The sequence below is a fragment of the Drosophila takahashii genome, chromosome X (assembly GCF_030179915.1).
Source record: "Drosophila takahashii strain IR98-3 E-12201 chromosome X, DtakHiC1v2, whole genome shotgun sequence".
Lineage (NCBI taxonomy): Eukaryota > Metazoa > Arthropoda > Insecta > Diptera > Drosophilidae > Drosophila > Drosophila takahashii.
The window spans coordinates 17,053,419-18,095,541 of NC_091683.1; the positions used below are offsets into that span (position 1 = coordinate 17,053,419).

The 1,042,123-nt window shown below is 40.5% G+C and overlaps 84 protein-coding genes, 2 long non-coding RNA genes and 7 other non-coding genes across 180 annotated transcripts; 44 read left to right on the top strand and 49 right to left on the bottom strand.

Annotated features, from left to right (window-relative positions):
* Positions 1–7,246: 7,246 nt before the first annotated feature.
* TRNAS-AGA (transfer RNA serine (anticodon AGA)) lies at positions 7,247–7,328 on the top strand. The gene has a single exon. It is a non-coding gene; the product is annotated as a tRNA-Ser (tRNA).
* A 39,463-nt stretch (positions 7,329–46,791) lies between these two features.
* Positions 46,792–46,873, top strand: TRNAS-AGA (transfer RNA serine (anticodon AGA)). Its single transcript has one exon. It is a non-coding gene; the product is annotated as a tRNA-Ser (tRNA).
* Positions 46,874–47,325: 452 nt separating this feature from the next.
* On the top strand, positions 47,326–47,407 carry TRNAS-AGA (transfer RNA serine (anticodon AGA)). Its single transcript has one exon. It is a non-coding gene; the product is annotated as a tRNA-Ser (tRNA).
* Positions 47,408–56,006: 8,599 nt separating this feature from the next.
* Positions 56,007–56,079, bottom strand: TRNAR-UCG (transfer RNA arginine (anticodon UCG)). Its single transcript has one exon. It is a non-coding gene; the product is annotated as a tRNA-Arg (tRNA).
* An 842-nt stretch (positions 56,080–56,921) lies between these two features.
* TRNAS-CGA (transfer RNA serine (anticodon CGA)) lies at positions 56,922–57,003 on the bottom strand. The gene has a single exon. It is a non-coding gene; the product is annotated as a tRNA-Ser (tRNA).
* Positions 57,004–57,423: 420 nt separating this feature from the next.
* On the bottom strand, positions 57,424–57,505 carry TRNAS-CGA (transfer RNA serine (anticodon CGA)). The gene has a single exon. It is a non-coding gene; the product is annotated as a tRNA-Ser (tRNA).
* Positions 57,506–57,677: 172 nt separating this feature from the next.
* TRNAR-UCG (transfer RNA arginine (anticodon UCG)) lies at positions 57,678–57,750 on the bottom strand. Its single transcript has one exon. It is a non-coding gene; the product is annotated as a tRNA-Arg (tRNA).
* Positions 57,751–67,314: 9,564 nt separating this feature from the next.
* ben (bendless) lies at positions 67,315–70,729 on the bottom strand. Its single transcript, XM_017137626.3, has 2 exons — positions 70,569–70,729; positions 67,315–69,000 (listed from the first exon to the last, which is right to left on the bottom strand). The coding sequence occupies exon 2, from the start codon at positions 68,931–68,933 to the stop codon at positions 68,478–68,480; it is 456 nt and encodes a 151-aa protein (XP_016993115.1). The 5' UTR covers positions 68,934–69,000; positions 70,569–70,729; the 3' UTR covers positions 67,315–68,477.
* Positions 70,730–78,058: 7,329 nt separating this feature from the next.
* mamo (maternal gene required for meiosis) lies at positions 78,059–225,562 on the top strand. 9 transcript variants are annotated; one of them, XM_070218732.1, is made up of 11 exons: positions 78,059–78,085; positions 82,004–82,829; positions 100,605–101,387; positions 170,730–170,890; positions 187,863–188,054; positions 188,501–190,261; positions 191,147–191,275; positions 217,181–217,347; positions 217,888–219,388; positions 220,089–220,558; positions 221,091–225,561. In XM_070218732.1, the coding sequence occupies exons 4-11, from the start codon at positions 170,750–170,752 to the stop codon at positions 221,362–221,364; spliced, it is 4,635 nt and encodes a 1,544-aa protein (XP_070074833.1). In that variant the 5' UTR covers positions 78,059–78,085; positions 82,004–82,829; positions 100,605–101,387; positions 170,730–170,749; the 3' UTR covers positions 221,365–225,561. The 9 variants fall into 9 exon arrangements, with proteins under 9 accessions (XP_070074833.1, XP_070074832.1, XP_070074838.1 ...); XM_070218731.1 differs by lacking the exon at positions 78,059–78,085 and adding an exon at positions 79,634–79,897; XM_070218733.1 differs by lacking the exon at positions 78,059–78,085 and adding an exon at positions 81,673–81,690.
* Positions 113,031–114,494, bottom strand: LOC108054570 (uncharacterized). Its single transcript, XM_017137609.3, has 2 exons — positions 114,024–114,494; positions 113,031–113,845 (listed from the first exon to the last, which is right to left on the bottom strand). Exons 1-2 carry the CDS (start codon positions 114,282–114,284, stop codon positions 113,186–113,188), a joined length of 921 nt encoding a protein of 306 aa, XP_016993098.2. The 5' UTR covers positions 114,285–114,494; the 3' UTR covers positions 113,031–113,185.
* Positions 225,563–229,653: 4,091 nt separating the features above from the next.
* AMPdeam (AMP deaminase) lies at positions 229,654–245,827 on the top strand. 8 transcript variants are annotated; one of them, XM_070218162.1, is made up of 11 exons: positions 229,654–230,198; positions 238,191–238,335; positions 240,873–241,207; positions 241,842–241,877; positions 242,906–243,033; positions 243,094–243,188; positions 243,251–243,707; positions 244,098–244,552; positions 244,613–244,907; positions 245,297–245,407; positions 245,476–245,827. In XM_070218162.1, the coding sequence occupies exons 1-11, from the start codon at positions 230,078–230,080 to the stop codon at positions 245,653–245,655; spliced, it is 2,358 nt and encodes a 785-aa protein (XP_070074263.1). In that variant the 5' UTR covers positions 229,654–230,077; the 3' UTR covers positions 245,656–245,827. The 8 variants fall into 8 exon arrangements, with proteins under 8 accessions (XP_070074263.1, XP_016993042.1, XP_070074262.1 ...); XM_070218161.1 differs by lacking the exon at positions 229,654–230,198 and adding an exon at positions 235,841–236,386; XM_017137546.3 differs by lacking the exon at positions 229,654–230,198 and adding an exon at positions 237,866–238,079.
* Positions 245,828–246,240: 413 nt separating this feature from the next.
* On the top strand, positions 246,241–250,443 carry jub (LIM domain-containing protein jub). Of its 2 annotated transcripts, none has more exons than XM_017137613.3 (6): positions 246,241–247,810; positions 249,052–249,192; positions 249,252–249,421; positions 249,603–249,680; positions 249,749–249,914; positions 249,965–250,443. In XM_017137613.3, exons 1-6 carry the CDS (start codon positions 246,538–246,540, stop codon positions 250,210–250,212), a joined length of 2,076 nt encoding a protein of 691 aa, XP_016993102.2. In that variant the 5' UTR covers positions 246,241–246,537; the 3' UTR covers positions 250,213–250,443. The 2 variants fall into 2 exon arrangements, with proteins under 2 accessions (XP_016993102.2, XP_016993103.2); XM_017137614.3 differs by having other exon boundaries at positions 249,618–249,680.
* Positions 250,444–250,451: 8 nt separating this feature from the next.
* Nup93-1 (Nucleoporin 93kD-1) lies at positions 250,452–253,371 on the bottom strand. Its single transcript, XM_017137610.3, has 4 exons — positions 253,107–253,371; positions 252,866–253,046; positions 251,367–252,808; positions 250,452–251,312 (listed from the first exon to the last, which is right to left on the bottom strand). Exons 1-4 carry the CDS (start codon positions 253,265–253,267, stop codon positions 250,616–250,618), a joined length of 2,481 nt encoding a protein of 826 aa, XP_016993099.1. The 5' UTR covers positions 253,268–253,371; the 3' UTR covers positions 250,452–250,615.
* Positions 253,372–253,941: 570 nt separating this feature from the next.
* Clic (chloride intracellular channel protein 5) lies at positions 253,942–265,189 on the top strand. The gene is made up of 4 exons (XM_017137623.3): positions 253,942–254,310; positions 262,958–263,467; positions 264,179–264,289; positions 264,350–265,189. The coding sequence occupies exons 1-4, from the start codon at positions 254,224–254,226 to the stop codon at positions 264,425–264,427; spliced, it is 786 nt and encodes a 261-aa protein (XP_016993112.1). The 5' UTR covers positions 253,942–254,223; the 3' UTR covers positions 264,428–265,189.
* Positions 265,190–265,300: 111 nt separating this feature from the next.
* On the bottom strand, positions 265,301–266,434 carry LOC108054541 (mitochondrial coenzyme A diphosphatase NUDT8). Its single transcript, XM_017137543.3, has 2 exons — positions 266,116–266,434; positions 265,301–266,058 (listed from the first exon to the last, which is right to left on the bottom strand). The coding sequence occupies exons 1-2, from the start codon at positions 266,361–266,363 to the stop codon at positions 265,494–265,496; spliced, it is 813 nt and encodes a 270-aa protein (XP_016993032.2). The 5' UTR covers positions 266,364–266,434; the 3' UTR covers positions 265,301–265,493.
* Positions 266,435–266,780: 346 nt separating this feature from the next.
* On the bottom strand, positions 266,781–299,011 carry inaE (inactivation no afterpotential E). Of its 7 annotated transcripts, XM_017137594.3 has the most exons (16): positions 298,436–299,011; positions 296,598–296,839; positions 277,752–277,846; positions 277,548–277,654; positions 277,378–277,482; positions 277,213–277,314; positions 276,598–276,775; positions 275,609–276,028; positions 274,568–275,092; positions 274,370–274,511; positions 273,919–274,023; positions 273,726–273,853; positions 272,563–272,586; positions 271,320–271,452; positions 269,668–269,798; positions 266,781–268,924 (listed from the first exon to the last, which is right to left on the bottom strand). In XM_017137594.3, exons 3-16 carry the CDS (start codon positions 277,844–277,846, stop codon positions 267,007–267,009), a joined length of 4,113 nt encoding a protein of 1,370 aa, XP_016993083.3. In that variant the 5' UTR covers positions 296,598–296,839; positions 298,436–299,011; the 3' UTR covers positions 266,781–267,006. The 7 variants fall into 7 exon arrangements, with proteins under 7 accessions (XP_016993083.3, XP_016993080.2, XP_070074614.1 ...); XM_017137591.3 differs by lacking the exon at positions 269,668–269,798 and having other exon boundaries at positions 266,781–268,938; positions 298,436–299,010; XM_070218513.1 differs by lacking the exon at positions 272,563–272,586 and having other exon boundaries at positions 298,436–299,009.
* On the top strand, positions 282,429–283,857 carry LOC108054560 (galactose mutarotase). Its single transcript, XM_017137596.3, has one exon. The coding sequence runs from the start codon at positions 282,522–282,524 to the stop codon at positions 283,695–283,697; it is 1,176 nt and encodes a 391-aa protein (XP_016993085.2). The 5' UTR covers positions 282,429–282,521; the 3' UTR covers positions 283,698–283,857.
* A 633-nt stretch (positions 299,012–299,644) lies between the features above and the next one.
* On the bottom strand, positions 299,645–300,461 carry amrt (TM2 domain-containing protein 2 amaretto). The gene has a single exon (XM_017137544.3). It carries the CDS (start codon positions 300,397–300,399, stop codon positions 299,719–299,721), a length of 681 nt encoding a protein of 226 aa, XP_016993033.2. The 5' UTR covers positions 300,400–300,461; the 3' UTR covers positions 299,645–299,718.
* A 2,019-nt stretch (positions 300,462–302,480) lies between these two features.
* On the top strand, positions 302,481–305,240 carry CtsB (Cathepsin B). The gene is made up of 4 exons (XM_017137624.3): positions 302,481–302,820; positions 302,902–303,162; positions 303,286–303,453; positions 304,585–305,240. Exons 1-4 carry the CDS (start codon positions 302,701–302,703, stop codon positions 305,056–305,058), a joined length of 1,023 nt encoding a protein of 340 aa, XP_016993113.2. The 5' UTR covers positions 302,481–302,700; the 3' UTR covers positions 305,059–305,240.
* Positions 305,241–305,911: 671 nt separating this feature from the next.
* Positions 305,912–324,552, bottom strand: rdgB (retinal degeneration B). Of its 9 annotated transcripts, none has more exons than XR_011419591.1 (13): positions 319,163–319,689; positions 318,393–318,537; positions 318,127–318,318; positions 317,607–318,017; positions 316,573–316,904; positions 315,972–316,010; positions 315,550–315,625; positions 313,971–315,173; positions 312,890–313,027; positions 311,830–312,797; positions 311,114–311,286; positions 308,685–309,579; positions 305,912–308,363 (listed from the first exon to the last, which is right to left on the bottom strand). XR_011419591.1 is itself a non-coding variant. In XM_017137558.3 (13 exons), the coding sequence occupies exons 2-13, from the start codon at positions 319,238–319,240 to the stop codon at positions 310,160–310,162; spliced, it is 3,888 nt and encodes a 1,295-aa protein (XP_016993047.2). In that variant the 5' UTR covers positions 319,241–319,526; positions 324,242–324,552; the 3' UTR covers positions 309,783–310,159. The 9 variants fall into 9 exon arrangements, 6 of the variants coding, with proteins under 6 accessions (XP_070074331.1, XP_070074332.1, XP_070074329.1 ...); XR_011419590.1 differs by having other exon boundaries at positions 305,917–308,363; positions 308,685–309,066; XM_017137558.3 differs by lacking the exons at positions 305,912–308,363; positions 308,685–309,579 and adding exons at positions 309,783–310,292; positions 324,242–324,552 and having other exon boundaries at positions 319,163–319,526.
* A 1,561-nt stretch (positions 324,553–326,113) lies between these two features.
* Positions 326,114–329,074, bottom strand: Yp3 (Yolk protein 3). The gene is made up of 3 exons (XM_017137564.3): positions 328,811–329,074; positions 327,600–327,982; positions 326,114–326,953 (listed from the first exon to the last, which is right to left on the bottom strand). The coding sequence occupies exons 1-3, from the start codon at positions 329,013–329,015 to the stop codon at positions 326,279–326,281; spliced, it is 1,263 nt and encodes a 420-aa protein (XP_016993053.1). The 5' UTR covers positions 329,016–329,074; the 3' UTR covers positions 326,114–326,278.
* An 863-nt stretch (positions 329,075–329,937) lies between these two features.
* Positions 329,938–331,296, bottom strand: Rtc1 (RNA terminal phosphate cyclase 1). The gene is made up of 2 exons (XM_017137566.3): positions 330,384–331,296; positions 329,938–330,323 (listed from the first exon to the last, which is right to left on the bottom strand). The coding sequence occupies exons 1-2, from the start codon at positions 331,194–331,196 to the stop codon at positions 329,991–329,993; spliced, it is 1,146 nt and encodes a 381-aa protein (XP_016993055.2). The 5' UTR covers positions 331,197–331,296; the 3' UTR covers positions 329,938–329,990.
* Positions 331,297–332,341: 1,045 nt separating this feature from the next.
* Positions 332,342–342,201, top strand: Pdcd4 (Programmed cell death 4). The gene is made up of 4 exons (XM_044394955.2): positions 332,342–332,935; positions 335,803–337,226; positions 337,339–337,478; positions 341,180–342,201. The coding sequence occupies exons 2-4, from the start codon at positions 335,922–335,924 to the stop codon at positions 341,250–341,252; spliced, it is 1,518 nt and encodes a 505-aa protein (XP_044250890.1). The 5' UTR covers positions 332,342–332,935; positions 335,803–335,921; the 3' UTR covers positions 341,253–342,201.
* A 224-nt stretch (positions 342,202–342,425) lies between these two features.
* Positions 342,426–344,745, bottom strand: MED20 (Mediator complex subunit 20). The gene is made up of 2 exons (XM_017137541.3): positions 344,241–344,745; positions 342,426–343,143 (listed from the first exon to the last, which is right to left on the bottom strand). The coding sequence occupies exons 1-2, from the start codon at positions 344,652–344,654 to the stop codon at positions 342,799–342,801; spliced, it is 759 nt and encodes a 252-aa protein (XP_016993030.2). The 5' UTR covers positions 344,655–344,745; the 3' UTR covers positions 342,426–342,798.
* A 488-nt stretch (positions 344,746–345,233) lies between these two features.
* On the top strand, positions 345,234–353,954 carry Grip91 (gamma-tubulin complex component 3). Its single transcript, XM_017137599.3, has 5 exons — positions 345,234–345,638; positions 346,521–347,819; positions 347,876–348,068; positions 348,130–348,451; positions 352,763–353,954. Exons 1-5 carry the CDS (start codon positions 345,527–345,529, stop codon positions 353,480–353,482), a joined length of 2,646 nt encoding a protein of 881 aa, XP_016993088.2. The 5' UTR covers positions 345,234–345,526; the 3' UTR covers positions 353,483–353,954.
* LOC108054566 (peroxisomal multifunctional enzyme type 2) lies at positions 348,971–350,367 on the bottom strand. The gene is made up of 3 exons (XM_017137601.3): positions 350,227–350,367; positions 349,997–350,155; positions 348,971–349,367 (listed from the first exon to the last, which is right to left on the bottom strand). The coding sequence occupies exons 2-3, from the start codon at positions 350,127–350,129 to the stop codon at positions 349,153–349,155; spliced, it is 348 nt and encodes a 115-aa protein (XP_016993090.1). The 5' UTR covers positions 350,130–350,155; positions 350,227–350,367; the 3' UTR covers positions 348,971–349,152.
* LOC108054563 (probable methylthioribulose-1-phosphate dehydratase) lies at positions 351,194–352,240 on the bottom strand. The gene is made up of 3 exons (XM_017137600.3): positions 352,015–352,240; positions 351,483–351,953; positions 351,194–351,413 (listed from the first exon to the last, which is right to left on the bottom strand). The coding sequence occupies exons 1-3, from the start codon at positions 352,140–352,142 to the stop codon at positions 351,329–351,331; spliced, it is 684 nt and encodes a 227-aa protein (XP_016993089.2). The 5' UTR covers positions 352,143–352,240; the 3' UTR covers positions 351,194–351,328.
* A 168-nt stretch (positions 353,955–354,122) lies between the features above and the next one.
* Positions 354,123–364,566, top strand: g (adaptor-related protein complex 3, delta 1 subunit-like garnet). Its single transcript, XM_017137573.3, has 13 exons — positions 354,123–354,417; positions 355,591–355,686; positions 356,865–356,993; positions 357,055–357,195; positions 357,261–357,390; positions 357,470–357,609; positions 359,167–359,240; positions 360,051–360,199; positions 360,828–361,504; positions 361,567–362,185; positions 362,769–362,915; positions 362,972–363,104; positions 363,172–364,566. The coding sequence occupies exons 1-13, from the start codon at positions 354,319–354,321 to the stop codon at positions 363,734–363,736; spliced, it is 3,099 nt and encodes a 1,032-aa protein (XP_016993062.2). The 5' UTR covers positions 354,123–354,318; the 3' UTR covers positions 363,737–364,566.
* Positions 364,567–364,890: 324 nt separating this feature from the next.
* mus101 (mutagen-sensitive 101) lies at positions 364,891–369,625 on the bottom strand. The gene has a single exon (XM_017137572.3). The coding sequence runs from the start codon at positions 369,522–369,524 to the stop codon at positions 365,325–365,327; it is 4,200 nt and encodes a 1,399-aa protein (XP_016993061.2). The 5' UTR covers positions 369,525–369,625; the 3' UTR covers positions 364,891–365,324.
* Positions 369,626–370,873: 1,248 nt separating this feature from the next.
* On the top strand, positions 370,874–375,024 carry Mrgn1 (Mahogunin ring finger 1). Its single transcript, XM_017137625.3, has 3 exons — positions 370,874–372,312; positions 373,515–374,434; positions 374,498–375,024. Exons 1-3 carry the CDS (start codon positions 371,021–371,023, stop codon positions 374,665–374,667), a joined length of 2,382 nt encoding a protein of 793 aa, XP_016993114.2. The 5' UTR covers positions 370,874–371,020; the 3' UTR covers positions 374,668–375,024.
* A 672-nt stretch (positions 375,025–375,696) lies between these two features.
* Nadsyn (NAD synthetase) lies at positions 375,697–444,174 on the top strand. Of its 2 annotated transcripts, XM_044396242.2 has the most exons (7): positions 375,697–375,851; positions 387,731–387,850; positions 394,590–394,849; positions 407,295–407,550; positions 408,123–408,212; positions 408,277–409,710; positions 441,506–444,174. In XM_044396242.2, exons 4-7 carry the CDS (start codon positions 407,405–407,407, stop codon positions 442,197–442,199), a joined length of 2,364 nt encoding a protein of 787 aa, XP_044252177.1. In that variant the 5' UTR covers positions 375,697–375,851; positions 387,731–387,850; positions 394,590–394,849; positions 407,295–407,404; the 3' UTR covers positions 442,200–444,174. The 2 variants fall into 2 exon arrangements, with proteins under 2 accessions (XP_044252177.1, XP_044252178.1); XM_044396243.2 differs by lacking the exon at positions 387,731–387,850.
* Nna1 (Nna1 carboxypeptidase) lies at positions 376,087–403,900 on the bottom strand. 6 transcript variants are annotated; one of them, XM_070218964.1, is made up of 16 exons: positions 403,510–403,900; positions 389,332–389,510; positions 385,885–386,037; positions 384,482–385,445; positions 382,990–383,788; positions 382,067–382,337; positions 381,724–382,004; positions 381,503–381,662; positions 381,060–381,218; positions 380,817–380,984; positions 379,650–379,765; positions 379,410–379,545; positions 378,712–379,332; positions 377,591–378,138; positions 377,183–377,521; positions 376,087–377,126 (listed from the first exon to the last, which is right to left on the bottom strand). In XM_070218964.1, exons 1-16 carry the CDS (start codon positions 403,601–403,603, stop codon positions 376,349–376,351), a joined length of 5,766 nt encoding a protein of 1,921 aa, XP_070075065.1. In that variant the 5' UTR covers positions 403,604–403,900; the 3' UTR covers positions 376,087–376,348. The 6 variants fall into 6 exon arrangements, with proteins under 6 accessions (XP_070075065.1, XP_070075068.1, XP_016993070.2 ...); XM_070218967.1 differs by having other exon boundaries at positions 376,088–377,126; positions 379,650–379,741; positions 380,916–380,984; positions 382,067–382,340; positions 403,510–403,899; XM_017137581.3 differs by having other exon boundaries at positions 376,088–377,126; positions 380,916–380,984; positions 382,067–382,340; positions 403,510–403,899.
* Positions 444,175–444,314: 140 nt separating the features above from the next.
* On the bottom strand, positions 444,315–445,706 carry LOC108070208 (nucleoside hydrolase). Its single transcript, XM_017160593.3, has 2 exons — positions 445,231–445,706; positions 444,315–445,173 (listed from the first exon to the last, which is right to left on the bottom strand). The coding sequence occupies exons 1-2, from the start codon at positions 445,441–445,443 to the stop codon at positions 444,355–444,357; spliced, it is 1,032 nt and encodes a 343-aa protein (XP_017016082.2). The 5' UTR covers positions 445,444–445,706; the 3' UTR covers positions 444,315–444,354.
* A 1,928-nt stretch (positions 445,707–447,634) lies between these two features.
* LOC108070217 (nucleoside hydrolase) lies at positions 447,635–450,826 on the top strand. Its single transcript, XM_017160606.3, has 3 exons — positions 447,635–448,138; positions 448,803–449,246; positions 449,801–450,826. The coding sequence occupies exons 1-3, from the start codon at positions 447,899–447,901 to the stop codon at positions 450,182–450,184; spliced, it is 1,068 nt and encodes a 355-aa protein (XP_017016095.2). The 5' UTR covers positions 447,635–447,898; the 3' UTR covers positions 450,185–450,826.
* LOC108070178 (fatty acid hydroxylase domain-containing protein 2) lies at positions 450,811–451,732 on the bottom strand. Its single transcript, XM_017160542.3, has 2 exons — positions 451,008–451,732; positions 450,811–450,941 (listed from the first exon to the last, which is right to left on the bottom strand). Exons 1-2 carry the CDS (start codon positions 451,721–451,723, stop codon positions 450,818–450,820), a joined length of 840 nt encoding a protein of 279 aa, XP_017016031.2. The 5' UTR covers positions 451,724–451,732; the 3' UTR covers positions 450,811–450,817.
* Positions 451,733–454,866: 3,134 nt separating this feature from the next.
* LOC108070214 (uncharacterized) lies at positions 454,867–460,867 on the bottom strand. Of its 5 annotated transcripts, none has more exons than XM_017160601.3 (6): positions 460,778–460,867; positions 459,877–460,381; positions 458,900–459,045; positions 457,778–457,970; positions 457,056–457,710; positions 454,867–456,285 (listed from the first exon to the last, which is right to left on the bottom strand). In XM_017160601.3, exons 2-6 carry the CDS (start codon positions 459,964–459,966, stop codon positions 455,330–455,332), a joined length of 2,040 nt encoding a protein of 679 aa, XP_017016090.2. In that variant the 5' UTR covers positions 459,967–460,381; positions 460,778–460,867; the 3' UTR covers positions 454,867–455,329. The 5 variants fall into 5 exon arrangements, with proteins under 5 accessions (XP_017016090.2, XP_017016091.2, XP_017016092.2 ...); XM_017160602.3 differs by having other exon boundaries at positions 459,877–460,378; positions 460,778–460,801; XM_017160603.3 differs by lacking the exon at positions 460,778–460,867 and adding an exon at positions 460,517–460,706 and having other exon boundaries at positions 459,877–460,378.
* A 541-nt stretch (positions 460,868–461,408) lies between these two features.
* LOC108070176 (ribonuclease H2 subunit B) lies at positions 461,409–462,645 on the bottom strand. Its single transcript, XM_017160541.3, has 2 exons — positions 462,212–462,645; positions 461,409–462,146 (listed from the first exon to the last, which is right to left on the bottom strand). Exons 1-2 carry the CDS (start codon positions 462,570–462,572, stop codon positions 461,482–461,484), a joined length of 1,026 nt encoding a protein of 341 aa, XP_017016030.2. The 5' UTR covers positions 462,573–462,645; the 3' UTR covers positions 461,409–461,481.
* Positions 462,646–462,743: 98 nt separating this feature from the next.
* DNAlig4 (DNA ligase 4) lies at positions 462,744–466,030 on the top strand. The gene is made up of 3 exons (XM_017160605.3): positions 462,744–463,095; positions 463,146–464,206; positions 464,575–466,030. The coding sequence occupies exons 1-3, from the start codon at positions 462,783–462,785 to the stop codon at positions 465,940–465,942; spliced, it is 2,742 nt and encodes a 913-aa protein (XP_017016094.2). The 5' UTR covers positions 462,744–462,782; the 3' UTR covers positions 465,943–466,030.
* A 1,899-nt stretch (positions 466,031–467,929) lies between these two features.
* Positions 467,930–507,002, bottom strand: NFAT (NFAT nuclear factor). 6 transcript variants are annotated; one of them, XM_070218537.1, is made up of 10 exons: positions 506,244–507,002; positions 482,317–482,441; positions 481,413–481,831; positions 478,189–478,797; positions 476,459–476,879; positions 475,830–475,986; positions 475,512–475,759; positions 475,264–475,447; positions 468,669–470,630; positions 467,930–468,230 (listed from the first exon to the last, which is right to left on the bottom strand). In XM_070218537.1, the coding sequence occupies exons 1-10, from the start codon at positions 506,371–506,373 to the stop codon at positions 468,226–468,228; spliced, it is 4,260 nt and encodes a 1,419-aa protein (XP_070074638.1). In that variant the 5' UTR covers positions 506,374–507,002; the 3' UTR covers positions 467,930–468,225. The 6 variants fall into 6 exon arrangements, with proteins under 6 accessions (XP_070074638.1, XP_017016037.2, XP_044252060.1 ...); XM_017160548.3 differs by lacking the exon at positions 506,244–507,002 and adding an exon at positions 486,164–486,797; XM_044396125.2 differs by lacking the exon at positions 478,189–478,797 and having other exon boundaries at positions 506,244–507,001.
* Positions 507,003–507,214: 212 nt separating this feature from the next.
* LOC108070196 (RRP12-like protein) lies at positions 507,215–513,458 on the top strand. The gene is made up of 10 exons (XM_017160577.3): positions 507,215–507,457; positions 507,517–508,061; positions 508,122–509,026; positions 509,794–510,675; positions 510,730–510,864; positions 511,424–511,856; positions 511,913–512,175; positions 512,239–512,420; positions 512,475–513,024; positions 513,088–513,458. Exons 1-10 carry the CDS (start codon positions 507,316–507,318, stop codon positions 513,191–513,193), a joined length of 4,143 nt encoding a protein of 1,380 aa, XP_017016066.2. The 5' UTR covers positions 507,215–507,315; the 3' UTR covers positions 513,194–513,458.
* On the bottom strand, positions 513,448–516,749 carry Tango2 (transport and golgi organization 2). 2 transcript variants are annotated; one of them, XM_017160579.3, is made up of 4 exons: positions 516,157–516,749; positions 515,386–515,508; positions 514,919–515,048; positions 513,448–514,010 (listed from the first exon to the last, which is right to left on the bottom strand). In XM_017160579.3, exons 1-4 carry the CDS (start codon positions 516,296–516,298, stop codon positions 513,554–513,556), a joined length of 852 nt encoding a protein of 283 aa, XP_017016068.2. In that variant the 5' UTR covers positions 516,299–516,749; the 3' UTR covers positions 513,448–513,553. The 2 variants fall into 2 exon arrangements, with proteins under 2 accessions (XP_017016068.2, XP_017016067.2); XM_017160578.3 differs by having other exon boundaries at positions 514,919–515,219.
* Positions 516,750–517,326: 577 nt separating this feature from the next.
* Positions 517,327–521,110, top strand: tth (toothrin). Its single transcript, XM_017160598.3, has 2 exons — positions 517,327–518,069; positions 519,162–521,110. Exons 1-2 carry the CDS (start codon positions 517,759–517,761, stop codon positions 520,216–520,218), a joined length of 1,368 nt encoding a protein of 455 aa, XP_017016087.2. The 5' UTR covers positions 517,327–517,758; the 3' UTR covers positions 520,219–521,110.
* BthD (BthD selenoprotein) lies at positions 521,071–522,112 on the bottom strand. Its single transcript, XM_017160599.3, has 3 exons — positions 521,990–522,112; positions 521,512–521,931; positions 521,071–521,457 (listed from the first exon to the last, which is right to left on the bottom strand). The coding sequence occupies exons 1-3, from the start codon at positions 522,017–522,019 to the stop codon at positions 521,251–521,253; spliced, it is 657 nt and encodes a 218-aa protein (XP_017016088.2). The 5' UTR covers positions 522,020–522,112; the 3' UTR covers positions 521,071–521,250.
* Positions 522,113–523,040: 928 nt separating this feature from the next.
* On the bottom strand, positions 523,041–524,090 carry LOC108070179 (uncharacterized). Its single transcript, XM_017160543.3, has 3 exons — positions 523,964–524,090; positions 523,749–523,908; positions 523,041–523,690 (listed from the first exon to the last, which is right to left on the bottom strand). Exons 2-3 carry the CDS (start codon positions 523,769–523,771, stop codon positions 523,390–523,392), a joined length of 324 nt encoding a protein of 107 aa, XP_017016032.2. The 5' UTR covers positions 523,772–523,908; positions 523,964–524,090; the 3' UTR covers positions 523,041–523,389.
* Positions 524,091–524,205: 115 nt separating this feature from the next.
* Positions 524,206–526,825, top strand: Cdc42 (Cell division cycle 42). Its single transcript, XM_017160586.3, has 3 exons — positions 524,206–524,358; positions 525,052–525,353; positions 525,411–526,825. The coding sequence occupies exons 2-3, from the start codon at positions 525,066–525,068 to the stop codon at positions 525,696–525,698; spliced, it is 576 nt and encodes a 191-aa protein (XP_017016075.1). The 5' UTR covers positions 524,206–524,358; positions 525,052–525,065; the 3' UTR covers positions 525,699–526,825.
* Tcs4 (Threonyl-carbamoyl synthesis 4) lies at positions 526,703–528,669 on the bottom strand. The gene is made up of 2 exons (XM_017160585.3): positions 528,454–528,669; positions 526,703–528,400 (listed from the first exon to the last, which is right to left on the bottom strand). The coding sequence occupies exons 1-2, from the start codon at positions 528,654–528,656 to the stop codon at positions 527,359–527,361; spliced, it is 1,245 nt and encodes a 414-aa protein (XP_017016074.2). The 5' UTR covers positions 528,657–528,669; the 3' UTR covers positions 526,703–527,358.
* Positions 528,670–529,125: 456 nt separating this feature from the next.
* Positions 529,126–531,154, bottom strand: LOC108070201 (Golgi resident protein GCP60). Its single transcript, XM_017160583.3, has 4 exons — positions 530,936–531,154; positions 530,442–530,869; positions 529,874–530,314; positions 529,126–529,816 (listed from the first exon to the last, which is right to left on the bottom strand). The coding sequence occupies exons 1-4, from the start codon at positions 531,048–531,050 to the stop codon at positions 529,397–529,399; spliced, it is 1,404 nt and encodes a 467-aa protein (XP_017016072.3). The 5' UTR covers positions 531,051–531,154; the 3' UTR covers positions 529,126–529,396.
* Positions 531,155–531,215: 61 nt separating this feature from the next.
* On the top strand, positions 531,216–533,334 carry LOC108070194 (probable RNA-binding protein CG14230). The gene is made up of 4 exons (XM_017160569.3): positions 531,216–531,470; positions 531,527–531,819; positions 531,879–532,977; positions 533,039–533,334. The coding sequence occupies exons 1-4, from the start codon at positions 531,293–531,295 to the stop codon at positions 533,203–533,205; spliced, it is 1,737 nt and encodes a 578-aa protein (XP_017016058.2). The 5' UTR covers positions 531,216–531,292; the 3' UTR covers positions 533,206–533,334.
* Positions 533,334–538,566, bottom strand: meso18E. Of its 5 annotated transcripts, none has more exons than XM_070219334.1 (6): positions 538,443–538,566; positions 537,963–537,990; positions 537,470–537,773; positions 535,103–536,130; positions 534,330–534,398; positions 533,334–534,266 (listed from the first exon to the last, which is right to left on the bottom strand). In XM_070219334.1, exons 3-6 carry the CDS (start codon positions 537,470–537,472, stop codon positions 533,741–533,743), a joined length of 1,626 nt encoding a protein of 541 aa, XP_070075435.1. In that variant the 5' UTR covers positions 537,473–537,773; positions 537,963–537,990; positions 538,443–538,566; the 3' UTR covers positions 533,334–533,740. The 5 variants fall into 5 exon arrangements, with proteins under 5 accessions (XP_070075435.1, XP_070075434.1, XP_070075433.1 ...); XM_070219333.1 differs by having other exon boundaries at positions 538,436–538,566; XM_070219332.1 differs by lacking the exon at positions 537,963–537,990.
* Positions 538,567–544,467: 5,901 nt separating this feature from the next.
* Positions 544,468–555,496, top strand: LOC108070192 (solute carrier family 7 member 14). 2 transcript variants are annotated; one of them, XM_017160564.3, is made up of 13 exons: positions 544,468–545,020; positions 547,978–548,103; positions 548,160–548,313; positions 548,656–548,787; positions 548,862–548,960; positions 549,024–549,232; positions 549,409–549,580; positions 549,893–550,076; positions 550,142–550,734; positions 551,396–551,561; positions 551,640–551,850; positions 551,918–552,014; positions 552,330–555,496. In XM_017160564.3, the coding sequence occupies exons 1-13, from the start codon at positions 544,985–544,987 to the stop codon at positions 552,602–552,604; spliced, it is 2,454 nt and encodes an 817-aa protein (XP_017016053.2). In that variant the 5' UTR covers positions 544,468–544,984; the 3' UTR covers positions 552,605–555,496. The 2 variants fall into 2 exon arrangements, with proteins under 2 accessions (XP_017016053.2, XP_017016054.2); XM_017160565.3 differs by having other exon boundaries at positions 552,333–555,496.
* Positions 555,497–557,190: 1,694 nt separating this feature from the next.
* AP-1-2beta (adaptor protein complex 1/2, beta subunit) lies at positions 557,191–560,830 on the top strand. 2 transcript variants are annotated; one of them, XM_017160590.3, is made up of 3 exons: positions 557,191–557,282; positions 557,534–558,982; positions 559,047–560,830. In XM_017160590.3, exons 2-3 carry the CDS (start codon positions 557,558–557,560, stop codon positions 560,397–560,399), a joined length of 2,778 nt encoding a protein of 925 aa, XP_017016079.1. In that variant the 5' UTR covers positions 557,191–557,282; positions 557,534–557,557; the 3' UTR covers positions 560,400–560,830. The 2 variants fall into 2 exon arrangements, with proteins under 2 accessions (XP_017016079.1, XP_017016080.1); XM_017160591.3 differs by having other exon boundaries at positions 557,198–557,292.
* Positions 560,831–561,752: 922 nt separating this feature from the next.
* On the top strand, positions 561,753–567,008 carry LOC108070184 (transmembrane protein 198). The gene is made up of 5 exons (XM_017160553.3): positions 561,753–562,023; positions 562,659–563,024; positions 563,083–563,247; positions 563,883–564,224; positions 564,785–567,008. Exons 1-5 carry the CDS (start codon positions 561,931–561,933, stop codon positions 564,968–564,970), a joined length of 1,152 nt encoding a protein of 383 aa, XP_017016042.2. The 5' UTR covers positions 561,753–561,930; the 3' UTR covers positions 564,971–567,008.
* Positions 567,009–567,200: 192 nt separating this feature from the next.
* On the bottom strand, positions 567,201–570,853 carry COX6B (Cytochrome c oxidase subunit 6B). Of its 2 annotated transcripts, none has more exons than XM_017160562.3 (2): positions 570,720–570,853; positions 567,201–567,687 (listed from the first exon to the last, which is right to left on the bottom strand). In XM_017160562.3, the coding sequence occupies exon 2, from the start codon at positions 567,660–567,662 to the stop codon at positions 567,429–567,431; it is 234 nt and encodes a 77-aa protein (XP_017016051.1). In that variant the 5' UTR covers positions 567,663–567,687; positions 570,720–570,853; the 3' UTR covers positions 567,201–567,428. The 2 variants fall into 2 exon arrangements, with proteins under 2 accessions (XP_017016051.1, XP_017016050.1); XM_017160561.3 differs by having other exon boundaries at positions 567,201–567,690; positions 570,720–570,847.
* Positions 567,926–570,819, bottom strand: LOC108070186 (RNA-binding protein 25). Of its 5 annotated transcripts, none has more exons than XM_017160555.3 (3): positions 570,720–570,819; positions 569,945–570,161; positions 567,926–569,454 (listed from the first exon to the last, which is right to left on the bottom strand). In XM_017160555.3, the coding sequence occupies exon 3, from the start codon at positions 569,429–569,431 to the stop codon at positions 568,322–568,324; it is 1,110 nt and encodes a 369-aa protein (XP_017016044.2). In that variant the 5' UTR covers positions 569,432–569,454; positions 569,945–570,161; positions 570,720–570,819; the 3' UTR covers positions 567,926–568,321. The 5 variants fall into 5 exon arrangements, with proteins under 5 accessions (XP_017016044.2, XP_017016043.2, XP_017016045.2 ...); XM_017160554.3 differs by having other exon boundaries at positions 567,926–569,467; XM_017160556.3 differs by lacking the exon at positions 570,720–570,819 and adding an exon at positions 570,388–570,674 and having other exon boundaries at positions 567,926–569,467.
* A 5-nt stretch (positions 570,854–570,858) lies between the features above and the next one.
* Rpp20 (ribonuclease P protein subunit p20) lies at positions 570,859–571,509 on the top strand. The gene is made up of 2 exons (XM_017160563.3): positions 570,859–571,106; positions 571,165–571,509. The coding sequence occupies exons 1-2, from the start codon at positions 570,951–570,953 to the stop codon at positions 571,507–571,509; spliced, it is 501 nt and encodes a 166-aa protein (XP_017016052.2). The 5' UTR covers positions 570,859–570,950.
* Positions 571,510–571,519: 10 nt separating this feature from the next.
* On the top strand, positions 571,520–572,048 carry LOC108070189 (transmembrane protein 203). The gene has a single exon (XM_017160560.2). The coding sequence runs from the start codon at positions 571,520–571,522 to the stop codon at positions 571,964–571,966; it is 447 nt and encodes a 148-aa protein (XP_017016049.1). The 3' UTR covers positions 571,967–572,048.
* Positions 572,049–572,221: 173 nt separating this feature from the next.
* On the top strand, positions 572,222–575,115 carry parvin (beta-parvin). Its single transcript, XM_017160557.3, has 4 exons — positions 572,222–572,485; positions 572,800–572,889; positions 572,954–573,225; positions 574,045–575,115. The coding sequence occupies exons 1-4, from the start codon at positions 572,365–572,367 to the stop codon at positions 574,663–574,665; spliced, it is 1,104 nt and encodes a 367-aa protein (XP_017016046.1). The 5' UTR covers positions 572,222–572,364; the 3' UTR covers positions 574,666–575,115.
* On the top strand, positions 575,065–576,662 carry Alr (Evr1_Alr domain-containing protein Alr). 2 transcript variants are annotated; one of them, XM_070219209.1, is made up of 4 exons: positions 575,065–575,205; positions 575,417–575,893; positions 575,949–576,193; positions 576,252–576,662. In XM_070219209.1, exons 2-4 carry the CDS (start codon positions 575,489–575,491, stop codon positions 576,412–576,414), a joined length of 813 nt encoding a protein of 270 aa, XP_070075310.1. In that variant the 5' UTR covers positions 575,065–575,205; positions 575,417–575,488; the 3' UTR covers positions 576,415–576,662. The 2 variants fall into 2 exon arrangements, with proteins under 2 accessions (XP_070075310.1, XP_017016048.2); XM_017160559.3 differs by having other exon boundaries at positions 575,440–575,893.
* A 1,062-nt stretch (positions 576,663–577,724) lies between these two features.
* On the top strand, positions 577,725–586,146 carry Abcd3 (ATP binding cassette subfamily D member Pmp70). 2 transcript variants are annotated; one of them, XM_070218391.1, is made up of 8 exons: positions 577,725–577,841; positions 578,278–578,445; positions 583,486–583,598; positions 583,670–583,860; positions 584,025–584,122; positions 584,186–584,649; positions 584,704–585,296; positions 585,359–586,146. In XM_070218391.1, exons 2-8 carry the CDS (start codon positions 578,333–578,335, stop codon positions 585,770–585,772), a joined length of 1,986 nt encoding a protein of 661 aa, XP_070074492.1. In that variant the 5' UTR covers positions 577,725–577,841; positions 578,278–578,332; the 3' UTR covers positions 585,773–586,146. The 2 variants fall into 2 exon arrangements, with proteins under 2 accessions (XP_070074492.1, XP_044249234.1); XM_044393299.2 differs by having other exon boundaries at positions 577,787–578,043.
* A 146-nt stretch (positions 586,147–586,292) lies between these two features.
* LOC108070205 (protein CIP2A) lies at positions 586,293–589,351 on the bottom strand. The gene is made up of 5 exons (XM_017160587.3): positions 588,206–589,351; positions 587,433–588,143; positions 586,992–587,377; positions 586,698–586,932; positions 586,293–586,631 (listed from the first exon to the last, which is right to left on the bottom strand). Exons 1-5 carry the CDS (start codon positions 589,169–589,171, stop codon positions 586,338–586,340), a joined length of 2,592 nt encoding a protein of 863 aa, XP_017016076.2. The 5' UTR covers positions 589,172–589,351; the 3' UTR covers positions 586,293–586,337.
* Positions 589,352–596,506: 7,155 nt separating this feature from the next.
* zld (zinc finger protein zelda) lies at positions 596,507–610,121 on the bottom strand. 2 transcript variants are annotated; one of them, XM_044393195.2, is made up of 3 exons: positions 609,495–610,121; positions 604,976–609,177; positions 596,507–596,845 (listed from the first exon to the last, which is right to left on the bottom strand). In XM_044393195.2, the coding sequence occupies exons 2-3, from the start codon at positions 608,979–608,981 to the stop codon at positions 596,769–596,771; spliced, it is 4,083 nt and encodes a 1,360-aa protein (XP_044249130.1). In that variant the 5' UTR covers positions 608,982–609,177; positions 609,495–610,121; the 3' UTR covers positions 596,507–596,768. The 2 variants fall into 2 exon arrangements, with proteins under 2 accessions (XP_044249130.1, XP_044249126.1); XM_044393191.2 differs by lacking the exon at positions 596,507–596,845 and having other exon boundaries at positions 603,314–609,177.
* A 30,921-nt stretch (positions 610,122–641,042) lies between these two features.
* pico lies at positions 641,043–661,239 on the bottom strand. Of its 3 annotated transcripts, none has more exons than XM_017160552.3 (4): positions 660,121–661,239; positions 645,703–646,744; positions 643,397–645,647; positions 641,043–643,332 (listed from the first exon to the last, which is right to left on the bottom strand). In XM_017160552.3, exons 1-3 carry the CDS (start codon positions 660,262–660,264, stop codon positions 643,414–643,416), a joined length of 3,420 nt encoding a protein of 1,139 aa, XP_017016041.2. In that variant the 5' UTR covers positions 660,265–661,239; the 3' UTR covers positions 641,043–643,332; positions 643,397–643,413. The 3 variants fall into 3 exon arrangements, with proteins under 3 accessions (XP_017016041.2, XP_070074265.1, XP_070074264.1); XM_070218164.1 differs by lacking the exon at positions 660,121–661,239 and adding an exon at positions 657,625–658,023; XM_070218163.1 differs by lacking the exon at positions 660,121–661,239 and adding an exon at positions 648,586–648,817.
* A 354-nt stretch (positions 661,240–661,593) lies between these two features.
* Positions 661,594–669,704, top strand: Nup205 (nuclear pore complex protein Nup205). Its single transcript, XM_017160582.3, has 9 exons — positions 661,594–661,682; positions 661,740–661,885; positions 661,950–662,375; positions 662,438–663,000; positions 663,524–664,042; positions 664,100–666,955; positions 667,872–668,936; positions 668,998–669,155; positions 669,225–669,704. The coding sequence occupies exons 1-9, from the start codon at positions 661,676–661,678 to the stop codon at positions 669,632–669,634; spliced, it is 6,150 nt and encodes a 2,049-aa protein (XP_017016071.2). The 5' UTR covers positions 661,594–661,675; the 3' UTR covers positions 669,635–669,704.
* A 747-nt stretch (positions 669,705–670,451) lies between these two features.
* On the bottom strand, positions 670,452–678,905 carry THADA (Thyroid adenoma-associated protein homolog). Of its 2 annotated transcripts, XM_070218713.1 has the most exons (6): positions 678,718–678,905; positions 678,444–678,636; positions 677,310–678,382; positions 673,185–675,388; positions 672,203–672,373; positions 670,452–672,142 (listed from the first exon to the last, which is right to left on the bottom strand). In XM_070218713.1, exons 1-6 carry the CDS (start codon positions 678,824–678,826, stop codon positions 670,715–670,717), a joined length of 5,178 nt encoding a protein of 1,725 aa, XP_070074814.1. In that variant the 5' UTR covers positions 678,827–678,905; the 3' UTR covers positions 670,452–670,714. The 2 variants fall into 2 exon arrangements, with proteins under 2 accessions (XP_070074814.1, XP_070074815.1); XM_070218714.1 differs by lacking the exon at positions 678,718–678,905 and having other exon boundaries at positions 678,439–678,574.
* Positions 678,906–679,173: 268 nt separating this feature from the next.
* Vap33 (VAMP-associated protein 33kDa) lies at positions 679,174–684,391 on the top strand. 2 transcript variants are annotated; one of them, XM_017160547.3, is made up of 7 exons: positions 679,174–679,582; positions 679,721–679,917; positions 682,019–682,171; positions 682,232–682,341; positions 683,140–683,352; positions 683,417–683,524; positions 683,589–684,391. In XM_017160547.3, the coding sequence occupies exons 2-7, from the start codon at positions 679,854–679,856 to the stop codon at positions 683,742–683,744; spliced, it is 804 nt and encodes a 267-aa protein (XP_017016036.1). In that variant the 5' UTR covers positions 679,174–679,582; positions 679,721–679,853; the 3' UTR covers positions 683,745–684,391. The 2 variants fall into 2 exon arrangements, with proteins under 2 accessions (XP_017016036.1, XP_070075115.1); XM_070219014.1 differs by having other exon boundaries at positions 679,174–679,327.
* A 1,002-nt stretch (positions 684,392–685,393) lies between these two features.
* On the bottom strand, positions 685,394–697,274 carry lva (lava lamp). 3 transcript variants are annotated; one of them, XM_070219013.1, is made up of 9 exons: positions 697,189–697,274; positions 696,616–696,873; positions 696,472–696,543; positions 695,515–695,595; positions 691,771–695,451; positions 687,428–691,142; positions 686,811–686,937; positions 686,555–686,745; positions 685,394–686,493 (listed from the first exon to the last, which is right to left on the bottom strand). In XM_070219013.1, the coding sequence occupies exons 2-9, from the start codon at positions 696,667–696,669 to the stop codon at positions 686,387–686,389; spliced, it is 8,028 nt and encodes a 2,675-aa protein (XP_070075114.1). In that variant the 5' UTR covers positions 696,670–696,873; positions 697,189–697,274; the 3' UTR covers positions 685,394–686,386. The 3 variants fall into 3 exon arrangements, with proteins under 3 accessions (XP_070075114.1, XP_070075113.1, XP_017016035.2); XM_070219012.1 differs by having other exon boundaries at positions 686,811–686,940; XM_017160546.3 differs by having other exon boundaries at positions 686,811–686,940; positions 696,616–697,236.
* A 298-nt stretch (positions 697,275–697,572) lies between these two features.
* Positions 697,573–702,335, bottom strand: LOC108070213 (L-asparaginase). Its single transcript, XM_017160600.3, has 4 exons — positions 701,548–702,335; positions 700,135–700,370; positions 699,208–699,957; positions 697,573–698,591 (listed from the first exon to the last, which is right to left on the bottom strand). The coding sequence occupies exons 1-4, from the start codon at positions 701,768–701,770 to the stop codon at positions 697,884–697,886; spliced, it is 1,917 nt and encodes a 638-aa protein (XP_017016089.2). The 5' UTR covers positions 701,771–702,335; the 3' UTR covers positions 697,573–697,883.
* Positions 702,336–702,818: 483 nt separating this feature from the next.
* LOC108070175 (venom carboxylesterase-6) lies at positions 702,819–705,789 on the bottom strand. Its single transcript, XM_017160540.3, has 4 exons — positions 704,881–705,789; positions 703,801–704,148; positions 703,178–703,470; positions 702,819–703,109 (listed from the first exon to the last, which is right to left on the bottom strand). Exons 1-4 carry the CDS (start codon positions 705,787–705,789, stop codon positions 702,902–702,904), a joined length of 1,758 nt encoding a protein of 585 aa, XP_017016029.2. The 3' UTR covers positions 702,819–702,901.
* Positions 705,790–705,821: 32 nt separating this feature from the next.
* Positions 705,822–838,607, top strand: LOC108067519 (myelin transcription factor 1). Of its 8 annotated transcripts, none has more exons than XM_070218474.1 (11): positions 705,822–706,636; positions 823,839–824,969; positions 828,336–828,515; positions 828,857–830,447; positions 831,025–831,290; positions 831,427–831,655; positions 832,260–832,517; positions 832,575–832,687; positions 832,776–832,856; positions 834,492–834,844; positions 836,159–838,607. In XM_070218474.1, exons 2-11 carry the CDS (start codon positions 823,871–823,873, stop codon positions 836,996–836,998), a joined length of 5,010 nt encoding a protein of 1,669 aa, XP_070074575.1. In that variant the 5' UTR covers positions 705,822–706,636; positions 823,839–823,870; the 3' UTR covers positions 836,999–838,607. The 8 variants fall into 8 exon arrangements, 6 of the variants coding, with proteins under 6 accessions (XP_070074575.1, XP_070074572.1, XP_070074571.1 ...); XM_070218471.1 differs by lacking the exon at positions 828,336–828,515 and having other exon boundaries at positions 705,822–706,451; positions 706,526–706,636; XM_070218470.1 differs by lacking the exon at positions 828,336–828,515 and having other exon boundaries at positions 705,822–706,387; positions 706,526–706,636.
* A 6,216-nt stretch (positions 838,608–844,823) lies between these two features.
* Positions 844,824–847,658, bottom strand: Cmtr1 (Cap methyltransferase 1). Its single transcript, XM_017156572.3, has 2 exons — positions 846,879–847,658; positions 844,824–846,819 (listed from the first exon to the last, which is right to left on the bottom strand). Exons 1-2 carry the CDS (start codon positions 847,522–847,524, stop codon positions 845,093–845,095), a joined length of 2,373 nt encoding a protein of 790 aa, XP_017012061.2. The 5' UTR covers positions 847,525–847,658; the 3' UTR covers positions 844,824–845,092.
* Positions 847,659–848,602: 944 nt separating this feature from the next.
* Xpac (DNA repair protein complementing XP-A cells homolog Xpac) lies at positions 848,603–849,883 on the bottom strand. Its single transcript, XM_017156542.3, has 2 exons — positions 849,655–849,883; positions 848,603–849,590 (listed from the first exon to the last, which is right to left on the bottom strand). The coding sequence occupies exons 1-2, from the start codon at positions 849,810–849,812 to the stop codon at positions 848,852–848,854; spliced, it is 897 nt and encodes a 298-aa protein (XP_017012031.2). The 5' UTR covers positions 849,813–849,883; the 3' UTR covers positions 848,603–848,851.
* A 667-nt stretch (positions 849,884–850,550) lies between these two features.
* brn (beta-1,3-galactosyltransferase brn) lies at positions 850,551–852,179 on the top strand. Its single transcript, XM_017156544.3, has one exon. The coding sequence runs from the start codon at positions 850,577–850,579 to the stop codon at positions 851,555–851,557; it is 981 nt and encodes a 326-aa protein (XP_017012033.2). The 5' UTR covers positions 850,551–850,576; the 3' UTR covers positions 851,558–852,179.
* Positions 852,180–852,443: 264 nt separating this feature from the next.
* On the bottom strand, positions 852,444–852,847 carry LOC138913884 (uncharacterized). The gene is made up of 3 exons (XR_011419759.1): positions 852,713–852,847; positions 852,586–852,656; positions 852,444–852,530 (listed from the first exon to the last, which is right to left on the bottom strand). It is a non-coding gene; the product is annotated as an uncharacterized lncRNA (long non-coding RNA).
* A 432-nt stretch (positions 852,848–853,279) lies between these two features.
* On the top strand, positions 853,280–858,216 carry cib (thymosin beta cib). The gene is made up of 4 exons (XM_017156571.3): positions 853,280–853,465; positions 857,182–857,317; positions 857,384–857,497; positions 857,634–858,216. Exons 2-4 carry the CDS (start codon positions 857,182–857,184, stop codon positions 857,771–857,773), a joined length of 390 nt encoding a protein of 129 aa, XP_017012060.1. The 5' UTR covers positions 853,280–853,465; the 3' UTR covers positions 857,774–858,216.
* A 240-nt stretch (positions 858,217–858,456) lies between these two features.
* Positions 858,457–861,904, bottom strand: Nsun2 (tRNA (cytosine(34)-C(5))-methyltransferase Nsun2). The gene is made up of 3 exons (XM_017156569.3): positions 861,710–861,904; positions 859,817–861,629; positions 858,457–858,863 (listed from the first exon to the last, which is right to left on the bottom strand). Exons 1-3 carry the CDS (start codon positions 861,767–861,769, stop codon positions 858,550–858,552), a joined length of 2,187 nt encoding a protein of 728 aa, XP_017012058.2. The 5' UTR covers positions 861,770–861,904; the 3' UTR covers positions 858,457–858,549.
* A 1,180-nt stretch (positions 861,905–863,084) lies between these two features.
* On the top strand, positions 863,085–863,876 carry dgt4 (dim gamma-tubulin 4). Its single transcript, XM_017156565.3, has one exon. The coding sequence runs from the start codon at positions 863,168–863,170 to the stop codon at positions 863,729–863,731; it is 564 nt and encodes a 187-aa protein (XP_017012054.2). The 5' UTR covers positions 863,085–863,167; the 3' UTR covers positions 863,732–863,876.
* Positions 863,738–865,771, bottom strand: Tip60 (Histone acetyltransferase Tip60). Its single transcript, XM_017156564.3, has 5 exons — positions 865,647–865,771; positions 865,458–865,584; positions 864,161–865,397; positions 863,890–864,102; positions 863,738–863,838 (listed from the first exon to the last, which is right to left on the bottom strand). Coding segments are annotated over exons 1-5 (1,638 nt in total). The 5' UTR covers positions 865,707–865,771; the 3' UTR covers positions 863,738–863,837.
* Positions 865,772–865,863: 92 nt separating this feature from the next.
* On the top strand, positions 865,864–878,253 carry tyf (twenty-four). Of its 9 annotated transcripts, none has more exons than XM_070218835.1 (8): positions 865,864–866,085; positions 866,920–867,171; positions 867,259–867,884; positions 870,745–870,873; positions 871,364–872,182; positions 872,459–872,968; positions 873,512–876,899; positions 876,973–878,253. In XM_070218835.1, exons 3-8 carry the CDS (start codon positions 867,309–867,311, stop codon positions 877,035–877,037), a joined length of 5,487 nt encoding a protein of 1,828 aa, XP_070074936.1. In that variant the 5' UTR covers positions 865,864–866,085; positions 866,920–867,171; positions 867,259–867,308; the 3' UTR covers positions 877,038–878,253. The 9 variants fall into 9 exon arrangements, with proteins under 9 accessions (XP_070074936.1, XP_070074933.1, XP_017012049.2 ...); XM_070218832.1 differs by lacking the exon at positions 865,864–866,085 and adding an exon at positions 866,104–866,244; XM_017156560.3 differs by lacking the exon at positions 865,864–866,085 and adding an exon at positions 866,104–866,244 and having other exon boundaries at positions 871,364–872,083.
* A 2,350-nt stretch (positions 878,254–880,603) lies between these two features.
* Positions 880,604–881,597, bottom strand: LOC108067506 (uncharacterized). Its single transcript, XM_017156543.3, has one exon. The coding sequence runs from the start codon at positions 881,582–881,584 to the stop codon at positions 880,844–880,846; it is 741 nt and encodes a 246-aa protein (XP_017012032.3). The 5' UTR covers positions 881,585–881,597; the 3' UTR covers positions 880,604–880,843.
* Positions 881,598–882,288: 691 nt separating this feature from the next.
* On the top strand, positions 882,289–884,041 carry GlcAT-I (Glucuronyltransferase I). Its single transcript, XM_017156558.3, has 2 exons — positions 882,289–882,569; positions 882,635–884,041. Exons 1-2 carry the CDS (start codon positions 882,361–882,363, stop codon positions 883,344–883,346), a joined length of 921 nt encoding a protein of 306 aa, XP_017012047.2. The 5' UTR covers positions 882,289–882,360; the 3' UTR covers positions 883,347–884,041.
* A 314-nt stretch (positions 884,042–884,355) lies between these two features.
* Positions 884,356–958,741, bottom strand: Fas2 (fasciclin 2). Of its 6 annotated transcripts, XM_017156549.3 has the most exons (11): positions 958,551–958,741; positions 955,669–955,972; positions 910,095–910,266; positions 909,910–909,954; positions 904,181–904,344; positions 898,096–898,220; positions 896,427–897,920; positions 895,947–896,130; positions 888,825–889,026; positions 887,481–887,567; positions 884,356–886,389 (listed from the first exon to the last, which is right to left on the bottom strand). In XM_017156549.3, the coding sequence occupies exons 2-11, from the start codon at positions 955,748–955,750 to the stop codon at positions 886,266–886,268; spliced, it is 2,679 nt and encodes an 892-aa protein (XP_017012038.2). In that variant the 5' UTR covers positions 955,751–955,972; positions 958,551–958,741; the 3' UTR covers positions 884,356–886,265. The 6 variants fall into 6 exon arrangements, with proteins under 6 accessions (XP_017012038.2, XP_017012040.2, XP_017012041.2 ...); XM_017156551.3 differs by lacking the exon at positions 909,910–909,954; XM_017156552.3 differs by lacking the exon at positions 887,481–887,567.
* An 8,689-nt stretch (positions 958,742–967,430) lies between these two features.
* On the top strand, positions 967,431–967,888 carry LOC138913854 (uncharacterized). Its single transcript, XM_070218918.1, has 2 exons — positions 967,431–967,538; positions 967,591–967,888. The coding sequence occupies exon 2, from the start codon at positions 967,613–967,615 to the stop codon at positions 967,802–967,804; it is 192 nt and encodes a 63-aa protein (XP_070075019.1). The 5' UTR covers positions 967,431–967,538; positions 967,591–967,612; the 3' UTR covers positions 967,805–967,888.
* A 3,687-nt stretch (positions 967,889–971,575) lies between these two features.
* LOC108067504 (uncharacterized) lies at positions 971,576–972,145 on the bottom strand. The gene has a single exon (XM_017156541.3). The coding sequence runs from the start codon at positions 972,112–972,114 to the stop codon at positions 971,662–971,664; it is 453 nt and encodes a 150-aa protein (XP_017012030.2). The 5' UTR covers positions 972,115–972,145; the 3' UTR covers positions 971,576–971,661.
* Positions 972,146–973,067: 922 nt separating this feature from the next.
* Positions 973,068–977,963, top strand: LOC108067508 (uncharacterized). The gene is made up of 11 exons (XM_017156545.3): positions 973,068–973,896; positions 974,137–974,487; positions 974,548–974,682; positions 974,745–974,999; positions 975,057–975,191; positions 975,257–975,568; positions 975,630–975,908; positions 975,975–976,106; positions 976,171–976,893; positions 976,955–977,089; positions 977,155–977,963. The coding sequence occupies exons 1-11, from the start codon at positions 973,095–973,097 to the stop codon at positions 977,742–977,744; spliced, it is 3,849 nt and encodes a 1,282-aa protein (XP_017012034.3). The 5' UTR covers positions 973,068–973,094; the 3' UTR covers positions 977,745–977,963.
* A 20,852-nt stretch (positions 977,964–998,815) lies between these two features.
* Femcoat (femcoat) lies at positions 998,816–999,685 on the bottom strand. Its single transcript, XM_017146738.2, has 2 exons — positions 999,589–999,685; positions 998,816–999,502 (listed from the first exon to the last, which is right to left on the bottom strand). The coding sequence occupies exons 1-2, from the start codon at positions 999,635–999,637 to the stop codon at positions 998,994–998,996; spliced, it is 558 nt and encodes a 185-aa protein (XP_017002227.2). The 5' UTR covers positions 999,638–999,685; the 3' UTR covers positions 998,816–998,993.
* A 1,580-nt stretch (positions 999,686–1,001,265) lies between these two features.
* Muc4B (Mucin 4B) lies at positions 1,001,266–1,002,888 on the bottom strand. Its single transcript, XM_017146754.3, has 2 exons — positions 1,002,719–1,002,888; positions 1,001,266–1,002,660 (listed from the first exon to the last, which is right to left on the bottom strand). The coding sequence occupies exons 1-2, from the start codon at positions 1,002,768–1,002,770 to the stop codon at positions 1,001,312–1,001,314; spliced, it is 1,401 nt and encodes a 466-aa protein (XP_017002243.2). The 5' UTR covers positions 1,002,771–1,002,888; the 3' UTR covers positions 1,001,266–1,001,311.
* Positions 1,002,889–1,004,817: 1,929 nt separating this feature from the next.
* LOC138913848 (uncharacterized) lies at positions 1,004,818–1,005,926 on the top strand. Its single transcript, XR_011419715.1, has 3 exons — positions 1,004,818–1,004,852; positions 1,005,187–1,005,273; positions 1,005,334–1,005,926. It is a non-coding gene; the product is annotated as an uncharacterized lncRNA (long non-coding RNA).
* Positions 1,005,927–1,006,808: 882 nt separating this feature from the next.
* LOC138913926 (uncharacterized) lies at positions 1,006,809–1,007,351 on the top strand. Its single transcript, XM_070219179.1, has 2 exons — positions 1,006,809–1,006,965; positions 1,007,031–1,007,351. The coding sequence occupies exons 1-2, from the start codon at positions 1,006,926–1,006,928 to the stop codon at positions 1,007,252–1,007,254; spliced, it is 264 nt and encodes an 87-aa protein (XP_070075280.1). The 5' UTR covers positions 1,006,809–1,006,925; the 3' UTR covers positions 1,007,255–1,007,351.
* A 692-nt stretch (positions 1,007,352–1,008,043) lies between these two features.
* On the top strand, positions 1,008,044–1,008,820 carry LOC108060855 (uncharacterized). Its single transcript, XM_017146753.3, has 3 exons — positions 1,008,044–1,008,185; positions 1,008,264–1,008,539; positions 1,008,613–1,008,820. The coding sequence occupies exons 2-3, from the start codon at positions 1,008,500–1,008,502 to the stop codon at positions 1,008,771–1,008,773; spliced, it is 201 nt and encodes a 66-aa protein (XP_017002242.2). The 5' UTR covers positions 1,008,044–1,008,185; positions 1,008,264–1,008,499; the 3' UTR covers positions 1,008,774–1,008,820.
* A 4,674-nt stretch (positions 1,008,821–1,013,494) lies between these two features.
* LOC108060826 (uncharacterized) lies at positions 1,013,495–1,013,893 on the bottom strand. The gene has a single exon (XM_017146719.2). The coding sequence runs from the start codon at positions 1,013,891–1,013,893 to the stop codon at positions 1,013,495–1,013,497; it is 399 nt and encodes a 132-aa protein (XP_017002208.2).
* Positions 1,013,894–1,030,437: 16,544 nt separating this feature from the next.
* Positions 1,030,438–1,031,023, top strand: LOC108060853 (uncharacterized). The gene has a single exon (XM_017146751.3). It carries the CDS (start codon positions 1,030,525–1,030,527, stop codon positions 1,030,990–1,030,992), a length of 468 nt encoding a protein of 155 aa, XP_017002240.1. The 5' UTR covers positions 1,030,438–1,030,524; the 3' UTR covers positions 1,030,993–1,031,023.
* An 839-nt stretch (positions 1,031,024–1,031,862) lies between these two features.
* Positions 1,031,863–1,033,355, top strand: LOC108060854 (inactive selenide, water dikinase-like protein). Its single transcript, XM_044395729.2, has one exon. The coding sequence runs from the start codon at positions 1,031,993–1,031,995 to the stop codon at positions 1,033,187–1,033,189; it is 1,197 nt and encodes a 398-aa protein (XP_044251664.1). The 5' UTR covers positions 1,031,863–1,031,992; the 3' UTR covers positions 1,033,190–1,033,355.
* Positions 1,033,356–1,036,103: 2,748 nt separating this feature from the next.
* Positions 1,036,104–1,038,175, top strand: LOC108060839 (uncharacterized). Of its 2 annotated transcripts, none has more exons than XM_017146737.3 (2): positions 1,036,104–1,036,290; positions 1,036,357–1,038,175. In XM_017146737.3, the coding sequence occupies exon 2, from the start codon at positions 1,036,492–1,036,494 to the stop codon at positions 1,037,692–1,037,694; it is 1,203 nt and encodes a 400-aa protein (XP_017002226.2). In that variant the 5' UTR covers positions 1,036,104–1,036,290; positions 1,036,357–1,036,491; the 3' UTR covers positions 1,037,695–1,038,175. The 2 variants fall into 2 exon arrangements, with proteins under 2 accessions (XP_017002226.2, XP_070074991.1); XM_070218890.1 differs by having other exon boundaries at positions 1,036,363–1,038,175.
* Positions 1,038,176–1,042,123: the final 3,948 nt, after the last annotated feature.

Below are 1,042,123 nucleotides of genomic sequence, written 5' to 3' on the forward strand. Positions count from 1 at the left end.
GCCACCGGGATATGGATTCAAATGCAGGGTCTTTTATATCCGCCACTTTTATTTATCTTATTTTATTTTATTTTATTTTTCCGCCTCATCTGCTTGACCTTAAAGTGATGAAGTTCGACAACGTCGAGCAAAGTGGCCAAAAGGAGCTGGAAAATCTGTGGTCAAGTGGCTAAGTAGATGGGAAAAATACTGGGAAGAAAGGAAAACGGCTTAAAGAAAACACGAAAGATGGCGGTAAAACGACAAGGCATTAAAAATAATGAAAACTTTGAAGAAAACATATTTTCTTTTATGGAAACATTTTCCTATAAATATTACTTATAATTTAATTAGATTTATAAGCACTATAAATATTTAAAAAAAATTATTGCTAAAATAATTAAAAGAAAATAATAGTAAAGTATATTGTAATAATATTATTCCCAACAAAATAATTAACCTGAATTAAAAATATTGAAATAATATTGGAATAATTTAATTGGCAATTAATATTATTTTTGGTATAAATTTAAAAAATATATTTTATGTTATCTTAATTTATTCCTAATTGCATTCTCTTAAAATAGGATTTTTCCTTGCGTCTGTGGGGGGAGGGAGGAGCAGAAAAAGTAATTGCGAACTAAGGCCACATGCCAAAAAATTTGATTTGTATCTTCCGCAAAAACACAACTGAATCGAGTCAAGTTCGAATGGGAGCCATGAATTAAATCTGCAAGTTTGGCTCTATTTTGCTCTATTACGCTATTACCACCACATATTCCCCCTATCTGCCCCTTAACCCCTCCAAAACCCCCTGCTAAATGCCAAGCCTCGAAAGAGAAGATGTTGGCCCCGAACGGTTGAAAATGGAGCTGCAGTTGGCCCCCGTCAACTTGGCTCAGATTGCTTGGCCCAAGGGCGCTAAGTTGGTAGCTTCCTCCCATGTCATTTGCACACTGACAAGTTATTAATTAAAGTAACCTCTCCGCCCCTCCAACCTCTCTATCTCCTCATCCCCTCTCTTTTCGTAGCTGCTGTTTTATTGGTAAAAATCAATCTATTTGGTAGTGAGTAGTGAGTCGACTGCCCGTGGGGCTAGGGATCTTGCAGATGATCCAAACTTGGCTGAAAAAAAATCACCAACAGTTTTCTCAGCTGCCTGAAAAGAGGAGACTCAAGCATAATGGACCTGGACCAAAGCCGAAACCATTCAAAATAAACTGAACACCCGCATGGCGCAGCCTCAAATAAAATAAAATCTCATTTACCTGCTTCGCATGGCCACATATTCCCTAATTCTTCTCCCTATATATGCACTGCAAAAACTAAATAGGTTACTTTTAGATATTAGACGTTGCAGGGTAAATTTATCGAGCAACAATTAAAATATTTTAAATATTCATTAATTGACTTTATTTCCTTTCCAAAAACATTTGGTAAAAAACGTTTAGCGTTTGCTTCAAAATAAAATGATTTATTATAAATTATTTTTCTCTAATAATATAAAATCAATATAATTGTTTTTAAATTAAAAATAGTAAAATTAATAATTATTTTTAAAGACAACAAAAAATGTAAAAATACAATATCAGAAGATTTGAAATTCTATAGGAAAATGTTGTTTTAAATCAGCTATTAATATTCCTTAAATTTTTCAGGAATTCTTTAAACTCTAAATTGCAACTCATTATCATTGCTTAAATCCTACTTTTATTGTGATATGCGGACAACGTAAAAAAGCTTTAGATACTTTTGAGTATTCTTTACATATATTTCTACATTTTTTGTTTTCGGTGTGCGTATTTTCGTGCTCATCCTGGCGTGTCCTGGCCAAAAGTTCAAATACGACAACGGTGCGGTCTGAGGGCTCTCGCAAAACAAACAAAACTTAATTAACAAAAGGAAAAAAGGAGGGGCAGAGGGCGGCGATTTCAGACCTTTTTGGGTTCGTTTCGGACTCGTATTCCGATTTGGATTCGGTTTTCTCGTCGACGGGTTGGCCAGAATGCCGGGCTACCGGGCAACCGGGCTGCCTGGTTGGCCACTCCACCCAGTCCCAGAACGTCTGGGATTCCCCGGACGGAACTATATCAATGCGTATATCTATTGGCCGTGTGCCGTGTGTGTCTGAGTATTTGAGTGTCCGGGCTAACAACACACATGCAAAACTCATAGCTCCGGATTCCTGCTTTTTTGCTCCTTTGTCCGTCTGCGAATGCGGATTTTTGGGCCCATAATCGATTGCCCCCCACACCGCCAGGTGGCGCTTCGGAATTTATTGCATTTTGTGTTTGTTTAGAGCGATTGCCATGTCGCGACGAGCGCGCCAAAGGATTCGATACAGACGTGCCCAGGTACAGTTGTGCTCGACCAGGTAAGTTTCACCAGCCAGCCAGCCAGCCGAAAATTGATTCGTCCTGCCAATGAATGCGTGACGGGCTTGGTTATCGAAACTCTAGCCCGAGTTACTTTCATTTATTTATTTCTACATTTCACATGTTGGTTATATGTGACGCACAGTAATATTTATGAATGTCTTGATCACAAATATATATATTTATCAATTTTCATTGTTTTTGTAAAGGGTTACATCATGATTTTTTGCGAAAAATGGCCAAAAAATAAAATGTCCAGGTTTAAATGTAAGTCGATTGGAAATTTAATAACGAGTTTAGAAAGGTATGACAATTTACATTTGGATCAATATTTCCATTGTTTCAGCGAAATTTTGAAAATTAGGCATTTCGGTGCTTTGACAAAAATACGAATTTTTTTTTTTTGTTATTTTTGCAATAACTTGTCCAAAAATGGTCCTAGACCAAAAATACAAACTGTTTTGAACAGATAACATAATAATAAATATATCCATGACACTTTCCGTGTGCTTTTGGGAAAATAAAATTTTCGCCAATTTTTTTTATTTTTATAAGGGGGTGTATCATGATTTTTTGCGAAAAATGGCCAAAAAATAAAATGTCCAGGTTTAAATGCCAATCGATGGGAAATTTAATAACGAGTTCAGAATAGTATGACAATCCATATTTGGATCAATATATCCATTGATACGGTCAAAAAACAAATTATTTTTTTGTGGAAAATTAGGATCTGGGTTTTTGGTAAAAATTGAATTTTTTCTGTTTGTTTTTTGCTGTAACTTGGCCAAAAATGGTCCTACACCAAAAATACAAACTGTTTTGAACATATAACAAAATAAGAAATAAATCCATAACACTTTCCGGGTGATCTTGGAAAAATAAAATTTTCGCCAATTTTTAATTTTTTGGCCAACAAATAAAATGTCCAAGTTAAAAGTGCAGGTTAGTGTAATTGAGTTTAACTGTCTTGCATAAATCTGTTTATTTATAATCTAGTAAATCCCTCTTTATGATGTGAATAACTTTCACTTTGATAAATTCCCGTACATACTTACATGCCTCTCCCCATATTTTGGTCCACACTCAAAAAATACCATACCGCCGAAAATTCGGAGTAATTAACCCGCAAAATATGTGAAAAGGGAAATGGTCGCGAAAAATTGCATATTAACTTTGGTGGGGTCATCATCCCCTCTCGCTCTCCCCCGTCCACCTCCACCTCGCTCCATCTCGCTCCCACACACGATTAGTTTTCGTAACTTATACTAAAAACTTTTGTCGACTGCGACGTCGACAGCGCTGCCTGCGTTGGCTGTTAACAAGCTTAAAGCCTCATTTATGCCGTTATGTCCACCCGCACCATAGCACACAAGCACACACACACACACGCATGCATGTCGTCTCTCTCTGGCTCTCGATGGCCCTCTCTTTCTGTCCGGTATTTGCCTCTCTTTCGAATGTGCTTCATCAATAGTTTTTAATATTTTTCATTTGCTTTTTGCGCTTGCCCACGGACAAAGAGGAGAGAAGACACAAAAACGAGGGGGGGAGAGAAGAGAGAGGAGACGGGAACGAAAAATAACAGTAGTTTTGCAGACCCTCTTCCCCCACCCCCTTACTTTCTCCCGCTTTCGGCTTTCTTTTTAACCCAACTTCTACAACCTCCCTCTTGGTCACGTTTTATTTTTCTCCCCTTCCCTCTCGTTACCCTATCTTTCTTCCACCCCTCACTTTCTTTCGTTCTGTCTTCCCCTACCCTCCCGTTACTTTGCACCCTTTTAGTTCGGCCACCTCCCCACTAATAAACCCCCCTCTTCCCTCTTCTAAGTCCCTCTTTCACTCCTCTCCCAAACTCTCCCAAATAACTCTCTCCAACACCTCTCTTCTAACCCTATTTTCACCCCCTATTCTAGTTCTTCTTCATCCTTTCGGTGCGCCTCGCATCAATAATCCCCAAAAATTTTTACAGGAAAGGTCGACGCCAACGTCAACGGCAGCAGCGCCTTTTTACGCGCCATGTCCGAAAAAGGCCCGAAGAGGAGGGGGAGAAGAATTCGGGGTAGAAGAGTACCAGGCGAGGTGGGGGGTAGTGTTATATTTCTGTGGCAGTGTCCAGTTCGGCGCACCAATCCCAACCGGCGCCTCCACCGCCTCCGCTGCGTAGGCGTGGCCAGTGGGCTCAACTGCGGCTGCGAATGCGTAAGGGGGGGTGGGTGTGGGCATTGCAGGGGCGCAGTATCCACAGGGGGTGGTGGGGGGTACTAACACCCATTGCAACGTCGAACGTTGTCGAAGTTTCGTGGCCACGTGCGCCGGCTCAATGCCTCTGCCGCTCTGCCGGCTTCGCAGTAAACGTCGCTGCCAAAAATCGTACACTCAACAACTTTACAACCCCCTCCCCAAAAAGCCCACCCACACGACCCCCTTTCCCTTACCATTTTCTACGCCCACACAAACAAACAGCTGGTCAGCGGCAAAACTCTCTTTCAACACGCAGTGCACTCACATTTGGAATTGCACTCGCCAGTCTCTTACTTTTCAGCTACTTTCACTCAATTCTTCGCAGGTCTCTGCTCTCCAAATCCTTGCTTTGAACTTTCTCTTCTGGTCAAAAGTCCATGCTAGCCCAGGATAGCCTTTCATCTAAGACTCTTAACTTTCCTAGATTTGTGTAGGTTTCAAAACGTGAATTCTTGATTCTTCTGCAGATTCTATGCTGTCCCTAACCTTATTTTAAATTGATCTTCTGGTTAACAATTGACACTCTTCTCTTGGCGAGGTGATTTTCTAGTAATTTTCCGGTTTTTTTATTTAGACGGAATTTCTTATTTTGTACGTTCTTCTAGAATTCTCTAGAATCAAGAGTGATCAAGTGAGTGCTTTCTTGATTTTATAATATTTATATTTTCAGTATCCAAAGTTCCAGTTTTAATTTGAATTTTTTTAATATTAGATGGGTTATATATTGCATTTTTTAATTCGTTTTTTTTTAAGTATTACGGCCTTTTAACCCCTTGAGTTAACCTCCGCCTAACCTCTACTATCCTTAGCACTCATTTCCTAGTAATCCACACTTTTCCCCAACATTCTACTTAAACCCGCCTATTCTCTTCTAAATTTTCTACTCACTTTTTCCTTGCAACATGCACTCACTACCTCTTTCTCGTTGCACTCGAAATGTCGACTCACTTTTCTCTGCCACACTTTTCCGACTTGCAGCTCTCTGTCTCTCTTTCTCTCTGCTTCTCTTTGAGCTGCAACGTCGACTGCGCTGCTGGCTGCGACATTTGAGTGGAAATTCGACTGCAGTTTAAGCTCTCGCTCTCGCGTCGCGACACTTTTCACTCTCATTCCCCGGCAAAAACCGCTCTTGAGCTGCTCTTCGCCTTGTTGATGCAACACGAAATGTTGCAAGCCCATCTCCTCTCATAGAAGAAAAGATTATTAGCAAATTCCAGACCATAAGATATGACACGCAAAAGTATTACAAACTAATTATTTAAATAAAATTCAAAATATTTAAAATATAATTAATAAACTAAAATAAAATTAGTAAAATAAATCAATGTAGTTCAAAGGGGATTTATAATTAATTTATTTTTTTTTTTTATTTATAATTTATTTAAAAATCAATTAGGTATTTTCTTTTTCAAAATATGTTGCATACCCCAAAGGCGTTTCTGAAGTTTCTTTACTAAAGCATCAATAAATTATAGAAAAACCAATGCTATCATTGGACATTCCAATTAAATCCCAAAAAAAACACTTCAGTTGTCTGTTAAAAATTCTAGAAATGTTTTTAAAAATTTGTTTTCCCCACACACCATCCCCTTGGAAGTCAAAGTCAACCCTTTGCCAGTCAAATTACATGCACGTAACTGCACTTGGAATCAATTTGGCGCCTCATCGATAATGCAACCAAACAAAATGGCGCCCATCGTCAAAACAAAAGTCTACCGTCCCCAGAAAACTTATCTTTAATTCATTTTTAATGGCACAACAACGCTGGGGAATTTCTTGTTTGCTTTCAAGTGGTTTTCGATTCGATTTGGATCGTCCTGTGCCTGCAATCCAAAAATCCAAAAAAAATAAACAGGGGGAATACAAAAAAAAAAGAATAAAAACATCCGACTGCCAGCTCACCTGCCATGTTAAATGTCGAATTATTTTGATGGCAGGCAGCAGCAAACAAAAAATAAATAGACAATTAATTTGCCCTAATAGACATGAAGAGTCGGCAAATAAACATTTTCCCCCGCCCTCCAGGGGATGGAAGGAAAGTCGGAAAATCGCCTGCCACTGCAAAATTGTACAACTGTCCAGGAATGTTGCATCCATCCGTTGCATTCGGGGGAAAATATGCATGAGAGCGACTAAAAATAAATAAATTATGGATAAATCGGGCATTGATTGCCCGGGAAAACGTCAGGAAAGCGTTGAAAATGGAGTAAAGTTTGTCTTTTGGCCTCTTTGTTGCTTTTGCAAGTCAACAAGGGCACAGTAATAAAAACTAGAAACCTTTCAGATATATTTTTATATAATAGCATTTAAAATTTAAGCAAATTTTTTTTTATAGTATTTAAAAATTTAAATACCGGATCTCCCGTTTGCCAACATTGCGGATGATTAATATTATTTTAAATGCGTATTTTTTTAAAAGTAACTGTATTTTAATTTTTAAATATTAATACGTAATCTACGAGTCATATCTATTGAAAGTAAAATAATTTGAAATCATATTAATTCTATAATCTTATCTTCATAAAACACCTTGAAAAAGTCAACGCGAATATTATATTTGTCATATCTAAACAGATGAAGCTATAAAAAGATTATAAAATAATCTGGCCAAAATGTCAATTGGCCAAAATGTGAAATGGCCAAAACATCAAGCAGTCGTGGCCGAGTGGTTAAGGCGTCTGACTAGAAATCAGATTCCCTCTGGGAGCGTAGGTTCGAATCCTACCGGCTGCGAAAGAGTTTTTTTTATGATTCTTCTAGTTTTTAATTTTTGTTGTTCTTCCATACATATATATTTAATTTTATATTTTAGGAAGCCTTTAGAACATTTTCAAAATCAAAATAAATTATTGGCAATAATAACTTATTTTTTTTAGATATATTTATAAATATATATATTTTTTTTTGTATATTTTTTGGAAGCCTTTAAAATTGTAAAAATAAATTTAAATTATTGGCTATTAATAGCAGTCAGCTTTCTTTTCATTTAAGCCCAGTATTTTATATATTGTTCAAGTTTTTTGTTTTTTATTCAATTCTCCTATCTCTGCTGGCTTTTGTTTGGGGCAACTAATTAAATGGAATTACACAGTCGTAATGCATTTTTCGTGTATTGACCAACAGCTGGACAAGTGTACACTGAAAACCACTCGAGGGCGCAGGGGGTCAGGGGTCATGCAAAAGAGCAGTTCATACCTGCCAAGTGGCGATGGAGATGAAGATGAAGAAGTTGGAGTTTGAGTTTTCGGGGGCATTGGGCATTGGAAAATCGGAGTGATTTCGGGGGAAAACTAAACCGAGTCTCCGAAGGCAGCAACTTAACGCTTCAATAAATTTTCGCAGCCATGTCGCTGCTGCCATCAATAAGGCCCTTGAGCACGCCCACCGCCCGCCGCTCAACGCCCACCGCCGCCTTTTTCTGGGTGGGTGGTTGAGTGGTTTGTGGGTGGCATTGGGTGGTGCAGCTCCTTGGGCACGGAAATGCGTTAAGTTTGCGCTGCAGCACGTGACGCTGCTAAGCCAAAGCTGCAGCACAGCGGCACGCAGGGAACCCTGAAAACGAAAGATTGCAGTGGGCGAGCGGAAAAGCGGGAAAATCGGCGATGGTGGTGGCGACCCACTGAGCCACCGAGCGATAAGAAGGACAAAAATTAATGGAATTTCTGCCTGTTTTTCTGTGTGTGTACTCTACTCTAACAGGCGCACGCAGTCCATTAAGGGTAAATGCGGCTGGCCAAGAAGCTGAATATCACATAACAGCAAAGCTGACAAGCAACTAAAATTGACATAAAATTATTATAATTTTGACTGTTGGATTTCGAATTTTTAGTGGTTTTTAAAGCTGTTCTTCGATACTTTTAGTGGCACAGAATTTTGCATTTATTATTATAAATATTATTCATTTTAGCTGAAAAGCTATCAATAAAATTTGTAATTTATTTTCTGTAAAATTTATTAGATGATATAGATATTTAATGTTTAATTAATATTTAATACATTTTCATGATATAATGTAATAAATGATTAATATTTGTATTATTCTTTAGACAATTCATAATTTTCAATTAATATTCATTGTTACCATTTTCAAACTGATAAATTTGATGGCTTTTTTATAAATGAGTAATATTAAATATATACACGTGCTTTGAAATTTCTTAGTTCTTTATTACTATAAATTAATTATATTTTTTTATTCTTTAAGCAAATTTTATTAATCCCTTATTCAATTTGATTAGTTTTCCTAACTTCTCTGTCCCAATAAACGATTGAACGCAATGGAAAGCAAGGGCATGTCGAAAGTCTCTCAACGAACCGCTAAATTCCTTTGCTTCCTTGGCCTTTTGCTGGAGCTTCTTGGGCCTGAACCCCACCTGCCCCTCCCCCTCTACCACCCCCTCTGAATTTCCCAGGAGATGCTACTGCTGGAGGGGAGGGGGTTGGGGTGTCTGCTTTCCTTTTGGCTGCTTCCTTGGGCTGCTTTTCAGTTCAGTTTGTTTTTACGACGGGCTTGGCGCAAAAAACAACACACACAAAAAAAAAGTGCAAGGCAAGGGAAGTAAAAACGCAGTCAGGTGGAGGGGGTTGGAGGGTTGGAAAGGGAGGGAGGGGTGGCTAAATAGGGGCGAAAAGGGGGTGGGACAAACATCGTTTTTGGCTCCTGACTCCATCAGCGTCAGGCTTCTCCAACGCTTGTTGGATGTACGTGTCCTGGCAGCTGCTGGCTGCAGTTTTCCTTCGCCTTTCCTTGGTCCTTGCCAGTTTCGATTTTTCCACCCCCTCCGCACCCTCCTTCCCCCCCTCGCTCGACGATATAAAAATGTTGTTGTACTTTTTCTTTTTTGGCCATCGTTTACGTCGGCAATTTTGCAGTTGATTGCAATTTTTCGGGGGCTGCGCCATTTTTTTTTTTTCGCCATCCCTGTTTTTTCACCCCCCTTCCACCCCCTTGACGGCTGTCTCTTTCCTGGCCCGCCCACCGCCTACGTGACATTGCGTATACGTCCAGTGCGCCTACAGCTCCTGCGGCCAAAACTTTTTGCCATAACACGGTGAAAAATTATGTTGACTTAAAGTAATGGTTTAAAAATTTAAAAAAATATTGAAATTTAATTTTATATTTTAAAAGATTTAATAAAAACACATTTTTGATCATTTTCAAATTTAAAAAATAAATGACCAATTTATTTTGAAAGATATTTGTAAAGAAAAAAAGGATTTTTTGAATAGATACTAAAAAATGTAAGCCTAAAATTTCTTGAAGTGTTCAAATTTTGTGGGGAGTTGGTGGGTGGTAAGAGGGCGTGGCTGATGGGTGGGCCGTTTGGGCGGTGGGCAGACTAACATTATTTTCAATTAGGACGCCGCGGCAAACATAGTTTATCATCAAGTTGACGCGACGCTGTCAGTGCTTATAAATAATCGACTTGGAGCGGCCATTTTGGCCAAGTCCTGCGCCACCCACACACCCACACACACATATACACACAACATAAATTTTGGATGCAATCTACAACAAAAAAAAAAAGAACGAAGAAAAAAGGGAACGAGGCGAAAGACAAACTCAGACTAAGGCGCATAAAAATAACAGACCAGAAAAGAGTGAAGAACACAAAAAGAAAAAATTACGAAAAAATGGGTAAAATACAAAAAAAAAGAAGTTTGTGTGTGTGTGTGCCACGCCTCCTTCCGCACGCCCACTGCGTGTTGCTGGCGAACCAAAAGTTTTTCGCCATGTCACGTCATTCACTGGGCTTGGCTTTGGCTTTTGGCCGCCTGCCACTCCCACTCCGCCCCCACCACACTGGAAAAAAACAAAAATGAATTTTAGAACTTAAATTAGCTTCTTGTCATTCTTGCTATTAAGTTATATTTAATAAATTATATTATAGGTCCTTAAAAATTATTATATAAACTGTTCAATAACTCAGAAAATAAAACCTTTTACCAATATAATTATAAGACACAATTTGTATTATATTTATTAGAAATTCACTTTATTAAGATCTCTATTTTAAAAATATTTTATTTATTTCTTAAGCAAGCATCACCGTATTATTTAATAGATAAACTATTAATTTAATAATTTACGAATTAATAATGGTTTTGTTTATTTATCTGTATATTCTGATCCTGGCACTGCTCTTTTTTTCGGCGCTATTACGCCCGAAGCAGAAGAATAAGAAGAAGAGTAGTAGGAGAGCGGCAGAGGGACATTTGTCACGTGATGGATTGCAATGGGAGTGACATTTTTATTTCACTGATGGACGACAGCGCACGAAATGAAGCGCAGGACGAGGGGGCGTTGGGTGGTGCAGCTGGTCGGGGGCGGGGTCACAGAAGGGGCGTGGCAGGGGTCACAGGCAGTTGGCCAAGTCAAGCTTAAAACAAGACCCAAGCAACTGGAAGCTGAAAAGTCAGAGATATAAAAACACAGAACAAGTTTCGCCAAAGAAATTTAAATCGAAATAAAGAAATATTTTCAGATTATTAAAATAAAATATTTTACATTTTAATCTCCAAATAATAGAGGGAAATTCCTAATTTAAATAATTAAATATATATATAAATATACATTTATATTAAAATAATTTTTTGTATTTTTCTTCATTTTAACGTTAATTGCAGTTATTTCTGGTATATTACGAAAAATAGGGACTTAAATAAATTTAAGATCCCTTAATATATACACTTAATAAAGCACCTTGAAAAATTACCATTCCAAAAAGTTTTCCCAGTCCTAAAAATCGGCTGTTAAATGCCGAAGACTCCATTCATTTGAAGCTGAAAATCACACGCAAATGAGGCAGTCGTTGGATGGTGGAAATGAAATGGGCTCTGAAGGTGGGGCAAACGTAACAGTTGCACTGCAATTGTCATTGTGTCGCATCCAAAATGATGATGATGATGGCAAGATACGGAGAGGAAAAGCGGGGAAAGCAATGAAAAACTGAGGCAGCTGCCAGCGGCTGTTTGCCAAAATGAGCAGCAGGCTTCTATCCCCTTTCTCCACATATATTTTTTTTTTGTTTTACTAATTTTCGTTTTGCAATTGGTATGGAGATGGGGATGAGGGGCAAATTGTTGGAAAATATTTAAATTGCTGTGAAAAGAAGGACAGGATTGATTTGGACAGAGCAGAGAATCGAAATGAACCGAAATGAGTTGCTTTTGTATTTTGGGCTCAATTGAAATCATTCAGCAGGACAAGCGACGGCGAAATGGTATTCACATACACGAAAATAAGTATACGACTCGAGGGCCGTCGTCTACTTTTTATGCGGAAAACAAAGATTTGCAATTGGAATCGGTGGGGGAGTAAAATATTTGTATTTAACAATTCCAGGGGAAGTAATTAGTATTTTATTTGGAATATTTGCCACGGAAATTGAAAATGTAAACAATAAACTTAAGAAGAAAGACAAAAATATAAGAATTTGAAGCATTTTTGTTACACAATTTATTTACATTTACATAAATACCTTTAGAATAAAATTCGTAGCATTTTTTGTGTTCACTGAATTTAGTAATTTTAAATATTATCTGATGAGCTTTAATATAATTCCAAGTCAATTCCCATGGCAAAACAAGCACATCCTTGAAAGAGCTAAGCAACCAAAGCTTTACATCATTAAATAAATATGAGTAGGTACTCAAAACCCTCAGATCTTAAAGAAGGTATCGGGAAAAGGTGATGAACTTTCGGGGGCTTAACCTCCATTAACTGCTTATTTTGAGTGGTGACACCGGAAGAAGTATCTAAAGTATCTTGAGTATCTTTATCCGCATTCGCATCCTTAGCTTTATCGGTATTTGTATCTGTATCTGTAGCTGTGACTGCATTATTTTCCGCTGCTCCAGAGGAAAGCGAAAGTGTTCCACAGAATAAGCAGCTAAAACCGCAGACAACTGGAATATATATTTTGTTATTCCCCCCCTCTTAACTCGTAGAAAATATATATGTGTATAGTATGTGTGGAATATATATGTTTGGGGGGTTGTCTTTGGCTGCATCAGCTTTCTACCTACATTTTATTTGATTTCATTATGTTAAAAAGTTGTTCAAGAGTGAATCATGCGGCGAAGCGGGGGGCGTGGCAGTGGAGGGCGGTGGGTGGTTGGTGGGCGGTGGTTGGGTGGCAATGGCAAGGTTGCTGGGGAAAGTCCTTGTTCTTCTTTCAACGGCAATGGTGTTGTTGTTGTTGCTTCGCAGGAAGAGCAGACAGCGAGCAGACAAACCCAAGGACGTTGGCTTAAAGGGGGCGGAAAAGTGGGCGGGTGGTAGGTACCTAAGCGAACAAATGAGACACACACACACACATACACATACAGTGTAGAGAGTCACAGGAAGCTGCTGCTGCAGTCGACAGCATTTTATTATCCTTATTTAAGTTTGAAACTTATTGCAAAGTAGGAAACTGGAAAACTCTATCTGTCTGTCTCGCTCTCACACTCTGCTCTCTTCGCTGGCACTAAAAATATGGAAAACTTTTCAGACAACGCCAGACAAGACAGCAACAACAACAATAACAACAGCAGCAGCAGCAGCAGGAAAAAGAGGAAAAGTTGGGCGGCAGTGGGTGGTGATGGTTTAACATGGGAAGGGGGAGAGAAAGGGAGATTTGTGGGGTGGCGAGAGAAAGGCTTAAGTGCAAGCAGGAGAATGGCCAAGGACGTTGCTCAAGTTGCTCGCGAAAACAGCTGCGACGTCGCCGTTGAACAGTGAACAAAAAGCGATTAACATTTGCTGGCAAAACTGTGTAAAAAGTTCAGAATAATAAATAATAATAAATATACTGAAAATACCTTAAGTATTGTCAAAGTGAAGTTTATTATGGAATAACTTCATTTACAGAGGAATTAATTTGTTATTATAAATACACTAAAAAATTCCTAGAGATTTTTTAAAATATCTTTATATTTGCAATTTTATTTTTTCAAGTATATTTCTAGCAGTAAGTATTTTAATGGAAATAATACCTAAAACCTTAATTAATAGAGGAATTTATTTGTTTAATTGCTATATCATTAATTCTAATTAATAAATTTGAATCTTTTAGCGTTGGGATGTCTTACAAATATATACAAATTATTTTTTGTAAAAAATCTATATTTAATCCTGAAAAATGAAATTTATTTAAAGAAGCAAATTAAAATTATAAAATTACAGAAGCAGATTCCAATTCAAAGCCCCAATGGACCAATGTGCGATGTCTGGCAATGCGCTGGCATTCAAATAAAAAAGAGTTACTTTATATACACACTCAGACTCCAGCTTCCTGATTCCAGACCGAGTGCATGCTTTATGCCACTATATACACTTGCCAGAAAAAGTATGCGTACAAATATTTTCCGCAACTATAGAGCTTAAAAAAACGTCTTAAAAAAATTCGTAATAATATCATTTTATTTTTAACATTTAGTACACATATTAGGCTTTAATTTGACGAACTCATTAATTTCTAGCACCTTTACTTTTCCTAATATAAACAAAAATTTACGAATTGGCCGGACTTCGCATCAGAAAAAGTATGCGTACAAATGCATATAGTATTAGAAAAAGCCATATTTTGGGCAAAGTACGTCGAGTTTAGTACGGAGTTTGATACCCTTTATGTTTTATAACTTCAGTCTACATATTCGGCATCGATTGGACCAATGTCCTTGCATCCTTCGCTGTTATTTACTTCCATTCATCGACATTGAGTTTTTTCAGGATATCCTTGGATGCAAGGGTGTGAAGGCGAGTCCTGCCCTCCAGGACATCACAAAAATGCTTTACGGGATTGAGATATACTATTTTGATGGTGAATGTAGCTGTTTTACACATAAAAGCTTTGTTTTGTGGGCGAAATGTTTAGGTTCGTTGTCCTCTTGGTACCAAAAGTCCTTTTCGAGTCCCACTTTCAGGGCGCTTTAATTTGTTGTCTTAAAGTGCATAAAACAACCAACAAAATGAGGTATCGTTTATTAAAATCGGTCAACAACTTAACGAGAAATGGGTATAAAAACTTTCTTATTTAGATAGAAGGTTAGTTTTTTTTGAAATTCGTATGAAATTCGTGCATTACGCCAAAGCAGTTGTTTGTTTGGTTATATGGCTAGCCATTTCTCGTTAAGTTGTTGACCGATTTTAATAAACGATACCTCATTTTGTTGGTTGTTTTATGCACTTTAAGACAACAAATTAAAGCGCCCTGAAAGTGGGACTCGAAAAGGACTTTTGGTACCAAGAGGACAACGAACCTAAACATTTCGCCCACAAAACAAAGCTTTTATGTGTAAAACAGCTACATTCGCCATCAAAATAGTATATCTCAATCCCGTAAAGCATTTTTGTGATGTCCTGGAGGGCAGGACTCGCCTTCACACCCTTGCATCCAAGGATATCCTGAAAAAACTCAATGTCGATGAATGGAAGTAAATAACAGCGAAGGATGCAAGGACATTGGTCCAATCGATGCCGAATATGTAGACTGAAGTTATAAAACACAAAGGGTATCAAACTCCGTACTAAACTCGACGTACTTTGCCCAAAATATGGCTTTTTCTAATACTATAAGCATTTGTACGCATACTTTTTCTGATGCGAAATCCGGCCAATTTTTACATTTTTGTTTATATTAGGAAAAGTAAAGGTGCTAGAAATTAATAAGTTACGTCAAATTAAAGCTTAAAAAGTGTACTGAATGTTAAAATTAAAATGACATTATTACAAATTTTTTTAAGAGGTTTTTTTAAGCTCTAAAGTTGCGGAACATATTTGTACGCATACTTTTTCTGACAAGTGTATAGTACATACCCCTGTAAATGCACATAGGTACATATCTATGTGCTTTCGCCATTGAGATCTGAGAAGGAGGAATGCATTGTGGCCGCCGCATTTGGGGCAAATAGTTTTTGCTCCAGTTTGAACTTTAAGACAAAGTTTTCCCACCCACACAGACACTCGACTGGAGGGGCGGAGAATTGGGAGGAATGGCTGTGGATTTTCCGCAACTTTAACCGAAGGTCGTTGTGCTGGTTAAAAGTTTTCGGGGCAAGTTCAGCGAGCGATATATAAAGTTTATATAAATATTTTTCCAGCACATTCAAGGTTGCTTAAAGCGAGTGCAGCCAGTACTTGTCAATCGATCCCCGGAACCCTCGGAAGGCCAACGAAAGAAAGAGCCCATCGATGTGACCGCAATTGAGTTTCCTGCCCGACTCATAACTTTGCGACAATTTAACTAGCCAACGCTAAGCCACAAAGGCCAGAAACAGGCCTACAGTTCTAAGTGCCCAGTGGTCCAATCCACAATTGCACTGCTACAATTTACCTTTGGGCAATACAATATTGTAAGGATCTAGCGATGAAAGTTAAATAATATTCGACGGCTTTTCTAATATTAAATGAAATACTTTTAAAAGTGTTTTACTTTATTTAAATTTGCTTAAACTGTTTACATAACTTAGCTTTAGTTTATTTTATTTAAAAAAAGTGAATTTTTAAAACTATATATATCCAAAAAAAAACATTATTTAATAATTTCAGTAAATGCAATTTTTGATTTACTTATTTTTCCAGTGCAATTTCAATCTTTGGGCCTCGAGAATTGTGACATTTTGCGGCAGGTTAGTGCAGCTCGGCAATTCTCCAAGCTCGCATCGCCGTCACCTCCATGTGAGGAGTCCAAAACTAATACAAACCGATGTCGCTATGGCAAACCGCACAGCAATTGCCGCTGCAGCAGCAACAGCAATAGCAGCAGCAGCAATAGCAGCAGCAACATCAGCGACAACTGCAACAGATAAAATTGCTGAAGGAGCAGCAGTAGTCAAAGCAGCAGCAGAAACTGCGAAATAGCCTGGCAAAGAAGTACAGTAGTCATTCGAAAAATGCATTGCATGATAAAAACAACAGGACAAAAAATACCGTTTAAAATTATTATTAATATTTTTAATAATATTTATCAATAAACCTACAGATTTTTTTTATATACAATTTTTTTTATAAACAATATTTGAGGTGTTAATAAAATATTATTTAGTTAAAAAAATAAATAAGTTAATAAACAAGAAATTTACCATTCGAAATAATATTCCATTTAACGGGTGCTCACTGTAATTACAACGGCAGCAGCAGTTGAGTGAAATGCCTTGACATTGCGTGTGGATGTTGTTTATGTTGTTGTTGTTATTGTTGGGGGTAATTGGCGTGCGGTGGCCAAAGAAAAATAAAAATAAAAACAAAAATAAAACTAAGAAGAAGAAGCCCCAACAGATGATGTCGTGTGCGAGAGAGAGAGGGGTATTCGGGTGGGAGCGAGAGGGGAGACGCAACAAACGCGTTAGCAATGCAATTTATGTGCGTTTAGACGCATATTTTGCCAATTAAATATTGCGATAAAGCATGCAGCCTATAGAGAAACACACGCACACAAAAGTGCACTGTAAAGAATATTCAGTATTTATTTAGAATTTAATTGGGGAACTATTATTAAATATACCTTTAAATGTTTGTAGTGATGATTTCAGATTTTAGGTAATTTTAAAAAATTTAATCAAAAATTTCTGTACAAATCACGCATAATTCCTATTTTTAAATTTTCAATTGTTGTCACATTTTCTTTGGCGGTCTCTGGTGTTTTTCTTCGAGTGTACTTAAACTCATCTGTGTATTTGAGAGTTTAAAGCCAACTGATAAATGCCGCTGATAGCGTCGCTGACGTTGGCAATTTGGCTGAAATTTATTTGGAGCCCGCAGATCGCCTCGTTTGTTGTTTTTCCCAGTTCGTTGTTTGTGGCTCACAGCAGTTGTTATGTGCAGTTGTTGAGGTTGTTGTTGCTGTAGTTGTTTGGCTTTTTGTTATTGTTGCCGTTGCGCAACGCACTTTGTGCGTTTGCAAATTGACATCTTTCAATTAAAGCGAACTGCAGAATCAACGGAGAGTGGAGAGTCTTTTTTTCCTTATTTTTATTTTTTTGGTCAGGCACGCACATCGATGTCCGCATTGCAGTTGCAGCAATTGAAGTCGCTGTTGCTGCTGCGTTGTCATCGTCTCCATTGTCCGAATTCTCAACTTTTTAGCCTGTCTGTCAAATGGCGCAATTGCAAATCGCCGTGTGCATACACTAAGCGTAATGAAAAGCCAGCGAGAGTCATTAAGCAATTAGTTTTTCCCAAAAATGTAAGATTTATTAATATACCAAAGCAGTTTTTGTGACCAGAAAAATACCAAAAAATACCAATAAATACTTAAATTATTTTAGACACCGTTTCTTAAAGCTACAAACTAATTTTAAATATTTGTGCCAACCAATTGATGACATAGTAATTATTTTGAACATATTCTTAATAGTTTTGCACATTTCTGTGATGGTTTACAAAATTTCTTCTTTGGTTCCATAAACTATAATTTTGTAATTAGTAATAAGTTGTTATAATTTTCAGAATAAAGCGAAATAAAGTTCTGATGGCTATTGAACAGTGTATGCTTCGTTTAAGAAACTCAATCAAATTCATGTTTTTATTTTTTGACAATCGATCGCCGGCAACATGTTGCGGCAACATTTGGGGGCCATTCGGAAAATGGAAATACTAGGCCGCGAAATCATTTCGTTCGCTATGACACAAATGTTGCGTTATTCAAATCTTTGACTCAGTGGAAGTCGCAGTTGAAACTGAAGTTGAAGTCGCGGCCAAAGACGTTGAAATGTTGCACATTTTGATGTTTGATATGCGCATTTGGGCAACAACACGTCAGGCTGACCAAATGCATAAGGCACACACACGCGGCTTTTCCATTTTCCAGCACACAGGTACAAACGTGGAGTTCATAAATGGCCACAACAATTCGGCGGCATATGCAAACAAGCCGCGACTTTGACAACTCGCAAAAGTGGAAATTCCTCCAAATGTAAAGAGCGCTTGGAAATTACGTAATTAACTGAAAAATAGATAATTTGCACATAATTGGACCCAAATGGGTCAAAAATATTTTAATACAATGAGTTTTTAATATATATTAAAATTAAACTTTTGGTAAAGAATTGAAACTACAAAATTAAGGTGTATACATTTTAGTATTTATTTAGTATTAAATCATTACAACCTTTTAATACTGAATTCAGTATATTATAACACGATACTATAAGAAAATACAGTAGATAATTATTATTATTTTGCCGTTCACATCTAGGGATTCCATTAATTAAAATATATAATATTTAATACCCAAATTCGTATCCAGGGAACGGATTATTCGAGTTGTAATCCCAAGTTTCTCCCACCTGTCCGACTTTTGTTCTTCACTCAAAGTTCCTTCTCTTGCTCATTCCGCCTTGTATCATTTGGTTATTAAGAATTTTTCATAATTAGAATGTAATCGCAGTCAGTTAAAAGACTCCCGACTCCAAATCCAATTAAATGCATGAAAACGAAAAAACCGAAAAAAGGGGGAAAAATATGAAAATTAGCCGGGGCAACAATGACGATTTGCGTATAATCCGCGGCGGCGTCGTCTTCGGATAGCGAAAAAAGAATATTATGCAAAACTAGAGTTGGGTCTTTCGCCCGGAGAGAGAGCAACTTCTATTTATCATAATTGAGGTGGGCAATTAAAATAGTAGGGGGACGTCGGACGTTGGGCTTTCGAGGGGCTTGAGACCCGAACCCGTGGGCCACTTGCACTTAATCCAAATCGAAAGCGTACCGGCCATATTGAAACTTATTTTAATGGATTCGTGGCCGCGATGTTGTCTTCTTTTTTTCTCTTGTATTATTTTATTTATTTTTTGATTCCGAGCCAGAGTAAATAATTCAATTTAATTTCCTTTCCCTCATGAAATTAAATTAAAAATGCATTTTGGGCGATCCGGGCGAGCAAATGAATTAAGCCATCATTCGGTCGACGTTGCAGTCGTCACGCAGAAGTTGCAGCAACACAGCAGCAACCGAAATGGCCAAAAACGTGTTGAAAGCCATGTGTGGCACGATGGTAGGAACCCCTTCCTGAAAAAGGGGTCCCTTAGTCCCCATACTAACACACTCACACTCACACTCACACACACACACACACACACACCTTGGCGTGTCAGTTTCACGTGCAGTGGCAAAAGGTAATTCATCTTGTTCTCATAGCCATCCCATATACCATATATATCCCATATCCCATACTCCCCTTCTCTTAACCCGCTTGCGTTTGGGGATGTTCAATTTGGCTCATTCAGCTTGCCCCTGGTTAATTAAATGGCCGGGCGAGGCATTTTAATGCCTCTGATATGCCATACAATTATACGCAAAAAGAGAACAAGTAATGAACATCACTTTGGCAAATTATAAAAGGATTTTTAAGTAGCATTTAAATATCGAAATTATAATAAATATAGGTGGTAGTACTTTATAATCTCTTTTTTAATTTATTTACATTATTATTATCATTGGTAAATGTAAACTGTTGTTAGATACCAAATAAATACAGTTAAAACATCTAGATTTGTTTAATTTTATTTGTATTTATTTTATTTTACTGATAAACCAATGGATAGTATTATAGATTTAAATATATTTAATGAATTTTTAAACAATACTTACTAAATACTATGAATTTAATACTAAATAAATACTAAGAAAATACCAAAATTTATTTACTATCTATCTCGTTACATATAGTCTAAGGATAAATCATTTACAATACCGCGATACAACTCAAACCGATTAGAGGGCTAAACAATCGGACTCCATTGATCATCGGCACCATTCTTCAGATTTAATGATTAATCCTGGCATCTGGATCTCCCTTTATCCTTCTTCCTCCCATGCAATTTCCATCGATTTCGATTCCGATTGCGATTCCCCATTCAAGATCGCAGCGTAATCAATTACATGACCACGCACATTGGCTTTGATCATTTTCGGGGGAAGGGAGATCCTGAGACCCTGAGTCCGAGGCCCTCTTAACACTTTAAAACCAACCGACTGGTGACAATGCGTTGCCAGTCCCTGTCCCTCTTAACCCTCTTAACCCTCGACTGCCCCACTGCCACTGCCACTGCCAATGATCAATGCAATCTCGATATCGAAACAGTTTTTAATGTGCACCTTTTGTTCTTGTGGCAATTGCAGTTCGAATTGTGAGGGGATTGTAAGGGGGGGGGGGGATATATACAACCGACTACTGGCTGCCGAAATGTCAAATGCCAGGCCATATTTCTTAAACGCCAAATACTTTTTGACATAATAGTCCAATTACCTTATCGCGCGATCTGAGATGCGGTCGCCGTTGCAGTTGCTCGTTGTTCATGTTGCTGCTGTTGTTGTTGCTGTTGCTGTTGCATCGATATTGCTGCTGCTGCTCCTGTTGTTGTTGCAGTTGTTGCTGCGACACCGCCACCATTGATGCTGCCTGGATACTGGCTCAAGTCCAAAGTTGAGGCAGGAACTGAAGCTGAAGCTGAAGCTGCGGCCACTGCGCGATTATTTATGGCGATCAACGTTCGTGGGCCCAGTAGCAGAAATTCCATTTAAATTGCGTACCAACAACAACAGAAACAACAGCAACAAGAGCAACAGCAATTGTTTTTATGGTAGCAGCGTTGGCGGCGGTTTCCTCTGAAGCGGCAGCAAACACAGTCAACGAAAAAAAAAGAAAAACAAAAAAACGATCCCAAGCCACAGAGTTAACATTTTACAGAAGTACCAAACTTTTAGAGAATTTCAAGCCAGATTTATATTGCTAACTTTGTATTTTTAGCTGCACTTTTGAGTTCATTAAAATAAATAAAATTCAAATAGCATTTTAATGCAGAATATTATAAAATGTTAAAACACCAAACTTATAGGTTATGATCTCTAGAAATTTAGGAATTCAGTTATACTTTTCAAAAAATACCAACATTAAAAAAAATTTTATCATCAGTTATAACATAAATTCTTGGGTAGATTATAGCACACTAATCATTATTATTATTTTTGTTTTTTTAATTTAATACATTTTTTTCTGATATTTAATTTTTTATTAAATTGTAGTTAAATTTTTTTAAGCCAGATATTTTGTGCCAGCACCCTTGGTGGAAAATGGGCGGAAGGAACACTTTCCGAAGATCCCATGCTCAACATCTGTTCGGGGCAGGACAATCGATTTGGCGCAAAGTGTTGAACACACACATATATAAATTTGCAGGCCAGAGGAGATAGATACTTAGATACTCAGATACTCGGATACTGGGATACTGCGATACTTGAGCGCTTTCATTCGGTCAGTTGTAAATGAGTCTCGAGGGTCGATGTCTGGGCCAAGTTCTCTGCCCGCGCCCGTAATATGTCTTGTTGCTTGTTTGACAGTTGTTGCTGTTGCAAGTTGCTGCTGCTGCTGCAGCGAGTTGCAAGTTGCTGCTGCTGTTGGCAGGAACAATCGTAGTTATATTTTTAAACGCAACTACGCGCTGCTCACTGCGATATTGATCTTATTTCAATATGCCAGCCCATCGCCCCGCGCATCGCTTTTAATTTGCTGCTGCTGCACATTGCAAGTTGCGAGTTGCAAGTTGCTAGTTGCCAGTTGCAATTTCCTTGTGGCAGTTGACGTGGCCACTAGTTTGGGAAATCGCACCTTGGAACACCGAACCTTTGGCGGCATTTGGTCCATTGATCTTTGGCTTCTGCCTGTTTTATTTTATTTTATTTTTTTTATGTATTTTCGATTGTCAACTCGATTGAAGGGGAGCGGGAAGTAAAATGTAATTACAGTTGAAACCCCATTTCGATGGGTGGATGGGCTTGAAAACCCCCGAAAGGGGTTTACTTTTCAGGGGTAATCTTCATTTATTTTTTATTCGGACTACAAAGGACTTACTGAATAATTGCTCACGTCAAAATTATTGAGATCTTGTTTATTATTATTTTGTGTTTATTTGCAACTTGTAAATGTAAAGTTTTAAACATTTAACTTAGTATTTATGTATTATCATTTATTTATTTATTTTTATATTTATTAATTATTATTTGTTATTTATAATTGATTTGTATTTATGTATTTATTCATTTTAAATATATCCTTTGATTTTATTATTTTATACAAAATCGCTGCAATATTAAAGTGAATAAATGTAGGTACGAATGTTTTTATTCATCCAATAAATTTATTTAAGATACTATATAAACTAATCTTCCATATTTTCAGGGAAGTACGTAAACCTCCTTCGTTACACCCCATTGGCATTTTTCACTGCCAGGACACTCTCTAAATTCTGCAAAAAAAATAAAAGGAAGAAACGAAGGAGTTGCAATCGGAATCCCAGAGTCTTTTGTCTTTGACTCCGACAAACTAGTTACACCAATAACCATAACAATAACAAATTAGCATCGCATGCTCCTCGGCGATTAATTTGGCCTTACACCGGCCTTTTGGGCTCGACGTTTTTTACGAGCATTGTTTGTAGCTCATTAAGAAAATTTTGCGCGCTTCAACGACGACAAACGCCATGCCGACAAAGGAAAAATAAGAAAAAAATAGCAGAAAAAAACACAGAAAAAAAGCAGAAGGGGTAGGCATAATTTGAGGCCGAAATCGCACAGTTTATGCAAATCGCGAAAATTACGAATCGGAAAAAGGCATTTTGGCATGCGAGTGTAATTTTCAATTGGCAACAAGTGGCTGCTGTTTTACCCCTTCTCCTATTTATTTTTTAAGTTTTTTTTATCCACTTCCATGACGTCATCGGTCTGCAATTGGATCAGCAGTTTTCAATTTACGCGATTTTTGTTGTTGTTTTTTATTTTACCACTTTTTGTTTCGATTTCCCACTCAGCTGACACGTTGCACATTTCGCTGGAAAATTGGTCTTCGACTCCAAACTCTCGACTCGGATTCTGTTCGGCTTTTGTGAGTTCTCAGCAATCTTTTGTGTAATTGGAAGCGGAATCTTGGCCGTGCACAAAACGCTTTAAGCTCGCCCATTTGGCAGTTGGCGTGGGAAATGCGAACGCCTCGAATGGGGCACAGTGGGCCAAGGGGACAAAAAAGTGTAAGAAAAAACATATTATTTATAGGGAACAATATAGTGGCTTAGACATCACTCATAAATAAATTAAAGAAATTTTTGCAAAACAAAAAATTATGAAGAAGAAAATATTAAGTGACAAAAAAAATAATCAGTTATATAAATAAAATAATACTATATTTTCCAGATACATTTTTGTTTAAATTTATTAAACTTATTTAACCTAAATTATTTTTTGTGGAAAACAACTCGTTATCTACCCACCGTGCTTACAGTGCTAAGCATGCTGAATGAAATGAAATAAATTTTAGCCGAATCGCCGCTTTGGGCACTGTGCTCGATCACTTTTTGGCCCCAGTTCCCCTATTTTCCCGACTTTTAAACACCCGCAATGCAACTGGCATTCTGCTTCTGGACCAAAAAAAAAACACAAAAACAACAACCTACCGAACGGAGTTGAGCATGTGGCAGCTGCGCATTTGCATTGCATCAACCGCCCTCCACTGTCCCGCCCCCTTTTGGTCAGCGCCCCCCTTTCTCAACGGGCTAATCTCCCCAGGATTAAGGCCAGCAGCCGGCCCAGCTGCGTTTTATTTTATCATACCCTTCCGAAGGGTAATTGGGTTTATTAATAAGACTTTAAGCTCGATATTTTGCTAGTAGTTCCAGTAACTGTCTAAAGGTGTTTTAAAAAATATATTTAAAAATGCTTAAGACTTGTTATACAATTTTTTGCAATTATTAAATATTTAAAAACTATTTTAAAAGTATTGTAATAACGTACTTTATAAAAAATCTTTATAATAAATTAAAACTGCACTCGAAATAAAATGAACTCTTAATTCAAGGAATCATTTTTGAAGATAAGGAAATGTTTTCTTAGTTTTTATGGCGTTTTTAGTTTATGGTAACCAATGCCCAATATTTATGAAACGCTTTCTTGACTTAAGAAATTAGTTTCTTTAGTTAAATAATTCCCTGACTTTAGAAATTAATTTCTTGTATTTTGATTAGGATACTCTTAATCCCAATTTTTTAAAATTTATTTTTTATTTTATTTTGAGTGTATTTAAAGTAGAACTATTTATTTGTAGGAACTAATTTAAAATAGTTAATAATAATATTAAGAAATTCATCATTTTCAGGGTATTTTTTAGTTCGGTTTTTGGGCAACCCGATTTCCTTTTTTCTTGGCCTTTGGATGGTGGAGCACCATGCAACGTGAGCCTGTGCCACACACTCCATAATTTGCCTGCTGTTTGGTGGTGTTGTTGTTGTTGTTGGTCTTCTTCTTGTTGTGGTTGTTGCACGAGTTGTTGTTGTTGCTGTTGGTGTCTTAGTGTCTGGTTGTTGTGACTGGCGTTCGCATTTCATTCGCGCTTATCTCGCACTCGGCTCGTTTTCATGTCTTTATTTATAATTTTATTGATAAAATTGACATTAATCGCGCGTTTAAGATGATTTTTATCGCCTCGCGTGCAAATTGCTTACAATTTTTTTCGTCGTTGTTGTTGATGTTGTTGTTGGCAAGCAAGTAACTTGAACTCCTTTTCTTGTAACTCCTTTTCCGGTTTTAACTGTTTTATTGCCATCGGTGTTGAGGTGCGAGCTATTATTGCATTTGACAAGCGGTCGGCACCAGAAAAAGGTAAGCTGTCATGTGGTAATGAGAAGGGATGTGGTTTGCAGAGACAACTTAAAAAAATAAGTATAAATCGCCAAAAAAATAACAAAAATATATAGTAAATCATAAGAAAAAATTTATAAGTAAGCTGTTTATTTCTAATTTTATCTATTTAATGTTTCTTTACTTTTAAATAAAGCGAATTAGTTCAAAATATAATTTATTGATTACTTAAACTTATTAAAACTATTATTAAGTTTTCTAAGAATGTCAAGTAGTTATTTTAAGTTTTCTAGGTTTAATAATTTACATTTTATCTGTATAAATAAGTATGCTGAATGTTTTTAAATTGCATAATCGATGGCCAGAAGTTTTTGCCTAGAAAATAAAAGGGGAATTTCGATTGAAAAATATTCTTCCTGTTATTTCTCGTTACCATTTCCGCATTCAAACTACGACTGGGAAAATAACTCAACCATAAATATGAGCCCAGCAGAGCACAGGAAAAACAAGAGAGAACGCTATAGTCGGGTTGTTGTCCCGACTATCTAATACCCGTCACTCAGCTAAAGGGAGTGCGAACGCTGTGTCGGGTTGGTGTCCCGACTAATAATCGTAACTCAGCTAAAGGGAGTGCGAGGGAGATATATATATAATTTTTGATTGCGTATAACTTTTTAATGAATGGTCCGATTTGAAAAATGTCTTCTACATTTCGATAGGTATAAATATACACAACAAAATTGCATTTATACTTCTCGGAAATCTTTAAAGATGTGGGCGCAGGACCCATTTTAAAATCGTTAGTGGGCGATTGTGGGCGTTAGAGGGGGCGTGGCGCTCGGCTAAAATAAACTTGCGCTGCGTAGGAAGCCAAAGAATATGTGTGGGAAATCTCAACCTTCTAGCTTTTGTAGTTTCTGAGATCTCAGCGTTCATACAGACGGACAGACAGACAGACGGACAGACGGACAGACGGACAGACGGACAGACGGACAGACGGACAGACGGACATGGCTAGATCGACTCGGCTAGTGAGCCTGATCAAGAATATATATACTTTATAGGGTCGGAAACGCTTCCTTCTAGCTGTTACATACTTTTGCACGAATCTAGTATACCCTTTTACTCTACGAGTAACGGGTATAAAAACGGCAGAATTTATGATTTTATTTGGCTTCCTTTTTCGGCAAATTTCAATAAAAGAAATAGCTCAGTGGAAAATCAATGCCAGAAATAAATTCGCCACTGCCGTTTTCCGTTTTTCGACTGTGATATATGAAATGCGTTTGTTGCCTCGTTCGCTTCACTTTGGGGCACAGCATTTTCCCACATTAATTTTCCTAATTTCGAAAGCCAACCCACACACATAAAGGGGGCTGGCTTCAGGGGCGTAGCTGAGTGGGGTAAGGGGGGGTGAAAAGCTGAAGCTGTGAAGCTGACTGCATCCCCGCAGGACAGCGCAAAACTATTTATCAATGCTGAAACATTTCAAATACATTCTGCGTTTTTAGAGCAGTGGCCAGGGGCGTGGCAAGGGGGGCCCCAAGATTATGATGGAGATCCCATTGCACTCCCTTTGCAGTTCATCCCCCCCTTCTCTTCGGCCCCGCCGGATTCCCTGTCAAATGAAGCGGCAAAAAAGTAGCTGGAAAATGAAATATGCCAGCGACGTCTCCAGCTCCCCCTTACTGCCATCCCCCGGCGCCCCTGGCCGACAGGACCCCCCGCCTTAACCCACTGAAGCCGGCTGCTAAGACAACTGGCGGCGCATTAAATGACGCTCCAGCGACATCTTACGCAATGGTCGAATAACCGATAGTTCAGCAGGATAACACCGATAGCGATGACATATTTATCGGAAAAAAATTTGTTCTTAAATTCAAAATATTAAAAAATGTCCACGATTTTAAAAATTAATATTTCAACTCAACTCACAAATGGATTATATAAAAGGAAGTCCATTTTATTTTTTTAATAAAACTTTTTTTTCTAATGAAAATCTTCTCTTATGTAAATCTAAATAAAATGTAATACCTTGGAATATTATTAAATAATTTTCTGTTTGGTGAATAAAAAAGTCAAATAAATACAATATTTAATTACCAATCTATTACAGTCTATTTTTGGTGCGTGTCACGCTCTCAGCTTCCATTTTCCGGCTTTTCTGCCCACAGAACACAGAGAAAACTGCATTTCGCCTGCTGCAAAATATTTCACTTTAGAGGACAAACAGGTCACAGGCTGACTTTAGCACACACACGCACATGCCAACCCTGGCTGTCGAAAGGCGAGGGCAGCAGGCGGCAGGGTTGCCATCTCTTACCATTTCGTATGCAGTTGGCGTTTCGGGAGGGGAGAAAACTTTTTGGCGCGTCTCGGCCAACAAACGCATGCATTTATCCGCCCCGAGGGGGTGGCGGGGGTGATGTTGGGTGAGTTTGGGGGAGGTGGAAAACTCCCCGAAGCACGTAAATAAATCTTAAAATTGTAAAACCCGCAAAGGCGAAAGGGAGCCCAAAGGAAGGGTGGAAGACTCCCTTTTGGATCTGTCGCCATTTTGCGATGTGTTTTGCCGTCATTGCCGCAGCAAATTACGCAAGGCGCCTCCTTTCCACCACCCCCCTCCCCGCTGCATTTTCCGCCCACTCTGCCGGTTCAACTAACGTTTGTCCTTGGCATGTCCTTTGGCGCGCTTTTGTGCATTTAAACCGACAACATCGTTGGGGGGGGGATGGTCGGGGGGGGGAGGGGTTGGGAAAAGCTGAGACGACGGCAAAATGCAGTCATTACTGAAAATTGGTTTTGGGGCTAACGCACTTGCACATTTCATGGCTATGATGAGCATCAAACGGAGGGAAAGTCGAGGGGAAAAGCTGGAAAAATGCGTCGTTTCAAAAGTTTACTCCTCGCATATTTTTCTTCAAATTGCATGCGATTTTTACTTGTTTGCCCGCCGCCATCTTTTTTCTTTTCTGTTCTTTTTTTCCATTTCTTTTTTTGTGTTAGGGGCGCCTTGTGCCAAGCTTTTTTTCAGAGGAACTCAGAGATATTATACGTATAGTTGGCGTATGTGCGATTTTCACAGTGAATAAACAATTGTTTTAGGACATTATCTTATCATTATAAAAATACAAGAAAATACTAAAAAAAAAAGTATCAAAAAATCTTTTTTAGAGATTTTCAAATATTTAGAAACTATTTTTTTAACTAATGAAAATAGTTTTTTATATGTAAATAAAAAGAAGAAGTTTTTGAAAATATTTATCTCTTTATTTCTCGTTTTAGGTACTCTATTTTTAGTGTTCTTCTTATTTAGTGCCTACTGTTGCTTATTTTGGGTATGCATTACCTTGGTGCTTGTTGCAGTTTCCAGCTCCATTTTCCACAGCCAACGACACACGCATCGCATATTTTCAGCGACCACCCACCACCACCCACTGCCCACCTCGTCAGGGTAATCGCATGTGGTTTGTCACCCCCTCCCCTTATTTTCCCACCCCCTCGCTTGGCTCGTGAAGGTAATTTGCTAAGACCAAAAAAAAAGCCAGCCAAAATAGAAAGGGGAGAAAGCAGGGAAAGAGTGTAAGATGCCAGGGAAAAGCAGAGAAAGGGGAGACTAATGTGGGGATTACAAGGATTTACTTGTGCAATTGCATTTTGCTGTGGGCACCCTGTGCGCCACGAATGCCCAGCCATAAATACAAATTAATTGTTATTAATGGTGTTTAAGGGAAAGCAGGCGGCCAAAGGGGCGGAGAACCTCAAAGAAATCATGTAAATATAAAAATTAAAAGGGCAGAAAATATCTTAAATTTTTAGAAATATTAAAGAGATTTTATTTCATATGATTGAGGTCTAAAAAAAAATTAAAATCTTTAAATTACTAATAAAATTTCGCACCCTTTTTCCAAGCTTGCCCTTTAATTCCCTTACACACGCCAAAAAAAAGGCTAATGATATCGATAGCAGAGTCGAAACAACATTTCATATCCCTAATTAAATCAGTTTCACTATGGCCGCATCAACTCATTATGAGCCACTGCATTTTCCTTTGTTTTCCTTAATTTTTCCTGACCATTTTCCGAGCTGCCGTTGGTCGGGGGATCGGGTTCTTGGCTTAAACTTGAGTCTTCTGCCTCGTTCTTGGGTAGCTGGTTAAATTTCACACTTAAGGGGCCAAAGGGTAAGGCGAGAAAAGCGCTGACCATGCCAGCTATTAAAATGCGATTTGATGGCGAGCTATAGCCACTTTAACTCTCCACATTTTCTGCTCTTCCAGAGGGTAAACAAGATTTCCATTAAATTTTGCTAGAAAATTATACATTTCACATATATTTTGCAACTGTTTTATAATGAAAAACTTTAGTTTTAATCAATATGATATTAAAATAATATTTTTAAAAATGCACAATAAACTTAAAATAAATATCTAGGATGGTAAAATTCAACAGAATTGTAATTCCTACAAAATAAATAAATTCGTATAATTTTTTTAGGTCTTAAAATTTTTTTTTAATTTAGACTACAAATGTTAAAATATTTCTAGTTTTATTTAGATAATATTAGTTTACCATAAGCACAATAAATATTTTAAAGAGTATTCAATAACTTTTCCCGATTTTTCTTTTTCGGCTAATTTTCAACCTACCAGATTGATTTCGCGCGTAAATTTATGCGCACTTTATTGCCTTTTTTTGCCCTTTTCGAGAACGTTCCTCCTAGACTAGAAATCCAAGGAAAACCTGACTGGACTTGAGGGACAGCCCGCGGGGAGGAAAACTGGCCGGGCATTTTCTTTTCCCAGCCCCCCAAGATTTTCCCCAGCACGTCGGCAGCCAAGAAACTAAGAAGATAAGCCTCCTGGACTTGGACTTGCGATTCGGATGGGGCACTGGGTACTTGGTACTTGCCTTTGGGCAACGTATTTCATTTGGAGCACTTGGTATCCCCGATGAAAGGCAAAAGGGGCAGGAGCGGCGAGGGGGCGTGGCAAGGGGCACGACTGGCCAATGCGAAAGGTCAATTGATGGTGCCGGCCGATAGGCAGTTGCTGTAGTTGTTAACTAAAAACGTGTAAACTGCAAGCAGTAACAGCAACTGCAGCGGCAGATCACTGGAAGAAAAACGGGGTAGAAAATAGTAAGTATATTCAAATAGTTTATGGATTAAAGGTTACAGGAAAAATATATAACAAACTAATTTGATTAGGTTTTTTATTTTGTAATTTTATTTATTAATATAAATCAATAATTTAGCAAACTAATTAAACTGATATTTTATTCAGTAATTTATTTTATTTATATATTTTAAGAAGTAAACTGCTATTTTATTCTGCCTTTCTATTTATTTGTATACTTTAGATATTTCAATAATTTAATAAAACTAATAAAACTGGTATTTTATTCAGTGATTTTATTTATTTCAATAATAAAATGGCACTTATAGAATTTTTTAATATAATAATTTAATAAAAAACTAATCGGCTTTTACAGTTTAAAAAGTACAAATAGCCACTAAATGAAAAGTGTATCTGAAGTTATTGTTTTATTAAATTAAAATAAATTGTATTTATTAAATTTTTAATAGAGAATATAGAAATGCAGTGCATTAGGCGTTTGAAGTGTCGAAATTTTGGCGTTGCATTTTCTCATTGGTTTCAACGCGCGCCTTCAATTAAGATCATCTGCAAATTGCAGCTAGTTGAAGGTAATTAACTTTTTCCTATGGTGGCGCGCAGTTGATTTTAAAATTAGGTATACAAAATGAAATTAAAGTAAATTCTACAAATTTAAAAACGAAAATTCTATTCAATTAGTTGCTTATCAATAAGCAACTCAAAACTGACCCCCAAAAGAAGACCGAGTGAGTTAAGCAATCGAATGGACCATATATCTCCCAGTAAGATGTACTTCAAGTACTTTATTTTTTATTATCCATCCATGAAAGCACTCACATCTCGTGTATTCATCCACATCTGCTTGCCTCCATTTGCAGCATATTTTCGCACCTGCAATAGGAAAATGCCACCTTGTTTTTTCCCCCGCTTTTCCCTTTTTGGTGGGAGGAAAATGCCAGTCCTTCATCGGGACAACATGGATAAAATAAATATTAAACGGCCTTCCTGTGCACCTCGTTCTCGTTTTGTTTAGTTCTCAGTGTGTGTGGATATTTGCACATATACATATATATCCCCCGTATATCCTGCACATCCTGTGTACCCAAATTGCAACCACAACAACAACAAACAAACAAACAAGCAGGGGCGGTGGCAAAAGGGGGCCTCGTCCAGGGGGGCGCCTTAAAAGTCAAAAGTAAAAACAAGTCAATTTACGTCAAGCACTTTTGCTATAAAGGATATTAGAGCAGAAATACAACAACGACATGCCAACATTTCCGACATGTAGGCGTCGACTGGCGGCGCCGTTAGAAGCACGTGGTGCGACTGTGGGTGGGTGGCCGAGTGGGTGGTGGGGTGGCTTTTCCGAATGCAACTGCCATTTGCGAGGCGACCATTTTGGGCGGATAGCGGGGCTATGGGAATGCGAATGGGAATGGGAATGAGCATTGCATGCATGTCATTTGTACCCCGACATCGAAAAGGGGCAAAGGAGTTGAGGGGGGTTTTATATATTATTGGGGGTGGGCGTCCAAGGGTCGAAGGGAGTTTTTCGTGCGCCGTGCATCTTGCAACTTGTCGGGGCTGCAGTGCCAGAAACAAAATGGCGACGACTGCACTGAACATAAAAATTCCAATCGATTTTAAGGCGTAAGGAACTCATTTGTTACGTTAATATAATTATATTTAATTTAAAAGTACGCCAAATCTAATAAAATCACATTTAAAGCTGTCTAAAAGAATCATAAGAAAAACAAACTTCAAATTGCTGCATACTTTTCGTCACCTTTATAAATAAAATTTAACCAAATTTGTAAAAATCACGTGTAATGGTGTCTAAAGTGGGTAAATAAAAAAATATAAGAGGTTTAAAGGACGAAATTAAATTTTAAACATTTTAATTGAAATTGTTGCATACTTTTCGGCACCTTTAAGCTTTCGAGATTTCCTTGGACTCCCTAATAAACTTATGATTTACAGGTTGAACTTTTTTTTTAATAAATAGCTTTATTAGTTCTTTCTTTAACACTCAGAAATTTCTTCCAGTGCCAAATGCTACGTGTTCGTAGGCGTAGAAGAGTTTTTAAACAGTTTCGGGCGGAAATTGCGTTGCCATTAGGCGAACGGTAAAAGGCGAAGGGCCAAAAGCGATGGCCACCCTGCCACGCGACCTACCCCAAAAAAAAAAGAACTGAAAAGAAAAGCATGGAAAAGAAATGAAACGTACATAAAAATCGTGGCGAAAAGAAAATGGAAAATAAGGTAAAGTAAGAGCACGAAAATGAGAAATAACGGCGAAAGGAGCGCCAGGAGCCACCGCATTTTCCCGAGCTGCCCTGACCTACCGCAACGCATTTTGGCCTGGCTAAGGGTAGTTCTTCCCTTATTTTTTCAGTGTGTGTATGTGTGTGGTGTGTGCTTCTGGCCCTCTTACCCATCTCATATTTATGCTTTGGTTTCAACCAAAACAATTTAATACATTACATTTTACTGGCATTTCCTTTTACTTTTTTTCCCCCCGAAAAGCTGCACGCACCCCAAGACGTTCCAAAAAGGGGGTTTAGGGGTGAAAAGCCGGCGAAAAAAATAAGGAGGTAAAATCGGGTGGCAAGTGGGTGACTGCCGCATCCGGACTGTGGCGCAGTTTTCGCCATAAATAATACCATAATGCCCTCGTTTCGTCTTTATTTCTCTGCGCCACGCAAAAACCCAAGAGCCAGGGGAACCAAGAAAGCAAAAGAACCCAGGGAGCAGAGAGGTCGAAACTGTTTGGCGGGGCTGTCGAGGGTTAAGACTCTTCCTCTTGGCCGCTCATCCCGATTATGGGGACAGATCATTGAGGTGAACACATGAATCGCCTTGTACGAGGGCATTAAATGAATTAAACACGACCTGCTCAAGGTCAAATCAAGGCGAAAGGCGAAGGGCTAAAGGAGCTTGCGAAAAATGGCAAAGTAAATGGCACACAAAGGTGCAATAAGAGATTCAGAAAGTTTCAAGCACAAGAAAATCATGGATTCAAAAGGATATCCTCATGAATAGAAGTTTTGTGTTTTCCTTGGAAGTGCAACTTGAACAGGAAATTTTTGAAAACGTATAATGCATTAATAAGACATTATCTGTAATTAGTTTGTTTTTTTTTTTAATTTTATTTACTTAAAATTTAAATACTAAAAAATTCAGTATTTTCTATTAAAATTTTAGTATATTTGGTATATACCTTTACATTTTAAAATATTTTAAATTTGTCAAGATATCTGAAAATGTAAAGTACGCAACAACATTTTTAAAAAGCCAAGGTTGACATTCCCTTTTTTTGGATTTTTTTGTCACATAAACCATAAAAATAAAAATCAAAAATCCCAAAAACTTTTGTTAATTTATTTATTCTGTATTTAGTCAAATTTAAAATCGAAATATCTTATGACAAATGTGTAGAAAGGTTAGTCTTATTTTTTGTTTTGCCGATACCCAGTTCCCTAGGATATCCACGAAAACAATTCTCCGTTGAAAACTATTAATTAATTTAAACAAATGGAAATCATTTGGCAAGCAAACAAATAAATTTCTCTTGTTTGCACACAAGCACGCAACACTGGAAGGTTGAAGGAAAAGTCAGAGCCGGCAATCAATGATGGGAAAAGCGAATGGTTTTGGGTGGATTCGATGGGTGGTTTCGATGGGTGGTGTGGGGTTTCGGGTGGTGCTGGCGGAGTCGACTCTTCAAAATGAATGCCGTGTGCAGATGTCCTGCCAATCAATGGCTACGCTTCAATAAACACATACATCGCATCCAAAGGGGACAGGGGCGGCGAAAAAGGGGGGCATTGCCTGCCTGCACACACCAACACATATGCAAAAAGGGGGGCGGGGGCAAAAAAAAAATTTGCAGCACGAACAAATCGTAAAAATTATTGAAAACAAAAAAAAATAGGAAATAAATTAGAAATAGTGCAAAAGAAACAGCAGCACCAGCTGAAAACTATCCAAAAAGAAAGAGCGAGATGGATGGCATGTGGCACAAAGAGCCAGAGAAAGAGAGGCGACGATGCCGACAGAAAGAGAGAAAAACAAATTAAAAATTGCTGAAAGAGGCAGCACAGCACCGAAAAAAAGAAGAATATATAGAAACTGTAAATGGAGGGAGTTCGGAACTTGGCTCCTTCATTTATTGATGTGTAGCGAGTATCCCTATGATTGCCTTTTCAGAAACTATAAGCCCCACCCCCTGAAAAATCCCTCATATGCTCCTGCACTGATTGCTTCATTTTTTATACTTCGTCCTCTAGAAGCACTCAACATTTTGTTTCGCTTATTTACTCACACACAGCCAAAAAAAGAAGATAAAAAGAGTTAGGGGCAAGAAAAGGCAAAGATATAGGAGCCATTTCTCCATAGATTTCACCTATCTCCCTTCTTCTTTTTTTCTGCTGAATATTTTTGCCATTTTTAATTAGAAACGTTCACACACGAGTTGATTACTTAATTAATGCAAAAAACAAACCAAGTTCAGCTAAAAATGATGTGGAAAACTACATGTATTTAAGGAAAAATTCACAAATTTCTTAAAATTCAATGAAAAAATCTGAAACTAGATTCTAAATTAATCAAATCATAATAATATTACTAACTTTATAGGTTTCTTTATTTTATATAAAAATCCAAACCAGTAAACAAAAACTACATCAAATAAAAGTTATAAAATCCAATAAAAGTCCTTAAAACTTCTTAAAAGTATACCCATGTAAATCGAATTTCATATCTCAGTTTTGTCCGAGTCCGCAATTTTATTTTACTTTTTTCTAACAAAAAAAACACAAAGCTGAGGGGTGGATGGATGCTATCATAACAAATCGTAGATTCATAGATAAATATATATATGTTTGTGTGTGAAGACAAAAGGCAGCCAACTAAACTGACGCACCAAAAAGTCATTTGAAAGTCGCACAAACTTCGAGGAAAAGCAGCATTGCCTTTGTGGGGGGAAAACTCAGAGGTATGAAAAATGAAGAAAATGCATTGCAAGAAAACGCACTTATCAAGGGGCTTGGGCCAAAAACAAAGGGGGCTTTGTGAATTGTCGGTCTTACATATTCTTGTCAGCTTTATAATGTTGGGTAAGTTCCAGATCCCAATTTTTCACAAAAAATAATTCGTTTTTTGACCGTAACAATAAAAATATTGATCCAAATATGGATTGTCATACCTTTCTGAACTCGTTATAAAATTTCCAATCGATTGGCATTTAAACCTGGACATTTTATTTTTTGGCCATTTTTCGCAAAAAATCATGATGTACCCCTTTACAAAAAAAATTAAAAATTGGAGAAAATTTTATTTTTTCAAGATCACTCGGAAAGTGTCATTTATTTATTTATTATTTTGCTATCTGTTCGAAACAGTATTTATTTTTGGTGTAAGACCATTTTAAGCCGAGTTACAGCCAACAAACAAACAAAATTCAAATTTTTACCAGTAGCAGTTTTTTACAAAAAAATAATTCGTTTTTTGACCGTAATAATGGTAGTATTGATCCAAACATGGATTGTCATACCTTTCTGAACTCGTTATTAAATTTCCAATCCATTGACATTTAAACCTGGACTTTTAACATTTTTGTCATTTTTAGTAATAAATCATAGCCCCCTAAAATAAAAATGAAAATTGGCGAAATATTTTTTTCCCAAAATCAAACGGAAGGTGTTATTAATAATTATCATATTGTAATCTGTTCAGAACAGTAAATTTTTTTTGGGGTAAAACCATTTTGTCTTATACACATTTATGGAAATTTCCCTGTCACATTCGCCAGGCTAATCATATCGTCCGGAAAAATGCAGCGGGGAAAACTTCGTGTCAATAATGAAAGCAGGCCGTTGGGGTGACATCACACACACATATACACTTGACAAAAAAGAAAATACTGGAAAAGCGCAAGTAAAGTGGCAACAAAGGACGTACACACACACACACACTAGCTGGAGTGAAAAATAAAATGTCAAAAGTGTTTACGTTGTCTCCTACTATATGGCCATCTCGCTTGCACTCGCACAGTTTGCTATCTGTGACAACAAAAAAATGAATAAATAAGAAAAAAAAAATTCTTTAGTGGGCGGCAAGTTGGGCCAAAAGCACAGCATTCATTATAGGCAACAACATCAACTTCTGTCGACGTGGCAAAAGACGCAATGCAACGCGATGCGATGCGAGGCGACGGCAATAATACTTAAAACTAGCAACAACAGCAACAAAAGGCCGCCAACAACTATCGACAAAAATATCCTTGGTTGGCAGGACTCCCTGCCAAAAAAAAACGAGTTACACAGAGGAAAAATATTAAACGAAAAATAAAATACTTCATAAGCAAAGACTAATAGACTAAATTTCCAGCTTATAATCTCTGTCCTTAATTATTTCAAAATTAATGTATGACAATTTTTATAAAATTATTTGAAAAATTTTAACTTTTTTCAGCATTGTTTTTTAAAAACCGTATAACGTTTTTCCAATATTATAAAACCTAACAATGATTATTCTCCGTGTACCTTCGTCATTGAAGACAACAACAAACGATGCCGACAAGGCAACAACAACGAAAGCATTTTCCAAAAAAATAAACGAAAACAACAACAACAACTGCAACAAGCTGGGCTTAAAATACGCCAACGACAACAAAAATCGAGCTCATTTTTTTTTGGCAGGCAAACAAAAATATTTTTCACCGAGCAGCCGTAAAAAAAACATAAGAAGTGGGAGGTGAAAAAAATATCTCTGCATAAAACTAAATAAGTAACAAAAGAAAAAAAAACGTGAAAAGCAGATAACCAAAGAGCAAGGAGCTAAAAATGTGTGAGAAGGAAAATCACAACGGATATTAAGATACCCTAAGCAGAGAATTCCTTCAAGGAAAAACTGAAATCGCATTCAATAACTTACAAGTTACCATTTTTCAGTTGTAGGTCAGATTTGAATAGAGATACCAAAAATCCCTTAACTAAAGTTTTTGTACTTTGTCCAAAACAAGAAAATCAGTTGAAATCAATCCATTATAAATTATTAATAAATATTAAATGCCTAAAATTGAAAATAGTTTTTTGAAAAATGAGAAATTTATTAAAACAAAGACAATGCATCTTCTTGAACTCAAAACTAAATTATTAAAATGGGCTAAGAACATTAAGGAATCGAAGTAAATTATTTAATTATGTTAACTATGTGTTCTAACAAGTTTGTAAATTATCTGCTTTATATTTTATTATTAATCTAATTCTTATAAACATTTTTTTTAATGAATAAATTATATGGGGGGGTTTTCTAGGGTTAATTGGAGCATGAGTAATGGTTAGGAAACACCAACAATAGAAATCGAAGTCGGCAGAGAAATGTCCCGTTATAGGCGGCAAGTACACAGTGCGAAACCAGGAGTGAGTGCAATTGAGGCGGCAAATATGTGACTGCGATTGGGACGGCGACACGTGACCGAAAAGTAAGGGCAATCATATGGTGGTTAAAGGGGGCGTGGTGGGTGGTGACGGTGGGCGGTGGGCGTAGTGGGTGGCAAAGGGACGCACAAAACGCAGTAAAACGAAACGCAAGCTGCGCTGCCGACTGCGCTGCCCAAAATGCCCAATGCGCTCTCACTCACTCTCTCACCGTCCCGCCGTCTCTCTCTCTCTCCCGCTCTCGCCCTCTCTGTCGCTCTCACTCTCTCTCCGTCGCCCTCGCTCTTTCGTTCGCTTGCTGTTGCACTCGTCGCATGTTTGTTGTTGTTTCCGTGCCTTTGTGTGTGTTTGTTTTTGTTTTTGTTTCTCTGTGTTTTTCTTTTCCATTTTTTTTTGTTCCCTTTGTTGCCCATTTCCTTAGCTGCGTTTTTTGCCAAAAGGGGCGATTTTTGCTCCGGTGGTGACGTGTTGTTGTTGTTGCTTTTGTTTTTGTCTCGCTGCCGAACGCAGCTCAAAGCAACAACAACAACGACAACAACAGCAAGCAGCAGTGAATTTTTTTCCGCTTTTCGCCCAATGTTTGTTGTTGTATTTTTGCAGCTGACTGCCAATTGTTTTTGGGCCAATCACAACGGAGTGCAAGCGTCGCATTCGCATGTGGGTGTGGCCTAAAAATGCAACCCCCTGCAGGTGGACGCGGGCAGCGCAGTCGCAGCGCTGCCGATGATGGTCGAATGTTTTTGCTTCTTGTTACTTTTGCCCAAACACCGAAAAACAACAAAAACGTATGTGTGAGTGTGTGTAACAACAACAAAAATAAGAAGGACAATTGACCAAAAGGCCATCCACACACTCACACACACACACACTGATAAATAATCCAAGGGGATGAGATGAAAGCGTAATCGAAGATTAGGCTCACAAAAGGATAAATAGGTAACGGTAACATTTTTTAACCCTTATCCTGTGCACCACCCATTTGGTAATTACTATTAAAAAAAATAAACAACAGGATTAAAAAATATTAAATATTAATCAATTTTTTTTGTAAAAGACAACGACATTATATTAATTTATTTATATATTATTATATTTCTTAAAATTATTTTAGCCCGCAATTCCCTCTAGAACCTCAAATGGTTTTTAAAAGAATATTTGAAATTGTTTGATAAGAAGATAATTATGAATAATAAGTAAACCTTCTAAGGAACTAAATAATTTCATTTAAACTTATTAATCTAAGTGTAAGAAAATTGTGATTGTAAATGCATTATCTGAAATATTAGTTTTTTTTTTAAGAAAATATATTAATTTGGTATCCAAATGAACCATGAAATATTAAAAAAAAAAAGATCAAATTAAATGAAGTTTAGTTTATTTTAGCTTATTACAAATGTTTTACCAAGTTTTTGATCATTCTCCAACAACCATTTATAAAAAACGAAAGACTTAACCCAATGCTTAAGTTTGTTTTCATCACTTTATTTGAATTTTCCTGTTTTCGCTGGCTTTAAATTTTATCCGCGACTTTTTCGCCAACGAAAAGTTTTCACTTTCCTTCCGAAGAGTGGGCGGGGCGGGGCAGGCGGGGAAAACAACAAGAAAAAGCACACAATAAATACTTGACGCCATATTGTACAAGTGTGAGTGTTTGACTTGCAAGTTTAAAGTCAAAGAAAAGCGCCAACAACAACGGGAACAATCTGTGAATAGCGAGGAAAATCGTCTGCGGGAAAACACTTTCAACTTTTCCGACCAAGGAAAAAGTCAAGTCAATTGAGGAATCCAGATTATGAGCAGCAAACTAATTTGCCAACGAGCGGGTGATTATCTAATTTAATCTAAATTAAATTGTAATAAAATGAGTTATTTTCAGGTTTTGTGATTGATTATTGTCTATAATGAGGTCTAAACTATTTATTGAGAAAATATAAGAAATACCATAGAATAGTATTAATTTAGATTATACAATACTTGCATCTAGTCGAAAATTGAAATATTATAAATCAGAAAACTAAATTTAAAATGCTAGAACTAGAAAATCTAAATATTATTATTAAGAGGGAACATTTCAACTTCTTAAACTCAAAGAGCTTAAATTATAATAGTAAGTTACAAAAAGATTAGTTATTGCTAGCAGAACTAATATTAATTGGAAGCTGAATGGGGACTCTTAGGTAGAAATCAGATATTAGTCAATATCTAAACTTTATTAAGAATATTTGGTGAAAATATGGAAGCTGTAGCTTTAGTGGTTGGCAACTTGCATTCAACCTCTACTTTTTGAAGAGCGCGTTTTATATACTTATATAGATTATATGTTACGGATAGGTATGCAAATAAACCACCGATATCCCAGTATTTATGCAGTCAAGCGAGCAATGCACCCAGTGAGCAACAGACAGATATCCCATATATATACACTCAGGATAAGGATAAGGATATCCAAATGGTGGAAATAGTAATGCCCGGCGTCTAATGCCACATATTGCATACATTTGTGCGCCACCAGAAGAGCAGCGCAAAAAGTCAGAGGAGTACAATTTTATTTGCAGCTATTTTGCGCACAATTTAATGCCATTTTTATGCACTTAATGTTTGCCCAGATGGCTATATAAACATATAGATATATATATAAATGTATATATAAGAAGACAGCGCAAGTTTTGCAGCCAGCGCGCGGAGAGTGAAAGTTGCTCCTTTCTTTCATTCCGGTGCCATTTGTTGTATGTACCCAAACAGATATATATTATATATGTATATATACTATATATATTTAGTGTGTGGCTGCATATATCGGTGGCAAAGTTTTCAATTTCGCTTTCAGCATAAATATGCCAGAGAGAAGTTTGCTGGCGCTCTCCTTCTCCTTTTGGCCCGCTGGCTGTTTGTCTGCATTATGACCCACTTAAGTGGCTTTATGGCGAAGGTTACGAAACTTTTGACTAGACACCCCATATATATAGCCCCCCTCCCCCCTTGCTATCAGTCGAAAAAGTTTTTAACTTGATTTAATGGGTTTTAATTGCCGCTTGCGCTTGGCAACTTCTCAAGTGTGTTAATTAATTTGCCTGTTTCCGGACACTTCCGCAAATGCCACCCCCTGGAAAGATAGGGGGGAATCCCCTAACCCTTACCCCACAATATTCTGTAGTAGTAGTAGCACATGTATCTGGCAGATACATCAACTATCTTTGCATGCCTTGTCATCGCCAGCAGCAGAAGCCTGTCACTCAGGCCCACACAAAATTGTTATTTTTGTCTATACAGAAATTCCCTTTCCCCCTCTAAAAATATATATATACACCAGATCGAATATATATATGTATACTCTTAATAAAACTGTCAATCAAGCGGCACAGCAGAGCGACCAGGCCGAAATGCCAACTGGAACGACATTTGGATAGAGCCAACAAGACTGTCAAAGGTTTTTTCCAGCTGGCACCGAAACGAAAAAGCGAACTATTCCGCGCCCAATTGCCAAAAAGCCAAAAAAAGGCTCCACAAATTATGTCAATAAACAAAAAAATTATGGAAAATGTTTGGAGAAGTGACACGGGGAAAACAAATTATTTGCTGTAGCCATTTTGATTTTTTTTAGTGTCTTTAATTGCCTCTTATAAACTTAATTTTAATTTTATAAACACCTGGTTAACAAACATAAAATTACTGGTAAAATATCCATTTTATTTAAACTTGCTTATAGGTTCTATACTGTTATTTAGTTTGCTTTATTTATTCTTATGAATAGTAATATAAATAAATATTAAATAATATGTTTTCCATATTTCTGTGTTATCTAAATGTTGAGTTTGGTACTTTCTTATCCGATAACTTTTCTGAGATCCTCACAGTCGATCGATAGGTAACAAATATCAACCTGTCACAAGGTCCAAGTCGGAAAGTTCGATTTCGGGGCCATTCAAAGGGGGTTTCGATGAGAGGGGTGGGAGGGGGCCGTCGCGCCCTTTGATTTGTTGTTCATGTCATTTGGCAAATTGATTTCATTTGAGGACACCTGACAGGAATGCACACGCCTCCCCGTTTCTTGATGTTTGTTTAGCGTCAAGTGAAAGTTTTCTTTGTCTTTTGTTTTCCCATTCAATTTTGGACAGGGGCAACGGGGGTTGGGTTAAATGGGTTCTATTCAAATCTTTTATTTTCCGGTCTTTCGGGTCTTTCAGTTGTCAGCAACATGTTGGTAGCAGCCAGGTTGACGCTAATTAGACACCCAGGATGTGTGTGTGTGACTCTGAGTCCACCGATTCGACTGGCTTATTAATGGCTGGGCGTAGGGATGGCAAAGGTGATCGATAGATATCGGAAAAAGATCGAAATCAACACAATACACTTTAATTTAAATCCATATCCATATCAAATATTATATAAAATTAAATTATATAATCTACTATAGTAAATTATATAAATAACAATTATTTTAAATCGAAGGTATCGCTGATAAATGCAATATTCTCGACAAATTACATTTACATTTTAGGAAATAAACAAAAAAACCGCTTTTAATAAACAAACTATTTTAAAAATAAATATATAAAAGAATATAAATAACAATTATTCAGGTAAAAAATAAAAATCCAATAAAATATTAAAAAACGCTAAAAATGAAGTTTTTCGATATATTTTGATACGATATTTGCGATCACCTTGGTGATCCCTACTTTCCCTAGTGCAGTGGCGGTGGAAAGGGGGACTCGGGGGGGCTAATTCACTTGGCAGACGTCGGCAAATAACAAAAGGCTACATTTTTGTACACCGGCAACATGTTGCCGGCAGGTTGTTGCTGCTGTTGCAGTTGCTGTTGCTGTTGCTGTTGCTGTTGCTGTTGCTGCTGCTGCTGCTTCTCCTTTTTGTCGTCTTCATCTGGTTTTGTTGCCCTGCAGCGGCGGCATGTGAACAACACAATGTGTCATGTTGTTATTGTCGTTGTCGTTGTTGCTGCTGTTGCCGCTGTTCATTTTGTTGTTGTTCGCGCAATCGATTTGTTGTTGGTGTTCAATTAATTGTACTCAAGCTCAATGCCAATGTTGCCGGCTACTGTTGCTGTTGCTTTTGCTGTAGATGTTGCATGTTGCATGTTGACCATGTTGCTGGCGCCAATCGAGGATCGTTCAACTGAATTGAAAGCGACGGCGGCATTTTAGATAGATCAACCAACAGTGCACCCCCTCCCCTTTCCCCACCAGATTAGCATCGGCATATCGGGCAGCCAACAACAAATTGCAATTTATATAGGAAAATAAATTTGTACTATTGCCGGATTACCGGGCATTGTTGCCGGGTGGTCTTCAAAACGTTTGCTTAATTCTTAGATGTCCCATCATTGTTTAGTTTTTTTTACCAGATTGGTAATCTCTCAAGATGTCTTATAAAGTTTCTGTGACAAAATTAACTTGGTTTTATAATTAATATATTTTTTATTGGCTAGAATTTACTTTTGTAATATATTTCCTTTAATTTCTATTGATCTTTGATGGCCAAAAATCCAAGAAAAGTCTGCACTTTAAATTATCACTAATATATTTTTTATTGTTCCAAATATAAGTGTGTAATATTATTTATTTTAATTTCCATTGATCTTTGACGGCCAAAAACCCCAGATTTCTTGGCTCCAAAAAACCTCTAACCGAAAGGCAAGATGCTTTTTAATTAGCCAGCAACAAGAGGCGCCAGACAAAGGAAATCCCGAAAAGGATGTCCAAAATCAGGCAGCAACAACGCGGCATAAATGTGAGAGGGGGTTAGTCAAAGGGGGGAATTGGGGGGCGAAAGTGCCCCAAAATGCTGGCGGCAAAATGAGGCGACGAAACACGAACCAAGACAAAATGCGCGGATTTCTGGAAACACCCTCAAACCGCCGACTTGAAAACCAAAAGACAACTTCATTTTTGTTGTTCGTTGTTCCACAGTGTCTGCCGCAAGCAGGGGCGTCGGTGGGTTAAGGGCTGCGGAAGGGGGGGTCATGCAAAAGTGTTAATGGCGGCTAATAAGGCGAGGCAAAAAGGACGAACGGCTGGCGGCACAAGGACAGAAAGGCGGAATGTCGCCGAATGACATTAACAAGCGTGATAACAAAAAACAAAAACCAGAAAAGAAATACAAAATAAAAAGAAACCCCGATGAAGACGTTGCAAAAGAAAGAGAGCTTCAGAGAGGGGGTGGCTAAAAAAAAGAAAGAAGGCAAGAGGTGTCAAAACAACAAAATCTAGACACAACTTTAAGCCAACAAAGGGCACAAAGCGGAGATTGTTTGTATCGCAAAAAACACCACAAAACATGACCCACTCCGTTTTTATTTTTTTCTATAAATTTTACTTAATTTCATCACTAAATAAACTAGTTAAATACATGAAATAAATGTAATTTTAAAAATACCATCAGAAAATAAAAAATATTTTTTAAGAGTGTCGCATCCTATATTTTGAAAATATGATTTTATTTAATTTATTATTATTTAAATTTTTATTAGCTCTTAATATTTTCCTCAAAGTATTGTTTATGTCTTAAATTGTATAAAATATTTTTAAAACACTGCTACTACACTATTACTAATTTTTTTTGGCAATAGTTTCTTGCACATCTGGTAATTAAAATATTAAACAAAATTTTAATGTTCCCTAAGTTTATTTAAACCATATAATCAGCTAAATATTTTCGCCCACCAACTGTCCCAAGGCAAGAATCCTTCCTGCAGGAATTAAGCAGAAGATGGGATCCAGAAAATGGAGCGATGGGAAAGGGGGAAGGGGTTCCGGATGAGTGAAGTGTGGCAGCTTTAGACAGCTTCGGCTGCATAGTTTCAGTTTTCAGTTGCCTCTAATTTAACGGCAGAGTAAGCCGAAAAATACGGCAGACAAAACATTTGGCAGCTGCCAAGACATCCTCAACAGCCATCTAAGAATCCTTCGAGCCGACAGACTCGGCAGCGATTAAGAAGATAAATGATTATTTTGAGCAATGCCAAAATAATAGACACCGAAAGCTGCCAAGAAGGCCCGGGCTCAGTGCCTTAAATTTCTAATTAGATGCCAGCCACTTGCAGTTCCCGAAATATTGATTATTTTCCCCCTATTATTTTTCCTGACGGACATCGAAATATTTGTTGAACCCAAAAGAGTGCGACGCACTCCAGAAGTCAAAGGCAAAAATTCAAAGGCCGTAGACCTGAAACCGGCTGCCCTTTTTCGTATATATAATATATACGTATATATCTATATATATATTTGGTATTTTCATTGTCAAGGCTAAAGGCAGAGTGACGCCCTCAACACGCATTTGTGCGTTTGTAGCGGACGGATACAAACGCGAAACTTTGAGATACATTCGTTGAAAACTAAATGCCCTGCAGGCAAAGAAAATATATATTTTATTTAATAAATACCTAAAATCCTTGAAAAGATTTGTTATTGTTAGTTTTCTTTTAATATTCCTTACTTTAATTAGATGTTTGTAAATAATTTTGTTGAAGTTTTTGTACAATAAAGTATCTTTAGAATTCAAATTGCTCGAGCAAAATAAAAATGTAATTTGATAAATAAATAATAATAAATAAATTGTAAAAAATATAAATTTAAGTCAATCGAAGCACAAAAATTAAATTAAACACCTTTTTCTTAATTTTCATTGAAATAATATGAAATAATTTTTAATTTTAACGTTAGACTAAGTGTAAAAATGGCCAAAAGAATATATTCCCATAGCTCTATTCAAATCAGTATACCCTCAATAAAAGTTTGTTTCGGCAGGGTATTATCAAACACACATAAGAGTGCGTAGAGCATTGAACTTGGGCCAAGTTGAGTCAACTTTGTGCGTGTATCCAGCGGATACATTGAACCTGCGCAGCCCCCCAGATATCACCACCCCCCCGGGGAGGCCAGAATAGTGAGGCACTCGCCGCTAACGGCGCTTTCTTTTATGATTTTTAATTAATTTTTATGTGCCAGCACACGGCGAAAATTAAAATAAAATAAAACCAAAAATCTTGTTAGCCAAAAATTAAAATTTAAGCAAATTTGATAGATAGTTAGATGGATAGATAGGTTTATGGAGACAAGCACAAGCACAGCTGCCCACTAAGGGGGTTTGCAAAAAGTAAAGAAAAGAAAAAAAAGGAACAGAGTAGAGCAACCAAGTCAATGAACCAAAAAAGGTCAAGATGTTTGCAAAAATCTTTTTTGCCCATCGCCAGCTTAATTTGTTTTTGGCAGGTTTTTAATTTCGGCTTGTCTTGCTTTCTATTTCCCTGCGTAGCATATTAGATCTAATGTTTCTGGGCCCGATATCTGCTCAAAATGGCTGAAAAACACTTCAGTGATAAATTATAGACAAAATATTTCAACATTTGTCGTATCAATTTTGAGATCTGATTGCCGGTGGCCAAACCCAAATATTTCCTTGTAATCACATCGCTTGATATATATTTTCTGAACAACCTGTGGGTATTGTGAAAGTCCGCTGATCGTGCGATAATTGCACAAATATGGTTGTCTAACTTGTGTGCAAATTGTCGGAATATCATCAAAACATGAAAACTAATAAAAGCATCCACCGAATGGGAGCAATAATTTCATTTTCCACCTTGATTTATATGTTTGGTGAACAAAGTAATTTGATATTTTGTTTACGAATTTTAATAAATACAACAAGTAAGATGTGTAGACACTTAATTTATTTATATTTTATTATACTTTTAATTTATTTAAATTTTATAATTTTTTTTATATTATTTTATCTATATTTTAGTGAAGAAACCGTAATTATTTATACAGTTTAAAAGTTTTAAAAATTTGCTGAAATAATGGGTTATAAAATATTTTTCTTAAGATTAAAATAAAGCTAAAAACGTCATATTCCAGTGCCATAGTTTTCATAGTTTCCATAGACCAGATAGCCATTATCGTCGGCAATACATTGTTTACGCAGCTTTTAGGTAGAAACTATAAATAGAAACCCCTTTACCGAAAATAACCAAACTTGTTTGGTGCGCATTTGGTGACCGGCGATCATTAAGCAGTCGTGGCCGAGCGGTTAAGGCGTCTGACTAGAAATCAGATTCCCTCTGGGAGCGTAGGTTCGAATCCTACCGGCTGCGGTGATAACAAGTTTTTTTTAATTTTCAGATCAATTGACAGCCCCGAAAATTTCAATGTGTGAAGATCATTTGATAGTAGAACAGAAATAAAGAATAACCTTAATCGACTGAAAACTTTAGGAACACCATAATATGATCTTGCTCTTAAGCTTACTTTCCATACAAAACTGTACATTTTCCATACATATCGATTTAATACGTAAAATAAATAAATATGAGTTAGTTATGTTAAAAGACATACAATTGATCCTTTAACGTTCAAACTGCAGATTTATTTTGAAATAAAAATAAAATCATAAATATATTTACATTTAAGAGAAATGCCTTCACATTGCTTATAAAATAAATAATTATGTGAACTTTTTTATTGAGCAATATCACTATTAATAGATCGCTTATATTGCTTGTGAGCGCCGTTTAAATTGGGTGGCTGGGCCGAAGATGTCAGCCAAGCAGCCGTGGCCGAGCGGTTAAGGCGTCTGACTAGAAATCAGATTCCCTCTGGGAGCGTAGGTTCGAATCCTACCGGCTGCGATTCTTAGGAAGATTTTTTTTATACCTATTGGATTTTTAGTTCTAACAAATAACATTTTTACAAGTTTATCAAAGTTTCTTTCTGCTGGAAAAATACATAAAATATTTAGTAAATATAAAAATTAATGTATAATTATAATTTTTGTTTACCTTCATATTTTAAGTATTTTGCTAGACGAAGTAACTTTTCTTTGAGGCAGTCGACAGAAAAAAAGAGAAAACTATTTTGAAAATTTAAATTTCAAATTCATTCAATATTTGTATCAATATTTTTGTGCCAATTTCCAGCTACAGTCCAACCAAAAAGACCATCATCGAATTGGCACTGTAATTAACCCCATATTGATTGAATTTTAAAGGCGTTTAGCTTGCCACCCGCTGAGGCTTGAACCCAACTAAAATCGCCGAAAAAATAAAGGTAAAATTGAAACTACAAGATTGGCTTCAACTTGAAGAGGGGCAAGGAACTCTGGAGACCGTTGAACCCGCCCCAAAGAGGCAGTTGGACAAAAAAAATATAAAAAAAAGTCAAATGATGAAGGAAAAGGCCCCAGAAAACGCGCCGAACATTTGCCAGATGCTAAGTGAGTGATAGACAAGCAACAAGCGACGACAACTTGCGCAAATCGACGACAGAAATCAGAGCAACGCATGATGCCGAAAAAAGTTTGCAAAAATGTTAAGCTCCAAAGTTAAGAAAAAAATGTTAAATACCCTTACCATAAAATAATAGATTCTATGGATAAATACAATTTAATTGTATTATTTGCAAGTAAAACTGACGAATAAAAATGTTTGAAAATAAATCATATTATAGTAATCATTTAAATTACTTATATTTTGAAAGAATCAAGTTTTTAAAAACAAATATTCAATCTTATTAACATTTCAATTCTTATAAATTTCATTTAATAACTTAAATTTTTAGAGGAAAGATTAAAAAAATAATACTTCTGGAAATGAATTTAGAATCAAAATATTCAATCTTATTTTAATAAAATTCATTAAAATATGGCTTTCAAAAGGCAAACTTGTATTTTTAAAAATTCTCTAAAAATTTACATATTATTTTTTTAAATACAGAACCAATTTTTAGTACCTACCAAAAGAGTATAAAAATAGGTGGAAAAAAGACAAACCTTAGATACGCATATCTTTTGGGCTGATTTCGGTTTTTCGCCGTTTCGAGCGAGATAAACGACCATACAAACGCGAGACTTTGACCCAAATTCGGCCAAAAGCCTGCGTTGATTAATCGACTTTTAGCTCTGCTCATCGCACAGATAAAAAAACAGAAAAAAGAAGAGAATTCGCACAGCTGCTCCTGAGCCGGCTAATTGAGGAAATCGAATGTAAAATTATGTGAGCGGCAAGCGAAAAAAAAATTCGCAAACAGCCCGCGAATGGTGACGCATGCATCTAATTTATGTATCTGATAGATACACCGCGATACTTCACACGAACTCCCAAAAGTTTTGTTGACCTTCTTCGATCGCTTTTGGCCGCTGATTTTCACTTTTGGCCACGCCAACAAATGGCTCTTAGTATATGTCGAAATTGTTTCAGCTCCGCGCTCTGTTTTCCATTAATTCGATTGTATTTCTGCAACTCCCGATTCATCTTTCGGTGCTGGCGCGATACCTGGAAACTGTCACAATTTGAGCAGAGTTTTTTTTGTAATTATGCTGCAATCGCCAGTTGACAAATGTGGGCCAACGTTTTTTTTTTTTGAGGTACGGGACCCTGGGAAGCGAGCTCTGTTATCGGAGTATTTGAACTCTCAGCGAGTTCAGAATTTAATGAACTCTAAAAGCTTGATATATTTAAGATATATTTATGTATAAAAGATTTTATATATTTTAGATAATTGAGATATTTTAATATTCTATATATTTTAAATATTTTAGGCTTTTGACCAGTAAAATGTAGAATTAAGGAATAATGATAAATACAAAAACGCTATAAATAAATATGTAACAACATATAAATAACCATTTTCCAAATTAGCCTTTAAATTAACAATTTTAAAAATTGTATTTAATAATAATAGTTTGTATAAGTACGTATCCCTTGATAGATGGCGTTCTGTTTATTTAACAAGCTATGTAAATAAAATATGAAATAAATAAAGTGCTGTGCCCTTTCAATGGAGTCGAGTCGGATATTAACCCTCTGAGTTCCGTGAGTTAAGAATTAAACGCCTGCCCTCTGGCCACGCCCCCAAATGGCAGACTACAAAACTGACAAGTCGGGGGTTATGGAATGGAATACGGTTGGGGTTAGGGTTAGGGTTCGGGATCGGGATCGGGGGAGGATATGGCGTATATGGTTAGCTGACTCAACGCGGCAAGTGAAAACGTTGAGAAATCATTTGCATAAAATAATTTTGCGTGTTTTGAGTAAATAAATTACCGAACAAGGAGGAAAGAAAGAGAACAACGGCGCAGAAGAAACCGATATGGCAACAGAATATATATATATATCTAAATATATAGATACACTAGCTGACAGATACATTCCCACACACACACACTCTTGTCGATGCAGTTGCAAAACTTTTTTTCGAGCTGTCTGAATGAAGTTGTGCAGACAAAAGATACAAATTCATTTGCACGGTGAAAAAATATATACTCATTAAAATAAGTTTCGATTTTCGAATCTAAAAGTTATATTTTATAAACGAATACTTTCCATCCTTAAACTATAAATAGTTTTTATAAACTAAGATTTCTTTTATAATAAAAATAAGGGATTTTACTTTAAGTTTTCCTGATAAATAATATTCTCAAAAATAACCAACCACTCGCTTTTATTTAATATCATATTCTATAATTTAAATATTTATTTTCAGATGAGTTTTTCTCCGTGCTTACTGGGTTTATCTATCGAGTGGCCAAGCCCCTGGATAACTTGGCCATATTCCCCATGCCTTTTGGACCCTGGTAACATGTCGTTGGGCAATTAATAACGGATTATGAGGCGACGACTCCCAAAGCGTTGACAATGCGGAAAAAATAAAATAAAAACACAAAACACAGAACACAGGGGGAAAATGGTGGGAAAATTGGGTGTGGGGTGTGGAAAACTGACGGCATCTTTGAGATGCACATTCAGAGAAAGAAAAAATAAAATAAAAGTAACGCGTATCTGTGCGCTACAAATGTATCTTTCATCATCATTGGGTCTCCGTCTCCCTCTCTCCTCTTCTCTCTTCTATAATTCTCCTTTGGCCCCGGCTTTGTCACGCCCCCCGCCCCCTCCGTTTCGTCCTTGCGCCAGGCTTTTAAGCTGATGAAAAGGAAAATTCCCGAGCATTCAAAGTCCAAAGTTTTCTTTCTTTTGAGACATCGCCCCCCTTCGTTTGCCGCCGATTTTCGTCTTTATTTTTTTGCCGACTTCTTGTGAAAAGCGTAAAAATTGCTGTAGATTAGCCAGGCGACGACATTGTTGGCTCTGTTTGAGTTTATAGACATCGCATATATGAGAGTCGGGCATTATTCGGTCAGGCCCTTGAAGGGACCCTTGTCTTTTCGGGAATGGGATGCCACCGAGGGATCATAGATGGCTGAAGGAAGAGGCATCTTTATTCGGAATTCAGCTTAAAGGAAACTTATTTTCCATTTATTAAAGTCAAGAAAACAATTCAATAACTTATTAATAAAAATAAAAAAAGATTTAAATATATGACAATTATAAGTTCTTTAAAATGCAACTAGGAAGAAAGGATAGAAATTAAGGAAAAAATGTATTATATAAGAAAATACTATTTTCACATTAAAGTTGTAAATTTATAATAGAATTAAAACAATAATAATTACATTTAAAAAGTTACCATAAAAAGCAATACAAATTGCAGATAAATGTAAAAAAAAAACAAAGTGAACGTTGCATAAGTAACTTTGAAAATATAAATACATTTAACTAATATTCAAGTTAAATAAACCCGTAGAAACCGCCAATATTATTTGAGCTCCCAGAGGTTTTTGTTCGAGGCAACCTGAGATATGCTGCCAAAAAACCTTTTGCATAATTCTATAAATTATAAAATGCAACAAACAGATGACAACAACAGCAGAGGGAAATGCCTCAGCTCGGGGGCTCCCTTTTCCCTTCGGAAAATTCTATTACACATTTCGTTTTTTATTTTTGTTTTTTTTGGTCTTCTTATTTTTCTTATATTTTTTGCCCATCTCTTGGTCCCTCATTTTTTTCACTCACATTTTTATGTGCGTCTTGTGATTTTTTCACAATTTTCCGTTGTTACTCTTATTTTTTTGTTGAATTTTTATTTTTCCTATTTTGTTGCTGTTGTTGTTGTTGTTGGGCTCTCAAGTGCAATATGCAGGCCTCCCTTGGTCGAAAAGCCCCCCTGCACCATCCCCCTTGGCCCATCTGTTTTTTAGTATCCTTTGGCTTGGCTTTGGCTCCTTCATGTATTTTTTATCTAAATGCCCCAAAGGCATTCTTCTGCAGCATAGACAAAGTCGCCTGCTACTCCTCCAAAAAACAGAAAAAAAAGCAAAATAATAATAATAAAAAATAAAAAAGGGGAGAGAATAAGGAGAAAATAACGCAGTATTTTTTCTTGGCTTTTTGTTTTGTATATTTTTGTGACTTGCAGCAGAAGTTGGCAGCAGAAGAAGGCAAAAGTCATGCGCCAGAGAGCTCCTGAAGGACGCATCAAGGAGACAGTTGCCAGTTGTTGCAGAAAAAACCCCACCCCCCTTTTTTACCCGCCCCTCTGGCCGCTTCATCATCATTAGCGCCCTCCCAAAACAAAAAAAAAAACACAAAATGCAGCGCACACAAAAGAAAAGAAACGCCGAAAATATGCTTAGGGTTAAGTGTTCCCGTTAGAGGAAGCCAGCTGCCTTCGACCCTGATCCTTAACTTTGTTTCGCCCTCGCAATTGTCAAGGCCCTAATCCTCGAGAGGTCCTGCAGGATAACGGGGCATCGGGATATATGGCGATGCGGCCGCGATCCATTGTTTGGCCGAAAAAAACCGCCTCGCACACAAAAACCTTTGACAGGTCATCGGATACAAAGACGAATTGGGATTTCCCTTCAAAAAAAAAACTTATAAAAAATAAAAACGTTAAAAGCTTTGAATATAAATTGTTTAAATTTTTAAAAAAATATTTTTAAATATTTAACTATGATCAATATTAATATTAATTAAATTTAACTTAAAATGTATAAAAATAAATTCAAAATAATTTGTTACATAAGTGATTACGTTTTCATATTCCTAATATTTTGTGGTTCTAATTAAATATTTATTTCATTTAATTATTAAATTTATTTTAATGGTAAATGTATTTGAAGAAGAACAAAATTAATTCTAAAAATATGTTACCTAAACTTTATATAATTTTTAAGCATGTATAAGCTAATAAGCTTAAAAAGTCTGTCAATGGATAAAAAAATAAATTACATTTAAAAACAAAATTCCTACAAAACCTCAAAACATGTTCTTAAACCATTTAAAAACTACAAAACAATTATGATAAATGCCCAATAAAATCAATTTTTTTTACTCATCAATAGAGAGGGTATATAAAAATATATTCCCTCGAATTCAAATACAAATCGCCCCCGAAAAAAAAGCGTCAAGAAGGCGGGCCTGCAGTTCAATGCACCTACAACATCTAAACCCAAAAAAAAAAGTCGAAAAATAAAGAAAGCACAAATAACAGACAGCCGAAGCCGAAGAAAACAAAAATAAGCAGGGAAGGCCCACACAAACACTCCAACACACACACACAGTGATGTGTGTTATTTATTGCGACACAAAGGACTCGCGCAGGGAGACAGACGTTCAATGTCCTGCAGCCTGCAAACGGGCTAATAAAATGTGACGAGCGTAACGCAGAACGCAGCGCGAATCGAGGACTTTTTCTTTTCTTTTTTTTCGCCTGCAGGACACATGCCACACACAGATACAAGGCGCACACACACACACGGGTCGCAGGACGCAGGACATTGACACCCGAAAATGGAATGGCATAAAATAAAAGCCGGCGAGCCGAAAAGTCCGAAGCCCTACGAAGACGCCGAAACTGCCGACGCGCCGGCGAAGCCCAAAAAGCCAATGGCCCTCCGCAGGATGCGCCCAGGATCCGGGATCCTGCACAGCAAAAATGATTTATCACCATCAATTCATTAATTTGAGTCGGTTTTTTTGAAAATACATCTTAAGTAACTTCGAATCTGAATGGAAAATCGAGTGGGTTTGCAAAGAAACAACATATTTTTAATATATTACTAAATATTTTAATGTTTATAACTTGAGCAATTGTATCTTTTCAGCAGTTCAACAACTTTTATCATTTTGATTATAACATATGCTTCAAAATTCAAATTTGAAAAAAAAATATTTTCGTTACTGGCAATGTAAAATAAATATTTAATATACATTAAATATTTTATTCATAAAAATAAAATTAATATATTTGTTTATGGGAATTTTCTTTGATTTTCTAGGATTTATTTATTATTTCGTGCAGTCACAAAAAATAAATTTTAAACAAAAAAAGTTAACCACAAATTGGGTAAATAATTTTTTTTCTCACTGTACGGGCACGTGTGCGTGTCCACACACACTGACTAACGCACACACAGCTAGACAGCAAGTCCTGGAGTCCTGGGAGTCCTGCTGGATTATCCCTAACGTCATCGGAGTGCATTGAACTCCTTTCAACCTTCGGTTTTGGTGCCTCGGCTTCTTTTGCCACTGGGCGTAAATCAAAATGCGCCGAGTTCTGCGAGTCTTGAGTCCGGGGTCCTTCGTCCTTCTTCGTCCTGCCAAACAGCCAAGAGCCAACAGCTGATGTCCTGACATCCAGGGCATTGCGTATACGCAGCGGTGTCCCCCTCGCCACAACCACTTTTCGCCTGCGGCCAAAGTTCGTTGAACGTTTTCGTGTGTCGACTTTGGTGTTTTTATTTTTCAGTTTGATTCTCTTCATATTTTTGCGTCTTAAGTTGGAATTTTTGTTGCTTCGCTGGGCAACATGTTGCTAGCAACACTCAAGGATGTTTCAAGGATAATTTGAAATTTAGATTAATATATATACAATTTATTTTCAAAGGCTTTTTTGTTAAGTTTTAATTAAATCTAATACAAATTTGGCCGTGGCAGCTATACATTAATATTTTTTTTTTTTTGTTTTTTTGTTAAGACATATGATCGTCAAATTCAAACTAATAGTAATTTTAATTCATTTTTTTCGTGCATAACAATATTTGTATTATTTTAATTAATAAATCAATCATTCACAATTCTTATAATATCTGTCTTTTTATAATGTTAAACATTTATTTATATTTAAATACATTAATAAATTTTTTTTTTGATTTTCTTTGGGCAATAATCAGCTGTTCCTTTTTCTTAATTAGTTTTTAATTTGCGATGTGTTTTTTGTGGTCATAAAAGCCGCGCCGTGTCATCCAATCAAAGATGGGCAATCGGCGGCATCAAGGCCCCAAGTTGGAATCGGAATTGGGATCGGAGTTGGAGCTGCAGTTTCGACTTCAGATGGAGATGGAGCTTGAGCTGGAGTTGGACAAACGACCACCAGAACGGAGACATGCAAATAATCCTCATATGTGTGCTGTGTGTCGCTTGGTTGAGCATTGTTAAGATCGGTATCGGGGCAAAAAAAAACGCAGGGGGAGAGGAGGGGCGAATCGGGGGAATGTAGGGGATACATGGGTACCATTCATGGCAGTAGTCGGTTGAATAAAGCAGTCAGCTACGAGTTGGCAATACATTTTCCGCCAAAAACACCGCCCACCGCCGCCTGGCCGACCGGCCGGCAATCTAGTTTGGCTGCACTTAATTTCAGCGCTTAACAGACAATTAAAATCCAATTAATTCTGACGTTTATTATGCTAAGCCGACTGTGGGCCCTCGGATCTCGGACGGCGGACGGCGGACCGCGGACCTCCACATAAATTGCAGTCCCGTCGTCCTCCGCTTTGTAGACCTCAGAGCTCAGAGCTTGTTCCTCCGCGTGTCGTTCTCGTTTTCTAAAAACTTGCTCCTCCGTCTGCTCGCTGACAAAAAAAGAATGCATATTGCTATTGCAACTAGCAACAAGAGCACAGAAACAAAAACTAATCATATTAAGTACAATAAATTTACGGAAAAGTAAACATATCTAAAAGAAATTCCAGAGATTTTACATTTACTTTTATTTTAGTCGATAATATCGATATCTTTTGCTTATTAATCGATTTTTCGATACTTTGAATTTCGATAAATCAAAATTTACGATATTTTCTATAGGATTTTGAGCGCTATATTTTTCCCTAGCGTCTAAAAATATTTTAATTTGGGAAAAAGAAAAAATATTATATAATTATACATAGAAAGCGAAGGTTTTTGTTCAAGTGCAACAGCCAGCGGACAAAGTTGGGCTTCTCTTGGTGGCAGCCACATGTTGATTCGTCCATGGACGACGACCCATGTAAAAGTCCAATAAATCTTTCAATTGGTATGCCAATTGCTTGCCTCACTAGGGTTGCGCCGGGGATTTCCCATAGGATTATTTTATAGCGCTTACGAAACATTCGTTAAAAAAAAATTTATATTTCGACCGTGACAGGACTCGAACCTGCAATCTTCGGATCCGAAGTCCGACGCCTTATCCATTAGGCCACACGGTCAGTTACGCAACCCCCATCCCAAATTCCCAGCAAAAGCCAGAATAGTTTGTCACATTACAGATAAGAAATGAGCTATGAGCTCATGTAAAGGCAAAAATAACTCGGAAATATAAAGTACTCTGGTCTGCTAAATTTGTGTTTGTAATCAAAAAGTGCTCGACAAAAATATCAATAATCCCAATGCTGCGGTCAATATAGGTATACTTACAATATTGTAAGTTTGTAAGTTCCGACATGTATTTAATTCCCAAAAAAAAAGTATAATGTCTGTAGTCTGAAGTCTGAAAACAAGTCCAAAGGGACGCCCTGGGACACAAACCGCAATGATAAGCAAAAACAGCGGCGGCAACAACAACGCCAATGTTGCGAAAGGACCCAGGACCAACGACACCAGACAGGACACATTTTGAGCCTTTTTTTGGGGTATGACGATGGAACAGGGGAAAGGCGAGGGGCGAGTGGGGTCGATATACGCACACAGCGACGCCAGACGGAAGGACAAACGAAAGTAAAGGAAAGCCAGCCGAAAAAAAAACAATTTTATACAAAAATAAATGCCGAGAAACAGACCGAAAAAAGGTTGCCAAAGGTTCAACGAACCCCGGCAACGGCAAATGTAAATAATATTGTGCGTGTCTGTGGGTGTTGGTGTGTATCTGTGTGACGTCTACGCAACGCCAGACGAATGAGTAATGCAAACAAAAAAAACTAGATGACGGATAAGATTAAATTGCGGAATTTCAAAGAAATTTATATGAGAACAGGAAATAATTGTGCTAAAAAAAAAGTTTGAGAAATTAAAAATTAGTAACGATGAAGGTAGAAAAAAAAATTGTTTCTCACGCAGCCGGTAGGATTCGAACCTACGCTCCCAGAGGGAATCTGATTTCGAGTCAGACGCCTTAACCACTCGGCCACGACTGCTTCTTGCCGATCAACTGCCCAACAATCTTCCGGACATTTGCCAAATTACAAGGTCCAAAGGTTAATATCTGCATAACTACAAAAAAGCACGAGAATAAAAGCTAAAAGAGTCTAGGTAAAAACTTAAAAGGAATAAGAAATTCTTATTATTTCAAAATAAAATTAGTTTTAGGCATGTTGAAATATACCTTTTTATTAAGTTAGCAAAGGGGTGGGTTTTATTTAAAGTGTACTTTCATTTTTTAAAAATATATCAGTTGGTCTAAAAAGGAAAAATTCCAAATATGTAAATAATATAATAATACAATATTAAATAAATTACAAAAATATTCAAAAAAACTATACAAAATCCAAGTAGAGCTAATAAAAATAAAAGATTATTTTTGTAAGTAAAAAAAACAACAAAAATGTATCTTCAAACGCAGCCGGTAGGATTCGAACCTACGCTCCCAGAGGGAATCTGATTTCGAGTCAGACGCCTTAACCACTCGGCCACGACTGCTTCATGTTCTGCTGCGTGCCCAATAACCTTTTTAAGATTCTGGCTGCTCGGCGAATAAGTTTCTAACACTTTGCAGAATACTCTTATTATTAGCCAAAATAATGGTCCTCTATTATTTGCACAGCTTAAAATGTAATATAAACCATTGAAAAAAAAAAAATAGTTTTCTAATCGACCGTGACAGGACTCGAACCTGCAATCTTCGGATCCGAAGTCCGACGCCTTATCCATTAGGCCACACGGTCAGTTGAATTACGGCGCACTAACAACAAACATAAAGAGCGAGCGCCGAGAGAACCTGGTGTGAGAACGTTTGCGAGAACGAAACTATAGTTTCTGCGAGAGGGGAGGGTGGTGGTGAGAAAGTGCGAAAGGGGGTGGGTTCAAAGCGAATATGAACAACAAGTCGTGGGTTCGAACCGCTCTTTTGAAATATTTTTGTTTTATTTAAACTAAATAAAAAAAAAATTATTTTAAAATGTTAATAATATTTTTAAGCAAATACCAAATTATTTATGACCTGGTTTTTGTTACAAATGGTCCTATTGCGTTAGGTCATGATTGTTTTATCAAGAACAACTTGAAGAAGAAGTTGCCGCAATAGAAATACCGTTTTCACCCCCCTAACTTCGACCTCTTTTTTTTTTGTTTTTGTTATTGGGGGCTTATTCAAGTGTTTTACTTTTTGGGGCTGCTTAATTTCGCCGGTGTGCGTGTGCTTGTGTAATACTTGGATCGATAATTTGTGTCTGCGGCAAACGCATTTTCGGCTTTTTTGTTTGTCCTTCTGTCTGCGTTTCCATGAAAAATCACTGGAAACTTTGGGAAATTATATGTACATGTGTAATGGTTTTAGTTTTATGTTTTCTAAGTTAAGAAAATTGAAAAAAAATTGTAATAAATTGTAAATGAACTATAAAATAAATATATTGATTAAATTGCAGTTCTTGAATACTATTAAATTCTGAATAATAATCATTTAAATCAAAGGTAAAAAACATTAGCAGATAATTAAATTTAGGGAATATTCCATAACATTCTGTATCTTGGGTGTCTGAAACTGCACTTGTAATGCAGTGATGATGATGATGATAATGCCATCGCTAATTTTCTGTGGGCTTGGGAAAGGTCGAAAGTATTTATTCCGCTTTTTTGTGTTGGGTTTCTATTTCGTTTTCGTTTCGGTGTGGATCTCGGCGAGTGTGGAAGCGAAGCCGGTTACAATTAAAATTAATTACAAACTATCTAATTACATGGTAATATGCTAATCAGCCTCGCCTCTCTCGCGGCCTCTCCCTCTCCCTCGCACTCTGCCATCCCATCCTCTCACTCGCTCATTCTTGCCACGCACTTGGCAACCGGAGTTGGCCCTTGGGGGTTGGGGGGTGGTCGGGACTCCCCTCCCCCCCAGGCCCTCCCCTGCTTCAAATGCAGTTTGCATGTCGGTTGTTCGTTGCATGTAAAACTTAATGAGATTTCTGCCATGGCCATGACAAACCCAAAAAAATGGAAACACTAAGAATAATAATATCCTTTACAGATATTTTTCAAAAAGCACTTCCAAAAACGAAAGCCAAAAATAAATGTCCTCATTTTTTATTTGGGAATATTTTTATTTTTATTTATTTATTTTTCTAAAAGCTTAGATACAAGTCAACAAAGTTAAAAAAAAAGAAAGTTCAAAATGTTGAAATAAATATAGACATTTCCAGGATGTCGGACGTGACATTTTTTATTGTATTTGATATTTTTGTTAAATTTTCACATTTTTGAAACAATTTTTTTTTGTCACGTCCGACATCTTTGAAATGCCCATACTTATTTCAACATATTTAATTTTCTTTATTTTTTAAACTTTTTTAATTTGAATTTATTAATAATGTGAAATAAATGTATAGGTACCTACATTTTCTAAGGTAAGCAAAACTGAAAGTCATACAATTATAATTGATACTTTTTGTTAAATTTTCACATTTTTTAAAAAATTTGAGTTTTTTTTGTTACGCCCAACATCTTGGAAATGCCCATATTTTTTTCAACATTTTTAATTTTCTTTATTTTTAATAATGTGAAATAAATGTATAGGTACATTTTCTAAGGTAACCAAAACTGAAAATCATACAATTATAATTGATATTTTTTGTTAAATTTTCATTTTTATTTTTGAAAATAGTTTTATTTTATTTATTTATTTTTGTCACGTCCGACATCCTGGAAATGTTACAAACAAATGTTATTTTATTTTTTCGTTATAGTAATTGTTTGAATTTGATTTATTTTTAAGAACTTTTAAGAACCTCTCACTTTTTTACCATAAATACAAGAACATCATATTTATTAGAACAATTTTAATTTTCTTTATTTTTCAAAGTTTTATCCAATTGAATTTATTAATATTGGTACTTTTTGTTAAATTTTCACATTTTTTTTTTGTCACGTCCGACATCCTGGAAAAGCCCACATCCTAAACAAATGTATTTTCTTGTCGGCTATTTTTTCTGAGCGCAGTCGGTTAAAAATGTTGCCAACGGAAAATATACTTTGGGATGGAGACAAAAGTTCTCGCTGCCGCTTCTTTGGCCAATTATTGGCAGCACTATCGGGGCGCCATAAATCAGCACAGGTGAGTGGGGGAGAGGTGGTTTTCGATGGAGGGGGTTGGCTGGAAAGGCAGGTAACAATGCTCGGCCAACAAAGAGTCATAAATAAATTTTTGCAACTAATTCTGTCAGCTACCGGTGCCTTGCCCATTGCCACATTGCGTTATTATTGATGGTTGAGGTAACAATGCCGCTCGTTTTCGGCCTGGTCAAAATGCCCCAATCAACTGCGGTAGGTGGCTGTCCGCCCACTCCTCCCCCTTTCTCCCTCCTTCCCCTCCACACCATTAATTTCCCGAATCCATGATTAATGTTTGCCTGCATTTTCCCCCGCTTAAACTTAGTTTTCAAGTAGAAAGGAAAACAAGAAAATAGTAGCTGAAGGCTTACAAAGTACTCGTGATGTTTATTTGCTTGAATAAAAGTATGTACATATTTTAAAATATATTTAGGGGCTGGCAAAAATTATTAAACTAACGTTTTATTTTATTTAAATTAGGAAAGAATTTTTGAACTATTTTTAGGTGGCCGCAGAGCCTGGTAAATGATGTAAGAAACTGAAGCATATTCCGCTTCAATTGATCTCTGAATATTTGATGGAAACAGTCGAGTAAACAATATGGTAAATGTTGTTTGTATGTAGCGCCCAACTTTCGAGGGTGGCAACCCTGGCTCCTCACTGGGCTTTGTCCTTAGTATTCCCAATGTTCCCAATGCTCCTTTGCTCCATCGCTCCCAACCACCAAACCCTTCTGTGTGTCCAGTGGCACAAAACCGAAATAAATAATTGATGAAACAGCAAAGCGCACGTAGGGATTTCCAACTACCAGAAACCCAGCCCCACTTCCTCCCTTCTTGGCCATTTTTCCAGCTGCACTATGGCTCCTCCCCCACTGACCCCCCTCCCTTTCCACCTACCACTACTCTCTTTCGACTGTTTCTCATCCATTTGCAGTTGGGGAAAACTGAAAACTGAAAACCATCTCTGGCCTACGACGCATGATGTTGTGTTGCCCACACACTCGCACTCACACACACAGTGTGTACACGCCATGTGCAATGGGATATACGTGGCTAGATATATATATCTATATATATCTTTGTGCGGGAATATATGCTATATATGTTCCTGTACGTGCGCACTTATCGATTTTCTGCTTGAAAAACGTTAAGCGAAATGCGCCCAAAGCGTCGTTGTCGGTTAAGTTGGGTCCGGCCGGGCCCAAAAAAACAGGGTTCCCAGTCCCATTCAAAGGCCGCAACCCTACACGGACAAAATATTGAAAGGAACTATTTTAAAATGGCGCCCAACTCATTTTTGTAGCAGATGCTTACGAAATGTCACCTAAAAACTTTTGTTTAACTATTAAGAATACTAAAACATGTTGAAGTTACTTTGAGATTCAGCATTTATTTACCACCCATTCGAATGCGACAACCCTACGCGAACAAAAGAGCCATTCAAAAATGGCTCCCAACAGATTTGAAAATTTTTAAATTTTTTATTTGTTTATTAAATGGTTACAAAACAAACGAGATCAAATGATCATCTAGAATGTTGCTACATTTTGTTTCTGTGTGACACCACACACAATTCCACATGGAAGAGTCCCTTTTTCGAAAGGGTTGCCAGGGCCACATGCGAAGCAAATATTCGAGTGTTTTTCGTCTGTGTGGGCTTCGCAGTGTGCTTGTGTTGGTAGGAGGTGGCAACAATAGGCGTGTTTCGTAGGCGGACGTCCTCGTCCACTTTTTTGGTTGTCGTCATCGTCAACGTCAAGCAATCCCCAAAGTGTGAAAAAACCAGGAGGGGCCGTAGGGTGAAATACCAGCAGAATAATAATGCATATATGTGTAGTACAAAAAATTATATAGAAAATAGCCAACAGAAAATTGCAAATATCAGCAGAGATAGCTTTATTTCAACATTTTTAAATTGTAAAAAAAAATAATGATTCGTTAATGATTCTAATAATTTTATGTTATCATAGATTACATCTTTTTAAAGTTTCGGAAACTGCGATGTAATATATTTTTTACACACTTTACCTCGTACCTCGTTAAAGTTCTAATTAATTTAAGGCTAATGGTATACAAAACACAAACATCACGAGATCCAAATGCAGATGGATATTTGTATATTTATATAAATACTCACGTGTGTTTTGTTAACTTAATTCCCGGAAAACTTTCCATAGGCTGCCATTGGGGAGAAGGAACATGACCACCGGACAGAGCACTGTGGCTATTCATTGACTATGTGCGCACATATCTGTAAATACATGCTTACAGTGCGAGACAGTTGTGTCAGTCGATAAGCAGTTTATCCATAATAAGTTTAAAATTGATTAAAATCGGAATAATATGCTGGATATTCCAATAAACTTGCTTCCTAAGATTTCATGCGTGCAATGTATACTGCACTCAGAAAAAAAATCGCCCTGAATTTTAGAAAATCGCCATACTTTTTAAGCCAAAGGCAGCTCGCCTTGCCTTTTAGAAAAAAAATTTCTAAAAATTAGAAAAAAAAATTCTTAAATTTAGGGTTAGTTTTTGCAAAATTGAATAAGAAGAAGAAAAAAAAATCGGGGAATCGGGAGTTATGCCGACTCCACCCCTCTGTCAGTGTGAGGGGTGTTGCTGTTGGGGTTCTCGTTTCTCAACTTATTATTCTCTCCTCTATTTATACACTTGGATGACGTCACGATGCTTGTACACAAACCCACCTTTAAATTTAAATTGTAACTGAAATAATAACTGAAATTATTATATTATTTATTAATGATAAACATAAAAATCAAACAACTTACTATCTTGAGAAAAACATTTTGGTCGCTCGCGGGAATCGAACCCCTTACCTCACAGTTTGCAGTCAAACACTCTACTAGCTGCGCCAGGGAAGCATCTCGAGAGGCGCTGTACAAAGTACATTCTCATTCTGTTCTCTTGGGTTTTAGGTTTATAATCTTATTTATCCATTATGTGTGTGTTACCTTACCTAAATCCTTATTTGTATTAAAGTATTCATATTAATGCGCAAAAAAAAAAAAAAAAAGCCGCAAAAAATGTCCGCCTCGACGTGGGATCGAACACACGCTTCCGAATATAAGCGTAGAAAACAAATAATCCGCTCGCATTAGACCCCTAGGCTACCGATTGGGCCAATTTCCTAAAATTTAAGGCGATTTTTTCTTATTTTGAAAGAAAAATTTCTGAATAACAGAAAATTTTTCTAAAAGTGGATAACAAGAGGAGTTGATCTAATCAGGGTAAGTTTTTCTTATTATTTAGAAAAATATTTCTGAAAAATAGAAATATTTTCTGAATTTCAAGGCGATTTTCAAAGTATGGCGATTTTCTAAAATTTAGGGCGATTTTTTTTCTGAGTGTGTGTGTGTGCCGGCATAGCACGGGCATGTATTTAAATATATTTATATTTATGATATATTTTTTTAAATTTTGTTAATCACAGTTTATTATAAGATGTCTATTTAAACAGAACGCACTGTACAACTATCTATCTGTCCATACGTATATGTATTTTGTGTGTGTGTCGGCAGACATGCAACGCACCAAAACACCCACCCGAAACACACCCACACACACACACTCGAATAGAGACAGACATCCCTAGACCTAAGTTGCATGAACTTCAGTTTCGCCTCGCATTTCGGTGCATGGGTGGGTTTTCCAAGGGGGTCTGGGAGGGGGAGTGTGCGGTGCTTTCCGAGGGGGTGGTGCCTACCAAGGCGAGTGAAAAACAAAGGGAGGATAGGTGGGTGGGTGGCAAAAATGGCAAAATGGAAACGCACACAGACACAAAGGCAGGGGTGGCGAGGAGGGGGGGCTATAGGGGTTCTATGCACGCACACAAGCACACACATGGACTTTGGCCAAGCCCAAAGGCCTGGGATGCCGCCATTTTACTGCGTCCTGCACACAACCCTCAGAATTTTCCATCACCCCCTTTCTCCTCCTCCTCCTCCTCTTTCCGCCCCCCTTGCACATTCGTGCTGCAGGTGCGCCGCCACGAAAAGTGGTGAGGGGGGGGTTGGGTAGCTATATCTCCTAGTCCAAAGTCCATGGAGTTGATTGCGAGCTCGGCAGAAAATTTCCGACCTATCGCATGCAGTATCCTCGTTGCGTTTGCAATGCCACCCAAAGGCCCCCAAAAAAAAAAAACACCCAACCCCCCAACCCATCGCATGCGTGTGTGTTTAAGACCCCCCCTGCGCTCTACACCCGTTGCTAAAACCCAAAGAGATAGAAATACAGCCAGTGATGGTAGAGGTAACCATTGTTTTATATTTGAAGTAATGCTTCTCGAATCTCTGGATCCCTTTGGGTATTTGATCTACCTTATCCACTTTATTCACAAAATCATTATGTAATTATAATACAAACCTACAATTTTTATTTGAATAGTTTTGCTCGAAAATTAAAAATATTTTTTATTCAAAAATTCTTTATGGAATATTTCTACAAAGTTACAAATCTGTTGCTTAAACTTATATTTCTATAAAAAATAGAATTAAATTTATTTTTAATAGTTTAGTCTTTAATTTGTTGTTCCTAAAACTAAATCAGTTAGGACCATACGCTTACTTATGACAACCGTACAATTTTGAATCTATGTTTATAACAGTGTTGGAAAGTTGTTAAAAACGCCGTAATGGGTACTTAGCTTGCCTTTAGGTACACGAATCTAGATACTTCCCAGCACTGGACACAGAGCTCATCCTGTCCGAGAAGCCGGGTCTTTCCTCTTTCGTATTTTTCCCTTTTATTCCTGAGTGGGTGGCAGAGAAATTCCTTGCTGCGATATCAATTAAGGATACAGCTCACTCACAAGCCCCCCGCTACTTCGTCTTCCCTGCTTTACTTTATTTTTGAGGATTTTTCGGTGGCCATAGGCAGGCTCAGAGACCAAAGTCCAGTAACCCCCCTCCTCCTCCACACACAAAAAAAAAATAAAATAAAAAAAGAGAAAAAAAAACACCATCTAAGCCCGAAACTTTGTTCAATGCTGCAATGGACAGGCCAAAAAGGGAAGCAGAAAGAGAGAGGGCTAGCGAGTGGCCGAGTGGGACAGCACTAGTGCACACACAGAGTTGCATGTGTGTGTGTGTGTGCGGTGCGTCGTGTGTGTTGGCCTTAATGGAAATTGGTTTTATGCATGTTGGCTTTTGTTTATTTTTACAATTTTGATGATGTTTTGCTGAATGCGATGCGAGTGGCAGTTCCCTCTCCCTCCCACTCCCACTCCACCCACTCTATCCCCCCATCTCCCTCTGTCTCTTTCTTTCGCTCGCTTTCTGCTGGTCTTTTTGGGTGTTGACTGTACTTCCGGACATTGCATTACATTACGTAGCACGTGTGTTCGTGGGTATTTTTCGGAGCTAGGCTGTACGCCCTTTTTCGATTAGCTTTCAAACAAAAATGGCGCATTCGGTGTGCGAGCGAGAGGGCACGAACTGCCCGAGGTGCTCTCGAGGTGCCTTTTGGGATGTACTGTACCCAGGAAAAAAGTTGAACAAAAACTTACAAAACCCTGTACTAAAAGCCGAAAGAATGTTTAAGAGTCACTGGGCAAGCTCAACTGTAATTAGGTTAATTAATACGTTGGTCAGTTCGTAAACTTTACTCCATTAATACATCTAATATTTAAGAAAAGAGTGATTATGCTATTATTAGGAATTGACTGGAATTTAGTTAACAAGCATGTTGTTTTTACAAAGTATGATTTCTTTTTAAGTTTGGAAAATGCCTTCTAAAAATGGGAAAATTACAATTTTTGTTAGACAAATATTTCCAAAAATTTAGTTTTTATTTATACATACTTTTAGTAAAGATCAATGGGTTTTAGAGCTTTTTCCAAGATTTTGAAAGTAAACAATTTTTTGTAGCTTTGATAAGATTGTCTTGTAGTTTTTTTTAAACGATTTTTAGCCAACCAAAAAACGAAACGTATAGTGAACCAATTTGTTCAGGTAACGGTAAAAGAGCTGGCTAGAAAGGGAGAGGAGTGACAGTTAGAAAGAGACGTAGGGACAGTTGATAGTTGGAAAATAGGTGGAAAGGTGGACCACTTGTAACGATTAATAGCCATAGTTATGGCCTAACCACCCCTCAAAAAAAAATACTTTCTTTATCCCCCCTTTTTCTTCCATTCCTTCCTTTTTCTGGCCCACAAAACACAATGAAGCTGCCGATAAAAATCCTCGAGCACACAGACACTCGAACATCGCATTTTGCATATGCGTTTTGCCTCCATCCCGGGAAAACCACCCGATGCACCCTACCCACCCACACAGCCGCCCATTTACCGGAAAAACAAAATCGACACAGACTAAAAAACCGAGAACACAACACAAAAAAAAAATAATAATAAAAAAGACAAAAAAATAAAAATGAAAAATATAGAAAGTAGAGGGAAAAAATTCCTTTAGGTTCGACATTTGACTGCCCTGTGTTGTTGGTCAGGGGCCTCGAAATCGCCAGGACCAGATACTACATATATATACGTATATATGCCGGCGAAGAGCACCCAATCAGAGGCGGGAAAATGGTCCTGGTTCGCCTTTTTTTCGGGGGGAGTGGCCAGCACACACACACACACCCACCCACTCCCAACCTCTCAACGGATAAAGCCATGAAAAATAGAGAAGCAGAGAAAGGCATTTTTGCGAGGGTCCCCCGCTGGACAGGGGGCATCGAAGGGTTAAGCCGGACTTAGTGGGAGGCCCGGGACGGCAGGGAAAATCCAATCCCCAATCCGAAGGACCCAAGTTGAGCGAAATGATTGACAACTGCAGTCGTGACAAGTAAACACAATTTATTATTTAACTCAGCACATCGTCTTCTAAATTCATTGAAGAATTTCCCGTTTTTAGGGATAATTATTTCCGAAGTTCGGTGTTTTTAAAATATTTTTATATCAAGGCAGACGCCACTTTTCTTTAAAACCACATTAATTAATTTAAAAGTTAGTCCTAAATTATAATGAATTAAGATAAACATATGTAAGATTTATATTTTTCCCAAGTTTAATAAAATAAATTGAAAAGTTAAAATTACATTTAATTGATAATAAAATATTATGAAAATATAGATTTCTATTTTTAGAACACTAACCAACTTACCTACTGATTATTATTATTGCCAGAAAACCACGCTCCACGTTTAAATTAAATAAAACACAACTCCGTTTTTTTTTATAATTTTTATTTTAATTTTTCATTTTTATTTCGTTTTTATTTTTATTTTTTCTTAGAAAAATTTATTTAAATTAAAAAAAAAAACTGAAGTGATTTTCTTGATTTTAATTCTTGTTTATTCTTTGATTTATGGTTGCTTTGCCGTTGCTATTGTTTTTCGGTTTATCCTTTAGTGATTTGGGTGAAAAAGTTAATTACTGTACACAATTTTTGTTGAGAACTGCTCTTGAAAATGTCCACGCAATCAAGCCACTACTTTTCATATTTTTTTTGTATAAATATATAGTGTATGCATTCATTGTTTTATTTTATATTTTTTTTATAATATTTTTAATCAGTATTTTTTTCAAAAATTACTAATAGCTTAAAGGCTTCTTTGTTTGGTTAAAAAAAAATTGTTTTCGATTAAAACCATTTATCGTTTATCAAAGGGACTCTGACACAACCCAGGCAAAGCTCAAGTATCAATCGAAATGGTGAACTAACCTAGTTAAGGAAAATACAAAGATCACATCTGAAAGTTGGTGAAACATTGAAAACGGATGGGATCGTATTAAAAACAGAGTTTTCACTTGAAAGAAACCAAAATCCCCTCTAATTGCCTTTCCAATTGATTTATTATCTGATGCTACATGGGTTAATGCTTATGGGTTGGTTATTTCAGTTACACATAGAAATATATATACGGCTATATGCATATAGACACCAGACCCCTCGAACAAATCAATAGAAACGATTAAAACCAATTACTTTTTGATATTTTTTTTGTTTTTTCTTTCGTTTTCGGATACATGTATTGTATATGACTTACATAAAGAATGCTTTCGCTATCTCTCCTCCCCTCTAGCCGATCGCCCCGATCGATTGGTTGAAAAAAATATATGTATATTATATGTATATCCCGCCCCAGAAGGTTCGAAAAAAAAAGTTGTTCTTTTTATCATTTTCTTTCTTTCTTTCTTATTTTATGCTTTATGTTTTTCTTCTTCGTATGCTTTAGGTTTTTCCGGTTGTTTTTAAAGTATGCATTTTCCCCACCCGCCCGTCCAAGTCGCGCACCCACTTTCTGGAAAATCGCCGATACAACTGCCGCACCCGCCTCCTCACTCGCCTCCTCAACCTGTCGGGCGTCCTCATCCTCATCCGCGATCGCGCTCAGTCTTCGACGGCATATTTCTGGGTCCACTCGCGGGCATTGCGAATGGCCTCCGCCTCGTTGACCTTCCACAACTCGGCCACGTCGTTGGCCAGCGGATCATCGGGATTGGGTGCGCTGAGCAGGGCCTGAATGGAGAGCAAGATGGTGCGGATCTGCAGCGCCGGACTCCACTTGTCCTTCAGCACGTCCAGGCAAATGCGGCCCAGCCGATCGATGTTCGGATGGTAGATCTTCGTGATGAAGCGCACCTTGGGCGCCGACATGGGGTAGTCCTCCGGCAGGAAGAGCTCCAGCTTGAAGACGCCGCCCTCAAAGGGCGAGTCGTTCGGACCGGTGACGATCACGTGAAAGTATCGGGCGTTGTTCTCGTCGGGAATGGCATTGATCCCGGGCACCGGCTCCTGCATCAGGCGCTGCGTCTCCTTGATGATGCGACGTGGCAGACTCGACATCTTGCAGCTGCGGAAAGTAACTAGTTTTGTCGGGGGGCGAAGAAAACTGGGGATGCTTCTCGTCGAACTAGTAAATCGAAAGAAAGGATTGCGATCAAAAATAGTGGTTTAATAATCAAATTATTAAGTGTATTTAATAATATTTTATTCCAAGGAATTTTATTTCAAAAACCAAAAACCCTTAAAAAAATTTTTTTTTAAATAAACGTTTTTCAAAATTCTTAGCATTGGTGGCAACCCTGTTTTCTTTGGGCAACTAAGTTTGAAATAAAAATACTATTTTCCTTCTGTTGCCCAAGGTCGTTACTTATAAAGATGTGTGTGTGTGTGGGGGTTGGTTAGTTGGGTGGATTTCGGTTTGATACGTGGCTTTCACTTTCCTCAAGAAAGTTTTGCTGCAGAATTTTGCATGCCACAGAGATGTGTCCCTAGAACAGTGAAACTAGGGTTAATAAAAAGGGGAACTACTATACAAAGGAATCTATTTTATTTGAATCTACATAGTGGTTTTATATTTAGAAAAAAAAAAACGAAATACTACCAATTAATCTGTTGTTATAAAAATGATCTTTAAAGAAGTCTGTATACCAAATATAGTGACTTTAGCTCAACTAGATCCTGAGATTTTGTGATATTTTCAATATACACTTTACAGATAAACAAAAAATAATGGGTTATTATTAGGCTGTATCTTTGTCTGTAAGGCAGCCCACCCCCACCCAAATACCACCCCCTCTTAACGTGACCTTGCGGCTCCTTTAACTGTTTACATTTCCCCCCGACACACAGAGAAATCAAGTCAAATAAACAGGAAAAAAAAACAGGCGAACGGCAAAGACAAAGACGAAAAACAAAACAAAGTCGAAGTTTCTAGAAATTAAACAATGGCCATAAAGGCAAGAAAAAAAAACAAAAAAAACCGTCAAAATAATTTAATCATCATTTATTTTTTCAAGTGTGCGGCTTTTGTTGTTTCACAAATTTATTGATTTCCCCCTTTTGGGTGACAAATGTGCACGCAGACCGCAGCCGAAGAAGAAGCAGAGCGGAAAAGCGTTGGAAAAATGCTTGGAAAATCAATAATGTTGGCAATTTAACTAAGTAAAAACAGAAAAAAAAAGCAGCTAATAAGATTTTCCTTTTTTTTTGCTGACACACACACACACACACATACGGCTTGCACACGCACGCACGCACACAGACAAAACGCAGACAACGCGCACGAAAAAGACAAAGGCGAAGAGAGAATATGCGAACGGGCGAGACAAAGAGGGCGAGCGCAAAAAAAAGAAAACGCCACATTTTCGGCGAATTTAATTAAACAAAAAAAAAAAGGAAAACTTAAAGATTCTTGTTTTTTGCGCATACACTCACACACACCAGCACACATACACGGATTGACATGAGTTTTTATCAATTTTTGACGGCTTTTTCTTGTTCTTCCTCTTGCATTTTTGTTAAATTTTTAACTGCTTCTTCTTCTTCAGCCGCTCCTGCCCTTTGTTGTTGTTGTTTTTCGCCTGCTCTTTTCCCCTTCTTGCATTTTTTCTTTTCCCGTTTTTTTTTGTTTTTTGCGGGGACAAAAACAATGATTTTTCTGTACAATTTTCAACTTTCGATTTAACACAAACTCACAGCGAAGCGGCGCAAAGTTATTGCTGAATTTAAGTTGCAATTTGAACGCAAATAACGTTGGCAAATTGTGTTAATTTTCGGTTTTTTTTGGGCAGTCAGCTTCAACCACAAAAAATTATGAATGTCGAACGCACACTTGGACAAAAAATGTTTGTGTGTGTGTGTGCGGCTGGCGTGCGTGTGAGCGGCACGTCAGAAGGTCAGGGTTGCCAGAGCGCCGGTGGCGGCTTATCACTTTTTCACATACTTTTTTGACCATCTAAATGTCTTTATTTAATTGGGAAAACACTTTTCCCCATTTACTTTCAATTTTATCTTGTGTTTTATAACTCTGTTTTATCTTTTGCTGGGTACTTTTATTATTCGCACTAGTAAATTTAGAAAAAGGTTGACAGCTCTGCCGCTTAGCGGCTGTCAAATGTGCCCGCATTTCGTAGCAGTCAGCTTGTCGGCACGATGCACCCCTCGATTCTGTGGCATTTAGCTATTTTCTTTGACTACGCTTCGATTCAAAATTTGGCGGCTAAAAATCCAATTGGATTTGTTGGCGATAGTTGGTTTTGCTTTTGTTTTATAATTATAAATATTATTATTAACGCGTAAATTGCCATAAAAATAAATATAAGCACACAAAATGGTGAAAACAATCCAAAAAAATTATTATAAAATAGCAAAGTAATGCGTTAATTGTTTTGCCATTTCTGCACTTCTTTTTAGTATTATTCCCTTTGGATAAATTAAATATCCGTAAATCTCCCTTTCGAGATAAAAGGCATTAACTTGAACTCTGGACGATTTAAAAAAGGTAAGCTGTGCATCAAACTATACGATTTTTTCTCCGACAGTTACCAAATTTGTACCGTTAATAGCTAGAAAGTTCCGCCTTTTATAATAAACTTCTGTAGTGGATTTTATTGTGTAAAGGAACAATTCTCAGAATGGGTTTCAGGGTCCTCCAAAAACTTTTCAATTAACATGCTGGAACCTAAGGAACGCCTTCGGCTTCTTTTTGAACCCAACTTTTTTTTATTTACGAATGTTAATTTTTTTAAAATATTTTTTTTCTTATAAATAGGAGTTTTTCTTTGTTTAAGTTATTCTTAATTTGGACCATTCTAGGGATCTAGCAAACACCAAAGTACAGTTACAATGAGTCGTAACTCCAAAATATTGACTTTATAAGATTCTGCGAAGATTCTAATAGCTTTCTAGGTAAGTTCCCAATAAGAATGTACTTTAAAAATTAGGCACCAATAAGACACAAACCGAAAACGGTTTTAATGAAGACTCTAATAAGACCCAAATTAATAAATAAATATGTACGGATTACAAATTCTAATAAGATTCCAAGAAAGTAACGTAAAAGCGTTGTATGAATATTCTAATAAGACATCAACCTACCGTTTCATTAACTGTTTGTATTAATGTTCCGATAAGAACCAACGTATGGTTCCAATCAGACATAACCCCAAAAAGAAGTGAGATGGCAACAACAACAAATTGTCAATTTGGTGTAATCAACATTTATGCGTTTTTAAAAAAAGAGAGAGGCTGTCCAAACACACACACACACTTCCGCAACCACATGCACTCTCACCCACACAATGAATGCAATGCCCAATGGACGCACAAGAAGGCGAAAAGAGCAACAACAACAAGCCACAAGGCAAAAGGCAGAAAACTAAAAAGCAACAAAAAAAAACAAACAGACCTCTCGCTCGCACACACACGTGATATTTATCATTCGTATTCGCTCGATTGCATAGGCCGCCTGCATGTGTGTGTGTGTGCGAGAGTGTGAGATAAAAACAAACAGAAACAAAAACAACAACTGCAAAAAGGGCAACAACAGCAAGTCAGCCATATGCATTACACACACACACACACGCACACACGTGCGATCATCGTTTTTAGGCTGGCCAAAACAACAACAACGACTGCTAGTCCAGCCCACAAGTGAGAGCGAGAGAGAGCAACCTGCCTCTCTGCTTTGCCGCTGCAACTGCGCTGCCTTTGAGTGTGAGTGGGTGGAAGGGGGGAGGCGGAGTGGGGGAAAGAGAGTCCGTGAGCGAGAGAGAGTGAGTGCGGGGGGTGGCGACCTTTATTCGCTCTTGAGTTTCAGCTGTTTTTAGTGCATGTTTTTTTTCTGGGCCCTCCTTTATCGTATTCCTGCAAAAATATGTAACAGGTAGAAGAAAGCGTTTGCGACCCTATAAAGTATATGTATATATTCCCGATCAGGATCCGTCTGTATAAACGCTCAGATCTCGGAAGTTACAAAAGCTAGAAAGTTGGGATTAAACACACATATTCTTGGGCCTTCTACGCAGCGCATGATTGTTTCAGCCGAGCACCACGCCCACTCTAACGCCCACAACTTTACAAATTTTGTAAAAGTTGGAGTTTGCCATTTGTTGTGTTAATTAATACATATCGAAATGTAGAAGACAATTTGTAAATCGGACAATCCATTTAAAAGTTATGAGAAAAATTTAAACAGCCGCTGGAGAGCGGTGACGACTGCGTATCTCCATCTCCCTCGCAATCCTTTTTTTTGTAATCTAAAGAAATGGAATGAAACACATTGTTAAAATGGATTGAAATGAAAATTTTTTAATCAGCTGATTTTCAAAACGTTAAAATTTCTGGATCCTTTTGAGGAAACTGAAAAAAGAAAAGAAATTAATCTTAATTAAATAAAATCAAAATCTGTAAAAAAAAAATTGTACGCAATATTTGACCCTTTACCTTATTGTTTATTGAATGAGTGTAGGGCTCTAGTGATTTATTTTTAAGTAATGTACTTTCGTTGCACTTCCATTTAAATTCAAAGTTTTTCGATTTTAATGGCCGACGATTCCCTGCCATAGTTACAAAAACATGGCGCAGTTTTCTAGGGGTTTTTCTTGCCCTGTAAATCCGGGGTGGGTTACATGTTTTCCATGGCCGTTTGGCTCTAGTTTTTGACTTTATCCCTAACTCGTAGGTAAATAAGTACATATATGTAACATTTTATTTTCTTGATACATAGGTCAGCAGTTTTAAAACTCAATACCATATGATATTGCCATAGGAATCGGAGGATCGCAGTATCTTATGATATAGAACTGCAATTATCCGTCTGAAATTTATTGGTTTTCTAAATGCAATCCTTAATTAATATAGATATATTAATAGAACTTCTTTTTAAGAACTAAACCAACCTATAAATAGAAAATAGTAGTTTACCTATAAATTTTTAAAAACAAATTAATCGTTATAGAAAAATAATACAAAAAATGTTATTTTTTGTCAAAAGTGCAATTAAACAATAGGCTATTCAAATAAGAATAATAGAGTTAAAAATCAGGTAAGTTGAGTAAGTAACGTAAGAAAAGCGAGTTATTTGTGTTGCAAAATATTCAAAACGGAAAACTTTGACAGCTTTTCATCCCGCGGAGGAGGAAATAAATCTCTGTATTGTTTTGTAATTAGCACCTTAATTCTTCTTCCACTTTTCTTTAAAACTTTCTTTGATTTTCCCTCTTTTCCTGGGGTTTTCCTGAAAGCAAAAACAAAAAAAAAGTAGAAGCAACATTTTTGTCTTGGAAACATGTTGCCAAAGGAAAACTTTCGCAATATCTCCAATCAGAATTTCGGCCTGCAGTGCAAATGCATCTCAAGAGAGTGTGCAAAAGAGAAGGCAGAGCTTAGAGAGAATTCGAGAGAGCAACGTTTTCTCTCTCTCTTGAGTCCAAAAACGCAACGAACAAAACGAGCAAAACAAAAGGGGCGAAAACACAAACAAAAAGAATCAGAATCGCCGCTTTCTTTTTGCTTTCTTTTCACTTTTTCTTGTTCTGTTTTGTTTGTGCTGTTGTTGTTGTTGTTGTTGCTGTCGAAGGGCAGCGCAAAAAAAAGGGGGAGGTAGGTGGGTGGTTGGGTTTTTCGTCTAAAGACGCACACAAAAATAAAAACAACATTTAAAATTTGAGGCGAAAGTGTCCATTGGGCTCGTTCTTCTTGTTGTTGTAATTTGCAAGTGTCCATCAGCAAAAAATTTTTTCTTATGAGTTCTTAAATATATTAAATGGACCTCAATGACTTACACAGGAATCAATGATTTTTTAAACTAATTCAACGTTGAAATAATAAATATATTTTAATAAAATGCTTTTAGAATATCTTTATTTAAATTATAAGAAAAATGTCCACTAATTAATTTTACAAACTTTGAAGTGCCCAGAAAAGGATTCAATACAATGAAAAGCAAAGATTCTAAAACATTTTTTTAAGGAGTTTTGAAATCGCTAACTCTACTCTTTCCTGATTTCGAATCTGTCGAAACGTAATGGTTTTCGAATGGGTTTTGAAACAAAAATAATCTCTAAATAAAAAATTAATCAACTTGCATTAACACTTTCAAATTTAAAAAAAAAAAATTGTTTTTTAATTTTCTTAAATTTAATTTCAAAACAATGTTTTTGCTACTTTGGTTATGCCAAATTAAATGGAAGTTACTTGATGTGTTTGGCTTGAATTATTACAATATTATTACGAGTGCACATTTTACCTTAAATGTTAAGCAATCTGCATTAATTCTCAATAGAATAAAAATTAAACAAAAGTTAAATTTTTCTTCTGCAAATTTTTTAAAAAGTTAAATTTCCTGCGAAAGTAAATGTGCCAAAAAGTATGCAACGAACTAGTGAGCTCACCAATCCATTGCCTACTTTCGTGCGCACTTATCAAAGGCGTTTTCAAATCTCCAAAAAAATAAGGGTAGTCGAAAATTCGATGTCATTCGCCTCGTGTTTGTTGTTGTTCTTGTTGCTTCTGTTGCTGATTTTGTTTTTGTGTTTTGTTTGGGGTCGCGCTCGTCGTTTTGTGAGTGCAACAGACTTGGCTTAGAGTGGATGTTTTTTCGGGGGGGTGGAGAATGGGGGTGAATCGGGGGTGGGGGCTGCACAGTGGGTGCAAAGTGGGCGCAAAGTGGGCGGTCGAGGGAACAAAGGAAACCATTGGCAACGCAGGGCCAACAAAATAGAAGAAGCAGACAAAAAAAAAAAAGAAAACGTATCAAGAAGAAGATGTGGCAGCAGCTAGATGAAGAAGAAGAAGACGAAAGCGAAGCCGACGGAGGACGAAGGACGAACGAAAAGGGACGAAGTCCCGTTTTTTGTGTGTGTGGGTGGAAATTGCGTCCTGTGGGCCGTTTGTTTTGCTTTTTTCTCCTCTTTTTTTCGGGGGGTGGTGGTGCAACATAGGCTGAGTTGTTGTCGCCTTTTTTGAATATTTTTTTTCGGTTTTTTTTTTCGTAATTTCTTTTTTGATTTTTTTTTGTTTTTTTGGAGTCAATGTCTGGCACCAGTTTATTTGAGTGTTTCTCTCCACGTTCCGCTGTCTGTGTGCTGGTGTGTTGGTGTTTGTGTGGCGACTGCGTGCAGACAGAAAGGTCCTGGAAACCAGAAACCCCCTAATCACCCACTTGTACCCACCCACCACCCACTCGGCAATGCGTTTTTTTGCGACCGAGAGTCGTCGCATTTTCGATTTTATTGAGCAAACAACGAATTTCCAAATAAAAACAAAACCAACGATAAAAGTGCAAAAAACGAGAAAACAAAAACAATGCAAAGAAGTGTGGGGGTGGATTTTTGGCAACAAGCTAATTTCTGGGGAATTTTTTTTTGGTACTTAAAATTTTACAAAGCCTGGCAGTCAAAATTAGGATCATTAGAAATACACATATATTTTTTGGGTTCATAAAAATCTTTAAAATACCATATTATTGTAATTTTTATACCCGTTACTCGTAGAGTAAAAGGGTATATTGTATTCGTGCAAAAGTATGTAACAGGTAGAAGGAAGCGTTTCCGACCCCATAAAGTATATATATTCTTGATCAGGATCACTAGCCGAGTCGATCTAGCCATGTCCGTCTGTCCGTCTGTCCGTCTGTCTGTCTGTCCGTCTGTCCGTATGAACGCTGAGATCTCGGAAACTATAGAAGCTAGAAGATTGGCATTTTGCATGCAGATTCTAGGAATTCCTACGCAGCGCAAGTTTGTTTCAAAATGGTGCCACGCCCCCTCTAACGCCCACCATCGCTTATATACGATTTTAAAAATTTTAATATTTTGGAAAAGTAAAAATGCAGTTTTATTGTGTTTATCAATACCTATCGAAATGTAGAAGAAATTTTTCAAATCGGACCATTCGTTAAAAAGTTATGCGTGATCAACGTTTTCTATCTCTATCTCCATCTCCCTCGCACTCCCTTTACCTGAGTAACGGGTATCTGATAGTCGGGGCATCCGACTATAACGTTCCCTCTTGTTTTATAATGTAGGAAATTGTAAAATATTTTTTTTAATTTTGCCGGTATTTTTGTATTTTTATTAGAACTTAAAAAATTTCGATTTTTTAGACATAAAAAAAACTTTAAACAGAAAGTTTGAAATATTTTTGATGTCACTATAAAATCTTAAATATTTTCTTTTTTAGAAAGTTGTTAAAATATTTCAAAAAGATTTTAACAGAAATGTTGTTAAAAAATACAATTTTATACAATACATACAATACAATTATACAATACAATTTTACTTGTTTTTAAATATTTGTTAGATAATTTTCTTACTTCTTTCCTACAAGTGATCTTTCAATAATTTATTTTTAGCAGTGTTTCAGAACTGCAAGTGCGATCAGAGAAAAAAAAGAAAAGTGATTAATCACTCTTCAAAATCTTCCCATCAATTTCCCCGCCAAAAAAGCGCGCAAATTTTTTTTTTGCGAAACAACTTTTATACCTCTCAATTCTTTTTTATTCATACATATTTTTTGCTTTTTTTTTGCAAACTAAAAGCTTGTGAGTTATCTTTTTGCGCTGCTTCTTCTCCTAGTTTTTTTTGCTCACTTAATTTATGTATTTTTGTTGCTTTTGCTGCCGAGCTTCCATGTGTGCGAATTCTGGGCAAAAAAAAATTAAAGCGGATCTCTCGATGAGTGAAAGGGTCAGGAAGAGGGGAGCCAGAGAGAGAGAGGGAAATAGCCAGCGAGAGAGAGCGGCGACGCAGGTGTATTTGTGTGCGGGAGCTGATAAAGGCGAGGGCAAAATGAACGAAAAAAATTCGCAACAAAAGAGAATTTGCAAAAACCAAGAATTCGCATGTGGCTCTCTTTGCCATTTGCACGTGTGTGTGCGCGTGTGTGTGTGGCAACATGTTGCGGGCAACATTTATTTGCAAAAAATTCGCGATCTCTCTCTCTCACTCTCTCCCTCTCTCTTTGCGAAACTCTGACCAATGCAGCTCGCACTTGTGTGTGTGTGTGCGTGTGTAGTTTCTTGGTTGCCAATTTTATTTTACTTTTTTTCGCCGTTTTTCGTTACTTTTTTTATTTTGTTTGCCTTTGTTTGGAGCGCTCTGCCGACGTCGCTGCCGGCGTCGCTGCCCTGGCTTGTTGTCGTTGTTGCCCCACCGCAGTCGCCAGTTGGTCCGTTCATTCGGCTGTATCGTTTGCTCCTCGTCGCTTGGTGTGTGAGTGCAGAAAGCGCTGAAAGTCGCTACTAAAAATCGCGAAAAATCGGCTAAAGTTCGCAAAAAAGAATCAGAAATAAAATTACAAAAAAATATCTACAAAATTACCCTACGAAAATCGGCCTCAAATTCTAGATCACCTATTTTTTTCAAGTGCCAAAAGTTTGAACGCAAAATCATTGCGAAATTTTTTTAATGCGATCATCCACGCAAAACTCTCTAGCCCCCCTCTCTCCACGCGCTCTCTCTCTTTCGCGCTACACAAAAATGTAGATTTTCTTAATTTTTGCGGTCCAAGTGTTGGAGAAAATGTACTCGTGAAACGAACTAGAAATAATCCCCCTTTTGTGATTAAAACCATTTTTATGTTTCGTACAATTGTGTAATTTAAGTGCTTTTATTAATCACGTTTTTTGATTGCTAACAGCATAATTCTTATCTTTTAAAATATTTGCTCAAAATTTTGTAAAGTTGGAAACAAAAACTTCACATGATTTGTTCTTTGACTAACCTTTTTTTAACATATTAAGGAATATCATTTTTGATAAATAATTTATTTCATTTTATTCGATTGCATGAAAATTAATATAAATATATTGTAAGTTTTTATTGAACAAATTTCTTTTATAAATAACTGAAGAATTAATGTTAAAAATAATAATACCATTTATTCCGCTCAGTTGTAAAACCATATTAAGAAAAACTAGACTATAAAACTTAAAAGAAATTCAAATGATCTTTGATCTTTGCTTAGTTCTGTGAAAGTGTTTTAGGAAAACTAGAACATAAAGTTTAGTCGATCTTATAATATATATTTTAATAGAACATAAATTGAGACTCTTCTATAAAAGCTTTTTTAAAACTTATCTATTAAAAAGTTCTAGAACATTTTTAAAAAAATATTTTTAAAAAATCCCACAAATTCTAAAAATGTTTGTCCTTGAAAATATCCCTTTAAATATGTAGATTTATTCTCTAAATAAATTATTCTTATGCAAAATTTAAAAAAAAAACCTGCGAAAATCCTGGAAAATGTGTTGCAACGAATTTCCCGACAAAAAGGAAAACATTGATCTTGAAATAGTTTGTGGCGGCGGAAGACGGACACTTCCACTCAATCTTGGCCAGAGTTCTTGGCTCGCTCTCTTTCCCTCTCTCTCTCTGTGGGCCAAAAACTTGGTTCTCCGAAGGCCAGCACAGAGAGAGAGAGAGAGAGTTTCGCAAACTGCAACGTCGACGTCGACGCAGGCAGCGCTGCTCGCACACATGCAATGCGTTTTCGCCACTCTTTCTTTTTCGGCCATTTTCGCTCTTTTGGCGAAGTTTTCACTCGCGAATTCGAGTGAAGTTGCGACCGCCGCTTCTTCAGGCATTTTTTCGCGTTCTTCCTTCTTTTTTTTTGCATTCTGTGTGTGTGTGAGGGTGTGTGTGTGTGAGTGCTGCTTCTGCTGCTGCTGTTGCTGCCGCTGCTGCTGCTGCTGCTGTTGTCGTCATCGGCGGTCCGGCAACGTAAACGAAACGAAACGTATCGAAAACGTATTGAATCATAACAGATCCGCACGTTGTCGCGCACGTACGCAGTCCGCGGAAGAAAAGCTACAGCTCTCTCTCTGTCTCGGCTAAACATAGGAAACACACAACACACTAAACAACAACAACAACTGCAACACAACAACCTGCAACCACAACAACTTGCAACAGCGGCAACAGCAGCAACAACAACAGCAACAAAAACACCACAACAATTCAACAACTCAAAACACCAATCACCACAAAAAAAATAAAGAAATCCCCCTTTTTCCTGCGTCAAAAGTAATTTCCAAAAAATTATTTTTTAAAAAGTATCCCCTAAAAATCTTTTTTCGCGCCGCGTAAAACCAAACAGATATTTTTTTCTAGTGCCTACAAATATCTTACCCTTTTTTTTTTTGGAAACAAAAATATCACAAGTGTTTAACAGCAACAACAATTTTTCATTTCATACCAAAAAAAGCTGTTTCCTGGAAAAATGTGTGAATGAAATAAAGTGCCCATAAAACATGCAAAAAGGACAACATACCAAAATTTAGTTAAGGAGTTGCAAGGATTTTTTGGGATCAGTTAGGAGTGTCTATCAAAGTGCCCAAAGGACACGTATTTCAAAGGATTTCATTTGATAAAGAGGGGAAATTTGTGATTTTGTGTATTTTTAAGGATCATGGCGGCAAGACCAAATTTTACCTAAATGTTTAAATATTACAAAATTCGTTTAAAATGTCATTCGCTTTGGTGTTTTTCAAGGATTACTAGATAGTGATTTAAGAGTTCCAATAGCTTAGGCCTTAAAAAATATGTACAGTGGATTTTTGGCTTTCATATTTTATAAATTTTTAACACAACGCAGTTTTTAGATTTGTGTCTTGAAAGGATCACTTATACGAAATTTGTAATCAATACGATTATCAAAATGAGAATGGAACCACAAAACTGAGAGCAGTTTCAAACTATTTAGAAATAGAAATTGCCGACGGTTTGTTGAAAAGTTCTTGTTAAATGTCATGTGAGCTGAGTCTGAGCGCATTTTATAATGTCAGTGAGGGAGTGAAGAGTGTCGTATATTTTAAAAATAATTACAATATTACAATATCAATTTGATATAATATTTAGTTTTAAAATAGCAAAATGATTTAAATATTTTTAAAAATTTTTTTCCCAATTTAAACACACGCATTCTTGAGTTACGGAAAAGAGTATAAGTTTTTTGCTAATTTTTTTTAATAACTTTGCAAAATGCAATGGAAAACAAAATTTGATGATGTTTTTATTTTTAGCATATTTGGTCTATACAAACTTTATAAAAGCAAAGGTTATTCCAGTTAGCAAAAACAGACTTTTATATTAATGGTTTTATTTTTAACAGAGGTTTTATTATTTACTTTAAATAATAATAAAAACATCATAGAATTTTAAAAACTATAAATAAGAAAGATCCTTGTAAAAATACCAAAAATGTATGATTTTTTAAAACATTTTTAAAATGTATACATTTAACTTATATTATGGGAAAAATACAAAAAATATGAATTATTGAAAATTAAAATTTTTTCGTTAGATTTTTTTTGCCCAAAACATATGGCAAAGCGGTGTTTATGTGTGTGTGTGAGTTTTCTGAATGAAATGTTGCATTCGCTGAGACTACGCATACGCCGCGTTGTCCACTGCGAAGAGAGCGGAAAAGAGAGCGTGCACTTTGTGCGCTTTGAGCGAAAGAGAAGAGTGACTCGAGTGCATTTGCTGCGTTTTTTGCCACGCTGCTCTTTTGCGAAGCGCGTGCGGCGCTCTTAGGACACACTCACACACACCCGCGCACCCGCCACCCGCACACACACTCACACACACACAGTTGGACAAAGGGGATTCCACTCGGCAAAACGAACGAGGCGAAGCATCGACGTCGCCGGCGCAGCGGCAGCGCCGCGACTGCGATGCTCTTTGGGTGTTTTTGGGCTTTTGGCCAGGCTTTTTGGTTTCCAGCTCTGTCGGCTTTGGACTTTCGCAGAGATTTCACACGCGATGCGATTGCAGTTCTTGCAGACACTTTCATACGTTCGTTCGTGTTTATTTTCGTTAGTCTTGGCCGCAAAAAACAAATCGCAATCGAAACATAAATCTAAAAAATTAAAATAGATAAAGGAATAAAAAAAAAATATTCCAATATTTTAAGGATATTTAATGAATAAAAATATTTTTTCGATTTTCGATTTATTTGTGATACATTTTACGCGCGCGTTTCTGTGTTTTTTTTTATTTCGAAAAAACGTGAATCGCAAACAATAGGTTTCTTCTTCTTTCCCCGATTCTTTCCTAAATTTTTTTCACATTTTTTTCAAGTGCCCTGCGTTCGGTTCTAACACGAGTTTCTTATACTTTTCCCACCAGGCATAAACTCAAACATAACAAAAATGTTTTATAAATATATTATTATAAAATAAAAAAAAATTCAACAACAAAAAAATTTAAGCAACAGCGAAAAGTTTTTAAAAAGTCAACGGCAACAAAAGAAAAGAAAAGAGCGTAATTTTTTTGTATTTCAACAATGCAACAACCACGACAACAACAACAACTACAACAACACCTACAACAGAGGCAACAACTACAGCAGCAGCAACAACAACTACAACAACCAAATGAAACAACAACTCAAGGCGGCTTTCCACGTGTGTGTGTGTGAACAACAGCAACAAGAAGAAGAAGAAGCTAAAAACTTTAGAAAAACTTACAACAACTTTTTGGATTTGGAGCATTTTTCGATAAAATCAAAAGCCTAAAAACAAACAACTTTTGTGTTCTTCTTCTCTTTTTTTCGATCGTCAAAATATACAATTTTATTTCTCAAAAAAAAACAAGCAACCACTAAACAAGAAAACGAAAAACAAAACAAAAACATGCTCTAAGGTTGTGTTAAAGGAAACTTCTCCTATTTTGCACCTTAATTTTTATTTCAACAAAATTACAACAATTTTTTCCAAGTGAAAAATTTGTGCGAACCGCAAAACAGCAGCAAAAAAAGTGTGGAATTCAAATTTAATTCAATGCAAACAGCAAGTGCAACAACAACAGCAGCAGCGGCAGCAACAACAACCACAAGAAATTCAAATTCATTCAAAAAACCAACAACCACAACAACAGCAACAACAACAGCAGTAAGCACACCAACAACAATAACGAGAACAACGTTTTGAAACTGCGGTGTTTGGCGTTTATGGTGAGTTTTTTTTTTGAACCTCTCCTCTCGATATTATTATTATTTTATCAAGTGTTTTTTATTTTTGGCGTGGGCCAAAATCGAACACAAAGTGCTACTTGATAAGCAAAATAAAAGTGTTAAGTTGGTTTTCGGATTTAGCCATAAACGGATTTGGCAAAAGTGTGAAGTGAGAGGAAAGGAAAGTGTTGGATGAAAACTAGTTTGAAGTATCTACAAAAAATAAATGGCAACTATCAGTGGGAAGCTAAGAATATAAAAGCTAATTTTATTAAAAATTTAAAAAACTAAGAAAATATAATTTTATTGCCTAGAAAATATGAAGTTCATTAAACATCTTTATTTCAATGAAAAATACTTGTAACAATAATTAAGTAATACAGGGAAACCTTATAGAAACATATATAAATTAAATGAAAAGTTCATTCTCCATATAAAACATAAATACAATTAAATGCCAAATTAGGTTTTATTAAATTTAAAATATTTATATCCTGAAAATATGTATATTTGAAAGATTCGCTTTACTATCACAATCGACAAAACAGTTTTTCAGTATTTTGTCGCCCCGTCCTCTCCATTTTCGTTTTATTTTTATCAACCTCCCTTTTGGCGATGACTGTAGCACTTCCCGTTTGAACCGGATGCGCTTTTAGAGAAATTTGCTGAATGTTATCAAATATGTAAAATGGAAATGCATTTTTCTGGGCCACAACAACTAGCAAAAAAACAAAATAATGTGCTAGAATCGACAGAAAAACGAAAAAAAAAATAAAGAATAAGCCAATCAATAAATTGGCAAAAAGAAAAGCGTTAACTAAATGCTGGGTCAGTTTTTTAGAAGTCGCCAGCAAAAATAGAACCGGGAAGACAAAGTTTCTGGAACTTCCGGCGCCAGTAGAGGCGCCATATCTTCAGTTTTTTTTTTTTTAGCTAGTTCATCATGATTTTGGTGGTATCTAAATCTAAAAATTAAAATTGAATTGTAAAGATTTTACATAGATTTTATTATTATAATTAATTACAATACCGTTTTCAATATGGACTCATTACATTTTTTTATATTGCAATAAAAACAAATCTAAAAATTAAAGACAAACTTAAAGGATAATACAAATATTTTATTATTTTTTAAAAATGAATTACAGAACATAAATATTAATAATATTATTATTAGATACCATACTGATTTAAATACTCTTAAGTAAATATATCAATTATTAAAAAAAATGTGCATTTTTAGACAAAATCTATGTTTTTTCCAGCTAACTTTGTTCGGTAATTAAAATACATTACATGACCTTAACAAGCCGAAACGCACTGTCTAGCTTCTTGGCTCTTCAGAGTTATCCCCATTCCCATCGCTCTATCTCTCCGACTTTATCGCCATTATAAATATTTATAAGAAATGGTTCCATACGAATATTATTCCCATTGCACTTGGCGGGGGGTTTTTTATGGCTACCCTGATTTTGGATTAATATTTTGAAGTATTTTTTGGTTTTAGGTTTAAAGGAAACAAATATCCCAATATTTCGTTTAATTTCAATTACATTTTCATTTTCGTTTGCTACAAAAGTTCATTACAATTCGCATTTGTAATTGCGTTGCCTTTTGTGTGTTTTTTTTTTATTTTTTTATTTGTATTTCGTTTATGTGCAACAGTTTTCGCTGGTTTTTCTAATTATTTGCCGCCAGTGTGAGTGTGAATGTGAGTGTGAGTGCCTCTGTGAGTGCAACTAATGAGCAACTGCCGGTCGGCTTGCCAGCGGCTGAAATTATTAACTCATTATGGGGTCTCGGGTGTTTTAAGTGCCTCAAGTCAGCCTGTTTTGTTTCGTTTCGTTTTTGTTTTGTTTCGCATTTTTTAATGGCTTGCGTGCGTTTTTTTTGTGCATCCTTTTTTTTTTTTTGCAGTTGACGGCAATTGAATAAGGTGCAACATTGTTGGCGGACGGATTCTCTCGAATAAATGAGCAGAATTAATTGAAATGGCCCAAAAGGCAAAAAAAAGAAAAGGTAGAATATGAGAGAGGGTTGCTCTGAGCCTAAAAAATACTTAATACTTAATACCTAAGTGCTGGTAATTGTTTAGTAGGTTGGGCAACCATTGATTAATGGCGGTTAATGTGCTGAAAAATTGCAAATGTGCTACACAGTTTCACCTGTTGTATTTAAATGTTGAACACGTTTCTTAAATGAGACATATTTTTGATGTGAAACTTTATAAAAAAAATGTATGGACTTTACTTTAGACATTTAAATATTATTAAAAAAAAATTATATAAATAAAAAGATAGAAGAGCAAAATAAAATTAAGTGAACTACATTTTAGGCATATAAATATAATGAAAATAATAATTACTGTACTTTAAATGTAATAAATATTATTATTTCGATTCTAAGTGTTTTTTTTTAATATTTGTACATTAAAATAAAAATTTGAAATCTTTGTAATTCATAAAGGCTTTTTAATGCTATTATCTAAATATTTTGTTCTTTAATGTAGACAAACTTTTAATTTGAATATATTTAAAGTTTTTAACAGAGCTAAAATCCCAAGCCTTTGGGGAAATATAAAAAATAATGTTCTATTTTATTTTGCCGAAACAAAAAGTGCCGAAAGCCCCATAAAAATATGGGATATTCTATACCGAATTCCCTCCCCCTCCCCGAAACCCGATTTTTGGCGCTTGGCTTGCCGTAGTCTAGACAAATCAATATAATCCAGACGGCAAATGGCCAATATAAAAAGAACTACATATAACAAAAATATTACGCATACGCCCGGCTGGTTTGTCTGTGCGAAAAAAGTGCAGCAAATTAAACAAAATTTTTAGATTTCCTCAACAAGTTTTCCCAATTCTTTTTTTCTGTCTGTCTGGAATATGTAAATATATATATATATATATAGGGATAGGGATAGGGATATATATATATATAAACGTCTATATTTGCATTTGACAAAATAAGTGCATGGGCGCAAGAACGAGGCAGAAAAAAGGAAGCAAAGAAAGAAGGACACGGGCGCAGACAGAGAGGGGTATAGAAAATGCGAAAGAGACGGGTATATGGAAGTGCAGAGGGGCAGGAGAAAGAGACAGGGAAAGTAAAAACAACAAGAAGCAAGGCAAAGCTCGGTCGGGGAACTTGCGGTTGTAAAATGGGTGAAAAGGGGGTGGAGGGGCGTAGGGGGAGGTCTCGAAAAAAAGGGGGTTAGATGTGGTGCGAGGGAAGTGAAAAATAGGATGTGAGCTGGGGAAAATGTAATTTGGCGGCGCTTTCGTTTTTCGTTTCTTTTCGTTTTCGCATTTCGCCGAAACTCGCACTTCAATTAATCAGACGCTGCAGTCGCCGTCGCTGTTGGCAGGGGGGTTTCCAGCCCCCCGTTCCCCTCTCTCTTAACCCTTGTCCGCCCAAGTGCAAGCGCCGTCCTGCTTCTGGACTTTTTCCCTCTGTGTGAGTGTGTGTGTGTGTTTCTGTGTTTTTGTGCAAGGACCTCTCGATGCACACTCACGGCAAAAAGTATATATATATATAAAGATATGTACGAAACATTTCTATATATATAGGTATAAAAAGGGGTTCAAATTTTCAGCTTCTTCTTCTATGTCGGGCTTGTGTTTGTTTTTGTTTTTTTTTTTGGTAGCCTGATGCAGCTTTTGTTGGTTTCTTTGCTTGTCCTGAGTTCCTTTTCTTTCTTTTCTTTTTTTTATTTATTTATTTATTTTCTTTCTTTTTTTTTGGCAATTTAGCCTCTAAGCTAGCTGCGTGCGTGTGTCAGTGTGTGTATACGGTACAGTTGCGTTTTCTATATGATTAAGGGTATGCATGTTGGCCGTGGATTTTTATGTAGCACACTTAAATGGTCCGAACAGGCGAGGATTTCGGGTGATTAATCGTTGTTTCGACACGAAAGAAGGTTTCTTAAATTAGAAAGGCCATAAAGGGAAAATAATAATTAAAAAACCCCTTAATTTTAAACTTATTCAGCAAAAAAACAGGTAATGGATTTTTATAATGAGCGTCTTTCAAATTAATTTTCGTAGCAACATTATTATTATTATAGTAATTATAATATAATAATAATAGTATATTAATATTTCTTTAAATTAATTTTCCTAGCAATAACATTATTATTATTATAGTAATTATAATATATTATTTAATGTTAATATTTCTTTCTTTAACTCCAATAGTTTTCAATAATTTTTTTATCTTGGCGCCAACTCAACAGTCGACTTTAAGTCACATTTAAGAGTTGCCAAGTGTCAAGTTTGTGCCGAGACCTGCATCTATCTTCTCGATGGCAACCCTCTTTCCCCCCACGTGGCCTCTCGCGATCCTTCGTTGGCTACCGGTTTTCCGGCTACCATTTCCCCCCACAGATCAATTATGATATTATTATCTTTTGCACTATTGACAGCCAGCAAGGGGCCCCAAGTCTCATTCTCATTCTCGGTCTCAGTCGCACTCTCCAGCCGTCTCTTTTGCACTTCGGAGTGAAGTGAAATGTGCGCATGCGCACAAGTGTTGCTTGTCATTATGTTAATTGCATTTAAGCGCCAACAACTGAAGGCCCCAAAAGAGGAAACGAACATATACAACATGGGCCCAAGAATATGCGGAGAATACGGGGATATATGAGGGGGAATATCTCTCGGCGAGAAGCTTTTATTATATTAACTTGCTGCTGCATATAATTGATGATGATTAAATCAATGCTACCGCAATGCGCCAGCATCATCTTCCATCTTCCTGCCGAGAAGAGGGGTCTTCAGATTCCCCATAAAGCGTGCTCTTCTCGTTCTTCTGGCCTCTTCTTCTGCCCTTCCTTCCATTTATTTTTGCACAGTTTCAGGTTTCGTCATCATCCACACGTTTTTTTTTCTTATGTGTGTTTTTTTTTGCATCTGCTCTTTTATTATGCAATGGTTTTGGGGGGGACCCCTTAAGGAATTGGGAATTATGCTAAAAGAGGTTAAAGGGAAGTTCAAAATAACATTAAATTATTTACGATTCAGTTTTTTTGTTGTTATCTTCTCTAAAATAAAGTTAGTTTAAAATTTTAACTTAACATTAATTTAACATTTACTTAACATTGGTATTTCTTTCTTAATATCTTCTAAAATTAAAGTTAGCTTAGTTGATAAATACAACAATCGGACAGACCAAGATATATTCATATTTCTTGGGCAGATCGCTTATTTTTCTTTTTTTTTGTGACCCTTTGAGGCGATTTTGGACCCTAAAAACCGAACAGACGCAACAGAGAACCAACCCCAAACACAGCCAAAAACCCAAAAAAAAAAACGCGAGTGCAAGAAATGGTAAAAAAAACGTGAGTAAAGCCAACGAGGCATGGAGTTCCCCCTGTTCCTGGCAAGCATACATATTTATATGTATGTATATAATTGTGTGGATATATTACGCTATATATATTTGTGCAATTTATACACCTGACCCTGTCGCCGTTCCCTGCTCCGTCTGTTTGTTTTCGCTGATTATCTTTGGCGTATTTAGAGCGTAAAGCGTAGTCAGACAAACAGCCAACAGACACATACGCATTTGGCCAAAAATTATAATGATGGTCAAGGAACCAGGAACAAGAAACCAGGAATATGGCCAGCAAACAGGGTCCCAGGATCAGGATCAAAGGGGTTCGTCCATTCCATTGCTTCTGAAGAAATGCCGCGCCGAAATTCAAAGTGAAATGAAATTTATATTTTCGACAAATTTCCATTGCCACCTGCAACATTTTGGCAACCAACAAGAACAGAAAAAAACACAACAAAATTAAGAGGAACAAACATTAAAAGTTAGCGATCGGCCAAGGAGGAAGATTTCGCAGATGGGATAAGAAATAAAACAAGGAAAAAGTGACTGCGAGGGGAATTAAACAACTTGATGACTAAGAAAAGTGGAAGTGAAGGCTTTCACTATCATTTTATATACTTGTATATTTGTAAGAAGTTAAATTACATATAAATGAATTAAAACAAATTGAAAACTAAAATAAATATCATTATCTAACCAATAAAACTGTCTTCAAAAAAAAGGGGAAGTTTCTTCTGCAACCAAAACGGCTTGACATTAAAATCTAAAATAAAAACCGGTATTCGGAAATAATATATAAATAAAAACTGGAGTGTTGTTTAACATCAATTTAAATAAAACATTTTTTTACAATTATAGAACATGTATCTATTTTCCATTTTTGATACAAAGAATGTCAAGTGAGTTAAATGAACGAAACTTGATTATATAGAGATACAAAACCAATAACTATTGCCCCATTAGAACGAATCAAATCAAATCAAAAAACTGGTGCAGATATCGTATTGAAAAAGCAGTCCTCGATCACAGACGTTAGCTCATTAGAAATGCATTTAAAATTGACCACCCCAAACCCGTCGAATGCAACGCTTCAAAGTTAAGCTATAAAATAGAAAACAAGCAGAAAAAAAGAGGAACAAATCGTGCACAAAAAAAATAGAGAGTCTCAAATGCGAATGAGGGTAAAAATTGCATAGCCCCCTGTCACGTACATCGAGCACTAATGCAAATACAACCCTGCGGCATTTTTCAAAAAAAGCTTATTGCCAAAAAAGAAACGAAAAGCGAAGGGGCGTAGAACGAGAGGGGTGGCACACAACGGGCTGCGGAAAAAAGGGGTCGCAAATGAGGGGGAGGTCTGGGAATTATATTGCATACAAATAAAACGAAGATGCCGCCGCCAGCAAATGCAGAAAGTAAAAGCAGACACAAAATAAAAATAAAAGAAAATCAGTACAAAAAAAGGGTTCCAGGGGCGGAGGTCCCAGGGGGTGCTTTGCATTCGTAAAGGGGCCAGGAAGTTTCACCGCAGCGTTTGATGATGATGGTGGCACCAGGATAAATATCAACACCAATTTTCTCTCCGTTTTATATAATTCGGCTTCTTTTTTTGTCCCATTTTTTAATCACCCCCTCTCCCACCGTCTATGTGCTGCAATGCAGATCTGAAAAACCTCTTAAATTCAGTAAATATTTCGAAGACGCAATGTTTCTAACTAAAATATTGCAATATGATCTCTTAAGTTTTATATATCTCTGACCTCTTAAGGTTATTATGACATCTCAAGATAATCTTAAGATTATAATGAACCCCCGAAAAGTACAGCTTTTAATTTAGCCAATTTACCGGGAATTTCAACAAGCCACCAACTGCATTCCAGACCTTAGAATCCAAAACTCAAACCCTGGTGAAATCTGAGTAGCGACGAAAATTCCACCCTAACCAAAGTTTCCAAAAAAAAAAGAAGAAGAAAAAGAAAGCCACCCAACCAAACCCAGCGAAATTCGGCAGAACTCAGGCAGCACATCAAGTTAAAACCAATATAATAACATATATAAAAAGAGCACAGTCTGTCTGGTTGCCCCATCCAAAAAATAAACCTACAGAACCCCCGAAACCCCTGAAAACCCCCCTTTCCCCCTCAGGCGAAGTGCCCCTGGTTTGTAACACATTTTCGTGTTTCGCTCGTGTAGCGTTTTTCGGTGTGCGAAAAAGGGTTAAACAGGACGAAACAGGACGAAATGGAGACCCCTTCTTCTCCCTCCTCCTCCAACCGCCACTTCACATTTTATTTATATATTTCTCTTCTCTTATTCTGCTTCTTTTGCCAGCTTTTTCGGGTATTCAGAATATCTCTTGCTATTTTGTGTTGTCCTGCCTCTGGTTTTTGTCAGGGTATTTGCATTTTTTCGATGCAGCTAGAAAAGTGACAAAATGGATTAAAGTTACCTGAAGCTGTTAGGTTTAATTAATGTTGATATTATTGGATTTTTGGAAAATCGTTAGCGAGCAAAATGTAGAAAAATAAAACCAATATTTTTATTTACTGAAAAATAAATAGATAAATAAATAGTTATCTATATTATTATTTTCCTTTCCCCTTCATTGAAAGTGTATTTCCTTATTCGACTTTTAAAAAGCATCCCCTCAATTTTAGTTTTATTTATTTTTATATTTCCTTTTTTTTTGGTAATTTTTTGGCAATTCGGTCGTTGAGTTTTTCGGGGTTGACTGCAATTGCATCCTGACCCTCTTCTTCTTGCTCCTGTGCGTTGTGAAGTGGAACGCGCTGGCCAGGTCTCGAAAAAGGGGGTTACGAGAGGGGGGGTTGAGGCGGAGGGGGTCCCTGCTCATCAGCCATCATCATCATCCACATCAACATCATCAAAAGGGGACGGAAGGAGCTTTACGTTTTTTTCGGGCATTTTTTCGCGCTCGTTTTCCGTGTTGCTGCATTCTGCGTCTGGTGTTTTTTGGGACATTTTATTTGTTATTTGCTGCACACAAAACTCACAAGCACACACACACGCAACCACACACACACATAGGCGCACGCACTTCCGGAAGGAAAGAAAAAAATATAAACAGCCAAAAAAAGGAAGAAGAAAGGATACTTTGGGCAGGGGAAGTTTGAAATACTCTTACTCTTACCAGGCGATCGATTGCATTGGGTTATTGAAAAATATCCCATATAAATAAGTTAGAATTAGTATAAATAAATTTTAATTTAAAGGAATTTAGTTTTTGGAATTATAGGAAATATAATGAAGATATTAAAAAAACCGAAACAAATAAAAAACTTAAAACAAAATATTTATAAATTAAACGGATCTTAATGAGGTGCAATATTTTTAAGTATGTAAAAATACTACTAAAAATATTATATACAAATTTGATTTCGAAATAAATTTATTTTAGTATTTATAGGAAATACTACCATATCTTTATAGATATTAAAAAAAACACAAAGAAATATTAATTTTCGATTAAAGTTCAGAATGAGATCCTAGATTTTTGGAATATTTCAAAATACCTCTCTATAAAGGGTATGTGGGACAACTTAAACGGGAGAGTTTATTAGCCCCTGACGATGACGACAACGTTGACACAGGCGTAGAGCAGCCGGCGTCGTTTTGCCGTTATCGCATCCATCGGACATAACCGAGGACAACATGGCAGTGCCGAAAAAGGGGGCACATATTGTCCATACCTATATATATCTGAATATATATATATCCCAAAAAAAAAACGGAAGGGGATGGGGCGACACATGTTCTGTCCGTTTTTCGTTGCGTTTTCGGGACTTTTTCGCGCACTTGTCGCCGATGCGAAATGAGTTCATTTTTGCAGTCCTTCGTTTTGCATCTGCCACCTTTTATGTGAAGGGGGGCGATCGAAAAAGGGGGAAGGGGGAAGGACACGCGATCAAAAGGGGGAGCTTCCGTTCGAACCCCTTTGTGGATATTCCCAAAGTCAGCTTTTCTCTCCAATTTTATTAAATTTCGTTTTTAATATTAGAAATATGAAAATGTGTTTAAAAAATGTTTAAAATTAAATCAATATATTATATTATCCTTGTTTCTAAGCATTTTTCTTTAGCTTTTGTTCAGTTTAAGTCTTATCAAGCTTGTGTATTCCCCCAGTTTATATTGTGGATGTTGTAGCTGTTGATGTGACAGTTGAGACAAATCGACTTTGACAGGCGGCAGTGCGCCAACATCAACAACAATAACAACAACAACAAAGGGGCTTATTATGAGGTTTAAGCATTATGACAATGATCATAATGATGTTGCTGGTTGGTGAAAAGCGACTGAATTGCACCTTGCAACTGAAGACGAATGTTAAATAAAATACTGGGGAAAAAATAAATACTGTTGGGTGTGTTTAAATTATTGAAATAAAAAAAAATAAAATATATTATGTATGTGTGTATATTTACCATTATAATTAATATTTTCATTATTGTAAGGGATTATTCATAATTTAAAGTTACAAAGGCGGGAAAATAACAATGGAGTGTGTTTAAATTATTGACATACAAAAAAAATACAATTTTATATTCAAAATTCATTTAGCAAAATATTTTCAATTTTTATTTGATTAAAAGTTATTGAAATAAAAATAACAAGTATTATATAAATATAATTAATTAGATTTAAATATTTATTTTATATTATTATATTTATTATTATTTTTTTCTCTGTGCCCAGACCCCCAATATATTTTATACTTTTTTAATCAGACAGTCAAAGAACAGCAATTGTTTGGCATCCGCAATGCAGAGTTAGGGTTTTCCCGCACCTAATCCCATATTTCTGTCGCCTGCGAGCAGGCTTCCCTTATCCCTTACGCATTTCCAGTTGCCTTAGCTACTCGGCGGATAAAAAAATATATACAATTTTTCTTACATTTTTTCCCCTCTGTCACCGCGAGGAAAAGTGACCGCAGCGAAGGCTTTTGGACTGGTTAACACTTGATTAGTTGTGTCAGCGGCAGTAGCACTGGGAAAAGTTCCCTCTAGCCCCCTTTTCTTTTTTATTTTTTCATTCTTTCTGCCAAGGACGAGGTCCTCCTCCCCTTCCCCCAAAAGGATGTCTGTCTGTTTTTCATGTTACTGTCGGCATCATCTGCTCTCGGGGGCAGCGACATGAATGCGACGCACTTCGACGACCTTTCATTATCTGTGCAGCCACCCACCCAACCCCAAAACCCCCCCCCCCATGTTTTTAACCAAGTTTTGTTATTGTTGTTTGTGAGCCTTTGTCAACAGAAATACTGTTGTTGCTGCTGCCACTGCCGCTGTTGCTGTCAGCAAAGGGAAAGCTTTTTTGAAAATTGCGTGAGTTAGTTGCAACAGCAGGAGGAGCAGGAGATGGGCTGTGCATCAGCGAAAGGATCAAAGGAGCCGGGATTTTTTTATTTTCGCATTTCTTCGTTTCCGCGCTTATTTTTCATGCAGATACCCTCGACTTTTTTGTATTCGAACTTCAAGAAAAATGTGACAAGCTTAATTACACGGTAATCTTACAAAAGGTAGGGATATTTTTAAAATATTACTGTAAACCATTTAATTTACCTTAAATAATTATTAAATATAAATAATATTGTTACGAGAGAAGTGGATATTTTTAAAATTTAAAATTTACCTTAAAAATATTTAAATATTTCATATTTTTTAAAATTATGAATACTATTTGAATGTAACGTAAATGTAAGTAAATACATTTAAAAAATATAAATAATATTTTATAATGACAAAAGAGGGCTTCCAAAAAATATTTCATATTTTAAGGGTATTCCAAACTTCGTTTTCTGTGCTGAATTTTTCCCTTTTGATTTTTTTTGTGTGCGTTGTAAGTTTCTTTCTTTTTGTTTGTTTTTTGCCTACTCTTATATTTTCTCTCGTATTTTTTTTTTGTTAGATTGAACTTCCCTGCGGGTCGCAAAAGGAGAAGTGCGTCAGAAGTGCACTTCAGTTGGCAGAGGGAACGCAATGTGCAACAAAAGTGTCCCGACCAGGCAACCCCCCCTCCCCGCAGCCCCCTTTGACGTCATCGTCTTGGGCTTTGAGGTCCTTTGTAGTTTCACCGACGCTCGACGAGGCTCGGTTCCTTTGGCATTGCCTACTTGTAGGCGCACTAAAATGCGTTTATGCATAATTTTGTAGAGGGTCGAGACTCAAAGCCTTCCTTTTCTTACTATTTTTGCCATCGCTTTGACATTTTCTAATTGCAGTGCCACAAGGCTGTGTGCGTCATAAATTATTATTAATTATTTCACAGAGCCAGCTCGAAGCGAAAAAGAAACCCCTTTTGGTACACAAAAAAAAAAAAATTTTCGGGGGCCAAAATTGATGAAAATAAATTCAAAAATAAATTAATATTATAATATTATTGAAAAAATGAAGCGATAAATAAATAATAATTTATGTTTAGAGCTCTGAAATAAATAATATTTTTATAAATTTTAGATTTTTAGATTTTTTTGTGTGTGTGTTCTACATATCGATTGCATTTGGGTAAATGCCCAAGTGGCAAACCAAACACGAGACGTCAAAGGGTTAAGGGGGATGGGTGGGGTTAAGAGTGTGGGGGGTATGTCGCCTAAAATGCGTGCTTAAGTGTGTGCGAAAAGAAGGAATCAAACGCACACACACGCACAGGGAAAAACTCGAACCGCAAGTGAGACAAAACTCAAGGACCTGAAAAAAGGAGGGAAGGCGGAAAAGGGGGCGAAGATTATGATGAGGAGTCCACGCAAGTTTCCTTTGTTAGCCTCTGCAAACCACTCGACACTCGACTTTCATCCTACCCCCCACTTCACTCAAAAGTTATCAACCGAGTTGACAGGGGTTCAACAATTTGTGGCAATCGGAATAAGGAAATGAAATGATGATATTTACCTTGGAATCATTATCTATACAAAATAATTATTATTGAATAAGTAAAAAAAGAATATTTAAAAAATAAGAATGGGATAAACATACATAAGTTAGAGATATCATTATTAATTCATTTAAATAATGAAATAAACAAATTATTTTATATTTTATACACCACTTCCTTTGTTTAATAATTAAGAAACTTAAAATATTCTGATCAGTGTTGGTTAATTTGATCTAGTGACCCCACACACACATAAGTCGCTTGCATTTTCCCCACCAACTTTGGTTCGAAATTCTTGTGAAGACAAATTGTTGTTGATGATTCCCGTTGCATTTGTTTGATATTCGCTGACACTGAGATTTCAGCTTGCTTAAGGAGTAGGCGGTGCGGCCCTAAAGGGGGCGGGGCAGAAGGGGCATCGCCTCGGTTTCATATTCACTGGCCCGCTGACGTTGACGTTTCACTGTTGTTGCTGCAGTTGCAGTTGCAGTCGCTGCACAGTAAAAAAATATGACACACTTTTTTTAAAAACCAAATTTTAAAAAAATTTAATAAAGGTTATAAATATAATATAATATTTAATTTAAATTTTTTTGGTCGATATTTATATACATATCAAACGATTCAAGCATGAATTTTAATACCAAACTACAATTTTTAATACTTTTAAAATAAATAATTTTTTTTTAATTTACCAAAAATTTTAATATAATTTTTTTCGGTGTATTGCACCCGATGCAATTGCCGCTCGCCTCTCCTTCATATTTGTCTTCTGTTTTCCTTTTTTTTATTTTGTTTCTCTGTTTTTGCCTATGTGTTTTTCCAGGAATTCCGTCACTGATACTGCCATATGCAAAACAAAACACAAAACAATAAAAAACAAAAAAAAATACAATAAAAAACTACACAAAATAAGTTCGTAAAAAATGATTGCTGCATATTTTCACAACGTCATTTTCTGGAAAATAAATGCAGAAAGAAAAAATTATTGTTTGTTGTACAATAATTTATGCAAATATTGCAGACGCGCGCAAGAAAAGAAACTTTATAATTATGAAGAGGGGTGCCGGCCAGAAGAAGAAGGGTTTTTCAGCGAGGAGGGGTTGGAGGAGGGGTTGCTGACCAGCCGGCTGTCTGTCATTCAATCATTCCGTCCGCCAGTCAGTTTGTCATTCGTCGTCGGTCGGTCGGTATCTCAGTCTCAGTTTTAGAAAATTGAGCATGTAAAATGGGTTTTGGCTTTTGGAGAGTTCTTGTTTATATTTTTAATTAAAATTAAATTCATATATTAATAATGAAAATAATAAGATGAGTACACAGAGAGAAAAACAAAGAAATTAAGAACTTTCTTTAATTAAGAACATTCTTGTCCTTATGTTCTTCAGTAAAAATTTGCTCTTATTAAATATACAAAATTTAAGAACGAATTGTACTTGTATTAAGAATTTTTTTCCTAAACGTAGAATGTCTTTTTTTCCTCAGTCTTTATAAAATATTTGTTTAGCTCGCGGGACTTACATTTCATTTAGTTTAATTTCTCGAACAATTATTTCGGTTGATTTTAGATGACAGCTTTCAAAGTGCACGGTTTACTGAATTGGAGCTTTGTTTGCCTCTTCGACTTTCTTAACTTGTTTGGCATATTTTATATTTGTCTCGTTATGCTATTTTCCCACCGCCCCCTTTCGGCATATAAACACTCTCAAAATGGAGAGATGCCGTGACATTTGTCCGTTTATCCCTGGGTCTCCACCCCGTCGTCAGTCGATTGCCGTCTAAAGTTTCATAAATTCAACGAATTCTGTCGCCCAGGGTGAAATCAAAGCACAGCACAAAATGTAAGCATACAAATTCCACGAGTTCTAGTAGAAATATTGTTCTGTAGGCATTAAAAATCGGCAAAGAAAAATTGTAATTGTTAAAATTTATTTTCCGGAAAAAGCATTAAAAAAATTTATTAGTAATTTAAATTGAAGTTATTAATATTTATACGGTTTTTTATTTCGGTATCTATTATTAATTTATTAGTTTTTTATTTCAATGGTTAGGGAAAATTATTGAAAAAAGTATTTACTTATTTATTTGCAAGGGTATAGAAATTCTTTGAAAAACAGGAATGCTAAGTAAATATTTTTTTATGATTCTTTATGCAGTTTTCATAATGTAAGCTATTCATATTTATGTCTTAACCTTTTTCCTCTTTCGATTATTGCATAAATTTATTGTCAACATTTTTGCTTGTGCTATTTTCTATATTCCATATTTTGTTGTTTTTTTTTGTGTTTTTTTTTGTGTCACGCATGGCGACAATTGCATACAAGTGGATGGAATTTGGGAGTGTCCTTGCCCGTGTTTAGTTGTCCTTATCGATGGGCGAGGAAGCGGGACGGAGGATGGACGTGGGACAGACAGACAGACAGACGAGACAGATAAAATAAATGGAAAATGCGCACAAAGAAAACGAAATTAAAAACGCAAGACGCCAACCAAGGGACTGGGTTTTTATGTACCAGAGACCTCGGCACTTTTACCCTTTTACCCTTCTTCCCTGCGAACTGCCGTTTTACACCCTGCCATTTGCCATTCCCATTCAAAGTGCCTCATTCTCCTTCATTGCCTTCGCCATTTCCCTTCCTCCCCCCCCTGACATTTCCCCGTGCATTTCCCCCCTTCTGCATTTTTACCCATTCAACAACGCGTTTCACCTGCAACACGGAATATGCAACTTGCCACTGTCGAGGGTTTTTCAGTTGTTGTTGTGTTGTCTTGTTGTTTTGTGTTTTTTATTTTCATTTTTATTTTTGTGTGTCTTCTTCACTCCTGGAGTCCTGGGCCTCGAGCTTAACCCCACGGCGGGTTTATGGGTCGAATAGAACATTCTTGTTTTTATTGCGGTTTTATTAGATTATTATTATATAAAAGCTTAAAAGCCTGCAGAATTTGTAAAATATTTTCAATGATTTTCTTAAAATTTAATATATTTAAAAATGAATCGGATATATATTTATTATTAAATTTATCTATTTGCAGAACTATAAATTACAGAAATGTTTAAAATCATTTTTCATTTGTAAATTCTGGAATATAGATTTTATGTACTATTTTTTTTTTTAATTTATTTTGTTCCTAAATACCAGGAACAAAATATTTTGTAGGTGTATTTTGTTGGTTGAAATATAAATTATATAAATTTTAAATTATTTTTGTCTCAAAAAAATCTAAGCCACAATTAACTAGACAAATCATGGCGCTTGCACAAGGGTTAATAAATATGTGTCGATTGTGCAGCCAGGGGGGTGTTTGTGGTGCAAAAGGGGGGCGTGGGGTGTATCTTCAACTGTCTACAGTTGCCTCAACTGTTGATGCAACACACTCACACACATCAAACAGCTGTGCAGACATTTTAAGCAGCCTGTCGTCATTGTTTATGGCCATTACATATGTATGTGCCACACATAAACACACCAAATATATATATATATGTATATATATTTTTTTTTTGTACACGTATTCGCAGAGATGTAGAACCCCTAGACATTTTCTAGACTCGCTTCTAGTACGAGTGTATCTATCAACAATGCGTCTCGCCGTCTGACTTCAGTCTGACTCCCCGTCTGGATGTCTGGCATTGGTTTAACTGTCTGTCTGTCTGTCCGTCGGTCTGTCCGTATGTCTGTCCGTCCTTCTGTCTGGCCTGACTTCTGTCTATATCTATACCTCTACCCCGTCCGGAAATCGCCGGCTTGAGGCCTGCTGCCTTCTGCCTGAAGAGCTTATCAGTGCGTGCTGCCCCATCCATCAGATTTCCCGGCAATTGAACTGATCGTTTTGGTAATGTAATAACTATATTTCCTCAAATCAAATTGCATTTGCTTTAAGTTGGCTTCACATTCGATTTAGATTTGATTCGAATTTTGTCTTCGATTTTCTACAGTTTTCGATTTTTGTTGGCTTAAATTTTCAGTAGGTTTACATTCTTTCGAATTTACAAATTTCCTTAAGTTAGGCTTTATCTTCGATTTTATATTAATTTTTTTTCTTAACTTTATTTTATTTTTTTTTTGTATGATATTTTATAAATGAAGCTTTTATTATTTTCAAATGTAGATTTTTTTAGGCTTTACTCTCTTTACAAATTATTTATTACAGTTTTATTTTGTACCTATTAATGCCTTTAAAAATCATATAAAGGCGCCTTTAATCAGTTGCTATAGTTAATTTTCTACCATTTTCCTTCCTGCATGTGCTTGAACTTGAACTTTGAACCTACTTATGCTTGGCAAAGCCAAACAACAGCAACAAAAACAAGAACAACAAGCTCAAAGTCGAGGAAAAATGGAAACTTTTTCAATGCCACAACCACAGACACAACTGCCAGATGCTGCTGCTCGGCGTTTTCTTGCTCTGCCATCGGCTTTTCTTCCCCGCTTCATAGTTGCGGCTGATTAAAATATGCAAAATAGCAGAGACCGGGAAAAGATGGAGCGATGACGTCAAGAGGCCAAAAATTGTTGAGGGAAAACCCAAAAACAAGAAAGAAGAACTTTATTCAAGGCTAGAAAGTGGGGAACAAAAATATTTCAAGTGCCGTTTTAATTATTTTATTATTAAATTATTTGTAATTATTTAAGTCATTTTAGTTTTAGTCAAACAGGAGGTTACTTTAAAAAAAGTATTTTTTTTTTTAATAAATTAACTAAATTTAAACCTATTTACTGATTTTTTTATTTGTTTTTTTTTTTAAATAATATATTATTAATGCGATTTTTAATAAGCTAATATAGTTAGCTTAACTTTAATTTGTAAGACACATTCTTTGGTCTCTTAACCCTTGAAATCCGCTTTTTGAGTAAGTTATAATTAAAAAGTTGACTTTTGTCGCTCACTGTGAGCCACGTCATAATTAAGCGCGCCTGCCACATGTTGCAGTCGAAAACTTTTCTCTTTATGGCTGTGTGTGTGTGTTAATTTCACCAAAACATTCTCAATGAGAGTGTGTGTGTGTGTGTGGCACTTGAGGCAACAACGCAGACAGTTAACAGACTTTCTGAGACAACAACAAGAACAACTATAACAGGCGACGACTATGTGGCATTGCCATTCAACTTTTCACCCCCAAAAACCCCTCTTCCCACCATTTCTGCAAACAAGAATAACATTCATTTTGGGTAATTAAAGTAGTGAAAGTTTTACCAACACACACATTCGTCTTCATATTCACACTTGTGACATTTGCCATAGCCTACATTTAAGCTAAATAGACAATTTTGATGAGTAGTTAAATAGATTCGAGAAGTGCTCAGGGGGCATCAACTTGAACTTCAGTTTGACAAACATGATTAAAAAACATTCTTGTAAGCTTTGGAAAAGGTTTAACAGGAGTTAACATTTTGGGAACATTTATTGAAAGGATTTTTCTTTAATATTTGTATTAATAACAAAAACATTGAAATATTCTTTATAAAATTTGTAAAAATTACCTATACTAGAACAAAAGCATTGAAAAATTTTTAAGCTAATGTTAAATATTATATTTCTATATCCTTTTAGCATATTCTTCAAAATTCCAAATTTCAACGAAGAAGAAAGCGTGTAAAACTCAAAGAGAAACCGGCAAAGAGAAACCAAAAAGCTAAAAGGCAACAACAAAATTCACACAATACGCAATCTCGGCAAATCGAAAGGCAACTCTACAAGAAAGATCAACTCTACCAACAAGAAGAAGAAGAACGAGGAAGAACACGCTACAACTCTGGCAGCGCTCTCTGGCTAATATTGAAAAAAATCAAGCGAAATAATTAAAACTTTATCTTAATCCCTCTCTAACCAACCACACACACACACACACACATATGCACACAACCACAAATTCGACCAACTGGACCAATTAAATGTTTATGGAAGCAAAAAGGAGGAAAGCGACAAAAACTTAACCAAATCTAAATAAAACAATTTTCGTTTCTTGGGGCAAAAAAAAACTTTCGAACTTGGAAACATTTTCAAATTTTCGGAAAAACCCCACAAAAAAAACTACATAACAGTGTTGTAAAACAGCCCCAAATTACATATTTCGGTGTGCAAAAAGAGCAAAAAGTAAAAATATTTTAAAGCGACGCAAAAATAAGTCACAGATCAGTCAACAAACAACAAGAACAACCGATAAACAACTGCAGCGACAACCAACAACAACAACAGTAAGCAAGTAACAACAACAACAACTGCAACAATCCAAAATCGACGAAGACGACGGCCCCCGACAAAAATCAATTGGAAAATTGAAACTTATGGATTGCTGGACGGGTAACGCCCGACTGGCGAGTGTTTTAGTTTAAGGTGAGTTCAAAAACTAAAGAAAAATTATTTTTATAAATGTATGATTATTAGAATGTTTGATGATCAAAAACAAAGAGTCTTAACTTTGCAAAATCATGGTTAAAAGTAAAATACATATATTTATAACATAAGTAATCCGAAAATATTCCATAGAGCATATACTTTACAGGCTGGTTAAGTTTCACAATTATATGAGACATTTTAAAATTGTTCGGTTATTAAATGGTTGTTAATTAAAAACATTTATAATACAAGTGATCCGGAAATATGCTATTGAAAATCTATTTTATAAGCTGGTTTAGTTTTACAATCATAAAAGACATTTGCGATTTCTCCCCCAACCAAATGTAGTTTCCATGCAATTAACCACACAGGGTGTCTTAACCCCTTAATGCCCCATGCGCGATTCCCTCTCTGCCGACCAAAGAACATCAAACAAAGGCATGTTAAACCACAATCAGGAAAATACAACAAAAAAAGAGACTGCAAAAATTATTTGCGAATTTTTATTTTATGGTGTTTTATTTTTGAAGGCCAAGGTCGCGGCGCATATGGGATCATAATGAGAAGAGGAGAGGAGAAAACGGGGAAAAAGCACCAAACAAATTTTAATGCATGACAAAAGTTTTATTTTATTTCATTTTGTTTTTGTTGTTTGCTTTTTATTTTATTTTTTGCTGTTGTTTTTTTGAGAGTTGATCGAAGCGGAAGTAAGCGACGTCGTCTGCGCTTTTTTGACAATGGGAAGTGAATGCTAAAAGATCGTACCAAAAAAAAAAACAAAAAATAATAATAAAGAATGGGTGTGTTTGTGTGTGTTTGCTGTCAAACAATTGTGTGGCCAAACATGGCGCTTTGGCTTCGGCTTCGGCTTTGGCTTGGCTCAAGTGAAGGTTTCTCATTTTAAATTGAGGATTTTTTTCTTCGCTTTGCACAATTGCGAAATTGTTTTAATTAGCTAAACGTCTAAGTGTGTGTGTGTGTGTGTGCATGCGTTAATTGCAGTTTCCAAAATTAGCAAAACACACAGACAAAGGCGTCAGTCGTCATGTTCATGGCTGTCAAAGCTCTTTTTTCCCTCTTTTTGATTGACAGCAGCTGCCCTGTTGTGAATGGCCGCGAGTGTATTGGTGCGGCAACCCTGCCTTTTCAGCACATCTAATGGTCCGTCCATTATATATGTATGCATACCTCATATACTATATTCATACACTCGAAAGGTAAGGTATTCTCTTTGTTCTGCCTCTAATTTCAAAGGTGGCTTCCTCGGAAATTCCATTTTTTAATTTACTTCAAAGTTTCTATACAACCACCCTGGTAACCCTGCTTCTTCTAAAGGAAATACATTTATTTAATAGCCTTGAAAAGGTTTTTTATTTTTCTTTAATTTTACAAATGCTAAATAAATTAGTTTTTATTTTATTTATGAGTTAAAAATTTATTTAATTTTTTTTTGCTTCAAAAATTATTGCATTTTATTTTATAATTGACTTATTTTAATCTCGCAAAAAGAAGGTCAGCTGCTTTACTACAAAAACCAGATAAATTGGAAGCCACAATTGTCTGTCATGGTGGAAAACAGTTTTCCTCTTTCATTTTCCTAGTTCCCAGGGTCGCGAAATCAGGCAAATGCCTTTTCCCATTAATAAAACGTTAGCACCCGTTCATTCAAGTCGGCCTGGCCTGGCTGGCTAGACTATGACAAAATTAAGGCCTAATTGATGAAACGGCAAAACAAAAGTTATTTCTATTGATTGAGCGGCGAAAGAGTTGCCAGGCGAAAATGAAAATGCAGCTACGGAGAAACGACGGTTGCTTACATAATTATGTGCAATTTATGCGCAACGTGACAAATCAATTTTTCTCTGACTTTTTTTTTTGTTTTTCGCTTTTCTCGGCTCTTTGCGCTTTTCTCAAAGCGTTGACAGCCAACAGATCTCTCTGGATTTTCGCACGCTCAATTGCGGCCGAGAACCGTTATCATGACTTGGCCTAAGCAAAATAAATAAATAAATAGAAAGGGCAACAGTAACGAAAAGATTTATTTTTAGGCAGGCAAGAAAATAAATAATACAAACAAATAATGAATAATTTGATTAGTGACTTAGTTAGTATAAAATAATAAATAATATAGATTGTTTAAGAATATGATACATTTTAAGCTTTGAAGATTTGAATAATCAAATCAAACAAATCTCATTCGATGTTGTTTTAAATTTTTTCTTAGCTGTTTTTGTTCCTCTTTTTTTTTTATCAATTTTTTTAATCTCACTTTTCGAGCACTTCCGCATTGTGGTCTATTTTTTTTTATTACGCATACGCCGCGTGTTTGCGTGCTAAATTTGTATTTTGTTTTCTTTCTGTTCAAATATCAAAACACACGAGGCTGCATTCATAAGTTATTTTTTATGTAATGCACAATACCTATATATCACATATATATATATTTTTTTTTTATCGAAAATGCGTGCTCAGCTAAGCATTGAAAGCAAAATAAGAAGAAAAAAAAGTAAGCAGCTGGGGAAAAAAATAAGAAAAAGTAAAATAAACTGAAATGCTCACGACGCAACAACGTGCAATTTGTAATTGTTATTATTGTTGCTGCCACGCCCCGAACGCCCACACGCTGTTGTGTGGCGCCAGTCGCAGGTTTTCTTATTACGGAAAAGCTGAAAGCTGAAAACTGAAAACCGAACTCAAAACACACCAACTCACACGTCAGAAAAATGAGAAAAAAATGATTACAGCACTCCAAGCTAAAGATACGCACTTTGGATATGCCGTTAATTATTATTAATGCAACCCGATCTGCCCAGGTGTTTTGTTCGTATATATGTGGGCTTTTGTGATAATGGAATATACACATGCCCATGTGCGAATAATATTGACAAACTCTTCCTACTCGAACTTTTGCAAAGCCTAGCGACCTAATTGGCTTGTAAATCGTTTTAAATAAAATATTACCAGGTCTGTTAACCTTTTAGGCCTCGCAAAAACCGGGGTTGGGTTATCGGAAACAATTTCTTTATAATTTGATTTGAAATCGGACAATGAATAGTCAATTTACTGAAAGGCAATCAGGCTAAGAACGCAATCGACATTCGATTAGATTCCGAAATTGCAACTGCCTGGTATTTTTCAATACATTTTAAAAGAACCCAAACTTAGGGAAAGGGTCACACTGGCAAGGTCACAATAGAGTGGGAAAGGGTAACACCAATTAGGGAAAAACAAGTAAGAACCAAATTGAATTTCACGCAAATAGGAAGTGATTAATAGACGACCTTAAGCAGACAACAAAGGAACTCAAGAGAAATGCAAGGCAGTGTGCGAGGGAGTGAGGTGACGAGAGAGAGTGAGAGAGACGCAGTGAGCGAGTGCGCATGCAATAGGAGCATGGTCACCCTAAAATGCACTTCCATGCGTGCCTTCTATGTGTGTCTGTGTGTGCGTGTGTGTTATCGCTGTGGCATTGCAACAACTACAAACTATAACGCAATTATATGCAATGCTCTAACCTCAAACCCACAACCACCCACTCACCCACCGCCCACTCAGGCCTAGCTCTGTCTCCCTCGCACTCACACTCACTCGACGGCAAAATCGCATTTTGCGTGCATCAATTATTGCGCATTTCTCAGTTGCGTTGTTCAATTTTTTTTTCGTAGTTTTTCTTCGGTTTTTTTTCTGTGGTGTAGTTGCTGTTTTTATCTGACAGCCGCCTTCTAATTTACACAACAACAACAATTACTATTGTACAATTATAATGCATAACATTGGCTGAACAAGTAAGGCGGAAAAAAAAGATGAAAAACAGAAGTAAACAAAAACTAGACTTCTAGTTTTTAGGGCTGCAGAGAACAGATTTCAAGTTCAGAAAATATTAGTCCAGTTTTTTTTTTTGGAACTTGGAGTTTAATTTTCGTTATTATGGAGCTTGTGTGAACATTTTTTTTAACGCATATGTGAGACCCAGATTTTTTTACTGTATTAAATTATTTGTAAAAAATAACTATCAAATGAAATAGATATGAAATAATTTTTAAAATTTATAAAGTTAATTTTTCCAAATAAATAGATAAATTAAACAAGCATGTACAATTTTTATGAATTCGGTTTTAAAATAATTTTTTGATTGCAATTTTTTTAAGCGATAAATAAATATGCCAACTAGCGATCCGCAAACCTTGAAAATCCAGGGCTGCCGTAGTGATTTCCCACTGATTTACAACACCGACTTTTCTTTTCCATTCCCGCCGCCCGGAACACATTGCGTATGCGTGTTTTTTCTTATTTATTTAGTTTTTTGCTGTTTTTGCTCGAGAAGCGCTGGGAAAGGCGTGTGTGTGTAACTGTGGAGTTGCTGTTGCACTTTGCTGCGTGACACATTGTGTGACTGACTTTTCAACTAATAGCAGCAGGAACCAGCGACATGCAAGCCGGGGGTTTGGGTCCGACTCTGACCCATTGGCAATTAGCATTTCGGACGGAGCTGAATTTTTCAGTTTAGTTTGGCCAAAATATAAAATAAAAAAAAGGAGAAAAAAAAAACCATATCTGATCGTCGCTTGCGTGTTCTCCTTCTGTGTATGTGTAATTGTGGATTAATTATAGCCAAGGACCCCACAAGATACAAATAAAGATACAAAGTGTATCTCTATCGCTCCATGTGTCTGTGCAATTTCCGTCCACAGAACAAGGTTAATTCAGTTAGCCATTGTTGGTATAGTTTGCCGCTCGGTCGCTTGTTTTGTATTTTTTTCTGCTTTTTTTCTCTGTTTTAATTGCGCTCAGAGTTACATAATCATTGCAGCTGATGAACACGCACACAGCTGTAAATTATTATTATATACATATATGTATATTTTTTATGGCTTTTTTGAAAACACTTTCGACCGCCAAGAAGACGGATTTTTAAACCTTAGAAAAACCCGTTAGACTTTTCGCTTCTTCTGGGGCGACAATTTCAGCTTGTTTTATCACTTTTGATTCGTGTGGAAGACCCTAGGCAAATTAAAAAACACAAAACCACATCGGGCAACCGGTTTTTTGCACACTTTTTACTTTTTGTCTTTTAGAAATTGGGAAACATTAAATGGCCCACAAAAATAGGCGCTTTATTGCGAATTTTTCAATAGTTCTTAGGTTTACTTGAGTATAAAATAGTTTAAATATATATTAATTTATTATACATTTTTTTCCTTGTCATTTTAATTAATTTATTAATTTTTATTAATTTTTATTAATTTTTTAATTATTCTTATTCTTCATATTATTCCTTGTAAGATTCGATGAAAAAAATATTTTGAAAATTAAAATAGCCACTCAAATTCATATTCAGATTTATGAGAAATTAATAAGTTGCTGTTTGACCTTTTTCGGACCTGTCAGCGAGCATTAGAAACGAAATTTCACCGACGGGCAGAATCGACACGCGTTTTGACCATTGCAAAATGCTTCCCATGACTTTGGCCAAAATGGCAGGCCGAATAAAATGAAATAAAAGAGAACTTTCGAAAGTTGAGACAGAAAGGCGAAAAGGAAAGCAAAGAAGCGGCGAAAAAATGCATAAATTTGGCATAAATTATGCTCTCACCTAGGCAACTCAACCCCTTTTTGTAGTTTTTTCTTGTATTTGTATTTGTATTTGTATTTTTTTTTTAGCTTTATTTTTGCACTCCACCCCCTCACGACTGTGAAGCGTTGAAAAATGATGGCAACTTGCAAATTGCGCGAAAAATAAAGTGAAGGATGGGGCAGGCGTGAAAGATCGATTGTTGGATCGCGTTGAGTTGAATTCGTTGCTAAATGCGGGCGGTTTTTGATCATTTGTAGGAGGAAGAAGGAGTTCGAAGACTAATGAAAAAAAAAACAACATTATGGGTGGAGCTAGAGAAAGGAAAAGTTGAGGGGCAATAAAAACGGATTTGTAATGGCTGACATCTCTGAATTGATGGTAGAAATGGATGATCCATGTATTTATGTTGTGAAAGTTTTAACTGAAACATAAACATTATTATAATTAGTTTATTATTTTTTTTTAATCTAGATTTATTACAATTTTTAGCAGCATAAATAGAAAATTATAGAATATTAAATTAAATACATTTTTTTAAATTTAAAATATTAAAAGCAGATATTATTTTAGATTTATTTGGTATATTTTTTTAGCTCCCTGCTAACTTAAACTTGAATTCCAACGTGTCCCACATTAATTAGCCGAAGTCCCCACTCTATCAACCCTTTTTAATCAGATTCTCGCGATGATTAATAAATGTGTTTCTATGCCTAAATCGAAGCGACAGCAAAGAATAAAAGCTAGGCAAAAAGCCGAAAAAAATTCGCGAGTCTATTGAACTTTCGTTCGCCCCATAAGCCCCAAAATCAAGGGGTTCAATGAACCCGAGAATACTTTTTTTTTTGGGGCTGAAAGAGATCAACGACACGCACCGAAATTACAGACGAAACAACAACACCTCGTAGGCCTCAATTCGCAAAAAACCGAAAAAAAAACCGAAGAGCGACACGCACAAAATGCGAAAGTCAATGAACTCACACGCACAACGATAAGCAACATAAAAAGAAGGCAGAGAAATTCGCAATCGCAAAAAAGTGCGTAGCCAAAATTTGGCGAGATCAACGCACGCACAAAAAGAAAGAAACAACAACAAACACAACAAAAATATTCGGGCGAAAATGTTGCCAAAAATCGCGAACGCTACCTCTCTTGTTCTTTTTTCGCTCTGTCAACATTTTTCAAAGTCAAGTTGAAGAGCGTGCGAATGTGTGCGCTTGCGATAGTATTGGTTTTGTATCTGTGTGTGCCAGCGATATTATTTTTGCCAATTCTCCCGCTCTTGTGCTTTTCTAATCTCGCTCGCTCTCTCTTCTACTGCTTACGCAATTTCGCATGTTTGGCAAACACAAAAAAATAAAAAAAAATCATCACAAAAAAAATGTGCAAAAAAAGTATCCGCAAGATAGAAACGAACTTTTTGCCGTTTGTGTCGTTTATCAGTCACACTTGTCATATAATATAATATTCGTTGACAAGAATTTCGGAAGAACCCCATATATATGATGGCAAATCTACTAACTATAACCTATATATGCAATTTAGGAATTTTTGTATATAACATTAGTAATATTTTGTTATCGCGCACAAAAAAATGCTGAAAAATAGCAGAAGTCACGTTCTCAGCACCTCAACGCATGACATTAGGCAAAAATACAAAAGTACAAAAATACAGAAAAGAAAAACTGAAAATGCACTGTTAGCACAAGTCAATTGTGACAAACTTAGGAGGAAATGATTATTATAAATTTGTAAATATTGAGATGAAATATATAAAATGATTAAAAAGTTCCTAAAAGTTCTGAAAATATTTTTTTTCAATATATTTGGACCCTTTTGCACTTTGCTTTAGATAAATAAATTTAAGAAGTAGCCAAAGTTTCATTCAATGAATTTTTGATATTTAGAAATTTGTTTTTATTATTTTTAATCACATTATTGTATTTAATTGTATTACTAAATATTATTTATATTTATATTTGATCAAATTTTAAATTTAATTTTATTATTTTTTGTATAACTATTCTTATTTTTATTATTACATTATTGTTTAACCTAGGGTCATTTCACAAATATTTTCGCAGCTCACTTTTGGCATTTTGTGAATACTGCAAATGTGTACAAAGCGTTTTTTTCTTCCTGGCAGCTGTCATTTTCTGCGATTTTCCGATGCGTTTGCGACCTTCTGACCTCTCGGCGGGAAAAATAAATAGACAGCCGATAAATTCATTAATCAATGACAAAGACCGAGAAAATGTTTCTTTCGCTTGCGCCCAAACTATGCAAATTTGTCTTCCGCAAAAAGTGTGCAAAAATTCCAAAGCATATATAGGAAAACATATGTTATCTGTATCTGTTTGATTTCGTATGTGGGTCACACACAAATGCAAAACGCAAAAAAAAAATGCGAAAAAATACGCAAAAAATTCGCACGCACTCATAAACGAAATCAGCTTGTGGAGCCGGCTGCGTAGATTGCGTATACGCAATGTGTGTCAAGGACAGAAATGTGCGAATTTTTTATGGGCCCAGCGACTGCTCTCTCTCTCTCCCTCTATCGCTGGCATTTTGCGCTGAGAAAATGTTTAATTTTCCACAGCGGCTAAAATTAAAACCAAACGTCAGGAAAAAAAATAGAAAAAAATAAAACAAGAGCACCTACTGAACTAATTTGTGTGTGCGTAGATAGCATTGAATTTCAGCTGTGCGACAAGCAGCCCGCTAGAAACATTTTTGTCTGCCATTTCTCGCTTCTTTTTTTTTTTGTGGATTTGCCTTTTTTTTTTGTATTTTTCGCAACTATTCGCAATTCACGCCCACGGTCAAGCCAAAGGTCAGGCCAGTTGCCAGTTACTCTAAGCCCACGAAACAAATGAGCAATGAGTGCAAACACACATTCGCACACTTGAAATCCACAGATGTGTGTTTCCCCCTGACGATATCTTTTTTTTTTATAATTTTCTCTTTTTAATTTCGCCATGGAAAACGCAGAAGCTGTGCGTAAAATGCCCTCAAAATCGGATGGAAAATTCATTTGTTTAAAAAAAGATTTTGAATAGAAAAAACGTGGCAACCATATTTTATTTAAAAGTCAAATAATTCAAGCTTATTAAAATTTTTATAATTTATATTATTATTTATTTATAATTATTATTTAAGTTTTTACTTGGATAATATTTGATTACATTTACTTAAAAGTAAAATAATTCAGTAAGTTTTTTAAATATTTTTCATGTCCAAAGCCCATATAAATGTTAGAAAATTAATGTAGATTTCTATAGTTGAACATAACGAATAAATTTTGTTTCATTCTGAAAAATACTTTTATTAAATTATTTGAGCCATTAAATAATGTTTAACGAATTTAAATAAATTTTAATAATAAATATCAAATATTTTCTAATGCCTAGAAACCTGAATGGGACCCTTAATTTCGGTGAGGGTATCATTTTGCACACATTTCGCACACAGTGAATACATGTGAACTTGTAGCCGCGCTTCTTGTGGATGTATCTTTGTATCTGAGCAGCTGCTTCTGGGCTTCGTCACTCCCTGACCCCCGAACCCCCTAAGCCCCCTAGACCCCCCTTTTTTTTTTAGCTCGCCTATCTCCTCCGCTGTCAATGTGTGTCAAATTTCCAATTGGGTCGCACGCACAAGCTACTTTGTTGTTATTTGCGAATATTTTTTCGCTCTGTGTGAGTTTTTCGCGAGCGCGTTGATCGCGGAAACGAAACAAAAACCTTGCCTGTATGCGTGTCTATTTTTTGTATATTTTTCGCCCGTCTGTGTCTGTGTGAACGCATTGCGTAATCGGCGTTGTACTCTTGGTCTTGCTATTTTTTTTATTTTTGGACAGCAGCTTGACAACCAAACAAAGCCAAATAGACAGCAGCACCCAAATAAAAAAGAGGAAAAAAAGAAGGGCGAGGGACGCCTAGTTGGGTTAACTTGGTGGCTTTTGCCTAGTTAGCGCCTTAAAAAAATCGCACATTCATATGTAGATGTATGTAGATATGTTTGGAGCCACACAAAAGCAGTTAGAAGTCAAATGGCGCAAGAAAAAAAAGCCAGCAGCAAACCAGAAAAAATTTCGAGAAATTGGAAAACCCAAAAATTCAAGTGATATATGATATATCTGGGTGATTCCCACTCAAATAAAAAAATAATAAATGTATTCTCCATTCTAATTCAAATTTCTAAAGAATTTTATAAACCATAATTTTTTGTTTAAATGCAAAAATGTTAAAGTTTTTTTAACTTTAAAATTTTACCAAAAAGCTTTCTTTATAAATAATATTTTTCTTTTTAAGTGCAATGCAAACTTTTTAAATAAATCGTAATACCCTTAGGTAAGAAAATGAAATAGAGCACATGTGTCTGTGTATGTGTGTAGTCTTTATTTTTTTCTTGGGGCGTCATCAAAACTTTTGTGGAGACGAAAAAAAAATGACAATGAAATTGGATGATTCAAATGAAACTTAGACGAAGGCGATTAAGGTGGTTAAGTTGGTTGGTTATGCCAAAAAGTTTGAGGTACTAGAAATATTTGCAAAAAGTTTTAACAAAAATGAAGGTAGTAAATTAAAGGCATAGATAAGACATTAGAAAAGAAGGCCAAAGAACACAGAAACTTCTTCGAAAGTTCATAATTATGATGTATGATTTGAACTGGGGTTTTGTGATTTAAAACTGGAAGTTTAATTTAATGTGAAAATACCCGTCTTCAAAATATTTATTTTATTTATGCCATTTATAAATTTATATTAATAAAAATGTAATATTATTATAATCCCTAAATCCCTTCATATAGAAAGATGTATGTAGCCCTAATCCCTCTACAAGCGATACATATCTATTTTACCTACAAAATCCTCTGCCAAACAGGTAGAATACAAAATTCTCGGACCAATTCTCCGAAAAAATATCCCGTAAAAACTAAAGATTGCCAAAAGGCAAAATGAAAAAAAATTCGCGACATAGGCAATCAAAAAAATAAAAATAAAAGAAAATAAAACAAACTGACTTTTGTACAGTTGTTTCTGGCTTGTTTCTTTTCTAATTCCTCTCTTCTTTTTTTCTATGCGGAATTGAAATGTTTTTTGTTTGCCTTTGCAAAATTAGCAGCCGCAAAAAGTTTGCGAATTTTTGCGTTTGCGTTTTCGTTTCTTTTTTTTTGGGTAACGCACAAAAGCGCGTTGAGAACACCAACAACAAAAAATAGTAGAAAACGTAGAAGAAGAGCTGTCCCCGAATTTAGGTCAAACGTCGTTTCTGCGTGCCGATTGGCAAAAAAAAACACAAAAAACTTTTGCGAATTTTTTTTTTATTTCTGCTGATTTTATTTATCTTTTTTTGGGCTTTTATGCCTGTGTGTGTGCGTTAATGTTTTATTAGCTATTGTCGTTGTTGTTGTTGGTGGTGCTTAACTAACGGTTCATCAAAATGATTGCGCCCGCTTGGAAACTAGAAAATAAAATAATAAAAAAAGAAGTCGAGGAAAATACGAGGAACCAGCAGCGGCAATAGACGAAATAAAATGCCATTAAATTGCTTAGAAAATTGTTAGTGTTTTTTCATGTTGTCTCTCGAACGAAATGTTAATGTTAAGATCTCAATGGTTTTAATTATAGTATTTATGGGCGACTTTTTATGTTGAAGATCGGCTCGGGGAATGAAAGGAGTACGCAAATGTTCGACGATCTTTGCGAATAAATTGGGTTGAGGCTTGGGGAAATGGCCGTAATTAAGTTGGTTCAGAAACTTTAAACTTGCTGCTCTTAATTAACTTTTTCAAGTAAAATTGTTTTTTAATATTTGATATTTAATTAGTATGTAAAAAGTTGAAAAGCTTTTTGTGTGGTAAAAAAATACAAAAATTGGTTCTCTGTTTGTTATTTTCTCTGGTTCAGATTTAAATATATATTAAATTATAATCTGCAATTATTTGAATTTTATTATATTAAATAAAAATAATATAAAACCTCTTCAAAAGATCTGAAGTTCAAACATAAATGTTCTTCTATTATTATAATACTTTTGTATTTAACAAAGAATTTATTTTCTTGGAAACGAAAATACATAAATTTTGTACGTCAATTTTATACCATCAATTTATCTAAAGATCGACAATCTGTCTGTTCACTTGGGAGACACTAGAGCATTTCTGCAACAAGTTATATAATACACAGAATATATATATGAGATATATAGGGCCACAGGGCTATGATCTTGACTTGGAGGGCTGCTGGTGCATCTGGATGCGCCGGCGAACACAACCGATGGCCAGATCCCAGTTATGTGACGTCGTCTTCGCAACCTCCTCCTTGGCCAACCGTTTGACCTTGGACGAGCAGCTGCTGCCCTTTCGTTTGTTGGTCTTCTTTTGATTTCCGAGCGATTTGGATGCTCCTGTCGCTAAGGGTTGCGTTTTTCCGGGCTCCATTTTCTTTGTACGATGGCTTTTCGCCTGACCTGATCGCCGCCTGGACGGCTTTTTCATCTCTACACTGGCCATCGAAAGGATCTGTCGTATGGATTGGACACGCCTCACCACCGGAGGTGTAAGACTGCGAATTCTGCGACCCGAGGACGGGGAAACCCGCGAGAATTTGCGATTTGGCGCCGGCGGCACTCGGGATGCAGCCACTTTTGGTGGCAAATCGAGGAGGTTATCGTACTTGGGACGCTTCTCGTTCAGCTGGCTTCGCAGGCGGGACAACTTCGGCGGCGGCTTGTAGGATTCCAGGGTGTAGCGGGTGGTCCGCTTGCCACCGCCACCCACCGAGGAGCGGCCCAGGGACCACAGGCCCTTGCTCTCCTTCTGGAAGGCGCGGTAGATGAGATGCCGCGGGACTGGGATCGGTAGCTCAGCATGACGTTGCTTAAAGGGAAGATATACATACATTAATTTAAATTAAAAATCGATAAAGAAAGCTAAAAACAGAAAAAAACAAAAAAAAGTCCCACGTTGGGCGCCAATTTTTAGGTGCATAGGTCATAAAATCCTAATAAGGCCTACTACTCCCATTCCTAACCCCCAAATTCCCAGCTGGTCTTACCGAATCGTAGAGCTCTCGCTGGCGCATACTTAGTCCCGGCCAAGTTAAGGCGGCCCGTTCCAGACCCTCGTCGATGCTGCAATTGTGCATTATGCACAGTTCGCGGACGCAATTGTAGAACTGCAACGGATTGGCATCTCGTGGCTTGAAGCGGCTCAAGGCTTTGATAAGGCGGGCCCGCTGCTCCCGTTTTTGGTCCTCCGAGGACTCCGCCGGGGCGGATGATTCATACGTCTGTTCCCCCTCCTGATCCTTGGCCATCGCTTTTCAGCCCGGTAGATTCGTTTGGCGGTTGCGCGGACTAAAGACGGCGCACTTTCAATTTTGGCTCGAGATCTGTTTTTGGGTTTCGTTCAACAATTTGGCCGGCTTTTAGTGACACATTGAAAATTTTAACGGATATAAAAGAAAATCAAAAGAAAAATGAGTCGATATGAGTCTATTCCGGACCAGCACTCTGAATAAAATGACTTTGGAAAAGGCCGTTTTTTCTGACACTTTGAAACTGAAAAGCAGCGACTACTGGGTGGAAACAATTCCTTAATTTTCTGTTGGATTTTTTATCACTTCAACAATTAGGGGAAATCCAGAATATAATAAAGCCATTTAACCTAGTTTCTTATCAAAAATACAATGGATTTGCAAAGTAGGAAGTAGATTAAAAGTGAAGGATAGCTTAGCTTAGTTTTACGACAGGAACTTACAGGAACAGGAAGTTGATAAGAAATATCAATATCAATAATATGAAATGTAACAAAAAGAAAGACAGTGAATTGAACAGCTGGACACAATGGATCTGCATACATTGCATCGATCGATGAATACAAAAAATCTATTGGGGTATTTGACAAAAAGCTCGATTGATCTAATATTGAAGGCGAAACGGAAATGACTGACCTATCTTAACTATTAACTGAGAGGTTCCTGGAAAAATACTGAAAAAAGTGGTTCGATACAAATGATCGTTATTAATGGTAATTAATATCGATTAAAATACTTTTCGAAATATTAAAAAACTTTTTGGAAAGGGTTTTTTCTTTAGCCGCTTCTTTTCTTAAAAATCGTTTCGATTTGTGGTGGCCAAAACTAAAAATGGCTGCCAATGGGTTAAATGTGCCAGCAGCAGGTCCTCTCTTTCTTTCGCACTCTAGGGGCACTATTTCCATCCCGTATATTTCTATATACGCATAGGAGGGTTAGCAACCCTTACCGTCTTGTTCGAGTGTGTGTGTGTGTGTGTGCTCGAGTTCTCACCCTCGAAAAATAAAAAAAAGAAAACCGAGGCATTTGTTCGACCATTAAATGCGTTCAGCCAAGAACTACAACAACGAAGGGGTAAAAGGGTGGAAGAATAGCTAAAGGAATAGGAACAGGAAGAATAGTGTGTATTTCCCTAGTTTCGGTTTTAGTGTGTGTGTGTGTGGATGTCCTTAGCTGAAATCGAGCTACCCCTGCCCATCGGAATAAATAGGGGAAGGAGAAGTCGCCGACACACACACACACCACGCCTACTCTTTGACCTACAGTGGCAGAAAAATATATTACTGAATGCCAAACGTATTTTAGTTAATACTGCTTTTAATACCGAAATATACCAAAAATATTCAAACTACCAAAAAAATACTTTCCAAAGGTAAACAGATAATAATCACTTCTTGAAGTAACTTGTTTTTGTTCTAATTTTTTAAAAAGTTTTGTGAAATAATTGTATACTATTTTTTAAAGAAATAATACCAAAATGTTAAAAAAATTTCCTAGTGACCGTTGAATTTATTAATTTTCCCAAGAACTTGTTGGCCCATAACTTTTCCCACAGTGTACATTTTAGAGCCTTGTCTTTGGGCTTTGCGTGTTTCGATTGTTGTTACCATTGTTGTTACTGTTTTTTGGGGGTTCTCTGTAGCGATTTTACAACAAATATTTGGACTATTCGTAGACATCCAATATGCATGGGCTTTTCTTCTTGTTTTTTTGTTTGTTTGTTTTTTTTTATGAAAAAGAGCTAAAGAAAGAAAGAGAGGGCCTATGGGAAGTGCAGGGCGGCCATTGGAATGAAGTTATAGGACAGGTAAACATATATGCATATATAAATGCACTTGCCCGTGTATATATATATATATCTGTATATATATCTCCCTTTTGGCCCAACGAATCGCTGGAGCGTGCAGTGTGCGAGGGAGATGGACTGATGAGGGGGTTGTAGGGGGTGTCGTCATGTCTCGTGTGAAAATATGTTTTCTTTCATCTTTTATTTTTTCTTCTTTATACACAATTTGCATTTGCGCAAAAAGTGCAAAAGTTGACACACGCAAAACTCGGCAGCTTATTAGTATCAATGTATGTTTTTGCCTGTGTGTGTGTGGGGATGCACTCGCTATGTACATATATAAATGCGTATGTATAAGTGTTCGCCATTTTGCTGGCCAGTTTTTTAGCTTTTTTGTGTTCGTACTGCCCATTTATAATTTTATTTGTATTTTCCTTTGACCCTCCGAACCCCCCAATGCACTTAATGAAATTCTTTTTTAACGTATTTTCTCTTTCTCTCTCGTTGCAGGTGAGTGGCGCTTTTTTATTTATTAATGGATTTTCCATTTACCCTTAAGAACGGTTTGACACAAGGATTGGCGGCCAAGGGAACAGCTTGACGTCATGCCAAAAGGCAAAAAAAAATAATAATAACGAATGCCCCGAAGTTGCATCAAAAAACTGTGATAAATAAAAAGTGCACTAATTGGCGTAGGTAAGGTAGCAACTTCAGTATAAATCAATTGGAAGTAATTCGAAGGCTAATGAAAATGGAATTGATCAAATGATTCCAGTTAATTGACGTCCAGGCGATGTCGTTTAATATTTTTTTTATGCCTCAAACAGCAAGTTGAGTGGATTAAAAAAGGTTTGGGGCTGAGAGCCAATTTCATGTCCATAGCTGGTCAATTTTATCTTTTTAAAGGTAAAGGGCTTTGTATCACTTTAATATGAAAAAGATTATATTTTTGTTATATTATTTTTAAAAAATATTAAATTTGGTATTTAATATAGTATAATTACAATATATTTGAAATGTGATGATTTGATCTATTATCAAACATATCAAACATAAACATAAATTTATTAGTAATCATATCAAATGTTTCTTCTGTGTAGTTTCTACCACATTTCATTTTTTTTAATTTCATTTTTCCACAAAAAAAACATTTGGTATTTAAAAATAGTAAGTATATTTATAACTTATTCAAAGTTTTTTTTGCTGTTCTTGCCAAATTGAAAAACAATCTTAATTCAGTTATAAGCAATGCCCTGTTTACACACTGCAAAATGTTTACTAATTATATCAGCGAGCGAAACTTGCTGTCTCATCTGGGGAACCCTTTTTTCTCATTTACCTCCCTCCTTCCATTTTTTTCTGGCCCTCATAATTTTTTGTGTGGGCTGCGAAAAAGTTGCGAGTGTCAACAAACAAATCCAACAGAGGCAGAAGTGTGGAGATTTTTTTTGTTTCCTTCTAGCAATCGAAAGACTTGGAAAGTAAACAACAACAAAGTAGCAAAGTAGTGGAGGAAAAATCAACAAAAAAAAAATACCCATGGAATATATGACAATGTTGTGCGGAGATGTGAAAAGCGGAGATGATTTCAATTTGATGCCAACTTAAATTAAGCCTAATAATATCTGGAAAGGTATATTCAGCTGCAAGCGTAAGTTGGAACGTGACAGGAGTTTACACAGAAAGGAAAATTTAATTAATAGCATTAAAAGCAAATTTGTTTAATAATAATTTTAATGAATTTTTACAACAAGATCAGAGATACTATTTTTTTAAATGTTATTTTTTATTTAAAGAATATTTGTTTCTGTGTGCAAAATAAATTTTGTGTCTTCTTTGGGGCTTCTGGGTCTGCAAGTGTTGCGCTTTTGGCATTTTCCGGCATGACGGAATGAGCCCAGCTGCATCCCACAATTCCTTCGCCAGCACCTACACTTTGGGATCCAAAAAAATAAAGAAATAGAAAAAGCTACCTGGCAGCCTCCCACTGATATTCACACTCACAACTCTTTCTTATCCTGGAGTTTCTCTTTCTTCGGAAATTACATAATAAAATTTTTTTAAATATATATCATGAACGGGAGATAATTGTCAGAAATATTATAATAGAGGTTCTGATTATAAAATTTTTTTTATTAACCAATTTACCAGAATTTCGTTAGTGCATCCAGAACTTGTCTTTCTTCTGACTGCAAAATGCAGCTTCTGATGTGTGGTTGTTGTTGCACTGGCAATTCTTTTCTGTTGTTGTTGTTATTGTTGCTGTTGCACTTTAGTTTTGGTTTTTTGCTGCACGCAGAGCACGCATTTCCAGCGTGAAATGCAATTTCTGCGCTAGAGGAATTTCAATTGTGTTGGTGTGGCCCGAAGGGGGATAAGTGCGGGAGGCGTTGTTCCCAGTCTTCAACTCGGACTTGTATGCACTGGGAAAAATATTTATGTGTTATTATATTTAAATAGATCATATCAGGCTAAAAGATTTTTGTTTCCAGTGTATTTTAGTATTATATACATGTTTTAATTTGTTGAAATAAAAATAAAAAATAATTAAGTAAATCAGGATAAGAAAAAAATTTATTTTTATGAAATTCTTTTCCTAAATTAGACTTCAACTATTTTTGTGGCTTCTTATATTTTCTCCCAGTGCATGCATGTGTATAATTTGGTTTTCCTTTTGCCGTTGCAAACTCCCGCAACTGCAGTTCAGAAACTCAGAAATAAATGGATGGATGATGGGCCTAGTCAGTCTTGGTCTTCAGTCTGCAGTCTTCGGGCCGCAGTCTTCAGTCTCCAGTCTTCAGTTTTCGCTTTGGTTTAGGCCCGGTTCAGTTTTGGCGTTCGTCAGTTTGTCAGTCAGTCAAACGCACGACGCTCACGCAGAGCACGCAACTCGAATTGTCTTCGCTTGATTCTCCAGTCTTCAGTCTTCGGTCTCCAGTCTCCTGCCTTCTCTTCTGCGGCATTTCTTCTTCTGCGCAGCCCCACAGCTTCCACTTTTCTTCTCCCGTTTCTTGTTTTCTGTGCACTTCTTTTAATGTTAGTTGAACTTGGAGGCCACAGCAAATTGCAGCTCTTCTACACAATTTCCGTAAGACGTCAAAATCTATTGTTGCTCTTGGAGATTTAGATTTGTGCGGGTGTTTTTTGTTGTGCTGCAGCCAGTTCTTCCCGTTCTTCTGGCTGTTTCAAATCGAATAGGGTAGAGTGAGGGGAGGTGCCAGAAGAGCAGCGATCTCTTTGATCTTGATAAGCAAATCAAAGTGGAGCATGAGAAGAATTGCTAGCGGAGAATTGCAGGGCGGCAAATATTTGTGTCATGCTATGCAAATCGCAGAATCTGCGGCTATCGGAGATCTGAAACTTTTTTTTGGGTTTTTTTAATTTTAATTTAACTGAAAATTTAATATAAAATTTGAATATTATAATAACAAATTTTAAAATAAGAGCCTTAAATAAAATAGTTGCAATTCCTTGGACTTAAAAGTCAAATTTAATGAAAATGCCTGTTTCAATAAAAGCCCCTGAATGCAACCCTGTTCTTTAAACATACTCAGCCCCCAAAACGGTATCATTACAATTACCATCTTAAGCGGTGGATAACCCCGGGCAGCAGATGTCGATAAGGATGAATACAAACAGGCAACAAGGCAGTCAACACGAAACGAATCAAAGGACCAAAGAAACCCAAAAAAGTTGCCAAAAAAAAAAACCGAAAAAAATTATAATGGAAATTTATTCATCTCCGAAAAAGTGAATATGTATAGGGGGGATATTCTTGCCATATATCGACACTTTTGAAGACGCGTGCCTGCGAATGCAGAGCGGCAAAATTGGCTCCTTTTGGGCACGTACCAGCTGGCTTGCAGCTTTTAGTCCTGTTAGCCCTGCCCCTCACTTATGTTAATTATTCGCCACGGCTAATTATGTGACCAGAGACCCTCTTTAGAGGGTTAAGGACCCAAGGAGCCGCCTGGAAAAAGGCCAACGGGGGTAAATCGAGTAATTTTCATGGCAATTTCTGCGTAATTCGCTTGCCCAGTCGTCGTCGTCGTCGTCGCATGTCTGGCGACAAATGCCGGAATCTATAAAATAAATAATAAAATAATGTGTGCGCACCCTGCAAGGAAAAAGGGAGGGAGTGTCCTTTTGCACAGCTACTGTCGCTACTGTAACTATATAATTATCGTAATTATTTTAATTGCACCTAGTAGAAGGCAAAGAAAAACATTAAAAAAAAAACGGAAAATAAATAAATAAAAGGAGAAAAACGGAAAACGCAAGGCAGAGCGAAAAGTAAAATATGTAAACAAGGATCGAAAGCGACGGCATAGACACGAAGATAATGCATAATTAATTTTAATTGAAATAATGCAAAAGGTCAGTGGGTTCGTTTAGGAAGGGTTTAAAAGGGAAGTTCCGGGAATTAGCATAGGGAATATTAAACTAAATACTGGAAATATATTTTAAAATTTTCCCAAAAGTCTATCTACAAGATCACAAATATAACTTGTATAATCCCAGCATAATTTCGGCACATTAATCAAAGCATTCGCCCAATATGCCAACTGGATTCGAGCATTGATACGAAAGCCGATAATTTTGCATTGGCCTACCGACAGATTCGATTCTCCTTCGGCGTCCAAGTTCAATATCTTCTGGCTGCCCCACTCAGCTCCTTTGTGGTTGCGTTGCCCTGCAACTGGTCAAACCACAATAACTGCAGGTCCAAGACCTGCCCAAAAAAAAAGAAGGGAAGAGAAAAAAAAAACAGGCAGCAGATAAAGGAAAAAGGCCATAAAAACTGCTGTTCCAACTGCTGTCCGTAGGTCCGGTTGTCCAGTTGTCCGTATGTCCGTTTGTCCGTATGTCCCCTTGTCCACTTGTCCGTTTTGTCCGTCCGTGCAGTGTCCGTTGCTGCTGGCTACTCTTTTGGTGCTCTTTTTTGCCGGTGGTCCTGCCACTCGCGCCTCTTTTTGTTCTCGACTTCTCGACTCCTTTTTGGACCGCAATCAATGTGAAGTTGGCTCTGTTTTTTTTTTGTACTTTTCTTTCGTTCCTTTATTATTTTTTCCATTTTTTTTTTGGCTTACTGCTGGCCCATTGTTGCCTTTACTGGCCCCGTTGTTGTGTGTGGTCAGTTTTGGTTTGCTGCCTGCTGCTGCTGCTGCTGTTTTGGGTCCCCGAGTTGATTACTTAATTCTATTGATGACGTTTTGACTGATTGCCTTATGAGCTTTCACTTTTTGTGTGCTGCAGACTGCGGACTCTGCGGCTCAGTTATTAACTGGTGCCGCTGTTATGAATTATTCATGCAACAACCACAAGGCGCACACTTTGTTGCCGCCTTGCTGAACTTTTTTTTTGCTCGCCAGCTTGGCTCGATGTCCGCTGCTCTGGGACTTCATCAGGCGATCCGATCCGATCCGATGCGTTGCGTTGCGATGCGATGCGATCCGATCGGATCGAAGCGGACGGTCTTGGTCTTGGGTATCCGTTGGGTCTCTGCTCTCGTTAAACGTTTCAATTGACATTGCTGATTACACTGGCCAGCAGGTATTTCGATTTTTAATCTTGGACTTCGGTCTTTGATTAATCACAATCAATTATTAAATATCCAATTGGTCACACTCAGTTTACGCAATGACATGGTCACACTGCCTGCTTTGTAAGCATCAGCTGATTAGCAAGGTCACACTGTTCGCTTTGTAAGCATCAGCTGATTAACTTTTTCTCTCATTTTTTTTCGGACAATTTTTTACTTTTCTTGTACCAATGAAAGAAAAACCAATGCATTTCACCTCGGTTTTGCCGGGGAGTGTTTACCGCTAGATGACTTTATTAACGCCACTGGTGGTGGCAACAACATCATCATCATCATCGTCATCTTGCAATCAAAGTCGCCGACAAAAGTTCCGTGCTCATGGACATCCATACAGTCGCACTCATACGTATAAGGCGGGCATGATTTAGTGTCAGGCACAGCGAATTCCTTCACACCTGCTAAAGTCTCGCTGTCATGTCAATAATGTCGAAAATGCAACAGCTCTTTCTCTTGCCATCTCTCTTCCTCTGTGGATCGACTGTCTCTTTCGCTCGCAGAGCGGAGTGATACCTGATAATGATGTGACAAAACAGCGGTCGAGATTTTTTTTTTTCTTAGCCCGCAGGCGAATTGAGGTGCATCTGAAAGGAGTTGGGAAGCCACCGCCTGAGGAGGAGTAGAAAAGAAAAAAAAGTACTGGAAGGGGGTTACCAGGGGGTATATCCCCCCTTGGCTGTCATTAACGTGATTTTGTTGCTGTTTCTGTTATGCGTTATTACGCGTGCGCAGCGACTGCGAAAAAGGAAGAAGAAAGACATTTTGAAAAAAATAAAAGGAAAACACAAGGAGGTGTGGAGTGGTTTTGGATGCTGCTACTACTACTACTACTGCTACTACTACTACTACTGCTACTACTACTACTACTACCTTTTGAGATATCGCCTGCCAAACGTTAAGCTAAAGTGACACTTTGACAGCGATGCGTGATAAACGACGAAAAAATGGCCCCACTGCCTTTGTTGTGGGTTATTTTAGAGGCTTTAGCTTAGTTTTGGGCTTCAGTAGGACTCACTAATTTTTAATCGCTTTATCGCCTAAAATTTTCTACTTTTTTTTGAGGTTACGGCAACTTAAAGAGCTAAATAAAATCATTAAATGTGTTTAGCTTTTTGTTTCTCTTAGTTTATATATTTATATTTTAAAAAAATTGATAATCCCAATAAAAACAAATTAGAACAAATATAAAAACAGCCCAATCAAATATATATGATTTTCATGCTTAAGAAACGTAAAATAAATACTAATACAAAAATTGGGTTTTTCCTTTATTTTAATATTTTTTTAAATTTATTTTCCCCTAAGAAATCTTTAAGAAATATATATATTTTTTAAATCTATCTTTATTTTCAAGTGAACAATGATGAATTCATGTGTTAAAGGTTTAATGTTAAGTGCGCTATACCTGATTTAATATCGTGTACAACAGCCGCACCCGCACTATCTTGGATTTTGCTCCATAAGATCCACGAGATCCGATCCCCACCCCCATTAGGTCCCCGCCGCCTCTGATTTTAACCCCTGTGCGCCTGACAAAGCGACCGCTGGAGTCGCATAAAAATGTTCGATGCCAGGCAAATAAAAAGCTATAAAAACCTCTGTAGCACAAACATGCCGAGACAACTTGCGAGGGGGGTTTTTCCTTTGGGTGGGGGCTTTGGGGGGTTAAAGGGGGCTTGACACGAGCACCACACAGTGGTCGCGTTTAAAAAACGCGAACAAAACGCGTGGGCGCACAATAGAGTTGTTGCTTTTGCTGTTACTTTTTTTCTATTTTTTTTTTTTTTTTTTCCAATGTTGTTGTGCGGTTGACTTGAGAGTTTGACTGCGCCGCTGGATTTTGACATTTTCTAACACGCGCCTGCCAAGCGGCATAAAAATTGACATATTATAATGTCATGGCGTCCCCGATTTGCGCCACTGCGTCCAACAAACATGCCAGCCAAGGCAGCCAAAACAAAACTGCAGGAAAGGAAAATCTCTCAATCCGTCAACGGAGGCTGCGTGGGTGGGCGGCAATGGAAAATTGTGGAAAACCGAAGGCGCAGGCGAGCGAAACGCACACACACTCGCTTAGAAAATTTCCTTGTCGTCGTTTTGTTTTGACACAGTTGTCGTTTAACTGGAGTTACCTCGCCGGAAAATTATATTTTCCAACAGTCCTTGAACGCTTTACCATTAACCAATTGCTTTTTTGTTTAATTAATATTGGGTTCTTTTAATAAATTATTTTAGATATTATTAAATAAGATTGAATTTTAAGAGAGCTAATAAAAATAATATATTGGGTATACGTATACATTTTTTAGAAAACCATATTTTTTTGTATGAAGCTTTTTTTTTTTTACTCTTTCACCCTACGTTTATTAAAAACTAGTTATTATGTTTTTTTTAGATTTTTATGTCCACTTGTTCGTGGTGATTTCTGCTACCTTCCCTTCTTTTCCAGACTTTTATAGTATTTTAGATAATAAATAAAATAAAATAAATTTGAAATTCCGTAGGGGCTGTCAGTACTTCGTTTCTATAACTTCTGTGACAAAACTGTCTCGAACTAGTCTCAACCCACAAGTTTCTTGAGACCCCAAAGCTCACGCACTTTTTTCCAGAAAATTTTCTGCTTTTATTTTTGCATTTTTTTTTGCAGTCGGGACACAAACCGCAATTGAGTCTCTCAGTTGAGTTCAGTTGTTGTCTTTATCAGATTGTTGCAATTTTCTGTTGTTCAATGTTTTGCTGTTGTTGTTACGGCGATTTTCGTTGTTGCTTGTGTTGTTGTTGCTCAGCCCGCACTCTCTATGGAAAGATCTTTATCAGGCTTTATAGGTACGCTTTGGTTTTACCCCCAACGAAAGCAACAAACATGGCAGAAAAACATGTAATGAAAATTATGACAAGCCAAAATCCACAATAAGCGAAAGAGAGACAGCGATAGATGCACGGAAAGAAAAGAGGGCTAAACTTTCATTTTAATTTAGATCAAATCAGCAGTGAGACCATGATCTCTGCGAATAACTAGAAATAGGATGAACCTTTTTTGTTGTCAAAATATAACAATGTTTGGAGTCGATAAATATTAATTGATAAGCCATACGAAACTCAAAAGATATATAATTTTTGTTCTGTGTAGAAATGGAGAAGAAAAATTGTAGTACGAAAAAATTATAATTCAATGGAAAATTGCGCCCACACACGCCTCACCAGCAATTGTTGTTGGTTGTTCGGTTTTTTCGGCCTTATCGCGAAGCGGAAAGCGTTGTTGTTCAATGTTGTCAAAGTTGTTGCTCTGGTTGTTGTTTGCTGTGTGTATGCTGAATTCTTTTCATATTTGATTTCTCCTTCCTGCCGATGGTGATGGATTTGCAATTGCATTTCAATGTTCGCCCAGATCTTGATGGTGATTTTTATACCCTTGCAGAGGGTATTATGATTTCAGTCAGAAGTTTGCAACGCAGTGAAGGAGACGTTTCCGACCCCATAAAGTATATATATTCTTGATCAGCATCACAAGACGAGTCGATCTAGCCATGTCCGTCTGTCCGTCTGTCCGTCTGTCCGTCTGTCCGTCTGTCCGTCTGTCCGTCTGACCGTCTGTCCGTCTGTCCGTCTGTCCGTCTGTCTGTTTCTACGCAAACTAGTCTCTCAGTTTTTGAGCTATCGGGACGAAACTTTCGCAAAAGTCTTCTTTCTATTGCAGGTAGTATATATGTCGGAGCCGACCGGATCGGACAACTATATCTTATAGCTCCCATAGGAAGGATCGGAAGAAAAAAACTTTAAAAAATTCTAGCTTCGGTGTTTTTTGAAATATTACCTTCTACTTTTGGGGATGTTATTTTTTAAATATTTCTGAATTTCGAATTAATTATTTTAAAAATCGGACTACTATATCATATAGCTGCCATAGGAACGATCGGAAAATTAATGGAAAAGTAATAGGAAATAAATTCTAGCTTCTTTGGTTTTTATTGTATTATCTTCTACTCTAGGATATAACTCTTTTTAAATATTTCTGAATTTCAATTTTAATTTGATCAAAATCGGACGACTATATCATATAGCTGCCATAGGAACGATCGGAAAATTAATGAGAAATATTAGAAAATTTAAACTTTTGGCGATTTGTTAATTAATAGGAATGATCTGCAAGGGTATATAAGCTTCGGCTGGCCGAAGCTAGCTTCCTTTCTTGTTTTGTATGTGGCGAGAACATCAAATATTTGTTCTATTTTTATACCCGTTACTCGTAGAGTAAAAGGGTATACTAGATTCGTGCAAAAGTATGTAACAGCTAGAAGGAAGCGTTTCCGACCCCATAAAGTATATATATTCTTGATCAGGGTCACTAGCCGAGTCGATCTAGCCATGTCCGTCTGTCCGTCTGTCCGTCTGTCCGTCTGTCCGTCTGTCCGTCTGTCCGTCTGTCTGTCTGTCCGTCTGTATGAACGCTGAGATCTCAGAAACTACAAAAGCTAGAAGGTTGAGATTTCCCACACATATTCTTTGGCTTCCTACGCAGCGCAAGTTTATTTTAGCCGAGCGCCACGCCCCCTTTAACGCCCACAATAGCCCACTAACGATTTTGAAATGGGTCCTGCGCCCACATCTTTAAAGATTTCCGAGAAGTATAAATGCAATTTTGTTGTGTATATTTATACCTATCGAAATGTAGAAGACATTTTTCAAATCGGACCATTCATTAAAAAGTTATACGATTTATAAATTGTCAACATATATCTATCTCCCTCGCACTCCCTTTAGCTGAGTTACGATTATTAGTCGGGACACCAACCCGACACAGCGTTCGCACTCCCTTTAGCGGAGTGACGGGTATTAGATAGTCGGGACACCAACCCGACTATAGCGTTCTCTCTTGTTTAGTTTTTGATTTTCCAAAGAGCGTTATACAAATTCGAGAGATCGGCGTTAACATAAAAGATCATATAATCTAGTTTAATTTGCCTATTTCCCAGATCGTCTTACCAATCACGGCATTTTTCTTTCTCTTCGATCTTGAATCGATTAATGATCATTACAAATTACACTTGCCATTCGCCATTCTTTTTGGCCTTCCTGGAAGCATAATTACCATGATTTCTAACCGTCTTTTAATTGAATTAAATGCGAACAAGCGATCGGCTGAATAATAATAAATTGCCGTCGATTGACGATCGTTAGCAGCGCAGAGTCGGCAAAAGCGAAAGTTGCGTTCGCCAGCCAAATTGGCCAAGATTGAATCGTAGAGGAGCTACTTCCTCCTCTTCCTTCATTCGATATTTTCCCTCTCTCTCTCTCTATATATATATATAGTGATCTCTGTCGCCGGTAGTCGGCTGTCGGTCGTCCTGCTCAGTTCGGTTGTTGCTGTAAATTAAGATCGTGCGATTAGCGCTGACAGCGATCCGGCGATCGGTCGGCCAATCGGTTAATCGGCAAAAGATCAGCCTATCGATCGCGCAGAGAGCGGAGAGCTTTCTACATTTTTAATGAGCATTTCAACTGCGCCATCCATCGATCGTGGGTATGCCAGCGGCATCTCTCTCAATCCATCTCCATCCCGGTTGATCGGAGTTCATCCATCCAACAATCCACGGAATCCACGACTCTCCTGTGTGGGTGGGCCACCCGTCTGCTGTCTCTCGGTTATCTGTTATCGGTTATCGGTGCATTAAGAAACTTAACAAAAGAAATGGAAAGGCTGAATAAAGAATTTGAAGTCCTTAGGATTTAGTAAGATTAAGTATTTGTATTTTTTTAAATAGAAAGAGAATTTTATGTTCCATTTATTTTGTTTTATATTTCTAGATTTTATATCTCCCTATATATAATTAAATACTTTTTTTTATTACTAAAAAATATAGTTTTTTTTTAGGGTACTTGCCAATTTGGTTTTGCCAGCATCATCTTGGGCAGCCCGAGGTTGTTGTTTCCGTTGTTACCGCTGTTGTTCCATGTTGTTGTTGTTGGTTTTGTGCGGGTGCGGATACCTCGTTGTTGTTGTTGTTGTTCTTTTATTTTTCGCTGTGTTTTTTCAACCGATCGTTGTCGTCATCGTTTTGTAGAGCCCAGTTCCAAGTTCCCAGTTCCAAGTTCCCAATCCTCCTCCAACATCTCCGGACTCCTTTGGGCCTGTCCGTGAGTGTATGTTGTTGGTCCGTTGTTAATTTGCGTTTTGTTGTTGTTGCATTTGTTGTGTTCCATCGGTTGTTGTTGTTGCTGGCTGGCTGGCTGGCAAATTGTTACACGCGTTGCCTGCTTTGATGTCTTTATGGGTTTTGAATTTAGTGTTGGCCTGCCCCGCACAATCGTGACTGCCAGTCGTTGGATGGGCGATGGGGGAGTTACGGGGTTGCCACGAGGGAGAGTTCACTGTACACGGCGAAAAATGCAAAGTCCTAACTTACGAGATCCATTGAACTTTTCCACTGATATTAAACTCCTTTTCCTTTTAAAACACGAAGGGTTTTTTTTTTAATAATTATGGTTGAAAATTTCTTATATAAAAAGATTTTTTTTATAAATATCTTAAAATATATTATAAAGAATTTTTATATAAAAACCACTATTTCTTAACAAATATTCTATAAATTTAATATATAATCAGTTAACTTTAAAGTAGAATATCATAACCATTAAGTATATTTTCTTAAATTTCTCTCTGTGCAGCTTTGCCTATCCAACTCACCCACCAACTGCCCCTCTCAGAAGACATAATCAAATGTGGACAAAATTATTGAGCAATTTAGTTTTACTTTATGGAGCAATTGCTTTGGTTCAGGGGGAACTCACAGGAGGCTGGGGATGAGGTTTTTGGGATCTGGGATCTGGGATCCGAAATTTCGCCGTTGGTGTTGATGCCCCGAAAAGTCTGCGGCATCACCATCATCATCATCGTCCAGATGATCATCCTGGGCCGCGTTTACTTTATGTTTATGCGGTAAATGGCATTAATGGATTTATAGATTCACGTTCCAGAGGTGCCTCCATTTTATCCCCTCTCTTTCTCTCATTCTTTCTTTTATTTTTTTTTTATTCCGCGGGTTCAGCTTGTTTGCGCTTAGTTTTGATTAGGATTTATGGCGATTTATGGCAGGCCTGTGGGTGAAAGGAGAGGCTGCGGAAGAGCTCTTTTTTTCAAGGCGCTCTCGCTGCAATGGCAGGCCCACTAAAACGGCATCAATCATGATTGAAAGGCGCACTAAATTTTTGGTAATTATGTTGGGGCAAATAAAGACAGCAAAGAGGTGATTTCAATGAATCACATTAATCATACGAGGATAATGCCTAAAGAATATAAAGTAAAAGAAAAATTAAGATAAAAAGAAATATCAATGTTATTAAAAAATTATATGATATACACATATCGTTTTTACCATGCACTACTGGTAAAATTAAAATTTAATAATATAATTTTTTAGATAATAAAATATGGTTATACATTTAATAACACCTCAATCCTCATCACCATTCAATCAATCAATCAATTGATTTCTCCGGCCCAACTCCATTTAGTGTCAATCACAAATATTCGCATCAATCAGTAAAGAATACTTCGTTGTTGTGTAAACCCTAATTAAATTCTAAAATTCTAAATTTAATAACAGGCTTTTCTTGCGAAAGCCAAGTCAATCAATCAATTGACTATCGAATTTCAAAGAAAATTCACCCATGTCCTCCGGGGTCAATAAAGCTCATTAGCAAAGTTCAATCATCATCGTGGGCCCCGATCAAAATGAATGCATCCATTTATGTCAATCAGGGATTGCTGACCTTTTGTCGTGTTTACACTCAGCCGCAAATGGTCACCCACACGAGCGATTTGATTGATAGTTGCATTGAGATGGCCAATCCCTCAATCCCGAGACCATGACAAAGTAGTTTGCCCATTACTTTCGTCTCTCTTCCTTTTCCTCCTCAGCAGTCCAGCTCTTCTTTTTAGGAAACGTTCCTTTTTCCACTGGGGGCCGTGCCCCATTTTAAGACATTTACCATTTCTGATGGCCTTTCGGAAGGTAATGCGATTTTTGATGATTGAACATAGGTCCTTCTTAAATAAATTTAATTTGATATCTAAATAATTTTATTTATTTCCCTTTTTCCCAAAAATATTTGATTAGTTATTATTTAAAAGCTAAGTATTTTTCTACATATACCTTGTATAATAAATATTAATATATTACTCATTAAAAAGTTTTTTAAAAAATATATCCTTTTTTTTAAACATATACATTTTTTTTTAATATTTATATTTAGTTTGTAGAGCCTTAAAAATGTCGGTTTGAAGGCAAAACTTTTTCTTTTACCTTCTTTTTATTGTATTTTTTTCGCTTGCGCTGGACGATTTTGCCCTTTGGCCAAAAACTGTCGCAACTCATCAATTTTCATTCACCGGCCGTGGCCAAGACGCGTCGTTGCAGCTATTATTCACGCCTAGGCAACGGGTTCCTATCCGAGTTTGGCTGGAACTCCAACTCCAACTCCCAGATGGCTCCAGCCTCACATCCTCCCCAGCTTTAACCCCTTTCCCCCCTTTTCCCCTTGGCCACTTTGACGTTAAGCCAGAGCTATGAATGCTTTTAGCTGAAAACTGAGTAATTGAGTGACAATTAAGTTATTTCTAGACGAACAAGCCGCGATCGTCGTCGGTCCTTCGTTCTCGCCAACTCCCCAACTGGCTGACCAGTCTTCTCCTCTCGCCTTTTTCTATATACACATATATATTTTCTTTTTATGAAATATTGCCAAGTTCATATCTCAATTATGAGTGCCGACGCTGCTTGCTGTACAGTGGTACCCCGTAAAATGAAAAAAGGAATGAAAATTTAAAACCCTTAAAATAATACTTTTAAACTATATAATTTAACATGCTTGGTCTTTATTAAATACTATTTTAAAAAACTTTTTTTTTTTAATAAATACTTTAATTTGCTTAATATTCAAATAAAATATTTTAAGTTTGTTACTCATTAACATATTTAATCTGTAAACAAGCTAATATTTATTTTAAATTTACTACAACAATTTTAAAATATCTTAAATTAAATACCTACTACATCACTTACTTTAAAATGATTAAAGTCATTGGTATTATCAACAAAACCCCCTTTTATATATATATCTTTTTTTTTAAATATTTGTTTTCATTTATATATATTTTGTTTGTGAGTTTTTAACCACTGTTTCAGTTTCTCCTCGGCGGCTGCTACACTTTGTGCCCCTCTCATCCTGCGCCTCTGTGAGTGAGATTAATCGCCGCTTTGACAGGCGCTGCATTTGCTGCTGCATTTCGGTTTTCTTGCCGTTTGCATGATTAAGCATTGCAGGGGGCGGGGCGGGGCTAAGGAGGAGGCGGTGGGGTGGTGGGGCTGTGGGGGCGTGGCCCAGACCGCTGGCTGCCTTTGACATTATCACCAAAAGTGCCGACCGCGCAGGCGCGGAGCCATCAACAAGTTGAGTCAAGTCAATCACCGGCGGACTCCATTTGCCCCTCCTCCTGCCCCACATCATTAACAGTCAACTGTTTAGAGTTTTTCCCGTGATCCCACCCTTTTTTGTAATACTCTTTTATGGGGCTACTTAAAACGTCTGTTCCAGTAAATATTTACAAGCTTTTGTTGAGCTTTCTAAAAAAGGTAAAATGAGTATTTGCGGTTTTGGTTTTTCCTAGAAAATATTTACAAACCTTTCCAATTTTGTTTTAATTATGTTCTGTGGAAATATTTTTAATACGTTTTAAAAAGAAGTGCTGATATGATAACATGATTTTTGATTTTATATGATACCTATTATATTAAGTGGTATTTTATGATATTATATGGTTTTATATGAAATAAAATGATATTATAAGATATTAATGATATTATATGAAAAAAAGGAGAAGAATAAGTGAACTGGTAAGGGTATGGAAAACTTCGTTGTTCAATGCCTTTTTTTCACTCTGGTTTTTTGTGTCTCCTTTTTTTCTAGTTGATTTCTTAGCTTTGACGTTGCCTTTTGATGTTCGAGGCCTGAGATTTGGTGAACTTTAACATCGCTTATGTCAAATTATGTCTTCATTTTGCCCCGTTGAGGGCGTGGCGCCTTGGGGTCTGCAGGCTGTAACCATCCCCGATATTTCCCATCCGCACCTCCTTCTCCTGCTGATTTTTCCATTCTCTGCGCTGATTTATGGCCAAAAGTGCATTTGGCGGCGGCTTGTTTTTGTTTACGTTTTACCGCTGACAAAACGTTGCAATTTTTTTCCCGCACTTCTCTTGAAATATTACGCATACGCAGCGTGTGCGGGTGGGTGGGGATGGTGGAGGGTGGGTTAATGCGAATGGGAGGGCGGTATTATGACAAATTGCACAAGAGCCGCGCGCGAACTTGAGAAAACAAATGCGATAGGAAAACATGCAAAAAGCACAAAAGGGGGAAAAATAAAAAAAATAAGAGTACACACAGAGAAACAGAGAAAAAAAAAACAGACGCCGCCGAGCGATATGAAAAGCGTAGCCGAACAACAACAACAAAGTGCAGGAAGCGTTTAGCGAAGGGCGTGGCGAGGGGCGGCGAAGAAGGGGGTGGATGGGGTGACCGAGGGGGCGGCGGGCAGTGGGCGGTGGAAGCGTGTGCGTATGCATTCGACGCTGCCAACGCGTCGCCGCCGATTGTTGTTGTCGCCGTCGCATTACATAAGCCGCATATCGTTTCCGCCACAGCGCCCACACACAAATACATGCACATGCCCACCACCCGCACAGTGGGTCAAGAGGTGATCGGCGAACAAATGATACGAACAATAAAATAATATTGGGGGCGGTCGCTTTAGATACACATTTTAAAGGCAAAGGCTTAAACGAATAATTAACACATTGGTTTTTGATTATTTGGTTACGCATTTATTTTGTTAATCTTGAAATGGAATCTAGTAATGAGTAAATTCAAAAAGAACTATAATCTTGAGTTTTTTCAGAAACCCCCACAAAACTTGAACAAAAATTTGATATTTTCTTTTATTGATTTTTTGCTGTAACTTAGGCAAAAATGGTCCCAAATCAAACAGGTGCACTGTTTTGAGCAGCCAACAACCTAATTATTAATATCAGTACACTTTCCGACTGATTTGAGGAAATTAAATTTTGACCCAATTTTCTCATTTTAGATTATGATGATTTATGATTTTTAGCGAAAAATGGCAAAAATTAAAAATTTCCGGGTTGAAATGCCAATTGATTGGGAATTTTTTTACGAGCTCAACGAGGTATTTCCATTGTTCTGGCCAAAATACTGTTTTTTTTTTGGGTGGAAAATCAGAACCTTGATTTTTGGTAGAAAACAATTTAAATTTTTATTTATAGATTTTTTGTTTTAACTTAAGCTAACATGATTTTAAATCCCGCCCACTGTGCGCCTTGTGGAGGAAGAAGAAGCACTAGAAGCCGACGAAGAGGAAGCAGAGTCCGTGTGCATTCTCCATTCTCCGTTCTCACATTCTCGTTTTCTTTCTTTTTTTTTTCTTCTTCTTCTTCCCCGCATTTTCGCATTCTCCCACAGCTTTTGTGCACTCGTTCTCCGCTGTGTTCTCGTTTTCGTTCGCACATCGTCCCTCTTCCTCTTTGCGATCCCCCTTTCCACCCTTCCCCACCCCTCTCGCTCGCACTCGCACACCCACTCGGCGATCGCATTGCGCATTGCGTTGCGCATCAGAACAACGTTCGACCTTGACAGTGAAAATTCAATCGCAGCGACGCCGCAGTCGCTGTCGCCGTCGACGTTGGCAGCGACGCGTTTGCAATTGACGAGCGCAAATTGTTTATATATATTTGTGTATTTATAAATGTGTGTATATAAATGTACACACACACCAATAAAGACGCGAATGCGTACAGTAGAAGTTCGGATAATATTTAAGAACTGTTTTAAAATCTCCTCAATATTTTTGCCTATCAAGAAACCAAGTAGATGGTATATCCATTTTTTTAAAGCAATTTTTTAATATATTTTCTGAATTTTAACAGTTTTGTAAACATTTTTTGTTATAAAACTTTTGAAATATTATAATAAATTTATTTTTTATGAAAATATATACAAAACAAATGTATTACATATAAGAAAAAAAAAATTGAAAAATTAATTAATATTATTTTCAAATAAATCAATTTTTTTTCCATTTTCAAAGAAAAAAATCTTTTTGAAAAAAATTTTAAGACCAAAAAAATTAATTTTCTGAGAGCTCACTGTTCGCCTTATGGGTGAACGTATGTATGTTTGTGTGTACTTTTGGTTCCTGCACTAGTTTTTGCAATTTGTAGAACTCAAACATTTTGCGTATGTTACCGTCTGAATGACCGATTGTTTGTTATTTTTATTTTTGTTGGTCTCGCTGTTGTTGTTGCTTTAGGTGCATTCGCCGCACGACCTTGAACATTGTAGTTTTTTCTCGCAATTGGCAGCGTGCGCACATAAAATAATCAAACACACGACCGCTCATGTGTGTGCAGATCGGCACAGATATGTAAATCGGCCTGTAGATATATCTATTAACATACTTACATAGAAAGTCTTTGCCTTTTTCAGCTTTTCTCGATCGCTGCGAAGTGCAATTGCATTTTTATAAAATCGGAATAATGTAATGATATTTTAAAATTTTTAAAATCCTATTATACTTATTAAAGATAAATATATAATTAAGATAAAAATATATTTTATTTTATTCTTTAGTTAGCCTTAACTTAACCCTTAGTTGCCATACCCTAATTTTACGCTACTTCCTTTAGATCCTACGCCTTATACCTTGTGATTTGTGTTGAGTTTTTGGCGAATTATATTCGTTCTTTTTGCGCAACTAGGCGAAGAATAGCAATGCAAAAAATAAAAAGAAAGAAAAAGAAAAACCTTACCGCATTTGTATAAAAATTGTGTTTGGCAATGAAAATCGTTGGCCATTGGCTCTTAGCAACATTTTACGTGCGAGATTCGAATTCGATTGTTGCTGATTTCGCTAAGAAAATTTCAACAATTTTTGCACTTTCTTTTGTTTGCCAGCAAACAGTTTGAAAGTGCCAGGGGCGGGGGGTTAGAAGGGGGTTATCTTGGGGGGTCTTGGCAACAATTGCCTTGGCTCGATTGTTGGGTTAAGTTTTCAAGGGCACGCGCGTGCATTTTGCGAATGGAATGGGAGAAGGCTTCTTCTATGCACCGCAAATAAATAAGATCACATTGGGTTTTGAGATCTAGATTGTATAAAACTTACTTAAAAATAAGAAATAAACTTTGTTTTTAATATTTTGTAATTTATTTTTTTATAACTTATTCAATATTTTTAAATTTTACTTAAAAATATTATATTAAAGTAAATAATTTATATATATTTTTTTTGTGTAATTCTACGTGTTGTTGTGGGTGTAAAATATTTTAGGAGTGGGCGGTGGCTTAGGGAAATGGAAAAACACGCGCTATCCGCAATTCTAACGCGATCAGTTTCACTTGCCAGTCAAAACAAACAAATACACTACACAGGAAATTACAAGATGACATTGATAAAATAATTGAAAATAAAAAAAACTTTAGAAAATCACCAACTAAAAAACATTGAATTATAAAAAGAAAAAAATTAAAGCTACAAAAATTATTTTAATAAAGAATATAATAGATTTAATTTAAAAATTATTAAATATCAATGTAGTTTAAAAAGAGTAAGATAAAACTTTAAATATATAAAAACAAATGAAAATTGTATTTCTTACCCACACCGCACCCTTTCTTCCCTCGCTCTCTCTCTGTCTCTCTCTCCCTTCAAGTCCCTCTCTTTCGCACGCGTTTGGCCTTGCACTTACGCTGCTGCGCTCCGCTGCCGACGCTACCGCCTCTGCCGGCGACGCCGCCAACGCCACGCTCTGCACTTCCGCACACACGACAAATAAAAACAAAAATAAAAAAAAATAAGAAAAAATAGAAAAAAAGCGACTAACGAACAGCTGACGAAGCGTGGCAGCAAAGTGCCACCTCTCGCTCTCCGTCTCTTTCGCTCCGCACCGCTCATTCGCCGCGCTGCCAGCCTCTCGCTCGCACTGCATCTCGACGGCGATTGCAGCTAAAAGTGAAAAGTTTGCAAAAAGAATGTTAGAATCAGTGCTGATCTGGGTTAGAACAAAGAAAAAAAGCTAGTCAATATTTTTTATACAAACTCTTCCATCACCTGTTGATTGTTGGTTATTACCAAACTTAAACAAGAGAGAACGCTATAGTCGGGTTGGTGTCCCGACTATCTAATACCCGTCACTCCGCTAAAGGGAGTGCGAACGCTGTGTCGGGTTGGTGTCCCGACTAATAATCGTAACTCAGCTAAAGGGAGTGCGAGGGAGATAGATATATGTTGACAATTTATAAATCGTATAACTTTTTAATGAATGGTCCGATTTGAAAAATGTCTTCTACATTTCGATAGGTATAAATATACACAACAAAATTGCATTTATACTTCTCGGAAATCTTTAAAGATGTGGACGCAGGACCCATTTTAAAATCGTTAGTGGGCGATTGTGGGCGTTAGAGGGGGCGTGGCGCTCGGCTAAAATAAACTTGCGCTGCGTAGGAAACCAAAGAATATGTGTGGGAAATCTCAACCTTCTAGCTTTTGTAGTTTCTGAGATCTCAGCGTTCATACAGACGGACAGACGGACAGACGGACAGACGGACAGACGGACAGACGGACATGGCTAGATCGACTCGGCTAGTGACCCTGATCAAGAATATATATACTTTATGGGGTCGGAAACGCTTCCTTCTAGCTGTTACATACTTTTGCACGAATCTAGTATACCCTTTTACTCTACGAGTAACGGGTATAAAAAAGGAAATTAAAGATATAGGGTTTTAAGATTTTTTCAACATTTTTACAAATTCAAAATATTTATGATTTTTGTTTTATTCATATTTTACATATTGTTTAATAAAATATCTGCAGAATATTTTAGTTTATTTTAACATAAAAGATATTTTAAGATAAATGCATTTCTTATTTTATTAAGTATATTTTTTTAGAAATTAATTAATTATGACTTTAATTTTTTTTACATTTTGTTTATTTTTCTTATTAAACAATAAGCGATATTTTAAGGAGATCAATGCAAGATAAGGCAGGATTAATTAATTCTTATAAAAATAGGGGCTAAATAAATCACTTGCATACGTTAGCAAGTGAAAGCTGTCGCTGTCGTTGATTTTCCGGCAAAATCACCGGCGTTTTGGCATCTCTGACCCGTAGAACTAGCCAACTGCAGCTGCGTTTGCCGTCGTCGTCGCCGCTGCCCATCGTCAATTTTTATTTTATTTATTTTGCCGTGGCTTGTGTGTGTGCCTTGTATTTTTTTCTTTTCATTTTATTTTTCTTTTTTTTGTATTTTTCTGCTCTATCGTTACTCGTTTTCATTTCGCCTGCTGCGGTTTCAGTTGTCATTTTACTACAGCCGCTGTTAGTTAGTTATTTGTGTGCGTCGTCGCGCGTTTCCCACTGAATCGAACTGCAACTGCGGCACAGCGCGAAGTTTGAGCCACCAGCAGCAGCAGACGCAACAGCAACATAAGCAACGAAAATTGCAGCAGCAGCAGCAACACATCCTTCCTGGGCGTGCGCGCGCGTTTTAAAACGCGCGCAAAAATCGCCAGGCGTTTTTCTGATTTCCAATGTGTATTTGTGTGTATTTCGATTTAAATTTTTTGTTCCTGTTCGGCTGAGATTTTTGCCTGTTCTTGCTGAACTTGCTGCTGTTTCAGTCGCTATCGCGATCTTCTCAAGGCTGCACGCGTTTTCTGCTGACGCCGCCGTTCGCGTCGCTGCCGCGTCGTCATCGCGTCTGCGTCGCGTCTACGTGTTCAAAGGCAGAAATTCCTTTCAGTTCGTGCCGTTCGCCTTCATAATTCCCCCTAATTATCCGCCGCACATTTAATATTTAACACTACATGGCTTTTTTTTCTGTGCTTTTTTTTCGTGCAAATGTGCAGAGAGCGCGCACACACAAGAAATGAATGCCACGTTTGAAATGCATTCATAAAACGCATATATAAAGTTCAAGGAAGTCCACAAAAAAAAAACCAACACATGCCTATCCCAAAGGAAATAAATTAAGGAAATAAAAAAAATTATACAAGAAAAAAAAAGAGACTGATCTTTGGTTTTTGTGTAATATTTATCTTTGCCAGAGCGGTTATTATTCTTGTTCTATTTGCCGCTGCCTGCTGCATAAGCAAACAGGGTGAGTCAAGTCGCGTGAAATCGCATATAGCACACGAGCACACACGGCGTATACGCGATGCGATGCGATGCGATGCGTCAAGCATACGCAGTGTGGGCATTGGAAATATGACAGTTACGTAAAGATTTTCCCTGCTTTCGTAACTCTTTTGTATTAAGAAGTTTAATCTTTTAAATAAATCATGGGGCTTCGTAGAAAAACTCAAGTAAATAATATGATTACAAAAATATATTTTAGTAAAGTTTTTCTAAATAAATTTTCGTTCCTAAAATAAATTGAAGGGCTTTTCTAACTATATTCAGTTATTTTTTGCTAAATGTTCTTTAGTAAAGTATTAGCTTCGATATTCAAGGATAACTACTAAATGACTTTTAATATTAAAATAATACTGCTCTAAAATAATCTATAATTAAGCCATTAAATTCGATTCTTTTTTGCAATATTTTATTAAATGGCAGACTTTCTGTCGTGGTGCTAAAGCGCAAATGCCTTGAACTGTCGCGAAATATAAAATCGTCTCTTTCGTACTTTTTTTTCGCATTTTTGTTGTAGTTGGTACTAGTGTTTTTTGTTGCTTCTATTATTATTATTGCCGGCTTTGACTTTATCAGTCATTTGCTTGTGTATTATCAGTCTAAAGAGTCGTAAAACAAAAGCAAGTTGACAAAAAAGAAATTGAAAACGCCTGAAATTCAATTAGAAACAAAACTCGCAGAGCGGAGAAATTGTTTGGAATTGCATATATGCAAGTGCTGCTCAGCCGTTTCGGCGATAAACGTTGCTATTTTTTTTCTATTTTTTTTTTTGCCGCTGATAAGGCGAAGGCAAAGTACGCTCGTGTGGGCGGTGAGCGATGGATTTTGTGGTTGGTGGGTGGTGGGTGGCGACAGCGGGAGGACCAAGGGCACGGCATGCGTGTGCGATAAGCGAAGAAACCGTGTGGACGAACGGGCAGATCAGGTGAATGTTATATTCGCCGCTGCGTTTTGCTTTCTCTATATATTACTAAAATATATAATATGGCAGTTTTCTATAATCTAAGCGGAGGCACTCAAATTTTGCACTAGAAGTCGACTAGGCGATTGAGTAAGGCAACTATTTCCATAGAAAATATCTTGGGTTTTTTTTTAATAAAGTAAAATCAAATCAATTGCCAGCTATTTTTTTCTTTCTGTAAACATATGTACTTTTTTATATAAAACTTTTCTGAGTCATGACTTATTTTATTTAAATTTATTTAAATATCATAAAATATTAATCGTGATATTATTACAATAATTTTGTTAAAAAAAAGAACATTAACTTCCCGGCTCGATTTTATTTTAAGGATATTAAAATGGAGTTCTTAGTTCCTGAGATCAAACCTCTCCTTTTAAAACATATCGAGGGATTTTTTTTTTTTAGGTTTTTGCCCTGCTTAATGCAGCGAAACGAATTGCGGCGAGCGGCAAAAAAGCTTTTCATCAGCCCACAGTCGACAAACAACTAGCAACAACAATACTAACAACACAGCCGTAGACACAGCCACAACGTGGCAACAACAATAACAACAACAAAAAAAAAAAACAGCAACAACAGCAACAGGAGCATAAAAACATTTTCCCACGATTTGAGTGCGGCGACGATGACGTTCGTCACCTAGAGAGGAAAACCGCCCCCTTTGGCCACCCCCTCCTTGAAATTGCCTCTCCCACTCTGTCTCATCTAAATGCAGACGCCTTTCAATTCTTCTGGTACTGCTTCTATTTTTTTGTTTTACCCCTGCCACAATCTCTTTCTTAGTTTCTTGAGGGAACAACACGGGCAAACGAGGTAGATTGATTCGCATTTCCCTTTTTCGGTATGCAAAAATTATGAGGAGAAGAGCTAAGAAAAGGGTTTCGGGGAAAACGGGAAGGGAATTTATTATTGGTTTAGCATTTCAATTGCAAGTTCCTGAAATATTCGACCGACTTAAAGTTTTCTTTTGAACAACTTTTATGTTATTACAAACGTTTAAAACAAAAAAGAAATCTTTTTGGAGGGAGAGGTAAAATTAATATTAAACTAAGCTTAGACAACAATTAAACCGTAAAACTTTTTCATTAAAAAAATATTTTCATATGTTTTCAAGTATTTACAAAAACTTTTGAAGTAACAAGTCTAATTAATCGTAGTAGTGTGACCAATTACCTTTAAGAAGCTCCAAAGTGACCAAATATGTATAAAAGTATTCAATTGCAAATAATTCCAATCGAATAGTTTCAAAAACTTCTTAAGTAACAAGGCCAAATGTTTATATTAGTGTGACCAATTACTTGCAGGAAGCTGCAAAGTGACCAGATATTTATAAAAGTCTTTAATTGCAATAATTGCGATTAAGTTCGCAGCGCAAATACTTTTCGAACTGGCTCTGATCTCCACCCCCGTTAATTTCCCCCCATTCGCGTTCATTCGTCATTCGCTTGCGATAGATGTGGGAAAGTGGGCGGAGCAAAAACAAAATTGTAGCCGCTGTTTTAAAACCCCCTCCCCGTTGCGCACGTGTGTGTGTGTGTTGTGTTGTGTTGTGTTGCCTCTTCGTGTTTCGTTTGCTGGCTGGCCCTTCCCCTGTTTTCCACCCATTTCCCCCCTGCTTTTCCCCTGCCGTGTGTGTGTTTTAGTTGTAATTGCATTTGTACAACACCAGCAACAACAATTGCAGCTGGGTCACTGCAAATACAAATATATGCATTGAAATTGTTGTTACCTTCGCCATGAGACACGCGCTTAAATTGAATTGGATCATATCTTTTTTTTCTGGTGGGGGGAGACAGACCGGCGTGTGTAAATTGCAGGCCACGCCTTTCCTTTCTCCCTATTTTTGCCACTCCCACTCCCCTCAAAAACGAAGCTGGTCACACTTTTTAGGCCACAAGCGAAAAAGAGAAAGAAATGTGATTTTTTTTATTATACCTCCGCTTGCTTTTGGCCATGAAGTGTCCATTAGTTCATTAGCCACAATTGACTGCTGACAGGAGATACTCTCTGTGTTCAGTACACCAGCTGGAAACTTGGGTTGCCAGTGGTTTTGATAAAAATTATATAGATTTAAAAAAATACATCAGAATCCTTTCGAGTTTTGAACATAAACATTTGTATATTTTAAAAATAATGCAACAAATTATATTTACTACTAATTATTTACTTAAAAATCCCAAAGTATGGAAAGAATCTTTTGTATCCCCTAAATAAAAATTTACAAAAATCTAAATTTAAATGCAGAATAAATTGTTAGTAAACTAGAAAACTTTTAATTGTTTAATATCCAAGTTTTCAACTTCACAAATATACTTGATCTGTTGATTTTTCTTAGCCCTGCTGATAGGGCAACAAATCGAAGTGGTTTCCGAGTTCTAGAACTCGTTATTGGAGCTTTGGAGCACTGCTGCCGTTGTCATTATGAATGAGTTTAATCAATTTCGCAGAGCGGAAAAGCGAGAAGGCCATTGTTGCAACGGCCGCTCGAAGCTGACAGGTCGCAAGTGTTTGCACTTGACTCCGCACCATGGGCCTTTTGTGGCCATATCTTGGTTATTGCCCATTGACCATTGCCATTCCCATTGCGATTCCAATGCCGATTCTGAATTGAATTGCCGCTTAATTGCAGAGCACGGGGCCCATGTACAGTGGCCATTATCTTGGGGTCCGTGGATGAGAAATGCTGGCCAAGATCGCTTCGGTTTCCCCGCACAAAGCCAGCCTGTCGGAGGCCTTTTGTCGGAACCCGCTGATTGATTGTCTATTAATAAGAGTGGCTATTTTCATCTTCAAACTGAGAATTAATTTTCTTTCTTCATTCCTTTTCATTGCAGGTGAGTTCTTTGGCGGAAATCTGAGTGTGTGGAGGCCACCTCTCTAATCTAATGTGTAATTTGGGTAAGCCTGGGAATCATGATTTCCTCTGATGTCGAATGTAGATAATATCTACATGGTATCTACATTGTAGAAACTATTTATTATTTCTATACTTTTAAAGACTTTTATTTTTTATTATTAACCCATAAATAACTTTTACCTTTGCTGATTTGATATATTATACAAATATTTTAATATATTTGTGTTATTTTAAAATAAACCTTTAACGACATCTGTATAATTTCTGTTCACCCAACCCCTAAATAGTGAAAGTTATAACGGTAGGTTATTAAAAAAAAATGCAAATATCTTGGTCATCTTCCATTTCCTTTGTCGAAATGATAGATCGATCTGGACTTTCTCCGCGAGGGGCTGAGAACCTAACGGTCCATTTACAGTTGGCCAAGCAGCTGGTCCTCGCTTTCGTTGGCCTTTCTTTCCCCCTCCTTCGAAAAAAGTCACGCGCCAAGAAACTTTCACTAGACTAAAACCAAAAAAAAAAAAGAAAAAAAAGGAAAAAGGGTTACCCTACGGCAACCAAGGGTTTTAATTTTAATGTATAGTATAGCATGCATAGTACTTCTCGGCCAGGTTCTCGTCGTCTGATAGAAATCTTCGGTTAAGAAATTTGGGTCAACAAAACGAAACGACAAACAGCTGCCAACGGCAATGAAACGAACGCATTTAAGACAAGGGTTCCGAGCCATAAAAATTAAAACGAGCGACAGAAACCGAAACAGAAGTCAGCAGGTAACATCCTCAGAAAATAAAACCGAGGCCCCTCCGCAGTTTTCGTGTGTTGTGTTTTATGTTTTGTTTCACTTTTAAGCTGAAATTTATTTTTGGCACGCGCGAATTTCAAAGAACAATTTGCAGCTGGCTGGTAAAAAAAAAAAACAAAAACGAAAAACAGAACGCGATAAACCCAAAAATTTGGTGGGAAGCGGATCCTCCGGAAAAGAAGACTTAATGAGCCATCAGTTTGGCTTTTTTTTTAACCGTAATTGGTTTTGCAAATAAGGTTATTGCAACATGTGTACGTATGTCATGGGCTTCAAGTATCCTACCGAGTGAACAAAATATAACCTAAAAATAATTATCCTACCAAAACGGCTTAACATAAAAATCTAATAATTAAATTGAAATTGGAAATAGTTCAAAGACACATTCAAAAATAAAATTACAAATTATTAAAAAAAAATAATTATCAAAAAGAATAACTCTTTCGAACTGTTCCATTCCGCAGTTCCCGATGATTAACTATCGCACATTTCTTCAAAGATTGAAAAGGCGAAAAATCATTAGTTCGAAATGGAGTGGAAAATGTTCTCGGTCGACCGTTAGCGAGACTTTTTCCGCCTATCTCCCGCCTCTACATTCCAATGCCATTCCGTTCCATTCCATTCCAATTTGCTGCGGACATGTTAAAAGCATTAATCAATCATACATATGTATCTACAAATGTATTTGCTGGATATATGTAGCTACCCTGATCTGGGGCGTTATCTGGCCTAATGAAGCATAATTTGTATCCCAACTCGATCGAGAGGGAGATGGAGAGGCAGAGAGAGACGGGGCGAAAGGTGAGAGGGAGATGGAGGAGCACGAGGACGATTCATCTTTTAATTACCGCGTTGAAAGCCAGTATTTTTCATCGCCACATCGATACGTTCGTATGGCCCATGGATTCAGATCTGGGATCTCCTCTCGGAACCACGAGAGATGGTTAACCCACGCATGCCTGAGCAATTTAGTGTGTTAAGGCTTTTGCACTAAAATAAATCTATGGCGATTTGTTTGTTTGCACAAGCTGCCGGCTGTTTGCCGCTCCCCAAAACCTCACCTAGCCCCCCCTTTTTTCGCTGGCCGTTAACTGCCCGGGGGCCTACACTAAATATAACAGTCTCTGCCTAGTTGTTGTTGCCCCCCCTCCCTGGAAACTCCACCTCCCTCATCTATTTACCCCCTTAGCCGGGTGTTATTTATCATAAAAAATTGCTCAGATTTGTTTTGCGACGGGCAAAGACATGACGCTCATTTGTTAGAGCAACGGCAAAAGTGCAGCAGACCCGGAGCTTTCTCTCAGCTGCAAAGCGGAGTTCGCTTTTTCATAGATACCCTCGCCGAAATCCAGGGAATGCCAGATTTATAAAGGAAGGAGTGATGAAAATCGGTAATTCTACTATTTTAGATTTTAAAAACTTCCTTTAAATCCGTTTTCTCATCCGTCTGTTAAATTTAACGTAGGCTTTAGACCTTCAAAAAGTATGGGAATTTAGAAGGAATTTGTTTGTATTTGCCACAATCTTATTACTTTAAATATATAATTATTTTAAGAATTACAAAAAAAAATTAAATATTAATTTTTTTTTAAATTTAATAATTTAAAAGAAAACTTAAAAGGGAATCCAAAGTTTTTCCTTCTTTCTGTTGGTTATTTCTGCGTTTGCCTCATAAACTTACGGCTGCACTTGTGCTTCCCAACCACCTTCCTGTAAAACGCCCCCTCTTTCTGGCCCACCTCAAAAATATCCCGTCAGCATGTGTTCTCATTTTTATTAATGTTGCCGCCGTCTTTCTTTCCGCGGCCCAAAGTTCAACGCAAATATAATCTGTCAAATAATTTATCAGTGTTTGCTGATGATGATGCTCGGCACTCGTTTTCCTATAGCTCCTGAAGAGCCTTCTGCGAGAGACTGCGATGGTGATCGAGCTGAAGGAAATCCACTTCTGTATTGAGCTCCCTTCTGTTTGCACAAATCTCAAGGCCAAAGTGGAAAAGCGCGGGGGGCGGAGAAATGCGTGCCGAAGATTTGAGATCTTTCTAAATAAAACAGTAGATAGTAAACTTTGGCATTAAAGTCCGGTGGAAAAGGTTTATTTAATTAAACAAATCGAATCACTTAAATTGGACTAAATGAAAGAAATTATTTTAAAATACTAGAAAAATACTAGAGATTTTAAATATATCTTAAATAAATTAATATAAGGTTAATTGCTTTTCAGTGCACCTTTTCCGCCTTTATTTGGCAGTAAAGTCCGAAGAAATATATTTATTTAATTAAACAAATCGAAGCACTTAAATTGTCCTAAAACTAAATGAAAGAAGTGATAGAAAAATACTAGAATATACTAGAGATTTTAAATATATCTTATATAAATTAATATAAGTTTAGAATAGTATTTCAGTGCACTTTTTTTCGCCTTTATTGTCAACGCTTTCGCTCTTGTTTCCGCTTTTGCGATTTGCGAAAATGCTTTCAATTGTTTGCGCCTGCATTTTGGCTCGATCATCGGCATCATCGACATGCATTTTTTGCCTTTGTGTGGGTTTGGTTTTCCTTTTATTTATATATTTCGTATTTTATTTTGTGCATTTTTATGTGTGCCTGTGTTTGCTCTTGAACAGAAACGATTAAATTATCTCAAGGTTGCACGCTCGCCTTTTGCGCTTCCTTTTGTTTTTAAATCTTTAAAATTTCATCATGGCTTGGTTTTTTTGCTTTTGTTCCCGGTTTTAACTGTGTTTCCTTTTTGGCCTACAGACCCAGTTTGTTTTTTTTCTTTTGTATTTTTGGCTCCCTTTTTGCTGCTGCTGTTGCAAAAACGTGTCCCGAAAACCAGTTGATTTTGGGTTTTATTCCCTTTTTTACGCATTTTTTCGCTTTTTTATTTTTGCACTTGGCCACCTGTTTGCCCTTTTGGCCCAATCGATTTATCGCCGGTTAACCCGCCAGCAATCGCAGCCTCACAATCGGAATCGTGCTGCTCGTCCGCCCCCGTGCCACGCCCCCTCCTTTTCTTGTTTTTTTTCCCCCCGAACACCGTGTGAATTATGATATTACAAGGCGAACGCTGCTGTTTTTTGTATTTTTTCGTATTTAATCTCCTGCTGACCGCTGGCCGCTAGCAACAACAACATGCTGCGATGTTGCCGCTTGGTCACGTGCTCTTTTGATATCGAGCGGCGAACAGATGTCCGTGTTTTTAGTGCTTTCTTGCAGGGATTTGGGTGCTTATAGCGGTAGCCGATACAATTTTAATGGCTCTACAGTTTTTGCCAGCGAAAAAAAGGTGTCAACAACAATAAACGCTAGTTGCAAGTTGCAAGTCAGCAGCAGCAACACAACATTCCTAGCGGCTATCATATAACTAATTGCATTTCCAGCTGCAGCAATTGATAAGAATAACACAAGATCATCAGTGAAATATTTCCAGGCAGCAACATCAGATCACAAAAATTCCCAAGTAGCAACAGCAGCAGCAACAATGACTGCAAAAAGTCTCAGGAAATGCATACAGGCATTCCATTCCGATTTCAACCTGGCCCACGCATAAAACACTGCAAGAAAATCTCAAGTGTTCGTTCATTTTGCTAACGATGCGCGCGTGTCAGCAACATGTTGCTGTTGGTGTTGCTGTTGGTGTTACTGTTGCTGTTGTCGTTTGTATCATTAGTCAAAGAAACCAAGTCAGGGGCTGGCAATCAGCAGCCAGTATGTTGGCCAAATCAATTGCTCTTGCTCCTCATGTTGCTGCTGCTGTTGCTGCTGCTGCTGCTTCTGTTGATTGTGTCAACGACAACAGTGCGGCAGCAGCAACAATAGACTTAAGTCTGGGCATGATTCATGGACATGCTGCAGTTTTCTATTTAGTTAAGGGGCGGGGGGGAAAAGCAGGGCGAAGGTGCAACACCCACACAAAGATGCAACACACGCTAATTGTGTGTGAAAGCAGCAGCAACAGCAGCAGCAGCAACTTGAGCCACATTGCTCATACGCCCACGTGGCCTAAAATGGGGGAGACGGCGGCAGGGACATTTGGCATTTCCATTTTTCCACCATTTTCCATGGCATATTTAGCATTCGCAGCAGCAGCAGTTGCTGGAAAAACAGAAGCAGCAGCAACAGCAGACACAACGCAATCATAACCATAAAAAGTTGCTCATTTTCTTGGAATTTCGCTAGTTTTGCTATTTTTGCTATTTTCGGGGGCTTTTTGGCGACTATTTTGAATGAGAAAAGCGCCAACTGCTTTTGGCCGCTTTTGGTCAGCAGTCAGGCGGCCGTAAAAGGAGCTTGTAAGTGCTACTGTTTTCCACCGGCAACGGTAAAAATGCCGCATAATTTACGCAAAACAAAAAAAAACCAAGCAGAAAAAAAAACGGCGTCGGCGGCGGTCGAAACAAAAACTTTTTTGCAATGCGCTTTTCACTTTTTTCACAAATGGCCATGCAAATTACAAGACACATTAGCTCGGCTCTCCTGCGGCAATCCTACGCCTGCCAGCCAGCCGCCTAACCCCAAAAATGGGAGCAACAGCAGCAAAACGGAAATGCGACAACAGCAGCAACAATCACAACCAACAAGCAACAGCCACGAGAAATGTGTGTTTACAGCAGCTGCCAAGCAGCCACCGAAATGGATTGTTTTAGGCCAGGGTTGTCACCTGTTGTTCATAGTTGAAGATTTTTAAATTTTAAAATGCCTTGAAATTGATTATGTTTAATAATTATATAGAAAGATCTTTAAAAATAATGTAAATATAATTATATTCTTTTTCTGAATAGATAACCTTTAGTTAAAATTTTTACAATTTAAACAAACATTAATGTAAAATATTCAAACATTAAGCTGGCAACTCTGCCAGTTAGCATTGCTACTTATTGCTGTCCACCGACGGAGACCTGAGGTCCAAAATCGAGACTCAGTTCCAAAACTGAGGCTGAAACCTAAAGCCGGGCCTGAATCCAACGTTTGTTTGCCTTCTTCGAGCGTTTGGAATGTTTAGTTAACCGTAAGCAATCGCTATGCACCCGCTCCATTTTGGCATTGATTGCTGACCAAGGGAACTCACACACACACTATGCAAATACTCGGGAAAAATTGAAATGAATTTTTCAAAAGGATATTCTTATTAAGGCAGAGAAATATGAACTATTCCAAATTTTGGGAATATATTTTAGAAAATAACAGACTCTTAATAATATTTCTAATAAGAACAATTCCATTAGCATAAGTACTGGAATTTCTTTCCTCAATAATCGTATCACAATTAAAATACACATTCTACAAATCGATCTCATATTTCTTTCCGTGTACAAACACAAACACATCCCAGGCGAGTCAGTGGAGCGTGAATAACATTTGGTAATCATGGCACAAACACGAAAATGCATTAACCAAAATTGTGATCATAAATTTTCAATCGACACGCGGCGGGTGCTGTTCCTCCCCTTAACCCCCACGTGCCCCTTTTAACCCTCTCCTTTCAATTGCCATGAATGACTTGAGTGGACCAAAAGCTTTGAACTGGACTAGAAGACGGAAGACTTGAGACTTGGGCCTATCTGGCCGCGTATTTCTGTCTTTTCTACTTTTTTTCCTTCTTTATTTATTTTTTTTTTTTTTTTGGGCCCCAAGCATTTCTTTATCCCCACATGCGAGGATTGTTGCTGCTGCTGTTGCAACTGCAGCAACTGTTGCTGCAGCTGCGCACATTCTTGGCTAGAGAAAGTTTTGTTGTTGCTGCCGTTGCACAAGTGGCAGTAGTTGCATTTTGCAGTTTTCAGTCGGCGGTTTGGGTCAGTTAAATGGCAAAGGCTCTCCCAAAATCTGGAAAAAGCTGGAAAAGGGGGGGTGTTGCAGTGGGGCTATCAAAAACCATGCGTGGGTGCCGCGCAAATGATGAAGCTAAAGCGCTGGATCCGGCAAATATTTAGCCAACTTTGACCGAGTCAAATGATGCCAGAGGAATGGGGAAAGAAATGAAAAGCTAGTCATATATGTTTTGGGAAGCAAATGCGGAAAATAAAAAATTAGTAAAATCGGAAGGCCAATAAAACTCCAGTTTTGGTCGCGGAATTAAAAGGCTTTTAAATGCCCCACGTTGGGCGCCATATGATCTATACCTTACAAAAATCTAATTGTTAAAATATAAGAAATTTTTTTTAAACTAAATTTATATAAAATTTAAATTCACTAAAGGTGTACTATATTAAACAGATACTCACCATCAGCTTATTTCTTTCTTCAAGCTCCAACGTTTTTTTCTTCCTTTGCTAGGAGAGTTAGATAGTTGTCTCCACGAAGTCCTGCTGCTATATTTCCCTTGCCCACATTCGGTCAGTCAGTTAGTCACTCACTCATTTATTCAGTTGAGCTCTCACAGCTTAATCAAAGCAATTTGCAAGAGGTTAACCCTAAAAGCGTTGAAAAAAAGCCAGATAGTTGCTGTCGCTGGCATATGAGTCATGTGGGACTCCTTGTTGTTGCGACCCTTTTTTGGTATCCCTTCTCCTTTTTTTTTTTGGTGAATTCTCAAAAATTTCTAGTGTTGCTGCCGCTGTTGGTTTGTTGTTTTTTTTTTTCATGTACGAGTATGTGTTTGTACAACGCCTTGAATGCTGCTTCTGTTGTCGGTTGTCTGTTGTCGTTAGCCTGTTGCTGCTGCTGATGTTGCTGCTGTTGCTGTTGCCGTTGCTCTTGTTTCACTATCAACGCATTCCTTTTGGCCCACATGGACATGGACACACACTCGCTGGCTGCGATAAAAATTTATTGAACCAAGGCCTCTGGGTCTCCGTTTCAGCTTCCATTTCAGTTTGGATTTTTTGTTCGCTCTTTTTCGTTGGTTGTTTATTTTTATTGTTGCCGAGGTGTTGTGTCGGTTGCTGTTGCTGTTGCTCCTCTTGCTGTTGCCACTGCTGCTGCTGTTGCTGCTGCGTCTCGAAATCAATTGAGTTTAACTGCTTTTAATTTACTTGGAATTTGTGCGGCTTTAATGGATTTATGTCGGCTTATGTTGCCCCAGCTACAGGTGGCTGAATGCTGTTGTTGTTGCTGCTGCTGTTGCTGCTTCTGATGTTGCTGCTGCCAGTGGCTCTTTTTTGTGTTGCTGCCACACAATATTAAAATTTATCATGTGCTAAAAACTTATCAATTAAATATATGCATAACATTGTTCGGGCCACTGCTGTTTTCTTGCTGTTGCTGCTGCTGGCCCGGCAGCAACATCAATCAAAATGCAGGCATCAAAACTGCAGCCGCTCGCAATTTGATGTCGCGACTGCAATTTAGACATGCCTTGCCATGTTATTAACTAATTACAGGCGACTAATCTAAAACGCCGCCGTGCAACAGGTGCCCATGCATCATCCCAAACAGCAGCAGCTATCTAGTAGCAACTAGCAACTAGCAACATTGCAGGATACACGGCGGCAACCAGGCCGTCCAGGTGCCTAATGAAAAGTGACATCTTGGCCACGACCAGGCCCAAACTGTCAACGTCTCCTTGTCTCCTTTGTCTGCCTGTTTCTCCGTTCTCCCTTCTCTTCTGGCCTTTCTGGCCTCCGACTCGTTTGCATGTCTTGTCATTCGTCATTCTCTGGCTCTCAGGTGCATGTTGCCAGCAGCTAGAAGATGTCGCAGCCGAGCTTACATAACATTGCAGATTGCAGCGGGGCCACCCGCTAGACGCCTCGGACACATGTTGCTCATGTTGCCCATGTCGCTCATGTCGCAGGTTGCTGATGTTGCTGCTGTTGTTGCTGCTGCTGCTTTTGCTGCTGCCGGCACGCATGCACACAGTTGTGCCGCAAAATAATAGGGATTTTTACCACACAAAGGGATATTTTTTAGGTGCAAGTTAAGGTTTTTCCAGGGTTGTCAGGTTATATTTTTACAATTAATTGGAATGGAATGTTTTTTCAAATCAAAAAGTTGAAAGGGAATAATGTTTGAAAAATTAATCCTGACGTTTTTTTGTATATTTTTTTTTCAAAAATTTTGCATTATTCTGTTTTTACAGTTTTTAACATTCTTAATTTAGTTCATCTGATTTTTATAATATTTACAAATATTTATTATATCATTTTTGTTATTATATTTAATATCAGGACTTCTTCCACATTATTTCTCCCTTGACTGTTTTATATTGTGGACTGTTGCCGGAAGCAGATTCTGTGTTAATTACAAAAGAACTGCCCCCACCCTCCGCTTGCTTGATGATTATGATGTTGTTGTTGTTGCGTTGACATGCGTTGCTAAACGTGCCGCCTGTGGTTGCACCTACCTCCCCCTGAAAAGCACCTGGAAATTCCTCTCCTCCTTACCCCTTTTAGCCATGGCACGCATTCAAATGAGGCCTCTGAGCCAGAGAGACTTGATTTCCTTTCCTTCAACCAGAAAGACAGAAACAACTTGCGGCTTGTGGCATGGCGAATGTGGCCATTCATGTTGCTGTTGTTGCCATTTCTGATGTTGCAGATGTTGTTGCTGCTGGGAGATTATGAAAATTAGATATACAAATCAGCAAACGAACGAACGGATGCTCGGCCAGCATCCACGATCCACGGCATCACATGAAGCATCAACATTTGATGCGTACAAGATCAAACGATGGAAAGATGCTGGGAGATCACAATGGGTTAAAGACTAGGCCTGGATGCTCTCACAGAAAATAGTAGGGCTGTATAGATGATATTTAAAATAATAATAACGATATTATGTTTAGTAAAAGGCATCATTACGGTATACAAAATATCGATAAATCGATATTCAACAATATACAACCCTAAAGCCCAAAACCCCATAGGTCATCGATAGGAACGAATTTTTAAATTCTCATTTAACTTTGTTGTAGCTCTCAATATTTAGTACCAAAAGCTTTTATAAATTATTAATATCCTCTTTAAAAGTTGTCGAAAATGGAACCTTGGTTAAATTTTGATAGTATATTTAATATATTTAACGATTTTTTTGGATTATTTATGTCTAAATTACTGCTTGATATTTAGGGTCATATATCATCGGGCTTGTTATGAAAGATTTACGACATTTCTGAAAAATTTACTACCTCGTAAATTATCATTCGTATTTATGCAGTACTTATGTCTAGCGATTTGCGAGCAAATGAAAAGCAAAAGCTTCTTAAAAATTACAAATTTCACAAAGAATTCTCTACTAATTAAGTAAGAGTATTATCCGCGTGGAGGGAAGAGCTTTTATTTTAAGCAGAATCTGTTGCTGGCGGCAGCACAACATGCAACATGTTTTTGCGGGGTCAGGGTCGAGAGATGTTGCAACCAAGTTTTTGTGCTTTTTTTCTGCCCCTTTCTCCTGGTCGCTTTTGGTGAGGTAACTCTTGATGTTGCTGCTGCTGCTGTCGCCTGCGTAAATTGCTTACCAATCAAATGGCACTCGAGTGCTGAAGAGAGAGGCTCTCGCGGAAATTGCTTGAAACGGAAATGTGCTCCTTTTGCCCATGTTGCTGCTGCAGTTGCTGTTGCTGCTGCTGTTGCCAATTTCATGTCATTTGTTGACAACGCACAACGGATATTGTTTAGTATTTTGCATAAAAGTCGTTTTCCATCTCACTTTGCGTATCATTTTTTCTGCTGCCTCTCTTTTTAGGTTAGAAGGAAGTTGTCGCTTGTCGACCACCCCTCCTCCCCCTCCCTTTTAGCCGCATTTTCCTTTGGCCCGGCCGAGTTGGCCTCTGGCATGGCTTAATTATAGTCTTTTGGCCTTGTGCATTTGCCAGGCGCCGCCGCCGCCAACAGCAACATCGGCAACTGCAACAGCAACAGCAACAGCAACTAGCAACTCGCATCGCTCCAACTGGCCACGCCCACTCCACACACTATTTGCTTTGGCCTGCGGTTGCACTTTGTTTTTTTTTTGTTTCTGCCCCTTTTTTTTTTGTATTTCGGGGCGGTTTCTTTTGGAATTTTTTCAGTGTTGCCGGCCGAGTTGTGACTTTGAAACTGGCCCCTTGCAACTGCAATCTCGGGGGCGTGGCCAAAGCAAAACGCCAAAAGATAGCAGAGACCAAGAGTCGAGTGGCAAATAAATAGCAAAGTATATTTGAAACTAGCTTTGGAATGTATTTTAAATTTTTGTAAGTTTTAAATATCAGGTTAAATTTATTTTAGTGTCATTTTGCCATTTCTGGCCTACTAAAAACTCGTATGAAATAGACACGATATATTTAACTTTTAAATAGAAATAAAATTTAAATGTGTGTAAAATTATTTTATAAATAATTCTTCTGACTAAAAACTATTCAAGATTAATTAGGATATATTTAAAATTGTAGTAAGCTTTAAATATAAATATGAAATCAAATGCATTTTAAAATATTTCTCCCATTTTTGGCGTAGGAAATTGATGCATCACCATTTCTCTTCTGACTTAAAAATATTCAAGATCAATCTGCGATTGAGTTAGGAGCTAACCAATTTCATTACCGCCACAGCAGCATCCTCTCGATCTTGCACGTATTTTTAGTTCCCCACTTAACACTTAACCAGCGAACGGGGAGGGCCAGTTGATTCCAGTCGAGTTTAATATGCACTTACCTGTCAGATCATTAAAGTAAAAATTGATTTTCTAACTTGCAACGATTTTTGCATTAACAATTAGTCGCTGGAACCCAGGAGGGATCCGTTCCGATCCGTTCGGCGTTATTAATTAACAATGCCACACCAGGCAGGCGCATTTAAGACATTAATTGCCTGAACCGGTTCACTTTATCGTTAGCAGGAGGATCGAGGATCCAGTAGAAGTCCAGAAATCGGGGGACGACGCCTCAATCAATCTAGCAAATTGTCGCCCAGTTCTCTGCTCAGTTTCAGTTTCGCCTCTGCACATTCTCTCTCGTTTTAGCGATTTTTGTTATTTCTCGACACCAATGGATAGATCGAATAGAGTGTCTCATCCGCTGGCCCATTATGCGCACACAGCCCATCTTAGATCTTAGATATAATATATATATATGCGCTATATGGGTGCTCTGCTCTCTAATTATGACAACTACGCAGCTGTGCGTGCTCACGTGTTTTTCCAATTAGACATCGGAGGTACAGATGACAATGAACGATAAAGCCGTCGCCATCATCTCGTCATCGTCATCGTCATCGATGGCAAATTGACAATCAGCGGGATTGTTAGGACTGTCCACTTGCTAGTAGAGTTCAAAATATCTAATATTACTATAGACTTCGTGGAAACAATTTGAAATATTTTAGTGATTTCTAAATTCTAAAAATAAGTGTATACTAAAAGGTGTCAAAAAGATCTGAAATCAATTTCGGAAATCCTCTGTTGCCTTGGAACTTTTAAAAATAAGCTATAATATTTTACTCTTTCGAAATGATATCAAACTTCTAAAAAAAACCCAATATCAATATAAAAATGATTTTAAAATAAAAAATATGTTTTAATATTTTTGTGTTTTCAAATGATTTATAAATTTTAACAAAAATACTAATAAAACGGTAATGAAGTTAGAAGATCCTTGGATAATTTAAACGAGTACTCGTACAAGAGCTCATCACACTTTCTCAACGAAATTCCAGCTTTCTCCATTTGTTTTTTCTGTGATACGATTAAAAGTATATGCCAAAATTAATCAAGGAATTAGAGGGGCAAAGTGAGCAAAACGAGTTGGCAGCGCCGCTTGCCATTTGCGGCACACCCACTGCTGCCGCCCGCCACGCCCCCCGCCCCCTTTTTGCCTCCTTTTTGAACCCCCTCCCACCCCTCCAAACAAGAGCCGTAACACGCCCACTAAAAACGCTCACTGAGCTTTAATGCGTTTTCATTTAACACAAGTCTCTTGGCCCGGCTTGTTAGCCTTTATATGTGTGAGTGTGTGTGCAAGTGTGTGTGAGTGCGAGTATGTGTGTGCGTGAACACCTCCCACTTGGCAATCTAATATAAAGCCTGGCTCCTTGGCTACCGATTTTCGTTGAGACGGTTCCTTTTCTCTAGATACTCTTGATTTTCTGGTAATTTATAATGCTTGATTTGAAATTGGAAAAAGAAAATATAAAATATTAAAATATTTTTCAAAAAATATTTATATTTAAACCTTTCTTTAGTTGAATCCTTTTACGAGTCTCTAAACCATTTGGTTTTAATAATATATATATTCAAATATTTATATAAAACATTTTTTTATAATAATATGATCACACTTTTAATTTCCAATATCATAGATTTATACAACTAAATTTTCTTACAAATTAATTATAACTACGATTTAATTAACGAGTATTATTATTATTATTTTATATATTTTCCTGTTAACTTTTGAAGGGTATTTCTGCACTGCAATTGCGTGGCCTTCGTTTTTTCGTCGCAGCGTTTTCATCTCTCATTTTTTTCGCACATTTTTCGCTGGCTTTTGGCGCTTTTTCGCTTCCGCATGCCTAGACCGAGTTTATATACATATATATATATATATATCGGTGGGGTTTTGGTGCACATATGTGGCATATGTATATCAATATTTTGCAGCTCGTTTGGCTGCCAGAGCTCGCGCTCCACATTAATAACGCATCCCACCCTCTAATTGCATTTTACCTGGTCGCCTTTAATCGAATTTTCCTGGCTTTTTCCCCGCGTTCTCCCCGCTTTTCCCCCTTTTCCCATCCAGAACGATGCGCAATTTCGATTACGCTCAACTATTTTCGAGATTATATACATATATACACCGGGCACTGTATATTCGTATATATATTTTTCTGTTATTTTCTACTTTTTTGGGGCGCCCGATAAGTGGCGGCATTGGAGGAGTTAGCCTGCATCTTTGGAAAGTGCTTCCGCATTTGTTGTGGGCCAAAGCCAAAGCCCACGAGAAATCGCCGACGAAAGAGGAGTTATGTGCCTAGATTAGCGGGTGTGTGCTAATGTCTTCAAGTCTCAACGTCTCGAAGTCCAAGGTTTTCGGAGTGAGTCCGCGATCTGTTGTTCGGGTCACTCCTTATCGCACCTATCGAAGGCAGCCTAATGAAACCCATAACTTTTGGCTTTTCCGGAGCGAATGCGCGGCTGCGGATGGTCAACGCCTTATTTTCGGGGTCATGCGAAAGGTGTTGATCGTCAGTCGACAAGGAGCCAAAAAATATTAGAAAATTAAAATTGCCTTAGAATAACTACGGAAGTAAAAAGTAATTATTCGAAATGGCCTATACAATTTAAATTTAATTTATAATACCATTTTATAAATACAATAATTTTGTATTTTTCCAAAATATATATTATTATATATTTCTTAAATTCATACTAAGTCAATATATAACTGTAGCAAATATTCCGAATTCCAAATTTGTATTAAATCGCTGCCTTCCTTTCTCTTTTTTGTCTTGCAGGTGAGTTATTTCGAACGACTTCAATTAGCAATTGAGATTACTCGTCGACTCGTGGAAGCAGGTAAAAATGCCTTAAATAGCAAGTGCCCCAAAAAGTGTACGTATATGTACTGTAGATAGATGCTCAGAGCCACATGGATGTGGATGCATATTCAGTTGGCTGATTTGGCTAAAGGCTGTCACATTTTCCTCGGCTGGGCCAACTAAGAGAAATGACCACAAAATGCGAACATAAATCAACACAATGGCCAAAACGCTGCTGCTGCTGCCGCCAAAAGGTGTGGAGACCAAGCAGCAGCAGCAACAATTGCTGCTGCAACAGCAACAGCAACAGCAGCAGCATCAGCAACAATTGCTGCTGCAGCAACAGCACTTCGGCATATGAAAATGCAAATTTCACATGGGAAAAACAAGCCGCGGGGGATGACAATTTGCTGTTGCTTTTGCTGTTGCTGTTGCTGTTGCTGACTCAAAACAGTTGCAAAGTTGTTGCTGAATTAATAAACTTGCAACTGGCGGCGGTTGCTTTTGTAAAAATGCCGCCAAATGCCTATTTTGATGTTGTTGCTGCTGTGGTTGCCTTAAAGCAAACGATACGCATTGAAAATGAACGAAACAAAATTGAAATCTGACACCAAAAGAATTGACAGAAAGCACTACACAAAATACACTAAACCTTTTGAAAAAAATACAATTAATATACTAATATACAATTTGCTAAGTGGGAAAATTAGGGAAACTAATTCGGCAAGGATTAAGATATCTTTAGGAATATTTAGAAATCTATTAGAAACTGAAGATAAAAAATATTCACAAAATTAATCGTTGAATAAAGGTAAAAAAAATTATAGAATGGGTGGAAAGCTTAAAAATGTTCTATAAATTCTATCAAAAAATTGTTCGAATGTAACTCAAACGATTTTTTGCAAGTGCCCAAGAAACTTTGGCTAACAATTGCAACGGCTTTTCGGGTGACTTCCAGACTTGGTTCGACCAACAAAAATGCAAATTCAATGAATGCCCATTCAGGTGCCCCTTTGCCTCGTTCCTTTGCCTCCCGAACGTGACTCAAATTGCTTTTAAATTGTTTTAGCAAGCAATAAACGAACCAACGGCAGGCAGCGAGAGTTCAGTATTTCAGTATTTTGTATTTTTTGTTATCCCTGCCAGCAGCTGCTGGTCCAAATACTTCTCTTTTTCAATCTTTTTACCCATTTTTCGGTTGTTTTATATTTTGTATTCGTTAGTTTGCCAGCAATTGAAATGTCCCAGTGGCCAATGGCCAGTGTGGAAAATGTGTTTCGTTTTTCGGCCAGGTTTGGACTGATCTTAATTTCCATTGAGGTCCGGCAGCAGCAAAAAAAGGGGGAAAAATGTATATGAATAACTGTTAATTGTACAAATATGCTGGGGTCCATTACAAAGATTTGAGATTTCCTTTAGCTGGTTTTTTTTTACCTTTTTTGCACAGCTTAATTGCCCTGCGGGGGCGGGAGTGAGTAATTTGTCTTTAGCTTTGCGTTTCCGTTTCGGATTGGGTTCGGTTTTCGAGATTACTTGCTGGTGATTATTATTATGTAGATTTGTACAACTATGGGAGGTACTTGCAGAGAATTGGCTGCAAATGGCTAACAATGTCGTAATTACGAAGGACCTTGTGGGTTATCAACGCTCCTGAGGGTTAAACCGCTTGACTTGGTTAATTTAAATGGTTTCTTGGAATGCACATTTATAACCATATTAACCTTAAGGCCTGGCAAGTCTTAGGAATTAATTATGGATATTTAGGATGGTATAAAAATTGGTTATTTAATATTTAAATAAAATACTTACAAAAGTATAATATTTAATACAAAACATAAATAATTTTTTTAAATACCTAAAAGTATTTTTAGTTAAATTTAAATCAAAGATTAAAATATTCTAATATTTGAATCAAAATATTTTATACTAAAATCAGTAAAATTATAACAGATTTTCAGATGTTTTGCCTGACCCGTCCTTTTGGGTCTTCTTGGGTGTTCCATATTTTTGTCTGTGTTGCCAACAGATTTATGAACCGAAGTCGCGGTATTTGAAGTGAAGTACCGTTCCTGGGGCTTTGTCTTTTATTTTCGCTAGCTGTTTGCTGTCTTCCCTGGACTCTCCTCTTTTTCTCGTGTCGGCCTGTCACTAATGACAACGGTAGCAGCTACTGGTTACCGGTTAACTGGTTAACTCCTGCTGGCAATTACTTAATTTACACTTGACTATTGTTGCCTTTTTTCTGTCCTAGGCCCTTTTTTCCGTCTGCTAGTATTTTTTCTACTTCTACTTCTTGTGGGGTGTAAATCAAGTCAAGACCGAAAAGTTGGTGCGGCGTTCGCCAGTGAAGCAGAAAATTACTTTCATCATAATTTAAAGTTACTTACGACCACAGCGGAGCGAACGGGTTGCAACCGCAGCACTGTTTCGTTTTTGTCTTAGAGCCACGCGGGGCACACAAATTGAAAAATCATCCGAAAACCAGGATGTGCTGGACTGCAGGTCCAAGCTCAAGCTCAAGACCGAGCTTAAGACCAAGCCAAGCCAAACATTTGCACGTCAAACAAAGTGGCAGTGAAATAACAAAATTATGTTGGCAGATTTGTGGCGACGACCGGCGATGGAAATTATGGCAGCAGTTGAGGATCTAAAAAGGGGAATCACTTGCCACAAAAGAGAGTACACAGAAAAAAATCGATTTGAAATTCTACCTCATTTAATGTCAAATTTATGTGTCAAGGAACATACAACAAATTATAAAAATACTATTTTAAAATACCAAATGTAGTATTTTTGAACAAATATTGTGAAATAAGATAACTATGATCTGTATTCATATCAACATGATATTAATATCTTGATCTTAAGAAAATATAAAATTGAAATTTGTTTTCTGTGCAGAGTAAAGTAAAGTGTAGAACCATAGATATATATATATATGTATAGCTTTATAATTGCTATGTGGTGGTCCAACTGGTGGGGCAGTTTAAGTTACTGCCGCTGTGGTTGCACCACCATGGTCCTATGTTCCTGGTGACGTTTTGGCATGAATGATGTGGCGTGGGCTTCCTTCTCAGCCTTCCTTCTCGGCTACTGGGCGGTTATTCCGAATGGTCGAAAGGCTTAAACCAAAACCAAATGGGAACTGCCTTTTTACCAATGGATTGTCGGTAGTTGGTTCTGTCAAAGGAACATTGGCTATAAGTCAATATTTTTGTGTCGACCACTACTGGTGTTACTCTGGGAAATCCATTTCCGAATTTCCATTGTTTTTTGGACGAAACAACGGAAATATTGATTCAAATATGGATTGTCATACCTTTCTGAACTCGGTTTTAAATTTCCTAACGATTGGCATTCAAACCTTGGCATTTTATTTATTTTTAATTTTTCGCAAAAAATCATGGGGTACCCCCTTATAAAATAAATCAAAAATTGTCAAAAATTTTATTTTTCCAAAATCACACGGAAAGTGCTCTGGATTTATTGATAATTTTGTTATCTGTTCAAAACAGTATGTATTTTTGGTGTAGGACCATTATTGGCCAAGTTACAGCCAAAAAACAAAAAGAAAAATGTCATATTTTTGTCAAACACCAAAATCCCGAATTTCCAAAAAATACAACAATATTTGGGGCGACACAACGGAAATATTGATCCAAATATGGATTGTTATACCTTTCTGAACTCATTATTACATTTCCAATCGATCCTAGATCCGCCACTGCTTGATCTCTTAGGTTACTTGTGTCGAACTTAATTATAATAAAATGAAAAAAAATCAAATTTGCTGATGCAGTTGCAGTTTTGGGGCCGCCTCATCCGTAACAATGGGGCACGAACCCAGTACCAATTCGAATCCCGATAGCCATAGTTTTGGTCTCTGAGCCGAAGTCGCGTCCACAATCAAGTCAAGTGTTTATTTGTTTATGGGAATTTTTCTCCTCCTTTTCTTTCTCTATTTTTTTCCTTTTTGTTTATGTTTTATTTCTTTCTTTGATTTTTTTTAGCCGGAGCATGAGTCTCTGTCTCTGGGTGAGTGGCATGTTGCATGTGGCAGTTGCAGCAGCAACGGTTGCAAGTTGCAAGCTGCTGCTGCTGCTGCATTGGTGGTCCGATCTGTGGTGCCTCCTCGATTGCGTTCCGTTCGTGCGTTTTTGTTTGCCGCAATTAGCGTGTGGGCAGTTGGCTTTGGGATCCGCGAGGGGCAACAGGGGAAATGGGGGCAGGATGGATTTAGTGTACGGGGGTGTGGCAGTCGGATGAGTGAAAGTCGGCACGAGGCTCTGTATCTCAGCAGATGCACTGAAAGAATGTGGAAAGAAAATCCTTTTGATAATTTTCCAACATTTTCTTGATTTCAAAAATGATTTTTGGAAAAAAATGTTACCAAATGGTTCCGGCTAAACTTTTGTTATTTTTAATATCAATTTTACCAGTATTGCATGGTAAAACTGACATGCTTAGTAGAAATTTACCATTTATCAGAAATGTACCATGCGCATATCCATTTGATTCCAAAGCTTTTTTGAGAATTGTTGTTCCTAGATGTTTTCAGAATTTTTTCCGAGTGCCTCGAATTCCAAAACGTTCCAACCTGTTCCGGATAGTTCCATGCGTTCCGCCTCGCGTTCGCTGAACACCTGTTGCTGTTGTTGCTATTGTTGCTGTTGCTGCCGCCGCTGCAACCGGTTGTTCGCTTTGAGCTCGTTAGTTAATTCAAAGCTGTAAATATTATAACAGACCGCGTTCCATTATTGTATTAACAACAACAGGGAGAGAGAGAGAAGGAGCTAGATAGATAGATAGATGGAGTGTAACTATCCTTTTCTAGAGAGACAGAGCGAGACGGCGAATCGGATTGATGTACTCCAAACATGAGCAAAGGCACTTTGACAGAGATTTTCCGTTCGTTTTGGGATATTTTTAGCCTCGCTTTTCCAACTACTTTTCGTTTTCGATTTTTTTTTTGTATTTATTTTTAGCTATGAAAATTGGCTTAAAAATAACTGACACAACTCCTTAAAGTTTCGCTCAAATTAAAATGGAAATTTTTTTGTGCATTGTGATTGATGTGGGTTAATTTGGTCGCTCAGCGGGAATGGCAGTGGGCGGGGGTCTCTAGTTGGTTGTGGCGGTTAAGAGGCGGTTAAGGGGGGGTTAACCGTAATTGGCGGGAAAGGCGGGCGATGAAAAGTGGTAAATGAAAAATTGCTGGATGATGGAGAGATAAAAGTGAATGGTGAAATGGAGGAATAATTAAGACCAATTGGAAAAGGATTTACATTGCCTAGAAAAATATATGTATTCATTTAATGCTTGTTAAAATAAATACTTAAAAAAATACCAAAAAACCCTGCAGGTAGATAATGAGAAAATGTCAAAGTTTCTTTAGATATATTTTGTATCCCTTTGTTCTACACCTCTTGTCCCCCCTCTTGCCTTAGATTTATTGTGTTCCGTTTTTTCTGTTCACATTACTCATACGCCGTGTGTGTTGCGCATAGAAGGCGAGTATAAAATAACAGATTTATGCCTGCGTTCCAGCCAATGACACGCCAATTAGCCGCCACCGTGGCAACAACAATGGCAGCAGCAACAACAGAGGCGACAACTGCAACAACAGCAACACGACGGCCACAAGAAGCGGGCAAATAAAGCTTTGACATTTTTATGATGCTAAGCGGACGAAGAAATCGGAAAAAAAACTGCGAGAAAAACTCAGAAAAAAAAACGAAACATAGGGGGTGTGTGTGCTGTGTGGCAAGTTAATGTCGAAAATCTTGTGGCAGCTGCAACAACTGACCTTTGCATGTGGCAAAGTCGAATTGCGAATTGAGTTTGACAGCTGCTGGGGCGACACGATCCGATTGCGATTGCGATCGCTCTTTGACCTTAATACGCGCCAGCTGTGCGTCAACACCCCCCGAAAAAGAAGGCAAAATATGAAAAATCCCCTACCGCCTCCCCTCCCCCTTCCAGCAGCAACATGCAACACACACCCATCCATTGTCATTTGACACCTAATTTGGTGTGTGGGTCGATTGCGGGGCGGTGCACGCACGATGGAGTCTCTAATAAGCGCTCAATAAATGTGCAACACCCGCTGGCAACAGCAACATGTTGCTGCTGTTGCTGCTGCTGCTGCGTGCGACAACAGCAACAACAACAACATGGGTCTCTCGCTTTTTGCCTTTTTGTAATCAACCGGGCAATCTCATTAATAAATTGCACTGCATGCAACATGTTGCTGTTGTTGCTGCAACGGCAGCAACATTAATTGGCTGCTTAGAGAGCTGACAAGCTGGCGCGGCCCCCAAAGTACAGTGAAAGCTGACTAATGACAACAGCAACAGCAGAATAAAGGGGATTAGATCAGCGGAATATTTGAAAGTATTTAAATTTAAGCACTTTAACTGGAGACATTTTTGAAAGTATTCTAAAGTTAATTCAATAAAATGTAATAGATATACTATATTTAATACTAAATTATATAAAGTGTGAATACCTTCGAAATTATTTTATTCTTGCAACCCAATAGCTTGGAGTTAATGTACAAATACATTAGTTTCCATGTTAATTTGTTTTATGATAAATAATAAGATGCAATAAAATTACAGGAAATTGCTCTATTTTTTTCCCCACTAAACATATTTAGCTAGTACATACTGTACCGCTTTGTTAGTGTTCCTGCCGCTGGGACATAACAAATTTAAGGTTGCCGATAGGTGGCGCTGCTGCAGGCCATCAACGGCCAACGGGCAACATTAATTGTTTATGCACTCAAGGCAACTGTTGCTGTTGTTGCTGCTGTCGATGTTGCTGGTGGCCGAGCTTCTTTGATTTCGGGCTGCTAATTGATTTTTATGCACCCGGTATCGCGGCAACAGCAGCAACAACAACAAGGCGGCACATATTTTAAACACAAATTACAAAGCAATAATCATAAATCTTTTTTGCGGCTCAGCAAGCATTTATCAAAAAAAAAATAAATATATGTGTGTGTGTATGGCAGATGGCGGACAAATGAGCATTGCGTGTGCCATATCAAACTGTTGCTGTTGCACGTTGCAGGTTGCAAGTAGCTGTTGTCATCGTTGTTGATCAAACGGAGCACGTGGACAGTGCAACATGATAGCAATCATTGCTGATTGCTATTTATATATTAATTTTAAAATAACAAAAAATTCGATTTTTTGTTAAAACATTTTTTTTAAACCTAAAAATATTATTTACTAAAGATGTTGCATTTATTATCGCCTGTTGAAATACTTATAGATAAATAGTTAAATTTAAAAATCGAAGTAGATTATCCTTATACGTTGGTTTTTGTGTAAAACTTTTTTTTAGTCCAATTTTAAGAGAAATCTAATTTGTTATACATTTTTTTACAAAAACCGAAATTAAATTAGGATTAAATCTAATTTTAATTTAACAAAAGAATATTTTAGTAGCGAGTCAAATAATATAAATTATATAATAATAATTATTACATTTAGTAATATTATTTTGACTTTTAAAACAAATTACTGCTGCTTACTTGCCTTAAAAAAAGTGCTGTAAAATTGGTCAATTAAATGTGTGATCTGTGCTCTCAAGGATGTCCCAACGGCTTCTGTTTTCCCCCGGAAAAGTGTGTCTCTTTTTTTTTCTTGAACATTGGCCACCTGATAGGTGGTCCACTTGGCCCACTCGTGCTGAAGCCCCCCAGGAAATTGTTTATGCCACGAGCTGCAGCAATTGCTGCCTGCATTTTACGCACATTCTGAGCCGCATTTGCCACTTCCTGGCCTAAAAGATCTTGGCCAGGTGTTTGCTGCCGTCAACTTTTGACTAAAAGTTGATTAGTTTTAGAAGGAGAAATTGAGAACATTTCCGCCCAGGCACACGCTGCAGCTAGAAGATTGCAGTTAGCAGATTGCCGGTGACGGTGACCCGAACGCATCAGCAATGCCTCGGTGACAGCAGCAACATTCCAATGCCGCACAGCTGCAACAGCAAGAGCAACACTGAGCCCTAGCTTATTAAACTTTAATGACTATTGGGGTGGTCTTGGCACGTTGTTGCTGTTGTTGCCGTTGCTGCTGTCGCAATGCCAGGCGCATAATTGCAATGGCAACGTGCAACGATTTGCGGCAACGAGGTGAAGGCAACAACTGTGCTGCTGCTGCTGCTGCTGCAGCCGCAAAAAGAAACAAAATGTTTATATGAAAATTGAAAATGATTATTGCGCAACGACGGCAAACACAAAAAACAACGGCAGAAAGAACCCAAAGCCGACAAATAGTCAAATTCGACACGCAAAAAGCAGCAGCAACACGAGCAACACCGGCAACTTGTGAGCCGTTTCATCATGGCCTGCATCACCGCAGCAACACAATTGGCTAATAATATAAATTTTGTGGCCAATGTAACGACAGCAGCAGCAGCAATCGTCTCGTTTCAAGGCTTTTTTGCATTGCATTGGCTCAAAACTGAAAACTCAAAATCCAACTCTCTGACTTGACTGATCTCGTTTTGTATTTGTGTCTTAAGATTTAATTGCCTTTCAATTGCCGCTGACCCGCGACTGCCAGCAATATGTCACGGCGGCGGCACTTGTTGCTGTTGCTGCTGCTGATGTTGCTGCTGCTGCGACTGCTTATCGCCACCACAAATAACTGCAAATTGTGCAGCAGCAACTGTATTGTTTGTCTCCGCTTATCTCTTGGCCAAAAACGAAACAACAGCAGCAGCAACAGCGGCAATGGCCAGTAAATCAGTGGAGCAACAGCAGCAACAGCAACAACAGCAACGGCAACTGGCAACAAACTGCCAGGCAACACGCATGCGCCGCCAAAAGTCATGTTCGTGCCACAAAGGCGACACCTAAGCCATACATATTGTAGGTGGCAGCAACAGCAAAGAGCAACACTGCAACTGCAACTGCAACAGCAACACAAAGCAATCTGCGGTCACACTGCACGAAAATTAACGCGAAAATTATGCTAATGCGATCCAGAGAGCACGCAATATTTGGCCAATACCAAATAAAACATCTTTCGAATATTTTCAGGCCTTGCCAAAGCCAAAATCAACATGCAACCTTAAGTTACAAACCAAAGAAAAATCCCCAAAAAAATTGGTAAATAAATGAAAAGAAATATATCAACAAATAGAGCTGGGAATTTTATACAAACAGTCTTAAGAAGAAATAAGGATAATTTTTATAGAATTATACCAAAATACCAAAAATACCAATGGAAAATACCAAAATAAATTTTTAAAATGGTAATGCAAGAATTAAGGTTAATTATTTTAATACCTTTTAAAGGAATTTGCTATTTGGTCGCAGTTTTCAATGACCACTTTACATTAAAACAATTAGTTAAAAGTAGTTGCATTTAGTAGATATATTTAATATCTGGTCACATTTTTTTCACTGTACTACAGCCAGGCGCTCTGCAACACACTCCTTAAGCCTAATCATTTTTCGGTAATAATTTTGCATATATTTCTTTCATTTTTCGCGGCTGCTTTTTGTTGTTTTTATTCTTTACGCAACACGAGGCAGCAATCCCTTTTTTTTTTGTCCATCGTGGGTGTGTGCTTGCTTTTTTTTGTTATTTTTTTAAGGGGTGTGGGCGTGGGTCAGCATTTAAAGTGGGAGCTGCAGAGAGCAGCTGGCCAAAAGCAAAAGCGTTTGCCACTTTGAACTTGCCAAGGCAACAATAGAAAGCTGTGTTGCCAGGAAACTGAAGCGGGAAAAGGGGGGAACAGCGGAAAAGCCGAGAGAGGCCTGGTTTAAACGCTTGGGAAATTTATGCGATAAGGCCCAGAGCGAAATCCTTTCACCAGTGAGCAGACAACGATTAATAAATCAATAAAAAGCATTTATAATCATAGTTGTTGCTCGCGTTGCTGCTGCTGCTGCTGCAACTTCCGCACAGTGACAAGCGGCAATTTTAGGCGGCAACACCTTGGCAACAATGTTGCCGGTCGTTCGGTCGTCCAGAGCGGAACAATTAAGATGCCATTGAAGATGAAGATCAGGAGATGCCCATCTGAGGGGAAAATCCAGAAGGCAGGCGAAAGGAAAAAAGCACGGCAGCAACATGTTGCGCAACTTATCAAAATAATCATCATTCACATCGACAACAGCAACAGCAACAAGAGCAACAGCACAACAGCAACATGAGCTGCGCAGGCAGCATTATGATAATCGCAAACGGTGTCGGCAATGTTCAAACAACGCGAACAACAGCAAAATTGCAACTGTTTTGCAGCTCAAACACCCCTACACTGGGCGAAAATGTTCTTTGGCACCTGTCGCATGGATTTGTTTATAAGAAAATTCCTCATTCTTCATTCTTCTTCTTGTTTTTTAACTGAAATTAAAGAATCAATATATCAAGTTCTAGCTTTAAAGTTCTATCTTTAATAGATTCTTAATAGAAATCAAGGCTTATTGAATTTTCCTTTAAAACTATACATATTAAATTAATGAATGAAAATAGGAATATCTTTTTTAATTAAAAGAATACTTCAAAAATGAATAAAACAAGTCTTTCAACTGAATTTCTCGAATTAATATTTAATTTTAAGTTACAAATTTATTCTAAAAAGATCCTTATTTTTGTTTAATAATTTAGAATAAGAAACATATAAATTAGTATTTTTTTTTTGTGCATAGTGGCTGTCACCCCTTCTTTCCCCTGCCCCCTTGTCCTCCCCATCGTATCGCAATTAATAATCGAGTAGAGAGAAAAAACGAGGCGCGGCATAACTGCAACTCAACTCAGCTGAACTGAACTGAACTGAACTGCATCGTGCGCCCTTCTTTTTGATTTAAAATGTGCCGCCATCGCACGTAGGCGTACTCACACGCAGTTCACCTATCCCGCGAAAACAAGTGGCCAGACTTTGGTAGACTTTGCTAGACTTTAGCTTGCCTTCATCAGTCAAGTGTGTTGTCCGTTGGCCTGGACCACAAAAGGTTTCCCCGTTGCAGCTGTGGCAAGGCACTCCAAGGATGCAACTAGCAACTGCAACCGGCAACTAGCAACATTCAACGGTAACTGCAACATCCATGCTGCATTTGTGGGCTGATGGCGTGTGCGTGGGCTTCTGGACCTGGACTCTTACTTAGCTTTTGCTTTTGCTTTTCCTTCTGCTTTTGCCTGGGTGGATCTGAATCGAGTGGAGAGGGAGATCATCATTGATCATTGTCTGATCTTGTGACCAGTGACCAGACTGTGACTTTGATTGCCATCTGGAATTGGGCTAGAAGTCGATGGTCTCTGGCTTGAAAGAAAGTTGATGGGCTGCTTAAAAAGGTGAAACTTGAAACAAAAAAGATATTTTCTAATCAAAATTAAAGAATCCGAGATTAGCTTTAAATTAATTCTCAAATAAATAAAGTAAAATCATTAAAAGATTATTTTATTGTACTTTTTTATATTTTAATCCCCTAAGAATTTTAATATTATAATTATGAAATGTGATTCTAGTACCTCAAGAATTTGGTAAAGTTCCAATAATTTCTATTTGAGTATTAAAAAAAGATTTAAAAAAAATTTAACATTTTGTTTTTAGTCCCCCCAAGAAAATGTTTAAATTCCAATAAATTCTCTTCACTTTTTTCACTTTCAAGGCTTATAATTTTGATTCCCCAAGAAAATGTTTAAGCTCCAATCAATTTTCCCTTCTTATCTCAGTGAATTTTGTAATATTTCTCGACATTAAGCCACGGCTCACACTCTATCCATCCAACCCGCCCACTTTAAAAACCACTCGGCAATTAAGTTTATAAATAAATAAATCAAATGCAAATTTCTCCAGTGGCTGAGAAAAAAAAACGCATTCATAAAAAAAAAAGAAAATAAAAGCAAAGCAGGAAAAACAAAACATGAAAGGCAAAACGGCGGCCTTCTTGTGGGTGTGACATTGAGGGGTGGTGAAGGGGGGCGGAGGGGGTGGGGCAGAGGCGCCTCAGGTGAGCGGCCAAGCATGAGGAGGGGGTAGAGGGGGTTAGGAAGGAGGGGCGGCCAAGAATCGTTGGCGGCTCGTCAGGGAGCCTTAATTAGAAAATTGCTAATAACTCATGCACACGAACAAATTTCAATATTAATGAGTTTTAGGCCAGCGACGGCAGCAACAACGGGCATTGCAGTAGCAACAGCAGCAGCAACAGCAGCAGCAACATCGCCCGGGCACAGCAGCAACATATGCTGACTGAGTTTAGGAACCTGCAGCGGCGGGGGTCTTTAATTGAAAAGAACCCACTAAGAACCAACTAAGAACCGAAAAGAGCATCTTGACCAGAAACTGTGCACTGTGGGAGATCGTTTGCCCCTTTACGCTGGCTTTCTTGGCTGCCTGTCTTACGCTGCTCATTAACTTGGCTAAAAACTCAATAGGAAGCCGCCGCAGCGGCCCATCATCGTTTGACTGATTTAGTTGTCAGTAATGGTGAAAAGCCCCTCTGCCTCTTCTTCACCCCCTTTTTTTGGTTGCCCCTCTCATAATTAGCATGCAAGCGGCATAAATCGCAGCAGCAACAACAATTAACAGACCCAAATTGCATGCAACACAGCAGATTTTTCTTTATTCTTTTTCCTACCTTTTTTTATTTTTATTTTTTAGCGGCTTTCTCTGGGCCGCGGTTCTCTGTTTTCTTTTTTTTTCTAGTTTTTGTCTATATTTTTCCTACTTAGCATGCATTGCAGGCAGTCATTGACGTCTGCAACAGAACACGTAGGCAAAGCAGCGACAACAGCAGCAACAACAACTGTCAATTATATTAGTTGTTGTTACTACACACAGCGCTAATTCAAAAATCATGCGTGGGCAGCAGCAGCAGCAGCAACACGCCAGCAGCAACAGCAGCAGCAACATTGCCGCACAGCAGCAACATGGCCACTGGCAACTTCTCTTAATTAAGTGTCGACCTGCCGTTGCATGCAAATGCAAATAAAAATAAAAAGGAAAAATAAAAATAAAAATAAAAAATAAAAACAAGAAGTTTTTCCCTCTGTTGCTGCTGTGCCGCTGAGATGTTGCTGCTGCTGCTGCTGCCGATGTGTCGACCTTTAGCCATTGCGTGTTGCCTGCCACTTGGGCCATAATTTCCAGGCCAACATTTTGGCTTTTCTTTTATGTGTGTGTGTGTGTGTGCGATCTTTAACTGAATGGAAAATACGGCGAAAAGGTTAAGAAAACACTAACCATTTTCAAGTGGCGGCAAAAACTAGCAAAAAAGGTGTAGAAATACAAGAGTTACCTGTCTAGAAATATTAAAAATATTCGTATTAAACTTGTGAAATATTTAAAATTAATATGAAGTTAAAAAAATATTTTTTATTAATAACTTTTAGTCAAATTCTATCTATGCTATAAAGAAAATATTTGATGAAAATCTGGAGCTCAAGATCAAAATTTAAATAGGAGTTTTATATATATAGATGGGTAAAATAGAAAAACTACACATTTTTTTTCCAGTGCCCCACTGAAAGTTCGCACGACTTTTCCAAAAGGCAGGAAAATCAGAGGAAGCGAGAAAGGGAGAGGAAACGAGCGAGAGAGGGAGACTGGGAAATAACAAAATGCATGCGTAATTTACGCTTTACGATCGCAATGGCCTCAGATACAGATTCTAACTCCTCTATAATATCGTTATCGAGCTGCGAAATCGCCTCGAGGGGCTCCAGTTCCAGGGGCTCTGTGTCGGAGGGGGGGTTGTTTTCGGAAGGGGGGTTGTTCGGGACCGAGATCCGTTGCATGCTGTGTGCCCGGTGCGTAGTGCAATAAATCAAAGTTTTATTTGTTGAAATAAATTCAGAGTTTATTGCTTCGTTATTATTTCGTTTTCTTCGTTTCTTCCCCTCTCTCTCTCTCTTATTTTTGCAACTGAGATTTCCAACACCACAAGCAACAACAACAACGACAGTTAGCCATCAAAACAGCGCCGTTTGGCCGGAAATGTTTGCTGTTACCATTTCGAGGGGCTTGGTGTTCGTTCGTTTGCCATTTCTTTCTTTTCGAGGTGCCTAATTTCAGATCGTTTCGTTGATTGCCTGGTCGATTAATTATTTGGCCATCAAATTAATGCAAACCGATGGCAGAGGCGACACTTAAAGTCGAAAAAGGCTAGAAATTAACTGCCAATTAAAGTAAAAGGCTGAAAAGTACCAATGTTTCGGACTCTTTTCTTTTTAGATATATTCAAATATTCGAATAGAGGAAAAATCGACGATTTTAACACCAAAAAATATTTTGTTTTTTATATATATTTTTGCAAACTGTGCATGTGAAAATAAAATACTCGGATGGAACTGCAAAGTCAGCATTTTGTTATGGAAATAACGCAGTGACACGCCTAGTCACGCCCTCAATTGCCTCGAACTCCCCTCGCAGATGATAACCCCCATATATAGTATAGTATATATATATATGTTTTTTTTCGCTTTTCGTTGGGTGGCAGTGACATTTGTGAACCCTGGGCTTCGATTTCGCAATTTGTTTGGCATTTGTGCAAGCGCTTTGGCATTAATTGCATCTAAAGATACCGAGATACACAGATACAACGGCTATCTGAGTGCATGTATCTCGGCGATTGATTACGCAATTTCAATTAGCAGCAGCCGTAACACCAAATTAAGAAATTATTACTCTCGGGTCGAGTCATTCGCATTCTCCTGCTCACTTCTCCACAAATAATCAAATGCCTATTTTCATTTTATTTTTTATTAATTAAATAATTAATATATATTTTTCGCTTTTATTCTTGCAGCAGCGTAAGCTGTCACCGACATGGGCAGTGAGCACTACTGCTTGAGGTGGAACAATTACCAATCCAACCTGTTAGGGGTGTTTAGTCAATTACTACAAGACGGGAGCCTGGTGGACGTCACACTAGTTTGTTCAGAGGGCACATCCATCAGAGCCCATAAGGTGAGTGTGTAAATTTTATCTTTAACTTAATATGTAAGAAATATTTTAATTGAGCCAAAATATGGTCAATTCTATCTCAAATTTTTGATTTAAACATCTCAACATCTCAATTTTTTTCATTAAAATTATACAAATACTATTTTAAAATACAAAATGTGCTATTTCTTAAAGATAAACATAATCTTTATTCATATCAAAATTATATGAATACCTTGATCTTTAAAAAAATATAATTCACCTGCACATACCAATCCTTTTTTTATAAATTTTTTTTCTGTGTTCTTTGTTTCTTTGGTCCTAACATTTAATTAATAAACTTATGTTTATATTGTAATAAGGGCAAAGCCAACTTTGTTACTCACATGAACACTTTATTTGATTTGCAAAGGTGCTTGACAAACCGGAATAGAAAATTATGGTAAAGGTGTTCAAGGTATTTCTTGCTTTTACAAAAAAAAAAAAATGAAAATGAAAAACCTTTGGAAATTTAGTTTGCAATTTTAAAAACAACTATTAAAAATAAATGTATAATTATCTTAAATGAAAAGTAATCTAATAAATCCGATATTTAAAATGTAAATCATTTTTATAATATTTTTTTTACCTTTCACAAATTTTTATACATGTTTTAACGATATATTTACTAAATATTATTTAGTAGTGAACCCTTTTCTGATTTTTCTGAAATGGGTTACCAATGCCAGTCGTATTTACTAAAGATGTTTGCAACGTTCAAAGAAAATTCCATGGTCGCCTGGGAAAATAGACTGGGCAAACAGTAACTGTAAAATGCGGAAGTTGGCGATCAAGGTCGACGCTGCAGTCGCTGTGCTTGCAGCCCCCTTTTGTTATTGTTGCGCCTCCGCCCCTCTGGCAATTTTTGTTTTTTCTTTCCTTGAAATGCCAGGCGCATAAATTAACGCAGCGGCAACAGCGGCAGCAAAAGCAACAGCAACAAGATCAAATGCAATTTACACATTTGTCAGTAAATTGTCAACTTAACGCGAGCCAAAGCAGCGACGCCAGCAGCGAATGTTGCTACTGCAACGGCAACAGCAACGGCAACGGCAATTGCAGCAACATGTTGACAAGGTCAGCGTCTAATGGAAATTGACGGCGGTGCAACCGCAGCCATCTATCTCTTCCTCCTCTCGCCAAGTGTGAGTGCATAAATCATGCGTTGCCCAGACGACAACAGCAGCAACAGCAACAACACCAGCAACACCAACAGCTACAGCAGCAACAACAACTTCGTGCTCACGTCTGTCAATTGAAATTCCTGTTAAATTAAGCGGAAAATATTTAACTGCGTTAACTGTGGCCAATGTGGCCAGTGCAGTGTTTTCCATCCACCAAGCTGAAAAGGAGAGGCAGATGCAGAAGAGGAAGAAGTTGCCCCTTGCTGTCTTGATGAAGTTATTTTTGAATCTGGCCAGGTAAACTGGTAAATTGTTCAATTATAAATGTGCATTTCAGACACTCGCAAAACATTTTCATTAGCTGGCGAAGAGGAAGGAGGAGCGATGATCAGAATGAAAATGAGAATGGGCAATGAAAATTATACCAAACTGGAAATAGATACCAACTAATTGACACTTAAGTTGATAAGGTTCAATTTAAAAATTACTGAAGAAATACCTTAAACTAAATGGGATAACTATCCTAGTTGTAAAATTAGTTAAATCGATTATATAACATTTAAAAACCTATTTAAAACTTAAGAAACCACTTTGCAAATTAAGCAAAAAATAGAGAAGCCTAAGGTTCCATCTAAAAAATACTATAAAAATAATGGAATCTCAAACTTAGAGGATTATATCAAAAATATAGATAGTTTTCTAGCCCTTCTATCGATAGCTATAAAATAAGTCAAACTTATTACCTAAAATTTCATTTTTTTTTTTTTTTTTTAAAATGACTTAAAGAGTTTATTATGTTGATCAGCCAATTTAATGGCTATAAAACATAGATTACAAATAGGAACAAATAACGTGAGATCATAACAGGGTGGTGAATAACAAATTTTTATAACCTATACTACAAACTAAGACGACAATTTAACAACGCATTACTGCTTCAGGACTCGTGAGACGTGACGTCCTCTTGTCCAGAGATCGCCGGGATGCCTTCGCTTCAGCCTTCTCCTGTTCGTCGGGTTGGCCAAGGAAGCTGCTAGGTGGTTGGGGTGTCCTGTGAGGCGTTCGTTGTACCGACTCGAGTGCCGGTTAATCTGATCCCTGACCGAGGGCATGTGGAGATCGTTGGCTAGGTCTATGTTTCTGACGTACCACGGCGCATTCGTGATTGTTCGCAGCGCCCTATTTTGGACTCTTTGGACCTTCATGACGTTAGAGTCGGAAGCCATGCCCCAAAGTTGGATGCAGTACGTCATTGAGGGCACCACTATTGCTCCTGTTCCTTGTTCTCATCTTCAACTCAATGCTACGTATATACCACTTCCCCTCTCAATGGAAGTGTGCTGTGATAACGATGATACCAAAGCCAGGAAAACCGGAGAATCTTGTCGAGTCATATCGACCGATAAGCTTGCTACCCACGTTCTCTAAAATATTCGAGAGAATATTTCTTAGTAGAATTTTGGGAGTAAGAAGCGTGCAGGATGCCATTCCCGACCACCAGTTTGGTTTCAGGCATCATCATGGGACCCCAGAGCAAGCACATCGACTTGTCCAGCACATCTTAAATGCTTTTGAGAATAAGCAATACAGCTCTGCTATTTTCCTCGACGTCAAGGAAGCATTTGACCGTGTATGGCACGAAGGACTACTCCATAAGTTGAAGACCCTACTCCCGACAGGCCTATTCCTTGTTCTCAAATCCTACCTGCTTGATCGTAGCTTCATGGTCGAGGTAAGAGGGGAAAGGTCAAGCATAAGATTTGCTCGTGCTGGCGTTCCACAGGGAAGCGTCCTGGGCCCCGTTTTATACACCCTGTTCACCTCTGATCTGCCGTCTATCAATGTACCGGACACTCTTCTCGCCACCTACGCTGACGACACTGCCTTCCTTGTAAATTCCACCTGCCGTATTGAAGCATCAAGGATAACCCAGGAATTTCTTGACTCCTACGGCAAGTGGACAAACAGGTGGAACATTGCAATTAATGGCAGAAAGTCTCAACACTGCAACTTCACCCTGAGAGGACAGATCCTTCCAACAGTTGAGCTCCTTAACACCACCATCCCACAATCTCCTCAGGCGCAGTACCTGGGTCTGATCCTGGACAAACGGCTCACCTGGAAGCAGCACACCACAAAAATTGCAGCTACATGTCGCGCTAAGCTAAGGAAGCTCAACTGGATGCTCAAATCAACGAGCAAGCTCAGCCTTGCCTAAAATTTCAAACCCACAAATTTAAATCAAAGAAAAGAAAAGCAGATCAATCTTAATTAGTTTCTGTGCCTTTCCAAGCAAAAGGCACAATCGAAATTTTTTATCTGTGGCTAAATTCCCAAAAAAAGAAAAGCCACTCGATTAACTCATTTCCAGTTCGATGCAAAGGACATTCCTTTGGCTCTGTTTACTGGCAAATCAACTTCATTAGGCATGGATGGCAGAAGAATGAAGAAAGGGCAAACAAACAAACAAACTGATGAGTTCATTTCCTTTTTAGACACATTCAAAAAAGAAAATAGAAGGGAAAATGGAAAGAGAAAAAGAAAGAATTTGAAAAGCCAAGTAGGCAGAGTGGAAAAAAGGGGACGAAGGACTCAGGACTCAGGACACATGTCCTGCGAGGCCTGGGCAAACTAATTAGCAAATGCACATAGAGCGGAGAAACAACTGTCGACGTTTTAGACGGATGGTTGGATCGACTAAGGAGGCTCCGAAGGATCCCAAGGATGCCAGAACTGAACTGCCAATTACTTTTGCATATACCAATACATATATACCAATACATGCCGCAGGCGCCTTGGAAATCGGTCTCGGCCCCCGAAACAAGGACAACGAAGGATACGGGCAAAAAATTGTTAAATTGATTAAAAAGCAAAGTGTCGATGAACGAGGCAATGATGACAGCAGGCACTCAGCCACTCGGTCGGCGAGGAGTCAGGATCAGTGGCCAGGATATGCCAGCCAGGACATGCCAGCCAGGCCAAAGTCAATTCAATGAAAGAGAAGCCACCGGCAGGGGCGAGAAAAAATATGGGAAAAAAGAGCTAAAACAGACACGAACGGCAAAAAAGTGAAAATAAAATGCCAGTGGCGTCGGCAGGATGGTTGCACATCCTCCTGCGTCCTGCGTCCTGAAATGGAGCCAAGCCAAATATGCTCTCATGTGCGTGGAGCAGTGCAGTTCTGCGAGGGCAGCTCACAGAGTTCACAGCCAGCTTAGAACTAGAACATAGAACATTCATAATTTACACAGATAAAAACTTGGATTTTTTTATTTCATATTTAATTTAAATATTTTTGCGGTTTATATGGCAATATTAAATTTAACAATTATAGTTAATTTACACATTTTCAACTTGGATTTTAAAACTATTATATTTTTTTAATGACATAAAATGTTTAAAGTAAATACGATATATATCATATCTAAAATGTTTTTCATTGATTTAAATAATTTCAGATAAAATCATTTAATTTACCAATTTTTAGCATTTAATAATATACGTTTATTTAAATCGTTTATTTATTTATTGTATTTATTTGATTTTCATTTTTTTACGCTATATTTAAAAGGCCGAGCTGGTAAAATTTTATCAATATTTTATAATTAAGTAAATGGAGTTTCTAATCTTATGAATTTAAATTCTTAGAAACCGTTAGAAACTCCTCGTTCTCCCCCTCGAATTTTTTGCACTCGATTCCTGGGCATCGTGTGGAAGTGATTTTTTTACCCACCATTTGCAGTTGTAGTTTGCCTTTTTCCCCCTTTACCCCCTTTTCGGCTCCTGTGCTTTTGCTTCTGCCGCAGGCCTTTGTCCTGTCGATAGAAGCGGCCGGAAGGGGGACGGATATAGAGAGATAGAGACGGGCGTCGGCACTTTAACTCAATTTGAGGCATTTAACGTATGCTCGGTTGATATTTGATGCGATTTGAGAATCGTTCGCAGCTGCCTCACATCCTCTGCTTCCCTTTTTGCCCCTGTTATTTTTGGCCCGTTTAGCGAGCTGATTTTTTTCGTTGGCCAACAACGAGAGAAGCAGCCGAAAGGCAAACAAAGTGTAACAAATGTCGTTGCGGACAGGTCAAGAGGGGCGGTGGAAGGTGGAAAATGGGAAAGGGGAAATGGGAAAAGGGAAAAGGGGGCGGGGCAGCCAACGTTGGCAAATGACTTTCAATGACTTTTCCCTAGGAGGTAAATTTCTGTTCAAATATTTGAAAAACTTCAACATTTTTGTTTCGTTTTCTGTTCTTTTAGAGGAGACTTTTCTGTGTGTGTTGGTGTTGTCTTAAGCTGATTTGTTGGTCAGCTAAGAGTCTGATTGAGTTGCCCCCCACTTTCCGCCTCACTCCCAACTTTTCGTTGGTAAATTTGCATGGACATGGCTTCGATTGGGTATAACAGGGTGTTAAACAACATGCCAGACATGCCAGCAATATGCAAAGGCAAAACACTTAACAACGGGCAACAACGGCAACAACGGAGCCCCGACAACAACACATTTTTGACAAGACAACGGCAACAACGGCAACAACAATGCTGCAACTGCAACGGCAAATGGTAACAACAGCAACATGACGTGACCGCCTCTATTGACAGCTGCAACAACTTGCAACATATGTTGCAGGCCGGCAGCAACAACAACAGCAACTTAAGCATTTGCAGCACCAATTTGTTTGTCAATAAATTTCTATATTTAATCATTTTAAATACTTCTGGCTAACAACTTAAATTTTTCATTTTAAAAATCCATTAAAGTAGCCATTAAAATATGAGTGCCTAATTTATGTGGGATTCGCCAAACGATTTAACACAATAGAAAAACTCTTAATGACAATTATTTATTTAAGTGAAATATTTTAAAATATATTTTATTTAACTTATAATTAATCCTCTGAATATTCAAAGAATTTTTGTATGCTTGAAACACAACAAAAAATAGATTAAAAAAATGCCATAAGAATGTAAATGCTAATTTGTTGCAAAGCCACGCCTTTGGCCAAAGCCAGCAAAAACAAAAAAAAAAGAGAAAAACCGAAAAACACAATGGGCAACAGCCCCCCAGAAACAAATTTGTGATAAATTGTTTTGCATAATTTTGTAACAAGAGATTATTAATAAAACAGAACAACATACAGACATGCTTACATACGTAAGTAAGGTGAAGTAAAGCGGCTGCCGTTGCCCCACACACAAAATGCCAACTAATTGCGATTTTATGTTAACAACGCGAATCGAACAAATCGCGGAAAACCGAAAGCCAAAAAACTGAAAAATCCAAAAAAGCTGAGCCAACATTTATCTTTCATCGCTCATAATTTGGAGCAGCAAAAGGCGTGGGTTGATTTTTTTTCTTCGATTTTTTTGATTTTTGGGGTGGGTGGGGCGCGTGCAATTATCATTTCAATTTTCCACCCCCTCCAACCAACGCCCCAAGTTGCCTTGCGGTTTTCTCTTGGCCAACGCCGCGTATGCGTAATGAGTCGAGCCATTGCGCATACGCCGCGTGGTCACGTACACGGCTCAAATGCGCTAATCCATCGAGACAGGCCAAACTACAATATAATTTGATAATTAACCACATAAAATGTGTAATAACTGCGAATGTGAATGTGAATGGGCCACGGAAAAACTGAAACCTACATATTTGCACACGAATCGAATGGCAAAATGTCAAATATAATAGTTCTTTGATTTGCAAATGAGTATTAAAGTTGAATACAAAGTTATTGCGCCTAAAAAAAACCTATAACCTATAAAAAGAAAATCAGGAAAATTATCGATATTTTCACAAGCCCCCAAAAATAAAGGAGAAAATATGGGATCAGCACACCCCATTTATTTCAAGAGATCTAGGCAATTGCCTTAGAACACGACTCGCATTACGTATGCCATAATTATCAATTAGCAATCAATTGATTATATTACAAACACAACAACGATACCAAGACAATGGCCACCAGCAGCAGCAGCAACAAAAATTGCATAGAAGCAGCAGCAGCTATAACTCGAATTTTTCGCTGCCGACGGCAATATTTATTATTTCTCCCTCTCTTTTTTTTTGGCCTGGGAAAAATCCAGCAACTCAGACATCAGACATCAGGCAACAGGCAACGGCAAAACTGTTAATTTAAATTGGAAAATTATACAAAAATATTCAAAACGCTTGTTGTTGCAGCGAGATTTTACATTCGAATATCTGCCTGTTAATCTGAATCTGAGCCGCTCTCAAACGTCACGTTTTCACGCGGCCAACGATGCAACAACACGGCAGCAGCAGCAACATCAACAAGTTGCTCTCAGGCAGCTGCTAATGTTGCTGCTGTTGCTTTTGTTGCTGCTGTTGCTGCTGCTGTCGCTGCCTCAGTCAACGTCAGTGCAATCAACAAAAGCAATTCACGCATTCAATTAAATGCCTTCAAATGTGACTTGCCGACATTTCTTTATGTTGCTCGCGTTGCTGTTGCTGTTGTTGCTGTTGCTGTTGCTGCCGCCGAGGCATGCATTAAAATCGTATAAAATTGTCATGTTAATAACCAATAATTGTTAATTTACAACTCACACACGGACATGGATAAATAATCGCTGCGATGCCAACCAAAAAGAAAAAAATCGAATGAAATCGAAGTCGTAATACTCTGGGCAATCGATGAATTAATTTTAAGTGGCAAAAATGATTACTTTGTCGAGTTTATGGAAAATGAATTAAACAATGTATGATTTTCGGAAATAATAAATTTCCTTGCGATAACTTCGCAATTATCGATTGTTAGGGTATACGAAAAGTGTGACCAGCCTCCAATGTGCATGAGATATGCACGGTTGCATGTGTGTGTGAGTTCGGTTTCGTTTCGTTTTGAGCTATTTGCTTTTTGCCTGGTTTTGGCATTTTCAGCAAGTCCATTAACATTTTTGCCACATTTTCGGCTTCATTTATTTCCTTTTTTCCCTCTCTTTTTTGGTATGCGATTGTTGGCCAAAAGTATTTGAAAAATGTTGACAAGACACAGAGAATGAAAAGTTCAAACATATTACCATATCTCTGGGCATTTTTGGTGTAATGTAAACTTTACTTTACTTTAATTACACATATCGGCTCAGATTTCACTGCACTTGTTGGCCTAACACATGCAACAAAACTCTTAAAATACCAACAGAAAAAATAGAAAACCAATGCAGGCAAAATAGCAAAAGCAGAGACAGCGAGCAATTCAAATAAAACGTGAAAAAAGAGTAAAATAAAATTTTTTATAATTAAAATTAACAACTTTTCTTGTCACGACTGCCGGCGACGACGACGACGACTTGTTGCCTGTTGCTGCTGCTGCTGCTTTTGCTGCCTGCTATAATTATGCGCATTTTCAACAGATTTATATCTGGCTATCCCTCTCTCTATCCCTCCCCCATAAACCCCTCTTCCCTCTCGCTCTCAAGTCGAGCTGGAAACGCATACGGCAAAAAAAAAGAAAAAAAAGATAGCGTATCTCATTAGAATTGCCAGCTGTGTATGGGCTTTATAGATAGATATAGAAACCCAACTCTGTATAGTATATAATTAGTAATTGTTGCACAAGCCGCCTGCCAAAGGCACACCGCCCACCGCCTCCCCCCTCAGAGACCATTATTCTAGCATTTATACAGAAAGAAACAGAAAGAGTGTGAGAGAGAGAGATGACAGAAACGCAGGCCAGGCTAAATTAAAACCCAGTTTGAAGGTCAACAGCGACACGAGCTGCGTGGCCCGGCAACAACATCACCAACAGCAACAGCAGCAATATCAGGCAGTAAAACTATGCACAAATGTCTCGGCTCAAACTCAAACTCAAAGTCTGACGTCAGCAACAGGAACTGAATCTGAATCTAAAAACTGAAACTGAAAATAATCGCGTTGCGCATGCGTTGGCGCAGCCGCTGATATTCGCATTCTCTATCCCTCAGCTTATTGAATTTTTTTTTCGGGTGTTTGGCATTGCATAAAATAAGATTAATCACTGCCAAGAGCTATACGAAAAAAAAAGAAAACAAAAGTGCAGCCAAATGTGTCCCATTAATCAGCGAGTTTTGTAGGAAACTCAAGTTAATCCCAAAAATCAAGCAGATGTGAGGGGAAAAAGGCCAAAAAGGAGAGGCCACCAAAGATGGTTTGCTATTTGAGATATGTATACATTATTATTATATTTATTTTACCTTTAAAGATTTTTAAAAAGGTATCCAGATAATCTACACAATTTAGGAGGTATTTAATTTCAACTATAATTTAAAACACATTTTATTTCAATTTTTATTAATTAATAAACTAACAGTCCTAAAAATATATAATATTTGTATTTTTTATTGTAGTTCTTGAAATATCTTAAAATACTCTTGATAATCCATACCATTAAGAAGCTACGGAACTTTAAACTATGATTAACAAAATAATTTATTTTAATTTTTTTTTAAACACGTTAAAACTTAGTTTTTCTGAAAATTATTTCTAAAATATGTTGTTTAATATTGCATAAATTAAATATATTTTGTTTTTTTAATTTTCACCCACTTTTTCTCTTATTTTACATAGAAACTTCCTCTCTCTTTTTTCTTTATTTTTTGTGGCATGCCACAAGGAACTCGTTGGCAACTGATCGAACCGAATTTAATGTTGCTGTTGTCCGCTCGCCGTGTTGTTGCCATTGCTGTTGCTGCTGCCGTGCCCACAACGGTGTCAATTAAATTATGTTGCCGGCAACATTTTACAATTTGCAACAAATTGTTAACAGCCGGCAAACGGCACAAATCAATATTTTCCTTTGTGCGCGAGAATAAGCGGCATCGATTCTTTGATTTGATTGCGGAGGCGGAGGCAGGGGACTTGGTATCGAGTTGGCGAAAGTCCCTCTAGATGTACTATAACTATAAATATCCTCTGCCTTTGTTGCTTAGCGTGGGATAATCCTTCGGCCAGCGAATGGCCTTCGAAATCGCTCTTCGTCACCTCTAAGCAGGCCAGAAAGATTTCAACACAAAAATCTGCGTGTTTCTGCGGGGCTTTTTTGTTTCGGCAGGTCAAGTGCGATTGTACTTTTTCGTTTTTTTTCCTAAAGCTATAAATTATACTCTTCTTGAGGGTATTTAGGGAAAATGAATCTATAAAGATCTCCTTAAAAAACGGGAAGCTTGACATAAAAATCTACAAAAAAAAACATTAATTCGGAAATAATAATTTAGAATATATATATATATTTTTATAAGCTAAAATAACTTTTTATGAGGGTATTCAATATCAATATCTAAGATCCTTCATATAAACACATAATATTAAAACTTACCATTAATGGTCATATATGACTTTCCATTTTTCAAACATTTCCATTTTTTCATATCAAAAGGGTATTTCAAATGTCGCCATACCATTTTCTAACCATTCTCATTCGGTTCTGTTTGGGTCCGTGCTTTGTCCTTCCCTTCTTGTGGTCGTCTTGAAAGCTTCCGGCCCCGAGAGACAAACTCAGGTGACCACAAAGGCTGACCAGCGGCAAAGTTTTCGTCTCACGCAATTGTTAGGCCAAGGGACAAAGGACAAAGGACTGCGACTCCGACTCCCACCGGCGAGGGGGCAGGATCTCAGGATCTGGATCTGACCGGGGGTCAGAGGAGCGGGAGGTCTGAAGAACCTGCCAGACAGACGGACCTTCCGGCACGGCGTCAGCTTTTGTGCGTGCGAAGGCTCTTCTCTCCTTGGATGGAATGCCCCTAAAATAAATCAAATAAAATAAATACGAATTCTATATATACTGACCATTGGGCGGATATTATTTAGACGCTATTGTGTGGCGCCGTCTTGCTACCTGACTACCTGCAATTAGCTCGGCCACAGCTGCACAATCCAATGAGATCTGATCGATGCTTCCAAGGAATAATTATTATATGTAGGAAAAGATCCCATGGAACATCTCTGGTTGAATACAAGATATATAAGCTGATTTTATTATATTGACATTCACTTACTGCTATTTTCTTGACCTTATCTGTACTAAAAACGCTTGTGTGTGAGCAGTCGTAAATTAATTACGAACTGTGTTGTGTTAACAATGCAATCCGAACTGTAAGAAGAGAAAAAAGCCGCATAAATCTTTCAGAATGCGCATAAATTTGCATTGGCGACCTTGGAACTGAGTTGCTACGTAATATTCCCCTTACCACCCCTCTTCACACACTCACACACACACACGAACTTGTTTATCATCAGATAACGGTACCAGTTGATAAAAGCTCACACACTGACACCCAAAAGTCAGTGCGTAAGGCGATTTTATGGCATTCGTCATTGTAAGACTGGTAACGAAGTCTTCGATATCCTATATCTTATGATTTTATTTTGAGTTTATTTTAGTTTTTGCTATTCATTTATTTTTTCTCGAGCTGCAGGTCAGCAAAAGTTTTTACAGATGGCGCCCGAGTAAGGATTTATGAATCTATATGGAAACTTCACATGTTTTATAACATGAGGTGGATATATAATTTTAAATATTCTTATTTATCATATCCTTTAATTTTCAAAAACAATTTTGGAAAGCCAAAAGTAGTTCGAATTGAACATACCCATCGTAATTTTTTGGAACGCAGTATAAACGTTTCCCACCCAAGTTCAAGTTCAATGTCATTCGGATTTATGTTCGAGTGTGTAAGTGTGTGTGTGTTTGTATGTTGGTGTATGATAAAAGCCAAAACCCGTTCAATCAAAGCCCATGCACGCACACTTACGCAGCATTTCCGCGAGTGTGTGCGTTTTGTGCGTTCGTTTCATCGTTCGCTTCGTTTTATTTCGTCTCTCGCTTCGCGTGACTTTGTTGTAGTTGTTGTTGTTGCTCTTCTCTTGTATGGCAACAAGTGGGTTGAGTTGCCAACGGCCTTCCCCCTCCCCCCTGAATATTCGCGCCTCCTTATCAACTGGTTTTGTGACGTCATCGTCGTCGTGTGCGTGTGCGTGGCCTTACGCACGTTTTACGCACATTTTATTTTGTTGCTGTGCTTCGTTTCTGGGGGCGCGTCTCGTGTTGAACTTGAAAAGCAGAGAGGAGAAAAGCAAAGCAGAAATAAAAGCAAATGGAAAACAGCTGATTTATGTGCGTAAGAAATAAGAGAGTGGGGTGTAAATGGGGGTGTGTACTGAAAGTTTGAAAAGTTTTTGAAGAGTTAATAAAATAATCGAAAATAAAACAATTTTCCTTCACTAAAATTTCTAATAATTCTTGTTAGAAGTTTCCTTTTTGCGTGGCATTACTGTATTATCAAGTATTATAAATGTTTATTCCACTTTGCTGCGTTTTTGGTTTCAAATTCGGTTTTGGGCTTGCCTTCATGTTCCTTCACTTTTCTCTTTTTTTTTAAAGATCTCAAAATTTGTTTGGACTTTAAATCCAAGGTCAACGTCAACGCATTAGCGACGTCTCGCTCCTTCCCTTTCTCACCCCCTCCCTCTTTCTCTGTGTCTTCGTCTATGCAATCAGTCATTCGTACAGAAAACCAAAAATAAAGATGGAAAAATGGGCAAAAAAATGTGAAGCAGTCCCAAAGACCAAGCAAATATATTAAATTTATTTAATACCAAGACGGATTTATGGCGGAGTGAGTGGGACAGAGAGAGATAGCCGGAAATTAACGCACCCAACTGCAGCCGCAATTAGACAGAGACGGCGATAGCGGCTCACTTTGATGAGATAATTTTCGAAATAGTTTATTTTCATATTTTGTGTGTGGGTGCCCGTTCGCATTATTTATTTATTTATACTTTGAGTGTTCCCTTCCATTGCGTCTGTGTTTTTTTTTTTTGCAATTCGCAAATGCTTATCGCCCATTCTGTCCCGCTCTAGCGCCCGCGATCGCCGGTCCCTCCCTCCCTTTCGCACCACCCGCGTGCAATCAAATGGCATTAGCAACAACTACAACTACAGCGAAGCTTTGAAAGCGGCGTTGCGTGCGCCTCTCTCGCATCGCCCGCTCTCTTTCCCCCACACCCTCTTCTGCTTCCTCTTCTCGTCGACGATTCTACTTAATGCTTTGCATATGTATGTGTGTGTGTGAGTGGGGGTCCATGTGGACACAGTTGCGGTCATTGTTATAGGAATGGGTTGAACAAAATACAAAAATTAAATTTAGGGAAATTTGTCCAAATTAGTTATTAGATTTTTCATATGTAATGGAACAACTGACTAATATCGAGATTAAGTACATTACGCTTTATTTTATTGTAAATGAGTGTTAAGCCGCTTTGGCATCATTGACAGGGTTGTATTTTTATGAGACAAGGGAATTAAATATAAAATAATTGAAAATTTCCACCCCTGCTGTAGCCACATATTTTCGCTTGCTGGTGTGCAAGTTGTGCGGTTCCGCTGCGAATGCGAATATCAAGGTCAACGTGTGATGTGTTGCTGCCGCCGTCTGCGCTGCGCACCCGCCGCCCCGCCCCCTCGACACTCCAACATCCCTGCACTCCCCTCAAACCCGCCCCTTTGGACCCGCGGCCCCCATAAAATGAGCTCTAAGAAAATAATTAAATGGCAGGCATGCGAAAGAAAGACGACGCGACGGCAGTGGCGGTATGAAAAAAAACGCAATTTTTGAAGCGCAGTTGTTAAATTAGAAATGCCATATTTTGAAAAAAAATTGTGTACGTTTTTTTTTCTTAATTTTTTCTCCCATTCTTTGCCCCTTCTACTTGCTACTTGTCTACCGGGTCTCTTGGCCATTAATCAGTTTGTGAAATGCTTTGAGCAGCTTCTAAAATGGCAAGCAGATGATGCGGCATAATTGTTATTAATGTTATGATAAATATACAATGCACACGAATACGAATAAGAGGGAAATCTTTTTTGTATTTACTAAAAATTAAAACAAACGCCTGTTTATTTATCAATTAAATTAGTAGTTTAATAGATGCAAATCGAACGATAATCAATCGATAATCACAGCTCAGTGATCCACTCCCTGTCATCGGAAAAATCAATAAAATTAAATTGCCCACACACACAATTATCGGCAGGGGAAAGCAATCGATAACGATAATCCATCAGGCTAAATTATATAAATTTGCACACATTATGCGAAATTGAGGGACGAAAGAAGTAATCACAATGTTGGAAAGTCGGATTGGATGGGATCGGATCGGATCGGTTTGGATCCCAGGGGATCATCATCAGCCATCATCTATCATCAGGTAGAAGTAGTGGTAGTAGTATGGATTTAGCATTCCTAGCGAATCTGGCCAAATTGTATTAAGACATAAATGCGAGTGAGGCTGCACAAGAATATCGAAATATATATATATAGAGAAGAGGTAGAACAGCAATAAAAAGAGCCGCAAGCGCCACACAAACACACAGAAAATTGCTGGCAAAAAAAAGAATGAGGAAAAAAGTAGAAAAAATGAAACCCGGCAAGGCGGCGATATGCAAACATAATAATTTGCATATTTCGCCGCAGTGTTCCAGTGGTTGTTGTTGTATTTCTCTGATGGTGGTCAAGCAACAAAAACATCTATAAAAGGGAGTGGTGCCCCCCATAATAGAAATGTTAACCTTTCCGCAGCAACAGCGACGCCAGACGTCACACCCAAGTTTGGAAACTAGCAAAAGGAGTTACTCCAAGAAAATAGGTTAAATAAAGTTAAAGATCTTCGTATATCTTCTTATAAAAGGGGAACTGGGAAGACTGGGAATTAAACGAGATAAAGATTTAATTTGCAGGTGCGTGCTGTGAAAGACATAAACCCATATATCTAACCAAACGGGATCGTTTCGGGATCTTCGAGCTAGATCTTCGATAAGAATGCCGCGATAACGCCCTGCCTTTCAGCCAAGAAAGTTAATTCCCTGGCGCCCACTCGTATTTCTTCTTTTTTGCCCCACTTGATTTATACGCATTGGTAATTGGAATAGGAATTCGCTGGCCAAAATGGCAGATATTTCTCCGTTCATTTAGTTTAATTTCTCTCGATGCTAAAGCTGCTGTTTAAATTTCGGTTGGAAAGGTGGACGCCCACTTGGGACATGCGATCGGATCGGTTGGTTGGAACCCCTCTCTCACTCTTGCCACCTCTTTCTGGCAAACTCTGCCCCTCTCTTTCGCTCGGGAAATTTATGTTGTTGACTATTTTCCCGCAAATTACATGCAACGTTTTTTTTTTTGCTTTTTTAAATATAGGAAGAGAGCAGAATATGTTTACTAACTGGGCCGTGGCGTTAGAAATCAAAGCCTTTGGCGTTCATTAGCTTTGGGGGCGTTATTCCCCCCTTCCAACCCCTTTTGGCTGCTTCTTCTTTCCTCGACCGGCAGCGACGTTCAATTAAAAGTGTTGCCAATTTGCGACGCCCCCTCCTCACTTTTGGCCAACTCCAGATCTCCCCCTCCCCGTTTTTCGGCCAAGCCCCTCTTGCAATCAGGAAATTCGATTTTCTTAATGCCACTGAAAGACTGGACCCTGCGAAGCCCCCTCTTGGAAACCCCTCTTCCCACGCTCGTGACTTCTAATATGCGCGTGAATTTATTAACGCTCATTTTACGCTGTTGTTGCGATTCGGGGGCGTGTGCAGGCCGATTGCATTTTTTTAAATAAATTCTGGCGCAAACGGCGCGTGACAGGAGACGCTGCGAGTGGGGATTCCATGGGGCGGCAGGAGGAAAAGGAGCACCTGTTAGAGATGGCACCAAAGGCCTGGAACTTTCACGATTTCTTTTAGCCCTGTTAATTGTGTAAAATAATTTTTTTTTTTATGTTTTGAGGCAATTTTTTACATATTTAAAATGGCTTATATAGCATATAATGAAAAAATCTTTCCTAGCTTTGCTATTCAGCTTAAAACAAACCAGTTTCCAAAAAAAAGACGTTCCTACAAGTGCCACGCACCTCTGCACCTTCAACATCCCTAAAAAATGGGTGCAATTTTATACATATAGATAGATTACATTTTCGTATTTTACTTTACTTACCTCGTGAGTTTCCTCACGCTGCCATCGCTGAAACTCTGAGGTTACCGCAGTCTTAGGCCAAAACCTCATTAGGCTATAGCGAAATCTATATGCGAAATGGAGGCCGACGCCTTTTCAATTTGCCAGCAATGAAAATTTACAACATGGCCGTACCTCCGCTCCACTCCCCCATAAAACCCAACCACCGATCGGGCCGATCCGAAGGGGTTTTATGCATTATACACCTATATATATCGGCCGTTCATTGCATACCCCAAGGCGTGCATGCGCACATAAAAATCGACAGCAATGCTGAAACGGATCGGAACTGGTTGCCAGTTGCCAGTTGCAAGTTGCTGATGTTGCTGCTGCTGTTGCAGTTGCTGTGGCATTGTCATTCGTGGCATGTTCACGCCTTGACGCCCGCAGCCAACTGGCAAGAGCAAAAAAAAGGAAGAGGAAAAAAGAACTGGACTCCAAATTGAACTCCAACTGAATCGCCCATCGCAGCGCTCCTTTTTTAGAGCCCCTTTCCCTCGATTTCCCCGCTGCTCTACCATTTTCCGGATCGCTCGTTTGTGGCATCTTCAAAAGCGGCATTTGTGGCTGCGTTTGAGAGCCAGATCGTAAATCTAATAAATGCTTGCCGCAACATCGCGGAGCTCCAGGGGGAAAAGCGTAGAGAATGCGCCTTTCCTTCGGCCTAGTGCATAAGATGATGGACTGATAAAGCGAAAAATTAAAAAGGAACATTTTTACTTAAATACTTGACACTTGAGAAAAGGTGTTCTGGTTTCGTTTCTATTAAATATTTGTAACAATAATATAAATATATATATATTTTCATTATTTACTAATTTATTTTATGTTTTTTACGCCCATTCCAGGTGGTCCTCTCGGCTTGTTCCTCGTACTTCCAGAGCCTGTTCCTGGAGCACCCCGAAAGACATCCAATTGTGATATTGAAGGACGTCCGTTTTGCCGAGCTGCAAACCTTAGTTGAATTCATGTACAAGGGCGAGGTGAACGTGCAATACTGTCAGTTGTCCGCGCTGCTCAAGACAGCCGAATCCCTCAAGGTGGGTGGCAACCCTGGCTAGTGTGGCCATTAATTGAGATTAATTTCGTCTTGATTTCAAGAACATTTCTTCTTTAATAACTGAAAATCTGTTATCTTATTGATTCTCAATTTTTGTGGTGTAAAGTTTTGTGTTAAATTAAATTAAATATTTAACAATTTATTTAAAACACTCATAATATTTGAAGGCAAAAACTAATTTGAGAATAATTTCGTCTTGATTTCAAGAAAAATTTTTCTTAAATAAGTGAGAATCTGGTATCTAAATAATGCTCAATTGTTGTTTTTGAAATCCCAATTAATTAATTAAATAACTAAAAATTAATTTGTGTACATTTTAAAAGAACAAAAAAAAATAAATTTTAATTGGAAAGCCAAGGATTCTTGAAATATTTCTTAATTTTTAAAATTATATATATTTTATTAACCATTATCCCCATCCTGCAGGTCAAGGGCCTCGCCGAGATGACGAACCAGAACACGACGCTGCGCGAACCGGAACGAGAGCCGGACCGCCTGCGTCCGCAGGGCGGCGGCGGTGGGAGTGGCGGGTCCGCCCACAAGGCGGCCGACAGCCCGGCGGCGGCGCTTGATGCCACAGCGGCCACACAGGCGGCCACGGCCACTGCGGCGGCGGCCACATCGACCACAACCTCAGCAACATCTGCGGCGGCGTCGGCGGCGGCGGCAACATCGGCGACAGCGACAGCAGCAACATCTGCGGCAGCAACAGCGGCAACGGCGGCGGGGACGGGAAGCAGCAGCAGCAGCAGCACGAGCAGCAGCAGTAGTACAACCACAACGGCGGCCACCACAACAGCAGCAACCTGTGCCACAGCAGCAGCAGCAACAGCAACGGCAGCAACATCCTCGGTGACGGCGGCAACATCGGCCACTTCGGAGGAGGCAACATCATCCTCCGGCGGCCAGAAGCGGGAGGCCAGCGATCGCTGCAGTCCCACGCCCGCCAAGCGCTCCTCCAGGGACAAGGACAGGGTCAGGGTGAAGGAGGATGGCCAGGAGCAGGAGCAACAGCAGCATCAGCGGGCAGACGAGGAGCTGCTCGCCGAGGAGTTGCTGGCGCGCAACTTAAAGAGCGAGGAGGAGGACGACGACGAGGTGCAGGAGGTGGACGAGCTGGACGAGAGCGAGGAGGCGATGAGGGAGCGGGGAGAGGAGGAGGAGGACGAGGACGAGGATGAGGAGACGCCCATGCCGCTGGATCTCTATCAAAGACCCAATGTCGAGCCAAAAAGCGCAGCGGCAGCAGCAGCAACGCAGCAGGGCGGCAGCAGCCACACCACGTGCAACAACAGCAGCAGCAACAGCAGCAACAACAACAACAACTCAAGCAGCAACAACAATAACAACAACAACACTAGCAGCGGGAAAACCACAGCGGCCAGCAATGGCGGCACAGGAACCTCGGGCGGCACAGCAGCAGCGGATTCAGTGGTTGCCGTGGACGACGATGACGACGATGAAGGGGATCAGTTGCATCATCATCATCACCATCACCATCATCATCATGGTCAGGTGGACGAGGATGAGGATCTGGACGATGACGTGGTCGTGGTGGGCACCACGGCCACCGCGATGGCCAGGGGAATTGCCCAGCGACTGGCCCACCAGAACCTGCAGCGCCTGCAGCAGCAGCACCACCACTCGCAGCAGCACCACCACTCCCAGCAGCAGCAGCACCACCACCATCACCACTCGCACTCGGATGACGAGGATGCCATGCCTGTGATTGCCAAGAGCGAGATCCTCGACGACGACTACGACGACGAGATGGATCTGGACGACGACGACGAGGCGGACAACAGCAGCAACGATCTGGGCCTCAACATGAAGATGGCCAGCGGAGCGAGCGGCGGCGGCGGCGGAGGAGGTGGCGTAGATCTGTCCACCGGCTCCTCCACCTTGATACCCTCGCCATTGATCACGCTACCCTCGTCATCCTCGTCGGCGGCTGCGGCTGTGGCGGCGGCCATGGAATCGCAGCGCTCCACGCCGGCGGCTCAGGGATCGGGAGCGGGAGCGGGCGCCTCGGACCTCAGTATTGGCGGCTCCGGCGGACGACCGGCGTCCAGAAGTTCGCGCGACGGAGGCGGCGGTGGGAATGATGGACGGGGCGGAGCATCCTCGTCCAGCCTGCTAAGTCCCGGAACGGTGGCCAATCTCCTGCCCGTGCAATCGGTGCCATTGGTAAGTGACTGACTGATGGGGAAGCAAATGGAATACAAATATTTCAGCAAATATTAGTTTCGATAAAAACTATTGTGGGGGGTGATATCAGTTTTTGACAAAAATATGAAATTTGTATTTTGGTTTTTTTTGCTGTAACTTGGCCAAAAATGGTCCTACACCAAAAATACATACTGTTTTGAACAGATATCAAAATTATCAATAAATCCAGAACAATTTCCATGTGATTTTGAAAAAATAAAATTTTCGCCAATTTTTAGTTTTTTTTATAAAGGGGTACCCCATGATTTTTTGCGTAAAATTTAGAAAAAATAAAATGTCCTGGTTTAAATGTCAATCGATTGGAAATTTAATAACGAGTTCAGAAAGGTATGACATTTCATATTTGGATCAATATTTCCGATGTGTCGACCAAAAACAGTTTTTTTTTTGGAAACTGGGGATTTTTGTTTGCATACTTTTAGAATAGCAAAATTCGTATATTTTTCCACACCCCTGGATCCGCGCATGAATCAAGAGAACCAAACCATTATTTTTTCTGGTCAAAATACAAGTCTTGGCAATGAGCTCAATATTGCCAGTATCAAAAAGAATTGATTGAAAAAATCGTATCGAAAAGATAAGGATTAAACAACCTTTACAACTTAACTAAAATAATAAAATAGTTGAAATTTATTTTTGTATTATTATTTATATTTTTATTATTATTTTTTTGTATTATTTTTTATCACATTTATATTTTACTTATTTATTATTATTTCATTTTTATTTTTAACTTCGCTTTGCCCAACTGAAGTTCCCCTCTCGTCTCCTATACTTAGATAGCTATGCTTTTAAAAGACCCACCAAGTGATCCTTTGGTAATGCCACCTCTTCCATCCGCAGAGCCTCAAGAAGGAGATCGAATGCAGCGAGGACGACAACAGCAGTCACAGTAGACACATGCAACAGCGTTCGGCATCAGCTGGCGGCGGCCTGGGCGGCGACCTTGACTACCGCGCCTCCCACGAGTCGGTAAGTCTGCGATTCTCAGCTACTCTTGACCCTGACCCCGCCCCTGAACTCCCCGATTCGAGAAGAACCCCTGCCAAAATTCGAAAAGAAACTCCAGTCCCAGGAGATCCCTTTCAGTGAATGCTTTTGCTGCTTCGATAGGTTAATGAAAAATGAAAAAAAATATTCAATTCCGAGACGCGTCTCGCAAAATAAGATCTACATATCTGATCTCCCTATCTGGCTCGATCCGACTCCATTTCTATATGTATATCTCTATTTTAAGTATTGCTCTCTCTCTCTCTGTCTGTTCTTATATATACAATCTAAATGCCATATTATTATATATTCAATTACCAAAAACAAAATACAAAATCCAAAAACAAATGCAAAAAGAAAACAAAATCAAAACCAAAACTCAACATATATTTTTGCTCTTCGTCGTGTTCTTTGTCTATGAATTTTTTATACATATATATACCCATACATATATATCTATATAAATATATATATATATCTTAACCATCTATATCTATGCCCTATATATACATATCAAGTTTTTCCCAACCTAAGAAAGTAAAGTTTTTCTTTTTTCTATTCAGTTAAAAAAAATCCAAAACCAAAAAACCTTAAAAGTAATTGCAGAAAAAACCAAATATCAAATGTTAGTTGTTCAGTTTCCTAGCTCTATATAGTAAATATATATTTTGTTTAATGTGTAGCGCTCTCTCTCTCTCTCCTTATCTGTCTCTTTCTACCTCTAGCTAGCTAACTCTTTCACACACTCTCTCTATCTCTCTCTCAATGTCTATCGATAAGTGTCTGTGTAATTTTGTTAGTTAATCCAATCTATGTGTATGTAATCTATGTTGTTGTTGTCGTATATCTATGTGTAAATATCTCTCTGTAAATTTCCCACACACACACACACACACCTAAAACACCCTATGCCATAAGTTTTCGCACAGTTGATAGAATTTTGTTTTATTTTGGTTTTATTTCGATGGTAGTTGACTTTTTATCGCTTCGTTTTGTGGGCCACTTCCCCTTTTCACTTGCCACACATTGTTGGCAATTTCCGTTTGCAATTTTGTACCCCTGGATTTTTTTTGTGTTTGTATTATTTATTTACTGGCCATGTTCTGTTCGAGGTCCTTCTTTCGCCCTACTCTCCCCCAACCCACCCCCCGGAATTTCCTTCTATTTTAATTTAATTTTTTATTTGCCACCAATGCTGTTGCTGTTGTTGCAGTTGCATGTTTACGACACTATAATTTTCAATATGGCTGTCAAGGGAGCTGGCATTGTCCAGGCCTTCTCGACAAAATGACGTTCGGGGATTCCCTATCATTAGGTTTTCGGTAATATGTTCTATAAGCAAGGCAGAAAAAATGTGATTTTTGAAGTCAAAAGTCTGGAGGAAATATTCATATTGATTTATTGAAAACTTTTTAAACGTAAAGCTCTTTTTTTAAATGATATTCCAAATAATCTTTAAATTATTTATAAGTCACACTTATTTAATTTCACCCCAGAGGTTTAATTAATATACAAATAGAGTATACGCAGTGTGTACACTGGTCCCTTTTTTCACTCGGACTCGCTCGCCAGCCTTTCCATGTCCGCACATTTATTATTTGAGACTGCTATATAAATAAAATAAAAACCAAATCAAATATTCAAATCAAACAATAAGAAAAATTGTCGCATGTTGCAACAGGACAAACAAAGGGAGTAAACAAAAAAATCAAAAAAAAAAGGCAAGAAGAAATGTGGCTCGATATTCAATTTATTTTTTACCCAGCCAGTGCGAACAAGGCATTCTGGCGGCGGCGGTGGCGGTTGTCTCCACTAATTTTGGCTCGCATTCAAAATGAATGTAATGCATACTTTTTGGGCGCACGGCGAGCACAACTGTACCTACTCGCCTTGCAAAACATTTAGCTTCCGGCAAATATTTTTCACATTACATTCTCCTCCGCCTCCGTCTCATTCTTTTTAAGCGCAAAAATTTTCGTCAACAGGGATAAACGCGGAAAATGTGGGAAAAAAATATATATAGGAGAATGAAAGCAAAAGCAAAAGGAACACGAGTAGCCACTGTCGTTTTTCTTATGTTTCCTAGCTCTTCTGCCCGCTTTTCCTACTTCAGTGCAGTGGAAAAAACCAGAAAAAAAACGCAAAAAAAAGTGTATATATGCATAACGCACTTTGTTGCAACGCTTGACGAGTTTAAGGGGGAAATTCGGGGTGGCAGAAGCTGGATGACAGGCCCCAGATGGGCCAAGCCAGCGGAAATGTTGTCAAAAATCCGAAAGCGCCTAAAAAAACGCTCGAAAATTAAAATGCAAGTCTCACAGTGTTGACTTGCTAAAAGGTTACGGACTCGCGATGAATAAAAATGGTAGTTCTTCGATTATAAGGATTTAAGGGAGGCACACAAATTATCTTTAATGAGTAGAAAGAAAAACTTTTTTGGTGACCAAAATTATAATTTTAATTTTGAATATACATATATTTTTTTATATTTGTTTAACTTAACTGTTAATCATTATAGTGATTTTATAAATATTTAGGGAGTATATAGATATAATTTAATGCTAACTGAAATTATTATTTAAATTTTAAATATACTTATTATATTTATATACAACTTAAAAACCTCAAACAAAGCAGTTTAAAGGATTATAAAAATTATAAAGACGATTTCAAGGGGAACAAAATTAACTTCTAAAAGTATGAATAAATATTTTATTTTATTAATGAGCACAATTTTAATTCGATTTTGGAATACACATTGTTTATTCTATTTTTATGCACGTCTTAAAAAATGTTCATTTAAATCCAAAATGTTAAACAAAGGGTCCTCTTTTCGATAGCCTTTCCCAATGAACACAACCGAAAACTTTTTCGGAAGTCTGGAGCATTACATGGTGTTCATTATATGTGTATATGCATCTCCAGCGATTTCTCCCCTCCCTCTCCACCTTTTTCTGGGCCCCTTCTTTCGGGGAGACGCACATGCATAAATTCAAATAAAAATTTATCTAAAAAAGAAAGCTTGGGAAGAAGAAAGCCCAAAAGGAGGCAACAAAAAAGTGGCAGGCGCCTCGAGTCTGCGGACGTTGACGCCGATTGCACTGGTGTATGTGTGCGAGAGTATCTGTGTGGGGAACGGTTATGTGTTGCACGGAACAAATTTTAATATCTTTTTTAAAAATGAACCAAAAAAAATATTATACTTTAAATTTTATACCTATATTTTTCCATTTCCATTCCATTTCCATAACTAGATTTGTCATAAAAAATATTTTTTTAAATATTTTGACTTAAAATTAATACTTTTTAAAGGCAAATCAAGCCATTTATAGAACATGTAAACATTTTTTTAATTTATAATCAGTTTAAAAGCGTTTGGTAAAATATTATATTTAAATTATTTTTATTGTTATTTTTTTATAATGCGTAATTATTATAAGAAATAACCACATTTACCTTCAAAAATATGAAAATGAAATTTTGTAAAAGGGTAGTATGTAGATATGCAACTTTGGGTGCACACACACCACTGCAATTCGTTGACTCTGATGTTTTGCAGGCCTCTTGTAGGCCTCTCCAAGCCATTGCCGCATAATAAATACTTTTGCTTTTACACTTTCTTTTTTTTTGTGCCCTGCCCTGCACTCCTTTCTCCTGTCTCCTGGCCCCCTTTCTTCGGCTTTTTCGACTTCCCTGCGAAGGAAAGGGAAGGGGCGGCGAAATGATTATAACGAGGGGAGCTGCAGCAAAACAAAACCAAAACAAAAATCAACGCACAAAACCAACAACTTTTGCTTTCTTTTTCTTTTCCTTTTTGCTTTCTTTTCTACACACACACAAGAACACACACATACACATGAGTATTTAATTTTGAAACAAATGCGTTCTTTTTTTGCCTCTCGTTTTTCGAGCTGCTGCTCTTATGCAATTTTTTCATAGCATACCTTTAGGCTGGCCCTCTCAACTGTCGCTGCTGTGCTTGCATTTTATGAGTCGTCCCCCCTTTTTCGAGCCCCTTTCGGGCCAACCCCTTCCCCGCAGCCCCTGTCAGCATTTGCGTTGTATGTTTGCCGTCTACATTGCGTATGCGTAATATGAACGCCTGGACAAGCAGGGGAAAAATATTAGGAGTGCCGAGGAGAATGCTAAAAATGTTTCTTTAATTTATTTTTGGTTACTGAAATCATAATTTGAATTTTAAATATTGTTTTATGTTAGGAGTGCTGGGCAGAAAAAATTGAAAATATTTCAATGAGGGTTTTTTAAGCGGCCTTTACACTTTCCAAAAATGTTTTTAATTCTTATTAATATTGAAATTATTTTTTCTGATAAAATAATTTCAGAATAAATCTTTACAGAAATTTCTAAAATTTGATAAATTTTTAGAAGTCTTAAAGTCTGGCGATCTATTATTTTCACTGCCACTGTTGCTCGCAGGCCCATGGATTTGTTTATTTTTGCATTGGGGGATGTACATATATTTTTTAATATTTTTATTCGGAGGCTTTCGCACAACTTTTGACTGAATGCATTTAGGTATTGCAGGCGGGGGCTGAGGGGCTGAGAGCCCCGCCCACCGCCACTCTAAGCCTCCATCAATGCCTGGCAACTGTCAATCATGCAGTGCACAAAAAAAACCGCAAAAAAAAGGATTTTTGTGAGGCAGCGGAAATCCAAACAAATAAACAAAAAAATAAGAGTCAACAACAAAAAAACGCTGCCAAAACGCAACAAATGCCAAAGCGAAAATATATTGCATTGTGTGGGGGGCAGCAGCCCCGCCCCCTTTTCGCCCCTTTTCCGCCCCACCCCCTCACGCACATTGCACATTTTGCGCTGCAACTGCGACGGCGACTTCTCTGTCGGGGCATTGTAATCAGCGCTCGATGCCCCGCGTTGCGTTGATTGCAAAGTTTTTCAAGTGCTTTTTGGTGGAAGCCCGCCACCCACATCCCACCACCCAGCCACGCCCCTTCGCCGGTATACCCGGTTTTTATTTCGGCTTAAACAAGGGGGAATGAAGCTACAAAACTGCTAATAGCCCCGGCGACTTTAAGCCTATTCAATGATGAAAATTCCAACAGCCTTAAAGGTAACATGCTTACAATTTTAGAACCAAATTTAAACGATTCAAGCCTATAGCTATATAATATTTAGTTTAAATGTATTTAAAAAATATTTATTAAAGTTTAGGATTTTTTTTAATAAGCAATAATAATTAAAATAATATTTTATGGGCAAATATCTTTCATTTGTAATAATAATTACTTTTTAAACATTTTTAAAATCTAATCAAAAATGTTCAAGGATTTAAAAGGTATGACAAAATAGAGAACAATGGGTTTAGTTCAGGTCACCAACATTTGATGAGTTTTAATAAAGAAATGCCATAGGTTGCCAGGTTGCCAGGAGATTTCCAATAGACTGCGCGACGGGGTCACCACTTCCACTTCCACTTCCCCTTCCATTTCCCCTTCCCAGTTGCTCTTGAACTTCCAATGCGAACTCTTTGAGGTCTGACTTTTGTCTCTCGTTGGCAGTGGGTTCGTCATCGGGTTCCCAGTCTCATTCCCGCTGTTTGTTTTCGTGTTCCCACACACATCTATTATTTATATATTTTTTTATTGCAAAAAAATCTGCGAAAAGAGCAGAGATTGCCACTTCCGTGCATTTCCCTCAAATGAAAATATAAAAAATATAAAGACACCAAATGCAAGCAAAAATATATATAAATGTGTGGGGTTGCAAAAACGCCATACCTAAAGATATATATCAATGCAAACGTGCGCCTCCTGCCCCTTCCCAAAAATACAATAAAAAGGGGACTCACAAAAAATGCGAAATAACAAAAAAAGAAATTATAACAATACATAATAATTTGTGCAAAAATATTACGAAAAAAGAGGAGCGTTGGGGAATATTTGAAATAGTCGCTTCCGCCAGCAGCCCAACTTCTATGAGCTTCCGCAATATTTGCCAGATGCGTTATATGCGTCATCTATTGCGTCTATTTTTTGATTGCAATGAAAGGGACCTTCAAAAAAGGAAAATAATTAAGCGCACCAAATGCAAACAAACATATATATATATATGTGTATGTTTTTGTTTTTGTTTGTGTTTGTGTGCGGCTCTCATGCAACATAAAAAGGCAAGGCAGACCCAAGAGAGTTTTCATTAAAAATTTGCTTTTATTAACATGTGAGGGGCTGCGTGGCGGTTGGAGGTTGAAGTTGAGGAGGGGCTTAAAGCCCCGCAAAACGGCATCAAAATGAACAAGAAAAGGCCGACGACCGTCGAAAATATTTCGTAGAAAAATAAGCAATCCAAAAGGGGCAACCGAACCGAAACCAGACGCACATCGATCGATATTTGATTATTATTGCGGCGACGACACGACTATGACGACGATGATGACGAAGGCGGGCCTCAAGACGACCAAGAAAAGGAGGTGGATACGTTGATGACTGCACTCGAAGAAGAGGTTTTTGCTTTGACCTTCAGTCATTGGTTAACCACTTACAAAGGCGCCTACAAGTAGGCAGTGAAAGTCTATAGAAAATTAACAATTGTGATTTTTATTTCGGGAAATAGCCTTTGACCTCCAGTTCATTGGTAGTTCACGGCAAATAAATCATAATTAAGTAGGAAAAATATATGACAGTTTTAGAATCACCTACAAAAACACCTAAAGGTATGCAGTGAATAAGAATCGAAGCCATTTTTTAGTATAGAATTTATTAGTATTTATTCAGTGTATTTTCTCCCAGTGCATGTCGCAGGACATTAACTGCAGTGTGGCAATAGCAGGAGCCAGATGTGGAGTGCGTCTGGCGCTTTTGGGAATGTTCGGGGAAGTTCGAAAGGAAGCGGCTCGGAGGACCAGATAATCACTCCATTAGGCGTAGGCTCGTTGAACTCGTCTCCCGAATCAAAGCGGTTCATCGACTCACGGCGTTATTTCTTGGCCATTTTCCCAATTCCCCTTCTCATTTTGTATTTCGATTTTTTTTTGATTTTTGTTGTTTTTTTCTGTGTGTGTGTTTTTTTTTTTTGGCAGTTTTGCTTGTGGTGACCCAGATTTGGTGGACCCTGCACTGGGGTTATTCAATAATCCGCTGGCTAGAGCGGGAGAGGCCAAAACTGCAATTTGGCTAATGGAAAGTTTGTTTATTTGCTGGCCTGTTTGGCTGTCTTTTGCCGGCAGAAATCACGCAACATCAGTGGATGTAAGTTACTGGCGCATCGGTCGAGTAATCTCCCTTTAAGCTGAAAGAGAACCCATTTAAATTTAAGGGAAAACTCCTGGTAGCCGCTGAATTCTTCGGGGAGTTGGTAGTCTTGAATAGGTTATATTATTTATTATAAACAATTGCAACAACAGTAACTTGTATTAATCTTCTATTTATTAATTAGCTTTAAGATTACCCATTCACTCACCCTAACGCACACCCAAACCAATCATTTGGTAGAATTATTTATATTTATGTAAATAATGCATGTTTTATAAAAATCCATTAAAAACCATACACCCTCCAAACATTTTGGACAAAGAAATCAAAAAATAAATAAAATAAAATTATTAATTTTTAATTTTGCGCTTTGTGAGAAAATAGAACATAAAGTTCCCCAATAACCAACAAAATTTGACAAACTAAAAAACTGTAAATGAGAACAAAATTCGCTGCACAAAATTTGGACCGTACCCACTTATATGCATATACGATTCCCCGATCCCGAACCCAATAAATCGAATATTCTTCCTTTCTTTGCATTACAAACTAGATGAAAACCCATTTTTTAGTTGATTTCACTCGAAACCAAACTTGTAAATGTAATATTTTGCTATTAACTCGTTATCTCTGTCTTAAAACTTACTCTCTATCTCGCTCTCGCTCTGTGCGTCACTTTATTGTGTCTCTATCTCGCTCTTTTTATCTCTCTGTCTCTATCTATATCAATATTATCGATGTGTCAAACTGTGTGTTGTGCTTTTAATATTATATTAATCAAAACGAATACGGAACAGCAATATAAAAGAAACCACAAATTCTCCATCAAATGAAACAAGAGAGGGGTCCAGATCTGAACGTTGTGCAATTGATAACCAAGATATATATACCTCAAATATATATATATATAAAATGCATTAATTTATCAACCAAACAAAGAATCGTACTAAAGCGCTTTTGGTGTTTTTTAAACTACATAATCGCAAAAAAAAAGAAGAAAATATAAACAAAACCACAAGAAAAGAAATTACAGTCAAGAAATGCAACCAAAAAAAAAAGAAGAAAAATAACAAAATCTCAATCAAATTATAGAAAACTAAATCGAACTAAAACACTCACACACACCAACATACCACTCTCACACACACCCACAAACTCACACTCGACCAACATACTATATAATACTATTTTTTCAACGATATATATGTATTATCTAAATGTGGAACGCTTTTACCATAAATCGTTCGTTCGTTGTTCGTTTATGTAAATGGTAAATGTGTGTGTTCTATTTTTCCATAAGCTAAATGTCTTTCATTTCTCTCTATAAACAATTATTTTCATTATCATTATCATTTTCGTTGTCGTTTTTGTTCATTTCGAATTTAATGACTTCCGTTTTGTGAATCTGCGTGTTTTACTTAGCCAATGTGTGTATTGTTTTCCTTTTAAATATATATTCCAATATGTTGACAGTTCCGATTAATCGGACTGATCGTAAGAAATTTATTAATATGTGTGTCGTTAAATAACTTATTATTATCATCATACTCGGAGAATATAAAAATGAAATGAAATGTATATTTCACAAAGTTTTCAAATTTAAAATTTAAAAACGTTTTAATTTCATTTTTTCAAGTTTCTCGTTACCTTATCAAGATCTTCATAATCCATTGAAAATAACCAAGTTTAGTAACTGAAGGTGTTCATTAAAGTAATAACCTAGATAAGAAAACAAAATTATCCTATTAACTTTATCCATTCAACATTAATTGGAGATCACATAAATCTGTTTGGATATTTTTTCCGAATTATCCGATATTATTTCCGAATGAAAAGAATAATATACTTTTTGAAGCATACTTTTAGGCTAAATAAAATATCTAGATTTTGATGTGATCCATTTTAGGTATAAATTTGAGTTAATTAATTTTTTATTTATTTGGCTGATGGACTTTTAACATAATCAATGTGTGTGTGTGTTCTTACATTATTTTTTAGATGTATTTTGTGTTCTTGTGACCTACTGTGCTCTATGCTCTTATTGTCTGTCTCTTTTTCTCACTCTATTTTGGAATTGATGTTGTGTACTTTCGTTTGATTTTTCTGGTTTCTTCGATTTCTACCCCTATTTATTACTATATCTCTTTCTCTTTCTATTTAATAATCAAATCGCTCTGTCTGTCTCTCTTCTCCCTGTCGTTAAATTTTTGTGTTTACTATATCAAAACCTACTCGTATGTATACATAAATATATGCCTCTGTTTCCTTTCATATCATTTATCGCTGTTGTGTGCTCTATTCAAGTAAAGACATATCGGCTATCGGATATCGAATATTGGATATCGAAAGGATTTATGTGTGTTTGAGTGTGTGTTTGGTTGTTCTGTTGGTCGATTTTTTTGGTTACCCAAATTGTTGAACTACATGTTGTGCCTCCTGTGATGATACCATACCATATACCATACGTATAAGTCTGAAGATCTCTTTCTCTAGGTATTTATACATACCACACGTACTACATATATATGCGTACGCCTAAGTTAATGTATGTAATACCTGATACCTGATACTTGACTCAACTGCAACTGTGCCACCTATGTTTAAGATACGGAAATTTGAAACTCGATACTCGATTGTTTCCCTATGTCCATCCACAAAGATAGTACTTTGTGCGCATATTTCTTAGCTTCAGGGCTAAATGGATCCTCGAATCCGCATCCGAAATTCCGTTCTCACTTGTTTTCATTTTCCGTCCTTACTTTTCCTCATTTTCATTGCAATTTTCCCCCTCTTACTTGCCTTTTGTTGCACTTTTTTTTGTTTTTCGTTGTGCCATATATTAAAAAATATTTAAAGAAGAAAAATAATGAAAAAAGAATCTGAAAAGAAAAAATATGAGAAAAAATGTAATAAAAAAAGAAAAATGTTGATTGTTTTTTAACATTTATTTTGATTTGATATTATTGACATTGTCAAGAAGTTGATCTGCGTTTTTTGAACATGGCTGTGCTGAATGAACATTTCCCATGACTTGTATAACCATTCGTTAGAGTCAATGTGCCTTTTATTTTTGTGTTTTTTTTCTGTAACATCCGACCATTTGAGTTCTATGCGAATAAAAGAGTGCGGCATATGGAAAAACTTCTTGAAAATAGTTAAGTGAAGCTACTGATTTGATTTGATTTAACTTATTACAGTTGCATTTTTTGTTTGTTTTGATTTAAATTGAACCTTTTGAACCACACGAAATTTGTAAAACACAAAAAACACGATTTGGCCCCCCGAGTTTGTTTTCTCCAATAACCCAAAATTTTGTATGTTTTTTTTTCGTTTTGTTTTTTATTCCAAATTTTACTCTTTTTGTTTAAGCATTTATGGACATTTATGTACAGATTTTACAATTATAATTTGTATTGATTTTTTTCGTGCGCAAAATTGTCAAATCAGGCAAAAAATACCTTTCCAGTTTTTCAAAATTTCTCAATAAAAAAAATAAAGAAAAGGAAAATAAAAAGGAAGTTGCATTCAAGGTATGCGTGGTGAAAAGCTATTTTTTAATTTAAAGTTTGGTTAAATGTTTACCTCCATCTTGTTGCCAGGAATGGATAAACCCGAGCCCCAAGTTTTTGTTTATGATTTGACAATCTAATTGAAGTACGAAAAAAATCACTGTTCTACCAAATTTAAACTTTAAAATCGAAAAAGCGTACCGCGTTCCAAAATTGATCAAAACCTTGGTCAAAGCGTCAAATTTAAGCAAAAAATAAACCACAAAACAAAACAATTTTTAACAATAAGTTTACACAACCAAAAACTATATTTAAAAAAAAAAAACACAAAAAGCTAAATGTAAAACCAAAATCAAAAAGGAAAGCAATGAAAAAGCTTTATCAATACTTAACGTACGATTATGCGACGTTTTTCGAACAACGCCCAAACAAAAATCGAAATTCAACTTCTTGAAAACAAAAAATACCAAAAATACCAAAAACGAAATAAATACCAGAAAATACCAGAAACTTTGTTAATGCAATTCTTGTAAAGCAATAACTATGAAAATGAAAATGAAAAACAACAAACGAAATACACAACGAAAGTCAAATGCTGAAACCCCCTCTTGTTTTTTTGGCATCCATCCAACGGTTTGAGACACGTTTGAAGCACTCGGCCCAGGTTCAGGCCTGGTCCTAAGACCTGGTAATAGGCCCCAGGCCTATTGGTCCAGACCCAGATCTGGCGGAGTAGGGAGAGGCGCAGAGCCGGAGGAGAGCGTTGCAGGGCCCCGGCCCCCGAGTTTTCCATTCTTCTTCTCTGATGACATTGATTCATTGATTCAGTTTTTAGTTCCTTGCCTTAATTTTCTGTATATTTTTTTTTGTTTTTTCTTGACAATTGTAAAGTTTGTAATTTTGTTTTTTTCCTAATTTTCCTTCTACCTCTCTCTCCCACTCTCATGTACAACTTAAATACTAGAGTTCTAACGCCCGATTTGTTTTTACCGAAAGCGAAGTAAGGAGAGCAAGTTGCCGAAGTAAATACTCTGTGATTATCTTCTTTTTAAATGCATAATTTACGTTGTCTTAGTTTTGGAACATCCTATATATACCTCTCTCTCTCTCTTACTCTCTCTCTCTCTCTCACTCCAAGTAAACAAATAATTTTATGATTATTTTTTTGGTTTCCGTTAGTAAAAAAAAAAATACTAGTTTTGCCAAAGACAAAGAAAACGAAGAAAAGCAAAAATTTAAGACCAGCTAAAAAAGAGAGGCGATGCTAAAACTAGAGAATCAAATCGATTGCCAGCAAAAACTGAAACTGAAAAAAATCCAAAACTAAAAAAATACCGAAAAATATTGAAAAAATACCAAACCAAAAAAAACTAAAACCAAAACCAAAAAAACCGAAAGAAAAGCAAGTAAAGAAGTTGATGTTGGATTTTTGTTTGGTGTCTGTTCCAGGAAACGTCCGAATCGCCCCACCAACAGCAACAGCCCCCACCACACGCTGTGGGCGTTGGGGCGTCCGGTGGCTCAGCGGCCGCAGCAGCCGCCGCAGCAGCCGCTCTGCTGCATCAGCAGCAACAGCAGCAGCAGCAGCAGCCCCCTCACAGCCCCCCGCCGCCGCCCCTGCACATGTTTCCGTGCATCTACTGCCGCATGGCCTTCCCCAATCAGTCGAAACTCACCCGCCATCTGCTGACGCACTCGCTGAAGACGCTCGAGTACCGGGAGCCGGCGACCACGGCCCTCCTGCACTCGCACCTGCTGGGCGATCTCAACATGGCCGCCGCCGGCCTGCCATCGCCATTCGCCTTCCAGATGAACGCGGCCGCCATGGCGGCCACTTCCGGCAGCGACACCCAGGAGCAGGTGGCCGCGGTGGCCGCCGCCTTTGGCATCGACATGGAGGCGGCCCTCTCGCTGGCCAGCGCCGGCTGCACCTTCCAGAGTCTGACGGCCAGCTGCCTGGAGGCGGGCGGCCAGGGGTCGGTGATCGACCGCCGCTCGGCCACTTCCGCCGGAAATGGCGGCGGAATGATGCTGGGAGCGGGAAGCGGTGGCTCAGGGGCTGCAGCGGCAACGGGCGGCAGCGGCGGAGGCGGCGGCAGCGGCAGCGGCAGCGGCGGCGGCGGTAGCAGTGGCGGAGGCTGCGGGGCTGGCGGTACCGCCACCGGCTCCCTGTCGCCATCCACATCCGCCGCAGCGGCGGCGGCGGCGGCAGCGGCGGCCGCTGCACAATCGCAGTCAGCGTCGCTGCTGGGCGCCGCGTCCAGTGATCCGAATAGTGTTGTCATGTGTAAGTTCTGTGCTAAAAGTTTTCCCGATGTTACATCACTGATCACGCATTTGTCGGTACATACAGGTGATCGACCATTTAAATGTGAGTTTTGTGGCAAGGCGTTTAAGTTGCGCCACCACATGAAAGATCATTGTCGCGTGCACACCGGTAAGTCGAATAGTTTGTACTAAGATCGAAAGCATATGCCATCAAAAGTCCCGCTTTTTACTAGTCAGTGTTGCCAATTAACTAGAGGTTATAATAGCTTACCGTGCGTATACGTAATATTTATTGAAAATCACGTATACGCCTGGTAAACTTTTTAAATTTATTTTTCTTTTTGACACTGAAAGCCCTTTAACTGTAAAAATAATTTATTTAAAATATTGTCTAAAAAAGTACCCATTTTCAAATAACTGTGTTGGTAACACTGACTTTTTTTTTAGGTATTTTCAAAACCATTTAAAGACAAATTTTAATTCTAAATATTACCAATTTTAAAAGTTATTAAATTCCAATTATTATTGAGAGATTTTGTAAATGGTACAAAAAAAAGTGATTTGAAGATATTGCTTAGGCTCCTTTCATTATCATCCCCCATCTCGATTCTGCAAACCAATTTTGATCTATATCGAAACATATATCTCCTTGATTTCCTTGTCCTTTTTACGGGGAAATCTCGCTTTGCAGGCGAACGGCCGTTCCGATGTAATATGTGCGGGAAAACCTTCTCGCGCTCAACGATACTCAAGGCGCACGAGAAAACGCATTTTCCCAAGTACGTGCGCAAGTTTTTGTCACCCAGCAGCCCGGTCGATACAAAGGATGAGTTGCCGCAATAGTGAAACGATTTTAGTTTGTTATTAAATTATTATTATTACTACTATTACTACTATAATAATAACAATAACAACAACAACAACAACAACAATAATAATGCAAATTATTTGCAAAACATCAACAACAACAACAACACCAACAATTTCAACTACAACAACAATTGATGAGGACGAGCCAACAAGAACTTTGACTTACTTAAGGAGGAAAAACGAAGGAGGAGGATGAGGAGAGACCAATACAACAATACACCAATACACCAACAGCCCCAAAACACAACAACACACACATATATGTATATACCGTTGAATCCATGTATATACATATGTATATATTTTATTAATTATGTAAACGAGGCATCAGTTCGGAAAGTTCTGGGCAAAAGCAGAAACTCTAGCAAATAGGAAAGAGACAGCAACACACCAACACCAACACAGACACAATAGAGCAGGCAGGCTATAACCGTACACAAAAACATCTATATATTAATATATACATTATATACAATAATTATATAGCAGCATATTGTCGAATTGTTGAAGTTTATACCAAGAAGCAAACTTGTTTTTTTTTTTTGATGATGATAATGAAAGAGGACCATGGAGTCCTCCCTTGGATGACAGATGTGAGGAAATGCTAGGGGAAGATAGGTATATCCCTTTTTTTGCATGGCGGGAAAAGGAAAAAAGGAAAATGGAGAGAGAAACGTTTTTTCTACCCAGGAAAAGGAAATAAATGCTAAAGCGCAGCGTGAGAGTTGTAGCAGGAATCTAATAAAAATGATATATATATACATATATATATGATATATATATTTTTCAAAAGTATATGTTAGAGAATGTAAGACATAATAGGCAGGAAGAAAGAAGAAAGAAAAAGCGCAAAAAAAAATTGAAAAGAAATTTACAAAAATATTAAAAACATAAAAAATTGCTAAACTATACATGATAAAAATTGATCTAATTGAATACGATTTAGTAATGCTAACAATAGCGATTAACGATTAACGATAAACATAAACGTAATGAAAAGAACAGTGAACACACGTGATGTATCTTTATAAGTAGCAGCCGAAGCCGAAGGATCCGAGAACGTAGGACGTTGACGATGATAATAAAGCGTTAAAGTAGCTTAAAGTAAACATAATCCCTGTCCCCCGATCGAGAAAGCTAAAACACCCGAGGCCCCCGAAACCCGAGACCCGAAACACTGAAAACACACCACACTCAAAATCATTGAAAGCAAAGTGAACTGGTGAGAAAACCCAAGTAGAAGCAAAGTGAACTGGTGAACACTCGAAAACACCAACTCAACAATTCACCAATTCAACAATACCTTAAATGTAGCCTTCTTTTGTGCGTCTTCGGTTTTTATTTTCGAGCAAGTGAACGCAGTAGAACATACATATCCCCAATACACCAAGAACAAGAAGAACAAGAAAACACCACAAGAATCGCTATATAGACTATATAGACTCTTTTCGATAGTGAGTTAGTGCAACTTAGTCCCCCGATCCCTTCGCCCACACACACGCGTATATTATACACTCACAGAACTTATTATACAGTAACATATACATATAAATATATACAATATTTATATATCTATATAAACCAAATGCAGAAACCGAAAAGCAAGGGGACATTTTTGGAATTCAGATTAAATTTGAGAAAAATGAAAAATGATAAAGAAAAGCAGCAGCAGCAGAATTACATAGAATATCTGTGATCTTAACGATATTTATATAAATCTTATACATAAACCAAAAAATATATATATGTATATGAGTAGTAGAGGGAAAAACCAACACACACACACACACTAGGAATACCAACTAAGGGTAGAAAAGAAAGGAAAAGAAAAACAGAAAATTTGGCTTAAATATCAACCAAAATTCTTGACGCAAAAGCTCACGTATTTTCACCTATTTTTCCAACCAAGTTTACTTTGCTTTGAACGAGAACCACAAAACCCCCCTTTTGGCTTTACGATAACGAAATGTGCTAGTAGCTAAAGCAGAAGGGAGAGCTTAGATATATCCAGGCGTTACATAGGTAACTATAGATTCTTTGTGTTATCACGTTATCACGGATTCTCTACTTTGGCTTAAAGGAAGCCGAAGCTCCGCAGACTCTCGCCAAAAAAAAATGAAATAAAGAAAAGTCCTTTTCCACCCACACAAGTGATTAGCCCGGCAACAGCTGCAAGTGAAACCAGAAGAAATGCAAATCGATCTCAAAATTTTAAACAAATGAAAACAAAAATTATCTATAAAACAAAACAAAAACCAAGGAAGTTTGTGACAAAACTTTTGCGGCTGGGGCTAAAATGTGAAAATAGATTTCTGCGGCTGGGGGCGAAGATTTTTTTGTTCAATTTTTTGGCAACGGATTGGGAACAACAATAAGCTGCAAAAAATATTAAACAAAAAAACACGACAAAATTTTTAAATATTAAAAATATTAAGGGAAGGAAAAAAGAAAAAAGAGGCAACAACAAACGCACACTAAGCACGCTAGACAAAATTCAAAATTCTAAATTTTAAAAACCAAAAACAAAGAAAACTTTTGGCAAGAAACAAAAAGGAAAAAACGGAAACAACAACAAAAACTTTTGGATTAAACAATTTGGCTGTGATAGCAATACAAGAATAGTAAATAATTAAAGGATAAACAAAATATTTAACCAAAAACTAAAAATATGAAAGGGAGTAGAAGAAGGAGAATTATTTGCTTTGCATTTTTAAAAAGCGAGGAAAAGCGAGGGAAAGCGTTGCCATTTTTCACCTTTGTTGTTGGCTTACTTTTCTCATGCAGTATTAGTGGACTTTAGGGTGAGTAGAAGCAACAGGCATCAATTCAATAATTGTGATGTTAAAACGAAAGCAAAGCAAAACACAACGGATATATCTGCATTAACAATTATCCAACATAATCAAGCGTAAACGAAACACGAAACAAAATTTAACCTTTAGGAACAAATGAAAAAAAGAAAGCAAAACAAAATTGTGATTTTCGGCCTTTTAGAAACAAAATTATAAACAATTAATAACGATAAAAGTAATGGATAAATAATTATTAAACAAAAAAAAAAAACAAAAGCTTTCTCGATAATTTTAATTGCATTTCAATAGGGGAAATTAGAAACCAAAAAGGGGTTTTTATTTTCGGCACAGCCAGACCAAAAAGTCTTCGCACAGCCGCCGCAGAAAAGGAAAAACAGGAGAAGAAAACCAAAACATTCCAGGGAAAAAAGAGTAGACAGTAGGGTGGAAGAGGATGGGCGAGCGTTGGGGGCTTCGATTCCGGAGGAAACTATTTTTTTTGCAATTTTTTTACATTTAATAAATGCACTGAAAACAAACAACCCCCACAAACACACTCTCACATACATACACACAATGTTTCATGCTCTGTGTCTCTTATTAATTTTTTTTTTTAATATAAACACCTACATAATTATATATATAAACACATATATATATATATATGTTTAGTTCTAAATGTTTAAGCGAAATGTTATTATTATTATACCAACTTATATGAAATTTATTTAGCTTTAGCAACAAAACAAAACCAATTGAACTAAAAAAAACGTGGCAACAAATTGATATATATTTTTTGTTTATTTCTTTGATAAGTTCGAACTTTTTTCCGTTCTGTAATGTATTACCCACGTCCATATATTATTTTGTTAAACGATTTTCAGCCAGAACACAATGAATTTGTAAGCTATATGAGAAAAGAAATTAAGCCAGGCTACCGGAAAAATAAAATAAACTAAACACATGTCAAAGATTACATTTAAATTCAAAATCAATAAATGAAAATAACCAGCGACAAACAGAAATGAAAATAAAAAAAACATCCTAAAACTTTTGGCTTTTTTTCTACGATCAACTTTCATTTTCTCATTTTTACATTTTTATACGCTCATCCAAAACTTTTCACATATCATTGAAAAATTCATTGTGTCAGCATTCTCATTTGCCCTCATTCTTATGGTTTACCATTAAGATTAATCGATAAGAATTGATTTAGCTTAGCGCTTAAGTTGTGATCAAAAGTTCCTTAGTTTGGTTCCCCCATAAACGTTAATTTGTGTTTCAAATATTTTCTTATTTTTATTTTTAATATTTCAACAAGCCATCAAACAGCAGCAACAAGAATAAAAATTTCTAACAAGTTCCTTGACAAACAGCAAAACAAAATATTTAATAAACATATAGCAAAATATACAAAATTGCCAATTGACCCTAAAAGCAAACGTAAAAATCGACACACAGTTTGTTTTTAATTTAATTTAATTTCTTTTGTTATCCCCTTTTTTCTGTTCGTTTTCTTTTGAGGTTTTTGTTTTTATTTTCAAATGTTGCCAGTTTTTTTGCGTATGTAAAAAGAGAGAAATAAGTACTTTTGGATCAAATCAATGCTAACACAAATTTTTAGTGGAAATTTTACGAGTAAAGAACTTTTAGGCCTAAATAGAAACGAAAGACTCAAAATTGATTTAGCTTCTTTTAGTTTCCAAAAAATCAAAAAGGTTTAGTTTTGAAATTAAAGCATTCGAAAGCTAACAAAATTATATATATATTATTATAGAGGCACCTAAGGCACCCACATAGAGGCAGCAAATATATTCAGATATTTCGGTACGGTTTTAAAAGATTTTTGCTTTAGGTTTAGGTTCTTCCTTGAGTTATCAGCACAGGACAAACCTAAAAGTAAAAGATAAACGAATGGAAAAGAAAAAGAAAAATATCATTAGGCGTAACTGCAAAAATGCATTTTAAAGGAAACAGGAATTTAAAATTATATATACAAGAACAAGAAACACAACGGCAAAAACAAAAACAAAAATAATACAAAATTATATATGTATACAAAATATTTCGAAAAGCGAAAGTAAGGATATTTATATATGAACCTATATAAATAGCGACGCACCCACACACAGACACATACACACACACGTACACAACCAACCCAACCCCCTAGGATATACATATATGCCTAAATCGAAGCTTCAACTTGTACAGCAAAAAAAATAACGAGGTGACGAGGGAAAGGAAAATAAAGTTAATTAACAATTACGCTAGAATTGCATACAAGTCGAATTTATATAAATCTATATACATACAATGCATACTAGCAACATTTACATACTCAATTTACTGTAATACAAATGTTTTTAGTTCGTTTTGAAAACGATTACGATTCCGCGAGAAATTCGAAAGAGAAGCTTTGGCACACAAAAAATACCAAAAATACTAAAAACCAAAAAAAAGGAATCAATAAAAAATAAAAAAACAACCAAAACAGTTATGCAAAATTACCTGACAAAATTCCCCAAAAAAAATCAAATCAAATTCCAACTCAATATAATAAAAGTCAAATGATAAAATTGCAAGTTTCGGCAAGAGAACCTTTTGAAAACTTCGTTTCGGTTTTCATTTTTGGCATAGACATTTTTTGCAATCATATTTTTCATTTCCAATTTTCATTTTCAATTTGTTCTAGCAGAAAAAGTGCTCAGGGTAAACACAGATTCTTCCAATACAATATAACTAATGAATGAACAGCAGAACAGAACAGAAAAACAGAAACAAGCAACAAACAACAAACAATATTTATATATGCATATATCGCTCAGTGTATATCTAGATATATATATATATTATATACAACCAAATATATACAACAACTGCAACAGCAAACAACAAACAACAATAGTACCAATATTTAAACACGAATCTAATTTACAAAAAAGTGTTGAAAAAGTTAATATAGAAATATGGAAAACAGACAACAAAATGGCTGCGGAGGAAATGCTTTACAAATGCATTGCGTACATACATAGAAAATGTTTACAATCGACTTATATTTTTTAATTGAAGCGTATTTTTTTAATTCTAATAACTCTAATCAAGAAGAACAAACAGCAACTACGACGATGAGATGTGAAATGATAAGCTAAACAGAAATGATTTTTACACAGTTTAAACAATAGATGAAATATAAAGATTGATTTTTGTTTTCTTTACATCTTATTTTGTTTGTTAACACCGAATAGTTAAAAGAGTGGGCTTTTACCAGGACCTCGACTTCCTGCCCCTGCTCCAAACACAATAAATGCCTTCTTTAATAACTAAATAAATCTCGATTGCGCTGAAAAGTATGCCGCAATTTCTGAGTTCAAGGGTCACAAACTGGTTTCGAAAAATCGAAGTTATCGAAAATATCGATGATATACGCATTTACCAATAGAACTCTCTCTCAAGTGACAATAAACCGAACTGAAAAAACAAGTAGCACTACAATACAATCAGCGAATCAATAATCTATAGACCACTATCTCTCATACACTGTAAATAAATAGATCTGAACTAGTTTGGGCACCCGGAATTGCGGCATTTACTTGTACAGTATAACGATTGATTGATTGATTGAGCCACACACATACCTACACACACATGTACCCTGTTGACGAATTGCCTTCTTCATTGATTTACATAATCACCTACAATACAAATAATTTAAGTACCCACAGTGAAACGATCGATAGACCGATAAATAGAAACAATTATTAAATGAACGACAAGATAAGACAAGACATGAATTAACAATTAACAATTGATATTTACACCCAGCTCATAGATGTTTTCCACGTTTTTTACAGTGTTACAAATAAAACCGAAAACCCAAAAAACAGAAAATGCTAAGTAAAAACTAAAAATAAAATAATAATTAAATACAAAGGATTACAAATGACAATGGAAGTGAAAGCATATAAAGATTGTTTGTTCGTAGTATTCGTAGTATATTTTTTGTATACCGCATGTGTTTCTGTTTGACAAATCCTTACTTTCAATATGCCTTTTTCTGTTCGTTAAGCGAAACTTGTAAGCGCAGCAAGCGGGACAGTGAAACGCAATAAACTAAACATAATGATAACTAGCAATTGGTTTCATCGGCGTATTAAATCAACCACAATAACGACAACAACAACAACATCAAACCCAATAAGAAAACAACCCATATAAAACTAATGAAACAAAGAAAGAAAAACAAAATATGTTTGAGTGCCAAGCTAACAATTCGAGGACATACTGTACATAGATAAAAAACGAACCAAAAACAAACACAAATAAGTTTTAAAAATACACTCAAAAAATAGGCGTGACTTTTGGTAAAATCAGGTAAACAAGTTTCGAAAATTTGCAAAGTATTTTCAAAAATATTTCTAAAAAATTCGAGTAACTAATTTCCTGATTGCACCGAAAATCACACAAACAATACAGAATTTAAGAAGAAGAAAAAGCAGTCAATTGGAAAATTTCATTTTTGACTTGAAACTACTTAAAAAGAAAAGAACACAGCAAGCAAAACTTTTAACCAAGTCTAAAGTCTAAAGTAGGGCTAAAACAGGAGACAAACATAGAACCAATTTTTAATGAATATTAAAGCCCCCTCCCAAAAAAAAATATCCCTTTCAAAATGTACATTTCCCAACACCCAACACACACACAAACAAAAACACAACGTACACACTTTTTGATACGCTAAAGTCAAGTTAAAGAAAATATGATATCTATACACTTATATATAGTAATTATATGAAGAAAACAAATAGCAGGACATTGGAAACCTAAAAGAAAGCTTCAAAAGTTGTCAACAATTTTTTTCGGTATAAGCTCAAGACACGTACACGTACTCACACAGAGAAAGGAACTCACACATATACAGAGAGGCGAGCGAGCGGAAGTGAAAGTGAAAGCGGAAGTGAAGCTGGAAAATTTAGGCTAAACCAGGAAAAGCGAGGAAAATTGTTAATACTACGTACATATAGCTTGTGGGGCTTATTTTATATTTGCCGAACAAGAAAGTGGGGGAAAAGCTGATCAATTTATTGGAAATTAGCGTGCGAAGAAGAAGATCACAGGAGAAAACAAAAACACAAAGCAAAAAAAGAAAACGTCAGAAAAAAGGTAAAGAGGAAAGAGAGAAAAAACAACACTGTAGTGCCTACTCCCCTTTAAACAAAACAAAACAAAAAACAGAATAAAAATAAAATAAAAATCGAAAACCAAAAAAAAATATATATATACAATACATATATACATTATACATACTAAAGTAATATTTTATAAAAACGCGCAGAGCAAAAAGGTAAAAAAAACACAAAAAACAAAAAACGGAAGTCAAAAATGGAAATTGCAGTTTTTTTGATAGTTATTTTTTTAGCGAGCAATGGGAGGCATTGAGATCTATATATACATACATATATATATAACTAAATATACATACACACCTATACATTAGTATATCTCACACACACAGACAACCACACCTACATTTATACAAAAGAAAAGTACTTACGGCATGTAAAAAACAGAACTTAGTTTCTAACAAAAGATGAAGAAAAAATAAGGAAAACTATTAGAAAACTGCAAGGAAAATTTGCGAATTTTAGGCAGTTAGCTATACTACACACACACACACACTCAACCAAATCGAGAAACAAAGTAGAAACAACAACAAAGTAGTTTTGCATATCCCCAAAAAAGAGAGAAAATAAAAGGTTTGGAACGATCAGAAATGGAAGAAGGAAAAGCCACAAAAAACGAAATACGAAAAACACAACCACACAAGAAACCAATTTATCAAGAAATTAAACTAGTTTTTAGTAATGAAAGAGAATAATACTATTTTCACTGAAGGAAAACACCACAAAAACAATGTAAACATATTTAATAAATTTAAAAAGCCCAAAAGGAAAAAGAAAAACCATATTTTCGAAATAAGCTAAAAAACGAATGAAACACACATTTTTAACCTTCCTCAATAAGTTCTCAAGCAAATGAGAAAGCAAAAAGGCCGAATAATTATTTATATTTCCAGTGTAGTTGTTTTCGTTCCAATTGATCTTGAATTCGGAATTCAAGCCAAGCATCCAAAATAATTATATCAAATATAATACAAAATACAAAATAGCAGCATACACACGACAAGTGGGAAAATGGAAAATGAAAAATGGGTAGCAAATTAATAGTTTTAGTAAACGATGGTTGAGAACATTTTTGTAAGTTCCCTATTGAGGCTCATTCATAAATAATTTTACAAATATTTTTTAAACACCTATTATTTGTTTGTTTTTAAACGTTTTTTAAATATTTTCTCCTAAGTTATCGAACCTAAATCAATAAAAGCGAGGGAAAACAGCTCGGATTCAGGGGATTTTCATCCGAAAGAATATGGAATTTAAGAGCTGTTCTCCCCAATGCGACGGAACTGCCTAGCAAGAGGGTTAATAAACAGAGTAAGGCGGTTTAAAAACCACACAAAACAAAAAACAAAATATATAAAATACTTGAAATTCACAACAAACCGAAATCCGAAGAAAACGTTTTAACAGTAAACAATAACCGAAATAAGAGGATGAACAAATAGCTGCAATACGTTATGATTACGTCAATATGTTCCTACAATATAGACATACAAGATACATAAATAATTTATATAAATATATATTCTTAACTAACTGTAAACTGTAAGCACACACCAGAAACACACAGAAAACCAACAAAAAAAGCTAAGAGAATGCGATGAAAGAATTATACAATAATTAATTTAAGGCCGCGGCCGAAAAATTCACTAAGAGCAGCAGCAGCGACTAACTAAACTAAAACTAAACCCTAAATAAAAAATACAAGATACAAAATAATCACCTGCTTAAGTTTTATTAAACATTTAACATTTTTCATTAACCTTTTAACCTTATCCTAAGTTAAGCGATTTCCCATTATTTATTGAGCGAGCTTAAACTTAAAACGACTCTAAAATAATGCAAATTATATATACACACATATATAGAACTATAAACTGCAATTTAAGTTCCAATCGATACTATTTAGTTTTCATTTATTTTTTTTTATCTAATTCGAATTAAGATTTTGATATTTTGTGGCTAATAAAAAGCAAATGAAAGAAACCAACAAAAGCGAAATAAAAATAAAAATAAAAAACCATTTCACTCTCATGTACATTCCTTATCGTTTTACACACACACTCACATCCAGCACCCATACCAACACACCCGAGCTGGAACTATATATGTAGTTCTATAAGGTACTTTGTACTCTATATGCCAGAGAGCTTGAGGGGAACTCAACAGATATATATGGAAAATACCCAAAAAAAAAAAACAAATAATTATTATTACTAAAACAAAAAAGGGAAGGTTAAAAATATACGCTAACTATATATTTTTTTCGTAGTCGAAACGAGTACTAAAAAACCAAAAGCACTGAGCAAACATAATTACTTACAAGAACTCTCCACTCAATTTTCGACTCGGCTCATTTTTCGAGTTGACCCAAATGCTGAATAATAACTAAAGTAAACTCGAGAACTAAAAACTAAAGAGAGCAGCTTATCAGGCACCAAACAAAAAATAAGCAAGATATAAGGAAACAAATAAAACAAATAGAAGCAATCAAGAAAAATATTTTAGAACCAAATGGAATTCAATTACTTACACACAGTCAAACCGAAAAAAACATATTTTAGGCAAACCAAAAGCAAAACCAAAAAAACCCACATTCACACCCAGAACAACAAATTTATATGAAAATTATTACAAACATAAATGAAGAAGGGGAAAGTAAGAAAAATATTTAAGCAAAGCAAGGCATATCATAGTTTATAACAAAAAACCGAAACACAAATATGAAGATTGCTAAAACAAGACAAAAAAAAACAGCCAGAGAAGAAGATTTCCAGAGAAGGGCCTCCAAAGCAGATTTGATTTCTATCCGAACCCGAATCCGAACCCAAAATTCCCCCCAAAAACCCCAAAGATCGAAAAAGGAGGATGGCTAACGAGAGGGAATCAAGACAGCAAGCTAAAACTAGAGGGAAAAACTAAAGAAAATGAAAATGAAAGTAATCACATGCAGAACATGAAAACCTATAGGATCAGCAGGAGGATCAGTCATATATAGCTAGCTATATAGTCTATAGTCTATGCCTAAAAACATTTCAAGTAGTCGGTCGAGCGAACGAAGAGATATCTTATAAAGAGAACCCGAAAACGAACCCAAGAACCCAAGAACTTGTTCACACACGCGACACTCACACACTCTTACAGACAAATACAAGCAGAGTAAAGAATGAAACAAAAAGAATGAAAGAAACGCAAGTCGAGAAGCAAACAAAAAAGAGACGAAGAAAATGAAATAAAATTCTAAATAAATAAAAATATTAAAAAATATTTGCCGCATCTCGAGTTTTAATTAACGAACGTGGCTTTGCCATGGAAAAGTCTAAATAATATAAAGATATTATTTTATATTTTTTTCCAGCTTTAAAGGTATTTTATTTACCATTTTTTGAGGGACATTTTTCGGCCATTTAAATTGTTTTTCATTTTAATAAGAGAATCTTAAGATTATTATATAAAAAGTGTCTTTGTTAAATTCAAAATCCATTTGCTAATCTCATTGAACACTGTGTTTTGAATTCCCAGTCTCGAGAATTCTATTCTAGTCCTAAGTAATCTTTTGTTCCCAAATGAACTCATGACCGAACATAAATATGTAAGTATATTTACCCACTACTCCAGCTGCTTCTTCTCCTTCTATCGACTATCTATCGACTTATCGTTTCGACTCTTCCGTACTTTCATTTGCCAAATCTGCCAGTTAGTTTCGACCACATCTAGATGTCTTTTTGTGTGGCTTTTAAGTGTTTGCTTGCCTTGTATTCAGTTGCCTTGCATGAGTTGGAAATGTAGCAACGACCCCCGAACCTTGAATACGAAACCCCAACCCGACCCCTCCCCCAGGAAATAGATTTCGATTCCCCGAAGACAAGACAAGCAGTCTAGCAGCCCCCCACTCACCTCAATTTAGAACTAAGGAATACTTTATTTTTTGAGCCCCGATCTCTGACCCCCAAAAAGAAAGCAGAACAGAGGCCCTGCACTCCATACACCGATTGTAGTGCCAGAACCCGACTGAATATCCACTTTTCTGAACCCACAGCTGCTCCGCAACTTCGGCTCCCCGATGAGCGCGATGGCCGCCAGTCGCTGCCCAACCCCCTTCGCCTTCCCCTTCTCGCCACTCGGCCTGAGCCTCTTCGACATCGATCCGTCCAGAATTCTCAGCCTGCTCCACCACCAGACTTGGCTGGCCGAAGAGGCCCTCAGGTGAGTAAATGTGCAATTCGGGGTCACCTTCAAAGTGAAAAATGTTTTTAAAACTAAATTAAAAATTCAGATAACTAGAGAGTTGAACAACAAAAGATATAAGATATCGCACTTAGTCATTGCCAATCGAATTATCAAGTAACGAGCCTTAAAAGTGTAATTCGGGGTCACCATGAAGATATAAATTGTACCTTTATTAAAATAAAAAAAAAACAGATAACTAGAGAATTTAACCGCAACATTTAAAACAAGTGATATTTTAATATAACCCACTGATTTGTCAAATTACTGGACTTATGAGTGAAATTCTGGGTCACCTTGAAATTAAAAAGTGTTAAAATATTAAAATGAGAAATGCAGATAACTGGAGAATATCAAGACAAAGCTTAGAAGTTATGCCACTTTGACAAAGCAGACCGAATTTCTCAGTATACGCTCTTTATAAGTGCAAATCGGGGTCACCTTTTACTGATATCCAGCATTAAAAGCATTAAAAACCACTTATAAGTCGGAGTACTAATCATTTTCGCTACCCCTTAGGACACGTGGCCTGCTGACGGCGCCCAAGGACTTTCCGCAACGCTTCACGACCCTCAGCGACCTGCTGACCAAGGACTACCAGTCGGTTCAGCCGACGGTCACGGCAACGGCGACGGCAACGGCAACCACCGCCTCCTCCTCGGCCTCCACCAGTCGGAACTCGTCGAGCGACAACCAGTACAAACACGCACAGCAACCGCAGCAACCTCAAGCGGGTGGCAATGGGGCTGGGGGTCAGACCTTCAACCTCCGCTACCCCACGCCCACCGCCTTCTACCAGCAGCAGCAGCAGCAGCAGCAGCAGGGGAAGGGTCATGGTCAGGCGCCCAAGTCATCGCCCTCGCCGCAGCAAATGGCCACCAGCTCCACGCAGGCCATGTCCAACGATTCCGGCGAGGAGAGCTGCAAGCGCAGCTCGGCGGACAGCGACGAGGTGACCATCATGGAGCTGCCCGGCGAGCGGAGTGCCCAGCTGTACAAGGAGTCCCTGGAGCAGCTGCTGCAGCGCCAGCGACGCACTCCCATTTCGGGATCGGTTTCGGGATCGGTTTCGGGATCAGGAGCAGGCAGTGTGATTGTCGATGCCGCCGGCCTGAGGCAGTACACCCAACTTCTGTTGGCCGGGGCGGCCGGCAGTGGGGAGCTCAAGGAGAAGAGCTCCTCCTCGTCCACCTCCTCCACCCCGCCGCTGCTCACCCAGCAGCTCAGCCAGATGCTGAAGAGTCCCTCGGACACCTGCTCCTCGCTGTTCAGCACGGGCGCAGGATCGGCCGGCGTCACCGGCGGCGGCGGAGGTGGTGAGACCATCGAGGAGGAGACCCGCTGCGTCGTGTGCAACGCCCACTTCCCGAATGTCTGGCTGCTGGAGCAGCACGCCGCCCTGCAGCACCCCCACGTGGGTCCCGGCGAGGAGAAGCCCTTCATCTGCGAGCAGTGCGGCCAGTCGTACCGCTACCGCAGCGCCTACGCCAAGCACAAGGAGCAGAACCACCGGGCCCGCCTGCCCGCCGACAAGCTCTTCACCTGCGACGTCTGCGGCATGCAGTTCCGCTACCTGAAGAGCTTCAAGAAGCACCGCCTCAACCACGCCCTCGAGCGGCTGCACGGCAAGAAGAGCGTGGGCGTCGTAGGGCGACTGGGTGGAGGATCAGCTGGAGGCGTCGGAGCAGCTCCACCCACCTCCGCCTGTTCCGCCTCCGGGTCCTCGGTAGACCAGGATGTGGTGACCAGCTCCCAGGAGCCCATGCTCGCCGACGAGGGCGAGGATCTGCGGGTGAATGTCAAAAGAGAGGTGGGCGGCGGAACCACCACCTCCTCCGATGATCAGCTGGCCGGCGAGGCGCGCGGCAACGACATCGAGGAGCACGAACAGGACAACACCGTCGACTCCGCGGGCATCACGATGCTCTACCAGGACAACAACTCCTCGGCCTCGGCCTCCACCAGCGCCACCGAGCCGAACATCAGCAGCTCCGACGGCATTCATAGTACAAACAAGCGGGTGAGTCTAAAATGGGAGCTATAATCCATTATCATCTTGGAAAATCCCTATAACTTTTTAAAAAAGTAGTGGAAAATAACTGAAATTTATTTCAAGTTACATAGAACAGTTAATTGATGAGTAATATAAAATATAATACAAAATTACAAGATATTTATTTATATTTAAAAAATAAAGCTTCAAAAATTATATCACCTCTACCTCTCAAAAGATTTAGAACAGTTTTTTTTGTTAAATAAAAATATATAAATAATATATATCATACAATATTGGACTACACTGAACAAGAAATGGTAGAGTAAAAATAAGTATATTTACATTGAATGCCAAGATTCGTATATTTAAATATTTAAAGGATACCTATACAAAAACGTAAATATTTAATACAAAACTTAATACATATATTAAATTGACGATTTAATTGGATAATATTTCAGGAAAAATATGCTTTAGATATTTAGTTTAAACATATTACGGCATAAAGAAAAATAATTTTATATTAAAATGCAAGTCTAAAATCTTAAAATAAACTGTAATGATTAAATTTAATATTTTCATATTTAAAATTAATAAAAGATGCTTTAAAAAAGCGTATTAAAAGTACCCTTTCTATCAGTGTACGAAAATGCATTTCCCACAATAAAAAATTCCTCTTTTAAGAATAATAAATATATAAATTCCCGACCAACTTGTCTTGCAGTCGCGCCTGCACCACTTGGAAACGGATCCCTCCTACCCACACCACCACCACCACCACCACCATCACCATCAGCACCACCACAACCCGCAGTCGCAGCTGCCGGGCCACTTGGGCCACGTCTCACTGCCGCTGGTGGCCACCTCGGTTGCCGGCTCCTCCTCCTCGGCGGCTGCCGCTGCCGCTGTGGCCGCTGCCACCGCAGCTGCCGCCCACTCGCAGGTGAATTCGGGCGGCGCCGGAAGCGGAAGCGGGGCGACCGGAAGCGGCGTCTCCGGCGGATCGGCCGGCGGTTCCTCCTCCACGGGAGGCGGCGGAGGTGGCGGCGGCGGCATCAGTTCACTCAGCTCGCTAACCTCGCTGATCAACGCCGAGCGCATTCCGAACGAGCAGTTCCTGGGACTTAATCCCCAGGAGGCCTCCATTCTCAACTTCTTGCGCGTCGATGCCGCCGAGCGACAGCGGGACAAGCGGTGAGTTTACATCTGGTCTATATTGAAAAGGAATTTAAAACCGCACTGCGTAGAGTGATTTTACTAAATATTACAGATTTGGGACCTTTGCACTATAGTAAGAATAGTTTTATATATTAGTAGATTATAAATTAAAAATTTTGAGGAAAAGGAGTTCTAGATCTAGTAATTTTTTTAAAAAATTCATTCGTGCTATCAAGGAAAAGTTAACTATACTTATTTTTATACATATCTGTAAAATACTCAATTAAAATGTAAAAAATATTATTATTTTTATTTTATTTATTTTTTTATTTAATATAAATAATATTTTATTAAACTTAAACGTATTAACTTAAATTATGACCTATTGTTACAATAAATAATGATAAATTCTGTACTCCTTTTCCATTCACTATACTTTTGTATACATCTGTAAAATACCTAAATAAAATTTTAAAAATATTCAAATGTTAAATAATACTTGAATACAATTTTTAATAATATTCCTATAATAAATAGTGACTAATTCTGTAAACCTCTTCCATTTCAGGCCTGCCACCTCGCGATTCGCGTGCCCCTTCTGCGGCAAGTGCGTCCGCTCCAAGGAGAACCTGAAGCTGCACGTGCGCAAGCACACCGGGGAGCGGCCATTCGTGTGCCTCTTCTGCGGCAGGGCCTTTGGGGGCAAGTCTGACCTGACGCGCCACCTGAGGATCCACACCGGGGAGCGGCCGTACCACTGCGAGTCCTGCGGCAAGTGCTTCGCGCGGGCGGACTACCTGTCGAAGCACCTGACCACCCACATCCACAATGCGCCGCGCTGAGATGAGGCGCGTAGGAGACGGCTCCTACGCAGATAAGGAACCAGCTCCAGGATCAGCCACACCACACACTCATACACATACACACTGAATACAGGATATAACGAAGGCCTATGTATAAATTATTACCTATTATTACCAGAAGCTCTGCGTGATTAGATCGATGTAAACACACACTTTTGTCGCAAGAGTTAGGAGCTTTTTGTGTTTTTTTTTTTTTTTTTGGTGCAAGCTAGTGAAAAACAAAATTACGGGCAACTAATTAGCACGGGTATTAAAGTGTTTAAGATTCTGAATATACACCTATCTCTCTAAATATATAAATACGTGTGAGTAAGGATTACGATTTGCGATCTACGATTATAATTATTCGTACATCGTAGTAGCACAAGATTACGTTGCTGAATCAGAGGAGGAACGAAATGCGATTTGCGATTTGGTTCTGTAAGACAACTTATTTTATATTTGTAACACGTGAAACGAAGCGAAGCGAAACGAAACAGCCACAAACAAATAGCAACAAACAAAATAGTCTGTATTTTCTACCGAAACAAAACAAAGGAGGTGTGGTACCTCAGATCTGCCGTTGATATACACAATAGATAAAATATATTTAATTTTACACCGATCTATAGAAGCTAAACTAGCAACAATTTGTACAAACAAACAAACAAACAAATAAGCGAGAGGAAACTAACTTTGCAAGAATCAATGCAATAACTGAGAAAACTCTGTTACCTACCACAGAAAACAATAAGCTAATTGGGATTTTAGTTAATTGTAGTGCAGCTGTAGCAACTGTACTAAAACTAAGCCAACCACTAAATGCAAAACAATGTTTCAACGACGCAAGCATTATTTATTCTTCGGTTGACCGATACATATATGTTCATGAGGGAGTCGAAGTTGGTTTATAGGATTATTGTAGCGCTAGGAGATACGAATGGGATCTACCACCGTCAATAGTTTAATTTATATACAAAGCAAAGCAAAGCAAGGCAAAAGAAACATAAAACTAAAAATCAAACATAGCAACAATTAACAATTACCAATAGCAATTACAATTAAAACTGCAACTGCAACTACAACAACACAAAACTAACTGTGATCACAACAAGAAAACAACATTGAAGTTTTAACTAACCTACAAACTACAAACAAGCTGAACAGGCAAGAATAGTTTATAGCGATGGCAACCATGGCAAGCAATAGAGAAATTGGACGGTGATGGCAACCCTGCTGCCGCACCGTTCGTCCGCTGGAAACGAAATGTGCAATTAAACAATAAAAACAATAAAATAGGGAAAGCCCATAGGTCAAATATGATTTCTCAACCGATATTTGCTTCATTTAACTTAGTTCAACACACACACAAAAACACACAGATAAAAATGGAAAACAACCTTGAACCAAGAACATCGAATTAAACTGTAAATGAAAATCCAAAAACCCAAATACCCAAAAACCGAAAGGAGAAAAATTCAAATCGCGTAGAAGGGGATTAGAATGAATAGTTTTTTTGTATTAACTAAATGTCTAACGCACTAAGGAGAATAATTGCCGTACCAAAAATGTGGAAAGTAAAACAAAAAACAAAAAATGAGAACAAATCAAAGTAAAGTGGTAGAAGTAAAGTAAATGAAAACTTTCACTGTGCCAAAAAGTTTCAAGTACCTCATAATTTAACTAAATATTAAAGAGAAGCAACTAACCACACCGAAAACAGCCCACAAAATCCACGAGCAGTCCACACACACACGATCCACGATCCACAAGCCCCAAAAAAACATATATATCCCGTAACGAAATGAGTCTAGACAGTAATTGTCAAACCGTATATTACATAGAAGCTGAAAGCTGAAAGCGAAGCGTTAACTAATCCTAATTCACCAACCGGAGAGGGCTAGAGAATAGTTAGTTAGATAGAGATAGAGCTACCGATAGAGATAGAGACGGAGATAGTGACAGAGAGAGAGATGGCGAGAAAGGAAGGGAAAGAAAAGGAGTCAGCGCATAAGGGAGATCTACCTACCATCCACCGGGGATCCACATATCATACGATATACAAAGAGATCCCCGACTTTCGGTTATTTTTTGTAATTTATTTATTCTCCAGCAACACAGTTCTGCCTAACTTTTTTCTCTCCAAACTTAAGTGTTCAACTTTAGCGAATATATATTTTGCCTGCAAATGTATGCCTATGTTATGTGATAGTTTAACTAATTAACTGCACCCCTGAGTTATTTTGCCCAACTATATTCTATATTACGTTAGTTGTAAAGAAAAGACAAGAAATCATTTTATTTTCTCGATACGTTAGTTTTTCATTTTCGATTGTGTCAGTATGTGAACCGTCAAAGATCAGGGCCTCTAGCAAATGTTATAGTTTTAGTTCATTATTATTATTATTAATCTGATGTGAATTTTTGAGTGGAACTAATTATAGATTTTAAACTTCTTTCGGTTCTCGATTTCTCTGTTCTTTAATTACTATTTATTTCCTAACAACATGCAACTGCAACAACAAACAAAATCAACACTGCCTTTTGTAAACACACAAAAACCAGGAAGTATAATGCAAAATTTGTAATCGTACTATTTTAAGTTACTCTTTTTTTACCATACCTATTTTACCTAATTTTTGTATGTAAACATCACAAATGCCGAAATCTTTTTCAAACAAAACTCTGTTTAATTCTTATTTTTATTTTAATTATTATTTTTTTCAAGCTCTAAATTAAGTTTTTAAGCACAACAACAACAATTAGCTGTGAGCTGTGTATGTGAATTAATTATTTGTGTAATTATTATTACAGTTATGACACTCTTAATTATTATCAATTTTTTGGAAACACTTATTATTTTGGAATTATTATTTGATAGTATTTATTAATAAAGTTTTTTGCAATGAACACTCTTTGTTTGACCATCTTGGGCACATCCGTCGATACGAAACCATCCGTCGATTTTCACCCCTCTGTTAATGGTTAACCCATTATATTTTGTGTTTATAGTTGAAAATGCGCCTTAAAAGAATTTTAGGAAACTAAGGTAAGAAGAGTGGAGAAGCAAAACAAAATGATACTCCATTTCGGTAAGATGCAAAACACAAAGAAAAAAAATGTAATTTAGGAACCCAAAAAGGAAAGCAATATTAACAAAATTAAAGAAAAACATAAAATTAAAGTAATTTTTTCTTAGGTGTGTGTGCAAAGTAAATGTTGATAAAAAGAAAAACAAAATTTAAAAACGAAAAACGAAAAAAAACTATAAGATACAAAATAATCACCATCAAAATTAAGGCGAAATTTAATTGAATAGAGAGTATTGGAATTTTTTTGTGAGCGTGCTAAGCAGAGAGGAGCAAAATTGATTTTAAGCCAAAAATTGGAGGGATTCAAGACTCTTATTTCGTATATACATACATATACCATATATTACAAATTTACCACGTAGGCAGTTTTTTTAAGGCATTGACAACATGCAGGAAAATACGTGTAACAGAAAATTACATTACAAAATTCAACAACGAAAACTTTTGGCATTAACAATTAATGCATTTTTAAATACAATATTTATTGATATACCTAGACTTAAAGCCCAGCAGCAACAACCAGGCAGAAGAGGAAGAGGAAGTAAAATCCAAATAAGACGGAAACGGAAATGAAAAAGGGAAAAAAGAAGGAGAAAGAGAAAGGAATCCAAATATTATACATAGAATATATCTATATACAGATACATAAATGTACACGTGGTTTTCGGTGTCTATTACTTATATAAATAGATATATATACATTATATACATACATTATATTATACACATGACGTGCATATTTTGAAACAAAGAAAAAACAAGAAAACAAAAACCCACAAAAGCCCAAAAAAAGTAAATATAAATGTTGTTCATTTGACTAATACGCGAAAGCAACTCAACCAAACAAAAACTATATATACTAGCATATATAAAAACTAATGGTATTCCACTCCCACACGTACACTCACCACCAGGGGCACCCGAATCGGGGGCAGTTATAGATCTTGGGTTTACCCCCACCAAAACTCACCATTTTTGAATCTTTAATTTACTATATTATTTCGATCCTTAAATTGTATGATATTTATCTTGCCGAAATTAGCATAATTAATCAGAAAAGGTCCTTCTATTTCAAGCTTTATCATTATCAGTCACTTGATCTTGGGTGCCCCCAAATCATTTAGCAAATACATGAAAGTTTTAATGTAATAATACAATTTAACAAAATAAAACTACGATTTCATGAAATTAAGACAATTTCGAGGTTTCACTTGCAAAAAAAGAAAGGCATAACCATATAACAATGTTCTATATTGTAGTCAAAATCATTTTAATCCGTTTTGGTTTTGGTTAAACTAATAAAAGAGAATTGGGTTCTGATGAAAAACCATTTTAACTTTTCGAAAACCAATTAAATTGTTAACAGCAACTAACTCATGTATGTAAATACATTAAATGGATACCATCTCGAAAACAAAACCAACAAAATATACAAAAATCAAAAACGAATGCAAAACCAAAAACAAAAACAAAAGAAGCATAATAAACATAAAATGTAGTACATGCAATATATTTTTCGGTGTTAGGCGTCTTTTTGAGATTTTTACAGAATACCAAATACCAAACAAAAGTCCCTCAAATAAAATCTATAAAGTATAATATTTCATTGTTGATGTTGTGAGCAAACTAAAGTAAAACTAAACTAAAGCAAACTAAAGTAAATTGTATTTATTTCTCCTACTCTCTCAACAGTCTCTCTCACCTAAGCTCTAATCTTTAGCTGTCGTGTCTCTTTAAATATTTATAGGGGTTTACATAGGTCTTAGGAGACGCGGAAACGGAGGAAAATGTTTCAAACATTTTTTTTTATATACATAAACAAGAGATTTGGTGTCTACAAATTATACGAAACTTAAGGAAACATTTTTAGATCAAATTCGAGTGGTTAAACGAAAAAAAGAAAGGATGAGAGCGGCGGAGAAAAGAGAAAAGTTGGTGTGGCATGTCGGAAATGGGAGGAAATACTTAGCAATAATTCTGAAATGACCTCAATCAAATATTTTTTAAATTTTATATATTTTAGTCGTGCAAAAAGGAAACCTAAATGTGTAAATAGAACTTTAAATACATACAAAATCGAAATAGCAAAATAACAAATAACAAAATGTAAAACAAAAACCAAAAAAAACACATAAAAAATGTCTCTCGAACGAACGAAGAAAGAATGTGATATTTTTCTAAGGTGTACTACAAAACAAAATGAAGAAAACAAATAAGAAAACAAAAATCAAAGATGCAAAATTCGAAAAAAAATATTTAACACTTTTACTGAGAACCAGAAATAGAGCAAGCCCACATAAAATAGAACAAATTGCAATAGAGACTGATTTTTGACATCATCTCATCGACATCACCACCAATAATAAGAATACGAATAATGTCATTGGATCAGAGAGTGCGGGAAGCCCAAAGAACTTTCGCTGCAGTTGCATTTTTTAATAGAAAATACTGGAAAAATGGGAGGGTACGATTCGGGGCCTGTTTGAGTGTGATTTGTGGTCTTGTTCAATTTTAAATCTGGAAATAATTTGAAATCGCCCCGAAAAGGTTGCCAAAAGTATGCAAAACCAAAGTAAAATATTTCAAAGCATACTTTTAGGCGCCTCTTTGAGTTTGGGGCTTTCAAATCGCCCCTCTGCAGGTCTCGAATCGAATCGGTAAATTATTTCCCGAATTGGGGTCCCTGATTTAGTTTTCCGGTTATAGCCTCTTTTGAGTTATTCGATTGCACAGTGGGCGTGAGGGGAACGGGGAGAGTAAGAGACAACATGGGTGTGAAATGGTATGGAATTAATGGAACCAAGGTTAAGGTTTACAGATGGGACTTACAAGCAATGTTAGTTTAGGCGTGGCAAGGGGGGAGGGGCGAAGGGTTGAGTGCATTCGCACAGAGTTGTAATTATTTTTGTGATAAAATCCGAAGCGCAATTTTTTTCTCCAACTGTATTGGTAGGTTAGAGGTCTGTACATAGGCGGGGGCTGAGAGGGATCGATTGGCTGGGAGGGGAGTGGGGAGTGAGGTGAGAGTATGTTATGAAGGTGCTACGAACAAAGACGTAATTGAAAATGTGATACAGTTTTTTCCTTAACCTATTTATTGAGCGGTACGCAGAGCAGGGGACAAGAACGGAAGCGGAAACGGGAATGGAAACGAAAGCGGAAACGGAAACAGAAGAGGAAGCGGGGGCGGAAGGAGCTTAGCAATATGCTTTACAAGCAAACAGATTTTTATTCAGCATTCTAATCGTTTAAATGTTTAAATGGGAAATACGAACAGAAAGTTTAGCGAGTTTTTCTTTCGGTTCTTTTTTCAACCTTCCTTCGTTGACACAGGAAAATGAGACACCACATAAAAACAAAAAATAACCGCAACCACAACAAAAACACAGCAGAAAAAAAGGCCAGAGATGAATGGGGAAATTGTAAAAAATTTACACTTTAGGAAAATCTCTAAATTTTAAGCTTTCGGTGTTTTTAAACCAAAAATAAAAGTAAAAAAAAACCAAAAAAAATCAATAAACAATGGCAAAACGTAAAAATTAAACAAGAGAAAAAAAATTAGCGAAAACACACGAACAAATTTATATATATATATTTCGATATTTAAAACTTCATTCGGAAAGAAAAGCAAACAGTAAAAAATTTTGAGCAAACTCTCGGTGTTTTAAAATTAAGCGCATGCAAAACCACATTACACTTAACAATTAACTAAACCCAGAGTAAAGAAAATAATAATTTAAGCAAACAGACGTAAACCAAAAACAAAAACCTCTTTCACTTTCGTGTCTTTGACTTAAAACCAAAAACTAAAGCGACAAAATAAGCAGAAAAAAACGAAAAACAAAAAATATTAAGCATATTTTTAAAATGTAATTTAGCACAAAAACCAAGAGAAACAAAAAACGAAAAACACAAAACCAAAAACAAAGCGAAATCGCAAAAAAAGAAAACACAATTTTTAAACTACCAACGTATTGATGTGTATTTGATAAACAAAATCGAAATTGTAATGAAATGAACAGGACAGAATTGAAATGGAACTAATCAAGTTAAGCGAGCCACTTGTTTTCACATCTCTCAGATATTTCGAATCCTTCGTTTTTCGGTTCGGTTTCAAATTCGAATCTTGCGTTGAGAACGATAGAGAAACTTTTACAAAACTACGAAATGCAATGCCTGCCAAAGAATTAATGTTTTTAATGCGAAATGCAAAGGAAAACTAAGACGAAACGACAAACAAATATTACTTATATGCAACCAAACAACAACAAACAAAAGTTCAATAAAGCCGTTCCAATAAAAAGAAACCAAATGAAAACTGAAACCAAAAACAAGCAACTAAAATCAAACTTGTTCGGAGATCTTTTGCGTTTCCTTATACAAGACATTTACGACGACTAAAAACTAGATCCAAAAAAAAAACGAAGAACTACTGAAACACGAACTTTTTTTTGCAACTAACTTGAGGAATGCAAAAATTAAATGAGGGAAAATAACTATATGTCGTGTACAAGTAAATTATTTGTATTCAACTAATAAAGTGAAATGTTTATTGGTTTATTTTTAAAAACAAAACACCACCATTTTTATGCATTAAATTATAAAAAGAAACAACAAGCAAATAAAATAAATTACAAAAAATTCTACGAGTTCGGCCTTTTTAATCTTGGGGATACAGGTTGTAAGCTGTTCAAAACAGTATTTACAATTTTATTTGAAAAAGTATGTAACAGGAAGAAGGAAGCGTTTCGAACCCTATAAAGTATATATATTCTTGATCAGGGTCACTAGCCGAGTCGATATAGCCATGTCCGTCTGACCGTCTATCCGTCCGTGTGTCCGTCCGTATGAACGCTGAGATCTGGGAAACTACAAAAGCTAGAAGGTTGAGATTTTCCACACATATTCGTGGGCATCCTACGCCGCACAGGTTTATTTCAGCCAAGCGCCACGCCCCCTCTAACGCCCACAATCACCAACTAACAATTTTAAACTGTAGCAGTTTCTCTTATTAATTGTTGTTACTTGTTATTTTTACCATTTCAAATTTGAGAAATAATTTCAAGTTAAGAGGGCCGTTTTAGATAAAAGCACTTGGAGCTTTTTAAACGAAAAGCTTTTCCCAGCATTTTAATATGGTTTCGGCGATGTTTTGGCGCACTGCCTGCGGTCACACTGCGCGCTGGCATAAAACTTCAGTCGCAAAAAAAATTCGCACCGACCACAAGCTTTTCGCCAACGTTTTTCCCCCGTTTTCAATCGCACACGAAATAGCAGTATTATTGTTGTTACCCCCGTTTGTTGTGGTTGTTGCTTGCATTTTTTTACTGTGTGTTTTACAATCCGAGTGTTAAGAACCCAAAAAAAAAAAGACTAGAAAACCAGAACGATAGCGATAGAGAGTTCCAGAGAGAGAGTAGAAACTCTTGAAGTGACAGCGCGTTTTGCCCTTTGAGTTGAGTTGCCGGGATTCCGCTTCCGATTCCATAGATCCATACACCCATCATCCATCCCGAAGGTTCCGAAAGACGTTTTTCGAATTTTCGAGCAGGCGGAGCAGGCAGGTCCCACAGCCAAAGGACAACCCGGAACTCCAAGGAGCCCGGAGAAGCCGCCGGGAAATGCAGAGCTACGCGGATGCACTGAGTGCCAAGGGCTATCAGAGCTTCGGGTTCGACACCGACATGGAGATGGACATGGACATGGGCTGCACGATGCGGCGCATCGAAAAGCGCAAAGGCGGTGAGTGTGTCACTGTGGGCGTGGGCGTGGGTGTGGATGTGGGCGTGGGCGGGGCAGAGGCGTGGGTGCGTGAGAGGTCAGGGACGTGGGTGAAAAAATTCCCAAGGGGCTTTGCTCAAATTCTCTAAAAAAATAAAATTATATCCTTTTAGTTTTATTTAGAACTTTCTTATACAAATGATATATCGATTTTATAATTTGTATTCCACTTAAATAGGAAATTTCCAAATGCTTACCCAATATTGTATCTATCATTCAACGTGAATTTTTAAATTATTTGCATTTCAATCGTACGTTTTGAACTTTCTGCTGTTTAATTTTTGTAAAATTTGATTGCATATTGTGCAAAGGTAAACAAATTGATTACCAATTAAAGAAAACAAAATTGAATTCTTTTTTGCACATAAATGATTGGCTAATCCAGTGGCGTGGTTAAAGGGGGATAAAAAACCTAATTAATTATATAATATAATAATAATTTTAAAGTAGATTCTTCAACTTTCTATGACTTTAATCCTTAAATTTTGAATTAAAGGAGAGGTAAACCTAAAAATATCTTTTAATACCTACTTTTTAATTACTTTCCATTTATTCTGTAAACAAAAACACGAATGTCTATTGAAAAAAAGCCTAAAAAACGGGTTATAGACACTAAACCCCCTCCGGAGGTGGGGGTTTTGAATCGCCCCCCTGCGGCGCGCCCCTGTGTGCGTGTTTGGGTGAAATATGTACCGATGTGTGGGTATGTGGGATGCATTGACTTTTGCGCCTTCGTTCACTTCGTTTACTGGTCATCGCCGTTAAATATTTCCACTTCCACGTCGAAAGAAGCACATATACTCGCAGAGTGCATGTGTGTGAGTGCAAGTAATGACGTGCAATTATTATAATCAGTCGGCGAGAAAGAGAAAGAGGCGTGCTAGTAACTGTGCATAAATTATCTGGCTAAAGTACACTAGTTCCCCAGTTGACGGCGATGTTAATGGTAATTGTAATGTTAATGGTAATAACGATGGTGAAGCTGCAGATGAGATGATGATGATGGAGGTTCCTTTGATGACGACTTCTGTCCTTCAATTATCTTCGCTCTCCTTTACACTTTCCAACACAATTACATGGAAAGCTGGGCTGTGTATGTATGGTATATGTGTAGTGGTCCTCGGATGACGTCATTCTTGTTTCGATTTTCCTTTTTGGCCCACATGTTCCAGCCAAGAAAAGATGGTAATAAATCTTATTAAGTGGCTAGAACCACTGGATTTCATTTATTTGTACAAATAATAATCCCATTTATTACATATTTTGATTAATGATTAATGTAGCTCGGTATTTCATTATCATCTTTAAGATATAACTCAATTAATGGAATGGTGGTCTAGAAAATGAAAACATTTATTTGGATCATAATACGCTATGATATAATATGTATTTCATTTCTGTGTAATTTTACCTGATTTATCTCATATTGTCGTGACTGACCTCAAGTTTTTCCCAGTTTAATTGTTCCCATTTGTTTTTTGTATTTTATATTTGCCTTTTTCATTATTTTTATGCTTTGTGGGCACTGTTTTCGCTTCTTTATTTCGCATTTTTTCGTTCTTGTTGATGCAGCAAACAAACGCAATGGGAAAAACCAACGGCAAATACGAAGCCATTTAGGAAATTGGTTAAACATGAGGCGAGCCCATGCGAACCCATGCGAAGGCAGAGAGACACATTTATATTTATGGGCCGTACTGTATGTGGGCCAATTAGCCGCTGCTGTTTGCCCTGAGTCATCGCCAGAAGGTTCTTGGCTCTGAATTCTGGGTTCCGAAAGAAGGTGGGTGTTTGGGTGGCACTTTTGGATGATGGCTCTCTAAGAGCCCCAAAGACCCCGAAACCCAACTCCATATTAATTGTGCAGTCCAAGCACCTTTAATCTAATCTAGTGCATGGCAGGGTAAATTTACTGTTTGCCCAGCTGAATTTATGGATGCCTCAAACACCACGTGGCTATTCGGTGTACGAAGAATAACATTATTTCACGTACCAAAAATGGACTGAATATTGGCAGAGTAAAAATAAAAAATAAACCTAATATTTTATTAAGGAATTTAATCAATTAAATTTAAATTTGATATATTAAGCCAAATTTATTTGTATAAAATATTATTACATTTTAAATTTTAATTTTTATTAAGGAATTTAAACAATTTATTTTTATAAAATGTTATTTATTTATTTTCGCCACTTTCATACTAATCTAATCTTTTATCAGCACTTTCGAAGCTCGATGCAAAATATTTAACAAATGGGTCAGTTTTCCGTTTACCCCTACCATGTCGAATCCCATTTAAATACAAGGTACAAATTTAAATATCAAAATTATAGACAGGCAATGTCGTACTAAAATGGTGTGTTCCTAGGAATCAGCTTTTGCCATAAACTCGATTGTCATAACAATAGGGAACTGAAATTTCCGTGTGCGCCGCAGCACTCCTCTTATCGGTCTATAAATACCATCCGTGAATAACAACATCCAAATTTGAGTGCGAACGTACACGTAGTGCATTATTCACAGTTCGTGGGAATCGTTTATTATCTATTATCTGGCCATCTATAGAGGGCCGCCATATCCCATCCAATACTTATATCATCATCCACTCAATTGGGGCAGTCGTTCGGTCGGTCGACATGTGTCGGCTGCTTATGAGAAATGTGTTGTGTTCAATCAACTGAAAGAGCCGAAAGACCCGATCCATCCACACATATGAACTACTCTATTGTCACATTAAATGCCAGATTAAATCAGAAAATAATTGATGTCGTTCGGTAAGTGCTGGCATGTGTTTGCAAATATTTGGGACATGTAAAATGTGTACTAATTATATCGATAGTATCATATATTGGTGCTATTTTATTTGCCGCCACTGTACCCACACAAGACAGCTGGCTTCTGTCCATCGTAGACATAGGTCAGGGTTTTCCTTTCCAATTAGAAACAAATAATAAAAAGGCGGGCGGCAGCAGAAAGAAAACAATAGAGCATTTCCCACACTTTTCCCCTTTTCCACCTTTGGATATTGTTTAAGCCCCTAAATGATTTATTTGTGTGGCGTCGTCGGTTCTCTTGGGTAATTTTATTCGCTCTTTTTGCCTTTTGCTCAGAACCCAAGCTCTTTTCCGACCAGCCAGCTTTTCTCTTCCTTTTTCCGACTGATAGTCATGCCAAATCAACTGTTTATGGCTTATTATTACACAAATATATGTGCATATGACATGGATTTTCCAAACGGAGCGGATAAGGAATTATGGGTGGAAAATCAGAGTCAGTTGAGTGCGCGAAGTCGAATCGAGCGGAAAGTGGAAAGTCGGGTATATAAGTCGTTCTTTGGCTTTTGCGATTACGCAAGTCACGGCGGAAAGTTGGCCATATTTTCATGTGAAAATCAATAGCGGATCTTGGCGGGCACTTTGCCCAGAAGAAAAGCACAAGAAAAGGCCAAACGCAGCAATTAATAAGTTCGCAATTCGGTCAATAAATACACTCAGAAAAAAAATCGCCCTAAATTTTAGAAAATCGCCATACTTTGAAAATCGCCTTGAAATTCAGAAAATATTTCTATTTTTCAGAAAAATTTTTCTAAATAATAAGAAAAACTTACCCTGATTAAATCAACTCCTCTTGTTATCCACTTTTAGAAAAATTTTCTGTTATTTAGAAATTTTTCTTTCAAACTAAGAAAAAATCGCCTTACATTTTAGGAAATTGGCCAATCGGTAGCCTAGGGGTCTAATGCGAGCGGATTATTTGTTTTCTACGCTTTTATTCGGAAGCGTGTGTTCGATCCCACGTCGAGGCGGACATTTTTTGCGTCTTTATTTTTTTTTTTTTGGCGCATTAAAATGTATACTTTAATACAAATAAGGATTTAGGTAAGCTAACACACACATAATGGATAAATAAGAGTATAAACCTAGAACCCAAGAGAACAGAATGAGAATGTTCTTTGTACAGCGTCTCTCGTGATGCTTCCCTGGCGCAGCTAGTAGAGTGTTTGACTGCAAACTGTGAGGTAAGGGGTTCGAATCCCGCGAGCGACCAAAATGTTTTTCTCCAGATAGTAAGTTATTTGATTTTTATGTTTATCATTAATAAATAATATAATAATTTCAGTTATTATTTCAGTTACAATTTAAGATTAAAAGTGTGTTTATGTACAAGCATCGTGACGTCATCCATGTGTTTAAATAGAGGAGATAAAAATAAGTTGAGAAACGGGAACCCCAACAACAACACCCCACACCGACAGAGGGGTGGAGTCGGCATAACTCCCGATTCCCCGATTTTTTTTCTTCTTCTTATTCAATTTTGCAAAAACTAACCCTAAATTTTAGAAATTTTTTTTTTAGATTTTAGAAATATTTTTTCTAAAAGGCAAGGCGAGCTGCCTTTGGCTTAAAAAGTATGGCGATTTTCTAAAATTCAGGGCGATTTTTTTTCTGAGTGTACAAAATACAAAACAAAGAGCCGTGCCAAAAATACAACGAAATAAAATGAGGCTTAAGCACAATCGAATAATAAATTGAGACGTACGGCAGATAAACAAACACATATGTATATTCCTGTCTTCGGTCTATAGGAATGCCCATCTTTCTATATATAGTATATATATAATATATTTGGTGTATGACTGTTTGCATATCTCGCACACTCGGCAAATAAGGCAAATGAACTGACAATGACTTGCAGCCATCGCAGAAAATGAACCAAAAATCGAGTTAGGACTGGGCCATATCGATATGAAGCTATCAAAACAAGCCATGGGTTTATTAACGACCCAGCGCTAACTCCAGTCCAATTTTAACTCCCATCTGGGGGCTATTGATAAGCTCCCGACCACCGACCACCCGACCATTTGCTAAGTGCCCCCGACAGGGTGCTAAATAAAAATCGAGACGAGCCCTCCTAATAGAGGAAAGTTACCAGACTGGGGTTATAAATGGAAACAGGGAACTCAAGTGGCACATCAAGAAGTCTTCTTTATCAGCTGAACATCACCCAAACTGGTCATTTATTCACCATCTTATCGCAGATAATATGAATCATATTGTTTGCCAGCTAATGATAATGTCACACTTGATACCTTAATAAAGGTCCGATCGATATGAAATTTGGTATGTGGCTTGGAAACTAATGAAACTAAAGGGTTGTGCCTTCAATTCAGAAATTTTGATCAATTACACATAAAAAATTGATTTTAAAACCTAGATATTATGAAAGTATATTTGTAATTAAAATAAATTTAAATTAAAATTTAAAGATCGCAATTATTTATAAAATCTTTCGAGTTTAAGAAGTTGGGGTTTATTTTTGGTTCCGTTTTAATGCTAATCTCTGCTGGCTTCCAGTGGGGTTCAAAGAGCTTTGATCTTGGCTAAATATACTATACTCAGTTTGTTTATCCAAAATATTGTTTATAATTAGCAAACATTGTGGGCTTTCCAAGCTTCTCGTTGTGGCATTGCGAGCACCGAAAGCTCCCTGCCGACTTTAACCGATATATAAACTTTGGATCCGCTGAGATCGGGAGAGGTGTGAATTCTACGGAGAGAGGGTGAAAGAGAGAGAAAGGCGGGGAAAAGAAAACAAAGGCGAAAAACAAGCGCGTAGAAGATGCGCGAATTGCGTCGGACGGAATTCAAACTAAATTAAGTGCAGCCGAGTGTCCGAATGAGTATATATCCCACCGATCCCAGCCGACAGTCGCCCAAAGACGTTGCCCAGAGCAAGAATCTCGAGAAGAGCGGCGCCACCTGTCACCGGGAGAATTACATAAAAAAAAAAATCACACACAAAATCCCCACAGGCCGGAAAGTCGGAAAATTCAGTCAGTTAAAACCGGAGAAAAACCATTCGGTTTATCAACAATCATCGGCAATAAGTATAGGCCATCATACATAGGATATAGAAATAGTTTACCCTTCAGGATCCCGAGATCCCGAGATGTCGTACCGCGGAATGCTGAGCACCTCGGATGGGGCGTCCGTGGAGATGCGTGTCCAGGAAGCCGACTCCTTCGACGGATCGATGATGTCGCACCCCAGTTCCAAGAAGGCCGGCGGCAAGGCCCTCAACGCCTCCACCTCCATGTCCATGCCCCAAAAGTCGAATCCCCAGAGGGCGACCCCCAATCGCTGTCCATGTAAGTGAAGGTGCAGCACCCACTGACCCGTGACCTTCAACATTGGGTGGAAAACCTATCCAACAAATGGGTCAAAAAATAGGCACTAATTTCAGATCAAAGGAAAACATATATAATATATAGTTAACTTTTTTACGGAATAGGTGGTAGTAAAATTACTTTCTAAACTAAAACTAAAAATAATATAAATATTTACATTTAAAATATATATTTTCTAATACTTATTACTAAGTTTTGAAAAAAAAAAAGAAATTGTTTTAGTATTTGTATGCATATTGCACTCTCTCACTCTCTCTCTCTTCTCTGCTGTAAAAAGAAAGCAATAGACAGTCACTCTCCCACGCAAACAGCCAAGCACTCTCACTAAAAAAAAAAGCTGCACTAAAAAAAATTACTGCTTTAGAGACATTTAATTAAACTTAACCTAAAATTGCAAACTATTAGCATTTCCATACTCGTTGATTTATAATGGTGGCTGATTCCCTTAAAAATAATACCCTTTTTTTATTGTTTAATTAATTTTTACTTTTGTTCAACACATAATTTCAGTGTAGCGTTAAACCTCTGCCGCTGCGCTGCCCATCAGTCGCAACATCTCTCAGTTCTTACTAACCCATATAGAGATATAGGAAAGTTGTTGTACTCTATAAAGTGGTCGTTCGAAAAGCAAAAGAGTTTTGTCAGCACTCCTTTACAATATGCTAATTATTAGTTTTTTAATGGTTCTTGAGGGTAAAAGAAAATACTTTAAAATACAAAACTCGGCCATTGATCACTTAAATAAATACAACTGGCCTGCTTAATAAAAATAAATCTGGTTTAATTGGTGTTCCTAATGTATAAATAATTAGTTTTTTAATTTGTACAATTAGGTTAATTTATTTGTCTTCCCTCAGAGATGAGTAATTACTATATTGCGGTGTTTGACCTTGAAGTGTATTCCAGCTTCGGATCGCTCCAATCAGTCGTTCCATCTTGTTTGTTGTTTGTTGAGTGCGTGTTTTGATTTTGCCAGTATTTTTTTGCTATCTCCACTGTCACTCCTGGCATGCCCCCTCTCCTCTTTTCTACACTGAGCAAAATGATTACATTTTTGAAAAAATAGCATTTTGATGAATTTTTCATAATGGGTTACATCAAGTTGTTCTTATATCTTAGAAGAATTAGAATTAAGGATTTATTTCTTCGATATTATTCCTACAAAAACAAATCATCAACAGGAACTAAAATTGTGTGGTTTCAACTTCTTTTTTCTCAGTGCTCCCCTGTTTTTTTTTTAACATTTTGTTGCTTGCCAATTGGTAATCGGCAATCAATTTTGTTTGCCTGTTTTTCTTGGGAGACGTTGCTATTTTTTTCCAAAGATGTTGCTCCTCTGCTGCTGTCGCAGTCGCTGCCTCTGCCTCTGCCGGCGTTGTTAGGTCTCGGCCTGGAATTCGCCGATCTTCAATGTTTTCCGATTTCATTGGGGCGACAACTCTCGACCAGGTTACTTCTCAACACCTTGGCCACCAACGATCCTCAGTTTTTCCGGTTTTCCCTCTGCATTCCACCGCCATGAACTTCAATCGCATGGATACCGCCCATCGGTTGCGCGTAGATGTCCGCCTTTATGGAGGACCGATGGGAAATCAGTTGAACGATACGGCCAATGCCGCAGTCACGCCCTCGTCAAACTCCTCAGAGGATCTCAGTAAGATCTGAAAATAGATATAGGGATAGTGCAGAGAAAACCCTTTTAGAGATATATTTCAAAGTAACAGGATTAATACACGAGGACTTATGAACATCTCTTAATTTTCAGGTGATCTCACCGATTCCCCAGTGGACGAGAAGGCCGAAGCCGATGTGGAGGTGACCAACGAGATCTCGGCTCCATATGAGGTGCCCCAATTTCCCATTGAACAGATCGAAAAGAAGCTGCAAATCCAGCGACATCTTAATGAAAAGTGAGTATGGAAAAAAGATGCTAATAGATCCTTGAAAATGATAGTTTACTTAAAGTGCCGATTTTTATTGTTTCTAAATTGTTTCGGATTTTTTCCTTATCAGCGAAATTGAAAATATATAACTACAAGCGTCGTTCCCTCGTGAAATTATAAAGTATTATAGCTCTCGATTTGTTTAATCAGTTATTCATGGGATCTTCAACCTGTCTTACCTAGTAAAATCAAAAGGTGTTTGAAACGATTAAATGATACAGTACGTTTCGAAAATATAAAAACTGTTAATATTGGCGAAAATTTAATTTTTTCAAAATCACTCAAAAAGTGGCATGGACTTATTGTTTAATTTGTTATCTGTTCAAAACAGTGTGTATTTTTGGTGTAGGTCCATTTTTGGCCAAGTTACAGAAAAAAAAACAAGGCTAGCGAATAAGGTGATCTCAAAATCTGTTTGTGACAAGTGAATGGAAAAGATAAAGATGTAAAAAAATGTTTGTTAAATATTTACAAAAAGAAAAAGGGAACCGTTTCTGAGATACCCCCTAGAAATCGCAAAATTAATCTAAAATAAAAGTAGAATTGGTTTAGAAAACACAGGCTTTAAATAGCTTGGCCCTGACTTTGATCACAGCTCTTTATTGCGCTGTTCCCATTGTTTAATTCGAGTAATCAGATCCGAACCTAAATCGGTTCTGACTTGTTTACTTTACAAGCGAACCAGACAAAAACACGGCGAGTTCATAGATCTCGTGATTGATCTCTTATCAGTCAGCCAGTGTTTTAGGGTCAGATGTTTTTCAAGGCCAAAATATTCGAATATTTCACAAATAAAAAAAATTATACAGCAAGGTAAAAAAATATTATAATATTTGTTTTGAAAATATACCATTAATATAGTGAGATATTTATTTGATCAGTTTTTAAATGATTTTCACAACTTTTTCGTCCCTGGTTTTTGTGTTTCTCCCCGGAGCATTCTGTATAGCCTCGTAATGAGGCAGCCGCAGAGTGTTGCAATTATCAGGCTCCCAGGTGGGTGGTGGGTGGTGGGCCAACCGGCTAATCCAAAGTGGGTTGATGTCTGGGCCAGAGTCCGGGTTTTGGTTTCGGTTTCGGGTTTTTGGCCCGGCGAAAGTGCGGACCGATGCAGAACACGTTTTGATTTTGAATGGAACTGCATTAGGCTTTCGCCCCTGCCCCTCCACACCTCCGCACCCTCTATGAGGTGGTGGGGCTTATGGCATAACGAACGGAACCACCTTTAAACCACCACCGCCACCTGCGCCAGCGAGGGAAGAAGAGCCGCTGCAGCCAACGGTTGAGTTCTGGCGCGGATGCCGTCACTTTCAGTACGCTCCGATCCAATAAACGGGCAGCTCAGCGGCGCGAAACGCGGCCCAAAGTTTGCCACCTGCGCCGCGACCTCCGCTGACATTGAGCCCTCGTTATAGGGTAGCCCACCCATCGAACCGCCGCCCACTGGCCCACTAAAGAACCACCATCGTTGTTGTTCGTGTCGCACGCCAGGCGTCGCTAAAAAAAACAAAAAAAAAATAAATAAAAAAGAGAAAGAAAAAGAAAAAGAAACCAAGAAGCGGCGTTGGAAAAACTTTCCAACTCGCACGGACACTTCAAGTTTTTGGCTAAAAACCCAAAGAATCCCGACAAGTTCTGCACGCCAATCGAAAAATAGAGGAAATAAAAGCGCAGGACGGGGAGGGGGTTTTTAAGTTCCCATAAATCTAAAGTCAAGAAATTGGCAACTGGCTTTATTTTAAGTGTTTCGAGAAAGTGGTTCATGAAAGTTTAAGAAAAGAAACGCTTTCATCTACACATTAGGAATTTTTTTTATAATTTATTGAATAATTTATGATTGCTTTTGGGTGGCTTAAATACTTCAGTACTACAAAATACCCAGCAATAACACCTTATCTCATAGAAAAAACTCTTTTCATTACTGGCACTTGTTTTTAGATTGGAGAATCCTCCAAGACACGCAATTGTTCAGTTTGTTTGGGGGTTGCAGGAGATATTCTGATGGCGTGCCGGGTTGCAAATTAGCGGCAATCGGTGGCTTCGCATTGCCATAAATCAACTGGTCAATCGATCATTATTATCGCTCCGTTTTATCCGCATTATCGAAGGGGCAACCCAGGGCGAAGTGCTCCATTCGGCGGTGGTCACTAGTGGGCGCAGGATGTCCTTTGCGGATGACAGCTATAGCTTTGGGCGCTGCTACGAGTATCAGCCGGAGGATTCCAAATGGTCAGCCCAATAGAGGATCTTGAATTATAATTCAAAGTGTTCTGTGACTAGAGTATACAATTCATTTATTAAAGTGTCTAGAATCTATAGGATTTACTAAAGGTTTTTTAGTAGTAATACAAAAATACCGATAATATGTTGTTGAAAAAAAATAAGTAAGATAAAGTTTATAATCTATTCAAAAATACAGCTCTAAAATGACCTCTGAGAGCATATATTCACTTTAAATTTGCCATCTAATCTAAAGAACTTTCGTGTTTTCCCCCCTTTTTCAGGCAGGCCACTGGATCCAGACCCGTGCCCCCAGCCGCCGTGCTGGCCACTCACCGGGAATCCTCCAGCAGCAACGAGGAGCGGGATTCCTTTGTTGACAAGGAGAGAATCGATGCGGACATCAACTTCCAGCGGGTCTCCATTTCGGGCGAGGACACCAGTGGCGTTCCGCTCGAGGATCTGGAGCGGGCCTCAACCCTGCTGATCGAAGCGCTGCGCCTGCGCAGCCACTACATGGCCATGTCCGATCAGTCGTTTCCCTCGACCACGGCGCGCTTCCTCAAGACGGTGAAGCTCAAGGATCGCATCAACAATCTGCCCGTCAAGGAGGTGTCGGGTGAGTAGTCCATTGATCCATTAGTTCCGGCCTCCCCGAATTCCCAGAAGAAGAGCTCAAAGTCAGTTTCTCTGGTCTGTCTTTGTGCAGTGGTAATATTCCATTTATAATATAGTGGGTCGATTTGTTTGACTGTTAGGTATTTATGTATTGTACACCAAAAAAGAAAAAACAAGTCGACTCAGTCCACCGTATGTTTGTAAATATGTATAGAAGAGCCATTTTGTACAGCTGATCCCCCATAGTAAGTGTTGTGATGCACCGATTCGTATATTGCAATAAATTCGCTTGCAAGTGAATACTGTATAATACAAGTTGATATTAGCGTGTGTTTTGTGTAAACTGTACGCAACGGCGTTGCCACCTCGTTCAAGTCCAGGAGTCAGCTTGTGTGTCCGTCTCTTTCTCGCCCACGCCTTAGCAGCTGACGCCTCGCTCGAGTCCCGTTCCGTTTCGTTTTCATGTCCTCCGTTTTTTATTTAGAGCCTTGAACGAGCTTCTACTCTCCATTCAAATGTTCTCCTATGTTACATACTATGCGTTTGAGCCTTTTTAACCCTTTTTTTGGTTGTTCCAATTTGATTTTGTATCGAATATTTATTTCTCTTCTCGTATTTTTCATTATTTCTTATAGACATCATTCGCAAAATGAGTGTAACGAGCATACAAGGTAATTCGTGTGCACACCCGTTCTCCCACCTGAACCTTTTTTTCCTATCCAACTTTCCTACCACGTTTGATTGAAATACAACAAGAACCACTCCTCCTCCTCCTTCCGTTCTGCCTGACATTTGATTTCCGTTTAGCACTGCTTCATCCTAACCTCAAAACTAGAGCTACAAACGCTGCTTTCAACGCAGACAGTGTTGCCAACTATCGATTATTTGTTTTTCAATGTTCCTCGATTCGTTAATAACCAAGCGTAATTCGTAAATAATGTTGGCTTCACTAACCTGCATTAAACACAAAGTTGGCCACACTAAACTATAGCTATCTCGCTCGCTACAAGAACTGCTTGGTACAACACATGTTGCAGCATCGACTTTTCCTTTGTGTCAACCACTCGCATGGGAGTTTTCCTTGGCCGTTGACTTTTGAATTTTCACAGCGGCTTGCATCTGTTACTTGTATTTGTTTGCTTTTAGTTAATTTCCTTGTTTGTGTGTTCTATATACTTTTGCTAACCAACAACAACAAAAACACGCCCTGAGCTGAAGTTGTAGACGCTTAGAAGTTGAGCTCTCGCCCTTTCTCACTCTATTTTTGGACCTTTTGAAAGGAAAAGCCTTGTGCAAAAGGAAAGGCTAAACTTTGATAACTGTTGTATAACAAGTATGCCATCAAAGTTTAGTAGCGCATTAGAGTGGAACTCCTATAAACATATTTAAAACTTGTTTAGATTTTAACTGAAATATCAGTTATTTAAATTAAATTTTAAAATATAGTAAGAATGTTTTTGGAGCTCCACTCTATGTCACTTTGTAAACACCAACACTTACAGAAAATAACACTCGCACAAAAACCTGAGTGTAGAGTGTAGTTTTTGCCACTAACTGTACCGATTACCATCGCTGTTCGATCGCCTCTGCAACTAAACAAAATTCTATTTTCAAAAACCAAACGAACAACTCACAACAAAACACCACACACTCGACTCCTTGAATTCGAATCGTTTTGAATCACTTCGAAATTGTTAAGGATCCGTAGATGTCCATTTGAAGCCATCGCAGATGAAGATAACCAATCCGTGGAACGTGGAGTTTCCCCCAGACGAGGATTTCCGAATCAAGCCCCTCAACGGGGTGTTTCACATTTACCAGAACGATGTGGGTATTGAGTTCTTATTAATATAGAAGAAATTATATATAAAACTTATGGTTTTACAGGACGAGAGCAGCGAGATAAAGTTCGAGTATCCGGATATGAGCCAATTCGTGAATGACATGCAGGTCATGTGCAATATGATTGCCGATGGGCCACTGTAAGTACAACCTACAGCATATTTCGAGGGAAAATCTCATGAATAATGGTTTTACCTTATAGAAAATCCTTCTGCTATCGACGCCTCTGCTATCTGTCGTCCAAGTACCAGATGCACGTACTGCTCAACGAACTCCGGGAGCTGGCCGCCCAGAAGGCGGTGCCGCATCGGGACTTCTACAACACCCGCAAGGTGGACACCCACATCCATGCCGCCTCCTGCATGAACCAGAAGCACCTGTTGCGCTTCATCAAGAAGACGCTGAAGAACAACGCCAACGAGGTGGTTACCCACACCAACGGCCAGGCAATGACATTGGCCCAGGTGTTCCAGTCGATGAACCTGACCACCTACGACCTGACCGTCGACATGCTGGACGTCCATGCGGATCGCAACACGTTCCACCGCTTCGACAAGTTCAACTCCAAGTACAATCCCATCGGGGAGTCGCGACTCAGGGAGGTGTTCTTAAAGACGGACAATTATCTGAACGGCAAATACTTTGCACAGATCATAAAGGTAGTGTAAACGATGCAGCAGCATTTTATGTTTTATATTATTTCCTGATGCATTGCTGTAAACGATGCAGCAGTTGGTGCATTTTGGTAATCGATGCTGTAAGCGATGCATCAGTTTGTTCATTTTGGTAATCGATGCTGTAAGCGATGCATCAGTTGATTCATTTTGGTAATCGATGCTGTAAACGATGCAGCAGCATTTTATGTTTTATATTAGTTCCTGATGCATTGCTGTAAACGATGCAGCAGTTGGTTCATTTTGGTAATCGATGCTGTAAGCGATGCATCAGTTTGTTCATTTTGGTAATGGATGCTGTAAGCGATGCATAGTATTTAAAATAGTATTTAAAACAATATATTAAATATCCTCCATTTTTGTTAACCCCTTCAGGAAGTGGCCTTCGATCTGGAGGAGTCCAAGTACCAGAACGCCGAGCTGCGTCTCTCCATCTACGGCAAATCGCCGGACGAGTGGTTCAAGCTGGCCAAGTGGGCCATCGACAACGATGTGTACAGCTCGAACATCCGCTGGCTGATCCAGATACCGCGCCTCTTCGACATCTTCAAGTCGAACAAGATGATGAAGTCATTCCAGGAGATCCTGAACAACATATTCCTGCCGCTCTTCGAGGCGACGGCCAGGCCCAGCCAGCATCCGGAGCTGCATCGCTTCCTGCAGTACGTGATCGGCTTCGATTCGGTGGACGACGAGTCCAAGCCGGAGAATCCGCTCTTCGATAACGATGTGCCTCGGCCGGAGGAGTGGACCTACGAGGAGAATCCGCCCTATGCGTACTATATCTACTACATGTACGCCAACATGACGGTGCTGAACAAGTTTAGACAGTGAGTATATCTCATATTCTGATATTATATAGCTCCCTTATCCTTATATCCTTTTTACAGATCCCGCAACATGAACACCTTTGTGCTGCGGCCCCATTGCGGCGAGGCTGGGCCCGTGCAGCATCTGGTGTGCGGCTTCCTGATGGCCGAGAACATCTCCCACGGCCTCCTGCTGCGCAAGGTGCCCGTGCTGCAGTACCTGTACTACCTGACCCAGATCGGAATCGCCATGTCGCCGCTGTCGAACAACTCGCTGTTCCTCAACTACCATCGCAACCCGCTGCCGGAGTACTTGGCCCGGGGCCTCATCATCTCGCTCTCGACGGACGACCCCTTGCAATTCCACTTCACCAAGGTGGGTTGACCTATAGTTTATCTTTAAGCATGCTGTAAACGATGCAGCAGCGCGTTTAGTTTGATTAACAGTGCTGTAAACGATGCAGCAGCATGTTAAGTTTGATTATCAGTGCTGTAAACGATGCAGCAGCGCGTTTAGTTTGATTAACAGTGCTGTAAACGATGCAGCAATACACCTAATTTAATTTTTTATATTATTTATTGTTGTATTGCTGTAAACGATGCTTTAGCATATTATTTTTAGTAATCCCTGCTGTAAACGATGCAGCAGCATGCTTTTTATTATGGTAAACGAGGCTGTAAACGATACATCAGCTTGTTTTCTTAGGGTTTTATAAATAAAATATTATTTATATATTATTTCTAACTACTATGCGACTTCTTTAGGAACCCCTTATGGAGGAGTACAGCATTGCAGCCCAGGTGTGGAAGCTCAGCTCCTGCGACATGTGCGAATTGGCCAGGAACAGTGTGATGATGAGTGGCTTCCCACACGCGGTGAGTTTTAGGCCCTTTGTTTTTAATCATTTGTAATTACTCAAACTTAAAACACAACTCGCCCACAGATCAAACAGCAGTGGCTGGGACCCGTTTACTACGAGGACGGCATCATGGGCAACGACATCACCCGCACCAATGTGCCCGAGATCCGGGTGGCCTATCGCTATGAGACCCTGCTGGACGAGCTCTCCAACATCTTCAAGGTGAACCAGACCTGCTCCCTGCCAGACCTGCACGCATCGTAGTCATCTGGACATCTGTGCTCCATCGCGTTGTTGTGGCTTCCTACGCAAACTTAATGCAAATTACGCAGATATATGTACGCTAGTTATATACATAATTTAAATGTTTCTGTACTAACCAAAATGTAAACGCGGCAGACCAAAACCTTTAAATATACAAAACTTGTACACGCAACGCTCGGTGTTTTTTGATATTTTTAATTCGATCATAAAGGAAATACAGCTAATTGGTTAAGAATTGGACTGTTAAAATAGAGCTTATTGGATCAAAAGCATTTTTAAAATATAAATTTAAAAAAGCAAAACTCTGAAAAGAATAGAAATTTACATTTACGACGAAATAACACAAACAAAATCCTGTTTTTGCCTTATATTTTAATGTTCAATCAATTTTAAATACTTAATATTCCATCTTTAATTTGTTAAGCATCAAATAAATTAACTTGTAACGTTTTTTATCTAAAAAAGGCAAAAATTGGTCAAAATATAAAGTTTAAATTATTTAGGGTGCCCCTCTTTTATCTCTAGCGGTATTTTTATGGTATTTTTGCTTGCTCGCCGGATGGTATATTTTAACGGTCGCCAGCTCGGTCACACTGCACAAATAAATTTTTTCCCACGGTCCGAATTTTTTGATTTTCCGCTGCAGGCACACAAAGAAAATGCTGAAAAGCTGAAAGTATTAAGGAAAAGCCGACTGACTGACTGCCAACTAGCCGCGCACAGTTAGCTGAGGTGTTTTTCCGACCGGGGAAAGCGAGGAAATCGTTTGATTTCGGGGCGGCGTCCCCCCCGCAGAGCGAGACAGCAAGAGAGGAGGAGGAGGAAGAAGAAGAGGAGGAGGAGTATCAGGATCAGGAGGATATATATATATAGATATATACGATGACCACCCAGCGAACGCACACGCAGGCGAGGAATGCGGGGAATTCCGAGTCCGACTATGAAACGCTGATGCAGCGACTCCACATTGGTGGAGCAGGAGGGGGAGGGGGCGGCGGAGCCCCTGGGGACGGGGGCGTGGCCATGAGGAGCTACCAACGCTCGCCGGGCGCCATCGAGCAGCAGCAGATGCAGATGCAGAACCTCCATCACCACAATCACAACCACAGCCAGGACTACAAGCTGTACGAACGCGGCAACATTATAGCCGCCTCCAAGTACGCCACGCCCCGTCCGGTGGAGCAGCTGCAGCAGCTCCAGCAGCCGCACGGCCACAACGGCAGCGCCCACATCTACGCGCCCACCGCCCAGATCCTCGGCCAGCGCATTGCCCCGCAGAAACACTCGCCGGTGTACGAGAACCTCGAGTTCTACGGCCAGTTCGACTCGAACCACAAGCGTGCTCAGCCGCAGAGTCCCGGCAGCCGGCAGAGCGCCATGCTGAACGACTATCTGCTGATGCAGCCCATCGGGGCGGGGCGCTTTGCCCACACGCCGGTGCCCGAGAGTCAGGTGGTGCCGTCCCGGGGACGTTCGGCGGTTCTGGGACCCACCGCCGACCTGGAGGAGCATGCGGCGCCCATCTACGAGAACATCATTCCCCACTCCGGCCAGCGGGCGCAGCCGCAGGCCTCGCCGGCCACGGCCACCATGTACCAGGAGATGCAGCCCGCTTCCAACTCGTCGGATCTCAACGCTTTGCTGGCCTCGCCGATGCACCAGCGCAGCATCAGCAGCAGCAACACGGCCAGCTCCAGCTCCCTGGGCTCGCCCACGCAGCGGTATAGGAACTTGTCGCTGCCCAGCCACCTGAGTCCGGTGCCCACGGCGCAGTCGGTGGCCAAGCTGCAGCAGCACACGCCCATCAAGTCGCCGGGTGGCGGCGCCATCAATGTCTCCGTCAATCCCAACTACATCGAGGACATCAATAGCTCCGACTACGTTTGCATGACGGCCAATCTGCACAGGAATACGGCGGCGGCGGCGGCGGCCACGGGAGCCACTGCCCAGCGAAGCATCCAGGAGCCAGCCAAGATATCCTCCTCGCTGGCCAAGGGCGTGGCCACGGCGGCAGCACCGGTCACGTCTGTGGCACCGGTGGCGGCAGCTCCACAACCAACGCCGCCATCCATCGCCTCCCTGAGGGCCACGCCCATTGCGATGACGGCGCCCCTGGCGGTGGCCACATCGCCCACTCCCTCGCAGGGCAGCACAGGTAAGGGGATCCCCGCCAAAAACTGCCTTTCTCACCCAGATGGAATACAAACTATATGGAAAAATTAGGTATATAAATGGCAAAGTACCTATAATCATAAAATCACATATATTTCTCAATGATATTAATTTATTTATTGAAACGTGAGATCATTTCTATACATTTCCATGTCAAGAATGTATTCCACCTAGGTTTGAATGCCATCGAATAGCATAAGTATAAGATAGCCATTCCAACCATTCCAAATTGTATTAATCAAACTAATGAATCCAAATGTTTGCCCCCCTGAAAATGCTTGCACGCAGCCGTTAACGCTGCCCTGAAACCCAGGAGAGGTAGGAGGGTTGGGTCCCAGTTGGGTTCCGTTTGTCTCATCACTCATCGCTCAATCATAAACCGGTTGGCGGGGCGACAAACTCGGCTCAAACGGTTGCCGCTAACCGGTTTAGTTTCAAGTCCTTTGCCTCAACCGATTCCCGGAAAATCGAAACCGATTCAAAAGAACTAGAGATGACTGCCATTCTCATAACTTATTAAAATTGATAATTAATTAGCATGCTAAAAATATATTTAAAAAGGAGAATTTTTTTTATTATATGATTTATTTTATTACAAATTATTTTTATTACCTAAAACAGAAAGAAATTATTTTCATTATGTGTATGATTTCATTAAAGTCCATAATAATGTTTTTTTATAAACGATATTTTCTCAACTTGAATGAGAATTTTAAAAATGTAATATACGAATGTAAATAGAATCAATCACTTTAAATTCGATTCGTAAATGAGATATTTAATATTATTTCTTTTTTTCATGACTAAAATTAATCGTGATTACATTTGTTTATTTTACCTTCTGTTTGACTGAGAATTTTAAAAATTTAATATACGAATGTAAATAAAATCAATCACTTTAAATTCGATTCATAAATGAGATATTTAATATTATTTCTTTTTTTCATGACTAAAATTAATCGTGTAATTATTTGTTTATTTTACCTTCTGTTTGAATGAAAATTTTAAAAATTTAATATACGAACATAAATATAATCGATCACTTTAAATTCAATTCATAAATGAGATATTTAATATTATTTCTTTTTCATGACTAATAATAATCGTGTAATCATTATTTATTTGTTTATTTTACCGTCTGTTTGCCCGCATGATTTTTGACTAAGCCCCACTTGGCAGTCCAAATCAAAAGCATGACCTAATGTGCGCTTCGTACTCCCACAGGTCTCACCAAGAATCTGCTGCCGTACAGCGTCACCCCGCCGCGTCCGGCTGGCCCGACGGAGGCGCAGCGGAAGATCGAGGAGCTCACGCGCCAGCTGGAGGAGGAGATCGAGCAGAGCGAGGAGCACGGCGAGTACTTTGGTGAGTCATCGCAGCTTACTTGTTAATAACTTATAATAATATTTAAACCACTTCCCTAGGCATCTGCCACACCTGCGGGGAGAAGGTGAAGGGCGCCGGGCAGGCCTGCCAGGCGATGGGCAATCTGTACCACACCAACTGCTTCATCTGCTGCTCCTGCGGACGGGCGCTGCGCGGCAAGGCCTTCTACAATGTGCACGGCAGGGTCTACTGCGAGGAGGACTACATGGTGAGGAGGCGGCCGACGAGCAGTCAGGACTCAAAAATATTGATAAATCACACTCTTGATTTCGTTTTGATCAAATCGAATGTTTAATTTAATTACAAATCATTATTTTTGCTTGCTGACACTTGTACACCTTTTCCTTTGATTACCTATGATTTCATTTGCCTTAACTAATAATAATAAGAACTCTCTGTTGCAGTACTCGGGCTTCCAGCAGACGGCGGAGAAGTGCGCCATCTGCGGGCATTTGATCATGGAGATGGTACGTAGTTCCTCATCTATCCCTCTCTAAATGGAGCGCTCACCCGGCTCTTTCTATCTCCCCTGCAGATCCTGCAGGCCATGGGCAAGTCCTATCACCCGGGCTGCTTTCGGTGCTGTGTGTGCAATGAATGCCTGGACGGGGTGCCCTTCACCGTGGACGTGGACCACAAGATCTACTGCGTCAACGACTACCACCGAATGTTTGCGCCCAAGTGCGCCAGCTGCGGCAAAGGTGGGTAGCTCCTCCTCCTTAGATTTCCCATGCTAATCTGCTATTTTAAGGCATCACACCCGTCGAGGGCACCGACGAGACCGTGCGCGTCGTCTCGATGGACAAGGACTTCCACGTGGACTGCTACATCTGCGAGGAGTGCGGCATGCAGCTGACCGACGAGCCGGACAAGCGCTGCTACCCGCTGGACGGGCGGCTGCTCTGCCGCGGCTGCCACCTGCAGCGGCTGGCCCTGCAGTCCTCGCCGCACGCCCGCCACCAGGAGCCCGTCTGCGCCTCGTACCAGTACATGGGTTGAAAAATGGAGAAGAAACCAACGCAATCAACTTATTCCAATTAACAATATTAGCTTACAAACAGACAGAAGTGAAAACAAATGCATTTACACGAAACGATCGCCGAGCTGGTGGCTTCTTTTATTTTTACTAGCATGGCATTTAGGATCTCCAAGCGGAAATCTCTGACTATTTGGGGTGTTCCTGAGACCTCGCGGTGTCTCAAATTATGCAATAAAGTACTTTACTCTGAATATCTTAGTTTCTTGTGGGAAATTAACTTTATTCTACATGCATTTCGTGGGTTTCCAAACACTGGAGTGCTTTAAAGTATATTTCATTTGGACAAGTGCCTGTACGACACGCCATTATAAACATAATCAGAGCTCACATATCTAAGAAGAGTTTCTCTTAAGTCTTAAACAATTAGTGCATCAGGATCTCCAGCTGGACGAGTCGCTGATTGGTGGTCGCGGGCATGCGGTAGGGAACGCTGGCAGCCATGTTGGTCAGCGCCTTGGCCCGGCCGCGCAAATGCCTGAGGGCGGCCTCCTTGTTCTCGCTCTTCGCATCCTCGCCGTACACCGAACCCGCTCCACTGGAGCCCCTTTGGTTGACGTACTCCTGGTACACGATGTCCATGGCCGCCAGCAGAATGTCGGGCAGCACCTTGATGATCTCGGGACCCATGCGCTTCAGGTTCGTCACGCACTCGTCCACCTCGCTGGAGTTGGCGGGCACCAGTCGGTTGTTGGCCAGGATTTCCAAGGCCAGACGCGACTCGCCTGCATGATGGAGATCGAAGAACTCCATGACCTGCGACAGCACGGTGTAGGTCACAATCACATGGGCCTCCACGTCAGTCTTGCGCTCGGCCAGCGCCGCATCCAGTCGCCTGGTGACCGCGCTCAGCCGCTCGCGCATGCTGCCCGGTCGCGGCGGCTGGTGGACCACCTGGGAGAGCAGCGAGCACACCAGGCGCAGCGCCTTGTCCAGCTGGCCGGCGATGAAGTACAGCTTGATGGCCGCCTCGTAGTTGCTCCGCCTGGATAGCTCGTCGCCCACCATTCCCGCCAAAGCGTATTTATCATAGTCCATGGTGTGGAACTCGGCAAAGATGCCACTGAAAAGGAGGATTATTATTATCATTAATGGGCTAGAAATGGACATAGTTTACCCCGTGAAGCGGAAGGAGTTGGCCTCGTCGACCACCCCGAAAACCAGCTGCAGCATCTGGTCGTCGCAGTTCTCCACCAGCAGATCGCTGACGCAGTTGAGCATCGCATTGCCGCCGTCCTCGGACTTGAAGTGGCGCAGCAGGTAGTAGTAGTGCAGCGCCTGCTGGGTGTCCGTCTGCTCGAAGCACTTGGCGTACATGACGATCAGCCGCACCAGATTGAGCCGCTTCATGGGCGGCGGATCGTCGGGCTCGCAGCTGAGCAGCGGCTGCTTCGCCGAACTGGGAGCGCCCAGCATGCACAGCTCGTTCAGGGCGATGGCCATGTGGACGGCGTGCGGGCGATTCGGCTCCGTGCGGGCCAAAAACTCAATGGCCGCCTCGAATTGGCCGGTGAGGGCCAGCACCTGGAAGTAGAGCGGCGTCTTCTCGCGCGCATTGAAGTAGTTCTCGCCGTACTTCTCCAGGATCAACGACTGCAGGCCGCCGTAGGTCAGCTGCTCGATGTTGTAATCCCGTTTGTCCTGGCCGCGCAGAATGGACAGCTGCATCCAGAGGAAGTCGTCGATGCTGCGCATCAGCTCGGCATGCGTATCATGCGGATCGCAGGCCAGCACAATCACATAGACGGCCTTCTTGTAGGGATCCGTGCAGACATGCAACTTGTTGTTGTACTCCAGCCGCAGTTGGCCCTCCAGCTTGGCCGTGGAGGTGTCCCGGTTGCCGGCCGCCGTCTTCTGCAGCGTCATCAGCTTGAGCAGATCGGGGCAGGTGCCCGATTCCTTGAGGTACCTCACCGCGGCGCCCATGTCGCCGCTCCTTAGGCTGTAGTAGACCAGCGGCCACAGCGGCCGGCCGTTATTGACGTCGTGCAGGCCGTAGAGCGACTGCGGCTGCTGGAAGGTGACGCCCACGTAGGAGCCCACCAGATTGTAGACAGCCGGTATGCCGCCCCGCCGAGCGGCCACCAGATTCTGCTCGATCACCTTGTTCATGTAGGTCTTGTAGCGGCGCTCCAGGTAGGTGCGCGCCTGCTGGACGAACTGCGGCGCCGTCTGGCGGCTCTGGATGGGATCGATGTTGCGCGACAGCGGCGTCACGCCGGCCATGAACTCCAGCACGCTCCACATCTCGGCCACGAGCGGATCGTCGAAGGAGTCGTGGGCCAGGCGGGCGAATGTGGACACCAGATTGGCGCGCTGCGTGCCCTGGATGTGCGATTCGTTGTAGGCGACAATCTGCTTGGCGTACAGCTGCTGGATGAAATTCAGGCGGGAGTAGGGCGTGGGCTCGTCGGCCATGGCAGTGGGCACCAGCTGGCGCTGCACGTCGGGAAAGTCCTGCTGGCAGGGACCGACCAAGGCGTTCAGCAGCGACTCCTTCTCCTCGCCCCACTCGGCGTAGACGCAGCGCCACTTTTGCCGCTCCACAGCCTCGAAGATCTGTGGGGGAAAACCTTAGTTTAGGATGTGGATAAAGATACTCCCCATACTACTTACACTCCGGTTCGTCTCGTCGATCACCGACAGAATGGCGTTCTCCCGCTCGTTCTTCAGATAGCCCTGCACATCGGTGTCCGTCACGGGATCGAGTGGCTCGAAGGATTGCCGCGCGCTGAGCGTCTCCAGCTTCTGGGTCAGCTGGGGCAGGTCCACGCCCTTGGAGCCGAGCAGTATGTGGCTGATTTGGATGATGGGAGGATTAGAAATGGGATATATCAAGAGATATCGAACAACTCACGCCTGCAGATCGTTTGTGCCCGTCTGGGTGACACGCGAGTGGAGCTCCTGGGTCGCCTGCAGCACCTGCGACATGGTCCGCTCCACGCCCGGCATCTCCGTGTCCATCTTGGTCTCGTTCGTCAGGCGCTGGGCCTGCTGCAGCAGCTCCACCAGGTCCATCTTGCTAGCGGTGGCTCTTAATCTCTTGGTAGCGAAAAGCCGGCGTTGAGTTAGCAAAAAAAAAAACAAGCGCGTGTTAGTGTGGCCAGCGCGTGCCAATTCTGCAGATTTTCGCGCCACTTGAATATCCCGTCGGCCAAGGTTTCTGAAATACGGTATTTTTACAATATTTTAAAAAAGGCAGCATATCAGCATATCATTTAAAATAAATAAATTAAATTAATTTTAATTACATTCTTAAAATAAGGGAAATAACTTATGCAATCAACAAATTTATTGCACTAGTCACTCGGTACCTTATTTTTCACAATCTCCAAAATATCTTGTTTTTTAGAACATTTTAATTTTTCCTAATATTCCTTAGTTTCGTTTGTTTTGTAATAGAGTGTAAAACTAATTTATCTTATAAGAATGGGAGATGAAAAGCTTTTATTGTTGGATAACAGTTTAGGGAAATTTGTTTTTGACAACATAAACTGGGAGCTAAAAAGGCAAAAAACTAAAACAAATAAAAATTATTTTAAAGAAATAAGAATTCAAGTGTCAACTGACCATTTAAAAAATACCAAGATATTAAAATTCGGTATTTTTCCGAACCCTTCGGCAGCCCTGGCCTAAAGGCGTTAGCTATTTCCTTTCACCGCAAGTTGGTATATTCAGCGGCCGCCGGCGACGGTCCTCAATTGTCAATACGCTTTGGCAGCGCGCAAATCGAAGAACGAACGGCATATTTTTTTTGACACTGCGAGGCGAGCTTCTTCTTCTCCTCCGTCTCCGTGTTGTGTGTGTGAGTGTGTCCGAGTGTTTCTCTCAGTGTCTCTCCGTGTGTGTGTGTGTGTATTGGCAAAGAAAATTAGCACAACAAAAGCGAAAAGGAAACGAACACGCACGCACTCGTCACGCGGATAAAACTCTTCGATCCGATCCGATCAGAAAGCATATAGAAAAGATTCGCAATGTCGGCCGAAGTGGAAGCGCAGCAGAGCCAGGAGACGAACGGGTCCAGTAAATTCGACGTGCCCGAGATAGAACTGATCATAAAGGTGAGTTAATCAACTGAAATATCCAATTCGGTGGATATATCCATATATCCATGGCGAAATTTGCATACCCATACCTGCGCACTTTTCCGTTTCGCTCTGTTCTGCGTTCTGCAAAATTTCCATGCAGAGTGAAAATGCAGTTAAAGCAAAAGCAAAAGCAAACAAAGGCAACAACAAGCGCAACTGGGAAAACACGAACTGCCGTTTTTCCCCCTCCCCCACTACTTCTTCTTCCCCTTTTCCAGTCTTTTCCCTCTTCTTCTTCTTCTCGCTCTGGCACTTTGCAGTGTGTCACATTTGGTTAAAACGAACAGAATACGTTTAGCACCCCCCCGCGTTGCGCCCCCGTCGCCTTGCGGTTCCTAAGCATCGCCAAAACCGGTTTTCTCCTTTTCTCCCTAGCACACACACACACTCACATGCACATCTGCACAGAACGAAAATTTCGATATCGTATTTGCTCCCCAAAGTCCCTTTATCAGCAAAAAAATTTAAGATTAAAAATAACCTGAAAAAGGATCTAAAATTTAAAGTTCTTAGCTTTCAAATATCTTTTAAAACTGGGATATTTTTCATATGCTTAGGTTTTTAATTTTTTTAAATTATTTCCCTTTTATAATGGATCAATTACTGATCTTTAAATACTACAAAACTATGGTTTGCGTGTGCAAAGTCTGCAATTTCTGGGACGTAACATACATATTTCTGTGGTTCTTATCTCCCTTTTAACTTTAATCACATTTCATTGCGCCAATTGCCCAACAAATGCTCCACAGTTCCCCGTAACCCCGCACACTCTTCCCGACGCCCCAAGAATGTCGGTTCTTGTGTGTGTGAATTAGAGGTTTTTTTTATCTTTTAGTGATTTCTAAATTTCTTGACGCATACGTCATGCCCCTCCAAAGAATCGAAGAGAACAAAAGCCTGGCAGCTACATTGGCGGCCAAGATAATAGCATTGATAACTGAATCTCCTTAAATGGGCAGTATTATGCGTTTTCAGACACTTCTTATAAGGAAATATAAAGAATTTGGGTTTTATTTATTACTCTGAAGACTTCTTTAAATACTTCTCCTCGAATTCTTTTTTTTTTATTTTATTATTATTTTTTCTTATCAATTAATTTATTTGATGAGGAAAAACTAGTGATACCATAGTTGCCATCTCTCTTGAGAAACCTATTTCTGCTAAATGAGTCAAGGGAACTGGTAGATTACGAACCCCAAGTTATTTATAGGCCGCAATTTGTGAGCTATCACTTTTGCCGCAATTGTAACTCGAGCATGACTCCCCTCTTAGCTTCGTTTTTTCTGTTGGTTCCCACTGTTTGCCGAAGTAATTGTAATTGTTTTCGGAACACTTTACTTTCGGAGCCCTGCCGCTGTTGATTCTATTGGCAAACTCGACTCAACTCGACTTGGCCACTCATCCAGCCCACGCAAATGGAGGCCGCACCTCGAGTCGTCTGCCCATGACTAATTCCTCACCTTCCAGCACCTCCCTAGAGAGTACAATACAATACCATATTATACCATTCCGTTCCCAAAAAACAACAACCGAAAAAAACCCCAAGACCCACTCGAGTTCAAAACAAATGCTTATGAGCAATCAGTGATGGGAAACGGTAGTACTTCATTTAAGTTGGGGAACCAGTTAGGTTCTTGATATAAAGGTATTTTTAAAAAAATCGAAAAATCTAGTATTCTGTATTTCAGACCTTAGAAACCCCTATATCACACCATACCATTTCAATGATCCATGACTGGGAGCCCCGCTCCCTTTTCCTGTTTTCGTGGGAGAAAGTGCTGGGAAGCACCTGTTTTGCCTCGGAATTTGGCCAGTAAAAAGCAAAAGCAAAAGCTAAACTCTTCGAGAAGAGTGACAGAAGCATCTTTGACATAACTCGGCAGTAACATACTCCATACTCCATACTCCATGAAAAGCCATTTCCATTTCCCAGCGAAAAAGTGAAAGTTCAATTTGCTGTTGTGCGCCAGAGGAAAGCTGTAGTTGTAGTTGGTGTTAGTTAGTTGGCGTACAAAAAGTAGCAGGAAAGGAGCCATAGATGTATGTATATATGGCTTGGGATCGTACATATCGTACATATCGTGGCATGCCTCTCTGTTCCGCGCGTGCAGGCAACAAACAAATACAAATGTCTTTTCTTGTTTCGTTTGTTAGAGGAAAAGGGGGAGGGAAAGGTGGAAAGGGGTAGGGGCAGGGGGCGGGAAACAAAACAATCATTGAACGCTAAACAGGTTTTTCTCGTGCTCGCACTCGCGCTTTTCCGCCTCCTTGACTTGGCTTTGGCTCTAACTTCGTCTTCGTCTTTGGCGTGGATGGAAAACAAGCCCGGCCAAAGCCAATGCCTTACCCTCGAGTCATCGCCCACGCGAGATTTCCAGCAATTGGCCATGCCATCGAATCGAATCAAAACAAAGCGGCGATCAAAACAAAAGGCGATTCAATGCACTCGGAAAAAAACTGGGTATGAGCAGTAAATGGCACTAAGAAAAAAAATCACAATATACACCCTTATAAAAAATTATAAAATGTTTTGAAAATTTTATTTTTCTGGGATCACCCGGAAAGTGTCATGGATTTATTTATTATTTTGTTATCTGTTCAAAACAGTATGTATTTTTGGTGTAGGACCATTTTTGGCCAAGTTACAGCAAAAAAACCAAAAGAAAATATTTCAATTTTTGTCAAAAAATGAAATTCCGAATTTCCAAAAAAAAAAACAAAACCGTTTTTTTCGCTAAAACAAAGCAAATACTGATTTAAAGTGTGGAGTGTAATACCTTTCTGAGCTCGTTATTAAATTTCCTAACGATTGGCATTTAAACCTTGATATTTTATGTATTTTTAATTTTTCGCAAAAAATCATGGGGTACCCCCTTATAAAATAATTACAAATTGGCGAAAATTTTATTTTTCCAAAATCACACGGAAAGTTTTATGGATTTATAGCAAATTTTGTTATCTGTTCAAAACAGTATGTATTTTTGGTGTAGGACCATTTTTGGCCAAGTTACAGCAAAAAAACCAAAAGAAAATATTTCAATTTTTGTCAAAAAATGAAATTCCGAATTTCCAAAAAAAAAAACAAAACCGGTTTTTTCGCTAAAACAAAGCAAATACTGATTTAAAGTGTGGAGTGTAATACCTTTCTGAGCTCGTTATTAAATTTCCTAACGATTGGCATTTAAACCTTGATATTTTATGTATTTTTAATTTTTCGCAAAAAATCATGGGGTACCCCCTTATAAAATAATTACAAATTGGCGAAAATTTTATTTTTCCAAAATCACACGGAAAGTTTTATGGATTTATAGCAAATTTTGTTATCTGTTCAAAACAGTATGTATTTTTGGTGTAGGACCATTTTTGGCCAAGTTACAGCAAAAAAACCAAAAGAAAATATTTCAATTTTTGTTAAAAAAATGAAATTCCGAATTTCCAAAAAAAAAAAACAAAACCGGTTTTTTCGCTAAAACAAAGCAAATACTGATTTAAAGTGTGGAGTGTAATACCTTTCTGAGCTCGTTATTAAATTTCCTAACGATTGGCATTTAAACCTTGATATTTTATGTATTTTTAATTTTTCGCAAAAAATCATGGGGTACCCCCTTATAAAATAATTAAAAATTGGCGAAAATTTTATTTTTCCAAAATTACACGGAAAGTTTTAGGGATTTATAGCAAATTTTGTTATATGTTCAAAACAGTATGTATTTTTGGTGTAGGACCATTTTTGGCCAAGTTACAGCAAAAAAACCAAAAGAAAATATTTCAATTTTTGTCAAAAAATGAAATTCCGAATTTCCAAAAAAAAAAAACAAAACCGGTTTTTTCGCTAAAACAAAGCAAATACTGATTTAAAGTGTGGAGTGTAATACCTTTCTGAGCTCGTTATTAAATTTCCTAACGATTGGCATTTAAACCTTGATATTTTATGTGTTTTTAATTTTTCGCAAAAAATCATGGGGTACCCCCTTATAAAAAAATTAAAAATTGGCGAAAATTTTATTTTTCCAAAATCACACGGAAAGTTTTATGGATTTATAGCACATTTCGTTATCTGTTCAAACCAGTATGTCTTTTTGGTGTAAGACCATTTTTGGCCAAGTTACATCAAAAAAACAAACAGAAAAAATTCAAATTTTGACCAAAAATCTAGATCCTTATTTGTCACAAAAAATAATTAGTTTTTTGACCGCAACAATGGAAATGGAAGTATTTATAAAAAATCCCACATTAACTGATAATATTTATATCTTTAAAACTAATAATTCAAAAAGCAAGCTCCCCTCCCCAAGGATGAACTTCACTTCACGCCAAAGTCAAGCTAATTTAGTGCCTTTTGTTGCATCCGAACAAGACTAGCAATTGTTGAGGCTTAAGTTGAGTTGCGTTGAGGAAAATGCGCTTCTTTGTTGCCACTTCAACCGTCGAGATGAAAAGCGGCACTTAAATGCAAGCACATTAAAAGACCTATGGGGGTTTTTACACAGAGAAAATAAAGGCATAGGTTGGATTTCGAATTTTATATGATCCTTGTTTTAAATTCTAAATATTATTTAATAATAAAAGGTGTTTGAGGTATATTTATATTTTAATTAAAATTCTGATTAATTCGAACTGTGTACATCCAAGATCCAAGCGGAGTTTGCATTTATCTAAGTACCACTGTACGTGTCATCCTGACTTTTAAACTGTGTGCGTTTATGTGCAAAAGTGACAGTTGAGTCGTTTGATTTGTTGTTTTATTCACGCCCCCACGTGCTCTAAGTGGGTTTGTGTTTGTGCGTTGGTGTGTGACTGACATTTTAGCGAAGAAAAACACGCAAAGGTTTGTCCCCTTTTCCGCCCACTTATATTACCCCCTACCCCTTCCCCTCGACTGCGAGGAAAGTGCTTCCCCCCTTTATTGACAATATGCTGTTTTTGTCAGTGGACCCGTGCTTCCTAACTACCGACGTAACTTTTAAAAATAAGTCAGGAAAAGTTATTACAAATACACTAGAAAATATACAGAATTTTAACTTTATACGAGCTCAAAAAATATCATAAAATATCCTATTATATTGCATTTTTGAGAACCGAAATCTATAGAAAAATCAATAAACGTTGAAAAACCCATTAGCCCATTAAAAATTTGTGCGCCCAAGATATGCCAGCTGACTTCACCTGCCATGCGACCACTTGGCCTGATTATATTTCTATTATTTTGGCTATTACTTCATCAGCCCCCATCATCATCACAAACTGCGGCGATAACTTCCGCCCGACTTCTGATAAGATATGGCATACACCATACATATAACATCTGTGCTTTTGCGTGGCCCAAAAAGACTGGAAACCGAAAAAAGAGAATCGTTTTCCGAAGAAAGCTCTCCTCAAGGTTGACATCTGCCCCCATCGTCATCATCATCCACCGATCATCTTCATCATCGTCTTCATCATGATCAAAATTAAATTATTACGCTGCAGCTGTCAGCGAACCGGTTCCGAAAATAAAACAAACCAACCGACGGCCAAAAACGGGGGAGCAACAACTACAACTACAACTACATATTTCCACCGAATTCAAATTCATTTTCGTTTACATTTACGATTTGTGGTCGCTGGCTTGAAAAAGCTTGAATATTTCATTTTATTTGACTTTACTTAACTTTTCCGTCTTTATCTTATCGCGCCACGAATTTACAATTAAAAGGAAAACAAATCGAAGATGTTGTCGTACAGTTGCGGCCAAAGCAATAGGGCTTTTCCAATATATACATTTTTTTTTAAATAATCAATTACCAAAGATTTAAGTTGAGAGGAGCTTTGGGTATTTGTATTAATTGGAAATCCATATTTAATCAATGATCAACAAATGAGGGCTGATAAGATAAGTAATTAGATTACGATTAGATTATTCACTGCTGACCAAGTGAATTCCAATATATTTTCTAAATTAAAAGTTATAGACAACTTTTGGTTTTTTCTACAACGAAAATCTATTCAAAGACGAACGTTTATTTTGGCTGGGTATTTGTTTTGCCGGCGGCTTTTATTAGCCAGATGTGCTGCCATATATGGTATAGGGTATATGGCATACTATATATCCGAAGCATACGTGAATGGCACTTGACATTTGCTAACTGCTTTTCCGTTTCGGTTTCGGCCTGCCTTCTCTCGTCATTTCTATTTTGAAACCGTCAATTGCAACCGCCGTCGTCTCAAGTACTGTATTTGTATCTGTAGTTGGTTTCTCTATCTATCTGTATCTGTAGTTATTTTCTGTATATACTATTTGTTGCTGTATCTGCGGACTCTCAACTCGAGATGATTGCCTGACTGACTTCGACTGACCTTTTGACGTTGCCACACATCGCAGTCTTGGTTTTTACAGTTTCCATTTGCAATTTCTGCAACTCATATTGCACACAACTCGGTGGCCAGTGGTGATTCCACTGGAAATTAGTTAGATTATGTATTACTTATTAGTTGGGAACTGGATTACCTTTAAAAAAATATATATTATTACTAAATAGCCAAGTTATAGAAGATATAACCCACTAATGGACAAAATGCGGGCCAAGAAAATGCGATACAACGAATGGGTTCGACTGAAAGTAATCCGGGTCAGTTGGGAATTTATGAAACGGCTATATATATAGCCTATATATGGATGGATGTGCGTGGACCAGGTAAACGAACGTGCACAGTTAATAATGTGTGAAAGAATACGAATGAACCGTTTAAGCACCGCGGCAAAAAGCTACAAATGATACGGAAAACCGCTCCCACAATCATTGTAGCTCTATTTTTTCCGCTTTTTTTCCATAGTTGATTATGTTGTGCGACCATGTGGGCTGAAAAATGGGTTGGGTTCGGTTCGGTTCGGTTTGGTTTGGCTTGGTTATTAAGCCATTAACACACAGGGCAATGCTAATTAACTCCGCACTCGAAATAATATTTTAATTGCCTGCAATTGGTGCGTAAAATTTAATTTACAAACCGGAGTTTAACGCACTTCAAATTAGCCAGGGGATCATTTCGAAAGCCTCGTTATCGTGTTTATGATGCTGTTTTGGGAAGTGTTTAAGCGTAACTCTGTGTGATTATGGGTTATTAATGGGTTGGCTGTATGAAGATAATAAATTCACTTGATTTAATGTGTTTATATTAATAATTTAGCTTAAAAGAGGGCAAACTTGGAGCTGAGAACATATTTTTCACACATCACATTTAAAAAACTGAAAGTTACAGTAAATTTTAGTATTAAAATGGCACCTCATTGCCGTTTCGTGGATTCGAAATGGAGTTTTGAATGCCAAACTTGAGGCAACCTTGTTCGCTATTCGGTTTTGAACTCCCTAACTCTCCTAACTCATAGTTTTCCGTTCTGTTTCTGTTTCTATATGTGCAGGGGGCTTATCTAACGAATACAAATATGCACACAGCCATAAACGCACATTGATTGCCTGGCGTTGGGTTTATTTGAAGTTAAGCCGGCTGTCGACGCCAGCAGAAACAGAAACAGCTACAGAAACAGCAACAGAAATGGGAAAAAAAGAAGAAAATATGGGCAGCAAATAAAAAAAGGCTGGCAATCAACAATCAACAAGTAAACTTCGCACACCGCACGGCAAATGACATCATCGTCATCGCATCCATCGCATCGACATCGTCGTTTTATGATGTGATGTGTTTAGCTGAGAAGCAAGCTGCAGCACTGCCTCCGATCTACAGTGAAGATGGGCTAAGAAAGTCTACAAATAATAATGCGATTTTCTTGGCAAAGTTATAATAACTTTAAACCATCTTTATGATACAAGTTTTTTGTAAGAAAAAGCCTATGATTAAATCATTACTAACAGCACATAATAAAATTCCATTTAAGATGGTGAATAACTTAAACGTAAAAGTTTCATATTGTTAATCATGTTTTAAGATTAAACATTTCCGGTTCTTATTTTTAACAGGAAGTTTTATATAAATGCGGGTAAATTATTCCATATAAGGCACGTAAATAGTCTTTAATCTGTAAATATTTGCATTATCTTTTGATGATAATTTTGCTGTATTATTATCGATACAACTAGGAATTTTATTCACTATTCACCGTAGCCTTTTGGCGTTTGCCAAGTCTCACTATTTATCTTTCCATCTGCGTAGCCACAAATGTCTAGTATCTTTTGCTTCGCTAACCTTGGCAATACTGCTGCAATGCACAATTCTCGTCTGGGTTGGCTAGAGTCCGTCCACTCAACTTTCGGCATCTTGACTTTGGCTGGGGATCGCTCTTCCGGTCCCTGAAACGCCAGAAATACAAACCTCGATGGCTCATCACGCGACGGTGAACGCAGAACGATGATGTCACATGATGGAAATTATGTTGTTTTATTTCGCTAAACTTTGTTTGATTTATTTATCAGTAATGGGCGGCACGCGATGGGGCATTATGTCCACTAATTGAACAGAAGGCAATGTCCAATTGCCGTCCCTGGAATGTGACCCACATTAACACTCGATCGTATCTCGAATATTTCACTTTAAGCGGCGAAAGTAAATATTTTATCCTTAAGTTCCGACGGAAAGCACTTTGTATACCAATTTTCGTATTAATAAAAGCACCTCTATCATTTTCCAGGCCTCGACCATCGATGGGCGACGGAAGGGCGCCTGCCTGTTCTGCCAGGAGTACTTCATGGACCTGTACCTGCTGGCCGAGCTGAAGACGATCAGCCTGAAGGTGACGACGGTGGACATGCAGAAGCCGCCGCCCGACTTCCGCACCAACTTCGAGGCCACCCACCCGCCCATCCTCATCGACAACGGGCTGGCCATCCTGGAGAACGAGAAGATCGAGCGGCACATCATGAAGAACATACCCGGCGGCTACAACCTCTTCGTCCAGGACAAGGAGGTGGCCACGCTGATCGAGAACCTGTACGTCAAGTTGAAGCTGATGCTGGTCAAGAAGGACGAGGCCAAGAACAACGCCCTGCTCTCGCATCTGCGCAAGATCAACGACCACCTGTCCGCGCGCAACACGCGCTTCCTCACCGGCGACACCATGTGCTGCTTCGACTGCGAGCTGATGCCGCGCCTCCAGCACATCCGTGTGGCGGGCAAGTACTTCGTGGACTTTGAGATTCCGGTGAGGATTTGGTTTTTCTAGAGGAACTAATATTTATTTCGAGCCGATTGGGTTCACTTGCGGAGCAATCAGTTCTTAGCCAAACCCTACACTGTATTAGGAATATCTTGTAAAATTATGAACGTTTTACACCTAGATATATATAGATAATATTTTAAAAAGAGTTTTAGATGTATAGATAATATTTGAAGAGAGCTTTTTCTATATAGATAATATTTTAAAGAAAGTTTTTAATATCTAGGTAGTAATAATTGATGAGAGTTTTTCATATATAAATAATTCATTAGAAGCAAAACTAAAAAATGACATGCTTTTAGTCAGAAAGAAAGTCGGGCTCACAAAAATGTTTAAAAACTAAGCTTACGAATAAAAAGTAACGAATAAATACTGGGGAACATTTTTGAAAACAAACATGAGTAAAATTATATAAATAAAACCCCAGTAGATTTAATTGCAAACCGATTAGTCCAAACACTCAATTTAATTCAAAAATTCAATGCCAATTGAGCTGAAATAAATATTAAAAATACTTTGATTCGTGCTAGCTATATTTGTAATGATAATTTTATTGTGCTGCAGCCATAAACGGGTTTTAAATCATTTCATTTATTGGCGTTCCAAGTGCAATATTAGGCAACAGCTCCAAAGGTGAACAGAATCGATTGAATACATTTATGACTCACCGTTTCCACTCCTTTTCACTCCTTGCAGACGCACTTGACGGCGCTGTGGCGCTACATGTACCACATGTACCAGCTGGACGCCTTCACACAGTCGTGCCCGGCCGACCAGGACATCATCAACCACTACAAGCTGCAACAGGTGAGGAAGCTGTAATTTCCCTTCACCAAACCCATTTCATGTAATGTCATCTATTTACAGAGTCTCAAAATGAAGAAGCACGAGGAGCTGGAGACGCCAACGTTTACGACATCCATTCCAATTGATATTTCGGAGTAGGTTTCCTATGGAGCAGAGCAGAGCAGATCAGATCAGAGCGGAGCCATGCAGCCACACGTCAACTTATATAGTTTACACAGCAACCACAATATTTTGGACTTTACAACTTTACAACAGCAGCAGCAGCAACTCTGAGGACTATACATAGCTGTATACTTAACGGATAAAACTACCCAAGCATATATTATATATATAAATGCATATATATATATACTACCTACTATATATAACGAGTACATAACATAACAAGCATAACAACAAGTGTTCTTTAAGCAGCCGCGTTGCCTTTCTTCAGCTATGCTTAATTTAAAAACTATACCATGTAGTAAACACCACCAACCGAGCAGGCTTTGACTTACTTTCCCCGCCTGTTTAATATTGGGGCATTCGCATTTGATATACGGATGTCCAGGCAAACGCATGAATATTTACTTAGCTCGCTGTCAATTAAAATCTATAGATTGCCTAAAGAGGCCGCTTCTCGGTCCTTCTTTTTATTTTATATTATATTTTGTATTCTGCAAGGAGCTTTTATTTTTTGTATTTAAAATCTGTATTTTTTTTGCGCAAAATTATGATTTTGGTTTTTTTTTTGCTCCCCGGCGCAAGTTGCCATTTTGTTTGCTTTTAATTTTTATTTAAATATTTTTATCATAACAAGAAAAACACAAAAAAAAAAAAGAAACGAAAATTAGAAGAGGAAATGAAGAGTATTTTTTGTATTTAAGTGAAAAATTACAAATAAAAAACACAAAAAGACAAGGAATGGGTTTTACTTAAATCGTGGGATATTGGGTATTCTTTCGTATAATCATTTAAAGCTCAGTAAATAGACTAGCAAAAATTCTGGCTAATCAGATATGCATTCAGTGATAAATTTCAACAAAACGATCAACAGTTTTATTACACAAATTTCCTCAATTTGCCATGTAATTCACATTAAAAATCTACACTAAAACGAAGAACACCATCGAATTTAGCCTACTTTTCGGTTCGACCGAAGCAATAATCTTCCGTATCACATGGGGCGGCAGCCTGAGTGGGATTCTCGTTGATCGGAGGAGGATCATGTGCGCATCGAGGGATCCGCGGCGGAGTGCTCGCGGTGATGCGGCAGCTTGGGAGGCAGCTTAAAGGGCCGAATGAACTTGATGTTCGTCCTGAGGCAGTCGGGCAGCTGGCTGGGCGGCAGCAGGCTGTGCAGGAAGAGATGCGTCAGGTAGCCGGTGATGCCCCAGATGCGGTGGTGGTCCACCACGAACACGGGTCCGCTGTAGCCGCTGCGGAACTGGGTGTGCCGGGTGGCCTGTGGCTCCATTAGCGCCTGGAGCGGCACACTGAACGCCTCCTCCACCTCCTCCCAGTTGAGGCGCAGCTCGGAGAGGCTAAAGTCTGGCACCACACCGACCACCGGCACAATGGACGAGGTGCGCGGCAGATGCAGCTGCTTGGCCTCGCCCCACACCTGGATGCGATGGCGCGGCAGGCCGATCTCCTCCTCCGTTTCCCGCAGGGCGCAGTCCACGTAGCTGGCGTCCTGATCGTCACGCCGGCCGCCGGGGAAGGATATCTGGAAGCTGTGGCTGCGCAGGTGCCGCGATCGTCGGGTGAAGAGCAGGGAAATCTGGTCTCTGAAAAGTATATAGCTGGGATTAGCCTGGAAGATCGGATTTAAGACTACTACTCACGTGCCCCGCTCCTGGCAGAGGGCGATGAGGACGGCGGAGGTTTGCTTCTCCCGGCGACTGGGCGTCAGGGACTTGGGTCGCGGAAAAGCCGGCAGGCTGCGCATCTTCTCCATGCACCTGAGCTGCGATTCGGGGCTGAGGAGCTCCGCGGGGTTCATCAGTTGGCCATCCGGCGGCTTGGACGAGCTCAGTTGGCGGTTCAGTTGCAAGAGGAACTGCGGCGCTCTGCGACTCGCCTGGGACATCATCGTGGTGGGGATTCTAGTCCAAAATCGGAGGAACAATGTGATGTAAACAAATGCCAAGGGAATCGAACTTTGGAATTCAATTTAACAGAAACCTTAAAAGAGCTGCTAACAGCCGATAGTGTGCTGTTAGGCGCAAAAGTGCTCTGTTAAGCGGTTATCAGCGCTGTTAAGTCAGCTGTTTTTTAATTGCCAAATCGGTACGAGAAAACCGTTAGAATTTAAATATTGATAATAATATTGCCGTTTGATTTAATAGTTTATAACTTTTAAACGTGACTTGTTAGAACAACATGTTATATGTCAAAAGTTCAGGAATCTCAAGAACTATGCAACTGTATTAACAGATTTTTAAGTAAAAATATGCCTCCAAACAAAATACAAATTTTTCATTTTTTAAAACGTTTTATTAAAATTTGTCGTCGCTTAGGGTTTTGGCTGCACAAAAAAATATATATATATATATTGCATTTATTTAATAGTAAACGCTCGTGTGTTAACGCTAAATGTTGTTCTGTTCCTTAGGTAATCGGTATGCAAAATGTTAGTTTTTCCTTTTAATCAACTGTTTTCTTTGGATCGCCCAGGTGAAAGCAATGGGAATTACAAGAGTTACGAGTAAGGTACTGCTTCCAACTTACAACTACTAAACGTTACTTTCGTTATTGGCAGCCGATCCTCCGGATCCTGCGGCCACTCGGGTGCGGGTAAATTTACTAATGGACGTGGGTGATGCGGAGGCGGCTGCAGCGGCTGCTCCGGCGGCCGCATCCAGGCGCAGGCTATTCCCGGCCGGATAGACACAGCCCTTGGCCCGCCGGCGACCGCCCGCCGCCGCCGCCGTGGGTGAGGAGCCCGAGGAGCTCCGCTCACCGATTTGTACTAGGCTGGGCAGATCCTCAGCCCGCGCGAAGACGAACTCCTCGGAGGAGAGGCGCTTCCTCACCCGTCCGCCCACCACATCCGGCCGTTTGCCATTGCTCAGCGGCGAGGGTGAGGCGGGGGCCACCAGGGCCGGGGTCTCCATGGCCTCCATGCCACCGCCGAGGACGGGAAAGTGGGACTCCAGGACGCCGGGACGCATGAGGATCTCCAGCTCGCCCAGGTGCGGAACAGGACCACCGTTCTGCCTCGCCGGCGTGGCAAACTGCTCCAGCGACGAGCTGGCGCTGTAGAAACTGGTGTCGGTGGCCGATCCGCCTGCTCCCGCGTCGCACATCTCCAGGCCACCGCACTTGCCGTGCTCGGAGCGAGTGCAGCAGCCCCGCTGGACATCCCGGTCGCAGGGACAGTACGGACACAGCCGCAGGCAGTCGGCATCCGTGAGGATGTCGCTGTCGCTGAAGGTCAGCTTCTTGGCCGGCTGGCTGATCCTGGTCGCCTCCTGATCCACTCCGTCCAGCGGATCGGCGGACTTGGAGCTCTGCACTGCATTGGAGCCCGGGAGCTGAAGCCTCTGCAGGCTGTGGGCGGAGGCCGACTCGAAGCTATCGTCGCTCGAGTCCAAACTATGGGTCGTTGCCGTGGCCAGGGAGTCGGGAAAGATGCGCGGAAAGGTGATAAAGACGCGGCCCAGCCGCTTGTACTGATCCAGGTTCCTGGTGTCCTCCGCACAGCCGGCGAGATTCTCGCTGAACTTGGGCGCTCGCCTCATCACCTTGGGCGTGTGCAGCTGCGACTCGAAGATGTCCTCCAGCGGCACCTTTGGAGCACCCACACCCACTCCCACTCCCATGTGCTGCAAATACCGCTCGATGCTGTTGGCCAGACTGATGGGCACGCTGGTGCGCGAGGAGACGGAGGAGATCTCCGAGAGCGTCTCGGGACTGGCCAGCGGGGCCAGGCCGTACCAGTCGTCGTGCAGGAGGTCCACTCCGGGATTAGCACCTGCATCGGAGGCTCGACGCAAGGCCTGAACCTGGGCCAGCGGCAGGGAGCGCGGCTTCTTCTCGGAGTGCTGGCGCCCGAGCAGGGACCTATCGGGCATCTGGGGCGGCGGAGTCCAGGCCATGTCAAAGGCCACCGCCTTGAGCCGCGGCAGGGCGACCATCTCCTCAGGATCCTCGCCCAGATTTCCCTGGATAACCGTGGCCGTCGTCTCGGCGCTGATCAGCGAGGGACTCTGGCGCAGCGCCACTGTGGCCAGGCTGTCGTCCAGAGCACTTGATATGTCATACGGCGCCGTGGTCGCCGAGCTCAGCAGCGAGGAGGCCGCCGAGTTCAGGCGCCTCTGGGCAGGAGGAGGAGGAGCAGCAGCAGCTGGCTGGAGGAGCGGCGCCGCCGAGCCGTTGGTGAAGGACGTCTCCAGGCACAGCTTGTGCTGGGTCGTCGGCGTCAGGACGAGGCAGTTGCTCAGGTTCGTGTAGGAACTTTGCGAGGGGCGCTGGCAGTGCTGCGAATGCGATTGCGACATCGAGCCCTGCATCTGGCCAGGACCAGGATCGGATTCCGGCTCGAATCTCATGCCATTCGGCGGCGGCAGCTCCAGTTCCGTGTCGTCGTGGCCTTCGTTCGATCCCGTGGAGAATGCATTGGAGGTCTGGCGCTGTGGCTTGCGTGGCCCACTCGTTGTTACAACCTACCGGCGAGTAGCGAGAGGGCGAGAGATCAGTGTTTGCAGGTCTGTGATCATTTAGTTCTTAGTTCTAGTTTGTAATCCTACTGAAATGTTTAACCGATTGATTGATTGGTTGGTCTGCTTTATTATTGGAATTTTATAAGTAATCTTAGCAGATCAAGCTATCAATCAATCCTGATTTTTACAACTCGTAGTTACATAGAAATGCAGAAAGAGACGAGTAGATGTTGCGAGCGAGAGACAGAGACAGAGCGAGCGAGAGTGGGATGCATGTATGTACAGTTTCACAGATGAGCGAGAGTGAAAAGAGACAGACAGAGACAGATGCAGATGCAGTTAGCGAGTGGAGCTAGCGAGTGACTAAGTACAGTTGCGTCAAAGTAAAGCGAGTGATTGCTCATGTTTCGATAGTTCGCTGTGGTGGGTTCGAGGGTGGGTGGGGGGAGCTTACGGGTGCGACACACAATATCGTTGTACATACACAGCGAGTACGATTACATTTAGATAGTTTAGTTTACAAAATTGATAGGTTGTTGGTTTTATTTTTGAGGTTGGGTTGAGAGCGGGAGAGAGAAATATACATAGAGAGAGAGATAGAGAGAGAGACTTGTAATTCGGTTGACATATTTAAGAGTTTTGTTTGGTTTTAACGAGAGCAAAATGGAAAGTTGCTTTTAGTCTTTTGTTTAATGATAACATTTTGATATAGTAGAAGGCGGGCGGCTGTACCTGGTATCTGTATTTTGTGTTGTCGTAGTTGTTGTTGTAACTGTTGTAGTTGTAGTTGTAGTTATTGTCGTGTTATCATTACGTCTACGAGTGGTACATGCCTTTACGGTTCGATCTCTACAAGACACGACCTGTGCGCATCATCGGGTGATCGGATGATCGTTTCACACATAAATCGGTAAAATCGTTATTTCGGTTTATCGGTTATCGATAATCGTTAATTTTCATAAAAGAAGCAAAACAAAAGCATAATTAAGTACATCAGTTACACAAGTTCGTCGCATATGGGTAATTAGCCATGATCTGAATCGAATTATTTATCTAGGGGCTTGGGAATTTCTTCAGGGGCTTATCCTATAGCCTACAGATCCACTGCTCTCTCATTGCAACTAGCACACAACCTCCCAGCTCAGCAAAGGCTACCAAATTTTTTTGTTTTGCCATTCCAGAAGCTTTACAACAACTTAACAACCATTCCCATGCAGCGCATATATTTTTAAGGAGTTGTGTATATGTTTTATGGTTGGGTATGTCGTGAGGTCAAAGCATAAAGAATAGCCGAACTAAATAAAAACTTACCAAATCAAATCCACAAAAAGAACTGAAATGAAATAAACATCAAAGGTGGGTATATCTATATAACTGCTATATTATTCCATCGGAATAGTAGTAGTAGAGTAGTTGGGTCTTACTTACGGATCTCAAATGTAATAAAAATAACTCAAAATCAACATATATTTAAGTACGTACAAGACTGTGTATATTCGTCATAAAAAACAAAAATTTTAAGCTTTAAGAGAGATATTTCTGGAGAGCGTCGTGATGGAAACACGGAGATTTGGAAAACGAAATGCAAATTACATCGGTTCAACTTATACGATAAATGGACAGGGGTTACTTAAGCGAGTACGAACGAAATACAAGTATAAATATAACTTAGGCGTAATTGTAAATCGTAAATTGTAAATTGTAAACATTCAAAGTCCATTGTCAATGCCTTACACAGCGATAAATACAACAGAGTTACTGGTTTTTCTTTTGGCTAAACGTGTGTAGTGCTGGCTAAGTATCGGTTCTTTACTCTGGACATGTTATCAAAGCAAAATTCCTTAGATATCGAAACGAAAAAAAAAAAACAACAAAAAAAGGGGGCAATAAATTAATACAAACAAATCAATGTCGGACAATTTAGCATTATTGAAATTATAAGCGATAGTTGGCCTTAGACTAGATAACGTTAAACGTAATTGAGTTTACATATAGATAAATATAGGCATCGGTGTAAATATGCTTGTCATGACTGTGGGGGTGGTGGTGTTTGTGTTCGAGTGGCTCTTGTGAGTTCTGTTTGCTGGTTGGTGGTTTGCGGTCTGTGGTCATTCGCCATTAACCATTCGCGACCTCCAACCTTGAGGCTAGACTAAAGGGCAAGTACAGTAGACGAACCAACTAACTAGATCGGTGCTGCGTACTCTAGATATGCTAGGGGCTATAGTTAGACTATATACGGTTCTAGGACAACGACGAAGACGACGGGGGGTCTAGGGGATCATTCATTCCATTCGATTCGATTCCATTCCATCCGATCAACTGGCTGTGGAATAGCTGTGCACCGAGGAGCCGCGCCCATCGTCGTCGAACTCGGCAATTACCTTCTTGAGGGCGGCGAGGACCTTGTCGGGCATGTGATCCTGCAGCATCACCGGCGAGATGAGCACCTCATCGAAGTCCGTGGAGTCGGCCCAGATGGCCTGGTAGACGGGTTCCCGATTCTTCAGCACATTTCTGCAAAATACACAAGGGTTTCAATGAAATAGTGAACTTTGGGGCTACTCATTATCATTTTTTTTAACTATTTTATCTACTCTAAAGAGTATTACGTAAATTCCTTCCAACTAAATTTCAATTGGGGGCCAATTCAGGTGTCACAGAAATCTCTTTTTATCTTTGGTTGCTTTAAATACATCAACAAAATTCTACTTTTCTACTTTATATGTAAAATTGATATTAGTAGTTATCTATTTGATTATTTAGAGAATGATTAATATTATAATAGAACATACGTATCTTTTATAAGCATAACAAGTTAGAATCAAAATATGAATTCGATTTATACGGTTTTTAAAACAAATATCTACATCATTTTTAAAAGGATTTCCATGACCCTGGGCTTAAAAGTATTTTTACTCTAATCTTCGGATCTAGAATCATGCTGGGGGATCGCAAACACAACTCATAAGGATCACAACTGATAATTCCGCCCCAGCTCATATACGAGAGCGAGAGAGGACGACAACGAGAGAAAGAGATAGGTTCTAAAGATCTCTTTACACAGCCTGGGATTTTTTTAATAATATCTTTAATTAAAGCTTAGATCGCGTAAAGAGACCTTGAGATGGGACGATGGGGCATGCACCGGTGACATTATTATCTCATGCAACAAAGATTAACCAAAACGGGATGAGGTGTGGAACTCTTCTAATGGATTAAATAGAACTATGGAATTGGAATTGGAATTCTCGGACTGCCACTAGTCAACACACAAACCAAACAAGCTAAGACACAGAGAAAGTGTGCGAAAGAGAGAGTGAGACAAAGACAAAGACAGATAAAGAGAGAGAGAGATAGAGGGCGAGCACAAGACACGGGCAGAGTGGGATAGACATATGTAGACAGAGAGAGACAGGAGAGATAGATAGAGACGGAGACAGAGACGAAGACAGAGATCGAGTTGAGTTACTGCAGCGCTGCTCAAGCTCTTCTTCTTTCAATCTTTCGGATGCGTGTGCTCGTATCTTTTATCTTTTATCTGTTATCTGTGTGCGTTGCAATCTGTGGATGTCGATGTGTCTATGTGTGCGATGTGGGTGGATGTGTCTGTGTGTGTGTGCCTACCTCCAACCACTGTCGTATTTTTGCCTGAAAAACATTTTGGTAACATTATTTTCTTTTCTCATTGACGGGTTTTTTTTTTTGGGGACTTTTGGGGGGGGACAAACAGAAATCGACCAAACACGTTCAGCAACACAAAACATAACGAAACAAGTGAAAACCAAACCATACCAATGGAAACGATAACACGGTAGTGAAAGTAGTCGCTCGAGAACTCCGCCGACCATAAAAAAAATCTCCCAAAATAAATCTTTCTGATATGATCTTAAAATAAGAAACTTTTCTTTAACAACCTACAACATTATTGATCCTAATAAAAGTTCATAAAACCTATAATTATTTTTTTTTAAATTGTTTCTGTTTTTAAGTCTTAATTTTGTTGTATTTTTGTATGTATTTTTTGTTAGGAAAAAATAGTTCCATAAATATTATACCGTCTAATATCGTCTAAATATCTACCGTCTCAAACTTTCTATACTTGCTTCAACTTGATCTTTAAAATGTAACAAATAGGTGTGAATAAAGTTTCTCTCACGCCAAGACAAATGGAATTTTATCATTTGAATATTCTTGAAATCGTATCTGTGGGAATCCTACACTCTCTGTACGTAATCGAGTTACAGCCAACGAAATGGGTCACTTGTGAACTTAATAATTGAAGCAGCACGTTCTGGCCATAAGTCACGTGGGAATGTCAATTGGTTGGACGACAAAGGGCCCGACCTCAATGGAGGGTTCAGTGCCCCCATACTTCCCCCACTTCGCACGATGACGAGATCATCATCTGTGTGAATCTGTATCTATACATGGTAAGCAAGCGAGGCAATCTACATATATTCGAAGCCCTGACGTCATTGGCAGTGAGTCAGTTGCGGATCAGCTTGACATTTCACTCCACTCCACTCTCACTTGGGCGATAAGCCCTGGTTATCGCACCCCAATTAGCACAGACCTTGGCCAGAGGCGGATCTCGGATCGCGAATCAAACACAAACACAAAAAAACATCAACAAATAAATCATGGTTTTTTGGGGTCAGGAGGTCGGTTTTTTGGGGTTGGGATCGCGAGATCTCAAGATCGAGGAGGAAACAAATGCGGATGCGTCCCAGCTGTCGCACTTATTTCCAGCTCGATTTCGATTCCGATTCCGGATTCGGGCTACTCACTCGTCGGGCTTGGGATGATGTCGCACAATGTGGATGATGCGACCGGGCGGATATAAGGGCTGGTGCAGGGTTAAAGCTATCGAGCTATCCGTGGGATGGGCGCTGGTCGAACGGGCAGTGCCGCGCTCCTAAAAATATAATAGATTATTAATACCCTGTAAATGGGGGGTTCCCTTTAAAAGGAGATAATTACCTCCTGGTACTGATTGATGTGCGTGTCCTGGCCGGACATGTTGACCACGGAAGTGGGCTCGGGTCCACAGCCACAGCAGATTACCGAACAGGAAATGGTCTTCCACTAAGGGCATTTACAAAACAAGGTTATAAAAAACATAAATCGCTGAATTTGTAACAGACATAAGAGAAAATATCAATATATCGATACTGTATCGATATTAAAATATTAATCGATAATTTAACGTTGTAATAAATCGATGTTCTTGTTTGAAATTAATGTGGAAAGGGGTTATCAAAAAATATAACCGATGAAATAAACATATAAGTTGAATAACATTTTTGGAATATTTGTTTATCGATACTTTAAATTTAAATCCGATATTTTCGATATTTAAAATATGAATATATATCAAACTTTTCGATATTTTTGATACATTCTTAAGAGTTATATTACAATCATGACAAACCTTGGGATCCACGCTGCGCTGAATGGCGTTGATGAGGTCCGCCCGCAGGGCTTCCATCTGATTGAGTCCGATGCGCGGCACCACGTCCTTGCCCAGCACCACCGAGGTGATGAACGACTTGGAGTACTCCACGGCGGGCATACTGTGGGAAAATACAGAAAATAGAGAAACCAAATGGAGGGCAAACTAAGCACCCACCTGAGCAGACCGCCGGGCGGGGAGTAGCTGAAGCACTGGAGCGTCGGATGCTCGGGCTTCAGGAGTATGGCAAGAATGGCCGCTGTGCCGGCGCCCAGCGAGTGACCCACGAGCACCAGGTCGAAGGTGTTCGTCTGGCGGTCGAGGTTCCGCTGCAGCGCCCTCTCGATGAGGTTCTCCTCCTGCAGCTTGTTGCGTATATAGATGGCCGCCTGCACCATGCCCTTGTGGCCCAGCCAATCGTCGCGCGGCGGCTGCAGCGGCAGGACCTCGCCCTCGGCATTCAGATCCGTGAGGATGTCCTTCATGCTCAGCGTGCCGCGTATGCTGATCACCACCGCCCGGTGCGTGTAGTCGATGGCCACGAAGAAGGGCGTCTCGCCCACGTCCACGTGGTAGGTGGCATACACGATGTCGATGTCGCCCAGCTGGAGCGTCTTCTTCAGCGCCGCATAGTTGCACAGACAGCAGTTGTCCTGGATGACCTCCGTATCATCGTTGCTGCCACAGCAGCAGCCGAAGCATCTGAAAGTATGGGGGAATCAGATAAGTTCAAGTTTTAAATCATTTAATTTATTATACCCAAAAAAATCTTTTTAATCTGATTTTAATGTAAGTCATTCACTAACTAACAATATTTCAATAAATTATATTATTTGGTCTTACATTTTGAAGCATTTTAAGAAAAAGTTATTGATATTATCGAAAGAAATTCTGTGAATTTAAATTGTAAAATAAATAAAGAAAATTCACATTAATTTCCTGCTACTTATAACAATTTCGTGCTGTTCAATCCGTTATAATAATAATAAATAATATTGGAATAATAAAAAAAAAAATTGTTTTCCTCTATGCATAAATTAAAGGATTTTTTCGGGTATAAAAACAAAGGGTGATAACCAATTAAAAACTGTTTGAATTTGTGATTATTTTTCTGTCATTTATCATTATTATGGGTATTTTAAAACTCCTACATTTTTTATGGTCACGTTTCCATTACCCACTACCCCCAAATCCTTATTCCCCATCCCTTGTACTCACTTCAGTTCCGGCACCAGGTGCCACATTTTGCTGCGATTGATGATGACGTACATGGGCCAGCCGTAGGCGCCCTGGGCAAAGTACATGTAGTGGATGACCGTCTGAAAGAAGTCGTAGTTTTTGGCATCGTTGAGTGCTAGGAACTGGGTCCGCTCCGTGATCGGTACGCCGCTGAGGAACTCGTAGGTGCCGTTCTTGCGCTGCCGCACGATGGCCTCGCGCTCCAGCCGCTGGAACTTGCGGAGCAGGACGAGTCCGGCCACCACATCCGAGGGCACCACGTCCAGTTCGCGGAAGAAGTCGCTCAGCAGGCGGGCGATGTCCGTGAACGAGTTGCGGTTGCGCTCCGAGGAGCCCATGCAGCAGAAGAGCAGGCGACAGCGATGGTCCCAGCTGTCCTGGTAGGCTCGCATCACTTTCCTGCGGGTTATTTGGGAGGTTAAAGGGATTATTTTTAAGGCTCCGATCGTAAGTTACAGCAAAAAATCAAACAGAAAAAATTAAAATTTTAATCCAATTTTTCAGAAAAAAAATACTTCGTTTTTTGACCGTAACAATGGAAATATTGATCCAAATATGGATTGTCATACCTTTCTGAACTCGTTATTAAATTTCTAATCGATTGGTATTTAAACCTGAACATTTTATTTTTTGGCAATTTTTCGCAAAAAATTATGATGTACCCCCTTATAAAAATATAAAAAATTGGCAAAAATTTTATTTGCTCAAAATCACATGGAAAGTGCTATGGATTTATTTGTTATTGTGTTATCTGTTTAAAACAATATGAATTGTTGGTGTAGGACCATTTTTGGCCAAGTTACAGCAAAAAAAAAGCAAAAGAAAAAATTCCAATTTTTTTCAAAAACCAAAATCCCGAATTTCTAAAATATTGTAATTATGTTGATACGTCAGGAAAACAAACAACTTAAAAAATTATCGAAAATATCGATAATGTCGATATTTTTAAAGCTCTATATGTTACGCACCTCTGCCGCCAATTGCGGTTCATACTGTTGCTCCGCTTGTAGTTGAACCGCGACTCCGTTTCGCGCATGGATCGCTGGTACTTCTTCATCTTCACCCAGGATCTTCCGGCTGCATCGAAGGTGCACCATATCGTGATGAGGGTGATCACCACCAGAGCCCAATTGCAGATGATGATGGCTATGGGGAAAAAATAGGGAAATATCCATTAAGGTTGGGATAAATAGTATAGCTATTATTTATAACTCTAAAAAAAGTATATTATACCTCAAACAATTCAAAACTTTTAATGCAGTTAATGAACAAAAACAAGTTAAGAAAATGTAATAAATTTCTAGTATGAAAATGGCAATTGCTCAAGTTATTTACATAATACAGGTTCCATTAAATCAAGCTTACAAGTTTGACAACTTGTTAAGAGTATTTATCTCATATGCATTCATAATGTACAGCACTTGGAAAGATAATCTTTAGCTGACAAGGTAAAACGCAATACTAAATGCATAAATAATCAATAAGTTATGGTTAAGGAAATTCATTAACTACAAATAAATAACTTCGACTAAGCTTACACTAAGGAAATATATAGAATATTTTTAATCAGCGTTAAATCTCACCTATGTAGACCTTTTTGGGATCATCGATGGGTGCGGTGGTGTAGTAATGCCCCAGCCAAACGGAGCCCACCCCCAGCCAGGCAATATCGAACAGTATTACCACTGAAATATGAATAAAATAATATTTAAAGTTTTCTTAGCAGTAAGAGTGGCAATATAACTCACAGCTCTTGAGATATATCCAGATGTTGATCGAGGTGCGCGCCTCGGCATCCAGAATACTGCCACGCATCGAGATCACACATATACCTATTTCTACACATATTGAAACTGCAAATGGGCAAAATCAAAAATCAAAACGGGAATGCCACTGAAATCAGAATTTTCGTACTTACAAAATAGTATCAACAAGTAGCCTATTAGATGATAGAACAATAATTTTATGCTTAAAATTCGTGTATTATACTCAAAGATAACCAACGAGACGCTAACAATCAGAAAACTATCACAATAATTACGATTTTCAGGAGTAGAAGAACAAGAAATATATTTATGAAGAATTAGGAGGTTAGGAGGATAATTGGTATGCAGATATTTACCATATAAAATGAATCGTCAGGAGAAATGCGCCCGGCACCACGAGATCATCAGAGCCCACAGACCAGCGACGTCTGAAGACCACAAGTCCAGGCATCTGAAAACGATGGAAAATAAATAAATAAGTTATTAAACTGAATTTTTTGATAGGCCAGCTGGTATTAGCGATAAGGATTGCAATCCAAACAATAAAAAAAACATAATTAACCTTGTTTAAAAATGAAATAGATTAGCTCTACTAAGAAATTGGCAATTCATAAATGTTTTACTGATAAATAAGCCATTGTAGATTAAGTAAGCAGAAATAAAGTTTTGAAAAAATAAAAAATTCAACACTGCGTATGAGTGATAATTGAATGAGTATGTGCCTTAAGATTATCGCTCATACGCAGCGTCTTACAAAAATACAAAAATGTATAAAGTATGTTTTAAATCTTTCAAATATAGAGACTTTTGCAACCTTGATATTCATTTAAGCCACCCAAGTTCGACGCAGCTGTTTGAAAATTGCGCGATATAAGCATCCAGCTTAGAGGGCAGATATCTTTGCTCTTGGCGTTTTGTGAGCTGCTGCTCCAAATTAGAATACCCCCACCCCTCCGCTCCCTCTGGTAAATCAGGGGCAGCCCTAGCAGTGTTCAAATGCTAACTGGTAGTACAGTCATGCCTGCATGCAAATATGCAAAGCCAACGACTTTGGACAGCTTAAGGTTCCGCAACCACCCACTGAAACCTCCACCCCCCTTCTTCAACCAGTGCAATGTAAAGCAAAGCATAATCAGGGTTAGACATGGGCAGGGCGTTCTAGAAAGGGGGGCAAATAAAACTACATGGAAAGAAACACAACAAGATTTTCCCCTACCATCATTTCTAACTTATATTTTCCCAGTTCACAACACTGTTCTCCCATTTGCAACTGTGCAACACTGTGGTGATATTTCTACATTTTATTAACCAATTTTGGATTATTATAACTGCACACAGAAACTGTTTATTAAGCACTCATTGTGATTGTATAGTTTGTAAGCTTTGTTTTAAGCTTCTCAACACTTTGCTCACATAAGCAATTATACAACACTGTTGTGCTATCTATAGACCAGATATTTATCTGCTTTTAAAAATTTACAAATATTTTATTATAACACATTTAACATTCTACAAATCCCTAGATTTTCCTTTGATTTTCTCTATTGACATTTATTCCGGTGATATTTTCTCTGCGTGCAACAACTTGTTGTTGGGGGTGTGAGCCTCAATGTTCGGGATAGCCCACCATAATCGCTGGCTTGACATTGCATCGGGGTCCGATAAGGCGGGCCTAACATGGGATTCGTACAAGGGAATGCATACCGATATTTGCATATCCGGACTGGGATTAACCAGACTTGCTAATGACGCCAAGACATGAACACACACACTGTGTGAATACTATCAGGCACGAAAGTGCCAAGCCAAATGATTCATGGCCTTTATAGTCTTTATCGGTGCCATAATCAATACTAAACGCCAAAGTTCACTTGTGCCAAATCACCATTAGGTATTACATTTCCGAAAGTTTTCGCCATTGCCTTATTTATAGACTTCTGGGGGCCCCGAGACAGCTTGCTAAATATGTAGGTTTACGAGCTCAGTCAATATAAACATAAACAAGCGCGTAATAAACTTGTTGAGTGCCTTAACTAGAACCGAATATCTATTGATCTATATATGCCAGCAATTACCTTGAAAATCGGAACTTTTACAATGCAAAATAATGCTTATATCTCATAATACAAACTACCTATGGTTGTTTGTACATATATGTACAACTATTTAAAATCAATTAGTAGGCTCTTATTATTTCCGAGTGTTATAACCAGAGTCATCGAGTAATCATTGAATAAATACAATTAGCCTATCCATTAAAATGTAATTTTCATATTACACATAGAGATTGGCTACGATTTATTGGTTTTACATACCCAAGTCAAACAATATTGCCTGTGTATGATAGAAAATCGCAATATGTATAAACAAGCTGTAAAATCAACAAAGGAAATTGGGAACAGGGTTTGAAAATGCTTCAAATATTTACTGTATAAAATAAAAGTCAAAGTTTTTTCCTATTAATATACCACATTTAGCAGCTTCGGGAAACATTTAAGAAAATATATTTTCCTTTGATTTTTGAGAATTTTGTGGGTTTTATATTGTTTATATGGATGTGGAATTTGTAAATTTCTGTGTAGTAGGCTAAATAATGACTGACAGCTAAATAGTAGACTGCAGTCGTTGAATCTTGGCAAGTAAAACAAAGAAGACTTGATACTTGGGAAGGAAAAGATTTTAAGCCTATAGGTTACTATCGTAATATAATAAAAGTAATATTTTTCAATAAAGAATATAGTTAGAATCTTTTGTAAAAAGTCTAAACTAATTTATGAATTATTGTAAATTCTCTTCAGTAAATGAAGAGATTATAAATTTTGTTGTTCCACTAACTAGTTAAGCCTCAATTTCTGTACACTTCAGTCTTAATTTCTGCTGGGTAATCGTTCATTAAATAGCTAAGTCGCAATCCCAGTACCCTTCGATCTTAATTACAACATATTGCATTCTTCCATTAGGAACGAAACGCCGTGATTGGTGATTTAAAATGCTGACCTTTCTGGAGATGCTCCGTTCTCTCGCTCTTTTGTCATTTTTAAGGGCACTATTTGGCGACAGATTTCATTGCTGCAATATTTATCATCTTCCCGACAAGCTTAAAGTTCAAGCTGTGCAATTTCAAGGCCATAGATCCCAGTGACAGTTCTTATCGGCAAACATTTACCTTTCGGGGCGACCATCAAGGCGAAATAGCAAAGGTGAAGCGACCGAAAGCTCCAAAGGCCCGACGACATTGCCATTGGCCCCGCTGAACTTTGCCCCACAACGACGACGACAATGGACGCGGACGCCACTGTGACGATGTCGATGTGGATGACGAGCCATGATTTTGCATTTATTTGCACACCATTCAGCCATTTCCCATTTGTCCGTATTTCGTATTCCGTAGTCCGTATGGCCAATGAGCCATGATATGGAATATGGAACCGGGGGCACGGACAGAACAGCAGAAAGAACAATGACGAAGAAGCCGCTGGCAACTCGAAAACCCATTAGACCAACTGCAGGTATGTATGGTCATTATATGTAAACCCCACTCTCTTCTTTTCTTTTCCTCACTTTTTTTTGCACTGGGAAAAATTCACAGAAAAAAAAACAGTTCACCAAGAATGCAATTGAAGCCGGGGAAGAATAGTTCAAAATATACCAGAAAAATACTAGAAAAGTGTGGTAGTAATTTAATACTAAATATTATAAAGTTCTTGTTTTGTAGGTTGAATTGTATACCGAAATTTATTACTCATCTTATAAAGATAATTTTTTAACTGAAGTTCAATTGCAACATTGATCTAATAAATCTAAACATAATTTATTCAAGTGTAGTGTGAAAACCACGCAGCTGTCGAAGAAGCCGTAATGCCGTAATGGGGCAAGGGCAGAGTAATTGATGGCAATTACTCTTTTGTTCTGTCTCCGTCATATATCGCAGCGCATTCAATTATTCAGTTATTGCCATTATAAATGATGATAATTCCTGTCACGGTTATTGGCTGAATAATGATCCGTAGTTTGCTTATTTCGCACCAATTTTTGATTAGATTCCGGTGCTGCAGAGTTCGTGGTCCCAATAAATCACACATCACACACCTGGATCGTTCTTTTATTTTGTGGACCGCGGTCTGGAAACCTGGGAAACCGGGAACCCGCACTCGATAAGATAGTCCAGTCCCCCAATGCAGGCAACTTATCTATCTTAACCAAAGGGGGCGATGTACGAACAGGTGACATGCACTCGAATCAACAAATTGCCCCGATATCATCAGCATGGGGGAGTGAAAAAAGGGGACTGCGGACTGGGGAATCCGTGGTAAACAGCCTTGATGGCTGCAATTAACAACTGGATTTATGATAAGCCATTAAAGCCATTTACCAAAAGTATGTTTTCGGTGCAGAAATCAATTGAGTATTCCAGCGAATTGCCATTGCTCATTGATTTGGGAGGGCTATGAAATCAACAACATCAGCATCTTTTATTTAACAAATATTTAAAATGAAATCCGATTTCCAGGGAAAAGTGTTTACTTAATCCTTTTATTGCAATTTAACTTGAAATCAAATCAATATAAACATCAGAATCAATTAGCTCAACGAAACGAATTTATTCCCTTAATTCAATTACGGAGTTCAAAATTCATATCGAAATTGTCAGAACTTCTGTGCACTTTTAAATGTCAGAATATTTGTAACTTTTACGCCTTGTGACAGATTAATTGCAATTGAGTTCAAGTTTATGCCATTTGTAAGATAATAATTGAAAAAGACGTGGCTGGGGACTATTTTCATTTCGATAAAGTAATGCAAGATTTATTCCAAAAGCTTTTACTATAAAAGTAGCCCAATTGAATTTAATACATAAATATCTTATACATATTTATTTATTTGTATTTACATTTATTTCTTTATTTGTATTTTTTTTTTGTTTACTTATATTTCTTTATTACCAATATATTTTTATTTATTTTTTTTTATTTAGTTTTTTATTTATTATCCCAAATCCAAACCTCATTTTCCGTTTTCGGCATACTCTGACAATATTTTCAATAAGGCTTTCACAGGGCAAAAGGCAAATTTCTGAAAGAAAACTACTAAATTCAAAATTAAACCCCTAACTCCCTAGCTCAATTATGGTCAAGGTTGTGGAGGACATCTTCGGGATTGCGACCAATCCGTTCACGAAGCAGGCACAGGTCGTTCGTCGCTACACCATCACCAACACCAATCGCCTCTCGGTCTCGGTCATCCAACTGGGGGCCACCATTCAGAGCATCCAGGCGCCGGATGCCTATCACCAGCTATCGGATGTGGTCCTCGGATTCGACGATGTAGCGGGATATGTAAAGTACCGGAACTACAAGTTCGGTTGCACTCTGGGCCGAGTCACGGATGTGGTGGGCAACGGTGAGTTCATCATGGACGAGCGACGTGTGATCGTGTCGAAGAATCTGGGCCAGAAACACCAGATGAACGGCGGCTTCGTGGGCTTCGATCAGGTCATTTGGGATCTGTATATGAAGCGACCCGATGGAGTGACCCTGCGGCACGTTTCGCAGGATGGCCACGAGGGTTATCCCGGCAGCCTGGTCACACTAATTCACTTCACCATCGACGACGACAATCGATTCTTCATACGCATCGAGGGCAAAACCAACCAGACGACGCCGGTGAACATATCCAATCATATTTACTTCAATCTGGCAGGTCAAAGTACCGGGATCAAGGGTATATTCGATCATCAGATCAATATTGAGGCCATGGAAACCATGGAGACTTCAGGAGGCGACGGACTGCCAACGGGTCGATTTAGGAGCGTCAATGATTCCGTTTACGACATCCGATTGCCGGTCTTCATGGGCGATCGAGTGCGACAGTTCGAGGAGCGACCGGTGAAGGGCTACGATGTGTGCTATGCCCTCGACAAGGAGTTCGATTCGAATGTAACCCGCTATGTGGGCCGCTTTCTGCATCCCGAGTCCGGAAGATTCATGGAGATCTTCAGTAACCAGCCAAGTGTTAAATTCTCCACCGCCAATAACTTCCCACAGGATTCACTGGGCGAGGAGCCGATTTTGGGCAAGAAATGCACCCGCTATTGGCAGCATTGTGGCTTCAGTTTGCAGCTATTGAACTATCCCGATGCTGTCAATCAACCGGATTTTCCACGCATCTTCATCAATCCGGGGGAGCATTATTTCCATGAAACCATCTATTATTTTGGCGTTCAGGAATCGTGGAAATGTTGTGCCGATCCCGAGGAGCTTGAGGCCCTGGGCGAAGAACCACTGAGAAGGCCGACTGCCTAGCTGGGCTGTTTGAGAAGCGCGGAGAAGGGCGCTTTTGGCAAATTCCCATGACAGGTATTTGACTGTGATTGATTTGGGTTTATGTGAACCAAATTTCAAGGGACATGTTTAGTTTAAAGTATTATGTAATTCCTTTTCAAGTAAATTTTTTAATTAAGAACTAGTGCTTTTCTCTTTATTTCATAATTAAGAGCTTTAGCTTTGGTAAATGGTCAGGAACTTGCGCTCGTGTGGTTAATTCAACTGTATTTATGCCAATAAATGTTCCACATTTCCTGGAAATTCGTGGCGTAACAAGTGCTTGTGAAGGCCAAATGGGGAAATGCCCTCGACCATTCAGCATTCAGCACATTATCAATTTTTGGCCGCCTCGCTGGGGGAGGAAAAAGGAAAACTGAATGGCTAAATGTTTTCTACGAATGAATAAAACAATCAAAGCATTGGCAAATATATAGATGTATCTTCGGTTCAGATGAAAGATTTGCAAGGCAACAGCAAACGCACTTGGCCCGCAGGAAACTCGTCGCTTATAGAGCTTATAAAGCCCATGGAGCGACCCTCGAACATGAATATGCGGCTAATGGGGCATCTGGCACGTTTTTTGGATTGGATCGATTGGAAATGTAACCTGATGTTTTGTGTACCCCAGATTGTTGACTGTTTGCTTTTCGGTAATACTAAATTTAGCAGCGCCGCTTGCGAATCCATTTACTTAAAGTCTATAAAAAGCGAACGCCACACCAGCGGATGGGAAATGGGGAATGGGAGTATCGATCTAAATTTAGATGCTTTGGACCGCTGGTGTGTTGGTGTGCTGGGTGTTTAGTGGCGCTATGGGACCGTTTTCCGTTTTTCGCATATTTCGCAATTCGCAATTGAATTTCCCATCTCTCCAGCTTTTGTCGCCTGCAATTTGGAATAAATTATTCGCATTTTAGCCCGTTTTTGGGGACGAGGCACAAAGGTAAATGGGCACAAACACACTCACTCGTTGAAGGAAACTGCAGTTTGCCCCCGGGGGTTAATTGCACTGCCCCCTGCTTCCGCCCATTTTAGCTTTTTACTTTTTACTTTCAACTCTCCCCTCGCCGCCGTTTATGAATAACTTTATAAACCCAGGCCGTACTCTCTGATTGCGGTTTCCACTTCCTTTTAGCCATATTATATAGTTTCAGCATTCGCGTGACGTGCTCCCTTCCAAGCAATTAAAAAAAAAGCTGGTCCCAAAAAAAAAAGAAAAAACCTACGAAGGGATATGCACTTTAAGAAAATATTACCAGGTAAAATCAGATACCGAAAATAACAGTTAAATTTGTTTTATTTTAAAGAACTGCTGGGATTGTTATTTATTTTGGTGTACCATTTGTTCTCCGAATTTTCTTTGTGGGCATAAGTAAAAAGAGTGATATCAAAAAAAAAGTAGGTTCAAAAATAATATTTTTAAAATAACAGTTTATATATTAAAAAAATAAATATAAAGAAAATACATCTTTAAGGTCAAATGATATTTAAATTATCGTTTTAAATTAAAAAAAATTTTCCAAAAAAATAAAAAAAATTGTACTTTCCTAGACAAATTTTTCTGAATGTTTGTCAAGGGTGTCGACCAGGTCGACCGGACGAAGGGGTGGGTCAGGTCTTTGGCTGGGTTGGTGGTATGGAAAACAGCGAGCCTGCGCTTTGAGAAAGGTAAACACACATATAGGAGCCCGCCCGGCTGTTCGGGGGTTCTAATGAGGGGGTTTTTCAGCATTTTCGCCAACGAGCCGCTAATGTTACGCCCAGCCCCTCGAATTGAGTTCTTTTATTTTTTTCTTGGGACTGGTGGTCAGGTATAACACATACATATATGACACACTCACAGCCGCCGGTTTAGTGGGCCAAGAAAAGGTAAATAACAAGCGATAGAAACTAGTCACACGTTTTATTTTAATTGCACTTTAAGTTCAATGTCCCGAATTTTATTCCTTTCTTATTATTTCGTTTGATATATAATTTTCATTAATTATAATATTATTTGAAGTTGTAAAGCTTTAAAATCCTAAAATTAAATTCTTCTAAATTACGTCATATTTTAATCATTATTCATTATCAACTAAACGATGATTCATAGTAAACTATTCTATTTATGTCTCGCATTGTAATCTCTACCAAAAACGAAAACAATTTAAATGCCTTCAGTTGGTTAATCTACATTTTGCAACATTTATTTTTGTAAATTGAACTTAATAGCATTGAAGCTGATTAGTAAATGGATTTTAATCATTGGGTTCCAAAATAACAATCTCTTTTGAAAATAAATTTATAAAGTACCTATAAAATCTTTAGTTTTTAGTCTTATATAGGTACCAAAAATAATTTTCTTGTATTTAATTTAAGAAATTAATTAGTAACTCAGGCAGCTTTCGAGTGACCCAAATTCAGGACTTTTGTGTAACGGCAATCACGACGTATCGCATAGTAGATCTATGACACCGATGTCTCTGTCAATATAGCACATCGGTGGCTGATTGACAGCCCCATCACTAGCACCATTCATTATCCATCACTCCGGCGTGGCAAAGCCTTTTGTGTTATTTGTTGCAATAGGATCAGAATCGCACAAAGGCCCAACCCCCGACAAAGTTATGCACGATATGATATACACACATCAACCATATAAACATACTATGCTTTGCCACATACACATATATCTTTTATATGGCGGGCATATCCTTTGTCTGTAGGTGAAATGCGTTGGCGGAGGAAAAGTGGAAAAGCGGTTGGGAAAACTAGGGAAACTGGGGGGTCGCGTCATAAAAACAATGTCATCACAAGGCAGCGTGTCGGACGGAAATCAACTAAAAGGCCAATGCCAGCAGCACTCTGAAGAGCCGGTGCGAGAGAGAGAGGGAAAATGAGTAGGAGAAAGAGATGGCAAGTGTGGGAGAGAGCAGGATGGAGATAGGGCCCAACGGCAGCGGCAAAAGTTGCGGCAGGAACCAACGAAGGAACAAGAACAAAAACAAAAACCAAAAGAAAGTTTTATGACAATAATGACGAGTCCCGTTTAATGACGATAAAGATAAAGGCGATGATGTGGATGAGAATGAGGATATATCGGGCATAAACGCGAGCACATATAAAATATAGCGTTGCATATGACAAAGCGTACACTTCAAATTTAAGTAGAGCGGATTTTAGTAAATTTTGGGCCTAGAGTTCGAGCCTCATAAAAAATTTTAGTTTTTAAATGTATCTTTAAATCTGGGGTTCTTACAAATAATATTGCTTATATCATTAGTTATTCATATGTATTTAATTGATACTATCTAGAGTTCTAGAGTTCGTGCATTCAAAAAAAAAAGAATTTGTTTTTTACTTAGACTTATACTTCTTGAAATTTGTAAAATAAATATTCAAAATATTTTTCCCTCAAAAATTAATAACTATGCCGTATTTAAAATGCTATAATAACTCGAATATTCTTAACAAATAATCAAGTAAGCATGTATGTTTTATCGTGAACCTTTAACCCAAATACCTTTTAAGCTGGCATTTTGATTAAACTAATAAAATATACCAAAGAAGTGCATGAGAATGCTTTAGACTAAAGCGAATTTCGGAAAGCTATTCAGTTTTATTTGCAAAGTTGTGGCACAACTGAAAAATGAGACTATAAACAAGGCAACGAATAGCCATCCTTCTCGGTCGCTTTTCAGTTCGTTTAGTTTGGGTTGCTGCTGCTTTTGATGACAGGGCAAAAAAAAAATGGAGAAGCAAGGGAGGAATGCTGTTCATTTGACATTTTTAACCAATTTCCAGTGTGAGTGGTTTTTCATATACTAGAAGAAGATTGGAGTCACAACAAACAAGCTGGATAATTTGGCCCCCCTCTCTGGATTTTGTGAGAGCTTTTCATTGCTTTGCATCTTTAATTTCTTTTGCCCGCCTTCTTCGTTTTTTTATTTTTTTTTATCGCATTTCGGTATTTATGTATTATATCTAATGGAATGTGGCAAAAGCAAGAAGAAAAAAAGAAGGCGGAAAAGGAGGAAAAGTCGGAAAAGGATGGAAAATGGTAGCGGGACAAAGATAAAGGGCAAGCAGGAAACACGCAAGGAATTCTGCTGCCAGCTCTGGATTTTTGGCCCCAAAAAAGAAGGAGTTACAGCATATATACACACATACATAAATTAAAACAATGTCGGCCCTAGACTTCCAAAATTTAATTAGGGGTTTTCTACCATTTATTTATAGCCCAACGAGGAGCAATACAAAGTGCCACAGTGATAGCTGACTTTAAATAAATAGAAAGAGCGCTTTTTTCATAACATTTTTTACACAGCATAGATTAATATGTGCATAAAGTTAGCAATGCAACTTTTGAAAATGCAAATTTTTTTCTATCGACAATTTGCCGTTATTTATCCGTAAATTATTCGTGAAAGAAAAAAATTTGCCGCTCAATTATTTTTAAAATTATGAGATGTTCTGCTAAGTTGATATCAACTTAGCAGAACACCCCCACTAAAGTTCAAAATTTCCAAAATCTTTTTTAATGGGAATTTGCCGTTATTTTGCCGTAAATTATTCGTGAAAGAAAAAATTTAGTTGCTCTTGTTTTAACATTTTTTTTAAAAAAAAACATAGTTGTTCTGCTAAGTTGATATCAACTTAGCAGAACACCCCCACTAAAGTTCAAAATTTCCAAAATCTTTTCTAATGGGAATTTGCCGTTATTTATCCGTAAATGATTCGCGAAAGAAAAAATTTTGTTGCTCTTGTTTTAACATTTTTTTTTTAAAACACATAGTTGTTCTGCTAAGTTGATATCAACTTAGCAGAACACCCCCACTAAAGTTCAAAATTTCCAAAATCTTTTCTAATGGGAATTTGCCGTTATTTATCCGTAAATGATTCGCGAAAGAAAAAATTTAGTTGCTCTTGTTTTAACATTTTTTTTTTTAAAAAACATAGTTGTTCTGCTAAGTTGATATCAACTTAGCAGAACACCCCCACTAAAGTTCAAAATTTCCAAAATCTTTTCTAATGGGAATTTGCCGTTATTTATCCGTAAATGATTCGCGAAAGAAAAAATTTTGTTGCTCTTGTTTTAACCTTTTTTTTAATAATAGTTGTTCTGCTAACATATGTATGTACAACGCGGACGGTAGCAGAGCTCTGCTGACGTCGACGTCAAATGTGTAAAATTCCCGCGAATTCTGCGTCCTGGAGGTTTATTAATTTCTGCAGTGAGTCTGAGTCAATATTATTTACAGAATTACACATAATCAAAAGTTAAAAATTTTAAACATGAAAAATGGATGTTGCTTCTCACAGAAGCAGAATTCGCGGAAACTGTACACATTTGACGTCGACGTCAGCAGAGCTCTGCTACCGTCCGCGTTGTACATACATATGTTAGCAGAACAACTATTATTAAAAAAAAGGTTAAAGCAAGAGCAACTATTTTTTTTCTTTCGCGAATCATTTACGGATAAATAACGGCAAATTCCCATTAAAAAAGATTTGGGAAATTTTGCACTTTAGTGCGGGTGTTCTGCTAAGTTGATATCAACTTAGCAGAACAACTATGTTTTTTAAAAAAAAAAATGTTAAAACAAGAGCAACTAAATTTTTTCTTTCGCGAATCATTTACGGATAAATAACGGCAAATTCCCATTAGAAAAGATTTTGGAAATTTTGAACTTTAGTGGGGGTGTTCTGCTAAGTTGATATCAACTTAGCAGAACAACTATGTTTTTTAAAAAAAAAAATGTTAAAACAAGAGCAACTAAATTTTTTCTTTCACGAATAATTTACGGCAAAATAACGGCAAATTCCCATTAAAAAAGATTTTGGAAATTTTGAACTTTAGTGGGGGTGTTCTGCTAAGTTGATATCAACTTAGCAGAACATCTCATAATTTTAAAAATAATTGAGCGGCAAATTTTTTTCTTTCACGAATAATTTACGGATAAATAACTGCAAATTGTCGATAGAAAAAAATTTGCATTTTCAAAAGTTGCATTGCTAACTTTATGCACATTAGATTAATGCTTAGAATAGTTTCGCATCCACTCACTTTTGTAGAAAACAAGAGAGAACGCTATAGTCGGGTGCCCCGACTATCAGATACCCGTTACTCAGCTAAAGGGAGTGCGAAAGAGATGGAGAAAAACTTTGATCCGCCGTAACTTTTTAACGAATGGTCCGATTTAAAAAATTTCTTCTACATTTCGATAGGTATTGATAAACACAATAAAACTGCATTTTTACTTTTCCAAAATATTGAAATTTTTAAAATCGTATATATGCGATTGTGGGCGTTAGAGGGGGCGTGGCACCCTTTTGAAACAAACTTGCGCTGCGTAGGAACTCCTAGAATCTGCATGCAAAATGTCAATCTTCTAGCTTTTATAGTTTCCGAGATCTCAGCGTTCATACGGACAGACGGACAGACAGACAGACAGACAGACAGACAGACAGACAGACGGACAGACGGACATGGCTAGATCGACTCGGCTAGTGATCCTGATCAAGAATATATATACTTTATGGGGTCGGAAACGCTTCCTTCTACCTGTTACATACTTTTGCACGAATACAATATACCCTTTTACTCTACGAGTAACGGGTATAATGAGCGATATGTTTCGAAATATTCTTGTTTTATGCGATTAGAGTATGGGATTAGTTTGTTTTATCAACATCGGATGCGTGAATCAGCACAGTTGAGAAAGATTTTACAGCAACTCCTAAGAATAAGAATGTTTTCAGAAGCTATCGGTGTTTTTATTTTTTTTTGTATTTTCTGTATAAAAACGGGATATTACTTATATTTTACAGCATAAGCGATAAACTATAACATTTTTTGGTACTTAGATGCCAGTTTTTAAGCAGAAAGATTGCCTTGTTGATAAAAAAAAAAAAAGGCATATGTTTAATATTTCAAGTGAAATATTTGGATTTCCAAGTAGTTCGTGACATTTGGTTATAAAAGATTACGTGAAACTGTCACAAATAAGTAAAACATTCGACTGTATTTGTTTTTCATTAAAATACTTTTTTCATTTATTCCAGTAACTCTTAGCCAAACCAAAGTTGAAAACGATGCGCCCCTCAACAATAATTATAAAATGTAATTAAAAACACCATCATCAATGTTTCGCCCCAAGGAAGAGGAAGAGGAAGAGCAAGAGGCAGAAAGTGTTACTCCATTTTCATTTGGGAGCAAACAACAAAAGGGAGTGAACAGCATACAACATACATTCATAGTGTGAAAATGCATGCGTGCAGCATAAACAATAGGAAAAAAAAAGTGGGGGAAGCAGCACTCACACAACCACAAACAAACACTGAAAGAAAAACAAAGGCAATGGCAAAATAAAAAGACTCTTAAAACGTTAAGAAAGCCTTTCGCACGCATTCTTTTCCGGCTCCATTGTTATTGTAATTGTTGTTGCTGCTAACGAAGGAAAGAAAATGGATATGGAAATGCACAAAAAAAAACCTTGTCGAGTATGTCTTAAAATATTTTTTAATTTCTTTTTTTTTGTATTTTTAAATCACAAATAATTATATATTTTTCCAAATTTTATGTATTTGCAAAAATTAATCATTTTTGAATACAAATAAAAATCCCGTTTTAAAATGGAACTGATACAAAAAAAAAACATGCATCCTCCTATAAAAATCCAATGACTGATTTTATATACGACACTTTTTTTAATTTTTTAATAATTGTATTTTATATACTATTTATTAAATGTACATATACTATTAAAAGCTATAAAATCAAGTTTTATATAATCGTTTTTTTCCGTATAGAAGAAAGATGCTAAAATTAAGAGAGGGGGAGTGGCGAAGACGACGTGTTGAGTGCCACAATTTTCATCTTTCTGTCTTCTCTTCTGCGGCGGCATTTTCTCCGCAGGCTGTGCATAAAAAAGCGAGAATAGAGAAATGGATACCAAGCCAAATTCCTCGACTTTGGGATACCCGTTATACAATTTCGTTTCCACTTATACAATATAACCTTTGACTCTTAAATGGAAAGGTATAAAAAACTAGATGAAAGACCCGAAACAGGAATTTAAGGATCACTTAAAGATCGTAAATCCCGTCTTATTTTTCCAGAGTGTGGAGGACAGTAAGAAATCGGAATAAGAAGAAGAAGCGGTCGACTGGGACCGGTTTGGCAAAAGATGGTGGTGAGTTTTCCAAAGTTCACCCACCGCACCGCACCACACCACACACACCTATCTACCCACCCAACTTTGGCTTTTCCTCTTAACAACCCTCCTCAAATTTTACTGGAGCATAGAGAAAACTCGTAGATGACACACAACAACAACAAGAACAACAATAAACCAAACAGTGCACTCTCGATAAAGTGTGAAATATCCTTAAAACTTCCGGACTTATTATTTTATTATTTAAAATGCAAACTTTTTCAATATTTTCAATCTGAATTTAATCTGAAATAACTCTATTGATAAATTTCCTCAAACACAACTTTTTTCTTATTTTACTTAATTTTAAACACAAGAAGATATTCTATAAAAAAGTATTCCTACTCGTATTCATAAAAATGATTGCCTGTTTCAAAGCAAGTGTGTCTATAATCGTCAAAATTAGTAGTCTATGTCTATTACACTTAAAGAAATAATGTTCAAATGACAAATTGCAGGGTGTACTGTAATGACAACGAGGGCAAAGAAGACGATTTCCATTCCGGCACAAAAACAAAATCCGCTAAAACTCGCCGATGGCCGTCGCGGTGGATGATGATGGGTGGTGGGGATGTTGGGTGGTGGGTGGTGGGGTGGCAAGGTGGGTGGTTGGGTGGTTAGGTGGCACAAGTGACGCTTTCGCTTATGGCGACAGCCTGGCAGCTTTGACATTTGCATGTGTATTATGCGTGGCCCTCTGGGCATGTGCCTGTTGTATGGGGAGTTTTCGCCAATACCAAATACCAAACGCATACAAACATCCTCCTCCCAGATGGGGGGAAAATCCTTCAAAGTTCAGAAGCACAGAACAGAAAGGAACAGAAAGGAACAAAACAGAACAACAGGCAACAAAATCATCGCCATCGCCAAGTTTGTGCTTCTTTTTGTTCACTTTGAGTGCGAGACATATGGACAGATGGTCAGAATCCGAATCAGAATCAGAATCCGAAACAGAAAAAGAATCAGAAGGACACCCGGCACCCTTGACATTTTCCAATCAAGCTTTTGGGCACAGAGATTGGATATTGGATGGCCATCTGATCCAGATATAGTGATCAATTACCGACTCAACTTGATAGCTTAATTGGCCTTCAAAGTTCAATGGTTTCGAGGGAAATTAACCTCAAGCCGTCAAACTTAAGGCATTTGAACGAATGATTTGGAAATCAAGTTTTATAGTTGGGTTGAATATGTATTTTGAGAACTACTTCGAGTTAGTTTGGTATTTTTCCGTATGTTCCATTTAATCTTTGAGAACTACTTTAAGAAAGTTTGGTATTTTTTCTTATGTTCCATTTAATATTTAGAAATATTTAACACTAAAGATTAGGGAAAACGACAGTATGCTTTTTAATAGAAATGCTCAATATTTAAAATTTGAATACAAACAATTATGGGAATTTCGTATACTTTTAAAGAAATATCCTAACTCTTATAATCTTTCAGAGAGCTCTACACATTTTACATATTAGACCAGGAATTACTTTGTAATATAAAGTCTATTTGAAGTTATTTATCACATCCCGAGCCCTGCTAAACAGGTCTTTGTGGTTCAGCCAAGATTTATCGGCTCATTCCGTCCGTTTTCTGGTTGTCATCGCATCCGTGGGCTGGCGTACTATCCCTGCTCCATCCTCTCATCCTCTCCAGTGCAGAAGTGGCCCAGAAAGCTGAGACTGAAACAACAACACACGTTGCCTGCGCCACAGGCATCCGCATCCGCATCCATCCACATATTCCATATATATATTCCATATTCGGCAATCCTTCGTCGTGAATTGTTCTCCTCCGCAGTTGAGAAGTTCAGAGGGCTGCTCCTGCGGTTGTCGTTCCCAAAAATAACTAACCCCCGAGAAGATCGTGGGCCAAGTCGGAAAATGGGAAATGGGAAAACGGAATGCTTGGACATGGGCAGCAGCCACAAAAGCACAGCAACACACACACACGCACACAGCTTCACACACCGGCGACGGAAAAATCAACGAATGCGGCTGGGTTTTTCGGGCCTGGCGTCTGCCCTTCCCTTAGCCATTTTCCACTTTCCCGCTGGCAGGCGCCAACCACCCCCGAAAATTGCCACCCACCTTGCATACACGCAGGAAAATGATGAACGTGCCTTCATACATACGTTTTATTCGCAAATAATCATTTGATGGGACTAAAAATATGGTTTTTTATATGATTAAAAAAAGTTTTTTTTTTTAATATTAGCAAAAATAAATACCAGAAAATACCATATTTTTTACCATATTTCCATCATATTTATTTCTGTGTAATTTTAAGACATTGCTGGCGGCACTCGAAAACGGCATCAGCAATTTTTTTGTTTATTTTTAGCACTCTTTGTTGAAATATGTATTTTTTTTTTAATTTACCCCCCATTTGTCTGCCTTTGCTATTTGTTTTTCCATTTTTTCGTTTTGCTGTCTCATTCTGCTAAACGTTAATTTCAATTTGAACAAGAAAGGAAGCTAGCTTCGGCCAGCCGAAGCTTATATACCCTTGCAGATCATTCCTATTAATAAACAAATCGCAAAAATGTTCAATTTTCTAATATTTCTCATTAATTTTCCGATCGTTCCAATGGCAGCTATATGATATAGTCGTCCGATTTTGATCAAATTAAAATTGAAATTCGAAAATATTTAAAAAGAGTCATATCCTAGAGTAGAAGATCAAATAAAAACACCTCTTAACGAGGTAAAAAACTAGTGACGACCGCACCTTCAACATACAAAAGTTCTGATATCAACATTTGTGACGAAAAATTATTACACTCGTCATTAAATAGACTTTCTAATATTTTCTCATTCGGCCCGCCCTAGCAGACTATTCCAGCCTTTTTCCCTTTAGAGGCATTTTCTATTGCAGCATTTTCTACGCTGCAATAGAAAATGCCTGTGAAGGGAAAAAGGCTGGAATAGTCTGCTAGGGCGGGCCGAATGAGAAAAGATTAGAAAGTCTATTTAATGACGAGTGTAATAATTTTTCGTCACAAATGTTGATATCAGAACTTTTGTATGTTGAAGGTGCGATCGTCACTAGTTTTTTACCTCGTTAAGAGGTGTTTTTATTTGATTTCCTATTACTTTTCCGATCGTTCCTATGGCAGCTATATGATATAGTCGTCCGATTTTGATTAAATTAAAATTGAAATTCGGAAATATTTAAAAAGAGTCATATCCTAGAGTAGAAGATAATTCAATAAAAACCAAAGAAGCTAGAATTTATTTCCTATTACTTTTCCATTAATTTTCCGATCGTTCCTATGGCAGCTATATGATATAGTAGTCCGATTTTTTAAATAATTAATTCGAAATTCAGATATATTTAAAAAATGACATCCCCAAAAGTAGAAGGTAATATTTCAAAAAACACCGAAGCTAGAATTTTTTAAAGTTTTTTTTTTGTCGATTGTTCCTATGGGAGGTATAAGATATAGTTGTCCGATCCGGTCGGCTCCGACATATATACTACCTGCAATAGAAAGAAGACTTTTGGGAAAGTTTCATCCCGATAGCTCAAAAACTGAGAGACTAGTTTGCGTAGAAACAGACAGACGGACAGACGGACAGACGGACGGACAGACGGACATGGCTAGATCGACTCGTCTTGTGATGCTGATCAAGAATATATATACTTTATGGGGTCGGAAACGTCTCCTTCACTGCGTTGCAAACTTCTGACTGAAATCATAATACCCTCTGCAAGGGTATAAAAATCATTCACACTTGCAGCAGTTCGAAGCTTTTAAGTTCAGGCCATGGGGATGACTTTTTATGGCCGGGAATCGTTATCATCGGAAAATGTGGGGGTTGATCTCGTCCACAGCGAGGTTTTAAAGTTTACTAGACAACCTTAGGGCTTCCAAAGCGGGGTTGACTTTTAAAAGGAGGAAATAGTACGATTAAAAGACAAAAGGATTAAAGTACGTTTTCTATTCAAATCCTATACTTTCGGTATAATTGAAAAAGCAATTATTTACACTATTTAATTTTTGAAAACCTATCTGATTTATTCAACAAATGAATTCATTTGGCTAATCGGCGGTCTGGCCTTTCCATTATGTAATGGATTTAAGTGAATTATTTTCTGGAACGAGGTTCGTTCCATTCCCTCACGACTGTCAAACTTTGAACTACATTTCTAGTTTCGTTTCTTTTTTGTGTTTATAATGCTGTGTCTACAATTTGGCAAAATTACAAACTAAACAGTAAAATCAGCAGTGTGTGTGTGTGTGACAGAATGAAGCAGTAAATATATATAGATGAGTGTATCCAGATGGAAAATGAGTATATAAGTGCACAAAGAAAAAGTTTTACCAACATTATTCAACATTTTGGTTTTTCATTTAAATGTATTATATTTTTAAAATTTTTATTGAAAACATGGAAATATCTAGCTATAAGGCGAATATTATGAATTTTAAAATTACAATCATATTACAATATTAATAATATTAAAACTTAATTAATTTTCAAATAATTTGGACTTGTATTTTTGAAAGAATTAAATGTTTTTAAAAATGATATGAAATATTACATTTTAATAAATTTAAAGATTTGTATTTTTTTAAACTATGAACAATAAAAAATTGAAAACAAAATATTCTTTGTGCAAGAACCATAATTATATGGGGTTTACTTTTCATTTTTATTTTTGCCAAAAAAAAAGAAAAACTTACCGCAATTTGTTGTTGCCAGCGCGACGCTGGCTGCAGTCGGGCGTCGCTGCTGACGCCGCTGCTTCTGCTTCTTCTTCTTCGGCTGCTGCGGTCGCAAAAAAAAAGTTGGCAACTTTTGATGTTGGTTTTCGGTTGGTTTTAATTTTTTCTTGGCTTCGGTTAACGCTTTTCACCAATTCCTCTGCTGCTGCTTCTTGTTATATTTTATGGTTTTTATTTTACGCTGCTCTGCCTCGGTTGCACTTTCAAAGAAAATTCCAAACGTTAAAAAAAATTGAGAAAAAAACACATTTCACGGTTGGCTTCATTAGCATTATTGTTTGTTTGTTTGTTGTTGTTTTCGCTTAACACTTTCTCGCCCGCGAAAGTCAAATGAGATGCAGATAGAAAGATAGATAGAGAGAGAGAGAAAGAGCAAGAGCCACTAAATTAGCTATGTAGTTTTCCCAGAATTTGTATCGTTAATACAATTTATATGCCAGGCAAGACCTTAAAAATTACCTAAAGCTATTTCCGATGATATCTTTGTGTTTATTAACCTTTAGTGGTAATTGTAAGTTAAATATTAACATTTTTGCGGTCATCCTCTATAATATATGCATTTTATTTGATTTTTGTACTTAAGATTTGTACTTAAGATTACCAAAAATAGGCAAGTCAATCTAGGGTTAAGAATTTTTTTTGCCACTCTGAATTTAAACACGTTCTAGGAAATATATCGCAACTGTCATTACAAATGGGCTTTTCCTCTAGCTCCGTTGCCCGAAGACCAGTAACTTAATGGCCCTATAAGAACATTTTTCATTCCACATTTTAATGTCCCTATAAAAGTTCAGTTATCTTGCAATTTAAGTGGAATTAATTCAGTTTCTTAGCCCCTGGGTAAGAAAATAAAGATATTTTTGGTTTACAACCACAAAATCTCTATAGTTGGTATTAAAATTCGTTAAATCGGGAACATTTTTTATCATTTAAAATCAGCTTTAACTTGGAGCACACTTTTTGCAGGATGCTGCTAATTAGGAATCTGCTGGATTCGCTTAATCTCGTTTACATCATCGTCGGTAGCCGAGTACCGGGTATCGGGTATCGAGTACCAACTGCCGAGCACCGTTAGGCGGCTGCACTTAATGAGCCTGAACTTTCACACCGCTGCAGCAAAACTGAAGCTATTATGTACACAGAAAAAAGAAGTCTAGTAGATATATTGATATACTCCAAATTTAAAAAAAATGTAAATAAAGGAATAATGTTCAGTAATAATATTTGACATATTGATAGGCAAATAAATATAATTTTTAATTTTATAAACTTTGATAGAATCTGATGATTTATTGAATCCTTTAAATTGTTGCATATTTAAGATATGATTATAAAATGGAAACGGAGCCTCACCATATAGATCCTATAAATTATACTATCCTATTGTGACATTTTAAATTTATGTTTGTATTTTCGAAATATTTTATTTTTGACAAATGGAAATTCTGAATGGTCGTGCAAAATGATATATGGATAAAATCAAATAAATCATCCTAACGCGATTTAAATTCCTGTTTTTTTCTGTGTAGCGCCGACGGCCTTGGCGGCTAATTACCGGCGACCGGTAATGCGGTCGCTGCGCCGTCGACGCTGCGTGGGCGTCGCAGCCTTAATCCCGCTCGAACGGATTAAGTCGATGATGCTGGAATGGAATGGCGAATGGCTTCAGCTTTGGGCTTCAGGTGTGCGAACGGGAGCGGATCGATAAATGGAAATCGCACTTCCTCTCCCTCTCTCTCCTTCACTCCTACTCCTCCTCCTCTGCTTTCTTCTCCCTTCTGTTTACACTTATTTACCATTCAGTTTCTGCTGTTTTCCGCCTTACTTTACACGCACACTGGCACACACACACACGCGCACACGAACGGACATGTAGAACAACCACTAAAGCACCGTTAGTCCATCAGCATCCGAAGAAATTCGAATTGTCTCGACCGCTCTGCCGGCGTCGCTGTCTGCGTTGGCGTCGCCGTCGGCGTCCTCATGCTGTTGTTCTTGTACTTCTTGTACTTTTCGTCTTTTTCCCATGGAATTCGCTTTACACACGATTCTGTGTTTACGTTCTTGTGCCGCGATTTTAAGTACTGTTATTACTTTTGGCCGTCACTCGTTTGTTTGTTTTTGTTTTTTGCCTTTGTGCATAGACCGTAAATGCCCGCAAATATATTTGTTACATAGGTATATGCGTATTTTCGTCTGTTTTATTTATGCACTGCACAAGTCCTTATTGTTGTTGTTTCTTGCGGAGAGACGCGCACGCAGCGTCGTCAATGGAGAAAAATAAAAGAGAAAGCGTCCGCTCAGCCACTCTCCGTTGACCGCGCGGTCGGCGAGCTTTTTTGCAACTGACTTTCGAGTTTCCTTTCCTTTCCACGCCAAACTTTCGAGGGCAGCCGCCGGCAGGGCTGCCAGCTCCGACTTTTTCCCGCCAAGTCTGGCTATTGTGGCGGGAAAAGTTGCCGATAGCTAATTGAATCCTTTTTTCTAGCTCTTTAGAGTAGCTATTTTAGCTATTGTCGCATTTATTAATTTTGTCCACTAAATCATATGAACTAAAAATCAAATTAATTTACAAGTCTTTTAAATCCGCTTATATACATTTCAAAATATTTTGCTTAGTTTTCTTTTTGTCCCGTCAAAAGAGACAAAAAAGTTGGCAACACTGGCCGGAATAGGGTGACCAGCTGCCCTGCAGTGAAAGTGTAATTTTTGAACTTGGGCGCGAAACTCAAAACTAAAAATTAATCTATTAAGTTTTTTTAATTAAGGGAAATAAATGGTAAAAGTAACATGGTATACATAAATTTTGTTTATGTAAGCTTTTTTGTTGAGGAATTATTGGTATGCCAGTCTTTTTAAGATAATAAATTAACTATATAACTATATGTAGCTCCCCATTTATGTACTTGTCTTTTAAGTACAAGTTTACTTTTCCATCTGTTTCCAGAACAAGTTTAAATGCATATAATACAGTCTAATATACCACTGGAATTAAAAATCGAACATTCGAGTACCCAGAATTTGGCTTTTGTTTACTAACCGATCTTAGAACTACTTAGGGCTAACACACAGAGGCATATCACACGTAGGGATTCCAGTTGCTGCCGTCCTCGGGCAGCAGATTGTTGGTGATCAGCAGGATGACGTCGATGATCCACCAGACGCCCACGCCGCCCATGGTCAGCAGCTTGCCGACGGCGGTGCCCGTCTGGCCGAGGCAGAAGCGGTCCATCCCGAGGAAGCCGAGGAGCATGCTGTAGATGAGGGTGGTGACGAAGTAGTGGTCCGTGTACCGGATGCAGGGCACCCCGGCGCGCAGGAAGGTGCGGTTGCCGAAGCACTCGATGTCCGAGAACACGGTGCACGACACCTCGGTGTGCTCCACGTCCTCGTAGGTGGATCCGCCCCACTTGGAGCAACCGATCGGCCGGCCGTTCTTCGCCGTCGCATTCTCCTGGCGGTCCACGGGCTCCTTGCACTCGAGGAAGTCGCGCGGCAGGAAGGAGCAGTTCACATACGGCCCCAGTGGATGAAAGGCGGAGTTCCCGGATCCGCCGGCGGAGGAGGAGGACCCCGATGACGACGAGGAGGAGGAGGCTCCCAGGCCGGAGCCAAGTTGCGCCTGCACGGGCACCACCGATTGCACCGCCGTGCCGGAAACCACCGTCTGCGGCTGCTCCTTGTCGCTGCGCGCCTGGATGGCCAGGGCGCGGGAATTGGTGGCCACCAGGAACGCCAGAAATCCGTAGAAAATACGCATCTTTGCGAGCTCCGAATCAAAATATTGCCAGCCAGTGTAGCCACACCCTCGCTTTGTTAACAGCGCGCTGTTATCTTTGATAGCAGATGGATGATAGTTTGGATTTTCTGTTAGCAATGCAAATAAATATATCGCACTTGAAAGAAGAAAATTATAATTAATATTGATATTTATTTAAATTTACTTTTATAAAAAAACAGTAGATTGATCACTATGGACGGCAGTCCATGTAGTGACGAAGCGCACCAGGAGAGTGTGCGAAGGCGACTACTATATATACACGAAGAAATGAAAATCTGCTGTGATAGTCAGATCGTAATGAGTAATACACCAATCGAAAGGTATTGCAAAAACTTAAAGGATTGCATACCAAGACTTTAAGAAAATCAATTGGATTGGGAGAGAGAGCGGTGAAAGTGAAAAAGTAAAAATTTAGAAATTTGGAGCTGTTGGGGCCGGTGGGGATAAATGCCCCCTCGCAATGATTTACTTGTATTCCTTTTGAAAATACCCGTCGAATGAGGGGTCATTTGTCAAAATCCGACGCTCCGTTCAAAAGTTATAGCCAAAATAAGATTTTCTTCTTCTTCCCAAAATGAAAATTTAATTCTGTTTGTCCACTTGTCCACTTGTCCACTTGTCCACTTGTCCACTTGTCCAAAACATGTTTTTTAAGTTCTGAAAATTTGATATGACGTTCATCACATCGATATAAAAAACTTTTGTTCTACCACTTTTGGAAAAACTCGCTAGTTTAGCGGGAAAACAGCTATAAATAGCTAAAATTCGGAAAGCCGTAACTTCTATACTACTAAAGCTACAGACTTGTGCTGCATCTCGTTTGAAAGGTATTTTGAAATGCTATAAACGCCTTCTATATGCAATTTGTGTAAATGTAATAGTTAAAAAAATATGAACAAAAGACAATTTTTTAAAACTTTTTTTTTAGCTTTTTTTTATTTTTCTCAAAAACGGCTCTAACGATTTTCTTTAAAACCTTAAACTGTATAGCCCTTGAGATTCCTTAAATTTTGGTATATAACACATTACTGTAAAAAGTCACGTTTAATAGTTATTTTTATACGAAAATAGCCACTGTTGCCAGCTCGAACAATTAACGCTCCCTGAGTATTGAATTTTGTGGGAGGGTATCCGAACTGTATTTTAGGGTCATGGAATCAGTAAATTTGCACTTAAGAGTTCCATATAGGAATCTTTTGTTCTACGACTTTTGGAAAAAGCCGCTGCTTTAGCGGGAAAGAGCTAAAAATAGCTAAATTTCGTTAGTTTGTAAGTTCTACACTACTAAAGGTACAGACATGTGCTATACCTCGTTTAAAAGGTATTTTGAAATACTTCAACGCCTTTTTAACTCAATTTGTTAAAATACAATAGTTTAAAAATTATGATTGACCAATTTAAATTTAAATGTATATATTAGCTCCTATGAGAGCAAAAGTAAACAAACAAAAACTTCTGATATCAAATAAAAACACCTCTTAACGAGGTAAAAAACTAGTGACGACCGCACCTTCAACATACAAAAGTTCTGATATCAACATTTGTGACGAAAAATTATTACACTCGTCATTAAATAGACTTTCTAATATTTTCTCATTCGGCACGCTGCAATAGAAAATGCCTGTGAAGGGAAAAAGGTTGGAATAGTTTGCTAGGGCGGGCCGAATGAGAAAATATTAGAAAGTCTATTTAATGACGAGTGTAATAATTTTTCGTCACAAATGTTGATATCAGAACTTTTGTATGTTGAAGGTGCGGTCGTCACTAGTTTTTTACCTCGTTAAGAGGTGTTTTTATTTGATATAACATATTGTTAAAATATAGGTTGGTCTAAGATCTTTTCAAATGTTTCACAATATAAGAATTTTTATTAAAAATGCAAGTTAAATAAATATTTTCAAAACAATTTTCAGATAAATTAAAATATTTATATATTACATTAACTAAAATATTTATAGCCACTATGTTATTTTTATTAAATATTTGTATTCCTTACGATATATATCGTCTCATCTCTACTCCCGATAGGCCACATTGGTGTGCACACACTGGCCGCGTAATCAGCGGGCGCCAACCATTTTTTTTTGTAGGAAAACAAGAGAAATAAAGAGCGTTCTCCGTCCGCTTTTCACTGGCAGTACGAAAACAACGACGGAGCAGAGAACAGAAAAAAAAGAACCAGAACAGAAGCCACATAATCCGAGGCGTCATTTTCCACCATTTTATTTGAGTGATTCGTGTGATTTCTGCTGTGTCAGCTGAATAAATTTCAATTGCAAGATGAAGCTGCTGCTCCTGGTGGCCACCGCGGCCTCCGTGGCGGCACTCTGCGCCGGAGAACCGTCGCTGCTATCCGATGAGTTCATCGAGGTGGTGCGCAGTAAGGCCAAAACCTGGACGGTAAGCGAGATTATCAATTCCTTTGTTTTCCCCCTGCTGACGTGACAAGAAAATTGCATTTTCCGTACTCTAACCACCCAGGTTGGGCGCAATTTCGATGCCTCCGTGACGGAGGAGCACATCCGCCGCCTGATGGGCGTCCATCCGGATGCGCACAAGTTCGCGTTGGCCGAAAAGCGAGAGGTTCTGGGCGAGCTCTATACCGCCGTGGATGGGGATCTTCCCGAGGAGTTCGACGCCCGGAAGCAGTGGCCAAACTGCCCGACCATCGGCGAGATCCGCGACCAGGGATCCTGCGGCTCCTGCTGGGCCTTCGGAGCCGTGGAAGCCATGTCCGATCGGGTGCGTTATCTGTTATCTTATCGATTTTGTGGACTATCGATTCTTTGTTTAAACAGCTGATAGATATATATTTCTTCTTTATTAAATGATTTCATTGTTTTCTGCTGATTTCGCCACGCACAGGTGTGCATCCATTCCGGCGGCAAGGTGAACTTCCACTTCTCGGCCGACGATCTGGTGTCCTGCTGCCACACCTGCGGCTTCGGCTGCAACGGCGGCTTCCCCGGCGCCGCCTGGAGCTACTGGACGCGCAAGGGCATCGTCAGCGGAGGACCCTACGGATCCAATCAGGTTGGTGGTCTCCTGAAGTCTTTTATCATCCATTTAAAGAGCATTTCAAGGGGTTTTTGAAAAACAATTTTATCGATATCTTTTTGTATCGAAATAGAACCCTGTTTATATTTCTTGGTAGTTTTATAGTCTAGTCACACTGTGTGGGGTAACCTATCGAGTGAGCCAATAACCCGATTACTCCAAAAAAGTGTTTCCACTTGGTTAACTCCAAATATCGAGTAATAACATCTAGTGTTTGTTGTTTGTGTTGTTCATTTGACTAGGGATGAACCTTCAACGATAGGAAATAAATACAAAATATACTGAAATATACAAAAAAATACTCCGAAATACCAAAGACCCTAAAAGTACCCCACTTTTGCCCACATCTAGTTGCCTATACACATCCTATGTAAAAAAAACAGGGTTATGTCAATAACCCCATAACTCCATAACTCCACCCCAGTGTAAATAGACTATTAAAAAGCAAATTCCTAAAAATTAAAAAAAAAAATTTTCCTGTCTTTTAAAATGGTTTTAATTTTTCTTTTTTCTTTAAAACCAACATTTTAATTTCGGAAAAAATTTTGTTTCTAATTTTTGACTTATAAAAACGCATTATATTCTAGAATTTTTGAGTTATATGTTTTTATTTGAATTTAAAAGTTCAAAATTTATTCTTTAACAATTTTTGAATACAATAATTTTAAATCAATAATTTACTGGGTCATTGCTACGCAAAAATTGCTTCAAAGATACTTCAATTTTTTCTTTGTTTGCTAGAAGTTAGCAACAAAGTTTACGAGGCCATAAAGTTATTTTAGACAAAAGACTGATATCGCTAGAAAGTGGCTTTGTATTTATCTCGGCATATAAATGCATATATTTATATACTTTTTGGATGCATTTTCAGTTTGCAATAATCGTTTGTCAAAAATATTTGGTGAGAAATCCTTATCCTTGAAAATAAACATACTTTCAACAATTGTTTGTTAAATAGTTTAACAGGAGCCCATAAAGAATGCATTTATATTATAAAATAATTGCTACTTGGGAAGCCTCAAGATAGAAACTTTCCACTGCAAAACACTGAAAACACCCTCCAAAACAGAGCAAATCCAGTCTAATTTAAACGTTTTTTTATTAAAGGGCTGCCGTCCGTACGAGATTTCGCCCTGCGAGCACCACGTGAACGGAACCCGTCCGCCCTGCGCCCATGGCGGTGGAACGCCCAAGTGCCAGCACGTCTGCCAGAGCAGCTACACGGTGGACTATGCCAAGGACAAGCACTTCGGCTCCAAGTCGTATTCGGTGAAGCGCAATGTGCGCGAGATCCAGGAGGAGATCATGACGAATGGACCCGTCGAGGGTGCCTTCACCGTCTACGAGGATCTCATTTTGTACAAGGATGGAGTCTATCAGCATGAGCACGGCAAGGAGCTGGGCGGCCATGCCATTCGCATCCTCGGCTGGGGCGTTTGGGGCGATGAGAAGATCCCCTACTGGCTCATCGGCAACTCGTGGAACACCGACTGGGGCGATCATGGCTTCTTCCGCATCCTGCGTGGCCAGGATCACTGCGGCATCGAGAGCTCCATTTCGGCGGGTCTGCCCAAGCTGTAGGATGTATTTGTATGATGATTATGATGATGTGTATGGCGGAAGGCCGCTGGCTGATATATCAACCCTCTATTTTCTATCGCCTCCTCTTATTTCCATTCCCGTTCGCGTTCGCAAATGACGTTTGTAGTTAATGTAAACAACAAAACCTGATTGATAATAAAGTATTGTACATGACTGTGGAACTGATGGTCTTCGGCTTACTGAACTCGGTACAGAGTGGCCTCTTTAACTAGAAAAAGTTAGGATCTAAATAGATAAGTCATTTGGATTTTTTGCTAATGTGTTAGAAATAACCCGACTATTTGGGAATAATAATTATTTATAATTATTTAAAAATTGCGGTTATCCCGTTGAAGTTGAGGAATTTCCACTGTGGCTTTCTGTATTTTGTATGAGAATTATAATGATAATAGTAACTATGTGCCTTGATCAATTCGCCTCTCTATACTATGCATTTAAATGGATTAGCTGTCAATCACCCGAGCGCTTTGTTGTTTTTTAGAATGCAAACAGCATTGAGTTGAAATATGATTAGCATTTCATTGGATTAATCATACGATGAGTACGGTTTGCTCGAATACGTCATATGGGGCGAAATTTTGCGGCCTAATATTAATATTTATTGAAAAATTAAACATTTTATTATGTGACAAACCAAGGGGGATGCTAAATATATATATATTTCGTTATCTTTATAAGTAAATATTGTATGATCTGCCCATAATTTCCAACACCATCTGTCGATCCCCGGGGATCGATTTCTCCGCCTATTTTGACACCCATCAATATCCATTAATTGAGTACACAAATCACTTTTTTCACATAACATGTTTTATTTATTTTTCTCATTTGCAACATCAAATAGAACATTTGTTTTTGTTTAGGTTTTTTTTTTTTGTTATCTTTTCATGAACCGCTTTGTTTTCGATTTTCTGTGAAATGATTAACTGGTTTTGGCCACATATCATTTCGCTGAAACTCGATCATTTTCTAACAAACAGCTTACATCGAAAAATATCTGTTACTGCCATATTTCAATTTGTTTACTTTTGTTATTTGTCATAGTCCAATTTCAACAATTGGCTTAAAAATCTCTGGTGTTCATATACATATATATATATCTTTATTTTTGTCGGATCAGCTATCTTTAACTCTTCTGTTTGTCATTTCTGCCTCGCCTTAGGTTTTTGTAGGATTTTGTAAATAGATTGCATTTGGCTTGCTCCTCATTTTTGTTTTTTAGTTCTTCGACTTGTAGATTTTGTTGTCAATAAATAATTCCATATTTTGTTCGCCTCGCTCTCTTTATAATTGTTTACCATCTGAATTCGTATTCGTTATTCCTGGACTTTTGCACTTAACAATTAGAATACATAGCCACACGGACATATATTTACCTATTTGCTTGTAGTATTTTAAACCTTTTCATTGTTTTTGCTTAGAGTGTTTTGTTCTTTGATTATATTCTCTGCATTAGTGGGGACTTTAGCTTAATCTAAATGGTGGGTTCTCAAAATATCAATACAATTTAGCTCAACTTTTTATTGGCTTTGGTAGTTCTTACTTTGGAGATAAATGGAACTGTAGGATGTGGAAGTGTACAAATTGCTACGATAAATCAGGAACAAATCAATGGATTAATATGAAATTTTAGGATTCCATAGAACAATCAAGTATAACCCATTGTGTAAAGTCTTAAACTTCTGACCCTGAAGAAAGAAAAGTTTTCATATTTTTTGGTGGGGAAGAGATTCAAAAGTTTCCAAGAACAGTATAAAATAATAATACAGAAATGCCATTAATTTACCAACTAATTAGACAGACATAAACCTTTGGACTCTACGAGTATCTGGAGTGTTATTTAATACCTTAATACCTCACGCTGAACCAACTTGCTACGTACTTATATAGGATAAACTCTTCTTAGGCAGAGATTGATCTTAAATTCTAGTGGATCTTCCATCGGTTTTTAGTTGAATACTCGCTACAGGAAAATAAAAGAGAGTTGAAAGTCGACTCAAATGGAGGAGAGAGGAACGTATAGCCGGACAATACTTTGATCGGAACACTTTTTGTCAGTTAGCAAGCTTCAAAAGTCCTTAATGTAGTTGCGCTAGATAAATATACAGTATATAGTGTAGGTATATATATATATATCTTTATCTTTACATACAATTACTCTGTTCTCGTTACAACTATCGGTTTAAACTCTTCAATTTGCGTTTATATTTCAGTTTAGGAAGTATCTTACTGGCGTATCTCGACTACTCGATAGTTAACCAACTTTGGCTTAGGTAAACCTAAACAGATCGAACAGATTACATATATATTTTTCTCGTTTTAAGGTCCCTTTTGTACCTCTAATTCAGTGTTATCTGGTTTATAGCTGAGATTTATTTTGCTTTCGAGTTGTGTGAGAGTTTTTAGTTAACTTGTGTGGACAGCACATAACTGGGTTATGCATATATATATATATAGTAATATATGGGTCAGATTCCATGCCCGTTACATCTTCAGGTCGCCTTGAGTTGTTTGTATAGGTTTCTAACACGAGGAGCTTTCGGCTTGATCTCATCTCGAACTCAAATTTGGTTTCAGTTTCGGTTTTAGTTTTGGTATCACAAAATCGGGTTTTTTGGTTTTTTGTTATACATTTTTTACACAATATCCAATAGTTTCTTTTCGAATAACAATTTTAGTAGAGATAAATATATATTTTGCTGTTTTTCCTTTTCTTTTTAAATTAACTTTTGGTAGCGAAAGACTATCACAATTATGGAGATTTCAAATTTCTGGGGCCAGGTAATAGATTGTATTCAATTTCATGAAGATTTTAGTTTCTTCTTAAGAACCGTTTTTTTGTCAATTTTACACGCATACATATAGATATATATTTTTAGTTTTAGGTTTTTGTTTGGTTTACGGAAGCCGTTAATTTATACTTTTCGTAAGAGTTTGTTGTGGTTGTTTTGTCAAGAAATGCATTAAATTTGCCTTTTGATTTTGCAACGCTTTCCGCTCGTCCTTGTCTTAGTTGTATCCTTATCGATCGGGAGATCTTCGGTTCCATTAGTTTGTCCTTCAGTTGTTGTACCTCACGTGGTTTCTTGAACTTTGTTCGCTTGCATATGTTAAACGGTTCTATATTCTGAATATATCCTTGTATATATCTTTTTTATAATTGTATTTAGTATATAGCTTTACAATCGGCTTTTGTTTCGTGTAGTTTTCAATGTTTTTTTATGCTTTAAGTGGTTTGAAAAACCATCAAACAACAGGAGGAAACAGTCTTTCTTTCCAGGTACCTAAGGGAATAAAAATGTGGGATACATTTTAATAATCTAAAAATTTTAATACAAATTCGGAGGAAATCATTGAGTAATGTGTAAATACATGGGTGCTATGGAAATCTCTCTTAGCAAATATATTGCATACTTTAAGGCACATTTTAAAGTGATTTTGAATAAATAGAGATTTTCATAGCACCCTAAAAGTATTTTGAATAAATTTCTATCTATTTATCGATTTCCCCAGAAGTTCAGTAATAAATTCCCTCTAAAACTAATTGATTCTTGAATATATTTAGGATTATAAGTATTAGATTTTGTGCTTATATGCATACTCACCGCGTGACACATTTGACTTTGGTTAAATGTTGTACAATTGTTTTTTCTCATTTGCAAATTTGGTTTTTGTTTTTGATATATATTACACCATTGAACTTTCAATATATCGCGCATAGTATATAAATATATATAGATATATATGGTATATACACAGATGTGGCATATGGAGGCATCGATGCTGTAGTCCTCTGGCTATATTTCTGTTTTCTATTTCGAAGGGAGTTCTATTTGGGTTCTTGGGGGATATTTGATTTGATTTGATTTCATTTTGTCTGATGGATCAATCTAAGTAGCTGCATCTCTGTTGCTCTAGTGGTGGCTCAGGTAGGTCTTGCGCTTCAGGTAACCACTGCGTATGGGTGATGAAAGTCCCGTCTCGTTGCTGTTTATCGATAACAAGGTCGATGGCAGTGTGTGCGTGTGTGTATGGTGTGTGTGGTGTATTTTTTTGTCAAGCAATTTTTTTTGGTTTTGGAAAAAGAGAGACAGAGTTAACACGTTGAGAAAGAGTTGAATTTTGGCTCTAAGTGTGGTTTAGAGGTGGATAACTTTCTAGGATCGATATTTATCGACGTTTCAGCACCTCTATTATGGGTGGTTTTTCTTATAAATTTGGTTTCTTTTTCTTCACAACACCAATCAATCAATCAATAAAATGCTCAGCTAGGTATGCTTCAAAATACTTAACAAAGGAACTCAAAAAAAGGTGTGGGGAGTATGGGGAATATTCTAGAACACTAAAACTAACATCAATTGTCTGTATTGTTTTGGTGTTTTTTTTTGCTTCTATATGTTTACAAGATGCTTTTATTGTTGTGGTTTTATGGCTCTAAACAATTTTTTATTGTTTGTTTAACTTGCAATTTAATTTTCATTCGTTGCTTGTTCATGCAGCCTGATGGTGTATTTTGTGTGAGGTGTAATTGTCGGCGTGGTGGGTTTTGAACAGCGTGGTGGGTTTCGAGGCCGTGAAGCGTAAAGCGTTTGTAATATTTATATTATTATTTTTTTTTTGTATTGGTTATCCGTAAATCAAGGAACAAACAAAGAAAAGATAAAAATCGTAATCGAAACATTATAAATCAAATATATACTATATAAGATATATATATTTTCAACAGGCCCATTTACTGTACTGCTTTTGTTTATTTGGTACTACATACTGGCGTACGTATTTCTTATGTTTTGTTGCATTTTGGCTTTTGTTCGCAATCAAAATAATATCATACAAATACAAATAAGGATAGTACATAAAGGCGGTAATAATTACAATAATAATAATAATCATAATAGTAATAACTTATATCATAAATAATACGGCATTTGTTCTACGTGAAACTTAGGAAACTTAAGACTTTAAAATAGAATAAAATACAATACAATACGATTCGTGGCGGACTAGTTTTGAGAGGATGGATGAGACTATTAACTTAAAATCAAAACAAGAAATATGTAAGCATCTTCATCTAGTTCTCCTAGGCAGCTGGGGTGTCCTTTTCAATGGCATTCTCAATCAGCTGGGCCAGTAGGATGTGGTTGCTGCTGCCGGGACTGTTGATGTTGCTGCTGCAGGGACTGATGTTGGCCAATTGCAGCTCGAAAGCGTTGCTGGCGATTGGCAAGGGAAGAGGGCGTGATTAGGTGGCGGTTGGAACTGGAGATTCGCATTTTGGCAAGAGACTTTTCATTCCGGACGGGGCTTTTCCCCGCCCGAAGAAGGCGTTTACAACAACGTTTAGTGGTATGGAAATGCCGGATGGGTTATGGTTATCATTGTAAAGCAAACAAGGGCTGGCTGACAAAATAAACGGGCATGCGACCCAAAAACATAACATAACATAAACATAAAGTCACACAAAATATATGTATACACCAACAAAGCGGTTTCCAATGGAATACAAGTACAATGCCTAAAGCTGATCAATTAAAGTAACTTTAAGAAATATCTGGGTTTTTAAAAAATTGTTTTATAAATTTCAAAATTATTTTTTGATATTATTATTCTTGTGTATATCGTAAGTTTCATGATAAATTAACCCTGTTTCTTTCCTTTGGTATATTTAATATATAAAAAATTGCTGTTTATGCTAGAAATGGAAGTTTTTTTATAGGATTGGTTGATTTTTGTATCTTTAACCTTGGTTACTACATGTTAATCAGCTACATTTCTTATAAATAGCTTTCTACCTATTCTAAATAGTTATAAATATACCTAAATCCCTGAATTGACTTCTTCAACCAGCTAAAGGCATTACACTGTACACAAAACATATAACATTGACATACACGAATGCGTTGGCCTATTTACACTAAACACAAACACAGATACATATGTACATATACGGCGAGGATCGGGCGTTACAGTGGGTGCGCTCTGTACAGTGGATCGTCTCAAGCAGCGCCACTGGCTAGTGGCATCCGCGTCTTACCTTCTGCGTCGCGGATTCGCCGTCTGGCCGGGAAGATTGAAGCATCCGCGGGGGATGACCATGCGGGCATTGCCCTTGGCTGGACGCGAACCACCCACCGCCTGCAAACCGGCCAAGTGGGCGGCGTAGCCATCGCTCAGCACAGTGGCATTGGACTGCAGTTTCTTGCCGACCTGTTGGAAGAAGATAAATCGTTTTTAGAATGTAATTTACTAAAGCTCGTTGTACACGATGCAGCGGCAAACGTTTCAGCACTCACTTATTTATAACAAAATATAATAATTTCTATAATATTTATAATTTAATAAACAAATAAATGTCGTTACAACCGATGCACCGTTTACTGAACCTTCTTTTGAATATTAATAAAAAAAAGTAAGCTCTTGTATACGATGCAGCGGCAACATTTGAGCACTCACTTTTTTGTAAAAAAATATAATAATTACTTTAATATTTATAATTTAATAAACCAATAAACAAACCCTACAACCAATGCAGTGTTTACTAAACCTTCTTTTGATTATTAATCAAAAAAAGAAAGTTGTTTTATACGATGCAGCGGCCACCTTTCAGCACTCACTTAAAACGTTATTGCATAGTATTTTTACATTTATATAAACAAATTATATTAAATTATGACACTCGAATCATCTATCTACCTATAATTATATAATTATATAACCGCTGCACCATTTACAACCCGCTTAATCCCTCACCTTGCCCACGATGAAGATCTGATCGGTTCGCATGCCCACATTCGTGTAGACACTGATGTCCTTGCTGCTGCCGTAGGCGGCGGTGATTGAGATTCCGTGGTTCTGCACCAGGTTGTTGAGATAGGCCGTCTTGTGGCCCAGCGGATCGGTGGACAGGCCGTCGGCGAACGAGATGAGGCCGTGGGGGAAGTTGTGCTGGCTCAGCCAGGAGACGACGCGCTGCTGCTGCATGTCGGGTCGTCCGGTGATGTAGATCAGCAGGTAGCCCAGCTCCTGCCAGTGCCGGCAGACGTCGACGGCGCCGGCCCGAACTTTGGGATCCCTGCCCGTCACCGACATCGAGGCGGTGAAGGAGCCATCGATGCTGAAGACCACGCACTCGGTCAAAGGCGGCACCACCGCCATGTAGCAATCCACCGAGGTGTGATCGCCGCGGACGACCATCTTGACCGGATAGATGCCATAGCCGAGGGACAACTGATCCGGAATGCTGTACGAGATGCGACCGTTCTTGTCCGTCACCTCGGTGCTGAGGAATGTCCATTCGCCCGCCGGCGGATCCTTCATGATGTGCACATCCACCTTCTCGCCGTGCAGCGTGATCATGTCGAGGGGTCCGTACATGAAGCGGGCATTCAGCCGCTGCTCCCTGCCCTCCTGGACGATCACATCGTTGGCCCGATGATTGGCCGCAACATTTTTCAGCTTCACCGAGGTGCGCTTCTTGATCCACTTCTCGCGCGGCTGTCCTGGGTGAAAGGAGGCGTTGTCCTTGTCGTCATTGGAGCCCACAAAGGGTATGCCCTCGAATTTGCCAATCTGCCGCAGGATGAACGCAATCACATCCGGGCTCTCCCAGTAGCTGGCGTGGAAGAGATGCGGCAAGGCGTGGGCCGGAAAGTTGCTCAGTCCCTCGGGGCAATAGAGGGCGTAGTCCAAGCGCTTGGTGCCCCACCATTTGTTTTGAACTGTGGAGGAGAAATTTGATGGTTAGGAATATTTATATATATTTTTATCTATATAATATAGCTTCTTCTAGCGGCCAACGAGCTTCTCTTACGGGCATGGATCGTACTAAGCGAGACATTCTCAATCAGACCCGATATCGTGCTCTGCATCGAGGCATCCGAGAGTCGTCTTCCGGCCAACAGGTTGTTGCCATCGTTAAAGTGCTGCGGATGCGACTGAATCACCTCCACTGAAAAGGGGAAAATGAACAGATTATTATATTATTATTATACCCGTTACTCGTAGAGTGAAAGGGTATATTGTCGCTGAGATCTCGGGAACTACAAAAGCTAGAAGATTGAGATTTCCCACACATATTCTTGGGCTTCCTACGCAGCGCAAGTTTATTTCAGCCGAGGGCCACGCCCCCTCTAACGCCCACATCGCCCACAAAGGATTTTAAAAGGTGTCTTTCAAGATTTCAGAAAAGTAACAAGAGAGAACGCTATAGTCGGGTGCCCCGACTATCAGATACCCGTTACTCAGCAAAAGGGAGTGCGAAGGAGATGGAGAAAAACTTTGATCCGCCGTAACTTTTTAACGAATGGTCCGATTTAAAAAATTTCTTCTACATTTCGATAGGTATTGATAAATACAATAAAACTGCATTTTTACTTTTCCAAAATATTGAAATTTTTAAAATCGTATATTAGCGATTGTGGGCGTTAGAGGGGGCGTGGCACCATTTTGAAACAAACTTGCGCTGCGTAGGAACTCCTAGAATCTGCATGCAAAATGTCAATCTTCTAGCTTTTATAGTTTCCGAGATCTCAGCGTTCATACAGACAGACAGACGGACAGACAGACGGACAGACGGACAGACGGACATGGCTAGATCGACTCGGCTAGTGATCCTGATCAAGAATATATATAGTTTATAGGGTCGGAAACGCTTCCTTCTACTTGTTACATACTTTTGCACGAATCTAATATACCCTTTTACTCTACGAGTAACGGGTATAAAAATGCAGTTTTATGGTGTTTATCAATACCTATCGAGATGTAGTAGAAATTTTTTAAATCGGAAAATTCGTTAAGAAGTTATGCCCGATCAAAGTCTGCTATCTTCATCTCCCTCGCACTCCCTTTAGCTGAGTAACGGGTAATTTGTAATTTCTATCAATTCCACTCACATAAATGCAATGGCTGACCATTTCCCAGCGGATACTTGGCATACCGGGGCACATTAACCGGCGCCAAAATGGAGAATCTCGCGCTGAGCAGCGGCTCCAGACGCGAGGCAATCGGATCGGTTGGATGGAACAGATTGTACACCTGATGGCAGTTCGGCCGGGCCAGAGCGGCCTTGGCATCGTGCAGTTTCCGCGCCGCCAGCACCACCGACAGCGGCGAGCCGAACATGAAGAAGTCGCAGACCTCAAAGTCCAGTTTGCTGGCCCGCGAGTCGCTCGAGGAGCTGGAACGGCGACGACGCGGCGACGGGGCCACCAGCAGCCGCTTGGCATCCAGATCGGCCTCGATGAACCGCTCGTCGTCGTCCAAACGCGAATGGCGAGCGCCCAGCGGATTGTGGGTATTCACATTGCTGGCCGCCGCATCTCCGCCGGAATTCGAGGCTGTGCCCGGCTGGCTGCCATTCGATCGGCAGAGCGCCTCGTAGGCCAGCAGCGAGCCCATCGAATCGCCCAGCATCACAATCTGTCCGGAGAATCCGTGGCCCTCCTCCGACTTCAAGAATTCGTGGTACACTATATTCGCAGCGGCCACCGTCTTGTTGACCGTCTCATGGAATTCCGGCGAAGCAACTGAGAGGAGAGGTATCGCACCGATCGGAACGTCGGCTATATTCGGTATATCCGCCGCCGAGGGGGAGGCATCGAAGGAGTACGGACTCAGGCTGGAGAGGATGCCCAGGGCGTCGGTGCAGATCGAGGGACACGGCACCATCTTGATGGTCACATGGGTGAGCAGGCTCGGGTAGTGCTGACGCATCACCGCCTCGAAGGAGCCGCGAAAGGTGGTGACATCCGATTTCTTGGCCGTCAGCTCGCTGGCCGCATCCAAAACACTGCCCGCATGGACCACCAGGATCAGGATGGTTGTGGGGCATGACGGTGTGCTCGGCGAGCCCGGCGGCGACGAGTCGTGGCTGCGATCCACGCTGGCCGAGGAGCGCAATTGCCGCTTGTTCCCACGCTCCGAGGCCACGCGCATCAGGAAGTCCTGGTTGAAGATGCTGTCCTCCTGCCGCGAGCTGCCTCGTCCGCCCACGGAGGCAGCGCTGGAGGGTCCGCCATGCGGCGGCGGACTGTCGTCGCCCTCGCCCAGCAGCTCCAGGGAGCTCCACTTGGCCAGCGAGTTCGTCTCATTGGTGTCTTTTGAAAGAAAAAGGGAAATGGCATACGATTAGTTCTTTATTTTTAGGTATTTTATGTGTCCTAAAGAATTCGCGGCTTAGAGCAATCACGCGAATTCTTTAGGTATTTTACTCATGACTTAACATATAACTCCGGGTTAAATTCTAGTAAATATATTCCATTACTTTAATGATCTTAAATGCAATTTTTGATGACGCGAATTCTTTGGGAATTTTACACAAAGCCTTTCATATAATGCCATATTGAATTCTAGTAAATATCTTCAATTGGTTTAAAGAGCTTATTCGCGAATTCTTTAGGAATTTAATTCGATAACGCAAATTCTTTAGGATTTTTACACATAGCTAATTTTAGATAATATTTTTATTCTCACCCAAACAGTCGAAGAATTCTTCATCCGAATTGGATTTGGAGTCCACTTCCAATCGCTCCATGCGCCAGTTTGCCACCTGCGGTGAACGTAAATTGATTTAATACATGTGTTTATGCATTAACAACAGAAGTTCTCATTGTTTATTTATTCATATTGTATATATATTTATTGGACTCTTTTTTTCTAAGGGGAACGCTATATAGAGAGGCAGTAAGCTAAGCTAATGGAACTTGGCTAATCAAAAACTGCGACTAAGCGAATTACTAAAGGAAAGCAAGGAGGAGTTTTATAAGGTGGCCATTGGATATTCAATACTTTTAATAATTATAATGACGGGATAGAGCTAGGGGCAAATTACTATAGAAATGAAAAAGAGCGAGACAGGGCATTTGGGTGTGACAGAGAGGGCAGGAGGAACTTACATGTCTGCGTGGCGCTGTCTTTGCATGCGGCTTTTTGGACTGATTTTGGTTTGTTTTTTGATTTTTTTGTGGGTTCATTTGTTGGTTTGGTTTTGTTTTATGTTTCATGTTTGATTGATTTTGGTATTTAAATTGATTGTGTTGTAGTTGTTGTCGGTGGATCGTGTTGGATGGAAGGTAAATCAAAGATTATTTGGTAAGACGCAGCACATTTAAAGGACAAAGCGACACACAATACACAGAAAATCGAACATATGGATAGAATAGATGGTTTTTTCTTAAAAAATATTCAAATATATCATTTAGATAAAAGTGCACAAAAAGAAGTGCACTTTTTAGTCTTTTAAATAGTTTAATATAATAATTTGCAGTAAATTTTAGTTAAATTTGTCTCTATAAAACAGAATAAAATATTTCCATTTATAGAGCGAAAATCACTGACTCTACAGTCAAATGTCAGTAATAATCTAAGGAAACACACAGAAAAGAAACAATTCCTACAGTAAAACAGTTGAAATCGACATCGAGATAGAGAAAAAACTGGACACTGGACAGAAAACAGAGAACAAAGAACAGTAGCCGGAGTTCTAACCATGCTCACCTGGAGATCAAAGCTGTGGGCAGATCCCACGGGCGAATGGAGGGCCCCCTTGGACCCGAATTTGCCCTTCTGCGCCATCTGGATGCTCTGGGATCGGGACCTTTGGGCGGATCCACCTTGATTGGCGGACAGATCGACGCCCGTGCCAATGGCATCGTTCTCGTCCTCGTCGTCGTCCTCCTCCTCGCCCTCCTCCTCATCCGAACTGGCCTCCGCGCTGGGCGGCTGTTGGGTTACGATGGGCGGCACGGCCGGAGCGGATTTCTTCCGTTCGCTGCCCGTTGTGGAGGCGGCGGTGACCGCCGTGCTCACATAGGGTTCCGAAGTGCTATCTGGAATGGGGAAATAAACGGTTTTTTACAGATCCATCAAAAGATAAGGGGTTTAAACAATGAAATGATATGTGCATATGAATGGGACTAGCTTTTGGATAATAAAATCTACAACTTTAATGTTAACCTAACATTTTCTAATTCTTTTCGGTTTTTTATAAAAAATTCTAAGCATCTTAAATCATTTACACAATTGATTAATAATACAAAAATGTTCTACATAATTATCTATATTTTTTAAAAAGTTTTTCATTCTATTTTCAATATTAAAATATTACATTTTGATCTCTTTGGTGAAAGAATTTTTTATCTCAAAATCTTTTTCTTTAAATCAATTAATTAATGATGCAAAAATGTTCTACATAATTATCTATATTTTTTAAAAACTGGTTCATCCTATTTTCAATAGTAAAATATTACATTTTGATCTCTTTGTAGAAAGAATCTTTTATCTCGAAAACTTTTTCTTTGAATTTCCAGTAGATTATTAATTCTTGAAATTTAAGATATCATTTTTTAAATCATCTTCAATCTACAGCTTTCTACCCTGTTACTAAACAACATAAATTCACCCAATCCTATTAACCTTTCATCAGAATCTCTTCGATTTTTATGCAAATTAATACGTTTACAATTTGGCAAGGGTGTGTGGTGAGATTGAGGTGGATGCCAAGATGCTTGAGGTGGCCACATCGGACTGACCGTCGCTGCACTCCTCGCCACCGCCCATTTTCTTGGCCAGGGCCAGTTGGGTCTGGCGCTCCAGCTCGCGGATATCCTCGATGGTCAGGCCGAACCACTCGTCCTGCCACGCCCACGCCTGCCGATGGGCGCGCAGCATCATCTTGCGCAGCGCCACGTCGTGGATGAACTTTTCCAGCTTCGTCTGCATGCCCCAGTAGCGGAACTCCACGCGGCAGATCTTGTAGGCGGTCATCAGGGACATGTTGCGGGGCGTCGGCTGCTTCTTGCCCTTCACCTCGCGCCAGTACTCCTCCAGCCAGTCCTCGCCCAGAGGTCCGCGGCCCGTCTTGTCCGACACGAAGTGCTTGGGATCCTCCTCCTTGACATAATCGCCGCCCCACAGCTGGTCCTTCACAATGTCAATTACATCTGTAGGGAAAAATTAATTAGTATTAAAATAGATTCAAAGGGACATTTATTATAAATAAATTATATGTATTATATATATAATTTTATTTATCATAATATATTAACTAACCCACGATGCGGTTACGCAGATCGCTTCCGGACAACTGAAAGACATTATCCTGGTAGCCATTATCCGGGTAATAGTATGTCTCAATGTCCAGCGAGAACTTCTCCACAAATGGGCAGGTGTAGCGAGTCCTGGTATAGGGATAGGCATTCCAGGCCTCCTCCTCCACGGTTAAAGCGCTCTTGGGCAAAAGACCTTTGAAAAGTAAGAGGAATAATTATATTTATTACAAAATATATATTACTATCATAAATAATAATACAACTCACTCTTGATCCAGCCTGGCAGATGATTGCCCACATGGTAGATCTTCTTCGTGTACTGACCATTTCCCCCGGGACCGTCCTTATAGGGCTCATTGATGATAATCTCAACCCCACTGCCCTCGCCATGACTCTCCTCGCGACTCTTTTTCTGTGGATGGAAAAGAAAAACCATTTTACAAGTTTATTATGGTCTATTGAGGAACTTTGAATGAATTTCCGGTGCAAACGTTTGCAATAAATATTGACTATAGAAAATATTTGTAAATAAATCGAATGCGGAAAGTCGTATAAACAATTCTGGACACTGTGTAAATTTTGTAACAAAGATCAAAGATTATATTTGAAAATTGTTGAGCTTTTACACCGGAAACTTTTCAGACAAACATATTGATATTACTATACGCGACTGTTTTTCAACTGAAACCAATCAACCGTAATCTGCCTTTGAAAACTATTTTTAAACTTTGTACATTTTCTTTCGTTTTATGCCGCATTTGACTTTGGCAAGTTAATTATTGATTAAATGTTACTTTAAGCTTTATTATTAAATATTTGTGAATTTAGGTTTTTTTTGGAGAGTCCTCCAGATTTTTATGAGTACTCTTTTATTGCTATAGATAGATAGATAGGCAGAAGAGGGTTAAAATCAGTAGTTAATCAGAGGAGCCATTAAAATATTCTATATTTCGATTAAAGGAACCTAATTATTTGCGTAAAAAGTATCGGTAATTATCATAACTTTTCTTAGAACCTATTTAGGTACAAAATCTTACCGCTATCATGTAGAGCTGGGCGATGCGGTACTCCTCCACGGTGAGGGGCAGTGGAATGCGGTACTCCTTGATCAGCATGTTGACCCGTGACCGTGTGACTTTAGTCCTTGGCTTTCAAAGGGCAGTTGAAGCAGGGAAGCGAAGGCCCCTCCTGCGGCTGTTGATGGGTTCGTTCGAATGGCGAGTGGCGAGTGGCGGGCTCTTCCGACGGATCCGCTCCTTTCCGGCTGCCTCTATTGGCTCTCGTTGGCTGAGGGAATGGCAATCATCGATTGCCGCTGGTCATGGCTGGATGACGTGGAGGCGACGCTGTCGTCCGACACTTTCGGGGTGCTTGGGTGCGGGGCGAGGCGTCGTCTATGACCTGGACGGAATGAGGAAATCGGAAAATGGAAAACGGAAAACGAGGCGAGGTTAGTCAGCGGTCTGTAGATATTTTTCCGGGGGCAGTGGGGCGGGTTTTGTACAGGTCTAGAGATGTAGGTGTGCTAGTTGCTATGGCTTCTGCCTGTGTATGTGACATTTAACTGAACGAGCAGCCTGAAAGCCTAAAAATGTGAAGTAACTTTTAGGGTGTAAAACTATTCCTTAGAATTAAAAAAAAATTACCACATTTATTTATTATTATTATTTAAAAAAAAAAAAACAGTTCTAAAGCTCTCAGATTCATCGCACTTATAAATAATAGCGTTATTTGATCGTGTTTTTATTTATATTCTATTCTTAGCTGTTTACTAAATAGTGCAAAATTTAAAAAAATTCTCGGAACCAAATGAAAAATCGGGTAATAATTCCGAAATTAATTAGCTATAAGCGAACTGAAAAGCAAAATGGTTTTCCATACGCAATTAAAAAATACAAACATTCTAAAGCTATTTATTGTTGAACAATCTTCAAGTAGAATTTTTTAAACAAATTAACAATAATAGCCCTGTTGCTGAAAAATGCTCGTGCCAAATGGGTATTACTAATGCGTGAGTTCTAAAATGTAAATTACCATTTTATTTATTGATTCCGAGTGACAGCAAAATGGGAGCAGGGAAAGAACGAGGGAGGGGAAAGTCTTTGACAGGCACTCCAGATAATCGGATGTGGCTTGAGGGCTCTTAGGGGTTTGCTTGGTAGCGGGACGAGGGTCACTGTCAATTAAATGGCAACAACAAGAAGTGAGTGTCCGATAAGGTCAAGCACAGTATCGCATTTCACAACAACAACCAACCAATGCTGCCAAGTTTCGCTTTTCCCCCATTATTTTAGCTTTTTCTTTGATCTTTTTTATTAAAATATTATAAAAATATTTCCTATCATGATATCTCCATACAAAACCTTAAGGATCAGACTAAAATAATATATTTATTATCGTATAATCTCCATAAAATCTAAAATCTTGTAGAAAAAATGCCAGCACTGACTAGAACTAAGCTAAAATTCAGTTTATCGTGCATAATTTCGTTGCTGGTTGCTGTTCTTACCTTGAACCATTTTTCTACCTTTCCTATCTTTTTTGCTAATTGGATTTATTGTTGACTGCTGACAACAGCAATACCAACACATGGGCCAAAGGGGGAGGTGGGAGGGGAAGATAGATGTACATAGGATATCGTCTGACGCATTTGCATCGCATTTTGACCTATCGGAATGTGACAAAAACTGGAGGGGAGTTCGCTTGCTGGGTGGGCGGTTGGGTGGGTGGCCAATTTAGGGGGTGGCGAATGGGAATGGCGGACAAACACGTGTTAAAGTCGAGTGCTGTATGAATACAAACAGCGATAGGGAAATTATCATTATGGCCGATAATGAAGTGATGGATTCCCAAATTAATTAGGTTTCCATTAATATAGGTGGCAGTAATTACAGTGAATATTGGTTAAAAATGAAATAAGAAAAAAGATACATATTTCTTATATCTTAAAAAGGAATTTTTGGGAGAAAAAATTCTGATATTTCATTTCATAAATTTATACGTTTTTTTTGAAAATAAAATTCCCTAACCCATGGAAAGTTATTTATTATTTTACGTGATTACCAATCAGTTCTTTGTTTTAATGTAATCTAATCTTACGACTTCTTTGTTCCTTTCTACCTTAAAGAAACCTAAAAATACAATGGGTTTTTTTAATAGAGCTTTTAATTCTGATTTTATTTTAGCGAATTTTATAAGGAATTTAATAGTGCTCCCAATTGCCTCGTTTTTTTCCTATTTTGCACGCAAACTTTTCGCATTTAATCCCCACTGTGCCTTACAAACTGTCAACTCCCGGCGCTAATGACCTTCATTAGACTCCTAATCTGTTTAGATCTTATCTTGCTTTTATCTCGACCACAAATTTGTCTAGCTACTCATTAAATGTTATTGTATTTCCCTCTTCCAATTTATGGATCCCAGAAGAGCTTTCTTTTTAATTGGTGCTTATTGTGTGACGGTCGGGAAATTGCGGATGGGTATGGGGAAAAATTCTAAATTGATGGAAATTGTGTTATGCAGGGCACTCAGTTGGAAATGGATTTTTTGACTTTATTTCTTTATAATAATGGATATTATTATAATAGAAAATATTTATTTTATCAAGGAACTTAGAAATACAATACTTTTTTAGCATATTGCTTGATTACATATTATAAATATATTTTATATTGTAACATATTTTTATTGTAGGGAAAGTGGGAGAGGCGATGCTACAACAAGGCAGTCAATCAATAATTATTGGGCACAGCGAGAAGAGGGGAGGAGGAGGAGGAGGAGGAGGAGAAAAGTACGAGCACAGACATGCACATGTTTATGTCATGGCAGTTACATGGCAGGCCGTAACACAATCGTAAGCCCCAACAATATGGCAACCGCTTTCTTTTCGCCCCGCCACGCCCCCTTTTCAGGCCAGCTTTCCCCGCCCCTCGTCTGCCTCCTTAGCATAATTACATTTTGTGACACAGAAAATGCGCCGACAGATTTTCTTTGCTACCCTGAGTCAAAGGTTATTGAAATGGGAACATCTTTAAAAAAGAGTCTAAGAAATCCGATAGATGGGAATTTATTTAATATTCCAAATAAATAAAGATATCTCTTTTAATTTTGATTTTTACGTTATTAAATTAATATAAAAGGTTCGTAGAAGAAAACACTTGTACGTCAGTTAAATTAGCTTCTTTATCTTTATATTATATCTCAACAAACAAACCAAGTAATATAAAAATTAATATTCAGAGTTTCAAAAGATAAGCAATCTGAATAATCATGATGAGAAAAGTCTTTGCAGTGATAAGATTTACTACGTTATGGGGATAATAAAAAAATATTTATTCTTTGTGATTAAATTTAAGCTGTTTAAAAGGGGTGGTAAAAAAAAAAATTCTACACTTTATAGGAATCATTCTTTCTTTAAGAAAATAGTAACAATCGACCCACTGTGCATCAATAAACAAATTACAAACACACACATCTGTGGGCTATAAAAGAGCTGGCCAAAGTGCACGTAGCCTTCAATGTGGTTGTGCTTATGATGAATTTTGTCATTTAGCTTAGCAATTTTTTTTATGATGTGACCAAAGGGTAAGACAAGGGTAAACACGTGAAAAAAAGGCGAGACATCTAATAAAAATTATTTTTAAAAAATTAACAAAATTTAATATGTAATGTTTTATCGAAACATGAATGTATTTTTAATCTGATAGTTAAATTTTTTTTCTATGTAAATTCCCAATTTTTTATACAAGAAACCTTTTTATTATTAAGTCCGGCAAACGTAACTCAAATAGTGCACAAATAAAAAATGACAAAAATAGGGGAAATAAACTTGCGCAATTGTGGCAAACAACAATGCCAAGCTGATAAATAAATTGCCATGGTAATTGACCAAGAAATACAATACAATAAATAAAGGTGTAGAAAAAAGCGCAAAAAACGGTAATAAAAAAGAAAAACAATAAACAAAAACAAAAAAAAAGAGGCACTCAAGCGGAAATAGCTGAAAGTGTGGGACAGAGACGAAAATAGTGGGGATGTAAAGAGAGCAAAGGTTGAAAAAAAAGCCTATTAAATCCGAGTCTCAAGTTTAGTGAGCTAAATTAGACGGAAAAGAGCAAAATAAAAAAGGTCACGCTCTCTCTGGCTCTCTCCCCCACTCTCTCCGCTCCTCTCACTCCTTTGTGCACACCTGTGGCACGCTTTTTGTGCCTATTAATAATTTATAAATACAACAGCCAGCGAAATAAAAACATAAAAAACGCACGCAGGATTAGGAATAAAACGAGCCGACCCATACATCTATTTTTAACTCTTCTTCCTGTTAATTTTCTGAGAAAGAAGCCAGTTAAATGTACAGTCGGAACAAGACTTTAGCTTTGTTATTCATCATAATATATCATATTAATTATCCAGTTATTATAGCACATAAAATACAAATCCCAAAAAAAAAGATACCAAAAAATAACTGTTATACTTTTTCAAAATGTTTGAAATCATTTTAAAGATAGGGTAATAATATTACTATACTTGTTTCATATCATTAATTTAATAAAAAAAAAACAGATACAATTGAATTTATTAGTTGAAAAATGTAATTTGGATAGGTTATGGAAAATATATTAAATAAAAATATTATAAAAATATGATAAAATGTAATCCATATGTTTGTATTACTTTATAAAACCTTTGAGACAGCGATTAATTTTGTTTTTACTTAAAAAACATTTTACAAAGAAGAATTCATTTCAACAACCTTTAAATAATCCACTCAAAGCCTAAAACCCAAACAAAACAAAACAAAGCTTTACGTGAAAATTACGCATGGAAAATTCTTATCGCAGACTTGTTGTTGTTTGGAGAGGAGAGCAAAAGTGAGGCGGAAGAGAGGTGGGAGAGAGCTAACGGGACCTTGAGACCTGGCCACAGCCAACACACACACACAGACATACGCAACGCAGCTTACGCATTTACGCAGCTGCCACCCACACACACTCACAAACACCGTTATCCTTAACTTAATTTTGCGCATTTTTCTTAAACTATTTGTTTTTGGAAGAAACAAACAAAAAAACAGGGTTTTCCCCTTCGCACAAACTTTTCGGGGGGCCAAAACTCACATTTTTATCATTCGCAGGCGGGCAGCTGCACAATTAACAACAAAAGAGTAATGCCCAAACGCAACAGAAATCGTACGCACAACAACAAAATATAAATATACAGTGAATATCTGCTGGCTCGATGGGGCGATTAACACAATTTATCTATTCATTTTCTTCGGGGCGCTTTTCCAGGCCGCAGATGAGAAATGTTTTCAGCGTTTTCCTCTGCTTATTTCTTCTTGCAATCAAAACGTACACACTGAAAAAAAACAGCACGCGCTGCGCGGCGGCGAATTGCGACTCGGCTCGCTCGCGTTCGATTCTGAACTGCTGAACTGAAGTACTCTGAAATACTCTGAAATACTGAAATTTACTGAACGCCAAAAACCCAACGAACGCTGAAAGGCAAACGAAGCTAAAGCAGCTGAGAAAAGCCAAGAGAGAAAGAGCGGAGAGAGCGCCAGAGAGGGCGTTCCGAAAATAGATTTGGGTGAGAAATCTCTAGGGTTATCAAATCGCCCATGTTTTCAAAAGTATATAAAAAATACTGATATTCGATGTTTTACCTTTCATAGAGATAAAGAATTGGGCTCATTATAAACAAATTATGAAACTACAAAGATTAAAAGTTCAAAATCCATGTTATATTATTTCTAAGGATTATAAAGAAAAGTGTTTAAAAAAAATTTTAAAATTTATAAAAAAAAGATTCTATACATATAAACACATTTACATATGTACAAATGTTCGTATATTTATTTTATGTTTTTAACTTACCTAGTATCTTCTATTCAAAAATTATTATACTTTAAAGTAGGTTTCAGACGAAAACACCTTACGTCTTGCGGAACACCCCATCTTTCAAAATTGTGCGCACCAAAAGCGCGCGAGAAAATGCCAAAGATATGGAAATGCGCGCTCTGCCTTTCTCTCATTTTGGCGGGGACGCCAGAAAGGGGGTTCCGTAAATTGGATTTATGCATATCGGCCAATGAATAATACAAGTGTAATTCCTGCAAGAAACTTGGAGGTCCCCACGAAATGCCAACGTCCCGGCGTCCTTGTGCGCTCTCTTTTCGGGAGTAAGACGAGAGAGAGCAGGCAGCAAGCTTTGCGGGGGAGTGAGAGCGAGAAAGCATTTCTCATTTCTAAGGTGTACGGTTTTGGCGATAAGCTTTGGCTATTACGACGTATTCGCAGAATTCCGCTTCAGAGCAAACATGTCACGACATGCACAAACAGAAGACGCCAACTCCTGTCATTCCGCTCCTGTCACTCCATCTTCAAAAGCTAGAGCTACTATCTCTCCATCTTCATCTCCAGCTTTTGCTTGGCCATTTTCCTAGTCGCTTGTCTATTGCATGTGATAGAGTTCAACTTTGACATTTACACCGCGCATGCCCCAAAAATAGAGGAACAATTGAGTTTGCACAGGTCGGCGAGCGTTGTTTGAACGTGTAAGCGCTAACGGTAAGCTAAATGCAACATTTAATTGAGTGCACTTCAACTGCCACTAGTTGCCTCACTCTCACTTCATCCCACTCTATTTATACTATATTTCTACATTAATACGTATGTATCCGTAAGTACGTTACTTAGAACTGTTTTATCCTCCGCATGTTAAACTAAAGTTAGGACTTAAGCTCCAATTTTCCAAACATAAGATTTCATGAAAAATTGGGATCTGAGTTTTTGGTTTTTGATCATGATTTTTTGCGAAAAATGGTCAAAAAATAAAATTTCCGGGTTTAAATGTCAATCGATTGGAAATTTAATAACCAGCTCAGAAAGGTATGACAATCGAATACTATATAAAAGGGTGAAAACATCTGGGCCACCCTAATGTACATCCCAACAGGATATCCACAAATCCCTGACTTAAAGAAAAAGTTTTATTTTTAGTTAATTTGCAGCTTTTATTTTTATGGAGTTTTTGAAGTATTTTTTGTTTTTTCGTTTGTTTTATGGATTTTCTAAGCTAGCCTACGTTTTGCGGATTTCTCTGAGTATCAGGAGCTGCACGGGTTCCATCCAACCATCGGGGGACGTGGATCCCTAGTTGCGGGCCTGGTGGACGCCGTGGTAGGCGGCCTGCTTGTGGGCGGGGCTGCGCTGGCCGAAGGGGCTCTTGGGGTTGACCTCGAGGATGTAGTCGCCGCGCAGATCGAAGTCGGTCTGCAGACCCATGTAGGCGCGCTTGCCGAAGCCATCCTGCTCCTTGTACTGCTTCAGGGAGTTGGCCGGCACGGCGGGGAAGTTGCGCTCGCTGCCGGGACGCACGGACTCGGCAAAGTAGCGGGTGGCACGGGCCACAGCCTCGATCACATTCTCAGCGCCGGGAACCGCCGTCGAGGGTCCATTCGGGTAGAAGTCCACGTCGCCGCAACGGATGGGGGTGCCCATGGCGAAGGTCGAGGTGTGGATGGCATCAACGAAGTCGGCATCGCCGCGGGACAGACCGCCGAGGGTCTGGGGACGCTTGGACAGCACCTTGGCGGGGTCCAGACCGGTGATGCGGCGCAGCTTGTGGCCCGTTTGGGCGGTGAACTTGTTGCCGGCAGCTCCGGCCACATGGGCGCTGATTCCCTGGCCGATCAGATGGATGATCTCCTGGGGCACTCCCTTGTTGGTCAGCTCGATCAGGGTCTGGCCGATCATGGCGCCGGTGTTCTGCACATCCAGCATGGCGTAGCGCTTGAAGTTGGTCAGGGTGGAGCCGAGGTCGATGATCTGGAAAATTCAAATTAAATAGATTAAGGTGTGATGCAAAATTTGTACACTGTGTGTGGGTAGGCAGAGCGCCGGTAGAGTCTCTAAAGAAGTGCGAGATTATCCCTTTATACTGATGAATCTTCAGTGATGATTTGGGAGTGTTTCTTTTTTTGAAAGGCATATTTACACTGTGTGTGGGTAGGCAGAGCTCCGGCAGAGCCCCTAAAAAAGTGGGAGATTATCCCTTTATCAAACTAATACTGATGAATCATCAGTGATGATGGGGAAGTGTTTCTTTTTTCGAAAGGGTTTTGTATACAGTGTGTGTGTTGGCAGAGCGCCGGCAGAGCCTCTAAAAGAGTGGGAGATTATTCCTTTATTAAAAGATTACTGATGAATCATCAGTGATGATGGGGGAGTTTTTCTTTTTTCGAAAGGGTTTTGTACACTGTGTGTGTGTTGGCAGAGCCTCTAAAAAAGTGGGACATAATCCCTTTATCGTTTGATCAACTGATGATTGGGAAGTGTTTCTTTTTTTGAAAGGGATTTGAACACTGGTTGTGTGTTGGCAGAGCGCCGGCAGAGCAAAGGAAAAAATGCTCTTGATTTAGGAGTGGTTCTTCTTTTAAAGGAATATTTTTTTTAGAATTAATTTTCTACTCACGATCAAATCGCCGCTGGCGGCCTTGGCCGATTTCCACTGATCGGCGGCCTCCTCGCTGCTGGTGTAGTCGTAGTCGCTGCTCTTCTGCTGCTGCTGCTGCTCCTGGGCGTTCTTCTGCAGCTGCTGGAGGTTGTACTTCTGGACGTAGGCCTGGACCAGCTTGCGCATGGCCTTCTTCTGGGCGTTGCTGTTCTGGGGCAGGCCGGTCAGGACGATGGTGACCTCATCCTCACCGAAACCGGGCTGGGCCTTGGCGGTCTCCACGTAGTTGTTCAGCTTGCACTCGACCTTCTGGCCGTTGGACTTGACGATCCAGACGGGCACGTTGCTTGGGCTGGGCACAAAGCTGGGGGTCAGATCGTGCTTGATTTGGCCAACGTGGTCTGGGAATTGGAAAGGGAATATTTAATTTCATTAAGTAAAAACCTCTAGAGATTTAAAAATCTTTTAATACCGTGACTAAAAGTATGCTATAATATATTTACACGATTGAAAAATATCACGAGCATACTTTTAGACACCTTTTTAAGAGTAATACTTTTAATAATTGTTAAATGTGAAAAAAAATGTATTATTTTTATACCCTTGTAGAGGGTATTATAATTTCAGTCAGATGTTTGCAACGCAGTGAAGGAGACGTTTCCGACCACATAAAGTATATATATTCTTGATCAGCACCAATAGCCGAGTCTATCTAGCCATGTCCGTCTGTCCGTCTGTCCGTCTGTCCGTCTGTCCGTCTGTCCGTTTCTATGCGAACTAGTCTCTCAGTTTTAAAGCTATCGCGATGAAACTTTCCCGAAGGTCTTCTTTCTATTGCAGGTAGTACATATGTCGGAGCCAGCCGGATCGGACCACTATATCTTAAGGCTCCCAATCAAATATAAGAAAATTCATTGTAACTTTGTAGGAAGTAGGCGTTTTGATTCTTGACTACTTAAAAACAAAATTGAAATAAATCGAAACGCTGAATCTGGAATCCCTGGAACTGCACCGAGTGAGTATTCTTTTATCTACAAGGGTATATAAGCTTCGGCTGGCCGAAGGTAGCTTCCTTTCTTGTTAATTTTAACTTTAAAAAATATGAAAAAACCAATAGATTTATTTTTTCTACTCCAATAAATATTTGTTAAATATGAAACAAATATATACTTTTTAATTTGAAATTTAAAAAATATCAAAATATAGATAGATTTATTTTTTCTACTCACAGATCTTCTCGATCAGCTTGGCTCCCTGCTCCAAAGGCTGGTTCTCCAAACGCTCCCAGGTGATGTCGTTGAGGGAGGGCACGCTCTCCAGATCGGAGGCGGTCAGCCACTTGGTGGGCTTCAGCTGCATGTTGGCGCCATCCTTGGAGGCATGGGCCGCCACCAGGAGGCAGGTGGCCAGCAGGCAGAGGCGGAGACTCATCATTTTGCTGAGGGGAACCGGGTTTTTTCAGATCAGATCAGATCAGATCGGGCCAAACGTTGAACGACGTTTGATGGCCTCTTCCAGCCGGCCAAGTGGTTTATATAGCTCCGATTTCGAACTAATTTCTGCTTTGTCGGCTGTCTGACTTTTAGTTTTTTTTTTTCTGCTGATCCGTCGCCGGAATTGCAAGTGCAAAATCGGAATTATTGCAAAAACCGATTTATTTCGCATGTGTTTGCCAACCGTTTTGTTATCACAAAAAGGTTTTTGAACCTCTAGACACTTGGCAAAAAATTTGTAAAATATAACCCATTCATAAAATTGCAAAAGCCCTTACTTACAGGCTTTATTTTGTAGCATATAAAATCTCTGGAGGTTTTTATACCATCATCATAAATACCAATTACAATATTCACAGGTTTAAACACTTTTCAATGCCATATTAATCCTTTTAATATTTTTTTTCACTGCACATAGTTTGTAATATAGCCTGATTGATTAAAAAACGTGTACAGATCCCTCGATTAGACTTGACCTGGCAACAAACTTGCAACACCTGCGTCAAATGAGAGATGTGACCCAGCTTTGACCTCCAGCGAGATTGGAACCCGTCCAAATTCGAATCAATGAATATTATAATGCTATTTTGAATACATATATTGTAAGTTTGAAGGCATCATCCCTCTTTAAGTCAAAATCTGGTTTGTTTTTATGATTTTCGGGCGGTTACAAAGTATAAATAAACTTTCGGTTTAGGTAAACAAAATATTATGACCAGCTCAACAAAAATGCTTTAGCCGAAATTGCATAAAATTGTATTACATAAAAAAGGCGAACTAAATAAAAAATTGAAAATAAATAAATTAAGTAAAAAAGCATTGTTTTATATTTTATCCCAGTGATAAAAATGTTATATGCATACTAAGTGATAAAAAAAATACATTTATTCCTACAATTTTTAGCCAAGAGAACAGTTTAGGTAACGCGCTTATTGATGTTCGTGTAGCCAATCCCGACACAGGCCATCAGGACCTTCTGGGCACCCCGCACATCCTCGTCCTCATCCTCCGCCTCGGGATTCTCCAGCTTGAAGGTGATCGAGAAGAAGTCGCGCAGATGTTGCAGGAAGTGAACAGTGTAGGTGGACAGAGCGCCGGTCAGGAATTTGGAGACGTGCTTCTGTCCCAATGCTATATAAAGTGCCGCCAGCCATTGGTAGGTGGAATCCACGCAGCCACCGCGGTAGATCTCGTCGAGCAGACGCATGGCCACCTCCTGGCCCAGATCCTCGGGTATGGAGGGGGTGTCCTGGGGGGAAATCAAAGCTATTAGTTCATTAAAGAGTTAAGGAAAACCATCACAACTAACCGACTCCTCCCTTGTGTTGGAATTGCAGTCGGCGGCGTAGCAAACGCCGTCCGTGGTCTCCGCAATCAGGCAGATGCCGAAGCCAGGTGAATTCCCAGACATCTTGCCCTTGTTCTGATCGGTGTAGATATAGACATCGGGCAGGAACTTGAGCATGCAGCCCTTGGCCGCCTCCACGGTGCGATTGGCCAGGGCGGGCGAGACCTTGCAGGCGTAGACGGTGCCCCGGATGCGCTTGACCATGCCCTGCGCCTGGAACTGCAGGGCGCGCAGGCTCTTGCGCACCGGGCAGCGAAAGGTGATCTCGCCGCCGCCCAAAGGAGCCACTCCACGCCGTATGACCTTCAGTTCCAGGCCCTCGTCGACCAGAAGGAAGCGCTTGAGCAGCGAGAGGGCTGCACCCTTGATGTGGTCCACCGATGGCGAATCCCTGCTGTTGGTCACGCCGCGCAGGCTGCAGTGCAGCGGATTCTTGCAGAAGGGACCCAAAGCAATCAGGGCGTCCAAGTAATAACCAATGCCACGCTGCACACAGCAATCGTGATGGATCTGACCGCCGTGCAGCAATCCCGGCGAGAACATGACACTCGTGCCGGCGGGATTCAGTTCGATCTTGGTGCCGTTGGTGATCTTGTCCAGCAGACGGATCAAACTGATCTCGTATTCCCGCAGACCCGGTGCCGCCTCGTCCTCCGAGCGGATTTGGTTGATCTTCACCGGCTTGCCGGACAGGCAGGCCAGGATTAGGCGCTGCTTGAGAAAGTTGCTGCCGCGGTAGATCAGGCAATTGCCCTCCTGGGCAACGGGCGGCATCGTGGAGTTCTTAGATCCTCCAAATTAACTAGAAAATCACACAAATTACGAGACGCACGTGCGTTGAAAGAGGTAAACAACAACAATCGGCGGGCTATCGGCTATCGATAGGCTAAAACTGTCTGGCAGCGCGCTTCAGGGTTGTCGAGCACGGCAAAAAATTAGTATAACGTATTAATAAAAACTAAAACAAAAAAAATAGAGTAAAAATGTCTGATCAGAACTTTGATATATTTCCATGGAACCGCGAACATGTGATATTATGGTTGAAACCTCCGAGCCGCCAGTTACATTGCGATAAGGAATTCATAATCTCTAATCCCCAGGGAGCTCGCGAAAGCAAACACAAACTATTTAAGAAAAACAATCAGTTCTTAATTTCTATATTCACGATACATATTTTTAAACTGATGCAATATTGGCATATTGCTTTCGCAGCTATCGTTTAAAGTTTTTGAAACATACATAAATACATTTGTATATACCCATGTAATTTAATACATTTCTAAGAAGAACTGTTGATTTGTCGGTTTTCTTTTTACCAAATCAGCCATTTTTAAGTTTATCATTCGTTTTTTTGTGTTGAAAAAAGCCGCTCTTATGGGAAACAGTAAAATAAATACATATTTCGATAAATTCGATATTGCTTAAATTGTAATTTTTGTTTTCTAATATTTCATCGTTTGCTCTTTGCCGCCATTTTTAAAATAACCGTTATGCTGTCGTCGTCACTATAATTTAAATATAAATATATGTAAGTCGTTTCATTTACAATTGATCAAAATTAATACTGTTCAATCTCAAATATATGTATGACGATACAAATTATTCACAATAAAAATGTTTTTCGTTTCAAATTGTTTTTTTCCGCCAATTGCAGGGATGCCACTCTGTTGAATGAAATCAACTAAAACAATTCAGATTTCTTAAACTTGGCGTTTTATTTCTTAATTAGCTGGCTAATAATAAATAGTACAGGTAATACTTTCTAAAAAAAAAGGTTCGCAATCTGGAACTTAAGCTTTCCAAGTTTTTAAAAAGCGCGCTTAAAAACACCGATTGTGGCAAAAAACATCGATGTTTCTAGAAAATTTTAAGATATCGATGCATCAATGTTTTCATCGATGTTTCTCCACCTCTAGAGTTTGTGTGTGCCATTTTTGCCATTCGACCATTCGAATCAGAATTCAGCGGTCTTCATCCTTTTCGTTCCAACATAAAAAAAAAATAAAACACAAAAGTTCACACGGCTCAGCGCAAAGCAGCAACAGCAACAACAGAAACAGCAAGGCGAAAGAGAGGGAAAGGAGCAGAGCAGGCAACACAACAACAACAATAGCAGCAACAGCTCCCCAACACGCACAACTGAATGGTTGTGGGTGTGCGAGTGTGTGTGCGTGTGTGAAGGAGCCTTTTTTTTCTGTGAGCCACAAGATTTTAGTGCATTTTGCATTTTTGCCCACTTGCTTTGCTATTGCTTTGCCCCCCACGCCAATAAGAGAAAGAAGCGAAAGAGCGAGGAAAGGAGCCCACGGAAAAGAAACAACAACTACAACTATCAAACAGGCTCAGGCTCCCCAGTGAATAAAGGCAGCGCAGCCGACGTCGACGTCGACTGCAGTGGGCCAACGTTGTTGCAGTCGCGTCGTTTGTTGTTGTTGTTCTTGTTCTTGCTGCAGCATCAGAGAGAGGGAGAGCCAGATAGCGCAAGACAGCAGGAGAGACAGAAAAGCACTTAGGTAAGTGGCAAAAAAAAGTAAAATACAAAAAAAGGCAACACATCGATCTTCGCGAAGACCGTTTAAAAGTAAATACGAAAAACTGCCGGCGAATGCGAATACAAAAGCAAAAAATGCAAAACAAAAAAATACAGTCGCGGTCAAAAAATAATGTTTTCACACAAAATCAAGTGTTAAATTATGAATGTTTTGATGTTTGCTCCAATTGGAAAACTGGGGGTTTTTGGTGTACGTGATAAACTCGACCGGCACGCACGCACGCACCCGAAAAAAACGAGAAAAACAAAAACGAGGAAAGCCGAAAACGAAAAACAGCTGCCCCCAGGGGGTGGGGGGATGTTTGGTGAATTTGTTTTCTTTTTCTGCCTGCCGAACTTGTTTCTTATAATTTTTTTTTGTTTATTTTCGTCGTCTCGAGGCTCGACGTTTATTTGCATTCTCCAATGTTTCCATGTCATCCAATTTTATTTTTCCATATTTGTCCATTAAAAGAAGTGTTTTTGTACGGCCAAATTACAGTGGCGGTTGAAATTATAGGGCTTGGAAAAATAATCTTGTGGAAATCTGAATAGCTATTCTTTTTAGGGTTTCGCCACAAAAGGTCTGGTTTCAGAATCAATCATAAACAAATTCCAATTTCTCTTCTTACCCAATGCTAAACAATTATCACTTTTAGTTTAGATTTCACAGACGTAAATACATTCCTATATCTCTTCTTAAAAATAATATAATGGGCAAAGATATTATGAATTATAATATCTAAAAATTTAACAAATATTTAGTGCTTCTAATAATTTGACCTCTTCTGTTAAGAAACAGCATACAATGTTGCTTCTTTTTCTTGTTCTTCTTCTTTTTATTGGGCATTGCTGGCTTTTTGCGAAATTTTTGCGACGCAATTTCGGCAGCGTCATTTTTATGCTTTTCCCCCGCCTCTTTTATCCTCCGCTCTCTCCCTCTTTCTCCCCACCCTTCATACCTTTTCCTGATTTCGGGGTTAAAAAATTATTTCGGACACGCATCAACAAAAAGCCAAGGGGAAAAAGAGACGGGAACAACAGCAGCCGAAAATGTTTATTTTGTTGTTTCTGTTTTTGTTGTTATCAGAAAAAGGGGGCACAACAAGTGCGAAAGAAGAAGAAGAGAAAGGAAGGAGACGGCAATAAAAACATAGAAATTCGTAAGGCGCACTAAATTTTCAAGGTTAAACCGGGCAAAACAAACATAAAACCGGTTACAGCATGTACATAAGCATATGTACAATATATTTACAGGAGGGGAGTACATAAGAAGCAGCGGTTAAAGAAGAGGAGAAAGGAAAACGGCGCAATATAAAGCACACAACATACATTCATATGTAAATATGTATGCGAAATCAAACGCAACCCAAACAACAAAATAACAACACAAAAACAACATGGACATGCGGCTTTTTTTTTGCACGTTGCCTTTGTTTTTATTCTTATTATGCTTTACATGGGTGGAAGAAGCAGAATAGAAGTGTGGAAATTTGATATTTTACAACCGAAAATTGCGATAATTATTCAAAGAATTTATTACAAACATACGTACATAATATATATACAACCCAACATTAAGTTAAGATCGTTAGCTAGAATTTTATGAAAGTTGAAATTTCTTATCTTGATTTTTTTTATATGAAATTCTGTTTGCCATGTTAAAATATAAATCTTTTTATAGAAATAAATTTTTTTATCATAAATCTTAAGTATAGTCTGGATTTTTTGTTAAAAAGTAAAAAAAGAACTCAAAAAGCAGCTGCCAAGTTAAGTTAAATAGGCATTTATGTAAAACAAAAACAATCACACACAAACAAACACACACTCATACGAAAGGAACTTTCAATTCAGGAGTTGGTGCGAAAGAGATGCCTATAATGCTTGTGGGGGTTGCAAAGCTTTAACGGTATCACAATTATGTAGTCCCTTTTGGCTTTGGTGTTGTTGTTGTTGCGTGACCTTGAATTTTGACTATAGGGGAGTTTCGATACATGTCCCTATCGCTATCTCTGTCACACCCACGCCCATTGACAAACATTTGCGATTTCCAAGACGCAGTACCGTTATATACAGATGCGGTCAAAATATTAAAGCCGAAGATGCGAAAATATCATATTCTTTTTATTACAGATCACATTAAAGAAACTGTATTTTTGATAATGATTTATTGGCCAAATTCTCGAGGGTTTTTTTTGTAAATTTTTATTAACCCAAAAATTGTTTTTAAAAAAACTATAAAAATTGTTTTTGTTCTGCAGGCAATAGCTTAAAACTACTTTGTATTTATTATTCTCTTAATTGTGTAAGCATAAAAGATATTACATGCAGGCCAAAAAGCTTATGTTATTTTTAGCCAGAAACAAGAGAATGCGAATAGAAATGGGAACTTGGAAAGAAGGGGTTTTTAAGGGGGGATTGTCGGCTACGTGCCAGACATTATGTGTAGTTGTTGTTTTAGTGCCATGAAAATTCCACAAACACAACGCACAATAACAAACAAGACCTTCGAAAGCATTCCGGCTTTAGGGCGAGACATGTAAATTAAACCGCCCCCAAGCAAATGAAAGCGAGTCCACAGAAAAGTTCCACTAAGCACCCCTATATCGTTTTTCTCATGATTTTCTAAGAGTCAAGTTCGATAATTGCACCGAAAACTATACCTTCAAGGGATTGTATCTTGCATCAGCAAATTCAAATGTGTAAATAGGGTTTGGAATTACAATTCAATGGAAAAGTACTGAGATATGATAGAGATATGATTTCAAAGATTTTCAAGAAGAAGTATTAATCTCTCTATTTTAATGTTATGTTAATTACACCCCCCAACTTGTTGCCATCTAATTATAGATAAAAAACAAAGAGGACGCACCTGGTGCAAGAGTACAAAACCCAAAAACCCATCCACAAAATCCTTGCTGTGCATTCCAAGGGGATATCGTAGGGAGTGAGACATCATCATTGTCACTATGGAAGTGGAATCGAATAATAAGCGCTCCACCAACGGCGCCCGTCACTCCTCCCATTCGCCGGCGGGATCCGATTCCAAGGAGAGTTCCGTGGAGCGGGAGCTGAACGGAGAGATTCAGGCGGTGGAGCTGAACGGCAGTGGCCACTCGAACGGGCATATCAAGAAGCCGCTGCCCGTGGAGGATGGCCGGATCAAGCGCAAGGCCAAGCGGCTCATCCAAAGACAGAACAGTGGCTCCGGCGGCAGTCCCAATCAAACGAATGGCAATGGAGTGGCTGCCGCGGCTGCTGGAGCTGCTGCCCCGCCGCTGGCCATCAACGGCATCCTGCCCTCGCCCGGCGGCTATGTGGTGCCCCATCGTCGCTGGAAGAACAGCCGGCGATCGAGGAATCTCGCCCGAGGCCGGGGATTGCCCAAGAAGGGCGGAGCCGGTGGCAAGGGCGTCTGGGGATTGCCCGGCTCGGAGGCTCTGGCCGAGGTGTACGAGGACGAGAACGATCCCAACTACGACAGCGAGTGCAACGATCGGAATGTCGAGCTGCGCGAGGTGATCACGGAGATTACGCCCGAGGAGTTCTTCAAGCTGGCGGAGCCCATTGTCCTGGAGTACTACGAGCACGGGGATCCGCACGAGGTGGCCCTGAGCTTCGATGAGATCCTCCAGGGTCCGCTGCGTGAACACATAACCAGTATTCTCGTGGAGATCGCCATGGATCACAAGGATTCGCAGCGGGAGATGACCTCGGTGCTGATCTCGGATCTGTACGGACGGGTTATCACCGGCAAGGACATCGAGAAGGGCTTCAACATGCTGCTGGCCAATCTGCCGGATCTCATCCTTGACACTCCAGAGGCGCCCACCATGCTGGGCAACTTTATGGCCCGTGCGGTGGCCGACGACTGCATTCCGCCCAAGTTTGTGGTGAAGGCAGAGGAGGAGCTCCGGAGCCTCGAGCTGGGCGAGCATGCCGAGCAGGCCCTCCGTCGCGCCGACTCGCTGCTCCACAAGCAGGTGTGGGCCCATCTGGACAACGTCTGGGGCATGGGTGGCCCCTTGCGTCCCGTGAAGACGATCACCAAGCAGATGGAGCTGCTGCTCAAGGAGTACATATCCTCGCGGGACGTGGCCGAGGCCCAGCGCTGCCTGCGCGCCCTCGAGGTGCCGCACTATCATCACGAGCTCGTCTACGAGGCGATCGTCATGACCCTGGAGTCACTCAGCCAGACCACCGAGGAGGCCATGTGCGAGCTGCTCAAGCAGCTAGATCTCACCTGCCTGGTGCTGCCCGCGGGCATGGAGCAGGTGGGTTGAGTTGCTTATTATATTTTATAAATGTTTCAGTAGATGTTTAATAATTTGCCAGTGATGGGAAAAATCTTATAATCCATATGGATCCTTGCTTTTCTTTCGACAGGGTTTCATGCGCGTCTTCGATGACATGGCGGACATCGTTCTGGATGTGCCCCTGGCCTATATAATACTCGATCGCTTTGTCGAACGCTGCAATCGCGCCGGATTCCTTACCGACAAGATTATTAACAATGTGCCATCGCGGTAAGTTTACAAAAATAATATAATATAATATAATAGTATATTAAAGTCAAATTGGTCATAAAACCATTAGTTTAATATAATATAATAGTATATTAAATTATAGTTTATGTTTCTCTAATTTAATCATGTGTTTATGCGGAGTATCAAATGTATTTAAGAAATATGAATTGATAAGACAATAGAACTGCCAACGATGAGCCCACCTGTTTATAAGAATCTACAAATATACAATAGCTACAGTCAAGAAACTTATTCACTCCGTTAGCAATGAGAGCGAGACGTGTTTACGTAATCCTAGCAGCCATAAAGACAACACGCCCCCAAAGTGGTGGTGTGCCCCCCCATAAAGAGGGTTTATACATTGTTGTTTACAATTATTTGTATACTATCCATACTGAAACAGGGCCCATCGATCAGATCGTCAGCTATAAAGAGCTAGGGGTTAATTGGCGATAACCACTCGTCGTTTAGTTTGATAGCGAAAAATTAACTAAATGTCGATTATAATATGATTTTGTTGATAATTCTATTTATGGCGAAGGGTAAACTAGCCCAAGATTTATGGAGGCCATTTGTTTGTTCCAATTTTCGGCCTATTAGTGCAAACAGCATAGGGCAAAAAAATTAATCATGACTAAGGGATTAATAAACTTGATTAGGTATTTTTGAAAGATTTTTTTTTTTTAATTTGATTATTCAAAAAAATAAATTAATCTGTTGAAATATTTTTTTTATAGATTAATATTTGTAACGCTAATATTTTACCCGCTGCTGTGCTTAGATATGTATTTTTTGTACGTGCTTTTTTTTTTTGCTTTTGCCGGCTTCGACTTGTTTATTATTCTCCTATTTTTTGTTTTTCTTCTTTTTTCGCTTTTGGCTCAGTTTCTTATATAGACGGATAGTACATGCATATAGACGTGTTTTGTTTGTGGCCAGAGTGTTTGTCTCTACGTGTGTATATGTTTGTTTATGAAATTTCTATTGCGCAGTTTAGTTTCGCATTTTGGAATTAACTTGACGTACGACGCGTCATCCGTTGAGGCAGTCTTTTTTTTCACGCTGTTTATTTTGTTTTTCTTGCCATTTCAGCCCTGTTGTTGTATTATTGCTGTTGTTGTTGTGCCGGTTTATCAGGTGCCGGCTAGTTATATTTATTTTTATATGTACATATCGAGTTCTTGGCTCCCATTCTTTGCGATCAGCTTCTTTATTTTCCTACTTTCCGTTTCTGTTGAAAGAGTCGATGGGAAATGATGATTTTGTTGACCGGTTTTGGAAGTATCAGTTAAAACTAACTATTTAACTGGATTTAGTGATTCTTTTTTTATATTTTTAAATCATTTTGATTTTTTTTAAGATTTCTAAAGTATCTTATAAATAGTTTTGATACTGGAGGAAATAGTATTAATAAATCCAATAAAAACTTATTTTATTTTAATCAGTAAACAATTTTGAGAAATTCCTTTTCCTTCAAAAGATAAGTTAATATCGTGCCAGCAATAAAATTGTAATTATAAGAAATGTAAGGGTATAAAAATGTCGGATTTCTTTCAATTTTTTTATTGTTTGTGCAAAAGAAGTGGCTGTTATCGATAAATGTGTGTGATGAAGTGGGGGTGGGTGTGGGAGGTTGGGGGTAATGTGGGCGGACGTCTCTTATCGATTGGTTTTTATCGCGCCAAACTTTGCATTACTGAATTGATTTAATTTTTTTTTAGTATTACTTGTGTTGTTGTTTGTTGGTGCAACAACCTGCATGTGGCTCAAGATCGTCTTGGCGTTTTCTTTAGTGTTTGTGCGATGTTGTTTTGTTTGCTAGTGTTTGTGCGAAGGTAAACATGGCGGCCAAGTTGCTGTTATCGACCTGCTTGCCACTCCCACTTTCGTTGTTGTTGTTTCTGCTACTATAACTGCATTTGCATTTGCATTTTGCCTTGACAGCGGCTATTGCACTTTGCCACTTTTAGCGCAGTAACAACAACAACACTACGCGACAGCCACAAAAGCAACAACAACAACCATAATAAAATCAGCGACTGCAGCAGCCACAAAAGCAACAACACCACCAACACCATTCACTTTACACCACCAACAACAATAACAACAAGAAAACTATATGTGACGCCAACGCAACATCTACAGATGCAAAAAAGAGCTTGCAAAAAAAAGTTTTTTTAAGCTGAACTCAATGCCAAGACACTCAGACATAACGGTTGATGAGGCTTAGCGTTGGCAAAAAGCTTGGCTTTTTTCAAGCTGGGATTTCTAGAGATTTTTATTTGTTTTGAATTTCAAAATAATTAAAAGGAAATTGGAAAAAGGGAATTAATTGGAAGTGCAAATTTAACCTATGCTTTGTTTTTAAGGAAAATAATTTGGAAAATTTAAAAAACCTAATGTTACCTTTCAAGCGGAAGCAATTCTTATTCTTAGCTATTATTCTCTTAGCTATAAACAAGCTAAGCTATCAGCACTGACATGCAGCTGGCTTCGCTGGGGGCTCCGCTCTGTTATGCTTTTTTCTTTTTATTTTTAAAAATTTTTTTTTTTGTTTTGACTCGTGTTTTTATGTTTGTGGTCGTGGGCTTATCTTGCCGCAATTTTAGTTGATTCCCATACATATATACATATGTATTTATGTGTTTATTTGTGCATTTCGGCCCCCACTTGGTCACATATTTATAGATTCAACAATTAAGACTCCAGCTGGTTTTTCTTTTTTTTTTAAATATATATATTTTTTTATTATTAGAATCCTTTGATTGGTCGGTCAGTTCCTCTCAAATAAAACTAGTTTTAATTTCCCCCTCCCCTCTAAATTGTATTCACCCGCTACTTTTGCACAGCTGTTGCAAGAAAAAAAGAGAGCAAAAGGGGGAGAGAGAACCTCCAACGACAGAGAGAGACAGAGAGAGGGAGAGCGAAAAAGGGTCAACGGTGAATGAACTTTTGTGCAAATTGTTGTTGTTGTTGCCGAATTTGCGCCAAGCATTTTGCAACTTGTTTTTTGTTTTTTCCTCTTTGTTTCCTTGTTCTTTGTTTTTTTGTTTTTGTTTTTTTTTTGCGGCATTGCATTGCATAATTGTATAATTACAAAGTGCGTACAGCAGAGTGAGAAAGAGAGATGATAATATTATGCAGTTGCATTTAAAATGCATTTATTTCTTTGTTACGTTACTTGCTTGCTGCTATCTTTTTGGATTGCAGAACAATGTTTACATATATGTTTATACATAAATATGTATTTAAATCGATTTTTTTTTTATATTTGTGATCTAAACACCAGTTGAAATCATTTCTTAAAATCTATAATATATTTATGTACATTTTACGTAATAATATTCGAAAATATAATATTGTCCGTATGTAAATTAGTTTAGTAGGTTGGCATCTGAAAAAGTTCATATTGTGTTTTTAAAATTCAATTTGAAGCATTATTAAATTAAATTGTTGCAACAATGTTATCATAACTTACTTTTTTGAATTTTTTTTTTATTATATTTTTAAAGTGACATCAAAATAGAATGACTGTTTGAGTCATTTTGCCTAAAATTTATGTAAAGTACAACGAATGTTTGGTTAATGAGTTAATGGTAATTTCTGTAATATGTTTACCTAGCTACTATTTGTACCCAACCCCTCGTAATATTGATTAACAAATTTCTGATAAATTTCTCCGATTTTCTATATATTTGCAGCGGGCGCAAGCGTTTCGTTTCGGAGGGCGATGGCGGTCATGTGAAGCCAGCTACCTTGCCCATGCGCGATTAAATCGGGATTACGGGGCCCTTATATGCTTCATATGCTTATATAACGACTCCAACTCTCCCCAAGGACACCGAAAGAAGCAACAACAGAGGAACCACAACAACAACAAAACACCAAATTACAAAAAAAAAAGGAGAAAATGCAAAGAATACAAAAACAATTGATAAGAAAAGACGAAATGGAGAATTTGTCGCAAATCTTGATAGAAAGAACCTACCCTCAACGGTCACACACACACAAAAAACAAACAATCAATCGGAATTTGATCTCCGTTTAAACTATATTCATAATTATAAAACCTACATAAACACCTACAACGTATATCTAACCTACATGTAAAACTAAAAACGTAAAGCGAAAGTATATTTTAAAGATTTGTAAAAACGAGATGAGTGAAAAAAAAATAAGATCACAAACCAAGAGAATCCAGAATGAGGATCAGGATACTAATGAGCAACGATGCAGCATTTGTTGTGGGTTTTCTTTTGAGTTGGGATCATCGCATCGCATATGACGAAGGATGGTTGGAGAACCAGAACAGCAGCGTACTTAGCACGCTGCGCATGCCACTTGAAAGCAAAGCATATTACTTATACGAAACTGTTACACACGACACACTCGTACACCCCTGAGAAATTGGTTGAAAAGTTGTATGAAATTTATGTTTAACCACCACTGTTATGCAGCCAAAACAGCACACAAATTCCATTGATTTATTGATTTGAAATTCAGCAAAACAAAAAAAAACCCATTTTAATTACTTCCTAAGCGCATCGTCATGATTTCTTTCCTTAATTTTTTGTAACTGTGTGTTAGAAGACTAACATAGTTAAGCTTAATTTTACATATTACGTACGTTTACCAACGGATTCATCTCTTTCCCGCTGCTATATCTTTTTTTTTTTTGATTGTTTGGATTGAATAAACGTTGCATTTTATAAGATAAGAAAAAGACTTTTTGTTTTCGCCCCCCACTTATATTTTTAATTGTTTACATTTCATGAAGAAACAAAAATTCGACATATTCTTACACCAACGCATCTATATATTAAATATATATATCTACATATATATATATAAACTATTGTGTTAAAAGCAGAAAATATACATAAAAAATAAAATTTAAAACAAAAAAAAACGGGTTGTTTTTATTGAAATTCAAAACAAATACAAATATTTACATTAAATGATGAATAAAATAGTGATTTATTTACTTTTTTAATCCTATAGTCTCGTACATATACAAATCTAAGATATTTTTAATACGAAGTTGTCCAAAATATTTTCTTTTATTCAGTTGTTACAGAAATCTCCAGATAGGCAAAGCAAATACGTATAACTTTGGATATGGTAAACCGATTAGTAATGAGTAAGTATTATTGTACCAGAATTAAATTTTGCCTTGCATACTGGAGGTTTTTGTGACATGGTATTTTGTATTATATTTTATCTATTCTATTTTATCTTCACTTAAATACAAAACACAAAAAGAACATCCTACTTAATCGGCTACTGGTCCATCCGGTGGCTCCAGCTTGACGTCGGCGGATCAGGGTCGATTCAGGCCCACCACCCCGGGCGACATGTGCACGGGCGGACCCACTTGCGGCCCAACCGGACCGCTGCCCATCCCGCCGAGCAGGGCCACGTGCTTGCGGTAGTTGGTGAACTGCTCCAGGTACTGCTTCACCGTGTCCATCGGCTCGTAGATGTCGTTGTGCTTCGCGTGCAGCTGCTGCTGGCCCATCGCCGTCATTATCGTCTGCGGGGCGAAGTACGAGGGAAAGTCCTTGCCCACGCCGATGCCCAGGAAGCCCTGCAGCACCTCGCGTATCATCTCCCAGCAGTAGGCCAGGATCACGCACGACTTGTACTCGACCTCGATGAGGATGCCCTGGAATGGGAGTTGTAAAATACACGGTTTAGTGAGTGATAAATAAAGGAATTAAATAATATTTGTAAATATTTTAAAAGCCAAATCAAAATGTTTGCTAACATCATGCCAAAAAAATTGAAGTTCTGAAATTCTGGTAATTGTTTTTTAGGAACTTTTTTCAAGCGAATGTTTAGAGATTTCTGTGGGATATAAAACAAAACTTTTAAGTAATATAACAGAAGTGATTGAATACTATATATATTTTTTAATTTAATATTTATGTGTTTGTTTTTTGGGATATTTAGAGATTTTTGTATAGAGCTTGAAAAAATAAAACATATATTGAATATATGCTATTTCTCGAAATATAATTTGTGTTTTCCCTTCAAAACATCGTTATTATCGAATCAATATTGTCAAAAAATCGAAAATATCGATAAGCTCTATTTCTGTAAGAAACTTTTACAAACTTCTGATTAAAATGGTATTTCATGATCACTTTTGGGAAAATTTAGTTTTTCAACAATTTTTGCATTTTTGATAAGGGGTACTATCAAAATTTTCTGCTTAAAATGGCAAAAAATTAAAATGTCCAGATTTAATCGCAAATCGATTTAGAATTTAGCTACGAGTTCAAATTTGGGCTATTATTTTCTTTGTTTCGGCAAAAAAAAACTGAATATTTATCATCACTTTTGGGAAAATGTAATTTTTACCAATTTTCCCATTTTTGATAAAGGGTACTACCATCATGACTTTTTTGCAATAAATGGGAAAAAATTAAAATGTCCAGATTTAATGGCTAATCGATTCAGAATTAAGCTACGAGTTCAACAAGGTATAGCATTCCGAATTTGGGCTATTATTTCCTTTGTTTCGGCAAAAAAACTGAATATTTATCATCACTTTTGGGAAAATTTAATTTTTACCAATTCTCGCATTTTTTATAATTTTTTTTGCAAAATATGGCAAAAAATTAAAATGTGCAGATTTGAACGTAAATCTGTTCAGAATTAATCTACAAGTATAACAAGGTATTTCAAATTTGGGCTATTATTTCCTTTACTATTCATATGCAGATTAGTTCCCTGGGCCTGTGGCTGCACCAAGCATACCTTGAAGTGCTCCATCATGGTGACGGATCCCAGCTTGATGACGAAGTCGCCGTACTCGAAGCGGGCGCCGCGGGACTCGATCTTCGTCTGCTTCTTGGAGGTGAAGGTGTTGGTCATCTTGAGCATGAGCAGATCGAAGATGTTGTCGGCGACGAGGGCCACCTGCTTGCCGGTGCCGTTGTCGATGATCGAGAACGTGGAGGCGGGGTACTCCGAGTTGTGCAGGACGTGGACCGCGCGTCCTGGGGCTCCGTTGTGCGGCTGCGGCGTCGAGATGAACGTCTCGCAGTCGACGAGGAATTGGCCGGCGTGTGTGGCCCCCAGAGCGAGCAGCCGCTTGCTCAGCTGGTCGATGATGTGCGCCCCCGACTTGCCCTCGGGCAGGGGGTACGGTTGCAGGACAGTCACACCCATAATTTCGCGAAAATTCGGCTTAAAATTAATTAATTCACTTAACTGGCGATTTTTGTGGTTTGTTTACCTGGCTGGTCGAGCCACTCAGGGGTATTTCGGTGAACTGCACCTGGTCACACTGCGTTTTGTAGTACACCCTGTATAACAGTTGTGTGACTCCGCTCCGAATCACCCTGTGCACCTTTTTATTCCAGTTTTCTGGCGCCAAAATTGAATTACATTTAAATTTAGAATTATGGTAAAATGTAGCAACTGAATTACAAATAAAAACAAAAAAGAACTTTTACTTTGCCAAAGCCATAATTATCATACATATATATATGAAGTCCGATTTTTAAAAATTCACTAATTTCCGAATTTTATTTTAATTAAATATTTTGATTCACTTTTATGTCAAACAAAAAAAATATAAAGGTTTTTTGTATTATTACTTTTACTGGTATAACAATTTCTCTTCTGAATACTATTCGTTATATTTTCTTATTTAAATTTAAAAAACAACTAGAGTTGCCAGACCGCCAAACGGGCCAGTGTGCACACACCCAAACCATCAGTTAAAACTCCGCTTTTGGTATTGACCCGCTTGCCAAATACGGTACTACTGCATTGAATTATTTTATTAAATTTTTAACAAAGTACGCGCCAATTGTTCGCTTTTTGGCTCAAACCACCGCAACTTTCGGCCAAGCGGACCAATTGAAGGTGGTTTTATGCCCGCTTTAGTCCGGCAGAGAGGAGCGCGTGTGTAATTGGCCACCAGTTGTTGCTCCCAAGCCATTTCGGTCGTCCTCGTCGCGCGCCCCTCGATTGGATTTATTTGGATTTATGAATATTGGAGCGACTGGCTGCGCCGTCGATCTCTGCCCACCAGGATGTCGCAGGATAAGCTGGGAGCCGACGTGGCCGGCATGACCTCCAGATTGGCCGAAATCCTCTCGGAGTTGTGCGTCTGCATAGAGGGCAAACAGCCGCCCGAAGTTCATGGTGAGATTTTGGGATTGGATTGGGGTTCCAAGTTCGGGATTTACATGGGAAAATACCTTAGGAACTGACTGTATTATATGGTATTTTGCTTGGGATGAGGAGTCTCTATAAAGTATTAAATATTTTTTATTATAAAACTGAAAATTCTACAAAAAACATCTGAATCTTGGATTGGATTGGGTTTCCAAATTGAGGATTTACATAGGAAACTACCTTAAGAACTGACCATATTATATGGTATTTTGCTTAGGATAAGGAGTCTTTATAAAGTACTAAATATTTATTGTTATAAAACTAAAAATTCTACACAGAACATCAGAATCTGGGAATCTGATTGGATTGGGGTTCCAATTTTAAGATACAAATATGTAAATATTTAGAAAAATACCTTAGAAACTGACCATTATATGGTATTTTGCATAGGGTAAGGAGTCTTTATAAAATATTTAATATTTATTATAATAAAACTTAAAATTCCTACAAAGAATATCTGAAAGTGGGATCGGAGTAGGGTTCCAATTCCAAGATATAGTACATAGAAAAATACCTTAAAACTGATCATATTATATGGTATTTTGCCTAGGATGAATAGTCTTAATAAAATATTTAATATTTCGTATAATAAAATTAAAAAATCCTATAAAAGAACAAAATATATTTACCATATATTTGTAATAATACTTTATAGTTATAAAGTTTTAATATATAGAATAAAAGTATTAATGCTATATTCAAAGGTTGAATTTAGTTTATTTTGTAGTAAAAAATCCAGAATAATAAAAGTTCTACCAAGTAAATTTTTGTAACATTGTCCTAAATCATAGTTTATATTTAAGCTTATTGATACCAATTTTGTAAAATGAATTTATTCCCCCTCCACAGACGAAACCCTGGCCCGGGTGGCCAAGTGCGTGTCGGCCACTTCTGGCTCGGGACCCGTGGGCAATTCGATTCCCCTCACCGAACGCGAATGCGTCCTGAAGACGGTGAAGATCCTGAAGGCCCGCAAGGAGGTGGCTGGCACGGACTCGGCGGAGCACTTCCACGAGCTCTACAGGAAGCTGCTGCTGCTCAAAATCGATCCGTACGTAAGGCACACGGTGATGGGCTTTCTGCTGACGATGGCCGACAAGCAGGCGAACGGCGGAGATGCCGGCGGAGATCCCTGCCTCTCCGCTCGATCGGATAACCTCAGTCTGGCCCTGCGCAGTCGATCGTCCTCCAACCGGAGCAGCCACAACGGCAATGGATTGTCGAACGGAGAAGGAGAAGCCTTTAGCTACGATCCCACGCAATCCAGCCTGGGTTTGGGCCAGCAAACCCTGCCCGACTACGCAAAGAAGCTGGAGGCAAAGGATGCGAACGAAGATATAGGTCAGGAGATAGTGATAAATGCCATCTACTCCTTCACCGGCGTCCAGGGGAAGTATCTGAAGAAGGACGTGGTCACCGGACGCTTCAAGCTGGATCCGCTGAACATGAAAGCCCTCAACATGGGCGAGGCGGGCATGCTGCTGCGGCTCTCGGAGCTGGGCTACTACCACGATCGCGTGGCCAAGTTCGCGGACATCTCGACGGGCTTCAATGCGATGGGCTGCATGGGCCAGGCGCTGATATCCAAGCTCAAGGAGGAGCTGGCCGCCTTTCACGGCCAGGTGGCCGTGCTGCACGACGAACTGGATGGCCAGCGGAAGGCGCAGAGGGGGAGTGAGGAACTAACGCTACTGAAGCTGCTCGCCTGGTACATAAAGCCGCTGCACCGGCTGCAGTGGCTCACCAAGATCGCCGACGCCTGCCAGCTGAAGAAGGGCGGCGAATTGGCCTCGACCGTCTATGATTATCTGGACAACGGTCATTCGATGGTGGATGCCTTGGTGGAGGACATACTCACCGCCATCTGTGGGCCCCTGGTGCGCATGATATCCCGGTGGATGCTGGAGGGCGGCATCAACGATCTGTACAGCGAGTTCTTTGTGGAGTCGCTCAACGATGTGGGCGCCGATCGGCTGTGGCACGACAAGTTCCGGCTGCGGCTGAACATGCTGCCCAAGTTTGTGCCCATGGAGCTGGCCGATAAGATTTTGAAGACGGGCAAGTGCATCAACTTTCTGAGGGAAATCTGCGAGATGCAGGGGCTGATGAAGGAGCGCGAGGAGCTCAAGAAGGTGATGGACAACAATGGTGAGGAATTGATGGGCTAACTATTTATTATTCTAATTAAATTATTCCTCTTGCAGTTGCCCAGTTCTTTGCATATGTTCCAGACACCAGCTGGCATGCGGCCGTGGAAACCTGCTACCAGCAGACCTCCAAACATGTTTTGGACATTATGGTGGGTCCACACAAGCTGCTGGATCATCTGCACGCCATGCGCCGCTACTTGCTGCTGGGCCAGGGCGACTTTGTCAGCATTCTCATTGAGAATATGAAGTGGGTTTCGAGGTTTTTAAGGAGGCAAATCAAATAGCAATGATAACACATTATTTTTCAGGGACGAACTGGAGCGCGGGGGCGGCGATATCTATGCCCACGATCTCTCCTCAATGCTGGACGCCGCTCTGCGCTGCACAAATGCCCAGTACGATGATCCCGACATACTCAACCATCTCGATGTGATCGTACAGCGTCCGTTCATCGGCGACATCGGCTGGGACATCATCTCGCTGCAGTACATCGTCCAGGGACCACTGGCCACCATGCTGGAGCCCACTATGCCCACGTACAAGCTGCTATTCAAGCCCCTCTGGCGCATGAAACACATGGAGTTCGTGCTCTCCATGAAGATCTGGAAGGAGCAGATGGGCAATGCCAAGGTGAGTTCGGCTCTTTGGCCATTTCTTATCGCTATCTCGAGTGCAGGCACACATTTCGATGGGCGGCCGTCACTCGGAGTGCACATGTGGGGAGTAATTTACTGATTTTAATGGTCGGGAACTTGGTAAATGCTTTTATTTTTCAATTTGGCAATGGAATTTGTAAAAGAAAGAGTTCCAAAACGCCAAACTTTGCTAATATTTATTTTTATGCAATTTTAATATCTATTTTCAAGATGCTTTTGCCTTTATTCATTCTAAATGAGGTCTTTGACACCCTATTAACCCAATTGACCTAAAATAAGGCTTATCGGAGTCAAATTCGTTGTCAAATCAACAGATTAATGAAACCAAGAGGTGAGAAATCTATTTTTGTGCCGAAAGGAAGTCGAAGTTCGAAAGGTTTCAGCCAAGAAATCGCCTATAGCACCTTGATTAGATTGCCCCCTGTAATCTAATCCGCTGCGATTACCCACTTACCGATAAACCATCCAGAGTATCAAAGTGCACAAGAGTTGATCGTTTGTCGCTTGTCGCTTTCGCCTTATGTATTATTTTCTAGTTTTGTAGACGATTTCCCGTACAAAAATAACATTAATTATGTGAATTAGGTGAAACAAAAACACGAATACACATTACACACGTAGAAAAAAAAAGGAGCTAAAGAAGGAATGTGCAGGCTAGTCCGGCGGGGATCCTTTTTACAACTTGGCGTCGGTCTTCAGGAGCGGCGCCAACTTCTGGGTGAGCATGATGTTGCCGGCGATCTTCAGCTTGCCCTTCATGAAGGCAGCCTGGGGGTTCAGCTTGCCCAGGGCGATGTCAACCATGTCCTCGTCGGCGACGGTCAAGGTGGTGTCCACCTTGATGCCCTGGGCGGGTCCCTCGTAGGCCTTGGCGTTCTTGCAGTCGAGAGCTGAAAGTTAAATAGTGTATATGAATAGGTTGTTTATTTTGATAGGTTGAATTCTACCCCCTTAAAATTTTAAGGTATACCGGTAATTTTTCTTGGCGATAATATATTAAAACGAATAATATAAAATTACATATTTAAAAATGCCTTTAAAAATCTCTTTCTATTTAAAAATTTTTTTTTTAAACATCCTACAAAATTTTTTTTTCTTTTGTGCAACAAGTGTGTGTTTTCATTATCGTCACCCTGTATTGCATTTTCCTGATCGAACCAATATAATATAATTTAATTTAATGCCAACAGCTGGTGCCGAAGTACAAAACGCGGTGCACTTTGAACTGTGACTACTAGAAAATGCGAAAAAAACAGAAAAAGAAAACACTCACAAAGACCACGTACTTGCAAAGGCAGGGGAGGAACTAGTGAACTAGGGGTAAAAAAATAAACCGCCTTTAAAAAAAAAAAGATTTAAAAATTCCCAATGTAATAACAATAAAATGTAATTACATGATTTAATTATTTAGACAAAAAGTAACCCCCCTAAATTTTACCCCAACTCCGTCCCTGTAAATGGGAGGGTGTGCCTTTTTCCGGTGAGGGGAGTGGGGGTTTTATCGGCGATTAGTACTTACTCCACTCCTTGGCCACCTTGCCGTCCTTGGTGATTTTGTACAGGAACACTCCGTTGACCGCCTTGGCCTTGGCCTCGTTCTCCTTCAGTCCATCGATGATCTTCTGGAAAACGGCGTCCGACTGCAGAGACATGGTTGTTGTGTGTGGTGTGTGTATTTCTGTGTGTTTTTCCGAAAAGAAATCAAATGAAAATTCGTTCGCTAGTGCGCCGTTGAAAAAAAATGCTTACGCTTTGAGCGGAGAACGCGAAATAATGAGCAGACGGCGTGCAAGAGGCGATTTTATTGTCGCTTTTTGGTCGCTTCACTCCCCTTGTCGCGGGGGAGCGAGATGGCCATACTGCGGGGAGCCGGTCAGATATGCCGCACTCACTCGCACCCTTGGGGCTCTCATTAAATGTATGCGCTGCCTGCTCTCACGCTCTCTCGCTCTTTGGCTCTTGCAAAACTGTTAGCCAGCTGATGCACAGTGGGCACAAACTAAACGAAAGTGGTATTAAAAAAAGAGTCCAAATTAAAAGGAAAATTTAAAATAACATTTTAATAATCATAAAGAAAAAGAAAAACTAGGTTTTCCCTTCTTTTCTAGCTTTAATTAAAAGTATTTAATATATTAGGGTTTATGGATTATACTGTTAAACAGTTCTTAAAATATTTTTAGAAACTTTTATTTAAATTACCTTTTTAACCAACTGCAAACCACTGTGGCAGGTGTGGAGTTTAGACTTTAACATTAACATGGCAGAGCTTAACATATGGACCCCTTAACAGCGGTTATCAGCTGTTGTCCATGGCTGTTACCACGCTCCTTAGTCCAAGTTTTAGTGCAAAGTGCGCAGTGCTCAGTTTGAAATGCCCATAAAACGGCGATAAGGCTTCAAGAGTCTTTAGATTATTCAGAAAAATGTGCCACCTCACGAGCTCATTCAAGAAAAAATTTGTAACCCTCTGTTAACTAACAAAAAAAAATATTTGTAAAATCCCGAAAGTCGTTTTAGAAATATTACGTTTAAGGCTTTTTACTTTATTATCTTTCCATTTTCAATTAATACAACTTTTTTATAAATTATATTAAAGGAAAACTTTGGAACAATATAAAGATATTTTTCTGAATTAGCATCCTAGCAGTTATTTCTACCCAAAACAAGGATATATAAAAACCATATAATTTTCATAAACTGGTTTACATTCAGTCAATTAAGCTGTTTAAATCGCATATATTTTTTCAGTACCATTGCCTTGCATATCAGAATATCTCTGATAGTAAATGCAGTATATAAGGCTTACATAGGGTTAAACAACGTGTGGGTTTTTTTTATCAGCTCCATTTCCTTAGGAGCTTTCGAACTTCTCCGGATCGATTCCGGCCTTTTTCATTTCCACGGCAATGGAGAAGAGATAGTCATAGCATTCCGACCTGTTTTTCAGGCATAAATCATAGAGTTAAATGGGGATTGTAAAAAGAATATGAAAAGAGATAACCCACATGGTCTTGGCCTTCTCCCAGTTCTGTCCCCAAACGTAGACGCCGTGCCGCCGGACGAGGATGGCACTGCAGCCGGGATGCTCCATCATGGCGGCGTACATGCTGTCGGCCAGGTCGCGTTCAAAGGGTGTATTCTCGATGATGGGTACGACCAGCTCCTCGTCGTAGCGCAGATACCGCTTATCCGCCTCGTCGTAGACGCCCTTGATCATCTCCAGATGGGTGCAGCGGAAGGTCTTGCCCGGCCAGAGGAGCGTGGCCATGACGGCGTGCTGCGAGTGGGTGTGGATGACGGCGCCCGCCTGGCGGTGCTGGTAGGCCAGCATGAAGAGCGGCGTGCACTGGCTCTTCTTCAGGCCCCTGATCTCCGGCGGCAGCTGCAGATCCCTGCCGGTTATGTCCTGCACGAACAGATCCTCCGGCTGCATGCGCTCCTTCTGGACGCCCGACGGTGCTATGTAGATCTCATCGCTGGATGGGATTAGGGGTTGGATTAAAGGTTTTATTTATTAGATTTCCGATCCCCACTCACTTGTGCTTGATGCTCATGCCGCCTCCTGTGCCGGTGACCCAGCCCAGGTGGTAGAACTGCCTGCAGAGCGAGGGAATCAGGTGGCGGGGATGCTCCGCCGGCAGGTCTTTGAAGATTGAGAGGGCCATCGCGCTGACAACGTGACTCTGCGATGCTGATAAGGGATGATAAAGGCAAATCTGTAAGCTGAAAGGCGACGAATCACGAATGTAAACAATGCGGGAAATCGATAGTCGCACTTATCGACTTAACCGGGCAGTCGGTCTATCGCTATAGTTACAGCGTTGCCACTAGATTTTCTTATTCAAATTTTAAAAACTTAAAAATGAATACTTAAAAATAATTTCGTTTTACATATTTCAAAAGATAAAATCTCTATAAAACAGCCAATAATCATTTATTTTTTTCTTCGCGCCTGCTAAAATTGGCTTTTGAATTTTTCAAGCTAAACGCTATGTTTAATTAATTATTTCGTTGTTTCTAAATGTTTAAGGTACAAAATATTTGATTATTATTATTGAATTTTTAGTGGTAGTAGAAAAGCATAGAAATGTATTAAATATTAATCAAAATATCATTTAATTTTCTATATGCGCCTGCTAAAATTGGCTTTTGAATTTTTCAAGCTATTTCTTTCAATTTCTAAATGTTTAAGGTACAAAATATTTGATTTTTATTATTGAATTTTTACTGGTAGTAGAAAAGCATAGAAATGTATTAAATATTAATCAAAATACATTTCTTTCAGAGCCTCCGGCCGATGAACGCCGAGATCGGCAAGGCGTCGCACCGGCTGAACCTCTTCACGTCGGAGATCATGCACTTCATCCACCAGATGCAGTACTACGTGCTCTTCGAGGTGATCGAGTGCAACTGGGTGGAGCTGCAGACGAAGATGCAGCAGGCGACGGCGCTCGACGACATCCTGGATGCGCACGAGAAGTTCCTGCAGACGATCAAGGTGGGCTGCTTTGTGACCAATAAAACGGATGTGGAGCATCCGCTGGAGACGGTGTACGAGAACATAATCAGTCTGGAGAACTGGCAGTCGAACTTCTACGCGGAATGCTTCCAGGAGCTCAACGCCCGCCAGGAGTTGGCCAAGGAGGTGGCCCGGTCGGAGCAGCAGGGCGTCTTCGGGCTGACCAACGAGCTGAAGCTGCAGCGCGACCAGGAGAGCAAGATCTTTGCCGAAAAGGTGGACACCGCCTATCGCGGCCTGGAGGTGATTGCCTACAACTACGAGAAGGCCGTGAGCAGCTTCCTGATGGCTTTGAACTCCAGCCACGATCCGAATCTGCAGCTCTTTGGCACGCGGCTCGACTTCAACGAGTACTACAAGAACAGGGACACCAATCTGAGCAAGCCGCTGACCTTTGAGCACATGCGCATGAGCAATGTGTTTAGCCTGAACCCGAATAGTCGGTTCATCATCAATGCGCCTTCGCCGGCGGCCATCAAGGAATAGCATTCAGTCGTCACATTAAATCTCAGTGCCAATATGCGAATCATCAGGCCTCATCATCGTTACAGCCAGTTCAACTGCGGCTAAATATTTGAGATATACCCTTAAGCAACCAAAAGCAATCAAGCAAACTAATCCAACTATTTACTAAGCTATCTCAAGCATTTTCACAGATATCTCGAATGTTTATGTCTCATTTATTCAAATTCGTTGAGTAGTTGGTAATCGAAAGTATTAAAAAGGAGGTTCGTTTGTCGAAAGGCGCACATTGTTCTTTTTTTTTTTTGTTAATGCCCTAATTTTGTACATCGAAGCTTAGTTAAAACTCGTCGTTTACCTAAGTGCGTTTGTCAATTGCCTAATGGTGATTATAAAGTAAGCCTAAGCAAATGTTGCGTATTTTAAAGAAGTTAGTGAACATGTTTTGAACAGTTTTAAACCGTAATGCGAGCTCGAAATAAATGTATGCATTGAATTTGTGTGATCTTTGATTTTAAATTTAAAGTTCACTTTATACTATCGCCCTCTCGCTCTATTTCAAAGGTGAGTTATCGATAGCTAGCGAATGCACGAACCCATGCTTAGCCAAGTTAGCCACCCGTGGGAAAACATCGATTCTCGACAGTATCGATTAATGTGCAATTTTTGTGCCACCACCACTGCTGGTGTTAAATTAAAGAAAACGAAAACAAATCGGAAAAAGACGGAAGTGAGTGCCTTTCTGCTGCCGCCGGTGCTGTGCTGAGATCGCCTCGCCAAAATAGTCAAAGTCCTCGAGAGCGAGAGATACCGATTGCAGAGCGTCGCAAGGAAAAACAGAACCAACAGCTAGAGCAAACATGGCACTGAAGAAAGTGAAGGGTAACTTTTTCGAGCGTATGTTTGATAAAAACCTCACCGATTTGGTGCGCGGCATTCGGAACAACAAGGATAATGAGGTAAGCGTGTCCAGGACGAACGGCCCCTCCCACCGACCACCAGCCGCCCCCCCAAAACTGCCGCCCCCAACAGCCACGCCCCCTGCGGCACAGCTGTGCGTTCAATTAGAACTCGCTAATTGGCTGACAAATTTCGTTTGCATTAAGGGAATCTTATTAGAGTTTGGTGAGCTCGTGTGCGAGTGTGTGTGGGTGAAAGTGGACGTGTGTGTGTGTGCGTCGGCATCTGCCAACAATGCAAAAAACAAGGAAAAGCAGGAAAAGCTGAAAAAGAGCCACACGCAGAACACAACGCGGAGTTTTCCCAACGCACTCACTCACCCACTTAATTAGCAAGTGCTTTTATCAAATATTTACCCATGTAAATTCCCCCACTGATTGGCTTTTTTTTTTGGTTGGTCCTACTCGGAATGTTTGGCAGGATCGACTAACGGTACTCTCCCTCTCTCTTTTTGGCACACTGAGAAAGAAATGTGCATGATTTGAAGATCATTTCCATGATTTGAAAATCATTTCCATATTTAAAAATTCTTTTCATGATTTAACGTGGAATAAGATTTTTTTTTTAGCAAAATATGATGGGATTTAATAATAAAATAAACGTAACTTAACTTAAAATATTTATCCACGTAACAAAATTTTTTGTATAGGATTAAAACGTATATTATTGCTATCTACACTTTTTCTCTCTGAGTGCTCTTCTAAACACTGATTTACAGCTGTATTTAAATTAATAGCAGCACTTTTATGCGGCTATCTATCTTATTGAATGGGAAATAGCAAAATATTAAGTGTGGGAGTACCCTAAAGGGCTTTTATTTTGTAGCTTAATCATGAATACAAGTTACTCATCGGTGGTTTCTATGAGGTTCACTGAAGTACTTTTGCAATATTCTTTACAATTATTATCCAAATATCTTATATTTAATTAAAAAGTTTTTTGTTTCGAAATTAACATCACTATTATTTTGGTTGCAACTGTATGATTTGGAATTTGTGTTTACTTTATTTTGCTTCTGTTGCTCTTTGTATGTGGGGGGTATAAAACTGATAGCCCCTCGACGATTCTCAGATATGTTTGTTGTTTTATGATGTGCTGCCGTTGCACATTTCGCATTTCAACTTTACGAACCTAGTATATATAGAATTGATTGACATCCACTTTCTCCGCAGGCCAAATACATATCGACGTGCATCGAGGAGATCAAACAGGAGCTGCGACAGGACAATATCAGTGTCAAGTGCAATGCAGTGGCCAAGCTGACCTACGTAAGTGTAATCTAGACCTAAGAAATATAGGAATAATTTATAAAATTATTTACTAAAAAGTAAGATCTTAATAAACCTCAGAATCCCTCATTTAATAAATTTTACGAAAATAAAGGAATATTTTATAAAATATGTTACTAAATTAACTAATTTTTATTTAACTAATTTACTAAAAAATTAAAGATTAAAAATTCTGAAATTTGAAAAACCTTTGGAACATTAGAAAATCCCTTGTGAATTTTCGAAATAAACCTAAATAATATGCACCGACAACCCAAAGAAGATTCACATTGAAATTCCCTCGAAGACGACGGCTTAGCATTAGATTAGGAAATTCAGATGCGACGTGCATGCCCCGGAATCTGGTGGCAGCCATTCAAAGTCGGCAAAGTGCCTGGCTGCACTTGATGCAAATTGCCTGTGGCATGGGGCCCTTGTAGGCAAGTGTGACAATAAGGACAAAAACAGCAACAGCCATAAAAATAACAACTGAATCTCGGCGGTAACAAGGGGCAGGACCAAAAACAAAGACCTCCGCCACCCACCAAACGAAAGATGCCATCAAGAGCATACATATATTATGTATAGTTATTACAGTTGTGAAGGAAACAATAGCATAGCAGTCATAGTAATAATAAAATAGTGCCCCTTAAAAACGGGAGGTTGAACAGGGAGCAAAAACGGTGGGAGATAAAAATCTAAAAATCAAAACCGAAATTAGGAAATATATCGAACAACGTTTTAAGAATGAATTAGTACAATTTCAAAGTGCCCAAAAAAATTATATTAGTTTTAATTAAATTTCTTCTTTTGCGATTTTTTTGTATAAAATGCTGTAAAATGTTCTCGTTTTATATAACTTACCTTATTTTTTACATAATATATAATATTTTAAATTTTATTTTACTTATTCTTGTATAATTGACATAAAGACTTGCCAAATTCTTTATAACCATTATTTTGCCCATGGGCGTGAGGTGTGGAAACGAGATGCAGCTAAGCGGATTTCAATGCTAACGAGTCCTTGAGTCCTTGGGCCTATCCTGCACACATATTTAACAGGCACACACACACACACATTCGCCGAGACCCTTGACACCCCAATTCGTTTGCACAAAATCAGCAGAAAATGTTAATATTTATTGATTCGATTTGATTTTCATTCTCGTTCTCGACAGATACAAATGCTGGGCTACGACATCTCCTGGGCAGGCTTCAACATCATCGAGGTGATGAGCTCATCCAGATTCACCTGCAAGCGAATTGGCTACCTGGCGGCCAGTCAATGCTTCCATCCGGATAGTGAGGTAATTGATCTTCAAACCGAGATGTGCTAGCTTATTTATATTTATTTATCTTAACCAACAGCTCCTCATGCTGACCACCAATATGATACGCAAGGATCTCAACTCACAGAACCAATACGATGCGGGTGTGGCGTTGAGTGGACTAAGCTGCTTCATATCACCCGATCTGTCCCGCGATTTGGCCAACGATATTATGACACTGGTATTGGGCAATCCTATAGTTTTGTAATCAACGTTTTCACTTATCTAACTACAAACACCTCTCAGATGAGCTCAACAAAACCGTATCTGCGCATGAAAGCCGTCCTTATGATGTATAAAGTATTTTTACGCTATCCCGAAGCATTGAGACCTGCATTTCCCAAACTCAAGGAGAAACTGGAGGACCCAGATCCAGGTTTAACTGAGAATATAACCTATTAGAGCTATTGAAATGGAATTACCATATGTTTTTATATTCTTTTCTCCTATTTTAGGTGTTCAATCGGCTGCCGTTAATGTTATTTGCGAGTTAGCGCGTAAAAATCCTAAAAATTACCTGCCCCTGGCGCCGATCTTCTTCAAGCTCATGACCACATCGACCAACAACTGGATGCTGATCAAGATCATCAAGCTGGTGAGTGCCGAACCACATCCTTGGGCCATCCAAAAAAAAATATTCACAATGATTACTTTACTCTTAAGTTCCGTTTTTAAGTATGTATTCTTTTCGTTTTCGTTTGTCCGCGGACAAACATAAATTTCGTTTGCTGTATATGTATATTATTACGTATACGTATACTATATTTTATATAAGACAATGAATTCTTTGTCTAACAAAAAGTTAATTAACACTACAACTACTCCTCCCCCTCTCCTCCCTCTGCTCCCGCTCCAAACAAAAAAAAAAATATTTAAAAAATACTAATGAAAAAACCGAATGAAATGCCAAATACAAATAAAAATATAAATCGAATGAATTTTAGTTCGCGAGCCTCACGACAATCGAACCGGCGCTGGGACGCAAATTGACTCAGCCCCTAATTGAAATTATTTCCAGGTTTTTATCGGCGCGCTTTTCTTTAATCAGACAAACGAAAAATCCAATCCAGAACTTAATTCAAAACCAGCACGCGCTTTGATTTACTCTAAAGCATTTTACTACTTACCTTTTAGTTATTGAACAACCCTTATTGTTTCGTTTCATTTCGTTGGAGTATATACTTTGGTATCCTAATTGTTTAAATGGAAGCAACACACAGATATTGTATACTTTAGTGTTTATTTCCCGAATTTCATTTGATTTATCCACGGTTCCACATCACATTTACATCACACCTTGAACTTGAACCCCATCACACACCCAAAAGAACACATGAGCGTCGTAATTGATTATAATCGTATTGAAATTACCCAAATTGACTTTGCAATTTCAATGACACACAATTTTTTTACACACATGTTGATGCACATGATGTTACATATCCTTTACAATGCATAAAAGCTTATGAAAAATAAGAATGGAACCTGTCTAAAAATAATATATTTTAAAACAAAAAATATATTATCATTATACATTAATAAATCAAAAGTAGAAATCGTTTCTAAACTATTTAAATCTTTTTAAGCAAACTTTGGATAATAAATAATCTTTAAAGTCAATAATTTACAATATTTATTATACGATATTTTCAAAAACTTCTATAAGCTTTTGTCCATTCACCTTCACCACCTCAATTTCACCACGTCGTACTCCTTTGGCTTTTTTGTGTTGAAAAACTGCTTAATTCGCTTGATTTGATGAAACAAAAGCAAACTTTAAGCCATCAAATGTATACCAATCAAAATGTACAACTTTTATTTCGCTACAAAAAAAAGAAGGCTAACATCCAAGACCCTGAGAAACTCCAAATATATAGACATATCACCATGAGATACGATCCGGCAGGAAGGACCACAACAAGAGTCAAAAACGAAGAACGATTAAACCAAACTCACAGCCAGTTTAATAGGGAGAGAAATGTTCTTTACTCTTTTTAAGTTTTTTTTACCATTTTACTTTAAGTTTAGTTTTCGGTTTTAGCTTTAGTTTTAGTGTTAGTTTTAGTTTTAGTTGTGGATAAGGACGTTGATGATTTCGATTGTGTGTAAATTATAATTTGTTGCTTGTTTCTTTTTCTCTTTGCATTTGCAGTTTGGCGCTTTAACCCCCTTAGAACCCCGGCTAGGAAAGAAATTAATAGAACCACTCACAAATCTAATTCATAGGCAAGTCTTGAATCATTGCAAAACAAACAAAAACAAAACAAAAAATTAACGGAAAATACAATAAGAAATACATGCGTTTCCCCGAAAGTGTGTGGAAAACGATTGCAACAAAGCAAGGCGAAAGCAAAGAATCGAAATCGTAATCAAAATGAGACCGATTAATGGCCGATTCAAATCGATCGATTGATAATTGAAGCTGCTCGATGATTGTGCGACTGAATATTATGAATATATTAGTTTTCATTATTTTTATTTAATTGTACAAATCTTCTAGCTTCTTATGTCTCTCTATCTCTCTCAACTTTTGACTGTCGCCATCCAGCTTTAGTTTGTATTCGTTTTAGTTATGTCGTTTGCCTATCGATATTTTGCTTATCGAGCACACTCATTGAGAACAAAAGTTATAAAACAAGTAAAATCGAAAAAAAAAGCGGAACAAAAAAATCGAGCTGTTGCAGTTGTTGTTGTTGTTGCTGTTGTTGGTTTTTTCTTTTTTGGTTGCCTTTGATGCGTTGCTTCGCAATCTTGTGTTTTTCTAATGTCTATCGCTATAATCGCTAATTGTTATCGCTATACTAAACCACTATACTGCTATCCATATTGCCGTTGTTGTTGTTGTTGTTGCCATTGCCAATTGCTATTGTTGTAGTGCAATGTTTGTCGCTTTACCGCTGCTTACTCTTAATACAAGTTCCTTTTTTTCTCAAACTTATACCAACCACAAAAAAAAAAAAACAAAAACAACCAACCAAACCACGAACAAAAAACCAAAACAAAAACGAACCAAAACCAAACCCAACTCACCAACAGCACCTCGGCGATGAGTCTCCTGTACGAGTGCATCAACACGGTGATCGCGGTGCTAATCAGCATCAGCAGCGGCATGCCCAACCACAGTGCCTCCATCCAGCTCTGCGTGCAGAAGCTCCGCATCCTTATCGAGGATTCCGACCAGAACCGTGAGTATTTTCTATTCTCAGTCCGTTAACCTTTACTCAAAACATGAAGAATTCGCGCTAAAACATTTTCGCAATGAACCAAATCTGTTTCTTAAAAAAAAAACACCATATGTATAGACAGTTTTGACAGTTTTTACCTAAATAATTCAGTCCGTTAACAATTTACCAAAAAATCAAGAATTCCCGTTTAAAAATTTAGCTAAGAAAAGTTCTTTCCTTAAAAATAAGAATGATATTCTATATAATATAAATAATGTACCTAAGTTTGAGATTCAAACAATATTTTTATTTTTATTTAACTAAAGAATTCGCGGAAAGATTTTTTGTATTTTTGTTTGGGTTATATTATCTCAAGAATAGTTTGGTTGATTTTTGATTCGACTCAAGAATTCGCGTTTTAACAATTTAGCCATGAAAGGTGATTTCCAGTATATTTGACCTAATAATAAATAGTCATAGATAAAAATTGTATATAGATTCATAAATTAGAATCAACCAATATTATGGACAATTACCAACTAAAGAATTCGCGTTTTAAATTTAGGTGTTATATGTAATTTGAATACAACTTTACTATATTATTTCTTCAAAATAAAATATATATTAATGATTATTTTTCCGCTTTCAGTGAAATACCTTGGACTGTTGGCCATGTCGAAGATCCTGAAGACGCACCCGAAGAGCGTGCAGGCGCACAAGGACCTAATTCTCGCGTGCCTGGACGACAAGGACGAGTCGATCCGACTGCGCGCCCTCGACCTGCTGTACGGCATGGTCTCGAAGAAGAACCTCATGGAGATCGTTAAGCGTCTGCTCGGCCACATGGAGCGGGCGGAGGGCTCGGCCTACCGGGACGAATTGCTCTACAAGGTGATCGAGATCTGCGCCCAGAGTTCCTACCTGTACGTGACCAACTTCGAGTGGTATCTCACCGTGCTCGTGGAGCTCATTCAGCTGGAGGCTGGCTCACGGCACGGCCGCCTGATTGCCGAGCAACTCCTGGACGTGGCCATTCGCGTGCCAGTGGTGCGGCAATTCGCCGTCAACGAGATGACCAACCTGCTGGACACGTTCACCGTCTCGGCGCAGAGCAACTCCATGTACGAGGTGCTCTACGCGGCCGCCTGGATTGTGGGCGAGTTTGCCGGCGAGCTGGAGGATGCGGAGAAGACGCTCAACATCCTGCTGCGTCCGCGGCAGCTGCCCGGTCACATCCAGGGTGTCTACGTGCAGAACGTGATCAAGCTGTTTGCCCGCCTGGCCACCACATGTCTGGAGGTTCAGGATTTGCCGGGATTAGTGAGGGTAAGGGTTCTCTTTTTCCCCAGATAATTTTCCTGTATTAATACTTGATTTCCTTTCTCTAGCTCTGCGATCATGTACTCGATAAACTGCAACACTTCAATGGCTCCAGCGACATTGAGGTGCAGGAGCGAGCCAACTCGGCTTGCATGCTGATCGAGATGCTGCGCAACCAACTGGCCACGACGGACGATGCCATGGACACGGGCTGCATTCCGCCACTGGCCATTGAGATTGTCCAGGAGATGACGCTGCTGTTCGCTGGCGAGCTGATACCGGTGGCGCCCAAGGCGCAAAGGAAGGTGCCGCTGCCGGATGGCCTGGATTTGGACGAGTGGATCAACGCACCGCCGCCGGAGGATGCGGCGAGCAGTTCGTCCTCGGAGCACGACAAGGACGAGCTCTTCGTCAGCGCCTCGCAAGGCGGCGCGGGCGTGGAGGGAGGCGGCGGTGGCGGAGGAAGTGGCGGCAAGCGGCGACAGAGCCTGGAACTGACGCCCGAGCAACTGGAGCGCCAGCGGATGGCGCGTCTCATGGAGCAGTCGAACAATCCCCACTACCTCAAGTCCACGCCGACGGCGAGCGGAGGGTCGGCGAATGCGGATCAGTACGACAATATCGACGACATTCCCATCACGGAGCTGCCGCTGGACATGGAGGGCGTGGCTGCGCTGCGGGTGGGCAGTAAGTTATCTTATTTATTTATTTATTTATATGAAGCAAACTTAAAGTTACAGCTATAAGCTAACTAAGATTAAGAGCTCTAGCAGCTAAGGCCTTCAGCTTTTATTTATAATTGTGGGCTTAATTTGGGCTTTTTCAAGGTGTCAAACTAGATACATTTGTATTTATTATTTGAATTTAGATTTTGAATTTAATTTTAAGTTATCTTTTTAAATGCTATTACTTAGAATTTAATCATAAATCTACCCATGTGTTATTTATTTATATAAAGCAAACTTAAAGTTAAAACTATAAGCTAACTAAGATTAAGAGCTCTAGCAGCTAAGGCCTTCAGCTTTTATTTATAATTGTGGATTTACATTTTGAGCTTAATTTGGGCTTTTTCAAGGTGTCGAACTAGATACATTTGTGTTTATTATTTGAATTTAGATTTTGAATTAAATTTGGGCTTTTTCAAGGTGTTGAACAAGATACATTTCTATTTATTATTTGAATTTAGATTTTGAATTTAATTTGGGCTTTTTCAAGTTATCTTTTTAAATGCTATTACTTAGAATTTAATCATAAATCTACTATTCTCTAGTTACCAAGCGATCGGATAAATACCTGCAGGAGCAGCAGGCGGCGGCGCAGGGCGGCAAGGATGGCAAGAAGAAGCATAAAAAGGGCAAGAAGAGCAAAAAGGCTAAGAACAAAGTGGCATACAACAGCAGCTCCGAGTCGGAAGGAGGTGGTAGTCAGAGTAAACCATTTCGAAGCACCTTCTCTAAACCTTAACCTTTGCAGAACCGAAGCCCCTGCATATTGTGAACACCACGCTGGACATGCCCGAGGGGGTTTCCCTGTCGGACAGCGAGGACAAGGACGGCAAGTACGATCCGAATGACCCGCATCGAGCGCTGGACATTGAGCTGGATATGTAAGGATAAATGGAATTAGCTAACCCAATACAAAACATTGATATATTATTATGATTCCTTCCACAGAACGGACTTCGAGGCGCCCGCCGTGAGGTCCTCCTCCTCCAAGAAGTCGACGACGGGCAAAGAGAATCTCAAGGCGCCGGCTGAGCTGGCCGGCAGCAGTAGCAGCTCCAAGAAGGATCGGAAAAAGGACAAGGATAAGGAGAAGGAGCGGAAGAAGCATCGGGAGGGCAGGCGGGAAAGGAGCGCCCAGCCGGTGATTGATCTCATCGACGCCGACACGCCCACTCCCAGTCCCAGCCACACTTCCGCCCCCAGCAACGACAACAACAATACTTCAAGCCTCCTTCCAGCCGATGTCGCCAGGCAACACAAAAAGAAGAAGAACAAGGAGAAGTCGCGGGAAGCGGCGCCCGAAAGCGGCATCCTTAATGTGCTGGAAGAGGAGGGGGAGGTGGAGCAGCAGGTGGCCTCCAAGGCGCACAAGAAGAAGCATAAAAAGGAGAAGTCGCAGCGCAAGGAGAAGAAGGCTTCCGACTCTGCATCCGCATCCGTAATCGCCGGCATTTCGTCCAGCGACTACGAACAGCCACTGGGAATCTCAACGCCCAGCAAAGAGATTTTTTAATTGCTAAGCTCCAAGTTCCACTATTATAATTATTATTAATATGTACGATTGTGAGGAACCTCTGTTTTTCCCGTGTGTCGATTCATTGCGCGTTTATTTGAAAAAGAAAAGGGAGCAGCGAAGCGAGCTTCAGACTTTCCAATTTCATCAAGTTGAAACAATTGCCTCCTATAGAAAAGAAAACCTAACAAATTATCGCTGCGATATAAAAACATAACAAACATTGAACAAATTTAAATGCTAACAAAAAAAAAAAAGAAAACTAAATCAACATAAACCGTATATATGTATACATAAATATTAATATATAGAACTGTAATTTTAAAGTGTAAAATGCCGCCAGTCTGCCAATTGCGGCTTAAAAAAAGAAACAAGCAACAAACGGAAAACAGAAAACAGATCAACTATAAATCATAATTCTACGCCGATCGATTCCTGTGTACTATCTATTTTTGATGAATTTGTAGCCTAGAGCATGCGATTCCACTAAAAACACACCCACAAAACACAGACAATTATATACCTATAGTTATATAATATGGAATTTTATAATGAATCCCACACAGAATAGAGCTAACTGAGCTGCATGGATTGTAAAGAACCCGAATTATATATGTATGTATACACGTGAACCATGTGAATCAAATATAAAGTACTGCTATACCATAATTACTGAACAACTGAGACAGAAACGGAAACGGAACAGAAGCTAAGTGAAATTATACATACATAGTACATACATGCTATATTATATACAAGAACCCACACACATACACACACCTACAAATACATACAAATATATAAACGTTAAATAAATGAAAAGTACATTACAGTTGGACATATTCATTGGTCGTTGAGTTTTGGGTAGGAATTATATCATTTGAAAAGTTTTGATCCCAAGATCAAAAGTTAGTTTTCCTTTTTTTTTATATATTATTCGTGATTTGAAAGATATTGCATTTTTATTCCAGATTTTAGGAATCATTCTATAAGTTTTATTCCTGATTTTTATTTATAAATAGAAAAAATCCCTAATAACCATGTTTTATTACAATTATTCCTTTATTTTTTCTATTGATTCCTAATGATGCTTTTTTTCAACATCCAGATCTCATCTGGCAAATTGACTTCTCAATTCAAGTTAAGAATACAAATTCGGTTTTCAATTTATAATTTCATTTATTTAATAAAGAATCGGAATGAAGTAATAGCACAAAAATAAATATCTCTTGGATAGAAAGAAATAAAAATTACACACTTAGTGAAAAGAAAACCGAAAGCCAATTTGTCCTTGAAATATTTTTCGATTATTTTTTCAAAATAAAAATTTTTATGAAATGAAACAAAAAGAAAGCCAGCAAATTAGATGTGTTGACTTGTACAAATTCTTTTTAGCAGTGGTAAATTATAAATCATGCTTGGTTAAATGTTCAATTTGGAGACAAATCGACTTTCAGTACAAAAACAAAAAAATTCATGATTAAACTAATTTAAATTCAAGCCGCTTGAGGCTATAAATTTATAACTTTTGTATAAACTAGAAAAGAAAATATCAATTTGGAACAGGAACAAAAAGGCGATTGGAACTTCACTTCACCTCGTACTTCCCCAGATCGGCATCCCGGCCGTTCATCAAGTAGGTGTTGATGGCCATCTGGCTGAGCACCTGGACGCCGCTCTGCAGGAGATGCGTCAAATCCTCTTGCGTCAGCGGCGCCTTCCTGGTGTCCACAAAGCAATGGGTGGCGGTGGAGGCCAAAGGATCCGCGGCAAATGGTGACTTCGCCTCCACAATGCTGGCTCCGCCGGCGCGCAAAACATTCCTAATGGGCGCTCCACTCCGCTCGTGCAGACTGAGGATCACCCGGTGATGGGAGAAGGCTCCTCCGCCGCTGGCACTCAGCTCGGTGCGCCAACGATGCACGGCCGCCGCAATGGGCTCCTCCTCGGGCGCCAAAGCGGGCAGATTCAGGGCCTTCGGGTTGCCCCACTCGTACAGAGCCTCGTCCAAAAAGTAACCCCGCGAGTGACACTGCTCGATGTACTGCATGTTGAGGATCCACTTGCCCGCCGCTATGCAGGCCAGCATCTTCTCGCCGCGATTCGGGCGCTCGCACAGCAGGTGGCTGCAGTTGTCGTCGTAGTTGATTAGATTCTCGCACAACCGACCGCCCAGCTGGCCAATCCTTTGGATGACCTCCTCGCGCTTCTCCTCATCGTCGCCACACGAAATGGTGAAGCAGGGAATGCCGCGGTACTGCATCTTGGGCGAACCACCGCCCGAGGATCGCCGCTTGGCCGCGTTGAACTCGGCCGGATCGCGCCAGTCGACCATGTCCTCGGTGTGCAAAGCAAAGCCCTCCGATTCGAAGGGCTGGACGTACTGCACCTCGCTCTCTGGACACTCCACCAAGTCGCTGTCGTGGCTGCGCTTCAAACTGTTCCGCCGCGACTCGCAGTTCTTCAGGTAGTCGGTGATCTGCTTGACATCCGGCGGCGCCGCCAACGGAGCAGCCGACTCCTCGAAGCTGATCTTGTCGAAGTTAATGGTGCTCTGGCCTTCCTCGCTCTCTGCGGAGGCAGCTGCTCCGGCTGCCCTTGGACTCTGTGTGTTGGCCACCAGGAAGGGCGATTGGCTGGCCCTCAGCGGCGTCTTCTTGCTTACAGAAAGCTTGGGTGTTTTAGGGGATCTATCAAAGTTGAGCTTGGTGGCCTGGGTTCTCGTGGGCGGCTTCTTCTTCAGCGTGCTTGGTGGCTCCTTCTCCTTCTCCTTTTCCTCCTGCTTCTCCTCATACTCAATGCCCAGAGTCTCGCAGGTAATCCTCATCACCCGCTGCCTGATGACGGCCAGCGGAGTGTCCGGCTTGATCTTCTGGGTGGGCAGGCGCCAGCGCCGCTCGAAGTCATCGGCCATGCGCTGCTGGAACTCCGGAGTGAGGCAAAAGTCGGGTATACCAGGCGCAGGGCGAGGATGCTTCCTGCTGATCGGAGTACAGGCCTGCCGACGAATTCGCTCTAGTTCCGGCGTCTGGTTGGCCTGCATCTCGCGGATGATCTCGCGCACACAGTCCTTGCCCTCGTCGGTGTCCAGCCGCTGGACGAACTGCTCGAGGAAGTCGAGGTTGTACTTCTGGGCGCCCACCTGGCTGAGCGGCGTGCAGGGGGAGTCGGGTGAGGAGCCAGAGCTGCGAAGGCGTCCCCCTGGATTTCCAGCCAGCTCGGAAACCCTGCGATTGCGCAGCGGTGTTAGTTCCGGTTGATTCTCCTCCTCCTCCAGCGGCGGCGGAGCCACCAGGGTAGCCTCCTCCGGTCGCGTTCTGTTCGTCCTGGCATTACTCTCCCGCAGACGCGGTGATATAGGGAAATCCTCGGGACTCTGGCCCACCAGGTGACCCACATAGGGCAGCTTCTCGCCCGTGCGGGCGCACTGCACCAGCCACTCCGAGGTGACGACGGGATAGTGCCACTTGATGGCGCCCTCGTACTTGGAGCCCTCGGCAGTGGGACACACGAGCAGTGGCTTCTCCTTTTTGATAAAAGTCTTGTTGACCGAGGCGCCCAGCAATTCGGCCGCGGAGTTGATGAAATCCCTCTCCAATCCCGCATAAATAGAGACCACAATGGTCATACCCTTCAAGGGCTGACGCAGTGCAGCGGCGGGCACATGCTGGTGGTAGTATTCCAGCGGCAGCAGCTGGTTCTTCTTCATGCAGCTCTCGAGATACAGCTCGGTGACTATATTCCTGGCCCGCACGGGCAGCTCCTGCGCATCGAAGGCCACCTCGAAGCTGACGATGGCGTAGTCCACCTCGTCGGCGAAGCTCGAGGGGACCAGCAGACCCTGGGCCGTCTCGCATTCGGTGAGCATTTGTTGGTAGAACTCCGCATTGAAGCAATCCTTGTGCACGTAGACCGAGTGGCCCTGAAAGTAGTCTAGTTTCTCAAAGTCAATGGACAAAGTGCTGGCACTCAAATCGGGTATTTGCTGGAGGGGAGCTGGGGGATTGGGATTAACCATTGAGTTCCTTAGACGTATCTCCATTTGCGTGGAACTGGCTGCCGGCTGCAGGAGACTCACATCCGCCGGGGGAAGCTGGGCCACTGCTCCCTGATCCTGCGAGTACTGATCCAGCAGCGTGTGATCCGGCTGCTCCTCCTCCTCCTGCTGCACAGGATCCGCCTCCTGATCGAACAGCTTCTTCTTGATGGGCAGCGTGGGCTGCTTGAAGCTGTGGTTCATGGAGCGCAGCGTTCGCTTGCTGGCCGGCGAGGCAACGTCGGGTTCGCGGTTCTGCGGCAGCGACACGCGATGCACTAGCTCGCTGACCAGGCGGCCAGCTCGTATGCTCTCCAGCAGCCAATCGAGGCGCACCACATGCACGGAGCCCATGAGACCGTCGCTTTGCCACTGGCGGTAGTCAGCGTCGTCCAGTTGGCCCACAATGATGTGCGAGATGCCCTCGTTGGCCTCGTCGTAGCGGGTGGCTCCCCCGGTATTTAGCACTCTGTTCAGTTTCTCCCGCTCCTCCGAACGAAAGCCACTCAAATAGACGCAGCAGCCGTCTAGAAAAGCTCCCGCCTTCTTCGCCTGCCGCGGACAAATCTCGGCCAGCACCTGCTGGTAGTTTCTGCTGGAGGCAGTGGCCTGTTTGAGCAGCTCCTTGGCAGGGGAGCCCATGCCACTGCTCACGGATTCATTGACCGTGGTCAGATCGCTGCACATGCGCCGCGAGCCGGAGACGAAGCTGATCCTCGAGAGATCCGAGAGCTGCGACTGATCAGCAACGGAACGTGTGCTCTTTGTGGGCGTGGAGGCGGCTGTCTTGCCGGCGCGCACCTCGTAGTCCTTGGTGGGCAAAGCATAACCACGATTGCAGCTCTCGAAGATCCACTCGGGCAGCAAGACATCCTTCTTGTAGCGTATGGCCGCCTTGTACTTCTCGGTGTCCGTCTTCGATTGCTCGGTGATGACGATGTCCACCACCTGGGAGCGAAAGGCGCGATGATAGATGCCGCCGTTCTCGTTGACCAGCCGCATCACCTGATCCTTGCGAGCGACATCCAAGCCGCTGCACGTGATGTTGGCTCCAAAGAAGATGGGCAGGCGGTACTTGTCGCAATCCGGATCGGTGGCCCTGAATGAGTCACCCTGACTGCGGCGACTCTGCTCCCAGACGTACTGCACCCAGTCCACGTGCATCACGGGCACTCCGTTCAGCGTGGCCTGCTCGTACTTGCTGGATTTGATGGTGTTTGCGATGAGGTGCGTGGTGCGGTGGCCGAAGCTCTGGAAGTAGCTGCCGCCCATCCAGTGGATGAGCCGGCTGAGCTCCTCCTTCTTCTGGGGCGTGATCCCGGTGGCCGAGACCTGCAGATCCCGCATGGCCGTCGTGTAGATGGCCTTGCTGCCGCCCTCGGGAATGGGTTCGTTGCGTCGCAGGCAGCTGAGCAGGCAGGGTGGCCCCAGGATGAGGGCGCGCGTCTGCTGCAGCTGCTCGAAGAAGTCGCCCTCGAAGTGGGCCAGCACAAAGACATCCTTCTTGGTCAGGTTCCCAGCGGCTATTAAAGGATATCCCTCGCTGGGTTTTATCTGCCGGATTTGCGTCTCCGCCAGCTGCTGCGATAGCAGCTCCAGCGACGCCTCAAACTGCTCCAGGAGCGCCTCGCCAGACGCCTCCTGGGCCTCCGCGCCCGGCTTCAGGTTGTTCACGAAGTACGCGCAGATGGACTCGTCCATGCTCACGCTCATCGTGGCGGCGTGTGCTCTGCTCCCGGATTTATTTGCCATTTTCGCAACGCTATTTTGGCGCCGTTTGTTGTTGCTTTGAATTCGTTGGCAACGCCGACTTCGAGGTAGTTGGCAACGCGGGCTGGCGGAGCTGTCTGGCAACGCCGCAGGTGATGGTACCCATGGGTACATTTACAGTAACTATTTCTAAATCTGTTATTTATTTGCTTACATATTATTTACGAAAGGGGGATTCCCTAAACTGTTGAATTGCTGAATTGTTGAATTTTGGTCAGCTGTTAATCAGCTGTTCCATACAAAGTCAACTTTCAGAAATTTCAGCAATTCAACAGCCTCGGGGCTGATGAAAATTTTCTTGAATTGCTGAAAAGCCAGAGTTGTCACCTTTTTTTAAAAGTCGTGGCAACTCTGTAATATTTTAGTATCACCAGTAAACATTATTTATTTTAAAATCAACTTAGAAAGCATATTTGTGGTTCTTTTTACCTTGGTAACACTTTTAGAGAGTAACTAGCAATAATAAATCAAATTTTATATGCTTTAAATTCCGTGAAATTTTTCAACAAATAACAGCTGTTTGAAAATTCAACAGGAACCATTTTGGGTCGTTCCCTTAATTGCTGAAATTTTTTGTTGAATTTTCAACAATTCAGCAATTCAACAGTTTAGGGAATCCCCCTGAAAATATTATCTTGGTCTCAAAATAAATAAATTGTATTTACTTTTTACTATTTCTATACTTGTATAGAAAGTTATGTATTTTCTTGTATATTATTTACGAAAATATTATCTTGGTCTCTAAATAAATAAGTTGTATTTACTATTTTTATATTTGTATTGATAGTTATTTATTAGCTTGTATATTATTTACGAAAATATTATCTTGGTCTCTAAATAAATAAGTTGTATTTACTTCTTACCATTATTATTACTAAAAATATAGAATTTGTATGTAAATTTATTTATATATTATTTACGAAAATATTATTTGGGTCTCAAAATAAAGAAGTTGTATTTACTTAATAAAACATTATTACACAAGTGCTAGACAACAGACCTAGTAAAACATTTTGTAGCAAGTACTAGAATATTATATTGTATAAAAAACCCATTGGGCATATCAAAGAACTGAATTATTCACTTGCTGTTCTAAAATTTAGTTTTCATTTTAGTAGTTAGAGATAATTATTTTTCTTTTACATATTGTAAACATTTCAAGTATTTAAAGAGCTAAAAAAAGTATTCTAATCTACTAAAAGATGTAAACTTTGGAAAGCTTTAGTTAAAATGATTTTTAAAAGTACAAAGAAGTTAGGGACATTTGTACAACCATTTGACCGTTTAAATAATCGATTGACGAAAGAAGTCGCTGCTATCGATATGCGCGATAGCACTTGCCATCGATGGCCTAAGAGAAAGGAAGAAAATAGGGGAAATCGAAAATAGAATAATAAACCAGAGCAGAGAAAACCAAAACCAGAGGCTCCAGAGGATCGGATATACGACATAGGGATACACCTGCATCTCCCGACCAAATGGGCAACTTTGTGAGCAGGCAGAACGCGGCGGTGGAGGAGGCGGATCCGAGCACGAACAATGCCTACAAATATCCACCCAGAATGGGCAACTTCTTTGGGACGCACTTCATCATGGGCGGCGAGCGCTTCGACACGCCGCAGCCGGAATCCTATCTGTTTGGCGAGAATGCGGATCTCAATTTCCTGGGCAACCGACCCACCGCCTTTCCGTATCCCCCGCCGCAGGCCAACGAACCCACCAAGACCCTCAAGAGTCTGGTCAACATTCGCAAGGAGTCGGTGCGCTTCGTCAAGACGCTGAACGACAAGAAGATGGTGGGCCTCATCGAGAAGCCCAAGCCCAAGCCCACGCCCACGCCTACGCCCATCAAGGACATCGACATCGATCGGGATTTGGACCTGGAGAAGGACAAATCCAATGTGACCATCGAGGATGTGGACGGCAATGTCCTGTGCTCCATGGGCCTGGGTGGCGGAGATCCAGACTTGGCTCCACCACCGCCGCCCTGCTCGTACAACATCGAGTTCACCTTCGACTCGGACGCCAAGTGCGCCATTACCATCTACTATTTCTGCTCCGAGGACGTCAGTCCCAGCGGCGTGACGCTGGTGCCGCGCGAGGGCCTCACCTCGGAGACGTACCACTACGAGAAGGGCATCAATCAGTGCTTCTCGCAGCCGGGCCACGTCTTCAATCCGCAGCAGATGCCCGAGGATGAGCTGGGCTACAGCCCGGGACGCGAGCAATATCCCGTGGCCATCCATTGTGTGGTGGAGGAGGGCAGCGACGAGTGCCGCCAGTCGCACACCACCATCTGTGTGATCGACCATCATCCGGAGAACGGCAGCTATGTGCTGCGCGCCCTCAAGCAGAAGATCTTCGTGGATGGCCTGTGCTATCTGCTGCAGGAGATCTACGGCATCGAGAACAAGGCGGTGAACAAGACGTCGTTGGACGAGGAGATCGACGATCATGGCAGCGAGTGTGTCATCTGCATGAGTGAGACCCGGGACACCCTGATCCTGCCCTGCCGCCATCTCTGCCTGTGCAATTCGTGTGCCGACTCGTTGCGCTACCAGGCCAACAACTGTCCCATTTGCAGGGCTCCTTTCCGGGCGCTGCTGCAGATTCGGGCTGTCCAGAAGGGGATTAGCACGCATGTGCTGCACCAGAACACGCCCACGTCGACGGGCGGGGAGCCTGCGCCCGTGGATGTGCCGCCTGGCTATATTCCAGTCTCGCTGATCGAGGCGCTCAACGGACCGCCGCAATATGTGGCCAGGGCCAGGTGAGTCGAGTGCCTCTCAATGGGGAAAACCTTATTATTAGAAAAGTTTGATCAAATCCGAAAACACCAAAGTTCGTTTTGAATAAAAATATAGTTTAAAATTAATTGCATATTTGAAATTTTTTGAATATTTGCATAAAGTATGCAAAATATATGCAAAATATAAAATAAACTCAACTATTCAAGATTGACCATTTCATAGCCAACCTAATTTACCCGAAGAATAGTTGTTGGCCAAACTGCTCGTTTAAATTGCTCGCCGTGTTTACTAAAGGTTCCTTAGAATTCGCATATATTTTGCATATTTTATGCATATATTTTTTGTATATATTTTGTAGATTTCCGATATGCATCCGAATTTATTACATTTGAAAAATATTATATGACACCAACCTAGAAATTTTGTTAAAAATCGGACCAAAAATGGAAAAAATATAATATATTTATTTATTATTTTTTGCATGTATCTTGCATATTTTATTCATATATTTTTTGCAAATATTTTGCATATTTCCGATACGCATCCGAATTTATTACATTTGAAAAATATGACACCTACCTAGAAATTTTGGTAAAATCGGACCAAAAACGGGAAAAATATGCAAAATCCGAGGTCTACTTATTATATTTATTTATTATTTTTTGCATATATTTTGCCCATTTTATGCATATATTTTTTGCATATATTTTGCATATTTCCGATATGCATCCGAATTTATTACATTTGAAAAATATGACACCTACCTAGAAATTTTGGTAAAAATCGGACCAAAAACGGGAAAAATATGCAAAATCCGAGGTCTACTTATTATATTTATTTATTATTTTTTTGCATATATTTTGCCTATTTTATGCATATATTTTTTGCATATATTTTGCATATTTCCGATATGCATCCGAATTTATTACATTTGAAAAATATGACACCTACCTAGAAATTTTGGTAAAAATCGGACCAAAAACGGGAAAAATATGCAAATTCCGAGGCCTACTTATTATATTTATTTATTATTTTTTGCATACATATTGCATATTTTATGCACATATCTTTTGCATATATTTCGCATATTTCCGATATGCATCCGAATTCATTACATTTGAAAAACACGACACCTACCTAGAAATTTTGTTAAAAATCGGACCAAAAATGGAAAAAATATGCAAAATCCGAGGGTACTCATTATATTTACTTCCTCTTTCAGGACCAGCGAGCACGACATCACCGACTCCGCCGCCACAGTGGCCGCCTCGACAATGACCAGTGCCGACATCAAGGCCACTTCGCCCATCAAGTCCAGCAGCCAGCGGCGGCCGAAGATCAAGAAGAACGCCTCGACCTGCACGTCCACCAGCGAGGTGGGCACCATTACCAACCAGTCGGGCGGCAACGGAAACGGTTCGTCCACACATTCCGTGGAAATCGAAAGCGATCCGAAGAAGTCCAGCACGGCCACCTGCACTTCGCCCACACTGGGCGGCACATCCACGTCGCCGGAAGCGAAGCAGGACAAGCTGCAGATCGTCAACGAACGAAAGTATCCCAGATCCACGGCCGGATCCGGTGGCGATGGCTCTGCGGGCACCGACGACGACGAGGACAGCGAGAACGAGAAGCTGTCGCCGCTCCTGTCGCCCGGCAGCAAGAGCAAGAACGTGTCCAGCAAGTCGCTGAAGCAAGTGGTCGCTTGCCTGGAGGCAGACGATGCGGAAAAGCCAGCTGGCGAGGGGTCCGCTGAGGAGTCCGGCCTGAAGAAGGGCTCCTCGCTGAAGCGCACCAAACCGAGGCCAGAACTTAGCGGCGGCGGCGGCACACCTTCGCCCGCCGAGGCCACAGCCGAGGATTCGGACTACTACACGCCGGAAGATACTCAGAACTCGATATTGAGTCCACTCTGTCCCTCGGAGCGAGCCAAGAGCGGTGATCCGCTGGGCGCCGGAAGCCTCGGCAACGGCAGGAGCGCCGGATCCGTGGGCGGACCTGCACCCGTTCCGCTCGTGGGCTTCAGCAGTGCGGTGAAGAAGAATCTGCACAAGAAGTCCACCTCGGTGGGCAACATGGTGGGTTCCGGTTCGGTGGCCACAGTTGTGGATTTGAAGTCCAACAACGTTAGCTCCCTTCCAGGTGCGTTGATAATCTGTTTTTTCGTTCATTATTTAATTCTTAAATCAAATACCATTTCCCCAGACATGTTGGACAGCCCGATCAGCGGCAACTCGGCCTCGACGCGCAGCTCCAGCGACAGTTACTCCTCCAGCTCGTCCACCAAGCAGCTGCTCAGCTCAAATCCGACCGCCACGGCCGCCAACATCATCGTGGACGACAAGACAGCTCTGCAGAATGCCGTCAATGTTTAAAGCCGGTCTCAGTTGAATTTCCGCGTTTCGTTTTATCGTTTTTAGCTTGCGTTTACTCTATTTATTCGTAGTCACCTAGATTTAGTTAAATCAATGCAGCTTCCCCGCCCGCAGGAACACGATGTTAATGAAGATGATGATGATAAAGAGCAGGTTTATAAGGATGGTCGGAGCAGGAGCTACGACGATGAGCAGGAGGAGGGAGGCCACCAGGACACAACACTTAACCAGTATACAGTATACACACACCACACACTTGCATGTGTACGTAGTTTAAACTAGCATAATGGCTTGGGTATATAACAAATAAACTAAATCAAATAAATAATGGCGCCTAGGGCGCTGCATTCCACAATACATATATGTAAATCGAATGCAATTTTAGACATTTCTTTATTATAATGGGCAAAGATTACTAATTTCCATCAACTATTATTTTCGAAAAAATAAATAATTCATAAGAATTTAAATATTTCTCCACTCAAAAATTGTTTGGACCATTTTTGGCCAAGGTAAAGCCTTTTTTGGCCTTCTTTTACCAAATACCCAGATCCCAATTTTTCACAAAAAATTATTTGTTTTTTGACCGTAACATTGGAAATATTGATCCAAATATAGATTGTCATACCTTTCTAAACTCGTTATTAAATTTCCTAACGATTGGTATTTAAGCCTTGACATTTTATTTATTTTAAATATTTCGCAAAAAATCATGGGGTACCCCTTTATAAAAATTGGGGAAAATTTTATTTTTCCAAAAGCACACGGAAAGTGTTATGGATTTATTGCTAATTTTGTTATCTGTTCAAAACAGTATGTATTTTTGATGTAGGACCATTTTTGGCCAAGTTACAGCAAAAAAAGCAATAAAGAAAAATTCCAATTTTCCATAACGCAAGAGTAAATAAAATAAGCTTGAAAAAGCAATTCCTTTAAATATATTTGTAATAAAACCGAATAGTTCGCTATCGATGACAGTGACCGCCACCACCCGCACTATCGATAGCTGGCGCCATCGACTGGCGCTGCCATCACTAGAGGTCACGAATTGTCCAATTGCATTTGTTTACCTTTCGCCCGTTTAAACTTTTCGGTGGTTTTCCCTTCGAGCGGTCAAGTGGAGGAGTCGCGGCGTGAATTGTGCGAAGGATCGAGATCGAGGGACGCCAGTGGTTTAGCCGGAGGTACGTAGTGGGTGCAGGTACCTTCTCGTCCTGCGGACGGCGCTGTGTCCGTAAGTTTGGGCCTCCGATTGCCGGACATGTGCGTAATTGATTTTTCGTTCGGCGGTCAAGCATTATTTATTTACCAAAAACCCCCCTCCTCTCAACCCTCTAAACCACCTACATATTTTGTTAATTTTTTTTGGTTTTATTGCAAATCTCAATAGAAAAACTTCCAGCGAAAAGAGAGAAAAAAAAAACAACACACACACTAGGACACTAGGACTTTCAACATTATTTTAGGCGATTAACTGTAGGTACAGGGATCGAGATTACATATGCATAGGGTACAGATAGGCCTACGGAGGTTATATCAATTATTTAGACAATTTAGCTAATCCACTTCCTTATCGTCTTTTGCGTAACAACAAAGTCTATGGACGGGTTGATTTAATTCGACTAGAATTTGGAACGAAAAATGGGTTTCAGTCCCGGATTTCTCAACTGGAGGAGCTATCCTACTTCGGTGCCCCATTGGCCAAAGTGCGGGACTTGCGCTTCTTCAGCTTGGTCTTCACCTTGCGCACCAGATTCACCGTGTCCAGCGAGATGCCCGCGGAGGACTTGTTGTTGGCCTGGACTCCGTTGCCGTTGCCGCCGCTGCTCCGCTGATACTGCATCTGCATTCCGGAGGACGAGGAGCCCATAACGCCCGTGCTGCTCTTCGCCTGCAGCCCTCCGGCCGCATTCCTCATCCGCCGGGAGGAGGAGGAGCCACCTGGCATGTTGGCCGGCTGCTGGACGGCCGTGATCACCAGGCCGCCGGTCTTGAATTTATTGGGAGCTCTTCCTCCGCCGCCGTTGCTGCCTCCCTGCATCACGCCGGCGGAGTGCATCCGAGCGGCCACGGATCCGGAACCCTGGCCGCCACCCTTGAACATCAGCCGCTGGTGCTGCTGCTGTTGCTGTTGCTGCTGCAGCTGCTGCTGCACTGCCCCTCCACCGGCGCTGTTGCGACTCCGGGCAAACCGCGTGACCAGCTGCGTGGTCTCCGCTATCTTCATCATGCTGCTCGACTTGCGCTTCACCTTGCCGCCCGCCGATTCGCCACCGCCCGCCACCAGCTGCTGGATGGCCCTGGCCTGGCCCGCCGCCGCCTTCTTGGCCATCTGCATCGGCTTGAAGGCCTGCTGCTCCCTCGGATCCTCCACCTTCATCAGGCGCTGCGCCTGCTGCGGCTGGGAGCGCTTGTGCTCCTCCTGCTGCTGCCACAGCAGCAGCTTCTGGGAGCAGGCACTGCAGGGGAAAATAACGTTAGATATATTGACTGCCTGACTATCTCATACACTCACTTGAACAGATCCACCTGCTCCAGCTTCCTGGGCTTGCGCGGTGCTCCCACAAAGGCGGGTGGCATGCCCATGGCCATTCCATTCTGCTCCCTGCCGCTGGAAGTGAACATGGCTCGATTCTGGCCAGCACTAGCTCCTCCTGCACTTCGTATGGCCGCCGTGGCGTTGGCCATTTGGGAGCCCCCCATCGAGTGACCCTTGTACCAGGCCAGTGGACGCCCATCCGCATCGCCGTGCGCTCCCGTCCAGACCTTCTTCTTCAGCGAGAGCTTCAGCTGCAGGTCATCCGCCGTTTGGACATTGGCAGGCCGCTGGGGAATGAAGTTGCTCGGAACGCTCCTTAAAAGGGAACCAAAAAGGAAAGAGAAAATCAATTACTGAAGAATTCGCGTCTTGAAAAATACGCACCTTCTGGGCGGCGGCTTGGTCATCGCCTTCATCGCCGGCTTCGATTCGCCCATGTAGAAGTTGGCCTTGCCCTGACCACCATTGGGTATCTCCTGCTGGTCGAGATTGTGCCACGAGTAGGTGCGCCTGGCGGAGGCGCCAGTTCCGCCCGCCTGCCGCTGCATCAGCGCATCCAATTCGGGCGCTGTGCGCGGAGTCAGCTTGTAGACATCCAGCTTCTTGCCGCCGCCCGGAGTGCCGCCGCTCTTCGAGGGCGTGGTCACGATCAGTTCTGGCGGCATGTGGGCCGCCTTCGGCTTCTGGACCACCGTGTCGCCGATCTCCTCGATGTAGCGCCGCTGCAGGTCGCTCTGGAGCAGCGTGTGCCGCAGCGGGGCCACCGCACCGTAGCCATTTTGGCCGCTCGTCGGCGAGTGCTCCTCGTCGTCGGTGGAGAAGTGCAGATCCGAGCCCGGATCCGTGGTGGGCAGGTCCAGGGTGGTGCGCACCACCTCGCCGCGCTTCTTGGGCGGCTTGCCCCGAACCTTGGTGCGACGCGCCTGCGTGGACTGAACGGATTAGAGGCGGGAGATATGGGCGGGAATTGGGAATTATAAAACTAGTCGTGCAAAGTGCTGGTGCTGCTGCCCTGGAAAACTATCTACTACTTTCGATTTCTCTTTTGCAAAATTTATCTAAAGATCTCTCATGGGAAAATCGATTTAAAGACTCCCTTAGTATTAAATTAGATAGATAGGCTTAGATAGGCTTGATATTCTGCTTACTTTGCTTAGGAGGAATTTAAAATGTAATTCTAAGAAGTTAAAATTACTTATGAAGGTGTCTAAAAGTATACAGTGAATTCATTCTTGCGGAATGAATCAAAATTGATATTTAAAATATATTGTTGCATACTTTTTGACACGATTTGAATTTAATTCTAGGATTTGGAAATTACTTATTCCTCTTGGTACTCAAAATATTTTGTTGCCTACTTTTTGACACCATTACAAGTGTTTTAAAAGTCTAATTGATTTCTGTGATTACCCAAGTATTAATAACTGCGAAATTTTTTTTACGATAGAGAAAATGGAAAGGGGAAATAGAGGAATTTTCACTCCCTTAGGCGGATAGGCGTATACCTTCTTCCTGCGGTAGATGTAGATGCGTCGGTTGGCCAGCCACAGGCGAAAGTTTCGATCCACGTGCAATTTCTGATTGACCACCGGCTTCCGCTTCTCCGTGGGCATGAACTTTTTCTTTTTGCCCGTTTTCTTGACGCCGCCGGAAGGCTTGACCTTGCGTGCGACCTCTTTAGCGTTTCCATTTCCATTTCCGCTTCCGGTTCCGCTTCCGATTGCAGTACTTAATCCGGTGCTGGCACTGGAGCAGTCCGGATCCCTTAGCGATTCCGATTGCGAGGAATCCATGCTGTCGGTGCTATCGGAACTCTGTGGCCCAGCCGACTGCTGAACTCTCTTGACCTCTCTTGTTGGTGCAGGGGGCGGATTTGGCTTTCTGGCCAACTGCCTGCTGCTGGGATTCTCCGTGATCGCTGATGATACTCCTTCACCAGTGGCGGTTGTACCTCCTCCTCCGCCTCCTCCTCGCAGACGTTTCCCAGTTGGAGGAGCGGTCTTCACGCCCATTTTGTGACGCCTTCTCTTCAAGGTGGTCAGAGTTTTGAACTTGCGCTGAAACAGCGGCGTAAAGTAGATCCTGTCCAGCTCGTGCATCACCTTGCGCATGCGTCGCATGCGGAACTGGGATTTTGGTGTTGATAAAGTGCAAGTGAAAGTGCAGTGCAAGGGGTAGGATACCCAAATGGATCCCCACTTACCTTGCGTATCTCGTGGATGACCTCCGGCGAACTGGGCGGTGCTCGGGTGGGGGCACAGCAGGGTCCCTCCAGATCGGAAGCCGTTATGGAGTGCTTGCCCTCGTTATCGGAACTCGAGCTGCAGTTGCCCTCGTCGCTAAGGGGTTGGGATTAGTAGTTAGTAATTTGTTAGTAATCGCTGGGGGTTTGGTATGTGGTTACGGAACCAATCGATTCACTAGTGACCCACCCCAGACCAACCTGGAGTAATCCGACAGAGGGATATTCAAGGGCTCGTCGGCACTGGAGCCTTCTCGCATCAGTCTTTCGATTATCTTGGATCGTAGCCTGTCCTGTTGTTTGAGTAAATTTAAAATCTATTGTAAATGTTAATGCATTTGGATTAGTGAAAAATCATACACTGGCGAAAAGGAAAATGAAATAAATCAGTTAAGTTAACAAGGTTATAAATAAAAATTAAAAATATGAGTGAGTGCGGGATAATCAAGCAGTTCGCTAAAAGCAGTAGAAGCTAATGTGAAAAGCGATTAACTTAGGGCTAACCAAAAGACGAGAACATAAATCATATGGTTGATATATGGTATTTATTTCAAAAAATAATATTTTCCGGTTATAATAATACGGTTACGCTTACGGCTAGCAACATCGAAAGAAACGCGACTAGGAAATAAGAATAAATAGAGCTCGAGTGCCTGGCGATGCTGTGCTGGGTGTGACTAACTGACTATCTCGGTACGTTTGTGCGGGATCAGGTGGATCAGGTGTATATATAGATAGATAGATATATAGATAGTTCAAGTACCCGTCGCGTGGATAGGATATCCATTTTGGGCTCTATCCACGCAACTGGGTGCTCAAAAACATTAGAAAAACTGCGATACGCGCAAATAGACAGCATTAAAATTAATTCAATTCAATGCCGCATTAAGTTCAATGCCCGATTGAATTCACATGCAGACGATATATGCCCAGATATACACGATATATCCGATATATCTGTCATATAACCTCTGTGGCTCTGGCCGATTGTGTGATTGTTGTTTGTGGTTTTGAATTTGTCTTGGATATACGAAGAATATAATATGTAGAGATATGGATTTGAACTCTGATTGGGATTTGGGGATTTAAATTCTGGGTCAGCACAGCAGCGCTTTTTAGACAGATCGCAGGCAGCGACTAGTTGCGATTACAAACACGCTTTACGATTCACGATTATAACGATTAACGATAACTGGCACAAGTTGCGTTTACAGAAAGGAGCGTGTGTTTCGGTTTGTGTGGATCGAATCGGTTCGGATCGGTTAAGATCGAGAGTTTCTTTTTTTTTTTTGGGGGGATGGAACATTCCTAGGAGACACTCTTCTCCACAGAACGTTTCACTTTCAGTTTGTCGTTCATTATACATCCCTGATCGGCCATTTTCTGTAATTTCAATGCTTTCTGTTCGCGTTTCTCGCGTTTTCTTATCTTTTTGATTTGTTTAAACAACTTTGCGTGCCGCTTTACTTTGTTCGGATTCTCATCGCAGTAGTCCAAAAGTGTCTCACAAAATGCTCGTCCCATGTGCTCGTAATCCTGAAAGGTTATTCGTTGAGATTTCGCATTACAATATCGATTAGAGAGAGAGTTTGGCTTTAACCCGGAGCTCACCTGCGTATTGAAGTGCGTTCCCTTGCGCGATCCTAGCGAGGATCCGCCGAAGGAGGCCTCGATCGTATAGCTGTTGGTGATGCCCAGCATCCAGACCACAATACGCCCGGTGCCCTCCTTGCTGCGCTGGATCTTGAACTTGCAGCTCTCGAAGGAGAACTACAGTTTGGAAATTTAAATATTATTAGTAAAATTGTATACTACCGATAAATTTATAAATTTATTTTTAGATTTTAATCCTTTCTTTTTGAAAACATCGCCATTATCGACACGATATTGTGAAATTATCGAAAATATCGATAGCTTTCAAGCTCTAATACTATAAATTTATAATATTATCACTGTATTTGACTGTTTTTTCTTAAAAACATCGATATTATTGACACGACATTGTGAAATTATCGAAAATATCGATAGTTTTCAAGCTCTAATACTAGACTCACCCGATCCGCACTGTTCTTGTGCAACATCAGCGGAAAGACCTGCTCGGTTAGCTTCTTCTCCGGGTTGCGTTTGTTCTCACAGCCATATATGAATATGTTGTGCTTTCGTGAGTGAGCGTGCATATCACAGTACATGGCCACGCCGCATTCCTCAATCAGTCTGGAAAAAATCGAATAAAATTGTTTGTATTGATATAAATCAAGTCACTTTAAGAACCCACCTTCTAATCATGGCTTTGGTATACCAAATGGATGGATATGTCTCGCGGATGACCGTGCGATACTGCCGGTTGAGGTCCTTGCCGGTCAGCGAGTTCCGGGTGTTGCCCACAATGACTCCGTCCGGATTCAGCATCGGCACCAGCTTGAAAATGAACTTGTGCCGCAGCCGTTTGGCCACCGTGGTATCGCCGGTGATGAAGTCCATCAGACCCTTCATCATCCACGAGGCGGGCGTCTCACTGGGATGCACACGCGCCGACACCACAATCGATTTCTTTCGCTATAATAGTAATAGTAATAATTTAGAAATGTGTATTATTTATATAGAGGAACCCAGCTCACCCGCATGTTCTCCTCGTTGGACGAGGGCGCCGTCACCGTCAGGTAGTAGACATTATTGCCCGCCAAAGTGCGGCAGAGCAGGCGCAGCTTGCAGAACTTTGACTTGACCGGATGCCGCTGGATCTCCATGAGGTAGTCCTGCAGGTCGCTATAGGTGTACGGGTAGCTGTGCGCGAAGAACACGGTGTCGTCGTCGTGCTCGAACTCGATGGTGAAGGTCAGCGTGTACGTCGAGTTGTCCTCGTCGTCCTCGTTGGCGCTATTGCTGGCACTTCTGGGGGGAAAGGATGCATAATACAGTTGAAAATACCTCAAAGATCAAAATATCTAGAAATTTGACACTATAGCTTAAAAAATTATCGATATTTTCACAATATTGCTTCGATAATTTCGATGTATAATACCGTTGAAAATACCTCAAAAATCAAAATATCTAGAGATTTGATACTAAAGCTTAAAAATCGATATTTTCGATATTTCACAATATCGCTTCGATAATTTCGGTGTATAATACAGTTGAAAATACCTCACAAATCAAAATATCTAGAGATTTGATAATAATGCTTAAAAGTGATCGATATTTTCGATATTTTCACAATATTGTATTGTATATAGTATCGATGTTTTTAAGGGAAAGCATATATTAAATATCGAGTAATAGTGATCATTTTTCAAAACTTCGATGGATAAATATCTTGTTTTGAATCCAGATACATTTTCTACTTCTCATTTTCCCTTAGGAATCTGCCTTGGAATATTTTAAGTCGGTTAGTTAGGCATTAACTTGGTTCCATTGCAGAAATATAATTATTTTTATGTTTTTAAAGGTTTAATCGATTGTAAAACAATTTATTTTTAACCTTCTTAAAGCAATAGATTCTTTATAAGGTTTTTGGTAAGGGTAATGCGATAAGTCTACTCACTCATCGTCGTTGCGGTAGTAGCAGATGTTGTCCCCGCATCTCCGCCAGCCCTCGCTCTTCTCCTTGGCGCCCAGCGTGGAGTACATGACCGGCTGCATGCCGTCGTTGTAGAGGCTGTCCGACTTGACCAGATTGACGATCGAGAAGCGGTAGAGCATCTTGCGCCGGGTGCGACGCACCCGGAAGTAGAACCACTGCTTCGAGCGGCTGGTGTAGAGATCGGGTCGCAGGTAGAGCTCGTAGTAGGTGGGCGTGATCTGGACCGCCTTGGCCAGGTTGCCGCTCTCGAAGCGCGACTCGAACTCCAGGCCGTCGTACTCCTCGGGGTTCATGGGATGGCAGTTGGTCACGAAGCGGGCGCCGCCGACGGCCGAGCGGCTGAACTGCGCTTGGGTTAAATCGGAGCAGAGGAAAGATTGCGACGAGGTTGCGGTCGTCGTCTGGTTAGTACTTGCAAACGAGTTCAGCGTGCCGGTCGTCTCCTGGCTGGCCATTGAATTCAGCTGCTGATCCTTGCTCAGCCGGAAGACGTTGTTCGCGACGGGAGAGGAGGTGCGAGTGCCCATCGAGGAGGTGCCAGTGCTTGTGCCCGCTCCCATTCTGTCTAAGCTACTTAAACCGCCCCTGGTGGCCAATTCGTCCTTGCCGCCCAGACAGCCGTCCTTGTCGCGGTGGCGCCCTCTGGCGAGCGCCGCTGCTGAGGCCGCCGCCGCCGCCACTGTGGCCGCATGGGTGTGCGGTACCGCTCGAGGCGACTGGCGGCTTCTGGAACGAACGTGGTCCTGCTGCTGCAGACCAGCTGGGGGGTGGATGGGGTTATTGAGGAGGTTACCCATGTAATGAAAGCTCTTTTGAGGGACTGTTAAGACCATTTCATCTTATTGCCTACTTGAACTTTGATAAATGACTTTATAAAATATTTATACTTAACTGGTAAAGTTAATTTTTAAATGTGCTAAGACCCGCATTACCCAACTACCCATGTCCCTTCAAACAGAACTTTCAAGGTACAATTAAAAAATCAAATCAAGAAGTGCCCCCTTTGATTAACTTTATAAAACATTTCCACTGAAACGGTGACTAGTGCATTAATTTATAAGGAAATCCTTGTAGCACCAGGAAATAAAAAAAGAAAAAAAATAAAAAAAAAAATATAAAAAAAATAAAAAAAAACGGTGAAGTAAAATTCTAAATGTGACAAGACCTGCATTACCCAACTATCCATGTCCCTCCAAACAGAATTTTCATGACAAAATTAAAAAAACAAATCAAGTGTCCCCTTTGATCAACTATATAAAACATTTCTACTGAAACGGTGTCTAGTGCATTAATTTATAAGAATTATTTAGCACCAGGAAATAAAAAATAATAAAAAAAATAAAATAAAAGGTGAAGTGAAATTCTAAATGTTACCCAACTCCAAATAGAACTTTCATGATAAAATCAAAAAAATCAAATCAAGTGCCCCTCTTTTAATCAACCCCTCGCTTACAGCTAGTCAGCCTGCTCCTGCTGTCGTCTCCCACCAGAGTTTCGGTATCCGAAACGGATCCGGAGCCGGGACACGGACGCTTCTCGGCGCCACCAGCGAGCCGGGCCGAATTGGTCTTCAAAGTTCGGCGCAAGCCATCTCCACTGCCCTCCGTATCCTCTGTATCGGAGTCAGATGGCTCCTCTTCATCCTCCTCCTCACCCAGACCCGAGCTGCTGGTCTCCTCGGAGGAGCTGGCACTACTATCCCCGCGAGGAAAGCTAATGCCCCGCTTTTCGGGAGCCAGAGCCACTGCAGCGGATCGATCCTTTCGGGCACTTCGCTCGAAGGCCACCTCCAAGCGGGCTATATTCGTTTTTGGCAACTTGACGGGGGCTACGGCGAACTTGTTCGATACCTTTTGGGATCCCGGCGGCGGGTGCAGCGCGGGATCATCCTGATCCACGATCCTGTCGATCATCGCCTTGGCCACATTCTTCCCGAACTGACTGAGGACATAGCGCGGCGAGGCGGGCTTGTATTCGCTGGTGTTGTTCTTCCAGATATCATCGATATCGCTGGGCTCCTTGCTGGCGGCCTCCGAACGGCTGGCGGCCCTCGAGTTTCGTGCCGTTCCGCCGGCTGGTTCCGCCTCCTCCTGGTAGCGCTTCTTCTTCGCCTCGATGAGATCCTTGACGATGGCCTTCTCCTTGGCCTCCACACTGCCGCCGCAGCCTGCGCCGGAGGTATCGTACTCCTCGTCGTAGTAGTCATCGTTGTCGTCCAGGGACGCACTTGTCGACCGATTGTCCACGTTGTTGATCATCTTGGACACGCTGTTCAGCTTGCCACGGGCGCACCCACCGCCCCCCGCCAGACGCATGGGCGTGGCCCTGCTGGGAGGCGTGGAATCCTGGCGGGAATCCGAGGAGTAGTCCGATTCGTCGCTGGACTCATCCTCCTCCTTCTTCGCCTTGGGCTTTTCCTGTGTGGTCGTCGCATTTAGTTTTTTTCGCATTTTCAGTTGGCCTCGAAAGCGGGTTAGTTATTTGTTATTTCCCCTTAAACAATCCCCCAGTTTTGGTTAGTGCAGGTGCAAGGTGCCGGTAATACCCTTAGTTTCACTGATTACTTTCGATTTCGATTTGAACTCTAAACACAAAAAAAATCGATATGAAACGTAGATCGATTTTACATTATTTAAGATCAATTTTAATTTGTTATGTGGTCAGGTAAATTTCACTTGGTCGAAAAGAGTATTTCATGTAAAAACAATATGGGTTTTGCATGACCTGAAATTTACATGGCTATATCAATTTTACGGAAACATCCTTTTTTTCACTTTAATTTTAATTAGATTTTCAAATCGAAATCGAGTTAATCCTGTGTAAATGATGCTGAGTATAGGGTTTAGAAATACTCACGTAGTTAACGGCGCTAATCGGGCTGTAACTGAACACGACGATGCCGTTCTCCTCGCCAACGGGTCGAGGTTTCAGCTCGTTTCCGGTCGGAGCATTGAGGGGCTCCGGCGTAGCGGGCACGTACGGAATGTGTGTGATGCGCTCCTCGATGACCTGGATGGGAATAGAGAGTTCAAGGAAAAAATCAGTTTTAAAATATCTCCAAGGCATTTGCACAAATTCGTTAAAGTACGAAAACGCGAATTCTATAGGTACGCAACTAGCTGTTTGATTTCGATTTCTAGTTAGTTGTTGTTAATCGTTATAAGTTCGATAATTACTGCAACACCTGTTGTTTTTTCAAGGTCTCACTAATTATACGTAGTGATATTTCGTTTTCATGCCGCAGATGTTGTTCGCACAGAATTTCTCATCGCTTTTTTCCTTCGTCCTCGACAAGGAAATTGGCGAATGTCATTCAGAGTTACTGTTACATTTAAATTCCCTGTCACCGATGACGATTTGCTTTGTGCCCAGCTGCCCACTCCTTGCCATTTCCTTAAATCAAGCCCCATTTTCCTGCCTCAGTTGTCCTCAGTTGAGGCTTTGATGTTCTTTTACTGCTGTTTGTGTCGTCGTTGTAATTCTGCCCACAAGCTCGAGCAGCTTATTTGTTTAGCCTTTTGATATGCTTACACATGTAAGACGTGCACAGTGGGTCGACAATTATTATGATAATATTGCGAAACCAAAAAAAGATATTTATGGTACTTAATAATTCAAGGACCTTTAGAGCAATTAATTTTACTAGTTTCAAGTCAAGTTTATTATTAAACAGATCAGTTACCCTTTTGCAGGGCTCTTTTATAAGGCCATTACTCATACGCAATGTGGTCGCATATACAAACAGTTGGCATAGGTTCACATTGTTCACATTTCAATTATAAATATCAAGAATATAGTATAAAAACGAACAAACATTATTTATCATCATTTGGTATGCATGGCGTATGAATAATTTTTCCTACAAACTGGGCCATTTAATAATTTACATGTTAAGAAAATATTAAAATTTAAAACTAATAAAATATTAATAAAAAATATCCTATAAATCCATTATTCCTCAAAGAAATCTAATAAGGATTCAAATTTTTAAAACTCAAATTCAAAACTATTTCTGTTAAATATTTCAACGTTTTTCCCGCCCTTTTTTGCACACTGTGCCAAAACAGGACGATAAAACATGCAAATCTGATACACACACACACACGAACAACGATTTGCTGGCAGTTGTGTGTGTGTGTGATGGCTTAATTGAAACATATCAGCGTCAGTTTTTGCAACAATTCCCCCTCTCTTTCTACACTCACTACACGCGTCTCTTTCTCCCTCGGAGGAATTTGTTCTTTTTTCCTGTTTTTTGGCTTACTTTAATTCCGTTTTATTTATTTATGCTGTGATTGTGTGTATGATATCAGAACTAACTAATTAGCTTGTTTATTTTGCCCTACGGCTTTTGCCTGTCCGCTGTCGTTTGCAGCCAATATGACCCTCTCATTTTCCTGGTTATGAAAAAGTACAAAAAAAACGAAAAAAAATACAAACTTTTTCATGCCCATTGCCAATGCCAGTGTCATTGTGGCAACAACAACAAGAGCAACAACAATGCGAATCAAGCCAACACCGAAGGCGTTTTTCGTTCTTCGTTTTTCGAATTTCACTTTTTATTTAAGTTTGCATTTTGGACGTCATGGCCAAAAAGACGAAGGAAAGGCGAAGGAAAAGCGCCGTCGCAAAGGCAAAGACGTTTCGCAAATAAACTTTCTTGACTTCTTATTTATTTTTGCTCTTTTAATTGCATTTACAGTTTGCCGAACTTTTCGAGTGTGCATGTGTGCGTGTGTGTGACTGGAGCCCGAAAATAGGAAGCGAGTTAACGGTAATACGGCGAAGGTGAAGAGCGAGCGGGACAACGATAGCAAATGTGGTGAGTTTTGGGATTTAAAAATGTATTTTTTTTTAGAATTTTACACTGGTTTTTCGAACAATGTATTTGAATTTTGATCTGCAAAATATGTTAAGGATTTGAAAAATATAGTTACATATGTTTTATTAATATTTTTATCTAATCAAAAAACTCCTTTTGAATTCATTAATTTTGAATTGAAAAATACCTTTATAAAATGCAACAAATACTTGCATATTTTATTGATTTTAAAATTTACATTGTACGCCTTTGTTTGTGTTCATTTCAAGCCATGTTAATTGACAAGGAAATGTTGGGCTTCCTTTGTTTTTTCGATTTATTCGAATTGCGCCACAAATTGCTCAACAATTGACCTCCAATTGATTCATTTGCCACCCCCGCCCGCCCCCTTTGGCCGCCTGTTTAATCAATCAGTTGGCCAATTTTGTATTTGACCCCTGGCAAAAAAAGAACCCCCTCCGCCCGAAAATCCCCTGAAAAACGCCGATGAAACGCCGAAACCCCCCATAAATCGCTCTCATTCAGCGGCAGACGGGGCGTATGTGTAATGTGTAATATTTGCCCAACACAATTTGGCAGCGCATCGAATGCAAATCGAGTACAAATAAATAAAATCGATTGTTAACAATGCTAACGACTTGGCCAACAATTAGGTAAAGGAAAAAAGATAAAAAAAAGGGGAAGAGGGGCAAAAAAGCGAAAAAAGTCAAATAAATAAAATCTCAAAGCGGAAACGAAAGGATTTTCATTGCACTTGGCGAGCGTTTACCGCATGCCATGGGTTAAGCGGGGGCGGCGGTGGGCGTGGCCTAGTGTGTGCACCTTTTATTGCAATTTGACCTACATAAAAGCAAGATGGTTGAGGGGCACCACAGTGTGTAGTGCCTAAAATGAACTATTACATGTCAAAGGGGAAATACATTTAATTTTATAAATTAATTTTAATTTTTTGTTATTGTTATTTTACATTTTTTTATAAAAAAAAATCCTAAACTCATAACTTTAGTAATCTTTAAAAATGTCAAAGTCCTTTTAAAACTTATATATATAAATCTTAAAAACACTTATTGAATTTTTTTGAATTTTAAACTAAAGTCTTTAAAATAATATTTCAATGTAGCCTTTTTTTATTAATTCCAATTTTCCCCTTGACAATTTGTAGGAAAAACGCCGAAATCCATTTAAATCAGTTCGGCTTAGCGAAGTTAACCTGTGACTTCTTTGGATTTGCGGCTGCTCCTTTAAAAGCCTTCACCCCATTAACCCCCTGCCACCCGTGTTTTATGTGCATTAATATTTATGGGGCGCGGCACGCATGTCCTGGGATATCCTGGCAGACGAGAGGTGCGTGTCAAAGGCATTGAAGCTCATCCCCCATCCCCTATTCTTGGCATAAATCTAGGACAGCTCTGCCTCAGACGCGTCCTTCGATTGGGTTAGGGATTGGATATAGATACCCCTCATAGATTGCCCCCACTCACCTGACACTCCACCGGCCATCTGGGGGCCTGCTGTGAGCAGTCATTGTCCTTGTCCTTCGGCAGTGCGAAGAGATCGCGCGGTTCCTTCAGACGGGCAACCGGTCGCAGGGTCTTCTCATCCGTGTTCACAACCAGCTGATTGGTCTTCAGGCCCTTCGATAGGAAACTGCCAAGGAAGCCTGCAAAAGGGTTCGGAAATAATAGATTAAATATATTATATTATTTCGGTTAAATTCAGGATTGGAAAATGGAAAATCTAAGACTTCACCCCACCGATCCATACCTTTTTATCGCTTTAAAGGCTTTTTATCTGAGGATCGTAGTTTGGGGATCGCGAATTGTGAGATTTAGCCAACTTAAAAACTTAAAAGCCAAAATGAAAATGTGCTCAATTTAAAAACGAACTGCTTACAAAACTGTGAGATGTGAAAGATATAGAAAATGCCTGATGTGATGTTCAAGTCAAGGCCTGTGTGTCTGTGTGATTATTATGAGGGGGTGGTTCAGTGGGTCAGCAATTATATAAACATTTGTCGTGCCAAAAAGTTGTCTCCTCCTCCAGCGGGCAAAAGTTTAGACGGTAGGCGCAAATCGCCATTAATATGGCCTAAATAAGCGACATTTGGCGACTTTTGTCAACAGCAATTAATTGCCATATGTGCGGGGAATCCCCCTGCTCTTCATATTTCTTGAAGTTAAGTTTTGTGTGTGCCAAACAAATGTATATATTTCGTTTTAATTTCGCTCTTTGGAGCGTTTCCTTTCTTTTTGTTTTGCCGCCAGTGCAACATATTTTGTTAATTAATTTTTGGTTTCTTTTTCGCTTTTCTTGCTTTCTTTGTGTGTCTGCTTAGTCGGTTTTTATTAGCACATAAAAGCCGATTTTGTTTTCTTTTCCTTTTTTCTCTTTTTTTTTTTAGCATGTTTTGTGCTCCTCATTGGCTTCTTTTATTGCAATTTTTCGCTGGAAAAGCGGAAAATGGGGAGGTGGGCTAATGTCTGGCGACTGTAAATCTTTGGCGGCTTCCAGTGAAAAAGTTTTTCCGCAGCAGCCAACCATTTAGATCCTGTCAAGTCGATTAATATCGCTAATAATTTTCGGCTTTTTTACTTTTTATGTTTATGTCCCGCGGGGATTTTTAATAGATTTGGATGTGGCTTATGTTCGCGTTAAAATTAAGTCCAACGAAAGGCCATAAAACGTGTACATAATTTGAAAATTTACGCGGTTTGCTTTTAAAGATTCGTTCTGTATATTAATTTTAATTTATGAGTTAAATGAAATGTTTAACAAAAAGAAATTATACAAAGAAATGAGAAGGCGAAAAATTCGAAACAAAGAAAATGGATTTTTACATATAAAATAATAATAAGAAAAGATAATTCTTAATATTCTTATTTGTTATCCGTTTGGAAGTAACAGACTCACACCTCATATTTTTCAAGAGTTTTGTTGGCTATCTTCTGCCAATTATTTTGGGAGCTGTCGAGGGGATTATTCAGTTGATTTTCAGTGGAAGCACTTGAGCACAAGTATGTCAAATTGTTCATGGCTCATTTTGAATGCTTCTATGGGAGTGCACTGCGCAAAATGTTTACTATGGCTTCTTGTGAATATGATCTTAACTCGAAACAAAAGGCGATGTTTATAACAATATGTGTATAAACAAGATCATATTGATGTCAAGATTTTGCTTTGTGCTGATATAAATATATGAAAAATATAATTTTCGCTTTTTCTGTAGATATTTTTGACTTGTCATTCTTATTTTCTAGGAATATTACGATTCGAAATATTGTCCATTTTGTAAGATATATTCGGAATATATTCCTCAAAACAGTGACGAAGAGAACTTAAGATGAATGGAAGATATAGAATGGAACTTTTCTTTTGTTATGATTTATTTTACATTTTACTTTAAATATTTAATGCTTTTCGCTCTGTGTAACCCCAAGGAATCCCAAGAAATGTTCTTACCGGCACAGAATTCAGAACTCGCTCCTCCAAACGATCTCGAAAGCGCACAAAAACACGGGTGAAGAAAAACGAAACGAAAACAGAGGTGGACGCTAAATTTTGTGGGCGGCGGGGGACTTGAAAGAGGGGGTGGCACTCGCACAGCTGTTCGCGTATTAGCTGATTTTTGTTGGCGTTTTTTGGTTTTTTGGCTTTCTGTGTTTTTATTTTCGACAAACGATGTTCAAAATTTGTGGCACTCGAACAAACAGAAAAAAATAAAACAAATCTAAAAAATTGGCAAAAGAAAAATGTGAATATAGACAAGCTATAGACAACCGATTATATGGCGGCACACTTTTCAAATATTTTGGTTGGTACTCGAATGTTTTCAAAATTTTGATTTCTCAGTATCGGTTCTTTGAAAAGTTTCTTTACAGTAATTTTTTTTTTTGCACTTTAAAATTATTTCTGTTTAATTTTGATTTTGTTTGGGAATTTTGAATGTTTTCTTTTGAGTTTTGAATTTTGTTTTTTATTGTCGTTTACCGTTGCGCGTTTTGTTGTTGACTAAAACAGAAAACCCAAGCGAATGGGAAATGCTCAGCTCTGCCGCCGTCTCTGCCGGCGTCGCTGCCTGCGAATATTATTTAATGCGAAAGAGCAGGAGGAATCGCACAGGGAGAGAAGGGGATGGATGGGATGAGTGGGAGGAGGGGAGGGACAGGACAGAGACAGAGACAGAGACGGAGAGAGAGTGTGGGAGAGAGCTTTTGCACTTTCGCTGCCGACGCAAGCTTCGCGCTCAGCTGTTCTCAACAGCACCGTTATCCTGGGTGTGTGTTTGTGTGGGCGTCTGACTTGCAGCCATTGTTATTGTTTGGCGGAGCTTTGGCTAAAAGTTTCCCATTTACAGCTGTTTTGTGCGAGAGAGAACAGGACTTCTGAGCCTGGGTGATCTTGATGTCCCCAAAATGGGATTCATTAACCCTAGAAAGATAAACCCCTAGACGGACTTACACTAAAAAAATAACCATTTTGAATATATGAATAAGTTAAAAAACAAATAAAAAATCATATAAAATTATGTGTTTGTAAAATCATTAATTATTTTCAAAATGTTTAAAAAAACCTACATTTTATTGGTATTCAGATAAGAAACAATGTTATTTAAACTTTAAACCTCATTGCCTCATTTGCCATTTGAAATCGCACTTCAGCTGTTCCCACAAAACCAAATCCACCACTCAACCACTTCAGCTGCAGTTTATGGGGAATGACAAAGCTCATTCGGCGACCTTGACCTTTCACCCCACCCAACCCCCTGCACGTGTGATGTTTTTATTATTGTTGATTTTAGATGTGCTCTGTTTGCGTTTGGACCGCAATTTGGCGAGCTTTTATATGGCATTTGTCGCCTGGATTTGTGAACTCGGAAGTATTTTTTTTAGTTTGTAGCTCTAATCTAAAAATGTCCATAAATAATGCAAATTGAATTGGTTTCAAAATTTATCACACATACGCACTGTTGCCTTCGTTAAAAAAGGTTTTTTAATCTAAGCTTTCAATCATAAATTTAATTTTATATCTCCCTTTCCAATTATTCCAATTAAATTCATAATTGGAGAAGGTTAGAAATGGGAGAAAGATATTTTTTCAACTAAAATCTAACTGTCATACGGGTGGTATCAGTAATTTTTAAGGAAACTTACAACTTCAGATTAAGCTTACAAAGTTAAACTGTTTTTAAAAAAATCTTTGCCCAGTGTAAAAGTTATTGACATTAAATTTTTCAAATCGTTCCGTTCCTCTTATAAAAAAAATTAATTTTTAGATATGAACTACAAATTACGGAAAATTTTATGTTTAAATATTTTTTGGGTGTAGTTTTTTATCGAGAAAACTGGTCCTAATTTAAGGTAATTCTTTGAAATGTCCCAAACATTTGGCGTTCATTCATAATAAAGCCAAAAATAGGAAAGGGAACGCAGGTGAAAGGGCTGAACCAAAAAAAAAAAGAATAAAAAGCTCTCTCTCTCCGCTTTCAATTTTCAATTGTTGCATTGAAATAACAGACGCCGCGCTGCCGAAAAAGACAGCAGGAATTTGGCGTTAATTAAATTTTTATGCTCAAATGCAGGCGGCAATCGAGAGCCAGAGATCTGCGGACCGATCGCCTCTAATTGCAGCCTTTGCATATTATTTACTTAAATTGTATTATTATTCGTAATATTTATGGCATTTTGTTTATCCCAATCGCAGGCATTCGGCCAATGCCTTTGAGGCCGGATCCCAAAAACTGATCCGCGCGGAACAGCGCAATATTTTCGCCACCCCAGAATATTTCACAATTTTTATTCGGCATTTTTTCTCGCGCCTGTTTGCCTAGGCCATATTCTATTTTTTTGTTATTTTTCTTTTTGTGAGTTTGCAATTTGCATTCTGAAATGAAATTTGTTTAATAAATTTCGTTGTTACATTCTCTTTGTTTGCATTTCTCCAGACGCTTTTATGGCATTGCCCCCCAGATCGTTCTACATAATGGCAAAGATTTTGGGGTATATCAACTTTATTAAATTCAAAACAAATTATATATTTTTTTAAAATTTCATATAAAATCAAAAGATTTAAAATACTTAATTTAATAATTAATCAAATAAATAGAAATAATAAAATATGATAATTTATTTAATAAAATCATATAGATCTAAAGTTTCATAAAAACTGTATAAAAATGAAATGGGAACCTAACCTAAAGGCTATTAATTAACTCTGTATCCTAAGGATGCCCCACAGTGCGGTATAAATAACCTAGATACATGTGATTGGGCCCAATTATTGGAAATTCCCGGCTAGGGGATTCCCCGTTTCGAATTCACCACCGAAATTTCCACTTCACCTGCAGCGGAACAGTCTATATGCGATCCCAGCCGAGCGTATTTCCACGCTAGAAATAATGAAGTAGTCGAGGGCCCCAAAAGTCAAGGAACATTAATGAGTTTACTGCCTGTGGCTTTGATTTATGCAGGTGAAATGCCGTTAATCGCAATTCAATGAACTGAAATGGGTTCGAATACCCCCGTATTATACCTATACATGCATATATATCTATACGTTCTTGGTTGACAACCGGCAGCGAATTTGATTTCCGAATTGCGATTCCGATTCCGATTCCGGAATTTCTGTGTTAATGATTTTTTATTGCCGTTGTCATGACAGCCGAGCCGCGAGGGGCGACTGAAATCAAACAGTTTTGCGGCTAATTCTAATTCCCATTTATCCGCACTTTATCCGCTTGCAGGTGGGCCAAGAGGTGGGGACATTAGAGGGAAGTGGAAAAGGATCCAAGCGAACGACAACGAGAACGACGCACAACGAAACTTTCCTTCGGGGCGGGGCGATAAAGGCCCAGTATTCAACAAATTCCCCCATTGCTGGTCATGTAGTACAGTGAACTACCGGTAGCAGCAACCATTTAACGAACAACAACAACACCGAGGTGCCCTTAGACAATCTATTCGTACAACAGGAACAACAAACTCAACTAACAACAAATTGAAAGTGAGTATGAACAACATGAAAATTAAATTTAAAATAAATAAACAATTTTAGTACATTTAAAAAATGTATAAGTATATATATATTAGTTAAAAATTATCTATACTTTTAAGAAAAAAGTTGGTTTTAGTTATAGAAGCTCTACTGTATTATCAATTGGATTGAACAGCTTGACAGCACTTTTGACAAATGTCTTATTGTTGATTTATAAATCAATCTACTCAATTATATAAAATATTTAAAAAATCATAAAATTAGCCATTCTTAAAAGCAGTAATTTTGTCAAATTGAATTAGTGTAGTTAATTCTAGAAAAGAAAACAAGTTTAAATGCACTATTCCCTTTTTAAAAGTTAGCTTTTGTTTAAAATGTTAAGGATTTCACTATATTTCAAACGAATTATCGGTTTAAGCTAATTTAATGGGTAATACTTAAAGTATTTTGGGATTTAACCACGTTTTCACAGAGTTCTTATAGATTATATCCTTAAATAACACCATTCATTACCTCCGCTCGACGTGGTCAGCGTGCAGACGGGAAAGAGCTGAGCCTGCAGGAATTGCACGCGACCGCCTCCAAAGTCCATGGTATTATACTATAGTGCTTCGATGCTTACGGCATTGTGAAGGGGGGAAGACCAGCGATTCGGGGGATTGGATGGCGAAAATGGGAGCACAGATGGCTGATTGATTTCACTACTCGATTCACTCGTTTTTGGCACACTTTGAAAAAATGCAAACCACTCGGTTGGATATATAATATCATTTGCCTCAGGTCTTAGGTCCTTATGCAATCGCCTTGCAAAGCCGCGATATGCGGCATTATTATTATTTTTCCGCTTCTGCTTATTATTATTATTATAATTCCCGCACCGACTTACGAGACTAGACGATACTTTCGATTCGCATTGCGTCGTCAAATGATAACCACTGATTTGGCCGAACTGAGCCGCAGTCGATGATTCGAGCCGTTGTGAGCCAACTCGAATTTCCACTGCGACTACTGTTATAAACAAATAAACAAAGGCTCGTTCTCTCTCTCGCTCTCGTTGTCTAATGCTCGAAGGAAGTGCAAGGTAGTCCTGGCATTCTGCTCCACACATACCCATGCATATCTATGAGCCATCCTATCCATCCATCCATGGCATGCCGTGAACATGAATTCGATTCGATGGCTCAAACAAAGCCAAAGCCAAAGGCAACCAGCCTTGGATACGCCAAAAAAAGGAGAAAAAAAACGGGGAAAAAAATACTATAATAGAAAAAAGAAGTAACAAACTCGGCTCGTAGTTCGTGGTTCGTGGAATTCTTGGGCACATCCTAACGAGCAACAAATGTTTGCCGAAGGTGGAGCGAATCACGGCTACGGATATCTCCAGATCACGTTTACACCATCTAGTTAGTTCGCCGAATATCGAGATAGTTCCAGTTGAGACCGGTAAAAGGGGTTTTTGACCAACAATTACAATGTAGAATCCTTATCTTTTGGGTATTTCTCAGTAATATTTGTAAATAATAATAGTTTTAGATAAAAATCCCGATATCCCTTAAAATCAAAATCATATTTTCGATAACTGCATTCTCGCTTTTTCGATTTTATTTTTCCATACAAGCTGAAATAAAAACTCCTAAGATCTAAATAAATGATTGTTGCCCCATTCTTTTGCTTGGGACAAACAATTTAGCCACTTAGTTTCTTTCAATCAAATGCTGCTCGCTATTTTTTTGTTTTTTTTATTAGTCTGAAGCAATAAAAATAAAACGAACGCAGCTAAAAAGAAAAGTTAGAAGAAAAGAAAAGCAAAACAAATCAAAGCAAAGCCTCGATGCCAAACAAATTTGTCAAAGTCGCTCCCTCGGCGGCAGTGGGAAATCAGTGGGAGGGTGATTTTGGGGTGGGGGTTGGATAAACCGTGGGAAACTTTTGTGGAAAGAGAGGGGAAGAAGAAGCAGCAGCTGTCAGCTGCCTACGCGGACACAAAACGAACAGGTGTCAACGAGCGGGAGGAGAGAGCCAGAGAAGCGAAGAGAAGAGAAGATACGAGAGGAGAAGGCGAAAACTTTTAATCAGTCGGTTTCTATCGTCTTCCTTTTTTCCCCCTATTTTTCTGCCTATGGTATTATGTCATCGAAGTGGATGAAAAGCGAGAAGAATCGGAAAAACCATTGAAAAGAAAGAAAGCTGTATTCTTAATACCCTTCCATTTAACCGATCTTTTCTACTTTAGCTTTTATAAACCTCAAAATATACTCGATTAACAAAACAACAATATTTCGTTATTTCACATAATAACTATGCGATAAGATCTAGATTTCACTAAAAAATATTGGACCTAATAAAACTGCACAATGTTTTATCTTACATATCACATTATAATACCCCATGCAAGGGAATATCAGAAAGAAGAAGCTGCAGCAGCAACTGAGGCAACAGCAATGATCTTGATCGTGCAATTTATGTGTTTTCTATTTTGGCAAGACGCCGTGACTGCCAAGGCGAAAAGAAGACTCTCTAACCGAACCGTAAACGCATGCCGTCCTCACCACACCACCCACCTGCCCCCCGAACTTCTCATTTTCCTCGCTTTTCCCGCCATCACCCCCCTCTGCGAGACCCTGCGCCGCTTGGCCCTCGTCAATCATCGAATTGTGCCAGCGATTAGCTTTCGCCACCCCATCCCCCGATTTGTCCGCCAAGAACTTTGCCTCACTTTTCGTATCTACAGTGAATAACGATGGTAATCCACTCAAAGCCTCAAAGATAAACTTTATTTTATCTAAAGAAATTGAATTTATAATTAACTACTTATTAAAGTAACTAATTTGGTACTTTGATTATAATGTTCACTTTAAATTTCATAGTCGTAAAAATTTAACGAGCTATTAATCAATATAACATGAATTTACATATAATAATAATATTCATTCGAATATTCATATTTACTAAAAATAATAATCAATACATACTTTCAATTACGGTTTTTATTTTATTTTAAAAGTTCCTTTGAGCCCGTATTCACAGTAGCGCTCTATTTGCTAGCTGCTTTGGGCAAATTAACAAATTGCAATTAAAAATTTCCGTTTGCCATATTTTGGCAGCGGACGACATGTGTGTTTTTGTTCACACAAAAAATAAAATCACCCGAATCCGCATTTTGAAGCTCTCTATAATAATTGTGACAGAGATAAACGATGTACACGAATTGGAAGTGAAAAGCGAATTATAAATTTTGCTGAATAATAAGTATTCCCGATGGATATCTGCAGATTGTGTATGCTTCTTTTGATGTGCAAACTCTAGGGAGACAGTGAGTCAGTTGATATTATCTTAAAATCATGATTTTGATATTCCTGAACACTCATTTAGCTTATAAAAACGAACTTAGTTTGCAATATTCCAGATTTTTCACAAAAATTACTCATACGACATGTGTGCCAGATTAGAGCTTAATTTTTATTAGCTGCCCAGATTGTCAGAAATCTGAATTTTAATTGAGATCTTAAAATTGCTTAAAAAGACAAATTTACAGCCCTAAAGATACACTTACAAACCTACATACATATTTAAAACATGTCAACACTGCGTATGAGTAATAAACTCCAGCACAATGGAATTCTATGGCACAGTGAAAATATTTTCCCCTTATTATTAAAGATATTTTCAAGGGTAATCCAAGCTCCGTTTCTTGCATAACCATCTTGAGTGCTTTCTTTTGTTCCGTTTTTTGTGCTAACACATCAAATTGAATCTTCATTATCTGCTGACAGCGCTTGAGTGAACATCATGAAGTGGGCGAATAAAAGGGGGAGGAGGTGCACCGACAAAAAAACCAGTTCGATGAGAAATTTGATATGTATAAGATTAAATGTAGAATTATTCTGCATTAGCTTAAAATAAATTAAATAATGTGCTGCCCTTAGTTAAACAAATCAAAGTGGTGCAAGCTTATCCTATCAAATTGATTACACTATGCAGCATCAAAAATTAACCTCGATGAATGCTATATTTTTGGATTCGTTACGAATTCCCAAGTTAAACTGCGTTTTCCAAAGAGTTCCCCGACGCAAGGATTCTTAGCAAAAGGACCTCAAAGTTCGAAAAATGCTGAAATTGACCAACTTTGCGGAGCTCTCAGAGGCAAATGGATGCATGGCTTGGTTCGAAGTTAAAGTTTTTTAAAAGATACACCCATTATCTTTTAAACCCCATACATAAAATAATTTTAGGATTTTTTTTAAGGCAGAAATTAATTCCAAAAAACATAGTCAAAAAACTGAATAACATACAGCTGCGGTCAAAATAGTAGCAGTGTTGCCGCCTTGTGTTTTTAAAAGTTTGATGTTGTAATTTTTTCTTATCCAATTAGTCTAATAGTAAAATTATGATCAATACAATATTACCAGGAAAAGATCAATCACAACAACAAACTTTTAAATACACAGGGCGGCAACACTACTACCATTTTGACCGCTGCTGTATACTTTTATGTTTTTTGACTATGTTTTCTAGAATTTGTTTCTGCCTTAAAAAAAATGTAAAAAATTTTTTAAGTATGGGGTTTAAAAGATAAGGGGTGTATCTTTTAAAAAACTTTAACATCGAATCAAACCATGCATCCATTTGCCTCTGAGAGCTCCGCAAAGTTGGCTAATTTCAGCATTTTTCGAACTTTGAGGTCCTTTTGCTAAGAATCCTTGCGTCGGGGAACTTTTTGGAAAACGCAGTTTAACTTGGGAATTCGTAACGAATCCAAAAATATAGCATCCATCGAGGTAAATTTAAAAAGCACTAAAAGTGCTGCACAGTGTTATCAGAACATATGTCATAATTTTTTTCTCTGTTGCGGGTGGCGAATCTAACGGAACTCACCATTCACATAGTCGCCGAGGACTAGGGAGCATTCCATGTCATTGCATTTGAAGTTGGCTCTCACCACATTCACACTAACGGTACTGTCTCTCTTGAGCTCCAGCTCATCTTCTTCTCCCGCCTCCTTCTCCTTGGATTTGGAATCCAGCTGCCCCTCTCCCTCCGCTTCCTCCTCTTCCTCTTCTTCTCCCCCCTCGCCAGCTTCCAGCTCAGCTTCCGTCTCTCTCTCCTCGCTCTTGGCCCGCCCATTGTTGTTGCTGTCCTCGCTGCAACTGCTGCAGCATCTCTCCGCACTCTCCGCGCTGTCCATCTCGCTCTGGCGCCCTGGCAGAGGCTGCAGGAGGGCGAGGGGACAGCGACGTCTGCTCATCGAAGCCGAGCTCAAGGTTCTCAGTAGGCGGCTCAAGGAGGCGGACACCGCCTCCCTCTCTCTCTCCACCATCTTGTTAGGATGCACTCGAAAAAAAAACACACAGATCAGCGCGCGCGTGCTTGACCAGCCCAACTTAACGGTTTATCTCGAATCGCTTCGAGTCGCTCTTCTCTTCTTCGCTCAGCTCAGCTGCTAGCGCAACTGCTGACTGAGACTGAGCCTCAGCTGAGCCGAGCTGCAAAACCAACGCGGACGACAATGGTGGCCTCTGCCTCTGCCTCTGCCGGCGTCGACGTCGCTGCCTTTGGCGAAATTGCGAATCACAGTAAACCACGGCATTAAAATTGTTGCTGCCACGGCGTTGCCTTTGTGCAAGGCACCGAGACAAAAAACAACAGTACAAAAACAAATTGAAGGCCCGCCCAAAAGGCCGAACCAGATATACACTCACTCAAAGGCTCCCCAAGCGGCTATGCGATATGGTAATCGCTGGAAACCCGACATGATTGTTTGTCAGCACATAATACACGAATCGAACAAGTTTCATATCAATTTAGTGAATATTATCTATAAATGCAAAAAATTGTCTTTATGATAATAAAATAAGTTATTTTCCAAATCTTTTATTATAATATTCAGAGATGCGTTTCCATACTTCTGCCCAATGTAATGATGCCCTCTTGATAGGGTATTAAAAGAAAACAGAAAAACAACAAAAAATAGTTTTTCGTTATTTTGTTGTAGGCCTACTACACGTGGCTGTGGAGGCCGGAGGGGCGGGCCACTGGGGGCATCCTAACCCCTTCTTCACCCCCATTGAAACTTCGCCGTGATTAACATAAATTGCGCACGACATGGGCTATAAACAGCGCAGCAAAGTCCTAGCCCTCTGGTCGGAGCATTTGTTTAGCAATTTTAAAATATATGTGCACATGTAAATATAATAAAAATATGCTTATGCTCTCTAAATCCCCTTTGAGCCGGGACAAATGCTTATATGGATCACCCGCCTTTTCAGCCACTCTTTTTGCTGCCTACTTTTTGGCGCGTGAGCGATTTCCATCAGTGATGGCGAATTTTCACAAAGGAAATACCCATGTTTTTGGATTATTTTTATTGTGAATCATAGAGAACCCAAAAACAAACGAATTTCTATGCAAATCTTCAATACTCGAATATTTTAGCAGCCATTCATCACGACAGTTGCGTTCGAAGAGCTTGACATTTATGTTTTATTTGAATTTTGCAAAATTTTGGCACATGGATTTCATTTGGCGATGACAGATGGTCGCAATTACGAAATAAGCATTTTACAAATAGATTTTGTCCCACTCGGAAATAAATCAGAACAAAGATTAAAAGCGATTGCATTGGCAGTTTCTAATATAAAGAGAATAACCTTAAAATAACACTTAAACTAAATATGAATATAAAATAAAAAAGAGCTAGATAGTAAGTTTTTAAAAAGCCAAAAAAGGACGATAAAAATAGCTGATTTGGCAATACAGATACCCCCCAGATATCCCAATCTGGAACCCCCGCCCTTTGTGTGTTTTGCATGGCCCGCTTGGCACCAATTTTCCAGTATTTCAGCTTTGGCTTGGTTGTTTTTGCCGGAGATGGAGACGATGTCGGCTTATTGGCATTTGACAGCGCCCTGGCAGCGGCGGGACGTCCTTAGAGAAGAGGTCCTCGCGGGCGGCTCAATCTCAATGACTTGGCGGTGGCGCCACGCAAGGGAGACGCTTTCCGAAACTGTGATTAACCCATTTTACGGCGAGGAAACTTTGATAGTCAGGCAGTATCACATTCTCAAGGTTTAAGCTTTACTTTAAATTTAACATAAATAATATATGATGTCTTTGTATCATTAATAGCATAATAATATATCGAAAATGGTCATACCATCGCGCCTGATCAATCAGTAATCGTTAACGATAACCCACGATGGCCAATTATCGATGAATAATCGAATAAAATAATCAGCGTATTCCGTTTGCCAATCAGTAATCGTAAAAGATAATCTCTGATTGCCAAGAATCGATTAATAATCGCCTAAAATAATCAACGTATTCCATTTCCCACCGCACGGATTTCACTCAGGAAAAGTCATACCCGCCGGTTATTTCCACGAGGCGTCATATCGTTTTTGTCTGCAATGCGTCATTAGGCCCACGGGGTAACCCGAACCCAAACCCCAACGAAACACTTGCTGCAACACCCGAGATCCCGATCCCCCCCATAACTATGGTATACCCCCTATATTATAGCCTTGCGTCGCCTTGCATGTCATTTCGCTTCACCAATTGGTTGCGTCTCCTTTGTTCTTTTTCCTGTTACATTTTTTCGCTGTGTTTGCTCAATGGTTTCGTGTAGTATTTTTTGTATATTTTTTATTTTTGGCTGCGGCCGCCCGCAGTACAGTGAAGCCTATCCGTCCGTCGTACTCCCCTTGCCCCTCCATCCATATCTGTATATCAGTATTTCGTATTTGGTATTTCCGGGGAGGTCCCCCGAGCAGCGAGTAGAAGACAGTGACAGGAGCCAAAACAGTGCTCCGCTTCTCCATTTCTCCTTTATTGATATGCATTTAGAGCCGAGACGAAAATAGACGCCGGCACCGAAAAAAGAAACTATTTACGGTGGACGTCAGGCGTCAGAAGTCAGGAGTCAGGTACGTCAAATTCAAATGCCAGCCAAAAGCCAAAACTTTTCTTTTCTTTTTTTTTTTTTGGATGGACAGGAGCGGGAGGAATCGCGAGCTGTGATTTATTATCAAGCGATTCTCAAAGGCCTGGCTTAATTGATTGTTTTATTTATTACTCGGGTAAAGGGCTTTGATAATAATTAATTAAGTTCTTCTGCTTAGTACCAGATTTTACTGGAATATCAGTTCAACTAACTAACTAACTAGCTGTTGAAGCCAGAATAACAATATTATTTAATATATTTATTATCAAGCGATCTTCAACGGCTTTCCGAATGTTTTTTGTCCCACTCTTATTGCCAGATTTTAGAAGCCAACTATTTAATACATTAATAATACAACAATATTATTTAAATCAAATATTTTTAAGCAATTTTCAAAGGCTTGTCCATAATGTTTTTATATTTATTATTGAAACTTAATAAGCATACAATTTATAGAATTAATTAATACCAGATTGTAGAAGCCAGCTATTCAATTTAAATAAACTACAAAATGACTTAAAATATTGTTTAAATCAGACAGAGGCCTATTATTTTAGGTATTGTGATAGTTGTTAAAATCATATGTCATTTATAAGATTGTAATTAAATATATAGACTTTTATAGTTTTGTTTACATTGGTTAAACCTGTAGTTCAGGTATATCTGGATCTATATTTCGTATTATTTTTTAAAAATAGATATATTATATTTTAATATTACTTTGACTTACCATCGTTCTGCTTGGAAGGCTGCTGGTGGAACTCGCAGATCTCCGGACCCATCGATGCATTCCGGTTCTCCTTGTCCCTGACGCCCTTCTGCATTTCTGGGATTTGAGATTGAGGTTCTCCGGATCTCCCGATCTCTGGATCTCTGGATCCCTTCACTTGGCTTAGATCGGGTTGCTCGGGGGCTGCGTACCGATGCGTGGGTGCGATAAGCACTTTTGGGCTATTGGCGGACGAGCTTTGTGCTGAATTTGTCTCCGATTCGGAATGGGATTTTCCCTTTTCGTGTGTTCATGTGTGTTGTATGAGTGACTAAAGAGGTCTAAATGAGTGAGGGGGTTCGGATGGGATGATGATTTTCGAATGTGATGTGTGTGTGTTGTGGGCCGAATTGAACTGAAGTATCAGGGCCTGCTTATCGCCGGGAATTTCACTCACTCTCACTGGGAGAAAATTATTTAGTTTGCCAAAAGAAGGTCTTTAAATATCAAGTATAAATTATTAGCTTTAAAAAAAAAACACTGTCACAAAAACATATTTTTGTTTAACGAATTTATTATATTTTGTCATTAATGAAATTTTTTATGGCATTTTTAAAGATTTTATATGTTTTATATTATATCAAATATTAAAATACAATTTTCTTGTATTTAAATCCAAACGCTTTTAGGTTTTTTAGTGTGTTATTTTGGTATTAATTTTCGCCCAGTGTACGAATCCAGCTGAGCGGTATTTTCACCTTGAAGCGAGCGGTAAATGTTAACGGTGAACGGCGCCCGACGCCGGATACGGATACCGGGTAACTGGCTACTGGCCACCGGATGGGATCCGATGCCACCGGAAAAGCCGGAAAAGTTTGGAAAAGTCACAGGGAAAGCGGGAAAATGGGAAACACTTCGTGACAATGCGACGCGGGCTGGCAAACAAATCAAAGCGAATTAGTTGCATTAGTGGCAGCTATCAGCGGAAAAGCCAGCAACACAGCTCCAGGATGCGGCGTCGCTGCCAATGACTCTCCTGTCCCGCTGCTCCTCCCCCTCCTCCTCCCCCTCTCCGATGCAGTCCCATTTCCCCGATCCTCTGCCAATTCGCCTGGCGTGCCAGCACCTAGGACCATAATGCACATGCGAGTCCATCGGGAAACAGGGTGTTTCGATTTTAATATCCAGGGAGTTCCAAACCGTAAGGGGTTCCAGGTAGTGTTGGAAAAAAAATCGACAGTTTGCTATTTATCGATATTTAATATCGAATTGATATTGCCAAAATATCGAAAATATCGATCATTTTCAGGCTGTAGTTCCAAATATTGTTAATTCGCTGTATTGCAGAATATTCATAATTTTATAATGCATATTTTTAGAAATAATGTTGTCATCGAACATTTAGAGGTAAATTTATATTAAATATTTTAATTTAATTTAATCGATGTGCACCGATCACCCCTTATCGCAGATAATCGTATGTACTGGCATATTTATCGGATTCCCCCACATATAGAGTACATACATACCATACCATCCGTTGCGCTGCCACTGCTGATTATGTGCCATTAAAATTGGCTGCCAATTGGCAAAAGTTTTTTTCATTCAACATTCTGCATTCCCGCTTTCTCCAGTTTTTTTTTTAACTTCACCTCCATGTCGGCCTTTTGTTTTTTGTCCTGAAGCTTTGCCCTTTGCCGCGGTTCAAAGTTCAATGCATTTCGCTTGCGGCACGCACACTCGCACATACACACACACGTCGATGTGTCACTCAACCCCCTCCCCCAACCCCTAGTCAAGCCAACCAGGGTTGCCATTGTGGCCAAAATCCCCATTAATGTTAAATTTAATAATTAAAAAATTAATCTCTTAATTTAAAATCTCTTGATACGCTCTATAAATATTCTACCACATATTTTGATTTTTGTATAACATACTTTTTGACATCTTTTCAAGTTTTAGAACCTCTTGTACCATTTTTTACCTTAAAGTTTAAACTAACTCCAAACTAAATGTTCCTTTTAATAAATCCCATTTCCTATAAAACACCTTAGTGTTATTTAAACAAAATTGACGGCACTGCAACTGACAGTCCATCTTCACACATTTCCACAAACGCCGAGGCGTCGAAAAATCCAAAACGCAACTTTGTCAGACTTTCGACTTTCAGGGGGTGTTGACGCTTGGGGTCCGTGAGTTATTTCGGGGCCTTAAGTTGGGATTTCGGATTCAGTTCGGTTTCGGGGAGGAGCAAGTGGGAATTCGGGGTTGGGGAGAGTGTTCCTGTCAGCCATCAAGCGGGAGAAATGAAATATGCGCGACTTCTACGGGCAAACTAAATGAACTCTGAACTTTATGCGAAATTTCACCTCATGCATGCATGCATGTGTGTGTGTGCAAGTAAAGGTGTGTTTGTGTGTGTACGCTGCGTGTTTTAAACTTTTGTTGCCTGGCAAAGTAAATTTGCATAGGGTTTTTTTTTGGGGGTAAGGGTGGTGGGTCAAAAAACATGGCGAAAAATATGTTTTACAAAAGTTACCCAATTGCTTAATCTTAAGATGAACGATTTCGGATTCTTTCTCTAAAATAAAATGTATATGGTATATGAAACTATTATTAATACCTACATTTTTTAAACTTTAGTGTAACATTTTTAATTTTATTATGATTTTATTTTTGCTGTGCAGACGTACGTTATTCTTTTGGCTTTCAATTTTTCAGCTTGAAATGCCAAAAGTGCGTCACGAATGATGATATATGAATGGAGCTGCGGTAACAGCAGGGTTGATGTAATGGGGGCTGTTCAGGGGTAGTGGGTCGTGGGCGTGAAAGGAAGTGGCCAAGAACCGGAAATTCCCCAACTGAAGTGCAACACACTCTCAAGGGATTAACCCAAAAAACTAGACTAGTTTCAATATGAAAAATCTAAAATTTAATACTAAATAATGAATAAATAACGCAGATACTTAGACATCATTTCGAAAATAAAACATTTCTGGTTTTTAAGTGTTTTCATTCAGGAAATCCGAAAAAAAAAATTGTACACAATTCGGAGCTTCAAAATTATCGATATTTTTTGATATTTTCACAATATTGATTCGATAAAATATCGAGGAATAGAAAACTGTTGATATTTTTTTAAACCCTATTAAAATTCCATAAATTTGTGAAAGCCAACGAGCAGCTTAGAATCAATTTCAAGTGTATTCTCTCTCTTAAATGTCAATGAAAACATGTTAGACTAAATTACTCATTGCTTTTTCCATATTTTTTATATTTTCCTATTTTTTCTAAACGACCAATCAAGAATCTTATATATGCATTTTAAGACATCCTAAGTTTACATTTATGCCAGGAAGCAAATAAAATAGACATTTACTTTGTTTCATAACCTTTTCCGAGGCAATTGCAAGGAAAGTTCGAGGGTTAATTGAGCAATTTGCGCGACTCTCTGCCGCATTATCCTCCATTTGGCTTTCGGCTTTTGCGTCTTGCCTCTTGGACTTTCGTCCATGGGGCTCTAATTTTAGATGCCGGCTACGTCAGCGGGCCAATTTGCAAGTACCGCTGCCACCGGCAACCGGCGACTGGCGACTGGCAACTGGCGACTCTGCGGCTGTTTGATCAATAACCCAGATATGTGGCCACCGTAACAACAACACCGAAAATCAACGAAATCAACAATGCCACACAGACCCAAAAGCCGTGAGAGTCGACCAGGTCCATCGAATTGAGTCGCAGCCATCAAATTAATTGCAGCTGCATTGTGGCATTAATATACCACCATTTTCCGTTTCCGTTTCCAGTTGATAACTGCCGATTTTTGAACTGACAATAAAACTAAGCGCAACTGTTAAAGAAAAACAAAACAAAGAACCAAAGGATTTAATCAGAAAACAAAGGAAACACTTACAAAATGGGACGCAAAGTAACCGTGGCGGTGTCCACACTGAACCAATGGGCCCTGGACTTCGAGGGGAATATGGTGAGGATACTGCAGTCCATCCTGGAGGCGAAGGACATGGGCGCCAGCTATCGCACGGGACCTGAGTTGGAGGTTTGGTAAGTAGATCATGTATAAAAGTGCCTAAAATTCTGCTAAAATAGATATTTAATCTAAAAGATTAAATTGTTTATAGCATACTTTTTAAAACATTTTTAAACTAGTTTCTAGCTTACTAGAAATTTCCTTGGCAACCTTTTTATCATAATATTTATGTAATTAAAGAACTCACAAATCACTAGGGCCTAGAAATCACTTATAAATTTAATTGTTAGGTGTCTAAAAGTAGGCAACAATATATTTTAGACTCTCTAGTACGACTATTGCATATTCACTGCATACTTTTCGACAACTAAGATTCTTTCATATTCACTGCATACTTTTTGATAGCTAAGATTCTTTACTAGTTTGCTTAAAAGTAGGCAACAATATATTTTACGTTGTTCAGACGCCTTTCCTTTATTCTCTGCATACTTTTCGGCACTTAAAAATTTGTTTTAAAAATGTTTTTAAAATCCTACTGATAAGAATATCACTTTTCATTGAATTTTTTTAAATATTTCTAAAATCCCTTAAATCTTTCCCTTATTTATTTATAAATTTTATTAATTTATATTTATTTATCACACAGTGGCTACAGCTGCGAGGACCACTTCCGGGAGCCGGACACCTTCCTGCACTCGTGGGAGGTGCTGCTGGAGGTGATGATGTCGCCCATGTGGTGAGTAGTCTGCTCCCAAGCTATATTACCCTGTAACTTACCTCTTTCGACCTTCAATTCCCAGCGAGAACATGCTGGTGGACGTGGGCATGCCGGTGATGCACCGCAACGTGGCCTACAACTGCCGCGTGGCGTTCTTCAACCGCCAGGTGCTGCTCATCCGCCCCAAGATGGCCATGTGCGACGACGGCAACTACCGGGAGTCGCGCTGGTTCACCGCCTGGACGAAGGCGCTGCAGACGGAGGAGTACGTCCTGCCGCGGATGATTGCCCAGCACACGGGCCAGCAGACGGTGCCCTTCGGGGACGCCGTGATCGCCACCAGGGACACCTGCCTGGGCTACGAGATCTGCGAGGAGCTGTGGAACGTGCGCAGCAAGCACATCGAGATGTCGCTGGCCGGCGTGGAGCTGATCGTGAACAGCTCGGGCAGCTACATGGAGCTGCGCAAGGCGCACATCACCTCGGATCTCATCCGGAATGCCAGCTTCAAGGCCGGCGGTGCCTATCTGTTCAGCAATCTGCGCGGCTGCGACGGCCAGCGGGTCTACTTCAACGGCTGCTCGGCCATCGCCCTCAACGGAGAGATCCTGGCGCGCGGCCAGCAGTTCGCCCTGCAGGACGTCGAGGTCACGCTGGCCACCATCGACCTGGAGGAGATTCGCGCCTACCGCTGCAGCCTGCGATCGCGCTGCTCGGCGGCGGCGAATGCGCCGGACTACCCGCGGATCCACTGCGACTTCGAGATGTCGACGCACAGCGACATCTTCAAGACCTCGACGCCGCCGCTCAACTGGCCCGTCCACACGCCCGAGGAGGAGATCGCCCTGGGCCCGGCCTGCTGGCTGTGGGACTACCTGCGGCGCTCCGGGCAGGGCGGCTTCTTCCTGCCCCTCAGCGGGGGCGTCGACTCGAGCAGCTCGGCGACCATCGTGCACTCGATGTGCCGCCAGATCGTCCAGGCCGTGCAGCTGGGCGACGCCCAGGTGCTCCACGACATCCGGCTGATCCTGGCCGACACGGACTACACGCCGGACAACGCGGCCGGGCTGTGCAACCGCCTGCTGGTCACCTGCTACATGGGCAGCGTGAACAGCAGCAAGGAGACGCGCCGCAGGGCGGCCCAACTGGCCAGCCAGCTGGGCAGCTACCACATCGAGATCAGCATCGACTCGGCGGTCAATGCCCTGCTGGGCATCTTCAATGCCGTCACCGGCCTGACGCCGCGCTTCCGGACGCAGGGCGGCTGCGCCCGCCAGAACCTGGCCCTCCAGAACATGCAGTCCCGCATCCGCATGGTCCTCGCCTACATCTTCGCCCAGCTGATGCTCTGGGTGCGCAACCGGCCGGGCGGACTGCTCGTCCTCGGCTCCGCCAACGTGGACGAGTCGCTGCGCGGCTACCTCACCAAGTACGACTGCTCCTCGGCGGACATCAATCCGATCGGCGGGATATCCAAGATGGATCTGCGCCGATTCCTCACCTATGCCAAGGACAAGTAAGCTCAGTTAGAGATAAGGGAGATAGGGTGATAGGGGATATTAGAGAAAGAAAAAATTATTTATTTCAAAATCACACGGAAAGTGTTATGGATTTATTTCTAATTTTGTTATCTGTTCAAAACAGTATGTATTTTTGGTGTAGGACCATTTTTGGCCAAGTTACAGCAAAAAAACCAAAGAAAAAAAATCCAATTTTTGTCAAAAACTGAAATCGCGAATTTCCAAAAAAAAACCAAACCCGTTTTTTCGCTAAAACGTTGCAGTTTTTTCGCTATAACAAAGCAAATACTGATTCAAAGTATGGATTGTCATACCTTTCTGAACTCGTTATTAAATTTCCTAACGATTGGCATTTAAACCTTGACAATTTATTCATTTTTAATTTTTCGCAAAAAATCATGGGGTACCCCCTTATAAACAAATTTAAAATTGGCGAAAATTTTATTTTTCCAAAATTACACGGAAAGTTTTATGGATTTATAGCAAATTTTGTTATCTGTTCAAAACAGTATGAATTTTTGGTGTAGGACCATTTTTGGCCAAGTTACAGCAAAAAAACCAAAAGAAAAAATTCCAATTTTTGTCAAAAACTGAAATCGAGAACTTCCAAAAAAAAACCAAACCCGTTTTTTCGCTAAAACGTTGCAGTTTTTTCGCTATAACAAAGCAAATACTGATTCAAAGTATGGATTGTCATACCTTTCTGAACTCGTTATTAAATTTCCTAACGATTGGCATTTAAACCTTGACAATTTATTCATTTTTAATTTTTCGCAAAAAATCATGGGGTACCCCCTTATAAACAAATTTAAAATTGGCGAAAATTTTATTTTTCCAAAATTACACGGAAAGTTTTATGGATTTATAGCAAATTTTGTTATCTGTTCAAAACAGTATGAATTTTTGGTGTAGGACCATTTTTGGCCAAGTTACAGCAAAAAACCCAAAAGAAAAAATTCCAATTTTTGTCAAAAACTGAAATCGCGAATTTCCAAAAAAAAACCAAACCCGTTTTTTCGCTAAAACGTTGCAGTTTTTTCGCTATAACAAAGCAAATACTGATTCAAAGTATGGATTGTCATACCTTTCTGAACTCGTTATTAAATTTCCTAACGATTGGCATTTAAACCTTGACAATTTATTCATTTTTAATTTTTCGCAAAAAATCATGGGGTACCCCCTTATAAACAAATTTAAAATTGGCGAAAATTTTATTTTTCCAAAATTACACGGAAAGTTTTATGGATTTATAGCAAATTTTGTTATCTGTTCAAAACAGTATGAATTTTTGGTGTAGGACCATTTTTGGCCAAGTTACAGCAAAAAAACCAAAAGAAAAAATTCCAATTTTTGTCAAAAACTGAAATCGAGAATTTCCAAAAAAAAACCAAACCCGTTTTTTCGCTAAAACGTTGCAGTTTTTTCGCTATAACAAAGCAAATACTGATTCAAAGTATGGATTGTCATACCTTTCTGAACTCGTTATTAAATTTCCTAACGATTGGCATTTAAACCTTGACAATTTATTCATTTTTAATTTTTCGCAAAAAATCATGGGGTACCCCCTTATAAACAAATTTAAAATTGGCGAAAATTTTATTTTTCCAAAATTACACGGAAAGTTTTATGGATTTATAGCAAATTTTGTTATCTGTTCAAAACAGTATGAATTTTTGGTGTAGGACCATTTTTGGCCAAGTTACAGCAAAAAACCCAAAAGAAAAAATTCCAATTTTTGTCAAAAACTGAAATCGCGAATTTCCAAAAAAAAACCAAACCCGTTTTTTCGCTAAAACGTTGCAGTTTTTTCGCTATAACAAAGCAAATACTGATTCAAAGTATGGATTGTCATACCTTTCTGAACTCGTTATTAAATTTCCTAACGATTGGCATTTAAACCTTGACAATTTATTCATTTTTAATTTTTCGCAAAAAATCATGGGGTACCCCCTTATAAACAAATTTAAAATTGGCGAAAATTTTATTTTTCCAAAATTACACGGAAAGTTTTATGGATTTATAGCAAATTTTGTTATCTGTTCAAAACAGTATGAATTTTTGGTGTAGGACCATTTTTGGCCAAGTTACAGCAAAAAAACCAAAAGAAAAAATTCCAATTTTTGTCAAAAACTGAAATCGAGAATTTCCAAAAAAAAACCAAACCCGTTTTTTCGCTAAAACGTTGCAGTTTTTTCGCTATAACAAAGCAAATACTGATTCAAAGTATGGATTGTCATACCTTTCTGAACTCGTTATTAAATTTCCTAACGATTGGCATTTAAACCTTGACAATTTATTCATTTTTAATTTTTCGCAAAAAATCATGGGGTACCCCCTTATAAACAAATTTAAAATTGGCGAAAATTTTATTTTTCCAAAATTACACGGAAAGTTTTATGGATTTATAGCAAATTTTGTTATCTGTTCAAAACAGTATGAATTTTTGGTGTAGGACCATTTTTGGCCAAGTTACAGCAAAAAACCCAAAAGAAAAAATTCCAATTTTTGTCAAAAACTGAAATCGCGAATTTCCAAAAAAAAACCAAACCCGTTTTTTCGCTAAAACGTTGCAGTTTTTTCGCTATAACAAAGCAAATACTGATTCAAAGTATGGATTGTCATACCTTTCTGAACTCGTTATTAAATTTCCTAACGATTGGCATTTAAACCTTGACAATTTATTCATTTTTAATTTTTCGCAAAAAATCATGGGGTACCCCCTTATAAAAAAATTTAAAATTGGCGAAAATTTTATTTTTCCAAAATTACACGGAAAGTTTTATGGATTTATAGCAAATTTTGTTATCTGTTCAAAACAGTATGAATTTTTGGTGTAGGACCATTTTTGGCCAAGTTACAGCAAAAAAACCAAAAGAAAAAATTCCAATTTTTGTCAAAAACTGAAATCGAGAATTTCCAAAAAAAAACCAAACCCGTTTTTTCGCTAAAACGTTGCAGTTTTTTGGCTATAACAAAGCAAATACTGATTCAAAGTATGGATTGTCATACCTTTCTGAACTCGTTGTTAAATTTCCTAACGATTGGCATTTAAACCTTGACAATTTATTCATTTTTAATTTTTCGCAAAAAATCATGGGGTACCCCCTTACAAAAAAATTTAAAATTGGCGAAAATTTTATTTTTCCAAAATTACACGGAAAGTTTTATGGATTTATAGCAAATTTTGTTATCTGTTCAAAACAGTATGAATTTTTGGTGTAGGGCCATTTTTGGCCAAGTTACAGCAAAAAAACCAAAAGAAAAAATTCCAATTTTTGTCAAAAACTGAAATCGAGAATTTCCAAAAAAAAACCAAACCCGTTTTTTCGCTAAAACGTTGCAGTTTTTTCGCTATAACAAAGCAAATACTGATTCAAAGTATGGATTGTCATACCTTTCTGAACTCGTTATTAAATTTCCTAACGATTGGCATTTAAACCTTGACAATTTATTCATTTTTAATTTTTCGCAAAAAATCATGGGGTACCCCCTTATAAAAAAATTTAAAATTGGCGAAAATTTTATTTTTCCAAAATTACACGGAAAGTTTTATGGATTTATAGCAAATTTTGTTATCTGTTCAAAACAGTATGAATTTTTGGTGTAGGACCATTTTTGGCCAATTTACAGCAAAAAAACCAAAAGAAAAAATTCCAATTTTTGTCAAAAACTGAAATCGCGAATTTCCAAAAAAAAACCAAACCCGTTTTTTCGCTAAAACGTTGCAGTTTTTTGGCTATAACAAAGCAAATACTGATTCAAAGTATGGATTGTCATACCTTTCTGAACTCGTTGTTAAATTTCCTAACGATTGGCATTTAAACCTTGACAATTTATTCATTTTTAATTTTTCGCAAAAAATCATGGGGTACCCCCTTACAAAAAAATTTAAAATTGGCGAAAATTTTATTTTTCCAAAATTACACGGAAAGTTTTATGGATTTATAGCAAATTTTGTTATCTGTTCAAAACAGTATGAATTTTTGGTGTAGGGCCATTTTTGGCCAAGTTACAGCAAAAAAACCAAAAGAAAAAATTCCAATTTTTGTCAAAAACTGAAATCGAGAATTTCCAAAAAAAAACCAAACCCGTTTTTTCGCTAAAACGTTGCAGTTTTTTCGCTATAACAAAGCAAATACTGATTCAAAGTATGGATTGTCATACCTTTCTGAACTCGTTATTAAATTTCCTAACGATTGGCATTTAAACCTTGACAATTTATTCATTTTTAATTTTTCGCAAAAAATCATGGGGTACCCCCTTATAAAAAAATTTAAAATTGGCGAAAATTTTATTTTTCCAAAATTACACGGAAAGTTTTATGGATTTATAGCAAATTTTGTTATCTGTTCAAAACAGTATGAATTTTTGGTGTAGGACCATTTTTGGCCAAGTTACAGCAAAAAAAAAAGAAAAAATTCCAATTTTTGTCAAAAACTGAAATCGCGAATTTCCAAAAAAAAACCAAACCCGTTTTTTCGCTAAAACGTTGCAGTTTTTTCGCTATAACAAAGCAAATACTGATTCAAAGTATGGATTGTCATACCTTTCTGAACTCGTTATTAAATTTCCTAACGATTGGCATTTAAACCTTGACAATTTATTCATTTTTAATTTTTCGCAAAAAATCATGGGGTACCCCCTTATAAAAAAATTTAAAATTGGCGAAAATTTTATTTTTCCAAAATTACACGGAAAGTTTTATGGATTTATAGCAAATTTTGTTATCTGTTCAAAACAGTATGAATTTTTGGTGTAGGACCATTTTTGGCCAATTTACAGCAAAAAAACCAAAAGAAAAAATTCCAATTTTTGTCAAAAACTGAAATCGCGAATTTCCAAAAAAAAACCAAACCCGTTTTTTCGCTAAAACGTTGCAGTTTTTTCGCTATAACAAAGCAAATACTGATTCAAAGTATGGATTGTCATACCTTTCTGAACTCGTTATTAAATTTCCTAACGATTGGCATTTAAACCTTGACAATTTATTCATTTTTAATTTTTCGCAAAAAATCATGGGGTACCCCCTTATAAAAAAATTTAAAATTGGCGAAAATTTTATTTTTCCAAAATTACACGGAAGGTTTTATGGATTTATAGCAAATTTTGTTATCTGTTCAAAACAGTATGAATTTTTGGTGTAGGACCATTTTTGGCCAATTTACAGCAAAAAAACCAAAAGAAAAAATTCCAATTTTTGTCAAAAACTGAAATCGCGAATTTCCAAAAAAAACCAAACCCGTTTTTTCGCTAAAACGTTGCAGTTTTTTCGCTATAACAAAGCAAATACTGATTCAAAGTATGGATTGTCATACCTTTCTGAACTCGTTATTAAATTTCCTAACGATTGGCATTTAAACCTTGACAATTTATTCATTTTTAATTTTTCGCAAAAAATCATGGGGTACCCCCTTATAAAAAAATTTAAAATTGGCGAAAATTTTATTTTTCCAAAATTACACGGAAGGTTTTATGGGTTTATAGCAAATTTTGTTATCTGTTCAAAACAGTATGAATTTTTGGTGTAGGACCATTTTTGGCCAAGTTACAGCAAAAAAACAAAAAGAAAAAATTCAAATTTTTGTCAAAAACTGAAATCGCGAATTTCCAAAAAAAAACCAAACCCGTTTTTTCGCTAAAACGTTGCAGTTTTTTCGCTATAACAAAGCAAATACTGATTCAAAGTATGGATTGTCATACCTTTCTGAACTCGTTATTAAATTTCCTAACGATTGGCATTTAAACCTTGACAATTTATTCATTTTTAATTTTTCGCAAAAAATCATGGGGTACCCCCTTATAAAAAAATTTAAAATTGGCGAAAATTTTATTTTTCCAAAATTACACGGAAAGTTTTATGGATTTATAGCAAATTTTGTTATCTGTTCAAAACAGTATGAATTTTTGGTGTAGGACCATTTTTGGCCAAGTTACAGCAAAAAAACAAAAAGAAAAAATTCAAATTTTTGTCAAAAACTGAAATCGCGAATTTCCAAAAAAAAACCAAACCCGTTTTTTCGCTAAAACGTTGCAGTTTTTTCGCTATAACAAAGCAAATACTGATTCAAAGTATGGATTGTCATACCTTTCTGAACTCGTTATTAAATTTCCTAACGATTGGCATTTAAACCTTGACAATTTATTCATTTTTAATTTTTCGCAAAAAATCATGGGGTACCCCCTTATAAAAAAATTTAAAATTGGCGAAAATTTTATTTTTCCAAAATTACACGGAAGGTTTTATGGATTTATAGCAAATTTTGTTATCTGTTCAAAACAGTATGAATTTTTGGTGTAGGACCATTTTTGGCCAAGTTACAGCAAAAAAACAAAAAGAAAAAATTCAAATTTTTGTCAAAAACTGAAATCGCGAATTTCCAAAAAAAAACCAAACCCGTTTTTTCGCTAAAACGTTGCAGTTTTTTCGCTATAACAAAGCAAATACTGATTCAAAGTATGGATTGTCATACCTTTCTGAACTCGTTATTAAATTTCCTAACGATTGGCATTTAAACCTTGACAATTTATTCATTTTTAATTTTTCGCAAAAAATCATGGGGTACCCCCTTATAAAAAAATTTAAAATTGGCGAAAATTTTATTTTTCCAAAATTACACGGAAAGTTTTATGGATTTATAGCAAATTTTGTTATCTGTTCAAAACAGTATGAATTTTTGGTGTAGGACCATTTTTGGCCAAGTTACAGCAAAAAAACAAAAAGAAAAAATTCAAATTTTTGTCAAAAACTGAAATCGCGAATTTCCAAAAAAAAACCAAACCCGTTTTTTCGCTAAAACGTTGCAGTTTTTTCGCTATAACAAAGCAAATACTGATTCAAAGTATGGATTGTCATACCTTTCTGAACTCGTTATTAAATTTCCTAACGATTGGCATTTAAACCTTGACAATTTATTCATTTTTAATTTTTCGCAAAAAATCATGGGGTACCCCCTTATAAAAAAATTTAAAATTGGCGAAAATTTTATTTTTCCAAAATTACACGGAAGGTTTTATGGATTTATAGCAAATTTTGTTATCTGTTCAAAACAGTATGAATTTTTGGTGTAGGACCATTTTTGGCCAAGTTACAGCAAAAAAACCAAAAGAAAAAATTCCAATTTTTGTCAAAAACTGAAATCGCGAATTTCCAAAAAAAAACCAAACCCGTTTTTTTCGCTAAAACGTTGCAGTTTTTTCGCTATAACAAAGCAAATACTGATTCAAAGTATGGATTGTCATACCTTTCTGAACTCGTTATTAAATTTCCTAACGATTGGCATTTAAACCTTGACAATTTATTCATTTTTAATTTTTCGCAAAAAATCATGGGGTACCCCCTTATAAAAAAATTTAAAATTGGCGAAAATTTTATTTTTCCAAAATTACACGGAAAGTTTTATGGATTTATAGCAAATTTTGTTATCTGTTCAAAACAGTATGAATTTTTGGTGTAGGACCATTTTTGGCCAATTTACAGCAAAAAAACCAAAAGAAAAACTCGTGAACTCGTTATTAAAATTCCAATTTTTGTCAAAAACTGAAATCGCGAATTTCCAAAAAAAAACCAAACCCGTTTTTTCGCTAAAACGTTGCAGTTTTTTCGCTATAACAAAGCAAATACTGATTCAAAGTATGGATTGTCATACCTTTCTGAACTCGTTATTAAATTTCCTAACGATTGGCATTTAAACCTTGACAATTTATTCATTTTTAATTTTTCGCAAAAAATCATGGGGTACCCCCTTATAAAAAAATTTAAAATTGGCGAAAATTTTATTTTTCCAAAATTACACGGAAAGTTTTATGGATTTATAGCAAATTTTGTTATCTGTTCAAAACAGTATGAATTTTTGGTGTAGGACCATTTTTGGCCAAGTTACAGCAAAAAAACAAAAAGAAAAAATTCAAATTTTTGTCAAAAACTGAAATCGCGAATTTCCAAAAAAAAACCAAACCCGTTTTTTCGCTAAAACGTTGCAGTTTTTTCGCTATAACAAAGCAAATACTGATTCAAAGTATGGATTGTCATACCTTTCTGAACTCGTTATTAAATTTCCTAACGATTGGCATTTAAACCTTGACAATTTATTCATTTTTAATTTTTCGCAAAAAATCATGGGGTACCCCCTTATAAAAAAACTTAAAATTGGCGAAAATTTTATTTTTCCAAAATTACACGGAAGGTTTTATGGATTTATAGCAAATTTTGTTATCTGTTCAAAACAGTATGAATTTTTGGTGTAGGACCATTTTTGGCCAAGTTACAGCAAAAAAACCAAAAGAAAAAATTCCAATTTTTGTCAAAAACTGAAATCGCGAATTTCCAAAAAAAAACCAAACCCGTTTTTTCGCTAAAACGTTGCAGTTTTTTCGCTATAACAAAGCAAATACTGATTCAAAGTATGGATTGTCATACCTTTCTGAACTCGTTATTAAATTTCCTAACGATTGGCATTTAAACCTTGACAATTTATTCATTTTTAATTTTTCGCAAAAAATCATGGGGTACCCCCTTATAAAAAAATTTAAAATTGGCGAAAATTTTATTTTTCCAAAATTACACGGAAAGTTTTATGGATTTATAGCAAATTTTGTTATCTGTTCAAAACAGTATGAATTTTTGGTGTAGGACCATTTTTGGCCAAGTTACAGCAAAAAAACCAAAAGAAAAAATTCCAATTTTTGTCAAAAACTGAAATCGCGAATTTCCAAAAAAAAACCAAACCCGTTTTTTTCGCTAAAACGTTGCAGTTTTTTCGCTATAACAAAGCAAATACTGATTCAAAGTATGGATTGTCATACCTTTCTGAACTCGTTATTAAATTTCCTAACGATTGGCATTTAAACCTTGACAATTTATTCATTTTTAATTTTTCGCAAAAAATCATGGGGTACCCCAAAAAACCAAACCCGTTTTTTCGCTAAAACGTTGCAGTTTTTTCGCTATAACAAAGCAAATACTGATTCAAAGTATGGATTGTCATACCTTTCTGAACTCGTTATTAAATTTCCTAACGATTGGCATTTAAACCTTGACAATTTATTCATTTTTAATTTTTCGCAAAAAATCATGGGGTACCCCCTTATAAAAAAATTTAAAATTGGCGAAAATTTTATTTTTCCAAAATTACACGGAAAGTTTTATGGATTTATAGCAAATTTTGTTATCTGTTCAAAACAGTATGAATTTTTGGTGTAGGACCATTTTTGGCCAATTTACAGCAAAAAAACCAAAAGAAAAAATTCCAATTTTTGTCAAAAACTGAAATCGCGAATTTCCAATAAAGAACCAAACCCGTTTTTTCGCTAAAACGTTGCAGTTTTTTCGCTATAACAAAGCAAATACTGATTCAAAGTATGGATTGTCATACCTTTCTGAACTCGTTATTAAATTTCCTAACGATTGGCATTTAAACCTTGACAATTTATTCATTTTTAATTTTTCGCAAAAAATCATGGGGTACCCCCTTATAAAAAAATTTAAAATTGGCGAAAATTTTATTTTTCCAAAATTACACGGAAAGTTTTATGGATTTATAGCAAATTTTGTTATCTGTTCAAAACAGTATGAATTTTTGGTGTAGGACCATTTTTGGCCAATTTACAGCAAAAAAACCAAAAGAAAAAATTCCAATTTTTGTCAAAAACTGAAATCGCGAATTTCCAAAAAAAAACCAAACCCGTTTTTTCGCTAAAACGTTGCAGTTTTTTCGCTATAACAAAGCAAATACTGATTCAAAGTATGGATTGTCATACCTTTCTGAACTCGTTATTAAATTTCCTAACGATTGGCATTTAAACCTTGACAATTTATTCATTTTTAATTTTTCGCAAAAAATCATGGGGTACCCCCCTTATAAAAAAATTTAAAATTGGCGAAAATTTTATTTTTCCAAAATTACACGGAAAGTTTTATGGATTTATAGCAAATTTTGTTATCTGTTCAAAACAGTATGAATTTTTGGTGTAGGACCATTTTTGGCCAATTTACAGCAAAAAAACCAAAAGAAAAAATTCCAATTTTTGTCAAAAACTGAAATCGCGAATTTCCAATAAAGAACCAAACCCGTTTTTTCGCTAAAACGTTGCAGTTTTTTCGCTATAACAAAGCAAATACTGATTCAAAGTATGGATTGTCATACCTTTCTGAACTCGTTATTAAATTTCCTAACGATTGGCATTTAAACCTTGACAATTTATTCATTTTTAATTTTTCGCAAAAAATCATGGGGTACCCCCTTATAAAAAAATTTAAAATTGGCGAAAATTTTATTTTTCCAAAATTACACGGAAAGTTTTATGGATTTATAGCAAATTTTGTTATCTGTTCAAAACAGTATGAATTTTTGGTGTAGGACCATTTTTGGCCAATTTACAGCAAAAAAACCAAAAGAAAAAATTCCAATTTTTGTCAAAAACTGAAATCGCGAATTTCCAAAAAAAAACCAAACCCGTTTTTTCGCTAAAACGTTGCAGTTTTTTCGCTATAACAAAGCAAATACTGATTCAAAGTATGGATTGTCATACCTTTCTGAACTCGTTATTAAATTTCCTAACGATTGGCATTTAAACCTTGACAATTTATTCATTTTTAATTTTTCGCAAAAAATCATGGGGTACCCCCCTTATAAAAAAATTTAAAATTGGCGAAAATTTTATTTTTCCAAAATTACACGGAAAGTTTTATGGATTTATAGCAAATTTTGTTATCTGTTCAAAACAGTATGAATTTTTGGTGTAGGACCATTTTTGGCCAATTTACAGCAAAAAAACCAAAAGAAAAAATTCCAATTTTTGTCAAAAACTGAAATCGCGAATTTCCAAAAAAAAACCAAACCCGTTTTTTCGCTAAAACGTTGCAGTTTTTTCGCTATAACAAAGCAAATACTGATTCAAAGTATGGATTGTCATACCTTTCTGAACTCGTTATTAAATTTCCTAACGATTGGCATTTAAACCTTGACAATTTATTCATTTTTAATTTTTCGCAAAAAATCATGGGGTACCCCCTTATAAAAAAATTTAAAATTGGCGAAAATTTTATTTTTCCAAAATTACACGGAAGGTTTTATGGATTTATAGCAAATTTTGTTATCTGTTCAAAACAGTATGAATTTTTGGTGTAGGACCATTTTTGGCCAAGTTACAGCAAAAAAAACCAAAAGAAAAAATTCCAATTTTTGTCAAAAACTGAAATCGCGAATTTCCAAAAAAAAACCAAACCCGTTTTTTCGCTAAAACGTTGCAGTTTTTTCGCTATAACAAAGCAAATACTGATTCAAAGTATGGATTGTCATACCTTTCTGAACTCGTTATTAAATTTCCTAACGATTGGCATTTAAACCTTGACAATTTATTCATTTTTAATTTTTCGCAAAAAATCATGGGGTACCCCCTTATAAAAAAATTTAAAATTGGCGAAAATTTTATTTTTCCAAAATTACACGGAAAGTTTTATGGATTTATAGCAAATTTTGTTATCTGTTCAAAACAGTATGAATTTTTGGTGTAGGACCATTTTTGGCCAAGTTACAGCAAAAAAACCAAAAGAAAAAATTCCAATTTTTGTCAAAAACTGAAATCGCGAATTTCCAAAAAAAAACCAAACCCGTTTTTTCGCTAAAACGTTGCAGTTTTTTCGCTATAACAAAGCAAATACTGATTCAAAGTATGGATTGTCATACCTTTCTGAACTCGTTATTAAATTTCCTAACGATTGGCATTTAAACCTTGACAATTTATTCATTTTTAATTTTTCGCAAAAATCATGGGGTACCCCCTTATAAAAAAATTTAAAATTGGCGAAAATTTTATTTTTCCAAAATTACACGGAAAGTTTTATGGATTTATAGCAAATTTTGTTATCTGTTCAAAACAGTATGAATTTTTGGTGTAGGACCATTTTTGGCCAAGTTACAGCAAAAAAACCAAAAGAAAAAATTCCAATTTTTGTCAAAAACTGAAATCGCGAATTTCCAAAAAAAAACCAAACCCGTTTTTTCGCTAAAACGTTGCAGTTTTTTCGCTATAACAAAGCAAATACTGATTCAAAGTATGGATTGTCATACCTTTCTGAACTCGTTATTAAATTTCCTAACGATTGGCATTTAAACCTTGACAATTTATTCATTTTTAATTTTTCGCAAAAAATCATGGGGTACCCCCTTATAAAAAAATTTAAAATTGGCGAAAATTTTATTTTTCCAAAATTACACGGAAAGTTTTATGGATTTATAGCAAATTTTGTTATCTGTTCAAAACAGTATGAATTTTTGGTGTAGGACCATTTTTGGCCAATTTACAGCAAAAAAACCAAAAGAAAAAATTCCAATTTTTGTCAAAAACTGAAATCGCGAATTTCCAAAAAAAAACCAAACCCGTTTTTTCGCTAAAACGTTGCAGTTTTTTCGCTATAACAAAGCAAATACTGATTCAAAGTATGGATTGTCATACCTTTCTGAACTCGTTATTAAATTTCCTAACGATTGGCATTTAAACCTTGACAATTTATTCATTTTTAATTTTTCGCAAAAAATCATGGGGTACCCCCTTATAAAAAAATTTAAAATTGGCGAAAATTTTATTTTTCCAAAATTACACGGAAAGTTTTATGGATTTATAGCAAATTTTGTTATCTGTTCAAAACAGTATGAATTTTTGGTGTAGGACCATTTTTGGCCAAGTTACAGCAAAAAAACCAAAAGAAAAAATTCCAATTTTTGTCAAAAACTGAAATCGCGAATTTCCAAAAAAAAACCAAACCCGTTTTTTCGCTAAAACGTTGCAGTTTTTTCGCTATAACAAAGCAAATACTGATTCAAAGTATGGATTGTCATACCTTTCTGAACTCGTTATTAAATTTCCTAACGATTGGCATTTAAACCTTGACAATTTATTCATTTTTAATTTTTCGCAAAAATCATGGGGTACCCCCTTATAAAAAAATTTAAAATTGGCGAAAATTTTATTTTTCCAAAATTACACGGAAAGTTTTATGGATTTATAGCAAATTTTGTTATCTGTTCAAAACAGTATGAATTTTTGGTGTAGGACCATTTTTGGCCAAGTTACAGCAAAAAAACCAAAAGAAAAAATTCCAATTTTTGTCAAAAACTGAAATCGCGAATTTGCAAAAAAAAACCAAACCCGTTTTTTCGCTAAAACGTTGCAGTTTTTTCGCTATAACAAAGCAAATACTGATTCAAAGTATGGATTGTCATACCTTTCTGAACTCGTTATTAAATTTCCTAACGATTGGCATTTAAACCTTGACAATTTATTCATTTTTAATTTTTCGCAAAAAATCATGGGGTACCCCCTTATAAAAAAATTTAAAATTGGCGAAAATTTTATTTTTCCAAAATTACACGGAAAGTTTTATGGATTTATAGCAAATTTTGTTATCTGTTCAAAACAGTATGAATTTTTGGTGTAGGACCATTTTTGGCCAAGTTACAGCAAAAAAAACCAAAAGAAAAAATTCCAATTTTTGTCAAAAACTGAAATCGCGAATTTCCAAAAAAAAACCAAACCCGTTTTTTCGCTAAAACGTTGCAGTTTTTTCGCTATAACAAAGCAAATACTGATTCAAAGTATGGATTGTCATACCTTTCTGAACTCGTTATTAAATTTCCTAACGATTGGCATTTAAACCTTGACAATTTATTCATTTTTAATTTTTCGCAAAAAATCATGGGGTACCCCAAAAAACCAAACCCGTTTTTTCGCTAAAACGTTGCAGTTTTTTCGCTATAACAAAGCAAATACTGATTCAAAGTATGGATTGTCATACCTTTCTGAACTCGTTATTAAATTTCCTAACGATTGGCATTTAAACCTTGACAATTTATTCATTTTTAATTTTTCGCAAAAAATCATGGGGTACCCCCTTATAAAAAAATTTAAAATTGGCGAAAATTTTATTTTTCCAAAATTACACGGAAAGTTTTATGGATTTATAGCAAATTTTGTTATCTGTTCAAAACAGTATGAATTTTTGGTGTAGGACCATTTTTGGCCAATTTACAGCAAAAAAACCAAAAGAAAAAATTCCAATTTTTGTCAAAAACTGAAATCGCGAATTTCCAATAAAGAACCAAACCCGTTTTTTCGCTAAAACGTTGCAGTTTTTTCGCTATAACAAAGCAAATACTGATTCAAAGTATGGATTGTCATACCTTTCTGAACTCGTTATTAAATTTCCTAACGATTGGCATTTAAACCTTGACAATTTATTCATTTTTAATTTTTCGCAAAAAATCATGGGGTACCCCCTTATAAAAAAATTTAAAATTGGCGAAAATTTTATTTTTCCAAAATTACACGGAAAGTTTTATGGATTTATAGCAAATTTTGTTATCTGTTCAAAACAGTATGAATTTTTGGTGTAGGACCATTTTTGGCCAATTTACAGCAAAAAAACCAAAAGAAAAAATTCCAATTTTTGTCAAAAACTGAAATCGCGAATTTCCAAAAAAAAACCAAACCCGTTTTTTCGCTAAAACGTTGCAGTTTTTTCGCTATAACAAAGCAAATACTGATTCAAAGTATGGATTGTCATACCTTTCTGAACTCGTTATTAAATTTCCTAACGATTGGCATTTAAACCTTGACAATTTATTCATTTTTAATTTTTCGCAAAAAATCATGGGGTACCCCCTTATAAAAAAATTTAAAATTGGCGAAAATTTTATTTTTCCAAAATTACACGGAAAGTTTTATGGATTTATAGCAAATTTTGTTATCTGTTCAAAACAGTATGAATTTTTGGTGTAGGACCATTTTTGGCCAATTTACAGCAAAAAAACCAAAAGAAAAAATTCCAATTTTTGTCAAAAACTGAAATCGCGAATTTCCAAAAAAAAACCAAACCCGTTTTTTCGCTAAAACGTTGCAGTTTTTTCGCTATAACAAAGCAAATACTGATTCAAAGTATGGATTGTCATACCTTTCTGAACTCGTTATTAAATTTCCTAACGATTGGCATTTAAACCTTGACAATTTATTCATTTTTAATTTTTCGCAAAAAATCATGGGGTACCCCCTTATAAAAAAACTTAAAATTGGCGAAAATTTTATTTTTCCAAAATTACACGGAAGGTTTTATGGATTTATAGCAAATTTTGTTATCTGTTCAAAACAGTATGAATTTTTGGTGTAGGACCATTTTTGGCCAAGTTACAGCAAAAAAACCAAAAGAAAAAATTCCAATTTTTGTCAAAAACTGAAATCGCGAATTTCCAAAAAAAAACCAAACCCGTTTTTTCGCTAAAACGTTGCAGTTTTTTCGCTATAACAAAGCAAATACTGATTCAAAGTATGGATTGTCATACCTTTCTGAACTCGTTATTAAATTTCCTAACGATTGGCATTTAAACCTTGACAATTTATTCATTTTTAATTTTTCGCAAAAAATCATGGGGTACCCCCTTATAAAAAAATTTAAAATTGGCGAAAATTTTATTTTTCCAAAATTACACGGAAGGTTTTATGGATTTATAGCAAATTTTGTTATCTGTTCAAAACAGTATGAATTTTTGGTGTAGGACCATTTTTGGCCAAGTTACAGCAAAAAAAACCAAAAGAAAAAATTCCAATTTTTGTCAAAAACTGAAATCGCGAATTTCCAAAAAAAAACCAAACCCGTTTTTTCGCTAAAACGTTGCAGTTTTTTCGCTATAACAAAGCAAATACTGATTCAAAGTATGGATTGTCATACCTTTCTGAACTCGTTATTAAATTTCCTAACGATTGGCATTTAAACCTTGACAATTTATTCATTTTTAATTTTTCGCAAAAAATCATGGGGTACCCCCTTATAAAAAAATTTAAAATTGGCGAAAATTTTATTTTTCCAAAATTACACGGAAAGTTTTATGGATTTATAGCAAATTTTGTTATCTGTTCAAAACAGTATGAATTTTTGGTGTAGGACCATTTTTGGCCAAGTTACAGCAAAAAAACCAAAAGATAAAATTCCAATTTTTGTCAAAAACTGAAATCGCGAATTTCCAAAAAAAAACCAAACCCGTTTTTTCGCTAAAACGTTGCAGTTTTTTCGCTATAACAAAGCAAATACTGATTCAAAGTATGGATTGTCATACCTTTCTGAACTCGTTATTAAATTTCCTAACGATTGGCATTTAAACCTTGACAATTTATTCATTTTTAATTTTTCGCAAAAATCATGGGGTACCCCCTTATAAAAAAATTTTAAAATTGGCGAAAATTTTATTTTTCCAAAATTACACGGAAAGTTTTATGGATTTATAGCAAATTTTGTTATCTGTTCAAAACAGTATGAATTTTTGGTGTAGGACCATTTTTGGCCAAGTTACAGCAAAAAAACCAAAAGAAAAAATTCCAATTTTTGTCAAAAACTGAAATCGCGAATTTCCAAAAAAAAAACCAAACCCGTTTTTTCGCTAAAACGTTGCAGTTTTTTCGCTATAACAAAGCAAATACTGATTCAAAGTATGGATTGTCATACCTTTCTGAACTCGTTATTAAATTTCCTAACGATTGGCATTTAAACCTTGACAATTTATTCATTTTTAATTTTTCGCAAAAAATCATGGGGTACCCCCTTATAAAAAAATTTAAAATTGGCGAAAATTTTATTTTTCCAAAATTACACGGAAAGTTTTATGGATTTATAGCAAATTTTGTTATCTGTTCAAAACAGTATGAATTTTTGGTGTAGGACCATTTTTGGCCAATTTACAGCAAAAAAACCAAAAGAAAAAATTCCAATTTTTGTCAAAAACTGAAATCGCGAATTTCCAAAAAAAAACCAACCCCGTTTTTTTCGCTAAAACGTTGCAGTTTTTTCGCTATAACAAAGCAAATACTGATTCAAAGTATGGATTGTCATACCTTTCTGAACTCGTTATTAAATTTCCTAACGATTGGCATTTAAACCTTGACAATTTATTCATTTTTAATTTTTCGCAAAAAATCATGGGGTACCCCCTTATAAAAAAATTTAAAATTGGCGAAAATTTTATTTTTCCAAAATTACACGGAAAGTTTTATGGATTTATAGCAAATTTTGTTATCTGTTCAAAACAGTATGAATTTTTGGTGTAGGACCATTTTTGGCCAAGTTACAGCAAAAAAACCAAAAGAAAAAATTCCAATTTTTGTCAAAAACTGAAATCGCGAATTTCCAAAAAAAAACCAAACCCGTTTTTTCGCTAAAACGTTGCAGTTTTTTCGCTATAACAAAGCAAATACTGATTCAAAGTATGGATTGTCATACCTTTCTGAACTCGTTATTAAATTTCCTAACGATTGGCATTTAAACCTTGACAATTTATTCATTTTTAATTTTTTGCAAAAAATCATGGGGTACCCCCTTATAAAAAAATTTAAAATTGGCGAAAATTTTATTTTTCCAAAATTACACGGAAGGTTTTATGGATTTATAGCAAATTTTGTTATCTGTTCAAAACAGTATGAATTTTTGGTGTAGGACCATTTTTGGCCAAGTTACAGCAAAAAAAACCAAAAGAAAAAATTCCAATTTTTGTCAAAAACTGAAATCGCGAATTTCCAAAAAAAAACCAAACCCGTTTTTTCGCTAAAACGTTGCAGTTTTTTCGCTATAACAAAGCAAATACTGATTCAAAGTATGGATTGTCATACCTTTCTGAACTCGTTATTAAATTTCCTAACGATTGGCATTTAAACCTTGACAATTTATTCATTTTTAATTTTTCGTAAAAAATCATGGGGTACCCCCTTATAAAAAAATTTAAAATTGGCGAAAATTTTATTTTTCCAAAATTACACGGAAAGTTTTATGGATTTATAGCAAATTTTGTTATCTGTTCAAAACAGTATGAATTTTTGGTGTAGGACCATTTTTGGCCAAGTTACAGCAAAAAAACCAAAAGAAAAAATTCCAATTTTTGTCAAAAACTGAAATCGCGAATTTCGTTATTAAATTTCCTAACGATTGGCATTTAAACCTTGACAATTTATTCATTTTTAATTTTTCGCAAAAAATCATGGGGTACCCCCTTATAAAAAAATTTAAAATTGGCGAAAATTTTATTTTTCCAAAATTACACGGAAAGTTTTATGGATTTATAGCAAATTTTGTTATCTGTTCAAAACAGTATGAATTTTTGGTGTAGGACCATTTTTGGCCAATTTACAGCAAAAAAACCAAAAGAAAAAATTCCAATTTTTGTCAAAAACTGAAATCGCGAATTTCCAAAAAAAAACCAAACCCGTTTTTTCGCTAAAACGTTGCAGTTTTTTCGCTATAACAAAGCAAATACTGATTCAAAGTATGGATTGTCATACCTTTCTGAACTCGTTATTAAATTTCCTAACGATTGGCATTTAAACCTTGACAATTTATTCATTTTTAATTTTTCGCAAAAAATCATGGGGTACCCCCTTATAAAAAAATTTAAAATTGGCGAAAATTTTATTTTTCCAAAATTACACGGAAGGTTTTATGGATTTATAGCAAATTTTGTTATCTGTTCAAAACAGTATGAATTTTTGGTGTAGGACCATTTTTGGCCAAGTTACAGCAAAAAAACCAAAAGAAAAAATTCCAATTTTTGTCAAAAACTGAAATCGCGAATTTCCAAAAAAAAAACCAAACCCGTTTTTTCGCTAAAACGTTGCAGTTTTTTCGCTTTAACAAAGCAAATACTGATTCAAAGTATGGATTGTCATACCTTTCTGAACTCGTTATTAAATTTCCTAACGATTGGCATTTATACCTTGACAATTTATTCATTTTTAATTTTTTGCAAAAAATCATGGGGTACCCCCTTATAAAAAAATTTAAAATTGGCGAAAATTTTATTTTTCCAAAATTACACGGAAGGTTTTATGGATTTATAGCAAATTTTGTTATCTGTTCAAAACAGTATGAATTTTTGGTGTAGGACCATTTTTGGCCAAGTTACAGCAAAAAAACCAAAAGAAAAAATTCCAATTTTTGTCAAAAACTGAAATCGCGAATTTCCAAAAAAAAAACCAAACCCGTTTTTTTCGCTAAAACGTTGCAGTTTTTTCGCTTTAACAAAGCAAATACTGATTCAAAGTATGGATTGTCATACCTTTCTGAACTCGTTATTAAATTTCCTAACGATTGGCATTTATACCTTGACAATTTATTCATTTTTAATTTTTTGCAAAAAATCATGGGGTACCCCCTTATAAAAAAATTTAAAATTGGCGAAAATTTTATTTTTCCAAAATTACACGGAAGGTTTTATGGATTTATAGCAAATTTTGTTATCTGTTCAAAACAGTATGAATTTTTGGTGTAGGACCATTTTTGGCCAAGTTACAGCAAAAAAACCAAAAGAAAAAATTCCAATTTTTGTCAAAAACTGAAATCGCGAATTTCCAAAAAAAAACCAAACCCGTTTTTTCGCTAAAACGTTGCAGTTTTTTCGCTATAACAAAGCAAATACTGATTCAAAGTATGGATTGTCATACCTTTCTGAACTCGTTATTAAATTTCCTAACGATTGGCATTTAAACCTTGACAATTTATTCATTTTTAATTTTTCGCAAAAAATCATGGGGTACCCCCTTATAAAAAAATTTAAAATTGGCAAAAATTTTATTTTTCCAAAATTACACGGAAGGTTTTATGGATTTATAGCAAATTTTGTTATCTGTTCAAAACAGTATGAATTTTTGGTGTAGGACCATTTTTGGCCAAGTTACAGCAAAAAAACCAAAAGAAAAAATTCCAATTTTTGTCGAAAACTGAAATCGCGAATTTCCAAAAAAAAACCAAACCCGTTTTTTCGCTAAAACGTTGCAGTTTTTTCGCTATAACAAAGCAAATACTGATTCAAAGTATGGATTGTCATACCTTTCTGAACTCGTTATTAAATTTCCTAACGATTGGCATTTAAACCTTGACAATTTATTCATTTTTAATTTTTCGCAAAAAATCATGGGGTACCCCCTTATAAAAAAATTTAAAATTGGCAAAAATTTTATTTTTCCAAAATTACACGGAAGGTTTTATGGATTTATAGCAAATTTTGTTATCTGTTCAAAACAGTATGAATTTTTGGTGTAGGACCATTTTTGGCCAAGTTACAGCAAAAAAACCAAAAGAAAAAATTCCAATTTTTGTCGAAAACTGAAATCGCGAATTTCCAAAAAAAAACCAAACCCGTTTTTTCGCTAAAACGTTGCAGTTTTTTCGCTATAACAAAGCAAATACTGATTCAAAGTATGGATTGTCATACCTTTCTGAACTCGTTATTAAATTTCCTAACGATTGGCATTTAAACCTTGACAATTTATTCATTTTTAATTTTTTGCAAAAAATCATGGGGTACCCCCTTATAAAAAAATTTAAAATTGGCGAAAATTTTATTTTTCCAAAATTACACGGAAGGTTTTATGGATTTATAGCAAATTTTGTTATCTGTTCAAAACAGTATGAATTTTTGGTGTAGGACCATTTTTGGCCAAGTTACAGCAAAAAAACCAAAAGAAAAAATTCCAATTTTTGTCAAAAACTGAAATCGCGAATTTCCAAAAAAAAACCAAACCCGTTTTTTCGCTAAAACGTTGCAGTTTTTTCGCTATAACAAAGCAAATACTGATTCAAAGTATGGATTGTCATACCTTTCTGAACTCGTTATTAAATTTCCTAACGATTGGCATTTAAACCTTGACAATTTATTCATTTTTAATTTTTCGCAAAAAATCATGGGGTACCCCCTTATAAAAAAATTTAAAATTGGCAAAAATTTTATTTTTCCAAAATTACACGGAAGGTTTTATGGATTTATAGCAAATTTTGTTATCTGTTCAAAACAGTATGAATTTTTGGTGTAGGACCATTTTTGGCCAAGTTACAGCAAAAAAACCAAAAGAAAAAATTCCAATTTTTGTCGAAAACTGAAATCGCGAATTTCCAAAAAAAAACCAAACCCGTTTTTTCGCTAAAACGTTGCAGTTTTTTCGCTATAACAAAGCAAATACTGATTCAAAGTATGGATTGTCATACCTTTCTGAACTCGTTATTAAATTTCCTAACGATTGGCATTTAAACCTTGACAATTTATTCATTTTTAATTGGCATTTAAACCTTGACAATTTATTCATTTTTAATTTTTCGCAAAAAATCATGGGGTACCCCCTTATAAAAAAATTTAAAATTGGCGAAAATTTTATTTTTCCAAAATTACACGGAAGGTTTTATGGATTTATAGCAAATTTTGTTATCTGTTCAAAACAGTATGAATTTTTGGTGTAGGACCATTTTTGGCCAAGTTACAGCAAAAAAACCAAAAGAAAAAATTCCAATTTTTGTCAAAAACTGAAATCGCGAATTTCCAAAAAAAAACCAAACCCGTTTTTTCGCTAAAACGTTGCAGTTTTTTCGCTATAACAAAGCAAATACTGATTCAAAGTATGGATTGTCATACCTTTCTGAACTCGTTATTAAATTTCCTAACGATTGGCATTTAAACCTTGACAATTTATTCATTTTTAATTTTTCGCAAAAAATCATGGGGTACCCCCTTATAAAAAAATTTAAAATTGGCGAAAATTTTATTTTTCCAAAATTACACGGAAGGTTTTATGGATTTATAGCAAATTTTGTTATCTGTTCAAAACAGTATGAATTTTTGGTGTAGGACCATTTTTGGCCAAGTTACAGCAAAAAAAACCAAAAGAAAAAATTCCAATTTTTGTCAAAAACTGAAATCGCGAATTTCCAAAAAAAACCAAACCCGTTTTTTCGCTAAAACGTTGCAGTTTTTTCGCTATAACAAAGCAAATACTGATTCAAAGTATGGATTGTCATACCTTTCTGAACTCGTTATTAAATTTCCTAACGATTGGCATTTAAACCTTGACAATTTATTCATTTTTAATTTTTCGCAAAAAATCATGGGGTACCCCCTTATAAAAAAATTTAAAATTGGCGAAAATTTTATTTTTCCAAAATTACACGGAAAGTTTTATGGATTTATAGCAAATTTTGTTATCTGTTCAAAACAGTATGAATTTTTGGTGTAGGACCATTTTTGGCCAAGTTACAGCAAAAAAACCAAAAGATAAAATTCCAATTTTTGTCAAAAACTGAAATCGCGAATTTCCAAAAAAAAACCAAACCCGTTTTTTTCGCTAAAACGTTGCAGTTTTTTCGCTATAACAAAGCAAATACTGATTCAAAGTATGGATTGTCATACCTTTCTGAACTCGTTATTAAATTTCCTAACGATTGGCATTTAAACCTTGACAATTTATTCATTTTTAATTTTTCGCAAAAATCATGGGGTACCCCCTTATAAAAAAATTTTAAAATTGGCGAAAATTTTATTTTTCCAAAATTACACGGAAAGTTTTATGGATTTATAGCAAATTTTGTTATCTGTTCAAAACAGTATGAATTTTTGGTGTAGGACCATTTTTGGCCAAGTTACAGCAAAAAAACCAAAAGAAAAAATTCCAATTTTTGTCAAAAACTGAAATCGCGAATTTCCAAAAAAAAAACCAAACCCGTTTTTTCGCTAAAACGTTGCAGTTTTTTCGCTATAACAAAGCAAATACTGATTCAAAGTATGGATTGTCATACCTTTCTGAACTCGTTATTAAATTTCCTAACGATTGGCATTTAAACCTTGACAATTTATTCATTTTTAATTTTTCGCAAAAAATCATGGGGTACCCCCTTATAAAAAAATTTAAAATTGGCGAAAATTTTATTTTTCCAAAATTACACGGAAAGTTTTATGGATTTATAGCAAATTTTGTTATCTGTTCAAAACAGTATGAATTTTTGGTGTAGGACCATTTTTGGCCAATTTACAGCAAAAAAACCAAAAGAAAAAATTCCAATTTTTGTCAAAAACTGAAATCGCGAATTTCCAAAAAAAAACCAACCCCGTTTTTTCGCTAAAACGTTGCAGTTTTTTCGCTATAACAAAGCAAATACTGATTCAAAGTATGGATTGTCATACCTTTCTGAACTCGTTATTAAATTTCCTAACGATTGGCATTTAAACCTTGACAATTTATTCATTTTTAATTTTTCGCAAAAAATCATGGGGTACCCCCTTATAAAAAAATTTAAAATTGGCAAAAATTTTATTTTTCCAAAATTACACGGAAGGTTTTATGGATTTATAGCAAATTTTGTTATCTGTTCAAAACAGTATGAATTTTTGGTGTAGGACCATTTTTGGCCAAGTTACAGCAAAAAAACCAAAAGAAAAAATTCCAATTTTTGTCAAAAACTGAAATCGCGAATTTCCAAAAAAAAACCAAACCCGTTTTTTCGCTAAAACGTTGCAGTTTTTTCGCTATAACAAAGCAAATACTGATTCAAAGTATGGATTGTCATACCTTTCTGAACTCGTTATTAAATTTCCTAACGATTGGCATTTAAACCTTGACAATTTATTCATTTTTAATTTTTTGCAAAAAATCATGGGGTACCCCCTTATAAAAAAATTTAAAATTGGCGAAAATTTTATTTTTCCAAAATTACACGGAAGGTTTTATGGATTTATAGCAAATTTTGTTATCTGTTCAAAACAGTATGAATTTTTGGTGTAGGACCATTTTTGGCCAAGTTACAGCAAAAAAAACCAAAAGAAAAAATTCCAATTTTTGTCAAAAACTGAAATCGCGAATTTCCAAAAAAAAACCAAACCCGTTTTTTCGCTAAAACGTTGCAGTTTTTTCGCTATAACAAAGCAAATACTGATTCAAAGTATGGATTGTCATACCTTTCTGAACTCGTTATTAAATTTCCTAACGATTGGCATTTAAACCTTGACAATTTATTCATTTTTAATTTTTCGTAAAAAATCATGGGGTACCCCCTTATAAAAAAATTTAAAATTGGCGAAAATTTTATTTTTCCAAAATTACACGGAAAGTTTTATGGATTTATAGCAAATTTTGTTATCTGTTCAAAACAGTATGAATTTTTGGTGTAGGACCATTTTTGGCCAAGTTACAGCAAAAAAACCAAAAGAAAAAATTCCAATTTTTGTCAAAAACTGAAATCGCGAATTTCGTTATTAAATTTCCTAACGATTGGCATTTAAACCTTGACAATTTATTCATTTTTAATTTTTCGCAAAAAATCATGGGGTACCCCCTTATAAAAAAATTTAAAATTGGCGAAAATTTTATTTTTCCAAAATTACACGGAAAGTTTTATGGATTTATAGCAAATTTTGTTATCTGTTCAAAACAGTATGAATTTTTGGTGTAGGACCATTTTTGGCCAATTTACAGCAAAAAAACCAAAAGAAAAAATTCCAATTTTTGTCAAAAACTGAAATCGCGAATTTCCAAAAAAAAACCAAACCCGTTTTTTCGCTAAAACGTTGCAGTTTTTTCGCTATAACAAAGCAAATACTGATTCAAAGTATGGATTGTCATACCTTTCTGAACTCGTTATTAAATTTCCTAACGATTGGCATTTAAACCTTGACAATTTATTCATTTTTAATTTTTCGCAAAAAATCATGGGGTACCCCCTTATAAAAAAATTTAAAATTGGCGAAAATTTTATTTTTCCAAAATTACACGGAAGGTTTTATGGATTTATAGCAAATTTTGTTATCTGTTCAAAACAGTATGAATTTTTGGTGTAGGACCATTTTTGGCCAAGTTACAGCAAAAAAACCAAAAGAAAAAATTCCAATTTTTGTCAAAAACTGAAATCGCGAATTTCCAAAAAAAAAACCAAACCCGTTTTTTCGCTAAAACGTTGCAGTTTTTTCGCTTTAACAAAGCAAATACTGATTCAAAGTATGGATTGTCATACCTTTCTGAACTCGTTATTAAATTTCCTAACGATTGGCATTTATACCTTGACAATTTATTCATTTTTAATTTTTTGCAAAAAATCATGGGGTACCCCCTTATAAAAAAATTTAAAATTGGCGAAAATTTTATTTTTCCAAAATTACACGGAAGGTTTTATGGATTTATAGCAAATTTTGTTATCTGTTCAAAACAGTATGAATTTTTGGTGTAGGACCATTTTTGGCCAAGTTACAGCAAAAAAACCAAAAGAAAAAATTCCAATTTTTGTCAAAAACTGAAATCGCGAATTTCCAAAAAAAAAACCAAACCCGTTTTTTCGCTAAAACGTTGCAGTTTTTTCGCTTTAACAAAGCAAATACTGATTCAAAGTATGGATTGTCATACCTTTCTGAACTCGTTATTAAATTTCCTAACGATTGGCATTTATACCTTGACAATTTATTCATTTTTAATTTTTTGCAAAAAATCATGGGGTACCCCCTTATAAAAAAATTTAAAATTGGCGAAAATTTTATTTTTCCAAAATTACACGGAAGGTTTTATGGATTTATAGCAAATTTTGTTATCTGTTCAAAACAGTATGAATTTTTGGTGTAGGACCATTTTTGGCCAAGTTACAGCAAAAAAACCAAAAGAAAAAATTCCAATTTTTGTCAAAAACTGAAATCGCGAATTTCCAAAAAAAAACCAAACCCGTTTTTTCGCTAAAACGTTGCAGTTTTTTCGCTATAACAAAGCAAATACTGATTCAAAGTATGGATTGTCATACCTTTCTGAACTCGTTATTAAATTTCCTAACGATTGGCATTTAAACCTTGACAATTTATTCATTTTTAATTTTTCGCAAAAAATCATGGGGTACCCCCTTATAAAAAAATTTAAAATTGGCAAAAATTTTATTTTTCCAAAATTACACGGAAGGTTTTATGGATTTATAGCAAATTTTGTTATCTGTTCAAAACAGTATGAATTTTTGGTGTAGGACCATTTTTGGCCAAGTTACAGCAAAAAAACCAAAAGAAAAAATTCCAATTTTTGTCGAAAACTGAAATCGCGAATTTCCAAAAAAAAACCAAACCCGTTTTTTCGCTAAAACGTTGCAGTTTTTTCGCTATAACAAAGCAAATACTGATTCAAAGTATGGATTGTCATACCTTTCTGAACTCGTTATTAAATTTCCTAACGATTGGCATTTAAACCTTGACAATTTATTCATTTTTAATTTTTCGCAAAAAATCATGGGGTACCCCCTTATAAAAAAATTTAAAATTGGCAAAAATTTTATTTTTCCAAAATTACACGGAAGGTTTTATGGATTTATAGCAAATTTTGTTATCTGTTCAAAACAGTATGAATTTTTGGTGTAGGACCATTTTTGGCCAAGTTACAGCAAAAAAACCAAAAGAAAAAATTCCAATTTTTGTCGAAAACTGAAATCGCGAATTTCCAAAAAAAAACCAAACCCGTTTTTTCGCTAAAACGTTGCAGTTTTTTCGCTATAACAAAGCAAATACTGATTCAAAGTATGGATTGTCATACCTTTCTGAACTCGTTATTAAATTTCCTAACGATTGGCATTTAAACCTTGACAATTTATTCATTTTTAATTTTTTGCAAAAAATCATGGGGTACCCCCTTATAAAAAAATTTAAAATTGGCGAAAATTTTATTTTTCCAAAATTACACGGAAGGTTTTATGGATTTATAGCAAATTTTGTTATCTGTTCAAAACAGTATGAATTTTTGGTGTAGGACCATTTTTGGCCAAGTTACAGCAAAAAAACCAAAAGAAAAAATTCCAATTTTTGTCAAAAACTGAAATCGCGAATTTCCAAAAAAAAACCAAACCCGTTTTTTCGCTAAAACGTTGCAGTTTTTTCGCTATAACAAAGCAAATACTGATTCAAAGTATGGATTGTCATACCTTTCTGAACTCGTTATTAAATTTCCTAACGATTGGCATTTAAACCTTGACAATTTATTCATTTTTAATTTTTCGCAAAAAATCATGGGGTACCCCCTTATAAAAAAATTTAAAATTGGCAAAAATTTTATTTTTCCAAAATTACACGGAAGGTTTTATGGATTTATAGCAAATTTTGTTATCTGTTCAAAACAGTATGAATTTTTGGTGTAGGACCATTTTTGGCCAAGTTACAGCAAAAAAACCAAAAGAAAAAATTCCAATTTTTGTCGAAAACTGAAATCGCGAATTTCCAAAAAAAAACCAAACCCGTTTTTTCGCTAAAACGTTGCAGTTTTATCGCTATAACAAAGCAAATACTGATTCAAAGTATGGATTGTCATACCTTTCTGAACTCGTTATTAAATTTCCTAACGATTGGCATTTAAACCTTGACAATTTATTCATTTTTAATTTTTCGCAAAAAATCATGGGGTACCCCCTTATAAAAAAATTTAAAATTGGCAAAAATTTTATTTTTCCAAAATTACACGGAAGGTTTTATGGATTTATAGCAAATTTTGTTATCTGTTCAAAACAGTATGAATTTTTGGTGTAGGACCATTTTTGGCCAAGTTACAGCAAAAAAACCAAAAGAAAAAATTCCAATTTTTGTCGAAAACTGAAATCGCGAATTTCCAAAAAAAAACCAAACCCGTTTTTTCGCTAAAACGTTGCAGTTTTTTCGCTATAACAAAGCAAATACTGATTCAAAGTATGGATTGTCATACCTTTCTGAACTCGTTATTAAATTTCCTAACGATTGGCATTTAAACCTTGACAATTTATTCATTTTTAATTTTTTGCAAAAAATCATGGGGTACCCCCTTATAAAAAAATTTAAAATTGGCGAAAATTTTATTTTTCCAAAATTACACGGAAGGTTTTATGGATTTATAGCAAATTTTGTTATCTGTTCAAAACAGTATGAATTTTTGGTGTAGGACCATTTTTGGCCAAGTTACAGCAAAAAAACCAAAAGAAAAAATTCCAATTTTTGTCAAAAACTGAAATCGCGAATTTCCAAAAAAAAACCAAACCCGTTTTTTCGCTAAAACGTTGCAGTTTTTTCGCTATAACAAAGCAAATACTGATTCAAAGTATGGATTGTCATACCTTTCTGAACTCGTTATTAAATTTCCTAACGATTGGCATTTAAACCTTGACAATTTATTCATTTTTAATTTTTCGCAAAAAATCATGGGGTACCCCCTTATAAAAAAATTTAAAATTGGCAAAAATTTTATTTTTCCAAAATTACACGGAAGGTTTTATGGATTTATAGCAAATTTTGTTATCTGTTCAAAACAGTATGAATTTTTGGTGTAGGACCATTTTTGGCCAAGTTACAGCAAAAAAACCAAAAGAAAAAATTCCAATTTTTGTCAAAAACTGAAATCGCGAATTTCCAAAAAAAAACCAAACCCGTTTTTTCGCTAAAACGTTGCAGTTTTTTCGCTATAACAAAGCAAATACTGATTCAAAGTATGGATTGTCATACCTTTCTGAACTCGTTATTAAATTTCCTAACGATTGGCATTTAAACCTTGACAATTTATTCATTTTTAATTTTTCGCAAAAAATCATGGGGTACCCCCTTATAAAAAAATTTAAAATTGGCAAAAATTTTATTTTTCCAAAATTACACGGAAGGTTTTATGGATTTATAGCAAATTTTGTTATCTGTTCAAAACAGTATGAATTTTTGGTGTAGGACCATTTTTGGCCAAGTTACAGCAAAAACACCAAAAGAAAAAATTCCAATTTTTGTCAAAAACTGCAATCGCGAATTTCCAAAAAAAAACCAAACCCGTTTTTTCGCTAAAACGTTGCAGTTTTTTCGCTATAACAAAGCAAATACTGATTCAAAGTATGGATTGTCATACCTTTCTGAACTCGTTATTAAATTTCCTAACGATTGGCATTTAAACCTTGACAATTTATTCATTTTTAATTTTTCGCAAAAAATCATGGGGTACCCCCTTATAAAAAAATTTAAAATTGGCAAAAATTTTATTTTTCCAAAATTACACGGAAGGTTTTATGGATTTATAGCAAATTTTGTTATCTGTTCAAAACAGTATGAATTTTTGGTGTAGGACCATTTTTGGCCAAGTTACAGCAAAAAAACCAAAAGAAAAAATTCCAATTTTTGTCAAAAACTGAAATCGCGAATTTCCAAAAAAAAACCAAACCCGTTTTTTCGCTAAAACGTTGCAGTTTTTTCGCTATAACAAAGCAAATACTGATTCAAAGTATGGATTGTCATACCTTTCTGAACTCGTTATTAAATTTCCTAACGATTGGCATTTAAACCTTGACAATTTATTCATTTTTAATTTTTCGCAAAAAATCATGGGGTACCCCCTTATAAAAAAATTTAAAATTGGCGAAAATTTTATTTTTCCAAAATTACACGGAAGGTTTTATGGATTTATAGCAAATTTTGTTATCTGTTCAAAACAGTATGAATTTTTGGTGTAGGACCATTTTTGGCCAAGTTACAGCAAAAAAACCAAAAGAAAAAATTCCAATTTTTGTCAAAAACTGAAATCGCGAATTTCCAAAAAAAAACCAAACCCGTTTTTTCGCTAAAACGTTGCAGTTTTTTCGCTATAACAAAGCAAATACTGATTCAAAGTATGGATTGTCATACCTTTCTGAACTCGTTATTAAATTTCCTAACGATTGGCATTTAAACCTTGACAATTTATTCATTTTTAATTTTTCGCAAAAAATCATGGGGTACCCCCTTATAAAAAAATTTAAAATTGGCGAAAATTTTATTTTTCCAAAATTACACGGAAGGTTTTATGGATTTATAGCAAATTTTGTTATCTGTTCAAAACAGTATGAATTTTTGGTGTAGGACCATTTTTGGCCAAGTTACAGCAAAAAAACCAAAAGAAAAAATTCCAATTTTTGTCAAAAACTGAAATCGCGAATTTCCAAAAAAAAACCAAACCCGTTTTTTCGCTAAAACGTTGCAGTTTTTTCGCTATAACAAAGCAAATACTGATTCAAAGTATGGATTGTCATACCTTTCTGAACTCGTTATTAAATTTCCTAACGATTGGCATTTAAACCTTGACAATTTATTCATTTTTAATTTTTCGCAAAAAATCATGGGGTACCCCCTTATAAAAAAATTTAAAATTGGCAAAAATTTTATTTTTCCAAAATTACACGGAAGGTTTTATGGATTTATAGCAAATTTTGTTATCTGTTCAAAACAGTATGAATTTTTGGTGTAGGACCATTTTTGGCCAAGTTACAGCAAAAAAACCAAAAGAAAAAATTCCAATTTTTGTCAAAAACTGAAATCGCGAATTTCCAAAAAAAAACCAAACCCGTTTTTTCGCTAAAACGTTGCAGTTTTTTCGCTATAACAAAGCAAATACTGATTCAAAGTATGGATTGTCATACCTTTCTGAACTCGTTATTAAATTTCCTAACGATTGGCATTTAAACCTTGACAATTTATTCATTTTTAATTTTTCGCAAAAAATCATGGGGTACCCCCTTATAAAAAAATTTAAAATTGGCAAAAATTTTATTTTTCCAAAATTACACGGAAGGTTTTATGGATTTATAGCAAATTTTGTTATCTGTTCAAAACAGTATGAATTTTTGGTGTAGGACCATTTTTGGCCAAGTTACAGCAAAAACACCAAAAGAAAAAATTCCAATTTTTGTCAAAAACTGCAATCGCGAATTTCCAAAAAAAAACCAAACCCGTTTTTTCGCTAAAACGTTGCAGTTTTTTCGCTATAACAAAGCAAATACTGATTCAAAGTATGGATTGTCATACCTTTCTGAACTCGTTATTAAATTTCCTAACGATTGGCATTTAAACCTTGACAATTTATTCATTTTTAATTTTTCGCAAAAAATCATGGGGTACCCCCTTATAAAAAAATTTAAAATTGGCAAAAATTTTATTTTTCCAAAATTACACGGAAGGTTTTATGGATTTATAGCAAATTTTGTTATCTGTTCAAAACAGTATGAATTTTTGGTGTAGGACCATTTTTGGCCAAGTTACAGCAAAAAAACCAAAAGAAAAAATTCCAATTTTTGTCAAAAACTGAAATCGCGAATTTCCAAAAAAAAACCAAACCCGTTTTTTCGCTAAAACGTTGCAGTTTTTTCGCTATAACAAAGCAAATACTGATTCAAAGTATGGATTGTCATACCTTTCTGAACTCGTTATTAAATTTCCTAACGATTGGCATTTAAACCTTGACAATTTATTCATTTTTAATTTTTCGCAAAAAATCATGGGGTACCCCCTTATAAAAAAATTTAAAATTGGCGAAAATTTTATTTTTCCAAAATTACACGGAAGGTTTTATGGATTTATAGCAAATTTTGTTATCTGTTCAAAACAGTATGAATTTTTGGTGTAGGACCATTTTTGGCCAAGTTACAGCAAAAAAACCAAAAGAAAAAATTCCAATTTTTGTCAAAAACTGAAATCGCGAATTTCCAAAAAAAAACCAAACCCGTTTTTTCGCTAAAACGTTGCAGTTTTTTCGCTATAACAAAGCAAATACTGATTCAAAGTATGGATTGTCATACCTTTCTGAACTCGTTATTAAATTTCCTAACGATTGGCATTTAAACCTTGACAATTTATTCATTTTTAATTTTTCGCAAAAAATCATGGGGTACCCCCTTATAAAAAAATTTAAAATTGGCGAAAATTTTATTTTTCCAAAATTACACGGAAGGTTTTATGGATTTATAGCAAATTTTGTTATCTGTTCAAAACAGTATGAATTTTTGGTGTAGGACCATTTTTGGCCAAGTTACAGCAAAAAAACCAAAAGAAAAAATTCCAATTTTTGTATTTTTGGTGTAGGACCATTTCTGGCCAAGTTACAGCAAAAAAACCAAAAGAAAAATTCCAATTTTTGTCAAAAACTGAAATCTCGATTTTCCAAAAAAGATAATTCGTTTTTGACCGTCACAATGGAAATAATGAGTATTACTTTGCTAACCCCTTGAACCCCTCTTGCCCCATCCAGGTTCAACCTGCCCGTGCTGGAGTCGATCATCGATGCCCCGCCCACCGCCGAGCTGGAGCCGCTGCAGGAGAACGGGGAGCTGCAGCAGACGGACGAGCAGGACATGGGCATGACCTACGCGGAGCTCTCCGAGTACGGGCGCCTGCGCAAGCAGTCCTTCTGCGGGCCGTACAGCATGTTCTGCCGCCTGGTGGCCACCTGGAAGGGCGACCTCAGTCCCAAGGAGGTGGCCGAGAAGGTGAAGCACTTCTTCCGCTGCTACGCGATCAACCGGCACAAGATGACCGTGCTGACGCCGTCGGTGCACGCGGAGAGCTACAGTCCGGACGACAACCGGTTCGACCACCGGCCCTTCCTGTACAGGCCCAACTGGAGCTGGCAGTTCAAGGCCATCGACGACGAGGTGGACAAGCTGCAGCCGATCTACACGCCCTCGTCGGCCCAGCTGCGTCCCAGCAGCGAGGACCTGCTGCTCTCCACGCAGCGCTCGTCCCAGCTGGACGACTCCAAGCACTCCTCGCCCCTGTCCTCGGCCTCGGCGTCCGCCTCCATCGACGTGGGCATCTCCACGGCGGCGGTGCCGCTGCCGGGAGCCGCCGCCCCCGGCGGCCTCTCCAAGAAGCCCAGCGGCTACTCCAAGGTGCACGTCAATGTGCTCGGCAAGATCAAGGACCGCACCGGCATTCCCGTCTAGGAACCACTAGGAGCACACTCGCAGAGCACTGAAACTATACACTGTTTTTTTTTTATTAGCACAGCTTGATGTCTTTTGCTGCCCGGCCCCTTAGAAAATCATAGTGCTTAGGAAGTTGCATCTTACATGATTTAGAATCACCTATCAAATATAATTTCAACTATGTGCCTTCTATTTTTCGTAACTTGATAACGCTCTCCTTTATTTCATACAGAAATGTTTCCTTAAATTTGTTGATTTGATCAAATCCTCAGAAGTAAATATATCGGTTGTTAATGCTTTTGATTTGTATAAACACGGATAGTCCTTTTCTATACATTTTTATTGTTTTTTTATTATGGTGGTAATTATAGAAATATTCACTTTCTTGTTAACTGATTTTCAACTTCTAAAAACATTGTATTAAAATATTTCCCAATTGGTTCAGAATTGTGAGCTCATTGTATATTTAATGGTATATTGATTACGATCCCAGTGATGAACTAAATCTATAAACATATAAACTATCAGCTCAAAACTTCCGAAAAATTATGAAATATTTAAGTATATTGTTTTACATTTATTGAAAATTACCATCCGTATTTATGCAAACCATATTGTAAATTAAATTAAAATAATTTCGTTTGTGTTCTGTAAAATTAAAATTTATTTTATAAAAATAAAATTGATTACAATTACTAATAAGGATTTGAAAAAAGGGCTTCTAATACCTTTGTATCTTAATAAGTCCTAAATGTTATTTACATCATAGGCAACCTCCTTCTAGATCGAACTAATATTATACATGTTATGTGCAGCACTTGACAGACTTGAATCACTAAAAACGTAGCTTTATTATTAACCCGCAGCAAAAGACATTATCCTGTATATATGCAAAATCCATATGCGTAGGCCTAGGCGTAGTCATACTTAAAGCGTCCTCCCTATAGATCCGTTTTTGAAAAATCCTTTTCGATATAGTCAGCTTTTTTAGGGTCTTTCCAGTTTGCCTTATCTTAAAGTCTTTAATCTTGTCTTATGCTCAAGTAAAAAACCTGGACAAACTATTTGTCCGTCTGTCCAAAGTTTAAACAATTTGTACTACAATTAATGCGAAACAAACTAGGCAAGTTCTTTGCCACACATTTAGTTAGATAAATCACAATTTTTCTGGCTCTACAAAAAATAATTACTTGTTGTGTTGTTGGTTGTGTGCAGTGCGTGTGAAGGGTGAACAATATTTCTTTAAACTAAACATGGGAAAACAAGCACAACAGTATTTGGTTTCAGATATTGTTTTATGAAAAATTGTACTCTTTAAAATATAAAAACAAAATCCAAAATAAACTATGTCAATATTTCCAAGAGCTGCACCTTTAAAACGCACTGTATGTTTAATATTTAAGATAAATTCGTTTCCTCTATGTTTACAATCGCAGACTGCGAACTGTGTTATAAAAAAAACTAATTAGAAACGTCAATTATATAATATGTGGACAAATTAGACCAGACGCAAAAAAAACCTTAAATTCAATATCATAGCTTGCAACTGTTTGCCAAGAAGCTCGATTGATTATCATCGTTAGGTACTTATACATTAATTTTTTTGTATACACCTTACCCAAAAAAAAAAAAACCAAAACAATTTTATACACTTTAGAAATCAAACGTTAAAACTATTCATTTTTAATGCTACGCTAAATTTATTTGGACAGCAATTTTAGAGGCAACTTCTATCATAGCTGTAAAGTTTTGTTGATAAATAAAATGAGCAAATTAAAAAGAATAAAAAACGATTTAAAGTTTTATAATATTGAGGAGTTTACGTAAATTTCCCAAAACTAAAAAAAACACTCTTGGGCGATATAAAAATATTTTGTTTTTAGAAATGTATGTAGATTTATGGCACATTGTGAATTTGAACACTCGCATCGGATCGATTTAAAGGAACACTGATTATACACCTCTGTAGAAGGAAATATATACAATATATAAACCTTGTAGTTTGATGTGGATTGGGTAGACTAATAGAATCTAAACCACTAAAATTAAGGTAGTCAGGGTTCCCAGCTAACAAATAACTTATTGTCTGGTACTCTTAGTACCTAAATATTCTCGAAAAAATTAAAGACATGGTTTTATCTTCATAATATACACATGTATTACTATAGATATATCAGACACAAAGATGTGCGACATCGGTGTTGGGCAGGAATCCCGTCCAGCCGATGATCGTGCGGAAATGCTCGCCCTTGAGGCGCCTCACGACGCGCACATTGCTCGGCTTCCCATGGGTGGCGTCCACCGTGCGGCCGCGCAGGTGATCCAGCACCATCTGGCCACGGGTGTGGAGGCCACTCAGCTCCACGGTGGCGTAGTAGTCCCGCTGGTCGTCGATCATCGCCTCCGGGAAGAGGTAGGCGGCCGTCAGCAGGGAGTCGCAGCTGATCCACTTGACGAAGCCGCGCGGCTCCAGCATCGAGCGCTCGGCGCGGGTCAGCAGCTCCACGAAGGGATGCTCGACGGCGCCCAGGACGTTGAGGCGCCAGTCGAGGGTCACGCCCAGCTCGCCGTCGATGCAGGGCTCCCAGGGCAGGATGAGGGCCGGCCGACGCAGGCGCTCCAGGGTGATGTGCGCCGCCTCGGGATCCATCATGAAGTTGAACTCGGCGCTCTTGGTCACGTTGCCCTTGCCGAAGATGTTGCCGCCCATTATGTAGACGCCGCCGATCTTGTCCAGAAACGCGCTGCCATACAAATTTATGCAATTGGCAAAGTTGGTCAGCGGGCCGCAGAGCAGAAAGTCCACCTGGCCGGGATTCTCGCTGGCCAGGCGGTACATGGCATTGACGGCGTGCTCCGGCTGCAGTTCCTGCTCCAGATTCACCTCCGGATAGTTGCCCACATCGTGGAAGCCGTCCTGCCCGTGGAATCGGTAGGTGTACTGCCAGGTGCGCGGCACAATGGAGTCGGCACAGCCCCTGAAAACGGGCACCTGCCAAAGGAAGGGATGTAGATAGTGGATAGTTTCTTTAAAGGATCACAAACTCACATCCCGCCTGTTCAGGGTGTGCAGAACCCGCAGGGCATTCAGCGTCCCGTTCTCCACGTCCGTGTTCCCGTTCACCGTCGTGATGGCCACCACCTTGGAGCGCCGGCCGCCCGGCAGGAGCACCTCCTCCGCCCGCAGCATCATGGCCAGGCCCCAGGCATCGTCGGTTCCGATGTCGCAGTCGTAGACCACGAGGCGATTCTTGTTCTCCATGGCGAGATTTTCGGCAATAAAACAAAACTGCTCGCTGCTATCGATTACTATCGCTTCGCTGGCGAATGGCCGGTGGTTCCCATCGTTGCCACCGAATATTAGGTAGTAGTATTTAGTATTTAGCTTAGTGGGTTGCCTCTTATCACTTATCACTAATCACTTATCACAGGTGAAAGTCACACGGGGTCCTCTTTGGGTTCGGCATTATAATAGATCTTTTTGATAGGATCTGCAGACTGCCCTGCACACTCCCCGCCTCAATTCTGCAATAAAATAAACATTTTACCTTAGTTATTTAGATATATTTAAGTAAACTTACCTGCTAGATCTTTCAATTACAAACATCTGGAAAGTAGAGTGGTGAGTTTGCCTTCTGTAAGTCCAGCTGTTCCCGAGTGGTGAAATTGCAAGCCGCTGTTATTGCAACCTAACAGGTGTTAATAAAAGTACTTAAGTTTTAAAAATAAATAAAAATATATACAAATGCTAACAAAGATATTAATTTTATAAACGTGTAAATGTAAAATGTTACTACTCCAAAATATAAACTGCACCTTGTAGCACTAGGAATTCCTATAAATAAATGGAATATTCATATGGAATATTTTTATAAACGTGATAATAAAAAATGTTAGTAACTAGTGCTATAAATTTTAAGCTCCAGCTTGTTGCTCTAGGAATTCTTATAAATAAATAGAATAAATAAATTTAAAAATAATACAAATGGTTTCTATTTGTGCTTTCATAACTAAATATTGAATTTCTTTCCAAATTAAACCATTATTTTTGGATTCCGTTAGCTTACAAGATATTTAAGTTTTTTTTACTTACTAATATATATATTTATTTGTTTTATTATTCGTTTTTTATATTAATAATTTTACAAATTATCAAAATAATCAACGACTTAGTTCTAAAAATGTCTAAATATTAAATACAAAATTTTCAAATAACTGAATATTATTTTGCCCTTTCGAAATTAGAACAAAATATACAAAATACGGGAGTTTTTTAATCTCCTTCCCATTTTAGGTGTGCAATGTAAAGCAAACTTTCGTATAGTTTACTCTATCGCAACGGTCGTTAATCAAAAAAGACTATGCAAATAGAGCAAAGGCGTTTAACGACTTAAGTGGGTGTTCCACGCTCATTTTCCTACATGTATGGATTGTTTGTAGGTTTGTAAGTACATTTATAAGATGTACCTCCCGTCTGCGTCTGGCATTCTAGAATCTAGATTAATTCAAGTGTCGCAAGTGGGCGACGTCCGACGATTCTCATTATGGTTCGTTATTATCGCGACGACCTGCCGCAACTTGATTACCATGCTGGTTACAATAGTGGTTCCAGTTGCCCTTCGGATCTCGGATCCCGCCTCCGGGAATTATTGAATTAAATTGTGAATTCAATTTGCTCTGGGTTTTAAAAAATTCTTCCCTATTTCAACGGATTTCTGGAATGTCTAACAGAAGTTCCAGTACGATTAGCTAGATGATCTTGCATTATTGCAAACCAGAGTTGTCACCTTATTTTATTTTAAAGCTCTTCTTGCATTCTAAAAATATTCATTTTATTTTTTATTAGCAGGCAGGTTGCAAATAAATCATTCATTGAATTAAATTGAGAATTTAATTTGCTCTGGGTTTTGAACAATTCTTCCCTATTTCAACGGATTCCTGGAAGTGTCCATTGATAAGGCAGAAGTTACAATAGAATTAGCTAGATGATCTTGCATTATTGCAAACCAGAGTTGTCACCTTATTTTATTTTAAAGCTCTTCTTGCATTCTAAAAATATTCATTTTATTTTTTATTAGCAGGCTAAAATATTAGATCATTTATTTTAAGGTTGCAAATAAATCATTCATTGAATTAAATTGTAAATTTTGAAAAATTCTTCCCTATTTCAACGGATTCCTGGAATTGTCCATTGATAAGGCAGAAGTTACAATAGAATTAGCATTTTTTTTTTATTAGCAGGCTTAAATATTTGACCATTTATTTTAAGGTTGCAAATAAATCGTTATCATATTATCCTATAATTTGAAAAATCTCAGTACTAAAAGCGGTTCGAAAGTTAGGGTATTTGGCCGGCGACCTTATAGGTGACAGTGTTCCCACACATCTTATCCGTTTGTCCCGCTCTCGCCCAGAACGAACGTGAAATACAGCGCAGATATGAATTGCACACATGGTCGGCAGTCGAGAGTCGACATATCGCGCACCGCATGTGAAATGGGAAATGTGAAAAGGCAGGCGAGAGCGTTATGAAATTCCATGATACGGCACTCTGGTAATGTAGTGCCCCAGTACCAGTACCAGTACCAGTACCACTAGAACCCAGAGAACCCACAGCCGATAGACGATGTCCGGCGGCGAACAGATGATTGCCGTATGTGTATTGCATATGGGTAGTCCGTAGTCCGCCGTTCGCGCACATTCACCAATTGCCGGCGATGGCGGACGGACGCACAGTGAAAAACGGCAGTGGAGGAGGCACATCATCCCCCCGGTACGCGATCCTCGACTGCGATGGCGGGAGCGACGACGCCTGGGCCCTGCTCCTGCTGCTCCATGCGGCCGAGAGCCACGGGATCCACCTCCTGGCCGTCACCACCATGGGATGCGGCAACACCAGTCGGGAGAACGCGGCCCGCAACATGCGACGCATTCTGGATGCCTGCAAGCGCACAGACGTAAATATAAATATGAATAAGAATAAATTCAAGTGCACAGAAAGAAAATATAGAAAAGGGAAAAATATAAGCTTCAGAAAAAAATATTTTAAAATTTTCCTTTTCTTGTTTTGAAATTAAATGGAAAATGTAAATAATAGAATTTCTTTTTTAATTTATTTACAAACCAATTTTAAGCAACTTTATTCTGGAAACATAAAATGGTATAACTCTATTATTTATGTATTTTATATAGATTTCGTATACTCTAAAAATTTCACAACAATTCGTAAACATTAAATACTGAATCATATCATTTTATTTGTGTACATATAATATATAAAATACAACAAAGAAATCATAACAATTAGGGCTGTCTCCGGAATCTTTTTGAATCTAGCAACAAAGACACTTTAGCTTTAATGTAATGTAGTTTATAAAGATCTTCGTACCTTAATCTGATAATATAAGTATTCATTTTATATTAGTTTGAAATTCATAATAGAGTAAAATGTACTGTAATATCTTGAAATATGGATCAATTATTGCAATATCAAACATTATTTTATAATATATTCTAGATATAAAACTGATTAGAAATTTATTTTATGAACTAGTGTTATCCCAACTTAAGTTTATATTTACTTTTCGCCGAATCTGACTCACAAATACCCACCAATTGCAGGTTCCCATTTACCTGGGCGCCGTGCATCCCCTGATTCCCTCCACGGAACACAAGAAGTATTTCCATGGCCGCGACGGATTCGGGGACTGCCTCTCGGCCGACGACTGCGCTCCGCTGGAGGAGATCGTGCGGCCGGAGCACGCGGTGACCGCCATCCACGACCTCTGCCGCGCCAGGCCCAAGCAGATCACCCTCTTCGCCGTCGGTCCCCTGACGAATCTCGCCCTGGGCTACACGATGTACGGCGACGGGTTCGGGAAGAACTTCCGCGACCTGTTCATCATGGGCGGCAACTACCAGGGCGTGGGCAACTCCTCGCGCTCCGCGGAGTTCAACTTCCACTCGGATCCGGAGGCGGCGTACACGGTGCTGCTGAAGACCCGCTGTCCCGTCACCGTCCTGCCATGGGAGCCCTGTCTCCCGGATAGATTCAACATACCCATTGTGAGTACGGCACATCCTCGGGTTTTCCCAGCTATCTGGCCATCCAGATAAACATAGATATTAAGATATTATACGAATTGTTTGCTTAGAGTACACATTTTTGCTTGCCACACATAAACTGATTTAATTCTTTCGTGACTTTAGATAACTACATAAATCATATTATATGGCAGAGCCCTATAAATTCTTAAAGATGTACACTTTATAATTTTCTTTCAAGATTTTACCAAGCTTTTTGTGTATTAAATAACATGTTTTAGGTTTTACGAAAAAAGAATTTGTTTTGAGATTATTTCTTTAAGATTTTTTATAAAGATAGGTTTTTTTAAGTCCTTAACAATATAGTTTTTTTGAGAACTCAATATAATATCATTAAAATATTGATGATTTTATATTTAATTTTTTTCGGGCATTAATTCCACTTTTGTACCTATACAATTCACCATATTTTAATAATTTTAAACGATAATCAGTTAAATATATTATTATTTAATAATTGTAATAGTAATAATAATAATAGTAACACATATATAATGGCACCTAATCCCTTACAGAACTGGCGCCTGAAGGAGTTCGCCGCCAGGGCCAAGGAAGCCGGGCATCCGGCGATCACCATGCTCAACCAGGTGGAGGCCGCCCAGTGGCTGCCGATGATCGAGCAGTTCGGGTTCGACACGTGGAACCCCTGCGACGCCATCGTGGTGGCCGCCTGGCTCTTCGAGGACCGGCTGATCCGGCGGCACAGCACCTGGCACGCCACCGTCGACCTGCGGGGCACCCACACCCGTGGCCAGATGGTGCTCGATCACCTGCGGGAGTGGGGCAAGAATCCGGAGAACGTGCGCATCATCGAGCTGGCGGACGCCGAGTTCTTCAAGAGGATCTGCGAGTGGATCGCCGGCCTGGACGACGGCGCCCTGCTCCGCGACACCCAATAAACCCATATCTGTAGAGAACGCCTCGATTTTCGACTTTATCGTTTTATTCGCCCGCCGATAAGGAGGGGGGTCTCTGCGGCGATAAGCACTTTTCGTACAGGTGCGCACCATCAGCAATAAACCAGCCATTTGGGGAGGGCACTACTTAAATCTGAACTCAAGATCCAAACATTAAATCGGAGGTTGTAAAAATGGTTAGTAACATTTTGGGAGCAACAAATCTAGGCAACTATCTCCTCTTTATAAATATTTAAAGTTTTATTTGGCTTTTATAAAGAGGTCTTATTGTTTAATAATTTTTTCTGAAATTTGTAGGCTATGATATATGCAATAAAAAAAATAGTTTCATAATTTAATATAGCGTCAAATCCTGGTACAATTTTTATACAAGATCATCTGATGAACCCTTTTATAGGACCTTTAAAAATACACTTTTAATATATAAAATAATTCTTCTTCTTGAAAACTTAAAATTAAAAATTTAAAAAATATAAACTAGTTTTGTGTTCTTGATTTTATAATGTCAAACTAGAATAATTCGATTTTTAAACATTAATTTTATTATTTTCTCTAGAAAAAAAAAACAAAATATGTGCTGCTAAACATAAAAAACAAATAAACGGGAGACTGGGACTAACTAGACTTCTTCTTGGACTTCTTTATCCTGGACACAGGAGCCTTCTTCTGGTCCGCAGGAGTGCGATATGTGCCATGCAGCTTGTCCAGCAGGCCGAGCACTCCGTAATTGTAGTTGAACCTGGAAGAGAAGAGGGGATAACGAGAGGATTATGACCATGGCAAGGAACACACATAGGATACCCACTTGGCATGGTGGTAGTCGTGGAACCGCACCGATCCCGCCGACCAGGGGAAGCTGTAGCCCGTGTGGTCGCTCATCGAGTTGACGATGGCCAGGGCGAAGATCACGTAGGCCAGGGCCACGTGGGTGCCCAGGAGGGCGATGGAGGTGGCCACCGGCAGCAGATTGGCCACCACATGCTCCACGGGATGAGCATAAAGCGTGATGGCGGCGATGGGGGCCGTCCACTCGTGGTGCTTCTTGTGGACATACTTGTACACCGAGCGGTGGTGGAGCAGCCGGTGGGCGTAGTAGAACATGATCTCCTCCAGAACCACAAAGACGGCCAGGTCGCGCAGCGATCTCCTGAAGGTGGGCAGCTCCCGGATGTCCTGGCTGTTCTCCGTCTTGTAGACCAGCTCGTATACCGCCCAGCAGGCCAGGAAGTTGACCACCGTCAGATTGAGCAGGACGATCTTGACGGCGCTCCAGAGCTTGGCCAGATCCACTGGCTCATTTTGGCCCGGCTGGATCTTGTATTTGCGCAGGAAGCGCGGACGATTCGTGATGTCCATCAGCGTGAAGAGGCCCGCGTAGAGCCAGTAGACGGAGAAGATGACCAGCGTGCTGCCCACCACCCACAGGCGCCACGCATCCTCGCCCACGGTGTCCAGCAGAGAGGTCCACTTGTCCTGCAGGAAGTCCCCGGATTGCGTCCAGCCAGCCAGCAAGGTGTCCATTGCGGTCGAGTCGAGGTCTGGTCGAAAACTACTCGCGGATCACTGAGAGCGGCCTGCGAAGTTGGCTCTTTGATCCCCCCGGTGGTCTACACCCTACACCTCTAGTATATGGAGTCCCAGTAGTCCATCAGACTATATAATGAATTTTTAAAATAAATTTATATGCCTTTGGGATCGTTTTGATCCTTGGAGAGATCATCCTGATATGAATATATATTTTAATTGTAATTTAAATATAAAGATTATCTAAAAACATATAATATAAAATAACAATATAAAAAATACTTATAAGAAACTATTTTTAAGGGTCTGCTTTTCTCAAAGATCCTGATAATCCATAAAACCTTAAACAAAAATATATGGTGTAAATAGGTACACAAACATAAAATCTAACTAAGTTCGGTATTAATGTTTCGTTAAATAAAATAAAATAAAATAGTAAAATATACGAAAAAGAAGTGGGTATAAGATTATAATTCTCTTTAAAATCGAACCCTTTTAATATCAAATGATATCGTTTTGAGGTAGAAATCAAGTGAAAATACCATTCAGTAGCTCATTTCAAGGATCGCTCAGACCCAACTATCTTTTCCCGGTTCCTGAGTACTCGTTACGATTATATATGAGTGTATAAACTGATTAGCATTACGTACGAATTTAGAAATCTAGCCAGCTTATCATTTCTTTCGCAGTCGATGGCAGATTATGGTCAAGCATTACTATTGTATTAAGATTAGGCGTCCCCCTATATATAGTCAATTGTTTGTTGTTTAGACTTTTTGTAAATCTTACCGATTCAAAGTTCAAGCCCTGTTGAAGATTATTGTGCGAGCTTATAAGATAATAAATATATAAATATATATGATAATAAATAAGTTGGAATATGGACGAGAGTTTTAATCAAACGTGGGAATTTTTAATTTTTATATATTTTTAAATGGTGTGAAATCTAAAAAAAAAATATTCAGGTATAAAATTATAATACCCTCTACAGGGCAATAAAAAAGTAAACACACTTTAGCTGAATTCTTGAATTTGTATATTTGACTTAAGTTGCCTTCTTAGTTCTGCTTTGTTTTCGTTATCCGACTTTACAACAATTCACTTGCTTTTGGAGATTTATGCCTTGAACGCCTTCAGTTTCACTATGCTAGTTTATTAATTAATTGTTTAATTATATAGGTATATGTATTGAAGCACAGATATTCGAACGGGATCGTGTTTAAATAAGCCAGAAAAACCGATCGACAAAGGACCCAACGAAACCATCTAAGGAAAATATCAATCAATATCAATGAATTGTAAAATTCACTTAAAGTAATTGTCACATACACATACGGGTAGTTATCATATATCTAATGTCTAAGCGGATCTATAAATATTGCCTTGTCCATTGGATTGTTTTCTTTCGTGTCTGTTTCTGTTTTCTGATTTCTGTTTCTGTCTCGGATGAGTTAGCTCTATTTTCTGGTTCCATCTTGTATCTTTAAATGACCCAAACTTGTGGTTTATGTAGTTGAAAAGGCACTGCTGCATTCAAACTTTTCCTTTTATTCCCCGGATCGTGACCCCTTAGTCTCATTTGGTATTTTATGTTTAGAGATAATTTAATTTAGATTTTCCGTCTAGTGCTTGTGCCTTAATTTCCAACCGAATGCCTGCACAGTTTTGCATATTTCACATAAGCTTTTTCAGGGGGACTTCCTTGAACTGAAGTACGTGACGAGTTTGCTTTATTATTATTGGTGTGTGAACAAATTCTTATAATCTTAACTATTTACTTACAAAATCTCCATCTAGGCGACAAAACTGGCTCTCTTTCCTTTTAATTTACTTGCTCTTTTTGGTTTTCTTGGGTTTTTTTTGTTTTTAATTTAATACCACATACCCTATATTGATTTAAATCTTTTGTGCAATTTTTCCTCTTTTTTTTAAGTTTCCAAGCAAACTTTAAATAAAGGTTTTATAAAATCTGTTTCGGTAAGTCTGAAATTGAAGGATACTTCCTAAAAGCTTTAATCGTTAAAGGTTGAAAATCAAAGTCATCGAATGTCTTGAAACCTTCGCAGCTTTTTGCAAATTTTGAATGTTTCATTTAAATATTTCTATCTCGCAATCGCTAGACTATTCGAACCTAATGACAGCTATTTGTATATCTAAATTGTTTATCTAACCACGGAAGCTCAACAAACAGACATTTCGAATTTTAAATTTTAAATAGAAATGAGTAATCTCGTGGGTATAAATAAGCATATACTTCTGGTAGGTTTGGTTAATAATACTGCTTGATGAAATAATGGATAGTTTTATTGAACTATTGTCGGAACTCTTGGAGAATGTTAATCAAAGTTTAACATCTTTCTTTAACGTCTTTCTTTCAGTTTAAAATTTCACAAAACATTGTTAGCCTATTCTATATGTTCTTACATTTAACTGACTTACTGCCTTACATTTCACATTGCAAATAATACTGCTTGCAAAAGTAGCAAAATTTTAAATTTGATTATAATTGAAAAGTTTTAAAAATGTTTTCCCCGTAGAAATCTTACAAATGGTCTTTGGTAATAATATTAATTTGGAAATTTAAATATATGGGCACTTCCAAAATGTCGCTCGGGACATTTGCACACCTTTAAAGTTGAAAAAAAATTGTAAAACAATGGATTTTAATTTTAATTATGGGCTTTTCTTTTCACTCTTCCCAAGCTCTATTTTTGGTAAAAGTCTTGATTTTGTACCACTTTTAGTTTTTAAGATATCGGTAAAAAACTGCCGTATTCGCTCGGGACAAAAATAGAAGTGGATTTCGGGGAAGTTCATACAACACCAGAAATTAGCGAATTCTGATGGAATATTTGAATGCGATTTTTTTTAGAATGTAGTTCAAACATGTCGCTGTGAAATGCTTTTGGTTTTACTCAAAAATTCTTTGCCGTTTTTTTTTTATGCAGTTTCAACCACATTCGCTCGGGACATGTCGCTCGGGACATTTTTTCCGACTGTTTTGTATAGCGGATTTCTTTACCTCTATCTCTCAATTGCTGGATGTTTTGCATTTAACTTAATAGTTTAGCATGTGAATGAAGCATTCAGTACAGAAAAATGTCACATATTAGCATTCCTATAGGATAAATTTACAACAGAAGACAGGTCCAAAAAATATCAAAAAAATAGCCAAAAACTGATTTTTGCGTATATTGGTGGGGTTTGTCATAAAAATAATCAAACTATACTCCAAATTTGTAGTTAAGCTCAGTATTCAACTAATTAGAAACTAATATCGGCGCAAAATCAATTGGAAATATGTTTTATTCAAGTTTCAAGGTTTTTGGCTTGGTGGACTTTTATTTGGAAGTGCCCATATATTTTTGAAAGTTAGCCATTTTCTTAACGAAACTTTTAAGAACTTTAAAAAACCATACAAATTAGAGGTACTAAATTATAAGAACTACAAACGGAACTCGGGATTCCTCAGACTAAGAAGCGTGCTGCCGGCCCCCAAAAGCCTTCTCCACTTTCGTTTAAAAGCTTATTTCTAAAGGAGAACCTTGAGCTACAACAACAACTACTAAATGACACTGGCGATTCCAACGACCACGCCCACTATTATTCAAGCTGTCCATGGCGATGGCTGCGATGGCCTTTACTGCGATGATGGCGATGCTGGCGACGATGGTTCCTGGCCTCCGCCTCCGTTTCGGTGTCGGTATCCTCCTGATTTCGATTCCGATCCCGCTGCTCCTGCTCCTCCTCCTCCTCCTCGTCGTGCTCGTTGAGCAGCAGCGGACTGTCGTCGCCCAGGCGATTGGGGGGCAGGGCGCTGCCCGGAGTGGTGGGCGCCGATCGGGTGATCCAGCCCTTGCGCGCCACTCGTCCCCGGTTGACAAAGAAGCTGGCCCCGCTGACCACACTGCTCACCGGACTCTTCAGCACGCAGCGCTGCGCTCCCGATCCCGATCCCGATCCCAAACCGGAGCCGGAGGAGCCTCCGATGGCCGCCATCGGTATGTACAGAGCCTTGTTCGGCTGCGCCTTGCTGCTGCCCGAGGTGAAGAACTTTTTACTCCGCCCACTGCTGCCGCCGGAAATGGACGCGGATGTGGTCAGGATGGGCTGCAGCACCTGCTGGGAGTTCGAGGGCGTCGACAGCGTGTGCTGCAGCCGCGGCTTGGCCCCGCCGCCCGCTCCGCTCAGCAGGAGCTGTTCGTAGCTGACGCCCGCCTGCAGCTGGCGGATCTGGTCGAGAATCTCGCGCACCTCGCCCGTCGGACTGGTGGCCTGCGGCGGCGATCCCGGCGTCCCGATGTTGGCCAGACTGCTCACGCCGGACACCTGGGCCGACGGCTGACAGCAGTTCTCCAGGCTGTGCAGCGGATTGGGCTGGATGCAGCCGTTGCTGTATATCACCGGGGTGCCGGCTCCTCCGGAGGCCCCGGTGCCGCCGGTGACCGATCCGCCCAGGCCGCCCATGGCCAGGCTGTTCAGGGAGGCCGCCTGCGTGGCTGCTCCACTCTCCACGCCCTGGGCGGCACCGCCTGGTCCTCCACTTTCTGGCAGCATTCCTGCAAGGTGGAATTAGTTATTTATTTATTATTAATAATTTATTTACAATTGTTAGTAAGAGGAATATATTTATTAGGTTTGTTATTCCAAGACCAAAGCCTGAAAGTTTATTGTCTCTAGTTTATGCTAAAGAATTCGCTTCACTTTCACATTGTTTTTGAGTGATCTGTAGTTTCTCTTTAGCTAAAGAATTCGCGTTTAAAGTTATTTAAAGCGATTTAAGTCAAATGAAATTATAATACAATATATTTTTTAGGCCAATTAGTCCAAAACAAAACCACAAAGTTCACGTGGGGAAAAACTTCTTTAGTTCTATAAATGTATATAAAAAACAACCTGGATTAAACTTGTTTCTCTTATGCTTAAGAATTCGCGGTGTTTTGAACAGATAACAAAGTAATAAATAAATCCATGACACTTTCCGGGTGATCTTGGAAAAATAAAATTTACCCCATGATTTTTTGCGAAAAATTAAAAATAAATAAAATGTCAAGGTTTAAATGTTAATCGATAGGAAATTTAACAACGAGTTCAGAAAGGTATGACAATCTATATTTGGATTAATATTTCCATTGTTACGGACTATTACGAACTATTTTTTTGTGAAAAATTAGATTCTGGATTTTTGGTAAAATGTGAATTTTGTTTGTCTGTTTTTTTGCTGTTACTTGGCCAAAAATGGTCTTACACCAAAAATACACACTGATTTGAACTATGCAAATTAAATGCTAAAAGATACGCTTAAGAATTTGCGTTATCCGACACCCACCTGCCACACAACTGGTGTTCACAAAGATGTCGCTCAGGCTGCTGCTGCTGTTGGCCATGTACCGGAAGTGCTGATCGCTCTGCGACTGGAGGTAGCCCACGCCCACGCCCATGCCCACTCCCACTCCCTCCTCGTGGGAGGCGTGCAGCCGGGTGCTGTAGAGCGGCCCTCCGCCCGGAGCACTGCCCAGTGCCACGGTGGCGTAGTGCTGCGCCGCCTGCTGGGCGGGCATCAGTCGCGGCTGATAGGCGTCCGTCTCCACCAGCTGGGAGGCCGATCGCGGCATGGCGTAGTGCACGGAGGCCAGCGGAGCACCTGCCGGCACAGGCTGCTCCATCGATCGGAGGTGACTGCTGTTGCCATGGCCATGGGCATGGGCATGGGCCACGTAGTGATGCAGTCCCAGCTCCGGACTGGCTGCCCGGGAATAGGGCGGCGGCACCAGGGTGTTCGCCTCGTTCGCGTTGCAGATGAAGCTGGAGCTCAGGGAGTCGACGGTGCTGGCGGCGCTCAGGGAACCGCCCGCCGCCGGCCGGACAATGTAGTTGCGGAAGTACTGGACCATCAGGTAGCTGGAGCTGCCGTTGCCCTTGCCGTTGCCCGAGTCGCTGTTGCAGGTGAAGACGAGCGGATACAGGTCCGGTTTGGAGGTCACCTGAGGGTATTTTAAATTTTGAAATTATATTTCCTGGATAAATCCAATCCATTCCCATAATAATTACCTCCGTGTAGGGCGGCGGCGGATGGTGAAACGAGTTGCAGCGACTGTATTGGGGCGGAGCATAGCAGGAACCGGCCGAATCTCCCTCGGATTGGGTGTGGTGCTCATTGAAGCCCCAGCCGCACAGGGTCCGCCGCTTCTTCCATAGCGAGTAGGCACACAGGATGGCCAAGATGATGGCAACCACAACGCACCTGCAGGGAAAATGTATTGTATCAAAATTCTATTCATATAAAAGTGTCTTTTCAATTTTGCAAGTCAAATACAGATCCCAAACTACTAAAGCTATAGCCTCCAAATTTCTTGTCTAGTCTCTAGCTATTTTAAAGGCTTTAGCTAAGCACTGATTTCGTCACTAGTCAAAAGATTATCAATTTTTTTGACTGATCTTTAGTAAAAATATTTTGTTTATTTCTTTTAGAAGGTGAGAAAGTGAGGATCATTCACTGCTCGGTTTGCAGCTGGCGCGACTGAATGAAGAAGCCCATTTGGCCGGTTCCGGATGCGGATGCGGATATGCGGATGTACGGATCCGTGTCCTGCTGTGCCCGTAATCGAATTCCGACTGAAATTTGTTTGCCTTTTCGGTGGCCGAGAGATGGGATTATATGAGCAGGGTGGCGGGCGGGTTCCGCTTGTGTCTCATTAGTTGGCATTGCCATTTCCACGGCCCCCAAGGGAGGGAAACGGGGGTGGTAGGGGGTGGTACAGCTTGCATAAGCCTCTCGACTTGACTCGACTTTTGACTTGACGCAACCCCGGCGCTGGGCGCCACCTTTGCTGCCAATAATAATAATATCTCGCATGGCACACAATGCCAATCAGCTGGAAGTCCGACCCAGTACCCAGTACCCCACAACCCACCACCCAACGCCCCCCATTGAACGGCCTTGCAGGCGACCTCCGGGGAATCCCCAAAAAGAAAAACAAATGCAACCATGACCATGGCCAAATGTACATACTATCGTAGTAAATAAATAAATCACTCTTACTGCAATTAAAATAATCGGAATCTAAGAAGAAAATATATGGAACTTGAAGAGATTTAAAAAAAACAGGCTTTTACTTTATCCGAAGGTCTACCTATATTACCTATATGATATGATCATATGATCAAACTTACCAGAAAAACCAGTGGGTGGCGAAGAACAGATTGAGAACGTGCGAGTCCGAGGAGGGCGGCAGGGGGCGTGGCCCGCCCTGGTACGGTGGGCAGCAGCCCTGGGTGCAACATCCCTGACTGCAGCCCTCGCAAAATCTAGCCGTCACCTGTAAAAAATATAACATATTTGTTAAAAATTGTCATAATTCTTGGCCCCTTTATTTTATTTTAATGTGTAAAAAATTCAGACCTTTAAAAATTAACACTCAATTATAAAATTACACAAAACCTTATAGCGAATTCTTCAGAATTTTGCTCAATTATCAATCATAACAATACTATTTAAAATAGTGCAATAAATTCAGTACACTTCAAGACAATGCCATTGATTGCTAAAAATTTCCAATTAATTTGCCTAGATATTTTTAAGTTTTCTGTCCCTACATAATAATATAATAAACGAAATAAACAACTTCCCAAACACAAAAACATAAAAAGTGCTTTAAAAGTATATAAATTTTGACAGTTGAACTTAGTTAGTGCCCACTGTTATGACTCTTTGTTTTTGTGTTTTTATTTATTTGTCTGTTTTAAGGATTGAAAAAATGTGGAAATATTAAATGCATTTACTGCCGTTGGGAATGCAATCGCAATTAAATTAAAATGCAAGAGTGCATGCAACATTGATGCACCTGTGTTTTCTTTCTTTCTACATTTTATTTTTAGTTGATTGAAGACAGGCAAACCGAAGTAAAATGTTCTCTATAATATTTTTGTAAACAGTTTATAGGGCTTATAATGGAAAATTCTCTTTTCATAAATATAAGTTAATTTAATATTATAATTTTGTTAAAAAAGCCTTTAAAATTGGGAAGGGATAAAAATATACTGTTCCCAAATTCAAAATCTTAAAATGAGGAATTATATTTCTTTTTCCAGCGAACTTAAATTTTTTTAGCTTTTGTTTTTGCAACATTGACGAAATGTAAGGCACTTACGTTCGCTGGCAGCAGCGCCAAGAAGAGGGACAAGGAGAGCAGGAGCCACTGCAGCGCGGTCGTGTGAGCGTGAGAGGGATGGAGACACATGGTGCTCCACCGCTGCCTCAGTCGACGTCGCAGTCGCTGCCCGAGCTGGCGCCAAATGTCCTGGGTGGCGGATGTGAAGGGGAGGGCGGGGTAGTAAATATGTGTGTGTTTGCCTCTCCCTTTTTTAAATTTTGTTTTTTTGCAGCCTCCGTTTGTTTTTTTCTTTGTCTTTGCCCTCGTGTGTGTGATTTGTTCCTGTCTTTTGTTTTGTTTTCCTATCTATTTTTTCCTTTCTTCCTCTGCTGTTGATACTTTGCTGTTCCGTTATTTGTGCCACATGCTGTTGTTGCTATTGTTTCTTGTTGTTGTGGCTGCACTCACACAGACAGCGTTTTGTTTTGTCCTTGACAGACGCCAAATGCAATTTAGCGTAGCATGCTTTTGTGCGTTGCGACTGTTGTTGTTGCTGCTGCTGCTGCGGGAAAGCGAAAGGGAGAATTTGTTGCTAACTCATTGTTGTATTATTAATTTTCCTGCACACCACACTGACTAACACAAACACACGAGAGAGCTCCAGCACACACACACACACTAGCACATATACAAACACCTCGACGACGCCAAAGAAAATTTTCTTTTCGTGTGACGCCACTCTCTCTTTTTTCTTCCGTTTGCAGCTTAAACTTGAAAACGGTAAAGCAAACACTCGAAGGATATGAAAATTAGACAATTTAACCGCTGTAATTGTTGTTAGCCCGAAAAATCGAGGCATATAGAAAACAACAACAACAACAGCAGCAGCAGGATATGCGGATGCGGGGTGGGAAATGGGGGTGGCGAAATGCGAATCTCAGCGCAAAGCGGAATCTACCGTTAGCCTCGAACGTGGGAGCGCGCACAGCAACAACTGAGCGTCAAAAACGGAAACAAAGGAAGCCAGCAGCTTTGAACTGGAGGCCAGGATTGCCACCCCACTTGAAAAAATTAAATTATTTTTGAAGGAGTCAAAAAGTATGCTACGGTATATTTTAAAAGCATACTTTTAGGCATCGTATAAAGAGATTTTAAATCACTAGTGATTTATTTTCTTAGCTTAGATTAATATTAATTTGAGTTATGTTACAGGCAAAACTCCATGTCAAACGTAATCTATCCGTATAAGCCTGGCAACCCAAACAGCTGATAATAATTTACGTAGTGGGATGAAGAGGGATGTTTCAAGAGCGCATGAGCTCAATAGGCGCGGTTTTTAAATAGAGAATTTATTTATATTCTGATTTGATTAGGTTTAAATAATCAAGGAAAAATTAAAATATTTTTCCAAAATTTTTATGTACGAAAACATTTTTTTTTTTATCCTAAAATCTTTAATTGGTACACACAAGAGACCCAAAAACAAAAAAAACCTTATTTAAACTTTTCCACTATAAGGTTTTATAATAAAAATCTATGAAAATGAAAACTAATGTAAGTAAATTGATTGTTAAAAGTTAAACATTCGTGGCAAAAAAAATTGTAAGCGGAAGTTCACGCTAGGAAACATGAACCTATTAATAACTTATCCGAAACCTAAATCTACTTCACTTTGAAGAACGATGCGATGCTCTTGGTGCCCTTGGCGCCCTTGGCCAGGGCCTTTTCCTTGGCGGTCAGCGAGCGTTCCTTGAGCGGAGCCGCCGACGTGGGCGATGTGATGCTGGCATTGGGATCGTTGTCGCTGTCCACCAGGCCGCTGCTCTTAAGCTTCGCGGCGGCATCGCTCTCGTTGAGCTTGATCTTCTTGGAGTCGCTGCCCTCGTCCTGGCCCGCCTTCGATTTCCGCTTCTGGGCGGCGGCCTTCTCCTCGACCATCGCCTGAATCTCGCTGGGAATGTGCAGGTAGGCGGTGAGCAGGCCATGCAGATCCGCATCCAAGTAGCGGCCCACAATGTCGCAGGCCATGCGTGTGTAGTCCATTTCGTGGCTGACACTTTCCGCCGCCACCTTCTCGCTGCGCACGAAGTTCTGCGACTGGGCACTGTGCCCGCAGTGGATCTGCTTCTCCTTCAGGACGCCCGCCACCTGGCGCGCCTTGAGCGCCAGCCAGGCCAGCGTTCGCTCCTGGTTGTACTTGTAGAACCGCTGGTCGCCGGAGCTCTTCACATCCGCCACACACTTCAGGCTCTCTGGCGCGAGGATCTCGTTGAGCAGGCGGCTGGTGCTGGCCTCCTCCACCGCAATGTTGTCCAGCGACATTGCGCCTGTTGTAGGAAAGAGGGGTACAGTTTAAAAATCCATACTATCAATAAATTTAGATATATCCTACGCTGAGCACAGTGCTTCCGCAGGTGATGGAGGGCCAGGAGCGTGGGATCCACGGGCGTGGTCATGTAGATCCTGCCATTCGAGCAGACCTCGCTATTCACCAGCCAACTGCGACGCGGCTCCGCGTACTCCAGCAGCTCCATCATCTGGCCATCGGGATGGGTGACGAACAGCGCCTCCTTCCCTTGGCCAGGGTGAAAGAAGCGCTCCAGCCGGAGGCGCCCTTCGTCCGCATCCTTGGGCAGCAGTTCCTGCGACAGAAACATCACCTTCTTCAGCGAAGCGGCCGTTGTCTTCTTGCCAGATCCCTCCGCATCCGGTTCCGGTTTCGGTTTGCTGCCGCGCGTTGCCTTCTTGCTCATTCTGCCGGGTAATTTAATCAAAACTAAGTGTTAAATGTAAATAACAATTGCTCTGGCCAAACAAAAACACAGATTTCCCGCCACTTTTGGGGATGGGTGTTTACCGATAGGCAGTCCGTGTCTTGCAATATCAATAGCATATCGATATTTTATCGATTGCCTAACAGCTGTTTAAAAAATGGTGAAATTGTTTATTATTATTAAGCCAAAATGAGCGCTGATATAGCCAGCACGATCAAGTTCCGCGACATCTGCGACCTGTTCGAGAAGCTGAAGGCCACCAGGAAGGTGGCCAACAAGGAGGAGGTGCTGAAGAGCTACTACGAGTCCTTCTGCCGCCACCGCGAGTCCTTTCGCCGGCAAACGGGCCTGACCGACGACCAGGCGGAGAACGGGGTCAGTAGCTTCTATTCGGTGCTCCGCCTGCTGCTCCCCGGGGCGGACACAGGTCGGGACACCTATGGCCTGCAGATCACCGCCCTGGGCAGGCTGTACATCAAGGTGCTGCAGCTCCCAGGCGATTGTAAGTGGGTAAAGGTTCCATAAACCCAAGTTATCTCTCCTCCTTTTCAGCGCGAGATGCCCTCATGCTGCAGCACCGCAGCGGTAACATGTACCGCGACTACGGCGACGTCGTCTACGCCGTCCTCAAGCCGCGGTGCTCCAATCCGCCCAGCGATCTGCGCCTGCAGCACATCCACGCGATGCTGGACACGATCGCCAGCGAGGACACGGAGGTCAAGAAGCAGCAGCTCGTCCGTTTCACCGAGCAGGCCTCGCCCGAGGAGCAGAAGTGGCTTATCCGGCTGCTGCTCAAGAGCCTTGGCCTGGGCATCGGCGAGCAGAAGATCTTCGGGGTGCTGCACCCGAGGGCGCAGGACATCTACCAGCGCTGCTCCGATTTGGGACACGTGTGCAATCTGCTCGCGGATAGGGGCAGCGACCTGGACGACAGCAAGGCAGCCGTGAAGTTCGTGAACCTGAACGCCGTCATCCGGCCATTCCATCAGATACGACCCATGCTCTGCGAACGATTTCCCGGCGACATCCAGGAGCTGATGCAGTCGGATGTGCTCTACATGGAGACCAAAATGGACGGCGAGCGCTTCCAGCTGCACATCGAGGGCGGCCGCTTCATGTACATCTCCCGGAACGGCGTGGACTACACGCGCAACTTTGGACGCGACTACGATCACGGCACTCTGACGCCCAAGCTGAGGAGCCTGCTGCCCCTGGGCCTGGAGTCCATCATCCTGGACGGCGAGATGATGGTGTGGGACACCAGCCAGCTGCGCTTCCGCGAGAAGGGCGAGAACACGGACGTGAAGAACCTGAAGCCCGAGGGCAGCTGGCAGCCCTGCTTCGTGGTCTACGATCTGCTGTACTTCAATGGCCAGAGCCTGCTCGACCACAGCTACGTGCAGCGGGCGTACAAGCTGCACAAGATGCTCGTCGAGCAGCCGGGCGTGCTGCAGCTGATGCGCGGCCGCAAGATCGGCTCCGTCGCGGAGTTCAACGAGCTCTTCCAGCAGGCACTCGACGCCCACGCCGAGGGCATTGTGCTGAAGAAGCAGGGCTCCACATATCAGCCGGGCGTGAGGCTGGGCGGTGGGTGGTACAAGGATAAGGCGGATGTGAGTAAAGAGTAGTCTTTATACCCGTTACTCGTAGAGTCTGTCTGTCCGTATGAACGCTGAGATCTCGGAAACTACAAAAGCTAGAAGGTTGGGATTTTCCACACATATTCCTGGGCTTCCTACGCAGCGCAAGTTTATTTCAGCCGAGCGCCACGCCCACAATCGCCCACTAACGATTTTAAAATGTGTCTGGCGGCCACAACTTTAAAGATTTTCGAGAAGTATAAATGCAATTTTGTTGTGTATATTTATACCTATCGAAATGTAGAAGACTTTTTTCAAATCGGACCATTCATTAAAAAGTTATAGGCGTTCTCTCTTGTTTTGTAATATATTTTAATTCAGTTATTTATTCTACCACCCAGTACATCAAGGGTCTGATCACCGAGTTCGATGTGCTGATCATTGGCGCCTTCTACAACCGCAAGCGCACCTTCGTGGACTCCTTTCTGCTGGGAGTTCTCCAGCCAGCGCCGCCCGGCAGCGCCAGTCGGCCGGAGGTCTTCAGCATCGGCGTGGTCACGAACAACACGAAGCAGCGAGGAGTGTTAAATCACACGCTAAAGCCGCATTGGCATGATGTGATTAAGGAGCCGCCGCCGCTGTGGTTTCACTACAAGCCCAAGGAGCGCGCCGGATGCCCCGATCTCTGGATCGAGCCGCACAACTCGATCATCCTGCAGGTGAAGGCCGCCGATTTGGCGCCAAATGGAGCTTTCTTCACCCGCAAATCGCTGCACTTTCCGCGCACCGAAACGAAGCGCGACGACAAGCCGTGGAGCGAGTGCATGACCCTGCAGGAGTTCAACGACCTGTGCGCCGGATCCACGGCCATCAAGAAGCTGAACAAGCGGCAGCTGCGCCTAGAGGATGTAACGACCAAGCGCAAGCAGCTGCGGATGACGCCCTCGGAGCGGAGTCGCCTCGGATTGGCCGTCTATGAGAAACGCTGTGCGGTGGACCCGGCGGCGAGCAGCTCCCAGTTGTTCGACGGCCTCAGCTTTTGCGTACTGAGCGGATCGGCCGGGCGGCAGAGCAAGCAGCAGCTGCAGGAGCTGGTCGCCCAGAACGGCGGCTGCATCGTGGAGAACCCGCTGCCCAACGATCCCAAGTGCTTTTGCATTGCCGGCGACGAGACGTTTCTGGTCCGGCGACTCTGCCTTCAGGAGCCGCGCACCTGCAACATTCTGCGCATGGAGTGGCTGCTGAGGGTCTGCCAGCGGCAGGAGCTCGAACTCAAGCCCAAGGATCTGCTGGCGGCCACTGAGCCGTTGCAGCGGGATCTGGCCGAGTGCTTCGACCTTCTGGGCGATAGCTACAACAAGGATATTGCCAGTGTGGAGGAGCTGCAGGAACTGCTAAAGGATATTCAGCTTACACCAGAGAATTCCTGCGAGATTATCGCTGCTGAGGTGAATGCTCTGGAGGATCAGCTGCTGGACGGCGAGAAGAAACTGAATCTATTCCGCCACCTGCATGCCTACTTCTACGATCCGCTTGGCGATGAGCTCGGCAAGCTTCTGTTCCTGCAAAACGGCGGCAAACTGGCCGACGAATTTGATCCGCAGCTGAATCTGGGCTTCGTCTGCATGTCTTCTGACCTGGACAACGATAAGTTTGACCACTGGCTGAGTAACCATTCCACGCTGAGCGCCGACAAAGTCTTGAACTCTGCCTGGATCCATCAGTCGCATCGGGAGGGCCAACTCCTGCCCATGAGTGCGTTTGTCTAGAATCTAGCTTTATATTTTGTTTATAACAAGTTAATTACTGTTATCTTAGTAATAAAAATAAATGTATCTAACTATATTGACAATAAAATATTGTTTTTATATAATTTGACTGGAAAAAAGGTTTAAATAGATAATAAAATGGATGTGAAAACCATAGTAATAGTACAGAATATTTCCACTCAGATTCTCGAGGAGAATTTCTAACAAATTTCCAAAAGATTATGGTTTCAGCCAGGTATTTCCAAACTATCGAAGCTATTAAAAATGTATTTTGAAATCCTATAAAAGCCTTCTTAAAGTCATTTTTTATTTTTAAATATTTTGGAAACTCTATTTAGTTGCCCCCACTTCATTACATACCATATATATATTTTACTCAACGAGTTTTCATTAAACAAAGTTCCCACCGTTTTGGTTCTTTTTGAAAGATTTCATTTTTTATTCACATAAAAAGAGATAACGAGCAGATTAATATGGTTTCTGTAGACAAATTGGGATTGCGGATTCTGGGTTCTGGTTTCGTGATTTCGTCAATTGATACGTTTAAATAGTCGTTAACAAAGTGTAGGGAGTTTTCTTCGGGGTTTTCAGTGGTTATTCGGTTCTGCACTTTGGGCAATAAGAACATCAAAAATACATTTATTTTATTCATTGTAAAGTTAGATATATGTGTGTATATATATATATAACATAAATAATGTATATATAGGTGTATAACATTTAACACTAACAATTCTTAAGCGCGGGCTCTTCTCTCCCTCTCTTTCTCTTTCTTTCTTCCCATCTCCGTCTCTCTTCATCTCACGTGCACTTACTAACGCTATCTCTGTCGCTCACTGACTTGACTGTAACATTTAATTTAATGAGGAATATGCAATCTCTGAGATTGTTTAACACATTTATCGACTCCATGAACATCTAGATTACGTATGTCAATCAAATTGTTTCAAGTGTATCAAGATAATACCAAAAAAAAAAAACATCTATAGTTAAACATACATTTGTAGGTTCTCAGTTAGTTCGATTCTTGGGAGTGGGCGAAATTCGTGGTTGGAATATTTGTAAATGTTTATAAATAGTTGGGCATTGGGCATTGGGCATACAAATGCAGAGTTCTCTCGGTATTGATCTTTATTTGGGGCTGGCATAACAATCGTTAGTCGTTATTCGGTATAATATGCTATATCGTTATTTGCTCAATGTAGTTTGGTTGTGGGTTTGTTCTTTCTTATATTTTCAGTTTCAGTTTTTGTGGGTTCTTATTTCTGTATGGGAGTATCCTCCCATTTCTGGCTTACAAGGCTACACATAACAACTATCAACATTAAGGGTATTCATAATAATAGCGATTTAATAATAATAATAGTAATAACATTAGTTACATCTTTATTTGTGTGTGTTCCATCAATATAAGTTAAAATAAAAATGATTAAACCATAAACAAAATAATAATTGCATTTTCTTTAAATCAAAAAAGTCTTTTGGAATTTCTCGCATATTCATTATATTCGTAGCTACACATAATATGTACTGTTTTTTTTGTTTTGTTTTGTGTTTATAAATTATTAACTGTATAATAATATTTTCCTTTCGTCGTTTTTGTTGTTTTCCCAAAATAATTAGCTTAATTTTTATTGCCAGCACGTACGGTTAGGCGTTAATTATAAAGTATATATCTTAAATTCTCAAACAAATAAAAAGGAAGTTTACAAATCAGACTTCATTATAAAAATTAGGTTTTCCAGCAAAAAGTGTAATCAACATTTTTTTTTTCGAAAGTTAGTTCTTTCTTCAATTTTGAATTTTTCGGGGTTGATATTTGAATTCTTCATTTTCCGTTTTCATTCTTCACTTTTGGGAGCTCATTTTATATTTCGTAGGTATATGGCAGTCGTTATCATTGTTTTAATTTAACCTTTTGAGATAAGTTGATTATTGTTTTCAAAAAATCAATATTAAAATATAAAAAAAAAGCAAAAAAAAAGTATAAATGTAGGTATTCCATATAAGGTAGGGTTTATTCCTAAATGTAAAAACAAAGCTACAGCTACTAATGTGTGTTTGTGTGTGTGTGTTAGTGGTTTTTTCGCTTTCTTCTCCCGATTTTAAACCATCCACTTGGTCAAAAAGTTGGTCCACATGAAACCTTATCGTTTGTGTTTGTGTTTGTGTGTGTCTATATACTACATATATACTTAAGACTAAGCCTGTGTAGGAGTGACATTTATTGTTAATTAAAAAAAAAACAAGTCCACGTAGTTTAATTTGTTGATCTGAAGCCGTTTAAACTGTAAGGAAAGAAATCAATTATTAATTAAATGATATAGATAATAAATATATTATATGAGAAAAAGGGAGAGGGCAATAGTCGACTATCAGATACCCGTTACTAAGCAAAAGAGAGTGCGAGGGAGATGCAGTTATGCAAGCAGTAAACTGCTTGTACTGAATGCTTTCCATTATTTGATCATAACTTGCAAAGAACGTTCCGTTTTTTAAATTTTCTTTTACATTTCAATAGGTATTAATAGGACAATCAAAATGGTATTGACAGATTTTTTTAATGCTTAATGCTTTCCATTATTTGATCATAACTTGCAAAGAACGTTACGATTTTAAAATTTTCTTTTACATTTCAATAGGTAATAATATACCAAACAAAATAACATTCACTGTTTCTTTTTAAGATACTCTACTGTTATAAAAAATATGAAAAGAAAACTCACGCTGATCGAAGGTGCTCGGATTGATGTAGCTGATCAAATCCTGATCCGACATCGTGGTCAGCTCCTGGGGAATGGGCGGCTGTACCGCCACGGCGGCCGCCGCAGCCACCGCTCCCACCGCCGCGGGCAGGATGCTGCCGGCGGTGTTCGGTGCCGACGCCTGCTGCGTCATCACCGCCCCGTTGGTGGTCACCGCGGCGGTGGCCACCGACTTTTGCAGCGCATTCTCGCTGGCCAGCGCTACGATCAGAGATTCTTGTGGTGTCGGCGGCACCACCGGCAAGTGGTGGCCATGATGGTGGCCATGATGGTGACCATGACTGTGACTATGGGGGTGACTGTGACTATGCCCGTGGTGGCTGTGATTCATGGCGTGGTGGCTGTGGCCCATCGACTGAAAGTTGGCCGCCTCCACGGCCACCGCTGCGGCGGCTGCGGCCGCTGTTTCCGGTGTGCTCGAGTGATTCAGCAGCAGATTGACCAGCGGATCCGAGGCCGTCTCCGCCGGATTGCCGCTAACGCCGACGGCCGCCTGCGGCGAATGCGAATGGACGCGATGATGGTAGTTATGCTGCTCCTGTTCCTGCTCCTGCGTGGTTATAAAGTCCGCCGCCGCCTTGATGATCATGTTGCTCACCGCCGTCGACGTCGCTGTGGCCGCCACCTCGGGCTGCATGGCCGCCGGCGTCGGCGGCAAAGTGTCCACCACTCCGACGCCCGACGCCACCACCGCCGTCGGTGGACTCATCATGATGTTGCTCAGCGCCAAGGCGGCCACCGCTGCATCCTGCTGCGTGGGCTCCGGCTGCATGGCAATGTCGTTCAGTATCGAATTGGCCATGGTCACCTGGTGGGGAGCCAGGATATTAGGCACCACCGCAGTAGCTGCTCCATTGGCCGAGCACAGAATCGTCGAGGGCGAGACGGCGGGATTCATGATGATGTCGGTGGACAGGCCACCGGTCACCACATCCACGGGCGCCGGTCCGCCCAAGGCAGCTGCTCCGGCGAGAGCTGCGGCGGGCTCTGAATTGAGTATGATATCCTGGGTGAGCGGCGAACTGTTGGGCGAACTCTCGCTGCCGCCGCTCATTGAACTGTTAGAGTTTGTGGAGCTCAGGGATAGGCTCCTCTCGAGCACCACATTCGGCGGTGCAATGCCCACCTTGGCCTGCAGAATATCGGTGAGGGCGTGATCAATCACCGCCGAGGTGGTGAAGAGCGCCGGTTCACTGGTGCCATTGCTGGTGACCACTGAAGTGGATTTGGTCAGCTCATCGATGAATTTGTGCACCTGTTGCTGCTGCTGCTGTTGCTGTTGCTGCTGGGGTTGCTGCTGCTGCTGCTGCTGTTGCTGCTGCTGTTGCTGCTGTTGCTGCTGCTGCTGCTGCTCCTGCATTTGCTCCTGCATCTGCTGATGCTGCTGCACCACATGCTTGACAATCTCGTTCTTGACGGCCAGTTCCACGGCCACGGCGACGGCAGCGGGATCGATATCCACGGCGGCGGCCACAGCGGCTGCTGTTGCGGGAGCCACGACGGCCGGGAAACCGGGCAAGCTGTTGGACTGATCGTACATGATGGTATCCAGGCTGGGCTTTCGATGGGCAAAGCGATGATACTGCAGCGCTGCATTCGGACTATCCGGCGTGGATTCCCCTGTCAGGGGACTATGCGAATTGCCGTCGTCCAGGAGCTCCGTCTTCAGCGCCTCCGCACTGGCCACCGCACTCAGGTGGACCAGCTGCTGGTCCGTGATCATGGGCGTCACGCTGGGCAGCGAGGAGCGGCGCACGCCCATCGGTATCTGGGTGGTGATCGGCGGCGGCATCATTCCCGAGTCGATCTCGTGCTTGGCCTCCACATTGTCGCCGGGATTGGCGGCTGGACCGCTCCAGGGGCCACCAGAGGAGGAGCCACTCGAAGCGGACGCCGCGGTGGTGTCCATGAAACCGCTCACATCTACAAGAGGAACAATGGGCAGAGAAGAGGCCTCTTAGTAATCTCGTTTTGGTGGTTTTTCAAGCAAGAATCACGGGGGTCATAATACAAAATCATAAGAGAAAACAAAGATGTAAAAGATGTAAGACAGTTGGGGGGGTTGTTTTTTTTCTTTTTTCTTTTTTTGGGGGTAGCACTTAGTCCTAGGCCAGGTATTTCTGAGATAGATTCAGAGAGAGAGAGTTCAGGGGGGATCTTCGCAGAGAGGGATCCATCAAATTCGAGTGCCTTTCTTTTCTCTTTTCGTAACTACGGCTTACGAACTAAAAACAAACTTATGACTATGGATTATGACTATGACGCGAGGAAAAGCACTCGAATTCTTTGGATCTACCAACTCCGCGGGGGTTTCGGGTCAGTGGTAACTAAAGCTAGGTCTTAACTACTAATTTTATATCTATTTTATATAGTTTAGGCTCTTAAGAGTATTTTTGCTTGGTTCTCTCTTTCGACTTTCACACGACTTTCTTCACTTTCACACACTCTGAAAAGGGAATAGAGCAACAAGAGAGCTAAGAAAAAAGGTCTTCAAGAGTGGGTCTTTAGATCGTTTCGTTCTTTCCACGCACAAAAATAAACTGGGCTGTAAATCAAACCACACCAAGCTGGCCAAAATCAATTATATAAAAGCAATCAAAGAACACACTACGAATGACATGGATCAGACAGACTCTCTCAGTCAATCAGTCAATCAATCAGTCACACAAGTAAAGAGTAACAAATATATCGCAGAGCAACAGACGTTACGAAACTATAACACTCGAAGTAATGCTCACCAGCAATCAAACGGCAATCGTAAAAATCAACAGGCATTCATTCAATCAATCAATCAATCACACTAACACACTCCAAGCATTTTTGCCTAATTTATAGACTTAACATTACTTCTAATTGTTGAACTTAAACACTACTGCTTAGGATCTAAGGTGTTTTTATGGATTAGTATTAAGAGCCAAATAAAAAAACCCAAATTTCTCAGTTCCCAGTGGGCAATATACTCGATATAATCGATTCCTAAGCGGGGTCGCATTGATCTAAAGCTGTTGTCGTTCTCTAGGCGTAATGTTGAGGCTCTGAAGTCGAGCGACGCTTGAATTTCCACTCGTTCTAGACGAGTCCCATCACTACCACCTCTTAAGTTTGGTCTTTCAGAACAAGTTCCCGCTTACAGTTCCTATAGCAAGTGTCTTAACTGGTCCCTATATCTATATATCATATGAACATCCATCCATTGAGCTTCGTCTCCACATAGAACTGAAAATTCTGTACATGAATTGCGTGATTAGATAGAGGAGAACTGAAACTGATCTTTTAAGGGTATGCAATGAATGTGGCTACATTTTAGATCCTTTGTTATGGTGAAATCTTGAAAATACATATACATATTTAGGGGAATATACTTTTCAGACATGTTAAAGTTAGAAATTTGGAAGAGAGCAACGATAAGAAATGCAATGAAAATAGTAATTGTAGTCATGAATGATTTCAGAGGATTAATTGGACGATTAGATATATTTAAAGGGAAATCAGTCTTACATACCCTATCAAGAGTTCAAGAGAATACCCCAGTCTATCCAAATGATCTATCTATGTGACAATTTTCGGTCCCAGGATATTCACAAACAGGACAGGACAAAGGGAAATCTTTAGATTGTGTTAGCTTTATGTGAGTACGCAAATATATCGTATTGTATATATAGATGCTTAAAGGTAATGCTCTAGGGTTATATATGAAATATGGTTTTCCCTTATAGTTAATAGTAATGGTAATGTGTGTGTGTGTGGGTGTGTAGGGGAGGGTATTGTGTGTGTATTAATTAATAGACATATAGAAAAATGGATTACGAAATGGCAAAAAAGAATTTGTACGTTGGTCAATCGGTAATTATTTTTTTTTTTAATTTTTCTGTAATAGTTGAATGGTTTTTTGTGTTTTTTTTTTTTTTTTTTGTTTAACCAGTACCCTAAAATTATCCTTGATGCTGTAGTTGCTGTTGTTGTTGGAGGTTAGAGATGGGGCTAGAGATGAGCAGAGGTGGCTGTTGAAGACTCGATGGGGCCGAAAATCCTTCGCCGGTCATCATTTCCCATGGGGTTGGATAGGATATCGCTGCCTCGGTGCCAAAGGTCCTTTTATTTTCGGTAATTTGTATATTTTTTTGGATTGACATTTTTGTGTGTCTGTGTGTGTAGAGGTGTGTGAGTATCTATCGCCAGCGAACACAGCGATTGGCAGTCACTTATCGAGCGATTGCTGCGATTCTTTCGATTTCATCGCTTTTGTCCAGCGTTGCTTTCCAGGCAAGCTTTCGATTCTTGGCATTTCGTTGGCCTCTTTGCTATAGTTACTGTTTTGTGTTTGTATATATTTAATATATAGAGAGATACAGGTTATATCGGTGTCTATATACTTGTTATATCGACTGTCGATTAATGACTTAATTTGGATTTAATTTTGGCCTTGCATTTTATAGCACTCAAAAATTTACATATTTGACTATATAGTTAGATTGAGCACCTAAATTGCTAAGAGAAGGGGAAGGAGGAAGAATATAAAGTAAAAATATATATATGCATATTTTTTGGGAGGAGGAGGAAGTTTTTTTGTATGGTGGAGGGAGGGAGTTTTATTTTTTTTTTAAGACATCCTGATCTTTTTTTAAATCATTTTTCCTGACTTGAAAAACAGGTTTTATTTTTCTTTTTTTATTACGGGGGGATCTGCCTTGCGGTTCTTCTTCTTCTGTCTGGTTTATAGGTATATCCTCCCGATATTCTGCTGCTTCTGCTGCTGCTGATTCATCGTGTGTCGGTTTATCGGTTTATGATATCGGTTTCTTTTATGTTATCGCTTTGGTTGAGCTTTCCTTCATCTTCAACTGTATGTTCTTTGGGTATATGTAATACTTTTCTCGGCTGAACTTGATCAAGAAAACTCTGCACACCATTCGAAGCCCCGGCACAAACACGCACGCAGGCAAACAAACAAACACTCGCGCAAACACTCGATCAAACAAACAAACAGGCAAAACAAACACAGGCACACACGTAACTTAAGCCAGAAGAAAAGTCCCCAGGAAAAGCGAAACTTTTGTTTTGTTTACGTGTTAAAAAAAGCTAGGAAAACCGACTCGGGTATGGTATGAAAATGTTCTACACAGAAAATTTTATTAAAAAATGGAATAGAAAAAAACTATTCGTTATTCTTCATTCTTCAAAGGAGAAAGCAAAGGATCCGTTTGAAGGTTTGTGGGGGGAAAATCAAGTTCATTCATTCAGCAGAGTTGTTTCGATCAGTTTCCGGTTCCGCTCCGCTCTTTTTTTCAAGTGGAGGGGACGAGCAGAGACAAATTAAGAGAGAGAGAGGGGCAGAGAGAAAGAGTGAGAGACGGGAGGTGGGGGAAGACTGGAGGAATCGTTTCTCCGAAGAATTGCACCGTCCTGTGCCTTAATCATTTATGGTTATTAATTTAATTTAGGTAATTTAGGATTTTTTGTTTTTTATCATTCTCGATTGTGCTTATAGATTAAGTTATATTTTATGTTATATTTTGCGTTGGATTTTTATTTCTGTTTGTCCTAGTTTCCTACTTAAAGATATAGGGTATTGATTTTTCATGCGTTATTCGGTGCAGAAGAGTAGTAAAGAAAGAGTATGAAAGGAAACGGGAATAGAAAGGAGTGGCAGGCAAAAAATGAGCGACAAATTACCCTTTTTTGTGACCTAAGTAAATGTGAAAATCCATTAATTTAGTAAAATACGTATACGGGATGATAAGGCAATGAACTCGAGATCTTTTTGGTTATTAAACAGGCAAAATGTATGGAGAAACCCATAAAAGTAATTCTTTTAAGCCTTAAACTAACTATTCTGATTTATACTTTAAATAAACTTTCCACTGTTTTTGAGCTTTGGAGTTGCAAAAAAGTCGCATCCCTAAATATTTCTCGAACTTTGTTTACTTTTCTGTGCATCATCGCCGAGTTCAAAAACATATAAATATGCATAGTATATTTTTTTGGCACAACAATTTCGTGCACTTTTCTTTGTTCGGTTGGCTACACACAGACTTGCTAATTTTTAAATATATATTTAATAAGAAATTTAAGTGACCAGAAAAAAAACCAGCCAGGAAGGGGAGACAGAGAGAAATAGAAGATACATAGAAGGAAAGGGGGGAAAGCAGAATAACGCATGAAGAGATCAGATTGTTTTATCTATCGCTTATCGATTTATATTTTGTATTTGTTATATTTTGTTCTAGTTTAGCTAATTTAAATGGTTGCTTTTGCAAGAAATTTAAAAAATAAATAATAAATTAACAAAAAAAAACAAGATTGCAACTTCAAAGTTTGTAGAGGTAGACTAAAAACAACACTAAACATAAACTTTATCTTTAAGTAACTGCCTAATCCTCACGACTACCTCACATATCAGGTATCTTAGGCTCTTTTCGACCTTTTCGGTACTCTTCATTCGATCTATACAGCTAAACTATACAGCTAACGAATCGCGATCTCCATCTCGGGGAGTTTGTGGTTGGTAATTTCGGTTGGTTGGGTGCGAGCGAACGCTTAGTCAACAAATAGATACCTTGGGCGTGGATTGTGTTACTTAACGTGCTGGCCGCCGCCAGCGTCGTGTACTGTCCCTTGGGCGTGTAGGTGAACGTGTGCGGCTCGCTCTTCTTGCCGCTCGAGACAATGGAGACCTGCACCTGGACGGGCTTCAGGATGCTCTGGTGCAGATACGGCGGCACGGTGCAAATCAAATGGGTCTATAAAGTAACAGCAAGGTTAATAATATTCCTATAAATTCCTTGAGAATAAATCCAATCGCACCTGGTGGAGATACTCCTTGTCCGGCAGAACGCTCTGCTCCCAAAGGGCGGCGGTCCCGCCGATGAGCTGCTGGCGCACTGCTATCTCGGTGGCCGGATCGTCGCCATTGACGCTGTCGTAGGTCTCCTGGAACACCACGTGCGTGTCCTTCAGGAAGTTCTTGCCGATGATGAATAGCTCGAGGCCGCCGTCAACGGGACACGAGTTCAATGATTTCTTGCATATCTCCGGTACGCCAGGTGGTTGAGCTAAAGCACAAAAAAACAACATTATTTAATAAGATAGAAATTAAAAGGATAATCTACTTGAAATACTCACTGCAGATGATGGGATTCGAGCAGACCTGCAGGGTCTCGGTGGTGCCATCGTCGCGGGTCAGCTGAGTGCGGAACACCATGCGGCAGCGGGTCGACTTCTTCTTGTTCTTCTGCGCCAGATGCTCCGGAAACCGGTGCTCCACATCCACATTGCGTTCCTGCAAATGGAATGTATAAAATTATATTTTTTGAATAATTAAATTTGTATTTTTCATAATTTAAAAGACATTTTTCTCTCAAAGTGCGCAATTTAAGAAAATGCTTCTAAATCGCATCTTTAGATCATATTTTCCGCAAATTTAAACTCAGCTAATACAATGTAAACAGAAAAAGCTAGCTTTAAAAAAAAATTAAAAGACTTATTTGTAGTAGATCTTAAAAATGATCGATATTTTTGATGTTTTCCCCAATATTTTGTCGATAATATAGATATATTTTTAAGCAAAAAAGATAAATCTAAAAAATAATTATAATTATGTTTATAATAAAACGTTAGAAATACATCAATGTTTCAAATAAACAATAACATTTGAAAAATATCGAAAATATCGATATTTTAAGCATTTAAAAAATATTAAATAAATCGAAAATATCGATATTTTTCAAGCTCCACTTTGCAGCGCTACCCACCTTCAAGATGCCAACGCAATCGCAGGTGACGGTCATGTCCGTTTCGGGCTTGAAATCGATCTCGATGACCATGGTGCCGTCGACCTTCTTCTCGTTGCACTGCGTCGAGTTCTTGCCGGCGACCTTGCAGGCCTGATAGAACATGTGCGGTGCCACGCGGCCAATGTCGGTGCCGATGAAGACCTGCAGAACGGCGCCCTTGTCGTAGCCGGCGAGCCGAACGATGGGGAATCCGTTGCCGCTGCGATCCTTGACGGCTCCCCGGCTGCCCTCCGTCTGGTAGCGGGCCCGGTGCTGCTGCTCCGGCTGCGAGACGATCTCCAGCTGCACCTGGCCGTCGTTGGAGCTGGCGATGCTGTTCAGCGGCGTCGTCGGCTGCCGCTTGTTGGCCACCCGGGTGACAGTCCTGGCCGATATGAATCTGAGGGTTAAGAGAGGGAAAAGAATAGATGATCGAATTAGTAATTTTCCATTCGAATCGATCGTTAAAAATCAATTTCTTGGGGCTGGCTGGGTTTATTTGTCTAAGGATCGTTAAATATATATATGTGGCACTTGTACTTGAACTTTGGCCGATGTCCGTTTGAAGAAATCTAGATTCGATTTTGGTTTGGGTTAAATGATTTATGGTTTATTTTTCACATGTGCTGGCCGAAAGAACGGGAATGAAAATGAGATGAATTCTTTTTATATTTTATTTTTTTGTTTTTTACATAAAAAGATACAAAAGTCTACAAAGCTACGGATACGGATACGGATTTAGTTAGATATGTGGAGCTAAAAAATGAATGATATATGACTTTTGAATGCTGTTAATTACTCACAAACATACACACACGCACATGGAACATAAAAAAGCCAAAAAGGAATTTTCGTTCGCAATTTTCATTGCTTTTCACTGCACTTTGCATTCGTTTCGTTTCTGTTCGGTTCGTTTTTGTTTAAATAAATCTTAGCTTTGACCAATTTGTTTACAATTGCTTCAAATTTTTTGCGCCTTTGTTTACAAAAATATATACAGATAGACGGGAACAAACACACACACATTTGGCAATTATTAAAGAACGAAAGTCAAAGCCATCAAAGTAAATAATCTGGGAATAACAAACGTTTCTGGTCTGCGGTGTCTACAGTGTGCAAAGAGTCAATTATTCTGGCACCGAAATAATCTATTGGGTTTCCCTAATCGTTGTATGTCTTTACAAAACTCTTTGGTGTTTAATTTTGAAAGGTAATCTAATTGTTTTCAAGCGATAAAGTCATTGTTTAGACTTTAAACCGCTGATGGAATCACATAATAATTTTCTGGGTTATTAATATATATTTTTAGAGTATTTAAACATTTAATTTTGATAGTAATAGCTTGTTTTTAATTCTTACTCATTTTTTTTGTTTTCGCTTTTGATTGTGAGTACATAAATATGGGTTTCAAGATCTCTAAAATCAGTTTTCTATAGCCAATATTAGGAATATATTTAAAGAAATTTACTTTCTCTAGTTTTTGGTATTACCAATATTTTGTGGATAAAATATTTATTTATTTATGGTTTTCAAGATCTCTAAAATATTTTATGAAATTTGCGTTCCCTAGCTTTTTGTATATTTATTTAAGATTATTTTTTATTTAAATGCAATTTAAACTTGTAAAATGTACCAAAGAACGTTTTTAGTTATTTTTGTTGGCAAAGTCGGTTTTCTTTTTAGCTGGAAAAGGAAAACACGCCGCTTACTTTGTCTCATTGTTGTTGCTGTTGCTGTTGTTGCTGCTGCTGATGCGCGGCAGGAGGCTAACAGTGGGCGTGGCAGGTGCGGGGGCGGCCACAGGGGGCGTGGCATCTGCCACTGTACCCGATGCCACAGCCACCGAACTGGCAATCTTGCGGATAAACTCATCCTCGCTGCAGGCATCATCGTTGTCCAGTTCCACCTGATTGCACTCGAACTTCTTGCGTTTGATGTGCTTGCCATGTCGATGATGATGATGATGGTGATGATGTTGCTGCTGCTGGTGATGTTGCTGCTGTTGCTGCAACAGCAATCCGTTGTACTGAAACTGTTGCTGCTGTTGCACCTGATGTTGCTGCTGCTGCTGCTGCTGTTGCAGGGTGAAGGCATTTACCGCCGCTGCCACGGCTGCTTCGGTGGCCTGGAAAACGCCTCCAAAGGGATCCGAGTTGCTATTGCCACCGATGGTCGTCGAATTGCTGTCGTTCACAAAGCCCGTGTCCTCGTCCAGGACGCCCGGCGGCGTCGAGGCTGCCGAGTCCTCCGAGGAGGACGCCGACACGAGGTCCAGATCCTCCAGATAGTGACCCATCATTTTCTTGTCGTGCCGCGATCTATACGTTAACATATATATATACAGACATTCATGTACATGTGGGATACACAACAGCAGCACACGCACTCATTTATAGATATAATTTCGAAATTGTTGCAACTAAAATATATACAAATACCTATCATTCCCTTTGCTTAATTTTTAAGAGATGGGATAGTAAACAGATTCATTTCGCATTCCAAAACGCCAATCAATGTCCGAATGCATTGGAAATGCATTGAATGAACCCAAATCAATAGAAATAGAATAAACTGAATATAACTGAACGGATCTCAACGGAACTGAACGGAACTAACGGCCTGAACTCAATCGAAGACTGATTTTGATTCCAGTCGACGGGAGAAATCAAGAGAATATCATGATTGAAGGTTGAAAAAATACAAAGAAAATTACTTTGAGATAGAAATAGTTCTATGCCAACGGAATTCCATTCCAGTTAATATTGCAAAATATTTGAGCAGCTCACAAGAAATTCCTTTTGCCCATTAGCTAATAAAACTGATTAGGTCTCTCTGCTCGCATGCCATAATTTGCCTGCATCCATAATGGACGATGATACGTAATCTGTCGCAGATACTGCGCTTCAATCCTAACCCAAATCAGGCGAACGGAGCACTGTAGCACTGTTGCACTGCGAGTGCAGCTGATTGATAATAAGCGGAGCGGAGCGAAGCAAAGCTAAATCACGAATCGCAAGGCGGACGGCGGACGGCGGCAACAGTGCGTATAAGTAATCGCGTCCCCTCATATGCATGTTTGTGTGCACTAACAGACCCAAGAAAACAATCCCCCCATCCAAAAGTCATTGGCCAAAGTGCGAAAGAGACGCCAGACGACGGAGCGCTAAAGAAAAATGCGTATTTTCATGTATGCAAATGAAATTAACCGCCAAAGAATGTGCAAATCTGCAAGATCAACAAAAAAAAAAAGAGCCGAAGAAAGACGGGCGACAAAAAAGTGAAAAATTCAACAATGGAATATTCTGGAAGAGCAATGTTTTAAAAATATTTAGAAAATTATTTTAGATTCTGTAAATGCATGGGGAATTTTAATTGATAACATGGGATGGTGTGAAACTATTTTTAAATTAAAATATTCGCTTTCTGGAGCAAACGAAATATTTTTAGAAACAAAAACTAGGCAAACTAAAAATGTATTTTGCTAAATAAATTAAATGAGTGACTGTAAAACACATTTCAAATGGTATTTAAAGATAATAATGCAGAGATATTCAGGGCCCATTGATTTACTTGTAAATACTCGATAAATATAAAAGGCAGGCACTTAAACGTTTACCGATCGTACCTGCAATTAACCAAAGCCCTAAATAAACCTCATAAAAATCACGACACTTGCATTGTTTTCCCTTTGGATTTTTTTTTTACAAAGATAAGGGGCAACCCCAAAAGCCAAGCACCTTCTGAATTAACCCACCTCGTCCTCCACTTTTTTTCTTTATTTTTCATTTTCCGATTCCCATTCCCAACTGCAATTTGCAATTGGAGGCGAGTTCGTAAAACTGATAAGCTGATAAGATAATGCGGCGATTTACACAGATAGGGGCATGCAATTACAATAGCTACAATAACTACAAAAAATGACAACAACAAAGGCGAAATCAACAACAACAACACACATCCACACACACACACACAACCCCAACAACACAATGAACCCGCGCACACAGAGAAAACCAGATGAAAACTAAAACTGAATTTTAAATCGAATTGTTAATCCACATCGAATGCAACTAAATTATACTAAACATATTCACCATGACCTACAAAGTAAACCTGTCGAAAAAGAGTCTACTTATAAGCAAAGTGGAAATAAAGAAAGCATATTTATGGAGAATTTAACTTTTGCTCACACGAAACTAACAATTATAATATTAACTGGATTTATTTGAAACACTTAACTATATTTTACTGTAGAATGTGCTATTTTCGAACCACACACGCGTTCTTTCCATTGGAAATGCTCGAACTGTACTGAGTTTTTAAGAAGCCTCAATTGCAAACCCCATTGGGGTTTCAGCTATACGAGCCTGATCATTCAGAATAAATTGGATTGCCGCCCATTTTCAAAGCCAATAAACAAATGAACGGATTGCACTTGAAATGCAATCCAGAATTAACAATAAAATCGTCGGAATGAAAGAATTTCTTTGTAGGTTTTAAAATGTCATAATAATCAGTAATACATCATTAATATTATTTGATATTTTTAGAACCCATATACTATTTCCCCAGAATATCAGAAAGATTAATTGCATTATTAACGGGCAATCGGAAAACCCCTGAGTCTGATAAGTAACTACAAATATATATTGCTTGCTAAATATCCGAATCTGTTCAATGTGTGCGCGCATATGTATTTTTTTTTTTAGCTGTGAGGCAATCAATATTCAGTATTCAATATTCATTCACTCGAAACCATGAATAAAAACGCAAGACGAAATGAAATCATGAACTGGCAATTATCACGAGTTGCGCGTGCGCATGAACGCGGATGAAGACTTTTGAGGCCGAGAGGGGGGATATATACTATACAATATAGTAATATATATATATATTTGTAGATATATATGGCTGGATAGTGACAGTGACTCACCTTGATACAGGTATCGCTCGTATTAAATGCTGCTGCGGTGAATGTTGCTGCTGTTGTTGTTGCTGCTGCTGTTGCTGCTGTTGTTGCTGCTGCTGCTGTTGCTGCTGCTGTTGCTGGTGGTGCTGCTGATGTTGCTGCAACGTGTTGCTGGCCACTGCAGCAGCTGCCGCGGCTGCCGCAGCAGCCACTGTGTTGGTTAGAGCGCTATTGACCAGCAAGTTGGACCGCTGGGCGGAGTTGGCGCCACTGCCTCCTCCATTGACCGCAGGATCGGCCACGCCCCCGCCCCCGCCTCCGCCCGAGGACCTCAGCTCCGTGTGCTGATCGAAGCCAAGGCCACTGTCGTTGGAGTTGTCGCAGGGCGGCGGATGGGGTCGTTGTGGTATTCGCTTCCCAGGAACTATCTTTCCGGGACCCGCCTGCAAAGTTACAATGATATGGAAACTATCAGTACACGGAACTACAAAATAATGCTCATAGAAACTAGACTATTCGTACCTTAGTTCTAAACTAATGAGTTTGGAAATTTTGTTTTAAGATATACATAGGTATTAAATTAATTCTTTTGGAAGTATTTAAATTAATCTTTCGGCCTAGAACTGAAACTACAAAACATAGACTTCATATTATCTAGTATTTAATTAATATTATTAAGTACAGATTTTATTTTAGAATTAAATTAATACCACATTTTTACAATATATAGAAAAGATAAAATTCACAACCCAAAAAAAATAAAGCATTAATTATCCATTATTACAAGTTGCATATTCTACTTTAGATTTTTTTTAGTTTTAGTTTAGAATTTTTTGATTTTTGATTTTTCAAAAATGCCAAATGTATGTTATACTAACTATTTATTTAACTAATCGAATATGTTTAGGTATCTATATTATTTACTCACCCTGGTGATGGTATGCAACTTGCCGGGCAATCCCTTACCCGGCTGTCTTTTCGATGGTATGCGAAATCCCTTCCGATGTATTCGCGCACTCATTGTGGAATTCGTGGACATGGTCATCCTCATGCCTGCAAAAATAAATTAAATAAAATAAGTATAAATTTAAATAATAATTTAAATATTAATGGAGCTTGTAAGTATATATTTCTAAACATTAGATTGGCTAGTGATTTCTATTAGAACCGAATAGTTAATTTTTCCAGATGATAGCCCCATTTTGCAGTTGCAATTCCAATTGAAATTTCTTTATAGCGCCAATGGTACCCCGTGCATCATTGAAACACAAAAGAATAAAAATCCAGATAGAGACGGCGGAGGACCAAGAAAACACAGTCTCTGATTTGTGGCCCCCGTTCGCAAGTTGCAAGTTATATGCTAGGGGAAACTGATAATGCTGCGACGCGACGAGACGCCTATGGGGTGCATTGAACTCCGCCGGGGAATGCAAACCCGGAGACCTAAGGTCCAGTCCGTACAGTCCGTACAGTCCGTTGAGCATAGAATCATCATCTCTTGCAGCTGCAGTTTCAGTTTCATCTGTTATTGTCACCATGATCACCATGATGATGATGATGCTACTGTGGCTGCATTCATTGTTGATCTCAATTGAGGCTCAATTCCCATTTCCATTTTGCATTCGCACTCGCATTTCAATTCCAACAGCAGTTGCCGTCGCAGTTTCAGTTTCAGCTTCAGTTTCTACATGGAGTTTCTTGCCTATAAGCACGGTCGTTCCTATATGTATACATATATCATCATCTGGGCTCTGTTTGTATATTATCATGGGCAGCGGAACAATGAGCCGGAGTCCGCTGATAGTGATAAGGAAGCCAGACAAACCCGACCAAACCAAACCAAACGAAGAACCCAACCCATTAACAAGCCGCGACCTCTCCCCCTTCTTTCCTTTTTTTACCCCCTGATATTTCTTTATTATTACCCCGCATTCGATCGTTTATTTGGCCTGCGCTTCTTTATTTATTCATAAAAACGCCTGCCCCTCCACTTGTTTATTTCGCAGAACATTTAATTAAAATGCAAATCAATTGCAAATAAAATTTGATAATTTCTTGGGGCGCGCAGGCGAGCGAAATTCGAATGCGGCTTGGGTTATATGGTAATATCTCAACTGTTTGTTGGGATAGGCCAACTGGAGAGCAAAAAAAAGGGAAAACGGAACGATAAGAAGAGGAGAAAATCGGAAATGGGGGATAAGCTACTTATGTTTTATGGGTATCCCTTTAGTAAGGGAATTATTTAATATTTTAATTTAAGAACCTTTTCTTTATAAACCACATGAGCTTTATTAATTATGAGCAACACATTCGGGTGGTAAAACATGTGAAAAATGCAAACAAGAGAAGTGAGAAATGTAATAAATGTCGGCAAATAAAAACCATATTTGTGGAGACCCTAAAATTAGCTCACACAACTATTTACTATCTAGTGAAAACTTGAACACCCTCTTTCCGAAATCCATTTAATTCCCAAGAAATCTTGCATAAAACTATGTTCCGTTCCTTAATTCCGGTAAAATCGTTAAACAATTACGAGCTAATTTACGAGATAAGAATCAAGCAAACAATAGCGCCTTTGATAGCAGCAACGAAGGCAAACAAACTTTGATCTCCAATTACGAAGATCCCAACTCGGTGACGTGCGTTGCGTAGATATGTGTAGAAATATGTAGATATATAGATATATAGATATAGGTGGTATACAAATTAGGGGGGCAAGAAGGCGAGAAAATCTGTTCGACTCTTGGCTTTTATGATACCATAAGTGAGCAAGTGAGAAAGTGAAAAAAGCAACACCCACGCGATCCGCACCCTTTTGGCCTAACCTTGGGTGGGAAATCAGGCAAACAAACAAACATTTATTGTTGGGCTTGCGGAACGCGCCTACCTGAAGAACCAGAACCCAAAAAACGAAACCGGGAAATGGGCATTACCTGGTATCGCTACAGATAAGATCGGGATTGGGTTTGGGTTTGGGATCAGGGAGATGGGGATAGGTAGGCTATTGTTTCCAAGGGGCTACTAAACTGCCGTCTCATGCCGCAGATAAAGATGAGATACTACAGATACTACAGATTCTACCAGATACCACAGATAAATGGATACGCTAACGATATGACAAAGCCCAAAGCCATTGTCGCTTTCATCTACATATATAGGTATCTATGGTGATATCTCTAGACTTTGCACTCAATTGGCTGACAAAAAGCTGACTTTTGCTGCCTGTGACTGTGACTGTGGCATTAATTCAATTTTCAGCGGAGATCAGGGCGAGGTTGGAGTAAAGAATCACCCTGGATAGTTAAACACAGATGTTGTTTTCTCGGCCCGCTCGCAAGTTCTATAATTAAACGCAGACTCCTCGGACGAAATAACAGCTTCTGTTTCAGTTTCAGTTTCGGTTTCGGTTTCCGAGAGGTGAACCCTAAAAACAGATTGTCAATAAAGCAATAATTTTAAGTGTATTGAACCTGCCTGACCCACTCCCCACTCGCATTTGTACTTGCACTCGCACCCCGCTCCTGTATTCCATTGTATTCCGCACTATTGTGAAAGATGAGCCCCTTTCGCCAAGAAGGGGTCGAGAAATAATAACGGAAATGAAAAGAGGAGTCTGGTAGGAGTTAATTTGTTCGATTGAAAAGCTATAGAAAAATTAACAAAACAAATCGCAATAATAACTGTTTAGATTCCTTTTGTTCTTCAAGTAATACACGTTTAGCCACTTTTGAAACTAAGAAAACGGGTTCTAGAATTTTAGATGCACTCTTAACTCTATTCTCTATTCATCTGTACGATAATAAAGTACCAATATCCTAAGCAATTTTCAAAGTTATTAGTTCCCCTATTACAACCATTTCTTCTGCTCGCTGATCTCATTTGTCACCATCCAATTAGCGGGTTGGTCAAGTGTTTCGATTTAAGGCTCGGTCTCGGTTTCTTGGCATTAGTTTTACTGTTTTTCCAGCAATCTTATCGCCATGCCAAACCTGGCAACTGGCGAAAAGAAGCAAGAGCCCAAACCTGATATGGTGAAAGGAATTGAATCACCAGCGACAACTGGCGCCTCTCGCGTAATTGGAGATTGGGGAGCTCGACGTTTCTGTTGTTGCTGTTTCTGGATCTTCGAGGCGAGGAAATTCCTTGTGTACTCGACGAACAATCGAACACCCAAACACCCAAACCCATATCGATTATGAGACGTTAGCGTTATCAAAGGCGCAGCGAGAGATTTGTTTTCAAAGCAATTATGGCGTGTTGCCGATAAGCCGGCCATTATAATAACATTGGATGTTGGGATAGTACAATAAAGGCGATTTATATACTAGTTTCGGTTTTACTTTGGATATACGAAAATTGGCAATTAAAAAACGCTTAATTCAGCTGGCATTCCACAGAAAAAAATATATGTTTATCGAAGAACCATTCAAGATATCACAACTGAAACATTTGTAGAATATCTTTATGGGGGATCTATAAAATTGATAGAACTGCTGGGAACCATATAAAGTTCTTTGAATATCAACTATGACTAAAAAGTTTTCGGAAATTTCACCATTTTTTGGAAGTATAAGAAATAATTTTCAAAAACTAACTCAACGATTTGATCGGAAGGCAATGGTTTAAATTATATGGCTTGCGAAATCTTTGATTTGAATCCTTGATTAAACGTAAAAATTAAAATATTTACTATTTTTACTTAAAATATTATGAGGGTTTTTTTTTATAATATAGACGATATTCCCTTTTTTTAATATTTAACACTTTCTTACCAAAATTGCTTTTGTAATGATGCTGATAGGCTTGAAAATTTGTGTTGTTGTTGCCGCCGTTATTGTTGTTGTTGTGATGGGCATAATGATGGCTATTGTTGTTGTTGTGGCCACCCCCATTATTGTTATTACTATTGTTGTTGTTGGTGTTATTATTATTGTTGTTGCTATTATGGTGGCTCAGATTATGCATTTTCGATGGAATCCGATAACCGGATTCGTAATGTTTATACTGATTGTAGGTGAAGCGCATTTTGATTGATTCTCACTGGACTTTCGATTAATTTACTCCTATGGCTACGCAATTAATTTATTTTTGCTCAGTGTTCTTTCACTCTTTCTACTCTCTCCTCGAGCTTCTCGTTCTCTTTTTGGGATAAGTGCTTTTAGTATATTTTATAATTATGTTTACAGGCATCGATTTTCTTGTTTTCCCTTTGACTTATATTGTTTTTTGTTTACTTGCTAAATATTGTTGGCACATTTAATTGTTTCTTGTTTTTCTTTTTTGTATGTTTGTGTGTTTAATTTAATTATTTTACTTTTGGATTGGCTTTGTACATTTGTTTGTTGTTGCTTTTTTGTTTGTTGTTAAATGTTTTCTGCAGTTTTAGTTGTTGTATTTATCTGCCTGCTTATTAAATAAAAAAGAAAGAAATCTATTATAATGTATGCGACGCGGGAAAACTAGAGAAAAACGGTTGAAAACGGCCTAAAAATTCAGCTCAACACTTTAAAAACGCTCGTGAAACGCACTTAAAACGCTTTGAAAACAGGTTGAAAAATGCGTTGTTTCGTTTTTTGTTTTGTTTCGGCACTTCGCCTTTTTTTCGCCCGCTTATTTATTTATTCATATGGCCGTTTGTTATTTTTTTTCTTTTTGTATCTTTATATTTTTTACAGCTCGATGCCGAAAACTGAAACCGAACGATGTAAAAATGCGGCGCGGTTCAAAGTCCAAAAGCGACAAGAAAAGGCAGAAATAAGGAGATCGCAATGGTTTACCGATCAGTTGGTTGTATATAGAAGATAATGATTATGATAATCGGGGCGGGGAGTTGGCGGGCGGAGGCTGCATTAAGTGCATTATTTTTCCCTTTCCCAAAACTGGTTCCGTTGTCCAAGGCGCCTTGAAAAGTTTAACTTGTTTCTTCTGATCCTACGACAGCTTCCTGGTATCTCTCTTTTTTTGTTTTTTTTTGCTACATTATCTTCCCGTTTACAGTTAGAGTTCGGTATCGGTATCATATTGGAAAACGAGTTCCACCCGATCCGAAGATTCTTCCCTGTTCTACTTGCTTGGATTCCCTTTTACTTTTTGGGGAGGAATGTAAAGCCCTTTAGAGCGGCAAATTCCGCAAGGTCTCAGGGAATTACAAGTTATATACCCCGTACTTTTTAATTACCCGGTCATCAGCTCTATTCAACCACTCAGAATAAAAATGTATACAAAATACTCTTGTAATTATTGATGAATAATTACAAAAACTATTCCAAGTAGAAATAAAGAATATATATATTAGGAACTAATAAATATTTTCCAAATTTCCCAACTTTTTTCCCCAGTGCATTTGGATTTTTTACAAACGACTTTAACGGCTAATCGAGGTGACACAGATAAGTGTGTTAGCACCGACCGACCCCGCCCCCTTCTTCTGTAAGCCCCACCGCCCCTCGACCATAACTTCCAGTGGCCTCTGGTTTCGGCATGGAATGGTCTTTATAATTTTTATTTTTTTTGACAATCAAATGCCAAGGCAAGTTCTTGGCTTGATTAAATGCTAATTGAAATTGTACGGTGTATTTATCAGCAATCGGTTATATGTATATACATGTATACTTGTGTACTGGGTGTAATGTGTGTAGCTACTGCCGTTGGGTTTGTGAAAAATCATGATCTTGTTTCATTGACCCACATTGAACGTGTAATAAACGAGCCTCAAGTGAGCAGAACTAAGCTGATCTTATCTGATCTGGGGCCCTCAGATTATTATTATTCGTTTTTAATTTTCCAAGAGGAAGCGTCGGGAAATCGGAAAGCCTGAGAAGGAAAACTGTTGGTTTGCCTTTATTTAAAATAATTCTGTAATCTACAAAGCTTTGAGATAAACATATTTTTCGGATAAGAATAAACAAAGGATATTATTTATTTAAATTCTTCCTTAAATTCATTTTCATTTATCAACGAAAATCCTATACTATAGCAGAAACTATATTTGTTTTTAACTTTTTTTAATTAGTTAAATCGATTTTCAGAGATCACCTGATAAATAGGGTTGGTAAAACAAAAAACCCTCAAACTGATCATTTTCTATAAACTGTATGATAGAATTCACATATCGGCCTGCTCTCAAATCACTTCTTTCACCGATTTCTTTAATCACTTTTCATAATCATCTCTTAAAATAAATTGTTCACATTTCTTTCTTTTTGTTCTCCTCATTTCTGATTTTCTTGTTTGGTTTCGTTATTGGCCGCATTTAAATTTGTTATAAACAAAAAAGTTTTTACGCGATTTTCGGTATGCGGGGACTCACAGACAGCAAGTGAATTAAATGTATATATAATTGTGTTGTATTAATTTCGCTTTTGGCGCTTGGGAGATTCTAGACGGGTTCCGGTTGCCTTCGTTGTGGTCTGTGGGTTCGCGACTGGAACTTATGCAGGGACAGGGACTGTCCGCAGAGTTCTATCCCTCAGCCCAAAGGCCGATAAGATAAACCGCTCGGCTGAGAGAGTTACTTGGGTCTCAAAAAACAAAATGCCCAAGAACTTTAGTGATTTTTTAAGAAGAATTTTGAGAATTTCGTCTTACAAAGGTGTCTATTCCAATTAACAACGGTTTTAAATACGCAGAATTTTCTTTCTTTTTTATTATTTAATTTTGCAGATTTTTATATTCGTAGTTCCGCGATCAGGCCATCATTTGTCGGCTGATACAAAAAGGGGCGCACAAGTTTTAACTTTTCAAATAATAAACGTTAATTGAGCACACATCACACCAGAAAAAAAAACCGGCAGAAAAAAGTGCGAATTTTTTTTTAGGCACGAGTTCGTTGCTGGAAGCCGCGTAATCGTTATTGTAAGCCGTAGACCGTGGCTCGTAAGCCGCGAACAGTGAACCGCTAAACCGTAAAGCGGTAGACTGCCAAACCGTAGACCGTAAACCGTAAACCGTGACCCGTAATTCGGAGAGCGGCTACGAGTGGCGATGCGAACACTTACGCTGAGATCGATGGACTGCGGCGGAAAAAGGTGGGCGCGCTATATAACTTTAGCGCAGACTCGAACCCGAATCCGAATCTCAATCCGAAGCCCGTTTGTCCGGAGCGGAGAATTCTCTCTCAAGTGTCCGCTGTTCCGGCGAAAAGAACGAATCGAATCACGAATGATGATGATGCTGAGCGCCCGGGAGAGGAGCGAGGAGGGGGGTGTGGAGAGATAGCCGCCGCAGAGAGAGCGGGAGAGAGATGGGATGGAGATGGAGCAAAGCAACAAGTGTACGCGTGGCCGAATAACGACTACGACGACAACGGGTTTAATTGATTTCCATGTGTGTGTGAGCACAGCGCGCGCCTCGTTTCTATTTGCCGTGGTTGTTGTTGTTGTTTCTCTGCTTCTTCTTCCTCTTCTTGTCAGCACTGATTGCAAACGCAAATTGATAAAGCAGCACACAGAGAGCGAGAGAGAGAGTGCGATGAGAGAGCTGGAGAGCGAGCGAGCGAGATATTGAAATCAATATCAAAAGATCGATCTGCAACCTGCACCTCCATCTTCATCTTATTTCGCTCTATTTTATGCTTCAGCCGACGCTGCGTATGCGCATTGTATTAGGGTGGACCCTGTGCAGGAACCAATGGAGTCTAAAGGAATCCTGTTTTGCATTCCATATTTTCAAAAAATTGCTTAATTCTTATTGTTTAAATCACATAAGGTTCAGTCCTTTTTATTACAAAGCAAGCATTATCACAAGAAACAAGGTTTAAGAATGATGCCAACATGTCGTATAAGTAATTTTTATTTTATTAAAAATCCCAATTTTACTTTTTCTAGCCTTTACCCAAAAGGGTCCAACCCAAAGTGTGTGTTTTCATGTTTAGCTGCGATGCGTGGCTGTTAATTAACACTAGACAGCACACGTTCGCTTTGCGGTCAATTGCAGACAGTCAGGGCCACTCTACAGAACGGAATGCCAACATAGGTCCGCACATATAAACGCTGATAAGTGGTCAAACAAACAAATACTAGTGCTTGTACACTGAGAAAAACATGGCTCACTGAAAATAAAAATAGTTTCCTAAAAACTATATTTTTCTTAGGATTATACAAGTATTTAAATTCTATAATCCGATTACCTTTTTTTAGTCTCAGTTTATTACAAGCAACGAAAACCTTTTTTTCTATTATTTAAGGAAATCAAAACAAATAAACAATATTTTTTTTTAGTGCATTTGTGTAAACTTTTTGGTTGGGCGCGAAAAAACTATTTGGCAAGTGTGACCAAAAAGGCCAAATTGAACACCAACAAATTAGAGTTAATTTATGGGTAATTTGATTTGATCCATCAAGTGTTTTTTATTTGAGTGTTGTTAACAAAAATGAAACAGTTTTCCATTTTCCCAGCACACATTTTCTAATATCTCTTGTCATCTTTGTGGAATGAAATGCCATTAAAATCTGGTGTGCAGCCATAACGGTGATTTTATTTTCTCAAAATTCGTTTGCCCCAAATTTGGTCACACCACAGTCACGCGTAACGAAGGGGGGGAATGGGGAGGAGGGGTTGGTGGGCCGATTTTCGGGCCCCACATGTCAAGTGGCTCAGCTGAGCGTGAGCGGACAGCTGTAAAGAGAGCGTTCTCTCTTTCCCCGAATGTATGCGAAGCACTCACGAAGCGAAACGACTAGAGATCGTGTCAACAACAACAAGAGTATCAGCAATGGCGTTAATTTCTTATTGGTTGCCGATGGCGGTACAGTGGGTCGGAAAAGCTAAATATTAACAAAGTTTCTTGAAATGGTTTAATGCTTGTAATGTTTAAGAAAATCGAGCATTTTTTTATATTTATTTTAATATTAAATAACTTTACAATGCATTTTGTTTTAGTTTTTATTTGTTTAAAAGATAATCGTCTATTTGCTTTGATTGTTTTGAACAGTTACTAAGGCTTTTATGCCCACTGTGCCTGAAGCTAGAAACAAATATAACAGTAACAAAACAAACACAGCAAACAACACATGTAAATTGTTAACGCCGACGTCACCACGAAAGGCAGCGCAGTCGCTGCTGGCAGAGGACGGTGGCAGAGGAAAGAGAGCACGCGCACACCTCAAACGGTGTTATCAAAACCATAACAACAACAACAACAGCAACCCAGCGATGATAGTTTTTTGATATTTTTCGGCTTAGCATTGAAAATGATCGCGAAGAAGGGGGAGTGGAAGGGTGGAAAGTGGGTGCGTGTGTGCGAAGGTAATATCAAAATAGAGCCGCACACATACGCACCCAATAATGCGCATACGCAGCGTTGACGCCCATTTTTTTATACGCCTTATCAAAGAAACTACATCATAAAAACCAGAATATTTGCTTTTGGCGCTTCCTTTTCGCTGGGAGGATAAGAAGAACAAAAAACACGATCAAAACAATACAATTCTTACGTATGTATTTAATTATAGGAATTTGTCGAGTTTAGAAATGATATTTCTAATACTTTTCAGGAAACCGAAAAAGCATAGTAAATTTCACATATTCCCCGGTCTACAAAAATCGATTCCGTCGATGTTTTCACACCTCTAAAATCAATTCTAGATTCCTCAAATTCGATTACTGATAGTTCTAATTAATCGATCCCAAAACGCAGTGCGTAAGTTTAGCTCGATTCGCGTTGAAATTTAATTAATACTTAACATTTTTAATGGCCACCGCGCACATTTGTCACTCGACGATGTATAATTTATAACATTTTGTTCGTCGACAGAATAGCCCCCTCCCCCCAAAAAAAACCCTTTACCCCAAAAAAAAAATGATGATTACATCTCGTGTATTTGCTGATTGTTGTGTTCGCTGATTGTTGTGCTGTTCCGATGAATGTATTATATTATACCCTACTTTTAGTGCGTGGCGACCTTAGCAATGATCATAGCCAGCAGCAACGACAAAAACAACGATAATAAACCAACAACCATATACAATATACCTGGGTATTTGTCAAGGTTCAAGGTTACAACCTGCACTTATTAATACGGTTTATTGTACTTTTGTTTCATCACCTGCATCAGTAGTTTCAGTAGTACAGCCAACAGAAAAAAAATAACCAGAGCAACAACGACAACGAACAACTACAACAATAGTTACTTGACCTGGAGGAGCAATTGGCTTCTATAATTATTTATACGATGTTTCATTTGTTTCGGAATTTTACCAGTTTGCAAAGTTGCAACGAACAAAATAATAAATAAAACACCAGGGGTACAGAAAGTATGGAAGTAAATAGCTCTAAAGCTTTTAGAATTTTGGGATTTTTAATATAATTCTAGATAGTAAGCATAGTAAATAATAAATATTATTATGATTTTTTGTAAAAAAGATAGAAAATCATTTTAAATTGTATTTAAAATCATATTTCTGGTATTACTTTGGAATGTAGCCCTATAGACCTACAGCCACGAACCCCACTGTCTGGCGGGCACATATTTAATTTGATTTGTCTCGCTTCGATTTGTTTCGATTGGCACTCTAATTAGTATAGCTCCAAAAATTGCCAATTTTCAATCATTTGTCTCCGCATTCTTGTTTTTTGCGTCTTCTTTTTTTTTTTTTTTTTTGTTTTTTTGCTCCGAATTGGCCAATGGGAAATCGGCCAGAGATCTGGGGAATATAAGACATTTACTTTCTGCCGGAGGCGGCGCACCAAATAAAATATTTTCACATCCAACGGATGCTGTACATTATGTGATATATCACCATACATACGTAGCCCAATATCTTAATCATGTTAAATGCCTAATCACGATCTCGGACGATTTATTTGGTATCGATTAACGCGATTCCTCCTCTCCTTTTCCCTTTTTTGTACCTATCCGATTCCCTTTTGACTTGCGACGCCACGAAGAAACGCTAACCACAAAGGTAAACACAACAAGAGTAAAAAGCGTAAGAAAAAAGCGTTTCAATCTATTTTTTTCATCAAAATTTTTGGTAAAAGAATATTTTTGAAAGCGCTACCATTTGTCGTTAAAGAAAACAGGTTAATTGTTCTAGACATTATGAATTAATGTGTTTTATACCTTTCCATAATAATAATAATAATATTACACCAAAAATTAATAGTTGGGATCTGTTAAAAATAATGTTAAAAAATGTATATAAATTTTGTATTTGTGCAATGAGAATAAGTTCTCATGGCATTCCTTTTTTTCACAGATAAACCAACAATTGTTAAATTTTTTTTACATTTTCGGTAAACAATTTTACTATTTTGTACAGCAATAAAAAAAACGAAACACCAGACACGAAATGTTATTGAAAACGTTTTGCGTATGGCGCTTTTTTTTACGGCGGCTGCTGATCGTAAAAAGTAAAATCAACAGACAGAAAAATCGCAAAAATCAAATTGTTATTCCCTGTTGCACGTACAACAATGGTAAGAACAACAACAACAGCACTACTGAACTTCAAAAGACACACAAACACAACAATCAAGGAAAAGAGTTTAGTGCTTTTTTTTTGAGTTTTTTCGTTTTTCTTCGTTGTTTTATTGTTTAATTAATTTGCTTAAATTTGTTGTAATTGTTTTGCTGACGCTACTGTTTGATTTAATTATAGCAATGGCAAAAGCAAAAGCAGTAGAAGAGATATCACGCATACGCCGCATTGGCCGACCGGCGATCTCAGCTGTTAAGCGCATGCTCACTTAACAGCAGCCGAAAGGCGGTAACAGCCACGTTAACATTAACAGTAGCCAAGCGTCCCAATATCATCATCATCATTGGTTTTTTATATAAATTAGTAGTAAGTAGTACCAGTGGTCATTTATCGCAGTTTAAAAACAAGCTTGGATTGCATATCCATTAATGAAAGAAAAAATGAAAAATCCCGGAGATTCTTTAACAATAAAAATCTAAAAAAAATTATTTTCAAATCGAGCCTTACCACTTAAATCATTTAAAGTTATTCTTGATTGTATTATTATTAAAAATCATAAAAAAAAACACTCGAGAAACCCCTGATCTTCGGCTCCTTCCCAGTTCACGTAAGTAATCTCCTCTTCGGCTCTGCTTCTTCTTGCACTTAATGGGAATTATTGCGCGTGTCTTCTAATCGCCAGTTTTTTTTCTTAGATTATGCAAACGCACTTGGACACAGACACGGCGATAAGACCGGGGGCCAAAGGGAATGGAGCCGAGCAGCCAAGCAGCCAAGGTGTTCGAGGGAACCACCATACCATACCGAACCATACCATAATATTATACCATACCATACCATATCATATCACCATGGCATACTCAAAACAAAAAAAAACTGAGAGATCGGCGACTAATTTCTAATGCCATACCCCCAACATCAGAGAAGAGAGCGAGATTGCCAAAGTTGATAAGCAGTTTGCTCGAGTTTCGCTCATGTTTTCATTTATTCTGTCGTGGTTCATATTTTGAACTTCCGGGGGATCTATGTTTATTTTGGGCGAGAATACCGATGTATGTCTATGGATGTGGGATGTGGGTGGTTGGGCGGTTGGGTTGGTAAGCGCTTGTTCTTGGCATCACGTGGATGGACGCGGTTTGATAACAGGGCATGACAACCACATTGTCCCTGGTTTATTTTTGCAGCAGCAGCAGCAGTTGATTATCGTGCGGCGTTACTTTAATCATATGTAAATGGGCCACGCCCACCAGGCTATATGAAAAAACGGTAATAACAACGGGCCCAAATGTAATTTGCATTTGCGCGTTAAATTGATTAGCATAGAATATAGTAGCGGGGATTCACTTAAGAAATCTATTGAAAATAATCTTTAAATTATCCGATCATTCTACATCTTTAGAATTCCAAATTTAAGGGGTTTTATAAAATTCAAAATTTAAGATCTCTTAAATTCTTTAATAATTTTATTTTTCTTTTAAAACTAAAACTAGTATAAATCATTAGTTTAGCACGAGTTTAGCTGTTATATCACATACAACACGGTTGGAACTTCAATCTGTAGTTGGGAAACGTTTTGAATTCTCCTCTCATCGATGGGGGAAAATAAAGAGAATAGATCGAGAAAATGCCTCTAAAACGAAGAGTAAATTAATCAAGAACTGAATAAATTGCTGTTAATTGATGTATTTGTGTTCGGTTTGCTTGTCGTGCGTTTTCATCAATTCATAAGACGGAATTGATGACTAAACTTCTCAGCAATGTCACGAAATGCGCTAAATGATACTTTTCTCCAGCCCCTCTTTTTGCTCTTTGCTCCATCATCTCTTCTCCATCTCCGTTCCGTGGCTCTTCTTCTTTTCACACAGCCTTCAAATCTTTCATCTAAGCATTCTTATATTGTTCTGCCTCTGCGGATTTTTGGTTTTCTGCCTTCTTTTCAGTTTTTTTGGCGCTATGCGATTTATTATTGTTTTTGTTTACACACATCCAGAATATAATTCTCATCTTGAATTCTCGTAAAAAACAACAATAATAGAGGGATATGATCAGAGATCGACAGAGAGAAGCCATCATATTTTTTAAACGCCCCCTGACCATTTTCCACATTTTTGGCATTCCCAAATCGAGTGCAGAAAACAAATAAAATATATATAGGGCAGTGTTTTATGAATGAAAAAGGGCCTTCTTTTTTTTTTACTTCGATAAAATATTAATATTTTATCAAGTGAGTAAAAGATATTGAATTAAAAATGAATGAAAATAATATTTGCTTCTTCCTAACAATAATATATAATTTTATGAATGAAAGTCAGTAGGATTTCGGAAACAAATGATGGATGGGCCCAAGCGCAGATTGTCAAAAAGAATAACATTAAACGAAAGAAAGAAAGAAGAGCCCGAAGAAAGAAGAAATGGGGGAAGTGGGCAGCGATCGCGCGTCAGAAAACGCGGACAACCGAGGCACGCGCGCGTCACGTGACTTGGGGCCAAAACAAAAAGCCAGCAATCAGCGCAAAATAAAAACAATAATATAATATAATACAGTATAATAAGTACATATACTTTTTAAGATGCTGAACCGAACGCTCAATCGTTGTGCTCAATAAAAAAAAGAAAATATAAAAAACCGACAGCCATCGCAGCACAAATCGCAATGTTCGTCATAGTTATATCGCATGTATTCGCTTTCTCACTTTTCGACAGCAATTTTCATAGAATTCGTGTATTCGTAGTCGTATTTTGGCAGTGCCGAAAAAGCGAGAGAGAATCGCGAGACAGCCGCCAGCGAAAAGTAAACAAAATCTTATCAGACGCCGCTCACGCCCAGCTCATAAAAGGTACAGATACATTCGGCGGTGAGCACATATGTACATATGTACCGACGTACATACTTGTGTGTACAATAGACGTCTGCGCTCGCGAATTTCACAACACAAAGCGAAAAACAACAATAACACGTTCATCTACATCTTCGAAGTATGTTTGTATGCCAACGACCTGGGAATACCCTACGTTTACTAAACCTCATTAGATCTATATTGTTTTCTTTGAGCCAAGCTTATAATCCCTAATGAAGATATTTTTGTAGGATTCTTATAATTTATTTTGGTTTATAACAATATTTATTTGACTCATTTCTTGATATACTTTGATATCATAGTGATATTTATAAAAAAAAAATGTAAGTCAGGCTTATGATCCTTTGTAGGATTTCTTATAACTTATTTTGGTTTATAACAATATTTTTTATCACATTTCTGATTTTTATTGTGATATTACAATGATATTTATTTAAATTTCTAAGCTAAGCCTGTTATCCCTAAATATGACATTCTTCTTAAAAAATTCGTAAGCTTTCCGTATTTTTTTAAAAATATTTATTTTACTCTTTTTTAACTCATTTCTTGAAGAACAGATTTTAGAAACCAGTCTGATTATTTATACTTTTAATAATACTTTTTCCCTGATTAATAGGGTGTTTCCCAAGTCAACCCTGGGCATTAACAGTACCGAAAACCCTAGACCGATGGCAATCGCTAAGCTGTGCGTCTGCGATTTGCCTTGCCAAAAAAAAAAATAGAAATCAAAAAACAAAAAACAAAAAACAGAAACTAATTGCAAGACTTTTTTGTCTGATCGGTTCGAGTATGTTGAGTATGGTACACCGTAGTATATGGTGTGGTCGGGTCTTGATGGGTTTGGTTTGCTTTGGTTTGGGTTCTCTGATCGTTAAACTCCGGCCGCAGACTGCGTGGAAGAGGAAGCAGCAGCAGCAGCAGAAACCGTAATCAAAATGCGAATACGAATGCGAACTACTTTTGCGATCTGATGCGATCTGGTTTGATTTGGTTTGGTTCGCCTCGCAGAGTCGGGATCCCAATTATCTCGTGTAGACCAGACCAGACAGACTAAATAGTTTTATTACCGCTGGTAGTACAGTAGTTGTAAGTAAAGCCTCGATTTCAAGACCCCCCGCTCTATAAAAAAAAAATCAAAAAAATCGGGTGTTACACGTGTCGCCGTCGCCAGAGGTCGCCAGCACAAAGCCCCCACACACTCAAGGTAGAGCATACATAAATTCATAATCTCTTACATAAAACGATAAATATAAAAGGCAAATATTTACGCAACAGAACAGAAACGGTCAGAGAAGAAATAACAAATACGAAATAGTTCAAACAGGTAAGTTTCTTAGGTCTCTCGCTATTTGTTTCTTATCTCAGCGATTCTGCGATTCTGCGATTCTACTGACCCCTGAATGATAAGATCTAGTTTGTTATATGTATAGAATTTGGGTAAAAAAAATATAGGTATACGGATTATTTTGCTTTAATACAAAAGGGTTTCGTGTTTCGTATCGATCGTAAGTTTAAATCTAAAGTATTTTTTCAAGTACATGATAATAGATTTGATTTGTTTTTTTTTTTCGCAGAATCTTAGCACTGCAATTCGATAAATCCACATCGAAAAAAGGCATTATCTTTTTGAGTTTTTCATAACCAGCTATGCAAATGTTATGATAGTGTTATTTAGACAGTTTGAGCCCATTCATATTCAAATTAAGCCATTTTCGACTCATGTGAGGAGGAGCCCTCCGCTCGATAGGGCGGGAAAACTCGTCTGAAGCGGCTCTAAGTTGTTTTTCAATTGTGTTACTCTTTTAGAGGCCTCTTTTCTTTTCTTTTCGTTTTTTTTTTTTTAATTGTGTTACTTTTTTTCTGCTGAATGGGAATGAAAAACGTTCGTTTAGCACTTAAATAATGAAAGTAAATAGGCAAACAAAGATTTCAAATGCGTTTCTGGCTCAGTGTCGCCACCCACACAACAAGGCAAACACCCATTTGAATGCCATCTCGCTTTAACTTCAATTAGAGTCGATGGACCAAGACCGCCCCCACACGCACACACCTACAAACCTACAAACCCGGGGCCCCAGAAAATATAACCCATCTCACACACTCCCCGCAACTTCGTACTTCGTATACCTATTTGCCAAAGGCTGGACCCCTCCCCAATTTTCTATTATATTTGGGGCTCGTCAACCAAAACAGAAAACGCCAAGACAAGACAACAAGCCGCAGCCAATGTACACAAATAATTTGGATGATTTGTGCCTGTCCAAAGTGCAAAAGAGTCCGAAACGCAAAAGAAAAGAAGAGGAGGGAGATTGGTTCGCGAAATTCAGAAACTCAAATACTAGCTATATTATCTCTGGCAGGTGAGAATCACCTATGGGCACGGCACTTCCGTATTTTCTCTTTTCGAAAAATACTATTTTATTATGATGTTTTGTGTAAATGTTATTAAAGTAAGCAAAAACAGTGTGAAGGGTTCAAAGCATTTATTTTAACTGCTTTGAAATTAATATTAATAATATTAGTTATATTATATAACTAGAATATTGTAAGGATCTTATAGCTATCATCATATTCCATAGTTATTTCTCGATTTGTAAAATCTTTATCTTTAACAATATTCTAAAAATACCTGCAAGTAAAATTCCCATTTCAATTGTACAACTTTTTGTGAAACAACCAGAATGCTGTTTAGTCACGTTCAAGATACTGATTTTACAAATGTTGGGAGAGATAGATAAACATGTGGACACTGAAATTGGTGAAAAAGGGAAAATATACAGCACCGAGCCGGGCCTTTTTTGATTATAACGAGCGTTATACACGCCGCAAGTTATCATTTCTTCATCATTTCGCATTTTTTTTCTTTTTTCTGGCCGATGTGAATGACACCCGAGAAGAGTTCAAGGCCAGCATATTGGATAGACAGACAACAGCAGAATATTACAAATTATTTAAAAATATATAGGAATGTATTCTAAGCCAATTAACAGAATTACATATTTATTTTGTTATAAATAAATATAAAATATTTTTTGAAGTCATTCTTAATTTTTTTGAAATTTGTTTAATTTTCCAACTCACATTTTATTCAAGTTACTTAATTAAGCAAATAGAAACTGGGTGAAATTCAAGAGACCTACATTGCAAAGTAATAAAATTGCGTCGTCGCATGAGTCGAAATCCGATTCCGATTTACATCCCGATTCATTGGCTCCATCGGCTCAATCGTTGATTATTATAATTCATAAATTAATAAATTAATAAACGTTCGCGGCGCAGTGTCGATTGGTGCCAGTTGCTGACGTCACGGCCAAGACAATTGATTTGGGCCGATTCCTTCGATTGGAGTGCCAGAAATCGGAGAGAAAATAAAACCGCAACTCAAATATCATCGACAGTCGGGGTCTTTAGCCCGACAGCGTTTTATCAAAAGGGTTAAAGTGTTCAGAAGGCTGTCATCACAATCTTGGGAATCGAATCGGTCAACTGTACGAACTTTTGTATGCCCTGACTGAGAATCTAGTTATATGTTATCGATATTTTCGATACTTTCACACTTTGTTGTTTCGAAAGAGAAAATAGTAATCTGTAGATATTTTTTCAAGCTCTAGTTATGGAATTCTTAACTTTAGAGATAAAGCTGGAAATTATTGATTAATCTACTCGGAGAGGGGATTTAATCTTTTTTGTTCTTATAATCGTATCCAATTATCTGTGAAACTTCATAAAAACATGTTTCATTGTGAATCATATTGCAAGTTAGTTAGTGGAATTAAGTAAACAAAAATTTTCCAAATTATGACGGCACTTTATTTTTGTCTTTATGAATCAATGATAATATAAATAAGAAACCGGGGGGTCATTTATCATACCTGGTATTTCCATGACCCTCTGTGTCGGCTATGGTCGTGAAACGCACTGTACTACATACATGGCTAGACATCCCATTTCCAATTACCGACCTGCATAACAAATAAATTGCTAACGCTAATTTCCATTCCGGCGACCCACTCACTTGCGAAACTCCCCACCTCATCTCACCTGGATGCTGGATTCTGGATTCCCGATTCCCAACTCCCCTGCCAGCCATCTTTTCACCCTTCGATGCATTTTGAAACCGGCTATCGAGTGGGGGACTCACCTGAATGACGACAACCGAACCACGTTGTCGTGTGTACGTCACAACAAAAGCCGGAGAAAAGTTTTTCACTCCACGGCATTTCCGGACGACCCCCTACACTTGGGAAAAATATCATTTTCTTAGTGTACCATCCTGAGGGGTCAGGTGGTTTTTTAATTTCGATTTAATATCCTAGAGTTTGAAAATTTTATTTTTCATCTGTAGATTTTAAACATTTAAATATCCCTTTTTGAACTGATTTTTAAAATTTGTATATATTTTAATTTGGTAAATCTCTAAAAATAGAAAAATGATTATAGTCATTAAAATGTAACTATCTATTAAATTATTTTGAAAATTGAAATTTCATTAATAATTTCTTTAGATCTACAAAAATGTCGCTAATATTTTTCTTTAAGTGAACGTCAAAGCCAGTTGAGTTTTGTAATAGACTGGCGTTTTGTGGGGGGTGCAAAAGGGGAAAAGGGAAAGGCTATGGAAATCAACGGGAAGCCGGCTTCTGGTCTAGATCAATTTTCCAAGAAACGCTTTGCCAGCGTTGCGTTTTGACCTTAGACAATTGTTGGCTCGCGTTTTTTTGTATTTGTATTTGTTGTTGTTGTGGTTTTTGTTGCCCGTTGCAGTGGAATAATCTAGCAACGTAATGGAATTTAATGCCATATCAAATGACAACAATAGAGCGGAGAATTTTAGATGAATGATCATAGAAAATACTTGGTTACCCAGGCCACACGAATAAATGAATGAATCAAAAAGTAGATATTAAAGATCATTTTCAAGTAAGAAGTTTAAACTTTAGAAATGTTTCTCTTTAGGGATAATATTTCTTTCAAATTTGTATAGAAATTACTGTATTAAAACGGTTTTAGTTAAAGTCTAGAATCCTTAGATATGTTAGGAATTAACGTTACTCATGACAATTCAAGGTTATAACCATAGAGAATCCTAACTGGATTTATGACTTCTGTTCTTAGTGATTCCCCATATGAAAATATTGTAATTAAAAATGCAGAATACAAATTCAAATCAGTTTAATCAGTTAGTTATTCATGTTGTTTACCCAGAGATAATTGTTAATAGATGTTGGGAGAAAAGTCCTGAACGTTTTGCAGTGACTCATTCGTTGGCAATTTCAATCAATATCCGGCCGCAATACGGTCTCACTGATTTCGATTTCGATTTGCTTTGGAACTCAGAAATTATGCCCCCATAAACGCTCTGATTGCATTTTATTGTCTCCTGTTTGTCGCCGTGCTCCGATGAAAGCCCCAGGCAACACACAAAAGCAAACAGAAAGCACCGAAAAATGGCCAAAACTCATTTAATGGGGCCATATATAAATTTCGGAGCGGACTTATCGGCCGACTGGCATTACAATATCTTTATTTCGATTTTTCACTCGGCTGTTTAAGGTTTGTTTTTTTTTTCTGTCTTTAAGGGGAATTATAAAAACAAGCCTAAGAAATTCAGGTGGAGAAAAAGAAAAAAGGTTGGTGAGATTTCAAATCATAAAAAGATAAATTACGCACATATTTTGCATTCCTTAATTTCGTATTTTACCATTTTTTGATACATTTGGTTTTCTTATTTTTTTTAAATAAAAATTCTCTCTGAAGAAATGGGTTCATTCTAAAAGACGATTGCTGTTCTACAAATTAAATTTGGCTTTTTATTTCCTGCTTAGCTTACTCAGCAAACCATTTCGGTAATAATATCAATCAACAAAAACGTGATGCTCGAAAGAAGACGACAAAAAATATCAACAAATTTAATCATTTTGTTTTGAACGAAAAGTTTATTTGAATGATGCATCGACATCGGGACAGCGATGAACTTGCTCCACCTGCTCCCACCCAAATATACATATATATATATCAAATATCTCCCCTCCCAATCAAATATCCACATTCTAACATTTGTACGTATATGTGCGTGTCTGCTGGCGTCGCAATAACAAAATAATTGAGGTGGGCTCGCAAAAAAGTGGTCAAAAAATGTAAAAGATCATCGACTAACAGCTACCCTTTAATAACAGTAGCTGTAGTTTATTTTCCATAATTTAAAAAATAGTAGAACATCTTGGGAACATTTTTTAAAGGAAAAGGTATTAGGGATACTAATGAATAAATATTTAGTATATTAGCTAGACTATTCAGTAAATCTTAAAGTTCTTCGACTAACAGGTACCCTTTAAGCTACTGTTATTAAAGCTTATTTTCAATAAATAAAAAATAAAAGATCAACTTGGAAACATTTGAATAAAAAAAGGTATTATGGATACAAATAAATTTATATTTAAATATCTGTAGAAAATATTATATACTCTTAAATATCAAAAACGATAACATATTTACCAAGCACTCTCCCTGAATTTCTAAATTTCCTATTGGCAGATAAATTAAGTTAGTTAATAAGTTGCAAACAACTGAGTAAATAGAAAAACCCTTGAACTTTTTAGGTATCGGACATCAAAACAAAAAAGTAAACTAGCAGACAAGAAATCAACTTCAGAAGTGATTGCCATTGAAAATTTTTGGGTGAAAGCCAAAGAGAGGAACTAGTAAAATGGGAAAATGGAGAAAATTTGGGTAAAAAAAAAAGAAAACAACAAAATAGGTTTAAAAAAATATATAGAAAATTGGGGGGAAAAAGAGCTGAAAAAGAGCTTATGTGAGACGACATTAGGTATTTTATTTTGTCGATTTAAAGCCAGACAAACAACGAATTTCGTGGGCAAAGCGGAATGCGAGCAAACTATAATAGTGTCGCATCAACAACAACAAAAACTACACAAACAACAACCACAAAAACAAAATACAAATGAAACAATTTTCATACATAATTAAATTGATTAACTAAGTTGGAATTATTCAAGTCGTTGTCGCTGCCGCCGAGCTTTGCATACTAAAATGAAAAAATAAACAAATTCAAAACAAAACAAAAAAAAACAACCCAAAGCCAGACGACTAACAAAACAACAACAGACTCGCGCAGCAGCGACGACAATCATTAACTAATCTAGAGAGCAGAAAATTGTATTAAATTAACCAATAAACAATTGCTGACTAAGTCAAGTCACGAGACTTTCGAGATGCAATTAAACGACAGAACGGACAGACAAACGGACAAACAGCGGGGAAATGTGAAATGTATATTGTATATTGTATCTCGAAGGAGGAGCAAAGTCCACTTAATTTACAGGCATCAGCATCCTAGGGCTTCCCAGCTGGACAAAAATAAACCGAGTGCATCATGGACAGCTGGGATACGCACATACAGTAGTCAGTCGCTAGGCAGAATCATAGTCCTTTCGGTATTGTAGGAGTGCCAGTTTTTTAAAGGTATTTTTTAAACTATTTATTGATTTTTTGCGAGTATAAAATGGAACGTTTTTTTATGGAAAAATATTTAAAAATAAAAAAAAAAAATTTCTTGTATTTTGAACAAACCTACTTGGATTTTTCTTTATTTTTATTTTTCTTTCTTTTTTAAATTCCTTTTTTTATCGGTATTTTCAAGACAATTTAATAAAAGGGTTATTTTAAACGTTTAGAAATACAACTTTTTTTAGTGCTTGTAGCCACTAACCACTGTACTTGTGTGTACTTCGCTGCTCAACAAGTGCAACACTTTGTTAATTTTCTTCTGCTATTTTCTATTGTCTCCATTTCCCTTTCGTGTGGGTTTTCCCGCCGCCCCTTCCACAGCAGACACACCCTCGCAAAAGGAAACTACATTAAGTGAGTTTTCCAGCAGGTTGCCAAGGAGCCGCGACCTTGTTGGAAAAACATCCAATTCAATTCAATTCAATTTGATTATATGAGCATTAAGCGGAGCAAACAAATGGCTCAAGAGAGCGGAATGAAATGAGACAGCGTGTTGGAAAGCCGGAAAAGTGGGCGGGGGTGGGTGTGGATGTGGATGTGGGGAAATGGAATACCGAGCAAACAGCGAACAGCTGAGGGAAAAACTTGAAAAGGATTCGCGTGGTGTTGCCTAGGAACTTCAGCTTAAGGAATGCCGTTTTTTCAACAAAAACGTTTATAAGGCGACTTGGAAATTAAAGGTGTACCAAAGAGCAAATTATAGTCTTCTAAGCAGGGAGCAGTAAAGCTTTGGATTTATCAAAATGAAAATATACAAATATTTTATTTTATATTCCCTGTAAATATTATAAAGTTTTAAAGAAATTTTGTAAATATTATATGTTTTCATTTAGCTAGAACTTATTGAGAATTTTAGAGTCATTAAGGTGAAAAAAGCATTTTTCAGCTAACTGAAGAACTAAATTAAAGTTCGAAAGTTTAGCATATCTCCGAATTTAGTTTTCAAAGCATTTCCGCAAGAAGATTACATTTACGGGGGGATCCCTGTACTCGCCCATGTAAACATACATACATAATTGTGCGTGTGCGTGTAAACATAATTGCGCGTGTGTGTTGGTACACGTGCGTGGCTTTCAATGCCGCAAAGTTTGTGGGGGCCAAATAGTGTTTTTCTTGTTTTGTTTTTGTTTTTGTCAACTTTTGCTGATATCGATAGCAGAATTATCGAGAGTGGGCGACGGGCGGAGTGGGCGGCAAAGGGTGGAAATCAATCAAGAAATATTTCTAGGGGGCAATATTTTTACCCAAAATATGTGTATGTGTCCACCTTTTGGGGCGGTCTATTTTTGTTTGCCATCTATTTACGGCAAAAGCACACATAAAGTAAGAAAGGCAGAAACACGAAGACAAAATTTAAAATTAACCATCTCAAGCGTCTGTAAATTACCGCAAAATGGTCAATAAAACAGATTATGAAAGTGCTTTTTATCAGCTATACCAGACCTCCCATTTTTAAGTTATTTTAATTTTTAATATTCACTTCTTATAGCGAACCTCTTATTTTATGTATGTACATTCGTATGTACTTAGGTTCACTATCCATTTTTTGCAAGTAAACAAAAACAAGTTTGAAAAGAACTAAAAGAAATGCGTATCAAAATTCCAGGGTTAATCGAAAGAGTTATTTAGAAAGTTAGGAGAAAATAAGAAGAAATATATGTTTACTGAAGTGGTTGATTGTAATTCTAAATTCAAAAACAATTTCTTTACTGGTCCCTACTAAGGCCTACTATCTATAATAAATTCTGGGTTTCCCATACTTATTTACCAAAAGTTTCTTGTTTTATGAATCTGTAAAATATATCTTATAATTATTCCTTAAATCCATAAATGTAATGATTTCTTGAGATGCAAAAGTGTAAATATTCAAAGTCGATAAACCATAGTTTTAGGTAGTAATCGAAATTCGAATGACAAAGTGGGCAAGGTGTATTGTCATTTGGCGTACTTAAAGGTAAAATAAAAATCAAAACAAATGAGAGCAAAGAGAGGCTTTAAGGGGGAAAAAGGGGGAAGGGAAAGGGGGTAAAAGAGAGTGGGTACAAACCTGTTCCGCGGGCCGCGTACGTTGTTGTTGTTGCCTGCAGCGACGAACTGGAGCCCGGCGAGGGGTTGGGGGGCAGCAGCGGTACGGCCGAGGGTCCAGCGCCACTGGTTTTTGTGAATTTCAAAAGCATAGTTTTGGTCCGACGTCTTTGTTGATGTTGTAGTTGTTGTTATTGTTATTATCGATGTTTAGTTGTTGGCTTGGCTAACGGGACAAATTGGGAGTCCAAGTGGCCAAAAGGCTTTGGCTTTTTGCCTGCGTCAACGCTTCGTCTTCTTCTTCTTGCTCTGCTTCTTATTCGCCTGTCTATTTGTTGCTATTTTTAGCAACAACAATTCCTCCTCCTTTTCTGCTCTCTCTTTCGCCGTCTCCCTGTCCCTCTGCTCACTCGTTCTCTCTCTCTCCCTCTCGCACACTGGATTCCTGCTCCTGACGTTTTTTGTTTTATCAATTATATTACAGTTACAGTTCTTGCCTCTCACTCACTCACACACTCGCGCTCTCGCTCTCTCTTACACGAGTGGGTGCCTGCACATGTGTGCGTGTGGTGTGTGCCTTGCTCAATTGTTTTTGCTGCGTGGTCAAGTGTTTGGCATTGTTTTTTCGGTCGCACTATCACTTGCATTCACCGCTCCACTGGGTTGACAATGTCGCTGTTGCACGTTAACAAAAAAACACTATTTTGCGCACTATTTGCGGACGCTGTTTCTATTTGTCTTCTTCTATTCTTCAACTTGTTGCGCAGGGATGCCAGACCTGGCCGGTATGATACCGATAACATATGTATCGGGTTGATGTGTCGGCTAGTTGGTTGGTGTCTATGCTAAGTGGTGGATTTATTGGGTAATCGGTGGGTGACTTGGCTAGGGCACTCGAAATTCACCATTTGGCGATAACTATTGAAATCGATTACTGGTTGCTGTCTTGGCTAACTGGTGGATGACTTGGCTACTGATTATTCGATTGCACGTTTTATCGGTAAAGCGGGTACTCTTCGCACGTGTTGCGATTTGCGTGTTTTGGGTTTTCGGGCACTTTCTTTCGAGCATTTCTCGCTTTACTCGCACTGACCATGGGCAAATTCCGTTCGAAGCTAAAGCGCCATGGGAAGGGGAAGACGTGGGGCAAGGGCCAGTCGGCCACCTCGAATCCCGACCAGATGAAGCACCGCCTGAAGGCCAAGTCGCGTTTCTTCCAGCCCAACCTGAGTTTGGGTAAGAATCTAGAGTCTAGACAAGCAGGTGGCCATGATAATGATTCGCTCCCCTTCCAGCCGCTGCCACGCCCACCGGCCTCACCCTGGAGGCGGTGCACAAGCACGAGCAGCGCCAGGCGTTCAATGCGGAGACCACGACGGTCAACGAAGTGGCCGGCAGCCTGCGAAGCTTCCGGCTGGACGACGAAGAAGACATGTCGGAATCAGGGGGCACCGCACCCAGCGGCACCTACAAGACCTTCCAGACCTTCGCCTCCAACTACAGCAGCTGCAGCAACACGAGCTTCCGCAAGCTGCTCACCGGCTTCCGGGCCTCCTCGGATCTGCACAAGGAGATGCTGGCCATTTTGAGCGCCCTCACCGAGATAATCCGCGAGAGCGGCGGCGGCGAGACGTCCACGGAGTACTTCCTGCTGCTCATGGAGCAGATCGAGGCGGCCAGCGAGGAGCGGGACATTGTGGCCGGCGTGGCGCTGCTCTCCATGGGCATTAAATCGGTGCCGGCTGCGGTGCTGAGGAAGCGTTTCGCCCAGACGGCGGCCACCATGCAGGCGCTGCTCCAGCGGTTCGTGGAGGCCACCAACCAGTCGGTGATTCGCTATGTAACTAGTTAATTAATAACATAGGGATGGCTATTATAACCTCTTTTTCTTTATCCACAGGTCATTGGCTGCCTGTCCGTGCTGCTGCGTGCCCAGGACTACGCCACCTGGACGTACAGCTCCACGTTCCAGTACTTCGATGCCCTGCTGGCCTTCAGCATTCACTCCAAGCCCAAGATCCGCAAGGCGGCCCAGCATGCGGTGGTCTCTATCATACACGGCAGCTGCTTCATGTTGCCATTGGCTAAGTCTGATGAGGATCAGGAGGAGAAGGAGCAGCCGAAGGTGAAGAACCACCCTGCCAGCAGCCGGGTGACCAAGTTCTGCCTGGCCCAGTTCAAGCCGGAGGTGCTGGCCAATGCCCAGACGACGGTGCTCCACACATTGGCCCTGCTCAAGGACACTCTAGCTGGCTTCCGCACGGAGGACATACGCAGCGTGTGCGAGCACCTGCTCTCCATCATGACGGCGGCCAATGTGCTGGTGCGCACGAACTGCTTCCAGGCGCTGCACGCCCTCTTCCTCACGCGCAGCCCGAATCTGAATGCCTCGCTGTGCGCCAAGCTGCTGGCGGCCATCCACGAGTATCGGCCGGATCGCAGCGATGTCCGGCAGACGCTCGCCTGGGTGACTGTCCTGAAAGAGGGCCACCTGCACCTGGCCACCCTGCAGCTGGATCTGTGCATGCAGGCGCTGCCCCGCCTCGTAGAGATCTGCACCACGGACCTCTGGCTCTCGGAGCGAACGGAACTGGTGGTGGGCGTTTCGAACTGCATCAAGGAGCTGCTGCAGGACTGCGTTGCGCGTGCCTGTGCCACCGAGGAGGAGGCCCAGCGCAGCAGGCCCAGTGTGGCCAGGATAATCGGATCGCTGCACAAGGTCCTGAACGCTCCCTTCGGCGAGATCTCCAAATATGTGATCCTCATCTTCTCCATTGTCTTTGAGGCCTGCGGCAGGCAATTCGGGTAAGGCTATCTATATAATCTATATAAACCAGGTTTCGGAAATTAACACACATGTTAAAAACATGAAGAATTTTATTCCACAGTGTGAGCAAAATTGTTGACATGTGTGTCAAATAGAAAAGTGTTAAAATGTCAAAAATAACTGTTAGCACTTGTGCTTTTTACACAATGTGTTATGAACACGACTGTTTTTAACACAAATGAAAGTTACATTTCTTGTACTCTCGAAAACCGTGCAATTTTCCGTTCAACATACAATTCTGACACTTAAATGTAAAAAACTCATTGTGTTAAAAACACGCTGAGTAAAAAACACGTCGTGTAAATAACACCAATGACATGTGTGTGTGTTATTTATGTTTCTAACATATGTAGAATACAAATTTTTACACACAAGTCAATAACCTTTTTTGAACTTAACAGTGTTCAGTGTTTAACAGTGTTTATTTATTTATTTATTTATATAAAGCAAACTTAAAGTTAAAACTATGAGCTAACTAAGAATTAAGAGCTCTAGCAGCTAAGGCCTTCAGATCGTCTGAGGTGTTGAATTACATTTTTATTTTTATTATTTAAATTTAGATTTTGAGTTTAATTTGGGCTTTTTCAAGTGTCGATTTAGATACATTTATATTTATTATTTGAAATTTAGATTTTAAACTTAATTTGGGCTTTTTCAAGGAATGAGATGAGAACAGTGTGTGTTATTTTCCGAACCCTGATATAAACTAGATACCAAAACCTAACTAAATCCTTTTTTTCTTCAGGAAAGAACTCACTCCCTCGCTGCTCACAATCGCCAAGCGCTACGACAGCCAGAGCGGCCATCGCCTGCAGATCGAGCACACGCTGATCAGCGCCATCAAGGCTCTGGGACCCGAACTCATCCTCACCGCGATTCCACTGGCCGACGGCAAGGGCGGCATGCAGCTGGAGCGTTCCTGGCTGCTGCCCCTTTTGCGCGAGGGAGCCCACGGCGCCAGTCTGCAGTTCTTCAGGGAGAAGATCGTGCCGCTGGCCATGGACTGCCAGCAGAAGTGGAAGGAGTTCAGCGAAGCGAAGAACAAGTCATCGTCGCACATCTACGAGCTGCTCTGCTGCCAGCTGTGGGGCCTCTTTCCCGGTTTCTGTCGCCGCCCAAGGGATCCGGAGTACCTGCGCCAGCTGGCCCCCACTTTGGGTGCCGCCCTGGAGAAGAATCCCGAGTTCAGGGCCCCCATTTACGATGGTCTGATGGAGCTGCTCGACGAGAGTCAGAGTGCGGAGTGCCATCAGGCGATTGGCCAGTATGCCAAGAACTTTTTGCCCCGTCTGTTTAATATCTACACCCAGAAACCGAGTGGAACTTACGAGGCGGATCAGCGGAAGCGCGTGCTGGACGTCATCCGCTTGTATATCTCAAGGGCGCCGGCTGATGTGCAACTGCAGCTCTTCGAGAACGCCCAGGGACAGCTGGCGGCCAGTGCGGTGGCCAGTTTCGAGTACGACGCCCTGTTCGACATCAATGCGGCCATTGTGCGCGTGCAGAAGTGCAAGGGCATCGAGGCGTACTTCGAGAAGTACATGGCACCCATTCTGCGGAACGACAAGTCCAAGTTGGTGGCCAAGGATGAGCAGAAGCTGAAGAAGCAGCAGAGGAAGACCTACGAGTGGGTGGTATACTAGCTGTTTAAAGTATAAAACTAACTCTGGGTATTTTGTAGGCTCCTGCGGGAACTGATGACCTCGGAGCTGGCGTCTTGCCAGAAGTTCACCCGCAAGAACAGCATCGCCCTGCAGCAAATCCTGCTGGAAGCCTTCACCACCAGCTGCAATGTCTGCCAGGCCTCGCGATTGTAGTGAGTTTTTGAGTGTATAAATACTAGGGTTCGGAAAATAACACACTCTGTAAGAAACTTGTGTTATTAACAGTTAAAAAATTGTAGCTTACATATGTTAGAAACATAAATAACACACACACAGTTTATTTGTGTTATTTACACGTCGTGTTTTTTACACAACGAGTTTTTGACATTAAAACGTCAGAAATATGTGTTGAATTGAAAAATTCACGGTTTTCTGTAGTTGAAAAAATTCATATATGCTTGGAAACGGTTAAAAATAACAATTAAAATATCCTGGCCCAATATTAAATCTTCACTTTCCCTTCGATTCGTTAATGTCCATAAAATGTAATTTTCATTTTTGTAAAAAACACAGTGTGTAAAAAACACAAGTGAGTTGTGTGTGCTAACAATTATTTTTCACATTTTAACACTTTTGTTTTTGACACATACATATGTCAAAAACTTTGCTCACACTGTAAAATGCCATTTTACACGTTTCTAACATGTGTGTTAAATTCCGAACCCTGATAAATACCTCCAGTGAGTTACTACCCTGAATATTATCCCTTAGCTGCCTGAAATCCCTGATGGAGTGCCGCAGCAACCTGTCGTACAACGATCAGCTGGTGATGAAGGCCATTCCCGAGGCAGTGCTCAGCTACAAGGAGTTCTCCACGCGCAAGGAGCAGGTGGCCGAGCAGCTAATCAAATCGATCACCCAGCTGTACCAGGATGCGGGCAAGATCAATGACTTTGTGGACATATTGACGGCCGGCTTTACTGGCGACGAATCGCTGGTGACCAACACGATCCTCGCCTTTCGGGCGGTGCTCCAGCAGCAGGGACAGCATCTCACAGTGGCCACGCTCGAGTTCGTCCTGCAGCAGGTCTCCGTCTTCCTCGTCCAGAAGTCGCGCAATCAATCGGAGGCAGCCGTCGCCTTTCTGATCACCTTCATCAAGGTGATGCCCATACCCCTGGTGGCCAATCACCTGGAAACGATTGTAGGTAGTTCCCTATTCCTCCTAAGCAAATGATTAATCAATGATCCGTATTATAGATGCGCTCCCTGTCCGCCATGACCAAGGACACGAAGCGCTACTGCCGCATCCAGATCGGCTACTTCCTGAAGAAGCTCTGCAAGCGCTTCAGCACCGAGGAGCTGGCCCGCTTCGTGCCCGGCGACGACGAGGTGACCCACCGGCGGCTCAAGAAGATCCGCAAGCAGATGCGCCGGGATACGCGCAAGAAGCAGAGCGAGGAGGCCCAGGCGGATAGCTCCGACGAGGAGCTAGTTGGCGGTCTGGAGCAGAAGAGCTATACGTAATAGAGCCACCTATTCATGGGAATTACCCATTGATTTTAACCATTGTAATCCCCTCACAGCATCGATGACATTCTGGCTGACTCCGACTCGGATCTGCCCGAGGATATGGACGCCGAGGATGAAAGCGGAGTAGCTGGCAAGCGGGAGAAGAAGTCCAAGCAGAAGAAGAGCACTTACATACGCGAGGATCCCGATGAGATTGTCGATTTGGCCGATCTCAAGTCTATTGGCAATGTTTTAAGTAAGTTTAAAAGGAATTCTAGGATGCCACAGATATAATAACTCCATTTTTCAGCTAGTGGCTCTGCTCAAGCGGCTGCCACCGCCAAGAGCCTGAAGACGAAGCCCCAGCTGCCCAACGGCGGCTTCAAGACGGCCGACGACGGACGCCTGATCATCAGCGACAAGGCTCTGCGCGGCCAACGAGGAGGAGGAGGAGGCGGCGGCGACGATGAGTCCGACTCGGACTCCGATTCCGATGCATCGATGGGCGAAGCTGGAGGAGCGGCTAAGGAGCCCAAGGCCAAGCGCGGAATGGAGGAGGATTCCAGCGACGAGGAGGAGCTGCAGCAGCAGCAATCGAAGGCCGCCAAGCGGACGCGCAAGGCGGGCGATGCGATGAGCATGAAGTCCGGCAAGACGACGGCCAGCAGTCGCTACACAGCCGGCGGCAAGGGCATCCATCGCCAGCTGGCCGGTGGCCAATCGGATGCCATGTCAGTGAAGTCGGGCAAGTCGGCTGGCAATGAGTACAGCAGCAAAAAGGCCAAGGGCGACATGAAGAAGCGCGGGCAACTGGATCCGTATGCGTACATACCGCTCACAAGGAATAACCTGAACAAGAGGTGGGTATCTGGGGGCTAGGATGTATAACTATCTAACTCGATCTCTTTCTTTTTCGCCCGCAGAAAGCGTTCGCTGAACTCAAGGAAATTTAAGAGCGTCTTGCGAGGAGCAGGCGGTGAAGGAGGAGGAGGAGGAGGCGGCGGTCGGGTGTCCAAGAAATACAAATAGAGAGGCCACTAACTGGATCGTAAAGCTATAGAGATATAATATAACGACTGGATAGTGCGGACTGCTGATAAGCAAGCCGAGACGTTGATGATTATTTCCCTTCCCTGTTACCTTGCTTAAATATATAAATATAATTAATTATGTATGCTTGCGGAGGGGGTTGTAAATGCCAGAGATAAACTAAAGCGAAAACAGAATAGTCGGGTATTAAGTGACTATGAATAAAAGTGGAAAATGTAGCCTACATTATATGGTTAATAGTTAAGTAGCTATGACTATTTATTATCGTAAATGCCAGAGTCAAAATACAGATTACAGATTACAAATTAGTGGAGGAAGCAAATTCCTGATATATATATTCTATACATAGCCCGGAAAATCCTTTTCGATGTGCGTCCTGCTCCACTCGCCCTGCGGATCCAGTCCGGCCATCGTTTCCTCAATGAAGTGCATCCTGTTCTGGCTGTCCACCAGGATGACCGTGTGCGTCCGACTGCCGTAGGCATGGTCTGCAATGTGCACGTTGAGGGCACTCAAGCCCTCGCCCCAGTTGGGCGCCCGCCTTTTTAGCTCGGCATCTGGCCAGAATCGGTGCTTGTTCCTCAGCAGCTGCATCAGTTGGGAGGAGAGGGTCTCCACACTGGCACCCCCATGCTCCCGCACTATCGCCTCGAACTCCTGCTGGCCGTGGCGCACCTTCTCGAAGGGCGTGTGTGGCAGGCTGTTGCCGAATCCGTAGCAACCGCCGTTCCGGAACTCCTCCAGCGTCGGCGGCACATTGCTCAGCAGCTCCACGCGTGCGGGCAGCGATGGAGATCTTTAAAGAGGTATAATACATATAATGTATAAAATTATTACTTTGTGTTCACTTGAAGATGGAGATCTTTAAGCATAAATAAGGAATATATGTATATAATTAGTACTTTACTTAAACCAAACAAAACACAATTATTTATTTATATTGGTCTTTATCGCCGTAAGTCAAATTAAGATCATATAATTTATGGTCTTTTATTAATGGCACCCATAAACTGATATTGGTTCATCCAAATTTAATCCAGCTAAATCGCTTGATTTTTAGGAACTTATATTCCATATTCCTTAGAAAAATTCAAATATTTTGTAATATATATTTTTTATATTAGTTCTCCAAATGATTTTAAAGAAAATATATCAATTTTATAAGGGGACGAGCTCAATACCAACAGGTAACTTAGCTTTTTAAAGATTTTTCAGTTTAAAATATTTTTTAAATATATATTTTTTTAAATTTCAATGAATGTATGGTAACAAGAGATAAAGGGAGTTCAATATAATTAAAAATTTGGAACGATTTGCCTTAGGTTCGTATATTTAGGAGAAGTTACCAAAAAATTTATTAGAATTTTTAATAATTTAAAAACCTTTTTTAATTTAAATGAATGATTGGTAATAAGAGATTTTGAGAATTCAATACAATAAACTATATATTAAATATTTGGAATGATTTGCTTTGGGTTTGTATATTTAAAAGAAGTTACCAAGAAGTTTATCAGAATTTTTCATAATTTAAATGAATGATTGGTAACTAGAGAGGTATAGAGTTCAACACCCACTTTTTTTCAATATTTAAACTTTATAGTTCTAAATTTACAAGAAATCAACAAGATGATCAGTATTTTACTGAAAAAGTATCATGAAGTTCCAATAAATCTCCTTAGTTAATATAGAATATAGAGGACTCACCCAATCTCGATGGACACAAAGTTGAAGGCACTGTACTTGGTGCAGTCCTTGAGGAGCCTCTGGTTGTAGTTCCGGATGCTGTGCTCCTCGTCCGCCTGGGTGACGAAGTCAGCCACGATCATGCCGCGCCCTAGTAAGAAATGTTCGTTATTCGATTGCCCCTTACTCGGATTCGGATTTGGATTTGGATTTGCATTCAGATTCGGATTCAGATTCGTATTCAGATTCAGATGACTGTTGTTGTTGGAGGTGGTGGGCTTGTTGCTGTTGTGATTATGCGGTTGCAAAATGTTCTTGTGCGCTTCAAACAGAAAACAGAAACGAAGAAAGTTGTTTTTTTTTTGGATATTTTCATTTCTTTTGTCGCCTTGATTTGTGAAAGTTTTAGTTTGGGCCAAAATGAATGGTGCGTGTGTGCGTGTGGCAGTGAGTTTTGGTTAGTAAGCTTAGCTTAAATGGGGGTTTACCGACTGCATCGCGGGGCTTGGGCTCGCCGGTCAGGTTGAGCAGGGCGCCCACCTTGAAGAAGCCCGCGGAGTGGCCGATGGCCAGCCAGGTTCCACCCTCGCGTCCCGGCTCTAAATCGATTCCTGAAATTGAAGAAAATATATATTAAAAAAAATACTCCAAATTGTTAATAAATTTAATAATTATAAAGGGAATTTAACGTATTTTTTGATCATATATTTGTATAGTTAGTATTGCAATATTATAAAAACCTTATATTAAAACTTTAATAAATATTATATGCCCATATTTATAAGAAATATTCAAGAATATCAAGATTTACCATATAATTTAATTTTAATTGTATTGTTTTACTATCCTAGAACAACAAGCGTGAAACTTATTTTTACTGCACTAGTCACTATGAACATAAAATCTTAAATTAATTACATTAAACAAAATCTTTTACAAATACAGTTACAAGTTATTATATTATTATTTTATAATGCCTTTTACTATTATATTTTATTTAGGTTTACTACTTTTGTTTTAACACCATATTTAATCTTTCAATGTATCAATACTAAGACCTATAGTTTTTTAAAAAACATCCGTTAAAGCACAAAATAAAAATATAAAACTTTATAATTTTTTTAGTAACTTTTATGGCTGTTCATAAAGATTTGATATGATATCCAAGATAACGGCAGTTCTTAAAAAACATTAAAAATATATAAAAAAAAAATTCGAAAACAATTTAAAAGACCCTCTACATAATACTTATTACTTACCACCGTAAACATGATCGGCATTCGCCCACTTGGCCGCGGATTGGGTGGCCCTGGCGAAGAACTCGTCCCGATTGGAGGCCAAAATGAGCTTGTAGCCACCCAGCTGCGGATTGGAGTCCGCACAGAAGAATATCACGCACATCGTATATATGTGCAATACTATATAGGATATATGCGACTATAGTCCGGTTACAAAGTAGCGATGCGAGGTGCTTAGAAGTCGGCGGACAACTGGGGATCGGATCCAAAAATTGGCTTTAATCTCGACGGGGTGTCGGTATCAAAATGGCAGGTCGTTCAGTTCAGTCTCTTTGTTGCTGTGGCTCTACGATGGTTTTATCACTAAATTAACGTACAGCTGATATACAGTCTTATCCGTTGTTTACGAACGCAGCTAATCTAAATCGGTTAGTAAATGGGTTCGGTGCGGTTAGCTTGGTGGGTGTTTTTTCCATGAAACGGGCCCCTATTTGCGATCTATTTACGTCCCAAAAACAGTCTTTAATCGCGAACAAAGCTGTATTTTCATCTATTTCGTTGGTTGGTGTTCGCTTGTTTTGGTTTCACTTTTTATATTTTTATTTTTTAAGCGTTGCCAGCTGATGGGGAATCGATAAGAAATCGTTAACCCTATATTGCCGTTAACGATATATTTATTTTTGAAAGCTTTTCATAACTTGATTGATTAAACTTGATTTTTAAAAATAACCCCCCTAATATCTGACAACAAGAAAATTCTAAAAAAAGATGTAGAACTCAAATAGAAGGAATAATGTCGAGCTTCGCATGAACTAAACTTTTTAATTATTAACAAAACATAACAAAATAACGAATTATTTAACTTTAAAGGATAAACCTAAGAAATCAGAAACTAAGTATTAAAACCTTTTAAAAAACGAAAACATTTTTAAATTAAAAGCAAACTTTAGATTCTGATAAAGAAAAATGCAAACTAGAAAGAAATCCTTAATAATAACTGAAATACGGATTAAAATTCCACAATGGGTCGAAAATCAAGAATCTAGAATTCCAAAAATAATTCAAAAGGTGTGTGTACCCACTGAGCAAGGAGGGTGTACCCGCTATGTGAGGAGGGTGCATTCGCTTCACCCCACTGACATAGCGGACATTTTTGCGTGACCGTTTGCCGAATACTTTCCGGGCTATCGATAGTGCAATCCGGAATGCGGTCACATTGCGGAGCAGTAAAAATCGACGTTAACGTTTCTGATCAATTAAACAATAGAAAAACCCGGCCGCAGATCGCCCACTGACCGTACCGCCCTCGCCACGCCCACAGCGCCCACGCCGCCACGCCCCCTGGCGCGGGTCACATCGATAGAGAGCTTTGCGAGCGTGTGAGTGCGCGCGGAGTGGAAGGAGACGACGAAGAGGAAACCGAAAAAGAGGAAAAAAAAAACAGGCAGGCGAAAAGCGATAAGAAACGGAACAGAACACACTGGGAGAAACTTCGCGATAAGAAACCGAAACTCGGGGCCAGCGGAAATAGCCAAGATTCTGGGATGGATTAGCGGGCGATTGTGAGAGCCAACTGGAACTAGGGACTAGGATCTGGAGCAAGGAACCGCAGTCGGCGCAGCCATGTCATCCGGCGGCGCGGTCAACATCCAGATCGTCTCCATGCCGAACCTGGCCAAGATCGAGAGCTTCCTGAAGGACGTCAGCTACCGGGAGACGATCGAGTACAGCGCCAACTTCAACACGCGCCTCTGCATCGAGCGGCGCCTGCGGCTGCCCTTCCTCGACCCGCAGACGGGCGTCGCCCAGAACCACTCGCAGCTGTTCCTCGACAAGCGCCAGCGGATGCCGGGCTTCCGGCAGGGCCAGATCTACACCTACCCGGCGGCCCGGTGGCGGAAGAGCCGCCGCCAGTACTTGAGCAAGATGTACAGGTGAGGATTGAGCCAGGGGATGAAGAAATGTAGAGTTACACGGGCATTCCGAGGCTCTAAGATGTTCATGATGATCTTTTCTACCTTCTAGATACAAGTTTTATTAACTGGATTGTATTTTCTGTAGTTAGAACCTAGTATACATGTAGAAATCTACAGTTCCGAGGCTCCAAGGGCTTCAGAAATGTCCATTCAAGGTTCTAGATTGTAGTTCTTTTAATTGGATATCATTTTGTGTAGTTAGAACCTAGTATACATGAAGAAATCTAGAGTTCCACGAGTTTTTCCGAGGCTCCAAGGTCTCCAAAAAGTCAGTTTTTGAGGGGTTTTAGTTTCTAGATTTTAGTTCTATTAACTAGATATAATTTTGTATAGTTAGAATATAGTATACATGAAGAAATCTACAGTTCCACGGGTATACCGAGGTTCCAAGAGCTCTATAAAGTTCCTTTCCAGGTTCTAGATTCTAGTTCTATTAATTGTATATCATTTTGTGTAGATAGAATCTAGTATACATGTAGAAATCTACAATTCCACGAATATTCCGAGGCTCTAAGAGCTTCATGATGATTCTTTCTAGGTTCTAGATTCTAGTTTTATTAACTAGATTTTATTTTGTGTAGTTAGAACCTGGATTCTAGAGTTCCACGAGTATTACGAGGCTCCAAAGGCTTCATAATGACCCTTTTTGGGTTCTATATTATAGTTCTATTATCAAGATTTCATTTTGTGTAAATAGAACCTATTATATATAAAGAAATCCAGAGTTCAACAAGTATTTTGAGGCTACAAGAGCTTCATGATGATCCTTTTCAGGTTCTAGATTCTAGTTCTATTAATTGATTATCATTTTGTGTAGTTAGAACCTAGTGTACATAAAGAAATCTACAGTTCCAAGAGTATTCCGCGGCTCCAAGAGCTCCAAAAAGTTACTTTTTGAGGGGTTTTAGGTTGTAAATACTAGTTCTATTAATTGTATATCATTTTGTGTAGCTATAACTTAGTATATAAGGAAGTAACCCAATATTTGCAGTATAATTCCCTCTATAACATGTTAAACCCACTCAATTAACCACCTGTATACCCTTTCAGCCGCTTCCCGGAGCGTCCCTTCCAGGCGCTGCGCAAGGAGCACGAGGCGCTGGTGGCCAGCGGCGTGAACATGGGCCTGAGCCACAGCCTGACCAGCGGCGTGGGTCTGGGCGTGGGTGTGCCCATGTCGCTGCCCCTGCCGCTGCAGCTGCCGGGCAGCCAGAGCCTGGCGAGCAGCTCCTCCCTGACGCTCAACATGCTCACCGGCGGCGGAGCGGCGGTTCCGTCGGTTCTGGGCTCCCTGCACAGCGACACGGCCCACGATTTCAACGGGGCCTTCAGCCTGGAGGAGTCCAGCTCGCTGGGTGCCGCCGGCGGCGATACCTCCGACAGCAAGGACAGCCAGCAGCAGCAGCATCATCAGCAGCAGCAGCAGCAGCAGCAGCTGGCCGCCAAGGAGGAGCAGCTGCCCAAGGAGTGGTTCTACGATGACATGGACATGAACGACGTGGACTCGCTGGAGGAGCCCAAGTCGCCGGCGGACGATGAGTACGACTACGATCCGCGCTACGGCAACAAGAAGCGGCGCAAGCGGCGGCCCGGGAAGCAGCGAGGCGGGGATTCCGGCGGCGGTGGCGGCGGAGGAGGCACCGGCGGGAGTGCCGGCGGAGGCTCCAGCTCGCGGAGACGCAGTGCAGCGGCCAGGTCGCGCATCACCACGACGGACGCGGCGCTGGACGCCTCGCTGGAGGCCATCGAGTCGCTGGGCGAGAGTGTGCCGGGCAGCAATGGCGGCGGTCCGGTCGCCGGCGGCGGCGGCGGCGGCATTCTGGCCGGGATCTCCGGTGCAGGCGGAGCAGGCGGTGCAGGCGGAGCAGGAGCAGGCGGCGCAGGAGGAGCGGCAGGAGCTGCGGGAGCCAACAGCCGGCGATCCCGGGGAGCGGGAACCCGCGGAAGGCGACGAACCAAGGGACCCAGCAGCGCCGTCGGCGTGGCCTGCGATCCCAGTAGTCCCGGCCTGGTCATCGAGCCGCCTTCCTTCGAGAGCGCCGCCGCTGCGGTGGGCGTGGTGGAGGACGCCAACGCCCATCTGCGCAACTATCGGAAGTATCTGTAACTCTGAAAACTAATTCAATTCGCCGTGTAATTCAATCAATATCCCCCTGTTTTCGATTTACCTTTCGCACCTAATTTAAAGTTAGTTCTTAAGCCGCGAATGAGAAGAAGCTAATCACATTGTGGACCAGGAACAGGAACAGAAACAGGATTAGGATCAACACGCGCACCAGGCCGTAGCCAATACAATTCCAATGTTTCGCCTCTCTTAACTTTATGTTCCCATAGCCAATTGATTGTTGTTTTTTGAACTACCAAATGGGCGGGCGAGCTGCTTTCGAAGGGAAACTTACTTAGCAGCTCGCCAGTCTATTTAACTTATATTGTACATTTTCTATACGAGTGTACAGGCATTATATATATTTACCTGCATTATATTAGCGACTCTACTTAAGGCCAGCCCAATTTCGGGGCCCCTGGCTCTCCGCCTAATCGCAATCTCTCGGTTTCTGTTGCTGCTACTTTATATCTATCCTTCACAATTTCCCCAAAAACCCCACACACACATATTATATTCAATTTTTTTAACCAAAATTTTAGTTAAACAAAGGAGACAATTCAGATTGTAATCTATTTAGGCAAGTGGTAGGGTATCTCTAGCATATAGAACAAGCTAAGAAACAATTTCGAAAAACCAAAATTTTTTCTCTAGAATCATAATTCTTAAGCTGAGCTGAAAACGAAGAAAACAAATTTTAACAAAAACTAAGCGAGTATAAAAATAAATCAAGATCAAAACACACAAAAATTATGTACATTTTCGGAAGAAGAATCAAAGTCCACAAAATTTTAACGATTGAGAGGCAAAAATCAGACAAAAAAAACCCACAGAGAAGGCAAAAAAAAATGGAAATAGGTTTCTAAGATGTTTTAATATATTTTGTAATAACAAACGTGCACAAGTGTTTTTCTCGTAACCTTAAAAAACCATCCAGCAAAGGCAAGGGGTGTTCTTAATGATGGGTTCCTCGCGAGGATTGGCCCATCATCAATCATAAAGCTCTATTGCTGGAGGGGATTGGCTCGGTAACAACTATTTCCTGCGTTTGGCAGATGTGGAAGCTTCTTCTGTGGAGGATCTGGTGGTTCGCTTGCGTTTTTGACTGCTTTGTGGTGGCTCTTTATCCATTTCTTCCGGGGATTTCGTTGGCTTCTTCGGGGCTTTTGGCTGTCTCTTGGCTTTGGTTAGTTTTTTTGGCTCTTGCTCAGGTAGTTCCTTGGATTCCTGGTCTTTTTGGGCCTGCGAGAAACTAGAATAAGTTAAATTTCTTTAGGGATTTAATATTATACCTACCTCCTCGTTGGGCAAATCTTTTGGCAATGGTTTCTCTGTGGACTCCGTTTTATTCCCCTGCAAATCGACACCCAGAATCGCCTGGATCCGATCGTATACCTCCTCCACAGTGGGAAACTTGAGAGCACGTGGTGGACCTCGCTTTAGACCCGACCAAAGTGGCACCTGCTCCTGCTGCTTCTGCTGCTCCCCCAATCCAGATCCCAATCCCGGCTGCAAGGCCAACTCGAAGGCGCCTCGCCGCGGTGCTCCGGATGCATTCAGTCGCAGCTGAAGGCGACGGAGACCGCGTTCCCGCAGAGCAGAGTGCAGATCCTTCGCCCGACGACGAAAGACGCGTCAGGAACGACAGTGCTCCACATGGAGCACCGGTTCGTTGGGATCCAGTTCTGCGGCTTCATCCTCCCGAGCGGCTGGCTCCTGGAAAACGTTTCGGGCAGCTTTAAACGATTGAAAAATACAAGTGTACGCAACTTACCGCCGCTTTTTTGGCCCTTTTTGGTGGCATCTTAAGTTTGGTTTGGAATTTTTAAGACAATTTGCGCCTTTAATTTACAGCGTTGCCAGATGGTGAAATAACGAAGGAATGCCCTTGCTATTAAAATATACCTAAAATTAATGGTATTTAAATGGTATTTCTTGAAACTTAAACGGTATTTAGTGGTATTTTTCTTTGGAATGGACGGTAGTTTTTATTGTCATCGCTGAAAGCAACGCGCGATTTTCTGAAAAAAACATTAATAGAAGCAGCTGATTTAACTATTTACTTTATTTTGTCATGGATGCGCACTATATGAACTATTTTCGTGCCAATGTGCTCGAGGATCTCGGCAAACCAGGTGAATTGGACTCAGGGAAAATCCAGGACACATAAAATCCAGGAAAACAAGCGAGTTTAAGACTAGGTTCCACCATTCCACAATCTAGGCCACCTACGGTACGATAATCTCCGAAATTAACCCATTTCAATCCTCACCAGACACTTTGCAGGCCATCCAGCCGGATATGAAGCTCAATAACTAAAATATCTGCAAATTACGGTGCACTTTTTATGCAAAACTACTTAAAGGATCTGGAACTACTACTAATCCGATCTGGAGCTCCACTAAGGAAGCACTGCTGCAGCCCTAAGGAAGCATAACAATTAGAATATTTTAATCAGGATAAAAAGTACACCTATCGGGCGTTTATATCTTATAGCTCCTATAGGAAAAATCGATTTAAATGTATAGCTTCTGTTCTTGTCACTTAAATGATTTCCTAAATAAAAGACAGTATATTTTTAAAAATTTATTATATTACTTTATATTAAATACGGACCAATTAGGAAACAGAAAAGTAAGCAAAATGTTTTGCTACGTATGTAAACGAACTGTCTTTGGAAAAGGAGACCATCTCTGCTCATTTTCAGGTCCCTGTAGCTTAGTTCTTCCTCCAGCGACTCATAAAAAAGAGACCCCGATCCGAAACCAAACCCAATATAGCCATCATATTTCAAGGTATTCCCCCGCTTTCGGTCACCAAATGATTGAAAATGAAAATCAGGTGGTTCTTAGAATATTCTTAGAATAAATACACGTTTATAATTACAGATTTTTGTTTAAGGGGCGTATGGGCGGGGGAAATGTGCGTGCTTTTGGGGGAGTCTTGGCTCGATTTCTGTTAGTATTATATAGCCGCATCCGAGGCGATGCAAATGCTTAGCAAGTAAACAATGCTTATCACACAAATCCGGTTTCGCTACGTTTCGTTTCTTCTCCAGCTCCTTGGACACCTTACGATGATGAGACGCAAACTAGGCTAAACTAGGACTACAGAGTGCTGTGTTGCGGCAGAGAACTCGGTTGGCACTTGAACTCCTGGGAGCTACCGGAGGAGCTACTGGCTGCTCCGCTTGATCCGCTCGACGTGCAGGTCGTACAGCATCTTGTTCTTCTCGTAGTAAAAGGGATTCTGCTCGGCTCCCAGCTCCGGATTGTACTCGTATCCCCCGGCTGCCACTCCGTTTCCTGCTGCCTCTGGGCCACCGGGGCCACCTCCTCCTCCTCCTGGCAGCGGCGGAATGCTGCAGCTGCTGCTGCTGCTGCTGTTCCCGTCGTCGTAGTTCAGGTGCAGGTTGTTGATGCGCTTCGACAGGGGCGTCGATTCGCACGGCAGGTCGTCCTCCCGGCTGCGCTTCCTGTGCAGAATGATTGTAGGTGTAAGTGAAAGGCAGGAGATGGCAAGTACCGACTCACCGTGTCTTCAGAAATCCAGCCATTCCAGCGAATTAGTTCTATGTTCTATTGAATTGCTATTGTTTTGTTCTCTGTTCTCGCCCCCTCGTCTCGCCGCCCTTGTGGCGCTGCTATCGATAGTATCGATATTTCGGGTATTCTATTTTAGCTTTTCGAAATACTAACGAGAGCTTAGTAATTCTTATTATTTCCTAGATTTTTAAAGTAATATATACCTATAGTTTGATTTTAAAAAAATACTGCATTGATACCGTGACCATTTGCAGGCCCCTCTTTTGGGTTTTAAACAAATTTGTATTATATATGTATATCAGTCAGCAGAGCCTTTTGGATAGATTTAACCTCAGAACTAACAAATCAGTTATAACATTTATATAGCCAAATATCCCTCGGTTAAATACCAAAAAATACCAGGCTCTGCATGCCGGTTGGTAGCCCTGCGACTGGGTGGCAACGCCGCGCTAGTCACTCGCTGGGGAAATAGTAGCAACATTTTCATCTGGCAGCACTGCGTACGAATACGAATACGAATACGAATCGAGTCGAGCCCAGCCCAGAAAAGCGGAAAACTCGGAACAGACTCGCCAGCGGTTGAGAATTTCAATAAATTGTAAGTAGAAAATGTGCCTGGTCGCGCGGGGCCAAAGAACAGGGCCGAAAAGCGAACTTATAGTTGAAAATTGACCAGTGAAAATTGAATGAAAACGAAACGAAACGTCGATGACGGGCCTGTGTGTGTGTGTGTGCGGGGCCGTGCGCTAGTGTGCGAGTGTGATAAATAATTGGTTCCAAATTTCATTAGTTTTTAGCCTGTGCAAATGTCCAATATTATCGGGCTCTAAGCGCTAATTGCGCCGAAAAACAAGTCATCGGTGGCAGCTGACTGTTGCGACAAATCCCGTGATTGAGTAAACTCGCCTAAATAATAGTAATAGTGCAGTAGAAACTGCATTTTGAGCCAGTAAGCGCACACCAGTGCAGACCGACCGACCGCCCTACTCGCCGCATGTGTGTCTGTGTGTGTCCAATCAGAATTTTCTGATGCCCGTCCGGCTTATCTGTGTGCGCCGTTCCGTTCTTTCTTCTTCGGCTTGAGTCATCATCTGCCCAGCTATGTGTGTTGCCTCGTAGATAATAGATAATAGATAAGCTGGCCAAAGGCGAACGGTCACTCTGGCAGGAGCCCAGGATAGTAAGAAGAAGAGGCACCGCACCCTGCTCTTCTTCTTGCTCCTTACTATTTACTATTTACCAACTAATACAGAAAGTAACCCTAACTAAAAGTAATATTCGCAATCCACAGGAGTCAGCAGCAACATGCAAACCATCAAGTGCGTGGTCGTCGGCGACGGAGCCGTGGGCAAGACCTGCCTGCTCATCTCGTACACAACCAACAAGTTCCCCTCGGAATATGTGCCCACTGTCTTCGACAACTACGCGGTGACCGTGATGATCGGCGGGGAGCCCTACACACTGGGCCTCTTCGATACGGCCGGCCAGGAGGACTACGATCGCCTGCGTCCGCTTTCCTATCCGCAGACGGACGTCTTCCTCGTCTGCTTCTCGGTGGTCAGTCCCAGTTCGTTTGAGAACGTCAAGGAGAAGGTGGGTTAAGGGATTTTATATACTATACCTTACTAATCCTCCTGTTTATCCCTATAGTGGGTGCCCGAGATCACGCACCATTGCCAAAAGACACCCTTCCTGCTGGTGGGCACACAGATCGACTTGCGCGACGAGACCAGCACGCTGGAGAAGCTGGCCAAGAACAAGCAGAAGCCCATCACCATGGAGCAGGGCGAGAAGCTGGCCAAGGAGCTGAAGGCCGTCAAGTATGTGGAGTGCTCGGCCCTGACGCAGAAGGGCCTGAAAAATGTGTTCGACGAGGCCATCTTGGCCGCTTTGGAGCCGCCAGAGCCCACAAAGAAGAGGAAGTGCAAATTCTTATAATTCTCCTCCTTCCAAATCCCACCCCCAAACCCACATGATGATGTATCCCTTTCATTCTGGCTTTCTACTATCGCAATGACTCCGCCTCCTCCGCCTCCGCCTCCTCCTTTCGTCTTGTCGAGAAGCGTTCAATATATACCCATATATATATACATATACGCATGATGTATGCTGTTTTATGATTTATGTTCCATGTTACTCTGAAGTCCCAGTTCTCCACAAGCTACTTTCCCTCTGTCTTTACCTATTTCTCTATTGCTATATTGCTATATTGCTATATCCTAACTCGGGCACAGTCTTCCGCCCCTCAGAACTTCAGCCAACAATCAAATCAAAAACAAGCTATATTTCATTTCCGGTTCTTGGCGCAATTTTCTTATGTTTTAAGCAAGGAGAGGAGAAAAAAAACACAATATCAATATAGCGAAAACAAATTATTTATATATATTTCTTTATAAATATATACAAGAATTAAGGAGGAAACAAAAAGCAAGAAAATATAAATTTATGATAACAAAACAACAATCCAGAACAAACAAAAAGCGAGAGAACCATGCAATTTTTTGTTTTGCATCAGTCGATCGATCCAGATCCAAGTCGGATATTGGATACACACATATAGTCCCGAGAGCAACGTGAAGAATATGCCAGGTCGCGAAGATTATATAAAGTATTTATGACAACTGACGATGGCGCAATGTTCAAACAACGGAGGTAGGAAGGAATTCGCTGACATGCAAATATGAAAGTGAAGCTTATTATGTAATAAAAATAAGAGTATGAGTATTGAAATATGATTAAAAGTAAATTAAAACAAAGGAAGAAGATAAACAAGAACCGAACTAGGCGTTGCATCCACAAACACACATCTGAAATCCACAATCTATATAAATATATATATATAAATCCATAAAGTATAACAATAAAACCAACAAGCGGCAACAGCAAGAAAAATTTGTATTGTAGTTCAGCGTAAACAACAAAGAAGAGAAAATACGAACTAATGCATTTTTTACTATTTTTATATGTATACATTATCAATTTTTACATTTTTTTTCTAGACCTTAGTGATTTAACATTATTGATTTCAGATAATATCTTATAATAAAACGAAATCCAAAACGAAACCATTATTTTCTGTGTGGAGCAAGGCAGTAAACAATGAAACAATAAGTTGGGATTCTTGAAATAAAATCATTTAATATCCCAAATATATGGGAAATTATTTCAATTGGCTGGATGAACAGGGAAATTAATGGAAAATTCATTTAAGTTAATTACTTTACAATTTATGCTTCTTTAACTACTTTCATGTTTTAAACCGGACAATAAAATATGCATTCCATCTTCTCAAAAGGGCGAAACAAACTAGCTTATAATTTGAACAATTTATCCCAAATATATGGGAAATTATTTCAATTGACTGGATGAACAAGGAAATTGATTGAATATCCATTTCGGATAATTGTTTAAAGCAACATTTAAGTTAATTACGTTTATAAAAATCCTTTTTTCATGTTTTAAACCAGACAATAAAATATGCATTCCATCTTCTCAAGAGGGCAAAACAAACTAGCTTATAATTTGAACGATTTCAAGGGAGATCACCCTTTAATAACAAATATTTACTCAAGAAATGCTTAAAACTATGAACAGGAACTTAGCCCAGTGGCTGTATCCACTTGCACTTGATGGCCGCCGCTTGCACAGCCTCCTCGTGGCATTCGGCGAATCCCGCGCTGCCCTGGATGTCGATGCTGTCGTAGTCGAAGCGCAGGCTGCCCTGCTTGTCTTGCAGCAGCTGCTCCACTCCGTGCCAGGCGATCATCACCCCGTTGTCGGAGCAGTAGCGCTTGGACGGCCGGTAGCTGCGGCATCCGTACTGCTCGGCCAGGTGAGCGATATTCGCGTAGATGGCATCGTTGTTGGCCACCCCGCCGGACATGACCAGCGTGGGCGGGGCGTCGCCGAAGAGACGCAGCTGCGGCAGGAGGCAGTACTCGATGGCCCGCTGGGTGCGGTGCATCAAATGCCGGCTGACGGCGCGCAGCAGGCCGGCGCAAAAGTCCCCGTAATTACTGATCACCCCATCCGGAGGCGTCCGTTCGGAAAGCTCTCGCCTGCGGATAGCGCGAAAGGAGTTGTTCTTGATGCCCGCAAAGCTGAAGCTGCAGTTGCGCTGCTGGGCGAGCGGCAGCGGGAAGTCGTAGGCCAGCGGATCGCTGGCCAACCGGGCGGCGTGCTCGATGGCTCGGCCGCCGTTCCACAGGCGGTACTCGGGCAGGATGTGCAGGCGCAGGCGGCGTCCGATCTTGTCGAACGCCTCGCCGGGCGCATCGTCCAAGGTCTGGCCAAGCAGAGTGAGGCGTCCCGGGCCATGGACCACAACCAGCTGGCAGTGGCCGCCGCTGGCCAGGAGGCAGAGGAAGGGAAAGCAGATCTCCTTGTGCTCCATGCGCGCCTGCAGAGCATGCGCCTCCATGTGGTGGACGGGCAGCAGGGGCTTCTGCAGGCGACGGGCCAGGTGGCGGGCGAAGCGCAGGCCGACCAGCAGGCTCAGCGGCAGGCCGGGACGCGTCGTGACCGCAATGGCCGCTAGATCCTCCGGCTGCAGCTGCGCCTCCGCCAGGCAGCGCTGGTAGGCGGACTCGATGCGGGCGCGGTGGAGGTCCTGGGCCCGCGGCGGAATGATGCCTCCGTATCTGGAAAGGCATCCGGTTATTTTAGGTTCCCTTTCTGGACATTCCATGCTCACCTGGTGTGGAACTCCTGCTGCGAGTCCAGCACATTCGCCCTCACCCGGCCGGCGGTGTCCACGATGGCGATGCCCGTGTCGTCGCAGGAGGTCTCGATGCCCAGGACATAACTGAGCCGCCTCCTGGTCGCTCCTCCGGCTGCACTTGCTCTTGGAATTGGAATCTGAATCCAATTGCCGGCTAAACACCTGAGTGCATGCATAATCGTTTATCGGTATCGGTACGACTATTGATACTATCGATGCAAGACCAGTAAATGGTGTGACCGTTCGCTTATAGGGCCTCTCTACACTGGGATTTAATTTTCTATTTATAAAAAGCTTATGAATATTATTATCTGATTAAAATTTAAATAAATTAAAAAATACCTGCCTGTAAAATTAATTGGTGAAAATGTCCTTTAAAAGGTGTACAAATTCGGATATTCCTGACTTTTATAATTGTTAAATTGTGGAACTATTTAAAAAATTCTGATATAAAAAAAAGGGAAACCCAAAATGTTTAATAAAAGAAAAACCTTTGGTACATTTTGTATATATACTTCCAGTAACAAATCTATTTTTTCACCAGAACAACTTTATAAATGCTGCATGCCTTTAATAGTCGATTAAAGAATGGGGATAAATACATACATGTTTCGAACCTTTGCTAAGTAATGTGAATAGTGTGTATTTACAGTTGTCTTCTTGTTGGTTTATTATTTTCAAATTGAATTTTGGACTTGTCTTTGTGGGTTACAACTAAATAATAAATAAAATAGGTTTCATCCATCCGCTTATTCGCAAGGATGGCTGGATAATTGTTGTTTCCGGGACACGTAACACCATAACCAAAAGCCACACGCACACGCACATACAGATAATTCCGGACTTGCACACTAGCCGGTCGTACAGAGATAGGATTCTTCTAGTTTAGTGGATATTAAATACATTTTGGCCTCGTTTAGCGCTCGTAGTAGACGCGATAGTAGAGTGTCTTGGAGCGCCAGATGCTGTAGCTGTTGTCGAACTTCAGCAGGTAGACGCCCTCGCCGGGATACGAGTGGGATCCCACGTAGACCTCGTTGTAGCACTCCCGCCGGTAGATGGGCACTATGATGGAAATGGGCGCCTTGGGCGGAGCAGTGGGATTGCTAACCGCTCCGCGCTCCTGCGACAGCGATCCCGACTCCAAATCCTCGGTGGTGGACAGATAGTCCTCGTCCACGCAGTCCTCGTCCTCGTCGGAGTCGCTCACATGGACGGTCACCTCGTTGGTCACCGGCTTGGCCCACTCGAAGTAGATACCGAAGCCGATGTCGTAGCTGTCGGTGGCGAACTCCCAGAAAATGCACTTGCCATTCATGTTGGTGGGCACGCGGACCTGTAAAAGGGTAAGGGTAAAGATCTTTCCTTGAAGTAATCTCGAAGGGCAACCCACCGTCACCGTGTCGCCGTGACCAATGGTAATCACGCCGTCGCCATCGCCGGCAGACACCTCCGTCTTGAACTGTTCGATGTCGGGACGAGTCCAGATCTTTGCCGGGCAGATCATCACGTAGTCGTCGTACTCCTCCTCGCCCAGCTGCTGCTGCTGCTGCTGCTGCTCGGCCTGCTCCTCCACAGCCTCCTTTTCGATCTCGCCCAGCTTTAGAGCCTCCATGGCATTGGACAGGTCTGTGTTGCTGCTGCTGCTGTTGTTGTTGTTTCCAGGGGCATTGTCCTCCGGCTGGCCCTTGTCCTCGGCGTTCTGGTTCTGATTCTGGTTCTGATTCTGCAGATGGAGCTGCTGCATGTACTGGTGGTAGTGCTCCCGCTGCAGCTGGTGGATGAGCACGGCCTGCTGCTCGGGATTGCCGGGGAACTGCTTCTCGGCATACAGCTGTTAAAGGAGTGTGTAGGTGGAGGTTAGAACTGGGTCACGACCCCCTTTCAATGGCAATTAGCATGCATAATTGAGCAGCCACAGAACAACAGGTGCAGAGGGTAAAAATCGATGGAGTAGCTACCTTAAACTGCTGGTACGTCTGCTTGTTGAGGGCGTCCTGCAGCTGGCGGCGCTGCAGCTCCTCCTTGTAGCCCTCCTCGAGGAGCTCCTGCTGTTCGTTCTCCTGCCGCTGGCGCGCCTCCTTCTCCAGCTCCATGTGGCGCAGCTCCTTGCGCAGCGTTTCGTCGCGATCCTGTCGCACTGCTTCGATGTACGGACGAAAGGCGCTGCACATGGTGTCCAGGAGGTCGACGAAGCCCTCCATCGCCTGCTCCCGGGTGATCTCGCCCAGCAGCTGCCAGTGCTGCTGGCGGTCGCGTCCAATCACGTCCAGAACGCCCAGCGCCGGCGCTCGGCTCGTGTTGAAGGCGCCCAGGGCGGCCTGCTGCTTGAAGGCGATCAGCTTGAGGTTGTCCTCGTAGGACAGATGGATGGCCTTGCCGGAGTTCCCTGCGCGGAAGGGGGATTAGTTCAGTTTCGGTTCATTCGGGGCGATTCAGAGGTCGCTGCACTCACTCTTGTAGAACGTAAATGCCAGGCGGTAGAGCTCGGTCAAGGGAAAGCCCCACTTCTCCGCCGACGGTGGCGCCATCTCCGCCTGATCCGTAGCCGCTCCACTGGTGCCGCTCATCCCGCTTAACCCGCTGCCGTCGCTGGCTGCAAACTTTTCGCACAAACAAAAAACAAAATAATACGACGTTGTGACGTAGAGCGTTGTCAGACTATCGATGGCGCTATCGAAATGCCAGCCAGGCCAGGAATACCCTCAATCTCGATAGCTAGCCGTGCTATCGATAAGGCGCACAGTTATCGATTCGAATTTCTACACGTGCTATATTGTTTTGTTTTCTTGTTAAATACAAGAGCATACAAATGGCCGGCACTCGGTTCTTCCTGGCGGATCTGCCCACCAGGACCTCGGAGGCGGACCTGCGCAGCCTGTTCCAGGACTACGGCCATGTGGAGCATGTGGATCTGAAGCGCAAGGAGCAGGATGGGGCCACCAAGGTGATTGCCTTTGTGACCCTGCAGACGGACGATGCCCAGTACTGTAAGCTGGCCAGGATTAGGGGGAAAACCGATCACTAAGTAACCTTATTCCCACAGGCGTCAACGAGCTCAACTGGCAGAGGCTGCACGGCGACAAGCTGCGCGTGTCGCTGGCCAAGGAGTCCTTCCTGGATCGACTGAAGCGCGAGCGCGAGGAGCAGCAGCGGCGGGAGCAGGGCGAGCCCGAGGAGTCCGAGTTCCAGGCCCAACCGAGCTCCCAGCTGCTGGCCCAGAGCGGCCAGAACAAGCGGCGGGTGTTCGGCGAGGACGAGGAGATCGGCGACGATGAGATCGCCCCGGAGCTGCTGATCACCAAGAAGCGGGCAGCCCACTCCATGCACAACGGCAGGGTAGGGTGACCACTTGACCGGGATTCAGATCTAGGATAATCCGGCTCTTTCTCTTACAGATTGTCATCCAGCAGGAGCACGACGTGAAGCCGCTCCATATCATCGAACAGCACCGCAAGCCGGCTAAACTCCAGGCGGACGCCCAGGTCAGCCAGGCGGAGCAGAAGCGCAAGGAGTCGCTCAACAAGATGCGGCAGGGGCACCAGCAGAAGAAGACCGCCATACAGCAGGCGCTGTCCGCGATCTCCGTGGACGGCGGCCAGGCGAAGCGGATCAAGTTCAGTGACCCCGAGGAAGAGGAGGATGCCAAGCCCGCCAAGAAACAAAAACGTGATCTCTTCGAAGGCGACGACGAGGATGAGGATGAGGAGGCGGCGGAGCACATAGTCCTGCCGCAGCACAAGGGCAAGAAGGGCGAGCGCCTGGTGGAGATGCAGAGCAAACAGAGCATAGATCCCCGCTTTCGCATCACTTCCAATTTCGTGGACGAGGAGGAGGACGAGGAGGAGGAGGAAGCGGGGGATCAGCCAGAGCCAGAGGAGAGTGAGCGCAAGTGGCAGATGAACATCCTCGAGCAGGTTGTGGGCCACAAGATAAGCGACAATGACGGCAAGCAGGCGAAGAGCAAAAAGATGCTGCGCTTCGATCCGGCCAAGGAGGATTCCCAGAAGCTAGTGCGCCAAAAGCAGCCCAAGGAGGAGGAGGAGGATCTGGCCAAGAGCAAGGCGAAGCCCAAAGCCAAGGGTGCAGAGGGCTCTGAACCGGCGCCCGTCTCGAAAACGGCCTTCTACATGGTCACCGACACGCTGAAGGATTCGCTTAACAGCCGCGGCGAGGGCTTCAGCCTGCTGGACATGTTCGGCAGCGCACCGGACGAGGAGGTGGCCAAGCGGCAGGACCAGCTGGAGAAGCTGGGCCAGGAGAAGATCCTGGTGGGCAAGGCGTCCGCCAGCAAGCTCGGCCTGGCCACGCTCAATCCCTTCTCCTACGACTCCTCCGACAGCGAGGGCGAGGACGAGGCCAAGGCGCCAAAGGAGGAGCAGGATCTGGAGGTCAGCAAGGAGAACCAGGCCCAGCCGGCCAAGAAGTCCAGCCAAAAGAAGAGCAAGATCAAAATGGAGTCCTTCTTCATACCCAAAAACGATCCGCGGCTCAAAGGTGAGTGTAGAAATCAGGGATTTCGTTTACTCTTTTCTAACATCCTGTTTTCCTCTTGCAGAGGGCGCCAAGTTCTTCAAGTCCGCCAAGCCGGAGGTCGACCAGGCCGACTACGACCAAGTGCGGAACCGCCTGAAGCTGCTGATCAGCAACAAGATCGCCAAGACCAAGAAGAACCTGCCCAGCAAGGACATCAAGCAGTACCGGAATAAGAAGGCGAAAAACTGATCCCTTAGGTTTAATTCGACGGTAGTTAAAATAGGGATAACTCTGGATATTAACTAAAGGATGCCCACATGTAGTTCTAAGCTCAATCCTCTGTAAAATAAACCACATTTGCTTTTTTTTTTCTTTTAATCGTACACGTATTCATCTAGATTAGAAAAAAAAATGAAATGATTGTGCCTAAGTTGCTGCACAAATGCATTTGAGCCCCGTTGCAGCTCCAACTAGATTATCGTAGCGGTGCGAATCCTGCTGTGTTGAGATTCAGATTCATTCGGCATCCGCAGGTGGGATTCCGCCTAACTAAGAGCTAATTAAAAGAGTTAAAAGTATTGCTGCAACTAGAATTGCGGTGCTTTAAGTTAAGTTCCTCTCGTCCGCTAAGCACTTCTCGTCCTCTAAGTAAAAATGGCAATCTCAGTAAAAGTTCGAGACGTGGCTCTTCTTTGGCACTGTGTCCTCTTCCGGAGGGATTATAGGTAGGTAGTCTTAAGTAGATCTAGCGAGCGACTTCTTCAGTACAATAAGTAGTGGTATTCTACGTCTCTTCACCTTTCAAGACGACTGCCTTTTCCGCCTTTTCCTGGCAGTGGGGATCCTCACCGCTGTCGCCGTCATCGGGCACCTCAATGGCCTCCGATCCCTGATCCTCCGGTTCCGAACTGCCCTGCTCCGCGGAGTTATTGACCTGCGCTGCTGGCGGCGCTTCTGGGGGCGGTGAAAAGGGATCAGCTGCCGTGGGCGTCTTCTCCTGGACCGCCGGAAAGGGTAGTGCCCGCCTCACGGCCAGCGTTTCAATGGCCACCACCGTGCGCTCCAGCAGATTCATCAGCCGATCCTCGCGCGCATCCATCCGCTTGAGGAACTCCTCGTCGCGCTTCTCGCGCCGCTTCAGATACTCGATCAGCTCGTAGTTGGTGCTGTCGCCATCGGTGGAGGTGGACATCTTGCGCTTCTTCTTCAGCGTGGTGGACGAGGAGCAGTCGGACAGGTTGTCCGTGTCCACAATCACGTCCGGGTGCAGTATGTTCGGGTCCAGGCCCGGTGAGTAGTAGTTCTGTGCCCTGGAATTCAGTTTGGTTTGTACTTAGTTTAGTTGGAGACAAGAAACAAGGGATTTCACTCACCCATTGTAGTTCGTTTGCATCAGCTGGATGTCATCCGGATTGAACTCGCCCTCAGAAAGTGGCTCCGACCTGAGGGAGGTAGAGTGGAGGTTAAGTTAAAGGTTAGTGCCAAAAATCTCAGATGCCATGACCATAAAAAAAAATAATTTTTACCAAAAACCCAGATCTAAATTTTTCACAAAAAAAAAAGATATTTTTTTGACCGTAACAATGGAAATATTGATCCACATATGGATTGTCATACCTTTTTGAACTCGTTATTAAATTTCCTATCGATTGGCATTTAAACCTGGACATTTTATTTTTTTTGCCATTTTTCGGAAAAAAATCATGATGTACCCCCTTAAAAAAAACTGAAAATTGACGAAATTTTTATTTTTTCAAGATCACCCGGAAAGTAATTTGGATTTATTTATTAGTTTGTTATCTGTTCAAAACAGTAAGTACTTTTGGTGTCGGACAATTATTAGCCAAGTTACAGCAAAAAAACCAAAAGAAAAAATTCCTATTTTTGTCACGAACCAAAAACCCGGATATCCAAAAAAAAACAATTTTTTGGCCGAAACAAGGGAAATATTGATCAAAATAGGGATTATCATACCTTTTTTCACATTCACTTTAGTTTTAAATATGAAAATTAAAAATTTGTAAAATGTTAGTTAATTCATGGATTTCAAACTTTGATTTTAATATTTTATTTTTATATTTATTCCTATTGTTCCCTTTTCCTTAAACAGTAGTGCTTCTTTGATAATGTGTTCAAATCTACTCACTTCATGGATATGTTGTTGTCATGGTGGTTGTTGTTCTGGTGGTGCATGTTGAGGGCTCCATTGCAGTCCTTCTCGAAGTCGGGCGCCTCGCCGGGATCGTCCATGGGATTGTGGCCCAGCCCGAGGGCGTGGCCATGTGCCAGGCCGTGGAGGTGGTTTTTAAATGCTGGCCGCTGTGGCTCATCCTCGTCGTCGTCCTCGGTGGCCATCTGTCCCACTCCTCCTCCGCCGCCGCCGCCGCCGGCGACACTGGCCATCTGGAGCTCGTGCCGCTTGTGGGCGGCCACCGCGGCAGCGGCGGCGGCTGCTGTGGCGGCCGCCACATGCATCTGGAGGGGATTCTCGTCGAAGACGCCGCCGCCACCGCCGCCGCCGGATGCCACCGCCGCAGAGCCACCGACCGGGCAGGCCACCTCGTTGAGCTGGGCCTCCACAAAGTGATTGGGCAGGAAGCGCTCCAGTTTGCTCCCGCTCTGCGAGGAGTCCGTGGAGTGGGCGTGCGAGTGGCTCTGGCTCTGGCTGAGGCTCTGCAGCAGGCTGTGCTGGTGCGGCGTCAGGTTGTCCTTGTTGAGCAGCACCCCCAGCTCGGCCGCCTGCCGCCGGCGCTGGTAGTAGGAGAGCTCGTTGTGGTTCTTGGAGATCAGCGCCAGCCGCTTGCCGTTGGAGCCCCAGCACTCGCCGCGCTGCTCCTCGATCTCCTTGAAGAGGAACATGTACGGCCAGTTGCGGCGCACGTGGCGCTCCGGGTTCTTCTTCAGCTGCGTGTAGATCTTCTTGAGGTTCTCGTACCGATTGCAGCACTGCTTGGCCGTCCGCTTGCGGGCACTGAAGCGGTTGAGCACCTCGGCGACCATCTCCCACACGCTGGCATGGTTCTTCCGGTTCGACTGGAAGGCGCTCTGGATGCGCTCCGACTTGACGATGTTCAGCAGCGCCACCGATTCGGGCACATTAAAGTACGACTCCGGGGTGCGCGGCGCCCGCTGGTGGTGGTAGCTGCTCGTCACCGGCGGGGGATTCTTCGTCTCCTGCGGGGATCAGTTAAAGGAGAGTGGGTGAGTGCTAAACTATATATTAATACACAGAGAAAATTTTTCAAGAAGACTGACGTTCTCAAATTAAGTATTTGTATTCTCAATTTGAGTAAATACTGATTTTGTGGACAAATTTTGAAAAAAGAAGCCCTTTTTAATTCACCATGTTGTTTCTCTCTTATTTGTCCCCGTTTTTTGAGAAAAAAATCTCTAAAAAGACTGAATTCCAAGGCATTTTATTTAAAAAATTGGTACTGAAAGTGAGTATTTTGTACCTAAAGTGAGTACTTGGTTTTATTTTGAGTAGAAAATTCTCAATTTAAGTGCACCGTTCATGAAAAATTCTCAACGTGTAACATTCCGATAAAATCGTTTTACCTTAAAAATTAATTATAGATATTTATAGTCAAAAACATGATGTTACTATTGAACATCATAGGAACTAACAGGATTTTCAAAATTTGTGACTAGACCTTTCAGCTTGATTACTTTATAAACTGAAATATGTGAGATACCATACCAATCCTATGTTAAATATATTAGGAGATAAGGACGTTCCACAAACGTAGGAAATGCTCTTGAACAAAATAAAATATGGTAAATATTTGTATAACCTAATTCAGTTTCCCTGGAATCTTAAAAATAATCCACTATTGAAATGCAGATGATAATGATATGTGAAAGCAAATCGAAAAGTAGGAAATCACCAAATTTACATATGACAGTTTTATTAAAAAACACAAAGTTTTGCTAACGAATGTATTTCGGTAAATGACCAATATATACAATGCATACTTATACTGCAGAATATATTAATGTACAGCTATTGACAACTAGTTAGAACAAACAGTACTGAAATCGTTTTCTTTATCAACTTATACACTTAATTTATATTTCTCTAGCAACACTAAAAACGCAATTAGTTTTGAATTCAGCAAGTAAATATTTATTTAAAATTAATGTGTACATAATGTTTATTTTACAGCATGAACCTGAATTTCTAATTATCTGTCGATATTCGTGGAACTAAAGAGGCTTTCGGACTTTTTCAGGGCATGGAAGTGCTATTGTGATTTATACCAGAACCGATTGTGTATCATGCTGTTGGTAAAAACTCATTCATGACCGTGCTACATTCTACGAAATACATATTCCTCAGCAGAGAAGAGATCGATGATGACTAAGAGCTGTTTCACAGATATCCACAAATTGTCACTGCTGCAGATAATCCATGCAAAGGCTTTGGCATTCCGATCGGATCTGCAGCACTTCCGAGTTTTTTTTTTTAATCCATAGCGTTATCTGCCTGGAAGCTGATCTCCCAGCTGCTTACCATTTGAGAATTTTGTTGTGTCAGCAGCTTCTTGATGCCCCGATTCTGCTGAGGAGGCGCAACGCTGCGATCGGGATCTTGTCTTTCTTCTCTTCTTCTCTCTTCTGCGCGCTCGATTCAGATTCAGATTCAGATTCTTCCGAGTGCTTTAATGGCGGATTCTCCTGCTCTTGCGGCTCCTCTGTTCGTTGTTGTTATTCTTTTCACAGATGCTGCGTTCTTGCGGCGTTTGCATTTCAAATGTATGTAACTTGTGTGAACGCAATGTAACCCTTGCAACAGTTAACGGTAAATAGTGGGTTGTCTGTCAAAAAAAAAAAAAATTAAGAATAGCGGATCACAACGAAACAAAAAGGGCGCACGAAACAACAAAATAAAATCGGAATAAACGAATGAACGCGATTTTCGAACTTGCTCTTTGTTGTTTTTGGCGTTACTCGCATTTTGTTGTTGACAACAAACCGACAACGACTATTAATATTTAGAAGTTAACCTTTTAGCCTCAGACGGCGGCTCATCGGCTACGGCAACGTCGACAAAAACACGCAAAATAAAAAGAAAAAAAAACAAAAAAATGAAACACAGAAAAAAAGTAAATCACGAAATCAGATGCACATGGCCCTGCGAACACACTCACGAATATCCGGCCTGTCCGAACATTTACAGTTTACGGTTAGTGCCTTTCACTATTTTCCACCAGAGCTAAGCTCTTTTTTACGGGTGCATTCGCGTTTGCATTTCACGTCCCTGTGCTCTTCTTCTTGTTCTTTCTGCAGATCCTCCTTGTCTCGCGCTCTCACTCTCACACACGCCACTCACGACTCTCTTTCGCTCTCTCTCTCTGTCTCTCCCTTTCTAGCACTCACGCACGAGAAGCTTTCGCTGACCTGCATTTGCACTGAGAGAAAAAAAGGAGAGAGAATGACGCTCGATTCGCTTTCGCCGGACAACGCGACTACCGTTTACCGTTTACCGTCTCTCCGTAGTCCGGTAGTCCGCCGTCCTGAGATTCCAACTAACCAACTAAAACTAACCAAACCAAACAACAACGAAACTGAAACTGAACTTTTTGTTTGCGATCCCGTTGCCGATACTAACGGCAGTCGCACACACACACGCACAGGCGCCCGAGCTCATACATACACATATAGACCGCTACGATCGTTAGGCGGACGATCGCTCCTCGGGCGAGGAACATTACGGAACGGAACGAAACGGGACGGCTCTGCTCTAACCTGGTAGATTGCGGCGGAGAGGCGATGGCGATGCGATGGCGATGGCGATGCCTTCTGGGGTGCACATGTGTGCTACAAACACATCGAGCGGGGTATATAAATATACACGAATATGTACATACATGTGTCTACTTATAGAATCGGGCAGAGACGGTGACTACGGCGGCAGAGGAGGATGAGGAGGAGGAGGGGGAGGGGTAGGAGGAGGCAGCAGATTCCAACGATCCCCACACAATCCGAAGAGGGAAGCAGTTACTCCGATTCGATTCCTACTCTAGAACTGTACTATACCTACTACACCCATACTTCCCCCGACTGCGAACTGTGAATGTGTTCGGTGCGATTCGATTCGATTCGGTTCTCTTCGGGATGCGATGAGATGAGATGGTATGGCGTGGTAAAAGATGGAGATGGATCTAGATCTATGAAGGGCCAAATGGGAAAAGTCGTAGCCTAAATATAGAAGTAAGTATGTTCTGCAGTATGCTGGGCACCCCAAGTGGATGCGATCGGTTGGCGTTGGCTTCTGTTTCGGATTCGGTTTTGGTTTTGGTTTTGGCTTTGGCTTTTGGGTTGATGATCTCTGCAGCTGAACTGCATACTGCATCTCGGACATTGGTTAAATCGCAGCAGGATACCAACTACCAACTGCAGTGACTTATTGGTTAGCATATGTTAGAATGTAGAGTGTCGTCTTATGTTTGGAGTTCGTCTTGGGAAACAGAATACAGAAATAGATGATAGAATTTTCATTCTAATGTTGAAATTAAAACAAACATCTATACATTATTGGAGGGGAAATCCACGACAGACACTAGAATTCTATGGTATAAGAAGAAGCATCACCTTGTTAAAAAACAACGAATGCCTAAGAAGTCTAAATCAAATCCACCTTTCATCCATCTCTTCCATCAACCATTGTTCCTAAAACTATTACTTTAAATCCATTAGACTTATTTCATTACTTTCTGACAATAAAATTCGGTGATTGTCTTGACAGATTATAAATAAAAATAAAGAAAAAAAGTTTTTTCACATTAGTTTTCAGATTTCCCGCAAATCCATTGTTCCTATTTTAATCAGTGTAAGAAACTAAAAGCTCGATTTTGTGCATTTAAGCTTAAGAACAATTGACCATAACAAAGAATTCGTGAATTCTTTAGCATAAATTTATACAATCCCGTGTGTGTTTGGCATTGTTTTAAGTTCAAAAAGTGATGCCCCTAAAGGGTACAATTAAAAGCTAAGAAATGAAAGGGTATTTAATCGTTTTGATCATGGATTGAAAACAAAACTCAGTTTGGCCGCAGAACAAAAGACCCATAATAGAAGTGAAGTTTGGCTGTAGTTCCTATGTCGTTGTAATCAAAAAGTAGTCTTACGAAAAAGTTGGTTGCCTCTGGTTCCGAGATCGGAACTGAGTCGAGTCTACGGACCAACTACCAAGCTACAGTGATAAGTCATTGGGTCGGAGATAACCCCGCTCCCGCCTAACAATGTTTTTTTTTTAATTTTTCTATTGGAGCGTTTAGAGATTATCGAAACTACGTCGCTGAGCAAGTCAACTTTTGTGCTAGCGCCTGAGATTTAAGCGCCCAAATTCCAAATTCGGAACTACGTGCGACGCGGGCGATCTGACGAAATGCCGGTCGCTCCAGATCGGAAAATATTTCGACTTGTAGAGTGTGTAGGCTGTACTACCAGTACCAGTATTCAAGACCCTGACAGACCCTCGATACGAAGCACAAAGAAGACATTCAGATGAAAAGCGTTCGCCGGCTGAGTGGCAAAGAGAGTGGGAAACGGGCAACGGGCAACGAGAGATCGTAAAGCGAACCACATAGTTCTAGTTCGGATGCAGATACAGCTACAGATACGTACACTTATTTTGGATTACAAATAGAATACGATCGTTGCCAGAGCATACGTTAGTCTGCCTGTATTCGTGCGTATGTGTGTACGCCTCTGTGTGGTATATGTACTAAAAATTAAAAATAACGGTGGGGCCGTGAGTAAAATTTGTACGGCCCCAGCAACGCCGCCCAAACCAAACCGAACCATTCCATTCCAATTTCTTTTCCAATTTCAATTCCAAATCCAATTCCAATTCCAACGAGAGTGAGGCACAGGGCATTTTCCATGTCCAAATGCCTTGGAAAGTGATCGTTGATCGATGGATCGATCCGATAGAAACGTGAGTCAGGCGCAACAAAAGTAATCAATGAAAATCGCCAAACGGGGAGAGGTGTCAAAGGTGCCCGAAACCAAAACCGAAACCAAATAACGACGGCCGCCTTCATTTTGATTTTAATTTTGATTTTGCCTATAGACATTCGACCGTTCGATAGTAGTGCATACATCTGCATGTGCTTAGAAGCACCCAATGCATATCAAAATATATGGTCTCCGACTGGAAAATATCGGTCGGGGCTTTGAGACTCCGATCATCTGTAGAAAAGGCAACAGTTCTTGCGAGAAATAGTCTGAAGAGACTAAATGTTCAGTATTTCTAGGTTCCGGTTCTTGAGAACCGCAAATAAAAAAAGGGGCTCGGCGAATAGTGTATAATATTTTATATACCTATTATTTTGTTATTTAAAATGTAATTAGCTCTATGGTTTTATCAAAAAATACATAAGTCACGAAAATGGGGATTTATCGAGAATTATTGGATAAATCCATTCAAAATTCCGTATAGCTTGCTCCAGTTTTCAGTCAATATTATCGAGTTCAACAACCCCCATCCCAATACCCACAACATCCCCATCCCAAGACCCCCGAAAGGCAGACATGTAAAGTTCCCCTTACTTCCCTCGAACCGAGTGTTATTATGGTCGTTCGCATCGGCCGGGATCGGTGGTAGTAGACTGCTTCTGGTCCCTAGTCTACGGCTCTTAATACGCCGCTTTAAAAATAGCAACTATAAATCTTATGTACATACTCTCGTCGCTGGCTGTCATTGGCAAAAAACGTTCGTTAAACGTTCCCCGCTGATCTCGAGAGGAGATCTTTCTGCTGCCGGTGGTGCTTTAGCTGTTGCTGCTGTTGCTGCTGCTGCTGCCATTGCAGTGTGTAAAACGTAAAGGCATCGCATCCAATCCCATGTAAATCGGCCACATGCACTCACTCATCCGAACATCTGTCAGTCCATGGCGCACACTTAACAAAATCGACACTTACATGTACTATGTTGTACAGGATATACAAAAAAAAACTGTATTTTCAAGATATAGATATAATATTATCAATATAATACATTGTACAATAATTGATATTTAATAACTGTTAAATTGCAAAAGTGTGTTAAGATTAGACATCTAATATGAGTTTTATTTTTATATATTCTTTTTATATATTTTTATATATTCTTTTTATTCTTTTTTATATTTTCTTTAAAAAGAGATATAATAATTCTGAAAAAATTATTACAATTTAATTTTAATTATTCCCAAAAACATTTGAAGCCATTAAATTTTAATACGGTTCGAAAAGTCCAAATTTATTCCCAGTGCACACACATGTTCCTATTTACATATATGAGTGGTGCAGGGCTGAAACTATTGAAACTAATGTTACTTAAGTTGCCATTGGGATTGGGGGAGGAAAGATCTTACAGTCCACGCTGAAGATCACCGGACCCGAAAAAAAAGAAACAGATTCGAATTCAGAAACAGATTCAGATTCAGATTCAGATACAGGCATACCGCTACGGATGCACATACAGACGTACAGATACAGATTATAGCTACAGCTACAGCTACATTCACGATCGTGACGCCAGCGGAGGAAATTTCGAGCACGGGGAGGGGTGGGGGGAACGGGGGGTTCGGCTGCAGACGGACGGACAGCAACTACAGAACGGAGCGTAAGCAATGTTAACGAGTAAAAATCAAGAAAATTTTAGTTCTAAAAATAACCCTTGTACTCATTTTTGTTTCAAAACGGAAGGCGGCAGCCAACAAACGACCAAAAACCAATAGCTATAAAGCGCAAAGATACTGAGATACTTGCAACGTTCCGAGAAACAGACATATAGATACAGATACAGACATACGGACATACGGCCACATAGATGAGTCTGCGCCACCGGATTCTTGGCAATGCCATTGGGATCGGGGGTAGAACATACTGTTTTACATATACCATGGGTATTGTGTTTGGAATGCGATTTGTAACGTTTTCGAAAGTGTTCAAATTATGATGCATAGAAAATTTGAGTGATTGTGGGACTATAGGATTATTTAGATTCTGCTGAAGATCCATTTACCATGACTTTTCTTCTTTTTTTTTGGTTAAAGAATATCTTGGGAACCAAAATAGCTGAACTTTTGGGATTGTTTTCTTTGTTAAAGTTCTATTGCAGGGAGTTCATAAGTCGAAACAGCCGAGATCGGAAGTCTGTATCCTACAGTGCTATGTATATTTCATTTCTTCTAAATTACTATACCATTATTATTACTTGGAAAATTTCAGTATCGTTGAAAAATCATCATACTTTACATAAGGTTTATTTTTCACCCCCTGAATTTTAAATGGAAATCTATTATTATAATTTTTGACAAATTGTAAAAAAATACAAAATCGCTTAAATCAAAAGCAAACATTAAATCGTTACGATTCTACAAGGACCCTCAAGATGTCGGATCCTGTGGTGCGCCTCGCAAGTGCAAAATCTCAAGACTCAAAGTCCTTTAGATAGGCGCGCCATCTAGTGGGCATTATCCTGCTTGATGGGCGAGCTTTGAGCGACTTTAATTGCGATGCCAGATAAGCGGCAACTGCCTGCTGCCTTTGATGAACGGTGAACGGTGAATGGCAAATGGCGGTGGGCGGTGGGCGGCGGACAGGTAACAGTAAATAGCAAACAGCAGTTAACAGGTGCGCACACATATGCTGCTCAATCCCGTTACACAATACGATTCCGATGAAAGCGGCGCCTCTGGGGAATGTGTGTGTGTATTTGCATATCCTTGAGCGTTTCCCGCACACACACACACATATGAGGGAGCAATGGGGGTGGGGGGTGCGTCTGCGCGCTCGCTGCTTGCACTTTCCGTTGCCTACTTTAGTGCGTGCGAGAGAGCAGGAGAGCGAGAGGTTGTGTCCTTGTGTGGGTGCGAGAGAGCGAAATCGAAATCGAAAGTCGGGTAACTTGTAGCTTTTTTGGAAGGACAACTCTGTTATAGATACAGGAAACTTCCTTGCTGTGCTGTGCGGCGTTGCCAGATCGTCGTTTACCGTTAGCCTTTCGCCTTTAACCATTCACCATTCGCCATTCGCCGCATCGCACGCATGTAAAATGCTGTAAGGACGAAAGCTCTTCTGCAGGAGCGGGCCAGAAGGCGAACCAAGAACAAGAACTCGCTGCTTCGCTCCGCACAAAAAAGTGATACACACGGAAAAATCGCTGGCATTCATTCACCGAATACCGAATAGGCGAGAAGCTCGACCGCCTGGCAAGAAACGTGGCCAAGAAAAGAAAGTAATAGTAACCATATATATGTATTTATGTTGACTGCAAGTCCCTCGGAGAAGAAGACATTGCCATTTGACTTTTTGTTTCTGTGCGCGCGTGTGTGTGAGTGTGTGTGAGTGTCGCAGTGCGTGCGTGCGTGCAACGGTAAATGGTAAACGGTAACGGTAAAAGGATATAGGATACAAGTATACATATACCCACATATACAGACGAGTGTGCGCGTATGTGCGTGTGTGTTGGGGCCACGTGAAGGCGAAGGCGAAGGCGCGCAACAACAGGAGAGGAGAGGAGAGGAGAGGAGCGGTTGGGATAGAGATAGAGATAGAGAAAGTGACAGTGACAGTGCTGGCGAAAAACCGAAAGTGAAAATTGAATACGAGTACGAGCAGAATCAACGGGCGCGGATCCTTCAGCCGTAAACTGTTGAATATAGAATGACGCTGCTGACAAAAATCAATGTGAAGCACAAAGCAGCAACAGCAGCAGTAACGGTAACAACAGCCAGGATCCCCAGCCAGCAGCGCCGCCGCTCCCCCACATAGAGATAAGTCTAAGGATAACGGACAACGGATAACGGACAAAAAGCGAGTGAGAGAGCGAGCAAAAAGCAAGCACTAGAAGCTGAGAAGCGGAGAACCTGAGAACCGGAGAAGCGGAAGGACCCTTTAAGTGCAACAATCGCCGAATTCTCCACCATCATCACACACAGAAAGCACCCCCGCCCACCACCACCACCACCACCCCACGAAACGAAGTGCTGTCCTTTTTATTAGTAACTGTTGAGGGCCGAGAGACAAAAGCGAAATGAAGCCGTCGGATTTGTTGTTGGTGCTAGAGAAGGTAAGGCGACAACCGAAAAACGAAATCGAAATAACCGAAAAAAGACCAAAAGAAAGCAAAAGCAAAAACAAACAAACCTGGAACCCCCCTCCCCTCTAAAATGAAAAGTGTATTTTTATTTCTCCACTGAATCTGACACAGAGTTTTGGTCACTGCTAAAATTGGAGCCCCCTCACCCACACACTCTCATACATAGCACACATAGCATACAAACATACATGCACGCAGTGTGCGTGTGTTAATGGGGCTCCGTTGTAATGGTATGCCTCAAAAAGGTCATTATGATGCCGAACGCCGACGCACACACACACATAGAGATGGCGAAAGCGAAAGCATGTGTGTGTGCGTGGTGTTCCGTGGACTTATGCAAATCCATTTGACAACGAAGAAGCTCTCCACTTTACACCCACACAGACACACGGACGAGTAAGTAATCGACGAACGAGCATAGACAACAACAACAACAACAGCAACCACTAAACTTCAATGCCAAAAGCATAAAAACAACAAAAAAGAATCCAAAATAAAATACACCCACAAAAAGGGATGGTAAAGGAGGGGTTTTTTTTGGCTCGGCGTTATCTTTATTGCCACTTCTGTTGCGCTGGCCCTTTACAGCCGCATCTGTAATTGGAGCCGCTGAGTCTCTAGACCAAGTGCCCCAGTTCCCAGTTTGAAATCCGGGAATCCCACTCCCAGAAGCATGTGTTTTGGCCAGGATTAGGTGCGAGCGGGATGGCGAGAGAGCCTGAGCTTTGTTATGACAATATCGCTCATACGCAGTGTGTGACTGCTGCAAGACCAGCTTAGCCGCCCAAAAAGTATGCTACACACTGAGACACTGAGAAAAAAGAGAACAAATTTGCCCACTTAACGTGTATAAATTGAAATTCTTACATATCCATTTGTATTCCATTAAAATAACCGAAAAAAGAGTGGTGAAATGTGAAAAAATTTGAGGTTATTATAAAAACGAATCTATTCTAGAGGAATCAGTATTAATTTATGTTAATACGTTAATTAATTCTTTAAGTATGACTTCAGTTAATCTTTTGTATTAGCTTTTCCTTTTCTGAGCATACCAAGCCCAAAAATTGATTTATTTATATTTTGGTCCGTGCAGAAGATTCTCTCAGGAGCAGAATTATTTTCTATTTGTAGACACCTCCCTCCCCACTCGAACTTGGCTTATCTCGCAAACAAGGCCAGCAGGACTGCCCCGCGAGATTATGGTCCCCCAGGATGTGTGGGTCCAGCCCCTTTTCTTGGCGGGGTGACCTTTTGTGCTGCTGTCACACTGCAATTTCTGCTCATCCCCTGACACTTGCGAGCCATTAATAACGCCAAATGGTTAAAGGAAAAATGAAAGCGGAAAACAGAAAAGCTTAGAGAAGAGGTCTGTGGAGTCGAAGCGGGAATACCCTTATATCATATTTGGAATAATCAATTCTATATGGTGTATAAAGATGTTCTGTATGTTGCGAACTTTAAACTTTGAAGGGTACTCATTGGGTTACAAAGGTTGGAGCGTTGGCGACAACATTGCACATGGGATATAGAACATGGAATATAGAGAACAAGGATGCAGCGACTGCCGGGTGGCTTTGATTGCGTCAAGGACTAGATGCTTTTTCCAGTTTCCAGTTCCCGGAACTGAGCCAAGGCGCCCACGCACCCACTTACCCACTTTCCCACTTTGTATACCGCCACCATAGAGCACTGAGAACAGAGCACAGAGCTTCCCAGGGGCGTATGGAGATACTCGTGGAGAGGTGGAGGGCAGATGGTGGAGGCATCTCGTGGACGCATCTGCGGTCGACTGCCTACCCGCTGACATGGCATTTAACTGGGATAGCAAATGGGGAGCAAATAATGTCGGCCACTGCGGCTGACATCAAAGGCTCTTCCTGAAATGCAGAGGCAACGAGGTCCTCTTTACGGGCCATTTCCTCCTTTTGGCGCCGAGAACAGGAATCACAATCAGTTGTGGAGCGAGTCTGCAGGAGTTTGAATCGCCAACTGTTTCGCTCTAAGCAAGCTATTAATTGTTCGATTTCCAGTTCAATCTATGGTGATTTTAAATGAATTATTATTTATGTGTGTGCCAAAAGTCAAGGATAGAAAATATGGAAATCTTTTTTCCTTTTGAAATCAAAAAATTGTGCTTGCAAAAGAACATTTAATTATTTTAGGAATTTGTTAGGTATTTTTATAACAACAGCCAAGACTTTCAAGAAATAATAAATCTAAAAATCTGTTGGGAGCTAAGATTGTTGAAATTAATACATGGCACTTAAATGTGCCTCTAGATCAGCGGTCGGCACACACATACGATGACATTTTGTTTTATATTTGTGTGAGTAATTTGCACGGGGCAGCTCATTGATGTGTGTGTACAGACCGCTGTTTTACAGTGTCCGTGAGGGGCAGCGTGTGAGCAGAGCAATTCCCTATGCTCACTTAATAGGACGCTGCCGACCGCTGCTCTAGATATTCTTAAAGTTTCACTTATATTTGCGATCTTTCTTTCTTTTTGTTGGTCAAAAGTTTTACCTATTAATATATGTACATATTTTTTATAAACAAAAAAAAGTAAGAAATTCATAAATTGACAAATTGAGCTGTAGATAATCTTAAAGTTAACAAAAAAGTTTTAAATGATTTTCACTAAACGAAAAATCTAAATTTGAGTACCTAAATTTGTGTTTTTGGATGTGTTTTTTTGGGTGTATAAAAACTGGTTGCAAGGGCAGGCAGAACTTGTTGCAAATATCGATTGCCAGGACCTCTTTTCCCTCAGTTTCCCTCCCACTTCTCACATCGATTATCAGTGGGTGGTTCGATGGCTTTTGGCCTCCTCGATGGCACTCATCTTTCAATAGCAGCTGCTCGAACGTTGGTCCTCGAATTAATTGTGCTCCTGCGCTGCCCTGCTCTTCTCCACTCTCCGATTCCAGGTCAAGTTCAGGGTGCCTCTGCCGCCGGGAGTCAGCTCGACGACGCTCCTGCCCAAGCTCATCCGCACCAAGGACGTGAAGCAGCTGCAGGACGGCAACGCACAGCCACAGAAGCCCAAGCTAACGGTGAGATAGGCTAGCTTCTCTTCTCCAGGATCCCCTCTCAATCTATTAACCCACAGAAATGTCTCAACACCTTGGACCTGACCTCGCTGGGCATCGGTTCCTGCTGCGGCACGGGCATGTACCTGGTGGCCGGCATGGTGGCCCAGAAGATAGCCGGACCCGGAGTGATTATTAGTTTTATTATAGCCGCCATAGCGAGTATTTTCTCAGGTAAGCGAGCTGCTTCCTCCTAAAGTCAACTGATTGATTGGACCAATTTTAAGTTAATTGTAATTATTATAGAAATTATAGAAGTTTCCTCAATTTGCAGTACTGAAATCAAAATCAAGATTCTTTTCATCTCTATTTCACATCATTTTATCTTGTAAAACAAATTTGAGGGTTTTTTTGTCTTGAAATCAAGAACGTTTTTTTAATGATTGGATGTTGAATTTTGAGAACATTTGGCCTTGGCTTTTTTTTGTTCTTTGGTCCAGTCTTTCATTTGATTTCCCTTAAGATCACTTTGTGGATCCTATATATATTCCGATTCCGATATTTAATGCCCCACAGGCGCCTGCTATGCAGAGTTTGGCGTTCGTGTGCCACACACATCCGGCTCGGCCTATATGTATTCATATGTGGCGGTTGGAGAATTCGTAGCTTTTATAATTGGTTGGAACATGATATTGGAATATCTAATAGGTGAGTACTCCTTCTATAAATTAGTTTTATGTAGAGAACCCCTTTATATTGACTGTGCTTGCTTTTGCGGACAGGAACAAGTGCCTGTGCCTGTGCGTTAAGTTCTAGTTTCGATTCCCTGACCGGCAATGCCATAGCGCGAACGATAAGCGAGTCCATCGGCACGATATTCGGTGAGTACTAAGGACACTTGCGATTTCTATATCTATATCTTTATCTTCATCTTTTGTTCGAAGGTAAACCACCGGACTTTATTGCCTTCGGCATTACGCTGCTCATGACCTGCGTTTTGGCGATGGGTGCCAGCAAGTCAGTCATCTTCAATCACTCCCTCAACGCCGTTAACCTGGCCACGTGGGTGTTCGTAATGGCCGCCGGGCTGTTCTACGTGGACACGAAGACGTGGTCGGAGCACCAGGGATTCCTGCCCTACGGCTGGAGTGGTGTAAGTAATCCATCATTTTAAACCGATTCTAAACCAGTTGATATATTATGAAGGTGCCCAAAAGTATGCTGCAAAAAGTGTAGCATTTACAAAATAAATCGTAGCATACATTCGGGCACATTTTAAAGTGATTTCAAACCCATTAAGATATTTTACCGATTATTCATTTCCAACAGGTGTTTTCCGGTGCTGCAACCTGTTTCTACGCATTTATCGGTTTCGATATTATCGCGACCACCGGCGAGGAGGCGCACAATCCGCAGAAGAGCATTCCGAAGGCGATCGTTGGTTCCCTGGTCGTCGTGCTAATCGCCTACGTTAGCGTTAGTCTAGTCCTAACATTAGTGGGTGAGTGCGAGTAATGATTAATGGGATTAAAGGGTTACAAAAAGTGTAGCAAAATTTACTGATAAAAGAAAACTATAGGAAATCTATGATTTACATTTTTTGAAATATTTCTTTATTTATGTTAACATTTTTGATAGGGCTTTTTTAAGTTAGATTTTAATGTGAGATTCTTTTTCTGTAAATTATAAAATAATGCCAGATTTTTGGTATACATAGCTTGATTATATTAGTTGATATGACCCATTGAAATTGTGTAAATTATACTATTTAAATATATCAAATAATCTATATTTTCCCCTTTCCTGTTCCCAGTTCCCTACGATCACATCAACACGGGAGCGGCGCTGGTCCAGATGTGGTCCTACGTGAATGCCCCCAAGTGCCGGGCGGTGGTGGCCATCGGAGCCACCGCAGGACTCTCGGTGGCCATGTTCGGCTCGATGTTCCCCATGCCGCGCGTCATCTATGCGATGGCCCAGGATGGCTTGATCTTCAGGTGAGTGTGATTCACCTTATAGGAGATATGTGGTTTAATGCAGAGATTATCGTATACCATTCCAGACAACTATCGCAGCTGTGGCAGCGCACCAATGTGCCCGGACTGGCGACCATTGGCAGTGGAGTGGCCGCCGCCCTGGTGGCGCTCACCGTGCGCCTGGAGATCCTCGTCGAGATGATGTCCATCGGCACCCTGCTGGCCTACACTTTGGTGTCCACCTGTGTGCTGGTGCTGCGCTACCAGCCGCACAGCACCTCGCTGGTGGAGCTGCTGCCCGCCCAGCTGCGCACCCCGGTGGCGCCCGGAACGGCCAGCGATTCCCGCTCGCATGTGACGCCCGCCGAGGTGCTCGAGGTGCCAGGGAAGCTGACCATCAAGCGGGTGACGCGCGGCATGTCCGACTCGGACGACTCGTTCATCGACGACAGCCCCGAGGGATTTCTGGGCGGGCGGGACGACCAGTTCCTGGTCTCCGATCGCTCCGAGAACAAGTTCTACGGCAGCGTGCATGGCGCACCCACCGGGCCCACCGGCCAGGCGACCGCCTTCGATGCCATGGGCCTGAACTTCGTCACCCGGAAGATCCACGACTACGCGTACCTGTGCCCCGGCTTCTTTCCCTGGATAAATCCCGGCCAGGCCACCGCCGAGAGTGGTGAGTACTCGTTCTCTTGGTGTAGAGTCCCTTCCCTTGAAGTTTTGGGCCACTTTTGTTGCTCAGTAGGGCGATAATCCTTTGTGATCCTAAGATTTGAACCCTATAAAGACTATAAAGTTGAATATATTTAAAATATTTCATCATTATTATTTATAACTCGACTCTTTTATATTTCGTATACCTAGTTAATGATTACCTAAATATTAATTACACATTTTGAACAAAATTATGTAAAGTGAATTATTTTATTATGACTAATTTCGTCCACAAAATTTTTAGTATTTATATGATATTACTTATGTCTTTATCTAATATTATATTATATCTTTTATTGTATTAATATTTATTTGATATTATTTATATCTTTATCTAATATTATATTATATTATTATATCTAATAATTTATTATATCTTTATTATATTTTCATATTATATCTTAAGTTCATAGCTTGTACAAGTTAACCCCCTATAAAATGGGCAACTAACTTTATCCGCCCACTCAGAAAGGGGACAAGGCTGGCCCAAAACTAATCCTGCGACCTAGGCTCCTGCAGAAGATGCATTCCTGTGAATACAGAAACAAAATTGCGATTGAAATTGACTCTTTGCTTTTGCTTTTCCAATCCAATCAACATCGAAATCAAACCGCAATCAACAGGCATGTACGTCACCAAGCTAGTGGGCATCATGTTCGGTCTCATATTCTTCCTGGACCTCTTCGCGGCCATTGGGTGGTCCGGTGGCCTCGCCGCCTTCATTTATTTCATTTTGTTTATCGGCATATTTGTGATACTATTGATTATATCGAGGCAGCCGCAGAATAGGTAATTCCACGATCCCAAACCATCCCCCTCTCGATCTCTCATCCTTCGATTCCCATTTTAAATCCGATTCTGAATCAGATATGCGCTGGCCTTCCTCACGCCCGGACTCCCCTTCATCCCGGCCATCGCCATCACCGTGAACATCTATCTGATATTCAAGCTGAGCATCCTCACGCTGGTCCGCTTCACCGTGTGGATGTCCCTGGGCTTCGTCATGTACTTCTACTACGGCATCACGCACAGCAGCCTCGAGCAGACCAGCGACGATCTGGAGCTGCATGTCGACTATGTGAGTGTTGTCCGCTGATCGGGAAACCTAATCCCATCTGCTTTGCCCTCTTCCCATCCGATTTCAGAGCAAAAACGTCGAGGAGAAGGCCGTGTGGGATCAGCAATCGTACAACCAGACCCACGAACCCGTTTGGGCCAGCAAGGAGGTGAAGCAGCCTTCGAGTAAGTGAAGAGAATTTTAGGATTAGAGTTATTTATACCAAACCATATTATATGGGGTCAGTTAGGAAGAAATATCAGTGGTGGCCAGCAGAAGCAGAAGCATATACAGTGCGTGACGTTTTTCTGCTTTACAGCGTACGTGTGCATCGAAACGCTAGCAGCGCAGCGGCAGAGACCACTGTTTTATGTAGATAGATGTGTTTTTTTATGCAGAAGGCAACATGGCGTATGAGTTATTTTTTGTTTAAAATTTTATTTAATCGAAAATCAAGTATATTTTAATTTTTCTAATGCAAATCCATTTGTTGTGTCCAGCAGAACAACGCTACAACTACGGAAAGACCACGGCGTCCTCGTCATCGGCTCAGGGCAGCTCGAGGAGCGGACATGGCAGTGCGCCGGAGAAGCCACCGGGCAGGAGTGGCACTGGTGGCCACAACCGGCCGGTTCCACCTCCCCCGATCGCTGGCCAGGCGAAGGGATCGGGATCGGGATCGGGAACGGGCAGTGGGCCACCGATGGAACGCCAGTATACCGGGCAGTTCAGCATGTTCGTGGACGAGGGCCAGTTCCCCACGTGGGAGGACTAAGCGATATCTCACATATATACCAGTCCCAGTTCCAATCCCTTTTCCTTATCACCAACCCCATGCCCCCTGATTCCCGAGTGAAGCTCCATCAAGGAATGGCAACCCAAGGACTAGTTTTCCGGATCTGGGTGCAGCTCACTCACACTCACTTGTAAATACGATTAGAGATGTTAGGTTTAACCATATGGCGATGCGTGTTGCAGATGTCGTTACCGAATTGCAGATGCATACCCCGTATACAAGGCATGTGCCCCGGGCGACGGAGTCACTGTTCACTGCACTCCGTTCGACCCCCAGTGAGGTCACCGTTATACACCCCATACCATATACAATACATAATATATACACATATATATATATATATATTGATTATACAAGCAAATATATATTTACATATATAGCGATGGGTTATTAGTTCAGCAAAGAGTTACAGTGCAAAGTTGCCGAAATTCCAATTACCCAAACCTTGAAACCAAGCGATAGACGATAAGCAAAACCACAGACGGCAGATAACCGATAACAAAAAACAGCAAACAGATAACCGAGATAACCGATAACCAATGAACGATTGTGCTCAACTTCGATTGGCAGGCGTTTTGGGTGACGTTGGTCAATCGGCTTTCAGCACAGGAATCAGGAAGGCATACACAATAATACTAGTGCATATTTCTGAATTACTCTTCAGATATATCCTAAGCGGGCCGTGAGTTGGGTGTCGGGGTGCTAACCATGCACAACTGTACATTTTCGGCACCACCACCCCCACACTCACACTCACACGCCAAAGAGAGACAGACGATGAACGGAAAACCGGAAAACGATAAACTAAAAACCCCGGGACCTGTGAAAAGATCCCCGAAGACGATCAGAGGAGGCCGTTCGTAACCCCAAATGATATAGGCCCTCTGACCGAAGACGATCTTTGCATAAAGTTGGGATTTGCTCACACACGGACTCTCGAAAACTGACCTGACGATCTTGAACACTAACCTTATGTACCTATGATTCTATATTGTTGTTTACATATTTATGCTATGCATTTTATAAGGCGCCTGGACACGAGGTTCTACAGTACAGTACGCCCTGCCTACGGCCGTCCCGTCTCACTCACTCTATCGGAATGTTATTTCTTTTTTATTCTAGAAGCTCGCGCTAAACTAAAACTCATTTTTAAGCGGCATTTCGCATTCGTTGTAATACAATTCATTTTACTAATGGAATACCAAGAAAAAATTATACAAGTATGCATATATATTTATAAAAATTACCATATAGACAAATACAAATACCAAAGAATACCAAATATTTATTGAACTATTCAAACTTAAACCAAGGATAAAACCAAAGCAAGCATAACTACAAATATGTATAAACACAATGATAACTAAAACCAAAAGCAAATATGATAATGAAATTGAAATTGAAAACATTTATGTACAAGCATACTTTTTTCCACTTTATATACATACTATGTACAAGCAAACCATGCATAACTATTTTTAGCTAAATTACAAGTATATGGCAAAGTTAAAGCGAAATCAACCTTTTTAATAATAATAATACTTATGATAATTTATTCCTTTTGTACTTCACGACTTTGTACAGGAAAGAATCCGAATAGCGAATATCAAAGATTGCAACAAGAACTCAATAACCTAGGGCTAGCTTTCGATCCGGATCCGAATCCGATCTAGCCCCGCAACAGAGAAGAACACTATTTATATACATACAAAACAAACGTACCGTCTAAGACATTTCGATATTTTCATTTTCATTTGGATTTATACTGATTTCTTTCGATTCCATTCAGTTGATCCCCTCAATTTCGAGTGCCAAATCAATGCACCTTGCACTTCTCGAACCAGTAGCAGAAAACATACGTATTGTAAGTCCTAGGACCGAAATGTACCACTTACTCGACTCAATATTAGGGTTTTCGCAGAGGAGCTTTCCGGACCAACTACTTAAGATATAGTGCCACCCAAACGGTCCTGCACTTACCTTTGTTCACCGCAACTCCGTTGATTCCTTTCGAAACTTAGATCTAACACGATTTGTACATACACACTATCAAAACAGGCAGGCCAATCCAAAAAAAAAAGAAGCATAGAACGTGAATGTATATTTTTGTGAAGCAACTAAAGGGAAACGAAACTCAGATACAAAAGTAACAACTAAAGAATAACATATCCTACCACACAGCTTAAAGTTGAGATATAAAAATAGCGGAACTCGCCGAGCCCACATTCATCCGATAGTTTCGATACCCGATCACCAATTACCGATTACGACAGCCCCATCCCAAGTTTTGCTTTCGTTACCAAGTTGGGTCAAACTATTCATTTATTTTAACTGATACTATACAAGGTTTAAAAAGGATCCCAACTGTCTGCTGAGTGTGCGCTCAGAGGAGTTACCATCCGTAACATCTATATGTCAGTCACCTTCGTAGGAAAGTGACACAAGTTACAGTACAGGCAATCCAGTAACTGCGGGCTGAAGCAGCTTGCTCTTCCACCTTTCGGTTCTTTCGGTACCACCAAGTTAAGATAAATGTTATGGGAATATGATAGTTTTAATAGATTTTCTACAGTTCCAATTTAAAGCAAATAACAACCAAGAAATAACAAGTAACAACATAAAGTGCAATATATCGATAAGTGTGAAGGGAAAACCAAAAGCTTCCGTTAACAAAAAGTATGCATTTTACTACCACATATTGTTTCCGTACTTTTTTAAATCCCCCAAACGGAGAATAAAACTTACTCTTAGGTCTATGCTCACTGTGACTGTAACTGCAATCGAAACTGCAAGCGGTATGAGATCAAAATCAGAAAAACCAATGTTGGAAGTGACGGAAAACCTATTCGCACCCACAAACACGCATGGACACGCACACAAAAAAAGGAACAGAACAACAATAAGAACAGCAATAAGAGAATGAAAATTCCGAAAACGAAGCAGACCGTTTACTTAAGAGCCAAGCCTAAAAATATATATAAAAAAACTGGAAATAATCCGCATTTGATTGTTTGATTGATTGGAAATGGCTTTAGACGATTGATTCCTTATTGATTGATTTTCCAGCTGAATATAAAGTACCTAAGTTTCTGTTTATTTCATAAGACTGAATTACTGGAATATGATTTATTTTAAACGTGTATATAATTAAGGTGTAATAGCAAACTTTACAACTTTTACTAATGAAGCATCAAAATTTTTGAAATTATTCTGAACTCATTTATTAAAAAATTAAAAAAAAACAAGATGAAAGGGAGGAGAACAAACGCGGAAAACAAGTGATGAGATAGTAGAGAGAGAATGAAGTTAATATGCAACTATTAATATACAACATATATGGGAAAATCCCGATATGATGATGATATATATATATATATATTTCAATGGATCGATAAAAAAAAACAGCAAACCAAAGTGAAATGAAAATGATGTTAAAATATAAGAAAACCAAACATTTTTTAATTCAAATACTACTCTTGATTTGTTTTATGTGTTAATAACTTATTAAATGATATTTCTTGAGAATATTAAAAAAATAAAATTGTTAGGATATTCAAATCTGACTGTTTTCTTGGGAAAGCTTTGGGTAGTGCAAATATCTGTATAACTCTAATCAAGAACTTGGTGCCCAAACGTACATATGTATGTATGTTTAGTTAACAATATTTATCCTTTTACTACATCTCGTTAAATTTTTATCAGTTAGCTAGAAATTTTAGTAGGTCGAAAAATTTGTTAGAATAAAAATAGTTTCAAATTTTTACCAAAAATCAAGATCCTGATTTTTTACCTAAAAAAAAGTAGTATTTACTATTAGTATTTTGGTCATAAAAATAATAATAATGCTCCAAATATGGTGTGTCCTACCTTGTTGAACTCGTTATTAAATTCCCAATCAATTGGCATTTCAACCTGGAAATTTTTTCCATTTTTCGCAAAAAATTATGATGGTATCCCTTAAAAAAAAACAAAAATTGGGTCAAAAATTAATTTTCCCAAATCAGTTGCAAAGTGCACTGATATTAATTATAAGGTTGTAAGCTGCACAAAACAGTACGCCTTTTTGATATGGGACCATTTTTTTCCAAGTTACAGCAACAAATCTACAATAAAAAATCAATTTTTTTGCCAAAAATGATAATCCTGATTTTTCACCCAAAAAAATTAGTATTTACAATTAGTATTTTGGTCATAAAAATGGAAATAATGATCCAAATATGGTGTGTCATACCTTGTTGAACTCGTTATTAAATTCCCAATTGATTGGCATTTCAACCTGGAAATTTTTAATTTTTCCTATTTTTCGCAAAAAATCCTGATGGTACCCCTTACCAAAAATGCGATAATTGGATCAAAAATTAATTTTCTCAAATCAGTCGAAAAGTGAACTGATATTAATTATAAGGAGGTTTTAAGCTGCTCATAACCATTTTCAAGTTGATTCGTTACTATGCAGAATCACCTAAGACCAGTGGAGCACAGCTATAAAATGCAAGTGCAGTGTAAAAAGCCGGTTATCTGCGTGTCTATCGAAGTGGAACTACCGATTGAGTTGGTATTTTCCAAGTCACTCCCCGGCGAACGGTCGCACTAATTACGAAGAGAGAAAAAAAAAGCTAACAATTTTTTCAGTGCCCGAAAACTAATTATTTAAAAGGTAATTAAAGGTGAGCTGTGTGTGGAGAGGTGGAACCCTAATTCCGGTGATCCACTGTAAGCCATTCCAATCCATTCGCTGCCCTTTTTTGAGACGTGTTCAAGCTGCCGATACGCGATAGGGGCAAGTGTGTGTGTGTGTGTGTGTTGGTATTTGGGTGATTCCGCCCCCTCAAAAAGGGGCCCCCTACGCTTAGCTCACAATCAATAACCACCGGAAACCCTCTTTCCCCTCTCTCCCCTCACCCGCAGCGAGGAGCAGCATCATCAGGCGAGATGACCGATTCCAAGTACTTCACCACCACCAAGAAGGGCGAGATCTTCGAGCTCAAGTCGGAGCTGAACAACGACAAGAAGGAGAAGAAGAAGGAGGCGGTGAAGAAGGTGATTGCGAGCATGACCGTCGGCAAGGACGTCTCGGCGCTCTTCCCGGACGTGGTCAACTGCATGCAGACGGACAATCTGGAGCTGAAGAAGCTGGTCTACCTCTACCTGATGAACTACGCCAAGTCGCAGCCGGACATGGCCATTATGGCGGTGAACACGTTCGTCAAGGACTGCGAGGACTCGAATCCGCTGATCCGGGCTCTGGCCGTTCGCACGATGGGCTGCATCCGGGTGGACAAGATCACCGAGTATCTGTGCGAACCGCTGCGCAAGTGCCTGAAGGACGAGGATCCCTACGTTCGCAAGACGGCCGCCGTGTGCGTGGCCAAGCTGTATGATATCTCGGCCACCATGGTGGAGGATCAGGGCTTCCTGGACCAGCTGAAGGACCTGCTGTCCGACTCGAATCCCATGGTGGTGGCCAATGCCGTCGCTGCGCTCAGCGAGATCAACGAGGCCAGCCAATCGGGTCAGCCGCTGGTCGAGATGAACTCGGTGACCATCAACAAGCTGCTGACGGCGCTCAACGAGTGCACCGAATGGGGTCAGGTCTTCATCCTGGACTCGCTGGCCAACTACAGTCCCAAGGACGAGCGCGAGGCGCAGTCCATCTGCGAAAGAATCACCCCGCGGCTGGCCCACGCCAATGCAGCCGTCGTGCTGAGCGCCGTCAAGGTGCTGATGAAGCTGCTCGAGATGCTGTCCAGCGACAGCGACTTCTGCGCCACGCTCACCAAGAAGCTGGCCCCGCCACTGGTCACGCTGCTCTCCTCGGAGCCCGAGGTCCAGTATGTGGCGCTGCGCAACATCAATCTGATTGTCCAGAAGCGACCCGACATTCTCAAGCACGAGATGAAGGTGTTCTTCGTCAAGTACAACGATCCCATCTACGTGAAGCTGGAGAAGTTGGACATTATGATACGGCTGGCCAACCAGAGCAACATCGCCCAGGTGCTCAGCGAGCTGAAGGAGTACGCCACCGAGGTGGACGTGGACTTTGTGCGCAAGGCGGTGCGCGCCATCGGGCGATGCGCCATCAAGGTGGAGCCCTCCGCCGAGCGCTGCGTGTCCACGCTGCTCGATCTCATCCAGACCAAGGTCAACTATGTGGTGCAGGAGGCCATTGTGGTGATCAAGGACATCTTCCGCAAGTACCCGAACAAGTACGAGAGCATCATCAGCACGCTCTGCGAGAATCTGGACACGCTGGACGAGCCGGAGGCGCGCGCCTCGATGGTCTGGATCATTGGCGAGTACGCCGAGCGCATTGACAACGCCGACGAGCTGCTCGACAGCTTTCTCGAGGGTTTCCAGGTGGGTTCTTAACCTACTCTTCAAGCACTAAGTCAGTTTTTTAATTCCCCCTTCTTTTTTCCAGGACGAGAACGCCCAGGTGCAGCTGCAGCTGCTGACGGCCGTCGTCAAGCTGTTCCTGAAGCGCCCCTCGGACACCCAGGAGCTGGTCCAGCACGTCCTCTCGCTGGCCACCCAGGACTCGGACAACCCCGATCTGCGGGACCGCGGCTTCATCTACTGGCGCCTCCTGTCCACCGATCCGGCTGCCGCCAAGGAGGTGGTGCTGGCCGACAAGCCGCTCATCTCGGAGGAGACCGACCTGCTGGAGCCGACGCTCCTAGACGAGCTCATTTGCCACATCAGCTCGCTGGCCAGCGTGTATCACAAGCCGCCCACGGCGTTTGTTGAGGGTCGCGGTGCCGGCGTGCGCAAGTCGCTGCCCAATCGCGCCGCCGGCTCAGCAGCTGGTGGCGAGCAGCCGGAGAGCGGAGCCGGCGGCTCGGAGGCCATGGTCATACCCAACCAGGAGTCGCTCATCGGCGATCTGCTCTCCATGGACATCAATGCACCAGCCATGCCCGCTGCCCCGGCGGCCACCAGCAACGTGGATCTGCTGGGCGGCGGCCTGGACATCCTGCTGGGTGGAGCACCGGCAGAGGCGGCTCCCGGCGGCGGCGGCGGTGCCTCCAGCCTGCTGGGCGACATCTTCGGCCTGGGCGGCGCCTCGCTGTCGGCGGGCGTGCAGATACCCAAGGTCACCTGGCTGCCTGCGGAGAAGGGCAAGGGCCTCGAGATACAGGGCACCTTCTCGCGGCGCAACGGCGAGGTCTTCATGGACATGACGCTGACCAACAAGGCCATGCAGCCGATGACCAACTTCGCCATCCAGCTGAACAAGAACAGCTTCGGCCTGGTGCCGTCGTCGCCCCTCCAAGCTGCTCCCCTGCCGCCCAACCAGTCCATCGAGGTGAGCATGGCGCTGGGCACCAACGGACCCATCCAGCGCATGGAGCCGCTCAACAACCTGCAGGTGGCCGTGAAGAACAACATCGACATCTTCTACTTCGCCTGTTTGGTGCACGGCAACGTGCTGTTCGCCGAGGACGGGCAGCTGGACAAGCGCGTGTTCCTCAACACCTGGAAGGAGATACCAGCCGCCAACGAACTGCAGTACAGTTTGAGCGGCGTGATCGGCACCACCGACGGCATCGCCTCCAAGATGACCACCAACAACATCTTCACCATCGCCAAGCGCAACGTCGAGGGCCAGGACATGCTGTATCAGTCGCTCAAGCTGACCAACAGCATCTGGGTGCTGCTGGAGCTCAAGCTGCAGCCGGGCAACCCGGACGCCACGCTCAGCCTGAAGTCGCGCTCCGTGGAGGTGGCCAACATCATCTTCGCCGCCTACGAGGCCATCATCCGTTCGCCCTAAGCGCTCCACGGGGGATAAATGGTCAGATAGGTCAGATGGTCGGACGGCGGACGAGGAGCACAAAGCAATCGGAGCGATCAGTTTATGTGGGAGCCGACTAGAGGTTCTCTGCGGGCGTTTAAGATTAGCTCAACAAAACAAATTGTAATTTACGTATTATTATTATATTGTGTGCTGGCCACTTCGCCACTCACATTACATTATTTATGCATATATGCACACCTATAAACCAATCAAGTTTGTCGAGAGAACTGTTAATTGTTAATCGGAGCCGCATGTCCTCCATGTACTGTAACGTATGTAAAACGGTAGCGAAATCTGCGCCCCGGCTAACGTTGCGTAATCGCATTCCAAAACTCTGTAACCCTCATATGCACGGCATCTATGTACATGTACGTGTCCTAGTAAAATGTATGACATAACACACTAAATACTCGAGGCATTGTTTTCTTAATGGCAGAATGATATTCGTTCCAGTTCCTGTTTCTGTTTCTAGAAATGGAAATGGTTTCGGATCGGTAAGACTTGCGAATCGATCATTGAATTCTTCAGAATTCGATTCAATATTTCGTTTTAAATGATATATGGACCTTTCCAAAAATTCGTTTCTTCCTTTGACTTTGTTTATCATTTCTAGAACTGAAACAAAAATGGTAAAGTAAATAAATATCTAAGGTTTAGAAAACTTGGAGTCAAACTCTGGCCACGCCCATTTTTTGGTGTATTATTGTAGGAGATTGTTAACCTAAATAGAAATCCCTACGCAAATACCAGAAAAGCTATTCCAGTTACCCAAGAAACAAACCTAATATTTAGAGATTTCTTTTAAGGGTTTTCAATATTTTATTTATTTCTATAATTTTGGATAGTTTTATGGGTGGATTTCCAACAATATCAGTATTTAGTGGAAGCTTTTAAAGGGTGTAAAATGTAATAGATAGTAACTGGACCAAAATATACCTGGTCAGGGTTGCGAAGCTTCGCAGCTACTGAACTTTCGAAGCTTTCGCCACAGCCTTTCGGGGGTTGTTTTGTTTTGGTCCTTCGAAGCCCACAAGAGCGGACAGGACATCGCTGTGTTGTGTAGCTGTAGCCATCCCTGTCTGGGCCGCAGGACTGCTTCACTGTTTTCCTGTTGTACCACAAGCTATTCTGGCTTGGCCCCGATTGTAACGAGAGCCCAGAGATCCCACGTCGCAGTGCGAAATAGTCGAAAATGAAAACTAATAACTGAGGTACTGCAATATACTATACCTGAAGTAGTAAATTGGCCGCAGGATATCGGTTGTGTTCGGTGCGAGAGGATTCTGGATTCTGGGACCCAGGACTTTCAGGTGCTCCGCCCTATTTGGAAAAGGGTAGGAGGTATAACCATGCCCGAATCAGTGCAGGAATGCGGACTCGTTTTGTGCCAGTGAAGAAGCCCTTCAATTGAATCGACTCAACTGGGATATACTCCTGGTTTTTAGTTCCCGGTGGAAAAACAACAGATCCCAGTTCCATAGGTCCGCCAAAAATTTTGTCCGCCGAAATGAGGGTGGCGGCGGACATGGTCTATGACTACGGCAGCGGCAGCGAGGACTCAATGGGCACCACCCACCTGGACTGGCCCTTTCTCATCAAGGTTCGTAGCCCTCTCCCTCTGCCCCTTTCCCCTCCCCCTTTCCCTTTCCCCGCACACTCGACATATTTGCACGGTTTTTAGGTTAAGTCGAGACAATATGCAAAGTGTCGAGTATAATGTGTATAAGTGGGGGTTTGTGTGTCAATAGCTTTGTCACTGCGAGGACGAAAATGAAGCTGAACCCTTGGTTTTTAAACGGGTTTTAAAATGCAACTGCAGGCGAAGTAAACAGGAATTAGTTATTATTATGTTATTTTAAGGATATTAAATTTTTCTTAGGTTAGGTTGTAATGTTTATGATATTGTTTATCAATTTAGAAGATATCTACCATATTTTCGCTTTAATTATTAAAAAACTTAACGTATAAATAGTTTAAATATTTTTAATTCATATTTTAAAGTTAGGAGAAATTTAAGATGGGTCGAAGGACCATTTATGATCCTCAAAGTGCTAATTTGTGTGCTTTTGAGTGGCTAATGACTAGCTAGAGTGGCTAATAAGCAGGAACCAAGGCGCCATCGTCATCGTCGCGGCCCCTTGATAAGTGTGTCGTGTCCTTGGTCGCATTAGGGTGGCCCAACACATGCAACCCGTGCACCCCTGTAACCGCTGACCTCTTGACCTCCTCCCGCAGGGCATCCTCGAGGGCCAGACGTGCACGCCCACTGCCCCGGAACCGCTGGCCGCCATCCTGTGGGCCATTTTCGCCGTATTCGGCATCGTCTACGCCCTGCTTGGCTATCGATGCCTCCGCGCCGTGGGCTTCCTCAGCGGGCTGATGGTCGGCGCCAACGGGATCTTCATCCTGCAGGACTTCCAGATCACCTTCCTGGGCAAGCCGGCGGACTCGGCGCTGGCCATTGTGGCCGGCCTCCTGGGCGCCGTCCTGGGCTCCACATATCCGGTGGCCTCCGTGCTGATAAGCGCCTTCGCCGGCGCCCTGCTCTCCGGCGCCGCCATGGCCGTGTGCGTGGCCACCTTTCCGGACAACGAATTCGGGGTAAAAAATATATATTTATTTATATTTATCATATATTAAAATCCCCCTCCCTTCGCAGTACCGCGAGATCTATGTGGCCGTCGTGGGTGGCGCCGTCATCTGCTCCGTGCTGACCCTCTGCTGCGTCAAGTACGTGACCATCCTCACCTCCAGCATTGTGGGCACGGCCATGATCCTCAGCGCCATTGACTTTTTCATGCACGGCCTGGAGACCATCAACTGGGTGAGTACAAGGAAGTGTTAACCGGGTTTATAGGGATTTTTAAATTTTTAAGAACAAAAAAAAATTACTTGAAAAATCCAAAACGTTTCCATGAAGTAGTACAAAAGTTATTTATCTTTAACTATTAAGAATTTAATAGTTAATTAATAAAATAAAGTAAAGGTCTAGTAATAGTAATAAGAGTATTTTTTATATCTATATACAAAATACGGAACAATATGGAACTGATATTGTTTCAGATCAATTTTTCTATAACAAAATGGTATGTTTTTATATCAATAGGGTACAAAATCATATATTCGGAAATATCATTTTGATATGAAAACAGAAGGGACCAATATTGATAAGAAAAAATACCCGATGGATGATTATTTTTGGTCTTTTTTTTCTCTGTGTACCTATAGGTATCACTGAGTTACTACATTAGAGACACAGGTGGAAAAACAAGATTTTTGGTTTATTAATTCAAAAAAGTTATTTGAGTTTTAATCTCTGCTGTGTAATAATTTAAACGTGAAAACTTAAAAGACGTTTATCTCAAATGCTTTTTTTTACTTATCCGAAAAAATTGAATTAATCAGTAGTACCCGTTACAAATTTTAAATCTTAATTTTGTATCTTTTTCACCTCCTTAGATAATCGGAATGCGGCCGCATCCCTTGCCGCCACCCTGCTACGGAGGCCTCCTGATCGCCGCCTGGCCCGTCACCATCGTCCTCAGCATCATGGTGCAGTGCTTCATCACCGCCTGGCGCGTCGACCATCGCAAGCGTGTCTACATGAGGCACCACAACCACCCCGGCCACGCCCACAACGCCCACCTGCCGCACAGCCAGCAGCAGGTGGGCCCGGGCCACGCCCTCGCCCCCGTCCGGCGGTCCCAGTCGCGCACCCGCGAGACGCGCGAGGAGGCCAGGCAGCGCAAGTTCCGGTACCTCTACCAGGTGCGCACGGCCCGCGGCGACATCATATCGCAGGTGAGTAGAGTACTCGGACATCTATTAAACTTCATTGTCTTTCGGTTTGAAAATATAATTATAGTAGGAAAAAAATCTAAAAAATACTAGACTTTTGAAACCCTTTTTTTAAATGTTTACTATATGTATATACCATATCAAATTATCCATATTTTGAATATATATTTATTTTTAAGTAATATTATCAGCTTTTTTTTAAAGAAATAAAATTGATAGCATATTTTTATAAATATTCGACAACCCTTATGGTTTAGTGAATGAATTGATTTTGGATTGAATCCACCGATTTTAGACTTCCATATAAATAACTAAATTAATAGGTATACATGTCTTAAATATCTATCCTTTTAACAGTGAATAGGCATTCTTCTTGATTAATCTAAAATTGAATAATAAATCTAAAGAATTTGAAACGCGTTTAACATGAGTACTTTTACATTAACAGATTTTAAGAGCCAAGGAATTTCTGTGGCATTTCCAAAAATATTTAAATTAAACTAAATTTGTAAATAATAATCTCGAAGAATTTTGAAATCGAATGTATAAATCTCTCGTTTCAGAACTTCGTTTCGGCCCTGCAGAAGCGCATCCAGCTGAGCGGCACAGAGACGCCCTCCGAGCGGTCGATCAAGAGCAGCTCGAACGAGCGGAACACCTTCCGCAGCGACCGCACCCACTTCACCACCATCCACGACCCGGACTCGGAGCTGTGCGACAAGATCGAGATCGTCCGTGACATTGGATAACAAACAAGCAATAGCTACATGTAACTATACCCGTAAGGGGGCTACGGGGCTGCGGTACTCGGGCGTGGACGGAACTTGGGTCGGGGGATGGGCCAGATCGGCATAGTTGGGCATAATCGGGGGACTCTAGAGAGTTCCGCTGACGAGGATTAGGATGACTCAGACAAGTACGGTTGCATGTAGACTTTGTAGATGCGGCACCAAGTGCCAGACACCAGACAGAAACGGAAAAAACGGAGAAGGATCATTGGAAGCTTTAAATATCTGAGGATATATACGGATCTGGAGCTGGTTTACCGCACACTGGAGCAATCTCGAGAGATCAGCGGGACAAGAAGTATTAGACTAAGATTAATTGAATCGTGCACAGCTAGAAACTAAGACATCCGATTGCCGATGGAAGCTTTCGTTCTCTTCACTTATTCGAATGTTACTAAGGATAGAAATACTTACTATAGCAGATAATAGATATCGGATAACGAGTGATGAATACTTCGTATTCCTATTCCTGCAACTAAAACTAAAACTAAACCTAACCAAGTACTAGTAAAGCTTCTCCCACTTCGAATATAGCCAGGCAGCCGCAATTACTAATCAGTTCATATCTGTGTTATAATTATACGATTCAAGGACATTTCGTTCCATTTCAACTATCAAGTAAATAGGCCTAAGAATTACGTTGTAAACTCTATATATCCCGGAACACAATACCATACAATACAATACCTAATAAGTACAATAACAGAGGGAAGGATGGGAATTACACACGCATTATGTAAGACCCATACTCAATTTAGTGCGACAGAAGCATATTCGAATTATAAACCTGTACAGTTGGAGCCACAGCCATTTAGAGTTAGTCTTAGTGTTAGCCTGTCGATAAGCCAAAGCTAAGCCATTCAATTGTCGATATATGTAACTCACAATCGCTGCAAGGGAAGGGAATCCAAAATTCAGCATTGAGCCATTGAACCCCCTTAACGATCCGCTCGATCAGCCGTCTTAGCACTATCCTTAAGATTAACGTTCAAAATATATATACATACCTAGTATAAGACATTAGATCCATGCAAACAGCGGTACAAACTCAAAGAAATTCACGCGATTAATGCAAAGAGATGGTAAGTGATATGCAACAATTTTGAAATGTCTAGTTAAGGGGCCTAAGGAACTATGCTCAGCTTCTAGAAGTTAAACTCTAATAGTTATTAGCGGTCTTCCATAATCATTCCCATAAATTTTACTAGTTTAAATGCCAATTATCGTATCATATATGAATTTAACTAATAGGATTTTTCCATAACTTCTGTACCCCATTATTCTATTAGATAGTTGGGCTCATTAACTAGACAATTACAACAAAAAACAAGAGGATAAAATAGATTTAAAGAAGAGATGATCAGAAGGAGCTATCCAAACCTTCAAGGATTGGACATTGCCAGGCAGAAACTTCCATATCGAATCGGTTGGTTTCCAAATCGCAAATATGTAACTCAAGTTTCCTGTTAAGTTGATTAGCGCCTAGTTTTTGGGAATTGCTGCCGTCCGCAATTGTTGATTTTTTCCCATCAAAAGTCACAAATTGTTGGGTATTTTTCAAAACTTAAAACTTATTTCCACCAAATGATTTAAATTTAAATCAACAAAATATATATCCAATAGTTTGTGACCTGTTTCTGTATAATTTCCAATAAGTTGTTAGTTCCTCTCGTTGTTTTAATGTTCAACAGCAATGTCTAATCGGAGGATAAGGTACGTTTTATATTTAAGTTTGGCGAATAATAAGATTTTGTAAGACAAGTGTCGAGACACACTTAATCCAATATAATGAAACGGATAATAACTGCAAACTAAAGTAGAGGAAATCATAAAAGAGTTGCACATATGTATACACTAATAAAATTCAAGTAAATAAAAAAAGATTCATTAAAAGGCCAAAAACGATTGGATGTGACTTTGGTGGAAATATTGGACTAGACTGCTAATGAAAAACATCTTGTAAAAGCCAAAGAGAAAGCATATTAAATAAACGATGCAGGCCACACGTGTGTTTTTCTTCTATCTATCTATCCATCTAGTTGAAGGATCCTCCGAGCCAAATGAGGAAACGATGGCCCCTTTCTCGTGTCTAATAGTTTATTAATTAATAACACATCGGAATACAGTGGCGTGGATCTGATTCGAGCTCCTCTTCGGCCAGCAACAAGATGAAGAAGAAACAAACGGTCGATTCGGATTCAGAATTCAGTTAATTGAACATTTGTGTATTTGTATTTGACGACGATAATCTGCATTCATCGCTCGGGAAAGCACAAACATGAACAAGTAGTCTCTGTTGCAATTGCTGGATTCTGATGGCCACACTCCTCTACGTCGCTACTTCGCTACGTCCGCCCATCCATCGTGTCCTCTGTGTGCTTTGGGGTTGGTGTTTGGGGTTGCGGTGACCTCTAGATCTCTAGATGCGGCCCGGGAATGTGCCGCTCTCGCGCTGGTCGTCCCACTTCTCCACCCAGGCGTTGGGACACATCGACTTGTAGACCTTCTGGAAGTAGTTGCAGGGCGCAAAGTCCTCGCCGCGCTTCTTCTGGCAGCGGTGGAAGTCGATGTACGACTGGTAGCAGTAGCGGGTCACGTTCTGGTTGGGGAACCGTGGATCGAAGGGGGCGGTCTCCAGCTTGTAGGCGGACATGTTGCTGCTGTCTGACGATTTGTCGCTGCTTTTGTTTTTGGACATGAAAAATTGCATAGAGACTTTAGTTGGAAAGGGAACGGAAAAGTAAAAACCAAAAGGGAAGGCGAAAATCATCGATCGAATCGCAACCAAATGAATGAAAAAGAAAGAGATGGATGTGGGTGTACATAACCAAGGGGGTGAAAATGAAAATAAAGTTAAATACAATTTGAGTGCAAAAACGGGTAGGAAGAGATAGATATATAAATCACAAAGGTTAGTTCTTCAAGTTTGCGGTTGCTTAATGAGCGGTATATGTATATATATATATATCGTAATCATATTTTATAGAGAGATACATCTCGCATGGATCTTCTAAAAGTACTTCTTACTGGCTAGATTATGATTATCGTATTATGTGTATAAGGATCGAGGCAGCGGCTAGTCCCTCGACCCGTGTGAAAAAAATACAAATTACACAGCTCGAAAGCCCTCGACTACGTCTACAAACTACGGATCTCTGTGCCCGCCTCTATTCTCGTGTTTCAAAAATCCTCTGAGGGTCTAGTGTCTAGTGAATGGGACTGGGTGGTATTGGTCGAATCAAAATCGAATTTCACGTTTCTCTGCTCGGCCTGCGTTCAAGTTCAAGTTTCCTGTTTCCCGTTTCCCGCTTTCTACTTGACCAGCGGCCGCTTGCCATTGTCCGTATCGCAGGCGTTGCTCTTGTACTTGTTGACCTCGGCCAAATACAGTGACCAGAAGTCCTTGGGGTCCACGTCGCTCTCGTTGGGCGTCTTCAGCTTGGCCACCACGCCGGTCTTCAGCACCTTTCCGCCGCGACGTCGTCCCACCAGCGGAGGTGGCGGCGCCGACTTCCCAGCAGCGGCGGCTGCAATATACGGAGCCGCAGCGCTGCTGGCAGCCCCAACAGCAATCGCAGGAAGCGCGGGCGCCGAGGAGGAGGATGCCTCCGCCGAGGCCAACTGCTGCTGCTGCTGCTGTAGCATCTCCTCCATGGCTCCTGGCTGCTGCTGCATCGGCTGCTGCTGCTGTTTCTGGCCCTCCTGCATCTTCTTGAACAGCTCCATGAACGAGCCGTCGTTGGCGAAGACGGGATGCGAGGGCGGCTCCGGCTTGGGCGGCGGATACACCTTGCCCTCCCGGGCCAACGCCTCGCGCAGCTTCTGCTCCATCTCGCGGTGGATGCGCTCCTTGTCGAAGGGCTCGTCGGTGTCCAGGTTATAGTAGGCGCCCACTGCCGAAGCGGCGGCAGCGGCACTCATGCTCTTGCCGGCCATTTGTACTTGTTCTGCGGCGGCGGCGGCGGCAGCGGCTGCCTTCTGTACGGCGCTCAGTTCTGATCTGCCGGCGGACGAGGGCTGGTGGCCCCTGCGCTGGCCGCTGCTGCTGCTGCTGCTGTTGGTTGAGGGGTTCGAGGCGGAGGCTGGCGATTCCGAGCGGCGGTAGTGGCTGGAGCGCCTCGAGTAGTCACGCTCCCTGGAGTCGCGATCCCTGTGGTAGCGGGACGAGGGACGCTGCTGCTCGTGGCGACGGCGCCGCTGGCTAGAACGCTCCTCGGAGCGGCTGCGACTGCGACTGCGGGAACGCGAACGGCTGCGACTGTAGCGATTGCTGCGCTCCCGCTCCCGATCCCGATCCCGCTCCCTGTCCCGCCTGGAGGAGGAGGCACGCTCGTAGTAGCCGCGCTGCTGATGGCCACGTGCGGTGCGCCGCTGCTGGTCCTCCTGATCCTGCTGATAGTAGGGCAGCCGGGCCGCCGACATGTCGGATGGATGTAGTAGATGATCTGCAATTCGAAACTGTGCCGCGTTAAATCGAGCAGTTGGCAGAGGCGCGTTTATACGAAATACCTATGTATACACAATATCAGTATGCTTTCTGTTTTTTTTTTTTGATATATATATTCGATCTGCTCTGTTCTGGCGTTCTGTTTGGTTTGGCTTTTTGGTCAGAATCGAGAGTCTAGCGAAATTTGTGGCCCCGACTTGACTTGGCTGGCGCAGGGCTCCTTGACCTGGCCGGAAATTGGATCAGGAAATGGGTTCAGGAAGGGATTGGGATGGGATTGCGAGCCTGAACTCCAACCAAGTGCCAGGGGAACCGGAAGAGGCTCTCTGTTCTCGAGACTCTTATGCAATTTGGATACTCAGATACTCAGACTTTGACTTGGATTTTTGGAGGCATTGGATTTTCGATTCGATTTGATTTGATTGGATTGCTTTGATTTGATTTGGCTGGCAGATTTCTGTTTGATAAAATGAGAAATGGTAATTTACTTGTTTGCGATGTCCGCTGCTGATGTTCTTGTTGTTGTTGCTGCTGCTGTTCCAACGTTGCGGCTACGTTACGTTATCGTCCGTGGTTGTTCCTGCTGTTGTTGTTGTTGTTGTGGAGAATCCTTCCAGTTTAGTTCGAGTTTCAGCTCGAATCTATTCTATGCTTAACTTGCGATTGCGATTGCGACTCTGAAACGTATCGGATTTTCGGATTCGCCTGCATGGAAAAATGACTTGAACGCATGAATACAAAACGTTACTCGAACCAGGAAACGCGCGGTGCAGGGGATTTTGATTTTCATTTTGATTTTGATTCTGTCTTTCTGGCTACAAAATTAGTTATATTTTTATGGGGACTCTGCTTTACCTATTCTTGTGTCCACCCTCGCCTCTTTTTGGCGAGCGGTGACTTATGTAACCTCAGGGGAGGGGGGACAACTTACGGATGAGGATTCAGATGCAGACTGGGCCCCCGGTCCACGCCCCTTACGCCCACTTCTTCTACCCCCGAGTGCACCAGCGAGTTATGTAACTTGTACTTTTTTCTTTCTTTTCTTTTTTTCCTGCTGCGAATTCCTCCGCCAGCGGAAGTGTTAGTGCGCTAGTGTCTATGTGTGTGCGTGTGTGTGTGTTACGAGTTGCGAAGTTTTCATTTGTTTGCCTTGTGGCCAAGTTCCTGCTTTCTTTGGTTGGCTTCGATCGATCGATCGATCGATCGGATCGGTGCCTTGGCTTACGGTCTGGTTAGAAGGTGCGGATAATGCCTAAAACATACCTTTGTTGTTACGAGAGTACGACGAAAAATTTTCAACTGGCGAGAATCTCACGAGCCCGACGATAGATTGGCGATGGACGAAAAGTATCGAGAGCTGTCAGCGTGACAGCTAGGGCCGGGTTGCCAGATCGTCGGCGACACGCGGCCAGTGTTGGGCAGCGACTGGAGTCCGAATCTGTGACACGCGCAGATGGGAAGAAACACAAGTCGCCTCCTCCGCCGCCGCCGTTGATGATGGGCAGCAATCCTCCCGAGCACGGGACCAAGCCGAGATCCACCAGACCCCACAGACAACAGAACCACCGAGTGGTGCGCAAGCAGCCGCCGCGACCGGCCGTCAGCAGCGACCGCCACAACATCTACATCACCAGCAAGACGGATTTCAAGGCAAGTGTACGGAAATTGCTCCACCTACCAAGTGATAATCTTAATTTTACCTGCCCAGGCCCAGCAGCGCCGCTGCGAGGAGCTGCTGAACTCCGGTGCCCGCGAGATCTTCCTGCACTGCATGGGCTTCTCGGTCACCCGCGGCCTCAATCTCGCCCTGCGCCTCGTCCACAACTCGGAGGGCGCCCTCAGCTACGCGATCAACACGTCCACCGTCCACCTGGTGGACGAGCTGCATCCGCTGAGCGATGACCAGGACGTAACCTTCCGGCAGCGCAACAACTCGGCCCTGCACATCAAGATCTTCAATCGCAGCCTCTTCGACATCGTTGTGCCGCAGCCCTCGCAGTCCCAGAACCAATCCCTTGGCCAATTCCGGGGCAAACCGAAGCCCAGGCAGTAGAATAGATAGGATGTTCAAGCTATCGGAGCTGGTGCGCTGGCTGGGGCTCACCGAGTTCGAGATCCTGGTCAATTTGTGCGGCCTGCTGGTCTTCACCATCACGCTGGCCGTCAAGCTGCATCTGCAGGCGCGGATTGGACCCGGGGGCATTTTACCCGAGCCCATGGGCGACTGGTTCACCGTCTTCAGCCCCCTGTTCTTCATCGACATCTGCAACGCCTACTTCTGCGTCATCGTGGGCATTCGCATGTATCTGGACTCGAACAACAAGCGCAAGGCCCTGCATCGGTTCATGTGGAGCACCTACTTCCTGGTGCTGATCGCCATCTTCAAGTACCTGCTCTGCCTGAAGCTGTCCAGCAAGACGGGGCTCGAGTACTCGGAGGTCTTCTCCCCGATCTTTGTCCTCCTGCAGCTGGTGGCGGTGCGAGCCTGCCAGCTGCCCAACTCCATATGAGAGCCTAGACCTATTGACCTACTATACATATTCATAGTCCTAATACGATACGATACATATATTCTTTCTGATCTGATACGGATATTATGGCTTTTTATGGAATGGTTCTAAAAACAATATAATTTTTCATGATTTTTAATTAATAAGGGGGGTAAAATACATTTTTATATGGGCATGATAAAATTTTTTTTCTAAATTATTCCGAATTATTTTCATTTACTCCGAATTCCAGTGTTGGTCAACGCCGCGGGTCTGCGATCAGGTGGCAGCCCCAAGGGAAACTGATTGCTCAGCTCCGCCCGAAAACCGAATCGAAACAATAACAGAAACAGAAACCGTTGAGTTAATCGGAAAGGGAATTCGCGGAATCCAGTAAATCCAATAGCTCCGTCGGCGCCATGTCCACCCTGAACCGCCCCAAGTCCCCGCACACGCCCACCGCCATCAAGAAGGGCGAGAAGGAGGACAGTTTCTGGGACAAGTTCAGCACTTTGGGTCGCAAACGCGGCACCCGCGAAGGTAGGTGGATCGCTTTTAGGCTCTATTTGCCGCGGAACCGAAGGAGATCCTATGGGATTCGCTTCTTGGATGTATAAACCCTGGATTGGCTGGCAAAAGGGGGCCGGAAACTGCACCCCCTGCGCCCAGGAAGCTCTTCTGGGAACAGATGTGCAGATGCGGAATCAGAACATTGCGTCACTGATGACGCACACAAACAAACAAACGGGGCTGTCAAATGCGAGTGTGTCTGTGTGTGTGATGGCCTTGTGTCGTCATCGTTTGTGTTTACCTTATATATCGATATCTCTGATATCTTTAAATACCATTTGCAGTGAAAAAGGTGCAGGAGGAGGGCAAGTACGCCATCGACTCACCCGGATCGCCCAGCCAGTATGACATCCCGCCCGAGGACTACGCCCTGCGTAAGTGCATCTGCATTCCTGGCGGGGAATCCCCCTTCCTAACAGGCAATCCCTTTTCCAACAGGCGAGCACGAGCAGCGCGCCGTCATCGATCCGCAGTCCATCAACGATCCCGAGGTGATCAAGCTGCAGCGCATCCTCGTCGACTGGATCAACGACGTGCTCGCCGAGCAGCGGATCATCGTCCAGCAGCTGGACGAGGACATGTACGACGGCCAGGTGCTGCACAAGCTCTGGGAGAAGCTCACCGGCAAGAAGCTCGACGTCCCGGAGGTCACCCAGTCGGAGCAGGGTCAGCACGAGAAGCTCAACATCGTCCTCAAGGCGGTTAACCATGTGAGTTATTCTTAGAAATAATACGGAAAACTTGAAAAAAATTAGTACACTATTTTTTAAAAAATTTGTAAAGATTGTTTCTATCAAATACTTAAATTACAACAAGAAAAAGTGGTATAATCTGGAAAAAATAATCAGCAAAATATTACATTAAACGTTGTAATGATTGTTTCTACCAAAAACATAAATTACAACAAGAAAAAATGGTATAACCTTGAAAAATAATCATCAAAATATTAAAAAGAAACGTTGTAATGATTGTTTCTACCAAAAACTTAAGTAATAACAAGAAAAAATTGTATAATCTTGAAAAATACTAAACAAAATATTAAAAAGAAACGTTGTAATGATTGTATCTACCAAAACATAAATTACAACAAGAAAAAATGGAACAATATTGAAAAATAATCAGCAAAATATTAAAAAAAAAACGTTTTAATGATTGTATTTACCAAAAACATAAATTACAACAAGAAAAAATGGTATAATCTTGAAAAATAATCATTAAAATATTCGAAAGAAACGTTGTAATGATTGTATCTACCAAAAACATTAATTACAACGAGAAAAAATGGTATAATCTTGAAAAATAATCAGCAAAATTCTACAAAAAAGGCTTTGTAATGATTGTATCTACCAAAAAAATAAATTACAACAAGAAAAAATGGTATAATAAGAAGTATTATAAGGTTATTTTATTAGACCAAGCCTACTTAAACTAATTTCTTTGCTTATTATTCACTTTCTCACTCTTACTCATCATTATTTATAACTTTAAATATTTATTAGTAATTTCAATTGCTTTTTAAATCCCCACAGACCCTCGGCTTCCACCAGAAGATCCCCAAATGGTCGGTGGCCAGCGTGCACTCGAAGAACATCGTGGCCATTCTGCATCTGCTGGTGGCGCTGGTGCGTCACTTCCGGGCGCCCGTTCGCCTGCCGGAGAACGTCTTCGTCACGGTGGTGATTGCGGAGAAGAACGCGGGCGTGCTGAATGCTCAGAAGTTCCAGGAGCAGATAACCTCGGAGTACGATGACCTGGGCATGCGCTGCGAGAAGGACGCCTTCGACACGCTGATCGACTGTGCGCCCGACAAGCTGGCCGTGGTGAAGAAGTCCCTGATCACGTTCGTGAACAAGCACCTGGCCAAGCTGAACTTCGAGATCAGCGACCTGAACACGGACTTCCGCGACGGCGTCTATCTGTGCCTGCTGATGGGCCTGCTGGGCGGCTTCTTTGTGCCGCTGCACGAGTTCCACCTGACGCCGCAGGACGTCGACCAGATGGTGAGCAACGTGGCCTTCGCCTTCGACCTCATGCAGGACGTGGGCCTGCCCAAGCCGAAGGCGCGGCCGGAGGACATCGTCAACATGGACCTCAAGTCCACCCTGCGCGTCCTCTACAGCCTGTTCACCATGTTCAGGGACTACGCCTGAAGCTAACTAAATGCCACAGGAGCAACAATCGGCGCCAATTTAACATTTTATATTAACTCTTTTTGTAATGTTTACACGCTTAATTTATGTGCGTTCCCAAGCCAGGGAATGGTTTTATATATAAACATATTTATAAACTTGTGAGTGTCGTACGTCTAACCACTGCGAAGTGCTAACCCTAAACCCAAACCCAAATCGGCGGCCAGTTGTTAACTTGTCTTACTCACGTGCCACACGTAGCAGTTGTTACTAAGTGAATTTACTATATTTACTACATATATTAACCGACATTGTGCCTTCAGATCACACAGAGCTTTTGCGAAATATGTCACAGATCAGATCAGATATCAGACCTGTAAGTGTAGAAGTGTACGGGAAGAGTCTTCGAAAAATTGTATTGTGTACGTTAAAAATTTGGATTAGAAAAATCAATAAATATTGCCAATAGCATATGTGTTATTCTATTTTAAGCAGTTTCAAGGCGCTAAATTAATCTGGGGCTGCAGCACTCAGAACCGCCAGCTTTCTTCACTTTCACATGTAAGTTGCAATCGTAGCTATTTTGGTTAGCGCTTTTTGAATTTGAATTGTGGCGGCTGCGCCATGGTCGGTTATCGATAACAGCGGCGACCGGGCTGCCAGACCGGGTTTATCCGGCAGGTATAATTTGAAAATAAATACTTAGCTGCCCTTGCCACGCCCCCTAAGAACTAGACTTTTCCCGATTTCCCATTTCCCCATTTCCACACAGCAACTACAAAACAAAACCCACAGGCAAACGTAATACCCGAGTAACATGTTGTTCTGAAACAAGGTGGCAACCATGCGCATGTTCTTTATGATTTTCACAATAGCCGAGCGAAGTTTCAAGATTCCAGATCTGCCCGCCGCCTCAACGATCCTGCTGCGCCGCCCGTGCCACAACTACGGCTACGACTACAGCAGCCCCGCCACGCACATAGAGCTCAGTCGGGAGGCCACCCGCCTGCTGATCCGCCGCCTGCAGCGCACCGTTCTCCGCCTGATCCGCGACCCGGACTTCAGCATGTCCGCCGAGGCGAATCCCGAAACGGAGAGGGAGTCATCCTTCGGGGCGAACCGCAAGGGAGCCGGAGCTGCTGGAGCCGCCTCCTCCTCCGGCAAGCAGGACTCCAACTGCCGCACCTGCAACGACTTCAAGTCCTGGTCCAAGCAGCAGCGCCTCATCTCCAGCGTGCAGAGCGCCAAGGTAAGGTGACTCTGCTTTATTTTCGTGCTATCTAGAGCTTCTCCTATTCCTGCAGGTAAAGCACATGGCCACCGCCGAGAAGCTGACTGTTAACGCCGCCGCCCAGGAGCCGCTGCCCCGCGACGACTGCCCGCTGGACAAGGTGCGGCTGGGCATCTCCACCTGGGGCCTGCTCCACACCATGGCCGCCTTCTACTCGGACAATCCCACGGACACCGAGAAGCGCGACATGAAGACCTTCTTCGAGGTGCTCTCCCGCCTCTATCCCTGCGAGTTCTGCGCCAAGGACTTTCGCACCGAGTAAGTGGGCATTTCCCGCAGAGATTCGCTAGTTCTAACCCTAATTGTACGCCCTCAGCCTGGATGTCAACCCCATCAACGTGAACTCGCAGAAGGAGCTGGCCATGTGGCTGTGCAAGTTCCACAACCGGGTGAACGACAAGCTCGGCAAGCCGCTCTTCGACTGCACCAAGGTGAACGAGCGGTGGCGCGACGGCTGGCTGGATGGCTCCTGCGACTAGGCGCCGCCCCATCTCGCCGAGAATCGGTTGCCATGTTGACCAGACTTGTCCCCCACATTGCTCGGCATGCCCATCGGTTACTCTGTGCCTCTGTTCCTGGCCAGAAGCCTCTTCGGTCGCAGTCTGCGTCGGAATCTGCGTGACATCTAATTGAGTTATATATTGTAATAGAGCGACACATCGATGGTCCATTGTTAAATGCTTTGCTGGCTATGAACTCTCAGAGAATACACACACATTTTGTTGAAGACCCTGTGCATTTCACAACCTTTAATATGCTGACTGGCCTCCGCAAGATAAGAAGGGAGCTGGGCGGAGTGACCCCTTTCTGTCGACTCATGGGTGGAGGAAGGCAAATACCTCGGCCCTCGATAAGCTGGGCGTAGAAAGGTCTAGATTCCAGACTACTGATTGAGATAACCTGTAGGATAACCTGTGGAGTGCAGCGTGTGTTAAATTTGGATATTATATTACATCATGGGGTAACATCATAATTTTTTACGAAAAATGGCAAAAAATAAAATGTCCAGGTTTAAATAGCAATCAATAGGAAATTTAATAACGAGTTCAGAAAGGTATGATAAATATTGGATAAATATTTGCATTGTTACGGTCAAAAAACGAATTATTTTTGTGAAAAATTGGGATCTTGGTTTTTGACAAAAATAGGAATTTTTTCTTTTCGTTTTTTTGCTGTAACTTGGCCAAAAATTGTCCTACACCAAAAATACATACTGTTTTGAACAGATAACAAAATAATAAATAAATCCATGTTACTTTCCGGGTGATCTTGAAAAAATAACATTTTTGTCAATTTTCAATTTTTTTGTAAGGGGGTAGATCTTGATTTTTTTTGCGAAAAATGGAAAACAAATAAAGTGTCCAGGTTTAAATGTCAATCGATAGGAAATTTAATAACGAGTTCAGAAAGGTATGACAATCCATATTTGGATAAATATTTGCATTGTTACGGTCAAAAAACTAATTATTTTCCGGGTGATCTTGAAAAAATAAAATTTTCGTCAATTTTCCATTTTTTTTGTTAATGGGTAGGTACATCTTGTTTTTTTTTGCGAAAAATGGAAAACAAGTAAAATGTCTAAGTTTAAATGCCAATCTTAAAATAATAAATAAAACCATGATACTTTCCGTGTGATGTTGATAAAATACAATTTTCGTTTTTAAACAACAGGAATGTTAGAGCACAGCGTTGTAACCTAACATTTCCGATAGAAAACCGCTGCACTTAACATTCTAGTGATGTGAAGAGGCCGATAGGCGCCCTTTCTCCGCCGATAGCTAGCTAGAAAGAAGCTGTGCTGGCAGCGCCGCCCCGACTAGACCAGCACTGGCACAATCGAACTAAGTTAGTCGCTCGTTTCACCTACCTACGAAAGTTTCCCCGACTTGGCCGAGCAGAGTAAAGTGTAATTACCAAACAAAGAAATGCGCCTGGCTCAAATTGAATAAATAAAAGCGCCCGCCGTGTGTGACACTCACTTTGACCACCCCCTTTGGCCAGAAAAGGAGCGCCACCGAGAAGAAGAAGCAGCAGCAGCAGCAGGCAGGCTGTGGCAACGAGAGAGAGCGAGAGAGGACGAAGCAAAGACAGGGCTGTTCGACAACCAGGTGTTTACATCCTGCTCTCCGCCTTCTGTGTGTGTGTGTGTGTGTCCGTGTGTCGTCATCGAACAGCAGAGAGAAATTATATTGAAATCCGTATCCGTGCAATAAACAATAGTGACAATTACGATTCCCCGTTTCCCATATTATTTATTTAATTTTTTTTCGTTTCTTGATGTTTTTGCTGTGCTCCACGTGCGTTGTTGTATCCACATAAATCGCTGAAATTCAACATTGAAGTGCGAACGCGGAACACGCGAATTCCTGAGTTCCCGAATTCCGAACGAAAAGCATTATGGCCCCGGCTTTGAGCAAGTTGGCCAACAACCAGAGCGCCATCGTCGGCGTGGCGGGCATGACGGCGGCCCTCTGGATAATCGCCTACGGCAAGATGTCCAACAAGAAGAGGTGAGTCCCCATATATTATGATCCCCGGTTCCCGAATTTCGGTTTTTGTTTTTAGATTTCTATCTCAAGGCATTGTCTTTCTATTCGGATCTTTTGGGAAGTGTATGCTACACCTTAGTACTATTTAATTCTAAAGTATCTATGGAATATCAACAATATTGCAAACGACAGCATTGAGAAAGGTCTCGGTCTTGGCCACCGAAATTTCCGTGATATTGAATTTGATTTATTTGCACACCGCACTCTTGAAAATTGCCAAGGCGCCGAGTGTGTGTGTGTGTGCGGAACATACGATGTCGTAGTGGGTCATCTGGTGGATTTCAAACTGGTTTTACGATTCGTTTTCCTTCCACACTGGATGCACTTCCACTTCATTGTATTCCGGTTTCAATTGATCCGTCCTCTAGAGCACAGTGGGCCCAAAAGTTGTCTCACCTTGCAGCTGGGAAGTTTTTTTAGCATTCATAATATTGTTAAAAAATATAGCCAAAAGAAGAAATGCCTAAACTATTTTATTTGCATTTCATGATTCTAAATATTATTTTTCACATATTTTTATGTAATCAAAACTATACTTACTTATTTTAAAAAATCAACAAATTCATAGAATCATTTCGTATTACCTTTTATATTTATTCTATAAAACCACAAACTTTATTTTATGTTTGTTTATAGCTTGATAATTATATTCACGAAGAAATAGCTGATTTTTGGTTTAAAAAAATTTAAATTTTACCCCACTGTGCAGTGGCTAGATTTCACAAGATAGTCATTTAACATTTTCAAAAAGATTTTTAAATAATATAGGAAATAGGAAGTACACAATAGAACTTATAGTTTAAAAATTGCTGAAGCATTTTACGCACACGTCATCTGGAATTTGGAGCACCACTTGGATGCCAGTACTGTTATAAATGTTTGTTCAAGGATTTCCCAATCGAGCACTTACGACCCCATTTCCAATCCCCATTCCCATTGCCATTCCTCCCAAGGGCCACGTTTCGGTGTTTGGATGGACTTGGTCTCTTTGGCTAATCTAATCGGTATAAGAACCGTCTACAATACTCAACCCAATATACCCACGTTATCGGCACTCGTGCCGATTATGCTGTTGTTAACGCGCCCGATATTTGGTCTATATTCGATGTTACGATGCTCAGGGTTTGGCCCGGAATTCTCCGCTTTCCGACCATTCCGAGTAATTGAATAAAGAGCAGCGATGGAGGGGGAATTCGTCTATTTGCATGACAGAGCCAATTAATTAGAGAGATTGGGGCGGGCAAGTCGAGTGCATTGGCGTATGCATGCGCCACTCGATAATTGCAGCTATTATTCCGATTATTTCGATATCAGTTGGCTCTTTCCGCACCTTCTGCACGCCAGCGTGAATACAAGTGTGGCCTGCACTTTGGCTGGCCATCGAAATTAAAGATTTTTAATGGGCTGTCGGCGGTTGTTGATTTCTTTTTCTTTCTCTATTTTTTTTTACGTTGTCGATGGCGAATTTATGCGCCATTCCATATGCGATTCCCCTACTTTGGATGGGCTGACTCACATTATTCCAGAGTCCAGATCTTCTTCATATCATATCGTATCATATCCAATTAAATTAAATAAATATGATATAATATTCTATTCTTTGTTCCCCCTTTAGAATTTCAAATATTTACTTTAAATATTATTTTAAAGTCTAAGAATTTCATTGTCAGCAGGTACTATATATTTTGCAAGTTGGAAAACCTCTACCAATTAGTGTAAATGATTAATAAGAACGTTTTTATGTCAGTAGAGTAGTAAAACCAGGGAACGTAACTGTTATAAGTTTTATTTTAAAAATCACACTTTAACAGTTATTTTCTGATTTGTAAAGTAAAACTCAAAGAATAACTGTTATTTTTTGAGTTTTATAATAAAAGTTGACAAATAACAGTTATTCGTCGTGATCAAAATAAAACTCAAACTTGATTTATGGCGATTTTGTGGGTAAACAAAATTTTAAAAAAATATAGGTATAAAATATGCGCGGTTGCCTTTTTTAACAAATTTTTAGTAAGTTATAAAAAGCACGGGTATTATGTTTTTTTTAATTATTTAATTTTTTCAAAAATGTCAAAGGAATAACTGTTATTCATAAAAATCAAAAAATAACAGTTATTTTTTGAGTTTTATTATAAAAATCAAAAAATAAAAATCATTACGGATTTGTAAACTACAATGGCTAATAAAAATTGTGGTGTATTTAAAAAATTTTTAGGACCCTTCTAAGTGCGTGATTTTTTTGTATGAAAAATTTACAATAACAGTTATTTTCGTTCCCTGAGTAAAACCCTTTGCACAACCTTTATAGAACATGTTTTATGGCACCTACTTATCAGAGGTAGGGCCTTACCCTAAAAAAAAGTGTTCTAATATAATAAATATGGTTGGAACCACCTGATACACCTTGTAACGATTGCAAGGGGTTCGAATTCTTGGTGGTTCCTTCAAAAGCGCCGCTACCGAAGGGTAAACACCTATGCAAATCGGCTGTCCGCCTGTTCCGAAGTCCGAAAACTTTGACATCCAATATCCAATCCAGCCCAGCAGCCTGTGTGTCTTGCAATCGAACACGTAACAACGTAACAACCGGTGGGCAGTTAGTTTACTTTGCTGTTGCAACATACTCGACTATAGCCATATATCCATATAGCCATATACCCATTGTACCCATGGATGGACATGATGACACCCGAGTATAAAACATAAACATTACAGCCGTACCTTTTAATGACTTGCGACGGACGCCCAAACACCAAGTTAAAGTTAAAAAAAAGTGGAAAAAAGAGAAAAGAGGCTTCTGGTTTCGTTTTTCCCCCATTTCTTGGCTGGGCTGTTATTGTTGGGTGCGGGGTTATAGGTGCTATAGGTGTTAATTTGTGTACACCTCGCTCTGTTTTCTCTGTTTTCCACAGGTAGACACATTCTGGCCCCGACTGCTGTTGCGTAATCGGTAGAATCAGTAGTTGTGGTAGTAGAAGTTCCAGCAGAGAAAGATTCTCATTCATTTATGCAAAAGTGGGACCTTTGCTTCTCCCCCCGAAATTAGATTTTCCTAATCTGTATATGTGAAATGCGTGAAATGAGATCGTAACTTCAATGCAGATTCGTAACTTCAATGACATTTGCACCTGTCGATCGCAGATCGCAGATCGTCAATCTGCCACGTTGCCAAGGCCCCTGACTCTCTCTCTTTCTACTTCTATTTCTTTTGAAATCTAACTGGTGTGAGTGGGGCAATAGCCAACAGGTGATGAGTGATGACTGTGTGTCTGGGGGTATGGGTATATACTATAAAGCTATCTGATTTGGCGAGTGTTTATCAGACATTAGCTCGATAAGAAGGCGAAAGAACCGCTGAACTTTGATTGGAATCGCAATTGAAATCGTCGCTATAATATAACCACTCTATCTGAGTCAGACACCTAACCCAACCGATCCGATCCGATCTTTCGGTGTTTGGGTTCAATGTGCCCCCTATTAGCAGATCGCCGGCGATTATAGAAAGAGAGCTTTCGTTTCGATGAATCGAGTGGGCAATTCAGCAGCAGGCGGGCATTCAGGCGGTGACCTATGGACCCAAACACATGTTCCACGGCGAGGCGGTGAAAACAAGTTTAATATATGAATTAAAAAAAATAAAAATATCAAATAAGGAAAACCGCACGAGAGCCAGACAAACGGACGATGGATAGACAGAAATAAATAGAAGAGCACTATGAATTATTCAGAGATCTGCGATCAGCGATATCGAAGAAGAAATAACCAAGTCATCACGACTCGTCGCTTTTCGCTTTTCGCTCTTCGCCTGCAGATAACCAAGTCGCGAGCTTTGTACTTTGTTTGGGCTAACATATATGCATCGCTATAGTCCACAACCCCCACATCATCATCATCCAATAGACTTCGAACCGAACCGTCTCTGAAATGATCTGATTTAAGCGATCCCAAGTTGTTGGTGCGGACTTTCGTTCGTGTTGAGCTGGTCAGCACTGTCGGTTGGTTGTAATTGGACGCCGCTTTTCACCGGTGTCCATGATCATGATCCCATTATGATTACACCCCTTTAATTATTATTTTATTTTCTCTTTTAGCTTCCGAATATTTTACGGTACGCGAATGGGGAAATGAAATGCATTACCAGTGTATTAAAATATTAGTACGATGGTTATTTAAACTTTAAATTAGATTTGATAAATTAATTTTTTCTAGGGTTTTTAAATTCTTGTAAGAAAATATATTAAGTAAGCCAGCGAAATATTATTAGAAATATTTTAGGATGGGATTTATGGAACAATTTATAGGCAAAATGTTTCTATAAATAGAATGCTTATCGATAATAAGTGTTCAAAGTACGAAACTTAAGAGTGATCAATTTTATCTAAAGTGTAGATAAAGATTTACAAAAGAACTGCGAAAAAAGGAAATTAAAATATCAATATAGTCAAGATTTTTATAGTTAAGATCTTTGATCTGCCCTCCTACAAAACCTGATGAATAATAGCCTCCCCTGAGATTAATTCGATATGATTGAGCAGTTTTATTTCAACCCAATGAAGAGCTGTGAAAAATGTCACGGCTGATCTACTCATCAGCGATTTAATGGTTACACTTAATCGCACACCTTCACTGCAAGTAGGAGAGTTTATGGAGACATTAAGCACGTAGTTCATTCTTTATTCGCGAGGCGAGAGGCAAAGGTTGATATTCAAATTCACCATATAGACAGGGAGTTAAGCAATTGTAATTTATTTTATAAATAACCACCAGCACTGGCAATTTGTTGGGTGTATTAACTCGGTAATGATATCATGCCTACAATGGTATTATCAAATAATGCCATGTTTTGTACGAATTCAGGAAACTGTTGTTAAAATTTCTCGTCCACTAATGCTCCAAGTTGGAATTCCAGCAATTCTTATCATTTCCAGCTTGTTAGTCATAGTTATTTAAATATTAAATGCATAAAATTCCTAATCATTAAATCCTAATTCGTAATTTCAGAAAACCCGGCTATGAGGACAAGATCCAGTACACAATTGCGGAAAAGAAGGAGAAGAAGGCGGCCAAGGCCCATGTGAACTCAGTATTCTTCAAGCAGCTGCGCCAGCTTTTGCGTGAGTTAATCTAGATCCCTAATCCTCAATATCCATATCCCTTATAAACCCCCCTATTTTCCCTTCCTTAGCCATCCTCATCCCGGGCTTCTGGAGCATCGAGACTGGCCTGCTCTTCCTGGTGGCAGCCGCACTGATCGGTCGCTCGGTGAGCGACATCTGGATGATCCAGAACGCGACTGTGGTGGAGAGCACCATCATACACATGAACCGCACCAAGTTCAAGTCGGCGCTGCTTAAATATCTGACAGCTCTGCCAGCGGTAAGTTACTAGATCTTAGATTCTCTGCCGCTGCGCTGCTAGCTTTCAATGTTCACGTACGCTGTCAAGCAGACAGCTTCTGCTTCTTAATTTAGCTAGCTTATAGCTTTAACTTTAAGTTAGCTTTATATAAATAAATAAATAACATAATGTTTCTTTTACAGATCTCTGTGGTGACCAACGTCCTCAAGTGGAGCTTGGGCGAGCTGAAGCTGAGGTTCCGCACCAACCTCACGCATCACCTGTACAGTCAGTACCTAAAGTGAGTCTGGTGATGCCTTGAATTCATCCTAATCATAGACTAACATCTCTTTTTCCCCTGCAGTGGCTACACCTACTACAAAATGTCCAATCTGGACAACAGGATAGCCAACGCCGACCAGCTGCTGACCACGGACATCGACAAGTTCTGCGAGAGCGCCACGGATCTGTACTCGAACATCAGCAAGCCCGTGCTGGACATCTTCATCTACGTCTACCGCCTGACCGTCAATCTGGGCGGCAAGACGCCCTCCATCCTGATGCTCTACCTGCTCTTCGCCGGCGTCTTCCTGACCCGCCTGCGCCGGCCCACCGGCCGCCTGACCGTCGAGGAGCAGAAGCTGGAGGGCGAGTTCCGCTACGTGAACAGCCGGCTGATCACCAACTCGGAGGAGGTGGCCTTCTACCAGGGCAACGTGCGCGAGAAGCTCACGCTGCTGGCCAGCTACTCCAAGCTGCGCTCGCACCTGCGCAAGTTCCTCGAGTTCCGCGTCAGCATGGGCATAATCGACAACATCATCGGGAAATGTTAGTGTTCTTACCCATATATAGTTACCTGTATTAATTGTTTCTAATCTGTAGATTTCGCCTCCATTGTGGGCTTCTATGCCGTCTCCATTCCCTTCTTCGCCGAGAACCATCCGCTGCTGTCCGGCGAGCAGAGCGGCCAGCGTCTGCAGGCCTACTACACCTACGGCCGGATGCTGGTCAAGCTGGCGGAGGCCATTGGACGCCTGGTGCTGGCCGGACGCGAGATGTCCCGCCTGGCGGGCTTCACGGCCCGCATGACGGAGCTGATCAAGGTGCTGGGCGACCTGAACAAGGGCACCTACGAGCGCACCATGATCAATGGCAACAACATCAGCCAGGAGACGGCTGGCAACTTCGGGCCCAACAAGGGCATCATGTGCTTCGAGGACAACATCATACGGTTCGAGAAGGTGCCGCTGGTGACGCCCAACGGCGATGTGCTGCTGCAGGAGCTCACCTTCGAGGTGAAGTCGGGCACTAATGTTCTGGTTTGCGGCCCCAATGGCTGCGGCAAGTCCTCGCTGTTCCGCATCCTCGGCGAGCTGTGGCCCACGTGGGGCGGCAAGGTGACGAAGCCGTCGCGCGGCAAGCTCTTCTACATACCGCAGAGGCCCTACATGACGCTGGGCACGCTGCGCGACCAGGTGGGATGGTTCCGTTCCTATAACTAGCTATAATTAATCCCCCAAATCTGTTTATCCACCAGATAATCTACCCCCACACGCGCGAGGACATGCGGCGGCTGGGCCAGAGCGACGAGGATCTCATGCACTACCTGGACATCGTGCAGCTGACCTATTTGGAGCAGCGCGAGAACGGCCTGGATGCCATCGAGGACTGGATCGATGTGCTGAGCGGCGGCGAGAAGCAGCGCATCGCCATGGCGCGGCTCTTCTACCATCGGCCGCAGTTCGCCATCCTGGACGAGTGCACCAGCGCCGTATCCGTTGACGTCGAGGGCAAGATGTACAGCTACTGCCGCGAGGTGGGCATCACGCTGTTCACCGTCTCGCACCGCAAGTCGCTGTGGGCGCACCACGACTACTACCTGCAGTTCGACGGCCGGGGCAGCTACGAGTTTGCGACCATCGACCAGGACAAGGACCACTTTGGCTCCTAAGTTCTATCGCCCGATGACCAGCTATCCAGATTCCCAGCTGTAAACTTCGGTGTTGGGCCAATCCCGCTTCAGCTCCTCCTCCTCCATTTTGGTGCACTGTATATACCGAGATATGTATATATTGCGAGCTGGAAGACCCTTCTTGCTTTCCTGTTTCAATTGTGATCGTTTCGTTTGTACGCTATTCCACACTCTATTCCGTTTTAATATAATTACCGCCCTCCGCTGGCACTTTAGATGTGTAAAAGACGTAAGCGTAAAGTAGTCGAGATGGCAGACCTTATAGCAAATAAATACCTTTACACCAACCGACCGCACAAGCCCCAAATCGCGCATAGAAAACATAGTACATATATAGTAATTTGTAAACTACACTCGGCTTATTCAATTGTTTTGTATTTTTGGTTGAACTGGAATTGGAACGGAAGCTTGCACGGCGACCATGGATTGCCTAATTACGAAATACGAAGTGCAAGACGCAATAAATGTGTATATATAAATATTGAATGCAAAAAAATGATAATTTCTAAAGGATAGCTAAACCTATGGTCATTCCAAATCGATTCTAGGCCTTTCGCTTCGGCTTTTTGCTCTCCATCAAACTCATGATGGTCTTGCGCAGGTCCTCCGTCTCCTTTTGCTCCATCTCGAGGTGCTCGATCTGGTCCTTGCGCTCCTGCAGCTGCGTCTCTAAAACGGAGACGAGGTCCTCGGACTTCTTGCACGCCTCCCGCTGCTCCTCCAGCGCCTTGTGCGTCTTGGCCAGCTCCCGTTCGCGCTCCTCGATGGTGCGCAGCTTCTCCTTCATGTCCTGCTCGTAGGCCACCATCGACTTCTTGAGCTTGTCGATGCGAGAGGTCTGTAAGGAAAGTAAAGAGATGATCAGCACTTAAAGTAACCTTCTAAAAAGCTAATATATAATTACATTCTCCTTGTTGTGGGCCTCCAGCTTGGTCAGCTCCTCGCTCTTGGCGGCCAGGCTCGTGCGCAGCTCCTCGCACTCCTTCTGCAGCTCCGCGATCTCCGACTTCTTGACCAGCAGCCGCCGCTCGTTGGCCTGCAGGTGGACGGAGTTCTCGGACATCTGCTTCAGCAGGTTAGTCATGTTGCTCTTCAGCTCGACCGTCTGCTGCTTGAGATCCTTGCACTGCGTCTGCAGCCTAGTTGAGTGTATATATAATGTTTAATTTAAAGTATAAAAACCCAACGAATCACTCACCGCTCCTGGCTGATGAGCAGCTCGAAGTTGGTGGCCTGGAAGCGCTCCAGTTCGGCGCTCTGAACGTGGGCGAGCTGCGTGCCGCTGACCAGCTGCTTTCCCGCCTGCTCCAGGCGCTGCTGCAGCCCCAGAACGGCGCCGTTGAGGCTGTCGATGCGATGGTTGTACAGCTCGATCACCTGGGAGACGGGCGCGGAGGCCAGTTCGTTGCGGCGCACGATGCCGCCGATGCTGTCGAGCAGGGCGTTCACCCGCTGCGCCGTTTCCTTGTCGGTGAAGGTGCGGTGGCCCTTGAGGATCGAGCCCAGGTTTCGCCACTGCTCGGCCTGATCGCTGCAGACTGCGGCCGGAGTGCCGCTGGGACCACTGCTAATAGCAGCCACGTGCTAAGAAGATAAAACATGATAATACACGTGAAATAAAGAAGAAATCTCCGCTCACCTTGGCCACGGCTGCCTTGGGAAAGTCCTCGAACTGGGCAATCTGCAGGACGGCCGCCACCAGCGGCTCACTCCGGCTGACCATGCCGCGTGCCAGGCAGTACTGCAGCTGGGGCTGCTCCATCAGCGCGCAGCACTTGTCCAAATACGCCTTCTTGGCGATCCCGGCCACGTTGACCAGCAGCAGCAGGCAGAAGCAGGCCTTCTCCACCTCGCTCTGCGCCAGGCTCTGGGTGCCGAGGAACTGGGGAACGAGCGACAGCGGCGCGGCCAGAATCTTGTCGAAGTACGACTCGGAGATCTTGGACAGCACCAGCTTCTCGGTCTTGGTCTCCTGCAGCAGGACGATCAGCAGGCGCAGGGTGGCCAAAACCTGGGCAGGCTTGGTCTCCGATCGCTCGGCACTGGCCACCAAACCGACGACATGCGAGGGATCGCGGGCAATCATCTGGGCCACCGCCGCACGCTTGCCCAGGCGCAGCAGGGTGCAGAGCAGCTCGATGGCCGCCACGCCGCACAGATCGGAGGCCAGCCAGTCGCCCAGCAGCTCGTAGAGGCGCGGCGTGATGGCGTCCAGGCTGATGGAGCTGCTGCCGTCCTCGGAGAGCTGCAGCACGTAGCTGATCAGGCGGAAGACGAGGCCCAGGCAGATCTGCTGGTGCTTGCGCGTCTCCTCCTGCGAGTCGTCCATCCCACTGCGCGCGTCAATTTGCTGGAAAACATAGAAGATAATCAGTACTTTAACCGGAGGAAAGAGTCAAGTAAAACACCCACGTCCAGCAGCTTCTCCACGTCCTCGCAGAAGTGACTATGCGACAGCATCGCCCGATGGAGGCCGGCATGGCACTGCGAGTCCAGCAGGAAGTCCACGATGTGCCGCAGCTGGGCGACGTTCCAGTGCTTCAGGCAGTCCTCGATGCCGGCAAAGGACACGCGCAGGAAGGTGTGCAGCTCCTGCAGCTCGAAGGCGTACACGTCCTCCGAGAGGATGATCAGCATCTTGTTGGCCAGCAGGCCGTAGTGCTGGATGCGCCGGCAGAACGCCGATATGTTGACGCTGCGCAGGAAGAGGAACAGCACGGCGAAGTTCTTGTAGCAGAGATTCACCAGCACGGACAGGGCGAGCAGAGCATGCGAGTCGTCGTCATCGGAGGAGGCGCCATTTCCTCCATTATTCGATCCATTAGAGCCGCTTTCCGTGCCCAGGACGATCTCCACCAGATGCTCGATCAGCGCCGCCAGGTAGGGCTCCTCCCAGGCGATGTGTATGCCGTAGGTGAGGTCCTGGAGGAGCACCAGCAGCCTGTAGACCCGCTCCGCCCGCCGCGTCCGCCGGATTAGCAGGCCCAGCAGCGGCACGAAGCAGAAGCGCTCGACGATCGCCTGGCGGGCCTCCAGATTCCGGCTGCAGTGCTGCACCAGGCCGACGCAGGCCCACAGCACATCGCCCTCGGCCGCCTCGTTCTCCAGGGCGCCCATCAGAGCGTGCAGATCGACGTAGAAGCGGGCCAGCTCCAGGTTGCCAGGCGCCGGAGCGAAATGCGCCGGCTGCACCTTGGTGCCCAGCAGGGCCACGCTGCGCTGCACGTAGACCAGCGACTCCTCGGAGCGCTGCGTCTGGAAGGCGGCCGCCCGGGCCCTGAATTCCCGAACATAGCCGATGGCCAGCGTGGCGCCCGCGTCCTGCGGCGAGTCCTGGCTGCCCCCGGTCGAGGAGGTGTGGTTCCGTAGCGTAGCCATCCGGTGCCCTTCCAATCCGATCTTGGTTCTCGAGTTTGCGATTGGCTTGCAAAAAGTATGTAGCGTCAAACAGAAATTAATTTCGAAAATTGTCGATAGTTTGCCGCTAGCCAGATCGATGACATTCGATTAACCATTCGATTAAGCAATTTGTGCTCCAGTGCTGCAAAATACCATATTGTTCTGAAACGGTGTTTTAAATACTTTTCCGTTAATAACTTGATCTATTTAAAGGCCAGGCTTAAATCGATTGGACATTTAATAACGAGTTCAGAAAGATATGACAATTCATACCTTAAATTAGTAATTGCTTTGTTTTAGCGAAAAAAACCGTTCTGTTTTTTTTTGTAAATTCGGAATTTCAGTTTTTGACAAAAATTTGAATTTTTTCTTTGGGTTTTTTTATCTGTAACTTGGCCAAAAATGGTCATACACAAAATATACATACTGTTTTGAACAGATAACAAAATTTGCAATAAATCCAGAACACTTTCCGTGTGATTTTGGAAAAATAAAATTTTCGACCATTTTTAATTTTTTTATAAGGGGGTCCCCATGATTTTTTTGCAAAAAATTAAAAATAAACAAAATGTCAAGGTTTAAATGCCAATCGATAGGAAATTTAATAACGAGTTCAGAAAGGTATGACAATCCATATTTGTATAAATATTTCCATTGTTACAGTCAAAAATTAAGATCAGGGCTTTTAATAAAAATTTGAGTTTTTTTAAACAGTCATTTTAATGAAATATATGGAATATTAATCCGGCCCTATTCGTTTTCTATAGATTCAGGACTAACTATCCTCTAAATAAAGGTATATTGAATTACGAAGCCCATGTAACTTTTAAAGACTTTGTGACTTCAACTACATTCACCTTTTTTTTTTTTTGCCTGCCTCATTTTCGAAGCGATAAAAAAGCTTATGCTTTCTGCACATTTTGGGGCTCAGCTCAGCCCATTGTCCACCCACCGCACCGCCCAATCAACAACAACAATGCCTAGAGCTGAAAGTATGCGTAATTCTGAGAGGGGGGAGATTCAGGAGGGGGGCCACGCACATGTGGCTCCGCAGTGGAGCACCCACCCCAATTCCCCACCCTTCGAAAACAGAGGGATGCTGTCCGGCAAGGAAAATTCGTTTTGATTTTGCATGGACTTTTCAAAATTTATGCGCTATTTGAAATGTAACGCACGTGTGTGCATGTGTGCCCATGTGTATGTATATTTAAGCGAAATTAAATATCCAAAAGGGGCGGGGAAATGGAATTTAAGGCTTGCGCTGGACTAAAATTAGGATAAGCCCGGAAATCAAGGAGTTTCCAAGGTCTAGTACAAGTATTAATGCTTTGCAATGGCTAAGATGTATTTAGATCTAATGAACTGTGTACCTAGAGTTATATAATATAGATGATTACAAATATTGAATTTGCGAAAGTGAATTTAAATGTAAAGATACGAAACTAAAACATTACACTGTAAAGTTTAGAAAGTGAAGAAATGTGTAATAAAAAGAAATAAAAAATATCAAAGATCCTAAACAATTATAATAGCAAGGTTCTGCATTTTCAAATAACTATGAAATAATATCTCTATCTATAATTTAAATTTTTGTTTGAAAGTTGGTTAGCTGAGTTTTAGATCTACTTTTAAATTGTAATTATTATTTACGTTCTCTTTTTCAAATGCTTAGTACATTTTTTCTCGGTGCATAAATCCTGCTCCAACACACACATGGTAAATTTGAATTGTGTGCATGTGTGTGTGTATGTGGCGTTGTATAGTGGAAAGTTTCAATATTGGCTCAGTCAGAAGTTGGGGGTGGAGTGGGGGTGGGCTTTTTGGTGGGGCTTATTGCCAGCCCAGTTGGCCCAGCTGCCCAAAAAACGCCCACAGTGACAGCACATAAGCACACACACTTACTTACGTGCGCATGTGGTCCTTGTCCTTGTTTATGTACAAACATATATACATATATGTATATATATTTACATTATTCATGCACACACACATTGGCACTTTTGAAAAATGCGTTTTATTCAAAGCGGAAGCATCAGGCTTTGACCAAGGGGTCCTCGGTGGGCGGTGGGCAGAGTGGGTGGAATGGGTGGATGGGTCCTGCGGGGTTTCAGCCTTCAAGGTCTCGGCTGCCGTGCTTCCAGCAGATAGATTCAACTTTGCCGCGTTTACTTAACCCGAAAACTCAGATCCATTTGAAAGACTTACGCGGCACTTTGAAATTTGAATTAATATGTACCTACTTTAAAATATATTCTTGAATAGCTTACGTTTTTATTTTCATTGATATTCCAAAAAATTAATCAAACATCAAATAATAGTAAAAATAAACAAGAAATTGTTGTTGCCTTTTTAAAAGACATATTTATATTTATGTAATTTATTTATTTTATTTTTTTTTATTTGCATTTTTTTTTCAAATTATAACTTGTGTACATTTTTATTTTCTAACATTTTAAAAAAAATATCTGCCCAATATACCCCGGCATTTTCTCGACAAAATCGAAAAATTCACATCCGTTATTTGCACAACCATCAGCGGTGTTTGCCTTGGAATGCGAGTGTGCTTAGTTCAAGTCTAAGCTGCTCTTAATCGCAGCTAACAGCGAAAAGCGCTTTAAATGTTTTTAAATATTTCCCCCAGGCAAAACCCTAAAAACGAATATAGGGGATGGAAAAAGCGTTGTAAAACTAGTAATCTGGATGGTTTGTGATTAAATGAAAACACAAATATTTCAACATTTTTTTGTTAGTAATTTTCTGATATTAAAATTCAATTTTATGTCTCGATCGATGGACCAACCGATAAAGATTTTTCGACTTTCACTCGTCTGCACATCTGGGCTCATCTCATTCCTGACCCGCCTCAATTCGGATTGCCTTGTGACTTTCCACTTTCCTCTGCCTCCCTGATTTTCCATTCCATTTTCCAGCGGGAGTGCAGCGAATGCAACCAAATCGGATTGTTCAATCAAAAGGCTGGCACACACCCACACACAAACTCAAACTCAAACTGAAACTCAAGAATCATTTGGACAATGGAAAACGGACACTGAACGGCGGACAGGAACATGAATCGATTTTCGGGCTGTGTTACCACCGGCCTTACCTGAAATGCCATTATTATTCTTGATTTTACACTGGATTAAGTGTGCACTGAGAGAAAAAATGTGTTATTATTTAAAAAAATATTATTACTTAAGTTAAAATAGTACATATTTTTTATTTACTTTGAATTACCTTTCAAAATCCTAACATTCTTATAGGGAGTGTAATGTAATGTAATACTTAAACACAAATCATATTTAATATACTATACCGTTTTTCTCTAGGTGTAGAGGGGCGTTGCTGAGCTGCAACGAAGTCCCGAAATCTTCTGTGCTCCGTATTCTTCCCACACGGCACTCAATAGCTTGGCGTGCAACAATAAATTACGGACATATGACAGACTTAGAATGGGGAAAAGAGAAACTATTCTCTCGGGTGTCCTTGAGCTAGTATTTTCAGTGTAATTAAATGTAGTTTATGCCATGGCATAATTGACGATCAATCATTGATGACCTAATTTAATCGTAGAAAAAAATTTTACAGAACTTGTGAATTTCGTTAAGTAAATAGAGTAAATCAACTTATAACTTAACAAATAAATAAGGTTCCCAATTTTCAGAAACCAGGAAATTACTATTTATAATTGGCATTGCAAGGAAATGTTGCATACCTTAGGGCGTTATTTTCAAAATTATAATTAAAATGTAGACAAACAGTTAAGTTTATACCATACCTTTTTTCTATATTATTTCCTTTAAAATTACCTGTTAATTCTTACCATTTGTTTAGATATTCTTGAGCAGCCGACTTCGAGTATTGGCCACGCATGAACGTTGTTCCTGAGCAGCCCACCTGATTTCGGCTCTATCAACTGCAGCTAGTGCAAGCGCCTTCGGCCTTCGTTTATCAATTCTCGTTCTCCGTTGTTTTTCCGAGCGCAGGAAACTCTCGGTCGTCGAGTCGCCGCCATTACCTGTTGATTTCATTTTCCGACGGCAATGGCGTCATTCCAAATGATGCACGGCGCCTTTTAGTTGGACACGGTCTGCGTGATTCCGCCCCAGCCTTTTCATTTTCTTTCCTTTCCTTTCCTTTCCTTTGCCATCCCCTGTAATCGACCCTGTACCTGCTGCGTTTGGAGTATGTGAATCTACACTCTAAAAAAATGGGATTTCTTAAAAATTTAATTGTCAAATTGATGTCCGTTTTAAGTACTTAATGGTAGACTCTTACAAAATTATTTAACAAATTAATATAACATACATATTTTATTTATTTATTCATATAACTAAAATAAAGAGTAGTATTAATTCGAAACTATTGCTTGTATTTTGTGTGTTTTAGAATTTTGCAAGTCATACAAATATCTGCCAGTGTACTCCATAAAAATCAGCATAAATCAGAGAAATGCTTTTTGAAATATAACTTCACTTTCTGTTAAAGGACATTTATTGGCAAATATGTTAGAATTAAAACAGGTTTTCGTAATAACTACAATTTCCTCCACTTCGCCCAGTAAAACTATTCAACTGTAGTTTACATTCTTTATTTCGGTTCAAAAAAATTCATTTTCATTTTTGTCATTTCTGTCATGTGTCAGTTGCTTCCTTCTGTGTAAAGGGGGTGGTGGGGGGAGACCCGTCGTTTATATGCATGTACACATAAATGTATGTACAGGTTTATTATAGAGATACATCATATGGGGAGATATTTGGTTTTCAATGCTTGCGATTCTCGTGCATAAATTCATTTGGTTGCAGATTTTCGGATTCGGATTGTAACTTGGATTCCGAATCGAGTTTTTGGGGTACATTGAGATGTGCTTATTGGGGAACACACACACACACATATATTATATTTAACACTGAGTTTTCCTAACTTTTATTATATAAAATCTTTGTTAAAATTCCTGATACAAGTTGGGTTCTCTTGAGCTTTGTTTGTGTTGGCCTGTAGCGGTTGCTTTTGAAGTTGCTATAAGTTTGTAAAAATGTACAAATATCCAATGCACACACACTCACGCACAACATACACAAAAAATAATTGGTAAATTTCGCTTACGATTCTGACTTTAATAGACTTTGTTATCTGTGTGCCTCGGATTTCGATTTCTTTGTTTTAGTTTTTGGTTTCATTGCTGGCGGAGAATGAGGTACACGGTTCCTTCACGAATTACTGGAGTTTTTTCCTTTTTGGCTTTTTTTTTATTCTCAAATTACTACTACACACAGGCAAATCTTTTACAAACCGAACCGATTTCCCTTTAACTGATAAAATACCATAAAATGTTTTTGCAAGTGCAATATTTAATATTAAAATTAAATTGGTATTGAACTTATAAAAAAAAAAATTGTCCTTTCTAAAATATTGAAACTTAAACTCTAGAAAGGATATTTCGGTTTGTAGAAGAATTACCCAAATATGTATAGGTACGTATATTATGCATTTGGCGATTGTTCAACTTTTCCTATAAACTCTTTGGCGGTTTCAGTGTTCATTCTTCACTTGGTGCTTCTTAAAAATTGCCTTTAAATATATACCCGATCATCATATTCGTATATGTGTGTATAATTTGTAAGTTTCATGCGGGCTTTGTGCTCCCTTTTTTATTTAATAATTAATTGCTAAAATTTAACATGTAGTTGCTACATAATTCAAATATGTTTTTTAGTTTCTCTCTTTTTAGTTTTATTTTCAATTTTTGGTTTTCCTTCAAGAAATTGCATTTAGCTTAGATCGAAAGAGTCGTTATAATCTGAACCAAAGAGTTGCCTGCATCAAGTATTGCTTAGGTGTTCTGCTTCAAGACCAAAAAAAAAACTATATATTTACGTATAATTCTAAACACAAACAAGGGGAGGAAAAAATAGATTCGGTGATCCGAATAAATGTAATAGTCCTGCAAGGATTATTAACCTTAATTCACAAGTAAGAAGATGAATGAAAATTTAAGTTATTATAGAAAGATATATTATATTAAAGGATATATTAAAGGATATATATCCTTGCAGGACCATCGAAATCACTTGTTTCTAGTTCTCAATTGGATTTTCGTTGTTGAGATAGATTGGGGGAAGGGGAAACATATGTATGTGGGGTTAGCTGGTCGCCGCCCCTTTCGCCTTGGGCCACCGCCCCCCGGGGGGCGGGAGGGGGTGGGTGTCTAGGGGTGGTTGCCTTGTCATATGAGCAACAAATTCATGGTAGCTGGCCAAACTGTAAAGATTCAAATTTAAACTGATGACAATGCTGCGCAACTCGAGGGACGGGGAGGGGGGGATGGGGGGCCCTGGGCGAGGGGGTGGCGATCCAATGTCATTAAGCCTAGAAGTATCCTTCGTATATAATGTATAGGTGTGTATAAATAGCATATAAACAATTATATTTAAAGTTATTTGTTTTAGTTTTACGTATAATTAGTTGACATTTTCTTCGATTTATTCGTTTGTTTTTCCTTTTTGTATAAACTTTCTCTTTCTTTTGAAATAAAAACTAAAATATTCCTGCTTGCTTTTGTATTCTTTAATTATCATTTTATTGCTAACGAGGTAGATTTCTATTACTTTCTGAGCGGTTCTGCCGAGGTAATCCATTGATCCTTTGTGGTTCCTTAGCTATCGCTAAGTTTCGTCCTTAACATTTCGATTAAAAAAAAAAAAATACTTTATATTGCACAGTAAACTCTCCCAACTGACGGATGAAATGCGTTTCAATTTCAATTTCAACTAAAAGTATTGCCTCTCCTGCTTCTGCCTTTAACCTTTTGCTATTTAAGTTTAATTATTGTTTTATCCGTTTGCCCAATAAATGATATGCACAATGTTGATATAGGAGACAATATTCTGCTGCATCGTCGTCTTTTCGTCCTTCGAAAGTTTAGTCCTTGAACTTTTGTATGTACAGCGTAGTGAATGCAATTGCAGGTGTATTTTTCAGGGACCGTAAATAATCATTATTTGAGATTTTTATTTTAAAAGGCCTACTGAGGTTTTTACAAGTGTTAATCAACAATTTAACTGGTTTTTATGCACTTTATAGACATGAACAAATAACGGTTAATTTGTGTTCCAGATTTGTTGAAATGCATATACATACTTTGTGGACACGAGTAAAAAGAGCGTTATTTTTGACGCTTAAAAATATCACAGTAGTCTTTTTAAAATAAAAATCTCAAATAATGATTATTTACGGTCCCTGGTATTTTTGTGTTTGTGGCCAGGAGCGTTGGTTTAAAGGAGCTAAAAGTATTTTAGTATCATAACCATTGGGGTTGCTACTTTTTTCCTGTTACACATTTTACACACAAATGAGTTGTACTAAATTTACACTAAAGAGATTCCCATCCTTAGTACTTCTTTGGCAAAAAAAAAACATAATACATGGATTGCACTAAAAATAAGAACTTCTGTTCTGTTGATCCTGAATGATGATCGGTGTGTGGGGTGGGGTTGGTGTTCAAAAGTGTACGATATATATCCAATCCTTCCAAAAGCCCCGAGTTTCACGGGTTGTCCGAAATAATTCAATTCACTTAAATTTTGATCCGTCTCTGGGCGTTCGCTGAGTACATAGATGGATTCGCTTTGGGCTGCCTCCTGAACGATGATGCTGAAACGAGGCGAAAGTGAGGGATCGCTGGGTTAGTTGGTTCGGTAATTAATGCCAGGTGTCTGGGGGGAGAAAAGGTTAGGCCGAAAGCTCGACTTGGCTAATTAGTCAATGTCCCCGATGACAAGTACGACTCTTGAAACATCTGTTTCTGTTTCGGTTTTCAGTTTTCGGTATTTGTATCTCGATCTGCGACTGCAGCTGTGGGATCAAAATCTGGGATCAAATCGGGATCGGGGGTAGTCGGTTTCAGGTTCAATGTAAGACTTGATATAAAGGAATCACACCGAAATCAAATCCAATAAATCTCTAATCCAATTTTAACTCATTATGCTTATATGCACACACGGGTCCCACATCCATCTCGCTCGCACCCCCCTCCCCCCGTCCCCCCTGTTGGAATTATTAGCTATAAGGCCAGCGCTCTATAATCTGATATCTAAGATGATGCTCTTTTCCCCTATTCCTCCGACTCCGACTTCGATTTCGATTTCTCGCCTCTCCTTTCATCTACTCTCCGATTCGGTTTTCGGCGTAATTCTTATAATTCGTATGATTCTGCTTCTTCTTCGTCGTCGCTCGCTTTGTTGTTTCTTTTCTGTGGCCCACAATCCACGAAAACGACAACAACAACAACAACAACAACAACGGGGAACGCCTTTATTTTTTTTCCTCTTTTAATTTCGGCTTGGCCCTCTTCTTCTTCTTCCTACACTTGGATGTGTATGCGTCACACCAAGGCTTAGATTATACACAGCGAGAAATTAAAGAGAGCCTTTGTGGCATCAATTTTGAACTGATATGCGGCATCTCAATTTGATGTGTGTATATCAAGATATCAAGAATTTGTAAATAAATAAAGGATCTTGTTTATTTATTACTATTTTGATCAGGATACTTTATTACTTTTTAAAAAATCCTCAATCCTGGCTCAAGATTTTTAATATTATTCCTATATAGGCAACTAGAGTTCCTAACTTTCAGATCGGCATCTCAATTCGATATGTGTATATCAAGATATCAAGAATTTGTTAATAAATAAAGGATCTTGTTTTTTTATTATTATTTTGATCAGGATACTTGATTAATTTTTAAAAAATCCCCAGTCCTGGCTCAACATTTTTAATATTGTTCCAATATAGGCAACTAGAGTTCCTAACTCTTAGATCTTCGTATTTCTATTGGTGAATATGCGTCTTCTAACTCCACTCTTTATTTCCATAATGAAAGCCAATAAAGTTTCATAATTTGGCCCCTCTGTCCGTGTAACTTTTGGAGTTCGAGTCATGCAATGTGGCTGTTTCTATCCTAAACTTCAGACCCCCCACCTCCCACATCGTCTCTATTCTGCGGCCATTTATCTTGGCTCGCTGGATTTTTGTTGCTGGATCGCCGGGCTTCAGTTAATCTGCAGCGCATCAGCAATTAGCGGAAACTCGTCATAAAAAATACGAAAAGAGACGAGAACAGCAGCGGCAGCAGCAACAGCAACAACAACACAAAATCGGATAAAGCGCCGACAGCAACAAGGCACAAAAACAAAAAAAAATAAAATTTGGCTATAGTTTAGTTTTGTTGTTGTCCGCTGTATTTTGGTCGAAATCCCAGTCGCTGGTTCGTTTCGGGGCTCAAAAAGATTTATTTTGTTTTACTTTACTTCTTGCTGTCGTCTTTTTTTGTTTCTCTTGTTTTTTTTTTCTGTTTCTAACTGATTGTGAGACAAAATTTCGGCTGAATTGGAATTAGGACACACACATGAAGTGAAGCTTCGAAATGTAGCAACAATTTCTGGACAGTCGAAAACAACACGACTTTGTGTTGTTGTTTTCTTTTTTTTCGCTCGACGCAGCTGTGCGCCATTTGATGACGCTCCTCGATTTGTTTTTTTATTTTTTTTCCTTTTTTGCCATGCGGCAGCACCACTGCCCCGCCCATCCAGCCCCGCCCCTGCTCCGCATATATCATTTTAAATTTTGAAATGCCCCAAAGTTCGACACCTCGTCCCCCTAACCGCCCGTTCAACGCATACTTTTGTGGAGAGGATTCGATGTGAGTTCGTTGCCTAAGTCTTTTGTTTTGAATGCCTTTCGGGAGGGATAAACGATATACAGTTAGTAGTAGATCAACAAGGACTATATGGTAAGGTTACAATGTAACACCAAACAAATTAATTGAATAAAGATAAGAATAATACTAATCCACACTTTTTCCAACTATTAATGCAGATGGACTTTAAATTTGTTTCAAAAATAAGTTTTTAGTGTATACACATCGTTTCAAAAACATAGATAAATACAATAAATTAAGTGCAACAGATAAGCCAGAAATAAAATATATTGTTATATAAAATTTAATGAAATTTCAAGCTTATTAGGGGTGGGTTTCTTTCTCAATTTTTAGGATTGCATCATATGTATCGCTTGAAAAGAGTTTACAACCCTATAAGTTCTGTTATCTATGCAGAACAAGTGTAATAACAATTTCAGATGGTAGGGTGATAGGAATCGAATATATTCAGAAGAAAGTACTTGGGATTGCACTCCATAATCCTAGCGATCATTCATAGCCCTTCAAAATATATCGAATCACTCGTCTGTATCTATACATCTATGTATATCTGGCCATTTTCCAGGCGGCGTAATTAAGGTTCTAGACAGACGCATTCGGCATAGAGGAATGGAATCTTGGCCAGACATGGCAGATGCTCGAAACATTGTTGAGCCGAGACGATAATGATAATGATGCCGATGATGATGCGGCCGCCATGCTATCCTGTCATCTTGGCTCTTCTTGGCCTTCGTGTTGCTGTTGTTGCCGTTTGTCATTGAATTTCGGAAATCAAATATCTATGGCCGTGGCTCGGGGGTTGGTTTCTTCTAGAAATGGTTAACAACAGCCTGTTCGTGTGTGTCTGAGCCTTTTATACATATATATGTACGTACGATTGTGCGTGTGTATATGGAACACAATAAGCATTTTAGGATGCTGTCAAATGTTTGGTAATTAAAAAAGAAATTTCTCGCTCTAAGCCAAAGTCAAATGGAGGGAAAATCGAGAAAGAAAAAAACGAAATGATGGACAATTTTACACTTCCACAGAAAGAAGACAATTTCGCATCCCAGGGAGGGGGTGGATGTGAATTGGGGGTTGGGGACGGGGACTTGGAAAATTTCCATCCTACCGAGGGCTAATTTGATTGAGTTCCTGTGTTAGATGTCATAGCTCACTGACAGCTCCAATTTAACCTTTTCATCCTATTTTCGACGTGAAATTAGGACTGAACAGTTGACAATAAACAATGTAAATCTTTTGCACGTTTTTTCGCCCCAAAATAACCTGTTAATAGTATTTTACATAATCTTAATTTAGGGGATTGATTTTGAAAATGGAAATTAAATAGATTTAAAAATCAGCAAATTATTAATTATTTTAAGAAATCTAAAGGAATAATACTGATAAATCTCTTTAGAGATCCTATGAAAATCGTTATTATTTTCTAAGTAAATATTATGTATTATAGTTTCCAAGATATTTGTCCAGGGACAACTGTAAATTACAGAGACCACGACTTCTGGTTTTTTTTTCGATGGACAGGACTCGCGAATGGAGGAATGAGGGAATTCAAGAAGGATGTGGGGATGGGGATGGAGGGGTGACCCTGAGAACGGCAAATACAAAAGAACAGTTACGCGAGCGGGGAACCCAAATCCAATCGAATGCCGGGCAGAATGTAAACACAGTCGGCCTTAGCGAAAAGGAAGGAGCCAAGGAAGTGAAGTGAGCGGATCACACATGTTTAACTGAGATGAGAAGAAGAGATGAGAAGAATGCGTGGGAAGAGGGGGGCTGGAAGACGGGTCTTCGGAGTGCCAGAAGAAGAAGAGCGAATGCCAAATTTGCACATCGATCATATAGCACAAATTTCGTTTGTGGCTGTCTCTTGTCTCTCCCTTCCTTCATCCCCCCTCCTCCTTCCTCCTCATCCTGCTGCTTCCTCCTCCAAAACAAAGACACAAAAACCTATTGTGTATTGTGCGAGAAGTTTTTCGGTCTATATATATTTTTATTTTTTGTTTTTTTTTTTTTGCTCTTGGCAGGAAGATTCTTTTTCCTTCGCCCGATCTCTGTGTGTGTATAACTATGAATCATGGTAAGTGCTAACGCTGTACATATGTACGCACATATATTTATGTATGTATGTATATGTAGAGCCGAAGAATCGGGAGAAACAGGCGCAGTGGCAAAGGAAAGAGCAGCACAAAAGGAAGAAGAGAGCGAAGGAGAGAGAGCTCATTTCAAGGATTACACTGCCGTGTGCGAGCGGGACAGAGCGATCTACTGTCTTTTCTTTTTTTTTTGGAGGGAACGAGTGTATCTACAAGATACACACACGCACACGGATACACAAAGGTAGACAATTTCTACCTGGATAACCGATCAAAATCTCTGCCGAAAAAAAACACACACACAAGAAAACGAAAACGAATACGAGTACGAAAAAGAAAAGAGCCAGATAGAAACGGCGAAGCGAAAGAGGAAGGGAAGAGGCAGCGCAACATCTTGCCGAAAAATTAAAATTACAGATGGTTTGTTGCTGGATGAGCATATGTACAGGAAACCAGTTTTTATGTTCAACAAACAAAAACCAAGAAACGCACGAGTAGAAGACACACACATATAGAGATACACATACCACAAGCAGAAGAAGGAGGAGGAGCAGGGGGAGGAGAAGCAGGGGGAGGGGCAGGAGGACGGCGGCGTTATGATGACATAGCCACAATTGTTGCTGCTGCCGCAACTGGTGTTGTTGCTTTTGCCTCTGCCTTTGCCGCGAGTGTCGCGCCGGCGCAGCCCCCAAAAATCTTTTTCAAAAACCCGCCACAAAGCCGGCGAACTTAGAGCCACTTCTTGAAATCGGGGATCCCAAGTTGCAAAATATATGGAGTCCGTGGAGACGGGACGCTAATCAGTAGAACTATTCAGATAACCAAGTTCTAGTTTATAAGGTAGAATCTCTCCTCTCCCAATCTTTATAACGGCAAACCCTTATAATATCTATAGACTAATCAGTATCCCTTTTCTAACATTATACTTAATTTGTTCTACATAACATTTATTTTGAACAATTATTCCTGTATACTTTCTCCAACTTCTATAGAATCTTTAATTTTAAAATGTGTATCTACAAAACGTCATATAATAAGATAAGAAAATTATTGAAAAATTGTTATAAAACTGTTATAGCATATAAAAAAAAATCCTCGAAGAATCTATTAGAAGGGATTAAGGGATCAAGAATATTGTGCGAAAAATATATGTCTTAAAGACGGCATACGCAATCGTTTGGTGTTACATAATTTCGAAAACGAGATGTTAGATATCTGGATGCAATGCCGCGTCTTCTTTGCTACTTAAGGATGTGCATATGTTTGTCTATATCTTTATATCTGCGTCTATTTGCACCCCCTGGGCTTTGTACTTTCTGAACAATTCCCCGAGTAGAGATAGAGTGCCGTATCTTTTCGCCCCCGGGGCGAAAAAGGAGGAAATGCAGAGCAAAAGATACTTGAACATGTGTTGGCGCGATGTTTGCACGCTGCGAAATTCAAAGTTTGAAATCTGAAATCCCAGATCAGATTCAGATGCCGATGCTTCGCTCAGAGATTCGGAATCCTTTGTCCCGAAGATCCTTGGGCATCGGGAAGCCAGTTGCCGCACACAAACACGTTCTCTGTATCTGTATCTTTGTGTGTATCTACACATGTCTCGCTTGTCCCTCGTTCTCATTCTCATCTTTATTCTCATTCCGATTCCGATTCCCTGCCTCTGCTTCGCTTCTTTCTTCGCAAAAATTGAGCCTCGTACAACAAGAAATCTCTTTCTTAGCCGAACTCCGAATTCGGATTCGGAATCTCAACCTCAACAACCGAGACAGCGAAACACATAAAAACAGAGAGAAGAAAAAACGGCATCGAAAAATAAATATTAAAGACACGGACACGCACGTAATTTCTTTGGAACTAGCAGCGAAGAACAGCAGAAACCACAATGAATTTCTACAAAAATAATTAAGAAAAAAAGGAGGGGAGGGAAAAAAACGAAAACCCATATGTACATTTATTTAAAACTTTATGGCCTATGGTTGTCAAGGCGAGGCCAAAAGAAAAACTCTGGCCAAAACGAGGTCTGCAAAAACAAAATACAAGAGTCCAAATTACACCAATCCAAACTGAAAAAAGAAATAACTGAAAAATAAGATGGAGCAATCAAATAAAGAAAAACATAATTTGCGTAATTTTCACTTTTTTTTTGGTTTTGTTTATATTTGTCATTTAAAAAAAAATTGTAGGCGTGCCAAAGGGGAAAGCGTTAAATTGGTTAACAATTAAAATAAAAAAAAATAATTACAAACAAGATTTAAGAGTGGGAAATCGGATGGGATAGTGGGGATACAATGAGAACTTTAAATAATTACAATTGGTTTTATTGGCGGAACATAAGTTAGGGGCAACTAATCGTAATAAATATATAGGTATATAATAATACGCGAATATGTGTGCGTCTGTTTTGTGGCTTAGAAACATAATAATATCCCTGATTTAGCATTTTCTTGAGTTCTTCCTTCCTTTGCTATGACAATTTGGCGTTTTTAAGGCTAACACATATATGCGTATATATATGCGCTTGTCTAGTAACTAGATATAGTATATATATATCAATTGGCATATAGTTGCTGATTTTTAGTTTACATATCGTGTATATGGCATTCGTTTGTGGTTCTTTCTCTCGATTACAAAACATAATTAATAATCAAATAGTCAAATAATCAAATAATAATTAAACAAGCTACAAATTAGAGTACGACAAAAAAAAGAGTGCTAAAACTAGTGTTTACATATAGGGTGGTGTGTGGAATATGTATAAATATCTAATATAATAATATAATGTATGTATAGGCGCCCTGATTTTAAGCGTTTTCGTGGACTGCTGTTGCTGAGGTATACTTGATGGTTTACACGTACAAATAAGGCTTTACAAATAGGGATCGTAATGGTACAAATAATAATAATACAGTTTTAACATAGGTACAAATAAAATTAAATAAAATAATTTGCTGCTACAACAATTAGGAATTCTGTCTTCTGTCTTTCTGTCTTTTTTTCAATCGTTTCACATGGCAAACTCAATACAAGTTACAGGAATGGATATGGATTTTCGGGGATTTCGGGGATCCAGACTCTAAGTTATTGAAATGCTGCGGCTTTGCGTTCAATTCCAAGTACTTTCGTGTTTACCCAAACGGCAAAAAATAAGCAAAAACATCGAATTATTGCTTGCCAGGCAATAAAGTGTGTTTTCCTAATAGAACTCCCCAAAAAACTCAACTGCAGAGCCGCTCGAACTGCTTGGGCAGCCCAAGCCGCGCTCAGTTGCCCTCCGCGAAGCTCAAAGCCCAGGAGCATTTCAAAACCTCGATTCTTCCGGCGTCTCAGTACAACTCTATGCTCTTCTCGATCATCTGAAACTCCTCCTCCGCGAACTCGCTCTTGATCATCAGGTGGTGATCGCTGAGCTCCTCCTCCTCCTCCTCCTCCTCCTCCAGCATCTCCATCTCCATCTCGTCCTCGTCCTCCTCCAGCAGGCTGTCATCGTCGGCGGCCACATCGTCAATGGGCCGCTTCAGACTGAGGCTGCTGGCGGGGATTAGGCCCGGATTGACGACCATCTGGTTGGCGGTAGGAGCAAGAGCAAGAGCAGGAGCTGCAAAGGCCGCCTTGATGGAGCCGACAGCTGGGACCGCCGAGGCATTGGCCGCCGCTGCTGCTGCTGCCGCTGCTGCCGCGGCTGACTTCTTGCCCACCACCCGCGGACGATTGTGCGTCTCGAGATGCTTGCGCAGATGATCCTTGCGACAGAAGCCCTTCTCGCAAATGTCGCACATATGCTGCTTCAGCCCCGTGTGAATGGCCTCCACGTGGCGGCGCAGATCGGTCTTGTGGTGGAACTGCTTGGGGCACAGCTCGCACTTGTGCGGCTTGTCCTGGGTGCGGTGGCGCCCCAAATGCGTCGTGTAGACCTCCTCGCTCTGGAAGCGCTTGCCGCACTTCTGGCAGCGGAACGGGTACTCACCGGAGTGGAAGCTCTTGTTGTGCTGCGTGAGGTAGCAGTTCTTGGTGAACTCCTTGTCGCACTCCAGACACTTGATGCGTCCCGATGGCAGGGTAGTGGAATGCGGCGACGTTGAGCCCACGCTGCTGTTCCGCCGTCGCTTCGTCGTCGAGGGAGTGGCGGCGGCGGCGGCGCCACGTCGCTTCTTGCTCGATGGCTGCTGGGATTGTAGCTGCATCTGGGATTGATCTGCCATCATTTGCTGCTGCTGCTGTTGCTGCTGCTCCATCATTTGCTGCTGCTGCTGCTGCAGTTGCTCCAGTTGGTGGTGCTGCAGCTGGTGGTACTGCTCCATCTCGTAGCTCTCCTGCTGCTGCTGCTGCATCATCACCATGTCCATCTCCAAAGCGGGAGTGGCCCGCGAGCTGCTCACCGTGGGCGAGTAGGGCGTGGAGAGCACCGTCAGCGTCGGCGTCTGCGCCTCCTGCTGGCCGCCCTGCTGATGGGCGTGCAGGGCGGTGGTGAGCGTGTGCACGGGCGGCAGGTCGCCCTCCTGCGGCGATCGCTGGGCGGCCACCGAGTACGGCGAGATGGGCGCATAGGGGGCGAACAGGGAGGCGGGCATTAGCTGCAGGATCTGGCCATCGCTGGCATAGCTCCCTGTTCCCCCTCCCCCCTCCGAAGCTGAGTTACTACCAATAATAGTGTGATAGCTCATTGTGGGGTCCAGCGGCTGCAGCTGCTGGTAGCATTGCGGCGGCGGCGGCATGATGGGCATGTGCATGGTGGGCGGCATGGGCATGGTGCTGGTGATGTGCGGCGGCGGCGGCGGCTGCAGCGGCAGCAGCTGCGGCGGCGCTGTGATGGTGGTGAGCGGCATGGGCATGGCTATGGGCGGCGGCGGCGGCGGGGAGCTGCTGGTGGGCGAACTGCTGCTGTGGGGCAAACTGTCCGCCAGGATTAGCGCCTGCTGCTGCTGCTGATGATGCTGCTGATCCAGTTGGAGAAGCTCCCGCTGCTGCTGCTGCTCCTCCTCCTGGTGCTGCTGCTCCAGCTGCTGCTGCTGGTGGAGCACCGCCTGGTGGTAGTGGTGGTGCACCAGCTGCTGCTGCGGCGGCTGCATAGTGGCCGGCATACTGGTGGTGATGGTAGTAGCTAGCGGCGTGGTGCTGGTGCTGCTGCACTGCAGCATACTGCTGTGCATGAGCGTGGGCATGGGCATGGGCATGGGCATATCCAAAGCCAGCATGTTGTAGTCCATTGCCATAGGCGGCAGCATTCCCATAGGCGGCAGCGGCTGCGGCGGCGGAGGGGTGGTGGGCTGCGAGAAATCCTGCGTTTCCAGCGGCTCCTGCCGGTAGATAGTATGGGGTGAGTTGGGATTGGTGTTGCTGCTGCTGCTGCTGCTGTTGCTGTTGGGTGTGCTGCTGTGATAGTGGCGCGATGTTAGAAGATACTGCGGATGATGCTGCTGCTGCTGCTGCTGCAGGTGATCTTCCTCCTGCTCCTCCGCCTCCTCCGTGGCCATTGAGCTGCTGCTGCTGTTGCTGTGGCTCCTGTTGTCCTGGTTGTTGTGATTGCTGTCCTCCACTTGCTCGCTCTTTGTAGCTACCGTGGTGGCCGCCGTTGTTGCCGTTGCCGTTGCTGTTGCTGTGGTTGGTGGTGCTCGGGTTGTTGTTGGTGGTGGCGGCGTGGTTGTTGTTTCGTTCAGCAGGCCCCTCATTTGGGAGGACGGCATTTGGGTGGTGTTGTTGTTGTTGTGTGGGGCGGAGGGACCTGCTAGCCCGTTTGGGTGACCGTTCAAAACGGAGTTGTGGTGCTGCTGCGGCATCTGTTGCTGCTGCTGCTGGTGGTGCTGCTGCTGTTGCTGCTGCTGTTGGTTGTTGGAAGCGTGCTGTGGTGAAGCGTTTGTCGTGGATTGCACTTGTTGCTGCATGTAGCCGTAGCCATTGGCGGTGCCATTAGCATAGCCATTCGCCTGCTGCTGCTGCTGATGGTGGTGGTTGAGGTGGTGCTGCTGCTGCTGCTGGGTGGGCGATGGCGAGGCCGAGTACTGGGACATGGCAGCGACATGACCTCCTCCTCCTCCTCCGCCGCCATAATCGGGCGGACTTCTGGGCGGCTCCGGCGGCGGCACATTGGCCGGCGGCGGCGGTGCTACCGGCGGCTGTTGTTGACCGGCTGAAGCGGCAGCTGCTGCTGCGGCAGCGGCGGCGGCAGCAGCGGCAGTGCCCCGGCGACTGGGCTTCGTCACCGGATCGCGGGCGGGATGATGGTGCGCCGAAATGGGCAGCGTCGCCGGATCCGGCTGGCCGCTCGACTTCACCGCATTCTTGTGCAGCGTCGTGTTGTAGTGCCGCTTGAGGTGGCCCGAGCTGGTGAACCACTTGTTGCACGCCGTGCAGTTGTAGGTCTTCGGGCGGCGCGCCTCGTTCGACTTCCAGGTGGCCGCCTTGGCGGTCAGGCTGTTGGCCGGCAGCACCGAACTGGAGCTGGGCGGCTCGAAGCCGCGGTAGCCGTTGCCGGGAGCAGCTCCCGCCCCGCTTTCCTGCCCCGGACCGCCGGTGGTGGTGCTGGGAAACTCCGCCGGACTGGTGGCCACACTGGCGCATAACTCCGATCCTCCTGCTCCTCCTCCTCCTGCTGTGGGATCAAACGACTTGTCCACATAGTGCTGCGAATCGGGATACTCGGACTTGATGAGTCCATGGCCGCCGTACTCCTGCTTGATCAGCGTGGCTCCGCCAACGCCGGCCGACTGGTGGTAGGGCGACTGCTTGGGCGAATAGTAGGGCGACTTGTCTACGCCGAGGCCCACGCCCAATCCCTGCTGCATGTAGGGCGGCAAACCCTCCACGGAGGCCACCTGCGGCTGGTGCTCCCAGCTGTGGAGCGCCCGCTGCTGCATGGACTGCATCGAGTGCAGCGGATCGGGGAGAGCGCCCAGCGGCAGGCCGGCGACCGCCTCGTGCTGCTGCTGCTGTTGCTGCTGCTGCTGCTGGAGCAACTGCTGGTGGTAGACCATCTTTTGGGAGTCCAAATCGAGCAGCTCGCCGGGATTAGCAGATGCCGGTGGCTGCGGCGTGGGCATCTCCTCCTTGATGTACGGCGAACTGGCGTAGCCGCTGCTCCCGTACGGCGACTCTCCGTGCACATTGGCTATGTGCTCCTGCAGCTCCGACTCGTTGGTGGTGAGGATGCCGCACTTTTTGCACTGCAGCTTGCAGCCGCCGCTGCCGGAGGCTCCTCCTCCGCCCGGGGAACCGGGCGTCTGGCCACTGGCGCTGCCACCGAGCTGCAAGTGCGAGGACGTCGACGTGGGACTGCTGCTGCTGACCACGCGCGGACTCATGGCCACCGCGGTGGTGGTGCTCACGGCACTGGGCACAGCCTCCTCCTGCTGCTGCTGCTGGGCACTTCCTCCTGGAGGCAGGCCTCCCAGGGAGGTGGGCGTCTGCAGGTAGGGATGATAGCGCACTCCCGCACTCTTGGCGTAGTCCACCCCGAAGGCGTAGTCGCTGCCCTGCTGCTGCTGCTGTTGCTGCTGGTAGAACTGCTCGTAGCTGTTGATGTAGCTGCTGGCGTAGCCCTGCTGCTGCTGCTGCTGCTGCTGTTGCATCTCCCCGCCGTAGAGGCCGCCGTAGATCTGCTGCTGCTGCTGCTGCTGCTGCGGCGGCTGCTGCTGTCCGCCGGCTGCGGAGTACATGTGATGGGTGGCGTACGGCTGGTGGGTGATGCCCGTCACCTGGGGATCGGTGCCCATGGGTTGCTGCTGCTGCTGTTGCGCCTGTGGCTGTTGCAACTGCTGCTGTTGCGGGGGCTGCGGCGTGCCGGGCTGGTTATCACTGGAGTCGGCGGCGGCACTGATTGTGGCATTGGGCGTGGCGGGCGCACTGCCTCCGGTTCCGCCTCCTGATCCTCCCCCTGCTGATCCTCCTCCTCCTCCTCCTCCCCCTCCGCCGTCGCTGCTAACGGCGAGCGCCTCTGCCGCGTGCAGGGGCGGCATCTCGGTCTTAATGCTCGTCATGGACCGCTACATATGTCGGTGCTCCTCTTCTCATTTCTCGCGCTCTCTCCGGGATTAGCGGCGCATCATCTGCTGCTCCTCCTCCTCCTCTCTCTCCCTCTCTCTCCCTTTTTCGTTGGCTCTTTTTCTGGAGCCGTTCGTTTTGTTTTGTTTTTAATTTACTTGTTGTTTTTAGTTGTTAATTTTTGTATTTGTACTGAAAGTAAGCCAATTATTTTGAAGCCATTATTAATTTGAAGTTAGGAAAAAAAAAACAGTGCTTAAAAAAACAAACACGCACACACGCTGTTGCGAAAGCTTCGCCGTCTAACGGTTCTTGGTGTCCATTTCACTTTGATTCGGTTTCTGGCACTTTTATTTGGCTTGGATCGTGAAATTCAATAGCCTCGGATTCGTAATGTCAACTGCAATTGTTTTTGTGGCTCACACACACACACACACACACACTTGAAAAAAATTCAGGATCCTCGCTGAAGATCCCTTTTTTCTTTGGTTCTCTTTTACGCTTCTTACTTATCTGCGCCTCGCCTTGGGCACTTCTTCGTTGGACTTGGACTGCTTCTCCTGCTGCTGCTGCTGCTTCGCTCCGCTCTCCGTCGCTCTCTCCGCTCTCTGGGCTCGGCGAAGAAACACAAAACAGCAGACTCGATAAATAATACGAACTGAAGAAACCAATATCGGAACCGAAACGAAACGAATGCGAAATATGCTGGGTAATTTTGAATTTTGAATTTTGTTTTTGCGAATGCGAATGCGAGAATTCTCTCTCTCCCGATCTCTCTCTCACTCTCTCGCCACTTTACCGGTGAGTTTGGCTTTGGCTTTGGGTTTGGGTTCTTTTCCAAAAGATCACTGGAATTCGCGTTGTTTATCGTTTATCGGGGATCGCATCGAACAGAAAAAAATTGTTTACGAACACAAATATTACGGAGTACACCAAGTGTATTCCCGCGTTTAGAATCGCGTTGTTTTAGTTTAGATTTGTTTGTTGCTTTGCCGAAATGTTGTTGCCAAAATGTTGCTTTTGTGAGCGGGGGAAAATGAAACAAAAAAGGGCGCTAAGCTCCACTCCGTTCGCACGCTTCGTCGCTTGTTCACCCGTGTCCTTCTGTCTGCTACGGCGTTCCAAATACAAATGACCGACACCGCCGTGCATGCGGCCCATTCTGCCCGCGGCGGCTGCGACGGCGGCCGAGGCTGCGGCGCCGGCAGCGCTCGGGCGGCGCAGTCGACGCACATGCGTGGCTGTGTGTGTGCGCTATGTACTGCGCGGCGGCGTTTCGCTTATGTGCGTCTGTATGTGCGACCGCCGCTGTCGCCGTCTCTGTCGCGCACCGCCGCCGCTGCATTTGCCTTTGATTTTGCCATTGCCTTTGCTATTGCTATTGCCTTTGCTTTTGCCTTTGCATTTCCTTGGGCCCTGCGTTCCGTTACCCCTATACCTCGATTTTGGTCGGAATTACAAGCCTATAATTTATTCTCTTTTACCAATCTGGTATTTATCTATGTAACTATATTGACAAAAGAAGGATCCCACCAAAAATTTAGTATTTTTAATTTTAATTTTTTAGGATATTTTAGAAAGATCAGATCTTATTTTAAATGTAAGTTTAGACCTTGTACTAAATTTATTAAGTTCCTATACACGTAATATGAAATTTAATAAATAAAAAGGACTTTAAAGCAATTCTTTTGTTTTGGAAAACCTACCTTTTAAGATCCCGATAAATCTGAACCAATTATAACTGGTATTGTCGAGTTTCCCTGCACTTAGATACTTTTGTATGGAATAGTTTCTGCATAAATACATTTTTGTTTACCTGAATCTCCAAATGCATTATTTATTTATGTATTCTTGGGTAGTAAAAAAATATATATAATTCCTCAGAAGTTTCCATGTGTTTATAATTTCAATAGTTTCAAACATTAATGTTAAAACAATTAATCAAATTATCAAATATTTTTAATTATACGTACAATGTATCATTATAAAAAGTAGTTCGCTGGTATTTAACTTCTGGAATTGTTTTAAAAGTCCGGAACTCATTAGTGGGCCCTTTTAGCGATCAATCCATTACCATATCGCGACTTGGCTAACTCAAAGCTGTGTTGCAGTCTAGTTTGTTTGTTTTATTTAGCATTCGCCTCGATATGAAAAGCGGCCTATTAATGGGCTCCCACAGGCCCGGAATTAGTCAGAAGTTGACTCACTGGACCGGGCCAAGACCAATTCGCACTACTAGCCTAGTTTCTGAGCCGCGTCCAAAGATTATCGGCGTCACTGGTCTCGTAAAAGTTTTCAACGCCTCAAAAATTAATAAACCAAACTTTTATAACGTTGGACACACAAAAGCTAATAATAAATTGAAGAGAACGATGTTGTTTGGAGTGCCACGACTATGATATGCCCACTATACAGTAAATACCTAAAATAATTTTATGTTTTATTTAAAAGTTTTTTCAAAATCATTTTTTTGCATTAAAATACTTGACAGATTTTCAAGATTTTAAAGGAAAGTAGTCGAGATCACTAAGAACCAGCTCTTATATTTCCCAAATTTACATAGGTAAATCTATGGCTATACTACTATTCTATAAATAGCGACGAAAAGGTTTTGCGCTTTGGATTCGGAAGTATCTAAGGTTTTCACGTCGTTCTTTTTTTTTCTGCCGTTCATCTGGTTTGGGATTCAAACTCAGTTGAGAATGGCCCAAAAGTATTTAAAAATCTCGTAAGAGAAAAGGCGAGGGCTAATGGAGCCGAGATACGAATACAACATCCACACAGATACGACTCCGCCGTGGGGTTGTGTGAGTGGGGCCTTGAGGAAGAGTTTAGATTGGAGTAGTGGAGAGTGGAGAGCGGAGAAGACCGAAAGAGCAAGAGAGAGGCAAAGAACCGAGGCGAAGGGTGCGACAGAGAGGCCCGAAATTTACATACATGATTGTCATAAAAAATCAGCAAGCAAATTGTCAAATCCCTAAACTGACAATAAAACAATAAAGAAAACGAAGACGGCGATGAAGAGGAAGACGCAGGCGAGGTCGTCGACGAAAGTGGGTGGAAGTGGTGGGGGAGGGGGAGGGGAGTGGACAGGGGGGGTTGACGATGAGGGCTCCAGAACGAACGGATGGCGATGAGTGATTGGCAGTGAAGCGGGCTGTAAGTCCCGAAAAAGATCTGCGATTTCATGGATCTGTAAGATGGTACAAATGGTAACTTTAAAAATAATACCTATGTACCTAAAAAAAATATATTATTTTATTTGGGATTCTTTTTATACGAACTTTTTACCTATATAATATATATTCTAAATAATTTATATTTCTTTAGATATTATAATTTAAATGTAATATTACTCATATTACCTCGTTTAGGCCTTCAAAAGAGCTAACATTTTAATAAAAAAAAACTCTGCAAATTAAAAAAACATCCCCAGGATTAAAAAAAAATTAAAACTTTTAGGATATAATATGACTTTTGAAAAGTGTAGTTCTGTAAAAGTGAATTGTTTAAATGTTTAAAAAACACTTAAAAACCAACCCCTCCGTTTGGTAATAATATGTATGTAAGTATGTACCTCCATACGTTCATACAATGTTGTAAGCATATGTTGCTTGTAAAGACGGGCGAAAAGTGGCAGGTGGCAAGGAGGTAGGAGGAAAACGCAAAAGCTGATGCAACTGTTGCAAGCAGTCGACTGCAGTGGGATTAGCCCACTTTATGGCGCATTTATATTTATGGGCACGCAACAGTTGACCTGCAGTTCTGCAGTCGCAGGACTTGAGCCCCAGGTAGGTCATCTTCGCTCTCCGGCTTAAGGAAAGCAGCAATTAATTAACCTCTATAATGGTTGTAATTACCATGAAGAACCAGTAAGAGAACTTGGCCATAAATAAACGAAGATACGATGCTTTATATTTTTGATACAAATAAATGTGCTAAAAATAGAACAAAAATCATTCATTTACATTTTAATAATCATTTGTTAAGATAAAATTAAGACAATTAAGACAATGCTAAAACCACTAAAAATAACCAAGTTTTTTCGAATAAATGGTTCTTCAATATAAAATTTACCATTAATATTGATACATTTTTCTTAGACCCAGGATGTTTCCAAGGAAGAAACTGAATTAAGAATCAAATTGTGCTAATGGTATTATTTTTATCACAATTATTTCTTTCCTGAGCATGGTATGGTGGTCTGCAAATAGCACGGTGAACAAATCACATTCAATGACTTCAGAGTACCTGAGTTTTTGGGCCAACCACCTGCAGAATTGGATATGTCATCCCTGCTACTTGAGGAATTCTGCGCAGAGTTTCTTCACCACAGGCCTCGGTGTCCGACTGGGTAATTGCAAGGTGCGTGCAGCGATATATCTCAGCTATCTGCCATATCTGCCGATATATCTGGACGGACAGACGGACGGACAGCCGTACGGACAGACGGGGGAGGGAGGAACGGGGGTGGATCTTGCGTGCTGGTGTCAATCACAGTCCTTCTATCGTTCGGTTTTCGGCTTTCGGTTTTTGGTCCCTCTGCGTGCAACACACTTGTGTGCTGCAGTTAATGACTTTTTAATTGAGCGCGTACAGATATCAGTGCCAGCGCCGTCACTTTTTTTTTTTGTATTGTCCGGGCCTGAAAATCGTAGGCAGAGAAAAAGGCAGCTTAAGTTGGAATTTTCAAAAATATATTTCTTAGTGCCGGGACATTGCTACAACATTTTCCGAATCGTAGAAATCCTAGCCAATTCTTGATAATATATTTTCTTCAATATTCCAGTAGTCGTCGAGGCAAGTTAAGCGTACAATGTATTTCTACTTATGTCCCGTGAGGAATCCCTTAAATCTCCTTAAAAATTAAAATATATCTACTGGAAAGTCACAGAATTCTTTTCCAGACAAAATCATCCAATAATATTCTTTTGTAGAACCTTCATCTTTTTCGTGTACAACTGCAAAAGCTTTAGGATTATATCGCTAGTGAATGTTGAACGTGTTTTGTGAGAATATTACATACAAAGGTGTACGACAACCTAGTATTTGCTCTTCACACGACAATTGTGAGTTACACTGAAAGAAATGCTCTTTTGTCCTCTTGTATCTTATAAGAAACACAGTCATATTTTCGTATCCCAGCCTGTAAAGAATACATATTCCTGATCAGTTAAAATATAATAAGCAAGCGATAGAAAAATTTTAATTAATTGAATTTAATTTTTGGCCTAATATGTCATATTTTTTTTTTTGTAGGTTTCTACGAATATTTAGTTTGGAAGATTTGCAGATCGAATTGATCTGGAAACTGTAACTGGAAAGGGTATCAGGGTATCTAAAAGTCGGATAGCTTTACAAAATATCTTCTTCTTTTCATTATTATTATTAATATTATTATTATTTTGTGCGGATCGTTGTGGTGGGCCATTGTTTTTGTTGTTGTTGGGTTTGTTGGCTTGTTTGCTTGTCGGTTGTTTGCTCCCCTCCCCTTCCCCTCCCCTCTTTCGTTTCCTCCTCTCCGTTTTGTTTGCCTTGTCCGACACTTCTTCTTCTTGTTCGTTTTCGTTCTCTTCATCTTCGCTCTCTTCTTCTTTCTCAGTTGAGTTTCTCATTTGCATATTTTCAAAGATTTGCCAGTTACGATTTCAATTACGCGCTAGAAGAAATGAGAGCGAAAGAGAGGGGAGGTGGGGGTGGCCAGAAGAAAGAGGCGGAGAAAGAGGAGATCGAGGAGAGTCGCAGTTAAAGGTATGAAATGCGAACAGTCGGCAAGCAAAAGCAAAATTATTATTATTTTTGAGCCCCTTAAAACAGGGTGAAAAGCGAGAAAAATATCACAAAAAAAAAAACTAAGTACACACACACTCGCACACGAATGCCGATGGAAAAACACAATGGACAACTAAGCCAAACCAAAACAACAAAACGAGCGACAAATGCTGCTCGATCATAATTGAAAAATGCATGCTAGCCAGCAAAAACAATAACAAAAGCGCAACAACAACACGGCAGCAGCAACAGCTATGGGAAAACAACAAAGCGGAGAGAGAAAAAAAAACAGCAGATGCACAACGCACCAACAACAAAAATGCCATCGCATATTTTTAACAGAGGGTGGGAAAGAGAGAGGGAGAAGGCGGGAGAGAGAGAGGGAGCGACACGCAAAGGAGTTGAAATTTTAAAGGAATTCAATTTGAAATGCAAACAATGCAGCTCACACACACACACACTGCACGCACACACACACGATCGGGAAGTGCAACAAAATGGCAATGAAACACGGGCAGCGAAATGAGCAGCGTAGAAAGCAGCGCAGCGGCAGAGCAGTTGGCAGAGGGTACACACGAAGAAAAATAAACATAGTTTTACTCGCAAAACAATATCAACAATTTACTGCTGCGTTCTAAGTAGATGCTTTAACACTGATCCCAATTTTTCACAAAAAAATAGTTCGTTTTTTGACTGCAACAATGGAAATATTGATCCAAATTTGGATTGTCATACCTTTTTGGAATCGTTATTAAATTTCCTATCGATTGGCATATAAACCTGGACATTTTATTTGTTGTCCATTTTTCGCAAAAAATCATGATGTACCCCCTTATAAAAAAATCGACACTTTCCGAAAATTTTATTTTTCCAAGATCACCCGGAAAGTGTTATGGATTTATTTATATTTTTGTTATCTGTTCAAAACAGTATGTATTTTTTGTGTAGTACCATTTTTGGCCAAGTTACAGCAAAAAAACCAAGAGAAAAAAATAAAAGTTTGACCAAAAACCCTGATCCCAATTTTTCACAAAAAAATAGTTTGATTTTTGACCGTAACAATGGAATTGGATATTGATCCAAATATGGATTGTCATACCTTTCTGAGCTCGTTATTAAATTTCCAATCGATTGGCATTTAAACCTGGACATTTTATTCTCTGGCCATTTTTCGTAAAAAATCATGATGTACCCCCTTATAAAAAAATTGAAACTTGGCAAAAATAATATTTTTTGCAAGATCCCCCGGAAAGTGTGATGTTTAAGATTTTGGCCAGTCGTTTAATCCAACCTAAAATATTTTGGCACTCTTCTACTCTACCTGCTTCGTTTTTTAGTTATTAATTAATGCCATATAGACGCAAATTGACACCGGAAATTGGGAAAAGGCAGAGCTCTCAGCGTGGGCAGTTGACTTTTCCGAAGGAAAGTGGAAAGCAGAAGCTGTGGCAACTGGGAAGGGGAAAGTGGGGAAGGTGGAGGTGGAAGGAAGGGGTCACAACAGCGGGTTGACTGCCATTTGTTGTGTCCAACTGTACTTTCGGCTTGACACACAAACTCTGGCACACACACAGACACACACACTCGGACAGGCGGAGCACGCATACACATGCGCCAAGTTTTAATCATTTAAAATCGTAACTGTTATTAATATTTAAGGCTTCCACATAATGGAAAACACACACACACACATGCAAACGAAGCCACACTCTCCCAGTTTCAAGTGTAAATTGCAAGGAATCTAGTATATTTGATATTTTTGTGGAAACTTGTTTAATTTTATAGGTATCTTGGTTTTATTAGAAAATATTTTGAAAGATATATCCTATCATACAAGTTTTTGGTTACTCTTTTACATAAATATCATATTAATTGGTTAATCTTGTCATCAATAACTTTAATATTTTCTATATTTTATTATAATAATAATTATTAATATTTTTATGATATATATTTTTTTGCCAATTAATTAATTAATATTATTTTCTATCATTTAAATTTGGGTTTTCTATGCGCTTTGCCCACTGTGCTTAATGTCCATTGCGGCTGTTTGCCCACATGACCACCCGCCACCCCCTGGAGCTCATCCCCTCCCCCAGCCTCTCCCTCCACCACCACCCCTCTAAAATATCCGAGCGCCAATTTAAATTTAATATCGACGCATGGGCAATCCACCACCGACATACGCACTCGCAGGACACTGCTGCTCCTGCGGCTCCTGCTCGCCTCTCGTAAATCTATTTGGCACATTCATGCATAAAGTATTTAGTATCTTTGAGATACCTTTTTAACCGCATGGCAACTACACACAAGTGGAGGGTGGTGAGGTGGGGGGTTGGTTTGGGGGATTGGCAGGCGTCAAATTCATATGGCAGCCAACCAAAATGCGCGGACACTGGGGGAAAAGTCGGCAAAAGGGGATGGGGTGAGGTAACCGACACTTTCACTTGTAAATGCCTGTGTCCGTGTAAGTGTCCGTGTCCTTGCGAGTGCGTCTGCGTTTGTGTGTGTGAGTGCGAGCTTTCGAGCCCAAATAAATTAATTTCAAATGTAAACTCGTAGAGGACAACGAATACAATTTCCACTGAAGACACACACGTACATTTGTACAAACAAATCCAAAGAAGAATTTGGAAAGTGGAAAAGGGATTGACTTTGGGTTAGATTAAAAGCTTAAAACCAATGTGGATAAGGGGAGCAATCATTAAAATAAAATAGAAAATTCATGTATTTTGATGATATAGTTATATGGGTTTTTTGCTAAAAATATTACCTTTTCAGGGAATGGAAAGTTATTTGAAAGAAAAAATTTGAAGAATAATTTGGAAAATTGAAAAGCTTAAGACCAAAGTGGATAAGGGGAGCAATTAATAATACAAATTAGAAAATTCATGTGTTTTGATCTGATATTAAAAAGGAAATATATTTCCGGGAATAACTATAGTTATATTGTTTTTTTGTTAAAAACATTACCTTTTTGGGAAATAGAAAGTTATTTTAAAACAGTCTAAAATAAGTTGATGGTAAATGATATCATATATGCTATGATACAGTAGTATAGTACTTCTTGCGTAATCGAGATGAAAGGCGGAAATTGTGAAGCCCGTGTGGACTTCCATTGCCCCAACTCTTCCAGCGGATTACTGGCCAAAACTCCACCTTGCCGAGGGGCTTATGTGCGTAGTTTCGTAATGGCCAAGCCACCTCCTCCCCCTCCTCCTCCACCTCCCCCTCCACCCCCCGGAAACACACACACGCGCACAACTCGCAAAGGGATAATTTACGAAATTTGAATCTTAGAAATTGTTAAAAGCATTCCTCTTTCTCCAGCAGCATTCCCCCTCTTCCCTCCTCTCCCCTTCACTTTCACTCTAACACACACACTCACACTCACTTTCCCCTTCCAGTGAAAGGCAACGCATGTGTGTGTGTGTATCCGCATGTATTTCAAAATTGCAAAATGTCTACCGTGGACATTCAAAGTCAGCATCGCCAACGTCCGCCAAGGCAAATTTTCCCCCTGTACCATCCGCAGTACACTCAGCGAAACGCAGGGCGCTTCGGGATCTTAAAATGTCACCAGATAACCATCAATCCAAACCGATTTTCCGAAAAGAAAACTCTTTATTTTGATGATTTAAAAAAAAATACCTTAACATATGTGGAGATTTCTTTTGTACCTGTTAAATAATTTAATTATAAGCAAACCAACTTTGAATTATTTTAAAACATATGTATGTTATTATTTTGATTGATCTTCCGGTTTAAAAAATGCCTTATTTTATAGTTAGTTATAGATAAGTTTCAGCTTAAGCTTAGGTTCCTATAATGCAACAATTTTCTTGTCAGGCATTTTCATAAATATTTTGTAGGACCTATTAAAAAAATTCTTTAAATATTTAAAATTTTTCTTTTTTGTTTTTGCCCCGTAATTGCCTAATAAAGTTCCTAGGTGTCACAAAATTACAAAAATAAATTAGCTGTCAAAGGTCTTAATTGAAATGTAATTTAAATAATTTTTTTAGATAATGCTGTACCATTTCTGGCAGTGTACTAATCTGCCCGCCTCTCTCCCTCGCCACTTTGGTCCATACATCTTGGCTCGACGTCCTTGCCCCAAACTCATTTGTACATCGCCCCCACCCCCGAAATCCGACTGACTGACATGGCCCCCCCCCCTTTTCCCGTTGCCCCTCAAACCCACCGCCCCTGGGCTGTCACCCCCTGTCCAATACACTAGATATGTATACGTAACGGACAGTCAAATTGGGGGGTGGTGGGTGGTGGTGGGCGTGCATACATATATGGGGGAAGGGTTGGGGGTAGTGGCTGCTTTTGGATTTTAGACTTGAAAGTAGCGCGATAGACGAACACATTTGGTTTCGTGTGCGTCTGTGCACAGACTCCTCCCCCCCTCTCATCCTTTTTGGCCAACTGCTTCCTGAACTGTTTTAAATGTGTGACAGCCGACAACAAACCCCCCTCCACCGCCGCCCTTGTCCCCAGCCACTATAAGCGATTCGATGGGTCCTTGCTGCCTCATCTAAACAGTGAGAAAAAAATATATAAATATAAATATAAATATATAAAATATATTGGGGGATTTTACAACAATATTTTAATATCAAATAGTATTTTTGATACTTTGAATTTCATATTTAAATATGCAAACTATTCATTTGAAAAAAATATATATATTTAAAAATATATTGTAAACGTTTTATTTGTTTATGCTTAAGTTTTATAATAAAATTTTAAAAATAATTCTTTATCTTTATTTTGCGAAGATTTTTAAACTGAAGTTCGATTAATATTTAAAAAAGAACATTTAATTTTTAGGCTACTACATTGATTGCGTACTTTGTTTCTTTCAGTGTACTCCTGTTGTCCTTGCTGTTTTTGCTTGCCCAGTTTTCGAAAATGTAAACTCATCATAAGTGAGCCAGCATCAGCATGTGTGTGTGTTTGTGTGAGTGTGTGCTGTCCAAAAGGAGCCAACGCAGACATCGTTGACTTTGTTGTTGCTGCTTTGGGGAGTGGGTGGCAGTGGGCGGACATTGTGCGTGGCAAGTGTTGTGAATGGACATGCCACTCCAAGGCAGATGAGAACGAGAAAGTGGGAGTGAATTGGGGATGTTGGGCTGGGGGGGTCTTACTGAAAATCGCTGGGGGAATGGGGTAGTGGGAAAAACGAACGAATTTTACAATTTTCCTCTCCTGCCGCTCACTGTGTGTGCACATGGGTGTACACATAAATATATGCAAATGGCGAGGGTTGTCGCAATAGTTGTGTTGCCAAATATTACAGAAACTATTTTTTAAGGTCTAAAATATTAGACCTTAAATATTTAAAACCCCAGAAAATGTAATTTTAGGTTGAAATTACCATAGTCTAGCATAACCTTGAATTTTTCGACAAGAACTATAGTTTAAACTAAATGAAATTGGAAATTAAATAATATTAATTTTAATTTATTTAAAGTATTATAAAATAAATAAATCCAATTATTAGACAACAATTGGCAAAGGATATGAATATTTGCATTTCAATTTTATATTTAGTTTATAGTTTCTATTATATTATTATAATATTTACTTACAACTAATACAAAATTGTATTGTGATTACCTGGCGTATGATTAATATTATAACCTAAAATTCAATCCCAAAATCCTTTACTACTTTCTCGTTTTTAAAGTTTAAAAAAATGTTTTTAGAGAAATTTTGGATGGTATCTTTGCTGCTCCACTCCTAGTTTTCATCTCTCACCCATGGACTCGTGGAGAAAATAAGTGTTTTCTGCCGGGAGAAAGTGGATGTGTGTCCAAATGCACGTGGTGCGTCGTCGTCTGGCATCAAAGCCAACCACCGGCCACAGCCTTTGCGTCCTGCCTCCTTCGTCCTTCGTCCTTCTTCAGCTTCAGCTGCTGCTTTTGCGTAATTTTCGAGATTATTTCGCACACACACACATCGGTACCAGGGGGTTGTGGGTGGTGGGGGGTAGGCCGTGGACACACAGCCATGCATACAGCAGCAGGCGTCCACTGAATGGGTGGGTGGTTGGGTGGGCTGGTCTTGTCGTAGTTATTGCTTGCGGGCATTCATTTTAATTTTAAAACAACAGCAGAACGAGCCAAGGCCTAGAACACACAGTGCTTACAAATGGCAATCAATTTCAGACGCACACACACCCACACCCCTACACACACACATGGTTACAAGGGTTGTGCGGGCCACTCACACTCACACTCACATTCACATTCACATTCACATTGGCATCTTGTTGCGAACATCTCCGGAAATTCGCAGGAGCGAGGCGGTCAAACGAGCAGCGGCGAAAGGCGAATGGCGAAAGGCGAATGGAAAATAGAAAATGGCAAATGGCTAAATGAAAATTGGCAGTTGGTTGCAAGAAGAATTCTTTACTCCCTGCTGCGAAGAAAGTTACAAAAGTAGGAAATACCTAGGAATTGCAATAATTTTAAAAGAAATTATAAAGAAAGAGTAGGATCAAAACGGGAATTAAAAAAAAATTATTTTGATCAACAAAGCAGATCCTAAGTTAATATTTTTGCATTTTAAGCTATGATTAAAATGAAGGGAAATGTGGTATTCTAAAGGTGTGCAACACAACATTTTTTCTGAAACCCCTGAAAAAAATTATTATATTCTTGATTTTCGTATAAATTTTAAAGTATAAAACTTCTTCCGAATTGACTGGCAAATATTTCGAGGAAAATATGCAGATAGAATCCGATTAAGGCATCAAATGTCGTAAGCTGAAACCATAAAGGAATGTAAACGATTGCATTTGCTTTTGTTGCTGGCTGCCTAATGATTCTCTCTCTTTTTTTTGGGGTTTTCGGGTTTGGTTTTTCGGTTTTGATAGAGATAGAACTCCGCTTGACCTCTAAACGCCGCAGTTAGTGTGAACTCAAGCTCCATTCATCAGCGGTCCAACAATATTCGGATGGTCAAAATGGAAATGTACTCCCCTTTAATCCCATTTATCTGCCACCTCAGCTTTTGCACTCCTCCTCTTAGCTTAACTCCTTTTGCAGGATGCTTTTGCTTTCAGTGTCATTAGTTTTGAATAAGCCATAAATTAAAGATTAAAATATATGTCCGTGCATATAAATATATACTGTGTGAGTGTGTTTGTGTAAGGACAGTAGAATACCGCTTCCTCTTACATGGCTACCCCCTCTTCTGGTAATGGGGAAAGGGCGAGAAGGGGGGCATTTGCTAACTGGAAGTGATGGGGTGGGGGGTTGGGGAAAAGTTTAAGTGAAAGGGAAACATAAGTCCAACAATGGCCCAAAGGCAGCCTAACGACATTGGAGGAGGGGGTGGAAAAGGGGGGCAGGACAATGACGAAGGCGCTTTAAGCAGCAGCCCCCCTCCCCCATCCTCCTCCCCCTCCCCCACGCACACACGTGGACCAACCCCAAAAAGCATTACAAATTTGCATATGTGTGTCCATGTCCATGTCCACGTCTTGTGTCCCTGTGTGCGTGTGCCAAAAACTGCTGGCGTAGGTAAATTAGTTGCTCTATGAATGTGCCAAAGTGTGTGTGTGTGTGTGAGTGTCTACGAAGGTGGTGTGCACTGTTATCGAACACTCTCATATCCCCCTTAAATCACTAAAAAAAAATTATGAAGAATTTTTTACAAGGGGAAAATATTTTATATGTAAAATACATATAATATAAATTTAGGATTTTATATTCTATTAACTAGCTTAGCTTAAGAACTTTTGAAATTAAACTTAAGCAAGTAGTTAATAAACCTTAGAATGGGAATTCAATATTCCTAAGCTGTTAAACTAAGCAAATTCTTCTTTATTGATTAAGGAATATGGTATTTTTTCGCGATAGTTATATTTATACATCATTTAATTATAATCGGTACACATTAGTATCGTTTTTAAGAGATTATATTATAGTTTATACAAAAACTCCACAATTCAGTTATTTAAAAAAATTTCAAAATATTTTCGAATTCTGAAACTTAAAGTTAAGATTTTTCTCTCAGTGATTTCATTTGCAGTGAGAATGTTCCTTTAAAATTGTTAGTTTATGCGTGTGTCTGTGTGTGCTGAGTGGTTTGGGGGTGGAAGGGGGTGGCGAAAGGGGGGCGAGCAGCTTGGGCAGTTGTTGGCCAAGCACAAACACACTCTCACCCACTCTCACACATACATGCTTGCGTAAGCAGCCTCACCTACACATAGGCAAGTTGAAATGCTCATCTGACGCATGCCCAACAAAGTATGCAACACAATTGGGCTAACTATGTTGCCTCCTGATTTATTGGGGGTGGAGTTTTAGGGGGGGGTAAAGGGTTAGATTTTTGGGGAAATCATGTTGTTGTTTGTCTCTGTATGCGTGTGTTTCTGTGTGTGACAAACAATGGCCAAGAGGAACATGGAGCAACCCTTACAACTTACAACTTACAACTACCATATTCCCACCTTCCCATCCTCATTCGCATCCCCATCCCCCGAAATGCGAAAACTACAAATGAATGCCCACCGAATCCCTCACAGTTTGGGGCCAAACATTTCGCTTCTCCAGTTTTGATTATCAGAATAACTTAATTTATGTGGAAATGTGTGTGTGGAATTGGGAATGCGAGGGAAAGAGAGTTTCTACTAAATGGCAGCTTAAATGACGTAAATGTAGCACTGCTGTTGGCCCTTTTCCGAAAAGATGAAGGCATTACGCAAAAGTTTTAACCCAAAAATGTTCCTAGTTTGATTGTCATTGCCTCATCCTCATTCTTATCCCCACTTTCCCTCGGTGATTGCTCCTGGTTCGGCAATAACTATTAAAATAAAATGTCCAACTTTGCCATTCATTAAACACTCGACGCCGGCGATCGCTGGGATTACTCCAAAGTTTTACGATAGTTTGTATCTCGGTCCGCAAAATAGTACGATTAAAACTGAAAAAAGGATTTGCGGTTCTCCATTTAGGAACCTCAAATTAATAGATAAATATATTTTCAAAACCAAGCTGTACTGGAATTTATACTTGGTGGTTAATAGATTTAAGTATAAGACATCAAAAGTTCAGTAAGTACGAATTTTATTTATCTAAGAAATAAATAAGGACATCTTAGAATTGTTTTAAGAACGAATAATTCTTAATTCAAGAAGGAAAAGTTCTTAATTCCTATTCCTATTCTTTTTTGGATTAAAATATTAGAATTTTACAGTAATAAGTCAATAGATTTTTAGTCAATTACATTTTAGTCAATACATTTTTTAAAACAAAGCGAAGAGTTCATTACAAAGGCTACGGTTATTGACTTGTTTTTTCAAAGATTCCAGTCCATCAAGTCCACTTTCTTAGGATCCTTTCCTTGGGCTAAGTACTTGAGCGCAAGGATTGAGAGTGAAAGGCCCACCAGGTCCAATTAAACATAATTGCCGACCTCCCAACTCAACCCGTGCCCCAATTTCCCCACCCCCTCTCCCAAATAAAAAGTTTTCAAAGAATGGGAACAAAGGGAAAAAAAGAGAAGCGAAGAAAATGATTGGACCCCTTAGTGAAAAGCTGCGAATACGCACTGCCCCCTGGTCCTTTGGTCCAGTAAATAGAGCCCAGGTCCTCGGACACCCCAGCATCCCCGAAAGGGCGGCTGGGAAGGGTTGGTCCGGCCAAACTGGGTAAATGAAAATTGGCATTTATATAAATAAATTCAAAATGCAAAGTGAGACGCAACAAAAAAGAAGAAAAAACAAGAGAGAACGCTATAGTCGGGTGCCCCGACTATCAGATACCCGTTACTCAGCTAAAGGGAATGCGAAGGAGATGGAGATAAAAGCTTTGATCCGCCGTAACTTTTTAACGAATGGTCCGATTTAAAAAATTTCTTCTACATTTCGATAGGTATTGATAAACACAACAAAACTGCATTTTTACTTTTCCAAAATATTGAAATTTTTAAAATCGTATATAAGCGATTGTGGGCGTTAGAGGGGGCGTGGCACCCTTTTGAAACAAACTTGCGCTGCGTAGGTACTCCTAGAATCTGCATGCAAAGTGTCAATCTTCTAGCTTTTATAGTTTCCGAGATCTCAGCGTTCATACAGACAGACAGACAGACAGACAGACAGACAGACAGACAGACAGACAGACGGACAGACAGACGGACAGACGGACATGGCTAGATCGACTCGGCTAGTGATCCTGATCAAGAATATATATAGTTTATAGGGTCGGAAACGCTTCCTTCTACCTGTTACATACTTTTGCACGAATCTAATATACCCTTTTACTCTACGAGTAACGGGTATAAAAACGAGAGAAATTATAAGAACGAAAGTTCGGGAAAAAAGGGTGGCTGGCTGGTGGTGGAGGGTTAAACGGAGATTGAGAGGCCATTAAGATAATCAATCTCATTAATAAAAAGAAATTCTTTTTGCATCACAGCGCACACTGTGCTCAGGAAAGTGAAAGATCTAGAGTGTATGGAAAATGGGTATATCTTTTCGAAAATATTTCATATTTAGTTAAGTTTGGTTTGGTTTTTAAAGGTTTGTCAAGCAACTGACCGTACTGAAAAGTCTTCTTACTTTTACCACCTTCACTCGCATCCCTTCGCCAACCTACACATTTTTTCCTTACTTACACTTTCATCCGAAATTTTTCTTCGACATACTCTTTTCCACACAGGCTATTAACTTTAATAGAGCAAATTACCAGTTGATAATTATTCGAAAAACCTATCTTTTCAAATTAAGTATCTTACCATTGTTTAGATAATTTTCCATAATTTTCATTCACAAAAAAAGAACACTCCGGGATCAAATTGATATGCCACACATAATATCAAATTGATCATGGTTTCATATCAAGTTTTTTGGGTGTTAAAATTAAAATAGGACCAGTGAACCGAGGAAAAGAAACCATCTTTTGAGTTTTTAAACAAATAAATATATCATGTTTAGGATGAGTTCTAAGAGCATCCCAACTTTGGTGTCCTCCAACTCACCCAGTCACTTTCTGTCCATCCAAAAAAAAACACCTTCTTTTTCCACTAGTTCCACCCCTTTTGCTGCGTGGTCCGTTCGCAAAAAGCCCAAGTCCTTTCGTTTTTTATTTACTCGCCTTGGAGCGTGCATTTTATGCCCGAAGAACGAAATTTTTCCCTCTATTTCGCCTTCCACTCTTCCACTTTCACTCAACATATATTCGCAGTTTTTTCAATCCTTCTTCTTCTTCTTCCGCTTCTTCTTTTGCAACGCCTTCTTTTTTTTCGGCCTTTTTCGGGGCTTTTTTTCGGGTGTTTAAATTAGAACTTTGTTCGTGCTTTGAATTTTTAAGTTATAAACTCAAGGGGGTATTCCTCCTCCGAAGAAGTTCCCCTCTACTTTTTTCTCCCCCTCCTGTCCAGTCCTTTGACTTTCACTTTTCTCCCTCTTAGCCATTTCTCTTGTTTGGCCAGCACAAGAAAGAAAAAAAAAATTGAAAGAAAATTCTCGAGTAAAGGGGAAAATGAGTTTTTCTTTGGGGCATTCGGGTGGCTAAAAGCGAATAGCGAGTGTGGAAAGTCGGAGGGAAGTAGAGGGAGTAGAGCCTGAACAGCCGTTGTTACATTGGGTCCACTCTAAATGCTCCACTGTGGCCACCCCGAACAGCTGCTCCCCACGCACACACACCCACACACACACACACACACGCTTTATCCTTGAGCTCAGATCCTTGGGGTTATTATCAAATTGAATAAAAATAAATGCGACTTCATGTGAGTTTAAATTCGACCATGGGCGGTGGTGATGGGTAGCCCGGGTTTGCTGGCTAATGGGAGTGTTACGAAACTTGTTGCTACTGGCTCTAACGAGCCGAGAATCTGTCTGGGGACCGGAAACGGAAACGGGAATGGGAATAGCAATACCACATAGGGGATGCCTCCAATTCGGGACCAAACTTCCCTTGCGCCATTAACTCCACTTGCAGTTGCGTTTTTACTCGAAACCCAACGAAACTGATCGGAAAATCTTATGGGTTCTATATCTAAATATTTATTATATATTGTATTCTATTATATGGTATTTTTTCTTGAAATACCGAATTATTTATTCCCAAAAAATAATGCTAGTATAATAACAAGTTAATCACGCCATAAACAAAATTTTATTTAGCATTACTAATACCTGAAAATATCCATCTGTGTTGTAAGCTACTCTCAGAATTCGAATTTCAAATTTGACTGCTCACTTTCTGCATAAACTATTAGATATGCGTTTATAAGGGTTGAATGGGTTGAATATTTCCCATGAAAGCGGGTAATAATATATGGCAACAAATGTGTTTTTGGAAAAAAAAAGAATTAAAATTAAAACTGAGGGATGTAATAATGGGCCATGACTGCCCGAAAACCACAAAATTTCAATTTGCCCACCTTTTTATTTTGATAAAAATAATAGAAACCCTTTTACACCGGGTAGTTAAATAGTTTCCTATTTATCCAGCTTCTGACAAACGGATTTTGATTTAAATTGCACCCTCTTCTCATCATAATTTCCCCTCGATTTGAATTTAAAATTAACGACTACAATCACATTAACTTCGAGTTGCAGCTTCTCATTCCGAAAACCACTGAAGGAATAAGAAGCTCCGCCGAACCTTTGGACCCAACTGTCCCCGAAATCCCCACCAAGTTTTCCCAACTATTTACACATCAAAGCCAAATTAACGTAATGAAAGATTTATAAAATTCACCCATTTTCTTCAGTTAACAATTCGAGTGAAAATCCGACAGATAAACACACGAGGGAGTCTCTGCTTTTAGAGGGCGAAAAAACGAGAAAAACCGGACATTGGCGAAAAAAGGAAAAGGGGTTGGCCACCCCCAATATGCTCCATCCCAACCCCGTGCCCAATAAAAATATATACAAATGTGTGTATCGAAGGAAAAATGTGAAAAATTACATAAATGTAATTTCTGTCTGCTCCGAGCTGCACATAGATCAGCCCAGGGGCGTAGGCAAAAGTGGAAGGGGCAAAGGGGGTTTTGGGTGTTGAACTCCTTCCTCTGTCATTTCAAATCCTATGCTAAATATGGCTTTCAAAAGTACCCCCTTTCCTTAACCAAATCCTGACTACGCCCCTGGATCAACCCCCTACCCCTTTGCTTTGACCGAGCCCTGGTTATTAAAATTTTCCTTTTAAAAATAAATGAAAACTAAATAGAAACGAAGAGACGGGGGGCAAAAATGTGATTTTACCCCCATTTCACTCTTTTCGATTTTTTATACCCCCTCCCCTTGGTCCCTTTTTCCTCAACCCCCTTCCCCCTGTTCGCCGCATAGATTTATCTCGTCCGCTGGCGAAACTTTTTAACCCTTTTGTTTAATTAAAAAACACAGAAAACGAACGGAAAAAATAGAAGCGAGGAAAAGCGGTGGGGGGAGGACCTGCGAGAAGTAGAAGAAGACGTGAAATAGGAAGATGATGAACAAGGACGCGGAGGAGGGAGAAAGGACGAAGACCATGATAGGACAGCTGGCGTTGGATTTTAAAATGCTTTTCAATACAAAAACAAAAAAAAAAGTGAACAGAAAACGAACCCAAACGCACAAAATAAAAACCAAAAAAAAAAATGGAAAGCAAAGTACATAAATTTCGACAGCCGTTGTCCTAAAAAGGGGTAAAAAAGGGGTTGGGCAGTGGCGGCGGCTGCTGTTAAAAAAAACAACCAAAGAAAAAGTAAAGTAATTATTTTGCATTTGCGTAGATAAAATTAACGATGATGGCGAGATGCCCAAGGAAATGGAAAAAGGGGGAAAAAACTGAGATGGTCAAAGGAGCTAGACAGAGTCGGCTGCACTGCGGCAAAAAGGGAGACGGCGAATGGCCAAGTCAGTGACAATGCGGTGGGTTCAACCCCCCCCTCCCTGGGCGTCACTAACCCCATCATTATGCCAATTCGGCTGTCAAAACTTTGTGCGTACTTTACTCCTTCTGCGCGTCTCTTTTTCTTTTTCTCGATTTTACCCTTTTTTCATTTTGGTTTTTTTGTTTTTTTTTGTATTTGTCGCGCTTTATGGCCTTTAAGAATTTTCCAAAAGGGGGTGGTTGGGGGCTGGCGCTGCCCTAAGTGCGTCGGCTTGATTTTCGTTGCTGTGATTCCTTGCCGGGCATCATTTGAATATGCATGAGCGCAGGGTTCTTTGATGAATGACACGTGCGTAGGCGGACAGGGGCAGTTTGTGCGGCAAAGGGACAGCCGCGATCACTTAACCCACTGATTGCTCCATCCAAAACATATTTTCAAGGTTTAATGTTGACCAAAATACCAAAAAACAAAAAAAAAATTTTTTTTTTGGTTTTTGAAGTTTACTTAACTACTAACACTTAAACTCTTGAAATAACTTGATTATATTGAATGGCCTGGAAATTTTGCAACTAATTATAATTAAAAATATTAAGGCTTAATAAAAATAAAAAAAATTGCATGTGGATGGGAACCCAGGAACCCAACCTACAAGGCGAATAGTTAATTTTTTGTTATCCATTTAAAAGTTTTTAACAAGTTAATGATGCAAATTCGAATACAGGTGATCACTGATCAATAGAGTTCCTTTAGATCCCCTCGTAAGCGACGCCCCTGCCATATGCTCCCCTTGCCCTCTATTCCTACGCACTTTTTCCTCTTTACGCACTTTTTTTGCATACACAAAAGGCGAGTGGAAAAAAGCTCGGGCCAAATGAAAAGGGGTTGATTATGGTCACTAGCAAATTGGTAGTACACCCCTCTCCGCCCACTCAGGTCCAGTTTGGACCAACCAACCGTCGGCGAGGACAAAACAAAAAGTGGAAAAGTGGTTGATTTTTCTTTATTTATTTATACTTTTTTTTCGATTTTTTTTTTTCGTATTATTTGATTTGCTTTGCAATTTCGGTGCTAAGATTTTCGCTTTTCTTTTATGGAAAGGATGAATTTACATGGGAGGTAAATAGAGCGAGCGAGCGAGAAGGACAGATTGATGGGGTCTGCTTCTAATGGTTTTTAAATTTTGTAATATTTCAATGTCATTTTCGGCTAATGCGCAGCGCGAGAAATTCCGGGCCGAAGAACGCAAAAGGTACAGTTGGTGGCAAAGGGTCGAAGTTAAAGCAAAAACCCCTTCCTTTCCTCCTTCCTTTTGCATGCGTTTAATTAGCCCGCCGCGCCATCTGTTGGCCACCATGGGCAAACCAATCCAATTGACATTTGGAAAATTGTAAGAAAATTTTTGAATTGATTTTGCAGAGAGAGAGAGAGGGAAAAAGTGAATGAAAAATTTAACAGCACATGTATTGGCATAAATAACACGCACACACACATGCACATGGGCAGAAATGTTGTCAAATAAACCAAATAGAGAGACAGACAAACGTTTTACACTTTCGTTATTTTTGGCCAGCGGGCAAAGTGAAAGCGAGTGGGAGAAAGCAGTCGGCAGTCGGCTGAAAAAAGGGGCAAAAGGCGAGTCCAGACGCAAGTGAAAGTCAAATGGGGGTAGCAACGCACACGCACAGAGAAACACACACGCACACTCACACACACTCAGACACATGTGGCAAAAGCTAAAGAACGTAATCGCACGTAAGTCCTGACGTCCAGTAAAAAATTCAAAAAAAAAGGAAAAATTCCGAGGAGGAGGAAAAAAATAATGCGAAATGCGAAAACAGGAAACGAGAAAGCTGCCGGAGTCCTGTGTAAAAAATTCATGCGTTTGTGTGTGTGAGTTCGACCGTGCCACACACACGCACACCCCCGCACTTTCCCGTCAGTCACAAGTCATTGGATGTCCTTCGTCCTGCGTCCTTCGCCGGCAGCTGCTGGCAATTCCCGGCCAATACAGCCAGACATCAACGCTTCAAATTTCAATATATTGAATAATACAGAGATCAAAGTTCTGGCCATGCACCCGTCGGTTTTTTTTCTACTTCTCCTTATGAGGAAGGAGGAGGGGCAAACTTGGAATACATTTGGGAAATTGAAAACATTTGCGGATGCCGGCGTTTTGAACTCGAGCGATTTGATCGGACTTCAAAAACAGGCCAAAAATTGCTCCCCTAGGAATGCCTCCTCCGCTTTTTGTGTCAATCATAAAGTAAAGTGAAGTAAACTATCCAGAATCCAAATGCAATTGGAATTAAAATCGAAAGGTTTCATAATTATATTTGTAATTTGGAAAAAATACTCACAGGTTCTTCTACAAAAGCTATAATAAATATTTCTTATTCTTAACTTTAAAATAAAAGTAACCTTTGATCATATACAATTGTATTTCCAAAAATATTAATAAATAAATATTAGTATTAATTTCTGTAAGCTTAAAACGAATTATAAACTTGGGAGAACACTGATAATCAAAAGTTAAGAAGACAATGTTAAAAAATAGGAAAACTATTTTTAAAGTATTTAAGTTAGTTAAATAATGTTGGGTATATAATAATTATGATTAAACTCTTAAAAATATTGTCAAATTTTGGTGTTACTATAAAATAACGCCCATCAAAACAGTTAATAACTTTTTATAACATTTTCTGTCGGCAACACATTACATATAACTTTTTAAATCGTTTCATGTTCGTCAGGACCAAAGGAGTGTGCTGGCCTATTCCCAGTTGATTGCCACTAAACCGCCCCCAGGCAGGCACACACACTCCCCCCTGAACCTCCCACCCCCTTAAACCTCACCCCCTCCCGAAAATCCTGCTGCTCCTTAAGCCGGTTCCTGATTTGGCAGCCACGCTAATTTCCAAAAGCCTTGGCCGACGGCGCTTATGAGCTCTGGACCCATGAAGTTCGCATTACGTATGTAAAATAGTGCAGAAATACCCCCGACTGCCGAAAAGGAACCCCAAAAACCTCAGACCCAAAACCCAAAGTCCCGAGCCTTTGGACACAACTTACGCACTTTACATAGAACCAAAAAGGGGGGGGGGGGCTGGGCAATGGCCTTTATTGTAAGTTAAGTTGCTGTGTGCTCATGTGTGCGTGTGGGGTGGGTTGGGTATGGCTGGGTTGGGTGGCCTACAGTTTGGCATTCACCATTCGCCATTCTTGGTCTGAAATTTAAAATGTTGTGTGGAAATTGGTTTAGCCATGTGTGTGTACACATGGAAATACGCCAGGTGGGCGGATGTGGCCAATGCCTCTCCCACATAAACATAACAAAAATATGGCCACACTCGACTTGAGATTTGAACATTGAAAAGCATGTTATGTACATATGTAGTGAAAGTACAGGTATCACATGAAAATCAAATCTTTAATTTTGAAGTTATATAAAATAAGATTTCTTATAGCTTCCCATTTTGTGTTTTATTCTTTTAATTTTTGTACCCTCTACTAAATTTAATAAATAACACTGCAAAATGACTGTGAAATAAACTATAATTAATTTTTTTACAAAATACAAGTTGACCAAAAATAGTTAGCAAAATAACTTAATAAAAATTCCGAAAAATGTAAAAATCACAGTTTTAATTTTCTAAAATGCAAGGTGAGTTTTTCGGTGAGTGTATTAATTCCCCAACAAGTCAGGTAATACCCGTTTTGCCCCACTGTGCGGCAAGAGACTGAAATCGCCTCCGGCGACTCTAAATGGTGGAAAGTGGATAGTGGAGCGGATAGTTTTGTTGGCCTGGCCATAAATTATTAAGCGTCCTTTGTAGTTTTGCAGTTTACAACCGAACCGCATCCCCACGTTCCCATATTCCTGGATTCCCGGGCATGCTCGTACATACATAATGGCCAAGTCAGCGACACACTTCGAAGGGATTAAATTCTGTTTTTGTAATTAAGTTGAAATTTATAATCAAGGCGAGTTCTTGTTTGCCTGGCCAGGGGTGGCGTCGGAATAGTTTAAAGGGGGCTTCGGGGGGTTAGCTAGTTATATACAAGTTTGGCTAACTTTTGGTCATGCGTATGTGTGTTTTGTGTTCCTGTTTTGGGGCATTTTGTCTTAGGCAAAGTAGTTTTCAAGTTCTGCGACCACAGACAAACAAATGGAGGATGCCCGAATTTCAAAGGGGGGCGGGAGGAAAGTGAAGTGAAAGTTTTTTCCTGGTAACTTTGGCATTTGTACGCCTCAGCGCATTCGGAATACGAGTTCAAATCCATAGCATACTTTTGCGGGAGGCATGCTTAATTTATGACCGAACAGGATCTCCCACATTCGGCGCAGAATGTGTAGTTTTCCTTCTTTTTTCTGCCTGCTATTTTAAATCCAGACCCAGTGACTTAGTTCCCACAGCTAGCACGGCGATTTGGGTTAAAGTCCTGCCCAGAAATGCAAAATCACGGCGAAATTCTTGTTTTTATTTATTTATTTTTATTCTTTTCCCTGGCAGTGACAAGCCGAGGCGACATCAAAGCACTGAGAAAAAATGTAAGTGCATCTTTACAAAAACGTAGTTTAAATATTGCATAGAAATGTTTTTGGAGTAAAAAACAAAAAAGGAAAAATAAATGAAAAATATAACAAAGGTTTTTTCAAGATTTTTGTAGCTTTATCTAACTTATAAAATATTTAAAATTTTTTTTATATTTTTACGGGGGCGATAGAGTGAAAAGTAAAAAGAATGTGTGGTATTCTAACAGTATGCAACTGACTGATATTTCACAGTGGACATTGCTTGAAAGATTAGTCAATCGGAAAACTCTTCTTTTTTCCTCAGTGCACTGGTCCTGCCCAGAAATCAACCTCTTCGAAACACCACCCCCCAGCTGGGTTGTCCTAAAAGGGTTGTCTTGTCCTTGTCCGCCACTGACGTCCACCGAAAGTTTACAGAAGAAAATCATTTGATAAGAAGGGCAGAACGAGACGGAGAGAGAAGGAGCGAGCGAGAGAAGAGACAGCTCGGACACAATTTCCTACTTAAAAAAAGAAAATCGAAAGGGGGCATCTGGTCTGTCAACTACATAACATTGCGAATGAAAATTCAAGGGAAAATTTCCCTTTTCCCTTCGCTTTTTTCCTGCGTTTTGTGCCGTTTATTTTTTGTTCGTCTTCTTCTTCTTCTTCGTTGGACATGCACAGACATGTATATGTATACAATTGGTTTTTATATAATTTATCATTTTCCTACAACCGAAACAGCGACGTTGGCGATTTTTGGTCCTGCATTCGTCCAAAAATATTCCTTCTTGTATATCCTCTCTCGCTTAGCATACTTTTGAGGGGTCTGCATGGCACGGATTCGCCGTATTTGACCAACACAAGTCACATGTGAGGGGGGGAACTATGAAATATGACTGCGATGGGGGAAGGAAATATGAAAATATGTGTCTGGGCCTCAGTTTTAATGATATATGCATATGCAAGAGCAGGAAGACGAGCTGTTTATGTACTTTGCCCCACTCGCTTGTGTGTTAGCATTTTTGATTCAAAGGGAAAAGCAAAAGAGGCTAATGGTAATTCTGGTTCTTGGCAACCACAATGAAAAAAAAACATTCCAAATAGTATTTGATAAATAAATATTAATAAATATTGTTTATTTATACAAATGAATTTGAAACTAAAATCGGGGTATTCATTATTCGTGGTTATGATTTTAGAAAAATTCAAATTTATAAAGATTTTTGCCAATTTTTTCTGGAAACAAGAATTTACAATAGTTCAATCCTTACCGTATTTTTATGAGATTTTAAACCTTGATAAAGTATGAAGATTTTTAGCTTAAAACTTATTTTTAGCTTAATATCTAAAGGAGAAAACGGCCCTAAGGATCATATACTAGTTTTAACAAAAGTTAGTACAAAAGAACCATAGTTTAGCTCTTAAAACTTGTTGTAATAAAAATATACAAGGTCAAGTATAAAAGTGTATAACATTTAAACTCTATAGTATTATTAAATACTCATATTTAGCAACAGAAAAAAATCGTAAAGCGTTTATTATTTAGCAAAGTACTTAGTTGCTTGGATCTTAAGCGAGGTAAATGATAATGAATACTAAGTGTTTGTCTTAACTGCCGTGTGAGTCAAAAATGTCCCTTTTCCGAGGACACTTCCCATGAATCTGAGCTACTTTATTTGTATACCGTCATAAACTTGCAGCCTGCGTTTTTGGCACAACTCATTTCCGGCCTAGGCAGATAAGCCGGTGGTTCGTTTGGTCCGCGGGTTTTCCGGGAAAAGTGGGAAAACGGAAGAGCGGAATCGGGATTGTTGCATGCCAATGGCAATGCCAATGCCACCACCCGGATACTCGAATACCCGAATACATGGACACCCGGAGACCAGGACACTTGGCACTGCTCCTTCCCCAGGACAATCTGTCCACCTTATCATGGTAATAACTGTAAGCATGTAAGCCTGGCCGAAGGGGGTGATTTCGTATTTTTCTTTACATTTCTTTGCCGCTTTTTACTCCCACTTTTTTCCATTTTTTTCTTTTTTTTGCCGACGCAATTTCTGGTAACCCTTTTCGGGCACTTTCACCCACCTCCGGAGCGCTTTTTCTTTTAGAGATTTTCGCTCGTTTTTTATGTGTGCTCCTGCCCCTGTTGTTGTTGTTGTTGTTGTTCCTTGTATATTTTCTATATAATTTTGTGCGTTTGCTTGCCTTCGCTCCTCCTTTCTCTTCGTTTTTTTTGTGCTGGTCAGCTTTTCTGCACGCTTGGCAAACATCGCAAAAAAAAAAAAAGAAAATATTACAAACGGGGTAGGAAGGGTAGTAAGGCTTTTTAAGGTTTGAAGGTTCGCAGGGCGGGGGAGGGAAAGGGGGGGACGGGTTCCAGAAAGCCATGGCCAATTGTCCAAACGAACATTGTACGATTTGCGTGTACAGTGAACAGCGTCAATACTGATTTTGCTAATTTCAGAAATCACTCATAGTCGAATCGATGTGAGATCCCGAGAGATATTTAAAAGATAACATATTTTAAAATTAGATCATTTTAAAAGTAAGAACCGGGATAAAATAAATATAAAATATTTTGAAATTAAATCATTTTTTAAGTGAAATCCCTGGATATATTAAATTAAAGGATTAAATTGGAGGAAATACAAATAATATATTTTGAAATGATATTATTTTAAATCCTATCAACATTAAACCTTATTGAACATCGCAAATTTTAATTATATTTAAAGGTTCAGTCAGAAAAATATTGCTCTACAGATCGTTTTTAAAAAGAACACTCATAAACTTAGTTTAGAAGACACCGAATGTCCTTGTTTTATGAAAAACTTAAAAATGTTCTAAACTTTCACTTTCAAAAAGTTCAAGAGACTACTGTACCATGTATGTATAGTACTTTCCATTTTTTTGCACAATCTCCGCTCTCCTCCCCCAACCCCTTTCGCAGCCTCCCCGCCTCGCCCCCCCCCCCCTCCTCCGCCGCCTCTGATTTTGTTACATTTTTGTTCACTTTCGTTTTTGTTGTGTTGCGTTTTTTTTTCTTTTTGTATTTTTTGTGCCGAAAGGATTCGTGCGAAACAAAAAGGCTGCCCAGCGCTGACCACCCACACCCTTAAAGCCCCACCCCCACCCACTCACACACACATTTCTTGGGCCTGACACACGCCACGCACACTTGGGTGTCTTTATCATGGAGAAAGGGAGAAAGTCGGGGAGTGGGAGAAAGCGCGCGAGAAAGGGACGCAGCGAGCCCAACCCCGAAGCAAGGACATTGACGACGTCCAGCTCGCTTCTTCCTCATCCTCTTCCTTTCGCTTCTTTTTTTTAGCATTTTCCATTTTCTTTTAATTCAGCCTAGCCCCCCACCCACATTCCCCGCCCACTGGCTTTCTTTTGTTGCGATGAAGAAGGCGGAAAAGGGAAAATTGTAAATTGAGTTACGCATTCTGACAGTTTGCATTACGATCTCTAGTCAACCCCGTCGCTACACAGAAAATAAAAATAATGGTCAGTTAAAAAATGCGCTGCATACCCGAACGGCGTTAGTTGCATTTTTTACGAAAATAATATCCTATCGTTAAAAATGATGATTTACTATAAAAGGTTTTGATTTTTATAAAAATGTATTCATATTCTTCATCGAAAAATTGTATATTCCAGTATATCTCGAAATTCGGAATTTTGTTTTTTGACAAAAATAGGAATTTTTCTTTTGGTTTTTTTGCTGTAACTTGGCCAAAAATGGTCCTACACCAAAAATACATACTGTTTTGAACAAATAACAAAATAATTAATAGATCCATAACCCTTTCCGGGTGATCTTGAAAAAATAAAATTTTCGTCAATTTTTAATTTTTTGTAAGGGGGTACATCATGATTTTTGCGAAAAATGACAAAAAATGAAATGAAATGAAAAATTGACATTTTTAAGATCTAGAAAAGATCTTAAGGGGGTTTTCGCCACCCATATGCACACTAGGATTAAACAAAGAATTTTAAACAAATAACCCCATGCTTTTCCTGTTGTGTAGAACCTGCCAGCCATCCCTCCCCCCGACTTCTCCCAGGTCACACATAATGACCATGTGTGTGTGTGCATGGGCTATCTATCGATCTACTTTACTCTTCATTGGCATTATTCCAGCTTCGTCGTCGTCATCAATTGAATTCGTTTCATTTCGTTTCGTTTGAATGAATTTCGCTTTGGACTTTTGCTGATGTTTCTAGCCATGCCGGAACACACATTATGTATATGTGCTGTGAGTTGTGTGCTGTGTGTGTCCAGCAGAAGGTCCCTTTTTTGCTGACATGCTCGAAGGACTTCGCATATTTAAACATATTAAATATCAAAGGACAACCGCCTCGCCTCGGATCTTAATTTCGCTCACATTTCGCATGACCATCTTCTTCTTCGGCAAACTGATGCTTTTGCCCAATTAAATTTGCATCATTTGTCATGGAAACGGCCGGTTAATGGCGTGCCAGGAGCTGGAGAGCGAAGCGAAAGGACCTTCCGTAGAATATCCTCCGCCTAATCAGTCTAAAAAGAGGCCAACCGGCAAGAGCTAAGAGCTTAGACTAAGCATTCAGCGAACCATTCGAAATGCAAACCACAAAAGTAGCAATTAAATCAAGTGCAAGACCGACTCTTAAAAGGTATAATTGACTACTTTAGTTCTTATAGACTATAAGATATAAATTTTAGCTTATAATCCTTTCTCTTACTAGTCTTACCGGATTAATAACAGAAGAACGGAATTAATACCACTATTTACTTTTAATAGAAGTTTATATTTATTCAGAAAATATTTTAGAACTTTTTGATTTTCTAGTAAATTTACTTTTCCGATTCTGAAATCCAAAAAAATACTATTCAATTTTAAAGACTTTTGAAAATATTTATATGTAATTTCTGCCACGATTATTTATATTGATAGTCTTAAAAAAAAGCTTTAGAATTTTGCTTAAAATACTATATTATAACCATTTTGTCAAACTGAATCTTTGAATTTGCCCCAAAATATAGGCAATACCTTTCCGCAAATTCCTCTGGCATCCTATTTGTTTACACGTGTGCCGCAGCTCTTTGAATGGTCAGCTCCCTTTTTTTCTTTCCTGAATAAATGGTTTCCCCTATTTTTGTCAAAATTCAATTAAAATTGTTTAACTTGGACGACGACAGAAAAAATAAATACAACAAACTTACATTTTACATTATATGTACGAATATATATATCAAATTGTATAGAAAAATAAAGCGAAAGAGTTACAGCAGCGGACGTCGACTGCGCAGCAGCAGCGCTGCAGCAGCGGGCATTTCAAACAAAGGACAACATAACGAGATTAACACACACACACACACACACACACATAGAGGCACAGAGCCACCCCAAGGAAAAAAGTAAAAATACGAAGCAAAATCAAATAAAAAACACAAAAAATACAACAAGCTGAGGAGAAGCGAAAAGCATGTAAAAAAGAGAGCGAACGGGGAGAGGAATTGAGAAAAAATAAAACCCGCTTAAATTAAGCCCACCTACTGGCCACCATCAGAAGCCACCACCCAACTCGGAAACCAGCCCGAAACCACCCAAAACCACCCAAAAACCACCCACAAAAGGAGGCTGAAAGTGAAGCTGAGGCTGGACAACAAACGCACGAACGGGTTGAAGGGTTCGAACACGTTGATAAGGACACGAGGGGGATGGGTGGAAGGGGGGGGGGGTGGCCGGGAGGCCGTGGTCAGGGAGTGTGCCGTTCCGCCCGCCGGCACTTGCCAATTTAAACAGGAAAGAAGGCCAAAGGCAAGGGCCACGACTATAAAATACCCGCTAAGAAAATATGTTGCTAAAGTTGATATGATCTTATCTTATCAAAACTGTTTTAAAGAATTTTCCAATTCAAGGTAAAAAAATCTGTTACTTAAATTTAAAAATGTTTTTTAGCTTAAAGCTCAAAATTATTAAGTACATTAAAAAAGTTTTCAAAGGTTCTTTTTCTTGTTCTTGAAACTAATCACTTGTTTAAAATCTTTTTTAAAAAATAATTGTTTTATTATTATTATCAAATATGTTATTACTACAGAAGTTCGTATACCAAAAATGGCGATACTTGTTTCAATAGGTCCCGAGATCCAGGCTGGGATCCCCGTTGCATAATTTTTCGCAAATAAAATATGCCCCCATAAGGTACATACATACGTCTAACGGGTATAAACAGTGGGTGGGAAGAGGGAAGAGGAAAGAGGGGCTGGGGCTACAAAGAAACGACCACGCAGCATAAATAAAATGCCTGCCAAGCAAAGGTCCGCACACACAAACACACACACGCACGTATGCAGAGCAACCCTTTCTCTCCATCTTCATCTTCTTCTTACTTTCGCTTGGCCAGTGGGCAGCCAGTGCGTGCCCCATCCCCAAAAGCCCACAAAAAACCTCCTAAAATCCAACGAAAACCCCCCGAAACTCACACAAAATGCGGCAAGGAAACTGAAAATTATGTCGACTGAAGCTGCTGCCGCTGCCGCTGCCTCTGCCGACGTCGTCGCAGATGTTGGGGGCAGCGCAGGATGGTTTCCTTCGTTCCACCGATCCTGGTCAGTTTCGTTGCGAGGCCATTAAAATGCGTAAATTTGCAAAGGTTTGCCTGTTCGATTCAACTGGAAACTGGGAGTGCGAGTACTAGGATACAAGCACAGTGGAACCATTATCATCCTATCATATTATAGTCTATCCTGATCCTATCCTATCCTAATAGTCTATCCTGGTATCGTTAAATCAACAGGAATACTTTTTGAATGCTTTCGTACTTGGTAGGTGTTCGCTGATCAAGTTTAAATGTTTCACATTAGTAAACTTTTTTACCTTTTTATTATATTTAAAAATTATATTATGTTGGTTCATCCAAAATGTTGATGTTTTTGAATAATAGTAATATAATCCTTGAGTAAATCTTGGCCAAAAAATTGTTGAAAATAAAAAATACATACTTAGGAAAATCAGGATATGGGGTTTGGATTATATAAGGATTTTGCTTATAGTAAAACTTGACCAAAAATTATCACAATATGTCAATCACTATACTATACCCTACGAGTAGCGGATATTATAATTCCCTTACTTACCCTTTAAAAAAAGTGATTCTAGATTATCTTCAATTCCCCTCCGTCCCCCAAAACGAATTAATAGTTATTTTATTTAATTCAAATTTTTCTTAGGCATTTCTCGCATTTATTTTTCATAGTTTTCGTAACACGTTTCATTCGCACAGTTTTTGTTTGTTCTTTTTCGTTTTTAATATGTTTTGAATGTTTCTATCAAAATTACAAAAAATTCCATTCGATTCGGAATATAAGGTATATATAGTAATATATATTTATATATCAAATGTGTGTGTTTTTATTTGTGGAAAAAATTGTATCAAATGGCAACATTGTTCACTATATAATAGCCCTGCAAAGAATTTCTGGTGTTTATTTATTAAATTGCTTTTTTCTTTGATTTCTTTAGTTAGATGTTGTAGTCTTGCGCTGCTGTATTTGTATTTGTATTTGTAAATTTGTAGTTAATGCATATGAGTGATGTCTGAATGTGTCGGCGATATAATAATTAACTTACTTATTTTGTTCTCCTCCAGTTGTAGTCTTTTCTTTTAGTTGTAGCTTGGGCTTTAATATGAGTTTTCCTTACTTTATATAATTAGGATTCTGTTTTGTGTTTGATTTCTTGTTCTTTTAGTTGAACCTTGATTTATTTCTTTTCGTTACTTAATTTGTTTATACACTGAAATCGAGAATCGAAAACTTTAAGCAAACGAACGGAAACAAAAAAATATAAATTATATATAAGATGGCAAACAAATTATCTTTAAAATGCTTTTTGTAGTCAAAGCATCAAGTAAGTTTCTAGATTTCACGTTCTTTTGCGTACAATTACATATGTGTATATGTATGTCATTTATATATAAATTTATTTAGCTTTTAAATGTTTCTTTCAGTTTATCTTGGACTTAATGACTAGGTTCATTTAGATTTTATTACATTCATTTAGCAAAAAATGTTGCAGGTTTTTCTTTCTCTTCTCTTTTTTTTTTTGTTTTGACACGACGACGGCGCCTATGGCACATCCTTGTGTTGCTACCATATATATATAGATATATATATAGCGTATAGTGTCTAAAAAATATGTTCATATAAATTCAAGCTTTAAAAAATTGGCATTTCCTTTATTTAAGTATGTTTATATCTAGATCTATATGCATAATACCCTTTAGTTTTGTATACGTAGGAAAGTAAAATTTTAATTTACCATAATAAACCCAATGCTAGTTTCTTGTATTCAAAACCGAAAGTTTCTATATATATTTCATATATATATATATATATTTGACGTAGGATGGGAAACAAAAGCAAGCATATATAGCTGATGCGGGATCTTCGGGGATGGGAGACTGAACACTTTTAGGATGGCTGGATGGCTGGAGAAGAAAGGCGAAGTTTTACTCGATTGGTTCGATCGATCACTATTCGATCGCATTACACATGCCGACTAATACGTAACAAAACTTCATACAGAACTATATAGCTTTGCCTATATATACAATGTGTATTGGGACCGTAACAGTCAACGTTTGATTTCAGATACATTTCAACTCAAATTATTCGGGTTCCGGCTATAATTATGTGTATATTGTATATATGGCTGTCTCTGGCTGTACACAAACATACATAAAAACAAATGGCAAACAAGTTACTACACGAAAACAATTACAAAAATGATCAAATACTTAATCGATCAATGATATTAAATCGTCCATTTAAAGAATGCAATATATATTTAGTCGTAGCGAATCGAAAGCTATTCTACGCATAATTTCTTTTGGGAAAAGAATCCCCAAAGAATTAAGCTTTATTGAACGTATTCAATGCCTGCATGCACATAAAAATTGAACCTATAGGAACGCTTAAGAAATGATATGTTGGGAAACAAAATTTGTAAACGAAATTTAGGAAAATATTAATTTATATATTATTACAATTACAATTACATATTTGATTTGTGTACAGAAATAATTCCATTTTCTCTTATTGCCTTCAATTGAAATAGTTTGATTTGCACATACAAATTGCATTTTATGGCTGATCTGTCTGTCTTATCTGCGGTTCGGTATAAGTACAAAGAGAATGATAATTGTAACACTATTTGAGGAACTTGACAAATCTTTTGAAAACTAAGCACTTTGTTATTTCAACTGAACAATCAATGTGGAATTAAAATTTGTGGGTAAAAAGAATAGTATCGCTTTAAACAGCAAATAATTTGGATAGATCAACACACATACATACACATATATATATGCATTAATATATATATTAGGTGTATATGCAGGGCTTTCCCTATTTAGGTTTATATGCTTTATAAGGCATTTCCTTTGCTAGCGCAGCGCATTTCATGCGCTTACAAAACGTTCACTCTACCGTTACAAAGATTATCGAAAAAAAAATATAAAATATCAATACTAAGAGCAACTGAACAATTAAAAAGTGCATGTATATATAAAAACATTGTACACTTATCTAACGCTAATTTAGTGTTTTTTAAATAATGCACTATCGTTTTAAAAATTAATTTTTCTCTTCTTTTTACAAACTAAAATTTATCTTAAATATTTTTACTAGTGCAGAGCTCCTTTTCTTTTTCTGAGTTTTCGATTTACGAAATTAATCAGAAATATGGTTGAATAATCAAACAGAGTCAAAAGGGTCAACAAAAATACTATATTTTTACTGCGCTCTTTTAATATTCTTAAATTTAAAAAACGAATAAAGAAAAACCCATTTTGCATTTAGCGAAAAGCTCAAAAATATTATCTAAAACCTTGAGTAGATGGCCACAAATTTGTTGACCCTTTTGACGCGGTTTGACACTGAACTTAAAAAAGGAGTTTCTACAGTTTGATTCTCTGTTATGCGTAATACTTTTGTAAGAGAAGTGGGCGTGGCCATAGCATATTCTTAGAAAATATATATAGTCATACATGTATGTATGATTCAATTAGTGCTTTTTCTTCCATCTCGCTTAGTTGTCGCCTAGACTTAAATAGGAATTTGTAAGATTCATTTTCTTTGCTTTCTCGTAGACAAGTAAATATTTGCGCTCCGGCACGAAATTCCCTCCTCTGGAGACTGAAGATTGTGCGGATTGCACCTGAGAAAAATATCATAAATTAGTTTGGGATCGCAGAAAATCAATCTTAAAATCAAGAAATTACTCTTCTTCAGTTAGATCCTACACCCGGTTGGTCAGGTGCGTCTTGTCGCTCCTCTTCGGCGGCGGCGGCGGCGGACGCTTCTTGGCCGCCACCGAGTTGCCGGGCGGCGGCGGCAGCGGCGGTGTGCCCGCATCTCCGCCAGCTACCCCCGTCCTCGCCTGGCCGTGGACGTTCTCGTAGAGCGCGTTATGCGCATACTCGTAGTGCTCCTGCACCCAGTGGCTCACGTTGGCCGTTTCGCGGTAGTAGTGCGAGGAGTTGGCCCCCGAATTTAGGTTGTGGGCGGCCAGCAGATCCTCGTTGCTAAAGTCCCGGAAGCCCAGCACCTCGTGGGGCGTGGTGGCCGGCTCCGCCTTGCACTTCTGCGCCACCTGCCACTTCTTGCGCATCACACGCTGCAGATCCTTGAGGAAGTCGCGGGGCGGATTCGAGGCGGACTCCTGCAGGCGCTTGGGCGAGGTGATCTCGCTACTAATCCCGCTCCCGTTGCTCTGGCTGGACAGACGCGCCAGATCCGATCGCGGCGGCAGCATCGGTCCCGGAGCGTAGGTCTGATAGGCGGCGGCCGCTGATCCCGTCGAGCTGCAGCTCAGCGTGGTGCTGGGCGATCGCTGCGGCAGCACCGGCTCCGGTGAGCACATCTTGCGGCGCAGCAGCACCGGCGAGTCCGCAAACGAGACCTTCTTCTGGGCGGGAGGCGCCGGCGGCGGCGGCAGCGGCGGTCCGGCGGCGGCGGGACCCACATAATCCGGCGGCGCTTTGTATGGTGGCGCTGCCTTCAGAGCGCCAGTCGCTTGCTTAACCGCCGGCTTGATCGGCTTGGCCGGCACTGCCGGCGGCAGCGATCCATTGCTGTTCGGCATGATCATTGTGCTCATTGGTGTGGGAGTGGCTGGACTGGGCGGCCCTGCATAGCTCATGGCCAGCACCTCCTCGGGCGGCGGTGGCGGCGGCAGGGAAGCCAGCGACAGCTGCGAACCGTACACATCCTGATCCTCCTCCGGCGGCGGCGGGGGCAGCGAGTCCAAGGAGAGCGTGGATGAGCACATCAGCGAGGCGGCTGCATCGCCCGGCGGCGGCTTGGCGCAGATGCTCGGCGTGGGCGTGGGCGTGGAATTGCTGCTGGACGACGTGGAGGAGGCACTGCCCATGGGCTCCGCCTGCTTGACCGCCGCCGCCGCCGCCGCCGCAGTGCTGCTAACCACCGGCATGGGTCGCCGCTTGAGCGTTCCACTGCCGTTGCTCTCCTGCGACTTGCGGCGGCTGTGGCGTCGCGTCAGCGTACCGCTTCTCTCGGGGGAACTGGCATCGCCGCCGCCGCCGCTCTCACAGATCGTAATCTCGCCCACCTCCTTCAGCTGGCGCGTCATCGTCGTGAGCGGCAGGTTGGGCTTCATCGAGGGCTTGCGCTTAATGGTGCCCGTGGTGAATTCCGAGTCGAAGCCGTTGTTGTCGTCCGACAGGCAGCCGCTGGAGCTGCTGCTCGAGGCGCGCGACGTGCGGCCGCTGGTCGAATGGGACATGCTGCTGATGGCCGAGGAAACGCTGCCGCATTGCGAGGGCACCGCCGACGAGATGCTCGAGATCGACTCGCTGCGCATGGAGACGGCGAAGCTCGACTGCGAAACGGCATCGGCATCGCGGCCCAAGCAGAGATCCTCCATTAGCGACTTGCGGCTGTCCCACAGCTGCTTGCCGTACTTGCACACCCGAATGGCCGTCAGCCAGCGGTCGAGCGTGGGCAGATCCTCGGCGCAGAGCATCTTGAGGGAGCGGCACGTCTTGCCCAGCGAGGAATCGGCCACCGCCTTGAAGCCAAAGGTGTAGTCGGTCGGCGACTTCCACTTCTTGCGCCACCCCAAACCGGTGTACACGTTGTGGCCGTGAAAGAGATTCAGGCAGGCCAGGTCACGGGTGTTCTTGGTCTTCTCCTTGGGAAAGTAGTAGAGACCCGAGGAGCGCAACACAAAGTGATACCGCTTCCAGCCCTTCTTGGGATCGGCCTTCATGTAGAGCGGTCCGTCCAACTGCAGCTGATTGTGCGAGTCGAAGAACTCGTCGAGCAGCATCTGCCGCGTCTGCTCGTCATGCTGGCAACCGGGCGCCATCTGGGGTCCCGGCAGATAGAGTTCGGGGCGCAAAAACAGAGCCACCTTGTCGGGTCGCTGCTGGAAGAGCACGCGATTGCCGGCGTCCGAGTTCCAGGTCATTAGGTTGTCCACCAGCAGCTCGTGGTCCTCGAAGAGGCGTTCTGGGGAAGGGAATTAATTTATAAATCAGTTAAATTACTATTTCGAATCACTTACCCATCTGAAGATCGCCCAGGTGCTCCACCAGCGCCCAGTTGGACTGCATAAGCACGTGATTCTTGTCGGCCAGCAGCCGCGTCACATGACCGCAGACCATGCGCTCGTCCACCAGCAGCGACTTGGAGGCGCCGTCCGAGGTGAAGGCCTTGACGAACAGCCGCCGGATGGAGGCGCTCTCCAGCTTGTGCAAAGCCAACTGGATCTTGGCCGCCTTCGAGATACTCTGCTGCTTCTCGCCGCTGTTGGCCAGCTGTTGCTTCTGCTTCTGCTGAAGCTGCTGCTGTTGCTGTTGCAGCTGCTGCTGCTGCAGTTGCTGCTGTTGCTGTTGTTGCTGCAGGGATGTGTTCGAGGAGGCCGACGATTCGCTGGACAAGAGGGATACGGTATCGCTAAAGGCCGAATCATTATCGGGCGACTCGGTGCGCGGTTCACGGGGCGTCACAACGCCCATCGTTATGCCCATGGTCATGCCGAGCGGAGGCGGTGGATGGACAATCACTGGTCCGCCTGGCAGTCCAATTCCCAGACCCATCCCATGACCATTCTCCGAGATCCCCGACGACGAGCAGCTGCTCACGTCCGCCGAGATGCTGCTGTTGGTCCGCGAATGGGAGCGCGACGAGGCGGCCGACATGGAAACCAATGACGAAGCCACCGCTCCGGGCGGTGGTGGCTGCATTGTTCCTCCCAGTGGAGCAGCATTAATGGTCGCGGGCAGCAGGGAGGCCTCGCCGTAGCTGATCTGCGCCTCCAGCAGGCTCAGCTCGCCGAGGATCTGGTCCAGCTCCGACTCCTGCGAGTCCTCCAGATTGGCCATGGAGATGCGGTATGTGTGGGAGAGCTGCTTGGACTCCGGCGTCAGGGGACGATCGCTGTGCCTGCGCAGCTTGACGCCAGCGCCAGCTGCGGCGCCAATTCCAGGGCAATCCCCACCAGCCACGAAGCCAGCGGCGGTCGTCGCACCACCAGCCACTGCTCCTGTTCCGCCTGCTCCTCCGCCGCTGGCAGCGCCGTCCACCAAGATGCCCCTTAGGTTGATCTGGAAGAAGAAGGGGAAGTTGGGATTAGCACTACTTGCATAGCTTTTAGATTATTTTATTATTTTTTATTTTATATTATTTTACTTTATTTTTTTAATTTTTTTATTTTACTTTTTTTATTTTTTTTTATTTAATTTTATTTTTTTTTTATTTTATTTTTTTTTTTTTTCTTTATTTTATTTATTATTTTTTATAGAATTATAATCTTTAATCATTTATGGGAAACTTTAGATTATACAAATATTATCTCGTTTTTGTTTAAATATTTTAGCTTTCTATATTTAAATCGAAACTTGTCTTCATCCATTTAAGAAATCTAATCAAACTATTTCAGAGACTTCCGGTCATTACAATCTGTCGAATGTTTTCAATGACAATAATTTATCAGTTTCGAGTTTCAAAATGAAATTGAATCTAAAACTTGAAGCTAAATATGTTAAACATTTGTGGACCGTTTCTTTGGGACTGTGTGAAGTCGCCATAGCTCCAATTTAAAATGCGACAGGCAGATGATAATTATAGTTGGGGAACTTTGGCTTTATAACAAGGCCCAGAAATGTTTAAGTACTATCAGTTGGGTTCCCCGCATCGCATTTGCTGCTCTTTCTCTTTCTGTTTCTCTTTCTTTTTGTGTGAAACGTGCCCCAATGGAGCGTCCGCTGCCGAACGGCGATTTTACGATTAGCGATTGGCGATTGTCGGTTGCCAATGCAGCTGGTCCGACCGTTTCCGCCCCCTCTCCGGCCCCTTGGCCCCTGCCCCCCCCCCTACTTCCCCCTTAGTTCCCCCCTTACTGGGCGACAGCTTCGCCTCAAAACACGTTACACATTTCATTTTGGAAGGCAGTCGCACATAAAGAAAAATTGATATTATAAAATCAATTGTTATTAAATACATGATATAAACCACATAATGATATGATTTAATATGATCATGATTTTTGATCAGATTAAAGGGAACTGATAAATATTTGATATTAAAATATAGAAATGATATAAAAATTTCTTAAAATCAAATATTGATATCAACTTAATGATTTTATTTCACATTTTTGATCAGATTTCAGCGAACCGATTCCATTTGATATTACAATATTTATTAAAATTCAAAATTGATACTTTATTAATATTTAAATAATTTACAAATATTTCATAAACTCAAAAAAATATATTTTTGAACAAATATGGAAATTTTAATATTGAAATGATAAATTAAACTACCAGTATTTCGAATTTAATGCAAATATATTTATGGAATATCAATATTATAGCTATAATTTCTTTTTGTGCATATTGCTAATACTGCTGTCGCTTGGCAATCAAAAGCTGATCCGACTCACCCCGCGGAGTCCAGCACTTTTGGCGTTTCTCCAGCAGCACAGCGGCACTATTTCTGTTTCTGTTTCTGTTTTTATCGCTTGTTACAGCTTCTGTACCATTTGCCGATATAAAGCAGTTGGAAACACCGCTCGACGACTGGCGAGTGTTAAGTAATTCAGCCAGGCATAAGTCACGTATTAAAGCGACAAAGAACCGAGGAAAGGAAAGGGGTTGCTAACTGGTTTGGGGGCAAAGGCAAAAACAATCACAATGACTGGCAATTGGCCAAGAGAAAGGGGAAGAGAAAGATGGAATGAACTTGTGGAGAAGAGGGTTTTCTAATAGATCCCCTAAAATATATAGGGAAAAAGTGCCAAAAGCTTTGATATCACATAATACAATATTTCTTTAAATATTTTTTTATATTTTATTTCAAAAACTGTTTTTATAATATCTGATTTTAAAAAAATGTTCTAGATTGGTTACTGTTTTTATATTAATTTAAATCACTGCTTTAATACCCGCGAAATTAATGTGTGCCTCATTTTTTATTCTCGAGTAAGACCTGCAAGTCCAAAAGCCGATCACATACTATCCGAGTTATGTTACGGTTGTTATAACATCTGACATCGCTGACAACTGCCGACGTCTTACTGGTCATTTCGGTTACTTTCTGTTGATGGAGTTGCCTTTTTTTATGGCCTTTTCAACGGTCGACTGAATGAGTCATTGCGTGGCTCGAAAAGGTTTTTGTTGTCGCTTTTTTTTGTTGTTGCTGTTTTGTTTTGTTTTTACCTTACTTTTTAGGTAATTGGCACTTTACTTAACTGAACTCCAGCCAGGGGGACTCGCGATGATGATCCACCATCATCACTGTCAGCTGTTCAACGCACCGAGAAGGGCAGCGATGATATGATGTGATATGGTATATGGTATATGGTATATGGTAGGAGGTTAAAACGAGGTTAGAGAGTTCCATTCAACAATGCACATCTCGCCCCGCTTGGTTAGCGTTGATTTATGGACAGAAATGTACATAAATACGGGAAACGGAATACAGAACACATCTAATAACCCCTCACGGCTGCCCTTTTTCCCTCAAAAACACTCAATCGCTTGTCCACAAAGTTCAATGACAGAGCCGCAACAACAAATTCCAATTGACAAATCCGGGGGATGGACAAGGGGGTCAACAGGGGGATGGTAGAGGAGACCCCACACAGAATCCCATTCTACCGGCCATTTGTTGCTGTTAGTTTACGACTCTTGTTTGCATATTTGCATAGGTCGGTCCACTACTGCACTCACATTCTTGGTTCCAACACAGGGAGAAAATATTATTCACTTGGAGTAACTATTTCTATCTCCAAATATATTGGGTTTAATCTAGAACCAAATCTAAGGGAGAGCCGGTTTGTAGCCTAGATTTACCCAGTGATCCGAACCGGTTTTCAACTAATCAAAGCGAAAAGTTATTGGGAATTATAGCGTAACAGAGGCGGAAAACCCTCAAAGTTAAGAAAAGTCACGTCTTACTTGTATTTCTCTGAGAAACATATTTAAACCGAGATAAGCCAGTCATTAATCAATTGGAATTTATTAGTGTTATCACAATTGACATTTTAATAAAATATAAACTAATTTTATCTTATACTTCCATTCCGAATTATGATAGATTTTTCCACAGTTTGGTAAAGTGATGGTCCTCACAACCATGTGTCAACAGTCCAAAGACAAATATGTAGAAAAATGGGAATGCGATAGTTTGTTGGATATGAATTCAGCTTCACTACGTGAAAAGTGAGTAGCTTACCTCACAACCCTTCAAAAATATTGAATGTTTACTTTGTAAAGTTTTCAGAAAAACGAAATATATAATATTTCTATAGCTGCTTATATAAGAATTAAGTTAATTTGGTAACAGCCGTCTAGTTAATCCGAATCTGAGTCATAAGTACGTGACTTAAATTATAATATAATATAATACGTAAGCTTTCATTTTCTATTTGTTCATGTTTCTATTCATTAAGTACTTCTGCACTCCATTTAGTTGTAAAATAGCTGGTAAAACTATACTATCTCATTCCCATTGTTTCCTGCTTCTAGCTTTTAAATGGAATTTCCCCCACAAAACTTCTTATAAACAAAATTTGACACATGATAAACTGCAATGTTATCGCTGACTTGTGCTTTTTAGAAGCCTCTTCCCAGATTTCTTCTGTAACTGGCAATAAAATCGCCTTGTTATTAAGACGTCTGTGTTTAAAAGTGTTTTAAATTACAATCGTCAAGACTGAAATGAAATAAACCACTGGACGGGCTGTGTTTTTTTCCTTTGAAACGCTACGTTTCAGTCGCAGTTGATCTGTAAATAAGTTTTTCAGCTGCAGTTCAATGTTCTTGGTGGATCGGTTTTCTGTTGTTCACCTTGAGCACACACGGGGCCCAGATCAATGCTACCAATATGGAGGCATGACTTCCATGATAAACCAATTATAACCTTAGCGGATCCGATAATTGTATGGGCAGCCAGCTATTAAGTCCGAATGGAGGTTGGGGAACCACTACCTACTACCGACCTACCTTATTTTACTTACTTACACAAGTGTCCTATCTAACTCCATCTAACAAGTGGTCAAACACTGCACTACTTATTACTACTCTAGTAGTTTACTCATGACCTACTCAACCCAAGTCGCATGTTCTGGGCTCATTCCACTCCCTGGGGACTTTTTCCCAAGTAATTACTTTAACACTACAATAATATTTTCAGTAATTAACTAAAAGCGAGAGTCCCCGCTCCCTTTACTTTCCTACCCACTGACGTCAGTCGGGAAAAACCATGATGGGTGGGGAGCTCTTTGTTCAAGGCCCAAACGCATTATGAATATTCTCATGTTTGTGGACATTTACAGCAACTTCCGTAGTCGATTAATAAAAACAACAAACAGCGCTGCCAAAAAAAAAAAAAAAAGAGCAGTGGACAGAAGCAACAATAGCAAGCAAACAAAAAATAAATTAATACATTAAATTTAACTTTTAATGGGCCCCATTCACACACATACACACACCGAAAACAGAGAATATAAACACCCGGGAGTCATGCCACGGCCTTATAGAGCAGGCGTTTCGCTCCTTTGGCGAAATTGTCGCTCGCTCATAAAACGAAAACCTCGAATATAGTATAAATAGTATATATATGGAATACTGGAATTTATAATGTGCCTGAATTTGCGCCACGATGACCATCATCATCACCACCATCGTGAAGCAACAGAGTTGTGCTTTAACTTCGAGTCGAGTTGACTTCACTACACTCTACTTAACTTCATGTCGTTCGTTTCGGTTTGACTTTGGGCTTGGTTCGTTAAGCAGCCTAATTGGCGGCCCCCGCCAGTTCTCCACGGAGAGAAAAGAATGTGGCAATAGAAAATATTGGTTCACCTTGTGAGAAAATTATCTGAATTATCACACAAAACTATAAGAATAAAAGCTAAATAATATAATGATGCTTTTATAGTTTTGTATTGTTAAATCAACATTATTTGTCTTATAAATAATAATAAAATGCATGTCAAATTTTTTCTCTGTGTACATTTAAGTCAACCCGCAGAGTTAAGTTCAAGGCAAGACGATGCAACGGAGTAAGTTAAAGAAATAAGTAACCATGAAGGGCGACCCGAAATGCCAGGAAATGGAAATACAGCTACTGTTTTGGGGTTCCCATAACTAAATTTTATCTTTCATCTAAAGATATATAAAGATAAAATTTTTCATAAGTATTCTACGTTCCATAATGAATGTTTTTTTTACACTTAAGAACTACAGTTTTTCAAGATCGCTACAGAACTCCTTTCCATACTTTTCAGGTCGAAACTCATCAGGAAGCGGAAGGAGTAAGAAAACTCATTAAATCAACACACGCGATCCTTAGGAAACATCTGATCCTACTTGAGAAATGCTTCGGAACCCTTGTCAGAGGATAAAGACGAAGAGGAAATGGGGTCCATAAGAAATCTGCGTTGTTGACCAGCGACCGAAGAAGACCGAAGAAGACCGATTTTATGTGGCGCGTGCAAAGGAGCGGCAAGTGACGCGTGTCCTTAAATGCAGCTGCCGCCTGTACAGTATAATCAACAATAAATCGGATCCGAGGTTTCGCCCCTTTTTTAATTCGGGGCAACTGCTGCTACGCACTCAAAACTCAAACTCAAACTCATCGTGATGCCCATATCACAGGGGAACCTCTGCGAAACAATGGCAAGCAGCAAGAACCGACATTCAGACGTTGCACCTGCCACCAAACACAAAGCACCATACAATGCAAAGTGGGTAAGAGGAGATGTAGAAGGAGCAGGCCCAAAAAAATCCAAAAGGAACAAAATAAAATGCTGATGACGTTCGTCGTCCGCTTATTTGAGTCTGTTTTTATTTTATTTTTTCTTCAACCCCTCCGAGTCTCTGAGTCACACACACACACCACAGCCACACTCCGCTGATTATGAGATCAAGATAGTCTCCGTCTCAGACGTCGTAGACCCACGGAACAGATGCGTTTTTGAGTACATCCTCCAACGGTGGTTGGTTATCCCATTTGCGCACATTCAAGGCGTATCCCGAGTACACTTGAAGAAATAATGGATCAAAGAAGATCTAATGGGACCTAGATAGCCATATAATATCATTTTAATTTTGTAATATTTTTGACTATTATGATTTGAATTTATTATACCATAATAAAGAATACATTTCGCGAATTCTTTAGGTTTTATTTCAATCTAAAGTTTAATATTTTTTCGAGTGCCATAAGTACAAGAGCAATGCTTGTAACTTGAGATGTTCCCCTCCCTTTTGCCTGCCCAGGAGTAGACCTCTGCTGCCCCCTTCATCCACCAATCCACCACCACTCCCATGCACATCAACATCAATCACTTGTTGATATTGTAAAGTGCAGTGTAGTTTGTGTAGCAGAGCGTGGACTTGGGTTCGTAGGCCGCCTAGTGGCATTCGTTGTAATTTTCTTTTTGGTCTGAATTATAAATCATCAAAATGTTTGTGATTACAAGCTTTATGGCCGCCGTTCGGTTCAACCACCCTTTCCTAATTTTGACAAATTTTTTATTGCAGCTCAATCAATTTTGAAAAGGGATTGAGGGTGGTAGTGGTGGTTGCCTTTGCCTCTGGGGAATGAATGGGCCCGAATAATAAGTTCCAATAAATCATCCGCTCTCGGTTGTATTCCAATCAATGTGCATTATAATATCATAGAAACTAATTCGGCAATTTGGAAGCTAAATGCAGAGCCCACGCAGAACTTTTCCGTTCCAACGGAATCAATTAGGAACGGAATGCGGAATTCAAAATGTGCTAAAGACCATCTATAAATTATACAGTCATCTAGTCTATATCTAGATCTTGCATATGTAAACATACGAACGACTGTATGTGTGTGTGAAGTCCAAATGGCTGGTTGAGTGTGTGAGTCCGCTTTAAATTGCTGAAATGTTTATTGCGGACTTTAGACGAAGTCAATTAGCGAAAACATTGAGCCTGGGAATGGGAATGGGGATAGCAATGGGAATAGGAATAGAAATGAGAACTAGAATGGGAATCGCATTTAAATTGGGAACAACCAACTGATTTACAGTGTGACCGAAGGCCCATTTAACGCAGAGTTCAGTGTGCTAAATAATCCCCAACTGCAACTGCACTCGTGTGTCTTTTTTTTTTTGCTTTCTGGTTCTGTCTCTGTTTGCTCGTGTGGCGAAATACAGTCTATTAGCCAAATTGGTTCACTGCACGCCCACTTGGTGGCACACAGAGACCCCAATCCGATCCGATCCCATTTCCCATTCCCGCCGCAGCAGTTTCCTCCTCCTGATCGAAACCGATCTGTTCCGACGCAAACCAAATCCGAACCCGAATCCCGAACACCAAATCCGAATACGAATCCGCATCGAAAGACGACGGCGGCTCGTGTTTAAATATAATTTACAAATTGTAACAGACGCCCACAGCGGATGGCTGAAGATGAGTGGAGAATAAAGAAAGAAACTGAGGGGAGCCAGAGACGGAGCCAAATCCAAAACCAAAAACCACAACTAAAAATACGATATACGAGAAAATGTCCGCTTATTTTGAAATGAAGACGAGCCAAGAAGCGGGGGAAATAGGGGAAAAATCAATAGATGATGGACGGAATGGAGGAAAAATGATATGGGGGAAACTCTCTAATTGGGTATATGTGCAGTAGGCTGATTGTATGATTATAAGACCAATTGCACAGTACAGTACCAGCAAACTAACCCTAAAATATCTACAGATCTCGAGCATTTCAATTAGTACTCGAAAATCCATTGATCAGTAAGTCGAAAATTATAAAAATCCGAAAGAGACGCATTTTTACCAAGTAAAATACTGTCCTTGACCTAGATTATAATCTCGAGGTATTTTTGCCCAAACAAAAAACAACTGTTTCCATAATAGAAGCAGTTGTTGAAACCCTGTGATAAGAAACTCGATGTTTTGACTATCAAAGACTAAATATAACATTTCAGCTGTTTTTGCAAAAGTAATACTAGACGGGTTCTTTGAATATGAGCTGAAACAGTGAGCATTATCAAAGAACCAAAAGAACAATCGGGCTTGGCACCCCTGACCCAATGCCCCAAGGTCCCATTATGAAATGGTCAGAATATGTGGGTGGAAAAAAATATTCTGAAGGCAGAAGCATAAATTTACAAACACATAATTTCGCAATAAACACGACTAAAAAAAGTCGCAATCAGAAAAATAATTTAACACACTTCCGCAAGATAATGTACATACATATATGTACATAAGTTATTGGAAAATAATTTTTTAGCGTTTCTTTACAAACGTATAAATACGTTGTAAATCGGTTTAGAATCTTTATATCGTATGGAACTGTCCATTAAGTTTTTTTTTGCGTTTTGTATTATTTAAAGGTGACACCTTCACGGTACTTTTCTTATATTTTGTTTTATGCGACGATTATCATTTTCAACTCCCATGCATTACTAAGGGCCGGTTTCTCGAGTGCCGGCTAACATTTCTCGAACAGATAAAGTCCCTGCTAAGGCATTTTGGCTTTCTCGAGCATAAATGTGAGAGCTAACTTTGACAGGGACTCGGAGTCCCTGTTAAGCGTTTTCGGCTCGATAGAATGACAGCTGATTTCCCAAAGCCAACTATGAAGAAGAAACGAAATCACAGCTGACTTTTCCTTTAAATTATACCCAAACAGCTGATGAAATAATCGAAGCAAGCCATTTTTTGCACTTTACAGTGCGTTGACAGCACTCTGTAATTGTTTCTCGTTCAGATAAATTGAAGCAGTCGAGAAAGCGGATTTGCTTTTACGAACAGTTTATCTGGTCTTAAAGTTTTTCGAACAGATAGCTATCAGGGACTTTGACAGGGACTCGAGAAAGCGGCCCTAAATAGTGGAAAATGCCTGAAAGTGCTGCGGGAAATGCGCGTGTGTGAGTGCTTGCGTGTGCGGTACATTATTTTTCCCCATTTTTGGTTCCTAAACGGAAACAAGCGATAATAAAATTTTTACAGCGACACCAACAACAACAAATGAACAGCGTCGCAGTTGCCGCATAAAAATTCAGACGATGTCGCACCCGGCAACGCATGTAAAAGCAAACAGCGAAAAGCAAAAAGGGAAAAGCAAAGGCAAAAGCAAAGCAAATCAAAGGCAGCAGGGCGTGTAACAAGAGAATCATAAAATCTAAAGTAATGGTGTCCCACGAAAAAATCAGAACACCAAGATATGCAGCAAAAGTGTGGAAAACATTTCATATAGTCGTACCTTTTAACCATTAGGTCATCAAAATCTTTATGGTACTTTCTGAGGAAACGGTATTTAAAGTATATTTTAGATCAAAGATTTTCTAAAATAATTCATTTAATTTAATAAATAATAATTAATAATAATTTTTATTCCACTGTAAAGTCGGATAAAATAATGAAATATTTTGGGAGATAGATTTGTTTGTGGGCGAAAATCCCATTTCATGGCTACGATTGCGTGCATGGATTTACGAAACAAACATGTGTGGGTGGTTGGCGGCCGGAATCAAAAAAAAAGAGGGCTAATGCAATCGCAGCAGATATTCCTCAGTACATTTCCATTACAGATCACTCGGTCAAGTGGGCCATTAAATACAGAAGTAAGCATTGTAATGTAGAACGCCTAAAAACAGAATTTACCAAAAATCAGGTGTTGTTTAAGGAAAACCCTCAAGTCTACAAGATTTCTTTCAAATCAGATCTTCTAGATTAGTCCCATTTCTCTAGCTTTCAGTTGTGGATAGAACAAAAATGTCCCCTCTTTAAGGTAATAAAAATTCTCAACGCCCCCTCTCCAGATGACAGATGAAAAAGGCCCAAGACAGACAGACATACATATGTACATGTGTAATTAATGGACATGCTATGGTCGGAAAACTGGTCTAGTGCCTTTTCCTCTCATGGAATCTATAAAATCAATCACAGAATTTCGTCGAATTGCCTCGTGAGTCACACTTTTCCGAATGCAGCTCTCTTTTTGGTCCCATTCTCCCGTTAAATCGGTGAGAGATCTGCAATTACAATCTGTTTTTGGAATGTGTGCGTGCCAGTGGCGTACGCAGGAAATCTAGGAAAGGGGCGCTTTTATTTTCTCTAAATAAAAGTGATATTTAATATTGTCAAGTTAAATATTTGGTGGATATGAAATCAGTAGAAGGGGGTTTAACCCTCAAAACATCCCCCTGCGTAAGCCACTGGGTGCAGTCAGAAAAAAAGGGGCAAAAGCGGGGTGTGCGTGAGTGTGTGTAATGTAATTAAAAAGAGTTGAGCAAATATTTGACGAACGTGCAGGAGCAATTTGGCGAAGGAGGAGTAAGGAGTGGGCGAAAAGAGAGAGTGGCCAAGGAGTCAAGTCGACAATGCGGGTGACTCTCTGCGGGGGGGTGGCAATGCGGTGGGGCGGGGGTGTGGAATGACGCACATATGACTGAGCGAAAAACCGGCAAAAGTCACAAGGGAGAGTAATAGTTACCAGGGTTGCCACCATCGGTTCAATTGCCTGTTAAAAGACCGTTTCAGAGGGCGCAACAATTGAAAGACAAAGTAAACAAGGTTAACCCATTTTGGTTTAATTTTTTTTGAATATTTTGATGTTTTAAAATTTAATAAAAATTAATGTCAGTAAAAGAGGGTCAACATGTGAACTATTTTCCATTTGTGTGCCACTAAAATGTTTCGTTGCAGTTAATCTGCAATCGTTCATGCTGCTTTTATAGATATGCCTCATAGGAAATGAGGTTATCTGTAATAAACTAATGATAAAATGGACAAATAAAAGGAGAATAGTTTTCAGCCCCCTCTGAGTAGACATTAACTGCCAAAAACCAACACTTCAACTCCAAAATATCTCCTCCTGTCTTTCTCTTTTTATACCCCACATTTCCAGTCTCTTTTTCCGCCCCCTCACTCCCCCTGCGGGGCAATTAACAAAAGGCACTTTTAATTATTGCTTCATTTACCCCGCGCAATGTGCTGCTTCCTCGCCTCCTTCCGATTTCGATTCCGATGTTTGTTTTTGTGTATATAAAGGCGGCAATCACAACACAATGGATCGGGGCACTTTAAAGGAACTTAATAAGCGCAGGCAACAAGAAAAAAAAGAACTGACGAAAAAAGGCGACGTATTTGGACCGAAACGGAACGCAGAGTCACAAAAAATAAAAATAAAATTGAATAATTGTGCACTTCGAATTCCGCGCGCGCTCTTTTTTCCAATCACTCTCGCACTCGCATCCGCCGTTCCGTTTGTTCAGTTTAGTTGTTGTTGTTCGTGTTCGTTCGCTTCGTTCGCCTTTCCAGCCTTTTCTTTCCGCTCCGCTCTGCGATGTCACGTCTCCTGCGCGCGTCGGTCGAATCTCAAATGGCGCACTCACAAGCTGACAAACTCGGAAACGAAACTCACGACAGAAACGAAACTGAAACGAACCGCACAGCAAAACAAACGCCGGAGAGCTGCCGGCGCTGCCAACCGGCCTGCGGATGCAAGCAAGTTGGCAGGCCTGGGCAGCAGATGCAAGTGCGTGCACGCAAAAAAAAAATCGGGGGTAATATACTTTCTACTATAGCCTATATCTTTGGCAAACATTAACACACGCAGTATATTCTTTAAACAACATTTTTATCTCTTCCACTACTGAATGACCAAACAAAATAATAATTGCAAAAACTACTTAAGATGTTATCTTGTTATTCTAAGACACTTTGTCATCGTAGACAGTATTGTGCATTTAACTTAACTCAGATGGATTAACTATCTTTCAGTATATTCATTAGTTACTTGTACCACTAATTTATATATCCAAAACACTGCGAAACCTCCTACTTTTAAGGAACAATTTGTTTTTTTTTTTTAATTTTATTGCTGTCAAACAACAGCTTATTCAACTATGCGCATACCTTTTTGCTGATGTGTAATATTTACTTTTGGGAAATTGAAAATTTGTGCGTGCTGGACAAGCAGAAATGGGTAGGTAAACGCATTTTTGCCGAATTTTGCTGACCTATGGGCGCAATTAAGCAAATTTGACACGCACCGAGAGGACCTGATGTCCTGCTGTGAATCCTTGAGGTGCACGCAGTCACGTCGTGCCATTGGGATCCTTGGGATGACTGTATAAAAACGAATTACTTATTGTATGTTTTCAATGCTGAGAACTGTCGAACTTTAAACAAAAGTAGAAACCGGTTTGTATTGCAATCCATTTTCCATTTTGTCCATTAAAACCATATCATAAGGAATCAAAACAATACAGGAACTGAACACACCTGATTTCATAAATATATAAAATATCTAATTATTATTAATTTTTTCAAATTCTAGAACCTATGTAGTTAGTTTTATATGTTTTTTTCGTATTAACAGCTGCAAGGTGTATCAAAATTACATGATTTTAATATCAAAATACCATCAAAATTATTTGATACTACATATATTATTATGATAAAATTTATCAATCGTTTGAATTAAGCTTTCGATTTTTCTGCGTATTACCATCCTGATCCAGAAACTAATCGACCTTCCTGGTCGGGGGTATGCCACAAACTGATGGAAAATAAAGACGCAAAAGGGGGCGGGGCAGCGCCCGCTGCTGCGGCAAAAACAAAGGGGGCAGCAACAACAACAACAGCAACTCCTCCGCTTTCGTTGTTGTTGTTGCAGTATTGTATCGCACATCGTCTTTCATCGGGGAATCGGGTTTGGTTTTGGTTTTTCTCCTACGTTCCGTTGCCGCTCTCGTATAAACAAACCAAGAACTTCAGGAAAACAAAATAACAAAACCCCAACGATCGGCCACTCTTTTAGAATTTATGCACGGTGAAAGTAATGGGGCAAGAACGGAGAAAGAAGCGAAGGAAAGAGCGAAAAAGTTAGTACACCAATTAATGTGTCGGCACTTTGTTGGGCTTGAAAAGTGTTGAGAGTTGTTGTTAGTGCCCCAGCTGGTCTAGAGATTAATCATCCCACTCTCCGCATTTTGTTTTTATTAATTTTCCTTTGGTCCACTTGACTGAGACGAATGGAAAATTTGGCCAAGAAAAAGCCATGCCCAAAACTTGACTACATTTTGAATAAATTATGCTCAAAATGTAGTTTTATTGATGAAGAGTTTTTTACACATAACACCATATAATGTGAATAATGAAACTAATTTACCCCCTAATGTTTCAAATGTTGTAAAAAAGGCAGCTTATGTATGTTAAATACACTCGAAAAAAAAGCTATTGTAAATTATAATTCCCTTAAAAAATGCACAAAAAAAAATTCATAAAATTAATTGAAATATTTTTGCCACAATAAATTCACATATTTAAATATAATGAAATTTTATGTTTTTTTCTGTGTAACTCTGCCCTATGACTTTTTTTTTGTGTGTTGTGTGGGTTCGAATTATGAAGTACAGAGGAAATAACTGAGAAACACAAACACATTTGGAGAAAACTTGGGAGATACTTACATTTGTTATTGTTGCTGCTTCCTCGAGGTTGTGTTGTTGTTGCTGCTGCTGCTGATGTTGTTGTTGTAGCTGTTGCTGGAGTAAGTGCAGTTGTTGCTGTTGTAGTTGCCGTTGTTGATGTGCCGCAATACCACCACAATCCATAGTAATTATGGGGACGAGGGGCGGGAGGGGGTGTGTGTGGGAGTGGGAGTGGAGTCGTCAATTGAGAGCGCCTCTCTTCTCCTCCTTTCGCTCGCCGTCTCTCCCTTTCTGTGTGGCGATCGCTTATTGCAGCGGAATGAAAAGCGAAACAGACATAATTGAAGAAATGCGATAGCGATCCGTCTTGAATTTCAACGATTCGCAGTAAGGGAGCCCCGAATCCCGGAGTTAACCGCTATTTCGGTTTTTGTTTCTGTTTGTGTCTCGTTTCTTCGTTTTTTTTTCAGCTAACTCTGCAGTTCGCCTTTGTCCATATTTTCGGTGGAAAAACCACTTCCTTGCTCTCTCGCTTGCTCTCGAGCTCCCTTTCGCTCTCTCTCTCTCTTTCTCTGCAGGCGTTGCGTGGGCGAACGAAGAGAGAGACGAACGCAATTTGGAGTTTTATGCACTGGGAGTAGTGAGTGTGTGCGTGCGCTGGCTCGTCTGTGTGACTGCTACCCCCACACACTTGCACTGCCTCTCTCTCTCTCGCTCGTACTCCAATTCCAACTCCAACTCCAGTTACAATTTCAATTCCAATTCGAATAATTTCCAATCGAACTTGAATTGGGAGGATAATTCGACAATTTCTACAATCTATTCACTGAATGCGAGTGCGAATCCTTTTTAGCTATTTGTTGTTGTTGTAGCCGCGCTGCGCCGATTGCATTTGCATTTGCATTCCCATTTTCATTTCGATTTCCCACAAAGGTGCAGTTTCCACCGCCCGCGGCCATCGGTGATTCACTCACAATTCGAGCCGGACACTTGGATGCGATGCCATGCCCAGACAGAACAGAAAAAAAAGAGGAACAAAACAAACGGTTGGTGCTATCGGGGAAAACTACGAAAAGTCCGTGCTTGGTTTTTCACAAAAAACGCCCCGAAAACGCCCGCACAACGTCAGTCCGGTCCGATAAGTCGACAAAGTTATCGTGGTTTAGGTGGAGATGGAGATACATCGATGCATCTGGATAATCGAATTCCATGGGAATTCCCTTCCATTCCATGGCGAATGTATCGGCTAGGCGGGGTGGGTGTCTCCGCTATCCAGAGTGATTCTAGGGTTGCCAGGGGCAATAAGCAAATTTTAAAAAACGATTTCCAAATTTCTTTCCACTCAGTTTCTTTTTAATTTCACTCCAGTTCTTGCGCACTGTTAACTTTGCAGTGAAATTATCACTCTGTTAATCTCGAATGTTAACTGAAAATCATCGATGATTGCCCACCTCTAGCGGGTGGGTGTCTCCGCTGTCAAGTCCAGGGTTGCCAAATACAGTATTTGTGATATCCATCCCTGGAAGCCGGCGAGGCGCAACAAACTTGCCGCGTTTTATTTTTATTCTGTTTGATAACTGAGAAACCCAGCAAAATGGATGGTAAGTGCTGCCCCCCGACCGCCTCCCACAGCAAGCTATACAATCCGCCGCCCACAGGTGTTACCGAGGACATGTGGACGCCGTACAAGCATCTGTACAGCGTTTTCCAGGCGACGGTGGCCAATCCGAGTGGCGTCACCTCCGATTTGGAGCTGTGCCTGAAGAAGTACAAGCACAGCTTCACGAACTTCCTGCGCAATCCGGTGGGTAGATGGGTTAGCTTCCAGGAGAACCCTTCAACTAATCCCCTGTGATCCTTTGTTTCAGGCCAAGAGCGAAAAGAGTCGCGGTCATTTGAGGAACGCCTTGAACGAGGGCATTCCGCTTCCTGGGCAATCGAGGAAGATCAAGCTATCGCAGGATCTGGTGGACGAAGCCCTCATCCTCTCGGACATGTTCGACCTGGACGAGGTGTTCGCCGTGGAGCTGCTTTGCACCGCCCAGCGCCAGCAGATGCATCATCCTGGTTTGCCCAGAGGATTGGTGGCGGTGCTACTTTACTATGATGGAAGAAAAGCCATCAGTTGCGCCCTGCGTGACATGTTCCAGGCGGTCAGCGGCGTCTCCTGGAGCACTGAGCTGCCCAGGGAGATCACCTGCCTGGTCACCAACTATGCGCAGAGTCTCGTGGAGGATTCTAATATCCTGGGACGCCTGCTGGAGCTGCTCGAGGAGATGGACGTGGACAAGGAGGTGGGTTCCGTATGATACCACCTCTAAATGTCATCATAAATGTAATCTTTTACCTGTTACAGTGCATCCTGCTGACCAAGAACCGCGCCTTTGGCTCCAAGAAGCACCAGAACCAGGTGCTCGGCCTCTACGAGGACATCCAGCGAGCGGTGGCCATGGCCCTGTTCCACTGGTCGGCGCAGCGCGGCCTGCCGCGACCCATTGCCATCCGTCTGCTGCAGCAGCTGGCCAGCCGGAAGACCAACGATGCGGATGGCAACATCGACGATGTGACGCTGATCATGCTGATGGCCCTGCTGTACGCGTACGACACGTCGGTGCTGCTGGTCAGCGAGCATACCAATCCGCACACCGCCCGCCTGCCGATACTCAGCGATCCGGACTTTGCCAAGGGCTTCCTGGAGGCGCTCTATGCGCAGAGCAGCTGGCAAACGCCGCGATTGGATGCGATTATCACGTATAGCTTTGGGCTCACGCTGGCCAGCTTAAGGCATGCGCCGGGGCAGCTGCAGGCGGCCGCTTTGTCGGCCATCAACCGCGACGAAATGCTCATCGACGAGGCTCTGGGCGCCCAGGTCTTTGGCTTCTTCTACCGCCTGCTGCTCGAAAAGGATCTGGTCTACACGTGAGTACTAGCCAGGGTTCGGAAAATAGCACAGACTGTAAAAAACTTGGGCTATTAACATGTTAAGTGTCAAAGTATTGACTTGTGTGTAAAAAATTGTATCCTACATATGTTAGAAACATAAATAACACACACATATCATTTGTGTTATTTACACAAAGTGTTTTTTACACAGCGTGTTTTTAACACAGTGAGTTTTTGACATTCAAGTGTCGGAATTGTATGTGGAACCGAAAAATGCACGGTTTTCTAGAGTATACGAATTCATATATGCTTTCAAATGGTTAAAATCATAGTGAAATGTAATTTTCGTAAAATGTAATTTTTGTTTTAAAAACACAGTGTGTAAAAAGCACGTCGTGTTAATAACACATTGTGTAAAAAACACATTTTAACACTTTTGTATTTGACACACATGTCAAAAATTTTGCTCTCGCTGTAAAATACCATTTTCCATGTTTTTAACATTTTTAACATCTATATTTATATAATCTCTTACTTATATCTTATACTCCTCCCGCAGCACCGAGTTCATTTACCGCCGCGTTCACCTGCTCATCACGGACTTTATCGACTTTATGCACGCCAAGGTTTCGGAGTTGCGTGGTCGTGCAGATGAATCGGCTCGCACGGTCATCAGTTTCCTGAACGAGGGCCTTGAACCGCCGCCCAACCTAGACTCCAACTTTGAGCTGCTCATGCTGTGCGTGGCCAAGTTGTATGGCGATCCGAGGGTCAGCATTAAGCTGTGCAACGAGTACTGGGGCCCCAGCGACCCCACGGGTTCCACCTTCGGTGTTATTTTGCCCACTGCCTTTAAGAACACCTCGCGTTCGGTGTCGCTGTTCAAGTTTATTAGCCTGGCCAGCGAACTGCTGCCGCAGACTCTGTTTAAATCCTACCTCAAGATGATTTCTGGACTCACGCGAACGGAATTCTCCGCCCGCTGCGCCTTCAACATGCTCAAACTGCCCCAGGTGACCACTGGCACCTATGCCGTGAGCTGGGATCACTTCTTCTCCACGCTGGCCAACTACTACAAGTGATTATTTATTCTATATACCATAAACTACATCCTAACATAACTATATATTTCCAGTTTAATGCGCAACGACTTCAATACTAATATTAGCACCGGTGGCGATACCATCTATAGGAGTCGCTCCATCCCGAGGATCATCACGCAACGCGAAGCGGATCATCTGGTGGCCGTCATGGGCATCATACAGGCGGTGGCCGAGCACGACGAGATATCGCGCATCATGATCTGCGAGCAGGCCAACTGGCAGCCTCCCCAGGTGCTCCTCGGCCTGGTGGCCTGCTCCACGCCGCTGCTGCTCAAGGCGGAGATACTCTTCACGCTGGCCGCTCTGGCCAAGTCCAAGGAGACGGCGCGGGCCATCTGGTCGCATTTGGAGGATTCGCAGATTATACCCACTGTCCCAGTGGCCAGCAACTATGGGCAGTGCAGTTTGGCGGAGGAAATCGAGCAGAACGAGAGCCGTTTGGAGCAGTACAAGCTGACGCGGGGCATTCTGCAGCTGCTCTACACTCTGATGACTGGAAATATGCCCAAGAGTTTAGGAGTGGGTCCAAGGAAGGCCGGCTACGATGCGTATTTCAACTTTGTGCTGGAATCGGTGCTGCTGAAGTTCTACAATCGAGCGTACAAGGATCCCGCCGAGAAGTGGCAGGTGGGGGCGCAGTGCCTGAAGCTGATGTACTACCTGCTGGCCACCTATCGTCCGCGTGCCTCGGACTTTCAGGAGACGCGCGACGAGCATCCGTATCCCGGCTACCATGTGATGATGCAGCTGCAGGTGAAGTCCGATATGCTGCACCTCCTCCTTCGCATTGTGGAGGAGGCGCGCGAGCGGCTGGACGACTACAATCGCTTTCACGGCAAGGAGCTGCTCGAGGAGTGCTCCCTGTACGCCCTGCTGCTCCTCGAGGCGGCGCTGGCCAAGCAGAACGCCTTCTTCGAGACCCATTCGGCGGCCAATTGCCCCGTGATGCTTTCTGGACTGAATCGCATGCTTCTCGACCTGAATCCTCGCAGCAGGAAGCCCGATCATGTGCTGAATATCGTCAAGTTTGTGACCTACAACAGCTGGCTGCCGCGTCATTCGCTGGCCGCCGTCAAGATCCTGAGTGCGGTGACCCAGCTGCCGAATGTCTCGGCCCAGATACTCAGCATGTACGCGCAGGGCAGCAACGAGAAGCTGGAGATCCGGCAGGGATTTGTCGAGTGCCTGGAGATGGAGGTGGGCGAGGCCAGGCAGAGCGACGAGCTGCTCGACCAGCTGGCCTCCAATGATCATGTGCCCTTCCTGGGTTTCAACGAGGATGGCGATCGCAGGGAAGCAGGAGATACTGAATCTCGTAGCGAACCGAATACGGAGGAGGCCGCTCTGGAGGGCAGGCCGGCGCGCATCGAGCTGCAGCTGAAGGAGGCCATTGTCCAGCTGTTCGAGATGAATCTCAGCCAGCAGCTGCCCAACTTTGTGTACTTTCTGCTGGGCGTCGATGTGCTGCGCGACTTTATGGCCAACGAAAAGCAGCATCTGGGCATTGAGATGCACTGTTCGTGTGTTAACTCCTTGGTTTTGCTGCTGGAAAAGTATCTGGAGCAGCAGCGGCACAGCGAGGAGTACTGCGAGCACACGGCCAACATTGTGGAGCGCATCTATCATCTGTTTCACGGACTCTGCGCCAATCGCCGCACCACGGAGACCATACTGCGCTACTTTCGGCTCACCTGCAACGACTTTCTGCTGCGCCACCTCAACTCGCTGCCCTTCCGCCAGCACCGCGAGGATCATGTGCTGCACGCCATGAGTCACCTGCTCAACTGTGTGTCCATCGATGTCAAGTTGGCGGCCACTCATGGCCAGACGACGCGCTACAATCTGCTGTGCGATATTCTGCTGATGGGCAATGGCACGGAGGCCCAGCGATCGGCGCATGGACTGCCCATGGAGCTGGGTCACCAGTCGGCGCCCTTCTACGCCATGGATTTGCTGCCAAGCGCAGGAGGAGGACCTGGCTCGGGATCGGGTTCAGGGTCGGGTTCGGGTGTCCAGGGAGCGGGAGCCAGTACATTGAAGCCACCACTCCTCCAAGAGACGTCGCAGGGACTGCATGCCAACCGGCTGCTCGATTGTTTGGTCCTCGAAATGGACACTCTGAGTCAGCCGCAGCTGGAGTTCTTCGACATGCAGCTGACCACGCAACTCTTGAGGGACTGCGAGTCCAGCGACGCCAATCCGCTGATCAATGTGCGCAAACTGCACTACATTCTGCACGACGAACTGCGCATGGTGCAGAGCACCATAGCCAGTGGCCAGCGGAAGGCCATCTCCACGGAGATCACGGTGCTGCTAAAGCATGCGGTTAATCTGAATAGGGTGCGGACTCAGCGCTGCGCCACTTTGGCCTTCATGGAGGCCTGGGGTCAGCTGGTTCAGGTGCTTTTTAGCAGCATGCCCGAGGCTGTGCTACCGGTGGCATTGCGGCGCCAGCACATCGTGGATATCATCGAGAAGATCCTCATCAAGGTGCAGCCCATACAGCCGATCATCGAGATCTCCATTCAGGTCAGCGAAACGGTGCTGCTGCTGCTGGCCAATCTGCGCTACTGCTGCTACCAGGCGGAGGATCAGCGGGGATCCGAGGATCATCCGAATGAGGAGTCTTTGGCCAATGGCAATGGCATAGATGCGCAGGCGGGCAAGATGAGCCTGGGCCAGAGGACCATCGGCAATGGCGAACGGGAGAACGGCGCCGGCGCGAATAGCAGCAATCTGCGGTTCATCCTCAAGAGCCTCGTCGAGTGGATCATGATCAGCGAGGTGAAGTCGCAGAAGCTGCGCATCAATCTGTACAGCGCCCTGCTCAACTGCCTGCGCATAGCGAAGCGCCTGCGCACCGACGAGCAGCTGGAGTACCAGGAAACGTAAGTGCATCTAATAGATATAATTAATTAGAATTTTTAGTTTAATAGAATTGAATCAATTTGAAATTTGAGTCTAATAGAAATTTAATTTTGAGTTTAATAGAATTGAATGAATTTAAATTTTGAGTTTAATAGAATTGAATGAAGTTGAGTTTAATAGAGTTGAATGAATTTGAATTTTTAGTTTAATAGAATTGAATGAATTTGAATTTTGAGTTTAATAGAATTGAATGAATTTGAGTTTTGAGTTTAATAGAATTGAATGAATTTGAATTTTGAGAATTGAAATAATAGAATTTAATTTAATTTAATAATTTAATTTAATATAATTGAATGGCATGAATTCCGAAATAATTCAAACGACAATTTCTTTAGAAGAAGAAAGTGCCATAATTTTGTGATTAAATCTGCCTGAATTTTTTTTACTATGCAGTTTACATTGATTTGTTAAAAAAATTTCCACTTTTTGTTCTCAAAAAATTATTTATTCATTCATTCAGTTCGAAATGAATTAGAAAATCATTCAATTTATTAAATATTTTGAATATTTTTGTTTTATATGAATGAATTAAATAGAATTTGGAGTTTAATAGAATTGAATGAATGAACGGCATATATTCCGAAATAATTCAAACGACAATTTAAATCTGCCTGAATTTTATTTACTATGCAGTTAACATTGATTTGTTACAAATTTTCCACTTTTTGTTCTTAAAAAAAAAACACAAATAAAATCTGGCAATTTCAATTCGAAATGAATTAGAAGAACATTCAATTTCACATTTAATTCAATTAAGCAAATCAGAAATTTCATGGCAAACAAATAAAACAAAAATTGAATGATTCACGCAGGGCTCTAGTATCTAGTATCCAATAGCTAAATCTTCTAAAGGTAATTTCCCCTTTTCCAAATCAGATTGACGGTGCGCCAGGAGAGCTCTGGCCTGGAGATGCGGCGCGACGATCGCCAGCGGCTGAAGGCAATGGCTGCCGATGTGATTGGAACCTTTGGCGAGAAGCTGATCGACACCATCTGCCATGATGCGGTCACCGGACACGATGTGTGCCGCATGCTGGCGCTGGCCTGCCTGGACATGATCTCCGAGCTGCATGCGGTGAGCACGCTGTGCGACTTTGTGGCCACGCGCGGCTACCTCAAGCACATGCTGGACAGCCTGGGCAAGTCGAGCGAGGCGCTGTGCTCGATCCTCCACCCAGTGCCGGATCATCTGAGGCCGCTGTATGTCTACGAGTCGCGAATGGCCTTCCTCACGCGCATGGCAAACACCACAGTGGGCGCGCGATTGCTTCTGGCGGAGCGAGCACTTGGCGTGCTGTCGAATATGCGGGTCTACGATCTGCAGCCTGACCTCAAAGCCAGCGAACTGAAGCGCGACGAGCCGCAGACCTTCCTGCCGGCCATTGATGAGCGCTTCCGCGCGATCCTACTGCCCGCCTTGGGCCTCTGCGATGCCATTGTCAACTCGCTGGGATCGCGCAACAATTCGGCTGCCCTGCAGGTGCTCAACTTTCTGTTCGCCCACATCGACATGGTGGAGGCGATGCTGCGCACGGCCACGCCGTTCATGGACTTGGGCCACCTGCAGCAGCTGGCCGTGATCAGCAATCTGTTTGCGCGCACCACCACGCACGAGGTGACGGCGCTGGAGGACAGCCTGGATGTGGAGAACGATCTGGAGCTGCGCAATCGTTTGGGTCGCCTGCAGCAGCTGATGATTGTGGTCTTTGGGCGATTTTCCGTCAGCGAAGCTACCATTCGGCGAATGCTGCAGCAGGATCAGGAGCAGAACGGCAGCAGCGGCGATCAGGCGGAGGGCTCGAAGACGCTGCGCGTCAAGTATTTCCTGGACATTGCCGCGAATCTTTCGCTCTATTGCCGCAATGCGGTGACCAGCCATGTGAAGGACAGCATGACCTCCAAGTATTTGCTGACCACCATGATCAACGATGTGACGCCGCTGTGGGTTTATGATTTGTCTTGGTTTATAAGTAAGTTAATAACTCTTTTATTTTTCAAATAGAACTGGCAAAATGGACAGCAAGAAGCTGACGGCCATCATGCACACCATCCTCAACCAGCTGAAGGGCTCCATTGGCTACTACCTCTCGCAGAAATCGATTGCCGACAATCTGCTGCAGCAGCGCGCCTCCCTGCCCAACATAAGCTTCGGTCCCAACGGTGAGTGCTCCTGGGATAGCTATCCCCCTATTCTTATCCAATCTAATCACTTATTCCCCTCCCTAAAAGGCAAACAAAGCTATGTGGATTTGAGCCAACGGCACAGCGAGAAGCGCAGCGAACTCATGCAGGCCGTCTTTATTGCCGAGCAGAATCTGTATTTGCTGTGGATCCACCTGGACTTCTATCTGCGCAACGCCGTCGTCTACGCCAACGAGAATCGCAACGCCATCAACGAGAGCATCCTGGACGCCACCAACGCCTCCGTGCTGAATGCCTCGCAGGACGAGATCCTGCAGCTGAAGCAGCTGCTCATCTCCACCTTCAACGAGACCTTCTGCACGCAGCTAATCACCGCCAGCGAGGACTACACGGTCAAGTGCAAGGGCTTCAATGCCTCGCTCCTGCGCCGCATCAAGGCGCTCGTCCAGTTCGCCCCCGTCACTGCCAACGGCGACAATTCCTCGTTCATCTCGTAGGCGGCGCACAGCACACACACACATCTCTAGTTTAATGATTCAATAAAAATGAAATGTTGATTTTCCTAAATGTTGAGGAGTTTCTTGTCTCTTTCTAGCTCGCGATTCGAATCCTTTTCCTAATCCTAAATGTTTTCTTCTCCTTTTTTTTGTAAGTTATATATGCTACATATATTTCCCAAAAATATTAGGTATTTTTTTTTATATCACACGAAAAGTGTCATGGATTTTAAAAGAAATATTCATATTTTTGTCAAAAACCAAAATCCCGAATTTCCATAAAAAAAAAAGAAGTTTTTTGACCAATACAACATGAATATTGATCCAAATATGGATTGTTATACCTTTCTGAACTCGTTATTGAATTTCCAATCGATTGGCATTTAAACCTAGACATATTAATTTTTTGTCATTTTTCGTAAAAAATCATGATGTACCCCTTATAAAAAAATGTGAAAATTGGCGAAAATTGTATTTTTTCAAAATCACAGGGAAAGTGTAATGGGTCTATTTATTATTTTGTTATCTGTTCAAAACAGTATGTATTTTTGGTGTAGGACAATTTTTGGCCAAGTTACAGCAAAAAAAGAAACAGAAAAAAATTGAAATTTTATCAAAAACCCAGATCAATTTTTCACAAAAAAATAATTCGTTTTTTGACAGTAACATAAAAAATATTCATCCGAATATGGATTGTGATACCTTTCCGAACTCGTTATTAAATTTCCAATCGATTGGCATTTAAACCTGGACATTTTATTTTTTTTGCCACTTTTCGCAAAAAATCATGATGTAACCCCTTGTAAAAATGCGAAAATTGGCCCAAACATATAATTTTTATAATATGTAATTTTCACATCAGTTAAAAAAGTTAAAAGAAGAAATGCAATTGAAATGCAATGGGAAAACTGAACACAATCATGGGAAATACTTAATATTAATATGTACACTTTACATTTTTTAAAAAACACGCACATTTTATACTATTTATTTTTTCCTAACAAAAATCGTATGGTTCAAGTTGTACCCATCAAATGCTCCTGGTGCCAGCACCTTTCTCCATTCAATTCAATCCCAATCCTAAACCAAATCCGCTGGAAGTCCCAGTGCATCAATGGTGGCCATCAGCTGCTCGCTTTGGCCGAACTGCGATCGAAAGGCGGCGGAGAGCTGGCAGAGAATCAGAAGCGGTTCGCAGTAGAGGTTGATCTCCTGCTTGTCGAACACCTCCACCTCCGCATCCCCATCCTCGTCGACGGTCGGCTCGCCATCCTTCGCCTCGGTGGCCAGGAAAGGCTCGGCGATGAGTTGGAAGAGTCGCAGGAGGAACTCTGGATCATCAGCCTGCTGCTGCAGTTGGGCCAGCACCACTTTAAGGAACTCCGGAGTCAGGGCACTGGGCAAAATGGCTACCTTCCGATCCTTTTCCCGCCTAAATCCTGCGCTGCTCACCAGCTGGGCAGCCCGATGACGCACCCACTCCGCTTCGTCCAGCAGCAGGAGCAGCACGAGACGTATAAAACGACCGACCAGCTCAACGTCCATGTTGGCCACTTCTGAACCCAACTGATCCTTTAGATGATTGCGAGCTAATAAGTCACACAATTCGGCAGCCTGATGACGCAGGTAGACCGGCTGGACGGGATCAACCAGCCGCAGGGCGTAGTTCAGCAGCGGTGTCCAGTGTCTCCTCTCCAGCTTCTTCCTCTCCGCAATCAGTCGCTTTAAACCCAGCAGCAAACCCGCCTCCTGGTGACTGGAGTACTTTTCCGAGCATCGCTTGACCAGCTGATTGAAATCCAATCCCGGTTGCTCGAGCAGCGGCTGCAGGGCAGCCAGGCGTCCCGCCAGCTGGAGGCTCCAACAGCCGCTAGAAGCACTCTTCATCATTTGCAAAACGCAGGAGCGAATGGCCTGCGATTGATACAGCTCCTGGCCAATCTCCTCCCGCTGCTCGCAGCTTAAAGTCTTGTAATAGCGTTGAATATCGCCGGCGAACTGGAAGTGCTCCACATCTAGTTGGCTAACCAAGGAGTGCTCCTCCTTTCCCAGCGATCTCTGCAGCAGAATAAAGAGCCACAGCTCCACCTTGAGCTCGTCCAAAGCCCAGAAGGGCTGGCTTAGATCCTCGACAATGTGCAGCACGATTCCCTGCGTGATGCCGCGCAATCGGTGGAGATGAAGGCCAAACAACTGGTGGAAACGCATGGAGATTCCCTGCTCCCGGCATCTTCTGTGGATCTCCAAATGATCTAGTAAATACACAGCTTCTATCTCCGTCAGCAACTGGAAATCAAGCTCGGTGGCATCCTCCATGGCGGCCACCATTACGTCCACCAGCGCACTAAACGCACACACGTCGCGCTGGAGGATGGGAGCTGCCAGGGAGGCGAGCGTGTGCAGCAGCATCCTGGTCAGCGGGGGTCGCGTCCAGCGCACCAGGCGGTGCAGATGGAGCAGCAGCAGCAGCTGTCCATGCAGGAGATTCGTGTCCAGGTGGAGGGATGCCTTGAAATAAAGGGAAATCTTTGTTAGAGCAGCCTCTTTCTAGGTGATGGTTTTACTTACCTTGAGCCGCAGTCGCAGCTGCAGCGCCTTGAGCTCCACCACCAGTCGCCTGATCTCGGCAAGCGCCTGCTCCTGGCTAACAAAGTTGGCCACCACCAGGGCGGCCCTTTCGCGGGTCATCAGATCGTGGGAGCGGCAGATCTTCAGCAGGAAGGGCACAAATTCACTTAGCTAGAAGGAAATCAAAGATATTTAAAAATAGGAATAGGAATTAGATATGTGAAATATGTGAAATAAATGGAATGTTTTTCTAATTCTAATGAATGAATAATTTTAATGAATTTTTTAATTTACCAGATTATTTTTTGCCTTCTTTTGAAAACAAAAAGTGAAACATTTTTAAAAAATCAATCGTAAATAAAATTTAGGCAGATTTAATTACAAAATGAAGGCCCTTTCTTCTTCTAAATAAATTATCGTTTGAATTATTTCGGAATTCATGGCATTCATTCATTCAATTCTATTAAACTCCAAATTCTAATTAATTCATTCATATAAAAATAAATAAGAGAGAACGCTATAGTCGGGTTGGTGTCCCGACTATCTAATACCCGTGCGAGGGAGATGGATACATACAATTTTTTTGATTGCGCATAACTTTTCAATGAATGGTTCGACTTAAAAAGTGTCTTCTACATTTCGATAGGTATAAGTATACACAACAAAATTGCATTTATACTTTTCGGAAATCTTTAAAGACACATTTTAGAATCGTTAGTGGGCAATTGTGGGCATTAGAGGGGGCGTGGCGCTCGGCTGAAATAAACTTGCGCTGCGTAGGAAGCCCAAGAATATGTGTGGGAAATCTCAACCTTCTAGCTTTTGTAGTTTCCGAGATCTCATCGTTCATACGGACAGACAGACATGGCTATATCGAATATACATATATACTTAATGGGGTCGGAAACGCTTCTTTCCAGCTGTTACATACTTTTGCACGTAAGGTGTATAAAAATAGGAATAGAAATAGAAATCATCTTACATTCAAGGTGGACTCGGTGCCCTCCAGCGAGGAGGGATACAAACGGCTAAGCATGAGCAGCATGGCCTCCAACTGTACCGCCTGCCTCCGCTTGCCGCTCCTTCCCTTCTCCACCTGGCTAGAGTCCATCTCCGCCGCCTCCCGCTGCAGAGCGGCATGAAAGTAGTCAAAGAGCTGCGGATAGCGGGTGAAGAAGATGCGTCCCGTCATCCGGTTGCGCACATGCAGCTCCCCGCTCTCCATTCGCGCCCTCTCCACCCCGAAGATGCGGACAATTAGGGCAGCCAGCAGGAGAGTGGCGCAGTTCCGCTCCGCCCACTCCTCGGCCAGCAGGAGGCCATCCAAGGCGCACTGAATCCCTCGAGCCATGAATTCGGTGACCAGATCGGCCAGTTCGCTGCAGCGGAAGAGGGCGCGCAGGATGTTCAAGGCGTGACTGCGGGCGGTGATGCCGGAGGAGCCACCTGCTCTCTGTTCGCACACCTCCAGCAGCCGTTCCATGCAGCGATGCAGGGTGGCATGGGTGCCCAGCCGGAGTTCCGTGCAGATGAGCGCCTGCAGCATGAACGGCATGCCGGCACTGCGTCGCGTGGAGCACAGATGATTGGATGCCTCTCCACTAACCATCGCCATGGCTTCGCTCACCCATTGGCCAGGCAGCCGGTTGAGATGCACTGCCTCGCTGTGCCACAAGCGCCGGCAGAGCATCGTGAATCCCACGTAGGCCTGCTCGAAGGCTCCGCGATGCTTCGTCTCGGCCAGCAGCTGCAGGAACAGCTCCCCAATGGCCTCCAGTTGCTTGCTGCTGAGCAGGAAGTCATCCTCTTGCTGCTCATCTTCCAGCGGCGCTCGCTGCACCAGTTCGCCCAGGATGAGGCACACCTCCTTGATGCAGCGCCAGGCGCACAGCAGCACCATCTGCGGCGTGGTCCGCACCTGCTGCAGTGCCTCGCTGGGCAGCCGGCGGCTGAGCACATTGGCCAGCGGCTGATCCGTCTCCTGGTCGCGGGTGGCGGGCAAATGGCCCTCGGGCGAGGCGCTGCTCACCACGGGCAGGGCCACGCAACTGATTTCGAGGCAGATATTTACTAGTTCCTCAATGTAGAGACGCCAACTGGGCTCCCTGGTTAGTTCCTGAAGCTCCAGTTGCTGCATTAGATGGCGACTGGCGAAGAGCAGGCCGTACAAGGGATTCAGCTTGGCTGCCTCGGCGAGATCGCTTTGGGCGAGGCTCAGGCCCTCTCTCAAGTGATTAAGCAACCACAGAAGAGCTCGATGGGTTCTGGATTCCTTTGCTTCCCCGGGAGACTTGCTAGGCAACTCATAAGCCACCTCCTTTGCCTCACAATAAACCTGCAGGCGAAAGGCTCCGGTAACCGAATCCGGTGGCCTTAGCGAGACCAGCAGCTCCATGATCTCCTCCGGCCGGAAGCGCGAGCACGATTGCAGCCTCTTTAGTAGCCGGGCGGCCAGCAGCTTGTTGTGCTCATAGCTATCGCCCAGGCAGTGCTCTAGATTCTCCACAGCCTCCGCCGGCAGCAGCAGCTCCTCGCTGGGCAGGCCCACCGCCAGGCAATCCTGGAGTAAATGCAGCGACAGCCAGCGGCGTCCGTAGTTCGCAGTGGGAAAGAGATTCCTCGCCAGATGGCTGGTTAGATTGATCAGCAGGCTGTGCAGCTCCTTGCCCGCTGCAGAGGGACGCTTCTGGTGCTCCGCCAGGCCCAATTGGATGCGCCGCAGAGCCTTCTGCAGCAGACCATAGCCCAGCTGGCGGAGATGGGCACTCGGATTGTTGGCATTGTGCTGGAGATACAGATGAATGGCCTGCGCCTCCTCCTTCGTCAAATGCTCGCTGCGACGCGGCGTCTCCACCACGAAGCGCAGCGCCAGGAGGCGAGTGTGGTCATCCAGGCCGAGCAGGGCCTGCTCCACCTCCGTCCTGAGCTGCTGGAGGAGCTCCTGCCGCCGCTCGCTCAGCTGCCGCACGCTGAGAATCGCCGACAGCTTGCTGCTGAGCGGCAGGCGGGCGTCCCGCAGGAGCAGCTGAGCCAGAGAATGCGGTTCCAGCTGCACCGCCTGGGTGAGCAGCTGCTCGATGACCGGACGACGCTTCTCGGGCACCTCAATCGCCGCCAGAAGTTGGCCAAACCACAGGCGGTGCCACTCGGCGAAGGGCTGTGTCTTATGGGCAGATACCATCATGGCTGAAAAGGAATTATAGAGATTAGTTTTAGGGATCTACATTTAAGAAAAACTTCCTTGATTTAAGAAAAACTTTCTTTACTTAAGAAAAATTTCCTTAGATTTAGAAATACCTTTCTTGTATATAGAAAAAAGAAATTTTAATGGCGATTTTCTAAAATTTAGGGTTAAATTTATTTTGAGTGTAGCAGGCACCGTAACTGTTATGAGTAGACATCGAATTTTAGGTGAAATCGTTATTTTTAAATACGATTTAAAGCCACATTTGATTGGTAACAAATTTTATTTATTAAGTTATAATTAGATTTAGGCAAAAACTTAATTGAGGTTTTTGTAAAAAAATTGTAACCAATCAAATGTGGCTTTAAATCATATTTAAAAAAACGATTTCACCTAAAATCCGATGTCTAGTTATGAGTTTTATGTTAAAAATCACATTTTAACAGTTATTTTCGGATTCGTAAAGTAAAACTTAAAGAATAACTGATATTTTTTGAGTTTTATAATAAAAGTTTTACAAATAACAGTTATTCGTCGTGATCAAAAATAAAACTCAAACTTGATTTATGGGGATTTTGTATATAAAAATAAATTAAAAAAAAATATATAGTTATACAATATGTGCGGTTGGCTTTTTTTAAAGATTTTTAGAAAGTAATATAAAATTAATTTAATTATTTAAAATTTTTTAAATTAAGGGAATAACTGTTACACATAAAAATCAACAAATAACAGTTATTTTTTGAGTTTTATTATAAAAATCAAATAAATAAAAATCATTACGGATTTGTAAACTACAATGGCTAACAAAAATAGTGTTGTATTTAAAAAAATTTAAGAACTCTTCCAAGTGCATGATTGTTTTGGTAAGAAAAATTTACAAAAAACTCAAAAAACAACGATTACACTGTGCAGCATTTTTAGTGCTTTTTAAATTTACCTCGATGGATGCTATATTTTTGGATTCGTTACAAATTCCCAAGTTAAACTGCGTTTTCCAAAAGGTTCCCCGACGCAAGGATTCTTAGCAAAAGGACCTCAAAGTTCGAAAAATGCTGAAATTGGCCAACTTTGCGGAGCTCTCAGAGGCAAATGGATGCATGGCTTGGTTCGATGTTAAAGTTTTTTAAAAGATACACCCTTTATCTTTTAAACCCCATACTTAAAAAATTTTTAAGATTTTTTTTAAGGCAGGAACAAATTCTAGAAAGCATAGTCAAAAAACATAAAAGTATACAGCTGCGGTCAAAATGGTAGTAGTGTTGCCGCCCTGTGTATTTAAAAGTTTGTTGTTGTAATTGATCTTTTCCTGGTAATATTGTATTGATTATAATTTTACTATTAGACTAATTGGCTAAGAAAAAATTACAACATTAAACTTATAAAAACACAAACACACTATTTTGACCGCAGCTGTATGTTTTTCAGTTTTTTGACTATGTTTTTTGGAATTTATTTCTGCCTTTAAAAAAAATCCTAAAATTATTTTATGTATGGGGTTTGAAAGATAAAGGGTGTATCTTTTAAAAAACTTTAACTTCGAACCAAGCCATGCATCCATTTGCCTCTGAGAACTCCGCAAAGTTTGTCAATTTCAGCATTTTTCGAACTTTGAGGTCCTTTTGCTAAGAATCCTTGCGTCGGGGAACTCTTTGGAAAACGCAGTTTAACTTGGGAATTCGTAACGAATCCAAAAATATAGCATTCATCGAGGTTAATTTTTGATGCTGCATAGTGTTATTTCTGGATTAATAAATAAACTCAAAAAATAATCCTTAAAAATTTAGTTTTTGGATAAAACTTATAGTAATAACAGTTATTTTCGGTCCCTGAAATTGAATGTTCTTCTAACTTATTTCGAATTGATTGAAAGAATGAATAATTTTTATATAAATTTGATAGCTTTAAAGAGAGATTCCTTACCCTTGAACAAGGCATCCACGCTGTCCTCGCAGCCCAGGAATCGCGGAAAGATGACGGCAAACAGCGAGGGGCAGTTGTCAAGGGATCTCCCGACTCCCGCCACCGCAACGAGCTGCTCCAAAGCCAGGCAGCTGGCATTCAGGGGAGCCACGCGCGCCTCAAACTGCCGGTAGACCACCTGGAAGAGCTCCTCCTCTGGGAGAGCCACCTGCAGCACCTGGCGCAGCAGGGCGCTACTCATGTGCCGCACCGAATCCGTGCCACTGGAGATGTTCTGCAGGGCAAACACTTGCAGCTCCGCGAGGATCTGCCGGTAGATAATCCCCTCTGCGCCCGCGGGCATCTCGCCCAGCGATTTGGAGTAGATGAACAGGTGTTTGGACAGAAAGACGAGCAGGTTGCTCACGCTGCTCTCGCGTTCGCCTACTGCGATGATGGATTTTAGGATAGCCAGTGCCTGGGGAGCATACTCCGCGTAATCCGTGCGCCGCAGGACGAGCAGGGCGGCCGTCTGGACGGGAAGATCCTGCTCCGACTGCGGTTTCGAGCACTCCGCAATGTAATCCCCGAATCGGTTAGAGAAACGCGCCAGGTGACCGATGAGCAGGCCCGCAATGGAGCGCACATCCCAGGGCGTGTCCACGTGGCGGGCCACCTGCCGAGCCACCGCATCCGCTGATCCCAGCAAGCTTTGGGCTAACTTATCGCTCCACTCGGACAGCAGGCTGACCAGGAAGCGCAGGGCATTCTGCACGTAGAGGTAGAGCTCATTGCGACGCGTGGGCGAGAGTTGCAGGGCGGGATTGGTGATATCCGACCAGTAGCCCTCCAGGGCGGCGGGCAGCAGGGCGGCGAAGAGGAGCAACTGGTGACCCAGAGCCTCGCGGCCAAAGGGAAAGTTCTGCAGGCAGGCATTCGCAGACACAAAGATATCGTTGGTGGAATCGTGGCTTACAGCTGGACGGCTGGCCATCTCGGCGAGGGAATGCTGCAGTGCCTCCAGCAGCTGTTCCTTGGAGAAACTCCTTTTCGGGTCATCCTTTTGCTTGGTCAGCGAATTGACGGAGAAAAGTCTGTGGGTAAAAAGGAGTTTTTACATAGGATTAGGTGGACTAATTGGTGGGCTCACCGTACTTGGTCAGCTGGTTGCGCACCGCGTGCTTCAAAGGACTCGCGAGGAGAAGATCGGCGAGGAAGCGAGCCACTTGCTCCAGATCCTCATCCTGCTGATCCTGCTGCTCCTTCCTGAAGAAGATATCCTTGACCGCCACCACCTGCTCCGCACTGCTCTTGGCCTCCGCAAACCGACGCACAAATCCATGAGGAGCTGGGATGCAAAAGATTCCGAAAAGATTCAAAATGTAAACACATGGATGGGCCAGCAACTGGTGGAACCCCAGAAACTCACCGGAAGTCCAGCGCTTGGGCAGCGGAACGAGCGAGTCGCGCAGCTCCGCGAAGCGCTTGGGGTGCGCACACAGCTTCAGGGCCGCCACGCGCAGGTTCAGATCGTTCATATTTCGGTCAGGATCGGAGATTTCCAAGGATATCGAAGGGAACCGGCAAAAAATAAAGCTAAAAAAGTTACAGACTGGAAAGCAGGGCTGACAATCTAGCTCTTTTCCCGCCAAATCTGACACAGAGTTGCCAGACAAATTTTTAATAGACAACAATTAATCGATAGGTGTGTGTACTCGCTAAGTTAGCCGCGTCACACAAACCAAACGTATAACAGATACGGCCTCACCAATGTTATGGGTGTGTGCCGCGGCTAAGTTAGAGAGACCCTGCGTTTCCAGTATTTCTGGTATATTTGAAAAAACAAAAATAGTATTTAAAGCATTTTCCCCCTGAGCCGGACGGTATTATTCCACTCCGCGGTTACACTTTTTCTGCTGACGAATTTCTGGCTTTTTTGCATGCATTTTGCAAGTGAAGTTTTCCAAGAAACCGAAGAGTGAAAACCACGAAAGTCGAGCGAATCGAGAGGAAATTCAGCTGGAATTCGGTGAAGAAAGGCACGTTGATCGTAGTTTTTTTTCTCGACATTTTCTGCAAAGCCCGTGCGTGAGTGTGACTGTGTCCCCCTCTCTCTCGCTCTTCCTTATTTTTTTTGTCCATGCGTGTGTGTGTGGTCGCATAAATTTACCGATATTTCGCCTGTGAGAGCGAAACGGGCGAAAAAAAAGAGACGAGAGGCGAACCAAACGAAGAAGAAGAAGAGGCGAAAAACAGCAGCAGTTTCGTTGAAATATTGGGCAAAAAACGCAAACGTAAGCGAAAAAAATAAAAACCAAATCCCTCTTCTATGCTTATACAGTAGATGTGTGCTTGTGCGTGTGTGTGTGTGTGTCTCGTCCCTCTGTGTTTGCGTGCATTTTAATACAATTTCGTGTGCATTTCCTTAACAGCCAACGAGAACAACAGAAAAGCTGGGCGAAAACAGGACGCACAAAAAAGAATTAAAATCAAAAGAAGAGAGGCGCAAAGCGGAGAGAGCAAAAAGAAGCAGAGACAACAACAACAACAACAAAAGCCGCCACAATGAGCAAACCACTCTTTGATCTTCCGTTGACCATTGACCCAGACAATGAGTTGCGTTTTGTGGGTAAGTCCATTCAGTTTACTTAACTCAATTAACTTTATATATTTTATAAGGGCGGCCGGGGAGGGGGAAGGTCGCTGCATATCGACCAAAAAAGCCAATTCACCTCCAATTTGTTGCAAAGAGCAAACTGCAAAGTTCGCTCTGTCTCTCTCGCGCTTACGCACACACCTCTCTCTGCGCTATACACCCATCTCTCTCTCTCACCCACTCTCTCCTTCTCGCTTATCAATAATATCCGTTGTTTTTGTTGTTATTTCACGTACGATTTTTGGACACCTCTTATTGTTCTTGTTTTTGTTGTTGGGGCTACGTGTTTCGTCTGCTCTTCTTCTTTCCGTTCGTTTTTTTTTTACTCCTCTTTTAGTAATTTTTTTTTATTTTTTTTGATGCCGGCAGCTGGCGTCGCTCTCTTTCTCACTTGCACTCGCCATTTCCCTCTCTCCCTCTCGCTCGTCCTGCGTTTTTGGCTAGCATTTTATTTTTACACGCAAAAACTTGTCATGGGCCATTTTAATTTTTTCTTGTCTTTTACTCTTTGAATTTTGGCCAAAAAGCAACAGCAGCAGCGGCAACAACAATGCAATATGACAGCGAAAAGCTCGCACAGTGGGCGCGGTGCACAGTTTCAATAGTAAAGCAAAGATTATTAAGATAATGTTTGTGTGGCGAAATTTTTTGATTTGTTTTGAAATATCTTCTAAAAATGAAAATAGGGGTTTTCAGTTATATTTTGTAATCTCATTAAAATATGAATATGTACTTTCAAAAGCTAACATTTCCCTCCAAATGAAATAAACAAATCACATGCTTTTCATCCCACTGTGCGCAAATATTTTAATATTTGTGTGTGCGCGCGTGTTTTTGTGTGTGTGTGAGCCTTAGCCCCATTCTTTTGCGCCACCCTCTCCCCACGTTTCCCGCTAGATCGCCAAGGGTGTGGGCGGCGGAGGGTGGAAAACACATGCATGACGCGACTTTGTCTAATGAAATTTCCTTGAAGCAACACACACTCACACTCTCACTCAAAAAAGCACACGCACACGCCATGTTAAAAAAACAAAAAAATCCGTGTTACTATTTCATTTGTTCTTTTTGCTTTTATTTTTTTGGCTCTACTTAAGACCGCTGTCCGAAATAACAAAACAAAAAAAAAATGTTCCCAAGACCCTACGATTTATTTGTAATTGTGCCCCAAAAGAATTTGTTACCCTGTAGATAAGAAAAAAGTCGTATGTATTGTTGATAATTTATAATCAAGTGATTCCTCATTCATATGTAGTACATATTATGTACAGTACAGTATGATAAAGATTTTTTTATTTTTAATTTTCACTACTAAAATACTTCATTTTATAGGGTACTCAAAATCCGACTCCCCGGCATGTTAGTCTATTTTTCGGCTTTTGTGTTGGTTTTCGATTTTGTTTTGCTTTTAATTCAATTAATTTGAACTTGCTTTGGCCATTGCACATTGGGGCTTAGCCTATCAGAACTTTAGCCAAAAATATTCAAAATGAAAAAATTTCAAAAAGTTAAAATACAATAAAATATTAAAAAAATAAATAAATATTGATTGAATTGCTAACTAATTCTTTGAAACTTTTTAAATAATTAAAAATCTTCCTTAGTAATAATAATTTGGGTAAATCCTGAAAAATACCTTCTTTGATCCAATAACTAAAATCTTTATAGAAGGTATTTGGAAACTGTTTATTCTGATATGTTTTTGACCCACTGTGCATGCAATGACGCAATGAGCGTGACGTGCCACAAAAATCAGGGAGAGTGGGGAAAAGCGGGAAAGTGAGAAAAGCACGGAAAGTGCGAAAGTGGGGTGGCCGGCTGGGTGGGGCAATCGTCAATAGAGTGTGACTAATCGGGTGCATCCAATCAAAAAGTGCGATAAGGCCTGCAGGCATTTATAAAAGTGCGATAATGCCGGTTTTATTTGTAGAAGATTGTGTAAAGCCAGGAAAGCACAGGGAAGAATTTTAATCGTTTTGACACCTATTTTTATAATCGGAATACAAATATTCTACTTACCCCGGAATAATATAGATAATCATCAATTTATTATTAATTTTTCCATCCATTATTCCAGGTCCCTTCAACCGACCCGTCGTCACAATCATGACTCTGCGCAACAATTCAAATCTGCCCCTGGTCTTCAAGATTAAAACAACCGCCCCGAAGCGCTACTGCGTACGTCCAAACATCGGCAAGATCCTGCCCTTTCGAACGACTCAGGTGGAGAGTGAGTATTACGGAAATATCATCTCCTAGCATCAGAGTTAATAATCGCCCTTGTTTGTAGTCTGCCTGCAGCCATTCATCTATGATCAGCAGGAGAAGAACAAGCACAAGTTCATGGTGCAGAGCGTGCTGGCACCCGTGGATGCTGATCTGACCGATTTGAATAAATTGGTAAGCCGAAATTATGTATTTTTACTTTCTATTAAGTCTTCAGTATAATATCGTTGGTAAAAGGATATGATGTTCCTAAAAATCTGTAAATTAGCATTACAAATAGGAAGATACTATTCCTATATCAGTATATCTGTTTGATACATCATGATTTTTGACGAAAAATTAAAAAAAAAATAAAATGTCCAGGTTTAAATGCCAATCGATTTTAAATTTAATAACGAGTTCAAAAAGGTATGACAAAGGTATCCATATTTAGAGCAATATTTTTTGTGAAAAATTGGGATTTTGTTTTTTGACAAAAACAGGAATTTTTTTGTTTCTTTTTTTGCTGTAACTTGGCTAAAAATGGTCTTACACCAAAAATACATACTGTTTTGAACAGATAACAAAATAATATTTATATCCATGATACTTTTCCTGTGATTTTGGAAAAATACAATTTTCGCCAATTTTCACATTTTTTATAAGGGGGTACATCATTATTTTTTACGAAAAATTACAAAAAAAAAGTGATGGTTTAAATGCCAATCGATTAGAAATTTAATAACGAGTTCAGAAGGATCATAATTGGATCAATATTTCCAGTGTTAGGGTCAAAGAACAAATTATTTTTTTTTTGTAAAAAATTGGGATCTGAGGTTTGGTAACAATTTGAATTTGATACATTTAATATTACAGTTTGCCGTAGTTCAAAATGTTCCATTCTAGCTCTAATAGTACAATCATAATTATAGTTTTATATAAGTTTAAATGTAAACATTTTCTAATGGCCTTTCTGTTATTCTTCTCCCGCAGTGGAAGGAACTGGAGCCGGAGCAGCTGATGGACGCCAAGCTGAAGTGCGTGTTCGAGATGCCCAGCGCCGAGGCGAATGCGGAGAACACTAGCGGCGGCGGAGCTAGCGGCGTCGGAAGCGGAAGTGCCGGAGGCGGAAGCGTGGGCGCCAACACTAGTTCAGCCAGCGCCGAGGCGCTCGAGAGCAAGCCGAAGCTCTCCAGCGAGGATAAGGTGAGTTTAGCCAGTATAATCGAAAATATATATCATATATATAATACAAATTCTTAAAATTTAGCCCTCGAGTTTGCCCGATACCGCAGAGCATGTGGAGTCGCTGGCCGGAGAGATCAAGGCGCTGCGTGAGACAAACAGCGAACTGCGAAAAGAAAATCTTCACTTGAAGGTAGGAACCTTATTACCAGTATCTTCCTGTTGACCTACTAAACTTATCTCTCCACCTTTTGCAGGATCAAATCACACGCTACCGCAGCTCGCCGGCCATCAAGCAGGTGAATGAGCCCTATGCCCCAGTTCTGGCTGAGAAGCAGATTCCGGTCTTTTACATTGCAATTGCCATTGCTGCGGCCATCTTAAGCCTCCTGCTGGGCAAATTCTTTCTCTGAATGCCATAAACGAACGCCAGCAACATGCTATATGCAACGTGCAGCAGCAGCAGCAGCAACAACAGCAAGAAAAGCGGCAACACCATCAAACAGCAACAGCAACAACAGCAGCAGCAGCAGCAACTAACAACAGCAACCACAACGAAAGAACAACCAGCAGCAGCAGCAGAAGCGAAGCATTCAAATCCACCATCGGCAAATGAAGCAAAAACCATAGAAAAGTAAAGCTGACAAAACTAAGAAAAAAAAAACAAAAAAATCAGAAAGAAAGAACAGCAGAGAAGGGAAAACCGTAGGAGGAAAGACGTAAAAATCGTATTTTCGCAAAAGGGGAAATCTCACAAGAAATATTCAACAAAAAAAAAAGATGCACGTCTACATGGTCCCATACGTATATTGCTCAGATTTTCGATTGCATTTTGATTCGCTACTATTAATTTTTAAGCATCTTACTTTAAAAAGCTTCACAACTCCTTTTTTTTTTATTCGTTTTTGATGCATTTGATAAACGGACAAAGTGAAGTACTTCAAAGAATAACCAAAATTATCATTAAATAGAACTTATCATACCTTTTCGGAGAGAATACAAAATATAAGAATACAAAATTGTTACTCAAGTGCGAGAATAAACTTCAGTTTTAATTACATTTTTTTATGGCTTGATTTTTTTTAATACCTATTTTTTTTGCAACCACAAAGACGACCTAGATGTAAAATTTAAATCGAAAAAAAAAGAAAAAACCTTGAGCAAAATGCAAAACAAACAAAAGTAAAAATGAAAAAAAAGAAACACTTGTATGGAAAACCAATCAATGAAAAAGCTTCAAAAAATAAAATGCTCTGCAAGGCCGACGCTCTCTAAAAGAAAAGTTGCTTCACCCCTCGTCCTATCTCTCTCTCTCTCCCACTGTCTGTCTGTCTGTCCCTCTCAAAGTCCTGACAAAGATATCGAACGCGAACGCGCGGGAACTATATATATAAATTGATATAGAATCATTATTGTTTTTGGTTGGCATTTGCATTTACTAAGTTTCGTTTTAGTCATTTCAGTGGTGGTTCCATTACTTCAGCCACACACACACATCACTCAATGATCGCTATATATATTATAACGAATATAATGAATTTCTATAAGCAAACCTTTATGTAATTTGTGTTGTTTGCCAAGGCCGAATTGAGAAAAAAATTCCCAAGCCTAATTAGCAGTCAAGTTGAGAAGATCCATAAATTATATCTGATTCTGATACGATATTTATGATCTGATAAGTGCAGCAAAATCAATCAACCTTGAAAAAGAAAAAGATAAAGAAAACATTTGACACGAAACTCACACGTATTGTTGATGGTTTACACTATACCCACGGATCCATAGTTATAGATCCATAGATCCATAGACCCACATCCACCATAGCCACTTGGTTCCTTCCGTACCGCCCTCTATTTACTCGCTTTCGACTTGTAAAAACCGAAATGCCGAATAACTAACTGGCGATGCAACTTGTTTCTCACACCACTATTATTTCCCCACATATTTTAATGAACTTGTTTGTGGTTACGACTTTTTTTATATAGTTTGCAAAGCATTGAAAAGAATATATATTCGCCGACATGCATGATCGCTGTATTTTCATAGGCATGTGGAAACTCGTATTTAAATGTTTAACTAGAAATACAGAAAACAAAAACCTACAAATAAAAATAAAAGAGAAAAAGCAAAAATAAATGATAAAGACAAGCAAATCATAAGCAAAATGTACTTGATGTCAGCTGTAGCAAAAAGAAAAACACAATATATATGAACATACACATAATAATAACAATAATAATAAAATGTGAAAAACGGAACTTAACATTCAACAATTGTTTCTGTTTCGATACATTTTGACAACATTCAATTGCATTATTTAATTGAAATCAACCAATATACACTCTACACACAGACCCAAAAGCAAAAGCCTCCTCGCAAAATAGCCGAATCGAAATAAAATCAAAGAAAGCAGGTAAAGATTAGGGAGATCTACTAAATCGAAATCGAGATGGGGCGATGCAGGAGGAGATCACAACACAGACACGAGGAAAACAATTATTATAATAATTACAGCATGAATCTTAAAAACTAAGTGTTTTTTTCTCAAAGGAAAAATAAAATGAAACATTGTTAATTAAACATCAAATATCATTTGAAATAAATTTAAATAAAACGAAAAAGAAACGCGATGGTTGGTTCTATAAATTCTATGGATAAAAATCAAAGTAAACCATTGAAAATTCAGTTTTTTTATATATATTTTGGTTTAATTCTTAAATTCTCTTTAGTTAAATTTTCTGATTTTTTCTTCTGCCTCTGCTTTCGTTTTCATTTCGTTTTTGTTTTTCTTTTTGTTTTATACAATTTTTACATATCTACAACATAAAACGTACGCGTTTGGAACAAATTGGGTTTGGGTTTACGCGGGGGGGGCTTGGGTGGATTGAGCCTTTCAGCTAGCCAAGGTACATAATATCGTATAAAGAACTCTAACGCTATCGCTATCTATCTCCATTGTCCGCGCAAGGAAGGCCAGCATGAAGTTAAAGTAATGATTCGTAATTAAAGTGCTGCTAGTTGTGGGCGTCCAGGCATCGCAGGATATCGCAAGGGGTTAGCCGGAGGTCGGCTCCTCCTCCTTGTTGTTGTTGCTGCTACTGCTGCTGCTGCCCATTATCCAGTCCATGAGCATCATCGACGGCGAACGCAATCCGGATTGAGCTGGTTTTGATATGGTTATGATTAGTCAAAAGTTGATTGTTATGTTAGGGCTATAACTCACAGAGATCCACGCCGATTGCTGCTGGTGCGGTTGTGGCTGCTGTGGCTGTTGCTCCTACAGATCCCGATCCCGATCCCGATCCTTGCTTGGCCATGTCCTTCTGCAGCTGGATCATCTGCTGGAGGCGCTGCTCCCGCTCGTCCACGATGGCCTTGTCCTTGGAATGCTTCACCGTTTGCAGCTCCGCCAGCCTGTGTGTGGAATTTATTGCTTTAGTATTTAATCTTTGGGTCACTGACTATGACCAACTACTCACTTCTGCTTGAGGTCACTGCCTGCTGCACTGGTCGTGGCGGCTCCCAGGATTTCGCTGCTGCTGCCGGCGCTGCTTGCTTTGCTGGGACTGCTCCCGGAGGCAGCGGATGAGGAGGCCGTGGCACAGGCTGCTAAATAAGGAAATATATAGAAATATAATAATAAAATCATCTCATTTCTTGAAGAAGCGTCAAATGTATCTTATTCGTCACCTTGAAAAAGCCCAAATTAAGCTTAAATGTAAATTCACAATTATAAAATAAAAATGTATCTAATTCGACATCTCAGACGAGCTGAAGGCCTTAGCTGCTAGAGCTCTTAATCTTAGTTAGCTTATAGCTTAAACTTTATATAAATAAATAAAAAAATAAATAAATAAATAAGTAAATAAATAAATAAATAAACAAATAAATAAGTAAATAAATAAATAAATAAATAAATAAATAAATAAATAAATAAATAAATAAATAAATAAATAAATAAATAAATAAATAAATAAATAAATAAATAAATAAATAAATAAATAAATAAATAAGTAAATAAATAAATAAATAAATAAATAAATAAATAAATAAGTAAATAATAAAAATAATCATTTAGTTTTGGGATAACCCTTACGTTCATCGCTGACTCCGCGACTTTTCTCCGTTTCCAGCTGGCGCAGCGTGTCCGATAGCTTCAGCTGCAGGTGGTCACGCTCCTCGAGCAGCTGCACCAGCTCGAGGATCATCTCCTCGACGCGCATGTCCCTCTGGTGGAGCATCATCAGGGCGTAGTCGAGATCCGCTTTGAGCACATACTCGGGCAGTGGTTCGTTGGTGGCCAAAGGCGGTGGTCCGCCGGCTGCTGCCTGATTGCCTCCCGATGATCCGCTGCGATTCTGCAGCCGGAAGGGATCGTATTGGGCGGCCAGGCGCGCATATTCCGCCGAACGAATGGCCAGCTGCTCCTTGAGCGTAACAATCTCCATTTCCTGCGTTTCCAAAGCCTTTTGCATTTTTAGCATCATTTCGTTGGTATCTCCAGGTTGTGGCAGCTGCTCCTGTGGCTTTTCTAACTGCTCCTGCTGTTGCCTGATCTCCTCCAGCTGCGCCTTGAAGGCAGCCTCTCGCTGGGCCAGATGCTCCTGCCAAATGGCGGCCACCTCGCCGCACTTTTGCTCCACCAGCTGTTCCCACTGCTGATTGATGGCCGCCAAATCGGGTTGCTGGCCAAGATTCTGGGTTTGCGTCTGCAGCAACTCCAGCGAGCGTCGCAGTTCGGTGATCTCAATGTTCTTCGTGTCCAGTTGGAGCAGCGTCTGCTTCATGCGATCCTCCAGCTCCAAGCTGCCGAGCACATGGTTGTTTAGCACTCGCAGCTCCTCCTCCATGTCGGATTTCTCCTGCTGCAACTGTTGGCATTGAGTTCGCAGAGAGTTCAGAGCTTCTTCATCATTGGATATTAAGGTAACTGGCTGGGGATCCACCTGGTGATCCTCCTTGTCCTCCTCCAGCTGCTTGACCTGCATGCGCAGCAGCTGCAGCTCCTGGTTCTTGGTGAGAATCTCGAAGACCAGCTTCTCGGTTTGGTCCTCGCGCATCAGCTCCTCGATGCGCTGCTTTAGGTGCACAATCTCGGCCTCCTTCTCCTGCAGCCGGGCCACCTGCTCGTCATCGATGTCCGCCGAAGGTTCGCGATCTTCTGCGGCTTCTTGCTGCGCTTTCAGGGCTCTTAGATTTTCCAGTTCAGGTTGAAGTTTCCGCAGCTCAATCACCTCCGTTTGCAGCAGATGCAGCTGCTCCGTCTGGATTTGATGTTCCTCTTGTAGTTTCTGCAACTCCAGCTGTTCCCGCTGAATCTTCTGACTGCTTAAATGCTCCTGTTCGGCCTGGAGACTCTTCAACTGAGCCACCTCAGTTTTCAGGGCCTGCAGCTCTAGCTGATCCACCTGATCCTCCTGATCCAACGGCCTGCGCTCCTCCGCCGCCCGCAGACGCTCCCTTAGATCCGCCAGCAGGCTATCATTATGCGACTGCATCTGGGCGGACATATCCGCGGCCATCTGGAGCAAGTGGCGCTCCTTCTTCAGCTTCTCCTGCAGCTCCTGGCACTCGGCATTCAGATCCTGGTTCTCCGCCTGCAGGTTCTCTATCCTCACTGCCTCATCGCCGCTTGGAGGAGCAGCAGAAGCAGCAGCAGGAGGAGTCGGCTCCTGATCCCACTGCTCCACTTGGCTGAGCTTCTCCTGCAGCTCACGGATGCGCGCCTGGTACATCTGCACTTCCAAGTCCTGGCGCTCCTTCAGCTCCGCCATGCGTTCGTTGCCCGCCGTTAGAACATCAATCCTCTTCGCTAGCTTCTCCTTTTCGAGGACGTGCTGCTGCGTCAGCTCCTCCGCCTTGGCCACGCGGGATTCGTTGAGCGAAAGCTGATGCTTCAGCTCCTCGATAATGGCCGTATCCAGATCATTGTCTACCGTAACTGTGGGCGTGGCGCTGGCCTTTGTTTTGTATTCCTTCAAACGCTTCATCAGCTTGGCCGCCTTGGTCTGCAGTTCGATCTTCTGCTGCTCCGCGGCACTCAGCTGGAGTTCCAATTGGGTGATTCTCGCATGGAGTGGTTCTACATCCGTTTGCGGTTCCTCTGTGGCTGCACTCGCCCAGGGATCCTCATCTACGCCAAAATCAATGGGCTGCTCTTGCTTGGGCTGGCATAAGTAGGCCTTTTTCGGCTGGATTAGAGGCTCCTCCACGGGCTCCGTTTGCGGCAGTCCCAAATCTAAATGTTGACTCACTGCATCCGGCACTGATTCCCCAAAGAACATGTCTAGTGTAGGAGCCACCGCCGCCGGTTGGATTAGCTTCTCTAGCGCCGCCAAGCGCTCACGCTCCTCGTTCGCCACCCTAATCTCGGCCAGCTGCTGATCGCGTTCCCTCAGCAGGCGCTCCAGTTCGCAGAGTCGCTGCTCCAGCTGCTGACGTCGCTCCTCCTGCTCCGCCAAGCCCTGATTCCTGGCCAGCAGCTTCGTCTCCAGATCCTGGGCATGCTTCTCCAGATCGGAGACATTCCGCTGCAGATCCTCTATAGTAGGAGGCGGTGTGGGAAGCGGAGGAGCGCTGGCCGAGAGCGAGGAAACCCTGAGAGGCTGGGCAATTTCATCAAAGGGCGAGGGAGCAGCCAAAGCATCGCCGCCAAAGAAGAGGGAGGCTGCCGCTGGTGGAGGATTAGATTGCCTGGCCAGCTGAGCCTGCAATTCGCTGAGCTGCTCCGCCAGCCGCTTGTTCTCCGTTTCGATGTACACCTGGTCGTCCGTTTGATTCTGGCCCAGCGTGTCCAGCTCGGCAATCTGCTGTTGGAGAGCCTGCAGCTCCTGGCTGTGATTGGCGCACAGCGAATCGATTTGCGAGCGCAGATTGTCCATTTCGGTCTTGTCCTGCATAACCTGCATGCGCAGCTCCTGCAGCTCCAGCACATCCTGCTCGGCACTGTCCTGCTGCAGTCGCAATAAGGTGACCTCGCGACTCAGCGTGGCCCTTTCGCGTTCCACCTCCTGCAACTCCTCGTTGAGACGCTGCAGTTCCTCCGATCGTTGACTGACCAACTCCTGGGAGCGCTCCACTTGCTGGACAAGATCTCTGGTCTCGGCAGCAGCCCGCTCCACATGACTATTAAGGTCACACTCCAGTTCATCGAGCTCCGTCGCCTTGGCGGCCAGCTTGGCATCGTAGACCTGCCGCTGGCGCTGCAGTTCCGCCTCCTTGGCGGCCAGCTGCTGGTGCAGATCGGCCAGCTCCTCCTGGCTGCGGCTGCTCAGCTGCTCCCGCTCCGCCTGGGCGTCGGCAGTTAGCTGGGCATTCTTGGCCATCAGGGATTCGTGTTCCGTTCGCAGGCGCAGCAATTGCTGTCGCGTTTCCTCTGCTTCGCTGGTGATCAACTGGATGTGGGCATTCTGAGCCAGTTCCCTCTGTTCCAACTCATTCAGGCGCTCCTGCAGCTGCTGATCCTGCTGGCGCTGCTGCTCCTCCTGTTCGCGTCGCTCCTGCAGCTGCTGCTCTAGGATTTGCGTGTGATCCTGCTCAGCCGCCTGTCGATTGGCCTGGCTGGCCACCTGCTCCTCGAGAGCAGCGCTTCGCGTCTGCAGCTCTGCGTTCTGCGCCTCCAGCGATTCGATGTACGAGGCATCCTCCTGCAGCTTGGCCTGAATGCCCTCGTGAATCGTCTCCAGGCGGCCGATGGTCAGCTCGAAGTTGGCCTTGTCGCTGGCATATTGCTGTGCTAGCAGGGAGTGCTGCTCCTGGGCGGCCGTCAGTTGGATGCGTAGATGCTCGGCCGCTTGCAGGGATTCCGCGTTCTGTAGGGGGAATAAACAGAAGGATTAATTATTTTTTTATTTATATAAAGCTAACTTACAGTGTAAAACTATGAGCTAACTGAGAAATTTTTAGAGCGCTAGCAACTAAGGCTTTCGGTTCGACTGTATATTTTATTGAGGGACAGTTTTCTTAAATGGTTTGTGCTAAATTAGTTATACGGAGGAAGGTTATGATTTTGTTGATAAACAGAAGAATTACTATCAAATTACAGTACGAATATATAATATAAAACAAGAGAGAACTATCTAATACCCGTCACTCGTCTAAAGGGAGGGCGAGGGAGATGAATATATAACATTTTGATTGAGCATAACTTTTTAATGAATGGTCCGCTTTGCATTTATACTTCTCGGAAATCTTTAAAGGAATCGTTAGTGGGCGATTGTGGGCGTGGCGCTCGGCTGAAATAAACTTGCGCTGCGTAGGAAGCCCAATAATATGTGTGGGAAATGTCAACCTTCTAGCTTTTGTAGTTTCCAAGATCTCAGCGTTCATATCAAGAATATATATACTTTATAAGGTTGGAAACGCTTCCTTCCAGCTGTTACATACTTTTGCACGAATACAACATACCCTTTTACTCTACGAGTAACATGTTTAACTAACCTTTTGGCTTTCCAGTTGCTCCAGGGAGCTCTTGACAATGCTGCCCTCGCCTTGGCCCTCCAGCTGGGCCATCTGCTCGTCCTTCTCCTTCTCCAACTGCTGCACCTCTCGCTGCAGCGCCTGAATGGTGGCATTGCGATGCTTGATCAGCTCCTTGGACTTTTCAAACTTCTTCGACTTGGCCTCCAGTTGACGGCGCAGATCATCGACAGCCGCTGGCTCCTCTTTTAGCTTCTGTTCGAGGTGGGCGATCTCCTCGCGCAGCCTGGCCATCTGCTGGCCCTGCTGGAAGACCTCCTGCTCGGCCTCCTGGCGCTCGCGTCGCAGCTCCTTGCTCACCAGACTGGCCTCCTGGAGTTCCGCATCGCGCTGCTCGATCAGTTGCTCCTGCTCCTGGACTTGCTGCTTCAGTTGACGCAGCGCATCGCGGTTCTCTAGGTTGACATGAATTTTGGCCTTGAGATCCTCGTTCAGTTTGCCAATCTGTTGCTGCAGATGCTCTATTTGTTGGGTGTCCACTTGGGGTTCAGGTTGCAGCTGCTCCTCCCTCAGCTTGCTAAGCTCCTCCTGGCATTCCTGAACCTTCTGCTCCAGCTCCGCATTGTGCTGCGTTCGCTTCTTGAGGTTTAAGGCATACTTCTTGAGCTTCTCGCGCAGCTCGACTGTTTTTAACTGCTCCTCTTGGCGCGCCTGCTCGACGCCCTGGTACAATTCCTGGATCTGCTGGTTCAGGGCATCGATAGTCTCCTGGCTGGAGGCCAGTTCACTCACCTGCTGGGCAGCCAGACTCTTGCTAACGCGCAGCGCCTCCCTCAGCTGCTCGGGATCATCCTGCTGGGCCCGCAGCTCCCGCAGCTCGCGCAGCTCCTCCTGGGCGGACTGCAGTTCCAGCATCTTGAGGTTCAGATTGTGCTCGTTCTCGCTGAGGTTTTCGATCAACTGCTGCTTCTGCTCGGCCACCAGGGCCTGCAGAATGCTCAGTTCACCCTCGAGGGATTCACCACGTGCCTCCAGCTCTCGCCGTATCCTCGTCTGCTGCTCCAGCTGCTTCTCATGGCCCATTTCCTTCGCGTTAAGCTGCTGATCAAAGTGCTCCGCCTGCAGCTGCAGCTGTGCGATCTCCGCCCTCTGATCCGCTTCGATTTGACGCAGTTCATCGATCTGCTGGCGCTGCTCCTCAATCTGCTGAAGTTGCTCCGCCTGCGAGGATTGCAGCTGCCGGAACTCCGCTTCCCTTTGGGCTTCGGACTCGGAACCAACTATACTTAATGGTGTTTCCATTTCATCCAACTCCTGACGCAGACGCGAGATCACCGCCTTGAGTTCGGCATTCTGGGCGTTCAACTGCTCGTATTCCGCGAGAGCTTTGCCATTGGGAGCGGTCACAGCGACCACGGTCTCCACCACAGTCACCGTTTCCACCGCCGTGCTGGCCTCCTTGACCTTGTGCAGCAGCTCGCTCAACTGGGCGTGGCAGTTCTTGGCCTCCCTGGCCAGTTTCTTGGACACATTGAACTTGGCCTGCCGATCGTTGGCCTTGCGATAGGCCTCCAGTTCCGAGTTGAGTTTGCTCAGCGACTTCTCGCACTTCTCAAAGAGCAGGGGTCCGCCTTCGCCGGCATCTAAAGTGGCCACCACCTCGGAGGAACGCTGCATGGAGCTCAGTTCCTGCGAGAGATTCGACGAGGTCGAGGTGGAGGAGAGCAGATCCTTTTCCCGCTCACGCTGCAGCAACTGCAGCGAGCTGGAACTCTCCTCCAGTCGCGCCTGCAGCTGCAGATTCTCTGCCGACAGCTGCTCCAGCTTGTCCAGCACTTCGCCGCGTTCCTGGGTGAATAATTCCAAGCGTTCCCTCAGCTGCGAGAGGCTCTCTTCCTGCGCGGCATCCTCCGTTTGCGTGAGTTCGCTCACGTGACTGGGCATCGCTGGAGGATCTGCCGCCTCGCTGGCCGGTCGCTCCACTATCTCAATTGATTCCGCCGAACTGGACGAGCTGAGCTTCTCCAGCTTGTCCAGCAGCTCCATGTTCTCGTTGATGTAGTGCGTCAGCTTCTTGTCCAGCGTCGCCTTTTCGCTTTGCAGGTTGCTTAGTTGCTCACGCTGCTCGTGGGCCTCCTGCTCGAGTTGCTGGACGCGCTGGGTGAGCTGCTCCTCCATTTGGGCCTCGCTTAGCTCGGATTCGACGCGCGCAGACTCCAAAGCCTGCTGCAATTCCTGCTTCTGCTGCTCGAGCAGGCTAACCTGCTGATCCTCCTCCTGCGATCTCTGCATGCTGGCCAACTGCCATTGGCCCTTTTCGTCCTCCAGCATCGTGATCCTCTGCTGCAGCTCCTCCAACTGCTCCTGCTGCTGCTGGCCATCCTGAGTCTGCAGCTTTTGCAGCTGCTTCTCCGCCTGCTTGCACTTGAGCTTCAGCTTGATGTTGGCCTTGTTCGATTCGTCCAGCTTCTGCTTCAGCTGCTGCAGTTCTCCGTCCTCCGGCTGGTCGTCGAGGAACAGGGGCTTGCTGCGACTGCTCTGGGCCAGCTTCTCCTCCAGCAGACGCAGATTCACATTGAGCACATTGAGTTCGGTGGTCTTCTCGGCGATCTCCTCGCTTTGGCCAGCCAACTGCGATTTTTGATCCTCTAGCTGAGCAGTTTGCTCGGATATGGTGGCCTCCAGTTCGGCAAGACGCTGCGAGACGCTCTCATCGCTCACTGGGAGCTTCTTTTGGGCGGCCACCTGGCATCGCAGCTCCTCGTTGGCGGCCTGCAGTTCGGCCAGCTGATTGGTGAGCTCCTGCAGCTGCTTGGCCAGCTCCACGCTCACCTGGGCATCCGTGGACGCCGCCTCCGCTGGGGGACTGTCCTGCTCCCTTTGCCTTTCCCTTTCGCGTGCCGTGGTCAGCTCCTCCTGCAGCTCACAGCGCGTCGTCTCTAGCAGATCGTTGATGTTCTCCAGCTCTGCCAGTCGTTCTCTTAGCACTAAAACCTCTCCCTGGAGACGCGCTTGCTCCTGCTCCTGCAGCTCCTCCTTTTCCCCGCCCAGTCGCAATTGCTCCAGCTCCTCGTTGCGCTGCGTCAGCGAGCGCTGCAATTCGGCGCCGGATAGCTCCAGTTGCTCGATGAGATGGCCCCGCTTGGCCAGTTCGGTGCGCAGCTCCTGCAGCTCCTGCTCCTGACGGCCCGACTTGAGTTCCGTGAGCTTCATGCGATTCCGCAGCAGCTTCAGGCGGCTCTCGTCCAGCGGCTCCTGGCCCTGCGACTCCAAATCCAAGGCGGAACGGTGACGGGAGACCGGGGGATTGGAGGCGGCGGACGTCGCCTGCCGCAGATCCGTCATGGAAGAGCCCAGCTCGCCGCCGCCGCCGGCGCTGCTGGTGGTGGTGGTTCTATTCGACTTGACCGAGAGCAGCGACTTGGCCAGATCCCTCTTTCGCTGCTCCAGCAAAGCGCGATTCTGTTCGGTGCGCTGGGTGAGCATCAGTAGCTTCTCGCTGCCGCTGGTCTGCAGCAGCGACGCATCGCTATCCTTGGTGGGCGTGGCCAGCGGAGTGGAGGCGTCGCCGGAACGCGTCTTCAGCACGGTGAGCTTCTGGCCCAGCGTCTTCAGCGACTCCATGGAGTCACTCATGCTGGACTGGCGTCGCCCATCCTGCGATTTCCTCAAGGCACGTTCCTTCAAGGCAGTTAGGCGTTCCTAAAAGGGAGGTATTATGGTTTAAATAGGGGTTTCAATGGAGCTTTGGCTTCCTAAGCTCACCTGCTGCTTGTACAGATTCTCTTTAAGGCTGTCCAAACGGCCCTTGCCCTCGGTGCCTCTCGTTGTGCTGGCGGATTCATTCTGAAAGACGGTTAATATTGATTATTCGGTCCACTCTCAACCGCTCAAGGTCCTTACATTTGGCCCTGACATCGGGAATTGTTAAAATTTATTATTATAAATTATACCGAGTTACGAAATACTTTGACAATACGAAAAAACTGGTGAACTACCTATTGAGTTTTTTGAGTGATTAGTTTTAGCCACCTATACAGATTTTTATAGTCACATTAAGATCCTTATTTATGTATTTATACCTTTTCTATATATATATTTGATTTCTTTTGTGATAGAGTCCTTATAACTTCTTGTAAATATCCCCCTATTTATGTATTTATACCTTTTCTATATATTTATTTGATTTCTTTTGTGATAGAAGGCATTTATTCTGGATTTTTTATTAATTTAAGACTTTACACTGATCCTAACTATAAGAACTAGGTGTTTTCTCTAGTAATTCAAGAAAATCAAGATACAATGGAAGTTGAAATACTGATATAAGACGTTTATCCTGATCTTAACCATGAGATATAACTCTTTCTTCCACTTATCCTGGGTTTTATTCTAGATTTTTCTATTAAATTAAGATTTTACACTGAGCCTAACTATAAGAACTAGTAATTCAAGATACAATGGAAGTTAAAATACTGATATAAGACATTTATCCTGATCCTAACCATGAGATATACACTTTTCTTCACTTATCCTGGGTTTTATTCTAGATTTTCTATTAAATTAAGACTTTCAACCGATCCTAACTATAAGAACTAGGCGTTTTCTCAGGTAATTTAAGGAAATAAAGTTGAAATACTGATATAAGACGTTTATCCTGATCCTAACCATAAGATATAACTAGTTATATCGCAGTTATCCTGGGTTTCAGCCGGATTTACTCACCTGTAACAAGGACAGATCGTTGGAGCTGCCCGTCAAGCGTAAATCCGCCTCGCCATATTCGTGATTATCGGGCTGCATATATATAAAATAGATATAATTTAGATATAACACCACCTCTATAAGGAGAAGCAAGTAAAAACCCACCTGAACGATGGAGAAATCGTAGGAACTCTCCAAAGAAGCCGAATCCTCCGCCATCGTCGTTTCAATTACAAAATATAACTAGCCTAGTTATTTTTTAAGGAGGGCAAAACAAACAATCCAGAAAAAAAAAAACAAAACAAAAAAGACGGGAGAAGGAAAAACAAATCGGGGGGAATCGGGAATATATATGCGGACTGGCTATCTGAAGGACCGATTATATATCCACGGTGGCTGCGCAGCGCTAGCTATCGACATTGACTGCAACGAGAGAGGGTTTACCATGTAGCTGGCATATATATCTTCCGCTTCCGATCGGATCGGTTTATGCGATTTAGCCTAAAACTAAAGCTTTGGCTTTCTTGTTGTTTTTTTTATGGAATTCGTGGCACTGACGTGTGCACCTCTTTGCATGTGTGCGTGTGTGTGTGTGTGTTCCTATGTGTGCGTGTTTTGTTTGCTGTTATTTCGCCCGTTTTTGCCAATTTTCCAGTTGGTTTTTGAGTTTGTTATCACTGGAAACTCGCTTGCAACGGCAGAACTTCAATATAATCACGCTGGCAAACGTATATTTACCAATTCTAATTAATGCCAGCGTAAAAACAATGCAAAACCAGGGCTGCGCAACAACTGAACTGGGTCATTCGGCAGCCCTGGAAAGCTATCGAGTGTCGGATGGGCGATAGCAATCGCACCTGGTTATCGATTTATGGATTCAAATAATTTAAATTTAAATGTAATTTAATTAAATTTATTTGTTAATTTATTTATTAGTTGTTTTTTTACTTACTATTAAAAACACGCGTTTAAAAAATGCAACCCTTTCGATAACAGTTATATTTATTTTTTATATACTCAAATTAAATTTAAAGGGACATTATTTGTAATTAAACAATAATGCAAACTGTGCTCAACGTTCTATATTTTTATTTACACACTTTTGATGTTCAATTATATACTTTTTAAGTTACTTTTGGCGTTTTTGGGAATTTAAACAATGCTTTTTTAATTTATAATATTGCATTTAATTTATACATAAATTAAGACGGCTAAAACAAAGGGTCAAGTTAGGGATAACAACTTTCGACTACGTTAGGTTAAATATACAAAATACATAATAAGGAACCATTAGACTAGATGCGACACTTAAGTACAGAAAATCGAGACTCGCGGTGTCACAAAAGCCTCTCTACTTCTAAAATCTGGTTTAAAAAAAAATCCATTTGTTTGAGATGACAATTTGAGTTGTGATGCAAAAGAGATTTCCAGGGTTACTCGGACTTTTTCAGGACCTCTATAACCTGCGCATGGCCACCGCGCTCCGCGTAATCCAAGGCACTGAGACCCAGCATGTCCTTCTCGTTGGGATTCTCGAAATAGGGCAGCACATATTGCACCACCTCCGGATAGCCGTGCAGCGCAGCCACATGCAAGGCGGTCCTGCCCGAGGGATCCGCCTGGGCGAGATCGGCACCGGCATATTGATAGGACCTCAATCGGACCATCGAACCGCGAGCCGCTGCCGCACACAGTTGCTCGCCCACCGCTCGCGAGGAACCCGTCAAATGGGCGCCACAATTGATGAGCAGCTGGATGATCTCGTGACTGTCGGTGGACACGGCCTCCAGCAGCGGCGTGCGATCGTAGCGATCCCTCACGTGCACGGACACTCCGTTCTGCAGAAGGTACTTCACAATCTCCACGTTGCCCAGCTGACAGGCCAAATGCAAAGCCGTCCGCTGGTCATGATTCGTTCCAGACAAATCTGCGCCATAGGCCTTCAAATTGTTGATCTTCTTTGGGTCGCCCTCGGCCACAGCGGCATTTATCATGGCGGGAAATAGGGTTTCGCCCAGCTGATCCAGTTCTTGGGGCGACGATAGATGCAGCGATCTGGCCACCGCATCCACCAGGTCGTAGTCCTCCATCTTGGGAGCCTTCACGGAGGTCAGTTCTCCTCTCAAATTTGACTGCATCATCTGGGGAGGGGAAGAAAATTAATTTCTATTTTACTTTCAGGTCAAATTAAAATTAATTTCTATTTATTTACAGATCACGAATTAAAATTTGACTACAATAGCAACATGAATTAATAAACTAAATAATATTTAGTTATGAGTTTTATTTAAAAAATCACACTTTAACAGTTATCCTTTGATTTGTAAAGTAAAACTCAAAGAATAATCGTTAAATTTTGAGTTTTTAATAAAAATTGACAAATAACAGTTATTCGTCGTGATCAAAAATAAAACTTAAACTTAATTTATGGCGATTCTGTGGGTAAAATAAATTTAAAAGAAATATATTTATACAATATATGCGGTTGGCTTTTAAGATTTTTCGTAAGTTATATAAAACACGGTTAGCCAGGTTTTTTTTTAATTATTTCCTTTTTTCAAAAATGTCAAGGGAATAACTGTTGCACATAAAAATCAAAAATTACAAGTTTTTTTTGAGTTTTATTCTAAAAATAAAAAAATAGAAATCATTACAATGGCTAACAAAAATAGTGGTGTATTTAAAAAAATTTTAGGACTCTTCTACGCATGATATGAAATCTATTTTCGGTCCCTGCAAATTATAGACCCAACTCACCTGCTTCTTGACCTCCAGCGACCACTCCTCCTTGCCGATCACATAGGCCAGCTTCGAGAGCGCCGCCTCGGGCGTCATATCGTAGCCGGGAATCACGCCCACATCGCAGAGCACCTTGCCCGTATCATAGATCTCGGCCACAGTTCCATTCGGGCACTGCGTACAATTGATGATAATCACTCCCCTTTCGGCGGCCCCGCGCAGTTCATCGATCAGATCCGTTCGGTTCGATGGGATATTTCCAGATCCGAAGGACTGCAGGACCACTCCGCGTATCGGTGGCGCCAGGAATGCCCGAAATGTGGAGTGCGAAATGCTCGGGAAGATGCGCAGCAGGCCGACATTCTCATCGAGATTTAGGTGCACGCAAAACCTTTCAATACTGCACGGCCGGAAGATCAGCCGGTAGTCCACGTTCACATCGATGCCGATCCTCGCCAGCGGTGGAACATTCGGCGAATCGAAGGCATCCAGGGCATTCGAACTGACCTTCACCGTTCGATTGCCGCGCATCAACTTGTGGCCGAAAAAGACGCAAACCTCGGGAATTATATAGTTGCCGGCGATAATCAGCGCTGAGGTGAAATTGTCCTTGCCGTCGGTCCGCGTCTCGAAAATCGGGATTTGGGAGCCCGTGATGATCACCGTCTTGCCCAGATTCTCCAGCATGAAGGATAATGCCGAGGCTGTGTAGGAGAGTGTGTCGGTGCCGTGGAGAACCACAAAACCATCGAAGAACTCGTAGGATTGCTGAAAAAATAAAATATTAATATAAAATGCAAGCAACTTTTTTTCACGGGTTGAACCTAAAACCCAAACTGTATGTGCTAGGACCGCCAAATTTATACATAAGCTAACCCTTACTATTCTTATTAACACTATTATCTGTTTTTATTAATTTTTAAAAACAACATTTAAATAGAATACCTGTATATCGCTGGCTATCCGGGCCCAATCGTTCATCGTCATATTGCTGCTGTCCAGCAGCGGTGTGTATTCTGTGATCTGGTAGATAATCCTACGATCCACGCCCTGGACGAAGGGCAGAACTAGTGGAGCCATCGATGCAGACGCTCCAAAGCGACGCAGGGCGTACTCCTCGTCGTGAATGTTGGGATATTTGCGAATACTGCGCACAAGGGCATTGGGAATGGGAGCCAGCACTAAAATGGTTAAAATATATTATTAGAAATACATAATTTAAGGATTTAAACTTATTAACCAATTTCCAGAGATATTTTTAAGAGATGTTATATTTAAAGTAAATTTAAAATTCTAATATACAATTTTTGTAAGGCTATACTACGTGCCATTTTCAAGGACTTTGGTAAGGACATGCGTCGTTCAGCTATTTCATTAAGTTTTTTACGAGATAAAACGTGCGTCATTTTTATGACCTTATGACTTCTTATCATCTTAAGGAATTTAATTAAAATCGCACAAAGCAACAACATGTTTTCTTAAAATTCAGTTGTTTTCCTTGAAAATATAATCTATCCTAAACAAATATTTATTTTCTATATAATAATATTTGTTTCCCTAATTTAAAGTTCATTTTTTTTAAGTATTACAAAAATTATGCACGCTTTGCTTGTCAATCAAGATTATTATTAACAAAACCTACGTAATCTCAAATTAGTCCTAATCAGTCAGTGTGAAAATAATTGATTTTCATGCTTTCGGAACCCTGATAAGAATACGTAATAGTCAACAAATAAATAATACAAGTCAATATTTACGAGCATCAAACAAGCGCCAATCTGTTGACTATATCTTGTTTTTAATGAGTGCCCACTTGTAAATACAACCTGTAAATGGGATGGGAAATATCTAGGGGTGATATTTAATCAAGTTCTTATAAACCTGGTTATTTTATAACTTATCTGCCTGCGAATATGGACTGTCATTCTCTATTCAATCAAACTATTCTTTAGGTGCATTGCAAAAATGATGTATCATTTATCTTATCTACGTATATTTTTGGGACTCTCCTTGGTTATAAAAATACAATATATCATAAGATATGATATCTAGTTAGATGGGGGTTTCCGGACTACCTTATTATTAAGTTTTAATTTTTTGAATATAGGTTAGATATTAATGTCTCAAGTGAGTAACACTTTACAATGCATTTATTAAAAAAAATACAAACAAATTTATAATGAGTGTTTAAGTTTTGGTATAATGATTTACAGGGCTATTAATAATAATACATATTTTAAAAGCTATTTTATTTTAAGTAAAAGTACTTAAGGGAATCCCTATATATTTATTATTATTATATTATTTATTATTATTTCTTTATTTTGCATCCTAGCACTATTTATTATGGGGGTTTACCATTCCGTTCGTTGCGCACCATTCCGATGGTTCCGCCCGTATAAATGACTTTCACCCGGGCCTCCTTGACATCCTGGGCCATCAGCTTGCCGTCACTCTTGTTCCTGCGGATCGTGGGACTCGGCAGAGTGGGTGATGCCGGGGGCATACTCTTGTCCAGCGAAGTTAGCCTCTCGTGACCGTTGGTCTTTAGGACGGGAATGTCCACTCCGTTCGCTGGCATGGCTGAATGTATAATAACTACGGAATATGGAACACGGACTACGGAGCACCGGTGGCGTTATCACTAGTTTTCTAGGTGGTTGCGGTTTCGGGGCGTAAACAGAAAATCCATTAACAACCCGTGCCTTTGATTTTTATTTGGGCAACTCGTTATCGGCTAATCCGGATCCCCAATACTTTAATAATAATTCGCGGGGGTGCGACGACAATACGGCACGTGGTTTCGGGGCTCTTTCTAAAACAAAAAAGGAAATTGAAACGGAAAGTCCAAATCACGACGGCGCAATCATTTATTTAGATAACCGCACAAGACTTTGGCCCACGACGTACATGACTAATCTAATGAAATTCAAATGAAATTCCGCTGATAGCTATATTTTGACCATAAATAAAGACGCAATCAGCTGGGCGACTATCGATAGACGAGTTCGTTCAAAATTAAACGGCTATTTTTATTCAAATTTGAGGAGTGCTTCTTATATGGTTTCACTTTTTACTTTAACACAATAAATATTAGCTATTTTTTTGCATTCCCACACTTTTCTATATATAGACTAAACTCTCTGTTTTCTCTATTGATTTGTTTACACTTTTCTAAGGTTTTTCTAACGATGCGGCAATGCTGCAGTGGGCGTTGCCAGATCAACGCATATCGATACATGGAAAAAGCTAGAAATAAAAGCTAACTTATGCTTAATAAATAAATAAAGGCTAAAATTATCTTCAATTACTTACTGATTATAGGACTTATAATTTTACTTTTTTTTTAAGAATTCAACGAGGTGTAACATACCATTTATGAAAAATTTATTGCAACGCTTTAAACCATTTTTTTTGATACAACCTTCATTACATTAAATTAATATTGTCAATAATGTTTGAAACAAATAATATGTTCTATAATATTATTTGTACTATTACTTTTGTTACTTATTTTATGACATCACCAAAAAAAAAGCTAGAACTTCCGAATCCCGCAGTCTGGCAGCCCGAAAGCTTTCTGGCAGCTCCCTGGCCCCGTTATGTTGGCGGTAAAAGTAAAACGTAAATTAGTTTTGTTTAGATTTTGTGGTGAAATATTGGTTTAATGAAATTAAAAATGGAATACATTTGGATAAAGACTCTGTGAAGACTACAGTTCGTTGTGGGCGTGGCTGGCGGGCAAGTGAGGCTGCAAATCGCGCCAAAAATCGGCCCGCTGTTGCATCAACTCACTTTCCAGTCGGAAAATGGATGCGGAATCCTCGACTTTGGTGCCCAGGCGGGCATATTCCACTGGATAACTGGACGCTGGACTCCAGTTGGGCAACTGGAAGCTGGCATTCCTGGGATTTGGATTGCTAAAAGTAGGAAATGTCATAAGTTTCGGCGTTATAAACAGGTATTATTAATATAATGTAGAACCTACCCGCTTTCCGCAAAGCTAACCCACAAATGGAGCATCAATTCGCGGAGTTCCAGATCCTTTCGTGTCGGAACAGCACTAACAAAGAGCTCCCGACCAATGGGGAACAAATACTGGAGCTCCTCGGCATGACACGCCCCGTAGAACTCATTGCGGCCGCCCTTGAAGATCTCCGTAAAACTGGCGGCGCCCTTGTGATCAAACAGATAGACATATGTGGGTCCCACGCCCTCCTGGGACATCCGGAGTCGCAGATACTCATCGATTCCGGCCACAAACCAACCATCCGAAATCAGCTGAAATTTTAGCGAAATTATCATTATCATTATTATCATTATTAGCATTTTTATCATTATTATCATTTTTATCATTATTATCATTATTATCATTATTATTATTATTATCATTATTATCATTATTATCATTATTATCATTATTATCATTATTATCATTATTATCAATATTATCATTATTATCATTATTATCATTATTATCATTATTATCATTATTATCATTATTATCATTTTTATCATTATTATCATTATTATCATTATCATTATTATCATTATTATCATTATTATCATTATTATCATTATTATCACTATTTTTATAGATCGGTCACTTACATCGGTCAGATTCTGGTGATTGGCCTTATCGTAATCATGTCCAGCCTTGAAGTAGAAGCTCTCGATGCGCTGCGTAATCCGCTGCTGAACGGAATCCTCGTGGTGATCGTAGTTCAGGACGACCGGCAGGACCTGGCCAAACTGGGACTTGAACTCGGCCAGCAGCTGGGGAAGATTGAGCAGGGCGGCCGTTTTCAAGAGTCCCTCCTCGGCGGTGGCGCCCACCAGGAGCGGCAGTTCCAATCCATGCGGCTTCAGCGCCTGGCGAGGTGGCACTGTGAGGAAGGCGTCCTCGTGCTCCGGTTCGATGACTGGCGGGAAAGGAATCATGGGATCAAAGTCCCAGACCTGCAAACAAAAAATATAGAAGCCCATGGTTATTTCTCGGCTTTCCTTTCACCTCATTTGTTTGATAACACCTTAAATAGTTGCATTGTACTCTCTCTTGGCCAATATTTCGGTTTTTGGCACAAATGTCTTGGATTTGACACACATTATAACAAAGTATTTTAAATAATCGTTGAATTATGGTGTCTTCTGTTAGCTTTCAAATTCATATTCAAATTGGTTATGATAGGTATAACGTAAAATGGTTATTGAGGTAACGTTTTGTTTTCAATATCTCAAATTCGACACTGAAATTAAATTTAAAAATTATATCCTAATCGTTCCTTATTTTAAGGGTTTAACCTTCTAGATTTTAAAATACCGCTATACTTAAATCTTTAATTTTAGTATTTTTTAGGTCTTTTTCATCTGCAACTTTCCACTTGTTTTGAAATTAAAAAAAATGAATTTTAAACATTTTATATACTTGGTTTAACTTTAAAAACTAATTTATTAACAATCTTTTTATCTATAGATTAGATTTTTGAGGAGGCTTTTGTTTTGAATATTATTAATTTGACACATTTGACACAGGAAAAGAAAAAAATAATCAAAATCCCTCTAAACTTAGTAATCTATCAATTATTTGTAATTTTCCAACTATTTTGAACTATTTAATTTTCTAAATATTTGTTAATCCCTTTGCAGATAAAAACCCATCATAGTAAATTACTGATAGAAAGGAGAACTTACAAACATGTCGTACAAGGAGGCCACGATGTCCTCGGCTGGCCTCTGGCGCAGGCACTCCAGCTTCTCGGGCCATTCGCCGGCGGATCCGCAGCCCACCAGCTCGGCCAACTTGGTGGCCCTGCCAGCGGCTACTCCTTTGTGGGCAGGCTGCGCCCAGGGATTAAAGTAAGTGCCCGATTGGGCAATGCCCCGGTGCAGCAGACCGCGCGACTTCTCCGAGAGCATGTGATAGGTGACACTGGCGCCGCCGGCGCTCTCGCCAAAGACCGTAACACTGTTGGGATCGCCGCCAAAGGATGCGATATTCGTGCGAACCCAGCGCAGAACCTCCAGTTGGTCCTTCAAGCCATTGTTGCCGGGACAATCGACCGTCTCCGTGCTGAGGAAGCCCAGCGGTCCCAATCGGAAGTTGGCCGAGATCAAGACGATGTCGTGATCGAGCAGAAAGTCCGGACCGTAGAAGCTGCTGATCCCGGAGCCACACTGCCAGCCGCCGCCATGGAACCAAACCATGACGGGCAAACTGCCATTCCTCTTGGGCACCTCCGGCGTGTAGACATTCAGATACAGACAGTCCTCCGAGCCCTCGATGATCATGTCGCGTCGGAAAGGATCGCGCTGCAGGCAGATGGGTGCATCCTTCACGGCCAAACGTTCGCCTTCCCAGGCGGCCTTCGCGACCGGCGGACGGAAGCGCAGATCGCCGAGCGGTGGCTCTGCATATGGAACACCCATAAAGGCGCGCATATGCCGACCATTGTGGGTGGTCAGGTGGCGGCCAATCAACCAGCCGCCGTGGGACAAACGCACATGCAAACTCTGCGAATTGCGTCCATCGCTCCAGTGAACGTATGTGGTGCACAGCAGCAGAATCACCCGAATCGACCAGAGGCCAGCGTTTCTTGTCATCGTGTATTCCCGCGCTTGAAGTCCGATCTCAGACTGATTTCGCGGCGGCACAGTGCGCGTAGTTTTAAGATTACAACATCATATGGCCAGCTTCCGAAGCGAACTTGTTTGCCGAATTTTTTTAGCCGCCCGTCTCTTAGCTCATTAATTCTGCTTATTTTTCATACCCTCAACGGAGCATTTTAAATATGATAAGCAGTTCGAAAGCTATATGTACAGTGAACACTTTCGTTTAAATATCTGTGAGTATGTTATAAAATCAAAGATGGCTATTTGATTTGTATCAGAAATATATTTGTATAAGTTTAATCAATTTTTTGAGCTATATGTAATAATCATAATTATTGTTCTGGTATTTATTTTATATATTTTAATGATAAAAATATTATTTAAATTATAGAGCACCATATTACACCTGGAAGGGTATGCAAATGCCAAGGTGCACGCATCGAAATGTTTTTTGCCACTTAGCGGCGTAATCAGCATCAACATCGCCATCAGCACAACATCAAGCATCGACATCAATTTCTGATGTTTAAGTTTCGTTTTGGAACACTGCGCAAATTTGGTCAAATCAAGCCGAAAACCGTGGTTTGGGGTGTGTCATTAAGACAATTATGCACCGATTTTTTAATGGATTATCGCATATTTATTACCTGCGGGTGAAGAGATCACCCAGCTGATAGTTTTATGGTTCAGTAATTTAATTCGATTATTAATACTGTTTATTTTTCAGGTTGGTGACCCCTATTTTATTGATGGATGTGAAGATTTATTTGCTATAATGCATAGAAACCTAATGAAATTGGGACGCAAAAATGTAACTCTTTAAAAAGTAATGGAACATGTAAGTGCATATTTATAAAATTATTATCTTTGGAAATTTCCATTTTAAGTTAAGACCTTTTTTGTTGGCAATTACTATTTTTTTCTGCCTTGTCACATTTTAGTGATTAATGTTTTTATAAATTTTATATATGTTTCTTAATTCATCTGATCCCACTGTTTGCATCTTAATGATTTAATTTGGCCAACGTTGGTCTGTCAATGACAAGGCACATTAAGTGGGGAACACGAGAACGATACCACAACTATAATAAATTAATGGTATTTTTGAGCAGATGCAGATAACATTCCCCCAGTTTGGCATGGTGTTATAACGATCCTATAATTGGCCTTGGAACGGTTAAATAGAATCTGTAGGCACTCGGAAAAAAATAAGAATATATTTTTTAAATTTTATATTACAAGATTTTACTTTTAAACTAAGATCAGCCATGATTTTTTTGAGTGCAGAAAAACCCTATGGAGCGGTATCATCGCCGATTAGGTAATATGCTAATCTAAATTTTTACGAATTCATCTGAGCATATTCATAAGCCTGAGAAATATTTGACGGTAAGCCGAGCCCACCGAATGTTAAATGTAAAAAAAAAGAAATCAAAACAAAACCCGAAACTTGAAAGTTGTTAAAACAGAATAAAAATGCGGCGGGAGATGAACTGACCCGAGATGAAATGCGATGTGAGATGAAGAAGCGCACTTCAAAAATGCCTTTGCATGCCGAAAAATGCCGTCGAGCTAATAGGGCCCTTTGAAGTTACCACGGAGAGTTGGGCTGTGCTGATGAGGTAAAAAATTACAGAATTACAGAATTGGGGAATTTCTAATAGAGCGGCAGGGCACACAACCTTAAACTTTCGGTTCGGTTCGAGGGAAGGCGCTTTTTTAATTCATAACCTGACTTGAACTTACCTTTTTTTTAACTATTATGTGAGGCAGACATGATATGCTGCACCACCCCGAAATCCTGACAAATGTCCAGGCCGGGCACACAGATTTATTTAGCTGCAAACAATTTTAATCCACTTGAGTGCCAATTTATCAGCCGGCAAACAAACAAACAAGTCAAAACAAATTGATATGTGTGACCAAGTAACTATATATCTGGTTGCATACGGTAGATGGGCAATGGTTGACTCAAGGACTTATTTCATTTCCCTCATCCAGCCGAAAAATATGTATAAATATAATGCGAGCCGCAGCAAAACTGGTAGCTGACCGGTTGGTCTGACTAGGTTTTTTCTAAAAAAAAAAACCCTAAACTGGTTTTGCGCTTCATTCGAAATGATATTAATATTTGGTATCAAATATATTTTTTATTATGTTTAAAACCCCTCAAATTAATTAAACAAAATGTATACATTTGACCTAGAACCAGACTTAAAAATTTTACCCAAAAACTCCAAGATTTTTCCGAGCTACTTAAAAATATTTTCGATTTAAATTTGTTAAATTTAAAGTACAAAAAGGGGGAAAGCTCTTGGGGTTGACAAGAAACCCTTTTTTTTTTGAGACGGGGGACAAAGGTGTAAAGGGGATTTGCTGCCCAACAGCGAAATGGAAAATGATTTATTGAAGGTGAAATATTTATTGTTGTTTTTTTCACTCTATTTTTTTTTTTATGGTTTTTTGTATATGATTGTTGTGCCTTGTTTCGGGTTTGTTTCCACAGTAAACAATGGCTATGCGGCATCTTTTGAATTCTTTCCACCTCCTTCGAGCGAAAAAAGTGAAATAATTATTAACAAAAACAAGCGGCAAACATGGAACAACAGATGCTCAGGAGGACGAAAAGGAGGCGAAAACCCTCATCCTCATCCCTTCTGTAAATATTTATTTATTCTGCGTTTTGGGTCAATTCCTCTGGTTTCATTTAATTAAAAAGAAAAGCCAACTCGCGAGGCAAAATATCAAAATAAAAAAAGGGAATATAAATATCCAGATCCAGTCACATGCATGGATATCTGGGTGTCCTTTTTGGGCTGCCGCCCGGCTTGTCCTGGTATTTACTTAGGATCAGGTGGTGAGCACCCATCCCCGTGCCGATTTTTCCCAACAATGCCAAGAAGCCGCCGCGGCAAGCGAAGCCAAAATTTCAATTTCGCGGTTGCTGCATATTTTCCCAGCCTTTACTTCCCTTCACTTTGCTTTTGACTCTGCCAACGAGCCAACAAGGGGCAGGCCACTTTCGGCAATGGAATTTAAACGAATTTTTAAACAGCCCAAGTCCCCAGCCCCCACTACTCCCATTTTCCGTGCCCATCTCAACTTTAAAGCCACCCAAAGACCAAAAAAAAAAAGCAGAACAGAGAGCTTAAGCGATAATTGGCCACTAGGAAATGTCGATGATGTTGAATCGGGAAATGCAAATTGCCAATGTCCGGAACGGGCTTAGCCGCCTAAGTCCAATAACCCAAAAAAAAAGAAAGAAGCAAACTTTTACTGTGGGCTTAGGTCCTGGCGACCTGACATGGATCAGTTTAAGCGTTCCAAGTCGGAGCCAACAAATTGATATGCAGCAGATGTTGCCAGGTTTACATCCATAATAGTAATAATAATCAGAGCCCAGGGAAAGTTAATGGCGAACCACCAAGAAGTTTGAATACGCTATACCAGGGGCAATTATTTTGAAATATATTTATACAGAAATTACTTGATATAAAGCGAATATTTGTTACTCATTTTGGAATTATTTATAATGGTTTAAAAATTGTTTGTAGTACAGTTTTTTCTGTAGCTCGAACTTCCCGTTTTAAATATACCGGTATTTAGATTTTACACCAGAAATGGAAATCGAATCATTTAAAAATAGCCTTAAAATTGGATTTGGAAATTGTATCGATATAATCGATATTTTCACAATATCGATACGATAATATAAAAGTTTTCAAGGGAAAACTCATTTTAAATATCGATATTTAGGAAACTGTCGATATTTTTTCAAGCTTATCTTATCTTATCTTAAATGTTTCTAAATTTCCAAATAAATATCTGAAATTAGTTTTTCTTACAAAAAGATGTGTGAATTAACCTGACCCTTTTGATGGGCAGTGTATACGCGTTTTGGAAAATATCAAAATAAAGAGCAGCTCTGGATTCGGAGTCAGATGCGGATGTGGATGTCGAAGCCTGTCAGAGGGATTAGCTCGCCTGATTGGACACGATGTGATTAACTTGTCGTCAACGCGCGGTGACTTCGCCGCTGAATGAGAATCTGAATCCGACTTTTGGTTTTCGGCTTTCCCGTTGACTGTGACGTCGACACGTTCCACGCACCACCCACCACTACCCATCATTCGCAACTAACCCACCACCACCACCACCCCAAACCTTCTGGCCTTGCTAAACAAAAGTGCAAACATTGACAGACGGCTAACGAGGGAATGGGTGCTTCGCAAAAAGAGTGGGTGTTGCGGAATTGCTAGGCCAAAATTAACCCATTACGCACTCCATTAACGCAGTTTGCCTATGCATGTGGGTCCCGGCTAATTAGTTGTGGCAGCTGATGCTCCACACTCCCGATATGCCTGCACATGTGTAGTTAATACAATTACCAACGTCAGACGCAAAATGGCTAAAAGCCAGTCGCAAATTTAGTTATTCGGCTTGGTTTGGCACAAATCGAATGCACCACAAAGCGCAGTCTATTTAAGCCAATATCTCAGAGCAAGTGATATTATTTGAATTTTTGAAAGGTTCTTAATTTTTTTAAAGAGATTTTAATTCCATTGCTTAGGTGTCTATTTCTCAATATTAATATGTTTGGCACAAATCGAATGCACCACAAAGCGCAGTCTATTTAAGCCAATATCTAAGAGCAAGTGATATTATTTGAATTTTTGAAAGGTTCTTAATTTTTTAAAAGAGTTTTTAATTCCATTGCTTAGGTGTCTATTTCTCAATATTAATATGTGTTTTTCCTTGAAAACATCTATATTATCGAATCCATATTGTAAAGATATCGAAAGTATCGATATCTTAGTATTTTGGTTAACTAATTTCATTAAATTAATCATAGAATTTTTTTTTCAATTTAGCGAGTTAAGTTATACATTTTTAAGATATTTCTTTATAATTAATATATTTTTTAAAATAATCTGAATTTAAAGAAAATAAATATTAAAATATGTAAATGACCATTTCCAAGTCAGAAGTTTTTGATACTTATAGAAAAATAATTAAATGCTAAGGCTTAAATTTAAATGAGCTCTAGCTCATTCATCTCTGGGACGAATAATATAAACGAACATATACTGTTGCTTTTGTGGGCGATTATTAGTTTGCTTGTTATTTTTTTATTCCCCGCCCGACTGTTCCGTGTTCTTTGCCAGGGGGGCCACCTTTATATTATTTTCATTTGTTTCGCTGTGCTCTTTTCAGATTCTTTCATTTCGAGTCAAGTGAATTCTCAAGTCGTTCTCTCGATTGCCGGCTGCGGATTACGCGCCAGTGCATCCGAATGCCTGGCATTTTGCATTGCCAACAATCACAACAATTGGCCAACAACCAACAGTGAACAACCAGCCAACGAACAACGATATTGTTGGCCATATGGCAGGCGGTATGGGCAGGTATGGGAGGAGGACTGCGGTCTGGGATGATCCGCCCTGTTGGCTGCCCAACAAGCCGCTAACAATCAAGTGCACAATTGCCATAAGGCCAAAAAAAGGGGGCTACGCAGTCCAGGAGACTGGGTGCCCCATTAAATTGTGGTTTATGAGCGGCAATTTGGTTTGATTTACCATCAAATATTCCTTGGCATGTCGAGGAATCAACAGTTACGAGGGCAACATATTTGATTAGGCTTTAATTGATGTTAATGAGCATAAGAGAGACCCTTGATGGGAATAATATTGTAATATTGTTGGAACATTGGAGAGCCTTCAACTGATTTATCATATAGTATTTAATGTTATTATTATTTATTTATATTATATACCTATAGATGTTTATCTATTTAAATTAGGGCTTGACAAAATATCGATAGCTTGCTATTTCTCGAAACTTAATTTGTTTTTTTCTCTTCTAAACATCGATATTATCGAAACAATAATGTCAAAATATCGAAAATATCGAGAATTATAAAAATCTTCTTTAAATGTATATATTATATTTTTTTAACAATTACTTTTATTATTTGTGCCTGACAAATATTTTCACAATTTGATTGGCCTTTTGGTGAGGCTAATACGCGAAGCTGGTTCACTTTAAAAGCTGTTGAATTTCAATCTGGACTTGTTTTTTATGGACGGGACAGCACACGTCCGCTTCTTTATCCAATTATGAATTTTTGTCATTACGCGATGCCATGGCCATGGCAATGGCAATTGCTGCTTCCGTCGGTTGGCACTGGCACTACCCTCAGACCAGAGCAAACCAAACCATCCCATTACCATTTCCAATCCCCAATCCCATGCCCATTCCCATTTTCGTTCCCAGGCTTCTTTTCTCCCTCTGCGGCGGCAAAAAACGAACGCAAAAATCTCATTATGATTTCATTTCGTTCAAATGAAGCTCTCGTGCTGGGACTCCGCTCTGGCATCCGCATCCGCATCCGCAGTCCACAGTCCACATCCGTGTCGGTGTCCTCGTCCTCGTCCTTGTCCAGCTGCCAGCGGGTGGCCCACTTCCCCACCCACTTTTACATCCCACCTCCCGGTCTCATGTGTTCCTTGGCTGTCCGGCAATAGCCGCTATGGGGCACTGCAGCCAAAACCAAAGGAAGCAAGGCAGAGAATTTTTTGAAAAATCAAGAAACTTCTAATCGTATACTCTACATATTTTGGCATTTTCTTATAGGTGACCTATATAATTATATATTATTTTCTAACCTTTTCTTAAGAAATACCACCAGTAATTGAAATAAAAAAGACACATTCCAACCAAAATAAAATAAAAACGATCAGCATGTTAAATTTAAAGTTGGTTTTAAACTCTGAGTTCTCAAACGATTTTACGGTTTTATCACCACTTTAAATTTAACACGCGGACGAGTCCTAAATGAACTAAATTTTTTAAATGTTATTATCATAATATTATTATTAATTTTTTTAAACCTATATTTCCAATATAAATGTTTTATAATAATGGTTTTAACTTGATAAATTTATTTAAACTATTTCATTAATCATATCTACAAATAAATATCTACAATTATTAAGAAAAACAATAATTTTATATCCTAGAAATAGTGAATAAATTAGGATTTTAATGCAGTGGATAGAATCGTAATACCCTCTGTAAGGATATGGCAAAACTTGACTCTGGCGCTGTTCCTGTTTCAGTTTGCTGTTCCTGATATTCCTGCCGCGGCTGCCGTGGACAACGGATAAGGCGATAAATTTATTTTAAAATAAAATTTACTTCCCCACCGTTGACTGCGTTTCCCCCAAACCACCGCCCCCTCCTTCTTATTTTGCTGTTTAATTTTGTTTGCTTCTCAGGCGAGATCCTGTTTAAATATGTATTTTTTCGCCCGCTGTCCTTGTTGTCCCCATCGCTGTTATTGTTGTACCTTCTGCTTACCTTAACGGCAAAAAAATATTGTTGTGTCCTGCCGTATTTAAATTAAAATGTTATTTATGTCAGCTGTTTGATTTCTTAACTTGGTCGCCCCTGCAACCACCAAACAAGCAAAACCCACCCATATTCCCTTCTCCTCTTTTTTTTTTTTTGCTTCCAGGGACACGGGGCATTATTTTTCTTTTCTTTTTTTTCGGACTGCTTTCCTTTTGTTGTATTAGAAAGTCGCAGGGAAAGTAAGCGGCTTAGTTAGTGTTAAACGGCTGGTAGAAATTCTTGGGAGCAGGGGTATGAAAATAGGGCGGGGAAAAGGTCTATTGTTGCAATGTCACTTGATATTCACACAATTGCAATATGTTTTCTGGGAATCGAAAGAACGAATAAAGGTTAGTTTGAATTCCAAAAAAAGCTGACAAAACCAAAGATCTTAAAAATGTGTTTGAAATTTCATTTAATTGGTTTCTTTAAAAGCTTAACAAAATTATTTGAAATATCTAGATCTTAGAACAGATTATGGGATCTAAAAAATATAAGTAGAGTTCCATTAAATTTATATTTTTTTAATATTTTATTATTTATTTTATCAATTATTATTTCTTCAAATAAATTACTTAAATTTTGTTTAAGCTGTTTTTAGGGCCTGGAAACTTAAATAATTAAGTACTGATGCTGGGGAAAATGGGTTTCCAGGAGTATCGATATTCTGTGGGCAGGAATACCGAAACAAAGGACTCTGCACACACACATGTCCTTCGAGAGGTTGTGTGTGTGTGTGTGTATGGGTTTGCTTGGGGGCGGCAAGTGTGCGGCTCATTTGTCAGTTCGTTCGCTTGGATAATTGTCCTGCGATAAACAAAATTAGCAGCAATTTACGCGAAAATAGCTGAATGCCTATTTGACGGGGCGAAAAGGACGACGGACGAAGGACCAAGGAGTGGAATCGGAATGGAAATGGATATGGCCAGAGAACGGCGACAAATGCCATCAGCAGCGTCATCAGCACAAAAACACACATTTTCCCGCCGTCTGTGTCTCTTCTTCTGTGTGTGGGGTAAACCAAACCCAACCAAACCTAACCCAAATTTATAGTGCCTGCCAGGATATATTCATGTGTCGCTCCACGCATTTCAAAAAGGGGGTGATGGGTGATGTGTGGGGGGCGGGGGGCTATAGACCGATTTGCGATGGTCGGGGGGGGTTGGGGGTTGGTGGACCCTTCAACATTCGTTATAGTTTTGATGAGTGGCATTAATGAGTCGTCTTTGTGTCTCCGTGTCTCTGCGTTTCATTCTCGGTGGTTGGCATTAATGACACCCACACATGGCATCCAATTTGACAGTCAACACGACGACAAATTAGTGAAATCACAACTGGCACTGGAGCACCCCGACCAAGCCATTCCATTCCATCCACTAACCAAGTTAATTCCGAACGCCAAGCCAGCATTAAAGTCACGCAGCAGCTAAAAAACCACTTAAAATTCTTTAGCCCAGTTTTTTGACTAAGAGATATTTTGTAGAAACAAGAAAACATGGAAAAAAAAGAAAAATTACATACGTTTTGAAAAATCCTGGGTAAAAAATCGTTGCATACTTTTAGACACCTTAATAAGTGATTTCTTTGGCATCCCATTAGCTTGCAAATGTTACAAAATCAGTGAAAAGATTTAAAACGCTTTTGAGAGATTTTAAATCTTTAAAAAAATATAAATATACGTAAATCAAACGTTTTCATGCAAACACCTTCAGAGATATTCTTTAAACTGTTTCAACAAACTGTATCATTTCTTAAGAACACCCGAAATTTGTTATGTTTATAAAGTGTCCGTGGAAATCCTGTTAGGCGACAATCTCGGCCTTAAATCTGAGCCAAAATTCGTTGACTGCCAGAGGGCTAACTTGGCCACTTAACCCACTGTAGTTGAACCACCCCCCGAATTTCTTTCGTTTCGAGTCCCGGCTATCTGGACTTGGACTCTATTAAAAATGCTTACAAATGCGCTTAGCAGCTGAAATAAATCTCCATATGTAAGATGACAGCTCAGGATGGGAATGGGAATCGGATTCTGTGTACTTGGGGGCCTTCTTCTTCTTTTTGCCAATTCCGATTTGGTGCAGATCTGGCTGTCACTTAAAAGCCATAAATAACTCATGCCCGTTACTCATTTCGATTGCTGTCGATAGCTATCGCCAGGCGAGAGATTTTCGAGGCCTTCGGGTGCTTTGGATTTTATTTGGTCAATGGCAGCTGACGCCACTCACATGGCCAAAAAAATAGTAGAAATAGGAATGGGATCGAAGTGGTGGGAAAGATTTTTTAAGTAACACCAAAAATAAATATTTTTTTAAAATTTATAATTATGAAGTATGGTGTGGACCCTTAGACCATATCACAATTATATTACAATTTACAAAAAAAAAATTATGAAAAGAATTATTACATTAAATTTTTATTTCAATGGAGCAAAAACCTGGAAATCACTATTTTATTTGTGAATAAAAACAGGGCAAAACCAAAAAAATATATATAAAACGGAAAAAAATGACCCAAGACTTGGAGTTGAACTCGTGACAACCTATTATAACCTATTATTTGTAAAATATAAAGTCCGAGTTGGACTAAATGCCAGGCATATAATATATTCACACTTTGTAAACTTTTCAGTTACAAGATATATCCTCCATTGCATTGTTTTCACTACTGCAATTTGAAAGTCTCGCCAAAATGATTGGTTAATAAAGCCATTCGCCCGAGTTCATCGAAGGTAAACGCCAGTACATTTCGCAAGTTCAATATTTGACTTTAAACAGGGGGACAGGTGCAACCATATGCCATAAAGACTTTTTGTTTTTCCGTTGGGGGGTAATGCGACTCTCAAGGACTGCCACAAAGGAAATTCCCTCAGCTGGCTCGTGTGTTTGAGAATTTTACTTAATTTTATTATGAAACCAAAGCTGGGATGGGGATTTTCGCTCGAAATTTCCCCTGCAGCTGATAAGGCAGCAGCGTCTTGTGACTTTGACTTTAATGACTGGATTTATAGGTCCTTGGAGATAATCTCGGGCAGCTCGGTGGCCCACACACACACACACACACACATAGATAGATAGAAAAATTTCGGGGGAGTGGTGCACTCGTATAGCTGCTGTTTTGTTTACCAAACTGAAGAGATGTGGGAGGGGGATTTTTCCGACTGGGGTCGGGGTGGGTGGACAGAGGAAGACGTCGTCGTTGTTACAGGGTAATTAACATCAAAGCCCGACAAAGCTCATAAAAAGGAGCCAGCAGCTAGAGAGCTGGCGAGATAAACAAGCTCACATGAGAGACTTCTCCGGAGGAAAAGGAAAGGGAGGCGGAGGACTGAGGACAGAGGACAAAAGCGATTCTGGAGGGGATAAGTTGGGTAGTGGAGGTCATCAACTTGTCTGGAGTGACGACGTGAGCGTTTGGCGACTATTTCCCAGCTCCTGTTCTGCGATTTTCCCAACGTGAAATAATGTTGACAGCGCCAAAAAGGATGCTAGACACACACACACATGCTGATATATATATATATATTATATACGATGGAGAGACAGATGTGCGAGTGAGTGTATGGGGGAAAGGACAATGATGTGGCACGCACATGTTTGAAGCAATTAAAATCAGATAAGTTATAGAAAATGGCCTGTCGTCGACATTTAGACATGGAGCCGCTCCAAAAAGAAGCAGCATTGTCGTGATACATGCTTGTATGCCACGGATGCGAAATATCCTTTTTTGAAACATTTTTCAAGTCAAAGTGCTAGCTTGGAATTTTTCTGACGTAAAAACCATGGAAAAGAACGATTTTGACAATCGTTTAGGATTTTTAAGCTGATTCTTTTAATTTGTAGCAAGCAGTGTTCTTTAAACTGAGGATACGCGTCATTGTTATAATTTTATAGTTAGTCATTTTTGCATTAAAATAAATTCTAGGCTTACAAAATATTAAAACTAAGCAAACATTGGTTAGTTCTAAGCTTCCCTAGCGACTTTTCGTGGAAATACTATAATAATTTAGTAAGTAGTACTCATAAGAACTATCATACAAGTAAGCAGTGCTACTTGATTGGTCAAATTGCAGTTCAGTGTCATAACAGAAATTTTTAAACTTTTTTGTATTATAAAATGTTTTGTTTTTTTTTGGGAAATACCTTTAAAATGTCCTGTTTCTGACAACAATAAGCAGTGCGATTCTTAGTTAATTTTAGGACGGTGTCATACCAGTTTAATGAGTGCAGAGTTGTAGTGATGGGTAACATCGGTCCGTTTCCTTTCCGCTCCTTTTCATCCGCATGTCTGCTTCAGTCACACGGCTCCGTCCATTCGTCCCACTGTCTGTCCGTCCGCCTGTCTGTTGTCTTCCGTAACGTTACGTTTGTCACGCCGCCCTTTGTCCGCCCAGTCCGCCCACCGAAGGCCTCTTCCGCTCGATGACAACCGCTTCTCTGTGCCTCGCCATAATGAATTTCAACGAGCACTGCGAACTGCAAAGTGCCAGCGCAAAGTGACAGCCAAACGAGCAATCCACTGAAGCACACACACACAGCAGAGGTCAGTAGAATAGCACCAAAAATAACTTACCAAAAAACTATTTTTTTTTTGTGGAAAATTGGGATCTGGGTTTTTGGTAAAAATATTAATTTTCTTTTTTGTTTTTTTACTGTAACTTGGCCAAAAATGGTCCTACGCCGAAAATACATACTGTTTTGAACAGATAACAAAATAATAAATAAATTCGTGACACTTTCCCTGTGATTTAGAAAAATAAAATTTTCGCAAATTTTCACATATTTTTATAAGGGGGTACCTCATGATATTTTGCGAAAAATGTAATAAAAATAAAATGCCCAGCTTTAAATGCAAATCGATTGGAAATTACATAACGAATTTAGAAAGGTATGACAATCCATATTTGGATCAATATTTCCGTAGTGTCGGCCGAAAAACTGTTTTTTATTTGGAAATTCGGGATTTAGATTTTTGACAAAAATGTGATTTTTTATTTTTGTTTTTTTGTTGTAACTTGGTAAAACTGTGTTAATTATTTTCAAAAGTTTTTAAATAATATATTAATTTGGTTAAAACTTCAAGAAAAAAAATATAAACAAGTCAAAAATATTATTGTTATTATAATTATATTATAAGAATACACATTAGATATTCGTTATCAAACTTTTATTTTAAGCCGTAGTGCTATTATCTTAGACGCAACTGTATATTCCAAAGGTATATATCCTTTTCTGTACGCGTGTGCATAGGTGTGAAATATTTTTCGGGTTCAAATGATGGTAAACATGGAGACATGGCATTTGTGCAATCCACACAAAACCCCTAAAAAAATCCCATACCCCAAAAATAACCATCTCCCAATTGCAGACTTCAACGCGAACGAAAGGCTCCAATTGGAATCGCAACGCTAATGGGCGGGGGGTCATTGGGTGGTGAATGGAGCGCTGATGTATTCATGGCCTTGACGTTAACGGAGTGACAAAGTTCGCACCCTTCACTGCAGATGGAAGTGCGAAAGCAGCGGAGAAAAATAATGGCAAACTGCCAGGCACAGCGAACTTTGAATGCCCTTTATTAAACATTTTTTTTTCGTATTTAATGATGAAAATAGATTAAGTCTTTAAATTAAGAAAGATATAAACGACAGTTTAAGTTAAGAATATATATATTTAGTCACATTTAAAAATGGTATATCGAAAAATATGTGAATTTTTAAAAAAGGTGGCCCAAAACTGCATTTAAACCCCTATAACTTGGTCAATATAATCATGATTTTAAAATGGCTTACATCTAAATTTTGAATTTAAATTTTAATTCAATTTACCAGAACTTTATGATGTTTGTTGCTCAATTTATTGAATCATTTTTATGTACTCCTATAATTAGAAAAAGGTGACCCAAAAGCTGATTTTCAGTGGGGGGTTTACCTCTTAGATTATGCAACTCAATTATGTAATATTAAAGTGTATTTTGGTGTGGTATATATTTTTTCAATGGTAAACTGGATATATAAACTAATATACCCTCGTTGAACACATTGTATGAAAAGCTATAAAAACGCAGCCACCTTCCAAAAATCGCAACCTTCTGTTAACGCATTGTGAGTGTTTTTTCCCCCTTCCACGAAAATTGTTGGGGGTGTCATAACCATAGCTAGAATCCTTGGGATTCCTTAGTGCGCCACTTGGACCGCTCCAAGGTGAGATACTTTTCAATGTGGGGCGGTCGCTAAACGATGTGCTGTGTTAAATGATGTCCTTAGATGAAAAATAGATAAAATTATATTTTTATAGGTACGTTTATAGGTCTAGGTATTTATAGGTATGTTTAATAAACAATAGCGGGTGGTCAAGATCAGCCATTTTTATAAGACTGATTAGTCGAAAGCTATTTGCACTTACTAGAAATCAAAGAAGGGTTCTATAACTTTTAATTTAAAGGACATGTAGAATTGGATATTTATTCGCAGGGCTTTGACATAGTGCTTATATTGGGACAGCTAAATCAATTGATTGGGCAATGGATATGCAAATATTCAGTTGAGTGCATCGAGCGCCACCGAAACTATACTGTATCCAATCATTTCAAGTTTTTTTTTTGTTTTTGCTCTTTTGTTTTCCCGCAGTTGAAGTTCCCAGACAAGTAGGATCCATTCCACCTCCAGCTGTGCAGTGTGCATATGTGTGTGTATGTGGGTTTTATCCTTATAGCAGTGGGTTCCATCTGCCGACTGCATTTCGCATTTCGCATTTCCATTTCCATTTCTGCCACTTGAGCTGCATCGCCATCAGTGTTATCCACATTCGCTTGTTGGTTTTTCCAGCTGCTTAACAATTTTTCGTTTCTTTTCCAGCTTTTTTCCCACCGACACCCCGCCGAACTGCCCCGAACCGCCCCGTTTTATACCCATTATCCTGACAGGCTTTTGTTGATTTCTAGCTGACTGGGTCCCCAGTTCGTTTCTCTTTTCATTCTTTCTTTTTTTTGGACCCCTCGGCTACCTTCTTCTTCTTCTCCATCCATCCTCTATTTTTGTATTTTTCTGTGTGTGTGTGTTTTTTTTTTTTTTTTTTTGTCATTCACACAAACATATCCTGCGGCACACAGCGAGAGAGAAGGACGAACTGAGAGAAAGAGGGATCTCCAAAGTCCCGACTTTGGATGCCTGTGTGTGTGTTTCTCGATTCTGATTGGACACATCAGTGCGACACCCACACACATGCGGTACCCACCCACCCACACACACACACACATATATCCTGGCCATTCGGAGGCTCCACCCACATCTGTACAGGACTCGCTCTTATGTACAACTCACGCGTATGGTATATAGGATCTACACCCCCCCTGGGGGGAAGTCTGGGGTTAAGGGGTGTCCTTCCGCTCTGACATGTGTGTGAAATCATGGGAGGTTCGGTTCCTCCCTCCCCCTCAACCCAAACCCAATAGAACAGATAAATCGATGCCGTTTTCGGGCTTAACCTGCCATCATCATACCATTTCCCATATACCCCATATATCCCACCCACTTGTGTTTTTCTGTTTTCATATCCATTTAGTTGATTTGTAGCCAACAAAAATAATATAAGGCGCATAATGAAATTAAACATAAAACATGCCGCAAACGCATGCCATTTTATTTTAATCAAAGTTGCAAACTTTTCCTGTTTGTCACAAAAGGACTTTATATATGTGCGGCTAGTATGAAGATTTCCAGAGTTTAATTTATAAACGAAGGAATTTACTTTATTCCTGGAGTTATAAGAAGAGAAAAAAATCAAAAATAATTTAATTATGAATATGGGCACTTCCAAAATGTCGCTCGGGACATTTGCACACCTTTAAAGTTGAAAAAAAATTGTAAAACAATGGATTTTAATTTTAATTATGGGCTTTTCTTTTCACTCTTCCCAAGCTCTATTTTTGGTAAAAATCTTGATTTTGTACCACTTTTAGTTTTTAAGATATCGGTAAAGAACTGCCGTATTCGCTCGGGACAAAAATAGAAGTGGATTTCGGGGAAGTTCATACAACACCAGAAATTAGCGAATTCTGATGGAATATTTGAATGCGATTTTTTTTTAGAATGTTGTTCAAACTTGTCGCTGTGAAATGCTTTTGGTTTCACTCAAAAATTCTTTGCCGTTTTTTTTTTATGCAGTTTCAACCACATTCGCTCGGGACATGTCGCTCGGGACATTTTTTCCGACTGTTTTGTAAAGCGGATTTCTTTACCTCTATCTCTCAATTGCTGGATGTTTTGCTTTTAACTTAATAGTTTAGCATGTGAATGAAGCATTCAGTACAGAAAAATGTCACATACTAGCATTCCTATAGGATAAATTTACAACAGAAGACAGGTCCAAAAAATAACAAAAAAATAGCCAAAAACAGATTTTTGCGTATATTGGTGGGGTTTGTCATAAAAATAATCAAACTATACTCCAAATTTGTAGTTAACCTCAGTATCCAACTAATTTGAAACTAATATCTGGGCAAAATCATGTGGAAATATGTTTTATTCAGGTTTCAAGGTTTTTGGCTTGGTGGACTTTTTTTTGGAAGTGCCCATATCTAGGATAATCAAAACCAATAATATTTATTTTTTATTTTAAAGATGTTTATTATTTGTGGCATACTCAATAAAAGTTTTTAAAAAATTAAATGAAGAATGAAATGCAGAATTAAATGAAGAATTAAATAAATAATTAAATAAAAAATTAAATGAAGAATTATATAAAGAATTAAATAAGTAAAGCAGAATTAAAATTCCCATGTGAGAAGTTCCTAGTACCAATAGTTGGCCTTATTGCCTTATGGATTACATTTCCTCCTTTTGTTTTGGAGGGATGCTTTACCAATATGGTAGGGGTAGAAATGTGATGAAGAGGGGGGCGTTGGAGCACTAAGACTAATTTGGCATTCCGCTGGCAATCGTTGCCAAGTGGAGCACGAACACACAAAAACACACGGAGCATTCGGCACGAAGCGAACTTAATGCGATCATGCACCAGAGGCCCAAGGTGCGATTCTGGACTCCAGGAACTACTGACTGCTAACTGGTAGCTGGTAGCTGGGATTGCTATTCGGATTGCCCTGGCTGCTGATAATCCTGGTGAAAACTTGAACGGAGCAAAAGGAAATGATTTCATTACCAGACACGTCCAGTTGCACTGCAAGAAATCGAAGAACCCAAGAAATACTAAAATATCTCATGATTTTAAATCAAGATATTCGAAAGTTCATAACTTTTTAAAGAAATCTTCAAATGGTGTCTAAAAAAAGCCCATGATATTGAAACTAAAGTATTTCTATTTCAAATCAAGATTTTCGAAAGTTCATAACTTTTGATAGAAATCTTCAAATTATGTCTAAAAATAGCCCATGATATTGGTCTAAAAATAGCCCATGATATTGAAACTAAAGTATTTCTTTTGGAGATATTATAACGTATTTCGGGGAACAACGTTTAAAAAATCCAATTATTCTTCAAAAGGAAGGTAAAATAAAATATTTAGGTGATATTCAGTTTTCCTTCAGTTAAAACTCTTTAATTTCTTCAAAATTCCAAATCCTGAGTTTATTTTGGATTAACAATAAAGCACTATAATGATTATATGCTTATTTTTCCCAGTGTACCCGCTGCGTGGCCAAAGTGTGTGCGAAAAGTCTTAGTGCCGGGCGTCACGTACGCTTTTATTAAGCCCGTCGAGCGTAGCGGCATTGATTACCAATTCAGCGGTCATCTAATCACGGACGGAACGGCGGTCGCCACCGGAACGTGCCGCCTCCTCCAGCTCTCCATCGAGTGTATATATCTTTACCGTTACCTTGGCCTGATGGCAGCTAATTAAAACGCACTAAAGCGGCTGCAAAATGTCTTGATGCCCGGAATAAGGAGAGAGAATGAGGACATCGACGTGTTTTGGCATACAAAGGCCAAAACTGTTTCAACTGTCGAATGGGGTGGGTGGATTTTTCGGGTGGCTTGTCACTTACCACTACCCATGCGCGAATTATGAGCCATAATTTGTGTTAGCGCCAAGTGTCGCCCATCCTCGGAAGAAGCAGAGGCAGAAGAAGAAGAAACCCAATCCAAATCCCCGATCCGAGCTCCTTTTTCTGGATGCGCGAGTAGCGAGGAGCGACAAATGCGGCGGCAATTTAGTTAATTGCCTGCAATTATCCTAATGAGCGCCTTGCCTTTAGCCGATGTCGCTGCCAAGCGCCACGCCACGCCCCCCTCCCCCCGAAAACCGCCTCCTTATCCGCCCCCTCCATCGGTCGTATATCTTCCCCAAGCTGACTTATTGTATTTATGACCTTATGGCGTTTTGCCATGCATAAAACAATTAGTGCAACAACAACGGCACCACGAGAAATAACTACACGGGAAAAATATTAATATGACTATGATTATAATTATAATTATAATAAGATCGATTACTTTGTCATATAAGTTATATCATATAACACACAATTTTATGTAATTCTGATAAGCATTTATTTGCTTTAAATTACTTACATACATATCAAAGCTTAGTTTGCTAAGCCTCAAAATAGTATTAATATTCCTAATCAAATGCCCTAAAATATCTATATTTTGTGACTGTGTAGTTTCCTGATTCAGTCGCACATTGCTCATAATTAGATAAGTTTTCGCAGCGCTGAATGGCATTCTGATTGAACTGGCATCAATCAATAGATGGGCAAAATTCGAGGGTTATCTACTGTTGAAATGGCAAGAAATTATATAGTTTATTTTGATTTCTAAAGAGTACACTAATTTTTTAGCTGTACTTAAAAAAAAACACTTATTTGATATACTTGTATCCCATTTTCTTGTGGTGCACTTTCTTTCTGCAAGGATCCATTGAAAATCGAATACGTATATGTTTTCACCTGTCAATGGCACCCATAAAGCCAATTTCTCAGCCCGCGCCAAAGTTCCGTAGTAGTATGTAGTTTTCAATAGTAGTTCGAAGAGCTGGCTGAAAATGCAATTTAGTCGAATTTGATGATGTGAAGGAAAACCATTTAAAAGACACACACCCACACACTCACACACTGACACGGCGAAGAGGGAAAGGACATAACCGCATGGATTCGCATGTGGTCCTGACATGCCGTTAGTCATGTGTGCTGGCGGAGTTTCGTCCTGTTTCGCCGTGCTTCGTCCCAAATGACATGCCATTTAATGTTAAACTTTAATGTTTTCTTGTAAGTGAAGTCATAATTTTGTCAAGCGGTTGTGCCAAGCGAGAGCTCCATCGTCACTCCCCCAAAAGTCCACCTTGCCATCCGCTCCCACTCCAAAACCAGCCTCACATTCGCATCCACATCGAAGGCGCACAGCACAGGTGGCATTATTTACGCAGTTCGCTTCCTTCCACTCTGCACTGAAAAAGATTAGGTGGTAAATGTTATAGGATTTTTTTTTTATTAAATTATGCCCTAAAATCAGATCATAAAAATTATCGATATTTTCGATATTTTAACCTTATCGATTCGATAATATAGATGTTTTGGGGGGAAAACACATGTTAAATATCGAGAATTAGCAAAATATCAATATTTTTCCAAGCTGTACTTAAATAATTTCTGAAGAATTAAATTCACTTCCAAAGAAGCCTAAAAATATGCTGCAAAAATTTAATTACATTTTAATAGAGATTTTTTCTATTTCTACTATATTTTGTATTTTTTAGTCTTAACTGACTTACTAAACTAACCCATTTTAAGGTTTCAAATCACATATAAATATTTTATAATGATTTTTCCAAGTGCCTTTGCTACCTTTTTCGTCTGGAGTCGGTTCGTCTGTTGTTATTTATACGTTTGGAGTAAGTCCATTTCGTGGAGGTGTACGGTGTTTTTTTTTTTGCTTGAGAGGCGGGGAAAAACCGGGACGCGTTGACTGTAACGACCTCACGAAATAATGCGCCAAGTGGCGTCCTCGTTTTTGTTTTCCTTCGCCGCCAAAGTGTTTTATGCCATAATATTTATCTGCGTGCGCGTGTGCCCCTCATTATGGAAATCGTGGATTTGCCAAATGCTTGCACGATCATTTGTCATTCTTTTTTACAGTCTCAGCCAGCTACTGCTGACATGGCAACGGATTTTGGATTTCGCATCCCGAGCAGTTCTGGAGCCGCTCCCCCTGGATCCTTGTAAATTATTGAAAATTGTTGGTTGGGCGATTCGGTTTTTGGGCGGCGGCGGCGGCATCATGAATGAAATATAAGCCAAGCCACAGGCTGTCATAGCGGCTTTAGCCGCTAAGTGGCGAGTCCTTGTCGTTTCCCTGGGATTTACAATGTATGTGACAATGGTTTGGGGGTTTTCCTTCTTTCCGGTTTTTTCTTCTTTTTTTTTTGAGGGTGCACAAGGCACACATGTACGATTTTTCTCCTGTATGGGTGTATGGGGAAATTGCAATCAAGTGATTGATCAGCCGGGAAATGGAAACGGAATCTGTAGTTTGGGAATACACGAAATATCATTTCACTTGGAAGTTTGTCGGGAATTCACTTAACCGACGTGTTTAATAATGCATGCTGGCTCTGGTGAGTTCAAGTCTTACCTGAAAAAATGGTCTAAAGAAGTTCGAACTACCGTTTCAAATTTGGAATAATATTGCTTGACATTGGATATGTCGATTCAAGAGTTTTTTGATCCCTAGACGTTAAGCACGCCATCTTGCGGATATTTCCTTGTTTGCCCATTACTTTTAAATAAATGGTGCGATTTGAAATTTTTTTTTTAAATTTCGTTGGGTATTGATAAACAAATCAAAGTGGCTGACAGATTTTAAGGTTGAATCCTTGAATTTGTATGTTGAATACGTTGATACGGACAGATAGACGGACATGTCTAGATCGACTGGGCTAGTGATTCTGATCAAAAATATATACACTTTATAGGGTCTACGAGTAAAGGATATAAACATCATTAAATTAAAAAAAACGCTTTAACTTTAGATTACACTTTTCGAGGGCCGACGTTCACGCACTTTCCCAAAAGTCGTCGACTCTTATTGATTTTCTTTTCGGCTTCCTCCGCCGGGAAACCCCTTTTCCGGGCCCGGGCCCACGCCCCCTTATCTTTGGCCGCCCACTTTCAGGAGTTTTTGGCCCAAGTTGAGTTTGAGGCACATTGAACAACTTTTCAAAAACACAAACACAAAACTTCTGAGGTCTATAAAACCATTGCCGCCGCCGTCGTCGTCGCCGCCGTTGAAGAAGTTTAAAAAAAAATAAATAAAAATAAAAAAAAACAAGAAACAAAAAGTGCGGCGAAACTTTTGCGACGCACTAAATGTTATCATTTTTGTTGCTGTTCTTGTTTTGTTCGCGGCGGCGTCTAAGCTAAGCATAGAATCAAAATAACAAACAAAAAAAAAATAGGCCACGCAACTCTTTAAAACGCCAAACCCCCCTTACGAAAACCCCCAAACCCCCCACCCCTGCGATATCAAAAAGTTTGCAATTAGGTATTGTCAAAAGTTTATTCTTGTTGTTGTTGTTGGGAACTTTGGCGACGGTTCGGCCTAATAATAATGTGGGGAAGCCAGCCGAGTGTGCTCAAGTTTTTAAAGCGAAACGAAATGGAAATCAGCTGATCAGCGGTTTTTTCCTTATCGCCAAAACAGCTGTTCGCTTGGGTTAGGTTCGGTTTTGAACTCGAGACCTCGAGAATTCGGTGGAGAACCGAATGGAACATTCGGAAATGGAACGATACGATACGGATTGAAATGAATTTTTGGTGCGGCGAAAAGTTTATAGTAAGAACGGGGGAACCCCAGACGAAACTTTTGTCTCAACGCAAAGTTTGCAGTCGATGGGGAAGTGGAACTGGGATAAGAAAATGGTGGGGCGGAAAGCGGGAAAGCGGTAAAGAAACAAAGAACAAGAAGCAGAGCAATTTAAGCCTTTCACTTTCACCATTATCGCAGCTGTTTTTGGGGTTAATATAATGCCCTAATCGCAGTTAGACGTTATCAGTTATCTTTTTTAAGAGCTTTCCTTACTTTCAGTTAAAACATTTTATAAAAGTGTTAAAAATTATGCAACAATATTTTTTGAAGTTTAAGGTCCGATGAATAAATGAGGAATGGGAAATATTTTTTTCTTTTAATATACCATTCTTATTTCGAATATTTAAAAAAAAAATTCTTTCCAATTTTAAAACAATATTCCCTATCTGAATTTTCTAACCTAATTTAACCGTCAATTTATCCTTATTTGAATATTTATCCCAAGGCATGGGTGCGTTATATCGAGAATGCCCTGTTTTGAAAAGTTTTTTTGTCTGAAAATTTTTTTTTGCGGCTAGCAACTTTGCGGGGTCAAAGTTCAATGCTCGACGCGACGTCGTCGGCACTTTTTGTTATTTTGTATAAAATTTTGCTTAAAACTGGCGTAAGTTTAATTTTTTCTTGCCCAACTTTAGAACAAAGTTTCCGCTCTACCCCTGCCATCTCGCTCGCACTTTTGCCGGCCTCTCTCTCTCTCTTTCCCACCAAAAGAGTGAGTCACTCAAAAGTTACGACGAAGGGGGCGTGGCGGTATGGAAGGGGTTTTTGGCACGCCTTAAAGTTTAGTTGCTGGCCGCCATACGCAAAGTTCTTTGGGATTTTTCTTTTACAGTTACTTTTCCCAGTGTCAAGGTCATTTCGAAGTTTTGTTGTTGTTCTTCCTCGACTTGTTGTTATCGCTGTTGTTGTTGCAGCTGCTCATTAAATGCGTAGCAAAAACAAATCCATAGGAAAGCGGAAACTTTGCTTTGGTACACGGATCAAGGTCACCAGAGGCATTATAGCCACCAAACCTATCCAACTTTCACCATCAGCAACTTTCATCCGAAACGCGGATATTCAGGAGAAGTAAAGTTTTCCACTGGGTTAGAAACATAGAAGGATGGTGCCTTAAATTATGGTGATAAAGTGTTAAAGTGATAAAATTGTGTTAAAAATTACTGAATATATCAGGAAATCCACATAAATAAGATAAATAAATGTTGTATTGTGATGTATTAAACTTAAAACCACATATGATTAATTTATAAATATTCAAAAAATATGGGTAGTTTTTCAAATCACTTTTAAAGGTGTCTAAAAGTATGCAACACTTGCAAGCAATTAAAAAAAAAACTAACTAAACTAATTTTTATGAGATCCCTTCAAATTTGCTTTTTGATTCAGAAATAAATCTTGATAAAAATAGTTGAATGCCAAATTTGGGTCGCGAAAGAATGACGGGCCTTTGTTCTTTTGCAGAAACCGGCCTGCTTCTATTTACACCCCATTTTAAGTTGCCTTCCACATGCCAGGAGCACCAGAGATTAGCTGAAAAAGCAAAGGTTTTTCATTTCAGCTTTTGTGGCTGCCGCTGATGTCCTGCGACATTTTGCGCCATGCTTCACTCAACAAGTTCCATTTGCCCCACCAACAAAACAACAACAGCAGCAGCAACAACAACGACATCCACATAATCAAGAGGAGATTATGTAATTAGTCTGCAGCTGATTGATGAGTCCTGGCAGCTGTGAGCTAAAAAGTGTCCTCGGCCAGCAAATCCGAAGGCAATCAGGGGTCCTTGTGATAAAATTTAAATATAGAAAAGCAAGGCTCCCCGCCCCTCACCGACAATCCCCCTGAACTGACGTTCATTTTGCGGACGGTAAACAAACAAATAAAAACAAGATTTTCCCTTAGAGTCCCTGGGAGTCCTTCTCGTCCTTCGGCTCATCAGCAGGGCATCAACCACCAAAGGCGCTGATGATGATGCCAAAGCATGGGCAGGTGGGGCAAAGGCATCGGGCTCATCCACTTGTCTGAGCAAAATGTCACAAAGGACCTCCCACCTCCCAACTGAAATCGGCTTTTGTGTCCGGTAAAACTTTATTAAGGATATGCAAATATCCTTAATTCGAAAATGATTTTTAATAGGATCGAATGGAATTAGTTTATTACTTTTAATGAATTTTTTATGTTCGTCCTTCGTCCTTGGTCCTTCGTCGTCGAAGGAACTTCGCTTTTGTTGCGCATGAATATAATGGTTTTCATTTGGCCATTCGCCGGGTGGGGAGTGGATTGGATATATATTTTCTAAAAGCCAATCACGTGGTTTTAGCCTGCGAATCGGCCGGAAAAAGAATAAAAATCATTTTAAGGGGCAAGAGAGCTGGCAAGGACAACTTGGGTCGAGCCGTGTCCAAGCAAGACTAATGGTCGCTCTTTTGACCCACCACCCCTTTTCTTCTCTTCGGATTTTTTTTTGGTTCGTCCACCCACAACCGTCACCCAACTAATTTGCTTGCAGATGATTTATTGATTTAAGAACCCGGAGTCACATTGAAAAGCCCATAGCCTCCCATTCCAGGGCAGCTCATCATCTGAAAATCCAAAGGGCCCTTTGTTTATCTTGCTATTTTTATTTTTATTTCTATGTGCATTTTTTCGTTGGCAGCTAATTGATTTTCTCTGCCAGCTAATTTCCATCCAAAAAGAGTTTTCCCTCCCGCCCCGCCCCCTTTTGTTCCTCGCTTTTTCTGTCGCTTCTGTGGTAATTAAAATTTTAGCCGCATTTCAACATGGTCTTCGAGCCAAATGAGTTCATGACTTTAAGGGAAAATTACATTGGTCAATGAGAAAAATGTATAGTTAACCTAATAATATTATTGAGTTTAAAAACTCAAACGAAAAACGAAAATAGTTTTGAAATATCGAAATATGTGCCTAAAAGTATATCGCTTTTGGGCTAAAAAAAATATTGTAGCATACTTTTAGACACCTTTTTTGAAATTTAAATGTGATTTCTGTGGCACTCCCAAAAAGATAGTTTTTAAATCAAATTTCCCTTAAACAATTAAGTCTTAAACTAACTAGCTGTTGGGGGTACTTAAATCGAACTGTACTTATTCAATCAACTATGCATTGTTTTGGCTATAATTTGCATTGTTTACCGTTTGATCCATGGGAAAACCCATTAATATCCATCCACAGCTCAATTTTCCATCGATTGTTTTGGAGTTTCCATCAAAAGTTTCAATTTCCAAAGAAAATGTCGTGGGGGGCTTACCTTTTACCCCGCTTTTAGTCTGGCAGTCACAAATTGTTGGCTCATTTTGATAATGGGGATAGTAACCCACCATCATCATCAGCCGCCACTTTAGCCGTCCGTCCGCAAAAGCCTTATGCTATTTTGTTGATTTTCAAAATTCATTTGAAGAAATTACAAAATTTATTATGCCCGGGCCGAGGCTGAAGTGAAATTTGTCAAACAGAAATGTGGCCAAGTCGCCGCTGTTGGCCCAAAGCGGATGGGAATCAACGGTGGGAGCAGCGGTCCTTTTTAGCCAGGTCCGTTCACTCCTCGTTGTTTTTGTTGTTGACTTGGCAAATGCCGCTGTCCGCAAAAACCCAAACACGTATTTTCAATTATTTCCGTGCCAACGTCAACGTTGAGGTAGAGACACGTAAAAGTCCGGGCCACGGACTCTCCACTCGCCCCCACCGAAAAATTACCGGAGTTGCAGTTCAGTTTTCCTGATATCGATGAAATGGCCGAGGCGAAGCAGAAGTGTAGAAGCCATCGCCTGGCTTATGGAAATTTCGTATGCAAGACATATTTGGCCAAGAAACAAAAGCCAACAGGAGAATATATTCGGAAACTTACATTGTAAAAAAACGGTATGAAAAGTGATATAAAACACAACACCGGTTCTATTATTTTCTACTGTTTGCCGGTTGTAAATTTCCCCTAATATACATTTCATTCTTAATGTTAAATAAATTAAATTTAAATTAGGGCTTAATCCATAAACCATTTAATTTATGTTGTTTCTTTAAAAAATTCTACTTCTGTGGTACATTTTATAAATTATATCCAAATATATTTTTAAAAAAATATCGACAGTTTGCCATTTCTCAATATTTAATATAAGTTACCTTGAATACATAGATATTGTGAACATATTGAAAATACTAATTTAAAGCTCTATTTAAAAGGACTTCCAGAGTCAAAAAATTTGTGGCATACTTTTAGACATTTTTATTTAAGTTTTATTTAAGTGATTTCAAATCCCCAGTGATTTCTGTAATCTATGTTCTAACATTACCGGTTTCGCTGTGTATTTTCCATTTTATCGCCTTCGAACGTCTTCGTTGTCCTGCTGCCGTGTCATCAGCCTGTCGTCTTCTTGGCCAGAATTTAGTCATTGCAATCTACTTAATCATTTCTGAGGAGCCCCAGATGTTATATGGAATGGGTAGAACGGGTGGGTTGGACAAATGGGGCAGACAGTTCCATGTGGCATTCGTAATTTGGTAACTGCAGCTCCGTGAGGACAGTTCTCCGGGTTTGGGTCCAGGTTTCAGGTCCGGGGAAAATTCCTTAATTGTTCCGGTTAGCCGCACAATCCATTCTGTGCATTTTACATTTTAACCTCAGCATCTACGACAGCAGCCGCGTCCAGGTGCCACTGACACTACTGACACCACTATACCCAGCCAGAAATCCCATTCCCATTCCCAATTTTCTCTCGCTCGCAAAAATGGAAATGGAAAATGGTAAATGCGGCGAGACGAGGCGGGGGCAAAGGTAAACCACAGAAATACAAATCAAATTTTGTTGTGCGGCCAAAAAGCGTTTGCAACTCCCACTCCCTTCCCTTCCCCTCTTTGTCTTCCTCTTTTCGGTGTCCTGGTCGTTGTCCTGGCGCTCCAGCTAGTTGCTGTGGCTTTTTAAAATCCAAACCAGGCAAATCCCTTGGGTAGCGTGGACTGACTTTTAGTAAGCAGAAAACTATAATTTCTATATTTGTTTATTTCCTTTAGTTCAATTTAATATTAATTAACTTGGGAAATATCTTCCTATGAAATTATGTTCTGTTATGTATTATTATGTTACGAACTAAAATAGATAAATATAAAATGTATTTCTTTATGGAGAATTTATAGGTCTTTACATATTTCGAAAATGCTCATCGTTGCATTTTTTTAGAGCTTGAAAATGATCGATATTTTCGATATTTCCACAATATCGATTCTATAATATTGATGTTTTCAAGGAAAAACTCATAGTTAATATCAAGAAATAACAAACTTTCGATATATTTTCATTTTTATTATTTTCTTTATATAATCTTACATTCCAAAATTTTCCCTACTTCGTTGTCTGATACTTGTAACGATAATTCTTGGGTATTCTGTTCTTCGAATCCCCATTTGGCCAACTAAATGGCATTTGTTTTCATGTGCAGTTTGCATACGTGTGCTTCAGCTAACTAACTCACCTTTGGCCCCTTCCCCAAATGCGGTTGTGTGTAATATTTTTGGGGGCAGAATATGTTTTATGCTTTCGCATTTGGAATCTTATTTGGCTGCTCACCGATCGGGCCAACGTTCGCACAAGGTGTATATGTATTTTTTGGTATTTGAGAGATAGGATGGTATGGTATGGTATGGAATGGGATGGGATGTTGTCCCCGCCAGCAACACCAAACCAAATCAAGGCAAACCGAAACCGAGAACTGACAGCGACTGACTAACGCACTGACAGCTGCCACCCGCAGATCCCCGAAAGGCAGGGCGTTATTTCGGAGACTTCAGCGGTAAATGGGGGAAATGGCAATGGGTTTTCACCCATCGACAGCAGCGCGGCTATAAAACCTCAACCTTAATTGTGCGGCGCGCATTCGGCGGTTAGTTTTACGCAATTCAATTTGGCTGCAAGTGCTCCGAGCCCCGAAATTTATGCAGGAAGACAGGAAGGCAAAAGGGGCGTTCGACGGTTTAGTCCGCTTAAAGCGCTCTTAAGTGTATCGCAGCGTTGCTTGTTGGCCCTTTAAAGGGCTTCTTTGGTTCCCAATTAAACAAGATATACGCAGAGAAACACTGAGTGCAATTGGGGACTTCGAATTAGAATACAAAACACACAAAAATAGCAATAAAAAATTCACTTAATAACTAAAGCGATTTTAAAACATTTTAAAGTTTACCCAAAAGTAGGCAATAAATTGAATTATTGAAACATAAAATAGTATTGCATAATTTTAGACACTTTTCTATGGAATTTTACTAACCATTTTTAAAGTAAATTAACAAAAATGATTTTTTCACTAGATATGCTTGTTAAATTACTTTTTGTAACACCATTTCTTCTTAGTTTGAAACAAATACTTCAGCATTTCATTAGATTGTTTCCCCAAGTGCCTGAATGGAGTCTTCATTCTGCCATCCCGCCATCATTTAGCCCTTTCTTTTCAACCATTTGGCCAGCGGCAATTGAAAATGTAGCCAGTTTTCAGTTTTCAGCGCTGGCCAACAGTTAGCGAGAAGAAAAAGGTCAGATAACTGGAAAATATTATTAAAAACGAGTGAAAAGACGCCGAGACTGAAGCTGAGGCGCCAATTTAGATTGGGTTCGAGTTGGGCTCGTCGGGTTTATCCCTCAGGACTTTTTCCCCCACTTTCCACTTCCCACTGAACTCTACAAAATGGACCGGACTTGGCTTGGCCTATCCGCAAATGAATTAAATTTCAGTTTTATTATTAAATTAACTTGGCATGAACACCTAAAGATCCAACAACAGAAATTTTAACCCCATCAGCGGCAGGAAGTGGGCGGACCTGCAGGCTGAAGGACATTCGGGATTGGAGGAGGGAGGTTGGGAGGTTGGTCTTTCTGGATTTTAGATGCTGCCTGGTGTGGAATTGAATTTTCCCGAGAGCTGAACTCATCTCCTGGCTCGCTCAGCTGTAAAGTGGAATGAAATGTAAATTTTTAATAAGCGTTTTCGCTAATGGCTATTTAAAACTTCGAATTCCCTCCTGCACCAACCCTACAATACGCACACACACACACACACAGAATTTCGACCGCCCGAGGTGGGTGGTTGGATGGATTCGACTGATTCGACAGTTAGTTCCCGAGTTGGCTGAACATTTTTGGTACACCGTAAAAAAAAGATAATAATACGAACTGAAGAGAGAAAAAATATTATTATTAGGTTAAACAAAAATCTTGGATTTGGAAAAAATTGAAAGAATAAAAAGATACCTAGTAATTTAAATCAAATTCTTTAATTTTAAATCCATTCAATTTTACTAAAAATTTTTAAAGAAAAGGGCAATACATACCTATAATTCAGAAATTGTTTTAAAATTATCTATAACTTTTTCTTTTAGTGCTGCTTGCCAGCCATCCAGCGAGGCAAAAACTATAAGAAAGCAATTTTCTCATTTGCGTTCAGTTTGCTCAATTGAAAAACTGTTGAAATCATATTGGGGTGTATGGATGGGGATGGGTTTTGGTTAGGGGATGTTGTACTATACAGGCAAGGGTTGCTGGCCATCAGGACCAACGGGGATCAGGATCCTCTGTCCACTCCACTCCAGTCCACTTTTACTTAGTCCAGCGAATGCGTGCAAACAATGAGCGACTCCAAAATCCATTCAGCGAGTGCAATTCAGTGAGATGAGGGTGTCGGCAATATGAAATATAAATGGGGAGCCTGAGCCAAATAGTTTTCCAAACATTTTTGAACATTTTAATAGATTTCTGTAGTAAAGAAATTATTAAGAGCATTAAAACAATAGCCAGGTCATAATTAGAGACGTCTCTATTAGGAATAATATGTTTTTCACATTTTTATTATTATATCCATATTAATATTCGGATGTGGGTTTCTGTTAAAAATTTGAATCTTTGTTAGTTATTTTTGGAAAAATATGACTAGATCTACTACTTAGATATTAAGTTAACGGAATAGTTGAAAAATCATAGTTTTTTAAGCAAAGTAGTAATTACAGTTAGTAACGGATATAGAATTTTGCTGGGCTTTTGGTAAAAATTTAAATTTTTTCTGTTTGTTTTTTTGCTGTAACTTGGCCAAAAATGGTCCTACACCTACAAGACATACTGTTTTGAACAGATAACAAAATTATAAATAAATCCATGACACTATCGCTGTGATTTTGGAGAAATACAATTTTCGCCAATTTTCAACTTTTTTATAAGGGGGTAGGTACCCCATGATTTTTTGCAAAAAACTAAAAATAAATAAAATGCTAAGGTTTAAATGCCAATCGTTAGGAAATTTAATAACGAGTTCAGAAAGGTATGACAATCCATGTTTGAATAAATATGTTTCGGCCAAAAAACGAATTAATTTTTTGTGAAAAATTAGATCCTGGGTTTTGATAAAAACTTGAATTTTTTCTTTTTGTTTTTTGCTGTAACTTGGCCAAAAATGGTCCTACGCCACATTTTCGCCAACCTAAACCTTTAGTTTTAAAATCTCTGCCGATTTACTTGGCAATTTGGCAATTCTGTCCCAGCTGCTTGCAATTTAAAGTACCAGCGATAATGGAATGAGAATCCTGGTAGATGGGTGTGGGCATTATCTTATTTCTGTATTTGCAAGCTCATTTTCAAGGACCCAGAACCCGAACCCCCTGATTTGCTGTTGACTCTGCTCTCTGGGATAATTTTAAATCTTTGGCAACATTTTTCATCATTTATCATTTCATCGAAAGCCAAACTCAAAATGACTGACAACGAGCTGATGCCACCGGAAGTGGCTGTGTGGTGCGATGGGTGGTTTATTTGTGGTTGGGGGAGGGGGAGCAGGAGGGGGTGGGCGAAGCTGTGTGGCAACCCGCGGTGTGCGATGTGCGATGACTGACGACTGAAGGAATGGGATCCCTCAACGCTTAAACGCTAACAAAAAAAAAAAAACAAAGCAAAAAAAAAACAGAAATGTCGCGCTACACAGAAAGAAAACAGGAAGTTGGGGGGCAGATAAATTACCAAACACTTAAGTTGGATTTTCGAGATTTTTATCGCCCCTGCTATGGATTAAGTGACTACGCCGCCATTGTCTGCTCCTTCAGGCCTCAGGATTCCGGATTCAGGTTCAGATTCAGGTTATATTTCAGTTTTGGTCTCGGATTTTGGGTTCAGATTTTTGCCCACAGATTCCCGCTGCTCATTTGGGTTCTTCGAGTAGCGGGAGCGGGCAAAAGTGAAAAATGTGCCAATTCATTTGGTTTAAATTAGCGACCTCCGTCAGGGGCGAGCAACAGTCTGTTCCGGATATATTCACCCACCCATCCCAACCATCGGAACACCACCCACACCGCTTGTTTCGCCATTGTTGGATATTGTTGGAGGTCGCGGTTCTGATAATGCCCATTCCAATGGTTTTGATTAATGCGCCCAGATAAGCGCGATAAATTTCATTAAAAATTGCACGGCAATTCATAAAAACCATCTACGAAATGAGTTGCAAATTATTTATCCTGCCGCAGGAGGAGGTCGAGAGGCAGGGTCTAATTGAGGTCTGGCATAGATACAAGGGTCACTGAAAGAAAAAATTGCGGGAAGGTGTAGTACCTTTCGTGTAATAAACTAGTAATATACTTTGTTAGATTTAGTTTTCTAAACATTTTGAAAAATAAATTAAGAATAGATAATTTTGTATTACTATGACAAAGTCTTAGATACATTTATTGGGCTTAAAATAAAAATTAATAATAAATACAGTTAAAGATTATAAATATAAAATATTAGAAAAGTATAAAATAACATTGCCACAGTTTCTTGTTTTATCTTTTGTTGGTTTTTAAGTTAAGTTATTCTAGAATATTTTATTCATTCAATTTAAACAGATGTAATTAAGATGTCTAAAACCGCAGACTAGAAATATTGCGTATACGTAATATTATCATAAATCATAAAGGTTGAAAATTTTAATTGATATTGTACCCATATGTAATATGCAAACAAATTACCATTCAAACGTTTTAATTTCATAAACATTTTATAATATTGCGCATACGCAATGTGGTTCCAAAAATATTTATCTTAAATGAGATGCACTATGCGTTATTTTAAAAATATTTCGCAAAGACGATACTCTTATTTATTGCTGTGTACTTATACACATATACATACGTGCATTTGCAACACATATAGGTGTGTTTTTTCGTGTGCACATGTGTGCTTGTGTGTGTGTGGGGGCACTAAATGCTGCAGAGGAAATCAAATTTAAAGCCAAGCAAAGCGCAACAAAAGCATCAAATAAACTAACAACAAAAAATGCCATGCCCACACACACACAAGTGCAAAATAAAATGCAGAAGAGAAAGGGGGCGAAAGTGTGAGGTGGAGAGAAATGGAGAAGTGCAGCAACGCAGAGAGGGAGACAGAGAAAGCCCAGAAAAAAAGAGAGAGAGTGGCTGCCCCCAAAGCGAGTGAGAGACCGAAAGCTGCAGGCACAGCGAGTGAAAGGGAGAGAGCGAAATGCAGACGCAGTTGCCGTCTCTTTCTGTCGGCATGCACCCCTCTCTTTCTAGACTGCATGCTGCAGGCGAATGGCCCGAAAGTTCCAGCGTTACGATAGGCGAGGCCAGAAAAAGAAGGCGGGTCCATTGCCACGGCAACGGGAAAATGGGAAAACCGGAAAATGCACAAAAAGCTGTAGTTGAAAAAAAAGAGGAAAAATCGGGGAGAGAGGAAAAACCAACGCAGTGGCAGCGACGTCGGCAGCAAAGTAGCAGGATAAAAAAGAAAGCAAACGGAAGGGGAATGCGAATGTGAAAAAATGATGCTAGGCATCTCGCTCTAGCGGCCCCTCTTTCTTCACTCTCTTTCTCGCTCTCCCTCGCCCGCTCCATTCTTCCCGGGCGTGTTGGCCGCCATTTTGTACGATTAGCGGTACTTTTTCAGTTCGTCCACAGTCCCCACTTTCTTTTCTTTTTTTTTTTCCTCCCATTTCTTTTCTGCAGTGGTTGAGTGCAAATTGCACTGTGGAGGGGGTAAAAGGAATGCGAAAAAAAATAAACAGAAGGAGAGCTATAGATAGAACGAGAACGGGAGAGACAGAGAGAGAGACAGAGAGATTAAGTTGGGGGTCATGGAATTAAAGCTTAAAAATTTGACAATTGAAAAACAATCGCCGTGATCGCACGTTGAGAGTAGGGGATTATTCGTATACCAACTGGAAATTGATTGCCACACCAAACCAAACGAAGACATTTATTATCAAGTATTAATTTAACACAAACTATTTTTCGAGCAAATGAAACTTGATTACCTAATTTAAGTTTTAGTTGAATAATAATAAAAAAATAATATCTTTTAAATGTTGAACTCACAAATGCAATTAAATTGTTGAAAATACAAAATTGGTTTTTTTTTGCACGGTAATAACTGCTTATTTTTCAAGATTTTAGTAATTTCTTGAGTTCTTAACTTAAGACTTTGCCCAACTACAATTAAGGGCGCCCCGAAATGAAGGCTATGGCAAATGTTGAAAATTCCTGTGATTTTATTGATTGACTCGGCAGCTGCCAAAGAGCTAATTGTTATGGTGGAAAAGTGGAAAGGCCCAGCGGGCCCCCGCCCCCTTGAACCGCCAACTGTGACGGAAAAAAGGGGGCGGGGTGGCGGAAGAAAGTAGAAGAAGAAGGGGGGTTGCAGAGGCGCGTAAATCGCGCCAACAATTGCGCTGAAAAGTATGTCATAAATTCTGACGCTTTCGCCAAAAACAAGGGTGGGGTTAAGAGGAGAAGCAGAAGGGGGCTCTTTCAAGAGGCTGGAGATTTTTGGGACGGGGTCCTGGCAACAACAATAAGGATAATAACTAAGGCCAGCCGAAGGACCATGCCAGAAAAAGCAGCTGCGCCAACGACAATTGCTGGCAATTAAAATGTGGCTCGCTTTTGCGACAACAACAAAAAATGTAGATAAAGAAAAAATTATTTTTATGAAGATATATAACAAATAAATATATTTAATTCTTTCAAGTTTTATTTTTGTATTTTCTTACAATTTTATTTTTTAAATTAATAGCCAACGATGGAAAATATTTTTAAAAACTAGTTTACCCATTTTTCAGTGTACCAAAAAATAAAAACAATAAACGCAGCAGCGATAAGCAGGACAATGGACAAGAAGAAGCGAGGCAATCTTTGTGAATTTTGCTTTCGCCGTCGCCCATCGGTGGTTACACCATCCCCCAACCAACCCAACCACCCCATCCCCTCTATCACCCCCTCAAGGCCACACCCCCACAGTCCATTTTCTGTTCGCTGTCATTGCCATTGTTAATGAGAATTTCTTGTTTTAATGAAAACAAATCATTGAGTGTAAAAGACTTGGATTTTATTTTTCATTTCCGTGATTTTGTTTGTGCATTTAATTAAGAAAATGGAATTAACGCATTTGCCACTACTCCACCACCCCGCCGATTTTCCTCATTTTCCCTCTGTTGCGTCATTCATTGAAATTGAAGTTCAATTTCGGAACAACGGAATTCTTTTTTCCTTTTGCGCCTCGTCTATTTCTTTTGTTTTGGTTTTTATTCTCCTTCGCGGCATTTCCTTTTCTTCGTCCATTGTTTTTCCTCACTTTCGGTGTTAACGCGGGGCGTGTTTGGCCCATTGGAACAATAGTGGGCCAATAATGGAGGAAAACCTCCCAATAGGGCGGGTTTTGCGGTTGCAATAGATCCCAAAAAAAATCACTTAAAATCCAAACAAAAAAATTGATTTAGTGGGATTTCAAATAAAAGTATATTACATTTTTTGGATATTTATTAAACATCCCAATTTTACCACACCCAAAAAAAAATTGATATGAATCAGCGATCAATTTGATATAACACAAATTTACCATGCGCATATCGATTAGATACCGGCGTGTTTCTTTTTAGGCTTCAATAATTCTCTCTAGTTTATATGATTAAAAATCGTTGTATATTTCTATATTTCATACATTCAGAATGTCTTCAATGGCAAATGGTATTTCAATCCAGGGCAGCCACCCCGCAGCCAACCTTTATTTTATTTTGAAAAGCTAACCCCCAAACCGACATTTTCTGACTCCACCTTGGCCACCAAATGGTTTTGGTGTAAAACGAAATTCGCGCATAAAATTTGAGCCGAAACATCTGCGACGCGAGTGAATTAATTTGAATTAATTTAGCAGCGGGCTAAGCGGTGGCAGTCCTCGAAAAAAAGAGTGGAGGGGGTCCTTAAGTAACTGCCAGGGCACTTGTGCACCCACACATTGAGACACTAGAACACATCCTTGAGAGGGAATTTTAAAATCTCTCCTTATTTATGCTTCGTTTTTATTTACACTGCAGGCTGCCACAATGGTACATGTTTTAAGACTTAAAAGATTTCAAAATACGAAAGTAACAATATTCTTTAAAGGTCAAGAAATACTTTAGGAGTTTTAGGAGTTTTTCAAAGTGATTTCTATTTAATTTAATAAGCAGGCTATACCGACCATTGGATTTTATGCAAAATAGTATTCTAAACATTCGATTTGACCAGTATTGCATGGTGAAAACAATGTGCTTATAAATACCAGATATTTACCATGCGCATATCAATTTGATTAAATTTCAAATTTTTACAAATTCCTAAATATTCAAGAACAGATCTTAAAAAAATACAATTTGTAGGCTTTCTTTTCTTATTTATGCCACTGTACTTAATCCGCGCTTTTCTTAAGTATTTATTTTTCAAATGCGGTAATTTGGTTTTTCTTTCTCCTGGCTTTTCCTTTTCAGAGGAGGGCTGGGGGAAAAGCAAAGCAGATGCAAATGAATAAAAATCCAGAACAACAACTAGAATGTGGCACCACCTGTCTGAAGATTGTTTTGGCTGCTCTGGCTTTTGGTAATAATTTTTGAAATTGGCAACTGAATGTATGTGCATATGTACGAGATTTATGTCATTAAAAGCGAACAACAAAAAAAAACGCGTGAAAATCGTAAATGGAAAAAATGTTAATGAATCCCAGAAAACGAGACAGAAGTTGGGCGGAAAAAAGGGGGAGGTTAGGTGGGTTGCCAAGTGGATTTTGTGTGTGTGCTTGGAAAAACAAATGCCAGACACATGAGGCAGCAAGGCAGCAGATTTACACTTTGGCTTTTATAAATGAGTTCGGCTTACGGAGCAAAAAAAAATGGGAGAAGGGAATGGGGAAACCCCAACCTCAATCGGGGTTTTCACGCCTGAACATTTCACAACTGCAGGCGGTTTTTCAATTTTCGGTCACTGAAAAAAGGCCCCCATTTCCCCCCTTTTCCTACTTACCACACGCTGCGTGCGTCCCAAACTGGAATGAAATGCGAATTTGAATAAGGCTCTCCGGCATTTTCCGTTTGCATTGTAAGTGTTACTTAATTTGTGTCTATGTGCCTCCGACGCCCAGAAAACTGACCAACATGGATTTCGACCGCAAAACAGTGGCACTGGCACCCCCACCCCCAAAAAACCCCAAGGGTTTGGGGGGTGAAGGCTTTTGGCCAAAACCAAAGTTAAATGCAGCATAAATAATGTGCGTGTGCCCGCCCGGCCAAAAGGTCAGGCCCCAAAAAGTGGCCAAAAACTTGCCTTTAAATTTGCTTCTTTTCCGACTATTTTTTCCCGCTTTAATCTAAGTTTTTAACATATTTTTTGGACACGAGAAAGTAGCAACCACAATTTTACAAGCTTTTTATATTTTTTGTAAAATATTAAGATTAAAAATTCTGCTAAAATTATTTGAGGTAATTTAATATTCCATTTTTTTTTCTCTTTTTAAATTCCTAAAGTCAAATCTTAAATTTCTGGCATTCGATTGAATATAATTCCATAAATATTTCATTAGCCATTATTTAATAAGACAAAAGGTTTGGCCAATTATGAGGATAATATTATTTTGTATTTGTGTAGAAACCTTTAAAACCTTTTTTAAAAGAATGTACGAATTCATAATAATACTTCTCTTTTTTTTTCGACATCTGTTTAAATCATTTTCATTCCGTGAAAAAAAGAATATGATTTGTAAAACTCCAGAGTTTTGCCGGCAAAACTTTCATTTGCAGTCTCGCCAGAGGTCCAGACACTTTAATTATTATTATCTGGGGGATAATCGATTTTAATCATAATCGCAGTGCCGCTCTTTAATGTCATGCAAATGTCTGGCTTAAAGAAGAAGAAGAAGAAGAAGCGGTGGAAAACTTGAGAGCCAAAAAGGAAAGCCAACCGAAACTTGAGGAGTGAGGGGGGAAAGCGGAGGCCTTGTCCCTGACCTTGCCCGATTTTTGGGCTATGGTAAAGTCTAAGAATAAGAACAGGGAACAAGTACAAGAAGAACAAGTTAAAGTGGCAAGAAGAAGAAGAAGCAGAAGCGGCTTTCATATGGCAAAAACCCCAAAAACCTAAAACAAAGTTATACTTTACGGGCGTTTAAAGCGGCCAAAAGTGAGGCGGGGAAAATCGGGGAAGCGCCGAAAAACTTTGCTTTAAAACTTTGACGCTCCCCCCCCCCCCCCCCGTCACCCCTCACCCCTTTTTCACCCCGTCTGTCCGCTGTCTATCTAACCATCTCTCTCTCACGGCCCGCTCTCTGTCTCTTTCTGTCTGTCGCCTTTTTTAAGTTTTGCGCCTTTTCGACAAAAGTTTCGTAGTTAATAATAAAAATTAAAACTTTCGCGCCGGCAAATAATAACAATGAAAAGAGACAGCACTACTGAGAGAGAGAGAGACAGAGAAAGTGGTAAAGTTTAGATGTGTTCTCGCGCCATCTCTGTCTCACCAACTTGTTGGCCCAATTTTCGGGGTCAAAAATTTGAGTTTCCTTAAAGAGTTTTTGGCCGGGATTTCCTTATGTGTGTGACTTGACTTCTTTGCAATATTATACGGAGCTCTACTTGTGCCATAATTAAAGTTTGCATGCATATACATATGTATGTTTGTGGGGGTTTGAGGTATTTGGAAAACCCCCTTTTATGCACACATAAATTAACAAGAAGCCAAAGCGAAAGTCAGCCAAGCGTAGCGCCAAATTCCCTGGTAAATCCCCCTATTTGGAGTGGGCTTCCTGCACCAAAACGACAACTTCCGCTTTTGTGTGCCGACCCCCTCCAATCCCCTTTCGAAACTGCATGCACTTCCGTTTCCGCTGACATTGTGACTGCACAAGAAGGATCCTGTACAATTGCCCCATCCCTACTGGCCCGATTCCACCCGTTTCGTATCCCTCCCATCCCTAGTCTCACCGGTTCCACCTGCGAACCGTTAGCGGATTCATCTTACCGTTAGTTATGGCGTCTGCCCCAACTATATGTATCTCTCTCCCACTCTCGCTGTCTGGTTAAGTTGCATTTGCATGCGGAGCAAACAAACTGTTAAAATTTTGTATCTGCTTTAGCTACTTACTACTTTCGAGTCTCTGTCTTTAGGGACGGCATCGTGAGTGGGTCACGCGACCTAAAAAGGAATGATAATACTTATTTAGAAGATAAACTCAAAAAACACGCCAGGATCAAATCGATATGCGCATGGTGAATTGCTGATACTTATACGCGTAGCGTTTTTACCATGAAAAACTGTTTAAATTAAATAATATTTCTCTCTGGGAGATTCTCTGACTTCGAAAAAGAGTCATGAAATTTTAAAGAACATTTGATTAGTTAAGAATACATTTTAGTAAATAAATTTTTTAAACAGAATTATGTAAATTTTGTATCAAAACACATAGTATAGATGACTAATAGATTATCTTGGTACTTTTTTGTGCTTCGTTAGTCAGGTAGTTAACACCTCGGGATAAGTACACATTAAATGAGCACTAAACTAGGAAATCGTCTCAAATCACGAGTCACGATTTCATATCCTCCCGAAAAGCCCACGAACACACCTAAGAAAGCGTCGCTCTGTATGCGCATAATTACCCAATTAAACTAAAATTACGTTGCGTGCTCAGACATGTTAAAAACCCTCTGAATCAGTGCAGACAGAACTCGTATACCCCTTTCCCCTTTCAAAATCAAGCCACCCACTTTCCTTCGCTTGACAGCAGCGAAATGCAAAACACGAAATTCGTTTTTAGCCATTTTTGCGCCAAAAAATGCCCTGAGATTAGACGGTGGTACCAAGTCGGGTGGAATATTAAGGGTTGGGGGTGGTCTCCGTCTCTGCCGTCCCGTTGCCATTAGCTGCAACTAATAGGAAACATAACTATAAATAATTGGCAATTGGAATGCGGTCGAAAAGGGGGCGGAGGGGGAGATGGTCGATGTAATTGTTTATTTATGAGTGCTTGAGTGCGTAATAAAATTACAAATATTTGCACACGCAATCCGCACACACATGAACATTCTCCATGAGATTACGGACTAATAAAAAAATCACTGGACATGATTTCGTTTCCGGGCAGCAAACAGAAGAAAAAAAATCAGAAAATATTCGACAAAAAAGCCACAAGAGTGGATAAGAAAGTTGAGTGCGTAACGCTACATAAAGCACGATTACACATGAAGAAAAAGGGGGTGGGGTTCGGTGGGTGGACATCGTGTTACAAGAACATCAAAGCGCATTTTGCTTCAATTTACTAAAACACCAAGCAACAGCAACAATGGGGCAGAAAGGAAAAAATGAGGAGGAAAATCAGGAGATACGACGGCAATATCAACAACAATAAAAACATGAGCCTTGCAAATACAACAACAGCAACTCAACCAGAAAGAAAAGGGAAAACGGAAAAGTGTGCTTATAAAAAATACTAGTACAGTAAAGGCTCAATAAGTTCTTAACTTGGTAAATTGTGCGTTTAAAGGTTTACAGGGAGAATGAAATTCAAAATTCGAATTTTGAGCATATCAAATAGAGATGCCGTATATCAAGAAATTGATATCGTTGATCTCTATCTCTAAAATATGATCCATTTTTTGTTAATTTTACAACCGATTTCCGGACTTCAGAAATAAGTATATCGGACTTTTTAATAATTTAAAAAATCTTATAATTTATAATAATCAAACAAGGGTTTTTCCTCCAAACTGCCAGTTGTGAGTCTTCACTGTAGCATAAAAAAGACATCCATTCGGCGGCGCCTTGATAGAGCTACAACAATAAAGATGGACAGATGCTGTTGGTGGGTGGGGGTCGCCGAACCCTGCGATATGGAGTATTGCAGAGGGATGAGGCTTATAAATAAATTTGCCTCACTTAAAGTGACCAAATTGTTATCATGATGATATGTGTTGAGATTAAAAGGACTTCCTTGTCCCTGTCCGTTTGCTGCTGGCGGGCATGAGGGATTCGGGATTCGGGATTCAATGGACTTACCAGATGGGCGACCAGCATATCTTTTTTTTCACATGCTGATTCCATCTCAGAGAACTGGGGGTCCCCACCCCCCAAAAAATGTTCTTCGCCCTGGACAGACTTTTACGCTGATTTTTATTTCGTGGCAATAAATTTTTATGCGCACTGGGTCACTTCATAATTCGCTTAAGCGTAAGACACATGACCAAGTCGCCCCCTCGTTTTGGGTTTTGCCTTTCCCGTTGCCTTGTCATGGATGCACTGGGAAAAATATCTGATTTTTTCTTTGATCATGATATTATTTAAAATGGCAAATTTAAGCAATACTATTGATGAAGAGTTATTTAAGATTTTATAATATTAATACCATTTCCATAGGAAAATCGTAAAGACTATTCTTTATAAGCTTGATTTTAATATATAAAAATTATAAACGTAACTTAAGGCCACAGCAGCTATAACTACTATTAAACACCAAGGTTATAGGCAATTTATAATTTCCTTTTTAACCTGACAATAAATAAATATATAAAAATTCCGAGAGAAAGAAAATGAAGATGTATTATAAAAAGATTTATACTTTTAAATCATTTATGATATTGTAAAAATAAAAACTCTAAAGGACCCATTTATTAGTGGCATTTCTAGGAGTCATTAAAAAATGTATTATAATTTGTTTCAGTGCATGAACTGCCTTGAGCTGAGTTGTGCTTACTTGTGCCTTGCTCTTTCCACTTAAATCGCTGCCCGGCGGTCAAATGCAGAGTGGATTGGAGTGGGGTTCGCTGGAGTGGTGGTTCCCCCGATCCCATTTCCATTCCCAACGACGGTTCTTTATCATGGGAATTTGGCTGCTTGAGTGTTACTTAAGGCAAGAGGAAAATTCTAGTGGGACTGGTGGCCTGGACAGTTGGGTTGCTTTGGGTTTGGGTTTCCTTTTCTTCCTTTTTTTTTTTTTTTGTTTCCAAGAGGCATATGCAAATGGCAAAGCGTTTAAAACTATAAACAGCTTGACGGTCTTATCGGGGTCTCAGTGGGTCTCAGTGGACAGAGGAGGCTGCTGTTAAATGTTAAATGGTATGATAATGGTATGGGGGCTATGCTTACCGGATGCCTTGGAAAGTGTCATTCCACGCAGCTCGTGGCACTGAACCTTTGCACATTTTCAACTTTTGATTGCTGTAAAAGCTTTTTAATTGCCAGGAAATTCGGGTGGCAGGGGGTTTGGAGTAGGTTTGCATATGGGGCAGCTGCAAATGTGTGCAAATTTAATTAATTTTCGAAAGGCAGTGCTCGTGTGTGTGTGCTGTAAATCCTTTTTTACTCAGCATAATTAAAAAATATGAGTAGCACACACACAAAATTAAAAATCCTAAATCAAATTTCTCTAAAGCACAAGGGTTAAGGGGGTGTGCGTGCATGTGTGTGTGTGTGTGTGTTGATCTCAAGGGCATAATGTCGTCGGGGTTAAAAATAATTCAAATGCTTTTGCAGCTCATTACGAAAGGAAGTGATGAGGGATTGGAGGCGGAATACAAAAAAAACAAAAACAAAAACCCGAAAATTCCGCCCAGACCCGTAGGTTCGTTTAGCCTTAACCCATTCATGCCCCCAACTCCCCTTCACCCCCACCTCCCCTCACATTTTAACATTTTCCAATTTTCAGAAAACCCTTATCATAAATTAAGAAGTGCTCGTCAAAAACTGTCTGCCCAGGATTCCCAAGAGGAAATTTCCAAAAAAAAAAAAAAACCAAAAGGGGCGTTGGGCTGTGGGAGGCGTGGTCCGCCCCACGCATGAGGCGTGCGTGTTTGTTTGCTTTGGATGGAAAATTAAGATGCGGGCTCGAGGCATTGATGATGAATGTTTGAGCGTTGGGAGGCAAAAAGAAAATCACACACAAATCACAGATCACAGGAGCTCAAGATGAAGATGAGCCCGGTTCTCTAGACAAAGATGAAGAGGCAAATCGCGGTATCTTTTCGGTGGAAAGGGGAAAAGGGTTGCGGCCACGCGTGTCATTAAAGGGGATTGGGATGGTTTACACAGGGAAAAAAGATGAAGGATGAAGGCAGAGGCGGATACAGGATTTGGTTGTGAGGGGGATTAAAAAAAAATGTTGTTGCATACTTGTTGAATACCAAATTTCCTTTAATTTGTCTTATTTAATATTAAATATTTTATTCTTTGAAAAATAAATAAAATTAAATTTCTAATCAATAGAAATTTACCCAGAATTTTATAGATGATACAAGCTTTCGATACAGAAGGAATGGGTTAATTATGGATGGGATTTAAAAAAAAACTGTTGCATACTTTTTGAATACTATATTTCATTTAATTTGTCATATTTAATATTAAATATTTTATTCTTTGTAAAGTAAATAAAATTAAATTTCTAATCAATAGAAATTTACCCAGAATTTTATAGATGATACAACCTTTCGATACAGAATGAATGGGTTAATTATGGATGGAGTTTTTTCCAAGTGGAGAGGGGTGGTAGGAAGAAGGGGGAGAGGTCTGGGGTGGTGCTATCTGAATACGGGGCCTCCTGTTTGCCTTATGCTCGCTTGTCGCTTATCAAACGCTGAGATGCCGCTAATGTTGCTGCGGGTACTCGTGCGGGTGCAAAAAAGGGGGTCACCGTGGGTGAGGGGGGGTTCGGGGGTTCAGGGGGCAGAGAAAGGAGTGAAAGTGATGGGGGTGTGGGGTAGTGGCCTCGTCTGGCGGTCTAATCAGAAGGCAAGCAAACAGCCGCAGCCCGAGATAAAGATACTCTGAGTATCCTGAGCGCTGTCACAGGCAACAGACGAAATACACTGCAAGAATTTATATTGGGGAAATTTTAAGCTCAAGAAATTGCAATTAAAAGCAGCTTTAGGCTTTTTGTAATGGGATTTATTTAAGTTATTTCTTTAATTAATGGTTTATATTTATTTTCAAATTTATTTTATTTTCTCTTATGTATATTTTAATTTTTTAAAACTTGTTTACTTACATTTTTGGTAAGGTAATGTAAAAATATTTAATACCCGATTTAACTTTTTCTAAAATTTCTTAGGCTTTAAACATAAGATCTTTATTTGCTACATTTCTGTTACATTTTTTCGGTCAGTGCAGGAGGTCCTCACGCACAATGAACTGAGCGCCGCAAAGAGCCAATCCTTTTGTCTTTAAACAGCAAACAGAAGCTGGAAATGTTGGCAATTCTGGAGAGGCACACGCATAACCCTTATCGGAGCACCAGGCACTCTATACCCACTCCTCTATATTTGTATATAGAAAATCGGGGGTGGGGGTGCGTGTAGGGGTAGGGGGATGATGGCCTGGGGGAAGGGGATTGGGGAATCTGAGAGAACGGGTTGTATTATTTATGAAAATCGTCGACGTTATCGGGCATTCTCAAATATTTACAACCAAAAGCTTACGGTTGCCATAATTAAAATTGTATCCGAAATTTCCAACCCCCTCAAAATTCGAAAGCCCCCCGTTCGAGAAGCGGCCACGCACCCCCGTTTTCTGAGATTTTCGCGCTGGAATGAGAAGTTTGCTGGAGTGGCGGATGTAAAAATAAGATTTTATGGCTTACTTTTCATAATTTCAAATGGGCTGCGAGTGCCAAGCGTTTCAGTATATGTTAATCGCCTCACGGCAGAGATCTTAAAGCCTGTTTGGCCACGTTCCTGGCACAAATCCATCGATTCAATTAACCCCGAAGGGTTAAAGCTTCAGACGGATAGAGATTTTAAGACAAAACACTTAAAGTGGAATGCAAATTTTCCAAGGGGGAATGCCGGGGGGTCTGGCTGAGCAGCTAATTTAAATGCCGACCGAAAGTGGACTACGAAAATCGTTTCTTGCAGGTGTCCGACTCCGTCTGTTGTGGTCAGGAGAGGACAGGAACGGACAGGAACGGACAGGAACGGACAGAGACGGACAGGATAGGCTGGGGGATATATCCAAAGGATGTCCTGCCAGCACTTGACAAGGGTTTTTAATGACTGAATGAAAACGACAAACTAAACCGGTGCAACAGGACTATGTTGTCCTTGCTGTTGTCCTCGTCGTCGTCGTCGTCATCGTCTGTGACTTTGAAGTTTTCCTGGCTTTCCAGGCATTGGTGTCAACAAAGGTCCAGTCCGTCCAATCTGTCCCGCCGGCCTAAAACATCTTGTTCACACTTGTCCAATTGGACCACCACCGACTTGAGTTTTTACACTCTAGCCTTTCCAAAGAGCTAAATTATTTCGGCAGGATGTGTTGTGACACTACAAGGAAAACAAGCTGCTCGGCCACGCTCCTTGCATCCGGCCATTTCCATTTAGCATTTAGCATTTCCCTCCCACTTTCTCCACTTTCACCATTTCGCCCCCGCAACCGTAAAGTGTCAAACATTCAAAGTAGTCAAATCAAGTAACCTTTTGTTGTTCACCGGTTTGGGGTCCTCCTCTTAAAATATCTATGTATATATAAAGATATATCCTGCCACCCCTTTCCAGTGGCGTCCCTTGTTTGGACACTTAAGGTAAACTTTGCCGGCTAATTGGTTGTTTTGTGGAAATTAATTGCCTTAACTTGATTTTTCCACTGACCAAAGGGGCAAGAGAGTGGAAAACCCGATGCCTGCACTTTATGATGCATGTCCTGGCCGCAGATGCCCTAACCAAAAACCATTTTGGGGCAAAGAAAAGAAAAAACGGCAAGCCCATTGAAAATATTGATATTTACTTGGTGCTCCAAGCCGCAGACGCCCCAAAAATCAAAGAGGGGGCAGGAGATTTTGCCAAAAAAAAAGATGTTACGAGTCTCGTTTTAATACAGGGTATTTGAAGAGTATTTGGGGTATGTTCAATTTTTTCTGAATTTATTTAGACTTATTGTACCAATAGATCCACTCGCTCTCTGCTGGCACACATACAGTGTACAACAGCTATTCAGAACATAACTCTATTGTATTGTGATAACAGATCGTAATAGCTTAGATTTATTGTAATATCATACGCAAAATTATTCTAACTAAATTATTATTAATAAAATATTATTAATATATTATCATTACTTAGTTATTATTACTATTTTATTAATAGTCTGAATCCCTGGGTATTCCACAGTCCTGTCACTTCACTTTATCATTAGTTCTTGTTGTTTCTGCTGTGTTTTTTCGGCGATGGTCAGGGCCTTGCAAGTTATTAATATTTGCTTTGTACTTCTCGGTGGCCCGTTTGGCGAGGCTTATTAAAAAATTGAATGTGTGGGCTGGCCGAAAAAGCAGAAATGTTTTTATTTATATTTTTTGTGGCAACCGAAACTGAGGGGCGGAGGGCCATAAAACAACGGCCGCCGAAATTGAACAGCCACAAGTGCGCAGAGTTTCAAAAAAACCCCCTCTCCACTCCATTCACCCACTTTTTGGCCAGACTTTCGACTTCAATGAAGGGACAGCCGTCGCCGGCTGTCAATATGGAAATTCATATCAGTTGCACTGCCGGATTGCCTTGGGTTTGGGTTTGCGTTTGGTTTTCGTTTTTGAGAACTTGAAGCCACCTTGATGAAGGTGGTCCAATCTCTGGTACATTCGGCTTTAAGATGCCGGGGCTAATTGAATTCCGTTTGCTTGCCAAGTCGGAGGAGCCCGAAACTAGATTACAGCTCAAAACTAGCCGGCAAAGACAAAGTCCTGGCAGCAGCCAACGAGCACGTTCCATTTTGCCCCCTTCCCCATTTATCCACCGGCAAATTTGCTTTGACTTTGTAGATTGATTGCCTACGATCTGAGAGTCCGCAAAAATATACTAAAATTCTTAGAAAACTACAAGTAACACAATGCATTTAAACATGGAAATTTAAATTTTTTTTTGTATTTTGGGGGAACATTTTTTTTAATTTTAAAATTTGCAAAAAAATAATTATAATATGTGTATAAATATAATAACTGTTTGTTTTTATTAGGGTATATTTTAAAAACAAATACAAAATTACTTTTTATTTGTATTTAGTTTACCATAATTAAATAAAGTTTGAATAGTTTAAATTCTATACCTATATTTTTTTTTTGAAAGACCAGTAATAATACAAAATATTTGCTTGCAGCTCTGGGGTGAAATATTTAATAGATTTAAATATAATTTATAAATTTATCAAATACAGCTGAATTAACAAGAAAACTTTGAAAAAAAATATATAAATATCTAAATAAAGTATAAGGTAAATAAATATTTGTTCTTGAACTTATGTAAACCCCAAAGGACACTTTCTTCGCTCCCCCAAAACGCAGACACTCACATGCTGTGCCAAATTAAAGTGCATTAATTGAGTAATCTTAAGGTTGAACGTAGACATTTACCTTTTAGCCCGGGCCAAAAGTCTGGCTAATGTCTTGGTTTTAGTCGTGGTGGTGGTCCTGGGCAAGGGGAAGCCCTGTTTCGAGTCCTTAAGCCCAAGTCAAATCCAAAGCCACTGTCATCTTGGCCACCGCAGTCATAACCATTAGCCCTTTAGCCTTGGCGTGTCTCCTTCTAATCAGACAGCGAAAGTTGTCTGCCGAACCGAAGGACCCCCCTCTGATCCCGGATCCCGATTCCTGATTCCTAACTCCTGATCCTTTTTGTATTGATTTTTGTGTTGGTTTTTAAACTGCCAGGCCAGCCACATGGAACACATTGCACAACAAATGACTTTTGCGGCTGCTTCTCCTTGGGAGAGGGTTAATTTGCTTTAAAGTCTGTTATTGTGGGGGGGTGAGTAAGGGGGTAAGGCGGTTGGTACAACCATTAGTCCGCATATAACTCCTTTTCAGACTGCTTACAGGGGCGTCGGAAGGGGGGTGGCGCCTCACAGAGAGCGCCAAAATTCAAGATGTTTACGCAAAGGAAATCCCACGTAATGACCGTAATAATCGCAGTTAATTAGTCGACGTTGTCGACGGTCTTTGCTGTCTATGCAAAACACACAGCAACAACAACTAGAAAGGGGGTATGGGGTGTAAAGGGGGAGGGGGTAGGTGGCAGGGGGTGGTCTTTTCCAGAAGATGGGTGACTGGCAGCTGGAACAGACAGCGGCGCCGGAGTCCGGAATGCTGCCCATTGCCCGGAAATGGCAACAAAACGCACTACAAAACCAAAAGCCAGCCTCTGTCTATCTAGCCCTCTCTTTCTAGCTTCCTTTAAGTGTGTGTGTGCTGGTGTGTGTGTGTGAGGGTCCTGCTAGTGGCACTCCTGGTGCCTTGCGCCTGCTTATGACTAACTGCAACCGCCAACAGTGGTTTCAAAAAATATTAAAACAGGCACAACAAAAAATATTTAAATAAAATAAGGCACTAATACAACATATAAATATTTTTAAAATATTTAAAATTTTAATAATTATTTAAAAAAGTATTTGTAAATATAAAAAATCTGAAAATATTGCTTTTATATTGATACTTTTTTTTTTTTAATTCTAGTTAAAAATAATGATTTTTACTTTATCTTATTGACGAGTTTGAGAACCTTTGTCTTTAAAAATCATTTGGGAAAAACAATTTGTAATCATATTTTTCTTTTTTGCTAAATATATATATTTATACAAAAATTTTGGAAATATAAAGGCTAAAGTGTAGAAGTTTTTAAAGAAAATGTATAGTTTAATGTGTTTTTAAGCCAACTAATAATTGAAAGAGGTAAATTCCAAAGTTATTTATAAACAAATAGGTTAATAATGCGCTTTTGCCCCACTGTACCGCCTGGTGGTGCCCCTTTTTTTCTGGTCGAGCGCTTTCGCTGATGGCGCAGATAGTCCCTGCCTCTTCTGCCCAGCCCCTTACGCCTTTCCCCCTTCTCCCCTCTGCGAACCAGTCTCGGGCACCAGGACACTATCGTACACCCCGTTCCTGGGCGAAATTCCGCCATCCCCCGACCCCTCGGGCGCTTTTCTTGCTGTTTCGTAGTTTCGCCGTGCGAGAGTTGGAAATTTTTCGGTTGCGTTTATTGCGTTCATTACCCGGGGGTTAAACTCTGGGGTAAGGGAAGAGGGGTCCAAGGGGGTCGTAAGACTTTCAACCGATAGCTAACTGACTGTCTGTCCACCCAACCAAACCAAACTGAACCGAACCAATCCACCCAAACCAACCTCCCCCAACAAAACTGCCTTTGATTATTTTCGAAAACTGAAAACTGAATGCCGAAAAAGCGAAAGAGCCAAAAATGTTGGCGTTATCTTGGGCGAGAATGAAAAGTCATTACCGCCATTCGTTCCGGGAGGAGGGAGGGGGGTGGTTTTCGGGTTGGGGTGGTCCTGCCATTGAAGCGGAAACGGAAATGCGTTGGCCTAGAAGGAAAGACAGAGAGAGAGGGAGAGAGTGAGGGAGATGGATGGAGTGCGACAGCTTCTCGAGGGCTTTTCTCTGGCCAAAGTTGCTGTGCATTAATAGATTAATGGTTTACCAGCCTGTAATTAGGGTTGGGGTCTCAGTTCCGTCCAGAGAACCTATTGAAGTACTCCAGAAGCTCTCCAGACCACAAAAACATGAGGAACCAGAGGGACTGGGACGATGAACGGTTAATAATCAGATGCGGGCCACATTTAATGATAGCATTCAGCGAGCGCCCATTAATGTGTTGAAATAAGTGCATTTTAAATTTATAGTAGGGTTAAAACGTTGAAATTTTATTGGAATTAATATTTTAAAGTAGCACAAAAACGTCTTTATAGGACTTCCAAATGTGAATATATTTTTTAATTATATAAATACATTATCTAATAATTATTCTTCTAAAATTCCATCATTCACTGATTGCTCCAGGTTTTGCCTTTAGCCAATATTACATGTACCATAAATCAAACTTTTATTAACATTTAAGTGGATATTCATTCAAAATAGGTCCACAAATATATGTATATTTTTTGCGTGTTCTTAAGTAAACTTGTGTTGAGTTCATTAAATTTGCTGCCGGCCAGTTAACGTTTGGTTATGGGCCAGGCCCAAACACTCGCACATGCACTTCCATTTCCATTTCCACTTCCACCTCCATTTACATTTACATACGAGTACATGCACATCCTTGCATGATGTCCTTACCTCGTCCACGGGTAATTACGACTTCCGCCAGGAGCAGCGAAGTGGCCAGCGTAATGATACACGGACAAGGATATCGAACAGGCGGCGGGAAGAAGGAGGCAGAGGCGGGGATTCCAGGGGACGGCACTTCCTGTCCGGTTTCGGCCCGGTCAGGAATTGTGGTCAAAAGGCGATGTAAATTGAATATTATGTTCAATTAAATATTCAAAGTATTTAGGGTGATTTTATTTGTATTTCAGAAAATATATACTTTTGAGAATTTATTAGTTTTGTAATTTACAAATTTCGTAATATTTATTTAATATTTCTTAGGTTTTAACCACTGTCCAGCGGAACTGCTGTGCCCAAAAGCAGGTCCTACAAACAAGCCCCCAACTTCGCAAGGACCGGTGTCCTTCGTCCTTCGTCCGTTTTGTTTGGGGGGCGCACTCTATTAACAGCTGCACGAGCCGACTGACCAAAGGGCCCGTAGTATTGTTGCATTTATGCATATCCTGTGGCCACCTCGTATCCTTGTGTGCGTGTGTGTGTGCTCTTTGTGTTGTATTACACATTGAAATGTTAATTGTTTTAAGCAATAATTAGGATTGCAATCAAATGGTGCTGCAGCCCCCTTTGCACAGTGAGAAATTGGTATTTTAATAATAAATTTTGATTTAGGCTTTTCCCAGAAAATATTAATAAAAGTACTTTTAAATGTTAGAATGAGGGATATGGGGCTGAAAAATTAAAGGAAATAAGGTATTTAAAAAGTATGCAACCCCACAACCAAACCTAACAGTAATGTTAGTAAAATATGTTAGGATTACGTTACATACTTTAATAATGTTAGAATTTTTTTAGTGTAACGTCACGGTGGCTGGCCTTGCTGTTGTTGTTATGTTTGCTTAGTTACCGTTACCGTTAAGTAGCCACATACACACACATGCACATACACATTAATTGTATTTGTATCAATTAACAAAAGGGTTAATTTATGGCGCTCAAGGGCTACTGGCACGACCTGTAACCCCCCTGGAAATCCCCAGGACGCCCCTCCCTACTGCTGCATTGTTTTTGGGGCTTCTCCTTCGTATGCCACTGCCATTAACCCTTTGGCCCCTTTGGCGGGGGTCTATTTGTACGAGCATGTTCCCCATGAGTGCGTGTGTGATGCCCCCAAGCTATTGCAAGGGTTAAAGGGAAAGGAAGGAAAGGAAAGGCTAAACGGGTGCACGGGTTTTGACCTGCAGTTACACTTAACTTGGGCCCCGACTATAAAGATGATGATTACGATTACGATGATAATGTGCTTTTATTATTGATACTGATACCAACACTTGTCACCGAAACGCACACACAGGACATTGGATTATTAATGTTATTTGCTTGTTTACATGCACGCGAAATATATCAATAAAGGAGCTATCTGGCCCCAAGGAAATAACCCTTTCTCGTCGTCGTGGTGGAAGGGAACCAAGAAAAACAGATCATAAAAAATCTATTAAGCAACCACATGGGTAGCAAATAAGGATTCGGATGGTTCGACGGGGGGTTGGAAAAGGCCATAAAAACGATAAAATATCAATCGTTGGAAAACAAGAAATCAAACAACCATCAAAGCACCGTTATGCCAGGAGCCCTGACAAAACGTTAACCGTAAATGCACATACAAACATACCCTTAACCCACTACTACTTTCACCGTGCTGAAAGTGATTGAGTGTCCTCGCAGTCTACCCCTTTTTCTCTTCTGGATTTTATTCCTGTTTTGTTTACCTCCAGCACTCATCTATCAATGTCAAATTATGAAGTGATCATATTTGGATTTATGCGGCCACACAACAGCCCAGCTAAAAAGGGGGCTTCCAAAGGAGGAGGCTGGCTTTAAGGATATAAGCCAACCTGTCGCACGGATGTCCCACATATGGGCCGGCAATGGGATTAGCTCTTTAAAGAGAGCTCGCCAAGTGGCCACAGTGGGTTAACCAAAAATGTTTGACTAGAAACAGATGTTTCTTGATGGAGAAATATTTTAAAAAATGTATTTTAGCTATATAGGATAGAAAAACCCAGAAATAATTATTACAAATTATTATTTGCCCATTTAGTTGGTTTTAAATAATATTGTATCGTAAGATTGTTGAAATAATATAATTGAAATGTTATATAACTATGTAATATAACTAAAATTAATGTTGATATGAATATATATAATATTTATCTTATTTTACATTATTTGTAAAATTGGTATTTTAAAGTGGTCTATTTATAATTTAGAAGATCTTGTAATATTTCTCTGTGAAAACATTAATTTTTCCCACTGTAAAAGCGGAAAGCTGGCATGTCAAAGGGGCAAACAAATAGCGAAAAAGAAACAAAAAAAAGAAGGAAAATACAAGGGAAGGAAGCGTGCAAAATGTGAAAGGGCAGGAGTATGGAAAAGAAAGCCATGGCTAAGCCCATAAGCGAACGTGTTCATAATATTTACAGTTATTGATATTTGAAAAGGCGGAAAATTTATAACGAGCGACATGTGTGTGACAACATGCCGATCCAACCTTGCTTTCTGGGCTATGGGATGGTATGGTACGGTATAGGATATATTTATGGCTGAGGAGGGGGCCGAAGCCATTGCACAGAAGGGTGCCAGGCGCAATATTCAATCAAAAATCGATTACAAGCGCTTACGTGGGATACGTGGGTTATGGATGGAAAGTGGTAGAAGGTCGGTCGGATGGTCGGACGGTCGGTTGAGTGTATTAGGGCGACTTCCTTGTGTTGTGTAATGCGAGGCCAAGAGCCAGCTCAGCTGGTTAATCTTTGCCACGGGCATTCCTTTCTCCTGGTTCCCCTTTTTGTTTTTTTTTCTTCTTTTTTTTTTGTCCTGGGGCTGCCACATGGCCATGACAATGACTTACGGCTGGTGGCATGGGGATGCCAGTGAGTGGGACCTGGGACCTCGGACTCCTGGCTCCTTTTTGTCAGGCCATTTTAAAACCTTAATTCACATGTGTAAATTGAAAGGTGCACCTGTGGCAGGACCTAGAAATGAGGATAGAAAACACCTGCACTGTTCGAAAAGGTTTTTAGGTCCCTCTTCGGGCGCCATCGGTTGTTATTCAAGTCTTTGATAAATCTGTTTTATTGTCCCTTAAAGAGGCTCATTAATTTGTTTAATTTATAGTTATTAAAATAATTTTTTATGAAATCTTGTGAGATTTTAAAAAAATTACGTATGAAAAATTTCCTGCTCGGGCGCCATGTAAATTCTTTCCACATAATCTTCATTTTTAAAATAAATGATAAATGTATAAAAATTGTTCCTCTTTTTTCTGGGAATAGTTTTTCGTAGTGTAGGCACATCCTCTTTTCCTTCAGCAAATTTTTGCCTCCCTTGCCTGGAATTTTGGTAAGCAGCCTGCTGCTGCGGCTGTCTATGCTTGATTTATGGCCCATGGGTGGCCAAAAAAGAGAGTGGGTGCTCGCTCCTCGAGATTGGGGGAGCATAGATTTTTAGCTGCCTTTAAGTTCCTTTTTTTTTTGCATCCTTTTTGCCGAGGCAATGTCCCCCGTCGCGCATAATTCTTCATATTCGAGTGCTTAACTTCTCAACTGGCTGCATTTCCTATTCCCATAACCCCATACCCTTAGCTATACCTATAGCGATACCCATTCCCGAACCTGACCCTCATCCTGGTGGCACCTTGGGCGCCCAGCTGGCGTGGATAATTTGTAATTTAACCACTTTTCAGGTTCAGTAGCCACCTTCCATCGCTGTTCCGCTTCCGCTGGGCAACTTCCGGGTTCGCAGGCGTACCTTTTCGCTTTTTCGCTGGCGGAATCGGAATTTCGCGTTTCGTTTTTTCCAGCGACCGCGATGTGTCCTTGTTTGGCGGTGGGCTTTTCAAGTCTGGGGTATGGGTGTTTATATAATTTTTTTTTCACCCTGCCTTGTGATTGTGGGGCTGGGATGTTTTGGAGGCAGGTGGTCCTTGCCTTGGGGCCAAGTCAACTGCCTGCCGTGTGTTGTCGTTGTCCTCATCGTGCTCGTCATCGCTGAGCAAATTAAATGAACATTTCTGCAGTGACACAAACTTGTTTATTTTGACATGCACACGGGCACAGGGACACATCCAGTCCCCTGGGGAAAGCGGTCTGCAGGTTGCGGCTTTTTTGGCCATACTCTTTCGCAAACAGTTGACTTTGCGGGGTCTATTGCTATATAAATTGAAATAGGCAATCTATAAAGGTTTCAAAAAGAAAGTTCCTTTTTTTGTGTAATAATTTCAGAATTTCTATAAATTAATTGGAAGTTTAATTGATTTATTTTTTTAATAAAAAGCTATCAGTTTAAAGCTTCTAGCACTTTTTGCTTAAAATATATAGTTGAAATATGTTAGGAAAATATTAAAGATTTAAGATTCAGTGAATATTTATTTTTTTTAATACCACAGAAATCAAAGATTTCTATATATTTTAATATTTTTGGTTAATTTTTTCAATTTTTTGCATTGTGTCTAAATTCTAATAGAGCATCGGCCCATCGGCATTTACCAGTTGAAAACTTGTTCGACTGATTCGCCTTTATCCTCCCGCAATCGTTAGCCGCGATTTTGTTTTCGTTTTGTAATTCAGTTCATTTTTTTCCGCGTTCTCCTTTCGGTGTGTTTGAATTTTAATTCGCTTAGCGAAAAAAGCAAATTGGCAAATTTAATAACGACAAACAATGCCGATGGAGCGGCGTCCCTTCGCAGGTCTTGGATGGGCGGAGAAATATGATGGAAGTGCAAATCAAATCTGGCCACATATGCGTGAAATCGACCTACCCAGTTCCCATTTCCCAGTTCCCCGTCATATATTTTTTTTAATTTGCCAACTTCACGATAATCAGTTTTATTGAGTCCTTGGAAGGAATGCAAATGCGGAGTCCTGCTGCTGACAGCTGTGCGTCGTCGGTGGGGTGGCGAAATGAAATTATGATTTTGATTCGGTTCAGGGATTTCCAGGAACCCTAATTCAATAATCCAAATGAGCACAAATGAAAAATTCAAAAACGTTATAATAAACTTTCAAAAATAAGCTAACAAATCTTATAAATTCCTCTTACACATCGAACTTAATTCAATTAGTTTTGGAAACTTATGTCATATCTTGATAAATCCATCAAAACCCCTGATCAAAAGTCTATATTTATCTAACCCAAACCATCTTAAGAAGTGCAAATCTCTCGACTGGACTCGGCTGGCAACAATTTGTTAAATTGAAATGAAATTTAATCCTTGCAATTTGCACGGCAAATCTCAGACCGCAACGGATTGCCCTTAAAAATGTCCTTAGAAGAACCCAAAGTCCAAAGCCCGAAAAGGAAAAGGAAACTCTGCCCACCCATCCTGTCATCCTATGTGTGTGGTCGGTGTCGTAATAGATGATGAAAGGCCCCTTGGCCGCAGATGGGTGTGGAATTTATAAGAGAGTGAATAAGATTGGTAAAAGGACCAAGCACCAAGGACCAGTAGAAAAAACAAAAGGCGACTGCATGCTAAATAGAGAGCACAAGAGTTGGAGAAACGAGAGATGAGAGATGAGTGGCGAAACCCAAGAAAAGCCAAAGCCATAGCCATGGCCAAAATACATACTCCTCGGGTCCTTTGCATCTTTCGAGTCTTTCGTGTGGTTTTGGATTTCTTGGCTCAAAACTTACCAGCCAGCCAGTTGAGGCTTTCGGAGGAAGGAAGTAGGAGGAGATGGCAGATTGGCATTGGTGCGGCCGCAAGTTGCAGTTTTTGAAGTGCTTTGTGGATGGTTTTTCCCCATCCCATTTGCCCATCCTAAGGCTTCCTAGAAAATTCTTTAAGATCTTCGACTGCGGTCGCTTTGACGACTAGAAAACGAACTGGGGATGGATAAAAAGTGGGTTGCTGTGGGTCACCAACTGGGCAGCAAATGCAAATATAGAGAAAGTCCGGTTCTGCTGGCTCTTCATGCAATATTAAAAACGTGAATGGAACTCGAAAGGAAACCCTCAACCTGCCCGAAAAGCAAACAAACAAACAAACCATACATATGGCTACTCATCAAAAGAACTTCATTCGCCGGTTGTCAATTAGAAGAACGGCCAGCCTATATTGATATATATGCTATATTTCCTATTCCGATCACGTGACTTGATTCAATTAACCGATGCCGAAAAGAGTTGTCGTCCCCCATTCCTGGCACCCAGTTTATAGGATATTCCCTAGACCTTCGCGAGTCCAAGTGGCTGGGCAACTTAATTGGAAGCGAACGCAGAACCCTTCCCTAATTCACATGCTAAAGGGCGTTCGAGCCACTTAAGCTCGTGGCCTGGTTCTCCGCCCCTGGTTTTTGACCATGGCCAAGGGACACGCGACTACTGGCATTGACCATCGGTAACCGGAGACGGGCACTGTGGTAAAAGGGTAGCGAAAAAATTAAAGAACGGAAGTATCTTCTAAGAATTATTTAAAATTTAAATAAACTAAGGTCTTGGAAATATCTTTTATTTATTGTATAAAAAATCTGCAATATAAATTAGACAATATATTAAAATTACAATTTGAACTGATGGAATTTAATAAATTTTGTTATTCCTAGAAATTATATATATATCTAGTACGCTTCTCCGAATTATTTACGAATTTATGTTTTTTTTCATATTTTTATGTTTATCCGTTCTGGTTGTTTCTGGATACTTACCGTTTTTGTTGTCCAGATTTTTATATATTATTTTAGATAATGTTTACAATTCCTGGCTAAGTAAAGCAACCATTTAATACCATATAACACAATTGCACATTACATTTCAAGGCTAAGAAAAGCAGATAATAATCTAAAATAAATAATTTTATAAATGTTCTTGCCATATTTGCCCCACTGTGCCTGAACAGTGGGTGGCGCAGGAGGGCCACTGGTCGCTGGTCAGGAGTTCCTTTCTCACAGGGGCGCTAAAAAGGGTTATTAACTCGTCAGCTCGGCTAAATGTCAGTCAGGTGGTTGCGCTCGCCGGGAATCCCTGACAAAATCGTTTCTGATGCGTGGTCACGCACCATTATCGCTGAACCCTCACCTCTTTCCATACGAATATACACACATATGTATATATGGGGGGAGTTGGGAGAACCCAGGTCCTGAGTGACCGGAACACTTGATTTGGCAGCCCTTTGGCTGCCGCCTATCAATGAAGTTGTTAATTTTGTACTTTCAACGGTGGCCCCCACATGGGAGTATGGGGGAGTGGAAAAAAAAGGGTTAAAGCTTAATTATTTCGTTGTTTTTCTTTCGGGTTAATGTTTCGTTGGCCCCCCAAGGGCAGGAATAGGACTTTAATCGAATGGAGTGAGGACTTAAAGCCATTAAATATGGATGGTAAAAACAGATAACTCTCATTATCTAAAGGCACAGCAGCAGTAGTTCCTAAAACTTTCCCCATCACCACGAATCATTTGATTGGAATGCAAATTGCCTGGCCCTGGACAGGTCATAAACCAAACACGCCAGCCCTTAAAACCAAGGGAACGATAATAAATTGAAGTAACCAAATCTTAACAATTACAAAAGCGCATCTAAAGACGGGTTAAAGTCAAACACATTCACACACACACACACACCCACCCACTCACATATGGTAAAAAGGTGAACTGGCCGGATTTCCTGCAACCCAAATCCAACCCAGAACCCAGAAAGGACGACTAGGAGAGGGCATTTAGAGCGCTTCACAGGACCCAATAAGTCTACGGTAATAATCGAGCATAAAGCACAATTTATTTTCATAAAACCTCAGCAGCAGCGACCGTAAGCCGGGTGCTGATCAGACCATCTACATAGCATCCCCATCCCTACTTCTCAACGGAATCCCTAAACTGCACCCATTCCAGAAACCAGCGTGATTTTCGAGTGGCCAATGACGACTAGGTGGATAGCCTAGATCAGATTAAATATGTATATTAAATATGGCAAAATTAAAGAACAGTTCTTTACCATCCTTATATCTTAAAATTAAGAACTCTTAAAATATTAATATGAAGAATATATCCTAGTTATTTAAAAATAAAATAAATATAAACATTATAATTGTATGATCATAGTAAGACAACCGCTTATACTCCTTTTTGTAACACAACTTATAGGGTGCATTCAGCGAACTAAGGACACTCAGTTCGTCCTGCTAACCTACCCGTTCCATTCCGGCATTCAACCCGTTCCGTTTCGTTCCGCCCGTTCCGTTCCGACTTTTGATTTTAAAACAGTGACGGCCATAAGTAGTTGTAATGGCAGTTTTGGCCAAAAGGTCTGAGGTCCGGGTCCGTAAGACTGCCCCGTTGGCCAAGAGAGTGGTGGGCTGAGAGGTTGGGTAGCTAAGTCTGGCCGGGTGCTAAATCAGGCTAACGCTCTTGCCGAGATGCTCCTGTGCTGCTTTTATAAATGTCTGGGTCCCACTTCTGGGTAGCAGTTTGGCCACTTTCTCTGCTTTCTTTGCTGCTCGAGAACACTCTGGGAAATTCTTCTATAAGTTCTATGAACTTTGGGAATAAATAACATTACATTTTACAAGGAAATAATAACTATATTTTAAAAATTTAGTTGTCACTTAACTCTTCACAGTTTATTTATTTAGTTTACTAAAATTACAAATCAAATAAAAACCTTTACTTTATATCACACAGAAATATTTGACATATTTATTTTTAAATTAATGAGATCAGCCAAATTTAATTTAGAAATTAGTTTGGTATAATGGGTTACAGGAATTATCAGAATAACTTAATATTAAATAGTTAGCTTTCTGTTATCTTATTTTATATTTTTGTTTTGTCTAATAATTTTTCAGTGCACATCTTCTGCTTTCTCCTCCTTGCTTATTCTGTGCTCCTCCTGCTGCTTTCATGGTTCTGCTGGTCTGGGCACAACTGTACAGAAACCGCATGAGCGCGACGACCGTCGCCATGTCCTCATCGTCGTAGTAATTTTATGGCCACCCACTATCCTGGCTGGAAAACCCCACTCTCCTGGTGAAAACCCAAGTCGTGGCAGAGCTTAACGAACATTTTACAATGCCCATGATGCATTAATATCCGAGACCGAGAGACCGGCCGAACCTGTCGTCCTCCCCTCTTCCTTTCCCTCCTTCCTTCCAGCAGGCCAGACTCACAGCCAGATAACAACAATAGTGGCGACGTACCACCCACCCAAAGACCCCATTCCCACCCCACCATTTCCTCGTACTATTTTGGATATGTGTGCAAATGTGTAGCATACATTTTGGGGCCAACTAAAAACTGTAGCGCTTCCGTGGGTTTAGTTTTCGGGGGCCCCAGAGCAACGGGGTTTTAGTGTCGTGCCACGAAGGCTTATCGTTGGAAATTAGCTACCCTTTTCCAAGCACACACACACATATGAACATGGTATATATATAAAACACCATCGCCGTCGCACACGACCCGTATTTTTTCGGCTTCCAGACTCTAATTTTCGTTGTCTGATCCCACTATTTATTAAATTTCAATAAATAATTTCGTTGCCGGGGTGGCCCCCAAAAAAGAGAAGGGTTGGTACACAAGAAACCCAGGACTGGTAGAAGGTATTTTAAAATATATTTATCTGGTTTTTAAAATGAAAGTAGATTAATTATATTTATAATAATTACTGAAAGCTAAGTAATTGACATTTTTTATTTGCTGTAACTTTTTTTAAATCACTAAATACAATAAATAATTATTTTTTTTATTGTAATAATAATTGTAATATAAATTATATGATATATATATATTATATTGAACTTTCATAAGTACTTATTTAACAATTTGTAATATCCCTCAAAGCTACTTATATTTGATCTGGAATTTTTCTTAGTGAAATAATGGTCGATCGATCATCATTTAACATTTTGTTTCTCCCTTTGTTGTGTGTTTGTATTACCCTAATTGTAGTTGGCCGTCAGATTTTCGGTTTCGGCAACGAAATGTGGCCCGATGTCTGGCTAAAGGGCTTCTGATGGTCGGGGGGTGGCCTTTCGGGTGGAACAGGGCCATCAATGTGCGCATTGATTGCCATTTGGGCCTGCTAACTAAGCGTCTAACATTCGGCCACGCCCCCAGCCCCACAACCTCTCAGCCCACCTACCCGCCCACAAAAATATACGGGTTTTCCCGCGTTTCGCTGTAACCGCAAACAAATCAACAAAGCAATCAACTTCTATTTGTATTTTCACACTCGCACATGTGAGTTTCCAAAAAGTGCAAATCAAATTTCCACCGAAATAAGGCGGCTACATAAGCCATCTGTTTGGATGGTTGGGTTTTCTGATTTTTGTTTTTTTTAGGTTGGGGGCCTTTGTGTGCTTGTAGGTGCCTGTCGTATCCTTGATATAGGAACCACTCCCCAAAAACCCAAACCCAAACCCAAACCGAATCTCAATCCAAATTCGAGTCCGCCTGTGCATTCCGATAAGCGTTTAATTAGTGCGAAACAAATGAATTGGCAAACTTTTTCAGCTCCGAACAGAAGTTGCTTAGTTCTTTGTTTTGCGATCGCGCTGGGAATATGGTTAGATATTGGGCTATTCGGTATTATCAGCGAAGTTACCGAACCAAACTTTGTGTTAAGATATTGTACAACTAGAAAATGTTTGAAATTTTAAAGAAATATTAACCAAAGATAACTATAAAAATAAAACATACATAGATAGGATAATTTTAGTTTTTAAGTTCCCAAAAAAAAGTATTTAGGAAGTTATATTCGAGTATTATTCGAACTCTCTTAAAGTTCCTTTCTAGATTTTTCTACTTTTCCTTAGATTCAGTTAAAATAATGTCCACCCCCATATAAATCATATATCTGCAGGCCAGACAACCAAACAAAACGCGATGCAACTTATTGGGTGTGAAAATATGCGGGGAATTCCCTTTTGCATTCCGAATTTGCCGGGGATTATGCCTCTATTTGTGCGAATTGCCAGAAACCAACACCAACACCACACCCACACCAAAGGCCAGAAGGACTACAAAAGGACTATCCGGGAGCAGAAGAAGAAGCCCAAAAAGGAGAACAATACAAATTATTTCCGTCTTATTACGCAGCGATTGCATAAGCCAACCATAAGCAAGCTCATGAGGGTTTCCCCCCATCAACTTTCATATTCATCTCTCATAGATATACATATATATGTGTCACCCGGATAAAGTGGAGGGTTGTGGCAAAAATCTGAAAAAATAACAAAAACACAATAATAATTCCCCCTCGATAAAGGGCGTCGAACGAGTTATCTGCGCTCGGTTTTTCTCGAGGTTTCGGAGAAGGGAGGCAAATAGCCGCGAGTGTCTATTGAATCTGAACCAATTGAATGGATATGGATCCACATCCACATCCACACACAGCCAAATGGTCAATGTCGTCCATATCCTCCCGCTTTCCTTTTCGTTCTCGATTCAGGAATTGATGTCCCGCTGATGTTTTTCTGAATCCTTGCGGATAAATATATATATATATATGGAATAAAAGAAAGGGAGAGTGGGGTCCAGAGATTACGTAAGCGGCGCGTCATAAACTGTTGTTCAGTCCATTCGATGCTATTCCCCCCAACTCTCACATATCGATGAATTCGTATTGTTCACTTGCCATTGGCATTTCCACTCGCATATTTATCTGCGGAGAGAAATACCGAGGTTTTAGTACCCTTACTTAGGGGCATTTAGGTTGTTTGTTGGAGGAACAAGATTCCTATAAACATCTGTCTTGATTTTCATATAATTCGAAAGAAGTGTTTAATATATATATATGTATTGAAATATTTAATTTTATTATAGTTCCATAAATAAACGATTGGAGAAATATATATATTTTTTTTTGAATAGTTTAATGTATTATTTTAATAATCTATAGAATGCCATAATCCAGAACAAGAGATTCTTTATAATATAAGTACATGTATTTAAATACTTAATTTAATAATAGTGTCATTATATTTTATAAGAATATAAGCAAAGCACTGAGATCCCAAAAAACTAAAATTATTTAATCAATAGATTATAATCTAATAATAAAAAATATTTCTCAGAGTATTTGAGACTGCTATTCCTATAAATACCTCCGCTTTTTATAAATATTTTTTTATTATGCTGCCTTTTGCGATTCCTCCGTCTTGTTCGACTTGTTCCCTGGCCGCTGGACACACTCGACATTTGACAAAAGCGGCGGGCAAACAACGAAATCGGGCAAATAAAATCAAGGGGAGTGGTAAGGGGGAGGGTCCTGAATTGAGTCGTCGTCGTCATTGCCGGAAACACAATGAAGTGAAAAATATGATGGGGCGTCCCTGTAAACCATTCGGTGTATCGATGGAAGGGCAAGGAATTCCTCCTCCTCCCTTATGCTTTTTATTATTTATTGTGATTTACAGTTGAACGCTTGATTTGATTTTCAAGTGGTTCCCACGCCGCCGATCTTGGGGGTCAGCTCAATGTCAGCAATTTGTTTGGCGACCGGCAACTGGAAAATAGCAACCCGGAGCGAGATCCCGGCTTAGTTAATTAGTGGCCATCAGTCAGTCGGAGTCGCAGTCCAGGGGTTTTTTCTTTTTGTCCATTGACTTTGCTGGGTATATTAGACCGGTTCCCCTTGATTTTCGTGCCAAGTGAGCGGAAATATTAAACACCTTTAATGGAGAAGTTCTTAAAAGGCCTTCGGTGGGCAGAATAAAGCTAGGGAATTGCTTTAAAGAACGTATAACATTGTGAAAAAGAGTTTGTGAACTCTGAAATAGCGACAAGAAACAACAATTAAATCTAGAAATTTATAAACGAAGAGTTTTTCAAACTAGAATTGATAATACAAAATTGGTTTACTAAAACATTTATAATATCTTTAAAACTTCCAATGTATAAAACTTATGATTTTACTATTATATTTGTTATTCTGTTATTAAGAAAAGTTCTTATAGAGTGTGATTAGCCCCTAAAAAATTAAATCTGCAAATATTTTATTTGAGATTAAATTAAAGGATTTACAGGATATCATCTCATCCCATCACTTTTCGCCTGGTTGTGACTTATGATTGGGCCATTTTTCAGCCAGTTCCTCCAACTCTCTCCCACTGAAAGCTTCATCTTCTTCTCCTCGTCTGCAGCTAAGGGCAAATGTCGATACAATAAAGTTGCAAATATAATGCGAACTGTGGATTTCCGCAGGATGGGTCGGTTGGTTGGTTGGTGGATGCTAAAAATGTGTCTGCAACATATATTCGTAGTGAATTTGCATTTGTTTTGGTAGCTGTGTGTGTTTCGCTGATTCCTTTCTGCATAAATGGAATTTTCGAATTTTTGTCATTCACCCCAGGATTGGGGCCCCGAACCATTTGGATTTTGGACTTTATCGATGGGACCCCGGGGACGCATACGTTAGAACCAAAAATGCCTGGCCAACAAATCATCGAACGCAATGTGTGTGTGTGCTTTCAATATACCAATGTACCAATATACCATTCTGGGCTCTTTATTAGCCAGGTCTGGTTTATGCCACTTTGATTGTCTCACGTGTGGACAATTTGTTGGCAACAACTTTCGTCGCTCCATAAATTGCAGCGCATTAACCTATAATTTTTTAATAGATTTTCCCTTTCCTTTCCTTTATTTGTTTTATTTGTTTTTTTTTTATCCCCGTAAGAGCGTCACAAAAATGCTCCTCACGTAGCGCCGTTCAAAGTGAATTCCGTTCAGTGTACAAGGATAAGGATAGGATGTGTGTGTGATAAGGAGCAGACTTATTGGCTACGCGGCACGCACACTATCGAAATACTTAATGGCTGGAAAGAGGGTTCTTGAAAATATTTATTGAACATTTTAATTCGTTTGTTGTTGCGAATAAATTCTGATTTATTGGCAATAAAGCCACCGAAATAGACAGTCAGGACAGAGCAAATAGCCGGCCAAATGGAGGCAAACAATATGTTTGAACAGGCACTCTCTGTCTCTCCTTTTGCCAAATGGTCAACAAAAAAAAAAGGAGAAATGAAAACATGTGCGGAATTTTGAGTGTTGCTATCTGTCCACCCAACCATCCATCCATCCTCCCACTCCTTCGGCACACACACTCTTTAAAGTAAACTTTTTTTTGGTTTTGCTGGGGTGGTACGTCCATTAACTAACATTTCTCTTCTATTTTGTTTACTTTGTAGAGGAGTTCCTAAAGAAGAAAGGAGCTTGGCCACTAATATTGATTGAAGGGAGAGATGGTATAATTAAATTGGCTCATATAATTAAATTTTTCATTCTATTTAAAGCTAGTTTTTAAAACCATTTGTGGTTTAAATTATAAAGCAAGTACTATTAAGATTAAGAGATAAGTCTTGGAATATGGGGGATAAATCATTCCCACTCTGGTCAAAAATGATTGGAAATTGGGTATTCGTAAAGTATACAACATAAAATTTCTTCTGAAATCCTCCTCTCTATATTTTTTTTTAGTTAAATGCATTTTTCTCTCAGTGTACAAACACACGTATGTCGCCCATCATTCATCACACACACACGAATGCAAAGCGTCTGGCATTGTCAATGCGGCACGTCGATTGTTGTTTCTGCCTTTTTTGCATAAGTGCCTCACGTGTGTCGTTCGCCTGTGTGTGTTAGCATGTGTGTGAGCTAGGTTCGTCAGGTGTATAAGTGTGCACTGCTGCTTCTTCCTTCTTTTTGTTTTTTTTCTATACCCAGTAGTCGTTGATTAAAAAGGTATGTTGCTCTCATTTAAATTGAAAATATTTTAAAATAAAAAAAATTTGTTGATTAGCTTTTTTAAACCTTTTTGATTAAACGACATATATCGAGTAAACAAAAATAATATAGTCAGTAAAGAATATTATATTTTGTTTTTTATAAAGACTTTTTAACCGTACAACCCATAGTTTTGATGAATCGTTTTTCAACGAAGATTACTGTTCTTTTAGGGTATCTCTAGGTCCTTGATATTTTTCCACATATTTTTTTTTATATTTTACATATTGTTGGCAACGTCTGCGACAAAAGCGGTAGCAGCAACACAGACAACAACGAATTTTCGAGGTTGTTGACGTCAAGAGCCGACGATGACGATGACTACTATATGATGATGATGATGATGATGATGATAATGATGATGATGACAACTGCTGCCGCTGCTTACCTTAATGATAAGGCGCTTGTCACTCAGGCGGCGACCGAAAGAGACAGGTATAGGGGGTGGCGAAAGAGACGGGGAATCATCGTCAAATGTTGCTGCGGTGCTGCGGTTGTTTTATGCCATTTGAAGGGGGACTTGAGGACTGAGGACCATGGAATGGTATGGTTCTGCTTCGGGGGTGTCAACATGTGTGCCGTGCTGTGTTTTGTCAAAAAACATATTTGCCTTGTCTCCGCAGGTTTCGTCCTTTTTTGTCCTGTGGCAGCCGCATCCACATCCGCACAACAAAAGCACATTCACGAAATATAATTATTAAACATGTTGCCAATTTTGCGAGCGCTTTTTAATCCTGTTGTCTGCGCTCTCCTGCCATCAATGAAAAAAAAAACTGAAATGAAATAAAGTACGGAAGGAAGGAAGTAAGGACCTCCTCGACGGTGGCATATAAATAAAACTCTATTATGTGGTTGTGGCTTATGTTGTGATCGTTTCCAAAATGCTCCACTCAGCCAGCGGAATAGAAAGGATTTTTGCCAATTTGCGGTTTGGTTAAGCTTGTCTGTGGAAAATTTGCCAATAGGTTGGGTTTTTGGTTCCAGGTAAATCCCTCAAGGAAACCCAACGAGTTCATGGGCCATAATAATGCAGGAAATGGTTTCTTACAATTTTTACATGAATTAAACAATTTAATTTATTCTTTTGTTGCTCTGTTTTAACTTTAAAATCTTCTAATCTCAACATCAGTTTCTTCTTTTACTTCAATTCATTTGCAACCCCCAAAAAACAGACAAATCTGAGGAACCCCTTTCGTTATTTCATGTAGGACTTCCCTTTTTTGACCAAATCTTCTTTGATTTTGTACCAATTTACATTTGTTTTCATTGCAGTACATTTGCCTTTGCCACTTTTCCCATTTCTACCGAAATTGCGAAGTCCGGAATTCCTGGCATTCCGTTGACCTCTTTGTGGTCCGGACAAAAGCATAATCAGTGGAGAATAAATAAATAAAACTTGGGAGGCGGGCGTGGAATAGAGGGTGTTTATAAGGCAGCAGAAAGCATTAATTTTAATTTCTATCCCAATTCTCTTTGTAACGATGTGAAAATCTCTTAAGTACTCTTGTCATTGACACTCAAACCTCGCTTTTCCTCTCCTCGTCTGTGTGTGTGTGTGGGAGTGTATTGGTGACTGGGTGGAAGGAAGGGGGGGGGGGGGTCGATGGGGGGTGGGTAACCCAGGGCTTAACCTTAGTTAAGCTGTCGCTCGTCGGCTCGCAACTCTGACACAATCTCATCAACAGATCACAGATTTCAGCGCTTCATTGCACTGCAAAACAAAAATGTTAGAAACGCCAAAAGAAAAAGTTTTAGTTTAAATATTATTTTTGAAAGTGTATAAAACATTTATTAAAGTCTATAAAAATAAACACTTATTGAAAAAAATTTGATTTAAAGAAAATCTGTTCTATGATAAAATGTTTCATCATAGAGGGTTAATATATATATTTTTGAACTTTAAATTAGAGTTTACCTGTAATGTTTGCTTTTCCCAACTCTTGGGAATTTTTCTAATAATATTTCTTACATTTTTTAATAGTTATATTAAAGCTTTAAACATTTTTCTCGCTGTGCAGCAGCATCTTGTTGCGCCACCGTTGACATCTGTGGCATTTGGAACGTGCGACGTGACCGGCATAGCAGTACTTTCAGTTTCGATTTTTTTCTGTTCATCTCTCTATTTTTTTGTGTGTGTTTTTTTTTTTTGCCTGTGACTTTTTTGGCTGACATTTGACACGCGCCGTGTGGTCCGGCCTTCTTAGTATGGCGGTCAGCTTTTGACGTTGGTCAACAGCCCCCCAAAAACTCGGTATTCAGCTTCTGTTACAATATTAATTTTCGACTCTGGCACGTCCATAGCATATGTGTGTGTGTGTGTGTATCTACAAATTGTGGGGGCGGGGAGGGGGGTTTGGTTGATCAGGGGTCAGAGTTGCAGTTGCCCCTTTTCAGCGCTCCCGGGATTCGCTGGAAATTGCCCCAATTAACGCAAAACACAACAACTCAATTTATCACGCACAACTAAAGTGATTTGTTGCCAATGCCAACGATGCTCCTGCCCCGCCCCCAAAAGCCCCTAGACCGCCCACTACCACTCAATTTCGTTGCAGAAAGAATATATCCTCAATTTTCGACTGTAATATACCCAGTTTTAATATTATATCTTTGTTGTTTACTTGTTCTGGTTTTTGTAAAATTTCCAGAACATTTTTAAAGTATTTATTTAGATATATAAATATTTTTTAGTTTTTAATCTTAATTAATCTTAATTGTAATACTAAAGTAAAAAAATAAAAACATATTTCAGCGTTTTTTATAATGATGTATTATAATTGAAACTACTAAGATCCGTTTTCTCGCCTGCATTTTAAATTTAAAGGAGGGATAAAATCTTAAAAGCGTAAAATCAGAAAGACTACTTAAATTTAAACATGCGGACGTGAAAACGACCTTAAAAGAATCAAACGAAATTGTACAATGTACATACAAAAAAAAGTACCATAATATTAAATTTTATGGTTACTTTTTGATTTCCGCCACTTAAACAATTATCTATACCAATATACCCCTAACAGCTTGAATACCGCGCGTGGAGGAAACCGAACAGCGAGGGTAGGAAATTGTTTAATCAATTCATCAGACACAACCTGCCTGCATACATATGTGTGTGAAATGGCGTTGGTCGCGGCAATAACAAACAGGATATTAACTTGCACAACATTACCGAAAACCAAAAACCGAAACCTTGACTTCGCCGCCAAAAATTGAGCCATTTGAGTAATTACCCCGATTGCGGCAGATATCGGCCCCCCTCCCCAAAAATATTCTGGGGATATTTATACATATACACGTTATGGCCGACTTTACAAGCAATCAATTTGTCAAATGCAAATAGCCAAATAAACCCAAACCCCGGACACCGAACCCCGAACCCAAAGCCAAACCACAGGGCCTGCCAATTGAAAAACGATTCGAAATCAATCACAGCTGGCTCCCCCAGAGTAGACCGCAAAAACCATCGAGATGGAGTCCAGTTGGGATAGCGACAGAGATCCATTAATAATTCCTGTGGCGTGTTTTGTTGTGGGTAGCGATGAGGGGGAGAAGGAGGAGGAATCCTTTCGAAGGACTCTCCATGCATGCAAACGTGACTTTCAACTGTTGACCGCGTGCCAGGCCAACAAAAAAAGGGGAAGGAGTGAGATGAGCAGGAGCAGGAGCAGCTGGATAAGGACCAAGGATGACCATTTATTGGCATGTTTGCTGCCGACTGCCAGTTGGGGGGCCCCAAGGTCATGTGGGCGGGGCTATCGCGCAGGCAAATTGATGGCCAGTCATCAATTTCACTTGTTGTTCGCCGACGACCTCCCGTCTCCCACCTCCCACTACACTTCCTTCATTTTGCAGGGCGTGCCCCGCCATTTGTCAACGCTGGATGGCCTTCCCCAGTGGCTCCAAGTGGCTCAAAAGGAGTGGGTTCAGTGGTTCACTGGCTCGGTGCTTCGGTGGGTGTGTGTGCACTCAATTAAGACCGGCAGGTGGAGATGGTCCCCCAATGAATGCTAATTCCCAGCTCATCCCAGGATAAATGAATTGATTTGTTGACACACAACCACTGACCAGTTGACTTATCTCAACGGAAATCATTTGAATTTTTTAGGGGGAAATTAGAAAGTAAAATTTATAATACTGATTTGAGTATGAGTTTAGTGCGGATAGCGACACAAGGAAGAACCGACGTGTGCCCAATGCAAAAAAAGCGTGTGGCCGCAGTTAAATTATACCCCAAAATAAATAATTAAAATGCTTAGAAATATATTATATATATTTTTGATTTTAAGACCTTATAAAAATATAATCAATTTGTTTATTTGATGAACCATCTAAATTCCTGGAGTCCATGACTTCTTGTTTTATACATATTTTACCCAGGAACTGGCCTCCCTTAAATTGAGATCAAGTGGGTTTTTCCTGTTCCCCAGTGAATATACCCAAACTATTCGTGAATGGCAATCGATTGGGCTTCGCATCCGCTGCCTTACACATTTTACACGGAGCACTGACTTTGCCCCGTAGCCAGATTCGCATTAACTTGTCAAACCGCGGAATGCAAACATATTTCGGGCATTTGCAGTTTACACATTTACACACAGCGGGGTTTGAGGGATTTTTGGGGGTTTGAGGGGTTCGAACGGTGCATGTACATAATTTTTGCTTCTGTTTTTTTCGTTTCTCCCGCACTCCTTGCGCGATTTGCGCACGATTATAAAAGCTTTTCGCGGTACGACCCCCATAATTCATATGATGTCGACTGGAAAATGTTTACAACACCAAAAATATGATTGCCACCGTTTTGCGGGGAAGGCGGCGGCATCCTTGATATCCATCCTTGCCATTGCCATCCTTTTGCCGTCAGCCTAATGCAGCGGCGCCCATTTATTTTTGGCCCGCCTCATATTGGAAACGCAAAAGGAGCAAAAGGACTCCTTCGTTCGGCGAAAAGGGGATTTTCGCCAAGAAGAAGGAGACAGCGAAATATTCAAATGAAAATTTATGTTTGCATTATGAATTTTTATATAGTGTTGCTTGCGCTCTCCTCGTAGGCATTTTATGGCTCTGTCTATATGTGTGTCTGTCTGCGTCTTCACAGTGTGTGCACTGAAAAAAAATGCTATATTTGTGAAACAAATTTGGGTCACCTTTCTAATCTATTAATGAATAATTCATACAAATGTACAAACATTAAACAGAAAATATTAAAGCAGAATCAAATTACTTAGTTGTATAGTAAAAGCAATTAATATTTGAATTTGAAATGAAACTCGGGGTCACCTTTTTGCATTTACATTTAGCTAAATCCAAACTCAAATTGCTATAATTCGTAAGAATTTTCCCAGTGCACAAGTGAGATTTTTCCCTTTCCCAATCACAGCTTCCGAACTTCGGCGAGACGGCGGCGTGTGGAAAATTATTAAAATGTCGTATATAATGGCGATGGTTGCGCCTCGTCAGGAAATTTATGCGTTTATAGCTTTCATAATTTTCGAATTATTATTGTTATTTTCTCCGGCCGCCGCGCCATCATCAGAGCTAAGTGCGTGCACCCCATCTACACCATCGACTCGGCTCCATTACCCACTCCCCACTCTCCGTTTTTCCCAGCGCAAAATGAGCTAAAGTAGGCAACGTTGTCGGTCACCAAAAAAAGAAAAAATAGAAAGGAAAAGAAAGGAAAGTAAAACGGAGCCAAATCAATGAGGCTCACTCACTCCGAGCCGCTTCACGCCACTCCGTTTCATTTATTTCAGTCCAATCCCAGGCACATGTTGCATAGTCGTAAAAATGAAAGGAAATCCATCCCCCTGCCATTTTCCATTCTTCCCTTGCCTTTCGAGTTTTATTCCCCAACCAACGGGCCGCGAAAGTTCATTAAGCAGAGTTTGCATTGTCTGCGGATTTTATGACGTCCGATGCGCCATAAAGCAGGCAGGTGGATCTCTCGTCATTAGCCCCGGATTTAGGCGAAGTACTTAGCCAAGGACCCACCAAACTGCCCTCCTAATGAAGATACAATGTTAGCGCTGAATTTAAGAAAAACGCTGCTTAAAGATGAGAGTTTTCCAGGCCTATTAATCATACAAATTGTGTAAGTCTTTAGCATATCTTTACTTCAGTATGAACATTTCATTAAATAAATAAACTTTCCCTTATATCATTTAAATTGTATCCTTAAAATTTGTACAAACTCGATAAACAAATCGAAATTCGTCGAAACTATCGATATTATATTACTGAAAAACTGTAGAGTAGAATACCATTTACCACTGCCTTCAAGAAAATGTTCCCAAGCTCCTTACCACCCCTATACCATCCATCCATCCATTGCCCGTCGACGCACTGCACTTGGCAATAGATAAATCTTCCGGCCCAAGCAATTTATTTGTAAATGGAATCGATTAAAAAGCAATCGGTGCATGGAGCTGCCGCTGTCACTGGATGCCGTCTGATATCCGGTTCGCAGGACCAAATCCTCAACCGAAACCGAGACCTATACCGAATCGCAGTATTCCTGAATCCCCGAATCCCCGAATCCGCCAGACGACACCTTTGTGGCGCCCGTTAGTCACGTTGGAGGTCTCCGAAGCAATTCACCGAGTGACAACAGCACGGAACAGCAGGTGGCCCATTGGATATTGGATGGATGGCGATTGCGGGCTGAGGAGTGGCAATCAGTGCCTCGAGATGGGACACTACCAACTCCCAGAACCCAAAACCATCGATGATTACATCATCTTGTAAGTGTGTGTGTGTTTCGTGCTATGTCTTTGGTAGTACAAATTTCTTATCGAATATATTTTGTCGATTACCCCCTTGGGTAAAATTTATTTGCTTCGACTGGCAAAAAAAAAAGAAAGAATGGAGGGGAACTCAAGAGGAGCGGGGCGACGAGCGACAGTTAAAGGATTTATAAGTAGACCGAACTGGGTTACAGCCTCCCCACTCCACTCCTTCCTGTTTTTTTTTTTTGTAAATTTATTAAAAAATAAACGCCCGGCTCGGCGGAGGCCGGAAGTCGAGTCAAGTTTGGAGTTTCCTTTCCGCTACCCAGCCGGAACATCTTGTAAACATACTTAGCTGCAGCTCAGGTGTAATAAGTACGCCTTCAAGTGGTTTTCGGGGCGGGTCGCCCTGCGTCCCTGCGTCCCTGGATTCTCGTTCTGGGATTGTGGGCCCTGCTTTTTGGGCTTTTTGGGTCAGAGAGTGGAGTTTCGGTCACGCTGCTAATTTCTTTCATGTTCGCAGTTTGCCAGCTTCCTCGATTTACCGTTTCCTGGGCTCCCTGTCGACGCATGCACTGAAAAAAAATAGCTAAAAAATGTTCTCGAGAAAAATAGTTATAACATTCAATATTTTGTTCATTATTTTCATTGATTCGGACAAAAAGATTTCATTTTATGTAAAATTTTTTTTATAGGCCTATTCTTAAATTTTTTTGGTAAAAAAATTAAATTTTCTGATTTTATTTTAAAATAAAATTAAGGCTGGTATATTTAAATTTAAATAATTGTAAGGAATATTTTAAAGATTCAGTAATATTGAAATGTTTATAAAATTCTTCTTCCAATTATCCACTAGTTTTTTTTGCCAGTGCAGCGCACTTTGTCGTGTATCTCTCACATTAATTGTGAATTGAGAGAGGCGGTGGGAAAGCGGGAAAAGCGAACTCAAGCCGGCACTCCATTTCCAGCTGAGGCTGCTGCTTTTTGAGTTGCTTCTTTATTTTTACGATTTTTTTTCCTTCTCGTTTTCTTTTTTTTAATTAACCGTGTACATGGCAAAGTTGTGTTTGCCAGAGAGAGAAAGAGTGAGAATAAAAAAATAGGAAAGCGACGCATTTTCCCGGCTGCAGCAGCAGCTCAGGTGGACCGCCCACCACCCACTGAACCACCCACCGCCCAGTCGAGGTTGTTTGACTCGGTTTTCGGTTTGCATTGCTCAACAGCGCGTTAGCCAAGTGGCGCTAAATGAACAGAGTAGGTAATTAAACCCTTTGCCAGCTAATGAACTCGCTGTTCACTTGAGGCCACCGCCCATTTCCCCCCCTGTCCATAAGACCACCCACCCCAACCCCTCGACAGGTGGGAGAAATCCAAGGAGGTTGGCCTTTTTCTGGGCAGCACGCGCACTTTTATCTCCTGAACTGCAGATATAAATGTAAATATTTAAGTGCGCCGAACGAACGTTCCGGGGCATCCTGGAATTACTTAATTACCTGGCCATCCTTTGAGCCGAAATGGGCACAAAGTTGATCCCACCATTAGCGGAGACTTTTTCGTTTTTCCACCGGTAGTTAAACTACTTTTCTAAAATATCTCCATTGGCGTTAGGTGATTCTAAAAAGTGCTAAAAAGAATCTGCTTTTAGGTGCATAAAGGGTAAAATTAAAATTAACCGACCCAAAAAGTATATTCCAAACTATGGGAACTGTTTAAATTAGGTTTTATAATTACAAAAATAAAAACCGTCTTGTTAAATATAATTTTTTAATAAATATCAAACATAATCCATTGTCTAAAAAATAATAATTATATCATATTATATCATGTACTTTTTAACAACGAAAAGTCTAGTTATCAAAGGATGGAAAGCCAATCTTCTTTGTCTTTATAACTCAACTCCTTTTTGTATCATTGTCATAATAATAATTGCTTACTGCCAATCATTTATCCCAGAGATTAGCAAAAGATTGAATGAAGTTACAATTTTGAAAGCCAATTTCCAGGAGCAAAGGCACTTTAAGGCAGCTTTAATGTTCGAGGGGAAAAATGGAGAACATTTTAGGGTTCGTTTTGGGTGAGTGTGAGTGGTGGGGTGATTTCGGCTTTCGAGAGGACGAGAGTCATTTGTTTCCAAAAATTAGTTGTGAGCCCGTTTTCCATATCACAAGCAATTGTTGCTTTGTTGTTGCCTTTTTCTGTTGCTCATGGTTGTTGGTTATGTTCTTGTTGTTGTTGCTGGCAAACGTGTCTGGCCCATCGTCCCTGTGCTTCCTGTGACCCTCACACACACACACACATGCAGGGCAACAGTTGTGGTCAAAATAGTAGCAATAGCATAACTCAACATCTGGAAATTTCACTTTTTATAATATTAACATAAATTCATTGTCTAAGAAAAGTGCTGGAAAAATGTATAAAATCTCTTTTCCGATATTTTATTTATATTTATGCATTTGAAATTAATATATCGAGGAACTTTTGTTTTTAACTCATTCAGGAAGGTGTCCAAAAGTATGCAATATATTTATGATAGCCTAATAATATTTCCTCATTTCTCTGCGTACTTTAAGACCTCTTTACTTAGTTATTTGAAAACCCCAGAATATATAAAACTAGTACAGGTTCCTATAGATTTTCTATATTATATTCAATTAAGTTCTACTTATTTGCCGTTAATTGTCTATTCTGGGAGCTATCCCATTTTGGGACGCAGGCGACGTAATGAATGTGTGCTTGTGCTCTCTGTGTGTGTGTGTGGTTAGCTACCAGTTAGATACAATGCGGCCCCGGACACTGTCCCACCACCCACCGCCCACTTTACCACCCCCCTCCCACCGCCAACCCCATTGGCTCGCATATGAATATGAATTTTATCGAGATTCATGGCAGATGATAATTTTCCCTTGATAACTGTAAACTCGTCTATAGCTCGAAGCGAGGTTGCTCGGTTATACCAAGATTTTGCCTTCGTCTGCGTTTGGGCCAACACACACACGCACACTTTCAGTCATTTGGTGTTGAATTTTTTGGCTACCCACACACATGCCCATTTCGTTCATTTCCTTGTGCATTCATTTGCCTTCATAAAATATAAACAGCGTATTAAAATGTATGAATATCTCAAGCGTTGCCCCTGACCCCCGTTGAAAAACCCCTTTCCCCACGCCCCTGGCAACAGCTAATGTTGATAAGTGAAGTTATGACTTTGCCCGCCAGACAAAACACACCAGAAAAGTGAACTACGTGTGGATGAGGAAAAGAGTTACGAGTTTTGGCAGAGGGTTTGGGGCATAACATCTATGCCGCAATAGTCGTCCATAGATATGAGCTGCAAATAAGCCAGCTAAAGAGTGAGCTAATGAAAATTGGTCTGACGGCTGTCTATTTGGTGGTTCAATAGTTTATAATTCAACCGAAAACTAAACTAATTTTGTATTATAAAAACACAGTTTAAAAACATAAATTTAACAAAAGAAATATAAAGCTAATAAATATTGCTTTGATTTGTCAAATTAGGTGTCTAAAAGTATGCAGTGAATAAATGATAATCGTATTCCTGTATGAATTCATATAATTTTGTATTATTGCATTCTTTTAGACACCTAAAGTAAAAATCTTCTAAAAAATCTTTTATGAATTAAGCATAATTTTTAGTTATTTAATGTATGTGCTTCTTTCTGCACCACCAGTATATTTCGAGTGAACTATCCCACCCTTTTGGCTGTCTGCTGTTTCCATTAGCATAACAAGCTCAAGTTTTTGATAAATTAAGTGTTTATCCATGGCCTGAACTCTCGCTGAGCTAAGCTAATCTTGACTGAAGTGAACCGGAACTGAACTGGATTGGATTGGATTGGGTGGGCTCGGATAGGCTGGGAAATACCGGCGCACTAATTTGACTCACTTGGCACACACTCAACCCCCGACCACGGACCTTGGGTTACGTTTTTTGCCTTTTCCCGGGGAGGTGTTGACAGCTCGAATATGCCCAGGATGCCCATGATCCCCGGGATCCCAAAAGCACGGTCCCTGGCCAACAGCGTGTTGACCTTTCGTGTGAAGGGGGGTAAAAGCAGTGAAAAAAAAACAGTAAAGCCAGCTACAAAAGGTGGGACCGCATATGCAAATCAGCTCGGTTAGGGCCCATTGCCATTTCCATACTTATTTCCATTTCCATTTCCCGACGAGTGCATGCGGTTAGCGGACTTTGAAGTTGAAACTCAATTACGCAAAATTCTCACACGTTTGCGCCTTGAAATTAAGGACGATGGCCGGGTGGTTCGACCCACTTGATGTGGGTGCAGCTGGTTTTCCGGCAAATTGCAGGCGGGCGACTTCACGACTGTCAGGAATCATCTGCCCTCTCATCGCTCCCTCCCAATCCGCAGCTTCGGTTTCAGTTACGTTTCTCGGTTTTTCGGCCATAAAAACAATTTGGCTAATTGGCCGAGCTGTTTTTTGGGCCGCGTGACTCAGGTGTCGCGGGCATCTGTTCAAAAAATCGCGTTATTTCACGGCTGCCAGCCGGCATATTCTCCCGTTTTTTCACTGGGAAAATAATATTGTTATGGTATCAAGGTGAAAAAGGGTTCCAGATGAGTGCCAGTTGTTTTACTTCCAACTGCATAATTTTATAAAGCTTTTTTGATGGCCAGTAAAACAGTTTTGTTAAGTGGTTTCAACTATAAAAGATAGGAAAAACTGTAAATAAAATAAAAATTTGAAAATAAAAACACTTTTGAGTTATTATAAATAATTTTCTATAGCTCTTAGATTTTAATATTTTTTCAACTACAAAAAGACCTTTTTTTTGATAGATACTCTAGATATAGCTTGATATGATCCAATATTATATTCTACTTGTTGAACTGCCATTCCCCTTTCCTCCGTAACCAATTCCTACCCCGCTTAGGGCCCGCTAATCTCCATCTGTTTCCGACTCCCAATCTCGACTTTACATATCCAGCTAATTCCTGCGATGAGCACACACAATGGCCCTATGCTCCAAAAAACAGGAGAAAAAAACAGAAAGTGGAACGTGCCCGGTGGAAAAGTGGAGGGGAAAAAATCGCATATCTAAAAAGGCGTGAAAATAATTTGCATAAATTTATGCCCTTTGATCGCTTCAATTGCTCCAGAGCCCGCGAGTTTTGGCTTGTGTTCCATGGGCGTACTAAAGGGGGCATCGGAATGGAACTGAGCGCCACCTAATCGACGGCCGTCATGGGAACAACAGCAACAATGGACGCAGGGCGTTGGCATCGTTTAGGGATGCGCTCGTCCTCAAGTGTTTACTCTACAGTTGCCACGCCCCCCTGGGCGATTGCAGTCAAAAAAAAGGGGCGGGACATCGGAGGCAGGATGTCCTTCAAACACGGCAAAAAATATTCTATCTCAGCTGAGAAATGTAAGAGCTATCTTACTTTTAAGGTAAACTTAAGTTAAAGTCATTAAATCGTAAAATAAATACCAATTATTTCTTGACAAAATTCAGGGTTAAATAATATACAAATGTTGTTTTGTTAGTAAGAGTATTTAAACACATTTCTTTTTGTAGAGTCACAAAGTCTGCCTGCGGTCACACTCCTATTTTGCATTGGGCACACGTCGATTCTTCTTTGTTTTGATTTAAATATAAAATATATGTACTATTTTCCCAATAAAACCCTAGGCAATTTAATCAATTTCTCGCCACAATATTCCTCCGAGTGTACATTCTACATTCTAATTTGTCGCCGACTGCAACTTTGAAGTGCTTTGAAAGCTGGCTGCTGGATTCTGGATGGGTCGCCACTTGAGCTGCCTAAAATGGCACTTTAGTGCCTTTTGGGGCGTGTGAAAACAAAGGCGCCAAGTGTCGTGTAGCGTCATTGAGTTTGCCGACACTTGCCGCGCCCGCCCCAAAAATACCACCCCTCCCACCCGTTAAAATTATATATATATTTATATTCGGCCCCTGGTCCCGGAGTTCCTGGCAATTTTCACGTTTAAGCATCTTGAAAATTGTGTCAATTTGTTGAAAATGTCGCTGGAGAATTTGCTGTGGTATGATTTTCATTTCGCCGCCAGCATTACTTTCTCCCCCTCTCTTTTTTTTTTACACTAAAGTAGGCTCAGGGGAGGAGGATGGAGGAGGGGTGCTGGGGCTGAAAAACCCCCACATAGCACACATTGTCCGGTTTTGGGGCTGGCCCAAAAAAGTATGCTACAACAAAGTAAATATCAATCTAGCCCAAAGTCTGTGGCCAACTAAGGGTCGGGGTTTGTTGGTCAAAAAATGGGGGTGAGGGTTGAATGCTGCACAGAGAAAAACTGAGATGATATTTTTCAAGTCAAAAACGTTCACCATAAAATCCCAAATAAATGTTTATCAAAACCGAGGGCTAGGAATAATATTTTGTGAAATTAGTATTTAATTGAAACCTCATTTAAATTACTTTCTGATTTCTCTGGAACTTTAAAGTGAATGTCACGGCGATAGAAAAAAGTAAAGGGGTTTGCAACTTTTTCGGACAGCTGGACCTGCCACGCCCCCTAAACGGAAGCAGGCGGTTCGAAGAGGAGGGGGATTTTCGGGTGCAAAAAAGGGGCAAACTAGACAACGAGCGAATCCATGAATGGAACAGCTGTGGCCATTTCCTTTCGACGGCTTTCGGCTTTTGGTCTCAACAACATCATCATCCATCCCAAAACGAAGGACAATAAACGATGGATGAGGTTGACGCACATTAACACACATTGTCCTGAAAAATAAAGGATTCAAAAGTGCAATTGTTCAGTCGACTAAGGGATACCTATTAGTTTTAGCTTGATTTTAAAGAAATTTTTCTTAACATTTCAACTATTTAATTTCATTTAGTTTATTAAATGTTCTTGTCTATATTTTAAGTAGTAAACTTTTAAGGTATAGATGTTTATTACCATTGTAGTTTTTTGTTTAAGGGTTACAAAATTAAAATGCTTCGGGTAAAAAAAGAACGAAAACAAAAGCTGCTGCTTTAAATGCACATGGGAAACGGGGAGGCGAACGGGTGTGTTTGTCCTTTTTGCGAAAATCTGATTAAAATATTTGAGTTTGCCTTTTAATGTGATTTCTGGGCATAATAAAAAGCCAAGCCCAAAGTCCGTTCCCACTTTTTTTCTGGGGCCCGAAAAAGAACTGTTGCCGTGTCCGGCATTTGGTCAGCACCGGATAACGGTTGCAAGGGGTTGGACTCTCGACTTTGGACTGATTTAGTTGCCATTCGGTTGGCCGGGTCGTCCTTTCCTCTTCCCCAATAGCAAACCTTTCCTCTTTTTTATTGCTAGTGCTTTTTTGATGACTTCAAATTGCCATTCGGGTGGTTAAGGGAAAAGTGAAATAAAACAAAGTAATTTGCGTGTAATGAGGGACAAATGAAGGACTTCATCGATCGGTAGTACTTCGATCACGGGCTGAAAAAAAAAGAGAGGAAAATCACCCATCTCTGCATTAACCATCCGAAGAACCAAAGAAACCACCCACTCAAACCCACCTGCCTCTGGTCATGTGAACTTAATTAATTAAGGCCCTCGGTCGACAGCTGCTGGACCGGAGACCCAAAAAAGCGGTGGAATCACTCAAGCGTTCATTAATGCAAATCAGTGCCCATGTCTTGTGTCCGCTCCTCTATCTCCGCCTCTCTGCGGCAGCTCTCTACTTTTTACTTGGCACTGAGAAAAATATTATTCAAATAATTACTATTTAATTATCTACCGAAAAACAGAAGAATACCTATTGGAATGAAAAAGAAAATTTCAAAACCGGACTATTGATTCAAAAGTTATGAGCTCGGAAAATGCATTATTATTATTTCACTTTCAAGGGACTGCTTGCATATCTCCATTTCTCTCACAATAATTCAGCTGACCATATTTTTAAAAATTGTTTTTTATTTTCCTTATTTAATTATATCCATCGGTTAAATCAAAGTGCGCAGTGTTTAAATTTATTTGTACATTTAAAATCCTCACATTTTCTTTGCTGAGGCCTTTTCCTTTGGCCAGCTTTTCCTTTTCACTTGATGGTTGTTTGTTAATTTGCGAAAGCCTCATGGCCCCCGCAGCAAAAAATTAGAAGGGGGAGGGTTTTTTGGGCTGTCCGCCCATGTGGCTATAATTTGTTGACGTTTGACTTTGTGCGTCTAATTGTGAGATGGCCGAGTTCTTTGGGGAATGCACCACACTGGTGAAAAAGGGGAGGGGGTTTTGGGGAATGGGTGATGGGTGCTTTAGGAGATTGGTCACTTTGATGTGGCGCCGCTGTGGGAAACGCGTAATTTACTTGCCTTCCTTGCGCGTATTTTTTTCTTTATTTTTTTTTCGTCTCCACATTTCTTTGGTTTTGCCCCTCGCTAATGAAGTGATTATGCATTTTACAGTGGAATTGGAGTGATGCTATAGATATACAAATTTATATATATAAAATACATATATATATATAATTTGGATGGGACGACTACCGCTTTTGGGTGCTCAAGTATTTACGGAGCGTAAGTAAGTGCCAGAAGTGGAATATTAATTTCCTCCGACGATCTTAGCACAAAGCTAAGGAGAATCCTAGTCTCAAATCCCAGAATCCCAACCCCACCCCCTTCCGCTTTTCATCCCGTGGTCAGTCATGCGTGTCCTTTCGTGTCCTGGACAGTTACCGAAGGGGGCGTGGCAGGGTTGTAGTGATGGGCGGAATGTACATAGTTGAAAATTCGTTAATGGTCACTGCGCAATGTGAAGTTTCAAGTCAGGGGCAGTGCAAATGAATCTTGGGTCCACCCAAAAGCACACACACACTCACACACTCGCACACTTGCACACTCGAAGGACCTCGCCCGCTCGCACACATGCGTGTGTGCACATTTTGGCAAGTTAAAGTTCTTAGAAATCCTTGAGTGCACACAAAAACAAATAAACAACGAAATAGACAAACAGAAATGTGAGGTGGTGGGTGGGGTCATTTTAGGGTGGTCCAGTGGGTGGTGCTCTGCCATGTTCTGTGGTTAATTTGTGTGCTTAAAAGCGCTTTACGACTTTGCTGCATTTCTGCCCCAAAGAATAAAGAAAGAGGGGTAAATAAAGGGGGGTTTTGGAAAAAGGGGTGGCTTTTGGACGCTCTGGGGGGTCAAGAGGTCGGTCAGCAGCAGCAGCAGTGACAGTGTCCAAAATTTATGTGCATTGCAAGTGTCAAACTATTTCTACACACGCAAATAAGAGCACATGCAAAGGAGTCTCCAGAAGAATTGTGCATGTATGTGCTTGCACAACTAGAGATGGAATGTTTGCGATAAACAATTACTATCTAGAATAAATAAGGAAAACTATTTGGAAAATACATATGGCAATGAATGCTTGTATCTAAGAACAATATCCTGCTTTTTTAGAAGTTTCATAATAGTTGTATAATACTTCTCTGCTTTAAAAGACAAAATCCAAAAAAATATATTAAATTCTTTGTGATAAAAATATATTTGATACTATACATTTCCATTAATTAATCTCTTCGGAAACGCAGAAAAAATCCAGCTAATCTCCCAGTATTAAATCTACTTTCAATTATTTTTCTAGCCATAAGCAAGCGTAAAAAACTTTAAAAGAGTTCCCCAAGATAGATTTAACTATTTTCTAGTTCACCTCCATAAATACTTTGAAAACTCTGCAAAAACTTGACTTACTTCCGATAGTTGCCGACTGACTTTCCGACTTCTTGGCCATCTTCAGGGCGCCCAGCCATCTTCAAAACACACACTCACTCATGGAATTTTCAATTTTCTTAGCCGTCTTGGCCGTTTTGGCCAACGCCTGTTGTTTGGCCAGCATCTGAATGAATGACTTTAAATTGAAATGCGATTACATGACCAGGACACGCACTTAGAGCCGGCTTAGGACAACAGAAACAGAACAGAACAGAAACAGCCAGGAGAGGACAGGACATTCAGGATAGTCGGTCGTCGGGTGTGCAGGAGGTCAAACGTTTTCGGGCCACCCAGAGAAATTGCAAGACGGAGCGAAGACTTAAGAAAGGAGTCCATGACTCCCGGATCCTTACTGGCTCTAAGGATTCCTGCCCAGCTGGTTCGGCTGGCTGCCTGGCTGGTATTTGTTGGCAAACTTTTAGCCAAGACGTGTGTGCGTCTCTCGAATGGTTTTAAATTTCATTAAGTTTAGTTTTATTGCACACAAGCCAAAAGCAAATTGTGTCCTATCCCCGAGTCCCCTCGTTTGCATACCCTTTGGCCTCCCATCCCTCAGCCCCCAATTCATCTTAAAGATAACTTAAAGAAAAATCAGGAGAAATTCAAGAAGAAAACGGGGATAAATATATATATAAATAAGGCATAAAAGAAAGGGGAGGGAAAATGTCTCGGCATAAATCGAGGGCGCTAGGGCGTCATGATTAAGGGGTTTGCTGCTTGTCGCTTTTAATTTTTTATTTTCGTTCTCATTATTCCGATTTTTTTTCGCCGTTTTTTTTTCCTGTTGGTCCCAGATTTGGATTGAGATCCTCAGATATCCTTGGCTCCTTGGCCGGCTGGTATCCCGCGGATACTTCCGCTTAACGGTTACATTTATAATTACATTTTAATTAGATTCATTCGGCTGTAAAGTGTCCCTTTGTGTGATTCTCTCTGGCTGCTTAATGAATGAATCCTGCGCATCCCGCGGATTCGCGGATGCGGATGCGAACGCCTTTCAGCTACCCAGAAAATCTGAAATCTGGCCACAGCTTAAGGCGAGCGTCGTCCTTTCATTCGATTTCCAATTTGTATTTTACCTTCACTCTGGCCCTCTATGCTTTCGCATAAAACTTATTTTTTCTGTTTAAAATTTAATTGTTGACACACCTAAAACTTAATATATTTTAAATAATTTTATAGTAGGATGCTTATAATTGTGCAACATTTAAAGCTTAAATAAATATTTATTTATTATTATTGTTAAAACTAGAAAAACTATATAGTAAAGAAAAGAAATACAAATGGATATATTAAAAAAAACCTTTCCACCAATCCCTTTTTATAAACTTTCTTATAGAGTAACAGCTATTCAGCGATTTTCCTAGATGCCACGCTCTTTTTTCTATTACTTTGTTCGCTGGCCTTTTTTCCATTCACTGGCAGCTGCATTTTTAATGACTCTGATTTATTAATGGCGGCCGGCTGATTAAGGCCTACAAGCCCAGTGGTCCCCCAGTCCCCCCAGTTTTTTTTAGAACCCAGAACCCCGAACCTCCTTACCGCTGAACCACTCGCACTCCTGGAATCGTTGCTAAATATAAATTAGACAACGTTGGCTGCGTCTTCGACCTGGCAACAAACAAGGGAACGAACCCAGGACTTAACTCTTTCGCCGTGGATACGTGGATCTCCTTAAACATATATATATATAAATTTACTATATATATGTACGGGTTAGATAGATATGTGTGTGTGTGTGGGTTTGCTGGTAAATCTCAGACTTGGCCGACCAAAACGCGACGACGTGCGACGCCGCTTAACTGTTTAATAACTTTTGGCTGGTTCACGGCGGACTCTTCTGGCCCTCGTTCTTATCCTGGGACTTGGTCCTGCTCTTGGTCGTCCTGTCTGCTCATGGTCCTGGCATTGGTCCTCCTGGTACCTAGTGTTTTGAGGGGTGCAAGGGGTATGTTATGTTAATTTATTAGGATATTTAATTTTTAAAATTAGGGTTTTTTATAAATGAATTTGTATCATATAATATATCATATGGTACTTATCGAAATATATGAATTATATCTTTTAAACATCTTCTTTATTTTTTTAATTTCGCTTTAAAATAGTTTTCTAAATACTGAATTTATATATGTTTTTTAGGCTTTAACCAAAATACCAATTTATAATATTATTAATATTAGTTTAGTCATAAATATAGTTATAAAAAGGGATATCAATTTTGTAATATTTTGGTGGGGAAAGTGAACTTTATTCTTATTCTATTATTTTCTATTACTAAGTAGTTCTGGAATCGATATAAAATCCCTATTACTGGGTATATTTGGGTCGGGAAGTGGACCATATCCTGGTGACTTGTTTCGGTTGTGGGTGCTGCATGTGAGACGTCGCCGGTGCCCCGCCAACGACGACTCATTGTCTCTGGTTCTATCCATCCCCCATCCCCCCGTTTTTTTCGGGGCTGGTCCATGGGAACGGCTTGAAGTTCCACGTCGTTGATTTTATTAGTCTCCAGCGAACAATTCGAAAAATTTGTACGCTCTGCCCGAGAAAAATTTTCGGGCTCTGGGTTATTTTTTTTTTTTTTTGGGTTCTTTATTCGACGTTCTGGTTGTGTTTTTGCTGCCTTTTGGCTTGATTTTATTTTATTTCCCTGTTCCGGTAAGCCTTTGAGCCTGGGAGCCTGGAATCCAATAGCAGTCGATTTTCTTTGGAATTCTTTCGCCCTCGTTGTTGTTGATGATGGTTTGGTTTTGGCGGCTCAGGCGAAAGGATTGCGAGTGGCGGAGGATTGGGCACGAAGGACCAAGGACCAAGGACTAACGACTTGCGCCAGGCGACGTCGTCTAATGGCAACTTGTTAAATTGTAAAATTGGAAAACAAGTTGTTTTCGTTCCTTTTATTAGGTTGCCGCCTCAATGCCTCAGTCACTCCCCCATTTTTCCGCCGAACATCAATTGCATTAGAAGAAGCGAACCCATCCGAGAACTGAGAACTGAACCCATCGCAACCCATCCATCCATCGTCTGCCGTGTTCCACGGGCCATTTAGCTTTAACCCGAGCACACGCACTCGCAGCCAGCATCCGATATCCTTGCAAGGAGTTGGGCGAATATATATCCTAACATGGGCTAATGGGCCCAGCTGATATGCAGATGCTATTCGCGGGAAGTGGGGGCAGTGTCTTCGTTGTATCTGAGATATTCAAAAGCGGGATCTTTTAGTGATTTAGTGATTCTACCCGACTAATTCTATGTATCCTAAGTCATTTTTGAACAGTTGAAAATATACAAAAATGATCTGAAGTCACAAAACATTCTTTGCTTCCAATATAGATTTTTTAAATTTAGCAAAAATCGGTCAAAAATCAGACTTTCTTGGTTTCATCTTATATTTGGATCTTTATTTCTGTTGATTTGTGTAAAGTATATTTTTTGGAGCATTTTTATTTTTGTTTAAAAAATGGCAGCAAAATGTCAAAATTCGAAGAGAGTTTTCGGATAAAATGTACAAAAAAGAGTCAAAGTTTAGGGCATTCCTTATTACTTTTTCTCGGAAATGTGACAAGGTGCTTTCCTAATTTAAAGGGCAAGATAATTGCCATAGATCGATCCATCATTAAACAGAAGAATTTTATTGCAGATCATTAAATAATCTAAGAACAATTTACATTTTTTATTACCTTTTCTTTTTAAATAGTTAAATAATAGTTAATAGTTAAAAATATACAAAAATGCCTTAGTTATTATTTCAAAGCAGATCATTAATATATTTTGAAAATGGTAATTAAAAATGTAGTCTAGTGTATTTGCTTAATCAATAAAATCCCCGATGAGGAGTCCTTTAAAGGGCGTTCGTGTTCTAGTTTGCTCATTAAGCCCTGTCCTCGCATCTCATCTCATCTTAGCTCTATCTTGTCTCCAACTAAGGCAGTTGGTCTGCGGAACTGTCTGCGTTGTCCGTGGCAACGTGGCCGTGACAATTACGGCGTGAAACTTCAAAAGAGTCGTCCTCTCGCCGCCTTTTTAATTTCCAGCCGTGTGTCAAATGGGTCGCCGTTGCTCATTTACTCCTCCGGCTTTTGGCTTTCGGTTTTTGGTCTTATCGCATCAGCATCGTCGTGTTTGATTTCAAAGTATCATTGGGAAGTCCTTTATCTGCTTAAGTGCCAAGTGCCGTTGGACTGGGCCATCAAGGGGTTAGTGCTGGTGGGTTGAGGGATATCTCTATAAACTCTCTATAGCCCGAGCTCATTTTCGTCTTTGAGAGCCAAAAAATTGAGGAATGCCCGGGTTTGAGTTTGATGTCCTCAAGATATCAATGCCTTTTGTTGGCCATCCTTCATCCTTCATCGTTCAGCCAGGAGGATATTGTTGCTTTAGAAATGCTCTTGTTGTCGATGACACCTGAAGGTCCTTTGGTTACTTAAATGCAACCAGGCGGCTTGTTTTGATCTCCTTTGCATCGTAATTAACTCAGGTAAATAAAGCAAAGTCGATTTTAAAGGTTTATGCGGTCGGTTTCTGGTTTCATTCAAGCTATTTCTAGAAATAAACTTGTGATTTGATATAATTAAATAATTATTTAAACATTAAACGTATATTTGTATTTTTAATTAATTTGTAAAATATTTAGATAAATTCCTTAAATATTTTGTATTACAATAATGAATTTATAAAATATTTGAAATTATATTCTTCTTCTTAAAAATTTACGAATTTTTTATATATTCTGTTTGCATTAATTAATTTGTAAAATACTAAAAATTATATTATTAGTGTCAACAATTGCAAAGTTCCTTATATATTTTATATTACTTACCTTTATAGAAATTCTATTATCAGTATTTAAAATGTATGAGTGCCATAGAAAAGTGACATAAAATTGTGAAAATGACCAAAAATGAAAGACCAGTCCTGAGAAAATCCCAGCTCATGTGGCTTTAATGGATGTTAAATGAAGCTATAATGCGAGATTTCGGGCTTAGGTTAAAGCTCGATTTTATGAGGGACTATCTTTTTCGAGGGCTGCCAGGCATCAGTTGAAAATTCGATTAAATGCTGCAATTTAATGCCGAACACACACACACACACACATAGACTGCGGTGCAGACACTCGACATTTGAGATAAGAACTCCTGCCAGGTGGACAGGGTAGTCAGGGGGAGGGAGGACGAAGGAGGGGCAAGGACGATGAGGGGGACTCCCCGGCAAAGTGAACGCATAATTAAATTACGCAGCGAGAGGAGCAGCAGGCAAGGCGAAAGAGTTAGACAAATAAGCTCAGGTATTAACCTCTGGCACGCTAACACACACACACACACACACACATTGAAGCTGGCAGACGGAAGCCGAAGGAGCAGCCTCCCACCGCCCACCACCCCCCTTTTGGAGGTCGCCTCCATTGTGCGCCACAGCGTTCATTAATTCGATTTCCATAACAATTTATTCATAAGACAATGTCTGGCACCGTTATTTTATCTGGCGATGTGCGGTAACGGTAACGCCACTTAGCCACCCCCACCCACCGCCCACTGAACCGCCCAACCACCCACAGCACCACCCAAGGAAGAAGCAACGCCGTCGTCTGCAATCCTTTCTCGAGAGGAAAGCGCCATAAAATATTTTTATGTGCGAACACTCTATAAATGTGTTGGAGTCACCTCAGTGGCGAGAAAAATGGTGGGTGGCTGTGGGGAAATGGTAGCTGAAAATGCGGGAAAAGCTGGGAAACCGGCAGCGGGAACCTTTTGGCTACCGTTGCTCTCTGCGGTTGCCAAGCGCACTGCAAAAAACGACATGGAAATGAACTGTGCAAAAAATAATATTCGTTTTAGTTTAAAGGAAAAATACCAAAAAAATTATTAAATATAATACTTTCAAGAAAACTCTTCTAATAAATTGAGCATTTATATTCCAATTATGGACTTAAAACTTTTATTTGGGTCAAAAGTTCTTTTCCATTAAATTAATAAACGATTGAAGTAAATGGGACCAACATTTGTAAAATAATATTATTTAAGGAAATCATTATATTTAATATCTTTTATTTAATTCAGATATTATTATTTACAAATTTATATTTTTACTATACCATTTTTTTTTAATACGTGTAGAACATGTATTTTGTCTAGCTTTTATACCTCTTTAACGGAACTAATTACTTCAAATTTTCTTGCAGTGTAATGAACAGCATTTATGTGTTATGTGTGTGAGCCTGAGTTGGGGCGTTGTATTAGTGCAGTGGGTGGTGCAAAAATTATCTTCAACACCTTCGAACTTTAAAATTAAATGAGGATTAGCGCCGACAACGCAAAGCTCCACCTCCACGGCTCCATTTCCATTTCCAACTCGGGTTTTACCTATGGATCCAGGACTCGACTCTCCTGGCTTTGGTCCTTGCCGTGTGTTTGCCCTTCTGCCGCTGTTGCTTTTCATTAAGGCACTTGGGATCTGGGATCCGGGATCTTTGCTGTCTGTGTCGCTTTCTTTCGCAGCTTGTGCTTCAGTTTTATGCCGCTCATTTGCATTTTTCGACTGCAACGCACAGAGCCAGGTGACAGGTGGGCGGGGGAAATGCCAGGGATTTTGGCCAGGTGAGTGCGTGTCAGATTTATGGCAAGAGCTCAAGCTTCACCGGCTTGTTCTTAAAGCCTTTTTCCACTCCTTTCTCCCTCCGCATCGTCCGTCGTCCTGGGCAACCGGGCAGCGGCTAAATGGAAACAAAAAGGCGAAACCAATTACCTGCATATCATTGCCACGCCCACCGCAAATTAACAATATTGTGGGGCGGCTGGCGATTTTTGTTTTTCGGTTTTTGGTTGTTATTGTTTTTTTTTTTGTTTTGCCGTCCAGCCGCAAGTGCCTGGCACCGACAGGCAGCGCCAAAACTGACTTTATTGCGCCTGTCGATTGCGAATAATTTTGTATTTTATTTTTTTGGTTTTTTGTTTGCTGATTTCTGCTGTTTTGTTTTTGCCGCTGTTGCATGTCGTCGATGGGGACAGGATGGTATGACGGTTGCACAGGAGGCGGGCTCGGGCCAAAACACTTTGCCAAATTGGCCAAGAAATGCCAGCAGTCGACTGTGAGTATTTCGAAGTTTTTTATACCTCGGAATATAATATCATGAATGATATTGTATCCATATAAAGCATAAAATGTTGATGAAGGGTATATTTTTTATAATTTTAATATTTGACTTTTCTGTAGAGAAATTGATCTTAACTTACCTTTTTTTAAAAATATTCAATAATCATTTTTGAATTGATTTTTAATAGATCTTCCGATCATATATAATATGAATATGCTACTATTCGGTAGGGATATACTTTTAAATAGATCTTGACTTACCTTTTTTAATACTTTATGATCATTTTTAAATGGATTATAATTATGTACAAATTTTCGGATTATTTATAATATAATTATTTATTTTTTCCGTAAAGAACTCATTACAAGCTGATCTATATTTAAATTATTACTTCCCTTAAAAATAAGAAACCGCCGCCTAAAAGCAGGCAACGCTTTTTAATTTCCGGCGCAGATCACCTAAAGATCAAAACCATTACCTACTTCTAGTAAGGGAATTGCTTTAACCCTTCACGTTTCAGGTCATGCTCTTGCTACCCTTAGTCAATCTAAAAAAAATGAATATAACTGAGACCCAGACATCGTCGTCGCGATTTTCCCGTTTGCCGTTTGCCCTTTTCCGATTTTGGCATTGCGATTGCAGGCGGCGGCAAAACAACAGGACGACCTTAGCTCCATTAGCCCAATCATAGTTGTAGTTGTAACTCATGTGGGTGTCTGTCCTTATATCCTTATGTGCTATGTGTGTGTTTGTGTGTGCAGGGATATGGCTGCAGGCGCTGGGCGATTGGCTTGCGATTTGATTTGATTTGTTTGTTCAGCCGTTGCCGCTTTCCGTTTGTTAAATAATTAAATTAAAATAAACGAAAACCGAGCCGAAACCTGTCGTCCTCATCATTGTCCTTGGTATTCCGCTCCTGACTGTCTTCGCATTGAATTGGCTTCACTGCCTTACATATGTCAAATGATTGCTTGAACTCCCGAAAAGTTTTCCCCAGCAGCAAACCCAAGAAATCCCTCAAGAAAATTTATTTTTGGCTTTGAATAATTTAGTTAAATTTTTCTATTATTAGTATTAATCTGGTGGACCATTTTCATACAATATTTTCCGCTGATTCATACGTACATATGTCATGCAAATGTTCCGCATTCAGGTGACCATATCCATGATATCCCTGAAATTCCCCAGCCTCCCGGCGAATCCTTTGTTCCTCAGTCCGATGGACACACAATAAACATGTTCGCCATGTTACTACCGGTCCACCCTGTCCAGTTTTCACAATCCCTGATGGATTCCATTCAGCAGCCGAAAAACAGAAACAGAAACCGAAAACAGAAACATTGGCCAACGCGACATCCGCTTCCTTTTCCGCATAGCTGCGATCCTTGACGGTCTAGCCGTCCGTCCCAGGGAATTCTTTGTATTTATATTGGCTTTTCTTCTCGCTTTCATTTTTTTCCCATAGACTGTGTGCCTTTTGAAGCCTTTTCACAGCCTTGGACAAAGGGAATTGCTGACAATGTCTGCACTGCACACACACACACACAGGATCCCAGGATCCCCACAGGATGGGGCATTTGGAGTTTCTGGTTTCTGGCTCTCGGATTGGAACTTAACAAATTTCAATTAGCGACCAACTGAGGCATCTTGACCAAGACATCTCATCTGCTTTACTTCTTGGCGGGAATTTGCTGGAATCTGCTCTTTAGCTCCATGTTTATTTGGCAAGTGCTTAATTTTATTTGGGACACCCAAAAAAGAAAAAAAGAAAAAGAAAGGAAGAGCAACCGTATTTTAATGCACTACTCAGCAGTGGCTTTTCCGCTCGCAGCGGGCGATTTTTCGCCACTGGCGAGAAAGAAAGAAAAACAAAAAACGTATTTACCTCAAATTAAACATTATTATGCCAGGGGAGGCTGGTCATTTGAGGGCAGCCGCAGGGGGTAGCAGGTGGGTGGTTGGGCGTCGCGCGCGCTCTGGCTGACCGCAGTAAATCACGCCGTTAAATGACGGCGACCGCTGGGCAGTGAAGCTCCCACTCTTCGCCCCTCCTCCTCCAAATGTTCGTACTTGGGCATATGTGAACGCTTTGAAGCACGTCCTGCTGCTGGTCCTTATACCCTCGCTTTTTTATTTGAGTGCTTAGGGGTATGCGAGTACTTTAAAGCGATTGAATACGATTTTTAAAGCATTGAGTTTTTAAATCCTTTTAAATCGTGCCTAAAAGTATGCAGTAAATAAATGCATTTATTTTATTTAGATATTTTCACAATATCAATTCGATAATATCAATGTTTTCAAGGGAAAATATTGAGAAATAGCAAACAGTCGTTAATTTTTTCTAGCTCTATCAGATTCTAGTTATATTGTAGCCTACTTTTGGACCGTGATTTTAAGTGATTTCAAAACGTCTGTGATTTCTCGAATAAAAATTATGTAGATAGGTCACTTTTTTAGTCTATTCTAAAACAAAAACCCCTTTTTAATGGGTATCTTTTAGTCGTGTTGAGTGCTCCTGCGAGTCCTGGTCTGCATTTTGTCCCGGCACTTCCTGCTGGTCAGCGAGGCGACGCAAATGTGTGCTTTGGGCGGGTCATTCGCAGCCATAATGACATCCCCATCCCCATGCCCCATCCCCTTTCCCCCTGCCGTCGCCACCCATGTCCGAGTCGCATTCACACAGGAGTTTATTTTGTAATTAACGCCTGCCGCCGTCGCCTGTTGCGCATTGTGCCCCTAGGAAGAAGGGTGTATGGGGTCAAGGGGGGTCGGGGCGTTGGGTCATCCTCGATGGGGGTCGCACACACACACACACACATGATGGGGTGTGATGGGTGGGTGGGTGGTTAATGTGGGAGACTGACGACGCTTTGTTCTTGCCTTCGCTCTGCTCCTTTGCCTTTTCCTTGTTAATGACGTTGACAGGGACACCCACTTTGCCCCCTTTTTTGTGTTTTGTGCACTCGCCGCCGCTCTTAATCAACGCCCCTTTGCTGCTGCTGCTGTTGCTGCGTCCTTTAAACCAAGGTGTCAACACCTTGGCACTAAGGCCACGCCCCCGCCCTCAAGTCATTAGCCATGGAAAGGCAGTTTGATCACTTGTATTAAAACATTGAATATATACAGCATTACACACAAAACCATATGTCTATATTTATTTATTAATATTATGCCCTTACTAAAATTTAAGAGATATTAATATATTAAATCAAGGAAGAGCTAGATTTATAAATTGAAAGCATAGCAATTACAAATCGATTAATATCAATTGCGGTCATAATAATTCGAGCAAACTCACTTCAGTTCTCCTCCCATTTATTGGCATCCTGTCTCTGTAGTTAGGAGTTTAAGAGTACCTTTAGACCTATGTAGCTCGGCATCCTGCAGTGCTGTTGTCCTTATTGTCTCATTCGCAGGGAAGTTAATTTGCAGCATATGAACTGAACACGGAATGAAAATGAAAATTAACGAGGGGGTGGTGGTTCTGGGTGGGTGGAAAAAGAGGCTGTTTTCCAACGTCTGCCTGCCGCCAACAGGTGTAAATGTGAATTAATTAACCGCAAACACTATAAACAACACCTCAACTAGGTGTGAGACTGTGTGTGTGCCGCACGGCTTACAAATTGGTTTGCCGTTTTGCTAAATTGAAATGAAATTCATTAGGCGACGTCGCGTTCGAAATTCGCGGTTGTCTCGATACACAGTGCAAAAAAAGGATATTAAATTAAATAGGTGTCTAGAAGTATGCCACAATATGTTTTTAGCCCAAAAGTGTAAAGTGTCCTTTATTCACTGCATATTTGTAGACCATTATTTTAAAATTAAAAAAAAATTCAGAAATGAAGCTATTTTGTGGCACTAATTAATTAAATTTACAAAATATTTTACTTTAAATAGCATTTAAATACACCAAGTAAAATCCAAAATAAATGCAGTTTAAGTCTTCAATGATGGCACTTCACTTCTCATAGACTTTATATATTTTTGTATGTCTGTGTGTCTAAACAAAAGCGACACAATAAGCAACAATATGTCGCAAAAGTCAAACTTGAATGTAGGGGAAAATAAAAAAGAAATCAAGTGGATACTAAGAGGTGAGGCGAGCAGCGAGGGGAAATGATTGCGGCTCGCCTTGATTTCGAGTCAATTCAAATCAAATCATTCGGAAGCAAATCATTTGATATGTGGGTTGTGGGTGGTGGGTGGTGGGTGCTGGGTGGTATGGAACACACATTTACAATTGCTCAATTCGATTTCCGTTTGAGTGCGTCGCCATCATCATCTCATCATCATCCTCAGCCTCATTCGCCATCGTCAGCGGTTCAATGGCAACTTGATCTCTTGTTGATGACGGCGGCAAACTGTCGCAAAATTGCCGAAATTGCCAAACGACGTCGCGCTCGGAGTTTCCCGTATTTTCCGAATTTTCCGGCACACACAGGTGAGTGGCTTTAATGGGCTCGTTATTCTGCGACGTGGATTACGCGATTCCTTGCCTCTGCGAATGTCCTTATTAAATGGTCTTGCACTTGATTTGCTACTCATTGAAATCAAAATAGGGTCTACCACTTGGCTATCCTTTTGATTTGGGCACAACGACTAAAAGGATTCCCTTTGCAGCATTCCTTTGAGGGAAATATTAAGGGATGTTGGTAAATCCTTTGGAAATGTTTTCTTTTATTTAAGAACCTTTTGGCAATCAACTGATACAAAGAGATTGATATCTTTGGATAGCAAAGATGGTTAGGAGAGATATTCGAGCAAGTATCTGATTAAATTACTTTTGGTTACTTTTAAATTAAATATTTTCAAATTGTAATAAACAAAAAGATATCAATTAGGTAATGTAAACAACACGTTTAAATGATATTATTTAATATCAGAAATTTACTTAATAATTACATTGTAAAAAATTTCAATAAATCTCTATTAATATCCCCCTTTAATGGGTAATTATAGAGCATCGCTTAGTTGGCCAAACATCATGTTTTTCCCCATGTTATATGGCCGTTTTTTTTTTTTGGATCTGTTTTATTGTCATGCGATTTCCCTAACCAACAGAAAAATGAAACCCTGAAGTGGCACTGTTATTTTTATTATTGGATAACATTTGCCCGATTACGCGCACTTGAATCGATTTATTGTTATTGAGGTGCCCTTGCCGGAAACCAGAATCCAGAATCCCAGTATCCGGCTTCTCTTGGCTAGAATGGAATTCGTTTTCTGGCCATAATTACAAGTGCCACGGGAAGTGGAAGTGGCAATAACAAGGGGCACGTTTCAGGTAAAACCGCGAGGGGTTAGGAGGATGAGAGATGGAGGTTGCCAATGCCAATGGGATGATTCGGCTTTCGCTTATTATTTAATTATTTGCTCAATGGCAATTCCTGGGCGGATTTCCCTTTTCTCTTTCTCGGCGCCCCCTAATTATATTCCTATTTCTAATTTAATTTCCTCTCGTTGCTGCCTGCCAACCTCAGGAAAAGAAAAGAACAAAATATATAAACGTGAAGGAGATTCAATCACATTTGCGGCCCATTTCCAGTTCATCATTAGCGCCGGACATTGACAGCCCTGGGGGGTTGAGTCATCATAGTTTCGCAATTATTAGCACCACCCAAAGCCCCCGGCTTTTAGAATCAATCAATCATAATTACAGTGAATTGCAATTATTGTTGCATAGTTTTCGTGCCCCTGACAGCAAATTGCAACTGACGAGTGTCCTGGCTAATGGATGGAGCCTTATTACCCCCGTCCACATTCTCAGGTGATTAGTGCATTAACTTCATTAAAAACAAGAAAGGAAGTTTAGTTTATATACCCTTGCAGATCGTTCCTACGGCAGCTACATGTAAATACATATGATCAGGAAGTAAAAAAAACTACAAATCAATTTCAGAAATATTAAACAAATTATACATTGGGATTTAGGAACGTTAGTTTAGGTTGTTAGCTCTTCAAAACAATCGGACTTTAAACTCTCGGCCTTGATTTGCCCAAGTTACGACTGAAAACCCGAAAAATCGTTTATTTTGGTATAAAATTCGAATTCATATTTCCATATTTCCCACCCTAAAATATCAGTTTTTTGACCAAAGCAATGGAAATATTGATCCAAATATGGATTGCCATACCTTTCTGAACTCGTTGTTAAATTTCCTAACGACTGGCATTTAAACCTTGACATTTTATTTATTTTTAATTTTTCGCAAAAACTCATGGGGTACCCCCTTATAAAAAAAAATTGGAAAATTGGCGAAAATTTTATTTTTTCAAGATTTTCAAGAAAGTATTATGGATTTATTTTGTATTTTGTTATCAGTTCAGAACAGTGTGTATTTTTGGTGTAGGACCATTTTTCGCCAAGTAACAGCAAAAAAACAAAAATATATTTCGTTTTTTTACCGAAACAATATCAACCAATAAATGGTTATTAAACAGGTAATTTAGAACAAAAATGCAAAAATCGGTCAATAAACAAATTTCCTAAAAAGTAATAGGGATCGTTAGCGTATATCTGAACTAGGTTTTATTTCTTTTCAGAGCCATATTACCTTTAAAAATAGTTGGAGCTACGTCTTTTCAAATCAAGCGTATACCAGGAGGTCATGAGTCGGCCAGTCCCCGTCCTTATAAGCCCATAAAAGGGACCCATAGGTCGGGGTCCATGTCCATATCGCCGCCAATCGACTTGGCAGACGGCTACTGATACCGATAATACTTGGTATGCAAATTTGATTTGTTGCCCGCCCAGTACGTGAGGGTCTCCCGAAGCGAAAGAGCCAAAAGTGATGGTCGCAGCCGGGTGGCTTCTGCACTTTGTAACTGGTTGTGTAAACACTCCCGAAAATAAAATACAAAAAAAAACCTAAGGCGACCGTAAAAGGATGGACCAAAAAAAAAAGAAGAAAAAAAGAAAGAAAGGGTCAGAATCCGTCAGTCAGTGTAGAAGTATTCGGGTCGGAAAATCAGCATCCAGAGCGCGTCACATGGAGCGGCTTGTCGTGGTAATTGCGTAGCATTTCCATAGATTAAGGGATTTACCCGGACCACCTCCACCTACAGCTCCTGCTCCCCTTTGCCAGCCAGATATTATACCAGACGGGGTCCAAGACAAAGAGCCACCAGCCCAAAGATGAGCAACTGAAGCCAAAACCAAAGGCAAAGAAACCCTCCGTTCTTTTTTTGTCGTGTTTCGTCCAAAAAGGACAGCTGAGAAGGAAAAAATAATGTTCAAGTGTAGTAAAACGCTTGTGTTAAATACTTTTATTGAGATGGTAAGCCTTTTTATTAGCTCAGACCTAAATAAACAAGGAAAGCGGGAGAGGGGGTGGGTTTTTTTTTCTGTTCTTTCAGTTTGAGGGGGGCGCGCGCTCGCTCGACTTTTATCTGTCCAAAGGGACAGGGGCGGTATGGGGTTAAGACCTGTGGGATGGTCTTAAATGGGGGTTTCTCCGAGGTCGCAGCCTCATTTAACATACTTTAAACATGTTATTGCAGCCCTGAGAGCCGGAAACACACGGAAAAAAGCAACACAAATCCCATAAATTCGCTAAGAAAACAGTGATGAAACACACAATGGGGAAAAATGCAAATCTAGGAAAAGGAAAAAAGGCATGAAAAAGTAGCGTAAAATTTCCATTGGAAATTAAGCAATTTCCACTTTTTGACAACAGATGAGATTGGCTCAGAAATTTAGGTAATTAACGGTGGGCCTTTTAATTGAATAATTTAAGGGATTTGGTAAGTGAGTGAAGGAAAGTCTTTAATTCGAGTGAGGTACTAAAAATAAATCTGAGGATTTTTTAAGGCCGTTGTTAACCAGTTTTAATGAGATTAAACCCAATCAGCTTAGTTACAGAAGGTCTTTAAAAAATATTATTCCCTGAACTTCTGGAAATTTTTTAGTCTACAGACTTAATGGGTGAGGGTGTTACAAAGACCTCACCCTCGAGTCCTCTTTAAATTCAATGTTCAGTTGATTAGGAGTCGCACATGCTGGGCCTCCAAAGCTGAGATTTTCACACACCCATGGCACACACACACCAACACTAAGGCAAATCGTATGTGCGCAAGGACAGCGAAAGAAAGTCATAAAGTGTTGTTTAATGGTATTTTTCTTCCATTACTTACCGTTATTATGCTAATGAGGTCGTTACGCGTATTTGTGTGTATATTTTATTTATGTATTTTGAATTGTGTGGCCCGCGTGTGAGCTGTGCTCCTTACTCTGTGTTCCTCTCTATACATTTAGAAAAAATGTCATCTAACACACAAGTTTATCAACAAGCTTTACAATAGTATAATAAATTTGATTATTTATTATAATTATTATTTTTTTACATATGATACCTAAAAATTGTTATTACCTTATCACCTTAACGTTTAGTTGAAACCCCCCTCCTATTTCGCTCAGTGTCTGCTTTTGCTGTATTTTACATATCCTCGCATGTATTTCCTGCCATATAGACATCATCATGAACAAAATCAGCATAACAACAACGGCAACATCACATCAACTCCCTCCACTTCGAATTGTCTGGCTAATTGAGACGCTCGCTTGTCATTTGTTAAATTCCGAGTAGCATAATTTAGGCCCAGCTCGCCTTTAAATGGCCTACGCCGATTTTTCCTCGCTTTTTATACCCTAGAATGAGCTTGAATTAGGAGGATGTATCCTATATCAAATATTTTGCATTTAAAATTTTGTTCTTTATATAAAGTTATGGGTTATCATAATTAAAGGATGGATAAACTTAAATTAAATACCTATGTTTCTAATTTTTTAAAGTTAAAATCAAGTTGCAACTACTTAAATATATGAAAAATGAGATCATATTGTAAAATTAGTATCGTTTTCTATTTTTGTAAATTAAATATATGGTTGTTACTACTTTTATATCTAGTTTCTGTATAGTTAGGGTATCCCTTGCTCGATATTTCCCCTTCCGAAGAGTTCCCTTTTTGTGTTTTTTTTTCTGTTTTCTCCCTGAGCTGTGTTGTTGCTAAAGTTTCGCTATGAACTGGTGTGGTGGCAGTCCGCCAGCGGCAACTAAGACGACGACAACGCGTTATGAAGACAACAACTTGCCACTTGCCGCAGCAGCAAAGCCAAATGCGAAATGCAAACACAATGGGCGAAGGCATGGGTGTGGGGTAAAGGGGGATCCTTGCTAATTCGCAGGGTTGGGGTTCAGTTCTTAGGGTTTCTAGTATGGGTTCTTGAGCAGTTCTAGCCCGTCGACAACAACCGCATTGGCGGTGGCAGCCAGCAACAACGCGAAGCAACAAAACTTTCCTTCTGAATACGTAAAATGTTTTTGCTAAATGTGTCCCAAATGTCGGGCGGGTACCGCAAACGATTTGCAAAAGGGGCGGAGGGGGGGCTTTACTTTTTTTAGAGTTAGGGGAGGGGGAGGGAAGAGCGCGACATTTCATTCGATTCGTGGCTAAATAACTTGGTTTTCCAAAACAACCTTGGTCGCGCTGGTCGATAGTCGTGCGGTTGTTGTCTCTCGCAGCTGTTTGGATTGCTGCTGCCTCCGCCTCTGCCCCTGGAAAACCTCCCGAAGAGCACCCAACCACCCAACCACCCACCACCCAGCACCACCCCCTGCAAGGGCACTTCTTAAGCGCTTTCTTGTCCTGCGGTGGTCGTTTGTTTGTCGTGCACATAAATCCTGGCGCGAGCTGTCCCAAAGGCACTGCCACTGGCAGCGGTGACAGTTGTGTACGTCTCCTGGCCTTCGTCCTTCGTCCTCCTGCTGCTCCTGCTGCCCCTTCTGCTCCTCCGGTCGCTTTCGCCCCACCTCATCCCGCTGCACATCGGTGTGCGTGCTAACCGCATACTTAATTATGAAGCCCCAGTCGCAGGGAAGCCCGAAGGAATGGAATGGAAAGGAATAGACCAAAAGCCACCTGGACGGCACAAGGCTAAGGGACCAAGGACCAAGGAGGCCGCGCCAAAAGGACGCAGCTGTGGCTGACTTTAAAGTCATTTTCAATATCTCGAACTCCAATTGTGCACGTTTAGCGAGGTCGCCAGGACACTGCGCGAAAAACAAAGTAAGGATGCGGATAAGGATTCTTGTGCCATCATAGAAGTTCAAGAAATGTCATTTATTATTAAAATGTATTAATAAGATATATAACAATATAATATATTATAAAACCAAAATAATATATTAATACTATTATCAAAAATAAATTATTCTTAAATATAAAATATTAATACTTTCAATAAAGCACCAAAAATTAAAATTTTACTTATTAAAATATTTTGATAAACTATTTTTCTAAAATCCTTGACCCCTTGAAGGGTTCTTAAAAGCTTAAAATATATTTGTTTATATATTTATTAGATAAGAAATATATTAAGCATCGAAAGCCTAACAAGGCAAGGAAATCCACTTCAGAAGGGGGGTTCTAAATTTCCTTCGGTTTGAGGGGGATGCAGCAAAAGGCCTGTTTTCCTTTTTTTTTCACGTCTGTTTATTTATTTTCATTTTATTTTGCAGTTGCTGGCGTCAGCTGCTCGACTGGAGATTTCTTAATCTGACGTTCTAATGAATGTCATAAATTTATGGCCAAGTGCTCTCGACTCGAATCTGGATGCTGGACTGGGATTGGGACTGAAACTAGGATTGGCTTCGTTTCGATTCGATTGGATTGCTGGCCAGTGATTTGCCCCATTGTCTGTGTCGCCATGTTCCTGCTTCGATTCTCCCCCGAGGGCAGGATGTGCGATTTTTTGGGCAGGAACAGAAGGCAGGGGCCACGTCTGAAGTGGTCAAGTGAAAAGTTGAGTTTTGGCACTTGTCCGGTCCCGGGACGTCGGACAAAATACACCATAGAATGGATGGAACACAGCCCGAGTATTGTTTTGTTTTGCACTCGCCTCTGACATCATCATTTTAATCATCGCCTGATGCTGGAATAACAGTTTACCCCTCGACCTCCCTCGTCCCTTGCCGCCTGTCAATTTGTTCGATAAGCCAGCGCAGAGATGTCCAGAATCCGGAGTGTCCAAGTGTCCAAGAGTCCACGCGTCCAGAGTCGAAAATGCGAAATCCAAAATATAAGTATATGGCAGGGGATGAGGATGAGGATGGGGGAGCAGACATGCGACATGGACATGCACGCTACAAGATAATCACATTAAAAAGAGAGCTTCGCAAAACCCGCACCCGAGTGTCCAGTCTGGGAATCGTTGACAGATAAGGGCGCTTGTCCCTGTCGCCATGCATCATCTGCGAAAGCCGAAAGCCAGGGATGCCAAATTGGCATCTTTATCGAGGATATTTTGCACATCCCTGAACTACGAAGAGGAAGCACAGAGTAATGCCTTTAAAAGTAATAATAGTATTAATAAAATAATATTTATATCAATATTGCAAATATTTACCTTTTAAAATTAAAATATAATTCTTTATTCTCCTTCATTTTTCATAAAAAATATAATTTAATAATCAAGCTAAAAATAAAGAATTTTCTTATTACTTTTAAAATCTGTAAATTTTATTTAAATAATGATATTTTAAAGAAACATATAAGATATTGGTTATTAAACATATATTTATGCATGCCGTTTTTAAAATTAAAATATAAAATACTTGCACTTCATTCTCTTACATTTTCTTAGTAAATTCGGAGGCATTAGTTGCCTTTTTGTACCCGATTTGATCAGTTTTTGGCAGCTCTAATACTGGCCGCCTCGTGAACGCAGGGTGAAGCTGCCTTTGTGTCCGTTATCTGGACAGCAAAATATTGGCAAATTGCTGGCTAACAACGCCCGATAGATAAGGGGGGCCCAGACCCACTCGATCAAAATCCCTCCCTTCCCCTTCAAAGCACTGCAAAGAATCCAGCAGACTTCGCCCCACCTCAGAGGTCCTGGCCCACCAGGAGTCCCCTGGCTCATTATTTCATTTAGGGTTTTTATTGTTTTTCGCATGCCATTAGTCAGTTTTGATTTACATGAACGGTCGGGAGGCTTGGGCAATAAAATAATAAAAACAACTGTCGCTCAACTTAATAAGAAACACAAGCAGGAAGCCAAGCTAAAAAAAAAATAAAATCAAAATGAAAATGAAAATAAGAAGAAAAAAAAGCAGAAAATGAGGGAAAAATGGGGAAAAGAAATTCGGGAAAATTGTTCATTTCATTTGACGTTCTCTCGAGAGTGAGTGGCAGGGGCAGGAATCATTCAAAATAACTGAAAAAACAATGAAATTAGGCCGAGCCAGGGGACTCTAGAACTGAGAAATCTAATTATTCATCCCCTTGTTTTGGCATTTTCATTTTCTTCTATTTCGTTTTTTTTTTCTTTTTTGGTTTTCGTTTTTTTTTTTTACGATGTTTACTTTTGAGTTTCTTTCGGGGAAGCCCACGTTAAGAATAAAACGAATGAGGAGTCCCAGACATCTGCTCAATGCCCGTCCGTCTGCCACTGAGCTGGATTCTCCGAAAGCGGCGCATTAAGTAGAACAGTTGGGACGTTGGCGGCCAGGATATTCGGAATACAGGATAGGGGGAGCTGCTCCACCGACCGACCGACCACAAAAAGGACTGAGGAACGAAAAGTGCCGAGGAGGGTTTTCCCTCAGGCGCATGCGCGAGTTTCCCGACTTTGGCGACGCCTCCGCGCTTTTCCATTGGGAAGCGGCCCCGTTTTTTTGGCGCTGGGAGCTCCAACGCTTGCGCCTATGAGGCGATTGCCACGCCTGCAATTCCTACCGGGGGTTCACTGTACATAAGGCATCCGCTCTTCATTCGCTCTCTCCGTCTCTGTCGCTCTTTCTGCATTCATCTATTACATAAAATACCTTTTTGCAATCCATCAAAGCGGCCTTAACCTCTCGCCTCGCACTCCCCCCACCCGCAGAAAAAAAAAAAGAAAAAATAAAAAAAAAATCTGAAAAATAATCACCTGCAATCGCCTGCAGTCGCAGTCCGTCATCATTGATATTTGCCCGGGCGGTTCAGCTTGTGGTTCAGCTCCAGCTCAGCTCCAATTAATTAATAACCTGCCATGGCAGCGCAAACCTTTCAGATAAACCAAACCAAAAGCGATCCTTAAAGTTCCCGTCTTTAAGGCCCCACGTTGGGCGCCAAATTTTCAATTATGCCCTCAAAAGTTGCCTGGCCAAGGCGAAAGTTATCCGGAACGGAACAACATTTTTGGGATGGCAAACTTTGGCGCGCGACTTTTCTTTAATTTCTCTTTCGCACTGTCTGAATGTGTTTGGGTGCCTAAACTTAAAGTTCTTTTACTTTCGGCGCTGGAAAGTTGGCTCAGTTCATTGCCGTTGGTTTCGGACGACAGGTGCAATGGCCCAACAAAGGAAAAGTAAAAGGCGAGGGGCCATAGGCCAAGACGGGCTCATAAATTCAATCTAATATCGAATTAATCGATTATACTCGTATGTAGCCCTGTCGGCATTGCGTTTCCGTTTCCGCAACAGGAAGCCCCGGCACGCACACCAAAGGCTGAAACTAAAAACAGAGGCACAACCAATAACAGAAGCAGTGGCAGAAACATAAGGCAAAGGGTTAAAGATTTATTAATAACCTGCCATTGGGGGGGTGGAGATTGCAACTACGTAACACCGTAACCCTCGTTCGGGATCAACAGCACCGGGAAAAAAAATTAAGCAGGCCTTAGTTCGATTTGGGGAATAGCGGCTTTAAATATTTATTACACTTCATTCCTTAAATATTTTTCCCTAACAAAAATCCCTCAATTTTACTCGCTTTCACAAAAAGTTGCAGAAAACTTTTTGAAATTTATTTATTTGCTTTAACATTAAGGCTTCTTTCAGCTTTCTCTTTCACTTCGAAATATTATATTATTATTTTTGCCAGCCCACCGCTTTAAATATTAACTGTGCACCACAAATAAGTTTGGAAAACTAGCACACAAATCGTTAAATTAATTTCATTCTACTACCGCAAAAAGTTTAACGAAACTTTTAGAAATTCCCACATTTACTTTAACGTTAAGACTTTTGTGGAAGTTCAGTTTGAAGTTTATGTCTGAAATGTTATTCACTTCATGTGGATTTTATTTATCTCTTGTGAAATGTCACACAAAACTGGAATGAACCTTAACTTTAAATGGTAAGCAAATAAAAGGGAATAATAAATATTCAATATATACAGCAAGTATTCACAATATAAATATTAGAATATGTTTAAGAAATTTTTTAGACACTATCTGCTTCTTGCTTTCTTTTCACACTTATTAGTGGCTATTGAAATCTTTTTAAAAACAAAGCTTCTAAATTGTTTTCTGGTTAAGAAGCCCTTTATATTTGTTTTTTCTCTGTGCAAACCCGTTGACGGTGTCCTCATCAAAACCCAGAGTCACAGTCATTTCGTGCTGAGTTGGCGCTTCTGGTAACGAGCGGAACCAACAAATGTCCTGGAGACGGGGTTCTGGTTCTGGTTCTGGGGACCGTTTCGGTTTTTATAACGTGACAACACGCAAGGTTGGGACTCAGACTCAGACTCAGACTTGGCTTGATTTGGGAATGGGAATGGGGAACAGGACATGAACATGTCACCAAAAATGCCTCCTTTGCCGACGCGAATTTGATGGGCCGGGAATTAAACCCTTGCACATTACCCTTAACTTCTCGCTGTTACCATAAATTCGACGGGGACACAGAAATCAATGTATTTCATTAATGGCCCGAATGTGTGCCGGCTCTAATAGGCTTTATTGCCATTGCTATTATTAATATTGGCATGCAACAAGGTCGATCGGGACACGCTAACTAAAAGCCATCAACGGAACACCAGGGAGCGAAACATACGAATAGCGAATCCCCCTCCTCCGCCCACGACGCATTTTGAAAATCCAATTAAATCTGGCTGGCAGCAAATCTTAATGAAATAATTACGAAAAGCCCAGTTAATGGAGGAGGGGGCAAAATAAACCGGAAGGCGAAAAGAACTTAAACGAATCAGGTTTTTGGCGGGAAAAATATTGCGGGGGAAAAAATAAATCCGAAATTTAATAGGATTCAACCAGCAACCGCTAAAAGAGTCAGTACTTTAAAGCCCTTCCTCAGATTTACACATTATTTATCCCCATAATAGCCAGTATTTTTTCTTCTATAATCTTAGAACTATAATCTATTTAAGCAGCATTAAAAATTGCTGTGAATTTTCTAATGCTTTTAATTTAAGTTGTTTGTTTTCTATTCAAGGTTTTCTTAAGAAAGCTCTATATAGTATTCTGTAAACCAATTCAGATTTACAAAATTTGTATCCTCATATAGTCACTTTTTTTCAAACTTTTAGTAATCCAATGAAAATTCTTGTGAATTAGGTAAAACATTTAATTTAAATTGTTTTAGAACAATATAGTTTTCTGATGGCAATAAATAGTAAAAATTCTTCGCGATATCTTCGGATTTCATAGACCAATTCGCTGTCTGAGTCCTGGAGGTCCATCTATAGGACGGCAACTACCAATTGCGGGCCGTGTCCGGTCATGGGTTGCTGGTTCATTGGGTTCGAATAGGGTCAAGGGATGTACTTGTACGGACGAGGAGCTGGTTGCGCACTTAACAGACTCGTAAATAACCAGAACAATGCGAGTGGCGATCGAGTGACGAAGGCCGAGGCGGATGTTGCTGAAATTGAATAAAATGCAAATTTTATTTTTCATTTTTATTTATTTTTTCGCTACACATACATATTTTTTTGGGCGCAAACCAAACACAAATAATTCAATGCGTGACAATTTGGCAATGTCACAGAGTTGGCAAGTGTGTGTTTGGGCACTGAAAGAAAAGGGTTTGCACTTTATTAAATCTATAAACTTGTTAATGTAAAACAAATAATTGAATAAAAAAAAAAAGTTATTAAGCAGTTACTAAATAAATAACGAAAAATCATTTACCAATTAAATCAAACATTCTTATTTCCAATTCAATGTTAATAATTTAAGATTTTATTTTAAAATGTATACTTTAAAATCAATTTCCCGCAGTGTCGGCTTTTCATTTTGCCTTTCTATTATTTAGATATATTTTATTCAGTTTTTTTATGGCCAGCCGACATTACGCCCGGAAATATTAACGCATGTGCGACGTCGGCAAACATCGGCGACTGGTTGTGAGTGTGGGTGTGGGTGTATTTGAATGTTTGAATACAAATTCAGTTTGCCATTTTGACACACATGAATGACCAGCGAGTGGACGGGGCTCTTTTTATTATATGTATTCGCTTCGTTTTTGTGCGAAATTCCATTTCCAATGTCCTCCTCTCATATTTTTTATATACACCACTTTTTTTGTGTCGCTTCTTTATGCTCGTATGAATAAAAAATTCGACTGGCGACTGCAGCGAAAGTTCCTTGCGGTCCTTGCTAGACAAAGGACCAAACCAAAAAATAAAAAGAAAAAAAACTAGAAGAAATGGAGTGGTTGCCTGGTGGGTAGGTTAAAATCAATCGCTTCGTTTTAGCGAACGCATTTATTTTCATTTCGCCGAGATTCGGACCGCTAGATTTCCATCTATCGCAGCCTCAGATTTCATAGAATCAGATTCAGTTCTCCAGATCCACAGATTCACAGATTCCGCATTCAGATTGTCCGAACCCTTGGCCTCCGGGTAATCCCCCCGCCTTGGGACCCCTGCTACCTTTTCATATTTGGCAAATTTGAGCATATTTTATCACCATTACCGAATGCCGTGACCCGCAGGCAAAGGGGAAGCCCAAACCCACTCACACGGAGTCCCAATATTGGCACCCGCATATGAGGCTTTGTTTAGTAAACCGGCAACCCTTTTGCCAGCCTCAACCCGCATCCCCATTCCCCTTCCATCTTTCCCCTTGCCCCTTCCCAACATCCACGTCCAATCAGGATTTTCTGGGTCCTTGCTGCCACTTAGGCAAATAAATAATATTGGACAGCCTGCCAAGGAGCACGGAGAAATTTGTTTAAACAAACTCGAAAATTTATGAATATGTTAAAGTTTCTGGGGCTCAAGAAGGATTGGCAGACGCTGGGAAATACATGCTGTATAGACACTCTTCTTTATTTGCGATTAAATAAAATGTACTTTAAAATAAGAAAAAATTACAATATTATATAGAAAACCTTTTTATTTATTACTTAGTTTCTTGATTAGTACTCAATGTTTCTTGAATTATCGACCTACTTAGGCCCGCTTTCTTGCCCCCATATTTAATTTAAAGTAGGCTTTAAACTAAGAATTCTCATACGATTTTAAGGTTTTATTCGTACTTTAAATTTAACGTGCGGAAGAGAAAACGGCCCTTTATCATGTATATTTATGATATATGTAGTAACATAATATCCTGTTGGGTCCACTCTAAACACCCTTTAGGATCGAAGCGTTACCCATTCCTAAATTCTATCGCAGGCTGCCTTAGATCATTGATATTTATGGGTAAGATTTTTGGGTTACGCTTTGTTAGGCAAATACACTTATAAATTGCATAAGAATCTTAACTAAAGTTTTTAGGAATTTTAAGTGAAATATAATAAAATTCTTCAGATTCTGATTCTTTATACCTTGTTTTGATTTAGTTAATATAGAAAACCAATCCTCAAGTATAACAATCTATAGAATAGGAAAAACTCTCTCTTGGGTGTCTAGAAACCTTTAAGGACATATCACCTGGTCCACCACTGATTGACATTTGACCCTTTTGCGTGCATGTGCTGCTGCACCTTTGATTGATTGAATCCAGAGGAGAGTCCTTCCCTCCACTTCCCAGTTGCTGTGCAGCCTGCCACTTGGGAGTTACCTGCCACATCCTTCCATCCTCCAAACCCAGATGTTTCGGCCCAAAAAAAACAAGAGCATAAAGTAATAAACACAGATTGGCTCCGCAGGACATTGGAGCAACAATATCTAAGGAGTGCTTTGGGTCCACGGCAATGATAAAAAACCGAAAAAAGAAATGTTATTTCATAATGCAAATTGTGTCTGCTTTTTTATATTATTCCTGCGGAGCGATGAAGCGGGGGCGATGGTATTAATGTCGAATGTCAAGCGAATGAAGTGACGTCCAATTGAAGCCACGAAGGATATGGAAATGGGGCAGAAATAAGAAAAATGCGGTATTTAATGTGAATTACACCACTGTGACCACAAGGCGATTGCAGTGCCCAAGAATCGAGACCGAGAGACCAAAGACCCTCGATCATCGTCATCGTTGGCACAAATGTAAATTTTCAATTTAAATGCAAATATCAATTTGTCAATGCGGCGCTTCGAGGCTGTGGGGCGGATTTGAAGACGAAAAGAAGTCGAAGGAAAGCCGAAATCCTTGCATTTTAACTAGTCAGGCGTGGTCGGTTGGTCGGTCAGAGGAGAGAAATATTCCAAAGTCGAACGCTCTAGCGTTCAATTCCCACGTGGCCGTGACAGTCAGTCCTGGCATTTAGCCATCATCATAACGCCAGTAAAGCCCAAGGACTCCATACCATCCCATCCTCTCATCCCAGTGGATATATATTCAGCGAACAAACGGCGCTGATTTCCTTGTGGGTTGCCTGTTTTGTGCCTAATTAGGAATTCACATCATTTTTTATTTGGGTTAAAATTATTCAAAAGTGGCAAAGACCCTGAGCCGCACTCACAGGCCATCTTCGAGGCGGCTTTTATGGCCAACCGAGGAGCTAAATCTGCGTGCGGTCAGGCCAGCCACCCCCCAAAACACCCCTCTTAGCCTCCCAACCACCCAACGGTAGCAAAAGTCCTTTTGCCCCTGGCCATCAAAAGAGAGCTCCTCAAATGAACTTCGCTCAACTGGACTCGGCGGTTATGGAAAAAAAGTAACTGAATGTTGCACTTCTTGAGTTTAGCTAGACTAAATAAATATCTAGAAAAGGAAATAAATTAAGTGGCTATTATAATACAATATTTAGTATACAAAATAAGAACTTTTTAGGATGTGAAATAAATTAATTAAAAATTCAAAATACAAATAGTTTTAATTTTCCAAAAAATTTCCTTTGATAAACATAATAATAGTACATATTCCAAAAGTGTTTTTACCCTAATCTTAACCCTTAGTCTTAGTCTAATATAGCCGCGCTACCCTATATATATCTTCTCGCTGATGGGCCGATAAGAATAGGTGGAAAATTAAACATATTAAAAGTTTTTACACCTTTGATGATGAATTTTTTTGTGGCTCTGCTACTTGCAGCCCCAGCAACCCTTTTGAGTTTGTTTTTTTCCCACTTTCCCGCTTAATAATTCCCAACCATTTCTCCCTTCTGGCCGGGGCACTTAACAAACTGTCGCGGTGGCGGTGGTTTCAACTGAGATGAGGAGCTTGAGATGGAAGATGGAAGTTGTTGGCCTGGCCGAGTAATAAAAATGCAATTACACAGCCCAGGTTGGGGCACACTTAACCCCCTGCTGCCGGCCTCAATTTGATTCACTTCATCAGCAAGTAAACCGAGGCATTAAAAAATGTATATATATATATCTATGGGCGACTGCTCTCGCTGCATGCAAAATGAGCCCGAAGTAATAAAAACCCAAAATGAAAATAAAAAGAAAGGCTGCCGTTGAAAAGCTGGAAAAGGTGTAACAACCAGTGGTTCGGCGTTAATGAAATGCGCCGAAAGGGTTTAAGCCCATGAACCCTGCCCACTGGCCACTACGCCCTTTCATTTTGGAACACCCTTTCCCTTTTTGGTTGGACATGTGACACGCTCACTTAACTTGGTCCAAACTGTCAACAGGTTGATGGTTGGTCCTTCGAGCCAGCTGGTTGGTCCTCCAGCCGTCCTGGCCGTCCTGTCCTGTCCACTCCGATCCCATCGTCATCATTAACATTTCAAACGACGAGTCACGCAAACGTTAAAGGCAAAGAAGCAAAATGAAAATATACAAACAAAAAATGAAACAGAAAAAATACCTACACCCGAAAAACAACAGAATTGGAATCTGTTTTTCGGTTTGGTTCGGGGTGGAGAGTTACGGAGCGTGGACAGTTCGGCCATATCGCGTGTCAATTGTTGCCGAAAAGCAAAAGTCGTCAGTCAAAGTAAAAAGGAAAAAATAAAGCCGAAAACGCCGGAAAAAATCAACTTACAAAGTGTTGAAACGAATGGTTATACTCTTTAAGTGATTTAACAAATAAAAAAAATATAATAAAAATTTAAATAAATAGAAGATTCTTAGATCCAAAAGAAAGAAGTTAACAATATGTAAATTTTATGCTAATACTAAATTTTAAAAAGAGCTGTAAGCCATCTATAATATTTTTAAATAGAATATACTTTGGAATATATTTTCAGAATATTTTTTTTTAAATATTTAAAATAAATATACCCATCGAAGAATAAGGATATTACCATAAAATAAATGAAAATAATTACTTGAATGTTATGCTACAGCTTTCACTTTTCACATTTTCCACGATTTCCATGCATTGCGTGGGCAATTGCGTGGGCGTACGTTTTTTTCAAAAATAGGGCATGGTCGCGTTTATAGGGGGGTTCGCTGCCTTGGACAGGTTGAGTTTCTCCTTTTCATTTTTTCCCTCAACTTTTTTTTTTTTTGTAATCGCTGAACTTCTTTTTGACTTCCGCTTGACATTGTTTGATTGTCGTTTAATTGAATTTAATTAGCGTGAGGCGCAGCAAGGACGCGGTCACCACCCCCCGCCCACATTTTCTCCTCTCTCTTTTCCTTTTCCTTCTCGCTCTTCTCAACTTATTAATGGCAGTTTAACTTTTATGAGTATGTTGTGGCTGACAGCCGCGATTCTTTTCTTTGTTCGTAATGAACATTTTTTTTTTTTGATATTTTCGTGGGAATTGTCTGCGGTTGTCCAAGCCACCCTGGTGTTAGCCATATATAGGCATACCCCCTCTATGAGTCCTTTATCCTGGGATCCCCCATCCCCCATTTTTACCGCCCCTTGGAAAGTGCAGCTTATCGCTTTTCAATCACCCGAAATCGCTTAAGTGCGTATTGTATTTGCGCTTGCCACGCAATTTTCTTGTTATTTAAGGGTCCTACCTCCCGAACCTTAACCCCATAGGGCACTTAGCACCTTGGTGACTTAACCGCACTGGCGAACGCACTAAATGAAGCTTGGCACGCACCAACAAATACTTGTACTTGTGCTGAAATAACAGCAACAACAGCCACCCTCGACTGAGGTGTATTTAAGTTTTAATTGCCGGCAATTAAAAGTACATAGATACAGTTAGAACCGCCCACCCATCCGCCCATCCACCACCCACTTACACATACGCATGAAGGATGTGTGCTAGATGCAGATATGAATACGCGTACGTGAATACATGCACTCGAAAAAAAATTGCAATCCTAAAATATCTTTAATCCTTAATTTTATTAAAACAATGCTACATAAAAACGTTTCTAAAAGTCAGTAAAATTAATTTTCTGCATTAAATTCTGTACCATTTGTTTAGAATTTAACATAATATATCTATAAAAATGGAAATTTTTTTAATTAATTATTATAATAGCTGGTTTGTTGTATTTAAAACTAAAATGTTGGTACTTACTTTTTTTATCTAAAAATACATTTTGTTAAATTTGTCTAGGAATTACTTAAGATTGGTTATAAAAAAATCTATAGATTAGCAATGAGCAATTTTCACACATTACCCTTAATTATAAACTACTTCCTTACAGTGCACTAACAGCCTTTGTATCGCATTGAAAAGCAATTGAGATCGAGGAAAGTGTAAGCACTCGATGGCGGGACTCCTGCTATATATATAAACAAATACACATTTACTTATATAGTTGCTGGCAATTAACGTTAGCGATTATGACACTGAGGTGGGAAACTGATGGCTGAAATCGCGTAGGTGTTGCCAGCAGTTTATAAATTGCAATTAACCGGCTTTTTGCTTTAAGAGGAACATCGGAACCCGCATCCGAGGGACTAATTAAAGACTGGGGGCCCAAGCCACCCACTCCGAGAGGAAGAAGAACCTTGAACTGGAACTGAAGAACTCAGAACTGAGAACTCAGAACTGAAGAACTCGAATCGAAGTGAGAGAACGCCAGTGCGCTGCGAAAGTTGCGACGACTTCCCAGACACAGATGCAGACACAATCCCAAACCCAAACCAAAACTCCCAGCTTCCAGCTCTTTTCGGCCACGCTTGGCATATTAAAAATATGTATAAAGCACAAACTTTTGGCCGCCTCTGTCGTACTTTCACACTTTGCCTGATTAAAACGCCGCCAAGAAAAGTCGAGGAAAAGCCAAGCCGAAGGAAATGAAAGCGAGTGCGTTGAGTTGGGAGTTTTCGGAGGGTAGGGGGTGTGGCAAAGTTTTTGGCACTGCCAGCGGTAGCGGCAAAAGGCTTTAACTACATTGCAAAAGCAACAACAGAGGCAAAAGCCATAGCCGAGCAGCCGGTGTCCTTGAAAAAGTCTCGCAGGACGGAGGATAGAGGAAGCAGGACGAAGGACTGGCCTATGGAATCTCCGTGTTTATGTACCGACAACTTTCCGCTTTCATTTCCATAAAAATGCGTTTGCTAATTTCATAACTAAGTCAGAATTTGCGGGAGTAAACGGAATGCACAGTAAGAAAATGCGTCACTGATTTACCGAGATTACATATTATTATTATAATTAATAATAGTATCCCAACTTTTCCTTTGAATATTTATTCTAATGATTTTCATAATTAATTTATTATTATTCCCAATTAAAAGTCTTTATTCATTAAAATCTTTTTATTTTTATTATCATCATTTTTAAATTTCCAATTAAAATTCCTTTATTCCTAAAGTCCTTGAATATCACAGTGCAACATGAAAAATGTAACCGCAATTCTGATTTCATGGGCGGAAAGAACTCATCGAAATAAGCTAAAACCCATTTGGGTTTCTCTGGCTTAGCTCGCGTTTACCTTTTATAGCGAGTTAAAGTTTTACATACAAAATTTATTTGTAACGGCTATATCTTCTGAACCGATTAAAATTTCACTATCAAGTCTTCAGTGATTATGTAGCTATGAACCCAAGGAACTAAATTGACAAATGACTCTTGCGCACTTAGCACCTAGAGCACCTAGCGCGTTAAAAAACAAATTTGCCTAATTTTTCGATTTTTAACGCGCTAGGTGTACGTCTTCGCAAGAGTCATTTGTCAATTTAGTTCCTTGGGTTCATAGCTACATAATCACTGAAGACTTGATAGTAAAATTTTAATCGGTTCACAAGATATGGCCGTTACAAATAAATTTTGTATGTAAAACTTTAACTCGCTATAATAGGTAAACGCGAGCTAAGCCAGAGAAACCCAAATGGGTTTTAGCTTATTTCGATGAGTTCTTTCCGCCAATGAAATCAGAATTGCGGTTACATTTTATAACCCTAAAAATGTTGCACAGTGTATTTATTCTTAGAATTTATATATTTTATTTATTATTATTTCTTTCCAAATAAAATCCTACTTTTTTATTTTTTTTGTGCCTTTCGGGCGACGCGGACAAACTAATTGCAAAGAAAATATTAAACACAAAAATCCTTTGGATGCGGACTCGGATTCGGATGCGGATTCACATGCAGAGACTCATTAGCTTTGCTTCAGTTAATGCAAAATCAAGTTGCCACCAAGGTGGCCCCGGTCCCAGTCCATCTGTCTGCTGCGTGAGCGTTAATCATCATCCTATACGCGTAATTACAGAGTCAGCGAGGAAAAGAAAGTGCGGGAGAAAGTGGTAGTGGCAGTGGCAGTGGCAGTGGGCGAGCTAAGGACGAAGAACACAAATCCAAAGGGATCCAAAGGGAGGTTGGAAGATGGAGGAGCACAGTCAAGGCGCAGCGTCAACGGAATATTAAAAAGACTTTTGCCAAAAGGAGTTGAAAGCAGCAGCCCCGGGGAGATGGAGATGAAGGTGGTATGCCTCTTTATACCAAAACCAAAAACCACTGCGGTTGCAGTCACTTTTGTGGCAATGGCCAAAAGCCGCAAATATTATTAACCACGAATCAGGCGTATTCAGAAATCCCAGCAATCCATCCCCGTAAAAACCAAGAAAACCAAATTCACTTCATTAGGCGCAAAATAGATTCCATTCAGGCGAGTGTGGATTTTTGTAGCATACTTTTTGGGGGGCGAGCAAGGTTATTGGGAAATTGACTTTTATTGTTATTACTTTAATTTTAATTTGATTACCTAAATTCCTAGTAATTTCTACTTGAACTAATCGTACTTCTTGGAATTGCGGAGTTCTTACAAAAACGCTATGCTATAGTCAGAAAATTTGAAGAAGATATGGAAGTTGTAAAATTACTGGATTTTAGATTATTAAAATTTGAAGGAGAGTTTTATATATTTTGATGTTTTATAAATTCTTAAAATTTATAGTATAGTTGTATATATAAAGTTAGTAGATATAGTAAGAATATTTGATGAATATATAAATATAGTAGCTCTACTGGTTTTTAGGTTCTTAAACACTTATAGATAGAGCATGGCTACCCATCCACAATCGAAAATATATATTTTATATAAATCCATAGTTAACACCCAATCCGCAATTCCCGCCCAAGCTACCCAGAAATAACCCCATCGAGTGGCAGGGACTTAAGGAATTAGGATACAGATGGACTGCAAGATGAGGGGGAAGGAACAGGACGCCAGGACACGAACAGGAATCCGAGGCGGAATGTCAACTAAGAGTGTTGAGTGTCAAAGACGGATGCCAGGGCGAATTGCTGGCAATCAAAATCCGAAATCCGCTTGGAAAAAAGGAAAGGGGAAAAGGGGTGGGAATGGGGGCAAAACTGTGGCGATAACACCGAATGCTCGAAACAGAAAAGCACTTAACTCTTAAAGGCGAAATGCTTGTAAAATTTAAGCCCTACTTAATTTGCGATATACTCGTAAACAATTGCCCGCGGCAATCTCATTGTGGCACTTGTCACCGGCCTTGCGCGGTGGGTGGTTGGGAGGTTTGAGTGGTTCGAGAGTGGTTCTGTCCCCCCGCAGCCCTTTTTCCACGATTTTTACTAATTTTAATAAAGCGCCAGAGACAAAGGCGTCGCCTCCACCATTTTTCGCGGGGGTTGTGCTGGATGAACAACGAAGAAGAAGCTAAAGACGCCGCAACTCGATATCACAAGACAAAGGCTCACATCAAGAGGAAACCACAGGCTATGGCTACACCTACGCCTTGGCCCGCCACCTGCCACTTGCCACCCCCTTCCCCTGCCCCTTAACCCACTGAAGTGTGTGCGACAAGGGGTTAAGGGGATGGGGACTGGAGACTGGGGGCTGCCACATAGCATTCCGGCTTATTTCTTTCAATTTCGGTTTTTACTCATTTCGCGACGCGGTTTCTCATTATGCAGACACAGTCCGGAAAATGCCACTAGAGATGGGAAATGGAAAATTCAAGAGGATAGGAAAATGCCTTAACATTAATCCAAACTCTATTTTTGTTTCTTCTTTATATTATTTAAAAGGCCACAAAAATTAACTATAGCTTAAACTTTAAAACCTAAAATTTATTTGATGAAAAAATTAAAAGGAAAAGTTTGTTTGAAGAAATTTGCAAACTTATACATTTTATCAAACCAATTTTTTATTTTTTTATTGTTTAACAATTATAAATATTCAACAAATTCTATGTGCTTATACTATATTAAACTATAATTCTTAAATTATATAACTATTTTAAGCCCTGTTTTGGCTGACGGTTCTAAAAATATTTAAGTTCAGATTGGACACAAATTTGCCATCAGCGATCTGTGCTTTGGCCAAGGCCACCACTAGTCCCAAATGAATTTTTCGTGTTCGGCAGTGGAAAGCTGGAAAATTCGAGGATATAGAAATAGGGAGGGGGTTGGGTTTGCTTGGCAAATGTCTTTCTCTTGGCTGAAACCGCGAGTCCTCGCATCAGCGGCACATTTGTGTGCAGTGCCACCGCCGCAGCCGCTGGGAATTTAACCCTTTACTCCCCCAAAGGCCCCGCACCCACTGCCGCCACCCCCTTCACCCGCTTTTCCCCCACCCCCGCCCCTGCTTTTTGTGTGTGCCAGCCAGTGGATTACTCAATTAATTTAATTATGCGCTGTCAATCATTTCGTTGCCTTTGCCCAGGAACTTACTTACATTCTGTGTCTGCCTACCGGTGCCACGCCCACTCCTAGACGCCTCCTTAGCTCCTTAGTCCCCCTTAACCCCCTTCCCCTGGCCGACGCCCATCGGTCTGAGCAAAAAGTGACTTATTTTCTTGTTGCCACTTAATTTTTGTTGTCCTTAGATTTGCGCTCCAACGTCTGTGGCCGCTCAGCCACGTCCTTCCGCCCCCTCCCCTCGCTTTTTGTAACCCACAACCCCCCAGTACCCATTTTTCTTACCCTTTGGCACATCTCAACGGAAAGTGGAGAGAAAAAACTTTAAAGTATTCTGCGTTATATTATCCCCAGCTTAAACAGCTTTAATCTGTACTTTTTGAAAAAATAAATAAATACTTTTATTTGAAGTCAAGTATCATTTACATGTTCTATATAGATTAGTTCACTTTGTTAATAAATATACCAAATCATTCATAGTAAACATAAATATTAGAAATATGTTGCAACATTATTTTAAAATATGAAAAATAGAGAACCAGAAATCGCAATAGATCCCTTTCGACAAGGTTAACATTATAAGATAAGTTTAGTATACCATTTTTGCTCAGTGTATCGCCGAGGCACGCAAATTTTGACAGATGCCGAGGGGGCAAGGGCAACCCCCTCCAAAATGTTGCGCCACCCCGCCCCTGAAATAACCGCGACCGCTTGGAAATAAGAGAAATCATTTGCGTTTTTGCGTTTACGTAAGACGCGGGCTTTGCGAATCCCCCGGTTCCCAGACCTCGTGGTAAAGGGGTTTACTCGGGGGCATACCTTACATATATATATATATAGGTAGAATCCATCCTTCCTGATCCCGAGCTGCAGATTCCCATCAGCCTTGTGTTTTCTTCCTCGCAATGTTGACTTTTCCATTTGCCTTGGCAATTTCTGGCACTGCTTTTTTCCTATTTTCCGCTTCTTCAGCGGGTTTTCTTTTTCCTACATTCATTTTTGTTTTTTGCCTTTTGCTTTCTTTGAACCCGTCTTCTGGCGTCTTCTGCGAATATCCTGCGGGCTTTGTTTGCGCCTGTATTTGTTTAAGCTGTGCGCGTATGTGTGTGTGTGTGGTGTTTGCTTACATGTGTAAATTACTTTTCAATCTTGTGATTACTTTTTTCCACATTTAATTATTTTAATTACGGCCCAGTGCACACAAGCAGCTTCCGCAGCTTCGTTTTTGCCACCGAAAACCCTTTTTCCCCGGGAACTAGTTCAAAGAACCCGTATGGAGTGCGGCACCCATCCTCTTTCACCTTGCTCAACTTGAGACTCTGTAATTTAGGCGTGCAGGACTTAGGGCCCTAAACTATCGAGCAAGAATTGCGAATTTTAAATGTTTTTTTTCTTTTAAATCCATATCTACTCATATCCCAAGTGTACACTGCGATGTCTCCAAATTACAAATTTCACAAAATATTTAAGGAAATATAAAAAGATACAAAAATAGGTAATTTATAGCATAATACAAATTTTTGACAATACAATGAGATGAGTATGTGCAGTGTACGTGAGCGGAAAAGGATGGGCAGAACAATTCCCCATGCTCACTTAATAGGACGCTTAAGCGGGCAAGTTAGTTAGTTTGTGCCCATCCTCATATTTATGTGGCAATAGAAAATAACTCATCTAGTGCTTTACTTTAAATTAGTTTAGTTTTGTAAACTGCTATTTTTCTAGTGATGCAATCGACAGCAAGGTTTCGAAACTCTATGTTCTGTGTGAATAAGGTGAAATCAAACCAACATTGACCTTGAAATTATAAAATAATAAATAAAAAATGAGGTAGCGTTGACGACCTACCGAAATTTGCAAATCCCAGAAAGTCCGAGGTTCACTCCTCACCGAGTGCAGTGTGCTAGACTTTTGAATTAAAAACTCAACTTCTAAAAATGACCTCGAGTTCGCTAACGCACTCAATAAAAAAAAAATATATAAATTTAATTTAAATTACTGTCATTTTTAGCAATATTTTTTAGTTAAATTTAATTTAAATAAAAAGTGTTAGCCATTGTCGACCTAAAACCATTTTAGAAAATTCAGAAATAAAAACAAATAACATTCTAGGACTATACAAATTTAATATCCCTCTATTCTTCTTTTCTATCCCTCTATTCTATGGAAATCATCTATTAATTAGCCAACAGTATAGTGTTGACTTTGGATCTCAAACTTAATCACTGAACTGCAAAAAAAAACACATTCGCGCACTCAAACAGCCAGCTGCGGACTCCAACTGGCAGCGATGATTGATGATTGATGACGCCGACGAATGATGAAGGCGATTCGATCACCGGCTGGAAAATGCGTCAGGTGTTTTAATGGGTTTTCCAGCTCTGGATCTGGATTAAAATTTGGATCTGGATCGCAATCTGTGGGTGAATTTTAGCATCTGGATCCGAATCTTTGGCGATCTTCGTTGGACGATTGAAGATTGACGATGGACGATGGACGATGGACGACGGACTGCCGGCTTGCGGAGGAAATCCCTGCACTTGAGTCGTCGTCGACGGGCCAAAGTCATTTGTGGGCTGCTGCTGCCGACGTCGCTGCTCCGAGGATATGTGCTCCGAAAAAGCCGCCCTGCCAGGACCTTTCGGAAAAAGGGGGGTGGCGACCTTCAGTGCGCCGACTCGCAGACCAGCAGACTGTTATACTGTACTACACACACACCCCCCGTTTTGGGGATGAGGACATCATTTCACTTCGGCTTTTACTCCGAAAAACGGCAACGGCAGAGGCAGCGGCAGAGGCAGCGGCGACTGCGACGTCGACTGCAATTTTCAGTGCGTTCGAAAGTTCGACAACTTTGGAAAACTGTCAGTTGGCAGCGAACTTAGAACAGGTAGAGACGCACGTTCCGCCTGGAAAATCGGTACAAAACGGAACAGGCTAGAAAGGAACACACTCACACAGAGAACAGATATTATTGTATAGCGGCTATAGGGAAAAACCCGAAGGTTTTCCCTCGTGTGTGTGAGTGAGTGCTGTTGGCATTTGTGTGTGTGTGTTTTTTTTTTGGGGCTTGGGGTTCGGAAAACGTGCGTCGACGTCGACAGCGACTGAAAAACGGCGACTGAAACGGCGACGATGTAAAATTTTATTACCCCAAACGCATCGAGCAGTCGGGTTTTGGACGTCCGGACTTCACCGCCGCCTCGCTGCGACGCCAGACTTTTATTGCAGCTGCCATATAGAGTGGGTATAGCCATATAGCCCATGGTCAGGCCCGGAGATCCCAAAAACTTTCTGAAGACGGACACAAACTTTTTCCAGAGTGCGGCATAAAAGTGCAAAAGTTTTTGTTCGCAGCGCCCACAAACTAAAAGAAAAACTTCGCCGCCGCGCAAAGCCCCCTTAAACAAAAAAAAAAAAAAAAACAAAATAAACAAGAAACCAGAAACCAGAAACAAAAAGTAAATCCAGTGCAATGCAATGCAAACAAAAACCCAGTAATATATAATAAACAAATACGAGAAAGTGCGTGGTCTAATCGAAATCAAGTATACGCCCCGTTAGCCGGCTAATTTGATCTCCATCGAAAACTCTAAACATTTCACTTCCTTCGAAGATATCGCCGCCGTCGCGTTGACAAAAAGTGAGTTGAGTGTTTGTTAGTTTGTTTTTTTTTTTGTTTTTGTCACTGTTTACCCAGTTTTAGTTTGGCTTCTGTTTTTTTGTTGTGTCGGTGATATAACATCCAATATTAATCCGGAGTGTTTGTGTGGATAAACCAGTCGCAACATCAGCCTAATCAGGCAGCAGCCTCATCATTATCAGCGAAATAAACATAAAACAAACGAAGGCCTTAGAAATAATGGCCAGCGAAAAAGTGCAGAGTGTTTAAATATAAAAAAAAACAACAAATCGAATTCCAAAACTAAATCGCTAAGACAACAAAATCGAAAACGAAAACAAAATCGAAACCGAAACAGAAACAGAATTCACCAAATAGGTAAAGTTCACATATAAGTATTTGAATCTTGTAATATCCCCAATAGATCTTGCAATTTTTGTATCGAACTGAAAACTGACAGTCTATATATTGTATATACTATATACCATGCTGATCCTCACCCAGACCCGCCCCCCAGCCCCTGTGAAGGCAAAAATTATGAAAAACCAAAATATATATAGAGAAAAACCCAACAAGAACGAGTAAAACAAACAGTTAAGTAAAACAAAAAAATGAGAAGGAAATGAAGAAACAATGAAATACAAGAAAAAGAAATTCAATGCAACAAGAATAATCACATTGAGAATTTGACAAACAAAATTGAAAACTGAGCTAACTGAAATCGTGAATCGATATCATCACACATATTCAGACGGTTCAGGAGCTCGTTACTATCCTATACTATTAAATCAGCTGAGGATCATCATAATCCCATATATTTAGGTGTTTTAGAAGTGGGAGTTTCTATTTTCTACAATTGTCTTGAACTTAATTTTGGCTAAAAATGGCTAAAAACAATATTTGCAAAGTCTCAAGTGTTTTTTATTGCCTCACAATAACACGATTTACACTTTTATGGTACCAAACTGAGCCCAAACAAACAAACCGTAAAAAAGTTGTTTACCATTCAAAAATCAACAACGATACATTGACCCTCTAACTATCTTTGCCTTAAATATATACATTTTATAAATCTTTTAAAATATAATTGGTTTTTTTTTACTTCATTTTTGTTTCTTTTAAAGAGAATTAGGCAACCGTTTCTAAAAAACTATTAAATAGTTAAAAAAATATACACTTTTGAAGATTTCATAATGAATTCGTTTTGGTAAACTGTTTGTTTAGTTACTTTGAGTTCGGTTTCAGGCCAAACTTTCGATAATATTCTATTGTATATGTTATAACTTGTAAGGTAGCTGGGTAAAGGCTGAAAATGGTTTCGATTTTGTTTAGTCTGGTGGGCAGACCCATAAGATTTCCCACAAGCGAACGCGATAACAAAGGCCAATTAGCTGAGGCTGCAGAATGATAATGCTGATGATATCCACACAAGCCACTTTGGTAACACTAGAAGAATATAGCTTAAATTTCGTTTGAATTTTCATCTGATCAGCTGGAAAAGCTGGGAAAAGCATAGCCAGGACGATGGCGCTTTCCAAACGGCCCCTCACCAAGGACACGCCCCTGTCCGAGAGCAATGGCAACCACGCCAATGGCAATGAGCACGAGACCTCCATCAAGCGGCGCAAGCGTTGCAGTCGCGACGAGGACTCCGCAATGGCCATAAATAATAACAACAATAATAATAATAATAATAATAACAATAATAACAACAACTTGCCACAGAAGAAACGCAAACAGGGCTCTGGTCACATTGCCGATAGTCCAGAGACCAGTCCCACCGCCTCCTTGCCCACTCCCTTGGCCAACGGCAACGGCAAGGGCAGCAACACGGACGCCGACCAGGACGACGAGACCCTCATCCGCGAGACTCAGGCCGCCCTGAAGAGCCTCTCCGGCAGTTGGCCCGACGCCCGGGGCAATCTGTATCGGCTGCAGGAGCAGGACGAGAATCCACCGCCCTTCCAGAATCTCTTCGAGGAGAAGCAAAAGTATGAGGCCATCTCAGCCAGCTCAACGAATCCGAATGCGAATCCCATCTCACGTTTCCACAGACAAAAGGAGAACTTGGAGGTGCGCGGCAAGATGGGCGGCAAGGAGGAGGATCGTGATCAGGATCAGGATAACGAACTGGAGGACACTTTGGGCCCGGCGGCCTATGCCCAGGCGGCGTCGGCCTTCAAGCCACCGATAGATATCATCAAACGGAATTATGTGGCCGCCGCTCATGCCCATTATAGTGCCTATAATGCGGCCGCTGCAGCGGAATCAGCAGCGGGATTGGCCTACTATGGTTATGCCGCTGCCGCCGCCGCCAATCAACAGCAGCAGCAGCAGCAGCAACAGCAACTGAGTACCGCCTTCGATATTGCCAGCCAGCTGGGCGAGAAGCCGCGGCCCAAGGAACCGATGGCCGATGGCAAACAGTACACGATCCTCCAGCCGGCGGGCATCGGCAGTCGGGCGGCCTCGGTGATGCAGGACATTGCCTCGCGCGAGGGCGTTGTGGGCGTACCGCTTGTGGCCACGCCCCCATCGTCGGCGCCGGCCGGGAGTCCAGCGGCAGGACCCTCGACTCCTTCGACCCCGGCGCCCAGTTACTCGCCGGGCAGCCAGAATCGCGGTAAGTGGTCAAAAAAAGTAAAAGTAAGCCATACAAAAATAGAGTGATTTCCCCCGGTTGACTGTGAGGATGATGAGTTGGTTGTGCTTCGCTGGAATATCAGAATCCTGTTAAACTGTACCGTGACTTGGCCACACAAGTGAAAAGATAAGATGGCTAAAAACAAGCTTGAACAGAACTGTATTTGGGTGTGATCAGTGCTTAACAGCTAGTGTGAACAAGGTATTAAAGCAGTGCTGTATAAAGCAGAATGATTCAAGTACAAACAGTGTTGTAAATGTTAATACTATTTTGTGAAACAGTGTTATAAACTCTACTGTTATTCACCAGAAGAGAAGATAAACAGTGTTGTAAAAAGCAGTCTCATTCTGCAAGATAACAGACCGTTTTATTAACACTAAAAAGATCTACTTAGAATAATTCTGTAAACACTAAGATAATACTTTATAAACAGTTCTGTAAACAGCTATGTAAACTGGAGGTTCTTAAATCACTTGTGAGCCAACAAATGGTGCAGTGTTGGGCAGTCAATTAAACTGCGATTCGTTGTGGTTCGTTTGGGTTTCCGTTTCCGGTTCTACTGATCGATCGGCTGATGTGCGAGACTTCTTGTTGCATTGAGTTTACCACTTCAATTGGCAAAATCAGAACAAAGTCCCCTGTCCCCACCGCCCCCCCAAAACCAACCACCCCTAAAGAGAGACAGAGACAGAAGGAGAGACAGAGAGAGAGAAAGAGTGTGTATCTTCCGATGTCTGAAATGCGTGTATGATCATTTAATCAAAAAACAAAAGTAAACTTAAAGGAGAGACACTCAATTTGCCTACCTAATAGGCAACATTATGACGATTATTATTATTATTATTATTATTTGCACAGAACAACCCCTGCTCCTTAACCACCCACATATCTAAAAATAAAACCCTTTTTGCAGCTCATTCAGCAGCCAAAAAGACATTAAGCGATTTTGTCGTTATGAAAATGGGATCGCTAAGGATGGGGGTTTGTATTTTGTATTTTTTGGTTGAAGTTTAGAGTCGGGGGCTTCGACTCCGCACAACAACTAATGGCTTGTAAACCCTTTATATGCCACACAACTCAGAAGCACATGGACAGACATCTTTTGGTTGAGTGCCTGAGCCTTGAGCCTTGAGCTTTGCCATCTACTAATTTCGCAGTACAATTTCCACAATTTCCACACAGACGACGACGACGACGATGAAAGGGGGGTGGGCGGGGTAAGTGGGTGGTGGCATGATTAGATATAAAGCATTATGAGCACGTTTTCCTTCAAAAACCACTTTTGCATATTTATTTTGTCATTATGTTTTGGCATTAATATGCTTAGTGTGTGTGTGTGTCCTTGGTATTCGGTATTCATATAATTTGAATGACTTTTTAAATAGTTGGCGGAAGCCTAGAAACTCTAAAACTCGCTGCGTATACGTAATAAGTCATTAGCGTGCGCCCCCCCTCCTTATTGTTATTGTTTTAGCCTCTTTGCTAATGTGGCTTATTAGGCTTAACCCTGTGTGTGTCTGGTTTTCTCCTCTCAATCTTTAGTTTTCCCCTTTATACCATACGTTTTTTTTTTTGTACCACGAACACACGGAAATTTTCTAATGCACAAACACTTTGGAGGCCCCAGCCCCGCTGGCTTTATTTTAATTAAATTCTAATTAGAGACGAGTCTCGGTCCTTTTACCTTTACTTTCCTTTTTTGGCCCGGCTCCACGGCAGCTGCAGTTTGACATTTTGCCCGGCCACGTAATAGACAAAAAGCGGGAGTAAAATATTTCGAAAATATTTCATTAACCAACCCCGCTTTTCACATATCACGCACAACATACATCAGGCATTTTATCTTCGAGGAGTTGCGCTTAGAAAGCAACCAAGTTTTTTGGGTCTGGTTCGGTTCGGTTTGGTTGGGTTTGATTTTTGAAGCTGTCTCGCAAAAACCCCTTTCCCTTCGGCTGACTGTCATGTGTGCGTGAGCTTTTTAAAGTAAATAATGCAAAGCTGTTTTCCATCAAATTTTAATTAATTATTTAGGGTAAAAGAATTCGAGTTGCCTGCTGTTGATGATGATGATGCTGCTGCTGCTGCTTCTTCTTCCATCGCATTGCTGTTTTTTAAGGTTCTTTTTTTCCGGCGGGGGGTTCCACGTCAACTTGTCTCTCGCTGTCGCCTGCCATATAATTAATTAGAAAATATTCACTCACTCCACCCGTCTCATTCTGGCATTTACCCACGCCATATGCCCATCTCGCTCTCGCCCTTGCTCCTCTTCGTTGAATTTAAGTTTTTACTGTTAATTGGTTAATTGTAGATGGCGCCAAATGCCCCACGCCGCATTGTACGGGCCAAGGACATGTGACCGGATTGTATTCGCACCATCGCAGGTACCCATCCATAGAGATCCCTGCCGATTTGTCCTTCTCTCACACGAAAAACAAAAACCTCTGTCTTTCTTTGTTTCCCACATGTCATTTTCGATCGGCCAAATGCTGGCAACTTGACAGTTTGTCGGGTTGTCCGAAGCGCGATAAAGTCACCACAGAATGTAAGTTTGCCCAAGAATACAACAAAAGAAATACTTCCGTTTCGCATGGCCAGTAGTCGCTCTATCTCTGTCTGTCACTCTTTCTTCGACTCTCTCTCTGTCTCTCTAACTGTCAATCTGTCTCCTGTTCCTTTCTCCCTGTCTCTGTCTTTGTATCTCTTAGAGAAGTCTTGAGTGTGAATGTTCGATGTGTCTGTGCGGTCTATCTTTCAGATTCTCTTCAACTTTCCTCTAAAAGCTACTCTTTAAAAATATTTTGTTGAATCTTTTTTAATGTCTTCTCAGGTCTTATGGTTTTTTATTTTTTATAAACATGTAGAACCGTTTTTAATTGAGTTTTTATTTTCTTTTTTATTCTCTTGTAACTTATCCTATATTTTATGTTTAAATATATTTCACATTTTCTTTTTAATTCAAAATGGTGTAGGGTGAAGTAGTATCGGTTGAAACTAACAATAGTCTTTACTTTTATCTCTCGCCTTTCAACTTTGCATGATCTTAGAAGGATCTAGACTTTGACTACAGTGATAGAGAACCGAAATGTGTTGTGAAATTGCATGTAGTTTAGCATTAGCTATGGAAATGGATGGGTTTCACGAGTTTTCTAAGACTTGATCTTAAAGAGGATCTCAGCTCTCTCTGTCTTTCTACCTTTCTCTCTCTCTGTCTCTGTTTCTGTCTCTCTAACTGTCCCTGTCTGTGGAATGCCTTGTTGTCGTAGCCGTGCCATTACCGCTGATCCAGTGACTGAATTGATCCATTCCATTCCATTCCGTTCCGTTCCATTACCAATGCACCTGCAGTGCTGGCTTTGCACGAGCAGATCCTGAAATGCCCCACGCCCGGTTGCAATGGTCGTGGCCACGTGCAGCCGCATCGCAGCGTGCACCGCAGCCTCTCCGGCTGCCCGAGGGCCATAAGGCGCTCCGGCGGATCGAGCCGCCGTCCGGGAGCAGCACCACCACCACCAGCAGCAACAGCAGGTGAACCACTCTAGTCTCTCCAGCTACGCCAGCCACTCCAGCCACTAGAACCGCTGAGTACTAAGCCAGTGGTGGACAGCAGAAGCTTTTCTGCTTTACAGCGTACGTGTGCGCCGAAAACACTGGCAGCGCAGCGGCAGAGATACTGCCTCTGCTGGCCACCACTGTACTGAAACCACCCAACTTAGAACCAGACTGTGTGAAAGAATATAGCCATGCGACCCATCTGAAACTCACTTTCACCCGAAACTTTTTCTGATTCCAACTGATCTCTCTCTGTAACGCCCTTTTCTCTGCTCTATCGCTCCATGTCTCTGCTCTGCTCTCTCTCGCACTTTTAGCCGGAGAACTGGAGAAACAGCACGAGAAGGAGCTGCATCCGCTGGACAAACTGAAGCTGGCCTCCAATCACTATCTCAACAATAACAACAGCAACTGTATCAACAACAACAACACGAAATCTCTAAGTGGCAACAACACAACGATGCCGATTATAAAATCGGAATACAGTCCCGTAGCCAGCATTAAATCGGAATACAATAAGAGCCCCATGCACTCGTATCTCTCGGGGGATGCGGCCACGCCCGCCCCCGCCGCCCCCTCATCGGCGAGTGCCGCCCAAGCGCCGCGTTCCGGATCCGCCAGCGGTGCATCAGCCTCGAATGGAGAGAACAACCTGCATGCACCGCATCTGAGTCGCTTTGTGGGTCTCCAGAGTCCGCCGCATCAGCCGCATCTCAATCCGCATGGCCACCACCAGCAGCAACAGCAACAGCAGCAGCAGCAGCAGCAGCAGCAGCAGCAGCAACAGCAGCAACAGCAACAGCAGCAACACACCTTGCACCAGCAGCGTGGGCCCTTCATAGAGGGCAACGATGTGCCCGATCCTTCCGCCACCTATCACTCGGAACACCAGCAACAGCAACAGCAGCAGCAGCAGCAACAGCAACAGCAGCAGCAGCAGCAACAGGCCGACGAGCGACAGCAGCAATACGAGCAGATGCGCTACGCCCAGAGTCATGTGAGCGTGGGTCCCGGAGGTGAACTAATGGCTCCCAACGGAGGCGAACTGTCGCCGGGAACGGCGAGAAGCGCCTACGAAGCGCATCCCGGCCATCCGCATCCGCATCCACATCCCGGCCATCCCGGACATCCGCATCCACATCCGCCCGTCTCGCTGAGCTCCCTCAGCTCGCCAGCCTTCAGCGTGGATGCCGTGACGGCGGCCAGCGGAGCGGGCTTCGAGCGTTACGATCCCAGCGGCACGATCTGTTGCCCCAGCAACGGCCAAAGGGCCACAGCGGCCACGGCGGCCACCGCGGCGGGCGCTTCAGCGGCAGCGGCTGCCTATCACTATCTGCCACAGACCACCGACGAGATGCAGGCCCAGCAGCAGAAGTACCTGCAGGAGCAGCAGCTGATGCTGGCCAAGGCGGAGCACGAGGAGCTGGCCAACGGCGGACAGCCGCTGTATCCGCGGCCCATGTATCACTACGATCCCACGATGGGTCCCCTGCCGCCGGGCTTCTCGGCCATCAATCTGTCGGTTAAGATGGCCGCCGCCCAGGCAGCAGCTGCAGCGGCCGCATACCAAAATCAACAGCAGCAACAGCAACAGCAGCAGCAGCAACAACAGCAGCAGCAACACCACCAGCAACAACAACAGCAACAGCAGCAGCAGCACGGCAAGCAGAGCAGCTCGCCCGCCCCCAATGTGGGCGGTGTGCCGGCGGTGGACCTGAGTGGTTCCACCTCGGTGACGAGCAGCAGTCCGCACGGTTTCAATTCGCCAGCCTCGCACAACCAGTACACCGCCCAGCGGATGGGCAACGGCAGTCCGCAGCCAGGAGCCAGTCCGAACATAGCCAGTCCCCAGGTGCCCAGTCCCCAGGGTCAGACGTTGGACCTGAGCGTCACCCGTTTGCCTCACAGGTGAGTTGATAGACGCGTCTGAAGAATTCGCGTTATTTGTATATAACAGAAAAAGAAGATCTTTTATCAATTTGTCCAAGTTAAAGAATTCGCGTCTAAAGAACTCGCGTCTAAAGAATTCGCGTTATTTTTTTAAAGATAATCACTATAGAACGCGACTTCAGAAAAAGGTTGTCCGAAAATCCTTTAACATTTTATCCAGGTTAAAGAATTCGCGTCTAAAGAATTCGCCTTATTTTTTAAAAATAAGAACTATAGACCGCGACTTCTTCAGAAAAATATTGTCCAAAGATCCTTTAATTTTTTATCTAAGTTAAAAAACTCCTGTCTAAAGAATTCGCGTTTTTTTTTGTGATTTTTGTTAATTCTTACATATTTTAAACTTTTTCAGAAGAATTTATCATTTATAATTTTGTACAAATTGTACTGTGATTGTGTTTCATATACTATATTTTGAAGTACCTACAACTAGTTACCCCTGTAATAAAGAATTCTCTTTTTTTTTTGTGCTTTTTATTAATTCGTACATATTTCTAATACCTGTGACAACCCAACCCCCTGCCTTCTCAATTCGCAGCATTATTACGAGTCCGCAGTACGGAGCCGATGGCCTGGTAGTGGGTCATGCCCAGGGTTTCGTGAGTGGAGCGACGGGACCTCTGGGTCCGGGCAATGGTGGACCACCGCGATCGCCGCAAATGGAACCGGTGGACTTTAGCGGACCTCCGAGACCGCTGGGCTTCGGCCTGGTGGGCCACATCAGCGGTCCGCGTCCCTATAGCCGCGAATCCACGCCGGACAGCGGCGGCTCTCACTATATCGAAACGTATCGGGATCCCAGTGGTAAGTAAAGAAAGCGATATTATATCTTTACTTTAGTGAACCTCTTGAAATCCCTCGACATTTCTAGGGATTAGCTAATGCTTCGAATGAATATCACCACAGAATAACCTCAAATTGGAACCTCTTATCATTGCAGGCTACTCACCGCACCCTGGCTACGGGATGGTGGTCCAATCGGACTATCCGCCCGCTGGATATCACGGCTACGGCCCAGCTGCCTACCAGTGCAGCAATCCGTACGCCACGGCCGTCGGTCCCGGTGGCTATCCCACGCCCGTTTCCGGCGGCTACTCGCCCAGTCCGGCCACCTGCTACTCGATGCCACCGCCACAGCACATCCCGCAGCACGACAAGTCCAAGGACGGGTGAGTTCTCATTCCCTTTCCCTTAGTCGATTACTATATACTCGAGGACGGACCTTTTCCCAGTGTGGTTAATGATTCATATAATAATTTGATGGCCATCCATCTCTGTCACAAGATGAGTGTCTCAGCGACACCTGGAGCTAATATTGATGTAAAACCAAGGAATGAACATCTGAATAAAAAAACATCCTTAGTTATTTACAAACTATGATTTAAATTCCTTAATAATCTCAACTTTAAAGTTCAAAAGCAAAGCACAGAGTTATTCTTTCAACTATCCACTACTTTAAATCCCCTCGTCTTTATGAGCTGCCTGCGATAGATTACTCGAGCTTTGAGTCCTTCGTGGCGACTCCTTGGTGGACACTAAAGCCCAGGGTCGAGAGACTTTAATATTTACGATTACGACTGAAAGTGGCCGCAGAGCGGTCGTAAAACCAGCCCCTTAGCCATCCCATGATTAAATGAAACTTTAAAACCGAAAGTTTCAAGTGCAAAGTCTTAGAGCAGACAGACATATGGAGGTTTCCTTATCTGGGCATCCCACATTGGGTCACTCACTAATCCGACGACCCCCGTCCCCTATTCGATTCTCCTTCCCCAGATTGACGGGCTGCTCGCGCTCGGACCGCAATCATCTGCAATCGCACTCGCAGGAGCTCAAGTGCCCCACGCCCGGATGCGATGGCTCCGGTCATGTGACCGGGAACTACTCCTCGCACCGCAGCCTCTCCGGCTGTCCCAGGGCCAACAAGCCGAAGAGCAAGCCCCGCGATGGCCAGGACTCGGAGCCCCTGCGCTGTCCCATTCCGGGATGCGATGGCTCCGGCCATTCCACCGGCAAGTTCCTCTCCCACAGAAGGTAAGCAAGCCCCTTTGGAATCCAGTTTGGATTTTAGTTAATCCTTTCCTCCTTCAGTGCTTCGGGCTGTCCGATTGCCAATCGCAACAAGATGCGTGTCCTGGAAGCCGGCGGCACTGTGGAGCAGCACAAGGCCGCTGTGGCAGCTGCCACGGCCATGAAGTTCGATGGTAGGTATTTCATACAATATTTGATCTATTAACCGAAGAAAGTCTAATTTTGAACCTTTATGCCTTTCTTTTTCTGACTTTCCCATAGCCTGCACCACGGTGGGCAGCCAGGGCATCAAGAAGCCCAAGTTCGATGAGGTCACCATGGTCTATCCCAAGGGCTATACAGGTGAGTGCCCCCCGATCTACGAACGCTTCATCTCGCTCTCCTTTTCTCTCGCTGTCTCTCTCTTGCGTGTACTTTTCTGTTATGAACTGGGCCCAAGGCTAGTATACCATATCCCTGCTAGATCGAAACGGGGGATTGGGTTATAATGGCCTTGTCACAAAGTTAGCAACACACAAAGAAGAAAAATAGTAATCAAACCCCTTTTTCCCACAAAAAAAAAAACAAATTTTAACCTACAAAATCTTTTAAATACCGAATTCTTCTTCTCTGTTGTTGCTCGCTTTTTTGTCTTGAACATTTTCGGTTGGAATTTTGTGTGCGTGTGCTAAAGTCAAACGAAAAAAGAAAAGAAAGCATCAAAAGAAATGAAAAACAAAAAACAAATATTCAACAAGAAGTAACTTTATTTTTGGTTTTGGTTTCGGAAAATGCAACACAAAAAGAATTTCAAAAGCAAATCTAGCAAATCTTTTCGTTAAGTTTCGAGATCCTTCGAAATCCCCCGACCGCCGACAACACCAACTCCCCCGAAAAAACCAACCACTCACTCGAAATATCCTCTGAAAATCCTCCCGATAAACCCGGTACATAACAAGAACCCGATAATATCCAAAATCACATACACACACACCCACAAATGCACCCTAGTATGTGTGTGTGTGTGTCTGTGATACGAACAAGAGAAACAAAGCAAAAGCAAAAGCAACAAAGAAGCTGATCTAAAGAGAAAGAAACAATTAAATTCCTAGTTTTAATTCTAATTTAATTCTGTGTTTCTTCTTTTCGTTTCGTTTCATGTCGTTTTTGTTGACGTTTTCTTTTAGATTACGCAACGTTTTGTATCGGTGCCGAGTATCTACTGTAAATAAAATGAAACCACTGAATCGCAGTCAAAACAGTCCGAATCGAAACTGAAAACTGAAACCACAACCAGCAACCAAAAATAAATGCAATGCAAAAATCCAAATGCTGCAGAATAAAAAAAAAAAATAAAAAAAAAACCAATCAATTCTATGTGTCTGTATATAAAACCGAAAGACAGCAATGCGAACAGATCATACCTACAACTTACACAAATCAGAGAATCCAAAAATACAAAAAAAATGTACATACAAAAATTGCCAGGGAGTCAGTCAATCAAGGTAAGCCCGAAGATAAGATGATTAAAGCCACCAACTAACACCCACTCATCCACAAACACAGCGAAACCATGACACTCATGCACAAACACATACTCAATTGATTCCAACCCATGAACAGATCCCAAAAACTGTGATTCAACTAACTACTGTGATCAATTGCACCATAGCTTGCTGTAAACGGTGCACCGGTATTACCACAATGCCGCACCGTTTACAACTAGCTTTAAGGATTTATCACTCGTGTATGTATGTCCTCCACTCACACTATACACACACAACTACACCAACTCACACTAGTGCCAATTGAGTTGCTAGCACACGCGCACATTGACGAACCGTGGAATGCCAGACGATCCCACAGATCAAAAAAAAAAAAAAAAAAAAAAAAAAAGAGTAAAGACATAACAGCATAATGACCATACATAGATCGTAGGACCGTACAGTCCGTACCACTAACGAGCCTCTGCATTGCCCTTCTCTTCACTTGGAACAGGCGGCAGCGGTTTGGACATTGTCATGGGCGGCGTAGGAAGCAGTGTCGGCGTGGGACTCGGTCTAACGGGGTCACTCGGCATCGGGGTCACCAGTAGCAGCAGCGGCAGCAGTAGCGGCGGCAATAACAACACGAATAACAGCGGAAGCGGCAGCAGCAACGCCAGCGGAACCGAAAAGAATCCATCCGTAGGCGGTGGTCCCACTTCGGGCGCCACTGGTAGCGATGACCTAAACACCCTGGAGGCCGAGATATCCGAGCTGCAGCGGGAGAATGCACGCGTGGAATCGCAAATGATGAGGCTCAAGTCCGATATCAATGCCATGGAGTCGCAGCTGAGCACCAGCGATCGGGTATGTAGGCTCAGGTTCGTTGAATGCAACAAATTATGAGACCAAGTCCATTTCCCACTAGCCTAAGCGCACGAACTTTGCAGACGATGGTCACACTGAAAGTTTTGCACCTACCCCCCGAAAAACCCCCAACCCTGCAGCCGCCCGCCCTTAAAACTTTCGACTCAAACGAGACTTTGAGTGGAGTTCTTTTCTACCCATAGTATCGCTTTTGTTGTTTTTGAGTTCAGTCTGTCGTCACCTGAGCGAGTTTTGTCTTGGCACTTTTCAAGGACGTCTCTAAAACTCGGCGAAAAAACAATGAACAACAAGTGAAACAAAGTGAAGCAAAGTAAAGTTAAGTAAAGTGAAATAAACTTAGGCTAAAGTTGAATCGAAAACGAGGGCGCGAGCGAAAAGTTTTATCAGCCGCCGACGCAGACGTTAAATTGCCAGGGATCCTTTGGTCTTTCAGGCCTAACAACTCATATTTGCATGCAGAGAAGAAAATTAGTTGCTTCTTTAAGGATTTGATATAATTCGTTGTATCCAATCAGTATACTTTTTTTTTGTAGTGTAATGAATCCACACGAAATGCAGTGCACTTCTCCACTCCACCCCCCGTTTTGACGTCAGCCAATCGGTGACGTTGCATCTTCACTGCATCGGGCGGCGAATCAGAATCGGCGGCGTCAGGGGCAGGAGGCACACACCCCTAAGCCATCCGTACACCCATGCCTCCCTAAAGCGCTGACGAGTGAGTGTGCCGGCGTGTGTGCGATGGTCATGCGCAGGCCATGTTGCACAGCCCAACAACGAGGCGCCAACAAATCGCAGGACGCCATTCGATTTGCTCCTAAAAGCTGGGGGAAATGGGGCGAAAAAAAATACGTAGAAATAACTGTGCTACAAAGGCGACGGCAGCGACGGCAGCGACGTCGACGCAGCATTAACCTTTGTGTTTTTGGGGCGCCCCATGCCTTCAGGCCCCCAAAAACTCCGAAAAATCCCATTCCCCCTCGCTCTCTCACTCTCTCACTCTCAGTGCGTCTCTTTCTGCCCCCGGTGTTCGTGCTGACTTCGTTCAGGATTCGTCTCTTTTTTCTTTCTTTTTTTTCGCCTTACTTTCACCCAACCCCCTTTCTTTTTTGTGTGTGATGGCGCGCTCTTATTGGAATTCCCATACACATATGTGGCACATGAGCAGGGGTTTATGTACCCGGGGAAACCCCACCCAATCGAGTAAATTGAATACCGATTCGTGACCATCGTCTGGATTTCCACACACTAACCATCTCTCTAACATGTGTGTGTGCGTCTATATTGTCGTTTCAGGAGGCTTCTCCATTGAGCGGTCATCAGCAGCAGCAACAGCAGCGCTCCTCGGCGGCTTTGGCCTCGCCCAGCGGTCAATCGCCATTCGCCAGTGTCAGCTCCACCAGTGGCACGTCCACCGTGTCCAATGGAGCCACCACCAACGGCCAGGGGAGCAGCAGCACCGCCAATGCCAACGATCTGAACCACTCGATCAGCAATCTGGCGCCCAGTTCGGGCAGCAATCCCAACCAGACCATCGATGGACTGGGAGCACCGCCCAATGCCAATCTGAACAACTACTACGAGAGCCTGAGGAACAATGTGATCACGCTGCTGGAGCATGTGCGTCTGCCCCCACCGCCGCCGCCGCCGCCTGGCACGGCCACGCCCAGTTCCTCGGCGGTCCATGGGCTGGATAATGTGTGCGGCGGTGGTGCCGCTGGAGGAGAGCATGCGACGGCCTACTCCACGCTCCTGCCGCCGCCACCGCTACCTTCCTCGGGTGGCGGAGGTCCCTCCTCCTCCGGCGGCGGTATGTACGGCGGAGGTGGTAATGCCGGTCTGCATCAGGGAACTGGTTCAAGTGGCGGCCTGGGATCTGTGGGACCGCCACCCGTGCCGCCACATCATCATCCCTACACGGTGCATCATCCCGTCAGCTATGCCCATCCGCATGCCCATCCGCACGCACATCCGCATCCCCACGAGCACTTCGACTCGTACATCTCGAAGCTCCAGTCGCTGTGCGTGCCCCCCGATGTTTATGCCCTGCCCGAGGATGCGGAACGGCCCGTCTACAACTCGGTGAAGCCCACCATGCACCAGGACTACGGTAAACTGATGCCGACACCCATCTAAGAACGCTGAGAATCAAAAGAAGAGCCCAAGCAACTGGTGACCCCAAACTAGAGCCACATCCCGTCCAGGGCTCAAAGGAGAACAAGTGTAAATAAATACGAGACGTAGGATCTAAGAGGTTAAACTGGCGTTATTCATAGGCCTGACTTCAAGGCAGACTATACAAAAATTACAGGAGGGACAGGAGCCAGAGTGTCGGGGTCACCCCACCCGAGCATCCTCGATGTAGAGATAAAACTAGTTATTAGGCATGGGAACCCAGCCACTTTGTTGGTCGGGACAATGCTAGTCCTTAGTACTTAGAAACGTTCCACATCCTAGATCGTCGTGTGTTGATAGCAACTCTGTAAAAAAAAAAGCAAGAAGGGAAAACCAAACATAAGTGTGTAATTGGATTATGAATTTCAATTTTTTTTTGTCTGTATCAAATACTAAAACTAGAAGTTATTGAAATCGATATATATATATATATAGAAAACCCAAGTATATGTTTATATGTAGGGCATTTGTTTGGTGTTAATGTCTGGTCAATTTTTTGCATACGGAACGCAAGATGTTCGCAACTACTTAATAGACCCTCCCCAGTTCCACGTAGAACCCCCCCCCCCCCCGCTGCCTCATATCCCCCGCAGGCTAAGTTTAGTTTAGTGGCAAAGTCGAAAACACCAAAAGTGGAAAAACGAAGTAAAATACAACTTATAAACATGAAAATATAATCAATACTAAACTTAGTGGATGTAATCGTACGATTTTTTTTGTTTTTTTTTTGTGTAACTGTAATATTAAAATGTATTAGGCATAGTAATATCAAGCGAATATCTAAAACTATAATGGATAAGAGTGTGTGAAAGAGAAGTGAGAACGAGAACGGGGCGGCAATACATACATATAGTCGGGAAATCGGATCACGCGTACATACGCAGATTATATCAGTATGTGTGTATATGTGTGCCTGCTTTTCTGTAGGATCGTAAGTTTTAATGTTACCCCTTACGAAATACGAAATCGGGCAAGAGGCATTAACCAAGACCCCAAAAAGAAAAAAGGAGATCTAAAAAATAGATTAAAATTCAGTGCAATACATTCAACCAAACGAGGGCAAAGCGAAAAACCAAAATCGTAATAAACTAATTGTGTAAGCTTAAGTAAACAAAGTAGTTGAACAAAAAGTCACGTTTTTTTTTTGTATCGTCATACGTCTAATCTTAAACCTAACTATAACTAATAAAACGAAGGAAATAAATCGTAGAACGGAGAAGGGAGGAGGCAACCCCAAAACCGCAAGGTAATTTAGACGAATTTTAAAAAACCAAAAAACCAAATCGAAAAAGTTTAAAACAAAAGAAAACGAAGGGCAAGGAGCGAAGCAGTATGAAAATAAATAGCAGGCTTAACGAAAATCATCGTACTAAATGAAGTAATACATTACGATGATTAAAATAATTACACTAAACTAAATATAAATCTAAACTATATATATATAATATGATATTGTATTGTATGACAAGAAAAAATTCTGTAATTTACAAGCGAAAAATATTTTATGTGATCATTGTCTTTTTTCTTAATATTACAAGAAATAAATAATTCAAATACCAAATAAAGGATATACACAATAATATGGAATGGTTGTTTTGGTTTAATATTTGAAGGGTTTTTTGAGTTTTCAATGGTCAGATTATCTCTGTTAAAACCAAATGAGTAATTTTCAAATCTTTACATGATAATGATATATTCCGATAATTATTCTTAATTGCCTTGCCTACACTTGGTTACCAGAATACTCATTTTCTGGCCTTTGCATTAGCATAAATCAGTGCTGAATTGTTTCTCTTTTTTTTTGGGTATTTGCGAACAGTGGTAATCGAATGAAAAATGCGCAGCAATTTCTTGGCAACGTTTTTAATTTCAATTAGCCACTGCCACTGACCAAAAGGACCTCCAACCGAAGGACCGCTAAGCGATGAAGGATGCTGGTCAAGGAGGATGGGCTGGCCATGTTCTCCGGTTAGCTGCCACTTGATTTATGTGGCTTCATTAGACATTCCGCACATTCGGCTGGTGGGCCGAGGGGCTAAGTGATTGCCAAAAACACAATTAGAAGCAAACCGAAACCGAAAACGAAAAGCGTTACTTCAATGAGCGATAAATGGAGGGGATGTGGAATGTGGATCTCCCCCTTTCCCCTTCCTTTTCCCAAAGAATTTTGGTAGTTTTCCGATTGACCAGCATGGAATATTTTTGGTTGTTCCCACCTCAAGCACTCAAAGTAAAAAAAAAAAAGGAATCAAAAAAGGGTTCCCGGGTCCGGTTTTTGGTTTTTGGTGTTTTGTGTTTGCTCTCGTGTGAGCCGCAAAAATATTTGCATAGTTACCTTTAATGTGGTTCGGTTCAGGTCGGTTCAGAGTTCACAGTTCACAGTTCACAGTTTGCAGTTCACAGTCTCGATGCAAAGTTCTTCAAAAACAAACGAACAAAAGTTTTCTTTGCACAAACACACACACATATATGCTGGCATGTAATTTAAAATGAAAAATTCTATTCTTTTGACGCAATCACAAACACAGACACAGCAACACACACACATACGTCAGCGAGCATTGATTTCATTTGCATAAATAAGGAAAAACTCCGATGGCCGGGGGAAAGTCTGGCCCCCGAAAGGGGATGGGGCTGAGGGCGGGATATGTGGGCGGATTGGGGTTCACAAAAAGGAGTTGGGGGCTCGAAGGACCTCTCTGTGCCACTGATAACGTGCGCCGAATGAAACTATTGCCTACTTTCGGGCGCCAAGCAAAAGTACTTGTATACTTGCACAGTGGGACAAAGTGCCTGGAAAAGGTGATGGAAAAAGTTTTAAATATTTACAATTTTTTATAAAATATGTGCAATAAAATTTTCTAAAATATGTTTATTTTTTTAAATTGCTTATTTTTTTCTATAAAATAATTTGTATACGTGGATCGTACCAAGTTCGCTCCACCACTCTGCCACCAAAACCTCTTCTCCTTCCCTTTCCCAACCCCTTCCCCAAACCCCTACCCAAACCCCTTCCCAACCCCTTCCACCTATGCGTACGCTGGAGGCGGCGGCAGTCAAAAATCGCATAAATTAAAAAACTGCACACACTCACGCACAGACATGCGATGGATGGGAGGTGGGTGGGGGGCGGTGGTTGAGGCAATGGCAACCCTTTGTGCCAATCCCCCGCCCAGCTGTCGCTCACCACCAAGGAAGTAATAAAGTATCTCGAAAGTAACTTATTAACCATGCTGACAACGCTGCCAGCGAAGCTCCTGGAGCTCCAGACACACACACAGCCGGAGCCAGGATACCAGGACATCGGGATGTGTCTGTGGAACACACGCACACACTCGCATACCTCCGGTGGGGGGTCGGGGTTACTTTGGAGTGGGCCTCGGGTAGTCATGTTTCATGTTTGCTAATTGCAAGTCGATTTTTCATTTCGCATTTCTCTCCAGAGTGTCGTAGTGGACCTGGGACCGGGATCGAGACCGGGACCAGGACCTCAACCTGAAGCCAAACCTGAATCCCCAACCGCACCGGAGGTCCAAAACATGCACAGAAAAAAAAGATTATTGTAAGTTAATGCCTGATAAGATCTGGAAGTTTGTAAAATTACTATTGAAAAATTAAAAAAAAATGTATTAAGTAAAAAGGTAAATGCATGTATAAGTTTCTAGGAAAATAAGCTGTATTTCTTGGTTACTAATCAAACAAGTATTGATTATTAGGAATATTTTTAATTGCTAAATAATAAAATTTGATATATATATATAAAACTCTTCTTTGTCTTTATAAAAGGAAGTAGAAAATTTACAACGTTCCTAGTTTTACCAAATATTCATACCACTTATATGGTACAGTTTTTCTAAGAACTGACAATTAGTACCATTAACAATAACTAGTGAAATAATTTTTATAAAATAGTAATACTTTTTACCATTTTCTGTTAGTGCCCCAAAGGAGCTGGACAAGGAACTGATTGAGTCTGTGGAAATTGTTGAGGTTTCCGCTGACCCACTCAACGACGGATCCGCATCCTCATCCTCATCCTCATCCTCATTCTCATTCCGGAAGGGACTCACGCAAAAGGGCAAAAATATTTAATTTAAAGCAGCATAAAAACAAAGACGACGACAGAGGAGGAGAGCAAATGGTTAATTTAATTACAAATTCTTTGCTTTCTTTTGCATTCGTATTAAATTTTCATGGGGTCCTGACATCGGCTTCCTGTGGATGAATATGTGTGTGTTGGTACTCATGTGGTGGTGGTTGGGCACCTGCTGTCATTGCCGTCTTTGCAACATTTTGGCCGCTTAAATACCCAAGAGACTTGAGAGAAAGCATCCACACACACAGAAACTCGGCTAAATCACCCACCCACCCCTTCACACACACACACACCCATACGTGGACACGCTGATTGTCCTTTCAATGAAAAATAGCGCTCATTAATGCTGCTCATTAGCAGGACCACGGATCCTGCTCCTTGACTTTGCCCTGTTAGTGACATTCCCTTACGTGTCCAAGGACCTTGCCACCCCCTTTTAGCCCCCCCTTAACACCCACCACCCTTGGCCATTCGGCAAGTGTCAACTGGCAAATGATTTGCCATTATTTACTAATAAAACTCATCGAGTTTCGGGCCCACTGCTAATCGAATGTGTGTGCCCAGGAGCCACCCAACCACTTTGCCAGTTCGCCCCGACTCCTCGTAAACTAGCAGGGAAGAGGAAGAAGATGTCCTGGACAAGCGAAGGACTCTTAATTCGAAGCGACTCACACGTTTACGCTGGCAAATGACCTCAATCAGCGGGCTCATCGGAGGAGCAGGGGAGAACTGGAGTACTTGAGTTTACTCAAGTTTAAGTCCTTAAAACAGGATAGGTTTTTTTCTAAGCAAAATATGTGAAAAAATTCCATATAACTCATATTTTCGATATGATTAGATATACAGTTTTCCTTTTTAATTTCTAAATAGTGAGGGAAATTAGGGAAATACAAATAAAGAAAGAAAAAACATTTATTAAAAATTTTTAATTATAAATATAAAGACTACTGATTCAAGAAAATTTAACAAATAGCTTTTAAAAGTGCTTAGTAATTGAGAAATAAACATAAACATAAACCCTAAATCCCAGACGATCAGTAATCTCTGGAATATTTACCATCATAATTATTTACATGGATTGAATCAATAATTAAAATATTATATATGAAAAGGGTCTTCAGATATCCAATTGAGTATCCCCTTCCGATATAACTGCTGACCTAAAAGCTGATGATCAAGTAAACAAATTGATTTCATCTCTCGCCAAAATAAAGAAGCTCAAATGTGCATATAAACAAGAGTAATTTGCCCTTTTTTCGCCCCTTTCGAGACAGAAATGAGTGTCATATTCGCATAGAAATAACATCAGCTTTTCGGACTCGGCTCCATTTGTTTGATTATATTCTGTCCAAGTAATGACAATGGTTGACCAAACGAAACGAAAGTGTGTGGTAATCTTTCATATCGATTCAATAGATGGCTTCCGGTTCGATTCCGGTGCCTGTCAATCAGCAGAGGTCCCACATGGTTTACCACCGGAGTCAGGGGTTCGATCCCCCTAAACTCCTTTGTCAGGATTCTTGGACTCCTGCCTGCCAGTCAAACTCTTTTCGGCTGCCGTTTAATTTCGTTTATTCATTCGAACGACCACAAAATGACATTTGCATTTGGGCAGCGGTCAGTCGAAGTTCCAGAATCCCCAATTCCGAACCCAGGTCTCATGTGCTGTTCTCCCGGGATTCCCGTGAGATTTTGAGATGGGGCAAATCTCCGGGGGGCTTGGGTTTCGTAACAAATGAATGGCTCAGTGGCAAAAATTTGTTTTGACAACTGAAGATGCTCGCAGCAGGCAAAGTGCAAAATTTATAAAACGCAAAAGTGCGAAACTATCAAATGTCCAGGCGAAGTGAAGTGAAGTTGGAGTGTGTATGCGTGTGTAATTAATTCTCTGCTGAGTCGGCAAACGTAGGCCCAGCCAAAAAAGCACAATTAAATGCACAACAAAAACAGCAGCTTTTCTGGACGTGGCATGACCAACTACATTGGTTTCTAGCATATAATAATACAATTTTATGAAATATTTTAAATTTTTTAAAATAGTTATTTACGTACTTAATTTATTCTGCTTTTATAGAAAATTATTAGTTAGTAGGTGATTAAAAAAGTATTTCAATAAAAAATAAGCAATTCGTTATTTATAAAACTCATTCAACATTTAAACATTTTTTTTTAATTGTCTTGAAATACTCAATATTTTAAGAATATAAATTCTCATTATTCCAGGAGATTAAATTATTTTACAAGGCTATGAAAATCAGCAATGCTAAAATATATTTCTTAAAAAGTTCAAAAAGTTACTGTTTGAATTTATTTACAATTTTAAAGCTTTTCTTAAGGACCAATATTAACTTTAAATATGATTTTTATTATTTTATTATTTATTTTTTATTATTTTATATGGTTTTCTTGCATTTTTAAACCAATGTGCATGGCAGCTCAACTGCAAATGGATAACTACTATTTTTCGGATGCTGTAACTGTGGCCCGTTGCCGGATTCGTCGTCAACAGCTTTATACGTATACATATATACATATATAGTCAGAGCCATCGTCATCGTGGCCGTGGCCAAAAAGCAATTAGCAAAGTTTTCAGTCTCCAAAACACTCACTCCTCGCATGGACAAAGGGGGCTGCAGGGGGGACAAAAAGGATGAAGGATGAAGGATGAAGGGGAGGTGGCCACACTTAGCCGGCCATCATCAATCTGGTGCAGTTGCGCAACCCAACCCAATCCCAATCCCAATCCCAATCCCAGTTCCAAGTCCAAGTCGATCGGAATCCGCTCCTCCATCAAATGCAGTTGCACCTAAAATCCAACTAACTATCAGCTGCCATGGACAGAATTATCCACTGATATTTTTTTTAAACGGAAAGAATAGTTTATTAAATACCTACCAAATTTAAAAACATCCTCTCAAGGTTATTAAAAAAAAGTTTAAGTTTAATAAATAAAATAAATTATTATTAATAATAGGAATTAATAAGAGAAATCAATAACAAAATTAATAAAATAATAATAAATATTGGTTAAATAATCAAGATAGGTACCAAAATATTCTTAGAAAATAATATTCTGAAGCACCCATAAAAATTTTAGAATTTCTGCCTTTTAAAACAGAACCAATATATATTTAAATACGATATAAAAATGAATTGAATATTATATCCGTTTCTCTCGCTGTGCGACAGGCGCGACCATCGCCATTCGCAATTATTCATGGGTAATCTAACCCAAAATGGGACGTTAATTACTGGCGCATGTCAGTGGCATTTGCCCCCCTGAATCTGACCCCAGACCACCTAACTTCCTTTTCGGCAATGTGTAACTGTGTTGTGTGGTGCGGCGTGAACTGCACAGGCACGGGCAACAATTTGCTTTTTTGTCCAACTGCAAACAGTGCGGAATCCGTACGCCCAAATCCCCAGAAGTCCGCTCTCCCCGGCCATTTATCGGGTGATTAATTAAGCTGCAAGGACCAGCGAATGCAACTTTCTGCCGCTGACAACTCTCCATGGCCATTAAAGGATTCCACAAATTATTTGATTAAATAATAGGGAAATTACTACCCGTAAAATGTAAGGATTAAATCTGAAAAACCAGATTTTAAATTAGATTATTAGATTTAAAAGAATCATCCAACTAACCCAGTACAATTAAAAAACAGCATAACTTTGGTAAGATCTTTAGAAATAAAACAGTTGCACACTTCGGTCAGACAAATGACATTTTATGAATAGAGTTAGTAGAGGTGGTCAGAAGTGAAGTGAAAAAAAAATATGATTCAGTTCCCGCGGACAAATAATAGTCGAATACTCAAGTCGAATGAGTAAAATGCAGGGATCTGTTGTAAAACCTCCAGATAAATCCTAAGCATGCGGGGTGTTAGATTTAAAAAAAACACGTATGCGTATGTATAATTAGACTTAGGGCTAAGTGCGGCTGGCGGCCAGCTAAGTGCCTAGCTGTGGCCCAGCTTGTCCGCGATGAACTTGACGAAGTCGCTGCGAAACAGGATCTTTGGATTGTCCTCGCTGGCCAGCTCCTCCACCTGGCGCAGGTCCGTCCACTTCCAGAGCAGGCGGCGCGAGTAGCTGTGCCGGAACGAGGCGAAGATCTCGGCGGCCTTCTTGCTGGGCAAGTGCTCCTTGTAGTACGACTCCTTGTTCGTCACGTTGAAGTAGTACAGCTGGCCGCGGGATCGCGAGTGGGCGGACACGTAGTTGGTGGTCAGTTCGCAGAACATCAGTATGCCGCCGGGCACGAAGAACTTGTTGTCGTCCAGCGCATAGCCGAATCGCTGCGAGTTGTCCTTGAGCACATAGTGTCGCATGTCCGCGAAGAAGCTGCCCATGTCCTGCAGCCGGAAGAAGGGCTTGCTGCGCAGCGCCCCGAACGTTCGCTCCTTGCGATGCGGCTTATTTAGACTCCTGGCGAACTTGTCGCACATGCTGACGCGTTCGCGGAAAGGCCGTCGCCGTATGTCGATGCCGCCCAGGCAAATGCCGTCGATGATGTGCAGCGCGGCCACCCGCTGGATCGTCCTGCCCTCGCCGTAGAACTCGTACACGATCTGGCCGAAGAAGATGGAGCGCGGCTGCACCTCGAAGGCGGTCTCCACCAGCTCCCACTTCTTGTGCTCCGTGTAGCGCAGTAGATTGCCCCGCGACTTGCAGAGGAACAGGGTGCAGGCATTGATGTTGGTCTCCTCGCGACCCACGGGCACAAAGTACCAGTCGGCCACGTTCTTCACGGCCATATTCAGGCTGGCCACGCCGCTCATCTCGGCAGCCGTCAGATTCATCCAGCCGCGATCGGCCGCCCAGTCGGCGAGCAGCTCCTCCAGCAGCCTGTCCGTCGGCTTGATCTCGGGCGCCTGGCGCAGCTTGTCGGGCAGACCCCAGCGCTTGAGGCACTCCTGCCGCACCTCCGACTGCCGGGTCTCCTTCAGCTCGGGATTCTGGGCGAAGGCGGCTATCTTGCGCAGACCGACGATCTGCTTGCGCCCGATGGCGTTGTTCGAGTCGACGATGTAGCGCAGGAAGTCCTCGTCCTCGGCCAGCTCGTTGGCATCGAAGATCTCCAGCACGTCCTCCTGCCGCTGCGCCGCCGCCTCCTCCTCCTCGCCCAGCATAATGTTCACCGCATTCAGGTAGCCCACGATCGCGGCCGTCTCCGCGTCCGACCGCTTGTACTTGCAGACCAGGTAGCGCTCCGAGTTCGCCGGCCGGCTGCTGTTCGGCTTGATGATGGCTATCTGCCGGAAGCACTTGTACATCAGATAGACCAGGCCCACGCTGAACGGCGTGAACAGATCGAAGACCTTGCAGACGAAGCTGCCGTTGGGCCGCAGAATCTTCAGGGCGGTGAGGAACTGGCAGAGGTACAGCTGCTTGGAGAGGATCTCCTGGATGTTCTCCTGCCCCTCCACCGAGAAGCCGCCGTCGGCCATGGCGAAGTGAACGCCCTGCGGCGTGTGCAGGCGGATGTACTCGTTCAGCGAGTCCTGGTTGCCCTCATCGAAGATGTTGCCGTCCTCCTTCACGCCGTAGAACGTGTCAAAGGACTCCGGCGAGGCGGCAAAGAACTTCTCCAGCTTGAAGTCGTTGGCGCCGCGCAGCGTGAAGCCGAAACCCTTGGCCTCCCAGGATTTGCGGAAGAGCACGTACTCGGAGAAGCCGCCGGGGCCTGCGGGAAAACGGAAATGATGAGCAAACGAAAGTGTAATTGATAAGGATAGTCTGCACCTGCACACATGTCTGTGAAGTAGAGCAGCTCGTCGGCCGCCACCAGAGACTGGCCGTCGGGATCGCGCGGGTTGGTGAACATAAAGTCGCACATGGAGTCGATGTTGGCCATCTTGACGGCGGCGCGGTTGAGGAAGATGGAGCTGCGGATGGTCTCGAAGGGATTGCAGCGGGAACGCGCCCGCCGCTTCTCGCTGTCGTTGAGATCATCGAACACCGTTTTGGCATTGAGGATGTGATGCAGGGTGGCCGGATCGCAGTAGCGCGTCTCCTCGTCGAGGGTCAGCTTCTTTGGTCCGGTGACCAGGTGGCCCATTAGCTGGTCGAGGGTGTAGGATTCACCACCGCCGGGATTGTGGAGCCAGAGAACCGGCTCGGGAATCTCGAGCTCCTCGCAGGCGGGATCCCACTGGCCGGCCGAGGATTGCACCGTGTCCAGCTTGAGGCCGAAGCCACGGCGACCGTCCTGCTGCACCGCAATCACCGGCTCCAGGCGACCCTGGTTGCTCTTGCCCAGACCCTTGTCGTTCTCGTAGCCCATCTTCTTCATCATCTCCATCGCCTTGTTCGAGTAGCTCTTCACCCACTCCCGCTTGATCTTCTTGGGCGTGGGCTCCGAGTTCTCATCGTCCGACGGCTCGTCCATCTTGCGCTGGCGTCTGGCAACTGGCTACTGGAATCTGAGTCTGATCCGGGCTCCGGGATTTGGATTTTAGGGGATCCTCGAATTTCTGCAGCAATTTTTTGTTTATTTGGTATATGAGTGGACCGTTCGCCGAATGCCGCTAAATACCGGAGCCAAATACCGCATGGCCTGCTTGCCCTTGGGAAAATACCGCAAAAATACCGCAAGCAGTCAAATTGGCGATTTCGTTGTGAATTCAAATTGTATTGTTCAAAAATACTGTTATATGTAACCCAAACATTAATAAATTCCATTTATAAGATATATAAATGTCCATCGATTGGAAATTTAATAACGAGTTCAGAAAGGTATGACAATCCATACTTGAATGAATGTTTCTATTTTTTTGGTCAAAAGCGAATTATTATTCTTCTTCTTTTCGTGGAAATTCGGTATTTGATTTTTTGGTAAAAATATGAATTTTTATTTTTTGTTTTTTTGCTGTAACTTGGCCAAAAATGGTTCTACACCAAAAATACATACTGCTTTGAACAGATAACAAAATTATTAATAAATCCATAATACTTTTCGTGTGATTTTGGAAAAATAAAATTTTCGCCAATTTTTAATGATGATTTTTTGCGAAAAATTAAAAATAAATAAAATGTCAAGGTTTAAATGCCAATCGTTAGGAAATTTAACAACGAGTTCAGAAAGGTATGACAATCCATACTTTGAATCAGTACTTTTTTTGTTTTAGCGAAAAAACAGATTTGTTTTAGCGAAAAAACCGGTTTTGTTTTTTTTTTGGAAATTCGTAATTTTAGTTTTTGACAAAACTGGAATTTTTTCTTTTGGTTTTTTTGCTGTAACTTGGCCAAAAATGGTCCTACACCAAAAATACATACTGCTTTGAACAGATAACGAAATTATCAATAAATCCATAACACTTTTCGTATGATTTTGGAAAAAATAAAATTTTCGCCACTTTTACTTTTTTAAGGATTTTTTGAGAAAATTGGCAAAAAAATAAAATAGGCAGGTTGAAATGGCAATTAAGTGGAAATAATATAAGTTAAAGCAATAATCATATAATCTTATTTTATTCTACAGGAGTAGTACAGAATTCCATTCATATTCACTTAATTATGGGCTAACAAGCCAAGCTTTTTAAATAACTCCAATGTTTAGCTTAATTCCATGTTTATAACTTAGGTTTAGGTGTTAAAAATAAGAAAAAAAAAGTGCTGAATATCCATTTCTTCAGTGGCATGGTTGATTCTTCAAGAATTCATCTGGATCCTGACCTCCAACCCCTTTCCATTTTGGGGGAACCTACAAACGACCCCTACATCTTCTCGTAGGTCTCGCTGTACGGACAGGTGAGGCAGGTGTGCGTGTAGGTGTCCTCCGCCTCGTCGTAGGTGTCCGGCCCGAACTCGTGTTCGTGGACGGCGTGCGTCTTCTTGGTGTAGATGCTGCTGCGCACCTCCATGCGCAGCTGCTTCATCTGCTTGTTGTACTTGCGCGCCTTGCCCACCTCGCGCTTGTCCTCGCGGGCCTCGTGCTGGCGCACCAGCTCCTCCTCGCTGCCCCAGACCTCCAGGGCGCGCTGGTGGATCTGCAGGTGGAGATAGAGCTTCATCTCGCCCCAGCGCACGTTGTGCGGATTCTTGCGGCTGATGTAGCGCAGCCTGGGCTCCCGCTTGTCGAAGTCGCAGTCCTTCAGCAGGTACTCCGCCTTGGCCTCCGTCCGGGTGATCAGGGCGTGGCGATCCTCGTTGTCCCGGCACTTGTCGCACACCGAGTGCCCGAAGTTGTTGAACAGATACGAGTCGGCGTACATGTCGCCACACTCCAGGCACTCCTCGTACTGCACGGGAATGGCGATGGCGTCGTCCAGGATGGGCGGCGCCTCCTCGGCGGACCGGTTGAGACCAGCTGCACCTGGTGCTCCTGGAGCGGTGGGCAGAACGGGCTGCTCCAGCAGGAAGCCGCCGCCGGAATCGATGTACTTGGTGCCCTGCACCTTGATCACGGAGCTGCCCTGGCTGAGAGCCGCCTCCGGGTGGCTGCCGTCCTTGTTGCTACGGGTTATTAGATGGGATTGGATGAGCTTACATCTCTTGGGGACTCTGGAGAACTGCTCACCTGGCCAAATCCTTGAAGGGATGCAAAACCAGCTTGGCCTCCCGCAGCTTCTGCGCCTTCGCCAGATTCCGCTCGATGCGCGCCTTCTGGGCATTGGTCAGCTTGGAGACCGGCGCCGCCGGCGGAGCAACTGCATCGGTGGACGCTGCCTCGGACATTTCGATTTCACAAGGTTTTTAGTTTGAATTTTTGTATATGAAATGCTTCTTCTTGCCGATTTGACATTCCAAGCGAAAGCCTCTGTATCCATTTGGTATTTTTTGGTTTTAAATGGGCTGGCGGTATTTTTTAAGTCTGTAAAGCTAATTTTACTTCTAATAAGATTATACAAAATTTACAAATTCAATAAATTAAAATAATACCTGGCTCATATTTAAATACGAATGTTTTAACAAATTAACCAAAACAAAAATATAGTTATTTGCAGTATTTTCACTTCCAATTGCTTGTAACAGTTATGTAGAAAAAGTTTACTTCTAATAAGAATAAATTGAATTTTGAATTATAAAATATTTATTTATTGTCAGGTTAAAAAGATTATAAAATATAATTCCAGGCTTTAATTTAAATATAAATGATTTACAAAATTAACCGTAACCAAAATATAGTTTACAATTAGTGGATTAGAAATGTTTCGGTATTAATTAGGCTTGCGGTATTTTCAAATCCAATTGCATGTAAAAATGATGTAGAATATTTGTACTTATAAAAAAAATAATAATAATAATAATAATAGGAATAATTTAATATAATTCCAGACTTTAATTTAAATATAATCTTTTCGGTAAATAAATCACACATATTGGTTTACTACTTAAAATAAATAAATGGTTCTCCTTGTTTCTCCCAGTGTATCTAGTACCAAAAATCTGGTATTTTTCCGCACCCCATTTGCTCACTGTTTTGTTTTGGTTCGATCGCCATGCAATTGCCACTGCAAATGCAGAGCAAGCACCGCAAACTGGTGCTGCGGTGCCTCCTGGTGCTGCCCCTCATCCTGCTGGTGGACTACTGCGGCCTGCTGACCCACCTGCACGAGCTGGACTTTGAGCGGCACTTCCACTACCCGCTGGAAACGGATTCTAGTGGCTCCTCCGGCTTGGAGAAGTTCTCCTACCTGCGGGTGCCCTCCTTTCAGGCGGAGGAGCAGCCTCCGCGGCTCACGCTGCTCATCAAGAGCGCCGTGGGCAACGTGCAGCGGCGGGAGGCCATCCGGCGGACGTGGGGCTACGAGGGGCGCTTCTCGGACGTCCAGCTGCGCCGCATCTTCCTGCTGGGCCAGTCAGCCCTTGGAGGCGAGAAGGACGTGGCCTGGGAGTCCCGCGAGCACGGCGACATCCTCCAGGCGGACTTCGCCGACTCCTACTTCAACAACACGCTGAAAACCATGCTGGGAATGCGCTGGGCCAGCCAGCAGTTCAACCGCAGCGACTTCTACCTCTTCGTGGACGACGACTACTATGTGTCGGCCAAGAATGTGCTAAGATTCCTCGGCCGCGGACGCCGCAGCCACCAGCCGGAGCTGCTCTTCGCCGGCCATGTCTTCCAGACGTCGCCGCTGCGCCACAAGTTCAGCAAGTGGTACGTTTCTCTCGAGGAATACCCCTTCGATCGCTGGCCGCCCTACGTCACCGCCGGCGCCTTTGTGCTCTCGCGGAAGGCGCTCCTCCTGCTCTACGCCACCAGTCTTCACCTGCCGCTCTTCCGCTTCGACGACATCCACCTGGGCATCGTGGCCCTCAAGGCGGGCATTCCGCTGCAGCACTGCGAGGATTTCCGCTTCCACAGGCCCAACTACCGGGGTCCCGACAGCTACGCCTCCGTGATTGCCTCCCACGAGTTCGGCGATCCGGCGGAGATGAGCCGCGTGTGGAACGAGTGCCGGTCCGCCAACTACGCGTAGCAGGAGGTTAAGGATTAGGATTCCCATCGATAGATTGTACATACGGATGAGTCACTAGAGCAACAGCCTTGTTAAAGTAAAGTTATAGATGATAAACCGACTGTTTGTGGAGATTTTAAACCCATCATATTGTAGGAATAGTGTTAAAAACCAGGGACCGTAAATAATCATTATTTGAGATTGAGTTTTAGTCAACAATTTAACTGCTTTTTATGCACTTTATAGACATAAACAAATAACAGTTAACTTGCTTTCCAGATTTGTTGACATGCATATACTTTGTGGACAAGAGTAAAATGAACGTTATTTTTGACGTTTAAAAGAAAAAATCACAGTAGTCTTTTTAAAATAAAAATCTCAAATAATGATTATTTACGGTCCCTGTTAAAAACCTTTTTTTGTATTGTATTGTATTGAATTATCCACTAAATAGGCGTGAAAAATAGGTAAATGCTGATTAACTTAAAGTTTGTGTAATACAATTTAAGCCAAGTTTAGTTTAAATAAAGTTAAAAACAAAAAAAATCAGTTAAATTATCAAGTATATATATTATTTTCAAATTGATCATAAAAATAAAATAACTAGAGGTCCACAGTTTTAAGGTATATATTTATAACTATCATATGTACATTTGATTTTCCAAAAACCATCCATCAAAAGTTTCGTTTTTTAATTATTATTTTGTACATTAATTGTGAAAAAATAAAATGTTAGTCTATAATTGTTTGTATAGATATATAGAGCAAGGTTATTTCTTCAGACAGTTAAATACCTAGCCTCCCATAGATAAGTGCAGCGAGGAATCACAGGAGGTGGTGTCGTACACCACCCCAGGTGTACACATTCTACACCTAAGAAGTTTACGATACCTTCTCCTGACGGTCCTAGCAGCATTTATCAACAGGGGCTAGATCACTGCACACCAGTCTCCCGTATTTAACTCATGGAGAAAAAAGTTAACATGGTCATCATCTATGATTATAATAACTTGTTAGTACAAAAAACTAATTTATTGCAATACAATTACCTTTCGTCGGGAAATTTGCATACTGTTGCATAGGCTATCATAACGTAGTAAAGGACAGACAGCCAGGGATCCTGAATAAAAAAAATATATATGCGTACAGTTCATAGGGAATATTTAATTAACTTACCCGCCGGTTAACTTAAAATTTTTACTGAATTTTTTTATTTCCAAAAGAAAATAATACTGCTCCAGTCGAGCTCTGCTGGCTAACTGAAAGTGTTTCGTATTGGGTTTGCCTTTATGATATTGACAGTTCGATTTGTTCGATGACAAGCTATCCAAGGATAGCGTGATTGAAAATTGTTGAAATTCTACTTTAAAAACAATTTAAAAACTTGTTTATAAAAAACCTCAAAGTAAATTGTGTATTTACAATAAATAGTTTTAGAAATAGTTCAGTTTCCTTATTTTTATACCCTTGCAAATATTTATTAGTGGAGAAACTCGAATCTTCTACTCTTGGGAATATCACTTTCTTAATATTTCTGAATTTCGAATTGAATTTTTGAAAAATCGCACAACCGTTTGTGTAGGATGGTGTATCTGCTTGTCTTTGCTGGGTGTGTGCACTCGCTAATTGTTATCTTTGCAGTGTGACCAAGCCTTCGTAAGTGAGTAAATCCACCGAAACCCAAGGCGAACGCCTAGCCAGTTTAGCGGCGGTATAAAAACCGGGGATCTCCGCCGAGCGCCAGTATTAAATCTGTGACGTCAAGAGCTCCGCTTCGAAACCGCGACAAACCGAGGGTTAAACAGCCGCCAAGTGTACAGCTACTATACAGATAGATATATATAAGGCCCGACCCCGCCAGCATCCCAATTTGCAGTAATCCTCTTTGCTTTGCCAATCCAAAAAACCAACGCCAAAAACCAAATCAAGGTGAGCTTACTGTTTTTTTTTTGGAGGTACTCTAAAATTTTAATTGTAACTTATTTCAATTTTCGATGGGGGATCGCCGGTAGTTTCAAGAGAGGGGGGTTTGCAAAAGAAAAAAGAAGTGGGGGAAACTAACTGGTTTTTGTTGACTGCGCTTCTTCATTGATTGCAAAAATGGCAGCGGATTTGTTATAAATATTTATTGTGCTGGTCTAGTCCGTTACTTTTTGCTCTTTCTCTTCATTTTCATCTCCTTTCTTTGGCTTTGTAACTTTTTTCTGCAGCTGTTGAAGCGCTTTTGTCGTCGCCTCTTTTGTTGACTATTTTTCTTTTTTTTTGTTTTTTGTATTTTGTGTGGTTTAAACTTCAGATTTGTGGCTGTGTGTGTGTGTGAGCGAGTGCCGGCCGGCATTTCACTTCTTTTTTCGCCGTCTGCCGCTTGTATATATGCGAGTGTGTGTGCGTGTGTGCTTGGGCGGGGCGCATGTGGTTGTTGTTGCTGCCGAATATCCTCCCCCACAGTGGGCGTCACGAAAAAAGTAACACTTTGTCTGCGATTGTTAGGAAAAATGATATAAACATTTATACAAGCTATTAAGTTGCAAAAAAAAACTTATAAAAAATTTTAAAGTTCTTGTGTAGAGTTTCGAAATTGTTTTATTGAAAAAAAAAATCTAATTATACAAAACAAATGTAAGCTCAACAAATTTATTTAGTTAGCTTTACCTAAAATTTAATACTTAATACTTCGACTAAGTTTGGCATTTTAATTAAATCAAACGAAATGATCTAAAATAAAGAACTTTTAGAAGAAATTAAATGATTCAAGATAAGAGCTAAAAAACCTCCCGAGATAAGATGGCAACTTGAACTTGTATTTTCATAGGCATGAAGTCACTGGAATTTACATAGACATTATTTTAAAAGTCCCATCCTATCGCCGTGACCTCGGCTGTAGAATGCACCAGTGTGTGTGTACGAGTTGCGAATTTTACTGGGCGTGGTACGTGGATATCCAATATCCAGCGATTTTGAAATTGAATATATGACTAAACGCAGCCGCCTGCATAAATTGTGTTCATATGTGTATATAATGTGCACAGAAATAAAATGTATAATGTGAGTGCTTAAAATTCACTGCAAGTCGCCGATTGTCCCTCTCGTTCTCTCTCTCACACACACCAGTGCATTTGTGCAGGAGTTGAGTTGAGGGTGTAAATGTAAAGCGGACGTGTCTGTCATTTCACATTTCTCATTTCCCCCCCCCATCCATCTCCCCCATTTCCTTTGCGCTCTCTCCACCCTTTCTTTTCGCCTCCTTTTTGCACTCCGTTCGTCGGCTGGCTGCCACGCATCAGCAGCTTTAACTCATTTTGCTTTACATATACTCCTATTCTTGTTCCCCAAACAAATTCTTTTTGTTTTTAACGGTCTCTTGGCGCCGTCTCACTCACACCCCCAAAAAAAGAGAGCTACAAGATATATCTGTAAAAGAATTAACCAAAAACAGGAAGGGAGAAAGAAGAGAAAAGCTTACAAAGTCAAGAGAAGAAGAAGAAGCACAGCTGTGTGGGCAACGATAAATTCAAGCAAACATATGTATATATGTATGTGTACATATGCAATATAAACCGATGATTCATCGGCGGCTTTTAAGCGGGGCGACCATATTTCGAATTGAAGTTGGAAGTTGATTCACTTCACGGCGAACTTCATTGCCCCCTCCCACTTCCCACCTTCCCCTCCCCCTCCCAATCACTCCCACTTTGTATGTATGCGAAGTTGTTGTTGTTTTATTGCCTCTCCTTTGTTCGCTGCAAGGAGCTGACTAATGCGACACTCGGTTTACACGATGACCAATTAATCGAAATTCAAATTAGGCGTTAGGATCGTCAGAAGTCAAGCTTATCTTTGAATTACTACCGTATTTTTTATCATTTATGAATAATTTATTCAAGTTATGATCGTAAAACTTAAGGTTCAGTTACCGCAAGCAAGATACCATCATTTCCAAATGAGTTACGTTTGTATAAATAATTTCGAGATCCAGATTACGAATCGTTCGGTTGTTTAGTTGGGTTTTCTCATAATTCGTTCATCGGCGTTATTTTTAGTAGCGATAAAAAATTATGAGCAATTCATCAGCATTATCAGAATGAAGATTAGCAATCAATTAATCATCAGTAAGAATTTTAGGAAATAAATACAAGTTTATAAACTGTTTACAGATGCTTGAAATAAATACCACTGAGATCGTAATAAGTCAAGCTTTTAGTTAGTAGATCGCGATGAAAGTGCGCCATGAACCGAGTGAGTTAAGATAGGCTTTTGATTTTGAGAGGGGTGGAAAGGGGGGAGGGGAAATCGACGGCCGTTAGTCAGTTAGTCAATCAACGTGATTGGCCAGCCGCTTGAGGCGCAGCTTACGACCATTTATGGCCATAAATGTGCAAATAAATAAATATAGATTCGCGATGCCTTTTCTCTCTGTTTCTCCGTTTTGTTTTTGGCGCGGTCGCTGCCCTTGTAACGATTGCATTTCGGTTTCAGCATTTCGCATTTAGCAGCTGTTCAATCGAACGCAATTGCAAATGGCAATCCAATCAGAACGATGATGATGGCTTCTGATAGCGGCGATATCGATACACAAAGACGATTCTTTGTCCAATAAGGAAGGAATGGAATGGAGTATGTTGCGAAATGCACGCACACTCGTTTCTCAATTTCGCAACTAAAAATAAACGTGATAAAATGCAGTTTAACCGCTCGCCAAGTACACATGTCTTCTGATAAGAATGCCACTGCTGAGCTGCAAAAACAAAGGCCAAGAACAGAAAGCAAAGCCAATTGGAGTCGTAATCTCTTTCCAGTTGGAACAGTTCGCTGAACTCTTTCTTATTTCTTTCTCTCCATCTTTCTCTCTGATATTTCTATCACACACATACACACACTTGCGTGACTCGTCCTTGCTGCATTTGTATGTGTATTGGTGGGCGCTTTGAGTCATCGTTATCGCCCCACATTCGGGTGATTAACTTTTTCTTGCTCGGCTATCGCTTGAGAAATCGGCCGGCTAAAGTAAATAAAAGCAACGGTCAACAAAGAGATATTACGTTTCGTTTCCAACGAAAATGAATTATTTATTAAGGCGCAACACAGTGTCAACAAAAGCAAACAATGAAGCACAACAAAAGATCGGCTATCGGAGAGTTTGCTTGGCTTCCTCTTACTCACCGATAACATCGATATCCTCTTCCGGTTTGGATCTAATTGGAATGCTTTAATGGGGGAATCGGGTTGGGTTTAGAAAAGTTGTAGTTCTTCTAAATTCCTTGAATTTTTAATTACAAAATATCAAAACTTGCTAAGTATAAAAATGCTATTTTTTTAAATCAAGAAATAGAATAAGAATTCTTGTGAAAACCAGTTTTTCCCAGTTTATTTTGTAGAAACTGTTATCTAAACACAAATTTATATATTTTAATGGTTGGTTTACTAGGTTCTTTAAGGTACTATCGATATAGTATCAATATTGTATCTTAAATAAGATAAGGCTTTGTTATCTAATGGAAAAACTACTATCTTAATTCCTAAGCTAAATAAAGATCTTAACTAATGATCGATTGGCTATTATGTGACTGAGAAAACGAACCAAAAAAATATATTTTTTAGTTATTATTATTTTACAACATAATAATAATAATAATCCTTGATTTTAGATGGCCGCCCCAGCACCAGCACTCAAGGATCTGCCCAAGGTGGCCGAGAACCTGAAGAGCCAATTGGAGGGCTTCAACCAGGACAAACTGAAGAACGCCAGCACCCAGGAGAAGATCATTCTTCCCACCGCCGAAGGTGAGTTGGTTGTCGGTCGGATGCCAGAGACCCTCGAAAATTAAACCCAATATTTCCCTAACCCAGATGTGGCCACCGAGAAGACCCAACAGTCGATCTTCGAGGGCATCACCGCTTTCAATCAGAACAACTTGAAGCACACGGAGACCAACGAGAAGAACCCGTTGCCCGATAAGGAAGGTGCGTTGTAGGCCATCTAGTATCTGGTATATGGCCATAAAAGCCAAAGACTGGCTGCCTTAGTTGGCCTGGCTCTATAATTGTGCTGCTATTTCTCAACTACCCAACTTATTCTCTGTCCAAACTCAAATTGCAGCCATCGAGCAGGAGAAGGAGAAGAATCAGTTCATCGCCGGCATCGAGAACTTTGATGCGAAAAAGTTGAAGCACACCGAGACCCACGAGAAGAACGTGCTGCCCACCAAGGAGGTGATCGAGGCCGAGAAGCAGGCTTAAATCCGATCCGAGATCGTCTCTAATTTTCGTCTCGCCGCATCTCACTCTTTATGATACGTATAAAAAGCTATTCCCTCTCTCATTTCTCCACTGCTACCGAGTAATTCGAACCGCTGCGCATGCGCGTGGTTGCAAGAAAGTATTTTACCACTATCATATTCCGATTGTTTTCCTTTTTTTTGCCTTATATTTTTTTTAATATGTATACTTTTTTTTGTATTAACAAGCAAGAGAGCCAGTCTCATTCCTACAGCGTAATTAACATAAAATAAACATTCGTCTATCCCGTATATTTGTGCATAAATGTTTCCAAAACACGCGACACTCAAACACACATCATTATCATCTCGAAAGGAATGGAAAGAACGCAGATACAAAGCAATACGACAGCCAACTAAAAAAACACTCAAAAACACTTACACAAAACTAAGCAAAAAAGAAAAGACAGCAAATATATGAGAAATACTTTTTTAAAAAGACACGAAACACACGTATGAAGCGTATAAAACAGAAAAACAAAAGGAACTACGGTAGAGAAGCATCTATATAAAGAGTATGTGTAATTTTTTAATGAACTTTTTTTTATATACTTTACATACGATATATTTATACTGGGAAAAAATAAAAGAAAAACCATAAATGTAACATTTTATAACAAAAACGTACTAAAACGGAAAAGCGACTTTTTGTTTGGTTGGGAAATGAAAATATATACTTTTGATTCGTAGTATTTATACAATTGGTCCGCTTAAATGCTAGTTTCCAGAGCTGCTTTACTAGCTTTTCGTGGCCACCTCTTCGGTGTCCATGGGCGTGGTTGCTGCTCCTTCGCCCGAGGATTCAGATTCACCTTCAGCTTCACCTTCGACTTCAGCATCCTTTCCAGCTTCTGCAGCTGCCGCGGCGGCCGCCACTCGCGCCTCCTCGTACTTGTTGGTCTCGAACTTGCTGAGATCGGCGCCCAGCAGCCGCAGGATGTGGATGGTCTCGTCCTTGTGGACGTAGGCGCGCAGGCTGGAGGTGCCGCGCCAGCCCACCGTGTACAGGGTGAACCGCTCGTCCACGTACTTGAGGATGCAGCTGCCCACGCCTGAAACAACGAAATTATCCATTAGATTTCGCCATTATTTGTGACACCTTTTAAGGGGGAAGATACATATAGAACTGTGATTTTTTTAACCAATAAGGAATTGCGCTGGGATTTCTTATATAATTTAAACCAATTTTTATTTTGTTTATATCCTTCAAAATGGCAGCCGTGGGAATTTTTTTGTCAGGCTATATTAAGATCCGATTTTTATGAACCAAGTTTATTTTGTTAAGAAATATTGTAGAAACTGTCTGAACCTAACTGACATGGAATATCTCAAAAACTATGCTTGTGGCACTATTTCAAAGTCAAAAATCTATTTTTTTTCATAATTTGTTTGCTGTTTTTGGCTAACAAACATACTTCAACGTACAAATTTCTACATTAAGTAGGTTCAGGCAGTGGGCAATTTTATTACAAACATCTCTGTAAAAGCAGCATGATGATGTTTAAAAAAATGTATATATAAAATTTATATATAAAATTATTTTTTAAACTTTTTTTTTTTCAAATCAAAATCAAAAATAATCATTATTTTTTGATCTATATTTGTTTTGCTCACAATAATAATCATTATTCTTTGAGCGCTTGAAAAAAACTCAACAAATAATTATTAAATTGGAGTAAAATTTATAAAAATCAAGAAGTAAAAAATCATTGCGGATATAGATAGAGCATACAAATAGTAGTCGATTGGTATAATTTGTTTGTTTATACGGCTTCTCCAAGTGGATGATTTTTTGCTTGAAAAATACTTCGATAATCATTATTTCGGTCCCTGATTTAAAGTAATGAAATATATCTACTGCATAAGAAAGGTGCCGTCATCGTGGTATAAGTTGCAAAATATTTCGAATTTCTTCGTGAAACTATCATGACACATTCCTAAAGAGTTACGCTACCAATTTAAGTAACAAAAAAAATTAATTTTTATTTCTTTAAGAGCGACTCACCCAGTTCCTTGCAGCGCTCCTGGGTCTCCTTCCGCAGCTCGTGCGTCGACGGCGGCTGCGTGGGATCGGTGCAGTTGAGCATCATCACCAGATCCTCGCGCTCCACTTGAATGCGCCTGCTGGCGCCCATGAACGCATTCGAGGTCTGCAGGCCCTCCTGGGCCAAGCGGAATGGGTGCACCGTGTGCCGATTCTCGCAGCGCACGAAGGTCTTGACGCCCGTGTTGATCATCTTGATGTTGTGCTCGTTGTTGACCACCAGATCGCGTATGCGGTCGGAGCAGTAGTAGATGTTCTTTTTCTTGTCGGTAACGCAACGCGTCAGCAGGCAGCGCTGGCTGAGGGACTCGTCCAGCTGGTAGAACTCCTTGATGGCCGCGTAGTCGGCATCGTTCTCGCCGAAGAACACATAGGGATCCTCCTTGTAGCCGTGCAGGCGTCGCTTCTTCCGCTGCGGTCCCCACGGCACCGATTTCTCTTCAATGGGCTTGCCCTCCGCATCCAGTTGGGGTTCTTTGACCTGCTCGTTCTGCTCCACCACGGCGGCCACGTCGTTCTTCTCGAAATCCAGCCGACGACGCTTCTCCAGGACGGCCACAAAGAAGCCGCCGCTGTCCTGGAGATGCGGCAACACGCGCAGGCACTTCTCCAGGCCTATTTTCTTCATCTCCTCTTCGGGCAAAGGGAACATGCCGGGTCGTATGATGGTGTGCAGGCTCTCGGGCACCTCGTCGAAGCTGGTGAAGATCTGGTCCACCTCCTTGGTGGCCAGCTTCCACTGCGTCATCCCCGGTTTGTACTTAAGACCCGGCACTAAATGTCCGGCATCCACCAGCTCCAGTGCTCCGTCGGCCTCCTTGAGGATGCGCTGCAGCACCGCCTCGTTCTCGATGGGATTAAGCGAGCAGGTGGAGTAAACCAGGCGACCGCCCACCTCGAGCATCTCGGCGCCACGCCTCACAATCCTGTACTGAATGCCATGCAGGTTGTAGGCCTGCGCCAGGTTCCACTTGAGCCAGATGTCGGGATTCTTGCGCAGCGTGCCATCACCGGAGCAGGGAACATCGCAGAGGATCTTGTCAAACTTGAGGATGCCGCGCGAGCCATCCGACTGGGTGACCAGCAAGTTAGGAAAAGCGCTGCTGTCGTGGTTCGTGACCAGCAGGCAGGGCGAGTTAAGGCGCTTGGCCTGGTGGACGAGCATGTAGCACCTATTGTTGTCCACATCGTTGGCCAGCACGAAGCCGGGCGGTATCTTGTGCTCCTCGGGCGCCGCATGCAGGGCCTCTATGAGCTGCGCCGTCTTGCTGCCCGGAGCGGCGCACATGTCGAGCACTTTGTCCGTGGGTCGGACATCCAAAACGATGGGCGGAATCATGGAGACGGCCTCCTGCCGGCTAATACCACCAGCCGTTGTCTCGACGATGAGGAAATTGTGCAGCCTGTAGAGCGGCTCCGAGCGGCGGATGTCCTTGCGGGTGAGATGCAGCTGGTAGGCCAGGCCATTGGGATACCAGGGCAGGCACAGCGGACGCTCCACCTCCTCGGGCCGCTTCTCGTGCAGCTCGGCCACCGCGCGCACATATTCTGTAAAGAGTTGGGTTTCAATGATGGAGAGCAGGGCCTTCGCTTCGTCCTTGAAGCCCGTCACCCGGAAAGTGGTGGGCAGGTTGTCCCTGATGGAGGCGAGGAACTGCGTCCACTCATCCTCGTCTGCGCAGATTGCCTGCAAATGGTAGTACTTGATGAAGGCGGCGTTGTCCCGCTTGATCTCCTCGTACGGCAGGGCGCGGCGATCGGGGCGCTCGGGAGCCTGGAAAATGGGAAAAGCGGAAAATAGAAAATGTAGCTAATGTAGGGAAAACTTGATCAGAAAACGTGGAGTTTACTTACGTTCTCCCGCTTTTGCCGCTTGCGCGCCGCAAAGGGATTCTGCTTCTTGTTTCGTCCCATTTATCAAGATTTAGCTAAAACTTATTTATTATCTTTATTAAGTTAAGAAATACGGAAAAGCTACGTTTATTTATTTTCCAACGAAACGAATAAATAAAACGTGTTCGCCGGCTGACTGGCAACACTGGCCGTCGAGCGTTGCCAGACTGCGACGGCTTGGTAAATAAATGAAAGTTATTTTAAACCCGTTTATTATAACACTCTGCTTTTAAAGCTTAATTCATATTTTAGGGTGTCGAATTAAATGCAATTTATTAATTTAATTTCCCTGCTATAATGCCACCCGCACTTCCAACCGAGTACAAAATTTGGCGCCAAAACTGTATGTCACAACTATCGATATAAGAAAAGCCAGTTTTGGCGGGAAAGTAGATATTTAGCTAAAATAGCTAAAATTATTATAAAAGGGGGATTCCCTAAACTGTTGAATTGCTGAATTGTTGAAAATTCAACAAAAAATTTCAGCAATTAAGGGAACGACCCAAAATGGTTCCTGTTGAATTTTCAAACAGCTGTTATTTGTTGAAAAATTTCACGGAACTTAAAGCATGTAAAATTTGATTTATTATTGCTAGTTACTCTCTAAAAGTGTTACTAAGGTAAAAAGAACCACAAATATGCTTTCTAAGTTGATTTTAAAATAAATAATGCGTACTGGTGATACTAAAATGTTACAGAGTTGCCACGACTTTTAAAAAAAGGTGACAACTCTGGCTTTTCAGCAATTCAACAAAATTTTCAGCAGCCCCGAGGCTGATGAATTGCTGAAATTTCTGAAAGTTGACTTTGTATGGAACAGCTGATTAACAGCTGACCAAAATTCAACAATTCAGCAATTCAACAGTTTAGGGAATCCCCCTAAAATAAACCCGTTGGCAATAATTAAACCACTTTGCTTTTAAGCTTTAATTTATATTTTAAGAAGTCAAATAGAATGCTATTTATTGATTTAAATTCCCAGCTATAATTCCACACGCTCGGATGAAGTACAAAAATTGGCGCTAAAACTATATTCACAACTACCAATATAAGAACGGTCAGATTTGGCGGAAAAGTAGCTACTATTATCAGTATTAATAATTATCAACTAAAATAGCTAAAATTATTATAATATAATTTATTGGCATTAAAATTAAGCCCTTTAAGCCTTAATTTATGTTTTAAGCAGTCGAATTGAATGCAATTTATTAATTTAATTTCCCTGCAATGATTCCAACCGCACTTCCACTTGAGTACAAAATTTTGCGCCAAAACTTAGCGGGAAAGTAGCTATTTAGCTATCGTATTAATTATCAACTATCGACTGATACCGATAGCAAGCCACTGCAATCGAAGCTTAAATTTGGCTCTTCCTTTTTAAATTCCCCTTAATTTAAAATAATTTAAACTTAAATCAAGATGGACACACACACACCGCCGACGCCCAGCTCGTGCACCCCGCCCAGATCGACGCCCGAGGGCATGGACGACATCCAGTACCTGCTGCACCTGGAGGCGATGCGTCGTTTCCAAGAGGACGCCCGCAATGTTAAACGCCAGGTGGAGGAGCAAGTGCGCTCCTGGCTGGACGCCAAGTGCGAGTACCAGCGGGAGTTCGGCCGTCTGGCGAGGCTGCTCAAGTGCGGCGCCCTGCAGACGACCGTGGATGCCCAGCGCTGCCCCGATGTGCAGCAAATTGCCCAGGCGTCCAAGGATATCGAGAGTCTGCGCAGCAAACTGAGCAGTGATCTGCGATCCGCCAGCCTGGACTCCCGGGATCTTGAGCAGTGCCTGGAGCAGCTGAACACCGCCCACAAGCCACGCCCCAATCTCCGCCGGCAGCAGCGGGAGTTCGCCCAGAACCAGGAGGCCTTCAACGCACTGCGAACTGCCGTCGATGCGGCCGAAAACGGCATGGAAATGGGCATGATGCAGGTCATGGATCGCCTGGTGGCCGACCTACGCCCCCCGAGGGACAACTAACCCGTCTGTCGTCTCAAAAGTGTATATATATTTGTAGAATATAAAATAATTGATAACATTAAGAACGGAGAATTGCGAATGAGGAGTCCAAGCGATGAGGTGTTAATCTGTAAAGCATTAAAATGATGTATTATGATAGGCAGAAGCGGAGTAATTACCATTTGGAGCGCTTGGACCAGTCTTTGGGCGTCCAGTGGAGGCACTTGGAGTCGATGCGAATCTTGCGCTTGTCCATCGCCCGCCGGTGCTGCTCGATGGTGTCCCGATTGATGCACACGATGTACTGGCCCTTGTAGTAGTTGATTAGGTTCAGGTTCTGTAGCGTGGAGATGACGTCCTCCTTCTTGATGGACGTGCATTCGCAAATGTCGCTGGAAAGAGGAAAATACTGAAGTTAACAAGCCTTAAACAACGAAAAGAGCTAGTTACTTAATCGTTATCGTGGGCTTCTCGCCGTCCGTGCTCGGATTCTGGCTGATGAAGATCTCCAGTATGGTCTGCGCCCAGTAGGAGCGATACGAGAGCAGCCCCAAATCCGAGAGCGGCTTCTCCGGCGAGCCCGTCTTGCCCTCGAACTTGGACAGCTCGTAGCTGAACTCGATGAGCAGCTTGCCGTAGCCCTTGCGCTGATACGGCGGCATGGTGAGGATGCAGGCCACGTTGTAGTCCTCGGTGCTCTCCTTCTCCTTCGAGAAGTAGCCCACAATGTGGAAGCCGCGCGAATCGAACTCGGTCATAACGTAGAACAGAAACGGATCTGTGTCGTAGTAGAGCGTCTTGTGGTCCAGAAAGAGCTTGGCCAGCAGGCACAGGTTCTGCGCATACACCTTGTTCTTGCGCCCGTCGATCTCGAAGAAGGAGATGGTGTGCTTCCGGTAGATCTCATTACCCGGCGGATGCCGCAGATTGCACTTGGACAGGTGCCGCTCCAGGCACTTCCTGCTCTTCCTATACTTCAGGCAGAACTCGCAGATGTAGATGCACGACATTTGGCACAGCTCCTGCGGATATGGCGAGAAGTACCAGGGCTTAATGCGATGCCTGCCCAGCTCGATCATCTCCACGTTCTTCATGCGCGTCACCACGTCGTCCTGGTGCGTCACCATGCTGCCCGATTGCCGCGGCGTCGGCGTCTTCCCATCCTGCGATCCATCGCCATCCTCATTGGCCGGCGTTCCACTGATTAGTCCATCGCCTGTTACATGCACCGGCGTGGCTGTGGGCGTCTGTGGCGTGCTGGGATGTGGCGGATGGGGAGGCGGCGCCTGCTGCTGCGCCTGCAGGCTGTGGTGGCCATGGGCCGACCCACCATGCACCTTTCGCTTGCGATTGATGCGTTTCTGCAGGGCTGCTGCCAGATTGTTGCCATTCACCAGCTCCCCGCCGCTGCTGGGCGTCCCGGGAGGAGGCACCGGGGTGGCAGGAGCAGCGGGAGGCGGAGCACTGCCCGTGGGAGCACTCGGAGTGGAGGGAATGCCCGGCAAGCTGGCGGAACCGGGATGTTGCGGGGATGTGGGGCGGGAGACGCTGCCGGCGAGGGAATGGTGGCGCTGCGGGGTGGTCACCCCGGTGCTGGTGCCCGTCTGGGAGCCATCCCTCCGCGGGAATTGCACCTTTCGCGTGTACAGATCCTCCTCGTTGACCCACTCATCCAATCGCTTGTTGACTGAAAATAGGGAGGAAATTGATTTGAATGGGAAGCTATATTAGGAGCCTCCCCACTCACAGTCCACATAGTGCACGTAGAACTGCCGCCGGCCGTCCAGCTCCTTGATGCTCACAATCTCCGCCAGCGGCCAGTCGTCAGTTTTGTGCATCCTGACGGGCAGACGACATCCCTCGGTGAGGGCGGCCTGGAAACGCAATAAAACTCTAGTCAGTTAACCAAAACAGCACTAGCTATCACCCAACCCACCGTCGACTCGCAAATGGAGGCCACATCGTCGTCAAACTCATATTTGTGGTTAATTTTCATTTGTTTATGTTCCCTGTTTTTTTTTTTTGCGTAAAATAAACAGCCCCGTCTATCGACCTATCGATAGGCTCTACCCATCAGTGACATCAGCGGTTTAAAAATATCGATGACCCGTGCAGTGTTGCGCAGCGTCGCCTTCCTTCCCCCTGGTAGTGCTGCAAAACACAACAACAACTCGTTCTCTTCGGTTCGGAATTTTCATGTGCCTATGCAATTAAACGATTTCGGCCGCTTACAGACAGCTGTAAGATAATAAGAGCAGTTATCAGATAATCGAGCCGTTCGAGGGGCAGTTAATGGACGCAGAACTCGAGTGCGCGGCTGTGTGATACCTTCTTTTCGATTGCCAAAACCCAAAAACCACAAAAAAAACGCCGAGGTCAGAAAAATGTACACAGGCGCATACCTGCGCCCGTGTGTGTGTGCCTGTGCCTGTGTGTGTGTGCGTGTGAGTGCGCAGAAAGTTATACAGCTGTATTCGACTGGCGTATTTATCAATAAATAACTACTGTGATCGCCGGAAAACTCCAATTACTGGGTAATTGTGCTTGCAACTGTGGGCCATATTCGCCCAAATTCCCGAAAGCCAGCGAATTGGCAGGGAAAAAACTGTGGCAAAATGACGTGTTTTGCGCTGGTGTTGCCACTGACAACAGCCGCAGGGCTGCCAACTTGCTGGGGCATTTGTTTTAAACTTGGTTTTGTTATTGCTAATTAGCTGGGATAGGGGTTTCTAAACTGTATTGGTTAATTAGTTAATTGTGGGAAACGCAAGGATTGCCAGGACCTCGCTTAATCGCTTAAGGATAGCCTATCCCTAGCCGGAGTTGACAACCCTGCCGCCTTCTCCAGCGCAGTTGGCAACACTGTGCGGCTTGGCAGGCAAAGCAAAAAAAAAAAAAAAGCGGAAAAGAATAGAAGGAAATATGGGGAAAAAACCTGTGCTTTTTAAAGAAATATGAAGCCAGCGGGCCGCAAAGGGGACGCCAAGGCGAGCAGACACACCCACCACCACCCACCGCCCAACCGCCACTTGTCCGCATAACCACAACAACAACAACAAATGCCGCAGAACAGAGTCAGTGGGCCAATATGTCTCATTTGCCATTTCCATTTTGGATTCACCCCCTTTGAAAACCCCCCTCTCAATTTGGAGCCCCGTGCGCACACATTTCCGTATTCCCTTCTGGCCACTAATCAATCCAATTCGCAGGGACCTACGTAAATGCCACGGCCAGAGATTCGAGATTCGCGATTCGAGATTCCCAGTGACGACAGGCCTGTCAAGTGCAGCAGGAGTCCCGAGTGATACGCCATAGGTGGGCCCCCCTGTAACTCACAGTCAGGAATCCGGGAATCCAGGAATCCAGGAATCCAGGCGGCAGAGCACTTGCAGCCGCGGTGGCGACCACACGGCGGCTGGGCAGCTGGGCTTCCTAGGAAAACCGAGGAGAGGCAACAGTTAGTAAGTATATAACTTATATACTATATAGGGAAAACCCTCCTCTCTCTATAAGAAAATCCTCTAAAAATAACTATCTTCACCCAACAGATTCGAGCAATTCGAATGGCATTTGTTTGTTTCCACCAAACGACCAAAAGATGAACAATGAACAAACGCCGTCATCATCGGACACATCGGCGGATCGTGTGGGAGGATCTGGATCTGGATCAGGTTCTTTATCTGGTACTGGATCCGAGTCAGCTATCAAGCTGCCCATTCCGGACACGCCCATCGTCTCGATTGCCGCTGGGACGATGAGCGAGAGCACCACGACGACCACCGCCACCAAGACGACGCCGACGCCGTTCCCGCAGGAGCAGCTCATCACCATGATGTCGGACCATGTGGCGCAACTTGACGAGGCTTCTGTTAGCCAGGAGGCCAAGGGAGCAGTGGCGGCTACCAACCATGTAGCAACCAAGAAGTCATCATCCCCCAGTAATAGCCATAGCCACGCTACTAACCACGCTGCAGCGGCAGAAGCTGGCAAAGATTCAGGAGCAGCAGCAGCAGCAGCAGGAGGGGATACATTCTCGACCGTCTTCGCCATGCTGAACGATACGCAAGGCGAAGAGCTGTCGCGACCAAACCGCAGAGTCCTCCAATACGGGGCCACTGCCAAGGGCAAGACCCAGGACGATCAGAATGTCGGCAAGCGACAGAAGAAGAAAAAGGTGAGTGAAAGAAATATAGAACAATATTAAGCAGAATCGCAGTTAATGATAATAGTTAAAATAATAGAGATCTACCAGTTATTCTGTTAGTTTAGGCAAGATTAATAGAATAAAATAATGTTCAATTGAGGGGTGTTTTATATAAAAATAGAGCTATTATAGAGAGCTATAAATATTATAAAATATACCAAGCATAGGAACAGGTTCCTAAATCAGAATAAGTTTTTAATATTTCATATATTTATTAAAGATGATATTAAAGGTACAGGTTTCTAAATCCAGGATATATTTATAATATTTAATATATTTATTAAAGAAGTTTTTAATTTTTCATATATTTATTAAAGATGATATTAAAGGTACAGGTTTCCAAATAAGGATATATATAATATTTCATATATTTATTAAAGATGATATTAAAGGTACAGGTTTCTAAATCAGGACATAGGGGCTGTCCATATATTACGTAATCACCTAGGGGGGGGGGAGGGGGTCATTGAAATGATTATGTTTGATTACATGGGGAGGGGGGGGGTCTTGTACAATGGGTACGTAATGATTTTATTTTAATTTTTTATTTAAAGAATTTTTTTAAAAACTTTTTTCCTTTAATTATATCTACAAACCAGGGACCAAAAATAAGTGTTATTGTAAATTTTTCATACAAAAAAATCACGCATTGTAGTTTACAAATCCGTAATGATTTTTATTTTTTGATTTTTATAATAAAACTCAAAAAATAACTGTTATATTTTGATTTTTATGAATAACAGTTATTCCCTTGACATTTTTGAAAAAATGAAATAATTAAAAAAAACATGATTCCCGTGTTTTATATAACTTACTAAAAATTTGTTAAAAAAGGCAACCGTGCATATTTTATACCTATATTTTTTTTTAAATTTATTTTACCCACAAAATCGCCATAAATCAAGTTTGAGTTTTATTTTTGATCACGACGAATAACTGTTATTTGCCAACTTTTATAATAAAAATCAAAAAATAACAGTTATTCCTAAAGTTTTAATTTACAAATCAGAAAATAACTGTTAAAGTGTGATTTTTAAAATAAAACTTATAACAGTTACGGTCCCTGCTACAAACTTAAATAGGAAAGCAGAGACAAAATTTTTGTAGGGGCTGGGCGGCGAAAAAAAGAATGTTTAGTGGTTCGATCACACGAAGGACGCGAAGACCTGGAATGGCTTGACGAAGAGTATGTTGGGGATAATATCAGCGTAGACGAACCGAATGTGTCATACCAAACTTCATTTATAAACAATATTAAAGATTGGGTTGCATCTCCGTTTAAATCCACAGATTAAAACAAAAAAAATTTTATTCTGGGGATTACGTAATCATTGGGGGGGGGGGGAGTTGTTTATTGAATGATTACGTTTGATCACCTGGGGGGGGAGGGGGTCAAAAATCACCAAAAACGTGATTACGTAATATATGGACAGCCCCATACGTATTTATAATATTTTTTATATTTATTAAAAAGCATTTTAAAGTTTACAAAACTTAGACTCACATAGAGAGTTGCGATTTATTTTACTGATTTAATATTCCACTAAAAAAATATTAATTTAAATTGAGTAAACTATCTTGATCAGTCCGATTCCTACGTCACAACGCTTTGGTTTAAAAATGTTCAATTACATATCGATATAATTGAATAAACATTCTATAAATATCGTCTTTTTTCTTTGCAAAAATAGTTCCCACACACACACACATACTAGCACATTTGCACACTCATTCACTTAAACCATAAACTATAAACTAAAATAAATAAATGTCTGTTGCTTGTAGATGATAAATTTTGTTTGCAATTAACTTGCGAAAAAAGAAAACAAAATAATATGAATGGGCTGCAGGCGATTTATATGGTTCACATGGAAATTTATCATATCATATAGCCTCAAAATGTATTTTAAATTTTACTTGAAACTTGGTTTTAGATTAGGATTTAAAAAATAATGGTAGAACCTTTGTAAACATTTCTTATAAATTATATACTTTCAAACCAAAATTGATCTGTAGTAAAAATGTATCAGATCGCAATCGTCCGGGTTTTTATCAGCAATGACTAAATTATTTTGTAAACTAAATTCTTTCGCACCCCCCTAATATAAGTTTTAATTTAAATTGAGTTTTGGAAGCAGTAACGAAGATAATAGCAAAAAGATTAAAAAGAGATGGTTTAAAAGTTAGTACCTGATGTCATCTCGCTCTGGCCAAAGATATTGTTGGGTTCTCAAAAAGGTACCGTTACCTTTGGCCAGATCAAGGGTTTCACACATGCGCAATTGCTCTTATACCATTGCAAATCGAAGAAACGAAAGACAAACGAAGGAAATTGAAATTGAGAACAGAGTTCATTGGAATTTCTGCAGATTGCAGTTGGATTTTTTTTGAGCAGCGATTACGATTGCTATTCCAAATTCCAAAACCGAATCGGAGAGGCAGGAGAACCGCATAAAACCACAAAGAGCGACTTTATCTAGCAACAACATTGGCCAAAAGCCGCCGCATTAACCGCACAAGTTCCTCGTTTTTCCCCATTATTATTACAATTCTTTTTTATTTTTTTTTTTTCGTGTGCAACACCATAGTTTATTTATTTGAACCGTGCGCTATCTGATACTCCCATAACTCCGCGCTCGGTACTCAAACAGTTTGCTTGGGGAACTTGGAAGGGCATGTGTTTGGAATAAGTAGAGCTCTCTTCTGTTTTTCCATTTTCTCGCTTTAAGGTTAGGTCCGAACGATTGTTTATGTGTGTGCGTGTTGGCTGGAACCAGAAACCTGAACAGAAATCGTTAAAACTAAGAAAATACTTTTTACTCGTTTGCAGACAAAATACGATACCTGGGAAGATAGCGATTTTAATGATCTCGACGACGCATCATTGAAGAAACTTCTCGAGGAGGCATATTGGTATCGAAATCCTGGCGACAGGAAGAACAAGAGCGAGCGATTTCTGGTAAGTTTTGGGTCTACATAGAGTTATCTTATTATTATTTAAGTTTATACTTTTTCAAAACCTGGTAACATATTGTTATGAAGGAATATTTCTTTCTAGATCTTATAGATGTAAAATATTGTTATGAAGGAGTATTTATTTCAAGATCTTATAGATGTACAATATTGTTATGAAGGCATATTTCTTTCAAGATTTTATAAATGTAGATATAAAACTATATATTTAAGTTGTGCAGCCTTTTTTCATTTTAGGTAAATATCCAATTCTTTTAAAAAGATATTTTACAAGATTATCTTGTAATAAATATGAAAAGTATTTAGAAAAATATTTAAATATTCCAAATTCAAGCGATTTTTAAGATCTTTTCCTCCAAGTTTTTATCGATGTACGTTAAAATTTGGAAGGGAGAGATTTTTGTTGAGAAACCCCCGCTTTTGCTCATCAGTCTTATACAAGCTTTTTAATTCTCCACCCCCTTTTTCCCCCCCAGCAAATGCTCAAAAAGGCTGAGTACGACGAGGAGATCTCTTATCGTGCCATCAAATCCTGCCTCACACTCAACCCATCCGCACTAGCGTCCAGTGCAGCAGCGGCGGCAGCAGGCTCGAGCGGCGGGGGCAGCAGCAGTGCAGGGCACAACAGCGGCTACAGCTCCACCTCCACCTCCACCAATCACCGGTCGACGGATCCCGGCCAGCAGCGGCACAAGCAGGGCGGCTCCCTGCAGGATCTCGTCGAGGCGGCGCACCGCAGTGAGCTGGCCACCACCTCGGCGGCGGCGGCTGCAGCGACGGCGGCGGCAAGCCAACGTTTCAACTGTGATTACCAGCTGAGTGGCCGCTCCAATCGCCGCCAGCAGCAGCAGCAGCAGCAGCACAACCAAAACGCCACCTCCTCCGCAACTGCATCCGCATCTAAGAAGATCAAGAACTCATCCGTCTCGGGCCGGCAGCGCGAAGGAGGCAGCCTGCCCAGCAGCGTTAACTTTGAGCCGGCAGCTGCCATGGATGCCAAGCAGCAGCAGAAGCAGCAGCAGCAGGAGGGATCCGGATCATCGGCAGCAGGTGGCAGCAAGAACCACAGCTGCAGCAGCCTGCCCAGCCATCTGGGCGATCGGGATCCCGAGGCGGGCATCCAGTTCGACATGGACGAGGACGAGGCGACGGGCGGCGTCGCCATTAGCGGCGTCCCACACGACTACCTGTTGGAGGTAAGCGATGATACGCTCAAGAGGTGGGACCTCCGAATGGACGGCAGTCTCTGGGAGATAGCAAGGGCCCTCGTTAAAGCAGATTTAAGCGATAAGGCGGTAAGATAGAAGGAGAGAGAGGCGCGTTACTACTGGGTTTCTTAGTGGATAGTCCTAATCCGTAAAAAAGCAATGTGTGTGCCCTCAATGTCGCATTAATCACTCTCATAAACATATATTCCATCATTATATTCAAGTACCTGAGTGTTTGTCCCTAAAACCGATCGAAAGTACTTAGTTTTAACTCTGAGTCGAGGGATATTTGTTTGGAAAACGTAGCTGTAGATTAAATTAAATGCTTAAAAACTTATTTAACCCTTTATTTTCCCCTCGCAGCAATTGGAGCCCCAGAATCCCTCGATGACGTTCCTGCTCGACGCCCTCAGTGGCCAGCAGCCCAAGCAGCCGAAGCAGCCGGCGGAGGCCCGGGAAGGCGGTGCCGCCAAAGAGTTCCTAATCGACGACCCGCTGCACTTCTCCGTCCTGGAGGTTTCGGCCAGGAGCCAGCTGCAGCAGCAGGCCCACTATCTGGCCGCCCTAACCGGGCAATTCGGTCTCGGGCTGGAGGAGCAGAAGCGCAAGGTGGAGGCCGGCTATGTGTCGCTCAACGACAACTACACGGCCTGCTCCTCGGTTTACGGCGGCGGCGCTGGTTCGCCAGCTGCCATCGAGGGCAGCAAGCCCTCGACTTCCTCCGCGACCTCTTCCGGCGGCAGCAACTGCGGCGGCGGCGCCTCCTCCTCCTCCGACGCGCTCTCCGGCGAGCTGCGTCCCGCGAAGATTGGACGCATGGTCGCTGGAGCAGCGTCGACGGCAGCTGCGTCGATGGGTGGCAAGGCCACAACGGTGAGTGGAGTTACTTTGTTGCAGGGTTCGGAAAATAACACACTCTGTTAAAAAATTGTAGCTTACATATGTTAGAAACATAAATAACACACACAGTTGATTTGTGTTATTAACACGACGTGTTTTTTACACAACGTGTTTTTAACACAATGAGTTCTTGACATAAAAACGTCAGAAATATATATTTTGAACTAAAAAATTCACGGTTTTCTGTAGTTGAAAAAATTAAAAATAACAATTAAGATATCCTGGCCCAATATTGATTCTTAATTTTTCCTTCGATTCGTTAATGTCCATAAAATGTAATTTTCATTTGTGTTAAAAGCACAGTGTGTAAAATACTCGTCGTGTTAATAACACATTGTGTAAAAAACACAAAAATTATTTTTCACATTTTACCACTTTTGTTTTTGACACACATGTCAAAAGCTTTGCTCACACTGTAAAATACAATTTTACATGTTAAAAACATGTGTTAAATTTCGAACCCTGCTTTGTTATTATTATAGTCATTTTATAACCCAAACCCTTCTTTCACCTCAGCGCCAGCTGGACGAGAATGGCAATGCCTTGAGCGATGGCTTTGGAGGAGCCACTGGAGTGGCCACCAGCAGCAATGGAAACCAGTTCACGGCCTTGATAACCACCACAGTGGGCGGCAGTGCCACCACCTCCTCCTCGTCGGCCGCCCACCGTCAGAATAGCGTGTCCACGCTGCTCTCCACGGGCACGAACACCACCACCACGGCCATGGCAGCCGCAGCGGTGGCTGCATCCTACAGCCAGCTGCAACAGGCGCCCAGCGGTGGAGCTGTTGCTGCCGGGCCGGGAATAGGCATTGGCATCCAGCAGAATCCCACCAAGCAGAAGGCCAAGAAGAAGTCGCAGCAGGAGAGGAATACGACCACCGTGGACGTGGAGTCGGTGGCCGGCTATCGGGGCAACGATCCCGTCGAGCAGCTGGTCAAGTACATCGAGAACGATGTGAATGGCGGAGGCGGGAACACTGCAGCGGGGCAGCGCAAGAAGGAGCGCAAGAAGCAGAACAAGCTCAAGAAGAGCAACTCGCTGGAGGAGCTGCGCAGCTGCTCGAAAATGGAGGTGGACGATTTGAAGCGCCAGTCGGCGACCACGGAGATGATGCGTCAGAAGAAGGGCCCAAATAATGCTGGCCCAAGCGGCACTTCCTCCTCCGCCGCCGCCGCCGGTGGCAAGCACAATTCGGCCTCCGTGGCGGACATAAACAAGAATTGCAACAAGGAGCAGCAGCAGGTGCAGGTGCAGGTGCGGAATTCGAGCAGTAATCCGGGCGGAACGCAGCAGCGGAAGGGCGAGCGGCGATCGTGGGGCACCGAGGAGCTGCAGTACCTGGGCGACCGCCAGGAAATGTCTGCAGCCTGGTCGGAACCCGAATCCCTGGCCCAGAAGCCACTCACTTCGCTGCCCGCCTTAACGCGCATGTCCGAGCTGGACGCCCTGAACACTGTGCTCTCCGAAACGGCCGAGTTCCATGTGGTGACCAAGAAGAAGAAACCAAAGAAGCAACGCGCCGTCACCATGGACGATGCGGCGGTGGCGGTGGCGGCGGCGGCCACCACGGGTGGCAATTTGCAGCGCATGCAGCAGATCACCAAGTCGGCCTCCTCGAACATGATGTCCCAGCGGATGCACTACTACACCAGTAGCAACAACAACGGAGGAGGAGCAGGAGTAGCTACCTACAAGCAGCAGCAGGAGCACTACCAGGCGCAGCAGGGCCAGCACCATCATCATCATCATCATCACCACCACCATCATCACCATCATGGCGGCTCGGCGGTTTCCAATCAGGTGGATGGATCGCGTCGCAAGTCCACCTCCTCCATGCCGCCGTCGGAGAAGTCCGACTCCAGTGATCTCGACTCGGTCCACTCGCTGCCCATCCAGACGGGCAAGAAGAAGAGCCTGGGCGGCGGCGGCGGCAACAACAAGCAGCGGGCGGCGCAGGCCGCCAGTCAGCGGCAGGCGAAGCAAAATAATAGCTCACCGGCGCCCATTTCGTATGCGGATATTGCGCGCAACAAGCAGGAGGCTTTGAACCAGGCCGCGGCCAGCGACACGGAACTGGAGCTCAAGGGCAGCAAGTCCAAGTCGCGGCCCGACTTTCCAGAGCTGCCAGCAGGGAATCAGCAGCAGCAGCAACCGATCGTTGTCAGCAATCAAAATACGGCGCCGTCCTCGTCCAGTTCGATTAGCTACTCGCAGAGCCTGAATGCCACGCCCGCCAGCAGCAGCAGCGATGCGGAGTCGCTCAACTCTCCAGAGCTCCAAGTGGTAGCCTGCAGCCTGGCCACGTCCACGAGCAGCTGCGGCAGCGGCAGCAGCAGCAGCAGTTCCAGCGCCAGCACCTCCTCCACAGCCTCCTCCTCCGCCTCGCCGCCCGCGCTGCAGAAGTCGAAGAGCGTGGAGCACGACGCCAGCTACAGCTGCACAAGCAGCAACCTGGACCAGCAGTATCCGGCGCTGGAGAAGACCGTCAAGCGGCACAGCACCAACAATGTGTCCGTGGCCGTCGCCTCCTCCTCGGCTTCGCTGTACAACTTTGCAGCGGCAGCCAAGCAGCAGCTGGCGGAGAAAGCCGCTGCAGCAACAACTACTACCTCAACTGCAGTTTCAGTTCCAGCTGCTCCTGGTTCGTCCTCGACTCCCTCGCCTGCTGTCAAGTTGAAGGCCAAGCCAAAGGAGCTGTCTCCCAGCAGCAGCAGCAGCAGCAAGAAGCCTCCTAAAGAGGAGGCGACGTCGTCTTCGTCCAAGGCGACCATTAGCACCAGCACCACGACCACGACCACGCAAAAGACCACGGCTGCCACGCAGACCGAGGGAGCCAAGAAGCTCAGCAGCAGTAGCTGCATTGCCAAGGGAGCCGGTGCCGTTTTGGAGGCCACCGCCGGCAGGAGGGCGGTGATTATACTCAACGATGATCGCGAGGCGGGCAGGAGCAACAACGAGTTCATTTTCGGGGACTTTAACGAGGATGAGCTGAAGCTGTTCGACGATAATTTAGAGGATGAAGTGCAGGCCGCGAATAAGCAGCAGCAAACGGAGGCGGAAGATGAGGCGGAAGATGCAGATCAAACAGAAGTGGAGAGCCGGGAAAAGGAATCGCAGCAGCTGAATGATTCGGGGGCCGCTTCAGATGCAGTCAACAGCTCGGCCAGCCTGGATATGCTCTCGATTTCGGCGGAGACGGGACAATCGTCGCCGAGCGCCGCCAGTCTGATTAACTCGTCCACGCCCTCGGGCTCTTCGTCCGCGTCGGCCAGCACCTCCACCTCGTCGTCCTCGATTTCGTCCTCCTCCTCCTCGGGCAGCAACGGCAACGGCGCCGCCTGTCTGGCCTCCATTTCGGGCATGCTCGGCCAATCAGTGGCCAATCAGTCGGGGGATAGCGGCATCTATGCCGCAGCCAATACGTCCATCAAGGAGCAGGTCAACAATTTCCTCAGCAAGGCGAGCAGCAGCGAGGAGACGCTGCCGAGCACCAACTCGATTTCGATGCAGCAACTGGAGACGTGCAACGACATTGAGGCGGCCATCATAGCCGCCGCCCGTGCGGCAGCCGCTGCCCGGAGCACCAGCTGCAGTCGCAGCAACTCGCAGGAGCAGGAGCAGCAGGCCAAGACAATTAGGTCGAATTCAAATACAAATTCAAATCCCAATCCCAATCCGGAGACGAAAGTAGCCCTGCCCGTGTTTATGAACTACAACGACGACGACGAAGAGGACGACGAGAGCTTGCAGGAACTGAGCTTCATGGCGGACCTTAAGGATGCTGCGGCCACGACGTCCGCGGAGGCGGAGGCTCAGGAGGTTACTGTGCTGCCGCCGCCGCCGCCCTCGCGACCGGCGATGATGACCAACACGGAACTGATTGTCGACTACATCGCCAACAGTGAGAGCAACTGAAATATTTAGGAATTCATTTAGATTTGCATAACTAACACGTTTTTCTTTTACTTTTTCAGCCTGGAATGCCATTGCCAATAGCAAGTATGTCACATACTACAACGAGCGGGAGCAGGAGACCTAGAAATCAGATCAGCAACAGCAGCAGCAGCAGCAACAGCAACACCAATCGCAATAGCAACGTCAGCAATATCGGCAGCTGAGAACAGGAGAGAGGAGTTTAGTTCGAATTGCATGTTCCGATGTTTATATTTCACTTTTTTTTTTTTTACTTTGTGCTGGGCCATCGTTTATACATCTACCGATATCGTACATACACTATAAATAATTGCTATAACAATACGCTTTTATGCTAATTAATGTAACGAATCAATGGATTCGAGCGCGGCAGCGGAGGATCAGGATTGTCAGGATTGCAGGATTGTCAGGATTGTCAGGGTGTGTCTGTGTTTCCAGTATGAATGCGAGCGAGTGCCTGAGATTAGGAGTATAGGATCTATTTAGATGCAGGTCGATAATCGCCAGGAGAAGATCGAACACGAACCCTCAAACCGTTCGTACAGCTGTGAATAAGAAGGGAAACATTACTAGGAAAGAGGAAATTAGAAGAGAAAGTAATCAGAAGATCAGAGGATCGAAAACAAGCTACAAGTGGATATTTATTTAACGTTAGTTGACCGCGATTTAACGATGCGATGCATAGTGATGTTCAATCAAGCATTTGGATCTGCTTTTGTTAATTTACAACCTTCTGGCTCCTTAAAACGCAACGTTTTACCATTACTATTACTATTACTGTACTTTAATTATTATTACTACTATTACGCAAGCGTTTTTTTTTGTCTTTGTTTTTTAAACGCCCCACGAGATCATCGGAGGGCGTGCTATATTGCAAAAGCAGAAATTAAAACTAATCCTAGTTCTTAGACAGAGTCAACGTCGCGTGTACATATATATATGAGACCAGAAGTTTAGGAGGCAGTTCGACCATTGAGTTTATGTGTTAGAGAGAGGAAAGAAAGAAAGAAAGAAAGCCCCACGGAAAATATTTGATATGTGTGTGTATGATAACGACTATTTAAAGTAAACTATGTAAGGCCCGCTCCTTAGCTCCGGCTAGCCATAAATAAGCCTCATGAGGAAAGTATGTTAGACAGCATAACCGCAAAACAGAAAACAGAAAACCACAAAAAACCAGCAAAAACACTAAAAACTATTATGCACTTACGAAAAATGCCGCCGTTTAGCAGGGAGAGCCTCAGAAGGTCTCTCCGAAGGGTAAAAAATAAAAGAAGGATAGTAGATATCGTAACCATTAAAACAGAAAATCGTAAAAAAACCATACAAAAAAATAACAAAAAAAAAGTTGAAGAGCAAATGATTTTGGAGACGGAGAAACAAAATAAACGTTAAGTGAACTCGTAGCATAAAAAGCGCAACTAAATTGCTATATCTAGGAATATACATTATATACGCGCATCTATTAACGTAACCTTTTTTTTGATAATGCAAAACGTTAACCGTTTAAAATCGAGTAATTAAGAGCAGGTAAACAGTTTAGTGTGAACAAAGTGTCAGAATAAAAATTAGAGAAACAATACAGAAGTGAAATTATCTAGCGAGCGAATCGAGGAAACCTATTTAAAGCTAATCATTAAAGAACCCGATCTGGAACGCCTACTCTTTAAGACCGAATAAACAGAACAAACAGTGCGAAATGTTTTCAAATCTATGTGAAACTGTTTTGCTTCAATTGGAATTTTATGTGCTGTATATTTTGAGAATAAACGTAAAGTAAAATACCGATAAAAAAAAGCGAAGACAAGTATTCAATATCAATTTACCCCGAGTCCTGTACCCTTAACCCCCGAAAGCCCCGCACGCAACACTCGGCCAGAGCTGTTGCTGTACCGCTCTAAACCATGTAAACCGTATAAACCATAGGAAACAGAATCAAAAACTAAAGCCAGAGAAATTTTAACTAAGTTGCAGGGAGGACGATATATGGAATATATGAAATATATATGTATTTGTACCACACGCATTAAGGAGAGTCTAAGAGAAACACACTAGTTTACCAATTTGGCCCTTTTGGCGATGAACTTATATTTTCAAATTAACAAGAAGTTGTTGAGATCAAGCGAATGATCGGTTTAATCAGACGAAAATGTATACTTATATAACTGAAGTGTAATTTTCCAAAATGTTTCTAAACTTTTCAATTATTTGAGATCAATCTATCTACCTTTGTATAAATTATCTGCTGGTTGGACCTATCGTTCCCGGGATGTCTGTTTAATAACCACTTTCTTTCCGAATATATCAAAAAGATTCTTCAGTTTTGTCTTTCGATATACATTTTCTATTTCTATTTATATTTCGGTAAACTCAAATTAGCCTAAGAAACGTGTTTTTAAAGACGTACATCTTTCGTGTAAACTAGTGTTATATACAACCACTAAGTCAAACTAAGCCAATGTACACTGCAACAATTTTAGACAATTGAGAACTAACGAGAATCAAGAAACACAAGAAACCGAGAATATGGAAAACAAAATTTAAAATAAATTATACGCTAGGCCAGTAAATAAAACTAATACTGAAATATTATAAATTACATATAAACAAAAGGAAAAACACAAAAAAAAAAAGTTTCTTATGTGTGTATTTATGTAAAATATATATTGTAGCTGTGTGTATGTGTATATAATTAGTAAATTGTGACTCGAAAAACAAACAAAACATAGAAAGCAGAGAGGCATATGAAGGAGAAGGATCAGGATTATCGGATTATCCCCGCTATAAAGCTATATAGTTAACCCCCATTTTCGATAATATTCGTAGGACGAGAGTGGCTCGAGCTTGGAGTTTGGAGGCTGCCATTTGGATGTCGGCCAACAGACCAAAACTAGAATTGTTTTAGTTCCGCCTTTTGATTTTGCGTAGCTAGTGTATTGTTCAATTTATCGGTTATCGGACATTGGATATTGGATATCGGAGTAATCGCTCGAGTTGCGTACAGTTCAACCCGCATTATTTCCGTCTTGAGTGCACTTGTTGAGTTTGGAATACAAAATAACAATAATTGGTAACGGAGTGGAGTGGCGAGAATTGGAGCAGCAGAGAGAGCACAGTGGGAACTATAATCATAGATATACATACATATACAAGAATCTACGACTAAGTCTATTGGATAGCAAAAGAAGAACTCTATGAAAAGAAAACACCTATTTGATACTTTAGGCCAGTGTGAATGGATCGAGTTGCAGATCAAGATGTTTATAAGCGTGTGAATGGAGCTAACTCTAAATTCGGCAGAGGTCTAGTACGGGGTCTTAAGTTTTCGATAGGTCGCGGGTTACTTACAAAAAATGTATCAGATTTTCAAAACTTAAGATATTCTATCTCATCTATCATTTTGGGTTATTGTAATTTTATTGGAACCTTTAAACATAAAAATCGCGATTATGGAGTTAATTCCCCGCACTAGACCACTGCCCTAAATTTATATAAATGTATACATACTTCTATATACACATATGTACTCGACTACTACTACTGACGAAGCCTACTAGTAACCCCCGATTCCCAGGATTCCCAAAAACCCCCGAAAATCCCCGAACCCATCCATATACATAACTTATACATACCAATATTTGTACATGCGAAAAACATAAAAAACAAGAAACGTTTTTGAATGGGAAATCGAAATTTAATTTAAAATGTGTTTAAAATATATAATATACTGGAGAGAAGTGTATTTCAGTGGAGAATCGAAATAAAAATTAACAAAAAAGAGAACTTTCGATTTTCCATCTTTTCTTTTTACTACTAATGCACGCTTTGGAATGATTTTGGTGTGGGACTACGGACTATGGACTACGGACTATGGAACTCGGACTACGGATAATGGCTCCAGATGCCCTACAGTTAGTACTCCCGCCTGGGAACTGGCAGGAGGCGACTGGGATTGGCGGGCCCAGTGGGGGGCAGCTGCTTGCGGCGCCTGTTCAGACGGATGAGGGCGTCCACGACGAGATCGATGGCCATGTTGCGGTCGCCGCTGATGAACATGTTGTCCAGGTGATCGCAGAAGGACTCGAAGCGGCGGCGCTGGCGCTCCTTGGGCGGCATCCGCTGGACCTCCTCGTCCTCCTGGTAGTCTGCATCGAACTCGAACTGCTGCTCGTTGAAGACGGACTCCGGTTCCTTCTCGAAGCTCATCACCTTGACCAGCTGGTTGAGCAGCTGGAATTTGTACAGCTTGGCGGGCTTGAACTCCGGGACGCGCAACTGGGGCAGCTTGGAGCGGCTGCTCTTCTGCGTCTGAGCAGTGCGACCTGGACGCACTCCGTTCACCCACTTCCTCATCAGCGACATCTCGTGCAGATGGCGATAGTCGTCGATCAGGGAGCTGCGCTGCAGGCCCACGGAGGCCAGCTCCTCGTCGGTCAGCCGGTCGATCCTGTACAGGCGCGCCAGGGCCTCGTCCTTCAGATGGCAACAGCCGGCGAACTTGAGTTTCCGCGACTTGGGATCGGTGGGATTCGGCTTGGTCTTCTCACCCGGCTGCTGGGCCATTTTCTTCGTATATTCTATGTCTGGGAATTTCAGGGGATCTTGTGGACGGAGCTGGATGTGTGTGTATGCTCGAATCGGGTGACTGCTCATTGGAGATCTAACTCAGAGACGACTCTTTGCTCTGATCCTGGAAAATAAAGGGCAAAACAGGGATTGTAACTAGACGGTGAAATAATATGTGATTTCCATAAATATGTTTCTAAGTATAAAACACATTTTAATAATTCACATTTTCCAGTAATTTATTTAAAGAATTTATACAAATAAGTATATTCAACTAATAAATTACAACGATGGGCTTACAAAAACTTAAAACTTCATTTGACCAAATTTTATACCGGATCTACGAAAAAATCTGATTATATTTGTACAAAAATAATATAAATTTATTCTAAGGCAATTTTTACGACATTTTTAAAATGTTAAATTGTAAAATAGGTTATATAAAACACATATTTATAATTCACATTTATCAGTAATTTAGTTTAAGATTATACAAATAAGTATTTTCAACAAAAACTTCATACTTTATTTGAGCATAATTTATACCTGTACCTGATCTACGAAAAAATCTGATTATATTTGTACAAAAATAACAATAAATTTATTTTAAATTAAGTTATAAAAACGGTTGTAAATTAGTTCATTTAATTAGTCACTAAAATTAAACACCATAAGATTGTAAGGTTTACAATAGTTTTTTTTTTTAAAGTAACGGAATCGGCAAAGCTCAAGTGTGGCCAAACAGCACTAGAGCTTTTAAAACTTGCAGCGCTATTAAGGCAGACTGCTGAGTGGCCACACTAATTGCCCATTTGTTTGTTTTACCGAAATCGAGGTTTTTTAGGAAGTTCAAGAGCCGCAGGATGTCGGAGGTCCGCATTCGGCCGCGCCAGGTCCTCATCCTGATCATCGTCTTCCTGGTGGTGCTGATGATGGTCCACCGTAACGGCAAGCGCACCTGCCAGGGCCCGGAGTACCTGCAGGCCATGTTCGTCCAGGCGGACACGTTACCCACGATCTACGCCGTCACGCCCACATACCCGCGTCCCGCCCAAAAGGCGGAGCTGACCAGGTGGAGTATCCCAACCCTGCCTCCTCCAGAGAAACCCCCAAGTAATAGTATATTTTTCCCATCAGACTATCACACCTTTTCATGCTGATGCCGCACCTGCACTGGATCATTGTGGAGGACACGAATGCCACCACGCCGCTGGTCACGAACCTGCTGGAGCGGGCGGGCCTGGAGAAGCGCTCCACGCAGCTGAACATCAAGACGCCGCCGGAGTTCAAGCTGCAGGGCAAGGACCCCAACTGGATAAAGCCACGCGGCGTGGAGCAGCGCAATCTGGCTTTGGCCTGGCTGAGGAATCACGTGGACGTCGACCGGCACTCGATTGTGTTCTTCATGGACGACGACAACTCCTATTCCACCGAACTGTTCGAGGAGATGGGCAAGATCGAGCGGGGTCGCGTGGGCGTCTGGCCGGTGGGCCTCGTTGGCGGCTTGATGGTGGAGCGGCCGCTGCTCAGCGAGGATGGCAGCAAGGTGACCGGCTTCAATGCCGCCTGGCGACCCGAGAGACCCTTCCCCATCGACATGGCCGCCTTTGCCATCAGCATGGACCTGTTCATCCGCAATCCGCAGGCCCAGTTCTCGTACGAGGTGCAGCGGGGCTACCAGGAGAGCGAGATCCTGCGTCATCTGACCACCAGGGATCAGCTGCAGCCGCTGGCCAACAACTGCCGGGACGTCCTCGTCTGGCACACGCGCACCGAGAAGACCAAGCTGAACGCCGAGGAGGCGCTCCTCAAGAAGGGCCAGAGATCCGACGGCGGCATGGAGGTTTAACCCCCGGGAAACCACTGTATATATGCTGTCATCCTAGTGAATTTATTTAATGTGTTCGTCCCGAGAAACCGTCACTCCTTACAGAGGTTTAGTTTTCCTCATAGCATAGTTTAAAGAAATATCTTTTCAATATCTTATCTTATCTTAACTTTTTCCCCAAAATATTCCTATTTTATGTTACCCTATTACTTTGTAAAAACCCGGTGAAGGCAGCTCAATTATGTTAGGCTAAATACTTTAATTAGTGCAATCTAAACATAGATCTTAATATTCTGAAAGCCACAGATTGCACACGGAAGAAAATGTATTTGAGTGGAGAAGTTAATCAAATATATTGACCAAGCACAAGAGATTAGAAACCAAAGGAGATTTTTGTGACACCCCCGAGTATTAGCGCAAGTTTCAATTACGAAACACTACTAGTTGTACAATGCTCAAATCAAAGTTGTAACGATAGTCCCTAGTCTATCTGCAATGCCCGATATCTGTTGTGGTTTATTATTTTACCTCGAAAGTCATTAAACGAATTGCCGCTTTACATTTTATTTAAACTATAAGTACGCCTTAATTTACCCCACTTAATTGTATATTAATCCACTAGAAATTGTAAAATATCCGCAGAATGTAAGCTTCCCCTGTGTGCCTCCCGTTCAACGCCAATAAAATTGATACCGATAACGATTCACAGACAACAATGGGGCAAAGATAACTCAATTAAATGTTAAACGGTAGAGTTTAATTGATAATACGGTATTGAGAAGTCCGTTGCACATACACAGCTTGCTATATTTAGATATATAAATATCACCGGTTGGGGATTTTATAATTCTCAAGTGCTTATTCCAGTAGAAGATTAAATAAATAGGGCAGAGTTCCAGAATCAAATACACAAAGACGGGACCAGAGACGCTTGCACCAACAAGTGGCTTCGGTCTTTTTGCTATTCTGTATATTTTATTATCCCAGATAGAAAACTATACCACCCAAAATACGAGTAAAAACCACATCGTTTGGAATTATAGTACAGTAAATACGATTTATTTTCCCCCGTTTCAGTTTCAGTGTATAATTTTTCATCAATTTTGTTTAGTTCATATAAAAAGCTACACTCTGCCGCCGAACAGAGCTATCGAGTGGCTAGATCCGTTCGGTTTTTGCAAACATATTTCATATGCATGGTCGGCAGTTCCGTAAACAATTGCATCCAAATTCAAATTCAAATTCATATAGCCTCCTGTAATCTCGATTTGGGTTCGCTTTGTGGGTTATTCGATAGGCTCTTTGTATAGTATCGTGTGTGTATATATAGTTATAGGTAAAAAGCTCTGACAAGGCGCTTGACTTAACTGGCAACAGAAGCGACAATAGCTCATTGGGGATCTCAGCGAAGGATCGGATCGGATCGGATGGGATCGGGGATTTGTGCGGGGCGGGGGTCAAATAAAAATGCGCATTCCATGGGGATATGGATATAACATACATACATTTAGATCGGCGTGGTTACATATTTGTAGTTCGCTTTTTGTTTTGGTTTTTTTTCATTTATTTTGTATTATTTGTTTCGTGTAGAAAAAAAAACTTACGAGTAAATTTAAATACATGTACATACATATATATATTTTAGATTTATATATCCGTTAGATTAATGCGTTTTAGGTCTCTTAACTACAATTTGTTTAATTTTTACATACATAAGAAAATACTTTTAACACAAAACTGAGCGATTTGCAGTTGTCTGATGGAAGTGGGTTGAAAGTAAGATGAATAGTTAATGTTTGGCAATCTCGTAGTTCTCCGTTTTCCGTTTTCCTTCTACAACTTAGCAATTAACTTGAGTTAGTTTCGATTTTCGTAATTTTCTCATCGTGTTTGAACTTGTGTGGGATGAACCGGATCCGGAAACGTCTTCCGCTTAGCAAGCAGTCAAGCTAAGCAGTTTGTAAACATTTTCAAATATTCCATTTCAATTTCAATTTCGTCAACATTAATGTACATTGAGCATTTTTCATTGGGTGCCGTCCGCGGATTACACATTCTGGTGGTTAAGTATACGAATTACGATAGGAAACCAAGGATTTCGATATCAACTAAATATTCAAGTCCTTTCTTCTTCTAATCTATCCGATTTAATGTCATGGTTGTGGGGAAAGAAATGCTCGCAAGTCTTTTGTTCAGCGTTTTAAGTACTACGAATTGGTGGGGGATGATGATCAGGGGGCAAACTTAATGTTAAAACTTATTTATGGCATGTTTAAGTTAGTTATACTAAAGAAATCGTTCTCATTCCTTGCGGCTTACATGCATAAATCCCTTCTCTTCGCTTTAACTGCTAAATAAATGTAATTTTTTGTTTGTAAGGCATTAATTTAAGATTTCTTTCTTGCATACATATATATTTAAATATATGTATATAACTTAGGCTAGGTCCGTTTCTCATCATCTCCTCTTGTTTTATTTACTCTTCCCACCTTTGTTCATCGTTATTTGTTATTTGTAATTTCTTTGTAATTTTTATGAATCTGACTAAGGAGAAACAAAGCAGATGCAGCGATATAAAATATAAAGTAAAATGAAGCGACATGGAGTTATTCTTATTTTTTGCTTGTTTGCTTTCCGGTCTTTCGAGCTTAATGTACTATGTTTTAGATGCTTTTAAGATATCGTATGTATTATAGTAAGACATTTAGTAAGATTTACGCTGTGTACGAAAGTAAATTAAAACCAACTTAGTGTGCCAATCGATCGATATTCCAGTTTTCTTCCCCCAGCTTTGGCTTTGGCTTCTTCTCGCTAGATCATCATACAAGTATATATCTATGTGTATAGTATATATCTTCCCTCCTTCATGTTTTGTGCACATTGCGGTTGGATACTGGATTCTGGATCCTGGAGGTCCTTGAGTTCTGGAAACGCTCCTCCTTACACCGCCGAATTCTTGCCGATTATCTCGCCACTGCGTGAGTGGACAAATCGCCCGTCGAACTCGATGGTTGAGTTCTGTTTAATGCTGCCGGTGGGCGTGCGAAGCGGCTCCTTTTCGTCCCTGTGAAGGTTAAGATTGAAAGAGATGGAAATTAGATAAATTAGCTAATTACAAATATTAATTTCGTGTCCCAACTGTCATTGCTACGCATGCAAGTTGTGCCAGGCAGTGAAGAGTATTATTTTATTCCTATATATTTTGGGTATGACACTGGTGTTGATATATTAACTATTGTATATTCTAATGGGTTTTTGGTAAAAATTAAAATTTTTCTTTTTGTTTTTTTGCTGTAACTTGGCCAAAAATGGTCCTAGACCAAAAATACATACTGTTTTGAACAGATAAAAAAATAAGAAATAAATCCATAGCACTTTCCCTGTGATATTGGAAAAATACAATTTTTGCCAATTTTCACATTTTTTTATAAGGGGGTACATCATGATTTTTTACGAAAAATGTCAAAAAAAATAAAATGTCCAGGTTTAAATGTCAATCGTTTGGAAATTTAATAACGAGTTCAGAAAGGTATGACAATCTATATTTGGATAAATATTTCCGTTGTTACGGTCAAAAGACGAATTATTTTTTTGTGAAAAGTTGCGTTCTTGGTTTTTGGTAAAAATTTGAATTTTTTTGTTTGGTTTTTTTTGCTGTAACTTGGCCAAAAATGCTGCTACACCAAAAATACATACTGATTTGAACAGATAACAAAATAATAAATAAATCCATGATACTTCCCGGGTGATCTTAAAAAAATAAAATTTGGGCCAATTTAACATTTTTTTATAAGGGGGTACACCATGATTTTTTACAAAAAAAATGACTAAAAAATGAAATGTCTATGCTTAAATGCCAATCGGTTGAAAGTGTCATACCGAATCTTAACTAAAGTTTGGTGGCCATGCAGTGCTAGCTGAAGATGACATATGAGGTATTTCGGATAGATGATAGGATAATAGTTATTGCGAGGAAGGCAGAAACAGAAGCACAACACGCCATAAAAAAAAACAGATGCGGATGCAGACAGGCAGAGTGGCGGAGGAAACAAAGAAAATCAAAAACGGAACGGAAATGGAAATAGAATCTGAAACAGAAACAGAAGCAGAAACGAAACGGAAGCGGAAATGGAAATGCTAGTCGGGGGTACGTACAATGGCGATGTCATGGGCGAACCGCCCAGTTTGACGGGCGGCGGCAGTGGCAACGGCGATGGTGGCGGCTCCTTTACCAGCTGGCCACTGCAATAAGGTAGCGGAAAACGCCAACCGTAAAGACTGCTTGGTTAGATGGTTTTTGGGTTTATAGTCGATAGTTGATATTGTGATTGTGGTTCGGTTTTGGTTGGATTCGATTTGATTTAATTTGATTTGGTTGGATTGGTTGGATGTGTGATTGGATGATTGGAATAATACATGATGAGGTTGATTTAGTATCGAACAGAGAGTAGAATACATAGATAGCTATGGGTTGGTTTTTGGTATGTAAGTGACAACAATGATGAAACAGAAACAAATGTGTGTGAATATATATATCGTGTGGGTTGTTGGGCGTGTATTTTGATAACGTTGGCTTATACAGTTTATAGTGAGCAATTAAGTGTGGCCTTGAAGATCACAGACATATTTGTTTCAAATATTCCATATTATTCAAGGCCCTTAAAATATTTCATTACTTTTCTTAGAAATGGCAAAGTGCTAGTTTTTAATCAAATATAAATAATATCTCAAATTTTACAATTATATGGCTCTGACATTTTGCCACCTCTAACTCGAAATCTTTAACTTTTTGCAACAGCGAACATTAAAACACTTATATATTCAATTGTACAATTAGCCAACAAACTAAGGAAATGATTTTGAAGCAAATTCTGGTGTATTCGTGTCAACGAGTGTGAGTTTTCGAAATAAATCAGTGACTGGGTTTGTGTTGTTCTGTTTTGGTCTTTGAATTACATTCAATATTGCACTAAAAATTTGATGGCAAACGAAAAGGATAATGGTTAACAATTTGGAATTTTAATTTTCATTTTAGATGAGTCTCAGATCGCTCAGACGGATATCAGGGAATTGCGATTGAACAACAAGGACTTGGGCCGCGCATAAACCCAATTGTACTCCAAGTCCTGGCGCCTGTAAGTTTGGCTTTTTATCGCAAAATAGGAGCGTGTGGGGGAAGAACACAAGCAGAACGCAAAAGCAAAGATGTTAAATTCGATTCCGATTCTGATTTTTAGTGCAATATTCGTTTCAAACGTTTTCCAATCAAATTGGGTAAACAGAAAAAATAAGATTACAGATTTAGGTGATCTAAGCTCGAGGTTAATTTGATCATTTTTATTAATTTTCGAACTTTTATAAAAGTTATCGAAAACATCGATAAGAGAGGAATAAAAAGATCGATATTTTAAAAAGTTACTTGGTTCGAAACTGAGATCAAATACGCCTTGGTTTATTTCACTTTTAAGACGTAGATAGTAAAGAATCAATGGAGCTTACCTGCCCAGCTTGGCCTCGTCGTCGATCTCGGAGGGCGATCGCTTGGCCTTGCGGCACATGGTGGCCATGACGCCCATGTGGACGGTGATGCAGCACAGGAAGTCCACCACGAAGAGGAGCAGAAGGACGCCGCCGAGTGCGATGCCCACGATGGCCGCCGAGGAGAAGACCTGTCGGTCAGCCACCTGGATAACGTCGAGTCCTGTTTGGTTTTTTTCGGATTAGAGAAGGTGCAGACGGAAGGCGGGATGCGGATGGGGGAAAACAAGTGTACTCGATTAGTAAGTTGTCATTCAGATTCAGATCGCTTTATAGGGGAAGGGGGTGTTAACTATACGTATCTCTAGGTGGTACGGTGCCAGCACCTGGCTCACTAGCCTAGGAAATCTCCTCCAATTAACAGCTAATCTTACACACTTAAAACTCTGCTTCTTAATCGCTGGTTAATCGTTTAAACGTATTTTACATTTTTGTGTGTGTATTATTTTGTGGTTGAAATTAGTCGAAACTAAGATTAAACATAACGAAATCATAACAGTTACAATAATAGTAGTAGCAATCATAATAACCAAAAAATATAAGAGGGAAGTACAAAATCAATTTTAAATCGCACCAATTGACATAACATGAAAAGCATTTTCAAACAAAGCAACAAACTTAGCAATATGAATTTTCATTTTTTTGGTCTCCGGTTTTTTTTTCTTGCCATATATCGAAAGGGGACTGGAAAGTGGGGGTTTACAAATAAAGCATGCAGCCGGTGGGGAAAAGTTTGGTTGGAGGGATTTTTTTGGGGGTTTTCGCTCAGCACAGAAATAGAGAAAGTGGTCGGTGAGAGTGAGAAAAAGAAGCGGTTGGTTGGAAAAGTGTTTTAGTTTTTTTTTTTTACAAATTGCAAAATACATAAATAGGCCAATATGCAAAGTATACAAGCAGTGTTAAGCAGTTCAACTTAAGGATATATTTGATTTTACCTTATGTTAGATAGAAGTGTATTTGTATGTACATTTTGTGTGCGGGAGGGGAATTATATAGAAGGTAGTGGGAATCGTTTGCCTAGAGTGCTTTGCTTCGGTTTTTAAAACTATAACATAATCAACAATTAACAATCAACAATAAGGTTTGTTATCAACAGATTTTTCTGGTTTCGGGGTATACAATATTTTTGTTGTTGGTTGTTCAGCTGTTAGTGTCTGCGGCTGTTGGTGTGCAGTGCAAATGAACAGGTTATAATAAGTAGATACAAATATAGGCGTTAAACACATCCTTTTTGTTACCTGGCGGCATCCGAAATGCTGGTGGCAACCCTGTCCCAAGTCACACACGCACGCACTGCTTTCTGTTAAAGTTTTCTCTTTATTACCCAAAATGAACTTCTTAAGTGGTAGGCTTTCTTTTCGTTTCCATTTACCAATTTTCGTTTTTGTTTTCGGTTTCATTTGCTTACAACATTCATGACATCGTGTTTAATTGTGATCTGTGAGAACAGTGAAAGTTCCTACTGCTTGCCCAAGGGCGTTTAAAAAAAAAACGCTTTCCCCATCTCAGCAACGTTAGGCGGGCTGAATTATTCACTAACTATATGTGTATACGTATGTATAACTAGATATTGTAAAGGTATAAATTGTATTTATCAGTTTTCTTTTTTTTTTATGAATTTACGATATATATTTGGCTAGAAAAATCGATTTCGCTTGCTAAAAAAACGTGTATACAGGAATATCGGTTTGTCTAGATCGAGTTGCATTCTAGTTTTGGCCTATTAAACGCTTACTATCAACAGAAGGTAAAAACACTCGTGAGCCCCCTAGTGTGGAAAAATTCGTAATCGCTTTAACTTAGTTAGAGTTACTTATTGTCCCCTCTTAACGTTTACGCACTGAAAACAGAACAGGACCTGGCTAAACTGCTCGCAACTGCTTAAAAACAGTGTTGGAAGAAGCTTTTTGGCTAACTTTAGGTTAGGTTAGGTATAGAGTGTAAATGTAACTTGTACTCGTATGCACTTGATATTTCGATTCCTTATTCTCCTTGTAGAATTTCGCTAAAACGTCTCATTTATAAATTTGGTTTAGGCTTTGGTTTTTCTTTTTTTCTTTGTGTCGCTTGGCAGTGTTGTAAAATTCACATTGAACTAAGCGGAACGGGTGTACGGAATCGGAATGTGTTCTATAAATGCTCTCGCTATACACATACAACTAAATAACAACATAACATTGGCTTAGTGGTAAAACAAGGTCTCTAGCGGTTAGACATAGGATATAGGATACATATAAGTACAATTGATCAGTTGTGTAAGCATGTGTTTCGGTTTTGGCATTCCGTTTGTCTGTTTTCTTCAACTAGGTACTATCATAGATTTTCGTTTTTGGTTTTTTTGTACAGTTAATGGAATCGTGACCCGCCCTATGTGATATATTTATTGATCATATTCTCTACTTGAGCACATTTAACGTAATTATGTCCGCTTCTTCTTGCTAGTTAAGTGTATGTTTTATTTTATTCCTTTTTTTTGTTTTTTTTTAGTTAGTTTTCTTATTATTTACACATTGACACACCAAACGAAAACTAGAGAAAGGAAAACCCATGGTAAACGGCCAGCGGAAGGATCCTCCGAGCACTGCTTGTTGATGGGTGGAAGCAGGAGAAGCATCGGCAGCTGTGGTCGCTTAAGCAGTGCGCGTCGTCGGCAGCATAATCAGCAGCATTGTCGGCAGAGCAGCGCTAAGAACAAGCAGTTGGGCCAGGGGTGCAGCGCCACTCGAAGGCGAAGGATGCGGATTATCTGTTGGTTTTTCGATTTTTTGTCGATATTTTCGATTTTTGATTGCATTTTAGCATTTGTACAGTTCGATTGTAATTAATTTTAGTAGTAGGAGTTGTTGTTGTTGTGGTTTTTAGCACACACACACCATAAAAGAGAGAAAAAACAAGGAAGAAAAAGTGGTAGAAGAAAAAGGAAGAAAAGGACACACAAAAAAAAAATCTTGATTTTAAGTTCATTGTTTTATTTTTTTTGTAGTTACTGAGAAGACGACGACGTTGGATCAAACACAATGTGCAAAGTGTGAGTTAGTTGTTAGTTTGTTTGGTTTGTTTTTGTTTGGCTCGGTTTCGAGTTTGTGTGTGTTTGTGTTTGCTTTCGAGTGTTTGTTTCACTAACAAAAGGGCCACGAATGTGTTGTTAGTTGAGTTTTGTGGTTGTTGTTGGTTAGGATAATAGCTATGACTAAATGCCTAATTAGATGCACACACTAAGTCCACTTGTTAGCCAAAAGATCAAGGTTAAATGTTAAAGTTGAGGTTAGGTTTGGGTTTAAAGTTGAGGTTATGTCTAGGCAAAAGCGGAGTGGGGATGGGTAATTTCGGGAATAACGGTACACACAGAGGGATAGAGACAGACGGCACACACAAACACAAGGGCTTTACTAACACAAACACGAACAAACGGACTACGCACAACATATACTTAAAATTAGCAAAAGAATAGGACAACAAATCGAGGAACAGAGACGACACAGCGAGAGCGAAAGAGAGGGCGAATTATGTGAGGGGGGTTGAGCGAAAGAGAGAAAGAGATAGAGACAACGCAGGCAAAACTAATAATAAAAGAGTACGACAGCAGTTGCAGTAAATTACAGTTTGTTTCATTGGTTTTCTTTGAATGTTTTATTTGAGAAACGTTTTCTTTTTCATCGCTTATAATTCAAAAATTTAACTAAAGAAGTAGTCGCAGTATACACACAAAATCAAATTAAATCAAATAATAATTATTAATCGATGTGATAAGGAATAATAATGAAGAACTCTAGTGTGGTAGTAGTCCGATATCAAACAGAAAAGATTTTCATCGCGTTTATCTATTTTCTTGTTTTTTCCATTACATACTAAATTTACATTTAACAGGGTTTTTTGCTTCGTCATACGTATTAAAAATAATATTACAATCGAAAACTGTGATGAATGCAGACACACACAAAAATATAAAATTATAAGTTTCGAGTTTTCTCCTCTTTCATTTTGTGTCACAAATAATGTGGTGTTTAGTGTGATGTAATTATAATTAAGTAAATGCTTAAGAACGGTAATAAAAAAAAAACAAGAGAGAACGCTATAGTCGGGTGCCCCGACTATCAGATACCCGTTACTCAGCTAAAGGGAGTGCGAAAGAGATGGAGAAAAACTTTGATCCGCCGTAACTTTTTAACGAATGGTCCGATTTAAAAAATTTCTTCTACATTTCGATAGGTATTGATAAACACAATAAAACTGCATTTTTACTTTTCCAAAATATTGAAATTTTTAAAATCGTATATATGCGATTGTGGGCGTTAGAGGGGGCGTGGCACCCTTTTGAAACAAACTTGCGCTGCGTAGGAACTCCTAGAATCTGCATGCAAAATGTCAATCTTCTAGCTTTTATAGTTTCCGAGATCTCAGCGTTCATACGGACAGACGGACAGACAGACAGACGGACAGACGGACAGACGGACATGGCTAGATCGACTCGGCTAGTGATCCTGATCAAGAATATATATACTTTATGGGGTCGGAAACGCTTCCTTCTACCTGTTACATACTTTTGCACGAATACAATATACCCTTTTACTCTACGAGTAACGGGTATAATGATCGTATAGTAGGCTAAAATTCAATTTGGGACGCGCGCATCTCTCACATTTCTATATATCGTACAACGGCTGACTGACGAGATTTCTGGTGAATTTGGCATTTGAATGCGAAATATGATTGAGTTTCGATCTCAAGGGGACGACAACACGATCGCGAATGAATTGTAATGCTTAGTCAAATGCGTTGCAATACCTTTGCCATTGTTTCCTGGCTCAGTGGGTGGGTGTTGTGTGGACATTTCGGTTGGAATGTATACATTACATATTCGTTTATTATTATTAATAAAACAAGTTTAGATGGTTAAGATGCTCTAGACGATTCAGAACGCACAAAAACATGCAAAACACAAAATGTTTCAAAACATAAGGCACACTCAAAATAAATTTAACCCTAAATTTTAGAAAATCGCCCTAAAAATTTCTTTTTTCTAAATACAAGAAAGTTATTTCTAAATCTAAGGAAATTTTTCTTAAGTCAAGAAAGTTTTTCTCAAATCTAGGAAGTTTTTCTTAAATGTAGAAAATGGTTACCATGAACTAAAATCACCCTAAAATCTAGAAAAAATGTCCTAAACTTTAGAAATTATTTTCTGAAAAATAGAAAGGCAAACGAAAATAATAAAATATTTTGGCAACACCTTTTCTAAAAATTAGTGCCCTAACCCTAAAATGAAACCAACCCTAAATAATAGAAACATTTTCTAAAAAGTAGAAATTTTTTCTAAAAAATAGAAATATTTGTTTTCACATGCTCTGGCACACCAAAATGTTCAATGCCAGAACTTGTCAACTGCCGGCCGGCTGTACCCGTGGCGCAGACGGTTAAAGCACTTCGTTAGCAATCGAATCGACGCGGGTCCGAGTCCCAGAGCAAATTTTTTTTACCTTTTTTTTTTAATTTTTTTTTTTAATGTTATTTTATTTTTCTTTTTATTTATTTTTTTACTTTTTTTTATTCCTTTTTTTATTGATGGCAAGCGGTAAACTGAAAATAATTAGGTTTATATTCAGCTATTTACTATATACTACACATAATATAAATTGCGTTAGCATAAATATATACATATGTATATACGTATGTAAATAAGTAAAACGCGAATGGTCAAAATTATGCAATTAGTATTCAAATGTGTTGTCCGCTTCACCCTTTACATACAATGCTCGGTTTGCCACAACAAATTTATGTGCTACAATGGCCCAGTATGTAGGCCGTTCGCTCCTCGCGCGGGAGACCCGGGTTCGATTCTCACGACGGACAAGTAAAAATTGTAAGTTTTTTTCATGAAGATAAAATATTAACTAACCATAATTTATACATTCCCCCATTCCCCCGCAGTCCCGTAGTCCACATTTACAACCACATTTGGCTTTGGTTACATAAGAAATCCAAGTGCAAATACATAATAATAAATACATAACCTTTAACATTCACAATATACAAGACACACAACGCCTGCATATGTACATAGGGAGGAGTACATAATATAAACGTATATACAAAAAAAAATCATGATTGAACATGTTTTTTTGTTTTGTTTTTAATTTCTATTTTTTAGGAAAATTTCCTACTTTTTAGAAATTTTTGCCCTTAAATTTAGTAAAATTACCCTAAAATTTAGAAATATGACGTCAAAAAAAATCAAAAATATAGAAAAATGTGACCCTAAAATTTAGGGCTAGCTTGTCTTGAAGACAAAAGTAGGGCGATTTCCTTGACTTTAGGGTTAATATTATTTTGAGTGCAATGAAATAAAGTTATAAAGTTGAGCAAATTAAGTAAAACTCGGGGCAAACATGGGTTTTAGATTTTTCATGGTTCTTATGGTTTTGGTGGGACATTACTTGGGATGGGGACGGTATTACACTGAGTGTGAACAAAAAACAAAAGTTGAAACGCAATTGAAATAAACACTACAAAAATGTATGCAAAATTTATCGATTATATCTGGGATATATGTATCATATTCATATATATATATATAGAGCAGTAAAAATTATGTCTTTATCTAGATATCATGTAGATGATGTCTGCGTGTGAATGGGTGTATATATATAAATATATATATATAGAGATTTTTTTCAGTTATAAATGTTTTCCTTTTTTTTTTGCTGGGATCTTGTAGACTCGATACGATGCAATTCGATATTATCGGGTAACTCAATATCAAGTCGATCGATCGATTTGCCGAATAGTTTCGGCTTTTCGAACGATCGACTTGATATCTCTTCTTTTTTAAGGATTTTAGATTTCTTTTTTCTGATTTTTAGACTAACATTGAGGCTAGAACACTAAGTAATGTTATGCTTATTGTGGTGGCCAGCGTAATGATTGTTGTTGTTGCTGTTGTTATCGATGTGATTGTTGTTGTCGATGTGGCTGTTGTTGTTGTTGTTGTTGTGAACAGTCGTTTGTGTAGCGCACCGACACCGGAATTAAATCCGGCCGAATAGAGCAACGTGCCGAGATTGTTATTAGCTGAATCGGACTCACCTCGTGTCGTCTTCATAATGATGGAAGCTGGCGACGAATAGCCGATGGCATTGTGCGCCTTCAGTTCGATGCGATAATAGGTGTTGCCCACCAGCTGTGTCATCTCGTAGGAGGTGGTCTCCACCACCTCGACGGTATTGCAGGAGTCCTCCAGTTCCGTCCAGGTGCCGCTGATCTTGACGCCCTGAAAAGCAGAGGTGGGTTAGTAAAAGAATTATTATTATATCTCTTAAAAAAAAATGTATGACATTTTTAGCTTAGCGATTGCACTAGTTTACTCTTATTAAGCATATTTAAATTAACATATTTTTTTTAGATTTTTAAATCCAACCGTTTTTGCTACCATTTCAACTTGCCATTTAAAAAAGGCTCTTTTCTATATAGTAGATACATTTTTTTGCATGTAAGCAATCTTTAAAAAAATACAATTTAATAGAAAGAAAAAAGGAAATTAAAAAGGGACTATCCAAACCCACTTACCGGACAGTATTTGATCTGGTACTTGTCGATGGGCTCTCCATTGTCGGCCGGCACCCCCCAGCGCAGCTCGAAGTGATCGGAGTAGGTCGAGACGACCACCGGCTCCTCGGTGTCGTGCTGCTCGGGCTGATGCAGTGGCTTGGGCTCCTCGGGAGCCGAGCGGCGTGGCGTCGACTGCTGCTGGTTGACGCCCCAGTTGCCCAGTCCCACCTGGTTGCGGGCGGCGAAGCGGAAGCTGTACTCCGTCTGCGGTCGCAGTCCCTCCACAATGTACGGCGAATCGGGCGACCAGCTGCGGTTGTAGGCCGTCGACCAGTCCGGATTGAGGGCCTCCTTGTACTGCACACTGAACGCCAGAATGGGCAGACCCAGTTCGGTGGGCGGGCCTCGGATGTCGAAGGTCATCGTGGTGGCGGTCAGTTGGCTGGGCTTAGCCTCGGACACAAAATCAGGGACACGTGCCTCCTTCAGCTGCATATCATGCTCGGCGGTTCCGTGGATATTCGTGGCAATGCACTTGTAGCCCGAGTAGTACTGCCTCGTCACCGGATGGACAATCAGATCGCTGCGAGGTCCCGTGCCCACGATCTTCAGATTGGTATCGTACAGATCCTTGATCTTGCGACCGTTCCAGTGCCATTCGATGGTGGCATTCGGGATGCCCATGGCCAGGCAGCTGAGATTGGCCTTGCGCTGCTCCCACGAGAAGACCGGCGGCAGCTCCTTCATGTGGCTGAAGTCGGGGGCGAACTCGACGGTGATGTGTCCGGTCTTGTAGGCCTTGTCCTCCGAATTCCGGGCAATGCACTGGTACAGTCCGTCGTCGGTGCGATCGGCATTGGCGATGCGCAGGGTGCCGGTGCTCTCGCCGCGCTCCTGGTCGTAGTTGGGCTCCAAAATAATACGGGGATCGTCGAACTGCTGGCCGGTCTTGAACTCCTCCTCGCTGCCCCAACGCCGGAAGGTGATCGTCGGTGCCGGACGTCCGCGGGCGCGGCAGGTGATGGCGATCTCCTTGGTCCTGGCACCGGTCACATTGTACAGTTCGTAGATCTGCGGACGCACCAGGACATTCAGCTTGGTCTTCTGGTCAACCACGCCGGCCTTGTTCTTCGCCAAGCAGGTGTAGGTGCCGTAGTCCTCCTGGGTAACCGAACTGATGGTCACAAGACCCGTCTGGGGATTCACCTGGAAGCGATCGGCGGTGGCCACGTTCAATTGGGTCGCATCCCGAATCCAGCTGATCTCCGGCACCGGTTTGCCCCTCGCCGTGCAGTTGGCCGCAAAGGGTTTGCCCTCGACCGCGTTGAGAGTCTCCGGGAGCGATACAATCACCGGCTGGATGAAGACCTCCACGCGAATGGTGCGCTCCAGCAGCTCGCCCGTCTCGATCACCGCCGCCCGGCAGGTGTAGATGCCTTCGTCACTCTCCTGGACATTGCGGATCAGCAGGCCGTTCGTTTGCACCACATACTTGTCGTTGGTGGTGCGGATCTGAGTTGTGGGTGGATAAAGCAGGTTTAGAAAGGAACGATAGTGAGTAGAGCTTGAAAAAATATCGAAAGTTTGATTTTTAATATGAAAACAGCGATATCATCACATCGATATTATGAAAATATCTAAAATATCGATTATTTTCAAGCTCTTATAGTTGGTTAGTTTTAATTACCGGATCTCCGTTGCGCAGCCAGTCGATTGTCGGATTGGGATCGGCCTTAACCTCACACATCACCACGTAATCCTGGCCCAAGGTGGGATACTGATTCTCGGGGGCATTTGTCCAGGTAATGGCCACTGCATAGGAGTACAAAAAAGGTAATATGTTAGTTACACTTAAACAAAAATATCGATTTTTAAAATATATAAATTAATATAGAAAACCCTTCATTTATAAAGGTTTAAATTTTAAGTTTTTTTCAAGAAATAGTTTAATTTTTAATAACTCATTAAGGTACATAAGCCCCCTTTTAAAACAGTAAATTTAATGTAGAAACCCTATTAGTGAAGCTCTGAAATAAATTATGAATAATCCCTAATAAGCGCCCATAAATCATAAACTAATTGTCTGAATGTATTTACTTCCCGTTCCATTTTTCCCCCCATCAAAAGGACACCTTATTGCGCAGTGCTGCTGTTGCTGTTTTGTGGACAGAAAGTAAGACGATTGGAGTCCTGAAGTCCTGCGACAAACAAATTCCTGGGCTAGGTGTGCACAAATTGTTTGATTTTGCTTCGCATTCATTTGCACAGCACACAGACAAAGCAAAAAAAAAAAGTAAAAAAAAAACAACAGAAAACTGAGGCCAGAGAAAATGCAAGCCAAGCAGGACACTATTTTTCTGGTCATGCCGAGCGAAGCTCTACGTGGCGTATACGTAATATAATTTTAAACAAACTCTCGGGCACATAAAAGCATTTCGAGCGCAAAGTCCAAGACATGTGCGCGGCCCCCCTTTTAAGGGTCACTAACGAGCTGGAAAAGAGGGGCAGATGGACGCCCCTGCCCGGCTGCCAATAAATCTCCACTGGCGAGATGACTTGGAAATTGAAAATGGACAGAAGGAGCAGAAAATAGTGTAAAGTAGTGTACTGCAAGAGTGAAATTCCTAAATCAGATACTGAAAAGGGGGCCGATTGTAAAGTACTAGGTGTTGTAGTTGGCAAATCAAAGCTCAGACTATCGGACTACCAACTGAAATGCAAGGCGTGAAGCGGAAGAGGTATTTTAAATCTAGAAAATAATCAAAAGGCCTCAAAGCGAAAAGAGGAAATCCCAAAGGTAAATTACAGGTACAGTTGTGCTCAAAGGGCAGAAAGGGAGAAAGGGGATACAGTTGCAGATACAGCCCAAGGAAAAATTATTAAATGAATATTCGAAAAAAGCACAAGTTATACGCTACATATAAGGTACAACGGTAACTTTAAAATGTACTCTTATTTTCTCAAGTGACAATATGGAAAAATCGTAGCTTAGGGTATTTCGAATACATTCTGAAAAACCTAAACATTAAATCTACCTGTCAGTCGATATTCATTTTATATATTTCATGCTCTCGAGAATCTGCCAAATGTAAATCTGGCTTAGGCTTAGGCCACAGAGGAAGAACCCGTTTGTCAACGGCTTGGCTTTCAGGTGGTAATGGATCCCACAACCCACTTAAATATGCCATCATAATATTTTGCATTTGAAAAGGCAATCTTGGCCAAAAAGCTGTTACCCATCATTGGCAGCCTTTCAGTTCCAGCATGTGTGTGGCTCAAATATTTACAGTTTATTTATAAATCAGTGTAATAACAAGCCATCTCTGGCTGTCAGGCTCCCATATATATATATATATATATATATCTATCTGGTATATATATATTTGGGATGTCCGGCCAAAGCCAAAATAACGGAAAGTTGTGTTAAAAACATTTTCTATTTGCAGTTTTTTATTGGCAGTGTCTGGATGGTCTGGATGTCCTGGATCCTTCTTCGCACTGCCATCCTTGTTCCTACTTATTTTTTTGTGCTATTTCTATTTCTATTTTTTTCTTGCACCCACACAACATATAAAATAAATAAAAACTTGCTGCTCCTGTCATTTCTCTCTCTCCGTTCCCCAGGATTCCCCAGGATTTTTCCCGGATATTCCCCCCTTTTCGCCCCTTGCTCTTTTCAGTTTGGCTGCATTGTCGTAGCGTGTGAGATTTTGTTGTTCAAACACTTTTCGCTAGCTGCGTTCGTTTCTGACGTCTGATGGGCAGCCAGCAGCACACACAGATATATATGTATATATACCTATATATATATATTTATCCACACAAACAGCGAGGAAAAAAGATGAACTAGTTTACGATTTCATTATTAGTTTGAACAAGGACAAGCCGGAGTCCAGGAGCCCGGATCCGGAGCTTTCTTTGTCGGTGCCGGAGAGCACCGAACATGACTCACAACTTATTGAAAAAGTTGCTGCAACAACTTATTAAAAAAATACAAAAAAAATGGAGAAAAAATAATGGATAGAGGATGGAGCAGGAGGCAACTGCCGGGGAAGCTGCAATTTGATTTGGGGCCTGGACCGGCAATGGGTTCAAATTACCGCCGATCAGGTCGAATCCGGTCCACAAAGTGATAATAAAATCTAACAGATTGTGGCAATTGAGGTGTGAATTTTGGAAAAATTGATAAATCAAACATATTATTGGGGAAGCTGTCTGAAAGTATGCTGTGAATAAGAAATAGTCGTGTTGTTGTGTGATTTCCTATCACTTTTGGTTTAAAAATATATTGTTGCATACTTTTAGACACCTATTTTGGCATTCAAAAGTGATTTCAAAATCTTAGTTATTTTTGTGGCACCATTTAACAGGCTTAACTTTAAGTTACTTGAAAGCAACTTCAAGCCACCGGCTCAAAATTATTATTAATTATATTTCAATGTTTGAAGTGCAAACATTTCAAAGGTTTTCGGGCCCAAAGGGTCTTAGGCACAAATCTCAATTAACACAAATGCTAATTTATCATTTTGGCTTTCGCCTGCATTAGAGCTGAAAAGTATGCTATCAATCCTTGTTTATTTTGGGAATTCCGTTTGGGAAAGTGTACAAATTGCAGACAATGCAGTCGCAAAACCGAAAAACGGAATAAAGCTAATTGGGCAGCCAAGCCAGATAGAACGAAGTATATATACTCGAGTATATGTATTTATCAAGTACAAACTATCTAATGCCTCCAATCAACATTATTAGTGGCAATTACATGGCCAGCAATGCAAAGGATGTCGGCTATTATCGGCCAGCAGATTGAGTTCGAATATATATGCGAATAAATATTGAATTAATGCACTGCCTCAATTCTTATTGAGCTAATGCGCTTTAATGCCTTTAATTGCGAGTTGCAAACAACAAATTGCTCGAGATAACTTAAAGCGCTTCCCAGAACGGAAGTCGATACTCCATTCTCCATATTCCTTACTCCGCTCTTTTCTGCAATCTTACTACCACTGTATTTTGCGTCTGTTTCTGTTGCTGCTGTTGCTTTTCTGCCGGAAGTTTGTTTTGAGCATATGCATTTATTAAAAGCATAAATATTGAAATATTAAGCTGTGACTGGCACAAACAACGGTATGTAAATATGCCATGCCCAACTCTACCCCTTTGAATTTCCCGCTCATGTGTGCTGTATTTTCGCACACTGGAAATTATACTTATATATTTTTTTAAATAAATATTTATTATTTGTAAAAATATATAATCTATCTTTAGAAGCACTTTAAGCTTATTCATTTTAATTCCCATAAAAAAAATACATTTAGATTTTTCTTTCAGACTTTTTTTTTTTAGATTTTTCTTGGTAAGTAATGGACTTTTCTCCCAGTGCTGGAAAAGTAAATCTTGCAATTTGCCTTCAGCTCTCTCTCTCTCTCTATGGCTGTCTCTGTCGCAGTGTGTCTGCTTATTTGCTTAACTAAATGCAACTTGTGAGTTGTCAACACAATGCCAGTTACTTCTATATACCGCCCACCCCCTCTAGAGCACACAGACCCACCCATCCTGGCCACATCCTTCACCCGAAATCCTTAAGTTGCTCCTTGTTGGTGTTGATAACTAACTGCTGTTAGGCTTTGTATTTAAATGCTGGTCAACCTGGTTTCTGTTTCCATCTCGCTCAACACTGGGGGCTTAAACAAGCTTAACACGAACATTCCGACCGCAAAGTTGGAGAGCTCTTAAAGCTACACGAATGGTTTGGCACTTGCCAACACCGAACGCACCCGCGCTGACCAACACTGAAGTCGCCTGGCATTTAGTCAACACTGATTGTGTTGTGTGCAAATTGCAGTGTGCTGCGAACGCGTATTTACCTGCCCCTCATTCTGATTCTGGGCAACGGAGAAAAGGAGATTCCATTCCGGCGCAGTCATTCCAAGTCAAACAGTTGACCTGACATCGATCCGAAATTGGAGTGCGGAGTGCTCGTATTGCTTCCATACACCAAACATACTACTCCTACTCAGCTCTGGAGTTCGGGGTGCCTATATCACCGGGCACAAATTGTTGCCCGGCAAAATATTTGATTTCATTTCAAACGCACCAGCCTGGGCGGCCTCTCAATACAGTTAACTCACTCTCCATCGGAATGCAAGGGCGCCACTGCACGGTTAAAAAGAAGAGGAAGTTTCGATCAAAGATTTCGATCAGTTTTACAACCCTATAATTCCCAACCTCTTCTAGCTTAGCATAGAATGCTCGGGAAGTAAGCTATGAAAACTAACGATCGAAATTTACTATACAATCAAAACTGGCGTTTTCGAATTTCTTTAAAATTAGGAATATAAATACTAACAATTATTTCTTCACGTGTAATTCGGCACTATTCCTGTAAAAGTCCAGAATATCTCACATATCACTAGCACGAGTATTGTTGGCTCACTATTTCTTTACCTTTGCCAGGTACAACTCCTCCTCTCATCGCCTGCACCACCGAATGTGTTTGAACATCAGGCGAAAGTAGATAGGGACAGTAGTAGCAGTAGAGGTAGTAGTAGGTTCCAGTTGTTAGCGCGCCCAGTGGTTTTTGCTCCGTGTGTGCAATGAGTACGAACTTTAAATTGCTTAGAAAAATCAATCTCGTAAAAGTTTTGAGCTGCAGCGTCACTTATGTGCACTCGACTACAGGAACGGGGTGCAAAAAGTGCAGAGAGAGTTGCTGGAGAGTCAACGAGCCAGCAAAATGTGTGCAGGTGAGTGGAGTGTGTGTGTGTTTTTTTTGTTCAGCTGCTTATTGAGGAACGTGTTCTGCTCTATATTGTTGCTGTTTTATTTTTTTGTTTTCGGATAGATGAAAGTGGGTGGCCAGGGGGTCAGGTCAGGATCCTCGGCGATTGCTTTGTACTGGACGCATCCATTTTGTTTTAGATTCGCTTACAATGCTGCGCATGTAATGAAATCCCGGCAACTGTAATTTCTTACTGCCGTAACTCCGGACAGGGCACTCTGCGCTCTCCAGCAGTCTACCAGACCGGCGTTCTGGCATTCTGGCACTCGAGCAATGTGCAGGGGACACAAATTGCTAACAAGATAAATGAATCATGCAGCAGAGGAATCACGTCGAGCTTTTCCGCTTTCAAATGGCGATTACTCACAGCATCACGGACGACGAGGGGGAGTCGAGATGGTCCCTAATCGATGGCGACAACAAGTCAAGCATGCTCGGACATGTAATGACAAATTTCGGCCACCCGACACAACTGTACTTGGCTGTAGGAACAAAGTAAATTGACCTGGTAAGCCACAATAAATCGCTCTTTTATTTGTAGCTTGAAGGTATTTGATATATATGTGGATTTTTATCAATAGGAATTACATATTTTCTTGTAAGAATCTGAAACTGGAGCTGTTTTTGAAATGTTAACAAAAATTTTTAAAAATTTCTTAGCAACCCAACAAACAAACAAAAGTAATAATAATAATCATTTTCAGTGGGTCCATCATTACTGAAATTAGCATTTTAATATATGCAAATGTAACAGTTACGGATCTTCAGAAAAATTCGAGATAGCGGGGAGTATCTTATTCATAAATTTGTAAACAGTTTTTTAATTTTTAGTTTATTCCAGTATTTTCCATAAAAACCTGTGGGTTTTCAGAAAGAGCGGAACAAATAAATATGAAAGCTCCTGAAAAACACCTCCCCCCTAAAAACAATTTGTGGCTCCACCGCCACTGGAATGTTGAATGTTATTACATACAGAAGAGGAGCTGGGACTTACCGTAAGTTTTAATTGTGACGCCCTTCTCGAGGATCTCGGTATTTGCATAGGAGGCGGTGCAGTAGTACTTGCCGCCCATTTCCACCGACAGCGAGGTAATCATCAGGGCCAAACTTTCGCCGGGCAGCGTTTCCGTGTACATCGGCGGCTGGTTGCGTCCATTCCTTTTTTGGTTTCGTTGGTTTTTCGGCGGGAAAGCGCGAAATGCGGGAAATGCCGGAAAGTTGGCGGGCGGAAGAGCGGGCAATGAAAGCGGGTTGTATGTATATTAGTAACGGAATAATATGCATTTCAATTGTACGATTACGAGTATAAAAGAGTATGAGTGTGTCAGTAGTGGTACACGGGAGTATGTTCTCGGTATAATTATTTTTATTGTTATTATTATTATTATTATGGTTTTATGCTTATGCTTATAACAATTGCTGTTAGTATCCCTGCTCATTTGCATGCCGTTGCCCTTGCCCAAAATGGGTTACGCATTTTTCCTCATGGAGTTTTCGCTTACAAAATATATATTTCGCATTTCCAGCAAATTTGCCACGGCAACAACTTGAATGGTAAATGTGAAAATTCTTTTGGCTTCAACAGTCCCTATTTTTCCGCAGGGCAGGGGGAGGGGAAAAGCTGCTTTTCCTCCAATGTAAATGCGATAAGAGCCAAATCGAAGTTAAATTCTCCTTTGAATGCCAAAATGCATTGAAATATTCGGTATTTTGTGTGTAATTGATTCATTGATTGTTCGCTGGCCCCAGCAACACAATGAAAGCAGTAAACCCCTTGCTCATGATTGCAGTTTTATTTTCTAGATAACTTCTGTTTGGGGATCTGTATTTATTTCTGGTTTTTAATAAATTTTAGTTTAAAATGTCTACTTTGAAAGTGTAATTAATATTTAACTGCCTTAAAGCCATATAAACTAATTGCCAAATAAATTACCTAATAGCTCGGTGCGTGTTTATCCGTTATGCTAATTAAACCCTAAATCAAATTATATTTCTCCCACTTTCTTCCCTTTTCCTTTGCATTTGCAAGTGTTCGCCATTTTCCGTGACTGCTTTCAATTTTCTTCTTTTGTGTGTATTTGCGAATTAGCAAGAGTAAATCGCATAAGGCAAACAAATTATTGTGCTCCCCCTTCGATTCCGTTCCCCTCGAAAATAGTGGGAGTTATTGCCCGAAACTCCTACGCTTTTCCAACTGCTGGCCATTGTGCGACTCACGTACTAATTAATTAAAAAAGTTTTCTTCGTGGCGGAGAAACTAAATATGCATAGAGGCGGTTATTATTATTATTACGACTTTGCGATTCGCTACGAAAATGGAAACAACAAAGATACACAAGAAGAAAAATAGCAGTAGAAGCCCAGGGCGGGAAAGGAGATGAAGATGCGTTTTTCCTTTTTTTTTTTGCTGCAAGGGAAAATTGCAATATTTGGAAAAGCGGCAAAAGTCAATGAAAGCCTCGTATTTTTTCCAGCGGTGGATTTCAATTTTTGACAGTCGTTCGTCCTTTATTTTTGCAACTTTTGTTTTTACGACTGTAATTGGTTTTATATATCGCACATGTGTGCGAGAGTTTGTTTGCATTTCCTTGTTTGTGCGAGGACAGGCACAACCTGCGTTCGATTTGCGATTCGCAATTGTTTGGTAAAAATGCAAGAACCGAAAAAATATTCCGGAAAGCGAAGGAACAGCTGGGCTAGAAAAAATAGTGCCAAGCTTGGCTTGGAAAAAATATGCCCTCGGGCGGAAGACCTTCAATACGGGTTTTAAATGGTCAAGGTTCAAATCCGAAAAGAAAAAAAATTGTTCTTTGATTTAATAGAATTAATTGGTGAAATGGATGACTTTCCAATTTAATCGAAATATATCTTATATTATTTCGATTGATTTCAAAACCGTGCCTATTGACTCGACCTGGACTGTTTGCATGGAAAGCAGTCATTGCTGCGCCCAAAATTATGCTAACAAAAGTTGTTGACGCAGAAAAAAATACGACGCCTCGCAGGGAAAACCGCAGCAGTGGGTGGAAAATGGAAAATGTTTGGGGCGGAGCGAAAGAGACGGGGCTCCGAAGACATTGTGCAAAAATTTCGCTGCATATTTGCGTTGGATTTTTAATATTGCGCCAAGCACCAGGCACATAGGAAAAGCGCAAAAAAAGAGCAGAAAAAAAAGAAAATAAAATGGAAGAAAAATAGGATAGAATAGGGATGAGCAAACCGTTACGCATACGTAAAAATCAAATTTTTGTTCAGTTTTTCCTTTTCGCTTTTTCCTTTTTTTTATTTTGTTGATTGTCTCTCGGGAGACTTGGCGCCTTGGGAACCCGGGGCCATATAGCAATTCCTACTTTTTTATTGCATTTCTTTTGGCCTCCCCCCTTTGGATGCGAATAAAGATGTCGCTGCCTGTTTGCTGTTGTTATTGCCATTTTCGCTGTTATTGAATACGCAATGAATGTCGCGGAAAAGCGGCAGGGGTTCCATCGGGGTTTTCTCAAGACTGTTTAGACAGGTCCCAGAGTCATTTCTCTGTGTCTAGTTATTTTACTGCAGCACAATGTGCAATACTGCAATATTGATCACTTGTTATTCGCCCCATTTCTCTTCATTTGCAGACCATAAAGTCCATAAAGGAGAATGGAACGACAATAGAATGTTTTGATACACTCTTGTTGTTGAAGTCTTGCAGGCATTATTATGATTAGTTTTTAATTAGACCAATGGGGATGTGTTTATATTGATTTCTCCTTTTCCATTAGCTTAGGGAAATAACAAGTCAACAAAAATAGGGCATAGTATAATAATAATAATATAGCAAAATATAATAATTATAATATTTATTTCATACTAAATATAATATGTATATATTTTATAGTTTCTGTTTTAAACCTAAAGTTTAATTTAAAATATTTCATTTTAATATAACATTTTTTGAAACCTAATAGTTCTTATTTATTTTTCGGTGTAGACTAAATGTAACAATTTAAAGTTTTCCTCCCTATGCATCAACGTAATGAGTCTACAAAACCGGGCATCCTATTGCCACCTATGAACGGGAATTATGCCTACAATCCCTTAACCCCTTGCAAAAACCACAGGGGCGCCGGAAAGAAGCTGACCTCTGGCGGGCCTGCTGGCCAAAAATCCAAATAAAAAAACAAAACAAATGTGAAAAAGGGAAAATTGGAAAGTCAAACTCCCCGCCGAAAGCCGTGCCCAAAAATGTGAGAAATGCCCGGCCGCAGAACTATGCCGAACTTAATCGTTTTAATTAACTTGGCCCCGAGTATAAACGGAACCGCGGATCCCACCATTTTCCTCCATTTTCCAAGGGGGGCTGGCAGAAAGCAAAAAGTGGGCCGGCTTGTCGGTTGGTTTTTGGCAGCTTAATTACATTTCGCGCCTGCAAGTATGCAATGCAATGCATGCGTATTGTGGGCGGAGGTTGGGCGGTAGTGGGTGGTGGGCGTGGCCAGCCCCTAAAAAAAAAAAAGAGACAGCCAACCGGCCAGGAACAACAGCAGACTGCCCACAGAGAAGAGAAGGGCAGTGAAACCAAACCAACAAAACAATCAGCAGTAGGCAGAGAGGCCAGTAAACCGAAGGAAAAGCGGGGAAAAGTGAGAGGGGGAGAAAAGCCGGACAAAAGAGGGTTGTCCACCTAACCCAGAGTTGCCGCAGCACCGTTTGAAATGAAAAATTGCATTCACTTTTGCGTGAACGGAATTGAAAAGCCAGTCAGCAAGCCGGCCAGCCAGGGTTGCCACCATCATATTTAAAGCAGACTTTGCCAAAGGCGAAATGATGAATGAAATGTCCAGCAGGAACGGAGATTATGAAATGAAAAGTGACAAAGAAACGTTTAAAACAATATAACAATATTATTTGTTTTAGAAATGTAATAAGTAAGTAAATAGTATTTACCAAAAAAAATTGAACAAATCCTAACAACTTTATAAGCTACCCCCTTAGAAGGGAATAAAACGAACGATAAAAATTATATAGAATGTGCCGAAAAATGAAAAGTCAAAACAAAACTGAAAGCAAAAGCCGAAACACAGATTTCCACTCGCCTAAGTTTGAAGGGGAAACGGGGTTAATTGGCACGCAATGGCCGGGCGGAAAATGTCCCGAAATGTCCGACAAAAGCCCCTTGAACCCTTTCACGGGTTAAACGGGAGGGTTAGGTGTAAAACGCTCTCCAGGGGACCAGGACGAGCCGAAGAGACCGAGCCCTTTTTCTTGTATTTTTCCCGGATTTCTCTGGATTTCCCACTCCAGTCGGTCTGCAGGCAAATTAATTAACACGATTTCGCTTTTCACACGCAAATACAAACACACACAGACACCCACAACTGAGATTTCGATCTGAATATTTGACCTAAGAATTCCCATTCGCATTTGCCTTTCACATTCCCTTGCACGTTTTTCTGCAGCATTTTCCTTTATTGCAATTTCGTCCTTTTTCTGCTGTCAAGGCAAGGATTTCACTTGATTTCGCTGAGGGAAACTTTTGTTTAATTCTATTTTGTGTACGAAAAGTTTTTGGCTTTTCATTTACCATTTACCTGCTCATGAAATGCGTTTTTAATTTATCTTGCATTTGTATGGACGAACAAACTGATGAATATAGTTATACGCAAGCTTTATGAAGTTTGACAAGTTAAGGGAATGTAATTACTTTAGCTGTCTTTCGTTGTTGAATGATTGTGAAAAGTGACAGCTGGAATTTGTGAAATCTTGAAGAATTCTTTGTTATGCCTAGGAATATATTGGTGTGTGCCAAGAATTTAAATTTTCACTTAAATCTCTTATTATATTCAGAAGGAAAATTTTGTAAACAGGGTGATAACAGAGGCTGCTATGCACAACAGGAATGATTTTAAAAATGATCGATAACAATATCGATCTCTAAGCGATCTATAATCGTTCACTTTGGCTTTTAGCACTCAAGTAAATCAAAATGGAGGATAGTTAGTACAACAACTAATAGGGATGTTGCATGAGGATAATGGATGTGTGTGTGTGAGTGCTTTTGTGTCAGTTGTCGAATGGAAAATGTCAAATGCCAAATGCTACTTTTTTTAATTTAGGCCCCTTGCAAAATCGGGCCTGGGCAAAATGCAGCAAGATGAGTTAACAACAAACAAAAACAAATCAAACAATTAATCATGCCAAAAACAACCACAATAAAGGGGCTAGGAAAAGGAGCGGAGCAGAGGAAAAGCTACGAGTCTAGAACTTTAGTATCGTTTTTTTGTCTTTGTCACAGTTGAGTTGCCAGAAACTATAGAAAGTTGCTGCTAAAATGACCAGCTATCTAAAAACGTCTCCGTTTCAGTCACAAACACTTCTGTCTGCCGGTTGTATATTTTTATCTGGCGGTTAAAGTCAAGTGAAACTTCCTGTTAAAAACAGGATCTTGTTTCACAAGCAGTTTTCTAAATTTCCACGTTTTCTGTTCAAGTTTTATGGTTTACTTTACCATCTTTTAGTAGTACGCTATAAAATCTGCTTTTAAAGTACCGGTTAACTTGTAGTTACTGTCTTTTGTCACTGTCACTGTTCTCTATTTACTGATGCTTGTTGCAGTTGCATTTACTGATTACTTTTGCAGTTGCAGTTAAATTACTGGTTACTGTTTACTCTTGCAGTTGCTGTTACTGGTTTACTGGATTTTTGTATTTTGTTTTTTGGTATATAGCTGATCGCGTCACTTACTCTTTCTTTCTATTGCCCTTGGAATCATACAGTGGATCGTAATTCCTACAATACGATATACGACATAAGTGTGAGTGTTGTGGTGTATATTCATTGGTGTAGGTGTAGTTGTGTTTATGTTTATTTATTTATAAGTAATATCACCAATAACCGGAGGTTAGCAAATTAGGTTAGGTTGAACTTACGGCTTGGGCAGGATGGTGTTGTTCCGGTTATCCTTCCATTGCAGATCGGCGACCAGCGAGGGCTCGGGAACTGTGGGTCGGCAGGTGAGAATCAGGGGCTTGCCAACTGGCTTGCGCTGCACCTCTTGTTTGGGGTAAATCTCCAGGATGGGCGACTGAGCCTGGCACAGTTCTGTAAAAGTAATGTAAATAAAGTAGGCAATTAGCGAGGTGGTACACAGAGAGAAAAGTGCAAAAATTGAGATTTAACTATTTACTAAATTTAAAATTTTTAAAATATTTTTCTAAAATATTCCAAATAATTATTATTTAGTTTTGCAACTTTTTATAATTTTTTTTTTGAGTTCCCCTTTATTTTAATAACTATATTGAGGAAAGGTAAAAAAACCCCATCTGATATTGCGTTTTTCTCTTGATTGAGAGCTGTGGTCATTGGTCTTTGTTTTCATTTTATCTGCTCTTTTTCCGAGTGACTCATTTGCACAGGCGAGTAAATTTTAAATTAATTTTAATTGCCTTTGCTGTGGACGCTCACAAAGGGGCGGGGTTCGAGGGGGTCGTGTGCCAGCTGGGAACCTTTGTAATTTTCGCCTCCGCTCATTATGCACAAAAATCGACGGCTGTGTGTGTGTGTGTCTCAATTAAATGAAATTATTCCAGCGAATTCCAAGTGAAATTCAATCGAAATTTTGTAGAAATGTAATGGAAATTAGTCGTGCGCACTTAATATTGAGTTATTTCATTAAGAATTTAATAAACAAATTTCCAACATTTGTCCGGTGGAAAATTGTGCGCTGCACGAAGTTTATCAGCACATTCGGAAATCGAAATTTCCACAGGCTTTATATTTGTGCCATTCAAATGTGTGTCAATAAGTGTCAGCACAACACAATCGTTTAAAATGTTGAAATTAAATTTGAAAACTAACTTTCTCAATGTAAGCAAAATAATGAAGTGCTGTAAAGCTTGTCACAAACGGAAGCCCAATTAAAAATGTTCGTTGACATTTATTGAAATTTATCACGAGTTGCAGCTGTATTTTTTATATTTTTACATAAAACTTCATTTAATATTACTACCATCAAAGCTTATTTAAATTATCGTTCTTTTGTTATGTGAAGACTGTTAACATTTTAACGACAAATTGTTCGTTGATTGCGGTTTATGGGCCACTCTTTAAGGCAAATAATTAAAAATCCACCAAATAATTATTTGAATAAATATTTAAATTCATAAAAAAGCTATCTGGGAAATTTCCTCATCTCCTCAGAGTGCATCTGTTTTGTGCTCAAAGGACACTCTATATCCTTACTTCCTACTTACTTATATAAGCGAGTTACCCACTTTCTGGCCCATCTGCTCTTTTTGCTGTCTCTTTGAAACTTGCTCCATGCCGACTAAAAGTTGGCCATTGTTCATCTGGCTAATTACCGACAATTAAACGCTCATGAAACCCTTTGTTAGGATGTAGAGGGATGGGATATGGATAGGGGATGGAGATCTGGGGATCCTTGGGTGCAGTGCAAGGACTAGACAGACTAACCAAAAAGGCAAGAAGTTTCAACGTTTTCGCTCTCATTCTCATTACAATTAAAAGCCTTTCTGGCCATTTTCTTTGACATTTTATTGGACAGTCTCAGTTGACTTGGCAGGGTGGCAATTTCAAGGATAACTGCTTAGCCTTTTGACCAAGTTCAAGTTGTGCTCGCTGCCTAATGGCCAATGTCTGCACATTTGTTGGCCAATTTTATGTGTGTGGTCAGAATTAAAGTGGTGTAGGGATAAAAAAAAGAACAGAAGGGGGTTGGGCTCCCCCTCCACTGACAGAGGCAGCTGTGATCACCACTTCTTTTTTTTTTTGTCAAGCCGCAAGTGCTGCACACAGTTGAGTGCATAAATAATTTAATGTAAACGAATCCCGCCCAGGGGCGTGGGTGCAAGGGGGGTCGGACATGCAACAGAGTGCATTAAACTGGCCCCCAGCTTCAGCACTTGGTTTTTTTTTGCCCCAACGCCCATGTCTCCGGTTCCATCTGCAGCTCGGGCAAAATTAAATATGAGAAATTTATGCGACGTTGCCTTTTTGCATTGCAATTAATGCAAGGCAACAAAATGGCGCCACCAACTATCCCGGCAACAAAAACAAAGAAAGGCGCCGCACAAAAAAAGTGAATAATAATGAAAAGCTGTGGGTGGGTGTTGAACTCCCACCAAGATGGAATGAAACTAGCAAATGCTCTTTTTCTCTCGTGTCTTTCAATTAAAACTAAAAGGGAAATACTCATTACCACAAAAATTGCTATTCATCCAAGGGAAAATAATATATTATATAGATCCACAGTGGAAAGTTCCAATTTTTTAGGACCTATTTAAAAGTTTCATATTTTGATGCATTTAAAAAAAAAATTGCCATTCATCCAAAGGAAAAAAGATATTGTATAGCTTAATTTAGCTAGCAGTTCAATATATTCAAAGCATTTAATTAATACATTACTTTGATTTCAGTGTGGACTACTGTTCACAAATTTATTTATTTATCTATTAAATTGTTTGGTTAACCTAATGGTCCAAACTCCAAATAATTACTTATTTAATCAGTTTTTTTTTCATTTCTATTTTGTAACAAGAAATCGAGTGTGTGGATAGCGATTAATGGATTTACTGGTTTATTGATGTTTTTCATTTAACATGAAAAATGTGGGTTCATTTTGGCTTAATGAAAGCGCATTGATAGTTCAAACATCCATTTATCCTTTTCATGTACTTTTTTGTTAATTTGTTAATCGATTTGTTTATAACGCTTATTTCAATGCAGTTATTTATGGTATCATTTAAGGTCCGCGCATCCATTTACCACATTTTTGATGGCTCTTTGGTGAAGAAGGGCATTTCCTTTGGGACTCGGGCTGTGCTTAATTTATATTTATTTTATTTTAAATGCATGCTGCATAAATAAAAGCGCAGGCTCACACACACGGACGCACATTATCTTTCTACCTCTTTGAGCCCCCGATTTTTCCCGCTTTTCCTCAATTTTTCCTTTTTCCCCTGCGAGTGTGTGTGTGTTGCTTTTCCGGCGCCGCATAAATAAACAAACGGTTAAGAATTATCGCGAGCCTCTCGGGAAAACGGGAAAACAGAGAGAGGCAGAGATAGAGGGGCGGAAAGAGATAGGGCGCTCGGTGGGCGTGGCAGCTACTGGGCATTGCGCCCACTTCTCGAGCAATTAATTCATTGTGCCTGGCCAGAAAATATTGTTGAAAAACAATTAAAAATCGCACATTAAAATGGGCAAATTAAGAAACACACACGAGACTTTTGCACACATATATTTATGAGGGCTTTAACTCTTAAATTCGTTTTTATTCTCACTCCTTTTGTTGCTATTTTATTTGGCCTTTTTATTGCTTTGGCCGCGCAAAAGTTGAAATTAATATTTGTTTGCTTAAAAGTTTCTGGCGCTTTTTCGGCCAGCAGAAAATTTTGATTTATGTAATCCCCTTCTTCTTCTTTCTCCCAGGAAAAGTTAGTTTTGCTGAATTATGGCTGCAAAATAGTGGCCACTCGCCCCGTCTCGCTCGCACGCAAATATTGTCCAACGCCCCCTGCCACACCCCCAACATGCCACGCCCACCTCTTCACCTTCCGGCCAGAGGCGTGCTCAAGTGGTGCCGACCTGAACCCGAGTCCAAAAATAGCATCTATTGGTTATCGAGAGAGCAGCCTAAATTTACACAGGCCACTCGAAAAAAATGTGCAAGATCAAAGGAAATTCGCAGGGGGTTGTGTTTGCTAATGGCATAGTGGTTACTGGAGAAGTGGAACCCTTTTTGGTAATTAGGATCCAGGATTTAGATGGGGGGAGATTTCCACATACATTTTATGTTGCATACTTTTTAAATACCCAATTTCCTTTAATTTTTCACCCAAGTGGAGGGGTTTTGTTACCCATATACTTAAATGAAAAATCCCCTAAACTGAAAATATGAAAAAATATACTTTTAAAGATATTGAAATTAATTTTTAAATTGTTGTCTTGTTTTTTTTTTTTTGTAACCAAAAACCAGCTGCTTGCTATTAGCGTGTGAGCACTGTACATCTGCCGCTGTTTCAGGCAATTCAAGGCCGAATTTATTTGCACAATAAACATTAAAGGGCGCCGGGAAACCGCCAACCTCCAACCGCCAACCACCCACTTCCCGTCCCCTTCGTTTTGGCCGCAAACATGTTTGGCATATTTGATGGCATTTCCTTTAGGCATGCATGCGTGCCAGCAAACGATTGCAGACATCCTCGACATCCCAGTGTTTTATTTGCTCTCGTTATAATATTTCCACGTTATGTTTGCGCTCCTTACTCGGTTTTTCCCCCGCCTTCCTCCCCTTTGCCAGGCATGTTGCATACTTTTGTGCGCGGCTGGCGACAGGAAACTGGAGCAGCCGCCTCAAGTGGTCGTCGATGATGCCACCCCTCCAACTACCCACTAAAAAATGGGGGACAAAAAAGAAGAGCCCAGGATGCGTTTGTGTTTTTTTTCGGCATGTGTATGCCTTTTGAATTTTTAAATAGGACACATGAGAAGATAGAGGGCGCGAGACGGCGGCATTGACAGTTGGGCTTCGTTTTTAGTACCCATTGGGGATGGGTTTCGGCGGGTCTATGGGATAAGTCAAGGTCTTGATAAAAAAAACTATAAAATAAAAATAACATTCTGGATTTCTAGATACAAGAAATTGGTTGGTACCTTAAATATGATTAAAGAAAATATTATTCTTAACATTTTTGAAAAACTGAAATATTTTATAAAAATATCCCAAATATTATACAAATATTTCTAAAGCTTTTTAAAGGGCACCCTCGACTTCGAATCGCTATTTAGTTTGCCTCCATCTTTTGGGTCTTTGTGATTTGACTTCAAATCTTTTTTCGTGCACACTTCAAGGCGAACTCGAGTGGGGCTTTGAAATGCGAAAAATGGTGCAAGTGGGGGCGGAATTTTGACGATTGTCGCCGTCTGTGTCTGCGCGGTAATTGCTGCCATTTGCACGCTTCAGACTTTGCCATATTCTATTCCATATGCTATGTGCTATATGCCATACGTTCTGAAGAACCTAAGCCCGAACGAGTGCTCAAAATGTGTGCATACGTCTATTAACCATCAAATATTTGTGTCTGTGTTTAAGAGGATTTTTTCTGGTGTTTTTTGGTATTAATTTGAATTTTGAACCCACTTTCCTAATTAAACTGTGCTGTGTAAAAGGCGGACTCATTCATTCCGATGACCTTGGATGTAACCGATGATCATGATCGCTATAATCATTTAATTTACGAACTGCCTTTGGCTGGAGAAACAACTTATTGTTGTCTAAATTGGCACAAAGTGTTTGCGCTCATTCGGTTTGCACTTGAAAAAGTCAGCGACCCAGAAACCCAGTAGCAAGCCAAGTCTCGCCCCCACCCAAAAATTCTCCCACCCACAAAATACCAGCCAATGTTTAAACAAATGAGGTCATTACGAGAGCGACAGAGAGAGAGATGCAGGCAACTGGTGAAACGGCAAATGGCGAATAATGGCAGCAGCCAAGTGGCGACAAAGTAGTTAAAGTTTTTATCTCCCTGGAAAAACTATAAAATGGCAAATGAAAAGTTGATGAGCATTGAACAAGGCAAGCGGCAAGTGCAACATCCATTGCAATTGCCCCTGCAACTGGCAGTTGTTGAGCAACTGGAGTGGCAAACTGCTAAGTGAGTACTTGGCACTTGGATGCACACGCTTCTCCGAAAATCCTCCGAAAATAGGGGGAATATAAAGGGATAATACCAGCCCGGAAAAAGGAAAAAAAAAAACCAAGGAAAATAAAAGAAAACTCGTGGTGACATCCAACGCAGGCACGTTCGCGGAGTTTAAAAGATGCAACTGATTTGGGAAGTAACCAGTAATTAAACGGATTTATGGCTGGCTAAGAAAAGAGTTTCTGCTTTCGACAGACTGCTCAAAAGGAGAAAATGGGGTAATTAATTGCCTAGTAATTGTAAAACTTGGTCACCCTGGACTTTTGAATATTTATTAAAATGTTATGAAATTTTATCAGAATAAAAATAATCATAATTAATTTTAGGGGCTTCAAATTCAAAGAATTCCCAATAAGCGATTATGCGAGAATTCCACTTGCTCAAATCGCCGTCTTAGACTTTTCTCAATGGGCTCCCAGGTTCCAGGTTCCCCAAGCAATCCATCATAAGTAGCAGATCAAGCTCGTGACTTTTGGTGGCAGGCTGCCCGTAGAAAGTTTTTCAATCACTGCGAAGAATGAATCAGGTATCAGGCGAAAAGGACGAGGAAAACTAAAAATATGAGTGGTGGTGGCAATTCTCTGCGGTGGACAAACGTTTCATATTAAAAAGAAGTTTCCTGCGAAAACAGAAAAACGTCAACAACAAAATGCATTGCGGGGGAAATGCCTGGATATTAAGCGCTCGAAACCGAAAGTTACCAAAAGAGTCGAGTGGCAAGGCAAAAAGGCAAAAAAAAAAGTAAGAAAAAGAAAAAGGTACGCGAAAAAACATCAAAAATTGCATATAGAAGTTGAGCTTATTATGCGCGTAAAACTTTTGGCCGTCTCTCCGTCATCGCCGCTTGCTTTTAACTTACTTTGCGTATTAAGTAAACTTGGCTGATAAAGTTCCGACCAGGATGGGGAATAAAAAAATAAAATCCCCGAAGAAAAAGAACCGAACGAACGGAACCACGCGCAATGTGTGTGACCTCCGAAGAACCGAAAAGAGTGCGTTTTCACTGCTTCTTTTCATCAAGTCACCTCACTTATAAGTTGTGCAGTGCAAGAAATTCTCAGTGATTGGGGGTATAAAAATAATAAATAAGTTTGCGAGCCGAAACTAAAAACAGCTAGATTTTTAAATTTTTTTTTTTTAAAAACACCTTAAATTGCTTTTTAAAGCATAGTCCAGTGTTACCAGGCTACTATTTGTGTTTCGACCAGCGCAGTGTGACCATGCTACTAGCATACAAAATCAAATCTTGGCCAGCGAATCATATAAAATAGAATACTTAAACATTTTCCTCCTTCTTTTCCCATCTGATTAAAAAAAAGGATCTCTTCTTATTTCGTATTTCTTGGTCGCTACTCTCCTCTGGCGCTTTATTTTGCTTTTAAGTGCTTGAATATGTCTTGTTAAGTAAGCAGTTAGTTTTTTGGGCGCATGTTGTCCCTGTCCCTGTCCTTGTGAGGCACCACCGCCACCATCACCTGCCCCCTATCCCCACACCCCCTGGCATAAAATGTTTCGCAAAGTGTTTCCACCACCCCCTCAAGGCCTACGAATTTTCCTGGCTAGCAAGTTTCAACTCCAGCACCGCCTGCAAGCCAAAAGTTACAGCGTTCACTCTCAATTTTTTGTTGCTCCTCGCTTTCTTCAACATCCCTTTTTTTTTTGTTTTACTATTTTTTTTCTCGTGCCAAAAGTTTTGTTGCCTCTTATTTATTTTTCTTTTCTTGGTTGGCCCCTTTCTGGTTGTGCTGTTCCCTTTTTTTACTTTTCATTTGCGGCGCTAGAAACTTTAAACAAACCCGAAAAGTCAGCTTGGTTAGGGGCAAATGGGAGGATAGTTAGGGAAAGGCAAGAGGGCAAAGTAACGAGAGATGAGTCGGCATTCCCTGACATAAGTAAGCCTAAGAGTTTTTCCCCCAGAATCTTCCGGATTAGAGATGGCAATTCAGGGGGGAGCTGCGCTACCAAGAAAAACAAGAAGGGCTGACTTTCGATAAGTTCGAAACGGTAAAAGCAAGTGGTTAACCGGTTTCATGTTGGCAGGGATTTGGAGAAGGATTTAAAGCCACTTCAGGGATCGAGAAGTAATCCCCGACAGGCCGAGAAAGTTCACAGTGCAACTAATTGATGTGCATTTAAGCCGATGGAAAACGTGCATTTTGTTATCGATAATTTCGATTAATGTGGTTTCAATTTCCCTTTCCCGATTGCAGTTCAGTTCTCTGGCTAAGAACTCCCTATTATGGTATTCTTCTCGGCACTTCTTTCATTTGCGAAATCAATGCACGTAAAGTGAACAATTAAAGACCAATATGAAAAGAGATTCAGGCAATCGTTATCGATGGCCCTTGACCAAGTATTCTTCTCGCCTTTTCGCCCGCTCTCTTTATTATTTTCCCTATATTTTCCTCGCGTTTTCCCTTTGATTCTTGCGCTATTGCTTTTTCTCTGTGGCGCCGAACAAAAGTTCAATTGCATAAATTAACCAAAAGCACACACATATATACATTTCACATTCCACATTCCACGTTCTGCTGCCACCAGCCACACAGCATTTGCTTCTTCTCCATTATTGATGCATTCAATGACAATTCGTAGGATCTATGGGGAGATTGGATGGATGGGAATGGCAGTGGAAGCGGGAATGGAAATGGAAGTGGAAGTGGAAAGGGTTGAGGGGTTTCGCTCGCCAGTGAACTCATTAAAATGCCATTTAATTAATCATCGCAGAGACGACGGCAGCGAAGCCAACCAAATGCTATAATTCAACGCTCTCCTCTAATTGTTATTGGGGCTCCAGGGGGGAGGGCTGGGGGGTTTATATCGTGTATGGGTGGCTGCGCCCGTGGTCGATTGATTCATTCTCTGGTCTGCTTGTCCGTTTGTCCGCTTGTCCGTTTGTCCGTCCGCCTGTCCGCTCATTAAACATTGCCCATTGCAGCTGCAGCGTCATCAGCATTATTATCATCAACGCTGCATATCATCATCCTCATCAAACGGGGCTTATCATCAGCATAAATATACTGGCTGCCCCCATCAACAGTTACTCGGTTTTCGCTCCTTGGAGATGCGTTATGTATATTCTGATTTTTTTTATCTCTTAACCCAGAAACTCTCCTCTCTGGGCACTTGGATTAATATCTGGTTCCCTGCCCTTTACATAGCCTGCTATCCCTATCTTTCCCAGCATCTTGAACCATCGCCTTGCTTTCTATATATTTTACGGACATTGGGGCGCGGACGTGGACAATTCCAATTAGCTGAGCAAGTTTCTGCTCAATTGACTCTCGTCAAAGTGCACTGTGAGAAATTTTCAAAATGCATAATATATATTATTAAAAAAAAATAAATTAAAAATACTGATTTATAAATAGAAAATTTTTAATTTATTTGTTTTTTAACATTTGTATAATAACTTAAGCTTAGTCCGATTTCCCATCTATTTTTCTCAGTGCACACTGTAGGCTTAGCCCAAAGGCAGTCAACACTTTGCACTGGCCAGTTGGAGCGTCCGAGAGATGAAGCGAGCCATCAATCAGGTTATCAATCAAATCCCTTCCCTTTCCCCTTCCCATTCCCCCCGACCTGATGATCGATTTGTGCTAGACGATTTCTGGGCTACCTGCCCGCTATCCGCTATCCACTGCCCCGCCCCCTTTTCCGGACAGCTGGCGGGTTGCCTTTTCCCCGACTTTTCCCGGGGGAGGGGCTTTCGTCTCTCTAGCTGCAAATTATGCAGCCCGGCGGGGCCATCGATCAAAAATCCGTATGCAGGAGCAGCTGGGCCGGATTCCTATCTGCGGCTCATATTTTTTGCAGTCATCAATTTGGTCTTTGATTTGCCTCGCTTCTCTCTTACTTCTTTTCATTTTCATTTTCTGTTCTTTTTTTTTTTCGTATTTTGTTTGGCCGGTTTTAATTCTTGGCTGCAACGTTTGCATTTGGGATTTTAGGCCTCGAAAAAAGGGGGCGGTCAATAGTTGGTATACGCTCAATTGAGCCACTATGATGGATGGGTGGATTCGGGTGGTGGATTTGGATATATGTATGCATATTGCAGGGGCCAGAAGTCGGCTAAATATGACAGATGAGCCGTGCCCTCCTGATTTCGATTCTCGCTCTCGTGTGTCAATTTGCATTCAATCGGAAATTCAAATTGACTTAAAGCGGTGGCCAAGGTTTGCCCAGAGTCTATATTGCCTATATTATTAATGTGATAATAGATCGCCCTCAACTGACATCCCTTAAATGAGGGAAAGACTGGAATATTTTCGAAGTTCTATTGTATTAGATATTTCTTTTTGACATTCCATTTGTCCCTTTAAAATTGAATTTATATTTTGTAATCGAATAGACCATAAATGCACTTTTATTTACCATTTTAATCGGCCAATAAATCCATTCCTACACAAAACAGTGCATAAATGCTTTCAATTCCCACTGAATTCGAATCCGAATTCAAATTCAGATTAATGAAAGCGATTCGTTTGATTGATTCAACCGAGGTGGTATTCCCGGGGCCCCCATTTCATTTGCTTATCAGTTCGCTGGATGGTCAATAAAAACGAAATCGAGGACCATCAACAGCCAAATGGCCAAAACAATGAGCGGGGACATTGTAAGCATTAACATTAATGTCTTTTCATTTGCATTGACAAAGTTGCAGCCGGCTGGAAATGGGGATGCTGAATGGGGTTAAGTGTTTCAACTACAGAGACCAAACAAGAAATGACAAAAACACAGAATGGAGTGTAATAAAAGCGATTTTCTTACTGCCTCCGGGGCTATATTCTCAATTGCTCGGAATATATTGTGTACATAAAGCGTTTATATTCTCGGTCTTTGGGTCTATGACTTTCCCTGCCTCTTTTCCCATAGAGCTAAATTAACACCATCACACAAACTAATTGACTTCAATTAAAACAAATAATGCCAGTGCAGACTGCAATAGTTGAATGCTCAACGTTCAATGCTAGATGTTGAATGGCATCCGAACCGAAACGAGTAAATATTTCTGTTCTATTTATGCACACCCTGTAATCGAATAGGTTATGGGGTATATTTGTTGACAAGAAATGTATATAATTATTATTTTAATATTAAACTCGTTATAAAATGTCCAATCGATTGGCATTAAAACTTGGACTTTTTATTTTTTGTTTAAATTTCGCAAAAAATAATTTTTTTTTGACCGTGACAATGATAATATTGATCTAAATATGGATTGTCATACCTTTCTGAATTTTTATTCAATTTCCTATCGATTGGCATTTAAACCTGGACATTTTATTTTTTTTGACATTTTTCGTAAAAAATCATGATGTACCCCCTTATAAAAAAAAGTGAAAATTGGCGAAAATTGTATTTTTCCAAAATCACATGGAAAGTGTCATGGATTTATTTATTATTTTGTTATCTGTTCAAAACAGTTTGTATTTTTGGTGTAGGACCAATTTTGGCCAAGTTACAGCAAAAAAACAAACAGAAAAGATTCATATTTATATCAAAATCCCAGATCCCAATTTTTCCCAAAAAAAATAATTCCAGAGTCCAGATTTATTAATATTTATTATTATTAGAAATATTAAAAATATCCCAAGAAAGGAGAGAGCAGATAGTTATGTAAGTGTACTTTTATTTTATTTAAATTATTCTATACTTTCAGCAGTCGAAGCTCTCTTCACTTTTCGCTGCGAACTCGTAAAAATGTAAACATGTAAACAAAAACTTTTTACCCCATTCTATCGTTTATTGAACAATGGAAAGTACAAATGGTTGGAGATATGGAAACAAACAATGGTTGCTGCCCTCCATTCGTTTATTTAAAATTCATTTAATTTGGTGGCATAAGTTAATATATTTATGTGCGTGTATCTAAATGCAGGCCACAAATCATGTAAAATGCTAACCATATATATTGGCTCCTATCCTATTCGGATCTATGGAGATTACACGGGAAGAGTTCGGGAGCGAAGGTTGTGGGAATTCAATTGTCCATTATAATTAACAATGTGGTTTTCTTGCGCCCACTCGTTTCCATTTTGGGCGGCAAAGTGCGGAAATTGAAAAGTTAATGAACATTGAACATTGAAATTGAAGTCTCTCCGGCAAATGGAAAATTAGTTCAAGTCGGTAATGCCATTTGTTAGTTGCAGTTGACAAATTTATATGTCTAAATGCGAAACGAACAGTATAATCGATTGAATGCCATTTGTAGGGAAATAGTTTGTTTAATTGAATCGCAAATTGAAATTGATTGAGTAATGGAGGGCATGATGAATATTGCAGGGAAAGTAAATTGTGAAGAAATATTAGATTGTTGGAAATAGTTGAGGATAGCAATTGCTGAATTGATTGACTGAGTAAGTGTTATTGTTTAGAGCTGATATCGGTCTTGTTTGTTTCAATACATGTAAATTTGTAATGACATTTGGAAATTTCTGCAATATTTTCAATCACAATGAAATGTATAAAATAACCTCGCGCCAAAATTCTAGAATATTCGCTCAATATTAAAGGGTGGTGACCCCGACTTGCAGGCGCCCCAAAAACTAATGCGGTTTTGTGTTGCTTCTTCTGTGGACCGTGTGGGCGCATTAAATATTTAATTAAATTCGGCCAAAAAGCCACAGCAAGCGTCTAAGAAAGTAACCAAATGAAATGCCTTTTGCGGCTGCCATTGAAACGAAATGAAATGAGCGGGCGAGTTGGAGACCCCGACGTCTCTGGGAGACTCTGAAAGTCTGTAAGTCTGGAACTGGAACTCCGACATGGAGACCCCGACCGACGACCACGACATTCGACCCCGAACTCTCGAGAAGAAGCACTTGAAAATGCCACTGACAACCAAAGGAAATTTATAGCAAAAATTTATGTACTTATTGTTGCTGCTGCCGCTGCTGCTGTGGCAGTTGCAGTTGCAGTTGCCGCTGTTGCGTCTGATGTTGCTGCCGTTTTGCGGGTTGTGTGGGAACGACAGCCGCCGCATTTTGCAGGGCGTTTCAAAGGGGAAGGTCTACGCAAAATATTTGCATGCTGTTTATACTTTTATTGCAAATATCTCATTCGCCAGCCAGCTCGCTCTCCCTTTCCCTTTTCGCCTGACAGCAGCCCCCAAACAGACATGTGTCAAAGTTTGGGGCACTGGCTGCTGTCCGAGGGCCATTATTACACTGGGAATAAATGGCAGTGACATTTGGATAGGGGGAAAAAAGTTATGCAAATAATCATGCATTTAATAACCACAATAATTATATTTTTATTCCCATATTTATTATATTTTAAACATTTATTATATTTTAAAAATCATCATATATTGATAATAAAAATCATATACTTTTTTCCCCAACTTTTCCCTACTTTTCCCAGTGGATACGGTAGCACATATATATTTCCATGTTTTTAAACGTTGCCCCGCTCCGAGGCTCATAAATCACTTGGCAAAATGTGGTGCGTCTGGTCGGGGATTCGGATGCGGACTCGGGGTCTGGGCTCTGGGTCTCCACAGCAGTTCCATCTGCAGAGCAGCCCCAACTCCGATCCTTGGCAGCTAATTCCGCCTGATGCCTTTGCACCGAAGCGTGGAAAAGGAGGAGGGACTTTCGGTTATGCCTCATTTAAATGCGGCAACTCTGACACTTTTTCCTTACCAAAAAACAAAAAGAAGAAAAACTTTAATTGTAATAAATTTGCCACATACTTGCGTGCGACGGTCTGAAGTTTTACCTCCCCAGTGTAATGAAATGCTAAACAGACAACAGACACTTGTTGCCGCCCCCTCCTTAGCTTTTCGGGGGCCACGCCCATGGGCGCGCACACATGGCAGGCGGAAGGGGGGTGAATATTCATACTAGCGAAAACACAGGACACAAGACAGTTTTATGACACATTTTGGGTTGTCGGAATATATAGAGTCAAGTGCGGAATGAACAATTGGGTCTTCAACTTGAAGTTGGCAGTCATAATTGAAGCCAAGTTGACAAACAATTGAGTTCTACATGGGGAAATGGAATGGGATTATGGGGAATAAAACTGGAAATATTTAATTGCTTCTAATTGAAATGTTAAAATAAATACGGCAATAGCCCATCGAATATTTACAAAGATTTTAAGCAACACTTTTACTGGTCTAAGTATTTAATTAAAATCATTGAGACGTGACTTAAACAGATTTATGCCAGCTGACAAGAGTGGACCAAAATCCATGGTTAATTTTCCTAATCGGCTTATGGTCCTGGCTTAATTAATTATTTGCTGCCATTCACGAGGACAATGTGCCCGCTCTCCTCCATTCAGACATTCAGTCTATTGATTGTCTTTATCGCCGAGCAGCAGGTTAAATGGATTGATTCGAAGGACGATGATGGAGGCACTCGGGGTCCTCCGATTCCTTCGATTCTCCAGTACTCTAGTTACCAGCTTCCCAGCTCTCGAGTGAGTTGCCTTTCAATTGGGCGATTGAATAGCGCAGATAGCTGGCATTCGAGCCATTGAAGCCATAAGCAGCACATTATGCCGCACCTCTTATCATCGCAGGAAAATCTCGCACTCACTGGGAGTCCATTAATTGGGCCACACACACACACACCGTCAGGAAAAGCAGGAAAATGTCTCATACAAAAGCTTCCATCTGAATGCAGACGCTGCATGGCTTAATGGCATAAGCGCAGCAACCAAAGTGCTACTTAAGACGCCTCTGGATTCCTTTCGCCCTCCCCCTCCCCCTGCCCCGCTTACTAGATGCATAGATAACTCCCGGATAGCTTGGATAGCTCCTCCTGCCAATCCGGGCATTGAGTGAAAAGGATTTGCCACCGTGAACCGACAGATACTCCTCTTCGCAACTCTCCCCTCTCCACCGAATTCCCACTCTGACTTCGACGTGCCGGCGTCAATTGAGGAAACAAAGTGGGAGAGACCCGGGGAAGTCCCCTGTCTTGACATCCTCCCCTCCGAGGAACAGGACCCAGAACCACGTGTGTGTTCTCCAGAAAGCAGGATGCTGCACTGCGAGAAAAAGCAAAGATTTGCTTGGATACTACTTCATAATGGTAAACACTTTAAATATCGATATTATTCAATAAGCTCCCATTTCCGACACACTTAGCAACTATTTTCAAATATTGTATTTTTCAGATATTTGAAAATTTAAAATATCGATTAATTAAATCATTTTTTCCTCTTCGATATTTATCGATCATATTTAAGATCAAAAACTAAAATTAGGAAATATTTTTAAAATTTTAAATATCGGAAATTCCAATATAACAATCAATTAAATCATATTTTCCTTTTCGATATTTATCGATCACTTTTTGTAACAAAAACTAAAATTAGTAACTATTTAAAAAATTGTAAATAATAAGATATCGGAAATTGCAATTTAACTATCTATTAAATCATTTTTTCCCTTTCGATAATTATCGATCACCTTTTTTTCGAGTGCACTGACACTGCTTATCCCGCTCATGCATCGCTACTCTTGTGTTTCATTTTTTTTCCTTTCGCCCAGCTCGACACACTCGCTTCTTTTCAATCTTTTCTTTCAGCTCCCAGCTTGTATTTCATCAACAGTGCCTGCATAATTTCGCACTGCATTCATTCCGGTTCTTCCCCAGCTTTTCCAGCTTTTTTCCGCCCCTTTCGATAAGGATGTGCTCTGATGTGCTGTGAGTGCCCCATGCAGCGTGTGGCGCTATTAACACTTTTGTCATTATCGGGCAATGGGCTGCTTCTCCTGCAGTAGCAGCTTTCAGGATCTGCAGTTTCATTCGTGGAGTGGAAAGGGGAAACACACCATCATCATCACCATCACCATGCAATGCCATACCATACCATTCCATCCCCCGCTTAAACGTTGCGTTACGGTTAATGTTACTCAGGTGAGAGGTACGGAAAACGGAAGTCTCAACTTCCGTTTGTCGCTTTTCGTTTCTGCGCCCACCCACGATGATGAAGCCATTCGATATAAATGCTGGTGGCCAGCCCTTCAGGATCTCGGGATCCGGACCAGAAAATCCCGCCTCTCCCCTAAAAACACCCAACCCATTTGGCATTCATGTGCTCCTCTGGACGTGGCATGCGTATTCAAGTGTAAGCGAGTTGAAGTGTCATTCGGAATTTGGAGCACGGTTTTCCCCGACTGAATTCGGTGGACGGGGCAGGGGGTTTTGGGGATTGGTCCTCTGATTAGGGTTGCTGCACTGCCTCACAATGGCCATGGAATGTGACATGACGTGTACAAGTGCTGCCATCCCAACGGAAGTAGCGCGCACAGATACTTTTCAAAGGGAGTGGAGATACCGATGGAAAATTTAGGTTACTTCACAAGGGCCAAAGAAAATGGAGTCCTGGCGGTGAGGACAAAAAACGCTGATGCTGACGAGGATTCGATTATTTGAGTGGCAATTTAATAGCATTTAGTGGAAATGGTGCGAATTAAATTAGGGGTAAACGCTTATCGGTAATTAGGTCCATCTATCGTTTATCGAAATAATCGGTAGAATTTTCAATTGATTTTAAATCTATTTGTCTTGATCAAATCTTTTAAAATAAGTTATCGAAATAATCAAACAAATACTTGAAATTCTTCTGTACTGGAATATGTGTTAAATATGATAATTGAACTCAACGACTCCACCTATCGATAACATATTCAAATCAGGCCAAGCAAAAGCCTGCAATCGGACTTGGGGAGAACAAAATGCATTCGAATTTGCATCTGTTTGCCAACCACTGGCGATATGCAGATGCATATCGATATCCGATATACATACAAATGACCACTTCCGCGTACGCAGGGAAAATAAGTGAGAGTGAGCCAAATGAATTATTTATCGATTGTCTCTGCCCACCGCACTCTTCCGCTCCCGCTTAATTTCGTATGTAATCGGATTCTGGGCACGGCCATCGGACTTAAGACCCCCAAAAGCAGAAAGAGAACCAGAACCGTTCACGCACAATCGATAATTCATATGCATGGCGTATCTGCTCTTCGCTCGGAATCTGGTTTCCCAAATAGCTCAACAGTGGGAGAAAACACTTTTAATAGACTAGCTTAAAAAGGTAAAAACATTACATCGATCTTTATTTAAAACGTGGAAAAAATATTGGCTATTGTTTATCGAAATAATCGATTTTAAGAATTTTAGTAAAATTGGGAAATATTTTCGTATCCTTTTTGTGTTTAGTGTACTTCAGAGTCCCACAACATTTCCAACATGCTGTAATTCATTTTTGACTTTTTTACGTGCGGAATTATCTGCGCTTAAGATTTATGCAGCGAAATTGTGTGTCAATTTACTTCGTCGATTTCTCATGGACCTGCTGCTGCGCCGCCTTTCGTGCCATTTTCCCCTTAGTTTCCTCCCGATTTCCCCCGATTTTCCCCGCTTTCCCTCAGCGTCCCGCCCACACATGCAAAGTAGGGACGGGAAATTGCCGGCGTCGTTGTCGCAGCGGCCCAATGATGTGGAAAATGTGAATTTATATGTGAACAGCAGTGAGTACGCGGCGGCATAAGTAATAAAAAAAAATATATGGGACCGGGGGCGGTGGGCTGGGGAACCGACAGGAGTTCGCCCTGGTATCCTTGTCATTGATGCCAGTAAAGATAATTTTAACGATGTCGATAAACTTCAATTTCCATTGGCAGCCAAGAAGAATTCTCGGACCGGCCATTTATGAGGAACTTTTTCGTTTTGCTCAGCCTTTCTTCTTTTTTCTGGCCATTTTTCATCATTTTTCGAATGGCATTTAGCTGTGTAACAGTGCAACAGTGGGTAAATGCGAGGACAAGAGCGATGACGGGCAAAGGAGGTGTCACACCATCCTGATTGAGTCCCCGGGCGGTCCAGTCAACGTTTCGATAATAATAATTCCTTATTGCCTGGCCCACCGATTGGCAATTGGATTATTACGGGCATGACTGCGGTTGTCGCAGGACGAGGAATAATTCTCCGATTGAAAGCCCTGCGATCCTTGATCTCTTATGGTCGGTAAAAGAGGTCTTAACTTCAGTGCAAGTTGCTCTCTACACAGAGAATATAAATTGGGGTTTTTGATGTGAACAGATAAAATTAGAAATAATAAATCGATTTAATCGATAAATAATAAACTGAAATCTAGCGTCCACAAAGTATAAACTTCACTCTATATTGGTTACAAACTCTTGCCTACTGACACAAATTAAAACCTTTGAACATTTTTGCATTTTTCCATAACGCTTTGAATCCGCTTGCAAACAGGGGGGATTTTCTCAATTATTTTCCTTTTTCCGCACTTCCATTTTCGGCTTATCAATTGCATGCGAATTCAAAACGACAGTGGCAATTAAAAGTGAACCCAGTCGAGCTATGAAAAATCACGGCCAACAATTCGTTGGTGGTTTGCAATCAAATCAGATTCCACTTTGACCAGGACTCTGTAGAGAGGACGACAGAATAAAAAAAATATATAAAAGAATAAAAAATAAAAATCAAAAGAGGACTTCAACATTCCGTAGTTATTTAATGGGTGCCGTTTGCGTTGTCGTATTCAATTCATAACCACGTTCCAATTGGAATATGCATTTGTACATGAAAGCGTAAGTGCACTGTGAAAAAACTTTGATTTTTATCAGTAATTGAACTATGGCATTTACCATTATATTACGGATTTTAGCTATCTAATAATCTAATAATTTTGTAACATTAAATTTCAATATTTTAATATTCATCAATCGAAATTAAGAAGTTACAAATGCTTATTTTTTACTTTCAGTGCTCAATGCATATATGCTGAATGCACGTTTATCTGCCCACATAACTGTAAGCCTGTTGGCTATTTGCGATTTTTTATTATATGCACCACTTTTTGCGGTCAAATGATTTTTATTTCGATTTCAGTTTCAGCAACGGTGAAAATTGAAGGATCGCGGATTGCGAAGAGGAAACCGGAGTCAATGGCAGGGGAAGAAGTCTGACGATGATGCCGACAATATTTTCAATAGCTTTTCCCAGCTTCCCAGACTCATTTCGTTTTGATTTTATTATTTAGACTGGCCCATGGGTCTCGCACTCTCTGTTCTCTGTTCCTTTATTTTTGTTTACCCATCCCCCATATCTCTGGCTCACGATTCCTGCCCTCCTTTTATTTCTCTGCATTGCACATTTTTCATGTCACTAAAAAGGTTTCCTCGCTCCTCGATTCCCCCTGAACCAAAATGCCATTGCATGGATCGTCTGCTTCTGGATAACAATTTACCCTATTTTCTGGATTTTTTCGTTTTCAATAACTTTGGACCTTTTGCTTCGGCATTGTTCCCTATAATTGGTGAGTTGATTTTGAGGGAAATCAATTGAAGGCCTCACAAAAAACAAATACAATTTATTGTATTTATTAATTGTTTTTGTTAACACAACATTGTTGCCTATTTATTGGTGTTATTAATCAATTTACAGTCCTATATTTGCAGATATAAATATTTAATTCTCGCTTTAAAGCTCTCTTTAAAATAAAAAAATTAAATTCATTGCTTTTTCGCTCAAGTTGATATATTCTGAAAGAATTTTGATTTCTTATATTTATGAACCCCCTATGCATTAATGCATGTGATTGCAAAAAAGCCAAAGCATCTGCGAAATGGGGTAGGGTATTTTTGCTCATACTCCCCCTTTTTTTGCTGGCTGAATCTAACAGCATATAAATATTGGATATATTGAAAAAGCAGAGAAAACGGCCAGAGAAAAATAAAAGAAAAACAATGTGTATGGAAAAACATATTCCCATATATGCGCTCGTATCTGTCTGCTTCAGTTTGGGGAAGAAGGAGGGGCAGTTGGAGGGCAGGGACAGGGGTGGTGGTAACCCCCCTTTATGGCTCCCTCATCGCCACCGGCTGCCATTTAATAGCATGTGTCAAGTGCATTGAAAAAGTCTATTTACGTTGCAATTGCAACTGTGGCAGTGCCACTGTCAGTGGCAGGCACCACCCATCCCCCTTCCCACGCCCCTGGCAACACTTTGCACTACCCACCCTACGCCCCCAACCCTTTTCTTTATGCACGCCCAGCCATTCCGATTTCTGTTGATGATTTTGTATTTTTAGGATTTGCAGCCAGTAAAAATAGTTGCAACGCAAACATATAGATAGCCGAAAAACAAAGGAGCTCAAAAACAAAAACGCGAAGAAAATTAAATTTAATGGGAAAAATATTGTTTTTGCGGTTTGGCGAAAAATCATTTTATTTCGACGTGGAGGGAAATTTGTGGTCAAAGTGAAATTTATATTTCATAAACAATATATGGCTAGCTGCAGCAGCGATTGCAGGTGGCAGGTGGCGGGGTTGCTTGCATGGGTTTTATCGATAATCGGACAGGATTGCCAGGCACGCATATGAATAATGGCACTCAATCCCCTCTGCTCTCTGGCCCAAAACATTTCGCAGTCCATTTTCGAAGAAGGCCGAAGTGGGGAAATATAAATGGGGGCTAAGTAGGTGCCGGGAAATTTCTGCAGCTGGCAGCAATTTTGCACTCAAGTGAGTTTTCTTCCCCTACCCCTCGAAAACCAAGTGTGTTTACGAAATATTAAATTGAAAATCAATTAATTATACGAACTATGAGAACATTTTCCTCTTCATTTTCAGTTTCTCAAGTGGAAAAGTCAAGCGGTTGCGAGCACGTACCTGCCAGAAAAGAAAAAAAGAGAGAAAAAGAATTGGTTAAATTTATGATTAATCGAGTAAAAGTTATCAAAATCAAAATGAAAGCAAAGGCAAACGCACAAAAAGCTGATGATGATGTCATCGGCAAATGGCAAAATGGCGAAATGGCAAGGACGAACTTTCACTTTCGCCCCCTAATGTATGCTGTGATTTCGGTTTCGTTCTCCCTCTTTTTCGGCTGCCAGTAATTGACAGTCGTGATTCAGATGCAGTCGGGAGATAAAAACTTTGCGCGCATCCCATTTCCACCACGAAAAACAATCAAGACGTAAAAGTCACCCAAAGACCGAAAAACACCACCCAGCCAGCCAAAACACATACTCCACTACACTCTACCCTCAGTTTTGGGCGAGAACAATGTTCGTTATGAAAATTGAAAATTTATAGCCAAAAACCGAGAAAGGAAAGTTGCCTTGTGCTGTCACTTTCCCCCCGCTCATTTTCCCCATAATGTAACTGAAATTAAATTGTATTAAGCCAAAGTTTGCATTGCGCTTTCTTTCGTTTTATGGCCCACTTAATGCTGGCACATTTTAGGGCTTAATGATGAGATCATATCTTGGGCAGGGATTCTGGGATTTCATTGGTATTGTTTTAAGTTAAATTGTAGGTTTAAAAATCTAAAAAAAATAGGGCAAGAACCCTCTATTAAATATCGTAGGATCTACATTTGATGTGACCCCAAACGATTGCAACTGCTTATGAATTCATGCTTATTCAGTTCAAAGAGATGTCAACGCCATTTGCTCGATTTCCCCTCATTGATTCGAGATTCCGATGCGGAACTTGCCACTTGCAACACTGCAATGCCTCCATCCGGATCCTTGTGAGTCCCTCTGAAGGACCTCCTATAGCCCCCCTATACTTCCCATCGAGCTCTCTGTGTATCGACCCCTCTTGGCCGCCACTAAATGGGTCAACTTGTCTACTTTTGGCCGCACACACACCGAACGGCCAATTGTCACAGCGTTTGGGAACAGTTTTGTGGCAGAGTGGCAGGCAGGCAGCAGGAACACAGCCAGAAGCTCTTTTTGACGCCACTTTGGAGCCCACTTTACGCCTGCCTTTGCCCTGTTTTTTAGCCCTATACACTATAAAATTAATTTTACTATATGTTTGCAATGGTATTTCAAGTACTAGAAATGTGGAAATGTGAACAACAAAGTTAAAAGGCTTTAAATATTTTTTTTCCATAGGAATTACAAAAACCGTATTTAAAAACTGATATCTCAAGGTTTCCTCTTTTAATCATTCAACGATTTCTTTCATTCTTCCAGTGTGCAAATATCCAAGAACAAATATATATATATCTCGTTTAGATAGTTCCTTTCTTTCTGCTGACTTTGCATGTCAACTGACTGCAGCAGCTGAGGCTGCTCCTCCACTTGATTTTCCCCGACTGCGGAGGAGGAAAAGTCGGCAGCTCGTTTTAAGCGGAGCAATCAACTTGTCCGGAAAAACAGACAGTCAGACAATCAGACGAAAGGACCTACGGAGGAGGCCTTGACATTCAGGAAGAGACTCAATTATTTTCGGCGAATCCGCTCCCTTTGCTGGCGGAAGATTAAACTTAAATAATCAGCAGAAAAAGTTTTGGAGTCGTTGTTGCCAATTCTTCTTGCTTTTTTTGCACAACGTTCTACGTTCTCCACAAAAGAAGCCAAACGAGCTTTTAATTAGCCAACGGAGAAGGAAAAGAAGCCTTCGATGTGCTAATCAACTTGGGGGCTATGCAAAAAGAACTACAGAGATTAGGATTTAATGAGATAGACCACAAAAGAAATCCATCGGAATGGAGAAAAGCGGAAAACCTCAAGACATGCAGGCTGATTTTGCACTTTAGAGATGGCCACGTGATTTTAGCGTGCGTGACTGTACTTTCTCATAGATGGATTACCTATTTTACACCTCTTTTACTAAATACTCACAAACAGAACTGCTCCATATTTAAGCAGGAAGTTCTGGTGGCAGCTGCTCGTCATCGTCACAGAATTGAAGTCAATTGATGAGGTTGCCGTTGCATGTTGCATGTTGCATATTGCAACGTCCCTCCCCTTTCCCTGCCAGCCAAACAACAATGCCATCGAAAGAGACAGCCGAACAAATGAACATATGAACCTACTCCCCGCTAAAAAGAAGAAAAAAAGAAATAAAGACCAAAATCTCCCCATCCACAAGTCCTCAGATGTCACTTTGTCGGCACGTCTTTGAAGCAGGTTGTGCCTCCCCCTATTTTCCCGAACTCTGCGACTGCCTCAAGTGGGTGAAAGAAGTTTAATTAGGCGCCCAAGATGAAAGGGAGGAGAAAAAGGCGAAGGGGAAAGTTCAAGAAACAGGCAAAAAATAAAGTCATTGAATTAACAAGCAAATGAGCCTATCGATACGGTAAAAAGAAACCATCTATAAATATAGTTTCTTTATAATCAAAACCAGTAAAATATTCTTAAATGTTTTAACATTCCCAAACAAATATAAAAGCATTTCCCCAACATAAACATGTCAAAAATAATTTAAACCAAAGCTTTTAAATCCCGAAATTATGAACACCTAACATAAATGATTTTATACCTACGGAAATTTATGGCTATAAATATCTATCTCTAGGAATTATTATATCGAATATCCCACTAACGATCAAAATTTCGAATCTAGTCCATTTATTTCGGCTAATTGAAAAACAGTGACCGCAAATGCAAAGCCAAAATTTGACTGATTACAAAGTTGGAAATGGACATGAGATCGGATTACCAGTTTGAAGCTTGGCTTTTGTTTGCCAAACTGCAATGCAAAATGAAACATTTGTAAATTAATTATGCATCCAGACTGGGACGCAAATTAGCCGAGTCCCCGAGTGGTTGCAGCATCAGCAGATCTAATTGAGTTTTGAATTACCCGAAAAGGGATTTTGAGTTGGTTGCAACTTTTGTGACAAACGCGTATCCAGTTTTCCAGTATTGTTGGCCATTTTTGCCCAACACACACACATCACTCACATTTCAGGGCAAAAGTTTCCATGCAACTCGAATGGACTCGAATCGTATTATTTTAATAATGCCCTGACAGTTTGCCAAACTGTCAGCGGAAACCGGAAGCTGCAACTGCCAGAGTTGCCACACCTAACTGGGCCGCAGAAATGGCTCGCAGCGAAAAGCCGGCGAGCCCACACTACTGGGGGGCTATAAAGGAACGTTTACAAAGTCAGTGATTAAACTATTTATGACAGCTTTTTAAATGGCCCCTGGTTCGCGTCATTTCCACTCTCAGTGCGACCATAAAAGTTGTGCCCGCTGCCAGGGTTGCCAGCGCGGTCAGCGAAACTTGGCTGCAGCAACAACCCAACAAAAACCCACAAGGAGCAATAAACATTTTCTGGCTGGCAAGGAAATTAAGAAAATGAGCTCGAAATGGGGCAACAAAATAAAAGAAAAATAGGGAAACATAACAGGAAGGCAAACTAAAAAAAGTCAGCAGATCGCAAAGTGCGGTTGGCAACACTGTTGCTGCTGCTGCCACGCCCCCAAATGCCCCCAAAATGCCTTCACGTCTCAGACACATTGTTGCCGCTTTTCGCTGCGCTTTCGCTTTGGGTGCATCTGATTTTGATTTTGATTTCGAGGCCCTTTTCCCGCCATTGTTGTCGAGTACAGTTGTGCGCGGATAATGTAGTTCATAAATGAAAGGGTATGTTATTTAAGGGCTATATGAAAAATGTAAAACGAAATCTGAAGCGTATCACTACTCAAATATTATGAGGAATTTTCAGAATTCCTCTCACCAGTGTTGCCATGTGTTGTTACTCCGAATACCCAAAGGTGCTATTAATATCTGTTGAGCTTAATGCGAGACCTAAATGTGCTATTAACACGAAAAGCCCGGGCCGGGCACCCCGTTTTCCGTTCAGTGTAGTCGCGTGTGTGGCATTTTGCTGACATCAAGTTGCGTGACTCGGCGGTGAGCAATCGATGTTGGGATGTTGCAGGTTGCTCGCCAGCAGCAACATGCAACAATGACTTTGTGTGTGTGCCCATTCTTTTGTTTGAGAGTTTGTAACCGTTTTCTTTTCTTTTTTTTTATTATTTTTCCACTCGTCAGCGGCAGAGTTATTATCACAAATTGACCTCGTGCCGAAAATTGAAACGGAAAACTGCATCAATTTATGACCCAAATGTGACATTTACCCATCGAGTATCGAGTGGGGGAGGGAAATCGACTTGGTTTCGGCACTGAATGTCATCTGCATAAAATTGGCATTTTGCAAGCGTTATAGCTTGACCTTTGATCGCTTTAAATGTCCTCTGAATGTGACAGCGAATGCGAGGATGATGATTTCCAAAATCCCCCCAAGCTAATGGCAAAATCGATGGCAATCAGGTTTTAGTCACTAAAACACAACTAAAACGGCAAGATATTGAGATGGAGATAGAGATGGAGATACACTGCCCTCTCCTGGCAATTAAAAGGCAATTAGCTGGCAAATGCAATCCGGCAGATGCACAGTTTCAAAATGCATGAGATACTCGGTGGGGGAAGAACATTTCGTTTCGCCCAGAACAATCAAACTGAGGTATTCGAGTCGAATCGAATCAAATCGAGAATCTACCTGATGATCTTTTAATTAACACATAGCCAGTTGCTAGAAAGGATTGAAGGATTCAAGGCAATGCAATTGGGGAATTAACCCATTATTTAATGGTGGTTTATAATAATAGTTTCCTAGGAATTATTTTTCTATTTTATGGAGAATTTAAAAATCTGTGAAAATGAACTATATTATATTAAAGTAGTTTAATATTTAAGGCACATTTATTTTTGGCAATTCGAATGCTTAAGAATATTTTATGAGCGACTTATTTATGATTTTACAATTTTAGATCAAATATTTTCGTAGATATTCATATATCGATTTATAAACAGTACCTAATGGGTTAACCCGAACGAATCGCTTTGGCAAATCACAGGTTTTCCGTGTGGGAACTAGGCATTCAAATTGAGTTATTAAAGGCGAACGCATTTTCATCGGATTTGGAATTTTCATGGGATTTTCCCATGCCCCCAAAATGGGGCTGACGATGATGCAGCGGGGAAATCTGAGAAATGACTTATGTGTGTCGGCACATATATATCATTTGCGAGTATATATCTGTCCGCACTCGGCACTCTTACAGCTCGTATTTCGACAAATTGATTTCACACACAATTCAGCTTGGTCGGTCGGTTGGTTGGTCTGTCCATCACAGCATCTCGCATTCTACATTCTACAACAATTCTCCCATTTACTCCACCAACGAGCTTCGCATCATCAGCAAAAAGGCATCCACATCCACATCTCGTATCCAAATCCGAAAGCCAGCAAGAACAATTATAATGCTGATGTTGCTGCTGGCGTTTGCTTCTTTTATACCATTTAATATGCATATAAACAAAACGCAGACCGAAATGAAAACAGAAAACCGAAATGGGGGGCAGTGTATAGTCATTATGAGTTATATCCAAGTCATGGCTGCCCCATCTCCGTCCATCTGTGCCAGTTGTTGTGAGAAAGTTGTACAAATTTTGTTTCAAAAAGGAGGGGAGGGGGTTCCCGACATTTGATCGATGTGCCAAATGTTGCTCAACTCTCAGCAATTTCTGGTTAATTACGGCAAAGAAGCTGTTCTTCCAAGATCACATTTCCTAAGTAGCGAAAAAGTACTTGGGATCAGCAGAAAGTGTCAAGCTTAAATGGTGGGATTTCCAATTAAAAGAGAAGTTAGCCAGGAAACATAAACTTAAGCCCCAGACTCAAATTCAAATTCAATTAAGAAGTGCAAACAAAAATTCAATAACTTTTGACTTGTGAACGGTTTGTGAACAGAAACTTTGCCACAATTTTGTTTATAAGAATCTCTTCCAGACGCTCGAGTCGAAATTCCCAAAATCCCCTTAACCCGAGTCCCAAATCCCAAATCCCAAAAAACCAATCCAATCGGCCATCATAAACAAAGGCCAGAAGTGGATGCGAAACAATAGAGTTTTCGCCTTTGCGCAAATAAATTTCATCGTCTAAACAATGCCAGTTGATGTGTCAATTGTAGACGAAACTTTTCTGCAAAAGTGCAGGGAGAAACAGAACAAAATCAAAACGAAACGAAACGAATTGAAACGAAAACAATAATACTCCTTCGTTTCATTGGGCATCTCAATCTCGATTCTCAATCTATATATCCTCCTCATCTGTCCGTCCATCGACAGTTTTAATAACTTTTTTTTGGCCATGTTCTCGAGTTGTTTTGTTTGGACAGCGATGGGTTCCCTCTCTTTGGCTTTTGGTTTTGTTTGGCTAATGGGGAATGCCAAATGGCAAATGGCGTTGGCATGATGAACCAAAATATTTGATGTTTCCTTTTTGCGCTTAATGAAATTCTCTTGCGGTTTGTTTACAAATCAAATTTGACTAATGTGGTTTGATTGATTCGGAATCTGTTGTTGATGGTTTTTGTCTTGTTTCTTTTTCTTTTTTTTTTTGCTGGGGCCGTTGAAAGTTTGCGTCGAAATCTCTAAAATCCCCAAAGAAACGTTTGCAAATATCACTGTCATTTTTTTGCATATCCACACATCCTGTGTTGGATTTTTATTTCTACCTTGCAAAATGTTTTTTTACCCCGCAATTATACGAACAAACGGTGTGCGCAAACACAGATACAGATACAGATACTCCCACTTTGCATGCTGTGCAAACTTTTCAAGCGTATAGTTTCGGCCCCTTGCTCCCAAAAAAAAAAAAAGAAAAAGCTGAACACCACCCCTGTGTTTTTCGCATAGTTTGGCAATCCATTGGATGCGTCGAAAGCATTTAGATATTTTTACCCCTTTTTTTTTTAAATTTCCTCCAACTTTTTTTTGGCCAGCCAAAAATCGCAGTTAACATTTTTCTTGTTGCCTTCCGTGAGCACTTTTCGCTTGAATTGGCGATCCATTTATGGTTTTCTTTATCGGCGGAGTGTGGGCTTAAGATAGGTATCTCATGGATACGAAATCGTTTAATACTTTTTTATAAGAGATACTTTTATCATGATAAGAAATATAAGAAACTAAACGTTCATTTCTTTACAAACTGATAAAATTCCCTTTTAAATTAACAAACCGAAAAATCTATTCCCTCACCTTTTCGAAAACTTACAAATTGACTTACTAAACACCATTTATCCCCAAAAAAGATACAAGGCTATCTGAGAGATACAAATGTATCTAGCCACATACATCATTCTCCCATGGCTTTTCCCAGCCGGTTAATGAGGCAATAGGGTTCGTTAGACGCCCTCTTGATTAGTGGATCCCTTTTCCCTCAAAGGGAAAGGAAAAAACGAAGAGAGAGGAGGAAATTCCCAAGACCGGCGACTGGCGACTGGCGCCTGACCTTTCCCCAATTTCCGTCAATCAATAAGACAAACACGAAACTGAGCCGTTAAAAGCCAACAAAGCAGATTCTCTCACTGGCTTGACCCAAAAATCCATCAGTAGGCCCCAAAAATATCCACCGAGGCGTAGATACTTTTGGGCCAGAATCGAATTCAAGTGGCTCGTGGATACGCAACATTTATATTTTTGGCGACACGATGGGAAAATGGGAAATATTTTTAGCCCCCCGAACGAGAAAATCAATTCCAGAATGAGCCTCAGGCACTTTGAAGTCCAACGGATTGTGAATGGAGAGGCGAGAGATAGAGATATATATATCTATATATATATATAGATATATAGTGTCGTTGCCCCAGCTGCCTTAATTCATACCTAAAAAATCTGACTGAAGCTGATTTAAATGCTACACTTGTTGTTCTTGTTGTTCCTGCTGTTGTTGGGGCATAAACAAAACTATAAAAGTTCTGTTTTGGTTTTGCCGAGACGCCACAAAAATTGAGGGGGGCATCTGTGCGTTTGCGTTTGACCCGATTTATTTATAAAGAAGAATGCAAGGAGTTTGGGTCCTGGGTTTGGGGTCTCGGGGTCTGGGGATTTGGGTTCATGCCCAGATAGAATTAAATGCTGCCGGGGCCTAATTGCATTTGTTGCGTGTCACTGAGCAGCGGCCAAACTCCCAGGGGCGGGGCTTTCAATTAAAGGAGGCATAAGGGATATCAAATAAAATCAATTAGAAGAGAGCTGAGCTGAGCTGAGCTGAGCCCGGGGGCCTAGATTTGTGAAAAGTTGAGCTCAAGAGAACCCAATGCTTTTACTTTTAACTACTCAGATCATATAATAATAATAAGAATTTTAAAATAATTATGATAATAAAATTGCATTTACACTTTTACAAAATATGTTAGGATCTGGGCGCCAGGATTTTTTTAAATGTATTTTTAAATTACTATATTATTTTTAAAATTATTTACTCATCAAAAATATATATACTTTAATTGTAAATGGAATTCTAGCCAGCCTATCATGTTTTATGATTACTATATTTATTCCAGTATTATTTCCCTTCCACATTCATATTCTATTAATATTTTCCGGAATTGACCTTTCACTTCAGACAGCCGAAATATGTCCTCAAGATACATTCTCCCCTTCCCAAAAATCTTACAACCGAAATTCCCATTTCAATGTCAATGCAGCTGTTTGCCATTGACAAAAACAAGCCATCGACAACAACTGGAACATAATTGTGGCACACAAACTCACAGACACAAGAACGTGTCAAATTAATTGCCACTTTTAGTTGTTCGCACCTCGAAGGAGCTGGAATTTTCTGGAGCCAAGTCTTTTCTCTATATGGAACATATCATTTACCTATATTTTCCATAAATTCCCATTCATGTTTGACAGGCAATTTGAGGGCGTGGCAGTTGTGCTGTCGCCACATTTGCATTGTCACCTTTAATGAGTTTCTGCCGGCACATGGAGCATAAACAGGCCATAAAAACGCGACATATACACGCTGTTTTCCCCATTCACATATAGACATTCCCATTCCCCCGAAAAAAAGAAAAAAGAACCCAAACTTGGAGGTGTGAAATCATCAATCATGACTTACGACGAGCCGCTTTTTGTGCTGTTGTTGTGCGTGTGTTGCTTTTTCTTTGCCTTTTCTGATGGCCATTGACATTGACACTTACCTGGAAAGAGAAAAGTGGAAATGGTGGGAAAAAACATAATTAGTGAGTTGTTTTTCGTGTTTCACTCAAGTACTTATTAGGTATTTTGGTAGTTAAGACTTAAGACTTAAGATTAAAAGGTGTTATTTATGCAAACTAATTAAATTGATTTATTGAGAAAAGAATATTTCAAAATATTAAGAAGATTTCCCAAATTTCCACTAATATAATTCGATTTAAATTATGGTTTCCCTTCTGAGCCTCAGCTAAGTGGAGATTTCCTACATCCTGTTAATTGAATTGTTTATTATTTAGAGCCCAGATCTTAGATCTTAATTCCCTGGCATTGCTTTGAGGCAAACCGATTTGAAAATCCCCCGGAATAATCGTTGGACACGTGACAACGACCACTTGATGGCATTTGTAATCTCCTTCACCTAATCCACTTCATTTCCGCACTTTAAGGCGATGATGGAGGGTTGAGGATGGAAAATAGAAAATAGAATTGTAAACAACAATTATGGAACGTTTCGAATTGAATGACAAAGTGACAGGGTAGCCACCCCTAACAAAAAAGTTAACTAATTGAAAATACTCGAGCTGCTTGAATGCTCCTTTTTCTATCCCTCTCTCGTATCTGCGGAGATATTTCAGCTTAAATGAAGTGTTAACAGGCTGCCAAGAAAGGCTTTTCGGCCGCATAAATCACATTCGCAATTTGGCAAAGTGCATTGGCGGTTTTCTGCGCTCTGTCTTTCGGTTTTTGGGTTTTTTCGGGGGTGGATGGGCTTGAATTTTGATTTAAGGACTCGGGCAGGCAGCCAACCCCAAACTAAAATGTTGTCAAGCCGCGCACTCTGATTTATGTGACTGGAAAACAATAATAGTAAAAAAGAGGAAATCAAATTAATATGTTGGCTAACCCCAACCCCCCTATAGATAAGGTTTCTGGGGCGTAACGATGTTCGGAGCAATCGAAGAACTATGCCAGAATCACAGCGGGCCATAAATAAATAAATCCATAAATATCCAAGGAGACTGGGTAAAAGCTTTTCCATCCCACTCTATGCAACCCCCAAGATGTTGCGCCTTTAATTGACATATTATGTAAACAGGATAGTTAACATTGCTCATTTCATTTCGATTCATTTATTCGCAGCTGTATTTGTTCAGACGGTGTCGAAAAAGGGGCGGAAATTTTAGGGGGTGGGGAGTTGGGTCTCAAAGTGCTTCATTGTGTCCTCCATTTATTGCCATTGTATTCGAATTTCCTGAGTTCCTGAGTTATTGGAGTTAAAGCACTTAAAGTAGAATTCCAAGGAAAATGGCTTAATTATATTTGATCTTATCGGGGAGTTGAGATTTTTTCTATGCTTTTTGCAATTCAATTTGGTTACTTCTATTTTTCCAGCCCAAATTCATGGAAAAAGTCTAAGACAAAAAAAAAGTGTGTGTAATTAAGTTTTTGGAGAATGTTTTGTCAGTGGGCTGTCTGCGGAGCGATTGAAGCGTTTGATAAACTGCAGCTGCAGTTGAAAATTCATTGGGATGCGCTTCGCTATCTGCTATCTTCTATCTGCTCGAATAATTAAACCAAACAACCTAACAACTGCCAACTGTCGCCGAGGCAGGGAAACTTACACGAATTTCCATTAGATGATCAGGGGGTTTTGGGATTGGGACTGGGATCGATGTCGTCTCGAGTTTGCCACTGTTTCATGCTATTTTTGAACGCTAATTGTGGGGAGAGCATAACGATGAGATGCATTTGTAGCCGCTTTAAATGCCGTCTGGGGAGCAGCCGTCACTTGGCATAGTGTATGAGGAAAAGCGGGGGAAAACTGGGGAAAACCCCCCCAAGGAAAAGCAGCTTGCAGCATAATTGGCATCCCTAGAACAAAAGCCACTTGCGGTCCATATATCACATGGCAGATCTGTACAGTTAGGGGAAGTTGGGGAGCTGGGAAGTTGGGAGGTTGGGGAGTGTGGGAAAGGCAGATGGAATCCCATAATATCTGTTTGTTGTCATTGGCACTTTTTTTCAAACAGCTCCTAATGATGTGATCCTTGTGTTTTTTTGATTTCCTTAATGTTTTGTGGTGCGTTTCGTTCAATTAGTTTTATTATATCCAAGGAGCTGGCCTAATAAGATCCTCATGGGATCTGAACTTAAATTTATCGCCTCTGTTTGAACTTTTTAGAATCCATTAAAGAAGTGGACAGAATGTGGGAGCCCAGTTTTTCTCTCTTTGATTTATATGATATGATATGATATATGAGAATTTTTTACCCATTTATCATTTATATTATATACTTAATTTTTATACCCTTGCAGAGGGTATTATGATTTCAGTCAGAAGTTTGCAACGCAGTGAAGGAGACGTTTCCGACCCCATAAAGTATATATATTCTTGATCAGCATCACAAGACGAGTCGATCTAGCCATGTCCGTCTGTCCGTCTGTCCGTCTGTCCGTCCGTCTGTCCGTCTGTCCGTCTGTCCGTCTGTCCGTCTGTCTGTTTCTACGCAAACTAGTCTCTCAGTTTTTGAGCTATCGGGATGAAACTTTCCCAAAAGTCTTCTTTCTATTGCAGGTAGTATATATGTCGGAGCCGACCGGATCGGACAACTATATCTTATATCCATAGGAACAATCGGAAAAAAAAAACTTTAAAAAATTCTAGCTTCGGTGTTTTTTGAAATATTACCTTCTACTTTTGGGGATGTTATTTTTTAAATATATCTGAATTTCGAATTAATTAGTTAAAAAATCGGACTACTATATCATATAGCTGCCATAGGAACGATCGGAAAATTAATGGAAAAGTAATAGGAAATAAATTTTAACTTCTTTGGATTTTATTGTATTATCTTCTACTCTAGGATATGACTCTTTTTAAATATTTCCGAATTTCAATTTTAATTTAATCAAAATCGGACGACTATATCATATAGCTGCCATAGGAACGATCGGAAAATTAATGGAAAAGTAATAGGAAATAAATTCTAGCTTCTTTGGTTTTTATTGTATTATCCCCTACTCTAGGATATGACTCTTTTTAAATATTTTCGAATTTCAATTTTAATTTGATCAAAATCGGACGACTATATCATATAGCTGCCATAGGAACGATCGGAAAATTAATGAGAAATATTAGAAAATTGAACATTTTTGCGATTTGTAAATTAATAGGAATGATCTGCAAGGGTATATAAGCTTCGGCTGGCCGAAGCTAGCTTCCTTTCTTGTTTTATATAGACCACGTTTCCCTTTAGTTTTTACTTTCTCTCCCCCTTCAAAGTGAAACTTCCTGTGCAACCTTATACCCTATCAACTGTCGCCATATCCATACCAATATCGAATGCCTATCCAGTGTTTTCACGCATCAGTTGGCAGCGAAAACAAGTCAAACACCTGTTGGTTCTTTTCAGCGGGAACAACTTTAAACATTGCATGCCTCGCTGGCTGCATTAAGAGCGAATTGAATTAAATACACGGCAAACAAAAAGCAAAAAACAAAAAACCAAAAACGACGAATTAAAAAACATTCAAGTGTAAAAAAGTCAAAGAGGATGGAGGAATGGGGGAAAAAGAGCAAATATTTATGATTCATTGAGTGCAAAATGTCGTGCTCAGTTGTACGACTTCCGCCAAGGGGACTCCAAATAAAAAATGTATATAGGAAAAAATAGGTGACCATCAGTCGAGTGTCTTGACTCTGTTGTGTTGACAAATTGACAGTGGCGCAAAAAATAGAGAAACAGGCAAAGGAAGTCGTTTCAACATCATTAGGCACGGCCACGCCTCCTCTTTGCCAACGCCTCTTGGCGATCTCAAAAGTGAAAGGTCTCGGAGATCCGAGGGTTATAAATACAGGAGAATATGTATATAACTAAGGAATATAAAAATTAATGTAGCACTAATGGTCGACAAATAAAACTCCACCGTAATACCCTGCAACAACATAGTTTTAACCCATAGCACTGTCATCGTGCAACACACACATCTATTTTTGGACCGACTACAAGTTATTCGATGTCATTGGGATAGGAAATATTTTTAGCAAATGAACAACCAAATGGGGTGGAAACTGAGGGGATGGAATTATGATATATGTTTACTAAAAGTCGTTAGAATGAATGGCCCAGAAGTTATTAAGATGCGAATAGATGGGTTCCATAAACGAAAGGGATGATATGAAGGGAAAGTTTAAGAGGATCTCTATGGTACTAGAAAATATCATCCAAAATTGTTTCTATCCTTTTAATTCTTACACAGAAAAAAAAATTGATATGAAATTGCACTCAAGTTAACATTATTTCATATCAAATTTGGGCCGATATTAATTAATGCAAGATTGATATTTCGAACATATCAAGTTGATATTTTCGAGAATATCAAGTTGATATTTTCGAGAATATCAAGTTGATATTTTTAAATATCAATTCAATCTTAAGAAAGATTAGTGTTTAAAATAACATTTGAACTTTTTGGTCATCGAAATGATATTTTTTATATCAATTTTTGTCATCAAAATGATATTTTTATATCAATTTTGTTCATCAAAATGATATTATTTCGTGTATATTAGTACCCCCCAGTAAAACAGATATTTTTATTTTATATTAAAACAATTTAATTCTAATCATTTCACATTTTTTTGAGTCGGTGTACATATGTATAGGTGGGCCAGCAAAATCTTCAATATTTTATTATTTTAGTTTTGCCTGTGACACACACAACGTAAAACTGCGGCCGGCACACACACACACGCACATTCAGAACCGAAATGTCTTTAAATTGTGTGCTAACTCGACGGCAAAGTTAAAATCACCACAACTTTGTAATGTTTCGACTTAGCACTCAATAAAAAAATAAATTGATTTCATTTGACAATAAAAACACCTTGTTCTCGAATATTTTTGGTCTCAAAGTTGGGCCAGCTGTTTTTGCAGTGCTGCACAATCTCAGTGTTGTAAACTGTGGAACACTATTTCTCCCTTTCGAACTAAATTCGAAACGACATTTGATATTTTTTCATATCAAAGTCATACGATTTCATATAAATTGTAAATATACTTGTTTTAAATACCGAATTCAGTATTTTTTTTCAAAAATTAATATGAAATAAGATCAAAATAATATTTCTTCATGTTAGAATGATATGACGAAACTTGATCCTTAAAAAAGATCAAATTAACCAACAAATATCAATTTGATATTTTGTCATATTTTTTTCTGTGTAGCCCTGGAGCTATGTATTATCATTATACCATTTATATTTTCTTGCGTAAAATATAGAATTTCATAAATATTTGTAGGTTTCCCTGGCCGAAAAACAGTTGGCCCAAATGAAGCCATACCTCGCCAAGGACCCTCTGGACGGTTCCAATTCCCAGAAATGATCAACCGGGGAGAGGCACTCAACAGTAAACACTCGGCACGCGTGACTCCCATAAACTATCTGCGGATGGCGCAAAAAGCTGAATAATTAATAAATCTAGAAACAAATTAATGAGGCCGCAACACGCGCAACGCATCTAATATTTTCCAAGTCGTGGACTTCAGGGGGTTAAGTGGGCTTCGGGGGTTAAGGGGAGGGGGTGGTAAATGGCCCGGGCGCATGCCTGCAGTACGTTAAAATTTTCCGCCTATTTGTTTGCAACAAAACAGAATTAAAACAATCGTAAAAACAAAAATAACCAGCCGGGGCATGTGGCACTCCCCGTTAACCCACGGCTGCCCCTCTGTTAACCCACTGGTGCACACAATATTTCGCTGTCGTTAAAACGGCACGCGTCAGAAATCAAATGTCAAGCGACACAATAGAAACTAGAAGGGAATATTCACCCGAATGCAGAGAGACGAAGGCACTTGGTTATATCCTTGGCAGGATACAGGACACACCCCCCTAGGCACCTTTTAGCGGTGGCGAAATTTATTCGAGCCGATCGAAGGGAATATTCAATCGGCATCGGCATTGTGCAGCGGCAATTACGTTTATTAGCAATTGAACGGCGACAAGCGACAAGCGTCAACAATGTCGCACAATTGCATCCGGAATCGGGGGAACTAATAACCGAAAATCGAAGAACAAGCTGAATGGCAAATTGGATGGAGAATTATTTCCCAGAAAAAAATAATTTATTTTTATATTTATGAAAATATTTAAAAGAATTAAAATGACTAGTAAATTTGATAGAGAGTTACCATCCAACGAAAAATGTTTAAAATGGCTTAGAAAGAGTTACAAATTATTTCTTAGAAATATAATAATAATAATAAATTTTCTCTCTAGTGAAAGGATAATAGATAAGAAGCTAAAAGATTTCAAAGAATTTTCATAAAATATTCAAAAGAAATTTCCTAAAAGAAATTTATTTCACCTACGAAATAAAATGTGTTTTCTAGCTCTTAACTCAGAATTGATTTTTCATCAGACAGCTTAAGTTAGATGGCTTCACTTGCACAGCCTCAAATTCAAAATAAATGGGCAAAAACGACTTGCAGCCAAGAAAAGCTCCTTTGGCCAGGCATTCTCCTGTTTTTTCCCCGATTTTTGGGATTAATCAAACCAATCGGAAACAAACTCGATTCGGTTCACATTGCAGGCATTTTCAGGCCCAAAAACAATTTGAGGAAGTCTCTGTTTCTGCGCACACACATGACGATGGTTTTAATAGCCCCCCAGACCATAAACAAGAAATACAAAATACCAAATACAAAATAAGAAAAAACCTCTCGCTCAGTCCGATGAAAACTGAATCACAGGAATTTAATCATCAGTCAGTCCAAGTCCATCGTTGTTTTTGTTCGTCGGTTCGAGGAGTGTGCGGATATCTGTATATCTGTATCCGTGTGTAAGAGTGCTTTATGCGCTTTACTCAGAATTTGCTGCAGAGCTTAAAACATAAAGTCCAAAAGTGACGACAGGACAGGCGGCATTGGCAGCGTTTTCGCCGGAAAGTGGGAAATCCGAGGCTGGGCCTCTGCAACTTTGCAGATAAAACTCCCTGAGTTATGTGAGTGTGTCCAGAGATCTCTGAGTAAAAAAATGCAGTAATGGTTGTGGATACCCTGGAGTGTATACCTTAATATCTTCAGAGTTTGGGAGATCGTATTCCATAAATGTTATGGTCAGGAACATGATATAATAATATTAAAATTCCCTCTGAGTTTCAACTTTCTTAAAACAATCTTTCCTTTAAATAGTTTGCAAAATCAACAAAATAATGTTAATATCACATGTCCGGTTTCCAGTTTCTTGGAAAATGTCAAGAATCTAAAAAATGTTTCCAATTTATTTACTGCAAGTAAATCACACTTTTCTGCTTAAATTGATGCGTTTTATAAACCAAAGTTTCTTTGTTATATTTGGGATACAGTAAGCCGATCTTTTGATATTACCACCTGCAGAAAAAATGCAGTTCCTTTTTATTTTATTTTATGACAAGCAAAAGAACAAGGGTGAATCACTAGCAAAGTTTTCTTTCTTTCTGATAAAAAATTATAAAGCCCCCGAATCAAAGGGTATAAAAGGATGAGTGTGAAGAGGCAGAAGACGATGAACTTTAGCTGCAACAAAGCAATGTGAATGAACTTTTACTTTTAGCAGACATCAAATCACCCAGCATCGCTTTCTCCCTCTCCATCTCCATCTCTCTGGGCGAAAGGTAAAGGCCATCATTAATCTTGGCTGTCCACTGGTTCCCTATCCCAATCCCTGGACCTCGTAATCCCCGTTAGCCATATCTGGGTTTGCTGACTCAGTTGCCCACTGCTGAGCTGCAACATTCTTGGGTTATTAATGGGTTAAGCTAATTATTGACAAAGAGCTCTTTGCTCGGGGGGCTTCAAGCTCTGACTGTGAGTTCTGTATTTTGTACTCCGAGTTCCAAATTCCCGGCGACTGACTAATGTCCGAGAATCCCAGTCCGAGTGCATTATCCATCCTCCTCCTGCAGCTCAACACAACGATAACAATCAATTTAAAATTCTTTCCAATACATTTGCTGCTCAAATTATGCATGACAAATGCTTAAAAGTTCATGACTAAAATGCAAACACAAGGAAGGGCGCCGAAAAGGGGGGTTGTTGGCCAGTTGGCTAGTTGATTGTTGTTATTTTGGTCGCTTCGTTTCGTTTCTTCGCTCCTTTTGTTGGCCGCATTGCGAATGCGCATGTGAAAAATTGCCATAAAATTATGAAAATTTACGCTAAACTATGCCCAGCGCAAAAGGGTGGTGAAAACGGGGGGCAAAAGGGGGATCTCAAGCCCCCCAGCCAACTTGGCGTCGGCTAAAAAGTTTTCGTAACTTTGGGAATGGGATAATGATGAGAATGAAGCCGCCACACGGCTCAGTCAAGAGGTTTCAACCGGGGCAGGAGCAGAAAAGTACAAGTAAGGGGTTAGCTTATGAAAGCGAGGAGTTCCAGTCAAAGAACCAAGTCGCGGAACTACACTCAAAATAAAATTAACCCTAAAGTCAAGGAAATCGCCCTACTTTTGTCTTCAAGACAAGCTCGCCCTAAATTTTAGGGTCACAATTTTCTATATTTTTGATTTTTTTTGACGTCATATTTCTAAATTTTAGGGTAGTTTTACTAAATTTAAGGGCAAAAATTTCTAAAAAGTAGGAAATTTTCCTAAAAAATAGAAATGAAAAACAAAACAAAAAAACATGTTCAATCATGTTTTTTTTTCTATATACGTATATATTATGTACTCCTTCCTATATACATATGCAGGCGTTGTGTGTCTTGTATATTGTGAATGTTAAAGGTTATGTATTTATTATTATGTATTTGCGCTTGGATTTCTTATCTAACCAAAGCCAAATGTGGTTGTAAATGTGGACTACGGGACTGCGGAAGATTGGGAATGTAGAAATTATGATTAGTTAATATTTTATGTTCATGAAAAAAACTTACAATTTTTACTTGTCCGTCGTGAGAATCGAACCCGGGTCTCCCGCGCGAGGAGCGAATGGCCTACATACTGGGCCATTGTAGCACTTAAACTTGCTGTGGCAAACCGAGCATTGTATGTAAAGGGTGAAGCGGACAACACATTTGAATACTAATTGCATAATTTTGACCATTCGCGTTTTACTTATTTACATACGTATATACATATGTATATATTTATGCTAACGCAATTTATATTATGTGTAGTATATAGTAAATAGCTGAATATAAACCTAATTATTTTTAGTTTACTGCTTGCCATCAATAAAAAAAGGAATAAAAAAAAAGTAAAAAAATAAATAAAAATAAAATAAAATAAATAAAAAAAAATAAAATAACATTAAAAAAAAAGGTTAAAAAATTTTGCTCTGGGACTCGAACTCGCGTCGATTCGATTGCTAACCAAGTGCTTTAACGGTCTGCGCCACGAGTACAGCCGGCCGGCAGCTGACAAGTTCTGGCATTGAACATTTTGGTGTGCCAGAGCATGTGAAAACAACTATTTCTATTTTTTAGAAAAACTTTCTACTTTTTAGGAAATGTTTCTATTATTTAGGGTTAGCTTAATTTTAGGGTTAGGGCACTCATTTTTAGAAAAGGCGTTGCCAAAATATTTCATTCTTTTGTTTGCCTTTCTATTTTTCAGAAAATAATTTCTAATTTTAAGGGTATTTTTCCTAGATTTTAGGGTGATCTTAGTTCATGGTAACCATTTTCTACATTTTAGAAAAACTTCCTGGATTTAAGGAAAACTTTCTTGACTTAAGAAAAATTTCCTTAGATTTAGAAATAACTTTCTTGTATTTAGAAAAAAGAAATTTTAATGGCGATTTTCTAAAATTTAGGGTTAAATTTATTTTGAGTGTAGTTTATAAACAGCAAGCCCTTTGAGAACTTTTCCTCTACATAGTTAATTTGGTGTCCAAAACTGTTTTCCATCTAACTTATGACTTGGGTTGCTTTAAAAACCATACTATCTTAAACTGCCTTTCTATTGATTACAATGATATACCAATTGTATACAATTTAGTTTTCAGTGATCTAGTTGTGAGAAGTGCAACGCGAGGATGGGTAAAATTATCCGCGAACCGAAAAAAAGGAAAAGAAACAATTTGGTTGCCCAGGTGAAGTACCTGAGTACCTTTTCCAATCCCACTCGGAATCCCAATCCCAAACCCAATCCCATTTCTGTTCCATCGCAACCCATTTCAGAGGAACCGAAGGGGAACATGGGTGGCAGTCCAGGGGCGTAGGGGTAAACGTTGATAATGACGCGGGGAGCCACTGAGCACATCATATGAATGTCAGTGAGAGGCACTGGCAATGGGTGAGAAAAATTGAGGGGCACAGAGAAAGAAAATTGGGAATTTTTCTCTTCAGAATAAATAAAATAATTTATTACAAATTGTTATTTTTACAGAAATTTTTAAATTAGTTCAAAGGAACCGTTATATTTAACTGGGATTTATTTATATACAATATTTATTTTCGTTAATTTATTTTTTGGTTTTCTAGTTCTTACCCCTTTCGCCCAGTGTAATCAGAGGGCAGAGTGCAGGCAGCGTTGCTGGCAGAGGTTTATTTGGTTAAATGCTGAAAATTGCCAAAAGCAGCGCAAAGTGGCGGCGTGCAAGGGGGGAGAAAAGGGGGCAAAAGGGGGCAGTGGAGGAGGAAACCAAGGGGAATTGCCTTATGCTTGCACTTTTTGCCGCTTTTCGTTGTTTTGTGCACATCTTGATGAGCTGCCGCTGATAGTTGAGGCTTAATGGTGGGAAAAAACAAAAAACAAAGCGGCAAGGCAAGATAAGTGCTGCAAATGGGAGGATGGAATGGGTTTTTCAAGATGGGATGGGTACGGAATCGGGATTGCGACTGCGACTGGGAGGACGAGAGAGGCTGCCAAGGGCGCAAGGTGGATGGGCAGAATGGTGGGTGTTCGTGGGAGTGGAAGTCACTCAATTTGCAGTGTGGGAAATTTAATGAGTGGTGGCAAGGGGGGCAGGGAATGCGATGCGATGGCAAGGATCAAGGGTATGCAAAGTGGAGCACGACTCTCTGGCAAAAACCAAACGAAGACAATTTGACCCCCGACCAAAACCAAAAATCAAGTACAGTGGGGATCTCGCAAATAAGACGGAGCAGCAAAATTTCCACACAAAGATAAATACTAAAATTAAATTAAACTTTATTAAATACAATAATAATTTAATTTGTGATTTCTTTTTTGTATTTTATATTTTAAAACATTTTCTTGGCCCACAGACACACCCACTTTGGCCATCTCTCCCTTGAACGGACAGTACACTTGAAAAATGCGAAATAGAAACGAATTGATTAAACGACCAGGCAACAGAACAAAGCCAAAAGCGAGACAATAAAGGGTGCGGCTTTCGGCGGAGGGAGGAAACAAAAGAAAGGACCCAAACGGACATACGGACAGACGAACGGACAGGAGAAGTTGGGACCTGGCCATGCACTTTGCATTACCAATTAGAAGAACCCGACGAGCGGACGAGCACAGAAGGTAACAAAAATTGACAATTGACGCCGCAATCAGGCAGGCAAACACACATGGGCGGCGAGAAGAGGGAAGAGGGGTTGCGGGGCTGGGGTGTCTCTCATTGTTATGCAATTGCAATGGGGCAAGTCAATTAAAAACATTCCATTCCATTCCAGCAACAACCCTCAGGTTCGTCTGGCCACCGATGACCGTTTGGATTACGGCCAAAGGCGGATATCAATGACCTAACCTCACTTCCCTTAGTTGCCTTATTTCCCCATGCGACCATGTGTCCCTTGTATCTCTATCTCCCTTTCTTCCCGATAAACCCACCTCCCTATTCGTTTCTCATTCGAGCAAGACATAATCCAATTAGCAATTAGTTGTGTATGCCGGGGCGTCATCGGGTTACCTGAGCACCTCCCAGATGGCTCGGTTCCGATAGGATGGTAAAACAGGTAGGCAGTAAGGAATGGGTCCCAAATCGAATGGGCTGCCAATCGGTTATAACTCAATTTCGGCTGGTTATTAGGCCCTGCACGTCTCGGGACGTCGTTTCCTGTTTTTCAAAGTCTGAGTTTTGAGATCTCGATCTCTTGGCAACTTTTAAATAATTCAATAGCGTCAGGTGGCATTGGCAAAACACTTCATTTTCCATTGAAAAATTTGGGAATTTAAGTTTGAAATTCCGTATTTAATATTTTTAAATTTATGATTTGATTTTCTTAAAAACTTGAACTTAAGTCCCCCGATTGGGCGCAATGCGGGTGGTGGTGGACCTGGGCCCCATGTGGTATAAACATTTTTTTTGTGTTTCATCTGGATTTTAATTTAAAATTCATTCATCATACTTGAAGATGGAAAAACCCAAGTGGGGAAAAGCGAGGGTCGTCGGTGGCTTAACAACAATCCTTCATTTGTATTTTCTGTGCATTCTTTGTTTTCTGGGCTGCCGTTTTTGTTTAATATCTACCATATACCATATAGGAATGTATCTTGTCTTGCTCAGGCTCATTGTTTAAGCTTCATTGGGATTATGCGGGCTTAACCCCTCACTTTTTTGTTTATGTATTTCTTTTCTTTTTGGTCCAACTCTCTCTTACCCACACTCACTGCATTCCGTAGCAAGTAAAAGCAACTTAATGTCTTGCCATATTTTTCACACTAATTCAATTCTTTTATTTTTTCCCTTTTAAAGTGAAGTTTTCTTGTATTTTACGCTGTGATAATTATACTTGTAATTATGAATACCTCGTTGTCTTAGGTTAACTATTATTTTTAATTCGATACAAATAAAGATTAAAGCGTCAAAACTTTTCTCTTAATTTTTTACTTCTGTGCATTTTTTCAGACAACAACAATGCCTGCTAATTATGTTGAAGTTTTTCGGGTTCAGGCCTGCATTGAAAAATCAAGCACCCATAAAGATCTGTGCAGAGATTGGCTCCTGTATACAGTATACATCTATATATAGAGAGATATAGCACAGCACAGCTCATTATCATTTCTGCAATCCACTTGAATCCTTTTGTTTTGCTGTCCCATCCGAAATGTTTTGTTTTATTAATTAAAGCGAAATGCAAGGCTTTCCGGGCATTACTGGATTAAAATTAAAACAAGGGAAAATCGCGAAGAATGGTGAAGAGAGGGAGAGGGGTGGATATAGACGGTGAGTGAGTGAGTGAGAGGCAAACAAGAAGCGGCAACAATTCTTTTCTACGCACGGCCAGACTTTGCAACATAATTGGAATTTCCTTTTTCCTGCCCATTCCCATTACTACCCCTCTCTTTCGCTCCCAGTCTACCCCTCTCTCTCTCTTCCGTATGCTCCATCTTTGTCTTGTCAAGTGGCACAAAAGACAAGAAAAGAAAGAACTCAAGAGTTGCCCGCTTGACCATAAGCTGTCCCATTCAGGCAACAACTTGAGCAGCAACCTGACGTTCCCCACACCCCTCTCTTTCTATGGCCATCCACCCGTCTCTTTCTACTCGATTTAAAGGTGGATGCAGAGGGGGGGGCGTGGATGCTGGGCGTGAGAGACTCACTAAGAAGTCAAAAAGATATGAGTCAGAGAATTCTGAGAATGTCCTCAGTTCGAGGAAGAGGCATAAAGTCGAGTTCATGGGCTTGGGTTATAAACTCAAGACCCTCTCTGAATTCCCAGCTTCCTCCTCGTATTCCACAGTGATTTAAGTCGGCAAATGAACAGTGTATGCAAAAACATGCAAGCTGCTCTTAAAGGGAGCTTAAAGATTATTTCTCAAAACCCCTACTCATAAATATTACTATTTTTTTTATTTTTGCTTTCTTCAAAATGCAAATTTAGGAAACCGAACAAGTTTATAAAACACAGAATACTAAGCTATATTTTATGACCTCGTTTGCTAAATATATTATTATTGGCATTCCATGGGAAATACTCATCGTGAATCTGCTAATAAAAATGTGACCATGCTAACTGGTTTAAGGTGAGAGACATGTGCAAAATTTATTGGGATGTGTAGCCAAATATTGCAAACAAATCGAAAAAGGCAGCTCAACTTCGGTTTACCTTAAATTATTTTCTAGCCTTCCTTATATTTCGGTTCTTCTTTGACAGACTAGTAAAAAGAGTAGAGCTCTCAAGATTCTCCTGGCCCCTCTCTATCCCCTTGGCTATTCCATTCATCTAGGGGGCCCTCATCCATTAATAGTATGACGAACTGTCTAACTGACAGTTTTCCCAGGCGCAATGGCCGAAGTGAAAGCAGCTCCCAATTAAGCCAGTTTCGGGCTTAGCTAATTAGGACTGTCCACCCTTTTTTCTACTTTAGAACCCCCTCCCCGCCGCTCGCTTTTCTCAGACCATTTTCTCCTGCTTTTCTTCAAAGTGTTTTTCTCACACAAAAAATATATAGAACAAGCTCCCGTTTAGAGTGCGGCAAACAAAAAAATGCGCGCCGTCAACAACATAAAAAGTTTTAAGTTTACTGCTCGAAAATTAGAGCACAAAACTGACCACAAAAGCGGAAGAGGGGGGATTTGGGCGATTTTCTCACTTTCTACAAAAGACTTCTTCCCGAAAGAAAAATGTCTAAATACTATCCAAAAACATGATCAACTACCGTTGGCTGAGTCATCCTGCGATGACTTTACCAATTTTTATCTCCCGGTTTATTTTACTCCGCTCCTAAATCTCTTTTGTGGTGAAAAGTAGGAGAAAGGAGGAGGTTCGAAAGGGGAGAAGAAATGGCGTTAATTAAATTTGACTTTCTGCGGTATTAGAACATTTTAAAGGCCTCGCTTGGGGTCGTCTGCCAGCTTTTGTGGTCCAAACCGGATGCGGTAATTGCTGGGAAGTCGACTTGGGATTCTTCTCGACTCTACAGTTGGCCCAAGAAGTTTGCGACCCTATAAAGTGTATGAAATATGTATCTTCCCAGTCGATGAATATGTCTTTCGATTTGTTGCAAGTCTGGTTTAGTGTGCCGTTCTTTGTTCTTCATTTCTAGCCTATTATTTAGCCATTAATTAATAATTATATAGTCAGTTTTTGCACGTTTGGACATCGGTTCTTTGCTTTGTTCCGTTTATTCTATAGAAACTGGTTTTGTTTTTAGGCTTAATTAGCCGATTATCTCTGAGGAATTCTGTTTTCGAGATACTTGAATAGTTTGAACTCAGGAACTGTTATCTTATTACCTTATAGAATCTCATAGCAACCGAGTCTTATTCAACATGCGACTCTTGCGCAATAATTTCTAGTTGTCTAGGCGATTGTTTGCCCAATTTTTACGGCCCCAAAGTCAGGTGCTGGAGTTTTAGGAGTATCTGCGTCTGTAATTCCCTCATGTTCACTGAAAAATTTACGATATTTGACCAGCTACGATATAGTCTGTTCTGTTGTGTTCTGAGGTAAACTAAATATTGACTCTAGAATTTCGGAAGATTGCGATAAGGAAAAAGATGATTTTAGTTTTCCTGGGATGTTGTTTTTATTATTTCGGGTCTCTATTTGCGGAGTGTTCGTTTCAGGGTCGCCTATGGCATCAGGTAACCCAAGTGCAAGTGCTCAGGTAATTTGTCTGCCTAGAGATCTCAAGGGATCTCGTGGAAAAACAAAAATATGATATGACCCTGTCGACTGATAAGCGGATTTTAGCTAAGTCAGACCCAAGTTGAAATGCCTTTGTCAGACACAATTAAGGGTTTATTGGTTACAGTGTGGTATATTAGCTAATGATCTGTACATTTCCAGAGTGATAGTTAAGATCTTAGTGGAAAAGTTATATAGTTTTATTTCTATCACTTAATGGAAACGCATAATTTTCGAAATGGAATCTGGATTATAAACCATCAGCTTTATTGTTTCTTTTCTTTCAGTTTTTTCAAAGGAGTTCATAAAGTCTCTATTTTATAAACAAGACGGTTTCAACTTCAGGCGATAAATGTTCAACTTTCAGCACAATCTGTGCCTTTGGCTCCCGTTTCTAATTATAATACCAAAAGGAAAAGCATATCTCGGGGACTTGGGGAGCGTTTTCATCCGTTACTCACCTATTAAAGAGCAGCTGCAGAGGAGCAGCGCCAAAAAGACGCCGACCGAATTCAGCGGCAGCGATTTTCGCAGTTCACCCATTTTTATCGCTTTTTTTTTGCAGTATTAGTAGTAGTTTTCCCCGCTCGCAAATTGATTGCTCTCTTTTCAGCTTCTTTGGTTTGGTTTACGGTTGCACACGAAAAAAATGTTTAAAAAATTGTAGTCTCTTTTCGTTCCTTGCGATTGCACAAATTATTTATTTTTTTTGGTTAACACTTTTCGTCTTTTGGTGTTTTTGTTTAGCTGTTTTGGTGTGTGAATCTGTAAAATATATAAAAGAATATTTTAGAAAAATGAATTAGTAAATTATATTAAAACGGTTTCAATATAGAACCTCATTTTTTTGAGTGCATTTTTTTTAAATATCGTCTTCAAAGATATTTTGATCTTTTTTTCCCAAATTTAAAGTCATCTTAAGTTGGAGCTTGAGAAGTTCATCTGCATTTGATATTTGTCATAACTTTAGCATTTCTGATTCAAATGGCAAATGTTGGCATTTATGGGCGAGAAGAAGAGGAAAACGCGTCGCACACGAATGCCTTTCGGTGGAGCGAGTGGGACAGCAACAGTGTTATATGTTATATGTATCTTTTGCATTCTAAAGTTGGCGGCACCCAAGGAAAAATAAAAGAAGAAAATAAAACCTGCTGCGCCACCGACTTCGCACATGTTGGCCAGTTTTTGTAACGGAAATTGCGGGGCTCTCAGCAGTCAAAACACGTAGTGCGGGAAATATTATATAGGGCGACTGCAGACAGAGGAGGGGGGCTTGGAATAAGGTAAGAGAAGAACGGAGGACCTGAATGCTTAAATACGAGTCCCTCATTCTTAATAATATTTTCAATAAATTTGTGTTCTTCGTAGATCGTTATCTACTGGTTTAAAGAGAGGAATATGTATTTCTTATCGCTACGAACTTATTTGTTTTCGCCTCTCCGATAAATCGTGACTAAAGCTACCTCTCTCTCTCTCTCTCGCTCTGTTTCTACTTCTCTCTTTTGGTTTCTCTCAGTGAAGTTGCACCTATGCTTAATGTCCTTGAGTTGCAACAAGTTCTAAAGTACAGTTATCATTCGCTAAAGTGATACCTCTGTTATAAATGATCATATTATATCTTCTGGAATGTGTATTATCACCTTCGGAACGTGACTTTGAAATAATGACTAATAATTAGGGTAATATAAACCCCCTTTAAATTTAAAATATATAGCTCATATAGGTGTACTACTTATACAAAAAAAATCTAGTCAAAAGAGTCAAATTTTAAGTTAATGTCATAATCGTATTTTCAAAGAATTAGCATACGAGCGACGGAAAACTGTAGCTGCTTCTTGGCGAGCTTGTCTTGCCACTAATCCCGCCCACTTCCCACAGCGCGATTTTCCCACCGCCCCCTCATTTGTCTTACGGTTATTATAGTTACTGGGTAATCGATATTTAGGGCAGGCCTTGACTTTTTTACCAGAAAAGAAAGCCCCGTATGTGTGTCTGCGGCACGCGAAATATTCCTGGGAATTTGTTTAGAATTTGTTACACCAGCGCTCCTTTTGTCTCGCTTTTGGCAAATTGAGACATCCTAACAAAATACTAGGGAAGCAGTCTTAAAATATTCATAAAGTTTCGAAAACGCTAATTATAATGGGAAACTTGGCTAAAAGGGGGAAGTACCGCAGCGGAAGTACGCCAAAATGCCGAAATGATGGCGGGAGAATTTTTGGGAATCTGTTCAAGTTGCGCAAAAGTTTAGAAGTTTTCCACTTGATATTCGTGAATTATTAATGCTGATGTCAAATGATTTGATTTTGACTTTCGACTGGGAGCGAACATTTTTAATTACATTTTCGGTTGATTGGATAAGATGGCTCAAAATTAATAATAACATGAAAAAAAAAACTTCTTCAAAAACTTTAAAACATTTTTTGTAGTCCGTATTTAAATGTTACTTTGTCAAATTTGAGACAACCCAATAAAGAAATTAATGAAAGCACAACTGCCAACTTGTATCTTTTTAAAACTTTAGTTATGAAACTGCCAGAAGTGAGGCTTAAGAACTTTTGGAATAAGCACGGCGCCAGTGGAAGAAATGAATTCTCCAACTTTGACTTTAGCCTGGCTTGTTAACAGTTTAAACAAATATTTTTAATCACGTTAGAGAACTTTTGTCAGAAGCCGCAGCAAACGAAATTAACTTTAGTTTTGGTACAAAACAAAAAGGCGATTTTGGCAGACAAAGGGATATTTGGGTTTTGAAATTTCAGGGTCTTTTGCTGTGGCCTTTTTCCCCTTTTTTTTTTGTTAACATATCGGGTTAGTTGTGGCCAGGTTTTTCTCATTTATGTTTATATTTTTTTCTCATTTTTTCCCAGCTGCACTGCAAGTGTGAGTCAATTTCCAGCGCTCACTGTTGGCAGCGAAGCGGGCCCAAAAACCTGTTTTTCATTTTAACTTCTCTTGCTCTTCAGGTGATGTTTTTTATTTTATGATACGTTATATGCACTTTTCCAACTCGATTTTAGAGGGAGTTTTCAAAGGGTTTTCATGGACTCTTTTCATGGAGTTTGTTCATTGAAAACGGAATAACTTTTGCACGTGACTCATTGGAATCTTAAACAAAAACAACAGAGAGCGGTAGCGAGAGAGGAATATCTTTGTATTTTTTTGTCACACGCTAAAAAAAAGTTTAGAAAAAAAATAGTGTTCAAGAATGCCGCCAGTTTATTTTTGGTTTTTAGGGAGCTGTCTTGGTATGTTTTTAGTTTTCCATTCATTTTCCATTTCCCGTGTTCTATACAAGTTTTGCGTGCGATAAGCATTCGCTATTATTATTATTTATTATTACCAATTTCTCATTGTTTAACTGGCACACTAACACACACGCACGCGACGCGCCACGACCGTTAACACAGACAGTGAAGAGAGCGCGAGAGAGTGGGAGAACTGAGTTCTGTCTTCCAATCCAGTGGCTATTTTTATTTTTCAGGCGGAAAAGTTGCAACTCGACGCGTTGGCCGTCGAAACGTAACTGAACGCGACGCGACGCCAGAGCCAGATACAAGATACAAAATACTGCAAATACAAAAATACTGAAACAACCCTGCAACATCTTTTGGTATTTCAACATGTTGCGCGCAACATCCAGCAATTTTGATGCAACATAACAGCTTTTTTATGTGTAAATATGTAAAAAAATATTTTCAATCAGAATTTTAAAAGCTAAAATTATAAAAGATATAAGATATAAGTTCCTTTAAAAATATACAATTATGATTATGAGTATTTTTAATAAGTAATATGGGCATTTTTAGGATGTCGGACGTGACGAGTATATATTTTGTACTTTTTATTTTATGTTATAAAGTTGAAGTAAAAAAACTGTCACGTCCGACATCCAGAAAATGCATATATTCATTTGGATAATTTATTTATTATAAGAGCTAGCCTAAACACACAACATTTTGTATTTTTGTGAATGTGTTTTAGAGTGTATTTATCTATAAAACTAAAAAAGAGATAACAGTTAACCACATTTAAAAAGTTTGATTCAATTAAACCCAAAGTCATAATGAAATAATCCACAAAGTATGTGTGGCAATGCACATGTAAATAAAATATATTTTCAGTGCAGAGGGAAAGAGATGGACAGCGTCTACCGTTAGACGACGAAGAACTCAACTCTTTTCTTCTCGTGTGTCAGCAAGGTCAAATGACGATGGGGCGGAGAAACTGGGCGGCGGCACTTAAGCCGCATTTCGTCACTTTTACGAGTGACTGGTGTCGAGTTTTTGACACGTTTTTGTTGCCCAATCTTCGGAGGGGCTTGTAAAAAACGTTTAGAACGGAGCATTAAAAATGTAACTACTTTATTCGGGGGCACAGAAAAAAAGGTTTAGTATGGGTATATAAATTACGCAAATTTTGTTATCAAGAAGAGAACGAATTGAAGTTCAGATACGCTAATGTGGAAATGTTGGATTATAATTTAGATAACAAAAAAAATTGTAGCCAGCCAGGTTTTAGAAATAAATAAAATAAGTGAATTATGGACTCGAAGAAGAAGTGAGCTATAGAGCAAAAATACAAAATATATGCAAAACTGTCACGTCCGACATCCTGAAAATGTCCATATTTTTTTTTTTGTACAAATGTCTTATTTTTCAGGAATTCTTTTTACTTCCTGGGAAAATCTGTGAGAAAAAGCGAACGGATTTTCCGGCTGGCAACTTTTCGGCGACGGCAACAGCCACTTGTTGCCCATGCAACATTTAGATTCGATTCGAGTTCGAACAAAACTTCTTTGCTTTTTCTGTTTAATTGCCGCGCTGTCAATTAACCTCCGCCCACTTTCGCAGTTTCAAAACCGTGGAAAAATCGGGACGAGGGGTGCGATTTTGCCGGTTAAGTGGAAACAAAAAAGAACAACAAAATCGCAGTTACGTTTGAATGCGTTCTGTGCAATTTACTAAATGAAATTGCGTATCTGACAGATGCATAGATGCCAATGCGATGTATTCTGCAGTTATCATTGTTGTTTTGTTTTCGTGTGTCGTGTGTGTGACGGAGCAATTTATCACCCCATACAGATACAGATACAGAGGGATATCCATATATCTATATACCGCCGACAAACCCCCCTCTTCCCCTCAAATCGCCAATAAGTGATTTATAGGATTGTTATTTTGTCGTTGATGTCGCACTTTCGCTGCGCTTTATTTATTGCCCTGCGTTCTGCCACCCACAAAAACCCGATTCCGCCGATTCCGCCGATTCGACCGATTCGCCCGATTTGAAGTGCGTTAATTTTATTTCCATTTTTCCGCCGCACTGCCGCACGAATTTTCCGAATTTTCCACAGATGGAAATTGAATTGATCGGCGGACTGTGGACGGTTGACTGTGAACTGTGGGAAATGTGGTGACAATCGTTCTTCATGCTTAATTTGCTAATGCGTCCGACCTTTGACCCATCGGCTGGTGATGTGAAAGTTGCAGTAACCAAATTCACAAAGAATTGATTGCAACACTAAAATATATGAATTATTTGTAAAATTTAATATACTATTTTTTTACGAATTTTAAAAATCTTTATAGTCTAGAAAATAAATATTTATAAAATACCTTTTATTATTAATAGTGAAAAAACCTCTCAGAACTAACAAAATAATAATAAATTTACTTAGATTCCTCTAAGGCCTTTATAAAGAACGACTTCCCCTCGAGCACTGCAATTATTTAACAATTATGGGAATAAGACGAGTTGATCGAGCCCACTTGAAATGGTTTCGCCTGACCTGTGACCCCGATATCCGAATCCGAATCCGATGATCTGCTACCTGTTTTGATGGCTTTGGCCAGACAAATGAAGACGTCGATTTAGGAGCCCTGTGGGATGTACATTTTTATATGGGTGGTCTTCGAATTAATCTCCAGCGATCTCGGCAATTCTGTTCCAATTTGTAGCCCGGATCGAGTTCGTTTTAGTTTCTTCTCTGGTGAACACCTGCATTTTGGTGGTGCATCAAGAATATGTTCTCAAATGACGGTAACCGCAGCCCGAAATCGAAATCATTAGAAAATGGCTAATAACTCTATAAGCAATTAGATCCGTGGAGCTGCCTCTGCCAGAATTTCTGACAGGTTTTGTCCGCACCGAAAACCGAAAACTCAATCCGCATCTTGGCCAGAAACTTTAGACGAGAATCATTAGTGCAGAGAAACGACAGGCATTCAGAGGGCGAAATGATGAATTATGGTTTCCGAATCGAACGCACAAAGCACAGCACACAGAACAGAACTCAGATACAGATACATTTGAGAAGTGTACTGTTGCACTAACGTATGTATATGAACGTAGGTGCCAACGTTGGATGCACAATAATTAATTGATATTTAAGCATTCGCCTTATGAGTTCATTTGCCAGGACTCTGACGGCACAAATCAAAGTCCGAAAGGAAAGAAAGGAAATTTAATGGATTTATACCTTAAAGTTAGCTGAGATTGAGATGGTTGTCTTCTTCAGGATATTGTTCGATTTTTTTCTGGTGAAATATATGCTATTAATTACACTGTGCAGCATTTTTGGTGCTTTTTAAATTTACCTCGATGGATGCTATATTTTTGGATTCGTTACGAATTCCCAAGTTAAACTGCGTTTTCCAAAGAGTTCCCCGACGCAAGGATTCTTAGCAAAAGGACCTCAAAGTTCGAAAAATGCTGAAATTGGCCAACTTTGCGGAGCTCTCAGAGGCAAATGGATGCATGGTTTGATTCGATGTTAAAGTTTTTTAAAAGATACACCCTTTATCTTTTAAACCCCATACTTAAAAAATTTTTAAGATTTTTTTTAAGGCAGAAACAAATTCTAAAAAACATAGTCAAAAAACATAAAAGTATACAGCTGCGGTCAAAATGGTAGTAGTGTTGCCGCCCTGTGTATTTAAAAGTTTGTTGTTGTAATTGATCTTTTCCTGGTAATATTGTATTGATTATAATTTTACTATTAGACTAATTGGATAAGAAAAAATTACAACATCAAACTTTTAAAAACACAAGGCGGCGACACTGCTACTATTTAGACCGCAGCAGTATGTTTTTCAGTTTTTTGACTATGTTTTTTGGAATTTATTTCTGCCTTAAAAAAAATCCTAAAATTATTTTATGTATGGGGTTTGAAAGATAAATGGTGTATCTTTTAAAAAACTTTAACTTCGAACCAAGCCATGCATCCATTTGCCTCTGAGAGCTCCGCAAAGTTGGCCAATTTCAGCATTTTTCCAACTTTGAGGTCCTTTTGCTAAGAATCCTTGCGTCGGGGAACTCTTTGGAAAACGCAGTTTAACTTGGGAATTCGTAACGAATCCAAAAATATAGCATTCATCGAGGTTAATTTTTGATGCTGCATAGTGTTATTAATTAAGATATTACTTGCCAAGGTATGTATCATTTTATTTCATGATGAATTTCCTGTTGTTTTTTTCAAGAGTCTATTATCTTTAAGCACTGGTCTGCCGCAAATGAGCTATTGAGTATCCATGGCCAAAATGTCCATGGAAACCCCTTTCAACTAGTCGAGTGGGCCCAAAGAACCCTTCTGTTATTATTATACCATTAAATGGACCCCACATAACCCTTGAGCTCCGAACCAAAAACAAGTTAATGAGGCCTCTTTGGTCCTTGGAAAATAGTCTCATTAAACCATCCGGACAATAAATGGACATGAAATATTTTCACAGTTGACCTTTAATGAGCTGAACTCCCCTCCTTTCCGAAATACCCAACTTCCGTCCGAAGCAACCGCAAAAATCCAAATCCGAAAAACTATGCTAGGTATTCGATTTCGCACAGTCGACCCTTATTTTGTCAGCACCCCCCAAGCCGAGTTTTATTTCTATTTTGCTCGGACCTCGGACTGTGGATTGTTTATTTGTTTGTTGACCTTTTAGCTCTTGGCGCGTGACTGTGACCATTTGTCCCCTTTTGTTGCGCACGCGTGCCCAGATATTCCTATTTGTCCCATCCCCCGACCCCCTGAAATATTTCAGGGTGATATAACCCGCCCCTTTGTTTTAAAAACATTTCGTCCCCTTGCCATTTTCGGTTTTCAATTAAATTGCCAAAAATTATTGCTAGTGGGTGTGTGTGTGAAGAAAATGTAAGAGGGGATGGGGGAGGGGGTGCAAAATGGACAGGATGGACAGGATCGGGGTCACCATTGGGTAACGGTAATTGCGACCATTTCATTTCCTGTTGCGTCTCTTACGATTTGATTTAATTGAACGAACTTTTCTCGGGTATTTTACAGTTTTTCAAGAAAAAGAGGGTTGAGAAAATATTCATTTAGTTGGTGGTCAGTGGACAAAAGGGTGGGTATACACAAAACAAGAGTGACTTTTAAAATCAAGCGGAAGGGCAGTTACAATAACCAATATAAATAAAAGAAACAAATGTTAAAAACGGAAATGCTAGAGTTTATGCGAAGAAATCTAATCGTATCGTATTATTATCGTATTTTTTATCATTGTGAAAATCTGTAAAAATTTACAAAAATATTTATATCTCTGTTTAAGAGGTATAAAATAAATATCCTAATAAATTCTGAACATTATAATTGCTCTATTCGGTTTTGGGGGCGTAAACGAACAGCCACCGCTGAATTTTGCTGAATTTCTCCCCCAGCAATTTTGCGGGCAAATGGTGAAAAGTGCTCCTGAAATCACCTGGCGACCGTCAATCTGAGCCAGAACGTCGTCGGCCTAATGCCTCGAAATTGTGCATTCAAAACAGGCCAAAAGCAGGGGGCACGAATTCGAAACCCGGCAATTCGGGCAACAATGGCCAGAGGGGTGTGGCAAGGACAATTAGCGTCGGCCGCAGCTAATTATGATCCCGACGCCGCGGGTGGTGGACATATATGTATGTGCTCTATGTACCAAATAGGTGAGTCTGGAACCCGCAAACTCTGAAACTCATTTGCGGTTCAATGCACGGTGAGACCCAATTTCACTTTCCCTCGTCGCGTTGACATTTTCCGGATAGATTGTGAAACCCTTAATTAACTTTCGAGGGCAAATAAGGACCCCGGATATGTCCGCTAATCCGGACAGACTTTCGTTTCGCCTGCAATGTGAGCAGGACATCCGAGACGCCACCAAAGGACCAAACAAACAAAACAAAACAATACAAAACAAAGACCATGCGGCCCATTCCCACTGCCAGTCTCCTGGTTTTTTGTTTCTCAGTCGCCATGTCGCGTGCTCCCCATCATCCACATATCCTCTTTAGTTTAGTGTTCCTTTCCCCACAAAAAAATTAGTAAATTTCCCTTTGACAAAATCTACTTAAAAAGGAACAACATTTTAAGCTTGAATTATCTTTTGGTCTAATAAATAAGTTTATATCATATTATATTATATCAATAAATGGGTAAAAATTTTAATTTTATGATTATTTTCTACCTATTGGTTTTATATTTTGAGCTTATATTATTTTTTTTTGGTAAATATTAAATCAAATTTTTTACCATTCTTATCATTTAATTGGTATAAATTGTAATTTTGTTTTTTTAGGCTTCCAAAAAATTATTTATTTTCTATTTCTTAATTTTATTGTTTAATGTCCTTTACTAAAATCGTCTTAGGTATCCTTTTCTATACATGGATTTTTCCAAATATATATTCTTTTATTTACCAAAGACGTTGACTCAGTTCTATTGCTCGACCAACCACACTCTTACGATTTCCTAGGCAATCAATCAAAAAACCGATTCTGGGCAATTATCCAGCCTGTGGTATTCCCAATTGAACGATTATTTTTCTCAGTACAGCGGGCAAGTTGAGGAGGGGAATAACATTCGAATTTTACACCTACTCAGGTGAAATGGGAGGGCAATCGGCGCGTATCCTGACCACAGACATCCTGCCGTACGCCCGCACCTGAGACCAGAGTCCTGCGTTTCGAATGCCGAGCTGCGAGTCCTTCGGCTGTTCGGCTCCTTTGTCCTTTGGCTGGGCACTCATTATGCCATGTGGTCAAACACAAAGTATGTCTGCATGTGGTGCGGTGGTCCAACAATGTTACTTTGAAGCTATAGCACATATATATATTGTCATGTATATACCCATATACCCATAGGCGGTATGCGAACGGAGAAAAAAATGTAACAAAATAATTCCCATGCCAACATTTCCGGGAGCTGTGCAAATTTAGGGCTTCGCACCCGTGCGAGAAATGTGTGGATAATGCGTTGCCATTTAACGCATTACTGAGTCCTGCTCATCGCAGAAAAAAATGGGAAAGAATCCAGGATACTCAGCGTGTACAAATGCTTAAATTAAAAATATAAATTTGATTTTTGTTTTGAAGATTTTGTATAACATAGTATTAATTTAAATTAACTCAAATTTTTCCACAGTTTATTTTTAAAAATGTAACAGATCTTATTCCTTATAGACAGATTTACCCCTTGAGTTACAGGGTATGAAAATATCGTCTGCGGCTTTGGCTTTTTTTGAGCCATAATTATTAGCTTTCGGTCGGCTAAGGCGTCGCTTCGTCTGGTTGTCTCTGAAGGATGCTTTGTTGTGGTCAATGGGATGGGCTTTCATCTCTTTTTACTCCTTGGGCGGCAGGACAATGGTAAATTCAAGGTTTATGTGGCATGAGAGCGTCAGCTCTGAGGAATTTTCCCCCATCAAACTCATGGCTAAATGTTAAAGAGGTTTTGTAAAAAAATCCAATAAATTTTAAATTATATTTAAGGTATAAATAGTTATTTATTCCAGCCCCGACTGAAAATCGTTCCCAGAAATATCAAAAATCGCCTGCAGACTCGTTTAGTCTTAAATTTCTAATGGTCAATTAATTGGGCAGTTTTAATTAGATCATAGCTAATTGTTTACTTTACTGCCCATCAGCGGAAAGTACCAGCATAGTTTTATTATCTCGGCTAGTTGCTGCTATCTGACCAAGAATTACCAGTGCAAGTTTTCGGAAACCAGAGATCCGTGCCGTAAAATGAGAACAAGAACCGTGTGAAAGTAATCGGATCGCTTTTGGGGAACCATAGGAACCTGCGTTACCATTATTTCCAACCATCCAATTTCCAACCGCTAATCTAGGCGGGGAGTTCTGCGCGCTGTTCTATTATCGATGAAAGCGTGGCCTTTATTTCGAAATTCGGTTTAAGGTTTCGGTTTTGGGTTTTGGGTTTTGGGATTGGAGATCCGGGTAGAACGTTCAGGAAATGTCAATATTTGTCATTACCGCGTGGCATTTTCTAGCGAATTTCTTCGACGCTTTGTCTACGGGTATTTTACTTTTTTTCTTTCCCGTTTTTGGTTTTTCGTTTTTCGGGGTTTGGTTTCGTCGGCTTTTCCTTTGTGTCCGCGGCGGCCATAAAACCAACAAAGGCGAAACAAAGGCCGCCGTGCGCCGAGTGATTATGTAAGACGCAGTTGCACATCACGTCGGGCTCATATTTGCCAACACCACACATTGCAGGCGGAAATCCACGGGCAGCGGCGACGAGGAATCCAAGTCCAGGCAACCAGAACCAGAACCAAAATCGAAAACCAAAGCCAGGAACTGAAAACCAGACGCGGCTTTGTTTGAATTGGGCTCTTCCGCTTCCGATAATCGGATATCGACAGATATATTCAAATGGGGCGACCAGAAACCCAACAAATGATCGAAGTCAAGCAGTTTAGTCATCTTAATCTACCTTTTTAGGGACGCTAAAGGATGGGATTATAGGATAATGATTTTCATTTTGTTTACTTTTTAGGGACGCTAAAGGATGGGATTATAGGATAATGATTTTTATTTTGTTTACTTTTAATGCACATCTCTAATTAAAATAAGTATTTTAAAAGTAACACTATAGTATGGTATTAACACTAAATAATATAAAATCTGAACTCTGTAGTATATGTACATTTTATACTAAACATTATAAAGTTTATATTTTGTAGCTTAAATCCTAAACCGCAAGTTTATTTTTAGCACTCTCGAAAGTACTAGTCTAATAATTATAGTAATAATAATATCTATATTTTAAACTTGTAGATTTATTAGTTCTATTTATATTAAAAAGTTTGTTTTTATGTGTTATGCATAAAATACATTTACAGCTGCCATAAAACATTAAGAATACCTTATAAATATTTTAGGGCTCCCAACAAATTTGTAAAATATTCTTTAAAAATATTAATAATCATCAAGTTGACAATGTTCTCTGCTGTCAAAATAAGGAGCCTGCCAAACTCACTTACGTCAATTAATTTCACTTTTCCAGCGGAACGAATCGCACGAAATTTAATTTCTTTTCAAGTTTGTAAGCAGCCAAGGCAATTTTTAATTTGCAAAATATTAAAAATTAATTGAAGGTGAACTGCTGACCACAAGAAGATGCAGAAGGAAGCAAGGGATATCTTTCCCGATGATGGGTTTGATGTGTATCTAGAGGTCGCCCGCCTGATGCAAGACGTTGAACTGATTTTCGTGGGCGAAGTGGAGGAATCGATATTTGAAGACATCGCATTCGAGGAACCCTACGATGGGAACTCAAGTTCTTCGGAAGGGAGCAGCGACGAGGAGTAATTGTGCTACCATGGACGTCAAGAATTTCCTAAATTTGGCTGGCTATCAGCCAATGTCGTCCAATAAAGTTCTGTAGCATATTGTGTCCTGTCGTCATCCGTCATGATCTGTTTTCGGGATCGTTTATTGTCCCTGAGCTCATCGCTCACTTGTGCTCTAAGCGGATTAGGTTTCACCCAGAAACGTGTTCGGGACAATGGGCGAAAAAGGAATAAAACAAAGGGAAATGAGTACGTACAAAAAAGGGAAGCACGGCAACCCTCGAACAATGAACCATGTGGCAAGTGGATTGGCAGCTTGTAATCCGCCACCCCGCCCCTAAAATATTCCCGTATATCCTCGGGCCCGATCGAGAAATGCACTTGCTACATGGTTATTGCATCATCGCCTTATTGCCCTAATGCGATTAGCATTCATTTTTAATCGTGCCCCCTTGGAATTGGGTTTTTCGCCTAAGTCTTTCGATGGTCTTCTCGCTTTTTCGCCGTTTAAGGCCTATGCACAGTAAAAAAATACAAAATTATGGGATTTGTATTATTTAGCAAGTAAAGTTTAATTAGGAAATTTTCTAATATTTATAATATTTTTTTTAATTATTTTTTTTTATTTTATTATTTAGTCTAATCTAAAAAAGTTTAAGAAATAGGAAAAACGTTGCTATTTCTGCGGCACTTTCCGTTTATTTATAAAACGGAATACATATTATTTATTGTTTCTTGCCATGTACATAACATTTCCCTGGCTGCTCATTACGCAACTCTTTGGGAGGGTGTTCCCTTTGTGAAGTGGACCATTGTCAGTGCCCTAGACCAGAAAAGCAAACTGTCTCGAGAGCGAGTGACTTGAGACTGACGAAATTGCAAGTACAGTCACCACTATTGTCCACCCCAATGGTAACCCCAATGCCAACCCCTCGTGGAACAAAGGAGCCGAATGCTTCGCCCTGGAGTGGGTCAACGTGGAGCGTGCTCAGCCTGTGAAATTGCAAGCCAGAACAACACTTTCATCGATAATCACGAGGGTCACTCGGTGGGTCAAGTGTCGCCGCAGCGCGTGGCAACCCCTTCGAAAAAGGGGGAGAGCCCATGGGGAAGATCCCGAGAATGAGAATTCAACGAAGTTTAAAGGGGGAAATTGGTGACCGTTATAGATGCAAATCAATAAACGAGAATGAGGGATGGCGCTATTTAAATGCAATAATGAACTTGATTGAATTTAAAAAATTGTATCTAATTTAAAAGGCTGATAGTAAAATAAAAATAAAATATTTTTAAATATTGTAAAAGATTTTTAACAATTTTAGTTCCATGCTGCGCTAGACCAAGCATGTCAAACTGTTTTTACAATAATTATTAATGTATTATATTTTAAAAGTGCAAATCAATATTAATTAATTAATTAAATTAAAAAAAAATTAAATCGTAAATGCCCAAAAGTATTCTTCTCTATACAGTATTCTCGGCAGCAGCTCGAAAGCAGGCAACAAAAAGACAAACAGATTCCATTTAGATATTCGCTTTCGTTTGGTTTCCATTTATAGTTTGTAGTTCCATCTGCAATATCGCCTCCATCTGTTTCCGTTTGCATTCGTGGTGTTTGCTTTTAACTAACGTGACACAGCCGCATTCAAATCAGCTTAATTAAATTGTAATTGGATATGTTTTTTCGCCTAGAAACTGACACAAACAAACAAAATCCAGTGGGCTGTGGGTGGAAATGGGAATGGAAACGGGAATGAAAATGGGAATGGTGGTTGATGGCTGATGGTTGATAAGCTCATCGCGTGGATTGTCTTTAAAGCTGCGGACAGGCGTCTCCATCCGTCCAGCCATCCCGTCTATATGTGCACAAATACCGCCCGCTAGCCCAACCCTTAGTTCACCCACCAGCAGTGATGTCGATGCTTATGAAAAGTAGCTAGAAATAGTTAAAAATGTTGAAAAGTCAGTTCAAAAATCGTAGAGCTCTTGGAAAAAGTAGTAAAGCATAAGAAAAATCCAAGAAGGATCTTCTAAGTTACAGTGAAATGCCAATAAATGACTTTAAGTAAGGTTAATAATTTTTAAAATAAATTAAGAATATTCCAATACTAAGAAATAATAATAACTTGAATCAATTTAAGAAAATAACTTTTTTAGAATTTAACAATATAATCTGTACAAAAATATTCAAAATTTCCAGCAATTTTATAAATTTAAATAATATATATAAATTGTCCTAGTTGCCAGCACTTTTGGCAGAGGCTGTTGCTTCTTGTTTATGCAACGAAACTAATTTAAAGTGCTTCACGCGGCGGTCGCTTAATCCGCTGCCATGGTGAGCGTGTGCCTCCCCATCTCTTTCCCACCATCTCCCCTCTCCCTACCACTCGCGCTCTGTGTGTGATAACTTCGTTAAGTTGTTGACACGCATATATAAATATATATATAGGGGGGTAAATAATAATAACAATATAGTCAGTAATTAAATGACACTGGCACGTGGCGCGATGAAGCCAACAACAAAGTTCACAGGATAGCCGAAGGAAAAACCCACAGCCACACACACGCAGACACCTCGCCCACACATACACACAGACAGACAGACCCCCAAAGCTATGGACAAATCAATTAATATATCAGCACTTTTTAGGGTCACCAAGTGGAAGCCAATCAAATTCTACTATATTACTTCTCTGTATACGCTTACATATTTCTACAAATTATTTAAAATTTGTCATTTAATGTGTTATAAATATTTAAATAAATTACTTTTTTAGGTTCAATTAAATAAAATCCATAATAGAATACAAACCAATATTTACCAAAATGTTAATAAAATATTCTAAATAATTCAAACCCAAAAGCGTATTGAAAAGTATTTCTCTCCTTCCAGTTTTGCTTACAAATGTACCACTAAGTCATGTTCGATTTTCCAGGAATGATAAGCGTCCGATTGCCAAACTGTCTTGTCTTTGTGTTCCTTTACCCCTTTCTTTTTTTGTTGGACTTCCCATTGATATCGTATTGGAGATTATTTCGGCCATTTGATTAGAAAATCAAGCACGCAACAGTCAAGCATATTTGCGGCTTCCTTTCATTTGCCAATTATGACCACTGGAAATAGAAGCAGAAACAAAAACTGTAGATTCAGATGCAGAATTAAATCATTGAATGGGAAAATGGGGAATTCCCCTGTCGATGCTGCGGCGCATCGTTGACATCATTCACATTCAACTGTTTCTGTTTGCGCAACAAATTCAGTAAATCTTTGCACGAATTAAATTTCATTTGTTTACGACTCAATGGAAAGCCACAAAGCTCCTGCCAATAGGCTTTCGCTGTCAGTTTAAGTTGGCCTTTTCCACCCGCCAGACAGACAGACAGACAGACGGATAAATATATGTATATATACTGGTTGAGATACAAATTTATAGCTTGTATTTTTGGCACAATTAAGATTTGCGCACATAAACGCCCAACTTGTGTTGGCATTAAGTGCTTTGCTCGAAAACTTTTAATTGAAATAATTTGTTAAGGCCTCTGGGGCCCGAAAAGAGACTTCAACTTTTGAACAGAAATGCGAAACATTTTCTTTATGGCCATACATACCTATATGTACTGTATGTACGGACAAGTACATGAACGTAAATATTTTTCCAATCTCCCCGGGCATTTTGACTTACAGGCCAAACAACAATGCTCCTTTTTTGAATTACATATATTTTCTGGTAAGCTCCAAAGGTGAAACAATGCCCGAAGGGTTTATGAATTCATCATTATCACAAATTGATTTTATTTTGGATTGTTTTTTAATATAAGAGTGATTTTGGGGTTAGCTACTGATGAACTAGACCATATTTCATATTTTTATTCCATCTACACTATGTAGCCCTTGTCGTTGCTGAACTTATAACAGAAACGCTTAAAGCAAATCCTGGTTCTAATGGTTGTGGGCTTGGCAGTGGTGGTCGATAGGGTAGTATTTGTATTAGCTGTTGTGGAATTGGATGTGGATGTGGAAGTGGATGTGGATGCGGAAGTGGAGCTGTCCGAAACGCTTGATGTGGAGTTGGTTGAAGATTGCGAAACCTCGGTTGTCACCTCAGTGGAGTTTCCAGGCGCCAGGGAAGTGGTCTCCAAACTAGTGTCATTCGAAGGGGCAGTTGTGGTTGTCGCATTACTTATTTCCAGTTCCAAAAAATTCAACAAAGAATCCATAAACTTCTGTATGGAGCTGCGATCCTCGGCGGTAAAGGTTTGTGCCTCGGAAACTCGCAAAAAACCAGCACTTGCCATCAGGAAAATGATTATAAGTTTCAGGGCTGCCATTTAGTTCGAACTTCGAGTTCACTTTAGTTCTAAGCGCTCTTTAAACTGCACACATTTTCTGGCTGTTTTTCGGCCTTTATACTATTAGGTATCGCCATGCGGAAATTTTTGGCCAGCTGTGGTTACGTGCCAACGCACCCCAAAAAATGCGATAGCTCTTTCACTTTGGACCATCTGGGTCACTCGGCTAATCTAACATTCAAGCTGTGGTGGGTGACATTCTATGCGGCATCCCAAGATATTTGCTAATATTAATCATCAGTGCTTTTGTGGCTTTTCGAGTGAATGAAAAGAGACTGCGATGAATGAACGCATAGTAAACACGGTTAAATCGCAAGAATATGAAGAGTAGAAGAACTTGGAAGATTTGGTGTATCTCTAAAAGTTACTTGGCAGTTTTGATGCTTTAAAATAACTATGATAAATATGATTTTTAGATATATATATTTTTTAAAGAAATCTTAAGTGTTTTTGTTGAATTATGATCAAAATTATTAATAATTAGGTGCTTGAGGAATGGCTAATTTTATCGTTTCTAAATTAAATAAATAAATATAATCATATACATAATATAGAACCAAATTTTACAACGAAGACCAAACTGACTTGAGGATGAATTGGAATAATGTAAATGCTAACCGATCTTAACTTAAAGACTTCCAAACTAAAGTCGATCGTAATCTGGGGAACGCAGTGCTTTAAACCAGATTTCCTCAAAACTGCACCCACTCATCAAAGCCAAGAGATAAGCAGATCTCTTCGGAACATGCTGAAAGAATTCTCCGAGCATATCGACCAAATATACCTATAACTAGATGTCGGGGAGGCACGTTTTACAGCATGCCAGTGAGATTATCTCGCTGGGCTTGAATGGCGATAAGCGAGTGCGGAGTGCGGAGTCGTATAAAAGCGGTCGGCTGGGCGGCGAAATCTATCAATCATCGACAAGTCAAGCTAGTGACAAGTCAAGAAGCATAGAGATGTGGCGCCTACATTTGTTCCTACTCCTCTCCACCTGTTTTCTGGTGCCCCACGATGCCAAGCCTACGAAGCGATCGCCGCTGGAGTTTTCCTCGACCACATTGGCCTCGCTGCTCCTGGAGACGCAAACTAGCGAGTCGAGCACTGGAACCACCGATCAGCTGATCACAAGCACCGAGTCGACGTCACCGAGAACGCCGTCGCGAGTCACCAATATCGGACGTTTGGCCTCCAAGGATCTGGCCGATCTGCTCTTGGCCAGCATGCAGGCACGTGGCGCCAAGCTGACTTCCTTCCAGGAGTCAACCATGAAATCGCTGCGCAGCGAGGAGAGCAAGGACATCAAAGGCAACAACGTGTTCCTGCAGGTGGGCATGGATGTGATCATTGACATTCTGATCGGAGCTCGGGACAATGCCACGTGTGGAAGGATCATCCGGGATATCGATCAGTCGCAGGACAGGAATAGCCTAACCTTGACCCTCAAGTCCTTTTTGGCCCTGTGCTTCTTCAATGGCATCGAGTGCGCCAAGGAGGAGGTGGGCCAGGTGATCAAGAGCACCCACTCGCGTCAGCGCCACCAGTCGAAGGATCAGGACCAGGATCATCACCAGCAGACGGAGGGCTCCGGTCTGCGTACCGCCCGTCGGGTGGGCGTGGCCAAGGACGATCGCAACACGGTGCTGAAGTTCCTGCAGGCACGCAACATCAACGAGCTGAGCGCCATCCTGAATACACTGCTGCAGGTGTGCGGAGCTTCGGGCGGAGAGGCGCACAAGATCATCCGGAATTTGCGAGAGAGTGAGTATGCAGAAAAGTGACGAGTAAATATAACGAGGTGATTTATAACGAGTTACGAAATTAGAGTCAGTAACGAGTAATGAATATTAAGTAGCGAGTAACGAGTAAGAAGAAATTTGAATCAGTTAACGAGTAATATTATCGAGTGATAACTAACGAGAGTGCAGTGAATATCAATTTAACGAGTAACATTTTTTAATGGACTGATAACCATTATATCGAATTTCCTTATCCTTTCAGTGGGTCCCGACAGCGTCAGTCTGCTGCAGGTGAATGCTTTTAGCATGCTTTCCGTATCGCTGCTCGACAGTTTGTCCACCATTGCCGGGGGCAAGACTAGTGGCCTGTGCTCCGCCGCCCCCGAAAGTTGGATCGTCCGCCTGCTGGCCATGGGCGTAGACAAAGTGGTCCTAATGGGTCTGATGACTGCCCTCGATCGCACAATTGCCACCTCGACCGCCACAACCGCCGAAATGGCTAATGCCGCAGCCCTAAATACCCTGAATGGAGGCGACCTCACCGATCCCAAGACCCAAGTGGCCCAAGAGTCGGTGGCCACCGCAAAGCGAGCCGTGGGTAACGATTTCGATTGTAAGTTTATTCCATTTTTTCCAATTTCGGGTTTATTTAAGTGATTTTTTCTACTTACAGTGGCACCTTCAGTCGTAGAGACTGGTACTGCAAACACTGTTAATGATGCTATTAATGCCAATATTCCCGTCGGAGCTGATCTTCCCATTCTAAGTGAGATTGATGGCAATGGATTCACTGGCAACGTTCTGAATCGTGAGTGTTTCGTTTAACAATATTGTTTGTCCTTCGTAGTAATACCGTTTTCTGTTTTGCAGAGGGATCTGATGTGGTGGTCGAAGGACAAGCAAACACTTTCAATCGCTTACTGGGTGCCAAAGCTCCCGTTTTAGCGAGTGTGCCGGTAATTTCTAGGATCAACACTGGAAGTAGCTCTTCGGGAACTCCATCTAGTTCATCTGGCTCCCCAAGTTCGGGATCTTCTGGTTCGTCAAGCTCGGGATCTTCTGGTTCCCCAAGTTCAGGATCTAGCTCTTCGGGAAGTTCATCGGGGGCTGGTAACGATTTCAACTGTGAGTTCTCTCTAATTTGTCCACATCAACGGATTTATTAATTTTTTCCTTTTTTAGTGGCGCCCTCTGTTGTGGAAAGTGGCACTGGAAACACGATTAATGATGCCATCAACGCCAATATTCCCGTCGGAGCTTTTGCCCCCGTTCTAAGTGATCTCGAGGGAAATGGTTTCACCGGCAACGTTCTCAATCGTGAGTACTGGCATAATCTTGGTATTTTTCTATTCTTATTTTTATATTACTTTTTTCTTTTGCAGAGGGATCTGATGTGGTTGTCAAGGGAACGGGAAACACTTTTAACCGCCTGGTGGGAGCACGAGTTCCAGTTTTGGCGAGTGTTCCTGTTTTGTCGAGGTCAAACAGCGGAAGTGGAAGTACATCGTCTAGCTCCCCATCTAGTTCCTCTTCTTCCTCGAGTCCGTCTACCAGTTCGGGATCTTCTGGCTCAACGAGTACGGGATCGAGTGGTTCTTCCAGTTCGGGATCCACTGGCTCCTCTGGTAGCTCTTCATCTTCCTCTGGCACTCCCAGTTCTTCCAGCTCATCTGTAATCGGCAACAATGTGAATGGTAAGCTTATAATTGGTTTTTTAATATTACATATCTAATATTTATTATTTCTTACCTCCAGTTAAAGGCGATACCATTACCGGCAATAAGAACTTCCTTTTCAAGTTACTGGATCTTGGACTGCCAATATCTCTCGCCGCTCCGGTTCTTAGTATCATTAATCAGGGCTCGACGACAACGGGCTCTTCCAGTGGTTCTTCAGGTGGTTCCTCGAGTGGTTCTTCAAGTGGTTCTTCAGGTGGTTCTTCAAGTGGTTCTTCGAGTGGTTCATCGAGTGGTTCTTCGAGTGGTTCCTCCAACGGATCCTCCCCAGGAGCCTCAGTGGGAAACAATGCCAACAGTAAGCACTCTAGTTATTTTGACTCCATGAAAGTTTCTTACTAAGTTGAATTAATTTATTTTCTAGTTGATCCGAATGTTGATATCGTGGGTGATCAAAACGAGGTTACCAAAGTGGTTGATGCCAACGTTGATGCCTTGGCCAATGTCCCCGTTCTTAGCCAAATAACCGGAACGAGCTTTGCCAATAATCTGAATCGTAAGTAATCTCATTCTGATCCTGATTCTGATCTTGTACTAATTCTTCTCTCTTTACTTTTTAGAAAAGCCCAACATTCGCATTAGAGGTAGTCATAATAAGGTCACCAAGGTCGTAGACGCCAATGTTCCAGTTTTGGCGGCTGTTTCGGCCATCAGCAATTTAAGCGGTCAGTCCTCAAGTGGGGGATCATCTAGTGGGGGATCTTCTAGCGGTGGAAGCTCCTCTCCATCCTCCGGAGCTCTGGGTGGATTAAGTGGTCTCACTGGAGGATCAGGATCAGATAACCTTCTTAGCGGTGTTCTTGGAACCGTGACTGGAACTGTCGGCGGAGTGGTTGGCGGTGTTGTTCCGGTAGTGGGACCCGTTCTCGGTGGTGTTGTGGGTGCAGTAAGTCCCGTTCTCGGTGGTGTGGTGGGTGCAGTGGAGCCCGTTCTTGGTACAGTTACCAACACAGTTGGTGGCCTCCTCGGCGGCGTAACTGGTTCTTCCGGTTCTGGATCCTCCAGTCCCCTGGGCGGAGTTACCAGCATTTTGGGAGGCGGCTCTGGATCCTCCAGCCCTCTCGGTGGTGTTACCAGCATTTTGGGAGGCGGCTCCTCTGGCTCCTCCTCCTCCGTAATTGGAAACAGTGCCACTAGTGGAGCCGACACCGTGATCAAGGGAGACAATAACAACTTCGTTCGGTTGGTGGATGTCAGTGGATTCGTTCTGGCCGACATTCCCATCCTGAGCAGCATAACCAATCTTTTGGGTTCCACTGGACTGATTGGCAACTCGGCGAATAGTAAGTAATCATCTTTTTAGAGAGAACCCCTTGAACTAAAGAGTATTTGTTAACTTTGCAGAGGGTCCCAAGACGGTGGTTATCGGCAATAATAATCGCATAGTGAAGCTGATCAACGTGGACCTGTGGGTGTTGGCCTTCCTCGATGTTCTCAATATAATCCGCGGAAGTGGAGGCGTTTGCAACCAGCTGAACTGTAAGTGCAGATCATTTAGAGGTTATCCGATCTCTTGTTAATAAATATATATTATTTTTCTTTAGCTGGACCCAATACTGAGATCATTGGCGATAACAACGATGTGGTTCAGTTGGTTGATGTGGATCTGAGTGTGCTGCTTGTGGTGGATCTATTGAGCCACTTGATCACCACTGTGGCCAATGACTGCGGCACCACCACCACAACAACCACCACTACAGAAACACCTCCGACGGTTCAACCCCCGACGGTTCAACCTCCGACGGCTCAGCCCCCAACGCTTCAGCCCCCTACTGTTCAGCCACCCACTGCTGAGCCTCCCACGGAACAACCGCCCACCTATGGGCCACCCACAAACGAACCACCCACGAATCAGCCACCCACCAATCAGCCTCCCACCAATCAGCCTCCCACCAACCAGCCTCCCACCAATCAGCCACCCACCAATCACCCTCCCACCAATGAGCCACCCACCAACCGGCCTCCTACCAATCAACCACCCACCAACAGGCCACCCACCGATCAGCCACCCACCAACCGCCCACCGTCGCCCAGTCCCAACAACTGCTATCGCAGATATTGCCGCAAGTGGCGCACTCGGCCCAGCTATTTGTGCTACAAGAACTGCGGTGGAGCCTACACCTACAAGCCCTAAGACGCTGACCTTGCACCACCCGACCAACGAGCACAACCACCGGAAGCAGGAGAACCAGCGGAACCGGAACCGAAACCGGAACCGGAACCACCGGCTGTACAGCTACTCAATCTTGTTATGCGTGGCACTGCCAGCTTCACTGCCCCTGGGCATTTATTTATTTTTTATACTCTCTAAGCAAAAGTTGTTTAATTTATTTGAAATATATAGAAATTGAATCGAAAACTTAAGAGCTTATTTGAAATCGGTTAAAGATCGGTGGATTAATATTAAATTGAGTAATAATAAATACTAGAGAAAGATAAGATGGTATAAGTTTAAAGTTATCAAAGTTCCTTGAAATATGCAGCATATTTTTTCACTCCTTTTTAAATAATTTCATTTCCATCCTCGTATATTGGTAAACTAATATTTACAAATGATTTAGTATATTTCTACAATTTACAGTCTAAACCATCCAATTACCAATTATTCGTTTACATCCACGCCATTTTATTCATACACCGAAAGCAATTACATTCAACCCCAACCGCTCATGAAAAAAGTTTAAACGAAAAACAAAAAGTTACGCTTTATAAATAAAAGATAACATTATTAACAAAGCCACCCGCAGACGGGCACCGCATCAAAATACCTGAAGATCTGAAGTTAGACAAATGGTCGTCAAGCGTTGGAAATTGGGGAATTTTCCTGTGGGGGGAAAAGCCATCCGGAACGTGCCTCACGCCGCATGAAATCATAATGAAAGCAATAAAAGCATCAGCAACAACCAGAAACAGAATCCAGAACTCAGAACACAGAACACAGAACCGAGAAAACAGTAGCAAAACCATTCAAGAGCGATGTCGGCGCTTGAGGTGCGAGTGTCTCACCTCATAATTGATGACCTAAGTAATTTGTTATGGCTATGAAACGTGTGGCAAACACAAAAAACACTGCCGCAGCACGACAACTGCGGAAGAGCGAAATATTGAAGCAATTATAAAATGTTCACAAAAAAAAATAAAACAGAAAACCGCCTACGGGGTTGAGACAAAAGTTTTCCTTTTTAGGAGAAGGGGCGATGCTAATGATAACCATCAGCATCAGTGGGTCGTCGGGTGTTAAATATTATGCAACACCTCGGGGACGCAATTGGGTTGCCAAAGCGACGGCAGCCCAATGATTGTCGCCACCTGAGGAGGCCCAAGGAAGGAAATGGCCATTCGGGGAAATCCGAATCTTTTGCCCGAAAGTGGTTAACAAACTTAAAAGACCTTAAAAGATTGCTGGGCCATAAATCCGCTGAAAGTCATGAATAAATAACCGGCAAAACTTCGTCTTATTTTTATTCAGCAATGAAATTCCTAATATTTATTGGTCAATTATTTATTTTCTTGAATTTGGAAACGTTTTAATTAAGTTCGACTTATGGACTTAAAAATTAAATAGAAACTCAAATCCAATCTAAATCGGATATCAGCAAGTCAAGTTATAAGAAGCGCAGTTTTAGGTCACCTTTCGTCGGAGACCTAATAATATGTATCAGAAAAATGTATTATAAATTAATCAATAACTTCTTAGATAATTGCAGTAAACACTTTTTCAAATGCGATATTAGGGATCCAATTGGCCGAGTTATGGGCTGTAACAGTGCAGTTTTGGGTCACCTTTCAGCTTTTCCTAATATATATATTTGAAATAAGAGTCTCTAGTGGCTGTCTCCTCATCCTTTCACTTCTTTTTGCCGAGCTGAACACAGGAAGTATAAACTTTCCATCACTTGTTGCCAGTTCGTGATGGTGGCGAAAGTTTGCCTCCCCTTTCCGGAGAATTTAGTGCGGGAAAGCGAGACAATCGATATCCAGCACAGGGCATTGGGCATTGAAAATGCACCAGACTTTTAGGCGCAGACATGTTTTATGTACTTGTCAGTCGTCAGCGGGACTGAGACAGACACTTTCGAGTCGAGTTGTAACACAGAGCTACAAGTTCCGCACAACAGTTGCGCCCAGGCCCATTCTCGACTCACTTTACTTTACTTTCGCTCTGGATTATTCTTCTTTCCGCCGTTGCCTTTTATTATTGTACATAATTTGCACGTGCTGCGAATATCTAAAATTTACGACCAGCATAGAGAGACACCGAGAGCGAAAGTGCACAGGTTGGCTGTCTGCGGAGAAATCGGAACGGGGGATTTCGGTTTCGGATGGGGATGGGCCTTAGGTGGGGTGGGTGGAAAAACGAGATACTAGCACGGGGGGTTGGTGTTGTCGTGTACATTATTTTGCTTTCAAGCGTTGAAATAAAAGGAAAAGTCGCCGAGCTTTAAATGAGTAGCAGTAGTAGCAGGTCACAGAGAGAGAAAAGTAATAAATTTAATTTAAGCTGTAGAAATATCATTCATTCTTATAAGTAAATTCCTTATATAATATTGAGAGATCTCTTTTTAATTTTTTGTTTAATTTCTTTTAATTATTTATGTCTTTAATATATTTTTAAATTAACAAATATTTTTCTTTAAGAAAATACTTCTTAGGCTCGGTGCTTTTTGTAGTGGCATGGTCACACTAGTCATTGTTTAGTTTAGTCATTTTAGCATGGTCACACTGACCATTTTCTTTCGTTATTTTCTCTCAGTGCAGCCACCGTCCACTGGGTCGACCCCGCCCCCTTTTCGCTGACTCTAGGTGAGTGAAATCTTCCACAAGCTGCCCCTCGGGATCCCTTTGGCCTGTCTGTCTCTGTCTCTGTCTCCGTCCCTGTTCCCCACACACCCCCACTTTATTTCTAACTCTGTCTGTCTGTCTGGCTGACTGGCTTGCTTACTTTTACACGTTTTATGTCGAAAATAAATGTGAACTAATGCATTTTTATTAATATATACAAGCGTGCTGGGAATTCCAAGCTAGGAAATGATGTCGGCTGGGGATATATAGACACACCACGCCCACACCCGCCGTGCGAAAGCCACCGCCCGCTGACGATGATTAAGCGTAAAAACCGCAAATGTTTTTTAAATGCAGTGCAAATGCTTGCGGGTCATGCCCGGTGCTCTTCTTTTTAGCTTCTTGCGGGGAGCAGAGGAGAGTTTTCTTTTTAGCCAGCTAAGTGAGTAGTTTGTTGAATCGTGTTGAAATATTTAGCACAACGCGTACGTGCCGACATTGTGTGGTCGCTTTCATCTGCAATTGGATTTCGGATTTGCAGTACAGAACAAACAGTAGCGAAAAATTGGAAAATAAAACTGTGTCAAAATATACGTACGTATCCCAATCCCCAACCGCCAAGGCTCGCATGTTTGGGTGTAAATGGATATTTTGTCTTAAAAGGAAGTGCGAAATGGCGATTACCCAGATCATAATAAGTATCGCCATTTCAAGTCAAATGCTTAAAAACTTGATTTTGTGAAATTTTTAATGCATTTTAATAGGTGAGTTTGAAGCTTTAATAAAAAGCAACCTGTTTTGAGGTTTGGTCACACCGAGGCATTTGCTATTTCTGCTTAAGTATGACCAAGTGCGTCATTGCAACATAAATAAATGTTATAGTTTTGCTTTATGAATAAGATATGAAATTTATTATGAAATCTTCAATTACACAACAAAAAGATTTCGTAAATTCGAAATTCTAAGACCTCCATCTGCAAATGGGCCTTTATTTGAGAATCTTGGCGCCGTTATACAGAGGTTATCGCCCTTTGGCCAGAATTATCCACTCTATTTCAATGCGTCCACTGGCAAATGAAATGAAAAAGCCAACAAAGTGGCAATGAGGAGGGTGTTTTCCGGGGGGGTGGGGCATGGGGACTGCGAGGACGGCACTTTGCATACTAAGAAGTATACCAACGAGTGGGCGGAATAAATAGGAAAAGCAAATAGCGCGCCGCTCTATTGACATTTTAGGGTTTCATTGTAAAGCAATTTAAATTATTGTGTATATTTTCTATTTCACTCAGCTTCCATTTCTTTTCTTCGCCTTTACTTGGTCCTCTCCTTTTGTGCCCCATGTATACTATATATTATATTTGGGTGTGCGTGTGTACTTTTTCAGGGGTAAGAAACATTTTCAACTTAAGCATTCAGGACATCGTGTCCGCGACTTGTGTCCTGTTCCATTCTATTCTCTGGATCCTTTCGGCTGGATTTTATTTTGTGCAAATTTTTCAAATGTTATCCTTAATTTAGTTTATAAGTAGATGCCAGGCACGTTCCAGGCAAATGACATTTTATTTGTGGATTTTTATAGACTTTCCTTATGCGAACACTCGCTCATCCCCCAGAAACGCCCAAATTTTTGTGCGTGGCAGCGGGAAAACCAAAAAATAGGTCGTAATTTGTGTTTTTGTTGTGAGTTTCAATTTTTTTCTGTCCTGCCATTGCTATGCATTTTTTTTGTTGGTCGGAGGGGCCGGAGCACATGTGTCTTTGATGAGTCAGGCGGGATGTGCCGGGCGATAAGAAATGGGCGTGGTCACTGGCCCCTTTTTTTGGGGGGTGATAAGCTGTTGGATCAATTTACACCATTGGCGTTCTGGAAAGTTATAAATTCTTGAAAAATATACAAAATTATCCGATCAACCCATTTTGACCTTTTTTATGCAACCATGGTCACATTTGGCCTTTGTCATTTTCTCAATAGCATATGGCCACACATATATGAGGTTTTTGCAAGGAATTTATTTTGTGGGTCACCGTGAATTCTTTCCCTGAATATCTGAGCTACACATCAAAATAAATCTAATGAAATCCAGCAGGATGAAAACTAAGAGCCATGGCAAAGCGGAAAAAATGCAACAATGGTAGAGCATTCTAGTGGAGTGGGGCTTGCGTTGGTTCAAGGTTTCGGGTGAAAGGTGTAAGGTGAAGGCTGACGTGTGCCCCACAAAATTGCTCTTCTTCGCTTTCCTGCTATTCACACACTCGTACGGGTTGGAACATAAATTGCGCACAATAAAGCAAAAATTAAAAAGCGTAAACAGAAATTGCTTGCTTTTCCTCATCCCAAAAAAGAGAAAAAACCTTCTTTTTCACTTTTCCTTACATTTTACCTCGTGCCTTCATTTTTTCCCTCCGCTTCGAGCTGTCAGTGGCGGGATTCCATTTTGACTGCTCCCCTGTCAGAAGGTGAAAACAATATGAAAGCCAAAGAAAGCATGGCATTTCCTTATGAAAACATTCCTCCCCTCGGGCAGAGCAAAGTTTTTATTACCTGTGTGTCTTAAATAATACTTGAATTGCATTATAATTAAATGCTGAGACTTCTAAATTTATTTGATTAATATACATCATTTGAATAAAATATGGTAGAATTTGATTCTTCAAAATTTCAAATGCAACACAATAAATAAGCCAAAAACATAGGCTCAATAAAATTGTAATTTATTGTTATTCAGGGGAAACAAGAACTGAACTTTTGAATATTAAAGCGCGGCTGCCTTTTGAATAGGGAAAAAGCGGGAAAAATAGAAAAGTCAGAAAGGAAAAAAGAAAAAAGGTGGGGATGATGTCGTTTATTGGGGGGCGGAATACAATGGGGCCAAAGAGGAAGATAGACACACACCTTTATTATTATTTTTACACTTAACTTCCGGTTTACGCCTATTACTTCACCCGCCGCCCCAGCGAGCAACCCCTGGATCAAATTACAAAATACAACCCCTGCCCACCCAAAGCTCCTTTCTCATCCCGGATGAAGTTATTGTCCCCTGACATTGTGTTGTTACTTTTCCTCTTTTTTCCACGACCGGTATATGCTTTGTGCCACGCATTTTCACGTGTTCGTTCCGCATAGTTCCGTTTGATACGCCACAAAGGTGTCGCCGTCTCCGTGTCTGTGTGAGTGTGAGTTCCCCGGCGGAATCCGACTTGGGAGAGGATGTCCTTCGGTGGCAGGATGTAAGCGGAAGCCGCCGATTACGCACAAGGATGCAGCAGCAGCAGCCCGGCAGGGATATAAGCAGGGCAATATAAAGGCCCAGAATGATATTATGTAAGATCTAGTTGGGCTTTAATCACAATTATTTTGATATTTAATTATAGGTGTCTAAAAGCATGCATCAACATTTTTTTAACCCAAAAAATCTGCAATTTTTTTGGAGTTACAGCACAAAAAAAAGACAAATTCACATTTTTACAAAACCCAGAACGCAATTTTCCACAAGAAAATAATTTGTTTTTTGACCGTAACAATTGATCCAAACATGGATTGTCATACCTTTCTGAACTCGTTGTTAAATTTCCAATCTATTTGCATTTTAACCTGGACATTTTAGTTATTTTTAATTTTTTCGCAAAAAATCATGGGGTACCCCCTTATAAAAAAATTAAAAATTGGCTAAAATTTTATTTTTCCAAAATCACACGGAAAGTATTATGGATTTATAGCTAATTTTGTTATCTGTTCAAAACAGTATGTATTTTTGGTGTAGGACCATTTTTGGCTAAGTTACAGCAAAAAACCCAAAAGAAAAAATTCAAATTTTTGTCAAAAACTGAAATCCCGAATTTCCAAAAAAAAACAAAACCCGTTTTTTCGCTATAACAAAGCAAATACTGATTCAAAGTATGGATTGTCATACCTTTCTGAACTCGTTATTAAATTTCCTAACGATTGGCATTTAAACCTTGACAATTTAGTTATTTTTAATTTTTCGCAAAAAATTATGGGGTACCCCCTTAAAAAAATAAAAAATTGGCGAAAATTTTTTTTTTTCAAAATCACACGGAAAGTGTTATGGATTTATCGATAATTTTGTTATCTGTTCAAAACAGTGTGTATTTTTGGTGTAGGGCCATTTTTGGCCAAGTTACACCAAAAAAACCAAAAGAAAAAATTCGAATTTTTGTCGAAAACTGAGGTTGACTGGGTTCTTTAGCCTTTAATATATTCATAACCGATTTCCAACCTCTTTAGCACCCAAAACCAGAACCCATATCGAATTATAACCGGTCTTCCGTTGAGGACAAGATACAGCTGTGGAAATGGGATACATCCGATACAAAGTCAAGGCCTTTCACAGCGCTTAACTAAGCGTCAGATTCGTTTTTGATTTTGACTTTTTTTTTTTTTTGGATTTTTTAGGGCATCCGGTGTTTTGAGACTAGACGATGTGGGTTGGTTTCTGGAAGAAGGTGAGGGGGATTGGGCGGTATTGCAGGAGATATGTGAAAGAGAAGCGGCTGTCAGCTTTGATTGATGCGCTGGAAACTTCGCGTGAAATTGCACACCGAAAACACCAAAAACCAGAAACGGCAGCGGTGGTAGCTGCAAAAAGGAGGAAAAAACCACTGGGAAGTAGTGCGGCAAAAACAAAGCGGAAGGAAGCACTCAGTGCACGCAACATACACTCAAAAAAATAGTTTATTAAAAATATTACCCATGTTTTATTAATAAATTTCTTAAAAAACACAATAAATAAAATTATTTATTTAATAATATTTATATTTACTTAATTTTAATTTTTTTTGTATACTCTTGAAATAAAATTATATATGTAATATCTAGGTACCCAATTTTGAAATTTTTTTAATACTCTTATGTTACTAAAAAATTATAAATTATAATCTATTATAGAATTTTTTATCCTATTTTTTAAACGAAAACTTCTGTAAAAATCAATTATTTTGTATATTTTAATATATTTGTAAAAATTATTTGCAATGCATCATGTGCACACACACACTTGTCTCATCTATGTATAAATGTGTGTGTGCTAGGCCCTGTATTTGTGTAGAGCGGCATGCTTGGCTGGGCACCTGGATATCTAGGATATCTGGGAAATCGGGGAGCTGGGCCTGAAATGGGGTGATCAGTCCTCGAGTGACGCGCTTTAAAATGGGGAAATTAAAATTCCAATAATAGCATCGCTCCTAACGGAACCCCAGGTGCTTAGCTATCGCAACAGAGCCACCTTATCCCACCTTCTCCGACCATTTCGCCCCTCCCCGATTTTGCCACCATCCATAGATATATCTCTCGCGGCAAAAGAGCCTCTAAGTCTGGGCCCGTTTGCCTAGCTGCGGCTCTGTGTATGCGATAAAAATAAATTAAGCCACAAATTGCAATTTAATTTAAGGTTTTCCTTAGCCTCAATCCACCCACAAAAGCGGAAAGAGAAGTTGCGACACTTTTTCGTGGCATATTAAAATAACTTGCCACATATTTCGGTGTCGCCACGTTCGCCGTGTTGGGCGGCTGGAGGGGGGCGGCTAGGAGGGGGCGTGGTGGTTGGGCTGCCAAATTTATGGCATTGCAATTGCAAATATAATTAAAATTTTCCAACTCTCTCTCGCTCGCTGTATCTCGGTTTTTGCCTTCGTTTCACTCGCACATCGGTTACTTGTGTTTGCTTTTTGGAAATTATTTTTAGCGCCTGTCATCTTTGGGTTTAGCTAATTGAAGCTTAGCGGCGACTTAACAATTTAATTGGAATTGGAATTGGCATGGCCAGAGGGACGGAAATATAACCCACTGCTGAATGTTAAATTACCGATTTAAATCAATACTTCATGGGGGTGTAGTGGGTTGCGATGAAAGCTAAGGGAGTGGAGCGAAAATGATAATATTGAATGGCTTGCTTTAAGTGTTAACTAATCAATTACCTAAAAACGAATTATAATTAATTTAATTTAAATTTAAATTTAATAAAAGTTAATGCTAGAAATGTGGAGGTATTATACTAAAGATAATTAAAAGTATTTATATATTTAGGTAGGGGTGTATTATCGTTATTATCCATACTATCGGAAATTAGAGAAAATAAACCGAAAGATTCGAAATTTGTGTGATAACCCTAGGCAAAAGTAGTGATAAACAGGATAAGAAATACTGTAAATGTAGATATAAGTTTCGAGAAAGATGTGAAAGTAAATTTAGTCGCATAATTTCCCTGATTGTTATACAAATATACCTGAAAACTGAGGGCAAAGCCCAGCGAGGCACTTGACTACGCATACGTGACTAAATATCGCATCGGGCCCCCTGAATAGTTGATATAATTTACTTAGAGACCTGCTCTCATTTTATGGCCACGTGTTGCTGCATGTTGCATCACTTTTATGTGCGGATCCCGTAACTTTTAGCCCCCAATAAAGCCGCCGGGTAACAAAAAAGAAGAGGAAAAAGAGAAGAGAACAGAATAGAAGCCACCCCTCATGGCTTTCGTCTGAGACAAGCTTTTATAGTTGATTAAGGCATATCAAATGTCAAATGTCACTAAAGTCGACGGCAATGTCTGTTGTAAAAACTAAACAAAACCCATTGCGGGTTGTGCGATTCCAGCGGGGGGCGGTGGAAATTTAGCTTTATGGTGCGGTTCAGGTATATCTATACCCCCACTGAAACCCACCGCCCTTTCTGAATTCAGTTTGGCAATAAAAGAAAAACAAGCTGAAAAATAAAGGAAATAAGGAGTATGCGAGCATGCAGCTTATGTGGCGGATATCGCTTTGTTAGCGAACCCCCCCTCGGAAAACTCTACTCTCCGTCTGTTTGTCTGTCTGTCTGGCAGCTCAATTGCCAACCAGCTCCAGTTCCAAGCCAACTCCTTGGTCCCTCGAACCGGAAGCGGAAATTGAAGCATAAAATTGCCAAGTTTGCCGCAACACCGAAGCATCGAAACTCCCAAATGCTGGAGTAATGGCGGAAACGCGAAAATGTTGTCGATTATCTTTGGAGATGGATCTGAAACTCAGTTGGAATTCGGTGAAAATAAATTATGAAAGAAACGTTAAGTGAAGCCAAGACCCGATTACTTGGAGATACTAAGATATAATCTATTTTTTATCCCTCGAGTTTCTTTATTTACAACAAGAAATTTAAATTTAATATATAAAGGCAAAACCCTGTGTACTTACTTGTATTTTTGTTGTAACATTTGTTAGTTTAAATAACGTCAGATATTTTTCTTTAAACATTTATTATTATTTATGTACTGGTATTTATAACTTTAAGCTCCGAATAATACCCATACTAGGGAAAGCACAAGCGGATAGAAGCAGTCGTCCAGCCAATCTGTCAGAACAGAACAATCTGTCAGGTAAATTATCCGTTCGATTTGAAGCTCACCTGGGGGTCTTGAATGTGCGTTGGGGTAATGTTAATGTTTCGGCTCCTGGCCGTAAGCCCCAAACTCTCGAAACCGTTTTGGTGGTGACTTCTACAAACGATAATTAATGAAATCTGACATCAACTGGGGTAATGGCTGGCTACCCGACTGACCGAAAATGGGAGATTGGTGAGGTGGCCACGATGGACAAGGGTGACTACACAGAGAAGAAATGTTGATTATTATCAAAAGTTACTCTTTTTTATAATTTTAAGTTCTTTAGCACTTCATTTTAGCATTTAATTTGATATATTTTCAAAAACTCGCAATTAGTGTGGACTTATTCATTTAAAAACACTCAGTGTGACCATGCCAGCGATAAGATGTCGTTTAAACGTATGAAAGTTCATTGGAAGCCGTGATAATTTACTATATGATAGATTTCCATGATATACACCATTTATTTTTCTGTGTAGACATGTACTCGTAGATCTGGAGAGGGGATTCCCGAACGGTAGGGCTGGGGGGCCTGTTCGAGTGTATCGATGAGTGAGACAGCGACGTTGAATGCCCTTAATGAGAAATCGTTTTAATTGAGTTTGCATGTTTATGGCTGCCTTTTCACTTGAGCATCGCCTGCACTTTTTGCGTGGCTGAGTGTGTGGCCACCCCGTCCATCCAGCAATCACTTTAAAAGCCAAACCTTTGAGAGGGGTTTTTCACAGGGATGGGATGGTATTGGGTATTGTGTTGGGGATTGGGGACTTTTGGGGCCCAAGCCCGACGAGGTCAGCCACATATTGTCATGTACAATGGCATCGTTTGTGGGCTGGAACGGAACAGAAGATGTAACCACATGCTGCTGCTCCTGATGAGGGTCAATTGTCCATTAGTGTGTGTGTGTGTGTTTATGTCCTTGCTGCCACCCCGGTGGTGGGTGGGGCATCTTGGCGGGGCAACATATGTGGCAGGCACAACTTTTGACATCCCACCGCCAAAGATCCACTTTTGGGGTGGCTGCCTGCTGCTGTTGCCTTTGCTGCCGCTGTTGCTGCATCTGTGGCATAATTATTTGTTGATTATGTAAATTCGGAACTCCATTGATAGTAGCTTAGCCCAGTGACTAGAATTCGCTTTCGAGCGGGAGGACAAAGACAAAGGCGTGATCCCGGAATGCCAAGTCCCAAGTGACTTGCCAAAGTCTGCTAACGCGCTTTGTTCGGTGGTCCAATATGTGTGTAAACAAGTTAAACTGAGTGTTTTGGTGTTCTGCGGGATTTATAAATAATATAAATATTTCTAGCTATTCATTTAATAAGTATTGTATTATGTATTCTATAAAACTTAATGTATTCTGCGGAATTTATTTGAGATGTATATCCATATTTCTTACTTTACTTTAAAAGCAAAAATACATTTTGCATTACAATAAAAATATGAAAATAAATATTATTATTATTGTTTATTGCGAGATAAAATTTCCATATGTAATATTTATAATTAAGACAATATTCTAAAGAAGGCAATAAATTAATAAATATAATATTAAGTATACGCCGGTTCGACATACAGTTTTCAAAGAATACTTTTGGGAGTTTTCTCCGAGAAATGAAATGGCCCCATGGATAGAGTATGGCCAAAACTGGAACGCTTGCATATAAATGCAGCTAAGCGGAGACTTTTGGTGTCAGCATTTATATTTATCCCTGCGGGACAAAAAGGACGAGGGGGTGGGGGTGGCAAGGGGGCTAAGAGCGGCTGTTTGTGCAACAAAGCAAATTGCTGTAATCCATTTTCCGGGCGCATCAGCTGCTGTTTCTACTACTGCTGCTGCTGCAGCATTTCCCTTTCGCCCGCCGCCGGCCATCAAATGAAATGGATTTTTATTAGATTTTGCTTGTAAAGAAGATTTAAATTTATTTCGTTTTTGTTGGCTCCGCTTGTTTATTCCCGGAAAAAACAGTTGTTCCTTGCTCTGCGCTTCTCCTACTTGTTGTTCTTATTTATTTGTTTCTTATTTCATGCTTTCCGTATTTGGTATCTTTCGCTCAGTTTGTTTACTCCTTTCACTGCTTTTTTGGGGAAGATTAATGACGGTCGCCGTTTGGAGAAGAAAGTTTTCCAGAGCGGGTGGCAAAATCAAGGGTTTAACTATTCCCTTGTCGTGAAACAAAAGTTTTCTTCCTACCTTCTTGCATTTTAATCATTTTTTATTTGCTCTTCTGTTTTTATATTTTTGTTTTTTTTTTTGGTAATTTTTAAAAACAATAAAAGCATAAGTTTACGGAATACTTTATGTATCATACTTATATTTCATTGCATCTTTAATACCAAAAGTTACACACACTTTATTTAATTATATTACCCTTCCATTTGACTTATTGCAGACGCTGCTTATAATTCCCAGCCCGTTGGTCCGTGCCCATTACTCAGACTGCATTCTAATTCTATTCGCTGTGGGCTATACTAATCCCAGGACGTCATGGATTGGCCGAGGCGGACGACACTCGACGACTGCAATTACAACATGTTAAGCATGGATTTCAATCGGTATTCTGATATTCGGGTTCGGGCCATGTCAGCACAAACAAAATGCGGGGGCTTTCGGGTTCGAGTTCGGGGTGAAGCTGGCGCCCTGTCAGGACTATAAAATGTGCAACTAATACGATTACCAGACGAGACGGGACAAGTGGAGTTGGAGTCTGGAGTCTGGGCGGCCGACTTCGTGAGTTGCAGCTTTAATGTGGCAGCCTGCTGGTGGAAAATGGTAGAAAATGGGGACTCTTGGGTGGAAAACAGGGTGGGTTGGGGTTGGCTTAGCCAAATATATTTTAAATTATGATAAATTGACTTTCGGCTAAGGAAGTTGACTTGGCAACATCAATGCTGGCGCAACTTTCAGCTAAAAGTTCAAGACAACACGGTGGGAAAATGTAAGGTAATGTAATGTAGGGGTAACCAAATTGGGAAAAAAAAAATTATAAACTTAAAATTATATTTAAAATTAAAAAATAGAAAAATAAATTTTTTTTTTCAATTTAAACTTATTATATTATATTTAGAATGTAATTATTTGATTTCAAAGAAGCATTTAAAGGTTATTTGTATTTTTTAAGAAACCTAGTCATTATGGATCATAACTTTTTGATTCCTTTCCTTTTATCATAATTTTTTCTCAGTGTAGCTTTGCTTTTCAGTGTGTGCTGCTGGTTTGGGTGGCTCTTCTTGTTTGTCGTTTGCTCGCCGGCCTGCTCTTCAGCCTGCTTGTCATCTTATTATGCAGAGTCTGGCAAAGCGTGACAATGAGACAATGTCGTCAGCATCCACCCCGCATCCGCACCCGCATCCGCATTCACGTCCACATCCGCATCCACATCCACATCCGCATCCGCAAGTGCATTAACCGGAGACTCAAGGCAGCGCGTGCTAGTTGAATTTATTGCGCCGCTCTCCAACTCCCACCATCTCAACTGGATTCTCTGTCCGAGAGCAATTTGCAGTTTTACGCTTACTTAAATTGTGTCTAAAATGACAAGGGGTTGCTACCGAAAAAAAGAACCATATAAAAGGGGTAACAACAGAGCATTACGAAACATAGAAGGCCAGAACCCAGAATCACCCATTCCCCCAGGAGGCGTACAATTTTTATTGTTATGTGTTTCGCTTTTTTTTATTTTTGGAAAAGCAACACCCTACTTTTGTTGTTACCATTTTAAGCGTTATGTTTATGTCGGCTGGCTGTGGGCCCCACAATCGATATTAATATGCGGGGGGCTTAGAAATTGAAAATTATGACGGTGCTGAGTGGATTTGTTGCGCGGCCTCTGCGAGTTGCTATTTACTCGAATAACTCCACCAGTTTGTCCCATAAATCACACTTTCGGGTATACTGTATTCAGCTGTTAGTTGACTGATAAAATGGGAAGAAGGAGGGGACTCCATAAGCCCCACGCCATGAGAAATATTAATCAATAAATGTATAGACATAAATATTAAATATATTAATACCAAAGCTAAACTAAACCTTATAACTCTGTGGGAAATATTGTTCTATAAATATATCAAATTAAATATTAACCTTATAAACACTCCTTAAATATAATATAATAAATATTAAAAACATTCATACCATAAAAATCGGAGTACCATACAAAATAACTTAATAAAAACTTGCAAATCTTTCTTGAATTGTGTTAAACATTTCTGTAATCGATCTGCTTTAAGCTGCGAGGCTTATGTAATTCAAAAGTGTCCCAGATTTCCTGTTTTTTGGAACTCACCCCGCCGGCAATAAAACATAATTCGCTTAAAGCCTTAATAATAAGAGGTTTGTGGGTTTGGATTGCCAAAGTGGTTCTATGGATCCGATAAGGAATGCGTTCCTGCCTCGTCAGTCGATTGACATGATTTGCATTTGAGAATCTTGTGGAAATTAAAAAGGGAAAACAAAAAGGGAGACGACCGCAGCTATCGGTCGTTTGGATCTCATGTAAGCCGGCACATATAGGATATATGGGATATATGTATACGGTCCATCCCCAATGCGAAAGGGAAATGCCACCCCCGAATGCAGTGCCCCCGTTGGCATTTTTTGTGTTATTCGAGACAAAGTCTGCGGCCTGTTACGTAATTTGATAAGAATGCGGACCAGATAGTCATCATCCCCATGGCGACGCAGTCCTTGTATGTGGAGTCCTGGATATATGTGGATATATTGTATGGGGATGGCTTTTACTTTCAACTCGATTTGCATAATTTTATTTGTTTTCACTTGCCGCTCAAACGGACTCTTTTCCTTTCCTTCTTGTTGCTCTGGCGAATTTCAATTGAATTTTGACATTAGTGTCGAGTGGCCCTTTTTTCTCGAGAATTTGTCACGCTGGCTAAGAGAATAGAAATCTATATGCCTGACAAATAGCCGAGATTTGCCATTTTATAGAGGGTTTTTCGGGGGGGCTTTCACGGTCTTACCTGACCAGCCAGCCATGGCAGGTTGGATTTTTTGGATTTTTGTGGGGAGCGCCGGAAGAATGACTCACTTCATGCGTAAATTCGAGTGGACATTTGAAGAGTTTCCTTTTGTTGGCCACCTGCCAAATCCGCCTGCTAATTGCCTCAACTTTTGTCCAGAAAAACACCGGGATTCGGTGCTTTTTCGGGGAGGGTTTCTACGGTTTGCTAGTGCCAGGATATCGGGGAGTTGTGGGTGACACGAAATGCGCAACATTGAAGCATCCGCCAAAGGAATTTCCTGCTGACATTTTTTAATTTTACACTTGACTGACTGAATGGCGCGGGGGGATATGGTGGACCCCGGGATATAGCCCCTTCCCCTTCCCCCCGGGATTAAATCAGATTATACGAGGGGTTTCGGGTGGCAGCCGAGAGTATCAGCTCAAATATAAATATTTTTCTCATATTTGTGCGGCTAAAAAAAAACACAGAAAAATGCATACAAAATCCATTTTCCATCAATGCTTATTGGCCCGGTTATTGGCGATAGTGTCTGAAAGTGGAATCAAAGGGTTTCCAGAAGGGCTTTGGCCATCAATCGAAAATAATATATCATTATTCAGCGAGCAGAAACTTCAATATGTCGCTGCAAATTAAAAGCGATTAAGTGAAATAGCTATAATTAATGTGTATTCAAAAGTTTAAAGGGTAATCACTCTTTTTAAAATAATTTTTGAAAAATTATAGTAATAACTTTGAATATATTTTGTAGGCCAGCACAAAGCAAAGCTGAATTATTCTATAATTTCAACTTGCCAAAATAGGTTTTCTCTCTCCTGTTCATTATAATTATCGTCGGTAATTCCACAACAATCATTTTCATTTCACTGATTACAATACCGACTTTCGACTTTGTTATGGAGAACAGCTTCTGCTCTTGAGATGACCCCTCATTGCGAAGGGTCCGAAGTCCAAAGTCTGAAGTCTGGAATCTATGCAAATGGCTCTTCCTTTCGCTCTCATTTCGATAATTATGCAGTGATCTGAGCCAAAATCCCATCCCTTTCTCAGCCTGTTGCCAACAGTACATATATTTGAACAGTGTGCCCAGTGAAAATCCAGTGAAATCCAGGGAAAATCACCCACCCACCATTCACCACCCACTCAAGTCTACTGCTCCATCAGCATGTTTCGCAGTCGGTCTCGTGCACTCATTGAATGTTATGAAGTCATTTGCATATTTGTTGTTTATGTTGAAAACAAGATTTCGTTATTAACTTTGCTTAATTTGTTTGCCAACGAAAATGTAAATGGAAAGCGAATGGTAGAAAGCGGGGGGAAAAGCGGGGGAAAGTGCGGAAAGCGAAAGCGAATTGAGCCATCGAGGCGAGAGCCCCGAGAAGCCGAAAAAATCCTGTTGACCGAAGCGGTTTCTTTGGCTCAATGGATTCCGAATTGGTTTGCCCCGCTCCCTTATTTACACCGATAATATTTTGGGTAATTTAGGATTTTAGATTACTAAGTACAAACAAAAATAAAAAATGATATTTTCATTTTATTCATTCTTTAAACTGTTTTAAAAAAAATCATATATTTTATCTTTTTTAATGCGAAAAAAATGTTAGGATAAAATTATTAATAATGTAAATAGATATTTTTTATTTAGCTCTATTATTAAACTTTTTCTCAGTGTATTTAAGGGTCCTTATTAATTGCAATTTGGATTGTGCATCCCTTAACCCTCCATCTCCAAACATTTCCAACCACAACCCCGACCCTTTGCAAACCCAAACCCAAACCGAAACCGAGTCCCCAACCAAATCGCAATTCTGAAAACTCCTCGAGAAACAACGGGGCAACAAAGAGCCAAAAAGGAAGCCATAAATAATGCCAAGTACTGTCTGCTCTCTCCGAATTGTCCGTCTGGAATCCAAAGTCCGGACTTTGGACGGGAAATTTGTGTTCCATTTAATTGCTGGCGGAATGGGAATGGGGTTCCAAAGGGCAAAGGGGCAAAGGGATGAGGGGACGATAAGATTGCGCCGAGATGGAATGAAATGCTTAAGTGGAAATTTTAGTTTGCATAAATTATGCGGCAAACGTGCAGACTGACCCCAAATGAAGATGTTTTGTGGCTGGTGGACTTTGCAAGGATATTTTACAAGGATATTCTTGACTTGCAGTCATTTTTCTATTTACTACAATTTTTAACTAATTTAATAGCCAAGTTGTGGACTTAAGTTTGGTTTACTCTCTTTTGAAAGTTAAAAGTGTTACCAAGTTTACAGGTGGAAAATATCTTGCTGAATAGCATGTAGCTTTTTATCGATTGTCTGTTTTTGGCCAAAACATCCGCAACTTCCCCTTCTTTTTTCTGTCTGTCTGTCTGTCTGAGGACTGTCTCGCCGCCGCCTGTCTGTTCCCATTTGCCCCTTGAGTTGGGTCGAAAGCATCCTCCATCTATCCATCCTCCACTTCACTCCTACAACTTTCCCTTTTTGCGCCCCCACTTGGCACATCCGCTTACATCCTCTCACACATCCGCACCCTCACATCCGAACATCGGATGTTGCTTTGTTTGGCCAACTAAATGGCGTTTCCGTGGCGATTTCCACCTGCTTTAATCCGCGCCTCTTGTGATTGGATTAGAATCGGTTGCAGGAAATGCTGGAAAGTGCGCTTCGAACCATCATCATCGTCATAACTATCGTCTTCATAAACTGGAAACCAATTTCCGTTCATCCAAGGCAATAAAACTTTGCCTTCAGCTGCAGGCCTCTCAACTTTCAACTTTCATTCGACTCCGCAGATGGAAAGATGGGAAAAAAGTGCAGAAAAAGGCCTGAGATAATAGCCGCCAAGTATGCATTGGCAAAAACCCTGGTCCGGCAACCCTGAAAACTTCTCCACACCATCCCCATTCCGATTCCCATTCCGTCTTGACCAAGGCAAAAAGTTGATATCATTGCACTTGGAGTCGTAGCCCAAAAATGGAAGCAAAAACTTGCAGCATATATTGTGGAAAGCCAAGAAAGACATCAGCAACTGCGGCAATATGGAAAAACGAAAACAAAAATACAGTTGGTATTTGCTAAGCAGGATATAAAATATCATGATATGATTTAAGAAGCCAAAAGTTATTACTTATTTATTTGTATTATTTTCCAAATTCTTTACAATATTATTTAATTTGATTAAGTGATCTAAAATTGCACTGCTATGACTGCAACCTGAATTTCTTTTTGTACATGTGGCCAAGACAAGTTCAAGTTAGAGAAGTTCAACTGTGAGGTGAAGGGAAAAACTTTGCGGACTGGGACGAAAGTAAAAACGAAGCCTCCGCAGAGCTCTGACAGTCCAATGTCAAAACTTTTTTGATTATCTTAATTGCGATTACGGGACGGGACGTAAAGTAGGAGGAAAAAGACCCCCAAAAAAAGCCACCCGATGCGTGCATAACCCCAAAACGTAGACAGTCAGACAGACAGACAAATGGTTGGGCAAATACAATATATATACAATCGGGCGGGGAGTTGGGAGTTTTCGGGGTCGCTCTTGGGGGCGGGGCCAAGTGTCTGCTTCATCCGCAGAGCTGAAATTAACAAGATTGACCCCCTCGTCGCTGAACTGTAACTGTGGCAGGCAATGAAAGAAATTGGGCCATCAAAGGGAGTGGGGAACCCCCGGCCAAAAAGAAAACTTTTCGGCCAAAGGATAAACAAAGTTTGCTCTTCTTTTTGTCCACTGCAATTACAAGAACTGACCGCTGAAGTCCGGAGCCAAGTCAGTTCCCAGAGGAGTGCCAGTGCCACCCGATAATCGCAATTCGAAAATAATAATAATAGTTTCTCCCCTCCGAACTCCGAACTCCCAACTCTCCATTCAATGATTATCTATGGGACAGGGAGAACTCTCCGAAGAAAACCCAACGATAAATCCAGTAAATCGATAGATCCAATGCTTGGCTACCCAAGTGAAAGTCGATTCAATAATCACAATTCAAGATACGCAAGCTATTTTTAGACAAAAATCTTTATTCAGATTTTTAGTAAGAGATAATAACGAGTTCAAAAAGGTATGACAACCTATATTTAAATCATTATTTCCATTATAACGGTCAAAACCCTAATTATTTTTTTGTGAAAAATTGCAATCTGATTTTTTGGCAACAATTTGAATTTTTTTCTTTTGGTTTTTTTGCTATAACTTGGCCAAAAATGGTCCAACACCAAAAATACGTACTGTTTGAACAGATAACAATATAATAAATAAATCCATGACACTTTTCTGGTGATCTTAATCTGAGTGGAGGGTAATATACACCCCGTGGATCCGCGCATTTTATCATATAAATAGATGCCAAGGGAACAATCAGAAAATAATCGGGAAAAAATGCTTGGCTATATTTTAGAATTTAGAATTAAATTTAACAAAAATGATCTTCCGTTAAATCCCCGAAAATATGCAGAAAGTGTGTGTGGAATCGATTGACCGAGTGGCGCCGGAAAGTACGCAATGGATTTTTAATTGCACTCGATGCCACGACTCAATGGGCAAATCAACATTCACAAAATTTCCGAGGTGAATCGGCCCGTGCAAACACGCACACACACACTGCCGTTGCACACAGATGCAAGCACACTCATACCACAAAAGGTGAGTGCTTACAAACCATGAAATGCTTTTGGCCCGAAAATGAAAATGTTTGCTGCCTCAGCATCTGGAAGCGAAAAACAAACAAAACCCGGAATTATTATTATGATTACCATTAGCTGCTGGTAAGGAGGATGTATGCGTATGGATACTCGGCAATTTTTCAGTTCCCCATAACCCAAATTTTCCATTCCATTGACAGCTGGAAAAGCATTTTCGTGTCTCTGTGCAGCGAATATGCCAAATATATGTACGAATGGATGGTATGACAGATATGCGGCTTTTCGATTGGGTAAAATTGGTGGAATATAAGTACATATATTGGGAGAATATTCGTGGTTAGTAATGCGCCATTTTAGAACTATCGCTTAAAAGTGCGGGAAACAATGGGTTGAATTGAAAACAAATAAATGATAAATAACAAATCAAAAACTTTGAATGAAAATGGTGGATAAATGTGTATATTCAATAAATGCAAAAACAATTAACTACGGAAAAAAATGTAAACAAAAATGATGCCCGAGCTTGCTAAAATTCAACATGCACACAAAACGAAAGCGAAAGTGCTCACTGCAGCAAATTTTCGACTTTTTCCCCTCTTTAGTGCAGTGAAAAGCAAAAACTTACGTGTTAACTTGCACAAATGTTTACTCAATGGCATGTTTACAATTTCAATCTGTGCTCGTTTGTATGTACATCGTACATATAAGAGTTGAAATTAAAACGTTTCAAATACAAAATGCTTTCAAATGGAATTGAGTAGAATTAATGGAAACGCTCCATGTGAATAGCTGGAGAGGATGGCTATTAATAAAACATGGCAGCCTCAATTAGATCGATAGAGGAGCTTAAATTGGTGGCAAGTATTCCTTATCAAGTGGCGCCCGAGCAGGATTTTTTTATCAACTGGCGCCCGAGCAGGAATTTTGCGATCTACTCTCACCTGCGATGACGGGATAAACCACTAAAGACACTCGATCCCCCTCCTTCTCCCATCCCAAATGGCGAATCTCCCCTTATGCAAATAATGGGCGCAATGTGTCACTGAGCCACCAGCTGACAGTTTGGATGAAGTGTCGCTGACAGGACGCGGATCCGGATGCGGATGTGGATGCGGATGCGATATGGATATGGAAGCTCGAGCCTGTTTTGGTATGCGGCATGATGGATCAAAGCCACACACACACACACACCTTACACCTTATACTACACCTCACACCCAAGTGCGAACATAAAATGTATAAAATATTGGCTGTCTACACGAATCCTAGACAAGAAACCAAACCGAAACCGAACTGAACTGAAGCGGGGAATTCAATTTATATGCAAATGATATGCGAGGCGGACTGAGGACTGGCAACAAACCCAATACCAAAAACCGAACCTGAACCTGAAACCAAACTCAAAAAGCCGATGCGAGGCCGTTCGTTCAGCTATGTGAATTTTAATTATATTTATTAAAAATGTAATTATGTAAAAAAGAAAGAAAGAGAGCGACACGACACGACAACGATGACGGGCGGGGAAAATGCAATAAATAAATATCCGTCCATCCATCCATCCATCCATCCGAGCATCCAAGCATCCAACCATCCGAGCCAATTAGCTGGGTCCTTTCAGGTAAAGTAGCGAGTGCCCTCCGCCGAATCGTCCCTCACATCGTAAATTGTGGGCTGCGAATAGGTGGGTCTGCGTTCGTAGTACTTTCGGCGGGGCTTCTCAGTGACTTCCTCGGACGATTCCGATTCCTCGTACTCCTCGGCGGTCACCTCCTCGGAATAATAGTTGGCGGTCGCCGCTGGCTCCTGATAGCCGTAGCCATAGCAAGGCTTCACTGTGGTCTTCCTGGACTTGCTCTTTTTGCCCGACTTTTTCGAGAGCTTGCCCTCGAAGAAGGCCAGCTCCTTCTCCTTTTTGGCCTCGAAGAAGGACAACTCCTTCTCCTTCTTCTCCTCCCACCACTGCTTGAACTTCTCCCACTCGTCCTCCTTCTTCTCCAGCTTGGCCTCCTCCTTTTCGGTGAACAAATTGAGGAAATCCAGCTTCTTGAGCAGCTCCTTCTGCTTCTTGGCCTCCAGTTTCGCATCCAGCTTGGGCAAAAACCATCCGTGGGCCGTCTGTAGAGCTGTGGGTTTTTTGTTTTTTTTTTACCCCAAAATATGATAGAGTTATGAGCTATTGTTCCATTTACGGTTCCTTGTTAGAACTCACCCAAACAGGCCATCGCCAGCAGCATTAGTTGTTGTCCGAATCCCAGCATTGTCTCTTGGCTTTCGGTTCTTTGGGTCTTGGAGTCCAAAGTCTTGTTCGGTTTCTGTTTGCTCATAAGCAGATGGTCTGGCTACTTATAACCCGAAAATCCGAGCCACTGCATCTGGGAGCACGTGCTGCCCGCCTCTCTCCTATGCGATAAGCACGTGCATTTCGGGCGAGCAATCTATCAAGCTCGCGGCATATTTGGGCCTTCTGTGATACTGGGTTCAATGCTCTGCCTGCACTGAGAGAAATAATGCTTTAGAAAAATAATAAACTTAAGAATACAATTTTCACAATTTTCTTTAGGATGGAATTTAAATTAAAATAACTTCCCAAACTAGTTGGGAATTATAAAGGATGTGCTTAAGCTCTGCCAGAACTAAAATTAAGATTTAAATTAAGAAAAAAATTTTCACAACGATTATAGTTTCTAGACCAAAGCGTTTAGGTCTAAAAATATCAGTGGTTTGGTTTCTTGGTTTACAGCCTATACTAGTTGGGAATTATAAGGCATATAGGTACCATTTTTTAGTCGCATGGCTTATATTAAAAGAAAAAACCCCAAGATGGTGCAACTTTTTGTCCGGTGTATCTCCCCTGGTCATCTGTCACTCTGATTAGTGCGGCAGTTATTTGGCAAAGACTTTCGGGGGACTTTGGCAATGTTGGCCAAGATTTTAATGCGCTGGCTAGCGACTTGCGAAAAGCAGGCGCTGCTAATTGACTCGACCATTATCTGGGTGGTTGGTAGGTTGGTGTTGCCCGGCTCGTTTCTGCTGATGTGTTGAAAGTGGAAGTTAAATTGTATTTGTTTAGTGCGCCTCATGCACACGGAAACCAGTAAAACCAGAGCAACCAGAGAGGGGGAGCCAGCGGCGGAGCCTTTGACTCTGCAATGTGTATATTTGTGTTGGGCAAACAGTTTGCCAAATTAATTGCACACCAACTGTTTATTTGCCTGTTTGTCCGTTTGTGTTTTATGAGTTTCCCCCCTGTTTTCCTTTCACGTTGCGAGTTGAGTCTCGGAATCGGAATCGGAGTTCCTGTTACCATTTCGCCTGCCCCATTTGCCTCCTCGAGCTCGCCACGTTAATGAGGCTCACCAGATTGGAATGTATTGCTGTTGGAGTTGTCAGAGCTTTTTGCCACACAAAATAATTATCTCCATCGGTTGAATGGAGACTTTCTCCTTGGGAATATATATGCTGCACCAAAAGGGGAAAGACAATTGAGTGTGCACAAAGGTTTTGAGTTACAAAAATAATTGCCCAGCATTGCTTAGGGAAATTTCCAATCAGTTCTCTAAACAAAATTTACTAAAATAAACCGTTAACCGTAATTATGATGCAATCTGAGATGTATGTCTTTATTTTAAAGTAGTAACTATGAGATATCGAGACGATTCTCATTAAATCAATTATCTCAGAAATTGATGGATGTAGAACAAATTTAGTAATGATGTAAATCATTATATTATTAAATAATTCAAATACGTTTCTTGCTCTTTGTTCTTAGCACCAACATTAATAAGATTCCCTTACACAATTATTTTCTGTAATGTGAAAGATCGCATTTTGTGAAGAATATTTTTATTAAAAATGAATTGATTAACTAAACTAACTAAAGTGGGAATCCAGTTATTGGTCTCAGTCTCCTGGGGAATAATGCAAGCGATCGGTTACTTGGGGATTCTGTTATTGGCGATATTGCCGAGATCAAGGGCCAATTGCGGAAATGGTTCTAGCACAGTGTTCGAGTTCAGGACCAGATCGTCGTAGTCCTCGCTGAAATCATCAAAGCCACCCAGCGTCGTCCTGGCGGTTGTTGTAGTTGTGGTGGTGGTGCTCCTAGATGTCAGTGGTGCCAGGGTGGTGGTGCGGCGACGGGGTCTCCTGCCTCTGCGCCCCTTGCGACCCTTTCGCTGTTTTCGCTGGGCCTTGCCAATCTCGTTCGATCGGCCATAAATATTCGGGTAGGGCTCAACGGTGTAAACGGTGTAAGCAGGTGGTGTTGTGCTACTCGTTGTTGTTGAAGTGGTGGTGGTGCTCTCAGCTATTGTGGTTGAAGTGGTGGTGCTATCAGCGATTGTGGTTGAAGCTTCGGTGCTGGTTGTTGATGCTAGAGTTGTTGATGATGTGGATTGTGGAGTTGTGGAAGTTTGTGATGTTGTTGTTGTGGATTGTGGTGTTGTTGTTGAGCTTTGGATGCTTGTTGATGTAGATTGTGGTGTTGTCGTTGTAGTTTGTGAAGTTGTAGATGTAGATTGTGTTGTTGTGGTTGAAGCTTGAACTGGTGTTGTGGTAAATGTGGCTGCTGTTGTAGTTTGGGCTGTGGATTGCGGTGTTGTTGTTGTTGAAATTTGAGCGGTTGTTGTTGAGGATTGCGCTGTCGTTGGTGTTTGTGTGCTTGTTGTTGTGGATAATGGTGTTGCTATGGTTGTGGTGGATTGTGGAGTTGTGGTTGAGGCCTGAGTAGTTGTTGTAGAGATTTGGGGCGTTGTTGATATGGATGCCGAAGTACTAGTGCTAGCAACAGGAGCTGTTGTTGTAGGCTGTTGTGTTGTTGTTGAAGCTAGTGTCGTTGTTGTTGAAGCTAGGGTCGTTGTTGTGGGAGCTTGTGTGGTTGTTGTAGGAGTGTTTGTTGTTGTAGTTTGGGTGCTTGTGCTTGTGTCTGCCAAAACGGTTGTGGTCGGCTGTGTGGTTGTTGATGATTCTGTGGATGTTGTAATGGCCGCTTGCGTTGTTGTAGAACTTGCTAATGTGGTGCTTGTAGGCACAGTTGTTGTTTCTGTCGTTGATATTGCAGAGGTCGTTGTTGAAGGCGATGTGGCTTCTGTAGTCGTCGAAGTAGATGCTGTACTAGTGGAGGAATCCGTGGCATTTGATGCCGCTTCAGCAGCTGCAATTATTTCGCTGATATTAATCGTAATGGTCTCGTTCAGGCTGGTTCCATTCGCCGACTGAAGCTGGTTGTTGGAACTGGTGATCGTGGCCTGAAATGAGGACTCCTGGCCCACTGTTAGGCAGACTAAAATGAGCGAGAAATTAGCATCGAAGTGGAAGTCATGTGAGCCACCACTAATTACCTAATGTTGTCACCACAACGAAGGCAATTAAATGTTTACGTGACGGCAGCATCGTCGACGTGCTGCGCTCCTTTCCTTTCCGTTTCCTTAATTAGCCCTGAATGGAAGCCTTTAGTCGGTGGTGTTGCCGCTTTGCTGTTTAGCTTCTCTGACTGGGCGTACTGCTCTATAAATTTGGCTAATTGAACTGATTTTCTGAGTGCTCAGATGGTCCAGTTTTATATCGATGGCCACTAGCACCACGTCCGGAAACGTGTGCTCTGTACGTGCGATTGCCGATTAACTTATCGCGTCTTCAGCCGATTCCAATCTCGATGCGCCAGCTGTTGCCACTCACTCTCACTCTCGTTCTCATTGCCCGGCTTCAATCACCACTCTTTTCTTCTCCTTTCCTTCCATTGAAGACGTCTTTCGATTCTGAATCTGAATTCCGATGCCGGAAGTGACTTACACTTGTTGAACTCTTTAAAATATGTACTACGAGCAGAAGCATACCAACCGGATGCATTGCACTTGCATTCGATTAACAACCGGGCACGTAATCTTGGACAACTTCCAGAGCAGTTGGTCAAAACACAACAAAGAGATACCAGCTTCTGGAGGCAATGCGAATTAATGTTCTTTAATTAAGTTAATGCAATTTTTAAAACTACATTAAACAGAATTTTTAAACTTTTTATTACTTTTTATTTATAACAAATATTTAAAAACTTATTAAAATTTTGTATGAAAATAAAAAACCTTTGCAAATATTATTTCGTTTTATAAAGCGAAAATAAAAATCTTTACATTTTTTAATGCACCAAACTCATTGGATATAACCCGTTTTACTATCGATGTAATACCTTTATTTACAACCCAAATAGTTTAACTTATTTCAGTTAATTATGAGAAATAAAAAGTGATTCAATAAAAAACATGAAAAATCGAACGCGATATAAGCAGACATTACGGCATCCGATTAGCTCTGATAACAAGCAACGAATGCAATGAAAATGGGTTAATTGTTGGTGTTACAAAATAAAAAACGCAGAATTTTAATTATGTATTTGCATGTCATTCAACGCCCCCTCTTCGAAAGCTTACAATTGTAATTATTTAGCTGGAACGTGACGAGATGCGAATGGCGAATTATTATGAAAACAATTCGCTGAAATAGAATGCAAATAACAAGTGAAATCGAATTATGGGATGAGCACTATGAGAAAAGGTTCATAAAGGGCTGAACTAAATATTACATTTTAAGAATTTTTACACTGTGAGAAAAAGTGTAAAATCTGTAAAAAAAAATAATTAAAATTTAAAATGAAATGCTAAACTTCCAATAGTATTACACTCATAGAAATTTTTACCTAAATACTAGAAAAGTCGCCCTAAAACCGAGGTCGCCCTAAAACTAAGGAAAATTTTCTTATTATACGGGTGGCTAGCCCTAAATATACGAAAAATCGCCATGGAAAATATTTTTTAGGGTTAGTTTTTTCAAAAAGGCAAATTTTCCCTGTTTTTTAGGGCGAATTTTTATGAGTCCCCTCCAAAAGTAATTCCTTTTTTTTAGGGCGAAATCGCCCTAAAACGTTGAACAAAATAGCAAAAAAAATGTTCTGAAATTGCCCTAAAACCAAGGAAGAGTCAAACGAAATTTTAAGACGCAATTAATGGATACATATGTAATACATGTGTGTATGTGTGTGTGGTTGACAGGTCAAAACAAGTGAATGTGTGTGTGTATTAGGGCGGACCTTTTTCTATGAATTTTGATGCTGAGCGCATTTGACTTTAGAGAAGTCCACCCTTTTTCTTCTTCTTTGCTACTTTTCGTCCGTTGCAGTGGCAAGGGTGGGGGTAGAAAGAGTTGCATTGTCTAGACTTTGTCATAATTTTTCGGGCGCTTGGAAGTGAATGACGTGTTTTTGAGTAACTATTTGTTTGTGAGAAAGTAAAAAAATGGAAACGGTATTAAAAGACTTGGGAGGCGATTCTTTCTCTGTTTTCTGTTGAGTACATACATATATAATTGTGCAATTTGGATATTAATAGCTAATTGAATTTACATATCTGTAACAGAGGAAAATGCAGCTGAAACTTAAAAGATTTGACTGGAAGCAGAGTTTTGGAAGTGTGGCAGAACAAAGTAAGAACATTAATAAGAGTATACATATATGTATGTGTATATGTAAATAATGCTTGAGGCAAAAAGATGATGCAACAGAATACACACATGTGTACAGATGTATATATTTACCAGAAATCTGTGTTTATGCACCGGACAAACCGCATTCACAAGTGCATATGCCTAAATAACCCCAAAATTTCTATTGCGTCATTTCGTCAGTAACCGAAATTTGCTTTTGTTGCTTCTTTTTTTCCAGAAGTAGCAGCAAACGCAATCGCAGGCTAAATGAAAATTCTGACTGTTAGTAGTGCATTTTTATATTAATTTCTAACAATTTTTTTTCTTGTTTTAGATTGAGAACGCAAACCACTTTTCGCACTTTTTAAAAGCGAAAGTAAGGGAATAAAACTGCTCAAATCTTTGGAAAGCCACGCTGAAGGTATGTGCTTTTTCTATTTTTCTTTTCTCATTCAATAAATAGACTGTTTTTATTTAATAGAGATACAATCAACTTTAATTTGGCTTGCGATCCATTCAGTGTTGGTGCGACAGCAATGACAAAGAAGGACGGCGGGAGCAAGAACGCGAAGCACACCGTTGCGGACCCGCGAAGCCGTTTCTTGGTTTGGAAGGCTACTGTTGGGGAACTGCAAACACATCTAAAGGCATTGACGGAAAATTGCAAATCCGGAAAGCCGAAACTGCAACCATTCAGCTGCAACGTGGGAACAAGCCCTTTTTGACCTTGGTGAATTTCCAGTTTACCTATCAGAGGTTTTTTTATAGAATGCGAACCTTATTGAAAAGTATTGATGTGTGCTTCAAAATATTTTTTGTTTTAAACCACGACATTTATCCAAAAAATGTTTTATGAAATTCATTTAGAGTCTGATAAGAAAGGTAGAGCTTTATCCGAACTCTTGGAGGATTATAAAACCATAAAACTGTAACTATTTTAAAGAAACAATCTGTTCATTCCAAAAAAAATATTATTTCTATGCCTTCAATTAGAAGTAAAATTTGATAATCAGTACTTATTGTAATAAACCTTAAAAGACCTAAAATTCCCTCCGGCGGAAGCACACAACCTAAAGACCAAAAAATACATTAAGCCAAAACATTATTTTTAAGATCGATGTAATTCTTTTAGCAATAAGAATAAGTAGAAAAGTATGTAAATGTATATAATTAGAAATTGTGTAAATAACAACAAACAAAAATATAAAAAAAAAAACAAAAAAAATATAATGAAATCGGGTTTTTTATTTATAAAAAAAACCGGGAAATTTTGGGGAGCACTTTGCTTTTTTTAGGGCAATTCGCCTATAAATCCAGAAAAACGCCCTAAATTTATGAAAATCTGCCGTTAGTTTCAGGATATTTTTTCATATTTCTAGGGCAATTTGCCCTAAAATCCAGAAAAACACCCTAGATTTATGAAAATCTGCCTTTAGTTTAAAGGTATTTTTTCCGATTTCCAAGTCAATTCGCCTATAAGTCCAGAAAAATCGCCCTGGATTTAAAGGAAACTGCCTTTAGTTTAAGGGTCTCATTTCCTATTTTTAGGGCAATTAGCTTTGAAAATAGAAAAATCGCCCTAGATCTACGAAAAATCGCCCTAAATGTGTGACAAATTAACCCGTATTTTTAGGGCAATTTGCCCTAATTTTGTTGCCTAGTCGCCATTGACCCCCGTTTTAGGGCGATTTTCCTTGTTTTTAGGGCGATTTTACCGAAAAATTTCTATGAGTGTAGATGTTATAGATAGACATTAAAAATAACTTTACAATTAAAAATTACTTAAGATGGTTAAAATTATTTCAGTTAGATTATAGATAAAATCTAATGAGATTCCAGCTAACTTTCCATTTTGTAGTGTCATTTTAAAGACCTTATGTCATATGACGTATGTACTATAGTACAATGTAGTACAGTATAGCAATTCCGAACCCGTGATAAATCATAGAACACGCTCTAGATAGTGATAGCCAATACGTGAGCTTAGTCCACGAAAGTTTTCTGGTCGGGCACTATAAAAATCGGAGCCGATTGAGTTGGGTCAAGTAGTCGATACATCCGAACCGTGCTAAAATGTTCAACAAATCGATCGTCGTCGCCCTCATTGTGTGCGGTATGTAGTCTCTCGAACACCAGGATAACAATTATTTTACTAAGAGTTATTTTTTAATTTTTTAGCCTGCTACCTGGGCACTAGTGATGCTCGTCCTGGACTCGGCGAGTTGACTTCTGGGCCAGTGGGAGCAGCATTGACAGGAGCTACTACTGGAATGGGTGCTGGAGCTGTTTCTGGACTTGCTAGTTCACTTACTGGTGGACTTACTGGTGCGAACCAAGGACCTTTGGCACCAGCTTCAGCAATTTTGGCATCAGTTGCAAATCCTACAGGACTTGTTGGCTAAATCCTACAAAAAAATGCAAAACCCTTAAAAAATGTTTCAAAAAAATTTAGGATAATTTGTCAAAATTTCAATTGAAAATAAAATAACCTTTCGAGCATTTAAAAAATTGGTTTTTCTATACACAATAAAATGAACTAAAAACATAACTGATATAATATAGAAATAGGGTTACAACTTAAAGATGACGGTCACCAACTCAATTCTTTATAATAATTTTATTATAAAAACTTAGGATAAATAAAACAATATCCAAGGGTATTAAAAAGGCTCTCCTTACCTCTGAGTTATATGTCAAACTAAGAAATACTTCGATTTGACGTAAAATTATTTTAAAAAATCGGAATGCCAGTGTTCAGTAGTCGCCATGTGAGTAGTCTCCCAATAAATATAAAGAAAATATTTACATTTTTTGGCACTATAGATATGTATGTATATACTCTAAATGGAAGACTGCAAAACCATAATCTGCAAAACTTAAGATTGAGGAACATTTACAGAGTTGCCCACTTAAAAATGAAATACAATTACACACACAAAAAAATTTGCTTGGTAAAATTGACCAACAAAGATAGTTACGTAACTATTAAAATAGTTACGTGTATTTTGTTTTTGCTTTGGGTTTGTGTCTTTGCTAATTGTGTGTATTTTGTTGTTGTGAAATGACAATTTACTTAGTAGAATTGACAATTTTGCTGGTTGGGGCCTGTTTGACAATTATTACAGTTGATTTTACCAAGTTTTTTTTTTGTGTGCAGAAACTAGCTGAAATCGTATTTAGTTTGTAACTAGGCAAATTAATTACAGTTACAGCTGGTTCCTGTAATTGTATTTAATTTGCGAGTAGTTAGTTCTGTAAGTGTTCCTCAATCTAAAGTTCCGCAGAATCCGGAAGAACAGAGATGTATTTTCAATAATAATTGGCAACTTTATGGTAAGTCCTTGGGTTTTTGAAGTTATTTCTGGTAAATACTGTTGCAATAACTTCTTTTTCCATATTTTATCATTTAAGCAACCAGAATCCAATCAAATACCACACTCGGCTACTTTTAAAGGCTTTTGAGTGTATTTAAAAAAGCCCTCAATTTTGGCTTAAGCCTATGAAAAACTCAGGCCTTATGTAAGCCAAAGCCTAAGTCGAAATTAATCTTGACTACGTGAGGCCACGAGGCTCTGAAGTCCACGTAGAACCGCATTTCGGGCTATATTTATGTGGGTTTCAATCCCTAAGAAGAGCTCAGTTCCACAATGTCAGCGCAAAAATTATTGTACATTTGCCTGCTTTGCAGTAAGTTACTTCAACTTTTTTACCAGCTAACAAAGAGATCTTTAACCCCTTGACTTTATAACCAAATAAATAGTGATGATGGCTGCGGCGGCCTGGAGTTTGCCCAGTCAATCCCTGAATGTGACGAACACTTCCTCGGAGAGAAGGCAGCTGGTCAAGGACTTTGTGGCCAAAGTTCAGGAATTGATAAGCATATTGATGAAGCAGTTGCTAAGCCTTTCAGCCACAAAATAGGATTTAAATAAATATTTTTGTATATTTAAAATTAAATACATCAATAACCAAGCATATCTTAATATTTTCCCATTTTCAAAAGCCAATTGGGACATAAAGCTAAACCTTTGAAGTGACTCTTTAGATCTCCCGTGTGACATTATCTTTATAGCTGGCATTCTTTTGGGGTCACCACATGCTTATGGTGACTGTACCGCACGACTGGGCCAAAAGCCAGCGGGAAAATGCCTAAAATTATGCCGCAACTCCAGCTTTATAAATATATATATATATGCACAAGAAAATGTGTTAAGAAAATCTTAACGAAATTTCTCACGTTTGCCATAATTACGAGAAAAATACGTGACATGTGTCTTGACTGCGAAATTTACCAGGGATTCCAGCTTGGCTTGGCGATGGGGTTCTTTGGGCTCTGCCATGGGAAAGCAATGCATATGCAAGGTCGAAACGTAACGGGTGCCGAGTTGTAAATGGCAATAATACCAATAAAAATCTGTGTACAATCCCCCCCTTGGCCCTCTGCCCACAGCAAAACGATGTAATTCATAAAAATCTCTTGAACAAATGTTTGTGACTCTTGCTCGTGACTCGCCGCCCTTTTTGGAGTCAAAACATTAATAACCCACACAGGCCATGTGGATTGGTTTCTGGGTTCGATGCCTTTGAATAATTCAGCCAAATGTTGTATGTTGTGGTGGTGTGTGCCCATTTCGGAGAAAATCTCCTTAAAGTTTGTCTTAGTCGCGTCGCGCAGGAGAAACTGAAACTGGAACTGGAACTCCAAGTCGCAGAAGTCGAGGACTGGAATTCTCTCCGAGGACGTTGCGTGATTGAATTGCGGCCTGATTGACAGTTGACAGTTGAAATTGATTTGGCTGCAAAGTCGAAGGCGGTGGCGGTGGTTGAAACAAGCCATCCGCAACCGGGAAGATGGATATATGGAGCTGGGAAATGGGAAAGCAAAGGAAGAAGGAGGAGGGAGCTTGGGTGGTGGGGTGGTGGCACTACAAACAGCCACACTTATTAATCCCCCGAGTGCAGGCGTGCATAAGTATCGGGCAAATGGATTAGAAACTTTTATGTGCACCACGGCGATATTGAGGGTCTGCACCGCGAAAAAAGGAGATTGAAGGATACTCCCAGAGGTGTGAGCAACCACACTTTTCCGTGAAAATCACCCACAGTTTTTGCAATTTTGCAGAAACTTTGGAATTGGAATTATTATTTCAACATTAATAGTTATTAAAGATAACTGAATAAATTATGTTAAAATACATTATTTAATTCCTTGTGCTTACAGGATTTTGAAAACTATTAAATATTATTATTACCGAGCTCGGAAATATTAAGAAATTTTTTATATTTTGTATGTGCTTTCCTTGTGCTTACAAGATTTAAAAAAATATTTAATATAATTATTACAGAACTCGGAAATAGTCTTTAAATATGCTTACATTTTCATATTTTTAAAAAAAATAAAATTTTTTGTAATGACATCTCAAGTATAATACATTTTCTCTATGTGTAGGTAAGCGAGGATGTGATTGTTGGCTAACTTCTAGGACCAAAAGGATTCCGCACCCTCGAATCTGTTGCTATTTAATTAAGTTGGACCGACCAAAGGCGGCGGAGTGGTGAGTGCTAGCATATGGATAGAATGGGGTGCACCACCCCCATTTAACCCACTCCACTCCACTTGCATCCTGCCATTTGCCACATTTGTGTGACAGTTAATGAACTCCCGTCACTCTTTCGCTTTTGTTTTCGCTAATCAAAGATACAAGCGGCATGTGAGCGGCATACGCAATGAGGCGATGGAGTGCAGTCAATTAATTGATGGATGATGTGCATAATGAAAAGCGAATGGGGAGCTGTCAAAGGAGCCTTTGAGCTGGCTTGGAGGTGGATTGGTGGGTGAGGGGATGGAGGATGGTGGTGGGAAATCACCTCTTTAGAAGAAACACATTTCATTAAACAACCTTAGAGATTTGTCAAAAAAAAACAAATCCTAGTTTTGAAAAACAAAATTTACAGATGGAGGAAAAGAGGATTTTCTAGTTAGAGCAAAAATAAGAAGGAAATTGTAGCACTCGTAAATAAAATTAAAATAATAAATATTTGTATTAAAATACAAATTTCAAAGTTATGAAGGCCTATAAATACTTGTTGTTTTAAAAAATGTAGGAAAATATTATATTCATTCAATTCAATATTCTTTTAGTTTTTTATTCATTCTATTATAAATAAATTTTATATTTCGAATAAATATTTCTTTTGGTGAACAATAAGCTTATTAAGTGTAAGAGAAGTATTATTTTTGATCCAGCCTAAAAACTTCTTTCATGGCCATACAAAACCTTTTCAATTCCCCAGTTGAATACATTTTCTCTGCTTTCTGTTAGCTATTTCTGCTCCACTATTCCCAACCTGGGCTCCATGGCAGAGGCAGATGCAGAGGCTCATCAAGGATCCGTGCCCATCGAATGGCAGGCCATTCAATCGAAGGTTGCACATCCGGGTGTATTGATTGCTTTGACAAATCTGAGGCTCGTGTAATTTCATTACAAAAACCCCGAATCGGCTTCGGCAGGGGATTACCACAAAAGCATTTTTCGACTCGACTCGATGTCTATATATTCCCCAAAGTGAAAAGTGAAGGCAGACGGGATACGGGGGGAGAGGCAATGTCTGGTTGGGTTTTCCAGATGCTTTTCGCCCGCCCTCGTTGTGTATGAAAATTAAATTCAATTGTGTGACAAGTTAATCCTATTTCTCATCTCCCAACTTTTATTTAAGCTTCATTCTTTATGCATTACATGCGAGAGCATCGTGGGTGAACAAGAGTGAGTGACACCGGTCGTTCCTTCCTTCTTGCTTGCCGAGCCAGTCGACGGTCCATCAATCAGTCAATCAGCCAGTCAGTCAGTCAGCCAGTCAATCAGTCAGTCAGTGAGTCATAGTCACTCCTCCGGCAGACGTCATAGACTGTCAGAAATGTTTGATATGCTGCCTGCTTTCTGTCTGTCTTGGAGCCCCGTTTCGCAGTGAAAAGTGAAAGCGAAGGGTTGCTGTCTGGGTCCCAGGGGTCGTCGATTTCGATTCTGAGTGCCTCTGCCCAGCAACACTTCATTAAACGCATAAAGCAATAAAATGTTCTCTCGCTGAGCAAAACAAAGACCATCCTATCCCAAAAAGGAAGCCCCATCGAAAAAGGCTTTTCCTTCGGACCGTCTGACAGCTTGACGTTGCCTGCTAATGGCGGAGCAAGAAAAAAATAGAATAGAATAAAAATGGAATAGAATAAAGGAGGGCTGCTCCTGAATTGATACACTCGAGTCCTGGCGCCAGTGATTGGGAAGTCCTAGAGATGTCCTCGATGGCCATAATGAAAGTCAAACACTGAAACACTGGATGCGCCCGAATTTGGCTTTGATTATGCAAATGTCGCAACAGAGAGGGCAAAATCTGTTCCAATTGGCAGCCCGATTAGCTTAACTTAAGGAGAGACTTCTGGCAAGGATAACAGGATACCTGGGAACTCATGAATTAATTGGGGAGTATAGGGCTGAGTGATTTGTTAATTAGTAAGTGAAATAGTAGGTTGAATAATCAACAAATAAATTGTTGAAATTTGTTGATTTATATGAACATTTCATTGGTGAATTTATTGTTATTGATTGTAATTGGTTTACTTTTTGGTCGAACCTATGGGATAATGTAAATGTAATTGTTTACTAAGCATTAACTAGTTTATTGTTGAATTTATTTTTGAATTACTGTTGTATTTATTGTTGAATTATTGTTGAACCTAATGTTGAATTTATTGTTGAACTATTGTGATTGCTGAATCAGTTTATTGGGTAAATACTTTTAAGAATATATATATTCTCTATTTATTGGTGTAGTGTGGTGTTGTACGTTTTGAATTAACTTCCTGTAAAAGCCAGCAAATCATTCTACTTCGATATAATGAGGCAATTGCATGCCAGCCATTTTGGGGGTAGTAAACTAGTGCAGTTCAATCAACTTTCCGTGCGCCACTTCCGTATGTTCGTCACGCCCCCATTAACCTCATGGAAAGAGAGTGACAGACTTGAGCCTGGGCTTTATCCATCACATCACATCAGAACAGGACTGAACAGAACCGAACGGCACAGTCATCATCATCATCGTTGTCATCACAATCTCCCCCCCGCCGCTTCGATACACACTGACCACCATTGTCATCCGGATTGGGGTTCGGGTTCTGGTTTGGGTTTGGGTTTGGGTTCCATACATATACTATAGAGTAGCCGAGTTGTATCTTTATTACGGTAATTGCTCATTGAACAGGAAATTATTATATGCGTGCGCCTCGGCGTGTCCGCCGTGTCTCCCCTTCGGGCCCCGCGAATTCTTGTGGAGAAGTCCAGCAGGACAGGCCGGAACCCAACGGGTACGTAATAATAGCACAACATGCGTCTGAAACGGGGTTCCCTTCTCCGGATTGATTGGGGGCCTGGGGCGTTCAGCTGATGATGTTTGGGGCCTTTTCTTTTTGTGCGGACAATGCTCGGAAACGAAAAAAAAGGACACCACACACAGGAGAGAGAGGGTGATAGAGTGGGAGAGAGAGCGAAACAAGAGTGATAGAAGGAGCAGATGCAGAATGTAGGATGCAGGATGCTAGATGCTAGATGCCAGATGCTAGATACCAGATGCAGGTTGTAGATTCAGATCGCCTAGGCCAGTGGATCCGGTCCCTGCAGCTCTTCTTGATCAACCTCGAGATTAAAATCGCCGTAATGATCGTTGTCGCCTTCGCCCAACTGACCGTTGTAGTTCAGAATTGGCCGCATGTTCCACACGTAGACTCCATCGCCGGCACCGCGGCGCATGTTCTCCCTCTGCAGATCCATCAGGTTGTTCATGTTGAATACGAAACGCTCCACGTCAATCTGGTGATCCCGCACCAATCGAATCACCGGTCTTGGGGTGAGTCGCAGCTGTCTCTCCACCGAATCGTCCACCGATCCGTCCACCGATCTCTCCTGGCGACGCTCCATTTCGCCGGGTATATTGGTTCCACGTTCCAAGTTCAAGCGATGATTCGCATTCAAACGTGGTCGAAAGGGGTTCATCGTGATGCGCCTCGTAAATTTGCTGTTTTGGTTTTTGTGTTCTTTTGATTTCGTGGATTTTTTGGGGGTTTCAGATATATTATATACGTATATTTAACCGGAATTTCGATCGAAAGGGACTGCAGCGAGTGGGGGGTTTCGAATGACTGAATTATTGCTGACAGGCTGGGGACAAAGCATTCCTGATAGCTAGAAATTGAAAAGGCGACTGAGCAATTGGATTTTTTTTAATAAATATTATATTTTATTTTTATATCAAATATTTCGGGTATTAACTAGAGTTTCGTATACCAAAAAGGAACTTTCAATGAAATACCCATAGGAATCTGGACTTTAAATGCACATACCTGTGTACGCCCGATGCATATTTAATTAAACTTTCACCTCTTCAAAGCCGACAAAGAATCTTTGACGGGGGGACAAGGAGACAAGTCGAAAACACTTTGGTCTCTCGCTTCAATCATTTTCATGGGGGATGGTCGAGGATGTGATGTACCGGCTTCCAGGTCCTGGTCCTGTTACTCATCCAGGTCCTTGGAATACTTAAAAGCTACACGACAGGCTTTAATTAAATCAGTTTTAATTAATGCAAAATGCGAAATTTCAAAAGACGTCGCCCAGGACTTGACTCAAATTGCCGACAACATGGAAAACAGAAACAGTGGAGACCAAAGGATCCCAGGTCCCAGAACTCAGATCCCTTCGAACGCACCGTTTTGTTGTCGCATAATTACAACTCAATTGTAATCCAATTTTGGCCAGGCATATAAATCCGATTCAGGCACAAAGTCACGCCCCCGGCCTGGTGTCTGTGTCAACTTTTTCGGTGTCAAATAAATAAACTTTTGACAGTCGGCAGACAGGCCGGCGGGGTTTTCGAATTTCCAGCCGCCCATTTTCCCCATTCCCCTCCCCAGGAAAAATACCCCATAGTCCATTTTTGTGGCCACCACCGACGGAAATGCAAATTAGTACCAGGGAATGGGAATGGGGATGGGTCCAAAATCAATGACTCAACAGATATACATACATGTCCATCTGACCGAGAGATCATCCATTCAGTCCCATTCAGTCTCGGTCCCAGAACTCTTGATAACTGCAAATTAGTTGCACATGTTCCACATGGGCCACAACTCAAAACAAGACGTGTTTGCACTAATTTGGCCAAAATCAACAGCTGTGTGTACATGTGCTGCCATCTTTTCCCCGCTTTCCGTGTGTGTGTGTGAGTGAGGAAAACTCATCATAACTTTCTTATCAAAAACTTATTTCTTGCTCTTCAGATACCCAGCTGAAGAAGAAGAAGAAGGAGTACCCAAAAAAAAAAAAAAAAGCGAACGAGCGAAATTCTGGGGCGAAAAACGAAAAGGAAAACAGAAAAATTGCCTAGAAAACTTGTTATAATTACACACTGGCACACACGCACACTCTCACACGTGCTGTGATGGTCGCACACTGAAAGAAATGTACAGCACTAAAGCCACAAATATGCTAAGGTATAATTTTTTTGAACACGGTGAAGAGATGGCCAAAACCCGTTATCGATAAAAAAGATTTGCCTGATTTATCTGAAAAATCGATTTCGAAATATTTTAGATTTTAAGGGAGTCCGATATATTATTTATTTATAATATTATTTTCTATGTTTTATTTTGTTGTAATAGTTTTTTTCATGTGTATAACTAACTCGGTGACTGCAGGGCAAGGAATTTCGAATGGGGGGACTTGCATGAACAGGCAACATATGTTGGACTTTGGAGCAAACTTTTGCGAGTTTTCGGGGCGCCCTTCCACAATCACTACCCCCTCGCATGGCACCTCCATTTCTTGGCCAACCTCCTCATCGCCGGATTCCGCATCGTGGAACGTGTGTGTTTTGTGGTTGAGTAGACGCACAGTTTAGGCCCAGAATGCAACAGCTGTGATTCAGGATGGGCCCCCCAAAAATGTCCTGGCTGGAGTTGCGCCGGCTGCCGAGATCCCGTGACAACTTCCTCACTAATCTGCCCGATGAGTCAGGATAAGAACGATAATTGCCTGGGTTAAACCCAGGCGTAACTCTAAGGTTACGAGTTTCGGAGTTTCAGTTTGTTTGGGAAAAATATTGTATTAAAGCTAGGAGAAGTTGGAAACTTTAAAGAAATAAGGGAAGAATCGGCTGATTTCGAAAAGGTAACCCTTAACAATCGACTACCTGACTCCAAAAGTATTGTATACCTCTCAGTCCACAGACCACAAAAGCCCCGTAATATCTTTAAAAAATAATAATGACAACAGTTTCAATGGAGGTCGGAAAACAATCAAAGCAACGGCCACATGATGCCAACTTTTCAGGGGCTCTTCTCAGAAATAAAAACTCGCATCGAAAGCCGAGGGAATTGTTAACGAAGGCCCCCGAAAAAAGAATGGGGTAAATACTAGCGGCACAAAAAAGAAGCAGCAAACTTTTGGGGCCAACTTTTTGTAGTCAAAAGCAAAGGCAAAAGCGAAAAAAAAACAGAAAACGATGGGGACCCCGCCAAACTGTTGGAAAATGTCTAAAAATGGTTCGGCCAACACCGAAAAAAAAGAAAAATAAAATAAATATGCCAATGAAATGGGTTTTCCCGGCCCCACCCAGAAAATTCCGCCGCCAGATGGGGGTGGTGTGCAAAACCGATGGGCCGTCTGGGCCAAAAGCAAAAGCAAAGCCAAGGCGAAAGCCATGTGCTCGCGAATTCGGTACACGTACTTGCGCTATAATTATTTCGTACGTGAGCACGTGAGCCCGCCGAAAGACAATGAGTCGCCGGATCCGGAGAATGGAAATGGAGACCAGAGAACGCAGAACGGAGTTCAAAGTCCCGGAACCCAGAGAACGTCTGCGTCTACGGCCGGAAGAAGATGTCGGAGCCGCTGAGGTTAGCATACAACATGGAGCACATGCACATCAAAGCGTTTAAAAAAACAGTCTTGCCCAACTTAAAGACAACTTTGGTCTTCTAAAGAAAATAGGGGTAATAGGAATGGGAATAAAAAAAGTTTCAAAATGGTAAGACAATATAAATGGCATTTAGTTTAAACTTATATAAATTTTGAATTAATTCCTACTTTTTTTAGTGCTTGGAAAAATAGTAATATTAATTCCAACCATTTTTTAGCTATTTTTTGAGATCCTAACATTATATTTTAAGTACAATCTTGTTTTTTTTTTTGGCTGTGTATCATAAAAACGAGACAAAGGCAACACGTGGCTTCAGTTTTGATTCCCCCAAACGCTAATTTTCTTGACAGCCCGACAGCGCGACACAACATATCAAAATGTTTGGGTTTGGGGCTCTCACCCTCCACGTAATATCCGCCCCAGGACAAAGATCTTTAGCATCCCAGCTGCCTACGTGATGGTTTTTTTATATGAAAATTTATTGGCATTACCTGGAAAGTTACACGAAAAGATTTTCCATCATATTGGTGAATTTATCATCGTCTATCTTAGTGGTGTTTTCCTCTAAGAAAGTTAAAGAGCAAAACTAAACGAAAATCTATCTAAAGAGAAACTAAATATGGGTTGATTCAGACTTTTGTTCGGGTACATAAAAAGTGACTTTTTCAGGATAGCCCTCATCATGGACACTTCGGGACCATATATCTAATTAATGGACCGTCCCCATGGTGCCCATACCCAACTGGCCCACAACTCATCTACGGCGTCATTAGCATCGTCATGATCGGAATAAACGAAAACAGCCACCACTTCCACCGAAAGCGACCGCATGCAGCTTAATTCTCATAAAAGTCACATAAAGTAAATAAGTTTGATTATAAGCCAGAGAAAGGGGAACAAGACAGAGTAAAAAACGGGAGAAAAGTGAGCACACTGGAAAAAAAATGTATAACCGTTAAATAAAAAGGGGAAGTGAACCAAATGAATAAATAAATATACAAATATTTTTAAATATATATTTTTTTAATTTTCCCACATAAATGCATTTTCTAATGTGTTTTATGATTTTGCTGTTTATTTTTAAGAGCTCTGTGCACCTTTGAGTTATATGACAAACTTGTAAAATCATCGATTTAACTTTCAGTACAAAAATGATCAAACAATTTTTTTTTCAGTGCCAATAAAGTGCCAGAGTGGCGGAAAGCAGTTTCAGTTGCAGGACCTGGACCAAAACAGATCCTGGCTTTGGCAGTTGTCACCGCCGCTGGAGTAATTAACATTCACAATGAAAATGAAAACGAGCAACTGCAGCGGTCGGATGGGCAGGTTCTGGGCTGTCTCTGTGGGCGGGACTCTTTTTGCGAGCGGTAAAAGTTTTTAATAACCCGCAACAACAAACACGACGGGGACCACGAAGGACAGCTCAGCTCAGCACAGCACAGCAGCCGGGAAAAAGGCGAGGAAAAGTGGGAAAAGCGGGAAAACGAAAGCACAGAGCAACCGCCAACAGCCACAATAATGACACACAAAACTTTGACAATGTAGTCGTGCGTGCAACAACCCCTCCTCGAACCCCCGATCGCAATCCCAATAGCCACCCCAACCCCAATCCACAATCCCCCCAACCTGCCCCCACTTTCCCCCAGGCACACACCTTTGCCCGCAGGACCCACTTCCGTGTCCAGCGGAAAAGGATTTCTGCCACAACGAAAACAGCAATGAAAACCACAAAATGTTGCCCGTTGGCACACAAAGAAAAAAGCATATCAATATCAGTGGGGTAATCAGGAAATTTTCATAAGAAAACAATAAGTTATTTAATTAAAATTATAAAAGAAATGAGTATATTTTATTCACACAAAATAATTTATTAATAATAACAGATGTTTTGTGTTTCAATAATATTTGAAATATATTATTAATTTAAGCCAATGCTGTTTGATTAATTTTAAAACGAGTTTTTATGTAGACCAGTATATGCTAGCTTAAATATTACTTATAATATTAATAATAATGTCATGAAATCAATAATCAATATTCAATTATCAATAATTATTGATAATATAAATACTTCTTCATTGTATTCGGAATTTTAAATATTTTGGTATCATCCATAAGGAACATTTCCTTTAGATAGCAAAATTTAATTATATAAATATTTAAAATAATCAGATTATATTCCTAATTTAAATCTATCGTTCTGGAAAATCCCTCAAAATAGTTTTGCTTGCAACTGGTTTTTTGCAGTGTAGTGCCTGGATCAGTGGGTGGTTCGGTGGCTTGGTGGTCCAAAGGGTGGGGCGGTACGCGGCCAGCATACGCAACATCAAATTGCTGACCGCACACACAGACGCAGACGGACTGCCTCGGATGGGTATTCAATCGCATCGCCTGTGCAACAATTGAAGCGGTTTTAAAATAAACGAATGCGGCTTATTACGCACATATAGCCCCCCACACCCACACTCGCACACACACACACACAATGAAATAAATGTCAAATTGAAATTGACATGCTGTGACGGGAACGGCACGGTATGGTCCACTCCAATCCACCAAAGGAGCCATATTCGAGGTGTGAAGAGCTCCGTCCCTGTGCGGATTGGGATGCGGATGTGGATGTGGACGCCATGGCCAGCTTTTCACACTGTGACCAATTAAAATTGGATTAGGCCTAGCCGAAGGACCGGAGACCTAATGAAGTGGCCAAGCTGAGCGTTCAATGAACTTCCAGCAAGATTTCGTAGAGAAATTCAATTTCAGTAATAAGTCGAAATAATTTGGATTTATAAACCAGCTAAAGAAACTAATTTCAATGATTATTCTAAATGATTAATTTTTTATGCAGGTAAAATACAAAAACTTTTTAAAGAAGAGGATGTTCTCTTTTTAAAATTTAAATTTTGAATGTGATTTCTGGTATTTTCAAGTTTATACTACCCATGTTTTTACATCCCTAGCCCATGTTTCCATCGAAGACTAATTGTTTGGCCATTATAAGGCCAAAAGAATATGTAAGCAACAAAACCCCCTAACCACTTGAATATCAGTCAACCAAACTCAATGGACTCGACTCCACTGCCAAGGACAAAACCCTCATCAAAGTGTCGTTTGCGATGCTGGCATCACCTGGCGGGATTTGGATTTGGGTTTTGGGTTTTCGGTTTTGGACTTTGCCCCAAGCATCCATTCCACTTAAAGACTTTTCCATTCTTTGATCAGCGCGTGGCTAATAAGATTTTAAAGGGCATTTATGGCAACAAAGGAGCCGGCAAGGGGGCAAAGGAGGGGCACAAATCAAGTGAGAAATGGTAAATGGAAAATGGCAAAAAAGGGGGGCTAAGGCCAACCATTTGCCTGGTAAGACGCCTCTAATTTTATTAATGTTGCCAATTTTCAACGGGTGGCGGGTAGGCAGGGTAACGGGCGGGGGGGTTCAGGTTCAGGTAAGTGCCCCCCAAGGGGGATGGAAAAAAGAGGAAAAGAGGGGATGGTTGTAGCAATAAATGTGCTGCTTACGCGCGCAATTAAATATGAAATATTTAAGAGCTAGCACGGTTCCTTAGCTCTTGGCTGGTATTTTTCTCCCACTCCATCTGGGCTAAGGAAAACCTGGTGGAAAATGTTATTGGGGATTTTCGGGAGGGTGGCGGCTAATTAATAATTTTTAGGCAATTCAGCAGAATGCCGGTGCTCAGGTGGCAAAAACTTCGACGCAACTTGACTTGACTTGATTAAGTTGCTTTTTAATGAAGTTCAAAGTGATTTTACTTGCAATTAATACACCTCACCCTCGCAGGTTGCCCCTTAACCCCACCCACAATGATTGATGGCCGGAAAAGCGGCATAAGGGAAAACTTTTGGCCATGGCCAAACTATTTCCCCGTTTCGCAATCTCGATTATCCGACAGCAATCAGAAATCACCTGATTTGAGATGCACAGGGTTGATTTAATATAATTGTTGAAAATGAGATCGTTCCCTAAAAGCAGGATTTTAAAAATAGCGATAGTTTCTTTTGGCTGTCAATAAGTTTAGTATTTAAAAAAATGTCATAAGTAAAATTAAATTTTTTACTAAACGAAGCTATCGATAATGAGTCCAAACCATCGAAGTTTTTTTCAAAAAAAAGATATAAAATTAATACCTCGACTGATGGTTGTCAGATAAATCGGCGGATGTCGTCGGGCCCCACAATGCCCACTCATTCCGAAGGATAACACTTATCCTCAACAACAACTAATTGGAGCTGCAGCAAATGTCTCCAATTCCCAAGGAACGGGTGCGGGATCAAGGGAGAGTCCCCATAGAGCATATAAATAACCATAAATGCCGAGCAACACCCAGGCCAGCAGCAAATTTTTGCGGTTGAGTTTCTTTTCTGGCCGAGAGAGCTCTTGGCAAAAACACCGAGTGCCCGCCCGACAATTATTTACACTCGAAAGTTTTGCCAAGTTGGCCGAGCACAAATGAAGTTGCAACTGCTGTGGATGCCAGGATATTTTCCAGGCGCTGCCGGTAGATGTCAGGACATGCGAACATGTGTATCTTCGTATCCTCGTACCAGCTAAAGGGGCCACGAGTTATTCGCAGGTGGCTCTGGTGGCCCAGGTGACTCGGGTGAGGCAAGACAGGATGTGGTTGGAGACGAGGCGGAGAATTATGCAACTGCTGTGCTGGGGAAGCCACAGGACGGCACTTCTTGTTGTCAACCCGGCTCCAACTCCAAGTCCACTTCTTCGAACTCCAGCCTCGAACTGCTCATCCTCCTTGGCTCCCGTTGTCCTTGCAGACAATTAAGCAAGGACAATGCGCAGCACAGGCTTTGTAAAAGCTCATGCATGCACACTGGCATCGCAGGTCTGGAGAATCCACACAGGAAGAAAGCGAGTCCTCAAATTGGCCTAAAGTATAGTTTGATTATTATTTTCGTTGTTTTTGTGAAAAATCGGGATCGAATTGTCGGCCAAATCATATTAAATTATCTTCTACTTTTCCAGCTGATTTATAAATTTTTGTCAAATTTTTTACATTATTTATAAGTCACATTTTTTTGACACTTTTTATAATAAAATCATTTAAATTTTTCTCTCTGCACATAGCACACCTGAGCTCCTTCTCCGTCCGGATGTGTTAAGCCGTAGAGCCGGGGAAGTTCATTGCCGAAACTTTCTGTCCGTACAGGAAGCTCTGTCCGTCCGTCCGTCCTTCTGAAGCCATGAACGCAATTTGCCTGTCAGTGGCTCAGTGCGTTTTGCCTGTGGCAAATTACAAAGCATACCATGATTTACCTAATTGCAGCACTGCACATCTCTTGATAGCATAGCAGCCCCCCAAGAAGTGCGATTGCTTTTTTAAAATTGTTTCTGGGCACTCCAATGGGCAAGAAGAGTGTCTTCCACAAGATGCTAAAGAATTCGCGGTGAGAGAAAAATAACTTTTATTTTCCTTTAAATGTCGATCAAATAAAAACACCTCTTAGGGCCGGTTTCTCGAGTCCCTGTCAAAATCCCTGATAGCTATCTGTTCGAAAAACTTAAAGACCAGATAAACTGTTCGTAAAAGCAAATCCGCTTTCTCGACTGCTTTAATTTATCTGAACGAGAAACAATTACAGAGTGCTGTTAACTCACAGAATTGTGCTGTAAAGCGCAAAAAATAGCGTGCTTCGATTATTTCATCAGCTGTTTGGGTATAATTCAAAGGAAAATTCAGCTGTGATTTCGTTTCTTCTTCTTAGTTGGCTTTGGGAAATCAGCTGTCATTCTATCGAGACGAAAACGCTTAACAGGGACTCAGAGTCCCTGTCAAAGTTAGCTCTCACATTGGTGCTCGAGAAAGCCAAAATGCCTTAGCTGGGACTTTTTCTGTTCGAGAAATGTTAGCCGGCACTCGAGAAACCGGCCCTTAACGAGGTAAAAAACTAGTGACGACCGCACCTTCAACATACAAAAGTTCTGATATCAACATTTGTGACGAAAAATTATTACACTCGTCATTAAATAGACTTTCTAATCTTTTCTTATTCGGCCCGCCGTAGCAAACTATTCCAGCCTTTTTCCCTTTACGGGCATTTTCTATTGCAGCGTGACGAATGAGAAAAGATTAGAAAGTCTATTTAATGACGAGTGTCATTACGGCTTTCCGAATTTTAGCTATTTATAGCTGTTTTCCCGCAAAACTAGCTAGTTTTTCCAAAAGTGGTAGAACAAAAGTTTTTTACATCGATGTGATGAACGTCATATCAAATTTTCAGAACTTAAAAAACATATTTTGGACAAGTGGACAAGTGGACAAACTGACAAACAGAATTAAATTTTCATTTTGGGAAGAAGAAGAAAATCTTATTTTGGCTATAACTTTTGAACGGAGAGTCGGATTTTGACAAATGACCCCTCATTCGACGGGTATTTTCAAAAGAAATACAACTAAAACATTGCGAGGGGGCATTTATCCCCACCGGCCCCAACAGCTCCAAATTTCGAAATTTTCACTTTTTCACTTTCACCGCTCTCTCTCCCAAGCCAATTGATTTTCTTAAAGTCTTGGTATGCAATCCTGTTAGTTTTCGCAATACCTTTCGATAGGTGTATTATTCATTATGATCGGACCATCACAGTAGATTTTCATTTCTTCGTGTATATATAGTAGTCGCCTTCGCACACTCTCCTGGTGCGCTTCGTCACTACATGGACTGCCGTCCATAGTGATAAGGATTTTTTATTTCCATCCCAATTTATTTCCAATTTTATTTAGCCCAATTTTTGCAGCCATGACAAATGTTCAACAATTACAAAATTGCCCGCACACACCCACACACATGCACACAATTTGGCAAACAAAATTTACAAAATTTTCCAAAAACCATCCACCCACACACATAGGCACACACCCACACACGCACACACATGCCGACGGGGTAAAATTGAGTAAATTTGCAGTCGCTTTTTTCTCGCTTCTCGTGGTTCCAGCTGGGGCTCGACTTAATTTGCCATACAGCCCAAATTCATGAGCATGCTCAACTGGGGGTCAGCTATGACCACCACTGCACCACCCACTGCACCACTTCCCACGACCATGTTGATGATGATGGCCATGGCGATGGCAATGATGACAACATGTGTGCCTAAGCGCCCACTATAAACTGCGTTGGAAGGACCGAATAGCAGGACGAAGGATGAGGGACGACCGGACATCGCGGTGGGTTGTAGTGTTGTTGCAGTGTGGGTGGGGAAGAGAAAGGAAAGGGTTGATTACTGTTGGTGGGGCGGTTGGGTTAAGTGTCGCAACATGCCATTTAAAATGGGCGGATGATTCGGCTGCATGATAAGCGAGATGAACGAACACTTGGGCTATGCCATGAATATGAAGGCTCTTTGTGACCCGAGTGCCTCTAGGTGGGTTCGACATTCCATAAGCTTCACATACATAGGCTTCACTAGTTTTGAGCCCATATATTAGGCAGAAAAATAAAGGTCTATGAGATAAATGTACAAATTGATCAACAAGGTTACCAACTTTTTGCTTATTCTGTTTTGTTTTTAAATTTATTAAATAAATATTTATTTACACATTTTAAAATGTAATACATAATTTGTCGATTTTAGTTTGTATAGAAATAAAAAAGCAAATAAACTAAAATAAATATATCTTTTCTTCCAATATTAAAAAATATAATATTTTGTGCTAAAAATTGCAAAAAATGGTCAAAAAATATAATGTTGTCTAAACTTTTTAAAAATACCCCCAAGTGATGTGGATCGTTGGAATATAATATTAATTTATTTAAATGAATTACAGTGAACACTTTTTATGATCAATTGTCAACTCAATAGCTTTAGTATAAAAACTGCGGTAGAATTTAATTTGCTAGAAAAAACTAGACAACAGAGTTAACCGAGTGGAGTGAATCGGACCGAAGCTAACCACTTTCTCCCTTCGGACAGAGCATCTGTCCGTCTGTCCGCCACTTTCGCCCACTCCCTCTGCGTCTGGGCCTCTGTTTGTTCCCTTTTTATAAACATTATGAAATTATTGCTGTCGCAGGCAACATCATCTACTAAGCCCTATCAGCAGCCCCATCCCGATACCTATCCTATATATATCTATAGATAAATCCATGGCAACAGTGTAGGCCTGAACTACCCCACCGCCCACCGCCCATCGCCCATGACCACGCCCATTGTTAGACGCTGTATGCAATCAGCCACATGCAGTGATTGTCCACTTTGGCTGCCGATGTGCGATATGTGCGAGGAGCCACTGTGGCGGTGGGCAAGTGGGGTGGCCAGTGAACCGCAGCCATCGGAACCGCCCAATAAACAGGACGATGACGTTGGATGGTCGGATGGTTCAGCAGTTTGGGTTTACGGGCCTCTGGGCGCCCTGTCGTTTAACCAGGATAGAGGCTAGGCATGCAAATCGATTGATGTTGATTAGCATAAATTGTCTGGACCGCACTGTGCAATGAATAATTTTCGGTGGCGCTGACATGCCACGCCCCCTTTTCGGTGGACGAGTGGGTGGTGCTCTTGCTTTGCTTTTGTGCACTGCTTGCAACTTTGGCGCCCTAATGCAATTTTGTTTTGCTTAATTTGATAGGCGTTGTCAGCTGAGCTGCCAGCCCGACAAATGTGTCCTGTGTCCCCTTCCAAACGGGCACAACAATGGCCAAATTGCACAGCAGCAACATGCAACATGGTGCAACAGCAACAGCAGCAACACCAACAACAACTGAGGGTCCGGCTGATTGGACGTGTTTTGAGTGTTTGCTGCAGGACTTGCCAAGGATCGGAGGTGTGAGTTTTGGGGGCGATATAGGGGGGACCATCTAAAGCTATTAACCACTGTGTTTCTGAGGGCCAGACACATATTACCTAAATAAACTGCCATACTGGGCACAGATAGTTGCCGTTGGATAAGCAAAAACAGTCGAGTAATTTATGCAGCTTAGCTTGAATGCACACTCACTTAACAAGCTGTCTGTTTTTATTGCAATTCCAATTCGGGCATTTTGATTGAGCACTACTCTTAAGCTTCTTTCTGATTTTGATTGATATGCACTTTAGATCCAATAAATAGAATTTTAGGAATTTGTTTAAGCACTCTTCTTTTTAAAGGTTCTAGAACCTTCCATATTATTTCTGATTTTCCTATAAAGAGTATACATTTGATTATTTCTAGTAAACACCTTAATTTCAACAATATAAAACTTATTCACACGAATGGCAAAATTTGTTTATTGTCCAATTTTCTTATTACCAACTGGCATACAAACTAATTCAATGGGATTTGTTTCGCCGCTAAAAACCCCCTTTCCCCAACCCAAACCGAAAAACAAATGTGATACATTCAATGTGCATGCAAACAACACATTTTGCTTGGGTTTGCTGGAGCATGCGGTGCCGAAGTTTCCCATCGAAACATCTTTAAGCGGCGAAACTTTTCTCATAACATGCGAGCACTCATGCAACAACAGCAACAACAATGGCAATGGCAGCGATACACGAATTTCGCACCACCCAAACGCCCAACCACCCAACCACCGTACGCCCCACGGCGAAATCTTATCAAACTGACATCATTTTCATTATGTTTTGCACTTGCACAGCTTCGACTAATATGTGTGTGTGTGAGCCAGGCTGTGGCTGAGTCCAAAGTCCTCCGAGTCCTCAGTCCTGAGATGGTAATATGTCCTTCTGCCTCACATTGTATCTGCAACACTGAAAGAAAAAGATAACATAATAAAAACTTAAAATATATTTTTTCATGCTTTATGTATTGGAAATATTTTGAGTTATCTCTCTAATTCTAATTTGCTATTATAAGTTCCTTTGATTTTAAAGGCTTTATTTTACATACAATAAATATTATTTCCGGTTCTATGTTTTTTTAGATTTTTAAGACAAGCCGTTTTGGCTTCAGCTTCTACCTCCCGTTTTTTTGCTTCCTAATTATATTATCCTAGATTAAGTTTGGACATAAAACTGGCTTATAGTTCCCAACTACTTATTAGTTATTTATTTATAATTTATAATTCGGAATTTATAATTTATAATATGGGAAAAATGCAATTTTTTGAGTGCTTTCCGCGCCAAATTATAGGCAATTCGGAATGGAATCTCCGCACACGCGATACGCATTACACACACATGTGCGCCCGCCTTGAGTGCGTGAGTGCTAATCTGGCCCGCCAATAACGGCAAATTAGATTAGCAACGCCTCGAGGGTGGACCGGGACTCGAACTCGGTACCCTCCTCCTTCTCTCCCTCTCTCCACCACCCCATCGACAGCTGACCATCCATCCATTTACCCATTTATCCATATATCCATGTCGACATGCAGCCAGAAATCCAGCAACTTGTCCATCGCGTGTGGCGTTGATAAATCTCAACCGGGAAAAACGGTAAAAGACGCCAAAGCAAATCGATGCCCCCTACTTAAACCAAAGCAATCCCATCCAATCCCCGGATGCCAATATATAATATTACGACAGGGGGACTGGCCATTTGTTTGGCATCCCATCGCGAGACGAAACTAATAAAAATCATAAAAACTTTTCCGCTTAGCGTTCCCATTAAGATGCCCCTCGAAGATTGTTAATATTATTATTTGAGTGTGCCGCTGTCCTTGGCTCACTTTCACTTTTACTCGCACTTTCACCTTACCCGCGCTATAATGTTGGCACACTGAAAATTAACTTAACTACTTGCTGAAGAAGGGCAATTGGGGCAAAACTTTAGGAGCCAACTTGGGGATCGTTTTTACCGGCGAAAACTTGGCGCCTGGCTAAAAGTATGCGTCATGTTGACGATTCGCCTTTATTTGTAAATATTTTCTTACTTATGTCATGGCTTTTATATTACTTCATTGGGCAAAATTATGTGGGAGAATTACAGGCTTATTAGGAACTCCTAATCGTCTTGAAAGTGTAGGAAATGTTTATCGAAAACGATCTTTTATGGAAATTCACCATTTTATTGTTTGTTTAGACAAAAATAGCGACACTAAGAAGAATCGACGTGTGCCCAATGCAAGATAGGCATGCTTTGAAATACATTTTTAAACGAATTTTAAGCTTTAGTATTGCAATGCAACTCTTTTTAAATAGTTTTTAATTAATCACAAAAATTATGATGCATTTCATACTGTAAAATAATTCGATCTTATCTAGGTAAATCTATTTTGCACCCGGGGTAAAATAACCGATTTATCAAAGCAAACTTTGCCGTTATCATTGCGTAGAATTATCTCCAACTGTCTCCCTCACATCGATAACTCACTGTACAGTTTATTGCCAAACGCTTTTGAATGGTAAAACTTCCGCTGGTGACGGCGTTGAATGGAATTGCTGACGCCAGCGACGCCGCTATTCCAATGGACAATGTCCAGTTGCTATATAGCTATATGGCATACATATGTACATTGTACACACATATCTGCAGCATATAGCACTTATTCACCGACCAGCGGGTGAATGACGCCCATTCACTTATACGCATCGTTGGCCAGCGGAAAAGGGGGCGGGGCGGTGGGCGGTGGACGGAGGCTATATCGTTGTCCGCTAATCGTAAAATAAATTATTTTCCATGTGTGCGCTGCTCGCCTGATTCCGAGTCATAATTCTTGCATCACTCCCCTCCCCAAATGGAGCATAAAAGTTTCACTTAATTGCATGACTGAGGAGTGCACTGAAAGAAATATGTGGTCGTAAGCAGATAAGCCAATTCTCTTTTTTTCGTTTGTTTAAGAATTTCTTAGTTTCTAATAATATTTATTTTGTTATTCATCCACATTTTCACATTATTTCCATTGTACAGTTTACTATAAATATATTTCTTATAAACATATTAGCCTATTGCCTCATTTTATTTTTTCCGTGTACAAATGATGAGATTTTTAGGGGGATAAACTTTCCCAGCCGCAATTGGCTTGCTTTAATTGTTACTAGTCGCATTTGGAGCCTGGTCTAATCACTGGCGCCGGATTAGTCAAACTTGCAGCCACTGGACGTGGGTGGTTGGGTGGTTGAGAGGCCGACTGCCTGGGTGGCTCGGTGGTTGGGTGGTGTCCAAGTGCTGAAATGTGTAGCGCTTGCCAACGCTGTCAGTCATAATTAACACTCAGCTGCAGCTCCAGCTTTGAGTTCAGTTTTAGCTTTCGAGTTGGAGTTGGAGGGGAATAATATGAAACCGAAATGGATGTGAAACAAAAGTTTGCCCCGTTTCAGCTGCTCAAAGTTGCTAATCAAGCTTGACAGCAGCTAGGGGGAATGTGGAGATGGTGATTGGGTTCCGTATATGCCAGGCATGCACTGGGATATATATCGGAGATATATGCGTTTGCTATATATTTTTACACAATCAGTTTCCAATGGTAAGAATGTATATAAATAGAAACCAAAGAATTCTAGTGATTTCTAAAAACCTTGAAATATTTGTTGATGAATATTTTATATTTTTGCAAAAAGTAACAAATTTTCTTTCGTGTATTTTGTACCTGCTGCTGCTGACAGCTTTTGCCGAATCTGATGGTGTAATTAAGAATGCAACGCACTTTGAGATACATGGCGCCAGCTAAAGGGAGATTTTGCGCATGCCAAACTCATTAGCCACCCCTCGCGGCCAGATAAATGTGATTTTCGGAATCGTGAAGATTTCAATCGGGTTGCGGTTATTGTGTTATGCCTTCCGAACCATCCTTTGCTCCGAAAAAAAAGCGTTTTGCTATCTAAAATTCCTTGCGACACGTGCCAGACACAACAACAATAACAACAAATTACACTAACAATGATGCGGATGCCATGCAAATTTGAAGCGCCTGTCGCAGTTCCTTCTTTTGTGTCTATGGCGTCATCGGCTCTACTTGGAATCCCAATCCCCGCACTTTGTACTTGATTACCCATACACCAACAGCAACATCCGCATCCACATCCGCAGCTGTAGCAGTAGCAACTTTAACTGTAAATCGATATTCAGACTGTCTGCATGTCTGCCCCCTGCCAAGAATCATCTTGGCCTCCAACCTCTGACTAACTGACTGTCTCGACGAAGACAAGCGAACAAACACGAAAGTCGGTGGTTGCGACTTGAAGATACTTGCTGCCTATATTTATCACGATTTTTAGAAGCACTCTCAAGTCTATAGTAATTGTAGAAGTTTGTTGAAAATTGAATGAGGAGAATGTAAGAGAAATGAAAGCATAGATCTTTCGTTTGGTCCCTGTTCGGGCGCCACTTTAAATTTAACTTGTTCTTTGTTTTAACTATAAAATACATAAAAAGTGTATTTAGTTATACAATAATTGTTATTGCAAAAATTTAATGGCTAGTTACATAATGTGTAAATTTAAATTATTTCGCTTATTTCAAGAGTCTGCATATTACAAAGTTTTTTAACAACCCACACTCTGCCATTATTAGGAGGTAGAGAAAGACAATCGAATTGAAATGGAAACCGCAAAAAGGTGAACTTTTGGGGCTGGTAGCAAGACAAAGTTTGGTTTACCCAAGAGTGACTCTTTAATTAACAGCCGAGGAGCAGCAGGCTTTATGTAGAAACTTTATGGCAGAGCCTAAAAATATGGCTTTAAAATGAGAACTTTTGATAGGAATCGTTGATTTATGTGTCACATCGACACGGCCCATATATCGTTCGGAATCAGGATCAGTATCACCATCAGCATCGGCATCAGGATCCCAGACCCAGGATGTTGCACAGCAGCTACAACCGGGCACCTCGGCGCAAGCTCATTCCGAACCTGTTCAGCAACATCTTGCAGGTGATCGCCGATGCGGACCATCCGCTAACCGAGCCCGAGATCATCGAGGCCGTCGCCGATCGACTGGATCGCAGCGACGAGGAGCTGAAGCGCCAGATAACGGTGAGCCTCCACGATGCCCTGATCTACGGCTACCTGCGGGTGAAGAACTATCGTTACTCGATAGTTCCCAGTCGCCTGGACCCGGACGACCATCCCCACCACCATCCGGAGCCCAGCTCCTCGATCGCCGCCACCGCGGAACATCATCGGGTGCAGGACAGGATCTCCAGTGGGACCAGTGCAGCCATGGATCACGGACACGGTCAGGATCGGGATCGGGACCAGGAACCCACTCCCAAGGCCGCCCAGGCGGTCAAAAAAGTAACTGCTGAGTCGGAAAAGCAAACAAATTAATAAAATAAATTTTATATGGTTCACAGACAAGTCTTTTAATAAATATTTAATTGCAAGGAATATTATTACTAATACTTATTCAAATCCCATCATGCTCATATTTAAGATATCAACTCCTTTTTATTGCTGAAATCAATTTAAACAAGTTTAATATATTATAAAAAAAAAACAAAGTAGGTACTTATAAATAAAATGTGAAAATTGGCGAAAATTTTATTTTTCCAATATCACAGGGAAAGTGTTATGGATTTATTTATTATTTTGTTATCTGTTCAAAACAGTATGTACTTTTGGTGTAGGACCATTTTTGGCCAAGTTACACCAAAAAAAACCAAAAGAAAAATTCAAATTTTTGTCAAAAACTGAAATCTCGAATTTTCAAAAACAAACAAATCCGTTTTTTTCGCTAAAACAAAGAAAATACTGATTTAAAGTATGGACTGTCATACCTTTCTGAACTCGTTATTAAATTTCCTAACGATTGGCATTTAAACCCTGGCATTTAATTTTTTTGTCATTTTTCGTAAAAAATCATGATGTACCCCCTTATAAGAAAATAAGAAAATTGGCAAAAATTTTATTCTTCCAAAATCACAGGGAAAGTGTCATGGATTTATTTCTTATTTTGTTATCTGTTCAAAACAGTTTGTATTTTTGGTGTAGGACCATTTTTGGCCAAGTTACAGCATAAAAACAAAAAAGGAAAATTCATATATTTACCAAAAACCCAGATCCCAATTTTCCACAAAATAATTCGTTTTTTGAGCGAAACAATGGAAATATAGATCCAAATATCGATTGTCATACCTTTCTGAACTCGTTATTAAATTTGCAATCGATTGTTATTTTTTGTAAATGAATCGCCCGCACGCGTGAATGCAACCCTGTTGTGACATCTCGCTCGTTGGAAAAGGCAAACCTGGCGCAAACTAAATAAAATTTGCTCTCGTCCCCATACAATTCTCGTTGCACCTACGCACAAGCAAAACTGTAAAGAAAGATGAGCTACGCCGCTGATGTCCTGAACTCGGCCCACTTGGAGCTGCATGGCGGTGGCGACGCCGAGCTGCGTCGTCCCTTCGATCCCACGGCCCACGGTTTGGACGCCTCGTTCCGGCTCACCCGGTTCGCCGACCTCAAGGGTCGCGGCTGCAAGGTGCCGCAGGATGTGCTCTGCAAGCTGGTGGCCGCCCTGCAGCAGGACTACTCCACCCAGGACCAGGACCCGCAGTTCCCCAACGTGGCCATCCCCCGGATCGGCATCGGTCTGGACTGCTCCGTCATTCCGCTGCGGCACGGCGGCCTCTGCCTGGTGCAGACCACCGATTTCTTTTACCCCATTGTCGAAGATCCCTACATGATGGGCAAAATCGCCTGCGCCAATGTACTGAGCGACCTGTATGCCATGGGAGTCACCGATTGCGACAACATGCTGATGCTCCTGGCGGTCAGCACCAAGATGACGGAGAAGGAGCGCGACGCGGTCATCCCGCTGGTCATGCGAGGCTTCAAGGACTCGGCTCTGGAGGCGGGCACCACTGTAACTGGGGGCCAGAGCGTGGTCAACCCCTGGTGCACCATTGGCGGCGTGGCCTCGACCATCTGCCAGCCCAGCGAGTACATTGTGCCCGACAATGCGGTCGTGGGCGATGTCCTGGTGCTGACCAAGCCCCTGGGCACCCAGGTGGCCGTGAATGCCCACCAGTGGATTGACCAGCCGGAGCGCTGGAACCGCATCAAGCTGGTGGTGTCCGAGGAGGATGTGCGCAAGGCCTATCATCGCGCCATGGACTCCATGTCGCGGCTGAATCGCCTGGCCGCTCGCCTCATGCACAAGTACAATGCCCACGGGGCCACCGACATCACGGGATTCGGAATACTGGGTCATGCTCAAACTCTGGCCGCCCATCAGAAGAAGGACGTGTCGTTTGTCATCCACAATCTGCCGGTGATCGCCAAGATGGCCGCGGTGGCCAAGGCCTGCGGCAACATGTTCCAGCTGCTGCAGGGCCATTCGGCCGAGACCTCGGGAGGATTACTCATCTGCCTGCCGCGCGAGCAGGCGGCCGCCTATTGCAAGGACATCGAGAAGCAGGAGGGCTGCCAGGCCTGGATCATTGGCATCGTCGAGAAGGGCGACAAGACCGCTCGCATCATCGACAAGCCGCGCGTCATCGAGGTGCCCGCCAAGGATTAGGTCGAATCCAGAACGACCAGCCCGATTTTTCTACCTTAAGTAATTTCTTCGGTCTTTGTTTTTTATAAAAAAGCTTATCAACCACAGATTCTCTGATCACTATAATCATGGACGTTGCTACTGAAATACGAGTGAATAAAATAAAAACACTTGACTCTTTTGTATCGAGTAAATCATGACCCCCTTATAAAAAAAATTGAAAATTGCGAAAATTTTATTTTTTCAAGATCACCGGAAAATGTCATGGATTTATTTATTATTTAGTTATCTGTTCAAAACAGTATTTATTTATCGTGTAGGACCTTTATTGGCCAAGTTACAGCAAAAAAAAACAAAAATGAAAAATCCCTATTTAATCACACAATCAAAAAAAAAACTCCTTAATTCTTTATCTAGAATTTATAATCAATTCATTCGCCAGAGTATTATTATTGTGTGTTTAACCTGCTTAATAAGCCAGAAGCCAGGATATGGAGTATCGATAGAAAACTTGTTAGTTTTCGTTCTGCCAAGGTAAATAATGTCTGGCTTTAAACAACACAGTAACGAGGGAATCAGTTTCCTGTAGAGAATAATTCGCCCAAGTAATCCCCAATTAGTTTGCCGGATCCACTGGCAGGGGGCAGGGGGCGCTAAGCCCACAAACGACTGCCTGATGGCCTGATGCGGTCCGTTCCGTAAAGTTCACTCCTTCAAGCTGATCGACGTGCGGCGTACGCAATCCCCGGATCCCGGGTGACTTGTGTGTCAACTGCATTGGGGCCGCACTGCCTCCTCGACTCTCTGGCCAGCAGCTAAACGGGCTAATTGAAATGCAACTCGAAGGCAGAATGCCCAATGTCCACCGTCCACCGTCCACTGTCCACCGTCCAGTGTCCAGCCCAACCCCTCTGAGGTGTGATGCTGGCATTTGAGAGCCTTGAGCTTGCGGTCATATCAACAAGGATACGTTGACTAAGACGGGCGACCTCAATCGCGTCCTTTGTGTTTGATGTGGTGTCAGCTTCGGGCGCAAATCATGGCCCTCCCCGCTTGAAATGCTATATATAAGTGCTGGTACATATGGTCTGATTAGCGATGGCAAATCCCATACATAATTTTATTAAATTATCTATGAAATTAAATTTCTGATACATTTAAATGTAATATTTTAAAAAATTATTTGATAAATTGTAAAGCTGAGATATGCGATAAAATCGATATATTGATCAATTTTATATAACATCGATATTTTCGATATTTTGATGGCCTTCCGCGATAGTTTCGATAATTTCGATAATTTCCTTTAATTTGACATCCTTAGTCGAATATATAGAGCTCTTAGTTCATGAGTTCCTAAGAGGGTAAGTGATTGTGTGTTTGTGCAGTTGTTTGAGTTCACTGATTGTTGCGACACCAACTGGCATTTAAAGGCTCCAAACAGGATGCGGCCACGCTCCACCCATCCATTCCATGCCCTCCAAAGAGGCGGAAGTCACTGCGCTTGGGGTTTAGTCACGCTTATGTCCTTGGCCATACGTCTGCATCGTGCCCCCTCGTTTTCATGTGCGATAATACCTGTTTGGAGTTGGGAGTTGGGCGTTGGGAGCTGGCAGAGAGAGCTCGGAGCTATGAGAGGTCCTAGGTTCCCAGCTCCAAGTGCGTTGTTTTCACGCCCGTTGAACGGGGCAAGCGAGCGTGAGGCGAGAGCACATTACAATGATGCAGCACCACCAGCTCTTCCAAACCCCTTCCAAACTCCTTCTTCCAACTCTAAACTCTCCACTCCCAACTCCCCCTGGGCAACTCATTTAGTAATTTGTGTGTGCGCAGCCAGTGCAGTGCCGTCTGGACCCCGAGATTAGTCCAGTCAACTGGCTTTACTCAGCTAAATGAGATTTTGCGGTGTGTAATTTGAAAATTGCGAAATTACCCAACATTGCGGAGCCTCGGAGAGAAATGATGGAAAAGTGACGTGGCACATTAACACCCGACTATACAAACTGGTTATTCATTGAGGGTCGCTCACTAATGTCGGATTATCCCTTCTGAGCCTTTTTTGAGTTCCTTCCCCGTTTCCCCGTAAAAACAGCAAACCAAATTAGTGCAATCCAATTGCCAGTGAAAAGAGAAGGAAAACCCCCGAGCCAGATTGGCCATAACTCAAGAACGAAATCCAATTCTTGTGATTTTTCGCACCTCATCACAAAGGCTAAACAAACTCGGGGGCGTGCCCCTTTTTATCGCATAACTTTGGGACCTCGGTGGCATATTGTTTTACACGATGCTTTCGGGGTAAACGGATTCGGCATGTTTTTTGGCCCGCGGCAAAGTCATCCTCTTTTGGGTTGAAAGCCCAACCGAAAAACAGCAAACCAGAAACTCGGCTCCCAAAATTGTTATGCCCTTCAGTTGTTGAGGTTTCCTTTTTATTTATGCTATGTAGACATTGAGGCTGCGTTTTCGTTTTCCACCCCACAAGAGACATCCGGTTGCCCTTTTTTGGGACCAAAGAACTAAATTTCGGATCAAATTGGGGGGCTTCTTTCGGCACGCCCATTCTAGATAGGTTATCATTTTAAATTATGGTAAGTATTCTAGAGATACTCTTTATGAAATATAAAAAAAAAACATAATCAACTCGTTAAGCTCGTTGTATTAAAAACATACTAGATTAAGTATACAAGTTAATTATATTAAATCTGAACTCTGTAGTATTAATTGTATACTGAATATTATAAAGCTTTCATTTCATAGTTTAAATTCTATACCGAAAGTTTAATTGAAAATTTTGAAAAGTATTAATGTATTAATTAACGAACATTTTAGATTATAAATTAATTTCTTTCGGTCTATTAAAGTTAATTATTATATAGTTAAAAAAAAACCCAGCTGGCTGGGACTTAGTATTACCCAAAGGTTTCCAATTTGGCCTTACTTCACTTAGAGCCTTCTATAAATATATACATAACACATACACCCCTCATTCGATCGGCAAAATTTCTCTTTCGGCAGCACACAAAAAACTGTTGTAAATTAACGTATCTGTACCGTGTTCTTCTGTTGGGTTATTGGTCCTAAGTGTCTAGACTGCTGCCTGTTTCCCGGTTTTCCTCCAGACCGTAAGATAACCGCCCAACGAAGCCGCTAGAAAAAAAGGTAAAGGATAAATACCGACCGACCATCAGCTACAGAAGTTCCCGAGCCGAAATCTCATCTCGAACAAGCGCCGTCCAGTGATCACCGACCCAACTCAACAGGAAGAACTCTCTGGGGAATATCTGGGGATTGGAAACCGAATATCCTGGCAGAAGACGAGCAAAATGGAGGACCTGCACCAGCAATCGTTGGCCGCCGCCCGGCACAGTTTGATTCTGGGCCATAAACTGGGTGTTTCCCAGCAGCCGCATCATTATCACCATCATCACCTGAATCGTCAGCTCAATCAGCTAAGTCAGCTCAATCAGCTCAATCAGCTGAATCAGCTCAATCACCTGGCCCAGTTGAGCCAGCTGCAGCAGCATCTCCACCATCAACTGAATCTCTCGACGGGCCTGAATCTCAACTTGGGCCTGGGCCACAAGATGCAGCACCTCAGCCGCCAAATGCAGATGCTGGGCATGGGAATGGGAATGGGAGTGGGACTGGGTCTCCACCTGAATCTCGATCTGGAGGTGGACAGCAGTGCGAGCAGCACCACCAGCAGTGCCAGCAGCACCAGCACGAGCAGCGATCAGGGGCAAGGACATGGAAATGGGATAGGGATTGGACTTGGAATTGGCATTGAAACGGGAGCCAAGGTCCAAGGCCAAGTCCCCTGTGCCCATGACCCTGCCCAGGATAATGGTGATTCGCTGAGTGTCCAGGGTAGCCAGGTCAAGGAGGAGGAGGGTGATTCACTGGGTAAGAAGGACAGGGAGCTGGAACCTGACATCCTGCTGAAGGCGGCCAACTCCAAGCTGAATGCCGATGCGATGGCCTACACGATGCCCCCGAAAGTGGAGACACTGCTGCCACCGAAGCCCAGCCAAAGTGCCCGGGACTTTCGCCTAAATGCCGAGGCGGCCGTGTTCAAACCCTCGTTACTCGGCCTGGGTTCGCTGGTTCAGCCCCTACTTCCGGTGGTCTCACTGCCCCTGCTGCCCACTCCCCAGCCGCATCCTCAGCTGCATCCCCAGCTGCATCCGCAGCTGCATCCCAAGCAATATATCCGCTGGCGGAAGCAGCCGCTGCCGGATCTCTTCACCGCCGTCCTCGCGCTGATGAGGGAACTGGGGCGATCCGTCAGCTATCCGGAGATCATAAACACTTTGGCCCTGCGGCTGCAGCGACCGGAAGTGGAGCTGAAGCGCCATGTGCCGCACACCCTGCACGCCGCCGTGAACAATGGGTATCTGCGGAAGGAGGGCAATCGGTACTCACTGGTCTCCGAGCTGGAGCAGCTGGAGATCATGCGGCGCAACCAGGAGGCCGCCATGCGGGCCAAGGAGCTGGAGAAGGAGCCGTTGTCCTGGCGCAAGCGTTAGTCTCTCCAGATATATTTGAGCCACATCTCGCATCCACATTCCTCATCTCTGCATCTCCCTGCATCACTTCGTATTTTTTATACCCTTGAGCTAGCACAGCACTCGCGGCTATGAGATTGTAGTCCTGCGAGTCGCACCACCCAGAGCCACGAGTCCTGTGCCGCCGACGAGCCCTGCTAAAGACTGGTTTTACTGTACGTGAACTGCGTCCGCGGAGCCGTGCGATCCTTGTGATCCTTGAGATCAGTGATCCCCGATCCACGGTCCGCAAATGAAGTCTCACAATGACAAAGTATATTTTATATATATTAACCCAATGGGGACGGCCCTTTGTCAAACTGCCGCTGCCTCCGGAGGATGTTTCGTTTGCCTGATGTTCCCTTTCGCGTTCCCAACATAGAAGCAATCAATCGAGTTTTCCTGGTTCAGCGCTTTATAATTGCAAGCTATTCGGGTAAATAAAATTGTAGTTTTCCATGAATGGGCGGTTGTTTAAAGAATGGGATGGGGAATTGGAAGGAAATCAATCGAGTTATATCACTTATACTGAAGAATTCGCGTTCATTGGTAGACATTATATTCCATTTTGTCAGTTTTTTTCCTTTAAACTACAGGTATTATTTTCCAAATTAAGGAAGTTTCATATTTTCTTTCATCCCATAGTTGTGAAGAATGTGAATGCTGAAGAATTCGCGTTCATTATAATACATTGAAAGGGAGAATTTTAAACATTGGTTCGAATTTTTTTTTTTCAGTTTGTTTTCTTTAAACTACAGGTATTATTTTCCCAATTCAGGAAATTGCATACTTCCTTTCATCCCATTAGTTGTGAAGCAACAATACGAATAACTCCACCCATTCACTTGGAACTTGATTTGCCATCTTTGTATTTGATGTGTCACTCCCTGATATGTACTATATCTTTTTAACGACCCATCTAACCATTAAATTTTTGCATTCAACTTTGTGTTTATCAATTTAAACATACAGTCGGTGGTCCAACCATCTCGCAGTCAGTCAGTCATTCATTCACTCGGTCGGCGGTTGTTGGGATCTGTTCAGTTAACTAGCTATTGTGCGCAGAGTGGCGAGTATCTAGAGCTCATCATGATTGTTTTGTAATTGGAATGCGACAATGCGAGGCCAGAAAGGAGGATGGTGGATGGTTGATAGGAGATGGCATCTCCCAGAATGCAAGGACAATAACAACAGCAAGGATGAAAATATGTGGGCGGGAGAGGACGACAACAACGACAACGACGAGGAGGAGGAGATGGGGACGAGTGAATGCCAACTCAACTAACAATTTGCTTCAATTATAAAAAGCGTCGCGACAAAGTGGCGCCAAGCCAGCGACGGGTGGGAACGAGTGGGTGGCTGCATTGAGGCATGGATGTGATGCTGTTGTTGCTCTGGCTGTTGCTTTTGCTTTTGCTGCTGCTGCTGATGAAATGGGTAAACAGTGGACAGAGTCGCCCGGGGGCATGGCCTGGTAATCAGCATGGCGACGCACTGCTCCTTTGAGCCCTCAACTGCCTCCTCCTTAAAGAGCAGCCCATCTGTGCTGGCAACTAAGGATGGCACCAAGAACTTGGCCTTAAAAATATAAGACAAATTTGAATATTTATTTTAAATGCAGCGAAAAAAGGGAACAAGAAAACGTTCCTTAGTTTCTAGAATAAAATAAAATAAATCAAGCTGCCTATTATTATACTTACAATTTTCTAAAATATTTCTTGGTATATACAGTAGCACAACGGTACTAAAAAATAATAATCTTACCAAAAACCCAGTTCAGGTTTACCACCCAAAAAAATAGTATTTTGGCCGAAACAAAAAAAGTTATAGTGTAAATATGGAAATTTGTAATTAATTAACTCAACCAAAAAACATCATGAATTTAATTATTACTTTATTAGCTTGTTAGTAGTAGTAGGCCTTTGGGTTTTCGGATAATTTTTGGTCAAGTAATATAAAAAGAACACTAAGAAAAATCGTAATTTTTAGCAAAACTCTTATCCCTTCTCAAAACGATCGAAAATATAGCTTGAAAATAGCCAAGTTTGCCATTTCCCCAGAGAGGAGCGGGAAGCAGAGTCAACGACTCGGTGACGCAGCTGGCCTCGACCGGAATGAAAGTGGAATTGGAACTGGAACTGGAGCACCGAGGAGGAGCCTCCGCTGGCGTCAGCCTCGTCCTCATCCGGAGCCCCATCCCCGCCAGCTTTGTCTGCCGTCTATATGGTCATCAAGTTATTTGCATGCTGCAACTCTGAGCCCTGTCATAATTGTATTTTGTTGCCGCCAGTCAGGGATCGGGCACTTCGATGTGCCAGGCCGGAGTCCTGTCCAAAGTTTGTTGCTCCAACCGAGCGCCGAACCTGTTGACTCTCCTTTTCCAACTGGAGGAGCAGACAGATGCCTGGATTACGGCATCCGCCCAGCTGGGCGATGATTTACGGAGCTCGTGTGATTCATAAATATCTCTGCTCAGGAATCCCAGTGTCCATTGTCCTTTTGCCCTGGCGCAAAGGTGCACTGGGGGAAAAGTAGGGGCCCTAAACTAGAATTTAGAAAGAAAATAACTTATATAATAAGTATATAATATATAATTTATAATTATATTTATATTTAAAACCCAATTCTTAGGATTAAGTTAATGTTTTTAAAGCAGAGTTTTAGGCACTTTCTTAAGAGGTTTCAAAACACAAGAAATAATTTTCAAAGGTATAAATATTTATTATTTTTTAAGCCTGATCATAAGCTTGATTTTTTGATGCTTTGGTAACTGGTATTTTTTTCACTGTGTAAGACAAGAACTTGAACTCACATTTGTCATGGCATCGCATGAAGAGAAGCGTGAACCAAACGCAGAGGCATGTGTGCGAACGGTGCCGAGTTTAAATGTTAATAGTTCACAGGCTGCCTGATCCTCCGGCATTTGAACCGGACTGAGCTGGCCATAATGTTGCGTGTCAACGGAATGCCAATGCATTCTGGCCCGAACTGGGGCCAGATTAGCCGATGATGCAGCTGGATGCCTGGCTGCAATCCAAAGGTATGTTGGGTTCTATCCGCCAGGAGGAGGGAGGAGTGGTCCAAGGACCCCGAGCTATCTGCAGAGAGAACAATGCCCTCCTAGACTCCTGTCTTCCTGCCCAGCATTAAGCCATTGTAGCGTGGCTACAGCCAATGAGTTGGCGAGTTACTAGCGACTCGGGCTGCATGAAATTAGTACAGTAATTTGCGGAATAGGCGGAGTATAAAAACAGCTTAGGCTTAGGAAAAAATACAGAATATAATAGGTCCTGGAAAGCAGAAAAAAAGTAGTTTCGCCAGCCAAACAAGCAAGAAAGGCAGAAAGCGAATTGTTTATGCTAAACAATATGAAAGAGCAGCACGGCAGCGCTGGAAAATATACAACAAAAGATTCGATTTCAGGCTAAATAAATATTAATGATAAAATGCGAAGAGAACGTAGAATAAAAATATTTTTCCTACCTATTTAAATAGTGAAAAATTTCTAAAAAGAAAACAAAACAATGAAATAATGGAAAATTCCATGCCAAAAAAGAAATATAAAAGCTTATAACACTTTTCTCTTTTTGTTTATTTTAAACCGAATGCCATTGAATTTGGTAAGGAGCCCACTTCCACTTCACTGAATGGGATTATGCCACCGAAAATGGGGAATGACCACCCAATTAGCGAATTACCGTCGTAGCCCTTAACCCCTGAACACCTATACAATCGGGAAAATAATAACAATCATTTAATTTCAGGTTAATTGCACACACTTTGGTTTGTGCCTGGGCCATAAATTGTGTGCATTCGTCGGCCGATGCCTGGTGTTTGTGTAATTTATTCGCATATTTCATTGGAGCGTGGAGTGACAGGGTGAAATTATGCTACAAAATGCCAGGAATGCCTAATGCCAAATGCCCGACCCCCCGTAAACTTTTCGGCAGGCGGGTACTTGGGGGCGGAGTAATAGATGTGGGCCCAAGTCAAGACAGAAACGAGGCCAGACACATCCAGCAATCCAGCAGGGGCGCACACAAAAACTCTGGCCTGCTAAACGCATTTACGTGTCAGAACTAATTTAATGTGGCGCCCCCGGGTGGACTGAGTCTGAAATGAACTGAAATGGAACGGAACGGAGTGGAATGGAAACGGACTACGGGAAACGACGGGGAAACGGAAACGGAAACGCATACGCAGCGAGCCAGTGGCGTCTGACCATATTTTGCTTATTTATTTGCCTTGCAGTAATGCCCTGACACCACGACACCCGCCCTCGCACATTTCTCACCTAATAAAATTACAATGGCCACACCATTCGCCATACACCATACACTATACACCGTACACCAAGCACACCCCCTGCAATGCACCCTCACATGTTGCTCCTGCCCCGTTGTCCTTTTCG

What these genes read in the sequence shown, in the direction of transcription:
- LOC108070186 (XM_017160555.3), bottom strand. Translation starts at nt 569,431, where the DNA reads ATGTCGGCGGCCCGGCTGCCCTACTATCAGCAGGATCAGGAGGACCAG.
- lva (XM_070219012.1), bottom strand. Translation starts at nt 696,669, where the DNA reads ATGGCGGAGGATTCGGCTTCTTTGGAGAGTTCCTACGATTTCTCCATC. An exon ending in ACGATTTCTCCATCGTTCAG is followed by an intron (nt 696,544 to 696,615) that starts GTGGGTTTTTAC and finishes ATATATATGCAG; the next exon opens with CCCGATAATCACGAATATGG. An exon ending in AGCAATCGGCGTGGATCTCT is followed by an intron (nt 686,494 to 686,554) that starts GTGAGTTATAGC and finishes TATCAAAACCAG; the next exon opens with CTCAATCCGGATTGCGTTCG.
- Abcd3 (XM_070218391.1), top strand. Translation starts at nt 578,333, where the DNA reads ATGGCCCCGGCTTTGAGCAAGTTGGCCAACAACCAGAGCGCCATCGTC. An exon ending in GCAGCTGCGCCAGCTTTTGC is followed by an intron (nt 583,599 to 583,669) that starts GTGAGTTAATCT and finishes TCCCTTCCTTAG; the next exon opens with CCATCCTCATCCCGGGCTTC. An exon ending in CGACAACATCATCGGGAAAT is followed by an intron (nt 584,650 to 584,703) that starts GTTAGTGTTCTT and finishes TCTAATCTGTAG; the next exon opens with ATTTCGCCTCCATTGTGGGC.
- Muc4B (XM_017146754.3), bottom strand. Translation starts at nt 1,002,770, where the DNA reads ATGCTGCCGTCACGTAAACATTTAATTGCCTTCGTTGTGGTGACAACA. An exon ending in CGTTGTGGTGACAACATTAG is followed by an intron (nt 1,002,661 to 1,002,718) that starts GTAATTAGTGGT and finishes CGCTCATTTTAG; the next exon opens with TCTGCCTAACAGTGGGCCAG.
- Vap33 (XM_017160547.3), top strand. Translation starts at nt 679,854, where the DNA reads ATGAGCAAACCACTCTTTGATCTTCCGTTGACCATTGACCCAGACAAT. An exon ending in CAATGAGTTGCGTTTTGTGG is followed by an intron (nt 679,918 to 682,018) that starts GTAAGTCCATTC and finishes CCATTATTCCAG; the next exon opens with GTCCCTTCAACCGACCCGTC. An exon ending in AGCTCTCCAGCGAGGATAAG is followed by an intron (nt 683,353 to 683,416) that starts GTGAGTTTAGCC and finishes CTTAAAATTTAG; the next exon opens with CCCTCGAGTTTGCCCGATAC.
- LOC108060855 (XM_017146753.3), top strand. Translation starts at nt 1,008,500, where the DNA reads ATGTCAGCGCAAAAATTATTGTACATTTGCCTGCTTTGCA. An exon ending in GTACATTTGCCTGCTTTGCA is followed by an intron (nt 1,008,540 to 1,008,612) that starts GTAAGTTACTTC and finishes CCAAATAAATAG; the next exon opens with TGATGATGGCTGCGGCGGCC.
- LOC108060826 (XM_017146719.2), bottom strand. Translation starts at nt 1,013,893, where the DNA reads ATGAACCCCTTTCGACCACGTTTGAATGCGAATCATCGCTTGAACTTG.
- mamo (XM_070218732.1), top strand. Translation starts at nt 170,750, where the DNA reads ATGGGCAGTGAGCACTACTGCTTGAGGTGGAACAATTACCAATCCAAC. An exon ending in CATCCATCAGAGCCCATAAG is followed by an intron (nt 170,891 to 187,862) that starts GTGAGTGTGTAA and finishes CGCCCATTCCAG; the next exon opens with GTGGTCCTCTCGGCTTGTTC. An exon ending in GAGCGACAGCGGGACAAGCG is followed by an intron (nt 220,559 to 221,090) that starts GTGAGTTTACAT and finishes CTTCCATTTCAG; the next exon opens with GCCTGCCACCTCGCGATTCG.
- Clic (XM_017137623.3), top strand. Translation starts at nt 254,224, where the DNA reads ATGTCGGCCGAAGTGGAAGCGCAGCAGAGCCAGGAGACGAACGGGTCC. An exon ending in AGATAGAACTGATCATAAAG is followed by an intron (nt 254,311 to 262,957) that starts GTGAGTTAATCA and finishes ATCATTTTCCAG; the next exon opens with GCCTCGACCATCGATGGGCG. An exon ending in ACCACTACAAGCTGCAACAG is followed by an intron (nt 264,290 to 264,349) that starts GTGAGGAAGCTG and finishes ATCTATTTACAG; the next exon opens with AGTCTCAAAATGAAGAAGCA.
- cib (XM_017156571.3), top strand. Translation starts at nt 857,182, where the DNA reads ATGGCCGCCCCAGCACCAGCACTCAAGGATCTGCCCAAGGTGGCCGAG. An exon ending in CATTCTTCCCACCGCCGAAG is followed by an intron (nt 857,318 to 857,383) that starts GTGAGTTGGTTG and finishes TCCCTAACCCAG; the next exon opens with ATGTGGCCACCGAGAAGACC. An exon ending in CCCGTTGCCCGATAAGGAAG is followed by an intron (nt 857,498 to 857,633) that starts GTGCGTTGTAGG and finishes CTCAAATTGCAG; the next exon opens with CCATCGAGCAGGAGAAGGAG.
- LOC108060853 (XM_017146751.3), top strand. Translation starts at nt 1,030,525, where the DNA reads ATGTTGCACAGCAGCTACAACCGGGCACCTCGGCGCAAGCTCATTCCG.
- amrt (XM_017137544.3), bottom strand. Translation starts at nt 300,399, where the DNA reads ATGCGTATTTTCTACGGATTTCTGGCGTTCCTGGTGGCCACCAATTCC.
- NFAT (XM_017160548.3), bottom strand. Translation starts at nt 486,416, where the DNA reads ATGCGCTTCACCTACAATCAGTATAAACATTACGAATCCGGTTATCGG. An exon ending in ATTGCGTTGGCATCTTGAAG is followed by an intron (nt 475,987 to 476,458) that starts GTGGGTAGCGCT and finishes TTCCATTTGCAG; the next exon opens with GAACGCAATGTGGATGTGGA. An exon ending in ACAAGGAGTATCTCCACCAG is followed by an intron (nt 475,448 to 475,511) that starts GTGCGATTGGAT and finishes GTTACTTTATAG; the next exon opens with ACCCATTTGATTTGCACCGT.
- LOC108070217 (XM_017160606.3), top strand. Translation starts at nt 447,899, where the DNA reads ATGGCGGACGGACGCACAGTGAAAAACGGCAGTGGAGGAGGCACATCA. An exon ending in ATGCCTGCAAGCGCACAGAC is followed by an intron (nt 448,139 to 448,802) that starts GTAAATATAAAT and finishes CACCAATTGCAG; the next exon opens with GTTCCCATTTACCTGGGCGC. An exon ending in ATAGATTCAACATACCCATT is followed by an intron (nt 449,247 to 449,800) that starts GTGAGTACGGCA and finishes AATCCCTTACAG; the next exon opens with AACTGGCGCCTGAAGGAGTT.
- THADA (XM_070218713.1), bottom strand. Translation starts at nt 678,826, where the DNA reads ATGAACGATCTGAACCTGCGCGTGGCGGCCCTGAAGCTGTGTGCGCAC. An exon ending in GCACCGAGTCCACCTTGAAT is followed by an intron (nt 672,374 to 673,184) that starts GTAAGATGATTT and finishes ATTTCCTTCTAG; the next exon opens with CTAAGTGAATTTGTGCCCTT. An exon ending in AGCTGCGACTGCGGCTCAAG is followed by an intron (nt 672,143 to 672,202) that starts GTAAGTAAAACC and finishes CTTTATTTCAAG; the next exon opens with GCATCCCTCCACCTGGACAC.
- Nup93-1 (XM_017137610.3), bottom strand. Translation starts at nt 253,267, where the DNA reads ATGGACCTGGTGGAGCTGCTGCAGCAGGCCCAGCGCCTGACGAACGAG. An exon ending in GGCACAAACGATCTGCAGGC is followed by an intron (nt 253,047 to 253,106) that starts GTGAGTTGTTCG and finishes CATCCAAATCAG; the next exon opens with CCACATACTGCTCGGCTCCA. An exon ending in AACTCCTTCCGCTTCACGGG is followed by an intron (nt 251,313 to 251,366) that starts GTAAACTATGTC and finishes CCTCCTTTTCAG; the next exon opens with TGGCATCTTTGCCGAGTTCC.
- LOC138913926 (XM_070219179.1), top strand. Translation starts at nt 1,006,926, where the DNA reads ATGTTCAACAAATCGATCGTCGTCGCCCTCATTGTGTGCG. An exon ending in CGTCGCCCTCATTGTGTGCG is followed by an intron (nt 1,006,966 to 1,007,030) that starts GTATGTAGTCTC and finishes TTAATTTTTTAG; the next exon opens with CCTGCTACCTGGGCACTAGT.
- LOC108054541 (XM_017137543.3), bottom strand. Translation starts at nt 266,363, where the DNA reads ATGATGTCCCAGGCGAGTCGCAGAGCGCCGCAGTTCCTCTTGCAACTG. An exon ending in CTCTGCCAGGAGCGGGGCAC is followed by an intron (nt 266,059 to 266,115) that starts GTGAGTAGTAGT and finishes TATACTTTTCAG; the next exon opens with AGACCAGATTTCCCTGCTCT.
- inaE (XM_017137594.3), bottom strand. Translation starts at nt 277,846, where the DNA reads ATGCCTGGACTTGTGGTCTTCAGACGTCGCTGGTCTGTGGGCTCTGAT. An exon ending in AGCGCAGCGTGGATCCCAAG is followed by an intron (nt 274,024 to 274,369) that starts GTTTGTCATGAT and finishes AAATGCCCTTAG; the next exon opens with TGGAAGACCATTTCCTGTTC. An exon ending in CATCATCCCAAGCCCGACGA is followed by an intron (nt 272,587 to 273,725) that starts GTGAGTAGCCCG and finishes AATGTTTTTCAG; the next exon opens with GCAAAAATACGACAGTGGTT.
- MED20 (XM_017137541.3), bottom strand. Translation starts at nt 344,654, where the DNA reads ATGGGTGTGACTGTCCTGCAACCGTACCCCCTGCCCGAGGGCAAGTCG. An exon ending in CCATGATGGAGCACTTCAAG is followed by an intron (nt 343,144 to 344,240) that starts GTATGCTTGGTG and finishes CTCCCATTCCAG; the next exon opens with GGCATCCTCATCGAGGTCGA.
- g (XM_017137573.3), top strand. Translation starts at nt 354,319, where the DNA reads ATGGCACTGAAGAAAGTGAAGGGTAACTTTTTCGAGCGTATGTTTGAT. An exon ending in ACTGGAGGACCCAGATCCAG is followed by an intron (nt 357,391 to 357,469) that starts GTTTAACTGAGA and finishes CTCCTATTTTAG; the next exon opens with GTGTTCAATCGGCTGCCGTT. An exon ending in CTCACAAATCTAATTCATAG is followed by an intron (nt 359,241 to 360,050) that starts GCAAGTCTTGAA and finishes ACTCACCAACAG; the next exon opens with CACCTCGGCGATGAGTCTCC.
- AP-1-2beta (XM_017160590.3), top strand. Translation starts at nt 557,558, where the DNA reads ATGACCGATTCCAAGTACTTCACCACCACCAAGAAGGGCGAGATCTTC. An exon ending in GCTTTCTCGAGGGTTTCCAG is followed by an intron (nt 558,983 to 559,046) that starts GTGGGTTCTTAA and finishes TCTTTTTTCCAG; the next exon opens with GACGAGAACGCCCAGGTGCA.
- rdgB (XM_017137558.3), bottom strand. Translation starts at nt 319,240, where the DNA reads ATGCTGATCAAGGAGTACCGCATTCCACTGCCCCTCACCGTGGAGGAG. An exon ending in TCTGCGTAACCGCATCGTGG is followed by an intron (nt 318,018 to 318,126) that starts GTTAGTTAATAT and finishes TTTTCCCTACAG; the next exon opens with ATGTAATTGACATTGTGAAG. An exon ending in CCCACAGCTTTGATCTCCAG is followed by an intron (nt 316,011 to 316,572) that starts GTGAGCATGGTT and finishes AACCAAAATCAG; the next exon opens with TCCAAAAAGCCGCATGCAAA.
- LOC108067506 (XM_017156543.3), bottom strand. Translation starts at nt 881,584, where the DNA reads ATGAGCAGTCACCCGATTCGAGCATACACACACATCCAGCTCCGTCCA.
- Nna1 (XM_070218963.1), bottom strand. Translation starts at nt 403,603, where the DNA reads ATGCAGAAGGGCGTCAGGGACAAGGAGAACCGGAATGCATCGATGGGT. An exon ending in CGATTAGCGCCGTTAACTAC is followed by an intron (nt 385,446 to 385,884) that starts GTGAGTATTTCT and finishes ACGACCACACAG; the next exon opens with GAAAAGCCCAAGGCGAAGAA. An exon ending in ACCAAGCCGCCGCCCAGAAG is followed by an intron (nt 377,522 to 377,590) that starts GTGCGTATTTTT and finishes TTCCCTTTTAAG; the next exon opens with GAGCGTTCCGAGCAACTTCA.
- DNAlig4 (XM_017160605.3), top strand. Translation starts at nt 462,783, where the DNA reads ATGAGCGCTGATATAGCCAGCACGATCAAGTTCCGCGACATCTGCGAC. An exon ending in GCTGCAGCTCCCAGGCGATT is followed by an intron (nt 463,096 to 463,145) that starts GTAAGTGGGTAA and finishes CCTCCTTTTCAG; the next exon opens with CGCGAGATGCCCTCATGCTG. An exon ending in GGTACAAGGATAAGGCGGAT is followed by an intron (nt 464,207 to 464,574) that starts GTGAGTAAAGAG and finishes TCTACCACCCAG; the next exon opens with TACATCAAGGGTCTGATCAC.
- Grip91 (XM_017137599.3), top strand. Translation starts at nt 345,527, where the DNA reads ATGTCGCAGGATAAGCTGGGAGCCGACGTGGCCGGCATGACCTCCAGA. An exon ending in ACAGCCGCCCGAAGTTCATG is followed by an intron (nt 345,639 to 346,520) that starts GTGAGATTTTGG and finishes CCCCCTCCACAG; the next exon opens with ACGAAACCCTGGCCCGGGTG. An exon ending in GAAGGTGATGGACAACAATG is followed by an intron (nt 347,820 to 347,875) that starts GTGAGGAATTGA and finishes TTCCTCTTGCAG; the next exon opens with TTGCCCAGTTCTTTGCATAT.
- LOC108054566 (XM_017137601.3), bottom strand. Translation starts at nt 350,129, where the DNA reads ATGTCTCTGCAGTCGGACGCCGTTTTCCAGAAGATCATCGATGGACTG. An exon ending in CAAGGTGGCCAAGGAGTGGA is followed by an intron (nt 349,368 to 349,996) that starts GTAAGTACTAAT and finishes TTTAACTTTCAG; the next exon opens with CTCTCGACTGCAAGAACGCC.
- Xpac (XM_017156542.3), bottom strand. Translation starts at nt 849,812, where the DNA reads ATGTCCGAGGCAGCGTCCACCGATGCAGTTGCTCCGCCGGCGGCGCCG. An exon ending in CCCTTCAAGGATTTGGCCAG is followed by an intron (nt 849,591 to 849,654) that starts GTGAGCAGTTCT and finishes AATAACCCGTAG; the next exon opens with CAACAAGGACGGCAGCCACC.
- tth (XM_017160598.3), top strand. Translation starts at nt 517,759, where the DNA reads ATGTCATCCGGCGGCGCGGTCAACATCCAGATCGTCTCCATGCCGAAC. An exon ending in TACTTGAGCAAGATGTACAG is followed by an intron (nt 518,070 to 519,161) that starts GTGAGGATTGAG and finishes ATACCCTTTCAG; the next exon opens with CCGCTTCCCGGAGCGTCCCT.
- LOC108054560 (XM_017137596.3), top strand. Translation starts at nt 282,522, where the DNA reads ATGGTCAAGGTTGTGGAGGACATCTTCGGGATTGCGACCAATCCGTTC.
- Yp3 (XM_017137564.3), bottom strand. Translation starts at nt 329,015, where the DNA reads ATGATGAGTCTCCGCCTCTGCCTGCTGGCCACCTGCCTCCTGGTGGCG. An exon ending in CAAGCTGATCGAGAAGATCT is followed by an intron (nt 327,983 to 328,810) that starts GTGAGTAGAAAA and finishes TCCAATTCCCAG; the next exon opens with ACCACGTTGGCCAAATCAAG. An exon ending in CCGCCAGCGGCGATTTGATC is followed by an intron (nt 326,954 to 327,599) that starts GTGAGTAGAAAA and finishes TGAATTTTCCAG; the next exon opens with ATCATCGACCTCGGCTCCAC.
- LOC108070175 (XM_017160540.3), bottom strand. Translation starts at nt 705,789, where the DNA reads ATGACAAGAAACGCTGGCCTCTGGTCGATTCGGGTGATTCTGCTGCTG. An exon ending in ATCACCAGAATCTGACCGAT is followed by an intron (nt 703,471 to 703,800) that starts GTAAGTGACCGA and finishes CTAAAATTTCAG; the next exon opens with CTGATTTCGGATGGTTGGTT. An exon ending in GTTAGCTTTGCGGAAAGCGG is followed by an intron (nt 703,110 to 703,177) that starts GTAGGTTCTACA and finishes TCCTACTTTTAG; the next exon opens with CAATCCAAATCCCAGGAATG.
- LOC108070184 (XM_017160553.3), top strand. Translation starts at nt 561,931, where the DNA reads ATGAGGGTGGCGGCGGACATGGTCTATGACTACGGCAGCGGCAGCGAG. An exon ending in TTCCGGACAACGAATTCGGG is followed by an intron (nt 563,025 to 563,082) that starts GTAAAAAATATA and finishes CTCCCTTCGCAG; the next exon opens with TACCGCGAGATCTATGTGGC. An exon ending in GCGGCGACATCATATCGCAG is followed by an intron (nt 564,225 to 564,784) that starts GTGAGTAGAGTA and finishes CTCTCGTTTCAG; the next exon opens with AACTTCGTTTCGGCCCTGCA.
- Alr (XM_070219209.1), top strand. Translation starts at nt 575,489, where the DNA reads ATGCGCATGTTCTTTATGATTTTCACAATAGCCGAGCGAAGTTTCAAG. An exon ending in CCAGCGTGCAGAGCGCCAAG is followed by an intron (nt 575,894 to 575,948) that starts GTAAGGTGACTC and finishes CTATTCCTGCAG; the next exon opens with GTAAAGCACATGGCCACCGC. An exon ending in GCCAAGGACTTTCGCACCGA is followed by an intron (nt 576,194 to 576,251) that starts GTAAGTGGGCAT and finishes GTACGCCCTCAG; the next exon opens with CCTGGATGTCAACCCCATCA.
- tyf (XM_070218835.1), top strand. Translation starts at nt 867,309, where the DNA reads ATGAACAATGAACAAACGCCGTCATCATCGGACACATCGGCGGATCGT. An exon ending in AGCGACAGAAGAAGAAAAAG is followed by an intron (nt 867,885 to 870,744) that starts GTGAGTGAAAGA and finishes ACTCGTTTGCAG; the next exon opens with ACAAAATACGATACCTGGGA. An exon ending in TGGGTGGCAAGGCCACAACG is followed by an intron (nt 872,969 to 873,511) that starts GTGAGTGGAGTT and finishes CTTTCACCTCAG; the next exon opens with CGCCAGCTGGACGAGAATGG.
- LOC108070189 (XM_017160560.2), top strand. Translation starts at nt 571,520, where the DNA reads ATGTTCAAGCTATCGGAGCTGGTGCGCTGGCTGGGGCTCACCGAGTTC.
- LOC108054563 (XM_017137600.3), bottom strand. Translation starts at nt 352,142, where the DNA reads ATGGCCCTCTCAATCTTCAAAGACCTGCCGGCGGAGCATCCCCGCCAC. An exon ending in GGCATGAGCATCAAGCACAA is followed by an intron (nt 351,954 to 352,014) that starts GTGAGTGGGGAT and finishes AATCCCATCCAG; the next exon opens with CGATGAGATCTACATAGCAC. An exon ending in TGGGAGAAGGCCAAGACCAT is followed by an intron (nt 351,414 to 351,482) that starts GTGGGTTATCTC and finishes CCTGAAAAACAG; the next exon opens with GTCGGAATGCTATGACTATC.
- mus101 (XM_017137572.3), bottom strand. Translation starts at nt 369,524, where the DNA reads ATGGCAAATAAATCCGGGAGCAGAGCACACGCCGCCACGATGAGCGTG.
- dgt4 (XM_017156565.3), top strand. Translation starts at nt 863,168, where the DNA reads ATGGACACACACACACCGCCGACGCCCAGCTCGTGCACCCCGCCCAGA.
- Nadsyn (XM_044396242.2), top strand. Translation starts at nt 407,405, where the DNA reads ATGGGACGCAAAGTAACCGTGGCGGTGTCCACACTGAACCAATGGGCC. An exon ending in GTGATGATGTCGCCCATGTG is followed by an intron (nt 408,213 to 408,276) that starts GTGAGTAGTCTG and finishes TTCAATTCCCAG; the next exon opens with CGAGAACATGCTGGTGGACG. An exon ending in CTCACCTATGCCAAGGACAA is followed by an intron (nt 409,711 to 441,505) that starts GTAAGCTCAGTT and finishes TGCCCCATCCAG; the next exon opens with GTTCAACCTGCCCGTGCTGG.
- LOC108054570 (XM_017137609.3), bottom strand. Translation starts at nt 114,284, where the DNA reads ATGGCCAAGGATCAGGAGGGGGAACAGACGTATGAATCATCCGCCCCG. An exon ending in AGCGAGAGCTCTACGATTCG is followed by an intron (nt 113,846 to 114,023) that starts GTAAGACCAGCT and finishes CTTCCCTTTAAG; the next exon opens with CAACGTCATGCTGAGCTACC.
- ben (XM_017137626.3), bottom strand. Translation starts at nt 68,933, where the DNA reads ATGTCGAGTCTGCCACGTCGCATCATCAAGGAGACGCAGCGCCTGATG.
- AMPdeam (XM_070218161.1), top strand. Translation starts at nt 236,188, where the DNA reads ATGTCGTACCGCGGAATGCTGAGCACCTCGGATGGGGCGTCCGTGGAG. An exon ending in CAGCGACATCTTAATGAAAA is followed by an intron (nt 238,336 to 240,872) that starts GTGAGTATGGAA and finishes CCCCTTTTTCAG; the next exon opens with GCAGGCCACTGGATCCAGAC. An exon ending in GCCCGTCAAGGAGGTGTCGG is followed by an intron (nt 241,208 to 241,841) that starts GTGAGTAGTCCA and finishes TATTTCTTATAG; the next exon opens with ACATCATTCGCAAAATGAGT.
- GlcAT-I (XM_017156558.3), top strand. Translation starts at nt 882,361, where the DNA reads ATGTCGGAGGTCCGCATTCGGCCGCGCCAGGTCCTCATCCTGATCATC. An exon ending in CAAAAGGCGGAGCTGACCAG is followed by an intron (nt 882,570 to 882,634) that starts GTGGAGTATCCC and finishes TTTTCCCATCAG; the next exon opens with ACTATCACACCTTTTCATGC.
- brn (XM_017156544.3), top strand. Translation starts at nt 850,577, where the DNA reads ATGCAATTGCCACTGCAAATGCAGAGCAAGCACCGCAAACTGGTGCTG.
- zld (XM_044393191.2), bottom strand. Translation starts at nt 608,981, where the DNA reads ATGACGAGCATTAAGACCGAGATGCCGCCCCTGCACGCGGCAGAGGCG.
- Nup205 (XM_017160582.3), top strand. An exon ending in CGAACTTCCTGCGCAATCCG is followed by an intron (nt 661,886 to 661,949) that starts GTGGGTAGATGG and finishes CCTTTGTTTCAG; the next exon opens with GCCAAGAGCGAAAAGAGTCG. An exon ending in CATAAGCTTCGGTCCCAACG is followed by an intron (nt 669,156 to 669,224) that starts GTGAGTGCTCCT and finishes CCTCCCTAAAAG; the next exon opens with GCAAACAAAGCTATGTGGAT.
- LOC138913854 (XM_070218918.1), top strand. Translation starts at nt 967,613, where the DNA reads ATGCAGAAGGAAGCAAGGGATATCTTTCCCGATGATGGGTTTGATGTG.
- Pdcd4 (XM_044394955.2), top strand. Translation starts at nt 335,922, where the DNA reads ATGGAAGTGGAATCGAATAATAAGCGCTCCACCAACGGCGCCCGTCAC. An exon ending in TGCCCGCGGGCATGGAGCAG is followed by an intron (nt 337,227 to 337,338) that starts GTGGGTTGAGTT and finishes TTCTTTCGACAG; the next exon opens with GGTTTCATGCGCGTCTTCGA. An exon ending in ATTAACAATGTGCCATCGCG is followed by an intron (nt 337,479 to 341,179) that starts GTAAGTTTACAA and finishes ATATATTTGCAG; the next exon opens with CGGGCGCAAGCGTTTCGTTT.
- LOC108070214 (XM_017160601.3), bottom strand. Translation starts at nt 459,966, where the DNA reads ATGTGTCTCCATCCCTCTCACGCTCACACGACCGCGCTGCAGTGGCTC. An exon ending in CGCCGCCGCCCTACACGGAG is followed by an intron (nt 457,711 to 457,777) that starts GTAATTATTATG and finishes AAATACCCTCAG; the next exon opens with GTGACCTCCAAACCGGACCT. An exon ending in GAACACCAGTTGTGTGGCAG is followed by an intron (nt 456,286 to 457,055) that starts GTGGGTGTCGGA and finishes TCCACCTTGCAG; the next exon opens with GAATGCTGCCAGAAAGTGGA.
- LOC108070201 (XM_017160583.3), bottom strand. Translation starts at nt 531,050, where the DNA reads ATGAGCGGCACCAGTGGAGCGGCTACGGATCAGGCGGAGATGGCGCCA. An exon ending in GGCATTTACGTTCTACAAGA is followed by an intron (nt 530,870 to 530,935) that starts GTGAGTGCAGCG and finishes CCTTCCGCGCAG; the next exon opens with GGAACTCCGGCAAGGCCATC. An exon ending in GTCACGGCGACACGGTGACG is followed by an intron (nt 529,817 to 529,873) that starts GTGGGTTGCCCT and finishes ACCCTTTTACAG; the next exon opens with GTCCGCGTGCCCACCAACAT.
- LOC108070179 (XM_017160543.3), bottom strand. Translation starts at nt 523,771, where the DNA reads ATGGCTGGATTTCTGAAGACACG. An exon ending in GCTGGATTTCTGAAGACACG is followed by an intron (nt 523,691 to 523,748) that starts GTGAGTCGGTAC and finishes CATTCTGCACAG; the next exon opens with GAAGCGCAGCCGGGAGGACG.
- Mrgn1 (XM_017137625.3), top strand. Translation starts at nt 371,021, where the DNA reads ATGGGCAACTTTGTGAGCAGGCAGAACGCGGCGGTGGAGGAGGCGGAT. An exon ending in CAATATGTGGCCAGGGCCAG is followed by an intron (nt 372,313 to 373,514) that starts GTGAGTCGAGTG and finishes TTCCTCTTTCAG; the next exon opens with GACCAGCGAGCACGACATCA. An exon ending in CAACGTTAGCTCCCTTCCAG is followed by an intron (nt 374,435 to 374,497) that starts GTGCGTTGATAA and finishes CCATTTCCCCAG; the next exon opens with ACATGTTGGACAGCCCGATC.
- COX6B (XM_017160562.3), bottom strand. Translation starts at nt 567,662, where the DNA reads ATGTCCGCCTACAAGCTGGAGACCGCCCCCTTCGATCCACGGTTCCCC.
- LOC108070208 (XM_017160593.3), bottom strand. Translation starts at nt 445,443, where the DNA reads ATGGAGAACAAGAATCGCCTCGTGGTCTACGACTGCGACATCGGAACC. An exon ending in ACACCCTGAACAGGCGGGAT is followed by an intron (nt 445,174 to 445,230) that starts GTGAGTTTGTGA and finishes TTCCTTTGGCAG; the next exon opens with GTGCCCGTTTTCAGGGGCTG.
- LOC108070213 (XM_017160600.3), bottom strand. Translation starts at nt 701,770, where the DNA reads ATGCCAGCGAACGGAGTGGACATTCCCGTCCTAAAGACCAACGGTCAC. An exon ending in GGTGCGCAACGAACGGAATG is followed by an intron (nt 700,371 to 701,547) that starts GTAAACCCCCAT and finishes TAACCATTTTAG; the next exon opens with TGCTGGCTCCCATTCCCAAT. An exon ending in GGATAGCCAGCGATATACAG is followed by an intron (nt 699,958 to 700,134) that starts GTATTCTATTTA and finishes TTATTTTTTCAG; the next exon opens with CAATCCTACGAGTTCTTCGA.
- LOC108070192 (XM_017160564.3), top strand. Translation starts at nt 544,985, where the DNA reads ATGAAGCCGTCGGATTTGTTGTTGGTGCTAGAGAAG. An exon ending in CATAGCGAGTATTTTCTCAG is followed by an intron (nt 548,314 to 548,655) that starts GTAAGCGAGCTG and finishes AATGCCCCACAG; the next exon opens with GCGCCTGCTATGCAGAGTTT. An exon ending in GTCCATCGGCACGATATTCG is followed by an intron (nt 548,961 to 549,023) that starts GTGAGTACTAAG and finishes TTTTGTTCGAAG; the next exon opens with GTAAACCACCGGACTTTATT.
- CtsB (XM_017137624.3), top strand. Translation starts at nt 302,701, where the DNA reads ATGAAGCTGCTGCTCCTGGTGGCCACCGCGGCCTCCGTGGCGGCACTC. An exon ending in TGGAAGCCATGTCCGATCGG is followed by an intron (nt 303,163 to 303,285) that starts GTGCGTTATCTG and finishes CGCCACGCACAG; the next exon opens with GTGTGCATCCATTCCGGCGG. An exon ending in GACCCTACGGATCCAATCAG is followed by an intron (nt 303,454 to 304,584) that starts GTTGGTGGTCTC and finishes TTTTTATTAAAG; the next exon opens with GGCTGCCGTCCGTACGAGAT.
- Cmtr1 (XM_017156572.3), bottom strand. Translation starts at nt 847,524, where the DNA reads ATGGACGAGCCGTCGGACGATGAGAACTCGGAGCCCACGCCCAAGAAG. An exon ending in CTTCACAGACATGTGTGCAG is followed by an intron (nt 846,820 to 846,878) that starts GTGCAGACTATC and finishes GTTTTCCCGCAG; the next exon opens with GCCCCGGCGGCTTCTCCGAG.
- pico (XM_017160552.3), bottom strand. Translation starts at nt 660,264, where the DNA reads ATGGATTGTGGTGGTATTGCGGCACATCAACAACGGCAACTACAACAG. An exon ending in AAGCAGCAACAATAACAAAT is followed by an intron (nt 646,745 to 660,120) that starts GTAAGTATCTCC and finishes TTCTTCTTCCAG; the next exon opens with ATCAACCTAAGGGGCATCTT. An exon ending in CCTGGGCGATCTTCAGATGG is followed by an intron (nt 645,648 to 645,702) that starts GTAAGTGATTCG and finishes TCCCTTCCCCAG; the next exon opens with AACGCCTCTTCGAGGACCAC.
- Tcs4 (XM_017160585.3), bottom strand. Translation starts at nt 528,656, where the DNA reads ATGCATGCACTCAGGTGTTTAGCCGGCAATTGGATTCAGATTCCAATT. An exon ending in CAGCAGGAGTTCCACACCAG is followed by an intron (nt 528,401 to 528,453) that starts GTGAGCATGGAA and finishes ATGCCTTTCCAG; the next exon opens with ATACGGAGGCATCATTCCGC.
- Cdc42 (XM_017160586.3), top strand. Translation starts at nt 525,066, where the DNA reads ATGCAAACCATCAAGTGCGTGGTCGTCGGCGACGGAGCCGTGGGCAAG. An exon ending in TTGAGAACGTCAAGGAGAAG is followed by an intron (nt 525,354 to 525,410) that starts GTGGGTTAAGGG and finishes TTATCCCTATAG; the next exon opens with TGGGTGCCCGAGATCACGCA.
- Rpp20 (XM_017160563.3), top strand. Translation starts at nt 570,951, where the DNA reads ATGATGGGCAGCAATCCTCCCGAGCACGGGACCAAGCCGAGATCCACC. An exon ending in CCAGCAAGACGGATTTCAAG is followed by an intron (nt 571,107 to 571,164) that starts GCAAGTGTACGG and finishes TTACCTGCCCAG; the next exon opens with GCCCAGCAGCGCCGCTGCGA.
- jub (XM_017137613.3), top strand. Translation starts at nt 246,538, where the DNA reads ATGACCACCCAGCGAACGCACACGCAGGCGAGGAATGCGGGGAATTCC. An exon ending in ACTGCGAGGAGGACTACATG is followed by an intron (nt 249,422 to 249,602) that starts GTGAGGAGGCGG and finishes AATAATAATAAG; the next exon opens with AACTCTCTGTTGCAGTACTC. An exon ending in GGCATTTGATCATGGAGATG is followed by an intron (nt 249,681 to 249,748) that starts GTACGTAGTTCC and finishes TCTCCCCTGCAG; the next exon opens with ATCCTGCAGGCCATGGGCAA.
- LOC108060854 (XM_044395729.2), top strand. Translation starts at nt 1,031,993, where the DNA reads ATGAGCTACGCCGCTGATGTCCTGAACTCGGCCCACTTGGAGCTGCAT.
- Nsun2 (XM_017156569.3), bottom strand. Translation starts at nt 861,769, where the DNA reads ATGGGACGAAACAAGAAGCAGAATCCCTTTGCGGCGCGCAAGCGGCAA. An exon ending in AGCGGCAAAAGCGGGAGAAC is followed by an intron (nt 861,630 to 861,709) that starts GTAAGTAAACTC and finishes CCCATTTTCCAG; the next exon opens with GCTCCCGAGCGCCCCGATCG. An exon ending in GGAGCGCTGCAAGGAACTGG is followed by an intron (nt 858,864 to 859,816) that starts GTGAGTCGCTCT and finishes TCGTTGTTTCAG; the next exon opens with GCGTGGGCAGCTGCATCCTC.
- meso18E (XM_070219332.1), bottom strand. An exon ending in GACAACAACATATCCATGAA is followed by an intron (nt 534,399 to 535,102) that starts GTGAGTAGATTT and finishes TACCTCCCTCAG; the next exon opens with GTCGGAGCCACTTTCTGAGG. An exon ending in ATGCAAACGAACTACAATGG is followed by an intron (nt 534,267 to 534,329) that starts GTGAGTGAAATC and finishes ACTGAATTCCAG; the next exon opens with GGCACAGAACTACTACTCAC.
- LOC108060839 (XM_017146737.3), top strand. Translation starts at nt 1,036,492, where the DNA reads ATGGAGGACCTGCACCAGCAATCGTTGGCCGCCGCCCGGCACAGTTTG.
- LOC108067519 (XM_070218474.1), top strand. Translation starts at nt 823,871, where the DNA reads ATGGCGCTTTCCAAACGGCCCCTCACCAAGGACACGCCCCTGTCCGAG. An exon ending in GTCACCCGTTTGCCTCACAG is followed by an intron (nt 830,448 to 831,024) that starts GTGAGTTGATAG and finishes CTCAATTCGCAG; the next exon opens with CATTATTACGAGTCCGCAGT. An exon ending in AACGTATCGGGATCCCAGTG is followed by an intron (nt 831,291 to 831,426) that starts GTAAGTAAAGAA and finishes TTATCATTGCAG; the next exon opens with GCTACTCACCGCACCCTGGC.
- Fas2 (XM_017156549.3), bottom strand. Translation starts at nt 955,750, where the DNA reads ATGGGTGAACTGCGAAAATCGCTGCCGCTGAATTCGGTCGGCGTCTTT. An exon ending in CTGCAGCTGCTCTTTAATAG is followed by an intron (nt 910,267 to 955,668) that starts GTGAGTAACGGA and finishes TTACTTTTACAG; the next exon opens with AACTGTGCCAGGCTCAGTCG. An exon ending in ACCAGATCAAATACTGTCCG is followed by an intron (nt 896,131 to 896,426) that starts GTAAGTGGGTTT and finishes TCTGCTTTTCAG; the next exon opens with GGCGTCAAGATCAGCGGCAC.
- LOC108067504 (XM_017156541.3), bottom strand. Translation starts at nt 972,114, where the DNA reads ATGGCAGCCCTGAAACTTATAATCATTTTCCTGATGGCAAGTGCTGGT.
- LOC108070196 (XM_017160577.3), top strand. Translation starts at nt 507,316, where the DNA reads ATGGGCAAATTCCGTTCGAAGCTAAAGCGCCATGGGAAGGGGAAGACG. An exon ending in CCAATCACCTGGAAACGATT is followed by an intron (nt 511,857 to 511,912) that starts GTAGGTAGTTCC and finishes TCCGTATTATAG; the next exon opens with ATGCGCTCCCTGTCCGCCAT. An exon ending in AGGAATAACCTGAACAAGAG is followed by an intron (nt 513,025 to 513,087) that starts GTGGGTATCTGG and finishes TTTCGCCCGCAG; the next exon opens with AAAGCGTTCGCTGAACTCAA.
- LOC108070205 (XM_017160587.3), bottom strand. Translation starts at nt 589,171, where the DNA reads ATGGCTACGCTACGGAACCACACCTCCTCGACCGGGGGCAGCCAGGAC. An exon ending in ACGTGGAGAAGCTGCTGGAC is followed by an intron (nt 588,144 to 588,205) that starts GTGGGTGTTTTA and finishes TATGTTTTCCAG; the next exon opens with CAAATTGACGCGCGCAGTGG. An exon ending in AGGCCCACAACAAGGAGAAT is followed by an intron (nt 586,632 to 586,697) that starts GTAATTATATAT and finishes CTTTCCTTACAG; the next exon opens with ACCTCTCGCATCGACAAGCT.
- LOC108067508 (XM_017156545.3), top strand. Translation starts at nt 973,095, where the DNA reads ATGTGGCGCCTACATTTGTTCCTACTCCTCTCCACCTGTTTTCTGGTG. An exon ending in CTTTGCCAATAATCTGAATC is followed by an intron (nt 976,107 to 976,170) that starts GTAAGTAATCTC and finishes TTTACTTTTTAG; the next exon opens with AAAAGCCCAACATTCGCATT. An exon ending in CGTTTGCAACCAGCTGAACT is followed by an intron (nt 977,090 to 977,154) that starts GTAAGTGCAGAT and finishes ATTTTTCTTTAG; the next exon opens with CTGGACCCAATACTGAGATC.
- LOC108070178 (XM_017160542.3), bottom strand. Translation starts at nt 451,723, where the DNA reads ATGGACACCTTGCTGGCTGGCTGGACGCAATCCGGGGACTTCCTGCAG. An exon ending in CACGACTACCACCATGCCAA is followed by an intron (nt 450,942 to 451,007) that starts GTGGGTATCCTA and finishes CTTCTCTTCCAG; the next exon opens with GTTCAACTACAATTACGGAG.
- parvin (XM_017160557.3), top strand. Translation starts at nt 572,365, where the DNA reads ATGTCCACCCTGAACCGCCCCAAGTCCCCGCACACGCCCACCGCCATC. An exon ending in CAAACGCGGCACCCGCGAAG is followed by an intron (nt 572,486 to 572,799) that starts GTAGGTGGATCG and finishes TACCATTTGCAG; the next exon opens with TGAAAAAGGTGCAGGAGGAG. An exon ending in GCCCGAGGACTACGCCCTGC is followed by an intron (nt 572,890 to 572,953) that starts GTAAGTGCATCT and finishes CTTTTCCAACAG; the next exon opens with GCGAGCACGAGCAGCGCGCC.
- Tango2 (XM_017160578.3), bottom strand. Translation starts at nt 516,298, where the DNA reads ATGTGCGTGATATTCTTCTGTGCGGACTCCAATCCGCAGCTGGGTGGC. An exon ending in CAAGCCCCGCGATGCAGTCG is followed by an intron (nt 515,220 to 515,385) that starts GTAAACCCCCAT and finishes TTCTGTTTGAAG; the next exon opens with CGCACAAGAACATTTTGCAA. An exon ending in TTTGTGTCCATCGAGATTGG is followed by an intron (nt 514,011 to 514,918) that starts GTGAGTCCTCTA and finishes ACCTCTTTAAAG; the next exon opens with ATCTCCATCGCTGCCCGCAC.
- LOC108070176 (XM_017160541.3), bottom strand. Translation starts at nt 462,572, where the DNA reads ATGAGCAAGAAGGCAACGCGCGGCAGCAAACCGAAACCGGAACCGGAT. An exon ending in GCGGAAGCACTGTGCTCAGC is followed by an intron (nt 462,147 to 462,211) that starts GTAGGATATATC and finishes TTCCTACAACAG; the next exon opens with GCGCAATGTCGCTGGACAAC.
- LOC108070194 (XM_017160569.3), top strand. Translation starts at nt 531,293, where the DNA reads ATGGCCGGCACTCGGTTCTTCCTGGCGGATCTGCCCACCAGGACCTCG. An exon ending in GACGGACGATGCCCAGTACT is followed by an intron (nt 531,471 to 531,526) that starts GTAAGCTGGCCA and finishes TTATTCCCACAG; the next exon opens with GCGTCAACGAGCTCAACTGG. An exon ending in ACTCCATGCACAACGGCAGG is followed by an intron (nt 531,820 to 531,878) that starts GTAGGGTGACCA and finishes TTTCTCTTACAG; the next exon opens with ATTGTCATCCAGCAGGAGCA.
- Femcoat (XM_017146738.2), bottom strand. Translation starts at nt 999,637, where the DNA reads ATGCTGGGATTCGGACAACAACTAATGCTGCTGGCGATGGCCTGTTTG. An exon ending in GCTGGCGATGGCCTGTTTGG is followed by an intron (nt 999,503 to 999,588) that starts GTGAGTTCTAAC and finishes AAAAACCCACAG; the next exon opens with CTCTACAGACGGCCCACGGA.
- Tip60 (XM_017156564.3), bottom strand. Translation starts at nt 865,706, where the DNA reads ATGAAAATTAACCACAAATATGAGTTTGACGACGATGTGGCCTCCATT. An exon ending in CTACGTGCACTATGTGGACT is followed by an intron (nt 865,398 to 865,457) that starts GTGAGTGGGGAG and finishes CCCTATTTTCAG; the next exon opens with TCAACAAGCGATTGGATGAG. An exon ending in AAGCCCACGATAACGATTAA is followed by an intron (nt 864,103 to 864,160) that starts GTAACTAGCTCT and finishes TCCTCTTTCCAG; the next exon opens with CGACATTTGCGAATGCACGT.
- Rtc1 (XM_017137566.3), bottom strand. Translation starts at nt 331,196, where the DNA reads ATGCCGCCCGTTGCCCAGGAGGGCAATTGCCTGATCTACCGCGGCAGC. An exon ending in CCAACACAAGGGAGGAGTCG is followed by an intron (nt 330,324 to 330,383) that starts GTTAGTTGTGAT and finishes ATTTCCCCCCAG; the next exon opens with GACACCCCCTCCATACCCGA.